The following is a 1,153,433-nucleotide window of genomic DNA, read 5'->3' as shown; positions in this document are numbered from 1 at the left end:
TGAATATAGATTTGAATGAGCTACTTTAAAATTCTCAAATTTACCCTGAGAATAGTAAGGGTCACTTTCAAAATGAGCTATTTTTAAATTAGTGTAATTAGCATAAAATAAAAGCGTAGTTTTAAAATACTTAATTTTATTTTGGCAGTAGTACATAGTTGTGTAACTGCTCTACAAAACAAGATAAAGGACATTTCCACCACTCCATAGTTTGTTCTGCTTGTGTGTTTCTTAATATTTCACCACTCATTTTTGTTAAGGAGGGAGATAAATGTGCTATATAGATTGATCTGCTTTTACTAAGGTGATATTGATTTGTAGGGTAAGTACTGTTTAATTAAAAAATATGATCCTCTCAACTCCTTGCTGTACTTTGCAACTCCTGTCCAAATCATGGGTTGATACCTCTGTATAATATCGAGAAATGTCCTTCAGTTCTCTCTCTGTCTCTTTTTAAAATATTTTTAGCTGTAGATGGACACAATAACTTTATTTTGGTTTGTTTTTGTGGTGTTGAGGATAGAACCCAGTGCCTCATGCTTGAGAGGCAAGTGCTCTACCCCTGCGCCACAACTCCAGCCCTCCTTCAGTTCTCTTTTGATGAACCTATCCAACTTTTCTTGTTGGCATGCAACTCATCCTTTCTTATGGAACCAGAATAGAACATAGTGCCTAGTGTTTTTGAATGAAACTACCTGATTTGACAGAATGAATGTGTTACAGAAAACTAGAACTTTTATTCTCTAGTTTATGTGCACAACTGTCCAATCATTCAGTATTTCTTAATGGATTCTTTAATTAATTGAACAATCGTTATATACCATACATGTTTGTTTTATCCCAGTAATGAAATCATAGTGCTGCTGAGGTTGCTACTATCATCTCTTGTAACTCTTTTGAGGTAGGGTACATCATTCTTTGCATTTTAGATAAGGTGACACAGGAGGGAAAACAGTTTAAATAATTTACCCTAAGTGTCTCATTTGTAGTATGATTCATGTGTAGCTAAAGAAAATACCTAACCACCCAGGTGTATACTGCCTGAGTATCTGAATAACATATAGTATCTCTCAGATTTGTTAAGCAACCTGGAGTCCCTGAGGAGTAACTGAGGTACCTGAGGTAGTTAACTTCTCTTAACTTTTCTCTTTCTTTCTTTCTTTCTTTCTTTCTTTCTTTCTTTCTTTCTTTCTTTCTTTCTTTCTTTCTTTCTTTCTTTCTTTCTTTCTTTCTAACATTTTCTTCAATGTGGAGATTAGTTTCTTAATTTTTAGGCATTTAGTGCTTAAAGTAGATGATTTCTTTATTGAACTATGATATTCTCTTTATTTAAATTTGTTATATGGGTTTCCTTTTTTTGCTTTCTAATTTTAAGCCCTTAAAATAAACTGTATGGATTCTGGACCTTTGTTTCTGTAATTTTGTTCCTATTTGGTATTTTGATTTTCTTTAGGTCTGGAAAAGTACATAGTAAAAATTGCATTTTGGTTAGCTGTTTCTTTGATTTGTTTGTTTTTTGTTTTTTGTTTTTTTTTTTACTCTCAGGTTTACTTAACTTAGGATTCTCTTTCAGTTAAGGATCAAAGCAATAGCTGGTATGATTTGGGGCAAGCAATTTATTTTTTATAGCTTCCTAGCATCCTTGTTTCTGTCTAGCTAAAAATGAAGAAACAAACAATAACAACAACAAAAAACCCAAAAGAATGCTCATTTAAATAATAAATGGTCTTGCCATATTAAATCACTAATTTGAAAAGTAGAATTAGACTTTTTTCTTTAAAAACTAATCATGATTTTTGTTTACAATAAGTTGCTAGAGTAAGAGGAAAAGAAAACTTTCTAGATGTTCACCATGTTCCCCTTGGTAGCAGCTGCCAGCAGTACCTATAATTGAATATAAGTCAATGGAGCTTTGCCCCCATTATGGGAAATGAGTTTTTCAGTTTGGTGGTGAACCTTGTGACTCTTAACCACGGAGCATTATTTTCTTTAATCCTTTCTTTTTCATTTATATCTGTATATCAGGTCAGATATACTCCATTTTTTTTTTTTTTAAGTAAGGAATTTAGGGCCTCTTTTTAACATGATAGAGTCCTTAAAAGAGTCCACAAACTTTCTAAGACTATACCACAATTTTGTATACCTGTTGTCCTATAGTGCCCCAACATTTGTAATGCTTCATGGCCTCAGAAACGTCGAGGACCTTAGCTTTTCCTATGTTAGCCTCAGGATTCATGGTAAGATTGTACCTTAAAAGCAGAATGACTTGCTTTTTCAGTGACCTGTTTCTCTTATTTGAGGGTGGAGTTTGTTGAAAGGTAAAATAACTTCTTTCAACATAAAGTACTTCCTCTCATCCTCACAGAGTGCCTTCAGGGTAGAAATTGTGCTGGTTTTCATGATGAAAATATAGAAAGCAGAAGGTAATTGTTCAAGGTGTTGTTGCTAATGAATATAACAGAATTTAATTTCCAAATTCATAGTTTGGATTCTGAAACTCTTGTTCTGTTGTTACTTCTCAGCCCTTTTTTCTGTAGAGAATTCTTTTCATATATATTGCCTAGTGTTAACCTTGAAACTAATCATTTATATGTTTCAGAAAAAGATAGTTTTTTTCCCCATCCCAATGCACTTCCTTCTAAAAGAGAGAAAAAGGTTGCTTGTGATTCATACTTTGCATGGATAGTTCAAGGAACTTCTATACTAACTTAAGTATTAACATTTAATGTTAGGTTTATTCTTGATTTCCTCAAATAATAATGTCCCCAACGTATGAAAGGAGAAAATTGAAGACATAGTCCTTAATAAATTACTAACTTGAGATAAAGACTTATTTTGATAAATGATAGTACCATTAAGGAAGGAAATTATAATGAGCAGCAGAAATCTTAAACTTAAGATAATTCTTAAGGATCAAGCTGTGTTAGACATAAAATTTGGCCGTTCGTATAGCCTCCTTCATATTTACTGTGTCACTCATTGTCGTGATCCACACTATTGTGTGTTGATTTTCGTCTGTTCTGTTTGGCTCTTTGCTGTGGACTTTTAGGACCAACTAATCCTTTTCTATCCAACCTCTCTTATCTTAATAAAACCTAAGATGATATTGAAGTATGTAATTCTATGACTGTTTTAAATTTGTGAGTACTCACAGATAACATTCATCTGCATAGTTGTTGACTGTATACAGGGTTACTTTTGAACACACAGAGTTTATATATCATAGAGATACAAAAATGGTTATTTCTTCACTTAAATTATTGATAGCCAATTGAAGTGCTTAGCACTTAACTTATATTTAGTTCTCCACAAATAAAACAACTCAGTTTTGTAGAAGAAGTGCTTAGCACTTAACTTATATTTAGCTCTCCACTAATAAAATTACTTAACTTTGTAAAAGAAATAATACGTGTTTTAGAGAGGCAAAGATTTTTACCATGTACTAAGTGATGAGTATTTGATTTTTTTTACTTAACTAGGTATTTAATAGTTCTAATGGTTACTTTTTAGTTATATCTCGAAGTTTTTTTGTTGTTGTTGTTTTTATGGTTGGGTTTATTTAGCAGAAACACATATATATCCTTTTATTATATAGTTGCTTGTATCAGCATCTAGGCAAGGCAATAATGATTAATTTTTCTATACATACTGTATTTTTTTTCTTAGGAAGGAGTGGGGCTTCACAAACAATAATTAGTAATAAAATAGTTAACTTTAGTTATTGGGAGTTTCCGTTTTCTGGGTGTTCTTTTCTCCTGCTGTCCCCACCTATATATATTTTAACAGCAATTTTAGAGCTATTGGGCCATCTATCAACTTCTAATCTTTTGGAGAGTTATAAGCAGTATATTAAAACTAAATAGCTTCCTGATTTTTCTTTCTTAAGCCAGAAAAATTTGAAGGAAACCCCTAAGCTAAATATGATGAGGATAAAGTATTTGAGTACAGTAATCTTCTGATGTGTCAGTACAATTGCCAAAGCAAATAAATAAAACAACTATTTTTCACTTGATTATCTTATTTTGCTTTTATTTCTATTGACCAGTTGATGTCCATTTTATCTGTGAAATGTTAGTGAAGCAGCTTAAGCTTAACATTAAGTGTCTAATATTATTGGCTCATTAATAGGGATTTTGATTGGGATTAACTTGTAGAAGAGTCTAGGTACATTAGACTATAAAGAAAAAAGTGCTTTGAACTCTGAATTACACTTAAAATAAATGTATTTTTTCCTGTGTTTTCATAGAATTTTCGAAGAAACTTAAAAGTAATTTTCAGTTGATTTGTATTTGAATGATATATGGAATAATTTCGATTCTTCTAGTTAAAAATTTTTTAATATATTTTATTTCATTTTGAGAAACAAAATTGAATAAGGCTGACACAATTTTAATGAGATTAAGAACATTTACTTTCATTTTGGTAATATTGGTTATATTTTATTAGGTATAGTAGTACTTTTTCAATAAGTAGTAATTTTTCAACAAGTAATACTTTTTCAACAAGAATTAGAGTGTCAGATTTCAAAGGGTCAATTTTCCAGTGTTAAGACTACTTACTTTTCTGTTTTTTGTTTTGTTTCGTTTTTATGGTGCTAGGGATTGAACCTAGGTTTTTGCTTGGTAGGCAAGCACTCTGAACTGAGCTACATCTTCAATGATTTTTTTTTCTTCTGAAGTATAGTACCAAATTTTATTTGGAGGTTATATTCATCCATTGAGTTAATTTCATGTTTTAATATTTTAAGCTATTTATTCATCCATTGATAAGAACATCCTATCTTCACAAAGAAAGTTACTCCAGATTCAGGTGAATAGTCATTTAGAGAAAGGATCCTTATTGTAATACATCTTAGACTGGCATCAAATAAGTTTTCTTAAAGGAACAATATAATATTTGGAGATAATAGGTCTTTCAGACACATTTCTTTAAAAATATGGTGTTAAAGGAAAAGAACAAGACATTCATTGCATTAAGAGAAAACAGAAAGGCAATTATTAGCTTATAGATAATGGTAAAAATATTAAGGTTATCAATGCATTCAGAATTGTAGCCTCTATTTTGGCTTCATGCCAATTCCTGTGATATATATTTCTATTAATTTAATGCTATATTCTGAGAACAGTTATATATAGAACGCTTATTAAAAAAACCTCAGTTGCCTCATTTAAAATATATATTTGAACCACTATGTTTTTGAAAAACATGTGTCCAGACATGTGTGTTTTTATTTTCTACATTCAGATTGCCAAAGGAGATAAATCTGGAAAATATGAACTAAAGATAATGATGTGTTATATAATTGTTGACAATATACACTCAAATAACCAATACAGGGTTGGTTTTTTTTAGCTCATTCTGCTTATTCTGTTTTCACCGGCTATACTATCTTGTATCTTGTGTTGATTTAGCCTCCCACTCCTTTCTCCTATTCAAAATAACATAATGGTTTTTACATATAGATGACATATATATTAAAATGAAAGTAATACTGCTTGATGCTAAATTAATCATAAAAAATATAGACTGGATACGGGAATTAGGTAGGTGTTTTCTGTAGTTGAGTAAGCATTAGAGCTCTGGAATGAGATTGAGTTTGAATCCTGTCTCTATCACTTAAATGTCATATTGTGAAGGAAATCTGTTTTTTTTTTTTTCCCATATGCCACCTTATAGGATTATCATGTGAATATGAGGTAAAATATAGAAAACACTCAGAAATAAGCCTGGCAAATAGTAAACACTCAAGTGTTAAAACTATATGTGTGTATAATATTATAAATGGTAAATCCAGTTGAATCATGATGTATGTGTATTTTTTCCCCCCTTAGGTTATCATTAAATGTAAAGGAATAGTTATAGGTTATTACAGGGAATTTGCTAAAATCTAAAATTATAAATAATAAATGACAAAGACTCTATAAAGTCTATTTAGACCAAGGGTCATCAAATGGGCCAGGCACTATTTGATTTTATAAATAAAACTTTACTAGAACACAATCATACTCATACATTTATGTATTGCTTGTGGCTATTTTTGCATTATAATGACAAATTGAGTAGTTGTTAGAGACCTAATGGCCTAAACAGCCTAAAATATTTATTATCTGGCCCTTTGCATACCCTTGCTAATAGACTCCTGGAACTACGTAGGCCTCTAGAGGCCAGTTGAGAATATTTTTATCCCTATGTGCCTTCTGACCTCAATTTGAGACATGATTGCCCATGGTCTTTGTATGAAAGGTGTGCATATCCAAACTATCTGTAATGTTTAAAAATAAAATCAGATACCTAGGCTCTGAATCACACCAACTAATTTAAAATTGGGGGGTATTGAGTTTGTAAAGAACTATATAATTTATTAAAGTTCCCAAAGAAGACTGATATTATCCTTGCTGACTAAAAAAGCCTCAGAGACTACTTCAGAATAAATTAATGATGGGCCCTTTTAGACCAGTGAAGCTCCAGTTTTGATGTAAATAGTTTCTGCTTCACTGGATTATATGCTTAGTGTGGCCTAAATATATGCTTAGTGTTCAGTTAAACTTTTTTTTTCCATATATTTTAAATCTTGACAATACTGGTCTTTCTGCTTGTCTCTTGTATTGTAGCAGTGATTAGGTACAACATGTGGTAAGTAGAGGATTTTATGCTTCTGTCTTCATTTAGAAATTAGTGGGCAGGGAGGGGACTGGGAAAGTTTTCTCTGCTCTGAGGAGAATCAGTTCAAGAAAAAGGACAGAGATAGTCAAGGAAAAGTGATTTAAGCAGAAAGAGCTTTTCCATAGTTACATAGTAAAAATATATGGTTTGTTCTGATGCTGACACTATATTTACTCTATTTTGAAATAATTTCTATTTAATAAAAGAACTTATGCATGAGGATGTTTTAAAAGAAATCAGAATATTTGAAATGGTAGTACATTGACTAAGAAAATAGCTTCAAACATTTTGTAATGACCAAATTTTAGTCCAGTATAGAGTGAATCATCTGCTGTAGAAGACTCAATTAGCATGGCTTAGAGTGACTATTTTTTTTTTTTCCTTTTTCATTCTCTAAAAAAATGTAGGCATTTCAGTAGAACCATGGAGGAGCTGGTTCACGACCTTGTCTCAGCCCTGGAAGAGAGCTCAGAGCAAGCACGAGGTGGTTTTGCAGAAACAGGAGACCATTCTCGAAGTATTTCTTGCCCTCTGAAACGCCAAGCCAGGAAAAGGAGAGGGAGGAAGCGGAGGTCTTACAATGTTCACCACCCGTGGGAGACTGGTCACTGCTTAAGTGAAGGCTCTGATTCTAGTTTAGAAGAACCAAGCAAGGACTATAGAGAAAATCACAATAATAATAAAAAAGATCATAGTGACTCTGATGACCAAATGTTAGTGGCCAAGCGCAGGCCATCATCAAACTTAAATAACAATGTTCGAGGGAAAAGACCTCTATGGCATGAGTCTGATTTTGCTGTGGACAACCTGGGAAACAGAACTCTCCGCAGGAGGAGAAAGGTGAAACGAATGGCTGTCGATCTCCCACAGGACATCTCTAACAAACGGACCATGACCCAGATGCCTGAAGGTTGTAGAGACCAGGACATGGACAATGATAGAGCTTACCAGTATCAAGAATTTACCAAGAATAAAGTTAAAAAAAGGAAGTTGAAAATAATTAGACAAGGACCAAAAATCCCAGATGAAGGAGTAGTTTTAGAAAGTGAGGAAATAAGCCAGACCAATAAGGACAAAATGGAATATGAAGAGCAAAAAGTCTCAGACGAGCTCATGAGTGAAAGGTGACTTTTATGTTTTCTAAATATAAAAATATTTGTCTACAATTTGTGGTTGAATGTGTTTTATATTTTAATTAATTCTATTTTAAAATAATTATAAATTGTAATGATGATAGTGATATTACTATTTAACTATGATTATATTTCCTAATAATTTATGATGTTTTGCACCAGGCAAAATTGCTTATTTGATTTACACGAAGACTTCTGATTGTGTTATAATGACTTAATTTTCAGCTACAAAGAGAAAAGGAAATGGATTTTCAGTGGGAAAGAATGTACTTTTGAATCAGCACATTTGTAACTCTTAGAATTGGATATGTAATTATTTATTTGGTTAACTATAGAGTTTTAGCCTTTGGTGCTTTTTAAAGTACATGATTCATTCTGATTCCTGAGAATCAAAAGTTTATACCACTATGACATACAAATGGTTTGATATTTAAAGTATTAGCTTGGTAGGTATTCTGATTATTGATAATTATAAAACCTAATTTATGGTCTATGTGATTTTGTCATTAGAAAAGTGGAAGAAGCAACAATCCTTTGGCAGTTAGTCTAATACATCCATTCTAGGAAGCAGGTGTACCACTATGATAATTGTTAAATCCTATTTTTACAGCATCAAAAGGTAAGTGATAATTTTGATTTCACACAGAACTGATACTACTTGCAAGAAATGAGATGTTGACACTGTTCATCCTTTTAGGTGTATGTCCTTAAAACCAAATGCCTATGAGTCAGAAAAAAAACATTCCTTACATATGGGCTGGGAAAAAGTATTTGATTTTTAATTTGTAGCATCAGGTCATTTTTATAGGATATGGAAATCATTTTTATTCTTGTTGTATTTGTAAATATGATTACAGACCTGACTACAACCTGGCAAGAGTTTATGGAATGGTTCTTTAATTAGACATAGTTTCTATTTATGTTATTATTCTGAAGAAGTAAAATTTACTTAAAGTGAGAAAAATATTTCAGGAAGGCTTTGAAAAGTTTATGAAATCTTTTCTTTCAAGAAAGTTGTGATTTTTTTATATAGAAATGGGAATCATTTGTACCTTACTATTGGGCCATTGTGACTGAGGACCACTCAGTCTGTCATAAAAGTAATTATATTATTGCTCAGTTGCTGGGGGGAGAGTGTGGTGGTGGAGATAACATTCTTGATTCTGGGTTATTCACACTTAGATTGTGCAAACCCCTCCCTTTTTTTTTTTTTAATGTCTGCCTTTTATTGATCTGTTTCGTAGGACATCTGCCTGGGAACAGAATTGAGATGAAAATCCTATCATTTATTTTCCTTCATTGTAAAAAAAAATATTTGAGTACTCACTAGGTATGATCAGGTTACCCAGAAGTTAACAACCCAGGTTCAAGTCTTCAAATAGAATATTTTCATTCCTGAACAAAATAAAAAATATGTGCTTGCTCTGATTTTAAACTTTTCTGTAAAATGATTTTTCTCTTGCCATTTAAGAATTAGCTACAGTTTTCACTTAACATATTTTCCTAACACATGTAGATGTTTTTTGAGACTACATCCAAAGTTTTCCTATTATAAAAAAGCTGTCTATATGTTTTCTTGGAGCTGACTTGTAAATAAGAACAGCATTACTCTGTGTGTTTTGTCTGTGTGGGTCTCAAACTTAACAAACATTTCATAAACTACTAGGTAATATTCACTGGTACCTGAATAATAATTCAGACTCTCCTCAACAGCCTCCTGGCTGAATTAGCCAAATGCTGAAATGGAATGTGCTGTGAGGCAAAACTTCCTAAAGAAGCTGCACTAAAAGCAAGAACTAAAAGTTGTTCACAAATGTGCAAAGTGAAAAGGAGAGAAGGAAATAACATCCCTGATTATAATGAACAGCTTATTCAAATGCATGAATTCTGACACTAGTATGGTACATTTGGAGAAATGTTTGTAGTTCATTATTATTAAAATATAAATATGGCTACAGCCGTAACATTTCTTGAAGGCCCCTGTGCTATGGTAAATAGTTTAGATTTCATCATGTAGGTAATGAGAAGTCAGTGAAGAGTTTTTAGCAGTGGAGAAACTCGATTAGGTTTACATTTTATCAAGATAACATAATTTTGGCAGCACTGTTTTGTTTACCTTTGACTGAACCTCCAGTCTGTCCAGTAGAAAATGAATTATGGCTGTAGGAGTAGAGGAATATTTGAGAGTATTAGAGAACAATCTTAAAAGGTAGAATCAATGGGAGGTAGACTGTGTTTGGAAGGGTAATGCTCTCAGATAATGCCCAGGTTTCAGTCATAGAAAAATGGTAAGTGAACAGATCAGGAAAAGGGATTTGTATTAGTGTACATACATTTATTCAGCAAACAGTCATGCAGTATATTCTTATATGAATACTAGTAATAAAAATGAAACCAAAAAAAGAGATGTCCTTGAAGATTAGTTGGAATGACCATCAGCATCTGAAAATAAAAAGCCTTTCTTCCCTTTAAGTTCTTGTTCTGAATTATTGAACAAGATGTACTTGATGTAAATGGAGCAACAAGCTAGATATCATGTAAATATGGATATATGTTATAAACATAAATGTAAAAACTATCTCAAAGTAGGAAAAGAATCATTTAGGACTAAAAGCTGTTCTTAGGGAATTTTGATTTCCTTCTATCTTTAAGAGAGTGAGCAGGTTGGGGAGAGGAGAAAACTATACATACCAATTGGAGACAGAACGTAAACAAAAGATCCGAACTGATGATGGGAAAAATTTAGAGAGAATCCCACCAATAGAAATCCTTGAAATCTAAATTTAATCCAATAGGTAATAGGTAGTAATTTCAGAGTTTTAAATAGAAGAATCTTTTCTTATAATTTATGTGTGTGCATGTGTGTATATTAAAAACTTTTAAAAAATAGTTTTAAATTTATAGAAAAATTGCAAAGACAGTTCATAGAATTCATGTATATCACATTCTCATATAGCCACACCCAGTTTCCTCTGTTGTTAATATCATATGCCTTATTGTGGTATCCTGTTAACAGTGATGGAACCAATATTGATACATATTTTAAGTAAACTCCATATTTTATTAGCATTTCCATTGCTTTTATTTAAAGTCCTTTTTCTGTTACAGGGTGTCACATTACTTTTAGTCATCCAGTTATATTTGCAAAGATCAACCTGACTATATGTAGAATTAATTAGCATGGCATAAATCTGAACTCAGATTAGAAGATCATGGTACCAAAAAAAAAAAAAAAAAAAGTAGTACATTGATTCACCATCTATAAATCTGTACTCTGAAAAGCTGTGAAAAACTCAATTGTTTGTGACAGATTTTGACCTGTATTTAATGTGCATATTTATTTGTTCAATTGAAAATATAATAGGTTTGATTATGGAATGCTACCCTAAATTTTAGAGTATGCTTTTCTAAAATTTGAGTAATTTTGAATTTGCCTCAAGTTTTTAGAAAAGAAATTGTGCCCAGAGGCATGGATAATGACCTTCATTTGAGTTATGTTGATGGAGGCAACAGGAAAAACAGGAAAATGATCAACAGTAGTTTGAACTTGCTAAGCAGAAAGATAAAGTTTCTGAAGTGGGTTTAATACTATAATATCACTGCATAGAAAGCATATATTTTTAAATAAGTCAATATGGATTTGATGCCCTTGAAAATATTTTATTACCAATTTTATACTATAGGGAGCTTCATGTATTCACTTAATTTGAAGAAAGTTAAAAAGTCTAATTCAGTGCTCCTTGGAAGAATGTGCCTCTTGACAAATGCCTATACTTTTTGTTAATATTTACATTTTAAAAGTAAGTAAAACTGAAAATTGATATTTTTTTTCAGAAAATATGTGGATTTAAATCTCATCAATAATTTTAACCTTAAGCATCTCAGTTTAGATATTGTATAACAAGTTAAGATGTATCTTTTTTAATAGATTACATTGTTCTAGATGTTAATGGAAAAAGTATTTTAATTAAAAAATAATCACCTGGGGGCAATTTACTGATTGGTTAAAATTAAGAACTATAGTACAAAGAAAAGTACATGAGGATTTAAAAAAAAAGTTCTTTAGCAGCCAATATTTTAAACTAACTAGACTTATAAGCTTTATCCTGTTAGAACTAATAATGACAGTTTGTTCTTATTGGTCAAATATTTGTTTTATTTTGTGTGTTGCATATTCTCCAACTCCTATAGAAGTAATGAGAACCCATGTGATTTTTGTACATGCCCTTCTTAATATTGGTAATATACATTTTGTTGTTCTGAGTGACCTTAACTTTGATTTAGTGGATTGTCACCATCTTAAACTTTTTTCTCCATGTGAAATAATGCAGTTGTTGTGAATTCTTAAGGAATGTCTTTTCTAGAATATTTGCAAATGTGGAAATGAAAAGTAATTTCATCCTAGGCCCTTGTATTTCATGTACTGAAGAAAATCTTAGCCTGTTTTTGATTGAGACTTTTCTCATCTTATCAAGCAGTGGTGTTTCAGGAGCAAGCTGAATTGCATGGCGTAAGAAAGGAGCAGTGAGCATTTGATGAAAGCAGATAATAAAATGCATCAATTGTGTCAGCACCTCGTTGCAGTCACATCTGGCTTACTGTCAGGGTCCCATTAGATTCCTGTGGTTTTATGTGCCAAAAATAATATGCTCTGTAGTTAATGGAACCAGGATATTTGCAGTTTGATTAAAAAAAAATCATCTTATTTTCTTTCAGATCTTTGTCAGGCTTAAGTTCCATCTCTGAGCTGCCATGTCTCTTTAAAATTTTACGACTGAGAGATCAATTGTTCTTTTGATCTGTTTTTTTTTTTTTCTTTCTTTTCTTTTCTTTTCTTTTTTTTTTTTTTTTCTTGTTACAGTGATTCCAGCAGTCTCAGCAGCACTGATGCTGGTTTGTTTACCAATGATGAGGGAAGACAAGGTACTGAAATGTGATTTTCTTCTCTTTGGAAAAGCATCTTCATTTTAAAGCTGTGCTTATTACTGGTTATTTCATAAGATGAAAACTGCAATCCATATACATCACACATTCTGCTTAGTGGACTGGGGTTTAGTGTTGTCCTATCTTCCTGACCTAAAGTAATTGATTATGCCTCAAAACTGGTATGTGGCACTAATAATATTAAGGGAGGATTATCTTCCTTGAGAAAGCTTTACATACCTCAGTCTGTTCAATTTTGTCTCTTTGAGCAAGTTTGCAAGACACTGGTTCTCATTCATCACCTGATTCCAAATGTATTTAAAACTGTTTAAGCATTCATAAGGGTGGATTTGCAAGTCATTTGTCATTTTTATTCAGCTGTGACATTTATTCATCCTATTCAGTTTGTAAGTAATTAGATGACTTCCATGAATTCAATATTATAAACTGTTAAACAGAAATGTATTACATCTTAGATGTTTTCTATCTTTGGAACTTCCTGAAGCTTTTCACACTTTAACATGGCAGTATTTTGAAGCTGTGAAAAATATGAATACCCTAACAAGGGGATAGGATTAATCTTTAATGGGATTAATTTCATTTTAGTCCAGTCTGCTCTTAACTGTTTCCCTTTATAAACTCCATACAAATCATGAAATAAAGCTTAATACCTATGAATACTTATCACAGTTTCCTCTCTTTAGAATCTTGATCAATCATCTAATGATGTTATGAAAAAAAGGATAAAGTAATAGCTGCCCACACTTTTTTCTTAATCTGTTCATCTTCTTAGCAATATATATAATGTATGTGGAACACTTACTCTTTTTATAAATCAGATGTCCGAAAAAAGTAGATACATAAATATTTTAAAGATCATAGACTTTTAAAAATGAGACTTTGCCTGAAATATGTTTGAACCTTGGAACAAAATGAGCTTAACTATCTTGAATATATACCTAAATCTTATTATAGATTTTTTTTTTTACTCAGAACTCTATTATAAATATTGATATTAGTAATAAAACTTTTTTAAAAAAATAACTTTTGACAAGATTATCATTGGAAAACAAGTGACTTATAGTGATATGCTAACATGTATTGTGAACTACTATATTTCACATTGTTGAGTGCTTTCTAACATTTAATTTACTTTAAATTCTCAAGTCATTCTTTGAAAACCCTATTAGTTCCTGTGGGTTTTTTTTTTTTTTTTTTTTTTAACGAGGAAACCTACACTAAAACAGTTGAAGTATAACAAAATACTAAAATTCTAATTGGTTTTTCTGACTCTTTGCCCTTGTTGTTAATCAACAGCTATTTTCCTTTTAAGAATAAAGTTGTGTATCACATAAAAAAGAAAGTGACTTCATTTTTTTAGAGTAATGCTTTCTTGATGGGAATGAAGATCTACAGTAGTCAATTTCAAGTGACTCCCTGCTTTTTATTGTGTTTAAGAAAACTGACATGACATTGTAATGTAACTCTTATTAACTCAGTACTCAGTAACTAAGTATTGATATGTAAGTGCTATGAATTATTCTGCTTTGAAAAATCTATTTTATTAATTCCTCAATTGAAACAAACTAGTGACTTTAGTTTTAATTGCTTTTAATTTTTCACCTACTCCATTTGAAACACAGCTGATTTCTCATAAAATCATTTTAAATTAAAACTTAATATGGTATTGTTCGTTTGTTAATTTTTGGTTTTCAAAATCAGAAAATTTTTTCTGTAAAGGGAAAAAGTTTACGGGTCTCTTAGACCCTTTTAGATAACAGAAATAGCAGTGACTTCATGAACAGAAGATTAATGAATCTCAGGTCATATTCAAAATGCTGTTTGTTTCTTTAAAATGCATTCTGTATGTTTATCTCTTCATATGGCTCTTAATAGTAAAAAAAAAAAAAACAAAACCCAAATATTGGTTCTTACCAACTCCCCATTTCAAACTGAATTTTAAATTGATATTCACTATTCTATAATTACACTCATGAATATTCAAAGAAGTCAACATTACTGAGTAATGTTCTTTTTAAAAAATATTTTACGTGTAGATGTTAGGTCTAGTTTCTTCAGAAACTATGGTATTGTCAGTTTTCATTTAAAATCAACTTTTTCAAAACTATTTCTTAATGAACTTAATTGGATTAATTTCATTTAGTCACATCTGTTCCTGATTGTTTCCCCTTTTCCACTACATACAAATCATGAAATTAAGCTAATTATATACCATTATCAGCTTCAAAGAACAGGTTCTATAGTTTTATACCTTTTAATTCCTGGTAGGCAATTAAGGGTTGTCTTTCTCTTAATGTGGAATGAGTAGTTACTTAAATACATTTTCCTACTTTTTTGCCAAAGGATTAGCCAGTTTAATATTGTTTTTCTCATTTTAAAAATTGGTTGTGAAATAGTATTTTGTGTATTCGTTGATGGCAATGGTTGTCCTAGTATTGAGAGTGTTTCTTAAGTGAAGCTTGGTGTAGAGTAAAAAGGTTTGTTTTTAGATGATATGTATGATTGCCAGATTGAATTCAGGATCCATTGTTAAATTTGAATTGTAGATAAAAAACAACTTTTTAGTGCAACTGTGTCCCATGCAGTACTTGCACATTCTTATACTAAAAATTTAGGACAAGTACTACATATTTACCTGATGTATTTTTATTATCACACAACTCAAATTACATTTTTTGGATGCTAAAATTGAATTTTTGGGGAAAATCATTTGTATTTTAACAGGTGATGATGAGCAGAGTGACTGGTTCTATGAAAAGGAATCAGGCGGAGCATGTGGTATCACTGGAGTTGTACCCTGGTGGGAAAAGGAAGATCCTACTGAACTAGACAAAAATTTACCAGATCCTGTCTTTGAAAGTATCTTAACTGGTTCTTTTCCTCTTATGTCGCATCAAGGCAGAAGAGGTCAGTAGCACTTCCTTATTGGTGGATACAGTGAGCTTGTGGTTAGTCTTATGATATTCATTGAAAGAGGTTAGGGTAAAATATTAGAGAATGTAAACATGTGCTGTAAATATACATGCTGAAAGTGTACTAACCTACTCATTTTTTAAAATTATTAGAAAACTTTACTAGCTTTTATGCTAGGCTCATTGTGAGAATATTGTTGGGAATGTGAATTGAAAGAAAAGTGTTCTGAATGTTACTCCTTAAAGTCAAAACACTAGACAGTTGAGTGCTGGCTGCGTTAGAATCCTGCTAGCCATGGCCTTTGTTCTTTTAAGGTGTAAGTTTTGCATTTTTCCCCCCAGTAATATTCATGGTGTTCACCTCCACCAGCAACTTACTCTTACCTCTCTATTGATAGGATCTCCTATGCACCACTGATCATAGTATCTTCTAAACTGATTACTTTGATTTTCTAGGTTTCCAAGCCAGACTCAGTCGCCTTCATGGAATGCCTTCAAAGAATATTAAAAAATCTGGAGGGACTCCAACTTCAATGGTAGGCATGCCTTTTTTTATTGAATTGTCATGTTTGGAAATGTTTCCATTTCTATGGAATAAAAAGCCACATCCTCATCCTTTATTTATATTCTAATGTTATACTTAAAAATAATCCATTTTTTTGTAGGCTACAAACTGGACCAGTGAGATTCCCCTATAAACCAAATCTTCTAATGCTAATAAATTAGTTACGTTTTGAACATCTGGGGAATGACATTCGAGGGAACCTGGCTCCTGTCCTCTTCCCTGGAGGAATATCATTGAAGTGAGAGCCTCTTTGATGCAAAGATGGGGCTGTTTTTGCTGGAGGACTGGTATTCTTCCTTTTAGTCAGAAATGAACCTGATTGGGGAGGCTTTCTAGAGATCTAGGTTGGCCCAGGGTGGATAGAAACTACTGTAAATTTTACATATTTTTCTCTTTTATGATTTTTCGTACATTGAATCCATTTATGTATTACTTGCTTTGCCAAAATGCTAACAAAAGCTAGAAAATTAAAAACTTCCAATTTAACCTAAGTAGTCCTTAATGTTTATATTGTTACGAGTTAAGAATTAATTTTTACATATCTGGTTGTTGTAAATAAAATAACGTGATGCTTTGACACTTATGGTTAATTTTAGAGAAGTCTTCTATAACCAGCATTATTTAAAATATTTGCATTTTACTCAGGGTATTATAACAAGGGCTAAGATAAGTAATAGGTGAGGTTGATAACCTTTGCTAGAGTTTGTATTTTGTTCAGTTTCCTTTCTACTTGGATAATCTGCTCTGTATTGCAAACTCATTGTATTCTATAGTATAGTTTTCATTGTACTGCAAAAATCATCCTACTTCTTAAATTAAGCACAGTGATAACTAGTCTGCACTACTAGAATCACTTAATATTACCTTTCATTTGCAATTACCTTTTAAGTGATCTGTTTTGTCTGATACCTGAAATACATAAAAATTATTTTGACTTAGAGCTTAATGAAATCATGTGAAACCTAGTATTTTAACAAATACTGTGTGACTCTGAATCATTGTCATTTCTAAAAGTGAGAGCTGCTTGTTCATCCTTAGAATGGCAGACCATATGTGTCACTGTGAGTTTCAGAAATACTTGCATGAGCTCATTTTCACCAAGCAGGGGGGAAATGTAACACTGCTATTGATGGTTAATTTAGACACTCTACTAAGTTCAGGCCATTTGAGTTCCTTTAAATGGTTTTATTAAAATGATTAATATTTTTATTAAATTCTAATAACTGATAAAGTCAATGTGATTTAATATGTGTATTTTTATATTGTATGGATTCATTGTTAATTCAGCATTTAATGGCTTACTTAAATATGATTGGAAAAGAAACTTAAAGTTGACATTGCTATTACTTAAAATTATTACAATCAGAAAGACTTTAACAAATAAATTAAGCAGAAATTGTGATGTCTCCTTTTAGATTACTTGTCTAAACTGGAGAGATTTAAAAATGATAAAGTACAACTTTGAGTCTCTTTACTTTTGCATATTTAAAGTGATATCTAAAGGTATAATATTTGGTGTTTAGTAATTGTAACTAAGCTTTTTTGTGCTATGTCTTTGGAGTGAAAATTCGTGTGTGTGTTTTTTTTCTGAATTGCATAAATGATTTTATTTTATTTTGTATAATGACTGTCTTTTAGATCTGAATAAGTCATTTTAAAACCTTGGCCTATGAACTTTGCCTTACCAATCATGAATCTAGATGAATGCTATCTAGTTCTTGGTTCAATTTTACCTATTTTTATTTTTGGTTCACTGCTTGCTTGAGCATAGCTGGGATTTGTAGCCCATTTTCTAGGCTTATTGCAATCTCACTGTGGTATTTTATAGAAGCTATTACAACTGATAGGCTAGCTTCATGGTATTGATGATACATGGCTTAACCATACTAAAAGCTGCCTTCCCTCTCTAAATTGTAAAAAGGTGATTAAGTTTCACTTGATGGAGATAGTACTATATATGTGTGTTTATCATGGAACTAGTGCATTAGGCCATGAACTGCTTTTCTGGTCTACATTTTTTTGTATTCAAAATTTTACTGAAGACATGGACTCCTTCAGGTTTTCTTTCTCTCAACCCTGAATTGTCCTTGTTTGAATTTTTAAGTACTGTAATTTTTTTTTTCAATAAAATCTTTCATTTGGGCAAGAAAGGTAAGAGTTCCAATTTGTGATTATACTTTTCTTATTTCCTTTGCAAAGTTTTTGTTGTTTTGCTCAAATTACATATAACTAACTAGTTTAAAAGTCATGATCTTTTCACAAAGCAATCATCTTTAAACAGTAACCATGACTTCTAGTAATAAGAAATGAAATTTAATTACATTAGACTGTCACACTGGAAAGCCAAATTGCTTTTAAGAAGAAATTAATTTTCTAAGCGAAGTCACACATGAATAGCTGCAACCCATTAGACAGAATGGCAATAGAGGGTTTCTTTTTCTTAAGCAGATAAGTAATGACTGCATATTCATAGTGATATAGTATTTTTGAAGGAAATGACAGCAAGAAAATCTCTTCCTAAGAAGGCAAAGTGAACATTTTTGGGGAAAAACATTTTTAATTGAATTACAGTTGTTTTTTCAATGTTCTGTGATATCATTAATATTGAATTAGGAAATGCCAAACCATTGCCCCTAAGGGAAAGCTAGGAATAGGTTACTGGGAGCCTTTGGTCAAACCTTTTTTTTTTATCAGCTAATGTATAACCTTGCTTATGTGTGTTTGTGATTAGAGACATTTGCTGTATATCATTGGGTCATTAACATTGAATTCATGGCCAATACCACTGAAACTGAGGCCTAAACAAAGCTTATCTAACACATGTTGTATCCAGAAGGCTCACCACAGCCTTCTTGTGCTTAGTAATGACAGGCTGCACTTCTCAACACTGTACTTAGGGACCATTTAAAACAGTGAAATCACCAACAAAAAGCACAAAAAATACAATAAACCTGGCATTAAATAGACAGCAAGAAGATCGTTTTTTACAATATGATAGCCAAAACAAGAAGGTATATAAAGCCACCTTGTTGACCTTAGCTGGGAATATGCATGTGTGTTTGGAAACTCAGATTTTTTACTATTGTGCACATGTCCATGAATAACTGTATAACTCTGTGATTATTGATTTGGAGTTAGAAATGAATCTTAGCCATTTGGAAATTTGCAAATGTAGACTCTGCAAATAGGAACAAGGATTGACTGAATTCAGTTTTATAGAAAGCAAAGTGGTTTTGTAGAAAATTTACAGATTTTGAAATTAGACCTTTGTGAATCCATTCTCTGGTTCTTCTTTTTACTTTTAATTTCATTTTGAACTTCAATTTCTTTGAAAATTTAATATGGACAACACTTAAAATGTGTTGTAGGGTTTAAATGAAATTATGAATACCTAATGGACTCAGTCCCATCTTTGGCACATAGTATATGTTAAGGAAGTTATAGTTACTATTAATATTAGTAATAATAGAAATATTAAAGACAATAGCTGATGACTTAAATTACATTTGTATCATGAGTCGAAGAGCAGAATTTTGGATATTAAATATTTCGGTTCATATTTTATATATAACTTGCCTTCATATTGATTTTAATACTTTATGTTACAGCCTTTTATGTTTCTTTTATACCTCATTTATATGTGAGCTGACCCCTGTCTTTAATATGGTCTTTTAAGAATTTTTTGAGTGAATTTTAGGTTGACAATCACAGTACTAAATCTCAAAACTTAATTGCAAACTTAAAAACCCATCTAAACTCTTTATCTCTCCTCTCTCCCAGAGCATTAAACTGTTCATTAGTAGAAAGACCCATACTGTTTAGGAGGTTTGGGTCCAGATTGATCTGATTTTTAAAAATAATTGTGTCTATGTATATGAGGGGTAAATGCAGACAGAGTCCTGAAAATTTAATGTTGATTGGAACTACTACTATTTTCCTTCTGGTGAAACAAAACATCAGTTTTTTTTGGAGTCCAGCTAACTAGCCCTTCATTCTCACCTTTGGAGGAATTAAGCAACTGATAATTAATTCCAAGAAATATCCTGAGGCCATTATTCAGAAGATTCAGCCTTTATCGCTTACATTTATAGAATTGTTTCAGTAAGTACAGTTCATACTAATAGGGCCAAAATGATGTCAGACTCAGTTGTGCGATACAGTAAGATACAGTAATTTAAAGTGAATTTAAGTAACCTTCTTTAAGCATAGCATTCTACTTAGCCAGGGTATCCTACTAAGTAAACATCTTAATTAATCGATGTTTCCTGCAGGTGAGAGATTTTTAAAATTCTTTTTTGTTTGGAAGTAAGTGATGACACAACAGGTATTACATTTGTCCACTGAAAATTAGCATTCAAATTATATCAGCTGTTGAAAGGTCAGCAAATGAATGACTCAGCTTAACATACAGTACTTAAAAGCCAACGTGAGTATTATATAAAAAGTTGTAATAAGTTACAGGGTCTTGTTTAATAATTTTATAATTGCCTCAGTACTATTTTTGTATGGTGGGAAGGAGAATAGAGACTTTTATGTCTTTTTTTTAATACCTCATTTATATTCTTGCTAGCTCCTATTTTTAAGATGGTCTATGAATGGGGCCTGTTATGATGTTGCTGGCATTTGTTTATTCTGCCAAAGGAGTCTTTTTAATTAAACTTAACTTATACATATTTATCAAGTTAAAATAATCTGGAAGAAATGTGGAGATTAACCCTTAATTTGATTTGTCATTCTGTGCAAGTAAGCATGATGTTTACATTCCTAATAGAATGGACCAAAAAAACATAATTTATATCTGTTTGGAAATCTTGAGTCAGTTCATTCTGTAGGAAAGAAGGAATATTGTGGGTACTTACTTCTATGAAGTATAAAGAACCAGGATTCCATGATTGATGTGTTGATAATAATGATCATACTGTACTGATTTTTCAACCTTGTTTTCTTTTCCCTTAGAATTCTAGAGTCAGAATATTTAGTCTGATTTACAGCCTTTTATGGCAGAAGAACCATTGAAAATTGTAGTTGATTCAAAGAAGGAAACTACATATATTTAAGAGAAATGAGCAATTCCATGATAGAAAACAAATCTAAAATTATTTTTAAAAATATAGTGTGTGTCCTCAACTAAAATTTGACCATGTAGTTACCAAAAATTTTCAGTGGAATTTGGCAACGAAATGCTTTATTATAACCCTTGTACATTGATACTTGTTTGTTTCCTGAAAACATTTTTTTGAATGCTTGAAAATATAAGAAGACTGTATATTTAGAAAATTTTTATATTTTAAATATACATGGTGTATATTCTAATACATTACTATATATTTTAATTTAGTTTTCATCTTATCTCATTCCATGGATTCCTTCTGTGGAATCTCAGCTTGAGATCCAGATATCACATTAGAAAGAGGATCCTCTTTCTTTTTTGTTAAGACTTATTTTAAGATAGTTATTTTGTATCATAGAAAAGTACAAATTAATAGAATTATAAATATTTCTTTTTAAATAGACATTTTAATAGTATCCCTTGTTTGATTTAAGATTCTCTATTTTGATGTGATTCACAACTTTATATTTCATATCATATATATTGAATATTCACTGTCATTTGAAAATATGAATTTAACGGTTTTTCATTGTTTCATGAAATAGTACAAATATTAACATTAATATTCTTATTTTGTTACACTTTACTAAAAGTAGAACAGATGTACAAAAATTTAAAGGGAACAGATATGATAGAATATTCATTTTCTATTATTATATTCTCCATATTTATTTTTTAAATCCTTTAGGAAAAAACTGTCTAAAAATATATTCAACCTGATATTTTCGTGTTACGAAAATTGACCTCTAATTTTTTTTTCATATATTTAAAATGTTGTGTTTCCTTCTCTGATAACATAGTACAAGTTTGACTTCATATCTTTGCATTTGGGTTTCAGATGCTTCAGAAATGTAGAACTGTACAAAGTGAATGTTAGTAATGATAGCAAACATTTCTAATGATGCTTAGTAGTGCTGTCTGCACTTTTTTCTATGTGCTGTTTATATATATTTAATATTATTAATATCCCAATAATGTATATTAACATTTACAACTTAAACATTTTGTTTGTTCCCCTTTGGTAAGCCAAAATTAATGCAATTTGGAAATTTCTTTACATTACTATCATGTCACTAATAAATATAAATAAATAATCTTCCCAAAGTAGTCTTCATTTCTGTTTACAAAATGCTATTGTGATTATGAGTTATTTTGAGATAACCAAAGCATTCTTCACTATCTTGAATGGCGAGCACAATTAAAAGTGTATGCCATAACAAAAATGATAATTAAAATGTTTTAATTCTTCTATTGGATTAATCACTGGAACCCAATCCTACCTTCTGATTCTTCCCTTTGTATGATTCTCTGGTAGTATGTAATTAACTACCTTCTGGCTGATCTTAGCATCATCCATTTCTAGAACCTTCGTGTCTGCTTTCTTGTTCTCCATTTCAACTTGTTCTCCTTGTTTCCCTCCCATGGAACCTCGTTTCAGTGGAACTAATCATATTCCCTTCCATGGAAACCTCCCACCTGTTTCATAATTTGCCATATAGCTATCTCATTGCTATCCTTCAACTATGATTGGAATCCTCTGTATTTCTTAAGTTCATTTCCTCCTATTTCTTACATAACTTGGCAAAATTCTGAAAGGACATCTTACAGGAGGAAGGTGTTTTAGCTGGGACTTCAAGAATGAGTTTGATTTTACAAACTCATTTAGAATGGGAATTGGTAGACAGAAAGGCATGGGCAAGTCTTACGCTTGAAGTAGCAGAGATTATTCTGAAAACTTTAATCCAGTATTGCTAAGATCTGATGTATGCTTGTGTGGAGGGGTATGTAGCAAACAGAGTTTGGCTGTAAAGGTGAATGGAGTTAGGTGATTATGGAGTTTGTAGTTCATTGGAATCATGTGAACCAATGCAATCTCTGATCACACAGAGAGCAGGATAGAAGGTACATTAGGTGGTATATCAAAAGAGTGTAAGCTCCATACCTGTTCTCCCAGTAGGTGAGAACCACAGGCTATACTGAACACTTATATTTTACTGAACCTAATATTCTGATCGACTTTTGACTACCATCTGTTATAGTTTACATGTGAGGTGTCCCCCAAGAGCTCATGTGTAAGATAGTGAAAGAATGTTCTGAGGTGAAATGATTGGGAAATGAGAGTCTTAACCCAATAGTGGGTTTTTCCACTGATAAGGATCAGTTGGGCAGTAATAGGCAGGTAGGATGTAACTGGAAGAGTTACGTTACTGGGGGCATGCCTTGGGGGATTATATTTTGTCCCTGGTGAATGGAGCTGTCTCTTGCTTCCTGCTGCCATGTCCTGAGCTTCTTTCCTCCTTTATGCCCTTTATCATAATGTTGTACCTCACCTCAGGTCCAGAGCTATGAGTTAGCCAACTGTGGACTGAGATCTCTGAAAATGTGAGTCCCAAATAAACTCTTCTCCTCTACATTGTTCTCGTCAGGTCTTTTGGTCATAGCGATCCAAAAGCTAACTAAAACCACATCCATTCATTTAACAAAAGTTTATCAATACTAGGTATACTAGTATTAATAATGTTAAATATTGTTCCAGGCCTTGCATATTACAATGGTAAACATGACAGGCATGTCTCCTGAAGCTTACATTTTAGTGAATAAAAATAAACTTGGTTGCAGTTAGGGAGAACATAGGTAAATAAAAATGACATGGAGAAAAACAAGTAGGACAATGTAATAGTTAAAGCCCATGAGGATAAATTGGAGAGAATAAGATTTATAGAACAGAATAATTTTTGGCTTTGGCCTATCTAGTGACTTTCTTTACATCACTTTTTTTTAACAAAAAGAAGCAAGGGTGTGCATCACTTCAGCCTATTTATTTAAGAAGTTGAGTTAGCTTTTAGTTATCCTTCCTAAGTTGTAACAGTTGACCAAAGATTTTACATGTCGTTGCAGTTATGCCTGCAAATGCCAAAAGAATGTCACTCTTTTGAAATTTTTTAGAAGAAGGTTTACAGTTGCCAAATATTTATATAGTATTTTGGATTTCCCCTTTAGATTTATTCATAGTGATTGTTCCAAAATTTAATATGCAAAAACTTTTCTATAGAAGGTACCTCTGTACTCTTCTGCTTTCACAGCTGTTTAAATATTGTATAGTGCCACCAGTCTTTCTATTTCTGTTTTGTTGTTGTTGGTGGTTTTGGTACTGGTGTTTAACCACATCCCTAGCCCTTTTTGTTTTTTATTTTGAGACGGTCTCACTAAGTTGCCTAGAACCTCGCTAAGTTGCTGAGGCTGGCTTTTAACTCATGATTCTCCTGCCAAACTGCTGGGATTACAGGCGTGTACCTCCCTCTATTCCATTTTTTAAAAAGCATGAAATATCATGCTTTTACCTTTTTTTTCAAACTTCTGTATTTGAATACAAATTCTTAAGTCATCCCTTTATTAGAAAAGAAATGGCATATTTTAAGACTGATTTTTAAAAAAAATTTTTTTGGTTCCCAGTGCTGGGGTTTGAATGCAGGACCTTCCACATGCTAGGCAAGCACTCTACCACTGTTCCAGATCCCCAACTTTAACCTATGGACTTTTTAATGAATCTTTAAAGACATTGAATTTGCAGACGTATGAGGAAGTTTAGGAAATGCTTTGTAGTGTATGGTTATCATTTTAAAACTTTTGTATCTTAAGAAATAGTTTCTACAATGATCCTTTTTAGAAATTACAAGGAATGACTGGTAAATATTTAACTCCACAGATGGAGATTTGACACCTTTTCTAGTTGCCCTGTGAAATGGTGGTGCATTGCCAGAATCCCTTGTAATTTTTTTTTAATCTAAATCAAGGAAACAGAAATGCTGCAAACATTTTACTTTTTAAGAAGCTTCAACTCTAGTTTTCTGCCTTTTATGTTGCTGATGGAATTATTCTAATTGTCTATAAAACTCAGTTTTCTAATTTGCCTTTAGGTATGTCAGATGTCTAGTATCAGAAAAGTTCAAAATCAATGATGCATAGAACACTTCCAAATAATATTTAACAGGCGCTATCTAAACTGAAGTCATCTGCAAATCCTTCAGCTGAAGGTCAATTTGAACAACTGCAAATTCATAAAGAAATCATGTATATAGAGAAAGGGTTCCCCATACCACTATTAGTGAATGCCAATGATAGATTTGTTGCCTATCATCCAGAAAAAAGGGCTCTGATAAGCCAGCGATATGTACTAACAGGTATTTTCCAACATCTTCAGCCAAAAAAATTTGTGAAATTTTTTGTTGCTAAATTATAATTTTCTGAAACTCAAACACTGGTAAGTAGTTAGAAGAGGAGTGAAGTAGAAATTTCTTGATTTTTTTTTTTATTTGTTTCTTTGGTTTTGGACTACTAAAAGAGGAATGGCTTATACCACTAACAGTTGGACATCATAGAATTTCATGTTTAAATCTGATAACTGCTTACTATTAAAGTGTTCCAGATTAATATAATTTTGAACTTGCAGAAGTATTTATCTTTAGGTCACAGTATATTAAAGTAAGACTTGAGAGTATATACTTTTTTTTGAGGTCTTTCGCATTTGTGTAGATTTTGAAAGCATTTAGTCTAGAAAGTGTTCTTTAATTACTGAAGTAGTTATTTGTTATTTCACTTCATTTTTTTCATGCCTTTATACATGTACTATTTTTTTGCATTACAATTCTTAATACACATATATACCACAATTTTTCATATCTGTTTGTATCTAAAGTATATTGACACCCAATTCAAGTCTTCATCCATGTACTTTGTATAATGCTGTCCATCACATTCCACCATCCTTGCCCCCTTCCTTTCCCTCCCACCCCTCTTCCCTATGTAGAATTCATCTAATCCTCCCAATCTCTCCCTCCCTACCCCACTATGAGTCAACCTCCTTATATGAGAGAAAACATTCGGCATTTGTTTTTTGGGGATTGGCTAACTTCACTTAGCATTATCTTTTCCAACGCCATCCATTTACCTGCAAATACCATCATTTTATTCTCTTATTGCTGAGTAAAAATCCCATTGTGTATATATGTCACATTTTTTATCCATTCATCCACTGATATATTTGATAGAATTAATTTTTAGATACACAAATATTTTAAAATTTTATATAACTTGTCAGATAAATATGTCTGACTCGGAAAATTGATATCATGTTTATTTCTAGACATAAATTTCTTAATTCACTTGCACACATGTCTAATGAAGGCTTATGATGTCTTCATTGTACAAGAGATGGTGAATACAAAATCAGACGTTTCATTTTCCTCAAGTACAGTTTGGTTAGTATAAATTAATTGGGAAAGAGGGGGGGAAAAAAGAAAACATTTGTTAAGGGAAGCATTGATTCTAAATGTTTTTTCATTCCTCAACTTAAATTTTGACTTTATCTGTTATCTTTGTGGTATTGCACTCTTAGCACATCTGGACATGTCTAAGTCTTATTTCTTTATCTGTCATATCAGCCCCTTTCCAATTTCATCTGTCATTGCCCATGTGTGGTTTCTCATAACCTTACATTTTGATGGTACATTAGTCCCTCCCTTGTTTCTCTTTTGATTTCCCTGCTTCTTATCCATATCACATGTAACTCCAAGTAAACACTTCTAAAACATGCTGATAATACTCATGTCATTACCTAGTCAAGAAAATAGTTTTCACTGCTTTTATGATAAAAATCCAGATTTTTCTCTTTCTACCTCATCACTCAACTATAATTTACATCACTTTATTCTTTTTCAGCTGGTCTGTCTTCTTAGACCTTTCTCAGGCCTTCCCATATTCAATATTTAGTCATTACCCATCTTTACTCACAATATGCACACCCCTTCTTCCTGTTAGATTCATAGATTCAGTGAACAGATAATGTTCTGGCAAAACCTTTCCCTATTCCTTGCTTTTCTGAAGTCACTCTGTCATCTAAAATGGCATTGCACCCTTTGTCTCTTCCACTCATTCATTCATTTGTGAGTAACCTATTTTATACTGTTATTCATCTGCTTACTTTTGTATATTCTCCATAATTTACACTCCCATGGTGGTAGTCCAGTTCTTAGCATGTAATATGTGCTTGATATCTATTTCTTTAATGTCATCCAATTTAGTGGGAATAACCCATAGTTTTCAGGGATTTTTAGGCCACCAGTATGACTTTGAGTAAAAACAGTCTTTCCCATTGCTTTCTAGAGGGTTTTCCTTTGGCCTAGTTTCGGAAAGAATCATCTGCCTCAGGTCAAGTTGTGGATATGATGGTGCTTGAATCCACTGGTCAGCATTCTTGTTGCAAAGCAGAGGAAAGAAAACAGACTTTCACTCCATTTTCTTGATTTTAGTAAAGATATATCATGTAATCTATAAATGGGTCCTTTCTAGTTGAACGTTTTGATATAACAAATTTTGAACTTGTGCTTGGTATAGAGTAGGAATAGAACATATGACTATAGGAACTGAATCATGGTACCTGAGGATCAACTTATTTAAAAAGAAAAAAGAAAGAAAGAAAGACTTTCTACTAGTTGCCTGTTTAAGATGCATCTACAGCTTCTAATTCCTGAACTTTTCAGGTTTCTTTTTTATGCCATCTTCTCTCTTCATTATACATAGAGAAAGTTGAGCAGTCAGCCTTTTCATCTTTGGTGATATTTTCTTTTCCTTGTTAAGTTATGCCTTTGGGGGGCATTTTAATGGAGGTTTGGGAGAAGTTGAAACAAGAGTATGATCATTGTGTTGTGTTTGATGCCTTTTCAATTTTCATGATTTTAAAAAGTGATAGATGCCCAGGACTTTAAATTCATATAGGACAAAATTATCCAGTAGAAAGTTCTTCCTGTGCCCAATCCCTCCCATACTAATCTGGGCAGACACAGTGTCTGACATTCTTCACCTTAATTTTTATATTTTAACAAAATATCTGAGAGATTGTAAAGCATACAATTTTCATTTGGCCATATTGTATTTCATTATGTTATTAAATAATTTATTTTCATATCTGCTTTTATTTTGTGTTTAATATGAAAGGATAGAAATATTGATTACTATCATGCCTAACTTTTTTAATGTTATGATCTTACTATTTGCCAGGTAGTGCTTTAATGTTTTTATTTATATTAATTAATTTTTATTTATATTAATTCATCTAATGTTCATGAAAAGTCTAATGAGGTCAATATTATTGTTTTCTCCATTTTATAGACCAGGAAACTGACAGCGCACAGCCAGTATTCTGTAGCATCAAGATTTAAACTCTGGCTCTATGGCTTACTTCTCAAAGACTTAACCATCAAACTCTTCAGTCTTCCTTGCAAGGGCAAAATATTTATTTCCAATTTTATAAACATAGACCTAATAACCTGCTAAAATAATATATATTAGACATTTTGATCAATCCTAATACCTTGCTTAAGTCATTATTCTCTTGATCATATTAAATCTATTAAATTGTATATACGTTTATTTTGTGTGATAGTTTTCATCAGATACATATATATTTCATGTTTTCCTATCAGCTTTTTCTTCTTCTACTTTAATCCCACCTACTTTTCTCTCTGCTAGATACTTACTGATTTAGCTTATGAAGGCCTTGATGACATTAACACCTTGTTAAGTTTATTAGAAAGTAAATTATTATGTTCCTTGTACAGTTTTCTATTCTATTCTGAAAAATTAGTGACAACAATAAATATTTGAGGCATATTTTTATAAATGATGCCTTTATAATCTTCATTCTTATATATAATTTTACTAATTCATAATTCCAGAAATTATCCTTCTTTTTGTACTTTCAACTGAAGTTACAGTGATTTTGCCTTTTTTAATGTTGATTTTTGTAAACATGGTGAGACTTGAAATTTAAATTTCTTTTCAACTTATGAAAGTCACCTGTATCACAATTTGATTAGGCTCACCATTTGAGAAAGTTTTCATGGTTGTATGGATAAATTTACCCTTTTAAATTGTTATAAGTTGCATGGAAATAAATTATTTCTTTCTAGCCACAAATTAGGCATTTTCCTTTTCCATTTGTACTAATATCAGATCTTTTTTCCTTGGATTAATCCTGCTTCCTTACATAACTTCTCAGAAAACTAGTGCATGCCCAATTTTTGCAATTGAATGTTTGGGGAAATGTCAGTTAATCTAATTCATTCCTATGTTGAAAGTAATATCAGAGTCACTGTCTTTTTTCAACAAATTATTGTGTTCACATGTTTGTTATTGAAATGCCTTTACTTCTCATTAGAATACTCCTTAAAGATACCAGCTATCTTGCTGACAAGAATGAGTTTTCTTTTCTCTGCTTTGTCCTAGTATATAAATCCCAGCTTTACAAGTATAGCACTGTGAAGGGCAAGAAGGGCAAAACACACACTTTTGATGTGAAAAAGATAAAGGTACTTTTTCATACACACATATAGTTATCTTTTTAGATTATTTTATTTCTGGTAGATAATCTTTAATTTTACTTAGTCACTATGAGGACATAAACTTATTTTCACAACAATTATTATCATGAATGTCATTAAAACTGAATTAAGATATGAATATGTATGAAGAATTTAGATGTTCTGACCATGAATATATGGCATCACTGTGTCTTGAAGTGAATTACAGACTTTACTCATTTCTGGGCCATTTGTTTTATATATAGATTAAATGTAGATAATTACTCATTTGACAAGTTACTTTATTACATTGATATATCTCAAGGCATCACATGCAGTTATAGGGGGATTATTGTAATAATTTGGATTTGTTAATAGGCAAAATTAACATTTCAAATAAATTAAGATTTAAAAGTTGGATTTGATTTTATTTAAAGTCAGTTTTATTTTTGGTGATTATTTTGATATAAAAATATACTTGTAAAATTATTGGTTTTAATTATTTTTAAGCTTACATGTTAAATATAAAAATGTTTTGTAACTATACTGAATTATAGTTTGAAATATTAATCTCTGTAGTTAAAGAATTTATTAATGTTTTTGTTGGGAGCAGATATGCATCTCATGTGATCTATTAAGTTTAAAGTTTATATTTATATTTTTAGAACATTTAGTCACATACCTAGAGCATTTAGATGTTCAATAATTCTTCTAGATGTTCAATAATTGTTCTTCTAAGTAACTTCTATATCACTTTTCTTGAAATAGTACATTTCAGGCGGATAATAAATGGATAAGCTGCTTAGAAATTATTTGTACTTTAATTAAGATTTATTACTTGAGGGAATAATATCAAATGATTATAATCAAATGTCATGTTTTAATCCCTATTTTTAATTTTGACTTGTTCTTTAATAAGGATTCCATGTTTCTGTTTCAGAGTTATTTTACCTGCTCTTGTAGGTTATTGCAGGAAAAGCAGATCTCTTCTGTCTATGTAATGCATTTTATTTAATTTTGTAGTTTTTATGATACCATATATTAGAGATTGCCAAAAATATAGAAAAATTTTAGAGAACATTTTTGGATTTGATGGATTACCACTCTTGAAAGGGAAACAAAACACTAAATATTTCTAATCCCGCATTATTTACCGCATGGGTGGTTAAATGCTACTTTAAGCCTCATAAAATTAAAAGGAAGAAATCTGCCAACTGTAGCAGGAATTGGATTTAGGAAGAGTGGTACAGAGCCAAAATATTGCTACAGAATTAAATGTCAAAAATCTTCTTTAATAGTAGATATATAGTTCACAGTGCTTGGTTATGATTAATACATTTAATCTAAATCACTGAAAGTTGCTCTCTCCTTTTCCATAAAATACAATGGGACACAAATCAGTTTTACTGTAGATGGATAACAATTGGAAAATAATGCATCTTCCCGCCCAATAAATTGTCAGTTATACCTTTTAACTAAAATCAATTCATCTTTCCAAAATTTATTGCAATTTCTAATAATAAATCTCCTCAAATGTTTATTCATTTGGCTTTTGATACATTTGTGCCACTTTTGCTATGGTCTAATGTTTTCTCTTTTGATTCATTGTAAATTAGAAAATCTATTTTGAGTCAATTTTCTAGTTAAGAAGTTAAAATCTATAACCTAGGCCCTTTTTCACTCTCCTTTGTACATTTTAATACCCTTGAACTTGAACTTAAATGCAATCCAGTAAATTCTTTTCAGAAGGAGAGTAAAAGACTTTTCAGTGTAACTTCTTGAGTAAGGGCCAGATTTCATAAAACAAGCACTTAAAAGGTTGTTAGATGATCGCTGCTAGACTCATTTTGAATCAAGGGTGTGTGAGGGCTGAGACACATGGGTTTATGCCATCATTTAATGTAAGTAAGCACAAATAAGAGGAAATAAGTGTTTGAGATAGGTCAAATATTGAGTTTAAAGGGAGTCTACTTTTATTTTTTGTTGATGGCAAGAACTCCAAAGTGACATTAAAATAAAGCAGAAGTAATCATGTATCTTCCTCTATGTCTTACATAATATATTCCCCTTATTAATCTTAATCTCCTGTTACACATTTTTAATCTCTAAAATTCATTTTTAAAATTTTTTATGTATTCTAATTGTGAGAAATCAGTTTGGTTTCCCACACATGCTACATTCTAGAATGTAATCATCATCTTTAAAGATTCAATATAGGACGCACAAGCATTTTCCATTTTTCATAATATTAAATTAAAGTTCAATAAGATATTGGAAATACTATATGGTGAATACTGACTGGTCATTTTAATTTTATACTTTTCTTATGTCACACTAAAGTCACTTTGGTATCTTTTACCACTTTCACTTTCATTGTGTTTTTACATATAAAACTTTAAAATGAATGTGAGAATCAGTTTTCTTTCTCATCAACTTAGTGAAAATGCATTTGTACTCAACGTGTTCTTTTGAAGTTATATCAACTAAGATTCTTAGATTTTTTGAACGGATACTACTAGGAATGAATGTGACATTAACTAATTTTACTCAAACTGGTAACTTAGTGGGAAATTTATATGGTTGCTATCACATAAGATGCTACATGATTAATGTAGTAGTAAAAAAAATATAATTTTTTGGCCAGAATAGCAAGGATAAAATTCATTACTAGAATTAGCCACACAGTGAAAAAAACAGATGTTTTCTAAGGCAAAAAACAGATACTAGTTAAGAGTTCTCATTTATTCATCTGAAAGTAGTCCTTTTTTAAAAGATCCTTTGTTTTGTCTTTGATATATGGATTCTTTGATATATGGATTCTTTAAAATGTCTTACTCATCTGGGCTAACCAAATTAACTGTTATCAAATTATAGGTTTTAATAAATTCATAGCTGTGAAAACTTTGAAGTTTTCTCTGACCTGTGTATACTTCCTAATTTTTTTTCTTTCACTTTAAACATGAAAGTCAATAAGATCATGCCCCTTTATTTAAAAACGAAGGAAAAATACTAATAATAGTTTTTAGTGGTTATTTCTCTGGTTATCTTAGAAATATTGATTAATACTCAAATTATTACAGAGAATTTAGGGGTTTTCTTTGTTATATTTTATACTGAAGACTTTAACAATAACTATAATATTACAGTTGTCACCGTTGCATGATGATATTCAGTTTTGTGAAGGATAAGAAGTTTATCATACCTATCTTTTAGAATAAGTAAAGATTTGCAGAGGTTAAGTAACTGGCATGGCTGTTAAGAGTTAGAGCCAAGTTCAGGCTGCTGATTTCTTGATCCATTGTACTTTTCTATCTCCTCCATTTATCTCTCTCATCTTTGTGGTTGAATATGAATTCATTAAACGTAGGTTTAGAAATTTCTTGAAAAATTCTACTGTTTTCAGGCAAAATGATTGTTTTTAAGTAGATCGGATTACTGCATAAATAATTACTGATTATTTATATAGTAATCTATATAAATTTTCCCTAGTTCTCTAATTTAATTTCTTGGTCATTGACCTAATCTAAGTATTTAATTTAATCTTCCTCTACTTTCTTTCACATCATTGTCAAACTCTTCTCAAACTCTAACATCATTCTTGTAGCCCTTTTGTCTACCAATTAAAATAGTTAATGCCAAATTAAATATAATTTGTTCTAGGTCTTTGCCATTAGGACTTTCAACATATCTTTCCTTGTTCATATCCTAATTCAACTTAGATGATACATCCTGAATATGCCTTCCGCTTTGCCGCATCTGTCACTTTGTGTCTACTATTTTTACCATTTGAAACTTCACACCCCCTGTCTGTCTGTAGGAATCTTGCTTATTAACCTCAAGATGCATCTAGTTACAGCCTCATCTGATAACTTCCCCACCAAAAGGCGTCTCTCTCCTCCTTCAGCAACTCTACCTCTCCCATTACTTCATCATTGATAGAAGTATGTTTTAGTCACTTTTGGTGTAGTACAAACAGAACAGAACTAGAAAACACCAGGTCTGTGATTACCAGCTGTGCGACCTTGGAGAAATCACTTTTGGAGCTTCAGATTCCTCATCCCTAAAATAAGGAAGACAAAAGCTAAGACACAATAGTGTATAAGACTTCAAACTGCATTTTCTTTAGGAGTCCAAAGGGCAAATGCATTCAGGGACCAGGCAGATGATACACATATGTGAAGTAGCTTTGGGAGATATTAGCACACTGGAAAGTACATTCTCTAGCTAAACACATTCAAGTGCAAATGTTTTTAAGATACTGTGATGAGCAAAAATGGAAAAAAATATAATAAACATTTATTGTCCAAATACTGCTGCCCTCTTTTGTACATCATCTTTACCAGAGCTTCAGCTGAAAAAAAAGCATTGTTTGATTCTTAAAAGAAAGCATTGCATGTTTCAGGTAATGGTCTCTGGAAGGTTGGGTGGGTGAGTGAATGACTAAGAGGGTAAGTGAAATTTAAATATATGATATGGGAAATGGAATGTTTGCATATTAAGCTATTTTCCTGGTTAGAAAGCAGGAAGTATTTTTTTGAAATGTGATTTATTTAGATGTTAAGACCATAGTTTCTCTTTTGGTACTTTAGTGAAACTCTGTCTATAGGCTTATACACAGTTTACCTCCTTTTCTAATAGAATTGACTACAGAAGCACTATTATTATTCATTGAGAATTCAGGCCCTTTACTGGGTAGATGTTTTCCTGTCCTCTTTGCTTTGATGTGCTCCTGTAAACTGAATAGAGCAGGGAGTTTGAATGTTAGTGCCTATTCCATTCAATTGCTTTTTCTTCTGATTTTTGACAATTGTCTGAAGAAAAGTCTAGTACTTAAAATATATGATTCTCTTTCTTGGAATCTGTGCAATGTGTGCTATTTATTTTTTTCATCTTTCCAGATTTAAATATTTCTTATTGAAAATGTTAGATATTACTTTAGAACTTAAATTCAGGTACAATTCTTGGATCATTAAAAAAAGATAATATAGAATGAATTCAGTAAAATGAAAACCAAAGACCAAAAAGACTGATGTATGTCCACTCTTCCTTGAGTTTTTCTCATATTTACCAGTGAAATGATTATCTCCGTAGTTGTGTGAAAAACTGATGTCAAGTGATCTTGATAGAAGAAAAATTATTTTCCAGTAGAGTGGAAATAATTACTGATGTGCTATTTTGCAAAACGAATTCAAACACAAGCTTAGCTGTAATATTAGCTAACACAAACTTAAAACTGTATTCAATCATGTACAAATAAATGCAAGTTTCATTAATTTGCCATTTATTTATTATCTGAATGGCATAATGCTCTCATCAGGAAAGAGAGAAAATCTTTTGACCTCTTTTCACTTTCTTAGAATATCTAATAAGCAAAGAATTCCTCTTTTATGAGGAATAATCATTAAGACAATGAAAAGCCATTGCTGGACAAATTGCCTGACACAGATTCATTTAAAACAAACTTCCTTTGAAGTTCTTTTTCTATTTCCTTGTGCTCTCTGTAAGAGTATTTGTTTCTTTCTGTTGTAGGTTATTCACTTACATAGGTAATTTTCCTTGTTTGTAAAATACAACTCTCCATATATATCTGATTTACAATGTTATACATGTACTGTGCTTTAAAATTTGGAGACATTTAGAAAGACTAGAAATCTTTCTGTTTTTTTTTTTTTATATTTATCTTTTAGTTGTAGGTGGACACAATACCTTTATTTTATTTTTAATGTGGTGCTGAGGATCGAATGCAATGCCTCACGCATGCTAGGTGAGCACTATACCTCGGAGCCACAACCCCAGCCCAAAACTAGTGCCTTTCAATCATCCAGTCCGTATATTAATTAAACTTAATTAGAAAGTATTCCAGGAATACTATTTGTGTCCCAGGCACCATTCTGCATGCTTTGGATATATCAGCAAACCAAAACACAAAAATCTCTTTTTAGAACTTACAATTTATTAGGCAGTATCTATTATATATGTCAAGCACTTGGCTAGGTATTGGATATACACTCAGGAAGAAGTCTTTTTCTCTTGCCCTTAGAAGAACTTGCACTCTAAATATAAAAATAAATGTAGGGAATTTGAACATATGGTAAAGTTTTGTGAATGTGATGCTAAGTGAACCAAGGGATGGGGGGTACTTCACCTGATTTTAGGAAAAACGCAAGGAAATGATGGTAAGGAAGTATTAAAAGATAATCAGAATTGTCCTTGTTGGATGGGTAGATGGATTTTCTCTGTTATCTGGGAATTGTGTATTGTTTATTTTCTCATGTGTTAGAGATTTAAGTAGATTTCATCCAATGTGTTAGAAGCCACTTTTATAACCTACATTTAGGTACAATTAATTATTGCATCTTTAAAAGGAGTTAATTTAAACTTTAGTTCAACAATACAATAAAAACCAAAGACCCCAAAACTCTGGTATATATACACTCTGTTTTTCATATTTATCAGTGAAGTGACAATTTCTGCAGTTTGGGCATGACTCCTCAAGGAGATGAAACTTGAGAGAAGTCTTGCAAAAATAGTCTTTGCTGTCTGGGTGAAGAATAGTAAGTAGGCTTTGGACAGGGAAAAGCATGAGCCAAGGACAGATGGTGTGAAGCAGTATGGTGTGTGTTGGCAGCCACATGCAGTTAGGTCTTCTAGACTGGAACTTGTAGAAAAGGTGGCAGCTTAAGTCTTCAGAAGGCAGGCCCTGGGATACCTGGAGAACAGACAATTTAATGAAGGCAGTCAGACCTTCTGGAAAATTTTTTAAATGACTTACGACTTTACACCATTTGTATGCATCTGTTCCATTATATGTGAAAACATATAAGAGAAACTATATCTAGTAACACCAAGCAGGACTCAATAACTTTTGCTTCTCAGATTTCATCCGAGTTGTCTCACTTTTTACCTTTTCCTGATATGATTGCTCAATTTTCTCCCTTTAAGTGTCTTAAAAAATGTCTTTTTGCAAATCTCTTAAACCCTAAGTCATGTAAACAAAAGATTTTGAGTAACTGATATTAATCAAGTAATTGATTATATTTTAGTTTTGTTTAAAAACTATACTCTTAGTTTACATGTTCATAGTAAAATATTTAATTACTTTTCTGCTTTGAATTGTGATTTCCTTTAGGGGGATGGAGGGATTTTCTTGGGTGGTATTAGCTGACAATTGTTTATAATTGTTACCTGTCTTAAAATCCATTATTTGAGGAAGTTATAATCTTTTTGAGTTTTGTACAGTGATTTTCATGAGGATGAATCTGAATAAGTAAAAAGGAACCATAAAGAAGGTATTACTGAGTTCAGGATTTCATTTTATGTTTTACTTAATTTCATTTTGAAGGGCATTTAGTTATATGATTGGAATTTTTCAAAGAATGTCATATATTAGATTGGTTCAGTTAAATTTTAATAAAGTCCTTTGTTGAAAGAAAGAAAAAGAAAGAATGAAAGAGAGAGAAAGAAAAGAAAAGAAAAGAAAGTGAGCCAGGGCATAGTGGCACATACCTGTAATTTCAGCTACTTAGGAGGCTTAGACAGGAGGAACACAAGTTCAAGATAAGCACAGGAAATTTAGGGAGACTTTTTTCTCAAAATAGAAAATAAGAAGGGCTAGGGATGTAGCTCAGTTGTAGACCACTTGCTTAGTATACATGAAGACCTTGGTTCAATCCCTAGTACTGCAAAAAAGAAAAGAAGGAGAGAAAAAGAGATGTCAGTCTTTTTAATGATGAGATCTTACTAATGGTCAAAATAACTTCTTCTCTTTTGAAGCATGTTCACCTCTTTTCTTGAAGAAAATACAGCTCATACAAATAAATCATACTTATTTTGATGATATTTAAAATGAAAATTATCACTTGAGTTTAAGAACAAAAAGGTATAGAGATTTGCTTTGTGGCAGGTACTCTACAGAGAATCCAAAATAATGAATGGTTGATGTCTTTAATCTTAAATTGCTGTCATTTATGATGAATGAATTTAGGCACAAATAAAATAAGTTGTAGGGGCTGGGATTGTGGCTCAGTGGTAGAGCGCTTGCTTAGCACGGGCAGGACCCCGGTTCGATCCTCAGCACCACATAAAAATAAAGGCATTGTGTTGTGTCCATCTACACCAAAAAAATAAATATATTTTAAAAAATAAGTTGTAACTGCCATAACAGACCCCTGAAACAATTGCACCATTGGGACCAAAATAAAGAAAATGAACTTTTCTATTAGGGAAATCATAGAGGTAATTCAAGCTATGCTTTTGGCTAATTAGGTTTTTCTACAAAGAAGAGTATAAAGGGTAGTATTATTGTAATAGAAAGACCAGGAGATGGTGGAATTAGAGCAGCTGGATTTGAATTGCCACTTATTATATGATCTTAAGCAAAGTTGCCTTGCTCTGTCTCATCTTCCTTCATTCTTTTTATCACTTTCCCACATATAACCTTTTCTTTCTTTTTTTTTTTTTTTTCAGCATTTACTTTTATCTGAATTTATTTATTTTCTCATCTGGTGCCTCCAACTGCCAGGAAGTGCATTTCTAGAGGACAGGGATTATTTTCTGTTGTGTTCACGTGTTCACATCCATCTTTGGTGTCAGTACTACTTGACACATTATAGGCACTTAATATATAAGAACACTGAATGAACAAACATGGAATTGTTAGGAAGAGGAATTTAGATTTGTTTGTAGATACTACTTTGTGCGTAAAGATAGATCATCCAATTCTAGATCTAATATTTAAATCAAGTATAACTGAAAATAATAGGTTATTAAAAACCCCTGGCTAATTTAAGAAATGCTGAATCCTCAGGTGTGTATTAAATTTAAGTACATGGATAATAGTGTTAAGTGGAAGAAAAAAAAAAAAACTAACAAAGGTTTGGGACTAATTGTGAAGGTATTTGAATAGATTACCAAGGAGCCTGGACAATTTTCTGTGAAGAATCACTAAGGATTTTTTCATTGGTGCATTATAATTGTATATAATAGTGGGATTCATTTTGTTATATTCATACATGCACAAGACAATTTGATCCTTTTTCTTCCCTAGTACCTGCCCTTTCCCTTTCCTCTTCCTTAACCCCTACTCCACTTGCTCTACTCTATTGATCTCCATTATTATTATTATTATTATTATTATTATTATTGTCATTATTATTATTATTATTGTCATTATCATTATCATTAGTGTATTATAAATGGAATTCATTGTGGCATATTTGTACATAGATCTAGCATAATTTAGTAGATTTCATTCCCTGGTACTTCTCCATACCCTCCTCCTCCCTTGCTTTCAGTCTCCTTCCTCTGTTTGTCTTACTGTTTTCATGTGATTCCCTCACTAAGGACTTTTGGTTAAAGAAAAGTTCAGATCAGTAAACATTTAGAAAGATCACCTTGGTAGAATATAAAGGAAGAGAAGGAATAGACAGCAGAGACTTCATCAACATATTAGCAACTCTCTTTACTGTATATTAATGATATCATTATCTAGTTAACAGTCTAGAAAGCTTTTCTTATTCCTGCTGAAAAGGAAAGAACGCTGCGGCTACTAAAGACTATGGATCCAAAGATAAATTCAGTGTAATCTCTATTCTGAGTTATTCAACCAAAATATTCCATTTATCACTTCAATCATGTATTAGTTTCATACTTTTGGAAAAATTAAGTTCTAAGTCTTCTAACAGATGGGTTGTGAAAATTTAAAGAAACTATGTACGTCAGTCACTGTATTACAAATATTTTAGATCCTTTTGTTTTCTTCCTTCTAATGAGTAGACCAATCCTGAGGAATCATTCTAAATTATTGCTGAAATCTTTCCATTTCTACTACCTCTCTTTTAGCTCACTCTCTTATTAATCCTCAAACTATGACTGTGGCCTTATGTTTGGTGTCCCACCTCCTAATTTCACACCACTGTTCACATAGAGTATTGTTCTTATTGTGTTCTTTGTAAAATATTGTTCTTTTTATGACCCTCCTATGTACATGTTCAAAATTTCCATTGGTTCTTCTTTGCCTGTCATCTTTCTAAGTCCTCTATGATTTGGTCAGTGCACCCCCCCCCCCCAATCAATGTCTATAGTTTAAGAATTAACCTTACATTTCTTAAAGGTTGTTTATACAAAATGTAAAAATAAGAATAGTGTTCCCTGATCAAATTTGTCTGGGAAACACCAGATTAAAGCAATAAGGAGGTCTATAGGACTCTTGTACATTTTGACAAGAACTTTTATAGAAAAAACTTATGTAATTATTCCCAAGGAGCTCCCCTTTCCTCTCTCCTTCTCTCCTCACTTCCCTCCCTTCCTTCCTTCCTTCCTTCCTTCCTTCCTTCCTTCCTTCCTTCCTTCCTTCTTTCCTTCCTTCCTAGAACTTTTATCATTAATTCTCATTTTGGGCAATGCTGTTGGGAACCTGTTTAGAGTCAGGAAACTTACATTTCATCCCATTTCTGTTACCTTTCTACCTGAGATTAATTAATGTTAGGATCCGAAAGCCATCCAGAAGTACCATATTCTTTTTTTTGAAGTTCTGTGATCTTCCAAGCATGCCCTTACTTTTAAAAAGTGATATATAGTATATATAAAAAGAAAGTGTTGTCATATGTGTATATGAGTGTGTGTATATATAGACAGATAGATATAGATATATGTATATATGTAACATAAATTTTAAGTACATATGTGAACAAAAATACTTATATGCACATATGTACTTAAAATATAAATAATCTCACACACACACACTATATATATATATATATATATATATATATATATATATACACACACACACACACATACACTTATAGTTTTATTTCAAAGAATAGGCCTATATAGCTTTCCTTCTGGTTTAAGAGTTAACTATATAAATATCTCCAAAACTTTCTTAGTGACTTTCCAGAATTAACTCTTCTCTCAGGGGTAACTGACTCTCTCAAGAATTTCATTTTAATCACATTGTTGCTTTTATTTATAGCTTTATATGTATTTTATAGTATGTCGTTCTGTATGTATATACATTGTCTTGTCATTCACTTTTACCAATAGTAGAGTGCATAAAGTCGATACTTTTACATTGTGGCATTTAGCAGTTAAATGAACTTTACCTGCAAGTATCAATATTAGTCTCAGGAAAAAATATTGGAAGGGGTAGATTATAGAAGAAAACATAATGTAACATCCCATCCATATAAATAAGTGCCCAAACAGGCAAAATTCAAGATAGTGTTTAAGGTGGATTAAGTTTTCAGGTGAATTTAAACTTTTAAAAATAACATTTTTATCTTATAAAGTCTATTGGACATTATATTAATATGTCTTCTCTGAACTTTTTTGATTTATGTTTTCCTTGTATTATTTTCCTCATCCTTTTACTCTTCTTTCTGTGCTCTTTTGTTTTATATATATATATATATATATATATATATATATATATATATATATATATATATATGAAACAATGTGGTTAGGTTTTTAAGAAATGTATCATTATAACTTCTACCATATCATTCACAATTCCAGATTTTCATTTATTGTAATTTTTTACATGTGTGAACTTGTTTATACTATCAATGTTTGTGTTTTCTATTTTACTTCTTTCTTCAAAACTTTTTCCTCATTCTTTTTTTTAATTCCTATTTTCCTCCCTACTTTCCCTTTTTAATTCTATTTCTTTCTCCATTCTGCTTGTTTGAAAACTAGGTAGCTGGATTGCTTGCATTGAAATTTTGTTTTGCATGTTTAAAAGCTTTAAATCTAATGTTAATATTTAAATCTCCCCAAATAATAGCATACAAGTACCATAGAACACTAATTTTGATTCCCCATTTTCAAACTTAAAATAGTCTGTTGTTTTATAACACTGAATTAGATATTATCATTAATGTACAGCGTTTATTTGGATCTATGGGGTTTAACAGATTCTTTCTCATCATTTCATATTATCTTTCAGACTTTCCTTACAGGGTCATTTTTCTTTTTTTCTAGTATGTTCTTAGAAGTTCCTTCAGTAAAATTCTAAAGCTAATGAATTTGTCGTTTTAATCTGAATGTAGAATTATTTTCATGATTAGGGTTTTTCTGGGCATATAATTCTGCATTAAATTATTTTTCTCAGCATTTGAACAGTATTCTTATAGTGTCTTTTGGCATTCATCATTGCTTTGGGAAATCTATTGTCAGACTAATGATAGATGATGTATTTTCTTTTTCCTCCATGGCTGTTTCCAGGCCGAAAAATATTTTTTATTTATTCCATAGTTTCATGACAATATATGTACAATGAATTTATTAACTTGCTTATATTCTGTTTTACTTCCTATGTCTCAGAATTCCTCCTTTCCATCAGTTCTTTAAGAAATTTAGCCCTCATGCAAAGTTTGTCTCTTATTTATTATTAGTCTACTATTGTTTTATAATTCCAGACAGAAATATATTTTGCAATTTCTCATTTTATTCTCAATGTCTCTTAGCCATTGTTTCCTGATTTCATTTTATTGTTTTTCTGTGCTGTAGATAATTTCTTCATCAGGGTTTTCCAATTAATCATTCTCTTTTTATCTTTGTCTAATCTGTTATTTAACTTACTCATTGTGTTAGTAAGAATAATCTACTATATGTAATAACTATGAAATGCTGGTAATCTAATTTTCCCATGCTTTTGCTGCATTTTATTCAAGAAAGAGTTTATAAGATTCAAAGAAATTCTCAAAAATATCTCCATAATAAAATTAGTTTTATGTGGTACCCTTTTCATTACTGGTATATTTCAGTAGTTTCATTTCTGTTATAATGTGAACTCTGCAATCTTAAGTTCTCCTATTAATTACAACTCAAAAGTTTAATAAGTCACTGAATAACAAGGACCCAACTCAGTTATTCAAATCGTTTAATACTTTCTCGTAGTCCTACTAGCTAGTTATATTGTAAATTGTTTCAGTGTACCTGTTATTTTCTGGTTTCATCATGAAATGATTTAATTCATTATCTTTATTTCCACAATATTTTGATGTTAAAGTATCCTTTTTTGAGCATTAGCACAAGTGCAACCTTTTATATTGGGTATTTTTCCCTTTTAAAGGTAAAATTGTGGTGTGACCATTTTTGCTGTTCAGTTTGAGGAGCTATTGCCTCAAACTGTTCAGTTTGAGGAGCTATTTCTCCTTTTGCAAGTTTTTTATAATGTTATTATTTGAAAAAAATGTAAGTAGATTTACTATATCTAAGGAATGCTCTTAAGTAGAGCCTGATTTTGTAATCATGATTATTATCAAAAACATTTTTGACATTATGGGTTTATGATGACTTTTAAAGTTAATTTTTACAAAAGTTGTTTATAAAATACTTTGTAAAAATTGTTATTATATAATTTTAAGTTATTATTTGTAATAATTACAGGATTTGTATAGTGCTTTGGTTTCAAAGAGTGCCAAGCATTGTACACGTAACTTTTCAACTTTGTCTTCTGTCACAGTTTAAAGAAAAGGATCATTGGGCAATAGAACAGGAAAAGGGTAACAAAGAGGAACTGTAACAAAAGAAAAGAAGAAGGGGAAAGTATATGGTGGCATATTCAAGTAATAATGTCCAAGCCAGCTAAGGCCGTTTCTTTCTTGTTTTAAACTTGTCTCATATAACTTTTGCTCTTTACTTGCTGATTCTTACCTATCAGGGATCATAGATATTTTTTTGGCAAAAGGAAGGAGAATCAAAGTATTTGGTATAAGAAATTGGCCAAAACTGAACATAAATTGAAAAAATAGATGCCATATTATAAAACTGTGTTTCTAATAGTTCCCCTGGGAAGCACTGCAGAGCTAGGGTGCACATGTGTGCTTGCACATCCACCATTCACAGGAACATATATACCCTCTCCTACACATCCCATTGAAAAGGGAGGAGAGGTAAAATCTTGCAGAAACTTTGGCCCTTTCTTGTGAGTAACAACATAAATCTAATCGGAACAAGCATTAGATTTTGGAGACATCATGGAATTAATACTTTTTTTTTTCAACCATGTACGTATACATGGTTATACATGATCATGTATACATCCTGGTCCTTTTTTAGCTTCATTTTCTCTTTTGCCTTGGTCTTCCATCTCATCATTTATCAAGAGCATTTTTCTACAAGGTCTTATGTTAGACCTCTTGTTTCATTTTTAGTTTGCTTCTCTGTGAAACTAAATTTTTGAAGTCATTGGTTCACCTAAGGACCAATAAAACTAGGTAAAAGGCAAAGACGAGAAATAGAATGAAGGTAGAAGTCCTTTCCAAGCATAGAGCACTGCTTCTTTAACTTAACCTCCCTACAAATCATGGGGTTGATGATGGAGGATCTTGTTAAAATATAAATTCTGATTCAGTTAAGTCCTGGATGGTGCCTGAAATTCTGTATTTCCCACAAGTTTCCAGATTACATTCAGGTTGCTTGTCTGGGGACTACCCTTGTTATATACCAAAGCTTGAGAAAATACTTGGGGAAGGAAAAGGTGTTAAAGGAGAAGGATAATGGGCAATTATTGAAGGCAACATTACCCACTATTTTGTTGTAAAGAGAAATTATTTCAGGATGAAAGAGGCAGATCTCTTTGTTAAGAATTTGAAATAATTTGGAAATTTTTGCTGTGATTATATACACTTTTGTAGTTATACATCTCATAACTTTTTTGTTTGATACATATTTGTTTAAGTGAATTTGTCCTGTTAATTGTGTATAAATGTTCAAGTTAAAAGTTACCTTACTGATGATCAAAGTGATGATCATTAGTTTTTCAGCCTTTATATAATACCATCTATTAGGCTGTGTATTGAAGATAGAGTGTAAGGACACTGATGATTGGTTTAAATTCAAGAAAGTTTAGATTTATGTCATTGACCAACTTAATTTTGTAAGGAATTTATTGAAAACAGTAGAAAAAGTTAAATTCTTGTGCTTGTACTTGTATGTCTCACTTTCTGGTATAATACTTTGCTAAATGAAACAAATGATTATTTCTGGTTTTGTATCCTGAAATGTGTTTATATAATAGTAAAATTTTGGCTGCACAAATATAAAAGGTATTTTATATTTTTGAGACATCTAAATTTCATAGCTACATGTGGCTGATGGCTACCATATTGGATAGCACAATTAAAGCCTTTGTTCACATAGGAAATTACTGAGATTAAGTGGTACTTTCATTTCTTCTATTTTTCTTATTTCATTTGGAAAGATCACAATAGCTTTTAGTTGTGTATAAAAATAGAACTTTTTTATCAGCAGCAGGTAGGTGGTGCCCTGGTTGCAGGCTTTGACAGATTCTCAATAAAATTCAGTTTATCTGGTGTTTGTAAATACATTTCAGTAAATTTTATAAAGATTGGCTTATATATGAAATAAAAGGTAAGAATTTTAAAGGCCAAAATTTACTATTTACTGTTCACCTTTAAGTGTTGGTCAGCCCCATATTATGTCTTAACATTTAAACTCTTGATGATTTTTATGTGCTAAGTGCATAGATTTACTGCTGCAGTTTGAACATTTTTAAATTAAAATATATCTTTCATTCTGAATGTATTGATTTACACATCTCTATGTCAATATTAAGTCAAGAGAATTTTCCAATAAGTTAAAAAGATTTGGCAGGGCAAGTTAAATTTATTAGATTTGCTAGAGGTATTTTCTTGTCTGTGTTTGGGCATCTCTGCTTTATTTTATTTTAAAAATAGTACTAAAGTTAATAACACAAACTCATATCTCCTTTTAATTCATTTCTTTAGGAATGAATTGCCACTGGGAATCTTGACATTCCTTATTAGCATTTCTTTGGTATTATTTATTTTTTAAAAAAATGTAGTTTAAACATTGTTGTAAGATATATCATTATTTGGGTTTATTTGTATTAAAAATCTGAGTCATTTTCCTTATATCTTTCCTTCTAAGTTTAGGAAAAATTATACTTTTTGAAAAATCAGATGGTGAAGCAAGGTTATCCCAGTTCATTAGAAATATGAAAGTCTTCATGATGATTGAATAGCTTTAGGCATAATCCGCCATAATTTTTAAGTTTACATCTTAATAAAATATTGGCATTAGATTTTACAAGTGACAACTGCATGTTTTTCACTAAGCCCGAATATGGATATCAGGTCCTTAGGATATGTGAGAGTATCACTTATTGTATTGTATATTTACATACTTAGAGAACAGAAACTGGTATTTTTGATTCCACCAAGTGATGCTACTCCAAGTTTATTAATATAGTCAACTAGATTATAATTTTATACAAGTATTTTAGACTAGAATAAAAATACTCTACTTTATGCCACTAATGCAAAGTTAACTTAAAAAACAAATGATGTGGGGCTGGAGTTGTGGCTCAGTGGTAGAGTGCTTGCCTAGCATGAATGAGGCACTGGATTCGATCCCCGGCACCGCATAAAAACAATAAACAAATAAAATAAAGGTAAAAAAAATGATGTTGTCAATATACTAATATCAAAATATGTGAATTGTGTGATAAGAGAGAAATGGTAGGTTTATAAAATCAGTAAAATGTAGTTTATAAATGGGTGAAAACTTTGATTCAAGAATAAAATTGCAGAAAATGGTACCAGAAACTTTAACCAGGGTTTTGAGAACTAATTGGAGGTATTATAAGTAAGTACTTAAGACTGGTAATCCTGCTCTGCTGTTAAATCAAGTCTGCCTAGTGCTTTGTAATTTTCTTTCTGAGTGTAATGGAAATTGCAGTATAATGTGACACCAGCATTTTTAATAATACTTTGGCATTGGTAACAAATATGTTCATAGGTTCGTTGATTTGGACTTCTTAGTCCTTCAGGTATTCCAGTCAGCATGAAATAAAACTGAATTTTGTCTGTGGACAAAATAACTATTCTATTTCAATAGAAATATAGAGCTAACATTTTATAATAGCTAAAGCTTACACTAATTGAATATTGGTATAAGATTCTACATGCGCATGCTCATTAAACCTAACAACCATGTTACATGGGTATTATATCTTAGTTTTACAGATGGGGAAACCAAGACATAGGTTAACTAATTTTCTCAAGGTCATGAAACTATAGTATATATGAAATTATGAACTATATAGCAAATGGCAGAGCTCAGACTTGAAAGGATGACTCTGTAATGCAGGAATCATGAGTTCAAATATTAAGTTTACTGCTTCCTGATATAATAGAAGTAGTTTTAGTTTTATAACCATTTCAGATATACTTATTTTTAAAAGAAAAGGTACTGTTTTGAAAATACAATTGGAGAATATGATAGCTTAAAATATGTTATGATTTTTAAAAAAAACTTTATTTAATTATGTACTCCATGGTACTTTATTTATAGATAGGTACAGATTTCTATAGAATCTTTGTTAAGCTCTTGAATAATACTTGCATATAATGCTACTCTTATGTGAAAGTGAATTGCTATCCAGTTGTAAATATATAATAATTTGTATATTCTGAGGCGTGATATTAGCAATTAATCAACTTTGAATGTTTCTATTTTATAATTTTTTAAAACTTTGTGCAGCAAAAAGAAAACAATGTTAAGAAACCAAACTATGATCACCACTGCTTGCTATATATTCAGGCATTTGCTTAATCCTTATCCCCTTCGCATTGTCAATACCCATCTAATTCCACTTTAACAACAGTAATTGGCTGATGGAGTAGAAGATATAGATTTGTTTTCTTGATGACTCCTTGACTTTTTTTCCTCTGGTAATACTAATAGAATTCCAAATCTGTACTGGTGCGATCATGTCATGAGTAGGTCAACAGTCATGTCAAGGTCCTATTGGAAACCTCATAGCCAACATCTTAATTTAGATTTAGCTATCTTTTTCACTTATATGTGCAATTGTAAGCAATTTTTTCAAGTCTCAACTCTCCATTATACCGGAATTCATTTAGTTCAAAGGGAGGTAGTTCTGCATGTGAATTATATGGCTGGTTACAATGAAGTAAGTAGAATATATAAAAATCTAGGAATCTCATTTGCATGTGTTTCTTTTTTGAAGTTACATAGGTTGAACAAAAATAGAAAGAATTTTACCTATTTTCTTTTTGCAATCAGTATTAGTTTATGATGTTATGTATGATAACAAAACTTGTGATTCATCAGTATTAATTTCTAGGAAAATGTGCTCTTGCTTTAAATAGGGCCTCTATAATTGAATTATTACCAGCCAGTTTGTCCTTAGTGTTCCAGCGTTACTTCATTTATCTTAACAGAAAAAAATATGTATTTGTAATAAGAAAATGCATTTTTAAATTATTAAGCTACTTTAATTTTTTTTGAGGTAGCAGGTATATAATTCAGGCAAGAGCATTGAAAATATTGAGGTGAAGATATGTGAGTATATAAGTGAGTATATGCATAAATGTGTATTTATTCCTCTGTGTATAGATATGTAGTTTTTATATAGTTCCATTTTCTTTGATTATAATTTTGGTCAATGAATATTCTATCAACCACGCTATTTCCTGCATATATAAGGATGGATGGCACTCACTGTCTTTTAGATAGTAATAAATGACAATTTCTTGAAGCTATCAGGTTTGGGTTTTTAAATAATCAGAATACTAAAAGAGCAAACAAACAAACAAAAAAAAACATATACAATCTAAAGGAGAAACGATGGGTTAAAAGAAACTTAGCTTTTAAGGCTTATAGAAATGAAGTTGTGTAGGGATTAAGAAAGCAAAATCATTATGATTTTCTGTTTAATTTTTACATTTTAAAATTTGTTCTACTATTTTTTATTAAATTAAAATCTAGAACAAGTCTTTGAACTGATTTCTGTTTATTTGTTTGTTATTTTCCATGTATAGCGATTGTACGCATCCAGGAGCAATGCTTTATTATCATACTAATAGGTTTTTGGTGCTGCCATTTATTTGTTTGGAAGGCCAAAGCAATCAAATTGGAAGCACATAAAGAATCAGTAACAGTTTTCTCATGTCATGATGCATTGATCTTTTACATCAGTTGTATTTTAAATCTGTGCTGCCTGGAATTTTGACCAATAAATACAAAATTTTCTTTTTATGTAAGCTTACCTAGTTTTCTCTTTTTCTTAATGCCCTTTGGTTATTATTAAAATTAAAATTGATATAAATGCCATTGATTAGTTTCCTTCTGAAGGTAATGACTGTGTGTTGTCACATTGAGAGGATTTTTAATGTCATTCTCATGGTTGTATGTACTTATGACAACTAAGATTTATAGCCTTTGCGAAGGCCAAGGGAAAAACAAAGCAAAACAGCATTTTGTAATGGACAGAACAGTATACCATGGGTCAGATCTGAGTTCTAATCCCAGCTTTGCAGAATTCTAGCACTATGACTTTGGGCAAGGTTTTTAAGCATTTTGAGTGTCTGTTTTCTCATTTGTAAAATGGAGACGCCTGAAGCTTTTTGTGTTTTAAACACATAAATGATATAAATGCGAGGCCCAAATCACTTCTCAAGACCTAGGAAAACACATAACAACATCATCTTTCCAAACATGTATGGGTTTACTAGTATATATTAAAAAGGAAAAAATGATCTTTTACATTTTAGATACTGAGTATATGAGATCGAATTTTATGTTTCTCTTATCCCTGAATTTGATCTTGAATTTTGCCTTTCTTTGTAGTTTCCAAGATAAACATTATTCTCTTTAGAGCCAAAAATAGAACCCAGACTCAAATTCTGGTTGTCCCTATCACTTAAGGAGGAAGTGATTTTGGACTGTGCATTTAACCTTTCTGTACCTTAGTTTCTACTTTTGCAAGTGAGAATATTAATGTTTATCTGAGAAGGTTTATGGGAGTCAAGAGGTTGAGTGAGTGTCACACACAACATACCTAGCAGAGTGACTGGTCCATCATAAGTGTTCAAAATTGCTAATTTCCCTCCTAAGCTCTTTTAAAGTCTGTAATTATCCTGTTTATTGTTTTGTTTCACTTTGACAAATTGCTACTCCCTATCCACAGTGGATAAATTGTCTGGTAACTAAACACAGCCACTCAGTGTCGTTCTACATTGCAGGCATCAGTGGAAGGACACTTCTTGAACTTAAACTTGCCCTGGAGCTCTAGGGGATTCCCAGTCAACTGTGTCAGTCCAGTGTGTCTCTAGGGCAGCTATGGTTTCTTGCTTTCAATTTAAGTTTCCCTGAGAGCGCCTGGGGCCTGGGTTGGGGTGGGACTTGGGGAAAAGATGACTACTGTAAAAATTAGGCCATTGCAACTCAATGTATAAAAAGGTAAAAATGGCACATTTTTAATGTTGTTATCATTCATAGGGGTTTTTTTCTTGACCACTGTATTTCTTCTCTTTATCCGTTTGCTCAACATTTGGAAAACCCTCTTTTTTAAGGAATAGTATTTCAGTGTTAGGTACTTCCAAGAATAATCATTATTCATCTTAATATCCAAACAATGTATCCATATCAAGACATGTTCCTTTACTTTAAAAAAAAATCTCTCTCTGCAGGTATAATTTTTGCAAAGCAAACCATTGTCATGTTCTCTGCAAAACAATTAAGTAAACATATTTAGCTAAGTCATTAATTGAGTTTTTTCTACAACTTGTTCTGTGAGCATTAGAAGCAAGGCCATTAACATTATTTGAACATACCTCTGTAGTATAATTAATAGCAAGGATAGGTTGATTCTGAAAAGGACATCTAGCAGTTTTGACACTGAGAATTAATTATAAGAGAAAAGACAGATTTGTGCTCTGGCTAGAATTAACTAGCAGTTCAAAACATAAGCAGTCACCTTGGGCTCTTATAACAAAAAGTGACACTCCTTTCTTAACATCTAGCTTGGAAGTTTATTTAGACAACTCATCTGCTTGTCAGCTCTCTCTTTCTCTTTTTATTTAATTAAATTTAGAAAATAGTTCTTGTTTTTCTTGTATCATTCCAAGTTTGTTTGTTGAATAAAAAAAAATCACTTCTTATGTGTGTTTGAGTTTAAATGGTTTAGATACTTATCAGAGGTCATTCATTCTAGGAGAAAAAGAGATGACATTCAACTTAACATTTCTTCCCAAATTTAAAGAATATCTCTTTAATTAAAGAGTTGAAAACTGTGCTAGTCCTTTGCAAGGAATGGTTCACATAAAATGCTGTCACTGTATTTTGCTGATTTTTTTTTTCCAGGTGTCCACAATTATTTTAATGCTTTTAATGCAACTTTCCTCATTTTACAACAACAAAGGCCCTCTTCAAATGTCTTACACTGGTTAATCCAGAGAAACACTGTGATAGTGGGGTTAATTTTGAGTGCACAAAGAGCTATCAGAGGGTACAGAGAGGGCATCTGTTGGATAAGCTTTCAATATGATGAGAATGATAACAGATGTGCCACTTGTGCAAAAGACAAGTACTCTTTTCCAGTATTTGACTTTAAAAAGTGTCATTTTATTTGTTTAAAGAAAATATTTTAGATGAATGAGTTATGAATTTTTGTGTCAGCCTTTCTTCTTGCACTTTCAATGTTTTGGATCTCAGAATATCTGGATCCTGTTTTAAAAACTAGTTACAAAAATTACAGGTGAAATGTATTTTTATAAAGATGCTTAAAACACTTTGCTGAGATTTCTTCTTAGTATTTTTTTTTTTTTTTACTACTAATCATTCCTTCCTCCTTAAAAATAGCTTTTTACTGTTATATGTGTGGCCATGTGTGTACTCAGTTGTTTGGGAAGTCATACAAATCTCAACACCTGACTTCATTTCAACCATTTTAAATCAGAACCTCTGAGAGTGACATCCAGGCACTGGTATTTTGAAAAAAAAAAAAAAAAAAGATTCTAATGTGCAGCCAGGGAGAGAGAACTAGAGAAGAATCAGGAAGACCTGTGATTGATTCTGGTTCTTAATCTATTCACTTTGGGGCCTTGGGCAAATCATTTTAGTCTTTAATAAGATTCTGATTTTTCACTGGGGTTGTTGTGCAGATTAAGGGATTATGGGGCACCTGGCATTATGATTAATGGTGGTGGTTCAGCAAACACTGAATGCCCGTGGAGTCTAGAAACAATAGATAAGTTTTTTTAATAGGTTGATGACTTTATATTTGCCTTTGTTACCAGATTTAATGGAAACTGCAAAAATCCTATAAAGTTTTAAATTTTATTTCTTCTTTTTAGTGTCTTGAAATCTGGCTTTACAGTTTAACTGATCTAAATGTTCTAAGATCTCTGGAGTTAGGCAGAATATGTTAGAGTCCCCTTTTTGACAAGTCCTAAATTTCAGTTTGAATTCTACTAGTCATCTCTGTAACCTCTTTTAACCTCAATTTCTCACCTATAAGGTAGGTATAAGGGTGGTAGGCAAATGAAAGAATAAAGAAATGCCACTTGAGAGTCCTGCAAATGTCTAGACAGTTTTAGATCTTTATACTTTTCATGCAAGATCACCTAATTTTTTTCCAGTTATTTTTCCCACACCTACACTTTTCTAAAGTTGTTTAACTCTAATTTCACCTAAGGAAACCCTTGACTGTGTGGCAAGAGTTAATTCTCATTGTTGCAAGTAATACCATTAAAACTGTCAGATATCTTCTTGAAGTTCTAGCACATCATCTTTTCATGACAGTAACCTTGCCAGTAAAATTAAGTGACTCTCCTTTTAAACTTACTCTTAGTGACCCCATGCTAGCTCCCAGTGAGTGTAACTGTTTCCTTCTCTACAACTTCATAAACTCTTTCTTTAATAATATGACCCAGTCATTATTTTGTTGATATCTTGACATTTTATAGATAGAAAGAAAATATAATTCTAGGATACATTTGAAATATTTGAATATTTACATAGAGAGATGTGAACTAAGAGATGAGAACTGTTAAAATATTCTCTCTTCTCTGTTTTGGGCTTTAAGACACTACTTGAGAAGAGGCATTTAACTGGGGAAGGGAACAGAAAGGAACACTGATATCCCTTTAAATTACTAGTTTTGCATTTGATTTGTTGCCTCATTTACTGATCAAAATACCTTTCAAGATCAATATTGCCTTACAAAACATCTACTCATGAAAATGAAGTCAAGAGATTAAATAATTTTCTCAAAAGTTTGAGGATGTAAAATAAGATTTTATCTTTGTCATCTGTATCAACTCTCCAAGTAGTGAGTATCTGTCTTTTCAGTTCAATTTCTTGGTTCCAATAGTTTCAAAAATAAATACCATCCCCAATCCCCTGCCCCTTCCCTTTTTTGCCTTTGGCGTTTTTCATCAGCTCCAGCTTAAAGTATGGCTTCTTGTCTTTCTTATGATATGCTGATGAGTTTGTGCTAGTGTTTAGGTTTATCCTTGGTTCATTCCTTACAGTATATGTACTCTTTTAAAGTCTGTGCTTATTTGATCCATTATAAATATTGGCTTCATAAAATTGATTACCCTCCCTGCATGCTTATTGAATCAAAAAATATTATTTTTTATTTAGAATTTTGAATAGAATAACATAGTATTTTTCCCTGAATAAAACATTACTTAATTAAAAGTGTGTGTTCCAAAACATTCATCTGATCCCAGTCTACCATTTTGACTAGTCTTTTTTTCTTTTAAATTGTGAATGGACTAGAATACCTTAATTTTGTTTATTTTTATGTGGTGCTGAGGATCGAACCCAGAGTCTCACGCATGCTAGGCACTGAGCTATAGCCCCAGCCCTTGACTAGTCTTATATTAATATTTTGATCATGTCTTCTCCTAATTTTGTTTTTGTTTTTTTTTTTCTTTTAAATAGTAAATAGCAGTGCCACCTTTTTAGGTACATCATAAACTTCCTCTGTTTCTCTCATTATTACAAATCTTACTAAATCTATCCCCAAATGTATTCATGATCAGGTTCCTTCTAATTACCTTCAGAAACTCCTTGTTCTAATATCACTTCATCTCTTCTCTGATTTTTTTTTTCCCCATAAGTCTTTGGGTTTGCCTTTGATCTCCTACAGTTGGTTTTCCAGATAGCGGCTAAAGTAATCACATCACTCCTGTATTCAGAATCCTCCAATGTCTTCCCAGCTTAGTAGAATAGAAGTTCTAATGTAGCTTACAAGACTCTATTCCACCCAGAAGCTCAAGAGGCTGAGGCAGGAGGATCACAAGTTCAAAGCCAGCCTTAGCAATAGTGAGGAGCTAAGCAACTCAGTTAGACCCTGTCTCTAAATAAAATACAAAATAGGGCTGGGAATGTGGCTCAGTGGCCAAGTGCCCCTGAGTTCAATACTTGGTACCCCCCACCCAAAAACAAAGACACTACTCCAACACCTCATTTTCATGCCACTACTTGTCTCCTACTACTTGTCTCTTCCTATTACTTTTCACTTTCTAATACTTAGCTCTTTTGCCTCCTTCTCTCTAGTAACATTGGTCTTGAAACTTTGCTTGCATGCTCCTGAGTTACTCTTCCCTCTAGCATCTCTCTCCCAGAAGAAGAAAGGGAGGAAGAAGAAGGGAGAGTGAGTACTTGATGGAAGGTTCTATCTGAGCAGTCAGCCTGAGAAGGGAAGGGCAGACATCGATGATCTTACCATCACCACAAACAATGACCGCCTGCACTCTAGTAGGCTTATCTGTCCCTCACATGGCACTCTAATTAAATAACCACCTTTAAAAAACCCAGAACATCTGGTGATCCTCAGATAAAATCAAATGTGTCATGCCTCTTCTTAGTCTTTAGTTATATATCAACACAAAGCAAGTAAATTTCTATGACTTTTTACATGCAGAAAACTCTTCCCTCTGCCTAGAAGGTACTTGCTTTGGGTTCACATATACCTCACCTGTTAGAGACATTTTCTAACTAACTATTTAAAAAATATAACCTTCCTTTCTATACTACTCCTATACCATATCCTAAAAAAAGGATGTGTTTTTTTCCCATAGTATTTGACTGATTTACCATCTCTGATTTTTATTGTGTATCTCCTCTCAATAGCTTATAGATTCCAGACAGAGATATTCTGTTTTGCTTACAGTCTCTTGCCCATGGCATAGGACACTGCTAGACACATGGTAGAAACAAAGTCAATGCTTGAATGAATGCTTGCATGTTGTCATGCAGTTTTCAATTCTGCATCTTAACATATAACATGCATTAGTAATCACTTATGAAGACTATAGATATTCTTAACTATTTCAAGCCAGAAGGTTCATATCAGTTTATCAACAATGTCTAAATAGATCTGGTTTGTCAGACATATGGGCATTTTTCCTGCATTATGTGTGTATGTTCATGAAGCAAATTGGATATAAGGGAATGCGGTTTATGTTGAGAATAAGTAAAGTTAGGGTACTTACACCTTATACATCACAGCTGTACTGTTTCAGTTGCTTTATGCTTTATCATAGATATATAAAATGTTTCACTAATGATAATGCTGCTCTTGAATTGGAAAGAAAGACCAATACTCTTAAACAAATGCTAGATGTAATTAAGAGCTGTATTTTCTGAGTGATGCTTAGGTTTTATCGCTGTACACTCATAGCCATAAAATTCCTTTTAGTATTTAACTGTTTCCCTTAAAATAACTACTAAAAGCCTAATCTTCCAACCACATGTTTCCAATTGAAACAATTGTTTTAATAGCATTGGAAAAAAAACCCAAGTTTATTACAAATAAAACCCCTGCAGTAGCAAAACAGTCTATATTATCACTACTTTTGTGCTGAATGCACAAATTGACTCTAGAGGCTTTAACTACATATTTCAATATACTTAAGTATTAACTTTAATACCACTTTGGATGCATGTTTTTCTTGACCTTTCCCACAGTGTTCACAATGGTCAGATGTAAAAAGGAATGGAAACAATATTGAATATTTAAATATTCAAAATAATGAATATTTTCCTATATCTTTCATTAATAATTGGATAAATGAATTGATTTCCATATAGTGGATGTTATATACCATTATATCCTTTACCCAGATATTGATTTGTTTGAACTGAATGCAAAAGGTATAACAATGCCACATCTGTCATATTTGTGTTTAACTATTTTAGTATATAAATAGAAATAGGGTCTGGGAGTATAGCTCAGTGATAGAGCGCTTGCCTCTCATGTGTGAGGTGCACTGGGTTCGATTCTCAGCACCACATAAAAATAAAATACATAAAAAGATGTGTCCATGTACAAATAAAAATATTTTTTTAAATAGAAATAGATCTAATACTTGAGACAGTGGTAGTATTACATATGCAGTTTTAGAGCTAATGAGAGAATGTTAGGCTATTTACCCTCCCCACACCATAGGGTAAATATTACATTTGCCAAGACCAAAGGAACAAAAGGGAGTTTTAAGTTTTTGTTATCTTTATTAATTATCTTTTTCTTTGTATTTGAATTTTCTGAGCTGAGGCTGGGTGATTATTAGTCAAGTATATAAAATAAATTTCTCTGTTGAAAAGAGTTTTACTTATAATGTACTTTTGTACAAACTAGCAGAATATTGGTTCTTTCATGTTATTTCTTTTGGAATCACTTTGTAGACATTGGGCAGGTTAGGTAACACAAAAAGCTTAGAACTTTATTTTTGATTTGTTTATAAGTTAAGTTTCAAGTTTCAAATGTGCTTGGAAGTCACCTGGAAATGCTAAGAGTTGTCCTAATGGTTTAAAAAAACAGAAGAAAAAGAAGAAATGAATCCATCATGGATGCTTATTTCCTAGTTTACAGTGTGAAAGTAACCATTTAGCTACAAAAATGTGTGAAATGTATGCATATGCATAATTTTGTTCTTAATTCCCTGAGAGTATAAAATAATGTGATTTTCCATGACTGTTTTTGCTCACCACCATTGTGATATGTGAAATAAAATTCCTGGAAAGTATTGTTTTTCTCTTCAAGAGTTTTTCATTATTTCATGCAGAGAAATGACTATTTTTAAACATGGAAGTCCCCTAACCTAGAATATTTCTATATTCTCTTATGGAGTTAAATTTTTTCTTATTAACATGCATTAGTTATAAACAAATTTATTTGACTTTATACATTTGCATTTTGAAGCTCAATATTTTATATATAGATTTAAGTCTTCTTAGATTAAAGCAATTCCAGAATCGTAAGGTTCACTTGACTTTAGGGCCTCTTTTCATTATCAGAATAATTCCGAGTAAAATTTTGAATAATAAATCATTCGTTAAGTTAACATTCACTTTTAGAGTTAAAGCTAAAATTTAATAATTAGCCTTTTCGTAACAACATGGAAGCTTAGTAGCTCATGTTTCCTGTGCTCAGGGCTAGATATATAAACATTCTGCTCCTTCCTTTTATTTATTTATTTTTGATTAACTTATTTATTCTAATTGGGTATATATGACACAGAATGTATTTTGATTCATTGTACACAATTGCAGCACAACTTTTAATTTCTCTGGTTGTACATGATGTAGTACATCATGTACATAAATGCAGTCATACATGTACCTAGGATAATGATGCCCATCTCATTCCACCATCTTTCTACCCCCCCTAGTTTCCCCTCCCCATCCATCCCTCCCCTTTGCCCATTCAAAGTTCCTCCTTTTTTCCTATGCCCTCCTCCATTATGGATCAGCATCCACTTATCAGAGAGAACATTCAGCCTTTGGGTTTTTGGAATTGGCTTACTTTGGCTTAGAATGATGTTCTGCATCTCCATCCACTTACCTGAAAATGCCATAATTTTATTCTCTTTTAATGCTGAGTAATATTCCATTGTGTATATATCCATTTCTTTATCCATTCATCTATCGAAGGATCCCTAGGTTGGTTCCACAGTTTAGCTATCGCGAATTGTTACTCCTTCCTTTTAAACTCTCCTCAGTTATGCCTCTTTATGGGAAAGAGGGTAGCTTTTAAATTCATGCTAAAGAAAAGTTCTTAATGTAAATTTGTAAAGGAAAATAAAGGAGATTATACAGTTCTTTTCAAGTTAATTTTATCTAAAAACAGCACAGCTGGCACATTTTTATTTCCAAATATGTTCCTTATGGGAAGTATATATTAATAACTTAATATTTTTGATGGCACCTATGTTAGGATTTTACTCTTAAGTTTCTTTCTTGATTTTTCTTTATGAAAAGAGAAAACTTCTGGAATATCTGGTAGACACAGGGAATTCCATGTCCTTAGTTGTTTAACACAAATAGACCTGCTTTTTCTTTGGCCATAAATCAGAGAAAAAGTTGTAGCTGAAACAGAAAAAAATAACATGGGGCATTCTGCCACTCTTGGAATTTGATTTCTGAGTTACTAGAAGGTAAGCTTTGACTCAGTGATGTAATGCGTGGAGTCAAACTGGGTATTTGCTGTGCTGGAGAAAACTAATGGAAACATTCACTTGGGGTAAGACAAATGGTATTAAATGAGAAAACACACCATGAATTGCAAATGGAGCTGAGTTAATTTGTTGCTACAGTAGTGTTGCCCTACTGTTAAATGAAGGCTGTGTAATTATCTTGCTGGCAGAGATAATGTCAAAACCTCATTTCTCCTTACATGCCTCGTTTTTACATGAGGGCTAATTGAGCTGCAAGGTGACAACTGATTATATATGGCTATCATCCGGTCCTCTTGCACAATTTGCAAATAACGTTACCCTTTTTTTTAAGTGAGGATTTTTATCAGACGTCAAGTAAGATATTAAAGAAACTTTTTGAACTCTGAGTAATTTACAACATCCCTTACTATCTGTAAATTATTCTGGAATAAATTATCCTTTATACACTTAGTTCTTTCAAACTTTCTCTTCGTTCTTCTGACATGCCTATACACTGTAATTAAAAGAGGTTGCAATGTATGTTTTCTTTTTACTTTGTAGAACATTATAGTGTGTTCAATCGAAAGTTATTTGTTGTCTGTTTCTTTAATTTCTGGAGGTTTATGAGGTTTTTTTTTTTGAGGTATTGAAAATAGGATGTCAGAAGTTCAAGTTAGAGAAAAATGTACTTTATTTATCACTGTTAGTCAAATTAATTTTTAGATTCCTTCCTTTCTGAGATATAAGCCTACTCATGAGCCTGCAAATCTTTTCTTTTTCAATACCACAGTAGTTCTTAGAGAGAAAGATGTCTCTTTATCCTGGTTCCAGTCTCATTAATTTTGGCTCCCTCCACGAGGAGGCAGCACTTTATTCGGTGAAATTTTCCATGAAAACTTTGAAGATTTGAACAGTGTAACTATTATTTTTAGTTTTTGGTGTTCCTGATTATATATTAGACACGAATTGTTACCTCAAGGAAAAAGGTAATAGTGACTATATAATTGGCAACTTCAAATAAGTGAACAAACAATGGTTCTATTGGAGAATCTCCAAGCTTACTGTAAAATTGAGCAAAGGAATCCAAGCTGGAATTTTAAACAAGGATAGTAGAAAGGGAGGTTTTTCTTATTTATGGGATAGCTGAAATTTGATAATAAAAATTAAAGAAGGGAGGACTCTAGAATCTTAAGTGTAGACTGGAGTTCACTAGAAGCCCCATAACAAATTTGTAACTTTCCCAAAGTCATTAACATCAGCAGCAATAACAACAAATGGTTGATAACAAAAATAGTTAATGCTAGCTATTTTATAGATTGTTGTTGTTTTACGGGGATGGGGATACCCAAGGCCTCAGGCATGCTAGGCAAGTGCTCTCCCACTGAGCTGCATCTCTAACCCTATAGTACTTTTTAAAGTTTTCAGAAGTTAACTACTGGAAAATAATAGGAAAAATAGCTGACCTTTACTGAATATTTCTTTATATACCAAGTATCTTAGTTAACATTTACAATAATCACATGAGAAATACCATTTCTTTTTTAACAGATGAAGAACTTGAATATCAGAGAGCTTAAGTGACTTATTTAGGATCACTACTAATTGTCATTCTTTTGATACTAATCAAACCCTCTGGTTTGGGCATATATGCCTATCTTTAATTTATGAATGAGAATTTGGAAAGTTAGAGAGCAAAACAAATTTTTTGTTATTAAAAAATTAGTAAAGACAGCTGTGGTTTCCATACAGATCTTCTTTGCTGTTGTTGCTCTTGGCTTTGCAAATTTCCCTTCGCTTTCTTAAAACCAGGTCCCACATTTTCTGCATCTGTGTTTCTCTGACCTAGTAGTTTTCCACCTGTGTTCCATGAAGCCCTTGTTCTTATAAGTTGCCTCAGGCCCAGTGAAGGTGCTAGAGAATCTTTAAGAGAATAGGAATCCAGCATGCCATCAGTCATAGTGATTCACTCAGCCTTAGTTTTCTGAGCAAAATTATTAGGAAATTTTCCACTCTCTAAAAAGTTGTAAAATAATATGTTTTAGTTCATATAACATTATCACTCAGCTCTGTTTCTGTCTACTCACAAAGTTAGCAAGACACGGGCATTTTAAGGTGTTTCAGTGGTATTTCTGTTTCTAAGTCATCTGTCTTCTCTCCAAGCAGTGGAAACTTTATAGATTACTTAGAATGGGTACAGTTAAGCATGATTCCTAAGGTATTAGTGTTGTTACAGTTTTCCCGTACTGTGGTGCTTGTTGGTTAAAATGAAAATGGGTGTATGCTAAGGTACATTCAGAACCGAGCATGCCTAATCAAAGAGGTGTATTCTTGGAAACTCCAATATACTTGCTTGAACAACCCCAAATTAGAACCAGCCCACAGAGAGGAACTTCTGTCTTTAAGGTCTTGGCATTGCCCAGCAAAGATCCCCTGGGTCACTTCTAGAAACAAGGTATTATGGCTTGGATATAAGATATCCCCCAAAAGTTCTTGTGTTAATTGAGGAATATTCAGAGGTGAAATGATTGGTTTATGAAAGAACTGATTGAGTGGAAACTGTGGGCATGTAAGGTGTGACATGTCCTGAAGGGTTCATCTTACCTATGGTCCCTTCCCCCATCACTCTCTGCTTTCTGGATGTCATGAATGCACCAGCACTCCTTCACCACTCCCTTCTGCCGTGATGTTTTGCTTTACCTCGGGCCTAGAGCAATGGACTTGACCAACCGGGGACCAAACTTGAACCATGAGCCAAAATAAACTTTTCCTCTTTGTAATCAGGTATTTTAGTCAAAACAATGAAAAGCTGGTAAAACACAAGGCAAATACCTAACTTTGCCTTCTCTGTAGAGGATAGCATTTGTAAGCTGTGACCCACGTTGCTTCTCTGCCTTTTCTCTTGCACTGGCTAGGAAATGGGAATAAGGATGGCATTTCCAATTGATGGGTGCCTAATGTGTTCTCTTTCTTCATTTCCTCAGACTTCAGGGAAACTTCTAGACTACCTCAGTTTGCTTAGGGGAAAAGTAGGGAAAAGATCATTGGTAGAAAAGGAAATTCCAATGTCTGAAGATAAGATGATGAAAGTGAGCTTGACATACATCAAAATTTGAAAACAAAACAAAAAGACAAGATTATTTTGTGCAGTTAAAAAAGAGAAGGAGCTGCTGCTGAATACAGTGGGCTTGCCTGAAATGCATTAAATATACACACACCCCCAATGACAAATGTCATCATAAATCTTCTCGCTGCTTGAAATGCCACATATTTTTCAGTTTTTTATTCTCTAAATTTAATTTTATCACAGTAAGTGCTATGCATATGTTTTTAGATAGACTGCCTCAGTTCTAATGATATCAGAGCTCCTCCTGTCAGGAAAGGAGTGGCGTTTGTGATTATTAAGTTTTGTGGCAGATGTAGTTATTTACCCCCATGTTGAGTTGTAATTTTAAATGTCTGATTTGATTCTGCCTTCAAGGAAAAAAATCAAGTGCATTGGAGGAATGACTTTGAAAGCTGTAGCATTGCAAAAGGTGTAAATAATGTACGAATAGTGTATTTTTCTTTTTTCAAAAATAAATGGATTTACTCATTATCAACATTTTCTTTTTTAAAACTTTCAATATTCCCTTGCCTCTTCTAGTGAATTTTGAACTAATTGAGCTTTTTTCTTTTGATCTGTCAAGTAACCCCTACCATTGTCTATGCCAGCTTTTAAGATCTTCACATGGAACTATTCTCTAGGGAAAGAAAGTGCAAGCTAAAAACTTTAACTGATTAGTACCTGAAGAAAATGAAAATCATACATAATTCATTTGTTTTTAGTGCCTTGTGGTTTTCCCCTGTGTGACAGGGCAGGGGTGCCTCCTGCTTCTTGAGGGAGGATGGCTGCTAAACAGCTAACAATGTACAGGCCAGTATCCTGTAGCAAAAAATGGCTACCCCCATATGTTAGTACTGTAGTGGTTGAAAAATTTTGCTGTAATTGAAAATTGGAGGACTATTATATTCAGAATATTTGAGTTTGACATAAACAATGTTTTGTTTAATAGCACTTGATTTTTGTTTTTTAAAAATGTTTTTAAGAAAGTATGCATGTATAACAGGCGAGAATTGCACAGCATATTTCTTACATTTGGGGAATTTTTGTGTGTGTGAAATTGAGAAAACTTGGGGTTTTATTCATTCAGTATTCATTGAATCCCATTTGTGGGCAAGACACTGATGATGAAAGAGGAAAAATGATCCTTGAGAAATTTTTGTTGAATAGTGAAAAGAGTCACAGAATGGCTTCCAAAACCATTTGCTAAGATCTAATGGCAGGACATGTGGTGTACACTTAGGTTGTAGATGTGGGGAAGGTTCTTGGAGCAGAAAGTGTCTGAGCCTTGCAAGAAAAGTAGAGTAACCAGGAAACTTGAGGTAGGGAGGAAGAATAAAAGGCATTTTAGGCCCAGTGTAGCCTGATGAGGGACAGCAAGGAGTACTCTTGTTTTCTTGTGAGATTTACATATTCTCTGGTTCTTGCTCACTGTCTGGTTTCCTGGTTTCTCACTGGCCTAGGCTGGGGCTGGCTTGCTCTCAAGCTCCCTCCCAAACTTTCACCTTGCTTGGCTGTCAGTCTTTCTACCCTTCTTTGCATTCTGCTAAGCCAGCTATGTTTGCCAGGCTGTAAGATAGAAGTAATTTAGTTCTTTGTTATGGATGGAGAAAAAAGTACATACAGAGAGGATGATAGAAATAGATCACAGGGAAGATAGAGGTCAGTTCTCAATGGAATATTAGAAAAAGGGGTTTAATATATTTTTTTTTTCATGTGATAGATACAGAAGAACCCTTAAAGAATCTATGTTCAAAATCTGGAGACAGATCATTTCCCAGTTTCTTTGGAAGGACTTTTAGCAGGTGGTGATGTGCTTACATTTTATAATAGGTAGGAGTCCATGGTATAGTGCATTGGTTGAGAAGTGTGTTTTGATACTGGCTGATCTGGTTTGAATTCTAGATCTGGTATCTAAAGCAGTATGATTTAGACACATCATCTAACTTCTTCATGACTCAGATGTAAAATAATTGTACTTTTATAGGGTTTTACTGTGTTATTGAAGGGTATTTGGTGTAGTTTTTATTTTTATTTTTATTTTTGTAGCACTGGGGAACCCAAGGTCTCTCACATTCGAGGAAAGTACTTAACCACTATATCCCCAGCCCTTTTTATTTTATTTATTTATTTATTTTTAAATTTTGAGACAGGCTCTTGCTGAATTGCAACTTAAAATTCTCCTGCCTTAGCCTCCTAAGTATCTGGGATTATAGGCATAGTCCACCACATCTGACTTTGCACTTTTAAATTAAGTGTCTGATTATCTGTTTAAATTAATAGAATTATGCATATTGCTGAGACAGTGTGGAAGGTATGGAGCAATGTGGGAACTTGGAGCAAGGAACTTCAGGAAGAAAAGAGATTATGAGAGCCTGAGGAGAGATATTTGCTTAGGAGTGATTTAGTGGATTTGGTGGACCAGACTTAATTTCATTAACTACAGTTGGGTGAAGCAAAGGGAAGAAGAGTTAAGAGTTGACTTCTAGGTTTCGATTGATTATGGTCCTTTGTTGTATTTTACTTATAATTACAACTTCTTTGACTTTTGAAGAGGCAGAATATGAGAAGGCTAAACAAGGAATATACATAATTTAATTAAATAAAAACCTGATGCTAAAGAACAAGATGGGATCATAAGATGTTTGGTGGGCTTCCCTGACTTTATAGAAATCCATAGAATGCCTGTAGCCTATGTAAGGGCTCACTGGCATACTTAATTAAAATAGTGCAAATATCAAATAGTAGATTTGATATTTGATTCTAGTCTTTAATGTTGTCTTCGATTAAACCTCATTGTAAAGAATACATGAATTTACATGTATTCAATGTTAAAATATTTATTATTTATTTAGTTTGTATTATCAAGCATAGTATTAAGTGTTTAAATGTATTGCCTCTTACATACAGAAACCTTTCTAAATAATGGTTATCAACATTTTACAGATGAGGTAACTTCAGCTTCAAAAAGTAAATGATTTGTTCAAGACTGTGCAACCAGGTTTCATAGAGCCCTTTTCTAATCATGTTTTTCTATGCGCATGGCTGCTAAAACCTCTGCTTTTCCCACAATAATACAAAACCATTATATATAATTAGTATTATTTTAAATTTGAGATTGATGAAATAACATGCAAATGTTTTGAGAAAGTCACTGAGTTAGAAAATCAGTGGTTTGAGAATCATAAGATGTGGATCATGATTCAGAAGCATTTTATAGATTAACTTGTGCCTTCCGCTTATTAACTTGTTAAATGGTAATAAACTTTATTTCTGCTTATTTTACAATGTGAATATTATATACTGAAATTTTAGAAATTCAAAACGCATATTATATTATGAAATGTACATGAATAGACAATTTGATTTTGGTTCAGGGATAGAAAAATAAATGAAAACAAGGGTTCTAGAACAAAACCACTCAAATAGTATCATTTGACATATGACAAAAATAATAGTACAGATCAGTGGGGAAAGGATGGACTTTTTAATCAGTAATGAAGGGACAATCAGTTATCCATATGGGGAAAATGAAACTAGAATCACTACCTCATAACACATTAAAAAAAAATGGATACCTAGTGGATTAAACACGTAAATGGGAAGGCAAAGCTACAACACTTTTGGAACAAATATTGGAGAACAGCCCTATGACCTCAAGGCAAAGAAGAAATTCTTAAATAAGACCAAAAAATCTTTACATTATCAGTCTCTTCCTAAATAAGATTTAGGAAGAGATTGATAAATTCAGCCACATGAAAATGAAGATATTTGATATTTTAAAATGATATAAAGTGAATGAAACACACACACACACACACACACACACACACACACACCCTACAGGAGGAATATTTTATGAAAAAATAAACACCTGGTAGAAGGATGTGTAAAGCTAATAACAGGTATTTCACAAAAGAGGAAGCACAAATGGTCTATAAACATGAAATATGTTCAACTTAATTAGAAATTAGGAAACCATAATTGAAATTATAATGAAATACCATTTCTTGCTCATCAGATTGGCAAAAGTTAAAAACAGATAATACAAATTGTTAGCAAGTTAAGATTCAGTGGGGTCCCTGAAACATCATTTCTGGGAGTATGCTTGTATGTGTGTTTTAGAAAAAGGTGATAGCCTGGGAAGAGTACATACCTCATAAATTTGCAATTGCCCACAAGGTACATCTTTAGAGAAACTTTGTCCTTTTGTGCTAGGAAAATATCCATCAGAGCAGTCTTTATAATAGTACAAAACTGGACAAATAAATAAATTTTAAAAACCAACAAATGTGTATTATCAGGAGAATGGATAAAATGTGCTATATTCAGGTAAATACTGTGTCAATAGTAATCAAATGAATGAGCCAAGTATAGCTATCTACGTCCACATTAATGAATCTCAAATTTTAATACTGAAAAAAGTTGCAAAATAACACATAGCGTATAATTCTATTTATATAAAGTTCATAAATTGACAAAACTAAACAATATTGTTTTACATTCGGAAGTAGAAACAGCTAATGAATAGAAAGAGAATGATTAAGTCAAAATTAATTCTAGTAATTGTGTCCAGAAGAGAAGGGGGAAGAGGCAAATATGACTGTGTGGACGGGGGCATCTGTAGTGTGTAAACATTCTAGTACTTGGCCTAGGTAACTGTTCCTTAATCTGTCCATGGGTTTTCATATAGCTTCAACCATAGAAGCTGTATTTCACAGTTTACAAAACAATAGATATTGTGATTTTCATCTGTATTTTGGTTTCTATCCTTTTAGTGGTTTATATACATGTTTTAGAGTGAACAAAACTTTCTTGGAGGAAGTATAAAAATGTAAATCCATTCATTATTTAATCTCAAAATCTTATCAGTATTAGGAAAGAAAGAGCAGTTCAGTTTTTTTTTTTTTTGGACTGGGGATTGAACCCAGGGATGTTTTACCACTGAGCTACATCCATAGTCTTATATTGTATTTTATTTAGAGACAGGGTCTCACTGAGTTGAGTAGGGCCTCACTAAGTTGTTGAGGCTGGCTTTGAAATCCAATCTTTCTGCCTCAACCTTCTGAGTCACTGGGAATGCAGGCATGCCCCACCGTGCCCAGTTTCAGGAAGTTTTTAAGTACTGTCTGTGGTTTTGATACAAAGTGAAAGAATTTGGAGTAAGACCTGTGCTTATGGTCCAGTGCCACCACTTACCTAGTTTTGTGATTTTAGATAAATTTCTTCCAAAGTTTCAGTCTTTTTCTCTATAAAACAGATATAATATTAACCCTTACCTAATAGGAGCATATGAAAGAGTATTTGTGAAAGTTCTTAAACTTTAAAGGTGACCTGCTGATGTTAATTAAAAAAATGTATGTGAGTTCCAGTCATTCTTCTCTGTTGTTGAATACTCTAACCAAAATTTGAGTTCTACTTCTACTTTCTGGAGCTAATTTGAAAATTTTAAGGGATTCTTTTGAACCATAAAGAGTTCTTAGTCAGGTTGCATAGAGAAGACATACGTAATTTATTGTTATATTAGGCATTACTCTTGTGGTTTTCCAGATTTGCAGATTTTTCCCTACCAGATGTTACTTAGGGTAGTATTACTGGGCAGCAAAGGGGAAAAGACAGGGGAGGGATAAGAGCTTTTAGCATCCAGTTGTCTCTCTCTGCAGTCTTTTGCAAGTGACAACCTTGGACAGTTAGCTGAGATGTTAATTTATTTTACTGATGTTATCATTCTGTTTTTTGAGTAACAGTTTGATTTAGTTTCATGGCCATCTCTTCTTCTCACTTAACAGTGCCACTAAAGTTAGCTAAGGTGAGATTTAAAATGAGAAAAAACTTCTAGGTAAAATTATAACTTTCAAACCTTCATACCCGAACATAGAAGCAAAGCCAATCGTCTTGCTTGAAACTGATTTTATAGCCAGAGTGGCAGAAGCTGCAGTAGTGTGTATATGAAACCACTCTTACAAGAATTTGCAGACAGAAACTTAACACTTACAACTTTGATTCCTCTATAACCTTACAAAATGAAATCATTGAATATCATTAGTCTCTGGGAATAAAATAAGATATAGACAATCTTTCCAAATAGCTGGGATTTTGTTAAATTGTGATGCTGGCTTACCTTTTTCTGCATTACTTGCCACACTGATTTTTAAAAAGAAGATCTGGAACAAAAAATAACTATCTCAGTAAATCTTGGTTTTAGAAATCCATTAACAATGAGGATGTAGCAACCAAGTAATGGCATAATACTGAGCAGGAAGAGATTCAAGTATCATAAATTTTCAAGCCATCTGTACACTGAGCAAACTGGTGAGTGAATCATGTATTTTTAGAAGAATGGAAATCAGATAAGCTCCTACTCTTTGTAGCACTGGCTATAAAACCTGAGTGCTCCCTAGAACACGAAAAAGCTCCCAACTATTTGGCAGGGAAAAGAAAACAAAGAAAGATTTTATCTTTTTAAAAACAAAACTAATTAATTAATACAGGAGGCAAGATTCAATTTTCAAACAAAGAATGATTATTTTTATTTTTGACTTTTTTACCTTTTCCCCCATTTTCAAACTCATTTACCATACTAGATGCTACTATTCCAATCCACAATGTACAAACACTTTAAATTGTCGTAAAGCAAAACTATATCTTAACATTGATTTTAACTATCCTGCCAATATTATCAAAATATTAGTTCTTAAAATATTATTTTTATATAGGATTTATATTCCACCTGCTTCCAAAGCATATTTATAGCTAGTGATTAGTTTGAGTCTGAAGATTAGAAGATTATGTCTACTTAAATGCAAGAAATGTGCCTTAATGGGTTTATATATTTCTGAATCAACATATAGTAACTGCAACATTTAGAATAATAACAATAGTGTTTAAATTGGCAGCTCTAATAGTTTCATTATTTCTTTCCTGTGACTGTATCCTTTTAATGTTTGCTACATAACAGGCCACACTATAGCTACAATTTAATCAATTTCCGAGCAATGTAGCATTATTAATGTGATGCTCCAATACAGATAGGGCTTGACTGTTTTATACTGGAAGCTGCTGTGACTTTTAGGGCTCAGTGAGGACTGGATTGCCCTAGCTAGTGACCTCATAATTTCCAGAAGCAGGTGGAGGTGGCAATTATAGCTTCGGCCACTATCTTGAACTTTCTGTAGTAGGTGATGAATTGCAAATGGCTAGACCCTGTGCACAACAATAAACTCAAATAAATCTTCAATGTGTAATAATGACAAGACTGAAAGACTGGCAGCTATAACAAGGCTTCTGTTGTCACCCACTTTACTGTAGCCTTGATATTCATCATTATCAGCTGGAGCTAGCTCAAGAGCTGGACAAGAAGGTCCGAAGAAGGATGAGTTGTTTGCGCTGAAGCGTCCAGTTGGTCCCATCTGGACGAGAGTAAATGGGATTTTTTTTGCCTGTTCACTAGGCCAGAGCTGTCCATCATTTTAGGCATGTATCTGATCACTTCATGCTGTGGGACAATATGGCTTTACACTCTCTCTTGGTAGTTGAAACATAACATTTTTACCCTGTTTGGAAGCTTTTGGTTACTTTTCAGTTACGTAAAAATGCCATTCTATTTCACAGAATTGAGCTAATCTTTTCCTTTGTTGACAAGTTATTTTTCAAATGAGAACATTATTTTAATCTGACCTGAATCACAGTTGAAATCGATGTTCTGTTTCTTTACCACAATGTAATTTAACACTTTAAATTTTCCAAGCAATAGACAATGCAAAAACATATTGGAACTTTAAAATTATTTTAAGTGTTACCCAATACTCCTTAAATATTTTACTATTATTAGTACACAGGGTATGCCCATTCTTAATAATAATGATGATAATAATCATATTGCCTGGGGCAGTGCTATCAGACTTGAAACTTGAATACTGTTTGACTTAAAGCCATACTTGTGATACTTAAGCATTTTAGCTTTGTGATAAGATTAGTTAATATATGACTCTTGGATTTATTCATCTTCCTTACAGGCATTTCAAATTTTTTAAACTATAGATAGAGTCTGTGGAATACTCATTTACCAAAGACACAAATTATATATTGTATATGTTTTTTTTATTATGATTATGATTTATTTAAATGCAGTTTTGCAGTTTCAGTAACTAATCGGTGATTAATTTTCCTATTAACTACAACCATCTGTAATAAAGATTATAAGCATCTTCCTAGTATGTGTTTGCTACTTTTTTTCTATTTGTTTTTCACCTTCTAAGGGAAATGGTCATATAAATATCTTGCCATTTTAGATTTGATGTTTGTCTTTAAGAAAAATGAGCTTGTTAATAATGGTGGGAACACTTTAAGCAGTTTTGCTTTTGATTTATAATATTCCCATTATTATCATTAACTATATATTTTGGATAAACCAATAATTGTATAATTCAGACTCAGACTTCTAAGATAATTAAAATATAAGATTTCTGAGGTTTCCATTTCTTCAAAATGCAGGTTCACTCCCAGGGTTCAGGCCAACTGACATGCCATCGTTCATTTTGTCTTTCCTTCGTAATAAATCTTTAAGCCTTGAGGCACCAGACTCATGCAGATTTCTTTGCATTTTAGTGTCTTGATGGAATAACAACTTCCAATTTCAAAGCCAAAGCATATTGTATTTCATCTCTGTAGACCTAGCTTCACCCAGTAGTGGCCACATGAAAATATATGTCAAGAACACTGTTTTCTCATATTGGAATTTAGGCAATTTGTTTTCAGACTGAGCAGTTTCAACCTATTTTTGGAACCCCTCTGTGGCCTGACCATTCGTTCCAACATAATTTATGGTGGCACTGTAACATATGGACTTTTCATCACTGTCCAGCTGAAATTCTCTGTTGAACATAGACTCTTCTCCCTTTTCCCTCTTGTGGCTCCTTTCACCACTGTCTTTACTAGAGCTTCTGGAACAGGTAAACCAAGATTGAATTTGTATTAAGCTGCATACACCTTCATTGGAAAGATAATTAAATTAAATTGTATAAATACAATTTGATCAGTATATAGATATGTCTTATGTTTAAGAATCAAATGAATAGCAGTATATTTGCAATGTCTCCTTGTATGTAAAGACTGAACTTTAAGTGGGATTGGCTCAGTAACTATTAAGAATATATAAGGTTGCCAGTGCAGAGAGGTGCACGCCTATAATGCCAGTGGTTTGGGAGGCTGATGATCTCGAGTTCAAAGCTAGCCTCAGCAATGGTGAGGCACTAAGCAACTCAGTGAAACCCTGTCTCTAAATAAAATACAAAATAGGACTGGGAATGTGGCTCAGTGGTCGAGTGCCCCTGAGTTCAATTCTGACTACCAAAAAAAAAAAAAAAAAAAAAGAGAGAGAATGTATAAGGCTTGATTTATACCTGCAGGTTGATATGGTAGTAAGTCAGTGAGCATTCTAGGTACTTAACAACTAGATATACTTTTTATAGCTATACTAAAATGAGATATTATTTTAAAATTTATCTTAATTTTTAATAAAGTTCTTCACATATAATGGTGGTTAATATTTCTGAGGTTTACAACTGTGATAGTTAAAAACTAAATCAGTGAAAAATAAGTGATAGTGCATGATTAATTCTGTTATCTGCAAGTATGCTCCATTTTACCTGTTAGCCATTTGACCTTCTAAAAGTTCACAACCCCTTTAAATCCTAGTTTCTGTCCCCCTTTTTAAAGTGGGTTAATAATAGTACCTCTCTTGTAGCATGTTATTGTATTAATGGATATAAACATGTTAACATGGCACAAAGTTTTCAAAACCATTAGATTAAATTATCATTTAAACACAACATAGAATTACGTTTGTGTTCTTCTTAGTTCATGGCTGATATTAATAAGCCATTTGCAAAAGGGATATTTTCTGGTACTATTTTCAAGCTTAAACTAGACTAGACTATAAGTCTTGATTTTTTAAAAATGTATTAACCCAGAGCAATGGTATTCAAACTTGACTGTGGTTGAGAATCACCTGGAGGGCTCATGAAAGTAGAAATTGCTGGGCAGCACCTACTCGGTTTCTGATGGGTCTGAGGTAGGGTTCAGAATCTACATTTCTAGCAAGTTCCCAAGTGATGCTGTTGCTTCCAGGATCACTAATTTAGATACTCAGGGACACTCAATCACTGAGCCACATCCCCAGCCCTATTGTGTTTTATTTAGAGACAGGGTCTCACTGAGTTGCTTAGGGCTTCACTGTTGCTGAGGCTAACCTTGAACCTGGGATCCTCCTGCCCAGCCTCCTGAGCCACTGATATTATAGGCATGTGCCACCACACTCAGGCAGACCCTTTTATTAATCAACGGTCAAAATGAAATGAATACACTTATGAGACCCCTAACCCCCACATTTGTGTTTGGTAACATTGCCATCGAATAGAACACCCATGCAGGCCTACAAAACAGCTTTTTATTCCCCAGTCACCTTTTTCTACTTCTGACTTAATCATATTTATCTTCTTGATTGGTCCAGAGTTCTGTTTTATTAATGATTTCTTAAGAATTCTTATTGCAGGTGCTGGAATGATCTTGATTAAAATACAATATCATTATTTCAAATTATGAATCTTTTTACGCATTCAAAATCTAACACAGAAGTTTATGAAAAATTATCTCTCCATGTAAGTGTAAATTCTCCATAAAGTCTGATTGTATGTTATATAATTACACTTACTAATCATGTAATTGCATATCTTAATTATCGTATGTCTTATTTGCTTCCCTACATGTATTTAAATAATTATATTAATATAGCACATGATTATAAAAACACAGTACAATATCAGATATTTTATTGCTCATGCTGAAAATACATTCATTAAGATTATATAAAGAAGATGGTAATTTTTGACTGATTAGTAGAAGTTAAAAATTACTCAAAATTATTTCAAGACAAAGTAAGCTACTTTATTTTGAAAACAAATTTTACTTAGTGAGTCTCTATAATTGAAACAAGTCATTAAGTGTTTTCATTTAGTTTTATTTAAGAGATTTTTGCTAATTCATCTTTTTAACCACAAGAAAATTTCAGTTATAAATGCATGTCCTTCATTAAAAAGAATTTCAATTAATGATGTTAACATAATCTTAGTTCTTAGATGGTTTTATTTTTTGCATGTGACCACTTTGAAGGAAATAACATCTATTTTGTTCCATTGTGTCTTCAGGAGCAAATCAGTACTCAACCCTAAGCTGTTGTCTATCAATATTGGATGAATAAAACAATAATAATTATTATTATATTTCATTGGGTATCTACTGCATTTTAGGTCGGTTTCTAAGTATTTATTCACTTAATCCTTATCATGGCCCATGAAAATAGACAGTATTATTCACTAAGGAAACTGAGCTTGGAGAAGTTAGAAACCTACCTTATTTCCCAGCTAACAGGTGATAGACCCTTGTCTTCTACTGTAGAACCTGTCACTACACTGTGCCACCTCAAAGTCTCATATATCTTTGGTGATAATAGAAATGTACCTATTACTTAGGGAGAGAAGAATGGAGCGGTTTTGAGATTGGCATTTAGGAAAACAAGAAACAGAAACCCTTGGGAATAGTTATTCCTTGCAGAGCTCTTTTATTAAGGAACTAATCAGAAGGAAATGAGGTTTGATTTTGTTTGTACATAATTTAAAGCAACTTGAGTCAGACTAAAGCATGATATTTGCATCCAACTAAACTGTGAGTCTAAATGCAGTGAAAGTTTGCAGTCATTAAACTCCTGTTGTTTTTTTTTTTCTAACTCCCAAGAATTTGCATAGAATGTGTTAATTTTTAGATTCATTTGGTGATTAATATGTCTTGTGTGGCCAGGGCCCCACATGTGCTAGGCGAGCGCCCTACCGCTGAGCCACAACCTCAGCCCCTTGTGTGTTTTCATGTTGCATGTAGTGATAGCAAGTGAACCCAGGGCCTGTGGCACACTAAGCAAGTGTTCTACTACTGAGTTACATGCGCAGCCCAAGAAGTCTTCCTATGTTTTGATATTCTTTCTTCAGTTATTTAATTAAACTGACTTTTGCTATTTCTCATACTGAGTAGATTTGTCTTGTTAAGGAATATGAGTGATCCACAAAAGTTTGTTGAATGAAGAATGAATAAACAAATGAGTGATTGAATGAGTGAAAAGAGTCCTAGCATTTCATCATTTCTCTTTGGTCTCGTCTGAGCTGTAATTTAGATGGAATAGAACCATTCATTTGTGTCTAAAGGTTGAGAAGGAAGAAGATACCAAGTCAATAAACTTTTCTTGGAAACTGATTTGTCTATACCCAGTAGCAGGAATATCTGAGATATTTCAATCCAAAAGCAACATTTACCATCTTAATTTCCCAAATGTTAGATAAAAATGACAATCCTGAAATATGTATTCTAATAGTTCAATGTGTATATATGGGAGTGTCTATATTCTGAAGGGAATTATACAGTTATAATTAAACTGAAAGAAAACTTTGAGATACTTATGAGTTATTAGTTATTGTTTGATCATTCATTGAGATTAATTGAAATGCATCTCACATGATGCCTAACCCACAATAAGTGCTCAGTAAATGGTTCTGCAGTTGAATTGAGAGACTATGGCTCTAGATCAGAACTGCATGAATAGAACTGAAGAGACTAAGCAAAAACTTAAATATTTTGAAAAGAAGGTGTTTAGATACTATCAGACAAAGGTGTTTAAAAGGGAGGGGAAAAAAAAACAAGCAATTGTATACAAGAAGTGTTTGCACCTGGCAATTGAAACTTCTCAGGTGTTAACTTGTATGGTGTTTTTTTTTTTTTGTTTGTTTGTTTTGTTTTTGTTTTTAAAGAGAATACAGCACCATCATCAAACCTGTATCTCCCAATATAGGTCCCCCAAAATTGCATAAAAATTGTATTCAATGAATAAATTATTGAATTCATTATATGAAGCTTGTAAATATTCAAAGTATTCTTTTCACCACTGATATTTTTGATTTTGTGTAGACTAAGAGAAGCAGGTGCCTCTTGGCATTTATAGTACATGTAATCACACCATTCTTTGTGATGTAAAAACTCAGTAGTGAGAGAATCTTCCTTTCATAAAACATGAAAGTTAGCATATATTCAGACCCACAGTTCATTCCACCCATTGTCTAGCTCCTCAACCAGAGAAAATTACTGAAATGATGGTGTTGGTTTTATAAAATTACAAATGTCTGCTTAACATTTATCCAAATATATGTTATTATTGAGCCATATGTAAAATTATTCCTTGTTTGGTGCTTTAGAGTTTATAAAACTTTTTATGTACATTATCTCATTTTAGTTTTCTCTACCCTGAGACTCTTCAAAATCCCAATTTGACCCCATGATTTCCTGACTTATCCTTATAATAAATCATGCTTGGTGTCATGGATAGCAGAGAGAAATAGTGCATGATCTACTGCTAAGAGACTAGTATCAAAAGTGAGTTCTTTAGAGAACTTGCTATTAAACTACCATTTTTAAAGTATTTGGATATTTGATGAAGGATAGACCATATCTGGTTAGGATGATGAGAATTTCTTAGGAAAATCTTTGGTTTCCTTTTTAGTGGGATAAAATAGTAAGGATAAAGCCATTATGCCTCAGACCCTAGGTGCTGCCTGTATGGTTCTATGACCAGGGCTATGACAAAAAACGTCCAGACCTTGCTCTAGGCTCTCAGCCTCTCCCCTTCCCAGAGTCTCAAATATGCTCTTAGCACTGCTTGTCAATTGGTAGAACTCTTACTGAGGGTAAACAGTGCCTCAAATGCTATCTACTCCCATTTCTATATCAAAGGGTCACCTGACAACCTTGGTTGGGGGGCCATCATAGCCAGATTTAATGTGTATGTGTTTTGTTTTGGCTTTTTCTTTTACAGAAATATTTTTTTCTAAACTAATACTTTTAAAAATGTGACTGATATTTAGATTAAAAGTTCCAAGATGTGTTGCTCTAGATAGATATTTATTCCAAAAACCTCAAACAACTTGAAGTTCATAAATTTATAGTGAAGTACAGAAACTCTGTCAAGATGGAATAGAATGTGTCCTTAATCCTACTGCAGAAACTGTTTTCATTCTGAGGGTGGAGAGTCCTAGAAGATCATGGCCAAGAAGATGTCCTACATGGCATCATCTGAGAGTTTATTCCCAAGAAGGAGTCATCTGGCCATTTGCCTTTTATTATATGTTTAATAGCTAGCTGCCCATTGCTCCTGGGCTATTATAAAATCATTTATTTGACTTATTACATGGGTTTCCTGTTCCAGATTTGCACTCTTTCTTCTTCCTTCTTTCTTCCATCTCTTTTTTGCCTGTTTTAAAAATCCTCAGCTCAACTTGCAAAGTTTCTAACAGCAGTATAGAGCCCATGTGCTCCATAGTGGATTCTTGCTGTGATACTAAGGAACAAAAACTGGATTGAGCATCTTGCTGTTCAAAAAATAACCAACAGTTGTCCTGAACTTCTGTTGCTCTGCCTTCTGGGTCAGGTCCTTCAGGAATCCCTGAGCTTTAGTCAATTTTTGGTGTGACTGCTATTGAAAGCCTCTATGGGTTCTCTCTTCTCTTTGGGCCCTTTTGATTTTTGCTTACTCAGTGGTTTGTAGCTCTTTCTGATGTTCCTCCTGAAGGCAATGCTGCAACTTTCATCTGCCCAGTCTCATCTTAGTATGATGATTTTTGTACCATTCTTTGAACCTTCTAAATGAAGATGTATGGAAATACCAAATTCTTTGGTCTTAGGTAACAGTGTCTTAGATATGGCTAGAGTTTGTGTGTCTGCAATCCAGACCCTGCTCTGCTCATTGAGAGATTATGGGTTGCACACCATCTTAATGATATTCCTCATTGTCATAAGGTGGCATGGCAGGGCCAGTCATAAAGATCCCAGGTTGAGGGGCTGCACCTGGCAATGGCCTTTTTTCTGGTAGGAACTTTCTGTAGTCCCAGAGGGCAGGCAGGGCATCACATGATGGGACGAATCAAGCTTTCAGATTTAATGTTTGAGTCGCTGGTAAGAAAATGGAAGCAGCATGAGTTGACAATTCTTTCAGGAAGTTGGGCTTTGAAGACAAAGAGAAGGTAAATTACAGCTGTCTACCATTGTGGTTGCTTTAATAAAGGAAGGCCTGGAGTGGTGGAAGTTTACAAGAGTCAGAACACAGATAGATGACAGACATGCTTTCTACTTTATCAAAAGGAGTAGAAGGGGTGGGTAGATTGGATTTAAGTTTATAGTTTCAGGGCAGGAAGTAAGATGATTTTAGGATTTTTAATTTATTTGTAAACTAGAAGGCAAGTTTGTTTGCAAAGGTGGGGATTGCAGCAGGGATGTAGTCAAAGGTTTTGAAGAGACTTATGAAAGTTTTAGATATCTTGTGTGAAGAACTGAGGAGTGAGCTGATGAGAGATAGTTGAGATTGCCCACTTGCACATACATTTAAAAAGTTCATCTCAGTTGTGTGAGTTTTTTCCAAGAGCAGTTAACAGCCTGGGAATGGGAGATAGATAATCTACATGTTGGTGGAGAAGTCTTGGTTTGCTTATGATTAGGACTTAACCAGGCTGGTGTGTGGATAGGAGAGTTGACAAAATAAGTTGGACCATTTTGGGGAAGAATTTTGGTCTCTGGGTTTAAAAGGAAAGAAAATGGTGGCCTGAGAACCTGAGAATTTGGGAAAAGTAGGAAGATCAAAACACTGATTATTCTTGTCAGGTAAAAGAATAGCTGACTAGAAAGGAATTGAATTTTGGCCCAGTGGGATGTAACTGTAACTTCAAATAATTCATTTTCCTTACATGGGGCATACCTCAAGTCTCCAAAAACTTAGTCATGGAAGCATTCAAGGTGCTTCTTAGTCCCTATGTTTTATGAAAGAGAAGTTTTATTGTAATTTCATATTTCAGATGTGCATTAGTCAGATTTTTGTCACTGTGACCAAAATACCTGACAAGAACAGATATCAGATGAGGAAAAGTTTATTTATTTTGGTTCACAAATTCAGAGGTTCAGCAGTCCATGGCAGCTAAAATTATTGCTGTAGACCTGAGGTAGGGCAGACTATCATGGCAGAGGGTATAGCAGAGGAAAGCTGGCCCAACTCATGGTAGCTCAGAAACGTGGTGGGGGTTGCCGCAGTCTGGCTGGGCACAATCAGGAGCCACTTGTCAAAAGAAACTAACTTTATTTTTAGAACCACACACGCCAAACAAAACAGCCTCTCAGGAAAAACCCTCAGAGCCTCAACTGCCACCACCGGCTTTCCACAAGCCTCTCTCTCCCACACAAGCTTCTCTCCACCTCCCACAATCCTCCTGCTCTTGAGGCCGATTGGCTGGGTCACATGGGCGGAGCCAAAAAAGTCCCCCAATGAGCAGCTCCGTGGTCTGAAAGGGCAGGGAAACAGCCCAATGAGCATCACCGCAGAGGAGCCAATCAGCTAGATGTTGCTGGGGCCGAGGAGCCAATCAGCTAGATGTTGCTGGGGCCGCTGTGAGCCAATCATCAGCCGGCAGCTGGAAGTTTGCTGGCAGCTGGAAGTTTGCTGGGGCCCCTTCGGCTGTGGCTCTCAACATCTCCCCCTCTCTATTTAAACAACAAGCATGTGGCTTAGGGACCGTGCCTGCCTTAGGTTGTCCAATAGTACATATGGTCCTTAGGTTGGTACCATTGCAATTGGATCTTACCCGTCACTGACTACCGGTCCAGTATACAGCCACACCTGTGGAGAGGTCTTTGTACCAGCGGGGGGGTGAGGTTCTTTGCCTCACCTCTGTTGGCCCCCAAATTTTAGCTGGATGATCATGACAAGCAGAAGGGAGGAAGATACACCAAGCCAATTGACGGTTCCTTTTGGAAAAATTGTACCACCAATGACATCATCAGCAAAAATACCCCAACACTACCACAAGTCGCTGCACCAACAGATAGTTCACAATGCATACAGGTGAGCTCACAATGTGTCCAGGCAAGTTCTGCAAGCAGTTCAGTGATGGCTATTGTAGAAGCTGTAGATTGGTTTTATCTTTGACTTCACCAGCACTGGGATGAAGATAGGAATTCTGGCAATAATGGCTAAAGAAAAAATTATGTAACATTACAGAAGGCACTAAAAGAAAACAATTTTCTTAACAATTTACATTGTCTTTAAGAGAATTATTAAATATAATGAAAAGGAAAGGTGAAAGTAAACAAACAGATCTGTTAACCTTCTTTTTTGTTTACATATTAAAACAATCCTCAACAGTTGTTTACCCAATTTAAATTAAACCATATAAATCACGTGAAAAAAAAATATTTGGATCCATTTTATCATGAGCGCTCATCATATATGATATATGGACATACGTACATTCAAACATATAACACAAAACACAAGTGTGCACACATAATATAATACATACAACACATAACATTATAGTAAAGGCCTTATAACTTTTTACAGGTGAAATCTCCATTGCAATGTTTAAAAACTCTATAGTCAAAAAATAGAACTGATCAGCAAAACATTAACCTAGGTCTGTATGAGCTCAAAAAACAAAATAGAACTTCATGATATGGCAAAGGGCAATAATAAAATAGATATTGAAAAAAGCATCCTGGTTCTGTTGCAGATGTAAGAATAGCCAAACTGGAGTTTTGGATATCAGTTGTTATGGATTTGAGCCAAATCATCTTCTTTTTGGTCTGTAGAAATCGCTTTAGTTAATCTTTCTGGAATCCAAATCGGCTGCTGTTCTCCCTGTGGAAACACATAAACAGACCCCCGACTCCAGACAATCACTGGGTCAGGACCTTGGTTAATCTCTCTGGAATCCAAATCGGCTGCTGTTCTCCCTGTGGAAACACACAAACAGACCCCCGACTCCAGACAATTACTGGGTCAGGACCTTTCCATTGTCCTGTTAGAATATCCTTCCAAAGTACCTTGGGCTTATGCACATTTTTTGGACACATATGCCTTTCCGCAGCACTAAGTCCTGATGAATCCAAATTTAAAAAGTTTAGAGTAAAAAGGGTTATTTTAAGTTTATCTTTGGGGAATATATACCCCTTCCCAATTCTTTCTTTTTGCTTTAATAAGTACATTTTAATAGTTTGATGAGCTCTTTCAACTATGCCTTGTCCCTGTGGATTGTATGGGATTCCTGTTATATGAGTAATGCCAAATGTTGAGCAAAATTGTTTAAAAGAGGTAGAAGTATAACCAGGGGCATTATCTGTTTTTAACTGTTTTGGAACACCCACAGTGGCAAAATTTTGTAAGCAATGAGCTATAACATCTTTAGTTTTTTCTCCGGCATGAAGGGAGCCCATCAAAAATCCAGAAGAAGTATCAACTGTAACATGCAAATATTTTAATTTTCCAAATTCTGGCAAGTGTGTGACGTCCATCTGCCAAATATGGTTAGGTATCAATCCTCTAGGATTGACTCCAAGATTAACTTGTGGTAAAAAGGTCACACAATTTTGACATTGTTTTATTATTTTTCTAGCTTGTTCCTTAGTTATTTTAAAACGCTTTTGTAAAGTATTAGCATTGACATGGAACTTTTTATGAAAATTTATAGCTTCTTCTAGTGTAGAGAAAATATGTATGTCATGTGTAGTTTTATCTGCTAAATCATTGCCCAAACTAAGGGCTCCAGGCAATCCTGTATGTGCCCTGATATGTCCTATAAAGAATGGATCTTTTCTGTCCCAGATTAGACTTTGTATAGTAGAAAGCAAAGAGAAAACAGTAGAAGAAGGGGAAATCCTACCAGCATCTTCAAGAGATACTATAGCATTAACTACATACTGACTATCAGAAAATAAATTAAATACAGAATCTTTAAACATCACAAAAGCTTGTAAAACTGCATTAAGCTCTACCTTTTGAGCTGATTGTTTGGGTACTAAAAATGTAAAAGTTTGATCAGGGGTAACTACTGCTGTACCATTATTTGACCCATCAGTGAATATATTTGGAGCATTCATGATAGGTGTTTTTCTTGTCATTTTTGGAAAAATTACAGGATGCAATGACCAAAAAGACAATAAAGGATTAGATGGTAAGTGGTTATCAAATGAAACATTAGATTTGCACATGATTATTGCCCAAGTATTTAACTCATTAGCTAACTCATCAATTTGATTCATAGTATATGGAGTAATAATTTTATTGTGAGAAATTCCAAACACTCCCTTTGCTGCTTTTATTCCTTTGAGTATTAATTGTCCTACAGCCTCAGGATACCTAGTAAGAATAGTGTTAGGAGAATAAGATAAATGTATCCATAATAATGGACCTTCTTGCCAAAATACTCCTGTAGGAATATTTTTTGTTGGTAGTACAATAAGTAATAAAGGCAAACTTATATCAATTCTATCCAAATGCATATTTTCCATATATGTTTCAATGATTTTTTATGCCTTTCTTGCTTCAGGCGTTAACATTCGGGGTGAATTTGGATCTGATGGACATTTTAGGATATCAAATAAAGGTCCCAACTCTCCTGCTGGTATACCTAAATAAGGCCTTATCCAATTTATGTCTCCTAATAACTTTTGAAAGTCATTAAGTGATTTGAGTTGATCTACTCGTATTTGAATTTTTGGTGGACGGACCATGGTTGAGGATAATAGAACTCCTAAATAATTAATTGGAAAATTTAATTGTACTTTGTCTATTGCTATCTCTAGATTATAATTTTTTAATAAGTTTGTAAGTGTGGCATAACATTCTAGCAATGTGTTTTTATCTTTGTGTGCTAATAATACATCATCCAGTGAAATATTTGTAGTTCAGGATTTTGATTTCTAAGTGGCTGGATTACTTTGTTAACATAATTTGACACATAGTTGGACTGTTAGCCATCCCTTGAGGGAGTACTTTCCATTCATATCTCTGATCAGGACCTTCATGATTCAGTGCAGGGATAGTAAATGCAAAACGTGGACTATCCTCAGGATGAACTGGAATTGAAAAAAAACAATCTTTAATATCTATAACTAAAACATACCAGGTTTTTGGCAAAGCAGACAACTGAGGAATCCCTGATTGAGCAGGTCCCATAATAACCATCTCATTATTAATGGCTCTTAAATCTTGCAATAATCTCCATTTACCAGATTTCTTTTTGATGACAAATTGGGAGTATTATGGGGAGATACAGAAGGTTGTATATGTCCTTCCGCTAATTGTTGTTTGACCAGGTCATGGGCTGCTTGTATCTTTTCTTTAGTCAGGGGCCACTGAGGAACCCATACTGGTCTTTCTGATTTCCAAGTAATTTTTATTGTCTCAGTGGCCCTTTCTGAAAATCCAACCCATGTCTTTCTGTTCCTTTCTTGTTCTATTTGTATTGGTGCTGCTATACCTTGTTCTTGTTTTTCTAATCTTTTTCCTTTCCTAAAACCTTGTCTAGTCATAATAGTGGGTGCATTTTGGTTGATGTTATTTGTTAATGTCAAACCTAATTGATCTAGGACATCTCATCCCCATAAATTTACGGGAAGATGATCCAATACATATGGCTGTATAGTTCCTTCACATCCTTCAGGATCCTTCCAATCTAATACCATTGCACTTCTATGGGGATTAGTCGCTACTCCTAGGCCTCGAAGCGTTTGAGTGGCTTGTTGTAATGGCCAATGTTTTGGCCATTCTTGATGAGAGATGATGCTAAGGTCTGCACCTGTATCCAGTAGTCCATTAAATTCATGTCCTTGAATATTTAGTTTTAGCATGGGGTGAGAATCTAAATTTAAAGAAAGCATAGCCCAATCTACACCTGTGGAGCCTAATCCCTTGGAACCTCTTTCTACAGTACGACTGGAAAATTTATCATGTAGGCTGGGTATTATTAGTAACTGTGCTATTCTATCTCCTGGTGAAATTACTGATATACCCTTTGGAGAACTGGCTATAATTTTTATTTTACCTTCATAATCGGGATCAATTACCCCAGGACTTATCATAAGTCCTTTTAGAGTAGAAGAGCTGCGTCCCAATAATAAGCCTACTGTTCCTTTGGGAAGAGGTCCTTTCACCCCTGTGGGAATGATTTGAACTCCCATCTCTGGAGTTAGTACTGCTCTGGCGGAGGCGCAGATGTCCAACCCTGCGCTCCCTCTGGTTTGTCTGATGAGGGATCTGATGGACAATGTGTCCTGGGCACTACCCTGATGGGGTTGCTGGGTTCCTCCAGTGCTCCGTATATTTGTGGTTTTGGGCCCCGGAGCATTGGGCCCCCCTGTCCATTTTTTGGCAATGGAGCCCGATGCCTTTCTCCATGATATCGTGGATAAACACCTGGTCCTTGTTCATTTTTTGATAATGGAGTACCCTCTATGGTGGTTTGAGAACGGCATTCATTAGCCCAATGTCTCCCTCTACGGCATCGTGGGCAAATACCTGGTATTCTACTCCTTTGATACCTAGTTTTGTTAAACCCTCCTCCAATGGGGCAATTCCTTTTAAAATGTCCTGTTTGTTCACAATTGTAGCATGTTCTTGGCCTGGCATCTAAAGCTTGTTTTACTGCAGCTGCCACAATTTGCCCTTGTTCGTTAATGTCTCTGGCATCTAAAGCCTGTTTTACTGCAGCTGCCACGACTTGCTCTTGTTCATTAATGTCTCTACATAATTTAATATATGTGTTTAAATCTTCATGTTTCCATGGTCTAATGATATCTCTGCACCAACGATTCGCTTGCTCATAAGCCAGGTGTTTTAGTAATGGCATTGCTTGTTCTGTATTCCCAAAAACTCTGGTAGCTGTTTGAATAAGCCTATCTACAAATTCAGCATAAGGTTCATTAGCTCCTTGTATTACCTTAGATAATTGACCTTGTAAACCTCCATGTCCTTGTAAAGTCTTCCATGCCTTAATTGCATCTGCAGCAATTTGTGCGTATACGCCAGGATCATATGCAATTTGTTGCTGCTGATCCTCATAAGGTCCCTTTCCTAACAACATATCTAGATTTCTCTGAGGATAACCAGCTGCTGCATTTCGCCTAGCCGTCTCCTTGCAAAATTCCTCATTGGCAACCTTCCATAACAGTTATTGTCCTCCATTTAGCACAGCTTTACACATATTAGCCCAATCTGCTGGCGTCATGTTCAAGTTGTTAATGGATTCGACCATGCTTACAGTGAAGGGTGCTTGAGGACCATAGGTTGTTACAGCCTCTTTTAGCTGCTTCACTGTTTTGAAATTTAAAACTTGGTAAAATCGCTGCCCTCCTGCCTCAAATACAGGGCATGTTAATATTTGAGATCTTGTCTCAGGATCCCAACTATCAACTGCGGGGGTTGGGGACCTCCCAGCATATGGAGGTGGCCTTGTTAGTTGGACACTTATGTCCTCTGGTGATAGAAAGGTGTTAGTAGCAGTCTCCTGTTGTAACTTTCCCCCTGATGGCTTTTTCTGTTTTACACTTTCTTTCTCTGTCTGACTAGCTTGAGAGGCCTTCTCTTTTACTTGAATCATTATGTCTTCTTCTTCCTCTACCATTGTCTGAACTGAAGGCTTTGGACTAAGCAAACAAGATATGAACGTCCACAATGGCAATGTGCCAACTGGCAGAGTCCCTGGGCTTTTCTTTTCTATTCTTTTTAAATCTTCACCATGATGGTCCCATTGTGATATATTTAACAACTCCTCCTTAAAAAGCCATGGGCTACATTTTTGTATTGTATCAACGTATGCCCTGATTGTTCTTGATTTTACTGAGATGCCTCCTTCCTCTAACAATTTACTTAACACTCTCTCAGTTTGTTTTTTACTAATTTCTGATCCCGTATTTCTACTATAATACAACCCAACAAGATAACGCCTAACAAAACTGAAACTGAGTGAAACAAAATTGGAACAACACAAAATCATTATAATAGCCTCCTGAAATGTCCATCCGTCCTTTCTCCCTATCTGTTCCTCAGATGTGAGCGGTTTTTCTTCCATCTTACACATCTCCAGGGACAGGCAACTTAAAACAAAAGTGAAACAAAATAACAAAAGAAGAATCTTAAAATGGCTACCCATCCTCTCGCCCTGCCCTCAGGGGCGAGCAGTTCACTTACCCTCAGTCGCTCCCCGTGCGAGCCACCAAATGCCGCAGTCTGGCTGGGCACAATCAGGAGCCACCTGTCAAAAGAAACTAACTTTATTTTTAGAACCACACACGCCAAACAAAACAGCCTCTCAGGAAAAACCCTCAGAGCCTCAACTGCCACCACCGGCTTTCCACAAGCCTCTCTCTCCCACACAAGCTTCTCTCCACCTCCCACAATCCTCCTGCTCTTGAGGCCGATTGGCTGGGTCACGTGGGCAGAGCCAAAAAAGTCCCCCAATGAGCAGCTCCGTGGTCTGAAAGGGCAGGGAAACAGCCCAATGAGCATCACCGCAGAGGAGCCAATCAGCTAGATGTTGCTGGGGCCGAGGAGCCAATCAGCTAGATGTTGCTGGGGCCGCTGTGAGCCAATCATCAGCCGGCAGCTGGAAGTTTGCTGGCAGCTGGAAGTTTGCTGGGGCCCCTTCGGCTGTGGCTCTCAACAGGGGGTGGCCAGGGACAAGATACAATTCCCAAAAGCATGCCTTCAGTAACCTGTTTCCTCCAACCATGACCCACCTCCCTACATTATCACCAGTTGTTCATTCAAATTATTAATCCATCGGATGGATTAATCATCTCACCTCTGAACATTGCTTCATTGTCTTTGAGCTTTGGGGGAGCGCCTCATATTCAAACCACAACAGATGTCTAATATAAGAGTAAATTGAGATCATCTGTTCAGAACTTTACAAAGATAATACATCAATTATAACAATGCACATGTACTGCAAATAAGATACATCAACATTGAGTATTAACTTGCAGCCCATTCACATTACAGAATCAATGTAACAGTTACCCAAGTGAGGCTAAGAGGTTCATTCTTCATCTAATTTCTTGTCTTTGATTATAATTATGGCTCTTCTTGCCTTCTTTATTTATTCAGTCCTTGTTCCATGAAGCTGTAGGCTAGACTGGTCTTTTCCTCATATCAGTTACTATATAACACTTTTATGGACTGTTTGAATTTCATTTTACCATTGCTCAATTTCCAGTTTTGCTTGTGAGCAACTTACAGTGTGCCAGGTGTTATAGAAAACAAATATCTTCACACTATCCTATAAGTCAGATTAAAGGATATTTTCCATCAAAGTGGGAAAACTGAGGCAGAGAGCAGTTTAAAGTATTTATATCATTATGCTTTTCAGTGATGTAGTCTTAATGTCATAAATCTAAAATTGACACCAGAATCAACACACCTAGCCTCTACTCTATTCCAAATTTTGATCATTTATACTTTCTACCTAGCCATTTCTTAGTCCATAAGGCATCTTTCTCCGTCAAAATGTTATGCAGCTACTAAATAAGGTTAAGTGAACTAATGGAAATGAAGCAGGCCATATAGTGCCTGGCTCATGGCAGGTGCTCAGTGATCTTACTTCTCTTTGCTGTCTCCAAATGCCACCTGCACCAGCTTTTGAAGCTCGGGATTGGCATTACTCTATTAGTGAGCTACAGCTCAGTGCCTCTACCCTATGTCACTGTGCTATTCTGCCCTATGATGCCAGTGAGAAAGCAGAGGAAAATCTTGCCTTTTAAGGACAAGTGGAAAAGCTTGGCAGCTGTGAGGGTGGACACTAAACCATAGGCACTATCAGAAGCTTCCAGTTAGGTCATTATATAATCATAATTTTTTTTGGTGGTATGTAACAGAAATTCAGCTCAGCTTCTCTTATACTGTTCAAAACAAGAAAGAAATGTATTGGTTCAGAGAACAAAAATATTGAGTACAGACTTAATCAGTGACATTGAGGACTAAATATCTTGCCTCCATTTTCTTCAGGATTGAGTATAGGCAGTCTCTGCTAATTTTAGTATACTCATGAAGTTGCACAGAGTATGGAAGCTTAAAAGAACTGCCAGTACTTGAAGTTTCTGTTCCATCTCAGATCTCCCACTCTGCCTAAAGTGGAATTTTCACAGTAGTTCCAAAAAGGAATATTGATTCTCAAGGACTTTGATGGGGTCACATTATATCACTGAATTAACTGCAATAGGCACAGGATGGGATGCTGTGAATAACCAGGCCTGGGTCAGGTAACTAGATACAGCATTACTGCATCTTATACCTTAAGGATGGGAGCAGGGCATTTTCCTATGGAAAAATCAGGGCCTGGTTATCAGAAGAAGGAATAGATGTTGTCAGCAAGATTGCCTGAGAAGTAAAGTTATATTGTACAATCCTAACCCTCTTGACCTCAGGTTGTATGTCCCCCCTTAGAAATTTTTTACATTCTTTTTGAGCATGAATAATTTAGTTGGACCACAAGACACGTTAATAAGAAAACGGGAAGATTTAGTCTTCATATGGGAAACTAAACTTTGTCCTGATGTCTAAAAGAGGTTTTAACATTTTATTTGAATTACACTCCTGGTCTCAGCTTCTACTACAACATTTATCTGCAAGATTCATGGTGTTAACTTGCAAATCTGATTATTGTATGATGTGGCTAATTACCCAACACGTTCTGTACATGGTAGATGATGAAAAAATATATATATAATGTGTTTATATGTGTGTGTGTGTGTGTGTGTATACACATATTTTTTTTCATGGGTTAAAAAAAGAATGGAATTTTCTCTATATGTGTGCATTGAAGTATTGCCAACATTAAGAGTGTTCATGAAGTTGGACAGAGCACGGAAGCTTAAGTTTTATGATTTTGTTTGTTTTCTTAATATATGCTATGTTGTAGAAACTTGCTGGAAAAAATGGAATGATCTCTCCTCAAATCAAGGACTTTTTGTAATTATCAGGCATTGAGAGGCTCCACTTGTCAGACCCCTAGTGACTCTCAAGACTGTACTTTTTAACTGTTGTGACAGGACATCTGTACACAGTAAATTTGAAACTGCAGGGGAAAAAAACAAGAACATGGCTTATTTGTCTTAGGAAGCACAGAAATATAGACTTATGTTGGACAGTTGAATAGAGCAATTTTACCTGGCACCTCATCATTTCTTTTTTTTTTTTTTTTTTTGGCAGGGGGTACCAGGATTTGACTCAGGGACACTTGACCACTGAGTCACATCCCCAGTCCTATTTTATATTTTATTTAGAGACAGGGTCTCACTGAGTTGCTTAGCACCTCACCAATGCTGAGGCTGGCTTTGAACTTGTGGTCCTCCTGCCTCAGCCTCCCAAGCCTCTGGGATTACAGGCATGTGCCACTGTACCTGGCACCCCATCATTTCTTATTATTAAATTGTCTTGAATTTCATGGAAAGGCTTTCTAAAGCTTTGTGGGTTTTATTGGAGAAAGAAGGTCACAATTTAGATAAAACTGACAGAATTTTCAGTGTGACTCATGTTTTTCTTTTCTTTCCTTTTAAAGAGCAAACTGTGGGATAATAAAATGCCTGTGAGTGTAGTACTATGTTCAAAACCTGCTAATGGACCTTAGTCACATTGCCCACCGAGGAAGAGCTTATTACAAAAACTGCAGATGAAGTTTTTAACCCAGGCGTGTTCTGAAATTTCTGACTCTCTGATCACACCCTACAAGATGTTTGGATCCAGTTAGAATTCTGATCATCACATCCCAAATACGCAGGATACCTTTGTCTCTTAATCCTGATATTCTCATTGAATCTCTAGAAAACTAAATTATAATACATCTTTGTGGGCCTCCCTGTTTCAACCTCATTGTTTTAACCACTCACAAAGGTAGACTTTGGTGTAATTACTCTTAGAATTTTGGTCCCAAAACAGATTGTGAAAGTACAGATATGTGATGGCACTTTGGAGGCTTAAAAAAGCTTGTCATCTCCAACTACATAGTTCCAAGGTGGTGACTAGGGATAGGTCTGTGGTAGAGGGCTTACCTACCATGTGTAAGGCCTTAGGTTCAGTCCCTAGTAGTGCCCAAAACAAAGAAAACAAAAAAATATAAAACAGCCCCAGGACAACTACTGCAAATTTTGTAGATACTAGTCCTTTCCTTTTAGAAACTGAGCATGCTTTTTCATATTATTAATTGCATCAACAGGCATAAGCCTTTTATTAAAGTACTGGCTCAACCTTTTTACTAACAAGAACAGTTCAGGTATTCTCATGAACTACAGTTAGGGTAGATCTAGGGCGTAGCACTGTCGTGCAAAGAAAGCAGTCTGCACTTTTGTGTGATGAAGTTGACAAAACAGTTTCACATTTTGGAGAAGTAATCACTTGCTGTATTGCTGAAAGAAAAAGATTTCATACTTTTGGAAACACAAACAGGCTATCCATCACTGCTATTGGTATGAAAATTCATGCAACTTCCACCCTTAATCATGCAATGCTTTGCTGGTAAACCTGGGACCCTGCTGATTTAGGATAAATTTTTTTCAGAGGAGGGCTCAATGACAGGTAAAGGAATTGAGCCTTACACACAGTAGTGCCCAGTAGCTATCTGCAGAGGTGGCACTTAGCTGCAGTTCTTTCTATCTTCCTTTCTATTCATCTTTTTTTCTTCTCACTCCCTCCTTTCTTTTCTTCCTTCAGTTTCAGTTTAAAGACCATTGGAACCTTTTGTGACTGTACCATAATCAATTATGTGTTCCATATACATCATAAAATTCAAGTATACTGTCTAATTTTGAAATAACTTAACCTCCCAAAACTTTTTAATGTAAAAATACTCCCAAGCAATGTAATTCTAATGGAGATATTGAAAAATTTTTATTTGAACCTATATGCTAATTTTTATCATAAGCAGTTTTTATATTCAACTTATTAACTCAAAACTAGGTGATTGTAATAAAAGTACTGACTTGAAAATACAGTAGGCATTGATGTAGATTCATTAAGTTTTTATATAAATACATATATAAAATAAATTGTAAAACAATCAAGAAATCAAGTATTTCAGGGTTATCTATTGCTATTGTTTCCCATGCATTGAAGCCTTCACCATAGCCATTACGATAAAACGTTCCCTAAGTACATAAAGGCTCTGATCGTTAAGATTTTTATTGCCAGCCACACATACAGAGCTGCAAATTGCCTTGTTTCAGATTTATTATGTATTACTCCAGAAATTCTATAAAGATCAAAAGAACTGATTACAATGTTGACCTTTGCATTAACTCATCTGAATTTAAATTCAAGTGTTTGATTTGGGAAAATAAGTCCATTTATCATAGGTCTGCTACTGAGGGGATTGTGCTGCGCTGATTGGGAGTGCTGAGACCAAATTTATTTATTGAGCGTGGGTTTGAAAATTGTTTGTAGGACAAGAGGAACAAAAGTTTGACCTGCCATTGTGTAGTACCAGGGGAACAATATGGACATTGCCCTTTTCAAATTTGAAGTAGTCAGTCCATTTCAGTCTTATTGATAGAATCTCCAGATATTAAATTAAGCAAATATATACTGTTTTAATCATATCAACCATTCCTTGACCTACAATTAATGATCCCTCCTCTACTAAGAAAATAGCCCTTTCTTAAACAGAGAGCCTTACATTTTGGAAGTATTGAGATGCTTCTCATTCTAAAATTATTCTTAATATATTATATTTGAACTCACGCTTGTCATTGGTTTGGTTTGTTTTTGTCTTGAATTATCAGGGGGGAAAATGCTTGTGTCTTTTTCTATAGATTTATGGATTTAATTAACTTTCACCTATGAACTATTCGGTTACCAATACACAGAAATCCTAAATTTAAACTTATGCATTATACTCATTCCCAATCCCACCAAATTCACAGATTTTATCCACATTAACATGCCTTCTCATCTGCCTAAGCAAGTAGTAGAAACTGATGTGAGTAGTAATGGCAGTCAGCACAAGGTGTATGCATGAGTCTGTCCCTAAACACTCATGCAGTTTGGTAGTATTACATTTATAACAGTGTGAACAATCAGAACTCAACACTAAGTATAGGGTTGATAGACATAACTTGGCCCATAGTAACCTGAAGAGCCTATTGGTGGGAAAAAGAGAAAAAGGCATACATTGCGGATTGAGATTTATGCCCTTTTTAACACTAAGGTTCAGCTCTCTGCTCTTCAGGGTGATTAACCCTCCAACCCAAGCCACAGTCAGAATGGAGAAGGCCAGGGTGTTACCAATTTGCTAAGTTTCTGTGGGCAGACTGGAAACAATTAAAGTAGACCCATGACATCTGCAAGGGATTTGTCCTGAGGCCTTCAAGTATCTGCAGATGGGAAAATGAAACATAGTATATTATTTCCCCCATAAAATTCAATAAAGTATAACTAAAAATATTGTGATCCTTCAGACTAGTGAGGATTTATAAACATAAGACTAAAGCATTTATAAAGCTATCAAAGTAAATTTTTTTCACTAAAATAAACCTTATACCATATAACATTATTTTAGTCATATTAACCCCAAATTTATAGAAACTCCAAATCCATATTGGTAGAATGATGCTTAGGTTTATCAAAAGTATGTTAAGATGTGAATCTTGGGGCTGGGGATGTGGCTCAAGCGGTAGCGTGCTCGCCTGGCATGTGTGCGGCCCGAGTTCAATCCTCAGTACCACCTACAAACAAAGATGTTGTGTGCGCCAATAACTAAAAAATAAATATTAAAATTCTCTCTCTCTCTCTCTCTCTCTCTCTCTCTCTCTCTCTCTCCCCTCTCAAAAAAAAAAATGTTAAGATGTGAATCTTAAGCTTTCTTGTCTTGAACTTGCTCCCTGTGTGTTATTCACATTAAAACTGCCAAAAGGCATGAAGAATTATATCAAATACCTTCTGGGTCTCTTGAATAATAACTTTTCTTGCAAGATTTCTTAAAGTCAAACTTTGTAAAAAGAATATGGACTTTCCAGTTATCGATGCCCACATGAACCCATCTGAGGCAGAATCAATTTGTTTTATGATGGAAAGATAGGACTAAGATAACAATTTTATACTCATTTCATCTTTATATAGCCTGAAAATAAATGATCCTGGCAGGAGAGAGGTAAAGCCTATGTAATTAAAAATCTAGTGTCTATGGCCAAAAGAAATAAATATGTAAGGTACTTGGATATTCTGATCTGTGTCCTTAAAAACCTGTTTTTTATATATTTTTGAAGTTCAAAAAAATTGAATTGTCATGAGAAAACATTGAAGGATCAAATTTCCGTGTCATTGTCAATTTGAATTTCTTAGTATTACCCAAATTACTGATTTAGTAAGAATTGTATTTACCAGATATTTTAGTCTAAATGTTTTATATTTTAGTCTAAATGGATATTGTACCCCCTAAATGGCTCAATTGTATTTGGATGAATTGGATTCTTTTTCCATCATCCTTAGCATATAAGGCTGTAATGATGCTTTATTTATTATGATGTTGATTCTTTCACTTTTGTGTGTGTGTGTAGTGCTGGGGATTCAACCCAGGGCTTTGTGCATGTGAGGTAAGCACTCTACCAATTGAACTATATCTCCAGCCCTTTCACTTGTTATAATATCTTGAGTATCACCAAATAGTAATAGATTAGTAAAGAGGGACAGGGTTGTACAAAGAGAATACCTATTGTCAGTAAAAAGCAAATAGGTTTATATATTCTTTGCCCACCTCAGATCTCTTATCTGAGGTGGGCAAAGAATATATAAGCAAATTAATTTCAATTTGACTAATATAGTGAATGCCTACTGTGTACCAGACACAGATAAAAAGCCCAGATACATAAATTAATTGAAATAGGCCCCATTGTAAAGGGATTTGCCACTTCATAGAGTGGTATAAGATATGTTCTTTATTAATGAAATGAAAAGGGCAGTGAAAATTCAGACAAAAGGAAAAAAGCCAAAAAGACTCCTCTGATTTCTAACCTCTATGAAAATGACTTAAGAATATAACATGGTACACTGGATGTTTTTGATTTAAAGAATTTTAAAGAAAATATTGAATTTTTTTAACATTCAAATATTGAGCTGGGCATGGTGGCACACACCTGTAATCCCAGCAGCTCTAGAGGCTGATACAGGAGGATTACAAATTCAAAGCCAACATCAACAATTTAGCAAGACCGTAAGCAATTTAGTGAGACCCTGACTCAAAATTAAAAATAAAAAGGGCTGGGGATGTAGCTCAGTTGTAAAGCACAAAGCACTTCTGGGTTCAATTCCCAGTACCAAAAAAAAAAAAAAAAAAATTGAGGGACCAATGACTTAAAGTGATTTATCAAAGCTTATACATCTGCAGTTTTTTAAATATAGTTACCAATTAAGGACTTAGCATACTCATAGAAACTACCATATAGGAAAACCCTTTCTAATGACTAGACAGCCAACAGCTAAGTCCAAAATTTTATACCTTCACTCTAATTGCAGTTGCATTTCAAAGAAATCAGAAACGTAGGCTGATAAGAATGGACAATGTACTACAGAAGACAACAGCAAATCAGGCCTTATGTTTTGGGATGAATGGAAAGTATCAGAAGCATAGTGTAAGTCAATGAGGTCAATGAGTTTTTTGTTTCATGTACCTAGGATTAATCTCAAATGCTTATCCATGAGACACATCCCCACTCCACCCCTTTTCAATTTTTTATTTTGAAACAGGGTCTTGCTTAGGGCTTCAATAAATTCTTGAGGCTGGCTTTGAACTTGGAGTCCTCCTGCCTCTGCCTCTTAGCTGGGATTATAGGCATGTGCCACTGCACCCTGCTAGGAATGAACTTGAAATGTAACAATGACCCTTCCTGGCACAAAAATTTTAATAAAATATTCAGTGTGTGTGATTGTGTGCCAGAGTGTGTGTGCTCTAATTTCTCCTGAGTTATTCTCTTGTTAACCCTTACAGAAAACCTATGAGGTCAACATTAGACCCAATTTATACAAGAGCCTTTTAAAGAACAGGGTGAGAGAATTAAGATAGCTTTAAAAAAAAAACAAAAAACACATAGTTGATATTTAGTAGAGCCAAGATTGCTTCATTTCATAATTCAGGAGGCTGAGCACAAGAGTTCCAGGCCAGCCTGAGCAACACAGTGAAACCTTGTTTCAAAAAAAGAAAAAAGATTACTTTATCTTACTGCAAAGGACTCCTTCTTTCCTTCACACTATGCGTTAAGTTAGATGATGTCCCAAATTTTCTCACCTGTCAATCTAGGAAAATACTGGTATTGACCGCTAACCAAAAGTAAATAAATCTTAGAAATTAGATTTAGAAGAAGCTAATTTAGGAGTGATAAAAGAATTTACATGGGTACAAGGAGTTTGAGGTGATTCTAGCATATTCAAAAGAAGACAAAGTTACTGGAAGTATGGAACTTAGGATGAGAGAAGGCTGTACTGCATGTGTAATGATTAGTCAACATGCAGATGATAGCTGAAGCTGGGAGAGTTAATGAGTCACTGCACTTTCCAAAATAAGTAAGTAATGAAAAGAATGAAGGGCGCAAAGGATATCTCTCTGGAAAATATTTGAATTAGAACAGATAAGTAAGTTGGTATGCAGTTGTCTTACTGTCTGATAATTTTTTAAAAATATATATATTTTAATCTATATCTACATACACATATATTAATATGTCATTATTATGAACTACCAAATTTCTGTATATTTTAATTTTGGCTGCTCTCTTCTGTAATCAAGAAATTTCCTCATGCATAAGGATATGCACATGGATTTGAAACTTTACTAGTAGTATAAGGAGGTATAAGTTATTAGACATATAAACAGAAAGTTCTGCAGGTTTTGCATTAAATAACCCAAAGAAAGAAGGAACATGTAAACTCTAAATTCAGAGTAAGCAATTTGGAAAATAAAGGGGTTGGATAGAATGAAAGGGAATAAAAAAGTTTCAAAACATTTTTGAAAGGTGAAAATAATAGAGGTGATAAAGTGGATCTGTTGCTAAAGTTTGTAGTAGGCTGCTCATTCCATCCTTGCTGGGTTTTCATCCCAATTCCAAAAATACTGAATTTCCACATAAAACCAGAACCAGTTTTCCATTTGCTCATTCAACAAAAATTCTGGGTACTATTTTTGATACATAAAAAGCATTTGAACAGTCTTCTCTTTCTGGTTTTAAAAACTATGTTGTTGGGCTGGGGATGTGGCTCAAGCGGTAGCGCGCTCGCCTGGCATGCGTGCGGCCCGGGTTCAATCCTCAGCACCACATACAAACAAAGATGTTGTGTCTGCCGAAAACTAAAAAATAAACATTAAAAAATTCTCTCTCTCTCTCTCTCTCTCTCTCTCTCCCCCCCCTTCTTAAAAAAAATAAATAAATAAAAAATAAAAACTATGTTGTTCATAAACCTACAAAGAAAATTCTTTCGTTCTCTTTATTAGACTGTTACATCACTATCAACTTACTCAATTGAAGTTGAGTAAAGAGATACTGGACATTGAGGTAGCAGTCAAAGAGGAAGTTAATTTTTCTATTTTGATTGATTAGGTGAAGTGATTGTAACATCAAAAAACTAGCAAAGAAGAAATGAGTAGTCCTAACAATCAGATCTAAAGTGAAACAACAAACTTGTTGGTATAAAAGACTGGGGCAATAAAAGCTAGATGTGCTACTTCTAGTAATAACTAGCATTTTATTGAGTCCTTACTATGTGTCAGGCATTTTTCCAAGTACTTTATGTGTATTAACTCAGGTAATTCTCATTGCAGTCTTATGAGGCAAGTTTTACTGTTTTGACCCTTTATACATAGCAATGGAAGTGAAGTGAAATAACTGAATAGCTGAAAAGATGGCAAAACATGAATTTGAGCAGACAGTATGACTTTAAAATCCACTCTAGCCTCCAGTTACTCAATGCCAAATTGAGCTATGTAACTGAGCTAGGGATCTGCACTATCTGGAACTGAATGTAGTTTAATACTTTACAGCTCATTTTGCAATAAATTGCACACCCCATTCAACTGTGTGGTCATCTGAGCTCTGGTTACACTCTTGAGAATTGGGCCAAAACCAAAAGGGTCCACATTTAAAGACAGCAATTAACTGTTGCTTAATCTAGGTGTACTGGGTACAGAAGATACCAGTGGAAGCTTTTAGATATACTCATTTTTTTTTTTAAATAAACTATACAATTTAATAGAAAAAGGAACTAAAATAGATTTTAAGTCTGACTTCATGGCACGTCTGTAATCTTAGCAGCACTTGGGAGTCTGAAACACAAGTCTAGGAGTTCAAACTCAACCTGGGCAACATAATGAGACCCTATCATAAAACATCATTTCATTTTGAATATGAAATGAACCTTTCAGAGATGTGGTGGCACAAGCCTGTAATCCCAGCAGCTCAGGGGGCTGAGGCAGGAGGATTTCAAGTTTAAAGCCAGCCTCAGCAACTTAATGAGGCCCTGAGCAACTTAGGAAGAGGCCCTGTCTCAAAATAAAAAGTAAACAAAAAGAGGGAGTGGGGATGCATCTTAATGGGTAAGTTTACCTGGGTCTAATGCTTGGTACCAAAAAAAAAAAAAAAAAGCCTTTGTTTCAAATTTAAAGTTAACTGGACTTTCAAGGCTCTGGTCCATAGTAAAACAAGGGCACATTTTAGTTTTATAGCTAATGCTTTACATAGCTTAAAGTTATAGTCTAGGATTATCTTCAAAATAAGGGTGTTGTAGAATTTTGCTTTTTTATGGAGAGAGGGCAATTAAGTTTAAAATCTATCAGAATCACTTTGGTCTTCTTTTGTACTTACTGAAATATTGCCGTATATAATTAAAAGTATATTTAATTTTATTCTTATTATCATTTACAAGATATGTATGTATACATACACATATATACTCAAAACTTAAGGACTTACTAAAAACTTACATATGAAGAATTCTATTACATGTGATTCAAAGTATTTGAAATATCTGTATGACCTTAGTGGGAATTTCCATGTAGATTCAAGATAAAATGTAAATACTTAAATCAAGAAATGAATATTGGTTTGTTTCATATCTACCACCATGGGCCAGACAGGGAGCAATGTATGGGACAGACAGTTTGATGAAACATAGTTCCTAGTCTTTACATTTTATATTTATGAGAGGGTTAGATAAGTAAATAGCTAATTAAAATACAATGTAATGATTGATTTAAGTATAGCGGTTAGAATATACAGAGACTGCTAGGAGCTGAAAAGACAATTATTATGTCATTATGGTTATGCCGGTATATACTAATGTTATGGAAGCTACATAAGATATAATAAAAGGAACCAAATATTATCTGGGGTGCAGTGATGGTTTTAAAATGAATGCATCAAAGTATTATTTGCATTACCATCAACAAGCTCATTTTGTTATTCTGCTAAAAAAGGTTTAATGAGTTATATGGAGTTATTCTTATTAAGAGAGAATTATTGTGAGCAGTGAGATTGTGACTCGGTAAAAAGTAGCTCTTTTTTTCATAAATGTATGATCTTGATCGGCACCCTTGAAATCATTTATTATTTGTATATACCTATGAAGACCAACACTTTGACACTAACCCCTATTGTATTATTCACCCATAAAGACTGACATTTGGATTTGCTGTCGTTCATGTTTACAGAGCCTGTCATTGTTTCCATTTTGCCTTTTAAATATCTATTCAGCCTGCAAACCTTTGTTGCATAAGAAGTCACCTTTCTGTTGATTCTCCTTGCGGCAGAGTGTTATTGTTATTTTCTGCAGTTTTTTTCTGTCCATTTAGTTATGCTTATGACAGCCAATTTTTGCACATTTTAAAAGCATTTCTTATGTTCTCCCTATTAGTATTTTTCCCATGTTCCTTCTTTAGTATAGAGAGTTGAATATAAAGTTCTTGAACTTTAGTGTGTATCATAATCACTTGGAGAGCTTGTTAAAATACAGATGACTAGGCTGCAGCCCCAGAGGTTCTAATTTTATAGGCTTGATAGAAAGCCTACCAATTTCTAACAAATTCCACATTTCTAACAAATTCCCAGGTGATACTAATACTGTCAGTCCAGCATCCATGCTTGAACAACCATAGCATACTACAGTGCTTCTCAGAGTAAGATCTGAAAACCAGTAGGGGCCCCTAAGACACTTCCAGGAGGTCCACAAGGGCAGAACTCTTTTCATAATAATACTAAGATATTTGTCTTTTTCACTCCTCCTCCTCATCTCTACAAAGCTATTTTCCAAAGTCTCATAGAGGTCTAAAAATTAACACAGTTTTAATTTCCAGTACACATCAGTAGATATAATCCATATAAGCAAAAGCCATTTGGAATCCTCGATGATTTTTAATACTGTAAAGATTAAAAGTTCCTGGTATAAAGAATAGAATATGGCTCGTTAGAATTAGGTCCAATAGGACCCTGCATGGTCTGTCCTCTGATTTCCTCAATCTTTCTGTCCTCCGTCTTCCCTTACCCAAACCAAACTCTCTGTCTCTTTAAAAATGTAAACTTTTTCTTGTTTCCAGGATTTCATATATGCTATTTGCTTTGGCTGGGATGTTTCTACTCCTCCTCCTTTTCCTAGACTTCCCCATGTCATCCTTCCAAATTCAGGTCAGCTAGGGTTTCATGTCCTCACCTTCTTCTTACGTATTTCCTTCATAGCATTTACTACCATCTATAGTATTCTTCTCTAATCATTTATTTTACTCATGATGATTTCCTAGAATAAAATGCAGATCCCATAAATACACGAAGCTTGTCAGTCTTGATCTTCATTTTATCTCCTCCTTTTCTTGCTCAAGACACATCATAAAGGCTCAACAATGTTGTGCTTCTTTTTTGCTGTTTCTTTTGTTGTTTTGTTGTTTCACAAAATACCTGAGTCTCGGTAACTTGAAAAGAAGTTTATTTAGATTTCAGTTTTAACGTCTGAAAGTCCAAATAGCATAACATGGCTCTGACCAGTTCTCTACTGGCTATGTCATACCATGGCAAATGATATTATGGTGGGAGTGCCTGTATGAGGAATTATCTCATGGAGAGGCAGGAAGCCAAAGAGAGATTCAGGGGTTGGATTCATTCTTTTTTATTAACCCTCTCATGAAAACCAAACCCAGGGTCCTCTGAGAACTACCTTCGCATTTCTAACAAATTCTCAGGTGAATTCCCTTTTGAGGCCATCACTCTTAGTGACCTAACTCCCACTAAGCCCCACCTCTTAAATGTCCCACCACCTCTAAACATACTGGGGACCAAGCTTCCAACACATGAACTGTCCTGGGGAAGGCCCACATTCAGTCGCTACCATTCCACCTTTACCTCCCAAGATTCATGTCCATCTCATAATGAAAAACACAATCCTTCCATTCCTGACAGTCCCAAAGTCTGATTCATTCCAGCATTAATTCAAAAGTCCTAAGTCTCGTCTGAGATTCAAAGCAAACTTCCAGTTGTAAGCTTCTGTTAAGAAAACAAACAAACAAAATCCAAAACTTGTTCTTCCAAGATAAAATGTCAGGACAGGGAAAAAATAGACATTCCTATTCCCCAAAAGAGAAATAGGCAGGGTGGTGTTCAGAATATGGGCGAGGTCACTGCAAACCTGGGAGACCAGGTAGAAGTTTGCCTTGGGGCAGAATCCTTGCAAAGAGCCCACAGTAAGGTTTTGCATAGGAAATTGTGGTAACATGGCCTTAGGTCTCTGCTGGGAAAGCTATAGGCAGAGGGCAAAACTAGTTCATGGCTAACCATGTGGCACCTACTCCCTGCCAATGTGCACAGGATGGTGAATTCAAGAGCTTTCAGATTTACTGTCATTTCTGTTGAGTTTCAGTCTTGCAATGAGTCATTGGTCTCCCAGGTTTGCCTTTGAAATCTTTGTGGAAGCCACCATGACCCCAAAAGTTTTGCACCCTGCACACCAGAACCATGGGGACACCACAAGTTCTGCCACCAGCATAAGTGAAGCCTTTACCCCCTTGCACTGGCAGTGACCTCGCTCATATTCTGAACCTTTGTGCCCTTTCAGGCCATTGGGCCTGTGATGGGAGAGGCAGCCTCACCTATGTCTGAAGTGCTCTCCTTGCTCATTGCCCCAATACAGAGCAACTGGCTCCCTTTTATCTACTTTAATCTAACAGTTCTCAACCACACCCGTACACATTGTCCTTTTTGCTTTTCCCTGGCCAACCTGTGAATATTCCAGATCTTTTTACTCTATTTCCCTTTGCTCTGAAGTCATGCTGAAAGTAGTCCAAAGCTTTCTCCTTATTCTCTTTATTTTATTTAGAAATTTCTTACTGTAGTTTTTCATTGTTCTTAAAGTTGGCCTTCTATAAAGCTCTTGGGCATGGACACAATGCCTCCAAGTTCTTTGCAATGGTATAGCAAAGGTGGACTTAACTTTAGTTCCAACAGAACCCTCATTTCTGTTAAGACTAGTCTCATTATCTTCTGAGGCCTCACCAGAATTACTCATAATGCTCTGTTTATAGCAATACAGGACTTATAAAAATAACTATGCATATCCATATTTTTAGTTATATTGATGCTTACTTCTTAGTATTCTTTTGAATAGCTTCATCAATAATGGATTTAGTGTGCATGATATCCTACCTTATACTCAGAATTTATTGCTGTCAATGAATTATTTTAACAGTATGCCAGGTATAAAGATAATTCAGACCGGGCGCAGTGGTGCATGCCTGTAATCCTGGTGGCTTGGGAGGCCTAGACAGAGAATTGTGAGCTCAAAGCCAGCCTCAGCAACTTTGAGGCACTAAGCAACTCAGTGAGACCCTGTCTCTAAATAAAATACAAAATAGGGCTGGGGATGTGGCTCAGTGGTCCAGTGCCCCTGAGTTTAATCCCTGGTACCAAAAAAAAAAAAGATAATTCAGAAATCTTTTTTCTTTCTTCTCACACTCTTTTTCTTTGTTACTTTTGACCAATTATATTCATTTATTTATCACTTAATTCTCTAGATAATTCCTAATAAATTTTATTTTTTGTATTTTTTGATAATGGAATGGTTTTGATAATACAGATGGCAGCATATCTTCAAAGACAATATTTCCCCATATTTGAAAAAAACTATAGTATTAAATCTCTTTGTGAAATATCTGGGGTATATACTGAGTTTTAGGACCATCTTAGAAGGCTAATCAGCTTTCTTGAACAATTGTGCTTTTGACTAATTTAAAACATGGTTCAGTGTGTGTAGTCAGGGTCCTGAATCCTGATGGCAATACAAAAGCAAATTAAACATAGTCTCTGCTTTTGAGAAATGTATATTATCATAGAAGAGACAAAGATATATGTAATTCTAACACAAGGCATATATATACACATATATACTATAATATTTATTATATTATCTTATTGAGATTGTATCTCTAGTTAGACTGTGAAACAATAAAAATAATGATGAATAGCTGTTAAATACTGATCTGCTTTATGAATCATTTGATTCTCATAAATAGGTACTCTTATTACCCCCATTTTATAGATGAGTAAGTGATATAAGAGAGATACAAAGAAATGTAGAAATTAAAAGTAGAGAAAGAAATTACTTCTGTTGAGTGTAGTCAGAGAACTCTAAAGGTTTTTCATTGTTATGTTGTTTGATATAAAAAAAAAAGCTATTAAAAGTGTAGTACTTGAATCTGGACACCAAAGGATGTGCATTTGCTTTTTTAATTTCCCATAGTATGCATTTATCTGCTCTGCAAGTTCAGGTTTCTTTCAGGTCCTTATAATTGGCCAAGAAAAGCAAATCAACTGTAAAACATTCAATTTAGAGACCATTATGATATATAAGATACTTAACTATTTTTATTTAAACTCATGACCTTTACACTAATTGGAAAACATCAGAATTATCAGCCTATGTAGTCACCAATAATGTCTTTGTGGAAACTATTAAGTTTTGTGATTCAGATTGGGAACCATAAGGTTTTAATTTATAAAGTGACTATTTTTTAAAATTCAGTGTGTTTTATAAAATAAATACACATCTGAATTTTTAATATGCTCATGATAAGGGTTCATTCATTTTATTTTTTTATTAAACCTAACCAAGGTCATTTCAAGTAACTGACTAGAAGGAACAGTAATGGTGCCAGTGATACACATAAATGATTGCACCATTTATTCAGTGGATACACTTTGTGCTCCCACCTCTGTCAACTCTTTAAAAAAACAATATGTGTGTGTGTGTGTGCTGTAAAATGTATTATATCATCTTATTTAGATTGTGTCTTTAATTAGACTGTGAAACAATAAAATAATGATGAGTATCTGTTAAATACTGATCTGCTTTATAGTCATTTGATTCTCATAAAATAGGTACTCTTATTACCCCCATTTTATAGTTGAGTAAATTGAGGCTTAAACACAGATGAGTCAGGATTTAGAACCTATAGACTGACTCCATCACAATGCTATGCTATTATTCTTCAGAACCAGGGAAAAAATGATAAAATCCATAAACTCTAGTTTATTTTGTTAAACTTGTTAGATGGCATATCCCATTATGATCATTGTACTGGTTTGTAAGAATTACTGCTAGGGACTGGGGATGTGGCTCAAGCGATAATGTGCTCACCTGGCATGCGCGGGGCGCTGGGTTCGATCCTCAGCACCACATAAAAATAAAATAAAGATGTTGTGTCCACCAAAAACTGAAAAATAGATATTAAAAAATTCTCTTTCTCAAAAAAAAAAAGAATTACTGCTAGAATCCTGAATTGCCCTATTTTATAGACATCACAAAAGTTATGTCTTTATCACCATTGATTTGTAAAGGTGTTCATTGAAAAATATAATATACATTATGTGGAATTTTCATATTAGCAGTTAAAAAGCTTAAACTTTAATGCTGTATTTGTGAATCACATTGAAAGGTTTTCATCTGTTCTAATATTATAAGGATAATTCTTATTCTTGTGAGTATATTCTACAGGATTGATGTCAGTTTTTAATTTTAATGTGTCTCTAGGGGAATTATGCTGGTACCCATTACTTAAGCCCATAGGTTTCAGCCATTTGCTCTGATCTCCATTTCGCTGTTCTTCTTTGGAACCAAGACTGTGCCCATCCATTGCCTTGTCACCGGGCATGGGAACTCCTGGATCACGTGTCTAGCTCCCTGAATCCTTGGGAACCCACCAGTATTCTGTGAAGCTATCTGCCTAGTTACCTCCTTCCACACGTACCCACATTTTTACTCCTGTGCCATGTTGTGCAAGGTGCCACCTCTTCAGCAGAAGCAGACATCTTTCAATTCTCACATCCTTCTGAACTTTCCACCTCACTTTATGCAAGAGGAACATTCAGATCCTGGGTTCTGACTTACTGTCCCAACTTCAACCTTAGCTCTCTATTCCCTGTTCCACAGAAGTGAAAAGGGGGCAGGAAGATCCTGGGCCTTGCCATCTTAGGCAGAAGGAGTTGCCTCTTCATGCTGTATGTGGAGGAAACTGTTTTCTACATGTTCATAAGAGTCAGAAAGCATCCAGGCATGGAGATTTACTGAAGACAAAAATATGCTGATTTGATATATGAAAGTATTATACCCTTTTATCATTTTAGTCATTTTGATAGGGCTGTTTTTAATGGAGTCAGACAATATCAACCAGTCAGTATAATCTAGCTTAATTTTTTATAAGATGAACAATATTCCTAGGTTTCTGCACCCTCATAATCTGTCCAAACTTCTTTTTCCTATGGATTTCTAGTCAGGTTTGTTTCCTCCTTTGCAATATATAGGCCCTCTTGAACCGTAATTTGTACTTGTGTGTAATATTTATTTTTTCCTCCTTCCATCACCATAAATCCTACCCAGCTCAAACACTCAGTTTATGTCCTCTACAAAAAACAGATTTGAACTTTAGTAATTTTTCTTTTTCAAACTCCTTTTGCAGTTACAACTAAATAGTTTAGTAGTTGTATAATCTTAAATTTGTTTTATGGATTCATTCCAATTTTATGTAGTAGTCAGATTTATCATATCATATTCATACATGGCCATAACATAATTTGATCAATCTCATTCCCTTGGTATGCTTACTCTACTCTACCGATCTTCTTTCTATTATTATTATTTCAATTAATACATGATAATTATATATGTGAGCAAGAGTCATTGTGATATATTCATACATGGACATAGCATGATTTGGTAGGTTTCATTTCCCAGTATTTCCCCATGTCCTCCACTCCTCCCTTGTCTAGTTGTCTAGTCTGGTTTATTGGTTTTATCTTTTTGAAGTTTGCACCAAATTAGTTAGCTGAGTTTCTATTATGCATTTCTTTAGAATCTTTCATATCACTTAACAGAATACTAGACATATAAATGGATGCTCAGTATCCTGCTTGTTTTAGTTGCATCCTGGTTTACTGGATGATGTGTTATTTTTTTCAAGATTAAGGGTAGACTTTAATGGGTGTATAACTGGCTTTATTATTGTTAATTGAGGATTGAGGTTGGTGCATGTAACAAGATACCCAACCAGTGGTTGCTTGAATGAAAGAGTAGTTTTTGTTTTTTGCTTCATGTCCTGGAAAGGTATAATTTGATGGCTTGTTTATCCAGATAAAGGATGCCCAGGTGGAATCTTTTGATTCTGTCTTCCACAGTTAGTCAAAAATTGGATGTTGTTGCCACTCTTTAAGGATCCTGAGAAGTACAAAGGCACTGCACCCATCCCAGCTGAGTAAATCTCATTTAAAAAACTTTCCTTAGAAGTTCTACCCAGTGACTACACATTCTTCTTAATTGACCTGAACTTACTTCTGACTGATTGATTCTGTTTTACAATCAGAGTTGAGATAGATAAATTTCCTTATATCAATTTAAAGCTAATTCTGCTAATAAGTATTCCACAACTATGAGCATTTAACTATTTAAATATTTACTTCAAATAGATCTTAGCCAAAGAATGTTAAAATCTGCAAATTATTATTTGTATTATTGTCTACTAACTACTGTTTGATTTCTTTTTAATTAACTCATTCAGCCATTTGTCTGTATCTTAAAGAATAGGTTGCATGTATTTGTCCTTGTGGTCTCTTTCCCCTCCCTTCTGGAGTTACAGTTACATACTTTGTTTTCAGTTATAGAAATTTTCAGTGCAATTAACCAGGTCTGGACCTGCATCATCCAAGACTGAGTGGTTGCCTGCATATTGGCTTCAGTAGAACAGCCTGTAGAGTGTAATATTTTAAATATTTTATTAGTTAAATATAAGCAACATTAACTTACCCATTTAAAAAGGTAGGGGCAGTGACATTTTCTTTATAAATTATTGTCAGTGTATCCTTGAGAATTTTAAACATCAAAACCATTGTAATTCTTTTCCCTTGATGTGAATTAAGATTCCATGAGTTTAAGGTAGTTAAAAAATTGACCATATTAACCAAACGGTTTGAATAACAATGGAAATAATATACAAGCCAGAAAGGAAAGGTATAGCTGACGAATTTATATTTATTCTCAAATAATATGAAAACAAAATAATTTTAGCTACTGAAATATCAATCATATGATTTATGACTCAAAATAATTTATAACTACTTACATATATTTTCCTAGTCTTCTTAAATTTGTAAATAAAATATTTAATGTAAGTGAAGAGTTTTTATCCAAAAACTATTCTTATATTTGTAATGTCTTCAAATGCATTTGCTGAATCTCATTATCTTCACTGCTGTGTTGCCCTCTGTCCCCTTCTAATACAAAAAATAAAATAAAAAGAAGAAAAAAACAATGTCACATCTTCCAAGTTCTGCAGTATGTTGTAATTCTTCTTAGGAGTGAAAACAATTGAGCATTCCTTTAGTTTTTTAAGTCCTATCCTTTATATAATAGACTGTACAAGCTGAGCTCCAGGGAGAAAACACTTTCTTGCTTCTATTTTCTATATACGTGACTTTTCGTTTCTAACTTTTGTAAAATTGTGAGAGTTAGGAGAAGACTCTTCTAACATACATTTTAATTTTTATTCTTTGAAATTCCTTACAGTAGTTTAATGTTACTTTTTAAAGTGTTTTGAATGTCTAGAGAGATAAAAGGATTTTTATAAACAAATTCCTTGGCAGAAGCTACATTATGTGCTATATATTTCAGTCTAATAATAAGGGCTTACTGGGGGTCAGTATGTCATATCCCAGTGGTGTCTAGTAAGAGGGAGGGTTATCTGATATGTCAGCTAGATAATGCTGTGAACAATTTTGAGCAGGCAAGATAATGGGACTGAATTCTGAAATGAAGGTTGAAATATGTTGGAATATTGCTACGTTGAGAATCATAACTTAAAATAAATGTAGTCACCTTTTGACATAATTAGGCACATTTGCTAATAATTTTTAATCAGGTCCATTTTAGTTAGATTGAGTAAAGGATGAAGTGAGTCAAATGTATAATTGCATGTTTAAATAGATAAATAAAATTAGAAATTTTCCAATGCACAGGAGACTTGTATTCAAAGAAAACTGCTGGGCATGATTAAAGCTCACGTATTTATATATATATATGTGAATGAAAACTGCTAAGCAAAGAGAAAAATATTTTTTCTTCATCATAAATACTAACTTAACATTTCATAATACTTGCAAGGTTTAATTTTCTTAATTACTATTTTCAAGTTTTGTATAGAAAATTTCTTTACCCAAACTTAAGTGCAATAATATGGAAGTTTTAAGAACATCTTTGGATTACTATGTTTTCAGCATAATATTTTCATAAACCATTACATAAAATATTAATGACTTTTTTTAAATCAAAAATTCAAAGAGTTTTACTTTTTTATTTGTATTTGCCAATAAAGTAAGTTTGCCAAGCCTCAACTTATACTTAATTTTGAGAAAGGGTGTGTGTGTGTGTGTGTGTGTGTGTGTGTGTATGTATGTATGTGTGTGTGTTAAATGAATCCCAACAAAATACTTATTTTTAAATGTAATTATAAATTGTTTTGATATGATTTGAATAAGAAAATCTACACTTAGAATATTATGGTATATAAATTAGAATTTTTAGAGGATGTACAGATTCTGGGTTTAATCATGTTGCAGAGGGATGAAATTTTGAAGTTTGATATGCCATCTATATACATTTTGTTTATCACTTTGACATTTACTCTTATAAAAGTCAGGCTTTATGCACAAGGGGTTTTACATGAACATGTATTACTATACCCTTATTTTCTTGAAGCCCATAGTATTGCAAGCTTCATAAATGAGAAATTTAGGAAACCTTTGGTCAGCCAGTAGAGGCCACTCACAGCTTGCTACTAAAACTGGACAGCAAAGTGAAATTCTCTCTTTCTCCCTGTTGAGTATCATTCTGAACTGGTTAATTTTTAGTTTCTTCCTCAAAAAATAATTAGTATCATGAAACAGTATGAAAAAAAAAGTTGTTGCTGTATTTGTTTTTTAATTATGTAGGGATTAATCTTTTCTATTAAAGCATTTAGATCATCCATTAGTAGTAGATACCAGAAAAGAGAATTTATGCACTTAATAATTAGAAGTATTAATATTCTAACAGACCAATAATTCTAAATTCTCAATTATTAATGCTGACTGCATTTTAAGTTGGAGGAAACAGTAGTCTATAGTGAAGATTTTATAATTACAATTGTTTAGTTTTAGTTCAAAAAAATAGCCATTGTAAACTTATAAATGTAATTGTATATATAAATTTCTAATCATTTATCCATTTAATATAATTTCCATTTTGACAATTCTTAGGGAAATATCTGTGTTTTCTTTAAAATGTACCAATGTACTTCAAAATAATATGTGAAGTCTGTTTCTTCTTTCATGACTTACTGTGATGCTGGCAGCTACAGGGTTAGTATCTTTTCTGTGACACATGTCCTGGTTCCTGCTAGGAGGGCTAATCCTCAATTGAAAGGAAAGCCTTGTGCTTCTCTGTGGTTTATTTCCTGTGATTTTTTTTTATTATTATTCTTTAAAAAACCTTTCTGATTTAAGGGTGTAATCTCACATTTAGATTGATATCTGTTTGAAAGGGAAAAAATTTGTCAAAGCTCTCTAATTTTCCCCAAGTTTCTTCAAACTCTCTCATTCTGGAGTGTTTACTCCCCTCTAGTATAATTTTTAAATGTTCTGTTGCTATAGTGATTAGTAATGAAGCCGTTTGTTATTCTTGTTATTCTGTCCATAACATGTGTTGGCCAGCCTAATTGGAGCTGCTACATCCCTCTTATCTCATATTGATGATAGCCCTTTGCTACCCAGAGGTTATAGGCAAGAGCCACAGTGTTCTTGAATGTATGCTGAATATTTTCCAAGAGTACAGTCTAGATTCAAGTTTCCATCTCCTAGGGTAAATCCCCAGAGACAGAAAATACTTGATTTTGTGTATTGTCTCCCTATAGGAGAAAAAGTACTAAGTGGTAACTTAGATTCATATCTAACTATTCAGGCTGGGTAGTCTTAGGCATGTGCCCTCACTCAGTGTAAATCTCTTCATCTATGATTTGAGAATAGTATCTTTTGACTCTAGGCACCTTGTTTGCAAGAGCTCTGAAGCATATGTGTGTTATTGTCATAATGACAACATTAATGTTAATATTTCCATTACTCAGGGGCACTCAACCACTCAACCATTGAGCCACGTTCTCAGCCCTATTCTGTAGTTTATTTAGAGACAGGGTCTTACTGAGTTGCTTAGGGCCTAGCTAAGTTGCTGAGGCTAGATGTGAACTCTGGATCTTCCTGCCTCAGCCTCTGGAGCTGGTGGGATTTCAGGCATGCGCCACTGCATCCGACCCATTACTCTAATTCTTGATATATATGCTGTGATCATTATCACATTTTTTGTTAATTTGTTCATGCTTAAGTTCTCTAAGAAGGATTGAAAGCTGTATATTAAAAGTATAACACAACAATGTAGAGTCCTTAATCTTGACTACCAGGAAAAAAATCATCACATTTACCCACTCTTTTACTGTATCCATTATAATGCATTTTCGATAACATGAAGGCTATGAATAGTAGATGCTACATAGATCCTGATAAAAAGTTTTCCCTAAAAGTTATATTAACATTAGTTCTGCTGATAAGAGCAAGATTATTTGTAAACGTTGGTATTTTTAAAGATATGGTTTATGATAGAGAACCTGATATATCTTTTTGTACTCTTCTTAGGTTTTATAAGATTCTCAACTTTTAAGACCTTTTTCTTAGTTAAAAAAAAGTTACATTGTATAAATGTAGTTATTTAGTACAGTAATTTTGAAATTCTAGATTGTCCTCAGAAATGGATCATCTTCCTTCCTGAATATTTCTGCTAGGAGGACATCAACACTGTAACTCCTGGTTGATAAGGACTTAGTGTTGTTCTCCTAGTGTCTGGCATACATTATGCATTCTGTAAGCATTTTTCTTTGGTTTCTTTTTTTCTTCTTTTGCCAGTGAAGTTGGTTTTCCTGGTCCACTCTGTAAAATAAGAATTTTCATACGAATTATTTACTGATATTTATATTCTTAAGAAGCAACACAACAGAAAAATTTGAATTAGAAGGTTCTATAGCTCAAGACTTTTATCAAGACATTCAAATAAATTGGTTCTGTTTAATAGTATGAAATCACCCAGCTGAATCAGAACCATATACTGCTTATTATATAGTAACTTTAAGCATAATATTCTATATACAGTAAGTTTTGGTAAATATTTGTTGAATTGTATCAAGTAAGCCATCATATTGAGTTTAGAACAAGGAGCAATCAGTGGCTGTATAAAGTATTAGATCACGTTAGAAAAGGTCAGGAATAGGAGAGTCTTTAATTCATTTCTCATTAGTTTTCATTTTACTTTTGGTGGATGTAAATGGAACGGCTCTAGAATGAGAAAGTTGACATGAAAAATGCAACAATTTAGAAAGTTAAATTTGGCAAGATGGTAAGATGGATTGGAGCAAGGGATTCCCATATTAACAAGGTGCTTGTTTTTCCTACTTATTCCTCCAAATCTTTTTTTTACCTTTAATCTTATAGTTTTCAATTTATGCTATGTATTCTGTAATATTATGAGAACAGATAACACAATGAAATATATGTTGTATTAATTCCCTCAGCTATCTTGTAATAGGACTTTTAGTAGGACACCATAAATACACAGGTGCCCTCACTTGAAATGCTCTTGGAGAATGTTCCTTTATTCTTCTGTAGGAAGTAAAAGATAAACATTGAATTATTCATTTAAATAGCTATTAAAATTAATTACTGAAAAACATTTAGAATAGTATTTTCCTGGCTTTTTAAAAATAAAGATAAATTTATCAACTACCAACTAAAATCTGTTTTCTTCTATTTATTTACCCTCCCCCTTTCCATCCCCAGGGTTTAAAGTCATATTTTTAAACTTATTTTAGTTGAGTTGTTTTCCTTAATATCTGTCACATATATTTGAGTGACACATTTGTTGAATGTTCTGGAGGCCTTTATGCAGAGCCTGCTAAACTTAAAGCCTTGGTTCTTTCTTCAAAGGAGTCAAATTAATAATTGTCCTAAGAGAAGCAGGAAACTTCTGCGTCTTGACGAACTGGCAGGGAGGCTCAGGCCATGTCTCCCTACAGCCTGGAGGCTGTGTAGATTTGATTGACCAGTCTGCACAAAATTGAAAAGCCTTCTTTTGAATGGCAGCCTGCCACCATAAGTGTTTGTCAGTGTGGGCACTGAAGCACAATAGCATTTGGAAGGCAAATAAAATATAGTTGAAAAAATATATATAGCTGAAAATCAGAACAAAGTTGAAGGGAAATGACTATGTTGGAAGGAGAGAAGAAAGGATGACAATCCCTTTACTTTTGTGAAGACATAAAACTTCATTAATTTATGAAAGGAATCTTAATCATTGAAAATATAAGTAAGATAGCACCCATAATTGAACAACCTCAATATTAATCTTAGAATACTGTTCTTTCTCAACTAGCATAGGAAGTGATTTGTTCAACTATGTAATTGTGGAAGTTGCAGGGTTTTATAATGACAAGATGAAAATGAGATATAAAGACAGTTTCAACTGTCTTTCGAGGGAAATAATAAAATTGGTGTTTTGTAAGTGATAAAATGAAAAAAAATGCTTTAATGTGTCTAATAAATTAAAAGAATACATGTTTCCCCATTGATGTTATTTAGCTGGATTTCTGATATATTGGTACTTATTGACCTTATCTATTGATTGTGGAGTTTTTAAAACTGTTGCTGAGTTTTCATATCTCATTACCACATTCCTGTTTTCTGAGGTTTATGACTTAATTGTAAATAACAAGAAAGTTTCTCTGAGTTCACGATCTGTTAGCATTATAACATAAGTTATATTACCTAGAAACCATCTATTTTTGGTTTTAAGAGTTGTTTTTTTTTTTTAAATTTGTGTAATAAGCATCAGTAATGAAAAAAAAATTCATCTTAGGATTTATTCATTATTGGTGTAGGACTATTTAGAAGATTAATCATAAGAATTCAAGATATATAATATGTCTAAGATTACAATCACTGAATATTGATCAATAACATGAATAATTATCTCCATAATTTTATCAATAACAAGAATTGGTTTATGGAGATCCAGATTCTCCTAAAGAACAGAATAGTTGTTCCCTATCTAATCTTATGGAATAATTTTGATACTAATAAACATGACTATGTGAATATTTTATTAGTTTAAAGTGCTATGATATTCTTAAATTTGTGATTTCTTTCTAAGACATCTGTAATTACTAGAAGGTACATATTTTAGAGAAAAAAACAATTTCCATACTTTTTTGGTAGAAATTAATAATTTGATCTCATTTTGAAAACTGCTTCTTGTTATTTTTATAAAAATGATTGTCTGTTCTGAATTCATGATGAGACAATTATAACTTTTACAATTCTTTCTTTCTTGAAGCTTAATAATTCTTTGCAGTATTCTACTAATAATCGTGCTTAACATATTAGTTTGAAATCTACTCAAACTTCAGTATTACACTACTTTCCACCAGCTGAATTCCGTATTAAAGATATGATTCTTACATTTCAGGTAGTGGTATCTAGGGGTTGAAGGTAGGAAAAGATTCCTATCATAACAACACTTTACTCCTGCTTCAGACCAGTGACAATGACCTTCCAAGGATCATCATATCTACATATCAATGTAGCTTTATTTATTTAAAAAAAATTCTAAACTATGTCTATTTTTATATACATTTAAAATTAACATAAGTTTACTTGAAATAACAATAAAGGATACTCACTTTTATTTTTTAAGGCCATTACTAGGTGAATATGTAAAGTCATTTAAATAGCTGCATTTGATATTATAAATCTTTTGTGAGTTATTTGCTGCAATTGAATTGAGCTTATAGTTTTTTATACATATGTACAATTTCTGAAAAATACACACTATGATTATTTCTGACTAGATTGAAAGCTTACATTTGTATTATAGTATAAATTAGTTATAAATTCTATTTTATTGTATTCAGTTGCATTGTTTTCATCAGGCAATTTATCACATGGGTGTATGTGAAATTTCTTCATTTATTAAATTTCAGATTATGTATTTCAAGCCAGAGCAAGACTTTAAACATTTTTCCATAAGTATAGCTTCAGGTAAACAAGCAATTTTAGTCCTGAAAATAGCTTCTGCTTCTGTCAACACGTTGTTTATTTTTTCTCTGAGATAAAAAGTTCAGTTTTCTGATATTTGTACCAAGATAAAGTCAGTAAACAAGATTAATATAGTGTGGAAAAGGTTGTCAGCAGCCCTGGCAAAGGAAATAAGTTGCCTGTACATAGAACATACTGTAAACTGAATAAAAGTGTCAGGTCCACCATGAGATAATGTGATCATGAACCTCTAACAAAGCATGACATAGGCACAGTCGGCTTTTCTCATAGCCACAGTGTAGAAAATGGATTACTGTATTCCAGGGATACCCAGTGGAATAGCATGAAAACCGCATTCTGAAATGAACGCAGGCTGTGGTCCTGGAGTGGAGCCACATGTTTACCTGTAGTGCTCCAACTATAGGTTTATTCATGTTATCCTCTATGTACATTTGCAATATTTGCATTGGAATTTCAGAGTATATGTTGGTATCCTTGTTACCCAAGCAATATAAGAAAAAATACATTTTTAAAAATTATTAGTGTGTTTCGGAGGTACTCTACCACCTCATTATGCCTTTTTGAAAATTCTCTTCTATGTAAATGACACTGTGATAATGAAAAAGTTATCTTTGTTTCTCTTTGTGGAGCATAATTTAAAATCTTTTGCTGCAAGTGTATGACTTGTCACATTTATTCATGCATAGTCCTGTTTTTTTGTGCCATTTGAGAACCTCTGTAAGTTGGGAAAGTTGTGAAATTCTTTAAAAATGGGAGTACCTGACATCATCAAGAAAACATTTAATATTTTCTTTATTAGATCTCCAATTTTATTTAGAAACAAAGGAGTAAAATGTTATTCTTCTAGGTAAAAGTACATTTTGTTCTATGTAAACACATATATGATTTCTAACTGTGAGAAAATTATAAAAAAGACTACTCATTACTTTCTTGATCTAAGTTTTTGTGTGCATTTAAATGTGTACATTATATACACCTACAAAAGCACTGGTCCTTGAAAATAATTGCTCAACACTGATCTCTTTGTTGATATATAATCAAATGTATGCCCAGTTTGACAGTATTTAGAAACAGTCACTAGTCCCTTTCTCTCTCCTGCTCTCACTCACTCTCTTTTTGTTTGTATGTGTATACTGGAAATTCAACCCAGGGATCTTTACCACTGAATTACATTCCCAGCCCATTTTCTTTTCTTTATTTTGAGACAAGGTCTCACTAAGTTGCTTAGAGCCTTGCTGAGTCTGAGTTTGTGATCCTCCTGTCTCAGCCTTCCCAGCCACTTGAATTACAGATATGCACCACTACACTTAGCACTGGTCTGTTTCTTACAAAGGATGTTTATACTGTTGTAAATACACTTTTAAAATTTGAGCAGAGGAACTACAATAACCAAAAAAACAAACAAAAAATTCTCACATGAATTAAATTATACTTTTCTTACATACCATTTTGTCTTAATCAAAGAAATTAATGTCATATTCTCCTTTTCAGAGTGGTACTCTCAAATGGATTTGTCCCTATTATACACTGTCTTTTTACAACCCAACCTGAGACTAATTTATTTTTGTTTGTTTTTTTTTAAATCTCCCTTCAGGTACCCACACCTAATCCAGTCAGTAACAAGAGGATGGTTCACTTTTCCCCAGATTCTCATCACCATGAGTGAGTATTCATTGTATTTACAAAACCTAGTTGGACTGTTCTACTTATTTTGGGGGGGAAATTGGCAGCTATTCCCAGTAAATGTGGCTTAATTTGTGTCTATCTTTAAAAAGAGTAAATAATCATATACCAATGACAATAGTGTAAGCACAATTTAAATGAAATCCATGACAAAATTTAAATATTTTTAAATATTTTATTTGTGATAGAGTTTGAAATTTATGCATTATTGAAATATATGCACTATCTGAAAACATTTGAATTTTCATGACACTGAGTAGCATCAAACCCCTCAACTACTGAGATGAAAGAATAAGTAACTGGTTTTTCCCTTACTTCTTTACTCTTTGAACCTGCCTACTATAATGGTCCAGAGGTCTAAAGATACCAGAATATATTTTGATTTAGAAACAAAAGGAAAATGTATCTGGGGCTGGGGCTCAGTGGTAAAGCACTTGCCATGTGTGAGTTCCTGGTTTTCATCCCCAGCATTGAAAAAAAAAATTTGAAATAATTTTTTAAGGCAATACAAAAGGAAGAGATTATTGGGTCAGTTTGTATGAATAGGGTTTCTTAGTACTCAGATCTATAAAAAATATGAATAGAATTGATGTTAAATATAATATTAATCAGTATACATGAACTAATTTTGGAAAGAACACATGGTAACTTTCTAATAATTTTAGTTTTTTAGTTTTAATATTGCAAAATTTAATTATGCTTGCTTAATAATTAAATATGGTTGATGATTGTTTCAGACCTTAAATAACTGTTATGATCTACCCATAATTGTTATTGTCATTGACCAACTGATCCATCCAAATTTTGAAATAAGTTTTTTAACTGAATTGATCTAGTCAAAGAAATTTAAAAATATGTGTGTTTTTGTATACACATAATTTTTGTTGCAGAAGAGTTTGATAGGGTAACTAATAAAAGGGTTTAGAGCATAAAAATGTATTAAGATAACTGGCCATGCTAATGCACGCCTCTAATCCTAATGACTTGAGTGCTAAGACAAGAGACACAAATTCAAAGCCAGCCTCAGCAACTTAAAGAGGCTCTAAGCAACCCAGCCAGGCCCTGTCTCAAAAAATGAAAAGGACATGATTCAGTGGTTAAGCGTCCCTGGGTTAAACTGTCTGTACCCCTGCTAAAATATATGTGTACGCACGTGCGCACATACAAATATATTTTAGGACAGAACTGGAAATACATATGTAAGGAGAAAAATTAACCAAGTAGAATTTTCAGCTTTAAAAAAAGTGTGATCATGATTATAGATATCAAATTACAGTGATTATTAGATTCCACTGTATATATTTAAGAATGGCATGGTGGTTTTATTTAAAAAATCAATATATAATTGATAGAAGATTAAATTCTTTGCAAATGTTTAAATTTGTGTTACAAAATTTTAGATGTCTTCAAAAAAAATTTGTGAAGATATAACAATTTCAGGCAATTTGAATTAAAAAATGGTAAAGATAACTGTTTATAGAGTGCTTTCAGAAAAAAGTCACAGGATATTCTAAAAATAATGGTTTAAATACAATGATTAAGTTTATTAACCTATTCAGAAATTTGGAAGTAGGCAGTTCCAGGGCATCGGGGGAGATATTAATAGTATCTGCCATGACCTCCTTGAAGAAGGAATCTTTGGTGTTTTCTCCAAAATTTAATTTGGGCTAGTAATTCTCTATGCCTTGTATATTCTTCCTTGGGGTTTTTATTTGAACTCAATTATAGTATTGATCACATTATTCTCTGGAATATAATTATAATAAACATGCTTTGTTCCAGTGAACTTGGCAAGGAGACTCTCTTGTTCTACTTTGAGTTACACAATATACAGCACACTGTCTTACATATCAAATCACAGGCTCTCAGGTTAGGATGATCAAGTTCTGCTGGCCAGCGCTGGAAGGAACCAGCTAAATATTTGTTGAATGCAAGTGATAGAAGAAGCAAGTACTAGAGCTAGAATGGATCGTAGAGGCTGTCTAATTCACTGCCTGAGAACTTAAGGCTCAGAAAGGTTAAATAACTTGCTTCTAACTAACTCACAGAAGTTACAGGATAGACCCCACAAGAAATTAGTAATAAAAGTGATCATCTCTAAATGATGGGATTACAAGTTGATTTTTATTTTATTGAGGTAGAGAGGCATAGGAGTACTTTTTGTTGTTTTCCAGATATGTTTTCTGTGGATATGTCAGGAAAGCCACGATGAGTATTATGAAAGAATGATCCTTAATATAGTTATATTACTAATTCTTTCAAGTAGAGGTAATTTCATTCTATATTCCCATAAGTACTGCAAAGTAAGTGGGGATGGGTATGGACCCTGCTTTGAATATGAGAAAACCAAAATTTGAAGTAGCTCTGCCACTGTTATGTGTCATATGACTACTAAGTGATAAAGAACTCAAAACCAGCTCTGTATTTTTCTGTTACAACTCAGTTAAATTAAGGATCATAAGCTCCATGACTTCATGTCATATCTTGTTATGTCCCTTTAGTCTACATATTCTGAGTTGCTTGAAAATATTTATTTTTCAATTTCTTTTTATCATCTTACATCATTTCTATGTGATAATGAGCAATAATCAAAAGAGATAAGACATATTCTACTTAGAATGGTAATCCAGATCACAAATGATCTCATTTCTAGTGTTCTGTGAACTAGTTGTCTTCAAGACACTCCTTCTTGATGCCTGCATAACAGTATAGGGGAATACAATGGTTAAGTGTGGTTTTGTTTAAACTTTACTAAAGATTACCTTTGGGCATGTAACAAAGAACCTGTAAGAATGGAGAGAAATAGTCATTAAACTCCCCAATATTTTCAAACTCCTAATTTATTAGTAAATCAATGGCTTCTATTTTTATTCTGTTGATGTTCCTCTAAGGCAGTATCTGTCTTGCTTTGTAAAATTCCCTATAGGCATAAATAAAATAATTTCACTTGTTAAAATTTTATTCTTTAAATAGATTTTAATAAATATGGCAAAATATACTGCAGTCTCACAAACCTTTAAAAGTTTTTAGTTCTTGATTCATATGGTTAGATGGCTAATCCCACAGTTACCAAAGACTGGTATGAAGCAGTCTAGAAATGACCAGTCAAAACTCACAACCTCCTGAAATGGGTAAAGGATGTTTTAGAGTTAGTAGAACAATACCCAGCATAGTATTTGATATGAAAAAGCTCACCTTACCAAAAGCTTTCAGCTCAGAATATGAGAAGAATGGAACAGGGCAATAAAAGTTTGGGTAGTTTCTATATAGTGATATTTTATAATAATTCCCATTATATTGTTGGTGCTGATATTAAATGTTGACCCCACTGTCCCTGTTCAGGTGGCAGTTAGTGTAACAGATGTCATAGTAGACACTGGACATTTATTTTTAAGACTGTAAATTGGTAGCTACCATTATTTCTATTTCTTCCTCACCCATTTCCTCAGAGGTGCTAGGAACTGATGGGATACTAAAGTTCACAGGGTAGAGATCCTGCTGCTCCTCACAATTCAGCCAAGTTTAAGCAAACCTTACTTCATGCACAAACTACCCCACTCAAGCTTGAATAATACTTTAGCACATAGAATATGGGAAGCATAAATCTCCAACAAATAACCAGGTCACAACAGTTAAGGAGAACCTCAGGTTCCACTCCGGAACATCTTTCTACTCATACTGCAAAAACAGAGAGAAGTCTCAAGAACAAAAAGATAACTACACACCAAAGGATGCATGCCTAAAAGAGGAAGAGGAATTCATTTCAACGGATGCAGAAGTCCAAGACCTCTGAAAACATGAGGAAAGAAGCAAACAAGTCTCTACTTTCCACCCAAATTTACAGTGTCCCAACAAAGGAACCCATAGATAAGGAAGAGGGTGAAATTTCAGAGAAAGAATATAAAAATGATTAATAAAATGTTCAGTGAGCTAAAAGATCTAAGGAATGAACTTAAGAGAGCAAATCCAGGAGGTAAAAGACCATTTCAACAAAGAAATAGAGGTGAAGAAAAGAAACCAATGAGAACTCTTAGAAATAAAGGACACAATGAATCAAATTAAAAGTCTACAAACAGATTATATTACATGGAAAACAGGTTTTAAAGCCTCAAAGACAGAACTTCAGGTTTTGAAGATAGGGCACATGAACTTCGATATTCAGTATACAGTAGGGGGAGAAAAGACCATGAGCAGAATCAACAAGAACTCTGGCAAATCAAGATGCCATATTTTTGAGAGTCATCAGATTAGAAGAGAACACAGAGATACAGGCATTAAAACTATTTTCATTGAAATAATAGCAGAACATTTTCCTGACCTTCCTTAGAAATGAGATGGACATCACCTATAGGAGGATGAATATAGAACTCCAAATAGACAAAATCAAAAGAAAACCTCTCCAAGATACATCACAATAAAAACCACCTAACATAGAAAATAAGGAAACAATGTTAAAAACTTCTAGAAAAATGTCAGGTTACTGGGCTGGGGATGTGGCTCAAGCAGTAGCGCGCTCGCCTGTCATGTGTGCGGCCCGGGTTCGATCCTCAGCACCACATACAAACAAAGATGTTGTGTCCACCGAGAACTAAAAAAATAAATAAATATTTAAAAAAAAAATGTCAGGTTACATTACAGATAAACTAATAATCCTACTTCTGACTAATCAACTCAGATCCTAAAATCAAGGAGAGCCTAGAATGAGATATTCCATTTTTTGAAAGAAAACAATTGCCAGCCACAATTGCTATATCCAGCAATGCTCTCTTTCAAAATTGATAAATTAAAAAACTTTCCATGATAAGGATAAACTTATGAATTAAGAATTTATGATCACTAAGCCAGCACTACAAAAAATACTTAATGATACACTATACATAAAAGAACTGAGAAACAAACCCCCAAGCATATAAGTGGATGAAGCTCTCCAGAAAAGCAGCTAAATGAAAATTAACACCATATAAAATATAGCAAATAAATCAACATGGCAGGAAATAACAAATCTATCCATAATCACTGAATATAAATGGTCTCAACTCCCTAGTTAACCCAAAATTCATAGATTGGCAGAATGGGTTAAAAAATAATATCGAAGTATATGCTGTTTGCAAGACACTCATCTCACAAGCAAAGATATCCACAGACTGAATATAAGGTGAACTGATAAGGTGAACAATGCAAAGACTGATAAGGTGAACAATGCAAAATATATATATAACTTTCTTCTTGGCAACTCATGGAAAGTTTTTAAAAGTAAACTGTAAGTCACAATGTAAGTCTTTGTGAATACAAAAAATAAATAAATAAATCCCTGTGCATCTTATCAGATAAAAATGGAATAAAATTAGACATAAACAGCAAGAAAAATTATAGAAATCATATTAATACAGGAAGATGGAGCAATACTCTTTTAAATGAGAAATGGATTATAGAAGAGAGAAGAAATTTTAAAAATCCTTAGAAATAATGAGAATAGAGGTAGAACATATCAATTTATCTGACACAGTATGAAGGCAGTTTTAAGGGAAAAGGTTATAACATTGATTGTCTACATTTAAATAACAGAAAAATGGGTTGGGATTGTGGCTCAGTGATAAGGCGCTTGCCGAGCACGTGTAAGGCACTGGGTTCGACCCTCAACACCATATAAAAATAAATAAAATAAAGGTATTATGTTCATTTACATTTTAAAAACTTTAAAAAAATAAATAACAGAAAAATGCCAAATAAATAATCTAATAATAATCTGTACCTCAAGGCCCTAGAAAAGGAAGAACAAACTAGTACCACAATGTTACAAAACAGGAAATAACTAAAAATAGAGTCAAAATTAATGAAATTAACAATAGGAAAAAATACAAGGAATCAGTGGAACAAAGACTTGGCTCTTCGAAAAGATAAACAAGATTAATAAATACCTAGACAAACTAACCAAAAGAAAGAGAAAGATCAAATTAACAAAATTAGAGATGAAAAAGTAGATATCACCACAGACACTTCTGAAATCCAGAAGGCCATTAGAAAAGATATTGAAAATTTATATTTCAATAAATTGAAAAATCTAGGAAACATCAACAAATTTATAGACACATGTGATCTTCCCAAATTAACTAGGAAGATACACAAAACCTAAACAGACTAGTATCAAACAATGAGATTGGATTAGCAATTAAAAGCCTTCCGACAAAGGAAAGTAGAGGACCAGATTGATTCTCAGTTAAATTCTACTAGACCTTTAAAGAAAAACTTGTTCAGTTAAATTCTATTAAACCTTTAAAGAAAAACTAACAGTTTTCTTCAAATTATTCTATGATATAGAAAGGGAGGGAAACACTACCAAATTATATGAAGCTAGTATTATCCTGATACCAAAACCAAACAAAGACTTACTAAGAAAAGAAAACTACAGACTAATATCCCTGATGAACATTGATACAACAATCCCTAATAAAATGTGAGTGACTTGCATTCAAAAACATATCAAGAAGGTAGTACACCACGATCAAGTGGGTTTCATTCTAGGGATACAAGTTTCGTTCAACACATGCAAATCAATAAATGTAATTCACCACAAAAGTAGAATTAAGTACAAGAATCATATGATTAACTCAAAAGAGATACAGAAAAGGCCTTTGACAAAATCCAGCACACCTTCATGCTAAAAACACTGGAGAAACAACGGAAGAAAGGAACTTAAAGGCTATATGTACCAAGCCCAAAGCAAATATACTGAATAGAGAAAAATGAAATCAAGAACAAGGAAAGGATGTCCACTCTCATCACTCTTATTCAATATAGTTCTTGAAACTCTAGCCAAAGGAATCAGGTAAAATAAGGAAATTAAAGGGATACAGGTAAAAAAAGAAAAATTCAAATTATCTCTGTTTGCTGATCCTATATGTAGAAGACACAAAAACCTCTGCCAGAAGACCTCTAGAGCAGATAAACAAATTCAGCAAAGTAGCAGGATACAAGGTCAACATTCATAAATCACTGGCTTTCCTGTACTGCAGTAATGAATCTGCTGAGGAAGAAACCAGGAAAACAATTCCATTCACAATTACTTCAAAAAGAAATCTAACCAAGGAGTTAAAAATACTTCTACAATGAAAACAATAGAAAAAAACTGCAGAAGGGAAAGAAGATAGAAAGACCTTCCATGTTCTTGGATAGGCAGAATTAATATTGTCAAAATGGCCATATTACCAAAAACGTTATACAAATTCAATGTAATTCCCATTCAAAAGAAAAATAAAACAATGACATTCTTCACAGAATTAGAAAAAAATAGTCCTAAAATTCATTTGGAAAAATAAAAGATCCAGAATAGCCAAAGCAATTGTGAGCAAGAAGACTGATAATAGAAGCATCACACTACCTGATCTCAAATTTTGCTACAGAATAACAAATATAGGCATCAAAACAGACATGAAAACCAGTGGGACAGAATAGAAGATACAGAGACAGACTCACATACTAAATATCACCTAACCTGTACACAAGTTAAATCAAAGTGGATCAAAGACCTGGGAAATAGACCATAAACCTTGCAACTGCTAGAAGCTTGCAACTGCTGAACTCTCCAATGTACTGGCACCTAAAGCTCAAGATAAAACCTCAAATCATAAGTGGAACAGTATCAAATTCAAAAGCTTCAGCATAGCCAAGGAAACAAGAGCATGAATAAAGAGCCTACAGAAAGAGTAAATCTTTGACAGCTGCTCCTCCAACAGGAGATTTAATACCCAAAATATATACTCAAGTTAAAAAAAAAAAAACAATCAATATTGGGCAAAATAAATAAACAGACACTTCTCAAAATAAAAAATGTAAATGGCAAATAAATGTATGAAAAATATTCAGTATCCCTGGAGATCACGGAAATGCAAATCAAAACAATGTTTTATTGAAGTTTCATCTCACTCCAATTAGAATGCCAGTCATCAAGAATACAAATAATAAATACTAGTGAGAATGTTGGGGAAAGGATACACACATGGAGTACAAATTAGTAAAATCACTTTGGAAAGCAGTATGGGGATTCCACAGAAGATTAGGAATAGAACCACCATATAACCCAGCTATTGCACTCCTTGCTATTTGTCCAAAAGAACTAACATCAATATACTATAGTGATACAGGCACACCTATGTTTATAACAGTGTGATTCACAATAGCAAAGATATGACATTTGCTGGTAAATGGATGGAACTGGATAATATCATGTTAAGGGTCAAATGTTTTGTCTCATATGTGGAAGATCCAGCAAAATAAGTGGGGGGGGGGCAGTGGGACCCCATGAAAATAGAAGAGAGAACAGTGGTATAGAGGATGTGGGTTGGGGGTGGGGAGAAGGACAGGAAAAGGGAGGAAATGCAGAATGAAATTGATAAAATTATACTATGTACATATATTAATTAATATACCACAGTGAATTCCACCTTGATGCATATCTATAAAGCACTAAATACATAAATAAATAAACAAATAACCTGTAGAATACGGGGAGGAGGAGGGAAGAGAAAAGGAATAGAAGGAACACTGGATACTAAAATTATATTCTATACATTTGTGATTATGTCAAAATTAACCGAACTTGGGGATGGGGTTGTGGCTCAGTGGCAGAGTGCTTGCCTACCATGTATGAGGCACTGGGTTTGACTCTCAGCATCACATGTCAATAAATAAAATAAAGGTCCATTGACAACTAAAAAAAATATTTAAAAAAAAATTAACCCAATTGGGGCTGTGGTTGAGGCTCAGTGGTAGAGTGCTCGCCATATGCAAGGCACTGGGTTCAATCCTCAGCACCACATAAAAAAACAACAGAAAAAGACAACTTTGCTGCACACATGTTGGAAATGGAGTTCTGTTTTTAAAGGTGGATAATGTGTTCTGGATAGATATTGGGAAGCCTTAAAAAGTATCATAATTATAAAAAATGTGATCATTTTAATAAAGTAACAACATTGTAATAATTTTTTAAAATACTGTATAGTAACACTGGCCAGAGCAATTAGACAGACGAAAGAAATTAAAGGCATAAAAATAGGAAAAGAAGAACTCAAATTATCACTATTTGCAGGTGACATGATTCTATACCTAGCAGACCCAAAAGGGTCTACAAAGAAACTATTAGAGCTAATAAATGAATTCAGCAAAGTGGCAGGATATAAAATCAACACGCATAAATCAAAGGCATTCCTGTATATCAGCGATAAATCCTCTGAAATGGAAATGAGGACAACCACTCCATTCACAATATCCTCAAAAAAAAAAAAAATACTTGGGAATCAACCTAATAAAAGAGGTGAAAGACTTATACAATGAAAACTACAGAACCCTAAAGAGAGAAATAGAAGAAGATCTTAGAAGACGGAAAAATATACCCTGTTCATGGATAGGCAGAACTAACATCATCAAAATGGCGATATTACCAAAAGTTCTCTATAGGTTTAATGCAGTGCCAATCAAAATCCCAACGGCATTTCTTGTAGAAATAGAGAAAGCAATCATGAAATTCATATGGAAAAATAAAAGACCCAGAATAGCAAAAACAATGCTAAGCAGGAAGTGTGAATCAGGCGGTATAGCGATACCAGACTTCAAACTATACTACAGAGCAATAGTAACAAAAACAGCATGGTACTGGTACCAAAACAGGCGGGTGGACCAATGGTACAGAATAGAGGACACAGAAACCAATCCACAAAATTACAACTGTCTTGTATTTGATAAAGGGGCTAAAAGCATGCAATGGAGGAAGGATAGCATCTTCAACAAATGGTGCTGGGAAAACTGGAAATCCATATGCAACAAAATGAAACTGAATCCCTTTCTCTCGCCATGCACAAAAGTTAACTCAAAATGGATCAAGGAGCTTGATATCAAATCAGAGACATGGCGTCTGATAGAAGAAAAAGTTGGCTACGATCTACATACTGTGGTATCAGGCTCCAAATTCCTCAATAGGACACCCATAGCACAAGAGTTAATAACTAGAATCAACAAATGGGATTTACTCAAACTAAAAAGTTTTTTCTCAGCAAAAGAAACAATAAGAGAGGTAAATAGGGAGCCTACACCCTGGGAACAAATCTTTACTCCTCACACTTCAGATAGTGCCCTAATATCCAGAGTATACAAAGAACTCAAAAAATTAAACAATAAGAAAACAAATAACCCAATCAACAAATGGGCCAAGGACCTGAACAGACATTTCTCAGAGGAGGACATACAATCAATCAACAAGTACATGAAAAAATGCTCACCATCTCTAGCAGTCAGAGAAATGTAAATCAAAACCACCCTAAGATACCATCTCACTCCAGTAAGATTGGCAGCCATTATGAAGTCAAACAACAACAAGTGCTGGCGAGGATGTGGGGAAAAGGGTACACTTGTACATTGCTGGTGGGACTGCAAATTGGTGCAGCCAATTTGGAAAGCAGCATGGAGATTTCTTGGAAAGCTGGGAATGGAACCACCATTTGACCCAGCTATTATCCTTCTCGGTCTATTCCCTAAAGACCTAAAAAGAACATACTACAGGGACAGGGCTACATCGATGTTCATAGCAGCACATTTCACAATAGCAAGACTGTGGAACCAACCTAGATGGCCTTCAATAGATGAATGGATAAAAAATATGTGGCATTTATACACAATGGAGTATTACTCTGCATTAAAAAATGACAAAATCATAGAATTTGCAGGGAAATGGATGGCATTAGAGCAGATTATGCTAAGTGAAGCCAGCCAATCCCTAAAAAACAAATGCCAAATGTCTTCTTTGATATAAGGAGAGTAACTAAGAACAGAATAGGGAGGAAGAGCATGAGAAGAAGATTAACATTAAACAGGGATGAGAGGTGGGAGGAAAAGGGAGAGAGATGGGAAATTGCATGGAAATGGAAGGAGACCCTCAGGGTTATACAAAATTACATACAAGAGGAAGTGACGGGTAAGGGAAAAAAAATCAAGGGGGAGAAATGAATTACAGTAGATGGGGTAGAGGGAGAAGAGGGGAGGCGAGGGGGAATAGCAGAGGATAGGAAAGGCAGCAGAATACAACAGACACTAGTATGGCAATATGTAAATCAGTGGATGTGTAACCGATGTGATTCTGCAATCTGTATATGGGGTAAGAATGGGAGTTCATAACTCACTTGAATCAAAGTGTGAAATATGATATGTCAAGAACTATGTAATGTTTTGAACAACCAACAATAAAAATTTAAAAAAAATAAATAAAATAAAATTAAAAAGCAAAAAAAAGTTGATTAAAATGATTACCATTTTGATGAAGGTCTTAGATGAATCTATAAAATACATACCAATAAAATTTAGGAATGATAAAAAAAATACTGTATAGTAATTATTTTTTACAAAACATATTATTGTATTTAAAGTCCAAGCACTAAAATATGATAGGTTCCTTTTAATAGGAAATATTTAGTATCAATAAATCAAATATTTATTAATATAATTAGGGATCTACAGGAAAAATGCCTAGAGCCTCAATCAAGCTAAAACAGAGAAATTAGACCTAATTTCTGAGTAAAAATAATATTAAATTTTGAAATTTACAATTATTCCATTGCTTTTCTAGATGTGTAAATATTAAAATGTGAAAAAAAGTTATGAGTTTTAAAAACATATAAGCATACTGAGACTCCCTTTATGTATTTTCTAAATGGTTCCAGAACTTTTTCTTTTCTAACTTGTTCCCAATCACTTTTAAGACATTTGTTTTTAAATAGAGATAGATGATTTATTAATTGATTTTAAAGTGATATTTATATTTTGCTTTAATTTCATTTTTAAGTAAAAGACACTTACCTAATTGTATATTGATCAAACTTATTTTATATGCACATGAGTAACTCATTATAATCCTATGATGAATTCCTTTTTAAAGCAAATATTCACCCTTTATTTTATCTTTTGTGTAAATATCGAGTTTGCTTAAAGCAAGATTTGCCTGGATTAAAGGTTATGTTCTTTGGGAGTACATTTACGCTTTGAAATTTAGCATCTATTGCCTTATAGGAAATGGCTTTAACTCTAGGTTGAGATAAATAAGACATTCTAGATCAATTTTACTTCTAATTTACTGTTATACCCTTAGGTACATAAGTTTAGCTTATGAATGTCTTAATTTTTAGTAATAGAATAAGCATAAGTATCCTTTCTTATATATTTTTACAGAGTATGTAAATAAAATTCAGAGAGGTTGTTGAATTTAGGCATAAGACCTATCAAAATGATGGTGATGTTGTTACTTTGTATTATACAGAATATTTCATTTTTCAGAGCAATTTTATATGCATTGCTGTTTTTAAGGTTTTTACTACCTTCTATAAAGTAGTCATTGCAGGTATTTCATCCCCATTTCATAGGTAGCTTGACTTATCCAAAGTCACACGCACTAACTCTGTTCAATGAAAAGTCAATAAAAAAGCAAATGCATTAGGCAACTTGCTAGCCATGTGGGAGGAATCCTTTAAGTGCATCCATTATCCCTGATTTGTCTGTAGACATTTAGGAATTAGAAGGTAGTTGTTGCATGCAAAAACTCACAGAATGGAAGTGCACATGTTCCACATTGTACTATTGGGAAAAAATTAATATTTATTTTAAATACTATGTGTTGGTTTGTTAATCTTGTTGTATATCTGCACTGAATATCATGGTAGCTTCTAAACCACATGTGCCTATACCACTAGAAATGTGGCTGTTCCAACTGAGTAACTTAATTTTTAATATTACTCTAAGTAATCAGATATGACTATTAGCTACCATTTCAAATAGCACAGATTTAGACCATTTTATGTACATACAACCCACTATTAAGTTAAAATAAAATTGTGCTTCTGAGTCCAAAAATAGCAACTTATTTCAAACAATAAAAACCTGGATTATAAGCTGCAATAGCAGTTGTCTTCTAAAAAGTATGATTTAGTAGAAAAGAAATCAGTGGAGGCGGGCAGGAGGATTAAGGAAGAGTGAAAAGATTATTATAACTTTCTATCTACAGAGCTTTTAGTTTAAAAAAAATGATCACTTCATAATTTCAAACTACAACTGCTCTACTTGAAAGACCACTATAGTATACACGGGCTCAGTAGGTGATGGTGGTTCCTATTACCAGCATAGCCCTGGTGAGGATTAAGTGAAGTAATAACATGTCAGGCTTAGTTCCTAAATATGCCTCTGTATGCTAGAGGAAGAACTGAACTTGGAAACCTCAGTCCTTAAGTGTCTCAGCCTAGCCATTCTTTGCGGTTGTTCACTTTCTAACTATTCTGTACTTTCTCCTCCCAGATATTTCTTTCACTAGTCTCCCTGTGAACATCTTCTGCAATCTTGATTCCAGTGTAATCAAATGTAAATAAACATCCTTACAACTCCATTCTTTTTCAGGGCATTTTATCTTTATATAAACTTGACTTTCACTTATAAGGACACTACTAACTGAGTATTTTCTGTTTACTTACTTTTTTCCTAAAAAGCTAATAAGTCAGTTATTTTCCCAGTATTATGCTAGATTCTGGGAACACTAAAAAAAAAAAGAACAAAAAAAAATGAACTTTAACCTCCAAGAAAACATGCTATAAATTGAAAGTGGTGATAGAAAAGTATCATTAAGAACAAGAAGTGTGGAGTCAGACACCCTGGATTCCAATCCTTGCTAGCTTTGTGACCTTGGATAGCAACAGGACTTTTCTTTATTATGTATCATGGTACCTAGCACATGGCAAACATTCACTGGTAGTGGTAGTGCTTTTACTCTGCTTCTATTATTACTTTTACTCTGCTTCTATTACTACTTCTACCACTTCTATCACAGTTTCTATATCTACTACAACTATGCCTGTTAATCTTATCATTTTCCCTTTCTCAAGGACCTTTAATTTATTATCAGGACAAAAAAATCAACAGTATATTACTGCTTTAATGGGGATATGTACAAAGACGATGACAGCATACAAGAAGAAGCGTCTTAATCTGCAGGATAAATTAGTCAGGTGGCTGGCTCATAAGAAGTAACCTCCAGCTTTCTCACATTTCCATAGTGGTGAATACAGAAGCCATAATTTTTTCTACCACATCATCACCCCATCTAGACATTCCTTTTTTACTCCTGAGCAAGATTTCTTCCTTGTGTGAAATTCATACTACCACTTACCTGTCTTCATTTGCCCTCATTCTTGGAGAGTTTTGACACCTGATTTAAACTTTCTTCCTTCATCAATTTCTAAATATCCTAGTTGTTGACGGCATATATAATGTTTGGAAGGTACATGGGCTTTCAAATCGAAATTTGAACCAGCTCTGCTATTCAGTTATGAAATCTTTGGCAAATCACTTAATCTCTTTGAACCTAATGCTTTATTTGCAAATGGGGATGGTGTCTGTCCTGGGGTTAGTTTACAGATTAAATGTGAACAGTGTGGCCTTCAGTGAGGGCTCAGTAAATATTGGGAACTTACTCCTGTGACCCTGTGGTGAGACTTGGATGGATCATTATATGCTGGCACTCAGCAATTTATTTTCTTTTTTGCCTCCAGTGTTCATCTGCTTGCCATTCAGTTACTCCTCTGGCTACTCTTGAATATAACAATGACCCAGAACTACTCTAGCAATGAAATTTTAAATTGATTATATCATTTTCTTATTATAACCTAATATTCTTCCAGCTTTTTTTCTTCCCTTATGTTCACTATCCTTATTAAATCTCTTCTTCAGTTTCCCTCAATCCTGTTGTCTGTCTGTCTCCTCTCACTTGCCTTGAAAGCTTAATTTCTAGAAAGCGTGGATTATAGCCTACTTCCCCATGTCTCCCTTCATTCACATTCAACTGTGGAATTGTAATCCTAATTTCTTCCCACTACGGCTCCTGGAATTTCTCTAGAAAATTTTACCAGTGATTCCTCCAATTTTGCAAGTTGCTGTCAGATTTGATTTTTCTATGTTTAACACCAATGACCACTCCTTTCTTAATTTTTCCCTTCATAGCTTCAGTGATATCACTCACTGCTCTTAGGTTTTTTTGTTTGTTTGTTTGTTTGTTTGTTTTGCCTTTCTGAACATTATTTTCAGTCTTCCTACTCATATCCCACTAGATAGAAAAAGAAAAGTATAAGCACATAATGACAAAGAAGGACAGATGGTTCTGCTGACAAGAGGTTTTCCCCAATTTCTAGAACTAGAAAGCAGTTGGAGGGTTTAATGAACTCAGCAGACTGAAGGAATGTAAACGTATATGTCTGCTGAAGGAGATGCTAATTTGCCCCTCATGTGCCCTAGAAAAGCGAAAAACAAAAGTAGGTGGAGCATCAAGCTAAATCAAGAAAGTAAATATTTCTCTCTTGAGAAATTTACCAATCCAAGAAGAAAAAGATAATAACCTTTGGAGGTTTCCTCACAAAAGAAACTTGGGCAATTGTCCTGTAGATAAACTTAATCATTGCTTTTCTGGTCAGTTTTGTAGTACATTTAAAATATTAAATGGATAATTTTTGATTTACAGGTATTTAAGAAAAACCTTCAGTAAAGGAGAGACCAAAATAACCAGGAAAAGTACTGCTCAACAAATTACATCATTCAGATAGATTGATAACCTCTTAAAAACCAAGTATACCAAAATGTTAATAGTAAAATCTAGATAACTGATATGAGTTTTTGGTTTTAACATTCATTCAATTTTTTGAATATTTTAAAATTTTCTCCATAAATTTTAGGGAAAATTTAGTGGAAGAAATGAAAGATAAAGGGGTGAAAGGAATCAAAGATTCCTTTAATATATGAAGAGACTTTCCATGCTCATGGATTGGAAAATTCAACATAGCAAAGATGTCAGTTCATCCTAAAATGATATTCAGGTTTAATGCAGTTCCTGTCAGAATCCCCGCAAGATGTGTTTTGGGGAGGTGAAGACAAAATTATTTTAAAATTTATATGGAAAGGAATTAGAATAGCTAAAACAAATAAAGTGATAGGAATCATGCTACTAGATTTCAAGTCTACAGTAAGGCTATAATATAGCTATAGTATTCAAGACCAAGTAATATTAGTAGGGGGATAGACACATAAATCAGTAGAACAGAATAGAGAGCCCAGCAGTAGACCCACACAGATATGGCTAATGGATTTTTTTTCCAAGATGAAAAGGCATAGCCTTTTCAGCAAAATTCAAAACTGTTCTTTGGGTGGGGTGGCTTTTAAAAGAAGCTACAGATTCTAATAAGAGAAATATTTGTATACCATACATCCAACAACGGAAAATGACCGCTGCAGTAGACAGTGGAAATAAACTAAGAAACTGTGGGATAAGAAAAGTAGGTCCAAAAAAAAAAAAAAAAGAAAAGTAGGTCCAGCAAAGGACAGAAATGACAAAGGAAGTTCCATAGATCTGGAGTGAGAGAACAAGATGTGAATAAGCAGGCAGAGATACTGAGAAGGAAACTTCTGGGAGAGAAGCAGGAAGGAGAGTAAAGAATAGATGCATACCAAAGATATTTTTTTCATATTTGAAAACTAACATTGATAAAGATGTGACACTTCTAATAAAGAAAGCTGAGGGGTACATGGGAAAAAAATACCAAAATAAGAAAAAATGAGGCAAATATCAACTTCAGGAGAAACACAAGGGAAACAGTGGTAAAAAATATTCACATCATCATAAATTGATTAATCAAAGCAGTATTATACTTTGAAATAGAAAGTTGGGAGTTAAAAAAGAACTAAATTTATGACAAAGGAAAATCAAACCTTGACATCTAAAAACCAATTAATTACACACTGTTAGAATACCTATATTCTTTCAAACTATAGATTTATATTTCACAAAAGGAAAAGACTGAAAGAGTTGACAATGTTTTTTTTTTTTTTTTTTTCTGGACAGAGCTTTGGAGTCAGGATAGATGTGACAAGTGACTGCTATTTTAATCTTTTTAGTTGTATTTTTTTAACTAAGATATGAATTGAGTTTCAAATATTTTTTCTTCAAAGCAAAAGATGTGTACACTCTCCACCAGAAGGGAAATATCTTACACATTGATTAATTTGTTTCCAATTAATAATAAACCCAGACATCATTTACTGATACCAGTAATTGTCAATTCCCATGTCAGTGGTAGAATCTGCCCTGCCAAGGAACATCACTTTCTATGAGCTTGAGAATGTTACTTTAAGAGCATAGACAAATCCTATTATTGTAGAGGCTGTTTGTTCTCAGTTTTAGTACCACAGATGATAGAGAATATAGAGTACTAGGAAAGATACCCTTGCATTGTAAGCCCCTTGCCCTTCTGAAAATTGGTAGATGAAAGCATACCTTGAGCAAGTAGCACAACCTCCAGACCCTCAACTCTGTATCTGGAACGTGAGAACAACCTTGTAAGATTTTTATGAGGATGGGAAATAATATACAACAACATGTGTCTAAAGAGCACTTAACAAAAAAAGATACTTGGTATTTCTGTTCTTGAAATAATAAATAGCATCAATAGTAATACTAGTATCCTTGCCTATGGTAATAGGTTTTTAAGTGGTTAACATGCCAAAATATCTCTCAATTTCCTAGTCCTTGATGTTTAAAATTAGTTTTTTTGTAGAATACTGCCATAGAACTGGGCACATAACTAATAACAATTCCCATTGAAAGTGTACAGCCGGATATTGAGAGTCCCAGAGGCAACTGATGCAAATGGGTTACCCTGGGCCATGGGAGAAAGGAAGACTTCAACTGTGCTTTAACTTCTGTGTTTTTAAATTGTTAAACTTGTTCTCTGCCAGAGTTCTAATTGTAACTGAAAGAAGTGAGTCTGAGGTGCTTTCAGCTGATGGGCCATAATTCCCATCAAGGGTTTTTTTGTGTAGTCCCTGGGGGCAGAACTACAGAATATAATATTCTTGTGTTTTTAACTTTTTTATATAATTCTTACAATCAAAAGGTCACGATTTGTTGTAATGATGTTATAATTAAGTTGTGGTAAATGATAGCATTTATAGATTTTATAACCAGAATTGATTCATAAAATGAATACAGTTCCAGCAGTTTATGTTAACGTAATTAAATGGAAATGTAATTCTAACTCAGTTTGCTTATTAAATTGAAAATTACTGGGTTATGAGCACTCTTACGTTTCTGTCAAAATTGGTGTAAGTCTAGAATTACATGAAATATCCATTAAAATAAAGCATATTTAAGGCTCCATTGCTGGCAGTGAATAAATTTCTTGAAGCACCTGCAGGTTGATCATGTGAGATCATGATCCTTCAGTTAGGCCCAGCTAACTCCTCTTCTCTTTCCTCTGCAGCCATTGGTTTAGCCCTGGGGCTAGGACAGAGCATGGCCAGGTAAGGAATGTTCTAATCCAAAAGGAAGTTAGTCTCTTTCAAATATTTATCTATCTCCTTTCAGGGTTGTAGATTCAGCTTCATGAGAAAGGATATAAATTCCTAGCTTATTTTAAAAGGAGTTAATTGTGCCAGGGCTTAATACACTGACCAAATGGGCAATCCTCAGTAAGCATCCGTTTTCCCTTACTGCCACCTTCCTGAGTCACACAGATGACCTCCATGGAAAGGCCCTGGAATTCACTAACTTATACAACTTCGCTACTTAAATGGTTTTCACAAAATCAAGGTGTCCAGACAGTATACATGCTTAAAAATTTAATTTGTATTGAACTTAAGATCAGCCAGCAAGAGAATATTTTTATTGAAGTTTAGAAGGTGCCAATAATTTCTTACAAGTTTACATTATATCTGCAGATGAATTTCTTTTTATCTCTTATTGGTGTATGTGACACTGCAATGATTAGTTGACTTAGCAAGAACTTGACATTCATTTCAGTTGTCTTTGTAGAGAAAATAAGTCTACTTTTTTTGTCTCTTGAATGTATTATTTCTCTCTCTAAAGCATGCTAAGCTAATTTAGGACTTAAATTTGTGATGAGTTTTAAAGCATTTACATTTGTGGGTTGGAGTCCTTATAAGACGTTTTTTCATCATAATCATGAAAACTATTTTTTCATTGGTCAATCCATAAGAAAACACATTTTTTAAATACCTGGGAATGATAGAAAACAAATGAGGTTGTTTTTTCTGAAGGATAGGATGGGAGATTGGTAAAGTATCGTGCTTGATAGTTTCAAAAACATTATTCTATTGGTAATGTTTGATGTCTTAAATGGTGTAACAGGTTCAAACTTGAATATAATAATCATCATGCCTGTGATTCATAAGAGGTACCACATAGTTAATTATAATATAAGCTCTATTTCCTAACACACATGAGACTATTAGAAGAACAATATCTTATAAATTCAAAGTCAGTTGTAATAATCTTGTTATTTGCCTTTTGCTATAAGTTATTTTCCCCTTTAGAGATACTTCTCACATTAATGTAGAATATTTACTACTATTCCTATTAATTTGGAAACCACAATTACATCTCTTATGTGTTTGTCTTATTATTCATAATATAAAAGTAGACTTCCTGCTTTCATGGGGGTATCCCTCTACATGCAATGCTTACAATAAGTTTCTCCTTCTAGTACCGATATTAAGTTGCATCAGGATATATTTTATCCCAAAATATAATTTCTTTAAGCTCATTTTCTGCCTCTTAGATCTTGAGAAATGCTGATATGGTAGTATAAATTTATGTTCTAGATTACTTTGTAATCTAAACTTTGGCTTCCTACCATACTTTATTCTGCAGATAAAAATCAATTAATAGCCAGGACTGGGACAGTAGCTCATTGGTAAGAGCAACTGCCTAGCACATGTGAGGCACTGGGTTAATCTCTAGTGCCAAAACAAAAATAACAGCTAATAGTTAATAATTTATAAGGAAGAAAAATGACTGATTCTTTCTTAACATTTCTGTTTTCTAATCCATTTGAATAAGTGTTAAATCAGGCCTGCTTGAATGTTAGCATGTTTCACATTTTTATCTTGACTACATAGGTTATTAATTAGTATATATAGACTCAAAATACAACATTTTTGAATCCTAGAACAATGCTCTTAGGTTCCTTCAAGCCTGTGGCTACAAGATCTTCATCAACTAGTCAATACATAACCTTGTTTTACGTGTATTTCTGCTTCAGGATACCTGATTTATTATGTAGATTATTGATTCATTGAAATTGAACTCATGGCCAGCTACACTATGACACATGCCTAATGCAAGACTTATGTAGTGCACATAGCTTTTCTTTGTAAGGCCCATTTTAGTGTTCTAAACAGAACTTCAGCACCACACTTAATAGCCATTTAAAATGAGGATATCTTCAAAAAAAAAAAAAAAAAAACACAAAAGTTCAAGAAACAGATCATAAAAAATCTCTTGTTTATACTATGAGAATTGAAACAAGAAGACAAAGTGATAGCTAGAAACATGAATTTCCAACAGCTCAAAGTTTTTACAACTTTATGCAGGTCTACAAATGGCTGCAAAGGTATTGATTTTGCTGTTACAAATAAATTTTAATAAGTAGACAAATTCACAAATATGGAATCTAGGAGTGGTGGATATCAACTGCACGTATATGTGTATATGTAGAGAAATACACCCTGTTTTACATTTTGGGGGATAATAATTTTTTACTTCAATTAGACCTAAATTCTGTAGCACAGTAAAATATTGCCAAACATAAGTTCAAGGGATGAAGTACAAACCATGAAGAATTATGAAGTTCTTCAATGTATTGTTGAATGAATATTAACTTTATCACTCATTATCACTTTTTACTTTTCATATACCAGCTTTGAGATGAATATCATCTTTATCATTCATGATCATCTTTAACTTTTCATATAAAAACTTGTCAACACAGAGTAATGATTATATTAACCCCATTTCCCTTAAAAGTCACCTCTCACTGCTTTCCTCTGCTTGCTTTAGTGTTTAATCTCATTTCCATTTACATTCTACAGAGTGATCATACCTTCATTTAATAAATAACTCACCTGTCACTATGTATCAGATACTCTCTAATTTTACAAAAAGATATTATTCCAAGACCTAACTTTGATAATTTTACAAAAAAAAAAAGAGTATGTTGATGGAAAACAGCATATCTTTTCCCCTAATGTGGTATAGTGTGGGCAAGAAAGTAGCAATTATAGCATGTTAGTAAATGTTTGTGAAAACCATAGAGAGGGCACTATAAAGACTACAAAAGAGAAATGACAATTTGGTTGAGGAGGGGAAGGACAGAGGAAGAGGGCACCATATGAAGCACAAGTGCATACACATGCGTGTATTGTCTGTGTGTCTTTAAATTCTAAGGCTTTGCCTCATTGAACATCTTATGGTTTGACATTTTGACTGAGTTTGCAAGTACCTTAATGAGTCATAGATTATAGGTTAGATATTATTTAGTTCTTTTAATGTTGAGGACAATGAAAGGCCAATTGTGAAGAGACTTGAAATTATTTTGCAGATTTTTGAGGAAGGAAGGCTGCCAATAGAGATGCTCCTGAGCTTGAATGCCTTGTCCATATCTGGCAGCAAAGACAGGAATGCTGTGGAATAAGAATTCCAGCATTTGCTTCTTTCTCTTGCATCAGGGATTTGAGACTTTTAATGATTTTGTACAAATATCATGAATAGCCACAGAAATTTTTAATTCCTATTCTGTAACAATAAAAACCATTACCCACAAAGAATACTTTTCCTGATTTAATTCAATAATTTTTTTAAATTGTGTGCCTAGGTTTGCGTTTATGGATTTTAATGTAATTCTTATATGAGTCATTTTTTTAATATACGCCTGCAGGTCACTAATAAGGGAATTGTATCTCCGTTTGGCCTAAGTCCAGCAATCTGAAAGTTGGAAGGTAAGAAGCACTTCGCACCATATTCAGAAGTTCTGTTTTTAATCAGAGGTGACATTATTGAGTCAGAACCCTGAAAATGACCTCACTTGTGACACTGATAGGAGTCCAAGGAAACATAAAACTTACCTATAAGAATAATGAAAAATTTGTCAAAATCTGATGAGCTATTCTTGCTTCTTAGAGCAAGGATCAAGGATTCTTGTTTCTTTTATTGTGAATTCATGCCTGATTTCATTTTTTTAGCACCATTTTGGGAATCTTTCAAATACAAACATGTTCTCTATTCTGGTAGCACCCTAGATTAATTTTTCCATGATTGCCCTTTAAAAGATCTGCATTCATGTATTAACATGAGAAATTCATAACTCAGAGATCTGAGTCTGTATTTTTATCAAAAATTCATTTTAAAGATGCAAAGATACACCCAGATTGATAATTTTATTCATAAGGTGAGATAATTCTGTGATGACTTTTTTAGGTAGACATATTACATGAAGTAATTCCAATATTTGTCTCTTTTTAAATAAAAGTCTATCAAAATTTTTAGAATGAAAACACATTCTTAGAAGACATGTTGGTCTTCTGAGGTATATTGAAATGTTTATTTGGATTGCACTTTTCAAAACTTAATTATTTAATTTTATTCTAGAACATTGTATATGGGATTTTCAGTTCTGTGAATTGTTGTAGCACAAACCTTGGAGAAAGTGTTCAAATAGTTTTTATCTAAAAATCAAAAGAGTTAATAAATTACCATTAACTTAAAACAGAAGTAGAGATTTCATCAACTTCTAACTATCTGTGTCACAAATGTTGGTTTGTATATATATCTATATATATTTTAAAGGCACTAGACTTAGAAATGCCAAAGTAATTAATCAATTATATTTTCAGAAACAATTTAAGTATTCATGGTACGAAGTGTTTCTAAATTGAAACACTTTCAGATTAATGGACTTAAGATAAATGGTTGCTGTTTCTATACATAGTAATAATGAGGTATGGCTTCAGCTACATATCAAATACTCAATCTCATTCCCTACTTCATTACCTCTTTCATTCATGCATTCATTCAACAAATATTTATTGAGCACTAAAGATGTTCTAGATATAGTGCCAAACCATGGAGATACAGGCAAATTGAATAACTGAGGCAAAGGACCAGAGATGAGCAAGATGAGCAAGCGCATGGTAAATGTCCCAGCTATAATCCCAGCAGCTCAGGAGGGAGGGTAAAGCCAGAGGATCACAAGTTCAAAGCCAGCCTCAACAACTTAGTGAGGCCCTAAGAAATTTAGTGAGATCCTGTTTCTAAATAAAAGTTTTTTAAAAAGAAAGGCTGAGGATGTGGCTCAGTGGTTAAGCACCCTTGGGTTTAGAGAGAGAGTGAGAGAAAGAAAGAAAGAGAGAGAGAGAGAAAGGGGGAGAGAGAAAGGGGAAGAGAGAGAGAGAAATAAAGAGGATAGGTCAGGTATAGGCAGAAAAGTTTAGAGATATAACCGAATTATGAGGGATAATGGAAGCTTTTGAGTTTTATGTGAAGAGAGTAATAAAGTCAGATTAATTACTTGTAAAGTGTTTGCATTGGCGGCAGTGTGAAGAATGGATTAGGTGAGAGCAAGGTTACATTTGGGAGGCTGTTACAGGTGAGAAAATGATGGCAGCAGGAGTGGAAAGAAGTAGATATTTTAGAGAAATTTAGGGCACATTTATTTAGTCAGGACATTCCTGAAAGAAAGAACGAACCATATTCTTGGTGAAGTAATTAAAGTCTGTTGTATCTTAAAAATGGCAAAATAAACTGATAATTCCAAATGATTTATTGAACAGTTCAACGCAGTGTTCTTCAGTGAAAGTTACTGATACTGTTCAATCAATACCCACTAAAAACCAGGCTTATTAATTATAGTCATAGTCATCATAATTGTTGCATTTAAGTCATACTCTCAGCATTTTTTATGTTCTGGTCTCATAGCACTTAGCATTTTACATGGTTTATCTTATTTAATAATCACAACAGCCTTAAGGTAGATGTTATGTTTATCTCTATTTTCCATTTGGAAACTAGGACTTTGAAAGGTTAAGCACTTTGCCTATGGTTATACATCTTGTAAGTGGTAAAATTGCTATTAAAAGTAATGACTTATTAGCTACTGGGGCAGCTAGGATTAGAATCCAGATCTATCTCACATTATTACTTTTTAAGACTTCATGTATGTTAAATGAAGTCTAATATGTTGTAAAATTTTTTTAGCTCAGACTTCTCTATAATCATGTGTCTGCATAAATAATATATGCTACAATTTGAGTTAACAAATTGTAGAGAGTACTATCTTTTTTATTTTTTTCCCCCGGTTAGGGTAAAGTAAGTGTGAAGGGAAGTGAATGGTAAGGCTTTTTGAAGAGGCAATCAAATATAGTTTTTCTATATAATATATTTTACATATTTCTAACCCAATAATTTATTTAAACAAGAATGGTTTGAATATGTTTACTTACCATGGTATGCCAATAGGTATCAAGAAAATAATATTAGCTCTTTCATATCAACTTAGGGGAAATAACCCCCAAAACTTCTCAGCTGAATGCAATTGTAGAGGCCGTTGACAAGAAAGATTACATTACTTTAGCCAAGGCTACTCCAGAGAACCAGGAACAGAACTGAGTCCTAGACTTCCACCTCCAGGCTGTGTGTTAACCAACTGTGAGAGCAGTTTAGCTGTCAAGGAAATAACTAGATTGCTGCTCTCACTTTTTTGCTACAGTGAATCTGGCATCTCTAGCAAAGGTAATTGTCTTTAAGAGAAACCAGTAGAAATAAAGTGATAGAAATGAGCAAATTATTGCCTCTTTGAATAAAAAAGGATATTTTTCTCTTTGCAAAATAATATAATGAAAATGTTTTTGTTTCTACAACTTTGTCTTAACACTTTGTATAGCATCAGCTTCTGAGAGATAACCGAGCTGAAAGAGGACACAAGAAAAATTGTTCTGTGAAAACAGCTAGCAGGTAAGTCATTTAAAATCACTTTTAATTCTCATCACTGAATCATGAGCCTTTTCTCTCTCTCTCTCTCTCTCTCTCTCTCTCTCTCTCTCTCTCTCTCTCTCCCTCCCTCCCTCCCTCTCCCTCCCTCCCTCCCTCCCTCCCTCTCTCCCTCCCTCCCTCCTAATATGAATGTGGTAAGTAGTGGTTTAGCTTGCCTTTGGTTCTCAAAAGTTGGCTTACATATTTTATGTATTGTTTATCAGAATCTATTTCAGGACCACTAGTAAAGAATACAAAGATAACATTTTATTTATATTGTTTAAAGCGTTAATGTACCCTGTTGTACAGCTATTCTCTACTAAGAAGCCAATAGTTGTCTGTAGGAGCAAATGCAAGTACTACACAGCATACATACCTCATTTAGACACTTAAAACTTCCCTAACATAAAATCAGATAATTCACCAACAGTGAGAATCAACATAAACTAATGAATTTGCCCCTAAAAATATCAGAACCTAAAATTTTAAGATACAATTTATTGATCACTATGGATAAAGTGTTTATAGGAATAAAAGGGGGAGCACCAAATTACTCTTAAAATTAACCAGTCACAAGTGAAAAAATAATATTGTTAGAAGTGAGAAGTATGACTGATGAAGACATAATTAGTGAAACAGAATATATATCAGGAGAAATAAGCCAGAATATAGTATAAAATTCAAGGAGATGAAAAATCAGAGTAGTTAAGATAAATTTAATCAGATTCCTTGATTCAAAGAACAGAAGAACTGAAGAAAACTGATATTTGAAGAGAGGTTGACCAAGAATTTCCAAAACAATACTGTAAATCCAAAAATACAGATATAATAAAAAAAAAAAAATCACAGTGAAAACCAAGTACAATAAATCCACAGAAAATAGTGTACTCTAGTATAGCAAAAAGAAAGGGAAGATCTTTTAAAATTTCAGAGAATAAGGACAAATTATCTATAAAGAAATGATAGCAATAAGAAGACCAGGAGATAGTGGAATCATCTTCAGATACAGATTAAAAAAAAAAAAAAAGAAAAAGTTTCACTGTCAGTCTAGCACAATGTACCTGGAAAACTTATCTTTCAGAAAACCTTTCAGGTGTGAAGATGAAATAAAGTCATTTTAATATTTTTAAAAACTGAGAAACTTTACTACCAATGAAATTTTGTTAGAATTTTTAAGGCTGTATTTCAAAAAAAAAAGTGATCTTCTAAGGAAATTTTGAGATGGGAGTATGACTCGGACTATTCCCTAAAGACCTTAAAAGAGCGTACTATAGGGATACTGCTACACCGATGTTCATAGCAGCACAATTCACAATAGCTAGACTGTGGAACCAACCTAGATGCCCTTCAATAGATGAATGGATAAAAAAAAATGTGGCATTTATACATAATGGAGTATTACTCTGCACTAAAAAATGACAAAATCATGGCATTTGCAGGGAAATGGATGGCATTAGAGCAGATTATACTAAGTGAAGCTAGCCAATCCCTAAAAAACAAATGCCAAATGTCTTCTTTGATATAAGGAGAGCAACTAAGAACAGAGCAGGGAGGAGGAACATGAGAAGAAGATTAACATTAAACAGGGACGAGAGGTGGGAGGGAAAGGGAGAGAGAAGGGAAATTGCATGGAAATGGAAGGAGACCCTCATTGTTATACAAAATTACATATAAGAGGAAGTGATGGGAAAGGGAAAAAAAAACAAGGGAGAGAAATGAATTACGTAGATGGAGTAGAGAGAGAAGAGGGGAGGGGAGGGGAGGGAAGGGGAGATAGTAGAGGATAGGAAAGGCAGCAGAATACAACAGACACTAGTATGGCAATATGTAAAAACGTGGATGTGTAACCAATGTGATACTGCAATCTATATACGGGATAAAAATGGGAGTTCATAACCCACTTGAATCAAATGTATGAAATATGATATGTCAAAAACTATGTAATGTTTTGAACAATAAATAGTAAAAAAAAGAGATGGGAGTATGAATACTAAATCAATGAATTGATAAAAATAAATAAAGGAGACCCTCATCATTATACAAAATACATGTATGAAGATGTGGATTTGGTGTCAACATACCTTATATACAATCAGAGATATGATAAATTGTGGTATAAAGGTGTATTAAGAATTGTAATGCAAATAATAATAATAATAAGAGCTCATGTATAATGGCATAATTTTGTGTGAACATACTTTATATACAGAGTTACGAAAAATGGTGTTATGAATGGATAATTATGATTGTAATGCATTCCACTATTGTCATGTATGTAAGAAATTAAAAAAACCAAAAAGTTTAAAAAAATAAATAAATGAAGAAGCCGAGTCCCCTGTCCTGGCCTCACACCTGCATGTAAACTTCCAACGCATGGTTTGGTAATAAATTCTTGATAAACATTCAAAATAAATAACTTTAAACAAGCATTTAAACAACCAGTGTTTATATAAAATGATAATCATACTCCATAAATATGTACAATTGTTGTGTTAATTAAAAAACTAAAAGAAGATGAATAATAATCATACTAATGTATAATTGGTAGGACTTTGAAGAAGGCAGTATAAAATCATAGACATTAATATCATGCTAAGTTAACAATGTTGGTGATTATAGTTAAAACTCCATTCTAAAGTATTATTCATGACATTTACCTCATTGGTCAGATAAAACAGTGATAGTAAGATAATGGTAAATTTTCATTGGTAACCTACCAAAAATAATTACTACATTAATAGAAATGAAGTATATAAGTTATAAACCAATTAAGGGAATAAATTGGAATTAAAATATTGTCCTTCCCCCCAAAAAAAATCTATCTTAAAAAAAGAAAAAAGGCATTGAGAAAATGAAACACAGAAAGCATAAAAGTAATCAATGGAATTAAATTCATGTATCAGCGATCACAATAAAATTTATGGATTAAACTTTTCAGTTGAAAACAGAACTGATGTATAATGACAAGTAAAAGTGGTAAACTAAATGGTAGAATAGGATATACCAGATACTCTGTAAAGAAAACTTTCATATCAGATAAACTGACTTAAGAGGAAAATCCTTAGCACGCTTTAAAAGGTCATTATTTAGTGATAAAACATACAAAGTACCAGAAAAGTTAATAATTTTATGGTATACACTAAATAAAGTAGCCTCAAAATGCCTAAATCAGATATTAATAACAGTACATTCAGATTCTCACTAACACCTACCATGGTGATCCTACTTCATATATCCTCATATTATTAATGACTTAAGTCATCAGAAGGTTTATAAACACAAAATTACCAAGCTTAAATTAATGCAATTTTATAAAACTCAGCACCCAAACTATTATTAAAAAAACACATTTTCTCAAAGATATGATATGCTTACAAAATTAACCAGTTAGCTGGCCATATACCTAGCATCAACAAATTTTAATGAATATGTATCATTAAGGTCATAGTTCCTGAACTGAATGTAATTAATTTAGAAATTAGTAACAAAAATATACATCTTTTTAAGGTTTAGTTTAAAAAAACAATACATTTCTAAGTACTCGTGTGTCCACAATTCAAATCGTGGTAATATTGAAACTCATGGATTACTATTAGTTGATAATTGGAGGAAATTTTACTACCTTAAGTAACCATAGTAGAAATTTGGTCCCAAGTCATACATACCTATAATCCTCACTATTCAGGAGACTGAAGTAAGAGGATCCCAAATTCAGGGCCATCTTGCGAAAGTTAGCAAGACCCTATTTGAAAAAATGGTCCAGGGATGTAGCTCATTAGTAGAGTGCTTGCTTAGTTTTCAAGTTCCCAGTACCACAGGAAGGAAGGAAAAGGGGACAGGAGGAAAGGAAGAAAAAAAGAAAGGAAATTTGGTCACAATTACTGTTCCAATCAATATACTGAACTGCAAGATTACTGCCATCCTCCCCCAAGATCAACCCAGGAAAAATTTAGAAAGAGAAAAATAAAAGAGTAAGAAGTCCTTGATATTATGGAGGTTATTTTGAACTTGTATATGTAAGGTAGTAGGAGATAATCCAGCCTACCTGAGGGAGATTAAAATATAAGGGGAACTTCTGGAGTTGTATGCTTTCTTTGGGACAGTTGATACCTACCTAATCCAGAAAGGCTCTGGCATCTGGTCCAAATGTTTTCAAAAATTAACTTTCAAGGTAGCCACAGGGCTGTGTCTTGATACCATGGAAAGCTTAATGAAACACTCTGGCCCCTCCAAATCTTAGGGCAGGAGACTTGCATTTCTATTTCTCTTTGGGAGTGTGGAGAGGGAGAGTATATTTTTCTGATCAAGAGTTATTTCATGGAGTAGGCTCTGATAACTGGTTCAAAAGTCAAAGGCTTCTCTAAGGTTCACAGGCCATTTGCTGAACTGCTTGGGGCTGACACAGATGATTGGTCTTTCCCCATACCAAACCCAACAGAGGAACTAATATTACCAGACAAAGTGAACACATGGGACAAGTTAATAAGACAATTAAGGAGAACATCCTTCTCAAAGGAAAATCTATTGGATTACATATTCCAATGGAAGCAGAAATGGTAAAACAAGTAAGTCAAAAAATCAAAATTAGCATAATACATTAATTAAAAGAGATATAGGGAGATATTAACAATATGAAGCAAGAAAAATAACACATGATTAAGAAACAGATATTTGTTTAGGTCTTAAGACCTATGTAATAGAGAGAGAAACCTTGTTCCTGGTTCAGGAGACTCAATATTCTTAAGATCAGTCCCCCCACAAATGTCTATGCAAAATCCCAGAGGGATGTTTTATAGAAATGGAAGTTAATTCTAAATTTCATATGAAAATACAAAGGACTTAGAATAGCTAAAACATTTTTGGAAAAGCAAAACAAAGTTGAAATGGCAACAGTACTTGATTAAAAGAGTTATTATAAAGATTGATGGTTATATGAAGATTTCTTTAGAAAGGATGATTATAACAGAACAGAGGTCAAGAAACATACCCATACATATTTACACAGACAACTGGTCTTCGCTAAGGTACAATTCAGTGGAGAACAGTTTCATGGTCTTTTTAACAAATAGTACTGAGACAACTGAATAACCATTTGGAAAAATCAAATATTTTCATCCTAACTCACACAATCTGATATTTAATTTTATGTGTTAACTTGACTGGACTGAGGAATGCCCAGGTAGCTGCTAAAAAAATTATTTCTCTATTTGTCTGTAAGATGTTAGCATTTGAATTAGGAGACTGAGTAAAGTTCTACCACTCCAGCAGGAGGGAGCATCATCCAATCCATTGAAGGCCCAAATAGAACAAAAGGTCAGAGGAAGAAAGTTTGTTCTGTTTTCTTAAGGTAGGACATCCATTTCTTCTTCTTTCAGACATCAGTACTCCTGGCGTTGGGCCTTTGAACTCAAACAAGGATTTACACCCTTAGTCCCCTGCAGATCAGGCCTTCACACTGGGACAGAGTTACTCCCTCAACCTTTCTAGTCCTCCAGTTTGCACACTTCAGACCATATCTTCAATTTAAGCATTGTTTCACTTATGATTTTTCAACTTTATGATGGTGTGAAAGCATTATGGAACAGAACTTCCAAGAAATATAGAATCACATGAAAAGACCAAACTTAAGATTTATTGGAATAGATGAAGGCTCAGAAAAACAAACCAAAGGAATGCTTAATCTTTTCAATGAAATAATGTCTAAAAATGTCTGATATCTTAAAAATGAAATAGAATATCATATACAGGAAGCTTACAGGACCCCAAAACAACAGACCCACACTAAGGCACATTGTTATGAAGATGCCTAACATACAGAATGAGGATAAAATTCTAAAGGCTGCCAGAGGGGAAAAAACCTTCAAGTAACATTTAGAGAGAAACCAATTCGGATTTCAGCTGATTTTTTTCAACCCAGACCATATCCAAAACTCACAAAGAAAACGGATGCCAGCCAAGAATACCATACCCTGCAAAAATAAGTTTTAGATTTGATGATGAAATGAAAATCTTCCATGGTAAACAAAAGTTAAAAGAATTCACAGCCAAAAAGCCTACACCACAAAACATTCTCAACAAGATATTTCATGAAGAAGAATTGAAAAATAAAAATGAAATCCAGCAACAGGAGAAACTACACTAGAAGTATAGTCAATTTAAAAAGAAGCTATTTCACATTAAAAATCAGAAATAATTCAAAATGACAGAGAATGAGAATAATTTCACAATAATAACATTGAATGTCAATGGCCCAAACTAATCAATCAAATGACATAGACTGGCAGACTATATTAAAAAACAAGATTCAACAATATGCTATCTCCAAGAGACTTATCTTGTAGGCAAAGACATCCACAGACTGAAGGTAAAAGGATGGGAAAAAAACTTCCTTACCATTCACATGGATCTCACAAACAAGCAGGGGTTTATATCTTTATATCTGATAAAGTGCACTTCAAGTCAAAATTAATCAGAAGGGACAAAGAAGGCCATTTCATACTGCTTAAGGGACCTGTACATCAACAAGACATAACAATCTTAAATATTTAATTTATGCCCCAAACAATGGAACATCTGTATACATTAAAACAAACCCTTCACAATCTCAAGACTCAAATAGATCAGAACATTATACTGGGTGACATCAACACATCTCTCACCAATCAATAGATCTTCAAATCAAAAACTAAATAAAGAAGCCATAGAACTAAAAAATACAATTAATAATTTAGACCTTAGACATATGTAGAATATTTTATCCATCAATAAATAAATATGCTTTCTTTTCAGCAGCACATAGAACATTCTCTAAAATAGACCACATCTTAATCCACAAAGCAATTCTTAGCAAATACAAAAAATAGAGATAATACTTTGCATTCTATCAGCTCATAATGGAATGAAAGTAAAAATTAATGATAAAATAAAAAATAGAAGCTATAAAATCTGGAGACTAAATAATATATTCTAAATAATACAATACTAAATAATGACCAATGGATAATGAAAGAAATCAGGGATGAAATAAAAACAAAGTACTTAGAGGTATGAGGATAATGAAACAATGTATCAAAATCTCTGGGACACCATGAAGGCAGTTCTAAAAGGAAAGTTCATTGCCTTGAGCTCACTCACTAGAAGAACAAGAAATCACCAAATAAATAACCTAACTATACATCTGAAAGCCCTAGACAAAGAAGAACAAGCCAGCACCAAAAGCAGTAGAAGACAGGAAATAATGAAAATTAGAAATGAAATTATAACAAATAAACAAATGAAAACAATTAAAAAGTTGAGGAAACAAAACATTGGTTTTTCAAAAAAATAAACAAAATTGATAACCTTAACTATGCTAACAAAGAAAAAGAGTGAAATCCCTAAATTACTAAAATTCATGCTGAACAAGCAAAAATCACCATGGGCACCACTAAAATACATATGAAAATAAGAAGCTACCTTAAAAGTCTATACTCCAATAAAATAGAAAATCTTGAAGGTATCAACAAATTTCTAGAGACGTGTGACCTACCCAAATTGAATCAAGGGGACATAGAAAATTTAAACAGATCAATTTCAACCAGTGAAATTGAAGATGCCATCCAGAAGCCAGGACCAGATGCATTCTCAGCTGAGTTCTATAAGACTTTCAAAGAAGAGCTTATATTAATACTCCTCAAATGATTCCATGAAATAGAAAAGGAAGGAACCCTTCCAAACTCATTCTGTGAAGCTAGTATCATCCTGATACCAAAACCAGACAAAGACACATTAAGGAAAGAAAACTTCAGACCAATATTCCTGATGAACATTGACACAAAAATTCTCAATAAAATACTGAAAAATCTCATACAAAAAAGCATATTTCAAAAGGTAGTGCACCATGATTAAGTGAGGTTCATTCCAGGGATGCAAAGTAGGATGGTTCAACAAACAGAAATCAATAAACATAACTCATAAACTATACTTTGAATTTGAAATTTTGATCTTTACCACCCAGGCAATTGATTATGGTATAGTTTTTCATGATGCTGGGCAGCAACAGTGAGCTACAACTCCCAGTTAGCCACAGGGTCAATATGACAAATAAAAGTAACCATCAAAGGCTGGGGTATGTAGGTCAGTGATAGAGACCTTGCCTAGCACATGCCAGAGCTTAGCACCATAAACAGATAAATAAATTATCATACCTTGGGTTAGAAAAATATTTCTTAGAACCTCAAAATACAGTCCAGGAAAGAACAATTCAAATATTGTAATTTATCAAAATTAAAAACTCGTGTTCTTCTAAAAATAATGTTAAGAGAATGAATAAAAAGATAAGCCACAGACTGGGAAGAAAATATTTTCAAACCATATGTCCAATAAGACTTGTATCAAGAATATATAAAGAACACTGAAATTTCAGTAAGAATTCAACCCAATCCAGTGATAAGCAGAAGTTTGAATAGAACCTCACCAAGAAAATATATGGATGGCACATATGCACATGAAAAGATATTAGACATTGTTACCCATTAGGAAAATGAAAAACAAAACCACAACGAAATACCATTCTTAAGTATTAGAATGGTTAACATGAAAAAGGATTATACAGGATGTAGAAGAATGGGACTGTTTGGGGGAGTATAAAAATGTTCAATCACTCTGGAAAACAGTTTGGAAGTTTCCTTAAATATTTAGTATCATCTATTCTAAGGTGACTTTATCACATGATAGCCTTATTCATGATAGTAACTGAAAAAGAAAAACAAAGCATGTATCTCCTAAATGTCTATAAGTTACACAGATAAACAATGTGTGCTGTATACATGTAAGTCATGTAACTCATGACTAAAAAGTAATGAAGAATCAATACACATAACACCTTTATATAAAATTCTAGGAAATATAAACTAATATCTAGTGACAGAAAACTGATCGGTTGTCTGGGAATGGGACAGGTGCCAGGAGGTACAAGAGGAAAGGATTGCAAAGGGGCATGAAGAAACTTGGTACATGATAAGTGTCTTCATTTTCTTGATTATGGTGATGATTGTGTGTGTGTGTGTGTGTGTGTGTGTGTCAAAACTTACCAAACTGTATACTTTAAATATGTACATTTTATATCACCTACTAGGTTGACGGTGAAGCTGTCAAAAGTGCTAAAAAAAAAACAAAAAAAAAACCAGTTTTTTAATGTTTTTCCATTTCATTCCAAGTACAAGTTAAAAGTCTTATCTTGGCCTGTAGAGCCCTATGTGACCTGGGCCTGTCCTTTGTTTCTCTGACCTCCTCTCCTTCCACTTTAACTCTTACTCGCGTGCTCTTGCCACATTGGCCTCTTTTTTTTTTTTTTTGGGGGGGGGGGCTTTAATCTGTTCTTTTTAGTTATACATAACAGTAGAGTATATTTTGACTAATTTATACAGACATGAAGTATGTCTTACTCTAATTCCCATTGGCGTCTTTACTCCACCTCCAGCACAACAACCCCAGCTTACGTCTCAGGGTCTTATCGTTTGCTGTTCCTTCTGTTTAGCACATTTTATCCGTAACAATTCATATGGCTTTTTCACAATTTTTTTTCAAATATCAGCTCAAAGTAAGACTCCCCACTCTCTACCAATACCATCAACTTCTGTCCTCTGTCCCTGCTTCATTTTTCTTCTGTTTCTATTACCCACTCTTTAAACTTTGTAATAGTTCAGTGTTTATTTTATCCACTCATGTATCCACAATATCAAAAACAGTGCACGACACTATACACAATAAACATTTTTGTATGAAATATGTATAGAATGAAGCAAAAATTGAGTCTAAGTTAGAGTAGAGCAAACCGGTCAAGGAGTGGCCTCTGGAACTGGAATACATGGCCTCTAATTCCAGTTTCACTACTTACTAGATGGATGTTGCTAAGCAAAATACTTCACCCCCTTTCTCTGTGTTTTTTATCTGTAAAAGAGAAATAGTAGTGCCTACCTTATAACACTGTTGTAAGGAGAAAATGAATTCATACTTGAAAGCATTTTAAAAGATACTAAATGAGTATAATACCTGTAAGAGCACAAATATTAGCTGTTGTTATGACTATGACATTATTATTGCTATTTTCATGTTTGTAAGCACTTGTTAAATTGTATTCTTCTTTCATATTATTTTTGAACATAGTTTATAATATTAAATTATTCTATAAGACACAATAAAATATATACAGCCCAAACCCCATTCTCAATTCATTCTCCAACCACTTTCAATTCTTTTAGCTATTTCTGCTGTTGACCTCTTTCATCTAGTAGGGCATATTTACATTAACATTTCTTGAAGTTTTTAATTTAATATTACTCCTTTTTGTGTGTTCTCTTCACATGCTTATCCCTGAATTTTTTACCTTTTTCTGCCAGACCGAATAAAAATGTTTTCATTAACATGTTTATGCATGTAAATATTCATAGATATATAACTTTCAGGTGTTTTGGAAATCATTGTTTTTCATTTTCACCTGCCCCTAACCCCTACATCTTCCCCAAAGTGTAACTCCTCCCAGTTCTTTCTCTTGGTGCCAGCCCATTTGGAGCCCTTAGTGTTCGAGTCTGTTCTGGGCTATTTGTCCTCTGAACGTGCTGCACATTTAATGTTCTGCTTATTTTTCTTCACTATCGTCCTAGGGGTTTCCTTCATTTCTCTTCTATGTGGGATTCCTCTTCCCTGGATCTACAGCATTATCTTTTTTCTGCTTTCTGAGAAAGAAAACAAGGGTGATTAAATTTACAGGATCATGCATGTCTAAAAATGTTCTTATTAATGTTAATCAATGTTTCACATTGACTGATTTATCTGGGAATTGAATACTGTTTTGGAAATCATTTTGCCTTGAGATTTTGAATTTAGTACTACAATATCGTTTGATTTTCAGTAGTTGCCACTTTCTCTTTGTTGTTATTTAGGTGTTGGGACAACCATAAATAACCTAATCTTTAAAACTTTATATATATAAATTATTATATATACATATATATATATATATATATATATATATATATATATATATATGTATATGGACAGATAGATGGACTTTTGGGAAATCCATTTTAAAATTCTTATACTTTTATTTCTGATCCTTTATTTTTTTTAACATGCCACTCATATATCATCTTTGTCTTGATTAATGGATACAGTATATCTTTTTTCTCTAAAGCCATCAGTTGTGTTAGGCAGAGCGTAATTTGAAATGGTAAAATAAACATGAGGAAAGACTCATTTTATTTTTGTCATACATTTTATTAAATATAAGATGAAAATTCTTTACCTTATTTATATGCATTGTTCTATATTCCTTTCTTAGTATTTTTCATATTATCTTGACTTTTCTTAACCCTTGTGGATGAGTGACTACACTTCCTTCAGCTTATGGAAAAACATAAAGGTTAGACAAGAGAACTGTAATGCATTAAATCAATAAATTGTAGGATCATTTACTTCCAAAATATGCCAAGCAAGTAAGAAAAGATAAGTGCACAGGTGGTCTGCTGTTAGTGACTCAAAGCTGAGATTCTGAATCATATGACTGTAGCGTGCTCTTAAAGTGGGCATTCCTCACAAAAACTCTGAATAAAGGGTGTGATTATGGCTTTGTCCTTTGGAGTGTGGTACATCTCACTCTTAGCTCCTCAGGGGAATTTCCAAGATCTCTGAAGAAGGGTTTTAGTGACATATTTACCAATGCAACTAACCATAATACATTTTGGTGCTAGTTTTCTGGGTATCCAGTTTATTCTCCTCCCACCCCCACCTTTTTTTTTTTTTTTTTTTTTGCCACATCCACTTTAACATTCCTCTAAGCTCCTTAAGTTAATGAGGGAATTGTGTCTCTTCCAACTCAGATTGTTCTGTGTTTAACAGTATGGAAGAGGAGACCTTTAGATGTCTTTTAAACACAATTCATTGTCATAATTTCAGTCAGTTCTGTCAGGAAGTCTTACTTTTTCAATAATGGACTCATGTTCTTCAAAGTATTCTGCCTCTTCTTAAAAAGGTGGAGTTCCTTTGGACTTTCTGACTTGTTTTATGCTTCACATGTGCCCTGCCCAGCTTCCATTTCCACCAGTAGTACTGGTCATAATATTCCATTCTATCACATTCCAGTAGTTATTAAAGAGAGTAATTATGCACTGTATTATCTCTTATGCTTATTGTAAACAAAATTAACATTCTCATTCTTCATACATGTTATAATGAATTCTATAATCCCACTTTTGGAAAATACACTGACTCTTGGTATGAATATAATTTAATCTAATTGATTCAAGTGATATCAATATTATAATTTTCTTTTAGTTCATTGCTTCATTTTTATTTCCTTATGGGAACCCCTGATCATGAAGTGAGGTATCGGATAGTGAGTGATATGAAAAATTTTCCTCTAACATTATCCTTATTATTCATTTGATGTGTTTTCCCAGGATTTTTCTTATTACAACGTTTGGAGTTATGTATTTTCTCTCTTATGTTCTTTTCTCTTACTTATACCTTGTTGATTATTCACATCTAACACTTCTGTATGATTAGAATGATAAAACCTCTATGGATTTTTTTTGAGGGAGATGCTTTTCATTTGATTGTGTTTTGAGATGGAGTCTCACTATGTTGCCAAAGCTGGCCCTAAACCCCTAAACGATCTTCCTGACTCAGCCTCCTGAGTAGCTGGGACTATAGGCATGCACCACTGCACCTGGCTTTTCTGTGTGGTTTTATTTTCCAGTCATTATTCCATTTGTTCAGTGTTCTCCATTTTCTTACTATGAAGTTTTACCTTAGTTTTATTATATTTTATCTCTCTTCTAATATTTAATGAGTGTCACCATTTATTCATGCCATGTAGTCATTTTTACATACCTTAAAACCTCTGAAAATAAAAATAAAAAGACAGAAAAACAATATTCTTTCAATACATAAATATGTAAAAGCATATTTATTGTTATTTGAAAAACTACTTACCTAATACCTGTCACTTCCAAACTTATTAATAAACAGCCATGACGTTTGAGTGATTATCATATGCAGTCAATCAGCCAAAGTGAAAAGACACCCACACAACTAAACCTTGGGACAAGGCACCTGTTTTTTAGAGAGAAATACTAGTGACATCTAGATTTATTTTTTCAAACTATGCCTTTCACTGAAATTTCAGGCTTGATTTGTGAAGCAGATTCACTTTGTACTGGTTACCAATTTGTCTGTGTCCAGTGAGACAGAACATGCTCACAGCAACAAGTTAGATAGAGCAGATTTATTACTTACGGATAGACAGCAAGAGACAAAAGAAGCCTAGGATCCATTTCAAGTTGTTCCCCCAGGGCTCAGAAAAGCTGCCTGGAATGGATGGCGTCTTTACTGCACATGCCACACTTGCATCACAGCTGAGGGATTCTGAAAAGTAGCGCACCCCAGGTTATATACCTCAGGAGTGACATGACATACTAGACTAAAGCTTTAAAGGACATTCTGTTTATTGAGGGGATTAGAACAGTCCAGATGATTCCAGCCAGTCCTTCCCTATCTCAGGTTGCTGTGTTCCCAGCACAAAGGGTAATTGTTTTTTGAGAGCTACAAGTGAGAAAGTGGGGAGACCTGGATTATTCCAGTCTTTTTCTTTCCTTTTTGTGTCTTGGCATTTGATTTTTGTGTGTGTGCCTTCTCAAAATAGAAATATCCCTTGTCCATCCCCTTATTTAGAGCCACAATTAAATAATTTCATGTTATTTCTCATGTCAATACACCTTTGGTTAGCACCAGAAACTTCAATATAACCTTCCCAAATTAAAAATCAGTTCAACCCATTCAAGTGATGGTTGATACTAAGTCATGTGTCATTCTTGAAATGATGTTACTCTTTTAACACATTTTTATACTTATGGATAGTCTTCATTGCTGAAAGCATCCATGCAACAAACTGGATAGTTTTTGGCAGCCTTACTTAATTATTTAGATCATGTCAAGTATTTTTCTTCTCTATATGGCTTCTTTCGGGGTAGGGATTTACCCAGCGTCTTTACTTAAATGAATTTCTTTATGAAGCACCCAGGCAAAATCATCTTGTAGTCTGACATATAATTTGAAATCAAGTGAACACATTTTTTAAAATATTTTTAGTTGTAGATGAACATAACATCTTTTATTTTGTTTGTTTAGTTTTATGTGGTGCTGGGGATCAAACCCAGTGCCTCACTCATGCTAGGCAAGTGCTCTACCACTACAACCCCAGCCTCAAATGAAAACATTTTTATTACTAATAATACTAAGTTCTACTTAATGTTTATAGTATCTTTTAGAAATGCATTGGTTAATTCATTTTTTACTTAGTTCCTAAAAGCATGAAAAAGTAAGTATTTTGACTACTTAGTGTCAAATGATTTGATCATGCTTGGATACTGTGTTCATTTCTCATATTATCTATTGATAGTGAGAAAGAAGAAATAAGCATTTTTTAACTGTCATTTTCCTCATTAGTAGTTTAAAAAGTCTTCTAAAATGAAAAAAAAAATGACAAAAGATTTAACCTGAGAAATAAAGCAAATCCTGTCACATTCACATGCATGCAGTCTCATGTACACGTAGGTACACACACACATTCTTTCATTAAAAAAAAAAAAAAACTCCTGTTTGCATTAATATAGCACATTCACTTCTATTTGATGATACAGGTTACTGTATTGTGTTGCAGATGTAACAGAATTACAGCTGCTCTCTATTTGATCTTGTAAAGATCCAAAGATGTTCAATGATTCTGTTTGCTGCCTTCCCCATTCTGTCATTTGTTGCTTGGAAAGAAGACCTAATTTGCAACAGATAGAAAACTATTTGTCATTTTGCAGGTTTGCCAAAAATAAATGAAACTATTAATTACTACATTTTTGAGCAGCTGTTAATAAATTGGGAGAGGGTAACTGTTCATTAGAGTACTGCATAATGACATGGACTATATTTGTTTAATAGTGCTTCTCACAGAAATGTGTCAACAAAATTGAATATATCAACAAAAGTAAATGATGCTTTATTTAATTATTTAAGATAAGATTACCTATCCTATTCTAGTAAATTTAGAATTTTAAAACACTCCTATGTCATACTAAAACTATGCTAAGTCAAAATCACATTTTTAAAGTAATTTATATCACATTACATTTTATAATTTGTGTATCCAAAATAGTGAATTGAAACTGCTTTTAAATACTAACTTTACGTTTTCTAATATTTTATAATTTTTTTTCCAAACTTAAAGTTGACATTAGATTTCATTGTTTTAAAGTTTACTTAGCCCTTCAGATGGAAAAGCATCTTTTTAAGTTATTTTGATTCATTCCTGTGTATGCATGAATGAGCTAATAGAAAATATTCACATTCCCTTTAATTAGAATGTATGCATTCCATATTTGTTTAATTGGAACACATTTAATTATATATGTATTCTAATTAAAAAGAACATTTGAATAACTTCTAGGTATAGAGATACTTAAGGTAGAATAATTGGAAACATGCCACATATACAACCTAAAATGGTTTTTAAAGGTTTTAATTAATCCCTTTTATATAGTATGAGCAAATTATTGTATTTTATAAAACCACATTGTCTTCAAATTGCCAGTTCTCATGCCTCCTGTCCTCATGGCATTCTGAAATTCTAACCTTCCTTGGCAAGGTTTTAAATTAATGATTATAAAGGGTTAGTTTAAGTTGTGATTATACTAAATAAAATTAGTTAGCAGCCAATATAATTTTAAGAGGTTGCTTTTTAGTTGAGAAATGAGGAATCCATATTTTTTTTGAAAAAAAAGAATTTACCATTTAGAAATTTGTAATACATCCTATATATGGTGAATTAAATCTTTAAAAATCATCTGTTTCTTAGTGAAACCCTTTTTATTTATATCCCCTCTTTTTTCTTGCAGGTGAACTAGGTATTTTCAAATGACTAGAAATATGCACAGCCTTTCACCTCCAGGACTGCAGTTGAATTTGGCTGTGGTCGCTAATGATAGAAAATATTTAGCATGTGAAAGCTGTTCCAGTGACCCTTAGCCGAGACGAATTTGTGGTCTGAAGTCTATTTCCTTAAGGACAGGTGTCTGTTTCACAGTTGGCACTCTCCAAATTGGTCCTGTGATTAAATGGGCATGGACACAGAGCTAACCTTTAACTCCCAGAGATGGTTCCCCTAGGAAATGATTAAGGGACACCTGCAGGGCCATATCAGAACAGCTTGTATCACTACTGCAGCCTGCGATGTAACTTCATTACAGGTCCATTTGGGGATCTGTTAATCCAATGTGTGTATGTGCCAGAATTTTTCCCAAAACAAACAAGCAGTCCTAATTTATTAATAAGAGAATCACTGTAAAATTTAATATTTAAATCAGCAAAACAATAAACAACAGATGCTCTTTGGTACTTTGTATCTTACAAATTACCCCCAGAATAAACTTACTAACTTCATCTGCTACATTGAAAATAATTTCAGTTTTAAAATGCAATTTTATGTCTGTAGAGCTGAAATCACATCAATTCCTGAATATTTACTAACTCATAACAGAAATTATCCTGCAATCTAAAAATTTAATGCATCTGTAAGTGCAATTAGAATGTTTTACTTAATAATGCATAAAATATTCCACTTTTAAACATTTAATTATTACTCATTTTTGCCAACTTTATTTCCTTTCAATTATGAAGTCAATTCAAAAATAACTTTAAAATAGCAAGATAATATCCTGTAGAGTTAGAACTGTGTTTTTAAAAGAATCAATTTCTTTATAATCAATAGTTTTCTTTTGCCTTTTCTCTCAGAAGTAAATATTTCTCATCATTCCTTGGTGATTTTTGTTTGTATACCAAGATATTGATGGGAATTTACCTTTTTTATTTCATATACTTCTGATCAATTCTAACTCATGCCCAATTATATTACACTAAATTAACATAATTCAACAGATGTTGATATTTAAATGTTTTTTGGCATTCAAATCTTGGACAGCTGTCTTCGAGCTTGGGGAAAAGGCAAACATTTAGAGTTAAATGCTGAACATATGCTTAAATTACTAATTAGAAAGATGGAATAAAAACTATGCATTATCCTTTCTAAGGACAATAAACCTCAGATAAAGATTTTTGTAATTTTTTACATCAGGTTATAGTACAGGACTAAATAGAACTAGATGACTTAGACTTCATAGCTTAATTGGATTTCAAATTTGATCACTTAAAATTATGAAAAGTCATTTTCACTAAGCCTGGAAAAAGCTATCATGACTGCCCTGGCAATTCAGGTTCTATGTTTAGTTTGGTTTCACTTTGTTTGGCAAGACTTTCAGAGGTGGTGTTGTATACTACTCTCACTCCCACATCTCTTTCTGTGATTTGTGATAATCATTGTCCAAATTATTGATTAAAGATTGCAGAATGGTGATATGCTAATTCTATCAATTTGTTTTTGTTTCTTCATTGGATTACTTCTGTTAAATTCTTCTGCCAACAACTTGAATACTTTAAGGTATGGATTATATAGGAAAAGCAAGATAAATACTTCTTTCTCTGTAGTTTAAGTTTTCAAAATGAATTGATTCCTAACATTTTCCCGAGGTGAATTCATTGATTTAAATATGTTTGTTATGTTTCAGTCCATTAGTTATTTTCCTAATTAAGCTTAAAATTGGCCAATTTGTGAGAGATTAAGTTTCTGAGTGTTTCTCTGCCACTAGTCTTTGCTTTCTGGTTTGCTTACTTATAGGCTCCCCTTGGACCTTTCCTAGCCTAGATCAAGAGTCAGCCATTGCTATCATATGTGCTGATTTCTTTATTAGGCAATACATGTAGAAACCACATTCTGGATGTGAGGAACACCAATGATTCTAGTCCTTTTCAAGGAAACCAGTTAAAATTTCTTTTTTGTTCGAAGAAAAAAACATGTTGGTTCATACTGAGAATTTCGGTTCATATTCAAAATTTTATTGTCTAGACTCATTCATTTTAATCTGTCTTTTTTCAACTACATTAAAAATATTACATCTCAACAGCACTAGAACAATCACTCATTTTATTTATCTCACTGTATGCATATAGCAATCATAGAATCTGAATACCACCAGGACCACCAATAATCACTAAAAATAGTATAAGATTTTTGTTTCCTTTTTCTATTCATTTTGTACAAAGAATAGATTGATTTCATAGGAATATGCAGTCAGTTTCCTGTGTTCTAAAGTAATTCAAATTAGTTTGTAAGTATAGGTATATTGATGAATAACAACTTATATCATTTTTATGTTATTTATTAAGTATATATTAACAAATTTATTATAAACATTTAATATATATTGTATCAGTGTGTATATCAAGTTCATTGGAGGAAACTTATTAATAACTGTATTCTATTCCATTTTTAAATAATAGAGGGATTTTTACAGGTTCCACAATCAAATCTTTAAAAGGACATTTGAAATCTTCAGATCTTCACGAGAGGTTTTTTCCCACAAGTTTAGCTTGAACCTGGTCCCCCCTACCTCTCCCCACTCAGGTTTGGTTTTGTTTATGGCTTATACTTTCACTGACTGTTTTTTTCCTTCTGTTTTTAAGATAATCAGACATATATCTCTTCCTCCCTTTCCCTTCCTTTTTCTTCCTTTTTCTTTTCTTTATCGCTCACACTCTTGCTCTGGAATACTGTTAACTTTGAGAAAGGAAAGCTTAGGTTTTTCCTTTTTTCTATTCATTACCTTTATGTTAATACTTGTAAGCAATGGTCTTAATCCAGTCCCACACCCACTTTTTTTCCTTGTGCTTTTGGTTCCCTGTTATGAACAATATTGAAGTCAGCTCTTTTGCCCTTCTCCTTCTTCCAAGTACTTGATTTGAAGTAAATCGTTACTCTGTTAAAAAGCTATAAGGCAGTTAGCAAATCTGTTTTGTTTTTCCTAAATACTTTCATTTCCCTCCATTTTTAGGTAGTTGTAATTGAATGCACCCAAGTTGAAGCATATAACCATTCAAAACTATAGTCTCCTTTGCTTCAGTTCCAGTTTTATTTAGTTTTAGTTCAGTTACATGTAATTTTAGTTCTATACCTAAATATAGTTTTAATGATCACATCCAAATCTCAAGTTGGTTCTTCTCTATTTTTATTTGTCTAGAGTTTATTCTCTACTTAATTCCTTATTCAAACAATATTTCCTGAATTCCTGGCATCTTCTGAACAAGGTATCTATGGCCTATTTATTTCAAGGTCATTTTGCCAGATACACTGTCCATGACTCATATTTTCTTTCCTTAACTATCTTAAATATGTTACTCTATTGCCTTTATAAAATGTTGCTTTCAATGTCTGCTATAGTTTGGTTTTTCTTTCACATATAAATGTTTTAATTTTACCTGGATGCCCAATGCATATTTGTCTTTGTCTTCTTTGCCTATCTTCCTTACCTAACACTATTCTTTTTCTTATTATCATTTCTAAAGTTTTAATCTTTTTTAAAATATTTATTTTTGAGTTGTAGTTGGACACAATGCCTTTATTTTTTATTTATTTATTTATATGTGGTGCTGAGGATTGAACCCAGGGCCTTGCATGTGCTAGGCGAGCGCCCTCCCGCTGAACCACAACCCAGCCCTAAAGTGTTAAATCTTTTACCACTTCCACTTTTCATGATATTTTATATTCTGCCTTCATCATATTTATTCACTCATGTGCTTTTTGTTTAATTTTATTTGTGAAATAATTGTTTCTTTTTTCTTCCTGTTTGCCTCCTGAATGCTATCATCTCTCTTCCTTTTATCCAGTCACTTCGTTTCTTAATTTTGCTCATTGTGTGTTTTTTTGTTATTGTTGTTTGCTGTTGTTTTGTTTGTTTGTTTGTTTTAATCTCCTATCACTTTCTTATTTTCCCTTGGTTTATTTTTAAATAACAGTGTAGTCTTCATTTTGTGGTCATCTCTGTAGAGTACTCTATAATAATTTTATATGAGATTCACCTGCAGTTCTTTTCTGTTGCTCATTTGTTTTCAAATAAAAAGGTTTTTGAGCCTTCAGGAGAGATACTTGAGACAGGATAGCTTTCTAATTTCATTGTTCTAGGACTCTCTCTTCTGTTGGCTTCACAAATCAATAAAAATTCTGGCCTCATATTTTTCTAGGTTTGTGTCTTCTGTTTTGCTATTCATTTTTGTCTTGAACCTTCTATCTCCTTATCTTCTGTGGCCTCTTTGTTCTGCTCTATTTTGCTTATATTCCAGCTATTTTATCTTACTGTAGACTTTATCCTGAGAAACAGGTTTAATCTTTTCAGTTTCAAGAGTTCATAAGATCCAGCTGATCCAGCACCAAAGACTTTATTACATCTTAATGCTCTTGAACTCTATTTATAAACTGGATCCTGTTCAACATCACCCACATTTGTCTTCTGTTCTCATCCTGGCTCCCTGTATTTTCTATTGAGTATTTGTTGGAACTTTCTGGATTTACTGTACCTGGAGCCATCAGAAGATTTTCTCTGTTTTTTCTTGCACAGATACTGATATCATGGAGTCTGAGCTGTCATCAGTTTTTATCACATGTTTAGGCAGCAGGAGAGGGTGTGGGGGGAAGGGTTTGGGGTTCCATTGCATTTAGGATTCAGTTCTAAACATGGTTTGCAAGGTTTTTCGTGGTCTAATTGTTCTTATTTTTCCCTCCTCATCTTCATTCCTTACCTTGAACAATTTTTTCCAGCTGCAGTGAACTTGTTTTAGGTCCTCATATAAACTATACCCTCTCTATAGTAGAATTAAGACTCATAAAAAAGATATGGAATTGTCCCTCAGTAGCCATAGTAGTTGATTCTGCCAGATACCAAAATCTAAGGAGACTCAAGTCCCTTATATAAAACTGTAGTATTTGCATATAACCTACTCACATCTTCCTGTGTAGTATAAATTATCTCTAGATTACCCATTATACTTAACACAGTGTAAATACTATTTCATAGTTGTTATCCTATATTGTCTAGGGGAAAGTGACAAGAAAAAATTATGTACATGTTCAGTATAGACGCCATTTTTTCCCAAAATATTTTCTTTTGCAATTGGTTGAAACCATGGATGTGGATTCCCTAATGTGGAGATCTGTAAAGTGTTGTAGAAAATCATCTTGAAAACTGTGTTCTTTTATATTAGCATAAATGATGCATTTATTTAGCTTGTAGAATACATTTAGACCTTTTTAGCTACTTAAAAGATGTTCTAGTCCACAGAGCTTCTTTACTCCTTTGTCCTTATGATTGGACACACACACACACACACACAATATCCATGTATACCATATTTAGTTTATCATATACAAGTTCTTAAGGGAAATTATACATAACTCCTAACTGAGTATAGCCCATGGAACACACATTTTTTTAAACCCTCATTTCAATTGGTATATTATTATCTCCATTTTACAGATGAGAAAAGAGAAGTATACAAGGATGAATTAACTTGCCCAGGTTCATCCAAGGTGACAAGTGAGGGAGCAGGAATTGAACTTTATTTATTTTGACTCCAGAGTCTGTGTTCTTTAACCACTATGCTATATTAAGTCTCAAGATAAGTGGATATGTGGGAAGGGAGGAATGTGGTGGAAAAAAATAGAATTTAAAAACTTGCTCCTTTACTTGAAGAAAAACAATAATTAATGACAAAGTAGTTAAGATTGAGTGTTAAAGATGTATTTTAACTCATTTCATTTCCATTATGAGGTAAATATTCTCATTATCCCCATTTTACATATGAGGAAACAGAGAGAAGGATTAAATAACTTAACCAGATCAAGTGGTAGATCATTTATAAAGCAATGTTGTTGTCGCTCCCCTTCCCCAGGTCTTATTTCTAAGCTATATAGAAATTAACTTGGGCTAGGATGTAGGTCAGTGGTAGACCATGTGTTATAATGTGTGAGGTCCTGTTTTCAATCCCTCACCACTGTGAGGGGAAAAAAAGTTGACTGCTTCCTGAAAACTCCTATCTTGCTTTTAATAAAAACAAAACTGTTGATTCTTCTATAAGAAGTCACTTTAAACATTAGATTCATTTATATCCCCCCCAAAATGTGACAGCATTCCAATCATAACTAATTTAATCACTTTTGGCATTTTATTTCTGAAATTTAAAAAATGTAGGGGTTTGTATGTTTTTTCCAAGGAAATGCATTATATAAATGAGAAAAGGAAAGACTTGGTTTATATTTGAAACTAGTCTTTGTAGAGTAGTGTTTTTCTCCTTGGGCATTTAAAATCAGTATATGTCTTCAGTACCACAAGTAATATATCTGAATTAAAAGAATTATAAGGGAAGTTTGATTTTACTGTACACACCAAACTTTGCAGTTCTTTTAATTGAATTGAATTAAGAGAATCCTGAAATACTCCTCTTTCTAAAAATTGAGCAGTAATGTTCATGTACTCATCATAAGTCTCCTGATTTCTAATAACATGGCTTTATAGTCTAGTAAATATTTGCTAACAAGTCTGTAAAAGTTTTATGGGTATAATATTCACCTACCAAAAATTGTTATGGAAGAAGAGGGACTGAAAGCATTCTTTTTTTTTTTTTTTTCATAAAAGTTACACTTAACACTTCACGAAATGCAAACTTGAATAGAAATGGAAACATTTTAGAGTGAATGTACGTGCACATAGTTCAAAAATTGGCTTAAGTGAACAAGCATGGTGTTATAGATATTTACACTCTGAAGACCAAGAAATGAACTGAATAAGCTTTGTTGTTTTCTATTTATATAAGTACTTCTATATTAACAGAATTGGAACTCTAATAAAAATATTGATTATCATAAAAACAAGTTACTGGCATTCTTTGTTAAATTTAATTCAATAACTATTTTTAAAGTGCCTGGTATAGGCAAGGCATGTGAGTCCTGAGGGAAATATTCTTAGAGAACTAAATCAGAAACGGACCCTACTGCCTTCAAGGAACACAGAGTCTAGCTACAGTATTAGTTCATGCATATATATAACTATAGTTGAAGGTAGAAAACACTGTTTTTTTCCAAGGAACAGGAGACTATTTTGGGCAGTGCGAATCCAATGAGGCTGCATAAAGGATATAGCACCTCAACTGGGTCATATTAGATTTCCAGTGGAATTCTATTAATAAATTATAATTTTACTTACACTCAAGTAAATTTGTATTTATATGGGAACACTGTCTAACATATTCCCAAGCAAAAATAACTCCTTACATATTTCCAAAGTTTTAGCTATTCTCACCTGTTATTAAACAACCAGTCTTTTCTACCTTCTCAATATGGAGATAAAAGTTGCAACCATGTTTTCCTTTGTTCTTTTTGTAGACATATCATCAAGTGTACATTAGAGTATATGTAATTGTGACATTGTTGTAAGTCCTCTCTGCAAGCAGAGCCTTGGAACACTATAGAAAATCAAAGATTAGTCTTGATATTTGTCAACTCAATCATGCATATACGTTGTAGATTATTGAATGAATGAAGCCTCTCAACTTCAAGGGTGACCTTGGAAATGGATCTGCATATGGCTCTTTCTCTGCATGAGAGCAGTAACTTCTAACTATAGGTGCAATGAAGCCCAGAATTATATCCACAGAGATTTCTTGATAGGTCTCTTTCCATGGTTGGGTTTGTCACTTTGATTAATAAACAGACTAATTATATCAAATAAGCCCTTTGATTCTTTTTTTTTTTAGAGAGAACTTAAAATAATTATGAATAGACAGATTCACTGAACTCAGAGAAACTTGGTGTGTGCAGAGATGACATCTCCTCCCACTGCTTTCTGTGTGCCAGCTCTAGTCATACTGCATTGCTTACAAAGATCCAACTATGGCATCTCATTTGGGCACAGGTGCCTTTGTGCCTCTGAAACTGTTCTCTCACCCAGAGGCCTAGAATGTCCTTAGATGTTGGTTTTGAATTGTCTTTCAACATTAGGTTCGAATAATTTTCTGCCGTGATCAAAGGCTTGAACCCCTAGAAAATGAACACCAAGTCTTTTTAATATTGCTCAATAGAAAATGCATTTCTCTCTGGTGGCATAGTGCATAGTATGTATTAAGTTTTCTGTAGAAGTTTATTAAGGAGAGTTCACCAAGTTGAATGAGGTAGTGTAATATAGAAGAAAAAGTAATTCTTTTGAGTTAAGCATTCATTGGTACAAATATAAAAATTTCTTTCTCTGTTCATAGGATCTTTGACAAGTAACAGTTTCTCTAGACCACAGATTCCTCAGATATGGAATTTTGTATAATACCTCATATAATTAGAACTCAATAAGCTAGATGCTCTTGTTAATTCAGACAGTAAATTCTAAGACTTAAGAAGCCAATATGCATTAAATGAGTTTTTTAAACAAGTGTGTATGTACGTGTGTGTGTGTGTGTGTGTGTGTGTAAAATACAACTGATGAAAGAAAGAAATTTAACATGTGCAGTTAAAAATGCTACCTCAGAACTGAACTTTAGCTCATTCTGGAGTCTTGAGACATCAAATGAAATATAGCAAAGGTCAACTCAACAAACATATCCAAATATCATATACTATACTGCATGAAGTAGATATTAAAATAGGTAATGCATTAAGGACTTCCCTCAGAAAAGTTAGAAATATTGAGAGTGTTTCATAGTTTTCTTTATAAATGGCAACCTTAGCATCCTGTAGCATCCTAGGATACATTTCATAGTATTATTGTCAGAAAATGTGGGATTATATCTGAATCTGTCGCCTGATTTGGTAGTTCTTTTATGTAAAATGAAAAATGTTATCAGGTTCAAAAACCAGTTTTTTGAATAGACACATGTCTTCCTTGTATTTACTAGAGGTATTCAAAAGAATTTTGTATTTTTTTAAATTATTTTTTAGTTGTATTTGGACACAATAACTTTATTTTATATTTTATTTATTTATTTTTATGGGGTGCTGAGGTTTGAACCCATGGCCTTGCACATGCTAGGCGAATGCTCTACTACTGAGGCACAATCCCAACCCAAGAATTTTGTATTTTAAGTATTTTTTGTTGTTGTTGTTCTTTTGAGCATCAACACCAACACTAGCTTTATTTTACCTTTTTTGAAAGGAAATTGTAAAGTTGAAACTCTCTGCTAAATTTTAATAATAAAGGAGTTACAAGCTAAAGTAGTTGTAGCTAGAAATGAAGTAAATTAAATCAGTAAGTTTACTAAGTGCCTACTATTTCCCACGTACTATAGTGTGAAGAATAAAAGAATACTCCAAGATGCCTCTCAAAATTTCTTAGATTCTACTTAGAGAGATAGCATACAAATTTGAATTCTGGTGAAATGAATTTTCCTGTTTTCCCAAAGCGGTGGTCAGTTTTTATAGCCGTATGAACTTATTTTATAGTAAATTTTTGCTCATATGTGCTTCCTACATTAGGGTATGAGGTCTTTGAGTGTGACATCTGCCTTACTCTTCTTTGTACTTTGTTTAGCATCTAATTGAATACATATAGCTATTGAAGATTTTTTTAAATGTTGAATGTTTTTGAGTGAATTAAAATATCAGTTCAGGAAAGAAACATTATTTTTTAAAAAATCATGTTAGAGCCAGGTGAAATGTTCAAGCAACAATTTTACAGTAGTTTTGATTTGTTTTAGCTCAATAAACATTTCTTGTGCTCTAACGTGTGACAGAAGTAAAGTTAGTTCTGAGAATGAGAAATGGTGCTTGGCCTCAAGTTGTTTTCCATATGTTTAACTGACAGTTCTCTCTAATCTGAAAGCAACTTGAGGCTATACTACATGGTAAGTGTAACCACAGAGATATGCACAGATTGATAAGGAAATGTAGAGAAAGCAGTTGGAAGGGTAGTGAGGTTAGGAAAGTTTGTAAAAGAAAAAGAATATGTAGATTGAGTGCCCTGGAAGAATTGCAGAAGGTAAAAAAAGCTCAGGCTTTCCAAAATGGAAAGAAATAAAAATGGGCCTTTTGTTCTTAAATGGTGTGACACATTTAAAACAAACAGAACCAAACACTAAGGCAAAATTGAACCTTTATATTATTAACAACAAAACACCTACTTGATATTTTTAAATGACCCTAATTCTTTCCTTATTGTAACATGTTGATAGGGGTCATATGTCATGAGAATATCCTGTATGTGTCTGTGTGGTATGTTCAGTGACACTACACTAAGGATTCTTATATTGTGCAACAAAGTGCTTACCATCAATTCCCCTTGACTATATGAACCTGGGTAAATTATATTTAACTTTTCCATGTCCTGGCCTTCTTATCTATAAAGGAGAGATGATAATAAGAGTAAAATTAATACCTAACAGTTGTGATTGCTTATTGTGTATAAACACAGTGTCATGTTTTATACAGATGTTTTCTAAATAAAATCTTTAATAAAAGAAAAAAGAAATGAAAACTTTAATATAACTACTAGTTCAATCACAGTTTTTGAATGTAAGGAAAATGAGGCAAAGAGAAACTGAATAACATGCCAAAGTCCTTCTCAAATATAAACATAGTGGCAAGTGAGCTTTTTTGAAAATCTAATGGGAAAGCAGAAATGGTAATATCAGAAAGGCTCTTCCTAAATGCAAATCATGCCCCTAGAAATCATAGCTTGGATGAACATCACAGATTCCGTGGTGTGCAAAGCTTGACTTTACCTTTGACAGAGAAATTTATTCAGCTATCAAAACAACTTAGTTTTATTAATTCCATTGTTCTTGACTTTTCTAATATATATAGTTTTAATTTTTAACCTCTTTGTCATATGCTTATTATTTTTAAAAATTCTAATAATAATGGGAGGTCAGAGGAAGAAATTCAGACAAAAATAATCAGTGTTTTGTTCCATAGGCTACAAGACATATCAACCAGCACACACAGATATATTAGCTCAGTGTACCACAGGAGAAGTACACTAGGTTCTAGAGCCCAAGAGTGAAGGAGGTCACTATTTTAGGTTATAGTACATATAGATATTTGGATGAGATTTATTTTTTTACCTTACATTATTAAATTATATTGTTTGTGGTATTATATGTTTAAAGGATGGCATATATGTTTGGCATATTTTAAATATTCCACAGAAATCTCAAGATAGGTACATTCTATTTTAGACTATGAGTAGTTGCTTTAAATCTACCACCTCTAGTATTTGGGTAACACTCTCTCTTAATGGTTCAGAACTGGATAAGAACCATGGACCCTCTTACTAGAAAAGTTTATATACACATTTTACACCTAATTTCATGAGGTTCCTGGTACTGCCAAAGACTCCCATCTGGCCCCTCCCCCTGCGTCTTTTTTGACATGCTCATTCCAATTCATGCTGGCATTGCTTCAAGCAGTGGTGAGAGTCCTTGATAGGCTTTGTGTCAGCAGGAGTGAACTGGTTCCCCAGCTCCTAGAGAAGTCTCCTGACACACAGCAGTGCCTCTTTCACACTGGTCACAATAGGAGTAGGCAGCAGCCACCAGTTATGGAGAAGGAAAAAAATGGATCTGCACTCGGACCCTCTCCCTGGGGAGGCAGAGACACCAATAGGTCAGATTCATCTGAAAGGAAATGCACACTGGCAGGCGGACAAGGGATTCCAGAGGTAAAGCCTCAGACAACAGGAAATGGGAGTTTAATATAAGGCAGAGATGCCAATGGATATGCAGTGAACAGAGCAGCTGATGCTTGGGCAAGATCAATAGACAAGGCTGGAAAGAGCTTCCATCACCGGGTTGGATTTCAGGACCAGAACATGAGCACCTAGAGAGTTCCAGATCATGACCTAGTTCTGAAAAAACTAAGATACTAGAAGGTTTATGGTAAGATATGCTAAATCTAAAGTAAGTCATGGATCTAGTCACTGGAATCCAAGGCCTGACTTCAATGTGCTGAGCTAAAACTAACCCTCACCAAGGTCAAGGTTGTTCCAAAAAGAAATTAAATGAGTTGAGGCAGAATGTGAAATCAAATGACCAAAAACAGAGAGCAAAGGTTGATAACCAAGAACTGGTCAAATGCAAAAGAGTCCCAGGAAATCATGTACTAGAAGGGCGTTGAAAGAAAATACTGTTAAAAAAAAAATTAAAAATAAACAAGAATTTAATGTAATCATCCTAGTTTGTTTGATTGAAAAATCTTGACTCTCAGTGTGTATTTTGGTACAAAAGGAAAAGAGCTAAATACGGTTGTCTGCTAGTTCAGTTTAATATATTGAGACATTGACACTGAGAGAAGAGGGAGGGAGGGGAATTTGGATCTAGAAAAGGAAGTTCACACAGGGCTGGATTTTCCAGCCCCCATCCATCTCTCTGCCACCAGATTGTTCCTCCAGTGACACCACGGACCTGCTTCATTTCTGTGCAGCTGATGCCCTGTCCGGGCTGATCTTGTTCTAACTGACAGTGAGTGTTCTTGCCAAATGCCAGGGCCCATAGTCACATCTGTTTGTCTCTCCTCTACAGCTTGTCCGAGGCTGCTTGGGAACACATTTTAACCAGGGGGCAGCTTTAACTAGGCCTAATTCTCTGAAAAGCTTTTATTTGTAAATGCACACAATGAAGAGACAAGTTCCTATTGTCTTCTCTTTAATATTATTGTGTTTGACACTGCCTGCTTCAGTCCTGTCAGCCAAGTCAAAAGCCAAGTTTTCAGGCAAGGTGGTTGTCACTAGGGTTATGTTTCTGTTTCATTTTGTTTTGTTTTTTAATTTCAGGGTTATATATATATATATATATATATATATATATATATATATATTACTTTTTCCCTCTAGGTAAGATGCCCTGCTTCCTACCACCACACTATATAAAAGGAAGCATACAGCAAATGATGGGGATAAGCTGAGTACAGTCTATTTAAAAAAAGCAAAACAAAAGAATTTTCTGTTTAGTTCTGCTTTTGTAATATTTAATAGAAAAAAAAAGAACTTTAGAAGTAATACATTGGAAGCCATATTACAAGTCATAACCAACTGAAAAATCCCTAACAAAACATTTATTTATCATTCCACTTAAAGCCTTGTTTGTTTTGATTGGTCTCCTTATACCTCCTTCCTAAGCAAATACTGTATGTAAAAAAAAAAAAAAATCTATCTGATGGATCATTTTATTATAGTGCCTTACAAAAGGATTATATGACTATATTTTAATAATTTTGGACCTGCTTATAAGGCATTGTATTTTTATTCTTCAAAACATTGCAGCACAAAAAAATGAAACAAAGAATTTCAGCTATTACCTTGAATAGTAATCTGAGTGTTTTGCTTTGCAAAGACAGATGACTCATTTATGAAGAAACAAGGCAGCCATTGAGACATCCATTGACTTTAAATTAAAAACATAACTGCTATGTTTCAGTAAGAACTACAGCTAACTAACAGAGTAGACCTTATATATTGTTTATTTGTACCAAATGCCTTGCACCCATCTGAAGTATAGGGGTCCCCTAAATGCAAGCCTAAATGGGGTAATATAACTGATCAATAACCCAGATCTCTCCATGTGCAGTAGTAGGTAGTCCAGTTTTGTTGGTTTTGTTAGTCCAGCCCTGCCCATCCCAAGTTCGCACTAGCATCCCATAGATCTATTCTATAACCTTTAAGGACTCCAGCTGTAATCAGCTGTAAAGACCAAATGCTTTTATGAGGCCTTCTGTGGCACATATGGCACCATGCATGATACAGCCCCTTCCTTCTCTGTTCATGTCACACAGATTGTTCTCCAAAACTACTCTGCAGACATTCTAAACTACTTCTAATTCTCTGAACAGAGCAAACTCTTTATCACTTAGGATTCTTTCAGCACTGCCTTAAACTTTAAGAATATTGATTATGTTTTCACAGAGGACCAGAAGTAGATGGTCCAGGGATTGGTTTTCCAAGCTAGATAACAGAAAAAACATAGTTCACAATTCAAATTCCCCATTTTATTCCTCTTTTTCAAAATGGTGCCTTAAGCTCCCCTTTGGCATTCCTGATATCTGAGCTTTTCTGGTATATGCTTTGCAAAAGGAAAACCTTATTACTCCAGTCTTTTGCACCGAGGAGGTTTCAAGAGGGATATGATATATGAAAGAATAATTATTTACAAAAAAGTAACATAATGACTCTCATACAGATGCATATATGTTAAAGACCTTATTTAACTAATGAATTAATGAGGAAACTAAGCAGATGTTATAACTAGCTCAAAGGAGAAGGCAAAAAAGTACAAATATATGTAGCATTAAAGCATATTGAAATGAGGAAGTAAATAGGTAGAAAACTGGCTTTTCTACAGTAGGGAAGCTTGTCCTTCTACAGGAAAATTCATTTGCATTTCTTCCAACAAGAATTATTTCTCATTTGTTTCAGTTAAGTACAACTTGGGAGCTGTAACATAGCTCCCATAGAATTATAATTAAATGTCCAGAACAGTATACTCTAAAAGCATCATTTTTCCGTTGAAGCACTAATTTTCCCCCACAGAAGAAAACGATGTATGCTCCATTCCAAACATTAGAATTGTTAGTACAGACAAAATAATCTCTAGTGGTAATTAATAAAATTTGTTGTCCTGCCCCCACCAGCAGTATCCATAATTATTTCATATGTATTTATGACTTTATTTCCCAACTCCGACTTAAAGTTATTACAATAGTAGGAATTGAATTCCTTTCCTTTCTTTTATCTTTTTTATTCTTATATCTTCCTAGAAAAGAGGAGGTAGAAGATAGAAGTCTTATGTTAAGTTCATAGTTGTTACTAAATACATGAATGGATTAATTTTATGCAAAAGTATGTCTGTCCTGTGATTTCATTATAATTCTTTAAATTTCTGTATTCTTTTAAATAAATAAATATGGTTATATCTATTTATTTATTTTTTGGCATCATAATCCAAGACTTAATTTCAAAATCTGGTAAAAATGTTATAGTTTTGCATGTTAATAAACATTTGAGAGCAAAGCAGGAAAAAAAGTCATTAACTGAATAAACTAATTTTTTGAAATGTAGAACTTTATTCTATGGCAGAGAAACACTATGGACTCAATAAAAAAGAAAGAGAAAATTAGATAAATACCTATTTACTGTTAAGCTCTGTTGGTTGATTTTCAAATATGTTTGTCTTTCTATGCCTTGGATTATTTAAATCATTCTTTATAACTTTATTTTGTGCATTGTAGAGGAAACCTATATTTGAAATCATTTTATTCCCATATAATTTTTCAGAATCTATAAATCATCTGTATAGATATAGTACAGATATATGTTTATTTTTAACTGTATTTTTTTTTTAGTTTTTTTTCTAATAAGCTGATTGTTTTCACATTGGATACTTTTAATATCTTGTGATACTTACTACCTGCTCTCTGTCTTACTAAAATAACATGTATTATAATAAACATTCTTCCTTTATTCCAGCTTCTTGATCCCCAGACCTTATTCCAACCCCACATCAAGGACTATGATCCAGGAAATAAACATAGAATTTTTGGTATCTTGAAATGTTTGTAGGCTTTTAAATCCTTTCCATCTTTGTATTAGCAATTTTGATTTCCAGTTGGGCCATTTCTTATTTTTCTAACACTCTTGAATTTTAGGAGACATACACAGAATAATGTAATTGTAACTGGTTGCCAGAACAGCAGAAGGTCCACTTCTCAGGTCTTACATATTATTCCTTTACATATATAATCCAATATCCTGTTAGAGTATTTAGTAGCAACAGACCAACATTAATACAAATTATGTTTTCTCACCTTGCTAATAAATAATTAAGCAATTCTAATCATATGAATTATAAGGAGAACATCACTATTCCCTTCTATCTATTTAAATAAACGTTTTAAGAGAATTCACTGCTGCATAATATCCAAAAAGAAATTGATCATACTTTTCCTGTAATAAATGTTGTTCTGACAGTAAAGCATTAGTAACCAATTGATAACCTAGCAACAATATTGTGATCTCTTTAGATAATTAATCTTAGCTATTTTCCTGTCAGAAGCAACAGTGTTTGATTTTATGTTGAGCCAGAAAGATTGCCAGTTTTGAAAATTAAAAAGCATTCCTTTTATATTATTCATTCCAGTAACAATTTATGATGGCGCATTTAGCTGCTGAACGCTTGTCAACAAACGTAATTATGTTTCGATATAAACAAGATTGGTGGTTTTACTATGCAGCTCCATCTTTGTTGAGAATGTTTTGATTTAGGTTCAGATTATACAAGCTGTGTATTTATGTGTCATTTTTTTCCTCTTTGTTAATAGTTTTTTTTCTGATAATTACTTGTAGGCAAACAAGCATGCATTTAGGATCCTTATGCACAGGAGACATCAAAAGGAGAAGAAAAGCCGCACCTTTACCCGGACCTACTACTGCAGGTAAAACAAAAAAGGGATTGGAGTGGAGCACAAATGTAGAGTTCATAAATCATCAAGAGTAAAATATAGATAGTTCTTAATCACTTGCACTGGGGGAAAAAAAGGCCCAATTGCAAGAAACTATTAAAATATATCATTTGCTTTTATTATCAGGATGCATCACATGTTTCTTGTGTAGATTTTCCAGGTAGCCAGTCAATGAAACACTTTCTACACCTCTGCCCAAATGGTAAGATTTTGCATGAGGTGTCAAAGGATACACAATTCTTAAAGGCCATATCTTCGGCCTCCAGAAATTTTCAGAATTACTGGGAAAATAAGGCATAAGTAGATGAAACAACAAATAACCCCAATAATAAATTCAAAAAATATCACAGCAACATTAAGCACAAGCCCCATGTTGGAGTAGACTGGGAGCTGACTCATGAATGTTGCAGTGTGGTTCCTAGGCCCAGTTCAGCAATCTTGGGTTCATCTTTCCTTATTTCAGCAGCATTAATCTTAAAAAAAAAAAAAAAAAAAAAAAAAAAAAAAAAAACCTCTCACTTCTACCTCAAAAATGATGTCATTTAGAAAACTGTAAGTACTGAGCAGAGGAAACTCACAATGGGGCAGAAGGGCAGGAAGTCTTCTTGGGAGAGCAAAGAGAGCCATGCGTGGTAGTGAAGGATGTAAATAAAATTAGTATGTATCTCAAGACCTCGTGTAAGAGCAGTGGTAAGGGAGGCACAGACAAGTCAGTGACAGAAGGAAGCTAACGGGGCATTAAAATGTAGACAACACCTATCTATGAATAAACCATGGCTAACACGCATGCATTTACAATGCAGCAAACTCTGACTATGAGGAAATGTTTTCAGCTTACACACTTGTTACAAAGATGAATGACCTTGACCTGTTGCCTGGGATCCTTAAACATTCTGATTTATAAACCTTCTCAAATTCATTTGAGGATCCTGTTGTAAGAAAAGTGATTTTAATTGTAGAATATGAAAATAAGATTCATAGCAACAGAAGAATAAGCAGTGAAAAGAAAAAAGATATATGTATATAAATAGATAGACTTGAGAATTTTTGTGGTGAGTTTGAAGAAAGTCAAACACATGAAACTTATGTTGTCTATTGAGGGAAACTATTCCCTAGTTCGCACTAGAAATTTGAAGAATAACTTAAAATTCAAACATTCCTATGCAGTTGTTCCATGTAAGGGACTATATTATAAGATTATACATTTACTTATAATACCTGATCATCCTCCCCTAGCTGTATTGAATCTTCAGGATTTGCAATTAGGAGATGCCTGCATATATAGAGTACTAGGATTTATATAGGATAATATTTACCATTTATTCAGCACCTAGGATATGCCAGAAATTTTATTATTTCTTCTTGATAGCAATTGTATAAGGTGGGTGTTGTTATCATTACATTACAGATCATAAAATTAAAATGCAGGAAACTGGGGTTAGCTACTTAAGACAACAAAATTATTGAGCATATAGGAGAGATGTCAAGCCTTAGTCTTTATGACCCTTGATCCCTTGCTCTTTTTATAACAGCATATTTTGTGAGAAAATATATATATAACTGTCCTAAGTACATATGTTGATTTGAACTCACTATTATCTGTCTTCAATTTTATAGATTTGTCCCACTATTACTGTGTAGAAATACAGAATATTTATTAGATATTTCTAATGTGTCTCTTCATAAGGAATATATAGTCCCATTTTAGATCAAAGACATGTCATAAGAACTTCATTCAGAGTTCTCATAAGGCAGGTGCAGGTTTCATCCCCATTCCACTTGAATGGTCTCCTGAATCCTCCTCTCTCAATGATTCAAACAGTAGTGGTAGAAACAGTATAAGAACAATCTTAGGAATACTACTAAAGCACCCATCGGCAGCAGTAAGGGAAAGAAAATAATATCAGGGTCAGGTCCAAACACTGAGCACATGTGAAGTGAGAAGGAAAATGCACAGTGGTTGAGGAAAGGGTAATATAATTATTTCTACAAGGCAATTTGAATGTTACAACTCAGTAACATCAGAGGAAATCATTTATACAGAGTATAGGTTCAAACGTTAAACTCTAGCCTAACAGAGGTTGTTGTCACAGTTTATACCAGCATAGTCTGTATGCTATATTTCAAAACTGTTGATTCTCTTAAGATTCAGGATTCTTATTTTATTACCAGATTTGTACTTAAAAGATAAAATTCATAGAAATAGAATGTCTTTTTCTTAGTTACTCAAAAAATAATGGAATAGAAGTATGTTACTCATTTTCAATGCAGATTTTTAAATCTATGCATAACTGTTCCTGTCAAAGAGGAAGAAATTGAGGTTATTTAAAAGTCCTCAGTTTTAAATAGAATATCTTCTAATACTAATGAATCAGCTCTAAGGTGAAGATTATTATCCAAATTCATGTAAGAAATGCTTTTGCATAAATACACTTTGATAATGAGGTTATGAATCCTACACCATATTTTCCCTGAAAATTATAATCTTCAAATTCTGGAATATAGACATTCACGTAATAAAGTCAGTTCTATTTGTAAACTTACCAAGTTGAGCTAGCATGTAGGATTATGTTTAATATAATATTCCAGCCATTGTCACGGGCCCTTAAAGATGAGTGTTTTCCTAAAAAACACTGAATTAAGATATATCTTCACAGTTCTTTTGCCAATAGCTGACAATAAGTCTGTTGGAAAAACACAAGAGGAGAAAATGCTCACATTGAAAATAGGAAGATTTAAAAGACTGAGAACTTGAATATTTGTTGATAATCCTTTGACTTCTATATGAAATATTATGCAAACAGCAAGTATAGAAGGGATTTACAAAAAAATTGTCAAAAACTTGTATCTAGACACTTTTAATTTTTTAATCCTAGATTGGGTTTAATAACAGTTTGACTCTCCAGATCAACAGTTATGTATTATTTTCATAATAAATAATAATATATTTTAAAAATTTAAAATTGATAACCCAAAGTCTTATCATGTTTACCTGATAGTGTAGTGAAAAATTTTCTCACCCTTTTTTAGCAATAGTATTGAAGTATAATTTCAGTTGCTTTAGAAGGCTCTAAACCAGCCAGCAGTGTTATCGGCTGAACATTTATTAATTGTGACAGGAACACCAAATTTATTTCAGTGCTTTAGCTTATTTACTGCTCTTTCGCCTTTGTATTTTGTATTGACAAAGTAAAATGAATATTGATAAGGTTAGATATTGATTTTTTTAATGTATAGCTTGTTCTCTGCCTCATTCAAAGTCACATACCAAAAGATAGTGGATGTCTCTGTAGCAAGGATGTAGATTTACTATTATAAAATTGAGAACTATTGAAGCAAGAAGGTTTGCCAGCAGAATGCATTTTATAGTTTGAAAAATGTCATCTGTAAAGGTGAAGAAAAGCAGTGAACAAAATAAGAAGAATATTATTAAAACTTTTTTAAAAGGCAAGCATCAATGTTGGCTGTGGTCTGCATTTGGGTAGAAGTAGTAGCTTACTGAGGATTTGTGGCTACTGCATTTAAAAATTTTTTTACTAACTATACAGTACTAAATTCATTGTTATTCACAATTAGGTTTGCCTGTCACTATTTTGCTTTCTATTAAAATAATATAGTGAAAATATTCATTGTACAAAGTCATCCTTTATCCTATACATTTCAAGTTGTACAAAAGACATGCCTATTTTTTGGTATTGCTGCAAAATAGCTCTGTTTCCATGTACATGTGAGAGTTCTCAACAAGAGATAACATTGCAGCTTTTGTGATCTTTCAATTTTTTCCTCCCATCCTACTGATATTTCAACAGGAAAATAGTCTTTATGAATATTTAAGGCAGGAAAGGCAGGTTGTAAATAATAATAATTAGTGAGTAGGTTTAAAAGATATGCTTTTAAATAAGTCATATATGTGAAATGTTTGATCTAACCAAGCTGTTTTCCAAAGTGCTGGATTTCTTCAGTTGTCCAAACTTATCTTTCTGTTGATTATATTTTTATTTTCTTTCCTCATTTAATCTATGTGAGCACCGTCAATTATCTTGTCTCTTCCAGGATTTTAAAATAGGCTTTTCTGAGGGAACTGTTGTTGCTAATTCTGAAGCCAAACTCTATCTGAATGAATAGCAAAATCCTAGGAAATATGCAACCCTTCATCTCTTGACACATACACCACTGAGCCACCATTCAGTTCTGTGTTTTAGTAGAGTCTTAATAGTCCTCCATTATCATTTAGTTCAACAATACTTATAGACAGGGTCAGTAAACATGTAAGCTTGAAAACAGTTGCTGTTCCTGACAATGTGAAAGACTAAATCATGAAAAAATAGTCAAATTCAGACTATCTGGAAATGCTGAATAAAATGTAAAGTCATCTTTTTTAGTTATATAGTTGAGACTGCAGGAAAGTAAGGGAAATATTCAAGACTAGAAAACATGGTGCTGCATAGCCCCCACGCCCACATGTACCAATCTTGAAACCTTTGAGTCAAGTTTGTTAGCATCCTTCCTCAGCCTGAGGGCTGAGTGTAAAGCTGCTTGTGAAGTCAGAACCTCTAAAATCACCATCTAAATGGACAGATTAGAGACAAACCCACCCATAGGCACAGGGAATAATAAGAATTTTGTTTCTACTTGGACTTCTGCTAGAAATATCTCTGAAGATTTACAACAAAGAGGTGGCCCTCATATGAATTTTTTTTTAAATTACACTAAGCCTTAAAAAAAAAAATGGTCTCGGAAACAAATGCAGAACTACTTAGAGGTATGTTTTTGAGTCAGCTATTTCACCACTGTGACTAAAAGATCTGACCAGAACAATCATAGAGAAAGAAAAGTTTATTTGAGGGCTCACAGTTTCAGAGGTTTTAATCCATAGAAGGCCAGCTCCATTCCTCAGGGCTCGAGGTGAGGCAGAACATAGAGGCAGAAGAGTATGGCAGAGGGAAGCAGCTCACATGGTGATCAGAAAGCAGAGATAGAGATCTCCCTTGGCCAGATACAAATATATACCCCAAAACCACACCCCCAATTCCCACTTCCTCCAGCTGTATCCTACCATTTCAGTTAATCCCTATCAGGGGATTAATTCACTGATTGGGTCAAGACTCTCAATAACCCAATTATTTCTCCTCTGAACCTTCTTACATTGTCTCACACATGAGCTTTTGGGGGACACCTCACACCAAACCATAATAAGGTACATGCTACAACCCAGGCCACAAAGAAGCCCTGTAAATTAAAGCTTACTGAAGATGATCTCATAAACCAAGACTAAAAACTTAGTTATAGAAAAAGATAAAAAATGAAAGGGAATAATTGTGGAAAAGGAAAAGACAGTTGTGGTAAAGAACCAAGTGGAAATTAAAGGTTATTTTATGGGTTTTGAAAATTATAAGATCACTGGTTGGGTTAATGGAAGGTTAGATACAGGTGAAAATTTTACCATAAATCTCAATAATCAAAAGCAGCACAAAGAGATAAAAAGATGAAAAATATAGAAGAGAGGCTGGGGATCTTGCAATAGAATTTTCAGAAGGAAGATGAGAGAGGGGCAGTATTCAAGAAGACAGCACAGAATTTTTTAAACTAAATATAACCCAAATATTATATTTTAAATTACAAGTCTATATTGGAAAATATTAAATATAAAACCATATCTGAACACATTGTAATAAAACTTGAAAACCAAAAATAAAGAGAAGAACTTAAGAGCAACCAAGAAGAAAATATTTCACCTATATAGGAATGAAATTTTACTGATAACAAACTTTAAAATACTAATGCCGTTCTGGGGATAAAATTTTCAAAGTGCTGAGGTAAAATAACCAAATCAACCTAAAATTATATGTCCAATTAAACTATCATCCAAGAGTGAGGATAAATGAAGTCAATTTTAGGTAAAAATTGATAATTACTAAATTTGATTCCTTGGATAGAAGAAAACAGAATACGTTTTTAAAAAATGAAAATCATGAAGGAATGATGAACAAGGAAATTGTTGAACAAGTACTTAAAGCTAAACTAAGACTGAATGTACAAAAGTAATCATAATGACTATAACAATGACCTTGAAGATGGTTAAATTTGAATGTAAAATTCTGGACAATAATAATGTGTAATATGTGAAGAAATAAATCAGATATGCATTTTGACTTTTAAAGATAATTTCTGAAACAAATAGAAAAAGTGCATAGTTATGAAACTAAAATAAAAAAGGAATAGATGCCAAACAAAAAGTAAAAAATTCATGGAAAAAGCTAGGTTAATAGCATTAAGTAATATAAATTACATAGTAATGATAAACCTAGGCATATCAGTAATCACAATGAATGTAAATGGAGTAAAGGCATCAGGGAATAAAAGAATAAAACTCAGTGTATGCTTTTTATAATAAATACAACTAAAACATAATTTAAATAGTAGCCAAAGAAAACTAGAGTAGCTGGATTTATAGCAGAATGAATCTTGAGGTATTGCAGTCTCTTTAGTCAAACTTGTGATGCTTTTTTAAACTAGTAAGTTTTCTAGGAGTTGGAAACCTTGGAAAAGAATCAAATACCAGTTGGTTGGGAAAATGTGGCAGAAGAAATGATGGAAACTTGATTACAGGAGTTTAATTCTGATTCAACAGAAAGGCTAACATTTGGACTCATTTAAGAATGTGTCATAGGAAGACAGTGGAGGTATTGGAAGGTATGTATGCTTTTGGAGTAAGCTTAACCAAAGTTTGAATTGTTACTTATTTGCTGTGCCATCATGTGACTTCATCTCTCTGAGGACCATTAAGAATTCTTCCTTGGCCTGGCATGGTGGCGTACACCTGTAATCCCAGAATCTTGGGAAACTGCCTCAGGAGTTGCCTGAAACTGCAATTTTGAGACCAGCATTGGCAACTTAATGATACCCTGTCTCCAGATTTAAAAAAAAAAAAAAAACATTAAGAGGAATAGGAGCAAATGTAGCTCAGTGGCAGAGTGCCCCTGGGTTCAATCCCCAGTACCGGGGGTGGGAGGGTGAGGGAGTGGATATTCCTCCCCCCCTTGCCAATAGTTATAAGGAATAGAAATGATGTCACATACATAACCCAGTGTTCCACATGCCTAATACATAGTAAACAGACTATAAACAGCCCTCTGTATCTTTGCAACTACAGTTTTTTGTTGTAAGACTTACTTTTGTGAAAGTGCATATTCTTTGTTCCATAATCATTCTCTAAGAAATATAGTTTTGTATTACCAAAGCATCTAGTCCTCCAAACACTCGCTCTTCCAAGGGCAATAACAGATCCTGTCTTTGATTCAAAGTTTTCATCACTTAAGAAAAAGAAACTAAAGAGAAAGAAATGGTTTTGCATTGAATTTCTATTATTTATAAAACAAGTATATTGTATTTTTAAGCAATTAGTTATTCAAACTGATTTTATTCAGTGAGTCACAATGAAAAATGTCTGACATTTCAGATAAAATACAGAATAGTCTGAATTAATGGGGCTTTTTTTGTATTAGCAATTGAAATAAAACATTTGACAACCACTTTCTCACTTCTCAAATTGTGCTTAGTTAATGCTACCCCTTGAGTTCTTATTATGAAAAACCTATGTCCCTAAATTTGTTACTGAGAAGAGTACAGTGTTGTAACTCAACATTTAAATAACATCATTAACAATAATAATAGCTGTACCACTCAGTAAAGTCATATGGAAAAGAAGAGGGAAGAAAGAGTGATCGTGAACTAATAAATGCCTCTGAACACAGGGCAGGGACAGAGGCGGAGTCCACTGGCTGTTATATGGGAAGCAGCATGTGTCACCTCCCCTTCTATTGGCTGTTGATCCAACATCAATACAACACTTTAGGAGCCAAATTACTAAACAAGCTGCCAATTAGGCTTGCAGTCAGCTGGATAGATTAGTGGCTAAGAGAGGCCGATACAAGATTTTCATCTCTTGAGCCAATTACGCAAGTGAATTGCCCTCCACAGTACTCTTTGGAAGATTTGAGGGGAAAGGACTGACTTGGCTGTAATAGATATGAGATCCAGCAGGCAGGGCTGGGAGCAGGAGCATGCAGAAGGGTTAGTAGGCTACATTTTGCTACAATTGCCCAAGCAGAAGGAGAGCCTTCTAGGAAAGGACTTAAAGGATTTAGCACTGCCAGGAGCAAACGAAAAGGAAATTATGGTAGTGGTAGATACTGTGTTGAGACTGAGTTGTTCCACTCCCAGGTCTTAATCTCATAAAATAAGGATGAGAGACCAACAGGGAATCTTGCTGTAGAATCATTTTCCTTGAAAAATGAAGTATCTATTACTTTTTTTTTTAAGATTGTATTTCTATATGAAAAGACTTAGATTTGAGGAATTAAATGTCCTTCTTTATTTCTTCTAAGTACAAGAAACTGCTTCATTTTACTTTATCTTTAGGAAAACAAGAAATGAAACCAGCATTTAAAAAAAAATGAGAGGGAATGAGGTTTTTTCCATTTTTATAAAATTACATGCTTGAGAGTAGAGTGACCACCCCTAAGCCTCGATGCTTAAAATACCAGCATTTTAAAATATCATAGTGAATCAGTTATCACTTGCTATTCACTTTAGAAATGAAAATTGACCATCATTTAGCCGTCTGTAGAGAGATTTAAATTGGCCTCATATTTTTTCTTAAATATTAAACAAATTTTGAAGTTGAACTTTTGCAAGCTGTTATACCAAAAATAAACAGATGTGTAGCCTTACGGCAGCATTAGACCTCTGATCTGATTTTAGCTTATGGACAGAATTAAATTAACTCATGGCAATCATTGAAAAATCAGGAATAGTATACAAAATGCTAAAGCATTGCCCTGGCATACCTGATCAGCAGCTGCTCTTTTGTACATAACTTCAAGGTCTGTCTGGGTTGCCACCATAATCATAATTTCAAAATAAAAACCCAATTGCTTTTTTGTTATATTAGCATGATTTTTGATAAAAGGCTGTTCTTTTTTTATAACCAAGAACTCCATCCTTTATTCTCTCTCATACACATACATACATACATACATACACACACACAAACACAAACACACACACACACAATCCCTATTTATGCTTATTTGTCCTGATCAAACAGTAAATTATTGTTAGTCAAAAGTTTTCTCTTTATATCAGCCACTACTATTCTAACTGCACGTTCTCAGAGACTTTTTTTTTTCCCGTTCCATGTCAAGGTACTTGTTTCAATGAACTAAGAATCCGTTTGATAAGTTTAAAGCCAAATGATTATTGTATAACTTAGTTCTTACTCCCTGTATTGAATTTAGCAAGTGACAAAGATTATTATTGTTAACATTTTGAATCCTAAACTATATGAATAATGAGAATACCAAAATGTTTGATAAAGGACCTTCAAAATCAATTTTATTATTGTTATTGATGCTTGAAGATCCTTCTGTGCCTTATATTACCATCCTGACAGAATCTCAGTGGAGTAGAAAAGAGAGTTCTAAAACTTTTGTCTTCAAGTGGAAGAGTGTAGGAGTAGGGAAGAAATTACTCTCATAATCCTGAGTCAGGAGGAGATCAGTGATGAAGGGAAAGAGGTGGAGGGGAGGGAGGATTATGTTGATACCAAGGAGATGTCTGAATCATGAGCCTTTGAGAGTATTAAGCTGCCCATTTCCAACTGTCTAGAAGACACTATGTATATTTCAGAGCAGAAATACTCTAAATACCAGGATGGAGCTGGTATGTCGATACAACAGTCATCCTGTAAATCTTTAAAGAGACTTAAGGAGGACTGTTGTGAAGATGTATGTATTCAATATTATTTTCTCTGATTTTCCCTCTTGACCTGATTCTGTTTACCTTAAAACATGAAGTGTGAAGAGAAGAAGGGATGCAAGAGACTGAATAGTGAGTGACAAGAAGAGGTTCATAAGAGTGTAAATTCCTAGGAATTCAGGATGTCATCAGTTGTGCTTTTTGTTTGGTTTGGTTTCATATGAGTTTTGATTTTATTGCATGTCAAGGTCCCAGGCATATAGGGTGTAAACTCAGCAATTTTCAGAATACCCATAAGGCTAACATGGTAATGAAAATAAATCCATTTGTAGAATATTCATGGTTTTCAGAGGACTTTCTTCTACATACAAGATCTCATCCCTTTGTGTGCAATAGGCAGTGTATGTTGTGTTGTGCCTGTTTTACATATGCGAAAACAGAAGCCCAGAGAAATTAAATAGCTACTAAATTACCCTGCTTCTAAATGGTAGAATTGAAATTCTAAGTAGTATCTTTCTTCCATTGTTTCCTCTATGATAATAGATACCCAAAAATGAATAAACAATGCTCTCTGAGACCTTACCAAAAAAAAAAAAACAAGAGAACATGGGTTTTTTTGGCCTCAGAAGATCTTCACCTGTGTCCATACTAAAGTATATTGTCATTTTCTCATTTCAGGATTTGTAGGTGAAAACGCCCAGCCAATTCTAGAAAACAACATTGGAAACCGAATGCTTCAGAATATGGGCTGGACACCTGGGTCGGGCCTTGGAAGAGATGGCAAGGGGATCTCTGAGCCAATTCAAGCCATGCAGAGGCCAAAAGGATTGGGACTCGGATTTCCTCTACCAAAAAGCACTCCTACAGCTACTACCCCCAGTTCAGGAAAATCTGCCTAAGAACAAAAAGCCAAGAAGAAATGTTTTACAATTTTTATTCACTTATCCCATAGTTCTAAAATGATCATATGGTTGCTGGCTTTGAAGCAGAAATCTAGGTTGCCTCAGACTCATCACTCTAGTTTCCTAACTGCACATAGTCCTAACATCGTGTTAGAAAAGGGTTTCATCACAGTTCATGGTGCTAAAGTGAAAACATAAACCCTATACATTTTTTCAGTAATTTCCAACTGTTTCTAAGTATGAAGAAAAGTTCATTTATTTTATTTATTTTGATCTCAGATGTCAATGCTTTCTAATGCTTTGCTCAGTTCTTGTCTGTGCATGATGCCCAGGTAGAGGTGAGCACATGCACTGTTATCTAAAATAGGATAGACTACACCCACAAAAAATGTGAAACATAAATAGGATAGTCCAGAAAGGATTGTATCTCCAATCATCCCATCAGTGGAGTTCTAAGTAAATCTCTTAATAGTCTTGGCTGTTTCATATTCCTTGAATTTGGCTTTATTTTAAGGATTTTTAACCAGTGAAACCCATTAATTTTCTGTCTTTGGACAATGTAGTAAGAAGTCCATAGATGACAAAGAGCAATTAATGTTTGCCTCAGACATTGTGACAAAAATAAACCTCATCATTGTTATCACCAGAGTGCCCTCAACATTATTTTAATGCAGATATTATAAAATTTACCTTGTTTAGAACATAAAATAATTATTGAAAGAAAAAATGTATTTTTTAAATTCACCATGACTGAACTGTAAATTCTATTCATCCAGACATCTACCTCTCTTATCCCAAAGGCTAATATTTTTTTAAGATCAACTCAAGTTTAGTAAACTGATTTTTAAATTTAAATCATTAGAGTAAATTGAATCAATTTAAATAGGTCTCCCAAGAATTTAGATTTCTGGCAATGGCCTTAACCTTTTTAAGATCTAAACTGTTACTTTTAGCAAAACAACTCATTTTTATTTTACGCCTCTTACGGGGTTATTTCTGAATAATTTGCTTCATAGAATCAGAGATTCTAAATTGCTCTTAGTTTAGAAAATGTTGATTTGTAATTATCTTTATTACTAAGGACTAATAATTATTATTAAATGGTTTCTACAGGTTGATTAAAGGTAGAGATAATCCATATGAAGCATCTTTCCTATTGCCAAAAAAAATGTTTTAAATCAGTAGAGAAGATTTATGCATATAAAAGACCCTTTTCAGGTGATCCCTTACACAAAATTTTGCCAATGAGGAAGGGAAGTTCAGCCCACCATTTGAAAGCCTTGGTGATTTGCTAAATAGGGATATTGTAAGAGGACAGGGTGTTAAGGGAACTATTGACTACCAGTTGATTTGCTCTTTTGAAACATTCATACTAAATAAAATAATAACCCTGTTGTAGGATTACTTTCTACAAGTTTGTCTTTAGAAATTTGCCATTTTTTAATGAGTTTTTGTTCTAAATGTTCATTCTACTTATTTAGTAGGAGGAGGAAATGAGAGATTACATATAGGTCTTAAAATTTCTTTGTAATAGTGTTCTAAGGTCTATACAAAAAGTTTTTGTTTTGTTTTGTTTTGTTTTAATACCATTGCCTGAAAATCTTTTAAAATCCCAGAATTTTCAAAAAGCCCCATTTGGACCCACTGTTAACAATGAGGCCATTGCAACACTGGTGTCAAGGTCCTGGAACTTGACTGTTGTTTTTCACTTTACCTTTTTCTAATGGATGCAAAACCCTAATAGTGAAGGCCAGTGTATATACCAAACTGGTAAAGTGGCACTCCTTAATTAAATAGTACAGTCTTTATGAATGCTTTTTATTGCTGCCATCAGAGACAGGTACAAATCTTCTAAAGCAACTCCTTTAAGATGTTTACTTAGCTTCTCTACTACCCACAAAATCCCATCTTCATATTTTCCACTAACAGAAGAAAGTTATTTTACCTAGAGCCTGTATATGGCTCACAGACTGCTTAACACATTTTGTATTCTAGTGAAGTATTTAACTATGCAGAATATACGTATAAACACCCTAAGTAGAGAAGGAACAACACACCAAGCTAACCCCTTGTTCCTATAGAAAATGCCTTCACCATTCAGTCTTTAAGAAAGATCAGCATAGATCTGATATTCTGATTGTACCTAAAACTAATGGGAGAAAAGACAATTTTTAATAGAAATCTAATGGTTTTTAGATATGAAACTCACTGACTTATGTTTTATATGTAGTTATAATACTTTCAGGTAATATGCCCCAAAGCATCCAAAGGAGTTGATGATTTAGAATACATCATTCATACCTCCCTAAAAAAATAGTAAGAAATTTCTTCTGCTCCCTCATGAAACCATTCTTTTAACAGATTCATTAGTTGTGCTAAAACTTTTTAAGTGCATAGGTAGGTCTCTTCACTTCTTATCCAAATTATCCAAGAGAGTCTGAGCGTGACCATGTTAACGATATTTCTTTTTTCTTTGTACTTTTTTCCTTTGTACTTGATGTTGACCCAACTATGTGCTAGAATCATTTCCTTTTTTCCTTTCTTTTCCCTAAGTAAATTTTTCAGGCTACATTCTTCTCAAATTTGTTTGCTCTTATTTGTAAGTTATCTGGCACTTCTTTAAAAGAAAACCCTTTGCTAACTAAAATTTGCCAATTAATTGTCTTAGTATTTGAACACATAGATTTTATAACTCGTACTGTGGTGATCAGGCAAGTTTCAGCAGTAGGGTTGAAGATAGGCATGATGATGTGTACATATAGATGTGTTTACAGTGCACATATGTACACAAAACAGACATGATTGAAAAATATTGCATTTTATTAATATGTTTATTTTAATACTGTGAATTGGTATTCTCCTAATTAACTGACAGTTGCTTCTCTTCAGTACATTTCATCTTATGCAGATGTTTCATAAAAGGCAAGAATCACTGTTGACATAGTTTTAAAAGCCATTTTCACCTCTGTTTTGTTTTTCAAAAAAAAAAGTGATCTAAATTGGTATTGTAAAATGAAATTGTTAGTAAAGAATGTCTTAGACTTTTTTTAGCCTTTTTTCCTTTGGCAGAAAGCTATATTAAGGTACAACAAAGAAGTGAGAGAATAAAACAATGTTTTAAGAATGTTATTTATAAGCAGTCATTGTCTTTAGGCTTTAAATGTTTCCCTCTTAACCTTAAAGTAATAAAAAATAAAGGTGAACATACTTTACTGTTTTTAAAATTACTACCTTGTGACAATTAACATTAATTCATGTAGTTAAACTGTGAACTTTAAGCTTTGAAAAATTTTCTTATCTAAAAAAAAGTTAGAGAAAAACATTGGTAAATATATTTGACTCACAAATGTATTCATATCTGATTGTGACCTATCCTGACACATTTTCTTGTTTACTTTTGTTTTCCCCTGTAGCTGGCTAGATTATCTGGGTGCAGGCCTCTTTCCACTCAAGAATTCTGTGACTGTAACATCATAGCAAGGTTCAAGTTCTCTCTGACCATTTAAAGAAGCACATGTGTTAAAATCACTCCATTTCCTTCTGGAAAGTTGTATCTCATAAACCTGCTTGGGTATTTTAAATATTTTGGTATAGTTACCAAAGTTTGAGTTTTGTTTACTACAAGAGACCTTTCATTATTTGATTGAATTTTATCTTTGCTCCCAAAAAAAGTAAGTCAAGTTGTTAAAGAACATGGATTTTTTCTTTCATCCAACAGGTATTAAATACTCATTTATTTAACAGACTTGCAGTAATATATACTCAACTGACAAGTGGACCATGAAGACTCCTTCTGCTGGGTTCCTACTAAGCAAAGACTCATTACTTTACACACCTGACATTTTAAGTAGATCCAGATTTGTCTCTAGTGAGTCAGTGCCATTAACTGCCAGGAGTATGATCTACTATTGCCACTTTGAGTTTTATCTGTACATTAGAGTTGTCTCATGTCTTTGAATTGTCAGACAGTTTAAATCATTTCAGATTCACAGGCCTCACTCCTGTTGTGTTGCAGGATGCTGTGTGTTTACGCCTTAATTGTTAAAGGATGAAGTTAAGTAGCAAAGGCTTTTTTGTGTGTTTCTTTGGGTGTTTTTGTGCCCTTTACTTCAGATTTTCAAAGTAAATCACTTGACATTTTAAAAACACATGTAATGCTTGATTTTTCAGCTATAAGAAGGTAGATATAAGACTATAGTGTCCCAAATAAAAACTGCCCAGACTATCTTGTTTGCATCTTCCTATTAAATTTATAAGACACTTTCATTCTTCTTGAACACAGCAATGTTTTAGTAAATACAAAAATAGGAAAGTAACTCAATATATGTTTTCTGAAAGTAAACACTCTTCAAATCCCTTAGTGAAATAAATTTTTTCATATGCCAGAATCTCACAGACTGAACAAGTGAGTTTTGTTTTTTTTTTAAAGAAAAGAAAGGAAAGGAAACAACAGTTATGCTAGAGACCATGGTGCTAATCTGCACTTCTGTAGCTCCTCGTGGGTAGCTGTAATCCATTATGGAAAAAATACGAGTAAACCATGTTGCAGATGGGAAGTATGAAAGTCATAAGATAATTTAGGGGTGAATGTGAAGCACTTGGAAGCAGACATAAATGGTGTGGGTTTTAAAATGCAAAAGCACAGCATTTCTAATACACTGGCAATAGTGTCTTTAGATCTCAGCAGTGAATACAGCGGTCTACCATCTAAAGCTTGCTTCTGGACCCTCGCACATCTTCATACACTGATGCTTTCATGACACTATTTCTAATTCTTATTTCTTAAAACACATCTTAGTCTATTTGTCCTATTTTAATATCACAGGACAGCCTTCCAAACGGAGGAAACAATTGCAGAGCACACGGGAAACCAGCATGTTGACTCCCATGCCATTGTGTTTTTCCATTAGGCCCCTTAACAACTCAGCTAGAAACAAGCGGCAGATTTTTTTTTCCCCGACTCAGTGAGTAATTGTCTGCGCTGCAGTGACAGATGTGCAATATAGCAGCTTCTTCAGGAAAAAATTAACAGTTTGTCCAGCATGTCAGCTCGCTCTTTTTAGTGCTTGGGAGGTCTTGGCCCCATTATGGATGATTTAGAAATTGAGGCAAGCAAAGACCAGCTGCCTTCGCTGAAAGCCTTCGTTAGTCGCCCTCATCTGCATTCCAAGACTCAATCATGTCCAGAAATTGGTGGAGCCCCTCTGGCCACAAGATGAGTATGGGCTGACAATGCCTTGATTTGTTGAGAGAGAATAAATGGGTTTTTCAGAAGATGAGGAAATATCACCATTACTGGCCAATTTACAGCATTTTATCTGTTCTTCAAACATGTCACTTTTGTTATTGTTGCATGGTAATTACATAGTGAAACAGAAAGAAAACAAATTCTGGTTACGTATTCAGATGGATTGCAAAATCATATAATCCTGATAAATGCCCATTTATGATACACATGGATGAAAGGTTCATTTTAATTTTGAATGGCTAGCTCAGCCATAAATAGGATATAGGATTAAATTCCAGAGAATCTGATTACATCAAAGCAAACAGTCTTTCTCTTTACTTTGAGATTGAGGGCAATACCATAAGGTATTTTCACAAACAGGATTGTCCTGAGACAATACAAAAAGGGAATTTGGAATTACATTCTCTAAAGAATGAGCACTCTTAATGAAGCTAGAGAGTCGTCTTGCTCTAGGGACCAGTCATTCCCAAGGACTTCTCAAGAAGTCAGTGAACTCTGCCAGAATATTTCCAACATGTAGGAAGAGCCCAATACTTTGAAGCTGACATTCTTGGTCAGGTCTCCAGTCAAATATTTGGAAACTAGAAATCAAAGCTCTCCCTTACCTCTTTTGAAGATTGTTTCTCCCCCATCCACAGGTAATTGGCATAAAGGAACATTGCCTATGAAGTTTAGCTGAGTGTGTAGATAACAAAAAGCACAGAGATGAAAAGGAAGAAGTGGGAACAGCACCCCAGGACTACCTCTTTAAAATGTTAGGTGTGTAATGAGTCTTTGCTTAGTAGGAGCCCAGCAGAAGGAGTCTTCATGGTCCACTTGTCAGGTGAGTACATATTACTGCAAATCTGTGAAATAAATGAGTATTTAATACCTATTGGCTCCCAATTTCGCTGTGGAAGAGAGAGAGATGAAAGAGACACAAGAATGCTTAACTTCCTTGGCCTAGGGGACACGTGTCACTTCTGTTCTTGATCCATTGGCCAGAACCAGCCACATGGGCCCAACTGAGTCCAAAAAATCTGCCCATAGTAGGCAGCATGTGGATATCTGATGAGCTCTAACTAGTTCTGCCACATAGTCTTAACAGGATATGTCCACACAGTTAAATACCAAAGCAGCAGACACCACATTCTATAGAACCTAAGATGCCATTAATTCTGAGATGCACTTCAATTTTATGTCCACGGAAGAAAGGAGAAAAAAAAGAGAAAGGAAAGAAGAATGAATACATGCCAAATTGTTATCTATCAATGTATCCCAATTTTAGAATTGTTTGTAAAAAGGATAATGTTTACAAGTTTTGAACAATAGAGCAGAAAAAAAAAATCTAAAAATATTAGGGAAGTCTGCATGACTGCATGGAGCTGCTCCTTGAAGAATGATAGATGGGGTAATGCCGCAGTCTGGCTGGGCACAATCAGGAGCCACTTGTCAAAAGAAACTAACTTTATTTTTAGAACCACACACGACAAACAAAATAGTCTCTCAGGAAAAACCCTCAGAGCCTCAACTGCCACCACCGGCTTTTTCCAAGCCTCTCTCTCCCCCACAAGCTTCTCTCCACCTCCCACAATCCTCCTGCTCTTGAGGCCGATTGGCTGGGTCACGTGGGCGGAGCCAAAAAAGTCCCCCAATGAGCAGCTCCGTGGTCTGAAAGGGCAGGGAAACAGTCCAATGAGCATCACCGCAGAGGAGCCAATCAGCTAGATGTTGCTGGGGCCGCTGTGAGCCAATCATCAGCCAGCAGCTGGAAGTTTGCTGGCAGCTGGAAGTTTGCTGGGGCGCCTTTGGCTGTGGCTCTCAACATCTCCCCCTCTCTGTTTAAACAACAAGCATGTGGCTTAGGGACCGTGCCTGTTAGGCAGTCCAATTCAACATATGGTCCTTACCCGTCATCGGATGAACTGACCTCTAGGCGTCAGCCTCCTGTCTTAGGTTGGTACCACTGCAATTGGATCATACCCGTCACTGACTACCGGTCCAGCATACAGCCATACTTGTGGATAGGCCTTTGCACCTGTGGGGGGGTGAGGTTCTTTGCCTCACCTCTGTTGGCCCCCAAATTTTAGACCATCACTAGTAGAGGAGGATGCAAAATGCCATGACATTAAGCCAATTGAGGGCTCCTTTGAAAAATTGTACCACCGGTGACACCATCAGCAAAAATACCCCAACACTACCACAAGTCGCTGCACCAACAGATAGTTCACAATGCATACAGGTGAGCTCACAATGTGTCCAGGCAAGTTCTGCAAGCAGTTCAGTGATGGCTATTGTAGAAGCTGTAGATTGGTTTTATCTTTGACTTCACCAGCACTGGGATGAAGATAGGAATTCTGGCAATAATGGCTAAAGAAAAAAATTATGTAACATTCCAGAAGGCACTAAAAGAAAACAATTTTCTTAACAATTTACATTATCTTTAAGAGAATTATTAAATATAATGAAAAGGAAAGGCGAAAGTAAACAAACAGATCTGTTAACCTTCTTTTTTGTTTACATATTAAAACAATCCTCAACAGTTGTTTACCCAATTTAAATTAAACCATATAAATCACGTGAAAAAAAAATATTTGGATCCATTTTATCATGAGCGCTCATCATATATGATATATGGACATACGTACATTCAAACATATAACACAAAACACAAGTGTGCACACATAATATAATACATACAACACATAACATTATAGTAAAGGCCTTATAACTTTTTACAGGTGAAATCTCCATTGCAATGTTTAAAAACTCTATAGTCAAAAAATAGAACTGATCAGCAAAACATTAACCTAGGTCTGTATGAGCTCAAAAAACAAAATAGAACTTCATGATATGGCAAAGGGCAATAATAAAATAGATATTGAAAAAAGCATCCTGGTTCTGTTGCAGATGTAAGAATAGCCAAACTGGAGTTTTGGATATCAGTTGTTATGGATTTGAGCCAAATCATCTTCTTTTTGGTCTGTAGAAATCGCTTTAGTTAATCTTTCTGGAATCCAAATCGGCTGCTGTTCTCCCTGTGGAAACACATAAACAGACCCCCGACTCCAGACAATCACTGGGTCAGGACCTTGGTTAATCTCTCTGGAATCCAAATCGGCTGCTGTTCTCCCTGTGGAAACACACAAACAGACCCCCGACTCCAGACAATTACTGGGTCAGGACCTTTCCATTGTCCTGTTAGAATATCCTTCCAAAGTACCTTGGGCTTATGTACATTTTTTGGACACATATGCCTTTCCGCAGCACTACGTCCTGATGAATCCAAATTTAAAAAGTTTAGAGTAAAAAGGGTTATTTTAAGTTTATCTTTGGGGAGTATATACCCCTTCCCAATTCCTTCTTTTTGCTTTAATAAGTACATTTTAATAGTTTGATGAGCTCTTTCAACTATGCCTTGTCCCTGTGGATTGTATGGGATTCCTGTTATATGAGTAATGCCAAATGTTGAGCAAAATTGTTTAAAAGAGGTAGAAGTATAACCAGGGGCATTATCTGTTTTTAACTGTTTTGGAACACCCACAGTGGCAAAATTTTGTAAGCAATGAGCTATAACATCTTTAGTTTTTTCTCCGGCATGAAGGGAGCCCATCAAAAATCCAGAAGAAGTATCAACTGTAACATGCAAATATTTTAATTTTCCAAATTCTGGCAAGTGTGTGACGTCCATCTGCCAAATATGGTTAGGTATCAATCCTCTAGGATTGACTCCAAGATTAACTTGTGGTAAAAAGGTCACACAATTTTGACATTGTTTTATTATTTTTCTAGCTTGTTCCTTAGTTATTTTAAAACGCTTTTGTAAAGTATTAGCATTGACATGGAACTTTTTATGAAAATTTATAGCTTCTTCTAGTGTAGAGAAAATATGTATGTCATGTGTAGTTTTATCTGCTAAATCATTGCCCAAACTAAGGGCTCCAGGCAATCCTGTATGTGCCCTGATATGTCCTATAAAGAATGGATCTTTTCTGTCCCAGATTAGACTTTGTATAGTAGAAAGCAAAGAGAAAACAGTAGAAGAAGGGGAAATCCTACCAGCATCTTCAAGAGATACTATAGCATTAACTACATACTGACTATCAGAAAATAAATTAAATACAGAATCTTTAAACATCACAAAAGCTTGTAAAACTGCATTAAGCTCTACCTTTTGAGCTGATTGTTTGGGTACTAAAAATGTAAAAGTTTGATCAGGGGTAACTACTGCTGTACCATTATTTGACCCATCAGTGAATATATTTGGAGCATTCATGATAGGTGTTTTTCTTGTCATTTTTGGAAAAATTACAGGATGCAATGACCAAAAAGACAATAAAGGATTAGATGGTAAGTGGTTATCAAATGAAACATTAGATTTGCACATGATTATTGCCCAAGTATTTAACTCATTAGCTAACTCATCAATTTGATTCATAGTATATGGAGTAATAATTTTATTGGGAGAAATTCCAAACACTCCCTTTGCTGCTTTTATTCCTTTGAGTATTAATTGTCCTACAGCCTCAGGATACCTAGTAAGAATAGTGTTAGGAGAATAAGATAAATGTATCCATAATAATGGACCTTCTTGCCAAAATACTCCTGTAGGAATATTTTTTGTTGGTAGTACAATAAATAATAAAGGCAAACTTATATCAATTCTATCCAAATGCATATTTTCCATATATGTTTCAATGATTTTTAATGCCTTTCTTGCTTCAGGCGTTAACATTCGGGGTGAATTTGGATCTGATGGACCTTTTAGGATATCAAATAAAGGTCCCAACTCTCCTGTTGGTATACCTAAATAAGGCCTTATCCAATTTATGTCTCCTAATAACTTTTGAAAGTCATTAAGTGATTTGAGTTGATCTACTCGTATTTGAATTTTTGGTGGACGGACCATGGTTGAGGATAATAGAACTCCTAAATAATTAATTGGAAAATTTAATTGTACTTTATCTATTGCTATCTCTAGATCATAATTTTTTAATAAGTTTGTAAGTGTGGCATAACATTCTAGCAATGTGTTTTTATCTTTGTGTGCTAATAATACATCATCCATATAGTGAAATATTTGTAGTTCAGGATTTTGATTTCTGAGTGGCTGGATTGCTTTGTTAACATAAATTTGACACATAGTTGGGCTGTTAGCCATCCCTTGAGGGAGTACTTTCCATTCATATCTCTGATCAGGACCTTCATGATTCAGTGCAGGGATAGTAAATGCAAAACGTGGACTATCCTCAGGATGAATTGGAATTGAAAAAAAACAATCTTTAATATCTATAACTAAAACATACCAGGTTTTTGGCAAAGCAGACAACTGAGGAATCCCTGATTGAGCAGGTCCCATAATAACCATCTCATTATTAATGGCTCTTAAATCTTGCAATAATCTCCATTTACCAGATTTCTTTTTGATGACAAAAATGGGAGTATTATGGGGAGATACAGAAGGTTGTATATGTCCTTCTGCTAATTGTTGTTTGACCAGGTCATGGGCTGCTTGTATCTTTTCTTTAGTCAGGGGCCACTGAGGAACCCATACTGGTCTTTCTGATTTCCAAGTAATTTTTATTGTCTCAGTGGCCCTTTCTGAAAATCCAACCCATGTCTGTCTGTTCCTTGATCTATTTGTATTGGTGCTGCTATACCTTGTTCTTGTTTTTCTAATCTTTTTCCTTTCCTAAAACCTTGTCTAGTCATAATAGTGGGTGCATTTTGGTTGATGTTATTTGTTAATGTCAAACCTAATTGATCTAGGACATCTCGTCCCCATAAATTTACGGGAAGATGATCCAATACATATGGCTGTATAGTTCCTTCACATCCTTCAGGATCCTTCCAATCTAATACCATTGCACTTCTATGGGGATTAGTCGCCACTCCTAGGCCTCGAAGCGTTTGAGTGGCTTGTTGTAATGGCCAATGTTTTGGCCATTCTTGACGAGAGATGATGCTAAGGTCTGCACCTGTATCCAGTAGCCCATTAAATTCATGTCCTTGAATATTTAGTTTTAGCATGGGGCGAGAATCTAAATTTAAAGAAAGCATAGCCCAATCTACACCTGTGGAGCCTAATCCCTTGGAACCTCTTTCTACAGTACGACTGGAAAATTTATCATGTAGGCTGGGTATTATTAGTAACTGTGCTATTCTATCTCCTGGTGAAATTACTGATATACCCTTTGGAGAACTGGCTATAATTTTTATTTCACCTTCATAATCGGGATCAATTACCCCAGGACTTATCATAAGTCCTTTTAGAGTAGAAGAGCTGCGTCCCAATAATAAGCCTACTGTTCCTTTGGGAAGAGGTCCTTTCACCCCTGTGGGAATGATTTGAACTCCCATCTCTGGAGTTAGTACTGCTCTGGCGGAGGCGCAGATATCCAACCCTGCGCTCCCTCTGGTTTGTCTGATGAGGGATCTGATGGACAATGTGTCCTGGGCACTACCCTGATGGGGTTGCTGGGTTCCTCCAGTGCTCCGTATATTTGTGGTTTTGGGCCCCGGAGCTTTGGGCCCCCCTGTCCATTTTTTGGCAATGGAGCCCAATGCCTTTCTCCACGATATCGTGGATAAACACCTGGTCCTTGTTCGTTTTTTGATAATGGAGTACCCTCTATGGTGGTTTGAGAACGGCATTCATTAGCCCAATGTCTCCCTCTACGGCATCGTGGGCAAATACCTGGTATTCTACTCCTTTGATACCTAGTTTTGTTAAACCCTCCTCCAATGGGGCAATTCCTTTTAAAATGTCCTGTTTGTTCACAATTGTAGCATGTTCTTGGCCTGGCATCTAAAGCCTGTTTTACTGCAGCTGCCACAATTTGCCCTTGTTCATTAATGTCTCTGGCATCTAAAGCCTGTTTTACTGCAGCTGCCACGACTTGCTCTTGTTCATTAATGTCTCTACATAATTTAATATATGTGTTTAAATCTTCATGTTTCCATGGTCTAATGATATCTCTGCACCAACGATTCGCTTGCTCATAAGCCAGGTGTTTTAGTAATGGCATTGCTTGTTCTGTATTCCCAAAAACTCTGGTAGCTGTTTGAATAAGCCTATCTACAAATTCAGCATAAGGTTCATTAGCTCCTTGTATTACCTTAGATAATTGACCTTGTAAACCTCCATGTCCTTGTAAAGTCTTCCATGCCTTAATTGCATCTGCAGCAATTTGTGCGTATACGCCAGGATCATATGCAATTTGTTGCTGCTGATCCTCATAAGGTCCCTTTCCTAACAACATATCTAGATTTCTCTGAGGATAACCAGCTGCTGCATTTCGCCTAGCCGTCTCCTTGCAAAATTCCTCATTGGCAACCTTCCATAACAGGTATTGTCCTCCATTTAGCACAGCTTTACACATATTAGCCCAATCTGCTGGCGTCATGTTCAAGTTGTTAATGGATTCGACCAAGCTTACAGTGAAGGGTGCTTGAGGACCATAGGTTGTTACAGCCTCTTTTAGCTGCTTCACTGTTTTGAAATTTAAAACTTGGTAAAATCGCTGCCCTCCTGCCTCAAATACAGGGCATGTTAATATTTGAGACCTTGTCTCAGGATCCCAACTATCAACTGCGGGGGTTGGGGGCCTCCCAGCATATGGAGGTGGCGCTGTTAGTTGGACACTTACGCCCTCTGGTGATAGAAAGGTGTTAGTAGCAGTCTCCTGTAGAGGTGGTGCTGTTGGTTGGACACTTACACCCTCTGGTGATAGAAAGGTGTTAGTAGCAGTCTCCTGTTGTAACTTTCCCCCTGATGGCTTTTTCTGTTTTACACTTTCTTTCTCTGTCTGACTAGCTTGGGAGGCCTTCTCTTTTACTTGAATCTTTTCCTCTGTCTGACTAACTTGAGAGACCTTCTCTTTTACTTGAATCATTATGTCTTCTCCTTCCTCTACCATTGTCTGAACTGAAGGCTTTGGACTAAGCAAACAAGATATTAACGTCCACAATGGCAATGTGCCAACTGGCAGAGTCCCTGGGCTTTTCTTTTCTATTCTTTTTAAATCTTCACCATGATGGTTCCATTGTGATATATTCAACAACTCCTCCTTAAAAAGCCATGGGCTACATTTTTGTATTGTATCAACGTATGCCCTGATTGTTCTTGATTTTACTGAGATGCCTCCTTCCTCTAACAATTTACTTAACACTCTTTCAGTTTGTTTTTTACTAATTTCTGATCCCATATTTCTACTATAATACAACCCAACAAGATGACGCCAAACAAAACCGAGACAGAATGAAATAAAAAGGGAACAACAAAAAGTCATTATAGCCTTTCTATCCTCCTGACATGTGCATCCGTCCTTTCTCCCTATCTGTTCCTCAGACGTAAATAGTTTTTCCTCAGATGTGAGCGGTTTTTCTTCCGTCTCACTCATCTCCAGGGACAGGCAACTTAAAACAAAAGTGAAGCAAAATAAAAGAGGAATCTTAAAATGGCTACCCATCCTCTCGCCCTGCCCTCAGGGGCGAGCAGTTTCACTTACCCTCAGTCGTTCCCCGTACGGGCCACCAAATGCCGCAGTCTGGCTGGGCACAATCAGGAGCCACTTGTCAAAAGAAACTAACTTTATTTTTAGAACCACACACGACAAACAAAATAGTCTCTCAGGAAAAACCCTCAGAGCCTCAACTGCCACCACCGGCTTTTTCCAAGCCTCTCTCTCCCCCACAAGCTTCTCTCCACCTCCCACAATCCTCCTGCTCTTGAGGCCGATTGGCTGGGTCACGTGGGCGGAGCCAAAAAAGTCCCCCAATGAGCAGCTCCGTGGTCTGAAAGGGCAGGGAAACAGTCCAATGAGCATCACCGCAGAGGAGCCAATCAGCTAGATGTTGCTGGGGCCACTGTGAGCCAATGATCAGCCAGCAGCTGGAAGTTTGCTGGCAGCTGGAAGTTTGCTGGGGCGCCTTTGGCTGTGGCTCTCAACAGGGTTTACCAAGAGTTGAGAGCCACAGCTGAAGGGGCCCCAGCAAACTTTCAGACTGCCAGCTGATGATTGGCAGCGGCCCCAGCAACTTCTAGCTGATTGGCTCCTCTGCTGTGATGCTCATTGAGCTGTTTCCCCGCCCTTTCAGACTGCCAGCTGATGATTGGCTCACAGCGGCCCCAGCAACTTCTAGCTGATTGGCTCCTCTGCGGTGATGCTCATTGGGCTGTTTCCCTGCCCTTTCAGACTACGGAGCTGCTCATTGGGGGACTTTTTTGGCTGATGCCAAGAGCTGAGAACTTCCGCGCTAATATGATGTGATACAAAAGACAGCCCGGAGTGACTCCCAGTGGGTGGTAATGCCCAACCCAAATACCTGCTATATGATTTGGTGCTAATCTTGCTGGTTTTAAGCTTCCTTTGCTGAATTTAGGAATAGTAGCTTTCCTCATAAGGTTATGAGGATTAAATAATGTGCATAAAACATCCTAGCACAGTGTCTGGTGTAATGGGCTGTTTCACTCAGGTAACCTTTCCCTTTCTGTTTCTAATAAAGTAAGTTGTTCCTGTGTGTTACTCTTCTTTGCAAAAGGCTGGGGCTAGAGGGTGGGAGAGAAGTGTAACTCATTTTCAATAGCCCCAGGAAGGATAGTCCTAGCAAGCCATTTTCCTAATTTCATTGTTATTGATGAATAAGTTCTATGACTCCAAAAGAGAGTAGGTTCTTAAAAATATATTCAACTACAAACAATAAAAATACAGAATTCAACCTCCTGTACTCAATGATATCTGCAAATCCTTCAGCCATGCCCACCCAGGCCCCTGGAACCTACCACCACTCTCCCTTGCCTCTGCTGCTGATCTTGCAGAAACAAGAGGGTGAGACACAGACCCAGTGCCCAGCACTGTTAGAGAATATAGTAAGTCCACAACTGTATGAAAACCTAATGTTTTAACAGTTTCCCCCAGATGGGCTGCTTGTTAAAGATACTTAGGTTGAAATTCTGTCTTCAGTCTTTTCTTCAAGAGTATATTCTGGAGCAGTTCCTATCAACCTACAGAGTATATACAAATCATACCCTGGTGACTAAAAATATTTTAGTGCTCCCTCTGAGCACTAAAAAAATTGACATGATCAAACTTTGCTCTCAAAGAGGCACCAGAGAACAAGAATGTAATTGAGAAAGACAATCCTAGAAGAATCCTAAGAGGTCACTACCAACCTTCTTCCCACATCCAAATTCAGTCTTCCATGAGGAACCCTGTTGGATCATCTGCCCAGCTCTCTTTTGTATGAGATGTGTTCTGGACCTTACCACCTTCAAAATCTCTGCTGAAGAAAATTCCCAGGAATTTAAAATTAGGACTAAGATATTTCATTCTAGCTTTTGTCTGACTGTTCTCTTGAATGGAGGAGTCATTGAGAATCAGGGAATCAGAGAAAGTGATGAAGAAAAGGAATAAAACAGAGGAGCAGAGAGAATGAAGATGGAACAAGAAATGTCTGAGCTTCTTGCAGCCCTAGAGACCTTGCTCAATACTGTCTGATGTCTCTTTGGAAAAAATAAGGACATCGCTGGGAATGTAGAAGAAACAATCTCTTCTATGAGAAAGTAAGACCTCTCCTTCAATGGGACTGGCCTTTTCCATTATTAGGTAGAATACTTGTAAAAGCTTAGGCCAGTATTTATTAAATATCCATCATAGATTCAGATAAAAGAAATCTAAAATCATAATAACAGTTAATTGTCCAGTTTTTAGGGTTTTATGTTAGCAGGCAAGAAGGTAAAATAACAGCCTGTCCAGGTTAATACAGGACTCCTGAGCATTCTAAAATTCTATAATTCTTTCCTAAGAACTTATCCTCAGTCCCATAAGGCACCCCTTTATTTTATAATAAATGTCCCCTTTTTTGTACAGGCTAAATTAAGAGGCTTTCTGTTACCTCCATATAATACTAATTCTCTGCTGGATGTTAGCTAATATTTAAATGTATTATAAAATGCTGAAAAGTACAACTGTACTTGACCCACTGAATTTTCTCTGATTGTGCAATCATCTAAGAATTTATAGTTTTAAAGGAGCTATTACACCTTATAATGCTTTAATAAAGTTCTACCTTGTGGCAAGAGAGCATTTTAAAGGACTTGGCCTTATTTTTTCTTTTTTAAAAAATTGAGCCCTACTCTTTCAAATTCTGTCATTCCTCTCGGTAGAGAAGGCTTAAGGGGCTCACAAGATTGGAAAAGAATTCTGAATGCTACTTTACTTTTCAAATATGTTAATTGATATATAGCATACAATATTTTGCACTTAGCATTTTACAATTTTTACAGAGCATTGCAAAGCTGTCAGAAACAATTCAAAGCCACATCCTTTGGTCTTTCCATCCCATCTTGTTGTGCCTTCTTGCTTATTACACATTCAGGAAAGTGAGCCTTGGTATTGATTATTAAGGAGAAATGGACGCCATGGCTAAGATGGTTCCCTTTGCAGTCAGCACCTGCCCCTGATCACTGATACAGTCTTCAACTTCTTCCATTCAATCAGATGGGAGCCCCAGAGCTCCATCTATAGGGAGTAAGCAACTTAAAAATGAAAAAGATGGCAAAGAGCAGTTAGTCTGGTAGGCCCTAGGGTTTGTTTTCCTTTTATATCTGGGACCCAAAGCAAAGAGTTACAACAGTGAAAGCAGCCAGGGGTCAGAAGACCTAGGTTCAAACCTGGTCTATTCCTTACCAGTCCAAGAAATTTACATGAGTGTTCTGGTTCCCCAATCCAGATTTACAAATGAAGCGGTTGGACAGGAAATGAAATTGGTATTTTCTCAGTGCTTCCTCTCTTCTGAGGATTTCCTACATAACTTCCCTGTGAATCTCACAGACAGGTATCAATCACTACCTCTCTTTGATACTTCTCATTTATAAAGATTAGGTGGTACTTCCTACTAATTCTACTAATGTACATTCTACTAATTTAGACTTAAGTGGGAAAAATCTCATTACTAATTAGCACTAAGTTCAAATTATTTAATACTTACGGATGTTATTGTTTTGTAGGCACCTTACTAGCTGTTTAAATTAACATTGAAGCTGGCATGATAGCACATGCCTGTAATCCCTGTGGCCTGGGAAGCTAAGGCAATAGGATCACAAATTCAAAGCCAGCCTCAGTGAGGCCCTAAGCAACTCAGTGAGAGCCTGTCTCTAAATACAATACAAAAAAAAGGCAGGGGGTGAGGAGTGGACGGAGGGTGTGGCTCAGTGATTAAGTTCCCCTACGTTCAATCTCCTGTACCAAAAAAAATAAATAAAAATAGCATTGAATAAAGTTTTGATATCTAAGCTAGCATTCAAATCTGGATTTGCATGTAAACAGTGTTTATATAGTATCAAGAATTTTTAAGTCTTTTATTTATTTTCTGCCCTATAACTTGTTTCTGCCATTAATTAACTTGATAAAACTACATAGTGCACACGCATACTAGCCCAGCTCATTTTGCAATTTACAATTTGTGGGATCCATAACTAACATTTCTCAGTGTCCCTGGTATATGTCTCATGACCAGTCAGCATCCTGTTCATAGAGAATAAAACTAACTTGGCAATATGGCCTTGGACAAGAGCCCAAGCATGATTTCCCAGAACAATGAAGAAGAAAGTGATGGTTTTTCTTTTAAAGAACTGGTGTCCTGGGGGCTGGGGATGTGGCTCAAGCGGTAGCGCGCTCGCCTGGCCTGCGTGCGGCCCGGGTTCGATCCTCAGCACCACATACCAACAAAGATGTTGTGTCCGCCGAAAACTAAAAAATAAATATTAAAAATTCTTAAAAAATAAAAAATAAAAAAAGAACTGGTGTCCAAAGTCAGTGACCTTCCCTCCATATAAACTTTGAAGAATTGGAATGAGTTCAAAGAAAATCAAGACAAATGATAAAAGGCTAAATAAAGGGATCGACTTTAAGAAAAATATATGCAATGAATAATGTCAAATTTACTAAATAATAGTCACACAGAGGGTTTAATAGCCACAAGAATTATAAAGACACGAACATCCAGGAGGAAAAGAAGTTTTTCAAGAATTACCCTTTAGTTCTAGAAAGTGAAAAGTATATATTAGTCTAAACTTAAAAAAAATAAAAAGAAAAAGAATTATGTTTTACAAAGGGAAGCAGAAAGACATCTATTCTAGGAGAAAACATTAAACTAATCAAAAGAGGAACCAAAATGAAATCTAAGCCTAAATTAGTTGGAGCCCTTAATAAATTGATTGGAGGCAACAGTATGGCCCAGCTCCAGGATGATAGGCAGAAATAGTCTAACACATGTAAGAGTCTACCCTCCTCTCTCTCCACACCACATTTTGAGATAGTTGGCTTAGGGAAGGTTTGGTTTTGGATGCATTTCACACCAAGCCTAGACTTTTTGTTCACTCTTATTGATGGGTAGCATAGAGCTTAACCATGGTCCTTCCTAAGTCTACTCTTGAATCTGACTTTTGTAGCTGTGCAAATAGCCAAAACACCTCACAGGTCATTAGGCTAAATAAACAGCTCATTACAGAGTGAAATAGACCAATGACAGTTGTATTCTATCAATGCAGACTGTGCCCACTCCCTATCACCTAATTAAATGCCACTTGCTAAGTCTTTATGGAACATCTACCATATGGTTACCATGAAAATTTGTAAGAATTTTCAGTGCTTACGTCCCACAAGGGACCTAATATCTTTTAGGAGTCATCCAGTGTATTTAGGGATGATATTCAAAATCATTCATAACCAGACTGGCACAGGCGCTAGCCAATGAGGGTAGAAACCCCTCTCATCTAAAAGAAAGCCAGCCATAAATAATTGATAAGAGTTCATGATACATGATGTTGAGTTTCAGCACCATTTTCATCTGATTTGAAAGAAAAAAGTTGGATGGGAAAAATTGTCTAAAATGTTATATTGATTCTAATCAAATGCCAATGTATACAGTGGAAAGTAAACACTGTTTATAGGCTGCCCTTTCTTGTCTGTGGCAGACAGTATCAATCAATAAAGGCACTCCATGATGAACCCAGCACAGGTTTCTTGGCAGCCTCTCCCAAAATTAACTCTTGAGATAAAATCATTTATAATCCCTTACAGACTCATTAGTGTTGCTGACAACAGAGAAATAATATTTTTTAATGACACTTTTTTACACTTTTCATGAATCTCTTTCTGTTTATTCCTTAACCAAATGACTTCTCTGTCTTTCAAATTTGTATGTGATGGTTTTTCCCATTTCCTTGTGTTTGCCTGTGGCCTCCCTCTTGTCCAGCTATAAGGATTTCCCAATAATCTGTGTTTATTTGGAATTGGGTTAAATTGTACCTCTTTCTACTAATCTTACTTACCTTTATGGTAACATTTTTTATACCCCTTTTCCAATCATTGATTAACAAAGTGAAAATATTCTTTTTAATCTTTTATTGGTGCATTACAGTTGCATACATATTGATGATATTTGCTGTTAATATGGGATTTATTATAATATTGTAATATGAATTGCATATTCATACATGCACAGAATATAACAATACAATTTGGCCAGTATCAGTCCCCAGCATTTCCCCCTCCATCACTACCTCCCACCTCTATTCCCTTTCCTCTAATGATCTTCCTTTGATTTGTAGGAAATCCATCCCCACCTTTGTCTTCCTTTTTCCTCTCTAGCCTTGGCATATGAGAGAAAACATAGGACCCTTGACCTTCTGAGTTTGACTTATTTTGCTTAACATGACGGTCTCTAGTTCTATCCATTTTTCGGCAAATGCCATAATTTCATTTGTTTCTTTATGGCTGAATAAAACTCCATTGTGTATATATACTACATTTCCTTTATCCATTCATCCATTGATGGATATCTCATCTGGTTCCATATTTTGGTTACTGTGAATTGTCCTGCTGTAAACATGGACATTATTTTCTTTGACAAGAGGAATCGTTTTCTAATTTTCTCCTATAATTTGCATTGCATTTATCTTCTGTATCTATACAATAAGCCCCCAAAGTATATACACTTTTAATTACATAGTATACAATGATAATTTTCCCATAATTGATATTTGACTGAAAAAAGGAATAAATGAAGAAAAAAAGTCTATAGGCTCAAAGATTATAAGATGAGGGATGTTTAAAATTGCCTCCAATTTTTGACAATGTCAATGAAAACATTTATTTCACATCCAATGTGAGAAGAGCTGTTTGCAGCATTTTATTGGAAGGGAAATTTTTGTTTTCAAGCAAATGCAGTAGAAATGAGTGTAAATATTTCACAGCAGCTGCCTCTGGACCAATTTCTTAACTAGGAGGAAAGTTCACAAAAATCTGTAAATATAACATCTTCGAGAGGTGACAAGAAAATGTAACTCACATACCTCACCTTCTAGAGAGTAAATTTCTTAGGGAGCCAGATGGCATTTTACAAAAGTTTAGCTGGTGTCAAACCTGCTAGTGACTGTGTTCTGATTTAGAAATAAAGGATTGACTCAGAGGTGTCTATAAAATCATTCTGCAGGATGATAAATCCCAACTTTAACACCAAAATAAAAGGGAACCCATTAGCTCTGGCTGCTGTTTGGACCTCGTGCTTAACTCAATCTGCAGAGTTTGTCAGAGTGGCTGGGGGAGGGGGGGTCCCTGGGCAGGCTGGGGATGGGCTCTGCAGAGGCAGCCTGCCTCTGAGGCTCCTGGCTGCCTGTGGAGGGACTGAGGAGGATTTCCCCATCTTGGGCCCTGTGTGACTGAATGGTCCATAAGTACATAAAGTGGTATCTGAAATCTGAATAAGAGCTCAGCTATCATCTACAAAATTGTGGTTCATGGAGTAGAAATTATGAAGAGATTCTGTTTTTCACTTTGTTTTATTGGCAAGCATCCTTAGTGAGACTGACTCTTTCCATAATAAACTGTCATCGTATACAATTGTTTCAGAATATGGTCTCCGTGTTTGATTGCAGGGTCTGCAGGCTTCAGACAGTAGGAATGCAATGCTTAAGCTTCTTCACTTATTGCCTGCTGGTGTACAAATATAGGATTTGGCAATTTAGCCTAAAGCCTTCGTCTCTCCCCCTACATACACCCACTCTGGGAGGTACAGTGAATTCAACTTTCTACAGGCTCCAAGGCAAGAGGAGGCCCATAAAGCTGAAATCAGAGCCAAGGTGTGGGCCTGTCTCTTGCATAATCCACTAACAAAACACAGTCTGATGGACCCTTGCTTGAGTTGAACTCTGGACTCCCCACCACTGAAATAAAAAAATGAATAACTGCCAAATCCTCATAAATGCTGAAAAGAAGCAGCTGGTAGCCCAAAGACCACTTTAATAGTAGGAATAAAAAATAAAACCAAATCCAGGTACAAAAAGGCTTATATCTATAAAAAGGGAATTAATGCAAAAAAGGGGTCAAAGCCACATCTGTACCGTGTAACTCTGAAGCAGAGGAAGTCAGGGGAATAAAGAAATTTCAAAACCAGAAACCATTCAGATACCCTCCAGATAATAGCACACAGTGTGTTTTTAAATCCCTGTGTTAACATGCTCTACTAGGGTAGGTATAACTACCTCAATTTCCTCCTAGTAGAAGAATCCAATGTAATACAAATGCTGATGGCACCGTGTTCTTTGTGTGGGGGCACTCAGTCCTCACTGAACATTGTTGAACTGACACACTTTGCCATTTAACTACACCCCCAAGTCTAGACTCATTTAGCAACCTGTCCATCAAAAGCTAGTCACTTTTATAGAATAATGATTAAAGAGGACAATGTGTGGATATACACATGCCATGTGAACAATGATTGATAAAATTGAGGGTTTAAAGCTGTGTGGAAAATGTTTGTGGTCCATACATCAGGGTACAACCAGGATTTGGAGATTTTGAGAGAAATCAGTTAATTTGTTTCTTTCTGCCCTCATGTGAAGTTCAACCCAATAAGGGAAAAGCAAGGTCAGGTTTTGAGGCATGGCATGTACACTAGAAAAAGCCCAGCATGGTGGCACACACCTGAAATCCCAGCAGCTCAGGAGGCTGAGGAAGGGGGATGGAGAGTTCAAAGCCAGTCTCAGCAACAGCAAGGCACCAAGCAACTCAGTGAGACCCTGTTTCTAAATAAATTACAAAATAGGGCTGGGAATGTGTCTCAGTGGTTGAGTGTCCCCTGATTTAAATCCCTGGCACCCCCTTCCCACCCCCCAATAAAAGCAGCAGATTCTCTCCTTCAGATTGTCTTGGTGCTTTGGGTGAATGCCCCCTCCAGAACTCAAGTTGAAATTAAATTACCAATGTAACTGTATCAGGATGTGGTACATTTCAAGGGTGATTAGGTCATGGGGAATCCACCCTCATGAATGGATTAGCTTATTATCATAGGAGTAGGTTAGTTATCATCGGGGTATGTTGTTATAAAAGTGAGTTTGGCCTCCTTGACGTTCTCTTGTTCCTCCCCTTCTCTCCTACCATGTGATGCCCTCTACCATGTTATGAAACAGCAAGAAGACCCTCACCAGATGTAGCTCTTTGATCACACTGTGAGGAAAAAAAAGAAATATATATATATATATATATATATATATATATATATATATATATATATACACACACACACACACACACACACACACACACATACACACACACACACACACACACACACACTACCCAGTCTGTGGGATTCTGTTACAACATTAGAAAATAAACAAAGAGGGCAGCTGAACTTTTTGGAAGTTTCAGTTTCTCATTTTTCTGCTCCTATTTTCCCAAAGCATTGTAATAAAAATCAAATAAACTGACATTATGTAAAATCACTTTGAAAAATTATTTGCTATTTAACTCAAGTGTTTATCCAAAATATTTATTTAAAGTTTTAGGGGTGAGGATGTAGCTTAGTGTGAGAGTATTTGCCTACTACATATGAAGGCTGGAGTTTGAACACCAGTCCCACAAGGAAAAAAAAAACAATTCAAGTTAGAGCTTTAAATGTTCAAAAATTAAAGGTACCTACTTACACAAGTGATAAAATTAGGGGTTTTTCAGCTGAGTCTTCCATTTTTGGACATAGACATGACAAATGAAAGTAACAGAGTATAAATAAAGATGGAAAATGTATATATAACGTATTCAAAATCTAGGAAGTAGTCTCATTCACTTATATTATGGGACATATATTATTTAAGAAACTTGTTGATTTTGATGTCTATGTTTTAAATCACAAAATTCCCCATCTTTTCATTTCAAGTGTTAGTTATAGCATTCCCAGCAATTTTTATGCCACATGGCATATCTAAATGGTAAATATTTATGGCTCAATCTGTATTTTAGCTTTTTCACACAATAGACTCTGCTATAGACTGTGTTAACATTAACCATAAAAAAATCAAAATAGTTTTCCAATTTCCTCTGCTGTTCTTTGCTATATGGCTGATTTTTTATGTTAATGTTTCTATTGTCTTAATATTCTTGCTTTTCTCATTTATATTCTAAGAGATTATTGTTAGTGCCAACACATTTGATTTATCATTTAGAGAAAGCACTTGCTCAAGAAGTCAGCACTGGATATTAAATGATGATTGCCTGCAATGAATTTCTTCTCAACATCTGCAAAGACAATTTTGCCTTTTCTTCTTCCACTTAACTCTGAATGAGAGATCTTAACTATACTTAAATAGGATTCATATTGGCTTACAAAATATCTCTTTAAAAGCTAGGATGTTAAAAACAGATTTCTAAAGCCTATTTTTCTAGGTTAAGATAAAATACACACACGTATATTAAGGTAACATTGAAGAATGATACATATTAACATTCCCAAAATTCTATATCATACTATATGGTTATAATATCTCTTTTCCCTTATATTTACAGAGCACTTTATAATTTATCCTGTGTTCTTAATTTCAGAGAATATTTATTTCTCTTGGTCTCTGAATCATGAAAATACAAACAAGGAGGTTAAGTCATTCTTTTAAAATAAACTCCTCTAATTAGAAATACTAGCAAAAACACAAGGAAATAACCCCACCAGAATTTTTAGAGTGTATAATTCAGGGTTAATTCTTCACAGTTGGCTGGGGCTTTATAACTTGAGGTTATAGCAAATAAGATAATCCTGAATTAAAATGACATATAAAAATGTGGTATAAACAAAGAATAACTATTTTATTTTGTCTTTAGAAGAGGCATTATTGTGGTCAACAAACAATTCAAAATGTCACATTCGTCAGATTTGATGATAGTATCTGTTATTTTATTTGAGGTTGACAAGACATTTATTCAACCCATTCAATATTTCTTCACCATACCATTTGCCAGCTACAATCCTAGGAACTGAGTAAAAAAGGCAGAAATGTAAAAATAAACAAGTTCTATGCCTTGCTTTAAAGAATCTTGAATGAACACAATTACTTACTTACAAAATGTTGTATTAATGGAGCTGGGGATATAGCTCAGTTGGTAGAGTGCTTGCCTCATATGCACGAGGCCTTGGATTCAATCCCCAGCACCACAAAAAATAAATAAATAAAATTTTAAAAATGTTGTATTAATGTGTGTGTGTGTTTTTGTTGTTGTTGTTGTTGTTTTCTATGAAATACCCGAGGCAGGCTAGCACACAGTTCTGGAGGTTAAAGTCCAAGACCAGGTGGTCCCATTGGTTTGGCCTCTAGTGAGACCCTGCTGGCAGATGGCATCATATTATGGTGGATGTGGGTGCAGGAGGAAAAACCATACTGCCAATCAGGAAGCTGGAGAGGTTCACTGGAGCTAGATGAGGGATTTTGTAATAGTCTTCTTGTGAGAACAAACTAAGATCTCATAAGAAATATCTTAATCTCTTCTTAGGGTGTACCCCAAATAGACATAAGGACCTCCCATTAGGCTCCACCTTTCAAAGGTTCAACACCACCTCCCAAGAGTACACCCTGGGGACCAAATTTCCAACATGTGAAACCTTGGGGGAACAAATCACATTCAAACTGCAGCATATGTAAAAAGTAGTTGTAATAAAATTTGAGCCAAACTATAAGATAGATCTGTAGAAAGCATTACAGAAATAAATGGGAATAGGAATGTGGCAAATAGAGAAGAGCACAGAGCATTCAAAGAAAAAGCAGTCATTGAGAAAACAGCTCAGAGCTATTTTTAAAAAGGACATGTGAGAACTAATGTCCTGTATCTTAATTTCCACACCTTTCCTAGCCGGGTCTCCTAGTGCCACATCACAGATGTGGAAGTTGGATTTCCCTGGCTTCTGTGGTATCTCAGGTCCTTTCGCATAAGGGGAATTGCACGCTTTTACTACTTTTAAGGAGGGTTGGAGTTTCACGCACTGAGCGATCGTATGCTCTTACATAAGGTCCCTGCGGAGTTAAAAGCGCTCATGGTGCTTGTTTCTGGTCCTTTAATAGCTGAGATAGAGCCACACCCAGACAACTGTTGGGAAATGGGAAACCTGAAGTCCATGTTACCCAATCCATGCATTTTAAAACTGTTGTGTGGACTGATTTTTGTCAACCAAAAAGCGCAAGAATGAATTCTGCAGGATTAAGGCCCAGGAAATGCTGCACAGTGGGGTGGCCAAAAGGTGGAAAACAGAGCGGATCCAACATGGCGGCGGGCGCGGAGAGATCAAGTCTCTGACCTCTTCAGCTGTGCGGGCATAGGGAGTCATAAACCGTCTAAATGCTGTTTGCTCAGGATCACTAGGCAATGCTGAGCTGACGTGGATCTGGGGCGAACAGTCTGGGCCTCTCAGACCACACACCGAGCCCAGATCGGCTGAATTCAAGCTCCCGTTCGCCTGCTTCTCACAGACAAACTGCGGTGACTCAGCACTAAACGATCCCGCTGAAACAACTGGTCGGCCCTTCTGATCCTACGGAGGTTAATGCCAACCGAGCCTTCATAGGCAGTGGCCACAGGATTGAAACAGGCGGGGCTTGAGAGAGACAGTCAGGACCCACCCGTTGCATTGGTCACCCGGCAAAGGGAACGAACTGTCACCATTTGCATGGGATACCACCATGGCAGAGAACTGACGTCACCAGAATGCAGTGGAGGAGAGAACTTCATTGAAACCAGCGGTGACAGGTGTGTAACCCCCTAGCCTTCCCTCTCCACACAGTGGAGAAACCTTAAGGGCCCCTCCCAGCTCTCCCGTAAGCGCAATAGCCAGACCGAGGGAATCAGGAGTGGCGCGGGACCGTGTCGCGGAACTCCTGGCTACCACTCCCACCAGTGCTGACAACTGAGGTCTCTTGCACCAGCTACCGGGGGCGTGGCTACCGGAGGGCAAGCAAAATTCGCTGAGGGTTCTCAGCCCCAAGCTCTACAAACTTAGGGTCTGAGGGAATGGCAAACAGGGAGAGTGTGCCCAGTCGTTCATGAAAACAGGGCTCCTGGGAGCAGCAGACCTGGCGTGTAGCCAGTATTGTGGTGAGCATCACCAGTGAGCAGGGCCTGGCTTGAGGAAAAGTGGGGAAGTGACTAGATACAAGAGAAGGCCCTAGGCACTCAGGATTGGAGACCCGCCCAGTCTGGGAGGAGGAGCTGCTGCACAGTGATTGGTTCCCGCGTATTGAGAGGAGAAGCTTGGCCTGGTGGGCACAGCTCCACCTACTGGAAGAGAAGTTAAGCAAACTCTAAGACTGCATTTATTAATTTTTTTTAATTTGGGTTTTTTTTTCATTTTCATTTTGTTGTTGTTGTTGTTTTTTAAATTTTTTTTAATTTTTTTTAATTTTAATTTTAATTTTTTTATTATTTTTTTAATTTTTTTCTTTTTATATTTTCTATTTTTTTTTCTTTTGTCTTTTCATTTCTTTTCAATTTTCTTATTCCCCCTTCCTTGAATTCCTTCCTTACTTGCATTCTCTTTAGTGACTTCTTCCCTTCCCTTCTAATACCTTTCCTCCCAAGCATCAAATAAATTTCTAGGAGTAAACAGTAACTCAGCAGTCAAACAGAACAAGAAGTAACATGAGCAGCATGAAAAAGCAAGGAAGAAAAGGAGTACAAACAATGCAGGACAGCCTAAGTATTCAGGAGGACCTAGAGTCATCAGAAAAATGGTCAAATAAAGAACTCAAGGAATACCTTAGACAGATGGAATGGAACCTTAAAGAAGATATGAGACAGCAAATTCAAACAGTGAAAGAACACACTGAAAATGAATTACATAAACAGATAAAAGAAGAAGTTAAGCATCTTTATCAGGAGATAGAGATTATAAAAAAATCAAACAATAATTCTAGAAATGAAGGAAACTATAAACCAAATTAAAAACTCAAATGAGAGTATCACTAACAGAGTGGAGCAAGTAGAAGCCAGAACGTCAGATAATGAAGACAAAATATATCATCTTGAAAAGAGTCTAGCCTACTCAGAAAGGCTGGTAAAAAATCACGAGAAAAACATCCAAGAGATATGGGATAACATAAAAAAAAAACAAACTTAAGAGTCATTGGGATAGAGGAAGGTATAGAGATTCAAACCAAGGGAATGAGTAACCTGCTGAATGAAATAATTACAGAAAACTTTCCAGAAATAAAAAAGGAAACGGATATACAAATTGTAGATGCATACAGGACACCGAGTACACAAAATCACAGTAGACCAACGCCAAGACACATTGTTATGAAGATATCCAATATATAGAACAAAGAGAAAATATTAAAAGCTACAAGAGAAAGGAAACAGATTACATTCAGGGGTAAACCAATAAGGTTAACAACGGATTTTTCATCACAGACGCTGAAAGCGAGAAGATCCTGGAACAACGTATTTCAAACACTGAAAGACAATGGATGCCAACCAAGAATTCTGTATCCAGCAAAATTAAGCTTCAGGTACGACAACGAAATAAAAATCTTTCATGATAAACAAAAGTTAAAAGAATTTGCAGCCAGAAAACCAGCATTGCAAAGCATCTTGAGCAAAACACTACACGAGGAAGAAATGAAAAATAATAACCAAAACCATCAGTGAGAAGTGCCTCAGTAAAGACAGAGGGCGGAGGGGAAAGCTAATCATGGAGAAACAAACTAAATTAAAAAAAAAGATAAATAATTAAACATGGCTGGAAGTACAAACCATGTATCAATAGTAACTCTAAACGTTAATGGCTTAAACTCTCCAATAAAGCGACATAGGCTGGTAACATGGATTAAAAAAACAAATCCAACAATATGCTGCCTCCAGGAGACACATCTGATTGGAAAAGACATACACAGGCTGAAGGTGAAAGGTTGGGAAAAAATATACCACACACACAGTCCTCGTAAGCAAGCAGGGGTGGCCATCCTCATATCGAATAAAATCGACTTCAAGACTAAGTTAATCAAAAGGGATAAGGAAGGACATTATATACTGTTAAAAGGAACCATTCACCAACAAGACATAACAATTATCAATATTTATGCACCAAATAATGGTGCTGCGATGTTCATAAAACAAATTCTCCTCAAGTTCAAGAATCAAATAGACCACAACACAATAATTATGGGTGACTTCAACACACCTCTCTCACCATTGGACAGATCCTCCAAACAAAAGTTGAATAAAGAAACTATAGAACTCAATATCACAATCAATAACCTAGACTTAACTGACATATATAGAATATATCAACCATCATCAAGTGGATATACTTTTTTCTCAGCAGCACATGGATCCTTCTCAAAAATAGACCATATATTATGCCATAGGGCAACCCTCAGTAAATATAAAGGGGTGGAGATAATACCATGCATTTTATCTGATCATAATGGAATGAAACTGGAAATCAATGATAAAAGAAGGAAGGAAAAATCCTACATCACATGGAAAATGAACAATATGTTACTGAATGATCAATGGGTTACAGAAGACATAAAGGAAGAAATCAAAAAATTCTGAGAGATAAATGAAAATACAGACACAACATATCAGAATCTATGGGACACAATGAAAGCAGTTTTAAGAGGGAAATTCATCGCCTGGAGGTCATTCCTCAAAAAAAGAAAAAAACAACAAATAAATGAGCTCACACTTCATCTCAAAGCCCTAGAAAAGGAAGAGCAAAACAATAGCAAATGTAGCAGAAGGCAAGAAATAATTAAAATCAGAGCGGAAATCAACGAAATTGAAACAAAAGAAACTATTGAAAAAAAAAAGTTGGTTCTTTGAAAAAATAAATAAGATTGACATACCCTTAGCCATGCTAACGAAGAGAAGAAGAGAGAGAACTCAAATTACTAACATACGGGATGAAAAAGGCAATATCACAACAGATGCTACAGAAGTACAGAAGACAATTAGAAATTATTTTGAAAGAAGGACATGTAACACAAATAACCCAATCAATAAATAGGCCAAGGAACCAAACAGACAGTTCACAGAAGAAGAAATATAATCAACGAACAAATACATGAAAAAATGTTCAATATATCTAGCAATTAGAGAAATTCAAATCAAAACTACACTGAGATTCCATCTCCAGTCAGAATGGCAATTATACATTTCAGGTAGGACTGCAAATTGGTATAACCACTGCGGAAAGCAGTATGGAGATTCCTCAGGAAACTTGGAATGGAATCACCATTTGACCCAGTTATCCCACTCCTCAGTCTGTACCCAAAGGACTTACAATCAGCATACTTCAGTGACGTAGCCACATCAATGTTCATAGCAGCTCAGTTCACAATATCTAAACTATGGAACTGACCTAGGTGCCCTTCAACAGATGAATGGACAAAGAAAACATGGCATATATACACAGTAGAATTTTACTGAGCCTTAAAGAAAAATGAAATTATGGCATTTGCTGGTAAATGGATGGAGCTGGAGAATATCATGATAAGCAAAATAAGCCAATCCCAAAGAATAGAAGGCTGAATGTTTTCTATGATATGTGGATGCTAACTCACAATAATGGGGTGGGGGTGCTAGAAAACATTAGAGGTATTTTGGATTAGATAGAGGGGAGTGAAGGGAGAGGAAGGTTATGGGGGTAGGAAGGATGGTAGAATAAATCAGACATTATCACCTTATGTGCATGTATGATTACATGACCAGTGTAACTTTACATCATGTACAACCAGAAGAATGAGAAGTTATACTCCATTTATGTATGATGCGTCAAAATGCATTTTACAGCCATGTATAATTAATTAGAACAAATGTGTGGGTGTGTGTGTGTGGGTGTGTGTGTGTGTGTATACACATTGTTTGGGAGGAGTGGAAAACAAGGTATTTGGGAGTAACAATTTGAGATAATGAAAGAGGTAAAATGGGGTTAGACAGAGAAGAGTCATGTGTTCCATCCTAAGAAGAATAGATTTCATATTCTAATCTATAGAGAGAAGGCAGTGGGAGTCAATGAAGTTTTACAAGCAGAGAGAGATCGGGCTGCTCACAGGGTGATGCTTATGACCATTAGGATGATTGACACTCACAAAATACTGCATATTCCATATGTCATAATGTGATTCATTCCCATGACATCTCCCCATAACAATACTATGAGTTTAGTGCTATCCTTATTCCTATGTTGTAGATAAGAAAATTTAGGCAAAGACAATTTAAAACTGCCCAAGATCACCCTAAATAGTAGATCTGTGATTCAACTCTATATGATCTAATTCTAGTAACACACTCCCAGCTACTAGACTATACTGTATCAGTATGTTTCTTTTAGAATACAAGGACATGGTCCACAGGATGGACTGAGTGAGAGAGAGGGTAAGTACATTTAGAAGCCCATTCATCCAATAAGTATCCAGAGTACCCGTGGTCTATCAGTCTTTAATTTAGATGCTGGAGATAAGAGCAGTAGGTAAAACCATGTCCCTCTATTGTTACAAAATAGTCTAAAAATGGCAAGTGTCTGAACTAAGTTAGAGACTATGTTACATCAAGCATAGGAAAACAAATCAAGAGGAATATAGGAGCATGAATGAACAGGACTTGGTGACATACGAAATGAAAATAAGACAGGGTGGTGGAAAGCTAACAAGACTGAGGTTTCTGAACTGGGCCACTGGTTTCACAGTAATGCCAATTAGGACAAGGTCAGTCTGAGAAGACAAATAATTTCAGACATGTTGAAATAAAGATGACTTTGGGACATCCATGTGAGAAGTTCAGAGAGCCTTTTGAAGTATTTCTGATTTAAGTATTTTTAAAAATTTCATGCCATTTTATGCCCCCCCTTGCCAACGTAAGAGATGTTAGGATTATAATGTGCAAATCAACCCTCACGACATGTACTTAACACGTGATTATGAAGGTCAAGGACAGGGCCAGACTCTGGTGATCCAATGGGGAGCAAATCAGGCATGCAAGATGGTAGACTAAACACACACATCTGCCACAGGGCCCATTAAAAGGGACCCCAAAAAGGTATTTAAGAAGAAATAACAAAAATCATAAGAGTGCAAGAAGCCAGAAAGGAGACCCTTCTTGGATTAGAATTTTGAGGACCCTGCATAATGTTAAAGGTTATTGGGATCAAGTTAACTGAAGAATTATAGAGGAAACTGCAAACCAACCACCAGGGGAGAAAATGGTCTTCCCTGGGAATCACCATAGAACAAACATGAAGAGCAAGAACAGGATGTGGAGAAACACGCAGGCCACTAAAACTGCACTCCAGATGGCCAGTTTAGTTGCTCCCCATCACCTGGACACCCACATAAAAAGAAAAGACTGTGAGGAAGTTCCCCAGTGAAGACTCTTGTGGCTGAAGTAGAGCTAGGGGAACAAGGCCCATCAGCCAAGAGTGGACCCCCTTCCCCTGGACAGTCCTTGCCTCCCTGCTCCCTCCTCCTCAGACTTGAGAAAGGATTTATCACAGCATCCTACCCACAGACAGAGAATGGTCAAGGGAAAACGATGTACTCAACTGTGAGTAGACCATTGCCAGCTACCTATATTAGCCGAGAAAGTTCTTATAAACACAAGTAAATGAAAACACTAGCATGAAAGAAAAGCCAAAACAGAATAAAGTTCAATATACTGGTAAATTGCATGTTCTAGAAACATACCATCTGGATATAAGTCCCAGTTTAGTCACTCACTAGCTATAAGACCTGAGGTAAGTCACTTAACCTCTCTTTGTCTCAGTTTGCTCACATGTAAAAATGGCGACAATAATAACAAAGTTAATAATAATCATTAAAATGATGATGATGATGATAATAATAATAATAATAGTCTACCTCAAAGCACTATTAGGAATAAATGAGTTGGTATTTATAATTGCTTAGCACACAGCCTGGCACACAGCAAGAACTATGTAAGTGTTTGTTAACTCAAACGGATGGTGCTGATGATCTCAACAAGCATAGGCATGATTCAGGAAACAGAAGAGAAAATTTAAAATTGTTTTAATTTTATATCTTCAGAAACATTTGAGAGGACATTGCTACTAGAACACATATATGAACAACTTGCCATCAAAAAGGCCAATCAAAGGACAAAAAGTATTCTTAGAAATTAAAAATACAGGAAATTAAAAATAGAGCTGATAAAATAAAAGATTCCATAGTGGAAATGTACAATAAATTGATCAAGGCTGAAAGGAAAGAGGTAAAAATACATGAGAAAACTAAAGAATAATGGAGACTAGACTAGACTTATATTCAATGTTAATTTACTCAGAGTTTTAGGTAGAGGCATTAGAAAGGAGAAGAAAATCCAAGAAGTAAGAAAGGAAAGTTTACGTGAGCTGAAAAAATAAATCAACAATATAAATCTTCATATAGAAATGAATCACTGAGTGTCAAGCAGGACAAATACAGAGAAAACTCTGATATCTTTTTGAAAGGGTGAGGCAAGTGGACATGTGGAACATATTATCTACAAAGGAACATAAATCAAACAGGCATCAGACTTTTCATAACAACTAATGGATGTTAGAAAACATTGGAGTCGTGTTTTTAAAGTTATTAGAGAAAAAAAACATTTGAATCTAGAATTCTTCTGGCCAGAATATGATCAGTGAAAAGTAAGAGCAAAATAAAGCCATTTTTATGTCTTCCAGACCTCAGAAAGCACACTACGTTTGAACCCAATAGGAATAAAACCCTTCAAGCACTATCAGACAGAAATTACGTGCATAAGTTCTCCAGCAGAATGGAAAAGAATCGATGAAAGAAGACATCATGAGACACAAAGATGGAAAAGGGATGGAGTCAGAAAGATAAAAACAGAAACTGTACATTGAAAGATTTGCTTCAGCAAAGATTAAATGAGGTAGGATTGCATGAGTCCATCTCCTCTAAATGACTCCATTTATCCTACTTGGTTCTAAAATTAAAAAAAAAAAAAACATTTACATAACCATAGTATTTCAGATTCTGTTTTTGGTTTTTAATTTTTAATCAGTCAGCAGACAAAACTCGGGAGGTCTAGTAATAGTTACTGAAGAAAAATAAACATTGCAAATCTTGACAGTGAGCATAATAATATAAGAAACAAAATGGGGCATTAGAAAATGCTGATTTTCTTCCTGGTTCTTTATCAATAAGGTACTATCTAAGTAGATAAATTAAAAAAATAAACAATAATTAATATCACTGGAAAAATAACAAAAAAAACATGGGCCATGGAATTGAGACAGGATTTCAGTTAGATTGGATTAATTACTGTGGATAACACAATGTAACTTTAGGATAATCAGTTCTTACCTTTCAGAGTGGGGAGAGGGGCAGTTAAGGTAGCTAAAGATACTAATGTCAAAAAGGACAGTCGTACTTCCTGTCCTGTCACACGGCCGCCTGTCTTCACTCTTTAGATACCAGTTCAAAGGTCCTTCTTGGTTGCTCTTCCCAGACTGTACCTACTAAAGTGGCCTATTATTCCACCAATGCCTAATATTACATAAATTTTCCATGGCACCTCTTATATAAATCGGTATATAACCATATATAGCAATATGGTTACATAGGTCAAAATAGGTGTTGCCTGGTTTGATAATTCTCCAGCAGCAGCAAGCAAAATGAAGCTAAATTATGGATCCACTGTATTTGAGTGTTGTCTAAGATCTGTGGTAAAAAAAAAACAACTCACACAAATCTGATCTTCTAGTGAGGTAAATTTCTTCTACACTCTTTATTGTCATTATTTAGGGACCACTGTATACCTATGATAGTTCAGGAATCACACATAGAAAGAGACATGTAAGATAATATTAATTCTTTGAAAAATTTACATATTGGGAATTAATTTTATGAAGAGAGATCACCCATTCTAGAATATGAATACATAGAAGTACACAATCATATATTCGACTGTAACGTTATAGAACTTCTTATCCTTGGGGAGTCATATTGGAAAGAGGAATAAACAAATTTAAAAAGAATTTGAACACATTAGAAAACACAAATGCCTGAAACAATCACTAAAGAAAATCAGAATGTAGTTTTGAGGATTCAACTGAGAATGGACATTAGTTGATATGTTTTGCAGAAAAAATATAGAGTTATGGTTAATGTAGAAATTCGGTTAGAAGAGCTTTTAATATACATAATTATTATGTATTTTATTTTATTCTGTATACTAAATTGTGATGTATATTTTATTGCATATATAAAATGTACAAATATGCTAGGAATTTAAAGAGGACAAACTTGCTCAGTTCTTAGGAATCATTGCTGGCAAGCAGACAGCACCCTAGGTTGGTTCTGTTTTGACCCAGTTTTAATACAGGTCCCTCTGTGCAGTCAGAGGCAAAGGAGAACCAGGGTCTTCTTCCAGAAACAGCTTCATTAATGGATTGCAGCCAATCAAACGTTCTTTCTCATTTAGGTTTAGGACTCAAGGAACTTATTTTCCTCAGAGCTGAGGAATCTTGAATAAAGACAACACATACCTCATATCCCTGGGTCTCTCCAAACACATTTTTTTTTTTTTGAGTACCAGGGATTGATCCCAAGGGCACTTGACCACTGAGTCGCATCTCATCTCCAGCCCTATTTTTATAGACAGGGTCTATAAATAAAGTTGAATTGCTTCATGATGAATTGCTTAGTGCCTTGCTTTTGCTGAGGCTAGCTTTGAACTCACGATCCTCCTGCCTAAGCCTCCAGAGCTGCTGGATTATAGGCATGCGCCACCGCGCTTGGCTCTCCAAACCCTTTTTTTAAAAATATATTTTTTTAGTTGACAATGTACCTTTATTTTATTTATTTATGTGCAATGCTGAAAAGCCAACCCAGTGCCTCACACATGCTAGGCAAGTACTCTACCACTGAGCCATCACCCAAGCTACTCTCCAAACACTTTCAAAAGCCAGTGAATGAATGGTCAGCTGCTCTTTCCTGGCCATCAGTGTCACAGAATGGAGTTGTTTGTCAGAGAAGGTCACAGAAGGGTAATTCTGGAGAATTAAAACAAAGACATATGAACACGGTGGAATAGAATAAGGGAAATGATGAACAAATTTAGAACACTATCCAAAAAACTAGAGGTATAGATGTTCCTGAAGGAAAGGGAATATTTTTTAAGGGAAAAATTTGAAAAAAATGAAATAAAAGAGAATGGAGAAAAATGTCCTTTAAAAAATTTTCTCCTGGTAGTCCTAACATGCAGTAAACTAAGTGCATTATTTACAATCAGGTGACCTAGTTTTGTTTTTTTTTTTTTTTTAAGCCCCAGTTCTGCCATTTTTCTCCCTTAAGGTCATTAGGGAAATCCATTACCTCTTTTAATCTGATATAGACCTGCTCTGACATGGGGGTAAACTATACATAAAGTGTATTGATAAAGTAAATAAACAGATGTGTCATTTCTTAGAAGACAGAAGCTTCTTAAAATTAGTTCTAAGGCCAAGATAGCCTCACTGGTTTCTGTGGAAGTGCAGATCAAAACAGGGAGGTATTATTATTTGTCCATTTGATTGATGGAAATGGAAAGAATGAATAATTTCCAGTGGTAAAAAACATATAGGAAATAGTCTTTCAGGTGAATAGTTACACTATGGAAGACCATATGGCAATGTTTTTCAGGTTTTAAAATAGGTACATTTATTGATTCAACAAATTTAAAACCTGAGAAATCGACACTATGATACATATGAAAATAAATATAAAGATGTATTGCCTCATTATAAAGTATAAACTGAGAGCATCTTTGGTGTCCATCTTTGAATAAACTATGGCTCAGATATCCCATTTAATATTAAATATCCCTTAAGAGTAATAAGTAGATCTATATGCTTGAGTTTGGAAAGCTGCACATGATATGGTGAATAAATTAAGCAATTATGCAGAATAACATTCATATTCTTAACTCATTTTGGTCTAATGAAGAAAGACCTCATTCTGTGTGTGTGTATGTATGCATATACATGTGTGTGTGTGTGTGTGTGTGTGTGTGTGTGTGTGTATATATATATATATATATATATATATATATATATATATATATAATATATATATATATATATATATATATATAATATATATATATATATATATATAATATATTTATTTTTTACCAAATATGGGAAGAAATGTGAAGGGAGGCTCCATTACCTCAGCAGGGTACAACCAGAGTGGGGCTGGGATACTATCATTTGTTTGTCTTTAGAAAAAAAAAACTTAATTTTTGTGCATACTTATAAAATTATGATTAATCTTATGATCTAAAGAAAAATCTCAGAGGACTGACACGGAATTAAAAAATTGATTCTAATATAATTTACCATCATTTAGCATATGGATCTGGATTCCTTATGCACATATTTACATAATATACAACAAATAGCAAAAATAAAAGGCAATTTTAGCCTTCTAATTTGTGATATTTTCTATTCCCTTATCTCATGAATTACTTTATATTTATCACAATTATGTAGCAGAAAACAAAAAAGAGTAGCAATTAACTAAGTGGGAAATTTCTATTATTTAAATGTGCATTTTCGTCATTGATAGCATTCTATTTTAATGGCATATTTCCTCTAATTAAAAAAAAGGCACTATATTGTCATGGAGAAAAATCTCAGAAATACTGAAAAGCACAAATAGCAAAAAACTTTCTTTTATCGTACTTTGCACATAATTTTTTGGACTATGTAGTATATATCTTTTTATATAATAAAAGTCTGTTTTTTCATCCATATCTATCAATTCAATCCTGCTATCTATCTGTTATCAGGTGTCTAATTAATTATACATATTTTTACTAATCATCAAAAACTCACATATAGTTTACTTAAGCTCCTTTCTCATTTAAGAGTTACAGGAATATTTTCTTACTTCTGCTGCAATATCATTTTTAGTGGCCCACAGAGCATTCCATTACATAAAAGTATAAAAACATGTTCAATTAACCATATACAAATAGATATTTGGACTGTTAAGTTTCAGCAGGAAAAAAATAGAGCGTTTTACCCAAATTTTAATGAATAATTTCTAACATAATTTTGTTATTGCTTTTAAAAGCTTTTAAAAGAAAACACATAAATAAAAATGTTCCAAGTCAATAAAGACTGGTTAGGGTACCAAAGATGCTTCTACCTCCTGAGTCCCACAATGACAAAATGATTGTGGATAGAGTTGGTGTATGGAGCCTGGATCTCCAGGGATACTAGAAAACAAAGTCATTGGAACTTTACCAACACCTCTACACTGTGCCCCAGGAAAAGGATGCTAGAAGACCCATAGCTAGTCCTTCATTTTGCAGTGGACTTGAATGAAATGATAATTATTGATCCAACAACCTGAAATGACTTCCCCAGAGTCTTTAGGGAGAGTTGTACAAATGTGTACTTAGGGACTCTTAAATACTGCTTATTAGTGGTTTGACAGGCCATAACTGCTTTGAAGGAGCCATTAAACACCCTGATGTAAATCCTTTTGGGTTCTCTCTTCTTTTACCCCACCTATTGGACACAGTCACACATGGGTACTGAATCAGTCTGCTTAAAGTAGAACGTGATGCTATAAAAATTCATCCACAATATTCACACAAATTTTTTTTTTTCCTGAAATTTATTGAGTTCTGCACTTTTCTCTCTTTAACATAATACAATTAACTCATTCTCTTAAACACTTTAGAATAGCATCTACAACTCCTTAGTTACTTCAATTTTCACTAATTTTGAAAAATCCATGTCTATAGATTTTAGGATTACTGTAAACATTTTTTGATACTTAAGTTCCTGTAAAGATTAAACTAAAGCCGGATAAATATATTTCTACCTCTTTTGAATTGCAAAATATTTTATTAGTGATTCTCAACAATGTCAACATGGCCCAACTAGTGAAAATGACGACTTTTAATCCTCATTAAGAACTTCGGAAGTTTTGTCAGTTATATTTTCTCTGGCACATTTTTAACCATCCCCCAAATAACTGTATTAACAAAAACACTGAACAAACTTTCACTTAGCACACTCTGGGTGCCTGTGTCAAGCATGCTTTTTATTTCATAACCCAACTTTTGCTGAGGCTCCTAAGGGAGATAAATTTTGATGCTTTGCCAGCAGAGATCTCATTTTGAGTTATCTTCTTTGTTTTGCAAACCTCATCTCGAGGACTGGACTTCTAATGCCTGTGATATGTTGCCAGAGGAGCATGCAAAGGTTTAAATTGCATCTTTTCAATGCGTTCTGGCACCGCAGCCTGAAGCCAATACTTGTGTTTTAACTGGCAACCTGCCTCCCACGAATGGAGGAAGCAGATTGCCTCTTTGCTGAATACTTAGACAAGGTACTGATATAACAACAGTGGACAAGCAGCTGGGAGCTGGGCTGTCAGCCTGTCACACACTGACAAATCTGTTGTTCATATTCAGGCAGGATATGCGCGTTCGCTCGCCATCAGTATCATCCATCTCATGCGGGAGGGGGGGGGGGATGTGAAGTAGCCTTGTCCCTGCTGCCTATGGACCAAACGCTGTTATTACATCTTTCTGAAGGATCTCAACTAAACAACTCATTTACTTTTTTATGATGGGGCCTGGCAAATGAGACAAGTAAGATAGCCTGCTCAATTTTTGTTTCTCTTTCTTCCTTCAATACACCAAGACAGCCTGTAATACCATTTCATGTCACATACATAAAATCATAACTCTAAATGCCTCCAAACTGCTTTTCTGGAAATCCACAAGGCAGAAGGAAGAGCAAATATAAGAAATATTAAATTAAAATGCTGTTGTTTGAGAGGGTAAAAAAAATCATTTGAACATAATTTGGGGTGGATTTTTGCCCCCCTCTTCTCTCTTTTATTTTCCGGGCAGTGCTGACTTTCAGAATGATCTCTAACAAATTTCCCCTAGAGCCACTGAATTTGTAACACTCAGACTCTCACTCTCTCTGCAGATTCATTTCAGGCTGCATGTGAAGCCCACCTGAGACTAAATTTACAATTCCCCAGCCAAAGCATATCTATATTTATATGGACCTTTTGTAAATCAATGAAATATATTTTCTTTTTAAAATGTAAGCATTTGGGAGGAATTTAAAGGTAATAGAGGGTACATCCCAGAGTTTTTGATATGTTGCCATTTAACATATCCTTACCTGGAATATTGAAACCCAGAAATTCTGCTATGGATTATTGATTTGCATCTTCTGCTATGGATTATTGATTTGCATCAGGTATACTAATGTGCACATACCGTTGTCTCTTTCCTTTAATAATCATATTCAAGTTATGCTCTGGAAAGAGACTAAACCCATCAGAATTAGGATTGCTGTGTAGAGAGTTTAATGGACTATTTTGTGGTTTTGATCCTCACTTATAGATTTTTTTTTTCTATTCCCATGGTCAGTCTAAGAGCTCTTCTGAGGAAATATTTTGTGCAACATTTCAGGTAATCTGTTCTATAAAATTCACATGTACCAACTCAAAGAAGCAAAATCAACATTTTCAGCTAAAGGCACAAATGACCCTGAAAAATTATAACATTTTAGCATTTAAATTTTCTCATGTTACTAATGAAAATTGTAATCAGAAATACATCATTATAGTTTATAATTTAATTTTCAAAATTATTTTATGTCAAAGATATCCTTTGCCACTAAAAATTAGTTAAAACAACATTAGTAATACTACTATTCCTCAGTAATATTTACTGAGCTCTTACTTTGTGTTAGACCTTTTTTCTGAATTGACATTAGGAGAAAGAAATATATTAATCTTAGAGGTGGTAGGATAGGAGACAAAGGAAAACAATAATAAATTTAAACGCCTGAAAGAATAATTTTCATTTTTGGTTTACTATCTACAGTGCATATTACTCTTACATAAATGTTCTTATATAAACACAGACATTAAAATAGTGATATTTACCATAGATTTTCCTAAAATTCTTTAAACAATGTGAACTTTCAAGGAATGGAAAAAAGTAATATTATTGTAAGAACACACACATATATATGCACACACCTACATATACTCACATATTGAGAAAAAAAAAAAAAAAAAATATATATATATATATATATATATACACACACACAAATAATGGTCCATCACTTAGAAAATGCTTCTTTCAAGAGTGAATCTGTTCCTGAGTAACATAATGTAAATGTATTATTCTTACCTGGTGAAATATCTTTAATTCTTAGGAATATTGTTACACCCTTGATTTACCTTGATCTAAGGCATAACAGAGCTTTAAGCAAGTATTTTACTGTATGTTTTCCACATTTTTATGGGTTTGCATAAAAATAAAAGTGAAAAAAACACTGTATGATACAGTCAGTAGTGCGGAAAAAAAATATGAAGGGTTGATTCATATTTTGGACATGAATTGTCCTAATAGAAAATAAACCCATAAATATTCAAGAGGACCAAATAACTCTCATCAACTTTAATAATATCCGTATTAACTGCTCTCCATACTCTCAAATTTTAAGATTGGGCCTATTTTGAATACAATAATGACGTAAATTCCCACCCTTATAAAATTGCTGAGTGCCCTTTATTCTGCCCTGAAACCCTAGTGATTTTTGATTGACAGAAAGATTACCTAATAAACCTTCACTACAAACTAATTAATCACTTTGAATACAACACTAAATTGGCAGGCATAAAAAAGCAAATGAGATGGGTGTTGAAGCCCATTTTCAAATGACCTTAGTTAAAAGCCAAGTACAGACTTAATTCTTCTATACCAGTGCCTTCTTCATGTTCATGGGAAACTGATTCAACAGCCCACTTATATCTCCACTCCATGCCTAACTGCCACTCCCTAATAAGCATTTATTTTCTGTGAATGAAGTCATACAAAGAGTCAAGGGGTAAGGCTATAACAATGTTGCCAATTACAACATCAAATGTAAAGTTTTTTGTGCTCATTCTAGATTTTACACCTGTCTGGGTTTCTACAGCACTTTCAGTCCACAGTACAATAATACCCCTTTTTTGCACTGTAGTGTTATGATTTTTTAGATGTCGTGGGCTCCTTGGAGCAGAACCTCTTATTCTTTTCCATATCCTCCATACCTGGCACAATATGTGGCACTAAGTACTTGGGTAATAAATGCCATGTCATGGAGAACCCAACAGAGTGGCCTTTGGTCATCTTTTGTACCTGATTACTTCTTTGTGTTTTCATGCTGACTTTTAAAAAGTTGAAAGGAGTTCTTCTTCTTTTAGGCTAGAAAGACAATGTTCCTTAATAGCATCAAGATTTTTGCTCATTATTTAAAAAAGAAAGAAAGAAAGGAAGGAAGGAAGGAAAGAAAAGAAAAGAAAAGAAAAGGAATAAATTTCTTTATCAGTCTTGACCATTATATCAACCTCACAGTATACACAGGATTATGAGTTGACAGAAGTTTGGGCACTTTATTACACACGGGTCCTGTCAATTTCATCTGTCCCTCCTGGTTTGGTGAAGTGGAATACACCTGGGCCTTTTTCCTGTGCTATCCATGCATTACCACTATCGTATTGTATCACTCCAGTCCCTCCAATCTCTAGGATTAACACTTCTGTTAAAGGGGCAAAGATTTTTCAGTAGAAAGTGTTTCTTAAATCCATTCAAGACACATCATATTTCACCAGGTCCCCGGTCCACTTTCCTTTGCTGTTTATCTCAAAAGGAACACACACAGTCCTCTAAAATCAGACCTTCTTTGCCACCACCCCATTCCCACGCACTTGACACTCAAAGGATCCTTCTATCTGCTGTGCTCTGTGGGGTTATATAATCAAAGTTCTTTAGGGGGAGGTAATAAGGCCCTGCAGGAACAGGAAACACATTTTATAGATTCTCTCGGTTTCCACTTGCAACAAGTCGCCTCTCAAGGTTTACCTGATATTCATCTTCTAACCTCAGCCTTAAAAATAAATGAGGACAAAATATAAATAAATAAACACGGGACAGTCTGCAGTCTAAAGCGTCTCGGCACCAGTCATTTATTATTTGGGAAGGGCCCTTCCCACCCCCAGCCCTATCCTGAGTTGGCCCCTCTCTGCTTCCCAGTGTTGCCCCTGGTAGCTTTTGTCTGTTGCCCTCCTTCACGGCTGGCTGCCTGCGCTGGATGAGTGGGTATGATACCAGGATCTGTCTGTTGGACTCCAAACAGACATCCCTCCTACCCAGACAAGGGTGGCTTCCTGGGATATTAATGAGCCCTCAGCTATTTAGTGGGTCTCCCTTTGCCCATCCCCCCCTTCTCTGTCTAGTTGTTTCTCTCATGGCCCCCCTACCCCCCCAGCCCAGCCCTGCTCCTCCAGCTCTCTCCCTCCTTGCTTCTATCCAGGCTGCTCAGAGACAGAGAGGGAGAGAGGAATTATTTATTGTGCGTCTGTTTAAAATGAAAGGCTTTTACATTTTAATGAGCACTAAATAGGTGCGAGGAAATATTGTTCATTAGCTGTAATCTGTGGAATTGCTTGAGTGAACTTCCTTCGGAGGCTGCTTTAAACGGCTCACTCAAGTAAAGCAGTTTGTATGGTAATTAAGGGAGCATTTTTCTGTCAACATCTGTGCTGCTATTTATAACAGGGGAGGTAGCTTGCAGCTCCACTGTGGAGCTGGAAGGTGTAACCGCTGAGAGATGCAGGTGGGACGGGTGACTCCTTTGGCTGGCAATTCGTAGTGGTACACCATTTCTTCTTGGCACTCTTTCAACCATGACAGGCTCCTTTTTCTTGCTTTCCTTCCGTTCAGACTCTACCACTTAAAAAAAAAGAAAAGAAAAGAAAAGAAAAAATTCTTCCCCACTCTTCCTGGCTAGAATTATCTCTCTGACATCTCTTCATTAATCACAGTCTTCACTTGGCAGCCCAGGCAGGGAGATTCAAGCTGCTTTGGAGAAGCGAGTGGGCTTCCGCTGTTTCAAATGGTTTTATTCTATCTGTCACCCATTTCTGTCTTCCACACCTACACAGGGGTCTTTACCAGGACGAGGACTGTGGAATTCTGGGAAGTCCGATTGTTGGGATATAAAAAAAAAACTAACTGGGGTACCTCATTTCTGCCAAGATGAAGGATGGATCATCTCTTTATAATGCATGATAGGCAGTCTCAGCAGTACTGTGACAAAACCTGATTTCTTGTTCCCCTGGAGTGGCCTGTGGGAATATCTGCGTTCTTTCCAACGATGGAAATGGCTCTGCATACCCTTCAACCAGAGAGGAAGAGTGCTGCTCTAGAAAGTTCCAGAGGACAGACAGAACAAGGGAGGCTCATAGGAAGGTGGCCTGGCTACACTGAAGCAAGGAGCAGAGGAAGGAGAGCAGGCAGGCAGCGGAGGCCCAATACCCAGAAGTACCACAGAGGAGCAAATCAGAGGCAGCACCTCAGGTGCAGTGGGAATTAGCAAACACAGGGATTAGAGCAGGAATTTGTTTATAAAGAATAGGGCAAGGACCCAGGTCCTAAAAGCAGTGAGGAATGAGGTCTGAGCAGAACCAGCCGTTGTCTCGACTGAATATGTTATTCTGCCAAAACTAGTATGTCTTTTTAAATTTTCTCCAGCTGAAGACAGAATTCGTTGAGATTCTTGAGAACAGCAGTGATTTCCCCCAGCTGTGAAGGTTGTAGCGCTAGGGGGCAAAGAGTCAGGCAGATCCTAACTACTGAAGGAAGACTAAAGATCATTTATTGTGGGACTCTTCAATGCAAGGAAAATTTCTCTATCCCTTTTTCTGTGCTTCTCTTTTCTTTCTGCTTTTTTTTTTTAATACCTAGGCAGTACTTGGCACACAATAAAAGTACTCAAAATAAATATCCTTTGGGTGGATGAATAAATTCTCAAGGATCTGTCAATGAAGGCATAATAATAATGGAAGAGAAAGTGATAACGGCCAACTTTTGTTCTCCTGGGGACCTTTAAGTCAGTGAATTGGTAAAGAATCAATAGCCTTAAAATTAAATATTATTGTTTATCCCATTCAATTTTTTTTTAAAAAAATTGTTCTTTTAAGATACACATGACAGTAGAGAGTATTTTGACATATTATACATACATGGAGTATATCTTATTAGGATCTCATTCTTACGGTTGTACATGATGTGGAATTTCACTGATCGTATATTCATATATGAACATAGGAAAGTTATGTCAGGTTCATTCTATGTCCTTCCACCCTCACTCCCCTCCCTTCATTCCCCTTTGTCTAATCCAATGAACTTCTATTTTCCCCCACCCCTTATTGTGTGTTAACATCCACATATCACCATTCAAGATCTTAATTTGGAAAAATACATAGAGAAACTCAAATTGAATGTGTCCTGAAAGGATTATATCTTACAGATTTTATTAAAACCCTTAATAACAGAAACTCTGTTTCCTTATTAAATATCATCTTCACTGACAAAATTTGTTATTAAATATAGGATTTCATCTCTATATTATTTTTGTCTTGATTCTACTTGTTTATTAATTCATGCTTTGAACTGTACTTGTCCCAAAGCAATTTCACTAAATGACTAATTTCGCAAAGTCAAATAAAGACATAAATACAGTAAACTTCAAATGACTAAAGATAATTCACACTTGGAGATAACATGAATGACTCAAATGTACAAGTGGCTCCCAAATTACTCTAAGTTTAAAATAGCTGCCATATTATATCCCATCAGTATGATTAGGCTGGAAAAAAAATCTTTCATCTATTGAATGTTGTCCTTTTTTCTTTCCATGTGGGTTAGTCAGCTTTCTGTTATTGTAACAAAGCATCTGAAATAATCAACTTTTTAAAAGTAAATATTTATTTTGGAGACTCCAGTTCATGTTCACTTGGCTGTGTTGCCTTTGGGCCTGTGGTTGGGCAGTACATTATGGTGGGATGGCTCACGTTAGAGGATGCTTCTTATCTCATGTTGGCTAGGAAGTGAGAGGGAGAGGAAGAGACTATGGTCTCAACATCCCCTAAAAGGGCATGTTTCCAATGGCCTAACTTCCTCACACTATGCCCCACCTTCTCAAGCAAGGTTCCCCCAACTCCCAATTGCACCACAGCCTGGGGACCACACCTTGAACACATGAACCCTAAGGGGACAGTTAAGATACAAGTTACAACATAAAACATTTCTTCTCTGAGTGTAGGTATATGGTAAAATTCTGAAAAGAAAGCAATAGAAGAAAACAATTTTGAAGTGATTAACTTTGAAGCATTTTTCAAGTGTTTTGTTTTCAAGTGTTATTTATAAACCAATATATGTAATATAACCTTATAAGGTACGATGCAAGAGTTAAACTGCTGAGCTAGACTCTAAGAGTCTTGACATTTAATTTTTCCATAGAATGCACTACCAGCCTGTATATATTATGTTAAGCTCAATTCCAGCCATCTAAGAACTTTAAGTGTGGTCATGGAGACAGGTTGTGAAAAAAAATAAGTACAAGAGGTTCTTGTACATCACAGGTGTGCTTACGGGGCAGAGTGGAGCCTAAGAAAATAATTATTGCCAGGCATAGTGGTGCACGCCTGTAATCCCAGCAGCTCAGGAGGCTGAGACAGGAGGATAGAGAGTTCAAAGCCAGCCTCAGCAAAAACAAGATGCTAAGCAATTCAGTGAGACCCTGTCTCTAAATAAAATACAAAATAGGGCTGGGGATGTGGCTCAGTGGTTGAGTGCCTCTGGGTTCAATCTCCAGTACCCCACCAAAAAGAAAAGAATTATATATACTATGCGGAAGAATGGGGTACAGGGGAAATATATAGGATGTAAAAATGGACGGAGGTAAAGTACAAGGAGCTGTCTGTGGTAAGGAACAAGGCAAGGCAGGCATCCTGGGGAATTTTAACTCTCACTCGACTTTGCTGATAATGGAGAATCACAGAAAGTTTTAAGAGACAAAAATGATCTAATTTGAACTTTAGACCAATTGAGCAGCAGTGGAGACAGGATTAGAGGAGTGGAAGGCTTGAAGTAAGGGAAACAAAATGAGAATTTACTTTTAAAGAAATTGTGTTTAATTTTGTCATATTATGAACTTGGAGAAAAGTACATAAAGAAGACGAGAACAATTATGCAAGGATCGAGACAAAATTGAGAAGGAGGCAATAGCATTGATGGTGGCTCTGGAGAAAAGTTGGATTTTCTACATATATGGTGCCTCCAGCACTAGGTAACTATTAGATGCAGAAGGTAAGGAGAGAAGTAAGTTTAAGATTAATTTTATCTATTCAACAAAGTAGAACTGATTGCCCATTATCATTATTTGTTCTGCATTACTACTGTGTTGATATTACCGTTCACTAGGCACAGAACCAAGCCCTGGGAGTATAACAAAGCATCAGACTGAAACCTGCCCCTAGGTTCCCAGGTGGGTAGTTAATAGGTGGCACCTCCTCATAATAGGGAATATTTACACAGGAGCAGTATGGGTAATATTTTTTTTTCTAAGTTGAGATATCTCACATTCCATGGAATCAACCGTTCAAAAAGTTAGTATTTCAGGGGCTTTTAATATATTCACAAAGTTTTGCAACCATGAGCATTAATTCCAGAACAGTTTCATTCCCCAAAAAGAAACTCTGCAACCCTTAGAGGTCACTCCTCATTTCCCTCATCCAGGCAGGGAAAGATGTGGAGTAAACCCAATATCTTAAGCTGAACTTGCTTCAGGAATACTGAACTAGAGATGTCTGTGGGTATCCAGGTGGCACTATCTAGGAGACGTCTGGGTCTGGAACTCAGGGCAGAAAAAAATCTTGCTGGAAATGGAGATTTGGAATTGACAACGAATGAAAGCCAGTGGAAACCATGGGAAAAATATTTCAGAGAAGAAGAAAGGAAAATCTCCAAGGATAAGTTGTGAAGAATGCTAACATTTAAGGTTTGTGATTTGTGTTGTCCTAAGTTTGTCTTTTCACAAGTACAAAATTTATTGGACTGTTGGTGTGTGTGGAACTTTCTATAGAAAGCTAGATACCTGCAATCATCATTTTCCCAGACTGATCAAAGCAAATGCATCCAGAGGGTTGTGATTATTTATGCTCTTTGTGTGTAATTTTCTACAAATTATCTGTTATACTCACATATAGAAATTCTAAAAATATCAAATCTTCCCATTTCTCATAGCGATGACAATCTACGTTCCCTAAAGACAGGGCCAGATCTCATATTTCTTTCTATTCTCAATTGCATATAGTACATACATGCAAGAAAAGCAAAATAAGTGTCTGCTGATAAGGGAAAAAAGTTCTATGGGTATGTATTCACTGATAAGACATGCAATCTCTGTATTCATTGATCTAATCATTTATTTGTTTAACAAACATTTACCTAGTACCTACTATGTGCTGTATCTTATGGTTGCAGGCTAAAATGTGAAAAAAAAGGTTGGTATTGTACACTCATATATTATTTTTATTAAAAATAAAGCAAAGTAACTGTTGGATTCGTTATAAGAACCAATTTTAAAATAGTTATGTAGATTTTTAAATCGTTCAATAATTATTTTTAATATTTTTCTCTTCATAGATGTTTAATGAATTTTTTTATCTTATACAGATTTAGCCCACTTAAGTAAGACAGAGTCAAACATTTTAAAATAATCTCTCTTCAAAATTGAGAAGAAGTTTGCTTGACCTGGTTTTGTGTTCCATTTTATCATTTAGCATTTATGTATAAGGCATTTATGTATAAGGCATTACAAGATTATTTTAAACTTGAGCTAACTTTTATTACTGCATGTGACAAAATAGGTTGTAACAACAGAATTTGACATATCTGATCAGCAAATTGCAATGTTTTGGAAACTTCAGTGAAAGTCACCTGACACCTTTAACATAATTTGGATGTCATTGAAGGTAGCATCACACTAACATTTAGAATTAGGACCCAACAGGGCATATTTCGGTGCTCCATTAACATTTGCCTTGGAATTAAAGCTTGATGCATTCAACCACTTGCCACATTTATTAATTGGCTCCTAAAACATACCCCAGAGTGATTTTTTTAACACATACACAGAATGGCTCTTTAACTTTCCCCTTGATTTTAATGCTTCTTCTCCAAATATTTTTTTAAAGTGCCTTTCTCAACCTAAAACACACTTTCTAAAATATTCACAACTGAAGCATAAAAGACAATTAGAACAAATTTATTAGACTGTTTTCCCTCTACTCTTTGCAAAACTTTCAAATGAATAGGTAGCTGGAGAAAGAGAAGCCACCCCTGAGTAGCAACTGAGGAGGAAACTTTGGCTTGGAGTTGAGTCAGAATAGATGACTTACAAATCCATCTTCAAAGCTTCAGCCGGTCCACTGCCTGAAATAATGCTGAGTTGAATTGGGAGTAGGAGGTAAAAAGAGTCCAAATATTTTGCCTAAGAATTGAAAAATGTGGCCATTAAAAAGTAGAGGTAGGGTCTCAGAAGGGATGCAGAGAATGAGGAGATGTGAGCAAAGGTCAAGTATTGTAACAATGGTAAAGGGAATGTTCATAAGAGGGACTTATGATATCCTCGTTTGTTTTGTTGATTAGAATCCCTCTTATCTTCAGGTGGCTATGAAGCCTGAACTGCACACAGATGTCTTGTGTGGCTACTGTGTGAATTGATAATAACTTCCTTAATTGCTTAACTTCCCAAAGCAGTTGATATGCTTTGGGAGAGGGTCAACCCATGTGGGACAACTTCATACCCCAAAGCTGGTGCTGGGACCGGTGGTGGTCAGCTTAGGAGAACTCCCTAGGACAGATCTTGAAACACAGCATGGCCCCTGGAGCCAATGAGAAACCTCCTCGGGATTAATTACTGAATTTATTTATACACTGTCTCAACTTTAAGGGACTTTATCTGTGGTGAATTTCTTAATCTCTTATAGCCTCAATTTCCTGATTGGTAAAACGGCAATAATAATGTACAGAACGGGGGCTGGGGACATAGCTCAGTTGGTAGGGTGCTTGCCTCGCATGCACAAGGCCCTGGGTTCAATCCTCAGCACCACCAAAAAAAAAAAAAAGAAAAAAAATAATGTACAGAACAAAGTATTGTTTGAGATTTTCAAAATTCACTACATTTTTTTCATCTTGATCTTCCAAATAGAAAGCTGGACAGACCTTACTAGCTGAATCCACCAATCTTAGGTATATTATTCAGAAAAATTTTAATAATTTACTTGAGTTAAACTTGGGATTATCAGATTTATGGACCCTTGGATATTACTTTGTGGGTATAACTTCATTGTCCCCAACATCACCATCGCCTTTGGTATGTTCTTATGCACTATTCACTGGAAGTGCTTTCTACTTCATAACCAGCATGATGTATCTGTTGGAATCCAGGTTCCATCATTTACAACCTATTATCTGTATGAGGTCATTCAACTACTCTGTGCTCTAATTTTCTCTTAAGTTTGATAAGAAGATTAAATAAATCACTCTATCTTTAAAGCAGTTAATAGAATCTGTAAAATGTAAATGTGCTATTCATGTTAGCTTTAAAAATTATCCTTTCTTTAAGGAAAAAAAAAGACCTTATTTTTTAGAGCAAGTTTTAAGTTCAGGGCAAGGTTCTCTACACCAGCTACAGGTTTCCATTAATATTCAGCATCTATGTGGTGTATTTGTTACAATCAATGAAGCAACACTGACACATCAAGATCAACCTAAGTCTATAGTTTACATTACAGCTCACTATTGGTGTTGTATGGTCTACAAATCTTGATAAATATATGACAAGTTGTACACACTATTTTAAGTATCATATAGAACAGTTTTTTTGCCCTAAAATTCCCTTTTGCTCCACCTGTTCATCCCTCTCCACCTTTGCTCCCTGGTGAACACTGTTTTACTATCTCCATACTTTTTCTAATACTTTAGCTGGTTATTATATAAATAAGGAGGAATGATTGTGTCTAGTTGGAAGGGGACATATTTTATAAATTGTTTTATTTCATTCTAATCACAGGTTTACAATGTGGGAATTATTTTATACATGACAAAGTAAGACCAGGAATTTAAATTCTCCCTATGCTTTTAATGTATTAAAAATATTAATTAATTAATTAAAATACCTTGGATTTTGAATTAGAAAATTTGGACATAGTGCATTGACCACAACAGATTATTTTGTATAGTCTGTTTTCAATTGAAGAAACTTAAGTATCAATTAGTACTATATTGATCATAGTATCCTTATAAACCAGTAACTATTATTAATAGAATACAGGTATTAGTTCAAAATTCTACTGTATGTTTACCTATAATACCCAGGTTAAACTGTGAACTAAAATAATCCTGTGCAGACAATTTACCATGAAAATTCTTTGTTAAGTTAATGTATTGATAGAAATAATTGGAAAAAAATAACTTCTGCCGTATTTCTAAATAGTCTGAAATTTTCTGGTCACAAATTTTCCTGGTATATTCAGATAATAATATGTGTCATCATAGCCCTATATCAAACTCCTAGATGAGTTCATTTTTCCTTTGTCATATAAATTGTTTTATCAGTATTAATTTTTGGTGTATTATCAAAATTGCGTACTTAGTTTCACACTTTGGTCAATAATTCCATCATTACTATCTCTTTGAAACCATTGTACACAGTGAATAGATAAACCAAGTAGAAATACTTTGAGATAGTCACAGTACAATTCAGTATTTGACTTCCAAACTGTACAATGTATAAGTAGGTTGATTCTTAGGATCTGCTAACCATATATATGACTTCAAACTTGGCCCCAAACTATACCATACATCTACTTGTTGTCATTGCTACTGTTATAAGAATCCAGAATGTGATTCATAAAGTTCTTCAATATTCAAATTTCTGATTTTGTTCTGATAAGGTACCATAAATTGAGCATTCTTATGCCTTAAAATGGATGAGAAAAGAAGACTCAGAAATGTAGAAATACACCCAGGGAGACAAATAATTAAGTGAATAGAATTGGGACCAGAAGCAAGACCTTGTGATCCTAGTTCTTTGCTGATTCCATTTGTTACATATTTACATATTATGATATTCATGTTGCTACAATGCTTTATGTCCCTAAACAAATGCTTAATAAATGAAGCCAAGCCCTCTTGCTGAAGCTATGGAACAGTGGCCCAGACAGGTAGGAGCATGGTTGGTGAGTGTGGATGGTAATCATGACTGGCCAGAGTCATGCCAATGCAGGCCCAAGGTGTCCCAAGTCAGGGCAGAGGCAGGATAGGGCACACGGACCTGTTGCACTCTGGTGGTCTGGCCTAGGCCCAATGGGGATACCCACTCCACATAGCACCTTGGCTGTAGCATCCACAATCAACCTCCAGCTTCCCAGTGAGGAACAGGAAAATGGAAGTGGGGCAGATTTGAATGGTATTGCACGGCTAACCAATAGCATTAGTGCTTTTCCAACGCTGGCTGATTAGCATAAGTTTGGACCAATAACATTGACCTAAGTGCTATATAAACTCCCAGACGAAGGCACTCAGGCAGCAACCCCCATCAGGGTCCCTCTTGCCCTGTAAGATTTCTATTTCTATTCTTCACATCTGAATGAATCCTACTCCTTTCACTCTTAGCTTTTCTTTCCGTTAAATTTCATTCTTCAGATTTGTGAGATAAGAAGCTGGAAAAAAATTGGGAGAGCTGCTGGGGTCCATTGCAACACTGAGGGGCTAGACCCACCTCAACAGCAGCAACACTGAGTACTGCAACACACCACTCAGTGGTAGTGGAGAAGAATCAGGCTTTTCTGGGCTGTGACCCTTGGAGCTGAGTCTAGTGGGCAACCAAGGCTATAATTAGCTGCTAACATTCAAATGGACTTTGGACTGCAGAGGTCTGCAGCTTGCACAGACCCCACCCGCCAACAGGAGTGGAGAATTGAGTTTCATCTCAAATTCGGGTTTCAATAGTTTTCAAGTGTGTGAATTAAAACTTTAATTACATGTCTCAGAGAATTAGCTAGTCACTTTTTTTCTTGGTAAACATGAGCGGAAAAGATAGAAAATGTGCATACAAATAATATTAAAACACACATTATCAGAAAACAATGGCCTCAAAAAGAGCCAGATCTTCTGTCTAAAGTCTCCTAAATATAATAAAAACAGCAACACAAAAAATCTTAAAGACCATGTAAAATGAGATTTCAGGTTTCATTTTGTTGCTTGACATGACTCATTTTTCTATAACCTACAATGTTTATCCTATGTTAATATTTGAGGGTTATTGATCTTTAACCAGATTTAGTATAGAAACATGAACATGACTGTATATGAAGGATAAAAATTTATTCTCCCTACCATTCTAATATAGGCAAGTGATATACTTTCCAAAACTTTTTTCTCTAACTCCAAGGAAATTACAATGAAGTTCAATACATAAAGAATGCAGGATTAGGAATAACATGAAAAAAGTCTACCATTCACAGAATTTCTAATCATTTATGTTCTTGTCCAGAGTGGAATACCTGTGATAAATCCTTTCAGCCATTGTGTCTATCTTGTATCATGTGCTTCTTGAAGGAAAGATGTAATTCTACTGCCATCATTTTAGGGCTCATTGGTTGCAAGGAACAGAAATTCAGTTAAAGAAACATTGGAAGGCAGAGGAGGATTTTATTTTAGGGATGAAGGATAACCCCATGAAAGCACATCTAACTGAGAGGGCATAGATAGATTTCATAGGACTAGAAAAGTGCCCCAACAGCTGCTCTAGCTATCTCTTTCTCTAGGGTTGCATTGCCTGATTTTTCTGCTCACTTTGCTGGCCATTATTTTCTCTGCTGACTAATTTCTTCTGCAAGGCTTTTGGTTTCTGCTTGTTAAACTTCCCTGGTTTGCTATATTTCTGATACCTCAACTCTAAAAGGCACTATAGTTCCTGTTTCTGTTTATCTTAATTAGAAAAAAGGAAAGAGAGGAGAGTAAGAAAACAAACAGAAAAACCTTATTTGCTCAATCCAAACTAGGTATCAGTACCCATGAGGGTTGGGTGGGAATGGGACCATATATCTACTTCAGGTGCAATCAGTTGAAGCCCAGGGGAAGAATCCTATCATTGAGGCTATAGGTGGAAAGGAATTTCAAAGAAGGAAGTAGCAACTGAAAGCAATAAGCCATAATAATTGTTTTTACTGAGTCTTGTGTTAGATCCCCTTCATGCACTGTTAATGACAAGACTTGAAGAAGATAAAGGAGAATGGAGGAATTCTCTTCCTTTTTCCACCGCTGTCTCTCTTTCTCTCCCCTTCTGTTTCTTCTCTTTCTTCCTCATACACATATACATAAATCTCAAAATAATAATTTTAAACAACCTTCTTGTCTCCTTTTTCTATTTTTCATAGATTACACTTAGCCATAGTAAATGTAATTCCATATTCTAGTTTTTCAATAATAATGAGAAAAAGAAAGGAGAAAAGGAGATATGAAGCTATATTATTATTACAGTCAAATGCTGAAAATCCAGCTGGCAAGTTATAATTTACTTCTGTTCATTAATCAGGTGCTGCTTAGATCTCAAATGTAAGATTTCCTATATGCATATTCTCGCACAAGGTTAGGACATGAGCATAATAAAAGTAGATCTTCAATGATAATGGAACATTTTGCATTGTCGGGTAATTAAATTACATTGTGAATCTGCTTTAAAACCTAAGAATTTTTTTCTTCTCTCTCTAGAACTTGTGTTATGAATTTTTGTGTATGCCATGAAAGACAATTGAATACCATAAAAAATAATATTTTGATCAAGTCAACGCTGCTGTGTCAGTACATGCCTAGAAGTTTGGATCGGGGAATAAGTTTGGATCAGGAAGCCAAGAGTAAGAAATAGAATAGTGGAATGAAAACCTGCATGGAAGCCCTATAGGATTGAGGAGGGAAGCCAATGATTGGAGCAGAACCAGAGATCTGAAAGAGGGACACAACACAGTTGAGCAAGTAGTCACACAGAGGGGCAGTACCTAGAAAGCGGGAGCTTGGCAGGCATTTGCTGCTTGAACATGGGATACCTTCTCAGATCACACGCGAGCCATAGGTCTGGACTGCAGGCAGACATGCAGCCGGCTCAGAAATCTAGCCAGGAAAACAGAATAAAGAGGGATTACAGGACCCAGGCAAAAAGTCTGGCCAGCAAGTAGAGGGCACTAGTGCAAAGCGAAGAATTTCTGTTCAGAGGGTTTCTGAGTAGTGGATGTAACTGCTCTTGGTATGAAGAATGAGAAACCCAGGAAGGATGAAGGCTCCTTGGGGTGGGGTAGAGGACTAATACCACACCTTTTTATAAAGAAAGACTCAATCTTGCTTATATCCTCACATTTATCCTGTAGAGATTGCTCAGAACATAATCTGCTTCCTGACCTCAACAGATTATTATGCACAATATAGATGCAGAAATATTCAGGAGGAAATATATATGTAGTTAAAGATAATAATTATACAAAATGTTACATGTTATAATATATAATTATGTATATAGTGATCAGAAGATATAAATATATTAAATACATTATTACGCATATGTATTTTTATGTAATTGATAACTATAACTATAGTATGCTTTGTGGCACTAACTTTGGCAAACATCTTATGCATTTGAATACTGTTATATAAAAGCCTGTTAAAGTTAACAGTATGAATGTCCTTGAGTGATCTTCCTTCCACATATCCAGATGTTTTACAACCTTGTTTTAAAATACCACTCTTCTATACCACTCTCTTGGCAAGATGTAATTCCTGCCCTCAACAAGATTAGAAAATATAAACCCATCTGATTTTGCTTAATATTAAATTACTATTACATATCTTTGCTTGATAATGAAATGAAATTAAAATTTAGAATTGTAATTTGGGGAGTAATATTCTCTGGGGAAGAGAAATCTTTAGGATTTACCAAGTAATTTACTTACTAAAATATTTACTAGATCAAATTAATATTCACATCTTAAAATAGTTGAACATCGTGTTCTATAATATAAAAGATAAATAATTATATTAATATAAAATACATCAATGATACATTATTTTAATGTACTGTCAATACAATGTTTATATTATTTTGCTTTTGTAACAAAGATAGTTTTTCAGGCCAAATCTCTTTTCTTAAAAAATATTAACTGCTTCATGATAATAGGAAGAATGCATCCTCATTAACAAAAGCCACCAGTAACCTATTTATTTTTTTTCTAATGTGTAGGATCATTTGGACTTAAAACATTCCAAGCACTTTAATGAAGTGACAAGATACCTTCATTTTACAGAAACTTAATTAATTTCATACCTCAAGCTGCTAAACTTATAATCCTATCTTGCAATAGACTTTCACTTAATTTTTTAAAAGTTCTAGAAAACAAGATGTTGGGATATGGAACAAAAAAAACTGAATGTAATATGGTGTTTACTGGAATACATATATATATATATATATATATATATATATATATATATATATATGCTATTTTAAAATGGCACACTGCAAACCAATGAGATTGTGATATAAAACAGATATGAAAGAAATAAAACCTAAAGGAAGCACAATCATTGTGCCAGTTATAAAAGTCTTTTCAAACACGGTTGCGTCTAGAATTATACTGTTAGCATTAACTACTCTGCTAAATGTAATTTCAGAGCAGCTTGGCTATGCTGGGACCAATAATGTTTCAGCAGATGTTAACAGTGAGGGAATTTAAAGATTACAGAGTTTCATGGGTGTAGTAAAGCTGCAGTGGGAACAGAAATATTACCGTAGCTGTTATGTTCTGAGTGCATCACATTTACTGACAAGTAATACATGAGTGATAGTGAGGACCAAGGGAATGGAACTTTATACTTACTGGTCAGCAGCATATAAATTCCATAAATTAAACAAAGTTTTATGTATTCTTCATTTCTTTTCAGACTGATCTTCCTCAGAGGGCCTTTGTTTCATGTTAATTCTATCATCAAAGCTTTGTTCAACCATACTGTTCTCTTTAAGAAATGTATATCCTCATTCAGGGTTTCCTTCCACACTTACATCCCCATTATTTTTTAATCTTAGAGTGATCTCCATGTGGAACTTTAGGGGAACCTCACCATTTTTTTATTATGAACTCCATCAGACTACCATGCCTTGTATAAATCCTATCCTGCTCAACTTATTTCTCTTCTTAATGATTCAAAAGGAACAATACTGTAGTCTCTGAAGATGTGAATGGTAGAGAATTTGGTAAAGGACATTATCCTCCTTCTTTATGTATAATCTGAAGGGAAAGGTGGTGACAGAGAGAGAAGGTTCACTCTACCTGAGGGCAAGTGGAGATGGGCACAATGGGTCTTCTATAGTGTGAGGTTCAGCTTTTTCTTTTTTCTTTTTTTTTTTTAATTTTTTATTGTTGGCTGTTCAAAACATTACATAGTTCTTGATATATCATATTTCACAATTTGATTCAAGTGGGTTATGAGCTCCCATTTTTACCCCATATACAGATTGCAGAATCACATCAGTTACACATCCATTGATTTACATATTGCCATACTAGTGTCTGTTGTATTCTGCTGCCTTTCCTATCCTCTACTATCCCCACTCCCCTCCCCTCCCCTCCCCTCCCCTCCCCTCTTCTCTCTCTGCTCCCTCTACTGACATTCCTTTGTCCCCCTTATATTATTTTTCCCCTTCCCCTCACTTCCTCTTGTATGTACTTTTGTATAACTCTGAGGGTCTCCTTCCATTTCCATGCATTTTCCCTTCTCTCTCCCTTTCCCTCCCACCTCTCATCCCTGTTTAATGTTAATCTTCTTCTCATGCTCTTCGACCCTACTGTGTTCTTAGTTACTCTCCTTATATCAAAGAAGACATTTGGCATTTGTTTTTTAGGGATTGGCTAGCTTCACTTAGCATAATCTGCTCTAATGCCATCCATTTCCCTGCAAATTCTATGATTTTGTCATTTTTTAATGCAGAGTAATACTCCATTGTGTATAAATGCCACATTTTTTTTATCCATTCATCCATTGAAGGGCATCTAGGTTGGTTCCACAGTCTAGCTATTGTGAATTGTGCTGCTATGAACATCGATGTAGCAGTGTCCCTGTAGCATGCTCTTTTTAGGTCTTTAGGGAATAGACCGAGAAAGGGAATAGCTGGGTCAAATGGTGGCTCCATTCCCAGCTTTCCAAGAAATCTCCATACTGCTTTCCAAATTGGCTGCACCAATTTGCAGTCCCACCAGCAATGTACAAGTGTACCCTTTTCCCCACATCCTCGCCAGCACTTGTTGTTTGACTTCATAATGGCTGCCAATCTAACTGGAGTGAGATGGTATCTTAGGGTGGTTTTGATTTGCATTTCTCTGACTGCTAGAGATGGTGAGCATTTTTTCATGTACTTGTTGATTGATTGTATGTCCTCCTCTGAGAAGTGTCTGTTCAGGTCCTTGGCCCATTTGTTGATTGGGTTGTTTGTTCTCTTATTGTCTAATTTTTTGAGTTCTTTGTATACTCTGGATATTAGGGCTCTATCTGAAGTGTGAGGAGTAAAGATTTGTTCCCAGGATGTAGGCTCTCTATTTACCTCTCTTATTGTATCTTTTGCTGAGAAAAAACTTTTTAGTTTGAGTAAGTCCCATTTGTTGATTCTAGTTATTGACTTTTGTGCTATGGGTGTCCTATTGAGGAATTTGGAGCCCGACCCCACAGTATGTAGATCGTAGCCAACTTTTTCTTCTATCAGACAGCGTGTCTCTGATTTGATATCAAGCTCCTTGATCCATTTTGAATTAACTTTTGTGCATGGCGAGAGAAAGGGATTCAGTTTCATTTTGTTGCATATGGATTTCCAGTTTTCCCAGCCCCATTTGTTGAAGATGCTATCCTTCCTCCATTGTATGCTTTTAGCCCCTTTATCAAATATAAGATAGTTGTAGTTTTGTGGATTGGTTTCTGTGTCCTCTATTCTGTACCATTGGTCCACCCGCCTGTTTTGGTACCAGTACCATGCTGTTTTTGTTACTATTGCTCTGTAGTATAGTTTGAAGTCTGGTATCACTATACCGCCTGATTCACACTTCCTGCTTAGCATTGTTTTTGCTATTCTGGGTCTTTTGTTTTTCCATATGAATTTCATGATTGCTTTCTCTATTTCTACAAGAAATGCCATTGGGATTTTGATTGGCATTGCATTAAACCTATAGAGAACTTTTGGTAATATCGCCATTTTGATGATGTTAGTTCTGCCTATCCATGAACAGGGTATATTTTTCCATCTTCTAAGATCTTCTTCTATTTCTCTCTTTAGGGTTCTGTAGTTTTCATTGTATAAGTCTTTCACCTCTTTTCTTAGGTTGATTCCCAAGTATTTTATTTTTTTTGAAGATATTGTGAATGGAGTGGTTGTCCTCATTTCCATTTCAGAGGATTTGTCGCTGATATACAGGAATGCCTTTGATTTATGCGTGTTGATTTTATATCCTGCCACTTTGCTGAATTCATTTATTAGCTCTAATAGTTTCTTTGTAGACCCTTTTGGGTGTGCTAGGTATAGAATCATGTCATCTGCAAATAGTGATAATTTAAGTTCTTCTTTTCCTATTTTGATGCCTTTAATTTCTTTCGTCTGTCTAATTGCTCTGGCCAGTGTTTCGAGAACTATGTTGAACAGAAGTGGTGAGAGAGGGCATCCCTGTCTTGTTCCAGATTTTAGAGGGAATGCCTTCAATTTTTCTCCATTCAGAATGATGCTAGCCTGAGGCTTAGCATAGATTGCTTTTACAATATTGAGGTATGTTCCTGTTATCCCTAGTTTTTCTAGAGTTTTGAACATAAAGGGATGCTGTACTTTGTCAAATGCTTTTTCCGCATCTATCGAGATGATCATATGATTCTTATTTTTAAGTCTATTGATGTGGTGAATAACATTTATTGATTTCCGTATATTGAACCAGCCTTGCATCCCAGGGATGAATCCTACTTGATCATGGTGCACAATTTTTTTGATAAGTTTTTGTATCCGAGTGGCCAGAATTTTATTGAGGATTTTTGCATCTAGGTTCATTAGAGATATTGGTCTGTAGTTTTCTTTCTTTGAAGTGTCTTTGTCTGGTTTAGGTATCAGGGTGATGTTGGCCTCGTAGAATGAATTTGGAAGTTCTCCCTCTTTTTCTATTTCCCGAAGTAGCTTGAAAAGTATTGGTATTAGTTCCTCTTTAAAGGTTTTGTAAAACTCTGCTGTATACCCATCCGGTCCTGGGCTTTTCTTAGTTGGTAGTCTTTTGATGGTTTCTTCTATTTCCTCAATTGATATTGGTCTGTTTAGGTTGTCTATATCCTCCTGACTCAATCTGGGCAGATCATATGACTTAAGAAATTTATCTATGCCTTCACTATCTTCCAATTTATTGGAGTATAAGGATTCAAAATAATTTTTGATTATCTTCTGTATTTCTGAAGTGTCTGTTGTGATATTGCCTCTTTCATCCCGTATGTTAGTAATTTGAGTTCAGCTTTTTCAATGGGACAGATAATGAGTTAAAAAATAAAAGTCTTTTATAACTGGAAAGCAAAAAAAAAAATCTTGATGGACTGAACATTCTCTATACTAGTCATCCTACTGGATCTCAGAACAGAACCCCAAGTCAGATTGTAAGATTTCTCATTTAGGAGATTGTGAGAAGCAAGAGTAGAAATTTCACTTTTATGGTAAAACCAAGCCAGCAATACTTAAAATTTTTATATAGTATTAACTTCTTATAGAAGTTATAAGAGTTAAAGTAATAGTGTTTGGTGACTTCCAGTAGACCTAGAATTAGCCCTGTTTACATCCATTTTTTCCCTACATATGTAGATACAAAGAAAAAAACTTCATGTATTTTGAACCTCATCTCACCATACTGTAACATTGACCCCCTCTGGTGAAAAATTTTCAAGTGATGTTCAGCATATAGATAATTCCATTTGAAATCCTGAGGCTAGCCAGGGCAGGTTGAGTCCTCATCTGACACCTTAGCCCTCTTCCTTCTTGTTCATTCATTTGATTTGTCTTTTACGTCTCTCTCTTGTTACTAGTTAGTTCACCAGATTGAAAGTGTGGATTCTCTTATATCTTTTCATTTCTTGCTCACTTGTACTTTTCCAATGCTCTGAAATAGTAAGTAAAGAAATAGTAAAGAGAAAGAAAAAGGAAGAAAGCATTGTCAAAAATCCTAGCCTAGCAACCTGGATATTATGCAATTTTTAATTGGGTTTAAAAGTATTTTTAAGTTATATGTTACTATGTAACAGCAGATTTTAAAACTTTCATGTAGTCTATTGGTGATTCCAATGACCATAAATATTATTTATTTGCATGTAAATATTTTATTTTTATATTTTTATTAGAATGTTATAGTTATATACAATAGTACAGTTCATTTTGACATATTCAAAAATGCATATAACACAATTTGCTCCATTTCAATCCCTAATACGATCCCTTTCCTCCTTCCTTCATCCCCCTGATCCCCTTTCTCTATGATCTTTCATTTATTTATTTATTATTGTTTCAATTGTTGCATTATAGTTACACCTAAGTAGAATTCATTGTGATATATTCATATGTTCACATAGCATAATTTGGTCAATTTTATTCCACAGTTTCTCCTCTTTCTCACCTCCCTCCCAGTCCCTCCATCCCCTTCATGTACTCCACTGTTCTTCCTGCTATTTTCATGAGATCCTCCTTTTTATATTCCTTACCTCTCTGTAGCCTCTGCATATGAGAAAAAAAAACATTCGACCTTGACTTTCTGAGTCTGTATTATTTCACCTAGCATGATGTTCTCCAGTTCCATCCATTTACCAGCAAATGACATAATTTCATTTTTCTTTATGGCTAAGTAGAACTCCATTGTGTATATATACCACATTTTCTATATCCATTCATTTATCAACAGACACCTACCTTAGTTCCACAACTTGGTGACTTTGAACTCTGCTGCCATAAACATTGGAGTGCAGGTGTCAATATAATATGTTGATTTCAACCTATTTGGATAGATATCAAGGAGTGAAAGAACAGGGTTATATGATGGTTCCATTCCCAGTCTTTTTGAGAAATCTCCATACTGCTATCCAAAGTATTAAAGAATTTTTTTCAATAGTGTTAGGTTCAGACAAAGGTTCAAAGTTGAGAGTTCCCATATTTGCCCTATTTTCGCACATACACAAGCTCTCTCATTACCAGCATTCCCCACCATAATGATGCAATTGATACAACTGATATAAATCCTCTGTGCTCTGTCTACTCAACCTTCCTTTTCCCCTCAACCTTTGGCAATCTCTGATCTTTTTACTGTCTCCATAATTTTGCCTTTTCCAGAATGTCATATAGTTGGAATTACACAGTGTGTAGCCTTTTCAGATTGGTATCTTTCATTCAGTAGTATGTATTTAAGTTTCTTTCACATCTTGGTGTGGCTTGATCATTTAATTTTATCACTGAAGCCATTCCATTGTATGGATCGACCATGGTTTAGTTATCCATTCAACTACTGAAGGACTTTGTTTTTCAAGTTTTGGCAATTATGAATAAAGCCACTACAAATGTCCATGTTCAGGTTTCATGTCACCATCAGTTTTCAACTTCTCTGGGTACAGTATATACCAATGAGCACTATTTCTGGATCACTTGCTGAGAGTATGTTTAGTTCTGTAAGAAACTGTCAAATTTCCTTCCACAGTGGCTGCACCAGTACATGTTAGACCAGTAATGAATCAGAGCTCCTGTTGGCTTGCACTTGGTGTAGTCAGTGTTTATAGTTTGTTCATTATAATAGGTATATGGTAGTATCTCATCACTTACTCTGCATTTCCATGATGACATATAATATGAAATATTTTTTATATGCTTATATGCTATCTTTGCTGGGGCATATGTTAAGGTGTTGGTTCATTTTTAAATCAGGCTGCTGCCATGAGTATTTCTTAATTTGTCAGTAAACATGTGAATTGAAAGGCAGAAGATACATTAATTTGTCACCTTGTCATTCAGGCTGAAGATTTCCCACCACACCCCTCCCTCCTAGAGATTGAGGAAAAGGAGAGTTTCCTCAATAACTCTACCACCAATAATTATTATGTTAGATTCCTTCTGGTAAGAGCCAAAGAAAAACAGAACTTATTTATATGTGAAAATTTAGGGGAATAGAGATTTATTATGGCTTCAGCCAGATGCTGGTCTTCTTTTTATTTTAAACATTAAACAAATTATTTTTCTAAGTTCTCTTAGCTGGTAACTTTTATGAACCATTGAGGGTCTGATATTTTACCTATTTGAATGCTATGAAGTTTGGTTGCTCATGGGTCCTGGCAGAAGACAAGAGATACCAAGATCAGAGACAAAGAGCTCTATTACTTATGGTAAAAGAAGGAGTCAGTGAATTAGCATTTCTAATTTTCTAATTTTCATAAGGCAACATGAGGTGGGAAAGGAATCATCTGCACATAAAGAGGGTGATAATACAGGACTTTTGAGCTCCAAAAGCTGCCCTTTGCTCTGAAGGAAGACTAAATCACTCTTTTCAAAGACTATTCACTGTACAAATATCATGAGAAGAGAAGATAGCATGCAGCAAAGGTGGCAAGTGCTTATCTTCAATGATATGTAGACATGAAACCAGCATGTGGGGAATTGTCTCCCAACAGTGATCATCCAGAAGTGTGAAATTATTAACCTTTTATCTAGAAAACAGTTTTACTAGAATGGTTTTCAGGCTCATATGGACAGGCCTGCCTGTAGTACTGTTAAGATGGTAGCGAGTTCCCTGGTATTAAATCATTCTTGCATGGACTCCAAGACAGATCTTCTTTCAAACAAATTCGTGTGCCATTGTAGGATGTATAAAGGGGAGAAGTTATGCACTATTGAAATATAAGTGGGGAAAGCAGTTTTAATTTTCTTGCTGGCGCTATTATCTTTTAAGTCCTAATAATCTCTCTCATGCTCAGGCCATGAGCCTATAAATCTGTACAAGTTCAATTAGCAATGCGGGAGAAGTTTCCCTCAACAGTGCAAGGCACTGATAAAAGCAAACAATACAATTCTAGCATGCTGCTTATTAAGAAGGGAGACACCCACACAGCTGACGACAGACTGAAAGCCTTTTTATTTTGATGATACTATTTCACTGTCTATCATAAACTTAGCGAAGCAGGCTTTCTCTATTCTGCTTTCCTTTTATTGGATATAAATCACCTCTGACAGGAAGTTTTATGCCTAAATCCGTTTACTGTCCTTGTTGGTAGTCTTTAAATTAATATTTATAAGCCGAAAGAGGGCTAAAAGGATGCAGCAGTAAAATAGCTAAATGCTTCAGTTGGGCCTGAACTGATTTCTACCTCCTTGACCATTGACATTTTTTAATTACTCCTGACCCAAGCGTCCATTGTCAATGCCATCCCTGTGCCCACAAATCACTGGCTTCTGTGGAATTGTGGCGGACAAAATAGGAGTTCAGAGGGTTTAGCCTCTATACCACCTGTGATTTTTGAAAAGCTTTAGTAGGCAAGGATAGAGACAGGAGAAAAGAATATGAAAATTACAAAGGCTTAACCAGTGACTAGAAAACAATGGCTTAGGAATTGTTACAATTGAAATCATAGAACGTTGGATCTTTTTAAATTCCATAAAAATGCACATTTCCTAAAACTATCGCCCAATCAAAAATTAAACCAATTCATTACTGAATTTTAATGTACAGCATTAACCTCACACCGTGGAGCAGACAATATTGGTTCCATGATTACATTCTTTATTGTTGCCTTCTGTTAGCCATTCCTATTATTTGAGCCACTTGAAACCTTATAAGAAAGTCAAAGCTTTAGCACATATCTAAAATTTATATTAAAAAACAAAGCATTACAGCAAGATAATAATCTATACATTTAAATTCTCTATGATTACTTACTTTTCCTCCCAAAATAAATATACAGTGGTCCCTCCAAATCTGTGGGTTCTGTATTCAACCAACCACAGATCAAAAGTATTCAGAAAAAAAATTGCATTTTCCCTGTATCCTAAATAATAGAGTCTAGCACCCAGCATTTGCTTTGTATTAGCTATAATAAATAATCTAGAGATGATTTGAAGTGTGCAGGAGGATATGTATATGTTATATGCTAACACTATACTATTTTATATAAGGGACCTGATTATCTGAGGATTTTAGTATCTAAGGGAGGTCCTAGAACCAATCTTCCATGTGTACCAAGGGATAAACATATGCTTTCTATGTGTTTGTTGAATCTCTTAGAATTCTACTTTTCCTCTGTCTCTATAATCACCTTCGCAGGATTACATCTGTTCTTGTGAAAGCTGTTATATATGACTCGTGCTCCAAGTGTACCTGTCCAGAGCATTCAAGTCTACAACTTGCTTTTCTTCAGTCCTCTTCCTCCAGCTTCACTTAGGCCAGGAACATAACAAGTATGAAAAATTGAACTCATTGTCTTAATTTCTACTTAATTTCTTTTCCATCTCTGATAATGGCAATAATATGCCATTTCCCACTTGCCCTATGAATTGTTCTTGCTGTCTTGCATCCAGTAAGTTACTTACCTACCATTTCTTATATGGTGTCTCCCAATGTATCAGTCAGAGATTTGGACCGTAAGTAAAAGAAAGGAAATTTAGCATTGTCTTAAAATGGAATTCCATTGAAAGAACATAGGCAGCTCCAAGAGCTGATGGATGGATGACAAGAGGCAAGAACGCTTGATTTTGCAGCAGAAAAAGTCAGATCTCTTCTCATTTGCTGTACTCAATCTCACCAGCTGGTGAGATTATTGGTTATATATTCAAGAATCAAAGTCTAAGGAGACAATATTCTATTGTTAAATTGAAGTATCTAACATACTACCTCCCCCTCCAATTCCCTGTCTCTAGGGAGAAAGCAAGAACCAGACCCTTTGCCCCCCACCCTTTTGTGGTGCTGGGGATTGAACACAGGACCTTGTGCATGTGAGGCAAGCACTCTACCAACTGAGCTATGTCCCCACCCCAGGAACTGAACCCTTTTTTATTCTGTAGTAGGAGATGGAGAAACAGGCACTGGTGCACTGAGACCACAAACAATGAGAGACTCCCTCAAAAGGGATATCAAAATTCACTGACCAGAGTGGTCATAAAAAGTTGGATTCTCAACAACCAAATAACAACTAATTTCCACTAACTGCAAATTTTATCTTTCTGACAATTTCCTCAAAATATCTCTAGTGTAGACCACTACCACTGTGTCCTTTGTTACTGTGTTGGCCATTCATATGGTCTTCCTATCTATAGAACTGTCCCCTCTCCATGTCTGCTTTATATATCTTAAACTTCTAAAATTAATGGTGCCAAATATGATCTCAAATTTGAAGATATTTCCTGCTCCTGGGCTTCTCGGCCCAAATCTAAGCAGCCTATTATTATTTCTCAAGTCCTCTTTCTTATTTCATTGTGAACATGAACCCTCAACATGTTTTTAAATTTTCTTATTGCTTCCACATCTGTACAACTCACTCACTATTTTGTCTCCATTTGCTTCTGAACTTACGTTTTTCCTTGAGACCATGCAAAACATATTAATCCATTGATAAATCAATCCACCAATTGATCATTGTTTTCAAAGGTTGTCTCTCACCAAATCTCAACCTTGTTTGTGTGACCCACTCATAACCAATATCCCTTTATACTTATATATGAGGTAGATCAGTGAGCTATACAAGAAAGATTATACAGCAAGCTTTGAGAGGATATGGATTGTTCCTGTTGTAGACTAATCATATAGCAGGACTGTATGGTCAGATGACATTGTAAATGTTTCTTATTTCATTTCCCCTCCAGTACCTGCTTCTCTGAGACAACCACTTTTAATTCTTATGTGTGTTTCTTATGTGTGCATATTTCAGTATATTGCTAAATAACCTGTTTTCTTGACTATTCGTTTTTTTTCACTATTTATTGATTTAAAAAAATAAATGACAGAGGAATGCATTACAATTCTTATTACATATGTACAGCACAATTTTTCATATCTCTGGTTGTATATAAAGTATGTTGAAACCTATTTGTATCTTCATAGATGTATTTTGGATAATGATGTCTATCACATTCTACCATTCTTGCTAATCTCCTGCCTCCTCCTTTTTTCTTCTACCCCTCTGCCCTATCTAGAATTCATCTATTCATCCCATGCTCCCCCTCCCTACCCAACTATGAATCAGTCTCCTTATATCAGAGAAAACATTTGGCATTTGTTTTTTTGGGGGGATTGGCTAACTTCATTTAGCATTATCTTCTCCAAATACATCCATTTACCTGCAAATGCCATGATTTTATTCTCTTTTATTGCTGAGTAAAATTCCATTGTGTGTGTGTATGTATGTATATGTGTGTGTATGTGTGATATATATATATATATATATATATATATATATATATAGAGAGAGAGAGAGAGAGAGAGAGAGAGAGAGAGAGAGAGATCACATTTTCTTTATCCATTCATCTACTGAAGGGCATCTAGGTTGGCTCCACAGTTTAGCTATTGTGAATTGTGCTGCTATAAACATTGATGTGGCTGTGTCCCTGTAGTATGCTGTTTTTAAGTCTTTTGGGTATAGACTGAGGAGAGGGATAGCTGGGTCAAATAGTGGTTCCATTCCCAACTTTCCAAGGAATCTCCATATTGCTTTCCATATTGGCTGCCCCAATTTGCAGTCCCACCAGGAATGTATGAGTGTACCTTTTCCCCCACATCCTCACCAACACTTATTGTTCTTTGTCTTCATAATAGCTGCTATTCTGACTGGAATGAGATGAAATCTTAGGGTACTTTTGATTTGTATTTCTCTAGTTGCTAGAGATGATGAGCATTTTTTCATATATTTGTTGATTGATTGTACATCATCTTCTGAGAAGTGTCAGTTCAGGTCCTTGGCCCATTTGTTGATTGGGTTATTTGTTTTTTGGTGCTTAGCTTTTTGAGTTCTTTATATACCCTAAAGATTAGTGCTCTAGCTGACATGTGAGGGATAAAAATTTGCTCCCAGGGTGTGGGCTCTCCATTCACCTCACAGATTGTTTCTTTTGCTGAGAAGAAACTTTTTAGTTTGATTCCATCCCATTTATTGATTCTTGGTTTTAATTTTTATGCTATAGGAGTCTTATTAAGAAAGTTGGTGCCTAATCCCACATGATGAAGATTAGGGCCTACTTTTTCTTCTATTTGATGCAGTCTCTGGTTTAATTCCTAGGTCCTTGATCCACTTTGAGTTGAGTTTTGTGCATGGTGAGAGATAGAGATTTAATTTCATTTTGTTACATATGGATTTCCAGTTTTCTCTGCACCATTTGTTGAAGATGCTATCTTTTCTACAGTGCATGTCTTTGGTACCTTTGTCTAATATAAGATAATTTTAATTTTGTGGGTTAGTCTTTGTGTTCTCTATTCTGTACCATTGGTCTGCCAGTCTGTTTTGGTACCAATACCATGCTGTTTTTGTTATTATTGCTCTGTAGTATAGTTTAAGATTGGGTATAACTATGCCAACTGCTTCACTCTTCCTGCTAAGGATTGTTTTAGCTATTCTGAGTCTCTTATTTTACCAGATGAATTTTATGATTGCCTTTTCTGTTTCTATGAAGAATGCCATTAGGATTTTGATCAGAATTGCAGAATTTGGTAGTATGGTCATTTTGATAATATTAATTCTGCCTATTGAAGAGCAAGATAGATCTTTCCATTTTCTAAGGTCTTCTTTGAATTCTTTCTTTAGGGTTCTGTAGTTTTCATTGTATAGATCTTTTACCTCTTTTGTTGATTCCCAAGTATCTTGTTTCTTTGAGGTTATTGTAAATGGGGTAGTTTTCCTCATTTCCTTCTCAGAGTACTTGTCACTGATATACAGAAATGCCTTTGATTTATGGGTGTTGATTTTTACATCGTGCTACTTTGCTGAATTCATTTACTAGTTCTAAAAGTTTTCTGGTGGAGCTTTTTGGGTCTTCTAGGTATAGAATCATATCATCAGCAAATAGTGCTAATTTAAGTTCTTCTTTTTTATACATATATACATATTTCTTTAATTTCTTTTGTCTGTCTAATTGCTCTGCCCAGTGTTTCAAGAACTATGTTGAATACTTATGGATTTCTATGGGAAGAGTAGATTTACCTCTATTATAAGGGATAAATCCCCTTAAAACTCTCCCTTTCACCCCATCTTCCAAAATACTACTGATAAGTTATACTACTTATTTTGGTCGAGGCATTACTATTGGAATAGTATGTATGGATGAGTCACAATGGAAAGAAGTTATATTTTCTTTTTTCCACCATCTTCTTTCCTGAAGTTGACTACCTGTTTGTTTGTTTGTTTGTTTGTTTTTAAGGAGCTTACACTTTTATGAACCAGACATCAATGAATCCCCAAATTCGCCAAAATATTTCTGTAAGTTCTTTCAATACTGTCAGCCATATAAGACAATCTGTGTTTCCCTCAGTCATGTCCTTCCTGCAGAACCCTGACTTTCTGCTCTACCTGTGCGGTTAGTTCCCTATGCCACTACCCAAATGGTACTTTGAACTGACTTTTACCATAATTCTATAAACTCTTCTCCTCTCTCATGAGTTGAATTGCTTGTCTTCTAGATCCTATGCCTTTCTCTTTCTTGGCTTAGTCTCTTGTTTTCAGAGAGCACATACTTTGTTTCCTGAGGGAACAGAACATGGGAGGTAAATCTTGTTTTCAAGCCCTGCATGTCTACAATGTTTTTCTTTATTATCACACTTGATTAATAGTTTAGCTAGGAACAAAATTAAAGGTTGGAAGGCATCATCTCTTAGAATTTTGAGGACATTTTTCCTTTGTTTTCTCATTTCTAGTATAGATGTTGAAGAACTGTGACATCCTGACTCCCAATATTCTATATTTCACCTGTTTTAGCTTTTTATTTATATCTCTTGGAAAGTTTTAGGATCTCTTTACCCCTGGAGTATTGAAATGTGTATATGACATGACATGGGGTGGATCTTTCTTTATTCATTGTGCTATGTATGAGCAAGACTATCAGAGCTCATATTGTTAAAATAAACATTCAATTCCTAAGCTTCATATTACTTATTGGCTGCACCTGACAGTTGGTTATTAGCTTTTCTTCACTTTGCTTTTCCCCTCCTAACTCACTAGTCACTCCTTTGTAATCTCCTTTACTTGCTCTTCTGTATTTTGCAAAACTGATAAATTTGATATATCCCAGAGTAGTCTTTAGACTTCTTTTATGTTTTCTTCCTCTACAGATGACCGTCTCATATGCCACCTATAAACCCCAGACCAAGATATTCAACAGCATTCTCAATATCTTCTCTTGGGTAGCTGATAGGCACCTTAAATACCAGATATGTTGTTTCCTTAGGGCCTTTGCTACCTAAAGATTTCCTTATCTTTATCTTATATTTGTTCTGCCCATTTTCTTTTGTTTGATTCTCTGATATTTATAGGAGATTTTTTTCCTTTCTTTTGAAATGCTCCCTGTTCTTTTTTTGTGTTTTCAGTTACTCATCTTGGGATGATAACAATAGCATGTTGTTTTTTTTAAAATATTTCAATCTGTGTATCAGTTTTATCAGTTCCTTGCCTTGGTTCTCTTCTTTGTACTTTCCTTGCAATTTGTCTCTGCTTTTCCTGGTAGAAAATTTCCTCATGTGCCTGCTGATATTTAGCTGTCTGTTTATCATTCAGAGTAACCCATTGGAAATATTGTTGGGGGCCTTGTGTTTTTGTGGGGGGCTTGTTGACTGATGGGCCTTATAGTAGGGTGAACAGTGAGAACCAGGCCATTTCACAAAGGATCCTCGTTAACAAACTCCAACTTTTTGTTTTTTCTTGTTGGATTTCTCATGGTCCTCAATTTTCCTATCTAATGGGCAGAAGTCAGCATTTTGATTTTCAAGCAAGAGGGTTTTGGGGCCTCAATATTCAGGAGATTTTCACTTAATGGTTCAATTTTAGTAAGAACATTCATCCTTGCCTTACAGACTACTGTTTGAGAATACAGAAGCTCTCTGGGTGGGTTTTTCCAGAGAGCAGTATTCACCTCTTCTTCTGAGTTTGGGGAAAAGTTGCTTCCTGGTTGGGAGAAGAGGTTCATCTTAAGGAAAATTTCTATATTCCTATTTTATTCACTTCTGCCCACTTCCTTGAATTACTTGTTCCCTTTAATTCCTGAGGCAGGGTTCAAGGTAACATCAATCTATCTCTTAGCTTTCCTCATGCAGGCTCGGGTTTCACCTTTTTTGGGTCTGCCAAGTCCATGGTCACTTCTCTATTCATTTTCCATTTCCTAAGATATTGATTACTGAATCCTCCCAAACCTCCTCTCTCACTTTCTTTGTTTTTGCAGATTTATGTCTTTCTTTCTTCATTGTCAATTTAGTATAGTTTCAGAAGGAGGCTGAAATAAACAGGTGTGTTTATATAATAGATCTTCTTTTATTACATTTTTTGACTTGGGAAACATAGGAACTAAATCTGCTAAGTAATATGCATCATCCTTCTGCATAATGTTGTTTTTTGTCAAATGCAAACTGTGATGTGAAATAATGAGATTGGCTTTCTGATGTGCCTCATATCCACCTCGAAAGGCAATTTAAAAAAAAAAATCAGTGTCAAAATGTTTTGAGCAATGGCTGCCTACTTAGGATAAGTATCTAACCTTCGAGGGGACTGTGTTGTAGGGGACAACACTCCTTAACATATTTTAATGCTGGATTTGTATGAAAATCAAACTTTTACTATGTCAGATGATACTTTAAGACTTCAGCTGTTTTCTTGAGTGTGCTCTGTCAGTAAAATTATTAACTTGGCTGGGGAACTGTGATTCTCCCAGAGTTGGTCAATTGTCAGACCACCTTTATCAAAACCACCAGGGAAATTATTAAAAATGTACTTTCTTGAGTCTCAACCCAGGCCAACTGAATCTGAATATCTAGAAGGTTAGGTCTGGAATTAGATTTTACACAAGCATCCCAGGTGAGTTTTATGCATAGTAAAGTCTGACACCTACTGTTTTAATTTTCACAGGTGATTTGTTGTAGCCCACTCACATATGTGGGGTCCAGAACAAGGGAACAAATGGAAACTCATATGCCCTATGTCTAAATACTTGGAAGTTAAGAATCAACCTAAAAATATAGGGTTGTGGCTCAGTGGCAGAGCGCTTACCTAGCATGTGTGAGGCACTGGGTTTGATTCTCAGCACCACACATAAATAAATGAACAAAATAAAAGTCTATCAGCATCTTTAAAAAAACATTTAAAAAAGCAATCTGTTCCATTCTCTACTTTCACAGATATACTTTCATAACATCATGGAAGGACAATTTCAAATGCAGCATTTTTTAGACTCAGCTTTCTTGAATCTCCAACCACAATATGAAGAGCATTGACTGCTGCCCCTGCCCCCAGCCTGTGGCCTGACTCTCTTCTCTTCCCATCACAACCCAGACTCACTGTGAGCAAGGGGTGCTTCAGCCCTTGTGTCCAAACTCCACACATGATAGCACAAACAGCACAGCACCTCTTGGACCCAAGGGTGTAAGATACCCTTGCTCTGAGAAGGAGGATGGACAGGGCCTAAAAATAGACTGTTCCGGCAGAGAATTCTGCCTTTGGTGCTTGGATCATGGTCTAGAGGGAGAGCTTGGAACTCCAGGTGGCCCCATGATAGGGCAAATGGGGGTTCAGGCATTTTTGCGTAGTCAGATAAAGGGGACAGGAAGAGACTTTTGCCAAAATCTAAGATTGCCAACGCTCTTGCATGCCTGGAGCAATATTTGATGGTACTCAATATCTAATTCAATATAATAAAATGAGATACAATTTGATTTGTTTTATCCTGCTAAATGATTGTTAAAGCATTACAGTTTTAAGCCTCAGTGAGGCGCACTCTTGTTTTAATCTCTACAGAGAAAGAAACAGAGAAAAACAAACTCCCAGCCCCAACTTACTCATGTGTGTCGCCAAGAACAGTCACTGGCTCTTTTGATCTTTATTTAGCCTACCAAGATAGATGGCCCAGGGTGTCCAGAAAAACCATCAAGACTCAGATTCCTGGGAAAGGCCCTGCATTCCTTGAACCTGTGTGAACACCCTTCTGACAGTGAATCCACACATACTGATGAATGAGGATTGGTTTCAGAACACTCCACCTTTGTGAGAAGCTGGATGATTTTTCAGATTTGATTCAGCTTATTTGCATCTCTGCAGCATATAAATTCTAGCCAGGGAAAGCATTAAGCAAGTCTTACTGCCTGAGCAGAGAGCAGATTTAGAAGAGTCATCCTCATCCAGGGATTCTAGCCCAAGGATTGCTATACTGCTTTCAGAGTGAGAACAGACAAAATTTTGCCTGGTGGTGGCCTGGAGATGACCTGGATAACAGCCACAGAAATCTCCCTGGGATGCCTGGCTCCTCTAGATTCCCCTGGGTGATGACATAGTACAAGCTAAAAGAGAAGTCTTTGGTTATTTTCCACCTCTACCTATGATCAGACCCATCATCAGTGTCCACTCGTTTCAGGTTGCTGCAGTCTTTCCCCACACAGTTTTTCAAGCACTAGTTCAGCAAAGTGTGGGGGAGAAAAACAAGTAAATGAAGCAAAACAAAAGCAAACAAAAATGATGCATAGCAACATGAGACAGGACAGCAAAAACACAAACCACTACCCCAAGAATCTGTGCACTGTGTCCTAATGACTGGGCATTCACTCTGAGGCCAACCAATAAACATTGGGTTTTATGATGGAAACAACAAGGCAGTATTACTCCTGGCTTTGAGTCCAAGGGACCAGGATTCAAATTCTAGTCTCCTCCTCACGAGTTGGATAACTTTGGGAAAAAAAAAAAAACATCTAAACACCCAAAGCTTCTATCTCCTCTTCTGTCAAATGGCCAAATATATAACACTATGCAGAAGGGGTTGTTGAATACTAAACAAAGCAGAACAATAAATGAGCTCCCAAAGACCAGGGGATTTTTCCTGTTTGCCAACTAGTTATAATTCCGCAACTTTGATGGGTACATAGCAAGTGCTTGATAAATATTTGTTCCATAATGAGTATATAAAAGTAACTAGTAGTCATAATACTAGTCATAACTAGTAGCATAATCAATACTCAAAAAGTCATAACTAGTCGCATAATCAATATTCAAAAAGCTTTATAATGACAATATTATCTATTTTTTATAACCCTCATGGATTAGTACCTTGAATCTTTTAAGAGTTCAATCATCCTTGTTGCTTGCAAATAATGACATCAAGATTCAATATAGGTGAAAGTGCCACTGAGTCATAACTTTACATAATTTTCATTTGGACTACAAATGTTGAGTCTGGCTCATATATAGATTTTGAGAGATTTTATCAGTCACGTTTATTACTTGTAACTTACTTGCACACATACAGAGTGAAAGACTGTGAATCAGATTATAATTTGCTTCATGGTATGAGAGCAAGTCCACAGGGTTTACTCTCTGGTGATTGGATCTCATAGGATGTATCCCTTGCTGTTTGTGTGATGTTAGGAAGTCACTTGAACTTTCTCAGTCTCGTTACTTTTCATGTGTAGATTGCAAATAATAATAACTGTCTTGTATAACTCCCCAAGTCACTAGGAAGAAAGGATAAAATATGTGAAATGTAAGTTAGAGTATTATTGTTTGTTCTACTTCTGGGCAACTGGTATGGAGAAGGGATGAAGATCATCATGCTCCGTGGTTGAGATATGCTGGGGGTAGAAGGAGACAACACAGAAGTCCCTTTTGACAATGAAGCTTGATGATATTGAAAAGTGGTTTTGATGGACAGGCCATTGGGCAGTTGTTGAAAAGGGAGACAATGTTTGAGGCTGTCCAGAAGCCAAAAAGTAAATTACCAATAATAAGCTTTGAGATACCTAAGGGAACAGGGTCTTTTTTGTGTGGCTAACTGGGACTCCATGGTGCCTCAAACCCTACACCAGTGGCCTCACTTAATCCCTTCTGCACATCTACCTGTCTTCCTATCCAGTCTAGCTCCCAGTGTTGTCACTAAAAGACTTAACATTTATTTAGGACCTACCAGTGTTAGATGCTGTATTAGATTGGCAGGGCTCCCACATGGTAGTAGGTATCATGGCATGAGTAGCTTAAACAATAGAAATCCATTTTGTTTCACAGAAGCCACAGATCTGATATCTAGATGCCAGTGAGTGGGTTTCTTCTGAAACTTTTTGGCTTGAAACTTCTATGCTCATTTTCTCCTCCTTCTGCTTCCCCTGTGCTATGTTTATATCCTCCTCTCACTGTATAAGAACACCAGTCACAGTGGCTTAGAGTCCATCTTAAGGACCTCTTTAAAAAATTATATATATATACATGTATATATGTGTATACACACACACACACACAATGGAACTTTATTTTATTTATTTATATACAGTGCTGAGAATCAAACCCAGTGCCTGACACCACTGAGCCACAACCCGAGCCCCTCCTAAGGAACTCTTTTGCCTTAATCACCTCTTTAAAGACTCTGTCTTATTTAGAAACTAAGGCATGCAGAGGATGAATCAGTTGTCCACAGTCACACAAAGTTTCTAAATGCTGGATTCAGATCACTTGGACTCCACTGCTTTGTGCTAGTAATTGGCAAAGAAAGTCTCTACCATATTCAAGGCATTGGCTATATAGATTGAAGGGCATTCATATAAATAAAGATCCCTTGGATTTTCTATGAACGTTTTCAAGGAAATGCTCTGATTTCTGTCCCTGAGCTAAACAGGATTAGAGTCTGTCACTGATTTGCTTTCCCTGAAATCTCTACCTGTGAATGTGATCACTCGGTCTTAACCTTTCTCTGCCACCCAGGTTCTAACCTAAATTTTCTGTTGTGTTAGCAAAAACAACTTGAAATTTCCCTCCCTCTCCCTCCCTCCCTCCCTCCCTCCCTCTCTCTCTCTCTCTCTCTCTCTCTCCCTCCCTCCCTCCCTCCCTCCCTCCCTCCCTTCCTTCCTTCCTTCCTTCCTTCCTACCAGGTACTGAACCCAGGGATGCTTAACCACTGAGCCACATCCCTAGCCCTCTTGATCTCTTATTTTGAGATAGGATCTTGCTAAGTTGCTTAGGGCCTTGTTAAGTTGCTGAGTCTGACTTTGATCCTCCTGCCTCAGCCTCCGGAGTTGCTGGGATTACAGGCATATGCTGCTGCTCCCAGTTTCTGAAATTTCTTTATGATAAGTGTTTTTGAGGAATTTATTCTATTTCTTTATTTTATGAACCCCTTTCTATTTATGTTCTTCATGGAACCTACATTACTATAAATGTTCTCTCTCTTGGTGTAAGTTTAGTAATTCTATTTTATTATCATTTATATACTCTACATAGCAGGATCTAAAATGCATAAAGACCAAGGCCAGACTTATAACACCTATTAGCATTAAAACTAACATTGGGTAAATAAGAAAGTCAGTCAATGAATGCCAATAAGCTATAAAATACATACCAGTGAAACAGTTCTCTCCATCACCTTTTATAGACAGAAGTTGGCCACTGAAAGATGTATAGGTCTAATAAATCAATGGGAAGGAATTCTAAAATGGATAAATCAATACTCCAGCAGTCAGAGAATCCTACAGGTATATGACAATGACCCATTGAGGCCTTTAAACTTTAGCCAGCAGGCTTAGCCAAGATAGTCTTTAATGACAGATGAGCTGAAATGATAAATACAACTGTGGAAGGAGTTTGTATTGTTTGCACTTTCTTTATCACCCTTCTGATAGTGGGAGTATAAACAGGGTTCTTTAGAGAATAGTTCTGTAAGGAGTTCCAGTTGTAAATCCATACACCTGGAAAGGATCTCCAAGGAAATAGGCCATTGGCATAAATAGTTTCAGGTGTGACCGTACTACATGATTGGAGTGATTACTGTTTGCATTTTGCAGATGTGCAATCATTCAGTGTTTGATGGAAGTGTATATTAATCCCTCCCTTCTGGAATATAATGTATTCACATATTTTAAAATACGAAAGCCTGTCACTGGCTATGATACTTTGGAGAAGCTCATCTAGAAAAGTAATGTGATGTGGATAAAGATGTTCATTTCAGTGTTATTTATGATAAAAAGTAGAAAGAGCCACCTAAATATTTATTGCCTAGGAGTATGCTTCAATTATATGTTCATAGAAATATTAATATGCATAAATAGATGTTGCAAATAAATTTAATTACATGAGAAAATGCTTAGAATCTAACAGAAGATTTTAAAATAGTCTACAATATTTATATTCATAATGTAATCATAATTATCTTTTAAAATGATGCAAATACAAAAGATGTACCAATTAAAGGATTATCCCTACACAATCTTCCTGCATATTTCCTCAGGTATTCAATAGAGATCTGAACTAGTTTTAATCAGAAAGCCCCTATTTTAGAAAGGTTCCTTTCTATTTGTATCAAATTCTCTTCAGAGAATCTATCTTAAAGAGATACTCCAAAACCTTTTTTTAAAAATCATTGGCAATAATTATCAATCACATTATTTGATAGTATAAAAAATAGAAACTTCTCAATATTTGAAATTAAAAGGACCAAGACAGTTAGTTGATTAAAAGAATTATAATATAGCTATATGATAAAAATTAGGAAGTTCAGAAGGGAATGTAACTCAATGGTAGAGAACTTGCTGCATATGCACAAGCCTCTGGTTTTGATCCCTAGAATCCCTGTAAACCCCTACCCACATATATTAGGAGAAAGCTATTAAAATTACAGTTTTGTGAATTTTAAACAATACAAAAATATGTATTACTGTTAAGAAAAACATTGTATATTATTTCATATATGCTATAAATATTCATAACTGTAATGACAAATGATATGTGGTTTAGTCTTTGGGTAGAACTATCAATGTACATTTCTTTTCTTGTTCTTCTTTTTTTTTTTCCCCTAGCACTGAGGATTGAACCCAGGGCTTTGCATATGCTAGGTAAGGAAGGTCTCTGCCACTGAGCTGCTTCCCAACCCTCATTTATCCTTATTATTTTCTTTATTTCTAATTCTATAACAAGCTTTTATGTTTTTATTTCTTTATTTTATATTCTGCTTCAAACTTGTTTAACATTTGTGACTGGATGTTAATAAATGAACTCTATTGCATCATTTTAAAGCTATTCTTGGGGTCTTGGTCCACTACTAGGCCTTGTCTTTCTTGCATAAATCAGACTCATGATATACTTTGCAAGACTTGTGCTTCATTAACATGTTACAAAAACTTAAAGATGCTTCTAATGCAATCTAATGTAGAATACTTCTAGTCTTACAGTATTACCCAGTCCAGTCTTTTTATGTTGCCATTCCTCCTTCTTGTTGTATACTTTTAGAGATTTGCCTTCTTGGTTTTCTTGGAAATTACTCTTGTTTTTTTCTTATTGGCATTTAATCAGCCTTCACAATAATTAAGTTATAGTTACAATAGCAAGTACAACTTGCATAACAGAGATCTGGGAACAGACCCAACTGACTCTTTATAAGCATACAACTCAGATTAGGTGATCAGAAATGCTCATGCATATTAAAGAGTAGACAACTTATTTAGCATGATCATGCATAGAGAGTAATAGCATGGTTAAACGCCACCTAGCACTAATTTGGCCTCTAAAGTGGTGAATTCGTTGAATAGCCCTTGTTCTAGATGCTAGGGATATAAAGCTGGATAAGGCTCATGCACTATGCAGATAGCATGAACAGTGGACACCTTGGCCAGGCTGAAGTCCCCTATTTCACTCAGTCCTCTGTTGAGGTATAGGTACTTGAGTATCCTCTGAGAATATTTTGAACCTAGGAATAAAGTTAGAAACATATGACCTTATTAGACATTAAGGAAAGCAAATTAAAACCCAGAAAGATACCACCACGTAAGATGGCTACCATTTAGAGAAAAAAAAATGAACAGTTTATCAAGAGCTGGTGAGGATGTGTGACTACTAGAATCATATATTGCTGGTAAAATGAAAAAAAATGGGGTAGCTGCTTTGGAAAACTGGCCTTTTTATATCAAGTTAAACATATACTTTCTATATGTATGACTAAGAAATTTCACTCCTAGATATTTGACAGAGAGAAATAAGAATATAACTCTATGTGGAAACATGTATCCGAATACTCCCAATTAAGAAACATTTATGATGGTCCATGTTTTTCTATAATAAGTAACATTATAATGAATTTTCTTGAAATTAAAATGCTGCATATGTTAGCAAAAATTTCTAAAGGAGCCATACTTTATGTGCCCATTTTATTTTTTACTGACATTCAGTTATTTCCAGTATCTTGTTATAAATAGTGCTAAAACAGACATCCTTGTGCATAGTTCTTGGTGTCATGGTCATGTACAAGTATTGTTCTAGGGCAAATATCAAGAAATTGGAATTGTTGAATATTTATTAAAATTTAATTTTAATGGATATGGTTAATTTGCCCTTCAGAAAAGCTCTTCTACTTCCATTAGCTGGAAATTAGTAAACTTTATCTATATACATGCTGTCATACAACTTTTTGACAATTTAATAAGTGGAAAAAATGATGTTTGGTGATTCTTTTAGTTTCCCTGACTGCTAATGAAGTTGGGCATATTTCTGTATGGACATGTTATTTGTAATTTACTTTCCTGTAGGTTGCTAGTTTTTTTTTTTTTCTTTTGACTAAGTTTTAGTGAGCTTGTTTTTTTTTTTTTTTTTTTTTTTTTATTTCTTCATAGAAGTTCTTTGCATGTTTGGAATATTATTACTCTTTATTCCATTCTCATTGCAAATGTTTTTCATCTTTGTGCTTTTGCTATAATTTGTTTTTACAGAGTTTAGAATGTTCGATTTAATTAAATGCATCCAATTTTCCTTCACAGTTTTTACATGGCTGTGTATTATTTAGGAACGCCTTTCATAATCCCCCTTCTATATTAACTTCTAACACTTTTGTTCATATTTTTAAGCTCTGTAATTTATCCATAACTTATTTTTGTGAATAGTGTGAAGTAATAACCCTTTTTATTTTTAAAATGGGTAGTTAATATCCCAACAATATTTGTTGCTACATTCTTTCTATATTGACTTAAAATTCTATATTATCATATAAGAAATTTCCATGCATACATAATTTCTTTCTCTGGATATTCTCTACTCTTATTGATCTAGCTTTTCCTGAAGCAATATCATGGTATTTTCATAATCAAGCTCTTTAAAAATACTCTGAAATCTGGTCGCTGATGCTATTGACCTTATTCTCAAAGTATTCTACTTTTTAAAATAGTTTTGACTTTTTTTTTCCTTTCAGGTGAATTTTAGAGTTAAATTATCAGATATCATTTTACAAACCCTTTTGTTCTATTTATTGAGGTTGCTTTGAATGTCATCAGCATTGACACAGCAAGTTACTCCAGGCAGTTATTGTTTTTAAGAGTTCAGGTAAAGAATTTCCATTCTAGTTGAAGAATATACATATGATCAGATTTATTTGGATTCTTCCATTTTGCATTCTATTTTTCAGTAAACTGCTCGACATGGTTCTAGATGCTTCTCACTTATAATATCCAATGAAGAGAAATCCATTAGCAATGGGTCTAGGAAAAGAGTCACTGTTTAACAAAGAGTGTCAAATCAGGTCCAAAACCAATCTACTTTTCCTTGTTACTTATCGATTAACACAATAGCTGTACTATCAGTTTGCAGAGAGCTAACTTAACTTTTAAAATATATTACCATCCTCATCCTGGAAAAACATATTAATCTAGACTTGACTTATTTTAGGATTTTGCGATACTTCAACTTTAGTTGGACTGATGATTCACTTTTGTCCTACTTAAAAAGAAAGGTTTACTTAGCAAATTAATAGTACAAATAGGCAGTGAGCATGTTTAAACCACTTTGAACACTATTTTTAAAGGCTTTAGCAAATTAATTTTATGCAAATGGTATTGCTAATGCTAGTGCGGCTAATCTGTTCATTAAAGCCAGAGGGAGCAAACTTTATTTTGGCAATTAGTTGAAGTTACTATATGTATTAAAAAGCACTAAGCTGCATTTCTTTTAAAGTGTACTATAAATTTAGACTTTTCACTAATTCAGACTTTCCTCCATTACATAGTATGAAATTATGAGCTTAGATTTTTGCTTGGTGGATGTGAGGAGGTAGTACTGTTGGAAAATTGCTATAATAGAGTATCTCAGGTCCTTTGACTTCTGGGAAAACAAACTGGACAGCTCATACCAGTAACAAAATATAAAAGCAACTCCCCCTGCCTGGGGAAGTTTGGCTGTCCCTCTGACCAACGGAAACAGGGAGACAGCCTGGTCCATCTTTCAAAACTGGAGAATTGTCTTTACTTAATAGGACAATGATGTGCCCTAATCTATTATTAAATGTCAGACTACTATTGCATTCAGATTCTTTCCCTGTTCCAGAAACGCCATGTTTTCCGATAGCGTTTGGAAGGAGAGACATAGCAGGTTGCAACTATCGATGTGACCTTTCAGGTTATCTACAGAACACTGAGTGCATTTAAAGGGATAAAGTTGACATTTGTGGTTATGATCATTCATATTCTCGTCATCTGTCCATTGATCTAAGACACTGGTCACATCAGTGTCTAGAAACCCAGTGACAAATGTGACATCTGACTGATAGGCAAAAGCTCAAGTGAATTTTGCCATTTATTATTATAATTATTGTTGAGTCAATTTTCCTTTCCCCGATTATGGGGCTATAGGGTAGTGAGCTGTCAAAAGGAAAGATATGACTGCCTAACGTCACAGCAAGCTATAGGAAATATTTTGATGTCTACAGACAAAGGTGTCATTCAGTCTCCACCATTTCCTTCATAAAATAATTTTTAAAATAATAAAAATTGTCACATGATTGATGTGGGGTTGTCTACATTGTTCCAGATGTTTTGTATTTCTTTTTTAGTCCAAGATATGTTTGTTATTGCATAACTAATTACCACCAAATGTGACAGATGTAAACAATAAGTATTCCTTATTGACCAATATCTACTGTTAGAAATCCTGGTAAAGCTCACTGGTGGATGTGGAGAGGTAGTACAGCTGGAAAATTACTACAATAAAGTATGCCAACTTTAACTTCAGGCATAGGGTTTCTCAGAAGGTTGCAACCAAGATGTCAGCCCAAAGCTGCTCACATGGGTGGACTTAAGGTAACAACAGGGCCTGCAGTCTTCTGAAGGCTCCACTGCAGTGGGATCTACTTCCAAGCTCACTCCTGAATGTTGGCAGGCCTCAGATCCTTACTGAGTGCAGGCTAGAGACATCAGTTCCTTGCCACATGGGCTCCATAGGGTAGCTCACAAATGACAGTTGACTTCCATTAGAATAAGTGAACTAGCAAGAGAATGTCAGAGAACATCTGTGGTGGAAACCACAGCTTTTGTAACTTAATCTCAAATATGAAATCTCATAACTTCTGTTAGAAGTGAGTCAATAGGTCCAGCCCACACTCAAGGGGAGAGAGTATCAAAAAGTTGAATGAAGCGAGGGGTCATTTGGGGCCATCTTAGGCTGAATGCTACACCAGGGCAAAGGGATAAGGCAGGTATCACATTCCTTAGGAGGTTTAGAGAAAAGGCAAGTAAGAGTTACAGAGTCACTTGTGTGTGAACACAGTCAATATTCTAGAACAGAGATTTGCTTCCTATCATACTATGGTCTCTTCAGACCTGGGCATATAACTGACTCCCAGGGCAGCCAGAACACAAGGCCTGTGGTCTCACAAAAGATTAATGTAAACACATGCCAACTGCTAAGCTTTATTCCCAGGACCAAAGTACTCAAGTTTTTAATTTTATTGTTCAGTGTCTGACATAGTTGGTGTCGTTCAGCTTTTGGCATTATCCCTCACTAGCTCTGTGATTATGCTCATGTTTCTCAATGTCTCTGATCTTCATCTCTTCTTTTCAGACTGGAATAAAATTACCTACTAGGCAGAACTTATTGAAGATCAAACTAGATAACTTGTGCAAAGATACCTAATACACATATAGTAATCTATAAATACAAATGTCAGTGCATCTATTATGGTGTGATTCATATGATATGATGTGATACACACACACACACATTGATATATACCTAATGTATAGTTGGTGTTCAATTAGTTTTTGCTTTTTTCCCACCCAATTGTGGAAATTTGGCAGATAGAAAGGCATTTTCTCTAAGCAAAGGAACTTTTTTGAGTTAAAAAAAAATAAATTGGGTAGTTATCATCGACTATGCTTAATTTCAAACCTTTAAAGTACTCCATTCTCATTGGTAAGAGTTTTAAATTTCTTTCTCTGAAACCTTCTTTCATAGACAGACATGTACCATGGCACCAGGCAAGGACAGTGGAAGACAGCGCTAGGATTGGTGGGATCAGCTATAAGGGATTGTTGCCTATGGACAAGAAAGTGCTTTGGATGAGAAATTCATCATAGCCCTCGTTTTTGCATTCTTTTGTCTTCCTCCCCCATGTATCTTTGTGAATTGAACAGCATTCATTGAGTACTACTGTAGTTGAAAGACAGCAACACAGGTTCTACCCCACCCTGTGCTCTTCCTCATGTCCACCCCATGTCCTGGATTTGAAACTTTTCACCTTACTGAGACCATAAAATCCCCTTCTTCATGGAGCAGTCTTGCTAAAATCTCCAAGTGTCACAAAAGCATTCCAAAGTTCAGACTCACAAAACACCCGAAGCTGAAGAAATAAATTTCTGTAGAGGATACCTCTGGACCTTCCCCATAAACACCTTCCATAAGAAAGGCATTTCTTGAAGATGTTTTGATGCAGAAAAATCTCAACCAAACTTTTGATTTAAAAAAAAAAGTCTTCTGCAGCTCTAAAAATGAGAATGTTGTTGTTGGATGGTTTTGCACATTGAAGTGTTATGAGATTAGGCTGCAATGTATCCTTGGATAGCTTAGGATCATTGATTTTTTTTTTCTTAAGCTGATTTTTCAAGAAGACTGGTGGTTGACCTCATGGCCCATACAGACTATGGACAAAAGACAACTTGTGTATTTTTAAATGGGAACATAAGTTCCATGGGTTCTTTAAACTGTCTTGTATGTGACATTAATGGATTAATTGATATTTATTAAAAAAAACTACTATGTGAAAACACTGGGCTAAATATTTTTATCTCTAGTATTTCATACTTATGTAAACCTTAGAAAGTATTGTTGTTGCCATTTTTTTAGATTCAGTGGATAAACTTAAGGAGATTAAATTATTTGCCCAAGGGTATATAGTTAATATTTCTCAGAACCAAGATTAGAACTTATTATTTTCACTCCAAGTAAAAAAAAAAATATCTTTCTATTTTATATCAAATACTGACTGGTATGTGTGACCATATTTTTAACAAGTTTGTCATTAATTATATTGAATAAATATATTTCTGGTGACATTGATTCTTCATTCATATTCTACAGAAGTATTTTTAAAGGTCTTAGTGGTTTTCAGAGGAGCAATAGGAACTTCTATTTTAAATTTCAAATACTCTGCCAATTTCCTTATCCAAATTGCCTGCCATTAGAATTACAAGATTAGCATCTAAGGATGAGGTGTTCTCTAGAATTGAAACTGGTCATGGCTGGAGAAAAGAAAACATAGTCAACTCTTCACTAACTAAGATAAACAGGGGATAGGAATTATGTGCATAACTCAGGTCCATAGTGAATCATAATTTTGTATTTTAGCTAGTCATTTCAAGGTTTTTTTTCCGCTCAAATCAATCTAATTGTTTCTGTTTTTACTAAGAAACAAAATTAAATTTTGCAATGTTGGAATAAGTTCAGCTGTGGTAAATGATATTCCCCACATGGTGAGCTGAAGTTAATTTCTCTTTCATAAAAAGATAGTTTGAAGATAATCAGCCCAGGAGTGTGGTGACATCTCCAACCCACTGGGACACAGCATTCCTTTAGATGTGGCATTGCAGTGTCCCCAGGGTGTAGCCTTTGTGCTCCTGATCAAGATGGCTGTATGCAACAACAGGCACACACTCATTTCAAGCCACTGGGTGGAAGAAAAGTTGAATCTGACCTTATCCTCCCTTGAAAGAAGCTTCATGATGCTAAGAAAAGTAAGGGTTTTTTGTTTGTTTCTTTGTTTTTGTACCAGGGATTGAATCACAGGTGCTTAACCACTAAGCCACATCCCCAGCCCTTTTCAATGTTTTTTTAATTTAGAGACAGGGACTGACTAAATTGCTTAAGGCCTTGTTGAGTTGCTGAGGCTGATCTTAAACTTGAGATCTTCCTGCCTCAGCTTCCTGAGTCACTGGAATTAAAGGCGCCCAGTGGGAAATGTAGCATTAAGAGAAAATGCATATATATCTGATTGAAAACAACAAGTTTATTAATTTGAGAAAGAAGTTGCAAGTTGAGAGTTGAGAAATAAGTTGGCAGTGAGGAATAGCTATCTCAGATATGTGCCACTTTTAATTTTTAGGGGTACAGAAAACAATATTGGCTGCTGTGGTTGATAAGTTGGCAATCAGAGTTTCAAATTCAACGTATGTATTCAGGAATACATAACTTTACACAGTTATTAACTGTCACTTTTGTCAAGCATGGCATTATATTTTTTTTCAAAAAATAAAAACAGCAGTATATCGCTTGACCTATGACCCTGTGTACTTAAATAAGACAATTATAGGATATTGTCTAATGAGATGGATAATTTCCCTGACAAATACCTGAAAAGTCTAGTCTGGTTCCCCAGCCATTTTAGTTTGGGGTACTATACTACATGACCACACACATTCATTTATTGATGTTAGGTTTCAACTGTTAAAACACAAAATAGAGGTCGTAGGCCAAGCACAGTGGAACATGCCTATAATCATAGCTTGGTAGGCTGAGGCAGAAGGATGGCAAGTTCCAGGCCAGCCTGAGTAACTTCATGAAAACCTGTCTCAAAATAAGTAAGTTTTTAAAAAAGAACTGGGAGTTGGTTAAGAATCTTGGGTTAATCCCCAGTACCCAGGGGGTGGAGGCCACAGTTTAGATGTAATTCAGGGTCAATCACCTATAACCATGTAACCAAAACTCAAACCATCCTGGTTTCTCTGAAACACCATCTCTAATCTTAAACACAAATGAAGCTTCAAAAATGTCCTTGTTAGTAAAATTTAGTAAAATGAAACCAAATTAGCTAGAAACAAATCAGCTTGACAGTTGTTTATCTTGAAAAGAATGATCATGTATAGTAGTCAATCATGAAAATGTTTAAACTATTTCGTCCTTTACACTTTATAAATTATGTTGGAACTGCTTACAATAGTCAGTTTTCTGTTACTAAAACAGACTATCTGAGATAATCAACTTAAGAAAAAGAAAGCTATTTTTTTTGGCTCATAGTTTGGGGGACTTCAGTCCATGGCTAGTGGTTCCATTTGTTTTTAGGCCTGTAGTGAGACTGTGCATCATGGTAGAAGCAAATGGTGGAGGAAACTGCTCACCTTATGGTGAAAGGGAAGCAAAGAGAAAGAAAGAAGAGGGATTGGGGGTCCTGATAAGTCCTTCAACTTCATGCCCCCGATGGCCTAACTTCTTCCCACTAGGCCTCACCTTCTAAAGGTTTTAGAACTTCCCAATAGCATCACAGGCTGGTGACCAAGCCTCTAACACATGACCTTTGCTGAGACATTTAAGATCCAAACAAATAGCACTGCTGCCAGCAGAGCTTCTTCCCACTTCATTTGAGGTCTCCCAGATCACAATCTATATTTTCTCTTATTATGTGACAATAAACTTTAAAGATTTTTTTTTCTAATTTGACCTGGCTTTATACTTTGACAGAACCTATCCATTCTTCAATTTATCTCTTGGTATAATGAAAAATGTATTAGCCACTATATAAATTAGTACTTCATTTGTCCAAAATTTATCTCCATCAAACACCAAGGGCCTCTTCCTTGACTATCTAGAGTTCCAGGCTGTGATGAATAAGGTTTGACTCATTCTTTTTATTTTGTAAGGTAAAAGCATGTCAGACCCTACTCTGATATTCCATTTATTTCTCATTATTCATGGCGTTCACTTTGCAAAAGGAAAGGAGACCAGTCTCTATGATGTTTCTGAAATGCCCTCATACCACCCACTCTAATTCCTTTTGGTTTCTTCAGCAGTGTTTCTTTCCTGCCCCTGTCTACATTTTTTTTCCTCACTGACTTTGCCTGACTACTACAGGAACTAGAGATAATGGCATAACCAGTTGAATAGTTGAATATAAACATTTAAGATGTAACACTAATTTTTATTTTCTTGATTTAGCGATAACTATGTGACATCTTATCTCTATGGGTTTCAATTAACTCAATTGTAAAATGTATGTGCTGGGGCTACACAGTTTCTAAGATCCCTTGCAGTCCAGTAAAGCCAATGATCGGTGTGACTCTATTGTTTCATTCATCTAACCGGAGTGAATAGATATGCTTCTTCTTAAAAATGACACAAAGGCTCCACTAACTGCTAACTGCTGATGACAACCAAATAGTCTACTACTGTGTGGCCTTAAAGATACTACATTCCTTATGCTACTCAAGAGTGAAAACTACTTGATGATTGGACTCAGATATTCCTAATTAGCTGCTGGGAGCCATTAGCCAAGTAGGTATGACAATTTCCTTGCCAGCGTACCCCATGTTGCTTAGTGGAAAGACTCGTGGAAATAGGACATTTTGCAGTGACATTGCATGTAGGTGACCTTGCTCAAGGACCAGGGTGGATCCGGGTTTAGGGTGTTCCCTGTTTAGGATAATCGGGTTTAGGGCGTTCCCGGTTTAGGTTCCAGGTTTAAGGTTTAAGATTATTCCTGCTGGGAATAGGGCGTATCCTGCTGCCTGAGTTCCCCTTGAGTTCTCACGGGATTCAGACAGTATTTTTTGGGAGACAGAAGCCCAGTGGGGGTGGATTTGGGCAGAGAACGTGGATTTCCCCAGAACGTGATTGTAGACGGCTGGTGTGAGTTCGGGAATAAAGAGTTGCTGTTTGAATCTACAAGCTGTGTGGTGGCTCCTGATTGTGTGCCCAGCCAGACTGCGGCAATTAGCAAAACAAGGGAGGTATAATGGCATGGATAAATAAAGATTACAATTAATTAAAAATCACTCATTTTTGGTTTTAGCACCATTATATATTCTATGTAGCACTGTTTTCTGCATAATGATATATTCCTCTACCTAAAAAAATTGTGCTTCTGTATTTTCTAATAATTCACATTGTATCACATTGTTCCATAGCTCAAGCTGGAGGAAACTAGCCACGGAAGAGGTGGTGGATATTCCACAAGCAGATAACTGAAAGCATAATTTTATCACTGTCTTTTATCCAAAAGAACTTGTAGCAGTTTACAAAACTAGGTACAACACCAATTATTTGAGAATTTATCATATTCTGTTAAATCAAAATATCATGCTGGGGAAATTTAAACATTCAATTAAATTCATTTGTCTTTGGGAAGTTTTCAACTCAATGAGATGGACTCTTGGAATGTGCAAAACTTTTACAAATAAGGATAATAATAGCTCCCCTGCTGTATCAATAAATCACCACAGTTCCTATGTGAGAGACTGACAGCAGCTGTCAGAACACAGTTTCTTTGAAATGCTTTATAAATACCATCTAAAGAGCCAGATTGTTCTTTAACAGCCTTGTTATCCTAATGAAATCACTCTGCTTCCTAATCTTTGCTCCAGACACCACCAAGGTTGGGCAAAGGAAGCCCCATCTCCCCAAATGACTCTAAACACCAAGTTTGGATGACAGATTAATGATTGGATCTGCCTCCCCATTAATTTATTTGCAGGAGACACCTGTGCCAATAACCTCGTTAGGGTTTGGAGCTTGTCCCTAGAAAGGCATGCCTTCCCTCTCACTGAATCCGCTCCCCATAATTCTTAATTACTTTCTATTGCCTGGTGGGGAAAAGGCACATGACATGGAAAATTTTATAGGATCTAATCATTAACCAACTCTGTTCTTGAGTGGAGTTAGAGTATCCGAGAAAAATGGTCTGTCTCAATCCCCCTAACTACTTTCAAAATCATTGGCCAAAGGAATTTTCCACATGCATTTTCTGCTTGAGAGCTAGTCCCTCAAAGATAAGAGTGAACACTTTCTCGCAGCACTTGCTTTGCGGCAGGTACTGCTCTAAACCCTTTATACAGAATCATTTAATCTCCCTGCAGCCCCACGAGGGACATAATTGTTGTTATTCTCATTTTACAGATGACATTGAGGCACAGAGAAGAGTCACTTGCCCAGGCAGTAGAGCCAGGAATCAAAGCAGATTTTCTGACTGCAGAGTTCTTGCTCTAACACCATGATCTTCCTCTGGAAAAGAGAATTTATGAAAGAGAAAAACTACTTTTGTAACCTAGCCTTCTTTGTTTTTGGTAATTTATCAAAATTACAGGTGGAAGTTGGAGGGTTCTGAGATATCCCTTCAGGATCACAAACCAAAATGTTCAGCAGTGGAATAAAAAGATTTCAATTCCATGCTAGCAGGAGAAAATCTATTCATGTATTTAGCTCTTGCCCTCTAGTCTTGTGTTTCTCAACCTTGGCTGGATGTTGGAATCACCAGCATCTTTAATGAACCCTGATGCCCAGGAACTCACTTGCCTGCATCCAAGTTTTTCCTCTCTCTCTTCCACATACACATATTTTGACTCCTTTCTCAAATCTCTCTCTCCCACTTTCTCTCATCTCTCTCTCTTCTATCTGTGCTTCTATCATGACATGATAACAGGAAATAATAATTCTATAAAGAAAACTAAAGACAGAAACACGAATGGGAGTGTTGGAATAAGGGTGTCATTTTGAAGAGGGTGTCACTTATGAGAAGGTGACATTCAAGCATAAACTTGATGGTGCTGGGCTGTATCTCAGTGGTAGGACACTTACCTGGGTTTAGGGAGTTCAACTTGCCAATCCCTGAAAGAGTGTTTCAGGCATAAAGAACTACAAGTGCAAAGGTCCTGAGACAGGATCATACTTTCTTAATTTAAAGAATCGGTGAGCTCAGGGAATCAGGAAAGCAATTAAGTGAGGTGGATTCTGGGAGGGGATGAGGTTGAAGAGCTGGCCCAGCACCAGATGGTGTGAGGCCTTGCAGATCCTGGTGAGAAGCCCAGCTTTTACTATATGTATAGAAAAGCCATCAGAGTTTATCAAGCGGGACAGTGGCATGATCTTGCATATATTTTAAAAGACTCACTGTGGCCTAGGGTAGAAAATGAAGGAACAAATATGCAATATGGGGAACTAGTTATGGGTAGACGGAACGTGGGGAAGAGGGAAAATGGGGGATCCAAGATGACTCCTAGGTTTTATGTTTGCAAATCTGGCCAATGTTATTTGCAGAGGTTAAAAAAAAAAGAATGGTGAGTAGGAGGATAATGGAGTGGAAACAGGAATCAAGATTTTTGTGTTTGATTTGTCATTGAGACGTCCAAGTGGGACTATCAAGTGAGAGGTTTGATAATCAAGTCTAGAGCTCATGAAAGAAGTGAAGCATGGAGGTATAATTCAGAATTCATAAGTGTACAAATAGATGATTTCCAAATGCTTTCTAAGCTATAGTTTAAAAAAAATTGCCACTTACCTATTTTGTAAGGTGCTTTAATAAAACTTTAAGTGTGACTTAATAAAAGTCTGAATCATTTTCAGGCACCTCGATCCTCCTTGTCCTATTCCTACTTTAAAGTAATATTTCTCTCCTATTCAACTTCCAACCCATTTTTTTCCATTTTGACTTCAAATTCTTTTTCTTATCTCCTCTTATCTTTCCTAGACCATTCCTACTCCTTACAAGCCAAATAATTTCAGAAGGGGATTTTCTGTTACAAAGACTCGGAAATCCTTCAGTGTGAGCTGAGCTATGAATGCCCAGGGATCAGGCTAGTGTATTGCACTAATAACTGCCTCTCACCTCTGGGATCCACGTTCCAATATAGCATTTGATTAAAGTACATCTAAATCATCCTGATTATCATTGCCCTTATTATAAAGTGTGTGCCACCACAATTTGTGTTGAGATACTTTGAGAAGTTTTTTATCATTCATGTAACCGGCTGCCCATGAAACTCTCATTAGATTTGTTCTCTTACTTCTTCTACTTTTGAGTGGATATGTGCAAATGGCCTAATGATAGACTTGGAAATCATTTCTTTTATCATAAGATCTGCAGGTAGAAGTTTATCTGTTGACCTAAATGTTTTGAATCCATCTCTGCATCTCTGCATCACTACTCACCACTTCCTCCTCCTCCCTCTCCTTCTCTCTCTCTCTCTCTCTCTCTCTCTCTCTCTCTGCATTAGGTATATTTCTATTATATATATTTTCACTGAAAAGGGAGCCAAAACCCAGAAACTGCTAGGTGTGGTGGCATACATACCTTTCATTCCAGCGACGCAGAAAGTGGAGGCAGGAATATTGCCCAATTTGAGACAAGTGTCAGCAACTCAGCCAGGCCCTAAGCAACCTAGCTAGATTCTGTCTCAATATTAAAAAACAAAAAGGGTCAGAGATGTAGCTCAGTGGCAAAGTGCCCTTGGGTTCAATCCTTAGTACAGTGAAAAAAAAAAAAAGAGAGAAAAGAAAAAGAGAGCAAAAACCAGAAACTGACAACTATCCACAATTCAAGTTTATTTCCAGATTACTTGTTTTCATATTGGACACAAATACTGATATAAAGCAAATTGTTATGGTTTAGATATTAGGTATCTCCCAAAAGCTCATGTATGAGACAATGTAAGAAGATTTCCAGGTGAAATGATTGGGTTATGAGTGCCTTAACCCATCAGTGAATTAATCCCCTGATAGAGATTAACTGAGTGGTGACTATAGGCAGGTAGATATGGCAGAAGAGGAGGGTCATTGGGAGCATGCCTTTGGAGTATATATTTTGTGAGCTGAGATTAGTCTCTCTGCTTCTTGGTATATGAGCTGCTTTCCTCCACTACGATTTCTTTTTGTTTAGTTGTAGATGACACAATACCTTTATTTAGGTATTTATTTAATTAATTTATTCTTATATGGTGCTGAGGATCAATCCCAGTACCTCACATGTGCTAGGCAAGTATTCATTCGTTGAGCTCCAACCTCGGCCCCTTCCATTAGGCTGTTCAGCTTTACCTTATGCCCTGGGGAATGGAGCTGGCCTTCTATGGACTCAGACCTCTGAAACTGTGAGCCACAAAATAAACTTCTCTTGCTCTAAAATTGGTTTTTTGTTTTTTTGAAAGAAAAAAACCTTTATTTCTAGAAAATAGAGTGTGTGCTTGTTGCTGTCATGTTATAATACAAAATCCTATGACTCAAAGATCCTATAGTGTTTGTGAACCATATGGGCCTTGGAATGGGTAAGGATTTCATACAGCCATTTTATACAAAACATGCCATAGCACATTTTGTTTTTTCCACAAAAAGAAGAGAATAAAAAGTCCATTCTCTTTAAACCTACTGCCTTTTTTTTGATCCATAAGATTCCAATGTGCACATTTATATTGTGCTGATGTTCTTCTAGAAGTTAATGTTTCTCTTTCTCTTCTAATTACTGTTTTCACATAAAATTTGCTATTTATTTACTTATTTTTTAATTGATTTTAAAAAAATGACAACAGAATGCATTGTTAAAATTCTTATTACACGTATACAGCACAATTTTTCATATCTCTGGTTGTATATGAAGTATGTTAACTCCAATTCATGTCTTCATATATGTACTTTGGATAATGCTGTCTATCACATTCCACCATCCTTGCTAATCCCCTGCCCCCTCCTTTCTCTCCCACCCCTCTGCCCCTACCCCACTATGAATCAGCTGCCTTACATCAAAGAAAACATTTGGCATTTGTTTTTTGGGGATTGGCTAACTTTACTTAGCATTATCTTCTCCAACGCCATCCATTTACCTGCAAATGCCATGATTTTATTCTTTTTTATTGCTGAGTAAGATTCCATTGTGTATATATGCCACATTTTTTTTATCCATTCATCCACTGAAGGGCATCTAGGTTGGCTTAAAGTTGTTTTTAAGGACAAATATATTGATGAATGTTGAAAATTCAAGATAATGCTAACAAATTAAATTTTAGATATAAAAATAAGATTGGCAAGTGGATGAATGCAGGAAATAGGTGGAGAAAGTTAATTGGTCCAAGCTCAAAATGAATTAATAGACTTATAAAACAGCTAACTAGCTCTAAGAAATAATCTTCATTAATGATATTACAGTGTATTGATCAAAGGAAGTTAGTGTATGCATGGCCAAACCACATCTAGATTTTTTGTGCATATTGGCACCACAGATTTGAGAAAATAGAAACCATATAACGAAACATGATTATAGTAATGAAGAGCACAGAAAATCACATCACAGAAGGAACTGATGAACTAAGTGGAGATCTTCAGCCCATGAAAGAGAGAACAATAGGAGGAGGACTATGTTACTCAGCTTTCCAATACTGTAACAAATACCTGAGATCATAAACTTACGAGAGAAAGGTTTATTTTTTTTTTTTTTGTTTACAGTTTTGGAGGTCACAGTCCATGACTGGTTGGTTTGTTGCTTTGGGCATATGTCTCATTTCGTGGAGGAGTGTGTGGTAGAGCATAGCTACTCACCTCATGGCTGAAAAGTAGGAGAAGAAGAGGAAGAAATTCAGGTCCCACAATTACCTTCAAGGCCATGTCCCCTATGACCTAAGAAACTGACTAGATTCTACCATTTAAAGGCTCCATCACCTCTCAAGAGCACCACCCTTGTGACTATGCTTTTAACACATGGGGCTTTGGGGAACAGTCCAGATCCAAATTATATCACCAGATCCAAACTGTAACAGGGAGATTGGAGAAGTTAAAACATAAGAGTTGTCTTTAAAAATTTATAAGAGGATTGAGTAAAAGAAGTAATCTCTATTTAATGTAATTGTAGAGGACAAAACTAGAAAGAATAACAAGATATCTAACAGTGGTCCTTAATCCTAGCTGCCTCTCAGAATCATCTGTGGAAATTTTAAGATTAATATTCCTGAGCCTCATCCCTATTGACTCTGATTCAGTGGGTCTTAGGTGGAGCCTGGTACCCTGTGGTTTTGAAATGGGTTTATGAAACATGGTGCAGAGTTTGATTTGAGAACACCTCTAAGGAAACCAATTTCACTTTAATATCAGAACTGAATTTTCTAGCAATTACAACAATTCCAAAACAGAAACTGAAATCAGTCTGCTCTGTGTGGGAAATAAAATTCCCTAATATTTGGAAATATCCAAGCAGTGGCTAAATACTGAAGGGAGGATTGGCTCTTCATAACAATTGCATTTGGTGACTCTAGAGACTGTGGAACCTAGGATCTATACATGGGTAGGAATGGTAACTGGTTGCATTTCTCCCCTGTGTCTGGGCTATTGCAGATACTCAAATATCTGCTAACTATTCAATTAATAAATGCACATACCCTTCAGCCTGCAGGTAACAGGGACACAGGGCCTGGCATCTGATATCTAAGATTCATTCTAACCCACACTGTCTCGTGCTCAAGCTTCACTCCCTCCACAGCATGTTTCTCCCCTTCCCCGCATATTGGTGCAATGGAAAGTTTCGGTTTATAGACTCAATGTCACAAAATGTCCAAATCAGCTAAATCACAGTATGAATGGTAACCTATAACATAAAAGTAGCTCTTCAAGAGAGGAAATAAAATACAAAGAAGTACGCGGGGCGGGCAATTGGTGAACTTTTGTAGCAATACCTATAACCAACACAACCAGGCCTCCCAACCACCCTTACCACCCACCTCCTAGTACTCTGTTTCAAGCCAATCCTAGCTTTCATTTGTCTTTTTGTCTGATTTGTGGTGTGTGTGTGTATGTGTGTGTGTGTGTGTGTGTGTGTGTATGAGAGAGAGAGAGAAAGTCATCAGATTCACAGAATCTGTCCCCTTTAGAAAATATTTAACATGTAGGGATTTGAAATTTTTTAGCTTCAAGTTTCTTTAATTCTATCAGGAAGAATTTGGAAATCATAGTACTTAGTACACTTTTCTGCCTTCTCAGATTCAAAATACGTTCTCACTATCCATGACACCTACCATCGTTATATTTCCACTTCTGTAATTTTATAAATGTTCTTTCTCTTTTCCATAAACCCAAATGCCACCCATCTTTCAAGGATCCACTCCGGCTACACTTTCTTTAAGGAATCTACTAATTTCACCATCTTTGAACTAAAATGTTTATATCTTTACCACACCATTTGTGGCTTCACCAGCTCCTCTCTTGAAACCTTATTTAACAGGGTAAGCCTTGGAGAACAGAGGATATATATACTTTATTGCTATTTTCCAGGTGTTTGACCTGGATTACAAAATATCACATTTCCTCAGAGAATTTATGCCTGTTGATTTCATGTAAAATTAAGTACAACAATCTGGTCATGTTGAAAAAAGCATCTGACATGAATTTGTTTGATATATTAACATGAAGTTCCAAAAATCCAACTTTCTGAATTATACATAGCCTCAAAGAGCTATGTAGTCACATATGTGCATGCTTTTGGTTATGAGCAGATTCCCCTGCTTCCGGAAAGTTCCACTTCATTCTCACCGCAGGCCTCATGCTCACCCAAGGTTTCAGAGGATGATGAAGTCCAACTTGTCAGCGTCGGTTACTTGTTAACAAAATATTCACACCTTTGACAGAGCTGTCAGATTTTTGTCCCCAGACCAAATGAACACACAAAGGGAATAACTAGAACTTTGCAGGGAGACAGATGGCAGTTTGGATGACTATGAAAAACAAAAACATAAAAAGATTCAATTATGGCATTGAAATGCTTCCTGGAAAAAGAACTTATCAAATTTAAACATCTGGTAGTTTCAGTAATCCTAATACACAAATCACAGGAGTTCCAGAAGGACGAATCAGGTATGGATGGAGGAAGCAGAAAAACTGAGTTTACAATGGAAGGACAGAAAGACTTCATCAGCCTATGGAAGTGTTTTGAAGGTCTAGGCTGATTTGATGAGTCAGCACAGGTTTAGAGTTTTGTAAAATTTCTGAACTCTAAAAGAAGAGAAATTTCTAAGTCTTTTAAACAGAATAAAACAAGTTATTATTATTTTTCAAAATGCAGTCATGGATGGTGATGACTGCCTTTAGTCCCAGGTACTGAGGAGACTGAGGCAGGAGGATCACTTGAGCCCAAGAGTTCAAGGCCAGCCTGAGAGACTCTGTCTCAATAATAATAATAATTAGAATAATAAACAATATGAGTGTTAGATTTCTCAGCTATACCTTTGAAAATTAGAAGATTTTGGAATAACAGCTAGAGATCAGTGCATATTAAAACTGTGACCATAGATTGGGTAGAGAGAGGTGATGGGAGGTGAGGAGAGGGGAGGGGGGGATAGAGAGGGCAGCAGAATACAACAGACACTAGTATTGCTGTATATATATACGTGGCTGTATAACCAATGTGATCCTGCAATCTGTACATGTGGAAAAATGAGAATTCATAGCCCATTGGAATCAAATGTATGATATGTCAAGATCATTGTATTGTCTCGAGAAACTAATAAAAAATAAAAAAATTAAAAAAATTAAATTAAAAAAAAAAGACTGTGACCAGTATTAGTCCAAAATCAGGTACTGTTTACTTAAAAGAATAAAAAGGGCTGGGATTGTGGCTCAGCAGCAGAGGGCTTGCCTAGCATGTGCAAGGCCTTGGGTTCGATCCTCAGCACCACATAATAATAAATAAATAAAAATAAAGATATTAAAAAGAAAAAAAGGGTGCGGGGCTGGGGATGTAGCTCAGCTGTAATGTGACCCTGGGTTCAATCCTCAGTAACAACAACAAAAATCCATTAAAAAAAAAAAGAAGAAAGAAAAGGAAGAGTAGATATGCAAGGGCATAGTGTATTTTTTCCTCCATGTTCTCTGAAGGAAACTCTCATGGGAAGGCTTCTGTCAAGTAGCAAATGAATCAATGAGATGTTTTAAGACAGAAGATGAAGAAAAGAGAAAACAAGGGATGAACAAGAAAACTGCAGTCCAGACATGGAAATCTAGATGACAATGTGAACTCACAGCCATGTGTGATACAAATGTTAAGATCGTCAAAATAGAAATGGTGTTTTATGAGGGAAAGCTCAAGAATTATCAAAAATAAAATGAATCAGACTGGGCAAAACAGGAGCTGGTAAAGCAGGAGGACTGGGAAATAAAAACAAACCAAATATTGCATTGATAGGAGGCGGGGGGGGTGTAGGTTGAGTAAGCAAAAAAACTTTCTGAAATTCTCATTTTATTGGGTTATAGCAGTGGAAGAAAAAGTACAGGGAACAATCATAGGTATTTTTTTTCATAATAAAATATTGAAATATACGTTTAGTTATAACTCTTAGGAATAGAAGGGTAACCATTAGTGAAGTTATAAAAAAAATAGAAATTCCCAACTAAAAGTGTTGAAAGGAGGAATGAGTAAGGCTTTCATTCAATTAAGGCAAAAAAAAAAAAAAGCACAAAGGGAAGCAAGAAAATATAAAGTAAATAAATACCAAAGAGAAATGTGATGGAATAAATCAGAGGCCTAAGTTGTCACACTAAAGATTAATGGATTGAATTCTTCAAATGAAAGGCAACATTGTGTTTACCTTAAAAGAAAATTTACTTCTGCCATTTACAATAAACACATTTTCAGAAGGGGATTTTAAAAGTATTGAATGAGAGGCTAGATAATGAAATATCTGGCTTGCGTTAGAAGAAGAGAAGGAGGAGGGAGACCGGAGGGAAGGGGAGAAATAGAAGAAGAAGGAAGGAAAGGAGGAGGAGAAGAAAACAGAAATGATGTAAAAATCCCTTCAGGCAACACAAGGGTCTGTGGATTCCAGGGGATTAATATCATAGACAATTAATTGTCACTCATGTCAAGTCCAAAACAGTGGTTCCTGATGAGCAGCAATTCAGGAAAAAAAAATTCATTTTAATTCTATTGTCTTCAACACAGGATTTCCAAGTCACTGCACTCATTTGCATCAGACCTAAAGAGAGAACTAGCAAGGAAATAAAACACTGAAAGGTTTCTAACTTTTGTTCTGCGTATATGTGCTAGTCTCTGGGAGCTAAGAGATACCTGCCACTTATTGAATATTTACTGTATGTCAGATCTCTTTTGTATATATCTCCATATTCTTTTCAAATAATACTAAGAAATAAAAATCATTATCTCCACTTTTGATATGAAAAATTAACACAAAACTAAACGGTTAATTAGCAACATAGTATTCCAATCTGGGCTTGACTAATTTCAGAGTTTAGACCATTTACAAAACATTATGCTCTATCACTTAGTTTGCAAAAATAAATAGATCATATATCCTTGTCCTTACATGCCTCAAGTTTGTCTACTTATCTGCAGAGGAAGTGCTTAAGTAGACATCAGCTCATTTAATCCTCACAGCATCCCCAGGAGGTAGAAAAGTCTATTTTTAGAGATGAGGCAATTCAAGCCCAGAGAGAAGTTAAGTTCTTCCCAATACTTCACAGGGTGCGGACCAGGGACAGGCAAAAGAAAGTGGTTCCTAAGTTCAACTGCACATTTTATTTTGCCTGCAACTTCTAAAGTTTATTTTTGATGGCACATTAATATTGTACATATTGATGGAGTACAATATATTTCAGTATCTGTATACATTGTAAAATGATCAATTTGGGATGATCAACTTCCTAAAACTTCTGTGCTTCGAGGTTCCGTATTGCTCTGTGCCTTGAGGAATTCTGTCTGGAATCCACACCTCCCAGAGAAGTCCTAGACTTCTTCCACACTAAAAATAAACAATTAAGCTATAAGAAGTTATCAATGCCACACTAGACTTAATAAACCATCTTTTCTTCAGGACTTAGAGGGGAGTTTTTCCTGTCGTTAGATTCAATAGAAACATGATTTTTTCCCTCTTGTACAGAAAGAAAGAGAGGTTTAAGAGCACTGAGTCACCAAGGAAGATAATGTCCTTTACTATTCAAGTGTAATTCAAATTTCTCTATCCAGCCTCAAGCATGTGCTCAAAGATAATTGACTCTACCGGAGACTTGCATGCTGCCAATTGACATACCTCAGGTCACAGACATCCTACGCATTTGTGTGGGGTGGCCTAGTTTTAGTTTTCTCCCAAGGAAAATAAATAGGCTGCAGACACAGGGAAAGGAAATAAGGAATGGAAGCAACTTATATAACATTTCCTTTCTGAAGACTTCTGTCTCTTCCATGCATTATTAGAGTACAGCTGCTTTGCATCCACGAGGGGTTTCTCCAGCCCACCGAACCCCATATCTGGCCCAGACACCCCTCCCAAGGTCCGAAGACCATGTTCATCACCTGGAGTGAAAGCTGACAGGAATGAGCAGAGGCAGGGAGCAGTGAGACATGCGAGCATTGTCATGCATGACTGGCCAGCAGCCATCAGCGGCAATTAAACACGGAGAGCTGGGGATCTTTTTGGACAGGTTCAAGTTCCCTGGCACTGCTGTGATTAGATATTTTGCACTGTTTCCCTGTAGTCAGGATGTGACATATTCCCTTTCCCTTGCTCTTTTCTCATCTCCTTTGTGCTGTCCTGGCGCTGCCTGATCACCCAGCACAGACATTTAGATGACTTCATTTCAACAAGAGTTTAGCAGAAGCAGATGCAAGAGGAGCCAGAGCAGATGTGATCCTGGAAATCCAGGGGACATTGTAAATTTATTTTTAAAAATGTTCCATTCTTTTTCAGATGCATGGATTTTAGCTTTGTTAGTATAACCTGCTGGGGGAGGATTCTGGGCTATTTCCTTTTCTTCACCGTAATTTACCTTCTGAATTGGATTGCGCGATTTGTATTCTTTAGAAATCTGGTGTTTTCAAGAGAACAAGACGGGAAGGGAAAAGCTAAGCTATGCTTTTGATATGTCATTAGACACTTAATTCATACAAAGTTTGAGCTAGTTCAGGTTGGTTTGATCCTTGATCCTTAAAGTTGCCGGTATGTAAATTGGCAGAATTAAATGTATGACATTGGCCTTGTAAGGAAAAGAAACTAGCTCATTTCACCAGGTTTAGTTACCTTGTTTGAGGTCTGAGTGAAAAATGAATTGATGAAGTAATTCTGTAAAGATGAATAAAAAAAGAGGGAAGATATGATCATTGATCTTTTGCCTAAGATCTGTCCACGGTCAAGATTAATTCCCCTTAGTCTGGTCATTCCAATATTTCTTTCATTAATTATTAATGCACAAATATTTAAAGAATCCCTTCTATGAACAACATAGGTTTATGGGTATAATTCAATGTGACAAGTAGTTGTTAAGTCTCTGTATGTGTCAGGAGCTGTCCAAGACATTGGCACACTATAAGGATTAAGGTCAGATGTCTGGTGACAAGGATAAGATGTAAACATGCCTAAACATAAGTGCAAATGTAAGGATCCAACAGTACATCCAGGAGGTGAAACTCTGAGGGCATCTGGATGTGGAGCAGACAGAAGAAAAATACCTATTGAATGTACAAAGTGAGAGACCCTTATAAACCTGTAACTAGCAGGCCAGAGACAATCATTGAACTTAAATTAAAAGTACAGTACCCATTTTTAATATTTTCACAGGTACAAAATGTCATTAATGGAGATGGGTGTGTTGTGCATTGTTCTATTTTTAAGATGAGAAAAATAGTTGTAAAAGTTGTTTATTGCTTCAGGACTGCCCTCTGTCACGTTTTAAAATATCGAGGTCTCCTTTGTAGGGTTTTAAAACATTTAAATCAGAAATTGGGGAAGGTAGGTACTATTATACTCTGGTTCTGAGTTAGGAAATAAATGCATTGAGCTCATGACTTATGCCCATTTTCCTCCTCAAAACTTGGGGTGAAAAATCAATTTTGGGATTGGGAATGAGCCTGGATGATAGTGTTTCCCCAACATGTGTAGGGCTCTAGGTTTCATCCCTGGCACTGGGAAACAAAACAACACAAATAAACAACAACAACAGCAACAAAGGTCAAGGCTATGCATAAACTCAAGGCCTTTCTGAAGATATACCAAGAATAGCAGACTCCAGCTATTTGAAAGCAAAAACTCTTACATGTTGATACATGAGTGATCCAGCTTTCTTGCCGAGAAGCAGTCCCTGCAGGTACACTTGAATGTGGGCTCATGACCTGCATCCTTAATATATGAAGGGAAGCAGGATTATATTGCAGTCAATCCGAAGGAGACAGGCAGTAGAGGAGAAAGTACCCAGCCTAGCCCTGTTTTGAATTTCAGCCCTCTGCATAACTGGCTGTGTGTGGCTTGGGGCTAGTCTTGCCACTTCTCTAGACCTTAGTTTCCTCTTCTATAAAGGGAGATTATGCTATTAATGGGGTTATCATAATATTAAAGATAATGCAAGTGAAACGTACCTATCCCTTTGAGATAATCAATGAATATTATAACAAATTACTGCAATTATTATTGTATATGTTCTAATGACTGTGGTCGTGGGAAAGCTTAGGTATTTTATAAACAATTGGTAGCTTCTGGTTATAAAATAAGAGATAAATGAACATAATTGAATACTGGCTTTATTAATTGCATAAACCCTACTTAAACTCATGCTTATAGGTTGGGAATTCAGCTTCCAGGAACTGTCTGCATGTCCTTAACATCCTAATTCCTTTCTAAACATTTTTAGTAGCTACTCCCGCAAAGAGTGTCTAAGGAGGATTTATCTCTAATGCATCGGATCAAAAGAATCAAATATGTCAGGGCATCAATACTAAAACAATCTCTTAACATTGATTTTTCCTCTCTGTGAAATGGGGATAAATGGATCATCTGTTAAAGAAGGGTATCTGAGTAGCAGCAAACAAAGATGACCGGCAAGCAATGTAGGATCCACAGTGAGTGCATCAGTTAGCCTTTGCTGTGTAACAATCCATCCCAAAACTTAGTGACTTAAACAAAAATCATCATTTGTTCACAGTTCCATGGGTTGGCAATTCAGGCTGGATTCATGAACACAATTATTTTAATGTTTTTGCTTGGGTTTACTCAGATATCTAGAGTCAACTGGAAGATAGGTTGGGGGCTAGATGGTCTAGGATGGTCCTACTCACATATTTAGCAGCTGGGTGGCAACCAGTCAAAACACCCCGGATTTCCTTTATGTGACCTCCTTAGAAGGTTAGCTTTTGCTTTTTCCTTATGGTGGCCTCAAGATTCCAACTGCAGCAAGAAAGGGCAAACCCCAATGACACGAGTCCTTTTTGAACCTGTTTTTGTCATGTTGGTTAATATTCCTATTGATCAAAGCAAGTCACCTTGCTAAGACTGAATTCCAGGGGTGGAGAAATGGATGCCACCTCATTCTGTAAGGGACTGTAAAATATCGTATCCACTTTTTCTATCTACTATAGTGAAGAAATGTCAACAAAATAAGTCCCATATCTACTATCTGGTAAGAAAGATGGGGACAAAAAGAACTAAGCAACTTATAAAATACCTAACAAAGTTAGAGTTGATTGTAATTACTCAAGCAATACTTCAAAAGGCAAGATCCTTTGAGCAGGACTTCTGTGATTAGGGGTTCACAGAGGGGCTTTGTTTAGTGCAGTGGGGATAGCCAGGATTTACTGTTGCTCTTCTTAAGAAAACAAGCTATGTGTTGTTGATTTTGTTGGCTGGAGTGAAGAACTTAAAGGGGGAAATGATGGGGAAGTTGGATAACTAAGGTGATTAGTAGCAGTGGGAAGAGGACCTTTAGTTAATACTTATTTATCTGGAGGTCAAAAGGAATGAATTCCACTCTAGACTTCATCACTCATTAAAGGAAAATAAAACAGAAATAAAAAGAAAAAAGATCCATGAATAAATTATTTCACTTCCTTGAACATTTACCTATAAAATGAAAATTCTTGGGACTGGGGTTGTGGCTCAGTGGTAGAGTGCTTGCCTCATACATGCAAGATCCTGGGTTTCATCCTCAGCACCACATAAAAATAAATAAGTGAAATAAAGGTATTGTGTCCAACTACAACTAAAAAAATAAATATTAAAAAATGGAAATTCTTGGAGAAATACTCTCTTAATTCTATTCTTGCTTTAAAAATTATTCTTACTTTGGGTGCATTTCACTCAATGAATGTATTTAGACCCTACCTGCTTAGAATTTGTATAATAATGCAGAAATACACCATTCATCCCTCCAACACATATTTATTGTGTGACAAATCCTATGTCAGTAACTGGGAAACTTCAGTGAACAGGATTGACAAAGTTCCGCTCATAGCTGAGGATAATATTGAGGTGGGAAGAGAACACAGAGAAGCAAATCATTCAGCACAGTAGTTACCAATCATGCAAAATACCATGAAAGCAACAAATAGGCTTATGAGATAAAATGTGTGCATGTGTGTATGTGTGTGTCTGTGTTTGTATGTACATGGAGGACTATTGTAATACTTGAGGGTTCTCTGAAGAGATGACATTTAAACTGAGACTTAAACTGAGAAGGAGACTGTCATGTAAAGGACAGAGAAGAATGTCCCAGGAAATAGGAATAAAAATTTTTAAAGTAGTGAAAACAAGGTATAATGGTAGTGAAAATATTGGAAACTACTACGTAATTTTTTAGTATCAAAGAAGAAAGTCTCAGCATACGCTAGGATTCTATAAGCCAAGTTCTTAAACACCAAATAATTCTGTGAATGAAGACTCAAAAAGATATCTTAAAAGAAACTCAAGGTAGCTGGAAGACACTAATAAAAAAATTATCCGCATAGCAATCAAAAACAATAATAAGAAAAGCAAAGAAAATGTTGGGAGGCAAATCGATAGAGAACAACTTAACTAAATACAGAAAGAACTCCCTGATGAACTCAGATCTAAAACCTCAAGTTCATAAAAATAGGCCTAGGGAGACCAGCAATGGGTAAAGCTCATGAAACTGGAAATAAAAGTAAAAGAAACATCTAACTATATTTGGAGATAGGAGGACAAAGATGAAAGTGGTATGTACAAGTTTATGAGATTTTTTTTTTGGGGGGGGGTAATATTTGCCACGTAAATTGCATGAAAGAAACCCAAGTTATTCAACTCCTGTTTCCCATTTCTCTTCTATTTCTTTCATCTAGTAGAATGATATAAAAAAAATTCTACATGGAGAATAAAAAAGTTGAAAAAGACATTGAATTCCAAGATAGGTTACCATGTCATAGAACCTTGTGCAGATGAAGTGGTTCTAGAAAGTGCTGGAATCTGTGAAGGTCTGCCATTGCAGTGAATGGCTATTTATTGGCAAAACATCTTTGTTTGTATATGAACTCATATTATTATGATTCTGGGATTTTTTTCCCTAGAAATCAGGGGCAAATCATATTGTGTTTATTCATACTTAATGGCACTGTTGAATTATTTCTAATATGGTACATGTTTACATTCCCATAGAACTTCTTTCTTAAAAAATAATCTTTTCTACCATTATTATCACAAAGCCTACTCATTTTTCTTTTAAGACAGACTAGGCAATTGCCTTGAGCTAATAACTCACCATTATCATCATTATCAGCTTTACTATATTCACAGGTCATACAGGAGCTGTGATATACCTTGTCTCATATGATCTTTAAATCTCACGAGGCAGGCAGCCAAGCAAGTATAATTTTACCCACTTTTAGAGATGTGGCTAGAGGAAGCTCAGAAAGTGTGGATGATATCTCACAGCAGAGCTAGCCAGTTGCTGATATGTACTCAAAACCAGACCTTTGGATTCCATATCTGGTCCTCTTTACCCTTAACCATCTAATGTTGAATAATTTAAATGCATTTCCCTCCACCCTTCAAAAATGTGGAATAAATTGCAAGTTGCAACTTATAAAAATACAACTTATGTAGAGAGGGCTTGGCGAGGTTAGATTCAAATTCCACAGAAGCTAATGTCTCTGATTTTTTTCATTCCCTTGCTGTTCACATATATACTGTTCCCCTGATGAAGATATTTCTCAGGTCTGGTTTTGCATAAGCGGTGAAAGGTTCAGTGGGGCTGAACACACTGAGTTATTAGGGTTCCATGACCAAGCACTCTGTGACATTGTATCTTGCAAAGAATTGCATGAGCTGGCCCCTGTGAGTGCCTCCTCAGAAGGCTGGTGCCATCAGGTCCTTTTGAAGATCAATTAATAGAATAGATATATAAGATTTCCCATCCCCACTCCAGAGAAACAATTCCTGGGTAATCCTTACTATGTGGCTCATCTCACCAAATCCCTCTCTGAAACACAATATTGTTCTAATATCATGAGCTAATCCACAGGGAGGGAAACATACAATTTAAGAAGGGAAATAGAGGGAGAGACTGGCATTTCTTGTTAATTTGATAGTTATCTCTTAAACAAACAACACACAGGCATTTGAAATGAGTTATTTATTTTGCTTCGGATGCCCCATCTCAGAACAAAAGCAAATGTACTATTAATTCTCATTCGCAACAGTAGTTTGATTTTGATTTCCATCTCAATTTACTTTTATGTTTTGTGGTGGTGTGGGTATATGTTTGGGACTTACAGATGTTACAATAGACTGGATTGTATTAAAACAAATGCTGATAAGATTTTTGTTTTGTTTTGTTTTAGATCTTACCTGTCTTTTGGTAAGTTTCTCCCCAATCTTTAATATCACTAATCTGATGATACCTATTCTTTTTAAAAGTGATCCCTCTTTTTTTTTAAGGACCTCTGAGTATTCCATTAACTGCTAGATTGGTTCCACAATGTCTTTGTAATGGCTTTTTGCCTCCTGGGAGATTTCTCTCTATCTTATATCCTTAATTAATAAGTTCTTTACCAATTGCCACACAATAATAGAGTATTTTTTGAGCTTAGCAAATGTGTTGGCGCTTGTTAACTCATTCTAGGTCTCTATGCTAGAATATCTGAATTGGTGCCGCAGATGGAATTTTTTTTGCACACGTAACGGTGGGTGTTCTCATCCTAGGAGAAAAGGATAGCACACTTGATTCCCCAGCCCTCAAATGAGCTTAGGCAGGTAACCACTTGTGAGTGGGGAAGGCTGAGTGGCAAATAACAGCAATAGTGATAGGAGAACAAAGGTTAAGAAAATCATTTAGATTCTCAAGAGTTCTTGAAGAAAGATTAAAAAAAAAAAAAGACAAGGTTGTCAGTCTCCAGTCATAAGACATCTAACTATGATTTCCCAGTGGCCAGTAAGGTATAATCCAAGGGATGTCTCCTCATCATCACTACATTTACTTACTCATTCATTCATACATTATCTTTTTCAACAGTTATTATATACCTGTCTTGGATTAATAATGGGGAATAAGATACAATTTACCCAGAAGAAAACAGTCTATGTCAGCTTTCTCCCTAGAGGAATAAATGAATAAGAGAATATAGAGTGAGGAAATTCAGAAATTCCCAGTTCCCTCAGATGCTTTAGGGCAAGACTATTCTTTGTACCCCAAGGACTTATATGATGTACTCTCATGGAATGTCAATCTTTTCAAGGAACGGAGTCCAAAGTATAAAGTTGAACTGTCACCAGACACTAGAGGAAGAGTGGGGATGAGACCTTGCTAATACATTAGGAGTTTGATAAGTTTTAGGGAATCCTAAAATATTCAAGATGAAGGAGACTGAAGGAATGATTCAGGTTTTTCATTCTGCAAGAGAGGAAATAGGCACAAAGGGTAAAATATGCTTTCTCAGATGAAATTGCCAATTAGTGATAATATAACTTTTGCCTTTTTTTATCCAATCCAGTAATGTCCCACAAAATGTATTTATGAACGCATGTTAAATTCATCTCCTTTTTTTTCCTGAATTTCCTCTGCTCTACATTAGTGACTCATTGTCTGCCAACCAGACTATTGAAATAGCTGAGTTCTTGTCTTTCTTCTCGCAGTGTTTTTACACTCTATCACACAGCTCCCAAAATGATCTTCCTCATTATAAATGATACAAAATCTTTGCTGGATCCCATGACCTACATAAAGGCCAATTGGGTGCAGCACTCAAAAGCCTCCTAGATCTGACTCTAAACTGTCTTTTTAGACTCATATTTTCTTATGAATTTTTTACAGTAGCTCCAACGTTGCCTTTTACAAAACAACTCCAAGCTTTTTACCAAGTTTTTCCCTTTGCTCTTGTGTGACTGATGTGTACCAGATACTATACTAGGGATAGGGAAGATAAAGTTAACCAAGATGTACAGTGCTCTTCCTTCCTTGGGGATTATATCCCATAGTAGAGCTTTCCAAATGGAAAGATGCAAGCAGATTATCTGCATACCCCAAATATTGATTCTTTCAGCCTTCAAAATAGTCAAGTTTGCTCAGTAATGACTGGAACCACTGGTCAATTGCTTTTGGCCAGTGTCCTGTATAAATATTATCATTTACTTTATTTATTCTGACCCAAAAAAGATTAGGAAGCACTGTTTCAGCAAGTTGCTTGAATATATTTTAGTTTCTCTGCTTTCTAGCAAAATCACATCCATTTTCTCCAGACCCAGATCAAATGTGGCTTCTCCATGAAATGGTCCTTAATACCCCTCGTTCATATTTTCCCTTTCATCTGTTCATGTTTATGTTCACATATTCATTTTGTCAATACATACTTATTGGCCACTCACTATAAGGATGAAGCACAGATTTTAAGTGCCAAGATTGCAGCAATAAAGAAGAATATAAAGTTTTTTTTATTAGACCCAAACATATTGAGGGCAGGTCCCAGTGTTCAGTCATCTTGGTATCTTCATTTTCTTTAACAGATTCTTTGGGTATTCTATCATGTTCCAGATTAATTCCACAAGGTTTGCTTAATATAATCTTTTACACTATTAATAATAATGACTTTCCATGCACTCTCATTTAATCATCACAATAATCTTATAGTTATTCTTGTCATCCTCAATTTACAGATGAGAAGACCAAAGCATAAAATGATTAGATAACTTCTCTGAGGTTATGCATGTGGAAGGTGACTTAGGTCCTCAATAAATGTCTCATGTGTTGAAGTGCTTCACATAACTGATCACCTCTTGCGGGGCAGTCTATATTTAAAATATGATTACTGAGAAACTTCTGGCATATTTTAGTGTTTTTTTAATTCAAATAACCAAAAAAATCCCTATAATTCTTTTATATCAAAGGGAAATGTAAGGTTTAACACTGGAAAACTAAACAATATACCACTTGCCAACCAACACAAGAACGTGAGGTGGATGAGTGACACCCAAGCAGGAGGGCTTCCATTGGAGGACCAGTTGAACACTGCTTGCCAGAAGAGTTATAAAACCGGTAACTCTAGAGGGCTATAGAAGTTTTATACCAAGAAGTAAATAAATAACATCAGTAATTTAATTATGCACCTATCTGAGGGAGGGCACTGGATCAGGGGACCCTACAAGCTCTAATTCTCTAAGGGTCTTCTCTGGACAATGTTATTGCACCAGCTGTACCTTATCCTATAACTCTTGTGTGAATAATGCAATGACAGGGGACTCACCTATCTCTGCCCCCTTAAGGGAAGTAAAAAATCTCCTCAGGAAAATGCTGTGTCAAGAGTACAAGGCCACAAAACTAAAGACTGCAAGAAGACACACGAAAGAACTAAATCTGCCGGGGGGAATTTGGGTAAGGGAGACTGTAATTACCTGAGCTGGAACTTGGCCAGGAAACAAGGATTAATGCAGAAATAGGAAGGCTTCCATCCTGTGAGAAGTTCCAAGCAAGCCTTTGGGACCAGAGGTGGTCAGGGCCTGAGTTTTATGTTTCATTTGATTTCTGCCATCCCTGGGAACACAGTGGCCCCTTGCTGAAACATTAGTTCCAAACTGACTTGAAGAACAGCCTTGCTTACTAAAGCATCAGCATTATCAATTACTCTGGACAGACTAGGAAGCAAAAGGGATTTAAGTGTTGGCAGGATTATGAAATGCAATCTAGTGTGGGAGAGGGAGAGGGGAAGGGAGGAAGCGCTATTTCAGAGGCATGGACAGCTTGTCTGGAGTAACTCCCAATGGCTCTCAGATTTGTCCCTCTTTTCCCTTTCCATCTCCACCGTACTTCAAGCTATTTGCTTGCTGATTTTGCCCAGATTGTTGTAATGGGAGAACTAAACTATGTGAGGAAGCTTGAGCCTCCCTGGTGTGTTCTATGCTCTCATTTGGGAGAAGAAGCTCTTGAAGCAGCTCTCATATGCACAATTTAAGGAGTAGTGGTGTGGTAGGAACCAAATGGCTAAAAGCTGTCCTTCAGTCAGAAGTGCCTCCTTTCGATTGCTCTACTCTCCTGGAGAGTTCCACATGTCTTGTATAGTAGCAAACCAGATTGGGACTTCCTATGTAAAAGACAAAACAATTTAATGATTACAAACTAGAGGCAGGTTACAAAGGCCTGGAGTGATGGGGAGAGGAGAGTTATTGTTTGATGGGGTCAGTGTTTCAGTTTGGGATGCTGGAAGGTTCTAGAAATGGAGAGTGGTTGTGACTATACTTAATGGCATTCAAGTGTACATTTGAAAGGGTGAATATGATAAATTTTAGGTTATGAATATGACCTAAATTTTAGGTTATGAAAAAGACTTTCACCATGGGTTTGAGTAGATTCAAAGATCTAAATTTGTTGTTATATTAATAAGCTGGAATCTTTAATTAATTTATGATATCATGCTTAACCAGAAAACACACCAAACGAGTACCACTGGCAGCATATAGATCTGGTTGAACTTCCATCGTCAATCACTCTGCAGATTTACCCCCTCCATGGGAAGTACTTGGAGAAAGTAAAGACTGGAGTCTATCTACCTCCTTATCTTGCAGAGGAAGAAACTAAGACCTACGAGGCAACCCATCTGAATTCCAGGGCACTTCTCCTAAGGTCCTGAAATCTTCACCTGCTCCTTGTCAGGTGATGATTCTTTTCATGCCTTTGTTTTTGCCCTCATGTCTTGATGTGGGGCCAATTTAGCCTCTTCAGACTCAACAGGTGGCACCCTTTCCTGGTGAGATCAATCAAATGGATTCCTCTTCTTGGTGCTCACCTGGCTTGTTGTCTCTCTCATTATATTGGACATCCCAAAATGCCAGGATTGTCTTTAAATTCTCAATATACAAGGCAGTATCCAGTACAGAGCAGGTGCTCCATAAATATATGTTGAAATTAATTGAACATACTGCAAATCCTTTAGTTATATCCCCTTCCCTGATCCCCACAAGTACGCCAGAGTAACGAAGCTTAGAACATGACTCACCCTATGCAAAAAGAAAATTTTCCTATTTAAGGAAGTCCTGGAGAAACATTTGGTGAGAGAACAAGAGCCTGTGGCAGAGCCAGATACCCAAACCCTAAGTGTGACTCTAAACCGGAAATACATTCCACAGAACAGTAATCCTCCTGCACTGTCCTGATTAACCTGGTTGTTTCATTCCCTCTTGCATCCACTTGATGTCACTCTCACTGCCCCATAGAACCAATGGTGTGTCAAAGGCCTTTGGTCACAGAGCTTTTATGTGAATAAGCTTTACAAAGGCACATCTCACCCGGCCTTGCGGGGTGTTGGAGTTCCCTGAAGATGGAGATCTCCTGAGCTGCATCCTCTTCCCTGGCCCCATCCTCCATTACCCCAGAAGCAGGATGTACTTCCTATTTCATTTCCAAGTTCTTCGTCCTGAAGACAACTCAGGATAGCTAGGACTTGTGTGTGGGGCTGCCCTGGCCTGCCTGGTGTGGGCTGGGAATTACAGTCAAGACCATTCATTGCTTCCTATTCTCAACTGTAGAGACCTTTATTTTCCTGCTCTGAATTTTCCTGTTTATAAATTAACCAATTATATTTTTTCCCCAAATAGGAACTTACTGTAGGATAATGGATAGTTCCTGACAATACAGAAATAAAATAAGAAAATTTCCCTGGTCTGTAAGAAAAGCTAAAAGAATTATAAAGTCTGAGATCTTCCCCTGGTACTTACTTATTAGTCGACCTTGAATAGGTGATTTAAGCAGAGTGTCTTTTAAATGTGGTTTTTAAATTGAATAGCCTATGTGGATAATTTTTAGGGTCATGATGAGAAAAATTGTAGCAACCTTTCTATAGACCTTTTGAGGAAAATGTACAATGTAAAGGCTGACTGGTGTTTATTCTCTGTTCTGAACCCCAAACCTGATCAATATCGACAGTTAGGGAATTATCAATCATATAAGTTGCAGGGGAGTCTGACATCTCAAGTATACTTTCCCTCTCCCTCGCTCTCTGTGCAGTAGTCTCCTCAAAGTGCCATATGACTTGAGGATGAAGCACTTAGCTTCTTTAAGCCTGGATTTAAACAATTGCTCACAGTGCAGTCTGGCTCTCCGCAGTGAGCTTTTCATTGCTGAAGCCCATTGGCCAGGAAAAAATCTTTGGGGACAGCTGTCTGCTGCTCTGAGGAGCCTCAGTCCTCTCACTGCTGTCTGCTTGCTGCCTGAGTGGCAAACCGTTTCGGTCAGTTCAGTTATCTCTTGGTGCCACAGCCCAGATAGATCTGAGGCTGCTGCATAATTGTGGCTCTTTTTCCTCCAGCTCTTTATTTCTCTTTGCAGTTTCTTGCTACTCAGTTGGTTGTCTTGAGCTTTCAGAAGGCCCTGAAGAGGGTCCACAGAGCAGTTTGACAGTGTTCAAGTGCCCTAGTGATGCCTCCCATTCTCTTGGGTGCCTGTGGCTGTGTATAACCCCCAGTGACACTCTGACAAATGTCATCCAGAATGTGTTCCATCAAAAAGACAACTGTTTTGTTAACCAAATGACTCTATGATCAGCTCACATGCACAAAAGCCACAGACAAGTTCAAGCTACACAAGAAAATTAAATGATTTTTAGAAGTTTTTCATTCATATCACTACTGGTAATATGTAGCTATGCATTTTGTTGATATGAAATCATTTCCCCTACCCTTGGTGAATTCCACAAGAGCAAAGACCACGTATATTTCATCCTCTGTGAACCCCAGAGCTTAGGATGGTATACAGCTCATGGTTATACTCCATGATATTTTTTGAGAGAAACAAACTCTTCAGAAATCTTTAATTGATAGTCTTAAAGAATTAAAGCTGAGAAAGGAACTTCAGTGATCATCTTCAATTTTCCTCTCTTACAGATCAAGAAATTGAGTCTAAAAGTTGTTATATGATATATTAACAGCACAGGAGTATACTTCTTTAAGTTCATTCCCATCAGTTCTGTTTTGTTCCCTTTTGATCCGCCCAAGCTCAGTTAGTTCCTGGTATGTGATAGGCATCAAGATACAGCTCCAGGGACCACAGTTTGAGATCCACCAAACAACTGATACTTAGCCAAGACATTATATACTTAATCAAAACATTTGGGACTTGTTTTGCCTTCACTCACTATTTTAGTCAGATTTTTCTCTGCTGCAACCAAAAGACCTGACAAGAACAATTTCAGAGGAAGAAAAATTTATTTGGGGCTTATGGTTTTAGAGGTCTCAGTCTACAGAAAACCAACTCCTTTGCTCTGGGCCCAAGATGAGGCAGATCATCATGGCGGAAGGGTGGTGGAGCAGGAAAGCAATTCAGGACTTCACACCAGGAAGCAGAGAAAAACAACTCTGCTCAAGAACGGCAAAAGATAAGTACTAAACCATGCCCCTAGGTACTCACCCCCTCCAGCAACACCCTACCTGCCTACTGTTACCACTCAGTTAATCTCTGTCATCAGATTAATGCACTGATTAAGTTAAGGCTTTCATATCCCATCATTTCACTTCTAAACTTTCTTGCATTGTCTCACACAAGAGCTTTTAGGGGACACCTCATATCTAAACCATAACACCTACCAATGCCTTTCACAAGTCTTTTCAATGTTAAAACTTAAAACAGTATGTATATGTCTGCCATAGCATGTACCATATTGGAATGAAACCTATTCTGAAAGTCCATCTCCTCAAATGACTGCAAGTTCCTTGAGGGGAAGTATCAAATCCTCATAATAGCCCTCTCAGTCTAGCACAGTACCTGGTACATAACTAGAGCTCCATAAATGTTTGGCAGGGGGAACTAATAGCAATCGTGAACATTTCCAGTATGAAGTCCTTCAAACCTGGGTGAGAAAGGTATAGCTTTTTCATAGCCTGATCTTCCAAACTCAGCAGATACCAGAGAAGAGTAATTAAAATCATGGCAATGTTTGCAAAAGCACTTGTTCCATTATAGCCTAACCACATACATCATGTTGGTTCAATAAGGGAAGGAACAGTGCAAGAAAGTGCTGAAGGAACAAGAAGATGCATATACAGAAAAGTAGGAAAATTAAGATAAATGTGGCTATTTCTTGGCATGGAGAACCTATTGTGGTTGTTGGATGCATGAGTTACATTATGAAACTTCCAAAATGAATAATTTACAGTGACGTTTCTGCATGGGATAAGTTGCATCGGTGCAATCCTGGGAAACAAGCTGAAGAACAGCATCCAGGCTGCTGAACCAGGCATGGTGAGTGCATCATCACTGTGAAACGTCTGAGTGAGTCACCTCCTACAAATATTCTGGCTGCAAATATTCTAGATGTCGGGAATCTCAGCAAGGGCACGAACTTTGAAGTTGAAGCCCGGTTAAGAAAATATCTCTGCTACTTTCATAACCTATTCAAGCTTTATTTCCTTTGCAAAATAGAACTAAAAATCCTGGCTAATCTGAGGATTATACAAAGTCATGGATGTAAAGCACCCAGCACAGAGCAGAAGGCATAAAGTAAATGATCATTAAAGAGTAGCCATTATCATTCCACAATAACTCCGTAACATTTCATATGATCACAGAGATTTTTAACATGTGTTAAGTGGATTATCTCAATACTTTTAATAAAAAGTTGGAAGTACCTTGATCAAAAGGTCAAAATGCAGGATTAGGGATATAGTTCTGGGGTAGAGCATTTGCCTCACACCTGAGGGCCTGGGTTCAACCCCTAGTACCTAGAAAGGAAAAATACAACTCAACCATAACAAGGCAAGAACAATGAAATCAGTATTCAAAAGGAGCCTGGAGCATTTATCTGGATTTTGTCAATATGGGAACAAAAATTGTAACTCAAAATAAATCAAAAGTTGAAGTGGTAACTGAAAATGATGTTGTTGATATTATTAATAGCTCCTCTTTAATGAGAGCCAATATAGCTAAGAGCTATATAACCATGATTCCCATTTAATCTCTCCAAGGATTCTAAGGAGCTTGCTCTTACTAAGAAGAAGGGTCTTTGAGACAGACACTGTAGTTATTTTATAAGGTGGATACTATGAAGATTCCTATTCTCAAGATGAGAAACCTGAGGTTTGGAGACAGGAAGCTTGGGATTAGCCTAAAAATCAATTCTTGCAGCAAAACCAACTTGCCAAGGTCATGTGGCAAAGAGCAATTGGGCAGGAACCTCAATCCAGTCAGCCTGACTCAGAAAGTTATACCCTTCTCCTAAAGCCTCAATGGCTTCCAAATACAACGTATGGAATCATTTCATCCTACCTAATAAAATCGTGAGGCCTGGTTTTTCAAACTCTAAGCATTACTTATTTTACTGACCAATTTTGGAAACATTTAATGAGAATGGTATTACATGCAAAGCTCTCTACTACCTATGGTGAGGAATTGAACTGTAAGCAATTCCTGATTTTGTCTTCAAAGCAATTTATGAATAATGAAAAGTATAAGAAGAAATCAAAACTGGTCCAAAGTTAGATGTGGGCAAGGGACCGAAAGGCTGAGTAAGAATCCAGGCAACCTCCAGCTTTCCAAATTGGAACTTTTGGCTCTAGCCTGGGCCTCTTTTAACTTCTGTCTGAGTGCACAATTCAAGACAGACTTTTGCCAAAGTCTGGGGCAGACAGACTCTATGGGATGCTTTTAAATCCACAAACCCCCACGTCTGGCCCATCAGTTCAGGAGGTTGTTTCTTCCCAAGATATCACAGACACAGCTATCTTGGCCAGTAAGGTGCATATCTAAGTTGGAATCGTAGGCTCAGCTCCACTGATATCTTCCTGGTTGGCTGGCTTCTCACCTTTTCCCCTCTCTGTCTTTGAAAAATGTCATCCTCTCATCTTGGCCGCTAACAGAGTATCTTAGGAAGTTTCCTTCTCCCACTTCTGCACACTTCCTCCGAGTTTTCGGATTTCAGTGCCTCCTGGGCTAAAGCTGACTGGTTAGAAGTGAGGATAGACTAGACTAATTTGCAAAGTTCAGTCAGTTGGTGACTGCTGTTCCTCGCAGTGTATTTTGATCAAGCCTGCTGTATATGTAGGGCAGTGACCTCACTGCTTTTATATTGTTCTCACTATTTTTTTTTAAATAGCATATAGTTGACTTTTGTGTTTGGCTTTGTTTTCATTCAGACACTGATTTCAATGAGATGAATGAAGATTGCGTCTCCAAATGATATTGATAGAAATACTTAAAGAATGTAGCAGCTTGTCTGTTGCCCGGTTGCAGTAGTCCATGAACATGGGAGAATATGAAATACAGGAAGCAGGTCTACAGGGATAAGAAATATGCAAGGGATGATTCAATGTTCTCGAGCGAAACAGGACAGTATCAAGAGGAGACGGCAGTAAATAGTTCTGGGACTACATGTGGATGCCTGTCAAAGAAAGATGGAACAGACAGGCCCATGTGGACATGAGGTGAAGTCAGCAATATGGGAGAAATAGAGAGAGCTGGAAACACAGATTCCTTTTTCTCCATTTTGTTTTGCTTTAGAAATAGTAAAACCACCACCACCACCACCACCACACATAATTAAAATAATAAAACTGCTGCTCTTTAGGGAATTTTTCCTGTACCAAGAATTACAGTAGATGATATCCAAGCACTTAATTAATTCCTCATAATAATGCTACAACATTAAGTATATGTAAGTATAAATTATATTCCCATGCAGAATCTGGGGCTCAGAGAGGTTGTATAACTTACCCAAGATCAGACTAGTATTGTATAATGTGCCCAAGGTCAGAAACAAAATTCAAAGCCACATCTTTGTGACCTCAAAGAGCTCAAGAGTGCATCTTCCCCAAACCTCATCCAACACCTTCACTGGTGATGAGACACCTTGGTTGAGGGAAGGACCTAGCAGCACCTACTGTGCATTGGTAGTGAGGACAGGGACCATGTCCATTCTAAACCATGGTCATGACACATCACATAGAGCCTGAATGAGAGACTACTGAGTTGGAAGGAGCTATGAAAGTCTTCTATTCTTCTGATTTCCTTCTCAGAGACTCAGGAAGATGAAGAACTCAGTTTTCCACATAGTCAGTGCCAGGCTTGTTCCACTTCTCTAGAATTATCTTTATCAATAGCAACAGTAGTTCATTCATTACTGTAGCTATGTGCTGCACTCAGTAAATTAAGTACTTTATTTCATTGAATAATTGGATATGCAATTTGATTTTTAGCTACATTTCTTTTTTTCAGAGAGAGAGAATTTCAATATTTATTTTTCAGTTTTCGGCAGACACAACATCTTTGTTTGTATGTGGTGCTGAGGATCGAACCCGGGCCGCACGCATGCCAGGTGAGTGCGCTACCGCTTGAGCCACATCCCCAGCCCAAGCTACATTTCTTAACCAGAAAACTTGGACTTTGAAGAAACTTCCTCCTTGTTTGATGCTTAGAATAATGCAAGCTGTAAGTCTCTGAAAAAATCTTTATAGATTCTTCCAGGCACTTCCTACCAAACTCAATTTTTATTGCTTATAATCCTCTTTAACTCTCAGGCCTCCATTGTACTATGGCACTTGATTGCTGCTGTTCTTTGCAAATTTGATACTTGTATTTAATCGAAACAAATATTAACCCTAATTTATTATCTAAGTGTATACCTTTACCCAACCTTACAGAAGGCATTGCATAGAGAAGGCATTCAGTAAGCATTTTAATTCATTTGTTATGAACCTACTATGTACTAGGCACAGAATCTTATATCTGTTTTTTCTCTTACTTCTCATGATAGTCTTATGAGATAAGTAGTCTATGTTCCATTTTATAAATGAGGAAATAAAAGTTCAGATGGTTAGGTAGCTAGCCCAAGCTTATGTGATGACAATCAAACCTCAAAAAACAGAGGACTAGTAAATTAAATCCTTAATAAAACCACAAGCACCAAAAAAGAAATCTGACTCACTCAAGTTAAACAAGCACCCTCTAGCCTTCTGTCATTTTAGTGTTCATTGTAAGTCAATCAGAAATTTTAATTAGCTAAGAAAATGTGCATTCCTTTTTCAGTGAAAGACAGTGGGCAAAATATGATAAACCAGTGATCAAAAAGTCAGATCACATCTAGCGAGGAGACTTCAATATGTGCTTAGATATATCTCAGGGCAAGTGGTTCTACACAAGCCTATTTAAGGGCATTAAGTTTTCATTTTTAATTTTTAGCTTTATGGCTACCACTTCTTTTTTGAATTAATCAGTCAAAATGAAAGAAAACTTTTATTTATTATATATAAATTGGGATCAATGAGTGTTCCATGCATGTTTAGGGCAAGGGCTTAAGTAAGAGAATGTGGACTTGAAATCTTAGGGTGTCAGTGAATCAAGGTTATAGGTCAATCCCCATATGGAGGACTAACTTTCAGAGAAAAGCTCCCGTGTGTGCTTCTACTGAGCAGATCCATCTTCAAGCAATTTTCTCACAAGTGAATGTCTTGGCCCCAGAAAGAGCTTGGGTGTCTAACTAGGGCAGCTTACCACCATGACTAAGAAAAGACCTTGCCAATAATTCATTAGACAGCCTTGCTTTGTTCATGAAGGATAAAACATTTGCAAAGGAGTTATACACAAGCAAGCCTCATTCATTTGGATTTCTTTTGAATATCAGACATTATTCAGAAATCACTATGTTCTGGACGATGGGCCTGCACTGAGCAGACAAAGACGAATAGGCAAGGTCATAGGCTCCAAGCAGTACATGGTCAGATTAGAGATGACTATTCTGTGTTAGTGAAAACTATGAATTATAGATTAGTTTTTGAGTCAAGATTTCTTTAAAAAAATAAATAAATAAAAAGGGGGCAACCAATTTGGATGGGTCCATTAGAAGTACGTGTTCTTGGGTTTCCCTGGATCAGAAATTCCACACCTGGGGCCCAGAAATCTGTTGTAATAAGCTCTCCAAGTGATTCTGGGGCAGTTAACATTTGAGAACTGTTGTACCAGAGCATGTGACACAGAAATTGCAGAAAATGAGCAGGTATAGGCAGGTGGTATAGCCTGAAGACACTCGTGTAAAGAGATTTGACAAAGATGTGCCACTGAAAAGTCTTCACACAAGCGGGTAACATGGTCCTATTTGCATTTGGGAAAGAAAAAGAAGAAAAACTCACTGAAATGGTCCTATTCTGATAAGAAGCAGTCTTACAGATACTCCCTATATGACTGACCCTGCAGAAGCTCACTCGGAAGGAAACCAAAGCTAAATGGCAAAATTTGGGACTTCTTTTAAGCTGCAGGATAATCCCACAGAGGTGATTTATTTGCAAGTTCAGCCTACTGTTATTTCATTAACACAAGAGGTTCCTTAGAGTAAGTTTTGATCACCTGGAAACCTACCTATTTCTAATTTGTCTGTAAGATAGACTACAAATGTTACTCCTGTAAGAATTTTATATAAAGTTACTCATTTGTTTCTCCTAATGACTTCCTAACCGGAGTGCTATTATATTGCCATTTAAATACTGGGAAACTAAGGAACAGGGAGGTTAAATAAACAGTTGAGAACCACATAGCTGATAAGTGGCAGAGACAGAATTAGAACCCGTACCAGAGCCCACCTGTGTATCATTGCCACAACCATACTGCTTTTGTCACCATTGCTGTGGTTGTGAAAATCAGTATGCTATTCGTGTTGGGGACTGGGGAATGGCAGGAGGCATTTAGGCATTTTTCACATGCTAAGTGTGATTCAGATTCATTATGGATTGTTTTTCCCTGAGGATCTCTCAGGGAGCAGGCAAAGTCAAGGTCTCTAAGAAACTTAGTTTCATGACTCATCATTCCAGCTTGTCTACCTGCTTTGGAAGTTCCTACTACACTTGTGATAATGGAGATTGCCACAGGTTCAGTTTCCACAGGCTTTGAAGAGAGCTGTTGGCTCTCATCCTTCCCTCTTCCCAAACACATATGGACACACACTTTCCATGATCTTTTACATGTCCCAGAGAGGAAATATGCTTCTATGAGACTCCCAGATATTCCCAACTGTCTGCTGCACACCCTACTTTGCCTTTCAACTAGGTTTGGCTGTTTTTCTTTCATACTTTTCTTTGCTTTTCTGCTCAGTGTCTCAAGGATAGCAGATTTAAAGGAAAAGAAAAAAAAAAGCAACAACAACAACAAACCCTCCCCTGGCAATCTAAGCTAGACCTAGGGCTGAACTCTCAGGAGAATGTAAGCATAGCAATTTCTTGCCTTTTTCTGATATGATTTTACTGCACCCCATCCCCTTTTTGTGTGTGTGAGAAAATGCATTTTCTCCTCAATCAGAGACCACTGGACTGGGTGCTCCCATCCATCAGGCTTGGGGAGTCAATGTGGAGAAGAGTCTAAAAGAAGGGCTCTTTTCAGAACTAAGTGCAAGGTGAGCCGGTGTTACTGACAGAGGCTCTCTCCCTCCTGATTGGTCTGCTGATACACTCAGAGACTTGGAAGGCCTCAGGCTTTGAAGAGGAGCCATATGAAGAAAAGCTGCATTGTGGCCTCACCAACCACTGTTCTCTGAGTGATGGGTTGACACTACCCTGTCCTCTGTCAGCACTGTTGTTTCTGCCATTCCCCAGGGACCAAAGCAAGTGTGAAAGTGAAGAAAACCACGAATTCAGAAACAAATGGAGTCATTCTCAAGGTTCTTTATGGGGACCGTTCCTCAAAATGTGGACTAATTTTCCTTTGCTCTCATGCTACAAGAATAATCCACTGCCTACCTTTCTCTGAAGAAGATTATTTAAGAATCTTAAACACCCCAAACCTGCCTTTTCTCCGTGGATTTTATGATCACTTATTTTTATTTACTTTCCCCCAAAAATATAAACTAAACACTGCACTAGAGTAAAGGCCACTACTGATAGAACCTGTTTTTTATTTGCTCTGTCTCTTCCTCCTTTTCTGGAACTACTTTATGACACTATCCATGAGGATTTCCACAATCTTATTAATATTTAACATTTATTGTTAGTCTCTTGAGCCACCACAGGGACATATATTATCTCTTTGCAAGATTTAATGTCACCCTTAGTGATTCATATTCTCAATGGTATGCTTTCTACTAAGAAAAAAAAAGACCTTCTTCATCTCCAAATTAAAGCATTCTGTACCCAACTGGAGTTCCAATGCTCAGGCAGGAGTGAACAGCAGACAATGAGGTTATTTATACTCTGTCGGTCTGAGATCAGAAGTATTCCACAGAAACTTTTGGAGTTATTCTGTGCATATCCCATATTTATACTTCTATTAAGCTTTATTAAAAATGAATATTTTGATTAAATTAAAAACTTAGAACAGACATTTAACTCTGCACAGCCTCATCAGCAAAGTTTGCTCGGCAAGCAAATACTATACGAAATGTTATGGGATTTACTCATCAATGGGAACAAATTATTTTTTAATATCTTAGCAGTACCCATCCACATACAAGCAATTAACATGGTAATTAAAATGATTCTTTTATATTAAAAAACACCATTTTCAGATCTCAGAAATACTTCATTGGCTTACTTTGTGTAACATGAATCCCAAAGATAGATGCCTAACTTAAATATTCTCCAGTGCTGATTCTATAATATTTCAAGTTAGTCATTTGCCTAACTAATGCTTTCTTCTCCAGTCCTATAATAAGAATTTGGATTTTTCTCTATAATACAGCCAGTTCAAAATGGCTATGTATGGATGGCAGACCACCTTATTTTAATACTGGCATCTCACTTTCTTGCTGTATGAATATGCATTAAAGTCTTTAAATATATTCATTAGTATAACATCAGGAATAACAATTGTACTTATTGAGCTATAACTATTATTTTAGTAACTTTCAGCTTGGCAACTGTCAGTCTTTTCTTATGGATGGACAACCCTGACCAAACACCTTACCTCTATACAGAACCAAATTATGTCACAGCGAAGTGTTGACAGCGATTTCTCCCACCAGAAGCGAAAGTCTGATGAACTTAATAAAATAACAGGGTGTCCCTGTGGTCCAAAATAAGTATACTGTTGCATTATAGAGGGAAGTAATTATTACTGCTTTTCAAGAAGCATATTATCTTTCTGCAGATCATTCTGAATTAGAAGGGTATTTCACCTCCAATTATTCATTCTATAATTCAGAATTGTTAAGGTTTAGATATGAGGTGCCCCCCAAAAGCTCATGTATAGGACAATGCAAGAAAGGTTAGAGGTGAAATGATTGGCTCATGAAAGCCTTAATGTAATCAGTGCATCAATCCACATTATGGATTAACTGGACGGTAACTGTAGGCAGGTGGGTTATGCAAGGAGGAGGTAAGTCACTGGAGGTGTGATTTTGGAGTTTATATTTTGTCCCTGGTGAGCGGAGTTCTCTCTCTGCCTCTTGGTGCCCATATTCTGAACTATTCTCTTCCTCCATACCCTTCTGCCTTGATGTTCTGCCTCACCCTGGGCCCAGAGCAATGGAGTGGACCATGTATGGACTGAGATCTCTGAAACTATGAGCACCAAATCAACTTTTCCTCCTTAAAATTGTTCTTATTAATAAATGGGATGGCATCAAATTAAAAAGCTTCCCAGCACAGGGAACAATCAAGAGTGTGAAGAGAGAGCCTATAGAATGGGAGAAAATCTTTGCCACTTGTTCCTCCGAGAGGGCATTAATATCCAGAATATACAAAAAGAGCTAAAAAAAACTTTTCACCAAAAAAAAAAATCAATAAATAGATAAAGGAACTAAACAGACACTTCTAAAAAAAAACCAAACAAACAAATACAGCACACCTGCAATCCTAGCAACTTGGGAGGCTGATATAGGAGGATTATGAGTTCAAAGCCAACCTCAGCAACAGCAAGGTGCTAAGCTGTTGAGACCCTATCTGTTAGAGTCTGTAAACAAGTCAAGATGGCGCCTGGCATTTTGCCAGAGGGAGTGGTTTGAGAAGTAACGCCAGCGAGCCATTAAGTGTGGAGATTCCTTATTGGTTGACTGCTGTATCTAGTTTATGTTAATTAAGATAAGCTGTGTATTCAGTAATGTATATATACCCCTCCTGTCCTACAATAAACAGCTCCCACTCCTGCTGTATCAATCTACACAAGTTCCTAGTCACCCCCCCAACCCCCCCCTCCTCCCGGGTTAGTTTGCCCAGCCAGCCAGGCTGCGGCACCTATCTATAAATAAAATACAAAACATAGGGCTAGGGATGTGGCTCAGTAGTTGAGTGCTCCTGAGTTCAATACTCAGTACCACCTGCTCCAAAAAAAAAAAAAAGAAAAAGAAATACAAATGGTCAACAAATATACGAAAAAAGGCTCAACATTTTTAGAAATTAGAGAAATGAAAATTAAAGCTACACTGAGATTTCCTCTCACTCTAGTCAGAATGGCAATCATCAAGAATACAAGTAACAATAAATGTTGTCGAGGATGTGGGGAAAAGGGTACACTCATACATTGTTGGTGGGACTGCAAATTGGTGCAACCATTCTAGAAAGCAATATGGAAATTCCTGAAAAAAATTAGAAGTAGTGCCACCATTTGACCCAGCTATCCCACTCCTTAGCATATATCCAATGGATTTAAAATTAACAAACTATAGTGATGCAGCCACATCAATTTTTATATCAGCACACAGCACAGAGTTAAGTTATGGAGGCACCTGGCTGCCCTTTAACAGATGAATGAACAAAGAAAATGTGGTATATATACACAATGGAGTATTACTGAGACAAAAAAAAATGAGTCTATGACATTTTCCAGTAAATGAATGGAACTGGAGACTACCATGCTAAATGAAATAAGCCAGCCCCCCCAAAAGTCAAAGGTCAAATGTTTTCTCTGATGTGCAGAAGCTAATCCAAAATAAAGTGGGAGGATTAAAAAAAGAATAGAAGAAAGATCAGTGGAGTAGACAAAAGGGAATGAAGAGAAGGAAGGGGGATGGGATAGGTTAAGACAATGGAATAAATCTGACCTAACTTTCCTGTGTACATATATGAATATACCACTGTAAATCTTATCAGCATGTACAGCCACAAGACACTAATTTTTAAAAATTCAAGTAAATAGCAGAAATATCAGTAGAGTACAAGGCAGTAAAGAGGGTGGGAAGAAGGGAAGGGAAGGAGAAGCACTGGGGATTGAATTAGAGCAAATTATATTCCATAGTTCTATAATTATGTCAAAATAAATTCTCTTTTCTTATATAACTAAACAGAACCAATAAAAATTTTTTAAAAGCAAAATTTTTCTTGTCAGGTTTTTTGGTTAGAGCAATGATAAAGCTGACTAAAACAAAAAGTATCTCCCTGATGTTTTCCTTTTCATTTACTTAGTACTCTGCTTTAATCTGGTTGAATTGGTTGTGCATTTTTGAAGACTAATTTAAAGATAAACGGTCCTAATCCCCCAAATTAAGCAACAAATCAAGTGTAGAGTTTTAACATTAAGGTAGGAAGTATAAGATAATGGCCTTCTTCCATGGATACTCTTTTGTTTTAATAGCTAATGCTTATTATGTGCTTATTAATATCATTATTCCTGTTTTATAGAGAAAGAAACTGGGGGTCCCAGAGGTTGAATGACTTGGTCAAACTCTTAAGAGTATACAAGGGACTAAGCCAAGATTCACATGGGACACACTGCCTCTTAAGCTAGGATTTTGTAAACAGTATTCTGTCTTGCCCCCTTTTCTAATCGAACAACATTTTCCAGCTCCCCTTTTAAATGTCCTCACATGAGATTCTATCTCTACACTTTCAATGTGCCCACAGGTACAAATCAGTATGTTCCTGCCAATCGGTCTCACTTCTCTCCAACAAGCATTTCAGGTTTGACCCATCATGAATTGCCTGAGAACTCTACCTTTACCATATAGAGCTTCATAAAGCTATAATAGAGCTTCATAAAGCTATCAATTGTATGCATAGAGGATACAGATACAGATTTTAATTTGATTGTTTCATTATTGAGTGTTAAGTGTTCCTTGTATGTTTTGCACAATAGTGATTTATCAAATAAGTGCTTTGCAAATATCTTCTTTCTTCCAGTCTTTTGTCTAATCATTTTCTTAACAGAAACTTTCACAGAACAGAAGGTTTAAAATGTGATGGAGAACAATGTACCAACTTTTTTCTTTTGTGGATTGTGCTTTTGGTGTGTTATATTTTAAAAGTCATTCTCATAACCAAGGTGACCTAGATTTCTCCCTATGTTATCTTTTCATTTTATATTTTTGTGTTTTATATTTAGGGCTATGATATACTTTTGAGTGATTTTTTATGTTTCATTTTTTTTGCATGCATATGTCCAGTTGTTCCAGAACCATTTGTTAAAAAGATTCCCTTCTCTATCATATTTCCTTTTCTCTTAGGTCAAAGATGACTGTACTTGTGTGACTATATGGGTGACTATATTTGTGTAAGTTTATTTCTGAGGTCTCTATTCAATTTAGTACATCTATTCGTCTATTCTTAAGTCAATACCACATTGTTTTGATGACTATAACAAAATAGGCTTTGAAACCGGGTAGCATCAGGCTCTGATTTTTTTCTTCTCTTTCAATATTACATGGGTTATTCTGAATCTTTTGCCTTTCCACGTAAACTTTAAAATCAATTTGTTAGTATCCACAAAATAATCTCCTTTGATTTTGATTGGGACTACTTTGACTATATAGTTCAAATTGGGAAGAACTAACAACTTAACAATGTTGAATCTTTCTATCCATGAATATGGAATATCTCTCATTATTTAGCTCTTGCTTTCATTTATCAAAGTTCTACACTTTTCCTCATGTAGGTCTAGTCTGTATTTTTAGATTTAGCCTTAAGCTTTATTTGAGTACTGATGTAAATGGTATTATATGAGTACTGATGTAAATGTTATTTTTTAAAATTTTGAATGTCTATTTTTCATTGGTGTCATATAAGAAAGCAATGATTTCTTTTTATCAGGTGTAGTTTTTTTTTTTTTTAAATCAAGTTTATTATTGAGTAAAGCTGACTTTGATATGGATAAAATTGTGGCTCTCCAACTTCATATGGTGGGTTAGATTCATGCATCTCCCAGACTGATCACCACAGAAAGGAACAGAGAATGTGTCCTTAGATGACACCTCAGCAAAAAAATAAAAAAGGAGAATCCCCAGAAGAGCAGAATCAGCATCACCATCAGATAACTTTCTCTCATGGCCGAGAGCTAGGCCAAGGACTAGGAAAGTCTAGGGACACTGCTCCAGCAGAAGCTGTCCATCAGGGAAACTTAAGACCAAGAAATAGAAATCCCTTTCAACATTCCATACTAGTCACTCTAATTCAAATTATTTAAAAATCTAAATAGAGACCATAGGTTAAAGGTGGTCTCAAAAAAAGTAATATGCTTTGTATTTATGTGTGTGTGTGTGTGTGTGCATTTTATGTGTCCCTTACATCATGTATATCAAATCTCTGCAAAAGTCAGTCATATTTAAAATACTGTCTTCTAATGTCTGGGTCTCTTATATGATGCACCACCAGAATTTCTGTCTTGTTTTTAGGTAATTTACCATTTACAAACAAATTAGTAGCCAGGTACATACCTATAATCCCAGTGGCTCAAGAGGCCAAGGCAGGAGGATCACCAGTTCAAAGCCAGCCTCAGTAATTTAGTGAGGCCTGAACAACTTAGTGGGACCCTAAGATAAGAAATAAAACAGGCTGGGATATGGATCAGTCATTAAGTGCCCCTGCAATCCCTGGTACCTAAAAAAAGGAAAAGGAATTAGAGATCATAAAATGTGAAAACTTAAAAAAAAAAAACCCTCTACAATAAATAATATTAAAACTACTTGCTACCACTCAGAATTTAACAGTTTATTCTATGATACATGCATTTATGCATTTATAAAGAGGATTGAAATCTTCATATTTTCTGAAATGATTTTAACCAACATAGCTTGAAACTTTTTTACATCATTCTACAAAATTACTTTTATATCTAGGTATCCATCATATGTAGAAGTTAAGTACTATAATTTATTAAATGCCAGTCCCTCATCTTGCCAAACAATTTGGTTGTTTATATGGTTTTTCTCTATCATAAACAATCTGATAATGAACATATCTGTTCATAAATATTTGCACATTTATCTAATTTCCTAAAGTTATAATCATAAAAATAAACTTCATTTTTTTTCTTTTCTTTTTTTTGTGGGGGGAGGGAGCTTTTTGAAGCATACCATCAAACTGTGCTCTTACTTGCAACTTTTAGTGAATTCATTCTTCTAGTTTCTCAATCTGCCACCTCTGGAAATACAGCCACATGGGTCATGTTTAGACCATGGCACAAGGATTTATTGATATCATCCAGTCATCCTGGAAGAATAATGGAATGAATGTAGTCCTAAAATTAGGAAGTAGCTGACATCAGAACTGACCTGCTTGAATATCATGGTGCACACACTGGTGTACTATTCTCCAACTTTCTAAAACTTCTCAGAGGAATCAAGACTGCTTCTTTGGGTAAAATGCTCATATGGAGAGAAACTCCTTAAGCTCTGAAATACCTTTTTACTTAGATCCTGATAGACAGCAAAATCTGCAGTGTGACAAATGGCATCTGACATCTGGGAAGGAACATATCCTGAAAAATAAATCTATATCTCTCATCCATCTCTAATTTCAGGGAACAGACTCTTGTGCAAGATCCATATCTGCCTCTGCCTTCCACAAACATCAATTGCGAGTTTTTTTGGCCCTATAATCAACTTGGCTGAAACACAGCTACCAACCAATTTGAGTTTAACTTTGTTCCCATAAAGAACCCTGACATGCTGCTTGTCGAAAATTGATTTCTAAGGAGAAAACTATAGATATGTAAGTTATCACTCAAAAAATAAATCTTTTTCTGGTTTAAAAAATATGTTTAAAGAATCTATATTTTTGCATTTATATCTATCTATCAACGTGTTTGGGCTTCTATGTACTTAGGAGCTTTTTATAGGGTTCAAACTATAGTAATGTTAAAAATTAAGGATATATTCATTCTTTTTGTAAATATCATTGAATCTCTACTATCTGAAAGTTTGCATTTGGTTCTTAAGTACATAAAATAATATATGAAACTTACTTTGAAAAACTACCAGTAGATATGAACAAATGCTTATCATTAATTATGTTGAGAGGAATTTCTCATTTGTCAGAGGACTCAAATCAAAATTAAAATGAGACACCACTTTATCCTTACTAGAATGACTATAATTTTAAAAATGGGCAATGACAAATGCTACATGAAGAAATTGGAATCTTCATGCATTGTTGGTGGTATTATAAAATGGTATGGCCACTTAGGAAAACTATTTGGAGGTTAAAATATTAAACATAGAATTATGATAATGCCTAGCAATTCTACTCCTAGGTGTGCACAAGAGAGAACTGAAAACATATGCCCACATGAAACTTGCATGTGAGTATAAAAACCATCCAGAAAATGGAAAAAAATTCAAGTGAGCATCAACTGGTGAATGAATGATATATCTACACAATTAAATATTCTTTGTCAATAAAAAGAAATGGCATGAATGACTCTTAAAACATTATGCTAAGTGCAAGAAGCCAAATACAAAAGGCCACATACTAAGATTCCATTATAGGAAATATTCAGAACAGGAAGATCAATAAGACAGAAAATAAATTAATGGTTGCCTGGATGTGGAGGGAAGACGAGATGAGTAAATAACACTGGTATGAGTTTTCTATTTGGGGTCATAAAATAGTCTAGAATAGTGCAATCAACATACACAATATGTTGAAAACCCATTTAATTGTACTTTTTAAAAGAGAGAAATTTATAATACATGTATTACATCTCAATAAAGATGCTATAATGAAAAAGAAAAATTCCTGGGATAATGTGATTCATTACACCAGTAAGGTAAGTTTGGAAAAGGGTAGTAGAGATTTCAGGGAGACACTAAATATTTAAGAACAATAGGAACGAAATTTATGAGGGGAGCAGAAAAGGGCATTAGGTGAAGGGAATGACACAAGCACCTGGTATATTTAAATACATATATTTTTGTCTCCTTTTTTTTCTTTTTTTCTTTGTTCTAATTAGTTATACATGACAGCAGAATGCATTTCATTTCATTGGACATAAATGCAGCACAACTTTTATTCATTTTCTGGATGTACATGATGTAGAGTCACATCATTTGTGCAAGCATACATGTACCTAGGATAATGACTTCCTTTTCATTCCACCATTTTTCTACCCCCATGCTGCTCCCTCCCCTCCTTTTCCTTTGCCCAATCCAAAGTTACTCTATTCTCACGCCACACACACACACACACACACATCATTATGGATTAGCATCTACTTATCTGAGAGAATATTTGGCCTTTAGGTTTTTGGGATTGGATATTCTGCAACTTCATCCCTTTACCTGAAAATGCCATAACTCTAAATAAATATTTTTCAATGAATTAATGATTTTAAGAAATATTTTATTTAATGATGCCTGGAGAGTTCCTTCTCCAAATGCCAAGACAATTTAAGATATACCCAATGATATAAGCACTGGTTTGGGGACCACTGTAAAATTGCACAATGACAGTTATAACTTAGTCTGATATAAAATATCTAGAAATTTCTTTCTCTAAATCTTGCTGGACTGATCTCTCATGAACCCTTAAAAGGAAGTAATGTTATTCTTTTTCTTCCAGACACAAAGCATGGTAAGATATTAAGCAAATGCTAATCATCTCACACCATATATATAGTCAAGATTAAATATTTTAAAATTTTTCAAACAACTTCTTTGGAATATAGGATTTTAGGCTCATGTCTATAAATTCAATAAATTTTCTAAATTATAAGTAATGTTTTTAAAATCCACAATCGAATCATTTTCTTTTCTTTTTTTTTAAAAGAGAGAGAGAATTTTTTAATATTTATTTTTTAGTATTCGGTGTACACAACATCTTTATTTTATTTTTATGTTGTGCTGAGGTTAGAACCAGCGCCCCACACATGCCAGGCAAGCGCACTACCCCTTGAGCCATATCCCCAGCCCCATCATTTTCTATCTCTAGATTCCAAGAACATTAAATGATCTGTATTGAAAATATATTAAAAGTAAATTTGGTTATACAAAATTACATACAAGAGAAAGTGAGGGGAAAGGGAAAAAAAAGAAGAAACAAGGGGGAGAAATGAATTACAGTTGATGGGGTAGAAAGAGAAGGGGGGAGGGGAGGGAAGGGGGGACAGTAGAGGATAGGAAAGGCAGCAGAATACAACAGACACTAGTATGGCAATATGTAAATCAGTGGATGTGTAACCGATGTGATTCTGCAATCTGTATACGGGGTAAAAATGGGAGTTTATAACCCACTTGAATCAAAGTGTGAAATATGATATGTCAAGAACTATGTAATGTTTTGAACAACCAACAATAAAAATTTTAAAAAAAAATTTTTTTAAAAGTAAATTTCAAAAAACATACTTGGTGGCTGGGACTACAGCTCAGTGATAGAGCTATTGCCTACTTTGTGCCAACCCCTGGACTCAATTTAAAAAAAGAAAAAGAAAAAAAAACCAGACTTTGAATCCCAGTTAGTTTTCAGCTAAAATTTTGGTTAAACCAGTAAGGGTAGGACATGGTAATTAATTGGAACTGACTGCTACAAAGTTTAACTTTAAGAAAAATTTAATAAACCTCCATAATTTTATATAATTTATTTTTTTTAATAAGAAGATTTGAGAATGGGGTGATAACAAGAACCGTTCCGAGTAAAAGAAACATCTTGTCCGGGAGAATCTGTCAGTGGTTTGCAAACATGAAGAGAAGAGAATAGATGTCTGAGAGGTGGGTTAGAAGGTAATAGGATTTTTCCCCACTATGGAAACTTAAGCTACAGATTGGAAAGCTTTTATGTGATATCACCTTTTGAGTGACAACTGCCGATAGGAGTTGAACAGTGGCAAGGTCAGTATGGATTTTTTTCTAGGTCTCCCTGCTGCCATTGCCTGTCATGAAAGTTGTCATTTTCAAATTACATACATTCAGCTATTTAACTGCATAAGTCTGTAGCAAAAACATGGTAATAGTAATAATTATTTCTTTTGAATTTTCTTTATTTCCATATGTACCAGATTGGGAAATGCTCAGAACACCAGTTTAAAGCATTCTGCTTTAAAAATAGGTTAAAAAAACTGTTAGTAATGTTTTTCTAAAGACTTGGATAATTCAATCTCATGGTATATTTTATGTTTCCTTTAATGAACAGAAAATTACTTTTGTTTAAGAGACTTTCATTTACTCTATTGTACATTTTTCATCTGATGGAGAGAAAAATCAATTATTTTAAGAGTTAAGTTCTCTCTGTCAGTTCATTTAAGTAAATCCTACTAAGTTAAATGACCCTCAGTATCTTTTTCCTACTTATCAACTCTAAGGAAAGTATTATAATGTACAGGAGTGGAATATAATTTGCTGTTGAGGAAATAGCATTGATTTTCCTGTCTGTTAAAGACCACTAGTTGGAAAACAAGAATAATATGCTAACTTCTACTTGATGAAATTTACTTGGTAAGAATTATTCTAGAATCAGAAGAGTTGGTGGCTAGTTCCTATCCTAAATAAGGGCTTATTCCTAAAGTATTAAATGCTCAGGTGGGACTAGAGAAAGTGTGTTCAATTTGTAATAATTATAAGCAAAATCATAGCTTAAAGCTTATGTGTGCATAATGTTTTGCAATATATAAAATACTTTTAACACATAACATTTAATTACTAATACATAAGTTTTTATGGTCCAGTCCTTGGATGACTAAAAGGACTGGTTTCTTACTGTAAATTAAATTATTGAACACATCTTCAGTTTTGTCTATGTTTGAACAAAACGCTTAATGTATCTATATTTGTTTTATTTTATGAAGTACAAATTTTGATGAGGTATTCACAAAATTGTCATAACATATAAACTATTAAAATTAGCAAGATACATAAATTTCTCAAGAGTAAAAGCATATCTGGTTTTTGTTGATTTTTGTATAATGGTCAGTATACTGGTCAGTCAATAACTATTTTGTATGCTATTTCCTCCCAAAAGCATTAAACAGTAAAGATATATTTGTTGGAAATTTAGTGGTCTCCCGATGAGCTCTCCTTACTTCCAGTAGGATTCAGAACTAATTGAGAGACAAGAGTCAGAAGGAGCTCTGGGATCCATTATACAGCAACAATAGGATTCCTAACTCTATCACCAGACCCCAAGGAACCCAGGACTGCAGGAAAGAGCCTGCTAAGGTAAAAACAATGGCAGGTAGCCGGGTGGAGTGGTGCAAGCCTGTAATCCCAGGAGGATCACAAGTTCAAATCCAGACTCAGCAAAAGTGATGCTCTAAGCAACTCAGTGAGACCCTTTCTCTAAATAAAATACAAAATAGGGTTGAGGATGTGGGCCAGTGGACAAGTGCCCTGAGTTCAATATCCAGTACGCCCCCGCCCAAAAAAAAATGGCAGTGGGGAGCAGAGGTAAAAGGATGAAAGAAACAGGAATTTAGACTGTAGAACCTGGTTTCTCCTCCCAAATTTATAGATGTGATAATTTGGAGGTATGAGTAAAGTGACTGGGAGATGAATGGGTACCCCTATGTACTGTTAACCAATAACAGAAAATATGTAAATAAGTCTATTTCCTTAATACAATACTGCCTCAATAGATGTATTGATTGGTTCCAAGTCACCTGTCACATACCAGGATCTGCAGATGCTCAAGTCCCTTATATAAAATAGCATAGTATTTGTATGTAACTAATGTATATCCTCTTATGTGTTTTAACTTATCTCTAGATTACTTATGAGACTTAATACAATGTAAAATGCACGTAAATAGTTGTTATACTGTATTGTTAGGGAACAATGAAAATGAAAAAAGCCTACAAATGTTTAGTACAGAGACAATTTTTTTTTCAAATAGTTGACATCCATGGCTGGTTGAATCCATGAATGTGGAACTCACAGATTCAGATGTTATATTATACAACATATCTTCAAAACCAATTTTGTTGGAGTAGATTTGGTAAATAGTTGCAAATTATCAATTTACTCCTACCCATGAAAAAGAGATTTATTAAGAATTCATCTATTTAAATATCAAAATTATCTAATAGAAGCATGTGCCTATTATTTTTTTTTCTTTTTTTTAAGAGAGAGAGAGTTTTTTTTAATTTTTTAATATTTATTTTTTAGTTTTCGGTGGACACAACATCTTTGTTTGTATATGGTGCTGAGGATCGCACCCGGGCCGCACGCATGTCAGGCGAGCGCGCTACCGCTTGAGCCACATCCCCAGCCCATGCTTATTATTTTTTTTACACTGTAAATTACCTCAGGTTAAGAGAGGTTTAGAATTTTTTTGACATATTCAAATTTGAAATATTTCAAATATTCATAGTAGAGCTAAATCTATAATATTGCCAAAAGACATATTTTTAAAAGTAGACCCTTTAAAATATATTACATATAAACAGATAACAACCATAATAGTCTAAAGAAATATGACCAACATTTATTTGGTATATATGGTATCCTAAGTCTTATATTAGGTATTGTATACTAATGGTCTCTTAAAACTCTGCAACCGAAACCTTGTATAGTTAATACTATTATTTTCATTTAGTGAAAATAATGTCTACTTGACTTTAAATTCCATAGAGAAATACTGGAATTGGATTCTGTTCATGCTTTGTTGTTTCCTTGAATTAAAAAGAGAGACAAAAAATAAACCACATCCTCTATACTAGGGAATAAAACCAACATAAGTTTTCCACAGGTTGGCTCTTGTTTTAGTCCCAGGTATGAAAGCTACTATGTGTCTATCGAGATGGTTGTTGGCTTCAGTTGTCATTGCCCCATCTTTGTAGTCACATCACGTCACTGAAGTTTCTGTCTGCCACTTCACTATAAAACCTTTGCTTTTTTGTTATAGCAAACATATACAAACAAAAAAGCCAGAAGATACTCAATTTGGGGAGATCAAAATTTGCAAAGGACACTTTTTCTTGAAAAAGTCAAAAGCCTTGGGAAGGACATGTATTGCCAAAATGAGATGAATTCCTTTAGAAATGCTTATTTTTAAACAAATATATACATATTTTTAAAAGGTCCTGGCATTCAGATCGTTAACAAAGCCTTTGCATTTTGTCATTAAAATATCTTCCTAAGATGCACCTTTGAACAAGCTTTCTTAGATCTAGTTCCTATCCATTTAAGTAGTCAGTGGATTTTGTTTAGAAATGAAATCAGAAACCCACATGGATAATTGGAGAGCACCATCTGAAGAGCAGACATGAACTGGAATTAGCTTCTACCAAGCCACCAAAGCAGATTTTGCCATTGTGTCTATCCTCTATTCTTGTTGCATTATAAAATGTTGGACTTGAAGGAACATTAAAAATTAGATAGCTCAAGAGATCCCTTTCCATTACTTGAATATCAGAACCTCTTGAGAAACTTACAGAAACACACATATAAATAAATTTCTTGGATCTAACATAGCTAAATGGGTAGGAGAAACAGATACTGCTTTCTAGACCAAAAGATCTTGAAAAGGCTGGGGTACTGCTGTGGTGTGGATTTGGTTTGGGTGTCTTCCAAGCGTCCACATAATTGGAGGTTTGGTCTCCAGGGTGATGCTATTGGGAAGTGTTGAGACCTTTAAGACGTGGGGCCCAGTAGAGGTCCTTAGGTTACTGGGGCATGAGGTACTTCCCCTGCAACCCTTTGGTAATTCTCACAAAAGGATTTTCATAAAAGGGAGCAAGCTTGGCCCCTCATGCTCTCTTCAACTTCCTAGCTTGAGATGTGACCACTAGCTCTGGCACATGCTGGTATCATTGCCATCTTCCATGATGAAATGCAGCTGAGAAGCCTGCACCAGAACCAAGCATAGGCAGGTTTCATGCCCTTAAACTTCCAAAATTATGAGCTAAATAAATCTTTTTCTCCATCCGTTAAGAAATGTGTGTCAGATATTTTTTATAATAACAAAAAGTTGGCTAATACAGGCATAAAACACAGATATTTTATTACCTACCTCAGCTGGAGGAGGACTGAAAAATTTTATCACCTGGGTTATAGAACGATTCATCTCCTTCTCTACTACCACAAGCTCCCCAAACTTGAGTTCATCATAACAAGGTAAATCTCAGTGTCCAAATGCATATGAAGACAGGTGACTCTCTTTTCAGACAATTGAACGCAATCTCTATTTAACCTTTCCATTCTGACAGAGCAAAGAAACCTCATGCCACACCCCTCAGAAATATTTCAGAGGCATTTTGTAACCCCAAGACATCAGTGTAAAGATGAACATTAGATTCTGACTATGCAGCCTCCCTAATTCCCTGAAATTCCTCTATGGTCTAAGGGCATTTCCTCCTCCACCTTTGTCTACCATAGTCCACAAGGGCACAAGTGCTCTCCATATTGCTAAATACAAGATATTTTTGTTATAGTTTGGATCTAGAAGGTCTCTCGAGAAGCTCATGTGTTAAACAGAAATGGAAAAAATTGGATCATGAGAGCTATAACTTCATCAGTGATGTAATCTATTGGATGGATTAATAATTTGAATGGCAGGTGGGGCATGGCTGGAGCAAGAAGGACACTGGGGTGTGTGGCTTTGGACTGTATCTCTCCCTGGCTCCTTGTCCTCATGTTTTCTGTTTCCTAGCTCCAGGAGTCGAGAAGCTTTCCTCTACAACACCTTTCTGCCACTGTGTTCAGCTTCAGAGAAATGGTCTCAGCCAACTGTGGACTGAACCTCTTAAACCATGAGTCCGAAATAAAGTTTTCCTCTGCTAAGTTGTTATTGTCAAATATTTTGTCACAGCAATGAGAAGTTAACAACACATCTTTACATAGATGTCCCCAAAAGACTTCCAAGAATAAATCCAAAAGGAAATTCAATGTTATTGTCCCTATGGAACATGTTCCTCTTACTAGTTTTTTTTTTTTTTTCAATCCAGCACAAAATATATTCTTGGCATGTATTTCACTCCTTCCCTTATATATTGAGTCCAATAATGTCTTTCCCCAAATGTTTCTTAAGTTCACAACATTTCTCAATCTCTACTACTATCCTGGGTCACTACACTGGCCTCCTATGTGGTGATCTGCACCCACTCTTGCATTCCTCCTATTCTTCCTCTATAGGGTAACCAGAGAGATCTCTTAATTATCCCACACCCTCCCCAAAACCATCCTATACTTTCCCCCCATGAAATTCTTCATGAGACTTATAACTACCCTTAGAATAAAGCATAATATTTCATATAACCTAAAAGGATTAATATGATGCCATCCTGATGTACATGTCCTGCATTATGTCACCGATCTCCCCACTATTATGACCCAGACACCCTTTCTGAATTTTCCTCAGTAAGCTCCTCCATCTCCTGAGAGTTTCAGAACTCTCCTTATAGCTTTCATCTTTCCTGTCTTGTATTGGTCTGAATAATCTATAATCTTACTCATCACCGCACTCCTACCCATAGTTTGTCTATGGGGGGGTAATATCTTCCCTAAATCCTTAAACTACATTCCCATTTTCACTCTCAGAGGAGTAAAGTAGTGGATGTAGTTAATGTCTATCTTATTCATTATTAGGCACCCAATACCTAGCACAGAACCTGATATTCAGTAAATGTTAAAGAAACATTAGAGTCTGTATTAGCTTCTTGTAGCTGCCATAACAAATTACCAAAAAAATACCGTGGCTTAAAACAATATAGATTTATTCTTTCACATTTCTGGAGGGTAGAAATTGAATATTAATGTATCCACAGGATCATGCTCCCTCTGAAGGCTCTAGGGAAGAATTTTCTTGCCTCTTCCAGCTTCTGGTGGCCCCATGAATTCCTTGGCTTTTGACAGCAAACCTCCGATCTCTGCCTCCTTTTTCACCTGGCTGTCTTATGTCTGTCCGCGTCTTCTCTTCTTATAGGGCACTGGCCATTGGATTAATGACCATGCACTAAATCTAGGATTATTTCATTTAGGGATCCTTAATTAATTGTATTGTGCAAATGCCTGGTTTCTAAAGACCCAAGTTATATTCGGAGGTTCCAGCTGGACATGAATTTGGGGGTATACTAGCCCATCCTCCAGTACCTCTTGCTGTTTCTTTCTTTCCTCCTGCCCCCTCATCAGCTGGAGTTCATTATAAAAGCTGGTTTCATCATTAACATTTATAGCAGGATCTTTCTCAGCTGCTCAATTATAGCTTAATTCCCCAAATCAAAATAACACCTTAGGGGGGAGAAGTCCCCTGTGATTATTCTTATTGGTGAAACAGGGAATAGCTTTAGAAAGTAGTTATGCTTTGGAGAAGGGAGGGAATTATTTAGCTTCCCAAGAGACTGAGAAAAAAATTTACTACATGACACCCCTATTTTATGTGCCTTGCTTCCAAACAAAAATGAACTAAAATGTATTATCCACTTCAATTATATATGTAAAGGTGAAAAAAAGAGGAAGTATACAATTTTTGAAATCCATAATTATGTAATCAGGTGTGAGTAATGAAAGAAGCAAAAACCTCTTAATTGGCCCCAGCCAAACCTGAGCACAGTCAATTGTTCACTTTGCAGATTTGTATTGGGCAGAACACTATGAGTTGGGAGCAATGGTGTATGCCTATAATCCTGGCAACCAAGGAGAACAAGGGAGGAGGATCTTAAGTTGGGAGCTATCCTCAGCAATTTAGTGAGGCTCTAAGCAACTTAGCAAGATCCTATCTCAAAATAAAAAATTTAAAACAGCTGGAAATGTAAAATGGTAAAGTGTCCCTAGGTTCAATCCCCGGTGGGTGTTCACCCCGAATCGCCAAGAAAAAGAACATTCTATGAAAGAATTTTCTTATTCATAAAGAGATAAGAAACACTTAGGGCATCAAACTGATTACCCAACCTGTTACTGAGAAATACAAGGTAATGATTTTCATGTTTCTAGTATATATTTTCCAGCACATTTCATGGCCCATATGCCGTATCTCCACCACGGTAGGTTGTGTAACCATGAGAAGAAGCTAATTGTCAAGGCAGATGAGCAGAGGGTAAAACTCTCCATGTTTTATTCTGGTGTTGATATAAATGAATACAAATTGTTTACAAGCTTATTTCAGTATCTATTTTGAAAAGTAAAAAATCAATTGTTCTTACTTTCCAAATTAACCCATTCAGTTTCAGGGTTTCAATTCTGTGAATATTTCAATGAAATTGATACAGGTGCATTAAAATAGGTTGTAAATAAAAATGTAGAGCTTATATATTTATATATATATATATATGCATATAGATATTCAAAATGCTCTAACCATTCATTACTTTTCTCAGAGAATAGACCTCTAAAAACATAATAATTATTTCAAAGTGACCATAAGTGGTATATTTGTTAAATTTAAGTTTTTAAAGGTGTTCTACATCTGAGATGATGGGGCAAAATGGGAAAGATTTACATTTACTGAGCATGTGCCAGGCTTAGTCCAGGCAGAGGTTAGACAGAGGTTATTAAGGAGTAGATCCTGACATCAAGAAGCTCAAGTTTCATAGGAGAGACAGACATGTAAATAAATAATTATGATACAGAGGGAAAGATTAAATAATAGAACTCTGCTCTTGGTTCAGAAATAGTATCTAAAAAGCCCCAAAAACAATAACAAAAAAAAACAGTTGTTTAATCTATTTGTGTACAAAGCAGGTAAAGTTTCCCAGAATATCTGAATAGCGATTAAAAAAATGAATGGGGTTTTTCCAGACACTTAGTCTTTATTGGTACATGGGGCAAGGTGGAAGGAGACAATAAGCTGTAATGTTGACAAAAAGAATTGTACATATAGGTGACAGGAATAGCAGGAATTGTCCTGGAAACTATGAAGTGTTTGATAATATAGAGACATAAAGTCAGTTAAGTGGACAGAGGATTGACTCTAGAGCTAGGTAAGGCCATGAAGGACTTCTGCAGCATGCTACGGCCACATATTTAGACCAATACTATGGTTTAGATAAGTATTCCCCCAAAGGTCTATGTGTTAAAGACTTGACCCCCAGCCCATGACGCCATTGAAATATCATAGACACTTTAGGAAGTTAGTCGGGGTAGGAGGTCTTTTGATTATGGGAGCATGCCCTCCAAGGTGATTGTGGGACCCTTGTCTCCTCCTCTTCATCTCTTGAACTTTCCAGCCACAGGTAAGCTGGTTTGCTCTGCCATTTGCTGCCACCACAGGCCCAAAGCAAGAGAGCTAACCAACTATGAAAGACACCTCCAAATCTCTGAACCAAAATAAACCTTTTCTCTTTATAAGTTGATTATCCCCAGTATTTGTTAAAGTAATGGAAAACTGACTAAAGCAATCAAGAAAGATTGATAGAAAATTTTTATTTTGTCATAAGGGGTAGTGGTGGTTGACAGAAGAATATAGTTCTATCTCCATATGTATACATTAATCTCATTCCTGTACCTTTAGCATAACCCTAAAAAAGGTAAATTCACATCTAAATGGTAGTCCAATAGCACAAAAATAGTTTATTATATTCTTGCACTTGACATTAAAGAAATAGCATGTCTCATTTAAAGCAAAACCATATGGAAAATTTATGAATTATTTATTTGTTTATTCTAATTTGTTATATAGGGTAGCAGAATGCATTTTAATTCATAGTACACTTATAGAGCACAATTTTTCCTGTCTGGTTGTACAAAAAGTAGACTCACACTATCCGTGTCTTCATACATGTACCTAGGATAATGATGTCCAGAAAATTTATACATTCTTAAGCATGACTTAATATAAATAAAATGGGATGCAGTACTTGTGAACTGCGGAATTACCTTTTGCTCAATTCTTTGATTTTCTGATGGATTTCTGACAGTCTATAAATAAATATCATAATAAACATAAAATGCTTAGTAAAAGTTAAATACTGTTTATGTGGCCTGTTTTGCATAGGCCTACAGATAAGAATCTTTTTTATATCTTAAAAGAGTTATTAATAAACCAACAAAGGTGAATATGCGACAGAGACTTTTGCTGTCCTATAATGTCTAGGATATGTTATCTCCAGCCCTATGCATAAAAAGTTTGTCAACCCCACATTTAAGTTGATGGTAGATAAAATTTTTAGAGTAAAATTAGGGCCATGATGCATATTCCATTTTTAATATACTCTTGAACTAAAAATAATTAATTGCTTTTCCCTGTTTTCTAAAATCAATTTTTACTGTCCATATAGAGTTCCTTTGTAAGATTCACTGTTGTTTATTTAGTGAGTTCCTTGATGCTATATTTAAGATTTTTTTCTACTTTTTTGCTGATATAACTCTAAGATATCTTTACACTAAAATAATTTAGTTTTCTCAAGACAGATTGTTAAATGTGTCATTACTGGACAAAAGGGAATAAAATATTTTTAAAGGATTTCTATTCACATTTTAAAATTATATCCTGTAAAGTTTTTATATGATTTTTTTTAAAATTTTTTATTGTTGGTTGTTCAAAACATTACATAGTTCTTGATATATAATATTTCACACTTGATTCAAGTGGGTTATGAACTCCCATTTTTAACCCCGTATACAAATTGCAGAATCACATCAGTTACACATCCATTGATTTACATATTGCTATACTAGTGTCTGTTGTATTCTGTTGCCTTTCCTATCCTCTACTATCCCCCCTCCCCTCTTCTCTCTCTACCCGCTCTACTGTCATTCATTTCTCCCCCTTGTATTATTTTCCCCTTTCCCCTCACTTCCTCTTGTATGAAATTTTGTATAACCCTGAGGGTCTCCTTCCATTTCCATGCAATTTCCCTTCTCTCTCCCTTTCCCTCCCACCTCTCATCCCAGTTTAATGTTAATCTCGTTCTCATGCTCTTCGTCTCTTCTCTGTTCTTAGTTACACTCCTTATATCAAAGAAGACATTTGGCATTTGTTTTTTAGGGATTGGCTAGCTTCACTTAGCATAATCTGCTCTAATGCCATCCATTTCCCTGCAAATTCTATGATTTTTGTCATTTTTTAATGCAGAGTAATACTCCATTGTGTATAAATGCCACATTTTTTTTTATCCATTCATCTATTGAAGGCCATCTAGGTTGGTTCCACAGTCTTGCTATTGTGAATTGTGCTGCTATGAACATCGATGTAGCTGTGTCCCTGTAGCATGCTCTTTTTAGGTCTTTAGGGAATAGACCTAGAAGGGGAATAGCTGGGTCAAATGGTGGTTCCATTCCCAGCTTTCCAAGAAATCTCCATACTGCTTTCCAAATTGGCTACACCAATTTGCAATCCCACCAGCAATGTACAAGTGTACTCTTTTCCCCACATCCTCGCCAGCACTTGTTGTTGTTTGACTTCATAATGGCTGCCAATCTTACTGGAGTGAGATGGTATATTAGGGTGGTTTTGATTTGCATTTCTCTGACTGCTAGAGATGGTGAGCATTTTTTCATGTACTTGTTGATTGATTGTATGTCCCCCTCTGAGAAGTGTCTATTCAGGTCCTTGGCCCATTTGTTGATTGGGTTATTTGTTATCTTATTGTCTAATTTTTTGAGTTCTTTGTATAATCTAGATATTAGGGCTCTATCTGAAGTGTGAAGAGTAAAAATTTGTTCCCAGGACGTAGGCTCCCTATTTACCTCTCATGTTGTTTCTCTTGCTGAGAAAAAACTTTTTAGTTTAAGTAAGTCCCATTTGTTTATTCTTGTTATTAACTCTTGGGCTATGGGCGTCCTATTGAGGAATTTGGAGCCCGACCCCACAATATGTAGATCGTAGCCAACTTTTTCTTCTATCAGACGGCGTGTCTCTGATTTGATATCAAGCTCCTTGATCCATTTTGAATTAACTTTTGTGCATGGCAAGAGAAAGGGATTCAGTTTCATTTTGTTGCATATGGATTTCCAGTTTTCCCAGCACCATTTGTTGAAGATGCTATCCTTCCTCCATTGCATGCTTTTAGCCCCTTTGTCAAATATAAGATAGTTGTAGTTTTGTGGATTGGTTTCTGTGTCCTCTATTCTGTACCATTGGTCCACCCGCCTGTTTTGGTACCAGTACCATGCTGTTTGTGTTACTATTGCTCTGTAGTATAGTTTGAAGTCTGGTATCGCTATACCACCTGATTCACACTTCCTGCTTAGCATTGTTTTTGCTATTCTGGGTCTTTTATTTTTCCATATGAATTTCATGATTGCTTTCTCTATTTCTACAAGCAATGCCGTTGGGATTTTGATTGGCATTGCATTAAACCTATAGAGAACTTTTGGTAATATCGCCATTTTGATGATGTTAGTTCTGCCTATCCATGAACAGGGTATATTTTTCCATCTTCTAAGATCTTCTTCTATTTCTCTCTTTAGGGTTCTGTAGTTTTCATTGTATAAGTCTTTCACCTCTTTTGTTAGGTTGATTCCCAAGTATTTTATTTTTTTTGAGGATATTGTGAATGGAGTGGTTGTCCTCATTTCCATTTCAGAGGATTTGTCGCTGATATACAGGAATGCCTTTGATTTATGCGTGTTGATTTTATATCCTGCCACTTTGCTGAATTCATTTATTAGCTCTAATAGTTTCTTTGTAGACCCTTTTGGGTCTGCTAGGTAGAGAATCATGTCACCTGCAAATAGTGATAATTTAAGTTCTTCTTTTCCTATTTTGATGCCTTTAATTTCTCTCGTCTGTCTAATTGCTCTGGCCAGTGTTTCGAGAACTATGTTGAACAGAAGTGGAGAGAGAGGGCATCCCTGTCTTGTTCCAGATTTTAGAGGGAACGCCTTCAGTTTTTCTCCATTCAGAATGATGCTAGCCTGAGGCTTAGCATAGATTGCTTTTACAATATTGAGGTATGTTCCTGTTATCCCTAGTTTTTCTAGAGTTTTGAACATAAAGGGATGCTGTACTTTGTCGAATGCTTTTTCCGCATCTATCGAGATGATCATATGGTTCTTATTTTTAAGTCTATTGATGTGGTGAATAACATTTATTGATTTCCGTATATTGAACCAGCCTTGCATCCCAGGGATGAATCCTACTTGATCATGGTGCACAATTTTTTTGATATGTTTTTGTATCCGATTCGCCAGAATTTTATTGAGGATTTTTGCATCTAGGTTCATTAGAGATATTGGTCTGTAGTTTTCTTTCTTTGAAGTGTCTTTGTCTGGTTTAGGAATCAGGGTGATGTTGGCCTCGTAGAATGAATTTGGAAGTTCTCCCTCCTTTTCTATTTCCTGAAGTAGCTTGAAAAGTATTGGTATTAGTTCCTCTTTAAAGGTTTTGTAAAACTCTGCTGTATACCCATCCGTTGGAGTATAAGGATTCAAAATAATTTCTAATTATCTTCTGTATTTCTGAAGTGTCTGTTGTGATATTGCCTTTTTATCCCGTATGCTAGTAATTTGTGTTCTCTCTCTTCTTCTCTTCGCTAGCATCGCTAAGGGTCTGTCGATTTTGTTTATTTTTTCAAAGAACCAACTTTTAGTTTTGTCAATTTTTTCAATTGTTTCTTTTGTTTCAATTTCATTCATTTCAGCTCTGATTTTAATTATTTCTTGCCTTCTACTTCTTTTGCTGTTCTTTTGCTCTTCTTTTTCTAGGATTTTGAGATGAAGTATGAGATCATTTATTTGTTGGTTTTTTTCTTTTTTTAAGGAATGAACTCCAAGCAATGAATTTTCCTCTTAGAACTGCTTTCAATGTGTCCCATAGATTCCGATATGTTGTGTCTGTGTTTTCATTTATCTCTAAGAATTTTTTAATTTCCTCCTTGATGTCTTCTATAACCCATTGATCATTCAGTAACCTATTGTTCATTCTCCAAGTGATGTATGCTTTTTCCTTCCTTCTTTTATAGTTGATTTTCAGTTTCATTCCATTATGATCAAATAAGATGCATGGTATTATCTCTACTCCTTTATATTGTCTAAGAGTTGCCCTGTGACATAATATATGATCTATTTTTCAGAAGGATCCATGTGCTGCTGAGAAAAAAGTGTAACTGCTTGATGTTGGGTGGTATATTCTATATATGTCAGTTAAGTCTAGGTTGTTAATTGTGTTATTGAGTTCTATAGTTTCCTTATTCAACTTTTGTTTGGAAGATCTGTCCAGTGGTGAGAGAGGTGTGTTGAAGTCTCCCATGATTATTGTATGGTGGTCTATTAGACTCTTGAACTTGAGAAGAGTTTGTTTGATGAACATAGCTGCACCATTGTTTGGGGCATATATATTTATGATTGTTATGTCTTGTTGGTGTATGGTTCCCTTGAGCAGTATGTAGTGTCCCTCTTTATCCCTTTTGATTAACTTGGGCTTGAAATCTATTTTATTTGATATGAGTATGGATACTGAAAATCCTGCTTGTTTCTGAAGTCCATATGAGTGATATGATTTTTCCTAACCTTTCACCTTCAGCCTATGTATGTCTTTTCCTATCAAATGCGTCTCCTGTAGGCAGCATATTGTTAGGTCTTGTTTTGTGATCCATTCTACTAGCCTGTGTCTCTTAATTGGTGAGTTTAAGCCATTAACATTTAGGGTTATTATTGAGAGATGGGTTGTTCTTCCAGCCATATTTGTTTATTTCTGTTACTAAACATGGTTTGTTTTCCTCTTTGATTATTTTCCCCCCCTTTACTGTCCTACCTCCCACTGTTGGTTTTCATTGTTATTTTCCATTTCCTCTTCCTGTAATGTTTTGCCAAGGATGTTTTGAAGAGATGGTTTTCTAGCTGCAAATTCTTTTAACTTTTGTTTATCGTGGAAGGTTTTAATTTCATTCTCCATCCTGAAGCTTAATTTCACTGGATACACAATTCTTGGTTGGAACCCATTTTGTTTCAGCGTTTGAAATATGTTATTCCAGGATCTTCTAGCTTTCAGAGTCTGTGTTGAAAGATCAGCTGTTATCCTGATTGGCTTACCCCTAAATGTAATCTGCTTCCTTTCTCTTGTAGCTTTTAAAATTCTCTCCTTATTCTGTATGTTGGGCATCTTCATTATAATGTGTCTAGGTGTGGATCTCTTATGATTTTGCACATTCGGCGTCCTGTAGGCTTCTAGGATTTGGGATTCTGTCTCATTCTTCAAGTCTGGGAAATTTTCTTGTATTATTTCATTGAATAAATTGCTCATTCCTTTGGTTTGGAGTTCTATACCTTCCTGTATCCCAATGACTCTTAAGTTTGGTCTCTTAATGTTATCCCATATTTCTTGGATGTTCTGCTCATGGTTTCTTAACAGTCTTGCTGAGCTGTCTATGTTCTTTTCAAGTTGAAATACTTTGTCTTCGATGTCTGATGTTCTATCTTCTAATTGTTCTACTCTGCTGGTAGTATTCTCCATTGAGTTTTTAAGTTGGTTTATTGCTTCCTGCATTTCTAGGATTTCTGTTTGTTTGTTCTTTATAACTTCTATCTCCCTGTATAGTTGATCCTTTGCTTCCTGGATTTGTTTGTGTAATTCATTGTCGAAGTGATCTTTCATTGTCTGATTTTGCTGTCTAATACCTTTATTCTTGAATGATGGTTTTTCTCCGTTCTTGGTTCATAGCCTCTTTCTCTCAGCACAAAAATTATCAGTGCCCTACTTTTGTCTTCTATGGTTGCTATTGAGAAGTGTGTTGTCATTTTTTGTAGGTGACTTTCCTTTTCTCTCCAGCTCTTTTAAAAAGCAGACTTTGTCTTTGGTGCTCTGAAGTGTCACTATGTTGTACCTAACTATGAATTTCATTTTATGCATTTTGCTTAAGAAATGCAAATTTTAAGTTAACCCACAATCTTAGTTTTGAAGATTTTAGTTGATTAGGAAACTCAAATTACAGTGATAGCTGGAGTAAGCTGATATATTATCCTATGATGACTGAACCATGAATCTGGTCATGTCATGCTCATGTTCAACCCCTTTCAGTAAATGGAACATTTTAGTATAAATTTTTAAATTACTACCACTCTTTTCCAAGATGCTTTAAGGGCCTCCACATTTTCCTTAAATATTCAATAGTTACAGTAAGTCTTTTCTGTTTGTATTAGTCTGATTTTTCCCCATTTTTATCAGATTCCTAAATAATGCATAATAACAAAGGTATTGTAATCCAGTCTTTGTTGTAGTTTGTCAAGAAATAATATTGTAATAAAGCTTACAATGTATATGACTTATATTAAAATAAACCTAACTTGAAGAATTCTACTGAAGTATAAAATAATCATGATTTTTAAATTTTCCTAAGAGAATTTCAAAGTGATTTTTTTTCTGTATTGGGTATTGAACCTAGAGCTTTGAACATGCTACTCAAGTGCTCTAACACTGAGCTATAGCCTCAATAAATTATTAACTTTTTTTAAAAAAATTTTTAGTTGTAGTTGGACACAACAACTTTATTTCACTTGTTTATTTTTGTATGCGGTGCTGAGGATCGAACCCAGGGTCTCGCATGTGCGAGGTGAGCACTCTACTGCTGAGCCACAACCCCAGCCCCAGTTGTTAATTTTAAGTGCCACAAAATTTGCCAAATTGATCTTATCTTAGAATCTTCAATGTCCATATAAACTATAGGTGTGATTTGCATAATTATGCTTAATAAAGATTTATGATACTTAGCACACATTAAAAAAAAAAAAAAACTTCCTGAATGCGCATTTATGTTTTTGTGATTTACAGAAAATTTTCAACTATTATAACTTCGAGTTATTTTTATGATCTTCTTTTGGGACTTTTTACTTGTATGATAGATTTTATATTGTCCTCTATCACTCCTAGCTTCTGTTTTGTGTTTCATAGCTTCTTATTTTTCAACCATATCTTTTGGGGGCTTATCTATCTCTGTATTTACTCTGTTGTTTTATTCCTTTCTTTGAGGATTTTGTTCAACAGTTACATTTTCACACCTGGAACTCTATTGTGTTATTTTTCAAATCTAAGTGGTCAGTCCTGATGATAAACTTGTTTATTTTTTGTGATTCCATCTTTCAGTTCTTTACATATTTCATATATTCAGGATTCTGTTTATAACTCTTTGAATATATGAACTCCATAGGGGTCTAAATCCATTGTGTTTTTTTAAAATTTTTATTTTATTTCTTTTAACCCTACCTAATGGAGTCTTGCTCACTTTTGAGCTTGATGATCTCTGTGAACTCCAAATTGCACAATCTTTATCTGTAAAGATTCTACAGGAATAAATTGAAGACGCTTTCCTCAAAACAATTGATATTTGTCTCCACTAGAAGCAGATGAGGCTGTCAATCTCCAACTCTTTTAGTTCCTTTCCAAGGTTCTGTCTTAATGAGAAGGTGTCCAGTTCAGCTTCCAACCCTTAGCCTTGGCCCAAAGTGTTAACATTTTATTTGCAGGCTGTATGACTGCCATTGGCATTGTTGTCATGATAGTGTGTGTCCTCTGGTCTCTTTGTGACTTACTGCCCCAACAATGAGTCTTCCTGGTTCATTATCATGAAGTATGTTTGAAAGGTTCCACAGATTATCTAGTATGCCAGACTTTTGAAAGCAGAGAATCCCTATTTGATCCTTAGCAGTGAAATTATATGCATTGAATATAAAACATAAGAATAAAAATTCTAGTAGTTGTATGGGATGTAAATTAGATCCAATTCTGCATATATATATATATATATATATATATATATATATATATATAAACATAGTAATGCATAATTTAACTCTTCCTGAATTATAATATAAAACTGACTTGATGTGATTAAAAAAAAAGCACCTCTACTTAAAAATAGCTTGGATTTTGAAAAACTTCCTGATGCCATTTGTTAGCAAATCACATCATGACATTATTTCATCTGAATAGGACATAGCATCTTGATAAATTTGAGTTGTACATCTATTTCCATCATGATTGTTTCCAACTGTTTCAATACAATCACATATACACTGATGTTAGGGTGAAAAACCCCAGATAGGCAGCAGATCTCTTACAGAATAAAACTAAAGTTACAGCCCATGTTTACCAACCTTGTACTGACATTAAGAGTGTTTTCTTGCTCTGGCATAGCTTTATTTAAGGTATGAACCTCTTGTCATAGCCTCAAAACTAGATTTTAAAATTTTAGTGTACAGATATACCATAATTTAGACATTACATGTCCCCCAAAAACTCATCTATGAGACAATGCAAGAAAGTTCAGAAGTGAAATGATTGGGTTTTGAGAGTTTCAGTGTATTAATCTCCTGATAGGCATTAACTTGGTGGTGACTGTAGGCAGGCAGGGTATGGCTGGAGGAGGAGGGTCATTGGGGCTTGCCTTGGGGGTATATATTTTGTCTCTGATGAGGGGAGTGTCTGACTGTCTGACTGTCCCCCCTCCCAACCCGTAGTTCCTGGTATCATGTCCTGAGCCACTTTTCTCCACCACTTTCTTACTCCATGATATTCTCCCACACCTTGGACCAAGAGCAATGGAACCCCAAATAAACTTTTCCTCCTCTAAAATTATTCTTGTCATGTCTTTTGGTCACACCAGTGAAAAAGCTGAGTAAAACAAAATAGGTGGAGAAATTATAGCTATGGGAGAAGGAATGTGAGAGCAAAGTAGCTGAGTTTTAGTCAGAGCACATGTTCAACATCCAATTGCATATGGTAGTATCTGGTACTATCCTGCCTAGTACACAGATGTGCTCATTTCCGTTTTTTGTCATTCAAGTAAGTGGTTACCTTTAAATAAGTTTTATTTGTTCTAAAAATATTCTCACCTTGTTAGGGTTTTATTTTCTACTCCATGCAAACTACAACTAATTGCCATGCTCTTTGTCATTTATTGGAAGAATTTCTAATTACTTCCCTGGTAGAGATCAGTTTGCAAGTCCACAGTGGGGCTGATGACAAGGAACATCCATGCATGGGCAATTTGAAGATTAAAAGTTTAAATAAGTGACTTTTTAAAATTCACATTTTATTTCAAACAGAAATTACCTTGACAGGATATCGATTTTTCTGACTGTTTTATTTTCCACTGGGTTTGCACTCTGTAAAGTTGAGCTACTTGAAAGTATAGCAAGAATTGTGAATACACACTCAGATCAAAGTTAAAGACCTTATCTAATATAGCTAGATAGTTGACCCTAAGAAACCAGGAAGGAGGCAAACGCAAGCCCTCCTGTTTTTATGTCACACATACTCATGAGTGCGTGGGTGCACACACACACACACACACTGTAGGATAGTTACAAAGAAAGTGTGCTATAATAAAGATAAGATATAAAGAAATATTAGTATGAGGGGAAAAGTCCTTAAATATTGCTTTTTTAATTAATTTAATTTAATTTACCGTAAAATACATTTTGACATATTGTACACAAATAGAACACAACTTCTCATTCCTCTGGCTGTACATGGTGCAGAGTCACTCCAGTTGTGTAATCATACACGTATATAGGATAGTAATGTCTGTCTCATTCTACCATCCTTTCCATCCCCACAGCCCCACCCCTGACTCCCCTTTACACAAACCAAATTTCCTTCATTCTTCCCTACCCCCCCCACTGTGGATCATCATCTGCTTAGCAGAGAAAACATAAGTATTGCTTTTTAAAAGACTTTTTAATGACTCTAAATCCCACAAAAACTTCTCAAATGCCTGCGCTCAAACACAATGCAATTATCTGGTAAGAAACTCAAACCATATTATTCATCATCTAACAAGCAATGTTTTCCTCTTTTCTAAAAATAGAGGAAGTCATTTGTCTACACATTTATTTTTTCAACATTTGTCTAATAGCTACTATGTGCCAGATTCCATGAAAAGCACTACAAATACAGCGAACAAAGAAAAATCAAGTTTCTAGCCTTGGAAGAGCAGTCTCTTTGATAAGAGTTACAGATAAATTCACAAAATAGTTTCATATAGTTTGTGCTAAAATATAATTACTAATGGCAAATTAAATTGCATGTTTTGCTTTAAAAGCACCAAAACATCATCATCATCATCATCATCATCAAGCCAGGCTTGGTGGTACACATATGCAATCCTAGCCAGTCTCTTGGGGAACTGAGGCACGAGGATAGGAAATTGGAGGCCAGCCTCAGCAATTTAGCAAGGCCCTAAGCAACTTAGCAACATCCTGTCTCAAAATACAAAGGGCTGGGCATGGGGCTCAGTAGTGAAAGTGCCTCAGGTTCCATTCCCTGGTACCCATCCCTCCCCAAAAAATAATAATCAAGAGAAAGTTATCATTAAGAACTTTCTTAATTTTAGTGTACCACAAAAATCTTCTCCTTTGGTGTCTCCCAAAGATTCCCAAAATAGATAAGCATTTGTACTCCCATATCTGAAATCTTTTGGAATTGTGAGTTTCTAGAATTGTCCCCATTTACTATTATTTTTCTTAATAGAAACCGCTTCCATCTATTGAGCAATTATTATTTTTTTTGTAGGCAAGGCTCTATGAAACACATTATCTTAGGTAAACCTCATCCTACAAGGTAGGATTTTACAGATATGATGCCTCAGGCAAGAAGGGATTCATTTAGGGTAAAATGGTAAATTAGGGTAAAATGGTGAAGTAGTTGATTCAATCTCAGCCATGATCTAAAGACCCTGTTATTCACCACCAAGTTAAGTTGCTTCTCATTTTGTGTGGAGACTTCCATTTGCTTTTCTATATTTCTCAGAAATGAAGACAAAAATTTAAATTTAAAAAAATGAAGTACAGGGGGTAGGGATTTAGTTACACTGATGCTATTTAAATTGTAGGAATCTAAAAATATATATAAGTAAAGGGGCTCCATTAATATGCATTTTTGTGGTAACTGATTATTGTTTTATTGAAATACATATTAATATTCAGCCCAATAAATCAAGAGTTGGGTCAGTGGATCCTCTCTCTCTCTCTATATATATATATATCTTTTAATTCACAGGTTGAGGGTGTGGATTTTTTTTTTTAAATGTTGAGGGCTAGGGATATAGCTCAGTTGGCAGAGTGCTTACCTAACATGCACAAGGCCCTGGGTTCAATCCCCAGCACCACAAAAATTTTTAAAAATTTTAAAAATATATGTTGATTCAGAGAGAGAAATCCAATGAAAACTTCAGTTCTCTGAAACGGGTTGTTTCTTATAATGCCTAAGACAGGGTACAGGATGCACTCAGTGTTCTGCTTTAAGGCCTGAAAGAGTCTGGCTGGTGGACCTATTTATAAAGTAAAGCTCTTGATAAAAATGTATCTTGCAGCACATCTGGTCTGATTTAGCAAAGTCCACAGAAACCATGTATTTGCCTTAGAAGCTTCAATCTCTAGGGGTTCCAGCATACTGAATTATCCATGACTATTATCAAGACATGAATAATACAATGTTCTTGCCTCTATTAGCTACCTAAATCACTAGTCATGAGCATTTATTTCTGGTGTGTCATGTTATCTTTCTGATGAGTCATGCTACCTTAGTACTCTTTGGCAGGGAAGAGGCATGTCATTTGCTAAAATGAGTTACTGCCGGACATTAAAACAGCTCATAAAATGAAGTACCTACTTGGGAAAATCACCTGATCAATAGGCCTAAAATATCAAAGGGCTACAACAGAAAGTACAGAATGTTCACACTGTAAGCCAGCAAACACCCTGCATCCAGAGTACTTTTTACTCTGCAGTATTTCCAAGGGGCTGATAAGGAGAGCCAAGCCTTCAGTTCCCCACCCTCTCTTCCAACATATCACTCCATTTTGGAAAAAATAAATAAATAAATCATCTCCCTTTTCTCAAATGCTAAACAGAATATTATTCTGGAAAGAACCCAGCTTGGAGTCAAGAATTTAGGTTCAAACTCCTGGCAGGACATTCACTAGTTCTGTGACTTCAGCCAAGTTAGCTGAGGTCTCCCAGCTTGGTATCTCGTGGAGTTACTGTGGGTTTTGAAAGAGAGGACAGCTGTGAAATGCCTAGCACAAGGTCTGTAGAGTCAGTAAAAAAGTGGGGGCTACTTTTATATTGGTGTGCTGTTACCCTGCCACTTACAGATTTATAAGCCAGTCTCCATACATTGTATTTATTCAATTCAATCAACGTTTTATTTCTCTTTATAGAGTATCAATCATGAAATTGTGTGAAAGAGTGGCACAGGCTATGAAGTATGAGTCAGAACTACTAATCATGTACCTCCGTGAATGAGTCATCTGATCTCTCTGGAATTCCATTTTCTCTACAGTATGTGAGCACTGGAGATGATCTTTACAGTTCCTTCCAGCCCTGACTTGCTACAGCTATGATTTGAACTTTCAAGAGAGACAAAACCAAATCAAGGAAACTTTGGGTTTCTGATTACTTTTTTAAATATTAATATAAGATAGTTAACATCTAGTTTGTAAAAGAAAGGTCCATTTGATAAAAGAGTTCTATAGTCAGAAGATTTATCAGATCACAAACACAATAAAGGTATAAATGAGTGGCCAAGGAGAGAAAATTGTTCCAAATCTAAGATTTCTTATCAGTTCAGAAAATGTCATAGACATGTTAAAAACAAGCATTGTTGTTGACAAATTGAAGTTATCCATAATAATGGCTGATGGATATAAATATAACAAAAACTTGATATAAATGACACAAAATGCTAAAAATTAAGATTAACAATAGGATTCTGTGATTTTAACATGATAGTAAGCAATAATCATAGACATTTGATAAGCATCAACAGTAGGCAATATTGAGCATACTCTGTGGCTGGTATACACACAAACTTCATGGTTTTATTGTTTAAGGTAATGTATTTTATGCAGAAAGTAAACACTGATTCCTACTAGATGAAGATATTGTCTTCAAGAGAGATCACATTTCCTGAAGCATTAGATCTAAGCAGTATTAGGAACCATGAGGGAAAAGCTGCACTATTTAAAAGCTGTGTGGGTGGTGGAACTCAGCCACGTGTGAAACTCTGGAGGACCTATTTCAGTTTCAGCACTCTGGAGACACGATGACTTGCTAATGGGTACTTATAGTCTTGGTACTGATGTGCTTAGCAGCACACTGGAAGCAGACTTTTATCTGTAAAATAAGAGATGGTAAGAGTATCTATTTTATACCATTGCTATAAGGATTAAATAAGATACAGTGCTGCACATAATAGATATCCCATAAGTGTAAGCTAGTATTAGTAGTAATGATAACATACTACCAAGGAGTACATAGAAACCTTCTAGAAATCAAAGTTGCCAAAAGATTTCACATCCAGGAATCTAAAAAGAATATTTGTAATAATCAACTATATTAGAGTTTTTTAGTACTACTAAAGAAATAAAGCTATGAGAAAATGCTGTATGCACTCTAAAACTAAGAATATTCCTTTTTTCTTTTACTTTTTTTTAAATGAGGACATTATAGTTATATGTATTAATTGGGTTCATTTTGACAAAATCATACAGTCATGGAATTTGATGTACTCCATTTCAGTCCCCAGAGCTCCCTGCTTTCCCGCCCCTCCTCCCAAAGAATTTTTTTAATGGAATGTAAGTTCTGCTGTTCGAGAGCACATATATTGGGAAGGGGTGGAATGAGGGCTGATCTTGGTACTCGGAATGGTAAGAGAAATGAATAAGATGCACAAATCTGGTGGGGTCCAGTAAGTGAACTGTCACACAGGAAAGAGCAATACTGGCTCCTGATTGGTCTGTTAGAGTCTAGAACTCAGAGCAGAGCCAGACCAGAATGAAGAAATTGTTTCAAGAAGGGAAAAGATTCTTTGCCTGTTCCTGTGAAACAAGCAAGAAACCAACCTAATAAAAGGATATTTATCACTGATTATGGCAGATACCTGGGTCATGGAAAAACATTTCTTTTTCTTACATAAGCTGTTGAGGCAGTTACTCCATCACTTAGGATTTGCTTCTGGAAACTCAGGTAATACTAATAATCTGTTAGAAAAATTTCCAGCTTTAGAATTAAAAAATGTGGTTTACATCTGTCTCAAGGTTGAAAAATTATGTTTGTAGGGTGTTTGCCTCTTTAAAAACTACTTAAGAAGTTTCCTGTGTATAGCAGAGCTAAAACTAGTATTCATAGTCCCAATCAGGGATCAAACAGCAGAAAAACACTTATAAAATCTCAGCTGAACATAGTGTATGGTGATGACTTTAGAAACAACTGAATTCAAATCAATTCAAACTGAGTTTGAGGATAAGAATTGTTTCTTGAAATGACAATTAAAAATAAATAAATTACATGTTTCCTTTACAGACTAATTTAGTTACTCGTAAAATTCTTGTTTTTCCGGCTTTCCTTCAGGACAGAACTAACATCTACAAGAGACTGGTTTAAAGGCACCAACAAACACAAAGCCTGTCTTATTTGGCTTTGACTACTTCAAGGCAACATCTTGTTTCTCCCTTCTGGCTCTTCCAGGCATAATAAACCACCCCCTGGAGCCACTAAGGCAAAATATTGTCGCCACTGCTCTTAGAGACAAAAGAAAAACTCTCCTCTGTGCTTGGTAGGATTTCCCTCCAGGATCTCCCAAGCCTCAGTCTCCACCAAGTGCCCTGTGAACAGATATATACTTTTAATGTTTTAAGTGTCAACAGACAGGTGGATGCGTGCTATTAAATTCTATGTTGGACTGGAACGTTATCTTTTATAAATTCTAAATCAACATAAACATCATACCTTTATGGAGTACAACTTGGGGCCTATTAGAAGAGTTTCTTCATAGTCACTGGATGTTTTTTAGGGATTATCTTTTATCATTTTGAAATGATTCAGTGATTTCCTAGGGTAAACCAGAGCCTGCTATTTTCCTGGTAAGATCTTATAGTAGGGGGAATATTTCTTAAAATTTTCAGTAGCTCCTAGGGTTTCTGAGTTGGCTGTATGTATATAGCTTTCCACTCAAAGAATATCATTCATAGCCACAATCCATTCCTTTGTCTTCCTTCACCTACTTTCCTCAATGCATCTACTGAATTGGGCTTCAACGGTGAGTACAGAGAAAACATAAAAGGTGTAAACAATGACACCATTGAAATGACCTACAATAATATTTGATGTCTGTACATTGAAAGATGAACCCTTTAAAATTTACACAAGAAGCATTTTTTTAAAAGTCTTTCTTTGCTATCGTATTAATCCATATGTGGTCTAGGGCATTGAAAGGGTCTGATGAGTGTTTTTGTATCTACAAGATGGTGTTGAAGTTGGGTCTAGATGATGTATAGTGGTACTGATATATTTTTTATGCTTCATGTACTAAATTTTTAAAAAGTTACACCTGCAGATTTTTATCTGTGTTCCATCAGCATAAACGCTCCAGGATCAGCACTTTTCAGTTCTCCCATGAAAAGTGATGAGGTCTTGCAAGGGCTGAGGTCATATGATCTGTCTCAGTGCTGTCTTAAACGGTTGCCAGAAGCTAGGGCATAAAGTGAGTGCTATTTTGGCCACACTTTATTGAATTCCCTCTCCAGATGCTCTACATATTTCACAGCAGAATTAGCAATAGCAATCATTGTGGAAGATCATAAATGTCCCAACTCCTCTCTCAATCCCCAAACCAGTTCACAGCTCCTTCTAGCTGAAGATGATGACAAACTTATTCCATCCACCTGACAGTGCAAAAAGTCCATGTGCTTGAGGGCTGTGGGGTTCCAAGGAGGAAAGGAGGAAGGTTAAGGGAGAGCATCATGGGAATGCAGAAAGTTTGGCTTTGAAGGCTGAAACTTCTCCTTGCTCGACATTCTGTGTATTTTATAGGGCCTAAGAGGGCAGCCAATAACCCTCAACCATGTTTCATACCCTGAGCCCCAAGCTGGACTTGTCATTTTCATTCCAAAATCACATAATCCTCCTGCAAGCCTTTGCATCCAAATCCATTTTAGCAAGTAATTTGCATAGCCAAACATTTCTCGAAAACTCTCTCCAGGGTGAGCTTACCTGGGAATCTCTATGGTGTCATCTGAAATAAAGTGACCAGGATTTTAGTTTTCATTTAAAATTGCAATCTAGCTCAGCAGTTCCGTCAAAGTGATGTTAATGCATAATAATATTCATAAGAGCCGATGCCTTGTGGGAAGGTATATTTAGAAGTTTTTCTTTCCGTGAAGCTATTTAAGGCGTATGGATCAGTCTCCTTAGCCTGGCATCCCCTCAAATAAGGTAAATGACTGTCAGCAAATAAGTGTCAAAGTCAAACTGAATCTTAAGTTTTTATGCTACAAGAGGAGGAAAAAGCACACACCTGAACTTCAGGACTCTGTAGTAGCCTTCCTTATTGGTTATCTATGGGGTCAATCTAATCTGGTGATGATATTCAGGTGTATTTCTCAGATATTTATTTTCCTGACAAGCTCTAAGAAATTTGTGAGTGGAGTTACTTTTCATCTCCAAGTCCATTGGTATTTTTATCTCCAATAACATGACTTGTCCTTCTAACATCTTCTCTCTAAAGAATTATAAATACTAAAAGATTCATTTATATATGAATGATATATGAATTTTATAACCTACATTATTTCTTAATCCTGTGGCTCTTCACTTGAATGATGACTTTCCTGGTGTTCAGACTTTTGAAATTAGACCATATTCTTAGGTTCCCAAATCAGATAATCTAATTATTATAAGTAGACTCCACCAATGCCCCTGTTTTTCAAGTGATTGACTATCATGACCAGCAGATCTCAGATTTTTGCCTTGATGAAAACTTGTCACTTGAGAGAATAATTTTGAGGAGTTTATACAAGAAATTCAGCTCACTGCAGGCTTGATCCAGTCGATTAAACTATTTAAGATGCTGATAGAAATGAATTGATGGAAAAGCAATCAATTTAGTGGCTTGGAGTTGATTTGTCGAATTGCTTTCCATCTTATTTTGGCTTATTTATTTGTTGAAAAGTTTGACCTATAGGCTTTGTTTACTTTAGGGGGAAACACATTCTACCAACCCTTCAATCTCTTTTAGAAAAACAAGATCTTCAGCCTGGAAGTGATTTTAAGAAACTGCCCAGTGGCTAAGGCCTGTCCACAACGATGTGTCTAGATCAGTCTACATGATTTTATATTAAGCCTCAAGAAGAATTTCCCAGCTGTAACAACTGATGTCCTTTCCATGTTCCCTTCATTACTTATAATTGTGCAGGCATTCACAAACACACATGCACACACATGCCCCTAGGTGTGTAACCCATTTTCTACAGTTTTATCCTCTACAGAAACCTTTGCATACATCCCTAACTTAACAGCGCTTGGAAACACATCCCAGGTTCCTTACCCAACTTTCTCCCTTGGCTGGGATTGTGAGGATGTTAATGGTGAATGGTGGGGGTGGAGAGAGGCCTCTGTTATCATGCAAGCAATTGCTAACTGAGGACCTCTGACTTTGTAATTTGTTCTTTATGGACTCGCCTGCAGCCAATAAGCAAAATCAATAGTCTTGGCTGAAAAGTAAGCAAGTGCCAGTGTGTTGTGTGACAGGTGAAGATACATGTGCTTACCAGGGGTCAGGGGCCACATCAAATTTCTCTCTGACTTCTTTTCAAAAAGCTCAATCCATTTAGGACGCATTCGTCATTGGAAAATGTTGCAGCGGGGAATAAGAAAGGCTGCTGCTCTTCTTTTCTCATTTAACGATGTTTGTTTTCAACAGCCTGTTCAATAATGTCACTGGGAAGAAATTATGTGAGAAGAATAAAGTACTTAGAGTCTATTTATTTATTCATTCATTCATTTCTGTAGAATAACACTAGCTGTTGCTTTCTCATGTATATTAATACAGCTGTGGTCCTCCAAACATTTGTTCTATTCCTTTCCAAGAAATGGGCAAGTCTCTATCTATTGCAGTGAAATTGATTACCTGTAGTTTAAGGCAGAGGAAGGTTGTATGAGCTTTAAAGGGAGATATACATATCTTTAGGCCAACATTACGGTAGGATATAAATTTACTCAATAATCTGGATTCTGATAAGATGCCAAGAACCTTTTCTAGTCTCTCTTCACAACCATCAGACATCAGGCAGTTTTGGAGAAGGATATAAAATAAAAAGCTAATGAGCAAAAGTGGATTCAAAAGAACTAAAATAAAATGGGCTTTTAATCTTTGATATTTTATTGCTGCAATTTCTCCATTTGGCTTCTCACACTCTAATTCGTTCAACCCAGAAAACAGGATTTGAGTCGCAAGCAGGATTTCTTAACTTGGTATTAAGTCCAAACAAGTAAGTGAACAGGGGATTTCAAAGCACCTGAAAAACATCATAAACAAAAAAACAACAACAAAAAAAAACATCATGAACCCAGGCATCCAGAAGCCGTGTCAAATGAAGGTAGAATTAAGCAGTCCCAGGTGGCTGCCCGTTGGCAGTGTCTGGGAACAAGCTTTCATGAGATATGGGATCCACTACTTTGACTCAGAAATTTTTCTAAAGGAAAAATTAAATTTAGGACGTGTTTAGGTAGAATGTAACTGGACCTCAATGGTCTCTCTACTTCCTAGTAGTAAATTTGATTTTGATGTTGTTCAACAACCAGAACTAGTATGAATGTTTGTAATTCTGTCATTCCCAGGGCAAATACATGTGCTTTGTTAAGAACCATTATAAAAACTACCATGATCCCAGCAAATGCTTGTTTTGGTAGTACCATGGGCTTCTTTAAATCCTTTGAGGATTCAAAATTCTGTAGCATCAGAGTTGGTGCTCAGTAAGATTATAGGCCATCTTAGTACATAAACTCATCACAATAAAAATTCCTGCCTGCCAAAAGAATATATAAAACCCTTCTAATATCCTCCTTATTTCATGTTATATTTAACATTACAGAACTATAAGAAAGTGATTTGTGCAGTATTTTAGAATATGTTGGAGCTCAGACATTTCTCTAACAAGCATGTAAATCTCTCAGGAATAGAGATCATGTATTACATGACTCTGTATCCTGTATATTTTGGTTACCAATTCAGAGTTTTATATGAACAAAATCTAAATCTGAATTTAATGCTGAAATATATACATGAATGTATCTACTATATCTATATGTAAACATGAATTTGGGATAATTAAACTATGCCTATCAAAGAAACACAATTTGTTTTATGTTTATCTTCAGGAAATGTTGGAATTTTTAAAATCCTGGCATACCATGAAAGGCAAGTTGTAAATTCTTTGAGAAAAAGACTCTATCAAATGTAAAATTCTATCAATTAGCCAGGCAGGGTGTTGCACACCTGCAATCCCTGTGGTTCAGGAGTCTGAGGCAGGAGGATCAAGAGTTCAAAGCCAGCCTCAGCAAAAGCAAGGCACTAAGCAACTCAATGAGACCCTGTCTCTAAATAAAATACAAAATTGGGCCGTGGGGGTGGCTCAGTGGTTGAATGCCCCTGAGTTAAATCCCTGGTACCAAAAACAAAACAAAATAAAACAAAAAATTCTATCAATTATAGATTGGAGTGTTATTTTACCTAAGAAAGAAAATAATACCATCAATTACACTGCTACGTAATGCTCATGATGTCATTGATAGAGGTATATTATATATACAATCTTCGTTTTCATTCACATATTATCATAGTTATCTTTTATTTATGTTTTTAAGTAACTTTAATAATAGAAAACAGGATGGAAATCTTTTCTCTAAGGGAGTTCAACACACATTCCTGTAAGTTCATCTACTACACTGATACACAATTACTTTTAAAGACAGCACTCTTCTAATTTATGGATAAATAAACTACTAGAAAGAATGTAAAGCTTCTCTCTCCAATATCACATCCCATGTGACTATAGAACAATTGATATGTGGCTAGTCAAAATTGACAAGTAATAAAAGTATAAAATACATTCCAGAGTTTGAAGACTCAGTATAAAAAAAATATGGGAAACTATCTCATTCATCATAATTTTATTGATTAGGTAATGAAATGATAACATTTTGGATATGCTACATTAAATAGAATAGATTATTAAAATTAATTTCATGTGTTTCTTTTAACGTTTTGAAATATAGCTACTAGAAAATTTAGTTTCCTTCCTGGCTCATGTTGTTTTTTGGTTGGACAGGATTGATAAAAAAGTGTCTTATCCAGGTTAACACAGGTCATCAAAACCAAATTGCTACATCAGGTTTTTGATTGTTTCTATAAATATCATTTCCTGCTCTTTTTTTGACTATAAGATCCTTATGTTTTTATGCAATTTTCCTTTCAAAAATATGTAACTACCTGTGGTTAAATGTTTCATTTTCTTTGGGCTTCTTACAAAAGTGAATTTATATACCAAACTGAAACACATTGTTTAGCCTGATGTTCAGAGTTTTGTTGGGGTAAAACAAACAAACAACAACAAAAAAAAAACAGATCCACAACGGCAATTTGTAACCTTATTTATTGATACAAATCATCTGCAGGTTTTTCTCAGATTGATAGTATATTCCTTCCTCCTCCTCTTCCTCCTTCTCCTCCTCCTCCCCCTCTTCTGGCCTTCATGTTACTTCCTGGTCATCCCCAGCATCACTATAGGCTCATGCTCACACAATCAGGGTTCTCACATTGTAACACCTCAAAAATCTGGATGAAACTTACCATCAATGACATTATGAGCCTTATGTAGCAGTGTGATTGATGGCATTATTTTCTTTCTTAGAGATAGGTAAAATAATGCTCCTATCTATAATTGATAGAATTTTACATTTAATGAAAGAGTCCTTTTCTCAAAGAGTTTACAATTTACCTTTCAAGGTATGTCAGGATTTTTTCAAATTTCAGCATTTCCTGAAGATCAACTATCTTATTCCTTCTGCCTATCTAGACAATCAGAAGGAAGCATCCTTCAGGGAACTGACCACTACCGTGAAGAGACAGGATTGCATGGTGACCACTCTGAAATTAAAGGTGCAGTGCCTTTCAGTTAGGAGCAGTGACAGCAGGCCTAGACCTGTGGCAGTGATACAATTTGAAAGCTAGATCACAACCTGCACAAGAGATAATGAGTTCCCATTTTTGACTTAACAAACACTTTAATGATTATAAGGTCCAAAGTTTGTCCTTAATTCCATACCAACTGAGGATAGCACTTTCAATCGTTCTTATAACTTTGACCCCAAGGTATACAAAGAGGGGAAAAAAAGAACAAATGAATCTGACATTACTAAGGTTCTTGCACTATCCAGGTCACTGGAAGCTGTAGGCCAAAAGAACATTACTATCCCATTGCTTAAGTTACCTCAGAGCTCTAACCCAGCTGCTTGATGTAGACCCATCAGCCTTCTGAGGCCCCTGTGGTGTCATGGCAAGGAAGATGAGAGTTTGTGGTCTCAGAAGCTGGGAGGTGAGGCACTCTGAGAATGCAAGCAACTCTCCTAGATGCCTTACTGAGGAAGGGCCCCAAAGTGGCATCCACTTCAGACTGATGGGAGTGGTACCACTCCCTTTCCAGGAGAGATTGTCTCCATCCTGTTACAGATGGTGGGAAATTTCCATTACAGATGGCTTTGGAGTTGAGCTAATTTTATCTCTAACCTGAAAATGCACTTGGGAGAGAAGACATATTAAACTATCATTAGTTACCCATACCTCAAAAGTAAATACTCAATAATTAATTTATCAATTATTTATTGAGCCACAAGATGGGTCATCCACTGTGCTAGACCCTGGGAATATAATGTGAAGCAAAAGCAAACAAAGGTCCAAATCTTATGGCATTTGCAGTCTAGTTGAAGAAATAGACATGGACAGGGTAAAGTTACCTGATTGCAAACAGAGGTAAATTAAAGAATTTTGGTATATGTGTTAGTCACTAGTAACTTGTAAAAATAAAAATAAAAAAGAATATGAGACTAAACTAAGATGCCAAAGGAAGGAAGGAAAACTTCTTTGAGGAAGTAATCCTTGAGCTATATCTGAAATAAGAATAAACATGAGCAGGCATTGACCAAATAAAGAAGGAAGGCAATGTTTAAGCTGAACTAGAAGAGATTTTGGCTCTCTTAAAGACAGATTTTGTCTGATAAATTTTGCTATTGACAAACTAAGGAGGATGTTAAATCTGCTGAAACATGAAAAAATCTTTGATGGATTATTTCTCAAGTATTTGTGAAGTGAAAGTTTACATATTTATAAACTCATAAAATTTGTTTATTTGTTCTAATTTATTATACATGACAGCAGAATGCATTTCAATTCATAGTACACATATCAAATATCGTATTCCTTCTGCCTATCTAGACAATCCGAAGGAAGCATCCTTCAGTGAGTTGACTATTACTGTGAAGAGACAGGATTCTATGGTGACCACTCTGGAATTAAAGAGCACAATTTTTCATGTCTGGTTGTACACAAAGTAGAGTCCCAGCATTCATGTTTTTATACATCTACTTAGGGAAATTATGTCCATCTCATTCCACCATCTTTCCTACCTCCATGCCCCCTTTGCCCTATCTAAAGTTCCTCCATTCCTCCCATGCCCCCCACCCCTGCATCCCCATTATGGATCAGCATTCACATATCAGAGAAAACATTTGGCCTTTGGTTTTGGGGGATTGGCTTACTTCACTTAGCATGATATTCTCCAACTCCATACATTTACCTGAAAATGGTGATTTTATTCCCTTTTAATGTTGAGTAATACTCCATTGTGTGTATATACCACGGTTTCTTTATCCATTCATCTGCTGAAGGGCATCTAGGTTGGTTCCACAATTTAGCTATTGTGAATTGTGCTGCTATAAACATTGATGTGGCTGCATCACTGTAATATGGTGTTTCTAAGTCCTTTGGGTATAAACCAAGAAGTGGGATAGCTGAGTCAAATGGTTGTTCCATTAAAAGTTCTCCAAGGAATTTCCATACTGCTTTCCAGATTGGTTACCCCACTTTGCAACCCCACCAGCAATGTATGAGTGTGCCTTTACGCCCACATCCTTGCCAACACTTATTGTTTGTCTTCATAATAGCTGCCATTCTGACTGGAGTGAGATGAAATCTTAGAGTAGTTTTGATTTGCATTTCTCTAATTTCTAGAGATGTTGAACATTTTTTCATATATTTGTTGATCAATTGTATATCATCTTCTGAGCAGTGTCTGTTCAGTTCCTTGGTCCATTTACTGATTGGGTTATTTAAGTGGAAAACATATATATTTAAGGAAAAGAGAGAATAAATAAAGATCAGAGACTTTATTTATTTATTTGTGTATTTATTTTGGAAAACAAATTTCCAGAGGACAAGATGGCGAAATAGAGAAAGGAATCATGGCCCGGCAGCACCAGACTTAAGACTGCTCCTCAGCTGGGTCTAGTAACAAAGGAACCTCACTGAAATGTAAGAAAACAAAATTTCATAGAGGTTCAGAAAGTTGGTACCTTGAGAACAAGAATAATTTAGAGACGCACCAGCTCCCATCACCAGCAGAATGGAGCAGGAAGTGTAGACAAGAGAGATGCGTGGCTGGTAGATAAACAAATTAAAAAATAAGGAATCAATCAATCTAGAGAAACCTACAGTTTACAGAGGTAGCTGATTTTAATGGACACAGAGTTGGTAGCGCAACCATCTCAGTGGAAAAAAAATTCAAACCCTTCATGTTCCCCCTACCACCCCCTGAAGATGTCCAGGAGCACTTGAAAGCCTTCTGGCTCAGGCACCAAATGTCAGTACACCTAATTTTATATATATATATTTAAAAATACTCTATAACATTAAATCTCAGACCCCAACACAATACCACTGATGATTTCAACACACCCTTATACCCTTATCACCAATAGACAGGTCATCAAAACATAAAATCAATAAAGATTTTCAGCCTAGATAAAAATATATATCAAAGGGATCTAACAGACATCTACAGAATATTTCACCCCAGAACAACTGAAATTACCTTCTCAGCAGCTCATGGAACTTTTTCCAAAATATACCACATTCTAGGTCACAAAGTACATTTTAACATTTTAGTAAATCATATATATATATATATTTCATGCATCCTATCAGATCATAATGGAATGAAACTAGAATTCGACAGCAAGAGAAAAATAGAAACCACATAAACACATGGAGATTGAACAAAATTCTCTTAAATGAAGAAAGTATCAAAGAAGAAATGAGTAGAAATCAAGAAAGTCTTAGAAGTGAATAAAAGAGAGATATATCAAAAACTCTGGGATAGTGTGAAAACTGTTCTAAGGAAGATTTATAGCACTGAGTGCCTACATTTAAAAATAGAGATCCCAAATAAGTAAACTTATATGCTACCTCAAGTCCTTAGAAAAAGAAGAATAAACTCCAAAATAACTAGAAGACAGGAAATAATTAAGATCAGAGCCAAAATTAATGAAATTGAGAGAGGAAAAAATATACAGAATCAATGCAAGGAAGAGGTTGTTCTTTGAAAAGATAAATAAGATTGATAAACCCTTAACAAAATTAACCAAAAGAAAAAGAAGACCCAAACCAATAAAATTAGAGATGAAAAAGGAATTTTCACCACAGATACTTCTGAAATGCAGAGGATCATTAGAAACAATTTTGAAAATTTATACTCCAAAAAATCTGATTATTAAATTCATTTGGAAGAATAAGAGACCCAGAGTAGCCAAAGCAATGCATGAGGCATTCACAATCTGAAATTATACTACCAAGCTATAGTAACAAAAGTAGCAGGGTACCAGCATCAAAATAAACAGGCAGACCAATGGAGCAGAATAGAAGACACAGAGATAAATCCATGTACCTACAGATGTCTGATACTTGAAAAAGGTGACAAAAATATATTTTGAAGAAAAGACAGCCTTTTTAACCAATGGTGCTTGGAAAACTGAGATATATAGAGAAAGGAAATATAGAAAGATGAAACTATATCTCCATTTCTCACCCTGCACAAAAGTCAAGTTGAAATGGTTCAAAGACTTAGGAATTAGACCAGAAACCTTGCAACTTGTAGAAGAAACCATGGGTCAATGCTCCATGATGTTTGGTACTGGCAGTAAACTTCCTTAACAAAACACCAAAGTGCAAGAAGTAAAAAAAAAACAAAAACAAAAAAAAAACCAAGAATCAATAAGTGGAATGCCATCAATAAGTGAGAGAAAAATTTTGTCAGCTACTCCTCCAATAGGGGATTAATATCCAGAATATATAAAGGAAAAAACTTAGCAACAAAAAAGCCAAATAATACAATCAATAAATGAACAAAAGAATTAAGTAGAAACTTCTCAAAAAAAGAAACACAAACAGCCAACAAATATATAAAGAAATGTACCATATCTCTTCTAATCAGACAAATGCAAATCAAAAGTACTCAAAGATTTCATCTTACTCCTGTCAGAATGACAATAATCAAGAATATAAGCAATAATAAATTCTGGCAAGGATGTGGGGAAAAGGTACAATTGTTGGGAGGACTGCAAACTAGTACAACCACTCTGGAAAACTATATGGAGATTCCTCAGAAAACTAGGGATGGAACTGCCATATGACCCAGTTATCCCATTCCTTGGTATTTTCCCCAAGGATCTAAAATCAGCATTCTATAGCAATATAGTCACCTCAATGTTTCTAGCAGCACAATATACATAAATAAATATGCCACAGGGAACTTCAGCTTTATGTATAAACAAAAAGAACCAATCAGATGTAAATAAATAGACCAGTCTAACATAGTAGAGGAAGGAGATCCGGGAAAGGAAGGGGAGGACCTGAAGGGAAATGAGATTGTGAACTGAAATCGAATTCCATGCATATATGGTTATTATGTATAACTATAAAACTGCAATAATAAAAAGAGTAGAAAAGGAAACACATCATTGCTTTCTTCTCTGAACTAAAATTCTTCTAGAGTGGGGAAAATTGTGTGTGTGTGTGTGTGTGCTGCATACAAGCGCATGAGTGTGTGCTTGCACACATGTGTACATTTTCCATTTTTAGGACAGAGCCATCAGGTAAGAGAACCATAGAAAGAACAAAAGGTCAGAAAAGAAAGGCTGTAAGGTTTAGAGAATTCATTCTCCATGGTGGTAGAAAAAGAAATCAAGTTTCAGAGGAACAGGAAAAATATGAGATTCAAAGCTACTAATGCTTAGACAGATTGGTGCTTTCCAAAAGGTGGAAACTGAGAACACTCGGTCGTTGCTGCTGCAATACATCTCCTGAAAAGGGTAGCATGCAAAAACTTGTTTTTTCATGAATGAATTGAATTGATCTAAATTAGGCATCACAAATGTGTTCCATCTTACAAGACAAGTACTGTTGATAGAAAGCATATACATACTTAAGAATGTTGAGTTTAAGATACAGAAACCACCTCTGAACTTAGCAGAAAGAACCCTTAAATTATTAGCAAAGGCTATCCTAGACAAGGGAATAGATTGCCTATCGAATTTTTGCCATCCTGCTCTAATTAGTCTCATTCACCTGCTATTTACATATTTTTCCTATTTTCTTTGGCCATCTAGTGCTATTCCAAGAGATAAGAAGGAAGGAGCCATTTTTAAAAATCTTTACTAATTATAATAATTATCATTGGTATAAAAGCAATATTAGCTAATCGGAATTTTTCTTTGCATAATTTTAGAGAAGACATAACATCAGCAAACAATGAAGGCCATTTTCTTAACACAAAATAGAAAATTCTAAAGAAATTTGCATTTCTGGTGCTGGGAAATGTCAGGTCTTTTTTGGTCTCAAATCCCCTTATCTCTCACCAGGGCAAGAAGGGTAATGTTTATAACATCTGAATCTCTGAGCCAGCGAATAAAAGATATCAGTGTTACTTAGCTGAGACAAGAATAAATATTCATAACAATGGCACATGAATAGCTAATTGAATGACTTTTGTTAATATTAAACTAGATATTCATGGACATGTGCCTTTTTCTATAATGAAAATACTGCCTTGGGCTAGTTTTGTTTTTCTTGTCTAGAACAATTTATGTGCTTTCACTGAAATGAATATAAACTCCTATCCTCATGACAAAAGAATTCACCATTAATTTGAGTAAAGAATTTCTTTATTCCCTTTGTGGTATGCTTTATTGAGAAAGCAAGCCCTAAATGTATCTTGAAATTTTTGTTCATACATAATATTTAATTTCAACAACACATTCAATGTCTAAAAATAGAGGTTTCTAGGATTATTAGGACCAGACGTATCATTATCAAATCCATAAGAGATTTTCTTCCGATTAATTTAAAAAGTAATAAAAGCAAAGCAATGCGAAATAAAATTCCTGTGTGGCTGTTTGTATGAAGTTCAAACCTATTCTTTACCTTATTTCCTCCATCTTTTTCCCTTCCTTTTCTTGTCCTCATTTATTTTCCTCAAGTTCACTGTAATGCATATTTGTTTACAATTGGTTGCTTAGCAGTTCTCCCCCCACCACACGTGTGTGTGTGTGTGTGTGTGTGTGTCTCCCAGGGATTGAACCCAGGGGATCTTAACCACTGATCCACATCCCCAACCCCCCAGTCTTTTTTTTTTTTGAGGGGGTGGCGATGTTATTTTGAGACAGGTCTTGTTAAGTTGCTGATGGCCTTGCTAAGTTGCTAAGGCTGGCTTTGAACTTGTGATCTTCCTGCTTCAGCCTCCTAAATTGTTGGGATTACAGGCATGGGCCACCACACCTGGCTCTCCTCTCCTCTTAAGAGCACCTGACTTCCTTTTGGAAAACGAACTCTTCCTTATTGTGACTAGCATTTCTTCCCACTAAGAAGTTTGGTATGCTTTCTGGGGCTGGTATAATCAAGGGAGCTAGCAGTGACCCAAATTTGATCAATTAGCTGTTTTCTCTAAGAACTTTGTATGATAAATAAGGTAGGCAAGACCAGAATGTATTCTTGGAATCTTCTATCTGGCAGCCATGGGGGCATCCCCACCAACCTGTCTGGCTAATAAGATGATTGTTCTGCTTCCTGCCGCCTAGACCTCCAAGCCTCCTCAGTTTCTGCTCATTGATTAGGCTTTTCTTCTACCTCCAGTTAACTTGGTGAACCCTCAATATCCTTCCATCAAATGCCCTCTGGCATAAAGTAAGCCAGAATCTAAGAAATGCTGGTTCTTTCTGTATTCTGCTCTCTGTCTCTTAAATATTAAGCATTCATAGTTCAATAAACAGGGTTTTACAATAGCCCCTGTTTTCACTTGGTTTTCTCATACACTGATTCATCCCCTTAAATTTGTCAGATATGGTCTATTGGAAGACTTTTGTGACCAAACTAATACATCCGTTACAGGGATGTGTGAAATTCACAGTATGACCGGAAGTTTTTCCAGTTCATAATCACTCTGAAGTGATGGTAATTGAATTGAACTTGAAGTTGTTAAGTTACTGGACACCTCATGTCAGATCCTCAGTGTCTCTCATTTGTTGTTAATAAGGCTTAGAAAACAAAGAGGTGGTCTACAAAGAGGTGAAAAAAATACACAGGGATTTGTTGCTATCTAACATTCTATTTGGGGCTAACTCACAGGACTTATGCTAGGATGGTGATTTCCAAACTTAGCTAATAATAAAAATTACCTAGAATCTTCTACAAAATTTCATATTAAATTCATATTTTATCCCCATTCAGTATGTTCTTGGTAACTAGATCTAGGGTAGGATCAAAATTAGCTAGCATGTGCAATATAGAGATAGGAGGATGATAGACAATAGGGGACCCAAAATAATTTCAGTAACTCAGAGGAGATATTTTGAGTTCCGAATTAAGCAATAATAATGGAATATGAATAGGAAGGAATGGGTGTGAAATATATTTAGAAGACAAAAATAAGCCACTGATGCTTATGATCAATTTAATGGGGTTGAAATGAATAGGGTCAAGCATGAACCATGGGTTTTTGGCTTGAACAACCAAGCAAATAATGATTTTTTTTTTTTGGTAAGGCAGAAAATATTGTAGGAAAAGCAAATTTGAAAATAGGCACCCTTGGACTTAATACATTAAAAGGTTTATTGTGATATGTCCAGGAAAAATGTTCAGTAGGGAGGAATGGCCTGAAGATCAGGTTAAGGATGCAATTTTGAGTGCCAACTGCATATAAGTGGGGTTCTAATCATATGAAGGATAATATCAATCAAGGAAGGTACAAAAAAAGTGTTAAGTCAAGATTGGAGCTTCAGGATCACTAATATTTAAGGAGCATTAGGAAAAGGAAACTAGAATGAGGTCTGAGAAGAAATAGCCAGAAGAAGTGGGAGAAGAGATGGTTTTAGACAAAGGAGAAAAGATTACTGTACATAGGAAGCAGTCATCATTGTCAGCCACAGTAGAAGTAATGGATATAAAACTAAAAACTGCTGGTTCAGTTTATAGACTAACTCAACACCTTTTTGACCAAGATCGTCAGATGAAATTTTGAGAATACTTTTGGTGGAGGTGAACTGAGGAATGAGTGAGTAGAATTCATATGTAGGCAAGTCTTTCAAGAATCATCAGGTATTTTCTTAAGCTTAGATCTTCCATTGCAACCCTAGGGCAATGTTGGGTTCACAAAGAGCAAAGCAGCTTTTATTTGAGTCCCACAATTTCAGAGGTCTCAGTCCATAGACTCCACTGCTCTATGCCCAAGTTGAGTCAAGACAGGATGGCAGGAGGGTGTGGCAGAGGAAAGCAGCTCAAGACACCACAAACAAGAAGCAGCAGAGAGAAACAACTCCCCTCACTAGAAATGAAATTTTAACTCCAAAGGTTGCCTTCAGTGACTCACCTCCTCCAGCCATACCCTACCCACCTACAGTTGCAATTCAGTCAATCCATTCAGAATGCACTCATTAGGTTAAGGATCTCATAATCCAATCGCCAAGCATCTGAATTCAGATACTACTGTGCGTTATCAGCTTGATGGATGACATATTGAGCTATTCACCCCAAATTCATGCTCTTCTTTTTATGGTATAGGATTGTTTCTTTTTGACAGCTGTGTGGTCACAGACATTTTCAGAAACTCATGTATCTTAGTGTGGGCATGTGAGTAGTTCTCACCAACAGAATGAGAGTGGAAGCAATACTTGGTTGGCTCTTCCAGTCTAAGGGTTTTAAGGTGCAAGACACTCCAATCTTTCTTTCCTTGTCTGATAGATACATATAAATAAATCCAAGGCCCAAGGTCATGGCAGAGCACAATTTATGCACTCAGGTCATTCAAGAGGAAAACCATCAGCCAATCAGGAACATCTACTTTGGGTTATACCATGTTATGTTACATTAAGTTATGTTACATTGGGTAACATTATGTTATGTTATGGGAATGTCAGAGTTTGGTTGTTTTAACAGCATTAGAATGAACCGTATCTGAACAAATTTTGGACCAAGACTTGGCTTACGGTTTTAGATAATTGAATTAAAATTTTATAATATAAAAATGTGTTAGCATCATAGCAATGTAGGTTATAACATTTACTTGATGCAATTTTGAAACAATGTGGCCCATCTCCTAATTTGTTGTTTACAAACTTTACTAATTTAAAGTTTAGTGATGCTATTCAAAAATAACAAGTGGTATTAAGCACTAAATTAGCTAATCAATTAATTCAATTCAGAAAGCAAATTAAGATTGTCTGGCAAATAAAATACAACTCTTTCTACTGATGATTAAATCTTAATGATCTGCCAATTATTTTTTTCCTTGTGGGTTACATTAAGATATCTTCAATCCATTATTTCTGCTCAGAGATAGATAATTGCTTCATAGTATTCCTATGTGCCAAAAGAATAGATGTTTTTCTTTCTCAAATTCCATCTTAAAATGCAATGCAAGTATTGCCTTTGGATCCAAGAGGGCCACATACAACTCTGCCCTTCATACAGGTGTGACACTGTACTAGTCCGTTTGTAAATAAAGGGTCCATGAAAGGATTTTTCTAGTGGAAGAAGCAGGCAAATTCTTCTGATTTGTCCAAAAGTGCCATGTGGGTTAGCAATGGCCTACATAGTGACCCTTTCTCCGTTAATTTTGGAGTTCATTTTATACTAATATGTCAAGGATTCCATTTTGTCTTTAATAGTTTCCTATATTCGATCGATGAACATATTGATTTAATTTCAAATATTTGCTCTTATAGACAATACTGAACTGAATATCTTTGATTATGTATACATTTTGTTCTAGGAATAAATTCTTCAAACTAGGGTTGCTATATCACAGAGCAAATGTAGTTGTAATTTTGATAGGTATCACAAGTTGCACTTCATAAATGTTGAGTTAATATATCATCCTACCAGCAATGCATGAGGATGCCTGTTTGGTATCATCTCCAACAACCAATGTGTCATCAAACTTTTTGATCTTTACTAATTTGATAGGTGAACAGCTCATTCTAAAGTAGTTTTATTTTTAACCACTCTTATGAGGGAAGGTGCTTCTCCTATGTTTAAAAACTAAGTTACTTTCTTGTCAACAAACTGTCTTTTTATTTACATGGTAAATCTTTTTACATTATTTCATTTCAATATTTCTTTATCAATGTATTTTATGTGTATGTATGTATTACCTATATAATATGGCTGGATTTTAAATTTGATAATATTCTTATGTGCCAAAAAGTAAATATTTGTCCCTTTAAATGTCATCTTATAAAGCTATGCAGGTGGGTTTAGGGATGCCACCTATAATCTCAGTAGTGGGAATAATTCACCATTTAATAGGAAAGTGTGTCACATTTATATTTGTTGATATGAAATATACCTTTCAGTTATAGTTATCTTTTTAGTTTATTCTTATTTTATGGTTTTTAATCTTTCATTCTACAATTCATATCTTCTTTATACTTTCAAAATACAAGTCTCTTTCTGTGTGTTTTTATTCTGTTTCTAATTTTCCAGTGCTTTGATTTTAGAAATTATAAATTTAGAATTAAATTTTATAAGATATAATAAACCCCCTGTTTCTAAAGGCAATTATCTATTATCTCCCTATTCAAGCAAAGCAGAATTACTATATTTGCATTTCTTCCCATCTCCCTTCCTCCCCAATTTGAGTTTAGCTAATCATATCATTATTATTATTCCCTTGGCTTAGCACTTCCTTGTGTTTCTTTAAATGTGTCTAAACATAAAGTACTTAATTTACCAGATTTCTGTTCTTTGACACTCAGCTTTACCTCTTTCCTACTATAACGCACATGTGGAAACTTAGCTATATAAACTGCCTTCCCCCTTCTCGATTCTTTCCCATCCTACTGGTATTTGTGGTATTATATTGTTTCTATTGCTGTTACTATATTATAGAGTAAAACAGAGAAAAAACGCCTTCACTTGCTGTCTATAATTGGAAATCCTAATTCATTTTTGCCTTCTGCATAGTGCTGGGTACATTATTCTACATGTAATAGTTACTCAATATGTTGAAAAATACCATGACTGACTTTTCCATGGTTGAACTGGCCTGGAAGAGCACTTAATCCGTTTGAGCATATCTGCTTAGCTATAGGCAGCGTTAGACAATTATAAGGATTCCTTTACAGAGGTACAATATTTTTGCCTGAGCTTAACATGTGACCAAGAACAGATCAAAGCTTATGCTTTTGCAAGCAGATAGATCTTAAATGTGACCCTCAACAAGGGCTGAGTCATGAAGTCCCAGTTTCTCCTCCCTAAGTCACATGATGGTGGGAAAGAGAGATGGAATGTGCTAGAGAGGCCAGGAGGGCTTTAAACTAGAGAATCTTTCTCCATATAGAAGAAAATATCAGGAAAAGGAAGTGTTTGTCCCCAATCTTTGTCCCAATATCTCACCCATTTCATATAGCTTGTATAACACTTCCTAGATAAACCAGGAAGTAGTTAATAATTAATCACAAATAATTCTAGAAGAAAGGCAATTACATGAGAATGCTTGATGTCATAATCACCCTCCTTTTGGTGTTTGGGGTTGTGGTAGGCAAAATAAAGGACCCCACCCCCAAAGATTTCTATTCCCAGAATCTGTGAATATGTCAGGCTGCACAGCAAAAGGGTCTTTGCAGATGTGATTAGGTTACAGAACTTTAAACAGGGAGATTATCCTGGATTATCTGGAGGGCCCAAACTAATCACTTGAGCTTTTAAGAGGAAAGCAGAACAGTTAGCCTGAGATGCTGCCCAGGAGAGGAGGGAGATGAGGTTGCAGCAGCATCCGGGCACCATTGCTGCTTCTGGATGCAGATAACCACAGGTAAGGGCTGGAGGAAGGCTTTCAAGAAGGAAGGGTGGCTCCCAGCAAGGAAAAAGGACCTCAGTCCTACAAACTGCTGGAACTGAATTCTGCCAACAATCAGGAGGAAACTGGATGTGATTTTTAGAGACTCTACAAATGAATGAAGCCCTGATGCTACCTTCATTTCCACCGTGTGATACTCTAAGCAGAATATTAGCCTACTGTTCCTGGACTTAGTAAACCTGAAGATAATATGTTTCATCCTATTTCAAGCTGCTTAGTTTGTGGCGATTTGTTATGGCAACAATAGAAAATGAATACAGGAATAATTCAGGCGAAACAAAACTCGATTTAGAATCTGGTGGTCTACACTAGCTGTCCTTGAGATCTGTGCATTCCTGCCTGTGATAAGCAGACATTTGACAGGCAGGAAGCATCATGTCAGTGTGAGTAGCCTTGAGATCCTGCACTCTAAGGTATCTTGCTGAGACTAAGAAAAAAAATAAAAGCAATTTATTTCCTCTATTCATTTGATAAATTTAAGCATTCAAATCAGTTGTTGGTTTGGTTTTCTTAGTTTGTGTGCAAAATTCAAATTTATAATGTAACTTTCAACATCCTATTCTTCTTCTTCTCTGATGATAAACATCAATTGGATCGAAAAAGTAGGAGCAGACTATATTTTTTGTCTTCACTTGATATCCTAGGTTTCCTCAACTGTTCTATTAGCAGTGAAACTGTGTTTTACCTGCATTGTATATTGTGAAATTTCAAGACCAAGTGAACATGGTCTAAGACAATAAACTAAACCAGTAGATGCCTTGTCCAATCAGACATCTAAGCAACAGTGACAATGTAAAAATAAATAAAATGGGGAAAAAATCCTACCAGCCCCATCTCTTATGCTATTATTAATATTAACTATGTTACTGTATATTGAATTATCTAGGTGCTTTTCTTTGGGGATGCTGTTCTCATCTCATCCTCCTAACACTCCCTAGGAATAGATTACAGTTGGCCAGAGAAGTTAAGAGAATAAGTTGACACAGCAAGTTCCTGACAAAATTGGGGCTGGTACACAGGTTTTCTTTTATTTCTAGCCGCTCTTCCCTTTGACACATTGAATTTTTTCCAAATAAGTAAAATCTTCATTTGTCCATTAAAAGTCTGATTAGATGGTCAGACAGATTAGACACAGACAGAATGAGCACTTTAGCCTTAAGTAACTGTGTTTGCATTTGCAAGAAATGGGAGCAAATCATAATTACAAGGATGATGAAATTGGTTGTTGTCGAGTGTGCTGGGTGCATCAAGAAAGAAAGACACTGGTGTAGGTCGTTCATTCACCCACATAAGGTACAGTATAAAAGACAGAAGAACTTTTCAGAGTGTTTAAATGCTTATAGACACTCATTTCAGCCAAAGGACAGAACACGCTCAAGACACATTTGGCACATGACTCAGTCATTAAGAGAAACACAGTTTCAGAGAAGTCTGAACAACCATGGTAAATGCCCTACCACCAAATTGTGGTCCTAGTAAGGAAGGAAGGGACCCTAAGAATCCACATAAAGTCATCTGTGTAGATGTGCTATCTAGCACATTAGATCATTTGATTCTATTAAATATTCTGAGTCTGCAAAATTTCCAAACTAAAAAAAAAAAAATGGGGCTGGGGCTGTAGCTCAGTGGCAGAGCACTTGCCTAGTACGCATGAGGCACTGGGTTCGATCATCGGCACCACATAAAAATAAACAAATAAAATAAAGGCATCCTGTCCATCTATAACTACAAAAAAATTTAAAAATGATTTCCAAACTCTCCTTTTCTAGAGTAGAGCATTCCCCTTCATGCTTGGAGATTATTCAGAAGCCTCCATTAAGGTAGATGCAATGAAAGTCGGTATTTTTGCCCTCCTCACGATCTTCCCCCTCCTTTTGTCTTTAACACTAGACAGATATCTAGGCTCAGGCCTCATTGTGACTCAGATGGGAAAATTAAGCATTATTAAGGGAGGAAAAAAAATGATTTTCCAAAGAATCTCCAGGACTCTAGTAGTGCATACTTTCAGATACTGGGAGAGTGTCTGGAAGTCAATATTGCAGAATGCTGGGCTGAGATGGTAGATAAAGGAGAGTTTACCGATACAGGGGTACTTGTCTATAACTCAGTATTTAACACTCACAAGACTGTCCTAACCTGGCACTGGTACAGCTCCGTGGTATTTAGAAAAAAATATGATCTGGCAGAGTTCTGAGACACAGGCCAAGGGATGTAGATCTGGCTACATGATTGTGTCCCTCATGAAAGCCTAGAGAAAAGTTCCTTCACGAGGCAATGAACAACATGTTGATGATGAGGCACAGCACAATTGTTAAATTCTGTAGCAGTTGAGAGGCATCTAGAATGGTTAGAAGAGGGGATGATGAGATGTCATCACTTCAGAACCAACTGCAATCGCAGAGACTACAGTGTGTCTGATTAACCCTCCACTTCTCAAATATTTTCCTGAAAATTTGAGCAACCCCAACCTTAAAGCACTGGACTGTGAAAGAATTATTGAGGGAAAGGCGCAGACTATAGCAGAAAATAGTTGTGTTCTGCACAGATCCTTTTGTATTTCCTTTTGTTTTCCATGCACAACCTCAACGGGCCCCTACCACTAATGTCTATGTATTTGTTAATGCCTAGAACTTGAAGCTTTTCTCAGGAGGACTGCCATCAGGCCACCGGAGCTGCATTACTCCTATGTTGGAACAATGGACATACATGCTTAGGATTTGCTTCTCCCCCATAGTGGCCCCAACAAAAAGCCTGTTGGATACCAGAAGTGAAAGTCCAGTTCCCTGGCCTGTGGGGAGCACTTTTTCTTGACAAGACACCTTTGTGGGACTTCCTTCCTTTCCCTGTCTTGTGTCCCTCACTTCCTTACTGGTGTCCCCAGGAAGCATTTCCTGAATAAATCACATGCATGAGAGTCCTTTACACGGTTTGTTTCTAAAGAACCCAATCAGTACCCTCAAACTTTAGTCTTACATAGTTTTGTTTGAGGTACTGTTATTTGTTGTTTGTTTTCCTGGTGCTGGGGATTGAACCCAGGGCATTGTGCGTGCAAGGCAAACACCCTACTGACCGAGCTATATCCCCAGCCCTAGTCTTATATAGTTTTGATGGAAATAAATGTTAGTGAATCATTTTGGACAGTACTTTGTCCATATTTCCAAAGACAATCAACAGATTTTAAAATGTGTGTCACTTTTGAATGATCCATAACTATCCACCCCACATAAATACTTTGGCACAATTAGGTTTGATGCAATATGGTATATACCAATAGTGAAATAAAATGAGAACAATCTAAATAAACAGTGATAAAAGTGTTAGTAAGCCAGGAAACATTCACACCCTGGAATATTAATCAGTGAGTGAAATTAAAAATCATTTAAGAAATGGAAAAAAAATCAAATGAGAAGACTTAATCCCACTTTTTTCAGACTTATCTTCACTATCCAACTTGTTTCTCTACTGTCTTCATTATGAGAAATGAGGTGTTTTTTTTTTTGTTTGTTTGTTTTTTTTTAGTAAAGCTTATAGTAATTTAGAAGGTAGTTTTAAGGCATCTGGTAGATAAATCGAAACAAAACTGTCCTTGGAATGCCAGAATTTCAGTTCTTCTATTTACTACCTTTGAAGACTTAACCAAATCATGTTGCTCCCCTGATGATAAGAAAAATGTGTTCCTTCCATTTTGAAAGCAAAAGACAACTAAGGTTAATCAACAAAATGATGAGCTGGCTTCATCACATTACGTGAAATCAAAAAACCAAATCCAAAATGAAAATATTAGCTCTGAGCAGGTGTGGTGGCTTACACTTGTAGTTTCTATGAAAGAACAAAGAACAAAAGAGTAGAGGAGAGTGAGGCAGAGAGGAAGGGAGAAAAAAATTAGCCCCAACAAAGCAGGTAACATTATCCAATGGTTTAAACAGAGGATCTAGGATAAAGCATAGCAACAGGGATATACACATTCAATATTTGATTTAGGAATATCCAAGTCAATTTAAGGGCATGGGTTTTGGAAAGATTGTGGTCCTCAATAGGCATTCTTTACTTTTTTGATGGTCATAGCACTTCTTTGGATACCAAAAATAAAGACTGTTTTTCTGTTCCCCTTGTAGTTAAGTTTAGCCATCGGATTGAGTTCTTCCCAATAGGATGAAAGGAAATATAATATATAACTTCTGGGTAACAACTTCCAGAGATGAGATGTTCTCTCTTCTCATTTTCTTTGAGTTGGAAAGTGGATAGGTTGGCATCTTGGTCTGTGCAAAAGGTAACACTCTAGGGATATTTTCCTTTGTAAATATTCAATGAATATGGACTCTGGGGATATATAGATTCTGACTCTTAGCAGATAATAAATATTATTTTTCTATTAGTTGGTTTAGACTACCATATAATAAAATACCACATATTAAGAAACTTGAACAACAGAAATTTGTTTTCTTAAAGTTCTGGAGGCTAGAGTCTCAAGAACAAGACTGGCAAATTTATTTCTTGGGGAGTACTTTCTTCACAATTTTTAGGCAACCATCTTCTAATATCTGCTCACACAGGACTTTTATCTTCATATGGAGAGGGGACGGGGAGGGAGGGAGAGAGGGAGGGAGGGAGGGAGAGGGAGAGAGGGAGGGAGGGAGAGGGAGAGAGGGAGGATACACTGGCTTCTTCTTATTAAGACACAAATGCTATTGGATTAGGGCCTCTTTCTTATGACCTCATTTAACTTTAATTAACTCCAAAAGGCCCTATCTAAAAATACAGTTACACTGGGAATTAGGGTTTCAAGATAGGAAAGGAGTGCACAATATAACTTACAACAATCTTGTTAATTCATCTTTAATAAGATGTTAATGTAGTATGTAGTTATTGTAAAGAAGAGACATAAATAAGAAGATTCCTGTTGGTAGAACACCTGCATTTCCTTAACACTGATAAGATGCATGTTGAGTGATTTGTGCTGAATATTCTGAAAGTCATATCCTGGTTGTAAAACTATCTAAATGGTTGGCATCCTGTGTTTTGAGGGATTCTATTGTAAATAAATTAAATTGGTAAATTGCCTATATAGTGTCAATGTCAGAATACTAGTATTTTGGTTCTGTGTTCATAAAGTGTTCTGGTTGACTGATGGTTATGTTTGATAATTTTTGTCTGTTTCTGAATATATAGATTCTAATCTACAAACACAGGGAGATTATTTTTCTAGTTCATCAATAGCATGCAATAGATGCTTAAAATATTTATGAATAAATAAGCCATGATTTTTCTTCTTTGCCTAGACTATAAGCCCTTACATAGAGCAGGTTCTGTCTTATGAATTTTTGATACTGATCTTTACCTCACTTAGTATCTAGCATGTTGGTACCCATTGAGAAAACTTTTTATAAGGCTCAATATATGACAAAGTACCTAGCGGAATTTTTTTTTTAGAAGATCAATTGGTAATACTCTCTCTTCAATTTAAGAAACATTTTTAAAAGTATTTTCTATATTTTACAGAATTAATTATATATTTTGGCCATCAGAGTATTAAGCAATGATCCTATCTGGGCTGTTTCTCAAAAAAGAAATAAATACATACATGCATACATATGGCGATGTCACCAACTAATTGATATTATTTGCAAGGAATATCTTTTCCAAGAGATCATTTGCCTTTTTTTCAGGAATGGGAATTGAACTCAGGGGCACCCCAACACTGAGCAACCTCCCGAGCTCTATTTTGTATTTTATTTAGAGACATGGTGTCACTGAGTTACTCAGTGCCTCCCTGTTGCTGAGGCTGGCTTTGAACTCTTGATCTTCCTGTCTCAGTCTCCCCAGCCACTGGGATTACAGGCGTGTGCAAGATCGTTTGTCTGCTAATGGAACATTTGTTTGTTTGTTTGTTTGTTTATTCTAATTTGTTATACATGGCAGCCGAATGCATTTCATTCATAGTACACATAAGGAACACAATTTTTCATGTCTCTGTATGTACACACAGTAGAGTCACACCACTGGTGTCTTAATACATGTACTTAGGGTAATGATGTCCATCTCATTCCACCATCTTTCTTACCACCATCCATACCCCTTTCTTCCACTCCCTCCCCTTTGTTCTATCTAAAGTTCCTCCATTCTTCCCATGCTCCCTCCCACCCCATTATGGATCAGCATCCACATATCAGAGAAAACATTAGACCTTTGGTTTTGGGGATTGGCCTACTTCAGTTAGCATGATATTCTCCATCTCCATCCATTTACCTGCAAATGCCATGATTCCATTCCCTTTTAATGCTGAGTAATACTCCATTACGTGTATATACCACAGTTTCTTTATCCATTCATCTATTGAAGGGCATCTAGATTGGTTTCTTATTTTTCCAGATGAATTTCATGATTGCTTTTTCTATTTCTATGAGGAATGCCATTGGGATTTTAATCATAATTGCATTAAATCTATATAGTGCTTTTGGTAGTATAGTTGTCATTGGGATTTTGATTGGAATTGCATTAAATCTGTATAGTGCTCTTGGTAATATTGTCATTTTGACAATATTAATTCTTCCAACCCAAGAGCAAAGGAGATCTTTCCCTCTTCTGAGGTCTTCTTTAATTTCCTTCTTTAGCATTCTGTAGTTTTTGTTGTGAATATCTTTCGCTTTTTTGCTAAGTTGATTCCCAAGTATTTTTTTATGCTATCATAAATGGGGTAGTTTTCCTCATTTCTTTTTCAGAGGATTTGTCACTGATATACAGAAATGCCTTTGATTTATGGTGTTGATTTTATATCCTGCTACTTTGCTGAATCCATTTATTAGTTTCATATGACCATGTCAATAGATGCAGAAAAAAACATTAGACAAAATACAGCACCCCTTTATGTTCAAAACACTAGAAAACTAGGGATAATATGAACATATCTCAGCAAGCCAACATCATTCTAAATGGGGAAAAATTGAAAGCATTCCCTCTAAAAATTAGAACAAGACAAGGATGCCCTCTTTCACCACTTCTATTTAACATAGTTCTTGAAACTCTAGCCAGTACAACCAGACAGATGAAATAAATTAAAGGGACATGGATAGGAAAAGAAGAACTCAAACTATCACTATTTACCAATGACATGATTCTATACCTAGAGGATCCAAAAAATTCCTACAATTTTTAATCATTTGTGGATATTATAGTCCATTTTAATAGAAAAAAAGAGCCCTGAACTATCTATAACTCAGGTGACAGGAACTCAGAAGTGAAGATGCCACCACAGAGAAATAATTTTTTCAGGGACCTGTGTGCCCAGCTATCTAGAAAGTGAGGGAATGAGAAGAGGAGTGGGAAGGAGAAGAGTGGGGAAGGAGCACAGAGGTAAGCCTGGGCCTGGGTGGACAGCATGTGAAGTCAGTGATAAGCCCAGTCTTAATAAAACAAAGAAAGAATATCTCTGTCATTTTCTCAACAATGAGAAAAGAAATTTTTCAACTTAACATGGGAAGAATTACAAAGCCCATGAAGGTGATGCTTATAATGTGTCTAAATAAACTTCAACTCTATCATTGGGTTGGATTCAAGCTTCTACCTAAAATAGCAACACACACTCTCACACACACATACACACACACACTCACACACACACTCATACACACACTCACACACACGCACACAGACACACCAGTCTTCACAGGTTCCTCTGGCTACTCATCTATCTCTTCTTCCCTTGGCAGTCACTTGTACTCTGATACCACAAGTTGGCACCTACTTGTTCTTCAATTTTTCTCAGTTGTCACCTACTTACAGGACAATCTTTGTCTCCACAATTGTCAAATCCCCCTATCGAATGCTCTTGTTCTCTCATGTACCTCTTCTGCTTAATATTTAGCATAGTTATAATTTCATGTATTTGTATCAGACAATTCAATTAATATCTGTGATTTCACTAGACTGTACACTTAACTATTGTCATTATTATTATTTCCAAGGTTCTTGCATTTCGGTGGAGAAAAAAAAATTGGCATTAGGAGTAAGAAATTATGAAAATGGAGAAGGGCCCAGTCCTTGAACAACTCCCACATGTCACAGGAAAGCTATTATTCCAAATAATTAGGCTTTTCAGTGCGTTGACATCCTCTGGCACATCTTGAGGTTGGCACTCAGCACAACTGTGACTTTCTTTCCTCGTATCCCTACAGCTCTTTGATCTGTCTTGTGCCTGAGCTGTCATGGGCACTTCTTCCCATGTTGAGCTTGGCCTCAGATAGCCTATTCCTCAGGATGACCAGATGCATTGTGGTCACCACAACTGGACTTAGCCTCACTGGCTTTCCCTGATGCAAGCTGCTTCCAGTGTGACAATGTTTCTTCCATTTCTAGATGAGAAGTCACTATCAATCTACTTAAGATTAACCTGGACATTATTTCTACTGTGAATCCTTTTCCTGGGGCTGACTTAGCTGAACTGATCTTGTATTTCTAAGCCTCTTACAAGCAAGCTGCCAACGAGGCCAAACTGTCTTCTGGGGAATTTGAGAAAAATGTTAACTAGGGCTGAGTAGGAGCTTGCCAAATTCACAGCTCACCCTGACATTTAGTGGAGACATTCAATGTACTTAGCATAGTCTCCCAGTCTCCCCCCTTGCTTTACTTAATATGATGATTAATTCCTTCCTTGCAGGGTGGAGTTCACTGAACCAAAGTGCATGCTCCTGGCCTACATCTGGCCAGGGAACAGATTTCCCCAGGCATCATTTAGAGAACCTAAGCAGCTGGCCTCACGGGACCCAAGGCCTTCTTAAAGTTCAGACGCCTGAACTGACTATTTGCCACAACATCTTTGGCTGTTATCAACCCTCTCATCAGAAAAATGCAGGGGGACATTGGAGTTTGCCATTAGGTCGCATGCAGTTCTGGCCTCCACTGTGGCTCAATGCATATATAACCTCTGGTGAGAACAATTTAAATGCACCATTAATCCCTCGATGGTCACGAGTAGCTGTACCCTCTGGGGTTTCAGTGGCAGGTACACTGGCATCTATTTTGTCATGATTTAGCAATAAAGCCAACAATAATTGGCTATGCATCTTGGTCCTTTTCCAGTTTTATTCCTGATTCAATCTGTTAACCTTTTTTTTTTTTACATGAGAACTTTCCTTTGCTTCCTGTATGTGAATGCCAATACTTGAATATGGCCGTGTTTTTACTTCCTTTAGTTGGCGAGTGCAGAAAAGAAAAAAACTAGATCTTATCTATATTTCTAATACCTAATGCGGCACCCGGAAAATTGTGGGAATAAGCACATACAAACCAAACTCTTTGGAATCTTCTAAAATCAAAGCTGGGTATTTCCCTACTGTGTTTTTTCCATTCTTTAGTGAGAAATTAGTGGTGGCCATTGTCATGATCCTTGTTTTGGATACTGTGCTCTTCACTATAGGAAGAACAATTTATAAAGAGACTTTTGCTGATGGGTATAGTTTGTGTCTCTCAAAAACTCATGTTGAAGTTTAACCCCCAGTGTAGCAGTATTCAAAGGTGGGGGCTCTGGGAAGTGGTTAGGTCACTGGTATCACTGTCTTTGCTTGTTACATCCCTTCTGCCATGTGATGCCATCTTGGAAGCAGAGCTGATCCTCCCAAGGCACCAAACATGTCAGTGGCTGGATCTTGGACTTCCTACTCTCCTGGACTGTGAGAAATAAATTTCTATTATTCTTCAATCACCCAATTTCATATATCCTGTTGTAGCAACACAGATAGTCTAAGATATTGCTATAGAAGTGAATTTCAGGAGGCTGGGGCTGTGGCTTGGTAGTAGAGTGCTTGCCAAGCACGTGTGAGGCCCTGGGTTCAATCCTCAGCACCACATAAAAATAAATAAATAAAATAAAGGGATTGTGTCCAACTACAACTAAAAAAATAAATATTAAAAAAAGAAAAATATAAATTTCAAGAATGGAAACTTTGCTGTGGGTATATATGTTGCCAGAAGCACAAAAGAATAAAAGAATTCAACCCCAAAATATGAATGGTCAGCTCATACCAGGATAGTGGTGTGTTGGGGATGTTTGAAGAGGGGACTCAGATTTTACATATTAACCAGCTAGGACTCGGGGAGAGCAGCAGCTATGGGAGTTTCTGGCCAATAGAGACATTGCACATTCCAGGAATCACTGTTACTACAGTGGATTACTGGATAGAGTCTCCTCTCTATGTACTTCATGGAAAGATTCTGGCCTCTCTCTAGAAGCACAAAATATAAGGTTTGCAGGAAACACTAGAGATCATCTAATCTGATTCTTTGTTTATGCAAGTGAGGAAAACTGTGATCCAAACAGGTAAAATGAATTTTCCAGTGTAATGAAACTTGCTGGTGGCAGAACTAAACCTAGAATGCAGATTTCTAAAATTCAAAGTTAAAACAATACATGTAAAATGCCTGGGAGTAGAACCTGATAAGTAGGTTTAATAATGTCCCCCTCCACCAGAAAGATCTGTCCTTATCTACATCCCTGGAACCTGCAAATGTTACCCTATTTGGGGAAAATATCTTTGCAGATATATTAAAGTGAAGGATCTTGATATGAAATAATCTCAGTCTACCTAGGTGGGTGCTAATTCCAATGACAACACCTTTAGGAAGACACTGAAGACATGAACAGAAAAGAAGGAGGAAATAGAACCACAGAGGCAGAAACTGGAGGGATACAATCACGAAGAATGTCCAAAATACTAGACACCAGAAGAGCCAAAGAAAAGATTCTTCCCTAGAGCCTCCTTCAGATTCTGGACTCCAGAACCATGAGAGAGTAAATTTCTGTTGCTCTAAGCTGCCAAGTTTATGGTGATATGTTACAGCAACCCCAGGAAACTAATACAGTAGGTATTAAAGAAGCAAATCCTGTTCCTTAATTCTGCTTCTCACTGCTTGCCTCTTCTTGAATAAGAATGTTCACAGATCACTTGTTATTTTAAGTAAATGGCAGTTAGAGCTACCAGGACCCCTGCTCAGCACCACGGCCTCCCTGGGATCCAGGGTAATGTAGTGAAGAGAGAGACCAGTCTGGCTCATTGAATCTTAGGAAGTTTTATTGATCTCATGATGCCTACTGGCATCTTGGGAGCAGGCAATAAAATATCACAAGTCCAATTTCCCGGAAGAAATTTTCCTAACTATTTATATAGTTTCTATGTCTGTTCATATTACATAATTTTTCCCAATACGTCGCAACTGCCAATTACCATAACCATCCACATTCCACAATATGCTACAGATGATTTATCAGGATATCTGGAAGAAATAAACCTTCAAGTATGAAGCTTCCAGTTGAGAGAAGATTATGATTTGAGGTCCCGTCCAGTAGCCTTAGTTGCTGTTTTGAGAATTTGGCATAATATGAGAAACGTACCAGCTTACAAACCCTGGGAGAAAAAAAAAAACAGGTAAATCTTAACATATTCTTGCATGTGTGTCTCCCCAGTAGCCAGTCGTATTAAACAATAAGAAAAATACAGATCTCACATATGCCAAATAAGGGGGGAAAGAAAGGGTACTACTCCGATTATAAAAGTTTTAAGACAAAAGGGACGGCTAGCAACAATTGGAAAGGGTGATAGAAAATGAGATGTCAAGTCTTAGAGAGCAATAAAAACCTGTCCAGGGAGAGAAGGAGTGGAGAAGAGTCCAAGACAGCTGACTGCAAAACTGTCTTGCTAATGTGAGTGGGTACAGCTTGACACAGTTTTGAAAGAAGGAATTCCCTCCCTCACGGATACCAACAGCTGCTAGTGAAAGGACTTCAGAAGGAGAAAACATGCTGCTGGTACCTAAGAGGTCCAGAGGGCTGTCTAAATAATGGCACGCAGCTTGACGCAGGCTCCTGACTAAGGTCTACTTGGTGAGCCCCATGGCTGCCATTACCATGAAAAACAAGATATTCCAGGGAATACTTGTTGTTTTAAATTTTCCTGATTTTTCCTAATGGAATGTAATTCTGTATAAAAGGGCCCTATGAAGGGCCATCTGTCATACATTTCCAGTACCTCTGGTAGATTCAAGGGTTTTTCTTCTCTATTTCTATGGTCCTAGGTTCGTAGAATTAATATAGCCCTAGTCTCATGGTGAAATTGCATAAGCTTCTATCCCTGGAGCATCCAAATGACATGGTGATGATGATGATGATAATGATGATGATGATGATGATAATAATAATAATAATAGTAATAATAGATGAAGAAGTGGCTGGAATGGATGGGTGGATGAATCTAATATTGTTTCTTTTTGATTGTACATAGGAGTTTTTTTCTATGAACCAAGTAGATCATGAGGCAATCTTAAGTCACAAAGATACAAGAAACTTTTCTGAGAGCAGGGCAGGTGTCTTTAATATATAAATGACTGTTTTCTCTTCCCTCAACATCTAAGGGGTAATCTTGGATAGTAGACTTAGTTTCGAGAGAACCCTTAAATCTTTTGGTCAAGTAGTCCTGGCAGTTCAATTTCACCCTAAATAAAAAGCTGCCTGGCAAATTGGTATAGTTCATTTTCAGGCTTTCCCTAAAGACTCTTTCATTTCCCGATGGACTCAGCAAGCTAAAGATGTTCATTAAATTAAGATTACTATTTGGCTTTGACAGACAAATGTGTTTCCTGGAGCAATGTTGCTTGTACATTTAGAGTGTTGTATTGCTTTGTTTTAAAAGACATCAGACTGTTTCTTGGTATATTACCAAGAAAGCAACATCAATCCTTCTGGCCTCAAATAGGAACATTATTTTTTAGCAAATATAGCAGTGGAATTACATCACTCTGGAATATACATTGACAAATCATTCTGCTCTAAATCTAGGTTTTTCACAAATGTTTGTACTTTAACCACTGAGTAGCAAAACTCTAAGATTTGCAGATCCATCCATTCATATCTTTTTGTTGCACTCAACATTCAATGTGTATCTATTCTTCTGTCTATTCTTCCTCCTGTAGTGCTGGGGAAAAGCTCCTTGAAGTCTTTTGACAGTAATAACTTGATCAGCTTCTCTCCCATGAGTAAAGTTTACCATGACATGCGTGTTTGGCTTACTTGGCTCCTAATTTCTTTTGGAACTACTCTTCTTATCAAACTTTTGGAAACTGCTTATCAAATAACTTTAGAACACTTTCCTAAACTAAAAGAAGTAATTGGCCTTATCCACTGAACAATTTCCAGAGGGGCCTTAATTAGAGCTAAATACATCTTCCTTTTCTGTAGGAAAAAAAACTAATGCAAAACTCCTGAGGTCTGAATCAGTGTTACCCTAGTGTCCAGGTTAGAGCTACCAGATATTTAGGGCTTAGAAAAAGCAACTTTAGGAATGAAGGTCCTTTCTATCCTCTTGGGTTCTAAGATCACTAAGAACAACATTGCTCCTCCAGGAGCTTCTGGTAAAGACAGGATCCCACCACAGGCTCTGAAAGAAAATCCTCTGGCTTTAAACAAATCAGTGACTCCTGCTGACGCTCTCAGGAATTGGTAATCAAAGTTTTGGGGTGAAGATGTTGGATATTTTAAATGTAGTAGTTTTACAAGTCAAGAAATTATAATGAGTTATCACCTCTCTCCAGTAAGAATGGATGCTATCAAAATCACAGAAGACAATGAGTGCTGGTGAAGATGTGGAGAAAAGGGGACTCTTATCCATTGTTGGTGGGAATTTAAGTTAGTACATCATTATGGAAAACCCTGTAGAGATTCCTCCAAAAGTAGAACTACCAAATGATCTGCCGATCCCACTACTGGGATCCCACTACTGGGATCCCACTACTGGGATACATCTTAAGGAAATGTTTGTCACAGCACTGTACATAATAGCCAACATATGGAATACCTGAGATGTCCATTCAATATGAATGGATAAGAAAATATTTTTGTATGCATACAAGATGGAATATTAATCAGCCTTTAAAATGATGAAATCCTATCATTAGTGGCAATGTGGATGGAATTGGAAGACATTGTGTGAAGTGGAATAAGCCAGGCACAGAGAGACATATCTTATGTTTTCACTCATTTGTGGAAGCTAAACAAACTGATCACATAGAAGTAGGGAGTAGAATTAAAGTCACTAAAGGCCAGCAAGGGAGGGGGGAGGGTAAGGTGAGAGGGTAAATAATGGGTCCCAAAGCACAGTTAGAGGAGAAAGTAGCTTTAATTTTATTTAGAACAATAGGAAAAATATAGACTACAACAATTGATTATACACTTCAAAATAACTAGAGGAGAAGTCTGTGAAAGTTCTCAACACATAGAAATGATAGTACTTGAGGAAATAAAAATGCTACTTATCCTGATTTGATATTTAAACATTATATGCATGTATTGAATTACAATACTGTACCCCATAAAAAATACAAATATTATGACAATTTAAAAAAAGACAAATAAATAGAAATAATCTTTGAGTGCATCCAATTCTGAATTCAAAAAATTGGAGTTAAAACATGGAAAATTTAAACCAGTGTTGAGAAGACAGCACAAATAAGAATTGAAAACAGGATAAAAGTGTACAATTGATGAGGGCAATTTAAATGGGCTTTTTGTCAAATAGCCAGAGTGAAAAAATACTCAAATAAATCAACTGGCCTCATTTTTATTGGAGGCTGACACCAAATGAGAGCATTGAACTGGACATCAGTCAGTCCCTGACAAACAGAATCCATCTTCTTTTTCCCTTCCTAAAGGGTACACAGACCTAGTCCAGCACTGGAACTGTCTTCCTCATTTCACTTGAACCAATCAATATTTATTCATCTCTTTACAACAGAGCTCAAAATATTACACACAGCTGCTTAAACATTAACTTAAACTCATGCCTACATCTCCTACCTGAGGTGTGTGCGTGTGTTGTGTAGACAAAGTAATTGGACAAATGACTGTTTGGGGGGCTTTAAGATGTTGTCTGTTTGGGTATCAACATATTCAGCACCGGTCATGTCATAGGAAAGATTCCAAAATAATACTCCTTTCTATCCCTTACTCCCTATATCAAACCAATCCTAGCAGTTCTGATTATTCCAAATTATCTATTTGGCTGTTCTGATGCAGTGTTCTTCTCTCTTCTGAAATCTTAAAACACTTGTCAAATGGAATGCTCATGATCGATTCAACATACGAATGCCGCTGTTGATGCTCCATGTGTTCATGCAACCATTCACCTCAATGAAACAGTGAGCTGCTCAAAGGTTAGAATTAATGCTTAAACCTCATCATCTTCCAACCTAGCAGACAGCTAGGCACACACAGGATCTTTGATTGAGTAATTATTGTTAATTATTCAATATACTTATTTAATTATGAATAATTGAATGAATTAACGGTTAATAATGATTTGACTCTACAAATGTCAAAAAATGATCCACTTGTCGTGTGCTCAATACTATTATAAGTGACAGGGATTCAAAATGGATAGTGTCTTTGCCCTCATGAGGTGTGTATTCTACTCAGAAAGAAAGGTGACAAATAATAATGCCAGGTTGTGATAAAGGCTATGAAGAAAAAAAAAATCTGAATGCAGAAACAGAAAAAAAATGGGCAATTGTATTGTGATCACTACAGGTGATACATGAGTTGCAAACTGGTATAACTGAGGGCAAACGCCACGTGAATATCAACATTGAGGCATAGTCTTCCAAGCACTTGATCAAGGTTGGTTTATGTAAAGAGCAGCAAGAACACTAGCTAGAGGTGAATAAAGTGTAAGAGAAAAACCTTAGGCTAATATACATGAAATCAAATATTTGTTTTGATATCTCTTTGGGGAAAAAAACTCAGAAAACTTTGTTTTCAAGAAGTTTGTTGTTACTCTTTTGTGTTTATTGTATGTGCTTTTGGTCCTCATCAATTCTTCTTGTGTGTTTTGGCTCTGATCTCTCAGTCCTTTGCCTTCTCCTATATTTACTTCTTAAAGGACCTTTAAATCCAGACGAACCATCTCAACTAAAGACAAGCCAGCCATCTTCAGTTTTTTCATACTGAACCATTTCTCACTTATTTGAACCTAAAAACATCCCACCAAGTCTTTTCTTCATTTTTCCGACCAATGGGATCTACGTTACTAGAAAAAGTTCCCACAGCATATTACATGGATTCCACAACATCCCGAGTTTTCCAGTGTCAATGAAGATCCCAAGTCATTTTACTCCTATAACCCCCTGTCTTACTCCAGGTTTTCTGGTGAAGAAAGGCTGAAGCGGATATTGTTGATTCTTTATTTGAGAAGTGATACACAATGGTAGATAGAGTGAAAAGAAAAAGGAGAATGAGGATGAGAAGGATGGGTAGCCACAGAAGGATGGGTAGTGAGTTATAGCCATTGCTTCATGATGAGCCATGAATAGGCACAGCCAGTCACTCTAAAAGGAGTTTCCTTTAAGTTCAATGGTTTAGAGAGTAAATATTTAAAAACCAGCTCTCCAGAGGGTGCGATGTTTGCCAGCCTTCATGGTATAAATACATTTTCCATAACTGATTTTAAGCTACCAAGGTGACATCACTGGATGCAGAGTCAGAAAGAAGTACATTCAATTGGCTCTTGAAAAACCTGTGAGAGTAAGCTCAATTATACCACTGACCAGGCTACTTATGGTGTATTCCATTAAGCTATTGAAAAAGCATGCCTATAAGTTCCCTCAAGAGAGAAGGAACCTATGGCCTTGAATCCTCCTCACTTCCTCCTCCCATTCATCATTTCATCTTATATGGAACTAGCTACCTCACACTTCTGAGCATATAATTGGGCCCCTTTGACAGCTGCTGGGGAAGCTAGATTCTTTGCCATATGGGGTGGTATTTCATCCCATCTGTAAAGAAGAGAAATGGGAAATTCTGCCTCTTTAGTTGTTGGGGCTCAGGTTGCATAGCCAGAGATTAAGGTCAAAGTAAGAGCTCAGATAGAGCAAATAGCTGAGGTTCTAGAAGACATTTTTCAGACCAGATTCTTGAGAGAATCTGAGCAAATAATATATGCTTAATAAAGTTATGCTTTGGTTGCTGGTGGGACTGCAAATTGGTGAAACCACTATGGAAAGGATTATGGAGATTCCTTAGAAAACTTGGAATGGAACCACTATTTGACCCAGTTGTCCCACTCAAAGGACTTAAAATCAGCATACTATAGTGACACGGCCACATCAATGTTCACAGCAGCTCAATTCACAATAACTAAGCTATGAAACCAGCCTAGATGCCTTTCAACAAATGAATGGGTAAAGAAATGTGATACATGTACACAATGGAATATTACTCAGCCATAAAGAAAAATGAAATTATGGCATTTGCCAGTAAATGGATGGAACTGGAGACTATCATGCTATGTGATATAAGACAATCCCCCAAAAAACCAAAGGCAAACTGTTCTCTCAGAACTGCAGATGCTGACTCACAATGGCAGGGGATGGGGGTGGGATCACCGAATTAGGGCAAAGTGCTAGTAAGGGAGGGGGAGAATGGGAAAGACAGTAGAATGAATTGGACATAACTTTACTATATCCACACAAGAATCCCCCACCAGCATGACTCCACAAAAATGGGAAGTTATACTCCATGTACGTATGATATGTCAAAATGCATTCTACTGTCATATATAACTAAAAACAACAAATGAAAAGTTAAATTAAAATAAAGTTATGCTTTGGGCCACTTGAACACATTTGCACCCTTTCAGTCTGTGCACAGTCTTGGACTCTACCAGGCTGTAGGCCTGGTTGTCAGAAATGGAACACTGAGCTCAGAGGAAGCTGTCAGAATCGCTCTGAAGTGGAAGCTTTGACTACACTTGGCCACTTTGGCCATCTCATACCAGCACACCAGCAGGAGTTGTTGAAATAATTGTAGCTGATTATCATGAAGAGTACTTGACCCTGATTGCCATGAGAAGCTAGATCTGCTACTCCACAATGCATTTAGACAGGGAGGAGCATGTCTAGATCCCAGGAGAATAATTTTTTAAAATTTCCAGGCCCAGTAACATTGTTAATGGACAATTACAGCAAGTGCAACACAATAAAGAAGGGCAACTAATGTTTCAAATTTCTTGTGGAGAAAGGTCCAGGTCACCCCATCAGGCCTTAGTTCTATCAGGAATTTGAGATGGGTTATTGTATTGATGGAGACTAATTAACTAACTGAGAGTATGACTCTCCTCTCAGGAAGAAATGAAGGGCCTTATTTACGCACGTGTGTGTGTGCGCGCACACACACACACACACACACAATGGAGATCCAATTGTAGTATGGGAACTATGCACAGACTGAAAGGGTGCAAATGTGTCCAAGTGGCCCAAAGCATAACTTTATTTTAATTTAACTTTTCATTTGTCTTTGGTTCAGTTCACAATGAGAGACAACACCCAACCCTTCAAGATGTCTCCCAACTGCATGCTTAGCCAAGCCTTCCGCAGCTGCCTTTGGATGATGAGATACATGGTAAAACCAGTGGATCTTATGATCGTGAAACCCACTGTCACATGTTTGTTTCAAAAGCAGTCCTTTAATCTGAGGCTATATTATGTGTGTGGTTTATCACATTAAAGGTTAAAGAATTCTGTAAGCCCTCAGATTCTTTCAGTGTCTGAATGGTAAAGGAGTAAGAGAAGGGAAGGAAAGCACATAATTCCTTACAAATCAATTTGAGTCCTACTGAATTTTAGCCTCTTCAAGATAGAACAGCCTATTGGAATTGACCTATTACAAGGTGGCTGGTCAGTCAATGGTACTGTATGAGGGGCTTAGCTCCACGGTATGCCATTAGCACATGGGGAACTGAGCAGTGTCAGAAAGACAGCCCATACTGAGTTTTGTAGTTTGGATCTGGACTGTTCCCCACAGGATCATGTGTTGAAGGCTTGGTCTCAATGCAGCAATGTTCAAAGTGGGGCTTTGGGGGATGACTGGCTCATAAGGGCTCTGACCATGGATGGGTTCATAACTGCAGGCATTTTGGGAAGGTGGAGGAAAATTCAGGAGGTGGAACCTAGTGGGAGGAAGTAGGTCCCTGGAGGCATGCCCTGGAAGGGTATTTCTTGTCCATGGCCCCTTCCTCTCTGCTTTCTTGTCATGAAGTGAGCAGTTCCGCCCTACCACACCCTCTCCGCCATGATGATCTGCCTCATCACAGGTCTGTAGCAATGGAGCCAGACTCATAGACACTCATAGACTGAAACTTCTGAAGCTGTGAGCCAAAATAAATCTTTCCTCCCTTATGATCTTTTTCTCAATTGTTTTGATCACAGTGACAAAACACTGATGGACACACTGAGCCCAGCATAGTCTCCATTTTTGCCACCATGACCACTCTGTTCATTGCTGCATGATACTGAGGTGACCATGAAGAAAGGCTGCCTGACATCACTAGGGAGGATTACTCTGTCCATATGGCAAGATGTTGAGAATCTATTACGGTGAATGTTCTTTGGTGGGAATTAATCTCATGATAGGATTATGATTTGGGCCCACTCCTATGTATATAATCACAGACCCTTTCTCTAGTCCCCTTGTCACTGATCTTTCAGTGTTATCTTCAGGATAAGACTAGTTGAACAAACCAGCTGTTCCTGCCTGAATTTCAGACTTAAGTCCATCTCCCTCCTTAACAACTAAATGACAAGTATACTTCTCAAAGCTCTGCCTACTGGGAGAATTTCCCTCTTCTACTTTCCTCAGGACTCCCTTAGGGAGACTGGGAAACAGAAGCAGTTCATTTCTAGTGATGGCCAATGTTATACTAATCCATCTATAAACTAGGTTTATGTCTTTTTCCCCTTCTGTTGGATGATCAAAGGAAAGTCTCCACCCCCACCACACATACACACACATCACCTCCAGTGAGCTCAGGGAAGTGCCATTGTAGAACAGCACAGGTAGGTAATGAGGGAAACAGAGGCTGCCTGTCCACATGATTTTCTTTTGATTTCTGGATCTGCTTGAGCTTTGTCCTGAGTGTATCACTTTTATCCTTTAATGAACAAATTCTCTTTCTGCTGAACTTTATAATTAGGGAATCCAGTCATACTCATTTTATGATGCGTAGCTCCCATTGAAGAGTTATTTGAGTTATTTGTACTTTTACAAATGTGAAATGGCACTCTGCCACACCCTGAAGATTCTGAGCTATGAATGTCCTCTGGGGCATGGCAGAAATGGCATATGGCAATCTTACCCATCATAGAAATTCTAGCACCATGGTACTTGCTAATGTGCTCCAAGCATCAGATACTCTTGCTCAACCCACTGAAGAGTTCTCTCCTGCTCTGAGCTTCATTCGAAACTGAAATTTCTAGATTGTTTCATAAAGGGGTTTCCAAACATGGTATACTACTGCTTTCAGAATTTAAAGGAATCTAGCAGGTACTGAGCTGCTTTCTTAATGGTAGAAGGAATGAGGTACAACAATTCATTCTTTATCCAGAGATAAAATCCCAGCATGTGCAACTCCACTAAACTCTCAAAATCTTCACTGGTGAGTGCTGTTGATTTTCACCCATCCTGTGTCATGCAGACTATTGCATACGGCCTTCGTTCATTTTGTGTTGCTGATATAAAATACTTCAGGATGAATATTTTATAAGGAAAAAAGTCTTATTTTGGCTATGGTTTTGGAGACTGACAAGTTCAAGCTCGGGCAGCCACATCTGGAGAGGGCTCATGCTACATCATAACAAGGCAGAAGCAATGTGAGAATAATGAGTGGCACATGCTAAAGACGTCAAACATGTGAGGTATCCTTGCTTTATAAATCCCCCTCTCATGGTAACTACCCAGTCTTGCCAGGCCTAATCTACTCCTGTGAGATGAGCATTAATCCCTTTTAAAAGTAGTACCTTCTGATGGACTACATCCCACGAGTCCCCTCCTCTTAAAAATGTTACCACTTCTCATACTGTTACATTGGAGACCAAGCTTCCAGCACATAAACCTTTAAAGGACAAACCATAACACATGCTTATTAATTCTAGCTACTCAAAACCAGTTAGTGTGATGTCATTAGAGTGGACCAGTGTGATCTTTCATGCAATGTCAAGATGATCGAATGAATGATACCAAGTAAAAAAGCAGGGCAATTATCATATCTTAGGAGCAAGATAATAAAGGTATACTCCTGTCCTTGTCATGCAAAGGGAAACTGCTTTTGATCCTCCATATTTTTTTTAGAAAAAAGAATTTGTCAAAACAATACCTAAATACCAAGTGCAATAGCTGCATTTGGCTTCTTAAATTATAATCATATCTGGGCACAATTAATTGCAACCAAGTCTACCAACTAAGTTCATTATCATCTGTTAAGATCCGTTAGGTGTTGCAGAAACAAAACAAGTGACTCAAATGGGTAGAAGAGACCCCGTGATGCCTGTATCCTGTCAGTATTAATTATATTACTAATGTCCATCATTACTTCAGGAATGTGATTTTGATTCTGATTTACTATCTTAACTTGGGCTGGGCCCAGGGAGGAAAGTTTTAGGGATTTCTGCTTGGTCATTTTCCCATAATATTGACCTTCATTCCCATGTCAGGGAATGAATATGAGAATTCTGATAGTCATTATGTTTAATTGGCCCAGTTATACGTTTGGAAAGCACAAAATGGGAATGGGAAATTATTGACACCAATGCAAAATGGACTTGACCATGTTTCTATTTATCACCTGGTTTCCCAAGTCCCTACTCTAACCAAAAAAACCACAGTGGCACTGCAAATATGATGGGGTCAGGGACAGCTTAGTCTCCTTTTTAGAAAGTCCTTAAAATATCTGGACATTCCTCTTTGCTTAGACTTGTCAGTAAATGACTGCAGATCCCATTGAGAAAAAAATTTTAAATATAATTATTGCTTATGTTTGTGCTAGCATCTGAAAACTTCTTCTGGGGTGCCTGACCTTCTCTTCAATCAATAGGCTCCATCAGTAAACTGGGTTAATTTTGGAAACTGGATGAAATACCAAGATTTTTCTTTTAGTGACATTAGCCTTCTGCTTAGCTCTTGAATTTGTTGTTAGCAAACTGAGTAACACCTTGTGAGCTGTCTTTCTACTTTCCCCTTAAGATTACCATGGTCCCTGTATATCAGCACTCTAGCCTGGATACCGTTATGGTAATTGTATGAAGTCTCTGAGGAATAACAGTGGTCAGCTGGCCTCTGCCATTCTACTATGTCATTTAATGTTACGGGTATTAGTGGGCTCAGTTTTATGGTAGTATTTCTTACTGGTGGACTTGGCCTACAGAGAATAATTACAAGTGAGCTTTTCAAAAACACTGGTACCCTAACCCTCTCCACAACTGGTACATTCTTTCCTATCTTTCAGAGAATGTAGGTGGTGAACTCTCAGGTCGTACATACTTATCCAACATGCTCACTTACCCAACACTCCAGCCTTACTTCCATGTTAACAAAGGAGTTCTGGCATCTCCAGTCCACTGGATGAGACACCACAATTTTCCTTTGTGGTGACATTAGCCTTCTGCTTAGCTCTGATATAGGCCATCTTCAAGGTAAGGCTTCAAGGAGCTATCTCGGTAAACCATTAGGTCAAGTGCCAATGTCTTTTCAAGACACTGAACCCTGAAGCATAGTGGAATGCCCTCATGTCAATTAATTCTTTCCCACTTAACCTTATGTTCTTCCTTCCCCTGTCTGATCTAACCCTCAAGACATATTCCTCTACTTTTCACATGTGTTCCTTTGATTCCTTTAATTTCTTTGGCATGTAGAGTGTTTCTTCCCAGAAAAGAGCCTGGACTTTCTGCTTGGGGCTGCTGAGACATGACTGTTCATCAGCCTAGAGGAAATGACAAATACAGCAGGTGGGTCTTGAGGATCGTAACATCATATAACAAGGAAACTACTTCAAATGAGGCCATTGCATGGTCTCCAGGAAAAGGGAGGCTATTTTTTTTTCCAACAAAAAGAAAGGGTCTGTTTCTGCTGGCAGGTGATTAAGGGGATCTTGGGACTCCATATTCTCAGGCTTGTCTAAATATTTTCATAGGAGGTCTTAGGGTCTCACTTTTCCTCTATAAGAGGCAAGGCTTTGTCATAGGAGACCTGCCAAGGCTGTTTGCCTTTAGTCTTTTGTAATTCTGACACTTTAGAACTCAAATCTGCCCCATACCTGAATGAGACTCTTGTCTCTTTGAAGTTTTTCATAAAGACTTTGTGGCATGTAGCCTGTGCCTATGTAACAACTAACTAACTTGAACCTATCATTATTATTATTGTTGTTGTTGTTGTTGTTGTAAATGGACATTGTTAGGTGCAGGACAGGCTGAGTAAGCTGTCTGCAGGGCATGCAAAACAAAGTTAGCTGCAGGATGACCTGGCCACTCAAACCCTCTGCTGGTTCTTTATCACCTGTTTGCTTCAAGCCCAAACGCCCAAGCCCCCGCTCAAGGCTGAGCACTTCGCCCCCTGCTCAAGGCTGAACACTCAACCCCCTGCTCAAGGCCGAACACATAACCCCCCTTGTGCCAACAAGGCAGCTTGCAGACCCAGAGACCTCATTAGATTTGGGCTATAAAAACTCCCTCCTGCCGGGCCCCTCTCTCTCTTGCTATCTCTCTTCTCTCTCTCTCTCTCTCTCTCTCTCTCTCTCTCTCTCTCTCTCTCTCTCTCCTCTGTTGCACTGCTGCAATAAAGATCTCTTGGTTGCTCTGAGTGTTGTGGTCACTTTTCTTTCAGTCATGATACCTTTATTTTATTTATTTATTTTATGCGGTGCTGAGGCTCAAACCCAGTGCTCACATGTGCTAGGCAAGCACTCTTTCAGCTCTTCCACTGAGCTACAACCCCAGGCCTATTTTATTTCTTTATTTTGCAAGTTTCCAAATCAAAATGTTGCCCTCTCCGGTCTTTTTAATTGGAACTCCTCCCATAACATTAAGTGCCTGAGCTAATTGATTTCTCAGCACACTCCCTTCTATTTATACTGATCTCAGCCACAGGTGTGTCTACAGTGATGCTGGTGCTTACCTGGGTTAATCCTACCCGCCACTCACACTGGACTCCCTATTGCTTTCAGACAAGCTGGAAATCTCCCTCTCAAATCCTATCCTCCAGGTGTGGTTTTTAAAATGTAGTAGCAATTATCTTTGACTTGGCCTCTTAGAAAGCAGAGATTGAGACAGGTATCGGAGTTTAGTTGCTTTATGGTTGAGATGAAATTCCAGGGCATTGGGGGAGGGAGCCGAGAGACAGGGAAATAAGGGAAGCCAGATGGAATGTCAGGTTATTGTGCAGTCAGAACTTCTTGAAGAGCTGCAAAGAAACAACCAATCAAATGGAACCATAAAATATTCATACTCAGTGGGATCAAGTCAGACATTAATAGCTTGAGGTCAAGTCTTGCCATCAAATGAGTTCAGTTTAGGTCAGGTTTTGCTCTCCAAGAAGTTATGAAAAAAACAAACTTCCAGTTTTAGACATAGACATTGTAGATAATGGGTAGTGGGCCTGCATTTCTCTAATAGCACTTACCTCATTTAGTATTTTTAATGAGTTATTTTGTACCTTATTTTCTAAAATGGTTTACCTGATCTCACCTACTGTAGTGAAGACACTGACATACCTTTTTATCCTCAGCATAGAGCAATAAGTCTGAGACACAGCAGACCCTCAGTAAATGCTTTTGGAAATTAATTGAAATTAATACTGATGAGGTAATAATCATATCAATAACTAAGACCACGTGTTGTGATTTTATTACATGCTCAGCACTATGTGTAATTCTATATTAGTTTTCTGATGATACCATAACAAAATACTACAGACTGGGTGATTTAAAGAACAAAAATTTATTTTGTCACAGCAAAGGTTGGAGTTCAGCAGTTTGGTTTCTTCTGACACCTCTTTCCTTGTCTTTCAGATAGCTAACTTCTTACACTTACTGTGTTCTAATGTTGTCTTTCCTCTGTGTTTGTGTATATCCATGTCCAAAAGCTGCTCTTCTGGTAAGGAAAGAAATCATATTGAATTAGGGCCCTACCATAAAGACATCATTTAAAGACTTTGTATCCAAACACATTCTGAAGTACTGGGATCAGCACTTCAACATATGAATGGAGGGGAGGGGGGCGAGCAGCACAATTCACTCCAGAACAGGGTCTTAAGTTGTATTCTAAAATCCCATTACCATAAAATAATTTACTAGGAAACTCAAGAGAAAATTCCCATCTAGTTCATTTATTTTGGCTTCTCTTTTATTCAAAATAAGCTCATTCATAAATAGTCTAAATAGTTCTTAATTGGGCTTACAGTGTATATTTTTTAAAACACCAGATGGTGCATACTGCCTAGTTCTTGATTTTCCCTTGAATTCTCTGGGTGCAGACTTGTTAAAATGCAGCAAGCCTGGGTCAGTGTGTGCACATGGTTTTTCTAACATCTGGGTGTTATAAAATCGTTACTGAGGGATCCCACAGATGATGGTCCCAGGTGTTCCTGAAACATTTGTTCCCTGTGCGTTTGTCCCAGGATAGGCGAGTATTACTGCTGGTGTTCACATATGTTAAGAGAAGAATCAAGTCAGTTACCTGAATAATTAGAGTGTGAATGAGCCCTTCTTTTGCTTATCTATTTCAGGAAGATATTTGAGGGCAGGATCTTTGTATAGGATGACTGAAAAACTGTTCCTATTCTCCACTTTGCTTGGGGTACATACTTGCTTTCTTTATCAATGTTTTTCAACCTGAGGCAATCTTGCACCCTAGCCTTGGCCCTGGCTCTGGCCCCAGCCCAAGGTACATTTGATAGTGTCTGGAAACATTTTTGATTGACATAATTTGAGGGTGTGACTGGCATCTAATAGATAGAGGTTAGGGATGCTGCTAAACATCCTATAATGCATAGGACAGCCTCAATTATAACAAAGTATTTTTGCAGCTTAAACAGTATCATCAAAGTTAAAAAACTAAACCATGTTCTATCCATATCTATATCTATGATGGTTCTCCCCAGCAATTTGTTGGGAGAATTATGGCTCATTGATAGGGTTAGTGTCCCTCTTCTGATCAGGGTTACTGAAGTTGTAAAACAAAATCAGTCCTTGCAAAAAAGAAAAGGAGAGGAAATCTAGTTAGAGTGATGTAAAGCTCACTAGATTGGACTAGATTGCAGGTAGGAAACCCAGGCAAAACTTGCCATTGTGATTTTGTTTTTAATAACTAAATCACACAATTGACATTGTAGCACAGCACTGCAGGTCACCTCTTTGGTCAGACTTTGGTCAGATTTACGTTTTTCTGTTCTCCATCTATTTCATGTTATGTATCTAAATTCTGTACCTTCAAAATCTTAATCTTATGAAGAAACTATCTTTTCAAGAAAATTAAACATCGTGCAGAACAGTAATTGAGATGACTGTATTTTTAAAGTTGAAGAGCCCAGTGGAAAATCCAGAAGCTTTTCTTATGACCTTAATTTTCCCTTAATGAAATAGGGAAGTATCGTTTTGCTCACTGTCTCTCTTTCCTACCATAAGAAATGTAGCTGAGTGTGGGGGAGAAAATGACAGTCCTTAGTGAAATCTGTGGCCTTGCATCTTCACAGAAATCAAAGTCATCCAGAAATATGCTTTTGATGCCTGCCCCATATCTCTGTGAAAACAGCCCTTGGTACAGGAAAACAGTAAGTTTGATCTTTTTTTTTTATTATTAGTTGTTCAAAACATTACAAAGCTCTTGACATATCATATTTCATACATTTGATTCAAGTGGATTATGAACTCCCATTTTTACCCCGTATACAGATTGCAGAATCACATCGGTTACACACCCACGTTTTTACATACTGCCATACTAGTGTCTGTTGTATTCTGCTGCCCTTCCTATCCCCTAAGTTTGATTCTTTTTTTTTTTTCCTTCAGGGTTTCCAAATTTGTTAGAAAATAAGGATTGTCAGCTGTGCTTTTTTCCAACATAAGTCAGGTAGGAGTGCTCAAAACAAGCTTTCCAGTTGATCCTTTTAAAAAGAATTTTTTTTTAGTTGTACATGGACACAATATCTTTATTTCATTTATTTATTTTTATGTGGATGCTGAGGAGCGAACCCACTGCCTCACACATGCTAGGCAAGTGTTCCACCACTGAGCTACAACCCCAGAGAGTTGAGTCTTTTGCTACTTTTAAGAGTGTTAGAAAATATCACCCTACAGCATGAATCCACACACTATCACCCACAGGCCAAAACTGGCTTGCAACTTGCTTTTGTAAATACAGTTTTATTGGAACACAGCCATATCCATTATTTTACTTATTATCTGTCACAACCATCATGTTATAACAGCAAACTTGAGTACTGTCACGTTGCCAGCAAATCCAAAATGTTTATTCTCTGATCATTTATAGAAAAAGTTTGTTGTCCCCCTGTTTTGGGCAAAGGTAAAGTGGAAAGGCACATATGAGCCAGACTGCTTCCTGGCTAGAACCACATTATAGCACTTGCTCCAAACCAAACATAGCCACTGGAAGTCAAGCACTTTCAAGGCATTCTTTGCTGCTTCAATTAATCAAGCCTTATTAAGTCCAAAAATGCATTTAAAAATATTTTAACAGGTTAAGACCCAAGTTCTTTAGAAAAAATTGCCAAATATAACACATGTAAGTCAATTAAAGAAAAATTCTGTGCTAACCTATATGTTACCAACTAGAAAACCAGAAATTTAAAGAAGAGAAGAGTTCAGATAGAATTAGTGTGGGCAACAGCAGGAGATAAGGGAGGTGCTGAGGTTAAGTGTGAGATTATGCTGGGCCTGGAAGAAGTAGTAAATGCATACTCAATTGGTTGACTGATTGATTAACTAATTTATTGGTTGATATATGTCAGGAGAGTTTGCATCTTGATGAGCAATGGGAAATAAGGTTGGATCCTGAATTCATTATCTACTGCTGCATAAAAAATTATGCTCCAAATTAATGGCTTTAAACAACAAATATTTATTATCTCATGTTTTCTGAGGATCCTGAATGTTGAAACAGCTTCACTAGGTGGTTTCAGTTTAGGGTTTCACATTTTAGGGTGAATTTAAGAGATAGACTGAGGTTGCAGTCAAACAAAGGATCAACTGAAGCTGGAGGGTCTGCCTCCAAATGGCTCAGTCACTGAGGCTGGAAGTCTCAGTCCCTAGATGGCTATAGTCAGAAGAGTTTTCTTCCTTAATGCAAAGACCTCTTCATAGGGTACTTGAGTGTCCTCATGACATGGGAAGTAGCAAAGTGTTCTGGATCTTAAATGTTCCCTCAAAGACTCATGTATTGAAGGCTTGGTCCCCAGTGTAGCAGTGTTCAGAGGTAGGACATTTGAGAGGTGATTGGATCATGAGGGATCTGACCAAATGAATGAATGAATCCATTTAAGTATTTATAGCTTAATGGGCTTGCAGGGAGGGGCTTTGTTATAAAAGCAAGCTCTCCTCTCTGCTTTTAGGCTGCCATGAGGTGAGCAGCTTTGTTCTACCATGAGCTCCCTGCCATGATATTTCATGTCACCATAGACTGAGAACAATAGAGCCAAGTGACCACAGACTCAAATTTCTAAAACTGAAATGAAATAAATCTTTCCTCCTTATAAGTTTCTTTTCTCAGGTATTTTGTCACAGGAATGGAAAGCTAATAGAGACTTAAAGGGGAGAGAAAGCAAAAAGGAAATCGCAATGCCTTTCTATGACTTAAGACAGACATCATTACGTCTTCCATACTCCATTTGTTAAAAGTGAGTCATGAATCCAGCCAGCCTGATTTCATTCCAGGTGATGGGAATTGGGCACCAATATTTTAGAGGGTTGGGGGATATTTAGAGGGTTTATAGGAATATTTCTAAACCACTATAAATACTAGTAATAGATGTAAATCAAGCAAGAATCTAAGCTGGAGATGTAGCTCAGTAGGTAGAATGCTTACCTTGTATGCCCAAGGCTCTCGGTTCAATCCCCAGCACCACACACATGCGCGTGCACACACACACACACACACACACACAAAGTCTCAGACTACACTTAAAAATATATTGATGTTTTTCTCCAGATTCAGGACATGTGGTTTGCTTCTACCTGTAAAACCCAAAAGCCATCATCATCATTAATCACCTAAATTATCTCACTTGTGGTATTCTACAACTGGGCTTGTCAAAAACCAGCAGAAGAATGTTTTCTCTTGATTTACAAAGGATAAAGACAGGGAGTCCTACAGTCTCCTCTCTGTGTATGTCTTTTCTTTTATCAGAGGAAAATCAAGACTGTATGGGAGAGATTACAAAATATAATTCTTTCCCTTTCATTTCTCCAAGGAGTAAATTTCTAAACCATGCCAAAAAAAATCAGAATCTTAATTCTAAAATACTGTAATAAATAAATAAATAGATAAAAACCTAAGGCTCTGAAGTCATTTCTAACAAAAAGTATGAATTCATTTTTATAGTTCTTTCATAATAAATTTTATTTGTAAGTAAAATTGTCAGTTCAATAAGTTTGTTTAACTTTAGCTTCATTTGTGGTATTGGCCTACTGTTTATAGGGTTGTACCTTTATTTTTATGTACAAAATTTTTAAAATGCTATTCATTCATGTGTGCTTAATATCATAGCTTCTGGTGATAAAGCATGGATACAGGCCAATCGATTACCATGTTTTACAGACAACTTTAAGAGTAGCATTATCTAATTTAATCAACCATTCCTTAAATCTATTATACCTGCCTCCATCTCTGGTTTTGGTCATATAGTACCCCCCCCTCACAATTCTTGGTAAAATATTACCTCAACTTTGTTCTGAGAAACCACCCCTGGAAGATACTTCAAGACTTTCCTGGGGTTGATGCCATTCTTGATGCCATATAGAGATTTCTGTGGCCCTGGACCAATAAGTACATCCTGTTCCTCTAGCACAATTAGGAATGACCGTATGACCCTATTTAGGCCCTTATTCAGGAGCCAGGACCTGGGCATATTTTCAGCTATTGATGGAATGAGCTTTCACTTCTTTCTTTGAAATTGTCTTGCTGTCGCATGGGAACACCTTGCTTCTACATAGAGAATAAGGATGAAGTTGATATGGGGGTAAGACAGAAGGAACCAGAGCAGACAGAAACCTCACATGAGCCTCTGCGTGAAGACTTACCTAAAGCCAGGGTTGCATAACTGTCACTTGAAATACAAAATATCCTAATTGGTAAAATATTTGTATGTTGGATTGAGTTAACCTCTTCATTGTTGTTGTTTATATGTGTATCATCTTGTTTCAAAACTCTTTGTGTACAGACAGGACTAATTACACCACTGGGCACTCACTGGACTATTTCTCAGGCCTGTAGTTCAAGTAAATATTATTTTAGTTGACTTTTCTCATTTTTATATGGGCCTGGGGTGGGAGAGGTTTTTTTTTTTTTTTTTTTTTTAACACTAAGTCTCCCTGTGGGGCTTGTCATTTGAGGCTTCTGTTTTGTCATGCTTATGGTGCAAGGCAAAAACACTCACTAAATTCAATCTTTGAATTAAGCTGTAACCAAGCTTGTATATTCATTAGAGGAGAAAAATTCTCCTCGAAGAAGTTCAAATTGTTTATTGATTTTCATTTCTGTGTTCAAAGGAAGCCTGAGTAAGTCTGTCTCAGCACAATCCCCGTGGGCTAAACGGCCAACAAGTGCACCACATTTAAACCCACCTGAGCAGCTACCAACCACAATGAGAGGATTCTTCTAAGACTATATTAATAAATGGGGAGAGGATGAGATTTCCAGTTCAATAAAGCTGATTCTTAATGAGGAATAACAAATGTGCCACCCCTGGCAATAAGTGGCAATTTGGTGAAAACTTGAGAAAAATGAAATAAAAATGAAGAGTCAGGAATGGAGAAAGTCCATTTAGATGGCCCCCCCCCCTTGCCCTGTCTGGGGTAGGGAGAGCTCTTTTTAAAAAGCCATGTCTCCCTTAACTTTAATGATTTAATTATATTGGTGGCTACTCCATTCTATCATGGGGAGAGTGAATCTAAGGGTTCATGAAGATACAATTATGGGTGTTCTGTTTGTTAACCATCACAGATATCTATATGAATATGAGTCCCTTCTGAGGCATCTCTGAAAGAAGGAGATACCCGTTTACAAAAATATGAATATTTTATGTGTCTTGAAGCAAAATCTAAAAATTAGCTTTTAAAAATGATGGGATTTTATTCTTTCCTTCCTCCCTCCCTCCCTCTTTTCCTTCCTTCCTTCCTTCCTTCCTTCCTTCCTTCCTTCCTTCCTTTCTTCTTTCTTTCTTTCTTTCCACTGGGGATTGAACCCAGTAATGCTAAATCACAAGCTGCTTCTCTAACCCTTTTTTATTTTTATTTTTTTACTTTGATACGGGGTCTTGCTAAGTAACCCAGGCTGGCCTTGAATTTGTCATCCTTCTGCCTCAGCCTCCTGAGTAGCTAGGATTACAGGGGTGCACCACCACACACAGCTTTTTAAAAATCTTTTAGATCTTTACCATCAAAAAACTCACCATACTCTGATACATAGGGGCTGTTTTAGCCTGTTCAGATTTTAAAGTACTCTGTTTTGCCTTCATTTTTTAAAATACCCTTCATTTAAAAAAATAATTTAAACATGTTTTCTTCCTCTCAGTGCAAACAAACTTTTAAAGATTTATCTTCTCTAGCTTTAACATTATGCCTAAAGATTGTTTTTTTCCAAAAATATTTTCACAGTTTAGTTGTTCTATTCTCCCTGAAAGACTTGACAAGATAATGGATGGGAATCAGTTATAAAATCAACCCAAAATTTGAATTAGAATATTTTGTGAACTTAGTTTTTATCTTTTTTTTGTATGAAATAGGAGAGGAAGTTTCTTGCCTATTAACCTCTTGAAGGCTCAATTTTTAGCCTCAGTCCTGCCAATGCTATCTATACACCTGGGGAAAATGTCTTCATCTCTCTGTTTAACAGTTTCTTCATCTACAAATGGGATAAATGTATTTGCTCTGCTTCTGAGAAAGAGGCAGGGGTGTTTTTGGAGATTGAACCCAGGAGCATTTAACCATTTTTAATTTTTATTTTGAGATAGGTTTTCACTAAATTGCTGAAGCTGGCCTTGAACTTGTAATCCTCCTGCCTTAGCCTCCCAAGTTGCTGGGATTACAGGCATATGCCACCACACCGGGCCTTCTGAGAGATTTCTGAGGATGAAATAACATTGGCAATAATATTTTTGCTAAACTATAAGCACATAAATATATTAAGCTTAATACCAAGAATGATGTTCTACAGAGGTCAGATTACTAGAAGAGTAATTGTTCAGACTTAATGTTAAAGTATTATCTGACATAAATAGTGTCTGCTATTCAAGACACTTAGATTCTTCCATAAAAATAATGGTATTCTAGGGAAACCATCAAACAAATAAGTGAGTTTCTTCTAAACACACCAGTAAGCAGAAGTTCTTGGAAAGCTACCTGAGAGGTCTAAATCATACAATCAGAGGATTTATCTACACAAAGATATACAATGTCTAGAAAATTGCCACATATTGGTTTCAATCTGGGTGTTTAGCACTGAAGAATTTGTTTTAGACCTGGGCTCACTTCTGACCAAAAATTTCCATGTCTGTTTACTAAACTTCAATAAACTTAAGGGTTTTTTTTTGTTTGTTTGTTTTGCTTTTAGTAGTTGAGCACAATACTTTTGTGTTATTTGTTTATTTTTATATGTGGTGCTGAGGATGGAACCCAGGGCCTCTCACATGCCAGGCGATCGCTCTACTGCTGAGCCGCAACCCCAGCTCCAACTAAAGGTTTAAAAAAAAAATAGACTGCAACCAAAAAAGAAATTGAGAGGGAACTGGCTCTCAGGATTGGTAGCAATGTTCAGGCCTATGAATTATCTCAATGACATGACACTGGTGTGAGAAGCCCATAGACAATGCCGAGGCCAAGAAAGTTCTTTAATTTATCAGTGAGGCTCCATTAAGTTGAATAATTATAATTCTAGCAAGATAATTTTCATCAGTAGTTTTGCATTAAAGAGAATAACTCATTAGCAAAAAATATCATCTGAATGAGAAATGTAACTGTTAGAAAATGTGGTAAAGTCTAGTATAACAAACTTCAAGCAAAATTTTTGCATTTTGGTTAGATCAAGCTCTGGTTTACTGAGCAAACTTGAGTCATCTGTTTCTCCTTTGGTGCAGGCACAACAAACATCCAGATCAGACTGAAGAATGAGGCCTTAATCCATGAGCCCCACATCTATGAGGACTTTAGGAGCATACCTTGCTCTGGAGGCTAGGAGGCTCCCAAAGGAGTCGCAAGGGACATGAGATGTTTTAGGGTCCTGTGCTCTGCACAGAAACTCTCACATCAAGTCCCTTGTTTTTAAAAGTCCATGGCATCTAAGCCAAGCTTTGTTGCTTCATAGAACTATAGCTAAGTAATTTGGGGGTTTTTACCTCTTATTCATTGACTGGTTTGTAATATAACTTATAATTTTCTCTTTTTTTTTCTATCTCCTGTCATTCTTAGAAAGTACAATGTATGTGAGAACACACCAAAAAGTTCGTGAGTTCTTGGACTTCCTGGGTGACTCTGATTATTACTTCCAGGCCCTTCAAGCCTCTTGTCCTCGTGGACGTCTTGGACCTATTCCTCCCCTAGAGCAACTTCACACGGGGCTTCTCAAACTCAGATGGCCCAGTCTCACACTCTCCTTGAGCTCTCTCACTGCTTCTTTTCTGCCTCAGAAGGAGAGATAGGTTCTTTGGGCCCAGAAATATTTTCCAGTCTATCTGAACCCTCCTGGCTTCAGGCATTTTGCTGCTCAGCTTGGACCTCAAAATTGATCACCTAGTGCATTTTTTGGTCTGTGTGCCTCACCAGGGCTTTCTAGTTTCTGACTCCTTCTCTGTTCTCAACACTAGGCCCTGCTTGCATCTCTTTGTAGAAAGGATATCAACTCACAGTTCTCTGCAAATATCACATAGTCCCTGGGAAGATTTGGCTCAGGCATCATTTTACCTAGGATTCATTCCTTGAAACTTTCTTCCAGGTCTCTGGCAAATTGAGCTAAGAGCCCCTATCCCCACACACTCTGCTCTCATGACCATTATGACAGTGATCACATGCTAATGACAAAGATCTGCTAACATTCCTGTCTTTCCCAGTAAAATAAAAGCTGGGTGGAAGAAATTATTTCTTCAATCCTTGACTCCTGCCAAAGTAGCTGGAGTATTAAGATGCTCAATAAATATTTATTAAATGAAATACACTACACTTTTGGCCTTCTTCCATACCTTCTCCTCAGTTGTTCCAAGCTGAAGCAATTAAGTAACCAGTTTTCTTCATTCTCACACACAGGAAATCACATAACCAATATACCTTTAGACAGCAACTATATAAGACCTGGGCTGGACCCTCAGTGTCTAGACAACAAAGCACATATTAGATATTTAAATAATTTTGGAGCTCCAGTATTCCATCTAAAAGTATATTTTTCTAATATTAGGTGGACTCAAAGCAAATTAAAATTTTTTTCTCACACTTGGATAGATTTTTCTATTATCTTCTATGGAGATTACTCCCAAACTCTCCAAGTCTCCTCAAGCTCTTAAAGACATCCCCAGCTAATGACCTATCTTCTGACTTCCTTGGACAAAATGGGACTACCAAGTGTATGCCTTTTTAACACCTCTCACTGCAATGTGCTACTGGCTCTTTATCTACATTAGAAAGTATGCAAATATCAGCATTTTCATCAATTTCATCACTGACTAAGGCTAGAACTCTAAATCTGTGCATCCAAAGAAGCATAAAATAAGTTTTTCAAAAAAGTTCTTTTAATATTTTGCTAATAATTATTTGCTTTATTAAATCATCTAGTAATAATCAATGCTATATTTTATCATTTTTATAATTAAATAATTCTTATAGTCTGCACACATGGATGTCTGATCTTGTGACTTACTGTAGAAAAACCTATAGGAGAAAAAGCACAGAGATTTTTAATCCTTCAACACTTTTCTCATTAAGCTGCAATTTCCATTGGAGTTAGCATCCTAGAAACATTGGGTGATAGTTGCAGAGGATTGTTGATCTCACACAGAGTAACCTAGCTAAACATTCTTGCATGTCTGTTTACTCTGGAAACATTCAGGTAAAAATAAAGAGATTAAAAATGCATTGGATCTTTTATCTATATTTAATCTATGGAAATCACAATTCCAAGTGTTCTATGGTTCCCAGTGGACTTTAATTTACTCCTTCCCATACATGGACTGTGCTTTTAGCTCAACTATCATTCTTATCATAGCTTTCAGAAAAACTATAAATGCATTTTAACAAAACACTCAAGAGATCAGCCAAAACTTTCCTTGTGTTAGGATTTCATTGCAACAAATAGTACTTGAAATGCAGAAAATGAGAGTTCAAATCCCTTGCTCTAAAGGAAGATTTCTTTGCAATATGATTTGTTTCAATGTAATTTAACCTGTATGTAAACTATAATCAAAACAAATTAAAGGTTTAGCCTATCAAAATACAGAAGCTTTATTTATTGCTTAAATCACAGAAGATTTATTTATGACTTAAAAATTTTTAATTTTAAAAGTATTGAGTTCAGAAATAATAGGTTTAGAACCAATTAAATTAATATTATTGATTTGAAACTAAATAAAAGCTTTTTTATTATCATTATTTTTGAACTATGTCAACTCAATACATGTTTGGTAATTAAGTTAATTGTCTGTACTGAAGAAGAATAGACTTTTACATTAATGTCATCATTTATTTCAAAACCTCAATCAGATTTTTTTCCCCATACTTGGAATGTATTCTATTGGTTTGCAAGTTATTGCTCCGATTTTTAAGCAAACTCTTTTTATCACAAGGATCATTATAATATGCTTGAGGTCTAGAAGACTCTCCAAATAAATAGAAAGATTGGAAAGATTAAATGTGATTTATACTGACCAATATGCTTTTCCTAAACTATTCTTGCCTCCAGAAATGAATATTGAGTTGACTGCTTAAGAGAAAGAAAATCAACTACCAATATTTTTCTAGAAAAAGAAATAATGCACATAAAAGTGTATAAAGAAAGCAAGAAAGGGAAAAAGAATAGGAAACATGTTTGTTGGGCGGTAACACACCTTACATATAAAATAGTTCATGAGAGAAAAGCAGATTTTTATGCATAAAAGTCTATTGTTAAAATTCATGTATTTTACATCATAATCCTTTCAGAAATATTTCCTATGAAACAAATTAGCTCAGAAAGCCTGGTGATTGAAAATCTGTATATCAACATTCATTCATGCATGCTGCTAGAAAAATATTCTTCTGAATATGTTCATAAAATGATTGTGGCTGGCCTGGTTTTAGAGTGACTCCTAATTGATGCGAGTCTTTAAGAATTTGCCAGGTTTTGTGATGTCATTTGTTTATAATGCAATGGAAGAGATTTGATTTTTCTGCCTCTTGAGACCAGAGCACTAAGTTAAGTCATATTACATGACTGTACACTACCAAATATTCACAGGTAACTGAGATCTAGCCATATGGTCAAAAAAAGGGGAAACATTTTGGAGAAGAATTGTTTGGTTATTGGTCTATACCATACTGAATGTGTGTGAGCACCATGCATGATCTGAAAGTACAGACTTCAAGGAAATTGCATTCTACTAGGAAAACAGACATAGAAACAGATCACTACAAAACTATAAAAAGATGCAATAGGAGAGAGATATTCTGATCACCGTACAGATCTGGGCCTCCCACTGACGAGTGTCAGTGTAGAAAGCATGAATCTCTTTGCAAGTATAACTTTAAAAGCTAGTACGTAAAGCAAACAGTTTCAAGAGGTTTATGAACTTTGAATGATCTTGGTCAAGACTTTTATGGTAATGTCAGTGCATAGTTTTATATCTATGGAGCACATTGAATAATAGGCAACCCAAGATTTGATTGTTTAAAACTGGCTTGATTTTTAGATGGCTAACAAAATGACTTCATTCCAGTTCAATACCCCATGCTGCTCAGAATCTGTTCCCAACCTTCCTTGGTATGCATACTGGTAACAGATCACTTGCTGCAAAGCAATTTGAACTTAAATTCTATTTGGGTGCAATCTTAGAGCTTATGAGAAAAGGGTTCTTGCCAGAGGCCCTAATATAATAGTTTTTACAAAATAGGCTCCTGTTGATCCTTTCATGGGAAACTTGCATTTGATTACTGCCTTTTGAATGGTGTCTGATGTGCCCAGGGTAAGCCCTGGGTGTCCACATGCTAATAAAGCTTCAAGTTCTGCCCCTAAACCACACCTGTAGACTTAGGGCATTTAATAAACTTTCTATATCAGTTTTTTGACTTGTGTCCCAAGTTCTTAAGATTTCTTAAGTTTCTGCCCTGAATCTCAGTTCATTTCTTCTGGAGAACTGGTCCCCTGCCCAGTTCCTGCTTCATTCTTCTCTCTCAGAAAATAGATCATATGAATTCCTCGAGGATCCATTCCAACCTAACAATACTTCCTAGAACAATGATTACAGAGCCATACTCTTTAGAGATTCTTAATACCAACCCTTCACCAGATTGGACTCTGGATAGCAATCCTCTGAACGACCTGTGTTTTCTATAATCTTTTGGAGGAGACAGCAGTAGTTCTAATAACCTCAAGCTAGACTCCCCAACCCAAGTCCAAGTCCACTGGGTCCACATATCATGAACTCTTTCTATTGATTTGCTTTAACTTTTTAGAAACCTTTGTAAAAAATCCATGAAAGTTATAACAAGCCTCTATGCTAAAATTTGAGCAAAATATTCTAAATACTTCTTTTTCATTTCTAAGACTGACATAGAAAACAGCAGTAGTAAATAAAACTTGGTTATAGATGTCTAATATGGCAAACATGGTTCAAATATTTTTGATCCCCTACTACAGTGCCTGCATGGTATTAGGCAGAGGGATTTTATGATAAACCAGATACAGAACCTATCCAAACACATACAAAAAAAAAAAGTTCATAATCTCATTGGAGAGTTGGGCAAGTAAAAAGGTGATAACATTTCCTATGCATGCTGTCTGCTGTAGAATATTATGGGGACCTACGAGGGATCCTTAATCCAGTCTTAGGAGGTGATGAAAAACTCTTAATTAGAAATGACAACCATAATTTGATATTAGTTATTAGGGTGATAAATGGGTGAGGTAGGGACAAGTGTAGAGAGATTTGTGGCAGGGAGTCACAGAGGACAATACATTAAAAAGAATAGAGATGGATGCTAATATGGTGCATCTGGAATAACAAATGGTATTTTTTTCTCATTGAATTACAATCGATAGAAATAAGCAGTTATGTTAGACCTAGAAGTAGGCTTTACAATTAATTTAAAATACCTACCATCACAATGTCACCTCTAATTTCTTCATATAGGACTGCTCCAAATATTTAAGTTGGACTTTCACTATGGTAATTTTTCTTGAGTTTTCCAGTATACTGTCTCAGAATGCATTCCTCCTTTGTCTTCTTGCCTTCTAGGTCTTCGGGAAATATTGAGAAAGCAAAACTGGAAATTCAAAATGAAACTTGGAGGCATAGCTTGTATTGCTGCAACACAACAGCAGCAAACAGTCTTGATGGGTGTGTAATAAATAAAAACGAGGGGCTGGGTTGTGGTTCAGTGGCACTCACCTAGCATAGGTGAGGCACTAGGCTCAGTCCTCAGCACCACATAAAGATAAATAAATAAAGGTATTGTGTCCATGTACAACCAAAACATATTTTAAAAAATAAATAAATAAATAAATAAATAAGAGCATGGGATAAGAGGTCGTTGGTGGATAACAGTGAGAAATGGTGGACTGGGAAGTGTCTTCAATAATAATTTCAAAACATCTGTTGACAGAGAATAAAGGATTTATTTTTTCATACAGAGCATCGTGTGCATATAGAATATAGGACTCAATTTAATCCCCTAGTTGCTTGATTTTCTATTGTCAATTGCTACAGTCAAATTAACTAGAACATTCCAAGCCAGTCTTAGGCAAAATAGTAATATCAACATTTAGGAATTTTTTTACTTCCCCCATAATAGTCATATTAGGTAACCAGTATACATTTTTTCTTTCTCTTTTTCCTCTATAATAGTTTCTCAGATCCTTCATTCCAATCGAACAACAAAAGCCTGACAATAATTAATGCCCCCATGGGAATTTATATTTTATGAATAAATGCCTGGCTTCTGAATTTCTGAACATCAGTTATCAATGAGGTATGAAGGATTTCAGGGAGACACTGGACCTTCCTGCTACCCAGAATCCACGTGGATAGAAAAGTATCTACTCTCCTCTGAGAAACTATCCTCTTCAGGCAGTAAGGCCATTATATCTGAAAATTGTGGATATAGATGAGAAGCTCTGATCTAGGAAGCTATTTAACTTAGGAAGACCAGATAGATGAGAGCAAGAGTAGGACCGAGGAGGAAGGTAGAAAGGCAGATGGTGTCAGGGACATCTCTGGTAGCAAGTTGTCAGAAACAAAAATAAAACTAAGGGGTAGAACTGAAGTCAGGAAAAAAGGCAGATGTCCAGGAGATGACTACAAGCCCAGTTTTGGCAAGAAGATTGGCAATGTGAGACAAATATCATCTTTCTTGTCCTTTAAGCCAGTCAAACATATCCATCCACAAATTACTTATAAAGGGGATGAGATAATAGCCAACGAGCTCCTCACCTCTTCTTGACATCCAAGCCTCCAGCGCTGGGACTACCGCATTGGTCTCTTTACTTCTTGATCACCTTGGATATTCCTGCCCGGGTCAGCCCCCTGTGAGCCAACCCTCAAGATGTGAAGCCCGATCTGACTTGTCTACTTTGAAAGAAAGAACACCGAGACATCAGGATTGTCCCAAGAGCCAGAGACAGGACTAAACTGACAAGTGAAGGAATCCAGCAGTCCACACTTTAGAATGTGAATAATACGGACATTAATTCCTAGACACACTTCTAAATACAGCTTCACAGAAAATACTCAATGTCTCTAACATACAAGGATAACATTTTTTAAATATATATATATATTTTTAGTTGTCAATGGACCTTTTTTAAAAAATTTATTTAAATGAGGTGCTGAGAATCCAACCCAGTACCTCATACATGTGAGGCAAGAGCTCTACCACTGAACCACAACTCCAGCCATCAGCATGGATTCATTCTGTTTTTATTATATCATAAAAAGTCATAACTTCTATATTAGCTTGGTAGTGTGAACCTTGTCTTTCCAGGCTGTGTGAATATTTCCCTTTTGGTGCTACCATGGCTCTCAATTTTATGGCTTCTGAGCTCTTAAATTACTCATGCTATGTCTGCCCTGGATTGGTGAAATGACTATGTGTATATGTGTGTGTGTGTGTGTGTGTATGCATATATTCACACAAATACATATCCTAGTATATATATTTAAAATCCAGTCTTTTTCAGAGCAAATTTAATATGATTAGCCATATTGCAATCTACTACAGACAATAAAACAGTATTTTAAAAACCCTAGTTTTTGAACTGTTATTTTTAATTATGTGCTAAGCACCTATTTGATGTTGATTTTCAGTTGCTCTTGCATAATATTCAGGAGCATACTCCCATTCATTCTCCATGTCAATGATGAAAATCTTCACAAAAAGAAACAATGGATCTAAGATCCATTCCTCTAGAAGCCCTCTCATCTCTCCTCGGTAAGTCAGCTCACATTTGTATATTTCCATTAGTGGGAAATATTTCCATTCCCAAGAAGATTCTAATCTGAAAAGCTGCTTTTATAGTATGTCACTGGCAAGTGGACTTGCTGGAGAGCATTCTAATCAGTCAGGTTGAAAGCCTTCCATAAACGAGACGACTGTCACCAATGTTCCTTTTCTCCTGTCCCGGTGGCAATAAAAAAGAACAAATAAAAAGAGAAAACCATAATTGATCTGGTAATTGAGCCATGAAAATATACTATAAAGAATGGAAAGCTAAAAGAAAGCCACAGAAATGGTGGCATTCCAAATAATTCAAGAAGCATCTGAAGAAGTCCTGGCTGGTGTATCTGAAAACAAGTGGTTTTGTTTTGGTGGTGGATGTTGTTTTTTGCCCACTTTTTAACATTAAAGGAATGTCAGCCACACTTGGGAGAGGAGCAAGATTCACTTAGGGATTTCCTCTCTTCACTAGTGGAATGTGAAGACATTTCTGAAAAGACTGTCATTTTATTCAAAGCCTCATTAATCTGACCCTTCGTCCTCATATCAGGAGAATAAAGGAAAACTTTTTTTTATTGTCGCTGGCTGAAAATATGATAATCTGACATTTTCATTGCCTCCCTTGCCCCCAAGTCTTTGGGATTTTTGTTATTGTTTTTGGTTTTTTACCTAATCCATTATTAATGGAAACTTATTAAAAATTTATATTATGATATCATTCTGCAATTATGACACATCCTCATATAAGAAGCATTTCTCTGCCACACACTGCAAGAGAAGAAATAAAAGAAAAGAAAACTCACCAAACTGGACAATAGATATCATCCCTGTTGAGAAAAAAAAAATATCTAGCCAAAGGAAAAAATGAAATGCTTTAGTCCCAAGACCTTGTTCATTTTAGGGAAGGGCAATTTCTGATCCACTGTGTAGCTAGCTATAGCTAGTAAAATTTCTTGCTCCAACATCACTAACACTGTGATAATGCTTTTGAATTAAGAAATATGGGGATACAACAAGCAACTGTGATATTGAGAATTGGGGGTATACAGGTGGGCAGGAATAATTACAGCTGAAGATAACGGTCAAGTGTTATCTTTCCCCAAGCTCCATCCTCCCATAAACACAGATGTTGGCACTAGACAGCTAGAGAGTGTAACCCAGTGGATGAGGAAGACATGCACAGTGTGAAACCACCTGTTTTCACAGTCAAAACTGATGTGGTGACTGTAGATTCTCCAGTTCTTTATTCCACTCTCCAGCAGCTGTTTGGAAGTCAGGATTGGCTCTGTAATAAGCTCAGTGGTGGTGATAATTATTCACAATATGAATAATTATCAGCCAGAGCATCTATTAAACACTACTAGTTTTCAAACACAAGTACCTAGAAAATGGTATTGAACGAGAGAACCTCCACCCTCAAAAAGCTCAAGACAGTATTCTGATGGTGGGGGGACACACTCCCCTAAATAAATATGTGTCAATAGATACAAAAATAATTTGACATGTTCGTATGTGTTATCAAGATGATAAAATAGGATAATGTAGAAAGAATGTCATGGAACTGGAGGAGGTTGCTTTAGCTAGATTTCCAGTGGAGGCCGTGGAGCAAGTAAGAGTTGATATCTAAGTTGGGGTTGATATTGCAAAGAAGGCAGATGTGTTGGAATCTGGGGGAAAGTGTTCCAAGCAAAAGACAAATTGAATGTCATGTCCTTGAGATTGGAACAGAATTGAAATGTTCAAGGTGCATAAATGAAGGCCATGTGGTTGGAGCAGGCTGGGCAAGAGGGATGGCCACAGACGTAGCAAGACAGTAAGTCAGAGAGGAAGGATAAGATCAGGTCTTATGTGGTTTGATGTTATGATGGGGCTGTCCTAGACATAATAGGAAATATTTTTAGGAGGTATTTTAGGAAAATAGTGTTGCCTAGCAAGTTTTTCTGGATTTTCCTTCTAAAGACCGTTTCTGGCATTACAACAATCTAAAAATTCAGAGCAAAGCATCCAACTGTTGATGATGGTCATGGTTTTTCTCCATGTTCAGGGTGGATGTTGAATTCTGATATCAAAGGTGAGCTATTGGGACTGAATTGTGTGATATAACTTGGAGGGTGGGATTATTTTTTCCTGAGTGACTAGGGAGGAGTAGGACATTATTATGGTGGCAAGCATGTGGTTAAAATCACATCAATATTTGGATATTTTATTGGTATAACAAATAAAATGAACATTACTCTTAAGGGCATATAACCCAGCAAATTTTTACTTAAGTATACACCGTGTAATGAACTTTGAGATCAAGATAATAAAGCATATTCAGAATCCTAGAAGGTTAGCCCATGCCCCTTCCCAGTCAATATCACCTTCCATTATAGCAGTCATTTAACTAATTTAATAATTATATTGAAAGAAATATGACCTAACTAGACCACATATTTGAGCCAAAAATACGTAAAAGTTTTTTTCTCATAAACTGATCTGTGTCTTTTTCATCTACCATTATCATGAATATTTGCAGTGTGTATAGGCACATTTGACAGAATTAATTGCTATATAATATTTCAGTAGACATACCATATCTTATAATCAATTATCAGTGGCTGTGCATTATGATTATAATCCATTTAAGCTATCTCTAAACAAAAGAGTCCCGAAAATCCTTATATTGATATTATAACCTCATATTTAAAACTCAGGATTCAGTCATTGATTTATGTTAATTAAACAAGTACTTCCTCTTTGTTTTTGATGGAGTCATAGAATCGAATACTGTACCCTTGGTAACTGTTCTCTAACACAGAGACTAAATTTTTTAGTCTGTAAAAGACTGGCTACTAGGAAAAAAATTGTTTTACCTATGAATATAGGCATACAGGTTACATAATACCCAGAAAAACAAGTTAGTCCATTTGATAATTAATTAATCCTTCAAATGGATTATCCACCTATTTGGAAAAAATAGAGTGGGCTTTTATGTTTCCAGCAATGTCATAGTAAATAATACTGGACTAGTTAGACTTGTGGAATTGTCCTCCTATTGAAAAACAATGGCGTATTTGGACAAAATGTGGTAAAGAGCTATTTTCAGGCATTAACAACAAGCAGAGTAGGACTTCTATCTTTGAAAAATCACAGAAAGTGATTTTGCTCTGGTTTTCTGCCTTCATCATTTTTCTGCTGTTGTGAAGAAAGTTCAATTCCAAGTAGAACAGAGGTCTACCTGAGCAGAGGAGGCAGAAGTTTAAATTCTTGGACTTTAATAAAGCTGGAATTTTCAGGACAGAGTACTTGAAGGAAGGGGGTTACCCATAAGTCTAGGTCCGGATTCTCTGCAGGTCCTTGGCTGAATGCTAGGATACATATTTACTAGACAAGACTATGTAAGCCCTAATAGGAATTTATTCCTAAGGGTCTGAGAGTTGAAGGTAACACCAGAGGTCATGCTGCATGGGAGACATTAAATTTCTGGTCAAGCCTGAGGAAAAAAAAATCTCACTTAGCACATTGGGCATTCAGTTGAAACCCCAAAAGACCCCAATTTAGAAGCAAGGATAGAGCCTGAGAATAAGAGCCTCATCATAGGGTTATGTTCAACACTGAACTAGACCTACCCTAACAAAAAACAAAATAGCTGTAAAGGACCAAGAAGATCTCACAGAACAGTATATATTTGCTTAAAGAAAAGATGACTAATTCAACCTTATGAATTTTATTCTTTACAATGTCTAGCACTCACTGATAATTACTGCATATGTGAAGAAATAGGGAAATGTAACCCATATTTGAGAAGAAAAAAACAACCCCAATACTGAGGTGAGCCAGATGTTACAATTAACAGACAAGATATATATATATATATATATATATATATATATATATATATATATATATATATATAGCAAATGTTATAAATATGACCAATGACATAGAAGACAAGATGGCTACAATGAATAATGGATGAGGAATCAGGAAGAAATGAAAATTGTGAAAAAGAACCAAATAGTAGGGAACTTAAAGGAACAATAATTTTTTTTAAAAAATTGCCATATGGACTAAAGAACAAATAAAAAAACTATAAAATAAAGAAGTAATCATTTTAAGAATAGAATAATTAAGATGATATAATCTAAAATAAAATTATAATTGACATTTCCTTAATGACCAATGGGATCCTGTCAATCAGGCTAATTAATGTTCAGGTGGTTGGAATCCCAGGGAAGAGGTAAGAGAAAATAGTGTAGGCAAAAATAACTAAAGAAATGATAGCTGAAAATTTCCCAAGTTGGTGAAAATATCAATTACATACACAGGTTGCTTTTACCTTTTCCACATTGTGGAAAATGGTATGGCTATTCCTCAAAAAAGTTAAAAATATAATTACCATATGACCTAGCAATTCTACCTCTAGGAATACACAAAAGAATTGAAAGCAGGGTCTTGAAAACGATAATTGTACACCCATGTTCATATCCGCATTATTTGCAGTAACCAAAAGATGGAAGCAATGAACGCACAAACAAATGTGGTATTATACATAAAATTGAATATTGTTCGACCTATAAAGAAATTCTAATTGGAGCTACAAAGGAACCATGAGGGCATTATACTAAGGGAGATCAGCCTGACACTCAAAAGAGAAATAATGTATGATTCTACTTATATGAGGGAGAGTAGTCAAAATCATAGACATGGAAAGTAGAATGGAAGTTGCCAAGGGCTGAGGGATGAAGTGAATGGGTAGTTGTTTAGCAAGTACAGAGTTTCAGTTCTTCAAGATGAGAAGAGTGCTAGAAACTGATTGCATCATAATGTGAATGTATTCAAACTACTGGATTGTACATTTAAATATGGTTAATATGGTAAATTCGATGTTATGTGTATTTTACCACAATTTTGTGATTGAAAAAAAATACAGATGCAGTTAACAGATTATTAGAATAAAATGTATAGCTTTAAATCCTTCTGATATAAATGAAGATATCTACAATTAATGAGCTAAGCTTCCATACTATGAAGACAAATAAAGAAGAACAAATATAGTCAAAGAAGGAGAATGGAATAAATAATAACAATAAGAGTAGAAAGAGATAAAATAATTTAAGAAGAAAATATATAGTTGGTTCATTAAAATAAATTAAATCAGTAAACAATTTAATAACTAAATTGATAACCCCCAGGAAGACTGGCAAAGGAAAAAAAGTGAAAACAGAAATTCCAATATCAGACAAAAAGAAATGATATCAGTCCTACAGATATTAAAACAATAATAGGGCAATATTGTACATAATTTCACACCAATACATTTTACAACTCAGGTGAAATGAGTAAATTCCCTGAAAAAAAAAAGATGCAAAGTTTGAATAGACCAATATCCATCAAAGAAACTAAGTAAGAAATAAGAGTCCTTACACAAGACAGAATCAAGCCCTGATTACTTCACTTGTGAATCTCACCAAACATTTAAGAAAGAAATATCACATGTTACATACACATTTAGGAGAAATAGAAAAGGGAATACTTTCCAACACATTTTATTATGTCAACATAACTCTAACATCAAATTTGGAAAAGATATTACAAGAAAAGAGAATTACAAGTGTACATCTATCATGAATATACACATTAAAAATCATTCATGAATTCTTAGTAACTTGAATCCAAAGCTACATAAAAAGATTACACATCATAACCAACTAGAATTTATTCTAGTAATGCAAAGTTGGTTTAATATTTGAAATCAATCAATGTAATTTAGCACATTGACATCAAAGGGGCTTATTTATGATCTATCTGATCATCTCAATAGTTGCAAAGAAAAGTATTTGATAAGTTAAGTATGTGTTATGATTTTTTAAAAAGCTAAACCCTGAAGAATCTAAGTGTGGAAGTGAATTTTCTCAGTCTGATAAAAGGCTTCTATAAAAAACATTTGATCAGAAACATGTAATGGTGAACCACTAAACACCCTGTCTATAAAAACAGAAACAAGAAAAGAAAGACACAACTACTTTTCACCATCATATTGCATTATATCACAATAATAGAATGCAAAAAAAATAAGGAAACATAGAGACTATAAAGAAAGAAGCAAGACAGTCTTTATTTGAAGAAAACATATTATCTATATAGAAAGTCTTAATAATCTGCAATGAAAAATCCCACTTCAACAATCTAATAATGAATTTAGCAATTCTGCATTATACAGGGTTAATATATAAAAATCAATGGCATTTCTATACTTTAACAACCAAACTTAGAAAATGAAATTTTAAAAGTTTCCATTTACATGAGACTCAAAAAAATATAAAGTGTTCAGGAATAAAATTTTTCAAGATGTATAATAACTTTCTAGTTGAAGCTATAAATAATAAAACTGGGGAAACTAAGGAAGGTCTTAATAAATGGGGAAATATGAAATGTTTATACATTAGAAAATTCAGTATTGTTATCATTTCTTTCCAAATTGATCTGTAGTTTCAGCACTATATCAATCAAATTCCTGAGAGGCATTTGTGTGTGTGTGTGTGTGTGTGGAAATGGGCAAATTGATTCTAAAAGTTATGTGGAAATTGAAAGGACTTGAAGTAACCAAAATAATCTCAAAGAAGAACTTTGGAAATCTCATTCTACCTAACTTCAAAACTTACTGTAAAGCCACAGTAAGCAAGATCATGTGGCATCAAAATAGGTAAAATAAATTATTGGAACTCAATAAAGTTCAAAAATATCCCCATGCACATTTTCAATTAATTCGCAACAAATGTGCTAAGGCTCTTCAATGTGGAAAGGACAGTTAATACATGATGCTGAAACAATTGGAAAAAAGTGAGAAGGTAAATGAACTCAACCTCTCTGTCATTCTATACAGGGACACTAATGTAAGGTGAGTTGTTTACCTAAAACTAAAAGCTATAATTATGAAGCTTCCAGAGGAAAACAGAATACAGTTGTTACCTTGGGATAGACAATGTTTCACAGTGAGAACACACAAAGTACTAACCACACACACATATGTGACAAAAGACCTATCTAGAAAATAAAAATTCTTCAAATCTATTACAAAATGACAAGTACCCCCATATATGCCAAAATCTTGAACACTTTATTTTTCTTTTAAGTTTTATGAAGGGTCATTAAGTAAATGAAAAGTTGACCAACATTAAGTGATCAGGGAAATCCAAAATAAAAATGAACTTTCACAGGAATAGCCAAACTTAGAAAGATGGAAAACACTAAATGTTGTTGGCAAAGATGCAGAAAACCAAAACCAACAATAAAATTAATTCAGAAAATCAATGGTTTCTCTAAGCTCAAGGTTTACCTACCTACCTACCAGAATCTCCATTCCCGAACTAATACTTAAGATAGATGAAAAGATTTGTTCACTAAAAGGATTTTACAAGAATACACTTAGTGGCTTTCTTTATAATAGGCAAACACTGTAAAGAAATCAAATGTTCATCAACAGGAGAACAAATAAACAAGTTCCATTATATTTATATAATGGAATACTACGTAGCTATAAGAAAGCATGAACTACTAAAATACTCAACACCATAGATGGAGCTGTAAAACATTATATTAAGCAAAAAAAAAATGCCAGACTCAAGAGTCTCTATTGTATGGTTACATTTCTCTGAAGTTCAAGAATGGATAAAAAATAACCTGTGTTGATAGAAATTAAAATCATGGTTGTGTATGGTGAGCAAGAGATTGGGAGAGGCACAAAGGGACTTTCCAGGTTGATGGAAATAGTCTTTAGTCTTGATTAGGCTTTTGATTATACAAGGGCATGTATTTGTTATAAGTCATTGAGTTGGACACTTAAGATCTATGCATCTTGCATATAAAAATTTCATCTCAATTATAAAAAGTTAAGTTTTAAGAGATAAATAAAACACATTTATAGATAAATCTTCCACCCAAATAACTTGTGTGGTAGTCCTAGAAAACAGAGAATACTCTAGCATGTGTGCCCAGGTTCAAGATGTTTTAATATACAATAGAGGAACTCTTTATGCCTTAGAATCTGATCTCATATCTTCAAATACAACAGTGTAATTATACACTAAAGGTGACAGCATTAAAAATAGGTCCTTCTAAATTTCCCTAGAAATAGACCTGCCCATAAAGCAGCAGCAGCAATAACTGGAGCCAGGCCAGACCTCTGTTCCCGTCTTCCTTCAGCCTTGCTTTGGAGACTTAAGTGGGTCATTTGGTCTCTATGGTTTTCACAGAGGCTGCCAATAAGAGGGTTTGTCAGGTCATTGGCTTTCCAAGCCACATCTCCCAAAAAGCACACTCAGAGTATCTGTCCCCTAAACAAACCTAATAGAATGCAATCATAAACATGGGTATTTGAGGGGAAGTGTGCCCCCAAATTCACCTGGTTAATCATGGTCATAATGACATATTTTCATTCTCTTACCTAGCTGCCCACCTCCTCTACAGAGTACTAGGAATCGTGTGAAGTTGTGATATGCAATTTGATACAGGGATGCCCATTTTCTGTCTCATTCCTTGGCTACTTGTGTCAGTGAGTAGTGTAGAAGAGGGAGCAGGTTTTGGCTGGAACAATTGTAACAACAGCTTTATCTATTTTCTAAAGGCACAGTAGAAAGCACATCCTTCTTTATTGTCAGGCTGTCACCCTTGATCCCACAGAATCTTAAATGTTAGCTCTTGGCACAAACAGGATTGAAATGTACCCTGAATTTTATTTTAATTAAAAACTAAAAAGCTATCTGGCCATCTGAGCTATATTATCCTGGGCCAAAAAGATGACTGTTCTCATTGGTTGTCAGAAATTTTTATTACTTTTCTATTGGGTGCATCGACAGTCGTAAAATTTTTGAAAAATTAACTAATATCTGAGCATTCATTTAGCTGAATTCTGTAATTTAAACTGTTCGTAGGTAGCTATTGGCTAGAAGGTAGTCTTAAAACATTAGACTGTAGGTACATTTTAGTGACGCCGATGGGGGTGGTAGAGAAATCACTTGCAAACACTGTTGCAGAAAAGACTCCATGCTTCATTTTCTTTGTAGGTCCTCCTTATCATCCATTTTGTCACTTAGCCCATTGCTCTCTCCAAAGGAAACTGTCAAAAGCTAGTGTCAGGCTTTTTAAAGAAAACTGTGTGGCAAGGGTGCACCGAAAGACGATTTCTTGGAGGAGAAAAAAAGGCATGCACACTCACACAAACACACGCACAAATACACACACACACACACACACAACCACCCAACAAGACCTTCCATCATTTCTTCACGATCCAATAAAAGGGACAAAGGGGAAGACAAACATTTATGGAGAGGGAGATTTTTCTCATAATGGCCCCAATAAATATGTTTGTTGTAGAGAAATAAATGTGGAGGGAAGACATGCAAGCCTGATGTTGAAGAAAGGCTTGTTCATGCCTAATACATTGGAGAAATTTTCAAGAGCTGCTCATCCATGTTAAAAAATATTACCCCTGTTATGCTGCCAAGGACAGGGAGACCTATGGTGCCAGCTGAGTAAGTGCTGGTCGTTCATGTTAAAGTGCCGGGGGGCAGAAATAATTTACGTACCCAATTTTTTCAGCATGTCAACAACTGAAATTTCAAGGAGGAATACATGTATCATGGGCTACTTGTTTATATACACACAAGTATGCATACATGTATGCACATACACCAGGGAGTCCCTAAAAGTCTTTTTTTTCTCTCATAAAGAAAAAAAAATGGAGCAGAGAAAAATGTATTGTTTACTTCCTCTAATAAGAGCCCTACCACCTCTGCTATATCCCAGCATTATCTGTGAGCTATGAAAACTCTCTGAAAAAGAATCTAAAGATCCAGAATAATTCTAGAATATGAGATTGAAGAAAGTGGTATGCTTCAGGGGTAAATAATAAAAAAGAAAGGCTGCATATCTGTAAGCAACTTCAAGCCTTATCCTCTAAGGCAAATTACTGCAATTGTTAACACCAGAAAAGTTGAATAAGCTTGATACCCTGCTTATGATTTCCACATCTACTTAATAATCTAGCCAAAAGACTGGAGAGACCGTTGCTTTGGTCACTGTGTTTGATAAAGGCACCAATGCTTGAGAATCTCTCATTGTAAGCTCAAGTGCTAAAACTGTATTTTAACCACTTTCTAAATATATTATATTATATTATTGGGTGAAAATCTTCTTTTTCAAGGGCTTTTCTTCCCCCACCCAATAAAAACTCCAGTTACACATTCATCACTTGCTTTCTTTCTGCCAAATGAGACTGCTCACCAGGAATAAGACAGTTAAAAATTCAAATTCCTCAATGGAATTGGGGTGGTACAAAACATCCCTCTCCGCCTGTGGCAAAATTTATTGCAACTAGGAAAGCTCTCTGCCAATCACAATTATAATCACGAAACTGAACTAGTATTGCAGGTCATATAACCAAGTCTTCAAGGAGAGGATGACAAGATGGATAGGAATTTAATGGATTTATGGTATTAGACAATGAAGAAAAATACCTGTCTCGACTAATCATAAACTTTTCTTTAGCTGCAATTAACCTCATGTTGAAATCCTACGTGGAGGCTATGTAACTGATAGCACTTAGGGAAGCAATGAATGTATAATTGTCTGGAGCTTTGAAGGGGGGACAGTTGAAAACAGTCAGTTTTCACCAATTTTGCTTATATTTAAAATGTGCTTGGTGTACTATTTGAGAGCTTCAGCTTACAAGGAGAGATTCTCAAGCATTGGTCCCAGTACCAAGGACAGTGACCAAAACATCCATTTCCCCTCATTTTTTGCTAGATAATTAAGTGGATGTGTAAATCACAAAGAAGGTTTCAATCAAGCGTATTGAAGCAATATAGCCACATTTGAAATATGAATATAAGAACAGAATGAAACATAAAGTTAAAGGACTGGCCTGTAAGCTCCTTTAGAACAGTGGTCTCATCTTTTGTTTTCTTTATTATAGGATTTTTTTTTCTCCCCACCTTATATCCAATCTGCAGCACAAGGCCTAGAACATAACAGGAACTCAAACAATTTATTAAAGTATATTCAATAAGTAAAGTCATGCCAGACACTGTCTTTGATTAAAAAAAAAAAAAAAAAAAAAAAACAGTGACCCTACACTTAAACCATATAATCTATATCCAGTTACTTTCTGCAGCCAGTATTTAATACTATAATGATTAGGAATTTTCTTCCATCAGGCTGGGAAGAGAAAAACAATCAGTTAAATTTGGGAAGAAGCTATTCTATTTTACTTGAGTTCCATGGCATGTATAAATTCTCAGTCTTTGATTCTTTACCTGAATTTTCACTTCAACTGCTCCAGCATTGGTCCCAGTACCAAGGTCCCAGTACCTTTCCATGCAGGCAGCTTTAAAACTGACACCTCTTACCTATCTGTCCATCAGCATTGGACTCACAGTTTTCTGTGATGTAGAAATGCAGAGGTCCTCCACACTGATTTGTCTCTTTGGTGTTTCTCCCTCTCTTCCTTCTCGACCTCATTATGACCCTTAATTATCTTTAGGATCCCAGACTATGGTGCAGAATTTGGTCCTTAGTAGAATTGGAGAGTAGACTTCCATTAAAATACATTATTCAGCAGAACCATATTATTTATTTGCAATGTATGTCTCTTATTTATTTTCCCCATATTTTTGTTGGTGCATGTTAGTTGTACCCAATGGTGGGATTCATTGTTACTTATTCATACATGAACACAATATAACAATATAATTTGGTCAAAATCATTCCCCAGTATTTCCCTTTCCCCTCTCCACCTCCATCCTTTCCATCCCTTTCCTCTAATCAACTGATTTTTAGAATTACAAAATCTTTTGTTTTAACTATAGGAATACATCCAAAGACTGTAATGGAATGCACCATGCAAGGAGTAAATATGATATATTGATTCAATTAGAAAATTAAGCTCTAAAATTTTCTATCACAAGTATTTTTCAAAATCGATTGTTGAAGTGGGTTCTATGTTACTTGAGGGTGATTAAATTATTCACCATCTGTAATCTGCTAGTATTCACCAACCCCGTCTGAAAGAATATTTCTGTCTTTGGTACAGCTAGTTTCTTATCCTGGTGGTATAAGATACTGCAGTAGGTAGGATTCTTATATGGCCCAAAGATTCCTGTTTCCTGGACTACATGCCCTGTGCAATTCCCTTCATTTAAATGTGGTTAGGAAATGTGAGTGTGTAGAATACTCAGTCCCTTGATTGGGCAATATATATGACACAGGTAACGGGGTAGTCATTTTCATGATGGGATTTCTGGAAAAGCTGATTTTTTTGGGGGGGGGGGCAAAGTTTAACATTCATTTATTATAAATTGCTCAAAAAATAACTATAGAAGGAAATTTTCTCAACAGACTAAATACTATTTGTGAAAAGTTCACAACTGACATCATCATTAATGGGGAAAAATGATGTGCTTTGCCTCTGAGATCCAGTATAAGTCAAGGACGTCTATCTCACCACTTGCATTCAGTGGGGATTGGGAAGTATTAGCAAGAGCAATCAGGAAAAGGAATAAAAGACATCCAATCAAAAGGAAGGAGGTAAAATATTCTTTGCAAATGGCATCATTCTATATGTAGAAAACTGTAAAGACTATTAAAAACAGAATAAAGCAATGAAGTTGTAGGCTACAAAGTCACCACATGAAAACCAGTGACATTTCTTCTCACCACTGATGATCAATCTGAAAATGAAATACAGAAAACAACCATATTTATCATAGCATTAAAAAAATAACAAAATACTTAGGAATAAATTTAACCAAGGAGGTGATAGTGGAAGGATCAAATGGACTTGTTAGCATATTCTGAATTGAATGAAGTCTCCCAGTCATAGGCAATGATTGGAAAACCAAAGCTACGACATTATTACAATGCAGAGGAGCAGAGAGGGCATTTCCTGCACAAGACAAATCCCAGAGAAGCAAGGGTTCAATTGAGAATGCTCACAAATTCTCTGAAACTCACCAATTAGGTAGCAATCAGACCCCACTCTCCTGGTGAGGGGCTGGAGTAAAAGGTAGAAGGTAACTCTGGAGAGCTGTCCATATATAGGATAATGAAGGCAGAAGAAAACAAGTTTTTCCCTCCATCAGAGAACTAGTGATACACAATCAGCTTTCTGTTTCTTTATCTTGGGTCTATCTACCTTAAAAATACCCTTCTCCCTGCCAGATGTGGTGGTGCATGCCTATAATCACAGAGATTTGGGAGGCTGTAGCAGGAGGATTGCAAGTTTGAGGTCAGCATCAGCAACTTAGAGAGACTGTCTCAAAATAAAAAACAAAAAGGACTTGGGATGTTGCTCAGTGGTGAAGTAGCACTGGGTTCAATTCAACCGTGTGTGTGTGTGTGTGTGTGTGTGTATTACTAAAATACATTAATCATGAGCATTAATATCCTTAGGATTAACTAAGGAAATGAAAATTGAAAGCACAATGAAACACTGATACATACTCACAACAATGGCTAAAATTAAAAAGTCCCTTAACACTAAAAGTTGTCAAAGACATGTAGCAAATAGAACTCTCATATGTTACAAGATGAATGTTTAATGGTACAGTCATGTTGGAGAAGAATTTGACAGTTTCTTGTGAAGCTAAGAATGACTTCTCATAATTCAATAATTCCACTCCTTGATACTGATTCAAGAGAAATAAAAACGTTATCTCATGAACACACAAAATAATTGTACTTGAATATCCATAGAACAGCTTTACTCATGATACCCAAAAGCTGAAAAGAATTGCCATGATTACCAACCACTGCAAACACACAAATAAATTGTGGTATATCCATACAATACAATACCAATCAGCAATAAAAAGATACAAACTATTAATCTCTAAGTCATGGTACCAAGTGGAAGAAGCCCATTATAAATGTTCATGTTTTTCATATTTAAAATTCTCAAATAGGTAAAACCATAGATACAGAAGCCATGTCGGGCAGGTGGAAACCAGAGATGACCAACAGGGTGCATGAGGAAAATTTTGGTGATGATGTAAATGTTCTATATTTTTTATTTTCATGGTTGTTAAATGTTAAAACCCATGAAACTGACACATAAATGAGTGGATTCTATTGTACATGAATGATACATTCATAAGCTGATTATTTTTAATGCTATAAAGATTACAATTTTACTTTTGAAGTTATTTAACCCTTCAGGATACTGGAGAATGATAATCAGAGCTGTTGCATGTTATTTTATGAACCGTGTGCTTTTACAATTTCCTAGATAAATACAGAGACCCACTAGGGGACCCCTGTAATATCTGCCATCCACTAGGACAGAGACCATTCAGAACCTGAATAGGCCATTAAATTGCCTTCTAAAGCTTTCGTTAGGAAATCTTATTCACAAAAGATGGGGAATCTCAACAAAGGACCATGCTTTATCATGTTTATAGTTACATACGGATTGTGTTAATACTCACACAATATTAACACTGGACACATCTTATTTGTCTGATGGTACTTTGCGGAGATTTCTAAGCTTTTGAGGGTAAGAGTTCCCTCCTAACTTTTACAAGGCAATTTAATGACCAATTCACATTTTGGATGGTCTTTGCCCTTGTTTGGGTGAGACAAGGTCAGGAAAATGATCCATGCTGGCAGGTAGCAGGTAGTATTGGGGCTCCTTAGTGGGTCTCTGCATTCTGTAGGGAGTTATGTAAACTCAGTATTCTTTTACTTGTGCTCCTAGCCTCCCTTGTACTATAACTCCAGTTGACTCAATTATAAACCATGTAGGACTGATGTTATTCCCATCCCAGAGGTGGTCTTATAACCAGACCCAGCCAGATTGTTTCATCTCATTTGATTCATGGTACCCAAACAGGACCTCAGAAGACACATTCCTCAGAACTGTGAGGTAAAAAGACCACATGGGCAAGATGGCATTTTGTATCCCTATAATCCCAGGGAGACAATGGGAGGCTGAAGCAGGAAAATTGCAAGTTCAAGGCCAGCCTGGACAACTTAAATAGACCTTGTCTCAAAATAAAATTTATAAAAGAGGGCTGGGATACAGCTCAGAGGTAGCATTCTTGCCTAGCATGTGCAAGGCCCTGGGTTCAATCCCCAGTACTGCAAAAGTGAAAGGAAGAAAAGAGAAAGAAGCCTTATAAATCTAAAGCTTTGGGGAGCTTTCCTTTTGCATCATAGGAAGCGCCTGCCTGGAATGCAGCCAAAAGTAAAAACTGAGAGATAAACAAAAATAGGGCTCAGATAATACTGTTTGGGCACTTGCAATCTCACCGTGCATGGATTTTTTAGTTTCTAGAACCATAAGATTAAGCAAGTCTGAGTGGAGTTTCTGTCACTTGCAACCAAAAGGGTGTCAACCAATTCAAAACAAAGAATATGAGAGACTTCGTATGACAGAACAAAAATTTTTGTTCTTGTAAAAAAAGTTGATAAATTGAGCATCAAGTAGAAGTCACGAGCCTCACCCTAATTGTCACTGACTTATCTTGTAACAACGAATCAATATTTTTACCTTTCAAGAAGCAGTTGTCTTAAATCTAAAATGAAGCATTGAGCTAATCCACTTGGAACTCTCTAAATGCCACAGGGACTCATGACTGGCAGAGTTAGAGCCTGCTAACAACCCTCCTCCCAGACTTTCCATTCTGTCTTATCAACTATCAATAAGCACAGATGTTATTTTATAACTGGTAGAGGAGGTCCTAGATGGGATGTGAAAGGGTATGGCAGGGGTAACACTGAGACTTCCTCATGGGGTGTCATAGGCAGTATGAGACAACAGGCATGAGAGATCAGAGCAGCAGAGAGAAACCTGCTAGGTGATACAGGGTGCAGACACATGGGAGGCCACTCTTTTAGAAGGACTATAAGAAATAACTGATATGAACATCATGAGGAGTTCGATGAAGAAACAGTTGTAGTAATCAGGACAGTGGTGGTTCAAGTGGTTAATATATACTTATTAAAAAAAAAAACACAAAACAGGGCTGGGTTCATGGCTTAGTGGTAGAGCACTTGCCTGTCATGTGTGAGGCACTGGGTTTGACTCTCAGCACCACATATAAATAAATAAAATAAAGGTCCATCAACAACAACAACAACAAAATTTTAAAAAACACCCAAAACAAAAATATGCTCAATTCCATTTATAATAAAAATTAGAAGTAAAACTATGCTGAGATAGTATTTTAACATATTTGTTTTTGTTTCTACTCTAAAATCTAGTGGTTTACAATAACAACAAAAGAAAAGTTGCTTATTTCTCAAGACCCAGCCTCAGCAGTTCCATAGTGTCACTTTTACATTATTCTAATGGCCAAAGCAGGGTCAAGCCAAATTCAAGGGCAGAAGGTATGAACTCTTTTTTTTAGGGGGGAGGCAGTGCTGGGGCTTGAACCCAGGGCCTTGAGCATGTGAGACAAGCACTCTATCCACTGAGGTATATCCCCAGCTCCCAGGTTTCTTTTAATTTTAAATTTATTTATTTATTCTAATTTGTTATACATGACAGCAGAATGCATTCCAGTTCATAGTACACATATAGAGAACAATTTTTCATGTATCTGGATGTACACACAGTAGAGTCACACCACTGATGTCTTCATACATGTACTTGGGCATTGAAATCTCACCATGCATGGATTTTTTAGTTTCTAGAACCATAAGATTAAGCAAGTGAATGGTGTCCATCTCATTCCACCATCTTTTCTACCTCCATGCCCCATTCCTTCCCTTCCCTTCCCTTTGCCCTACCCAAAGTTCCTCTATTCCTCCCATGCTCCCCCCACTGCCTCCATTATGGATTAGCAACCACATCATATCAGAGAAAACTTTTGGCCTTTGGTTTTTGGAGATTGGCTTACTTCACTTAGCATGATATTCTCCAACTCCATCCATTTACCTGCAAATGCCATAATTTTATTCTCTTTTAATGCTGAGTAATATTCCATTATGTACACATACCACAGTATCTTCATCCATTAATCTGCTGAAGGGCATCTAGGTTGGTTCCACAGTTTAGCTATTGTGAATTGTGCTGCCATACACATTGATGTGGCTGCATCACTGTAGTATGCTGATTTTAAGTCTTTTGGGTATAAACCAAGGAGTAGGATAGCTGGATCAAATGGTGGTTCCATTCCAAGTTTTCCAAGTAATCTTCATACTGCTTTCCAGATTGGTTGCACCACTTTGCCATCCCGCCAGCAATGTATGAGTGTGCCTTTTTCCCTACATCCTCGCCAACACTTATTGTTGTTTGTATTCTTCTTTTTTTCCTCATATTTTTTGTTGTTGATGGATCTTTATTTTTTTATTTATATGTGGTGCTGGAAATCAGACGCAGTGCCCCACACGTACTAAGCCAGCACTCTAAGGCTGAGCTACAACTCCAGCCCCTGTTTTGTATTCTTAATAGCTGCCATTCTGACTGGAGTGAGATGAACTCTTAGAGTAGTTTTGATTTGCCTTTCTCTAATTGCTAGAGATGTTGAACATTTTTTTCATATATTTGTTGATTGATTGTATATCTTCTTCTGAGAAGGGTTTGTTCAGGATCTTGGCCTATTTATTGATTGTGTTATTTGTTTTTTTGGTGCTTAGCTTTTTGAGTTCTTTATATACCCTAGAGATTAGTGCTCTATCTGATGTGTGAGGGGTAAAGATTTGCTCCCAAGATGTAGGCTCCCTATTCACTTCACAGATTGTTTCTTTTGGTGAGAAGTAACTTTTTAATTTGAGTCCATACCATTTATTGATTCTTGATTTTAATTCTTGCATCACAGAAGTCTTATTAAGGAAGTTGGGTCCTAACCCCACATGATGGAGATTAGGGCCTACTTTTCTTCTATTAGACACAGAGTCTCTGGTTTTATTCCTAAGTACTTAATCCATTTAGAATTGAGTTTTGTGCATGGTGAGAGATAGGGGCTTAATTTCATTTTGCTACATAGGGATTTCCAGTTTTCCCAGCACCATTTGTTGAAGAGGCTATCTTTTTTCCAGTGCATGTTTTTGACACCTTTGTCTAATATAAGATAAGAGGGGTAGGAGGGAAAGAGAGGGGGTAAGGGATTAGCAAGGATGGTGGAATATGATGGACATCATTATACAAAGTACTTGTATGAAGACTTGAATTGAATGTCAACATACTTTATATACAGAGTATAAAAAATTGTGGTATATATGTGTATTAAGAATTATAATGCAAAAAAACAACAACAAAGTACATGTATAAAGGCATCAATTGGTGTGAATATCCTTTATATACAGAAATATGAAAAATTGTGCTCTGTATGTGTAATAAGAATTGTAATGCTGTCATGTATTTAAAAAAAAATAAAATCAATAGAAGATTAAAAAAATCAACACCCATAAATCAAAGGCATTTCTGTACATCAGTGACAAATCCTCTGAAAGAGAAACTAGGAAAACTACCCCATTTAAAATAGCCTCAAAAAAAAAAAAAAAAAAACCTTGGGAATCAACTTAGTAAAAGACCTCTACAATGAAAACTACAGAACATTAAAGAAAGAAATTAAAGAAGATTTTAGAAGATGAAAAAAAATCTCCCTTTTTCTTGGATAGGCAGCATTAATATTGTCAAAATGACCATACTACCAAAAGCACTAAACAGATTTAATGCAATTCCAATCAAAATCCCAATGACATTTCTCATAGAAATAGAAAAACAATCATGAAATTCATCTGGAAAAATAAGAGACCCAGAAGAGCCAAAGCAATCCTTAGCAATCAGACTCTACCTTTTGAAGGTTGGAATGACAAAGAATTTGCAGCCATATTTTACCCAACACAATTTGTTTAGAAGAAACTTCAGAATACCTAAAAGAATATAAATGCATATGCACTTTGACCCTAAAATTTATTCACTGTGGCATTTTTTTATAAGAGCAAAATAGATTTTATTTTAGGGAAAACTCAATAATATTAACAGAAGATGCATTACGCAAATCATGGTTCATCTGTACAATGAAGTAATTTTCAGCTATTAAAAACAATAAGATCCGGGCCTGTGGTGTACACCTGTAATACCAGTGGCTGGGGGTCCTAGGCAGGAGGATCTCAAGTTCAAAGCCAGCCTCAGCAAAAGCAACATGCTAAGTAACTCAGTGAGACTCTAAATAAAATACAAAACAGGGCGAGGAATGTGGCTCAGTGGTCAAGGGCTCCTGAGTTCAATCCTGGCTATCCCCCCTCAAAAAAACATTAAGAATACTATTTATAAAATTATATGAAGGTAGGTGTGGCTGGGAGAAGAAATGTAAAACAATATATAGAACATTGTGAAATATGAAAATATCCACTAAACAAGTTATGTGATAACTGAAAGCATATTGTTAAATTTATAATTTCTGGGACCAAAGTGTACACAATAATGGACCATGTCATAATCCCTTATTTGTAAACATAAGGGTCAGATAACTTTATAATTAGAAATAATTTAGATTTTTAGAAATGTATTATTTCTTGTGTGGCCTAAATAGCACTGCCTATCAAATATATTGATATTCTGGTGTCAAAATATTTGAAAATCTGTATTAAGTAAGATCATTTAACACTATATGCAGATATTTTTTAGAAAGGCAGGTCAGGAATTGTAGGCTTGACTATTCACATGCATCTTTGCATATACAATGTATACGTAAGTTAAAATACATTTATTTAATGTTTTGCTTAAATACAGAAAAAAAAAATCTTTCCTCAGAGACCAATCATACTCTGTGGCTCCTGAAAAAAAGTTGGGATGTGGAGGACTGACAGACATGGGCTAGAATCTGTGCTCTACCACTGACTCTTTAGAACACTTAAATTATAACCATCAGAATTACCCGGAAAATGGAATAACACCCAAAGATGACATTAGTTGTTTCTGTGAAGAGAACTAGGAGTATTTTAGTCAGTTTGCATCAGTGTGACCAAAAGACCCGATAAGAACAATTTAGAGGAAAAGTGCATTTTGGCTTGTGGTTTCAGCGATTTGGTCCCTGGTGACACACTCCATACCTCTGGGCCCAACTGAGGCAAATCACTATGGTGGAAAGGCATGGCAGAGGAAAGAAACTCAGGATATGGCAACAAGGAAGCAGGAAAGCAGCTCTGCTCACCAGGGACAAAATATAACCTGCAAACGCGTACCCCAGTGACCTACTTCTCCCAGCCACTCCTACCTGCCTATAGTTACCACCTAATTAATCCATATCAGTGGATTGATCCACTGTTTAGGTTATAGCTCTCATAATCTAATCATTTCACCCCTGCACAATCTTGCATTTTCTCACACATGAAGCTTTTAGGGGACACCTCATATCCGAACCATAACAATGAGACCAGATAAAAAGCACTGGAGGTTGAATTCTTTTGTAACTTCCATGTTTTATATGATTGTATTCTTATTCAAAAAAATGATTGCGCAAATTTGTATTTTTCTCAATCCAAACACTGTGGCATAGAAATTTCTCTTCTCAGCATCAGCTACCAGAGCAATACAGGAAACCATGAATAAGGACGTTATTATTGTAGCACTGTTTGCACCAGCATAAAAAATGGAAAAAAAAATGTCTACTAAGATCAGAAGGGTTAATAAATCACAATCTAACCATATTAGGAATGCTATACAAGAGTTTAAAAATTAATACTTATATATACTAACATGAAAAGTTCTCCCAGATATATTGTTGAATGTTTAAAAACAACTCTCCCAAACAGGAGTATGGATTATTTTTATTAAAATACATAATCATATGCATATATACATGTACAAAAAGGCCAGAAAAGGATTGGAGAGGACTAGGGCACTTCAGTTCTCTATGCGGTTGCTTTTTTACAATGAAAAAAAACTTACAACGTATTCAGTTATATACTAATGAAACTAAATTTTAAATTAAAAATAAATGTCAGGTTTTGTCTTAAGAATCAGGCGTTCTCAAGTGGTGGCTGTTGTATTTCTCTATCTCCCAAGGTGCACTTCTACTTTTATTTTTTCTCGAAAACCACACTCCACCTGACTGAAATACTTAGTGGAAAGCAACAAGAATAGCTAAAGCAAACAGTTGCACTAGGCAAAATGTGGTAATAAGTAACAGGAAGGGAGGTTAGAAGAGAGGGGTAAATAAAAACAAAATAACATTCTGCTGTCAAAAGTACCCAATTAAAATTAATTAATTAATTAATTTAAAAATTGCTTTGAATATCTCTGTCACAGAAGAGGCAGACTTGGTAAGGAGTGATTCTGTGGAACAGGGGCTGACAGAGCTGCCTTCCTCCTCCTCACCCATCATGCAGGAGGGGTGTCTGACATATCTCAGGGCTTCCGATTCTCTAGCTCCAAAGTGAAAGTTAAAATGTAAACCAATCTTTTGTTTTCTTTTGATCACTGTAACAAAGAAAATAATCTGTGTTTTTCTACTAGCTTAACTGACTGGAGGGAGTTGGCCAGGCACTTTGACCTAGACAGTCCCTCTTCCTAAAAATAATCCAGGCCAAACCCAGCAGATTATGTCTTCTAAACATTTCTCCAATTGCCCTGTTCCTCTCAACATCCACTCCATTTCTCTCGCTCAGGGATCATCTTTCCACAAATGCTGCAGTAACTTTTTTCATTCATCTCTGTGCTGACATTTTTGTCCAAAATTTTTCTCCTCTTATTAAAGGCTGGGTCATTTTTCTAAAACTCAGTCAGATCATCTGTGGCTTCCTATTTCCCACTGGGTAAAAATTCATGTTCCTTTGCCTACTTTGCAAGAATTTTCAAGAACTTCCCCCAGCATAACACACCAAGTATGTCACACCCTAATGATAGCAGACCATTTGCAATGGCTTGCTTAAACCAGGCCATTTTATTCCTCTGTGATTTCTCTCTGCCTGGGGCATTAATCCTGCCTTTCTTTCCCACATCACATTCCTCACTGCTCCAGGCTCAGCTAGTCATTCTTTTCACCTGAAGACTTTCCTAAACATTTAATTTTATTTGAGTCTTCACTACTGTTTTCATAACCCACCATGCTTGCTTTTTTTACAGTACAATTATCTTTTATATTAGCATGATATATTCCCACCAGGCTGCAAGTTCTTTAATGACTGGAAACATATCTTGATCATCTGGGTCTACAAAAAACAGAACAAGGGATGGTTTGTGGTACTTTCAATAAGATCCCTTTTTCCTGATCCTCTTTTACTTTTCTATCTTTCTTTTATTGTTATAGAATTCTTAAATGAAATCAGAGACTGTTTACTGGTGCCGAGTCCTTGCTTCCCCAATGCCAGAGAAGCACGTTGAGGCACGAGGCACTTTTAGAGTTGAAAGTTGAAGCTTTATTAAAGGACAGCAGAAAAGACTTCTCCCCGGAGGAACAAGGGAACCCAAGAGGTGGAATCCATGGAAGAGCAAAATCTTCCCTCTTTTATAGCTAAGGTCTCCCTTCAGCTTTCTCAATTTCATGTCCTTGGTCCTGTTATCTTGCAGTGATGCAATGTAGGTGGGAAGGCCCAAAGGGTGGGGGACAAGTGGGCCAAAGGAGTATTTTGGGCCAGAAGGGCTTTGGGATTAGCATCTCCTTGTTTGCTGGAAGCTGCTTCGTTAACATTTCCTTGGGATGGGCTCTGGGCCTTGGGGACATATGCAATTCCCCCTTTCCTGGACTCCTTTCTCAATATGGCCTTCATTCTTGATTTTACTCAATATTAGATGGGATTTACCTAACTACACTAACTACCTATCTGTAAATCTGGCTTCAAGACCACCAGGTCCAATTATATTCTCTCCCAACCCATTTATAGTAGAGAAAACTGAAGGGTGATGTAGCCAAGATCATACAATTATACAGGAGTAGAGCCATTTGTGATCCAGAGAATGAGGTTTAAACTAAATAAAAATTCTGATGAAGGGAAATGCAAATCAAAACTATATTGAGATTCCATGTCACCCTAGTTAGAAGGACTATTATCAAGAAAACAAAAAATAATAAAAAAAAACTAGTGAGGATGTAGAGAGAAAAGGAATGTTTATATATGGTTGATGAGAAAGTAAATTAGCACAGCCACTACAGAAATAGCCTCAAAAAACTAAAATTAGAACTACCAGTACTGGATAAATACCCAAAGGAAATGAAGTCAGCATTCTAAAGAGATACCCACATACCCAACTGTATCATGGCAATATTCATAACAAACAAGTTATGAAATCAGATGCCCAATAATGGGTGAATGGGTAAAGAAAATGTGATACACACACACACACATACACACACACACACATGGCATATATATATATATATATATATATATATATATATATATATATATGACTAATAATCCATATATATGGATTATTACTCAGTCATAAAGAAGAATGATGGCTGAACCTGGAGATCATCATGTTATGTGAAATAAATCAGAGAAAGACAAATATCATGTTTTCTCTCATATGTGGAATCTAGGGGAAAAAACAACATGAAAGTAGAAAGGAAACTAATATTAGAGAAGAGGGAGAGGACAGCCAGTGGAGTAAGAAAGGTCAATTGAAAAGGTGGACATGTTCAAAGTATATGATATACACATGTGAAATTAGAACAATGAAGCCCATTATTTTGTATAATTAATATATGCTAATGGTTATATAAAGAAAAGTTATAATGAAATTCTTCACAGAATGCCCTAGCACACAGTAGGAGCTTAGTAAATGATGGACTACTTTTCTTCAAACCCCAATTATCTATGATAGTTCACTATCACTTTGCAGTGGGGAATCTTCCATTGCTTTCTCTTGGCCCTTCAGTCTCTTGGGTAGATAGAGCTACAGAGACTAGCTTTGGAACTGTTTTAGAACACTAAAAAATGTTGCTGCATGCTGAAGATACGCCATTAAAAATGTTAACTCACCAGGACCAGAAACACGCCAATGAGGGTGCAGAGTTTTCCTGTTACATTTAATTAAAAGATCATTTTTATGACAACATCATATGAGGGGTGATAAAAGGATCATAAATTGCTTCATGAGGTCACCAAGAAAGTTCCAATGCCCCATTAGTTTTCATTGTCCTGTCCCCAGATATCGACACTCACTTTTATCACAAAGTACATAAAACATACTGACCTTTCTGGTTGCAGTACACAAATGTTCCCCAAAATCATATTGAGCTCGTTTCACATCTTAAACTTATTACTGCCAAGGGCAGATGTAAAATGTGACTAATATTTTATATGCTATAAAATGATGAAGTTCTGGAAAATTACAGATGTAAGTGCTTTGATCTCTAAAACTTAACATGTTGTTGGATAAATATCACAACTTTAGCCTCCTATTTTCAATTACAGAATTGCAAACTACATCATATAGTGCAAAACCATATGTAAACAAGAATATTGCTAAGCAAGTATGATAACTGTTTAATTGAAACACATGTGTTTGTTTTTTAGAATTCAAGAGAAGATTAATTTTGTTATATGTGGAAATTCAGATATTATTTTGCAAAGGTGCATGTTATTAAGTTATTAAGAATGATTTTAGAGATCCACCCACACCAATCTGCACGGAACCAATCTCACAATAGGCTTGGGTCCATCTAGACAATGGCAGACACCCCTCAGAGCTCAGGCTTTGGCACAGGACTGCCTCTTTCTGCCAGCAGATCACCTCAGGAGCTCAAGGCCCAGCCCAGATCCTCCTAAATAGATTTGCTCAGGACCCAGGCTCATAGTAGGCTCACGTCCTTCCGGCCACCAACAGAGACCTGCTGGAGCTCAGACTCAGCCCAGATCTGCCCACACTGACATAGACTGTGGGACCCGGGCCCAAGGTAGGTATGAGTTTGCCACCCCCCACACCTGGGATCCCAAGCCTAACCCACTTCCATCTTGGGACACTGCAGACATTGCCATAGCCTTCCCCACCCAGAAGTCCCTACCTTTTGGCAACAGACAGGACCTAGAAGCAGCTGCATCTCAGAACAGGCATCCAAAAGACAGTGTAAGGCCCACCCTTTCAACCCCATCTCTGTAAGATGTTGCATCCATCTTGGGGCACCTCCACTAGTATCTTGAGTTATCTCGGCTATTGTCACCACCACCTTTAGATGCAGTAGCATACATTGAGGGACACCAGCAGGGTCTGGAAGCCCAACATCAAGGTGAGGTACAGACAATGTGCATGGGGATTACAAGAATATAGGGAAGAAACTGTAATATCTCAGATCCACACTGCAAGAAAGGAAGGCACATAGACAACATGAAAAAACAAGGAAGGAAAGTGCCCCAAACAAACCAGGATACTACAATAACAGAACCTATGGGCAGTGAAGGTGACAAAATATCAGAGAAGGAGTTCAGAAGGTTCATAATTAAAATGATCTGTGAATTAAAGAATGACCTAAATGAGCAAATACAGGCAAAAATGGATCACTCCAACAAAGAGATAAGAGAGCAAATACAGGTAGCAAAAGATTACTTCAAGAAAGAGATAGAGACTCTGGAAAAAAAAAAAAGAAAATCAGTCAGAAATCCTTGAAATAAAGGAGATATTACAATAAAGGAAAAGGTAATCAAAGGGGAAACCAAGACAAGTTAAATTACAAAAATGGATGGGAATACAAATCATGTCTCAATAAGTTAAAAAAAAACAAAACAACTCTATAGAAAGCATAACCAACAGACTAGATCACTTGGAAGAAAGCACGTCAGATAATGAAGACAAAGTAGACAATCTGGAAAATAAAGTTGACCACACACAGTGAAGATAGTAAGAAACCATGAACAGAACATCCAAGAATTATGGGATAGCATCAAAAGACCAAATCCAAGAGTTATTGGGATAGAGGAAGGCACAGAGTTTCAAACCAAAGGAATGCACAATCTCTTCAATGAAATGATATCAGAAAATTTCCCAAGCATGAAGGGTTTGAAAAACAAAATACAAGATGCTTACAGGACACCAGGGGCACAAAATTAAAACAGATATACACCAAGGCACAGAAGAAGGATAGAATCTTAAAAGCCACAAGAGAGAGGAATCAGGTCACATATAGGGGGAGACCAGTTTGTATCTTAGCAGATTTTTCAACCCAGACCCTCAAAGCCAGGAGACCATGGAACAACATATAACAAGCTCTGAAAGAAAATGGATGCCAACCAAGAATCTTATATCCAGAAAAATTAAGTTTTAGATTTAATGATGAAATAAAAACCTTCTATGATAAACAAAAGTTAAAAGAATTTACAACTAAAAGCCTGCACTACAGAACATCCTCAGCAAAATATTCTACAAAGAGGAGATGAAAATCAGCAGAGGGAGATATTACACTAAAGGAAAAGCCAATCCAAGGAGAAACCAAGTCACGTTAAATTACAAAAATGGCCGTGAATACAAATCATGTCTCAATAATAACCCTGAATGTTAATCGCCTAAACTCACCAATCAAAAGACACTTACTAGCAGATTGGATTAAAAAAAAAAAAAGATTCAACAATATGCTGCCTCCAAGAGACTCATCTCATAGGAAAAGATATCCACAGACTGAAAGTGAAGGTTTAGCAAAAATTTACCTCTCACATGGATTGTGGAAGCAGGTAGGGGTTTCCATCCTCATATCAAATAGACTTCAAGCTAAAGTTAATCAAAAGGGATAAAGAAGGACACTACATACTGCTCAAGGGAACCATACACCAACAAGACTTGACAATTATAAATATATATGCCCCAAACAGTGGAGCATCTATGTTCATCAAACTTTTCTCAAGAGTCAAATAGACGACAACACAATATTTTTGGGTGACTTTAACACACCTCTTTCACTACTGGATAGATCTTCCAAACAAAAGCTGAACAAAGAAACTATAGAGAGAGGGAACTGTGACCACGCACAGAGCAGGCCCAGCAGCCTGCTGAGGGGCAGAGCCGCCCCACACCCCCCGCGCCTGCCAGGTAGGGGAACTGTGACCACCGACAGAAAAGGCCCAGTGGCCCGCGGTGGGACAGAGCTTCCAATCACTCCTGCAAGGCAGGCGGGCCTGCGACCCACCGGCAGAAGAGGAGCAGCGACCTGCTGAGAGGCAGAGCCGCCCCCTCCCCCTGCACCGGCAAGGTAGAGGGAACTGTGACCACGCACAGAGCAGGCCCAGTGGCCTGCTGAGGGGCAGAGCCGCCCCCCACCACCCGCGCCTGCCAGGTAGGTGGAACTGTGACCACGGACAGAAAAGGCCCAGTGGCCCGCTGCGGGACAGAGCTTCCAATCACTCCTGCAAGGTAGGCGGGCCTGCGACCCTCCAACAGAAGAGGAGCAGCGGCCTGCTGAGAGGCAGAGCCGCCCCCTCCCCCTGCACCGGCAAGGTAGAGGGAACTGTGACCACGCACAGAGCAGGCCAGGCGGCCTGCTGAGGGGCAGAGCCGCCCCACACCCCCCGCGCCTGCCAGGTAGGTGGAACTGTGACCACGGACAGAAAAGGCCCAGTGGCCCGCGGCGGGACAGAGCTTCCAATCACTCCTGCAAGGTAGGCGGGCCTGCGACCCACCGGCAGAAGAGGAGCAGCGGCCTGCTGAGAGGCAGAGCCGCTCCCTCCCCCTGCACCGGCAAGGTAGAGGGAACTGTGACCACGCACAGAGCAGGCCCAGCGGCCTGCTGAGGGGCAGAGCCACCCCCCACCCCCCGCGCCTGCCAGGTGACCACCGACAGAAAAGGCCCAGTGACCCGCGGTGGGACAGAGCTTCCAATCACTCCTACAAGGTAGGCGGGCCTGAGACCCACCGGCAGAAGAGGAGCAGCGGCCTGCTGAGAGGCAGAGCCGCCCCCTCCCCCTGCACCGGCAAGGTAGAGGGAACTGTGACCACCCACAGAGCAGGCCCAGTGGCCTGCTGAGGGGCAGAGCCGCCCCCCACCCCCCGCGCCTGCCAGGTAGGTGGAACTGTGACCACGGACAGAAAAGGCCCAGTGGCCCGCGGCGGGACAGAGCTTCCAATCACTCCTACAAGGTAGGCGGGCCTGCGACCCACCAGCAGAAGAGGAGCAGCGGCCTGCTGAGAGGCAGAGCCGTCCCCTCCCCCTGCACCGGCAAGGTAGACGGAACTGTGACCACCATCAGAACAGGCCAGACCTGCAACCAAGAGACAGAACAGGCCCAGTGGCCTGAGGAAGGGTAGAGCCGCCCCCCCCGCGCCTGTAAGGTAGGCAGACCTGTGACCCACTGGCAGTACAGCCCCAGAGGCCTGCAGAGGGGCAGTGCCGCTGCCTGCGCCTGCAAAGTAGACAGAACTGTGACCACCGACAGAACAAGCCTAGCGGCCCGCAGAGGGACAGAGCCGCCGCCCGCGCCTGTGAGGGAGACTTTGCAACTATACAAGACCAATATAAATATATAGGGGGAAAATTCAATAGCACAACAGTTTCACCAAGTAGAAAGGAACGCGAACAGTATGAAGAGACAAGGAAAGAAAGGACCACAAGCATTGCAGGTCAACTCAACATTAGAAGAGGTAATAGCTGCAGCAGATGGAATGTCAGATAAAGAATTCAGGATATACATGCTTCAGATGATCTGGAGTCTCAAGGAAGACATCAGACAGCAAAATCAGACAATGAAAGATCACTTCAACAATGAATTACATAAACAAATCCAAGAAGCAAAAGATCAACTATACAGGGAAATAGAGGTTATAAAAAACAAACAAACAGAAATCCTAGAAATGCAGGAAGCAATAAGCCAACTTAAAAACTCAATTGAGAATACTACCAGCAGAGTAGAACACTTAGAAGACAGAACATCAGACAATGAAGATAAAGTATTTCAACTTGAAAAGAACATAGACAGCTCAGCAAGACTGTTAAGAAACCATGAGCAGAACATCCAAGAAATATGGGATAACATCAAGAGACCAAATTTAAGAGTCATTGGGATACAGGAAGGGACAGAGTTTCAAACCAAAGGAATGAGCAATCTATTCAATGAAATAATACGAGAAAACTTCCCAGACTTGAAGAATGAGACAGAACCCCAAATCCTAGAAGCCTACAGGACGCCGAATGTGCAAAATCATAAGAGACCCACACCTAGACACATTATAATGAAGATGCCCAACATACAGAATAAGGAGAGAATTTTAAAAGTTACAAGAGAAAGGAAGCAGATCACATTTAGGGGTAAGCCAATCAGGATAACAGCTGATCTTTCAACACAGACTCTGAAAGCTAGAAGATCCTGGAATAACATATTTCAAACACTGAAAGAAAATGGGTTCCAACCAAGAATTGTGTTTCCAGCGAAATTAAGCTTCAGGATGGAAGATGAAATTAAAACCTTCCACGATAAACAAAAGTTAAAAGAATTTGCAGCTAGAAAACCATCTCTTCAAAACATCCTTGGCAAAACATTACAGGAAGAGGAAATGGAAAATAACAATGAAAACCAACAGTGGGAGGTAGGACACTAAAGGGGGGAAAATAATCAATGAGGAAAACAAACAATGTTTAGTAACAGAAATAAACAAATATGGCTGGAAGAACAACCCATATCTCAATAATAACCCTAAATGTTAATGGCTTAAACTCACCAATTAAGAGACACAGGCTAGTAGAATGGATCACAAAACAAGACCCAACAATATGCTGCCTACAGGAGACGCATTTGATAGGAAAAGACATACATAGGCTGAAGGTGAAAGGTTGGGAAAAATCATATCACTCATATGGACTTCGGAAACAAGCAGGCGTGTCCATACTCATATCAAATAAAATAGATTTCAAGCCAAAGTTAATCAAAAGGGATAAAGAGGGACACTACATACTGCTCAAGGGAACCATACACCAACAAGACATAACAATCATAAATATATATGCCCCAAACAATGGTGCAGCTATGTTCATCAAACAAACTCTTCTCAAGTTCAAGAGTCTAATAGACCACCATACAATAATCATGGGAGACTTCAACACACCTCTATCACCACTGGACAGATCTTCCAAACAAAAGTTGAATAAGGAAACTATAGAACTCAATAACACAATTAATAACCTAGACTTAATTGACATATATAGAATATACCACCCAACATCAAGCAGTTACACTTTTTTCTCAGCAGCACATGGATCCTTCTCAAAAATAGATCATATATTATGTCACAGGGAAACTCTTAGACAATATAAAGGAGTAGAGATAATACCATGCATCCTATCTGATCATAATGGAATGGAACTGAAAATCAACGATAAAAGAAGGAAGGGAAAAGAATACATCACTTGGAGAATGAACAATAGGTTACTGAATGATCAATGGGTTATAGAAGACATCAAGGAAGAAATTAAAAAATTCTTAGAGATTAATGAAAACACAGACACAACATATCAGAATCTATGGGACACATTGAAAGCAGTTCTAAGAGGAAAATTCATTGCTTGGAGTTCATTCCTTAAAAAAAGAAAAAACCAACAAATAAATGATCTCATACTTCATCTCAAAATCCTAGAAAAAGAAGAGCAAAACAACAGCAAAAGAAGTAGAAGGCAAGAAATAATTAAAATCAGAGCTGAAATTAATGAAATCGAAACAAAAGAAACAATTGAAAAAATTGACAAAACTAAAAGTTGGTTCTTTGAAAAAATAAACAAAATCGACAGACCCTTAGCCATGCTAGCGAAGAGAAGAAGAGAGAGAACTCAAATTACTAACATACGGGATGAAAGAGGCAATATCACAACAGACAATTCAGAAATACAGAAGATAATCAAAAATTATTTTGAATCCTTATACTCCAATAAATTAGAAGATAGTGAAGGCATAGATAAATTTCTTAAGTCATATGATCTGCCCAGATTGAGCCAGGAGGATATAGACAACCTAAACAGACCAATATCAATTGAGGAAATAGAAGAAACCATCAAAAGACTACCAACTAAGAAAAGCCCAGGACCGGATGGGTATACAGCAGAGTTTTACAAAACCTTTAAAGAGGAACTAATACCAATACTTTTCAAGCTACTTCGGGAAATAGAAAAAGAGGGAGAACTTCCAAATTCATTCTACGAGGCCAACATCACCCTGATACCTAAACCAGACAAAGACACTTCAAAGAAAGAAAACTACAGACCAATATCTCTAATGAACCTAGATGCAAAAATCCTCAATAAAATTCTGGCCACTCAGATACAAAAACTTATCAAAAAAATTGTGCACCATGATCAAGTAGGATTCATCCCTGGGAAGCAAGGCTGGTTCAATATACGGAAATCAATAAATGTTATTCACCACATCAATAGACTTAAAAATAAGAATCATATGATCATCTCGATAGATGCGGAAAAAGCATTTGACAAAGTACAGCATCCCTTTATGTTCAAAACTCTAGAAAAACTAGGGATAACAGGAACATACCTCAATATTGTAAAAGCAATCTATGCTAAGCCTCAGGCTAGCATCATTCTGAATGGAGAAAAATTGAAGGCATTCCCTCTAAAATCTGGAACAAGACAGGGATGCCCTCTCTCACCACTTCTGTTCAACATAGTTCTCGAAACACTGGCCAGAGCAATTAGACAGACGAAAGAAATTAAAGGCATCAAAATAGGAAAAGAAGAACTTAAATTATCACTATTTGCAGATGACATGATTCTATACCTAGCAGACCCAAAAGGGTCTACAAAGAAACTATTAGAGCTAATAAATGAATTCAGCAAAGTGGCAGGATATAAAATCAACACGCATAAATCAAAGGCATTCCTGTATATCAGGGACAAATCCTCTGAAATGGAAATGAGGACAACCACTCCATTCACAATATCCTCAAAAAAAATAAAATACTTGGGAATCAACCTAACAAAAGAGGTGAAAGACTTATACAATGAAAACTACAGAACCCTAAAGAGAGAAATAGAAGAAGATCTTAGAAGATGGAAAAATATACCCTGTTCATGGATAGGCAGAACTAACATCATCAAAATGGCGATATTACCAAAAGTTCTCTATAGGTTTAATGCAATGCCAATCAAAATCCCAACGGCATTGCTTGTAGAAATAGAGAAAGCAATCATGAAATTCATATGGAAAAACAAAAGACCCAGAATAGCAAAAACAATGCTAAGCAGGAAGTGTGAATCAGTCGGTATAGCGATACCAGACTTCAAACTATACTACAGAGCAATAGTAACAAAAACAGCATGATACTGGTACCAAAACAGGCGGGTGGACCAATGGTACAGAATAGAGGACACAGAAACCAATCCACAAAACTACAACTACCTTATATTTGATAAAGGGGCTAAAAGCATGCAATGGAGGAAGGATAGCATCTTCAACAAATGGTGCTGGGAAAACTGGAAATCCATATGCAACAGAATGAAACTGAATCCCTTTCTCTCGCCATGCACAAAAGTGAATTCAAAATGGATCAAGGAGCTTGATATAAAATCAGAGACACGCCGTCTGATAGAAGAAAAAGTTGGCTACGATCTACATACTGTGGGGTCGGGCTCCAAATTCCTCAATAGGACACCCATAGCACAAAAGTTAATAACTAGAATCAACAAATGGGACTTACTCAAACTAAAAAGTTTTTTCTCAGCAAAAGATACAATAAGAGAGGTAAATAGAGAGCCTACATCCTGGGAACAAATCTTTACTCCTCACACTTCAGATAGAGCCCTAATATCCAGAGTATACAAAGAACTCAAAAAATTAGACAATAAGAGAACAAACAACCCAATCAACAAATGGGCCAAGGACCTGAACAGACACTTCTCAGAGGAGGACATACAATCAATCAACAAGTACATGAAAAAATGCTCACCATCTCTAGCAGTCAGAGAAATGCAAATCAAAACCACCCTAAGATACCATCTCACTCCAGTTAGATTGGCAGCCATTATGAAGTCAAACAACAAGTGCTGGCGAGGATGTGGGGAAAAGGGTACACTTGTACATTGCTGGTGGGACTGCAAATTGGTGCAGCCAATTTGGAAAGCAGTATGGAGATTTCTTGGAAAGCTGGGAATGGAGCCACCATTTGACCCAGCTATTCCCCTTCTCGGTCTATTCCCTAAAGACCTAAAAAGAGCATGCTACAGGGACACTGCTACATCGATGTTCATAGCAGCACAATTCACAATAGCTAGACTGTGGAACCAACCTAGATGCCCTTCAATGGATGAATGGATAAAAAAAATGTGGCATTTATACACAATGGAGTATTACTCTGCATTAAAAAATGACAAAATCATAGAATTTGCAGGGAAATGGATGGCATTAGAGCAGATTATGCTAAGTGAAGCTAGCCAATCCCTAAAAAACAAATGCCAAATGTCTTCTTTGATATAAGGAGAGTAATTAAGAACAGAGTAGGGTCGAAGAGCATGAGAAGAAGATTAACATTAAACAGGGATGAGAGGTGGAAGGGAAAGGGAGAGAGAAGGGAAAATGCATGGAAATGGAAGGAGACCCTCAGAGTTATACAAAAGTACATACAAGAGGAAGTGAGGGGAAGGGGAAAAATAATATAAGGGGGACAAACGAATGTCAGTAGAGGGAGCAGAGAGAGAAGAGGGGAGGGGAGGGGAGGGGAGGGGAGGGGAGGGGGGATAGTAGAGGATAGGAAAGGCAGCAGAATACAACAGACACTAGTATGGCAATATGTAAATCAATGGATGTGCAACTGATGTGATTCTGCAATCTGTATATGGGGTAAAAATGGGAGCTCATAACCCACTTGAATCAAATTGTGAAATATGATATATCAAGAACTATGTAATGTTTTGAACAGCCAACAATAAAAAATTAAAAAAAAAAAAGAAACTATAGAACTCAAAAATACAATCAATAATTTAGACTTAACTGACATATATAGAATATTTCATCCTTCAACGAGCAAATACACTTTCTTCTTTGCAGTACATGGATCCTTCTCTAAAATAGAGCATATATTTATGCCACAAAGCAACTCTTAGCAAATATAAAAAAGTAGAGATACTACCCTGCATTCTATCAGATAATAATGAAATGAAATTAGAAATCAATGATAAAATAAGAAATAAAAGCTACTCTAACACCTGGAGACTAAATAATAAGCTACTGAATGAACAATGGTTGCAGAAGATATCAAGGAGGAGATTAAAACATTTTTTGAGGTGAATGAGAACACAGATACAACATACTGAAATCTCTGGGACACTATGAAGGCAGTTCAAAAAGTTCATTGCGTAAAATTCATTCCTTAAGAGAAGAAAACATCAACAAATAAATGACTTAATATTACATCACATCTCAAAGCCTTAGAAAAAGAAGACTAAATCTACACCAAAAGCAGTAGAAGACAGGAAATAATTAAAATGAGAGCTGAAATCAATGAAACTGAAACAAAAGAAACAATTGAAAAAAATTGGCAAAACATAAAGTTGGTTCTTTGAAAAAATAAACAAAATTGACAGACTCTTAGCCATGCTAACGAAGAGAAGGAGAGAGAAAACTCAAATTACTAACATAAGTGATGAAAATGGAAATATCACAACAGACACCACAGAAATACAGAAGATAATTAGAAATCATTTTGAAAACTTGTACTTCAATAAAATAGAAAATATCAAAGGCATTGACAAATTTCTACAGTCATTATGATTTGCCCACATTGAATCAGGATGATATACACAATTTAAAAAGATCAATTTCAAGCAATGAAATCAGAAGCCTACCAACCAAGAATAGCCCAGGACCAAATGCATACACATTCAAGTTCTACAAGACCTTTAAAGAAAAACTAATGCCCATGCTCTTCAATTTATTTCAGGAAATAGAAAAAGAGGGAGCACTTTCAAACTCATTCTATGAGGCCAATATCACCCTGATTCCAAAGACACATCAAAAAAAAAAAAAAAGAAATCTTCAGATCAATATCTCTAATGGACATTGAGGCAAAAATTCTCAATAAAATTCTGGCAAATCAAATACAAAAACATATCAAAAAGATAGTACACCATGATCAAGTGGGGTTTATTCCAGGGATGCAAGTTTGGTTCAACATACAGATATCAATAAATATAATTCATCACATCAATAGATTTAAAGATAAGAACCATATGATCATCTCAATAGATGCAGAAAAAAGTATTCCACATAATACAGTACCATTTCATGTTCAAAACAGTAGAAAAACTAGGGATAGCAGGAACATATCTCAATATCATAAAAGCTACCTATGCTAAGCCCCAGGCCAACATAATTCTAAATGGAGAAAAATTGAAGGCATTCCCTCTAAAAACTGGAACAAGACAGGGATGCCCTCTTTCACCACTTCTATTTAACATAGTTCTTGAAACACTGGCCAGAGCAATTAGACAAATGACAGAAATTAAAGGGATACGGATAGGTAAAGAAGAACTCAAAATTAGCACTATTTGCCAACAATATGATTCTATACCTAGAGGATCCCAAAAATTCCACAAGAAAACTTCTAGAACTAATAAATGAATTCAGCAAAGTAGCAGGATACAAAATCAATACCCATAAATCAAAGGCATTTCTGCATATCAGTGACAAATCCTCTGAAAGAGAATCTAGGAAAACTACCCCATTTAAAATAGCCTCAAAAAAATAAAATACTTGGGATTGAACTTAATGAAACAGTTGAAAACCCTCTACAATGAAAACTACAAGATGCTAAAGAAAGAAATTAAAGAAGACCTTAGAAAATGGAAAGATCTACCTTGCTCTTGGATAGGCAGAATTAATATTGTCAAAATGACTGTACTACCAAAAGCACTATATGGATTTAATGCAATTCAAATCAAAATTCCAATGACGTTCCTCATAGAAATATAAAAAGCAGTCATGAAATTCATCTAGAAAAATAAGAGACCCAGAATAGCCAAAACAATCCTTAGCAAAAAGAGTGAAGCAAGTGGTATCACTATACCAGACCTTAAAATATCCTACAGAGCAATAGTAACAAAATCAGCATGGTATTGGCACCAAAATAGACTTGTAGACCAATGGTACAGAATAGAGGATACAGAGATTATACCACATAATTACAGTTATCTTATATTTGACAAAGGTGCCAAAAATGTACACTGGAGAAATGATAGCCTCTTCATCAAATGATGTTGGAAAAATTGGAAATCCATATGCAACAAAATAAAATTAAACTCCTATCTCTCACTATGAACAAAACTCAACTCAAAGTGGATCAAGGACCCAGGAATTATACCAGAGACACTGAGTCTATTAGAAGAAAAAGTAGGCCCAAATCTCCATCATGTTGGATTAGGCCTGAACTTCCTTAAAGACTCCTAAAGCACAAGAATTAAAATCAAGAATCAATAAATGGGATGGATTCAAACTAAAAAGCTTTTTCTCAGCAAAAGAAACAATGAGGTGAAGAGAGAGCCTGCTAATTGGGAACAAATTCTTACCACACCTACATCAGATAGAACAGTAATCTCTAGAATATATAAAGAACTCAAAAATCTTAACACCAAAAATACAAATAGCCCAATCAATAAAAGAGCTGAGGAATTGAGCAGACACTTCTCAGAAGATGATATATAATATATCAACAAATATATGAAAAAATGTTCAACATCTCTAGCAATTAGAAAAATACAAATCAAAACTACTAAGATTTCAACTCACTCCAGTCAGAATGGCTGTTATTAAGAATACAAACAACAGTAAGTGTCGTCAAGGATGTGGAAGAAAAGGCACACTCATATATTGCTGGTGGGACTGAAAATTGGTGCAGCCAAAATGGAAAGCAGTATGGAAATTCCTTGGAAAACTTGGAATGGAACCATCATTTGAGCCAGCTCTTACACTCCTTGGTTTATACCCAAAGGACTTAAAATCAGCATACTACAGTGACACAGCCACATCAATGTTTATAGCAGCACAATTCACAATAGCTAAACTGTGGAATCAACTTTAATGCCCTTCAGTAGCTGAATGGATGAAGAAAATGTGTTGTATATAAACACAATGGAATATTATTCAGCATTAAAAGAGAATAAAATCATGGCATTTGCAGGTAAGTGGATAGAGCTGGAGAATATAATGCTAAGTGAAATTAGTCAACCCCCCAAAACCAAATGGCCTATGCTTTCTCTGATTTAAGGATGCTGATTCGTAATATGCTACAGGGGAGGGGAGGATTAATGAACTCTAGATAGAGCAAAGGGGAAAAGGGGAGGGAGGGGAAGGCAGGGGGCATAGGAGTAGGAAGGGGAGGTAAGATGGTGGAATGCAATGGTCATCATTACCTGATGTATGAAGACACAAAGGATATGACTCTACTTGGTATACAACCAGAGATATGAAGAATTGTGCTCTATATGTGTAATATGAATTGTAATGCATTCTGCTGTCAAAAACAAATTAAAATTTTAAAACAATTTAAAAACGTATATGGGGAAAGATGAATATTCATAAGAACACATGAGTGAAAATATGTATAAACATACATATTCTGAAAAGGGAACAGGGAAGTTTGAATCATGAGATTATATATTTTGTAAATATAGGGATGCATGAACATATCCTATAAATGATATATTATAATAATGTATATGAAAATTCAAATAGATAATTGAAAATAGAAGCTAAAGTAAACTTTAAACTTTATATTGTTGTACATGGATTTAAGAGAAATTTGGTTTAGATCCAAAGGTAAGCTAAGGGTTATTTTTATATTTTACTTAGGGGTCCAGTATGGGTTAAAGAATGAATATGTATATTGGGAAATGTAAATATTCAAAGAATTTATGTGTGAAAATATGTATGAACACAAATATAAACATATGTGCTCTGACACAAGGGAGAATAAATTGTGAGTCAGGTGATTACATATTTTGTACATATGGGGATGCAAGGATAAATACTATAAATGTTATAAAACATGTATGCAATTTTAAATTAATAATTGAAATAAAATTCAAAATACACTCTTTTTAAAAAAGAAATGCTTTTACATGGTGTTAAAACAGGCTATTAGCCATGATTTCATGAAGAAGCAACCATTTCCACCAAAAGTCACCAAATCTTCTGTTGTTCTTACTTTGATTTGGACATGCATGCTTAATATTAAAAAAAAAAAAAAAAATCACAGCACAGAGGAATTTCCAGAAGTCAGGTTCTCTAAAGTGACTTTACAAAGCACTAATTTCTAAAACCTTTATAAAACAATTTTATTAAGACCTTCACTGAAGACCTTGATTCCTTTTTATCACCTGGTTTGCTCCTCTTTCCAAAGGAAGTGACCAGCCAAAACTGTCTGTATGCAACAAAAAGATAAAAATTTCAATTAGGCTCAGCGCTGTCATAAGCAGACCACATGAGAAAGCTTGAGATAACCCACATTACATATTGATGTCTATCAGCGCAGAGACCACAGCCGTGATTCATTCCAGACCCCTTTTGTAAGTTTGGCAGCCACTGCACCCAATAAAGGCCTAATCATATTAATTTATGCCCCTATCAATTATACATTCAGATTCCCCAGATAGCTTGTCAGTTTTTATTCACTATTTTCCAAAATATACGCCTATTACAGTTACTGTGCAAATAGTAGGACTGTCAGAAATGGAGATTTAAAGAATATTACTTAAAAGAGGTGGGCTTCCTTAATTTATAAATGTTGTATTATATGTCATACATGTGCTAGTTTTAAAATCAGGGGCAGTGTGAAGATGGATGTCACATGAAGGACTTTCAAGATAGGGTGCCCGTCTTCTCAATCCTTTTGTTGTGCTTTAATAAGAGTGTTTGGTTTCTCTTTAAATCAAACAATCTTTGGTCTATTTGTAAAATATCTCAGATTTGTTAGGGGAAGCAATCACTTATTTTTGCCTCTCAAACAAGAAGCCTCTCCTACAGGGGACTTTTGAAGTACTATTTTCATGCTCTATTTTGCAATGTGGCCAAAGGTCTTTTGAAGGTGCTTCTTGGAGTGTCTGTGTACTATCTTTGGAGATGGTATCTGAAACCTGTCTCTAGGCAGGTATGGGGTGCTTCAGCATGCTGGGGAGTTCTTCTGCATAGGCAAAGAAGCATCAGGACCTCAGAATCCAGGAGCATTGTGGGCAATTCTGCCTTACAGGGTCATTCAACACAGAAGCTACTGGAAGTTCGGCAGTGAGGCTGAGCAGGGTGTAAAGCAAAGCAAATCTAGCACTGTGCCTTTCTGTTTTATTTTCTGCTGATTCCACTCCCCAAATCAGCTCTCCACTCATGTCCATGCTGGCACGACTTTGCTCTCCTCCAGCTGACAGTTAGCTCTAAACGTCTTAATTCTGAATTGTCTCAAAGATGAATCTTTCCAAGAAGAGGTGCAGGAAGAGTCTGTATATGGGTGACCTGAATGACCTTCTACACTTTAGGCAGAGGGACAGACAGATGGGGTCTGGTTAGACCACATTGGACAAAGAAAGTCCTTCATTCATTGATCAAAAACATGTAGCAGTTTACAAAAAAAAAAAAAAAAATTATGCACTCTGACTCATAGAGTTGAGATTCTAGAGGGAGAATAGAAGATCAACAAATAAGGACATAATCACAAATTGTGTTAAGTGTCATAAAGACTAATGTTGAATGTTACAAGAAAGAAAAATGAGACTCATTTTGATGGGAAGATCCAGGAAGTTTTACCCAAGAAAACAACGTTGAGGTTCAGGATTGAGTAGAGTCTATAGAGGAAGAAGAGCAACTTGAAGACATTTGTTACGTCTACTCCCTCACTCCACAATCACAGAAATGACAATGGGAATTTAAAACTCTAAACCCCGGGGACAAAAAGAATAAGAGAAGAAACTGCAGCAAACATTAAAAAGGTAACAGAATTTGGAAAGTGTAATTGGACTTTTGGTAGAGGAAGAGATAAAGTCGTACATGAGAAATGAACCAAGACAACAGATAAGAGAAGGTGGGGATTATGATTTGGATGAGCATCCCTCAAAGAGCCATGTATTAAGGTCCTGGGCCCTGGTGTGGTGCCATTGGAAAGTGAAAGAATGTTTAGGAGGTGGGCCTAGTGGGAGGTCCTTAAGTCACTGGAGGCATGCCTTGATCAGGATAGTGTGACCCTGGTTTCTCATTCTCTCCCTCTCTCCATTCTTTTTTCTTATTCTTCTTTTCAGTTTCCTGCATCATGATGTAAGCAGATTGTTCTATCACTCACTACCACCGCCAATTGGTATAGTACCCTCATCAGAGGCCCAAAGCAATGGGGTCACTGGACTGGAATCTCCGGAGCCAAGAGCCAAAATAAACCTTTTCTCTTTATAAGTTAATCACCTCACATATTTCATTATAGTAGTGGAAAGCTGACTAATTCAATGGGAAATGTGGGATTAAAAAAAAGGGAGTTCATGAGGCGGTCTCTGCAGTGCACAACTGGATCGCAGTTCTTTGGGGAGTTTTCTGAGGAACCACAGAACCAGTTCAGAGCAGGTTAGAGTATTTATTCATGTCCCCCTTTCACAACCACGAAGGGCTGCCTCCAGGAGTATTAAAACTTTTTTTATTTCTGGGTTGCTGCCAAGCAAGGACTTTAGACTAAGCCCCAGGGCATCAAAGCAAAGAGAGGCTGAGGCAAATGTTTGAAGTAAGTTACAAACAACACACAGGAGACTGTCTACCCTTGCATTGAAATCAGCTGGACCAAGGGTTTGTGGCCCACAGTGGACCACAAGGGTTGCTACAAGAAGAAAACATTAGAAATAGAACTCTGACTGCAGGGGGGACACCAACAAGAACAAAGGAGGATCCCATCACAAACCCCACTACCTGGGAATGAAGGAACGTGAGGTGGACTTGCTAACAAGGGCTTTAAAGACTGTGCAAGGAATATTTACTAATCCAAGCACCCTTTCCCCAGCACAAACAACCAAGCAGTCCCTGCCACCCACCAGCTCCTACCACAGAGGGGAGGCTCTCTTCTAGGGATCCCAGTGGGGGCTGTTGCTGAAAAATAGCCATTTTTGATAATCCTTGTTCCTGCTCCCTGCATTTTTCCTCTTTTCTTTTGCAAGTAACTGAGTAGTTGTATGAATAGCTATTGGCTTTTCTCTTGTTCTCTCATATCTTATTTTATTTGGTTCTGTTAGTCTTTCATGAGGATCATCCTCTACTTACTGTGAATCCTCAATGAACTTGTATGCAGACATCACCAGGAGCGACTGTGCATCCGATGAATGTTTCCTAAGTTCTATTTCCATCCCATGGGAAGGAAAGTCTGTCAAGTTGTCCTCTGCCAGTTACCAAGTCTCATCCTCTTCTCTAGATGGATAATCCTCAGGCAATTTCACTCTTCGGTTGTCAAGTTCCTCCCCACCTTACTGCCCCCACCTTAGTGCCAGATCTAAAGGTGGAGTGTATTATTCCTCAAGACATATCATTAGGCAGAAATCAACATATAACCCCACTTCAATGCAAAGGAGGCTCAAAAAATGAGGGCCTCTTATGCTTACAAAGAAAACAGAATTCACAATTAAACACAGCATTGCCTCTACACAGTAAATTTGGTTAAGGACCAAGTTCAGTATTCTAGAATACTGAGTAGAATACCAGGAATATTATTCTTCTACCACCTTGCCCTGCCCCCATTCTCTTTGAACCCATCTATATTTGCACAGTGACTTGAAGGAACCAGATTTAATGTAGCCAACATAGTGCCCAGGAAGGTCTCTGCCTATTGCCAAGAGAATGGAATTTCCCTGGGGTTTAAAACAGGAAGTTGATGAATGCAGGAATAGAATAGAGCAGACAAGCATTGTTTCATTTAAGAAAAGTGAATGGTGCTGGAGCGGACAAATGAATCCGATGCAAGGACTAATCAGAACATACAAATGAAACAAGTACAAATATTCCCTGGAAAATCGAACCACTAAAACTGGGTGATACAGAAAATGTGGACTCAATGAGAAAGAGAAAGAGACTAGGAAAAAGGAGAGAAAGAGGACAAATTACCACAGATGAGAGTGACTTAAACAAGAAATTTATTTCTCAGTTCAAGAAGGCCAAGATCAGGATGCCATCTTGGTTGGGTTCTGGTGAGGGCACTCCTACTGGGTTGCAGAGTAAACTTCCTGCTGTCTTCACATAGAAAAGAAGGAAGTCTGGGATCTCTTCCTCTTCTGTTGAGCACACTAATCCCAACATGAGGGCTCCATCCTCATTACCTTATCTAAACCTAATTACCTCCCAGAGGCCTCAACTCCTGGTACCATCATATTAGGATTAGGGCTTCAATATAGGTGTTTTGAGGGCATTTGACGAACATTTAATCCATAACAGCTTGTCAGTCAAGAAATAAAATTTATTAATAAGTACACAACCATGTTAGAAAGGACAGGGAATAAACATTAAGGATGTTCCTTTTTATTTGTAGACTATTTAGTTAATTATTATTATTTGCATGTATTGTTCTGGAAAGCAAATGAAGGGCCTCGACCATATAAGATAAATGCTGTACCACTGAACTACATCCCCAGACCTTGACCACTTATTCTTATCAAGAATAGAGAAGTTCAAGAGGAGCAACTGGTAGGATACTATTCAAGGATCTGGGCAACATTTCTTACATCTGAGTTATGTACCTAAGAAGGCAACTATTTAAAAAGAAATTTGACATTGCAAATTCCTTAAAAAGACAGTTGATTTTAGCTGAGTGCCTAAAAGACCAATTTTTTCAATTAAAATTTTTTTTCTATTGTTTTATCAACTTTAGCTGTTCAGATTTAATATCAACTCTAGCTGAAGTGGGGTCATTCTATTGTAGTCAGCTCTCTCTCAGTTTCCGAATAGGAAAACACTTTTCACCTGGCATTTAAGAATCTTACTCATGTTTGATTGTTATTTAAATATCTGCTCTCTTCAAGGTACTTTTCTTGGGGTGAATAAAGACTTTATTCTCATACAACTTGCATTCTTTTGAAGGGAGACCTGCACATGAACAAGAAAACAAACTAGGAAACTCAGTAAGAAGGGATAGGATGAGCGGTCTACCAGAGAATAAACTAGAGAGTAATCAAAAGGTCAAGGAAGAAAACATGTAATCTAAGGCCTCAGTGAAGAAGAGGAGCCTGCCATGCCAAGATCAGGGAGGAGGAATAGTCCAGATTAAGTTCTGGGGAGCTAAGTTACAGCCTAGTGACTATAGTTATTCATACTGTATTGTGTACTTGAAATTTGCTAAGAGAATAGACATTGTTTCGTGTGTACACACACAACTAGGTGGGTTGATGAATGTGTTAACTAACTTGGTTGTGATAATCATTCCAAAGTATATTCATGTTATGGTTTGGATGTGAGGTATCCCCCAAAAGCTCACGTGTGAGACAATGCAAGAAGGTTGGGTTATGGTCTTAACCTTATCAGTGCATTGATTCATGATGGGATTAACTGGGTGGTAACCAGAGGAAGGTGGGATGTGGCTAGAGGAAGTGGTTCATTGGGGACGTGGCTATGGAGTATACATTTTATATGTGAAGACTAGAGTCTCTCTCTCTGCTTCCTGATCACCATTAAGCTCTCTCCCTCTGCCACACTCTGCCATGATGTGCTGCCTCATTTGGAGCCCTGAGGAATGAAGCCTGCTGTCTATGGATTGAGACCTCTGAAACCATGAGCCCCTAAATAACCCTTTCCTTCCTCCTCTACAGTTGTTCTGTTCCAGTCTTTAAGTCACAGCAGCGAAAAAGCTGACTAAAACAGTAGGGAGGAGAATAAAAAAGGATGGTGAGAGTCTCCCAGGAGAGAAAGCTGCACATTCAGAGATCCAGAGACTAAATCAGGCCTGATGAGTTTGATGGAGCCCTGTGCTGCTCCTGCAGCCCAAGGAGGGCCTGGGGACAAGTGATTGTACAATCTGAATTTTAACGAGTACCAGTAGTCCCCCTACTTCTCTTTGTGGGAGTGTGTCCCAAGACACTCAGTAGAGGCCTGAAACTGCCAATAGTACCAAACCCTATATATTTTTAATATATATATATATATATATATATATATATATATATATAAAAGTTTAATTTATAAATTAGGTACAGTAAGGGACTAACTACAATAATAATAAAATAGAAAAATTATAACAGCATACTGTCATAAAAGTTGTTCAAAACCTATGAATTGTTTATTTCTGGAATTTTCCATTTAATATTTTTGAAATGTGGCTGATCATGGGTAACTAAAACCACAAAATGCAAAACCATGCATAAGGGGAACTACTGTAGATCAAGAGCCTTTCAGCCAATAGAGACCCTGGGGGTTATAAAGGCTGAGGGGAGTTGGGAGGAGGAAAAGTTCCATAACATGTTTTAAATTAGAACTTTTGTTTTGGTACCAGGGACTAAACCCAGTGGTGCTTAACCACTGAACCAAATCTCTAGCTTTTTTATTTTTTATTTTGAGTCAGGGTCTCACTAAGTTGCTGAGGGCCTTACGAAGTTGTTGAGACTGGCTTTGAACTCGTGATCCTCCTGGCTTAGCCTCTTCAATCCACTGGGATTACAGGCATGCACCACTACACCTGTCTTGAATTAAAATGTTAACAGAACTTGTGAGTTCTGATTTTACCAAATAAGTAATTTTGACAAACTAATGCCCAGTAATCACTTCACCAAAGAAGAGAGCTTGTCCAAAGAAGTGGTTCATTGGGGCATGGCTATGGGGTATATATTTTGTATCTGGAGTGTGGAGTCTCTCTCTCTCTTTCTCTCAGCTTCCCTCTGCCACACACTCTTGCACCATGATGTTCTGCCTCATCTTGAGCCCTGAGGAATAGAGCCGCCCTTCTATGGATTAAAATCTCTGAAACTGTGAGCCCTCAAATAAACTTATCCTTCTCTACAGTTGTTCAGGTCAGGTCCTTCAGTCACAGCAGTGAAAAAGCTGACGAAAACAATATGTATGTCAGTCATCCCACTGCATGCTTAAATATATATGATTTTATTTTTCAGTTTTAATTCCACAAAGTTGGAGGAAAAACATTCTGGATGAGGGAAGAGTCTCTGAACCAAGGACAAATCCATTAAATTTAAACTATAGAAGAAGAATGTTTTGACTTAGAAGCAGGTTTAAAAAGCAGATGCTGGGGGATGTGGACAACAGGGTTGGCTGTGCATGTATGCAGGTAGTGGGATATAAGAAAAATATCTACACATTTTACTCCATTTTTCTATGAACCTGATGCTGCTGTTAAAAATAAAGTTTTTATTTATTTAGAGAGAGCATGAGACAACGTTGAAGTGGGTAGTGGTCAGATCATACAGAAATTTGAGGGCCTGAATATGGACTCAGAATCAGCTTCTAGAATTATTATAATTCTTCCTATTCCCTTTGCATTGTGCCTTTGCATTGACTGTCACCAAGAGGTGTGGTCTATTTGTGTACCCCTTTGAATCTGGGAAGTCCCTGTGACTTGTTTTATCCAGTGAAACATTAGTGGATATGACATAAACAAAAGCTGAGAGTTCTTTTGTATTAGGGTTTGTTCTTTCTGGCTCTTCTTTGGAACCCTGAATTTACCATTGGCAGAATGCTGGGATGTCTTGCTCCAGGGTTAGAGAACACAGGAGGAAGAAAGGAAGCATCAAAGTCAAGCCCTCCACCCCTTGACCAAATGGCCAAACATGAGACATGTGAATAATGAGGTCCTGTCCCAGAGTATTCAGCCCCAGATGAGCACCAGAGACCGAAGTAAGTATTCAACACATGCACAGAATCAAGAATGAAAATAAACATGTATTTAAATTGCTAAATTTTGAGGTAGTTTGTAACAACAAAAAGCTAATTAAGCTGGGCACAGTGGCGCATGCCTGTAATCCCAGTGGCTTGGGAGGACAGGAGGATCTGGAGTTCGAAGCCAGCCTCAGCAACGCAAGGCACTAAGCAATTCAGCAAGACCCTGTCTCTAAATAAAATACAAAAAAAGGGACATGGCTCAATGGTTGAGTGCCCCTGAGCTCAATCCCTGGTACCGAAAAAAAAAAAAAAAAGCTAATTAAGTCAGTGTGATTGGTTAGGTTATCCTTTGGAGGATAGTAAATGGAGAACTCACCTGATCTGATTTTCATGTGCATCTTTTAAAACCACTTCAGCAGCCGTGTGGACAGTGGATAGAGAAAGGACAATGGAAGCAGAGAGACCTTTTGTTTTGTTTTGTTTTTGTTTTTTAAAGAGAGAGTGAGAGAGAGAGAGAGAGAATTTTTTTTAACATTTATTTTTTAGGTTTTTTTTTTTGGCGGGCACAACATCTTTGTTTGTATGTGGTGCTAAGGATCGAACCCAGGTCGCACGCATGCCAGGAGAGCGTGCTACCGCTTGAGCCACATCCCCAGCCCGCAGAGAGACCTTTTGAAAAGTTAATAAATTCCAGGTGGAAGATGAAGGGAGCTTGGTGAGTCTGGAAATATTAGCAATATTTGCAGTGATCTCATCTGGTTTCAAGTTTTTAAAAATCACACATTTGCTGGTGATCCCTCAATTTATATGTCCTGGATCTCATCCATGATTCCTGACTCATTCCTGACACCCAAATGTGCCTTCTGGGCATCTCTACTGTCATTTCTAATTGGTATTTCTAATTTAACAGAATTTATGATTCCTACCGATCCCACCTGCCAAAAAAATATCAAGCCTCCTCCTCCCATAGTCTTCCCATTCTCTATCATTGACCATTCCAAACTTTCAGTTGTTTAAGCCAAATGTCATGAAGTCATCCTTGACAACTGTCACTCAACACTTCACATCTAATCCATCAGCAAATCCTGTGGCCATCACAATATATACCATTACCACCCTGATCCTAACCCATCTGGATTGTTGCAAAGCCTCCTAACATGTCTCTGCTTCCCTCCATCACGTCCTACGGCATTGGCTTTCTATGGCTGCCTAACAAATCGCTACAAACAATCTAATTATTTATTACATTCATTGGGTTATTATTTATTGTCAAAACAAGAAAGTTTTATCTCAGTTTCTGTGGGACAGGAATCTGGGTACAGGTTAACTGGGTCTTCTCAGGATTTCACCAGGCTGAAGTCTAGGCGTCAGCTAGGGGTGCCATGTCATCTGATGCGCATAATCCTCTTTTCGAGCTCAGAAGGTATTCACAGAAATCTGTTCCTTATTGTTGTATGACTTCAGCCTTGATTTCTTGCTAGCTGTTGGTCAAGGACTACTCTTATCTCTTAAAGTCTTCCTGTAGCTCCCGACCACATGGTCCCCATTAGTATTTCACAATATGGCCCTTGGCTATCTTCCAGGCCAGCCAGAGTGCACCTGCTGCTGCTTTTCCTTTTAAGGGACCCCCTGTTCAGGTCCCATCAGCTGATTAGTAAGCTGACCACAAAAGTGATATCCCATTATATTCACAAATTCCACTCACACTCAAGGGAAGGAGTTAGGAGACACATTCACCAGGGGGCAGGACACTTGGAGACTATCTAGAAGCTTACCAACCACATAAACTTCAGCTGAATTCTCCAAAGAGCAGGGAATAATAATCCTGTTTTGTTTTTGTTTTTGTTTTTTTTTTAATGAGAGCATGTCAATCCTCTCCTCAAAACACTATGACAGCTTCACATCTCAGTGATAGGGAAAAGTCCATTGTTTATCAGCAACTACAAAGCCCTAAATGATGTGGCTCTCCATTGCTGATATGCCCTTGTCTCCTCCCATTTACCCTCTAGTTCCAGATATCTTGACTCCCTTGTGGTCCTCACACTCCCCAAGCATGTTCCCATTCAGGGTCTCTGCATGTGCCTCTACCTAAGACACACCCCCTCCAGATACTGGCACATCTCGCTCATGAATAAATTCACAGATTCTGCTTATTTTGTGGGAGAGGCATTCAGAAGACACCCTGTATATCTCTGAGTCACTTTTATCCCCCAGTTCTGTTTTATTTTTCTTTTTAATATTGAGTCTGTTTGGGTCCTCCCATAAGCAAATGCCAAGGTGGACTTAGATGTATAAGAAATCTACCAGGGGAAGTGTCTTAGAAGGATCACAGGGAGAGGGAGGAGGAGAGGTGAGCAGAGCCTTCAGACAGCAATTCAGGTCTGACATCTGTAAAAGGAGGAGGGTCAGGTAGGGCAGTGGGCAGAGAGGGCCTCAGATTATAGTTCAGCTCTGAAAAGGCCTCAGCCAGACTGATGGGAAGCCTTCACGCAAAGGAGGAGTTTCATGATGAGCCCAAATGACATGGGCCTAACCCCTCTGCTCAGTCACTGACAAGAATCAGACTGTAGGAAGTGAGGCCTCAGTGGAAACACAGTAAAAGTCCAAAGAGTGACTACTGGATGTCATCATTCAACTGTGCTCCTCATAGCAATTTTGCTTAAAGAACCTCCATAGCAACCTAATGTCCAGAGTCCCAACCGCAGCATTATCATCTGATGTCTGTTATACATTTCTATCGCCACCTCCCCTTCCTATTAGAATGCAGGCTCCCCAAGGACAGGGTCTCTCTTTATGGCTATGTCCCCATATCTCCTATAGTACCTTTCACATTTGAACTACTCTATAGCATTTGGGAACAATGACTAAGAATAACTAATGATGTTTTGAGAGTGTAAGATGTACTAGGTACTGTTAAAAGTGTTTATATTTTAACTGAGTTAATTCTAACAACCCCAGGAGGTAGATAGGTTTTTTGTTGTTGTTGTTGTTGTTTGCTTGTTTTTCTGGTACTGGGGCTGGAACCCAGAGCTTTAAGCATGCTAGGCAAGCACTCTCCCCACTGAACTGTATCCCCAGTCCAAAATAGAATCCCATTTTGAAAATGAGAGAAATGATATATAGAAAGTTTAAGCAACCAGACCAACGTTTTACACTGAGCAAGATGCAGAGGCAGGGTTGAAACCCAGGCAGTGAGCTGAATGTCTATAGTTGGAGTTTTTTGGGAGGTTATAGTGGACAAACTGCTTTAACCCACAAGTTTGAGGCCAGCCTGAGCTACATAGGGAGACCTCGGCTCAGGCAAAACAACCCAGACAGTTTGACTCTGGAGCCCAGGTTCTTAATCTTGGCTGTCTATTCTTCTGCAGAGACAATGAACACATTGAACTCAAGATGTGGTTTTAAGTGGAATCAACAGAATTACTAATAAATTTAATGCAAAAAATAAAATTAAACAATAAAAGAGTACTCCTCAATATTTGTCTTGAGCAATTTGGCAAATGGTAGGTATTAAATGATAAAACAACAACAATCAGAGTTCTCTCCCATCTTTTTCTGGCTTGGAGGAAAAATAGTTTTGGTGGTATTACTTTTAAGAAATGTGTTAAACATCCATGGAATTATAAAGCATCTGAATATTCAAGACTGGATTGATTTGGAAATCATAAAGTTGATATTTAAAACCATGAAACCAAAAGAGAGGCTATGAGATAGCAAAGGAGTAGAGCCATTGTTGAAAATAGTATGGAGATTGCTAAAGAAATTAAAATTACCATATAACCAGCCACCCCTCTTCTGGGTAGATAGCCCAAGGAAACACTGTGTTGTAAAGATATCTGTGTGCCCATGTTCCTTGCAGCATTATTTAAAATATCCCAAATATAGGAACAACCTAAATATCAATAGATGAATAAAAAAATCTATGGGGCTGGAGTTGTGGCATAAGAGGTAGAGCATTTGCCTGGCATGTGTGAGGCCCTGGGTTTGATCCTCAGCACCACATATAAATAAATAAAATGAAAGATCCACTGACAACTAAAAAAAAAATATTAAAAAAAAAGAATCTGAGTTTGCAGGGGTGTGTGTGTGTGTGTGTGTGTGTGTGTTACTAAACCTAAAAACAGAAGGTGATCCTGTCCTTTGCAACACCATGGATGAATCTAAAGGACATTATGCTAGCTGGGCACAGTGGCACACATCTATAATCCCAGTGACTGAGGCAGGCAAATTGCAAGTTTGAGGCCAACCTCAGCGACTTAGAGAGACCTTGTCTCCAAAAAAGGCTAAAAAGTGCTGGGGATGTCGCTCAGTTGTAAAGCTCAACTGGGTTCAATAGCTGGTACCAAAACCTTTAAATAAGTAAATGACAGTATACTGAATGAAATAAGCCAGACAGAGAAAAATACTGCATTATTTCAATTATCAAATCTTAAAACAAAAACTAACCTGGAACACACAGCAACAGGGAATAAGATGGCATTATGTTGAGAGGGAATGGGGGGGAAACAGAGTTCCAATGATGCAGGACAAGTGAATTCTAGAGACCTAAAGTACAGCCTAAGGACTACAGATCATCGTACTGTATTGTACACTGAAAACTTGCTAAGGATGTAGAATTTTGCCACCCATACAAGGAAGTAACTATGGGAGATAATGGGTGTTAATTTGCTGGACTAAATTTGCTGAATGTAGTAGTCATTTCACTATGTATATTTAAATCAAAGCATCATGTTGTACACTTTAATGCATATGAAAAATAAAAGAAAAAGAAGTTTCTTAAAATATGAAGATGGAGAAGAGGAGGAGAAGAAAAGGAAGAAGTGCAGAAGGAAGATCAGGAAGAGGAGGCAGCAGTGGCTCAGGCAAAGCCCTGGCCAGATCTCAGGGGTATTACACTGAGCAAACAAAGCCAATCTCAAAACGCAATGCAGGAGAATCCCTCTGCTGTAATATTCTCAAAGTGACAAAATTATAGACAATAGATGGAAGGGTTCCAGAAGTTAGACTTGGGGCATGTAGGTGAGGCAGGAGTAAAGTATGACTGTAAGTGATAACCAGAGTTTCTTTATGGTAATGGAAGAGTTCTGTATTTCTGTTGTGGTAATGGTTACAAAACTATCTATGCAATAGAATCTCTTAGAAATAAAACAAAATAAAAAAAAGAGTGCTTGTAAAATCTTAGGAATCCCAAATAAATCAACTGCAGACTCCATCATTAGTGCTTATATTGTGACAAAGTCCATTTCTGGGTTTGGACAATATTATTCATAAGATTCTTTCAATGGGATAGCTGGGAGAGAGGTACAAGGGAAATCCTTGCACCATTTTAGCAACTTCTCATGAGTGTCAAGCTTTTTCAAAATAAAAGCTATTTAAAAATGTAAAGATAGTTTGTTCTTCAAAAGTAATAGCTCTGCATTTATTTAGACAAATGTCCTTTGATATTTTTCAATAATTTTATAATTTTCCACAGCCAAAAGAAAAGGAATACATCCTAGCTAATTCATTTTGTTCCTAGATTGAATTATTGTAATAAAAGAAATAGATCACAGGGGAGAATAATTTACAATATGGGAGGCCATTTAATTCATTTATTTACTTGAGTAAGTCTAAGCACCTATTATGTGCTGTGCAAGATGTTAGACACAGGGTGGTGCACAAGATAAGAGCACAAAGTCCTGCTCTCGTGCAAGTACCATTGGTGGGGCGGGGGACAGGCCACAAGACTAATAGCCACATTGCAATATTGTACAAATGTCTTAAAGCTCTCATTGTGATGATTTTATTATAGAAGCTATGGAAAGTAAAGCAAGTACTAGTTTAAAACCCTATAAATACTTTTTTTTTAAGGCAGAGACATTAACCTTGTATTAGTCTTCAAGGTCTGAGGACAAGATTATTTTGGTTTCAATTTTACCAGACTTTGGCTTCTAATACTATTAAATCGTTTCCTAAGCAAGAAAAATGACTTGGGTCAATAATAATTAGGCTATCCTTCTACCTCTTAGACCTCAGAAGTAAATAAGCCAGTAGAAAGCCTGCCTGTGTGCATGGTGAAGTTGGAACAACAGGCAGGAAGGGATCCCCACTTCTGACAATAGGAGAGGGCAGAATTATAAAAGGTCTGAGTCTGATCCCAAGGAGGTGCTGCTGGGGTTGGTTGGTTCTTTTTCCTGATGCTGAAATCAACTCATTCAATTTTCTCCTATAAGAAACCCAGCAGTGGGCTGGGGATGTGGCTCATTCAGTAGCGCGCTCGCCTGGGTTCGATCCTCAGCACCACATACAAACAAAGATGTTGTATCCGCCAAAAACTAAAAAATAAATATTAAAATTCTTTCTCGAAAAAAAAAAAGAAACCCAGCAGAGACAAGTGATGATTCAAAAAGAAGAATCCCCCATGAGAGTGACCTACCTTTGCACCAGTTAGGTTAGAAATGACTGAAGGTTAGTGTCATTTTTCTTTATGCCTTTTTAAAAAATAAAATTTTTTCTTTCTGCCTTTCTTTTAAAAGGAAAAAAAAGACCGCATTTTAATGAGTAGTAGTGTATTTACATAGTGTCAGAATATCTTTCACATAGTACTTACAAACTTAAAATAAAGAACCCCAGCAGACGTATCTTAACCAATGATCCACAGTTAAATCACCAATATCAGGAAAGACATCACATGATCAGTGGGGAAAAAAAAAGCACCGAGAAGACTACGACGTCATTTCTGGTTTTCCTGCCAAAAATGAAGCAGCAAAAACTAATCACATAAAAACACCAGGCAAAACCATATTGCAGGACATTTTACAAAATCAGTCCTGCATGCTTCAAAGATGTCAAGGTCATGAGGCGAAAGGCAGAGGAAGTGCTCCATATTAAAGGACACTCAAGATGTTTCACAACTAATTTCAATGCAAGATCCAAATTGGAAGCTGGACTGAGGAAGGGGAGAGGGGATATCTATTAAAAATATTATTGGCACAATCAACAAAATTTTAAAAAGGCTGTGGACTAGATAGTAATGTTGTAGTCCACAATTTATTTCATTTTTTGAGTTAGAGTCTTGTAATCTATTGTACTGAGTAGCGAATTCTAAGTATAAGAAGGTTCTTGTTCTCCGGAAATACAAACTGAAGTTTTTAGGGGGAAGCTGTTACAATGGTTCCAACTTTCAAATAATAAGGAGAAATAATAAGGATAAAAATATAAGTGTAAATATATGTGTATATGTATAGATATAGAAAGAATGATAATGCAAATAGAGTAAATTGGTGAATCGGAGAAGAGAGAGCATCAAAGTTCCTTGTACGATTCTTGCAACTTTTCTTCCTAAGTTTTAAATTAAATCAACATTTAAAATTTAGAAAATATGAGCCTAGCAATGAGTGCTGAATTTGATCATTGCACTTCCGTGCATCAGGCTGAATTAGGTCTGTTCCAACAAAATGAGAAGGGTAATAATAAAGATTTGCCGAGAGAATCTGAAAGCAAGAGGAGAGACCCCTAACCAGGTTGTGGGGCATTCTCAAAGTGCCAGGAAGGATGAAGCCTTGCCCAGGCTGCAGAGGACCTTCTGATATTTGCAGAGGCAAGGAGAACTTGTATCTTGTTTTGCTCCTAAGACTACTTCTGAGATATTCCTTCTCTGTCTATAGACTGCATCATTTGAACCCAATTGCCCTTTGTCTTCCAAAAATCTGACCAAAGAAAATTCCAATAGGAGACCCAGGGTGAGGCCAGGGCCAAAGCAGGGTATCTAATCTCTTTGTGGTCGATAGTAAGTAAAGCTACTACTCCTGTTGCTCCTGCTCCTCCTCACACTTCAGCATTCTCTGGGCTTTGATGTCATTCTTTATTCCTCCTGCCTCTCCAGTCCTGGTGTAGCAATTCCCAGGTAGCTCACCATCCTTTGTTCCCCTAACTGTCCACTCTTCTGAAAATAATTTCTCATTGAATTATTTTTCAATTAAACTCTTAAGTATGACATGTGTTTCCTGATAAAATTTTTCATGAAAGACTAACTATGGCTACAACAGAGAGGGTATGGAGGGATGGTGGGAGATGAGGCTTAGATGGGGTAGGGACTGAACCAGAAGAGGACAATTTTGACTTGTGCCCATTTCTGTGACAATCACCTACTACATTACAGAAGATCAGCCCTGGGTAGAGGAGAGACCTTTTTAGTGTGATAGATCTCAACTCTGAGATCTTGCTAAGGAATTCAATCTGCCTGAGCTGTTTCCTCATTTCTAGAAAGAGATTAGCCTCACAGGTTTAATGTGAAGAATAGATGGGAATATAGCAAGTTCATCTCCTTTCATAACTATCACACAATATTTTAAAGCCCAATCCCAGCACCACATCTTTCAAAAGACTTCTCTGAGTATATCAATCCCTAGTGACACCTCCCTTTGAATGTCTGCTGAGCATACAGTCACAGCCCAGAGCTTATTCTTCATCACATCTAATCATTTCACTTATGTACAAATTTGTTTTCTGTGACTTCCCAGCTAAATTTTAAACTATTTCAAATAAGGGGCAATGTCTTTTATGTCTTTGAATCTCCCCGTGCTAAGCACAGTGGGCGTTTATTAGGATTTGTCTGATAAATGGAGAATGATTCTGAGTGTCTTAGCACTTAAGACTACATTCCTAATCCTCTTCTGACCTCTTTACCCCTACTATAATATTAATCTAAAACCAAAACAAGTGAAAATTCTTTTATTGCTTCTTTCTTTTATTCATTCATTCAAACATGTCTTTTAATACCTACTACATTTAAACATCCACAGATTTTTTTTTATTTATTAACTGTAATTATTTAGGAGACAGGAGTTTGAAATGAATATAAAGTTCCAAAATTAAGCTACATTTAGGCTCACCCCCCCAAAAAAAGGTCCAGGTGAAATGGTACATAGGATATGATTCTTTCAACATAGGTATGATACAGAGGATATGATACTTTCAACTGGGCGTAAGAGGGTCCCCTCTGTGATTGCATAAATTAGCTATTTTCTTTGTTAAAGTTGCTTCTCCATAACTGTTTTGTTTCATTCTCCACCCTCTGTAATACTAGGTCTTTCCATTTGACGAATTTTTCCTTAATGAGAAGTTTATTTTAAAATAAGTAGAACTGTGACTAACATTAACATATCACTTGAAATTTTTCTCACATTGTCTCATTAATGCTCAGGGCACCCAGGAGGTCACTAAGTATGATGATTATCACTTTTGAACAAATTAAAATACCAAGGAACAAAAGGTTCACCAACTTCCCCACTCCCTACACAATGAAATTAGGGTTGAAGCTCATAAATGGAGCTCATTCTGATTTAGCCTGATTTTCATGGCTTCTTATGCCCTCTAAATGCTTTCTCTAGTAAAGGAAAAAAAATAAGAAGAGATATCAAACAAAAGAGATCTAGAGTTGTTGTTTTTTTTTTTTTTTTCAGTCTGAGGATGTCTACCTCTTCTTAATGCTCAGGCAACAACCCAACACAGCTCTGGCCTTGGCTATGGTCAGATATGGAATTGGTCCATAGCATGAGCCTAGTGTTAGGATAACATAGATCCCATAGGCCTTTGCTTTTGTATCCTACTCCCTGAGAGCCTTCAGAAAATGGGTTTTCTTCTCTTCCCTAGACTTGAATTCTGGCTCCAGAAATGAGACCTTTTTTAAAAATTCTATGCTGAGCCTGGGACAGCTATCCATCATAACCAACAACAACAAGGAAGGAAGGATTCTCAGTCTGTCTCTGTGCATTTATCCTCCATATTTGTCGGTAATAAAAATCTAACACCCATGACCAACCAATGCCCACAGGGATAGATGGTGTTCATAAGGAAGGGGAATAGACTGTATATACATGCATTTATATTCTTAAAGTGAGGGGTCAGGACTGGGAAAGCTGCAGAGTGTAAGGGCCAGTTTAAAGAGAGTTTTCATCTCTCAGCACCAGCAGGCCCCTGATGGGAGATGTGGTGTGGTGGGAATACATAGGCCAACATTTGAAAACAATCAGAGAATCTAGATTTCTGTGGTAATACAGTTTATAAAATAACTTAAATTTTATTGAAAACATTGTGCAAAGCAAGCATCTGTGAGTAACCTGTTTATAGCCATTTTGCTATTCAGATTCCCAATCGCATGGGATTTGGTGACAGTGTACATGATTCAAAGTGGAGAGATAAATGGAAGCTCAGGATAACACAAAACTATTAGGACTGTTCCTTTTCTATGAGTGGCTCTATCTAGGAGATAGAGGCAGATGATGTGAATATTCTGGTATAGATTTCAATTTAAGGAGGCAGCAGCAGAAGGGGTAAGAAATCAGAATTTTTCCTTACACTTTTGAGACTAGCAGTTTCTACAGCAGTGAATGGATTAAGCTTGTATATGGCCCAGCATGTCATGAGAAGCTTAAAGTCATGCTCTGGCGCAGGAATCTTATTTTGCAGAGGGAAGAAAAGTTGGCTGACTTAACAAAAGTGATCAATTTCATAGGAAGACACGGAGGAACCCTGAGAAGTCATCAATTCAGTTCAATGAGAATTTATAAAACACCTACATTAACCATTCCATTCCTCTGCTTCCTGTTGTGGCAGAGGGTGTCTCTGTTCTCGTTTCAAGAGGTGCTTTAGAGCTTCAGTGTGCACAATAATCAACTGGGAAACATGTTAAAGGGGGATTTGAGGAATTTGGAATCTGAGTTTTAGCAAGAAGTTCACAGGATCAAGTGTAAGTAGTTTAGATGACACTTTGAGAAACAGACCACCTCATACCACCTCCTCCTGCCTCTGCCTCCAGTCCCCAGGGAAGGGATACACTTGATAGCTTCAATCATCTTGTTGACACTGAAGCCTGAATTCCTCTTTAAAATTTTATATGAATGAATATTGATTGGAGATATAGAAAAATCCACACATTTTTACTGTAGAGTTTTCAAAATAAGAACAGGTGTTTAAACATCCTGATCTTTCTAAGGCAGACCAGAAGAAGTGTGTGTATGTGTATGTGTGTGTGTGTGTGTGTGTGTTTTCACATGCATTCATTCAGTGATGTTAAGGTAGGTGGGGAATCAGGGACAAAGAAAGCTATTTTCATAGGAAAGCTGCATCAAATAAAACCAAGTGCTTAATATTTTTGTAAACAATAATATGCTGATGTGTGAATTTTGCTTTTGTGTTTGTTTTAAGAGGAAGGTTGCCATTAGTTTAAGGTCAAGTTCTGTTGGACTTTCCAAAGGAAAGTTAATTTTTCTTTGTCCAGTAACTCACACTCAAAGCTTACCCAATAGTTTCAGCTTTTAGTAGCTCATAGTGAATGATTTTTCTTCCCATATTAATTTTATAAACTCGGTCCAATGAACACAGGGGTATTTCCCACTCAGCTTTGTGGAAATTTAAGTCCCTCTGATAAAGTGCTAGGGTTGATCTGTTCCTTGAACTTCCTTCAGGGCATGTCTATTGAGACTACTGAAGGCTGGGACAACAATGCTTAGTGCCAGGAAAGGGTAAATAATATTCAGTAAGTTGGATTAGGTAGTTCAGTTCACGTGATGGGCACCTGGGTGATGGGTGGCTATTGCCTGCCCTGTCCTCAACAGCCAGACAAGCCTCTGTCCATGGAGGGCAGGAACAGTTAATCATCAACTGGAAACAGCTAGTCAGGTTTTTCTTCCACCTTGCATTTCAGAAGCAAACATGTATTGAGGCTGTCTGTAGACTCTCCCCAAATCTGTCATCCTTCCTACAAAAAACCTCGCTTGAAGAATAGTGAGAGATAAAATATCGTTTATATATGTGCCTTACAAAAATTCTTATCTATCCTGTAGTGCTCTTGAGCTGGGTGTCCACATTTAATAACTTTTTCTAGAAAAAGAACTGCTTCAAGTGCCCCTAAAGAGATTTTGTCCTTGGCCTCTTAAGATATTAAATGTTCTCATGGTTCAGATGGCTGCTTGACTTCTACAGTGGCAATTCTGAGGCTAAATATGTGGTCATCTGAGCAGGAAGAATGAATGCAACTCTCCCACCCCTGGTGAAGACTTCAGTGACTATCCTTCCTCTTCCTTTGTTAAAGATTTGGGTGAAAGGGATCAGGCAAAATGAGAAATCATATGGAAAGGGGGGAAGAGCATAGTATAACAATGGTTACTGTATTAGTCTTCCATAACAAAATACCACAGTCTGGTAGTTTAAAGAAGGAAAGTCTATTTTCTCACAGTTCTGGAGTTGGGAAGTCCAAAATCAAAGTACTATCAGGGTTGGTATCTTCCTGGCTTATAGATGGCTGTCTTCTGGTTCCCTGTCCTCACATGGCCTCTTCTCTGTGTGTGCCTGGAAACAGATAGAACTCTGATCTCTCTTCCCCTTCTTGTAAGGATTCCAGTTTTGTCAGATTAGGGCTCTTATGACCTCACTTAGCCTTAAATTACCTCCCTAAATGTCCTACCTCCCAATGACAGTCATCTTGGGGGCCAGCATTTTAACATATTTGTTTGGTGGGGACACGTTTTATTATAATTTTAATTTTAAAATATTAATAAAATTAATAAATTGTAAATGTATAAATATGAATCAAAACAACTTTATATAATAGGAAAATAATTCCTCTAACAGGAACCATTTCCATAAATATAATTTTTTCTAACTTCTCTCTTATATTGTAATCTAGCTGATCCACTGATAATCTTCTGGTTTGTAAATTTACAGATATAGCATATCTATATAATATGTATATAATTTGTGTATTTCTATTTATACTTATCTACATATATAATATAGATACAAAAATATATACTTTGTATCTATATTATATCTATATGTATCTATATTTGTATCTAATATGTATGATAGGTACATATTATATAGGTATCTATAGATACCTATATAATATGGATACGTACATATTTTATGTATTTATCTAAACCCACCTATCTATATATAATATGTACTACATCTTCGTATATCTATATACAATGCCTATATCTATAGATAAATGGATAGATATACATTACTATGTAGTATGTACTTACATTGAAACTTTAAGTTACTTCTCCTGACCTCCATCAAATGAAATATAAATGTGTCAATGTGTGCTTTAAGGCTTCCCATTCTCAAATGATCAAAGTATAGTCATTTTTCTGGGACTTACTCTTGACCCCTTTAACTTGTCACTCAGCCTGTCTGCCGTTTTGTTCTAAAATCTAATCAAAAGGAATTTGTGTGAAGGAAAGAATAAAGAGAGGAGATAGGAAAGGAGGTTTTAGCCTCCCTACTTTACCTCCTTTCTCCAGAGACTTCTCCCCCCAATTCAGCATCTTGTCAGCATAACTAATTGGCATTTTTTTTCCTTTTTATGTTCTTAAATATTTGTTGGAACTTCCTCAAAATACTGGTACCAAGAATGAATTTAGAAGATGACAAAAAAAATCATTCCCAAAAAATTAAGCAGGAAAAAAATTTAGTAAGAGAGGAGAATAGCACACATCTGTAATCCCAGCAACTTGGGAGGCTGGATCAGGAGGATCACAAGTTTGAAGCCAGCCTCAGCAATTTAGTGGATACCCATTTCAAAATGAAAAATAAAAGGACTATGTATGTAGCTCAGTGGTGGAGTATTTGCCTTGCATGTACAAGGCCCCAGGTTCAATCACCAGCACCACAAATTATTCAAACTCTTTACTTAACAGAATCAGCTATCTACATGACAGAATGAGTTTTACTTCAGCCATTTCATCTGGGTTCTCCTACAACTGAGCACATCACTACAGTCTATATTCATTAGGTGCTCTCTGAGAATGCTGACACAGGCTATGTCTATGCCTCAGAAAACTAACTGGTTGAAAGTGAAATTTTAGGTCAATAAAATTATCTACAGAATGATCTGAGCTTGCAGGCTTTATTGAATTACTGCTGTGGAATAAGCATCTGATTTGGGGGATACAGAAAGAATAATTTTTATTGCAGAATAGTTGCATTTTGTGTGTTTATATGTGCATGTGTTTTATGTGTGTGTATATTTTCTAAGCATATTGGAAGAAACATGAATATCCATATTCCTCCACACAAGATTTTAAAATTAATCTAGTAGACTAGGTGAGATTTTTTCTGTATAGAGTATCTTCTATAATCAGTTTATCTAAAATGATATTATTACCAAGGTTTAGTCATACAGATGTACACACAATAAAACCTCTTTTATTAATCCACTGGTAATAAGCAAATTTAAAAAAAGAAGGAGAGAGAGAGAGAGAGAATTCTAGTGGCTCAGGAGGCTGAGGCAGGAGGATTTTAAGTTTAAAGCCAGCCTCGGCAATTTAGCAACACCCTAAGCAATTTATGAAGACCCTATCTCAAAATAAAAAATAAAAAGGGCTGGAGATGTGGCTCAGTGGCTAAGTGCCTTGGTTTCAATCCCTGGTACAAAACAAAACAAGCAAACAAACAAAATAAGACAAAGAAAAGTATAGTTCAAATTTTCAGGACTTTCCTACCCCAAAATTTTATACTAGGACTAATTATCACTGCTATTTCTTTTTCATAATTCACCAAAGGGCAGGTTTCTTATTTTGAATCCCCAAAATTGTGCCTCACTAGGGGGTGTGTAGATATGTTAGTGTGATTTTTACCATCCTCTTTAAATTCTTACCAAACAGAGCAACTGGTCTACTATGTCCTTGCATTGTGTGTGTGTGTGTGTGTGTGTTGGGGAGTGGGAAAAAAAGTGGTGTTTGGAGCAGTCCTTGCCACCAATCACCTGGGGCCAGCTGCAAGAAGGAGGACAAGGCTTTAGTGACGCTTTTGTTAAAACATGTTTGAAGCAGGATTTAATTCAAAACACCTTTCAAGTTGGATGCTTTATAAGAAAAGGATTCTATAGTTAAGAAAGTTTGGAAACATTCACAACTATGTCTCCCTCCAGGAAATTCTTAATGTCCTAGACTATAAAAGGTGCTGAAATGCCCCAGAGTTTTAACCAATATTCCTAAACACAGGTTGGTATTTAAAAAAAATTTTTTTTTTTAAATAACATTTTCCTGGAAAATGGCGTCCAGAAATTTAGTTTCATCTTGAACCAAGAAAACTGATCAATGATAGGAAAATACCCAGGATACTTCCATTTTCATGGCTGGTTAATATAATATACCACAAGGTTTCTCAAAAATTCCTAGGGAAATTAATTATGACCAACAGCCCTTATTATCCCTCCAAAGAAGAAAGGCAATAAGTTGAAAGATCCCAGACATCTAGTGGAGCCTTACCTTTCCCTGTTGCCATCAGGCTACCTGTCCTGTCGATCCAACCCCCAGGCCCTAGAGAAATGACCCAGATTATTGCATATGAATTATTAGGGTAAAATTCTGGAGAGGTTCCACTGTGCACATTTACACACACAGATTCTGCACTAAAGAGAGAAATATGCTCGCTAAGTAAGGGCCCTCTGGGAGCTCTTATTTTGTCTTTTGGGATTATACTTCCTTCCAATGGAGAGCAGGACTCTGACACTCTCTCTCTCTCTCTCTCTCTCTCTCTCTCTCTCTCTCTCTCTCTCTCGTGTGTGTGTGTGTGTGTGTGTGTGTATAAATCTTTGATTTACCATCTAAAAAACATAAGAAAAGCTACTGCATTTAAGACCAGTGGTTTTTCCAATCCTATATTTTATCTATCCTTTGTTGTACCTAGAAAAGGGTGGGATGAGTAAATGTTTGACCTGTCCTTTGCTTTCTTCCAGGTAGTATGTTTTCTTGGCTTTACTGTCATCTTGAGCCTTGTTTTGGAGGGCAGAAGAATGCTTAGGTCATGTTTAGTTTTTATAGCCTCATTTAGTGGAAATGGATCCTTTGGGCCCAGTCTATGCCCATTGCCTAAATTTAAAGTTCTTTTTCTTGCAGGTGGCTTAATTTATATTTGTTGATGGCACAATGAATGCAAATAACCACACAGGTGACCTTTAGGAGGCTATAAGAGCCAAGCCAGTTATGTGAGTGACTTGAATTCAGAAAGGGATTTTAATATATTTTTAGCATTTCTACAAATACCTTTCTCTTGAGGAAGGAGAATATTTAATCACCCAGTAGGTATTTTGGAAGCATATAGGGAGCTAATCTGTGGTACATGATCAGGTATTTCAAGTATCAAAACTCTAGGGGAATAATATGGTAAAAGGAAACCTGAGCAGAATTATAGAATTGCTAGAGTGGATTGATCTTTGTGCGAATTATAAGTTCAGTTTGTTGTGAAACACTCCTTTCTATCCTGGTAAGTCTGCACCTAAACCTCAAATGAGAACATAATTGAGATTGAGTCATGACCTAATATGAAATGATATATGCCTGAAATAAATTGTTTGCTCATCTTAAAGCTTTCGTCAGGGAGATTCTGCCTCCAAAATTGTCCAAGATGATGCTCTGGCTACAACTGATAATTAAATAAAATAAATCAAATTCTTAATCATTTGTAACAGATAAGCTCTCTATATGTTTTTAATATAGCTACTGGGTGATTAACAGTATCTTCCATCAAGAAAAACATATTTATAGAAATGCTGATTATGAATGAGTACTCTTTCTTGTCAGAAAGCAAAGCTGGAAATTCAATCCTTAAAATTTTCCTCAATTTGATCAATAAGGCTAATTCCATAAATTTACATATTTTAAATTAATAAGACTTATTGTAAATACTAGCATCTCTAATTTAAAAATCAATTTGAGAAATAAGAAGATCTCTCTGTATTGTCAGGAGAAAATAAAACTGAGGGTGGGGGTATCTAACTGAGATCTTCTACTCAAGGCCAGTACTGTTGAAACCTGTGTGGCTCACAGCATGATCATCTCCTGTCCCCACAATGGTGGCCACTCCCTCTACCCACTGCTAGTCCTATTCACTGTTTGAGGGTGGGTCTTGACTTTAAGCAAGAGCTCCAACCCAACAACTTAGAATCCAGGATTGCCACTGGGGGCATCATTGGCACTCTGGTCCTAAAGACCAAGCTTCAACTTATTTCACTGTACTTACCTGATCCTCTGTCTTAATATCCTATCCTTATTCTAGTCTTGATAATGGGGAGAAGGTTTTACTCTGCAGTAAAATTATCTATGCCTCTTTAAAGTTTTGTAATTGATATATCAAGTCAAAGCTATTTTTAAATATATATTATCATCATTTATCAACACATTGTTAAATAAAGGAAAACAAAAGTAATGTTTCCATTTTATCAGTAATCTGTTAACCCAGAATTTTAGGCCCTAAAACTCAAATGCCACTGAGACTAAGAATTACTCCAGTAATTCAAGGAGATGAACTAAATACAGAATGCTATGTCAGAGGACATTAGAAGCTAAAATCTGATCTCTGAAGCGTACCCTTGTTTTCTCACTGTTGAATTGACTTGAACTTTGTTTTTCCTGACATCTGCCAGTTTGGGGCTTTGATCATCTCCTGATTCTGGTTCCCCCATAAGTCTTCTTTACTTGCAAGATGATTTCAACTAATTTAACTATATCCAGCTGTATTCTGCAACATAGCAGGTGTCTCATCCATAAAGAAAAAAAAAGGAACAAAAAAATCCATGATATCTTAGTCTTCTTAGAAGATAAAGTAATCTCTTCATTAGAAAATTACCAAACTAATGGGAATTTTAGAATCTCTGTTGATTTATTACGATCATTTTTATATATTAAAAGATTGCAAGCTAGGCATGGTGGCACATGCCTATAATCCCAGCTGCTGGGAGGCTGAGACAGGAGGATTATAAATTCAAGTTTAGCCTGGGCAACTTAGACTTTATCTCAAAAATGAAAATAGAGTTAGGGGTGTAGTTCAGTGGTACAGCACTTACATGTGTGAAGCCCTGGGTTCAATCCCCAGTACCACCAATAAGAAAATAAAAAACATTTGAGATATAATTTTAATTTTTTTTTTGGTCTTAAATCGGTATAAACTCAAGTTGCAAAACAGTGTAAGTGGTGTAAGTGGTCCTATGTACCTGTCATTCAGGTTTCCTCAGGTAACATCTGGCATAACAATCATCAATTTTTAAAACCAGGAAATTGACATTGACACATTTACCCAGACCACAGAGGAAAAGCTAAAGACATGTATTTAAGGAGCAGCAGGCAATAGTCACACAAGGAATTAGAGGAATTATTTAGAAAGTCAAAAGGAAACTTCGGTGTCCTATATCCTGACTTTATAAATGGTTACAAAAGATTTCTTATGTATTAAAAGGGGCCATTTTATTCTATAATTAATCTTTAAAATTTTTAAAAAGGCCACAATACTGAAATTTCATGTTAAAAGAAACATGGGCATATTTAATATTTAATGTATTTTTTATAAGAGAAGAATATCTCTTATAGTAAAGAAAAAGAATTCTAACTCCTAATTAAAGTGTGATACTAGACAACTGGTTTATACTTAATAATATAAGATGATAGCTTACTACTCTATGAATTGTTTGGGGGAACATCTAAAAATTTTGGGGGGTTCATCATACATGTATACATATGCTTAATCTCTTAGATCATTCTGATAAAAGTAACTGAACTATTTAAAAATAAATCTAGAATAAATAAATTTATGAATCTGTTCAAATGCTTGAAGGAATTCAATTAAATCCGCAAAATGGAATAAACATTTTTGAAAAGCTCCTTCTAAGTGACTGATCAAATCTGCCAATTTAAAAATAACATAGTACGAAGGTAAAGGGGAGAAGTCCCATGTATAAAAAGATGGAGAGCTTCAGAGACATGGAGTGAGGGACCCAGAGAATTTCACACACAGGAGGACTCAAAGTATACATGAAGGCAATGAAGATCATTAACATTCACAGCTTTGTAATTGTTTTCAGGATACTGTTACTGTTAAAAGTAATTCTTTTTTTTTCCCAAGCAAAGACAAAGCAAAGTAAGCAACTTGGGTTTTGCTCCTTAAGATGAAAATAAATTTTTGCTCTAGATAAACATAAATTCCAGACTTAAGATATTCTAATAATATGGTAAATTAGAAAGAACACCTGACTAGGAATTAGAAAATACCAGTTCAAGTCTTAACTTCTCCTGAGAAGGTTCACTCATCTTGTCTGATCTACAGTTTTCTCAGATTTAAATGGGAATAATGATTGCTGCTTTGCCTGTGTCACAGAATTTTTATGAAGATCAAAGAGATAATAAATGTGAATTTTGAAAACTGTAATTCACTATATACATAAGGTGGATGCAAATCAAGGGCTCCTAAGAAGTATTAATTCTATTTGAATACATTTTATCATTAGAAAGTCAAGACTTAATCTTATGTGAATATTAGAAGTATTTGTACTTTTGATTACCTCCTTTCAGTCTAGCTAAAAAGCAATCCTTTTCTTATTTTTGTACTTAAATCTGTTTTTCTTCCTGTACCCTATCACCCTTTTACAAAAGTAGTCAAAACTCCGAAATCAAAGACAAGTCCTATAAAAAAAAATGATAATCTCTTCTCCCCAATATCTCTCCCCCCAAATAATTGTGAGTTACAAAATTATATCCAAGAGCTCAGAAACATTTGTATTAATAGGTAAATATGAGCTGTAGGTGAGATTAGCTTTTATCATGTCTAGGTCTTATTTTTTTAATTTGTTATTTAAAAATAACTATATACACAAAAGAAATTGAAAAACATAGCACAGAGGTCCCACGCATGTACCTATCAGCTACTTTTCTCTGGGTGACATCTTATACACCCATACTACAGTATCAAGACTAAGAAGTTGCTAGGTGCGGTGGCACCTATTGTTCCAGCTACTTGCGAGTCTGAGGCAGGAGGACCACTTGAGCCCAGGAGTTGAAGGCCAGTCTGAGATACATAGCAGGACCCTATCTGAAAAATAAACAATAAGAAGTAGACAATGACACACTTAACCAGGCTATAGAAGCCAAACAAGACAGAGTTTTGATAGGAATTAAAAGACACTTTTCAAAGAAAGATCTAAAAACCAAGGAGTCCATTTTCAGGGTGCCCTGAGAAAGAAGAAGGGGTGAGGTTACGGTTATTGGGAGAAGTCAGAGTTCATAGGCCAAATGAATGAAGAAGGAGGGCAAGGTGGGGTCTGGAGAAATGGGTTTTCAGTGATCAAAGATGACCTGAAAACTCTCTTTAGGTGACTACTGGAGGTTTTAATGAAGAACAAAGAAAGAATATTTTGAATGTATGCTCCATTAAGAGCTGCATTAAACTGAATGGTACTTGAAATTTTCTACCTAGAGCTTGTCTAGCATTCCCAGAGTTTGAATTGCCAGTGGAGTCTCAACGGCCAGTGGAAGTCTGGGAAAGCTGGGCAGTCCGCACCCGAGAACAGATCTGATGGGGAGGGGTAGCTGCACTGCAGGAAGGTATATGGGAAGGGAGAGGGGGAAATGCTAATGCCAAGAGCCTAGCCTTGTGAGGAGAAAATCCTAATCCTTTTGTGGCAGGTGGTGAAGTAAAATTCATTTTTCCAAACAGAACATTTTCTGTTTGCCAACCACCCAGGGGCCTTATTTCCTTATAACCTCAGCGAGGATTCTTAAAGCAGCCCAAACCCAATTCTATTCAATGAATTAAGCACAACCAAGAGGTAACAAAAAGCAAAAAAACATGTTCCATCTTCTAGTACAATAAAAATAATTTCAGTTTAATTCTTATTTGTCTTATTCTCTTTAGTCTGACGAAATCACTTATTCAATTGATAATTTCCAAATTCCTCTGCTTTTCTTCTAATCATGTCCCCAGAGTTAGACAAAGAGCTGGAGAAAAGATTAATTTATGTCTTTGATGCACTTTGCATGATCTTTGCATTTTGACCTTGTTTATATTTTCAGAAGCCATGTGTGGAATTGTGGAGTTAGTCAATAATATAATCCAATCATCAATAAGATACAAACTTCTTGTTTATTAATACATGATTAAAAATGTATATGATAAAAAGATATCGACTGTACCAAGTGTATGGATGACAAGAACAATTATGGTGCAGACTCCTAATCACAATGTGAGCTGAGCACCCCAGTGAAAGTCAATAGTTGGTTTAAAAGTCACAACACATCCTTTGCTTTTTTATCGTCTTATTTCTTCTTTTCAAGTCTAGCAATGAGACTTGATAGCTTTTATTTCATATCTTGGTTTTACTATTGCAGCTTTAACTCACAGAAGAAACTACCCAGCTGTGGTCCCTCAGGAGGCTCTGATAATTCAGAAAATAATCCTGCCTACAAGGAACCATGCTGATTGGATGCTAAATCTTCATACTGAACCAAAAAGCACATTAGCACCTCCTTATCTAACTGGGTGGATGGTGCATGCCTGTAATTCCAGTGACTGGGGAGGCTGAGGCAAGAGAACTGCAAATTGAAGGTCAGCCTCAACAACTTAGCAAAATCCTGTTTTAACTAAAATAAATAAATAAATAAATAAGGTTTGGTGATGTGGCTCAGTGGTAAAGTACTCCTAAGTTCAATACTCAGTACAAAATAAATAAATAAATAGATAAACAAAAAACAAATAAATAAATAAATCTCCTCATCTGAAGAGCAGTCATAAAACCTGTGAGTTCTTATTGTTTCAGCAAGCATGGGCTAGCTTGTGCTCTTCCCAGAGGCCATGAAGAATGGGGGTTCATCTTGTAACCAAGGAGTAACATTCCAGTGAGTTGGAAATAGTTAAGCAGAGAGGCCTCATGTGGCTGCAACCCAAAAGGGTGGTTATGATTTATATCAGGTTTAAGGAGAAACTTCTTTTTTGGGCAAGATGGAAGGCAGGAAGGGAACATTATTGTTTGTTTATTTGTTCCATTCTAGAAACCATTCTTCTGGGCAAATTATACAATGTGCCTTCACACTGTCTTAACTTCAGTGCATGGGGCCCCAAAACAAAACAAAATAAAACAATAACAACAGAAAAGGTAGCATACAGGAGAGAGAGACAGAGATAGAATTGCAATGCCACACAAAGCAAAACTATTTCCCAGTAATAAACAGCTAGTGGCACTCACTGTACAGAGCCCACTAAAGAAAAGCAATCCTCTTAAATGCTGGCTTTGAGCAGATCTGAAAAGTAGCTATAGCTTAGCAATATGGTTGATAAAGATGGAATGTGAAGTGTGAACTTTGGAGAACTAATGCGAAGATTTGAGAGCCTGGGCATTCTTTGCAATTATTATTAAAAGCCCTTACACAAGGAAACTATTTCAATCCGTCCTGACATGACAATTGGGTGCACAGAGAAAAAGGATGAAAGAAGGCATTTCTCTAAAGCCAGCCATGGATAAGAGTTTCAAATTTGTGTAATAATTAGGAAAAGAATTGTGGAAGTTAATGTCCCCACTTTATGCCATTTGTAATTGCTTGTATTATCTTTTTGCTAATGCTAAATCATCCTCATCCATTCTCAAATAATCTTTTTGTAACTATTACGAAATGTCTGCTTCAGTTTGAATGAGAGCACAGAGAAGGATAGAGGTATCACTAGAAAAGGTCAGCCTGCCAAGAGACCTTCAAGGTGATATTTTATAGACTTTAGAGAACTTACCAGGTCCAGAATATGGTGCTTCCCAGAGGCCTTGATTTTGACATTATGTCAAGACTGAATCCTCTTATGAGGGTTAGATTCATGTCACTACAGTTCATGAAAGACTGATGTATAAAACTAGGTTCGTGCTTAAGAGTTTGAACTTGGGTGAAACAAACTAGTGTTTGAATCTTGGCTCGGCCATATGCAAGCAGAAATATTTTCTCTATTTGAACTATACAAGCCCTTTTCTTTCTGTCTGCAAAATGGGTATAATAACTTGCTTTAATATTTATTTTTTAGGTGTAGATGGACACAATATACAATGCCTTTATTTTTATGTGGTGCTGAGAATTGAACCCTGGTCCTGCCTCTGCTAGGTGACTGATCTACTGCTGAGCCACAATCCCAGCCCAATAACTTGCTTTAAAAAGTTTTATTTTATACTTATTTGAAAAATTCAATATAATGTTACATTTTACATAATATATTTCCTAGTTGTACAGTACATTATGATTCCATTAGGAACAATACTAAAATCTTCCAAAATGTTTTTTTGCTTTGGAAATATTTCTTAGAGTGATTTTCTTGTACCAAGTCCCACTATTCATGAGGCCATTTTAACACTTATATTGTACTCACTTTTCCTTATCTGTAATATATTGGAATAAAAATTTTGCTAAGCAACAAGATCAAAGGCCTAAGAGCTACAATATACTACTAATAACTTGCTAATATCATGGCAAACCATTGGCCTTTAAAATTATTAGTCAATACATTTATTTTATTTATTTAAATTTTTAATATTTATTTTTCAGTTTTCGGCGGACACAACATCTTTGTTTGTATGTGGTGCTGAGGATCGAACCCAGGCCGCACGCATGCCAGGCAAGCGCGCTACTGCTTGAGCCACATCCCCAGCCCAATATACATTTATTTTAAATAGCAGTTTTAGGTTCCCTTCTGTGTTTGACTCTTATCCATGGCTGGATTTAGAGAAATGCCTTTATATTCTTCTTTCATCCTTTTTCTCTGTGCACCCAATTGTCATATCAGGATGGATTGAAATAGTTTCCTTGTATAAGGGCTTTTAATAATAAAATGAGCAGAAATTATACATTTACCTTATTTTTCCTGTTCTCATGCACCAATGAAATCCTCCAATATCATCATTCTCCACAGAGTGGTATCTTTGTTACAAGCACTGACCTTAAATTGATACATTATTGTCATTTGAGGCCCATAGTTTACATTAGGGTTCACTCTTGTGCTGTACATTATCTGTGTTTTGACGATTGCATAAATATATGTATCTCCCATTTTGCTCTTTTTTTTTTTAAAGAAAGAGAGAGAGAGAGAGAGAGAGAGAGAGAGAGAGAGAGAGAGAGAGAGAGAGAGAGAGAATTTTAATATTTATTTTTTAGTTTTCAGCGGACACAACATCTTCGTTTGTATGTGGTGCTGAGGATGGAACCCGGGCCACACGCGTGCCAGGCGAGCGCGTTACCGCTTCATCCACATCCCCAGCCCTCCCATTTTGCTCTTAACAGAGTAGTTTCATTTCCCTGAAAAGTCTCTGTGTTCTGACCATCTATCCCTCTTATTCCCCAACTCCTGGGGACCAATGATATTTTTTAGAGTTTTCATAGTTCCAGAATGTCATATACTTGAGGTCACAGTGTGGAGCCTTTGCAGATCACCTTCATTCACTTAGTAATATGTAGTTAAGTTTTCTCTCTCTTTTCATGACTAGATGGGTCATATATGTAGCTTTATAGTAAGTCTTAAAATTGGGTAGTATCAGTCCTCTGACTTTGATTTTTTTTTTTCCTTTTCATTCAATACTGAGTTGCCTATTCTAGGTCTTTTGCCTCTTTGAATAAACATTAGAATCAGTTCACCAAAGTCCACAAAACAAGTTGTGGAATTTTCAATATAAAATTTAAAAACTTGCTGGGATTACATTGAATCTACAGATTAAGTTGGGAAGAGCTGATTTCTTGAAAATATTGAGTCTTCCTGTCCGTGAACACGGATGGTCTCTCCATTTACTTGGTTCCTTTTTTCTTCAAAGTTTTGTAGTTTTATGTATTTTGTTAGGTTTACATGTGAATTATTTTAATTTTCCATGTGATTTAAATGATATGTGTTTAATTTCAAATTTCATTCATTCATTGCCGGTAGAAAGAAGACTGATGGACTTTTTACGTTAACCTCATATTCAATAACCGTTCTGTAGTTGCTTGTTAGTTCCATGAGTATTTTTGTCTATTCTTTCAGATTTCTAACATAGTTGATCATGTCATCTAATAATAAAGACAGTTCATTTTCATTTCCAATCAATATCTCTTATTCCTCTTTCTTGTCGGATTCTATTATCCTGTTAATGATGGTGTTAGCTGGAGTTTTTGGTAGATATTCTTCATGAAGTTGAGGAAGTTCTCCCTCTATTCCTAGTTTCCCTGAAGGCTTTTTTTTTTTAAAGTCTTGAATGGATGGTCAAATGCTTTTTCTGTGTCTACTCATATGATCACGTTATTTTTCTTCTTTAGTCTATTGATGGAATGGGTTACAGTAATTGATTTTCAAATATTGAATTAGCCTTGCATACCTGGAAAAATCCCCCTTGGTTTTGGTATATGATTATCTTTAAACATTGTTGATTCTATTTGTTACTATTGTGTCATGGATTTTTGCATCCGTGTTCTTGAAAGTTATAGATCTGTATTTTTTTTCTTTCTTCCTCTTTCTGTGTGTGTGTGTGTGTGTGTGTGTGTGTTTATGTTTATGTATGTATGTACTGTAGTACCAGGGTACTGTACTACAAAGCCACACCTCAGCCCTTTATTTTTTATTTTGAGACAGGTACTAAGTTGCTGAGGCTGTCCTCAAACTTATCATCCTGCCTCAGCCTCTTGAGTAGCTGAGATTACAGGCCTGTGCCACCATGTGCAGCTCAGTTTTCTTATAACTTTTTAAAATATGATTTTGATATTAAAGTAATGCTGGCTGAATATAAATGAGTTAGAAAGTATTCTCTCTGCTTCTATCTTCTGAAAGGGATTTTAGAAAGTTGATAAAATTTCTTCCTTAAATGTTTGGTAGAATTCACTAGTGAAGTCATCTGGACCTGGTATTTTCTGTTTTAGAAGGTTATGAATTGTTGATCCTATTTCTTTAATAAAGAGAGGCCAGTTCCAAATCATCTAATTTTTTTCTGTGTGTAAATTTCGGAAGATTGTGTATTTCAAGAAATTAGCCCGTATTATTATCTAAGTTATAATTATCTAAGTTATAATTATCTAAGTTATCAAATTTGTGTCATAGGTCATATTATTATTTTTAATGTCCAAGGCATACATAGCAATTGTCTTTTTTCTTTACCAATATTATTTATTTGTACCTCTGTTTTTTTCTTAGTCTGGCTAGGGGTTTTTCAACTTTATACAGCCAGGCATGGTGGCATACACCTGTAATCCCAGTGACTGGGGAGGCTGAGGCTGGAGGATAAGAAGTTCAAGGCTAGCCTCAGCAACTTAGTGAGACCCTAAGAAACTTAGCAAGACCCTGTTTCAAAATAAAAGATAAAAGGGCTGTGGCTGAGTGGTTGAGTGTCCCTGAATTCAATCCCTAGTACCAAAAAAAAAAAAAAAAAAAGAACTAGCTTTTTTTGATTTTGTTGATTTTATCTAAGAATTTCCTACTTTCAATTGTATTGATTTTTGCTATTAACCCTTTCCTTCTGATTATTTTTGACTGAATTCGCTTTTCATATTCTAGTTTTCAGAGTTAGTAACTTAGATTAATATCTTTAAATCTAGTCATGTCCCTAATATTTGCATTTGATGCTAGACATTTTCCTCTCAGCACTGTTTTCACTGTATCTCACAAAGATTGATGCAGCCTATTTTCATTTTTAGTTAGTTCAAAATATTTTAAGTTCTCTTGAGCTTTCTCCTTTCACCCACTTTTAATTTAGAAGTGTGTAATTCAGTCTCCAAGTATTTTGAGTTTTCGAGCTGTCATTGCTTTTGTAGCTTAAATCCATTGTGATTTGAAAGCAGACATTACGTGGATTTCTGTTTTAAATTTGGTAAGGTACGTTTAACAGTACAGAATGTTTAGGTGCAGGTTTCATGTGAACTTGAGAAGAATGTATAAGATGTGTTCTATAGATATCAATTGGGTCCAGTTGATGATTCTGCTACTGAGTTCAACTAAGTTCTTACTAATTTTCTGCCTGCTTAACCTGTCCACTTGTGCTATAGGAGTATTCCAGTCTCCAAATATAATAGCGGATTGTAATAGTGGATGGATCTATTTCTCCTGCAGTTCTATCAGTTTTTGCCTCACAAATATTGATGCTCTGTGATTAGGTGCATACACCTTAAGGATTGTTATGTCTTCTTGAAGTATTACCTCTTTATCATTGTGGAATGTTCCTCTTTATCTCTTGTAACTTTCCTTGCTCTGAAATCAGCTTTGTCTGAAATTAATGTAGCTATTCCCACTTTCTTTTGATTGGTGTTAGCAGAGTTCATCTTTCTCCATATGTTTCTTTTTTCTGCATGTTTCTTTTTAATATTTAATCTGAGTTTCATATAGAAAATATGCTCATTTTTTAGATTCACTCTGATAATCTCTTTTAATTTGTGCATTTAGACCATCAACATTCCATGATTATTGACATACTTTGATAATGTCTAACATATTTATTACTGTTTTCTGTTTGTTAACATTATTCTGTTTCTGTGTTTTCTTCTCCTCTGTGTTGTCTTCTGTGTTTTAATTAAAAATTTTGCAAACATTATCTTCTTTCTTCTCTTACCATGTCTGTTATATTGCCTTTTTAAAAAAGACTATTTTAGTGGTTGCCCCAGACTTGGCAATATACATTTACAACTAATCCAAGTTCACTTTTAGGTAAAATGATAGGACTTCACAGTTAATGTTAATACATTACGATGAAATATTCCTAATTCCTATCCCTAGATTCATTGCTCTCACTCATTTCCCACATGCTTAAACATACATAACTGTGTGTAAACAATAAATACATCATTGTTATTTTGAAAATATGTTCTGATTAGTTTAAAATAATAAAAATATATTTTAATTTATCTTTATTTATTGCTTCTCTAACACTTTTTCTTTGTCTATGTATATACAAGTTTTTTACTGATATAATTTTCCTTCTTTGTGAAGAACTTGAAAAACTATTTCTTGTGAGACAGGTCTACTGACAACAAATTCACACTTGTTTTATTCTGCTTTTTCACCACTGTGACCAAAAGATCTGACAAGAACAATTTTTAAGGAGGAAAAGTTTATTTGGTGCTCACAGTTTCAAAGTTCTTCATCCTTGGATGGCCAACCACATTGCTCTGGGCCTGAGATGAGGCAGAACATCCTGATGAAAAGGTGTAGTGAAGGAAAGGAGCTCAGGACATTGCCATCAAAAATCACACGGGGAGGGGGAGGAGGGGAGGAGGGGGGTGAAAGTGGGGGGAGGGGAAGGAGGGGGAGGAGGGGGAGGAGAGGAGAGGGGGAGGAGAGGAGAGTGGGAGGAGAGGAGAGTGGGAGGGTGAGAGGGAGGGGAAGGAAGGGGAGGGTAAGGGTGGAGGCGAAGTGAGGGGTTGGGTGAAGAGGAGGGGAGGAAAGGGGGAGGGGGGAGGGGAGAAGAGGTGGAGGGAGAGGGAGAGAAAGGAAGAGGGAAAGAGAGGGAGAGGGAGGGAAAGGGAGAGGGAGGGAGGAAGAGATAGAATTTCCATTCTCCAGGGACAAAATATTTTTCCAAAGGCACGCCCACCGTGACCTACCTCCTGCAGTCACACCCTACCTGCCTACAGTAACCACCCAGTTAATCAATTCAAATAGATTAATGCACTGATTAGGTTAAGGCTTTCAAAACTGAGCAGTTTACCCCTGAAATTTCTTGCATTGTCTCACACATGAGCTTTTTGGTGGACACCTAATATCTAAACTATGAGGTCTCTATTTTTATTTGTTGGAGAAAAAACTTGACAAGGTACAAAATTCTAGGTTGGTGATTCTCTCTTTCTCTCTCTCTCTCTCTCTCTCTCTCTCTCTCTCTACTTGAAATTCATTCCATTCTTTTTTTTGAAAAGGGAATTTTTTGGGGTTTTTAAAAATTTGTTCTCTTTTAGCTATACATGATAGTACAGCGTACTTTGACATATTATACATACATGGAGTATAACTTATTCTAATTAGGATTCTATTCTTATGGTTGTACTCATTCCACCCTTTTCTTGCCAGCCTGGTTTTTAGGGAGAAAAAGGATGTAATTCTTACCTTTGGTCCTCTATAGGTAAGATTCCTGTCCCTGCCTTCTTTAAAGATTTTTAAAAATCTTTGATTTTATAAAGCTTGATTATGATATGCATAGACCTAGTTGTTGAGGCTTTTACTATCCTCAAGTTTTCTTTCCTTAGTTATGTACAGTCTACTAATGTGCCCATCAAAGACAAATCTTTATTTCTATTGCAATGGTTTTATTCTCTAGCATTTCATTTTTTTATTGTTTAACATTTTCTTTTCTTATATTCTCCATCTGTTCTTGCATGTTGTTTACTCTTTACATTAAAGCATTTAGCATATTAATCTTATTATTATTATTTTTTTAGTCCTGGTCTGTTCTGTCCAACAGTGCAATATCTGACTGTTTCTGGTGTGAGCTCAGTCTCTTCATTATTTTTGCCTTTTAGTATGCTTGTAATCTTTTTAATTAAAAGGTAGACAGGATTTACTAGGTAAAAGGAAGCAAAGTAAATATGCCTTTAGTAACTAGCAGCGCTATGGTTGTGGTAAGCAATGTTCTAAAACCCTATGATTAAGTCTCCGTCCTTTGAAGAAGCTGTTCCCTTGTACTGGGAATTTCATGTGTGCTTTTCAGGCCTCCTTTACCACCTTGGGTGAGACAGAGGAAGTGGGAGTTAGGTATTTACCTTTCCCCCTGCTGAAGGCTGGAGGGATGAGGGTGGAGATGAAGCAAGGTTTGTTTCCCCCTCCTTTAGGTAAAATAGGATCTGGTAAAACCTCAATGAAACTTTGACAACATGGAGGGTAGCACTTGTTAAAAACACACCAAAACAAACAAAAACAAATGAATACTCTGGTACATTTTGAAATAGTTTATTTTCCCTTCCTCTTTACAGAAACGCAAGGGAATACGACTGCCAGAACCTAATAGGAACTGAATGAAACAAACATGTGGGTGTCCACCTGTGAATGAGTTCCCATGGAGTTTTTAACTTTCAGACTTGTCCACAATGAGCCTCCAGCAGTTTCTCATTTACAGTTCAGATTGTCTTACCCTGGTACTTGATCCCACAGAAGTTTCTACTTTCTACTCATAGCTTCTTGTTCTAGTAAATTGTGATTTCATTTTTTTTTTTTTTTGGCTCTACTCAGGATTGAACCCAGTGGCACTCTACTACTGACCTACACCCCCCAGTGCTTTTTGTTTTTTATTTCGAGACAGGGTATCACTAAGCTGCCTAGGCTGGCTTTGAACTTGTGATTCTCCTGCTTCGAACTTCTGAGTTGCTGGAATTACCACTGTACACCACTGTACCCAATTCAGTAAGTTGTGATTCTCCTTAACTGCTTGTCTCTCTCATTTTGGAGGCAGTGATTTGTCCTGTGAACTCACTTCTCTATCAGATCTAAGAAGAGTTACTGTTTTTTCAGTTGGATCAGTTTTTTACCTGTTGTTAGCATTGAGTGATGACTTCTAAGCTCCATACATACCAATTGCAGTCATTGGTTTTGGAATAGACTCTACTTAGCCCATATTTCTTTGAAATGAATATGAAAAATAAAGGATCATAGAATTATGTGCTAACTTAACAAAGCTTCTTTCTGCTTGTTGATTTGGATCTGCGGAATGAAGGGTGATCCACTATAACAGTTTATGTTTTATCTTTGTTAGCCATCATATTTCAAAGAGCTTTTGATATTGTGACCTATGCCAAAGTCTTTTAGAAAGAAATAGAATTACTTCATAAACATACTCAAGAGATGAGTGGATAAGCAATTTCCTCAGATCCCCTATATCCTAAGGTGACTGATACCATTAATACTTCTAAAAATGTTTAATATCAAAATCTAATCTCAATGCAAGAAAATTTTCTTTCCTAAAAATAAAGTGGACATACACTAAAGCAATACAATCTTATATACAGAAGTTTTGAGTGATATACCAAGGTAAGTACAGTAGTATTTATCATGCCTAAGCTCTCCTTGTAGGATCAAATGGTCATTCTTTGTTCTTGTCTGTGCTTCTTGATAAATCTTGCTAGAAATTTTTCATTTGGATTGTAGACATATACTCCTTCTCTTTTCTATTTAATGCTGCAAGTAATATATGCACTTAAGGGTTGTTTACATTCATTAGTATACTTGGTTGGCCTTCCTCTCACTTCTGGCAGACAATTGTCCAGGACTGGTGAGGGTTTGGGAATGTAATACATGACTATGGAGTATGGACACAATTTAGCACAAGATCAATTCTGTGGCATATTCTTATCTAAACAACTAAGCTTACTAGCCTAACAATAGAAACTTCTAATTATCACTAAAATAACTATTTGGGTAAAATAATGAATCTGGTAAAATTTTCCATTATAAAGTATTAAGCATCTATTTTACTTACATCTACATTATACTAACTTATTGTTTTAGAGTTAAAAACAAGCCAAATAACTTTTGGCTAATGGAGAAAGTTCTTCCATGTAATACCTAAAACATCTTAGGATTCATTTGAATGGTAGAGATCTTAGTACATTTTTTTTTTTTTGGTTAGGTCAAATCAATGCACTTGGTAGTATTTGCAAACATCTGGAAACAAGACATAAAAATAGATTATCATTTAGACTCATACATATTTATGTGTCATTGTGCATAAACATTTGTACAATAGTGCATATTAGTTTTAAGTAGACAAAAAATAGATTGCAGTATTTTACTTATTATTGCAATTTAATTTTTTCTTCTAAATAACTTCTCTTGTAACTTAAAAACAACAAATGGGAGAAAAGTCATAATATCTCTAGTAGACATTTTCATTGGTCTCATAATTCCTGATAAGGATTATTATCTATTTGCTTGTGCTTGTGTGCATGTGTAAGATTTTCATTTCACTTTGTAATACACCCATACTTTGAAATTTGATTTGGTCAAAACCTTGAGAGTGATTCAAATTATTCTCAAATAATTAATTAAAACATTGGCATTGACCAGAAATGAGAGATAATTTTAAAAATTGTACTTATGTTCAGTTTCTTTTTTTTTCTTTTTCTTTCTTTCTTTCTTTTTTTTTTTTTTTTTGCAGGGCTGTGTGTGTGTCTATGTACTCTGACATTTTAAAGTACAGTTTTCATTTTTTAAAGAAAAATAGTCATATTGATTAAATGAAATCAGATAAAACAAGAACTCAGTTTCCTTCTGATTTCAGTAGGACATTCTGGGTTCTGCTGTTTACAGAGTACTGGAATTCAGGTGGAATCAGACACATGAAATATGGCTGAATTGGAGGCAATTACTATGAAATTATCCATTGGCCCTGTACACAGCCCATATAGTGAAGCAAACATCCTTCAGAACTGCTGTTTTGCTCTCTGGCATCATTATCTACTGGCAAGGTCTTAGTATCTTGACTCAAAAGCATTACCTCTATCAAGTATCAAGTGAAGACTGAAGACATCAAAAAGAACTTATCTAATGAAAAGTTTCCCTGGAAAGTTACTAAGCAAATCAGCAGAAGGACGCTAAAGATGATACGTATTTCTTGAATACAGAGTTGAACTCCAAGTCCTTTTTCTCTGGATAGTTATTTTAGCATATTTTATATATTGCTCATCAATTATTTTAATTTTAAAATGTAATCAGAGAGGTTTAGTACTTCATATATTCCAAAAGCTTCCAAAGAAACAGGTTGTTATTAAGGACACTTAGGTGCTGAGGGCCTGAAGGACATGGGACTATTTATGCATCTTTAAAATCTATATGGTTTTCCTACAAGCCACTTACCTACTTTCTTTGAGAAAGACAGAAGGAGGAAGAAAAGATAAATGCTCACAGGAACTGATGATATAACACCGTGCAGCTGCTAATGCATATGGATGTGTCATGCAAATGTCCCCAGCAGAAACACATTCTTTAGTTTAAACCTGCAACCATATTCAGCAATAAAAGAGTTTCCAAATCAAACTGCTGACTCCTTTTTTTCCCCCCTTATCAAAACATCCCAGCATACATCTTACCAGGCAGAGTAAATCAAAAGAAGAACCAGCTGGAGTTACCAACTCTTGTTTTCCCCTGGATATCAGGTGTGTGCTGCAATTTTGCAGATCAATTTGTGAGCTGAAATAAGAACTGTGGTCCACTGAAACTCAAAGCTGTTTGGGCAACGCTTGTGCTAACTTTCCAAAGGCCTTATCTTTGTAAAGGGACATTGTAATTTACCAACTGATTGGTTTTTCCCTGTCCAAAGATGTGCTTTGATTATACCTTTATCTGAATATAAAAAGATCTGGAGGAAGTGAGAGGAATACTGAGTAATGGGACTTAGTTCTCTTTATCTTTTCTATTCTTTTTGTCTCCAATTTTGCAGATTCTGTGATAGGTGGGTAGGAAGGAAGAGTAGATTCAAGGGAAGGACAAAAAAAAAAGTGTAAGAATAAGTATTGAGGTGGAAGGAATTTGGAGATCAATCTTGTCTCAGTAAATTTTTCAGAGCATCCACACAGAGCATATTGCTGTGAATTTATTGTTATACATTATCCCTCATGCTGGTTCTGCGAATATATTGAAAAGTTCTGTATTGGGGAATGAAAAATGTCAAACAAGAAACTTCAGCTGTTACCTGGAGGGGACGTTAAACGGTAACTGGGGAGTGATTCACTCCAACTTCTTTATGGCTGGGAGAAGGAATACCACTCTGACATTTTTTTATAGGCTTGTACGCGGAAGTTAAGCACTTGGAGGAGCGAGGCAGTTGAGATTAGATGCGGAAAGAGAAAATGAGTATGTATCTGGGGATTAACCCGCATTTGTGCTCCACAGGGAAGCAGGGTAGGCACTCACTCTGAAGACATCTCTCCAGTGAAACGCCATCAATTCTGAATGAAATTACCTGGGGGAAATTGCATATCTGCAGGTGGCATCGCCTTAGCTGCTTTCAGTTTCTTTCTCCCTCTAACAGGTGTTCTACTGGCCTTAGCTAGAAAATGTGGGCTCCAACAGCCCACGTTTCTGGGAAAGGGCCTAGTGTCTTTAAAAACAGTCACCTGTTTCCTTTGACCTAGCCTGGCAAAGGCGCGCTTCAACCTGGAAGGATACCCATTCCTCTTTCTTGGATCTGGGGTCCTGGAGTTTGTGGCTTGTCTCTGAGAATCTCAGGAGAAGGCCAGAACCTGGAAAGGCCCTTTCTCTCTTTCCATCAGGATTCTTGGACATTCCTAATGTCCATTAACAGAACTTGGTCCATCTAAAGAGCCTGGGCTCCAGTCCTCACTCAGCTCAGGCCAATATCAGGTTGGTTAGAAAAATGGCTTTGGCGGGTCTTGCCTCCCAATTCCCCTAACTTCCCAGCCTAGGGTCAAACCGCGCTAAAGGATGTAAGAAGCCTGCTCCAGGAGCCGGCCATTCAACTCTTTTTCTTTGTTGTTTTCCTAGAGGTGAGTCGAGAAAAGCGTTCGACAGAAAGAGAGCGAGCGGTTGCAATTTGCACCCCCTCCCGCCCCTCGACGCAGGCAATTCCTTGCACGCATCTGGCGGCGCGGGCCAAGCGGCTTCCACGCGGCTAATATACATATTTCGAGGGGGAGGCTGGGCGGCTGCTTCTTCGCCAGGTCAATGTGTTAATTAAAAGTTGGTCGGAGTTGGTCAGCACGCAGTCCCAGATGTGCTTAACAGCATGCAATTAACACATAAGGCAAATCTTTTTGAAGATACCAGAATTGAAAACCTCCCCAAGAAACTCCACCCACCCCCTCCCTTACGTGAAATAGCGATGGCAAATAAGGGGGAAGTCATTAAAAGACGTAATTAAATGTGGGCCATGGTTCTTGAAGGGGGTCGGGCTGGAAAAAAAAAGTCCTAAATCTATATATTTCAAAAATAAATAGCAAATTGATTTTTTTTTTTCCTACAGAACTGGCAGGCACGGAGATCCGCTTCCCTTGGTTCCCACCCCATGTATATTAAACAGCGGGCGAGCGGCGGCCGCGCGGTGCGGTGACCTAGCGAGCGCCGGGAGTCCCCGGCCACAGGGAGGACCCGCGCGCCGCCGCCGCGGCCGCCGCCGGCGATTGCACAGGGGCCTCTCGCAGCCAGATTGGTTTCTGTATCCAGGGATAATTACCTAACGTTCACTTGCCTAGCGTCCTTTATATTTTCAAAAAGTGTAGGGAAAGTGGAGGGGCCGGGGGCGGGAGCGAGGTGATAGTCATTTTAGGTAAAATATATTTATAAGAAAAGTAAAAAGTATTCATGGACCTAATATTATCATCGGCACCATCGGTAGAGCCAGTCCAGCTTCCATGCGCCGGAGGCTGTATCTGCCAGCTGCTGCCTGCCCGCAGTTTTCTACCTTAGCCCCCTCCACTCGGTTCTCAGGCCTCGACAAGTCACTTTGCTTCTACTTGCTTTCATTCAAATTGGCTAATTTAATTTTTTTTCCGTAGCTCAGAATCAAACACAGACCCTGAGTAAGGACTGTGTGGGGTCCATTTTCTCTCTCTGAAACAATTTAGACCCCCATTCTCTTATCTATACACTTTCACCAGGCATGCGTGCCCACACTCATTACCCACCCCCCCCCCGCCCTGCTGCAACTTCCCCATCTCGCTGAAGTCTGGTAGGGACTTGATGCCCATTTGGGCACCTGAAACGCCACACCGAACTTCTTGGTTACTATCCTAGACTTATGTTTTACGATGGCTTGGTTTTCGTGGATGAAAAGTGATTCCATCACCAATACTACCCCAAACTGGGGCCAGGGATAGCAATTCTAACCAATTAATTATGTGTGTCGTATCTAAAGGGCGTGCCTTATTGATGACACCTAATGAAGCAAATAATGGATTTGCAGTATCTGGGCTATTCATCTGGTCTTCTAGTAACCTGGGTATTAGGGAGAAATGGATAGTGATGGATGGAGAGAGAGTCAGAAGGGGGTGGGGAGAAGAGAGAGAAGGGGTCAGCTACAGATCCTTGGAAACCGACCAGATTTGTTGAGTGTCAGATTGAAGAAGGCAGTCTGAACCATGATTTAAACCCGGGCGGCATCATTGTTAACTAGTGTCCGACGACTGCCCCCCCTCCCCGCTCCCGCGCCCGTCTTTTCTCCCTTTTGTAGGATACAGAAGGTGAATAATGAAACCATTTTGCTAATAGTTTATGAGCCATGAGATTGGAAATGTATATGGATAGACCGAAGCACCAGACTAAAATCATTTGAAAGAAGCGTGAGGCTTGGCAGAGAAAGAAACCCACCGTGTCCTTTCTCCCCAGCCCAGAGCGGAAAGGGACGGATGCAGTGGCCTCGTACCTCCTCCTCTCCGCTTCATCCTAGGGCAGCGGTGTGGCCCGTCCCCTCACCAGCTCCTCACCCTCCTCATCTCCCCGAGGGGTTGGAGCGAGAGTGAGATGGATTGGGGTGATGGCAAGATAACGCGAGCGGGAGATAATCGTTATCACCAGGATTTTTCTTCCAGTGATGGGATCTAAAAAGATCTATCACGCTGGGCAGTCTTCCCCTAGGCATAAAACAATATAGACGTGAACCTTGAGTTTAAGACAACCACTGGGGCGCTGCCTTTGAGTCATTTTTGTCCCATAGGGCCTATTCCCCTATGAACACCCAGAAACTGCGAGCACACCCTCCCGACCTCCGCACATAGTGCGAAAGATCTTCCAACCCGCCTTTTTTTGCAGAGTTTCTACAGTTTTGAAGCGTGGGCTCCGTTGGCGGGGTGCAGGAGGATTTGGGGGGACGGTGAAGGCTAGATTGCATGAAAGGAGAGGCGCTGGACTGGACCTACCAAAGGGCCGCGCAGCCTAGGGGAATCCTAGAAGCCTTTCTAGAACCCTGGCCCAAGCCAACGGCCAGGGGAGAGACCGCCCGCAAAGGCGAGAGGGGGAGGGCGAGGGCGGGCTCCGCTGGAGGCGGCGGGCTCCAGGCCCGGCTACCCAACCCGGTATTCTTGGCGCTGGAAGGTCAGGACAGGTACGTGGGTAGCATTGGACGCGCAAGACATGCGGAGAGTCCGGGGACCCCTGGGCTCTGTCCAACCCTGTCTGGGAGAACCCTTAAGAGAACTCCTGGTGGGGGCCAAGGGGTCGCACCGCCCACTCCAGCCTTTGGAGAAAGTCGGGAAGTGCAGTCAGACGCTGAAGCTCCCAGAGCGCCGGATTCCTGGGGCTGGAATAGAAGGCTCTTGCGCACCCGCCAGTGTGGAGTCAGGGGCTTCACGCCCCGCGCAGAGGGTTGCAGCCCTAACCTCCTTAGTTCCTCTGTCCTTTTCCCGCTCCTTCCATATTTGGCTGGGTTCTGGGGCAAACAAAATAACTTTTGTAATTTTGATAAGGTAACTGGAGGCAAGCCGTGTTGGAAAAGCGCGAATTAAGGCAGCAACGCCTCACAGTAACTGAGTCGGAGATTTCTTTGGTTTCCTCTCTGGCGGATGCAAGTCAGGTTAGGTATTTATTTGACCTTTTCCTGTGTGGGGCCAGCCGGTGGTGTTGGGCCGTGGTGGGCAATGGAAAGAACAATCACCACGGTTCTCGTGCTCCCTTCTCCTCTTTCCAGCTAGAGATCTCTTTGGGAGGGCTTGCTCCCACCACACCTCCCCAGGCCTGGCGGAGAGAATCGAGTCTCTAGGGGAGCGAAGCAAACTCCCTTCACCTGCAGCTCCTCCTCTCCCGCATCGGGCTTCAGCCGCGGAGTCCTAAATTTGTCCAATTCCCCAGCCACCTGTGTTGATTCTTCTGTTGACCCTGTTTATTTTTTTGCTAGCAACATGCAGGATAAATTTAGCCAAACAACCTCCTGAACTGTGTTGTTTGGAGTGGGGAGCGAGTATCTGTTGTCCTCGGGGATTTTATTTTGAGGACCTAGAATGAAAATGAAAAACTAACCTAATCACCACCCACAACTTGGCCCTGGCCAAAGGAAAGGGGGAGGGTGGACTGCGGGTTGCGCTCAGGACTCCCAATCATTTAGACCATTCGCTTTCTTATGGGAGGCAGGTGTGAGGGGGCGCGAAGAAAAGTCAGCCCGCTCCCGGGGACGGGGGAGGGCTAAGTGAGGCAGATCCCATGGCGCATCTCTCAGGGTGAGCTTCTCTCAGACCTTGCGGGCCCCACGCAACCAAAGACACAATTCCCATGTTTACCTTGGCGCTTCGGGTCGGGATCGGGAGGAGGGTTCTAGCAAAGCAATTGAGAAAGGGGGGTTGCTAGAACTGGAGGGCTGTTGTAGTACCTGTAGTCCAGGTACTCTTTTGCGCCAATTCGCATTTCCTTCCGAAATTCGGGATTACCCAAATTCCTGTCGTGGCATTTCAACAAGACCCCAAACCCTGTCACTGTTTTTTTCCCACCTCTCCCCACCCCCACCCCAGCTTCCATCACTCCGGTAGTCCCGGGGAAACCGGGCTCGGGATCCTCCTCTTCCTCCTCTCCTAGTCAACAGCCAACCCCTTAGGAACTCTGCTCCCCTGGGCCTTTGTCCTTCCTAGCTGGTATGGAGCTGCGGGCTGGGGTTGGGGTTAAGAGGGAGTAGCTGCAAAGGTAGGTGGGTGGGGAGGATCAGAAACAGTGTGGTTCCTCTCTTGCAAAAGTAACAAGAACTCCTGTAAATTCTACTAAAATTAAATTCCACCCCCCCCCCTCTTCAAATCTGTCCCCTCTTCACTCCTGTAAAGAGAGTGAGGAGGGCAGTCGGGTTGTCCCCGGAAAGGGGGGATCCTGCGCAAATTTATGCCCGCTTCTCTCATTTGTTAGTTGATTCTGTCTAAAAGTTTGCTATTTATAGGCTACACCAGGCAGTACGAATCCCCGCGCCCGCTTCCTTGTGCCAAATGAGAGCGGTCCCGGAGGCGCCGAGCGGCCCGTCCCAGTCGTGTCCCGTGATTTTTGTTTTGTTTCTGTCCTTTCGCAGCAGGCAACCAGGGAGAAGACCTCAGGGAGCCCCCGAAGTCACCCACTCGCTGTAACTGAGAGGCGGTCTGCACTCGGACCATGTGAGTTTCCGACTGACCCCGAGGCGCGCGCGGGCGGGCGGGCGCGCAAAAGGCGCTGCGGCTCTGCAGCCTGCGCGACCGTACCCCTCGCTCAGTTTTCCCTCTGCGCCTGTGCCCTGTTCGACCTCCAGCTCCTCGCTCGCTCTCCTCCCTCTTTGATCTCTCCCTTCTCTGTTTCAGTGCATCTGGTACTCTCCCTTCACCTCTTTGGCTCTGCTCTCAACTTCAAGTTGAGTTTGCTTCTAGGCACAAAAAGAGAGAAAACTGGCCTTTACGTGGGAGGCGGGGTGGGCGTGTGTGCTTCTTAAAGGAGAAAACTGCTGGGTGGGAGGAGGGAGGAAGGAGGGGAAGGCGCGTGCTGGAGCCGATCGGGAGCGCGGCCCGGCGCTCTGGGGGAGGGGATGAGGTGCGTGGGGACCGAGACCTTTCTCTGCAGAGGCTCTGACCGTGGGATGAAAATGCAGTGCCCGCGTAGCCTGGCCATTTGGCGCCATCCCAGTGCGGCGCGAGAACAGATTTGTCTTAATCAAAATCTCCGGACCGCTCTGGGTGGAAAGCAGAGAAAAGGGAGGAAGAACGTGGGCACGGGCTGGGGCTGGCCGGAAATAGAGTTAGGGTCAGGTCCCTACATTCCAGGTACTCGGGGCGCGGCGATCTCTCTCTCTCTCTCTCTCTCTCTCTCTCTCTCTCTCTCTCTCTCTCTCTCTCTCTCTTTTTTCCAGTGGCTGCGGGCAAGGGACTTGCTTGAGATGAGCGCAAAGGTGCCAGTGGATCGGTCCATCTCTAGGCCTTGACCTTGCTCCCTTTTCTAAATGCCAGAGCCTCAGCCCTTGCGTCTACGTTTTAGAAATCAAATGTCAAGGGGGAGGGAAGTACGACAGGCTGGAAAGCTTCCTTGAGCCCGGGTGAGAGGAGCGTTAAAGCACAGGGAACCGCTGCAACGCTTTCTTTTCTTGCAGGCGCACAGCAGCGGGCTTGAGACTCCCTCAGGGTGGGTCAAAGTGCACTGTTCTATCACTGCCTAGGCCTGAGTGAGGTGGGGAAGACTGTGATTGAAAATAATTCTGGGCTTGAATACTTTTGGCCGAAAATGAGAGCGTAGTGCGGGGGAGGGGGGAGAGGTGAGGAGCTGTTAGGAACTAGACAGGGAAGGAGCTGACTTTGCCTCTCTAGTGGCCCTGGGCCCTGGTCAAGTGCATTCATCTGGATTAGGTTCTTACGTGCCATCAGTTTTTCCCAACATAGTGAATGTCACAGTTAGAATCCTCTTTTGGCCACATTCCCCCCAAATCCCAGGCTTACTTTGTGGATAGACTAGCGGAGAGAGTGAAGACTGAGCTCCAATATGTGATGTTGCCACATCCAGAGGACATACTTCCCAGGGTGTGTGACCAGAGTTGCCCTCCACAGTGCAAGATGAGGTGTAGTGTAGAGTGTTTCCAGCCTGCATCCCTCACCTCCCTCTGGAGTTAATACTGCAGGAACAGTCTGGTTCAGACTGGACCAGGGGCACCCACACCTGGCTCTGACCTATCTAGATTCTCATCCTGGCCTGCCCAATATACCTGGCAAATCTACCACCAAGCAAAAGGCAAAAGCAGTTTACTACTAGTTTTCCTGGTGTGCAATTGGGAAAATGGGTAGATGTGAATCTTTGAAAAATTCCTAGCTAGAAATTGATGGCATTGAAGCTAATTGTCAAAATTTGGGAGCTGGAGGTACTGTGTCTTGGAATCTCTCCCCAACCCTATTCCTGGACAGAAAATGTCATTAAGCTTTCTGGGTTGCTGTTCCTTTTTGTAAACCTTCAGGAAGGAAGGAAGAAAAGAAGGTCCTCAAAATAAGATGGAATTAAACAGGAGAAGAGGGGACTGGAATGATAAAAAGGAAGCTACAGTAAAAACAAGACTTGTTCTAGCTGCTTTTTCTCCTTGTCCCCTTCAAAAGGAACAGGATCTTTCCAGAGGGAAGGAATTAACCCAAGAATAGATACACTTCACCCCCAAGTTCCCTGATGATAGACACATGCCCACTAGCTGGCTATGTGTGCACTGATTTGTCCTCAGCCCTCCCAACTCCTAACTCTTGGACACACCTTGCTCAGGCACTGATCAAAGGGAAAGTCCAAAGTGCCCTTCTGGCAACCCCCTCAAGTTCTGTGTTGGCATAAAATCAGACCCCTGAAGGTGGAAACGGATGTGCCAGGCTTCTGGGCTTCGGTGGGAAAAGTCTTCTCTCTGAAATCATTTTGCTTTTAGGACTTTTTTATCCTAAAATCATTTGCTTTTAGGACAAAAGGGCTTTCCCCAGCCTTTGACAGTCACAGAACTCTGAAGTTTCCTTTGCTCAGCGAAGTGAAATTAACTTGCTCTAGCAATGAGCTCTGGCTTGGCTTTCTATGTCACTGTCCCTCCAGAATCCTACGTCTCTCTCTGACAGCACAGATTCCTTTCTGTCCTTTCCTTGCTCACTCAGTCTCTGTTAGAATAGCTTCAATCCCTAGGACTTTATTCATAGGTTGAGGCTGTATATTAGAAGTTTTCCTTCTCCGTGTATATAAAGATTACATCTCCACCTTTAAGACAAACAACAAACTTTGTATGAAGGGAGTTGGTGGCAGAGAATATGGAGATCTCTTTGTTTCTAAATCAATTAGCAAAAGAAAAAGAAAACTTGTTTTCTTTTCAAGGGACTCTGGAAAAATGGCAAAAAAAAAAAAAAAAGAAGATCGTTTTCTGATTTCTTCAGGTCTGCCTCCTGAAACCCATAGAAGAGGAAATGAGGGGGGGAAACACAAAGGCAGTTGAACTAAACCATCTGTGCCCAGCCATTGTTCCTCATATTATATGGCCTTAGATCATGGTTATAAACAGAGGTCACCATTTTACCAATCATAGCAGAATCACCCAACTGTCCATAAGTCATGCTTTTTGTGACTACTGAATGGCCTGGGATGGGATGATTAACTTGCACTACCCCAGAGAACTAAATTTCCTGTTGGAGCAAAATAGTCCTTCCCTTTCTCAGCCCCACCTCCAGGTCTTGAACCACTATCCTGGCCTCTTTCCCAGTGTGACTGGGTCATCTGGGAATGAAAAGGCCCTTGGAGACCCCACTTGCCCCTGTCCCTTCCCCAGGCTAGACCTTTGACAGAATAAAGAATTTCTGTGCTGAGACTACGTTTGGATACAGACAGTGGCCAAATAACAATTCCTTTGGCTTTCTCCTTCTTTCCTCTGACTCCCAACACCATCTTTCTTGGTCAGCAATCCCAGGGCTTCAGCAATGGGGTCTTCTTGATCTATGTGTCCTCACTTCTAGGGATGGTTTTGTTTTGTTATTTATTTATTTTTGCATAGAGGGACTGAGTGCAGTCTTCTTCCAGAATTTCATTTTATCATTAAATCTACACATTTCTAGGCCCGAGGCCCAGATAGTAAGATGGAGTCAGGGAAAACTCAGAGAAGACCTAAGGGACTCTGTTGGATAAGGAATTTCAGTTAACTTGATGTTTCCTTGTTATGTCACATGAGTTTTAATCTCATTTTTTTCTCTTTGAAGTGAAGGAAATGGAATTATTAGATTATGTGACTGCTTTAGCCATACATATAGGTCTAGATTCTGGCCGAATGTGTTTAGAATTTGACCATTAGATACATATGCAACCTGAAAAGTTCTCTGTGTCCTCTTCTATGTTACTTAATTTTGACATAAAGTAAAAGGGTTCATTTTCATCAAGTTCTTGTTCACCTTCAACAGGTTGGTTTCAGTTTCTGTATTTCTCAAATTTCTTTAAAATAATAGCACATGAACCAGATATGTTTAGTTCTGAGGGACAGGATTACTTGCACCACAATTCTCTAGATAGTTCTGGCTAAAACCGCCTTTGCTCTCACCTGAATTAGACACATACTTAAGATGAAAGAGAGGGATCTTTTTTTTTAAATTTGAATTATTCAATGCTCTTTTTTTAAATTCTACCTGTTTGGAATAAATCTAGTTATATTAACATTTAAATAGACATGTCATAAAAGATAAGCATAATTTTTTATGTGGAGAATTTCTTTGAGGTATTTTAAAATCATAGCTTAGGTGTTTAACTTCAGGATACTATACCTTTGAAATTAATTGACAGCTGCATTTATTTTCAGAACCTTCTATCTTACTTTATCATACTTCTTTACAATTTTATTCTCCGATCTAAGTGAATCTGCAATCAACAGCTTTAGCAAGTATGTACCTTAAATGAGATTTTTTCCCCCAACTTTTTAATTTGTCCATCTTTTCCTTGTGTCTAACTTTACAGTTCAGAAAAATTAAATCTAGAACATATAGTTTATTTACTGGTCTGCTTATTTAAGCTGCATTTTATTACTAAATATGTTTCTTTGTGGGAGAAATATATATATCGTCTTTTTAAGGAACTCTTGCTAAATAGTTTGTCACCAGTGTTCTTTATTTTCTCTATCAGATACAGTGCTATTTCTGATTCAATCATGTCACATCAACTAAGAAAATATTCAAATTACTGAGCCCTGAAAAATCATATCCGTCACCTTATCAGAGTAATTAATGTGTAATTATTTTGAATTACACATTTTATGTATTCTAGAAGACAAAAGGTTTTACACATATTCCTTAATTGTTGATGTTCAAATTGGCTAAACTATTGACAGGGAACATTTGGAAGTAGAGATGTAACATTATAAAAGTTGAAATTTCTACTGCCAAATCAACAACCCAAAAATGCCCTTCAAGAGCAAAGGAATAATGATAGATGATACAATGAAATAAAAGGAATGAGGACAACGTGTCAGTTACTGATCTTCAGGATACAGTATCACACTCTTTAAAAGGTTTTGACTCTTCAAAAGGTTTGTGACTACTGAATGGCCTGGGATGGGATGATTAACTTGTACTACCCCAGACCAAGGGATTTTTTTTTTATAAGAACTAAATTTCCTGTTGGAGCAAAATAGTCCTTCCCTTTCTCTGCCCCACCTCCAGGCCTTGAACCACTATCCTGGCCTCTTTCCCAGTCTGACTGGGAAAGAGGGCTGGGGATGCTCCTCAGTGGTAGAGGGCTTCCCTAGTATGCATGATGCCTATGATTGAACCCAGGCACCATGATAACTGTGTGTGTACACACACATACACATATTTTTTGAGTGATATACCATGTTAAATTATTTTGTATTGGAGGAAGAGACTTTTGGCATCTTTCAGTAGGGGTTCAAGTGAGTACTGCATTTTTAAAATGCAATAAAATTGACAGAACAAGCTAGACGCAGTGGCACATGCCTGTAATCCCAGCAACTCCAGAGGCTGAGGCAGGAAGATTCCAAATTCAAAGCCAGCCTCAGCAAAAGCCAGGTACTAAGCAACTCGGTAAGACCCTGTTTCTTAAAAAAAAAAAAAAAAAAGGCCTGGGATGTGACTCAATGGTTGAGTGTCCCTGAGTTCAAGACCCAGTACCAAAAAAAAAGAGCATAAAATTCACCATTTTAAAGCATATGACTTAATGGTTTTTATTACATTTATAGTAATGTGCTACTACCTCCACAATATTTATTAACCGCCGCCCCCCCCCAAAAAAAAAAAAAACAAACTCATACTCATTTAACCAGTCACCCTCATTCCTCCCTCTCCTCAGTGTCTGGCAACAACTCTCCTTTCTGTCTCCATGGATTTGCCCATTCTAGATATTTCATATAAAAGGAATTACATAATATGTGACCTTTTTTGTCTGATTTCTTTCACTTGATAAAGTGTTGTCAAGGTTCATCCATGTTGTGACATGTATCAGTACTTCATTCTTCTTTATGTCTGAATGATATTTAATTGTATGGATTTACATATTTCGTTTACCCATTCGTCAGCTGATGGGGATTTGGGTTGTTTCTGTTTTTTGGCTATTATGAATCACGAATACCACTGTGAATATGTGTGTACAGACTTTGTTTAAACTTAAGGTTTTAGTTATTGGGTATAACTTAGGAATCACCATACAGCTTTTATAGCAGATACTTAATTCTACATTCACACGGGAAACAGATGAGGATACAATTTTCCATATTCCATTAACATTTATTTACTTTTTTAAAAGTGATAGCCATAATAGTGGGTGTAAATGGTATCACACTTTTAATTTATATTCCCCTAATGACTGATAATGTTGAACATCTTTCATGTTCTTATTAGCCATTTGTACATCCTCTTTGGAGAAATGTTTCTTCAGGGCCTTTGTCCATTTAAAACAGTGTTTTGCCTTCTTATTGTTGAACTGTACAAATTGTTTATATATTCAAAATACTAGACATAGAGAATGTGCAAATATTTATACTTCTATTTTTGTGGGTGATTTTTCATTTTCTTGATAGCGTCCCATCATTCATAAGTTTTTAAGTTAAATAAGCTGCAGTTTACTCATTGTTATTTCTAAAAATCAGTGCATTCTACATCCCCAAGAAGACTCAGATTAGATATAATACATAGACACACACACACACACACACATATTAAAACTCCAAATCCTAAATAAAGAGAAGATTATTTTCTACTGCTGAAATAACTTTATCAAATGCAGATCACCAGAGAGTACATGAAGTTACTGCTGTTATTCAAGAAAAGGAAACAGGACTACATTGACCTTTTTATTCGAAGAAGTCCTGACTTATTCAGATAAGGTGTCTACCCTTAAGGTGAATGAGATCCTTTATCTCAAGAGGACAGTCATTGTTTTTTTAAAAAATTATCACTATCAAATTCATCTACCAAGAAATTTCAAATAGTCCTCTCTGTTTAAATAACATTAAGGATCTGCCTTAAACCAACAAGAACCAGGAAAATCAAAGTAAAGGTTGACAGGGTGTTCCCAACTTAGCAGTTTCTATCACACAGGCCTGGATAGTCAGGTGACCTGCTTTTAAAGTCCCTAGGAGAAAGGTCTTGGAGTCAGAGAGAAGAGAAAGTAAATTATTGCAAAACATTGTTAAATCAAAAGTTAATAAGAGTAAGGTTATAAATGGACATTATTGAATGTCAAGGATTATCTCAAATTGGTTACTTTTGAACAATTCATTTATTGATTAAAGTAACTCACAATGGTTTGAATCAGATCTTTATTTAGTTACTGAGAAAGAAGGTCTGTGGTGAATGCTGGTTTAGAGACCTCTGGTTTATCCATCTGACTTCTTGGCTCAGATTTATATATTTGTCATTTTGTGAAGTGTACTATTGGGCAAATCACTGGACATTTTGTAAGTGCCTGTGCCCATTATTCCCTCATGGCTAATGAGTACATGCAGCTGCCTCCCTAAAGAATTCCTGACAGGTCCCTAGGGAAACTCAGTTTCCTTATCAGTGGAGGAATATGGTCATCTCACAGTTAGAGTGGGGGATAAAGTGGCATATATATGTGAAAATATTACCTGCACATGAGATATATTCATAAAGCACTTTGAGATTTTTGTGTATTTTGTTGTTTATGTAGCACTTGCTACACATCAGTTATTATCCTAAGATTTAACAATAGTGGGGAAAAAACTTGGGATTGGTGCTGTAGCTCAGTGATACAGCATTTACCTGACACCATTAGGACCTGGGTTTGTTCTCTAGCACCACAAAAGGAAAAAAAAATATATTAAAAATGGAGTTCTCGAACAATCTTAGAAGGTAGGTACTATTATTTCTTCCTGTGTTACAGATGAGAAAACAAAGGTACAGAGGTTTTATAAAACTTGCCTAAGGTCCTATAGCTGATAAGTGACAGAGCGAGGTATTGAATCTAGGAAGTCCGGCTCTAGACTTAGTGTTGTTACTTATTACATTAAATTTCTTAAAATGAAAAATCTACAAACTTCAGATGAAAATGAAAATCTCTATTAGTTGACTTAAAGATTTATCAAGTCCCATTAGGTACCAGTGTGCTCTTGAAACATTGGAAGATGTAACAAAGCTGGGGCTGTTTTCCTGCATTCTCTCATGGCTGTAATTGGCTGGAGCTGAATTATCACTGTTATCTTTTGACAGTTGTCCAAGTTGGTTTGATTATTCACTTGTTTGTTACTACTAACATATAGGCAAGGAAAATAGGTCATAACCAAAACCATGAGCAGAAAGGAAGTAATAATCAGGAAATGTGGCATGAACTTAGATCTGCAAAGTTTTGTTGCTGCTAGCACCAAACACAGAGCAATGGGCCATCAAGTTTGCTGGGTACCGAGTCAATGCTTGAAAAGCTGTGATAATTTGCCTTCTAGGTAGAGGTCTTTTATTATAGAATTTGTTTTCTTGTTTTATGCGCAAGAGGTAAATACAAGAAATATCTATTCCAAAAGCAGTTTTCAGAATATCACCAAGTTGGGAAACAATCCATCTTTACTGATTTCAAAATATTCATGCTGTGCAGTTGGACTGTGCTCTTCGCAATTACCCTGAGTACTGCCCATTCTAGAAGGGTCTCCTGAATGGAAAGAAAATCAAGTATGCAGAGTATTTATCATTATATGTATTTCATACATATAATTTTTGAACAATAGTTAATTATTATTAATGAGAAATACTTCATTAGCAAGAACCTTCCTTTTGTAAACATGTCAGTGTCAACTGAAGAGTTTACTTTAGTTATTTGCCTACTGGAGATTGAAGAGTCTGTTTTTTTGAAAGTCTGATATTAAGCAGAAGACATATTTCAGTACTCTGTGCTATGGCCAGTGCCATATAGTGTGGCCCTTATGATTTGGCAAATGTCAAATCCATAAGCATGAGCCTCTACAGTTTCCTGGGCTGATTGACATGGATATGCACAGCAGATTGGTCCATACCTATTTTATCTGTTTGAAATATCCAACATAAACCTTTGTGTGTGTGTGTGTGTGTGTGTGTGTGTGTGTGTGTGCTGTCATACTTCTTTTGCTGTGAAATAGTTTGTTGAATATTATATAATGTTAAAATTACTGCAGATTTATTGATTTTATTGAACAACATATGTTTAGTAGGTCTCAAAGCAGAATTTTATAAATACTTTCTCCTTATGCAGTGTTATGAGATTGGTAGATTAAGAAATACCAGCCAGATAGGTCATGAATCCCACTGAGAGGAGAGTGAGACTTAGAGATTACTGTCCATGGCTACATGACTAGTGAGATTGCTGACCTGCAACTCAAACCCAGGCCTCTGATACCACAACTAGGGCTTTTCTCTCTTATGATCTCTCTTTATCAGCTTTTCTGAGAATGTGTTCTACCTGAATGCCTGTTTCAAAATGCCCTAGGTTATTTGTGTAAAGGGTAGATTCCTCAGTCCTTGCTGTAGAAATATTACATCCTCAGCACTTAGAATGTTTAGAATTCTGAATCTCTGAAAAGATTTTTATGTACAACAGATAGAAAGCTTTGTTGGTCTATATACTTGAAACATTTGGTTAAATTAATCTGGCAACAAGAAAAGACAGTTGGAGCAGAAAAGAGAAGTTTCTGATTACACGTGGTACATACCAGTGTATGCTTAGTACTTACTTTACATGTTTGAATTTATATTTTCACAGGGCTAGGGATAGAACCCAGGATCTCGCCCATGCTAGGCAAGTGCTCTGGCACTGAGCTACACCCCCAGCCCCTTGGTGGGATTTAAGAGATTCACCGTGACTCTCCAGTTTGGGAAGGTTGTCCCTATTTGAAGTATTTCACAGAAGTGTGATATTTTTATTACATACTTTTACAAAGCTAGCTCTCTGGTCTTTCTGCTTTATTGACTCTGGGGTCCTTTCCGTATTGTTTCTCTGCCACCCCTTGATGTGTTTGGATTTGTGTAGTTAGAGCCAACCCAACTCCAGGTTATCTCAGAAAAAGTTAAGGACAAGCAAATTTTCCTGAAAGCAAGTGGCACAGAGGTGCATTCTTCTCTTCGATTGTCAGGAGCTCAGTTGTATGGCCACACCTAGCTGCAAGGGAGGCTGGGCAGTGAGGTCATTTGTAGGTGGTCATGATCTCGGCTAAATGAGCATTCAGTAACAGAGAAGGGAAAAGGACGTTGGAGTCAGCCATCAATCCGGCACAAGACTTTGGCTTTTAAATGTCAGACCTCACTGGGTTTAGAACCATACTCGGCCATCTACCAAACTTGTTCTTTTACCCTCTAACTTGGGTTGTGGCTACACTACCCTTCCATGCACCCAGGGAACAGGGAGATAGCCTTTGACTCTTCCCTTACTCTCATTTTCATTTCTTTTGAAACTGCCCATTCCACTTAATCCCCTTCTCCTGCCTTGGTTCATGCCTCATCATCTCTCATGTGGGTTTGTGGAATGGCCTCCTAACGGGTCCCCCTGTCCCTAATATCAGCCTATCAAGGACATCCTTCACACTACCAGGAGAGTGATTTCTCTAAAATGCAAATCTGATCATCATTTTACTCCCTTTTTACAACCTTTCAGTGATTTCCCATGGCAAACGTCCAAATTGCTTTGCAGAGCACAAAAGGCCCTCTGTGGTTTAGCCCCTGAATCTCTCCAGCCTCATTTCTGACACCTCACGATTTCCCTCCCCCAAACGGATCACACCCACAGCTTCAGTTACACGGAATGATGGCAAACTGTGTCTCTTCTCCCTGGCTCTGCTCATGTGTCTCTTTTGCTTGATAAATGATGATATCCTTCAAGACCCAACACAGCTGGCCCCTGTCCTGTAACATTATCCCAGCCTTCCCCAGGGAAATCATCATCATTCTTTCTTTGTTTCATTTATTCCACAAACTTCATTGGATTGAATACCTGTCTGTTAGGCACTGTGCTAAGCATTGGTCATGATGACAGAAGTAGATCTGATTCCTGCCCTTATGGAGCTTATAGTCTCCTAGTGTAGTTGGACATCAATCAGATTCCCAGAGTAAATGGGAAATTGCAACTGTGGTAAACACAATGAAGAAAAAAAGGGCACAATAATTAGCTCCAGAGGAGAATTTGACATAGTAAAGAAGCACAGGAGGCTTTTAGAAACCTAGTTTAGACAGAGTTTGAATATGAGATACTGTGTTAGCCCTGTGTTACTGTGACAAAATACCTGAGATAATCAACTTACAAAGAGGACAAGTTTAGTTTGGCTCATAGTTTTGGAAGTTTCAGTCCATGGTTTGGCCTGTTGCTTCTAGGACCATGATGAAGTAGTGTGTTACACTGGGAGTGTTTGGCAGAGGGGAAAATCACTCACCTTGTAGCCATCAAGAAGCAAAGAGGAGAAGATGCTGTGATCTGAATATCCCCTTCAAAGACTTAGCCCTAATGATCTAACTTTCTCCCACTAGGCCTTGCCTCTTGAATGTCCCACCATCTCTCAACAGAGTCCTAGGCTGGCAACCAAGGCTTCAACACATGGGCCTTAGGAGCATGTTCAAGATCCAAACTATAATAGGTATCTTGGACAAAGCCCCGAGCAGTCATTCATGTTATATCATGCGGATATCTATTCATATTTACTGTATTATGATTGCCTTTGTGTGTGTGTGTGTGTGTGTGAGTGTTTTGTTTGTTAGATTATAAGCTCCTTGAAGGACTGGAGCAACATTTATTATTATTATTGTTATTATTATTATTATTATCATTATTATTGATATCTATTCATTTTTGTATCCCCAGAACATATTCCTACATATTCCTATAGCTGTACATAGTATTTGGCCAGTTACTGTTTGTGAATAAATGGTGTAACTGACCCCAAAGCCCAAACAATTTCTCCCACACCAGTAGTCGGAAGGGGAAAAAAAAAAAAAAAAAGAATTGGAAAGGCAAGTTGAAGCTCAGCTGTAGAGTGTTTTAAATCCCTGGCTAAGAAGTTACATTGTGACATAAAATGTAATTAAACCTCCAGTTTACATTTACTTTCCAGTCCAACCTTTGTTTCAAATAATACTTCTGTTATTTTTAAAATCATATAATGTTTACCCAAGGGACATTCTCTCCTATGTAAATCAAAGCCAGCCAAGCTCTGAGAAAAATATAGAGATCCTGCTATAAAAACCAGCTATGCTTTTATGCTGCAGGACCAAATAAAATTAGAATAAATTCACAGGAAAAAGGTTCACAGATACTAAAGAAATGGAACTGGGACTGTTTATTTTTTAGCTTTCCCCCTTTTCATTTTGTATTGGAGGTTAGGACTCAGTCATTAGGGCAGATCTAGAGAGACATTCAGACATTTACATGGTTCGTTGCTGGGTTATTTTCACAGCATGGATCTGAAGAGATTAATGTTGAAGGGCTACCACTGTTTCTTGGAGTCACAGTGATAGAACAATATTTTAAATGTGTAAAATTTAGTCATAACCACACAAACAGCCTCTGTCTGTGGTGAAACAAAGCTAAGTCTATAAATGCCCTGTGAAGTGCTTGGAATTAAAACTGACTTGTGCAGAACCTTGTTTGAACTGGGTTTGTTCACAGTAATGAATGGGTCTGTTTTAGGTTTATTAATCCAGACTCGAATGAGAATTGCTTCTACCATAATCCTGAAATTGGATACATCATCCTTTATTGTTTTATTAGAAATTTTATTTTTAAGCCCCTATACTTATCCCCCACATAAAATATGCAAATATTAAGGTCAAATAATGTGTTTTCCCCATTTTGTATGCATTTTTTTTCTTGCACATACAACTCATTCTATTTCTTTGTAAGATTGTGTTTTCTTTATCTCATGTGAGCAGAGGGGACAGTGGTTGACTTGAATGAACCCTCAGGTTTTTCTTGGTGATCTTAATGATGAGAATATGAACTGAGCATCATGCAACTGATAGCCCAATCATATTGATTTTAATGGACTGACTGGAAAATGACTAGATACAGCTACAGACTCTGTGGTTATGTCTACAAACTACTAAGTGTAAATCTGATGGTTTTCTAGTAGCTTGAGTCCTCAAAGACAGCTGAGCTGAAGGTAGACCTTAGAAACGCTGATATTTGCATTAAGGAGTTAGCAGAGTGATTACAAGCCCAGGATCCAGAATCAGAATGCTTGGGTTAAATTTCTTCCTAGAGTCATTTATTAGAAGTATAACTTTGGGTTAATTATGTAACTTCTTGTTTCTCAGTTTCTCCAAATGGAATGAGATTATTAATATACTTATTGCATTGGGCTTTTGGGAAAATTGAAATTGTTCTCATCGATAAAATGCTTAGTACCTGGCACATAATAAACACCAAATAATTTCTAGCTACTATTATTAGATCAGGAAGATGCTTAGAGATGGGTTTTATAGAGACAAAGATAGATTGGTGAAGGCAAGGTCAGTGCTCCTTTTGGTAAAATGGAAAGAATTTTGAACTTTCTGGTGAAGCATTAAATACACATCATTTGATTGACCTTCTAAACTGAAATATTTTGGAGATTTCTTTCTACAAATACTCACCAAAAGTATTGGGAGTATCAAAACAATAATCTTCCAGAGAAGCTGGCAATATGTGTCATTTATTTATTTATTTATTTTTATTTTATTTTTTTTTATTGTTGGTTGTTCAAAACATTACATAGTTCTTGATATATCATCTTTCACACTTTGCTTCAAGTGGGTTATGAACTCCCATTTTTAGCCCATATACAGATTGCAGAATCACATCAATTACACATCCATTGATTTACATATTGCCATACTAGTGACTGTCATGTTCTGCTACCTTTCCTATCCTCTACTATACCCCCTCCCCTTCCCTCCCCACCCCTCTTCTCTCTCTACCCCCTCTACTGACCTTCATTTCTCCCCCTTGTATTATTTTTCCCTTTCCCCTCATTTCCTCTTGTATGTTCTTTTGTATAACCCTGAGGGTCTCCTTCCATTTCCATGCAATTTCCCTTTTCTCTCCCTTTCCCTCCCACCTCTCATCTCTGTTTAATGTTAATCTTCTTCTCATGCTCTTCGTCCCTACTCTGTTCTTAGTTACTCTCCTTATATCAAAGAAGACATTTGGCATTTGTTTTTTAGGGATTGGCTAGCTTCACTTAGCATAATCTGCTCTAGTGCCATCCATTTCCCTGCAAATTCTATGATTTTGTCATTTTTTAATGCAGAGTAATACTCCATTGTGTATAAATGCCACATTTTTTTAATCCATTTGTCTATTGAAGGGCATCTGGGTTGGTTCCAAAGTCTTGCTATTGTGAATTGAGCTGCTATGAACATCGATGTAGCAGTGTCCCTGTAGCATGCTCTTTTTAGGTCTTTAGGGAATAGACCAAGAAGGGGAATAGCTGGGTCAAATGGTGGCTCCATTCCCAGCTTTCCAAGAAATCTCCATACTGCTTTCCAAATTGGCTGCACCAATTTGCAGTCCCACCAGCAATGTACAGGTGTACCCTTTTCCCCACATCCTCGCCAGCACTTGTTGTTGTTTGACTTCATAATGGCTGCCAATCTTACTGGAGTGAGATGGTATCTTAGGGTGGTTTTGATTTGCATTTCTCTGACTGCTAGAGATGGTGAGCATTTTTTCATGTACTTGTTGATTGATTGTATGTCCTCCTCTGAGAAGTGTCTGTTCAGGTCCTTGGCCCATTTGTTGATTGGGTTGTTAGTTATCTTATTGTCTAATTTTTGGAGTTCTTTGTATACTCTGGATATTAGGGCTCTGTCTGAAGTGTGAGGAGTAAAGATTTGTTCCCAGGATGTAGGCTCTCTATTTACCTCTCTTATTGTTTCTTTAGCTGAGAAAAAACTTTTTAGTTTGAGTAAGTCCCATTTATTGATTCTAGTTATTAACTTTTGTGCTATGGGTGTCCTATTGAGGAATTTGGAGCCCGACCCCACAGTATGTAGATCGTAGCCAACTTTTTCTTCTATCAGACGGCGTGTCTCTGATTTGATATCAAGCTCCTTGATCCATTTTGAATTAACTTTTGTGCATGGCGAGAGAAAGGGATTCAGTTTCATTTTGTTGCATATGGATTTCCAGTTTTCCCAGCACCATTTGTTGAAGATGCTATCCTTCCTCCATTGCATGCTTTTAGCCCCTTTATCAAATATAAGATAGTTGTAGTTTTGTGGATTGGTTTCTGTGTCCTCTATTCTGTACCATTGGTCCACCCGCCTGTTTTGGTACCAGTACCATGCTGTTTTTGTTACTATTGCTCTGTAGTATAGTTTGAAGTCTGGTATCGCTATACCGCCTGATTCACACTTCCTGCTTAGCATTGTTTTTGCTATTCTAGGTCTTTTATTTTTCCATATGAATTTCATGATTGCTTTCTCTATTTCTACAAGAAATGCCTTTTGGATTTTGATTGGCATTGCATTAAACCTATAGAGAACTTTTGGTAATATCGCCATTTTGATGATGTTAGTTCTGCCTATCCATGAACAGGGTATATTTTTCCATCTTCTAAGATCTTCTTCTATTTCTCTCTTTAGGGTTCTGTAGTTTTCATTGTATAAGTCTTTCACCTCTTTTGTTAGGTTGATTCCCAAGTATTTTATTTTTTTTGAGGATATTGTGAATGGAGTGGTTGTCCTCATTTCCATTTCAGAGGATTTGTCGCTGATATACAGGAATGCCTTTGATTTATGCGTGTTGATTTTATATCCTGCCACTTTGCTGAATTCATTTATTAGCTCTAATAGTTTCTTTGTAGACCCTTTTGGGTCTGCTAGGTATAGAATCATGTCATCTGCAAATAGTGATAATTTAAGTTCTTCTTTTCCTATTTTGATGCCTTTAATTTCTTTCGTCTGTCTAATTGCTCTGGCCAGTGTTTCGAGAACTATGTTGAACAGAAGTGGTGAGAGAGGGCATCCCTGTCTTGTTCCAGATTTTAGAGGGAATGCCTTCAATTTTTCTCCATTCAGAATGATGCTAGCCTGAGGCTTAGCATAGATTGCTTTTACAATATTGAGGTATGTTCCTGTTATCCCTAGTTTTTCTAGAGTTTTGAACATAAAGGGATGCTGTACTTTGTCGAATGCTTTTTCCGCATCTATCGAGATGATCATATGGTTCTTATCTTTAAGTCTATTGATGTGGTGAATAACATTTATTGATTTCCGTATATTGAACCAGCCTTGCATCCCAGGGATGAATCCTACTTGATCATGGTGCACAATTTTTTTGATATGTTTTTGTATCCGATTCGCCAGAATTTTATTGAGGATTTTTGCATCTAGGTTCATTAGAGATATTGGTCTGAAGTTTTCTTTCTTTGAAATGTCTTTGTCTGGTTTAGGTATCAGGGTGATGTTGGCCTCGTAGAATGAATTTGGAAGTTCTCCCTCTTTTTCTATTTCCTGAAGTAGCTTGAAAAGTATTGGTATTAGTTCCTCTTTAAAGGTTTTGTAAAATTCTGCTGTATACCCATCTGGTCCTGGGCTTTTCTTAGTTGGTAGTCTTTTGATGGTTTCTTCTATTTCCTCGATTGATATTGGTCTGTTTAGGTTGTCTATGTCCTCCTGATTCAATCTGGGCAGATCATATGACTTCAGAAATTTATCGATGCCTTCACTATCTTCTAATTTATTGGAGTATAAGGATTCAAAATAATTTTTGATTATCTTCTGTATTTCTGAAGTGTCTGTTGTGATATTGCCTTTTTCATCCCGTATGCTAGTAATTTGAGTTCTCTCTCTTCTTCTCTTCGCTAGCATCGCTAAGGGTCTGTCGATTTTGTTTATTTTTTCAAAGAACCAACTTTTAGTTTTGTCAATTTTTTCAATTGTTTCTTTTGTTTCGATTTCATTAATTTCAGCTCTGATTTTAATTATTTCTTGCCTTCTACTTCTTTTGCTGTTGTTTTGCTCTTCTTTTTCTAGGATTTTGAGATGAAGCATGAGATCTTTTATTTGTTGGTTTTTTCTTTTTTTAAGGAATGAACTCCAAGCAATGAATTTTCCTCTTAGAACTGCTTTCAATGTGTCCCACAGATTCCGATATGTTGTGTCTGTGTTTTCATTAATCTCTAAGAATTTTTTAATTTCCTCCTTGATGTCTTCTATAACCCATTGATCATTCAGTAACCTATTGTTCATTCTCCAAGTGATGTATGCTTTTTCCTTCCTTCTTTTATAGTTGATTTTCAGTTTCATTCCATTATGATCAGATAGGATGCATGGTATTATCTCTACTCCTTTATATTGTCTAAGAGTTTCCCTGTGACATAATATATGATCTATGTTTGAGAAGGATCCATGTGCTGCTGAGAAAAAAGTGTAACTGCTTGATGTTGGGTGGTATATTCTATATATGTCAATTAAGTCTAGGTTATTAATTGTGTTATTGAGTTCTATAGTTTCCTTATTCAACTTTTGTTTGGAAGATCTGTCCAGTGGCGAGAGAGGTGTGTTGAAGTCTCCCATGATTATTGTATGGTGGTCTATTAGACTCTTGAACTTGAGAAGAGTTTGTTTGATGAGAATAGCTGCACCATTGTTTGGGGCATATATATTTATGATTGTTATGTCTTGTTGGTGTATGGTTCCCTTATGCAGTATGTAGTGTCCCTCTTTATCTCTTTTGATTAACTTTGGCTTGAAATCTATTTTATTTGATATGAGTATGGACACTCCTGCTTGTTTCCGAAGTCCATATGAGTGATATGATTTTTCCCAACCTTTCACCTTCAGCCTATGTATGTCTTTTCCTATCAAATGCGTCTCCTGTAGGCAGCATATTGTTGGGTCTTGTTCTGAGATCCATTCTACTAGCCTGTGTCTCTTAATTGGTGAGTTTAAGCCATTAACATTTAGGGTTATTATTGAGATATGGGTTGTTGTTCCAGCCATATTTGTTTATTTATGTTACTAAACATGGTTTGTTTTCCTCTTTGATTATTCCCCCCCCCCTTTACTGTCCTACCTCCCACTGTTGGTTTTCATTGTTATTTTCCATTTCCTCTTCCTGTAATGTTTTGCTGAGGATGTTTTGAAGAGATGGTTTTCTAGCTGCATATTCTTTTAACTTTTGTTTGTCATGGAAGGTTTTAATTTCATCTTCCATCCTGAATCTTAATTTCACTGGATACACAATTCTTGGTTGGAACCCATTTTCTTTCAGTGTTTGAAATATGTTATTCCAGGATCTTCTAGCTTTCAGAGTCTGTGTTGAAAGATCAGCTGTTATCCTGATTGGCTTGCCCCTAAATGTAATCTGCTTCCTTTCTCTTGTAGCTTTTAAAATTCTCTCCTTATTCTGTATGTTGGGCATCTTCATTATAATGTGTCTAGGTGTGGATCTCTTATAATTTTGCACATTCGGCGTCCTGTAGGCTTCTAGAATTTGGGATTCTGTCTCATTCTTCAAGTCTGGGAAGTTTTCTCGTATTATTTCATTGAATAAATTGCTCATTCCTTTGGTATGTAGTTCTATACCTTCCTGTATCCCAATGACTCTTAAGTTTGGTCTCTTAATGTTATCCCATATTTCTTGGATGTTCTGCTCATGGTTTCTTAACAGTCTTGCTGAGCTGTCTATGTTCTTTTCAAGTTGAAATACTTTGTCTTCATTGTCTGATGTTCTATCTTCTAAGTGTTCTACTCTGCTGGTAGTACTCTCAATTGAGTTTTTAAGTTGGTTTATTGCTTCCTGCATTTCTAGGATTTCTGTTTGTTTGTTTTTTATAACCTCTATCTCCCTGTACAGTTGATCCTTTGCTTCCTGGATTTATTTGTGTAATTCCTTGTCGAAGTGATCTTTCATTGTCCGATTTTGCTGTCTAATTTCTTCCTTGATACTCCAGATCATCTGAAGCATATATATCCTGAATTCTTTATCTGACATTTCATCTGCTGCAGCTGTTACCTCTTCTAAAGTTGAGCTGACCTGCATTGCTTGTGGTCCTTTCTTTCCTTGTCTTTTCATACTGCTTGCGTTTCTTTCTTCTTGGTGAAACTGTTGTGTTTTTGAAATTCCCCCCCCCCCCCTATATATTTATATTGCTCTTGTATAGTTGAAAATTCTCCCTTGCAGGTGCGGGCGGGGGCTCTGTTCTGCCCCTCCTCCAATTGGTGTGAAGTGTCTACCACGCCCGCGGACCCCTGGGCCTGATCCACTGTTCTGTCGCAGGTCTGCCTACCTTGCAGGTGGGGGCGAAGGCTCTGCCCTGCCCCTCCTACCACGCCCGGGGACCGCTAGGCCTGATCTGCAGGTTGTCGCAGGTCTGCCCACCTTGTGGGCAGGGGTGTCAGTTCTGCTCCGCCCCCACTCCAATTGGGGTCACTTGACCACCACACAGGCGAGCCGCTGGGCCTGATCTGGGCGCGGGCTAAGGCTCTGCTCTGCCCCTACTCCAGTTGGGGTGAAGTGTGTACCACGATGGCAGGCCGCTGGGCCTGATCCACCGGTCTGTCGCAGGTCTGCTTACCTTGCCGGCGCGGGCGGTGGCTCTGCCCTGCCCCTCCTACCACGCCTGCAGACTGCTGGGCCTGATCTGCAGGTTGGTCGCAGGTCTTCCTACCTTGTGGGCGCGGGCGGCGGCCCCTCTCCTCGCCTCTGGCTCGAAGACAAAGCGAGAGAGACTCGGGTATCTGTGACTCACCCTCCCTACCAGGGGACCAACTGTTTCCGTCGCCACTGGCACCGATGAAGTTTTCTCCTCGGCCGCTCTCCGATGACATCAGATCTCTGCCATGCTGGCATCCCCTGTTCTATGGCTGAATCCCATTTTCTTCTCTTCCAATAGGCGGAGCTGTGCCCTCTGAGCCGAGCTTCTGCCCTCTATGTGCTGACAGAAATCCCTGTACGGTGGCTCCTGGGAGTCTCTCAATCCTATTAGTCCATAGCCCTTTCACTTATCCGGCCCCTCCCCCTGTTCCTCCTCCCAGCCAGCCAGCCAGGTCCTGTTCACCAGAGGCGGTTCCCCAAGGATCTGATTACACTTGCAGCCCCACCGCGTGTCCTATATCCCGAAGGATGAACACCCTCTCTGTCATTCAATTAAGCCCCAGTGCTGTGGTGGGGTGATCTGGGAACCAACAGTTTAATTTTTCCGGACCCCTTTGGTGGGCACGCCCCCAGAAACTGGCGGCTAAGATCTTGGGTGTCGCCGCTGGTGTTAAGGGGAGGTGGGGATCTGGAATCCCCTCTGCTTCCCTACAGACACACCCCCGGTGGTTTCCTGGCTGCTTGTATCTGGAGGGGGTGGGAGTCACACACCTGTTAATGTGGATTCCCCTGGGAAGGAATTCTGTTGGTGTAACTCTGGTGATGTCACCACTCTGCTATGGCAGGCCCCAGGCTCCTTGCCAGAGTGCCCGAAGGGAGGGGTGGGACTGGTCTGTCTCTGGTTGGTTTCAGCTCCCAGTTTGCTATTTCATGAAGGCTTGGCGAGAGACCTCTTCCTAGAGTCCCTGCACCACTCCTGCTGCGCTGCGCCTCGGAGGCTATCCGCCCTGACGCCGGGGGCCGCGTGCAGGCAGCCGACAGTCGCCGAGTCGCGCGGGCAGAGGCTGGCGGGTCTGGACCTCTGCGCTGCGTGGGGGAGATTCACTCGTCTAGCGCAGACTGTCACCTCCAAAAATCCTTCCAATTCCCGGCCGGTCTCTCTTTAGTGGAATTTTGGTAGGAGTTTCTCAGCAGGTCGAATCTAAGCATATCCATGCGTCTCTCTGACCCTGTTGTTGAGGAGGTACTGAAAGCGCTGCCTCCCCTCTCGCCGCCATGTTGGATCCGAGAATATGTGTCATTTAATGACAGTTAAATTCCTCAAGATGATTTAGTTTGGTGACAAGAAAGTAAATAAAATAAGATAAAATAAAATCACTAGGTTGGACTTGTAAATGGATTTATTAACATATTTAATAATGTCAAGTACTTATTGAGTACTTATTACCTCACAAGAACTTTAAATTCATTTAATTATTTGATTTTATTTAATTCTTTAGTCATTTAATTTCATTTGCCCTTATGAAACTCTGGAGTATCTTTATCTCCATTTTACATCTAACTAAACTGAGACTTGGAATAATGATGTGGTTTTTCAAAGTTCCCAAAGTTGAGTACCAGGATCACTGTTTCAACCTGGTTGTGACAAACTTTAAAAGCCAGTTTTGTTTTTGTTTTCAGTGCTGTGGGTGGAACTGAGGGCCTCACACATGCTAGGCAAGTGCTCTACCACTTAGCTATACCCCTAGCCCTAAAGCCAGTATTTTAATATCTATATTTCCCTCATGTATAGTTACTTATGTTAAGAATTATCATCAATATGGTATTTTTTGGTTTTACGAAGCACTTTAAAAGACTTAAAAGTTAAGCATTCTTTAAGTATCTATTCTGCATGTAAGGACATTGAAGCTTAATGAAGTGGACTGATTTCCCCGGATTATTCACTAACTATGTGTTTTAACCAGTTTTTTTTTTTTTTTTTTTTTTTGCTGCTGCTGTGACTAAAGGACCCCACCAGAACAACTGTAGAGGAGGGAGAGTTTATTTGGGGGGCACATGGTTTCAGAGGTCTTAGTTCTTGGATAGCCAGCTCCATTCCTTGGGTCTTGAAATGGGGCTGAACATCATGGTGGATGAGTGTGGTGAGTGAAGCAGCTCACATGATGATCAGAAAGCAGAGAGAGAGAGAGAGCTCTCCACTTGCCGATACAAATATATACTCCAAAGCCACACCCCAATTGCCATCTCTTCCACCCACACCCTACCACTTCAGTTGCCACTCAGTTAATCCCTATCAGGGGATTAATTCACTGATTGGGTTAAGACTCTTATAACCCAATTATTTATCCTCTGAACCTTCTTGCACTGTCTCACATGTGAGCTTCTGGAGGACACCTCACATCCAAACCATAATACTATGTATCTTATTCTTAAGGCTCCAAATTTTCTATTGTAGATACAATCCTCTAATTGTAGAGATTCTTACTAATTCCTTATCTACCATCAACGCAGTTGGCTGATGCAGCAGAGGTGGGGGTAAGAGCCAGCAGAGATGTCAATAGGGAAGGGATTCATGAGGTACATGCTAACTGTACTCACACTGTCTTCACAAGTACCCACATCTTAGTTGCCACATTCTTGGTAACCTGATGACTAACTTATTTTTTCCCCTTCATTGACAATGTCAAAATTATAACTAAAAATATCTAAATTAGACTTAAGTAAGAATATTTTGATAGTATGGATACTAAAATGCTAGGGGAGTTATGGGAGTTTGCCTTTCCCATAAGTTATGATACTCGTTCTACCTACTATATATTATATATGTTATATTTCAAGTAGGCATCATTACAGTCAAAACATTTCAGCTTTTTGATGAAACACTGCTTGTAAGTCCAATAGATGCTACAGGAGCTCACATCAGGAAAACTCATGGGCTTAAGTACATCAGGAAAATCAGGGATTATTAGTTTGGTTTGAATTAGTAGCAGATCATTCTACCTTATCTGGGAATTTGCCAGTGAGATGACAACCAGAGTTAGGACCTGCCGGCAATTGCTGTTATCCATGGTGATGGCTTTATACATTCCTCTCAAGATAATTAAGATATTTATATCCATAAAATGGAAAAGTGCCTATCTTAATCTATTTTATCTATAATGTCTACATAGAATCCAGACATTTTAACAGGCTGAATATGAGATCAGGATCTTTGTGGAAAAAAAAAAAACACATTAATAAATCTTTCACTTGGTCTTTTTTCCCCTTCTGCATGCACTTATAATAAAAATTACCATTGAGAAATATCTGAAAAACTGCTAGTCAGTGGATTGGAAGTCAGCCTGCTATGAACTCATTCATTCATTTATTCATTCATCAAATTTATATTGAGAAGGCCTGGTTTTGGGTGCCAGGTAGTGAATGGAAAAATGCAAAAATCCTGGAGCTCATGAAACTTAAGTTTTGGGTGAGAAATAGGGAACAGTATGAGTAGGTAAATGTGTAGAATATAAAATAATTATATAAGTTTTGTGGAGAAAAGAAAAAGGAAGGGAAGGGGATATGAAACAATCAGGTGGACAGAAAAGGTATCTATGAGAAAGGGACTTTTGAATGCAGATATGAATGCAAGAAATGAAGGAACCTCACAGGATCTGGGGTTAGAGCATGTGTTTTAGTCAGTTTTTTACTGTTGTGACCAAAAAGACATGACAAGAACAGTTAGAGGAGGAAATCTGGTGCTCATGGTTTCAGAATTCTCAGTCCTTAGATAGCTGACTCCCTTCTGTGGGGCGCGAGATGAAGAAGAACCTCATGGTGGAAGTGTGTGGCAGAGGAAAGCATCTGGGAACATGGCATTAGGAAGCAGAAAGAGACTGTCCTCACATGGACAAAATATGTACCCTAAAGACATGCCCCCAGTGATCCCAGCCACACCCTACCTGCCTACTATTACCATTCAGCTAATATCTGTCAGGGAATTAATGTGCTGATTAGGTTAAGGTTCTCATAACTCCATCACTTCACCTCTAAGCTTTCTTGCATTGTCTCGCATATGGGCCTTTGAGGGACACCTCACATCTAATCCATAACAGCATTTCAGGGAAGGGAACAGTAAGTACAGAAGGGTTTGAGATGCTTAGGCAAGGATAGTGAATCTGAAGCTCAGGCATAAGAGGGTGAGCACAGGAGATGGAAGAGGGGTTATGGGGGAAGGAGGGAGAGGGAAGCTAGGGAGGGGATGCTTTGGAACACATGCAGATGAGGCTCTTCTTGTGTCGACTGAAATTTATCGAGCACTGGCCACATGGCCATGTACTGTGTTATGCTCTGGAGATCCAAACAAGAAAAGATATTTTCCCCTAAGTTATTCAGTTTGATAGAGGAGATAAACAGAATCTGGTAGAGAACACACAGTTAACTGTTAAGCCTTTTGGACATTCATGCACAAGTGACAGGTGTACCACATACGGTGAAAAAAAAAAGTTCCTGAAAATTTGTAAATAGATTGAAATTGTATCTACTGAACTATATTGAGAATGAACTCTGGGGTATTAATAATGCCAGTAAATCTATGATTTATCATCTTGTGAAATGAAAAAGTACCTACTCTTGTTTTGGCTTAAAGTTTACATATAGCTGAAATTAAACACCTTGATCTGGAAGGACTAATATTTTTCGGACTTGCTCAAGTTATATGGCCCAGGAATGTAAGCTGTTACTAACAGACTGGTGCTGCCTCTTTCACCCAGGTTGGGCATATGAAGGGCATGGCATAACTCAAAGTTCATAGGGCTTCATGACATTTCCAAGGCCCAATACAAAGTTTCTTCTTCTTCACTGGAATAGTTTTAGTCTTAGTTATTTTTTTTTTCTACCTAGTTGTATTAACTTTTCATCATTGTGACCAAAATACCTGACAAGAACAGCTTAGCGGAGGAAAAGTTAATTTTGAGCTCGTGGTTTTAGAGGTTAAGTCCATGGTCTCCTGTCTCCATTGCTCTAGGCCCAAGGTGAGGCAGAGCATCATGGAGCAAGGACAGGGTAGAGGGAAGCTGCTCATCTCATGGCGGTCTAGAAGCAGAGAGAGAGAGAGAGAGAAGCAAGGAACGAAATGCAATTCCCTAAGGTATGCCCCCAGTGACTTTCTTCCTCCAGTCATGCCCACCTGGTTACAGTTACCACCCAGTAATCCACTCAAATTATGAATCCATCAAGTGGATTAATCCACTGATTAAGTTACAGCCTTCATAATCTGGTCATTTCACTTTTGAACATTCCTGCATTAATTAACATGAGCTTTTGGGAGGACACCTCATATTCAACCATAAGACTACTATGCATTAATAGTTTTATATAGCAAACTTGCAGGAAACTTCAAATTTTAACACATTTCACTTTTTCTTATACAAGGCAAGAAAATGCCCCAAATCCTGTAGTGAATCTAATCTATAAATGTATTAGAAGTGTTTTATGGTTTTGATATGATTTGAGTGTGTCCCCCAAGGGTTTGTGTGTTAAGAGCTTGTTACCCACGGTGGCCCTATTGAGAGGTGGTAAGACCTTTACAAGGCAGTGCCCATCCCCCTCACTCTAGCTTCCAGTATTGCCATGTGATTTCTCCTGTTCATGCTTCTGCCATTGTAATACCCTCTGCCATCAGGTCTCCATCTGAGCTGAGCTGATGCCAGTGTCTTGCCTTTAACCTCTAGAATGCTGAGTTAAATAAAACTATTTTTTTTATAAAGTTCCCCAATCTCAGGTATTTCATTATCGTAACAGAAAACTGACTAATACAGGGTCCTCCTCTCTCCAGTCAGAATTCTTCAAGGAAAAAGTAGTAAGGACTTGGTGGACACCTTGAATCAACCACAGTTGATTTGTGAGCCTTCTGGTAATAACTATTTATTTATTTTTTTCCAAAATGAAAACTATTCTTTCCCAAGGCTCCCAAAGTTTCTTCTTATTGTAACGTTGGTTTTAAAGTTCAGGATTTTGTCATCTAAATCAGGTCCAGATATGGATTGGTCTTCCTGGGGATAGTTCTTTGAAAATGGTTTCTCTTAATCTGAAGATAAGTTATCTGCCATCCCGCCTCACACACATATACTTCATAGATGATGGTGGTAGAGACAGAACTGTATAAACACTCGCAGTCAGAAAAGTGGGAGGTGGGATGGGAAGCTAAAGCAGTTACTGATCCCGGCAATTATGAAAATTGAGCTGGTCACATGTTGCCAGTTCCTTGATTAGATTCCAGTCTTGCTTTCTTGGAATAATTCTCTGGAACTCTTATGTCTGTTCTCATATATATTGGTTCCATCTTTGAATCAGCTTTCCTTAAATTAAAAAAAAAAAAGCATGTCTGTAAACAAGTAGCTTTTTCAGCCTCTGTCCTTCTGTCAGAAGATGGGGAGTCTCAAGGCTTCATCCTGTTCTGTCTGTCCTCTTTAGTCAAGACTGCTGACACTTCTTCCAACACAATACTCTTAAAAAGTTTAATGGATTTCCCATGAGTTATTGGCCTCACCTTCATATCTCTTCACTACATCCTTCATTATCTTGAGCCCTATAATAGGCTACTTATAGAAAAACACACTTTGGATATTTAGAAGTTCTCTTAATTCACAGTGTCAATGATGCTTGCCTGTAGAACCTTAGAAAGCCCTTTTGTAGTGGAAAGGGGCATCCTCTCATATCCCCTCCCCCATATTTTTCTATCCTTCATATTCTCATTTCCATGAAGCTCTTCCAGCTGTCATTAAACACGCCCTCAAGGCCCTAAGAACTGGTGGTACTTCTTGGTCCCCAAATCACTATCACCCATTTTAGATTTTCATGACAGAGTACCCTTGTGATAACAAATTCTGCTCTACTTATGTACAGCCATGTGAAAACCACATAAAAACTTGGTGGCTTAAAACAACCATTTTATTTTGCTCATCATTTTGTGGATCAAGAATTTGCTGGACATTTCTTCCTTTGGGTCTCTTCTGTATTTGCAGGTAGATGTCGGCTAGATAGCACTGTGGTTAAGGGCTGGAAATCCAAATGGGTCACTCACATGGCTGGCAGTTGATGCTGGCCATTGTCTGGGAATTCAGGAGGGGATGTTGACCTCTGTCCATGAGGCATGGGCTTCTCACATCACGGTGACTGGATTCCAAGAGGGAATGTGTTGTGAGAGAATGTTTCAAAAGACCTGGATAAATACTGCAAAGTTTCTTATGAATTCACCTTGGAAGTCCCAGAATGCCACTTGTACTGAATTCTAATAACTTATATACCATGGGCAGAGCTATTATTTTCTTAATGAGATGGGGAACAAATAATTTGTTGCTATCTTTAGTTTTCCACAGTGATTATCAGAGTCCTCAAAAACTATCCCACTCTTGAGAAGATTCTGTTGACATAAGAGCCAGCTGTTAAAAAAAAAAATTAGGGGCTGGGGATGTGGCTCAAGCGGTAGCGCGCTCGCCTGGCATGCGTGCGGCCAGGGTTCGATCCTCAGCACCACATACAAAACGAAGATGTTGTATCCGCCGATAACTAAAAAATAAATATTAAAAAAAATATTTAAAAAAAAAAATTAGGAGAGGATTTGGGGGACTCTCTGGATCTAGGAGAGGGATTTAAAAATTTTTTAGTCCAGAGAACCCTTCTTGCAAAATGCTTTTGTTCTGAAAAGTTCCTCAAGTTTTTGAAATCCTGCAAACTTTTTGAAGATGACTTTCTTCTTTGGCTCATTCATATCATTCTTCCAGTTTTGAATGCCCTGGACTCATTTGCACATAAATTTTGAAATTGTGTGAATCACTGTCAGAATGATCCATTTGTTAACTTCAGCTGAACAGTCCACCCTGTTTTACAGTCTGCAGCAGGATTCAGTGATGTTCAGCAGTGGTGTATCAAAAGTCTGACCTTTGTTTTGGTGAGCTGAGTGCTGGGAACAGTCGGGTGGTGAAACCCTTGGTCACGTCTTATGTGTGAGGGGATGTTGGAGGCTCCAGAGCTTATGCCAGCCATGTAGGTGTAACGATTCTCAAGGTGTTTGTGTTGAAGGGGTGTAAGAGAAGGACCAGGAAATTTTAGTGTGCCTCGGAGGCAGTCAATCTCTTGGCATCTTGAGCTCCAGGTCCCCAGTGACTGATCTCTATTCTTAAATGGGGACCTGTTCTTAGGACACTTTTCAGTATGGTCCACACTTGGACTAAACAATAAAAAATGAGGACTCTAATTCTAGAATTACTGGATGTTTGCCTTCTAACTCAGAGTGGCATTCCTAAAAGGATGGGAGTAGAAGCAGGGCTAACCCTAACAGGAAACTAAAGCCAGGAGTCACTTGGGTAAAATTCGAGATCATATGCATGCAATGGTTTGGAATGTAAGAAATCATAACTAACCAAAGTAGTGATTCCTTGTCATCAGTAAGATAGGTTTGGAGGATGAGATCAAGAAAGAGGAGAGCAGGATTTCCCTATCACAGGGATGGTATCATGGTTTCAACTCACTGATAAACTGGGAGTGAGTTTTTAGCATGCTATGTTCAGAAAAATCCTGAGGCCGTGTTTGGTATGGGTACAAAAGTGTACCATGATTGGTTAACGCTGTCTTCTAGGGATCCAAGGCTGGGTGGGGCTGGCAGCCCATGTGCCATGTGTATGTCTATGTTCCTGCTGTTGAGGAGGTTCACACATGAACTTCAGGATGTGACCTTGGAAAGCTTTCTAGCAAGCAATAAAGTAAGCTAGTGATGTGGCTTAGAATTAGAAACTAATTGAACAGGGATGATTTACCCCTTAAAAAGGTCAAGGCACACTTACCCCAACTAAAAGACCTTTAATGATATGCTGTATTCTGGAAGTCAGAAATTAAAACCACTCAGAATTCTCTGAACACTGGACCTTTTCTTACACTGTAACCATTTTGCCACTAGCCTCTTTGACTTTTTTGGCCTCTTTTTTAAAAATTTTGCCTACTTCACCTGTCTACAATCCCCAGATTTTATCTGGAATACTGGATGACTTCAGATTTTCTTCCAACTACAGTATTTGGCTCCATTGACCAAGACAGTCATTGGGGTAGGTGGAGGTGACCTCCCCGACTAGGGCAGAGGTGTGTTAGAAGGTACAGGAGATGTGTGTTTTAAAATAGTACTTAAATTGATTGAAGTGAAAAAATGGCACCTGGTGAGAAGTTCCCTCTCCAACTGTGAAAAATGGAGAATGTTTGAAATTTCCTCATCTCCTTGAATGGCATATCCAAAACTTGGGTGCTTCATCTAGTTTAGTCCAGACTATTAGCAGAGAAACACATCTAAATAATTTGATTAAAAGGAAACAGAAAATGGCCTCATACCTCTCACCTGAGATTAAGGTGGTCTCTGGATCTATGTCTATGGGTAGCAAAAAATGTGTATGGAATAGAGCATAGAGTTTGTACCCAACTTTCTTGGTTTTTCTCAGAGCCTATTTAAAGTGGCTTTGCATAACATCTAAATGCAAGAAAACTTTTATCCCATTCCATGTCATGAAGTCCTCTTGTAATATTCTCTTCACTGGTTTATACAAATATAAACCTGAGTACTATGGTAGGAAAATCAATTAATACTCTGCTCTTCTGCATTTGTTGTTGTCCCAAATCTATCATATAGATAAAGCCTATCTATCATAAGTAAAGATAGTCTTTTAGTCTATCCCAGTTCATGTTTTTGTATCGGTTATCAGACATCACAATTTTAATAGGGACCTATACTAAGCTTGTTGTAAATCTATTATTGTAATGATTTTTTTAAGTCCAATTTTTTTATTGGTTGCTCAAAACATTACAATGTGTAATGATTTTTTTAAATAAAAGGTTCATTTGCTTTAATTCAACAGTTTTATTTTAAATTTTTTGTGGCACTGAGGATTGAACCCAGGGATACTTTACCACTGGTCCACATCCCAGCCCTTTTTATTTTTTTATTTTGAGACAGGGACTAACTAAATCACTTAGGCTGGCTAGAACTGTCAATGCTGCTGCCTTAGCCTTCTGAGTCACTGGGATTACAGGTGTGTACCACTGCACCTGGTAGTTTTATTTATTTATTTTCCTCCCTAGAATAACTGTTTTGTGTGAGGTTAGGTTAGATGCTGCAGTCTGCAAACACTTAAGACACACCTCTATCCTAAACCCTATCCTCAAGGATTATATGAATTTATGGGGACAAGGGTAGAACACTTCCTCACCCCTCACTAAGGGACACCCATAAGTACAAAGTAGAGTTATGGCAGATACCATGAGAAAACTGCAATAACTTATGAAAGTCCAAGTGGTGGAGAAATTGTAAGTGAAGGTGGAGATTCACTATAGGGAGGTAGCATTTAGGAAGAGATTTGAAGGATGAGTAGGATTTTGACATATGGAAATAGTGGATTTTTGAAAGAAAATCAGAGGTTGGGATATTAGCAACTCTATCTGGGCTAGATTAAGAAGTTGTATGGTAAAGGATTAGAAGAAAAGGCAGAAAAAAGTAAGTAGAAAAAACCCCAGAACTGCATAAATTTGAGTACCAGTTTAGGGTATTTGTTTATAATTTGGTAAGTTACGGAGAGAACTGATTTTTTTAAACATAGCAGTAATATCATCAGAGTCAGTAATGGCATGCTTTAAATAGAGTTCATCTCAAATGGGCCACTCTGTTTATGAAGATTTTTATCTATATATGCACATAAATATGTACATATAAATTTTCACAGCCAAAGGAAAAGGTTGTATATTATGGCATAAAATTATATTTTTTTGGCTCTGACTCAGCAGTCATAAAATCTAAGTATTTCCAAGCATAAGAAAGATGGAAAACACTCTTTATAACATCTTAAATAATTGTATGGAGGCCAATCCTACAGCCCTTGTGCATAAGTAGCTCAGATTGAATTTTAGGAGAGTTTTTTGAACATTTCAGCATTAACTTTTGGGCATAGAAACAGACCATATATCTAATGGCTAACTTCCTTGTGAACTTTTAGTCCCAACTACCTTCAATGAAATGTTCATATATGCATTTAAATGCAACTATTAAGAAGAACTGGAACCTTTTCCCATGTCTGTTGCCTAATAAAACAAACTTTCCAAACTAACCCCAAGGGAGTAAAAGTGCAATATAAGTTTTCGATTCCAAGTAAAAGGACATAACTGGAAATCACACAAGACTCTGTCAGGGAAGCATTGACATTTGATTCATCCATGAATAAATTATGGTTGTAGTTTGAGTGCTGGGTAATGCCACTACCAATAAAAATTAATACAAGCTAAACTGTTTACCCAGGACAGGAGAGTTGGAGTCATGCAGAATTAATTTTTCTAATGTAACATCACAGAATGGCAAAATTCACTGTTTCTTTTTCTTCTTTTTTTTTCTTCTAAGTTCTAAGACTAAGCCAGACTATTATCAGCCAGAAAATACTGAGAGGAGTTAAAGTTTGAGTTCTGCTGTAATATTTCTGCTTCCCTTGCAAAACAGATTAAAATATGGAAAATAATCAGTCTAATCAATATGTCTGGATCTATTAAAACTGCCTTCATCACTCCAGTTTAATTTTTTAATTTTTCCAGATGGTAACAGAAGAGGAGAGATGGAGGGGCTGACTTTTAAATCATGATATGCTTGTAGGTGGTGGTAAGAACATAGAATCTGGCAAAAATCTATTGTGTACCATGAAATTTTTATAGTGTTGGGCACTTTAGAGTGATAGGAGGGAGTTTAGAACCACCCGCAGCCAGGCAAAGGAAGTGGTCAAGGTTACAGGCAATGGGGTTGGAGGTAGGGTTGGTCATGGGGATGGGGGCGAAATTCAAAGCCAAGTATCCCCTTGTCAGCAGAACTGCAGGTCTGCCAAACATCTAATAACAAGAGAGGTGATGTTACCAAGAAGCCTGCTATGGGAATTTTGTTTACAAAATCCCTCTTGGTCAGTGAGATTCTTTATCCTGGGCAACTCAGAGGTTTTCTTCCTCCTTCATATTTAGTTCCTAAAGTAAAACTATCCATGTCTTTTACAACCCTATCATCTTTTTTTAAAAATTATTATTTTTTAATTATTTATATGTGATGGTGGAATGCATTGTAATTCTTATTACACATATAGAGCATATCATCTTGAGTAATTCACACAAAACACTTTCAGGAATTAGTCATATAAACCCTTAAAAAAATACTGAGATCAGATAGAGGGTTTTCTTTGTGTGTGTGTGTGTGTGTGTGTGTTTATATCTGTCTGTCTGTCTGTCTGTTTTGCAAGGATCTATCTGACAGGTCTCCCTGACCAGATAGGGACAGCCTAGAAGAGATATGACTTTCATGCTGCCATTGAATTAGAGATTCTCCCCTTTGATCTCAGTTCTATATGAGATTTTTAAATACCATTCCTTTCAAAAACAATGGTACCCTTGTTTGAAATCTATAGCTCAGAGACTATTGTATTTAAAGTTGTCCACTGTTCTCAGAAATTTAGTATTTTCTTTTTGTCTTTGGAAAAAACACACTTTTTAAAAAATTCATGGCAAATTAAATCTATTATTTTGGTTACCAATTTGGGAATATTTCATTGACCTTTAACTTCCACAAAGACAACTGAATTCATCAGTCTGAGTCAGTCACTCTGGTTTGGCTCTTAACATGATAATTACACAGTTTAAAGGTTTATTTTGTTTCTCTAAAAAGTTACATAGGGTGCAAGTGAGGATATTTCTTGGTATCTATGTCATGACCTCTAGCATTGCCCCCTAGGAGACTTCAAGGTCACACAGTCAACAATTTCATGTGCTTGGAAATCACCAGCTGGCAAAAACTAAAACTTGAGGCTAGAGGTGGCTACTAGGATAGGGCAGGTGTTAGGCTGATTGTCCACATGTAGGTAGGAGGGGAAAAATCTAAGCAGAAGAATAGTGTGCAAATCCGTTACCATGGAGACAGGCTAGGGTTCCTGCAGGAGTCAGCATCAGGAAGTCCAGCAAGTGGTAGGTGGTGCCTTCCCAGCTATCCAGGAAGTCCAGGTGAGACCAGTTGGCAGTGACCCAGAAAGATACAGACTGCAGGCTTTAGAGAGGACCCACACACAGGGTCAGCATTCAGGAGCCAGGTTAGAGCCCTCAGAGCATTCTGACTAAGGCTGGGGAGATAAATAGCTCAATTTGAATGCTGGCCCCCACCACTAACTAGCCAGTGTTTCTTGCCAAAATATTTAATCTCTCTAAACTTCAACTTCTACAAAGCCTGTAAAATGAGATAATGCCTACCTTGGAGAATTATTGTGATGTTAAAGTGCTCATCACATGACTGAACTACACTAAGAGTATAACATTTAATAACTGATTTTTAAGAATTGGCTACTAGGGTTATTTTTAGAGCAAAGTTGGAATGTGATTATAGAAAAGAGGAGTTTAGTTACTACAGTTAGGATATCCAGCCAGCACAAGATGAGAAGAAGGATAACCATGATTTAATATTCGCCTTCTTGGTCGGGAGGCATATTGGAGTGGAACTGAATTTGCATGTGGGTCTGATGGGGTCATCTTTGGGAATGAGTAGGTCACAGGGAATAGGAACTAGACAGAATGTTATACTTTAATTATCTAACTATGTTCACATGAACATGCTTAAACCATGATCATCCAAAAGCTGTTTCCGAGAAGTTAACTCATCATAGAAGCCTTTCCCAAGGTTTGTTATCTACTGTGGAAGCTTCATCCATAGGAAGAGTTTTATGAATCTGAAATCATACCGTTTATCACATTTTTATTGTAAAATTAAAAATATTGGATAGGAAATATAACTGAGAAAACAGTGGCTTCTCTTCACAAGAGACTGTCACTATTTTCTTCCAGATTTCCTTAAGTTTTGAGTAATGGAGTCACATCCAGAAGCCAAGTTTTCTGAGTCTAGGCTCTAAGATTTTTTTTCCCTCTTTCTCTATTTTGACTGCAAGTCCATGGTGTATTTCTATTTGCTCCTCTCCCATTTCATTTGTTTTAAACAATAGCCTGTTGGACTTTTTCCAAATGACTAAACACTTACTGGGTACCAGAACTCTATGGGATGCTCCCAGCCATGTGTGGTCTATTCCAGCACTTTTTAAAGGGGCTACAGGAGACACACAATGTAGTTCCATCTTTGACCTTGGCCATATTTTATTTTGTTTGAGCCAAAGTTAAGTATATGAAAGAGCAAATGTAAGAATTTTTGTGAGCTTCAGAAGGAATAGGTGCTCTAGGGGCTGGGCTGAGTGGTAGAATGCTCGCCTAGCATGTGTGAGGCACTGGGTTCGAACCGCAGCACCAAATAAATAAATAGATACAATACCTTTATTTTGTTTGTTTGTTTATCTACAAATGAAAAAAAACCAAAAACCAAAACAAAACAAAAATGGGGCTCTAGAGGATAGTTTGAGCGTAGAGTCCTGTTCTGGAAACAGTTTTTCCAGAAAGTGTTTGTGTTCCATAGCAGCCAGGATCAGAGCAAACAGTGGTTCTTGTAAAAATGATATCAGATTTTTCCTCTGATCAGGACCCTCCAATGGCTTCGCTCTCTGCTTTCGTCCCCCAGTATTTCCAGCACCCCACCCTGTCCCACTTCTGATTCTGCCTGGGAGAATCAGATTTCTATGCCAAGTCTGACCACAGAAGGAAGATGCGTGGAGACTGTTTGCTGTTTCTTGAGCAGAGTAAACATGCTGGCTTCTCAGGGCCTTTGACATGGAATGGCTTGGAATATTTTTACATGGAGTTTCTTAAAGTCTCCTACTCACAACAGTCTCTGTGTTTGTTCATGTTTCCCTTCCACCTTCAATCAGTCTTTCTCTTTTTCCTTCTTCTTATCTCTCCACCCTTAGCTGCCTGGCTGACTCTCTAGGTCTCTGATCTTGTCCTCAGTGGTCTTTGACCTCCATCATCTCACCCCACGATGCATTAGAAGCCCTTTCCTGGGTACCTCTATAGGACTCATATGACACTAGAATTATCTATTATTGTGCCTGTTTCCCCAAACGGTAAGGGCTTCTTATAGGCCAAGGCAATGTCAGATTTACCTTGAATGTGTGAGTGATGGATTAGCTGGTCTCCAGTACCTGTTTGTTAAATAAGAAAAGACAAGGACTGAATTTTGGGAAGTTATTCTGAAATCTGAGGATGAAGTAGTTGGGAAGATTTTAACTTGGAGGGTGTAGAGAAGACCTGGGAGAGAGTTTCATTAGGTCAGACAGTTTGCAATGGAGACACGGAACTGGAGAAATGGTAGTTCATACTCTGTGGGTGGAATTTTCTTGTCTGTAAAAGTTGTGTTTTTGTTTTGTTTTGTTTTTATACGAGGAATTGAACTCAGGGGAGCTTTACCACTGAGCTGCATCCTCAGCCCTTTTTATGTTTTTTTTTTTTTGAAACAGGGTCTTGGTAAGTCGCTTGAGGCCTTGCCAAATTGCTGAGGCTGGACTCAAACTTGGAATCCTCCTGCCTCAGCCTCCCCAGTCACTGGGATTACAGGCATGCACCATAGCACCCAGCCAAAATGGGGTTTAAACAGCATTTATATGAGAGGATTTCTATGAGAATATGTCAGACTGAGAACTCAACACATTTTAATTATTATTATTTGAAAAATCTTAGCAGCAATGTTCTATAATAGTGAAGACCAATGCTCTGGGGCACATTGAGGATTGACTTCAGAGTGATTTGCTGAACTCCCACACATTTCTTAATCTCTTTTCACCTAAATTTTTAAATCTTTATAATGGAAGTAACAAATAGCACCTCATAAGATTATTGTAAGATTATATTAATGCATCTACTGTGTTTTGACCTGGCATGTAGTAATGGTTTAATAAATGTTGGTTCAACATACACACACACATACATGAATGGAAAGAAAAACTGTCAAAGTAGAATCAACATGACTTTATAATTAAATTAATGTGCACATGAGCATGTGGGTTTGAGGTAGAGTAAGATAGGAGAAGGAATCTGAGATAAATTTTGTTTCAGGACTGAATAATCCTACAGATGATACCTTGAACCACGATTGGGAGCTGAGAAGCTAAAAGAATTTGGGAAGTTGGGCCAATAATTAATTCAATTTTGTATCCGGTCAGTTTGAAATGCTAATAGTATAAACATTACTTTGGTCTGGTAAACCAAAAATGAAGTCTCAAAATTCTTAGAGCAATTTTGGGCATCTGTGTATTAATGTTAAGAAAGGAGGGTAATTTCAGATCTAGAATTTATGATTTAAGGATCATTAGCACATAAGTATAAAAAATGATAATAGCTAATATTTGTTGAAAACGTTGAGCACTGTACTAAACATTGTATATACATTATCTCAATTTTCTCTGCATCCCTAGGAGGTAAATACTATTAGTAGATACATTTAACAGGTAGGAAAACAAAGACACAAAGCAGATGAGCAACTTTCGAAGGTCACCTGATTGAGTAATGAGTAAGGGTTTGACTTCAGACAGTTTTATTCTGGAACCTCCCCTCTCTATTCTGGGACTGTCTCCAAATGAAAGGTTGAAGATGTGATTGGTCAAGACAGCATGGCAAGAGAGGATGTTCCAGTGGGGTATGATTTTGAACTTAACCATCCACAGTCATTCCCTTGACATTCTCAAGTGAAAGAAAAGGTTCCCCTTTATAAAACCAAAGACAAGAGTTCCATAGGTGATGTGTGATGAATGCATGGGTATTAGAAGTTCAGACTTTGAGGTCTTTAACTATCCTAACTGGTTCAGGTTCAGGATAGTGTTGAGATACCAAACCCTGTCTTAACAGCCAGGCACTCTCTCCCATAGTTCACAACAAAAATTGGATGTATCAGGGATCATTCAAAACAGACTCCCACTTCCCAGCCCTGACTTTACTACAGTGTGTATTGGGGTCAGCCTGGCATGCTGTGTTTCTAATATGTACCTGGGAGAATCTGCTGGGCAGCCTGTTTGAAACCTACAACACTGACCAACCCAGTTTGCTGGGAATTGAAATGTGGTATTTTCGTTATATAAAGTACAGCCATAAAGAAATGATATTGCTTTTCTGTATGAGTCCTAAACCAGCTATGAAGGTGATTTTAAAAGAGAAATTCCCCAAATGTTTAGAGCAATCACAGGATCACTGAGGTAATTACGTAGCCTCCCCAAGTGACTATTTCGAAGGGAAATGCTAGTTTGGATGTGTAGTTTCTGGTGTATTTAATAAATACCACTTTCATTACTAAAAGAACTTCCTTCATAAATGTGATTTTTCTGGATAGAAAGGGAAACGTAAGGAGCGGACCATTCATCCAGTGTTATTACTATGTATTCTCCATTTCATTGTTACTCTCTTTGTTTGGAGTGGAATCGATCAATTGGGTCATTTTCTAAGCTCGATGGACCATCATCATCCCTGTTTATATTTGAATTGTTCACAGCACTTTGGCCTTTACAGAAAAGAGCTCTGAACTGACGCAAAGACTTCCATTAGAATTCTATGGAACACCCTTCCATGATACGATTTGACCTATGGAGATCTGAATCCACTCAATGATTAACATTTTTTTTTTATGTCAGGGATCTGCTAAATTTTTATATTTCAGTTTGGTCTGGTTTTGGTGTATAAACAGTAGTTCCCTGGGCTGATCTAGTAGGTCTCTGTACGATTCATGACTTACCACATTTCTGTGAGGTTTCATATCTGCTGTTAGAAACAGCCATTCTATATGCTTTATCTCATAATAATTACACAGAAAATTAAAAGGATCAATTCTAATTTAACGATCTTTTTGCTTAACCAGTGTTTTGCTCCGCTTACAGATTGAATCACTTTCTCACTTGATTTTTCTGTAAGATAGGGATCCTCTCCACTTAATTAGATCATTATGAGGTAAAGCTAGAATTGGAAAACAAAGGTGCTTTTAAAGGGGATCTAACTATGGACATATTACCTTCATTTGAATTTCTCCCATGGTGCATTTCTCTTTGGCCAATCATTCATTTACCACCCACTTACTGAACACCTACTCTGTGACAATGGCTCTTCTAGGTACAGGAGATAACACTGTGTGGAAAAAAAAAGTCAATGTTTTAGTCAGCTTTTTCATCACTGTGAGCAAAAGACCTGACAAAAACAACATACAGAAAAAGTTGTTTAGCTCATGGTTTCACAGGTTCAGATGATGGTTGGCCAACTCCCTAGCTATGGAGCTAGGTGAGGCAGAACATCATGGTCGAAGGATGTGGCAGAGGAAAACTGCTCAGGACATGGCAATCAGGATGCAGAGAGAATGCTCTCCTCACCAGGGACATAATATAAACCCCCAGAGGCACATCCCCTCCAATGACCCTCTTCCTATAGCCATACCCTACCTGCCTATAGTTTCACCCAGTTAATCCACACAGGTGGATTAATCCACTGATTAGGTCACAACTCTCATAATCTAATCACTTCACTCTGAACGTTTTTGCATAGTCTCACAAGCTTTTGGGGGACACTTCATGTATAAACCATAACAGCCAGAAAATGTTCTGCTCCCACGAAGCTTGTAGACATAAGGGGCGAGGCAGACTGTAAATGGAATGAATAAGTAAATATCAAGTGTATTTGAAGGTGTTGAGAGAAATGGGGGGAAAATAAAGTAGGGAAGTAGGAAGGGAAAACTGGACTAGGGACAGTTGATGTTTCAGTTTTAAATAGGGTATGGAGTGGGTGGGTCCTCCTAAAAGAGTGACACTGAACGTGGTTTGGAAGGAACCGAGCAAAGCCATTGTAACAGTTCTCCAGTGGTGTTCCTTAAGATGTTGGTCCTGAGAAATGTGAGCTAGAAAGGGGTTTCCCCATTCAATCAGTTTGGAAATTTTAGGTTTTAGACATTTCCCCTGCTTGTTAGCATATGAAATAATTTGAAAAGGCCTGGTAAAATTAAACCTGTTTAATTCAGATACGTTTGACCATATTTCCTTCCTTTGCTTTCTTTCCTCCCTTCCTTTCCTCCAGGTATGCTGGAGAAACTAGACCCTAGCTCCAAATCCACCCTCAGCTGTGGATGTGATCTTGCTGAGTGGTAGTTAGTAGGGTCTCCCAGGCAGGGTGGTTCAGGTAAACAGCATGGATTCCAGAGTCCTGGGCCTCAGTAAAACCCTTGGATCTGTCACTTTGTCCCAGAGAAAGGTGAATCTCCCTTTAGTTTTTGATTGTTTCGATCTAGAAATAATAATAATGCCAACTATGCAATGTTATTGTGAAGATTAAATAACGATAGCACTTTATAAATGAAATAGTACTACAGATATGGGTGTTTTCCTGTGCTTTTTTTCTTTTGCTGTTTCAGTACTTGGGATGAGTGGATCCATTGTTCTTCTGTTTACGGTCCATTTACAAAGAGCTTTACCAGAGGATCATTGAAAAGGAGAAGGGCTTGAGTTATGGGTTTGTGCAAGGGCTAAGAACTGTGCTACTCTAGATTAGAGTCTAAACTTGGACCCTGTTAGCATCAGGCACTAATTGCTTATTAGCCACCCACAGGCCATTTTACCACATTAGCTCAAACTTTGCTGTACACTGGAATCAAGTGAAAAATTTTCAAAAGTACTATAGCGTGGTTCCTACCCTCAGGCATAATTGCTATGGGGTATGACTCAAGCATCAGAATTTTAAAATCATCCTAAGTGATTTTATTTGTATCAGTAGTTTGGGAGCTACTGATATAAGTTACTCCTTGTGCTCCTCTTTTTTAGAAGTCTGGCTATGTTAACTTTGTTACTGTAACAAAACACCTGGGATAATCAACTTAAAAAGAGGAGAGCTTTGTTTTGACTCACATTTTGGGAGGTGTCAGTCCATGGTTGGTGGTTGGCCAACTCCCTAGCTATGGAGCTAGGTGTGGCCCCCTGTCATTTGGGGGCCAGAGGCAGGCAGCACACCATGGAGGGAGTGTGAGATGCACTAGACTGCTCACTTCATGGCAGCCAGTAAGCAAAAGAGAGAGAGCAAGGGAAGGGGACAGGGTTCTAATACCTTCTTCAATGGCATGTCCCCAGTGACCTAAGTTCCTTTCACTGGGCCTTATCTCTTAAAGGTTCTACCATTTTCCCAGCATAACAGACTAGGGACCAAGCCTTCAACATATGATCCTTTTGGGAATATTTTAAGGTCCAAACTGTAGCCATGGCCAAGAGAAAAGCTTACAAGTTTATTATGGTTACAAACTGATGAACCCGGAGGAGAATTTTCTTTTCTTTTTTTTTTTTTAAATCAGCTGTTTACTTTGACAAAGCATGGTACCATCATATGCATTTTCTCGTTTAAACCTCCCCCAAACCCTGATACTTAAAGATCACACATTTGATTTTGAAGGTAAAATACATAATCCTGGAAGGCTAAAGAAAATTCTTCAGGAATTTGAAAACAGGACATTCGGAGTGCCTTCTGTGTCTTTTCCACCAGATATTCACAGTCATTGAATTTTCCTATGGGTTTATGGTATTTTTTTCCCATTTTCTTTCCTCAGCTTTCTGGCAAAATCTGAAATGAAGCATGTTTATATCAGTGTCGAATAAAACCAGTGTAAACATTTTTTGGAAGAAGTGATAATAGGATTTTCATTTCAAGCTTAAGTCTGATAAAAGAAGGCCTTTATTCCCTTATAAGAAATTATAAGGGAACTTATAGGCCAATACACAGTAATGTAGAAATTTTATGAGCAAAGCACTCTGGTCTATTGCCTATCAGTAAGGCTGGCCCAGCACTTCCCATTTTTCAGCTTACCTAAAGCATTTTCTCAAAATGGGAACATGTGCAGGCAAGTGTTCTCTGATAATTGTTTATTCATTTAGCGCTTACAGTGCATCTACTGTATGCTGGGCTCTACAAGTCAAAAGATAACTAAAACATCTGTTACAGTAAAGGCAGCCAAGACCTCTGAGCAGTGGACAGAGTAAGGAAAATTCAAGTGTGAGTACAGCCTCATTGATCTAAGTGTACTATAGGAATGTTGATGGCAGTGGAGACAAAGAGGGGTCCGCCATACGGGGCTTTCACTGGGGATGCAGTGAGGTGTCACTGTGGAGGAGTTCAGAGAAGAGATAACTTTTGAAGCTGTGGTTACTCCCCCTTATGCCAGCCCTTTGGGAATTTCCAAAACAGTGCTATAGGAATCATGACCCAGTGACAATAGGGCAGGGACTACAGAAGAAATCCAGATGTGGAGAAGTTGGGTGAATGGCCACCGTTGCAATTGCAGCGAGAGGCAGAAATGAGACTCACCCTCGAGGGTTCTGACTCTAAGTTTAGTGTTCTTTCCATGACACTGAGTTTCCTCTGCTGCTTCAGCAACTGGCAGGTCCACGGAGATGAAAACATAGTCTGTAGCTTGTGGCATCAGGTGACATCTTGATTATTTTTTTCCAGTTGAACCTGGTTGCCAAGGAAAACTCTTTCTCCCTTCTGTACCCAGGCAGGGAAAGTGGTATCTCAAAAGGAAAACTGTGTCTTGAAAGAAGTCCAGAAAAACCTCATGGGGAAGTAGAATTCTGAGATGGATTGTTCTTTTCTGAAATGTATGCTACAGTACAGCTGTCTACCAATACTTAAAATCACTAATACTGTTTTGCCTTGGGTGTTATATAATTTCACATTTTGCAAATTAGATCTCATTCAAATAACTGCAACTTTACTCCAGACTCTAAGTCCTTTATGTTCATAATTTTTTTTTGCCACGTGTCTTACCAGCCTAACCCATCCCCAATTCACTGCTTGCTGATTCCAAATAAATTTCTCCAGCCACAAATCTGTTCTTAATTTTTCCCAGGGCTGGTGGAATTGGGCTGTTCCAAAGGACTTTAAAGCCAACGTATATCAAACCAAATTCATTATTTTCTTAATCTTTTTTTTTTTTTTTATCTCTTTAATAACATTTAACTCAGTTGCCTAAACCAGACATGAAAGTCTGTGAATTCCAGTCCCCTGCCAAATATCCCTCCAGTTCTTCCTCCTCATTCTTTGCCACCTCAGCTGCAGTGGACTCCTAACTACTCCTTGAAACAATGATTATTTTCCTACATGAATCTACCTTGCTTAGCACACAGAGGATTGTCCAACCCGCTTGGACAAAAACGGAAACCTCATTTCAATTCAGTATTCAAATAATTTGAATAGGCTGCTATATTTTCGAATTGTCAGTTAAGTAAATTTCTTTGACATGAGGCTTTCATCGTGTCTCAAGGCCATCATTCTGAATACTGATAATTATTATATACTATCCATGTTGTAACCAGTGTGACATTTGACTTCAGTGAATGTGTATCTTTTTTTTTTTTTAAGTTCATTTAAAATAACTTGTTTTTGTATCAGTTGTTTTTAACCTTTCTGGAGTCATAAAGGAATGTGAAGAAAGTTGTGGATTTCTCTTGAGAACAATATACACATGTTCACTTGGCCTATAATTTCAAGATCTTTGTAACTCATCCATGGATATCCAGGTTTCAGCTAGCACGAAACCTGGTTGAGGATCCCTGCCTGATATGAAATTATTTTCATATTTCCATGTCAGAGATTTGTTATACATTCCTATTTTAAGTAAATGTTCTAATGAATTTGGTTTTTGCTGAGATGTGATTAGCTGTCTGTTTTCCCAGAGTCTGTACCACATCATCTAAAAATGTATTATGGATAGGGCAATGGATTCTTCCAAGCTCTAGGATTTTGTGAGGTCCTTTAACTAGTAAAGGGTGGTAGGGATCAACTTGGATTCTCAACAAGGCCTGAATTCTTGTCTCCACATGTTCTACTAACTTTGCAAAACCTTTTAGAAACATTAATTCAGGTGTACAACAAAGCAAATCTGACATAATATTTTATTTGAATTAATAGCATCCTTTTCATTTCTACTATATTATTTTCCTCAGCAAAAACCTGGATAGAAAGTGAATAATATCAAACTATTCAATACCTAAGAATAAATAAAGGAGGGCTGGGATAATCTAAGTGGTACAGCACTTGCCTGACATGTATGAGGCCCTGAGTTCAATCCCCAGCACCACAAATAAAATTAAATAAAATGAGAAGAATAAATAAGGAAAGGAACACACAGAGAAGCTTACTGAAATCAGTTCCAATAAGGAAATATGCAAAAAGGCCCCTTCAGGTTCTAGCTCCTAAGTCTCTTCATTGATAGATCTCTGCTCTTCAACTAGTATCAGGATTCAATTCAAACTACCTGTGAATTGAAGACATCATGCAACACAGACTGAATTAACCTATATCAAATTGAGTCCATACAACAATTTGGTCATGTAGGCAAGTATGAATGATGACTAACAACATTTTGGCAGAAATGATAGGTTATTGGTACACATAGTTATTAATAATTTTGTCTAACGGGGATACTTTGGGAAAATATAAATTTGATTATGCTTTTGCATATGAACTTAGTTTTTCAGAGCTACCCTTTTCTATACTGTGGATTAGAATATGAACTTGGCTAATTTTACCTGAGTTCTCTAGATTCTTTCTAGTATGCTCCAAAAAACTAATCCCACCATGGGCCAAATATTCTTGTTTGCTCTTTCTCTCTGTCATATTCTAATTGAGCCATTGCAAGGAACTTGGAGATATGTTCCATCCTGTGTAGGCAGGGAACTGAGGCACAGCATGATTAAATAATTTGCAGAGGTCACACACTGCTGACCAGTAGCCCATCTAAGGTGAGCTAGCTCACGCATCTTCTGGCCACCAGTTCCCACTTATTTCCTTATCTTTCAAATAAGAAAGCATTAGTTAACTCAGAAAATGAAAAAAAAAACTTATCAGACAAAGGCTCATAACAGCCAAAAAACCCATAATGATTAATTTTATGATAGTTTCCCCAATACTACAATTATATACTTGCTCACCCTCTTCACCCCCACATCAGGTTCTTCTTCATCATAATGTGCTTCTCCAGTTAAATAGTTTTGTCATCGATCTGACTTGATTGTTTTCTAGGGACATCTGAAATAGGCAGAAACAGGTTTATAATTTCTTCAGTTAAAAGGATAAAGCTTTTGTTACATTAGACTTTCAAATTTTATCAAATTGAAAAGTGGCATCCTAGCTCTACAAAGCACAGTTGTGTATCAATTAATGTATCAGAAGCTATTTAATGAGAGATAGTGTTGTTCTTGGCACTCTGGTAGGCAGACCGGGAAAGACAGAGAGAGAGAGAGAGAAAAAAAAAACATATTTCTGTCAGAAAGGAATTGAGAGGTGAAGAAGGGATTGAAAAAGAAACCTCAGAAACAATTAGAGACCCGTGATGTTCTACGTAATAGTGAACATTGTGGAACAATGAGAGAGAAAGATCGATAAACCCAAGAATAATAAATAACAGCTTTGTGGGCAAAATAGGATTTGAACTTGGCCTTGACCAGTGGATAGAATTTGACTGGCAAATACAATTTAAAGAGGCAGAAGGAGGGCATTGAATGACTGGGCAATACCATTGGAGTAGGAGTTAACAGGGTATGTGAGATGAACAATGGGTGGCCAGCCTGACTGAACCAAGGGTCCACCATGCCAGTAGTTGGAAATAAGGTTGAATAGACTGATAGAACTCAGGGCTCTTGATTTTGAATCCCATCTGTGCACCTTGGAGCATATAACTTCTCCATGCTTCAGTACCCTAGGTAACAGGAGATAATAACAGTCTTCCTGTTTTATTGTTAAGGATATTTAATTTGATTCACAAGTTCTGAGCACCAGTAAGGTTTACTACATTGCTTCCCATGTGTTCTATATACCTTAGTAAGCATTTTCATGCCCTCTGGTTTGGTTGGGAAGTGAAATTGAACATGCTACAACAATATTAAATGATTATATATTAGGTGAAGCCAGACCCCCCCCCCCCCAAAAAAAAAAAAAAAAAAAAGACTTGAAAGTAGTCTGAGAGTCTGAACTCTAATAAACAACACAGAGCTGTTCTTAAGCAGAGTTGAATTTAGGGAATCTCAGTTTAGAAAGTGTCTTTTCAGACCTTTGGAGCACTTGAATACTGTGCTCTGCTCTCTTCTAGTTGCTCAGACATCTCACCCTGGGGAAGGAAACCACTTGGCTGCCTGCACTGGTATGTGGATTGGTGACAAACAGCAGGGACGGCGTTTGGTCTGAAAAAGAAAAAATGAAATTGGATTTCAGGGGATTAAAGTTAGTCACATTTTTGTGGTTCTTTTCCTTTGCAGTGGGTCTTTAAGGGTCCAGTTCTGAGGTTAATAAAAAAGCTGGAGAACAAGATTGAATATTAACGAGTACCTCTTGGATAGTTACTGGAAAGTTACTATAGATGGTCTCTGAATTGGCCTTTGCCCTCTTAGAAACACTGATTCTTGTAACCTCTAGGCATGGGCTTGACTGCACCAGTTCATCCTTGTGGCATTCCAAGGAGACCGATTAGCAGAGGCAGAGGAGCCATGTCCAATTGTCAAGGGTGGAGAGGCACTGCTCAAGTCTTGGGATCTGGCCATTAGTCAATAGTCCTCTGACCCTCTTAGTCTACTTCAGCTAGGCTCTTCTCCAATTCTGATTGTCTGGCCTTTGCATAATTACAGTGTCTTCCCTGTGGGATTTGCTAGTGATTCTTGGACTGTGACGCTAAAGCAAAGAGGCCCAACAAGTTACTTGGTATTTTCATTAAACTTAGCCAGTTTCTCCAATAGTTTACCTATTTAAGGTTAACTATGTTTAAACACCCAGCAGTTGCAGATTATCTTGGATGAGTTAAAAAGTTTTTCTTTCAAGCCATTCTGCTTTTCAGATTGAACATTCTCTTTGGCACTTTATATTTTGCAACCTCGGCTTCTGCTGTCATCTTTTAGGAATTTGGAATCAGAGTGGAACTGTGACTTTACCCATACTTAATGGTGATCAAGGTCAAGCAGGAGTTTGAGGGGGAAAGTCCTTAGCCCATTCTGCTACTCTAAAAGGGTAATTAGTGATAAAGAAGGGCAAAGTATTGGCCAAACCTGATGCTAGATATTTTTTTTTAAATCAGGAACATACCCATGGTGAGTAAAATACACAATATTATGATTAAGAGAAGTTATAGAAAACATACCAGACAATGTACAAATAACATGAAGTAAACATACAAGAAGTTGATCTGTGCTTCACCTATCATGTGGTCACACCATCTAAAATACCTTATTTTTGGAAGAAATAAATATTAAGGAATGTTCTTGAGATCTTTCCTACTGATCTTGGAGAACATAGTTATAAAAGTGAGAAATACAGTACATAGTCCACAGTAACATCTTTGTATTAAAAAAAAAAAAAAGTTTTCCTGCCACTGTACAAAAGTCAAAAGCTAGTTATCCTTTTTGCCCTTCCAAACTCCCCTGATAGGTCTGATGCCAGGAGCCCCCCTTCCTAAATTTTATGGTGTGTCCACAGAGCCCCTCAAATGGAAGCTTGGACTTTACTCTGTTTTCTTCTCCCCTCCCCTCCCCATTTTAAAAAGGCTTTAAAGAACATCTCTGGGAGACAAAAATAGCCCCAGTTGTGAGAGGCCTGCACACTGGGAATGCAACCGAGATATGCAAGTCAGCAAGTGCACGCCGCGAACATGAGTGTCTGGCCCTGGGTGGATGCTCCTCGCTATCTTGGTGCCTATTCTCTGCCTGGGCCCGGTGGGTAGAAGGGAGAAAGGTTTTACAGGGTGGGAGGTGGGTCGGGTTGGTTTGGGATCCGATCGCCTAAGAATGGAAACCCCAGCATTCTGGCTCAGGGGGCTCTTCCTTCCCCTCCCCCCATGTTTTTCAAATTTATTTTGCCCAGGCGAGGATTGGCGACGGTCAGAAGGGAGCAGTTGGTACTGAGTGTCACCCTGAAGGTAAAATGAAAGACAAAAGATGAACGCATGCTTGCTTTCCTTTTGCAGTGGCTGCGGCGGCGGCAGGAGCAGCAGGATTTAAAGGGGAAAAAAAAATCACACGCACATACACACATATATACACACCCAGAGGCGTCAATTATGCAAACGCAATAATGCGATCAGATCATGACTGTGCCGGGAATTTTTTTTTTTTTTAAATATAGATATTTATTTTAAAAAACCAGAGAGAAACGCATGCAAACAGAAACGTGCACATACCACGTAACCACCCGAGGAGAACCTGGCAGCCTCTCTCTTCTTCTGCCAAGTTATCATTGAGAAAACAGACAGGCATCATGACGTCCTGGGTCACAGGGAGTGCGGACCGACGCTACCAAGAGAAAAGGGAGGCGCCTCAGCGCTCCGGCTAGCCGCGGGCGCCCCTCTGCCCCTCGCAGCCTGGCTCGGTGAGTGCACAGCCGCTCGGGACGCGGACCCCGGGTGCCAGGCCGGCCCCGTGCCCGCAGGGGCAGAGCGGGGGGCCGTGCCCTTGCCACCGGCGGGCCGGCCAGCACCCCCTCTCCTGCTGAGGTCGTGGGAGCCCAGTTAAAGGAGGCGTGTGTAAGATGTGCAATGTTCCTGCATGGGGGTTTTGTAGACTTTCATAGCCAAAGAAACCGGCTTCGGCTTCTTTAAAATCCCCGACGACTCACCTTATTAACCTGCTGCAGTTCTGACCCTGCCAAGGTAACTGCTCCAAATCCTTATCATCAACATCTGGAGACAGACATTTGCATCTGGGGCATTCTTTATTTGCAGTCCTGGTTGAAATCTGTATTGCTACCCCCTTCCCCCCTTCACTTGCTTAGAGTCTCTTGGAGGAAAAAAAAAAAAAAAAGAAAAAGCAACCCCTCCCTCAATAACACAATCCTAAGTACTGCCCACCTCTTGTAGACTTGCCTGACCATGACTGCAAAACTGTCAGCGTGTGTGCTAGAGACACAGATAAATCCTAATTGCAATTAGATTTGTTCTTTCAACACCCCTCCCATCCCCCTTCCTGGATAGAGACTTAAGTGCTTGGTAAAGTGGCAAAGAGTGAGGGCAGAGTTCAGCACCGGCACTGGGAGGGGTTAGGGGCGAGGGGATGTGGGGCAGGGGTCTTGTGGGAGAGGGTGGTGCCAGGAGTTGAGGACTGCTGTCATGGGCTGGAAAATCCTTCTGGTGACTGCAGCTGCTGTAGGTGTCTTCCTCCTGTCCTCTACGCCTCTTTCCCTTCTCCCCAACCCTTTCACCTTCCCGAGGGAGTCGCTGAAGTTGCACAGAGGTCACCAGACCCTCATTTAAGTATTTCAAACCACCCACTCCCTTCTGCCCCTCAAGTGTGTGAGAAATTCTTCAGGATAGAGTGCCCCCCCCTCCCCACCCCTGTTTGGTGATGGGAGATTCTCAGGGAGAGAAAGACACAGAGGGCAAAGCTCCACTCTGCCCCTCCTCCCCTCCTCTTCCGGCAACCTTTCCCTAGCTGCACCCCCTTGGTCTTTCAGTCTTTCAGAATCTTAATGAGCAATTCTGTAAGAGTCCGGAAAGGCCTGCAGACACCCCCACCCCCACCCCCTCAGTGTTGTGGAATGATTATGTATGTGTTTATTTATTGTGCTTGCTTGGGTTATGTTGTGAATTGCCACATGGATCTGCTTTTGCTAGGGAAGCACGTTTGCTATGTTTGTGTTGTAGAATAAGAACCAGTGGCCATGGGGGAAGAGGGACACACAGAGAAACCAATTGATTTGGCTAACATAAAACAGAGGGCAGTGTTGAAAAAGGCACCCTCTCATCCAGGCCCCTCAAAAAAAATAAAAATAAAAATAAAAATATGAAGAAGAACTAGAGAAAGAAAAAAAGAGGAAGAAAGTCTTTCAGCCAGCTTTCAGCCAGCTTATGGGTACAGAGAAGCCCTTAGGTCCACACATGACCACCCACTACTTTCAAAACACTCCTGCTTAATACTTTAAGTCAAGATCTGGAGACCTGCGGATGTGGTGAAGTGTGTTTCAGAGCAGCTGAGTGACTTGGTCTAGTTTATAAACTTGTTTCTCACACTGCCCAAAGACCAAATAGGGGAGTATGTTTGGAAAATGCTCAACTTCAAAAGCAGCAGGCAAGAGAAAAAGAAGCAGAAAAATGTCTTAGAAGGAGGCAGGGGATGGGACTTGGGAGTGGTTTCAGGATCTCCCCCCCACCCCCTCCTGTCCAGTAGATTTGATATTATCAAAATGAGTTAACCAACCTGAGAAACAGTTCTGTCATTGTGAGAAAGAGAGGGAAATTTGAACAGTTCTCAAATCTGAGCTGAGGAGTGGCTGACAGAAGGAAGGTACACAGACATGCTGATGGAGATGAAGTGACACTGATGAGGTTTCTTTTCCTTCATACTTGAAAAGCATCAACTATGTAATGAAACAGGGCTAGCTGATCTTTGAAATAGATATGTCAGTTATGCATGGCTTTGTTATTTTTCTTAAAGCAATTCTCATAACTGTTTAAACTTGCATAGAATTAAATGTGTATATATTGGGAATGGTATCATATTGCACATCAGACTCTCCATTGACTGGGGTGATAAATGTAGACAAAAGATGGTTCTTTTTCTTTAATAAATCAAATAGCATTTAAGTTTTCGTGCATGATACGTCCTAAAATGTGCTGGTCGTCTTTAACAGGAATTGCCTGGGGAGCTGAGGGAGTTTCTGATGGGTGGTGTTTTAACAAAATAGAGCAGATCAATCGATTAGGTTTCCATGTGTGTGCGGCTCAATTTATTCTGTACAATTTTTCCAGAAATTAAAAGGTTACCAAGAGAGTACCATGTTCCCATCTCCAACTGAGCACCACTTATTATTGCAACAGTATTTCAATATTAAGTGATCTTCAAGATATTTCATCTTTCATTTGAGTTCTGAATTTGAATCAGCATGAGAAGGGCAGAGCAGCAAGATAAGGTATAATTCACCACACCGACCTCTGAGGGGCTCCTAGGAAAGTGTTGCTGAGAAAAATATCCAGGCCTGTTCTTGGTAACCTTGTTTACAGGGACATTTCAGTTGAAGCTAGAATTCTAGTGAGAGTCTGCCAGAGGTAATGGACTTATGTTTGGAATTGATCTTAAGTGTCTCTTTTTTTCCTCCTTAGCAGACATGCTATGCACCTTAGCAGAACACTTTAGGCAAAACTTTTCTGACGCCCCGTGACATTTTCTAATGTAGAGAAATCCCTGGATTAGTGTGCCACAGGAAAGGGAGTTATTTATGAGGCTGTCCTTTTGTTTACAGATGTGTTAGTACCAGTATCTTTAGTCTCATATTTTTTTTTATTTCTTCTTAATGTCTGATTGATTCTGTTCAATGCAAAGCAAATCATATTTGGGGTGGTTCAAGTATGCCTTACAGATTGACCTATGAAATTGGTTTCAGCTTGACATTGAACATATTATCACACCAGTGAAGGGTCTTTATGATATGATACAGAAATTTTGTATTTGTTTCAGAATTGTTGGAAAACTGTTGAAATAGAAATATTTTGAGGAAAATGCCAAAAGCCACATTAATGAAGAAAAATACTGTTGAGATACTTTTGAATAATAGATAGGATATGTAATGGTCAACCACAAGATAAAATTTTTACACAGTATTTTTATGGCTTCAAATTGGCTGCATTGTAAACTAAGCTTACTACTCTATTAAGTCATTATACTTTTCAATTATTTAACATTTCTGGCGGAGCTAGCTTCTGTGGTCTTTTTCCGTACACATCAGAAATGATATGTACAGTAGTAATTGCTTGTTGTTAGTGTGAGGACTCTGCTATGGAGCAAGGTTTAATTTTAACTTCTAGGGACAAACATTATGAAGAATTCACAGAGAAAAATGAGTGTTATAGAAATAACTCTCACCCTATGAAATGTGGATAGCTATGGCATTGAAATTTACCTAATATAATCTGAGTTATGCTCACTAAGAAACCTTGACAGTATCTGCCTTCTAGGTACTGTGCATTTGGAAATAGTATATCTCCATTTAAATGCAGATCTTCAGTTTTCTCCAGGGAGCAGTTGGTGAATCTTTCAATTGAACTACTGGTATGAGAAAACCTACTGAAATTTCTCCATGAACAATAGAAACTGCCGTTTTGAAATAACGATTACCAAGTATCATAATATTGTGATTTTTAAATTCATTGAAAATCTCTTTATAAAGTCAAAATAATGTACTGGGGCCTCTGTGCAAACAAAGAAGTTTTCTCCTGTCATTTTGTTATCAGTTGGTTAAAGCTGTGAAATACTATGGCTCCAAAATTCAGGGTTCAGGTTAGTATTGCCATCCCAGTAGAGTAAGTGGACCTTCAGGTTCAGAGCAAGGAATTATGCGTAAGTTCAGCCAGCTCTCACCCTCTCAGGCTGGCATATAGGGCTGGGGGGAAGTGCTGTAGGACAATTTAAGGATCTTTCTCTGAAGCAATTTTCTTTATGTTATTTTGGATCTAACTTATCATGGTACTTTGTACTGGAATGGGTGGTGGTGGTGGCTAAGGAGAACCAGAGCCCAAGTGACCTTCTTTTAAGAAAGTCATAGCTTTTGAAATACGACACCTCCAGGGTTCTGGTCCCTTAGAATAAAGGGAATTGGACAAATCCTTGCAAATCTTTAAATAAAAATTCCTGACAATGTGGCTGTGATAAGATCCCTGTGATAATGCTACAAGTCTTTGTGTCTTTATCACATAGATAGGGAACTTTTCTTTTTCTGGGAGATTAGCTACCACTCATTTATTCAACCCTGATTATTTCCAATTGGGCAAGGCCACCTCCTCCTTGTACAGTACTGGCATAGACCCCTTTTCCTAGTTAGACATGCATATAGACATTTAATAGTGCATTTAGAACATTCTAAATAACATCAGTAGTTATAGAAAAGTGTCCCTTATAGTTTTAAATCAGGCCTTTATTTATAGTTCTATGGTGGAGGATGTGTTGTTCATGGTTACCACCAAAGACAGTTGTTTTTGACAAAACTGTGATAAAATGATGGACACTGGCAATTCAAAGATATTTTATTTGCTTATGGATACTTATGGCTGGTTCAGATGTCAGTTTGCTACAATAAATATCCTTGGGATGTGGCTCAGGGGTACTTTGCTTGTCTAGCACATAATGAGGCTCTGGGTTTGATCCCCAATATGGGAACCTCCCCCTCCCCAAAGTCCCTCCAAACTCTGGATAGGACTCTAAAAAAGGATACTAACACATTAATTTACTATCCTTAAACAAATTATTTAACTTGGAAAATCTGCATATCTGACAACATTTTTTACTGTTTTAAAGATCGAAATGCAGACTGCCAACAGGATATGAAGCATAGCAAAACTTGTATTCCTGTTCTGAGAGACACTTACATGGTAAGATAAACAGTGTTTTCAGCTATCTATGTTACCAAAGTGGTTCATTTAAATTTGGTCTCGCTCTAAGATATATTAGATTAATAAGGCTGATTTTATGGCCAGTATAATTTATATTCACAAATACCTATTTTATTAGCACAATTATAGATTGTGAAGCACATTTTCATATATGTTAAATACCAGCAAGAATAACTAACATTTGTATAGTGAGTTACAGTTTATAACCATATATCATCCATAAGCTGGATTTATTGTACTTTCTCAAGAAGGAAATGTAAGCATTATATGAAAATAGATTCTTTTATTAGAGTTTCTTCCTTTTCTTCCACTTTTCCTTATTTTTTCTTCTTCTTGTCCTGTGTTGTTTCATCTCTCCTCCTTTAAGGGGGAAAATAATCTAATGATATTTCTTTTGGTAGAGTATATATAATTGGTCATCACCTATTTCTATTGAAAAAGGAGATGTAACAAGCAAGCCCACATGATTTTTGGACTACATTTTCTGCTCACTAGTGTTCTTGAGGAAAATGTAAGGTTGCAGAAATCATTTCATGCCCTGTATGTTTTCAAACATAAATCAGGAAAATTGTTAGCGAGTTATAGCTCTTCTTAGAGACTGTAGCTATCATGCTATAGTAAACACAGGCTATATATTTTTCCAAGTTATTATGTGTGGAGAGAAATCTAAAGTTGGCTATTTAGATGAACACTTTAATTCGGTTATTACAAATTCATTTTCTATTTAGTATGAACATTTATTTTCAGAAGGTTGCAGAATTAGGGTATAATACCCGATGATCCTTTGGATCAATCACCATCATAGTTAGAGATTTGTTCTTTATGGCTGATGTATATTCTAATGAATGTTAGACTTCAGCAGAAGGTCAGTCACAGTGATGGTAAGCAGAGTTAACCATATGACCAGATTGTCCACTTCATCTGAGAACAATAGCAATCCTTGTTTTTTTCATTTCTGATATGAAAGGTTTTGACTAGTCAATCTTCAACTCACTTTACCCCTGTGATCCTTAGTTACGTGATTGATTAATAATGGATCAACCAATTAATCATACTCCTATTTTTTTCTATTCTGTCAACTAATTATTACTTAAGTATGACCTATGCCATGACTACAAATATTAGTGTATACAGCAGTACATGAGCTCAGGTTCAGTGGTTTGAAATGAAAACCTCATGAAATTTAGACAGTCAGGTTTGCATTAAAATGTTTCCTTTCTAGATCAATTATCAGATATTCAAAGCACACCCCCACCCCCGAATAATCTTAAATGCTGATTACTTTCCTGTGTTGGAGTATAAAAGCATATTGTTACTCATTGGAGTGAAATCTTGTATTATCAGTGATGAATAAAATGTAAAGAACAAGTTCTATTATGCTACAAGTGATAAACATAACATAAAGGCAGTAAAACTGAATGCTAGTTCATCATTTATCTAGACTCGGGAGGGTTGCTGTTAAAGAGAATGCATATAACTGGAAGTTGAAAAGATAGATGAGAAGTATTGCAGAGTAGCCGAAAGGGAATTTTAGAAACTTTCAGGATTTTTAGTGACTGGTTGCAAAGTATATGACTTTTCTTTCCCTTGAAAGCGTGCAACATTAGCACTGCTGCTAAGTTTATCACCTGTGATAAGATTTGCTTTTTGACACCCAAACTCACCGAAAGGCAGGAGGAAGGATGTATGGAGACAGAGAAAATCATTCTCTGAAGCCATTGGCCAACATGTGAGAAAAGAAAAGGTGGAAGGTAGAAAGGTATGTGTATATGTGCGTGCTTGTGTGTGCATGTGTGTGCACGTCTATAAAATGGCCTGGTATGTATTTAACTGAGCTGTGGCGTGTGAAGCCAAAGGTAAAAAGAGGAAGCCAATGTGTGGGGGTTCCCCATGAAGGGAGAGGACAGTGTGTCATGTGGAAAAGCTTTGGAATTAGGTTTTGAGCTCTTGTCTCAAGTTTACTGTATGGTTTTGAGAAATTATTTAATTCTCTGAATTGTCAAAATGTGAATGATCAAAACATCCATCTGCTTCTCAAGATGATTTTGAGGGTCAAGTGAGAATCTGTAAACTGTATTTAGTTTCAGGTGGTGAGGAAGAGTCATTAGGCCAACCAGTTCTCTTTAAGTGCTCAGGTCTGACCAATTTCAAGGGTTATTTGTTTAGTCCTGGAGTGGTATTTGGTTGGCACATTTCTTGCCCACCCAGGAACAACCTCTGAGGTAGGTTCTTTACATAGTATTCTATTTAGGGAGGAAGCAGGAAATAGTATGCAGCTGGGCAGTTGAATATTGGAAGATGTTCCCAAGCATGATAATTCTAATGTATGCAATGCCAGTACTTGAGCATATTTACTTTCCTTTACAGATGGCCAAGCTTGTCTAAATAAACAAGTGAATGACTTTGGAAACAAAACAATTTATTTGGTAATTTTTTTCTTTGTCTTAAACATTGCCTATCATTTGCACTGTGGTCATGACATTGATAGTAATCTAAATTTCTAGCATTTTTGTGAAGGCTAAAGAAATCATTGTTTGGCAGTAAATACTTATAAATAATGATATAAATCACATTTAAAATAAGGTTTCCAAGGTGTAACATTAGCAATGAATGTAATACATCAGTTGAACTCCAAGTTTTAGGTACCATACAGATTTTTCTAAGGGGTATTTTTATGTATGACTTGCTGATAACCGTCTAACTAATTTTTCCATTAGAAATGGACTGTATGTCAAAACAAAGAATAAAGTAGTAGGTCAAAAGTCATTCAAGAAATTTGAGTTATCTGTACAGACAATATATCTTAAAATGCAGATTTTAAAAAAATCACCTTGAATTGTTTCTGAAATTGGTATGTGTTCTGCTCTGATTCACAAGATAATGATCAACAGAACTCTCCACTTTGTGATCTGTAGAACTTAGAAACTGGGTGAACCTAGAAATCAAGATGTCATAGTATTAAGTTTGAATATAAAGGTCAATATTTAATCACTCTTACCCCAAATTATTAGGTCCTGGTTACAAAATACATGCTAAACAAATGAAGAAAACAAAATTCAGGGAGTTTAATTATGAATCAGTGTTAAACACTTTGAGATGCATATGACTATTTGGAGGTCATTGAGAACATTGTATGAGAACTGGAAGGCCACAGATAACCTCCAAACCATTGTATATTAAGGCTCTGGCTTCTTATGAGATTGAGCATAGGTAGTAAAATTGACTCGGCTTGAGTTTCTTTTCAATGTAGCAAAATTTATTAAACATTTAATATGTTTAATATCATCCTAGGTGCTAGTGAATTAAAAGTAATTTCAAGTTGTAGTGTGTCTAAGAGACTCATTCTACCTTTAGGGAAGTACAATATGCCCACATAAAACTGTTAAGGGGATATATCTTAGTGGTAAGCGTTTGCCTAGCAAGTGAAGGCTCTGGATTCTGTCTTCAGCACTGGAAAAACAAAGAAATGAAAACCAGTACTGTAAAGAATTGTGCAAAATATGAATGCTACATGACCAATTTGTATAGTTACTTTAGACAGTACTTGGAGGAGTCCAAGAGCTTGGATTAACATGCACGCTGTGATTTACTAGCTGGGTAACCTTTACCTCTTTAAATTGTGGTTTTCCTATTTGTAAGTTGGGCATAGCTTCATTTATCTCATAAAATTTTTGGCAGAATCAGATGAGACAGCATTTTGTTTTGTAGTGTTAGGGATTGAACCCAGGAACTTGCCTATAATAGCTAAATTTTTTACTAATGAGCTATATCCCCTATCCCAAGATATTTGATTTTTTTTTTTCTTTTGCATGTGATAGAGACAACATAGGTCTTCCCTCCTGCCCTCCCATAGTCTAACACTTATGGACCTATACTTGAAGCAATGTACTGTTTCTCAATTGACTCTGTGCCCCCACTGTCTGGCACTGTGCCTGGTTCTGCCAGGAGACTCAGTAAATGTTTTTGAATGAATGCATGCCAGGCTCTGTCGCTCAACATGTGCATCCTTTACGCCTTAACAGAAAAAGCTTATAGGGTAGATAACTTGTGACTACCTCAAAGATGAGGAAATAGAAAGTTTGGAAATTGTAAGCCACTCCTGCCCTTGTGCAGGTGGAGGAAAGGAAGTTAAATCTGGCACAGAACCCAGACTCTATTCATTACGCAGTATGGGTTCTTAAATGTAAGGAAACCCTCATCGTTCCTCTATCAATGCAAAGTGAAGGCCTCGGATGGTTCACCAGTTGCCCAGGCAGCTCCTAGATCCCTTTCAGAGGAGGAGGAAAGCAGTGCTCTGAGCTTCCTGACACATTTCACTTGGCCTTTGTTAAACTGCCAGTTGTGCTTTTTGCCCTTTGAAGTAAAATGCACAATGGTGAGAAAATGCCAGGTTATGTACTGCAACCTGGACTTGTCCTCGGGGCAGGAGAGAGAGATGGGGAAGGGCAGAGGAGAACTGGAGGGTAATGAAGTGGTCAACCAACGACTTGAATACTTGGATTAAGTTTGTTCTATGCCTTAGCTGACCCCATCTATCTCTATTTCTCTTTCTTTTATGCTCCTTTAACTTTCCCTTCTAGAGATGGTGAGGTGTTGAATTTTCCTTGTCTTCCATATTAAGGGTGATGATAAAGCTAATTCTACTGCTGATCAGCACATTCCATGTTTTCCACAACTTGGTCTGCTCTTGATAATCCCTAGTCTCATTATAATAGTGAGTTTTACTGGAGTGAAGTTTTGTAATCGCCCTAATTTATAATGAGCAGTAACAAAATGGCCCCAATAACACAGCCTCTGATTTGGGAGACGTAGTGCAGAATTTGGCACATATTACCCAATCCTACATTATTTTTTTTCCCCTCTGGATTTATTTCTGAGGAACCCAGAGGAACCTTAAACACAAAGGTTTATATGAGAAGCAGAAGGACATACATTTTGAGCATTTGAATTTATTTTTAAAGTTCTGTTAAAATAATAGTGCATGGTAGGTCAGGACAGCAGACAGAAAGTACATTTCAGACAAGTCCTGGGAATACCTTACTCCATTGTTTCCAGCCGGTAACTGTATGGTTTCCCAGGTACTGCGCTAACATACCCAGGGTGAAAGCTGGCGGGGAGGCACCTTCCACTCTCCTCGCGACCTGTGGTAAGTCTGCTGGGTTGAATTGTGTGAAGTTGTCAAAGGTTGCTCTGCTCTCCAGCACTTGGCACAGGCTCCACTGAAATGTGATGCCATTGGTTTTCAGTAAAGGTTCCTTTCTGCAGGGCTGCAAACACAGATCAGCTGCTACTGTGTATACACAACCAGGGAGCAAATCAACCAGCACATCTAAAGCAGCCTTTTTAACCCTGAGACTTTCCAAGATCTTCTCTTCATGCAGGAAGTTTCCTTCTCTGTTGTCAGATTTAGCACTGTGCTCCTGTCATCAGATCCGAGCTAGGCTCCCTGCTGCACAGTAGAGAGGCTTCCTTAAGACATTTGTCCTTGAAACTGCACCAAACTCTTGGAAGAACCCAGAACGTGTAAGTATGTATGATTTAGGCAGCACTAGTACAGGGCAAAGCTGCAGTCAACCATTATACCATATCCGATTAGCAGTGCAGAAGGGGTTTTTCCAACGTTCTGTTACATTCATTTTCAATTCGTTCTGAGGAAACAAATCAATTCTAGCTTCTGATACAGTGACTTTGCAGTAGATGGGGTTGTAATATGTTAGCTTTAACTATTTGCTGTTCTCATTTAGCATTTAGATGTGACTTGTGGGACAATTACTGTGGGCATTAAACTATAAAACTTCTAAATTTTTATTAGGAATTATAATTGTTGGTCATGTCCTTCTTGAGAAACAAGTTAGCTTTGGGGAATGTTTAAAGAATTAACTACATAAATTCATGGACAATAGAGTGAATTTGTACTGTTTCTTGCTCTCAATAAAACATATTAGTTTGCAGTTTTAATTTACTCATAAAGAGCATTCCACTGAGGTTTTGTCTTAATTGAATTCTACTCAATGCTGTCGGTTTGGTGTTTTACTGTCTTGTGTGTGTCTGTTTAAGTTACTTTGCTGGGGTTGCAGTCTGGTTAAACCTGTATTTAGGCACTATTTAGATTCCAAGAACATTCAGGTGAAATAAAGGCTCAAGGAATTTGGGGAGGTGGTGGATTTGTTTTCGAGGGTGGTCGTATTACCCTGGAAAGCATTTTAGATGCACAACGTGAATGGCTGTCAGATGGAGACCACAGACCGAACACTCTGAGGCTCTAAGTCAAATCTCAGCTTGTCCACTTTTGTAACTCCAAACAATCAAAGTCCGTGGCCCCTTTCTATCAATTTTTAATATGCAACAATACTTAGGTTTATAAGATTAATTTCTCTCAGATTAGTCTGATTGATAGCTGGATTGTGGTTTCTTAAGAGCTCACTCCCTGAAACCCACAGCAGAGCTGCATTCCATTTAACTAGTGAATGTAAAAACGGGTAACCATGGATTCAGCCTCCACTAACTGCCAGAGCAGTGACTTGTTGTAAACAATACAAATGAGCCAGGAGAGCAGAGGCAACCAGACATGAAATGATTTTAATAGAAATTACGGTAAAAGGTCATGTGATTTGGTATCTGCTTCTGTTCAGTTTTAAAGGGGAAGTCTTTCTTTTCTGCCCCCCTCCTTCCCTCCTACTTATTCCCAACCAACCCAAATAGGTATCTCCTTAAACTTGGCAGGTCCCAGTCTGTGCTTCCATGGAGAAGGGTGGCCCATGTAATTCTGGGCAAAATGTGGTGACTTGTGGATTTTCACTGGTAAGTACCTTTATTTTAGACATAGAAAGGAAGTCTGTGTATTTCAGGGCTTCCTTTATGGAAAGTCATGCTAATTACGTCACAGAAGTTCTCAGGCCTAGGTGTGAGAGGGTCATAGGTCATTTTGTTCCTTCTCTTTTAAATGGTATGGCTGTCTTTCTTCTGCCTTCCTGAGTCTTTGGATTAATTTGTAACCTTGGTCTTTCTGAAAACTGTTATTTGCTTTAGAAACAACTTCTGCAACATGGTAATAAGCACATGTAGAAGCTATGAGAAGGACAGTGCTTAATCTTAGGATTTTCACCCACCCAGACCATTTCTGAGTTCTACAAGGACCAGGACTTAAAATAATGTTTGCATTTCTCTGGTGGAGATAGTTCTATATATGAAAATGATTGTATTCATACCTATGTCGTCAACCAAGAAAAATGAACAAACTGAATCTGTTAGGTGCCACAAAACCTCATGGTTTGTTGTACTGTCATTATCCATTTTTAATCAGAGGAAATGCAAGAAGAAAGTCTAGTAGTCAAAGTTGGGGGGGTTGAGAGAACTTAGAAGCAAGCTTTGTCTTTGTCTAGATTTGGTGGGAGGGTGTACCTATTTGGTACACAGTGAGAAATGAGGATGCTTAGAGTCATGGCCTCACACAAACTGGCATTTTAAGCAAAGGACTCTGTCTAGACATGTTGTGTCCTAAGGTAAAACAGACTTGAACTGGTGTTTTGGGTTACATTTCCTTTCACTTGCAAACAACGTATGTAATTGGAACAAAACCCCAAAATGATGTATTTATATTTTACCTACCTTGGTACATAGAGTCTTCTGAATGAATACCTAATTGTACGCATACAGATTTCACAGTGACTGATAGAATTTGGGGTGTGTATTTTCCTATTTCTTCACTAGGATAGAATCAATCAACACATGAAAAAATCTAAGGGCTATAATTTAACAACTCAATAATAGGAGCATCAACCCCCTCCAAACACTCAAAATTTTGTCTAGCAAATTCTTTGTTAAGTGTCAAGTGTTAACAGTACTTATGTTTGTAAGTTTTTTTTTTTTTTTTTTTAAATCTTTCTGGGGTTGGTCATGTGGCTTAGTTGTATAGTTATAGTGCTTGCTTAGCATTGTGAGGCCCTGGGTTTGATCCCTAGTGTGCATGTGTGTGTGTGCGCGCACACACACACACACACACACACACACACTTTTGAGATGCTGGAGAACTTTTATACATGCTTAGACTGAAACATTCTTCAGAGTGTCATGGTTGACGGTGTAGTCTCATGTCTTGTTTGCTATTCTAATACCAGCTATGCCTCTCAAAAAGAGATGAAACTTGTGTAATTAATGCTGGGAGGGGAAAAAAATTTCAAACAGATGTGGGAACACCAAGCCCAAGTAAGGTTCTGAGTAAATTATAGTAAAACTACAGTTCTTTTCTTTGTCTTCATTCTCCAAGCATAAGAGCAGGACTGAAAGTATCAACTCCAGGGAGGTTAGAAGCACAATCTTTCATGATTCTGACTTGCTCTGGAGTCTTTGCTCTTGACCTAACTTAGGTCATAGTAGGCATAGTAATGCCCTCTCTCTGACCTTGCACATCCTCATCTGTAGATTGAGAATAATTATGTGTGTCAGTGGGTAGTCGATGATGTACTATGTAGAAAGTATTTAGCACCATGTCTTGCATAGTAAGTACTTAGTTTCACCCCCTCCTTAGCCACTCTAAGTTTGGTCCTTTCCTAGTGACATTTGTACACTGCAGTAATGTGTCATTGCTTTGGAGATGATGATTCAGTTTAAAGCATATCATGGTGCCTTATATAACATTTTATTAAAATTCAAAAGTAATATATTCATTTTCCTGTAAATTACTTCTGTAAACTAAGGTTTTTTAAAAAAAATTTATGATTTTTGATATTGTGACTATTGAGACTATATGCATTTTATGTTTGATCTTTATAGTTGTGGGTAGAAGGATACTTAAAGGTGTAAGATATTCAAATTACACCAATCCTAAAAGCTTAAGACCGAGTGGTCTCAAAGATGATCATATGTAATAAAGAGCTGTAATAACAGGTTAGTAAGCATGAGGTTATATGCTACCAAAAAAAATATATCTCTTGGGAATATTGCATATAAGTTCAGTTTGTCTTTTGCCCTTTGCCCTTGACCTAAGGTCAAAGGTCTCATTTTCTCAATCCTCCCTCCCTAGTCCATCCCTTCCATTTTGTCTTCCCTTCCCTTCCTCCCTCTTCTTCTCTTTCTGCTCCATGTCTCTCAGCTGCATTGCATTTTCTTTTTCTCTCTGAATCAGAGGGCTCAGGGAAGGGAAAAGAGGGACAGGAGACCCACAGTCTTTTGATGCCAGCTCTGGTTTTATAAATGGAAACTTTAAGAGGAGTCAGAAAAATCCGTTTTTCTTTCACCTGCTATTGAACTGAGAGCCACATCTGAAGTGACCTGCAGACCCCAGGGAAGCCTTGCTCAGTAACTATTTGTTGATTCATTGATTAAACGGCATGGAGAGAAGGGGCATCAAGCACGGAGATTCCCTTAGTAGTGAAGGCTTTGAAACCCCGAGCTGCAGTGTGCAGTAGGATGGCTTCTCTGTGACCTTCCAACAACTAATCTCCTTTAAGAACTGAATCAAAGCAGTTAAGGGATTTTTGTCAGATGGATTTTGTCTACAGTTGGGTTTTTGGCAGTTGCATGTAGAAGGCAATACATTCTTCACAAAGATATGCATTTATTTTTTTTCTCTCTCTCTTTCTTTCTCTCTCTCTCTCTCTCTTTTTTTTTTTTTTTTTCCAGAAAGGAATGAGGACAAGGTGCCAACAGAGATCTCTAGAGAGGGACTCTTGTTTATCCATGGTTTTGTGCAGGCAGGGACAGCTGCAAGGTAGATGCCTTTCTCACACTTCCAGCCAACCCCCTCCTTAGCCACCCTTGTCCGATGGTCCTGCCAACAAGTGTAGCAACCCAGTAGGTGTACTCTAGAAACTGCTGTTCCCAGGATGGAGAAAAAGTCTGTGATCAGAAGCAATATCACGAATGGAGATGGGTCTCCAGAATCTATATTTATGCAAATCATGGCATGTAGGTTAGAGTTGGAAACATTTCATTTTAATAGATAAGTTGTCCGAAGTCATACAACCTATGACTTGTAAAGCTGAGGCTCCAATTTGGAACTTCTGATTTTTAAGCTGGCACTTTTTGGAAAGCTCCTGTCTTCTAGGGCAATAGACTATGAATGAAAGAGCTTATATCATGGGAGTTTAGGAAATGGTGAGACTATTCTAAAAGGATTGCTGGAAACACTTAGGTAAATCTGGTTCAAATCCTGAAGCTATAATTTAGAAATTCTGAAGTCCTTAGGAAAGATACTTAACCATTCTGGACTGCGTTTTTTTTTTTTTTTTTTTTTTTTTTTTTGTAAAACTGAGATTAAGGTTTCTAATATCTACATTTGAGGTTTGTTACATGGATTAAATAAAATTACACATATACAGTGCCTAGTCCAATGCTTGACCCAAGATAGTAAATACTATTGTCAATCCTTTTCCCTTCTTGGGACTAGTGGTGGAGTCATGCATGAAAGAATGACAAGATAAAGGTTTTGCGTATGCATCTGAAATGGTGTAGCTCAATGGTTTTCAATATTTTCTTCTGGTTTAGCACATACAGAAGATGTTTATAGAGAATCATCCTACACCTGGCACAGAATGAGTAGACACATAATAAAACCATCTTTGCCCCTTCTTCAGATATTAACACTGGAGATTTTTCAAAGCCCTGTTGTGCTTTTGCAACTATAGGCATAAATTAATCTATATGCAGGAGACTAGATGTTTGATATTGTTTAATCTTTTTACTTTAAAAACAGTTTTTACTTTCCTTATTTAATGAATTTTTTTTTTTAAAAGCAAATAGCAGGCAGGGGTTGTAGCGTAGTGAGACACTGAGTTTGATTCTTAGCACCACATAAAAATATAAATAAATTAAAATATATTGTGTCCATCTACAGTAAAAAAACAAAAAAACAAAAAAACAAAAAACTAAATAGCTCACCAAGTTACATTTTCATCCCAGTTTTACAAATTAAAAAATGAGTTATGTAGTTTCCCTAAATTATTTCCCTGAGAAACATGGCGACATGTGGCAGATAAAAGTGGTTTTCTGGATTTTGACACCCCCAGAGATGGCTTCTTCTCTTTACTGTGGTGACCTTTTCTAATTGGTGTGATTGCTACCTAATCAACTTCAACTGAGGGACAGACATATGGATGAAAAAGAATGACACCTGTGAGTGTCAATAGTGAGGCCTGCTGGCCCAGGCTTTCTATTGCCTTCAAGTCTACAGTGCCATCATTTGGTCTTTAAGGATTATGTAAGGGCTGTGGTTTGCACCATTTCTGATTTTCATAGAATCCAGGCTGGGTGAGGGGAGAATATAATACCTTCTTGTGCTTCACCCTCCTGGGGTCCACCAGACGCTATGGCTCCTTCCCCAGACAGTTGCCTGCTGTTCCCATGATGTGGCCGACTGGCACTGGGTTGTGGAGCAGATGGAGTTCCCTTCTAAGAGGTACTTCCTGCTCTGCTTGTTTTGAAGATGTGGGTTTGGTAAGTACAGGGGACCAGGGAAAGAGAGGAGATACTAAACCCTTGTATGAGAAATGAGATGCAATGCAAGGCAGAGGGGAAAGAGGTCTGGAAAGTTCTCATAATTTCCAAGGTTAATGTCAAGGTCAGACTGCCTTCGTAAGTCAGTTTAAACATTATACCTGAAATTAGACCAGTAGTCACTTTTTCTTGGAGAAAGAACTGGAAAACTCCCAGTTACCATATTTTTAGGGTTTACATATTGGAGGTGATGAGGAGGGATTATAAAAAGGAAAAAATCATGGATTTTCACCTTTTCCTTTGGAAGGTCATGGAATCATAATACCAGATTTGAGTAAAGCTGCCTGAGCATAACTGTATTTTGTTGCTGAAACAATTGTTTTCTTATTGCTTTCACTGAAGTAACATGCAAAATGAACTCCCTTCTGTTTCTCTAAATGTGTGTCTTCTAATAACACATGATATTTGTGTTGTGAAAGTTTACGAAGACATAAATTATCATTTTTCTTTTACAGTTGAGTTAACTTAGCAAGATTAAGTGGCTTGTTCAGAGTGAGACAGCTTGTTGAAAAAAAAAAACAACAGAATACTAGAAATTAGATCTTCTGTCATTTAGATCCACCTCTTAGAAATCCTAGTTTTGAAAAAAAGTTGATGCAGATAGGATTGAAGATTGAGTGTGAAGAAAGTTGGGAAGGTAGAAGACAGTCTCAGTAGGTTAGAAGAAAGAACTGGTAAGGCCATTTTTTCGGTGTGTGTTGATATGGTATCCATGGCAACAAGATGACACAAAAGTTCTGACTTCCTCCTTAATTGAAAAATGATGACTAAAGGGGCAGGGAATGGAGCAGTGTCCCATGAAGGCTTACATAGGAGTCCAGTTACCTCTCCCCACTTAGGTCTCAGGCTTTCCCTTCATTACAAGTTAGCACAATTGAGTAGAAGATGGAGTTGAGGGAGCTCTAAGCAAAAGAAAAATGACCTTGTACTTGCAAGTCTGAGTCCTGTGTTTTTCTATAGTCCCTCCCACTTTCCCATGTAATAGGAGAGTAATCCCTGTCAGTAACATCATCTTAGAAAGACGGGGACAACTTAATGAGATCCAGTGTGTGTGTAGAAGGTGTGAGATTCTTTCATCAAAGCAACTAATACCCTTAAGGAAAAAATGCATTGGACTAATGCTTAGCTAAAATATGGATGCTTTTTTTTCCTTCCTTTTGGAATGAAACCTTTTTAGTCATGTGGATGTCATAAGGTGAAATGAATGTGCATTCTCTTTGATACACTTAATTTTATTAATATCAGGTAAATAAGATCCTAATACAGTTCTGTGTATTAAGGTGAATTTCTTGACCTGGCTTAATTCTAAGACTATGATAAAGAAATTCCCTTTTTTGATAATGGCTCTGAAATCTTCAAGTTGATCTGGCATAGTCAGCATTTGACTATAGATTCCCGGTAGAAAGTCCATTCTAGCTATCGTTAATGCCTCAAAAGTACAGTATGTTACTGGCAGACAGAACAAACTGATGTCAGAGATGTCAACTTTTTACCCTCAAACCATCATTAACCAGGAGGAGATGCCACCTAATATTTCAGTATTATTTTTAGAATGTCAAACTATTATCATGTATACAACAAATATATTCAGTTAAAGGATACATGCTTTAAGCAAAGTGGATCTTCCTTTGGTCTACTTCAATGTTGTTTGTACGCTAGAGGTTTGCTCTGTATTTCCCTCCATTGGATTATTTAATAATCAATTTAATTTTAGTAAAGTTTCACTTTAATACTCCTAGAAATTAGAAAGAAAATATTGCCTACATTCATTTGCTATGTTCCACAGACACAGTACACAGCAAAGGTAAAAGATAAAGGATCAATTCTTATGGATCTCATAGTTCCAAGCTTTTAAGGCTGTATTATAGAAACTTTGTAATTATTGTGGGTAATCTTGCAGAAAATTAAATGTTGAGTTTGCATATATGAAGAAGTTTGGACTGTTTTGCTCACCATAGCTTGTTGGTACTGAGCACCTCACTGTCCCTGTCAGGCTTTGGGTTTCGCTTTACTGCTAGTAAAATGCTATTTGTAGCATAAATGAAATCCTCAGTGGGGGTGTATCATCTTATGCTTGAGATGTAGTTTAGAGAACTTATGTCTATAGTTTACTTGCTTGTTTCAAAATGATTCTAGAGAGTAGTTCTCAGCTAGGGGTAATTTTTGCCCTCTAAGGCACATTTGGCAATATCTTGACATATTTTGGATTATTATGCCTAGCAAGAGGGATTGTTGGCATGTAGTGAGTGGGGCTCAGGGTTGTTGCTAAATCATACTGTTCACAGGGTGCACACCCCTCCACACATACAAGGAATTGTCTAGTCTGAAATATACAGGGTCAAAACTGAAAAGTCCCACTCTAGACACTTGCAAAATCTAAATGGTAAGACATAAAATAGGTAATTGTTAGCTTCAGATTTTTAGAATGGATGGTTTTGTGGAAAGAATTTTCCTTGAGACAGAGAATAGAGGTGAAAACTACATGTTACCTAGTCACATTTTCATTTAAAAAATTTTAAATTGTATTAGTGTATTGTGGCTAACTGGGTCTTGTAACAACTACCATCACTACTGTATCAAAAGACATGACTTAGAGCTCACTAAATGTACTGGGCACCATTCAGTGTTTCTGATCATTTATCAATTCAGTTAATCCTGAAAGCAACTTCACTGCAGAGGTGCAATGACTGTGTTCTTCAATCCTGGAGCCTCCTGTAGGAATATAGAGATCTGGTAGGAAGAGTAAGGAATAGGGCAGGGAGAACAGAATACTTGAAAATAGGGGGGCATATTTTTCTAAGTTACCCTGGATGCTAAAGCTTTTATTCCATGGTGCTAGCACTAAAAAGTGCTTCTCTGGTAAACTAGATACCCTCATAAAGCAGGTTTATATTTGCTTCTAGAAAGAGAAAGAAAGGTTAAAAAAAAAAGATGATGTGACTTTCTGCTTGCCAGTTCTGCACCTGGTCCTGTGCCTGTCTGTCTCTTCCTTTGCAGTGACCATTCTTGACTGAAGTGGCCTTTGGGTTGTGTATAAATGACAAAGTGCTCATTGCACCCCAGCCTAATCATAAAGTGGCTATTCCTGTTTGTGGTTGTCACCTTCTAATCAACTGTCCTCTGAGTCTTACTCCAAGAGTGCAGAAGGGAGATGAGGATCTCCCTTTACTTACTTACTTAGTGGTGCTGGGAATTAAACCAGGCCTCCTGCAAGGCTTGCCAGCATTTACCACTGAGCTACATCCCTAGGGAGGGTCTTCCTTTAAAAATGTCATCATCAGGGTGGGTTCAACCCACCTAAATCTCATGTTTGAGGAAAAAAAAAATCGGTAAAATTTCTCTAAGCATGCCTCATGGGAGATTCTCTAAGAATGCATTTAACAATGGAATTTTCTCTGGAAATGCCACATCAGAAGTCATATTCCCAGTGGGCATTTCTGTGGGAATTGGGAAGCTAGCTCTGTTTGCTGCTTTCACACCTCCTGAGGGTTTTGGGTCTGGGAATTTGGTTTGTCATAGCTAGACATTTTACCTTTGCCCAACTGTTCTTTTGTATTAAACCTAAGTTGCCATCAAAAACCGGAAAGGAAAACATCACAAATCACTAGAAATATATCAGCATTCTGAGCAACAGAATTTATGGGGCACTAATGGATATCCTTGGCTATTTATCTTTCTGGTGGCTATTGAAACACCTCTGCCTTTTTCTTAATGTAAAAGGGCTTCCTGTCTAGGAGCTGTAGAGTCCCCATGCCCTGTGCTGCAGTGTGAGGGGGGCATGGCATTCCAGTGCTTGTTTTCTTTGCTGGGATGGTGGGGGAGAGTTAATTTCTTGCTTTTTTTTTTTTTTTTCTGGTTTCTTTCTTTATTAAAAACCCAAAGTAAAAAGCAGATATATTCAGGTATGGGGTATCTAGACTGTGTCTGGCATGACTGGAATGGGGCAGAGAGTGGCTCAGTACACATGTGCCCCATTTCATCTGATTAAAGAATAGTTATCATTTATTTATTCATAGCAGGCTTTTCTGTGTCTAATGAGTGATCTCTGTGTGCAATTTGTATAGTCTATTTTATTCATCAAGTTCAAATAAACTTTATAAGGAATACCCATGCTTTGGGGAGGACTTCTAATATTTTGTACATATTAGTTTGGCCCTTTCTCAATCTCCTGGCTTCGTTCACTCTTGTCTGCTGTGGAAGACCTGGAACACAGGAGAATTATACCTATCCAGGAGGGACTGCAGCTTCTCTGCAACTTCTCACCATGCAGGTCTGAGGTTCCATTTGGGGGAGAGGGAGATATCTGGGTTCTAGGCCTAGCCATGCTACTTCTTTTTTATAATTTTTAAATGTGTTCATTTTATTTTTATGTGGTGCTGAGGATCGAACATAGCACCTTGCACGTGCTAGGCAAGTACTCCACCATTGAGCCACAACCCCAGCTACTTCCTAGCTTGTGACCTTGAATTAAATTATTTGACATTGCTCAGACTCGATTTGCACAGCTGTAAAATGCATCAAATTATCTACCTAGAATAAGGTATATTGTGAAGATTAAATGATATAAAATATAAGAAGCACAGAGAGGATTTAGTGGTTGTTCTGGGGTCCTATGTACTTACTGTTAGAGTCCCGAGAAACCTGACTTCACCCTTTTCCCTTCTAAAGCAAGGGTTCTGGTAACAACAAATTTGCATTGCCTCTACCCTCGTTCAAGTACAGATTCCAGGCCTGCTCGCCAATGCTTGGAATATGCCTCTGCGGGGTGGGATCTGCTCCCTTGTATTTTTAGAAATGCCTCCAGTAACTCGTATTGTTCAGCTGGTCATTGAGACCAAACAACAATCTCCTTTCCCTATGATGTTCTTGATCTCCTGAGCTGTAGACTGGAATCTAGAAAATTTTAGCTCCTCTACTTGAAGAATCTTCTTACCCGGGTGGAGTCAGTCTATGAGCCTGTTAACTCACTATCCCCACTTTATAAGCAGTGCTTTTTATGGTAGGCCCCATGTGGTTGTGTAACCTAAATGATGTGATAATGAGGAGGGTCTAAAGGTCACAGGATTGTTAACATGTGTGAGGAGATTGTAGGCTTAGCCTATCAGGTGAGGGAGAGGTTAGTGCACCAACTGTATCCACACTTCAAAGTGTATCGCTGGTTTGCTGCACTAACTTAATTATCTGTGCTATTGATATCTTTGAGGGACATATCTATACCCTGGATACAGTTACTTCACAGTAGGAGATAGCAGGAGGTGGCTTGTTCGCTTGCCAACTTCCTAAAATGCTTTTTAGAGTCAGCTGGGTTGCTTAGTCCTCTCTTGCTCTTGGATTAAATATAAAAATAACTATGTAAAGCATATCAACCCTCTTTTCCCTGTCTGCTGAAACTGCAATCTCCTATGCTTTTTCTAGAACCCATTAAAGAGGGAGGAGGAGAGGAGGGGTAACAATATCCAAAACCCCCAAAACTCCAGATCAGATATTCTCCAAGAACCAATCCTGCAGTTAGATCTCAACCGAGGTAGAAAATAGCTGGTCACACTGGTACCTACCAGAGTTCCTTTTTGATTATTTAAGGGTTGAGGAAGTAGCCTGAACCTTATCCTTATTCTCAGTGTTCTTCCTTCTCTCTGTAGCCATATTAGTTTTATTGACATCTCCTCCGGAAGCCTAGAAGGGAAAGAAATACAACCCAAACCAGGTGATGTTTTCATTTCTAAGCCATAAAAGTGTTTGATGTTAAGAAACATTTGAAACTATAGACTGAAGGGAGGTATTTGTCTCTACCCGGTTTTCACCGATCCTAACCAGCCTTGTTCCTGTTTCCACAAAAACAGTAACTGGCTGCAGAGTTACTGCATTCTCCATAGAGAAGGGCTCCCATCGCTTGTCTTTGGCTTTTAGCTCAGAACAGGTTTTCTCTGCCAGGCATTTCTTCACCTCCTCACAGACAGTAAACTTTGTGTCTGCATACCTGAGCAGTGGGCAGTATTTTGGAGCAGTTGACTCTATGGACTTTTCTGTTAGTGGGATGATCTGAAATGCAAAGAGAAAGGGTTATCCAAACCCCTCACTGCACTGAAATTGAATACAGTGTCCTGTTCTTTGACACCCAAATGTGGCCTGCTGTTGAAAAGCTAGAATATTTAATAGAGACCAGGGGAGAAATTTCAGCTTTTCATCCTTCTCACTCTTATAAAGTCTCTCTCACAGTTTGCCATAGCTTTCCAAACATGGTCATTTTAATGATGAAAATGCTGTGGAGAGAGTGCTGGGGTGTCACGCAAAACCAGCTGCAGCATCCTGCGTGACATTCCAAATATTAATACAAATAGAATTAATTCCCACGCCAGGTGTGTCTCGGGGAATCCATTTTAAGTTGGCACTTAACTTTGGTTCGAGATTTCCCCGTGACTGCCCATGTTGAAAAATGTTTGCTAAACAAGACAGTGCGGGGCCGCCCTCCAATCTATAAATTCACTCCATCTAATTCGTTAACTAACACTTGATTTTAACTAGAGGCAAACCGAGTTAAAGAGTAGGTGGCTGCTTCATGTCCTTGGTGAGCGGTGAGATTGCTACAGATGTTTTAGCTGCCTGTCATTCCTAATTTAATTCATTTGTTTTACTTGGGGGAAAAAACAAAGCTGATATACTTATCATTAGTGGATTGTTTAATTGCATAATTTCCTAGTTCATTTTTAAGTTCATTAAAAACTGTGTTTTGAATATATCTGGTTTGTAGACACAGTATAGAGGTGTGGATTGCTTGTATGTTGCATTAAATTCAGATTGTGGCAATGCATAGGCTTGACAAAAGTAAGACTTTTGGTGTCTAGTTCTCCCCTGGCCTTGTCTTTCTATTTCTTCACAGTGAATTTAATAAAGAAACTATCTTGGAGTAATAATTCCTACAAGCCCTGGACATTCCTTTGGGGGAAGAGGACTGACCTTTCCCTGTTTTTAATAAAACCTCTGTGAATTTGGGCTTGCCTCTTCTATGGTCCAGTGCAACTGTCTTTTTATTCCACATTTAAGGGTGAGGTGAGCCTTTCTTCCTCTGATTTGGAAGCTCAAAAGTGGTCCTGGGAGAGATGACTCCTTTGAGGTTTGTATTATTCATGCCTGCTCATTTAGTACTTATTTACATGCATTTAGCTATCTGGGTTTATATTATCTCCTTTTTGGGGTGAATGGTTAGATTTGGATATTTGTGATTCAGTACCTCACTTATTTCTAAAAACAAAACAAAAAAAAAATAATTGGGAAATAGTGCTTTTATAATATGGGGTTGAACTGTGGCTCTGGTGTTTGGCAGGCTTTTTTATCCTAACTGTGACACTAGCAATTTTAAAAGCTTCATTTTTTGTCTTTGTCTTGAACAAGGAACATTTTACACATTATTAAATCCTGAAAATCCCACTGGATAGATAATTTGGAATGAAAGGACTTAAGACCTTTCGGGGGGGAAAAAAGGAACAAATCCATAAGATCCCTCATGATTATTCTTTATGGTCACTAAAAATATTTAGCATACTAAATAAAAAGATAATCCATGAAAGTTGGATATATTTTGAAATAAAATAATGGATATAAAGTCATCTTTTCTAAGGGATGTCTTCTCTACAGTCACAAGAAGACTACTGTAAATTGTTTTGATTGCTCAGACACCAGGCATACTCGGAAGCATTTATTCCCTGGTGTCTGTATGTCTCTGTATCTAGTGTTCAATGTCGTTTTGATTTTATAACTCAAAGTTCACTCTTTTCTCTTGGGTCCTAGCATATTCCCCGAGAAATGGAGTAATTCAGATGCTTGAAAAGACAAAAAAAAAAAATCTCTGGATAAACTTAATCTACTGTATATAGCACAGAGAACAAGTTTCTATTAAGTCCTCATAAACAGCGTTAGGATACCTTTAACCATGAACATGGTCCCAACCCATTGCTCTTCACCTACCTAATGCTATAGTTTATGACCTGGGTTTATTCTGCATCATTTTTCTTTAGCTCTCTTCATTTAATATACAAATATGAGAATCAAGTAAATGATGGTAACATTAACAAGTTCAGAGGAAAGGGGGAATCACTGGACTCATAAAATCTTTAAGTGAATCTACATTATCTTCCAAATTAAATATCTCTTTGCAAAGACATTTGCTGCCCTTCACAATATGACCTAATCATCATTTGCTAGCATTCTTTTCCACTTCAGGCATGCACTTCACATTGCCTTCTCAGGGACTGGCAGTATAGGCTGTGAGAAACATAGTTTAAAAAAAAATTTTTTTTTTTTTTTTTACTATAAAAAACACAGAGAAAGCCACATGAGCCAAATGTATAACCTGACATTTTATATATTCACTTATTATACTGTAAAAATATTGCATAATACATCCATATATATGTGTACTGTGTATGCATTGTATACCAGCCAGAGTAAGAAATAGAATTTTGGCATGTCTGGATCTCTTCCTGTGCCTCTCCCAACTACAGATCTTTGTACCTCTTTGTAAGTCGCTATTAGTCTACTGTAGGAATCAATTCCTTACATTTTTATTTATTTATTTTTCTGTGGTGGTGAGGATTGAACCCAGGGCCTTGTGCAAGCACTCTACCAACTGAACTATATCCCCAGCCCTCCTTACATTTTTAAAATATAGTTATCATCCACTGTGCACCCCCAAACTCCAGAATCTAGTCTTGCCCACTTAAGAAAGCTGAAATTTTTAAACTATCTTTAATCTGTAAATTCCTCCTTAATCTCATGCATGTCCTTGTAATTTATTTATTGAGGAAACAGGCCATTTCCTAGGTGGAGTTTCCTTGAGCCTGTGTTGTGTGGACGACCCACGGTGCAGTTCACGATGTTCCTCTGCCCCCTGCATTTCCTGAGAATTGGCAGCTGGATCACACTTGGACTTGTTTGATTCTTTTGGCAAAACTGTAGTTGGTAGTTGGCAAGGCTACAATCATTATTGAAGCTCAGATTGTCCCACTTTAGCCAGTGGGAACCTCTGCAAGTTGATTCTTGATTCCTTTTGTCATCACCTTAAAAGCCTTTGATAGCTTTCCTCCTACATGGTAATGCAAGACATTCAGGCGCGTCTTGTATATCTCCTGTCATAGACCTAGAATTTGCTGGTTTTCTTTCTTTTTTTTTTTTTTGACAAGTCCTGGCTGTTGGAGGTGAGAAATGTGGTGTAAAGGCCACAGTATGGGTGCTGGGGATGTTCATTGGTATGGGATTGATTGGTCCTTATTTCTTACCTTTTTGAAAATGACAGGATTGGGAGGTTTTATATATAAAGATATGAATATGTATATGCATACATATAAGTACATTTATTTTATTACATGTCTTATGAATTTTGAATTTGTATCAATACCCAAGTTCACATTTGTGATTGTGGTTTTATTTAACTTTTTCTTCATTACATTTATGTATTCTTCTTTCCCCAAGCATCCTGACTCTCAAGAGCACAAGGATTAATAGAATTAGGATATCCCAAAATTACTCATTTGCTTTATCACATAGTTTACACACGATAGTCTCAGGAGAACTATACTCATGCTGGTAGTAATGTACTTATTGAAAACATTAAAGCTTTTTTTTGTTTTAAATATATGGTTCCTCCCTGCCCTCATTTTAATATAGTGCTATATCTATATGGTCATTAGATACTACTCTCTACCTCTTAGCCTCCTTTTAGTCTTACATCTACAGGTAGCTATATAATTAATATTTACCACCCATTCTTATGGTGATAGTCTCTGTAATAATTTTTGATTGTCTAAAATATGGTCCTCAGAAAGGACTCTTAGGAACAATAGGAGATTTTGCCTATATCTATGCCTTTTTTTTTTTTTTTTTTGAGCTCTTCCTACTTGCAAGTCAGTTTTGCTGGATATAAAATCACTTTCTCTCCCCCAGAAAGAGCAAGCTACTCCATTTTCTTCTAAAGCAAATGCTTTAGAAAATCTAATTTATATTTTCTTTATGCCATTAGCCATGTATTATTATTATTATTATTTGTACTGTAAATTGAACCCAGGGGGTGCTCTACTACTAATCGACATCCTCAGCCATTTTATTTATTTATTTATTTTTTAAATTTGGAGACAGGGTCTTGCTAAATTGCCCAGGCTGGCCTTGAACTGTCAATCCTCCTGCCTCAGCTTCCCGAGTAGCTGGGATTACAGATGTACACCCCTGAACCTGGCAAGTCATGAATTCTTTTGGCTTAGGAAAAGAATTTTACTAGAATATGTTTTGCTATTGGTCTTTTTGGGTCAATATTCTCAGGTGCATGGTGTAATTTTTCAATGTGTCATTTCAATTTTTTTTGTATATCAGTGAATTTCCTTGAATTATAGTTATTAGTATTTGTTATGTTCCCTAGCTTGTATTTCTTCTTTAAAAGCTCTTGTTATCCATGTGTTCAATTTTTTTAGCCTGTCTTCACAATTTGTCTCTTTCTCTTAAATCTGCCTTCTTTCTTCATTTCTTTTTGATTTTTGAGCTTTCTTGCTTTTTGCCTTTTTAATGTTTATGAAGAGAATATCTGTTCTGCTTATGTGTTTCTAGGTTAGTTACCATTTCTGAAATTATTTTTTTTCTCTTATTTCTGATTCCTTTTTCAGTCCTGTCACTATATTTATGAGCTTTTCTGATCTGACGCTAGTGTGCTTTTATACTTTTTATCATTTCTTAATGTCTTGAAGCTTCTTTTGAAATGATAGTATACAGTTTTGATCTGTTTTGTGGGAATGTCTTTCTGTTGTTTTTATTGTCTCTAGGGATGCTATTCTCCTTTTTCCAGTTTGTAATTGTAATAACTTTGTGGGACTTGACCTTGACCTTGATACTTTTCTGTTATTTTTATGTGAAATTAATTTTTCTGGCCTTTTGAAATGAGGTATGGTTCAGGAAATCTTACTAACTTTGCAGGCCTTCTCTGTGTGTGTGTGTGTGTGTGTGTTGTGTGTTGTGTGAAAAGATTTCGTAGATTGCTTTCTGGAACCCCTGGGCATTTCCCCTTCCCCCATTTGATCAAGAGCTTCTCTTTGTTTCAACTCTCATATTCCATATGACTCAGGTTTGATGCCACTTTTGCAATTTTTTAGGGCTGGCTTACACTGTAGGGGAGCCCTGGTGACTTCCCATGCAGGATTTCTAGGTGTTGGTTATTTGTCCCATTAACTTGTATTTGGGGTTCAAGAATAAATTTTGTCTTCTAGTTTTCTGGTAAATGTTGTCCTTGGTTTTGGGGTTTTGTTATCTAGTTGCTTTATTTATACGGTAGCTGAAAGTTTGAAAAACTATGCTTCCATTGCTACCAACATCTATCCAGAATTTTCTACCCCCAGAGTGTCTTAAGCAGTGTCCTTTATGGTGAATGGAACACGTCAGAAAAACAGCAGCCCAGGAAAAGGGATGCACCCTGGGCCAGCAGAAGGCTTTTCTACTCGGCTTATGAACAGGATCTCAGTGGCACCGTGTTCTAGACAATTAGTCACTCCAGAAAATGAAAAGCCTTGAATGGGTTTGGTTTGCTTGGGTATAAATTTGGTTTCTTTCCTTTAATAAACATGAATTTCTATTTATACCTAGTCTTTTGCCCAAAACAAATATGTTGGTGACCTATAAAAAAACCATAATAATAAAACATAAAATATAATTAATTATATCTGATCAAATGCATTAATCAAAGTGACTAAATGCTGAAGCAAACACCCTAAACATTCTGGTGTCCTAAAGTACTTCTCATGCCATAGTCTAACATGTGTTGACAGGGTTTGATAAGTAGGGTGCTCTGCTTCACATAGTTATTCAGGGATCCAGGGCCATTCTCAAGGGTCTCAGCATGGGAAGCAGAGAGAGAGAGAGAGAGAGAGAGAGAGAGAGAGAGAGAGAGAGAGATTCTCAAGGAAAGAAATTTAGTTTTGCCTTTTACTGTTTCCACAAACATTCCAATAGGCAGTGTTAAGTCATGCAGACCTATTGGCTATTGGACAGCAAGGAAGTTGGGAGGGTAGTGTGATTGTGTGCTCATAAGGGGAAAAGGAGATAGGGTTTGGAAAGCCCATGATTTGCTATGGTGAGGAAATGGGACAAAAGAAGGATAAAGAATACTTTACTAGAGGAGAAAGAGATAGAAATGAATTGTGTGAAGACTAGACATATGGGAAACGAAATGCTGGATTTGGAAAACTGAAAGAAATTTTGGTATGAACTCAGATGAGGTCTGAAAAGGAGGCTGAGGTGGTCTCAGAAAAAGGGCCTTGCATATTCATTAAGGTTTCTAAGCCTTATTCTGCATTAAGCAAAGGGGATATTGGTGATTTATAGGAAAGGGACTGGCATAATCAGACTTGTGGCTTTGGAACAGAATTTTGGCCCCTAGCTATCATGGGCAATGTTTCTGAAACTGAAGAAAAATCCCATTCTAAAGTCTTTCTGACTACACACCTAGTCACCTGAACCCAGGAAGAGCTGGGTTCACCTTTGGTGGTGCCCATCTCAGTCACACTTACATGGTAGGCTTCCACTAATGTGCTACAATTGCAACCACAGTCAGTAGTGACTTCTATAAATTCAGACTGGAAATGTAATTTCAGATCTCCCAGGCCCTGTATTGTTTCAGTGATATTATAATCAATGATTGTAGGTCCCTTCGAAACTCATAAAGTGACCTCTTTTGACATTGATTTCTCATCTGTTTTTTTCCCTGACCTTTCTTCACCTCCTATGTCTCTTTATTTGCTAAGGCATGATATTTTATTGCCATGCACTCTTATAATAACCACAGTAGCCATATATTTACCTTTGTTCAGGTCATTACTACCTAAATAGACACTGTTGTGGCAAGAACTAGTCCAAGGAGCTGGTATTGTAACCTTCTCAGGGAGAGACTGTTTGTTTTTTTCCATTAGAAGGTACTTGTGTGCTGTCAGGTATTTTTTTTTTTTTTTTTTTTTTTTTTTTGCTTAGACTAGCATCTAAGAAGATTGTCACATATATTTTGTTCTTTATTTGGAGTAGATCCTCCAAATGAGATAAGTTCTGAATATGATAACAGATATTTTCACCAGTCTTCCTATGGGTATTTCCAAGATGTTTCTGCATCTTGGTAAAATCCTGTGTGAGGTTAAATAGGAAGGTAAATGAAATGTGCATCTTCCTTAAAGAATGTGTGGTTTGTCTGGCCTTTATGCTCCTCCCAATATGACCTTTAGAAGAGAATATGATCAATAGTCTATTGGATGGTCTCTGGTCTAGCTGTCAAGGTTCAGAAGGAGGAAGTTGAGAGATTTTGATGAAAAGGATCTGAAATGGCTAAGTGCAAACTTGGTAGGAAAATACTTACATTTTTCCAATAGTTTCTAGAAAGTTCTGAAGCACCTGATGTATGATGGGCTTTTGCATTTTGGGCATCTGCTATCTTTGCCTAGCTCAACATTCCAGGGAGGGCTTTTTTTTTTTTTTCTTTTTCCCAGAGCTCAAAACTGAACATGTCAGCAGTGAGCAGCCACCCAGCTTTGTAAAGAATGCCACGGCTGACAACTTCACAGCTGCTGAGGAACTGGCTGAGCCTTTCTTGTAAAGTAGTACCATACACAAGAGCCTTTGTGCCTTGGGACCCACCATGGAGTTCCCAAATGCCCTGATTCCTGGAAAAATGTGCCAACCCCTCCCTACCAGGTTGCCCAATGTCTGGTGATAACAACCATGACTAGAATCATCTCTTTGGTGGCTCTTGAAAGGACACAAAGGGTCTATTCTGTACTTTTTTTTTTTTACACAGGCAAACAGTCACCATATTTTTGGGATAAGATCAGTAATTTATTTGTCATACCACTCAAATTGTTTGGGGGAAAAAAGAACATTGGAAACACTTATAAAAATGTGAAATTAATATTTATTCTTGAATAATCTATAAGTGTCTCACGACTAGAACAATCATCATATAATTTTCTACAGAATTTTGAGTTTGTTTTTGGAGACCACGTTAAGGTGTGCAATTTTGATATGAAGAAGAAGGAATGAATGCAGGAAGATGAGAGAAAGGTACCTCTTGATCTCTGTGGGCATCTCATACACAGAAGCTCTCTTAGTGATTAAGGGTCTTGTTGATGAACTCTGGCTAGAAGACACAAGATTCCTTAGCCAAATGCCCCAGATTACCTCTGAGAAACCACTTAAACAATGTCCTTTATTGTTAATTATCATCAAATGAAATTATAATCAGATGAAAATCCTCATTATCCTTCACCCTAGTAAGAGGGTAGAGACTGTACTCTTACTAAGTCTAGAAATGTCAGTCAAGACAAGGGGAGCTTATGGCTTGTTCAAAGGACTCTTGGTTATTTCATATAAAACACAACTAACCTACCTGGTTTTGAATACATATTTCTCTTTTTTATTATTTTGGAAAGAGAGGAAGCCAGACAATGTATCTTCCTAACATGAATATAATATGTGGTTATTGCTCAAGATGTAACAAAGAGTTTGTTTGGAAGGATTTATAGATAGTCCTTTGACATCGATGCCTGCCAACTCTGCGGATCTCCCCAGCATCTCTTGCAAGATGGCCTAGTGTATCTTTGGATATGTGGAGATCATTTTCTGAACCAAACCTGAAAGCTGATCTGTGTGGAATTATCTCTCTTTGTTCTGTAACATTTCTTGCAAAGTTGCATAAATACTTCCTTCATAGTTTTAAAATTCAGTCTCAAAATCCAAGATATATATCCATTCTATACATTGAATTACTTCTGAGCAAATAATTTTTTCGAAGACTTTTCTTGGTCTTGCCATTGTTATTTTGGTGCCTTTTTATAAGTGGGAAATAGGGCTCTTGATGGGTTAAGTTGTTTTTTGCATAAGGCCACTCAGCTGTGTAAAAGCATGGTCAAGACATAAGCCAGGTAGTTTGTCTCTCAGGCCAGCTCTTGTTCCATATGGCTCATTTCTCTCTCACTACTTGGTACTGAATATAGTACAGTGATTGTTTCAGGAACATAAGTAAAGGATGGCCCGTGCCACTGGGCATGCATTGACTCATGATCATTGCCCTTTTAGTTTGAGGCTCTAACGGATGGAAAATTATTTGGATGTTGCAGAAACAGCAAAAATAATGTTGGCGTCCTCTCAGTTTTTGCCTGGAGAAGCCCAAGAAGCCTGTTTCTTATAATTAGAAGGTACGTGTGAATCAGAACAGTAGTACAGAGTCAGCCATTGTAAGCATTAACCGATTCACCTTTTAGTTGTGACAAGTGAAGAAATCAGCCTAAGGTTGCCTGGAGCTTTCTTCAGGAAAATACCCGAAGGGAAACCCTTGAATGTTCAAGCCAAGAATTATCAAATGACCCAGTCTTACTCCTTCCCCAGCCTACATTATCCACTCCTTTCTCTTGTCTCAGAACCACCTGAGGACATGGAACTGCTGACTTCACCTTCCTGGCCACTGCCTAAGTCTCAGATCCTGAAATAAGATGGAAAAAAAAAAAAAAAAAAACCTCTTTCATAAAACCTTTCTTCCATGATTTCATTTTTCCCTTGGTCAGCTCACATACACATACCTTAAAAAATTCTTCTTTCCACCTTGGATTCTGTTCTGTTTACTGACATTTTCCCCTCACACCTGGCTAACCTGAAGGGCCAAAGTACTGTTTCTTGGTCAGAACAGTCACCTCAAGGGGCACAAGGACACAACTTTATTTTTTTTAAATCATTTTGAGCTCTCCAAAGGTCTTCTGATAATGGCTGTAAATATTCAGAACCAAAGGACACATGGAGTTAGGCCATGATTGTCCTCAGACTTCCTGATTGTTAGTTTAGTGATTTATTTTGGTGGAAGTCTATCGCTATGACCATTGATAAATAAACCCATCAATAAAAAGTCAGGGACTGATAGAACCAAGAAAGAGATATAATGAAAATAGTCCATGTCTCAGTTTGGATAGTGGATGGACCACTGCCTCCTCCCCTCCAGATCTTGTTCTTCCAACCATGGGGACAGTCTGAGAGTGTTGGTTATGGGAGGTTGGCATTTCCTAGATTGACATCCAGTTGTCTGCCCCTCTGTGGAGCTTCTTTTGAACAGGAGGAGATGCTTGGCATCCCTGCCAGCAGCCTCCAGGTAAGGGATCATTCACATGCAGTCTGTCTGGCTCCCTGGCTGTTCAAACTTGAGTTGTCCCCAAATAACCCAAGATCTCAGATGATGAAGCTGCACAGGTTATGTGGTCTGTCCCATCTACTAGAAGATGATGTTGTTTTTCCAGGGAAGGGCTATATTTTATCAAGATCTTTCTCATGTGTAACCTAATTTTTGTTGGACTGCATCTCGTTTTACTACTTCAGCAACTTCCCTGGGCCAAAGAATCCATTTATTAAGCTGTGTTGCCAGAAGTTCTTTTTCACCCCTCTGGCTCAGATATCTTGGCACATCACTGGACGATCCTTGAGGTCCAGGTCAGAGGATCACATAGGTAAGATTGCCTTCTAATAAGGTTCTTTGACATCTCAGTCATTAAATTCCCTTGAATGAAGTTCTGACACATCAGACTTACAGTGATGTTTGCCCCATGTGGATATCACTATTGGTCTTCTGTTATGAAGTGTTCTCATGTTTTTGCTCTTCTTTATAGATTTACTTACTTATTCTGAAAGATGCCACTTCTATCCCAGAGCTACATCCTCTTCCATCCAGTCTTCCCAAATGGGAGCCGAGAAGACCAGCTTTCACTCCATTTCTGCTCCATTCTGGCTCATCTGTTTTTCTTATAGCACCTTTCTTCTGGTCGCCAGGAAAACTACTCTTGATTTCTCATGGGTGGCACTGGCTTGTCTTCCTGGACTGGAGCCACTTCTAGTACAGTCTGTTGAACAAGAAGAGGGTTCTTGGAGATTAGGCTGCAGCCATAGACCTAGGACTTGGGTGGAGAATAGCAAGAAGACCACAAATACATAATACAGGGTGAGCTTCTTGCACCTCTGGACTTCTTGACTGAAGGACAGAAGAGTTATTCTTTGTTTTTCTCTCCTCTGCCTTATTACCTTCTCTAAAGCAATTCAGCAGTTTATGTTCACCATAGAAATGATATTTTTTCCCTCTCTTCTCCAAGAAGTCTTACTATTTATAGGTGGTTTTAGTTCTTCAAAGATACATGATTCTTGGTTCTGTGATTTTCATGTCAGGCTTGACCAAATGATTTCTTGAAGATTCTAATCTCTAAAATGGAGAAAAGCTGTGCAATACTTTAGATAACTGTTCCCTAAAGGGCTGTGTATTAAAAGATTGGGGGCTGGGGATGTGGCTCAAGCTGTAGCGCGCTCACCTGTCATGCACAGGGTGCTGGGTTCGAGCCTCAGCACCACATAAAAAATAAAGATGTTGTGTCCACCGAAAACTAAAAAATAAATATTTAAAAATCACCCCCCCTTCTCTCTCTCTCTCAAAAAAAAATAAAATAAAATAAAAAAGATTGGCTGACTGCCAGTATCAATCTTGGGAGTTAGTGGAACCTTAGAAGGTGGGGCCTAGTGGAAGGAAGTTAGGTCTTTGGGGCTTGAATTTGAAGGGGATAGTGGGAATTCAGTTCTTCCCCTTCTCTCTTTTTGTTTCCTGCCTTGATACAGGCCCCCACAAAATGAAGCTGCCAGGCACAGTAATGTATGCCTATAATCCCAGCTACTCAGGAGGACTGAGTTTGAAGCCAGGATAAGCAACTATCTTAAAATGAACTTTAAAAATATGAAGATATAACTAAGTGGTAGATTGATTGCCTATTATGATCAAGGCTCTGTATTCAGTCCCCACTATCACAAATAAAACAAAACAAGCAATGGGGCCAGTAAACCATGGACTGAAACCTTTGAAACTGTGAGCCAAAATAAATATTTTCTTCTTATAAATTGATTGTCTCAGGTATTTTGTTATAGTAACTGAAAACTGACACACCAGAAAAATCAGCTTAGGAAACTGTGCCACTCTATTCTTATTGGAAATTCAAAGTAGTATAGTAGAGGCTCAGAATTCCTGCAATAAGGAAATTAGTCTGTGTAACTTTAAAATTTCCTGGGGATAAAAATCCTGGTCAGGCAAGGATTGCCTAAGGAAAAAAATAGCTAAATTCTGATTTAAATAACGAATGGAATTTGAAGTGAGGGAGGAATTTTGGAGGTAACATTCTGGGCTGAGGGAAGACAAGTGCTAGAACTGCATAGGATAGAGTACTAAATACTATGTGACAGAGGAGATAGATGAGTAGAGGTCCTGATTAGAAAGGGCTTATTGGCTACATTAAGGATTTTGGTCACTAGTCAATGACCAAAGGAAAACCTGGGAAATAGTTTGCATGATCTGCAAAGTATAATTTCATGTGCATTGTTAACAAAAACATTCTGGCTCCAAATTGAGAGTAGATAAGGGGTGGTGGAGTTCAAGGTTTACTCACACCATATTCAGATGTGTAAAGAAAATGGAAGCTTCATTTTCTATGACTGCTCTGATTTTTTCTTGTAAGTTCCTATTTCAGGGATAGATAGGAAATGCATTAATCCTAAACTCTTCCCGTTACATTCAGTAGCTTTTCATGTAAAATGGCCTTTCTTGGGTAGCTTCTGTGACCAAATTGCACATCCCATTGGCTGGGAGTACTTGTGCCTGAGGTGTGGGTGAAGGGACCTGGTGTGATAAGTGGGTGTTCTGGTGGCTCGCTGGGTCCTCACTACTGCCCTCTGCAGGAATGGTAGCCTCATCATCAGCTTGGACACTACTGCCTTGTCTCCATTTACTATGAATTCGTACCTGAGGAACCAGTGTCTCTTCTAATGCAACTTTGGTAGGCCCTGCTTCCTCATTTGCACCTGAACTCTTTGTGACTTTGAGCCATTATTGCAGTGACTCTATTCCATCTGGAATATAATGATACTTTCCACCTTCTAGCTAAGCCCCTGGTAGGTTCCTCAATCAAGTACCATTAACGGCCTGTGTCCGGCCACAGTAATCCTCTGGGTTTTTCTGTAGTACACTTGAAGGAGTAACTGGGAAGCTAACCTTGGGTTAGCTTCTCTTCGATTACCGATTACTCATGTTTCCCCCAAGTTTACTCTGCTGGGCTCCACGCTGGGAGTAGGGTACACCCTCCAAGATGTTTCTGAACAGGGAATAAAGAAAAACTCCCTATTAAGGCTACTTAACCTGGAGAAGTGAGTCCATATCTCATGGCCTGTTGCTGCTACCTCTGCCCATCTTCTTCTTCTTCTGTCACCCTGGAAATGTAGTCTAGGTCTTTTCCAGAATCTGTACTCAAACACTATAATCTGACATAAAAACCGAAGAACTTAACTATGGGATGTAGAATTCCTTTTCTCTCTCTCTCTAAAGTCAGGGTTTTAAGACTTCTGTTTAGCTATAAACGTCAAGCTAATCAGTTTTGAGACTCAAAGCTGAACAGGGTTTTCCTTCTTCTTGGCCCTTTGTGACTAATTCTTACACTGGGACAGTCATCCTCATGGCTCAGTTCTACAAATGGATAGGTGCAAGGGAAGATAATTTAATACATCTAGTTATTATTTCCAGAATATTCCATTAAAATTAGGAGCAGGGTTTGCTGAGAGATATTTGTCACTTGGACTTGAGTGATGACAATGAAGGTAGAGAGAAACCAATAGGAACATATCTAGTTTGGTAGGATTGATATTATCGGCTGCTTGATTATAAGAGATGAATTGATTGAATGTGAGAGTCCTAGGTTACTGGTTGGTGTCAATGAATGGTGGTGCCATTTCATGAGATGCAGAACACTGGAAAAAGAATTGGTTGGGGACTAGTTCATTTTGGGACATGCTGAATTTGAAATTCCTACAAGACATCCAAGTGAAGATATCTAATAATCAATAAGACAAACGGGTTCATAGCTAAAAAGAAAAATGGAGATTTCTTTAGTAAAACACATTATTAAGGATGTTTGATAAAAAGTAAACTAGAGAAGCAATACAGAGAGTCAAATATAAATAATTTGATGCAACCATTTCACTGTTGGCACAGGCTTACCATGGAGTCCAGATTAATAAGTATATTGGCTAATATTCCTTCTGCCATGGTAAATATCATGGTGGACCACGCTGCCTTCCCTCTTCATGGACACATCCTTTTTTTTACATATATTAATATGTTCAACTAGGTTCCAACAAGTTTTACCAACCATGGAATAACTTTGTCTCTTTCTGGGGTTGCATATCTCTATTCTTTTTTTTTTTTTTAATTGCAGCACAACTTTACATTTCTGTGGTTGTACACAATGTAGCGTCACACCATATGTGCAGTCATACGTGTACCTAGGGTACTGTCCATCTCATTCCACCATCTTTCCTGCCCCCATGCACTTTCCCTCTCCTCCTTTCCCTTTGCCCAGTCAAAGTTCCTCCATTTTTCCCATGCCTCCCCCCTCCCTATTATGGATCAGCATCCACTTATCAGAGAGAACATTCGGCCTTTGGTTTTTTGGAATTGGCTTACTTTGCTTAGCATGATATTCTCCAACTCCATCCATTTACCTGCAAATGCCATAATTTTATTCTTTTAATGCTGAGTAATATTCCATTGTGTATATATACCACAGTTTCTTTACCCATTCATCTATTGAAGCACATCTAGGTTGCTTCCACAGTTTAGCTATTGTGAATTGAGCTGCTGTGAACATTGAGCATATCTCTATTCTTATCCCATGATGCATTACTCTTACGATTTTACTCTAGGTCAACTTTATTTTTTTTATTACTATATTCTCAAAATATTTGCACAATGGTTGGTGAGAGGTAAAGCTAGAAAGTTAGGTAGGAGCTAAATTAACTCAGATATTTGGATTTTTCCCTAAGGTTAGTAATGAAAAGCCTTTGAAGGATTTAAGTCAGGGAAGTGAGTAACCTAATTTGGATGTGCTTGACTAACAATGGCTCTCCTGATCATGCCAGCAGGCTGATTCAACACCTGTTTATTGATCATCCCTTTTGTGTCAGATAAGATACTTGATGTTTCCAGGGATACAAAGTTAAAAATTTTAAAAATGTGTCTCCTGTTATGCTAGTATCCATTTGGGGTATAAATAGAAAAAGCACTAATTTTATGTTTTTTTTTTTTTTTTTTTTTTGCAAAGGAATGTACAGCATAGGGTCTCAGTGGTTCTGATGTAATTCCTTTTATTGGAGATATGGCACTGAAATGCCAACCTTCTTCTTGCTGTTTGTTTTGTCATTTAGCAGAATTATTTGATTTTTCTTCCTGTCTCTAATGGAAAGGCATCTCAATATACACTGTTTTAAAATTTTTACTATTAAACAGAAGGAAAAAAAACTAAACAAGAAAATAAGATCAAAGACTTTAGTATGAAAATGACATATTTCTAAAGAAACACAACAGCATAGGGCAGTGTACCTCAGAGGGAAAGTGGCAAAGGGATTTATTAGGGTTGGACTTTAACATCTCTGACCAGTTGGGCAGAAATTGTTTTGAAGATGTATTACATTCCCTGATCAAATGGAAAAAATGACACCTGCCATGGTATCTAGGAGACACCCGGCTAACATGGCCAAGAGCCACACACTCTTTCCCACATGGCCTTGTTGTGAAAACCTTCCAATATCCCATCCTTGGCAACTGGGGCAACCTTGTGCCTCCTCTCAGATCAGGGAAAGCTCTAGACTTGTTATTTAAACTTCAGAAATTCCCAAATGGAGTTAATGAGTAATTTTTTTTCTTTCTAATATCTAACCTAGCAGCCCCACCCTGTGGCCCCCCCCTTTTTTTTTGCCACTTTTAATACCACTCACTCAACTTTGTGGATACTTGCACGTTCAATATGACTCAGGATGTTTTGTGGAAACAGTGTTATATTAGAAATTCCTGCTGGACCCACTTCAGTGTTGTGACAATGGCTTCCTGGATTTTGAACTTCCTCTGACCTGGCTTATGGGTTTTTTTTTTTTTTTTTCCAATTCTGCAAGGGTTAATTTTCTTTGCAGCTTTTAGGGCTTGATGTGAATCCTCCTATATTAATGTGGTTTTTGAAATGAAAAATCTCTACATGCACAAAGAGTGCCTTGGATAGTTTTGCATTTGCAAATAAAGCCCTAACAAATGCTCATTTAAAAAAATATATTTCCCCAGCTGAGCACATTAAGGCTATATGCTGCATCTTTGTATTCACTTCAATAAACCAGGTGTGCTTCTGGAGATTAGCTATTTTTTATAAAGAATGATTTTGAAATAAATGACAATGGGCTCATTTCTCTTTATGCTGAGGATAACATTAAAGGAAAACTGCCGTGATTAGTTTTAATATCTCAGATAGCTTAATGAGTACTTACTAAAAATGTGAGTGTGTGTGTGTGTGAGCATACAAGCACAGAGGGTAGATATATGTGTACACATGTGCCTGAATAATTTTCTAACATCTTAAGTAATACCTGTCAGAGATTTTAATAACCCAGTGCCAGTGAATTATTCCGGTAGCTGTTTTTGCTGAGGCTTTCGGTAGGAAGTCCATTTTCCTGTGGAGCATTTTCTCTTTTTTAAAAGTGCCAGTCAGAAAATATGAACATGGCCTGGGACTTTATGTGTCACTTATAGTCAATGATTGTGTGCCTCTCTATAAGTTATCTGCAGGATTTTTTTGGGGGTGTGTTTTTTTGCACTTTATGTTTCATTTGAACAGGAGTTGGAGGTCAGCATAAGGATTTGGGGTGTTTGGGTTAGGTTTAGACTACTTAGTATAGGTTCAGTAGGAACCAGTGAGAGATGAGTCACAAATTTCCAGGAAGGAGCCACATGAATTGCGTTTAATACAGAATGACCTTGGGATGGAATGGAATTGTGTCTTTCTGTGGATCTTTTTAGTACAGTCCTGTGGTGAATGAATAGAGCATATACAGATGGTAGGAGGGGCACTGTGATTGAGGGAGCAAGGTAGGCAAGATTGCCAAGGTATTAGTGAGGCTCATGTTCAAGTGGATTTTCAGAGAAGCCAATTGGGGCAGGATTTCCATGTAAGATGGTCAGTGACAGCGATTTCCCAGGAGTGTGTTCCCATCTTATCGAAGGAAAAGGAGGGCCTTGGACTTCTGTGCCTCAGGGTCAGTTGTCTATTTGAGCAACCTTGAGAGGTGATTACTTCTTTATTAAATAATTGACAAAGTCTTGGTTTTTGGTTACTTAAAGACAGACTATCCTGGGTACAGGAGTCAAAGGATCCATTTTTTTTTAAATTTTTCTTTTCTCTTGCCATTGGCTATTTTATTGCTCTTGGTATCTTTTCTAGAACTTGGTATCTTTTCTAGAACTTGAGGTAACATGAAAATCTTGGCAGTTTTCCTTTTTAAAAAAATATTCTGAGCTCTAAATAGTGCTATAAATGAAGAGATGAGGTTGCTTCACCTATCTAAGCTGTTCCCTTCATGGGTGAACGTTTAGAAGAGACAGCATCTCTGTTTTCTGTAATCCCAGATACTTGGCCGTTAGCTCTGTTTTTGCATTCTTGCTTTTTGTCTTGTTGTTCCTGTTTGGGCACAATCTGTATAAAGAGCATTAGCACTTTGCCTTTAGAAATATGACTTAAATTGTTGTCAATTTATCTTTTTAAAATCCAAGATTCAGGTACAAAAGCAAAAGCAAAAGAACACAACCCAACAACATTATACTTTTTGCCTCCTTCCCTGAAATGCTGGCTCAATACAAGAGTAATAAGGACAAAAACAGCCAAATTTAAAACTCTAGGTGAAGATAATGGTTCTTTAATAAAAGTACTCAGGAATGCTATTTCACAATATTCTTTTGGGGCTATTGTCAGCTTAAACAGCATCAACAGTATTGTGTTTCATTTTAAGAAGCATGACTGAGAATTTTGGTTCATTAGAGATAAGTTTGCAACGTTCATTTATTATTGATGGACTTTGAAAATGACACAAACTTTTCAGGTTGACTCTGGTGATTTTATATTGCTTGTGTAAATGGGAGAGAAAAGCTTCCTCTTTGTAACTGAACCCAGCTTCCTTCTTTCCATTTATGGAAAGAGCCTTTGAGCCCAATTTAGCTGCGATCGGTAAGGGCAGCTCACTTTGCCGGGTGTAGGATTGGAATGGGGTGTGATGGTGCTATAAATGTATAAAGTTTGTCTTCTTTGTTGAGTTTCCTGATGGATGTCAGGGCTTGGGCATCCTTATGTGGGTTAGTATGGAATCGTGTGTATGTGTGCGTGCAAAGGCGTGCCAAGACATGCTTAATATTTGCCATTAAGTTTGAGCTGGGAGTGACAAGAGAAATAACAACTTGTAAGAGTACATTTTAACATGTTTTTGAGACTAGATTGGGAGATACCAGGCCATGCAAGAATGGGGGCATCATCCTGTTCCAGGGAAGACAGGTACCAGATCATGACAATGAGCACAAATCGTGGCTTTCTTCACCAGAAACTAGGAAGCATACCTCATGCGACAGTGGAGAAACTAACAAACAGCAATTCCCCCGCTCTGTCACCAGAGTTCATTGTTCCTTGCCAAATCCTGACTTCTTTCATTTAAATAAAGTCTTTTGGAGAGTTTTTTTTTTTTTTTTTTTAATCAACAGACCAGGAGTCTAATTTTAGCTCTGGTACTTTATAATTAGAATAGAAGCATATCCAAATTTACTTGTTTACAAACACCTGCACCAATACAGTTTGCTGGTTTATATTGGACTTGTGGGGGCAAGGGAAAAGGGAGGGAGCTCAGGGAGCAGGTATTGGAGTCTTCCTGTGTGTTCACTTCTGCCAGATGCTGGAGTACGGGTGGTGTGCGTCCATCGGTGCACACATGCATGTGTGTCTGTGCACAAGTGTTATTTTTGTTTTTTTGTTCTGCCCTCCCAGATAAGAGTGCTTCAAGCCCATATAGCAAATGCTCTGTACCTGTGTCACCTGTGCAGAACTCTTCCTTCTTGGGCATCAAAACAATTGGTGGTCAGTTGTTATTTGGGACAAGGTTAGATTTTAAATGACACCCTGGAGGGAAATTTTAGCGACTCATTTTAGCTACTCGGGATCTGCATTGGATAAAATGCTTTCTCTATTTCCATAATTTCTATATTTATATGTCATTCAGCATACTGTATAGCTGAGTGGTTCAAGAAAAACAAATAGAGAGAGCTATCCATAATATAAATATTTCTACATTTTATCAAAGCAGAAATACACATCTGTGGTTAGCGTGAGTCCACCTCGTGAAGTGATGGGTTCTTTCAGCCTAAGATGGAATGCTGTCAGAGAGCAGGAAAAGATGACAGCAGCACAGTGGGATGACAGGTCATAAAATGTCAGTTGAGAACCTACTGGGTGCATGGCTTTGAATATAACCTTGATGATTTCTGAGGATGAGCATGTTCTTCCCTTCAAAAAACATAAAAAGATATTGCATGCCAAAGCAAAATTTAAAATAAAAAGTAAAATTAGAACCGGTACAGACCAATAACTAATTCTAATTAGATTGAGGATTCTGTAGGAAACAGAGCAGGTGTGGGCTTTAGCTGTGACACTTGAATCTGCCAGCTGGTAGGGTGACTGTCAGATGCCTGTTTACTCTCTGATATCCAAGACCACTTAATGTTCCAGGAAAGAAACAAAGTAGAAGCAATAAACAAATACTGTATATACAGGGCTTGTCTTGGAGACTGATTTTTTTTTTTTTTTCCTCCCAGAAAAGGCAAGGAGGGGACAATTACTTTTCAAATCTAATCTGGACATAGCTAGCTTCTTCAGTGTCACACATGGAATCAGATAGATTAAATGATTATTTAATAGTCTCTACTGAGCCTATTTCTTTTAAAACTGTGGGCTGTATTGTGTATGGATGGAATGTGAACATATGTGAGTGTGTGTGTATACTGACATTCTTTCACCTCTTAAAATGCACTACCTTTATACCAACCTGCAATGAATGTTTAAAGGATTTAATGCATTTGCTGTCTTGTATCAGAAGAATGATGGGGGATTAGATGAGGAAAAAGGGCTTTTGGCACAGCTTGCAGGCTGTTATTTTCACCAACTGTGATGTCAGCTATGATCTTTTTACAGTGCTTCAGACTAGGGGGCCTCTTAGCTAGAGATCCCTGGGTCTCTGTGATTTCAATTTTTTTTTTTTAATAAAAAGGATGAGAATTTTTTTTCTTGCTTCTACTGAGCACCCTGTAGACACTAAACTAAAATCTAAGGGGAGGGTGCAAGGCTAGAATGTAAACTATATGCAAGAGACTTTCTTAGCTGTTGAGATTGTCCAATGAAGAAGAGAATAGCTGAATATACTATAGTACAATCAGATATATTGCCAGAAACTGCAAATAAAATGAAAATGCTCTATGGTGAAGTAATTGATCTGGGATGTATTTCCCTTAAGCCCAGGACATCTCTGAGTTTGCCTTTTGTTTGAACAGAATAGGGCCAACATCATTAATTGAATCCCAAAATGTACCTAGCATACATGGAGGGAGAAGGGTTTGGAATCAAGTTGGATTGTTTTGAATCTCAAGCCAAATCCTGCTGACATTGTGTGATCTTGGGCAGATAACCTCACCTACCTAATTCATAGTTTTCTCATAATCAAAACAAACCATCTCACAGTAGTTTTTTCAAAGGATAAATGTATACTTACCATGGTGATGATATTTCATGGAGAGGGAACAAATTGAATCGTTAGAAAAATCCTGAAATAATCCTAAACTAAAACTCTCATCAGGAAAAAAAAAAGTTTATGTTTGCTAAATCACTGCCAATAAAAGTTTAAGGCAACAGCTTTATTTATTATATCTCAGAGTAACAATGAATAATTTGAAAATAAATATAAAATGGCAGTCTGTGTTTGGCTCTAGCATCCCCTGTTTCCTTCCTTCATCCAGACTGTTGCCAGAGATAAGGTAGTGACTTCTGACTGTCTTATCCATGGAAGAAGAGACAGAACTTGAACTTGGAGCTGAGTAGAATTTTTCCTTCTATGACCAGTCCAAACATCTGTTCGTTAACCACTTATACAACCATTTAGAAAGCACTGTCCAGAGATGAAGACTACAGGTCAATAATGTATGCTACGGGAGGTATCATGACATAAAAATCAAGATTTTGTAGTTCTGGCCATCCCTCATCTTTCTCTCTCACTCTATTGTTCTCTCTCTGTTCCTGTGTGTGTGTGTGTGTGTGTGTGTGTATATATGCATGGGGGGTGGTGCTTATCTTTATTTCTTCATATTTCTATGGAGCCTGCCTACAAAGCTTAAGTTAGAGTCAATGAGGTTATGTTGATCACCCTGTGACCATGTACAGAATGCTACTATTCACAGGTGTTGGATAGGGTGTAGAAACAGACTTCCTTCAAATTGTAGGTCTTTCCATTCAAGGTGGAGGAACAGAACACATCAAGATACAAACACTTTGAGAACATATCAGCAGTTTGTGAAAACATGTACACATCGATAGAGTGAAGCATATGTACCTAAGTGCTTTAAAAGAGAACTTGCAATGGATTTAGTTGAATCAGAAAAAAAAAAAATAAAAAAACTTCCTTTTAAAAAGTACATGTGAGTAAATTATATTGCTCTATTGTGTGTGTGTATATGAATATGTAACAAAGAGTCCTACTATGATGTATATTAATGTACCAATAGAAAAAAAAGAGTGTGTGTGTGTATGTGATAAATATCTACACTATCTGTGTCTTAGAGAGGAATCTTAGAAGACCAAGAATCCCGAAAGGTAAAGTGAAGTGTTTGTGTGTGTGTGTGTGTGTGTGTGTGTGTGAGTGTGAGAGAGAGAGAGAGAGAGAGAGGGCGGGGGGAAGGGAGGGAGGAAGGGGGAGATATTTTGGCTCCTGGAGACCTTTGTTAAAGCCTTACCAGTTTTTGCAGAGCACATGTACTTAGCCTTGTGGTCCAGAGGCAAGAAACTTACTGTGATTCTTTTGGCCATAGAGGGGCAATTCTCTGGTGATTTGAATTTTCAAGCTGGATTCAAAGAAATGGTGCTACTCAACCCACAGCTCTGGCTTGACGGAGGAGAGAGTTCAGAAGGAATGAGGTAGATATCAACTTGGGAGAGGTGTCCTAAGGCTGACTGGAGGTCTCTTTTCCCCTGAGGGTGATATTCATTACTAGACACAATCTTTGGCCAGAGGTACAGATGTGACTCAGGCTAACGTGGGAATCCTTGATCTCTTTCAAACTCTGACAAGTCATTTAGTGTCCTTTGAAATAGCTTCTCCTTCTGATTTTTTTTTTTTTTTTTTTTTACAGAATCCCTAGAGTTTTTATTTCATTTAAGTTTTTGATTTTTGGATTAAATCTAAATATTTTGTTAAACACTGCAGGGCCTAGTGGTGTCTTTTTTTTTTCCTCCATTTATCTGTATTTATCTTCTTTAGCCAGAGATACTAGGAAGGGACTAGTCTTGTGGAGAAGACTAATTGGGGCAGGAAGGGGACTGTAAGTGAGGATACAGGGACACAGGCCTGCTTGGAGACTGGCTGAATGGAGAAACCTTGGGTTCATTTATCACCTTCAGACTTCTTAGTAACCCTAGGACTACAGGTAACAATAGCCATTCTTGATTGACACTTTACATACTTGCTAAGCACTGCTTATGTGTCCTCAGGTAACCCTCACAGCGATCCTAATGAGGCAGATGGTATGAATCCCACTTTAACAGTGAGCGAACTATGACAAGAAATATAAGGAAACCTGATTGAGCTCATGACCTGCTTGCTTCTTGGTCTCCAACTGTCTTAGTCTCCATCAACAAAGGATTTGACACTTAAGTAGAAGAGCTTTTAAAGTGATTTGAATGTGTTAAAAATAAAATAATATATGGATAAGTAGAAGGTGTTATTCTCTATATTTTCTATAGAAACAAGAAATTCTACTTCTTGATCCTTTAAGGTTCAGCATTCTATTGTGGGTGGCTTATCCCTGATTCCCCCATGCTATTAAAAGTACCATCGGTGTTACATATGGGTGTAGTGAGGCTGGTTCCTACCTGCCCAAGAGCAGGAAAGTGGGGCTGAGGCAGATACACCTCAATCCAGTGGCTTCTGCTGGCTCGCATCTTTTTATCAGTATAAAAAAATTTTGTGGGAGAACATTGTTTTTCATCTCAGGGGAAGCAGTACTTGTCCTGGTGATTCAGAGCCCTGTACCACAAAAAAAGAAAAAAAAAAAACAAAAAAAAAAACTGTGTTCAATTCTTTAGTGCTAGAGTGAAGCTTCTACAGAGTGTCAAGTCCTCCAGTAGTTCATGAGGTTAAGCTGAATTGGGTAGAAAAGTCCCTCTTGGTATATTTGAACTTGACTCAAAAATGGAAGGGTTTGTGACCAGCCAAGGGAGACAAAGAATATTCAAAATATACTTGTGCCAAAAGATGCATGATTATATATAAAAAAAAAAAAAGCCCTCCCAGGTGTGATTTTGACAAAAGGAATTCAGAAGGTAAGAGAGAGAAGTTGAGGAAGGTGGGAGAAAGTGGAATATTTTCAGTATCCAGAGTCCATGTCAGCCATAACCTGGCTCAGCTCAGAGGCCGAGAGTCCATGCTGCTCAATTCTTAATGTTAGAAATGGCCTCTGAGTCTTGGAGCTCTAGAATGGGTAATACATGGAGCGAGGAAGCTAGGGGACTGGTGCACAGCAAGAAAGGGGACAGGGGCTTCTGTGGAAAGAAGATACAGGACATAGTAGGATTATTAGTATTATTTCTTCTGTTTACTGTTTTCCCTCTGTCCTGGGCATGGTCACTTCACCTCCCTTGACAGGCTTCACTCTGGGCAAAGCCCTGAAGACTTGACACAGTGCTCAGCCATTGTTGATGAGACTTCAGGAGTGCTTTTCTAATATAAATAAAGGATTATAGGTGTACCCCTTTTAATCTCTCCTCCCTTGCATAAACCTTAGTCATGGGTTGCTGCAGGCATGTGGCCACAGGGGACAGTCTACGCCTGAGGCTATCAGTGGAGATAGCTATTTAAGAGGTTTTACTTCTACATCTGAGCAGCCAAATTGTGCATATAACAATGGGGACCAATTATTGCACAATAGAGCATCCCCCATGAAACAGAAGAGAGTGTGTGTTTAATATGCAATGAATGATACTACTCCTAAACAAGGAGAACCTTTCAGTACCCTTGGGAAGAGGGGAATTCCATTCTTCAAGTTTCAATTGTTTGTGGAGGTGATATGTACTATCATGGCATCCAAGGTTTTCAAAACAACCCTTTCCCAGTTAATGAATGAATAATAAAACAGCATCTATGTAGGTTCATATGTGTGGGAAACATGACTCTTCTGAGTTTGCAGTTTCATTTATATAGCCTATTCCTTGGAAGTCAGATCATACTGGGTTGTTTTATCTCCAATTTAAGCAATTATAGTGTTACACAGTTTAAAACACTTTTGAATAATCCATCCTGGGGCTGAGGGTAGAGCACTTGCCCATCATGGCACAAGGCTTGGGTTTCTGTCCCCAGCAGTGCCCATATGTGTACACACACACACACACACACACAGGTCCGTTCTGTTGACGGCTGTTGTCCAATCATCTTGAATTGAACGTAATTCGTGAATTGAGAATCTTCATTGCCCTCAAAGTTCTTAAAATCTACTGTATTATTTTCCATCAGCAGTGACTAGGGAAAATGCATTGTCTGTTCAGTGTATTTTATTGAGGGAGTGGAGAGGCCCTAAAACATTGAGGGATCTGATCCAAGGTCACAACAGAATGGTCAGTGGAGGACTCACTGAAAATTTAATTTTCAGTAATTAAAAGGCAATGAAAGTAGAAACAGGCAAAAATTCAACATGTAGTTTTGTCAAGCAAGGTTTTTATATCTGAAAAATGTGACTAGCATTGCATTCCTTAGATAATATAATAGCATATTTTTTTGTTGTTGGTCAGATTTAAAGTGAACAACAGCTCATCCTGTTTTTACCAGAAGCGTCCTGATTTTAGCTCTTTAGCAAGCAGAAAGTCCCACATTCCAGGAAACCCCTTGGTCTTAGAGAACTAGGACAGTTGGTCACAAAAATCTGGCCAAAAATTTATGCTACTGTATTAGGTTAAGGTTGTCATGTTTGCCCTCATAGGCTCCCTTTCTTTCTGTTAAGCTGTTTTCTTGTAAGAGGAAACCCGAAATCTGTGAGGTAGAGTATTTGTAAGCTTTGCTGCTACTGGGCTTAGGGAGAGGGAGTACAAGCATTGAGTTTGGACTTTCTTTCCCCTTCTGGATTCTCTTAGACTCTCCCACCATACTTTAGGATTATGGAGGTTTGTGGGGAAATTCTCTCCCAGTATTTTCTCTGGAACTGTGTTGGGAAGACTTGGTATTACCAAAACCCTCAAAGGAGAAGAGTGAAGTGAGGTTGACATACTTTTTAGTAAAGAATGAGACAGTAAATATTTTAGCTTTTGCTGGCTGTGCATGGTTTCTGTAATATTCTTTTAAAACATTTTGAGAATGTAAAGCTATTTTGGCTTTCAGGGTATATGAAAACAGTTGTGGGCCACATTTGGCCTACAGGTCATTGTTTAACCATACTCTCCCATGAAGAATCACCACACAGCAAAATATAAATTTTCTAGTAGCCACATTAAAAAATCTTTAAAAAGTACAAATAAGTTTGTTTTAATAATTTATTTTATTTATCCTAAATATTACCGTTTTAACATGTAATGAATGTAAAAATCATTGAGATCTTTTGCTTTCTATTACTATTATTATTATTATTATTATTATTATTATTTTTATTATTTTGGGGGTGGTGGTGGTACCAGGGATTGAACTCAAGGGCACTTGGCCACTGAACCACATGCCTAGTCCTATTTTTTATTTTATTTAGAGACATAGAGACAGGGTCTTACTAATTTGCTTTGTATGTCATCATTGCTGGGGCTGGCTTTGAACTCGTGATCCTCCTGTCTCAGCCTCCCAGTCACTGAGATTACAGGCATGTGCCATCATGCCCGGCTCTTTTAGTATTATTTTTTGAAATCAAGACTAGCCATATTTAAAGAGCTCAGTAGCTGCATGATATTAGACAATAGAGCATCTTTAGAGGGTATAATTTGACAAATGCTTGGTCCCTCTTTTAATCCATTAACATATCGATGAGTGTGGAAAACAATGACTATTTTAGAATTGAGGGCATTTAGAGGTCTACTAGTCTAACTATTTTGTAAATATTGGAAGCTGAGCATCAGAAAGGCTAAGCAGTTTGCTCAAGGTCACATAGCTGAATTAGCAGCAGACCTGATATTACGGCACAGATCTCAACCGGCCAGTGACTTTCCCAGCATTAAGTCTCTTAATTTCATAAAGCTCAGCATGGGCTCCTACTTATGATGTGTAGCAGGTTTGTGAGAGCTCTGGTTGGGCAAAAGTCTGTTGTCTATGACTGGATAAGAGTGAAAGGCAAGGAAGGCCAGTGCTTTGGTTCCCTGGATTTTGGACAGGTGGATAAAAGCGTGTGTGCGTGCGCATGCATACACTTGTGGGTCACAGCTTCTGCGCTACCTTACTTGGTCTGACCTTGGCTACAACCTTGATACAGGTTGGCATTGGGGCTGGAGTCTGGTGTGCTGGTAAGGACACTGAGCTTCAGTTGTTCTCTTTTCTTGGCCTGGGAAACACCTGCTCCCGTGCTAAGGGGAGGACCAAGCTGAGTAAATATTAGTTGTGTAATTGGAAGTAAGTGGAGTCAAGAACGGTTTGGTTGCTTGATGAGTGGCTACTCCAACCTGGACCTTTCCTAGGCATTCCTTTCTTTTTGGTCAGGGTGCATTTTTCTCTTTTGGACTTGACTCCTTTTCTCTCCACTTAAGGGAGTTGCAGACCAGCTCAAGAATTTTATGAATAAGAAAGCCATGTAGTGCATTTAGCTTGGGAAAATGTCCCCTAGAATAGATTGTGTCTGAGTCAAATGTATAAATATTCTGGCTCAAGACTATACCCTTTTTTCTTAATGAATTGGTCTGGCAGTTGTTAAAGCCAAGTGTGGTCTAGCAGAGTGCTCCAGAGAGAAAATTGAATGGACACAAAACCCCAGCCATAGTTTTCCATTTTATGTAACGCGTTTCGCAACATATTAGAAAATTAACTTTATGACAACTGGCAGGACCTGTTGTGTCAGTCCTTCAGTTTGGAAGCAGTTTGGTGTCTTTTCTTTCTTCACCTGAGTCTCTTTACCTAGTGAATTTTGAAAAGACAAACAGCTGCTGTGGGACCTGCCTGGTTTCCTGGTAAGCCATTCAAGTTATCTTTCCTTATAGTCACTTTCTGAGCTAGTGAGTATAAAAAAGGAATTTTTCATAGACTACTTTTAAAAAAAAGGGCTGCTAATCAATTTTTCTTATTATTTTATGGCCTCTGCTTTTACACTACCCCCACCAGCTGGTTAATCATGCAAAAACTGAACACTTCATTAGCCAGTACATGTTCGCCCATGGGCATTTCTGTAGTAAATTAGTTCTTTCTATTTATACAGGTAAGTCATGGCCAAAAGTCTTATAAGGTGCTAAAGGTAAGGGTTAGAATTAATTTCTCCTCTTTCTCTCTCTCTCTCTTTTTTCTTCCAGTTTTTTAGAAAACTCGTTGTAAGCTTTGAGCTGTAGTGGCACACAACTACTTTTGAATTAAAGATGAAATGAAGGGGAGAGGTTTATTTTGCAGGGTTCGGTGTTGTGGTGCAGGCATGGCTAATGCCATTTTTGGCATAAGTCTTGCTTTTCAGAAAGAAAGGACATAGACTGTAATATGTAGTATATATATTTTTAAAGACAGGGCCTGGAAAACTTGTGAAGAGTCTCATTCAGTGCAAGCACAAGACAGAGACAGGAATCACCAATATATTCTGCTCAAGGGTTGGAACTGTTAAGTCCATGTAATTGGGTATGTGGCCCATGCACAAACCCATTAACTACATTTTTTTTTTGGCCATTTATTTAGTGCAAATTTTCAGGAATATGAAAAATATCCTTTGCCAAGTTGACTTTGTCAGTAAAACTTGTATATTTAGTGATGGTGGACTCCTGAAATTTGCTTCTCCTAGTGACACAAAGTTGAACCCAGAAATTTCTCTTACCTTCTTCCTGGGAGGATTTGCTTTCTCTAGGAGTCCTGGAATTTTGTAAACTCAGCTACCAGTGAAAAACTCTTGCTTCTCTGAACTTGGCATCAAATCTCAGTAAGTCTGTCCTCCACAGGAGTTTTGGTCTTATATGTTGAAAGCCCGAATTCTGGGCTGGTTTAATTAAAGCTGTGGTCTCCAGTGTGGGTTCTCTCAGACTTTTCTATTTTCTACAGAGCCTTCCCAGAGGAAGAGTCTTATGATAATATCTATGCTAGTTGCTTCCTGCATGGATCTTTTAGTCCTTTCTGGTCTCTGAGTGGAGTGGTAATGGTGATAGAGGCTGAATTAATTCCTTCCGTAAAGCTAAAATAAGATGCTATTCTTTAAAGGCCTCTATCCCTTAATAGATTATATTGAGAAGCTATATAAACCGACAGAGGTGATGGGGAATGGGGTGCATGGAAATCCAAGGAATGGGATCCAAGGGTAAATACAAGGTCAAATCTGCTCATCATTTAGGTTTTTGTGATTCTGGGTTCAGTTTCTAGAAAATGGAGGTAAATATCAGTTGATTGTTCTCTTTTTTAATTTTGAAAATAAGGCATTAGTTTAGGAAGTCTTGATTGAATGAATTTGCACAATGATTATGCCCAAGTGACAACAGAGAAGACTTCTCATTCATTCGGTCATGAAAAGATGAGTGCTCTCCTTTATTGGAGTTTGTCCGCTTCGCTCTGTCATATTTTTATGCCGGGGTTTCCCAAGCCCCAGCCTGAGCTGGGAACCCGAACTTTGTCTTCCATGATCCATCTCCCTTTTGCTTGGTGGGGGAGCTTCGTTTTACATCGTGGGCCGGTGATTGCTGGGAGTAAAACTTTTTTTTTTTTGCTTTTCACATATAGCTTTAATTCCCATTTAATGGTGTGGTTTGTGGCTCTCTGCTTGCAGTTTCGGTTCCTGTTTAAATACTAAAATCTATTGTTTGTCTCCATTTCTAGACAACATAATTGTGTTGCTAACTGGCAGGGGCAATTAAGTGTACAGCATTATGAAGAAATAAAGGTTCCCGGCCCTAAGATTTAACTTGATTTCTAATTAGTCCAGTCTGTGAGGACAGTTTGTAAGGACTGAAGAATGCTTATAACAAAGAAACTGGGTGTGAAAAGAGTGGGTGATCGTTCAGCAGGGTTTGCGTGAGTCTCTCTTCTCTAAAGGGCCCTTGTCATGGGCAGATTAGTGAGGATTTCTTCTACATATAATGTGTTCAAGCTATATTCATTCTCTTTTGGATACTAAAAACTGTAACAAAATCGCTGTGGTTTAACCAGTATTATTGTAGTAATTAGGAGGTTCTTGGGGATAGCCTGTTTGTGAATGAGGATGAACATGTGCCTTTGTGGTATGAAATTAAAAAAAATTATTTTTAGCATTGGGGTTCAAACCCAGGACCTTGGGCATACTAGGCAACACTCTACCCCTTAACTATACCCCTAGCCTCTTTTAGATTTTATGTGAAGATGGGATCCTGCCAAGTTGCCCACGCTGGCTTCAAATTTGGAATCATTTTGCCTCAGCCTCCTTAGTGGCTGGGATTGTAGGTATATGTCACCAGGCTGGCCTAAGTATTTAAACTTACCTCAGATATTTAAAATTCTTACCTTTAGAGAAAAACCTTCCCCCCCCCCCCCCAACTATTCTCGGGGGACTTGGCCCACAATAAAATCTAGAAGAAAAAAAGGATATTTCATGGTCACAGAAAATCTGGCAGTTGAATAAGACCATTAACACCCGAAAGTGGGCTTGTTTTGGGTGGGAGGCTCTCTGTCACAATTGGCAGGGAGGGCATCCCTTTTGTGGGAACATTTTTTTTTTTCCTAGCAGCAGGGCCCTGTGTGGGATATTTTTTGTTAAGTCATCCATAAGGCACCGTAGGCTGTGTGTGACAGTATGTTTCAGGCTGTGAAGTTAATGCAGTTAATATTCAACATAACTTTTGAGGAGTCACTAATCCCTTAGGCAACTTTGCCAGAAAAAGCTACACATTAATAGCACTCCAAATTAGGCATACCCCAAGTGGATAGCCACATATGTGGCAAAATGTAAAACACCCCACCTTTCCAGCCACACTCAGGTAGGGGGTGCTATTTAATAACCCAGAATCTGGAGCCCTGGCCTTTCTTGAACCCATACCTCTTTAAAAAGAAGTGAATTATCTCAAGTATGTACACAGTTTACATACTCTTTAATTAACAATGAGTGGTGTCTTTAAAACTCTTTGCCATTTGCAGTTTCTTCCAATAACTGTGGCCGATTTGTTTCTGACTCTCTGCTGACTTTAATTGAAATGAAGCACTTCTTGGCACATCTTCCTTTGCCTTAAAGGGAAAGATGTTCCATGGCCCCATTTGGCCAACTGGCTGGATTAGGGAGGGAGTGTAGTCCCAGGTAGAGCAGCTGCTGTCACAGGCTACAGGTCAGTTTCTTTCCATGCCTCCAACTCGGATACGAATTAAATCACGAGTTGCAGAAAGTTCTGTGGGGCTCAGCAGGCAAGATGAGAGGTCAGCAAACTAAAGGCGAGGTGTAAAATCACCATGCTCCACCGAACTTCATGGAGAACAGTAGGACAAAGGTTGTTCTCTGCTGGGGGTCATGAGCTTCTCTTCTTATCATTTTATAAGAATTTGCCTTTCCAGCTATTTCCTCTCTCATTTCAAGCCATGTATTATTCTAGATAGAAATAATATATAAAAGGGAGAACGGGGAAACACAATGAAAATGACCTTCTATGACTATGGAAATTAAATGGTGGTGAACTCTAACCACACATTAGATGTTTCCCAGGCCAGGGCTTTCCTAGGAGGTTGGCATTTCTTCCCAATGATTCCTTAGTATAATATTCATCCAGTATTTTTTGGGACCCTTTGGATGTATTCTGATCCTGGGTTTTACTATAGATGTGGACTGCATTTAGACCCATCTACACAAGGGAATGACCAAGGATTAGAGGTCAGTCTTGGAGAGATTGCTGTTTTCCTGGTGAGCAGGCTTGGTAGGTGGTTATTAGGAAAGCATGAACATTTGAAACTGACTAAAACAGAGTTTTAACTTATCTGTGGACATTCTTGAATTCTCAGGGTCCTTGACCAAAAGCAGTTAATTTTGACTTTTTTTTTTTTCCCCCTCCAGTTAATGTTGGTTTACCCTGGAAGTTTGAACCAAAAGCTCTGGACTGGTTTTATTTAGTTTTTCTTTTTTCTTTCTTTCTTTCTTTCTTTTTTTTTTTTAAAAGGCTTTATTTTTGGCTGCAATGATTTGAAATAGACTCACCCTACTGAGCTCTTATTTTTAATGACTGAAAACTGGCAAAATCATTTTCTAAGAACATATGCTAAATAAGTCTTGCCTTGTTTTCACAAAACCAAATCACTGTGTAGATGCCATGTTTCCTAGATTTTTTTTTTTTTTAATATATTTTTTTGTACCCAGTGATGCCACAGGCTCCAGGCCTGAACAGGCACTGCTGTTTGCCGTAAGCATGGCTCCTTCCTGGTCCGTCAAGCCTTTAGGTCTCAAGCAGGATAATGAAGGTGTGGTGTGCTTATGAGCATGGGCTCTATGGTGAGGTGGTCTGGCTCACATCTGGGTGCTGCTTCTTACTAGTTGGGTGGCCTGGGGCCTGTCACTAAAACGCTTCATGCCTCAGTTTTCTCAGATGCAAAGTGGGAAGGATGTTTTCAGTGATGTCTCTGTTGCTAATTGGCTTGGTAATTTGAAACAAGTCACCTCATCTTCCTGTGCCTCTGTTTGCTCATCTGCAATAACACGGGGATAATTATAGTACCTACCTCACAGAGCTGTTGTGAAGATGAAATGAAGAGATGAATATCAAAGCACTCAGAATAGTTCTTGGCATAATAAATGCTGTATAGATGTGTGGCACTATTATTTCTACAGCTGCTAGGAAGGAAGCCCTAGGTATAGTGAGAGAGAAGTAAAAGATGATGAAGATTGAAGCCGGTGAGTAGAAAAAGAGAGGAAAAGAAAAAGGAAAGATAGGGCCGAGAGAAAATAAAATTTAAGATATTTTTAAAAATCATATTTGATGGTATGCGATTGATTAGCACTCACGACTCTAGGCCTCGGTGTCTTTGTCTCTTTTACATGGGTATTGGAGTAAATATGGGTAGGTAGTGTGGGGTAGGTAAGTGGTGTAGGTGATCTCCAAGGTCTCTCCTGACTTGAACCTCTGGTGGTGTCATCGGAAACAGCCAAGAAAAAAAACCATACTCCTTTCCTAGCCTGAAATATGTACAGCTCCAAAATTTCTTTGAAAACCACAATATAGTTCTACTGCACCATTGATTATAAAACAGTTTTGTTTCTAATTGCAACTTTCATGTTTATGACACTTTTGAATTTCTTGCTGTGCCATGATTGTATCTTCTAGCTATCTATTGAGAAGTTGCCTCACTCATCCACTCACCCATGGTGCTGGGGATTGAACCCAGGACCTTGTGCATATGAGGCAAGCACTCTACCAACTGAGCTATATCCTCAGCCCAACATGGAGACTTTTGATAGACTAATCTCTAACTAGTCAGTCCTGATGGGTAGTCAGGGAGAGATGAGTTTTCATCATTGTTGGCAAAATGATGATTTTCACTAGATTTTTAGATTGCTTGGAGGGTGAATATTTTCCTTTCTTGTCCCCAGTCTTTAACTTGGGACTGAAAGATAGGGAGGTAACTATGCAGGGAGTAAATTCCATCACTCTTGCCAGAACAGTGGCACACCAAAGAAGTTTGCTACCCCTGTGTTTATTCCAGGAAAGCATTTGAAAGAAGGGGGTTTCCAGAGTCTTTGGGTATGGGTGGGAGCCGCCTTTTAAGTTTGTAATTGACGTTTCATAAATGGAGTTCTTAAGTAGCTTACTTGGCCTTCCTTCCAAGTAGTTCCTGAATCAGTGAAAAATCCACCCACCCTCTGACTGGTGATTTCAGCGTCTCCAGGCTGTGTCTCTGCATTGAGAACCTGGCTTCAGGGCACATCAGTGTGCCTGCCACAAGTGGGAGTAATGAGGTTCCAGAAAACTCCCTCTGGATGCCACACGGGTTCAGGCAACAAGGATGCTTTCCTAGAGTTTCTCTATGAACCTTCCTCAGCATCCTTCAGATCAGCCTTATGGGTCTATGTGGCATTGATGTAAAAGTGCAGCTGATCCCATTTCTTAATGAAGCAAATTATAGGACAGTCTTAGGGAATCTTTGTGAGGCACACTGGGTCTAATGCATGTTTTAATAGAATAATGCGCTAAATTAAAATATCGTGTTTACTTATTTTCTCCACTGTGAATGGATCTTGGCCAATGTGGAAAACAAGTAACGGTTTGAAAAAAGATAACTGATTGGTGAATTTCTGTGCCTCCATAGTAGGTTTGCTTTTAGAACTGTGTATGTCCTTATTTAGAAGACAGGACAGGCTTAACACCTAAGTCCCAATGGACTAGCAGCCTGGCCACCTTTTCTCCTTTCTTCCTTCCAACGTTATTGGTTGAGCGCCTACAACAGGCAGATATTGCTCTAGGTGCTAGAAATGCCACATTAAACAAACAGAGCTTACATTGCTTCCAAAAGCCCTGGAAGAGCCATTTTATTTGATCATGAAATCCTACAGTCACTAGACATACCTGTCTAGGTGCCACACAAGCACAGGGTCAGTGGCCCCATTTAGCTGGCTGTTGCTGTCTCCTCCCAGCCATGAGGACCCTCGGGAAGAACTCATTTGCCATAAAGTACAATCAGTGTTAAAAGAAATGAGTGCCAGTAAATTTAGGAAGTCTTCATTTTAATTTCCTCCCCTCACTGTGTGCATATGAGCTGCCTGCCATTTGCATATGGGAATCCTGTCATAACAGTTTCAGGAAGTGATTTGTTAATAATCAAGTTCTCCGAATGGCCCTAAATCGGTAATTGATGTGGGTCTGGATAAAGCAACCCTTCCACCCTCCTATTTTGGGGACCTTTTTTTTTTTTTTTTTGGCAGAATCTGAGCCAGAATGAAAACTGGCCATCAGAACAAAATTTAGGACAGCTGGGATGCTTTGCAGCAAAGACTTTTGGCTCCACAGTTCAAATAATCACAATAGCAGCTCAATTTAGCCTTTGGCTGAATGGCTTTGGCAGGGCACAATGAAAAATAATTATTTCATGGCCTGCTTATTTTTCCCCTAACCAATAAACTCTCAGACCTCTTCAGGCTTATGTAAATATTCTGCCGTGGATGAGGCTGAACACACCATAATATCCCAATTTAGGAAATGGTTGTATTTCACCCTGGTGGGGTCCAAAGCAAAACTCAACAACTTTTTGCGATCTCTGTTTAGAATGGGGACAGGAAAAAAGATGGGAGGAAATTTAAGGGTTGGGAAGTGAGCTCATAGTCACAGCTGCAGAGAGAAAGTGGTTGAGTCCCAGACCCTCACTTAGAAAGGAGGGCATTGGGATGAGAGCTTGTGTCTGATGCAAAGGGCACGATACTAAGGACTGTGTGGAGCGTGCTATAGCTCTGAGAAACAATAGTCTACTCCTTTGTAGATGCCCCGTTTTAGACTCTACGATGGGTCTCAAAACTTTCTGGGAAGTGCTTTCCCTATTTGTTCTCTTTACAATCAGTGTGCTGTAATTCTCTGTCCCTGTTCCCTAAGTCCTTGCTTTTGCCCTGGGTGATTCAAATGGAGTCAGGGAGAGGTGCATGGGATAAATTAAGCATGGCAACAAGCCTAACAGCCACCCTAGACCCAAAGCCCTTCAAGGTTTTTGCTTGAATCCCATCAATCTCCTGTATTTTATATGTGCCTTTTCAGGTCAGCTGCATCTTAGGGCATCGATGCCATGTGATGACCAATTCCTATTCAATGAGAGTCCGTGGCTTTGCAGCTCAGTTGGTCAAAGCAGAGTGGTAATGAGATCGGTCATGGGTTTGATTCCTGCAGGAGCCAGTTAACTCCATTCTGTCCCATTAACCCCTGCCAGCTGCCTCAGGTCATGGGTGGAATGGGGTGAGAGAGTGTGAATGGCTCACCACAAAGCATCCCCACTCCTGGGCGAGGAGCTCATCTTGCCAATGGTGACTCTCGAGAGTTCTCCATGATTGCGAGGAACAGCAGATGGATCATTAGAAACAGAGAAACAACTATGAGCTTAATGCTGCCTCCTCCCCCTTTGCGTGAGTGAGGGAGTGAGTGTGCTCTGGGTGGGGGAGTTTGTATTTCTCCAGTTAGGAAAGGGTAGGGTTTTCTTCTTTTGCAAAGCCTGCACCAAATCAGACTCATACTATGATCCTCATGATCTGGGTTTAATGAGTGGCATTTCTTCTGAAAGTATCTTTAAAAAAATCGGTAGTCATGTCATGCATCAGGATGAATTTCTAAATGTAAATGAGATTCTCCCAGTAATTTATTTACATTTGTTTTCAGCACAACAAATGAGACATCACGTAGCTTCATAATTTTCCATGACCGAGTCACCAGCATGCAGTGTGTAATTTACCATGATTTAAGATGCTTATCTGTAGATTTTTCAACAGTACCTTATAAGGCTTAAACAAGAGAAAGAGATCCTCTGTCCCATTTCACTTCTTGCTTTCTGTCCTTGCCATCCTCCACCCCCGCCCCTAAATTGATCTGGGGCCCATTAAAATCTTTAGTCTTGCTTGCATCATTGAAAGGTCTTACATGTTATGTGGAGGATAGAAGATATCCGTCATTCCCATTTCAAATAGGGCTGTTATCTCTGATAGAGCCCTGATAGAGAGGAGGAAATGTTTCCCTTTGAGTATTAGAATATGTGAATTTGCATGAGTTACTGTCCATGACTCAGTTTCCTCCTTGTACAATATTATAGTAGATAATTTCTACAGTTTACTATTCTTGGCCAAAGTTTGAGTATCTCACACACATGTTTTGGTGCTGGCAGGCTATTCTATCAAGGTCAAGACTGTGTCTGGTGGATAAGTGAGTATAAATTCCACCCAGAATTTTTACAAATTTGTTATGTTTTTCATAATTTGTTATGTTTACTGTGATACCAGCTTTCCTTAATGGGTTAACGCTCTATTTTAAAGGAAAGAGGAGAAGATTCCTGAAAATACAGTGTAGGACATTTATATATCCTGTTTCCCAGGGATTTATTTATTCGGGGTAAGGATGGTACTGAGGATTGAACCCAGGGGTACTCTACCACTGAGCTATATCCCCAGCCATTTTTATTTTTTATTTTGAGACAGAGTCTCACTAAGTTGCCCAGGCTGGCCCCAAACTTGCCATCCTCCTGCCTTAGCCTCCTGACTAAAATAAAAAGATATTTTTTACTCCTCTTTATCGATTTGAGCAAGGTAATGTGAGACCATACCAGGACACTTGAGACTTAGGGGGAAGAAGGGAAAGGAGGTGCTACTTATTTGGTCACACAGAGTAAGCCTCTGCCTGAACATCTGTGGAGAGTGGTACCAGGGACACTATAGAGTTCTGTTCACTTTATCTGGTCCTTGACCATGGATTATCACAGTAAAGAAAGTTTGACCTTGCCGTACTCTAGTAACCAAAATCAGTAATTTAGAAATACTTTCTAAGTAGAGCTAAGGTACAGAAAGAGATTTATTTTTAAAGTTTATTTTCTAAGCGATAATTTCTAGTTTTGTTTAATAAATGAATGCTTGGAGTTTTCTGCAGGACAGCCACTGTATGGGGCACCTAGGATGAACAAGACCCCGGCATTCACTTCTGGAACTTACTCTGCTCCTCTTAATAAAAAAATAAAGCCTTGTTTCTAGTGGGGGTAGGTGGAGAGAAGGCTAAGAAAAAGAAGACCAATAGGCTCAAGGTTTCTTAATACACAATTTGTCTTCTTTAGTTGTCCCAAATTTACTTGGACTATACTCATTAGTAGCTTCTATGAATAATATTTCACATACTTGTTTTGGTCCTGGCAGGCTATTCTATCAAGTTTCGTTGCACACTCCAAGTATCACTCTGTTTGCAATGTTTTTTACCTTACCATGCTGTAAATAGGTGTCAGGGAACTCTAGTCATTGGCACAATGTGGTTAGTCAGCTTTCCATTACTGTAACAAAATACCTGAGTTAATGAATTTGAAAAGAGGAAAGTTTTGACTTGGTTCACAATTTTACAGGTTTCAGCCAACAGTTATCCTATTGCTTTTGGGCCTGTGGTCAAGCAGTTAGTGTATCATGATGGATACTATATGGTGGCTCATGTCATGCTATCTTGGAAACAAAAGAGAGGAAGAGAAAGGGGCTGGAGTACCCATATCTCCTTCAAGGGTATGTCCATAATGACCTAACTTCCCCTTATTGGGTTCTACCCCTTAAAGCTTCTACCACTTCTTAATAGCAACACACTGGTAAACAAACTTTTAACACTTGGAACTTCAGGGGGACATTTCAGGTCCAAACTATAGTAAGCACAAAGAGCAGATGTTATGCACAAGTAAAATCACTGCTTTGAAAATCATGCACTTGTGGAAAAAGTTATGGACTTAAGTTCTCCCTCTGCATCTTTACTGACCTAAAAGCTTTCCAACTTGAAAGGAATAGCCCACTGGACAAATTCTTTGTCTAATACAGATGATACCTCTTTAAATGCTTTATATTTCTAGTTTGGTTAATAGATTAAGGTAAAAAGCAGAGAATTCTGTTCAATCTGAGCACCATTTAGAGTTATTCCACGAGAACCACCATTCAAGAACAAATCTAATATTTATCTTAGAAATAAAAGACATCCGAATTTCCCCTCACATAGAAGTTAGGGGATAGTGACTTTCATATACCTTTAACAATTATAAATGGTTAAGTAAAAAGTACATGAAGTTAAGAGAAAAGTATAGGAAGCACTTTTCATTGTAAAGCTAAAGCTTCTAAGCACAGGTTTTTGTAAGGCTCTGCTGAAGATGCTTACTTAAAGATCAGAGCAGAGCAGTAGGCACAAAATAATGGCAAGTCACTGTGTTATAATGTGGCCCATGTGGAAATGCAATAAACACGTGACAGTAACAGGCTTAGGATGTGGGTCATCAGAGGAAATGTGAAGGGGTCTGGGTGGACTTCAGACATTAAATTTTGTTTAAGAGACTGTCCAAAGGCAGATCTAGTTGAGAAAGGACAGTCTAGCAAAAGGGGCAGTGTGAGCAAAAGTACAGGGGTAAGAAGTTGTATATTCAAAGACCCACAAGTCAAGTGGCTGGACTGGAATGTGGGCTTTGTGGATCAGGAGGGCGTCTAGCAGGAAGATGAAGCTGGAAAGAGAATTAGGAACCAGCTCACAAAAGGCTTTGTGCATGATATTAAAAAGTTAGATCTTTGTTGAGTAGAATTATAAAAAGGGCATTGAAAGGTTTTAGCCGGTGGGTGTCATGTGTAAATTCTCATTTTAAAAAAAGCACTCACTACTGAGTAGAGGGTGGATTGGTTGGAGATGCGAAGACCAGGGTAGGAGGCTGTTAGGATGTGAAGGGGAATTCTCTCCTATCTAGGAACGTTTGTCTTCCTATAAGAGAGAGAGAGAGAGAGAGAGAGAGAGAGAGCCTGGCCTAAAAATATGGAGACATTGGAGTGTTTTAAAAGCAGGGCAGTGAGGTGGTGAAAGAATTGGGATATCAGATTAAGAAGGAAAATGAAATGAGAATAATTTAGACAGGATGCAGAAAGGCTAGGGAGAAATTTAATAGCCATGATTTCCATGGCTTTTATGTTGGTTTATTAGTTCAAATGCAAAAGTCTATTTTCTTCAATTCTGAAATCCAAACAAGTTGTTAGTGGTTTTTATTTTTAAATTTATTTTATGAATTTGGCGATAAAACTTTTTTGGCCCCAAAATCTGACCTTAGCTGATGTCAGCCTATTTATATTCTTTTGTTGATCCCATTCAGTGTCAATATTTGTATCTTTGGCTGCAGAAATATTAGCGTATTTGATGATGTGAACCCACTGAAGGGTTATGTCAGCAGTGGCGTGGTACTGCTGGTACTGCTGATGTGGCCACTGCTGCCACTTTGAGCTATTGATGTTGACTAACATTTATATAGCATAATGCAGTTTTCAGGATATCTGAAATATTTTAATTTTAATTGATTTTAAACAATTCTTTTTGTTCAGAAACCCTCTGATGGCAATACCACTTATTATCCCATTCTAAATCCATGAAAAAAAAATCAAGGTAGAAAAGTTAGGTGACTTGTCTAAAATAACATTTTAGAATGAAATCAATCTGGAAATTAAACCCTCATTTCTCTTCTTTCTATAACTTTAAAGAAAATAAGCAAAATATCCTGACAACAAACACTGCAAACAGTAGAATGCCCCTCCCCCCATTTCTTTTCTTTTTTTTTTTTTTCTGAGTTCTGTAGACTCTTTTCTCCAGGGATCTTGTAAATAAAAAATCAAGATAGATTCCGTTGTGTCTGATGTGACTCAGATGTGATCCTGTCTGACAGCAGCATGAATAATAACACTTTCATTTATTCTCAGTGTGAATGAGGCTGAGAAGAGTTGTTTTTATTATATTAGCTGCTTCTGCATTTGTATGTTGGTAATTTCTTCTATAATGTATTGAATTTTGCCCCTCCCTGGGTAGAACCTGTAGTGAAGACTATATATTCCACTTCACGAGAGAGTACAACTGTAGAGCTAGTCATTGCATAAGATAACTGATGTCTATAGTTCTAAAATAAGAAGCTTTTTACTTGTGCATCATAGAAGAACATTTTGTCCTAACTTCTGATCTATAGCATGTTTATTGCTGAAGTCAACATCCTAATGTTACCAAAAAGTAAAACCCTACATCACTTATTGATTTGCACTCTGTTAAAGTGACAACAAGCTTTTTGGTTATGTCCCTCAGTAAAAGAGGTCACTTATTGGATTTTCAGTTTTCCTATGTTGTGTGAGGATAAACTGTATGGACATAGGCTTGTATTCATAGGTATCAGGGGCAAAGTTGATGGCTACAGTTTGCGAATGAATTCTGTGAATATGGATAGCTTACCCAGATTATTAATTAAATGACAGTGGCTGAACTGTATGCATTTATAGCAAAAATTCAACAGAACACTTAGTTTTGGAGATTATTAGTAGAGTTGAAGAGAAAGGATATAAGGAAAATCTCTTGAGAGTTCTTTTCCTGAATATGCAGATAAATCACTTTAGAAGTATGTGACTATAGGAAACAAAGCTAAAACTGGATTTCCATCCTAAATATTTCCCCAAGTATGCAGATGATGACAATGAGGATGATTATGATTTGAGTAAAAGTTGGAAAATAAAGAAAAGAGGGAGAGAAGGAGAAGGAAGAAAATAACCATGGGAGATTAGATTTGAAACTCAGTTTACTTGCCCAAGGTCACATACCTACCAAATGATGTGAGAAGTCAAATTCCATCTCATCTGTCCCAAAGTTCAATACAGACTGTCCCTCAAACTAGGATGGTTTGACACAGAATGACTTTTCAACTTAACAGTGGTGAAGAAGTGTTCACTTCCAGCCATTCTGTTGTTAGCTTTACGAATGACATGAGGCATTCAACACTTTATTATAAAATAGACTCTGTGTCCAACCATTAGATACATTTGTCCAACTGTAGATTAATGTGAGAGTTCTGAGCAAATTTAAAGTAAGGCTACTCTAAACCCTGATGTTTGGTAGGCTAGGTGTGTTAAATGCATTTTGACATATGATATTTTCAACTTACAATGGGTTTATCTGGATATCAGCCCACCATAAATTAAGGAGCATCATAATCATTCCACTATACTCTTTGTAACAACAAAAATAAACCTATTTTTTATAAAAATACATGATATTGTACTTGTGACCAGTAAGTTACTTAGCATCTTAGTCTGAAAGTTCTTATCTCTGCCCTGCTTAGCATTTTCTTGATTGAAAATGCTGAGATAGTAGTTCTTCAATAGTATATCTTAGACTATCATTTGTTCCCTTTTCTAACCTTTTTAATTTTTCCACCATTTTTATCTAAGATTTGTACTAACTGAGCTTATTTAGACTTTTCATAGTAAAGTCAGAGAAACAGATCTCTCCTCCAGTGTATTCCTCAAAGCAGCTGTTGCTGCCATGAGGAGAAGGTAAGACCTACTGAGTCTGCTCACTAGTATGATATTTTCAACTTACAATGGGTTTATCTGGATATCAGCCCACCATAAGTTAAGGAGCATCATAATTATTCCACTATACTATTTGTGACTACAAATTCTCACTCTAAATCTAGCTGAAAAAAATTCAAGGTCCCTGAAATGTCAAACCATGCTTTGCCACACATAATTGACATCCTCTTTAATCTCTTGGATCTTATATAGGTATTTGCAGTTGTTGAGAAAATGTGACAAACATTTTTAGTTGATTAAGTGAATTTTCTTACCTCAAGATGTTAACACTTAGAGCTTTTGTGCAGTAGGAAAAATAAAATCCTTCTATAAACCCTCTCCAATGAAATGAAAGAAGAAATTGTATGCATTTGAGCTAGGATTCAGTAAAATAGACGTGTATTTCTATAGATTATTCTTCCCCCAAACTATGAATTTAATTTTTATTTAGGTAGTGTAAATCTGAAGCATTACCAAGGGGGAAGTTTGCTTTTCCAGCAGGGGTCCGGATGATGGCCCTTAACAAATGCAAAATTTGACATTCATATAAAAGAGAGCTAAACAAGAACAATAAAAAGATGGCAGAAATTGACTGCAGCCAGAAAAATACAAAGAAACGCAAACACTCAGCCCCTGAACTCTATTCAGAAATTGAGCTGCTGACCTATCTAGAGTCCTGTGCTGTGTTGGTGTGTGGGGTAGGATAGAGAGGTACTTGTTTTAAAGAAAATAGATGATTGGATTCAGGTTCATAGGAAGCTGAGTGTAGAAGAGGGTCACTCTTCATTATTTGCAGAGCAGATGATTCCATGGGGTTTCTACATTTTATGTTGTGGTTTTATTTTTTGTGTTTTGTTTTTCTTTTCTTTCTTTCTTTTTTTTTTTTTTAGTGATCCTTGGAAAGTATTCAGAATTCAATTGCTTTTGGGGCTACAATGAATGTCTAGGGAATCATATTCCTGAGAACTAGGGGGTTTGGGTTTGATTAGGATTTTGTTTGGAAGGTTTGCCTCTTATTTATTCAAATACCCTACTTTTTGAGACACTAGTAAAGATGGAGAACAAATATATGAATAGAAACAAGAATAATTGAACCCAACTTAAATCTTAGATAACTCATCTTCCCCTCTTATAACATGCATACATTTTCTCAACTTCTGAATTTATTCTTTAAAGCCCTAAAATAGCCAGGCATCGTACACATGCCTGTAATCCCAGCGGCTTGGGATGCTGAGGCAGGAGGATTGCAAGTTCAAAGCTAGCCTCAGCAACTTAGCAAGGCCCTAAGCAACTTAGCAAGACCTGTGTCAAAATTTCAAAAAGGGGTTGGGGATCTGGCCCAGTAGCTAAACACTTTTGGGTTCAATCCCTGGCACCAATAAATAAATAAATAAATAAATAAATAAATAAGTACATTCCCTAAAATGAAGAAATCGTCTAGTAGATATCACACCAGGATAGAGCTGGTAGGCTTAGGCCCATGGCTCTATGAGTAAGGGATTTATTTAGAAGTACTTTTTCTTACTTTCCTTTCCTTACCTGTATGATTTCTGAGGGGACAAGTGTCATAGGGGGAAGTTAATGAACAAACAACCAGTGAACGAAAACCATGTTGGAAAATAGTAGTTTCAAAGCAAAAAGTTATGAATACATCTGCACAACAGAACAGTACAGAATGAACCCAGTTGCAGGTTCTGATAGGTATGTTAGAAAAGAATCACTGAACAGTTTCCTATTAATTCTGGAGCACTTATACTATTTTTAAAATATCCCAGAAACCTTTGCCTGACAAAAGAAGCGTATGAAATAAAGCCTTAGTCTCTGCAGTGACAGCTATTTCCATAGCAACCTGCCTGTCAATCAACACCCACTTCATCGAGCTTCAGAAAACACCCCCAGAAATAAATGTCAAAAGTCTTATGTAGGTTCCAAATTTAAATCAAACTTTAAGATAAATTAAAATAAGAACCCAAACACCCACAGCAGTTACAAAAAGTAAATTTTATTTTTGAAGGAGGGACATGGAGGTAAAAAACAAAGGCCAAAAGAATTCTGCAAGCAGATGCAAGGAGGCAAAGAAGGGAGGGTAGTCACCCTTGACTCTCTCCTGCCATTACCTGATCAAGCATTATTCACCTGGAGGAGCACCCGCTGTTATCCGTGTGTACCTTTCTTCCTTGCTTTGATGGTTGGCTTTCATTTTCATGATCATCACATGATATTTACTCTCTGGTATGCAAACGGGTTCAGATCCTCATTTTGATAGTAGGAGATGAGACAAGATGCTAATTGCCATTCAGGTGGATCAACACGTTTGGTCACTCGAAGAGATGGCATTCAACTAATAGAGAAGGGCTCTTCTGGCATTTAAAATGATCTCAAATGTCATGTTAAGTCCTTACGTTGCTGATGCATGCCCCATGAATTGAGCACTAAACAATTCTCACCTCTCTCATGGAGAGATAAAATACATCTAAAGCTTTATACTTCACTTCAGGGGTAAGTAATCTGATTTCCCTTCTCTCTTCTATGATCCTTAAATTACCTAGCAGAGGGACATTCTATAGCTTATCTCAGAAGTTATAGATGCTTGTTCTCAAAAAAGTTAGCAACTTAGCAGGTCCTGAGTAAACTTATTAAAATGTCTATGGACGTGGAAGCAAAACAACAAGAGTTACACAGTTTCACAGCATTCATTGCCAAATTTAGTATCATTGTCACTCAACATCATGTCAGTTCTTCATCCTCAATTTTTTGCTGTTAATGAAATGTATTCTTTAAACACTCCTTTGCCATCCTAAGGTTATATCGGGTAACTCGGTGAACTTATTGATGATCACCTCAACTGCATATATTTTTTTCTTGGTGTCTAATAAGGAAAACTGCTGATAGTCTAGTTATAGATTGAGTTGTCTATCCTTCCCCCCAAAAATATGTTGGAATCATAACCTGAACCTCAGAATCTAACCTTATTTAAAGATAGTCTTTACAGTGATAACCAAGTTCAAATGAGGTCATTTGGGTAGATCGTAATCCCATAGAGCTAATGTCCTTATAAAAAGGAGAAATCTGGACACAGACAAACATGCACAGAGGGAAGACAATGTCAAGAGACTGGAAGAAGAGTCACTTGCAGGTGACAAGGAAGTACTGGAACAGACCCTTTCATCAAACTTTGGAAGGAACCAGCCCTGTCAACACTTTGATTTTGGACTTTAAGCACCAGAACTGAGATAATAAATCTCTGCTGTTTAAACCCTCCGGTTTGTTGGATAAGCCTTGGCAAGCTAATGCAAATCCTCAGAGTATAATGCAGTAGTGTTCAAAGAACTGAGGAAGGGGAGCCCTGGTCCTTGTTCATTGGTCACTGTATGAAATTGGTTTGAGAACTCTCTGCTGAGTACAGCTACTGAGTGAGAATGTGGGGAGCAGGGGATGGAATTGGGGGAGGCACCTTGAGGATCCTGTGGGAAGAAGGAATGGGAGAAGGTTCTCACACTCTCCCGTCTCTTTAGCCTAAACTTAGTCTTTGAGTCTACCTTCTCTAAATGGCGAGTGTTGGTGTCAATTTCTTGCTATCAGTAACTCAAATGAGGGCTCTCCAATGCTATCAGGTTAGGAGCTGTTTCAAATGCTGTCAAGGTAGGTGTGTATCAGTAGGTGTTTTTAAGAGAATAATCAGGTTCATGAGTGCCGCAGTCTGGCTGCAGCAAAATAACCGGGGGGGTGACGAGGAACTTGTGTAGATTGATACAGCAGGAGTGGGAGCCGTTTATTGTAGGACAACAGAGGTATTTATACATTTTACACAGCTTATCTTAATTAGCATAAACTAGATACATCAGTCAACCAATAAGGAATTTCCACACTTAATGGCTCACTGGAGTTACTTCACAAACCACTCCCTCTGGCATTTTGCCAGGCGCCATCCAGACTTGTTTACAGACCCTAACATTTCTCTGGCAAAATGCCAGGCGCCATCCTGACTTGTTTACAGACTCTAACACATGAGCTTTTTTTTTTTTTTTCTCCTCAAATTTTATGCATTGGAGGTTTGGGGCCCCTCTGATCCCAGCTCAGCCTCACTTGTGTTATTTACATCAGTGGATATCGATTACATGCCTCTTATGGGCAAAAACACATTCAAGTTTTATTAAATTCTCAGGAAAACAGAGTCTTAAGTAGTATAGAAATAGAAGGCTTCTCAGAAGATTGGCCAAAACCTTTAATGGCAGTCTACTAGAATGATGGAGTTTCAATAAGAGGTATATATATTGAGGAACTGATAAAATTCAAGGAACAGATCACCTCACTTGCACTGGCCCCCTGAAAAATTTTGCTTATGATTTTACATTTATATTTTTATATTCTTTTTTTTTTTTTTATAAAGCAAATCCTTTTCCAATTGCTTGAGTTTCCAGTGCCTGAAAATTGGGATATATGTTCTGGTTTCAGTGATGCTGGGGCTTCTAAGAGCAAGGAAATTCTGCATTGGAGGAAGACAAGTTAGAACAAGGTGGAAGAAGATGCCAGGGTGAAAGATACCAATAGTTCAAATGTGCCAAGTACTCAGAACCTAGTGATCAAGGTGGAGCTGAGAGACAGTGGGGTGTGTGGGGGCCAGTCTTGGGAAGAGGAGGAAGGCAAGGGCAGTCTAAAGTCGGTAGCCGTGGATCTCAGAGGAATCGCTGAAGGATTTATAAGCAGAACTTGATATAAGGTACCCACAGTGAGGGGTAAGTGGGCAGGAGGTGTTCATGCATGGTGATCTCTTGCATTCTTCCCCCAATGCAAAGAGAAGAGACAGTAGTATTTTTGATCACTTTGGGAGAATGCGTAGCAAAGGTTTTGTATGTAGACACTTAATGAATTAGCTAATGTGTAAGAAAAACAGGATAGTAAGCAACAATTTGAGACCTCTTTTTTTTTTTTCTTTTCAGTTGGGCCTTCTTTTTATATTCCCCATATAACCTAAAATCAGGAGAAACAACTCTGGAAGCCTGATTTTATACATCCCTTTCACTTGGCTTCTTTCAGTGATAGGCAAGCAATGTGTCATTTTCTCTGTAGAGGATGTACGCAGCTGGGAAATGAGTTATTTATAATAAGACTTTGCACGTATGTAGAAATTTGCATAGTAAGCAGATCATATGGTACTGTGAGTTGACAGCGTCTGGTGGGTAACCTTGGAATTCTCAGAATATCTAATTATTTAGCGTGGCTTGTTGGAATTTACAGGCCATTGCCCATGTAGATGTGAGCCCCTTGGTGCTGACATCTGTCTACCAAAGATCAAAGGCCTTTCAGATCTGGTCTGTCTCCAGGGGTGGGTGAGGAGGCAAGGGGCTGATAGTTTAGAGAAGAGAATCAGATTTCCCCATCTTCCTTCTTTCTACCTGGGTATCCTAGTCTCTACACATCTATTATAATCATTATTTCCCACAATTTTCCTTCAAGAGCATCATTTTCCTGCTCTTGGGACACTTTATTTAAAACCTCTTAGACTCTTTCATTAGTCATTCTGTGACTTCTCTTTTTCACAGGGTAAAATTTGGTGTGAAGTTCCATCTCCACCTTTCATTTGGGACCTTTGAATGAAAAGATAACCTTCAACATGGCTCTGTTCTTTACGAAGAGCGCTATTAGCACGTTGCCTGGTGGGTGGCACATTTGTGGGAGAATTCATTTGAACAGATTTTCTATCAAAGGGTAAATACACCCCCAAATCACAATGGTAATCAGAGCCAGCCGCCTAGTTTCTGATGATTTTATACATCAGCTGGGCTTTAGAGATGCGGCAACATGATGCTGTCCCCACACTGAGTTGTTTTGGCTGCAGGGGTGGCTGATCTTCTCTTTACCTCTCTCTCTCTCTTCTCTCTCTCTCTCATTCCAGCTGCATTTGTGAGTGTTTCTCATCCTTTACTAAAATATGTTTTTCAAAAATGTGATTAACATTCATTTTCAGATACAGATACCGACTCTGCTTTGCCAAAGAGACACAGCATGCGAGAATAGGCAAACATCAAAATAATGCAAAATACTCATTGGAAACTGTGCTGATGACTACATCTGCCCTCTCATTTTGGACTGGCTGGGATTATCTCTGCTCTTCTGATTTGTTGATGTTTCCCCCTACAGTGAATTCTCTTTGGTTTTTATTTTTGTTTTTTAACCCCATAAATAAAAATGTTCCATGGCTGGTCGGATATTTATGCTTTGAGTGTAAGTTAGAGCAATTTAAAATTTGAAAACTATACTACATGGGACTTGCTCAGGGGATACATGGATAGAGTGGTCTGGCACTCTGAGCATTCCTTAAGCAACTTTTTGGACCTATAATATTCTTGCCAACACCATTAGCAACAGACAATGACCTGATGGAGCAGAGCATCACAAAACACTAGGAAGTTTTATGTTTATTTTATGGCCTGTCATTTTTAATGTTTATTTTTCAAAACAGATAAAGTAGTGATCTTATTTGAATTCCCTGAGATGCTATATCTCTGGATCTTTCAAATTTGAGTTGTAAGTCCCAAAGCTGATCACTTGATTCTCCAAAGGAATTGCAGGTACCTTAGGCTCTTCTCAACAGATGTGTACATCATGTACCATCCTGTGGAATAAGTTTTGAAGAACAGTCTTTAAGATCATATTTTAAATAAATAAACCAACCAATATATAATATCCAGCTGTGAGCCTTGTGTTGTCATAGGTACTCTGAGAGAGGAAAGTGGGATACTCTTAGTCTTAAACATGTACAAAATGGTTCAGATTGGCTTGAACAGGAAGCATCTTAGTAACCAGGAAGCAAGAGAAAACTGCAGAGAAAGAAGTGAATGTAACATGTTGAGACACTAAATATTTCTTCCCATGAAAGAGGGTGTTTTACTGGCTTCTAAATAAACAACTGGCTATATGTAAGAATAATTCTCCCAGATAAGTGTGCATCAGGTGATAGACCACTAAAGTCTCTGGTGAAGATCTAGAAAGTGGTTATTGGAGACAGTGGTCTATCTCAGTAGGAAAATTCCACAGAAGGAAGTGGAATTTGTTTGAACTCAGCCTCAGTGCAGAACCTTGGAGGTGCAGACTTAATTGGTAAAGTGCCAGTGTCCCTGATTAATAAAGGAAGACTTTTAAGATTCCCAGTAGACTTTGGGATATTGTTCCATGTAGCAACTTGTCACAGGCATCTGTGATGCCTTCGGGGTTCGATCATCATCTGTACTTGTCTTTCCTACTCCCTACTCCAAATGTTCTCACAGTCATGGGCACCACCAGCCTCGAGGTGCAAACAATCTAAGTACGAACGTTGCGTTTCCTATGCAGCTTCAAGAAATCTTCTTTTGCTATTACTTGCCATCAGCCTCCCATCATGCAGATGTTCTTGAGCAGTCATTGGAGGCAAGGGCCCAGATTCAGTTGCCAGACTGCACTTTCACTCAGCACATACTCTGACCGTGGAGAAACAATCATGTGGAGAAAGCTCAACATTTGGAATCTGAAGTCGGTGTTCAAGACCTTAGCGCTATTCAGCTCTGTAACCTTAAAAAAAATCCCTTTGCTTAGCTGAGATTGAAGTTATCCATCTATAAAATGGAGGGAATGCTCCTTCCCTTGCCCACATCAAAATAGTGGCTATGAGGCACATAGGAGTTAAAAGGTATGAGTGGATAGGCTGGGGTTGTGGCTCAGTGGTAAAGAGCAATTGCCTAGCACGCCTGAGGCACTGGGTTAGATCCTCGGCGCCACATGTAAATAAATAAAATAAAGGTATTGTGTTTGTCTATAACTAAAAATATAAATATTTTAAAAAAATAACAAAAAGCATGAGTGGCTTGCAGAGGTGAAGATTTTTATGTCTTCTGCACTGGGCTTGGGTTGCTGATGCTGTAGCTGTTTTAAGTGTCCAGTTCTACTTTAGGATATGTTTGGGTACAGTGGGCTAAGGTAAGACCATGTCATGGGACTATATCTCTGTGCAGAAGATCTGAGGTCTTTGATACCCTTGGAACCTCATTCCTATTTACATCAGAGCTCTGCTCTTGGTCACAGTATGTGTCACTTAATATCCTTTTCTTCCTTCATACCTCTCTTGCCCTAATTCATGGTTGGCCTGGACATTTTTTTATCTTATTTGCCCCTGACTCTGGTACCTAGAAGAATGTTTGGCATAGCATTAAATGCTTAGTGATTATATACATCACAGGAACACTGAAAGGAGGAAGAGAGGGAGAAAGGAAGAATGACTGAAAGAAAAGAAAGAAGTCAGTCCAAGTAAAAATTTCTTGACTAGGTTTAGAAAGCTTGGTTTACATTGAAGAAAGTAACCTAAGCATAAAAGAAGGGGAAGAATTTCATGGAGAAGGCTCTGATAAAGATGTTTACAAGACTGAAGCTTTTCAACTCTCTCATCCTCCAAAAGGAAGTCATAAATGGTTTTTTTTTGACAATAATCCTTACAAGTATTTTCAGGCATTGAGCTGAAGATAAAAAATGTTCTTGAATTATCCCGCAGCAGCACACTAGCAGCATTCTAAAGTTTGTTATGGAAATGTTATTGGCTTAGCTTTTCTCTCCTTCCCTCTCTTCCCTCTTGAAAGGAGAAACTGATGTAGTTGAATTTGCCACTATATGGCCATAAAGGAAAATACCTTAAAACTTTTAGACTAAAAATATACAGTGATGGGACTCTCTCTCTCTCCCCTACCCCAATACTCACCTCATAATTTCCGGGAGGAACTGAGAAATATCTTCCAAATCTTAATGTTTGGGGATGATGAGGGCATTCTACTCCTTTAGCGTGTATACATGTGTATGAGGTGAGGAAATACCTCTTTTACTCTTCTTATTAGTATCCCATAAATTTAATCTCTATTATTCTTCAACTCATACAGTCCTTTTAAAGATCTAAGGATCTAAAGATCTAAAGATCTAAGGAAAAAAAAAACCCTGATCATTCATTCAAAGGATTAAATCATATAGAATTTAAATAGTTATTGTAAGCCTTAAACTGGCAATAGAATTTTTCAAGTATGTGAGCCTTTATCACTGAAGACAACAAATTAAGTAGTACTGCAGTTCAAAAAATTAACTCTGCAACTGTTCAGTTTACTAATTAGTTGAAGTCAACCATTGTTACTAACCGTTGTTAACAGTACCAAAGTATCTAGAGTGCAGTAGCATCTGCACAAAGTCTTTGAGGCTTTTTGAAATTATATGAATACTGTATTGTTGAGATGAATAAATTGAGTCAGGAGTGTAGCTTAAGTAGTAGAGTCTGTACTTATTATGAGAGACCCCGGGCTCAGTCCACAGCACGAAAAAAAAAAAAAAAAAAAACTCAGAACAACAAAATCATTAATGGTGTGGTTAATAGAATAAATTGTGTGTGTGTGTGTGTGTGTGTGTGTGATATCAGTCAATCACTTGGATGAGCATATCACCAATAATTAAAGAATGGATTTTATTTACTAATTCATTGTTATTATTAATGTAGTCATGTTTACTTTTTAACATTTTCAAATGATTTATAAATTTGTTTTTAGCATGATAAATTATGTTGAATATTAAGCATGGGTTTATTTTTCTAAACTTTATTTTAATGTATAAGAACAAGTCTGGTAAGCGAGGAATACTCAATTCTGTAGATCCAGAGCCATTTCATTTCAAACTGGACTTGGCCATGGAGTTAGAAAATAGTTTCTGGGTTTAGCACTGAATCAGTTCTGTCCCTAATTAGTAGCTATTTCTCTACTGAAAAAGAAGTTGTGACACAGTCAGGATAAAATATCCATCAATAAAGACCACCATGAAAAGATGGTTGGCTCTGAATTTGATAAAGTTAGAAGTATGTAAAGGAGTAATATTCCTATGAAATTGTATAGTAAATTGTATTGACTTAGTTATGCATAGGAAAAAAGAAGACAGAATTTTGATACAGAAAGTTATGGATTTAAATTTACTGTTTTTTTTTTTTTTTCCCCAGAAGAACTGTTTAAGAACTCACTCCAACATTACTGTAGAGGGTACATAGGGAGGACTGATGGTATTGCAGATGTCAGTTTTCTTTGGAGTTAAGTGTGATAAACAACAGCACTTCCTCTTTGGTTGACACTAACATTTGCAGAAAGAGAACTTCACAGAACAAGTTCTTCTACAGGTTACCTTATCTATTTAGCATTATCCCAAGTGTCCTGAGTTTCCTGTCCCTTGGAGGGCTTATCCTTGAATACCAGATGACAATGTGATTGTAATTTCTATGGATTTGCCTGACTGAGCTGGTTGTTGTCATGGAAACCCACCATCATTTTAGCATCACGGAGGGGGGCATCAATCTCGGTAGGGTATAATATTAATTTCCCATCCTACTCATTTCATTCTTAAATTGTGTTCTTGGGCTAATCCCAGAAATTTTCTGATCTTGATTTGCTTTAAAAGGAGATGATTGTATCTGAACAGTTCTCCATTTAGAGTTCTTGGAGGAAGTAATTTGACAATAACCCATTTTCAGGATTTAATGAAAATAATGTGTTAAATTATAAATGCATACAAAGCTAAAAGAACATATCATTGGTTTGGCTTTTGTTTAGGATTATATAAACTCCTTTTTTTCTGATAGCACTGAGTTATGATGTCTCTCTAATTCCCCTCTCCTCTTGTCCTTGCTCCAATTCCCCTGGCCTCCTGGCTATTTCTTGAACTTACTAGACTTGTTTCTGCCGGAGGGTCTTTTCTCTAGCTGTTTCCTCTGCTTGAAATATTCTTTTACATATCCTTATGATTAAACTTCCTCTGTAATTCAAGTCTTTCCTCATTTGTTGCCTTTTCAAAGAAGTGTACACCCGCCACCCTATTTAAAACCTCTGCCTAGAACACTGAGCCTGAGAATTGATAGGTGCTGAAAAAAAATTGTGTTATTGAATTGAAGGAATTATTAACAAAGGTGTAGGGAGCTTCTCTTGCTGCTTTCTGCTGCCCAGGGTGGTTTGGAATCATCCACTGACTCCTTTGTAGACACTGGGGTTTTCAAAGGGCCTCTAAGGACCGCAATCAAGTGTGAATGTGTTTTATTTCTGTGAGAGATTTCCTGTCATTCAAAAGCTTGCACTCCTTCCATCCCTGTATCTTTAGTGTTCCAACATTACAAAAGGAATAGAAGAAAAGAAAAGCACTTCTACTAAGGTGTGTTATAGGGGACAGGTTGGTATCACTTAAAGGAGGAAATTAATTGAACCATTTCTGTACACATTAGGCAAATTGTCTCACTCAGAGTTAAAAAGCAGCTTGGGAGTATTAAAGTATAGGGTGCCTGCATGCACTTTATGATGGGCTTAGCTTATGACCTTATATTGCTTTTATTTCTCTATTAAATCAAGATAGATTTCATTGAAGCTGCCATCCCACATGACATTTGTTCATTTTGGTACATGTGACCAGAATGGTCCCTGATTGAATAGAAACATGTTATCTGTCTTTACCATGTACACAGCTGGGGTTTTGACTGCTGTGGACCTCCATGCAATAGGAATAGATGTATAGCCCCTGTCTTGTGGGTCCTGTGCTTTGCTGAGTTCCTGTCCTCTCTAACCCTGATAGTGTGTCTGACCTTCTTTGTGGATTTCCCATGATAGTATTCCCTACAGATTCCTTCACATGGAATGAATGAAACAGAAGAAAATAGAACCTTTAAAACTTATGAAACACCTAAAGAAAGCTTTATATAAGATAAATTATGGGTTGAATTGTTTCCCCAAGAGATTTCAAAGTCCTACCACCTAGTACCTCAGAATATGCCCTTAATTGGGAAGAGATATTTATAGATGATCAAGTTAAGATGAGGTCATTAGAATGGGCCCTAATCCAACATAAATGGTGTTATTACAAAAGGGGGACATTTGGATACAGAGACACAGGAAGAACGTCACACGAAGATTGGCGTTATGGTGCCATAAACCAATAAACTTCAAAGATTGTTGGCAAGCCATCAGAACCTAGGAGAGACGTGTGGGACAGATTCCCCCTTGCAGCCTTCAAAAGGAACCATCCCTGGTGACATCTTCATTTTGGACGTCTCATAAGACACATTTCTAGGGAAGCCACCCAGTGTTTGACACTTTATTATAGCAACCCTAGCTAACTAATACAATAACTTTTCTCTCATGTATAACAGAGCCAGCATTAAGCAGCAATCTACTTTGCACATTTTATGTGGGGAAAAAAACTGGGTTCAAGCAAAGATGTATAGAATAGATTGTGTGTATGTAATTAAGCTATTGTTTATTCACTTTTCCATGAAATGATGTCCGTAATTACAATAGCTTGTTATTAATAGGCATACTATAACATCTCTGTAGATAGTATTTGGGAAATAGCAGATGTATGGGTAAGTTTCTGTCTTTAGAAGTGAACATAGAAATAATCTGCCTAATCTCTTCTCATTTCAGAAGGAGGAACTGGGGAACTTAGTCTGCCATAATAGGAACATGGAAACTGGGAAGGAAGCTTATTATGCTTAGAATCAATCCAAAATTCCCAACCATTTTTTTTCCTTTTTAACCACGTGTCTTCTCACAAACTCTGAATCATCAGAATATTCCACCCATGTTTGCCGAATTAATGAGCAAATCTAGAGATTGTTTAAGCCAGAGTTTGGGTAAAATACCAAATCTTATTTCTCTAGTTTTTTTAAGAAAATATTACCTCTTGCATTAGGAAGAAAAATGAGGGCTTTGGAGTCAGATGGACTCAGGCTAGGCTTGAATCCCAGCAAACCCACACATCACTGTGTGAAATTGGACTAATCTTTTCCAGCCTTAGTCACACTATCTTATAAACTGAGGTAAGAATATTTTGTAAATTTATTGTTTAATGTGTATAAAGTGCCAAACACAGTTCCTAGCATGTATGTGCTTGATACATAGGAGCTTGTTCTATTTAACTATCCTTAAAAGTATTATAAACAAGAACCATATCTTTACATTCACCTAAACTCTGCTGCCAATATGGAAGGTGCATTAGAGTTGGCTTCTCTTAATGGTGAGCTGAGAACCTGGTTCTTCCTCCAGTCCTCATTTTTATCCAAGGTCTGGCCATATTTATGCACATAGTTGGGGGTGGGCTTACTACTTTTTGTCCAGAAAGGAGAAAGCAAAAATATTTCACATAAGATTCTAACCCACAGTCTTCTCTAGTCTGGTTCACTGTACTCAACATAGGAGAATCTTTTTAAAATCACAAGTACTGGGCCTGTGCCATATTCTAATAGTATGCAAGAGAAGAATTGGCAGACTAGCTCCAGCTTTAGGTTATGGATTTCATAAACCATGCAAATGTGTCTGTGTTTGGTTACCTTTTATGAAATCTCCTTCAAAGGCTAGGTATCACCCAGGTTCATTTATGAGTTTTTTCTTAATTTTTCAAAATGGCAAAAACTTATTGAAATGAATTAGAAATTCATTTATATTTTTCTTACTTGTCTAACGCCTTGGGGTCTATGAGATATAGAAGTTTATTTCATGATATATGAAGGAGTATTTATAAATCTCTTTCACAAATAGAATGATTAGGGTCAGGTGCAGTGATGCACACTGTAACCTAGGGGCTCCTGAGGCTGAGACAGGAGGATCAGGAGTTCAAAGCCAGCCTCAGCAAAGGTGAGGTGCCAAGCAACTCAGACCCTGACTCTCAATAAAATTCAAAATAGAGCTAGGGATGTGGCTCAGTGGTTGAGTACTCCTGAGTTTCATCCCCAGTACTGATCCCACACCCCCCAAATAACTAACTAACTAAATAAATAGAGTAATTAGGAGTATACTCAAATATGCACATTGCTGAAATTAAAATCACCCCCCAATTTTTTCTAATTATGATAATTGAAATACCAGAATATCAGAAAAATGCTAAATTATGTAGGGATAATGAAACAATAGATAATATTGGCTTTATATTTGCAGAAAAGTAATGTCTGGGTAAAATATTCCACTTTCAAAACCTATTTTTAGATTGGTAACATTCAATGAGGATGGTATGATAAAAATAATAAAAGTGTAGTTGTCCCGTGCTGGCAGGCAAATTGAACTGCAAAGGTATAAAGAAAACATGTTGTTAACGTTTGAAAATTCATTTCCAATTTTTTTTTGGTCATTTTCTTTGTCCTAACTTTTTCCTGCAGCTTTAAGAAGTGGAGGATCATAGACAATGTTAGTGTCTATTCTTTAGAAAAAAACATCTATTTTACATTTTAGGTATTTAGCTTTTTTGCATTTTATTATCAGAAACAATTGCTTGAAAACAGTCTTTGTTTTATAAGAGGTGAGCTGCTTCCACTTGAAATCACAATCCTTTGTGATATTAAAATCAGCTCCTTTGCAGGGAGGTGATGTCACCAAGGTGGAGAAGCAGCAGTGGTAAAAAGAACTGTTTTCATGCAAATACCTTTAGTGACTTAATAAAAAGGGGGTGGGCAGACTGGGAGGAATCTGAGAAGGTAAAACAGCTATTGGTGCTACATTTTTAGAAAAAAGTTATTTAGCCACACAAACTGATAACCTTTACAGTTCTCTCAAGGTTAACATGGTCCAGGGAAGTGAAATATAATAATTTGGGTTTCTTGGAAGTCCCACTAACATGCATGTCCCTTAAATTTGCTAACATTGTATGATGGAGTGGGATAATATTGATTGTAAAATGTACATAGACTCCCTTTGTCCTCATTCTAAGGTCCTTACCATGTGAAATCATCCAGAATACTTAGGAAAGATAACCTCAGGGGTAAATTGTATAAATTCTCCCTCTATTCAGATTAAATGGGAAGCTACCATTGGTAGCCCAACTATGAAATAGTACAGGGTATTCATTACGGGAAACTTCTAATGTAACAACTGAAAGTCTAAGACATTCATACCTAGGGCACCTCAAAACATGGCAATTCAGTAGGACTGTGTTGCTGAACTACATACCCAAGAAGGTCCCTTCTGATGGGCAGGAGGAAGCTGTTTAGTCCTGTCCTGACATCCAGGCAGGAAAAGCTGGACCTAGGTCTGCATGTATGCAGGGCCACCAAAGGAAGTGGCTGCTAGATCTGCACAAGAGCAGCCTGCTGGCGTTATTCTCCCAGGGCCGCCTTTAAGGGGCTCTTCAGAGGCCAAGTGTTTTGCTGTTATCTAGAGGGGCTCATTACACCAAGGGAATCAATTTAGAATGACTTTAATGGGATTGGGAGTCAAACTGCAGTATAGCCCTATGACAAAGAGAATTTAAAGTTCCCTGTATTATGCCTTTCTCTCTTTAATTATGTCTGTCTTTAATATTCTACTGTTAGCTCCTTTAATGTTTTTCTTCTCCACATTTTTGGCATTTTTATGATTTGAAGTTTCATTCTAAATGGGCACGTGTCATAATGTCATCTAATTCTATTGAGAAAAAAAGTCCCTGTTTCCTGTGGCTTTTGGCCAAGTCATACTATTACTTTTAATTCTGATATATTTTTTTTTTTCCCGCAGATGATGTAGCCTGGACAATAGAAAGTAAAAGATTGTTTCCAATTTGAAAAAGAGATTTAGTACTTTCTTTTGCAATCTCCTTGGGGACATTACTGATGGGTCTTAACGTTGGATTGTTAACACCTAATATAGTGTCAGGCCCACTGAAGGTTCTTAGTAAATATTGGCTGAATGAATGAATGAAAAATATTAACATTCAGATTTTTTGTAATATAATAGTTTTTTATTCTTCATTGACTGGGTTAAGAAATAGCTCAGCACTTTTGGGGTATGATGAATACATAGCATGATAGAATGAAATCAGTGTCTAAATATTTTCACTTTTGACTCTTCCTAGACGTTTTCCTAACTTTCATTCATTCACTTACCTATTTAACTATCAAATGCCTTTTCCCGACTCCCCTCCTTGCCTGTTTTTTTCTCTCTTCTTTCCCTCTGATTTTTCTGTACTTCTACACATGTTCTTCTCATTGACCTTTCCTCTCTCATCTCCTCACTTTGTCCCTTCCACCCTTTATCATTCCTTGTTCTCCTTTAGTTCTTAGTGTCTCTACTTAACAATCCTCTAGATGTGAATTTCATCTCTTTTTAAAAAAAATTTATTCTACCCTCTCAGCATCTACCTCTTCCTTTCTTTTCCTTTCTTTCCCTTCTGCATAAATTCCAAAGTATCAGGGACAGAAACAGACACGTAAGAAGTCATTCCAGGCTCTTTCCTCTCCTTTTAAAGCCATGTTCAGATTTGCTTCTTACAACCACTGATCCTGTCTATTCCATTATTACTAGGTTAAGATCATGCCTAAAACTCTTCAAACAGGAAATCAATTATTCTTTTATTTATTTATTCTTTTATTTATTAATTGTTATTATTTTTAAGGAAAGCCATCCTGAAAAAGCCATGGTTTAGTTCTTTTTTTTTTTTTTTTAGTAATCAGCTTTTGAATCCTGACTTTGAGTAGAGATTCCAGTCCCTTTTCCATTTCTATTTATTGTGTTTTGGATATGAACCATCCCCCAAAGGCACATGGCTTGGTCCCAATACAGCCATGTTCAGAGGTGGAGCTTTTAGGAAATGCTTAGATTATGAGGGTATTTATCTCATCAGTGGATTCATCCATTGAGAGATTCATAGCTCAATGGACTGTTGAATGGTGGTGGAAACTGTAGGAGGTAGGATCTAGCTGAAGGGATGCTTGGTGGCATGCCTTTTGGGGCAAAATCTTGTCTTTGGTCTCTTTATTTACTTCCTGGCTCTGCTCAACCACACCCTCTCTGCCATGATGCTCTGCTTCACCACAGACTCAGAAACTTGGAACCAAGTGACCATGGACTAAAACTTCTGAAGCTCTGGGCCAAAAATATTTATTTCTTCCTTTGTTTTTCTGAGGTATTTTGTCACAGTCATATAAGGCTGACTAACACACTGTGTTTTTTTTTTTCTGCTTTGTATGAAAAGGGGGCTTTTTGTGAAAAAGAAAATAACAGAATGGGATTAGTATACATGATTTGTTTACAGTATAACCAAATGATAGACAGAATATCCTCATGAAAGAAAAGAGGTACTGTAAGCCCTTCTTCAAATTCCAACCTTACTTATTTATTCATGTTATTAGAATTTAGATACCTTTAGTGACTAGGGATATGACAGTGAGTGAAACTAAGATCCTGCCTGAAAAAGATATTATTCCATCAGAGTGTGGTGAATGACATGACAGGGCTATGAGAGTAACACCCAATCTAGAACTTGGAAGGATCCGATTCAGTCCTTGAAAGAGATGGCAGTTCCGCTGAGTCAAGAAGGATAATTTAGTAGTAACTAGAGAACATAGTGGAAGGTAACACTCTATGCCTAGAAGTGGAAGCATGTTCATTGCAGGAATGATGCAAAAGGAGGCTAGAAGGGTGAAATCATAAAAGTCTTATTGCCTGGGCTGAGAAGCATGGATGTCATCCACTGAGGAGTCACTGAAGGGTTTTAAACATTTTGGGGAGATGCTCTAGTAGTAACCTGGAGAATAGATGGTGTAAAATCACAGAGAGGTAATGAGAAGGATGTTGCAGGAATCAAGGTGAGAGATTGTGATGCTAATAATGGAAATAAAATGAATTCAGGGTTTATTAAGAGGACAGATGGACAGGTCATGCTGATGAAGGAAGAGTCAGGATCAAGAATGGCATTGGGTCTCCTGGGTTCTAAGGAAAGGTACTATTTCTGAGGAGTCATCTGAGTTTTCCTTGATCTTTAAGTACAGAGTAGTGCTCCTAAAAGCTTCCATATTGACATCCCTGAGGACTAATGCCATCTTCTGTTTCATCACATTGAACAGCAAGGCAGACTCATGAAGGTACGCTCATCTATTTGCAGAAATACTGCACAGCAAGAACAGGATCACAGTGGGTTGTAGGCAAATCTGTGGGTTGTGGAAGAGTTTGAGCTAAATTGAGTATTGTCAAATAAAAGGCATAAATATATTTCCTGTGTACCTTATGAACAAGTTCAGTTAGAACATGTGTGCCAGAACATGTGCATGTGTATTCATTTGCATGAGCATTCGTGTGTATATGCATGCAGATAACATCTCTTCCAGGTTCCTCATCTCTGGTAGGGTCTCCTTTAATGTCTCTGAGATGATGGTGGCACTTGTGGAGACTGAGGAAGTAGGAACCTGAACTAGGAACCAGAGAAGTGCCACTAAGTCTTCTTCCACAAGAGTAAGCCAAATAGTTGTTGGGGTAGTGATTGTGGTGGGGTAGTCATTGCTTAAGGTCTGGACTAAATTTGAACTGGTGACTTCAAAATGAATGACTCCATTGCCCATTACCAGTCCCTTGAGATATGTAATCTACTTTAAACATTCATTTAAAATAACCTACTATGGGAAATATAGTTAGCAAGCTCAGAGATATGCTTACATTTAAGAACTCTCAGAAATGCACTTACACATTAAAAAAAAACTGCAAGGAGTAAAATGCGAATGAAAGAGATGATTCATTTTATTAGAGCAATTAAAACACTGGCTCCTGTTTTCATCTATCACGCTCATGAAATAAAAATATATTGGAGAAAAAGTGATATTTACCTGGAGATAAAATTTAAAATATAAGGAAGATAAAAGTCCATTTTTTTAAAAGAAGTAATAGAAAATCTGCTGTAGGTTATAATTCAGGCAGAATCTCATCATTATGGACCAGGAGCTGGAGTGAGATCATTGTGGAATGGGAGCCAGAGCGAGCGCAATCTCTACCCAATATTTTTTGAGGCATGAATGTAGCCAGGAGTGAGTCATTCAACAGGGTACCTCAGAGGTGGAGGGTCTTGGATACAAATGGGCAAGACTGCGGTACAGGAAAACACCCGTCACCTTAACCTTGCATCTGCCCTCATCGTCTCCCGGTGAGTTCAAAGAAATCAACTTCTCTGATTCTGTTCTGTGCCTTAGGCCACTTTCATACTGCAGGGATGCTTCAGGTGACTCAGAAATGGCTCTTAAATCTGACTGTCTCTGCTTCCAAACTCCCATTGATATAATCTTTCCTTCTTGGGTTGCAAATAAGTTGTATAAAAGTAGCATGGGATGTGATTAATATGTGTGGACTTTTGCACACTGTGCTCCCCTGAGAATGGGCAAGTGAAGCAAGAACTGGAGACTTTGGTTCTACCAGATAGAAGTGGGAGAAGATAAGGGGAGGGATAGCTTTCCCTCGTTTTTTGTTTATTCTATATGTGTGGGTCAGCACGGGGTGCCAGGAAGAGCATAGGACTTAGAGATGGGTCTAGTTCCTGGGGCTAAATGTCCTATTTTCAGAGTTGTTTTAAAGGATGGATAAATTCATTCATTAACTCATCCTTTCATCCATTACCTATTTGAGCTTTTAATCATTGCTAAATATCCAAGAGTGAACAATGAAGATAAAGTTTCTACTTTCATGGAACTTACATTCTGGTTAGTAGAGCTGGACCAATAAAACTAATTGAACAAATAAATATACAAAATATGAATGATGATAAAGCAAGGGAAGATGTGGATGAACCAACTGGAGGTGATATTTAGATATGGTGACTAGGGGAACCTCTTTGATGGAGGAGGTGACCTTGTGTGAATGAAAAGAGCATAAGGAAGCATCTAGCACAGTGCTAAGCACATGGTTAGCATTTAATCAGTGGTAATTATTATTATAATTACTGTTCTCATTATCCTTAGATATGAAGCCTGTATGCCTTCATAAATTTGGGGAGTCTATGAAGTATTATATGGAGTTTGATTCAGAGCACACTTACAATGGAATTCTGCATCTGTAGATATAAAGAATTCTTGTTTTCATTTACAGTTTAATTTTGGAGATAGCTAATAATGTTAAAAGGAAAATCAACAAAAGCTGAGTGTTTAATGTAATTAAATATCTTGCAGTTTTTTTTTTTTTTTTCCCCATCAGTACAATTAAACATCTCTGGATCTCTTACTTGGGTCAGGCACTATGCTGGCCACTAGGGAACAAGAAGATAAAATAGAGTCTTTGCCCTCGGGGAGCTTATAATCTTAGTTTTCTCCTAATAATTCACTACTTCTCCACTATTGGTTTTAATAGACCTGCAAGAGGGATTTATATGCTGACAAGGCTCGGAGAGTTTAGAAAAAAAAAAACAAGTTTCACTTGAGTGTTAACTTTGATGTTTGTTTAGTTTTATAAAATATGTAAGAGGCTTTTCCATTAGTGAATAAGACTTTCAAAAAGCTTTCAGAATCTCATGTCACAAGTAGTTAAATATTGCTAAAGGGGAGTCACAAAGACTGACAGCTTAGAATCTTAAGCACTGTATGTGGTTTAGGATGTGTGGCCAAAGTGAAGCCCCCATTCCCATCTGAGGTCATGCAGGTACATTGGCTCTGAAAAATCCAGACTATGTGGGACTCCAAAATCCACTTGGCAGCCCTCTATAATTCTTTGGCCTTTGTAAGCAGCATATCATACCCTGTCTGGGAAAGAAAGGTTAGGCACAAAAATCAATCCATGCATATCCTCCTGTTGGGATGCAGTGGAACTTGGGGGAAAAAGAAAATGATACTTGAGGAACAGGTATGGGTAAGTGGCACGAGCCAAACATATTCAGAAATTACTTTCTAGAGGCAATACTTCAAAGAGTCTATAAGTGGGACCAGATAAGACGCCTCCTCAGTGCCCTATCTTTTCTCTTACATTGCCATCATTTGTTACATTCTATCTTCCTTCTCTGGTTCTTCATCTTCAGAGGAAGATTCCCTTCCCTTCTGTGGTTTTCTGTTAGGCCTGCACTCACTTATTCTTTACCTGTCTCCCCCATTAGATGGGTAAACCTTGTGAGGGCAGGACCTTTGTCGTCTTTATCTTTGCCTGGTGCTTGACCCAGAGTAGGAACCCTATGAATATTTGCTGAATTATTGAGTTTTAGAAATGACAGATGATAGCAGTGGCAGCAACGTATCAGGGGATTTTAATTGTGGAATCAGAGCAAGACTTCTATGTTCAGATGGTCCAAATGAAATGGTGATACCTGAAATGAGCTACTTTTACTGAACTTTTTGATACAAAAGTGACACTATATAAAATACCTAAGAGTAGTAAAAGAACAATATGGATAGGGCTAACATACTTTTGCATTGATTGTTTGGTGTATTCTTACCTTTATATTTTTGCAATTTGGGTAGAAAGTACTATTATTCAACTTTAATGATAGGATCCATTGGTCCAAATTATAAAAACATCCATGCTTCAGGGTGGGGGTGCACACTGACTGACCCCCACTGGTCTAGAAAGATTATCTTTGTCATTCATGAAATACTTTTCTCAGAAAGTAAATTTTAGAAAACTGTTCAAACAACCAGCAATTAGTGATACAGAAGGACTTCCCAACAAACGCTTTCCACTGTAGAATGATTTGTACATCTATGGCAGGGGCACGGGTGGTCTCCTGTGGAAACCAAGTCATGTGACCTGGAAACAACCAGTTATAGGAACACACTTTTTCTATGAATATAAAGGGAAGTTTGAGCCATTACTGAGTGGTGGGTCATAGGTGTATAATGAATATTAACTACATCAGAATGGAAAATTTTATGAAGGAAATTTGGAGCTATATTTTGATGCACACTTGTATATACATGCTATCAAATCTTTGGTTGGGTCTTTGGATTAATGGTATCCTAGAAAGCATATTTCCACTTACTGGTTGATAATTTTAACCAGCAAAAGAGTGATGCCTGAGGTAAATTTCTCTTTTTGAATGATAAGGGATTCATATCTGATGTTCAGTTTTGTCTTATCATTAATTAACCACTCACCAATTTTCAGACAAGTAAGGAAATGCAAACAACAAACGCTTACACTTATGTGGACAAGAAGGACTGTGGTCCTAGCATCTGCCTTTCATATCTTATTGTGGAACTCTGTTGCACTTCCAACCAAAGACCTGAAACTGTGGTTAACACTTAATCAACCACTCCAGTGGAATTGTAAACTTGAGGCACTCCATACATGTATATGAGGCTCTTTCTTTTTCTTTATGCACTTATTTTCTCATTGAGTTTTGTCTGGATAATTGTTCCTAACAGACATTCTCCTTGATGATGTGGTAAATTAATGGAGTTAAAGCAGAAGACATCTCCAAAAGTGTCCAGGGCTGCTTTTAAAAATGGACAAATCATCTAGGAAGATATTCCAAAGAGAAGTTGAAGAGACTAGAATTGAAGCCAGGGAAAGTTGCAGGTATGGTGTTGCCAAGCCCAAAGAGTTCACAGAAAGAGAAGGCAATGTGAATTGAGTGGTCAAGTCACTATATCAAAACTCACTGGATCTGAAGGATAGGGTTCTCAAACAAGGGCAGAAACCTAGAATGAGTCCACAGAACAGTGTTAACTGGAAGGACAGGGAAGCTGAGGAAGGAGCCCCATAAAACAGGCAGAAAGATAGTACAGTAAATAATTTGCCACCAATTTCCCATATCCAACAGCAATCATACCCTGAGTGTTAAGAGTTACAATAAGGAAAAATGATGTGTAAAGAATTAAACCTGATGGTAAGAAATTCCCCACCCTCTAGCTTCTTATTTAAGGTGATTAGAAGGAAAGATTGTGATGGCTTCTAGACCTAATAAGCAGAGTAATAGTAGCTGTGCTACTCTGGGAATGACTTTACTTTCTCCTGGTTGTTTTCCCTGATGGTACTTAAATATTTCAGCCCTTGTTTCTGTTTCCCACAGAAACAGACCCCAAGTCAAAGCATTGGGGTCAAGTAGTTTGTTTGGGAGGTCAGATCAGTAGAAAAATAAAAACATCAGAGAAGGAAGGCAGCTAGTAAAAACGTTCACATATCAGCAAAGTTAGCATAGTGGATAGCTGGAGACAGGATTCTCTGAGGGCCTCAGAATGATCCCACCAAAGGATAAAGGAGGTGGAGCATTTGTAGGTAACTCTTCTGTTGCTCATTGGTTAGTACTTCAGTGGAGGTTGATACCTGGGGACTTTTCCACTGCTGCACAAGCAAGCAGGGAGACAAACCATTATAATGGACACAGGCTGCCTCTGATGAACAATTCAAGATGATGGCACCTGCACCATCCTGAACTGAATTCATGAGGGAGAAGGGAAATGGGTGGGACACCAGCCATTGCTGCTGTACCTAGATAGTGGCCTTGTCTATCTACTCTACTGGATTTAAGTTTATAGGCCAGAAGAGGTAGACAGGAAATGATTACCCTTATCAAACCCTTGACCCAGACTCCTCTACAGAGTCTCGATGGGAAGCTAAGATGAAACCCTCAGCATCCCTTCACATGCCTTCTCCCCCTGAAATTAGAATTCCCCTGGGAGTATTTAGTAGGATTACAGTGGGATCACATGCCTTACTAAAGTGCATGTACTCAGATATCCCTAAGCTGAGCACTGAAAGGTATTTTCTAACAGGAAAGAGAAGCCAAACCAGGCAGCAGCAATGATTATTTCCTCCTTGAAGAGTTATGGGCATAACCACTGCAGTCTGCTTTTCTGTGGGTTGATGGGTTTCTTTCTGTTTTAGTCAGCTATTTCGCTGCTGTTACTATAAGACCCAACTGGAACAATTATAGAGGAGACGAGGTTTATTTAGGGACTCTTGGTTTCAGAAATCTCAATCCATTAGACAGCAGGATCCATTCTTTGGGGCTAGAGGTGAGGCAGAACATCAAGGAGGAAGAATGTGGAAAGAGAACCAGCTAACAGGATGATCAAGAAGCAGAGAGAGAGACACTCCACTCTCCAGATACAAAATATCTACCCCATAGTCACACCCCCAATGAACCACTTCCTCCAGCCACACCCCACCTGCCTCCAGTCACCACAAAGTTAATCCTATCAGGGATTATTAAATTGCCAATTAGGTTAAGGTTATAACCCAATCATTTCTCCTCTAAACCTTCTTACATTGTTTCACATGAGCTTTTGTGGGACACCGCATCTAAACCATAATCCTCCCTCCCTCCCTCCCTCCCTTCCTTCCATTTTCAGTATTGGGAATTGAACCCAGAGCCTCGTGCATGCTAGACAAATGCTCTACCTACATGATGTCCTGAGGTTTCTTTTTGAACGATGCCACACATGGATGCCTGCCCACTCCTTCTCCTTAGCTACCTTAGAGAAAGGATATAAAATTAAAACTGGAAAATTAGGTATAAAAGTGAATATACTTGTTCAGAATAAGAGAGGAAATCATAAAAGTGATTTTAAATTTAGGAAAGCTTATAAATATCACAACAATTAAAAATTCAGAAAAAAATATAATTTTAGTTAGCTCTCTGATACTCCTCTATAAAACATCGCTTTCTCCCTCTTTCTTCTGCCGAATGTTCATTGATTGCCTCTTCATATGACAACAAAGATTTTGTAATCTCATTTTCTGTAGAGAGAATAGAAAAATAATTCAGTCTTTCCTCTAGAATGTTGATTGAAAAATTTTTTTTTGTTATTGATGGTTTTAAAAGGCTTCTTTTTTCAGTTACACTACTCATTATTGGCAACGTGATGTAAATTTTTAGGATTGTTGTCAAATTTTGGGAAAACCTCTATCAAGCTGACATCCTGTGTGAGCAGTAAGATTAGAAGAATTTTCCCGACTAGTATCCAACTTCATCCATTTCAAACCTTTCTATTCCATGATGAAATATGTTCAGCTCTTGGGCCCCCAAAGGACTTGTTTGCATTTCTGCTTGATCTCTGGCCCTGCATTCTCTACTCCCATTAGAAAGTGAGGAGCATTCTTGCAAGTCATTCCTACATGGGGATGACTGACAGTAATTTAATGATATGTGGAAGTGATTATGAGCCACATAAATATAAACCCAAATTAACCATATTGATAACTTTCCCTTAGCCAAATTCTAAAAATGCCTGTGGCTTTTCCTGGGTTACCCAATGAAGGAGAGGTATGGAGGAAAAGCCAGAGATCAATTGTGATTAAAATATCTTGCTTTAGGAAATTTCACCAAAATACACAACCAGGTGTACCCAGGTCCATGGGAAGGTCCTCCAGTGTGAGGGAATCTGAAGTTTGGACTCTTTAGATTTAGGTCAGTCTACCTCTGTCTGTAGCTTGGTTTCTAGAAATCAGCATAGTCTTTACTTATTAAACATTCTGCCGAGGAGATCTGTATTTTACTTTCCAGGAACTGTATACATTTATACGGACCATGCTTAGCTTTGCTTTCAGTTCCTTGTTTGTCCCTATGTGATAGATGCCATCTACCCTGGCAGCCTCTCTGTAGCCAAGCTGATTTTTTTCTGGATCAATTAGAAGGAAAACATTTGACTACTCTTAGCCTCTGAGAGCTTGGATATCAGTTGTTCTTAGTCTCTCCATGAGCGATAAGATCATGGTAGTTTATGAATGACATCAGGCAAATGACTTTTAAGCAAGAATTGACCACCATTGCCTTCCACAATATTGAAGAGGTAAATATTATCCCATTTAAACCTATGGTAAAGCTATTTTTTAGCTGAAGATGAAAATAGCATAATTTATATGAAAAAATATAGAGGTGGAGAGAAGTAGCTATTGTAGGGATTTATAAAGTCACTTACTGGAACCTGGTCATCAGAGGAATAGCTTTGCCTTGAAATGCTTGGAGAAAACTTTTGCCACCTCTTTCTTCTCCAGCCTGGTCTGAGGGTGACCTTTTTAGCATGTTTCTCTGAGTTTTGTTTGGCTAGGCATTTGGAGGTTCTTCCGGAAAGCACATCTGTTGGTTAAACATCTTTCTGTCGGGAATCCTTACAAATGGGGCTGGGAAAATTTGGAAGGTGGTTTATGAAACTGTTCAAAAGAACTTCCCTAACTTCAAAAGATATTGATAAATATTGAAGACTGCCCCACCCTGCCAGCTTCAGATATTTTATCAGTATCTTTTGAAGTTCAGAGTTACTACAGACTCTCTCCAGATGATTTTTTACGAAGTTGGTTTTGTAAAAGTTGTCTTGGGATTCAGACTTGCCATAAAGGGGTTCCACACCGGCAAACTCCACTGTGACTCTGAAACGGCAGGCCTGTGAGGAAGCCATGGTAATAATAAGGAATAATAGTTACATACACTGGTGATTTGTATGAAATTATTCTTGAGTTTATTGTTTAATAAAGAATATTCAGAAATAGGCAAGTAAAACATGTCATTGATGTCACAGATGAAAAAGCTACATATATGTATTAATGGGATTCATTCACTGGTTTATGGACCCCAACTTCTCCTGGGACTCTACAAATCCACATGCATATAGACCCCTCTCAATTTGACAGGAATGCAGATTAGTCACCAAATCTCTCGGAATAGACCAGGATTTTTGCAGAGAATTCTACAGTGGACTCAATATGGGGTTCTCTTCTGTAGCACATATCCTGGCAAATTTTGAGTGGAGATAGCTCTGAGACTTTCGGCAATGTTGATTTGTTGTACTTTCTGCTGAGCAGACACCTGAGCTATCCTCCCTGCACAAAGAATCTTTGTAAACATTTCCTCCAGTCAGCAGTTTCCCATTATAGGAATGGAGAAAATTATCAGGTGTCATCCCCAAAACAGATGTTTGTTTCTGCCAAAACATTGTAAAAAGCATCCATATTGGAGATGCTAGAGAAACAAATACTTAACTGAAATATGTACTCTCCTTGTTAAGACTGCCAAATAAAACTTTAATGTTTAGGGAGCTATTTGCATGAAGTTAGTGTCAGCTAGTGTGGGCAGGTCATTTCCTAAGTAGAGTGTGGTGCAGCTTGGGGATTAGGTCTTAAAGTGATCATAAGGATTTATTTTGAGCTCTCAGTTCTTCAAAAGAAAAAAAAAATATGTAGAAGAGTGTATTTCTGCCAGGAGCTCTGAGAAACCTGGATGTAGCCCTTGTTTCTTTTGTTTCAGGAAACAAAGCATGAGATTTGCTTGAATCCTCCACATGGGAAGCTCTAAATGCAGTCATGTTCTTCAGTTATTTATAGCACATCAACCTCCACCTACCCTCCCTTCCTATTATCTCCCTGCCCCTCCCCTAGTACCATGACCCTATATTTAGATCTGAAATGTCATCTTCTGTGGCCACAGCAAGGTTGAGCCTGGGCGAAGGATGGCAGGATATGGGGTTATTTCACCAAATGGAAGAAATATCTGTTTGGGACATTTTTAACTTCTGGGAGAGAAGGCTTAGCTCTATGTAAGAAACCCAATTAGCAGGCAGGGTCTTTTTTGATATAATTTTATGGAAGGTAGCACTTTTAGCATCTGGGGATGAAGCTCAGGGGCAGAGCACTTACCTATCCCTACTACTACCAAAAAAAATAGCATTTTTATAATAACCTGATACACATTGCAAAAAATCTCTGCTGTCATTGCATATTACCCATTGTTTGGAGAAGATTCCTATTATTTTTAATGTATATATTTATATATCCACAGATGAGGATAACTGTGTTCATATTTTGGTAAGATAAGAACTTTTAATCTATTAATAACAAGATAACTTTTAACTGAGGAAGAATTCTGAAAAAGGAAATAAGTGTTTGAAGTGGTCTCAGAAAATTATCAAAAGAGAAAAAAAAAATAGTCAATGCCACCACATTTGATACTCATTCTAATAATGGCTAAATTTGTACTAAACATATTTCATGAATTATTTTCTTTAATCACCATATTTCAGGTGTATAGGAGCAGGACCATTTTTTACAGATAAGAAAGCTGAGGCTTAGAGGATTAAATAACCAATTCAGGTTTTAAGTTCAAATGGTTCAACTCCTGGTAGAGCTTTTAACCGTTATCCTAAAGGCTCATAGATGTAACTTTCTGATGCTTCATGTCTCATGTGTATGAAGATAAAACTATTGGTGATTGCAACCAAAGCATCTGCAGGTGGCTGAAAGACCAGTGCGACCTTCTTTATTGGCAGAGTCCCCACTGCTGGTTAAGTCTAGATCTTGATTCAGATTCAGTCAAGAAAGCCTATCTATTGCTTCTCCCTCCAATTCTCTTGCTACTGGAAACCAAACAATCTCATGGCTAAAAGCACTGTTTGGAAGCCCAAGACTGGTTTTCAGTAAGGTGTTTGTTCTACTATCCACTATTTCAGGTCAGTGGCACAATTTTCATCTGGTAGTGCCTCATGAGAGCACAGACTATGCAGAAATTGCCCTTGTCACCCTGCAGTGCATCCCCGTGCATGAGTGCAGGGTCTAGCTGGGCAGATGCCCTCTGTGTGGGAGAAGGAGTGAGGGCTGCATTCTGGGAATGACAGTGCTTTACTTACAGGGAGGAAAAAAGCTGAGTGAGAGGTAAGCCCTGAGATCTGTCAGGTAGACCAGCTTAACATTGCCTATCCAAAACAAATAAAACTGTTGGCTGTTTTTTTTTTCTAGATATATTAAAAAGATACTTTATTAGAAAATAGTCAACTTATATTTGTATGTTTCTATGGAGTGAAAGGCAATACTAGGGTATTTGGAAACATGATTGTATTTGGTGCATTCTTGGTTGAGCTTCAAATATTCTATTAAGTATGCCTAGCAGAATGTCATATTTTCTGAATTATGTATTTAAATAAACTAGACTAACAACTTCAAAAAAAAAAAAAAAAGGATAGGGAAATGACCTAAGTGTGCATCAACAGATGATGGTTAAAGAAATTGTAGTTTAAATACACACAATGGAATAGTATCCAGCTTTAAAAAGGAGATACTGCCTTGTAAAAACATGAACAAACATGGAGGATATTATGCTAAGTAAAATAAACCAGAAATAGAAAAAAAGTACTGGTTACCAGGGGCAGGTAGGGGAAATATATGAGGAGATAGGTGTCAAAGTTTGAAGATTTGCAGTAAGGTAGGATTAATAAACCTAGAAACCTAATGTATAGAATAATAATTGTGGTTAATAATATTGCATATGGAAAATTAGGTAAGAGACAAGCTTTTAGGTGCTCTTATATAATGAAACATGATAGATATGTAAAATTGACTGTGTTAATTATTTCACCCTGCATATGTGTATAATACAACATGGCATACACAAAATATGCAATAAAATAAATTTTCTCATTTTTTTTTAACAAAAGAGAATTTACATTTCATTGTTCTCTTCTTTTTCTTAAAGAAGCATTGGGTAACAGCTAAGTTCTTAGAGATGTGATGTCAAGATTCTGCATTTTAAAATCCCATTTTTTAAAAGGGGGGAAAATGTCCTGGCATTTGGGGGAAAGATTTTTCTCTGAAGGAGGGAGGAAAAAATATGGAGAATAATGAATTCATCAAGCTGAAAATGCACGAAGCAGCGAAGCGCTCAGGCTTCAATACATGGCAAATGGAAAGAGAGCTCCCATTACTGTCGAGATGCACAGACACAGCCCCGCTAATCGCTTGGTCATGCTTGGGAGACACTAAGTCATCTCAGGCCATGACATGGTGAGAACAGGGTGCCAGGGGTTTGTTGTAAGAAAAAATTGTTTATTTAACATCCATAACCAGCAGCACTCCCTTCTTCAACCCTCATCCTCAGATGACAAGGCTTGGTTGGAAAAATGTTTGCGTGTGTGTGTGTGTGTGTGTGTGTATGTGCATGTATGCATGTGTGTTTAACTCTTTAATTTCATCACAATTGAAAATCAGTGGGGAAGTAAAGATTGTAGAGTGACTATTTGAACCAAGGTTTTAATTTTATTTATTGCTACAATTTCTTATCTCTTTTATGTGTACCTGTGCAATATTAAATATAAAATAATAAAAGGTAACATTGCAGAATTGCTTTATGCTAGGTGCTGTTTTGAGTTATTTGTGTGTGTCATCTTGCTGACTCCTCACATTTGCACCATGAAATAGAGTTCTAGTATTGTCCTTGTTTTGTATATTATCATCTGCATGCCCAAGGTCACTGAATTCTGAATAGGGGAACTGAGGTTGGAACCAAGATTGTCTGATTCCAAAGCCTGTATTGTTGATCACAAGGCCTTGCATTAGAATATGTCCATTGATAAATCCAGCAAAACCAAAGGACAAATTAGGCAAAGTGACAATGAATAGGTTTTCATTCTTTCAATATATATTTTATTGAGTATTATATGTGTTATCGAGTTGAATGACAGGTGTAGACATGACTCCCACTTAATCTCATTTTTGCTATCATGGAAAGATGCACTGGGACCAAAGGTTGTGTGGAGAAAAGACACCCCTGTCTTTGGAGATGACTTCAATTTGCCTTGCAATATCAACAGTGCTAGCATGGGACTTGCCTTAGTAGATACTCACTAATTAGTATATTCAGAAAAGGATACAGATGGATAATATCTACCTGAGACTTTGTGGACAAATAATAGTATCTCTGTGTATAAGGTAGGCAAAGATATTCCTAGGTGAGAGAAGAGCATATATAAAGGCAGGAGACCACATAGCATGTTCTAGAAACTACTTTCTATGAACTATTGATTCTGTATTGCTGGAGCTTAAGATGGAAGGTGACTGAGTGGAAGAGAGGAAAAGCCAAGATTATTCAGTCAATAGGCAGAGTGTGATGGCATTATATGCCATGCCATGAGTTATATTTTGATCTAAAGGAGTGGGATATACGGTGCAAGGTAAGCACTGTGGAGGTGTGGTCCAGCTTGAGGTTAGAGAAATAGCACTATAGATGACAGAGTGAAGGGGGTAGGAAGGAGTCAGGACTAAAGACTACTGTGTGGTTCTGGATGAGATTGTGCAGTGTGAACTGGCAGAGTACTCATGAAGTTGGAGAGGTCCAGTATCCAGAACACAAGAGGCAAAGCTAATCGTTCATTATATGAGGAAAGAGAAGATGGGAGGAATTATGGATAGATTTCTTATTTGAAAAAAAAAATTAATAATAGCATCATTAGTTTAGATAGGGAATATAAAAAGCAGTCTTGGAGTTAAAAATTATGTTTTATCAATTTTGTCAGTTTGAGGTTATTTGGGAAAATAGGTAGAGATGTCTAGAATTCAGTTGGATACCCATGACTCAAACCTAGGCAATAAGGCTGCATTTGATAAAGTATCAACAGCAGATATGAGGTCATAGCTAGTAAATTTTACTTACCAGGATTGATATTCTATGCCTAGTGTAACACAGAGGCCACATGTATTCATAGTAAGTCAAGACAATGTAGGGCTTAGTAGTCAGATAGGGTTATTAAATGAATTCATGAAAGAGGATATTTCGGACTAGAAAGTGATGATTTAAATTGAGTAGCAAGAAAAGAAAGGCAAGAAAGAACAATTTTGTATGGAAGAGTCTTTGGATTTTGCAAAATAATGTTTTCAAAACCTCCCTGAAGAGGTGTCCATTTCAAATATTGCATTGTTTGGTTCTGGAAGTTATAGTGCATTAGGAATTACTTTAAAAAAAAAAAAAGAGCTAGCAGCTCAGCGAAACATGTGCATTTTAAGTAAATCATTAGTGAGTTCCTTTTTTGAAGTTGGCCAGCTGACTACATGTATAATGTGTTGATGATAGTTTTTCTTAAAAATCAAATTTTAATTTTCATCCCAATTATTGAGCACCTATCATGGTCATTACTTATGGTACCAGTCATAGTTCTATGTACTGTACAACAATGAACTCATATAGTTTTCAGAACATTCCTGTTGATGTCAGGATTATTACTGTCTCCATTTTATAGTTGAGGACATACAGGCATAGTGTTTGATTTACCAAGCAACTAGTAAATGGCCGATCCAGATATTCTTGCTCCACTGTCCTAAATTATTTTAGATATCATGGCCAGAGATGTGATGAATCTACAAATGAATCTAAAAATCCTGGCTAGGACCAAGCTATCCACTGCCTGGAAACCTCAAGGTATATTTATAAATGAGAGAGGGACTAAAAAATGATAGATCAGGGTAGTGGGTGGAGGCGAGATTGTGGCTGATTGTAATTCCAAACCACAACTCTGGTAAGTCAAGTGAGAGTGGGACAGGTCTTTCTCTTAAGGATATTAACATATGATGCAGCCAATCCTGTATCATATGTTAATATCCTTAAGGGAAAGACCTGTCCATCACTTTTGTTCCATGGTCTGAGGAGTTGGGCAGAAGGACAGATAACCAGCGAGAGAAAGTGATAGAGGGGTTCTCAGTTTCTGAAATCAATCTAGTCTATGCTATGTGTGTGAGTATTCCAGGCTAGCTTCCAGGAGAAAAAGGGAAGAGAGAGAGAGAGAGAGCATGGAGTGACCTTCTAACTAAGGCTGGCTGACTCTTTGGATGAAGTGAGTGAATGAGGAGAGCTCTAGCCCCTGTCCATGTGTTCACTACGGCTTTCACCTCTTAAAGTATGTACCCTGATTAGCTTTAGGAATTTCAACTAAGAAAAGAGGGTATAAAGAAGAGGACAAAGAAGGTCAAGGAAGATCTTGGCCTCTTGAAGAAAGAAGCCAGCATGTCCCACCACACTTATTTTTTAAGTAACTTTATTTTATTTATTTAGTTTTATGTAGTGATGAGGATTGAACCCAGTGCCTCACAGTGCTAGGCAAGCACTCTACCACTGAGCCCCAGCCCCAACCCACACGTTTCTTATTTCATCACCGGTTATTTGGATACATGACAGGTACACAAAGTATGGGAACTTTAATGGGACATGATTGGGTGCTTGCAGAGAGATGGCTTTTTCTGCTCAGTCACTGAATGCTTCTGCATTCAGAAGCACTGGTCACAGAATTGGGGTACTGAGATACAAGGGTGGGCTATGGGAGTAGCAAGATGGATAGAGTTCGAAAGGTGGATAAGTGGTCGCTCCTTGTCAGAGTTGAGCCCACAATGTCTAGGAGAGCCTTCTGGATTCTGGTAGGGTTAGGATTAGTACATTCAACCAGATTACATTTTATTTTCTGCTTTAAAGAGATTGTCTGCATCTTAATACCAATTTTGACACAATCTATTGATCTTAGGCTCAGACTGGCAAATTTGTTCTGTAGGGTCAGGTGATAAATATATTCTGCTTCACTAGTCTTGTGATCTGTGTGTCAGAACTACTCTGCTCTGCCATCACTGTGCAAAGGCAACCTTAAGCAATATGGAGATGAGTGGGTGGTTGCATTCTAATAAAACTTTATTTTAAAAAAAAGCATATGGAGGTGGCAGGGTGGGAGTTGGGGGCAATAGATTTGGTCCACCATCTTTGTTTATCAATCTTTGTTTTATGCAAATGACTTCTCTGTCTCGGTTGTCCTAGTCTTTCAGTTGGTAGTTCCTCCTATTGCAGTCACTCAGTAATAACTTATGCATAAAAGAAAAGCCCTGGGAGAAGAGTCAGGATGTTTGGGTTCTGATAGGCCCAGGAACTTACCAGGTGTAGAATGTTCACCCTGAATTTATTTTCTGTGCTTCAGTTTCCTATAGGCAGGGAGGGGTCATCTTTAAGGATCTTTCCAGCTCTCACATTCTATAAAGAAGGATTTGAGAAAGTGTTCTAAGAGATAGAGGAAAATAAAGACCATAAATGTAGCTGAAATAGACTTATAAAATTTAGCCCACTTCCTATTTGAAGTTTAAAAACAAATGTATGAGTCCTTACTGGAAAATGTGTGTAGGTGTGTTTTGTAAGACTTTTTCCTTCTCGTATCATTAGGTTGTATTAGAACCTAACTCCTAAGGACCAGACAGGTAGGATCAGAGAAAATGTACCAGTCCAAAGTAAAGGAATTTCCACTAAAATATGTTTTAAGTCAGTAATGTTGCAAGTATGTAATTTTTTGCCCCATAAGATTCCCAGGATTCCTCTAAACAATGCAAGGGTTGGTGGGGGGAGAGGGGGGGGAAGAGTGGGGGGAAGAGAGGAAGGGGAGGCAGGGAGATTCCACTGATTTTTGTTCCTTTATAAATATAAATGACACTGAGCCAGAGTATAAGAAAAAAAGAGACTGTATCTCTGCTGTAGATCCTCTGTACTCTGGGATCCACCATAATGAAACTAACTGAAAGAGGCAGGAAATTCTGGATTTACCAGTATCCTCCAGTGTGGTGAACATAGGCCATATATATGCCTAAACTCACTCTCTTTCTCCTTTCTTCTGAAAGTCATAAGAGTAATAAGGAAGAAAAACAGATTCATTGGAGTACAATCCATTGTTTAAGCTCAAAACAAAACACAAACCTCATTATTGAAGGGTAATAAAAATGTGTCTAACTAGATATTAGGTTCTTACAAAATTAAAAAAAAAAAAGTCACTACTATAGCTTCCATGGCCTGTCTTTGTAAAAGAAATGAATGCCACCTTTGTTCAATGAGCCTATAATGAAGAGGTGTTTAACACTGAAGGCTATTGCTTTAAAAAGATATTGTCAGGTAAATGTCAACCCTGTGGAGACACTGGGTTATGAAGGTTACATCTGCTAAAGGAAAACTTAATAAAACGGCCAATGGCACTGACATGGTTTGGAGACTCACCCGGAGAACTTACATGTTTGCAACCACTTGGAATAGCATCCTAGTTCGGTTCTCTCCTCTTTATTTTTTTATTGATGTATTTTTATTATTGATAAGCATAATTTTATACTTACATAACTTGAGGTGAGCTATTAGAGTTATTAAGGTGATTTATATTTTTCAGATTTACACATCTTTAGCAATAACAATGTTTTCATACTTTTTTTTTAACTGACAAAGCACTTTACTGACAGTTTTATTAGATACGCCTTTCCAAGAAATTTGGAGTAGAAATTTGTATTAGGTGTTGGATACATGGGGAAACCTGCTCTGAAGTAGACTTTGGTTCTGGAGGAACTGTGAAGCAAATCAATGTCTAGAAGATGGTTGTCTCTGTCATGGAAAACAATCATAAAATATTTGTCATGGACTAATGTAATTTGATGCCCCAAGGTGATTTGTCCTAGGTATCTGATTCTTAGAATGGTGTATGTCAAGAATTCCACAGGGGATAGGCATGTAGTAAATGCTTAAGAAATGTGGTCCTTTCCCACTGGTCTAAGGGATGACCTGGGTATTTAGTCAGTTGCCTGTTTTTTAACCTCCTTAATTAGTCTTGAGTTTTTATTTTTTATTTTTTTGGAATTGAAAAGAGAACATCCCAGAGCTGTTTTTTTTTTCTAGCATCAGCTCTCCTGGCTTAAAAGTTGAACAGCAAAATTTGAGCATGGAAGTAGATATTTTCAGATTCTATGAGGTTTTTTTTTTTTTTTTTTTTTTTTTTGGTACTGGGAGTTGAACCCAGGGGCACTTAACCACTGAGCCACATCCCCATCTGTTTTTTTATATTTTGTTTTGAGACAGGATCTCACTAAGTTGCTTAGGGCCTTTTTAAGTTGCTGAGGCTGGCTTTGAACTCACAATCCTCCTGCTTCAGCCTCCAGAGCCGCTCCGTAAGTGCTTTTTTAATGAGCATGGTATATGTCTAAAAGGCCTGAGATTCATTTATCTCTCCCTTAATGGAACCAGAGCCAGAATAAGGAAGGGTCCTTCAGGATCATCTATGGACTTGGCAAGGCAACTCTATCACCATAGAAGAATTTGTGGCTCCCATTGCCTTAGCTCAATCCTTGCACCAGGCTCCCTGGATTTTCTGGCTTTCCTTCTTAGGATATTCGCTTTACCAACAATTAAACAGAAGTTGCTTCTTTTTTGTCTTTCCCTTTCCATATTTGTCCTTGATCTGCCCAGCCTGATGTATTAAAAAGGCTGGTAAGTGGCAGGACATTGAAGGAAGAATGCGAAATAGAACAATGACTGTCCCTTGGTTGGTAAAAACAATCTGATCTCATTTCTGAGTTCCCAGTTGATGTTTGCTTTTATTAAAAATGTCTGTGAGGATAACTGTTCTGAGTACACTATCCAAGATAATAACATTAACTGGCTTTGCTGTGGAATCAATAGGAGTAACAAAAATATATGTCTGTTGATTAAGAATGACATAAAGCAAATTTGTGAACTAAAATACATAGCGTCAACAGTTTAAAGCAGACATCATCTGATGTTTAAATCTTATGCGCAGTTCTTTATTTTGGAAATAAAATCATAAATTACTTTAAAAAATATGTTTGTAGCCTTCTGAAAAAAGATTCTAGGGGAAGGAAAAAAGAAGGGTAACTCAGAAACCGCCCTCCCTATCCTCTGAGGGGAGAGAGAATGAGAGAAAGAGCAGGATGGGGGGATGGGAGGAAGGAGACCTGTATACTTCATCCAGGGAAAGTAATTGAAAATGCTAATTCTGTGCCCACAGACGAAAACTTTGAAGGACAGGTCCTTGTCATTGGACTCCTTGAGAAACAGCAGAGCAGAAATAAAAATAGATCATTGACCAAAAATATCCCTTTCCAACTGAGAAGTTTTAAAGTGCTGCAGCCCATTTTTTTCTGTTTAAAAAATTATAAACCAGCCTTTTTATTTTTTAACCTGAGAACTTTGGAGACTAATGTATATGCGGTTGAGGAATAAAAATATTGTAAATCTCAATTTAAGGAATGTTGAGATCTTTCTATTGATATATTTCCCCCCTCCTTTTGGAAAATGGATACCCATAAAAGCTAGGTCCAGATGATGGTGAGATTAGGAATTTCAAAAGTTCAAGTCAATTAGCAAGATTTTTGGAGAAACTGAACATAGGTGAAAGTTGCCAACTTTTGTTTTTTCTAGTGCTGGTGATAATGGTTCTAGTTATGCTAATCATCTCTTTCTTCTTTAATTTAAAGCTCAAGAGTCATACCAGAGTTTGCAACTGATTTGCAAGGTTGTAATTTGTGATTGTGAATGATTGATTATGGCAACACAGTTTTAGAGTAGGGATATAGTTTTTCGTTGATAAGAATCAAAAATAATGTTAGAGCTAGGCACGGTGGCGCATGCCTGTAATCCTAGAGGCTCCCGAGGCCGAGACAGGAGGATCAAGATTTCAAAGCAAGGCACCAAACAACTCAGTAAGCCCCTGCCTGTCTCTAAATAAAATACAAAATAGACTGAGGATGTGGCTCAGTAGTCACTTGTCCCTGAGTTCAATCCCCAGTACCAAAAAAGAAGAATGTTAGAAAGCCTGCTATATTTGGAATTCATTCATTCATTCATCCTTTTCTTCTTTAACATACCTTTATTAATCCAGCACTGATCTCGGCACTGGGATACAGCAGTGAAAGCCTCTGTCAGCATAGAGCTTATAGTCTAGTAAGAAAATAAGCAATACTAAACAGCATGCCGGATGGTGCAAAAAGTAGAACAAAAGGAGGAAAAGGAGGTGGTTAAGGCTGTAACTATGTACAGAGTGGGCAGGAGAGCTCCATTCATAAAATGATATTTGCAAAAAAAGACCTGAAGCAGTTGAGGGAGTGATTTTGCACGTGTTTGGAAAGTGCATATTTCAGATTGTGGGAATGGCAGGTACGAATGTCCTGTGGAAGTGAAGCCAGATTTAAAATTAGGTAGTCAGTGTAGTTAGGTAAATGGGGTCTAATATGGAGTGAAATCTAAAATGGAGGCCATGCTGACAATGATTCCGGGAAATGCAGGACAACTCATGGAATGTTAATGAAGTCCCAGAAAGGCCCTAGGCCAAAGTCCACCCCAAAGAAATGTTAATGGAGCCCAGGAAACAGCCCCCAACAGATTTGGAGATAACTCATCCCAGAGAAGTGATAAGCCCATCCCAAAAAGTGATAATTAAGTCCTTCCTGGCTGTTTGGCCCACCTGTGTCCTAACCCTTCCCCCTTGCATTCCATCACCAAACCTATAAAAAGGGGAACACATTTGCCCGCCAACGGATTCCACCTTTTGGGTCCCCTTCTTCCTCCTTTTCTGCTGTCCTTTAATAAACTTCTAATTTCTACTCTGACCTTGCCTCCGTGTGCTTCTCTGGTGTTGTTCTTCAACATCGGGGAAGCAAGGACTCATCACCAGCCAACAGCGGTAACAGAAGGGGCTTGTCTGGCATGTTCAAGGACATTGAAGGCAGTAATGGGATGGAAGTGAGAAAGTGACATATAATGGAGGGAGAACAGTAAGAGGTGTTGTCAGGAGAAGAGGGCAGGGCAGGGTTGTGTAGGGTCATTAGGTCAGTGTCATGGCTATAGTTTTTACCCTGAATGAGATAAAACCTTTATAAATTTTGAGGAGTGACAATCCGTCACTCACATTTTTATTTTTGGTGCTAGGAATGGAACTCAGGGCTTCTACATGCTAACCACGTGTTTTACCACTCAGCCACACCACCAGCCCTCGCTTAAATTTTTAAAGGATTATTCCACCAATGTTAGAGACTAGAGAAGGCCTAAGGCAGAAGCAGGGAAAGCCCTGAGGGGGCTGATGCCATCATCCAGGGGAGAGGAGGCTTGGACTCTAGGGTAGGCATGGAGGTGGGGAAAAGTGGTAATAGTCTCTGGCTGCATTTTGAAGTCAGTGCCAACAGGATTTGGTGATGGTTTAGATGTGGAGTAAGAGAGAGAGAAAGTCTGGGACTCACACTCTACCACTTTAAAAACCTTAGACAATGTCTCACTTTAATATCAACCTAGAACAACACAAATATATAGATGCACCTGTACTGTATTCTAAAAATTTAAAAGCTTTTATTTGCATTATTCTACTTGAACTTTTACAGTAAATATTGACTCATCTTTCATACTAAATACAGAGGCTTGGTGATGTTCAATACTCTGATCATGCAGATGTCACCAGTTGGAGGTGGAGCAGAGAGGCTTGCATTCAGACTTCCTGCAGAATTGGCATCACAAAGATAATCCTCCTTGTTGAGTGTTGGGGTCACAGTTTATGGGGTTCCAGCATCTCTGTCCTCTGAGCACCTGAGTCAATGCAAAACAACTCTGATGATATTACGGGGCAATCATACAAGATGTGAATGTGGATTGTCTTCTATGTATGAAGGTGGACATGCTGACTTACATTGAATTTGGCTTGGCTGTGCACTTGTCAGTCTTTTATCCTAGTAACTAGTGATTAACTCACTGAGTTTTGGTGACTGCATACCCCTCCAGTGACTCTTGCATGGCTCATTGACAGTTGTTTGTAGTTTGGGGATGCCTCCTGAATTGCAGGAATAGAATAAGACCAATTAGCCTAACCCTGATTAAGTGGTTAGGTTGCTAACCATCTGACCAGGCCATTACATTGCCCTTTTTTTGAATGTGGGTGACAACTTGGCATTATTTTAGCCTATCAAGTGCTTTGCTAGGGTGAGAAAAACTGGCTCATCTTTTGGTCTGATGGGTGGATTCAAGGCTGAGGATCAAGTGGAACTATCTGTTAATGGAAAGCAATATAAATAGCAAAAAAACAAAATGAAACTCTACCAATTTAGTTCTTCAGACGTAATGATATCTAAACACTTTAACCTCAAAATCATTAGTCTTAAATATCTCAATCAATATGGATTCTCTCAGAAATCAATTTGCTGCTACAAATATGATTGTTTAATAATTCACAAGTTATGGGCCTTCAGGCTAGAAAAGATTAGTGTAGCAGAAGGAAAAGAGGTAATCTTCACTTCAGATAAGATTTCAATTAAAAGAAGAGAATGTCTATGAGATAGAGTCCAACGTTATGCATGTCAGTCTTTTATGTGTGTGTTATTTTGAGCTGTATGTCCTACTGGGGAGACATCAGTTTATTTCAGTTTCATTGTTCGTTTTTAGATCAGAGTTATTTAGCTATTTTCCTGAGGTATCATAAATATTTCATTAAAATAAACCATTGCAAATTTTGGTTTTACTTACTAGATTAAAAACAATAATTTTAAATAGCTAACAACTTGTGCCAAATCACATGAACAGCCTTTCCTGCAGTATTGAGGAGGAAGAAGAGATGAATCTTATCAGGCATTCTGGTAACTGTTTCTTGACTTTTCTATTTTACATCAGTGAAAGTGAATGCTGTTTTGTAAATTTTGCTTTTGGAGTGGCCCTCATCCAATGTCATCAGTTTGGATGACATGAATTTTCAATACTTGTAATTCTTTCTAACACGTTACTTTCATGATAAATGGTTCACTGTAAAGATATTTTATTTAAGCCTAGCTTCATGAGTTCTCTCCCTCTAGCCTACAGTTACAGAATGTGCACATTCCAATTATGAATGATTCTTCTGGGTTGCACTTTGACTCACTTCTTCACTATCTATTCTCCATCAAGAGTCTCTGTTCTAAGAATCTCTTTAAACCGTTATGAGAAGGGAACTTTTTTTTTTTTTCCCCAAGCAGCAGTTTTTGCAGCCACTGACTGAAATGTTCTTCTACATTATTTTATAATGGAATAGATAACTGTTGGAATGAGGGCTGCAAGGGTCACTGCTGTACACCCAGGAGAATGTCCTGTCACCTGAATGACTTGGTTCTGCCCCCACCCTGGGCCACACCCCCATGTAGGGCTGGGTGACCTTTCTGTCTATTTGCATAATCTTCCTTCCTTGGATTTATTCTCTGTGCCTGGGTCAAAAAATGGGGCTCATTAATAAACATTTATTGAGCACCAACAGGGTATTATGTTCCAGATATATTCCCCTCCCTGTAGGCCTGGAATCCACAATTTTGGCTCCCAGCAGTCACCTCTGCCCTGATTTTGAGAAGAGTAAGTTATCTAAGCAATTGAAAGGACATTCAAATATTTGTGTACTTCAAAGAGAGACAGTCCTTCATCTAAAGTGTCCTTTTAGATGGTCAAAACTTTTAAATATTCTACTTGTCTCGGAAAGTACAGTGCACTGTGAGTTTCTGAGATGCAGATCAGCCACGATAAGGTTAAAAATATTAACACTCTTAGATAATAATTAGGTTCTCAAGTTAAAAGCATCTGTGCAGTTAGGTGTGAGGACGGTAGAGAGAGAGAAAAGAACCTCATAAAAATGGAAGAACATTGTCAAGGTCGTTGGCATATAATTTTTAAAGTCATTTGGGCTAGGTAGCCATTGTGCTAAAAATTCGATCAGTAGGCAAAGTTGAAAGAGACACTGTTGTTAGGATGTGTGAAGCTTTTTACTGAAGCATGATGAATAATTGAAAATGCCTTTAGCAAATTCCTGCTTTAATGGGAAAATACTTTGTCATGCAGTTTTTCAATTAGTATTCACTAATTCAAATTGGTTTATCATTTAGCCAACTGCACATTAGATTTTTAGTGATGCATTTTCTCATCTTCATTTTTATTTGTGGATTTTCTAGTTGATAGTAAAACTTTGGTGGCTTGAATAATGTTTCTACTGGTGGTTTCTCAGCATTTTCCTGACTGACAGAAATAAACAAACACTAAACAGTGGCTCAATTGAACCTGACTCAGGTGAAGGGTAGGGGTTTATAACTGCTTATATTACAATCTAGGATGAGGAGAGGGAGAACTTTTAACGTACAATAAAGGAGGAGGTGGTTCTTTTATGTTCCCTTGTTTCTTCCTCTCATATTCAAGACTATCCACACACGTGAGTTTTGAAAGGCATCTCTCATTTCAGATTTAACATTTTTGTTTGCAGATTTCCATAGAAGGATTTGTAGTCCAAAATGTGGCTTGTAAAACATTAGACAATCATTTAAGTATTTACTAAGTGCTGAAGGTGAACTCATCATTGAATTTGATAAGGAGTTGCAGTTGGTAGAAAATAGGAGATCTCCATCTACATTTTTGTAAAGAATTTGGTGAAGGAGAGAGCTAACTGAAACTGAAGGTTTTGGACACTAGAAGAAACAGAGAACTTCACCAGTTATTCGCTTACTCATTTAGTGCTTGATGAGTATCTCTTCACGTGGTTGACTGGTACAGAGAGTTTCTCATGATTATTGGCTACTCATCATTTCAATGTGAATTCTATGAAGGTAGAAAGTTTTATGAGGGGAAAAAAATCCCCTTATAGTTTAGGATAACAACTGGAATGTAGTAGACATGGAATAATTGTATGAGTGAGCGAGTCAGAGATTAAATATGTGCTTTAGAAAGATTTCCTGAACAAAATGATAGGAAATGGTTAGTTCAAGAAGAAGGGAAAATGGAAGGAGAAGGAAAAAATCCTTGGCAGAGAAAATATGGAGGATAGCCCCATTTATTTCAGCACCCAAGACAGTGAAATATTTAGGTATACATCTAACAAAAGATATGGGAATTCTATGTGAGTAAAACAATGAAACTCTGGTGAAAGAACAGAGAAGAACTAAATAAATGGAGAGCTTTTCTGTGGTCATCAATAGGAAAATTCAATATTGTCAAGATGTCAGTTCTTTCCAACATGATCCATAGATTCAATGCAGCCCCAATCAAAATCCCAGCAAGTTACTCTGTGTGTATTGACAAACTAATTCTGTAGTTTATGTAGAGAGGCAAAAAGACCTAGAATAGTCAACCGAATATTGAAAGAGAAGAACAAAGTTAGAGGGTTGACATTACCTGACATCGAGCCTTAATGAAAAAGTGGCATTAGTCAAGACAATGTGTCTTGTTAGTGGCAAAAGAGTGGACTCATTAGATGAATGAGACAGAAGAGGGAGCCCAGAAATAGACTTATGGAAATATAGTCAACTGATATCTGAAAAACGTGCAAAGGTGAAACATTAAAGATAGTTTTCAAGCAGAGCAGGGCAACAGGACATTCACATGCCAACTGTAAATCTACACTCAGATCTGCTATCCTTTATAAATGTTAACACAGAATGTATTATAGACCTAAACATAGAATGCAAAACTATAAAACTCCTAGAAGATAACAGGAGAAAGTATAAATGACCTCTGATATGGCAGTGACTTTTTGATAAAAACATTGAAAGCATGATTCATTATGGAAATTACTTAATTACTTCATAAAACTAAAAAGAAAAAGTTTTGTTTGCAAAAAACACACTCTTGTAAAAGAGTATGAGAACATGACCCATACATTGGGAGAAAAATAGTTGCAAGAGGCATATGTGATAAAGGATTATTATCCAGAATGTGCAAGGAAGTCTTCAAACTCAACAATAAGGACATGAATAAATATACTAAAAAATGCACAGAAGACCTGAACAGATACCTCACCATTGAAGCTATACAGATGGCAAATAAAAATATGCAAAGATAGTCAACATTATGTGTGATTAGAGAAGTCAAAATTAAAACAACAATGATTAAATTAAAACACAATATCTTGTTCAGGAAAATTCTAATAGTTCAGTGAAATGGGAATGTGTACAAAGCTGGAGGGCTGAGAGGTATGGCCTGGGACACACACAGGGCCAGCCAAGGAAAAACCTGGTCTCAAGGTTTAGGATTTCACCTTTTTCACTTTTAAGTGCATGTATTTTTGCTTTTTATAAAAGCAGCTACCCTCTGTGGGGTGGATGGATCTTGACAGCTGCCATATGCAATTATTGTTTTATTGTTTTTAGAGACCAAGATTGAAACTGGGTCTGGTTTTTCTCAGAAATAGATTTATAAATAAGTCTCTGGGACCTCAGAAAGATGCTGGAATGAGAAAATTAGAATCAGAAGTTTGAAGTCCATGAGGAAGAAAGGGCATGTAAGGAGAATCTCCCAGAATGACTAGGGGCAAGGTTGCACCTGCTGAAGACACATACCTTTCCAGAAGGAGTGGCAAGGTTCTACTCTGATCTGGTTTCCTGGTTTCTAGTTAGAAGGTGCCTCTAAGAATTAAAGGTGGAGCCTGTAAACCTGGAGTAGTGAAGACAGATAAGGCAGGGTTGCTGCAGGAGAAGTCTTCATTGTGCTTACACCAACAGAAATAGCATCTCTGGCCAGGTGCAGGGCGCACACATGTATCATCCCAGTGACTTAGGAAGAGGTTGAGGCAGGAGGATTGCAAGTTCAAGGCCAGCCTCGGAAACTTAGGGAAACTCTCTTACAATAAAAAAAAGGTGGGGGAGTAAAAGGACTGGGGGTGTAGTTTAGTGGTAGAACACATATAGGTTAAAAAGAGAGAGAGAGAGAGAGAGAGAGAGAATATCCGTAGGTAAACTGGGCAACTACCTAGGGCATTGTGTGGGCAAACTTAATGAATACAAATAATTCTTTTTCAAAACTTTACACTCTGACCAAAAGTCGAGCTTTCTATGGAAAGGGACAGATCACTCTGAAGAAAGAAAAGCCTGCATGTATCTCTAGGATAAGAATACAAAAAGAGAACTACATACCATAATTATTTAAAAGCTGCAAACCAAGCTAAAAAAATTGTTAAACAAAATGGGTATGTTCTCCTTCCTTCATGCTCCTTTTTACTCAATGTGTGGTCCACGTGGGGCAGTGTCAGCGTCGTCTCGGAACTCACTTGCAGGATAGACATTTCATTCACTATTATAGACTTGTGGAGCCTGAATTTACATTTTAACAGGAGCCTACATACTTTTTGGCACATTAAACTTTGAGATGTTCAGAATGACCCCGAAAGCTAAGTTCTAATTTAGAATTCTTAGACTTCTTGGAGTACCACACCAGCTTACGGCAGCATACTGAGAACTCGTTCTCAGCCCCAGGCTGTAGCTTGACCCGCTTCTCTTTCCACTCCCAGCACCTCCCAGCATCTTCCAGCATCTTGGGGTGCTTCATGTACACTTGTATGTATTTCCTAGTCTACACATTCATATCTTTTTGAACAGCTACCCATTGAGTTCCCCTCAGGCCTGGGGTGCACCTGATTAAACAATCAGCCACCAGAAAGATGAATTTGGGTCTGAAATAGGTTTAGCACAATTTGAGTAGGGAATTCTGGGGTTCCAGGTACTTCAAAGATCTAGAAGGGGGCATTGACTCTAGGTACATATAGACTTCTTATGCCATGGAACACAGCCATAGGTGTGTCTACTGAAGTGTGGGACCTATGTAAGAATTCCTCTTGCCCTGATCTAAGGGTTGTGCTGGACAAACAAATCTCTTTCTCTGGATATGAGATTATTTTAATGATTACATTTATACTAAGATGTCTACAACAAAATCAGTAACCAATAAATGGAAACTTCATCTACGTATTGAAAAACATTGAGCGTCCAGGATCCTAGAACACCTTAGGGATTGACAACTCAAATTGAGGTCTGGATTTCCTGCCATTCAGGAGTGTTTAGAGGAAAGATGCATAATGTTGAAGGGACTTAGGAAAACGACCCTCGACAGCCCAAAGCTGAAGAGCAGAAGAAAGGCGTGAGTGGAACATTTGGGTAGCATTATACCTGTCTGTGATACACTTGATTTGTGTGTTCATGGTTAGGCAAAAAGTGCTCTCCAAAAGATATTTGTACCTTCTTTCAAAATCTGACTCTCCATCAAATGGAATTTCTTTGAAAACAAAATGTAATGAAATGTGATTAGTGCAAATGTCTGTGAAATTTATTGTACTATTAAAATCCTATTGGGCCTTTGTTTATGAAATGTATTTTTCTGTATTTGAGGTTTAGGAAGGCTTGATAATGAAGCTGTGAAGATTCATGGCCTCTTTTCTATGGCTTAATTTAGGCTCTATATCAAATATGTAAAATAACATTATATCTTCCCACCACCTCTGTGGATCATACATTTTGTTATTATTTCCCTGCCAGAGTTGTTTTTTTTTTCTTCTTCTCTTCTCCTGTTATAAATACAGAACTACTAATGGTAGGAGCATTTTTAATATAAAGAGCCATTATGTAAAACCAGAAAGAAGAGTAAGTTTGGATGATAATTTCTCTTCGCAGGTTCACCTTTAGGGTTAGGTAGACACATGACAGATTCACATTCAGGTTCTGCCACCACCCTCACCCGTCTGTACACTCAATTCTTTTTTAGGAAATGCATACTCCCATCATGCACTGCCATTATCGAACTCTACAGCCCATCATCAGCCTCTGTGGGGGCAAACGGCTTGCTCAGCAGAATTGCCTATGGGGTATAAAAACAGACATAGTTAAGCTACACAGTACACTCTGATGGGGAGAGATAGGAGTGCTGCCAGCACACTTGTGACGTAAGGAAACTTCCAGAAAATTTTGGTCCATCTTCCTTTTCATGACAAAGTGGTTACAGCTCTCCTTTATCCCCTCCACATGCAATTCTTGGATTTGTTCCATGATAAACTTTCCACCCGCATCGCCCCAGTAATTTCACATTACCATGAGGATAAAGACTGAAATCCGAAACAAGACTCAAAGTCCCTGTCTCATGGGCCCCACCCAACTCTCACACCTTATCTCTACCCCATGAGGCTGCTCTGCTGCCTTCTGTTAGATGTGGGAATTCATCATGTTCCTTTTGGCCTCAGGTCTCTTGTACTTGCTGTTCTCTCTGTTTAGAAATCTCCAAGTTCTTTCTATGTCTGGATGTACCTACTCTTCCTTCAGAAATCTACCCTGTCTTCACATCTCAGATAATCGTTGTCTGACTTCTTTGGGTGGCTCAGGTTCCTTTACTATTTTCTTTCAGATCATTTATTTTCATAATATGGCTTAAAATAATGCCCAGCTCTCTCACCAGACTGAGACTCCTTGAGGTACAGACTGCTTGTTACTCCATCTTCCCAGACTTACCATAGAACCTTGCACCAAGCTGGTCCTCCATATTCCTTGTGGGAACCGTGTGATTTTCCTTTCTCTGGATTTCTCAAAGGACAGCCCTACATGGTTTAATATTTGGTAAAATACCATCATTTTTTTTTTATGGGTTGGAATTTTAAAAAAGTTTCCTTTGGGGATAATGGTAGGGGTTAGGCAGCTTTTCATTCAACTTTGACAAGAGGGAGCCAACAGATGCTTTGGATGACATAGTTGATGTCATTGGATTCCTCAGAGACCCTGGAAACATGGGATAATTCTGTCTTTAGAAGACTGAGCTGGCTAATGAATTTCATTAGCTTTGAGCCCAATTCTGGGCAGCAGAAGAAAAGGTCACATGCTCTATCCCTTGATTCCCAGGCAAGATTGTTTTAATTCTCTTAAGCAATAGTAGTTTATAACCTCAGAAAGCAACTCTGTCGCTTCCCTTATAATAAGTGTCACAGTCAGAATGCTTCTCCTGCTGCCTAATATAAATTCCTTTCACTATAATTTAATAAACCCATTTCCTTTTGTTCTTTCCTCAGGGAGAATCTGTTTTGATAATTATTCTTTAAATAGATGAATCACATTTATATAGTGCCTTACAGTTTACAAAGTGTTTTAAGTGCGTCATCTCATTAAATTTTCGAACAACTCAGTGAGTTGAATATTATTTTCTCTCTCAAAACAGCCAAGAGAGATTATAGAATTTGTTCAGGGGACATGACTTATATGCGACACAGATGGGTCTCACACCCAGGTATTTGGGTTTTGAAGCCTTAGGTTGTTTTCATAATATTGGGAGCCACCATTCATATGCAGGAAAAGTGATACCATAGCCAGTTCTTGCCTGGGCTTATCACGATCTCATTATATTCATGTGTCTATTTTCTCAGTTACTGTTTTCCATACTTGTGTTCATATTCACAGTTCTTTTCAGAGGTCTGTGTCTCCTGTGTGTAACACTGGTTATGTAGCTCCAAAATGCAATGTCTTTTTAGAAAGCATTAAAATGATTAGGTTTCAATGATCCCTTAAATAGTGCACTTCTGTTCATTATTCATTCTGGTATTTTGCTGGCATTGTGTTTTAGCAACAGGACTTGTTAACCTAATAGTGACTTTTGCAATTTAACACACGCAAAGTCCCTACTTGTGCAAATCCACTATCTAATGGTTGAGACAACAGATGCAGGACATTACAAATGAAATTTCTAGCCTGAGGTGTTCCTTCACACCCCTCTCTCTGCCATGCTTTCAAGTGGGAACACGTTTTTAAACTTGCACAGTTAAAAGAATTTTAGACACAAACTACTTTCTTGGAATGAAGACAGAGAGGAAATAAGAAAAAAAAAACGTCGCCAGAGGTCTCCAGTTGGGAGGAAAGGACATTCAAAGGTTCTCAGCTAATATCAGAGCTCCTACTGAGGTCACCCACTTGCTACTACATTGCCCACCTATGGAAAGGGAGCTGCTCAAAATCTCCCACACTGCTTCTTTCATCTTTTTATTCCTCTGGGTTTATTCCATAATTAAGAACTACAACCAAACTTTAAAAATCAGACTTTCTCTTTGGAGTTGTAAAAATGAAGGAAAAGAAAGCACAGCAATGTTTCTTAATATGGCTTATATAAATTATGTCATGTTTGACTATTGCTTTAAAATCCTTAAGAAAAATTCGTAAGGAAAATAATTGCAGTAATGATCTTATAACAAGGACCATACCAGGCAATTCTTTCAAAATGAGTTATCCAAAGTAAAGATTAAGTCACAATTTATTTTGTGTGTGTATATATATGTGTGTGTTTTTCTCCTTTAGCCAAATGGTCTTCAATAGCAATTACCGAAGTGTCAATGACCTTCCCGTTCAATTGAATTAAAAAACTTAAATGAAGTTTTACTAGTATCAGTCTTTGCTGTCATACAGGTAATTGAGAACATGATATATGCTACAACAATGCCACCTATGGTTAGTAGCCTTTGTTTAAAGCAAGGTAAAATTTTAGATGTGCTGAAACAGAAAACAGCCTAAAATAAAAGTCTGTTAACAGTGTATTAGGTTCCCACTCTTTCAAACATAGGAAGAAATAGACAGAGACAATAAAAATAAGGCATTCATATGGTGACTATTTTAGCAAAGACAGGACTGTGCTTTAAAAGAAGTCCTTAATAAGAAATAGGTAATGTCGATGTGTTCTAAATATCTTTTAAGAGTTTGTAACTTCTGCCTTTATTTTCTTTATGGTATCCTTTGATGAAAAGACTTTCTTAATTAGAATTCATCCATCTTTTTCATCACGGTGGGCATTTTTTTTTGTGTGTTGTCAAAAATAATTTTTCTTTTTGCTGAGTAGAAGTTCATAAAAATATTCATTGATATTATCTTAAAGTCTTGGAGGTTTGCTTTTCACAGTATTCAATGCAGCTGGAATTTGTGGTCATGTGTAGTGCAAGGTAGGTCCCTTTTGAAAATGAACCAAGTACCTTAGAATCATTTACTGAAGAGTTCTTTCTTTCCCATAGATTACAGATTTGCTTTTGTTAGGTACCAAGTATACCATCTGGCATGGTCCTGTTGCTAAGCTCTCTACTTGGTTCTGTTGATCAATTTGTTTCTCCTTGTATAAATATCATATTGTCTTACAGTAGCTTTATAAATACATTTTGATTTCTGATGGAACTAGTCAGCAGAAGGATTAAAAAATTTGGTATGTTTCTACAATGGAATATAGGATAGCAGTGAAATCAATGATCTGCAGCAATGGGCATTGACTTGGATGAATCATAGAGGCATAATATTTAATGAGAAAACAAAAATAATCAGAGAAAACTATACATAGTATGATGCCAACTTTTTTGGTTTTTGGTACTGAGAATTGAACCCAGGGGTGCTCTACCACTGAACTATATTCCCAGCCCTTTTCATTTTGAGGCAGGGTCTCATTAAGTTGCTGAAGAGTTCTTCTTTCTCCACAGATCTGCGATTTACTTTTGTTAGATACCAAGTTACCATCTGGCATGGTCTTATTGCTAAACTCTGTATTTGGCTGGCCTTGAACTTATCATCCTCTTGCCTCAGCCTCCTGAGTCACTGGGATCATAGATGTGTGTCCCCATGCTTGGCTGTTTGATACTATCTTGAAGAAATCACAAGGAAATAAACTATATATTATTTATAGGCACACTTATGTGGTTAAATTTCTAAAGAAAACCAAGAATAATACAAATGCAATTCAAGATGTGTTTACTTGTGTTGAGAAGTGGGGTTGTATGTGCTTGACGATGGTTCATGGCAGCATGAGCAGTTTGGCTAATGCTTCTTACTTAGACTGGACAGTAGGTTCATGAGAATTCATTTTATTATTTTCATAACTTAAATTTATGATACATAGTTACTTTTTATTTTAACTATTACAGAAAGAAAATTTAAATACGACAAATATGTGTACATTATAATTTTTTAAAAGCATGACTAAAGAACTAGAATTGTTATGCTTTCTTTTTTCTATATTACAGGCTTCATTCTTATATGTTCTATTTCTAATTAAATTTGCATATGCAAATTTACATATACATGTATATATTCAATATTTAGGCAGACTCATGCAATACAACAAAGTTCAAATTCTGACTATGGAATTGACTAGGCGTATGAATTTAACAGGTTACTTAAACACTCTAAAACCTTGATTTCCTAATCTGTAATGTGACAGCACTCCTTCCTCAGATTCTTAAGAGGATTACCAGTACCTAGCACTTAGTAGTCAGTATAGGTTTGTTTATTTATCTATGTTACTATTACTTAATAGAATCACTATAACATATATTATATATACACATACATAGACATATGTGTGTAATGATTTTTCACTTTGCTCTTGAAAGTCTGTTTGGTTCACATTAGGGACAAAATGAAATTGGAAAGGGGAATAGAGAATGCCGGGGATGTGCTTTTCATTTTATATAGAATATTCCAGAAGGCAGTAAAGGAAGTGAGAGAAGATGCAGATGGATCTTTGGTACCAGAAAATTCCTGCAGAGGTGCCCTGAGTGGTCCTTCAGGAACTGAAGGATGTTGAGATGTCTGAAGCCAGCTGATTACTACTAGGGGATGAGATCACAAAGTTACCTGGCAGCAGATCACGTTATCCCTTTGTGAATGTTGTAAAGATTTTAGCTTTTACGAGGTGATCTGAATTCCAGTGGACATCTCTGAACAGAGGAGTGACAATATAACATATTTTAAAAATTCACTCTATAAAAATGGACAAAAGACTTGAATAAACACCTTACAAAATAAAATATACAAGTAGTCAATAAGCACATGAAAACATGTCAAAATCATGAGTTATCAGGGAAGGGTGAAATAAAATCACAAGAAGATATCATTTTATACCCCCTGACTACAATTAAAAGAAATAACAAAAACCCTACTGACAGTAACTAAATGCATGTTAGAATGTAACACAGTTTGAACTTTTTTCCCATCCTGCTGCATGTGTGAAATAACATGAGACTTTGGAAAATAGGCAGTTTGTATGAAATTATTAATTTCTCCCCTATGACCCAGCAATCCCACACTCAGGTATTTACTAAAAACAACAAAGGCATATGTCCACAAAAAGTCTAGTACATGGTGTTCATGGAATTTTATTCATAAATATCTAAAAACTAAGAAACAATCCTAAATGTCCTCTAACAAATAATGAGCAAATTATGGTATATTTGTGCAATGGAACACTACTATTCAATAAACTATGAACTACAAACATCCTCAGCAACAATGATTAACCTCATAAATGTTAGGTTGTAGAAAAGAAAACTAGGCACACATATAACAAAGTACCACATATTTTCATTCATTTGGTATTTCTCATACAGGCAAAAGTAAGAATTGATAATAGAAATCAGAACAAAATCAGAGCGTGGTCTCCTGTGGCAGGTGATTGACTGAATAGGGTTGTAAGGGAAACTTCTGGGGTCATAAAAATATCCTGTAACAATTGGGATGGTTTTAAGGATGCATCCATTTGTAAAAATTCAACAGATTTTACTTTTTAAATCAGTGCATTATGTTGTAGGTAATGATTAATAATTAATAACTGAATATTTGCATTTTACAAAGAATATACTGTCACTCTGGATTCTCTATGGAGAACAGACTGAAGAGGGCAGAGGTGGAAATCAGCTGTGATGCCACCATAGCTGTCCAGTGTAGAGATGATGGTGATGGGGACTGGGGTGGTAAAGAGGAAGAGAACTGTTGGGTCCTGTGAATATTTTGAAGGAAGAGCCAAATGGGTTCCCTGAAAGATGTTAAGGAAAGTCAAGGGTACGGTCTGAAGTTTTTAGTCTGAGCAACCAGAAGATGTAACATACTGAGGAAAATAATAGAGTTGGTTAAAGGGTAAGAGTAACCAGAAGTGGCTTTTGTAAGACGTTCATTTTGAGATGTAAATTAGACATTCAAATTAATGTGCTGAGTAGGAAGATGGATAAATGAGACTGGAGCTCAGAGGAGTCATCTTGGTGGAAGTCCAACTTTTGGGGTGTGTGTATGTTACTCAAAACTATAGAACATAGCTGTAACCACCTGAGGAATGAAAACATAAAGACGAGAGAAGCTATCTAAGGACTTAACTTCTTAAAGAAAATGGACGAAGCTACTGGTCAGGAAGAAGGTAACAGGAAAGTGATATCCCCAGAGTTCAGCAAAGCATCATGAGACTCTGAGCATACCTTTTCCATAGTTGAATCTCTGGAATTGCTTTTATCCATTGACAGTACCCCCCACCACCACCACCACCACTTTTTTGTGGTATTTTTGGGGAACAAATTCAGAGACACTGTATCACTGAGCTAGATCTCCAGCCTTTTAATTTTATTACTATTTTAAACTTTCGCACAGGGTCTCCGTAATTTGGCTGGGCTTATGACCCTCCTGCCTCAGCCTCTCAGGTAGCTGGAATTATAGATGTACACCACCATGCCTGGCTTTTGACAAGTACTTTTGATTTCATGGTCATGTGGTGCTTTCCATAACCTATCTTTATGATCTTAACCTCTTCATCATCTGGAGGACAATTTCAAGACTATTGTAGAATACTAGGGTTTTATCTATTTTTTGTTGTTGTTTTTTTTGGTTGCTTTTCCTACTTGGCTGAACTTTGGGTTTTGTTTATTCCTTAACTGAAAGCCTTTGATTGAAAAATGATTAGCACCTGAGTGACACGGTAATTGTTCACACCAACCTCTATTAGTTTTGAAAATTCTAGAATTTCTTGTGAAAGGCTTGGCCCTTTCTTTTGCCTGTAACTGCATTGCCAGGCCTGTGACAGGCTAGTTCCTGTACACACAATGACTTTATTTCCAGTGTAGCACCACAGGGCAATCTTTTCTGAAGGCACTTTAAGAGATTCAAATTTAAGTTAAAACCAACTCTATGTGCTGTTGCCAATGCAAATAATATCAGTGAGGTGACAATCAGATGAACAGCTAAGTTCACACATGCTCAGGCAGGATCGCTACTGAGATGTCACAACTTACTCCTCTGCCTGTCAGTTGGCAAGTATCTTAATTGAGGAAATATAGCATATATGTTAACAGGAACCATATCCATTTATATGTGATAGCCTTGATATTCTGAGGCATACATTTTTTGTACATTTAGAACCAAAGTAAGATATCAGAATGCTGTGCAACTGATGGAATGATCAAACTATGACCTTGACTCCTTTAATATAAATTCCCTTATTTACACATGCTTAGATCACGGAATTATGAGCTCCTGAGGGCACTATATTGATGATTATATAATACAATCCGCTTCTGTTTCCTGAGAAGAGGCCAAGATTCATCATGTTAAATTAAGCATCAAGAAGTGGGAATAAAGATGGTATTTCCAGGGTGTAGAATTAAGAAAATTGAACTTGATTTTTATGGTTCCAATGCAGGGGTAGAGTTCTTGTAGAGTGTCTTTTCAGAATTTTCTGGAAAGTGGTTTCCAAAAATGTGTAAATCTTTCTTCAGAGGAGAGGGGCTGTATTGAGGTTTAATTTTTTTTTTATTATGTAGCTATTACTTAAGGCATTTAACAAAAACTCCAAGCAGTCATGCAACTAAAAAAATACAAATGGGACTTGTATTAACAAGTCTGTCATCTCTTAATTTTAAAACATATTCAGAGGTAAGATATTATGTTACAACTTGACTTATAAGCTAAAGACCCAAGATGACAATTAGTTGATATTTAGGGATAATTTCTCTTCTCTTAAACAATTGAGGAATTGGAGTTCATAGAAATGGAGTTCATAGAAAGTCTAATAATAGTAAAATATAGTGTCTGGCTCATTTTTTATTTTACATAGGCTATTTTGTGTGTTCCTTCTTAACATCCTTATGATTCTCCAAATCAACGAATTATTGATGATGAACTGCATCAATACATTTAGTATTTGCAATTATATCTGTTTAAAGGGGCATCAATTTATTTATTTATTTAGACTTTTTAAAGCTTGAGCTACATCATATATAATTTAAAAATAATTTTAGCATCCTTCCCACTCTGCAAGAAGAGCTGTTATTGGTACAGTTCGGTGATTTATGATGACATCACGTCCTTTCAGAGACAACATTATTATGTCACTGAACCTGAAGTGGTGAGGTCAAAAGTACATGTGAAGTAATTATGGGCTTGGAGGACCATGCTTCAGTTCAAAGAAAAGCAGCGAGGGTAGAATCTGTGCAGAGGGGATAGAAAAGAAGAAGAGGAAAGCAAATCTCTGAAATATGGTCATTGGCACCAGCAGAAATTTTGCCCTCAGCATTTTTATACTATGCTTTGGGAAATGAAAAAAAAAATTAATGAAGGAGGGGGGAAGCCAGCAGGCCTTTAAAACTTTACTCTATTGCATTACTGAGAAAGGCTTTGGAAAACAGAGGGGTTACGTAAATGAGAGCAGGTGCAGTGGTGCAGAGGTAACTATTCAGCATATGTAAGTGCAGTTGGAAAATCATTGTCTTGCAGAGAATACTTGAAATTGGTCCCTAATGGCCTCGGTTTTTGTCATATGGTCTTGATTATAAGGCTGAAATTGCATTGCCATGCCTTTAGTGTGAACGAGATGGATGGATAATTATTACGTGCGCTGAATACCTTTCTGCATGGAGGAACTAGGACATCCTCTGGTCACTGTAGCTACCATTTCCACTGGCTGTCAGAAAAGCTCTAAGCGGCCAATTCATCACCATATTTATGTGGGAGAGAAATGGAAATGTGCCTCTATGGTTGGGTGTACACACTCCCACACATATATACATATGCAGATTGTAGACAAGCCCAAGTGACCCAGCGCGAGTGACCGTGAGGCAATGTTCAAAGATGCGGTTGCATTAGTGGAAATGAGGGGTACAAAGAGGAAACAGGGAGCTTTCTAGAAAACTAATGGCTCCTGGTGCTGTCCACATGCTAGTAGCTGGCAGTGAGGCACTGTCAGGAAAGATTTGGGGACTCAGTTTGAAATATTGCAGGAAGATTAAAAATCTTGACAATCGGCGATAGCAAGTAAATAAGGAACGTTTTTGGAAGACCAATGACATTTGATGTACTGAGAAAGAAACAGATCTTTCCTTTGTAAATATTTTTATTAATTATTTTATTTTATAATGCTGAGGACTGAATCTAAGGCCTCACACATGTTAGGCAATACTTTACCACTGAGTTGCATGCCCAACCCTGAAAATATCTAATTTTTTAACATATTCTGCTTGCATAGATTTCAGGGTTTACTTAGAAGGTGGGCTTAATGATAGCAACAAAAAATCCAGTTGCAGGTGCTGTTGAGAATAAATTTCATGCCTGTTTAGTAGTTGCTACCAGCATTCCTACTGGTGACGACATGAGAGGAGGATGCCCTGAAGAATAAGAGCAAAGCCAGTGCTTTGTCATATCTGAGTGGGCAAGATTCAGGACTGCACTAAGAACCCCGACCATGACCACACAACTCATTCATCACAGAAACATTTATTATGGATCTTGTCCTTGTGAGGCTGAGGTTTCGTCTTTCCCTACAGCCCTTTGCAAAATATGGGCAATTAGTTTGGAGGGCCACTATCCCTTTCACACTGAACCTTGAATTTTGAGTCCAGCACTGAAGGGAGAAACAAATCACACTTTATGAAGAGCTCATAGAAAGTCTAATTTGAGAAGCAGACACGGATTTGAGAGAACAAGGTTCTGATCCCAGAATTGGCATTTAAAAATTTTTTTGATTATGATTTATGTTGGGCCTAATGTTGGGCAGTTTTACAAGTTGATTGAGAAGATTTGGGCCATCACCCAGCTGTTCTGCAGATGCTATTTTGATGCCGGGTGTATATTTAAGATAAGGAGTAGACGAAATATTAAGGAATTAAGGGTGGATGTTTTTTTTGTAAATTAAAGAAAAAAAGAAGGGAATATAAAAGCACAGAAACTAGATATAGTCTGTATGTATACTTATGTGTGTGTATCCATGTGCAAACATATTTAACAAAATCAGAAATCAGTAGCAATTATTTAGCATATTTAATATAAGCTTTTATTTTCTGGTATATATTGATGCAAATACATACACAGTTCTGTCATACTCAAAGATATGCTACATGGTAGTTGAATCTGGGATTCTAGGGCAATAAAGTATGAGGATTACACTATTTTGGTGCTGTTTTTAGCTTTCGTTTCTATTGAAAACTGCTAAATTAGTAGCATTTTATGATTCCCGATTTAGCTCTTTTAATAAGAAGCAAAAGCTAAAAACAGCCCAACCAAGCAGTTGAAGTCTTATCACAAGCCGGTAAGATCAATAAGCTAAAAAAAGTATGAAAAGTTTTTGAGTGACAGCTTAAAAATGGAAAATTTAAATATATATCGCTGCCTTCTGCTCCATTGTGTAAGGCATAAAGCCCATTTTGGCAGTATATTTTTAAGCAGTCAAGAAAGTGATTTATTAGTATCCCTGGATTTGTGTTTATATTCTATGCTGTAAACTATGCTTATAGCAATGTATCTGTATTAAGGCATTAATACCCGGAGTGGTTCCTGAGCTTAACACTACTCTCATTGTCCAAAGTGCAATTTATTGGGCTATGTATAGTAACATCAGTATTGACACTTGCTGCATCATCTAAGTCTCTGAATAATCTGTGTTTGATGCTAAATGCTGCTGCTAGCAGGATATAAGACATAAATAGTGTAGGATCCATGATATTCCATGGGCATTGCTGCTATCTCTACTCCCATTTGATCTGTAGCAGAGCGCTCTATGTGCTGAGATCTGGATAGATTTTCACAGTGTTCTTTATAAAGGGACATGATTAGAGGCAATCACACCTTGGTTTTGTACATTCTTTTTTCAGATGACCACTAATTTTAAACTAAATTTCACGATCAACATCTTATAAAAGTTCTATCAGTGACCTTTCATTAGGTGGAGACTGTATATTAAAATAAAATTAAAGAGATGTGTGCTTGTAGCATAAGGCTAATAATATGAATTTCTGGAAGAGTTTCCTGCCTCCTGAAATTATGAGCAAAAACTATATACCCTGGTTTTGTGCTGTTTTCATATATGAAACTGTAGTTCCCATCTACTCAATAGGATAAGCGTCTTTAGTAATTGTGCAAAATGGTCTGTGTTGTAAATAAGAATATTTACTCTTAGCATCAGTGGAAGAATAGTTAGCAAACCAGGAATTGGGTTTCTGTTTGACTTTCTACACTTACAACAGGTCTTTACCTTTACATGCATTTGGTTTTTATCTATGAGTTTTACTTAAGGATTGATTCCTATGTGGTGGACACTGTTTCCATACCACATGTATATTTTCTAAGCTTTATTTCTTTTGTTGAAAATCAAGATAGTATTTCAATTCTGTTTGAATTACACCAGATACACTCTCCTTTATTAAAAGCTATAAACAATGAAAAAGCTCTTTCTTAAAGTTACTTCCAGAATAAGGGGCAAAACAGTCACATAAATCATGATTGTGCTAATTTATCTAGGTGTTCCTAACTTTACATTGCAAAGACTAATGGCATATATTAAATCAAGTTTTGAGATCATTAGAATTGAAAGAGAATACTCATATCTACTAATTTATTCCTTCATTCACTAAGCATATGTCCATGGAGTACAAGGTGTATGCCAGAAACTGTGTTGTTTCTGTGAAATTACAGTTTTCCTTCCATATACATAGATTTGTTCCAGGACTCTTAAAAAATACCAAAATCTACAAATGCCCGAGTCTGTTATTTAAAGTGGCATAATATTTTCATGTAAACTGCACACGTCCTCTTGTGTACTTTAAATCATCTGTAGATTACTTAAAATACCTAATTAATGGACATCCTATGTAAATAATTGTTATACTATGTAATTGAAGGAAGGTGTCAAGAAAAGTGAACATGACCAGTAGAGATGCACTGTTTCTTCATATATTTTCTATTTGCAGGCAGTTTAATCCACAGATGTGGAACCTGGGGACACGAAAGGTTGGGGGGTAACAGTAATAGTCTAAAGTCACAAATGATATTACATCTTGAGAAGTGGACCCAAAAGAACTTATTAAAAATACAAAAGTCAATTTTCCCCCAAAGTATTAAAGGAGAAAAATCATAATAGTGACCAAATGCATTTTTTATTAGTTTATAACTTCTTGCTCATTTTTTATAAACAATTTGATAGAATTAAACTCACTGAAATACTAAGAGACTTGCCTCTTTCACTGCAAATATCATTGTTTTTGGAACTGATTAGGCAGTGACAAGAAAGAGACCATTTTTGTTTTCAACAAAAGTTTAGGTGGCACAAAAGATTAGCTTATGATTTAAGACATAAATACTGGGTAGGCTAACTCTGCTGAACATTATTACTCATATTAAAATATGGAAAGCAATATGTCGATTCCTTGGAAAACTTGGAATGGAACCACCCTTTGACCCAGCTCTCCCACTCCTTGGTTTATACCCAAAGGACTTAAAATCAGCATAGTACAGTGAAGCAACTACATCAATGTTTATAGCAGCGCAACTCAGGATAGCTAAACTATGGAACCAATCTAGGTGTCCTTCATCAGATAAATAAATAAAGAAAATGTGATAGATATAAACAGTGGAATATTACTCAGCCTTAAAGAAGAATGAAATGATGGAATTTGCTGGTAAATGAATGGAACTGGAGAATATTATGCTGAGTGAAATAAGCCAATCCCCCAAAACCAAAGACGGAATGTTTTCCTCTGATATGTGGATGCTAATTCACAATAGAGGGCATGGTGCTAGGGAAGGATAGAGGTACTTTGGATTAGGCAGAGGGGAGTGAAGGGAGGTGAGAGGTATAGGGATAGGAAGGATAGTAGAATGAATCTGATATTATTACCCTATGTACATATATGACTATATGACCAGTGTGATTCTGCATCATGTACAACCAGAAAAATGAGAAATTATACTCCATTTATGTGTGATGTGTCAAAATGCATTCTACTGTCATGTATAACTAATTATAGCAATTTCAAAACAAAAAAATAAAGGTAGCAAGTTTTGATTGTGTTTTATTTCAACTGAATGGTTGGTTATAGTACCAGAGCAGACGGAGAGCTAGGAGAGACATAATGTTCTCATCAAGAAAATAAGAAATACATGCTGTTTATTTGCAAAGCCAGGAAAGTTTGTGCCTTTCATTCTTCTATGGGAAACCTTTATGATTCTTTTACTTATTTTGCAGTAAATAAACCTGTGTGACTTTGCAGTTTGTAGGTAGTAAGTGTGGTTAATGCATCCACAACAAAGAATGGGGAAATCATGTGAATTTTCTTTCTTTCCTTTCATCTACTGCAGAAGGAGGAAGCTGGGAGTGAATGTGTCTGGTGCAAACAGCTTAGTGCAAATGCCACTAACAACAGGAAACACTGAATTCTAGAGCTTCAGGATGGCAAAGGGGTTGGGAAGACAGAGTGCTTTGTGGTTTTCTAGCTGGTCCACTGATAGCATCCAGAACAGTGCATGGTCCATGGTGGATGCCTCCTGCCTCCAGAGTGTGTCGATGTTCCACACAGAGGAGTACTCTGAGTGTACACGTTCTTGTTTCTTTAGTCCTTGATGTATCCTTGGAAAAGTGCACAAGACAGAGGTGGAGTGAGGGGAAGAAGCCCAGGGACCTATGAAATCCAGTGTTTTTTTTCCCCCCATTTATTCTTTATTGCCTCTTTTCTGAGTTGAAATATTCAGCTTTGGCCTAAAAAGAAGCTAAAAAACCTTATGCAAAGAGCTTGTAAACAAACACCCACTTGAACCATCTGGTTTGGTAGCACATACAAGTGATTAAGCTTCAGAGCTGTGATTGTTAAATTTTTAAAAACACAACAATCCAAAACACCCCCAAATAGATTCCTTATGCAAGTTTATAGGGGCAAAACATATGATGCTTTATGTAGTAAATAATCTGGAAAGGTTAAAAGGATTTTTTTTTTAAATTTCCTTCCCTCCCTTGTTCCTTTCTTTTGGGTGTTATGGAAGATACATGCACCCAAAATGTGTTTATGTTTCCACTATCTTGAGTCTGCATTGTTAACAGCTTATCACATTCCTTATCTTTACCTTTATCATCATATTTGCCCTTGATAGAGGAACCTGCATGCTTGGATGTATGTGCATGTGCACACAAGAGGGTTTCTCAGTTCTTTCCAGAATATATTAAGCAATCTGGGCTATTTGCAAATAATGAATTCATACTTTTTGTCCATAATGACTGAAGAAAGTCAGGTCAGGGGGAAATTAAATATGTTAAGAGCTCTCATTTTAATTGTATAATATCGATACTGTCTTTATAGTTAATTTCCTTGACAAGTCGTAGGGCATATGGATTGGATTCTTCATATATTTCTAACGTGGAAATGATTCTAAATTGGAACATCTCATTTAGGTGACATCACTGAAAGGAGAGAGAGGAAGCTGCCCCCTGTATTGCAAGTTTATGGAAGGAGCACAGCTTTACAGCTGATAAGTATTGGAATGAATTGCCCAGACACACAGAACCAAAGATTCTCAAGTGAAATAAAAACTGTGGGTGAGAAAGCAGTATCATATGAGATCCCCTATGTCTGTCTTCCCCAGTTTGATCAGTCCTCATCCCTGGATGTATCATATCCAAGAAAGGTAGGAAAGAAAATAGCTTTAAAAAAGAGGAGAAAGAGTCTTGAGTGTAGTCATGATGATTCAAATGTCAAATACTGCCTCCCCCTAAAATCTAATGGTTCAAACATAATAAAAATTATTTTTGTTTCATTACATAAAGTCCATAATGAGTATTCCTGATTGGGATGAATCTCTTTCAAGTGGCAATGTGAAGACAGACCTCCTGTCTTGGTGGCTCTCTGACTTTGGTGTGTGGAAGTCAAGGTAGCAGAAAGGACAACATGTGGGATATGGGGTGAGGAAGGGTTTCATGTACCACCTATGGAGAGACTCCCATCACTCCTCTTTCTGCATGGAGGAAACTCAGTCCCATGACAACATAAGTTCAGGGGTGACCAGGGAAATCAGTCGAACTATGTGCAAAATAACAAGGAGTTTGGTGAACTACTGGTTAGTCTTCATCATAAAGGAAAAAAAAAAAAGATGGGGATTAATGTGGGACACTGTATAGTATTTTTTATTTGCCAGGAAGGATATGATGAAATCAAAGCCTTTTACAATGATGTGGTAGAAAACTGGCTGTTTAACTGGTGTGTGTGTGTGGGGGGGGGGGTGTTGGGGATGGAGGGCAACCTCGTCTGATTTCTGTTGTTTGCCAAGTTTCTTCATATAAATACTAGATAGTTTCAAGCTACAAACATGAGTTCACCGAATGTGGAATTGGGAAGAGATGCAGAGGCCTAACTAACCCCTATAAGCTGGAACAAACCACCATAGCCCTTCATGCTCCTGATGAATTCTGAGAAAACACATCTGAAGCAGCCCATTTGTGAGAAAGAAATGAATGTGCATTTTCCCCTTGGTATTTGACCCAGGGGAAGGTTTGTTTCAAAGTGGATCTCTTTATCTCTGAAAACACATTGATATGATATACTCATATCAACAACAGACAGGGGTGATACACTTTTGAGTCAGAGAAAAAATAAGACCAAGGGCACTCATGAGGTGTCAAGGCCACCATCTGTAGGGAGCTGTGGGCTATATATAAAGTGCCTAGAACAACTTTCCAAGGAGTGTCCTGAGAAGTCAGATGTCACTTCTGGAATCTGTATATATATATATATATATATATATATATATATATATATATATATATATATTGCATTAATAATTTTCTTGGAATTTAGTGTGATCATTCCCGTCATTGTTTTCCAAGAAGGGGGAAAGTCTTGGAGATGGGATGGATAATGGTGATGAGAGAAAAGAGAGGCCAAGAATGTTCCTTTGTGTCTGCAAAGATATAACGTGAGCCAATCTGTGGGGTTTTTTTTCTTTTGAGGTGCTGAGGATTGAACCTGGGGTCCCAAGCATGCTAAGCACATGCTCTACCATGGAGCCACATCCCCAACCCCTGATCTGTATTTTAAGACAACAACCCTAAAGCTCAAATAGATATTCAGATCTCAGTTGGCTAATTTAGATGATTATTAATAGACCAATGGCTGTAGGTGGATCCTTCTGAAATTTTCCACCATTGCTTCTCTGTTTTTGCTGTCCAAACCGTCAGGCCATGTTTTGACCAGTTTGATTTACTCTTAGCATTCTGTTTGATCTGTGTAGATATAAAGTGGTGTTTCAGCGGTGTTTCAGTGGTGTTTCACCCAATACTGGTCCAGGTGGGTCAAGACTCCTGATGAACTAGGTTGGCATTAGCCCAGGGCTTTTGCTGTGAGTGGTCTTGTTTTCGGAAGTTCTAAAGACATGTCCTCTCTTGAACTGAGGCTGTTGTCTGAGTCTTCACTGTAAAGACCCAGGATTTGTTTGAGGTGCTTATTGTTTTGTTTATATTAGGCAGTTGACGTCAGCATCACTAAGATTCTGGTCCATTACGTATTTGGAATACCAGCGGAGGCAGATCCAAAGCTAAGGTTGAATCAAATCTGTGGTGTATTTGATTCCCTTCAGTTCCTGGTTTATGTTAAGCTAGTTGCTATTTTTAGAAAGTACTAAAACTGGTAATGACAGACTCAGGTATTGAGGACTCTCCAAAAGTTAATTCGTTTACTTAGTAAATACTAATGAGCCATCCTGGGGAGCAGATCTCCTCCTGTATTTTCTAATCATGGTGAAAATTAAACATCTCTGAAACTAACTTCTCTCATGCCAACCCACTCCATTGAATTTTTCCTTAACTGAGCGCTGCCAAAATTCAGAACTAGGCCTTGGCACACCCGTTTTGATCAGACCAGCCATCAGAATCATAATGTCCTAAGTACAAAGCCCACTAATTGAATTTCATTCACTGGACTTGAAATATAGCAGCCAAAGGCAGAGAACACTGTCGGCTGTTTTTTTTATGAGGACCGGAGTCTAAAGTCATTTTTAAAATGTGAGTGATGCAATTTCTTGTATCTCTCTTTTAAAATGCTACTTGGTAAACAGTGTTACAGATTAGTGTATTTGTAATTTAAATGAAGACAATACATCAAGCCCAATCTGAAAAGAAAGGAGAAGTTTAGGAAATGATTCATTCCTCCTTTTGTGTGCGGTCTACTGTAGAAAATGATAAATAAATAGGTGAGGAGAAAAGGGGGGAAAAGGTTTGTGGATTTTAGGAGACAAAATTGAACTATTTCTAAAACAAGAGTCAGTCTCAAATAGCTAAATCTTTGTTTTCTTCAAGCACACTAATAAATTCTGCCTAATTCATTTTTTATTTTCTCTTGGGGTCTGCTTGCAGATTTGCCTCAACGAAGGAAGCATCATGTTACATCTTTTAAATAATTGATGGCTCTCAGTCCAAGCCAGCTTGAAGGAAATTCTGAAAATAGGTACTGATTGAGCAAATGCCTCCTTCCTCCCCACATTCCCTCCTCAGCATTCTCTGCACTTATCTTCCTTTAATAAAGCTCGCTCTTTCCTTCCTCTTTTGTTTCATGGCCTCCTTGATGGAGCAAGTGATGCTATCATTTCGGTTTGGACTTTACCTGGTACCGAGTATTTCTCTTACCACTCTATTTTATTAAAGATGGAGGGAGCTGTTCTATTGTAAGTAGACGGATGTAATGAAAAGTTTTTAATGAATCAGTAGAAATGTCATAATTACCACCAGAGATGGTTTGTTGGGACAACTGAGCTCAGAACTTGCTCCGCTGAAGTTTTGCAGTGTGTTCTTTCCAAGGCTGAGGTGACCCTGAAAGCTGGGTTAGCTGTGGCCTTGTCCACCTCCCAGCTGTTCCTGCAGGTTCTGAAGCAGTGAGCAGTTTTCCCCAAGAGAGAGAAGAGCATCTCCATCTTATCTCACTGTGGGTGTCATTAACCATCATCTAAGACTTGGAAAAGCCATTACGGTTTTCAGGCAGCTGTGGTTGGTAGAACATTAGAGGGGCCCACAGTGATGCTGGCTTCGAGTCACCACCTTTTGAGTCCTGTTGTCTTCCAGGACCTCCTTCTCCTTGCTTGTAAAATGAGGGCTCTAGGGAGAATCTGCTGTAAGGCCCTTATCAGCAATGGTCTTCTTCCATCCTCCATGGAATGGGATGATAAACCAAGGGGAGGTTGCACTCCTTTTGATTTTGAGTATATGAATGGTGTTCCAAGTTTGAGTGAATGGAAGCTATGTGATCTCTCTGTGCTAACCTCCTTGTTTCTTTCCATCATTTTCTTAGTCTTTCTACATTCCCAGGGTTAAAGTGGAAGGAGAATATTTTGCAAAGTGCTAGACTCAAAAAACTTGGCTGAGTTAAGGAAGAAATCCTTTATTTTTTTAAAAAAATACTCTGCCCTCACAGAAATGCTTTCCCTACGTTTCTCAAATTGCAACAGAAAGTAGGCAGGAAGACATAACTGTGGGGTGGCAAATATTGGGAGAGCTAAATCTGTAATTCTGTGTTTGAGCTCAGTGTCACTGAGAGAAAGCCTTACATTGTGTCAATCACTGGAGGAGCTGTATCTGAATGGATGGGTTATTGTCTGCTTTTAAAACTATTACCATCTCTGACCCACTGTTCCTTTCAAGGGACATCACATAGATACTATCATTCTGTTTTCTCTCTCGTTAGAGCTAGCTCTCTGGGATCTGAACCCTTCTCTTCTCCACATCTTTCCAGCAATCAGTAGCTCACTTGCACTGGATAAAGTTTTCTAACTGCTATTATTGAAATCCAAAAAAAAAAAAAAAGAGTCTTCAAATAATCAAAGCTATTTATACTCACACAAAAACCATATGGTAGGGAATCTAGAAGCTGAAGAATCTCTTCTTTGTCTTTTACTCACTGACTATATACTAAGATTAAAAGTTCAAAGGAACTGTTTTGTTTCTCCTTTTTCCTCTTTTTCATTTTTTTTGTTTGTTCAAATTAGTTATACATGACAGTGGACTGCATTTTGACACATAATGCATAAATGGAGAATATCTTCTACTACTTTGGATTAAACAGAGGGGAGTGCAGGAAGGGGAAGGAGGTATGTGGAGAGAAAGAATTAGTAGAATGAATTGGACATGATTGCCTATGTGCATATATGATTATATGACTGGTATAATTCTATATCATGTACAACCAGATGTCAGTTGAGCTGCTATGAACATTGATGTGGCTGCTTCGTTATAGTATGCTGATTTTAAGTCCTTTGGGTGTAAATCGAGGAGTGGGATAGCTGGTTGGTTCCATTCCAAGTTTTCTAAGGAATTTCCATACTGCTTTCCATAATGGTAACTGAACTTTTAAAGACAGTTTACAATAGTATTTTTTCTCGATTCTTTAGTAAATTATCCACAGTGTGGAAATCTTCCACCTGGGTTGATTGTCACAACTTAAAACAATTAATCTGGGGAAATGTATACTATATTTTATCCTCAGAGGCCATTATAGCAGTAACAGGAACTAATTCCATGTGCTCTTCTGATGTCTGCATCATTTTCCTCACCTGTAAACCCTGAATCTACTGAGTTGAGTTCCTCTGCTCAAAGAGGTTATATATGGGGAAATGAGAAGAACTGGATCCCAAAGCCATTATTACAATTCTAACATCATTTTGTATTTTTGTCAATTTCAGAGGTGAAATTTCACAAGTAGTATATTTTAAAAATTATCTAGAAATCTACAATCACATTGATCACGACCATTGTCCATATTACAACAACAGCAACACACCTGTTGGAATCAGCACCTGCAGGATTTTGTTGACTCATGTCCTTCTTTGGTCCCTCTCAAGTCCTTAGCTTTCTTTAAAAAATAAATGACAACCTAAATTAGCTCCTGTGGGGCATCTATCCCAGTAGTGCCAATTAGGTGGGTTCTCTCCTATTTTTTTTATACTTATAAAAATTATAGTTTTTTTTTTTTAAATAGAACTCCTTTGTTTACAATCCTAGAAAATGAATATATTTGGATTCTTGAGTCTTCATATCTTTTTTCCATTCATGACTATATCAAAACTATCCCCTACTTTTTTCTACAAAGCAGCTTCCTATCTTTATTCTAGACCCTGTCAAATTCTAATCTATACCAGGAGCTTCCTTGGTCTCTAGACTGAGTTGGTCTTCAGCTTTGATTCTGTGCAAGAATTTATTTCAAAATTATCCCTTTGTTTTCTAGCACACAAATAGTTTCTCTTTGGCATTTTTGAAGCAAATGATCAAAGCATGATTCCAGTTGGTTTTTCCAGTATTGGGGTGTTGAGACAAAGTTGAGACTGAAAGGTTAATCTTGTTTGTCAAGGATTTGACTTTTTTTTGTTCTTGAAAGAAAATGGGCAAGGTGTGGGTTTGGAGGGTGTCTTAGTGAACAGATTTAGAAGCCCCTCTGAGAGTCTGAGAGCCATTTAATGGCAACACAACCTTCTCTAAAATGTTCCCCGGTGTCCAGATTTATCATATTCATGTCTCAAGAAGGATGATAGGAAATGGACCGGGGCCACTTGGATAATCAGTTTCACCACCTCGTTTATGTAATAAATTGTACCAAAGTGTTCACCAAACCAATCATTAGGGTATATCTGTCACTTCTGGGTCACAACCTTCCCCCTTTCTTCCCTGAGCTGTAAGTTCAGCACAGAATCCCCCTGGATATCTAAAGGATCATTTTGTTGCTCTGAACAGTCCTTGTATTGTGTGGGTGAAGATATGAGAACTAAGTTAAATCATATGGAGTTACCATTGTTGTAGGTCAAATTTGGGAAAGTAGTGACAATGAGGTTCAACCCAGTAGCTTCCTTTGATAGATGCTCTTCTTAAAACAGCATTGATGCATGTTTGTTTAAAATCCACTGTGGAATTATTTGAAACAGAAGCTTCAAGTTTTTCCATGAGAAAACTTGTGCTTTTCTTCCTGTTGCCTTTTGTCTTTTCTGAGAATCAGAGCAATAGGAAGCAAAGCCCTCATATTTTGAGACAAATGTGAAATAAATGAAAAATCCATTGGTCTTAGAAGAATTTATTTTTTTCGGAAAATTATAAATGTATTTAATGGAAAAATGCTTTGAAACCCTAACCAGAGCATTCACTATAAATAAGAGAGAGTGGATGATTAATAAATCTGATAAAGCCTAAGAAGGAAGAAAACTTAAAATAAAAATGAGGATTGTACCTTCGTGTGAGTGTTAATACAGCCCCGAGTATATATATAGGAAAATCAAAGACTTGCTAAAGGCAGAGCATACTAAGTCATAGCTATTAATGTGTGCTTAACTCTATTGCCTGGGAGATTTTATTAAATGCAGCGGCCACGAAAATTGACCTCACTTTTTTTTTTTTTCCTTTTTTGGGTTGGATGCTTGCTCACGTCACATAAATGAATAGAGCTGACAATCTACTGGTTCATCAATGAAACAATATTAAATTATGAAGATGTAAGAAAAAAATCCTACGCTAACAGTGTTGCAGTTTGCAAGGTAAGCTGTCCCCTACCAGATAGGAGATATTAATGTTCTTTAAAAATCTACACAATACCATGCCAGGTGATATACACTAAAGGGTTAAGTGGCCTCCGTGTCTCTCTCCCTCAGTGTTGTGCTGACAAGTGTTTTATAAGTAACAAAAATGAAGAGACTGTGATGTTTTCCTCATTATGTCTTTTAAAATGCAAAATCATTTTGATGCTTTTAAAATGTTATCTATTATGAAACAGTCTGACAAATTGGACTTTACTGAGTGTATGTTGCCTGATCCCACAGTGATTTTGCCTTTGTTTCTGGTGATTCACTACGTTGACCAGTAAGCAGTGGCTAATTCTTGTCTTTCGGTTATGTGCAAGAAGTAAAATATTATTTTGATTTACATTTTCTCTTGTGCTTTAGATAGGAAGCCCTATCTTCTGATTCTAGCTTATGTGAATTTGCTGAAGGTTCTTTATGTCATTAGTTACCAATTGAGTACTTGTTGGTTTTTTTTTTTTTTTTTTTTTTGCCCCCAAGAATATTCAAAGGCTGAGTTCATACTGCATTTTTTTTTTTTTTTTTGGTACTAGGGATTTAACCCAGGAGTGCTTAATCACTGAGCCATATCCCCATCCCTTTTTATTTTTTAGTTTGAGACAGGACCTCACTAAGTTGCTGAGGGCCTCACTAGGTTGCTCAGGATGGCTTTGAACTTCTGATCCTTCTGCCTCAGCCTCCAGAGTTGCTGGGATGACTGGTGTGCTACACCACTCTCAGCTGCATTCCATTTTTGAGGGAAAATCATGTAATGCCTATTTTCTGAAGTTCCCAACAACTACTCAGTCCTATGAATTACCCATCTCCTTCACTTGGATCTAGGAACCCTGTAATAACAACTGTCACAGGAGGATGACAGTATGGAACAGATCTTTTGTTGGAGTTTCTCTGCCTTCTCTTTCTCTCCATGACACTCTCACATAGGTGTGTCAATCAGCAAGGGTGGACAACCACTGCCTCTTCCAAGGCAGGATCAGTGATTCATTGGTTTCCCTGGTACCTATTGTGGTGTCCAATGGAGCAGTATATAGGGATCCGTGTGCACTTGTTCCCTGTGGCATTTCTCCATGGCATTTGCTACTGTACTCTCTGGAGTAAGTCAGATTTCTGAACAGCATTCAGCAGATTACTGCTTCCATGTTGAAAATAGTACATTGGAAGTAGAATTACCTTTTTCATGGCACCCAAGTTGCTTAATTCATAAATTGAGAATAACTTAGGCAGTGGGAGAATATGTTTCCATGTTTGCAGTGGATTGGAATGAATGTGGTATTCATTCTGCTTAAGCTCAAACTCTCCTAAAGTGGAGTTCTGGCCCCATATCATTCAGTTACACGATTCTGGGATATCATCTGTTGTTTTGTGTAGCATCAGTTTGGTTTTAAGTATTGGTGGTACTTAAATCTACTTGTTAAAAACTACAGGTGTGCCCTGCTTTAAGGAAACTTGGATATGCTTCAGATTCACACTTGCCGTGCCATGGCATGAAGGGGCAGTTATTTGCACACTAAAAATGTCTTGGCTTTATAAAATAATTTATCACCAGATTCCTTTAAATAACCAACTCTCTCAGAGCATTTAAAATATGATTTGATTTGAAAAATCAATGGTTACTCACTCCACTTTCCAAGAACACATCTACTCTAAAATGTGGGGCAGTTGAAGGGGGGCAATCAAGTAGCAAGGAATGAGGGTCTTGAGTAAGCCGAACAGGAATTAATTTTTTAATTTAGAAACACACTTACTTTTTCTAGAATTTTCAGGGGAGGCCACCTTCACCTTTCTCACCTCCAGAGTACATAAAGAAAGGAAGAAGGGGCGGGCCAGTTTGAGTTTGGAAAAGAAGAAATCTATTTCTCTGGTGGGTTCGCATTCTGCATTATGCATGTGCGTAAGAGTGAGGTTTGCTTTGATCCTGACTATTAAAAGTTTATTTTTAAACTCAGACTGGGCAGGAATCCAGCGATGCTCTTTCCCCTGCAACACATCCTGGGTTTCAGGTCCCCAGCCTGGCAGAATGCGACTAAGCAGCCGGAAGTAGTTGAAAAGTGTGGAGACTTGACGGGTGCTGAGGGTTTGTTCCCCCCTTCCTGCCCTCCATTTTTGAAATTCAAATTGAATGCAATTTTCAGCTCATTTGAGCCAGAATATACTGTTGCTGAGCTTCAGTGGCTCTTAAATTCAAACTCACGGGAGAAAACAGATATCATCTGTCACAGAGGGTGGGAGAAAGAAGACTCCCGCATTTTATTCAGGGGAGGCAGAGCTCTAGTAACTAATTCAAAGCTTTCTGACTAATCGGTTAATCATTCACCAGCAAACTGATCAAGTAATCAATTAAACCTTTTAGACACCCATCCTATGAAATCTTGAGTAGTTTCCCCCTTGCTTAAAAAAAAAAAATGTTCCGGTCTATTTTTATATTGTTGATATTTTCATACCTATTTTGCAAACTGAGATGGAATATCTAGGTGGTCTTTTTTTTCTGCACTTCCTGACTATTTTTTATTGTTTCCATCTTTAATGTCTCTGTCAATGTTATTTACTTATGATTGAGAATTAGCAGAAGGCTTAATGCTGGTAAGTAGGGCCAAATTTTGCAATTTTTTTTTTTATTAACAGACTCTCTGAAAATATGCTTCTTTCTCTAGGCAAATATAAGTACCAGTGAAAAAAAGAAAGACCCACTCATATGGTTCTGGAGTTTGCAAGTGTGTCTAATCTGCAAGGTGGATATTTCAGAGGTCTTGAGAATGCCTCTTGATGAATTTCTGCCACTGGGTATGTGCCCAGGGAATGCAAATGAATTTGAACAATGATAGTCTAAAATTTCGCCTCTGATTTCAGAAAGAATGTGATGTGGCAATTTTGATCTTGAAATGTAGGTTATATGCTTATCCATGACTGTTTTAGTGTAAGTCAAGATTTCCATAGGAACAGGAAGGCTATTCACTTTCTCTTGCTATTTTACCTTTTACCCCCTTTTTCCCTCAGGATCCATGAGACACAAGTAATTATGTTATTTCAAAGTAAGTGGGAGTAAAAAATTTGATCTCTAAATACTGTTAGTTCTAATGAAGTCAGTTTATAGTAATGCCACCTATGGTAGGTAAGTGTGTGATTGACCCTATATATTTATGCACACACGCTTGTATGTGTGTTTACATGTCTCAGGGATCTCTGAGAATGTGACAGCAGGAACCTCCAAATGTTTGCTTTTACATTAATAAAGTTATCAACCCCTTTATCCTCTTAATGGTAATGTGCTTATGTATTAGAGTCCTGGTAGAAAACATTGACTTCATTTCCTTTAGAAGGAACGATACCCTGACATATTAACCTATGTTTCTCTATTATATGCCTTCACGAAGCTATTGACCTATACTACAAGAAGTCAGAAACTACTGTGAAACTAAAGACTGTGAAATTGCGATTTATAGTAAGAAATGCATATTTGGTTTCTCTGCCCCCCAGTTCCTGACACTCCCTTGGAACTCTTAATCCCTAGGGATTTCCTGTGCGACTGACAGGAGTGTCTTTTCTTCTAATGAGGCCACTCTTGTTGGGCTCCTGGGTGGAAGTGGGTCACCAAGCCCAAGATCAGAAGCTCTGAACTTTCAACCCCACCTCCTGTCCTCCAGGAGCAGAGAGGAGCTGGAGAGTGAGTTAATAGCCTGTTGTGCCTACTTTGAAAAGCTTCCATGAAAATCCCTTCACTGCAGGGATGAGAGCTTCCAGGTTGCTGAATGGTAGAGGTCCTGGGAAGGTGGGCACTACAGAGAGTGGGAAGCTCTGTGTCCCTTTCCACAAAGCTCTCCCCAGTTCCTCCTCATCTGTGTGTCTGTGCCCTTTGTAGTTCCCTTTATTGACATAATAAACTGGTAAAAGTAAGTAATTCTTTGAGCTCCATTAGCTACTCTAACAGATTAATCAAATAAGAGAAGGGTGTCATGGAAAAAAAATCTCATTTGTAGCCAAGTCAGCCGGCAATTGTGGGTAGCCAACAACTTTTGACTGGTATTTGAAGTGGAGGTCAATCTTTTGGGACTGAGCCCTCCATCTGTAGCTCTTTCCAGGTAGATGGTGTCAGCCTCAAGTCAGACTATAGTCACTTGGTGATTGCTGAGGAATTGATATGTATGTAATACCTAAGACATCTGAACCCAGAAGTGTTTTGTGTTGGGTGAAAGAGTACGAAAAACAGTTTGACTTTTACTGTGTTACTGTATCTATCTTGACAAGGGATCTACCTTTTTAGCTAATTACTAAAGTAGTTAATGGAGATTTAGTTTTCCTATTTAAATATCTTCTGGCTTCTGGTTTGAAGTTGTTATTGTTATTATTACCACTAGGGATTGAACCCAGGGATGCTTAACTCCTGAGCAACATCCCAGCCCGTTTTTGTATTTTATTTAGAGGCAAGGTCTTGCTGAGTTGCTTAAGGCCTCGCTAAGTTGCTGAGGCTGGCTTTAAACTTGCAATCCTCCTGCCTCAGCTTCCAGAGTTGCTGGGATTACAAGTGTGCCCACTGCTTCTGGCTCAAGTAATTATTGAGTGCTTACTATGTGGCAGACATTTACTGAACTAAGATTTTTCAGTTGTGGTTCTCAACCTAAGTGAGATAGACATAGGAGATGAAATGTCAGATCCATCTAAAATATGCACTTTGTCCCTGCCCTTTTCCACAGTTAATAATTAATGGTATAAAATAGATATACTCTAATTTGGTATTGGGAGAAAGGATAGTATGCAAAACAAGTTAGTGGCTAAGATAATAAAATGTGCACATTGAAATGTTAAATGTATAGTATTCTCCAAAAATGCTAACAAAATTGGGCAAAGGAAGGGCCAATGAGGTGCTGATATCCTGCAAGAAGGCACTGTGAGGTAAGCAAGCCAGGGATCAATGGAGGGAAAGAGAGAACAATCCAGGAGGTGGGCACAGCAGGACTCTAAGAGAAAGTTCTACTGAGAAGCCTAAGTGAAGTACCCTTGGGGAGAGCTCACTAGTGCACAAGAGCCTGTTTCTACCAAGAAATGCAGTTATTTCATTTCTAGGAATTATGTGAGCCAGTGTTTATTTAATATTATTAAATATTAAATTATATATTTACAAAAACAATTATGTTAAACTGAAAGTAATAAATACTCAAAACTTTTCATTTTCTAATAACATTAACCACATTTTGTTGTTACCTGTGCTTTGGAGGCCTGACTCTTGCATCTCGATGGTGGAAACAGTGTATCAAGGGACATGCTACTGGGCATCTCTTTACCAATTCCAGGTACCATTGTTGAGTTGGGAGTGGAAATCAGCCATCAGGGGAGTATTTAAACCATGGAAATCAGCAAGTGTCAAAAATTGGGACTTTATTCATTTGAGGGCCAATTGTAAAACAGACAAGCATGGGGTTGGGAGTGGAGGTAGAGCTAAAGGGAACTGGAAAATATAAATAGAAATATATCAGAAGATAGCATTACCTTAAGGAAATGGTTCTATCTCAGTATAGACCGGGGATTAAGTTATGCAAAGAGATTATAGTTGATTTGGAAATAATCAGGAACCTTGACTTTGTCTAAGTACTTTTATCATTATAATATATATCATCATTTGTTGCTTAATGGCGGGAATATATCCTGAAAAAAGCATCCTACGGTTGTCTCTTTATTGGGAGTACATCATAACAGATACTTACAGAAACTGGTATACTATAGGTCAATCACTTGACATGGCCCATTGATACATTTGAGAAACATGGTAAATATGAGATGAAGGAAGTGGCTGATGGGAAACATGTCATCCTGTTTTATATTTTAAAATGAGTACACTCCAAAATAGCAATATAGTATAGTCAATACTATAGTCCTAGATTATTATCAAGTATTACATACTGTGCAAAATTGTACTGTTATACTTTTATACATCTGGCAGTGCAGTAGGTGTTTACAGAAATAACACCTAAATAAGTTAGCAAATTCACTAAGACTATGGGGTGGCTGCATCACTAGAAATTTTTAGTACCCTTATAAGCTTGTGGGCACTGTTGTATATGCTGCCTATTGTTGAATGAAATAGTGTTATGTGATACATGATTATATGGTCATTATAGAAAATTTGTAAAGTAGAATAATAGCTAGCACTTCTATAAAATTTTCCATGTGCTCCATACTTTTTAAGTACTCAAAAAATCCTGGAAAATGACCTATAAAGTAGTTGCCGTTATCCCATGTCAAAGACAGTCAAATTGAGGTTCAAAGAAGTTCAGAGCTTTGGCTAAGTAAAAAGCGATGATCTAAATGAGGGAAGACCCACCTTGGAGTTCACTCTGTTATTCTACTATTCAATAAAGAAATTGACAATGAGCAATAATCTAATCCCCCAGATATTCTATGAGAAACTGGACTAATAGCGGTACCATCTGTGCTGGGATTGGTGGGGGCTCAGTTATAACAAGATTTGAGGTGATGGGAAATCAAAGTGGTGAAGCTCCTATGGCACTTTCGCAGCCTTCTCTAGAAGTGCACTGAGCCGGAGAAACAGTAGTCTTTGGGAGACAAGGCTAAATTTCTCAGGGATTATGCCTAGAGGAAGGGCCTTAAGGAACACTCACTTTAGGAAGAAACTGAAGGTAATGTGGTGAATGAAAGAAAGAACAAGTAGAAAGGGAAGAGAAGAATTAAGAGAGGAGTAAAGAACAATATCATGAAGATAAGGAAGGAGAGTTTGGGGAGGAGTTGCAGGTGAACAATGCCGAGGATTTCAGAGAGGTTTTATAAGGATGACAATATCATTGATTTTCCAAGGGAACTTTGTAGAGAAAGGGGGTGCTATTAATCATTAGGCCGGGACACAGACAACCCAGCTAAAGCAAATCTGTGGTCATGCTCGGTTGAAAGGTGGATGAAACTGCAGATGCTGAGTTAATGTTGATCTTCAAAGGACTTCTCTTTAACCAACATATCCTGAGCAGCTACTGTGAGGATAAAAGTACATATGGCAAGATTAAAAAATAATAATAATAATAACTTGAGGGGGGGAAATAGAGCAGAGGGAATTGGTATATGGAACATTCTTTGCCACCTTATCTACACCTGGAAAGAGTCACTGTTCACAATTTTTTGCTATGTTTTTTTCTCATAAATTCCAGACTGTCTCTATATAACTAGTTTGTTTTGTTTTCAACTGAAAAAATGTAGCCGTACCACTTGTAGGTCTGCAGTGTATTTAGTTCAGATGAGGACCTATTTAATATCCCACTTAAATGGGTGTATGACATTTGACCATTCCCTTATTGATATATACATAGCCTCTTTATTTACTCAGTTTTTTCAGTTTCCAGTAATGCTAGGTAAATATTTTTATTCTTGTGGCCTTGTTTCTGTAAGATAGATATCTAAAGTAGGATTGGCTGAGCTGAAGTGCTCGCACATTTTTTAAAAAATATTTATTTTTTGGCATAGATGGACACAACATAATGCCTTTATTTTTATGTGGTGCTGAGGATCGAATCCGGGTCCCGCCCGTGCTAGGCGGATGCTCTACCGCTGAGCCACAATCCCAGCGCCCTCGCACATTTTTTATAAGGAACTGTCAGTGGATCTAAAAAAATTGTACGAATTTTTAATTCCACCACCAATTCCTCATTAGCCATGATTCCCTTAGACTTTAATTGTTTTTGTCAACTATTGAGAAGTAGTATTTTACAGCTATTTCAATTCACATTTTAAAATTATTAATGAAGCTGAGCATCTTTTATACATTTTATTGGTCATTTGAGAGTTTTTGAACAAAATTGCACATTTATATTGTCTTGCCAAGTTTTTTCTATTGAAATAGTTTTCATTTTTAGTTTCCTTAGTTGTTGAAACTACTTTTTTTTTTTTTTTTTTTGGTACTGAGGATTGAACTTGGGAACTGCATTCCCAGCCATTTTTATTTTTTATTTTGAGATAGGGTCTCACTAAGTTGCTGAGGGTCTCATTGAATTGCTGCAGCTGGCCTAGAACTTGTGAGCCTCCTGCTTCAGCCTCCTGAGTTGCAGGCCGTACAGGCATGTGCCACTGAACCCAGCAAAACTTCTTACATTTTTAGATGTTAACCCTTTCTTAAAAATGTGTTGCAGAAATGTCATCTATTTAAGTTTTGCCTTTTAATTTTGCTTTGTTTTACTTTTAGTCATGGAGAAGTAGTCAAATGTGTTTATTTTTTGGCATCTCATTTTCCTGTGTTGATTAGATTGGCTTCTCCTGGAAAGAAAGAAAAATAATATTTACTTTTCTAAATCTTTCAAGTTTTCAATATGATCCTTGGTTCCAGTGCTCATATACTGGTGGGGAAAATGGCTATGAAGTGTAGGAGTTTCTGCTTTGTAGGATCAGTGTCTGCCTGAGGGATTCACCCTGGAGAGGGTGCTGGGGCTAGCTGGGGTTGGGCGTCGGGAGATCGAGGGGGCAGCTGGGCCTTCTGAGGGCTGACCTCTGAGCTGAACCTTTCAGGCTGAGGCATCAGGGGTAGGGAGGACTTCCATTTGCAGAAATGACAAGTCAAGGAGACTGAAAACCAGAGTCAATAAGTTTTCCAGAGCAGGGAGGGAAAGGGTTCTCTAGGTGGGTAAAGGGTGAGTTTGGGGATGTGTCTCAGTGGTAGAGCTGCTTGCCCAGCAGGATTAAGGCCATGGGTTCAATCCCAAGCACCACCAGTAACTAAGGTGGGTCAAGAAGGGAAAAAATAGTTTCTTGAATTATTTTTTTCCAAGTTTTTCACAAGGAAAGGGTATTACTTCTGCAGCCAAATGAAGGAATTTAAACTGAAGGAAAATGAAACTCTAAGATTGGGATTTACAAAGTTAAATAATAAGCCAACATGGATAAGAAACAAACTCCTTCTAAAATTACTAGGATGGAACAAAGGGAACAAGGATGCTTATTTGAGGATTAGGAAGAATGTACACATTATCTTCAATATCCATATCCATGTGTCCTAGAAGAAAGTGGCTCTGACAATTCAAACAAACATGAATGAAAAATAAGGGCACAGGAATGCTAGTTATCCTGATTTGATTAACATACATGAATTGACATATCATACTGTACCCATAAATATGTACAATTATTATATTCTAATAAAAATTTTTTGAGTGTATGAGCAGAACAGAAATGCTAACTACCATGACTTGATCATTATATCTTGGCTACATATATCAAATTATTATTTTGTCCCCCATAAATGGTAACATTAAAATTATAATAATAATAATAATAATTATTATTATTATTATTATTATTCACATAACTTCCTCTAGTTACTTTGGGACCAGAATGGACCTAGAAAATGTGTATGTGGGGGAGAGGAAAGGAAGCAGTGTCTGGAGACATGGCTATTAAGTTGAGATCTGGAACTTGAATAGGAGTTAGGCAAAAACCAAGTGGTTTGCAATGTACATTCCAGACTGAAAGAACAGTCCATATGAAAGATGATGCAGGTATCTCCTCTCTGAGGTCTCAGGCTCTCAGCTTTCAAACCTCACTGTGGTCCCCACCAGAATAATGACCCTTAATATGTTAGCTTTCTCAAGAAAAATCATGGAGGTTCCCATTATCTATCCTGTTTGGTGTTTAAACTCTACACAGCATTGCCCAACCTAAAATTTCTTGTTTCTGCTCTTTGCTTCAAAAAACATTGTGAGAATGAATGGGTGCATCCCAACTACTCTTTTTCCAGTTGGCAGTTCCTCTGTTTAGAACCTCTTCTGTGACTCTTTGTCCCACTTGCTGGAACCCACTTATCCTTCAAGGCATGGCTCAAAAGTCTGCTTCTTTCCACAGCCTTTCCTGACCTTTTTAGCTAGAAGAAACTTGGATGTTGAAATGTATGTTGGTGCCAAGTAAGATTCATCCCCAAACAACAAAATAATACAGTGATATAGCCTTATCTGTTTTTAATTAGTTTGAAATTTCTGGAAGCTCAAGAATCATGTCTTACAATTCTTGAGAGTTCCCATCTTTAACAAACTGTTGTTCCTAACAAAAACTGGAAGACCAAACCCATCTCAAGAAGTAGACTCAGGGACAGAAAAAGGGAGGACAGAAAGGATGCTCATAGAATAAAGAGCCAGAATATAAAGTCATTCTCTGAATATCAGAGGTTGGAGCTTGAGAGAGTAATTCTAAATAAACCTCTGAAGGAAGTAAGTCCAGGTGTGCTCAGGGGATGAATAAGTGGATCGCTGGGTGTTCTTGTGGAGTGTGAAGTTGAAGTTAGAATGAGTTGGTAATAAGCTATATTTGCATCTTCCTTTGCAGTTGGGAACCCAAGAGGGATATGAGTATAGAAGATACCTAAGAATAGGTGAAGTCGAGGGAAAGAGACTAGAAGATAGGTTAAAGATGCAGGAGAATGAGCGTAAAAAGGGAGAAATGAGTCAGAGAAAGGTTCTTGAGAGGGGATGTGAGTCAGAAAGGAACATTACATAATTAACTTGGCAGGATGTCTCTGATGTGGGAACAGAGGTGAGGGTTGTTGACCCTGGCCTCCGAGATGAAAATGTCCAGTGAAGCCGTGTGTAACCTCATAATGTGGATGAGATAAGAGTGGATGGCATAGATGGTTTTTTGTGGGAATTGGGGGTGTCCTGGGAGAGTGGGAATGGGCTACAGTTTCTGTGAGGACACAGGGAAGATGATGGGCTTAGTCACAGGGCCGTTGTGCTTGGGAAGGCATGGCATAGCAGTATCTTCTTTTTTTAAAAAATTATTTAGAGAATACTTTTTTAGTTTCTGTAATCTAACCCAAGTAGATTAAGATTTTACATGTTTAATGGAGTGTATTACCTCTGTACAAATGAAAAAAAAAAATAAGTTTAACATTTTTAGACCAATATGGCTGTTAGTTTCTGCACAATGCCAACTTAGCATGGTAAACTGGGATACTTTTTTCCAAAGTTGACAGCACAGCTACAGTTTCCAAAAATAAAAATTACATATATATTTATGTGTGTGTGTATTTATATAAAAAGACCAATAACAGCAGTATGTTATGCATCAGTAGCAGCAAAGGTCTTTTCAGGTTCTGCATCCATCTGACAAACTTATAGAGATATCCAGCACATTCCATTAAAAAAGGGGGAGGGGGAACTAAAACACAAAAACAAAACAAAACCTGAGAAAACAGCAAAGTTCTTTTACTGTTATAATACTTGAGATGTTTTTTTTTAATTAACTTCTCAATCATCATCTGAAAAAAACAACAACATTCTAGTGTAACATCATTAAAAACAGTTCTGATAAAGCATGGTCACTACTGTGTAACATAAAGCAGGGCAGGCCAACATCTTTATAACTGAATCACATTGTAGGGAGGAAGGGATATGGGTGACCAAATTTAGTATTCGAACTGGATTTTTAGGGAAAAAATGTAAAAGTCTTCCTGGCATCTCCTAGATCCCCATTGTCTACCTGTCTTTTGGGTTGACCACATGCCAAGCCAAACTACTACCCATGATACCCTAAGCCTTCCGTTCTCTCTCTCTCTCTCTCTTTTGGACACAATATCTTTATTTTATTTATTTATTTATTTATTTTTATATGGTGCTGAGGATCGAGCCCAGGGCCTCGCACTTGCTAGGCGAGCGCTCTACCACTGAGCCACAATCCCAGCCCCCCAACTTCTCTCTCTTTCTAATGTACTATTCTTTCTGTATGGAATGCACATATAAACTGTTTGGTCTTTGCCTATTCAAGTTCCAGATCTCAACTTAAAGCCTTCTTTCTAGGCCCTGCCTGTTCTACCCTTCTCCTCATACACAATCACTAGGTCAGGTCTTCTTTGCTCACTTCCAGTTAGCATTTCCTGCTTCTCAAGTTTCCTGAGCCACCTTGTTACTTCTCGACAGTCCCTTTTCTCTTGTGAATTCTGTTGCAACCCATCTTCTAGGACAGTGCCTGACACAGGGTAGTTGCCTAATAAATATATCTGGAAAGAAAGGAGGGAGGGAGGGAGAAGAGAAGAAGGGTAGAAACATAAATTTAAATGACAAACTTTCCCCACCAATTGTTGACAGAGACTGACAGGTTTCCTCTGAAATAGCTAGGCTTGATCAACATGTGACTGGAACATTCACATGCAGATTTGGGACACCATTTTTTTCCCCTAGTATTTTTCTTTTTTGAATGTGGTAAGAAACATCATCACTTGAATCATTTCTGAGTGTGCACTGCTCAGCAGCATTAAGCACATTCACATTGTTGTATAGACATCACCACTGTCCATCTGTAGACATTTTTATCATCTCAAACTGAAAATCTGCTTATTATATAGTAACTCCCATTTTCCCATTCCTTGCCTTTTCATTCCTGGCATCCTCCTTTCTACTTTCTGGCTCTATGAGTTTGACTACCTCATAAATGTGGAATCAGTATATTCCTTTTGTGTCTGGTTTATTTTCCTGATCATAATGTCCTTAAGGTTTACTCGTTTGTAGCATGTATCAGAATTCACCTTTTTAAGGCAGAATAGTCCAGTAACTAACAAAATTTGTATCTACATTCATTTATCAATGAATTTGGGGGTATTTCTATAGGAGACAGTTGTTTTAAATGCTAAAATATGAAATTCCTCATGTCACTGGTAACTTGGGGCATGACCAGTAGCTAGTGGATTCCAGCCCGAGAGGAAAGGGTACCCTGAGAAATCATCTTTGTGCTTTGTAAAGTTGTCAGAACTGTCTAGGAACATGAGGACTTTGGAGGAGGAGGAAATGCTCCATTCAGGCCACAGAAGGCTTGATATGAAGACGGGTGCCATGCATTTCACATGGGAGTAACTATTGAAAATTGGGATTGAGAGACAATCCACTTTCTCCCTTCCTTCCATGTTGAAACAGACAAGGGGGATGGATGAGAAGGGGCAGAAAAAAAATGAGACATCATCCAAAAAAAGACACTGGGGGAAAGAGATGAGAAGAAAGTGAAGAAAGGGGAGTTTGATCTTAGTCTAATAGGTGTTACATAGTGCACAGGGAAAAGACACAATGGAAAGCCATTCCATCTCAATTCTCAGCCAGAATGCAGGCAGAAAGCAACCTCAGCACTACAAGACCTATGAAAATCCACCTATAGTTCATGACAGTGTAAAGAAAGACATTCCAGAGCCAACACTAGGTACCACCAGTTCCTTATATTCAAGACTCTCTTTTTTTCAACTGGACCAGTTTGGACTCTTTTCTTCTCCTTGGCTTTTCAGTAGCTAGAAAGAAATTATTGAACCTCACCCCATGGAAATCCCTCCTGTGCCTGAATTCTTTCTCAGTTAAAGGTTGGAACTGGATTAAACTCTTTTTTCCCCTTAATGACTTCTAAGCTACAGTTTTCTAAGCCTTTAATGCCCTTTGAATTGTCGACTCTAAGTTCTCCTGGTCAAAGCAGGTAGGAATAGTCAGACTTTATTGAATCCGGTTGGAAGCCAGTGTTCTCCTTAATGATCCTGTCTCCCCATTGCATAGGGCCATATCAGTTGTAGCCCCAGCCTTACCTTGGAGTGAGAAGGTGCCATGTTCCTGAAAAAAGCCAGCTGGCAGGGCCATTATGTGCTGTACCCATTGAGCTCCACTTCTCAGCCTAGAGGCAGAACTATTTCCAAGCTACTGATGGCCCTGAGATTGTGTTACCTTTTTGGAAATATTATTATTTTTTCCTTTCTACTTCTGACATGCGGCACGTTGGCCCATTTCAAGTTGCCTCTGATCTTTCACTGCTCCTCCTCAGCCCCTTGAATCCATCCCTGGGGAGCTTCTCACTGGTCACTTTGCAGAGCTCCCTCAGGCCAAGAAAGCCTCCCTTACTTTGTTTCTACTTAACCCTTGCCCTTCGGGGTGGTGAGAGGCCTTCTCTGGGCTGCCTCCCTTGTAGTCTGTTATTACTTGCAGGTGATTAGCAGGTGGCTTCTAAGCAGAAAGGAACATTGCCCCGGGCACTGCTCTCCCATAGGCTCTTGCCATTTTGCTACAAAAGAGAAAAATGGAGCCTTTGAAGAGTGTATATACACTATTCATGTACTTAGAAAGAGAGGAGTGTCTATAAAATTCCAGGAACAGTATTAGATTTTACTCAGTTATCAGAGAGTAGAACTCTTGGGTTATGGCTTGGGATCCTTTCGGAATTAAAAAGAAAGAGTTGCCATTTCTAAGCATCCGGTCTTTTAGTAAAAGCTTATTTGAGAGTTTCTCTCTAGACACTAATCCCCCCAACAAGTTGTATTCCACTGAGACAGTGTCCATGAAATATAGTAATTGGGACTGCATTGAGCTGTTCTTCTTGCAGGGAGCTGACTGTGTGACAGCATGCTGTGATCGGCATTGCACATTTCCGCCCTGCGCTCTGGCTGCTCATTTGACCAGATGAAAGCTCCCTTCTCTACCTCCATCCTCCAGGCCCTTTTGTCACCTACACCGCTACCTTCAGATCTCCCAGGGGAAATATGATATGCTTCTTTCAACATCTTGAGCCACTGTCTCTAGCATTAAATGAAACATATTTTAAACAAAAAAATGTCTAAACTAATGTGAGCATAATATCCTCTCAGACAAAAAAAAAAAAGGAAACCAAGAAAGTAACTACATTATTTCTGATATTTAAATAGCTAATGTTATTTTTTAAATTTTAATTGAAAAGTAAAATTTAAGAAATAAGCCTATTCGCCTCCCTTCCTCTGCCAAATAAACATTAGTGAGACATTTACTATTTGGCATCAAGGTGTGTAAGAACTTCATGAACATACTATGGGGTAATTTTTTTTTTTTTTTCCATAGGTGTTGTCACCTTTTCTGGAAGGGAAGGTGATTGTATCACAGACTGGGTGTGGCATAGAATAGGCCCAAGAACAGCCTCTCTGCCTCCTCGGGTTCCTTGGCTCTAGGATTTAACTTCTTAGTTATGAACATGTGATGTGTCTCTCAGAGCACCTGGCCATGATCATCTGTTCCAGTGTTTCCCAAATGTGTCCAGACATGCAGAGCAGAGCCTCTGGGGAGGGACCTGGCACTCTGTATTCTTAACAAGCGTCAGAGGTGCCTCTTTGGGCCCAGCAAATCTAGGAAACACTGATCCATTCATTCTGGCTTTTTGCCTGCAAAGCTGTAGCTGTATTGCAGGGTTGTCTGGGGCTGGGTGGGGCTTGTGTGTGGAATAGTTTCTGCGGCCTTCTTTTCTTATTTGGCTTAGATTATTTTGTCCTGAGGGGATCTTGAGTGTTGAACAGCAGGCCCACTTTGAATGAACCAAGAAAAGAGGGAACGTGTTTACAAAAAAAAAGTGTTGGGGTAGCACCAACCCCTACCTCCACAACAGTAAAACCCAGAATAACCTTAGAAGGTATAAAGTTGGACTATTCCTCAGGGTGACCGCTACTCTCTTGCTTGTCTCCACATGTTTTATATGACAACAATCGTAAAGGCTGTTTAGCCATCCTGTTGAAGTCACAAAACCAAATGGATTCTTTGTTTCCCTGCATGAGAACTGCGTGTGGTTCCTATTGCCTGATAAGGTGGCTCAGAAAAATGACCTGTTTCAATGACCTGGAAATCTTTCCTGAATATAATCCTCTAGATAGTGGTAGATGATAGAGAAGAAACCCAGGGAGCTTTGGGGGTTATGCTGGGGAGAGCCTCTGGCTGTAAATATACATAAGGAAGACAGGGCACTTTTATTATTTGGTGAAAAGGGCAGACTGGGCACTGAGGAACAATTGAAAACAGTATCTTGGGTATGTAATGGAGTTTTAGATTTTCTCACCTCACCCAGTGTGACTTCCCTGTTTGCCCAAGTCACATATCTGCCCTGTCACAAATAAAACCCAGGCTGGGGCTGCAGACTCTATCAACACTAACAAAAAGCCATGACATGAGCCTTTCCGATATTTGCAACACTCTTTGGATTGCCATGGCAACAATAGTTTTAATTATAGAGAGCCAAAATGATAACTTGTATATCAGATGTGGCTCACTTTTCCCTGTGGACAAAACTCTGATTTGAGAGAAGCTTTGTATGTGGATTTCTCTTCCAGGCTAGATTTTATTATCTGCTTTCACAGACAGCTCTTTTGCTTATGGAATGAACCAGAAGAGGCTCAAGTACTGGCTGAAGGGTTGCTGGACAGAGGCCCTTGTGGCGACAAACTGGACCTTTTTCTCTTGGAGACAGACTGATGTGCTGGGCTCCCCTGCATTTAAAAAGCAAGCAAGCCATTGCTCTGGAGGGCTGCTGTTTTTGGCTTCACCTTTCAAACAGTAGAAATCTGCATGTTAGGATAGAGACTTGCATGAAGTATATCATCTGGTAATCATCCTTGACAAGGTTCAGGATTATGCTGGGGGGTGGGGGGGCAAACAAGTAATTCCATGACTGTGGCAGTCATGGAAATAACAGGAATCACAGCAGCTTTCCAATCAGAGCTACGGAGGGGAAAGTGGGCCAGAAAGAACCCTTTCCTGTCTGATTCCCCTGCCCTTTCTTTCTGGTTTCTGCTTGCTCATTTCTTTGATTTTCCCTTTAGGTTGGGGGAGGGACCACACCATATCTGAATATTTCTGGGCTTTCTCATTTTGAAAGCTCTTGCAAAGCTAAATAATCATCCCCTTAGGTAAACATAAATCATTGTCTACCTTCTTTGCTCCTTGAGTAGACCTTTTGATACATTCATTAATTATGGCCACTGCCTGGTGGCACCGTGATGGCTGAGACGCTGCTGTGAGCATCTTTCTTGGAACGCCCCGTTTCTGACACTGAGCCCTAAAAATCCAATTCAGTGTTAAAAAGGCCCCTCTTCTTTGAGATGGACAGCCAGATGGTAGCAAGGAAAAAGAACTGTGGCCGAGATGGAGCAACTTGGGTGCCAAAGGGAGGGTTGGAGAAAGAGGGGCAGCACAGGGAATACCGTTGTCCTTAAAACCTGGTGCAACTGCCTCTTATCTCCGGTGACCCCTGGAATAAGATCTTGATTCTCTGCTCAATAGGTTTGCTGTCTACACCAACAGTCCAGTTAATCAAAATCCCAGCTTTTGAAGGCCAGAATGCCCATGCAGAACTGTTTAGTAAAAGCACTGTGATTCTGATTTTTAATCCTTTTCCACATTATTTAAAAAAAAGAAAAACAACAACAACAACAAAGTCCAAATTTTTGGTAAATCTTGCTTAACTAATGACACGTCTCTGTGTTTGTTTTCTTTCCACATTCAGGAAGCTTTGCGGCTATGATTTTGATTTTGGAGTTTAGGCATGTTAATTAAGCCTTTGTATGAAAGCAGAGGGGTTCTGTTTCTTGTTTGTTAGTTTAATAAGATTTTGTGTTAAGAATGGCACTGAGAATCTGTCAGAATTAGCTTGGCTGCATATGTGTAGCTCAGTGCTTTGAGACCCTTGAAATGTCTGTTTTTAGGACATCAGCAGGGGGCTAATGAAAAGGCTTTGTTGATTTTAACGAATTGCAAGCCACTGTAGCCAAAATAAATATAATCTGCTTTTTGGATTAGTTGTCACAGATGATTTTACCTACTAACAGTGATTAAAGAACCCGAGTGGACCAGAAATATAGCTGCTCTCTGGTGACTCTTGCTAAAATAGCAATAAACAGAAGTAAATAAAGACTTAGGGCATTAGTTATCTTTAATAAACAGTGACACCAGATAGACAGTGAGCAGGCATGAAGGGGTGGGGGTGAAGGCTTAGGGTAGATCAGGGTGTCAAATACCTGTATGGTGTGTACCAGTGTGGTGCTTATTGGCACAAAAAGCATGCAATAGCTAAAAATACAGTAAAGTGCTCACTGGTCATGTTGGCGTGTTGTAGTCATACCTCATTAGGAAGTGGTAAGAAACCCAGAGCCCTCTCCTCGTTTCCTGCTCCCTCTTCAAAGCCAATCAGATCAATTCATTGCTATTCCACTGTCATCTTCCCTTGGACTCTGGGACCAAAGTTGAAATCCTGCAACTATAGGATTAGAGTATGAAAATGAAGGAAGTGTTAATTACTTGTGTAATTATTAACCTTCTAGCTGCAGTAATTCTACCCAGCTAATGAATGGGAGACCAGCCACTTATCCTTTCCTGTATATTTCTACTCAGATGAAACGAGTGGTTGCCTCAGACAACAAACCTGGTCCTCCTATTCCCCTGGAAGTTTCAATCTAGATTTTCCCTGTTACTGTTTAATTGCAACATGAAGAAAGAAAGGTTCTGTGTGAAACTCTTTTAGATAGGGCATGTAAGTGTAAGAATAAGCTAAGAGATGCCTTTAGTAGTCAGAAAATGATCAACTGTGAGAGGCTATGGTTTCTCCTACTATTTTTAATTTTATTAAGTATATTAAATAATTACCATGGATACTTTAATTGTTGATGGCAAAGCAAGTCAAAGAGCTTTCCATAGCTCCTGTCCTTCCTGCAAGCAGGTATTTTTCTATTTGCATATAGATGCAGAAACTGGTGTGCTCAAGGCCAAGGAGTAGGTTACAGAGACAACCAGAACCATGTGTGACCCAGTTGCCAGTTGTGCTGTGACTGGGCCAAAGCAGCAGTTCCAAAGATTATAACCTTACTGTGGTTGTACACCTTGAGAACTAATAGCTGTCATTTATTAAGGTCCCCCCCACACACACACACACCATGTGCCTTAGGCACTGTACTACGTGTTTATAGATAGCATGCCATTTGATACCTTACAACAAATCTCTTCATCCTGTAAATATTTATTAAGCCATCTCAAATATCAGGCTCTGCTTTAAAGATACAACAGGGAATAAAATCAATATAAATTCCTGTCCTCTTGAAGTTTCTATTCCATTGAAAGCAGCTAAGTCAATAAACACAATAAATTTAAAAAAAATAATCATTACATTCCAAGGTGTTTGGAGTTATGGAGAAAAAGTAGAGTAGAGGGGCTAGAATTCTAAGGGAGAGGAGTAGAAATATCCCAATGCACAGGTGGGAATGCAGACATGAAGGAAGTGAGTGAACAGCTACCTAGGCATCTTGGGAATAGTGCAAAGTAAAGGGGTGCCATAGTTCTCAGGCACACGTGTTTGTTAGAAGAGCAGCCTGTAGCCCAGTAGGGAAGGAAAAACAGTAAGGTTAGAGATAAGCAGTCAGGTGTGTGAGTTTGTAGCCCATTGCCAGGACTTTATCCTTTACTTTTGAGAAGATAGAAAGCTCTTGGGGAGTTTTAGGCAGAGAAGTACATGATATTTGTCACATCCCAAATCCTAAGAGTCAGTATCATTAAACTCATATCATGAATGTATCATGGAGGAACTTCAGAGTTCTGGTAAGTACTCACACACACACACAAAAAAATCACATGTGACCAGGAGGCAGAGAGACCATCTAGCTCCTCAACATTCTGCCACTCTGTGCTCACTGAAGAAGGACACGTCTGGTATCTGTGAGATGTCCTTATCAAATGGGAAAATTCATAGCTACTTTTTATTGATAGCCTTTGAATGTCTGGATTTTAAGTCAGGTTGTAACTAGACCATTCAGGAAACCATTTGCACCATTAAGTTCAGTTTCCAAATTAGACAGCAGAGCACAGTGAAAATTGCGTAAAACTGCTGGAGATTAAGCAGGCAGTGTGGAATTTGAATCTAGCTCTGCGGCCAGACTCTGAATGTTATGTCTTGGAGCCATCATAATGCCTCCAGAGCGTTGGTAAAGTTAGACACTAATATGTATTCAACAAATGCAGGGAGTGAGATGCCCATAGTAGTGACCTTTTCATGCAGCTTCTTTCTTTACCCTCTTCCTCCACGATCCAGGACAGATCCATGGGCAGATAGCCAATTATCCTCTGGACAGTACTGAAATGCCGTAGCTAGGAAAGAAGGCAGTGTACAGATTTCACTGTACCTGGACATAGTTTTACATGGAAATATAGTCTTTTGAGAATAATTCTTAGATTTCATTTATCTTTGGGAATTTATTTTCCAAATCCTATGAACTACCACCAGGTGCTTGGGGGTCTCATTGTACATCAGTGATGGTGTCTTCTGTCTTGTTTCTTTTCTGGTGAGTTTGAAAGGTAAGATAAGCATCATTGAGAATTCTCAAATTATTACACTGAATGTGAAAGGCCACATCCAGGCAGGCAAAGTCAGGGACACAACTGTTCATGTGGACGAATGCACACACAACTGGAGTTCTGTTTCCTGGGTCTTTGCGATGTTATTTATCTTTGCCAACTTTTTGAAAAAAATCTAAATTATTATACTCCGTTCTTTGAGGAGACCTGCCTTGCTTGCATCAATCCCAAGTTCCAGACGGGCCTTTAAAAGATGACTTTACATCTAAAATCTTTAGAATTTCAGTGAACGAAATGAATACCAGCTCTCTAGCATATGCACAGCATTGCTGTTTTCCTTCTCTAAATAACCTTGCATTTCAACCTTGTATTTTCCACTCAGGGAGCACAACTTCAGGGATGAATGATATACAGCTTCTGCTTGCTTCTGCAAAAGTTTCTTCTCACTGTGTCTCTAAGGTTCTCGTATACTGCAGTCCTACCTTTTCATGAGGTTTATGCAGCATCTGCCACCATTTCCCCGAATAACGTAACAAGATGCCAGTGATACTCAGACTTATTAGAATAAAATTTAATACAGGTGCTCTGTTCATTTTCCATGGAAGTCTTACTTGGGTGTCTGGCATTTTGAAATAAGAGGAAGTAATTATCTTGTTATACTACCATACACTGACACGTGGGACGGACCCGAGCAAAAGCTTGGTTCTGTTTAAAATTCAAATTAACACCCAGGTCAGCTCTGTGGTGGTAGAGAAACATGATATTCCTCCTCCATGCAAGACTAATGCGGGCGAGGAATGCGGGTTGCTCTTGTCTCATTTCTAGAAAAGGGGCCCAGGTAGGGTGATAGTCTGTTTGTTTTCTTTCCTTGCATTCTGTAAGAGAAGAATAAAAAGAATGTGTACTGTTTTAGTAAGTTATTAAAGAAGCAAACTGTTTACTAGAAAACATTGCTAACCTAGCAACGGATTTATACTGGTTGGTGTTCAAATTTCAGAGCTGCTTGCAGCCCAGTGTTACAACTGTGTGAGGAGTCTAACTCCTCCCCAAAGCCTTTGAAATGAGATGTTTCTCAGCCCAGACCCCTAAAGTGCTATTCCCAGAATGATTAACATCTTGACAAATTGAATGTAAAGGTGTCAGTGCCTCAGGAATGGCATTTTCTCTACAAAGGACAAACTAGTATCCTTTGCTTAGCAGGTGATTAGGAATTAGCTCTAGGAATTAGAAATCATCTCTAGGAGGAAGAGTATGGGACTAGAATATGTGGGGCTCACCTTTGTGGGCCTCAAAGCCAGGGAATAGTGAAGCCCATAGTTTTGTTAGTGGCTACACATAAAATACTTTTACCCTGAAATGGGTAATGAAGCAAATTGACACCAATTTATATTTTAAACTGAGATTAAAATATATAACAGTTCATGTCACCTATTTAAGTACTACCACTAATGTTATTTGTAGTTCATAAAATGTTATGTTATTCATTTGATACTCTTAATAAATCTGTGATATGAGTAGAGTAGGCATTATTATCCTCATTTTATTTATTAATAAAATCCAGAGTTTGTTTAATGTTTCTGAGGTCACAGATCTTAACTTTGATTTTCAGATTATCTCACTTCAAGTGTAGGGCTTTTAAAATTACAGAACACTGACTTTTATATATTATTTTTCTTTTTAGCCAACATGCTCTTTTCTTAAAATATTTATTTTAGTCCAAACTATCAGTTGGTCACGGAAATTTGAGTTATGGAAAAGTCCCATTTGATTGTTAATGCCATTTAAAAAAAAATAAAATCTCATAGTGGGAAAGTTAAATAATAATAGAGAGGCTGGGGTTGTTGTAGCTCAGTGGTAGAGCAGTTGCCTAGCATGTGTGAGGCACTGGGTTCGATTCTCAGCACCACATACAAATAAATTAATAGAGTAAAGGTCCATCAACAATTTAAAAAATATATAAAAATAATAATAATAGAGAATAGGAAGAGCCTTTGATGAAATTTGAATGTCAGGAGTAAATTGAGCATACAGTATGAGAAGCATAGAGTTTCTAGAGAATAAAATTTGTACTTTTTTTTTTAACCCTTACAGATAGATAACAGATAGTAGGCTTATTCCCTCCCCACCCCCATCCCCATTCCCACCTGCCACCAATTTATCGAGCTGAAGCAGAATGAAATGATAGAGACAGCAGGTTGCATACTGTTTTTCCAAACCCTCTGTGGATTTTCATTAGTACATTTAAAATGAAGAATAAGGGAATTTGGGGTATTCAACATAACCTTAAAAGTCTGCCTCTGAAGAGAAGAATTCTCCCAGGAGTAAACAAAATTAACTATCCCAGAAGCTGATGTTTGGAACAGAATTACAAATGCCTTTAAATTTGGCAAAATGTGTTCAAGCATCATTTAAAAATAACAACTTTAAAGGGCTCATAAATAAAGACATAAAAGGCATTTTGACATTTAATACAAAAAGAGTATTTTGATGAACTGGGTAAAAAATGAATCATAGACATATGGATTACATATTTCTTATAGTGTGCCTGAGTTTTTAAACGGAGGCTGTAGAAATCTGGCAAAATATTTTTGGGGAATTTGCTATATATACTATATTTAAAAGAGGTGAAGATGAACTCCAGACTGCTATGATTGCTCATGACATTGAATTTGATAACTTTTAATTTGTGTATAAGATATTCTTTGGAAATAGCTCAATCTGTCCATGTGTTGTAGAAGTGATCAGTTGGAGACACTGTATACCAGTTCATTTCATCACATAATCAACAAGCACTTGTTTCCGGTTGCCTGTTGAATGACAGGCTCTGTACTAGGCACAGAGACAGCTAAGACAGTTAACATGAATTGTTGACTCTGCGCTCACAGAAGGGGCATATAGTGATAGAAGGGGCTCACAAATTTCTGGCTACTTGAAATTCCAAGTGCTTTGAGATACATGCAGGAGACTCCACAGTGTATTTGCTTTGTGCCAGTCACTGTGCTAATCACTTTACATTTATTTTCATGATGAATTGCTAGATCTCCATAAAATAGGAATTATTTTCCCCCTTTAATGGATGAGGAAACTGAGGTCACATCAAAGTATTGTAGATTCAGTAACTGCGACTGGTTAAGCGGTGATGTAGTCAGCTGCATTGGTGGCACTCAGTATAGTCACTCTAGTGTGTAGTTACTGCCCCTTAAATTGAGCTTCTCCAAGATTTCCTGTAACCAACAGACTGTAGCAGAAATGAATTTGTTCTATTTCCAGACCATAGTGTTAAGCAAGCCTAGCAGTTTCCACTTTTGTCATATTGAAAGCCACGGGTCAACTGTAAGGAAATCTAGTTACCTCGATGGAGAGACCACGCAGAAGGACTTAGGGAAGGGAGAGACCCTGAGGCTACAGTAAGGTGAGAAAGAAAAGAGATAGTAAGAAATCTAGACAGCCCAGCATCCCAGGGGAGCCCAGACCCTGGCCAGTAAGTGAACTGAATGTAGCCATAGGGAAACTGCATCAGTGAGATCAGCAAGAAGAAAGTCCAGGTGAGCCCAGCCCAAACTGTAGTGTTGTGAAAACAACACAATGGTAGGTTATAGCTAAGGAATTTGGAATGGTTAGTTATACAGCAAAAGACCAAGATAGTGAATTTGAACTCTGCTCACTCTGACTCTCATGTGAGTTATTTTCCTGTTTGCTCATGAGATGCAGGTGGAGAGTGGAGGCTAGAATCCAGTGATATGTGAGCCCTTCTCCAAATCATTGGCACCTGTCATGAATGAATTGTGAAAAAGTTAGAGGGCACTTTTTTTTTTTTTTTCCTGTACTTTAGAACAAGAGAGGAAAAACAGCAGTGGTGGAATCCTTCCCCAGGACCTTCTTGCTGCCTGTAACTCATGTGTGTGTACCAGAAAGAACATGAGCCAGGTGTCCAGCAGTTCTCATTCTGGATCCTCTTGCTGGACAAATGCCATGGAAATGTTTCTATTGACTATTTGGAATTATCAAACTTATAACTGATGATGATGAATTTCTGCCTTTCACCTTGGAGTTTTCAAACTCAGCACCAAGAGGAGCTTTAAAAAGTACACAGGTACCACACACACACACACACACACACACACACACACACATGGGGAGGGGGTGTGATGAACAGTGACATGAGACAAATGGTGATCAAAAGGTATGAAGCAGGGACAGCGTGCAGCGGTCAGGGAGAGTTGAGGGTCCCTGGTTGATAACACAGGGGAGCACTTGAAAAGATCATTTTCTGGCAATTCCACGTTTGAAGTGATGTCATCCTTTTTATTCTCTCAACTCAATTGCTTCTCTGAAGCTCATTCTTTCCATCCTGATGAGGGGCGCGAATGTTACATCAAAGGTTAATACTTGAGCGGAGGCTGAAAGGGAGAGGAAGGTGGGTGGGCGCAGGCACGTGCACACGCACATCCATACACACACACACACACATACATACACACACAGTGGTAGAGAAAGAACTGCAGATGACTAAAAGTTCTTAAAAATATGATATAAAAGCAAGTAGCTGTCTTCTTCCCCTGGCGATAGTTCACAGGATTGCCTAGGGTTTGGATGTGGATGGTCACACTGCATATCAATGAGGGGACTGTCACTGGCTGTTTCCCTTGGAAGCTGGCAATGGTCAAGTGTATGAAAAAAGGCAATGTATACCATCAGCGCTTCTGGTGTGAGCAGGAAGCTCCTGATTTGCCAACGTAGCCATCACTGGAAGTCTTTTCTCAGCATTATAAGGGTATGACTTGACAGTGTTCTTTTTCTAATTCCCCTTTTGCAAACTGTGTCCAGGCGGATCTCCCCTGGCACACTGTGTATGCAGTACCATAACAACAGTTAACATTTCTTTTTGTAATCAAGTGCACATTTCAGTGTTTTTTGTTTGTTTTTCTTTTGGTACCAGAAATTTAACCCAGGGACATTTCACCCACCGAGTCACACCCCCAGCCTGTTTTATTTTAGTTGTTTATTTTATTTTGAGACAGGGTCTCACTAAGTTGCTTAGGAGGGCCTCACTAAGTTGCTGAGGCTGGTCTTGAACTTGGATCCTCCTGCTTCAGCCTTTCAAGTTGCTGGGATTATAGCTGTGTGCCACTGAGCCCAGCCTTTTTTTTTTTTTTTTTTTAAGCTTGATTGAACATTTGGGGTTGGATGGTAGATTGATTTACTTCCCTATGAATGCAATCTGCATGCTGAAAGAGGACATTTGCAATCTTTCTGTTCTCTCTCCTTACTCGGCTCCCTATTGGCAGCCTCCTTAAGCGCTGTGGAATATGTGGTTGTTTCTCTTGATGGTGTCCTAAATTGTGGCATCTTTGTGACAACCAAGGGTGCATCTTTGCAGAAGTGGAATGGAGGTGACCTTCTCTTCTTCTCAGACCATCTTCTCAGTCTTCTCCAACTAGCCCAGCAATATGGTGGCCCAGAGTTTCATGGGTAAAAAGCACCCACAGATGAGCCCTGATGTGAGGAGAGGTGGCTGCCACACCCAGAGAAACCAAGTCAATGGAGGAAATTCCATGTTTGCTGAGTGCTGCAGGGAGGAACTTGGAAATAGTGTATTTACATTTGCGTACCCTGGTGCTTATTCTCCCTCTAGTTCCTTCAACTTACATTTGGACTTTTGAATAAAGGACTGGGAAATAGTCCTTTGAAAATAAATCCTTCCTGTCCCAGAGCCCAGGACTGTTGGATAGGGTAAGGAAGCCTGCAAAGGATGTGCTGCCTGTCACCTGCCTATTGGTTCTGATGACATTGCCCTATGGGCTGCAGTAGAGCCTAAGAGATGGTGACCTGTGTAAGGCCACCAAGGCTATTCTGTTCCCTGGATTAGCAGGAACATCAGCACCAGGCACCCTTTTGGCTTGGCAGAGGAGGAATCAGGGATAATGTGCCCAAGAGCAAACTCTGCACTCCTGGCTAAGCGAGCCCTTTTGGAAATTGTTCTGTTCCGTTCTTTAGTAATTTCAGCTGACAATTAGGTGTGTTTACATGGTCAGAGCCCTTTTTCATACTGAAACATTTTACCTGAGTGCTCCTTCTGAGAAAAGCTGAAAGTTTTTGAAAATTGCGGGGCCACTAATGGTTTGAAAAATGACCTTTTAGCAATGTGTTTAAATTGCAAGGGGGAATGAGTGAGCATTTTTATAAGTAACGTTTTGTTTGTGTAATGAAGCTCATATAATAATCAATATTAAATATGCACTTCAATGTGGGGGCCCACTACACACATGGGTATGCTGCTAATACTAATAAAAAAAGCCAAAATTTTCCTCTTCAGAAAACATTACAAATATTTGTTTATTAATCCCCCATGTGAGAGCTGAGATTAGAACTCAAGCTTTAGCCTGCCAACAAATTCTCTTTATCCTCTGATGGTAGCAGAGCTCATGGCACAGCAGCACAGGAAGACCATATGATGTTAAAAAAAAAAAGTAGGGGCATTGATAGGATCTTTAGGAACTTGAAATGGGTTTTTCTTGTCCACAGCCTATTGGAATAAACTTTTCTGTTACTTTCCACATTATCATTTCTGTTTGTTGTTTGCTGTGATTAGTATAGAAATAGAATGCATTGATTCTTTATTTTTCTCCACTCCCTAATTCCTGAGGATACAAATGAAGACCTTTCAGAGTCATAGAAGTGTAAAAATGGTGCAACTCCCGCTTTAATTATAATGATAGTTAATTTCTCAGGTTTTCACAAGGCTTATAATTATCACTAATAACAATGACTTACAGCATATAGAGTTTTATACATTGTAAAGCATTTATCACATGCATTATATCATTTGATATTCATAACTGCCTTTCGAGGTAGACAAGGAAGATGTTTTTATTCTCAACTTAGAAATAAGAAACAGGCTCAGCATGCTAGAAGAATCATCAAGGGCCACAGAGCAAGAAAGCTTGGAACAAGGTCAGCATCAGGGCATCAGTTCCACTGATAATGCGAAGCAGTAACAAAACATTTTAAAAATCCTAAATGTTAAATATAGCAATCTATATATTTTTCTTTCCTTTGACATCACTGGAAAGAGATAGATAGGTATATGTAGTAAGTACCAAATGGGCACGCATCATAGTTTTTAAATGATTTCTATAGAATCGTTAGTAGTATAGACTGAAAATATATTGTAGGTGATTATTTAATAGGATATAATTATATATCATTTACCAGCATGAATAAAATTACAAATGTGTTTTTGGAGAGATACAAGTAAAATGAAAATATGTGTGTATCCTCTAATTATGAAAAAACTATAAGCAAGTTCAGGCAAAAGTAGACTTTGATATTGCAGAGTCTTAAAATTGAATCCTGCTTCTGCCCCATATAAATGAGAGTAAAAGTTTGAACAAATGCCAATTCTTTTTGGGCTTCTCTTAATTTTTTGCTTTTATTTGTGTATTTATTTTTATTTTAGGCAATGCTAGGGATCAAATTCAGAGTCTTGAATATTCTCGACAAGAGCTCTTCTCTATTAGTGCTTGCTCCTTTTTTAAAAAAATACACTTTATTTCTTAGATTTTAGATTCCTCGCAAAATTTGAATAGTGAGTGGAATGCCCAGAAAGTTCCCATAAGCACACTTCCCCCATACATGCAAGCACCCCATGAGCAGGATCTCCCTCCAGACCGGTACATTTGTTACAATTGATGATCCTACATTGTCATTTCATTATCACCCAGATCCATAGTTTACAATAGCGTTCACTTTTAGTGTTGTATATGCTATGGGTCTGGGCAAGTGTGTAATGACATTTATCCATCATTTTAATATTATACAGAATAATTTTATGTAAATGGTTTCACTACCCTAAAATTTTTCTATTCTCCACTTATTCATCAGACCTCTTCCCCGTGGCAACCACTGATCTTTCTGGTGTCTCCATAGTATTACCTCCTCCAAAATGTCATATAGTTGGTATTAGACAGTGTGTGGCTGTTTCAGATCGATCTCTTTCACTGAATCATGGGCATTTCAGGTTCCTCTATGTCTTTACATGGCTTGATAGCTCATATCTTTTTAGCACTGAGTTATACAGTCTATCGTATGGATGTACCAAAGTTTATTTATCCATTCACCTCCTGAAGGACATCTTGATTGTTTCCAAATTTGAGAAATTCTGAATAAAGCTGCTAGAAACATCCACTTGCAGATTTTTGTGAGATTTTTGGGTGGACCCAAATTTTCAACTTCACTTTACTTTTTCCAAACCTGTTTTGTGTTTTGCAACTATAAAATGACAATTAAAAGACCCATTAGATAATATATGTATATTGATGAAATCAATGCCAAATACATGTGTGGAAAGTACCTTATATGTGAAAAACATTGTTAGATGGTTGCCTCTAATAAAAGCAACATATATTTAGAGCTACCATTTTTCTCAATGTGTATAGTTAGTATTTACCTGTAGTCCTTACTGTTTTCTTAGTAATGATCTTTGTTCTTCATTTTTTCAGGACTCAGTTCATATCAAAGTGTGTAGGTATGTTTTTAGTAAAGTAACGATCCACAATCTTGTTAAGGAGTGCTTCACCTCATGCATTTGGTGTGCTCCAGGCCAATGGAGTCTCCATATATATACTCTGTAATGTCTAATTGACCTCACTGCAACAAGGAAAGCATTGTCTGCCCCATTTCCTGACATCAAGAGTATAATAGTCTTCTGTCAAACTTACTCAATAGTGTCCTAGTTATTAGAAACGCCAAATTTTTATCCTCTGTCCAGTGCTATGACTTGTGCTGAATTGATGTGAATTGCTTTTGTAAGGTCAAAACCTTCGTGACAATATAGTGAAAGTTTCAAGGAAGGTAGTGATGACGGATTTTTCTTTAATTCATTGGAGTGCTTGTAATAAAACTAATGAATGGAAAGGACTGAACATTTTCAATTAGCCGCATATAGTAAAATCCTAAAAATAATTAGTGGCTGAGATGGTGTGCAGTTATTTTAAAATACTGTTTCTAGTTTGTGAAGATCTTGGTTTAGTTTGCTTTGGAATCAAGCCATGTGGAAAAGAGGGAAAAACCTACAGTGTGTTTGTGTGTGTGTGTGTGTGTGTGTGCAGAGCTTTTGTATTTCCATGCAATAATATAGTAATAGTAGCTAATATTTGTTAGCATTTTGTAATTTAAATTTATTTTAACTTATTTCTCACAACAACACTTGAGGTTAGCATTATTATTCTATTTATTTCAATGAGGAAATATACTATGAGTGAGATTATACCTTTAAGTTTATATAGCTTTAAAAAAATCAGGGAGTTAAGCCAGGTCTTCTGACACTAATTCCATGTTTCTGATATTTTTTGGTTTTGTTCCTATGTTTGTCTTGTTGGTGTTGATAGTGGTAGTGTCTCTCTCTCGCTCTTTTGTCTTTTGTAGTGTTGTGGATTGAACCCAGGGTCTCACACATGCTAGGCAGGCGCTCTGCTACTGAGCTACATGAACAGTCCTCCTTGTTTTCTTTTGAGACAGGGTCTTACTACAGAGGTCAGGCTGGTCTCAAACTTGTGTTCCTACTGCCTCAGTTTTGATTATAGGCATGTACTATTGTACCTGGCATGGTAGTTTTATATTTTAAACGACCTGTAATACTTGAGTGATTTTAGGTTTAATCACATCTATATCTAGCCCTGAGTTCAACTAATACTTGTTCTTCTAATACCCTCTGAGTACCTAATACGTTGGGTATCTAATACTGTGTGTAGTTCTAGGAGGTAAAAAGGGCTTTTTTTTTTTTTAATACCAGGCTTGAACTCAGTGGTGCTTAACCACTGAGTCACCTCCCCAGCCCTCTTTTTTTTTTTTTTTTTTCGTTTAATTTTGAGACAGGATCTCCCTAAGTTGCTTAGGGCCTTGCTAAATTGCTGAGGCTGGCTTTAAACTTGCAATCCTTCTGCCTCAGCCTCCTGAGCCACAGGGATTGCAGATTTGAGCCACCATGCCCTGCAACAAGGCCCTTTTTGTTTAAGGAGGAAAATGCATATATTTATAGTTTTGGGTTTTTTTCTTTCAGTCTAGTTTTGCCCAGTGGGAAATGAGTACTGTCCATGGTATTATGCTTATAACTCATGCCACCCCAGGCCTTCTGTACATTTACTTTCTTATATAGAGGAGGACTGCACAGTTATTGGTGAAAACTCTGAATCTGGATCACATGTGTTCCTGATTGAGATTTTATAACTATCACTGCATTATATTGTATTACTGTTCACTTGTACATTTATCTTACTGAATCTTCATGGTAGCTGATAAAATATTTTTTATTATCCTCATTTTAGACATGAGGACCTAAGGCTCAACACCATTGAACCTCATTTTCCTTGGGTTCTAACTGAATATTTCTCAAAATTTCCACCCAAGTATTTCAAAAGCATCAGTCAAGAAACTCATATGTGTGATTTGTGAGGCTATGGCCTCAAGTAACCAGTAGTAATCAAAAATTTGTTTTTTTCTTTAAGTCTCTGCCTCCTCTTTAGTATGAATGTAAAATCTGCATTGTATTCCATGATGTATGTTTTAGTAAAAAAAAAAATAGTTATTTCTCAAATCCAAATCAGATTAAAACCTAAACCATATCTAAACCACTGGAGAAGCCCCATTTTGGGGGAGATGGTGGTGGTGATTATTCCCAAAGCATATGGCTTTGTACCCAAGGGTACAACCCAACATGATTCCAACATGATTAGGTAAATTCCAAATCATTCCAGCTTTAATGATTCAGCTATGTAGTCCTGTGTTTTGCCCAAGATTTTAGTTTGTATTTCTTGACTCCCTCTCTCTTCCTCCCTCTCTTTCTCTTTCTCTTTAATTCATTTCATCTTCCTTCATTTCAAGATGATCTGAGGGGACTCTCATAAAGAAGTGCAGTTCAATCCATATACCTGTGAAAATCAGGGTGAAAAATCCCAAGGTGTCTATCAATATTAAGTTGGGGTGTTTCTGAGGGAAGGAAGAGATATCCACATTATGATTCCACAAATTTGTTAGAAACAGACATTCGATTTTGCTTTCAGCTTCCTGGCCTCTGCCCAGACACTCTCAGCCCTAGTTTTGCCTTGTGTATAATCTACATTTAGGAGAAGCCAGGCTAGACTAGCCCTGAAGTCTGAGGGAAATGAGTGCTTGGGGCCCACGTAATGGTCACACTCTGTGATTTCCATCCGTCCTGATTAACACTCCCATGGCAAACCTCACAACGAGTGTTGTTTGGCTGCCTATTACAGCATCCCTCAGGACAGCTGGAGGGTATAATACCAAAACACAATGTGACTGCGGCAGGCCTCAACCCTGGTTTTCTGCCTGCAAGTCCACTGTGATTTCTGACTAGGATGGATTACTCTTGTTTCTTTTCCGTCCAAATAGCATTCTGGATAGAGTTGAGAGAAATGTATAATAATATGTTCAATGTAGTGTTTTTCTCATTAGGAGAGAACTTGAGTAAGTTGGAATTTTAATGGTGAACCTTTTTAATAGCATTTCTTATGATTTACTATTCTCCTTGGGATTTTATTCAGAGTCTTAAGATCTTAATAAAAATACATATTAAAAAAAAGAGGTTTGGGCTTCTCCCTGTGGAATAGGTTTCAACATGAGAAAAGAAGGATGAATTGGCACAGGAGACTCAGAAAGGGTGGATCTTCATTCTTTGTACCCTTTTTCCCTTTAGGTGGATGTGAATGAGACCCAGCAAGAACAAGAACTGTGCCAGTTGGCATGGTTCTGATTAAATGCTTCTTTGTAACTTTAGATTTGAAGCCTTTCAGGTTATGCACAATTTAAAAAGATGCATTTCCAGAGTTTAGATTTGTCTGCTGCGTCCTGTATTGTAGGAACCCAGTGTGAACCACATGTGAGTCTTAGGTCTGCAAGATGTCCCAGTACAAAGGGGTCTTCTACTAGTGGCAGGTTCCAAGGGCTTGAAGGAAGGGGCTATTCCTTGGCTGGAAGGGGCTGTTCCTTGGCCAACAGAAGTGGTAAAAAAATTAGACCGGATTGCTCACATCATCATACCTGTTCATTTTCAAACAGGCTCACAAATTGCTGCAAAGCCCTCTGTGTTCCTTTACAGTCCTTTCCTGGTTCCAGACGTTTGATCACAAATGCAGCCTCTCCCTCCTAATGCTGTGCAGGTTGATAAAACAGTTGCCGAGCTGGAATCCCTAAAGAAATTATTAATTATCTGGTTAATGTGCATCAGGCTGTGGGAGTGTGAGATTAATCACCAGCAGTGGGATGAGTTGCTGAAGTGGATTTTGGTTTTTTGTCTCCTGTCACTCGGTAATGGCTTTTCCTTCCTTCACCATCAGGTGAACAGGTGCAGAGCTGCTGTGTTTTCATTTTCCCCGAGTCAGTAACAGCCGGTGGCCAGGCGATGCCTTTTCCTTGGTCCTGCTGCATGAGCACTTTACAACATGGAGTATTACCTACTCAGAATGTTCCAGCTCTTGGAGAGCCTCCCAACGAGACAGGGCCTGCCTCAACTTTTTCAATTTTCCAAACGAATGCACATGTCCACATACATCCCTCCACATCCTCCCTCTCTCTCTCTCTCTCTCTCTCTCTCCCTCTCTCAAATACACACACACACACACACACACACACACACACCAGAGTTATAAGTGTATACAAAAAACAGAGGTTATTTCTGGGTGCTATGAGTGAATCCATGCACAGGACTTTATCTCATTTCTTTCTTTAAAAACATGGTCCTTATATTTAAATGTACAACAAAACAGAACTAAAGATGTTTTTAGCTCCTTCTTTAAGGGGTGGGGGAGTTCCAGACTTGTCATTTGGTAGTTGGTAATATAACACAGGCATTGCATGAATTCTCTGAATTCTTCCTTTGCTTTGTCTCTTTTGGATGCTGGGTCCCATTTCCAAGGAAGTTCTCTGGATTCAGGTTGATCACTCATGTGTGACATACTCTCATCATTATGGAGAGCATATTTTCAGAATGTCAGTCTTTTGTTTCCAGGATGTTAGGGTGCCTTGGAGTTTTTGGCATCATGGAGCAAGGTTGGCCAGCATGGAATGTGATAGAAGGCAGGGTGCATCCTCAGAGGGAGTTCCGGGAGAGCTCTGTTGTCGAGTTAAGGCTGAAATTTCCTAACCATCTGTGCAGTGAACAAAGGCTCAAATAGACCAGAGATGCTGGAGAATTCTGTAGGTGAATCCATGTTACCATCTAGCTTCTTTCTCCATCTTAGGCTGGAGACTGAGACTTTTCTAGAATATTCTCTGCTTCACAGTGATGCTAAGGATGTAAAATTATCAGCAGCACTATTGACCTTTTTTTTATTATATTTATCTAGAGTTTGGAAGTTTTTCATTTGGACTAAGTAAAATGGAATGGAAGGTAGCTAGGTTAAACTAGGAAAAAAATGAAATATAAAGTTTAAGAAGTTTAAAAAATAAATATTTGTTGGGAATCTTCTAATTTCCAAGTACTGTTCCTTACACTGGGGGCTTCAGTGGTGAGGGGACAGATACTGGTGATGCTCACAGACCTGGAAAGTCTAGTGGAGGCTTTCCATTGTTAAATATGTACACAAAGGAAGCTTTCTGGAATTCCATGGAGCATAAGGTGTTTGAAGGACAATCCAATGGGGACGTGGTTGACTAGACAGTGGAGAAGGCTTGAACTTTAAGGGGTTAGCTTTGAGTGGAGACAGAGAACTAAATAATAAGGAGGAGATGACCCTGTGAATTTTTTTTTCTTGGTACCAGGGATTGAACCCAGGGGCACTTAACCACTGAGCCACATTTCCCAGCCCTTTTTATTTTGTATTTTTTTGAGACAGGGTCTCACTAAGTTGCTTAGGACCTGCTAAATTGCTGAGGCTGGCTTTGAACTTGCCATCCTTCTGCCTCAGCTTCCCAAGCTACTGGGATTATAGCATATGTCACTGCACACTGTGAAGATTTGAGGGTGGAATGTTCTAGGCATATTGAGGATCAGGTGCAAAGACCTTGAGATGGGAATGAGCTAGTCTAGTTTAAGGAACAGAAAAAGGAGCAGCACACAGGAGCCTAGTGACCTTGAATGTTGGACTTGAGGGTGGCAGGTAAAATGACCTGATCACATTCAGCTTTGCAGCCCCTGCCCCATGCGTGTGCAGTGTGTTCTGTGCATGATGTGTAGCCCTCAGCATCTGTTTGCAGCTGTGGAAACCTTGAAGTCCATTTGAGTATACTCCCTATCGTGTCCATTGCGTATTTAATTTACTTGGCTAATCTTTCTTTACATGGAGTATAAAGAAAAAATTCAGCCTGTGTTGGATTTTCCTAAGCATTCTGTTGTGACTCCAGTTTGCGTGAAATAAAATGCCATGTTGTGTTGGATGGCATTGAAATGGATGTCACCGGCCCTTATCAGCACTGGGCCCTTAATCTCATTTGGGCTAAAGAATTTTCCTTGAGCAGTTCAGAAGGAGGTAGCATTTTGTTGAGGATATTCTCTTTATATCTCTGCTCAGTGTTAGGATCTCAGAAACCTCCTAGAGCCCCAGCATGTCTGACTGGCCATCAAATTCCAGGCAATGGCTGGGGTTGGCAGCCATGCAGAATTCTGTCAACCCATTTATGTTCTAAAAGCTGAGCCTGCCTACTGATCCTGTGGCATCTGGGAATGGATGGCATTAGGCTGTCTCTGGGCTCCTCTGAATGTGGCATCTCTGGTGTTTGGGTCTTTCCTTCTCCTAGGGCTTCCTGAGCCCTCTTTGATAAGTAAAGTCAAGTTTACTTTGGTAAGCTCAGAAATTCCCAGCAGTAGAGATAAAGCGCAGGAAAAATAAGTATCTTTAGGAGAAAAGCAGCTGTTTCTGTGTACATAAGACACTAAGTGCACTTTTAAATGGCTTTAATTTTAGCGATCTCACAGTACATTTGTTAGAATACCTGGAATATCGTGTGAATTTTGAAGTTTAACAAAGGGATTGGTTAAACTGCTCATCTCTGGTAGAACTGTCTTGTCTGCAGGTAGAATCATCTTGAGTTATTTCAGGAATGTAAGTTGCAGTGTGTCAGCAAAAGAGGGTCTGTTGTTGTTTATCCTTTTTTAGGATATTAAGAAGTTGAAACAGGCAAATATCAGTAAGGAAGTTGTGGTGATTGGCAGCTAGTCCGATAACTTGAAGTTCTCTTTGAATTTTCAGAGGAGTTGCTTCTGACTACTTTGTGTTGGGGGCTTTATCCAAGTCATCTTTGCTGCTCATTGCAATGCTGCCAGGCAGGTACAATTGCTATCCTTGCTTTGCAGATGAGATTCAGTAATGAACCCTGAGTGGATATTCAAATCCAGGCCCTTTGCACTGGGCCCAATACCTCCTTTCTTTGGGTCCAGGAAAGGAGGGTCTTTGTGCACCCTCCTTGAAACAAATGCTCAGGTGTCCAAGAAAGAACATAAGTAGATACCACCTGCAGTTACTTCTTGTCTTTTTAACACAATAATAATTCATACCTTGTAGCAAACTGGCAGAGTTATTCAGGGTAGTTGGTATCCATAGCATGCAAACAACATGTCCTTCAACCAGGACATCCACTGTCTTTATCCTCAGTTTCTCAAGGTACTTCTTACTCTTCTGGGTGGGTTTTTATGTTATATACTTCTGGATATTTCTCCAGTTGAAGCCCATTCCATCCCCTGAGTACACAGGCCAGCAGGGTTCCACTGACTGTTATTCCCTCTGTGAATCGTGTTCTCTGCATTCCTTACAGCTGAGCAATCAAAGCCTAAGAATACTGCTTCAATCTATAATCTCATTCTTCCTATTCTTTCCTCTGTAGTCTCCCTGTGTGTGAACACACACACACACATGCATACAGTCTTCAACATTACAAATACCCGTCTCTTTGCAAAAATTTTTTTTAGTTTAAAGAGATTAACCCTCATGCTAGAAAAATCAAGATCATTCCAAAAAGCACCCCAGCAAGAATTACATGCTAGGTGATGTCCTCTATAGACATTTTCTGTGACAGGGATTTACCAGCCTGCAACATTATGTAGCACTGGTTATATGTGCTGTATGACAAAGGTCTTGGACACACAAGATACTGAGATAAAGAATAAGAACCCACATGGTTCTGGGTATGTTTCGCAAAATTGATATTAATTTGTATACACACATGCACACACATACACACACACACAATTGTGAAGATGTTGCATACAGGTGGGCCCTTGAATTTGGACCATGAAAGCAACCCTAGCACTCTTTCTCAGGCAGAAATCATTAATAAATGCTCAGTGAAACAATGGCAGCTTTGTTTGATTTTGACAAGTGGGAATATGAGAGCAGAATGAAGTTTAGTGAGCACTATGGACCACAAACTAAATGTGTGCACAGTAAAGAACCATCCCTAAAAAGGCTGGTAGAGCCAGTGCTATACCTGTAGTCAGGTAACATTAGCCTCTTCATCAGATGGAGCACCCTCTAGGCTGAATTTTGTTTCAGGCATTAGTATTGCTTTTTTAGTAGGTGGAGGTGTCAGAAGAGATGGGAATTGTTACCTGTTCACTACTGAGTTGTCGCAGGCGTTAGGAATGGTTTCAGTGTGGAGGGGAATTGACAGGTGCACTGGAAGATTGACAAAGCAGACTCTGTGATTTCCCTTTATTTCATGGATGCAGAAATGGTCACCATTATTTTCCAGGTCAGAATCATCATGGATCATAATAAAGGACTTCTATAGAGGGAAGCGGGGTGATTCAGAAGTTAGAATTTGGGAAAATGTAAGTTGGGAAATAACCCTTGTGAGGGCATGCTGATGGATTTTAGGTGTGAAAAGAAGTATCGATAGGTATCTTGTCACTGATTATTTTTTGAGAAACCCATTATACTGCTAAAGAGACTACATTTAAACTTTAGAAGGAAAAGGGAGGACTTGGGGTCCTACACAGTAGCCTGCATGTCAGGGTGCTAAGAAGAGGAGGATTAATAATTCTTGGTAGGTGAATTAAATATCTCTTTTCTTAGAGGACTACATAAATGCCCAGTGACTTTTCTAGTTTTTGACTCTCTGACTCTGTTCCCACCCCTGCCACCCACACAAAACTAGGTTGATGCGTTTTTTTGACCATCCTAGCCCACCCGCACGTAGTCTTTCATTTCCAATCATGTTTTCCTAACAGATACATAATCACAGGACCAAGAAGCAAACCTCAGCAGCAATGAATCTGGGATTGCTTCTCATTGTCTAGCCTTAGTTTCCTCTAGCATGACAGCTGGGAGCTAGCTAGTGAGAAATTGGGCTCCCTGCATGAATATTCCAGAAGCTTATTTCACTTGGCAATGTGACACCCTTAGTGCACTTCTAACTTCTGCTATTTCTCTTCACAGTCATTATCTGAGATTCACGAGAACTCGATATGGCTACATGTTCCCGAGTTCTCTCCAGTGTACACTTTGCAATTTAAAGATACAGATATAGTAAATGTATTATGATTACCTGTGAGCCCTTAGTGTAACTAAAGGGGATCAAGCTGCCGTGGTTTAAAATTTTATTGCATAATCTACCCTTGGTCCACTCCTTAAAGTGTCAAGGTCCTTATGATTTGGGACCATGAGATAAAATGTGAGGCTTACTTTCAGTATAAAGGTTTGAGATAATAGGGTGTACAGCTTACCGTAAAGTTACACACTAGGTCAAAATGCTTTTTCCCCAAAGCAGTGTGAACCACATATACACACACTCACACATCCACACCCCAGCTGTAATTTTGCTCAGTTCTCTAACTGCCTCTGAGAGTTCGTTCCCCTCACCACTTCTGAGAGGTTTCCACTGTCAGCAATTTGAACACCAACATGAGTGGCAATATCATTTCCTCACTTTTCTGGGGAAACATAAGCAGGTTGTATTAAAACTTGTTTGTCTTTGGCAAAGCTTTAAGGTTCCACATTTGTGAACTGTCAGCCAGAAAGCACTGCTGGCATGTTATTTGAGGTAGCTTACCTTTGAATTGCCCCTGTGGCTGCTGACCATTGAGGGCTCTGCAAATGGGGTACCCCAATAATCTGCTGCAAATGCTGATGCATGGGGTATCCTATGCCTTTTTATTTCAATCTGTTTTTAGTAAGATTACCAAATCTCCTGATTCTGAAGGATTAAAAAAAGCTAAGTTGAATTTCTTCAGCGACTTTATGAAATCACATAGAGAGGACCAAAGTGTTAAATATACAGAAGCTAAGAGATGAAGGGAAATACCCCCTGGCTTACTGGAATAAGGGCTTTTAATGCACCAGCCTGCGACGGGAGATATCACAGAGGGCCATGAGGGAGTGGGTTATAGCTCTATGTTCAGAGGCCTGGTAGCTAATATAGCTACCTTTTGGGTAACTGGCTATGAGCACCTGTCAGGGACACCATTTGGGTGGGTCAATTGGCTTCTTCTTTTTTTGTCATCCACCTCTTGTTCGGGCTTTCTCCAGACTTTACCTGTAAGATGATCGACATCAACATCCTTTGGTATCTCTGACAACTTCTGTACCTGCTGTGTGGCATCCATACTGCACCATCATGTGCAGTCGGGGAGTGAAGCACGCTGAAAGAGCTGATTCAGGGCCCCCACAGCTTCCGTCATGGCTGGCAACTGCTCACTTCAGGTGTTCACACATTGACGTCAGAGACGTTCTGCTCCAGTGAAAATTACAAAATGAGCTCCTAGGTCTTCTAGAATTGCAAAATGTGAACTAAGCATCCTGTCCCCTCTTCTTCAGTGACCCTCAGCATTTTTGAGCCTATCTTGAAGCCTTTGAATGAAATTAGTAACTGAAAGAGGAGAAATGACAGCATGAACTTATTCCTTTTAAATAATTTCTCAGTCATATTGGAGAATATTAGCATGCTGACATTGTCTATAAAATTTAAAACCAATAAGAACATTCAAAGAACAGATTCCAAATGTCCTAGCAAATACTATTCATGAGTATGTGGTCAGGTATGGATATGGAAACAAAACCTAGGGCTGTAATTCATGTATCACTGTTACATAGCCCTTGAACTTTCTTTCTATTATCTATGAAGTTTTTTTTTTTTTGACCGTTCATCACCTGAAAGAATCCCCCAATTTGTTTTAATAAAAAGGAAATTAATAACATGTGTAGATGACCAACGTATTATACCTTCCTATTTCCACTGGAAACCTTAAAAGCACTCTCTTGCCCTACCTGTGACCCAGGAGCCTACAAGAGGACAGAACATGTTCCATTCCTAAGAAACTTGAGTTAATGTGATATATTGAGCTGGAGAGGCTAGGGCCACTGTGGCCTTGTTCATTGACCTCCTAAGGAGTTTCCTTTCCAATTGACAGTACAGGAAGCTGAATCCCAGTGTTCCATGCGTGTTTCCCCACAAAAGCACAAGTTTTTTTTTTTTTTTTAACTTATGTGTGTCAAATAGGGCACAGAGCCTGAAAACCCAGGCTCCATTTATGACTTAGTTTCTACAGAAAATGTCTTTTTTTAATAATATTTTATTAGTTGTTGGTGGACCTTTATTTATTTTATGTGGTGCTGAGAATCGAACCCAATGTTTCACACATGCTAGGCAAGAGCTCTACCACTGAACCACAATCCTAGCCCTCTACAGAAAATTTCCAACTATTAAATACTCTAATAGTGCCTGGAGTTAGTGAGTATCAAAGTTGTGAGTACTTCTCAGTCAACAGGATTAATATGAAATAGCATCTTTCTATAGTAGTCTTAAGGGTAAGAATAGGGCTTGGGGAGAATAATCTGTGCTTAAGATGCGGGAGGCTTGGGTTCAATCCCCAACAAGACATACACACATAGTGTATGAAATGGGTCCCTTTTCCACTGGCAGATCTTAATGATTCCTTGAGGACTTTAAAATTAATAGTAACTCTTCTAAGTTGAATCTACAAATTAATCCTAGAAAAGGAGTCATCCAGTTGCTTGGTTGGACTAAAAGATCCCTCTGATTCTTTTCTCTCTGCATTTCATGAGTTCTAGGGTCTTTGCTAAAGGTCCCAACTTTCTTATGTCTTTTCACCTCCTATTTTGTGAAATGGTTGTTTGTGCTTATTGTATAGAAGTCTTCCCTTGTTTGGGATGCATATTCATTGTGTTGATAAAGAATGTCCACCACATGCCAGGAAATAAGCTAGGTCCTTCCCAACGCCATGCTTCTAAGAGGCTACAGGCTGGGACTATACATGGACCCAGCTGCCTCTCCCCATCAGCCACACTGCCCATGGAGTACAGTGTCACTGAGCTAGTGGCTGTTCTGTCAGTAGAGGGGTGATGTCTCATTTTTAAAAATGACTTGGTTCTTTAGAAATTGTGCATCCCACAAAAGGAGATGATTACCAGTTTTCCTAAAATTGAGCCAAGACAATTGAAGCCTAGGATGATGCTAGAATACCACCATCCTGTATTTTAGAAGAACAAAGTTATGGCACACATTGAAGGCATTGACCAAATCTTCTGATCCCCTGTACCTCTCTGTTCCCTTGCTGATTATATTCCTGGAGTCTTGATTATAAGCAATAGTTGTGTCCTTTACAGGAAAAGCCTATGAAAATGGGTTGAAACTCTGCTTAAAAGGACATTTGTTATTTAAAAAAAAATGTGTGCTCTTAATGTCTTAGAGCCATTTGCCCAAGATGTAGTCCACAGCCATACTGGCTGGCAGTGCTAGTTAAAACTGCAGATTCCTTGATCTATTTAATCCAACTCTCTGTGGGTGCCTTGGGACTCTGCATTTTAAACACTCCACAAGGCGACTGATCCCTAGGCACACTGATGTTTGAGAACTACTGACCCAGAAAAAGTCATCTAAGGCAAAAATGGTCAGAGGCATCTAAAGTGCCCCCAACCCCAAGAGTAATTCGGTAGTTGCTTTGTTAAGTACTGTCTTTGTATGACAAATGCCGTGGTCTTCTCATTGGTACGCCCCCCCCCCCCCCACCGCTACCCCTGTTCATTTCTTCCCAGAGTTACTTTTTCAAACTTCCATGCTCTTCACAATGGCTGATCAATGAACTTAACATAAAAGACAAACTTAAACTCTTCTCATCTCTTTTCATCCTCTCCACGGCAAATGCTCTTTCATCTTCCTAGACATTCCAAAATGTGGCAAAAAAGATTGCTCTGCAACAGATGCAATTCTTTCTAGGTCTCTAGGTAACATTTTAACCTGTGTAATGTTCACTGCACAGCATCTTAAGTAATATTCCAGGAAATACACTGCTGCTTGTTAAAAAGGATGGGACCCCAGAGATGTCTTTAAATATGCCTGTAAAGTGAGAGGTGCCAAGAGAAAGATAATATGGCTGATTATAGTTATTTACCTTACATTTTCATTCGCTTTTAACTGGGTGTAATTTAGGGGCATGAAATCTCTTATTGGAAGTGTATTTGCATTAAACAGCTCTAAGCAACCATGAAAGTGCAGAAACTGAAAAATTGACAGACTGGGTTCCCAGAATCCCAAAGTAGTATTTTTGTAATAGGCATACAAACAAATCGAATAAACATGTTTTGCTTCAGCGATTTAAAGAATATGGTCTTTGGAGTAATTTGTCTTTTTTTAACTATCATTTCTAACCTTTTCATTGCCTATCTCTAGTTTGCAGCTCTCCCTAACAATCTGCGGCAATTTCCCAACCAGCTGTTGATGTTCTAGTGCTTGGTGCTTTGTTTCGATTTCCTTGAGCTATCAAATCAACCTATAAAGGGGATTACCTGAGTGCTGTTGTTTCCCAGGTTTGTATTTAGCAGTGCGTTTGTTTTTCTTGTGTGTTTTTCTGTTTTCGTTTTTCTCAAGATGTGTCATTCCGTGGAAGTATGCTTGAAAAATTGCAATGGCCCTCAGTTGTGATGCTCAGGCCAAGTATCAGAAGATGCTTTTAATAACATAGACTATTTACTCTTCCTTCCCAATTAATAGCATCCCTCCAAAGCTTTGATCTGTTGAAATTTTAACTTGAGTTTTTTAACAAGTATGAATAATATACAGGTTTGCATAGAGTCTCTTTGGAAGAGAATGCATGTATATTTCCTCGGTCTTGATGTGATGTGAAAAAGCATTCATTTGTATACATGTTCACCTTTGTAGACAATGAAGAATAAACAAAGACAGTATTTGTCCTTGGACTTGGAAAAATGAGTGAAAGAAGCTTCATGTCTAGTTAAAGAGAAAGCTAGGAAGCTTATTAATAGTTGATGTTTATCTTTTAAATATATATATATATATATATATATATATATATATGGTTGTAGTTGGACACAATAACTTTATTTTATTTATTTTTTATGTGGTACTGAGAATTGAACCCAGTGCCTTGCATGTGCTAGGCAAGCACTCTATTGCAGAGCCATAACCCCAGCCCCCAATAGTTGATGTTCTTTAGAGGAAAGTTCTGATGTCCATTAGGATGCACTTTGAAAACTGATTCTTTGGTCTGGTGGCGTTGGTTAGGATACTGCTACTTGTCAAATTATTAAATTGAGGGAAAGAGGGAGAAAAAGAGGCATAAGAGAAACGCTGTCTTTGGTTTCCTTTTCCTTACCTGCCCTATCCCTGACATTTTAATTAGTCTGTCTGGCTATAGTTGGTGAATACGCTTTCAGCAACATCTTCATCATTAGGAGGAAACGTTGACTCTAAGCTTGTTTCCCACATTGTGAATAAGATTTGTTCATCTGAGAAGTCCTTTTAAGCTTATTGGAACTTGCTAGGATAGAAGAACATTTGTATCTTTCACAGGAAAATTTTATCTTCCAATTAGAGCCTAAGAAGAAATTCTCAGCGGGAGACTTACTGTATTGAAGCTGACTTCCCTATTTTTCCATGATTCTGATAAAATGACAAAAATGTCCCCCCTCCAATTGACCCTCTAGGTTTGGCTCCCTATAGATGTCATCATGTGCTTTCTATATAAAAACAAAAATGAAAACAAACAAAAACAGATCAGTAGGTCTTAATAGGCTTTATGTACTTGCTCTTAGATAGGTGACATATTTTTGAAAGTGAAAAAAAATATTTTCCAAGTAATTTCTTTCACATTGGGAAGAAATTGAGAGAAGGGTCTTATTTTACATTCTTAGGAAAAGTGATATTGTTTTATAAAGTAAAACTAGAAGAAACATCTATCTATCAATCATTTTTTTAAAAGCATATTTCTAGCATGGTATGTTTATGCCTGCCTAAGTTTTATGATTTGTTCTATTAATTGAAAGAAACAAGTGTAGAATTTTATCATAGAAATACATATAACAGAGCTGTACCAGGCTTTGAAAAAAATATATTTTTTGCATTTTTAAAAAATTAATGGGAATTTAGAGAGGGGAGTGGTCTGGATAAAATAGACTAAAAATAAACAGCTGTATACTACTTCATTAAGCTGCTGCTTGGAGTGATTTTCCCATTGATTAGTCTCAGGGCTAATGCTGGTTCATTCCCCATTTCATTGCTAATTAACATCCGCGCTGTTCCTGACTACTTGACCGTGTTCTGTGGTGAACATGTGCTGGTTTGGCAAATAATCACTCTTTTCTCCTTCCCTCCCCCCACAGTCTTCTTTCCCAGTCTCCAGCTTCTCCCTCTTCTTCCTAAAAATAAGATTTTAAGCGAGGAGAGAAAGAATACTGTTTTTAGGTACAGCCTGCTACTTCCTCTATAAGGACAGCAAACTTAATAAAGAGATTAGAAGCAACCAGGAGAGATAAACCTAGCTATTCTACCCAAGCATTTGATTGAGGGGCTGTGTAAATATAGATGATTCACCCAGGCTACCATATGAATTGGCTGGCTTGGTTCATTTTGCATTTGTCTCATTGATTCAGGCTCTTTCAAAATATTTACAGGACAAATTACCTGGCTCAGGGAATTATGACCAAAGACCTTTAAAAGAGAAATTGGGCATTGGTTTTAAGGTATCTATTTTTGAACACTATGTACCTTTTGTTTTCTGAGTCTGTTAAATAAAATTCACTGCCAGGTCATAGTTTCCCAATCTGACACATGGTTACAGCTTTTGCTAGGTGATCCACAGTCAAGCAGAACATAGGTTATAATCACAGCAGAATACTCAATTTGGCAAACGAGGATTAGAAATGGGAGAAATCCTCAGTATAAACATGATGAAAATTGTTTGCTTCTGTTCCAGGTCAGAAGGTCAATATTTCCATAAACTCAAACCAACATGCATTTTGGAAAAGCCTTTCCAGAATCATTGAATAATGTGTTGTTTTGACTCACTTCCAAATCATAGCATCTCTTTTAATTGAATCAAACATTACATTGCATTTAGAAAATAATTTCAAATTAGTTTTGATTCTTGCAATTTGGTGCATTATATTCCCTAAGTAATCATAAAGCAGATCTTCCTTCAACTCTACCTTTTAGCAGCAATCACTCCACAGACAACCTTTACATTTCTTCTGCTTTGAAGCATGGCTATTTTTCCTTACGATCATCAGTCATCCAGTAGAATGTATTTAAGAATGTGTTTAAACCTTATCCATTTTTGTAAGACTATAAGCCCCTCAAAGGGAATAACTATGTCCTGTTTGTTTACAGTTCAACCAATATGCTCATGTAGGTGACTTCTTGGCAAACACTGTTCAGGAGAAATGACACACACAATTGAGTGAAGGAGCTGAAGGTTTTAAACATAGCAATGCCATTTCTTCTTGGTTTGTCTTTAAAGTTCTTTGTATTCATATATTTGGAGTTCATATCTTTTTTGGTTATCTGATGGGCCCTGGCACTATATTAGACATGCCGAAATTTTCATTTGAACTGATATAGAGTTGGGGTAATTGTTGCTGAGAAGCAAAGGATGGTTTTCATTTAGAAGAGACCACAAGTACCCCGAATTCAGGAATTGTGTTTACTTGTCCACCATCCTATGTCCTTTAACTATGATATTGCCTGTCATATTCTTTGCTAACATAATGCTATTAAATGAAGGAAATGGATGAGGGAGCATTTTAGGCAGTGAGAAGGGTGTGAACAAAGGCTTGGAAGCTGGATGCATATTTTCAACAAAGAGTCTACTGAGTGTGATTGATATATATATTCCAAAGGAATATAGAAAACAATTTTGGAAGGGTTGCACAGGACCAGCTTGTGAGTTAGCTTTAACTGCATAGCTAAGGGAATTTGGACTTTATTCTTGTGGGCAGAGACTGAATATAGTTAACGACTGATCACTGTAACCTTTATTTGAAGACAATCACCTTAAAAACAAGTAAAGTTGGTCGTCACAGATGAAGAACACAAATGGTGGGGGCAGGAGTTGGGCCTTTCCTCTGGTTCTAGTGGTACCAAACAGGGCGGGTGGTGGGGAGGACGATTAAATAATTCAGATGTGCTGGCTTTAATTGCTGTAATAGCCAAGCGCTGTGGAAGGATGAGAGGACGGTGCTGTGTTCCTTGCTATACATCAGCTTGCCTCTGTTTCGTCCTTCCCTGGGATTTAATTTCTTCTTATTTTCTTGGCCTTATATGCCAGTGGTTCAAGAAGAATCCTACAGATTCAGCTCCTATAACCTGAGGGCCCTAAACCCCCAACATCCACCTTACCTTCCATAAAGAGGACAGAAGGAGCCGGAATATTCCCTCAGAGCTTTAAACACCACAACTAAACTCCCCATAGTGTGATTTCTGTTAATAGGGGTGAGTTTCCTTTCCTCTAGTGGAGGTCATGTGTAAACCCCGAGGGGACCTTCAGGACAGAAGGCAATCCTCTTACTAGGAATCTACGGTTTCAGGGGCTGAAAATCAGAGAGTGACACTTCCCCTTGGAAATATAAACAGATCTCTCCTAAGGGGTCTCCTTTTTGGTGGGTGCCTCTGATATGATATTAGCCCCTGAAGTATCATTTTATAAGGACAGAGTTTTAATTATTGGAAAGCTGCAAGAGATATGCTAGACGTTTTCCATTAAACAATGTTGTCCTTTGTAAATTATATGATAATTTCAGGTTGAAATACCTGCTCATACAGAACACACAGATTTAAAAGTGAGCACAGCACTGAGATGTATTTATTTTGCTTGAAAATCTCTTGTTTTCTCTTGATGCCTGGATTTCCTCTGCCCCTGAAAGGAAAACAGTACATGTGAATAAATAGTACGAGACTAAATGGAAACTTTTTTGAAAATCCGTCTTAATTGGTCCATGTTTTGCTGTCTCCATGGTGTTTGTCCTCTCTAGAATATAAACTGATGAGGACGAGCAAGTGGCTCTTGCCAAGCTTCAAGACAGAAGCAGGCTCATTATTCATGCTCATAAGTCAGCCACCTATTATGTGTGTACTGTGTGTGTGTGCATGTGCATGCTCGTGCATGTGTGTGTGTTCACACACTCCCCCATGCATGTCTGTGTGCATGGAGGAAAGGATTTTCTTATTGAGGTTCAGGAAAAAAATAAGTTTCATTAGTTGAGCATCAAGGGGAAATTCAGCCATAGGATTGATTGTAATAAGCCGCACCATTTTACTAAAAATCCATTTACTTGTTGAGCTATTAAGTGATGAAAAGGATTAAGAGAATAAAAAAAGTCTAATAAAGATGATAACAGTGGAGCATTTTGCAAAATTTGCATGTGAATTTATAACATTATAATCTGTCGGCAGACAGCGTTGTTCAGCAGAAGGGAAAAACTGTACCATCCATATAGGCATAAAAAATGCAGCAGCAGAGTTTCCGGCCAGGAAACCTTTTTTTTTTTTTTCCATATGGGCATCCATATGTTTTATCTTGAAATCCATATTTTTGGCCTTGATACCCATATGTTAGCTTTTTGCCCAAATAAGATTGCGTAATCATTCTTTATTATTTCTTCTTTCCTAGAAGATATTACTCCAAGACTTGGGGGTGGACCAAGGTGGGAGGTAGGAGAGAAGTAAATGAACTCTTTTGCATATTAAGAATCTAGATATGTAAAGAAAACAGTGCTGTGGGAGAGACATATACAGAAATTTATGGTTTGTGTGTGCATGTATTATGCATGTATTTGTTTTCAACACTAGGTTCATGTTTATTTGGTCAAGGCAAGACCTCCACGGGTTGAGTTTTTATATCACATGTCATCTGTCTCAGATTGATGTATCCACATGTCAAGCTGGGCATTGAAGAACACTTTTATTGTGGGAGGAGTGAGGGGACATATCTGAGTGTATACTTCCACACAATATAATTGCTCAGTATATATTCACCAAACATCCAGATTTTGTTATTTCTAGCCCAATAGAAGCAGGGACAAGGTCACAAAATTCATTATGTCATAATGTCAGTTATGTCTAAGACTTCTGCTGTAGACAGTGAACTCCTATAGAGTTGGGGTTGTATTTTATTTGCTTTTCCATCAGTATCTCATAGTTTATGTTTGGATTTCAACTAAAGAGACTTCAGGCCTATTATATAAAAGTTCATTCACAAGGGAAAGATGATATAGGCTTTATAAAACTGCTCAAATCAACAAGTCCTCAAAATAAGCCAACTCAGTTTATTGCAAGCTGAGATTTAATACAGAAGTAAAATTGACTTCTTATAGTATATGTGCTGAGCAATCTCCATATAAGTTTCCAATATTTTCAACTCCTGCCTTAAGTAAACCAGAAGGGTCCTTTCCATCCGTTTGCTCCACTTTCCATACACATTTAAATAATTATTAGATTTGAATATCCTCACGTAAATTGACATAGAATTCACTCTTGATTCATTAAAAATTGATTTATTACAAAAACAAAGCCATTGGATATATGGATACCCTTCCCAATCAGAAATACTGTTGGAAAAAAAAAACCCGAAAAAGTAACAAAATTATGAATATTTACTTTGTGGAACTTTCTAAAAGTAGAGCCATAAATAGTGTCTTTTTCATTCCTGACAGGCCCCATTTGCCTTCTAGAGGTGAAAGCATAAGATGATGTACCATAGATTTACAAAAGGAGGCCAAAGTGGAGAAATTCCTTTTAAAAATCATTTTATTTCATTGAGGGGATTTCTGTTGTCAGCCACTTTTCTCCTTGTCTGATGGCCAAGCAAGGTCAGAAGTGGGTATTCATGGTGTGTCAGTCTCAGGACCTTTGATTGACAGTCTGCTGAATTGCTCTCTGCAAAAAAAAAGGCTGCTGCTGTGTGCCTAGCATGTGCAAAAACCTTCTATGTTGACCATTTCCCAGGCATTTTTTGGCTTGAAATTGGTGCTTCAGCAACCTTCTTGGAAACATCCAGTCAAAGAAGCATGTGTCAGGGCCACCTCTGCTGGATATCTGTCAGTGTGGAGAGTCAGCATTTTGACCTCCCACCAAACTGGAAAGGTGTCAGCAATCTTTTGCTTATTACATTCCTAGGAAAACATGCTGAGATAACTCTGTAACTACTCAGGGCAAAACTTCAGTTGAGAGGAAGAGGAAGTAAAAATTTATACTTCTCAGCTGTAAGGGTTTTAAACTCTGAAATTCTGTCTTTTGCCTTTTCTTATTCTTCTGAGGATTAGGATGCAAATATGAGCTTATTTTAAGATTCCTCAGGGCACATTTCATTCCTTGACTCTTCTATTCTCTGCGCATTACCTCACTGCATTAGTACTTGTATCTCCCTCTGATGGCATCTAGTTTCCTTTCCATTCACAGTGGCCGGGGATCATATCTCTGAAGCACAGTGAGCTCTGCTCCTAAGAATGCATGCTTTCTCACTCACATTGATTGATCTTCAGGGCTCTATTTCTGGATTTCCATTCACACACTCATTTGGCAGTTTAGATATTGTTCCTTTGAGGGACAAGTGTTAAGTTGGGTGCTGGGAAGAAGATAAAGAATATTTCTTTATTTGTGTTGAAGCATGTATTTATATAGATATTGATGAACGTCTGTGTGAATCCCATATTCCAGAAAGTAAAATACAGAAATGTAAAATATAATGACTTCATCTTGCTGGGCATGTTGAAGGAAATGAACACTTAAAAAAAAAAGAAGAAAAAAAGAAATTTTTAATACTATAGTCAATTCATTGAAGCCATTATAGTACCTAAATATGAAGTACATGAATAATTAAAATAAACAAGCATTTAGTCTCAGGACAATAGTGGGTTATTCCTCAACTGTAAGTCTTTTTCCAAAGTTCCACAGAGCATTTCCTTCTAAGAGCCAGTGGTTGTTACAATTTGGAGATAACACATTTTATGATGCTATAAGAAATAGGAAATAAGGGAAAGGAAGCCCAGAATTGGATTAAAAAATTCTGTAGCTGTAATAATGAATTGTTGCCATGAGAAAAGCACCTAAATTAGAGGAGAGTGACTGTCTGTCTTAATAAAAGTGAGAGTAGAAAACCCTTCTTGAAGTAGAAGTAAAAATAAGGGAAAAATTGCATTGTTGCAGGGCTAATTTGATGAAAGAACCTCAGTAAATTGTGATTGCACAGTTAATAAACCCTAGAGCTTATTTTGGAAGACAAAATTAGTTGTTTAGTGGTAAAAAAAAATCAATTACAGATTGTGTTGTCTTCTTTAACCAATCAGGCAGAGAAACCACCATAATAATGAATACTCAGAGTGAATAGAACCTCATTGCATCTAAAATTTAGCTTCTTGTTTTCAATAGGAGACTGAAAAACTAACATTCCTAAATGTGGAAAATAGTTTTTTCTTATGACTCTAAAGGAATGTTTCTTATTCTAAAGGAATGTTTCTTATTCTTTTGATACAATAGGTTGATGGAGAGATACAGGCACATTTAGGTCTATCTTTTAATACAGTTCTATGAGGATGAGTACTTTGTAGTTTGTCCAGAGAGGGAAAAACTAGCCACTCAAAGGAAGAAGGTAAATTTTTCTGTATGTGTCAGAAAATTATAAAGCACATATGAGTAGGTCAGTTATATTAGTAGACAAAAACTTAGGGTTCCATAAACAGAGCCATAACATATATGTTCTTATAAATGAAAAATAATAACAAAGCAACTCAAAGTGCATGCTAACATGCAAATTATTTGGGTATAAAACTGACAGCCTATGTAGTGACTAAGAATAAATCTTTCCATTTCTTTACCTAAGTTTGACATGTATTAATATAAGAAGCCTCATAATTAAGGGTATTTTGATAGTTCAAGTTCAAATTAGTTCTTTTAGTTCAAGTTTAAATTAGTTCCTTGACAAAGGTATTTTTCTGCAGTAAGAATGTAATGCACGGCAGTTGGACTCCTCTAGGAAAATCTACTTAAGTGACAGGTAGCTAAAATTCTTTGTATGTTCAACACTGTGTTAAAGAGGTCCAAGTGGCCCTGTGGGAGGATCTGGGCTGTGGAATTGGACCAAATGAAGTGGGAATATTTTCTTCATCAACCCAATGATGTGGACAAGTTACATTGCCCCTTGGACTCTCAGTTTTCTAATTGGAAAATGATACTTTCTTAAAGGGTTGTGGGTAACTTCCCTAAGAAAGAAAGTGGTAGTTACAATATTTGGAGATCCTGGCAATATGCCATTATGAAAATAGAAAAACAAAACACTAAATTTCAAATCAAATAATGGTTCTTTGCTAGTAAATGAATTCTTGAGGAAATACAGGCTTTAGAGGAATCAGAGAAGTTTTAAAAAACCTGTTGGCAACACATTTAGGGACTATGATGTTGACCAATTCTTTATTACATGTTTTTCATAAATATGACTTCAATTTTCTCTCTTACTAAAGGGTATCTTCTTCTGACACTACATCTTCCACATCGTTTGAAATATTTGCTTGTAACTGTAGGTTTATATGAATATCTTCTCACCTTGACCAAAGTGTGTTCTTAGGTTATCTAGTCAGACAGATTTGGAGATATGGAATTGTCTTTGCATAGGACAATGGAGTGCAAGGAGGGACAATTCTGTATTCTAGCTCCAGGTGAGCCTGTAGGCATGGGACTGTGTATCATCTCAAGGGAAATGTGAAATGGAGTGGATAAAGCTCAGGTTGGCTGAAGTGCATTAGGGAAAAGGACCCGAGTTGTGTTCAGCTGGTCGTTGAGGCTCAAGACATACTCAGAGGTCTTCCATACTAGGCTCCATTTGGCAATTCAGAAACAAAAATGAGATGGAAAATATCTTCAGAAACTCTCGATGTTGACCTTAAAGTTCAAACAGAGAAAAGCGAATTAAGAAAAGGGATGATGGTTGTTGTAGGTTAGCGTTTCTAGGAAGGAATTTATGTAGGAATGGGGCATATCTTATCCTTAAGGAATGAGTAGTGATTGAGCGGAAAGAAGTAGCCTTGGGATTAAGCATAGCTCTGTGTACCAGAGAGGAAAGAGGAGTGCCTTGTGGGGACCAACTTAGATGAAGAAAAAGAAGCCTGAATCTTGGAGAAGCAGTGGGAAATGAGACTGAAAATGTAGTGAGGAAGAGGGACACTTTTCCTAAGCTTAACTTTACTTGGAAATTTGAAACCCTAATTTATAGATGGTGAAAATGGAGCCACTCAGGCAAATGGTTCCAAATACGCTGCCTGCCTCTCAGCACCTCTTACCCATATTTCCTCCCCAGACAATCAGAGAATCTGTCTTGTTATTCTATACATGTGCATATTCATATACCTGTATAGTTAATATATTCTATATATGTGTTATACTATGTGCCATATACATTCATATGTATATTTTACATGATTAAATGAATATATATTAGATGAATGCACAATGAGTTTCATGTTCATATTTGTATTTTAGTGAATCAAACCTTTTTCTCTTTCTGTCATGTATACTGTTACCCTTTGGAAATATCTGCACCATAAGTCATATGGTTACTTTTATCCTCCCACTTAGAATAGTTATACTTCTGAATATAGTCATTGATTTTTTTTTTTTTTCCCTTTCTTTGAGGAATCTGGTAAGGGCTGAGAGGAGGGGATTAGCTGAGTGCAAAGTCATTCGATTTCATCCTATTTTCAGTACTTCAAAAATGAGAACAACAGAATCCATGGAGTGTAGCCAGCCTCTTAATTTATTGCTGAACTGTATGGCCATCATTAAAATTAAATTTAGTTAATTTATTAGGAAATTATTTATAAACTAGAACAAAACAGGTATAAATCTCACTACAATAAGAGCAGAGCCCAATATAGAAAGCAGCCTTCCCTTTGCTTAAATGATTATTCCAAAAGCTGGAAGGTTCTGGCAGCCATTACACATAGGCCAAGATAAAGAAGTGGGGTTTTAAAGACTTAAGTTTCCAATAGCTGGCACAGTGTCTTGAACATAGTAGGCCCTCAATAAATGTTTTATGAATAAAACATTGTAAGGAATAATGTTTCATCAATGTTTCTGTAACCCAGCATGCTGCGTAGTTACTATAAATTCAAGAAAGTAACAAATGTATTTCTCAGTCTAAAACCAAATCAACAAACCTAGTTTCCCTCAGCAAAGTGTTAGGTGACTTATTGATGTAATTCTGGAATATTTCTCTCACAAGCCAAAAGGGGAGCCAAAAAAAAAGAAAAAGTGAAACTTTAGGATGGTATAGTCAACAAGGCAAGAAGTCTGATAATGCTGATTTATAAAGACACTGTAACTTTTAAGCATGTACTTTCAATCTGAAGGACTGCAGTGGGGATTTAAAATATGACTATTTAATTTTTTAAAATTACATAAATTAAGTGAACAGCCCATTAGCAGGACGCCATCAGGATCACATGGCCAATTCAGATCAAGTTATATTATCTTGCCTGCCAGATTTGAATAAGAATTAAGAAATTACTATTCCAAAGTGGTGTTGGACATTGATCCTCATTTGCAGTGATATTCTTCACGGTAACTACCTGGAACTGACTGCTCTTACAGTCATGCCCCGGAATGGGCCTGGTTCTACCATTAGGGGGTGTATTCCTTGGCAAGCAGCAGTGAATTCATTGTTCTACCTGTCTTTGATGAAGCCTTAACCTGCAGGGATCTCATGGTGGAGTGGGAAGCCATGCCGAATGGAAAAGAACTTCAGCCCAGCAGACTATAATTTTATGTTTTTGTCCGTGTGCTGGGCCACATCAAAGCAATAGTATTCCTCACTGTACTCACTATTGACACTTTTCTGTACCCCATGTATTCAAACTCTATTTTAAGCAAGTACGTCATGGCAATCGCATTGAGCAGTGTATCTCAGGAATAAGCTGTACCGAAGATTTATCATGCCTCTGGACTTGAAATTGTCTTAACACGGTGTCAGTGCTCCCTGTACTTGAAATAAGGAGAGAGGTTGACTGCAGTTCATAAAGGCTTATGCTGTTAGATAGCATTATTTTTATTCAGATAATGATTTCAAAATTGTGACTCCCCCAAAAAAATTTACTAAAAATTTTAATACAAATTTTGCCTCTTGGGCTTTTTGACAATTGGCACAATGTAAAAATGATTCGATTTATTAAACTCAGAAATAAAGCAAATGTGTTCTCACTTTTACTTATAGCATTTTAATACTGTGTTTAAAAAGCTATTATTTTGCATTTGCCTTATATTGTGTGTTTAAAGGCCATTTCTACCTCCATCCATTTGTCTATCATTAGTAAGCTAATTGTTTTCAGACGCAACTGAAATCCTGACTTCTTCATGAGACATCCTTGACTCTTCTTGTTATGCTTTGTATTAAAAAAAATGGTTTTCATAATAATGCATACTTTGCTCTTTCTATTTTGCTGGACTTATTAGGACAAAAAATCTACATTTTGTTGTTTCCAGCATTGGTCATATTGCTAACTACATTCTAGGTACTAGGAAATGCATAGTGTTTCTTCCTTCATTAATTTATGCAACATGCCTTGGTTGTCCTACTGGGAAAGGTATTTTTGTTGGGCACTTGGAATTCTTAGTCCCTTTTTTTTCCTTCAAGGACATTACAACCAGATCAAGAGCAGTCTGGTTAGCCAAGGAAGGGAATACTCTGATCTCCAGTAAGGCTTATCTTCTGATTCAAGGCCTACAGGTGCTTTAAGGAAGTGAAGAGCTCAAGAAATTCATAGGTCAAAGTCCTGACTATGAGGGGAGGGAGGAGGGGGGATAGTAGAGGATAGGAAAGGCAGCAGAACACAACAGACACTAGTATGGCAATATGTAAATCAATGGATGTGTAATTGATGTGATTCTGCAATCTGTATATGGGCTAAAAATGGGAGTTCATAACTCACTTGAAGCAAAGTGTGAAAGATGATATATCAAGAACTATGTAATGTTTTGAACAACCAACAATAAAAAAAAAAAAAAAAAAAAAAAAAAAAAAAAAAAAGTCCTGACTATGTAGCCATCACCTAGGTAACCTTGGGAAAGTCACTGAAACCCTTTTAGACTGAGTTACCTCCTCTGTGAAAGTGATTATAATTATAATGGCTCCCTACCCATAACGTGGGGGCTGCATGAGGGTATGATACAGAGCATGCTTATGTTAACTCTTAGGACACCATGCAGAATTTTATTTAGAGGTCAAAGTCAAGCCTTTTCTTTAGGATTTTCTCTCTCTCTCTCTCTCTCTCTCTCTCTCTCAATCCAGCATAGCAAACTCATTGCATCCAGAAGACTCATCAGCACAGTTTTGGAATTCTGTACTTTGAAAACATGACAACAGATGCTAATGTATGGGGCTATATAAGTCACTTACCAGATGGTTCACAACACATCTTTCCTATTAGATTTATGCAATAAATCTTCATTCCCCTTGAAACATTTGCCTGAGTGTGTCCATAACTTTTTAATCTCCTTTCATATGTTTGTGTGGTACACATCTGGCTTCTTTAACCTCATATTTTAGTGAGGATCAGGTATTCTCTTCCTTGACCTACACTGACAAAATTAATTCCTAATTTTGGTGATGGTAGGGTGCTAGGAGGTAGTAAAAGGGTATAAGATGATTGTAATAAGACGTGTAGATGTATAGGCAAATATTTTTCATGATTAATATTTTTAGTCCTCCTTTGGTAAGGCAATCACCTCTCTCTTACCTCATCAACCCCTGCCTTTGCCCCCTGGCCTTTATCCCTAACTTCTGTGCAATATTAGAAGAGGACCAAAGGAAGTCCTGTGATAATTCATGGGCAGAGGAAATGTAATTTACATCTATTAACAGCTTTGAAAAATGACTTTCCAGTGTTGGTGATACTTACTAACTATAGTTAATTTCTTCAGAAAAGAATGCTATATTTGACAAGTTACTAAACTTTGTGGTTGTTGTGAGCAAATCTGCATCCCTTTCTAGAGCCTTTATAGATCTGTAGACTATCATGCTGTAAAGAGGAAATTACGGAATGTGTTGAAACGTTTGGGAATTTGTTTAGGGAGTGGTTCACTCCAAATAATTCTTACCAATATTTTTTCATTGGTATCGCATTTGTTCATTTTTATTATAAAAGCTATTTAATATACAAAAAAGTAGAAGCATTAGAATGCTGATAGTTAAATTTATGCAATTTTTTTTCCTTTTATGTTGTATTTCAGGGGTTTTCTCTGTGACTTACTGCAGAACAACTCTGCTTCAATTTATTTATTTATTTATATATATATATATATATATATATATATATATATATATATTCTGTATGTTCAGTTGTTCTAGAATAGGAAGAAAGCATCTTAAAAGACAATAATTATCCTAGTGTATGTTTAGTAGTCATGGATCAGCAATGCTTTTCATCTTTGCAAAATAGACTGTCTTATTTAAATATTTTAGAACATATTTTGAGAATTCTAATTTTCTCTTGTTTGTGGATTCATACCTCATGTTTTTTAATAGTATAGTTTTTCACCATCTTGTTCTTTACTATCATGTGATTATACATCAGTAGTCAAATATCTCCTAAATTAAATAAAAAGGAGGATAAATGATGTTGGTGTACAAATGTAATTACTGAAGTTAGGAGCATGTATCTGAAGAAAATCAAGTAAAACTAATTTGTTGGAAAATTATTAATGTAGATTTGGAACTACATTTGGATGAAGCTAATAAAACTTGCTTAGCAGAATCTCTAGTTGGCTGCCTTAATGATTACATCAAGGCCCTTCTCTTTACTCAGATTTATGTTTCTCACCTATAAGATAAATGCTACATAAAGATATCTGTGGTAGCTGGGTGCAGTGGCCCATTCCTTTAATCTCAGTAGCTCAGGAGGCTGAGGCAGTAGGATTGTGAGTTCAAAGCCAGCCTCAGCAACAGTGAAGTGCTAAGAAACTCAGTGAGACCCTGTTTCTAAATAAAATAAAAAATAAGGCTGCGGATGTTGCTCAGTGGTTGAGTGTCCCTGAGTTCAATCCTGGTACTGCCCCCACCCCCCAAAAAAAGTTACATATGGATTCTTTTCACACTAAATTATCAATTTTCAAAATATTAGTAAGTGCTCCTAGAGTATTTAATTGTACGAAGTGGTTCATCCTTTTAAAACTACTTTATTTTTATTTTTAATAATTATAAATATAAGCATCATTGGTATAAGGGAATTTTACATAAATAAATGTATAGGCCATAATTTCAGAATTCAGAGAATTCTAATTAATGATTTTTTTTATTCCCTTGGCGCCACCAAGACATTTTGCTACTTTAAATATAAGTAAAACTTATTTGGAAAGAGGCATTGGGAGAAGGTACTGGATTCAGACAGAAGAAGACTGCTGCTAAATCCTCCTACTTTAGGAGGAAAACAGTATTGAGAATGAGGTAATTATGGGGGGGAACTGTTTGTTCAGAAAATTCCATGACAGCGCTTCCATTAACGCTCTAGTGATATTGTCACTAAAGGAATAGGGGAAAAATAAGAAACACAGAACAGCAAAATAGACATCCTGTTTTCTCTCTGCTGTGTTTGCATTAATGCAGCCTCATAGCAGCTGGTAGCTCTCAAACAGCCATTTTTTTTTTCTTCCTAGTGGCCTTCCTCCCCCCACCCCCCGAAGAGTGAGGCAACCAGATTTTCACTTTATAAAACTGGGACAGCCTAGCAGGGGATGAGAATTTCCATGAGCCATCTTCTGGGGATAATAATATCAGTAATCAGAGACTGTCATAGCAATTGCAGAACGAGATGAATTGCAGTGGACAGGAAGTCAAGAGTGTTTTGTTTGTTTGTTCTTTTATGAGTGAGTTCATTGCTCTATAACCATTTACCAAAAAGTTGAACTGGAGTGTAACCCCTGTAAACTCTTGAACTCCAAGTTATTTAGAGGGAAAGACAGATGGCAAAGCAGATTTGCTGAAGAATTACATAAATGGACCAAATTCCAGTGGCTATCTGTTCACCTATTTGCCTTTGGAACTAAGCTATTTGTGCTAACGCCAAAATTATTGGTTAAAATCGAGTTTTTCTCATCTTGCATGTGGTTTGTGGGCTCTGTGTTCCACTAGCACATTTTCTGTATACCTACATAGTTATAATTTAATAATTTCTTATTCAAAAAGTTTTTTTTTTGTGGACTATTTTCCCCAAGGCACTGTGCTCTGTGATGGAAAATATAAGGATAAATAAGATGAGCAAATCTAAAATACATATGGAAGAATAAAGATCCCCTAGCACATTATAATTTATACTTTTTATAAATTATTCTCATAATAACCCATTTAAATATTTTGAACATACAGGGAGGACAACAGTATAGAATAAAAGTCAAGAGAAACTTCGATTGTGAAAACTTAGTGTGGTCATAGGCTGCATAATGACCTTTCCAGTCAATGACAGATGGCACTTATGACATTGGTCTCATAAGATTATAATGGAGCTGAAAAATTCCTATCACCTAGTGACACTGTAACTGTCATAACATCATAGTACAGTGTATTACTCACGTGCCTGTGGTGATGCTGATATAAACAAACCAACTGCACTGCCAGTCATGTAAAAACGAATAGCCCAAACAATTATGTGCAATATGTAGTACTCGATGGTGATAATAAAGATCTGGGTTACTGGTTTATGTCTTTACCATACCATAATCTTATCCTTATTTTAGAGTGTATTTCTTCTTAGAAAAAGAAAAGTTCACTGTATAACAATGTACTATGTGACCCTAACAGTAACATCATGCATCTTATGTTTGCCATGTCTCTTGATAACATCAAGAGATCATACCCAGTGATTGATGTATACCATCGAGGTGTGTGTTAGAGCACTCTGTTGTTCACACAATGGAAGAATCTACTAAATGCATTTCTCAGATCATGTCCCTTTCATTTAAGCAACTCATGACTGCATAATATCAAGGAAAAGAGGCTTGACATAAAACATATATTCTATGTGGTTCTATTCATATAAAGTTCAAAAGCAGATGGAATAAACTCAAGATATTAGAAGTCAGTGTAATTGACTACTTGTGGGGAAGAAGGTGGAGATGGTAATTTAGGAAGGTCTAAGGGGACTCTGAGGTGCTAGTAATGTTTTATATGTGGATTGAGTGGTAGATTAAAAATTATCTTCATAGTGGAATGATTAGTTAAGGTGTATAAGTATGGTCTGTCCTTTTTGTGTACTGTTAAAGTTTTAAATAAAAGTTTATTAAAATATAAAGCATAAAATCCAAATGGAATATTGTTTAGGGGTATATACTTGAACGGTAAAACTATAAAGGGATGTGAGAAAATTATTGCCTCAAAGATCAAGTTCCTAATTATCTCCATGTGGGGGAGAGGAGACTAAGCCTGGAAGGATACACAGAGAGCTTTAAGATGTTAGGTAGTCTACTCCAAATTTTAATTTAGATGTGGGAACGCTGATATTATTTTTATTCTTTAAAGTTTACACCAGGTATGGTTTATATTTTGTGTATGATACATTCATTTCACGGTTTTAAAAAATATTTACTTAAGTTTCAGTTCAGGATAAAATGGAGTAAGCACAATCTACCTTGTGCTTCCCACTCAATTCAACTAGAAACCTGAACAGCATTCATGGAGTCACCAAGTAAGGCTTCTGAAAGGGAAACAGGAGAAGATCAGAATTGGAAATACCCCTAAACTGGTGGCGAGTTTGCCAAGGAGCTGCCTCTGACAGCTCCTCTCCTGATCTCATTATATTCAAAACCCAGGAGTGGGTCTCCACATGGAGAGCTCCAAGGGAGTCCTCTGGTTGGGTTTGAGGAGTAATAAAGGCAGAGGGAGGTCTCTCTTTCTGTCTCTGTACCCGCCACATTTCTCCATTTCCTTTCATCTAATGAGTTCTATGAAAATGTCAACATGAATGGCAGGAGGTATCTGCAGGGGCCAAGTATCTGAGAGAGGGGAACCTTCTTTTCACATCAGTGAAGTTGTGATCCCAAGAGGGTAGAACACATCCATGTTGCTTCCCTACCTGTTGTTGCACTATGTGGCCACTACATGGGCATAAGTGATTGAACAAGATAGTTAAATCCCCAAAATTATGGGTGAAAAAGCTACTAAGGGCAGTCCAAGGAAATAGAAAATGCCAGAGACAATACAGTGGATTAAAAAATTGGGAAAGTGACCCCATAAAGATGTTTATGAAGTCACAGGATTCCCCCTAGAGTGAGGATTTGATCCTAATTTAGCATATCAAAAATTCTGAGATTTAAACTAACAGGTACACCATTGCCTGTATCCATCCTGACCAGTTGATAGTACATACACAGAAAAACATGAATAGCACTGCAAGGTCTTTGGAAACATAACCCTCAGAGGGCCAGTTGGAACTTGTAGGTTGAACCTTGCTACAACAAAAATACCACATACTCCATAGGAATTAATCAACATAGTCATGTAACACTTAAAATATCCAGATAATATCCAAACTTACTTAGCATAGGAAGAACCCAGAAAATCTCAACCTGCAGGGAAAATCAATCCAGAGTCACCAATGCTGATGAGATAAAAAAGTTGAAATTAATGGACAGAGTCTTTTATGAAAATTATTATGAAAAGTAACAACAAGTAATCAAATACTCTTGAAACAAAGTTAAAATTAAAATTCTTAGCAAAGAAATAGTAAAGCCAAAAAAAAAAAAAAAACTCGAGTGAAAATTATTGTTCTGCAGAACATAATAACCCATAGTAGAAATTTTACTAGATCAACAGCCCAGGTACAGGGGTTGCTTAATTTGGGGCCTGGCCGATTTGTTTTTGCTACTTGGGACAGAGGCTTCTGTTGCAAACATGCTCTACCAGACTATGTGTCAGGCCATGCTTGATCCCTATCTTTGTATTCGTTGGAGGAGGAGATACTAGAGCAATACTGTATGTGATGAATCTGGCATTCTTCAATCCAGATGCCAGTTGGCACAGGAAGAATAACCCAGGACCCTGGAACAAACTGGGTCCCCATGATCAATTCAAGTTTGACTCAGTGAATATGCAGTACAACACCCTGAAGCAAGAAGGTCCAGATTTATAAATGAATTGTTTCACTATAAGGCTACTTAAAAGGAAGGTCTTTCAGAAGGGATGCACCTGATTTTCTACTTAATAAGCTAATATACCTCTGCTAAATGCATGATCATGTTGATTTGTTGAAGTTTATTGCACAGATTAATAATAAACCTTTGAAACTTAAAAAAAAATGATGGATTAACTCAATAGTAGAATGGAAATGAACGAGGATGGCATCAATAAACTTGAAAATACATCAGTAGAAATTATTCAACATAATAAGCAGAGAAAAATGATTATAGGAAAAGTAAATAAAGCCTGAAAGGCTGGTGGAACAATGGGAAAAAATCTAATATTTTTGTAATAGGCTTTCTAGAAAGAGAAAAGAAAGCATATGGTGCTGAATCATACTTGAATATATCATGGCCAAAAACTTTTCACACTGGGGGAAGGATAATAACCTTTAGATCTAAGAAGTTCAGTGAAAACCTAATAGTTTAAGCGCAAATAAATACATGTTCACACACATTATAATTGAAATTTTAGGAAAAAAAATGTAAAAAGTGTCCAGAGATGAATCACACATTTACTATAGAGAAATGACAGTTTAAGACTTTGGATTTCTCATCAGAAACCACAGAGGGCCGAGAGAAATGATACAACATTTTAAGGTGCTAGAAAGAATTGCTGAGCCAGAGTTCTATATCCAGAAAAAAAAAAATACGGCTTAGAAATGTAGGCAAACAAAAGGAGAACTAAGAGAACTTATTGCCAACAAACCAGCTGGAGAAGAAATTCTAAAGGTAGTTCTTCAAATCACAAGAAGGTAACAATAGGAGGAAACTTGGAATAAGAAAAGAGCAAGAAAAAAGAATGAATATTTATACACATAGAATATTCTCTTGAGTTTTTTTAGAATACGTTTGACAGTTGAAAGCATAAATTTTAACTGCGAGTGATGGGAGTTTTCAGTATATGTAGAGGTCATATATGAGGCAGCAACAACTCAAAAGGGAAAGGTCAAAGGGAACTACAGTTTCTATAAGTTTCTACATTCTACTTTATATGGTAAAATTAATTTTAATTAGACAATGAAAGGTGAAGTATATGCATTATTGTCCCGAGAACAATTATTTAAAAAATTATATAAGAGATAAAAGTATAACTGAAAACTTGAAATGGAGTCCTAAAAGTACTCAATAAACTATGAAGCAGACAGGAAAAGAAAACTGAAGATTGAATAACAAAGAGATTAGAAAACAAGTAATAAACTGGTATATATTAATCCAAATGCATCTACAAGTAGGTATCAATGGTCTAATTGCAATAATTAAAAATCGAGATTACGAGAAATGAGTAAAGGAAAACATGACCTACCTCTGTGTTGTTTATGAAAAACTTCTTTGTAATGTAATGACATGGGTAGACAAAAAGTAAAAAGTTGAAAAGGGGTGTTCTATGTATACACTAATCAAAAGCTGGAGCAGCTGCATCAGAGAGAAAGACTTCAGACAAAACAATACAAAAAGGAGTATTAATAAAAGGAATACAGAGTTCATTAGCCTGGGATATAGCACAGTAGTAGAGTATTTGCCTTGCAAACTTGAGGCCCTGATTTGATTGCCAGCAATTCCCACTTCCCCACCAAAAAGGGAAAATTTACATAATGAAGAAAATGTAGCAAGTCTAAATGTAAGTGTACTCAAACAACATGAAACAAAAACTAACAGGCCTAAAAGTAGAAATATATAAATTCACAGTTATTGGTGGGCACTATAACATTGCTCTCTCTATGGTAAATAAAATTAATAGGCAATCACAATTAGAGAAGAACTAAATATCATCATCATCCAATTGGGTCTAGTTGGTGTTTTTACAGTATTCTACCCAATAACAGCAGAATAGAAATGTTTTTCAAGGCAACATAGAACATTCATCAAAATATGTCATATTCTGGGTCTTAAAAACCATTTTAAAAATGTAAAGAACTGAAATAACACGTGTTCTCAAATCATAAAAAGGATGTTTAATTAAATGATAGAATAATGATAGGAAAATATCCCAACTTGAACATCAGCGAGTGTATTTCTCAATAATCCATGGTCCCATAGCTTTCTTGAGGGAGAGTTGAAAATATGTTAAACTGAATGAAAATGAAAATATACTGTCAAGATGAGTGTGATACATCTGAAGTGGTGCTTACAGGAACTTTATTATATGTAGTTAATGCTTATATTAGTACAGAGAGCAGATCTTCAATCAATACTCTACCTCTTAACCTTAACAAACTAGAAAAAAGACAAGTAAAATAAACCCATAGCAAGCAGAATGAAAGGTATAATAATAAATGTATGTGCAGAAATTAATAAAATTAAAACCAGAAAGACAATAAAAGCAATAAAACCAAACCTCCTTCTTTAAAAAATCAATTTAATTAATAAACTTCTAGCACAACTGAGAAAATACACAGATTATCCATCTCAGAAATAAGGAGATACCACTATAAATCTTCCAGCCACTGAAAGGCTAATAAGAGAATACTATGATAAATTTGATGCATAAGAGTTTGACAGGTTAGATGGAATGGATACATTTCTTGAAAACCATGAACTACGCAAAGTCACTCAAGTAACATAGGTTACCTAACTTCTATTAAATAGATTGAATTGCCGTTAAAATCCTGCAAAAGAAAGCTCTAGGTTTAGATATTTTCACTGGTGTGTTCTACCGAACAATTAAAGAAGAAATCCTGGTAATTCTGCCACACCTTTTTCAGAAAATAGGTGGTGAAGATGGAACTTTCCAACTTACGAGGCCAGAAGACTAACTTTGGCCATCAGAGAGTAACACTGATAGCAAAATTGGGTAAAGATGAAAGGAAAAGGAGAGAAAAGGAAAATGTAAACTGTAGACATTCCTCGGGACTATAGGTGCCAAAATTCTCAATAAAATATTAGCAAATCAAAGACCTAAGGTATAAAAAAAGAATAATATTTACAAAGTGGGTTTGCAAAGCTGGGTCAGTGTTAGGAACTGATCAATGTAAACTGCCATATTAATAGTCAATCTGAAGAAAACATACATCGATGCAGAAAAATAATGCCAAAGCTTAACATCTCACGATAAAAATCCCCTGCCAGGAAGGAATAGAAGGAAACTTCCTCAATTGATTAAGTCCATCTGTAAAGTACTTCTAGCTTATATAATTCATGATGAAAGACTAAATGCCTTTCCCCTAAACTCAAGAACAACGCAAGAATGTCTACTTAAAACACTCTTGTTCAACATTGAAGTCCTAGTTGGTGAAGTATGTTAAGGAACAAAATAGGCAGATAGATTGGAAATAAATACAGTTTTTTTTTTTTTAAATACAGACTTCATGATTCCCTGTATAAAAAACAAAATCTCAAGAAAATCTCTAAAACACTCTTAGATATACAAATGAATTTAGCAATATTTCAGGGTACAAGATCAACATATAAAAATCTTTGTATTTTTGTATAACTGCAATGTACAACTGGAAACTGAACTTCAAAAATTTTTAAACATTCACAAAAGCTATAAAAATGAAATAAACAAATAAAACAGAACAAAATATTTATAGGATCTATATGCTAAAAATTACAAATACTGATGTAAGAAATCACAGAAGATTAAAATAAATATAGAGATACACCATGCTCACGAATCAGAATGCTGAATAAAGTAAAAGTGTTCTCTCCAATTTGATCTAGATTTAATGAAATTTAAATAGAATTCTCAGAAAATTTGTTTATAGAAATATACAAGCCAATTCTGGATTTTTTGGAAGATCAGAGGAACTGGTACAACTAAAATGATTTTTGAAGAATAAACAGAGGAATCACACTTCCTTATTTTAAGTCTTTACTATATAGTTAGAGTAATTAAGACAATATGGTATTAGAAAATGAATAGACAATTATCAGTGGATCACAACAGTGTTCAAAAATAAACTCACAAAAATATGGACAATTGATTTTTGACACCAAAAAAAAATTGTTGATGTAGTATAATTTATAAAATAAAATTTTTAATGTTTATACAAAAAAGAAAACAATCCTGACATAATCAACTTTAAAGTACAGAGGGGGAGAGCAGAGAGAAAGACACACACAAAAAAATAAGTTGCTCAAACAAACAGAAGCAGGACTGGATGTAAAGGCATTCAAATAGAGGTGCTTAGAGGACACCCCCCCCCCCCACACACACACACACATACATTTTTTAAAGAAACTTAAGAAATATTTACTTATCAAATTTTTTTATAGTGATATAGCTGCTTCTAAATTAGTAGGGTCCCATACAGCTATTTTATCTCAAGTAGTTAAACATCTCTTATACAGATTTGTTTTGCTATTCATTTACTTCAAGAAATCTTCATAGATACGTGAAGACAGATTTCTGACTTAGCCATAAAAATTATTATAAAATTAAAGCAATGATATTTGAATAGATGTTCATGGAAGATAATGTGTCTCTGTACAAAAATGAAAGGCTAGAAAAAATATTATTAAATAAAAAGGGGAGTTCTTTTGAAAATGATTTTAAATATTCTTTTTTCCTATCATTAGTTTTCTTGTGTACATATGTTCTTAAGAGATGGTGGACAATTGATTTTGTTCTGTACCTCAGTTTCCCCATATGTGCAATGTAAGAATATATTCTGACTGCGGATAGGCTTCCTGAGAGCAAATCCCATGACATCACAAATTTTCAAGGACCTTGAAGAAAAACACCAATACTGCAAATATTCATCATTTTACTTCTTAAGACCAAATGCATGTTTTACTCATTTGACTATTGAACATTGGTGAAGAAAATGAAAGACACTTGTAATTAGGGAAATTTTAAATATTTAAAGTTAAAAAAAAATCTGTGGAGCAGAAGAAAGGAAGAGAGATTACTTTATGCATAGCCTCTTTTAAGTTTGAAAACCCACATCAAAGAATGAAAGGCAATTTAATCACAGATGCTGGAATTTGAAGGCTGTAAGAAAGCCATGTAGAAGAGGAACTACAAACTTACCTTACACCCCTTTGGAAGATAAAGATACTATGAAATATAAATCTTTATTACACTGGACAGCTAGCATATATGATTTTAATGTGGTGGTTCTAGGAAAGCTTAAAATGGAACTTCTATAGAAACTAGTTTGTATCCTTGTAACTTTTCCCTTCATAATTACGTATTTCAATATTGGTAAGGACATGCATGTTTAAAGCACAATAAGAGCATTCTTTAAAACATTTATCATATTGTTATCACTGCACAATATACAGAGTATGTGCATGCATATCTTCTTATAGATTAACAAATGAACAGCAGCTACTTATAAAAGCTACTGTCTGATAAAATGCATGTTTGTGTGTACATGGCTTCTATGGGGGACCATTCAGTAAATATATTCTTGATGGCAGGTTTTATGGTATTATTTTTCATAAAATGGTAGGGATGATATTCAGTGCTGTTAAACAGCATGTTCATAATATTTGCATTTACTGAGCAAGAACTAATGGTCACAGAATTTCTGTGTCAACCCAAATATCGCTGCAGCTATTTCAAGGATAGTTTATAATTGTGTATTCTAAAGATAAACTGAAGAGTCTGCAAAATGTCATGCCTTCTTTTGAAGACCTTTCCTTAGGCATTTTTTGTTGCCATTACTATGAAGTGTGAGACTCTGGAACATCTACGGTATGGGAAACAAGTATATTAGATATGGATATAAAAGATGTTAATGTTACCTAATATAGGGACTCCACATATAGGAAGCACAAAGAAGATTTTTAGCTTTGATGTCTCAAAAGGAATGCCACTGTGTGGAACATTTCGGTGTCACCAGAAACCCAGTGCTTTTCTTTCCTTTTTCGCATTATTAGACAAGTGGTAAGACTAAACATCTTGAAAATTAAATATTACATTGGGTTCCATTTTTAATGTGCATTGAAATGTTGGATTATAACAATTACTACAGCCATTGAATCATAGTTACTTTTTAAGCATAATCTGTTTTTTCCCCTCCTCTTTTAATGGTAACATAAAGTTTTCAAAGACAAAAAAAAAGAACACAGGCCTGCCATTCAATTCAGTATGTGCAGTGTAGCCAGACAGGAAGCTTAGCTACCTCCCACCACAGCATACTTTGTAAATGTGTTTCTGAAACCCTTAAGGTAAGACTTTAAAAAAAAAAAATTGGACAATTGTCAAGGATGGTTGATTTTTAAGGCTTAACTACCTGAGCAATGTTCATTTAAAATAACATATGAGTCTCAATCAAAATGATCTAAGCTGAGCAAATGGCCGCTTTGTCCTTCCCTTTCAAGGAAGTTCTGAGGTGCTACAAAATCTGTGAGAGTGAAATTTCTATGGTTAGTGCTCTTTATTCTTTTGCGGGGAAAAATTTTTCCCTGCACTGCTTTAAAAATAGTTAAGCCCACTGGAAACCTTGGAAGAAACTTTTCTAGTTAGAGTCCAACTTTTTTTTTTCTCCCCCTCATTCATCAAAACAAAGGTCTACCCAGAAAAATTACAAGGTAAAAATATTTCAGAGGAGTGGAGAGCTTCTCAGGTCATCTCTTATGGTACTGAAGGCTGGGGTTCATTATTCTCTTTGGGTGTGTTCTCTAACATGTAAAAGTGGGAGATTCTGGAAGTCAGGCACCCCTCTTTGGCTCAGATGCTTCTCTTGGCTAGGCTTATGCAGTGCCATCCTGCATTCCAAACATGGTCCATCCTACCAGAGCATCCTGGGTGTTCTTCCAAGGTGTTGGGTCTTGGGCAGTGTCTTTCTAGGTGAACAGTGACTGATGTTGCCTACTTAAGTCTATCCTGTTTCTATGCCCCAACTACAACCCCTAACATGTGAGTAGATCACCATGGTATTCCTCAGAGAAATGTCTAGGTGGCCTTCACTCTGCTTAGCCTTCTTAGCATACTCTTGCTTCTGATCAAAGTGAAACATTTTAAGAAAGATTTTTTTTTCTGTATCATTTTTTGTCATTTCCTTAAATATGTGTTCTGGGCTATTATAGCAGCATTACCCCCAGAAGTCTCAAATCATGAGAAAGAAAAACCAGAATCCATGAGCAGACATTTTAAAAAAGCTCTTGTAAATGTGTTAAAACAGCACTGACCTCCTCCTAGGTAATTCTGTTAAGGGTACTGGGTTCTGGTTGCTTTTACTGACTTGTTGATTTAGGGACCAGCTGCCTCCTAGGAAATTGTGATCAAATGCCATAAAAGCAGAACATAAATATGTCAAATGCATGAGTAGGAATTGGGAAACTTGATTTGTCCTGTGATCCAATCTGGATTCAAGATTGGTGCCACTTGAAATTACTATCCTTAGAGAACTTGTTAACCCCCACCCCAAATCGTTTGCTTGTTCATATGTGGGTAGTATGTGTGTTGTACAAGTATAATTTCATCCCATGTCCTACCTCTCCGATTTTGGGGATCACGGATTTTTGGATCCTGCCCTCCTCTCTCCCAAACACTCTGTAACTCAGAGAGGAGCAGAGATGTTGGAATGTTCCAAAGGCTATTTCATTCTATTAAGAAGATGCGAAATATTTGTTTGGGAAATAGAAATAAGAATGAACATGGAAGAATGATTTGGAAGAAAACACATGAGCAGAGTGTTGGGAGCACTGAGTAGAGACATATAGGGGAGGTGAGGAGAGCAGAAGAGAAGCTGAATCAACAATAGAGAAAGTCCTGCTACAAAGGGATGTCAAGGCTGGGACTTGGAGAAAAAATAAGAATGAGCCAGAGGAAAGTGAGCAGGTGAGGATAAAAGGTGTTGCACTCAAAGGGAGCAGCAAAGAACAAAGCCCACGATTGAGAAGGAGATATTAGATATTAAATATTAAATATTCTTATTTGTTTTTAACTCAAAACATAATATCTATGTCTCAAAAGGATATAGGAGAAAAACAGTTGAAGTATGGCAGAATGTGGGGATACAGGGTCTGAGTAGACAGAAGCAACTTTGCCTGATTCTTAATTTTACTCCCTGGTTTGATATTTAATTGCTTCCTGAGTGAGGTGTTGCTAATTATTCTGTAATAAGTATGAAACCTATTGAAAGGTGTGGTATTTTCTGTAGGAAGATAGTAAAATTTTGAAGAGAGGAAATTCTTTGAATAAAACTGTATTCACCTGAAATTTGTTTTATTTCAATGTGTTACAGAAAAAAAAATAAGATTTTTTTTTTAATACACGACAGCGGAATGCATTACATTCTTATTACACATATAGAGTACTGATCCTATCTTTGTTTTTAAAAGTTCTAAAGATTGCCAGATGTTCAAAGCCAGTCTCAGCAAAGGCGAGATGCTAAGGTACTCAGAAAGACCCTGTCTCTAAACAAAATGGGGATTTGACTCAGTGGTTGAGTGCCTCTGAGTTCAAATCCCCCGGTACAAAAAAGGAAAAAAAAAGTTCTGAAGATCTGTAACTGACATATATTAAACTGCACATTGGAAATGTACCACTTGATTAGTCTTTACATACAACACACATACACACACACACATCCTCATGAAACCAATACCATAAGCAAGACCAAGAACAGGTATCCCACCACAAAAGTTGTCATATGCCTCCTTACAATCATTTCCTCTGACCCTCTCTTTGGGAAAACACTTACCTGCTTTCTGTATCTTTAGGTAAATCAGCATTTTCTAGAATTTCCTATAAATGAGATTGTTCTGTGTACTCTAATTTGTTTCAGTTGGCATAATTATTTTAAATTGTATGCATGTTATTGCATGTATCAGTGGTTTATTCTATTCAATATTGAGTTCTGTTCCATTGTATGTATATACCATAATGTATTTATTCAGTAATCTTTCAGTGGACTTTTACATTGTGTCTAGTTTAGGCTATTAAAAAATGAAGCTGCCATGAAGTTTTATGTCCAAGTCATTATAGGCCCACAGGCTTTCATTTCCCTTTGATAAAAACTAGGAGTGTAGATCATAGGTTAGAGGCATGTTTAACTTTTCAAAAAACTGCCAAATTTTTTTCAAAAATTTGTTTTATGTTCTCTACAGAAGTGTATGAAAGTTCCATTTGCTTTAAATCCTTAGTATAAAAAAATATTTAGTATATTCATCCTTTTTGATTCTATTCATTCTAGTAAGTGTGTAGTAGAATCTCACCTTTGTTTTGTTTAACATTGTTGTGGCACTAGGGATTGAACCCAGGGCCTCTTACTTGTTAGACAATTGCTCTACCTCTAAGCTACATCCACAGCCATTTTTATTTTGAAATAGGGTCTCACTGAATTGCCCAGGCTGGTCTCCAACTTGGGATCCTCCTGCCTCAGCTTCCTGAGTAGCTGGGATTACAAGTGTGTGTCACTACTCCTGGGCTTGTTTTTGGGGGATTGGGTAACTTTACTTAGCATTATCTTCACTAACACCATCCATTTACCTGCAAAAGCCATGATTTTATTCTCTTTTAATGCTGAGTAAAGAGAAATGCAAATCAAAACTACACTAAGATATCATGTTTGTTACTTATTACTGGCTACATTTTAATGTTCTTATACAACTTCATTTACAGTTTCAGACTTTCAATGGTATACCTCCATGTTTTCTCCCTTGGTGTGGTTTTTTTTTTTTTTTTTTTTTTTTTGCTATGATCGTTACAGTTTATGTTTGTTACAAATCCCACATTAAATTGTGGGATTTGTAACTCATTTTGGTTTAAACAATAAATTATCTGTTTAAAAGATGTAAAAAACTGGGCTGGGATTGTGGCTCAGTGGTAGAGCACTCGCCTAGCATAGGTGGGACCCGAGTTCGATTCTCAGCACCACATAAAAAAAAATAAAGGCACTGTGTTGTGTCCATCTACAAAAAAGGTTCATTCTCTCTCTCTCTCTCTCTCTCTCTCTCTCTCTCTCTCTCTCTCTTTCTTTTAAAAAAAGATGTAAAAAATTAAGAAAAAAATATATGTATTAACGCATTTACTTACCATTTATGGTGTTCTTTATTACTTTGTAGAAATGCAGGTTTTCATCCATTATCATTTTCTTTCTGTTTCAATGACTTCTTTAACATTTTTTGTAGTAAAGATATGCTTGTGATGAATTATTTAAGCCTTTTGTATATCTGTAAAAGTATGTTTTGTGGCCTTTTTCGCAAGGCATTTCAAATTCTCAATTGACAATTTTTTCTTTCATTACCTTCTTACTTGCACCTTTTTCAATGACAAACTGCTGTCATACTTAGGTTTGTGCCTCTACTTTTGTGTCTTTTGTCTCTGGCTGCTTTTAAGATTTTTCACTTTCTCAGAAATTTTGAACAACATGATTCTGCTGTGCCTTGGTGTCATTTTCTTTATGTTTCTTCTGTTGAAGTTTGTGGATATTCACTGATCTGTATGGTTATAAGTCTTTCTTGCTTCAGCTTTTGGAACATATAAAATATAGTTTTTGTATTTGTTTGTTTTCCATTGCTATGATAGCTACCTGAGTTCAGTAACTTAAATAGAAAAGAGGTTTATTTAGCTCATAATTTTGGAGGTTAAAAGTCCCAACAGCATGGTATCAGTTCTCTCAAGGGTCCCCCGACTTTATCACATATGGTGGATGGCATCACAGTGACAGCACATGTAAGAGAGATAAGACCGACATCTTATATGGCAAGACAGGAAGCCAGAGCTCAGTAAGGAGCCAGGTCCACTCTTTCATAATCACACCTCTTGTGGAAACTAATTCAGGGTCCTAGGAGAACTACCTTCATCCTTTCCAAGGGCAGCACTATCAACAACCTAACTGCCATCTGTAACACTTCTTCAAAGTTCCACCACCTTTTAACACTGCCACACATGGGACCAAGGTCCTAACACATAAATCCTTTGGGTACACACTCAAACTATATCTAAAGAATAACAAATACAATAACTGTTTTAAAATTCTTTTCTGCTAATTCTAACATCTGGATCAATTGACTGATTTTTTTTCTCTTCATTTTGAGTTATATGTTCCTGCTTTTTGTTTTTAATGATGGTTAACTTTTGCTTGGATTCCAGACATTAATAATTTTATCTTTTTATGTACTAGATAGTCTGAGCTTTGTTCTGAGATGCAGTTGAGTTACTTGGAAATAGTTTGGAAAGGTCTTTAGGATTTTACTTTTAGGGTTTGTTAGGTATACTCCTTATTATCCACTAAGGAGTCACCACCTTTCTGTGTACCCTACACAATCCCCCATCAGTCATGAGGCTTTTCTGTTCTGAGTGATGGGAGTGGCACTCTTTAGAGCCTTGTGGTACCTCCAGTCTTTTTTCGTTGGTCTTTTCACAGCCTTGGGTAATTTCCTCATATGTATGTGCTCATTAGTATTCAGCCGAGTACTTGAGGAGGACCATCTGCAAATCCCCAGAATTCTCTGTGCACTGTTTTTTTTCTAGTACTCTATCCTGATCTCCTGAGCCTCTCAGCTTTGTCTCCTGAACTGATGGAGTTTGCTGGGCTCTATCTGAATTCACCTACCAGCATATGGCCTGGAGTTTCTCCCAAGGAAGTAAGCTGAGAAAAATCAGGTTATACCTCATTTTTCGCTCAACTCTCAGTCATCAGTGTCTCTCCTTACCTGATTCTAGTATCTTGTAAATCATTCTGAAATTTCCTGTGTGCTTTATTTAAGATGTAGGGTAAATCTGTAGGCAGAATGCCGAAGTGACTGATCCTATTTATTCTCATTCTATATGTTAGAGCATTTTATACAGTGCTGGAGGAGGAGGTTAATAACACATGTTCACATTTATTGAGTACTCACTTTTTAAAAGTATTTTTCTAAATATTCTATATGAACTAGTTTATTTGATCCTCACAACAACCCCAGGAGATGAGTGTTGTCTGTATTTTACAGATGCAAAAGTGAGGGATGAATGACCCAAATACCAGTGCCAATAAGTGTCAGGGCCAATATATCAGGAAGGTGGCCTCAGCTCATCCCTTAACCTCGATTCACAGAACTGCTGTCTCATACAAGAGGCTCACCAGGAGAAGAGAATGGTCATGGCCTGGAACGTTTATTGAGGGTATTTTATGTGATTACTACAGTGATTCAAATCTCATCTCTGATACTTGGGAGATCACTGAATCTCCCTGAACCTCAGTTTTCTTGTTTGTATACAGGGGATTACCAACCCTACCCAAGAGAGTTCTTATGAAAATGAAATAAAATACAGAGTGTAATGAACCTATAACAGTATGTGGTCTGCTTACTAAAACTTGCTGATAAAAGGTGAGATCTGGCCATGCCCAGTACTTGAGAGGCACTCACTACTCACCAGAAATGAAAACTTCTGATGCAACTCTGAGGGCATTATTTGAATTACAGTGTACAGTGGTTTAGCCTTCCTACTCATCTTTGCATTTCTCCTTTACAATCACAATTAAAGGAAGAGTTATCCTTGTCTTACAAATGGAGAAAATGAAGCAAAGAAAGTTTAGAAGATTGGGGCAAGATCCTAAGATGAACAGGTGGCAGAGCCACGCTTGCCACTTAGGCTTTCTGAGTTATTCAAGTTCTGATACTATGGATAGAATGTCAGTCAAAATCTGAAAAATTCTTTGAGAAACTCTGTGAACTTTTAAGCTGGTTTATTTATGTTGTAAATGTTACTTTAAAAGCCCAAACGAGTAATATACTCCCAGTAAATGTATGTGCATTTTGGTGAATGAATCCTTATGTTGCTGAGAATGAAGAATGTTTTTTTTTTTTTTTGACTCAGGCTTTGGTGCAATATTAACATCTGGACTAGCGTGGTGTTCTGAATGCCCTCTGACTCCCCAGGATCCCCAGAGATGATGAGATACACAGAGTTGCAGAATTAGATTTTTCTTTCTCCTTCTAGACTTTTATATTGTATGTGTGTTAAAGAACACTTTTAATGTTTATTTTTAAATGTGATACTATGTGGGTAATATTGGTGCATTTCTTTGGATGTGTCCAAAATTTAAACCTGCGGGCAATAGGAGTGTTGAAGCAAAATTGGCCCTAGACAGATAATAAATTCTAAGTGGGGATGCATAAATCAGCAAAGGGAATTTTTTTTAAAGTCTCCCCCTGTCCCCAAATGGTAGTTAAGGGAGAACAGGAAAGAAATGTCTTTGGAGAATTGTTTTCTATCAGTTCAGAAAATAGAGGAAAGCATCCAGCGATGCCCAGTGCTGGTTAGCAGATTGTCATTTTTAGGTTTGATGTTCCAGGGTTTAATTGTCTTTCATGTGAACAATAGCAGACACTCTCTGGTGTGCTATGCTAGCATGATAAAAGGGGGTCGTTCTTGCATAGCAATGCCTTTTTTTATTATTAGCGTAAAAAATTAGCAAGCTGGAAGTCGTTAGAAGGAGTTCCACTGGCATTAATTGTAATGCAGCCTGAATTTGTTTGCAGACCAGTGCAGCAAGACAATAGCAGGGAGAAAAAAGAGCAATATTAATAGCCTTCTACTTATTGTATCATTTTAGTGGGCCTTAATAAGGTGTCTGCTGTCAACCGGAATTTATTAAAAAAAAAAAAGACATAGTAATTGATGTATTGCAGTAAGTATGGATGAGGGCTCAACTTGATTAATGTATGAGTTGGCTTTTTAAGGCATTTTAAAAAGGCTTCTTAACTGGGTCTTAAGAGACTGGCACAAGCCCACTGTAAACTACCTCTTTGCCGTTGGAAAACAGCCTGACAGCTGCTGACGTCTCTTGTGGGTTTCTCTCTCTCTCTCTTTTTTTTTCCTCTTCCTGATCAGAGAAAACTGAAGTAATATACTCCTCGTCAATAATTGCAGTGCTTAAAAATCTTATAAAGGGATTTTGACTCTTCTCTCCAGAGGGAACTTTCCAAAGGTTAAATTAGTTTTACTTGTGTGTGCTTCAAATATCACCACTTTCAATAAGGAGTGGATTTGGTTTTTAAATAAGCTGCTATTTTGTGGGTTGCTGGAACCTTGACCCTTTTTGACATAAACTGTTTTGATGTTGGAAATGGACTACGTCCAAAAGCAATTTCAGGTCAAGATGAGTTTCTTCACTGTAGCATGGATTGTGTTCTTTCCAAGTGTGTGTGTGTGTGTGTGTGTGTATGTATAAGACAGAGAAGGAAATAGATATGAGAGACAGGCAGACTGATTAAGCAACTGGTAAAACCTATGTGGAAAGTCAGGAACATGTTTCCCAGGAAGTTTTCCTTCACAAAGCTCTCAGATCCATTCATCCCATTGTCCCTTTGCTCTGCACACTGTGTATCAATTCCACTCTATTTTCCTATCTTACAAAGTTGTTGTTGTTGTTGTTGTTTTAAAATAAGAAATAAAGCACCTGACTTATAACCCCAAGGGAGACAGTGGGAGAAAAAAGAAAAAAGGGAGAAAACCGAAATACTTTACCTCTTTGGTATCCATAGGTGTCAACACAATGCCCCAGGTAGTAGGGCACCTCTTTTGATAGTAAGAAAAAGGAAGACATTTGAAGAATCCCAAGCTGGTTGAAAGGATCAGGCTATCATGGTATGGGGTTGAAGGAAGCATCTCATTACTATTCAGCACCACTCCTTGAGTTGAGATAAAGTCCAGAAACATGAGCGAAAGAAACAAGCCTGGAAAGAAGGGAAGGAAAAGCACACTTTCCACAGACCTCTGCTCACCTGGATTTTCCTGTCAGTGGCAACTGTCAGGAGGCATGTTCTGCACGTGCACTGGCAGCAGCATCTCTGTAGTCAGGCTTATCTGGTTGGTTCACAGGTGTATCACCTTGTTTCTGAGCTGGCGAGTGGGCCAGTAGGACAGTGGGCGTGGATGACTTGCAGATGTGTCACAGAGAGGACTCTGCCTCCCACGTGTGGCCATGGTGGTGCCTTCTGGATATTGAACTTACCCGAGCATTTTGTTTCCCACTGCAGCTGGCTACCATTCCTAACTCACTTTTTGAATTTGTACAGTTTTCTTAATCATTCAGAGCAATTTCTCTCATTTGTATAACAGAGAAACAATGGTGGTCACAGAGATATTTCTAAGGATTAAATGAGATCATTCACAGAAAGCACTTATCCTGGTGGGGCTGGCACCAAATAAGCTATTCAAGTCAACTATAATCACATCAGCAGCAACTTTCAACTCAGGGCAGGGCTCCTGTTTGTTGTGTCCCTAAAGTGCTGTTTCCAGGAACATGGCTTTGTCTCTAAGCTTTGCCATTGTTCAAGCCAACTTTAATGGGAGTGTTTTTTGTTTTGTTTTGTTTTTGTTCTTTGTCTCACAGTATTGAATTTAAATACATCAGTTACTCATAGGTTCTAAGTGATTTTGGAAAAAAAAAAGTGACTTGTTTTTTCAGGATGAAATTATAAACATGACAAATTCTTTCAAAATGGCGCCTCACATTGACCCATAGAGCTTAAAGCCTAACCTGACAGATTCTCCAGCCAGGTATGTCCTGTTGGCCCACAGGGCATTTTCAGAGGATAGCACTTCTAGAGACTTGAGCCATGTGACTGGTTATTTCTGATATCCATCAGCTAAGACTGCCAAACGGTCATAAGTGACCATGTTGGGCATCATAATGGCTACTATTTCCCACCATGTGCACCCATTTCTTTTTTCCTACCATGTGCACCCACTTCTTTTTTTCTGCCCTGAGAAATTAAAGTGGAAAGGGCAAGTACTCTTAGACTGGGCAGTTAATTAAATTGCATTTCAGCAAAATTTATTTGGTTCCCATTTGTGTTCATATTTGTGAACCTTTGGGTATCTACAGGTAACATGGCTCTGAGATGCACAGAGGTGGATAAAACAACTCCCTGGTATTTAAGAAGATTCCGTATAATAACAAAGACACATTGGGAGACTTAGTGACTACCGAAGAAACAGACAGCTGAGCCTAACTCTCAGCTTCTGCACAAAGTAACTGAGGACATTATGGCTGAGCTTAGCCTATACATGAGCATTATCACAGCATTTCTGGTTAAGTAGAAGACACACATGTTCTAGAAGGGATAGACAAACTTTTATTATTACAAATGGTAAAATATCTCTATTTCTCTACCCAATGAAGAAATAGATAAGCAGTTGTATCACTTTATCAAGAAATTCTCCTGAAGTGCTTAAAAAGTAGCAGATGAAATAAAAAGATTAAATCTAGAGGTAGTGCTCAAAGCAACTCACTGTGGAGTGTTCCACTGGGAATTTTTAAAGGGATGGCATCTTGGAGGGCCAGCTAGTTTATTGGTCTTCAGAAGACAGGTAGAACTTGGTGGGTGAATGTGTTGGGGGGACAAGGAAAGACAAAGTGAATGTGTCCATGGAGGAGGATGGTTTAGGATTCTGAGACTGCTTGAATATAGACAAGGAGGTGTGAGAAAAAGAAATGGAAAGCTAGAATGGATTTGTGAGTACAAACTGAATGTGATTACCAAGTGGAACACTAAGTAAAGGGCAAAGTACGAAAGATCTCAACTCTTATGCAAAGGAGCCTGGGCTTGATTATTTATTATGTAGGAATGTGCACCACTGAACATTTTTGAAGTTCATGTGACATGACCCACACTGAATTCCTGGAAGCCAGTTGGCAGCATGTGAGGGGTGGGTTGATAAAGGCATGAAGCCTACTCTGAAAACTAATCCTCAATCTGGACAGCCATCTTTTCTACCAGTCAGCCAGTTGGCCTATACCACTGGTCCATAAAAGAGGCTTAGATATTTTTCATCTTTTAATTGATTAATTTATTTGGCATAATCAGGGTACAAACATTTTAGATAATGTGTTTGTGTCCTAGACTAAGAATGCTACCAAGTTTGGTTGCAAAGGGGAGGATTCCCATAGGCTGAGAGTTTATAGATTATGAGCACTTCTATAAAATCCTATTGACAGAAAATGTGTAAAACAGTGAGCACCTCTTGTGTTCTCATAGGGCAGAGAGAGGGTGAGCCAGTTCTCTGGCCTCTTTTAAGGCCATTAATCACATCTATGAGGGCTCCACCCAGTGGCAGTTACCACCCAGCAGCCTGCTCACATCCTCACATTGAGGGTTAAGATTTCAACATATGTATTTGTGGGAGCATAAACACTTGGTTCATTATAAACCATTCTCTGGTAAATTGCTGTATTCCAAAACTGATTTTGATGCCAAATGGAAGGAAAAAAAAGCAAATACACCTCAATGATTTCAGTCACTGATTCAGAGCAGGCAGCCTTTATTAACAGCAGATATTCTGAAAAGTATCATCATTTCTTCTTTACAAAAAAATTATCGTTCTAATTAGACATAGATCTTTAACCTCTCATGCTAGTCTAGTCTTTCCAGGAAATATACAAAGAATTCATAAAGATATTACATCACATATCTGGTCATGTATAAAAGATATTTTGTAAAGGTGAGTTTTACTTTTATTGCATTTAATAAACTGCTCATATAAACTAGCACATATAACCCAAACTTCTTTATATTAGCTACCAATTTCTTGAGGGCCATATCTTTAAGACAAGATGAAACACTCATCAGATTTTCATCTTGATAAAATACAGTGATAATGTTTCACTGGGATATTTATATAGATCTTTTGTCCCTTTCATTCTTGGTAAATGTTTCCTCAATAGATTCAAATGGTCAATATCATCAATCTCTCTCATTTCCCATTTGGAAAACAGCAAGGTATTTATTGCATATTATATGAAGAATTTAACTCTCAAGGAACATGATATATATATATATTTCATATTAATCCCTGTTATTTTAATATTGCACACATTGAAATCCATCAAGAAATGCACTGTTAAAATTGGATGAGGTTGTACCCTCTTGTAGTGCCAGCTACTTATGAGGCAGGAGAATCACATGAGCCCACGAGTTTGAGGGCAGCCTGGGCAACATAGCAGCATAGCAAGACCCCATTTGGGAAAAAAGTGAAATCCTAAAATATCTAATGAATTAATGTTTTCTTCTGGAGACAAGGAAAGGTAACAGATAGCATTTATTAGGCATTATATTCAGATCAAAAACAGGTAAAAAGTAAAAACCCAGCTGTCATTTAACAAACATTTTCACAAATCATTTCATTTGTAGAGAAATAAAATACAAAAGAGTGGATTTAAAGAAAATATTTATTTGTAAGGTGCTGGTGGTTTTACCGTCTTTAGTTTAAAATTGTGTATATATTTCTGTGTAAAGTTTCAGTAAAAATATTTAGCCTGTGATAAATAAAATATGCTGTAAAACTAGTAAAAGAAATTTTATCTTGAATAAGGATGCAAAATTAAGTAAATTATACTTCTCAGAGTCCCCACTTATTTAGAATGAAACTTTGAAAATGTAATTAGAAATATTTGTAATAAATTATCCACCAAAGGAAGAAACTTCATAAAATTCTTGCTCCTGAACCTTTTTAAGCCAGGATATAATCTAGAAAAATGTTCTATAGACAGCTCAGTATTGCTGCTTGCTGCTTTGTGCAAGACACCTCGAAGGAATCTCGACAAACTTCTAAGAGGAAGACACTGAAATTTCAACCAAAGCAGTTGACATTTCTCAATGTCTGAGGAACACGGGCCTTTCTATTTTCTTATTAATCTGTTTTCTAAATAATCAGTATCAAAGCAAGTGTTTAAGGCAGATTGTTCCTGATAGCCAGTGCTGAAATGAAGTGGGAAGAACCCTTTTGATCTCTTGAGAGTAAACTCCATTTGCAGATAATACCTCACAAGAGCAGTTCTGTTCATTCACTCTCCAATTTAATAGGAACAAGTGGAATTTGAGTTCAGCAAAAGATAAATAAATAAATAAAAGTCTTATATAGGCTTTTGAATGCATACCTTTAAATATCAAAAGATAATGATTTGTATAGCATTGCTGTATAATGCATTTCTTGTCTTCTGTTGGGTTCATGTGACAAATTCCAGTTGATAAGCCTCAGACTCTGGAGTCAGTTGTCTGGCTAGTTATTAAGATTAAGATAAGTACTAAGAATGAAAGATATAGTGCATTGTACTACCTCTATGGGATTGGGTCGCCCAGGATTCGAAGTGTAAACAATGAATTAGTTCACCCTGACTCTCTTTTAAACCTGAGGTGAACACTGTAAATACTGGTGAAGTATGATTAAAGATTGTTTCTAGTAGAAAATAATTTTATATTACAAAAAATTTTAAAATATGTGTAAGTGTGGCTATAAGCTTATAGAAAAGAGATTCGCTGTCCAATTTTTCCTTTTATGTTGGTATTGAGAAATAAAAAGATAATGGGTCATAGATAGTTCATATCAAAAAGACATTATATTCTCATAAAATATTCCAGGAGGGAAAAAAATACAAGATATTTGAGTGCAGTTAGGGGATTTTTAAGATGAAAGATATATTAGTAAAGAATATGTATCTAATGCATATGCAAAGCTAATATTGCCTATTAAATGCTTGTCAGTAATTTTTCAACCAGTGAAAAAAGTGCATGTACTATTCCCAAGGCTGATGGAATGTTCCAGAGGCACACCAAACAGAGACAAATATTTTTTGAAGTTCAGTCAATGATTCACACTAAATATAGTAAATATGAGCTTTGCTGCAAATTGGTAGGCAACATTTCCAGCACTGCAAAGTTTAGCTGTCTCTGAGATTGCAGGAGGAGTGATAGAAAGGGGTAATTTAACAAGCATACCATAGCAACATGCTGCGCAGTGTAGAGCACTGGGTAGCTATTAATTTTTGTTAATGAATTTAAAACTAGATGTATGGAAATGGTTATATGAAATGTATACACTGCTAAACAGTTAACTAGTCCTTTGGGCTTAAGTTTAATTATCTATGTGTAAATCATTTTGAGCAGGGCGACCTAATGAGTCAAAAAAAAAAAAAGCCAAGAAACTCTTGTCTAGCTTTGGAATGACTGCTAAACACAAGGAGCAAGTAGGAGAAACCTGCAGGTAGAGGAAAAAGTTCACATGTTCTTGGAGGGCTCACTCCTCTTCGTATTTGGTCAGGGTGGTGTCACTTGCTGTTATTTTAGTTAGAAGAGATGGTCAGTCACTTTGTAAGCTTCTGGGTATTCTCCTATCTTTGGGTTGCTCTCATCTGCTCACCCAGAGGATATTTTATAATGTCTGGAGACAATTTTGTTTATCACAATTGGGTGACTGCCACTGGCATCTCAGGGGTAGAAGCCAGGGAGATTGTTGTAAGCTGTCCCACGATGCACAGGACAGTCCCCAACAATAATGAATTAGCTGCCCCCAAATGTTAACGGAGCTGAGGTTGGGGAATGCTGTCCTATGCCACCACTTTTTGACAGCCTATGTTTATGATATTAAAAGAAAAAAATAGCTGTTACAAAGGAAAGCAAGAATGGGGTGTTCTGCTTCTGCCCCCTTGGTATGCTTTTGTTTTAGAGTTTTTGAGGTATAACCACTATACCAGTATATTTTGTTTGTTGCTAGGGACTGAACCCAGAGTTTCCTGCATGCTGCGTACATGCTCCACCAATGAGCTACAACTCTGGTCCCCTAGCTACTGTGCTTCTTGCTACCCAGATGCCCAATATCTATATATGAGCATGGATTCTTCAACTCAACAGTACCGATGCTTTGATAAGAGGCTATGAAGGAAGAGCAAGTTCACCTAGGATTTAATATAACCTCCTAACACTAGAATCAGACACCTAGACATGCCCAATTTTGAGAGAGAGAGAGAAAGAGAGAGAGAGCATGCTTAAGAATAATGAAAACAGCTCTGCTGACTCAAGAGCCTGGACTAAAAAGACTCATGAGATTCATTACAGCCCCATCATCTCTGATTGGTTGTAGGAAAAGGGATGTATTTGTATAGTTAAAAGCAAAATATGACAGAATGCAAAAATTTTTTTTAAATGCTCCTAGTCCCTGAAAGAAAGTCATTTTTTGAATTAAAATTTATCCCTTTCCTTTCTACTCCAGTTAAATCACGGTACCTTTTGGACTCCCTTGAGAATGTGTTGAGATTCCATTTCTGCTAAGAATAAAGATAAATAGCATATAGGCTCTCCCCCCACTGTACAGTTTATTAAGTAAAACTAAAATTGGAACATAATGCCATGTGAGAGCAGATTTATAGTGAAAATACTAAACATTACCTGAACACTTTAGATAGAAGTCGTTTATAGCCTCACACACTTTCAAACTTTAGTAATATAGAGCCCTAGTAGCAGGAATTGTGCACATCAGGCCTTGATGTACTGTAAGGGGTGTCGTCACTTCTCCTTTGTGGCCTGCACGGTCATCATGATATATGATTAACAACCTTCCTGTCTTACTCGTTTTGAAATAAAGCAGCAGCAATCACCCCGATGCTGACTACCTTTGAATTACTTACCTGGTGGGAATATGGAGTGATCAAAGCCAAGGCCCTGAGAATTCAAGAAACTGGGTTGGTTTTTTTTTTTTTTTTTTTGGTTTGGTGGCTGTACTGTTGCAATCAGTATCACTGGAAACTGTTTTCTGCATCTGAATCGGGTATCTTTGAGGAGAACTGCATAGATGAATGCTAAATGAAACTGAAGCTCAGGCTCAGCTTCATAGGTACTTCACTTTCCTCCTGTTTGGAGGAATGTTAATGGCATGAGGATGCCTCTAAGTCACTAAATTATTTTGTTATTGTAAAAACTCAAGCAAACAGCCATATTTGAAATCATTGATGGTTATAAAAAGATGCTTTGATAAAAATGTTCACATCCAGTCTGGGGATGTGACTCAGTGGTAGAGTGCTGACTAGGGTACCTGAGATCCTGGGTTCAATCACCAGTACTGCAAAAAAAAAAAAAAAAAATCACTTTTTTTTAAACTCAGTCCACTTTTGAACACTCTGAAAAAAGTAATGAGACATCTAGACCAGTGGTCTGGATGGCAAACTACTGCCCTTGGACCAAATCCTGTCTGATACCCATAGTATGACAAAAATATTACTGATATGTAATTACAAATATTTATTTTATGTATTATCTATGACTGTGGCAAAATTGAGCAGTTGAGACAGAGACCATATTGCTCATAAAGCCCAAAATATTGACTGTGAAAAAAGTTTGCTAAATCTACTAGACAAAGACATATGTTGTTTCCTTGTTTATAAGTTAAAAATTGGAGTAACCCAATAGTTTATTATAGAGAAGTGTTAACTATATGGCAGTAAGTCCCTGACATAAAGTATTCTGTCCTTTCCAAAATGTCCATCAGCTATGTTTTTCTTGGTGGTACCTTGGATCCAACCCAGGTCCTCAATACATACTAGGCAAATGGTATACCACTGAGCTATATCCCCAGTCCTTTCATCAAGAATTTCTAATGACTGGAAATATTTCCACAACATAGTAACTGAGGAAGAAAAACAGGTTTAAAAACTAAATATAGTTGACAATATTAACTATGTAAAAATGCCCAAAGAGAAGAGAGTAAAATGAAGCGAACTATAAATATTTAGGTACTTCAGAAGTATGCGTAATTTTATTTTTTTTCTTTTTACGTGATCACAATTTTCTTTTGTGTTTTTAAAGAATTTCTTGTGCTATCAGGATCAAAAAAAAAAAAAAAGGTGAAACTGTTATTGTAACAACAACAAAAAAAAAGATGCACCCACTGGAACCTTCTGTAGATTGTACCCTTCTTGGTGCAATGGCAGGGCAGCTCCTTGCCTCTGCTCAGAATGGGAGCAGAGCTAGCCTGGGTGGAGGGCAGGGCATACCACTTTTCCAGGAGAGTGGGGTCAAATTCACAGCTTCTGCTTCTACAATATGGAGTTTTATCACATTAGAAAAGACCTGAGAGAATGCAATGCCTGAATTTGAATGTTTTGGTAGAAGGACAAGGATGAGTCAGAAAGTTCCAGAGTAGGAGTACTTTTGGAGGAGGGAAAAACCAAGTCTGGTACAGCCTCAGAGGCCACTGGATGCTTCCAGGTAGAATCAGAACAGTATACAGCTCAGGAGCAGCAAAAGGGCACAGCATGTGAGAGGTGGGAAGCAGCTCCCCACCCCCTTTCCCAGCTCTGCCCAAGGCCACCTTCACTCTGAGTCAGCCTTTTCCTGTTAGTTCTTCTGGGTCTCCCTACCAAAGTCAGGGATACCTGCAGTGATCAGCCTTATTTTCTAAAGGAAATGTAATAAATTAAACCCTACAAACATTGATGTGTATATTCCTTAGATTCTTTATTGTACCACTGATAAAATTAGGTGAAGAAAATCTGTGTCATTTATAACACTGTTTTGATAAAGCATCTTGTGTGTTTGCCTCTGGTTGAACTGAACCACCTAATATTTGTGGTTCCCCTTCTACATGCCAAGTGATCTTCTTACCACTAAATACAACAAAGTGAGCATGATAGAAAAATATTTTTATGAATAAATATTTTTTTATGAACTCATGAACCTTGAGGTGGGAAATAGACAACATATATGCACATACATATGTATGCATGTATATTCAGGTAATATTTCAGACACTGATGAGTGAATGGAAGACAGTAAAGCAGGAAGCTAGTAACTTGGGAAGAAGGTAAGAAAGGTGCTACTTTAGATAAGAATCATCTAGTGGGTCCTCTGTAAAGAAAGCATTCTACCTGAGACAGGAATAATGAGGCAGATCGGCCATGCAAAAATTCAGTTCAATTCAACTAAACAAATATTTGAATCGTGCCAGGTACTGTTATGTTCGCTTGGGTTATATTAGTGAATGAAACAAAGTCCCTGCTTGTAAAGAAGCATCTTTTTTTTGAGTGTGTGGTACACGTATTACTAATTTGTGCACGTGTGTACACACACACCTGAGTAGAATAAGGTGCATGAGTGTTAGTTGTAACAGAATCAGGAACTTCTCTGTGAGGTTGTATTCAAGTAGGAATCTGAAAGGAGATATCAGTGAAGTCTCCAAGAGTCCAAAGCAGATGGCCTCAGTGGAGGGGACCTCCTTGTGTTTAGATAATAGAAGATCAGAGCCCAGGGTGCAGGTTAGAGAGAAGTCTAAGAACATCAGAGCTGAGGGGGCTGGAACGCGTAGAGCCTTTACAGTGAATAGTTTAGGTATTTATTCACTTTACAATAAGCCAGCTTTGGGGAGGTTTGGAGTTGAGGACCAATGTCCCATGATTTCCCCTTAGCCTAGAGACTTAATGACAATAAAAGTGAGAAAGACAGTAAAAATGCTTAAACTGATATTTAAAATATCCAGACAATGCCCATCTATTCAGTTCTTCCCTAATCAGAACTTTTACTTGAACTGACCTCGGAAAGAATGAAATTGGAGAGGGTCTTGTTCTTAATTCCCAGCCCTGTAATAAATTTCAAGTGCTATCCTCTGTGTTCTTTTGGCTAGAAGGAAGGGGAAGCAGAATTTTTCCTCTCCCTCTTCGCTCCCCTCATTCCCTTGGATTTATTAAGAAAAGAATTGTATTTTCATCTTCTGAGCACTGCATATTAAGATAACGAGCTCAAAGGAGAATGCACCCAAACAGTGCATAAGGTAAAATTAGGACAATACTTGAATTCCTGAGGACTGTAATTAAAGCTATCTGGATTAAAAAAGAGTTATTTCACTTCAGATTTATGTTCCAAGGAAACAAAAAAAAAAAAAAAAAAAAAAGGAAGAAAGAATGGGAAAGTGAAATACAGCAAAAAGAACTCTTAATTCCAATGTATTCAACTCACCCATCAGAAGAAATGGCATTAATTCAGGTACCCAATTACAGTAATGTGGTTCAGAGCACCTCAATAGGTGTTTCAATCTCAAGCCAGGACTAACATTTGTAATCCTTTAAATGCACTTAAGAAATTGATGTTACAGCCCCACAATCTGTTAGCGGCCTTGCTTGCTGGATGATTGCAAAGTATCCCACCATTAATTGGATCATCAGAATGTGATCCGAGTCCTGGTCCCTGGATTATGGAAGACTGACTCTGCTCTGATGTGTTGAACCAGAAGCTCCTTTTGTGAGAGATTTTGACCCTTAATGTAGATAAGTGGTATTTTTCATCAATCTTAGCTTGCATTAAAAAAGGGGAAATGTCAATTCAATGTGGGGCATTTAACGTAATTCAACATCTTTTAATTTAATACCTTGGAAAAGTTAGTCTCTCCGACCTGCCTAACACTTCTGCTGATGGAATATTTTGTAAAGCCCTGTTGAAAAAAGATTGGCCTCCATTTGTTAATAAAAAAATCACAATTTTGAAAGTCTGCATGCCATTGTAAAATGGCAAAAAAAAAAAAACACCCCTTCAAAACTCATATAAAACACAAGGAAACAAAGTTCAATTTCTTAATATCTGCCTTGTTGGGAACTTGTTGAAAAGATGCATAGAAATTTTTAGAAAATCTCTCTAGTTGGTCTCCTGTTCACTAGTGTTTGGGCTATGGAGAGATAAGGTGTTTGGATTTCTGATTGCGAAATAGAAGGTAAAAGAGTCATTTTTTTCTGTATCAGGCAAAAAGAATTAATGCAAACTGGTGTTTGTTCACAGTCACTAAGTTTTTTGATGGTATATATTTCACAGGTATGAGTCTACATTCCAATTTAGTGGGATTTTATGAAATTCTACCAGCTTGGAGCAGAATAATATCCTACCACTTGTGTATTTCAAAACATATCTGGCATCTGAGGCAATGAAGTTGTCTTTAGCAAATCCATAGCACCTTTGCTTCTTGGATTAGTGTTGCTTCCCTGCCAAAAGGTAGATAATGATACCTATCTTTCTGTGAAAACCACTGAAGACTCTGACAAATGGCCAGGTCAGTCTCTGGCTGGGTTGCACGTCACATCACATCCTACCTAACTAAAGCCTGATGACAGTCTGGTTGCTGCTGCATCTCTAGGAAGAAAGTGTATCTGCCTTGCTTTTTGTAGAAATGTTACTTTTCTCTTTCTGTGTTTCTGGGATTGAACCCAGACCCTGTTGCATTCTAGGCAGGTGCTTTACCATTAAGCTATATCTGTAGTCCCATCTGCTTCTTGTTTTATGATCACCAAGGTGGAGTTTGTGATGGAGTACATGTACCAGTTCCTGATTCTCTGAAGACAAATGGATCTCAGCCATAGTGGCTGCAGCCAGTATCCTGGTGTTACTAGTCTGACAGCTCTGGGTTCAGACTTCAGTATGCCCTTCTTTTCTAATGGGGTCCCTTGGTAGTGAGTGCCATGCAAGTACAGGATGAATGAAATACCCTACGGGACGTGGGTCAGATGTCCCTGTGAGCCACATCTTCCTGAACTGTGAACCAGGGTTCTTTTAAGCTGCAGGAAGAGGATATAAATAACCACTTTGAGACGAAATATGAAGTTAAGAATTTTACATAGTACTGGGCACAATGAATAGGTTTATAGTGTAGATTTCCTAATTAAGAGTGTCTGGCATTAATAATGATGTTTGATTGTTGGATATTTAATTTTAGTCTTCCTTGCCAGTATGAGTAGTGCAGAAAAAAAAAATATCTTCTGGCCTTATTTTGTTCTGGCAACAGACTTATGGGCAAATTACTTTTTTTTATCTTTAATAGCCCAAACTTATTTTATATTGGGGGTTACTTTAGCTTTAAAAAGTGAAAACTGGACTTTATCATGGAAAATAATTTTTTGGTGTGGTTGTAGATAGAAAGCATGGCTCTATTTTATTTGTTTATTTTTATGTGGTACTGAGGCTTAAACCCAGTGCCTTACATGTGCAAGGCAAGCGCTCTGCCACCGAGCTACAGCCCCAGCCTGGAAAGTAATTTTTTTTTTGTATAAATCATCTATGCCATCTCAAAGCCAGCTATTTTCCCCTTTTTTTTTTCTTTTTTTTAAATATAAAGATTAATAAAGACATGATGCTTGCTAGATTTGCTGAACCTGTATGAACTAACATGTACATTTCCCAGAGGTTTTTTGGTAGCACTAGACACTTAGCTTTTTATCTTTTATTCCAAACTGTGAGCTACATCTGGCCCCACAGGCTGCAGGGGAGGTTAAGAGGTGCTGGTGTGATAAAGTAAACTTGCCATAAGCTACCTGTCTTATTGTTTCAGAGTTTCACCTGGCTTGCCACTGTCCCTGGGCAGGCATTATTCTTAACCGCTCTCCAAAGTAGGCGGCAAAATGCTCCTAGACCTTGTTCTTTCATGTTACAGTTCCACCCTAAATGAAGTTGGCAGCTGTTTTTGCCTGGTGTTCATGTACCTCTGCAGTTTTCTTCCTGATTGAATTCCTGTAGAATCCCCCAGGACAAGGATGGTGTGCAAACCAGTGCTGGCCAGACTGCTAGCCTCTGGTGTTAGGAGTAAGATGTTTACCCTGAAAACAGGTCAGTTTCTATGCTGTAAGACTTCCTAAAAAAGAAAAAGTACTGTTGAGAGACCAGGACTTAGAATGTATCCTGAGTGTGCGCACAGGGGCATGCAATGGCACTCATGTGTTCTCTCTCTCTCTCTCTCTCTCTCTCTTTTTCTGTCTCTCTCTGCCTCCTCTTCTTCTTGCTCCTTCTCCTTTACTTGTTCTTTCTCGAGAATTTAGAAGTTTCTCTGGAGATTAGAAATCCTATTTTAACTGAAAGATGCAGAGTACCTGTTAACAAAGAGGCTACCAATGCAATTTTGGGTTAGTTTGGGTAATAACTATTTAACAATTATTTCAATGTAAACAAGTATTGTTTAGGGTTGTTGGTTGGTTAAAATGTGGTGAACTGAGCATCCAAGTCATGGATACCTGTTGAGGCCAGCAGCTTCCATTCTTTGGTAGTGCCAGTGTTCCTCTAAAACTCTCACAGGTTTCAGCCACTGTGTTGTCAGAGGATTATGATGGTTTCAAGTTCATTATGAAAACTGAGGAGAAAATGACAAAAATGCATGAATGGGATGAACTTTGTTGATGAAGGACAACACTTTCAGAGATTGGAAAACAAATTTAACAAATTTTTGTTACCACACCGAACTTATTGTATCGTTGCCAAAATAAGAACCAATTTTCACTCAATGATATTGAGAAGTTATGACATGAGTAAACAGGAAATGGTCCATGTCATTTGTCCCTCTTAGACGCTCTGCCAGGAGGAGGTCATGGATGGACTGAGGTGTTTCACCTTTGGGTACTGACCAAACACCAGGGCTAGGCTTGGGTGTAGCAGTGAGTTCATTTTGCATTTCATGCCTTCTTCATTATAGCTTTAGAAATGAAGAGAGATGGTGGGGGAAACAGGGTAAAGAAAAGCTCATTTCCAAACCTGTTGTGATAGACTTTCAGCTGTACATGAGTTTAGGGTTCTTATTGGCATGCCACCCTAAATCTACTCTCCTTATTGGAGAAAAAGAACCCCACAATGTGAAGCTTCTGAATGTTGGCTGACCTTGTGACCTACTTTGCAAGAAGTCTGCACCCAGAACTGTTAGATTAAATTAATTTCAGCCCTTTTTCTCTGTTAATCTCACAAAGGACAATTCCCCAACTGATCCACAGGTCGTCATTCTGCACACAGGAAGTAGTGGCCAAGGTTCATGGCAAGGACCCCATGTCTGCTTTTTAGCTCCCTGTTTCCCCTTGGGATGAATTCATCATTGTCTCCAGCCTACTGCATCAATACTCCTGATGACCCATGACAAGGAAATGTTTGGACCCTGGCCACAAACCTACTGGTCTATCTTTAACCCGGGATTTGCAAGTCCTAAACCAGTGACTTCCCTGGCCCCAGTTCTTCCCCGTAGTAAAGATTATTGGACATCTATATATTAATTTAAGCATGAGATGACAGTTTTAACATACTAAAAATGAGAGATTCCCATAGAAAGTATTTCTCTCTCTCTTTTTTTGGTACCCGTGATTGAACCCAGGATACCTAATCACTGAACCACATCCCCAGCCCTTTTTATATTTTATATAAAACAGGGTTTCACTGAGTTGCTTGGCGCCTTGCCAAGTTGCTCAGGCTGGCCTCAAACTTGCAATCCTCCTGCCTCAGTCTCCCTAGTCACTGGGATTACAGGCATGTGCCGCCACACTCAACAGTGTTACCTTTAAAAAAAATTAAATACGGATCTTTATTAGTGACTGGCCTAATCCTTTATCAGATGTCATTTGATATGGTATTTATTCTTTTTATAAGCTGGTTTCATGCTTGATGTGTACAGTTCTAGAGCTTGGAAGCATTCGGTTTTTCCTCTCCAATTTTGTATGTGCATGTGTACATGTCTAGAGGAGAGCAGCCTGTTTTATCTGGGATTATCATTCTCAGTTATTTCTCCTCTTTTTCCCTTTTGTCTCTGCCACTCAAACCAATTTCAGCCATCTACCAGCTCTCATTTGGGATAATAGCCTCTCTTTTTGCCATCGTCTTGTCATTTTTGATTCGATCACACGAGGATTTTAAATTAGCCAAAACGTTTGCATGCTGGGCTCACTCTGCTGCCCCAACACATTGTGGACCACTACTCCACTTGATGCCGATATTGATGATTGCTCAGAAAAAAAATGAGAAATGGCTGGTGGCTGTCATAAAATTCATTCGTGCCATGCCCCTTTTATATAACAGAGAGGGAAAAGGAGGGAGATCACCTGCTTTCCTGCTGCCTTGCTGGTCATCCCATTGTGCTGGTGCCTGGCTCCCACTGGGAGATTATAGTCTTGCTAGGCCTGTGATTGTAGAAATAAAAACAGTAAAAAAAATGATATAAAATAATAAAAGAAGTGCAGTTAAATTCAATGACTTACTGCTGATGGGTGTTAACTCACTAGTGAGAGAACAACCTGATTTTCTTCCTTTTATTCTTCCTATCCTGAAGTTTGCTTATTATAGACTCACAGTACTGATTCTTGCCAGACAGAATCACAGAAAGGAAACTAGAGGACTAGAAAGATCTTTAGGTCATTGTTTCTAAAAATTTTGCTGTTAATGTGTCTGAGTTGGATCTTTGCATTCTCTAAAAATCTACTAGTTCTCTTCAATATTTTTGTTAAGTTTATGGATCAGACTCATGATTAACAATATATTTCTAATTTATTATCCATCATCATCTTTTTGTTAAAAATCGCAGGATGGGCTGATACCCTTGAATAAGCAGAACTTAGAGCTTCTAAAATATTTCACTTGTTTGAGAGGTAAATACATAATTAAGCATGTACTCATTTTTTTAACACACTGCTTTTTGAGGTAGTGTGATTCTGTTGAGCAAGGTTCCCATGATTCCAGAACAATGGGATTAAAGAGTAGAAGGAAGTTTTGATAAATCAAGCAGTCTTGTTTGCAAGACATCATAAAATTCTTTTAGCTAAGTTCCCTCATTAGATGTCGTAATATAAATATTCCAGCCCTGTATTTTGTGGAGGCTTGCTTTGCTCTTTCACATGACTCCTATTCCTAGTCACTTGAAATTCTTTTAAGAGGCTGGAAGTGGTCACGTACTTCATCTTGCTACTCTTGTCTGTTGTCAAGTTCAACAGGCCTTTGGCATCTTCTCTCCTCTCCCACCTCAGGTGAAGTACACCTCCCTTCTGAAGCTGATCCCAATGCTTTGATGTTCTCTAAGAGTCAAGTTTATCAGTTTGGCTGCCATTTATATTCACCCTGAACTCCTCTAATTCCAAAAACAAAGTGAATAAACAAACAACAACAACAAAAAACTTTCCCATACGTGGATAATCATTCAGAGAGCTATCTTCCTTGCTTCTCTCATTATTTCACCATGAATTTTCTCATCAAAATGTTTCATGGATCTCATCTTCACCTAGCCATCAGAACTACTCCTTACCCTCTCGCCATCTGTGCCTGCCTCTCTACTGCATTTTCCATTGCAGCCTCTGAGGTCACCCCTGACCTTGGCATCTCCAAATCCATTGATCTTCTCTCAGTCTCATGTTCTTGAAATTTCTGCTGTATTTAAAAACAATTTTTTTTTGAAAAAAAATCAATCATTTTATTAAAAATTTTAACTGATACATAAGAACATAAAAATTATACCTACTTATGGATACTGTATGATGTTTCTATACATATTTACATCTTATAATGTTCAAACTGGGTTCAGCATAACTAGCTCCTCAACCATTTATTGTTTATTTTTTTAATATTTATTTTTTAATTATAGGTGGACACATGTCTTTATTTTACTTTATGTGGTGCAGAGTATTGAACCCAAGGCCTCACACATGCTAAGTGAGCGCTCTACCTGTGAGCCCCAGCCCCAGCCCTTATTGTTTCTTTATAATGCAAACACTCAAAATCCTTTTTGCTAGCTTTTTGAAATATACTATAGATCATCATGATCTGTAGTCACCCTAATGTGCAGTAGTGCTCCAGAACTTCTTACTGTTGGTGTTCATGCCTGAATTTCTCCCTTTTCTTATACAACATTTGTTTCCTAATTGCCAGGATCCCCCGTCCTCATTCTTCCATGGGTAGAGCTTCAGAGCTTGTGTCTCTGCGTAAAGTATTTTATGGATTCTTGACCTCTCTTTCAATTTCCAACAAGCATTCAAAAGCTGATCAGAGCTACCTGGATATGCAGCCAGAAGCAAAACAAACCCCCCCCCCTTTTTTTTTTTCAAAGTTTTTCATGCCTTCTTTTCTAAGTTAACATCTCCTGACTCTGATTTTGTTGATAGCCTATCCTTTCAAATATCCACATTAAAACAACCAAGTCACTTTGTTTTTTCTTTTTTTGGTATGAGGATAGAACCCAGGGGGTGCTTAACCACTGAGCCACATCCCCAGCCCTTTTTTATTTTTTACTTAGAGACAGGGGCTCACTGAATTGCTAAGTGCCTCGCTAAGTTGCTGAGACTGGCTTTGAACTCACAATCCTCCTGCCTCAGCCTCCTGAGCTGCTGGGATTACAGGCATGCGCCACAACGCAGGATTCCAAGTCCCCTTTGGTGCTACCTATGTCTTATCAGGTTTGATAGATTACAAAATGCACGAACTGTTGTAATATTTTATTTCATCATCATTGCAATACTGTTAGTTGGACAATGCTGCCTTCATGTTCATTGTACCAATGAGGAGCCAGAGACTCATGGTGTCACTTCAACTTGAACATTCAATGCACCCTAACTCCCATTGTATAGGGAATAACTCCATGGTGTGACAGATAGGGCTCCCCAGGCCAGCCAGCCTCAGCATGTATGCTACTTACAGTATTTAATTACCACTTGCTTGTTCTGTATAGCTATGTCTGGGCAACCTAGTGCTAGCAAGTTGTCCCTGGCAAAGTCCTGAAGAATCCTTTTTAGATGAACAGTGATACACAGTAACCTAAGGGCAGTTGTGCTGAGAGAAATCTGGTAATTGGATTAACCACCTTGATTTAGAAAGATGGTCGTTCTCTCCCCTAAATTAAGCTTTAAGCAATGTTTGCTGGTTCCTCCTTTAAAAGATGGGTTAAAAAAAGAACAATAAATGAGAGTCCTAATTTACTAATTTTGTGTCAAAATTTCATAGAAAAGATGAATCCAGATTGGGAAGACTGACGAAACCCCCTAGACACAGTGAAGCATCACTATACCATAAAGCCTGCAGATCTGGGAAAAGATACCTCGTAATTATTATTAGAACAGATCTAGAAAATTCTAGCCAGGACTCATAACGATAGATACAACCTTAGAACTAACTACGGGAAAAGTCTGGATTTTGGAATTGAATTCTTATGATCAAGTAGATTACCTCACCTTTGGTTGTTTTTAAATTACACATTTTCACAATACTGTGTACTCAAATAACTTATAACACTTGAAATGTAACATGTAAGTGTTCTTTTGACAAAATTTGCAGTTTTTGCTGCCAGAGGTGAGTCCACAGGTAATTTTTGAGTACTTACAATGTGCAAGGCCTTGCATGAGATAGATAAGTGAAGAGGTTCAGGCTGATCAATTCTGGGGCTTCCAGAGCCCAGTGGCGAAGAATCCTGAACTACTGACCCTGCTTGAACTGTAAATATTAGTGCATTCTTGCCTCTCTGTTGTTTGGTGCTTTTGTTGCTTCCTGAAACCTTGGTGGATGTCCCATGGGAAAATAAAAGGAAATCCAAAGGTGGATGGCACTGAAGAAATTTTTAAACGAGGTATCTTTGTCTTTTCCCAGACTTTGGTATGTGGGTGTATTCTCTCAGATGGGCCACTTTACTCTTGTTAGCAAAATTAATTTTACCAAATTAGTTTGCAGGCTTTCATTTCCAGAATTGTGAGATGTAAGATGCTCTTCAGGCTATTACTGTTTATATAAAGAGTTACGTAACATGACCGTAAAGCAAGATGACATTTCAGTAGGTAACTTTGTCTCTCTCTCTCCTGGATTAGGAGAATAATGTTAGTGTTCTCTACCTACAGGAGAACCCTGGCCAAAACCAATAATCAAAAGGAACCTTCTGTTCATTTTAGGAGTTTCAGTTAGTGTTGAGTAAGGAATTCCCTGAAATCTATATTATAGTTTCCTTTTTGTCCATGTCTTTTACTTTTTGCTAAAATAGCTGGTTTTCCTGAGTAGAGATGACAATGGTTTTAGAAATAAGGATGTGGATGAGAAAAAAAAAAATCAACATAGCATTATATGCACAACGGTATGAAATGAGCAGTTGTGTAGCGTTTGTTTGTGGAATTGAAGGCCCCATCTTGCTTTGCCTTCGTATGTTGCCACTTAAACAGCATAGAAGAGCCCAAAGGGAACTGTGGGCACACTGAAGTCCACAGAGCCAAATAAAGCATAATCACTTGTATACACAAGCAGGTGAGGTGTGGAAGCAACTTGGGGAAAAGGAACCATGAATAAAAATCTGCTGCTTAAAAATGTAGTGCTTGTGCATATAAGTATATACATCTTGTGAAAAACTTTCTCATCACGAATGAAGCTTATTTCCAGTCCATCTGACCAGACCCTTTATTTGAAGACCAAAGAAGTCCTTAGTAATAGTGAGTTCTGATTTTCCTCATTTCATTGCCTGGAAAATTATTTGTAGCTGATAAAGAATGGATTATATCCAAATGGATATCACATTGCAACAGGTAAGAATTATCTAAATTTGTTATCTAATAGTTGGTCTTAAATAATATAAAATTCATTTACTATTTCTATTAGTTTTTGGTAATAACACTTAAAAGTGCATTCTCTCTCTCTGTTGAATGAAGGCAGAAAAACCCATGTTTTCCCCAGAGCTCTGTCTCCCCAGGCCTCGTTTTGTAAAAGCAAGTTTAGATTAGATAATTTTAGTTCTTTGTGTGAAGCTAGTTTTGAATGTAATTTTTGCTAATAATGCAATTAGTTGTGTTTTTTTTTTTGCATAATTTGCAATAAGGTGTTGAAGTTTAAGAAGCTTCATTTTATTTTAATTAACAACTGATCGGTAATAATAACCAAGCCACTGCTAACATCACCAGTTTTAACTCTTGAAAAAATATGCGTCAGACTCATAACTCCTCCTTTTCCTCCCCCGCTTAGAAATATTTAATAAGAATGCCATGTATAAAATTACCCTGCTGGAATAAGAGCTGCATGCCAATATAGACCACAGTGGAAAATCACTCAAAACTGCCTCATGTGTTCTGTCTCCCAACCTCCCCCTCCCCCACCCCTTTTTCTCTCCTCCCCTCTTTTCCAACTGTCCCTCTCATAGATCAGTTGTAGGGGGCGGGAGCATGCATAGGGCTGGGGGGGGGGGGCTGTGACATTTCAGTTTACTGTTCCTAACAATCCCTTTGCACATTCCATTAGCACATTATTTATAGCTTCATAAAAGTGTCCCTTTTTTTTTTCTTCTTCTAACAATATCCTTGTACCTCCGATGGTAATGCTATCTGAGGATTGCATTGTTATTTTTAAAAAAAATCTATTTCACAAGTGGCTTCCTCATAGGCCCACTCCCTTCAGCATCCCTCCTGTCACACTTAAAAGTCTGCCCACAAATCCTCCCAAGAGACATGGCTCAAATCTAGCAGTTGGAAACAAGTCTGAGAGAGGCTGGGGCTGAGATCCTGCATCTTTCAGCCTGCAGTTTCCGATGCTGCCCACAGCCCCAAGCTCCAGTGTCTGTATAAACAAGACTTTCTAGAAGTCATTACCTCATAACTCCTCAGAAGCTTACCCCTGACAAGCCTCTCAAACCCGGAGGGCTATGTTTTCCCTAATAAATTCCGTTTTGAGTCCACTTGTTAGTCAAGCGTTGTGCACACTAACTACAGAAAGGACCCTGTGTCTTGGGCATAAATTACTCTTCTTTGCCACTGTCTCCAAGCACCCCCCAGTTATGGATTACTTCGTTCTCGACTTGACAGGAACATAATTAGAACTGTTGATGAAATCTACCAAATTGTTCCTCCGTGGCCTCAGTGGTCAGGAAATTTGGCTGAGTCGTATTTGTCACCGATGTGGAGGCTCTAAACACTTCATATTAACTACGTTATTAATGTGCCCTCTAATCTGCCCATGAATTGGTAGCACTTGAAGTGAGCCCGGCCCTAATGGCACCTTGCAATGAATACATTGTGGTGCTGCATTAAAAGTTTCAGCAGGAGATGTTAATAAAATTCGTGTGTGTGTGTGTGTGTGTGTGTGTGAGAGAGAGAGAGAGAGAGAGAGAGAGAGAGAGAGTGTGTGTGTCATTGGCACATTGATGCCTTCTGAAACATGGCTTTCTTTAGACCTTTACTGATGCCTCAGTTCATGCATGTTTGGGTTTGCTATTTTTGCCACTTCTTTCTCTCATAAATCCTCCTCTGAAGGTCAGAAGACAATTTAGTAGAGTGGTTAGGAAGGTAGCTTTTGGAGTGAGGCAGATCTGGGTTAAAATTCTTGCATCTGTAATCAAAAGCTTTTTGAATATATTCCTTAACCTTGTTGTGCTTAATTTTTCCCATCAGTAAAATGGGCATGGTAGTGCACACCTGTAATCCGAGTGGCTCAGGAGGTTGAGGCAGGAGGATCTCAAGTTCAAAGCCAGCCTCAGCAAAAGCAAGGTGCTAAGCAACTCATTAAGACTGTGTCACTAAATAAAATACAAAATAGGGCTGGGGCTGGGGGTGTGGCTTACTGGTCAAGTGCCCCTGAGTTCAATCCCTGGTACCAAAAAAAAAAAAAAAAAAAAAAGAAGAATAAAACTATCCACCTTATAGGAGATTATATGGGATTAAATTGAACATGTTTCTGAGTGAATTTAACATAGTGACTGGTGAATGAGCAGTGAGAGTCAGTGTGGATGACGGGGAGGATGATGAACAGTGACCTTAGACCTCTCATCTTCAGGGATTCCTCCTTTCATGTGGGTGTAGGTTTACAGACAAGTTCCATGGCAGGAGGAACTCAGGTGCTCTTTAAGTAATGGATGTAGTTTTGGAGAAAGAATGAACTTCACAGCTTAATAGCACAAAGTGGCTGTTGGTCATACACCGAATTCCACAGCTTTTCTAGCAGTATGTCTTGTATTTACCGAGACAGATCACTATCTCTTAAAGTAAAAGAGTAAAATAAATGCCATTTAAGATAGACACGCACACACACACATGCACACACCTATGTCCCATTGTTTTTCATTTCTTTAACAATGATCTGTGCGCCTTGTTTGTGTGGGTATTCTGTAGACTGATTATTTTTTGAAAAAAAATATTTATTTATTTTAAATAGGTATACATGACATTAGAATACATTTTGATTCGTTGTATACAGTTGCAGCACAACTTTTCAATTCAGTTGTACACAATGTAGCATCATCACACCATATGTGCAGTCATACATGTACCTAGGGTAATGATGTCCATCTCATTCTACCATCTTTCCTGCCCCCATGCACCCTCCCAACTCTCCCTCCCCTTTGCCCAATCACAGTTCCTCCATTTTCCCCATACCTCCCCCCCTCCCCATTATGGATCAGCATCCATTTATCAGAGAGAACATTCGACCTTTGGTTTTCTGGGATTGGCTTACTTTGCTTAGCATGATATTCTCCAACTCCATCCATTTACCTACAAATGCCATGATTTTATTCTCTTTTAATTCTGATTAATATTCCATTGTGTGTGTATGTGTGTGTGTGTATAAATACACACACACACACACATACATACAGTTTCTTTATCCATTCATCTATTGAGGGACATCTTGTTTGCTTCCACAGTTTGAGCTGCTAGGAACATTGATGTGACTGTGTTACTATAGTATGCTGATTTTAAGTTTTTTGGGTATAGATTGAGGCATACACTGATTCTTAATGCTGAATGTGCATCCTAACCATGGCATACTGGACCATAGGTTGACAAATGTTCACTGAGTTGTGTTTGACAGTTAACTATTATAAATACAGTATAGATTAGCATTATGTGGTTATTAAAAGAGAAAGAGTAAAAGATGATCCACTGGTGGACAATATCATTTTTTAAAGAGAGATGCCAGTGTTCCTGAAAACACAGTAACAAAGTTACTGATTATTGAAATATAACCTTTTGTCTCATCTGTTAGGCATGAAACTTTTTAAAACACTTTTTGTATTATCAGTTGTCTTTTTTGGTTCTGTGCACTGTGCCCCCGAGTTTTCTCCTTATACAAATTAGAAATGCTAACACGTATACAGACAACAAGTAATCTCTACAACATTAAGGAAAAGATCTTGGTGTGTATGTGTGTGTATGTATATATCTCGTAACATGGTTTTGATATTCCCTCTTTTAAACATTTATGAAGCCATTATATCACTGTGCACTTTTAATAACAACACTCTAATATAAGTACAATTGGCATCCCCACTTGGTAGATGTAGAAGCACAGGTAAGATAACATGGTGTCTCTCTTTGTCACTGCACACCTGCTTTCAACAAAGGCAAGGCATGCTTTTCCAAACGCTGAAACCACCAACCAATCAAATAAAAAGAGTACTTGCTTTCAGTTCTTTAATTTGCAGAATAGATATGGAAAAATTGGCTCTATGACAGAACTACTGTCAAGTGTCACAAGAGCCTGTTTCCTTCCTAGCTGAGAGGGCTACAAATGTCACAGGCCCCCGGCCAGGGCTTCCCCCTCTGGGAAGTATCCTCACACAAGCTCAGGTTCTGTCTTGGTATGAGAGATTTTCAATCACTGCTGTGTAAGCAGAGACTAGTGAACAATGAAACAGTAGGAAATGATTTGTACAGGCTTAACAATAACAGGTAGATGTGTAGAGAGAATTCAGAAGTTCCTAATTATTCTTGAATATGTATTCCCACTTTCCAGCTTATGAGATGCTGCTCATCTTTTAATGACCCAATTCAAATGCCATCTTATACGGGAAGCTTTCTTGGTTCTGATTCTATTTGGAATTGACCTCCTGCTTCCCTGATGTCCATTATCATTTAGATTGTACTGTGTGGATGGATCTACTGGGTCCTACCTCATCATGAGTGAACAGGTGTTATTTACTTTTTCTGTTTTCCACACATGCTCCTTGATCCTATGAAGAGCCTTTCATTCATTTTCTCATTTGATGTATTGGTGTAATAGAACCTATGCATAAAATGTTGATCTAAGAAGGTTAAATGTTAGTGGCATGTTTGATAAACCCTATACTTACCAAGAGGAAAACAAATTATGGAGGATGAGACAATTTAAGAAACCCACCTTATCACAAGGAGATGGGTATCATTCCTGTTTATATAAATTCCTATCTATTGTAAAATATTTTAATTATACAGACAAATCTAAAGAAAATGAAAATCTCATTGTACATAGAAAGCCACTGTTAATATTAAGCATAAATAATTCTTCTAGGCTTTTTTTTTTTTAAAGGCCATAATCTATAGAGCTGAGCTTTTTTTTTTTTTTTTTTTTTGTACTTTTGAAGCAACCAATGCTTCAATGACAGTGTCGGTGATTGACAGCAGGGATCACTCCTCTCACCTCCTTCTGATATAGTTGAGAAAAAAGAGCTTAAAGTGTCCTCATGAAAATTCTGCCCTGATGATAGATATGGAAAGTCACTTCACTTGGTCAATTGATCACTGCATAGCTTTCCAAGCCCTTCTAGGTCCAAAGGATGGAAAAGTATGGAGGAGACATTTCAAGTTCCTTTCTGAACCAAATCTCAGAAGCAAAAATAATTTCCTTTTATTAAATATTCTGGAGTGGAATCTGAAATTAGAATTTATGTACTATGACCTAAAATTAAGAGCAAGACCTCTGGACTCAGAAAGACTAAGTCCCTTATCCTCAGTTTTCTTGTCTGTAAAATAGGATCTACCTCAGACACTTATTAGTATCAGGATGGAATTAAATTATAAAATGTTTATAAAAGAATCTTACGTGAGATGTAATAATATTATGTTAATACAATAGAATTATTGTCACTAACCTCTGCTTATCACCTATATTGACTTCTAGCCAGGTTGTAAACTGTGGTGCATTTGATACAGCTGTCAAGGCCAGATCTCATGGCTAGTTCTTGAAACTCAAGGTTATTAGGTATACCAGCTCCCATTATTATCCACTGTACATTTGATCCTGATACTATATTTCATTCTGCCATTTGTTTACATATCCAGATAAATATATTATATTAGATTGTACCTTTAGCCAGTGTTCATTGACATACTGATTGCATACCGACTCTGTGTCTCTATGGTGTGTGTGTATTGTCCTTAAATAATTTGCTTGGATCATGGCGACTTGGGCACTTTATCACTAGAACGTAGTTTAAGCAATTTTCAAACATGTAAGCAATATTCAAAGTAAGTCTATTTGCCCTCCCTTTATAACTTGGCATATGAACATTTTTTAAGTAAATCTTGCTGCTTCCATAGTTTTGTTAGCATAGAAAAAACAAGCAACTTGAGTGGGAGCTTATACTCCCAGCTAGATACTACATAATCAGCACTGATTATTCTTTCAAGTCAGATTATGATTAGTTTCATTGGTTAAGAAGTTTTTTTTTTTTTTTTTTTGCACAGAAAAGCTAATAGATTTAATTTAAATTGGGGGAATTAGTGAGTGACTGGAGGCCCATCTGCCTGTACTGACTCACCTTTTAGTGCTGGTGGTTTGAGGATTCTCTAGCATTACATTCTAGAAGGACCTTGTTTGGATGTTGATACTGAGGAGTCCTGTTATCTTACATCTGTCTCAGTCCACACAGCTTTAGAGAGTAAGCAGCAAAACTGATTGGCATCCCAAGGCTGCCCAGCTAGCCACTATATATTCTTCCATTGTCAGTAAGAGTAAATAAATGAAGTAAAAAAAAATAAGTGAAGTAAAATAAATGAGACACATTTATTTGCCCCATGCACTTAACTGATTTCTTTCCAATTTAAGTTATATTAGTTAAATATAATTTAAAACCTACTGTCTGAGATCATCTGACTCTCCTTCTCTTAGCTTCTGAAATGTTGTTAACAAACTTGAAGTCTAGATTCCTTATGATGACACTTCACTGTTACATAGTTCCTTATAGTTCATGTTTGTCAGTAGACCCTTATAACAATGCAATGTTGATATTATTTTCCATCTTTTAGTGTTTTCTGATTAATAAAAAAAACTGATTGAATCTTACTTGAGTCAGAATTTTAGGATGAGCACATGTAACAGGATTCAGATATATAACTAATAATTTGTGGAGCCAGGTCCCAAACCCTGTTCTTCAGAGGCTCAGGCCAATGATTCTTTCATTCAAATCTTGCCTTAAATGGCAGGAAGGATGTGCAAGAACTTGTCTCCAGGCCCAGAAGCTTTCAGAACTGACACATAGAGGTAATGATTCCTGCATTTCCTGCATTCCTTGTCATGAACAGTGGGAGAGAGCCCATCTCTACAACCATGATTTTCATGGTGTGGAGCCAGAAACAGTTGGCAAAGGAAGGCTGTAGTTAGAAGCAAGCAGATTGATCATGTTACCAATTACAGGCCTCTAAGCCACCGTGGCACATTCTGTAGACTACTGACCTCATCTACCACAGTGTCTGTCTTCAAGCAGGACCATATGCAGACAGACAGTGACTATGTATTTTAAAAACATTATTCTTCATTAGTAAGGTGGGCCAGGCAGACAGCAGACTCAATATGGTTCATGGCTTGTGTTAGTTCCCATCTTCCTTTCTCCAATAAATATGTGCTCCAAGTCCACCATCGTAAGATGCTAGTTTGGTAAATTGGTGTGTGCCTTCAGTATTTCTTGTGTGGAGCATATGCTTGCATTTGAAAGAATGACTCACAGTTAATCATTATAAGAAATAGGCTTACCACTTCATAAACTCTAGAAAAGACTGTTTTCTTTTCTAAACATTTAAATTACTCAGCCATTTTATGCGTTAAAACACAATTATAACTTAGAATGTCGGAGAATTTCAAAAGCTATTCCCTGCAGGATGTGTGCCTAAGACTAAATTTTATCATTCAGTAGTTCCTACTCTCTCTAGTATAGGTTTAAAAAAATTATTTAGACCACAGTGAGACACTTGACAAGACATTGGGCATTGCTCCCTCGTACACCTTGGAGGAACATGGGAGAAAGTGTCATTTTTCAGCTTCTCTGGACTTTCCTCCATTGCCACTCATGGTTGTATAAGAAAAGGGATAAATATGGGGAACAACTCACAGTCAGAAAAGGATTCTCAAGTCCTGTAGTGTTCCAGGTGTATATGAACAGTGTAACAGGTGTATATGAAATAGAATCACTTTTATTGTAGTGAAGGGCCATCGATCAATTGCAAAAAATGGGAATGTTACTTGAATCCTTTCTGCATTGTAAGTTATAAAATCATAGGCCAGTAGTTAGTGGAAGTTTCAAGTTTCCTTGAGAAATCTCTTTCAGATTAATGCCTTGAATCCTGTAAAGAAAGCTTGCATCCCTACCTGAAACCAGGTGGCTGTACCCTTCTCAATGAGAGGATTAAACAGGAGGGTTGAATCAGAAAAACTAAAAGTTGGAAAGAGCTAGATTTCAACTTATTGGTCAACCTAGACTGGAAATAAGGTGAAGTGATTTGAATTTATTATAAAGAATGAGTTTTCTTTTTTTGTTTACTTCCTGGCATGATATCAAAGCCATATCCAAGCAGTAAGGAAAATAAGATCGGGAAATTCCAAAGGAATAAGGAGTGTAATGTTGCAATACTAACATCTCCAAAAATCATCAGAGAAACATACACTTAGCTTCTAAATCTAAAAGAAACAGCACAAATAATGCATTACTTCCACTTGGGAATATTTTCTATAATCTTATGTGCAGCAGTACCATGCTGCTCTGTCTCTAGCTACCAGTATGTCAATCAATTTTACCATTGTAATATATTAAATAGTAGAATAAACGGCTATTTGTACAGAAAAGGGTCTTTGCTTCCAGTCCTCCTCCTTGTTTTATAAATCAGAGACATGGAGCTCAGGGACGGTTTTTGAGTTAGACCCATAATTTCAGATGAGGGGAATGCTGGACTGAAATCCAGGTCCTGAATGACAATCTGATTCTTATCACAAGACTTTTCTGAAAGTCTTGTCATTTGGAGGCAGGAATGAAAAAGCTAGAAAGCTAAGGGACAAGTCAGATACTTTCTTTTTCTTCTCTAACTGAGAATCTCAACAACGAAAATTAAAGTAGCAATTAGGTGGCAGTATTATTTTTTTGTACCTTGTCTCCAGTCAAGACACTATCTTCTTTGTGGAGGCTAAACTAAGATAAATATCTGGGTTGTGTGGCTTCTTTGTAAATCTGGAAGATTGAATTCAGGTTCCAAATGATGCTGAGATTTGCTAAGTAAAGTCCTACTTGTCAATAGCTCCTCTTGTTGGATATTTAAAGTTCAAGAGCTTTGTTTGCTTTAGTTAAGTGCTCTGAAGTGTTTCAACAGCCATTGGCCCATTTCTATAAACAAATGAAGGAACACACTGATAATCCATGACACCCGGAAGCAGCCCCAGCCTAAGGAGAAGCAGAAATCCTTTATGACTAAACGATAAGCCTTTCATACACCTGCCTAATTCACTTTGTTAAACAACAGGTGTGTGCCAATGGGTTTGACTAGTTTCAGAGGAAAGGACATGGGGGTAGGGGGGAATTCCTACTTTGACCATGTTTTTGTCTTTTTATTGATTTGTGAGTATTTTGCTAAGAAGCCCAATGGTAACCTTGGCATACCATTATTGATTTTCGAAATAAACTTTTGTTGTTGGTCATCCCTTTTAGAGTGGAGACAGTTTTAACTGGGTTTGTTAACTGATTTCTTCCAAATGCTAGTTATTTTACATACTTTATCATCCATGCACACTTTTTACAGAGGGCTACTACTTATTTCTTAAGGAGACTCCCTGTTAGAACAATTCCTTTTTTAGACACTTGGGTAAAGTTGCCTGTTTACACATAGGTCAGGCAAAGTATGTTTTTATGTGTTGGCTAAAATTCACTGTCAAATCATGTTCTCTTCAAAGAACAAAAAATACAACTCCATTTTTATAGAGAGAGTTGAATGGGGCCAGTCTGAGAACCTGGGGTTTAGCATGCCAGAGTTTTCAAAAACTTAATGGGTGTGTCTATAACTGAGGTTTAAGTCTCATCCTGGCTGGCCAGGTGGTAGAGAGTTACTGAATGACATCAGAACATGCAGTTCAGCAATCTGAGCTTTGAAGCCACATAGATTCAGTTTTAAACCTCAGGTTTTGTGGGATTGTAAATGAGTAAAACCACTATGGAAATCAGAATCCAGGTCCCTCTGAATCACCATATGACTAAGCTGAACCACTCCTCCATATTTATTCAAAAGAGTGAAAGTCAGCATACTATAGTGATACCTGCATACCCATATTTATAGCTGCACAATTGACAACAGCCAAATTATGAAAATAGCCTAAGTGTCTGAATAGATAAAGAAAATATGATCAATTTACACATGGAATTTTATTTCGCCATAAAAAATTGTGTCATTTGCAGGAAAATGGATGGAACTTGAGAGTATTGTGTTAAGTGAAATAAACTGGACTCAAAAAGGCAAGGGTCAAATGTCTTCTCTCATGTATGGAGGCTAGGGAAGAAAAAGGAGAAAAGGGAGATGGGAGGAATCTCATGAAAATTGATGAGAGACCAGTAGAATCCAGAAAGGGGCCAGGGGGGAGGAGAAGGGGAGGAAAAAAAGAAGCAAAATGGGGAATGTAATTGACCTAATTATATTGTGTTCATACACAAATATATAAGAATAATCCCATTATTATGTACAATTAAAATACATTAATAAAATGTAAAAATTTAATAAAACCCAGCTTTTGCCTGTGGGTGGTGTGATAATGCGCTATGATCATAAGAAGGAGAAAATGCCATGTACCAAAAAATACTATTGTAAAATTCAAATGAGATTGTATTAGGTTAAATCGTCAGGAATTTTCAATACTTGACTATTACTAATCCTGCATAGAACCATGACAATTTCAAATGGTTCAGTTGAATGGGTAAAACATTTAGAATAGTTCTCAGCAAATAAGAAGTCCTATTAGAACAGCAACTTCCACAAAAGGGAAGGTAGAAAGACGAAAATCTGAATTTATTGGGGAAGATAAAGCATATATCTTCCAAGGCATAAGTGTAGGCAAGGTAAGAGGAAGGACAAGTGCCTATGTCTTCTCTTTTCAGTGTCTTTGGTGTTGGTCTCATCCTGCTTAATCCTTGTTAGTTTATGAATTAACATACCTATAGCTGAATCTATAAGACCAAGTCAGGCTCTAAAAACTTCATAATGTAGTTTATGCTTTAGAAACATTTTCAAAAGCTCTTTAATCAAATATCACAACCCACAAAGTCAGAGAAAGCCAAGTTCATGAAACCATAAAGAGAGAACAGTTAGGGGAGGGAATGTTTTTTATGGGAAAGGTGTAAAGACAAACTTTCATGACTGGGCTTGGTCCTAGGTATAGAATTTAAAGGTTAGCAAACTTTTACCACTTTCTCTGTCCCTTCAGAGCTGACACCTTTGACCTGTTGTCATAAATATCAGGTAATTTATTAACCCCCAACAAGTGTAGGTGGCTAATTTAAAGCAGTGTATTGTTTATAAGAGGCTATAGCTAAATGCTGGATATACTCATCAAAGAATGTCACAACAGCTGAACCACCTGCTCTGGGTTGACACATCTTGGTTCACACAAGAACTTGAGAACACTCCTGAATTCTTGAATGAGTGCCTAGAGTCAAAAGGCTTACTAGCATGGGAATTTGAGCTGGGGGGAAAAAGATGATATCACGTTGTAGATAGGATCACTGTGTCAAAATCAGAATGGAAGGTGGTTTGCTCAGATACCAGGTGGAGGGGGTGTAAGAAGATATTAAGTTTAGTTTTTTCCTACAATTTATATCAGCTTCAGTAAGCTATTTTGTCCTTTTTCCCCCCACTCTTCACTCTTTGGTTTAAATACTTTCCCCCTCAAGTTTCTTTAAAGGGAAATGAAGTAATAAGTTTAAAGCATTCAAGAAAGAATTGATTTTAATTGGATAGTTCTCTGCTTATCTTGACTATGGAAAGTATCTTGGGGGTTGGTAGGAATTGGTGACACATTACTGATATGCAAATGACAAAGAAGGGTTGGCAACAGATTTTAAGACCCGCTTTTCTTTTTTTTTTTTTTCTTTTGGAATGCAAGAATTTTCTTAAAGCTTTGCTTCTCATTTAAAATCTCACCAGGCTCTTTTTATCCTTAACTGCATTGAGATGTAGGGGCATCTCTCCCCTTAAAGAAACTCTTAAGTTTACCTAAGTGGAATGAGGATCTCTTCTCTCTTCTACATTCTTTAATCTGTTATATGTCTTTCTCTTGTTTGGCAGTAATGGCGACTTTTCTTTCTAAAATTGTATTATTTGTGTCTGTTCTGTGCTCGGCCCATCTTTTCATTGTTCTGTGGAATTGCAGACTTTCTTTTCTGTTAGGCTTGGAGTTGGAGGTGGTAGAATGTGTTGGTTCTCTCCAATTTGTTTCCTGAGGCAGTATTACATCCCTCTGCTTAGGTTTATTCATGGTTCATATTTCACACCTGGTAGAATTGGCTAATTGGAACAGTGAATTGGAAAAAACAGTGAGTATAACAGTCACAGAAGCACTTGATGAAACTAGTTTAAATCAATTCACTTACAATGACAGAATTTTTACTTAATACTACAAGGCACAAAGACCTGTGATGAGTACTGCAAAAACCTTCCCCTCAAAAGGGACATGAGTATAAGGAAAAACACCATATAGAAGGCAGAGTATGATTTGGCCGTAGATTTCTGTTTTTTTTATTTTCCTCTTTGTTATGAGGCAGTAAGTGCTCATTAAATAAAATAATCAAAACACACAAACAAGCTGAAAGAAGATAGTGTAAAAGCACCACACCTGCAACTATAATACAAGTTGAGAGGGACCATGCATGCACCTCTCTGACCTGAACAGCTGATGTCCATCTTTCCGGGAGTCCTGAGTTCTTTCTGGGAAGTGCCCACACCAACCCAGGTGACATTGCCTTATTCCTTTGCAATCTTCTATTCCTCCTGGTAACATTCAATAATTCCCCATAGGCAATCTCATCTCTCTGCAAGGAAAGGTAAACAACGAAGCAAAGAAGAAATGCCAACCTTCAACTCTTTCTGGTATTTCCATGCAATATCATATTACAATATCAATCAATTAATTGTTAATTAAACAACAAAACATCGCTTTATTCCTCTTATGAATGAGGACAACTTTCCTTCTCCCCAGAAGGCTATTTCAAGAGTTTTCTTGGGATGAATAAATGTATTTCTTTTAACACTTGTGTTGTTTAAAAATGCTATTGTTTCATTTGAGGTGTGAGGAAACGTGCTAACCTTGTCATCGTTGGTGCAGCAGTGCAGAAATGATAACTGTATATACATTTTTTAATAAAAATAGGGAGAAGCAGGAAGGAGAGAGACAACTTATTTAAATCCTGAATACAGTCAGACCTCATATGCATTGTTAAAAAAAAAAAAGCCCTAAAGAATTGCATATGGATTAGAGGGATGAATATTCTATTATTTCAGTCTGTTCTGCTGATCTTCTTATTGTGACTTTGTGCTTCAGAAATCTGCTAGGAATTTGGCTTTGCCGTAGTAGGCAGTAATTTTAAATGTGTATCAAGCACTTGATAGTGTATGATTTGCGTGCTGTTGCATTCCTATTCCCTAAATTTTCCACCAATTTATTACTTTTTTCATACTGTTTTAATATTTCAGGATGATGAATATATACAGCATCATTAAAGGTAAATAAAAAATGCATGAAATTAAAAAATGGAATATTAGATGTTTCTTTGCTATAATCCCTGGCCCAATAGGAATGAAATGTCTCTGTTCTGTGGAGTAATCCCTAAACATGATTAGGAACCTGGTAGTGTCCACACAGCCCACATAATATTTGTATCATCTAAGCCTATTTATGTAAGGTTTGAGTAGAAGTTGTTATTAGAAGACCTATAAACCCATTTTACAATTTCGAAAGATATGCTTGCCCCTTAATCTTTTCTACCTTTATTATTTCTCCTAGAGTTTATGACAATGTGTTCTTAATTCATTTTTCAGAATGCTATTACTGTACGTCTTTTTCATACTTAGATGATACATGGGTGATTCTATTGAAATAAGTTTTTAAGACCAAGAATTGAGTTCAGCAGTTCATTTGCATCTTGAAGCTGTTTTTCTTGGTATTTGAAGGAAGAAAAGTTCCTTTCCTAGGGCATTTCACAACTTCCAGGCATTATTTGATGTGTATCTAGAACCAGTTTCCCCCAAAGCATTTCCTTTTTAGGAAGTCATAAATAAAAACAATTTATATTCTTTGATGTGTTGCTACAAAAATGTTTAATGATGGTTGTGAGTTTCAAGCCCAAGAAGGCAGTGTATTGTAAGAATATCTAAATATAAAAAGACTAAGAAGTATTTTCTCTAAACCTTAGGATTATGAACACTTGGTAAGTACCCCACATTGCTTGAATGAATTTTTGGGGAAAATATTTTTCTTAGCAAATCCTCAGTGTTTGTCCTCCTGAAAAGGCTTCTTTATAGGGAGAAGTTTTCAAAACATTTAAAAGTCATGTGGATAATATATTTTTTTCATCTTTCCTCCAATGAGATTTTAGCAGATACTAAAATTCTCTTAATCCAGTGTAGTTCTTTAAATTTTCAAATATTGATCTAGCAATTGCATATAAAAACTATGGGATTTTAGAAAAGTTAGGGGTGTACCATTTGTAACCTTATTTCAAATATATTTAGAATAGTATAACACTCCTGAAAGTATGGTTCTTTTACTGTAGCATTCTTATTTATTGATAATTTATTTTTGGCCTCAGCACAAAAGCTATTATATTACTACTCACTACTTAACCAAAGTCATGGAATGTGAAGATCAGTAGCTGCTTTTCTTCAGTTGACCATTATAAATTCTATATATTCATCCCATGTGTAACATGTTGTTTTGAAATATGTATGCATTGTGGAATGGATAAATTGAAATAATTAGCATGTGCATTCTCATATATACTTGCCATTTTTTCCATAACTGAAGTTCACAGTTATGAGCTATGTCACTATTAAATGACCATAGTTTCTCATAAATACCACAAATGTGGTATAGTTTATTTTATTGTTTGGAGATGCTGGGGATTAAACCCAGGGCCTTGTGAATGTAGTCAATTTTTAAACCATGTATACAGTGCTCCAAAGATGTGATGTGATGAGACCTTTTAAACCTTGGGTCCCATTTTGGCCAATTAGTTCTGATGAGCTAAGAGGAATCTTAGTAGTGAAAGAGGCATTCCTTTAGCATCTGTGTAAGTCAAGTTCAAATTTGCTTTTTCTGCAGATGCCAGGTTCGAGCAGAGTAATCGCCGAGTTTCTTCTTTATACTTTGCAAGTGTGCCATTTGGTCTACATGCTGTCAGCAATCATGAACATTTTCCTCTGGAAACTGGTTTCTGTGTGTGTGTTCCCCAAGATGCAAAAAAAAAAGTGACACCATATAGCATATGGCCACTAGACCCCTAGATGAACTTTACCCCTAGGAAGGCATTTAAGAGCTGGGGATGAAAAAGTTTTAAATAGTCCACACCCTTATGCTACAAAAATGAACCAGTGAGCCTGTGCTTTCGTGATGGTCCTGTGACACTGCTGCTTCATTGTGTTCAGTTCAGCGGAAATATGAGCCTCCCTCCACCAGCTGCGCTGAACTGAACACAAATGTCTCGGGTTCACTTGGCAGATAAAGCATTGCTGTGTCACAACTGCAGTATGTGAGGGCTACCAGGTGTGGCAGAGCCAGGGAGGCCTGAACTCGGGGTGGTCTTTTTCCCCAGGCAGATGGCACAGAGCCGAAGAGGAGAGGGAAAATCTGGGCTACTCTTTTGGAAATTTTCGGGACTAGGTACGTAACAGATCCTATTCCCAAAGCCCTTGCACAGGATGCTGAAGCCAACAATGGAGCGAGCAGTGTGGCCCATGGGTTAGAGCTCAACCTTTGCAGTTAGTTCCCAGCTGTGTGACCTTGGGCCTTTTACTTACATCTCTGGACTTCCCTTAGGTCATTTGTAAAATTAGGATAATAATATTATCTACTCCAAAAGATTAAATAAGATAATCCTTTTGAAGCTCCTAGCTCAGTGCCTGGCACATAGCATTTCACAATATTACCACTGTGAAGCTCCCCATTGTGGTGTGTGCTGTTGTGGTGTGTGCAGTACTTTCCGTTTTATAAATGGTGAAACTGAGGCTGTAAGTCATGAGTTCACCTAAGACCACTTGGCCAAGAATAGAATTTGCGTTTCCTGGCTCTCATGCCATTAAGTTAACCACTAATCTGTGCTCTTCCCTGCCTCAGCCCTTAAGATTCCTATTCTTAATTAAAGTGAGAGGAGGACTTCAGAAAATAATGGTAAGAAATAACCTCATAGAGATTTACCTAATCTGATGCATCTCCTCCTTGTGGATGATCATATTCAAAATAAATAATGATCTGGTTCTAGTCAGTATCTTCCCACAGCTAAAATTAATTGACTTTTAAAATTGAAGATTTATGTTCTTGGTGAAATTGGCAAATTTTAAAATTATAATTATTTTTTAATGACTTTGGACTCTGTGTGTTTCTGAACCTATCCATAGACATTTAAAGGGGCTCTGAGCCTTGGGCAGAATAAGGTAGAAAAATGTTTACAGTTCATAGTGGTGAAAGTACGCTGCAGTATTTTGCCTTAAGCAATACAGAAACTCCTGGGATAAGCAAAAAAGCACATTTTCAAAGTAAAAGACTGAAGAAAGTAGCAGGAATGTTACATGGTGGGGTTAAAAAACCATTGTAAGGCTGGATTAAAAAGCATAGACAATGTGGAGTCTTTATGCTTCTATTAATAACGAGTTGTGTCTACATTCACAAATTAGCTTGCAGGTTAATATTTGGATTTGGCTAAACAACTGGTTATTAATTTTTTGAGGAAAAAAAATAGTTGAATTTGCCAGTTATTTGAGTGATATGAACACACAATTCCCCAAAGAAGCAAACAAAACCGTTTGCAAATATAGGCATCATATAATTCAGCTCCCTATAGGTTGAACTTCATTCTACAGATGGAATTCCCTTTCAACCCCAAAATAAATACTAAATAAGCACAGGTCTGCTGCTCCTGTCCACGGCTCAGTCAGGCTGTTAATTTGGTTTGATTACTAGATATGGCCCAGTGGTCCGGAGGTGTTGCTTCTTAGCAAATGACAGCAGTATTGTCCTGGGTAGAGAAGGAGCTTTTTTTGGTTTGTTTGTTTTTTGTTTTCATCACCACAGAGCAAAGCCTTTTGGGCACATTAATGCTACTTTTAGCAGTAAGGCAAAATGGGAAATAATTGTGTTGAGGAGCTCTTGGGATATTAGTGGTGCTTCGGGCAGGAAAGCAGGCATTGGAAAATAAATGACAAATTAGTATGCTTAATCTCTTTATTGTGAATCAGATGCCATGGCAGAGGTTCATAATACATTAATAAAAACCAGTTAATGCAACTGAGAAGTGTTCCTCAAATTCACAGGACTGGTTAACAGTGATTTCCCAAGAAGGTCAGCTGTTTACCAAGTGATTTTTTCCTTTATCTAAGGAGGGTTTCATGGTATAAGGAAAAGAATAGATATCATGATAGATGTGAAGTATTTATGTTCTGATGGCTCTGATGACACTTGCATCCATGTCAACCTGCGTGAACATCTCTACTGTCTAGGATGTTCCTGATGGAGCAGGTTTTTCTATTTCTCTCATTTTATAGACAAGCTCCCTAAGGTTAAGAGAAATTAAATGACTGACCAAATGTTGCTCTGCATGAGCCAACCAGGGTCTTTAATCTTCATTTTTTCACTTTCAATTTTGTTTTCTTACCACCCTATCACCCCACCTATGTAAAATCCAGTTCTGTATTAATTGTAACTCTATGTGAATTTGATATCCTGAGTTGAGCTCTCTTCCCTGATCCATTATAACTAAGATCTGTAATATTACAATTACAATTAAATTCCAAAATATTACTGTTACTGATGTTGCAGAGTCTTCCTCTAATGTCCTTTCTGACCTGTAGCCTTCATGACATGACCTTTTATATGCAGTCCTTTATGTCCTTTTTGACATGAACTTTAACCTATGGAAACTCTGAGATACACAGAGGGTCACAGATGAGCCACTTCTGTCCAAAAGTATCACTAACTAGGGTTGGCAAAGCCAAGTGCTCTGACTCTTGGCTGATCATATCATGTGTTTAGCAAGCAACAGTATCTGAGTCCTGGGTTTTCTGCTGCAGCATCTCCAGAACCTGAGTCAGTCATCTCTGCTCACGGGATCTGTTGTGACTGGGCACCTTTGCAGCAAGCCCTTCCAACTTAACTCTCCTTACTCTGCCATCTTCTGCTCAGAACAGTTCACTGTCTACCTGTGCACTGTACCTTTGTCTTCATGAACGGGATGTTTTGTAGTTATTCTAATATTTGTTATGAGAGTGATATTTTTACATAAGGTGCCCTTTCTAGCTTCATTGAGATCAGCCCTTTCTTCATTGCTATATTGCATAGAAAAAAGGAACTAAATGCATGTTTACTGGTCAGTTGATAGGCTTTGACCAATCATGATCCTGCTTATTTGTTCAGGCCAGAGTACCTTTCTGATGACCGCTTAGGATGTGATCACAGTAGTAATGGGGGAGAGAAGCTGATATGTGGCCAAGGTTGTGGAGAGGATATACAAGAGGACTGGGTCTGTAGCTTAGTAGTACAGTGCTATGCTTACCCTGTTCGAGGCCCTGGGTTCCTGGGTTTGATCACCAGCACCTGGGGAGAGGAGAGAATGTGTACAAGGGATAGGAACTATAGGAAATGAGGTTTATATTTGAGCGAGAATTCTCAAAATTAATTTTTAAGGAAGAAGAACATTTGGCTAAAGATGATAAAACATACTACATAGTGAAGAAAACCCAAAACAAGCATACTTCTCACCTTCTTTTAGCAAATATGAATGCCAAATCTTTGCAGTCAAATGGTTGCTTTCTTTTTTTACTTTGTTCATTATCCAATCTATTTTATGAACAAATAGCCCTGCAGAAATCAGAGGCTATTTATTTATTTATTTATATCTATCCATCTATTCATTTATTTACGGTGCTGGGAATTACACCCAGAGCCTCATGCAAATTAAGCATGTGCTCTGCCAATGAGCTTGCCTAGCCCCTTCAACCTTATTTTTAAATTTAGTTTATATAAGACATTAAATGTTATTTAATAAAAGCCAAAAATCTTCTTATTCTTTCTCACTTTAAAGAAATAGGTTAAAAATAGACAAGGTTAAAAAAAATCATGGATTTTGTTTTTTTATATAATAATCCAAGCACATATTTGACATTGTAACTTGATTGTTCTTCTAGTATCTTCTCTTCAGAATGCAATGAGGAGGCTTCCAGGTAATTATGCCTCCTACCTTTCTGAGACAGTCTGTTACTGTTTTCTCTAAATAACCTGTGATCATGTAATGGATAAACAGTATTACCTCTGTTTTAATGACCCCCCTGATTTGACAGTGGCCGGCAGTGTGCCAGAGTCAGCTCCTTGGACACTGTTTTTGTTCTACATTCCTCAGTACTACGACAAAAACTATTTACGTTTTGCTTGAATAGCTTAAACACCATTTTAGAAGACTTTAGATTGCTTTTGAACATATTTGAATGCATCTTTAGCCATCACTGGGCTTAAAATGGAAACCCTTTTTTCAGCTTATCTGTATTAAACACCTGTAAAAATCAATGGTACTGTATTTTTTTTCTTATAATGCTCTGTTCCTTTAACTAATGCCAGAAATAATGCACAATTTATTCTAGCGTGTTCTTTTCCCTTTGCCTGATGTTCTCTAGTAGTAAGTGGCATAGTGTGTAAGAACTCACTTCTGCTGACTTAATAGTAAAACTGTCAGGTTGATGTTGAAATTCAACCAATTGGAGCCTAATCCTCCAGAAATTTGCTGTCTCTCCTACTGATTATCATCCGTCGTCTTTATAATGAATATGCAGAAAGTTTATTTTATTTTTTGCAGGATGCACATACTTATATGAATGACCAATGGAAGAGGTTAGAGTTAACTAGTGATTTTTTTGAGCATTGTTATTTTTCCCTAAAATCAGAAGTCATTACATTTATATTGAAAATATTGAGTGGTTTGTATGAGCTTTTTGCCAAACTAAGATTCGTGTGCTGTAGCCCATTACAAATGTGAAAGATTGACCATTTTTATGAGTTAGAATAAAAAATATGATAATAATGTCTTCTCATCATCATAAAGGGATGATAACGACTAAATGAAATATTTATATTATCTCATTTTATTTGATAGGTTCCATCTTCTCCCATACCAAACACTTCGTCAAGATACCACAGCCTCCTATTTAAGAAAAGAGAAATCTTTGTAGAATTTGGGTTGTTCATATTTGTGCTAATAAATACAGTAATCCAATATTTTACTCATTTTTATTCTCTTAAATTTCTTCTGAAATTTGTTTGCAGCTCTCAAAACAGAGCCCAATGATCTGATATGTTTTGATCAGGACTATTCAAAAAGATAGGTTACATTTTAGCTTCTTTATGCATTTTCCTATTTGTCTTTTCCTAAATACTGCTTTTTGAAAAGTGGAGCTAATTTTTAAAACAAAACAGATATATTTCTGTATGTGTGCACACATGTGTGTGTACTTATATGTATACACACAGAGATGACTCTTTATACCCATGGATTCTGCACCCATGCATGCAAAATAATTGTATCTGTACTAAATGTGTATATTTTTTCTCCTTGTTATTCCTTAAATAACACAGTACAATAACCATTTAAATATCATTTACATGGTATTAGGTCTGTAATAAAAAAATCTAGGTTCTTTTAAGTATATAGGAGAATGAATATAGGTTAAATGCAAATAGTACATCATTTTATATAAGGGACTTGAGCATCCCTGGATTTTGTTATCCAAAGGGGTCCTCAGAACTAGTCCCTAGAGGATTCCAAGGGACAAATACACACACACACACACACACACACACACATGCACGCACATATCACCATGATACAGATATCAATTTTTTAAATAATTATGGGATGTAGCTCAGTGAAAGAACATGTGATTAGCCTATCTGAGGCCCTGGGTTCAATCCCTAGAATAAAAATAAATAAATAAATAAATAAATTACTTTCCAAAATCTATATCATATATATCATGATATATGTGTGTGTGTGTGTGTGTTTGTATGTATACACACATTATATATAATCTGTCCTCAGTCATTGAACAGCATATTCTGTGTAGCAAACCTTTTCACCAACAGCATTTTGAGGCTTCCCAGCCTATGACTGTGGGGCTGTATGTCTTGTCCTCCTGTACTAGCTTCTTTTCCCCTGCAGGACTCTCTTAAGACTTTTACATTTTCCTTGAGACACAACATAGGAGGAACATTGACGTATGTGCCACTGTAAAGTCCTATAAAGACTCAGTTATGACCCTGCCTGCTCTAAGCATAGATATACAGGTTGTAACCAAGTGCATGAGGGACAGAAACAGCATGGAAGGAAGGGTCAGGGATTTCTGCCATTTGCACAAAGACTTCAACACATGCCTTGAAGTGTTCAGTGAAAATGTAGGGAAGAAATTCGAGCCCTGGTGATCTGAATGCCAGAAAGTGGGTGACCTGGCCCTTTTTGCTGCCCTGTTTTCACTGTCACCAGGCATAAAAGATATCAAGGCTTCCCAGAAACATTTTGCAGGCATGTAGCTGTGTCACAGTGCTTTCATGTGAACTGCACTGTCTTTCTCTTTCCTCCCATCTCCATCTCTCTCTTCCTCATTCCCCATGCTCATCTCATTGAAGTCAGAGAAAAGAAGAAAAGATTTGAGGCCTGCCCAATTTGTTCTGACATAGAGATGTTTAGCTCCCTGAAAGGTGGTGGAGGCAAGCTGAGCACCTGACTGACATTTTAACAATGTGTTTGCAGGGGCTGCTTGTTCCATACTCCTCCACTGTGCCACCCCTGGCCCTTACAGAGATCTTGCTTCTGTAGCTGTGTGCAGGAGAGGTGACTGTCCCATGAGCTTTGGTGCAGGATGCCTAGTTAGATCCACTGGCCATGAATTTGCTTTCTTTGAGTTCTTGCTTTTTGCAAGGAGGTATTCAGGTTTGTTTAAAGCCTAAAGAGGGATATTTCTAGGAATTTTAGCTTTTAAGGAAAACAAATTATCCTGTGTTCTGAACACTGGGCTTTGCTTTAAGATTCTCTTAAATTTCAAGAAAACATTCTGGATTCAGCATAAAAATGTAGCGATCACCTGCATTCCTTTAATTCCTGTTATACAAGGCTTCAAACTACAGAATACAACTTGTTCTGTGACTTTATTGTATGGAGCTAGTTATTGCTCCCAATTTATTTTGCTCTGTTTCTAATGATGATGAATATGGGCCTTTTCAGGTGCTTTTCTTGTAGTATAACAATGCAGACTGAAAAACTACAAAAGGAAAGACACCAATCAGCCCTGCATGGTTGAATGATAGAATTTTGGAGTCCAAGTTAGTTGTGGAGCTTTGACTTAATTAATTATCCTGTGTGGGTCTTATTGTGTTACTAACACTAAAAAAAAAAAAAAGACATAGTTGGAAAATATTACCTGCCTTGCAGGGTAGTTATGTTAACTTAGGTAATATATAAATTTAGCCTAGTGCCTGGGGTGTAAGTATTATAGACATGTAAACCAGTACAGCTTCTGATTACTAAGGGTCACTTTGCAGTCCTCTTGCCCTTCTTTCTTCCCTCCTTTCTAACTTCTTTCCTTCCCAGTTGAGAAAAAAAAATAGGAAAAAAAATCTTTTTTTTATAATATATTTTCATTTTTTTAAGAGAGAGAGAGAGAGAGAGAGAGAATATCTTTTTTTTTAAATATGGACACAACACAATGCCTTTATTTTTATGTGGTACTGAGAATCGAACCCGTGTCCTGCCTATGCTAAGCGAGCGCTCTACCGCTGAGCTAAAATCCCAGCCCACAAAAAAATCTTTCTATAAAATTAAATGACATGAAACTTGATATTTTATAGAATTATTTTATGAACTGAGAAATGGTAGGTAAGGACCTATCTCTGAAAACTAAAATTACAAATTCAACTTGAACACTCAATTGCTATTAAACCTGATGTGGTAGTCTCCAGTTTTTAAATTATAGATTCATTGATGATTTTTAATCAAGGCTCATCCAAGTGTCTATAGTTCAGGCTAAGTAGTCATAGCTCAGAGATTGTGGTACCTTATATTACCTCCCTTCTAAGTACTGACCAGGCCCTGCTTAGCTTTCAAGATCAGATGAGATGGTAGTGTTCAGGGTGGAATGGTCATAGACCTCACATAATCTATAAGCCATATTGTATCTTTAGATCAATAACAGCACCTGAACATCAAGAATTCTAAATTTTCTTATCAACATGGATCCAAAAACTTTTTTGGAACTTAATTAGATGTTTCTCTAATTCTACCAAAGGGTCTCTGTAAAAGGATTTTAATGTATCAGGGCTGTGCAAAGGAGTTCCATATTGGAAGGGAGCTTGGATCAGTACATTTTAAAGATTTCATTCACCTTTAGGGTCCTATGGTCTTTTTATTCTACGATAAGAATGTACCAATATTTGGAGCCTTTGTGATTGGCTATGAACTTAGTAAAATTTTTTGTTGCCTAGCTACCTCACACACTAAATCTGGGCTTTGAGGTTTGTCTAAAATTTAGCAAGTTATACTGTACCGGGGACCTCAAAACTACTGAGTAATGATTAGCTGTTATAACTACTTCATGAGCTGGCATTCTTAGGTAGCCATCTTCATTTTGGTTCTCTCCCCCATCTGCCTCCTTTGAAAACTCTAATCATGCCAGGCATGGTGGCACATGCCTGTAATCCCAGTGGCTCAGGAGGCTGAGGCAAGAGGCTAGCTAGTTGAAAACCAGTCTCAGCAACTTACTGAAGCCCTCAGCAACTTATGAGACCTTGTCTCAAAATAAAAAGTGTAAAGGGCTGGGATGTGACTTTAAAGGGCTGGGATGTGACTTTAAAGGGCTGGGATGTGGTTAAGTGCCTCTGGAAGAAAGGGGAGATGCTGCATAGAAGGATGAAATGGACATTAGAAACTCATTGTCCTGGTCCACCCAGCACAGCTGGGAGGCGCCTCCAGTTGAATACCTGTGCCCCAAGTTTCCTTACCCTTCATCATCAAAATGAGAAATCTATGTTCTAAAAGACAAAGTGTTGCATCCTACCCATTTAATATTTTTCTGTTACATTTTAAGTAATTTTAGGGACTTCAGAAACAGGAAGAAAGAAAAAACAAAACCTATGTTGAAAAATGGAGACAAAGTAGGACAGAGAGTCCACTTTGTAAACTAAATTTGATACTTTTCTGATAGCAAGGTGTTTTTTCTGACTCCAGAGGACTACTCGGACATAACTGTAAGACCTGAACCATATCCTGAGGGGGGAAAAAATGGAAGAAAAGAGTTTTTGTGCACTCACAAAATGGCAATATATTTCATGGAGAGTTGTGGCATGCCCCGGAGTCCTGCCCACCTGCTTCTACAAATGAAACAATGCTATCAGACAGTGGAACATTAATTTTAGAATTTTGGAAACTTCTGGCTTGTTTTCCAAAGCAGCAGTTAGTTTACTAATACATACATGTTGAACTGAGGCTCAAGGCTACCGTGAACTTGATTGTTAATTTGTTGACTTCAGATTATAGTTGTCCCCAGAATGCATTAAAGCTCAACAATACAGAATTGGTCCCTTAATCAAGAGTGCGGAATTGCTTGGCTATCACATAGAAGAGGGAGCTGCACAGGAGCCCTGGCCTCGCAGATAGGATTCCTTTATAAGCCCACAGGTGCCCATTATGCATTCCTTCTCCACCATAGATAGGTAAAGGCAATATCATCATTTGATGATGGGTTTATTCTCTCCAAATTTCAAGATTGAAATAGAAAAACAACACCTGAATGTAATTGCCAGGGTAGCTGAGTGCTGACCAGCCCTCCGGAGTTGCACAAAAGCCTGAAAGAAGAGCATTAGGGGATTTGTTTGTTGGAGCTCAGTATTTCTTACATTCCAGTTTTACTCTATACTTAATTTAACTCCTTGAGTAATGTAATACACTAGGGCAGAACGAGGAGGAGGTGAATGGTACTGCAGCCTGCACATTCTGCCTGACCTTGCAGCTGAGTATTAATTTGAAGTAGTGGAATTAAATTTTTCTATTCTTTTGCATTGTCATGCCTCACGTTGATAAGCACAAAGAAATGTAAATAAAAAAGACCTATTTCAAAACCTTCCATACAACCTTTTTGTTTTATGACAAAAGACAGTTAATTAACATACTAGCAGTAAGCAGCCTTCCCAAACTCATGCTAATTATGTATTCTGTTGACCGTGACTCTAGTCATACGGTAATTGGCTTGCAGCAACATGACATTTCAAATCATCTCTTGAAATTACATCAAAAAGCCAGCCTGTTTTGTTTTGATAGGGGAACAATCAATTTGATAAGTGGTAACACAGCTCATTGTTTCACATTAATTAGACTAATTGCTGCATGTTAGCCTCTGAAATAGACAGAACTTGGAGAAGACAAAGGCTGCGGCCTTTAGCATGCAGTGCGTGTGATGGTTCCACTTGCTTGCACATACGGTAGGCAGAAAACAGAGCTGTTAGGAGGCAGCCTTGCGGGAGGCTGGGTGTTAACAGTAGTTTGATGTGTTATGCTTAATACACTGGCTTTCAATTATAGCATCCAGGTTCCAAGTCCCACAGAGGAAAGAGAGGATGGCTTGGAAGAAGAGCTGTTTCCCAGCTAACCAGGTTTGGGTTCCGAGGGAGTTAGAGCAATCTTCCAGTCACCTGTCTCCTTCAAAACCCATCCGTTTTTCTGTCCCTGCCGGGGAGGCCCTACTTCTGTCCTCTTTGCATAAATGCCTTAAAAAAAAAAACAACAAAAACAAACTGAAACAAAACAAATAAGTCAAAGCAAAACTAAATACTTAAAGGAAAAAAATTCCTTTTTTTTTCTCCCCAATTACAAAGCAGTGTTTTAACCCTCAGGGGTTCATCAAACTGACATTATGAAAACCTAACTTGAGCACTGCACAGGACTTTCACTTTGACAGACTGTACCTTGGCTCATTCTCGAGACCACCAATTTAGCCAATTGGACAGCGTGATCTTTATGACAGCAGCACATGTCAATCTCAATTGGCAGCGGAGAGACTTTCCCTTGTGACCCGCCTGGACTTCTGATGCTCTGCACAGGTTGATGATATCGTGTTACGGGGCGGGGCGTCTGATGCAATGGAACAGAACTCCTATCCAAGCAGGAGGCATCCAGCACTTTAAAAACTCAGATGCATTGCCCCTGTGACTCTGACATTGTCTAGTTATCCACACGCAGCTTGGGAATCTTTCTAGCTAACTGAACCACTGTGCTAACCGGGGGCCTGTTGTGTATACCGACTTATGTCTACACTGTTTTTACCTATGATGTGGGAATTTAGTCTACATATTTGATTCTGCAGTTGCATATCACCAAATTCACTGAGTTTAGATGGTAAATCATCTTGATGGCTTTGGGCTGAATTTGATCTAGGAGACAAAGTGTCAAACAACAGACCTGCTAACTGCTTCTGCAGCTCCATTTCAAAGGATAGTGTCCACATGGTCGTGGTGTGGAAAGGACTCGGTTTCTCACTAGTTTCTTCAGCTATGCCAAGAGTGGTGTTGTCTTTGAACAGGAAGGACAGCAAAAATAAACATAACAGTTTTTTTGATAAGATACACAGCTGCATTACACATCCCAAAATTGTAAGTACGATGTTGATGTTTCTCCATTTGTAAATGCTTATGGGCTTTCATTGAAATTGCAGAGGGAAATTCGGACCTGCTTGGAAAATGAATTAGAAACATTTAAAGGAGAATGATTTGCTTCTGTATATGAAGGCATTTCGGGTGGGGCAAGGGAGGTGTGCTGACATTTGTACCAAAGGAGAGCATTTCAATTCTTTTTATCACTCCCTCAAAGGAATGATCCTTTTGCAGGAACTTCAAAGCACAAATTTGTGCAGCAGGTTTAATTTGGTCATTTAAAAAAAATAGTGTGTGGTGTAGCAGAAGCAAGCAATTAAATGATTGCTTCTACAAGTTAATAAATCTTCAACAGGCTTTTTTAAATGGTACAAGGATTTGTGATGTAAGTGTGCTAATGTGCTGTTTTTCCTCTAAAATCCCAGGGTTTATTCAGAAGTTAAATGATTGGGGAACAAAAAAAAAGTACCAAGATTGAAGCCCCTTAGCATTCAGTTTAAGTGCTGGTTCCACTTGCCTGAGCACAAGTTGGAAGTAGCTTTGTTAGGATTCTAGCCGGCATCTTCGCTGTCACTACTGGTTCTTGTACAGTCAAGCCCCACTCTGTGCAGAGCAAATCTTTGCTCAGTTAAGCGAGCGTCAGTCACTGGTAAGCTTGGCTGCTGGCCCAGGGTTGTTAGGCTTTTCCATGCTACACCTGAATGAGATATTGACAAGACATTGCTACCCACACAGAGTCGAGGAACTGGACAAATAAATAAATAAGTTAAATTGTCAAGGGGCTGACAGAATAATTTCGAAAATGCAACTTACACATCCAGTGCACAAGCTGCACCAGGAAGTAACTTATTGCTTGGCATGAGGTGGCGTACCATTTGGTGGTCTGAATGCTATCTTTCTGTCTGTCTTAAAATTGGGTTTGGATTGGGACAGTAAGTAGAGGGAAAGAGGTCCTGGCAGAATATTAACATGTAGAACCATTTGGGCCAGTTACTTGTTTAATTCTAATAGGCTTTGCCTTATTGTATATTTAACAAAAGCTCCCCCAAAGCAAAACACTATTGAGTAAAGTTACCAGGATTTGGAGTGGGGAGAAAACTCTGACAGTTGGTAATTTCTGTTGAGGGGAAAAATAAGGTTCAGAGAAGATCAGGGACAAGTAGAAAAAAAGACATAAAGTAGGAATAGTTTTTAAATAGGAATTGCTGGCAGGGCTATTAATCACACAGAGTGCTTGGAGCTACAGGGGTGTGTGAGTACAGCTCAGACCAAAGGACAGCAGCTTGACAGGAGGCCCTGAATACACCACCGAACGTCCCAACAATATGTCAGAGAGATAACCTGTTCCAAGAAGGCTGAAAGAAAAATCTAGAAAAATCCAGGACATTTTTGTAAACATTTAGAATCTTTGGTTCATTCTGCTGAATTAGTATTCTATTGTGATTGTGGCAGTTCTTCTTCTTGTTCCTATGTAGAGAAAGTAAAGATTTCATTGATGGCTGTAGATTGACTATTTAGCAGGATTTGATGATGGTGGCACAGGAGTATTATCAGGCACCCATGTTCCAGAACATTCATATGAGCTTTTTTTTTCAAGAAACAATTAAATTGAAAGTTGGCAAGGAGACATCAGAAATCACTGAGGGTGCTAAAGATTTAGTAACTAACGTCTTTAAAAATAGATTTGTAGGGCCCGGGTTGTGGATCAGTGGTAGAGCACTTGCCAATCATGCATGAGGCACTGGGTTAGTTCTGTAGCACCACATGAAAAAATAAACAAATAAAATAAAGGTATTGTGTCCTTCTACAACTGAAAAAAAAAATAAAAAAAGATTTGTTATTTTCCTACAGTGTGTATATGATATTTAATGCATAATTTGTCCTTATAACTATGTCTGTATTGAAATGGGATAGTTGTGAGGGGGCGGTCTTAGCTCCCTGCATACTCACCCCATATTTCTACCAGAGGTCACTGTTCTGGGACTCAGTGGGGGCAGTGTAACTGGAATGGTGACCTGCGACCCTTACTACCCAAGTTTGTCACTCACTACTATAAGCACTAACCCTCTGGTTGACTTCACAGAATCTGGACTTTCGTGGCTCAGGCGAAGACAAATCCAAAGAAATAAAAACATCCACTCATAAGTCCCTGTTGAGCTTACTATGACAGCATGGCATATGGCATTGAAGAATATCATTAAGATGGATAGGATCACTTTTCCCTCTAGTATTGCTTTCTCCTCTCTTAATATGGGTTTCATAATCCATAAGTGGAATTAGTAGTATCTACTGCATAGAGGTGCTGAGAAAGTTAAGTGAATGCAGAACCCTCAGCCTGGTGCTTACCTCCTATTAAATGAGCACTATTTTAAAAATGTGGACTATCTATCCAGTAGCAAAGGACAGGCTTAAACTGCTACGTTATTTGATTCCATCTAGGTATTCCTATTTCTTTTCCTACTTAGACTTTTGTTGGATATTTTAAGCTAGCTTGCAGAATTATGGGGCAAAGGATAAACTATTCAATTGATTCATCCTTTTTGAGTTTGTTGCTGCCTCTTTTCCTTCTAGTAATACACAGTCTGCTCCAATTATACTACAGTTCTCACTGTTCTTTTGCTAGAGTGCCCTGTTCCCTTGGGAAGATGGTCACTACTATTTCTTCCTGCCCTGGATAAACCTCACTTGGCCTCCATAAAGGTCAATTTCTCCACTTCCCAAAGCAGAAAAGATGTCTTGGGGTTGTCTTCTTAGCACTTGCTACCCTGCTACAGGCTTTCTGAAACATTTCCCCAGGCACTGCAATGGGTAGGACTCTTCTTTGAGGAGAGGGACTGGTCTTTTTCAAACATCTTGCATCTTACCTCTCAAACTCACAGTCAAAACTGAGTTTATTAACTGAGTAAATGAACACCCTGATTATCAGAACTGCCCAGAGCACAACTGATTTATTTTTGTCTTGTCTTTTTGTACAAATTCTCTCTGCTTTCCTTATGCAGAGTATTTTTGAGTGGCATGATGCCTCAAAATGTATGGGGTTTAGACCAGATGGAGAAACAAAGACACAGGAGTCTCTCCAAGATTGAAATGAGTTCCTATTTAGATATTTATTAAGAATTGGTAACATGGGCTAGGGATATAGTTTGGTGGTAGAATATGTGCTAGCATGTATGAAGCCCTGGGTTCTAGCCTCAGCACTACAGTACAAACAAAAACTGAACCAAACCAAAGAGAATTGGGAACTCATACGAAAGAAAAAATAAATAAATAAATAAATAAACAAACAAACAAACAAACAAATAACCCAATTTTTAAAAATTGGGCAAAGGATCTGAATAGACATTTTTTCAAACAACACATAAAAATGACCAGTAAGGATATTAAAAGGTGCTCAACATCACTAGAAATAAGGAAAATGCAAATAAACACTACAGTGACATATCACCATGAATCTATTAGGTCAGCTGAAATCAAAAGATGAAATGGCAACAAAATCAAAGACAGATGTTGATGAGGATATGGAGAAAGGCAAACCTTATACAGTATTGATGGAAATATAAATTGGCCATAGTAAAAAGAATACGGAGGATCCTCAGAAAATTAAAAATAGAGTGATCGTGTGACCCATCAATCACACTTCTGGATATTTGTCCAAAACTATTGAAATCAGACTCTCTGGCAGATATTAGCAGTGCCATGTACTTTGCAGCCTCATTTACAATGGCAAATATGGGACTATCACCTATATGTCCATTAATGAATGAACTGATAAAGAAAATGTGGCATATGTACAATGGAATATTATTCAGCTGGCAAAATAAATTCTGAAAAGTGCAATCACATGGATGAAAGAATTGAGAGAAGCCAGTCACAGAAGGACAAATGCTGATCATTCTACTTATGAAGTATCTAAAAATCATTCAACTCACAGAAGCAGAGGAGTAGAATATTTTCCAGGGTCTGAGAGAGGGAAAAATGGGAAGTTACTAATCAGTGGTATAAGTTTCAGGCAAAATGAAAACTGGATAAGTTCTAGGTATCTGTTGTATAACATTGTGCATGTGGTTAACAATATTGTGTTGTCCACTTAAAGATCTGTTAAGGGCCTAGGGCTGTGGTACAGTTTAGTGGAAGGGTGCTTGCCTATTATTCAGGAAGAATCTGGGTACTGGAAAAAAGTCTATTAAGATGTTATGTTTCATGAAGTGGTCTTACTATAGTTAAAAAAATTGGAGAATTGATTAAAAAATTAAATTGTGTATCACATCATCAGTGATATGAAACTCATTCTTATGACATATTAAGATTGTTATGCTCTTTCCCCAAAGTCTTAAAGCTTTCTAAATGCAGTGTTTCATAAGCTATTAACATGAGTTCACAAGACAATAGAGATCTCATATAGAGATGGGGTTGATGGTAGGCAAATGGAAATGCTGTATTTTTGAGTGGCATGATGTCTCAAAATGTATGGGGTTTAGACCAGATGCAGAAACAAAGAGGCAGGAGTCTCTCTAAGATAGAAATGAGTTCCTATTTAGATATTTATTAAGAATTGGTAATATGGGCTAGGGACAGTTATCTGCAGAGAAAGTTCCCAGCTATCAATAGAGTCTGGAAGGAGTCTCTGTCCCAAAAGTAATTAAAGACCCTTGTTTTGGTATTTCAATTTGTAAAAAGGATGTGTCTTTCTGATTAAAATAGAAGACTGTATATGATGACTCATCATTATTAAAGGGATGCTTTCATGGCTTATCTACACCCCTGTTTATCAACTGTGTAAAAGCACTGATTGAAGTATTGGCACTTTCTTTTCAAAGTTATCTATGTTTTTCTGCTTTTCCTCTCCAACCTGGAATTCGGCAGCTTTGCAAACTCTGGAGTGTATGGGAGTCCACCAGGAAAAGGCCCTGGGGAAGTTTGTGCACTATTGGCTTCATGGTCTGTTCCTTCTGGTGTTCTGGTTTCTTTTTTAAATTCCTATCATTGACGTGCTTAGAGCAGTGATGACAAGATGTTAATGGTTTCCAGACTGGGCAGACGGCTATGCTGTGAGGTGTTAAATTTTCAGTAAAATCATCTATTTTATTAGTTAAAATTTACCTTCAATGTTAGCTTATTTGCAACTGATTTTTTGTTCTAAACCTTTAGCAACTTCTCTTTTCTTTCTTTGTTTTAGTGTAATTTCTTTTGAAAGTACTGAGAGTCTCCTCTTCACCTCTGATAAATTAGTATATTTTTTTCTTATAAATGGGGGATATTTTGAAGGGGACTCTCCCTTCTCAAGAAAATTACAGTTAGCCCTATCTTTTGGTTTCACGTTTTTGGATTCATCCAACTGTGGATTGAAATTCAAAAAATAAATGTGACTATACTGGACATGTACAGGACTTTCCCCTTGTGTTTATTCGCTAAGAAACACAGGAAAACAATTATGTGCATGTTATTGGCCTTATATTAAGTATTATAAGTAATCTAGAGATGATTTAAAGTATACTAGAGATTTTATGCAAATCATATGCTATTTTACTTGAGACTTGAGCATCTACAGATTTTGATATCCTTGTGGGGAACTGAAACCAATCCCCTGTGCATACCAAGGGATGAATGGACATGGAATGGGCTATATAAATTATAATCCCAAATTACTGGCAAATGAAACATTTTAGTTATCATTATAAATAAATTTGCTAAGCTTAGTGAAAATGTCTGGGATGATTCTGTTTTGCTTCTAGCTGTGTTTGTGTTGAGGATGTATCCTGTGCCAGAGGTTGATAGAAGAGAAAATGTGTCCTGTTGGTTGAGAGTTTGAAAATGTTTTATTAATATAAAAGCCTCTTTGTGATACTGAATCTCAATGTTCTTGGCTTTATCACTACGTAGTCCTCATTCCCTCTCCTATAGATTCTTTCCAGGCGACCTAGAGTCTAAATTGAGAAATGGGTAACTTCTTATATTTCATATTTAGTTCTCCTGTGCGTGAATTAGCCTCACCTCCCTAGGTAGCTTGAAAACTCCTGGAGAGGCCATCTTCTTTGTGCCAGACACATTTTTATCACGTGAAGACCTAATTGAGTCAATGGCTGTGATGGCCCCTCCTCTCCTGAGTACTCCTGAGTAATCAGACCAATCATTTCAGCTATAGTTCTGCAAAAGGTGGGTGACTTTGGATGTTTAAAGCTTGTTGAGGTAGATTCTTTCCTGAAATACGTTTTAAGTTTTAAGCATGGTGGGAAGAGCAGGATAGGACCACTGGGTAATGGATACAAATGGTAGAACAAATTCTATGGGTCCTGAATGTGAACTGTTTTAAGAATGAAAAAGAAAAAAAGAAAAAAATCAGCTTCATTTTGATCAGAATTTCTTAGTTAGGAGAACACTTGTTTTCCTATTGTCAGGTGTGTGTGTGTGTGTGTGTGTGTGTGTGTTTGGCAGGGAGGATCTGATGAGAATAACAGTGGTGAAGGTTGTATGAGATAAAAGGTACCATTTGTGGAGTGAACCCTATGGAGATGACCATGTCCTTAGACTGTAGCAAAGAACAATGGCTGGGAAAAGTCAGTATTTAGAGTTGGAGAAGTTGGAAATTATGTAGCCAAGCCTGCTTACATTGTGATCAGGGGATTGTTTCCCCAATTGATTTAGATAGACCCCTATTTCTCATGATTTAACTGGTATTATTAATAGATATTAATGTAAGCCAGGCACTGGTTCAAATGCTTTGCAAATATTAACTAATTACTTTGCAGCAGCTCCATGAAGTAGGTATATTATTGTCCCCCCACACTCACACTTTACAGGTGAAAAAACTGAGGTAAAGAGAAGTTAGTCCACTTACGGAAGATCATATATTTCTGTCTCCCTCTTGAAGCTGTCCATTTTTCTCCCTTTCCACTGTCCCTAATTTGGACCAAGCTATCATTATTTCCTCCCTGGACTTCTGCAAAGGCTTCCTCACTAGTTGTGCTGAATCTCTTCCTGCTTCCCTGACACAGTCCGCCTTGGTCTGGTTTCACAATTCTTTTTAAAACCCCTCCCATTCATGGCAGTGCCTTGCTGTTGGTGACCACACATGGCTTAGAGGATTTATGGGAGGTAGCCTGTCCTTTGTGGAGGCCTCTTTTATTCTCTGTGTTATCCAGCTTACCTTCATTGTGATGAATTAACTGAGATAATCGACTTAAGAAAAGGGATGGTTTGTTTGGGCTCCTGGTTTCAGAAGTTTTGGTCCTGGCATGTTGGGCCTATGGTGAGACATAACATCATGACACGGAACATGTGGTGGAGCAAAGGTGCTCACCTCATGGCATCAGGAGGTATAAGGAGAATAAGAGACAAGTGCCCCAATATCCCACTCAGGGTCACTCCCGCATAACCTTACTTCTATTCTCTAGCTCCACCTCTTAAAGACATCACCTCTCATAGTACCTGGTGACAGAACCATCAACATAGTCTTTGGGAGATACCAAAGATCCAAACTATCACATCCTTTCTTGCTTGCTCATTGCAACACTTCTTCCCAATTTGCTCATATATCAGAGCCTTGGCACCTGCAGTCCCTCTATCTATCATCTCTTTTTTTCTGGTATTCTTCCTCAGAGATTCCACCCTTCAGATCTCAACTCAAATTGACCTCTGGGCTAGGGTTATAGCTCAGTAATAAAACACCTTCCCAGCATGCATGAGGCCTTGGGTTCAATCTTCAGTAGTAACACAAAGGAAAAAAAAAAAAAAACAACTAGTTTATCTTGTCAGGGAAGTCTTCTCTTTTGACTTCCTAGATAAACAGGAGGGATGCCACTCTTACAAGCTTTTGAGTCCTCAGGGACTATGTCTGTTTGGGTTACCTTTGTGTTTCTAAAATTAATGCAGTGCCTAGTACACAGCAGACAATAAGTATTTGTGGAAAGAAGGAAAGAAAGAAGGAAGTCTTGAGGAACCAGAAATAATTAATTGCTCTCCTGGTTAGTCAAGGTTTCCAGTTACAGAATCTGATTTGAAGCCCAAATGTACTGTTTATTTATGAAAAAAAAATGTGCAGGAATTGGGGACCAAGTGCAAAAGAGGGCTCAAATGCAATTCTGAGAACTCTGAATAATCTCAGTAGACACTCTGCTCTAAGGGAGGTGGAGCATAACTCTTTACTGTCTCAATGGGGGCTGAGAGTCAGGTCTTTCCCCAAAATTATAATGTGGAGGAAGGATGGGAAAGAATAACTTCACAGTGGAATTTGGCAAATCCCCATTCTCCTGATTCGGGTGATCAAGATCAATATCAACAACAAGAAGTCATGTTGGTAGTGGGTATGTTTTATAATGATAAAATGAAAACAGTACCTTCCTTCTCCAAACCCACAACTCCAGTCTAGTCATCAGAAAAACATCTCCATTGAGGAATTCTACAAAAATATCTGACCAGTGTTCCTCAATACTCCCAAGGTCATTACAAACAAGTAAACTCGGAGGAAACTTTATAGGTAAGAGGAGCCTTAAGAGTCATGGTGGATACATGTAATGTGGTAACATGGATGAAAACTTAGGACAAAAAAAAAAACTTTCAATGAGTCATTATATCACTATTGGTTCATCAGTTGTGACAAGTGTGTCATCCTGATTTTAACAGTAGGAGAAACTTAAATGCAGTAAATGGGAACTCTGCTATCACATCAACTTTCTGTAAGTCTAAAATGATTCTGAAATTACAAGTTCATTTTTTTTAAAAAATGCAGTGCTGAGGCTTTGCTCTCAGGTGACTAGGAAAAGAGTATCAAAACAGAAACCGAATCAATTGAGAAGTCACTGGCTTTGAGCGTTCGGAAGCATGCAGGGCGGCTGATGGTAAGACCAGACCTCAGGAATCAGCAGATGCCAGGAGACAAGGAAGAGGAGTTGCCAGAGGAAGCTGGGTAGGGAAAAGGAGGAGGAAATTGGACAGAACCAGAAGACAGAGTAGAAAACAGTGAAAATTCTTTCCATGATTTGGAGAAATACGTAGAAGAGATTGCTCAAAGGCTCTTTCCATTCATATTGAAGAGTGCAACACTAAAATGGTAACAATGAGATGCATAAATAAAGACTGTGCATGGGTTGATTTTGTAAGAGGGCAGTTTTTGCTCTTGCTGCTGTTTAGGAAATCCCACAATATCATCATATCTCGTCCTTTTCCTGGAACTAACATTTCCCCAGACCAGGGTCCTCCAATGCTCTGCCTTGGTGTTGTACAATGATCTGGGACCATTCTGGGAGCCCATTGGGCATAGAGTTGAGGATATCAGGCTTTTCCAGAAGGCTCTATCAGTAAGGTGTTCTCTGGCACCTTGTGGCTTTCCCCTTGCCCATCCCACTCCTTCTTCTATCCTGTCATCAGAGTTTCTCTACCTTAAATTTTCTAAAGGCAAAGTGGGTATGAAGAGTGGTTTCTGGGCTGGGGATGTGGCTCAAGCGGTAGCGCGCTCGCCTGGCATGTGTGTAGCCCGGGTTCGATCCTCAGCACCACATACAAAGATGTTGTGTCCGCCGAGAACTAAAAAATAAATATTAAAATTCTCTCTCTTTAAAAAAAAAGAGTGGTTTCTATGCTTTTTAGGAAGTAGGTAGAGGATGTAGGGGCAGACTTTCAGCCAGCCCCACTTGGTTTTGGCCCATGCCCCACCCCTGCCTTATACCAATACCTGGTGCACATAGCCATTGATTCTTGAGATTTCTAGTTGGAGTCTGACCTTTGTTGATGCCCGGTTGATCTACTGTTCACTTCCTTTTGTTCAGTTACTACTCTACACTCTGCAACATTATGCTCCTATGGTTCTGAGTCCTGATGGTCTCCTGTTTTATGTCAAAGATGCAAAATGTGCTTATGTTTCTTTTTCTTGCTGTTTTATGGAGAATTCTGAGATTAGGGGGACAGAAGAGTCTTTCCCTTCTTAAAGTCAAAATGCTGTGATCTAACATTTAAATGTACCTATGTTTTCTTACTTATATATGTTCATATTTAAAAAATGTTAAAATTTAAGATATATCTGAGTCCATTTATTTTACTGAAAAAGCAGATTACATCAAGGAATGGAGCTATTTGTTTATTCTACTATTGAGTCTGCTTAGTTTAAGTAAGTTTAGTCTTTAGAGCATATTATTTTTATGCCTTTGGCACAGTACTCAAATTTTTGAGAGGTAAGCAGTCTTTGTCAAGTGATGCAAAAATTAAAGCTTATTTTCTTGAATGGAAATTAACTGAACCTGAGGCCCTTTCTTGTACTGCCGCCATTTGGTTCTTTTCTCTTTTAATATTTTAGTGAATTTTTTAAATGACAAAAAAAATGATTCTGACTCTTGGCTTCAGGAGCTGCATGCAGTTGTCAGCTGTTTGAGGGTGAAGGAAGAGAAGACAGCTTTTCTTAAGTCTTTTCTTTCCCTGAAAAGGGAGAAGCTTGGAGATTACCCAGGATCATGGTCTCTGAAGCTATAACTCAGGCAATCCAGACAGGGAAATAATTTCTCAGGGAAAGGCTTTTCATTCATGCAACTTGAACTTTCCTTTGGTAAAACTTCAACTATGCTGAGTTAAATCTTTGCTTTCCTTCTTTCTACTCAGTGAACCCTTTTCCCTAATGGTCTGGAAAAGTAACTCCACTCTCTTTCCCAGAGGAGATCACTATCTAAGAAAGGAGCTTAGTGCGCTGGGGAGGGGGGGGGGTAAGAAATGTTGCCCTGGTAGTAAATGTCAGCTCAGACAAGCACATCTCCTGAGAGGTTTCCAAATGGATGTATCTTTATTACTTTACATGGTAATGGGATTATTTTACCTCTTTAGGTATCTATGTTTTCCCAGTAGGAATGAATTAGCTTATGGGGGTTGGTGGATTTGGAGGGGTAGATACACTGTGAAATATCTACCAAAACTAACCTCTTGCACTTCAGGATATGGTTCTCACCTACAGAAGATGAGAAGCCGTCCTCTGATTCTCTGGAGATCATTATGTTAACTGAAATACACCAAGCATCAAAAAGACAAGTACTGCATGATCTCACCCATCTGCAATATATAAAAGGTGATCTCATAGACACTGAGAGTAGAATGGTGGATACCAGAGGCTGAGGAGTATAGAGGGAAGGGAGAACTGAGGAGAGGTTGATCAAGGGGAACAAAGTTAGAGGAATTCTCACGGTGCTGTTGTACAGTAAAGTGACCATAGATAGCAATTACGTGCTCTATTTCAAAAGGCTAGAAGAAAGGATTTTGAACGCTTTTACCATAAAGAAATGAGAATATGGATATATTTACCCCAATATAAGTACTGTATAATGTATACATTATATCAAAACTTCTCACTGTACCACATTAATGTGTATATCTTTCATGTTTGATGTGTCAGTTAAAAATAATAAAATAATCATGTTACCAATGGATACTTACCATTAAGAATGTTCTCTTTAAGTTATATTGAGTAGAAAATTCTACTGTCCCCTAAATCCAAGACCTACAGGGGTTTATTTCTTTTATACTTACGTCAGCTCTTAGTCTTTCCCATCATGCTGTCATGTCTTAGTTGGTGAAGCCAAGTTTTAGTTTGTAATCATGAATGCTTAACAGGCAGGAGGCCAAGGCTTCCTAAATTGCTCACTGAGCCTCATTGTAAATTTATATTGAACTCTTAATGGTGGGAGCATTAAAAAAATTGGAGCTTCTGAAAGGTGATCTCATTTCAGTCTTTTTTTTCTCTTCTATATTCTCTGAGTTAAACCACATTATTTAAAAAAAAAATCCTTAGTTAAGCCAGAAGTCTGGAAGTGTAATTGTCATTGAATTTACTTTAATGATAAAAACAGGAAGGAGATGATCATTCATTCAGAAAATGGTTATTGAATCTGCTCTGTCCTTAGGCACCCTGCTAATCCTAAAGATGAATGAGATATGGCTCCTATCCTCAAGTCACTTAAAACATTGGAAGAATACAAAACAAAAGCAAAAACCTATACTGCCGTATAGTCTGTGTTAAGCTGCATACCAAATTACCTGAAAGCTTAATAGCTTAAAACAATAAATATCTACAATCTCACAGTTTCTGAGAGTTAGATTCTGGCTCAGAGTCTCTCGTTAAGTTGCTTTCAAGGTGTTGGCCATGACTGCAGTTATCCAAAGCCTCCCCAGGATAATAGGATCTGCTTCCAAGATCCTGCACATGGCTGTCAGTTAGATCTCAGTTCCTTACCATGTGGAACTCCCACATAACTTCTCACAACATAGTTGCTGGCTTTGCTCAGAGAAAATAACCTGAGAAAAAGAAAGAGAGGCCAAAGCAGGAGCCACAGTCTCTTTTATGACCCAATCTCAGAAGTGACATAGCAACACTTCTGCTGTATTCTATTGGTCACACAGATTAATACTGGTACAATATTGAAGAGGCCTCTCCAAAGATCTGCAGACCAGGAGGGGAATATCATTGGCAGAAATCTTGGAGACTTAATACCCCTAACTTCCATTCAAATACTGAACTGTTCAGTTTCTGAAATTAGTGATGAAGAAACGTGACCAGAAATATTTAGGTTTTAGTCAAAGAAAAGAGCAGTAAAAGTTAGAGGTGGAGTGGTAGACATAGAAAATATGAATCAGCCAAAGGCGAAACCAGGCTCAGATATATGTCTAGGAAATTTGTTACATGGAAATTTGGAACTCTTTCTGACAGGATTTTGATTTTGCAGAGAAAAGGATTTAAGGTTTCTAATCACATTCCTATCAGAGGCAGTTCAGAGCAAATCTTCACTAAGTGATTATGGTGCCTTATGAAAATTGAAATAGCATGAAAGCCTGTTTGTGAATGAGATCCCTCTGTGGCTCCTATGGCTACTATGGTAAGGCATAAAAATCAACTATAGCAAGCTGGGCACTTCCTGGTTGATGCTTAGTATACAGGCAAGGTTAAGAACCACTGTACTAACTGGGTGAAGTGGTATACAACTGTAGTCCCAGCTACTTGAGAGACTGAGGCAGGGAGATCATAAGTTTGAGATGAGCCTGGACAACTTATCAAGATGTTGTTCAAAAATTGAAAGAGAGGATGAAGTTAAGGATGTAGCTCTGAGGTAGAGTACTCTGAGTTCAATTCCCAGTAACACACACACACACACACACACACACAAATTCTACTGATTTTCTTATGGCTAGGAAAATAGTTTTTATTCACCTGTGGTTTAAAATTGATAGTACCTATAAAATAAATGCAAAGTATCAGTAACAAAAAATTTCTTCCCTATAAAGTGAATTTCAATATTACTTTTATAAATATAGCTTTAGAGTGTGTTTGTGAGGGTGGGAAGATCTATGTCTCCCAAGTATTAATCATGAAGAGCACATGTCTGAGAAATTATGGTGGTGGTCTTGCAGATAATATTTTCTCCACAGTATAGTGTTAACTGTCTACAACACTTATTCTTTAAGTTAAGAGCACTTTTAGCTTCAAGTAACAGAAATGCCAGTTAATGGTGGGTTAAAAGTGAGCATTTAATTATCCCTTATCGCCAGAAGCTTAGAGATGAGTACATCTGGTTTCGTTCAGCTGTTTCACAGAGTGGAGATACTACATTGACATCTCTCTGATTCTTGTGGCCCTTCCATTAAAAGCACAAGGTGGCTGTGTCAGATCCAGTCAGTGCATGTCTTTTGACAGGGTCTCAAGCATATCTCTCCTCTTCCAAGTGCAGGCAAAGAGGATGAAGTTATAACTGAGTAAGATCAATCATAATTCATTATTCTAGTGTTTCAGTCTTTCTTAAACTACAATCTGACCTTCAAATTTACTCTTATAGCCTTATTTTCCATCATCCTTTCCAGATTTCTTTACTATAGCCAAACTGTCTTCTACTATTCTCTGAAAACATGTATTATATGTTTTTCCATTTTGCACTATGCTTGTTCTCCATACAAGTTGAAAATCTTATCAAGGATGCTAAGATTCATCTCAATTTCTCCTTAATCTTCCCTTTAATCTCCTTCTAGCTGGGGTCACCAGTTGGAAGCAGTTGTTCTTTCCTCTGTCTTCCTTTATTCATTCATAATTTGTTATTGTATAAAAATATTTTATAGAATGATTTGTGTCCATATTCCATTAGGTCATAAAAGGCGAATATGTTCATATCCATTTTACAGATGGGAAACAGGAAAAACAGGTAAAGTGATCAGTGACTTTCTCAAGGCATCTTGCCACTCAGTGCTGAGTTCAGGTCCCGAATGAATTGAGAGTAATAAGCTTCTGTAGCAAACATTCTTCAAATTGATATGAAATGAAAAATACAAATATTCCTTTCTCTCTTGTGTGATAAACTGGAGTGAATGCTGTAGGTGGACAGGTAGCACTGCTCTTCACCATTTCTTAGGAGACCCAGACAGACTATTTTCACCATCTTCACCTGTGGCTTTCAAGGTTGCATTTTCCTTGGTTTGTCCAGCCAAGGCAATGAATAAAGAGAAAAATTCCGGTTGATATTTCCTCTTGAGGAATTGAAATGAATGTTGCAATTTTGCTCATATTTTATTAGCAAGAGCGTAATCACATGGCTCTCTTAGCTGCACAAATGGGCAATGCAGTGTAGCCCCGGGGTGATCAGACTGGATATGATCAGATTTGACAGAAGAGTAGCAGTGGCTGTCATAGACCTGGAGTACAGATCTTATGCTTCTAAGTCTGGTGAACTTTCTCCTACGTGATACTTCATGTTTTAAATTTCTATAGTAAAAACAACATGTGATTGTGAAGAATACTGTGTCCAGGGGTCCCTTTTGTTCAGCTTTGCCAGAGATCCAGAAAAGACACTTCATTCCGAGACTCTGGTTCCCACCTTTGTGAAATGAAGATATTAAGATTCCAACAACTTAATCCAGTACTTAAGTTTTTCCACTTGCTGCTTGTGATAAATTCACTCAACAGATAATTTTGAATGTCTAAAACAAAAAAAAAGTGTTTCAAAGTAGTGTATGAAACACTATATAAGTCAGCTTTCCATCACTGTGACAGAAATACCTGAAAGAAACTTAATAAAAGGAAGAAAGGTTTATTTTGGCTCATAGTTTTGGAGAGTTTAGTTCATGATTGGCTGACCACATTGCTTTGAGTCTGTGGCAGATCAGTACAACATGGTGGGAGCACTTGGCAGAAAGGGACTTTTTACCTCATACTGTTTGGGAAGCAAACAGAAAGGAAAGGAAGGTGTTGGGGTCCCAGTATCCCCCTCAAGGGAACACACCTCCAATGACTTAACTTTCTCCAACTAGGTGTAACTCTTTTTTTTTTTTAAAGAGAGAAAGAGAAGAGAGAGAGAGAGAATTTTTTAATATTTACTTTTTAGTTTTTGGTGGACATAACATCTTTATTTTATTTTTATGTGGTGCTGAGGATCGAACCCAGCACCCCGCACACGCCAGATGAGCGCATTACTGCTTGAGCCACATCCCCAGCCCAGGTGTAACTCTTAAAGATTCCACTACCTCCCAATAGTTCCACAGGCTAATGACCAAGACTTGAACACATGGGTGGGGTGGAAGACAAATGTGTTCTCTATTATGTAATTACTGCTCTATCCAATATTGCAAACTATTAATATTATCTGGCTGACTCCAATGACTCTGTAAGAAACCAGGCTGGAATTTGATATTGGTTCACAACACATATGTACTATTAAACCAACATTTTGTTATTTTCTTTCTGGGTTATTCAGAACTGCTTTTTACTATTAGCTAAAATTGTTTTTGAATTATATGTGGCTTTACTCATGCATATTTTTTGTGTATTTCTCTTACTTTTAGTTTCTCAATGTATTTGCTCACTCCATGAGAACAGAAAATTTTTTAAAACTATTTCTTTGATGTTAACACCATATTTCCTGGTCCAGAGCTAAGCATGTAGCAGGTCACTCTATAACACATTTAATAAATTACTTGTCTTTATATGCATTCCCTTTTTTTCTGTGTGATTTCAACTTCTGAGGTCACATTCAATGACATTTAGTATGTTTCCAATTCATGTTATTTATCATTGTGTCTTTGTTCCCTATGCAATATAGCCATAAAAGAATGTTGTGGAGGGTTTTATCCTTGAAGAGCATGAATCTCTAAGTGAATTGCAACAATTATACAATTTAGTGGAGGGAATTCCTTAGTGCTCCTGGGCCACTCAGTGCCTATTTTAAAAACTCTGAACAGCAGTTTTCCTTTACAGACATAAGAAATCGCACACCAGACATTTTCCACTTCCCCTGTGGCTGACCTTTAGGGAGCAGCAGATCAAACATGTTCTCCACCATCCCATTGATTGTACCATTCCTAAACTCCCACCACCAGATCTACACGAGCTCTGTGCTATTGTTGCTCCAAGCATGCAGCAAAACATGCAAAATGTTATGATTTGTTGCCATGCTGACAGTGTCAACTTAACTACAGCTGACAAACAGTTTTTAAATAGAACATGTCAGTTCATTATAGTATTTTCCATCTGTGTTTTTTTCTCTTTCCCACACTTAACACCAAACATTTGAAGAATGTTGCTGCAAAGGTTTAGTTAATACCTCCAGCCACTTATATTAAAGACTTGCTAACCATTGTGTGTTAGAAATGGGCAAAACAATAAATAGGATTTTTTTAAAGAGACGCTTCTCTCACTTGAGAAGGCATTTTTAGTTGTTTAGTTTTCATTGCATAGCAGTCTACTTTTTCTTCTTGCTTTCTTCAGTTGCTGCCTCAGCTAACTAGCTTTTACTCTTCCACTTTGAAAAAAATATCTGTGAAGTTCAGAGGGCTGCATAAGATCCAGGCCAGTGCAAATCATGCCCTGACCCTGTGATACCTGGAACATTGACCATCATCCCAGCTCACCTCCAGCACCTGACACTGCTGGAGGAACAAGCTGCCTTCCTGTCCTTGTACTGGCTCAAAGGCGATCCTTCCCTTCCTCTTGCCATTTGCTGAACAGAGGCTGACACTCCCATTAGTAACTTTTAATGCTAAAACCACATTAAGTGCCTTAATTGTGTTTTAAATGATGTCGTGTCTGTATGCACTCATAATGAAAATATAGACTGACAATGTATGTCTTAAAAGGCTGTTCCTGTGATGGTTCAATTTTGCTAGCTTTTGTGTCACTACAGATTTTTAAATTCTAAAGAAATTTGATTTTTTTAAAAAAAAGTCTTGTTAATACTCTACTTTTCATTCTGGGCACTGAGGGTATTCCTTGCTGTTTTCGTCCTTTCGGCTTTAGCTGCAAATGTTTGGACATCAGCTCAGAACATCGTCTCAGAGGGAACATTTTGCAAGTGTTATCTCCTTGTTCACAGGAATCCAAGGTGGACCTGGTGGAGAATTGTTTAGTGATAGAAACTGAAATAGCAATAAAAAGAGGGATGGCCAAATTATGTAAAATCAGACTGCATGAATAATTCAGTGCTTGCTTGAGTGTGATTTTTATTTTTATTGTTAAATAATACTAGCATTTCCATGAACTAATAACACAGAGACTAACCAACTGGTAAGCTTTTTGTTGGGGGCTTGGGGTGATGGGAAAAAGGAAAGAAGAAAGGAAACTAGGGCCAAGTAATCATCTTTTTAAAATGGTATGTATTCAGTAAAACAATTACCTATTTTATAATTCTCCAACTATTTGGAAGATACATAAATGAAGCAGCAAGAAATTTGTCTTTGTTTTTTGATTATCTGGAATAATCATGGTGTTTTATGACCTAACCTCTTCCCAAGTGAACCCCCAAATTTGAATCTAGTGCGTTTTTGGTTTTTTTTTTTGCATAAACTTTTTACAGTACACTCTAGAATCAGTATGTGTATTCCCATGTTCATAGAAATAAAGTAAATAAAGGTTTCTTTTACTGTGATTCATGATATATAATTTAAATAATACAGTTACTGTGGAATAAAATGAAGGCCTCTGCAAGGGACTGCAGAAGTTATTCTTAGCTAAAAGAATAAAAATCTTGACTACAGTTAAATCTAACCACATGGATATTTTAAACTGGAGAGGAATGGAAAATAAGTGAAAGTTGAACTTAACTTACAGTGAGAAAACTAAATGCTGGAAAGAGAAAATAATAAAAAAAATTATTATAGGGGAAAAGCTGTCAGATGAATATTATGCAGTGATAGGACATTTTACTTTGTGTACAAATGGACAAACACAGCTTTTATTTAATTTATTCATTTATTGGTGCTGGGGATTGAATCCAGGGCCTTTCACATTCTAAGCCTGTGCTCTACCACTAAACTACACACCCAGACCCCAAAACAGCTTTTAATGGCCTCATTTAAACAAACAAATTTGTGAATAACTCAGGAAACAATATTAACCAAGACATCAAGAAAGAAAAGCAAGAGGCCTGGTGTAAAACAAGTACCTAGTCCCCCAAATGATGGCGGAATCATCTGAATTGCCCAAAAATGCAAGTTAGTGTGAGCTTTAGAACCCCAATTATGGTCTTTTAAATTCTAATTTTGTGAGAGAGGGTACAAGAGATTGTATAAACCAATAATGGGCAACGTTTAGAGCATAATATAAACTAGGAAAAGTCAGGAGAATTAGGGAAAAGGAAGAGCCAGGAGTACAATGGGAGAAAGCCTTGGGAGGTCTCTTGGAGTGCAGTTTGGTCACTCTTGATATCACAGAGTATACTGTGGAGACCTGAGAAAGGAACATCTGGGGACCTGAATCCATCAAGAATCTGTGACCAATTGAGCCAGAGGTAGACTGAGATCAGGAAACTGAGTATATAAGCAGCTATTCGTTTAGAATGGGAATACATATTTATAGATGCAAAACAGAAACTAAAGATGGGATCAGGAAATCTGTTTTCTTATAAGGTAAAAATAATCTAAGCTATTTTTTATTTTAATTAGAGATTAGTGATGAACAAATTGGGCCTTTTGTTAAAAGACAATTTCTGAAGAAGCTGATTTGTGCCAGTGTTCAGTAGGTTAATATAAGTAATTGTGCAGCTAACAAAGTAGCATTTCTTTTACAAACATTTCATGTATGTGGTAGTTAGAGTTAGCCACGTACCTCAGAAGTAGTCACTCTGCAGACTTCTGGTGAATGTGTTGTTCTAAAGGCCAGAGACTTGAGCTGTGCGTAATATAATTGAAACAGATGATCAGGCGAATCCAGGAAGTCCATTCTAAATTCTCTCTCCTGAAGAGTAGTTTCAAACTCCAAGGCTCACTTCTTGCCCCCTCAAACACCAGCACCCCAGGAGATTCTAATATGCCCAGTAACTATTCTTAGGGGAAATAGTAAGACTAGAATTGTTTCGTTCCTTCTATAATTTCCCTGATAACCATACTTGTGATTATTTATAATGATCAGAGGCCATTCAAGCAGGATATTCTTTTTTAAGGAGGAGAATATAGAAGGAGAAAATATTTCTCCAAATTTCCCTCTGACTCAAAAGATTGAATACCTGTTAAAGCTGACAAGGGATATTTTTTATTTTCAACCACACATTTCCTGTCACCTTTTCTGGCATGCTTGTTTTATTTATTTGTAACGTGGTAAATGATTACTATATAGCTGCTTTTGCTAGGATTCCATAGTTTAATAAAAGGAATAAATTGGAGATTTCAAATTCACACATGGGCTTTCTTTAATGATGATCATTAGCCCTGTTTTGAACTATTGACAAAATGTTATAACATTCTTGAGAGTGAACTTATATTCTTTTAAATAAAGAACTAGTTAATTAAAGTCTCTTTCTAATGAAAATGACCTAATTCTGCTGCTAAGTGCAAACTTAAAAAAAAGAGAGAGAGAGAGAGAGAAAGCTAAAAGATAGTTTGCAAAAATGCATATTGATTGACATAAATCAATGTTAGAACATGATTGAGGCTTGAATTCCCCTGGAGTTCCCGAAATGCCCTCTATCTTCCCTGTGCAATAGCAGAAAATGTTTGCCTGCATTTTGATAACCAACATGGAAATTAGATATTAATATATACAGGAAAAGACAGAGACAGAGAGAAAATACTTAACACCCAAGAAAGAAGAAATCGTGCCATTACTCACAAGTGGCAATGCCATGAGTGACTTACTCAGTCATCCTGTAACAAGTGCAGATCTGTCCCTGTGACCAAAAACAAGAGGAATTTAAAGGGCAGATCAACCAGCCTTGTTATATTTAAGTGCTTTTGCCTTTTGCATGAAAACCAAGGCCTTTGTAATCAGTCCATAACTCTTTGCTCACAGAAGACTTGCAAATAACAGAAAGGAATGTGAAATCCTTTTTTTAAAAAAAAAACCTGAAAACACAAGGTGCATCATAATTTTTTGCTTCTGAAAATCCTATTAGGATTTTTATTTTTTAATTTGTTCTTTGTCAACTGAAGTGACAACAAGGCCAGGTGACCCCAGGTGAGACTTATTGACCTTCAGACTATTCAATCTTGTCACCTTGAAATTGCTAGCATTTGCACACAGCATGTCTCTCTATACTCCTGTGCAAGACATAAATATGAATCTAGCCTGTCTGGTTTCTAGTTTGTATATCAGCAAGTCCTAGCAATTGTCTGGAAGTGAACTAGAGTTCGGCTTGCCACTCTGTGATTTCTGTCTTACCTGGTTACAGGTTACTGCTTGACTTTATCAGGTTGCCACACCAGGAGACAAAAGTGAAGAGGGACATATTTGCTAGTGTAAAGGTTGTCTGTTCTGCATTAGGGCCACAGAGGTGGTATGTGTATTGGTTGATTCCTTTTTGATTGCTTGAATTAGTCCACAAAGATATAAGTTCTTTTGAACTGTTACCATATTTTTGGTTTAGCAATTGGAATGCCGAAAACATTAAATAAATGTTGATGGACTTGTTGATGGATACTTACTGCATAGGGTCACGTGGTAAACTCCATCGTTGAACATTTTGAAATAAAAATTTGATGCCTCTCTTGAGGAGCTTACAAATAAAGATATTTATTTGCTGTTTTTACCCTCTGGTTTTAGAGGGTAGGGACTAAATTTACCTGGTTTCACTATGGTCTTACTCTCCAACAAAGAGCACAGCAAGAGATTTTTTTTTTTTTTTTAGTTATTCTTCCCTTTGCAAGTATGTGCTCAACAAATACTTGTTGAATGAAAGAATGAAAATGTTATACAAATAAAAATGAAGTTAAAATAGTCATATATTATCCTCATCTTTATGCTTATTGCTGAGCAAACAGGTATATTTCTTATTTGCTTCATGTAAAGACAGTGATATTGCTTATTACTTTTAATTTAGGTTTTAAAGCATAAGGACTTAGTTACCAGTGTTGGGCTATATCACAAAATTTTTCATTTTAAATATCACTACTCAGTTGAATTTTGTAGTGAAGTAGAAAAGTATGGGACTCATATATATTGTTGAAAATGATTAATCTTAAGGAAAGTCATAATACACAGTTTTATATGAACATACAAAGCTTTGTCTTGCAGAAAAAATTCTAATCTCTTGTGCTGGGTCCACAATCCAGAGAAGGCATAAGGAACATGAGAAAGAACATGGATCTGGGAACTTATTTCTAGCCTTTACTTGGTCACTATTTAGCCACTGAACCCCCCACACACCAAAATCCTTTTCCTCCCTGGAGTCTATTTTCTCTTCTGCAGCAACCCACCCCTACCGTGTGGTGGTTATTTTTGGAGAGGATATAGATTAGAGGAGAATAATCTGGAGTCAAAGGCACAGAGCCCCAGCTCTCCTTCCACTCCTCTTTTCTCCTTGGCAAAATGAGACTAATGATAATCATGGACACACAGAATTTCTGTGACAATTAAAGATATAATTTCTGCAGAGCACCTGACTTATTATTTCGCCAATTTCACCAATGACTAGCTCTTTTATATATGTATCCAAATATTTATGATTCCACAAGAAACCATCTAAACCTATCAATAACTCAACTTAAAAAATGTCCAGGCATTCCCAGGGTCCATCCTGATAACTTCTGTCAGGTAAAGAGAAGAATTGCTGGGTTTTCCATTTCAAATCTTATACACGGGGCATTTTCAATTTTGAAAATGTCAGCGCTTTGACAGTGCTCCTTTAAAAGCAGCTTTGTTGTTTTTAAATTACATTTGTTAAGCTTGGAATCCATAATGTGAATGATAGGCCCTAGTGGTATTTATATAAAAATTAAAACTGTCAAGTTGTATTAAGGTTTAATCATTGGCTAGGGCACATGAGTCACAATTCTTTGTATGAACCCTCTTGATGCACTTTTTGTTTGTTTGTTTGGATTTTGCTGCTCTGGATCTGAGTCCCACATACATGGCTTTTTTTTATGTTCTTAACAAATTCCTTAACTATGTGATATCATGACAAGCCAGAGGAAACTAAAACCAGGATTGTTTTCATGCTAAGGGCATACAATAGGGTGGGTGCTGGTGACTTCACATGTGTCACCTCATCTGATCTGTAATATCAATCCAGTGGCACATTATTATGCTCTTTGTGTAGATGAAGAGTTTCAGGAAGATAAGTCAATTGTCCAATGTCAATCCCCAGCTACCAAATCCTAACCTTTTATTATGTCCTTCTAACATCTGCCTACATGAATCTTGCCTCCCCTTCTATGACCTCTAAGGTATTTTTAATTACATCAGTGATTTGACTAAATTGGCAGGAAGATGTGTTAAAACAATTTAAAATCCATTATGGTTCAAAGAGTAAAACTGTCACCAGAACTACTTTTTCCAAAATATTGGAAGTTTTTTAAAGATGGATTGGATAAGCATACTGCCTAGCAGTTTATATGCATATAATTCAAACGTGTGATGCCTCCACATAATAACAGAGACATAAACAAAATTTGAGAATCCACTAATGAGATTTCTTCACAGTTCAGGTTTGGTTTTGGCATTGTTTTGCTGCTGTCATGCCAAAGTGGAGTGACTTTGAGTGGAAGACCTTGGATCTGCAGGTTATGGCTGCCACACTGTGTCTGTGGTACCTGGCACCACAGATTGTTTTTTATTAAAAATATTCAGGTTCTCCCTCAACCCTAGGGTGTGTATGTTAGTAATGAACCTCAGCTCTTAGTATTTTCTTCTCTCTAGAGTGATGTTTGATAGTTCTTCCTTATAGGTTAAATCCTAACTAGATGTCCCTCAAAACAGGAAAATGTATTATTTTTATCTAAGAAGGAAAATTTCAAGACAGGTGTTCTATTTCAGCCAGAAGTAAGGCTCCTCCCACATGTTTACAGTTTACTGGGGCCTGTCCTTTGCTCCATCACAAATTGCTTCAGTGTCACTGGGAGCCCAACCTCTGGACTCTGGTGTGGGCTAAGTCATTAGAAGCTGCTACTTTACTGCCAAGTGACCCAGGGATCTGAGAACCCTGACAGTCAGGGCCGTACACAGCACCTCTGGTGCACTACTCAGATGCCTTCTAGAACCAAGAAATTCACTCCCACAGCTGCCCAGAGTGATGGCCCACAGTTGAGTCCCTCCCCAGGAATGAACTCTTTGCTCAAGGAAGATCCTTTTCCCAAGGCACCAATGAGTGGTCTGCATAGAGTTACAAAGAACTAGCTCCTTTGCCTCTAATGGAGTCAACTGTGAAGGGTCATTTGAACTTTGGAGCTCCTGGTAGGATCCACCACATTTCACTTCAATTCCTCCACCTGTCTCTTTCCCCTTTCCTCACTGTTCATGTCTTAGGAGCACTCTGTAATAGCCCCCTTCACACAAATTTCAATCTGTTTCCCAAGGAGCCAACCTCTGACACCTTCAACAAGTTATAAAATTTCTTTAAATCTGAGACTAGGTACCCAAATGGCTCCTTAATAGCTTATTAATTTTAGCATGTTTTTTGTTCTGATAGTTTGCTGTGACAGGTACCAGGTAAGTGAGGGCAGCTATTGTTTGAATTTAAGGTAGCAGGCAATGCTAGGTTTGACTGTTGCTAGCAGCCCTGGTTGTATTAATATATCAGAGTGGGAGGGAAAATGAAATAGAGAAAACATGTGTCATTCCACAATAAGAGATTATAAATTGAACAGTGTATCACCCTTTCAGAGAAACATTCCTGCAGGGTATTAACAATAGTAAATGTCAAATTGTATGTGTGTATGTGCTTATGTGTGCTGGGGACAGGGTGAGAGAAGAATGCATATTGTAATAGGACTATTGCATTATAATAGAAGTCAGGGCTAGAGAGATGAATAAGATCCCCATTTTAAAGATTAGGAAACTGAGTCTACATGATTATTAAATTCGAATATAATTACCTAGCGATGGAGTCAAAACTGAGACTTAGATTTGACTCCAGTACTGTTGTTCTCTATCCAGCACCTTGCTGATTCTTATCATTGTCTTCAGCGGTGTGTAACATATTACAAAGAGAAACCTACTGGACAAGAATGAGTGTGAATGAAATAAGTGGAATGAAAACTAAAATAACACTCTGGATGTTCCATTTAGGATCATAAATATTTGTGGAAACTCTTCATGAGCTCATTTTGAGACTGTCTTCACGTTGAGCAGGCTGAGAGCTAGACTGGTGGGAGGCCATTGGGTGAGGAGATGAGCTGCGAGAGAATTTTTAGCTTCACCTCAGAACGCCATCACTCACAGACTTAAATCCTGGATCCTCACAGCTGGAGGAGACTATCTGTAGTGCTTTATATTCTATTACCCCATAATATACAATGCATTTTATTTATGTTAGTCATCTTTTATACAGAACTGTCACAAAATACGTCACTGCTGATTACACCCTGTATAGGCAAGCCACACGGGTGAATTATGTCCCTGACCATAGATCATGCCAGTCATACCTGGCTGGGAAGAGAGGAGGATAAATTCAAAGCAATGATAGATATACTTCAAAAGGTTGAGAGATGACTGGGTGTGGAGGGAGGCCTACAATGCCTAGCAATGCCCTCTTTTATTTCTGACTTCTTAGACCACATTCATCTTCTTAGAACACACTGTTCCCCATGTTGTGGGCATTTCCAGTTCCTCCTCCCATCTCAGCACACTCCTAGTATTGCTTTCAATACTGTCCTTGAACACTGTCATGACCATCATCACTTACCCCCTACACACACACACATAACTTCTAATATTTTTTGGAAGTCACGGAGTATTCCTTCACCTCCTGAATTCTACAGAATCCCTGACTTTGAAGGGGTTTCCATCCAGTGTTGTCTGTGCCAACATAATGGATATGTGAACAGACCTTGGCTTTTAGAAATAGCCATTCAACATTATTTCTATAACGAAGCACAGGAACCGTGCTGGGGTTATAAAACACAGCCCCAACCCTCAAAGAGTTTTGAAGTCCACGTAGGGAATTCAGTCCAATGAATAGGCAGTTTTAGCAGTGAGATAAATACTAGAATGAGGACAGAACCAGGATCCTCAGGGTCACAGAGAGCAGAACAATTGCCATCTTGTCCAAAGAACAGAGTATTACTGGAGGACTGCAGGCCACAGATCATGGTTGTTGTGGTTTGTTATTTGGTTGGGAGGGAAGGGAAGGTAACAGTAGACTTAGAGCAGGTCAAAAAGGATCTTTAAAAACATGATAATCAGTTTGCCCTTAATCCTAGGAATTATAGGGAACTATTATAGAAATTTACATAGAGGAGTGACAGGAAGAGTTGCCTGTTTTTAAAATGATTGCTCTGGCTTTGTTGGACAGAAGAAAGGCAAGAATCATTCCTAAGGGTCTTTGCAGTGATGTAGGCGAAGGGTTAGAACAACTTCAGTTAATGGGTAAAGACAAGAGTGATAGATCTGGGGTGCTATTACCAAAAAATACATATAATGATGTGCCATTCTATTTATTTAGGAAAGACTGCATGTGTCCAGTTGGGACAAATGGAAACAGAATGGTGTGGTTCAACAGCATGAGAACACAGGAAAAGAAATCTTTCAGGGAGCAGGTGATGACATTTGAAGTCAAGGTGCTTGTTGGATAGGATGGTTCATGTGTGTGTGCATTAGGCTGTGATCATAGGAGCTGGAGACAGAGACCATGGAGGAAACTAAAGATATGGCGGCTGCATCCGTACAGGAAGAGTCCCAAGGCTTAGAAGGGGACAATCTTAGAATCCAGGGGATGCCCTTGCTGCATAATCAATAGATGAACAACAGATTGCAGAGGCAAATGGGACATAGGACAATATTTTTACATTCAGATTTTTACTTAAGTACAAGTAACATTTTCAACAACAATGAAAAAAGAAAAAAAAAGTCATTCACTTCCCAACACCTTAATTCATCGTCTCCACATTCCCTTTCAGATCCTGTTCTGATTCCGTCACAGTTTTCACACACTTTAATCAGAGTGTGGATTTAGTGCTGCATTCGAGCCTGCTCATTAATATCTTACAAGCATTTTTTTTTTGGTGTTATTTCAGGGTCTTCCTTTATGAACAACGGCTTTGAAACATGACAGTGACCTGAGTGTGTCCCGTTTGCAGGGGTGGGGGTAGATTTGGAGGGTCGAGGAACAAAGATTTTCATTCATAAAGTGGGAGTGTAATACGATGAGAGCGCAGCATGACCGATGTACAGCCGAGACTTACGTTTAGGATTTCATGTGGCTTTTGCAATTCATAACCTCCCACCACACTGTGTAATGGAACATCATGTGCTTCGACATCCGTGACAGGCGTAGCACTGGAGGGTGAGCAGCCCTGTGGCCCTTGCCGCAGACTTGTGACATGGGGTAAATCATCCTCTTAAAAGGAACCGAAACGTTTTCTCCTCTGTACCGGCAGTGCCAATGCACAAAGGCACAAGAGGCAGAGGTGACAAAACACCACTTTCATTTCCTCGGAGAAAATATTCTGACCAAGCTCTTTAATGCAGCACAGACGCAAAGAGCATGATCCTCATGTTCCAAGGTCTATATTTTGGTTCAGATCTTGGCTTTCCCACTCGTAAGCTGTATGATCTTTATGGTCAGGAATGCACTGGACTTTAAATTGTAGCTAGTGATTTCTTTTGTAAAATTGACAAAAAGCCTAAATGAAAAAATATACAAACAAACCGAACTTTAAAATATTAGTTACTATTTCATTATTTTTGTTATTATAATCATCTAGTACTTACGTATAAAATCCCTTTAGTACTTCAGCTTGTTATGACTGGAATGTTATTTATGATGGAAAAGCTATTTGTGCACCCCTGGATTTGTAAAGACCTTCTCATTTCCAAAAGTGCACAATCCTATTAATACCTACTACTCCCCACTATTCATCCTATCTTTTTTAGCCTCAAAACAAGCTGATCTTCATCAGCTTTCTTTAAAGATTCAAGTCTGACTGTTTTCCCTTATGTAAAAGATAGCCGTGTTCTTTTTCTTCATGAAAGGACTTAATGGCTGCATGTGAGAGATTTGTGAATGTTTTCCTATCTTTTGGATATTTATTGAACCCCTGGTATCTTTTCTCTTTTTTTTTTAATTCCTTTTGATTGTATCTGTCTCACACCATTTATACAAAAGTTTTTCATAGTCAGCTACAATTAACAATTTTGTTAAAAGTGGAGAGATCCCTAAAGTGCTCAGTAATCTTAAGTGGGATCAATGGAAGAGAAGCAAATTCCCTAAATAAGATCACGTATCTACATCAAGGCAGTCCATAGAGTAAATAAAACTAGATGTTTCTTAGGTTGGATAATTGTATTTCTGGTGAAACTTTTAAACCCAAAACAAGTTGTATATGTGTACAAGATGCAAGAATTCTATGATGAATCTTTTATCTGCTTGGAAAACCCATCTAGCGTTCTAATCTCTCTCTCTTGAAACAAAAACTGTTTATACTATTTTTTTATTATGAACATTATAGAAGAGCATATATATTTTTAAGTCTAAATTTTTTCTTAATTCATTGAAGTTCTTTGGTTGAGATTTTTTTCATGCCCGGGCTTTCTTGTTTAACTTCTCTGACTAACAGTCAGATCAAAAGCAGGTTAAGACCTGCAGAAACCATGATAAGTACTAAAAGGGATGCCCACCTCCTATTTCCTACCTGGAAGTAATGGCAAATAAAAACTGTAGCAAAGCACAGTCAAGTTCTGATGTTTCCGCCAAAGTTTGCTTCATTATTTCTTTTTTGGAAACATCAAATATCAACTTCTTTCCAAAAAACATTTTTAAAAGGTGTGAGTGCTTTTGATGTGCTGCTGCCTAAGCACATTTCTTAACCTCTCTTTGGGTAATCTGACACTGGGTCAGATCACTAAGCTGTTTGGGAATCTAGTTCCAAAGCCAGAAGATGTTGGTGAGTGAAAAATAACTCACTATGCTGGTCTATTTTATAAAACTAACTTTGCTAAGGTCACTGGCAAATAATACATTTGTTTCAAGCTGAAAATGTCGTCCTTCAATCTTGACAAATTACAAAAAATATGTTTTGATAGTTTAAAATATTATGTTAGGGAGGGAAAGCTTAGGTCCTTCAGAATTCCTTTCCTAGTATTGTAGTTACTGATTCTCACATTTTGTTTAAGCTACTAGATGAATGTAGACATGTGTAAGTTTAGGAGTCTTTCAAAGGCTGTGGTATTGAAGAATCTTCTGGAACTACTTATGTGTAGTTTCTGCAGGCACTTCTGAGTTCTTTCTGGGATTTTAGAGTAGGGGAATAGCGAAGAGTTCTTTGGGGAGCTCAACATCTTCGGCCACCATTTTAGAGCAGGAAATTACCTGCAGTCAATGCAGATTTTGTTAACTGGCTATGTGGGGACTGCAGATACATTTGACTTGTGTCTTTGTTGTGGTGAACAGTGAGTGAAGAGTGGTTTTATTAGAATTTGAATGTGTGTCCATAGTGGCCTCTATTCTTTAGCTCAAAATGGATCCCACTACTCCATATTGCTTAAACCTGCCTGATGCTTACCTGGCTCCTAATAGGCAACTGAGTTTATGGAACTGCCAATGCTATAGAACTGCCACCAGTTTATGCTGATGCCATCTCCTCTTTTTTTTTTTTTTATTGGTTGTTCAAAACATTACAAAGCTCTTGACATATCATATTTCATATATTAGATTCAAGTGGGTTATGAACTCCCATTTTTACCCCAAATACAGATTGCAGAATCACATCGTTACACATCCACATTTTTACATAATGCCCTATTAGTAACTGTTGTATTCTGCTACCTTTCCTATCCTCTACTATTCCCCCTCCCCTCCCCTCCCATCTTCTCTCTCTACCCCATCTACCATCTCCTCTTTATAAAGAGATGGTCTTAGAGGCTTGAGACTGACATGTTTACCTAGGGTCCTAGGGAGATAGGACCAGAACTCTGGCCCCTTAACAACTAGATCTGTGTCATTTTCACCACAGGATTCAAGGTCTGAAATTTAACTTTTTACCTCATTAGCTATGTCTTTCAAAAAAAAAAAAAAAGAAAAGAAAACCTAGCTTTAAAAATAAATACAATAAATTAATTTACTTCTTGCATATTTAATGATATTACAGGGGGGAAAAATACCACACTACAGTAAATAAACCTACCAGGGCTTGCTGTCCCACTTTATTTCCTCAAGATATTTTCTAGTCATTTCCAGGCCTATTAATTATTTTTTCTTGCAGTACATAAGGAGATTTTTAAATACACTATATGAGCATCATGAAATAAAGACGTATTTTTTTTCCTATGGCAGGAATATTTTAGATGCATACTTGGACATAGTTATCAGCATCTCCCAGTTACAAAATTTTGACAAATTCTGACTTTAGATGTATATTTCACACACCATTAGAATACATTAGAATATATTATAAATTCCCTTAGGGCAGGACTCTTCTTCCTTGTTCTACATATTTTACTTATTAGATAACTGTATGCACATGCTATGGCAAAGATAATAAGGCATTAAATTAGAAACGTGCCTAATCTTAATTTTCCAATTGAATTTCTTTACATACTGCTATAAGCATATGTTTATTTATGTTAAAGAATTATGGAGCATCTTTATTAGATGAGTAAAATTAATAGAGAAAGCAAGTATTATTTTCTTGTCTCATTTGGACTTTTAAAAATTCTATTCATTGAAGTATGGTATTTTGATTCACTTGACAAAAAATTCTCTCTAGGAAATTATTTGTAGCAATAGGAAGTTGATAAATCAAAGCTGATGCTTTATCTTACACAGTACCTGCATAGAGTAGATATACTTGGTGAATCAGGGAAGGAAAGGAGGGAAAGAAAAGAGGGGCAGATGGGTCAGTGAGTGGATGGATAGATAGAAGGAAGGACAGATGGATGAATGGAAAGATAAAAGGTTACTTAGCAGGAATTACATAGTGAATCCATTATCAGCTTTTTAAAAAATGAGCAGGGATTTTTGAAAAGTAGTTAGATATAAAATAGATTCCAAAATAAAACAAGTATTTTTTCTTCATAATGTGGTTTTTAAACATTCGATAAATCATGTAGCATTGTGTTCTTAATGCTTACCATTTTACCTACTATTTATGGTTATCCTGATTGTTATTAGCTCCTTTGTTCTGATAATTTTTTTCTAATGTTTTAAATGTTTTAGGAATGTCTGTATTCAGAAGTGTGGTCATTGAAAGAAAAATGTTGATCTTCTGTGACTTGAGATTATGTGGGGAGCAAAAAGAAACAGCTGACCCATCCCCCAGTACTAAAGGACCTTGGCACGAGTTCGAGACATGTGCTGGTAAAAACATGGAAGTGTTTGTAAAGTAAAATATACATTAGTTGTAATGTAGAAGAGTCAAGGAAAATAGAACTAGTTCTCAGGTATCTCCCCTTCGAGTTTCCTAGTACTTACAAAAAATTAAACCCATCTACACCCACCATGCTTTTGAGCCAGTTCTATTTTTCTTCTTTGGCCCCCTCCACATTTCTTCATAGTGATTGGCACTACTCAGCTGTCAGCCCCCCCAACAGATAACCAGTGTCTTCTTTTTACCAAATCGGGTGGCCTTGCGTTTCTAAAGTCTTGTCGTTTAACCTCTCCAAGTCTGTAGTATTTTATATCATGAACTCTCTTTCACCCTCTTTCCCAGCTTCTTTTTGCTTCTTTTTCCCCTAACTCAATTCTCACTTTCTCTGCTTCCTAAAAGTAGGCTCACTTTGTTAATATGTCTCAACTCTCTTAATACTATTATCTATCCACTATCCCTATGCAGGAGAAATCTAAAGTAATTTCTAAACCAAACTCATACTTTTATTTAACTTCCCTAATTTCTAAGCCAACTCATACCTCTATTTAATTTCCATACTTTTAAATAGCCACCAGAAACTTCCCTACAGATGTCCCTTCAACATTTCCAACTTGACATGTCTAAATCTATACCTCTGTTACCAATCACTTACAAGTTCCTGACAAATTGTCCTTCACTGTGCTTCCTGCCTATTTAGAACCCATGCCTATTCAAAGCAAAATTAGCATTATTAATTTCTCTACTGTGGTAGCTTCATAATGGACTAATATGGAAACATTCCATGCTGATTCACATGTGGCTGCTTTAGGTACAGCCCAGATCATTCTTCTCACATGTTATGATACACTCCCTAGCTCAATAAGACCTACGTCTATGCCTATAGTTTTTAGCCTCTAAGTTGAGATCCTTGAGGTCTTAAGTGACCTTTCTCAATGTCTTGTTAAACTATTTTCCTACAATACAACATATTGAAGCTAATTTGGTCCAGTCACTCTTTCCCATCTTTCCATAGTTTCTTATACTATTCATCTACCTGGAGTGTCTTGTTCAAATCCAACATTCGGAAACTACATTTTATTGCCTGCATTTCTCAAAGCATCTACTTCATGTCAAGGATGTATACTAAATAATAAATTATTTCATGATATATATATATGATTTAAAATGAGTGGATTCTCTTTTAAGGCTTAAAATGCAGTGATTCTATCATAAGTGAGACATTTGGGGAGTTAAATCCTGGCTTCTATTCTCAGGAAACAGTGATCCCAGACAAGATACCAAGTTTTCTGAGACTGAGTTTCCTGTGTATTAAAAATATTTATGTAGGGGCTGGGGTTGTGGCTCAGAGGTAGAGCACTCACCTAGCATGTATGAGGCACTGGATTCGATCCTCAACACCACATAAAAATAAAATAAAGATATTGTGTCCACCTATAACTAAAAAGTAAATATTAAGAAAACCAAACAGAAAATATTTATGTGATACTTACTTGCAGGATAATTATAGGCAGCCAATAAATAAAAATGATTTCTCCTCTCTTAAAAAATTTTTTTCAAGAATTGTTTGAGGATATTACAGACATTATTGGTATGTTATAGCACAGCTAGTTCACCTGAAATTTCAAGGCAGTCCTTTCTCCATGGTAGGTGAGTATTTTATAGGTCAAAAGAGGGTAGCATAGCTTCAGGATACAGCCTGGACTTTGAGTAAGACTTTCCTGAACTTGAGTGGGGATTCTGTACTTGTAAGCTATTTCACATTACTCTGAGCTTTACTTTTCTTAACTGGGAAGTAGGATTGTAATACTTTTCCTAGAGGATTTTTGTGAGAATTCGAGATGTTCTATGTTAAATGCCTGCCACAGAATGGGCCACCCTAAAAAATAAAACATACCAACCATTTAGTTAGGTACAAAGACTTGGCTAACTTTTTACCTTAGCTTTCAAGTTGTTTTTGCCAATAATCTCAGGTGTAGTTTTGTATTGGTTTATTGTCCCATCATGGAAGAATTGTTACGTGAACAAAGTCAACTGACACTTTTCAATAACTTTTTTCTTTGAATAGATCAAACTCTTCCTGCCTATCTGGTCATCAGATCTTTTCCCAGGATCAAAGTGCATACCTAAGTTTTGAATTCCATTTAAAAAAAAAATTAAAAACCTGCCATATTGAGAAAATTCATCTGCAGTAGAAAACCATGTAAAGGGCTCCCCTGTGCCATTCACACCTTCACCTGGCCCTGGCATGTGACCACTTCCCACCTAGGTTATCCTCTCTGCATTGCACAACTTAGGTATCTGCTTAAGTAAACTGTTCTAGTAGCAATCAAAGGCTTAATGATTGCTTATATTTTTCCACCATGAGATATATTGAAAATCACAGACATCATGGAGCTATAGCTGACAAAAACCCAATATCTTGTTATTCAAATAGCTTTAAACTCACTCTTACCATAACTCATGATAAACATTGCAGGTGATTAGATTATGGGTAACCTAACTGGGTGGCATTTTAGGAAGTAGGCTCAAAAACTTCTCCCTTCTGGAAAGGACACTCATGAAAATGTCAATAGCTGCTTGCTCTGAATGTTGATATTAGGGGATATTTTAATTTCTTCTTTGCTTTTCTATGGTAAATATATATATATTATTTTTATGATTTTAAAAAAACATCCCCCTTCCTTCCCTTTGCCCTTAGTTTTCAGAAACAACGTCTTTGAAATTTTGGCCAGTCCTGACTCCTTTGTGTGCGTTTTTCTTTTCTTTTTTTAGAAGCCAATGTGACTTATAAAATATAAGGAACAAGGAAAGAAGGGAAAACCTTGTTAACTTGGGATAGCTTGCTGAGTCAGCATGTGAAGACTTAAACACAGCATCTCCAGTCGGGTTCACTGCTTTCTGTGACCTTGGATGAGTGCCTTTCCCTCTGTTGTAACCAGGTTGTCTTGTCTCTTAGAACAGGGAGTTGGATTCTATGGATTTAAGATCCCTTCCCATTCTTAAGTTCAATGATTATAAGTGATCTGAGCTTCATCAAGTTTTATGAGTTTGGAAGAGGAAATGGTTGTAGATCAGAAAAGAGATTATGTAATAACCACAATCAAATGTGTGACATCTATGCTAACCGGATGAGGGTAGAGAACACTGGGTCTACAGCCAAAGGCATTCAGTCTGAGTCATGTCTGACCCCAGAGAGCAGAATCATTGAGATCAGTGATGGATAAAATAGAACCTTCTAAAGAGACGCCGACTCTCTTTTTATATAAATGCTGGCAATAGGTCAGTATCTGTGGTGTAACTTCTGATGGATGTTAAGGACTTCTTGGTATTTAATGAAGTACTCTGGCATCACATCAGATATCACGCTGGGTCCCCTACAAAGTCAGATAAAGATTTTCAAAGTGACAAGATGTTTTAGCACTGGAGCCCAGGAAGTGTGCTGCTATGTGGTGCTGGGAGAGTTCCACTAGGTGAAAGAGACGTTTCCACGTCTCTTTTTTTCTTTTACAGTCTTAATAATCTCCACATTTGGATGGGGTCTGAGAAAATGACAGGTAGAGATGGGAGGCACAGGGGCATCAATAAGAATCAAGGAGCTGGGAAAAAGCAAGGTTGTTTTTCATCTCCTGACTCTGAACATTTTCCTTAATCCTCCTTCCTCTGCACATACATCTTTACATAATTGGACCTCCCAAGGGCCCCAACAGGAGCAAAGCTAAACTCTGGTATCTTGTACAGGGAGTTTTTTATCTACTTCCTTGTGGAGGGCTAAGGATTGATTGAGCAAGAGCGAGACATAATACTAACCTGATCGTAGGGATTGGGTTCTTTTTTTTTTTTTGGTCAGCGCTTTACATGTGAGCGCACCTTAGCGAGGGCAAGTACACTCAATGAAGAGATCAAAACCCGACAGGCTCATTTTACAAGATTTCTGACAAAGATTGCTCTGCTTTACTATTACATTCTATTTTTACCTCCACTGCCCTGAGATATTTTGAGTTTGTGTTTCTATTGCCACCGATATAAAAAGTTATATCAGTAGCAAGAAATGAAAGGTGAAAAAAGAACCAGGGATCCGTACTGCTCCATTTGTGAGTAACAATAAAGCTGTCTTCAGGCTCAGCATGCCAAGTTCAGCTAAAGTCCCAGGGATTAGCTCAGCGCCCATGTTGTAGGAACAGCATGTCCAAAAGCTTTGCAAGGCTGGGGAGTGCCCCACTGCCGCTGGGAGAAAAAGCAACTCCAAAAGGTGGTGCTGAGAGCTTCCTCTCCACATCCTGTCCTCATACTGTCTGCCCTGTTTGCTGGGCACTGGTATGTCTTCTGTCCTTTTGCTCACATTCTTCTGAGTCCAGAATCCCCCTTTTTCTCACAGAGCATCTTCCAAAAGAGCAGGACAGAAAGCAGGGGACACTAGGTCTGTCCACAAAGTCCCTGGAGCAACTTGCCTGGGATAAACTCAGTTTGCTGCTAACTGCCTATGAACTTAGGCAAGTAAGTTAACCTTCCCTGCCTCAGAGTTCCTCACTGGTAAGACTGGGTTGATAAGAGGACCTGTCTTATAAGGCTAGGTGCTAACTACTGTCTGTGTATAGTGAATACTTAAAACAACTTCATGCTGGAGGGAATTTTAGTTGGGAGGACTTCTGCAAATTCGTAAGATGGAATTGAAGTTAACTTGGTAATATTGGAAGGACACAGTTGATTTTAACTAGCTGAAAACGACAGACCATCCATTCATTTTGTAACCAGTTTTCTCTGATGGCTTATTTTCAGGTTTCTCTGTCATTTTCCTAATTTCTTGCCTCTACCTTCCCTGTGTTCTGCTTTTTCTCCACTATACATGGAATTTGTAAAAGAGAAAACATGAAATGAGAATAACTACTACAATTGAAAGCAAAGAATATTTTTTTTCCAAAATAGTAAAGATTTTGGTTTTCTTAGGGATTGATTTAAATTGTACTCCTTCCTGAGAAGGGACCCCCACAACATGTTTTGGCCTGGAAATATTCACACGCCAGATTTTTTTTTTTATTAAAAATTATGTGAAAATTTCTTTAATGCATTTAGGAAGAAAACCCAAATGAAGAATTGAGGAAAAGGAATTCACTAATTTTCTCACATAAACACCATTTCCCCAGTATAGTTGTGGCCCTTCTTGCTTCCACTAGCCCAGTTTTTAAATTGCTGTTTTAATCTATAAATAATAAGAACAGATCAGAGACAAAAATCCATAGAATTTAGTGCTCTTAGATAATGTGTGAGTTTACTCCAGAAAGCATTTATTAAATCCCTGCTGCCTATGCTGTCAAAGATTACAAGCTTGAGAATTTCACTCAAATAATAAACCAGTGATTGTTTAAGATATTTTTCTATACTTTATATTCTCATTTAATTTCTACTTATGGGAGAGCATTTGGGCTCAAGAATGACGTTTGTAGACCTTAGAGTTGTTGGAAAAGTGCTCCCTGAGCTGATCCACTACTGTAGGGTGTTAGCTCTTAGCTGTCTGGCCTTGGACAATTTGCACAGAAGCCCCCCTTCTTCCATCTTCTTCTCCTTATCTATAGGAAAAAGGGGTACTTAAGTAACATAACACCCATTCTAGAATGTTATGTGAAAATTAATAAAGCAATAGGTTTAAAGCACTTGGCAGAGTGCTAGTATTATTATTGTTATTGTTAATAGCCATTGCAAGGTACCTTTATTGCAGTACTTGACAGTCAGATAACTGGAGAACTACATATACACCCTCAGGCTATAAAGCATAAAACAGATTCCCCGAAAACTCAGTAATGCATTGAGGAGCTGAACAGTTTTAAATTGTATACCTTACATCTGGAAACAGATTGCATTCTAGTCAGAAAGGAAGAAAGGATTTGTAAATGAGCTTAATCACTTTTTCCTTTACTTGAGAAGTATTACCTTATTTCAAAGTGCAGTCTCCTTTAAGCCTTCACAAAAAGGACAGCCTTGTAGGGCCTGATCACACAGGTAAAAGATTCATTTTATTTCTTTTCCAAGTATTTCATTATTGCTCTTGTTGTTTTTAGGTGTTGTTTTCTTAAAATAGTAGGTACTCTCAGGGACAAGGAGAATAACATGAAGTCAGGACAGCCCATTTGCTTACTTTTAGCCCCTGCCCTTTAAGATTTGCTGGGGTAGCTGGGTGCAGTGGTCCCCCTCTGTATTCCCAACTGCTTGGGAGGTTGAGGCTGGACTATTGCAAGTTCAAGTCTGGCCTAGGCAACTTGATGAGACCGTGTCTCAAAATAAAAACAGTAGAGCATTTTCCTGGCATGTGCAAGACCCTGAGTTCCATCCCCAGTACTGAAAGAAAGAAAACATTTTTTAAAATTTTATTTTGCTGGGGTAGATACTTTTGCATAAATGAAACTGTAGATCATTTATTCACTTAACACATTTACTCAGGAAATTGATTACTTGTAATATTTTCTTTTACTTTGTCTTCTGATTTCCATTACTAGAAGTTGCTAGTTCTAAAAATTTGGATTGTGAAGACCAGTACACTCAGTAAGTCCTGGGCCATGGATATGAGTTAATTTCTATTCTTTAAGATGTGTGTGTGTGTGTGTGTATCTCCAATTTAAACAAATTTCAGTTATTTTTAATTGGTTATGAGAATAAAGTAATTTACTGTTAAGTTAGATACCCTTCCATCTATTATCCAGGTAATATTCATTGAGTGCCACCTCTGTACTGAGCATGGTGTGTCATCCTTGGAGAGCCACTAGTGAACAAAGTAGCCCAGTCCCCATCTGCCATGGTGCGCACAGACTTGAGGGAGACGGGTTCAGGCTATGAATGCCGTATTGTGGGAAACCCCTGGGTGCTATGAGATTCTCTCAGAAGGATGTGTTCCCCAATTATGGATTAAGTGAGTGGGGATATAGTCTTGAAGAATGACATCTGATCTAAGATCTTAATGGTTGAGTAGGAATTAGTTAAGTGAGGAGAGGGATGATTATATACTGTAGATGTAAATGCTTGGAGGCATAAGTATTCATCCCCTCTGAAGAGTAAAAAATCATTCCAGAAGCCTAAAGTAAAGGGATATGAATGAGGTGCGATCTGATTCTCTTTAACAAACTATTAGATTAAGAAGAAGTATACTAGTTATATTAGGAAGCAAATATTAGCATATCTGGTATGCAGCCTAGTGCTTGGAACATAATAGCTACTCAATGAATGTTTTCTCCCCAGTGGGTTACATGACTATTCAGTACTGTGTAAGGAGGTCCATACTTGGATTTCTGCCTTCCAGTGTCTTTTGATTTTATGGTGGGACTGATGTAAATTTTAAAATAACAAAAGGGTTTTCAAAATCAAACCAGAAGTCAGCTAAAGGGCATCTGAATCCCTAATGATCATCATGTGGGCCTGGGGAGGCCTATTGGCATAGAGTGCCATGGCTGGGACCACAAAATTTCCATGTGTGGAGACCGTGGGAGAACTTGGCCCCAGTCCCTTTCTGTTAAGCTCTGGTGGTGAAGTGATTTGTACTAACTGATGTGATTTCCACTCCTGGGCCTCACCAGGAATAGGTAACCTTCTGTGCCTTTCTGGGAACCACAGCCTGGGACCATAACAGTAGTTTCCTCTATAAATCTGGGACACATCATTTGGCAGAGGTATATATATATAATATATATATATATATAGGTATATATATATAGGTATATATATAATATATATATATATATATTATATATATATATATATATATAGGTATATATATATAATATTATATATATATATTAGAATATCCCAGGAAATGCAGAAAGTATGATTGTTACAGACATACATTTTTCAAATTGGTATATGATAACCAGTTTTCAACAGGGCCATATGGCTGGGAACATATGCTTTAAAGGCAGTGAGACCCTGTTTTAAATAATGCATCTGTCTGCAAGCAACAGTATGACCCCTGGTAAGTTTCTTCTCTTCCCTAAGCATTAGTTACTTTATCTGAAAATGAGAATAATAATACCTTCTTAGGGATTATTTGGCTGATTCAGTGGGAAAAAAATAATATACAGTGTGTGCTTAGGACCATACCTGTGACAAAATAAATACTAAATAATGATATTCCTGTTAAGAAAATAATAATAATAATAATAATAATAATAATAATAATAAGCTCAATATGTGGGGATAATTTGATTCTGCTGGGAGTTTATAACCTCTGATGTCTTTGACTTTCCAAACACTCATCATTCCCAAGTCTGTAAATGTGTTTTTGTTCTCAGTTTAGACTTTTATCAGGCAGGATTCCCAACTCACTGATTAAGCTAGCTTGTAGGCGCCAACCTGAAAAAGAATTCGACTTTGTCAGTTTTGAGAAAATATTTGTAAAATAGTACAGTCAATAAATAAATATACTGCAGACTTCAAGTCTCTTAAAAAAAATTGCCCGGGTTTAAAAAAAAAAAGAAATTCTGGACTCACAATGTTAACTGGGTTTGGTTTAGTATTTGGACAAAGAAATCCCTGCTCTGAACTGAGCAGAGAGATAAGCGCCTTGACTTGCAATAGATTAAGAGACCTGCATTGGTGAGAACAAACCACGTCTGAGGCACTCCCTGAGTGCCGCCACATTTAGATTTAAGATTAACTGCAGCCGAATGGTGGAGCGGCTGTTTGTTTTATGAAACAATCGCTAATGACATTAAACAGACGGAGCCCCTTCCAACATGATTGTTCATTTGCGATAAACTGAGAGAAGCCCACAAGAGATTGAAAAAGAAAACTCATAAGTGCTTCATTTTGAGGCTCTTACAATATTCTATTGGAGGTGACAATTAATGGAAGTGAATGGGAATCTAATTCAGAGCACATTATACCGAGGGAGGAGGTATGGCAGCAAAGAATCAATATGAATTTTGCTTGCTTTTATATTTATATTAAGGAATTGAGTAATCATAATTTCATGACAAGTTTTCCAAGGAGGATTTTCTTCCTTTCTTTCTTTCGTCTTCATTTTTTAAAAAAAAATGCTGTTCATTTCTTCAGTATTCCTACCACTATACACTCCTGGCTGCCTAAAGCCAGCACTAAGCATTAACTATATTAAAGAGTACTATGTATTAGTGCAATTAGACATTAGACACTTACTTTTCAATGTATTTGAAGCCTGATTTGATTTGGGTCCAGTCATTTAAAATTAAGGGAGCAGAACGGTGTACAGAACTGTGTACAGATATCTGTAGCTCTGAAGTCTTAATTGCAAATTCAGATAAGGATTAGACAGGACTGTATCTCTCTAGACCAAAGGTATTTGCTAATACCTGGGATGGAAAGGTTGTGAGATTCTGTATTTACTAATTCATGCTTTTGCCTTTGCATTTTTATTGAACTTTAATATTTTGGTCAGAAACAACACGATTTGCACCAGTATTAAGGGTGTATGTGGGTAAAATTCCAAATAAGCCTTGCTCGCATTTTCAATATTGCAGTCTAGCTCAAAATTGAAATAGTGTTTATTTTTTAAAAAAATTGTCAAAGGCCATGTTGCAGCATTAAGCTTTTGTTTTATACACAAAGAAATATATTAATGAAAAGTGTTTTAAGTGCTTATTATAGAGATGGTTTGTTTTGAAACATGGGCTTTTTCACAGCAGTTTTACACTTCATTGTGTACCATGAAAGACATTCTAAGTAGAGGTTGTCAGTCTCCCATCAGAAGTAGAGTACTGCTGGGGAATGGAGCCATTTAGGATGTCACTCAACCAGGACTAATCTAGAGTAGATATCTTATAAATAACCAGTAACAAAAAAAAAAAAACAAAAAAAAAAAAAACAAATCATTCCTCTCCCCACCAGAGCAGAGAGAATTACTGCTTAGGAAAAGGAAATCTTTATAATAAAGATTTACAGTTGGAATTAGTGAAATTTTTTTGGAGCAAAGCATGGCAAAAAAGTTGCAGTGACAACCTTTAGATGGGAGTTCAGGAAGCTGTAGATTTGCCTGTCTGAGGAGGGAGGGTGAGTTTAGGAATTTTTTTGTATACTCCCTTTGGGGTATAGGGGAGGTGTGGGTGGATGCCCCAGAAATCTGAACAGTTGTAAGAAATGAGTTCATGATCATAGTTTTCAATGTATACTCTAATACATGCACTTCTTGGTGGGCCCTAAAGATATTTTCAAGATTAATGATGACCATTCTTAGCATGGAAAATTGTTGGGCACCATTTAAGTGACAGCAGATTGTAATGGAAGTATGAAGAGCCTTCTGGTTTAAGCTTTATGTTATTTCACTTGCCATTATTATACTCTTTAATTTCTTGAGATAAATACTGGCTTTTTTAGAGATGTGCAAGTTCATGATCTTTGGAAATCTTGCCTATACCTCCCCTCCCTTGCCTTTTCCTCTTCTTAAGGATCTAGAAGGATCTTTCTCACAGTGCTCAAGTGGGGAAAGAAGCTCTCTCAAGACCCATTCAAAGGGCTACATCTAAGAGACAGGAAAAACCTGATTTTCTTGGTTTCTGATAGGTACAAATTCCTCTTTTTGATGTTCCTGTTGTGTGCAGGTTGTGGTGATATGAGAGAATGACTAGGGATTCCTTACAAGTTAAAATTCCTCCACCCTCAGGTATTTTCTTTATGCCAGGACTTGTGTGAACCTGTCCACCTATTAGAATACACACACACACACACACACACAAAGCTGAAAAAAAATCCCCAATATTTATATATTACTTTTTTCCCCCTAGTAGTTCCATTTTGATAGGGTTGAGGAAAAATGGATTTTATTGAATGTCTGAGCTTTCCATTTTATTGTATCTCTTTCCACACATGCCTGTAAGTAAATAGAGCAGATAGCATCTCCATTTTAAAGATGAGAAAATTAAAGTACACAGACTTCTTTTAGATCTGGCAACAGGAAGTTAGATTTATCTGGGGTACATCAGAGTATTTGGAATGTACATTACTTGGGAATCTAAACTGCTTTGGTTTTGTGGGGCAAGTTAGTCTTGTTAGATTGCCTGTAACCTGCAATGGGCTGGGGTTAGGTGGCTTCTCTGGATTATTCCTATTAGGGATCTATCACCCAGGGGTACAGTGCTTCTTATTTAACTAGAATTCTTGATATGAGCAAATGCAAATGGTCCCTGGTATAGAAGAAGTTGAAAATAGTTTCAATATCTTATGTTACAAAGTAAATCCTGAGCATAAAATTGCATGCTATTCTTTATTGTCTCTGTTAATAACCATCTGTACTAAAGAGAGATGTTTCAGTTCTATAAACATCTGAATATCTGCTCTGATCCAGCCACCGAAAATCTACAGAGTTTGGAGGCTGGGGTTTAGGGGATTAAAAGCATGTGATGAGTCAAATGTCATTCTTTCCTAATATGTGGAGACCAAGTAAGGTGAATATAAGTAAAACAGGAATTTCATTTTCATCAACAACTATGTAGATACTATTCAGTATAATAAAACATATATGTATGCATGTAAATATATATTATGTATACATACATATAATTAACCATACAGGATAAAAATTCTGTATAAAGGATATAGGATGCAAGGCAGGCATGTTGGAATGTGCCTATAGTACCTGCTGCTAGAGAGGCTGAGATAGGAGGATACTTGAGTCCAAGAGTTCAAAACCAGCCTGGGCAACTTATTGACACCCTATCTCAATAAATACATAAATAAATAAATAAATAAATGGTACAATTACTTTGATAATTCATTTAGTTATCTATGAAGTCAAATGTTCCTTTTTTCATAATATAACATGAAGTATCTGAGTTTTGGAGGCTCCAGGATTTAGGTACTGGTCTGGGTGGAATGAAGTAAAACCATGACTTCAATTATAAAATTAATTTCTGCTTCAAAGGCAAATCGCACAACTTGCTACTATTCTACAAGGAATGTGGTTTAATATAAAACTATAATTTGGGAAATTTTAAAACATCAAAAATTCATCCATTTGCAGATTTGAATAATATAAAGTCAAATTTCATTAAGAATATCTTATTGCAATCATAGAAAATAGAAGATAGGATAAAGATGTGAATTGTTGTGGACCCCATAATATATTCTTTATGCAGCCTCCTTCTCTTCATTGTTATTTGTAATTATGTTTATGGAATGCCTAAAATTTATAAACACTCAGGCTCTTCTATCCTTCTTCCATATTGTCATAATCTACCTCTTTTAAGGAGGCCTGGTTACATGTTAGCAAATTTGATGTCCCTGTCATCATCTTGAAATATTTGTTGAATGAATGGATGGATGCATTCCCCATCTGTGTAGTCAGTTCTCAATTATCCATTATAATGGAGCTGAAATAGGAAAGGAACATTTGAGAGTGAAATCCACAAATCATTGAGAAAGTTCATGTGATCCATTACTTTCAAAGTTCCCCACCAAACCTTTTCACAACTTGATTAAAATGTGGCTAAAATGGCTACATGTGAGTTCTTTCTCTTTTGCCTGGCTCTACTGACTTAGCTGCTAAGGAATAAAATCCTAAATTAGGAATTGAAATATATGTCTAGATACAGAAGGCTGAATAGTTTTCTCCAAATAATCACAACAATAGCTTAGGTCTAATTCATTGTCTCTATATGGAATTCAGAGGAGGATTTAAAAAAAAAAAAAAAAAAAAACTGCTGGGAAATCTGAACTAAAGGAGCAAGAGGAAGATATCCCCAAAGGGATATTGTGCAATGAAAGTTGACTGTCGTCTTTGCAAGGGGATAAAGAATAAAAACACCATTTCAGTGATCTGGGTATCCTGAAAAGATACTAGACTCCAGAGTAAAAGTTTCAGGTATTTCTGTTCTTTGTAAAGGTGAATCCAAGGTAGGATTCTATGTGACATTCTGTGAGCATAGTGCTGCAGGGTGAGGGACTCCCCAGGGATAGGCAGCTTGGACAAATGCATAGGGTGGGTCAAGGTCATATTCATTCTTGGTTTGTATGTTTAAGTATATTTCAAAGGGAAGATTTTTTTTTCCCTTCTCTTTTAAAATGTCTAGCTGCTTCCCATTAAGTTATTTTTGAAAGCTCTTATGGGTTGGGAAGAAAAAAGTGGCAGTAAAATCAGCATGGCTTTTTACTAAAGGCCTTCAAGCAACAATGGTAGAATAACCAAATGCCAGGTGGAGTTGATAACACCAAGCGGAGTCACGGCTGAGCAGCACAAGCCCAGGACGCCCAGCTTTATGTTGCATGCGAGACCACTGGTGACTGGTTTTTATTCCTGATCTGCAAAATGTGTAGACAGTACATACACATCTAGTCTCCCTTACAATTCCCCACCCCCGCTGTCCTGGGATATTTGCAATGGTGTTTCTCAGATTCTGATATTAAGTCCTAATGTGTGCTCTTTAGTATCTTCAAATAGTCTTTTTTCTCATCTAGGAAATTATGTATGCTTCAAGTCTATTTGAAGTATACCTACATACACTATATTAAAAACAATACTATGTGAACATATAAATACACAATTTTGCACACTTATTATAAATGTGCAGAAAGCCCAAATGCACTCCTGACATTGTCTATAAACAAAACATAGCCCATAAATTTATACTATTATTATGTATCAAGAAAAGTAAAACTAAAAATACTTTTTTTTAAAGATAGAGAAGGGAGAGAGAGAGAGAGAGAGAGAACTTTTAATATTTATTTATCTTTGTTTGTATGTGGTGCTGAGGATCGAACCCGGGCTGCACACATGCCAGGCGAGTGCCCTACCGCTTGAGCCACATCCTCAGCCCACTAAAAATACTTTTTAAAGCAAAACAAAGACTTGATAAAACCTATAAACAGTGGTAATATTAGGTTGTTTAGCTTCTTTACTGATATTTTCTTGTGCCTTTTTCTATTTTATGAAGGAGGGTGGCAGAAATAGTTGATGTGAATTTTAAAATACACTTGGATGGCTTTCCTTTGCCATGTCTCATAAATACCAATCTTCTTTGATAATGAAAAGAGTCTGATATTACAGATCAGGCCAAGGTGTCTGAACATTATTTTAAAGCATCCTATGGAATTGTTGTATCTGTGCATCTATGCAAAAAAAAATGAACATATCTATAAGACTACATGTCCAGTTTTAATTTTGTTTTCCCCTTTGGTACTGAGGATTGAAGCCAGGGGCACTTTACCACTCAGCCACCATCCTCAACCCTTTTTATTTTTTTGAGACAGAGGCTCACTAAGTTGCTGAGGGTCTCACTTAGTTGCCAAGGCTGACCTCAAACTTTCAATCTTCCTGCCTTATTCTCTCAAGTTGCTGGAATTACAGGCGTATGGCACATGCCTGGCTAAATTCTTAATATAAGACTGCTAGGGACTAGTTTATGTATGAATAAGAACTTCTAATTAATGATAATATTCTGTGTGTGTGTGTGTGTGTGTGTGTTTTCTTTTGCCTTTAGTTTATCATTTGGCCATGCTAATTGGTAATGTCTGAGGTTATAAAGACAGAAAGTCAAATCTATTATTTTGATTAATGAAAATGAGACACCATGACACCATCCTGGTTAAAACCCAAGACTTGCTTCCTAATATTGCCTTCCTTTTACTTTGATAAATTTGAAACTTGAGAGAAAAAAGAAACAATAAGAAGGCAGCAAAGGATTCTCACTGGAACAGTTCTGTTCTCTGTACTGTACCCATCTTATCCCTTTAATTTTCCCAACAATCCAGTGAAGCAGTGTCTGTTATCCCATTTCCAAAAGAAAGAAATAGGCATAGTGAAGTTGAGTAACTGGCTCAAGGCTGGATACCTAGCAAGAGGCAAAGATGAGACCCAGACCCTGGTTCCAGAAGAAATGTTCTTTGATCATTGTTCTGAGGTTCTTCTAAAATATGATAATATGAACAACATATATAGAAGAAAGGAATGTGAAAGACTCAAAAAATTCCCATTACACTGAACCCATGCTGAGCTCAATCACGATTTCACTAGTTTTAGCTTGAATGCTTAGAAGTGCTTTGGGGAGGGAATAGTGGGTCTAGGGATGTAGACCATTCTACCAGGTAGAATATTTGCCTGACATTTGTGGTACTAGCTTCCATTTCAAGCACTCTAGGGTGCAGGGAAGGCCTAAAAAAATAGAACCCCTGTAGTATGTTGTAAACTGCTTTCTAGAGGTAAAGAGGAGAACATTTCTCCTTTTTGTTTCAGGAAAAAAAATATACAAAAAAGTAAAGAATTAGCTCTTATCTAGCATTGTGTCAACTTCACTAAAAACTTTTTTTTTCCCCTAGAGGTAGCTGGGATGAATTATAAAGCACCTACCTGTTCAATAAGAAATCCATTTTCTCCTGTCACTGCCCCTGTAACTTCCATTGATAGAAACTTTCAGAAAATGGAAATGAAATGTATGTGAAATTCCTTGTAAAGAAAGAAAAGGGGAAAAAGAGGACTCTGCTCTTTTGCTATTGAAACAAAAGCAAATCCTGCTTTCTTGGTTCTTAAATTCATTACAAATGAAGCAGTTAAGTCTTATTTCTCAGTTTGCCCATCTGTCAAATGGGAATCATATCCTTCCAAAGGGCCCAGATGAGACTGTTTGAAAGGTTGGGAATGTAGCTCAGTTGGTAGGGTATGTGCCTGAGGTCCTGAGGGCTGGGGGTTCCGTCTTCAGCTCAACAAAACAAAATAAAAACAACAAAAAGAACATGAAATGAAAACCTATCTATTTTCTTGCAGTGCTGTGGCCAAGGCCCCTTAAAGGAACCAAGCCACAGAGCAAAGATGATGGCCTTTATCATGTTGAGAGTGGATGACCAGATGGCAGAGCCCATTCTACATAATGACTCTCACTCTGGTGGTTTGTAATTTATGAAGTAGCCTTCTAATCAGAGGCGCTGTTGGCTGCCAGAGAGCCCAGCCACAGCATGGAAACACCATCTTCCAAAAGGAAAAAAAAGAAAAGAAAGAAATCCACTTAATTTTCTTCCCTTTACATGATAAACAGTGTAAAACACAAGACAAATTAACAAGGACCATTTGGAATTTTGTTTTGTAAATCTTAAGAGAATATGGCACCGGCCATCTAAGGAGACCTTTTCCCTTGACTTTATACAGGAAGAAAGCCTCACTTGTAACTTGAGTCTTTAGGATCTGCTGGTGACTCCCAGACCCTGATGCCCAGGCAGGGAGGGAAAAAGGAAAGAATCAAGAGAGCACAGGAGCAGACAGAGAAAGGGAAGATAAAAGTGTCAGAGCGAAGGATGAAAAGGGTTGGCACAGCTGGGCTGAGGCATCAGACTCCCATCAAACGTTACTGGTTGCTTTTCCCCCTCCAAATCATAAAGACCTGGGAGAAGTTGCTTTTATATCTGTAACTGGAGTTTTCTTTTAAATCAGAAGTATAATGATGATGATAAATGATTCTGCAGTGCCTTCTCAGGATCCCTAAGATGTTGCCCCTTCCTTTCCTCTGCTGGAGCTAGAATTCCTATCACTTGTGATCCCAGGCCATCTTCTAATATGACAATGTGGCCTCGCTAATCTAGCGATAGCTGAAGTCATAGCTTCCAAAGAACTTTGCTTGATTATAGAGATATACTGTTGGCTGCCCCATTTTTTTCTTAAGCATGTAAGGAGACTAAGAATAACCCATCCACTACTCAGTGTTGGGTACATTTTCAATCTGGCATGCCAAAATTCCCAACTCCAGGGTGAGAAATAAATCTGTTTCTTTGAATAGCAATGAGAAAGATGGGTAAGCATTTTAAAAGGGTAGATGATGAGAGCGGGTTAGAGTGCTAAATGGAATTTTATGTTTTTATGAACCATTCAGTGTAAAATGATAGAGTGTTTTCTGATTAGGTGATTTTAGCTTTTATGGTGAGAAAATGGTTAAACACAGAGCACTTTCCTAAGGTATTTCATGTGAATGCTTTTCTTCTTTACTGAAAGCACATCAGGGAAATGGATGATGCATCTCATTTGATTCAAGTGAAACAGTTTAAATTGTTATGGCTTTGAGTTTTTTTTTTTTTTTTAAGCAAATAGCTCTCTTTAGTAAAGAACTGTATCACAGTATGTTCTTCTGCAGGTGGTGGGATGGTGCCTATCACCTTATTAATTTGTGACATTTGGTAAACTATGTCACTAGCTGTCTGAACATATATTTTTAAAGGGTCACGGCCTGTGGAACTTTCATTTTTTTAAGCCAAGATACTAAGCAGTAGCATGATCTTGGAATAAGTTGCATTTAAATGGGGGGGGGGGGGGGGAAGAAGAAGAAGAAGGTACAAGAAAATGCTTTGAGGACAGCTATTCATAATCCAAAAAGCCAGGAGATGTTATAAAAAGATCATGAGCTATTACTGAGCAACAGCTTTTTAAAGCAGTGCTTTGAAAACTGGGAGCAGAATACAGACTAATAGAGAACGAATAAAGGAAGCTTTCTTAGAAGAGAGGGGATGGCTATAGCAAATGGAAAGTGGTACAGAGGTAAACTAGCTGGGAGGCCAGCCACAAGCAGAAGAGTGCTTCTATTCTGTCTCAGGCGATGTCTGCCAGATTAGAAGCATCAGTGCCCTCTATTGTTCACAAGAGAACTGCAGAAGTGCCCAAGAACACAGGCCAGGCATTTTGCCTTGTAAACAGACTTCCTCTGCAAACTGTGATTGACAACAATCAATGAAGTTGGAAAGAAGGAAGGAAGAAAGGGAGAGAAGAAGGGAGGGAGGGAGGCAGATTGATTTGCCATTATTATATCATTTCTGCACTATTGTCCAAAAACTTAAAAAAAGAAATGTATTAAATATGTTTTTTTTTCTTATGGCCTAGTTATTGAGTTTATTATTAACATAACAAGTATTCCTCAGAAGAAAGGTATAACTTGAATTTAGTAACGATGAAGGCAAGGCTAACCATGGAAAAGTTCTGCTAACTTTTTTGGCTTTGAATCTTTGCTTTACTCAACCTTTTCCCACATCAGGTCTTAACTAACGTGGGTGAGGAAATGCTGATATTGATTTCTAGTTTTTTCCTTTACCTGATTTATATTTCTCTGGAATTTGTTGTTGTTGTTGTTGTCGTCAATGTAGCAAATACAGGGCTTGAAACTTTTTTTTTAAAGCTAAAATAACATTTAAAATAACATTGCTCAGCTATGTGTTTTACTAAATTAAAGATTACTGCAAGAATGACAACTTCATTCAAGCGGATCATTTGGAATTACATTAAACAGCTGCTGTTAAACAGCTGACGACAAAGGAGACCATTTTGATCTCTGCGGCACAGGGAATCTAGCAGGGCGCTCCCTGCATGGGGTTATGAAGAACACATTGTGCTCCACAGACCCACACACAGCGCGCTCCCCATGGCGCTTGTTGCCAAACACTGGGCTTTCTAATCACTTTGTATTCAGTCAGAGATCCAGGAAGTCCAAATCCAGCCAGACAAATGCAGAACAGCTTAGCAGAAGCAGCTTTAACAGGTGCCATCGGTATGGTCTTAGGGAACCTGAGAGACAGGACAAACAATGGGGAACGGTGGTCATCTGTGTCTGTTTGCCCAGTGCACAGGATGGCACCCGTCCCTGAACAGCAGTTGGCCACAGAAGCCAGTTAATTGATCTTTAAGTGATGGCATAACAGTGCAAAAAGATATTTAGACACCTTTGCTCTGCATGTCCCCTGCAAACAATTTGCTGCCAGGGTCTCTTGCCTGCATTCCCGGCTCCTTAGAGTGCCAGAAACAGGTTGGACAGGAATAAAGAGCTGGACCTGTTAAAAACTAAAAGGGATGGATGAGTGATTTGATTTAAGCAGGTGCTGCCTTCCTATGTCGAAAATAGGCAATGAAGATTGCCACCACATAAGCATAAATATAACTGGATGGGTTGCTGTCCTGTTCTGTCCCCGTCTGCAAGGACAGGTGGTGCACCCAGCAGGCCATACTCATGGACCACGTCTCATGATTATTTCTAGTTTGCAGGGCCCACTTCACTCAGTTATGGACTTGCTGTCCTTGCCACTTTTCGTATCACCCGCCAAAATTAGAGCTCTCGATTAAAGTGAGTTTGCACAAGTTGGCTGACCCTACAACATCCTTCTAAATCTACTCTCTTTATAAGTACAGAGACAACTTATATTCCCCATAAGTAATAATAATTTTTGTCAATTGGCAAAAAATTCATGAACTAACTCACATACTTTGAGCAAATGTAAAGAAAAACTTAGAGGATTCTGCATGTTTAGATAGAGCAAATTGCAGTAGAAATTTGAAACATTTGCATTAAGGTAGAAACAGTCTGTATAAATAGTTCTATTAATATTCAGACTCTTGGTTTAGTACTGATAATAAAAAAAAAAAGTTTAGCAAGGCCATGTTTTAAGTTCTTTGAAATTACTGGCAAAGCATTTGCTTGTGTATTGGGGATAACATTTGATTCTCTTGTATGTTTTCCTTATTCTGTTAATACTGGTTAAAAAATGGGGCCCCACTCAGATTAATTTAGTATTCCGGGGCCACAAACTAGCCATTTCTGTCCTTTCAGGTAATATAGATTAAAAAGTACATGTGAGCTGGGTGTGGTGGCACACATCTGTAATCCCAGCAACACAGAAACCTGAGGCTGGAGGATCCACAAGTTCAATGCCAGCCTCCGTGATTTAGCAAGGCCCTAAGAAGCTTTAGTGAGCTGGGCACATGATTGCACATGCCTGTAATCCCAGTGCTATGGGAGGCTGAAGCTGAAGGATTATGAGTTCAAAGACAGCCTCAGTAATTTAGCAAGGCCTGAGCCCTGACTTTAAATAAAAAATATATATAAAAAGGGTTGGGGATGTGACTCTCAGGTTAAGTGCCCCTGGGTTCAATCCCCAGTATGAAAAAAAAAAAAAAAAAAAAAAAAGAAAAGAAGAAGAAGAAAGAAGAAGAAGAAGAAGAAGAAGCAGCAGCAGAAGAAGCAGAAGCAGCAGCAGCAGCAGCAGCTCAGTGAGATCCTATCTCAAAACAAAAAGTAAAATGGACTGGGGAAGTGGTTCACTGGTTAAGTGCCCTTGAGTTCAATCCTCCATATCAAAAAAAAAAAAAAAAAAAGAAGTATACTTGTAAATTGTTTTGCACAGGTATTGGTCAAGTGAAATGGGACTCTATCACTTATGATGACTTTCAGCTTTTTTTCCCCTTTTCTCTTCTGGGACTGAGGATTGAACCCAAAGCTTCATACATGCTAGACAAGCATTTTGCCACTAAGCCATATCCTCAGCCAAAGTCTCTTCTTTTTCAAACCATATTTGTAAATCAGTAATTACACCACAATACAGTCCTATCCAAACAGACATACTTAAGTTTTTTTTTGAAGTATTAACTCTATTGCAGAGTTATTTATTATTCAGAGTACCTGTTAGCAACATCACAGAACTACTATTACTTTATTACATTCTCCTTTCTAGTTGAGTTGCAAGAAACTGAACACAGTGGGATTGATAAAATAAGCAACATTATATACAAAACAAGGGTGAATATTTTATTGGATTGTATTTGTTAATCATATTTTGGCCTCATGAGCACTCATGTTCTTTGAATTGTACCATTTCCATAGATATTTGGGGATTTGAATAGAGTCTGTATACATTGATCCACTTCCTTCCCTGGAGGACCAAGGCTTAAGAAGAGTGAATGATTTGCCCAAGGCCACACTATTTGTTAATGGTAGAACAGTGTTACATAGAGAGTATCCATAGGTATTTTGGTAGTTTGGTAATTATAGTTCATTTGACAAAATCATACTATCAAGCTTGGAAGGAAGTGCAATGATTGCATTCCATATCTCCTGGTCTCTAACATTCCTTTATCAGGGGACATCTGGAGGAATCAGCAAAAAGCCATGTTGCTGAGGGTGGGGGAGGGAGGAGGGTTTCAACACTTTCATTTTCACATTGACATGATGATATAAAGGAGCTGGATGCAGGAACAGAGTAGATGACTATATGAGACCCCAGCACCTGTGACAAAGTGATGTGTTTAACTCTGGCCTTCATCTTTTTATCTTTGTTGTGCTGGAGATTGAACCCAGGGCCTTGTGCATGCTAGGTAAATGCTCTACCACTGAGATACATCCCCAGCCCAACCCTGGCATCCCTTTAATCACATGGCATTGCCACAAAGATAGAAGAATGAAGGGGTAGTTAGGACACAGAGGAAGCTTGATGGGCAGGGGTAACAACTGTAAAATTTGTCTCTGCCACTTATGGATACCTTCTCACACAATTTAAATAACCTCTCAGAATCCTAGTTTCAGAATCCATAACACTGGAAAACTAGCATCATTTATCTTGCAAATACGTAACAGGACTAAATGAGATCATGTGGTTTACAAGCATTTTGGAAGCTTTCAAGTGATATGTTTGTGCTGGAAATTAGTATAATACAGTTTAGAATTCAAAATCTATCAAATCCATTTAGTCTGTTTTATGGGTTCTTCAATGGGATTTCCTTTGCTAAGTCATACTGATAATTACTGGTAATATCCTAAGGTCTTTTGAACATGTTGAAGAAAACAATTAAGTTAAACTAGTCTGTTTCAAGGAAAATAGTCAAAATTTTATGCAAACAGATATAATATAGAACAAAGCAATAGAGTGTGTGTGGAGTGGGGGAATGCATGCTATCATATGTACATGTTCTTCATTAATTTGATGAAGAGACAGTTTTTGGACTTAGGGGCCAGTTCCTGCTTACTTAGATTTTGACAGCTATCTATGTTCTCCAAGTTAGAGAATGAAGGACCAGTGGAAATTTTATTATTTTATCAGAAGTTTATAGATTATATCTATTTACACAATGATAAGCTATAGAAAATTTTTTAAAGTGATATAATGTTTCAAGTGATACCTTTGAAAATGAAGTTTGTGCACGTTCAAGTCTGATACAACTTTTATTCTATCCTTAGGCAAGAAAAATTGCTATGAAAATTAAGAACTTTAAGTGATAAATTCTTTTATAATTTAGCTTTGATAACTTCTGCAATTTGCAGCTTCATGGATGCCATCCTGTTGGGACTTAAAACTCTGCAGAGGAAATTAACATTTTACCAATTAGGGTATTTTGCCTATAAATGTTCTATCAGTTTGGTATTGTTTTTCTTTTTATCAGTCTAGGTTAGGCTTGCTTTCCAGGAGAAGCATCTGGTATGGTAGAAAGAGCACAGCCTCTGGGCCTGGGTCAAACAGATAGTCCTGGGTCAAACACCATGTTGTCACTTCCTGATTGGATAAGTCAGTGTCTGAGCTTTATTTTTTTCTTTGCATTTCTTCATAAAATGGGAGTCATCAGCACCATAATACCTATTTTAAATATGTTATTAAGATAATTATATAATTTCACCGGGCATGGTAGTACAGCCTCCCAGCTGCTTGGGAAGATGAGGCAGGAGGATCACAAGTTCAAAGTCAGTCTCATCAACTTAGCAAGGCCCTAAGCAACTTAGCAAGACCCTGTTTCTAAATAAAATATACAAAGGGCTGGGCCTGTGGCTCAGTGGTAAAATCCCAGGCGTAGCATGTTATCTGGAATAGAGCATACAGGATATTTATTAAGTAAGTGAAGGAAGGAAAAGCAAAACTAAAAAGAATATAGGAAAATTCAGGAAGTGTTGTATTTCTGATTCACAACCCATCATAAAAGGAGAATGGAGACCCTGGACTGATTTTCTGAAGGCTCAACTAGCAGTTTCTGAGGAACTTTTGAGTCTGTTTTCTACCTTAGCAAAGCAGACAGCAAGTTTTGGTAAATAGAGCGGAAACATAGACATTTTCTAATAGGGAACTGAAATTAAAACCTGCTTAGAGAACTAGAGGGGGAAAATATATATAAATATATATATATGCGCCTGCTCTCACCTGGAGAGCAAAACAAATGGGTACCAGGGAAAATCTAGTCAAATGACATCATGAAGGCTGATGTAGCTACAGTGGCAGTAGGCCAGCAATCTTGCTAGAAGAACAGATGGAAGATGGGACACATTTGTAGCCAAAAAGAGACTGCTCATAGGTAACACAGCATGCATTGCCAGGAATGAAGATGGTAAGATATAGAAATAACCTCTATAAGTCCTATGTATGCACATTTCTTAAACTCAGTTTTTTTCTTTATCGTGGTGTGCATTTTGAAAGTCTTTGCCTAAAGTCTGTACACTCTTGGCATTGTCGAACGTTTGCTTTAAGGAGTGTGTACAGAGATGCATGTGTGTGCATGGGCATGTATGTGCCCAAGAGTGCAGGACCAGACTCAGATGAGAGATGTGATTAAAACATCAAGTGAGTTTCCCTATGAAGGTTGTACAGGCAATGTTCGATGTTTACTTTCTAAGGAAAGGATATGTGCTTACACTTACCTTTTATGTAAATATTTTGTTTAGCACCTACTCTGGTGCTAACAACAATGTGATAAATACTGGCCAAATATAGTATAGATAAATACATCGATTTGACACCCCGAAGTTGAGTACTCTTTATTTTATTGCCATTCGTTCAGTGCAAAATAGGAGAGACTTCTAGCAGACAATGTACTTCTAACTCCCTCATGGTTCCTTATCCATCTGAGATTGATCTCTTTAGCTTTGTTCTCTTAAAGCACTTAACCCTTTCAAACTTTCCTATCAACCCCTTTCTGTTCATCACTTAGATGAAAAGAGGGAAAAAAGCAGAACTACACTCTATGTGGTGCCATGTTCAAGGGAATCTCAAATTATGGAAGATCTGGTTCCCAAAGGCAGTAAATATGATGATTAAGAGCAAAAGCTAAGTGTCCCATGGACAGGGATAGAACTATGTCTGTGAATTACCCACAGTGGAAGTTGTAGTAAGTTATTAAGCCTTAGTTTCCTAGTCAATAAGATTGTAATATCATTAAAATTATTGTGAGGATCAGAGGAGTTAAATGATATAAAATAGCATATTGTAAACTCATGATATTTATCAACATTGGTCATGATGATAACAGTGACAGTGATAATGAGGGATGATTGAGCACTAAGTGGCCAGCAGCTTGATAAACAAGCAAACCAACAGTAACAACAGCAAAACTCTTAAAAGGAACCACACCAGAATCTAGTTTCTAGTTTGTGTTTTGGGGTCTAATACTTCCTTAGAAAATGCTCTTCATTTTTGGAAAAGTTTTAGTAATTCTGTAAATTACCCTGAAGATTAGCAAGTTGTTAGTTTTCATCTAAGGGAAATTTTTTACTACTATGCCATAGAAATATAGTTTTATTTCTAAGATGTGTATTTCAGGGTTCTCTCTGCTGTACCAACAGTCACTTTGAAGATGCCATATGCTTTTATTTCAGCTACAATGGCATACCATTCTACCTCTAGTGGCAAATGAAGAGATTGCTCCTGTGTTGTTAACTTTTGTGCTTTACCTACTCAATAACTTAGCTCAGGAAGTCTGGGAAAGGAATATTTTTTCATGCTATGCTACTGTTGCAACGTTGTGTCTTCCTGGGTTTAAAGCACACCTTTTATACACAAAGCCTGAAGCACAACTAGCAGCCTCATGCCATTGGTCTCTAATGGCTCTCATGGTGAGGCAGCGACTTCAACAGAAGGAAGAATTCGCTCCATTAAGCAAATGTATTGGAGGCTCCATACCTTCTTGGAGTTAAGAATTCAATTCTTAACAACTGAAGCAAATTTGAAAGACACCATGCTTCTCACCCAATGCTCATTTTGTATTTATCATGGAAAGCGGGATGCTCTGCTTTTAGAGGTAAAAATCCTCCTAAAACTTTTAAGCTTGAGGGTTTTTTTTAATTGTCTGGGAGAGTCCGACACCAGAGGGCGATGTGAATACAACATTTTCACTAGTTTCTATATACAGTTTATTTTTGATGTGTAAACAAAATAAACATATTTTGTATTAATTATTATTTCCTTCGTAAGAATTTGTTTTAGCAACTGAAATCTTACAGTGTTCTTCTCCCTGCTTTTGCACTTTAGCAAAGGATGGAAAATTTAAGAAGTGTTTTGTTCCTTTGATTGACATTTATTGAGTACCTACTATATGCAAGGTATCATATTAACGGTTTGGAGGGAGGTAGAACATAGTGGATAAATCCTCATTAAACAAATATTTATCAGTCAACTGTTGTACACAAGGCATTCTGAGAGATGTTATGGGGATGACCAAGATAAACTAGATGGTTGCTGCCTTCATGGAACATATATTGCACTGGGGAAATCTGATCCTATTCTTCTCTTTTGTAATTAAAGGCTAGCTTACTTGCCATGTGAATGGTTCCTCCCCCAATTGCCTTTAGAGACGTAACTCAGAAAACCCATCTCCTTCCTCCAGTGTCTCAAGTAGAACTGGCCATGTCCTTCTAGAAGGCTCTCACCTGCTTTGTGAAAGACATATCACATCTATGAGGAGAATTAGGACTGAATGGATTTCACCTACAAGATGATGAGAATATCTGGAGCAACAGTCCTGGAACTAGGAATATATTCAACATGTTCAGATTAACTGGGGATTATTATACCAGGCTGTTTGAAGCAGAATTATGAAAAAATAAACTAGGAAAGAGGCTTTGGGTCAGATGGTGAGCAGACTTGAATTTCTGGTTCCAAATATCTTGATTTTGTTCTATAGCAGTGGAAAAATACAGGAAAAGTCCTTGAGAAGATCAGATGGGATGAATTAGAAAAAAATAGAAGGATGGAGGACAACTAAGGAAAACACTGGTTAGGAGATTCTGGCAGTTGGAACTTTTAAGAATATAAAGATGGGGGAAGAAAAGACTGTAGAGATGATTTATGGTCAGAAACAGTAGGACTTAGAAAGCTGACAAGTTTATACCAAGCACCCATGTTCAAAAGAGTGGTATTTTTTTGATAACTGAAAGGGTTGCATAAATCTTTCTCATAATCAAAAGTTCAAAGCTCAGAAGGCCCTGAGTGCTTGCTTATATGCATTCACTTCTTCAATAAACAGCTACTGAGCATCTGTCTACTCTCTGTGGAACCCTTAGTTACGTTCCAAGCATTCAGGGATAAGACAGGTTCCTGCCTTCAAGTAGCTAGCTCACAATTTAATGAGAGAAATGAAATTGTTCACTAATGGATATAAGAATGCAAAATAATGTCAGGATAAGAGATGCCTCCAGAAAGGGAATGCTCTTTGGAGTTTCTATATGAAAAAGAGTATGTAGGTAGGGATGGGAGTGGTGTAAGGGCATGGTGTTGGGAGGGCCTATGGGGATTGGATTATATCCTAGGGGGGGGTGTGTGTGTGGGTGTGTGTATAATATAAATATGATGATATTGGGTTGTGAACAGGTATAAAGAAATAATTATAAATTATATTGATTCCCAAAGAGCTTTCAATTCTCTAATAATGATCCCTCTGTGTAGACACTATTCTGTTTTTATGTCCAATGCTTTCCCATTATGTTGGGTAGTCTCCCCATATGGGAACTGGGGTGTGAAAGAATAAAGAGGACAACAGGCTGGGAACTGTGATGACTCCAGTTATATTTAGGAATCAATCTCTTATATCATTAAAGAAAAAAAATTGACAATCCAATGAAATAGTGAAATTCAGAAGGTGGGAAAGTCGAAGAATGTTAATATCTATGAACTTCCATTTTGATAAATATGGTGTGGTAAATTTAAAGCCACTCAAATAAAAATCAGGCCTGGGGATATAGCTCAGTTGGTAGATTGTTTGCCTAGCATGCATAAGGCCCTGGGTTCAAACCCCTGCAGCACCAAAAAAAAAAAAAAAAGTAAAATAAAAAATGAATATCAGGCTTTTTAATACAGGGGTATTATTTAGAAATAAGGGAAATACTGTAAGTAAAAGTTATTGAGTTTTTAAGTTATTGATAATTTTTTAGTAACTGTCGTTTATGTACAAAGCATTACTTCTCCACAATCATCTAAGACAGGGTTACTGTTTCTTTTTCTCCTTCTCCTCCTCCTCCTTCTTCTTCTTCTTCTTCTTTTTTTAATGTTAAACACTTCCCTTTGCAGGGCTTAGAAATCTCTCTAGTCCAAAATTGAACAGAAAAGGACTCCCCTTGTGCTATTTTTTTTTTTTTTTTTTTGGGGCCAGGCTGATGAAGCCTTATAGAAATGTAAATGTGATATAAGAGGTGGTAGCTGGAAGCTGGTGTGGTGCTCTGTGCTCTCTTGTAAGAAGATTCCCTGATTTTGCTGTGTGAGTGCATCTTGTGTGTAAGGACATTTAATTAGCTACAAGTTACAACAAAGACTTTTGAAAGGAAAATATATCTGTGGTGAAGATGCCTTTATTTTCAACTGGCGAACAGCAAGGTGTTTAACTCCCTTATCGAGAGCTGCATGAACTGCCCAGGCTAAATTGGGAACATCTCCACACTGTTTGACAAATAGATTTTTTGTAAACTGATTTAGCCTTTTCATTGTTTGCATTTCATTATATAGCAGACTTCATGTCACAAAATCGGTATTCATTCAAAATAGAAAATTTAGAGATAGGACGGTAGCCAGATAAAAAATATTGCACAGGTCAGGGCTATTAAGCATAGAATAATAGCAAGTCAGTGATCCAAGGACTTGTTCTTCAGCAGCAAAGGGACTAACATAGCTGAGGTCAGGAGTCAGGCTCAGGACTGAAGATGTGTCTGTGGCTACATTTATAAGACATCTGCAGGGAAGAGTCAAGAATGAAGAATTCCTGTGTGTTGAACTGTAGAAAAGAGACAGTTCTCTTCTTTGCATCTTAAACTCCATCCTTCTCGGGGACCAGAGGTGAGAATTTTAATAGTTATTGAAACATTGTGTTCATTAGAGTTTGATGTTCTATGACATCTATTGAAAAGCCATATTAGAAAAAGTGACTTTGGAAAGGGATTCAACAATGAGATTGCTATTCATTTTTCTTCCAAATCTTTCAGTTTAAACCAGAGAGTCTTGAACTTGAACATCTATCAAAATCTCCTAGGGAACTTGATAGAACAGATTGCTGGACCCCAGCTCCACAGTGTTTTCAGGTGGGACCTGAGAATTATTAACAATTCTCAGGTGATACTGATGATATTGATGCCTCAATTTGAGAATCACTGGCATAAACTCTATATACCAGTCACTAGAGGATCAAATTATTAGCATTTTCAGAGTACCTATCAGTTAAACCCACTGAGCAATGGCCCTAGGCGGCTTTTCACTGTCAACCTCAAGTAGGAATTCCGAAAAATTTCAGAAAAGAGTTTATATATAAGAATTGGTTTTTGTTTTATTTTATTTAAAAAAACAAGTGGAGCAGTGATTGTATGACATCTTATTCTTGCCTTTTCAGGATTTCTTGCCTATTTTTCACAGCTACGCAGGTTTTTGGTTCAATACAATAGATCACTGGAGGTCACCTTTTATGTACTTTTCCATCAGTGTTGGAATTTTTATAATGATGAACAGGATACAGTTTTACTTTTGGTCATCTCACAGTTAGGAAAGAATCACATTAATACAAGCAACAAATCAACAGCATTTGGTTAATGGGAGGATTGGATGCTGAGGTCTCTGTCCTCTAGGAAGACTTCCCTGGCCCCTATAGGGCACACCAAGTAGTAGGCTTAAGTAGGACTTTGCTAAACAAAAGGAAAACGGAAGAGCAGAGGGAAGGAGAATAGGGACTATTGGTATGTGATCAGAAATCTGCCAGCAGTGAGAGTTCTAGATATTTTTACTGGTAAATGAGCCTTTTTTTTTTTTAACCTCTCTCAGGTCTGGCACTTACTTTATTATATCTTTATTTAGTATTTTTGCCCCATTCAATCTACTATTTTCCCCACACTAAATTTTTTTTCTGTTAGAAAAATATTCCACATTCATTATAAAATCATTCAAATGCAGCAGAAGAATATACAAAAATGAAAAGTCATACTGGGGACTTAGTTCAATGGTAGAGCACTTGCCAGGCATAAAGGAGATGGACAAGGCCCTGGGTTCAATCCCAGTACCACCACCAAAAAAAAAAAAAAAAAAAGAATAGAAAAGAAAAGTTACACAGCAATGTTATCTTATTTTTTTAATTTATAGATAGCAGTGGGATGCATTACAATTCTTATAACACATATAGAGCACAATTTTTCATATCTCTGGTTGTATACAAAGTATATTCACACCAATTCGTGTCTTCATACCTGTACTTTGGATAATAATGATCATCACATTCCGCCATCATTAATTACCCCATGCCCCCTCCCTTCCCCTCCCACCCCTCAGCTCTATCTAGAGTTGTCTCTTCCTCCCATGTCCCCTCTCCCTATCCCACTATGAATCAGCCTCCTTATATCAAAGAAAACATTCAGCATTTGGTTTTTTGGGATTGGCTAACTTCACTTAGCATTATTGTTGTCTCTAACTCCATTTATCTGCAAATGCCATGATTTTTTAAATTCTCTTTTATTGCTGAGTAATATTCCATTATGTATATATGCCACTTTTTTTTGTCTATTCATCTGTTGAAAGGTATCTAGGTTGGTTCCACAGTTTAGCTATTGTGAATGATACCATTTTTTTTTTTTTATCACTTCACATGGGTTTTTTACTCTGAAGCACAATGTTTAGTATACTGTTTAGCTGGGCCACAGTGGCATATGCCTATAATCCCAGCTACTCTGGTAGTTCAGGCAAGAGGATGACAAGTTCAAAGCCAGCCTGGCCAGCATAATAAGACCTTATCTCAAACTATATTTAAAAAAAAAAAAGCTAGGGATATAGCCATGGTAGAGCACTTGCGCACATGGCCCTGAATTTAATTCCTAGTACTGGGGGGAAATACAAACACACACACACACACACACACACACACATATATTTCTATACATATACATAAACATACTATTATAACACTTCACTAATTAAAATGTTTATGGTTCACCTTGTTCTTCTAGATGCTTCTTTGGCGTATTGTGCTTATTTTAGTTAAATTTCATTAACTGATTATTCCAAGAAAATTTTGCTCCTTGAATGATGTCACTACAAAATCTGAGGCCCACAGATGGTTCTCACCTTCCCTTAATGGTTCACATCACCTTTTTCTTTTGTCTTTCAACATTGGCTGCAGTTTAGAATTACCAGTGGCCCTCACCCCAGAACTACCACTGTAGGGAACCACCTCAAAGATTCTGACTTACTGAATTTGGAATCCATAGATTTAGAAAGTCTGGAGGCAGTTCCAATGTGGAGCTAGGTTAACTGATCTTGTGATTGCTGTTGGGCTTTGAGGCGTTCATATGGTCTCAACAACAACAACAACAACAAGTCAGTGCATACTAGTCAAGGCCCAGGAGTCAGTTGTATTCAGTGACACCATCTAACACGGGCCACTGACATTTCTGTGGGCAGAAAATAATTTCTATGGGCTCTATGTGAAGAATAATTTTTCTTCACATGTTTCTACTTCATAGTAGGCTTGGATTAAAATTACAGATTTGTATTTACAACAACTTTATGAAGTAAGCAGATTTTTTTTGGTCCTTTTTCTTTTGCTAATTGTCTTTCTTAACAAATGATAAAATCAAGACCTAGGAATTCAGGTACTTTCTCGAGATCACACAGCCAACACTCTGTACAGCCAGAATTAATACGAAGCCATCTGATAGCCCAGTTTATACTTTAACCCAAGTTTTCTTTATATGGTTCACTAATGGTAAAATGATAATTACTGGCCCTGCATTCAGCCACTTTTCAGTGGTTCTCAGTTTCAACCTTAGCTACATATTGAATTTATCTGGGGAACTTTAAAAACTCCTGATGCCAGAGATTATGAAATAATTGGCTAGGACTAGGCCTGGGGATTGGGATTTTTCAAAGATGGAAACTACTGATATATAGACCATTTCATTTAATCTCCTTAGCAAGAGTATGAGGTTAGACTCCTATTGTTTTTTTAAAAAATTACAAAAATGAGACTAGGAGAGGTTGATCTACTAGCCCAACCGCCCACCAGCTGGCAAATGGTAGACCCATACACAGCACAATAAACCACTCTTTCCAGCTCTTTTAGCCACTATAATGTTAAGGCTTTTTACTTGGAAATTGTAAATAGTACAGTTGAGTGAATCAAATGTGCACACATTAAAAAAAGAACTGAGTATAGAATTTTCTAGAATTTTAAGACCACATTGCTATTTGTGAATTAACCGGTAGCTGTTTGGTTTGTTTTGATGTTTCTTTTTTTTTTTTTTTAACTTTTATTGTTGGTTGTTCAAAACATTACATAGTTCTTGATATATCATATTTCACACTTTGATTCAAGTGGGTTATGAACTCCCATGTTTACCCCATATACAGATTGCAGAATCACATCAGTTACACATCCATTGATTTACATATTGCCATACTAGTTGTTTTGATGTTTCTTGTATGATTTTATTCATAAGACTACATGTGTTGAAACATGAAGTTAAAAAAAATGTATGAGACAATAAGTGAATATCAAAGTGAATTCTGAGATTTTGTGTTTAATGCAGATTCTGTTCCTGATAATGAAACTGTAGAGTTTTAGAGCAAAAGAGCTCTGCAGAGATGTTCTCCTCTAGCCAATGGTTCTTGCACTTCCATGTGCCTCAGAAGCTTCAGAAGAGGCCTGTTAAAACACAGTTGCTCGGCTCTATTCCTAAGAGTTTCTGATTCACTTGGTCTGGGGGAAAGACCTAGGATTTGCAATTTTTAAAAATATCTATCTATCTATTTATTTATTTATTTATTTGCAGTGCTACGAACTAAACCCAGGACCTTGTGCTTCCTAGGCTGTCACTACCACTGAGCCACATTCTCAGTCCAGCGTTGGCATTTCTAAGTAGCTTCTAGTTCATTGCAGATTCTACAGGTCTGGTACCCACACTCTGAGAGCCACTGAGTTCCATTTCCTGAAGCCCCGTGAGATGAGGCGGCTGGCTCCAGGACACAGGTGACCCAGGAAAGCCATCACTTCTCATCTGTTCTTTCTGCTACATCTCACTTCTCTTCAGTAAGACAGGGGAATTTCAGAGACTTTATTTTGGCCCTTATCTTAAAACTCAGTTTGACTTGAACTTGAGAGTATACATTTCAAAGTGAAAAGTACTCTTTACCTCCTTAGAAGCATCATATTTGGGATGAGTTATATGATCTAGAAAGGTTACTCATTAATAGAAACATTCGGGTTACCCGTTAGTCCTTCCTGTTCTTTTCATTCTCAGATGGATTGGAGACCCAAGACCCAGAAATGTGAGTTCTCAAATACATCACTAAGTTAATTGAGACCTGTCAAGGCCACCTAAGCGTATTGATTTACTTAGGAGTATGATATTATGGACTGAGGACATTGAATAATTGTTCTAGAGGTTCACTCATGCATAGCAGAGATGGGGAATTGCAGGGTTCTGTCATCACTTGCAATGCTATGTCAAGAAAAATGTGAATACTGAAAAATGTAGGTATCATATTCTTCTTCTCCACAGGGAGGGGAAGATATTCAATGATAACAACACTCCTTTCTTCCTAAGTGGAAATAAGTTTTATTTAGCAAGTGGTGAATTATCAAAGTGTAAACATTAACCACATTAAAATGTTGAGAGAATTTCTTCAGGGACACATTGAAGCTCATTTACAAAACAAACAAACAACAACAATAAATCATTTTTGCCCCAAATCAACAATTTATCTGGTAGGTTATAGTACTAAACACAGCAAGAATGATTGAAGGGTCTCACAGTTTTACTAAATGAAAGACAGAGGGACCCAAGTTCAAGAACCTTGACATAAACCAGTTAGACCAGTTACTGCAAAGCTTTATGGGACACAGAGGAAGAAGCCATTGATTCTGTCTGGTGGCCCTGGAGGGAGACTTCACCCAGAGGGGATATTGATTGGATAGTGGTTTGAGGGAGGCATCACCCCAGGGGGCATTGGAGAGTGGCCTGTCTATACTGTGGGTAGTGTTGCTGAATATTGGAGCTGACTAAATAAGAGCCAGAATCACAGGGACAGGAACACTTTCTTTGTAATACTACATGGTTTATTTATGAATATGTAACTTTGTCCCCCAGAGAGAGCACATGAATTACGTCTGTTAAAAATAAACAAAATGTTTACATTTACTTTCTGTACATCTCAAAATATTGATTGGGATTGAATAATTGAATAGGTCTAACTGCTCAGTCGATGGAAATGAGGCCAATGGTGGGACACAACTTGGACAGTACTGGACAGCTCTGACCACAGAAGAAGCCCATTAAAACTAATATTGTCTCATTTAATCATTTTTGCTAATAGAGGAAACAAAACGTGGCTATGTTTCCTTCCAAGATCTCCTTAGCAACAAAACCAGGCTCAAGAGCACCTGGCACTATGCTACAAAATCTTCTTCTGCATTCTAGAAATATTAGAGAGGTGATATAGAATGATTCTGAAGCAAACACTTATGTTTATAAAGCTGTTGCATTACCTGAGTTGATCATAGATTTTTTTTTTTTAATTAAGGAGGAGATCCTGAAAAAATTCAGCGCATTGATGGTTGTTTTAAAATAATTTAAATTCTTTTGCTTCTATTTTATGGAGAATGTTTTTGCTTATTCTTAGACCTCTCTGTCCCTTGGCATAGATTTCTAGAATTATTCTCTGGTTGTATGACTGTGAAACTTGGGGAAGAAAAAGGCAACAACATAGAGCCTTAGGAAACTTTTCTGAGTGAAATCCATGATAGAGAAGGGAAATTGAGACCATGGGCTTCATTTCTGTGTCTCAAATCCTTGGTATTGCAAGTGTTGATACCAGAAAACTGAGACAGATCCTGGCATATTGTAGGCATTAAAAGGTGACTATTTCCCAAGTAATGAAAGTAGAGCAGGATAGAAAGTTGTTGGGAACTGCTTCGTTACAATTTCCTAAAACAAAACTATTGTTGATAGACAAACATGCATACTGGTGAATGCTTTTTCTGTACTACTTGTGTGTCCTCCTAAGAGGATGCATGATTTATAGGAAACAGTTTGAGATTAGGAGTGCTAAAGATGTAGAATCAAAACAAAACAAAAAAACTGGGCATAGTAAGAGACTGAGGCAGGTGGAACACAGGTTTGAAGTCAGCCTGGGTAATTTAGCAAGACCTCCCCACCTCCACCCCCAGCCCTCACCTAAAAAAAAAAAAAAAAAGAAAAAGAAAAATCTAGAAAGGCTAGGAATGTTGCTCAGTGGCTGAGCATTTACCTAAGATGTGCAAGGCCCTGGGTTCAGCCTCCACTATTGCAGAAAATAATAAAAGCAGGTCTGGGCTTTGCAACATAAAAACTGAATAACTTCTTTGGACCTCAGTTTTGTGATCTAAAATATGGGGATGATGATGATAATTATAATACATAGCTTGTATGTGCTACACACGACTGTTGTAAGGAAAAAAGGAAGCAGGAGTGAAAAGTCTTTGTTAAGTGATAGCTCCCAGTGTAGATATATATTTGATATATAGATACATAGATATTCTCCTTATTAATTTCAATTTTAAAATGTTGTAAACAGCTAAACTTTCCTCCCTGGCTATATTTTTAAAACACAAAGTTTTAAAAATCTTCCTTTGTTAAGTTTCACTTTTTGTTTACAGTTCTAATTTATCCAAGGGTGAATTAAGTTTCTCTTCTCACTAATGAAAATTTCTTAGTTTTCTAATTCAAGTGGTAACTGGATTAGAGGGGGAAAGATGGGGTCTTTGATTATGTTCTTTGTTTTTCTTTTCTTCTTCTTCTTCTTCTTTTTTTTTTTTTTTGGCAACACAGACTTTGCTTGAATAAACCTTCGTGACATAGTGACATAAACAAACCTTCATAAACAAAAAGCTGTGCACTTAGCCACAAACTACAGATAAGAGCCCCCAAGTTTCAGTGCTTTAAGGACTGTCCTCATGCCTCCCCTCTCCCACCACCATTCCTGTTAACCAACCTGGGAAATGGGAAGGGAAGTCTTTGTCTCCCTGTCTTTTTCATCCCAAGTGTGATTTTCTAGAAATAACATTTGGTCTCTCTAATGTGCTGTGTTGTCTTCAGGGTCTTGCTTTATTTGGAGTGAAACCCCCAAATAAAACATATAGGACTTGGTTAAAGAATTATAGGGTGTAAAGAGAGGTGAGAGCAAGTGGAAAGGGGAGACCTTGGCCTTTTCTGCTGATTAATTAGCTCCCTTCTTCCTCTCCTCATTAGAGGAAAACTCTACTTCCTTTCTGCAATAATTCAGTGTTCTCTGCCATTCCAGCATAATCCCTCATAGGGATAGGAGCTATGTGGCCATTATTTGTGAGTTGCTCATCAAACCCTAAACCAAGAAAACTTTTATGAAATGAAAAGGATCCTTAATACAGACATTTTTATATGGCATACAAAAGCCAACTTGAAGGCTTTGATAGGAAATTATTTGGTTTCAGGACATGTCTGAGATCTTGATTTTTAAAAAGCATTTGCTGTCCTGTTAAATGAGAAAATGTTTCCATGTTATCCTGCAAGGTCATGGTTCCAGGCACTGTTATAGCAGCTTTATTAATTTGTTTTTGTTTTAATAATATTTTTTCATTTTCTAATACTTAGTGTGAATATTTGGAAAACAGAAATAAAAAGAAGAGGAGGAAAGCAATCACTCCACATTGCTCTTTCAAGAATAAATGATGATAAAATGCTGAAGCACCTCACTATATATGTAGGCCTTGTGCTGACATCTGATCTTTTGTCTTTTTTCTATCAACCTCATCCACTTCATTTATCTTTTCTTTTTAAAATCACCTTATCTTTTAAAATGTCTTTATATTAGTACTAAAAACTGGGCAGCCTCTCTTAAACTGGTTAATAATAAACTTAAGCAATAGAATTAGTCACTAGTTCATTCATTCATTCACTCATCCAGGACATGGTCTCTGTACTCCTAGCACATGACACAAATATTTAGCCAGTTCTATTACTGGCCCTGGGGACAGGATCAGACCCCACCCAGATTATAGTTGGATAGGGATTGGAGTAGAGTATCCATTTAATAAAAACTGACTCTAGGGCTGAAGATATAGTTCAATGGTAGAGCCCTTGGCTAACATGCTGGAGGCCCTGGGTTTGAATCCCCAGAACTGAAAAACAAACAACCCCCCCCCCCCCCCCCCCGCAAAAAAAAAATTCTGAATTCCTAAAGGTGCACTTTTAAAAGGACAATTAATTAGCTGGGGAAGAGAGAGATGATTATCTCTGCTAATTCATCCCTACTTATTTTTAAATATGTGCCTCTTTTTAATTTTTTTTTTTCTAAGCTGTTGGAGAAAGTAGAGGCAGCTTAGTATACTCTTGATTATTTGTCTCAGGTTCAGATGTCTTGGCTTTTACCGGTACCTTTGTGCTCAGAGGGTTCAGATCTCAGTCAGAGTTCTGTGCTCAGGTATATTGTGAACAATCGTGAGATTAACATTAGTAGCTTGTTACTAACTAGGCACTAGAAAAGGGAGGGATTAATCTTTTCTAATATAAGCTTTCCTGCTACCTAGGTGTATAACCTGGGTTAAAGCTCTTAACCATGCTGAGGCTCATTTTCTCCACCTGCAAGGTAACCCACTTGGACTCATAATCCCTATGGTCTTCCCCCACCCCTGTAATTCCCCATGGGCCAGACTTACTGTTCTGCCATAGATAAGTGGCCATTCAATGTAACAAGAGCAAAACCTGTGAAGAAATTGAGTTCTTGGGATATCTGATCAAAAGAGCTCCTGGGTGAATGAGCTGGTGCTTGGGATAGTAATAAAATCAGCAGCATTATTGACTGAACTGCTAGGGTACAAGAATGTGGAAGAAGTATCTTAATGGAAGAGAAAAGGAGTAGGAGCAATTTCTCTCTCCCCTTCTTTCTGGGAAACAATGTACAATTGAATTCTCCAGAGAGTCAGCAGACTTTAACTTTCTCAAGGCTGTTTTCCTCATTGAACATGATGATAGCTTTCAGGGGAACATCTTTCATTGTTTCCTATCATTACATTGAGCCAATGTATATGTGGCACTATCGCAAGCATTTCATAACATTTTTTTTCCAACTAATTAATTGATTAATTATATGGTGCACAGGATTGAACCCAATGCCTCACACATGCTAGGCAAGTGCTCTACCACTGACCCACAACCCCAGCCCCTCCTAACATCTTATGGTAACTAACAGTTATCAGTATTTTCATGGGGAAAAATGTATACCTAATTTTCTTCTTTGTCAGAGATGGAGTCCAACTGAATTACAATGCCATTCTTCTTTTTTTTTTTTTTTAATCTCTTCCTTCAGTTCATAAGATTTAAAAATAATGTGACTAATATTTATGGAAAGCTCACTTTGTGGAACATGACAATAAAATTTATTACCCAAAATGGTGTACTTTTGAGAGTTTAAAGAAGGGCTACAATAAATTATTAAGCTTATGACAACTGGCCCAAACCACAGTGATGACGGCCCAATGAGTCATATGTTATCCCCAACTAGGGCCAGGCACTGTGCTAAGTTAGTTTAAGTTGTTTAATCACCATAGCAAGTGATTGTTCTCCTTATTCCTATTTCATATTTGAGGAAACTGAGAATTAGATGAGTGAAATGACTCTAGTCCAAAGTCTTACCCCAGATCACTGGAATTGGAAACCAAGGCATGCCTCAGAACTGGCCTTGGCCCCTTCCTGTGTGTCCTTTTATAGTCTGCTGACTTCTGCCAGTTGTGTCTCACACACACACACACTTAATTAATTAGCCTTGGTGGGGGGAAGCAGATGTTTATCAAACACATTCATTTATAAAATGGAACCTTAGAAGCATGTCAGTTGTGATATCTAAAACAAAGTGTAAGCTTCTTTAAACTTGTTTATGTGGACACCATATGTGAATATCTTACCCGTCTCTTTTTTTTTTTAACTATTTCTTTGAAAACGTGGACAATGGGGTTAACGGAAGCAGTGGGAAAAGATAGCTTTCAAATTACGTTGAACATCCATACACATCATTAAAAAATACTCTGTGTTGGTGCCAGGGATGTAGCTCAGTGGTAGGGCACTTGCCTAGTATGGTTGAAGCCCTGGGTTCAATCCCCAGCACTGCAAAAAAAAAAGCAAACTGTGATTTTCTGATGTTTCTTGGAGGTGTGTATGTGTCTGTATCCTCAAATATATTTTATGTTTAATGGGGTGGTTAAGGTGGATAATTTGATCATTCTACTGGTATCATACCATGTATTGCTTATTCTGAACTCTGTCATATTTGTACCACTTCCCCCTCCTCCTCTGTTCTCCACTTCTCTCCCCCTCCTGCCTCTCAGAGGTAAGCTACCCTTTATTTTGGACAACACTATCACACACATGATTGAGTCAACAATTTATGGCTTTTAAAAATAGGGATTTTGTCCTCTCTTTGGTTTATTGTTTATCATAATCATCTTTCAAGTGAAAAGGCTAATTTACTCTTTCTATAGGAATATTTTAAGCTTGATTATCATAATATTACAGCTGCCTGAAAAGGTCTAAAATGGGACATTGACCTTGAATGTTTTCTGCATTTAGCTCGTGGTGCTTAACATTCAGGAAAGAATATAACTGCAACTCATTTATTAATATATAATCTCAACATGTTAACTATTGCTCTGTAAATACATGCCAGGTAGATTATAGAAAGCTTGCAAGATACCATAAAATGCAACTGATATTTTACTAGGGTAAGTTTGTTGGAAATACAACATATCTAAAGTCACTTTTCCCATTGGAGCTTCTGTAGTTTATAATTTAATTTTTACTGACATTTCACCATGTATATTATTAGCTTGACAAAATGAAAGTGAAATAATCCTGAATTAATTAAACAGAAACTGAATTGCCTCTATTAGTTTCTCTGTCTCTGATTTTTTTATTTTTTTTGTTTTAACTTCCATTTTCACAGAACACTAGGAAAAAGAGTTTGGTGTATTACAGAGGTGACACAATTGCTCCCCAGAGAATGGGCATTTTTTATATAGACTCCATAATTTGGGAATGGGATATATTTATAGGACAAGAAGTTTGTCAAAAGGAAAGGTTTTTATTAGGGCTTCTGTGGAACCAATCACTTTCAGCAGAAATGATTGCTTCTTGCCAGTCGAGACAATAATTTAAATATCAAAGCCTGTGCCCTAGAAATGAAAGGCAACAGAAAATGAGATATGATGAATTGATAGAGGTTTGGTAGTAATATAAAGTAGTCATCCTGACTTAGAAGTCTGCATGTTCTTGGTGGGAAAGGTATGTTCTTAAGCAGGTTTATAGCCCAATAGAAATCATAGTAACACAGAACTGGGGATGTGGCTTGATGGTACAGTGCCTGCCTACTATGCGTGAAGCCCTAGGTTAAATCTCGTATACTACTAAAGAAAAAAAAAATGCAATTTGTAGATGAGGGGAAAAGGGACAGATAGGTGAGGGGACCTATCCAAAGCAACACAGCTTAAGAAGAGATAGAAGAGAATATGGTATCTAGGCCTCCTTGCTTATCATTTAAGATTCCCTTTCCAGGGATGTTCATTGTGGATTTTCTTTTGGAGTTAAAGATAGTGGTTTGTAATAGTTTTGGTTTGCTTTTGTAGAATGATATATTACACCATACATGATACATCAAAGACAGCAGGGAGAACGTTTCAAAGAGTTAAACAGCTTTTCAAAGGTTTAGGATCTTGAGGAAAAATCTGTAAAGGCAGATTACAAGGCAATTTGAAAAAAATCTAAACTTGTGATGCCTTGTTTAGTTTTTAATATTTAACACATAATTAATGTGCAATATAAAATGAAACTATTTCACAATAATAGTGATGGATTTGAAATATTTAAATATAGACTCATCCTATTAATTTTCAGAAAAAGTGAGAGTGAAAAATAGTTACTAATATGCAATAATAGCAAGACTGCTTTTCTCATCACCTTTACCAACATAAGAATTCACAGAATATTTTAAGCAATTATTCTGGCTAAAATGCAGTAACATTTCTGGTATACACGACTCAGAGGAATCTACCTTTTGTTTCCACTGGAGTTTTGCTGGTTGCCTTTCTAGTCTTTCAAATGGAAATGAAGTATAATCTCTGCTTGATGCCTATGTGTTAGCTGGAGATGAAGTTGTTTGGCTATTTGTGACTGCTAAAGCTATGCTTAGACTCAGGGCCTGGTGCATCACAGACTGGTATTAACTAATTTATTTATACTCTTTGTGAAAGAGTCAGAAGAGGTCCTTTTGTCTGGCTCAATTTCTCCTGATTTGGGTAGACTCCTTGTGGTAAGATTGTGAAGTGTATAGACTGATTAACAATATATGTCTATTCCATGTTGTTTATCTATTTCGCCCCCAAATTATTTATAACAGATTTTTTGAAGGCATAAGTTCATTACTGCCCATGGTGTTTTTATTTTCTGTGATTATCCATTCCTTTCTCATTCAAAGTGAGAAAACTGACTAGGAAAGGCTCTGGAGATGACTTGAGCCGGAGTGTTTATAAAATATTCTAAAGCTGTCTTGCAGGTTTAGAGCAATGGATATCATTTTAAATCTGAAGTTGGTTAAACTGGATTCAAGACAGTAAGTGGATCTTAGGTCCTTGACTTATGCAAGCGACCCTTAGCTCCTAAGGGGAACAGACTCATCCGTATACACCTAGTGCACCTCTGGTCATTCACAAAGCAGCCAGCTCATTGAACACTGTACCTTGCAAGGATGAAATATGGTTAGTGAGAGATCAGGGGGATGGCTCTGTGCATGTATGTCTGTGGACACAGAAAACAGACGGACATGTGAACATGAGTCTAAATATTTTTTAATAATACACACCAGATAAGTCAAATGGCTCTTAATCAGGGCAAATAAGTACCCAAAGGAAAATAAGAAAGTTCTGGAAAATAAAAGATTACTCTTAGACAATGTGGTGACTTAAGATGCATCGGTAAATAATTGCCTACAAATCTTGTCTTTAAAAAACCATTTCAAAGGACTAATAAACAGGTTCTGCTACAGCATGATAATGCAAAGAAGCTAAATATAAAATGCCACACAAGTGCAAAATCTTAGTGTTTATTGAGTACATTATATGTGTTGAGTACTTTAAATAATTTTTATTTTTTAAAGAAATATTCCTAGATAAAAATAATGATTAAATGTTTGGGGGTATATCTTTTAAAAATGTGTACAATTGGATCTTCTAATTACCTTGAGGATTTTAGTTTATTCAGAAATCAAGATAGTAATCATATGAACCAAAGATTTTTTTCTGTCCTTTTAATGCAGTATTAGCTTCTATATTTCTTTGATTGTATTTTAGAAAAAAAAAATCATGTTTCTTTTGCAAAATGCCTTTTTTATTTATTTTTTAATTGTAAACTGATTACATGTCTCATTTTAGATTGAATAGACAAATCTTTTTTTTTCCCTGGGTGTCTACAGAATGCTTGGATTTTCTTCTACATCTCAAAGCTCTTTTAATTCACTGCTCACAACCAAATTTACATCTTAATTGCAGAGTTCACATTTAACAATATAGACAGCATAATGCCACTGGTAATTAAGCTTTTACTACCTGCTTTTATACAGTATTCTCAAGCACAGTTTTTTTTTTTGCTATGTGAGTTCTGATCTAGAAACTTGCCTGCATTTAGACCACAAATAAAGGAATCAGGCCCATATCTTAGATATAGCTAAATACATGGCAGGGAAATTGCTTTTTTCTGCGGGGGGACCAAATCATGTCTGTCATTTTTATATTCTGAATTTTAATGTGGCTGTTCTATTTTAGTGTTTTGTTTTTTAAAGGCCTAGAAAATTTGAGAGGGTTGAGAGAGAGCTGAGTTCTGATTTAGTGAATTTAACACATGCGGAATATCTGAACTGATTTATTTTGATCTCAAAGATTATACTATTTCTATCATGTAAGACTTAAGATGCAAAAGGTTGGTAAGCAGGGGAGCTGAATTATATTAAAATTGTGGGTCTTCCACTCTCTATAAGGTAGCAGTTATCTCTTTGCCATAAATAGCTGGTATCTATTCCAATGTGCATTTACTAGTATAAAAAATCCTGTAGTTTAAAATAGAACCTAAGCCTGCTCTCAGTTATATGGAAATTAAAAACACACTCTACATGATTTTAAGAGGAAAAACCTTGTTTCCCTCTTACATTCTCTTGGTGTTTTTTTTTTTTCCCCCAACACTTTTGACTGAGAATTCAGAGTTTGGTAAATTATTATCTGTTGGACACTTGTTCTTCTTATAGTGACTAGGCTGTGTGATGTCTTATAAAATGTGGGTTGATTTTTTTTTTAAAAGCATGTAGTATATATTATGTATAGAAACAAATACGTAAATTAGTACATTGTGTTTTATTTGAAAGGTTAATGTTTTAGATAAAATCATATATATGGATATATGTCTCCCTGTTAGGAAGCTTATATTGAAATAAGTAGGCAATTAAGGACACTTTTCATGCAGTGTATAGCAAAGCTTTTCCTACAAAAACTGCAGTCTTTATTTTGTCAAAATACATTGAGATACATTTAGCACACTAAAGACCCTCCAGACCCCAGACTCCTGCTGGAAACTGAAAGGGGCCAATTTGTCCCACAATTGTTTACCTTTGTTTTGAAAGACTGTGCATTGTATATCTATATATAGAGTACCCTGGAGCAGATACAGAAATGTTAACGTAATTTACATAGCATTCTCTTAAATGGTACTGTTACCAGCTATTTCCTATTCTATAGTTGTGTACAACTGCATTTCACCTTAGAGACGAGGATCCCAGTTCACAAGCTGCAATGATTTAGAAGAATGTCTTTTTTTTTAAAAAATTAAATACCCATTATATACCAGGACAGCAGGAAAAGACACGATTAGGAAGAAACCGAGAAAGTACAACACTATAGAAGCCGCCGCCCCCGGTGGACTAATAACACAAACAACCAACCGCAGGACAAACTTAATTCTCTACCTTCCGCAGAATCCTTGCTCATATTAACTGAGAGAGTCTGCGTGAGTTCTTCTTTTCAAAGCGAAATAGATCTTAGATTAGAAAACCAAAGACAAATCCCTCCAGTGCTTAGAGAGTTAAGTTAGTTATGTTTCTTTTGTAGCTTCCCAGAAAAGGGGGGCGGGGGAATAAAAAGAGGGTTAAAAAAAAAAAAAAAAAAAAAAGCCCAGGGTATCTACTGGGAGCGTCTCACTCGCTCCGGTCCTGGCTTGCTTTTCCTCTGCCCACTCTCAGTTCTCACCCCCTTCAGTTCCTTCTCTGCACCCAGCCTACCTGCCTGGCTCCGCTTGCTCGTGCAGCCTCCCGTCGCCTCCCTCCTGATTGGGCAGAGGCCCCCCAATCGGCTGCGCGCCTGGGCCGGTGGGACTGCATATGTAAAGCCCTACTTCATATTAATAAGCTCCAATCGGGGCTTTAAGTCCTTGATTAGGAGAGTGTGAGAGCTTTGGTCCCAACTGGCTGTGCCCATAGGCTTGTCACCAGGAGAACATTTGTGTTAATTGCACTGTGCTCTGTCAAGGAAACTTTGATTTATAGCTGGGGTGCACAAATAATGGTTGCCGGTCGCACATGGATTCGGTAGAACTTTGCCTTCCTGAATCTTTTTCCCTGCACTACGAAGAAGAGTAGGTACCTTTTTCTTTCCTTTTCGAACTCAAGCATGGGGGTGAGTGCGTGTGGGGTGAACGGAATGTATCTTTGCACACTGATTCAGGTAATGCCCTGGGTATTTTGTGTGCACACGAGTGCTTGTTTGTGTCTGTCTTATGCCTTTTGTGTCGAGGGTGATCTCCTAATTCAGTAAGTCGAGAATTGTTCTCTGACTACAATGTTACCTTTGAGGCAAAGCTCAGTGACTGTCAGTAAAACAGCTGTGTGACAGTCACTTCTTATTCAGGTGCTAAGAATAGGCACTTGGCACAAATGCTTAGTGAACTGTTAAAATGCATCTTTTACTAGGACCCATTTTCCCAAGGAAAGATGTTTTAAAATACAATATTCAAAATGATTTATACTATTGAGTGCCTCTTATGTATTTGCAGTTTGACAGATATTTTCAGCTCCCTGTCATTTCTTACCGCGCAGAGTTAGAGGCAAAATTGCACATTTACTAATTCTCCTTCAGAGAACAATTTAAAAACTAGCCCTATGCAATTCAGAGCTAGAATAATGTTATTTGCATGGTTAGTGTTAAATCAGCACTTAACTGACAAATCAGTCCATTAAGTAACATGAGATTTTCACACATTATAAATATTTAAGGGAAAAAAAAAAAAACTAAAGAAGAAACAGTGGTGACTTTTAAATTTTCCCCTTAAATAGACAATGCTCAGATTGTGGATATGTTCCATATATTGTGTCCAGAAAACAGAGAAAAGTACTTTCATTCTTATATGCAGTTAATTCGTATTTATGAATATCTTTATACACTAGAAATGTATATTTAGATTATTAAAGATGGGGGGGAGTGAATGGGGGTAAGGGAAGTAAATTAGGCATTCTTGTGTAAATGAGTAGGTCATAAACTTAATTTCAACTCACTGTTAAGATAAAATATTAGTGTATCACGGGAGCTGTCACTGGTTTATCTCTCTTTTTGTTGAGTCAGTTATATTGCTTTGCTTTCACATTACAGTAATACCAACGGCTATAATTCTGAAAAGAGTGCTCTTGGCAAACATTTCTCTCTATAGATTGTGAAGAAAATATAAAACTCTGGAAGATGAGGTAGTGCATTATAGGTAGATGTCCACTAGCTGTCCTTAGTGACTGCATATTGCATTGCTTTGTAATTAAGTAAGAGATGAAAAGTGACTGGCAGTGTCAGTGACTGCTCTTGGATGTTTGAGTGTAAGAGTGTGTGTGTGAGCATGCACATATATATGCGCTCACACACACGCACACTCTCACACATACTCACATGCACACTCATACAGGAGATATTAGCCCAGAGATGAATTTAGGAAGAACTGAAATACTGTAAGCCTGCGTTGCATCAGTTTGAAAGCACTCAAGGGAAGAAGCAACCTTAAAATGCATGAAAATAAAAATGAAAGATAAACAAAGGTAGGACTGCCCACTCAACTGTAGCCTGAAGGTTAGTGCACCTGGGACTGTAGGATCCCAGAATTTGAAATGTCTTCATGTCAGAAGAATGCCTTACTAAAGCTCACCCAGGGTCTGAACTTTTTTTTCCTAAATAAATAAACAAAATCAACTTTCAAAACCTCCCAGAGCCTTGTTTTAAGAGTAGTTTCCTTGAATTTAACTTCTTATAGCTAATTTGAATAATTAGTTTAGATAAGCCTCTTAAAGCAGATGCATTTAAATGAAATCAGGGCACATGTCCTTTTGGCTTTGGCGCAAGATTCAAACTAGCTTTCTTTTTGGTTCAATTAAAAGTCATCTTTTAAAAATACAGATTTATTGTCTGGATGCAGTTCTGATGGTTACGTGGTTCACTGGACAGACAGAAAGATCCAATGCTAAGCCACGCATCTGCCTCTCTGTCTCAATTAATAAACCACAGAATTTATACATGCTATTAATATTCATAGTAATTGTACTGGGTTAAACCCCATCACGTGTGTGTATACATAGAAATGAAACCAGAGTTATGCAGTTTGAGAGGAAAATATTGAATATTGGACAGTTTCTGGTTTGGAGGCTGTTAAAAAGATTCATACAATTTATTGACCACCATTTAAAGAGCTTAGAATGTTAGCCTCTAACTATTTTTTTTTTAATTTTAGGACATGTGCCAGCACATTAAAGAACATAACATTTGAAAGCTTGTTTCACATTTAATAGCAGTAATAGCTGATAGCATAAATAGATGAAAATAATATATCTGCTCATTCTGACATATGTGTCAGTCTAATCATTCTAAATGAGTGTGCTCATCACATGAATCCCTTTCAACCTCTGATTAAAATGTAACATTGACTACAGGATTATAGAGCGGACTTAATTTTACTGACTGTTTTAACAGTTGTCACAGCTGTTGGAAGAAGGAAAGGCAATTGAAACCCTCCAAAACAGACAAGGCAAAGAGGGAGCAGTTTAGTAAATTTCAGCCTGATCATTGAAATCCAGACATTGAACATTTAACAGTTGCGTGTTTTAAGATTCCTGCTCAGGGCAACGCAAGTTTTATTTTATATGATTCACTCTTTCTGTTTCAGGGTTTTGATTTTTCCCCCTTCTGCTCTAACTCTTGTTATTAAAAGCTAACTTGATTGAAATGCAACTATTCTAAAGTGATACTATAATGTCAAAATACACAGGATAAAAATAGACAGGAAGGAAAAAAATCTATATAGTAACAACAACAAGAGAAAGCTTAAGTCAGATTGGACACTATCTTTGAACGAAAGACAGGAGTCTGCCCAAGTCACTTTAGATATGATATTATTTGAAAACTATGAACAGATACTTCAGGTTTATTTTTCTAAGAAAGAATACTTCAACTCCACACTTGGAGTTCCTATTGCTTTTCTTCCTGTTTCCTCTCTATATTATCTGTTAAAAACACCTGCAGCCTTAAAAGGTAGGTGGTGTTTTCAGACAATTTCTCTGTACATTACTAGAAGTGACAACCAGCAGCAATTAGGGGTGAGCATTCTGGAGCTGTAGAATCTTGAAATCTTTACATCAGTAAATTGAACAGAGCAATTCTATTTTTCTAAGAATTAAATATCCATAATACATGTCCCAAACTATATATAGTTGAAAGAACCAGACGATGTTTGTTATGTAACATACGATTTTTCTCCTTGAAGTAAGGGGGAAAAGTGTTCTTGAGTTAATGGAATAAATGTTACATGGGAGTGGTGAGTTAGTGATGGGCACCTATGTTTTACTAGCCCTTTGTGTTAGGGTATTTGTGTATTACCTTATACACATTTGGTGGTGAGTTTAAAAATCCTCCTTTTACAGGGAGACAGCTTTCCATTTCCTGGGCAGAGGCAAGGGTGATGGTGTTGGCTGGTTCTTCTTATAGTGATGGTTTCTCATCTTAATGTGTTTATGGCACTGCTGCTTTATTTACTGAGCCTAGTGTGTTGCAGCGGTAATTAACCCATGTTATTAGCAAAGCCCTTGTGGATATCCATTAATTCTCTTGCATGGATGATCATTTTTCTAGTGTTTTTCCCCCAATAAGATATCATTGTTCTTTTTTTATATATTCTAAATTGACGGCCTTTGATATGTTTCTTTGGTTTAATCTGACTTGTGATATATATACTGACCACATCATGAAGAATGAAATTGTGATTCAGCTCTTAATAATGCTAATAGAAGGAAAGATTTTTTTTTTGTTGTTGTTCTTTTCAAAGTAAAAAAAGACAAGACTAGAAATTCAAGCTTAAAAAGGAAATAATGTAGGAAATCAGTTTTAACTCTATCCTTTCCAGATCTCAGAATTTATGACAATTTGTATCTTTGAGGTCTTTTCATCAGGCTTTTATTTAGTTAATAACACTTTAGGCATTTTTGTAAAATATTGAGCCAGCAGAAAAATACTTGTGCTTCCTGTGCTGAGAAAAGATAAGGACCATCTCATTAGCTGGGCCATACTTTTGCAATTAATTTTAGATACCTGGTGCTATTCATCAAAGAGGGCAGCTAACTTCTCTATGATTCTATTTAACAATACTTTCACAATACCTCACTCCTGCCAGAATTACAGACAAAGAAGAAGCCGGTTCTTTTGGAAGGTAGGCATAATGCCCAATCTCAAGTCTGTATCACTTGTGAAAAATTCCTCAACATTTGTTTTCGGCTAGTGACTAAACAAAATGTTTCTTTGTTTTACTTGTAAAGTAACACTCAGCACTGAAGGTTTTTCTTTTTATTATTTTATACGAGATATTAAAATACATGCTTATGATTGATACTTTCATACAAGTGGCAATTAATAGCAATGATTTTTATGAAACCAATTAATATCACATAAACTTTAGAACCAGCTATCTGGCATTTAGAAAGAAGAGGAAAGCATTTAATGTATCATGATCTAACTTTAAAGTCAATGCAGCAGATAAGCCTTGCTCTGAATTTTGCTTCATCACAAATTCATGGGCAAGAGAAACAATGCAATGTTGATCTGTTATAAGTGCATATGAGCTCTGGCCCTTGGCAGCTCTCTGGAGAAAATCTTTGATTACATTGGTCCAGTTTGTTCTGTTTTTATCTCTTTTACATCCACTGGCATTGTATTAAATTGTCATTGTCCTAAAGCACATGAGATAGAAATGAATTGCAGTTCTCTACATTCTCTGACAGTGAAATATTTAGCCTCTCTTTCTCCAATCATACTTATGTGTGTATTTGATAGTGCAGGGATGACACCAAGCATCTCTGCGGCTTGACATTCTTATTGCATTTTGTATGTTTTGCCATTGATTATTATTTCCAGAGCCATGTAAATCTGGATATAAATCATCTATACCATGATTATTAAAATAAATCCAAAGCAGTAGATAGGATACACACACGAGTGTGTTCATGTGCATGTCTAACATGCGTGTGAAATATGCATATATATGGGGAAAGGGATGTTTGTAGCATATAGGTGTGCTGTTAAGATTGTCCATGTACATTTGTATAATAAAGTAGATCTCAAAATACTAATCTGTGGTCAGTTACATTTGCCAGGCATAATTGTAACCTGGAATTAGTATTTCAGGTATTTACCAAGTCTGATTTAAAACTGAATTGATTTAACTACTGTATATTAGACAGGTAACTGGTAACCTAGTAAGTAAATTTGTTTCTGACTTAAAATAATTTTAATTATTTTCATTCATGTATTGACTATATAGTAACCATAAATAAACTGTAAAGTAGGAAATAAACTACTGATATTAAATTTATCATTTAATGGGTTGGGCCCATATCCAAGAAAAAAATTTGAACTAGCTTCTGGCTACATCTTTCCCTGTACAATTGAGCCTGACAAATATATCTTAATGCAAAGCATAGGAGCTTTCAAAAATGCAAAATGTGAATTTAATTTGCCTACACTAAATAAATATGTCATTTGCTTATTTTCTTTTGCTAAAAGCAAATATGTAAAATTAATAAGTATTATGTTTATATAAAATACATCATAGAGTTCACAATGATTTAATTTGATTCTAAGAGGTAAGTTTAGAGGTCTCTGATTTTACTTTGATAAATCTGATTGTTGGGAAAAAAACACTTATAGAATTGCTCTATTCTTTTATTTTTGTCCCATTTTATATTTTTGTTTAAATTCCTAGCTTCATTTCCTACCTTTGTTTGCATAACACTTTAGCAAATTTACTGCTATTGTGTTTTTAAAAAAGTGCTAACTGCTTCTTTGTACCACCCATCAGATCAAAGTTAGCTCCCCTATTATCTGAAGGTGGTAAGAGACAGCCTTCTGTCTTTTGAAGGATTTACCTGGCCTTTTATTCTTGTTTGAAGTTCCTATTAGATTTATAATTTCTAAGGTCTAGGAAACCTCAGCTAATAAAAATAATTTCCATTCAGTTTTAGTAAACACATCTTTCCTCCCTGCTTTTTCTTTCCAAAAGTACAGATGTTTCTTTTTCTCAAATATGAACAATATTTCTAAGTATTTTTTTTATAATGAAGTATCTAAAACCATTGAATTGAGAGGGTTTAGACCTTTAGATACATGTATCCTGCCCATAATTTTTGAAAAATATTTTTAAATGTTTGGAGGAAACTTGCTTTTTATGTTTTGATTTCTTCAAATGAAATGCCATTTAAATTTATGGTGAGGCACATATATTTGAAAGGTAACCTACTAAAGCAAGTCAATAAAAAGAAAGGTACAGTTTTTAAAAATTTGGTTTATCACTGCTCAATTAAAGTTCATTAATTGTGCATATGTGCGTCTGCCTGTAGATATGTAACACAACACTACCATTAGAAATACAACTTATGGTTATATGCAATTCTTTCACACAATATAGTAATTGAAAATACCAGCTTTTGGCATTCAGAATTTCATAACTACTTAGTATAGTGTTCAAACTCATGGGGCATCTACTTAAGTTTAGATTGCATTCTTAAAAAAAAAAAAGAAAACTGAATTTCTATTTTAATTATAAAAAGCTGTTTTTGTAACATACAGTCCTGTGTGCCTTCTCATATTGCTTTGAGTGAAACAAAATTACATATATACCTTTCATCATTTTGATTGGAAGTACAGATTATGTGTAATATGCTTTGGCAGCACTTACCTAGCCAAAGAAAACAAATTAATATTGGGCATACTGAGGACTGTCAGGCATATCACAGACATGTCAATTTAACTTTGCTTCATCATACACCTTCTCCGAAAACAGTTGGTAAAGATGGTACTAAATAAAAGGCAAGCTACCAATAAATCCTCACATTATATCAGAGATTGATGGCTGGTAGGAGTGTAATGAAAACCAGCTTGCTTGCTTACTTGTCTTTAAAATCTAACTGTAGGAATACAGAGAGCATAGGGAATAATGAGTTTTGTATAACTGAAGCTCATTCAAATCTTTCTACCACCCTGGAAGTAAAATAGGATGTTAAAACAAAGGCTCTGACTTGGTAAACTTCAGTTGCTCTTATTTGTGAAACAAATAAAAACTTAAAGAAGTGGAGAATCTGGGAGGGTGCGGATTCACTTTGAAAGGAAAGCTTGCTTTGTGTAGCACTTTACACACATTTTCTGGGGAAGAAACAAATTTTTTTTTTAAGTGTGGCTTATTTAATTACCCCACCCCCAAGACAGAGATGAATTTAAAAAATCAAATCAAGAATAGAGCAAAAATTTCTGCACAAAAAATAGGCAGAAATACACTATTTTTTTCCCTTCCTGATCAGAATTTTATCTTGGCAAAGGATAATTCCTTTTTAATCTACTCTGGAAAAATTTTACTCATTTTTAATGGCTTTTGAGAATTTAAACAAAGGGCTTGTTAAATATATTCTCTTTCCTTTTAATACTCACAATGAGTACTGAAGCATCTAAAAGGTATACTTTTCAAGGCAGCTAATATGTGACAATATTTATAAGAATTTACTTTGCTTTGAAAAAAATTATTAAAGCAGCCTACTCATATATGCCAAAATTTTGTCCAGAGTTAGCAAAACTAGTAAATCATGTAGACAATTACAGAGGCTGGGGTACTTAAATTTTAAGAGGAAAAAAAAAATCAAATGTGAGGTTGTTCAGTCTATTGCCCCTTGCCCTCCATAATTCCACCTTATTGTAGTATTTTCACTTCTCCAAAAAAGTTAGGTGGTCATGTTAAATTGTATTCTTTTTTCCACAAGTGAAAGAACGTTCTGATATTTTTTTTTTACAGTCATTAGTCTATTAAACAATATCCAGATCAGATATTTGGGGGACTATTGTAACTGAATGTTGATGATCAGAAAAAGAGAAAGGTGTACATGGTTGATGAGAACCACCATGTCTGTTTCCTGTGAGAAAGTGACTGTATACAGTTGGTGCTGGGTCCTGTGAAATGACAGAAGCATCCCTTTTATCCATAGACTTGAATGAGACCTGCCTCATCAGTCATGGCACCATAGTGTCACAGATGGGAAAGCAGCCGTCAGCTGAATTGTACTGAACTACACACTTGGCTAATTCATCTTATTGCTCTACACATCTAAAGGAAGGCTCCTCTGTTCTTGGAGTCTAGACAGCATCAGGAGTTGGGCTCAGGTGGGAGCATGTGGCCGCCTTTCTCTGTTCTCTCCTAGCTATTCAGCAGAGGGAGGTGAGGAACAAATGGACAATTTATGTGCACAAGCTCAAGCAGAGAATCCTTTCCTTAGGGTCAGGAATTTGTTGATACCCAGTTGTCCACGTAAATTTCAGATGCCTCCCATGTTCTAGAAATGTCATTGTTGTTTTTCATGCTCCAAAGTACTACCCCTAGAAGAGGTTGTGTTTCCCCATTCCTAGGGACCACCAACTGGTTTGAGCATTTTTTAATAAGATAGAAATGGAGAACAGATATCTATGTTAATCTGGATGATGGTCTTTTTTTTATACTTTTATGTTAAACTATTCAGTTGGTTAAGTCTGAAGAATAAGAAAAATAATGAGGTTAAAAACTCAAATTGTATTTTTTTTATTTCTTTATTTCCTTATAGTGAACAAAACTTTAATGTCTAGAGCATTTATGAGGGTTTTAATGATTGGAAAATCTATCCTGAGAATGTGGTCACCATATGTGATAGCCTTGCTTTCTATCTTGTCTTCAGTTTATGGGGTAAGTTCGGTGATATTGTCTATTGTCTTACTTTGCTTGCATTGTAGAACCTCTGTGCGTTCACATTGAGGTTATCCGAAATGTGGGGGAATTGCCTGCTCAGTTCTAAAACAGTTCCCTGTACACCTTCCCCTCCTCAATCCCACGATTTTTTTCTTTTCTTTTCTTTTTTTTTAATTTCTGTTTCTATTAATCTGTTGTGCTAAAGGATCATTTACTTGGGAAAAAGGTAAGTGCATGATATTCAGCCATATTTGCACACACAGTACATGTTATTTTCCCTGTGAATTCCAAAGAGATTGCCTTCAACTTTTAATATTTGTTTTTCTTTTGTTTCTGTTTGTTGTGCATTCTAGTTGAGTGCTTTTATAGTGTTTTCTTGATTGTTGTCAGTTTGGGATACTCGAAGCTGACATTTTTGTTAAGTTAATGTCACAGCAGAAAAACCTATGGCAAACTGGAACCTGGCAAGAGTGCATAGAAGATACAACTTATGTTTGATTGTGTGTAAATACAGTTAGTTAGTTGGGGGTTTATCAGATAGCTTGGCAGAAAGAGAGGAGCAGTACAAACTGTTTTCAGTAACAGTGCTGTTCATACACCTGATAAGATTGAGAGAGCTTTTCGAAATGCTGATAGGCCTTGAATAAGAAAAGAATAATCACTTCTACTGGCACCAGCTTATCAGGAATGAAGTAAAATGCCAACACTTTTACATTAGCAAAAGTAAATGTTTTAGACACTCTGGGCCTATTTTCATGCAAGTTAAATAGGAGGGGTGCTTTAAAATGTGCTGTAATGAATAGAAGGATTTTTTTTTTTTACTTTGACTAAATTACAGGTGAATGTGTTGATAAAGGAACTTTCAGCATCAACAGCAGCATCTTTGATAAGCAGGTACATCTATGTTGGACATTCTCTGGAGAAATTAAGCATTTGCTTTTCCACTGCAGTTCTATTAGGCATCATTTCTGATGTTAGAAGATGCAGTTATGTCTTATGTCAGTCGAGTCTCCTTGTTTTTCCAGCAGATGGGTGACAGGCATTTGAAACTTAGCTTATCAGACTTATAAAATGCTGGTGTGCTATGGGAAGTTTGGGCATATCACTCAGTTTTGAACAGTTGTGCTGAACTGGCAAACTGTAAAAGAAATCTTTTTTTTTTTTTTTTTCAGGAGTGGGATGAGATTAATTATAAATTTAGAATGCCTTAACTAGAAGATAAATGTATTTTTCCAAGTAGCAGTTCATTTTAAGATGTCTCCCCTTAAAGAGAGAGAAAGATTGGTTTTGCTTTTCAATATAAACCATTAACTTTCCCAGTTCTACCATTTTCTCCTCTTTGTAATTTGACGCCTACAAATAATTTGGCGTATTCAGATTTGATAAATGATAGTGCAAGAGCAGATTGATTGATTTTGGATTACTATTGATTACTCTCAATGAGATCACTGTGACACACTCGAATCAATAGTATTCGATTAAGCGAGGCACCACCGTTCTATACATTCAGGAGCAGTGGGGAATTCGGGAACAGAATGTTCACAAGCTGATAAATTGACAAAGCGTTCAGCTTTAAATAGCCCTTTGTTCAGCACGAGTTCCTTAAAATATATTTCATTGGAAAGTTCGTTTTTGCAACTCGGGGCCTTCTGTGGAAAAAAAAAAAAGGTCATCAGTTTAAGGTTTATTAAATTTTAACTAAAAACAACTGGGCTCCATTTAGGTGTAAAATAATTTAAGTACTTACTGCAGGCAACCTTCATGCTTTTGAGCTGTCGCTCAAAGGTTTCATTCTTTTATGAAGATGTCAATTGTAAACATAAAAATGCATCGCTGGAAATGGAATGGTTTAAGATTCAAACTGAAATAAAAATTCCTGCCTCAGGAAAGCACTATAATCAAAATAAGGTGGTCTTAACTTTTCCTCTGAAGTGGGCATGCTTAGGAGCAGCGCTGGGAGGCAGCAGCAGGTGGAGTAGCTTGATCAAGACTGCTCATTTTTTTTTCTTATCTGAGGGTGTTCACCGTGTCACCAGTACTACATGGAAAACGCTAAATATAATTTGATCTGAAAGCATCTGATACATTGAAATCTTTCTGTCCTGAGCAAACTTACAAAGTCATTAGGAAAAAAATATCATCCATATTTCCAGTCCAGCCAGGCCCTCAAAGAAAAGATTTTCTATCATATTCCATCCTTATGTAGTCTTAGCACTTGGAATGAAACCTTTGCTCTTATGTTATATGGTATTGCTGAGTTGCTTTCCCAAAAGGTGCACAGTGTTTTAATTACTCCACGGACTATGTGAATGTTCTTACTTAAAAAAAAAAAAATCTGGTTGCAATGAGATTTTGTCTAGTAAGGCCTGTGTGTTCAAGGCCTTACTAGGTTAAACTTCTCTTCTTTTTTTTTTTTTTTTTTTTTGGTGGAGGTGGGATTGGGAGGGTTGTGGCTCTCACCTATGGCCTCATCTGCTATGTGAATGCTCTATCACTGAACTGCACGCCCAGCTCAAGTTCAAGTCTTAAAATATATGTAGATAAGTTCTCTCATTTTGATACTAATATTTAAAAGAGAATCCTCCCCCAAACTAGAGGTATTATGAATAGAAAAGTTTAGGATCATAAAATTAACTGTCAAAATATTGGGCTTTATTTTTTTCCTCTTGGCATGGAAGGAAGGTAATGGCATTCTAATTATATGAGGTTGACTCAGATGAAGTTGCCATTTTTGTAGGTCAAAAAAAGCAGTCAAATATCAGCAATTTCATAGGATTTAACCCAATAATTGAATTTATTTCTGTACTCTTCGTATTTCATAATAAAGTGGGAAATAAGTTGTTTTTATTTTATGATGGGTTATATCAGATTATGGGAGACACCTGAATTCTATCTATAATTATTGCAAATATATTGTAATATTTATTTCTAGCAACTGTGTCTTTTTGTTTAACACCAGTAGAGAGTTGCCAAGTAGAGTGTCTTGCACACACTGAAAACACTGTACATTCATCTAGTATTCGTCCTGTGGTAACTAAACTGCTTCTGAGAATCTGTGTATGCTTTTTCATCTTCTGAAGAAGAGCTGGCCACAAACAAGACAGCTGCCTCATTGTGTCAGGAAATAGTACTGACACCCCCCCACCACCCAAAGAGCACATTGCAGAGGGTAAAGTTTCAAAGGAAATTGGGGAGAGATGCCAACACCTCAAATATTTCATCTTCACATTCATTTGTTATGAGAACCTTAATATGCTAGTTAGCGCTTTTCATTGCTTCCCCCAGAGAAGTATTAAAACTGTACTCCTTGAAACGTGTGCACCACTGTGGAGTAGGCAGATGCAGAGTTCCCCGAGTTGGCACTGGAGCTGTCCATGCTTTATTGACCATTGCAGTCAGGAAAGGGGCTTCAAGAGATGTAATAAAATGATCCCAGAGCCACCATTTGACCCCCCAGATGTGAAGCTCCTTAATCGGAGCTGCCTGTTCGGGCCAATAGGAGCTTTCAGTGCCCACCTGCAGGCAGAAGCTGGCTCCCAGTTAGGAAAGAAATTGGCTCTGTCTATAAGTTGGAGGGAGGGGCTCTGGTGGCATTGCTGGAAATGTCAGCACGGAGTGCATCTTGACTTGGGGTCACGTCAGGACTGGGTAAGTTCTTGTCACTCTGGGTAAGCCCACGACAGCTTACATCTCGTTTTGGAGAGGAGGGTGGGCATCAGTTCCTAGAACTTGATTGAGTGGATGCCTCTAACTGGTCCCACTGTCAGACTTGGAGTTTTCCTTTAGTAGTGCTTTCCCCTCCCTGTCTGTGGCACTGAATTTGATTTATCGCTGGTACTAAGATCAAAAAAGAAATCATTCCTTTTGATGTTTGCTATTAGGCACATGTGGTGCAGGGGGCGCGGGGGCACTGGGAGGAGAGCAATCTTAGCATACATGTCACTGTCCTGGCCACACTGTGGCCACTGATGGAAGACTATGTATATTCTCTGTTCCTTTTGATTATAAAAATCCATGAATAAAGAGGTTAGCTATAGAGTATTTTAAATTAATTATGTTTAAATACAGATTCTTTTGGTAAGGACACAAAGTAGTAGCTCACACATTATACCTAATCAGAGTGACATTTCTAAGCTGTATTTGCATCACTTTTACCAAAAGACATAAAAAGCTCAGGAATATTAATAGCTCAATGGGGTTTAGTCTTTCTGTCAAAAAACAGCAATTGGTTGATTTTTTTTTTTTTTTTTGGTAGGTGGCTAACTTGGGACATCAAAGCCTTATTTGTTAAAAGAGAGGTGATATTTTTGTGGGGTCTGCTTCTCCTGGATCCAGATCAGCCTTTGTTTCCAGCTCTGTACAGTAGCTTTTGTCCGGCTTCTCAGTTAGTGGGATTTCTCCGAGCAGCATGAGCCCCAACCCATCAGCAGGCTGCTAGTCAGCAGCAGGTGTGAACAACATAAAACAGGATTAACACTGAACCAAAGTGTGTACTAAAAACAGAACCCCTGCCTTGCTTTTAAAAGGACTGCAGGACTGGAAGATAGAAGCCACTTTGGACCTGTACACTGCTTGTTTACTAAACAGTGTTCAATGGGCTATGTAAATGGCTCTGTTTAGGAGTGGAGGAGGCAGGAGAGGGAACTTGTCCTCATTCTGGCTTTCTTTTTTTAAACTATAAGCTCAAAACTTATGGAGAAAATCCTTCTAGAACTTCCAGGGGAAAAAATAAAGCAAAAATTACCTGGGTAAATCTTGAACCACAATTATGGGTTAATATTGCAAAGCTATTGTCCTTGCTTACAAATTAAAAGTTGATAATCATTTAATATGCTTTATTTCTCCCATGTAAAAAAAATATAGATTGGTTCATTATATTTTTATGTTTAATTACATGACATAATTTTTATTTTTACCTAAGTAGTAAACCAAAAATAACTAAGTAATTTCATTAGAGATTACATGTCGCCTCAACCCCCCATTTTGAAAGATATAATTACTACATACTTATGAATAAAAAAGCTGGCAGAAAAAAATCACAGTTAATATCGGGGTTTGCAGGAGTTTAGCAAATGGAACATTTTATAAAATTTATGGCATCTGAGTCACTTGATCAGTATTTTGTTTAGGAAAGATAAAGGTGGTGTTTAACATGTTTCTCTTAAATTTATACTAAATCCAGTGTATGTTATATATTAGATTAAAATTTGAATATCTGTTTTCTGTATTAGGTTTAGACTAATCTGTGGTTTGAAACTTTGGGACTTGGTCACATCCAGTAAGAGGTCTGAAATGAGGAAATAACAATTCAATCAGTTGGAGAAATTGTATTTTGTATACACACAGACACACACCTGCGCACACATTAACAATCTCTTTTTTCAACATGTGCAGAGATTTTTCTGCCTGTGTATATAATGTCACTATACTGATTTTGATCACTCAAAAATATGTTCAAATATAAACAGTTATATAAGATGGATCATGTACCCTTATTAAAAATATTTCTGACGTGTCAAAAATCAGAATTGTGATTATCATTTTCTTTCAGCAGCATCTTGGTAATATATGTTGCCTTTATTACGCTTTATACCCAAGGCTTAAGCTAAATTTAGTAATTACTAAGTCCTTCACCTTTTGCTTATATTTACTGTTTGGTATTTTAAAATGGTTATTTTTTTAAAAAGATTTTGCTACTAATTTTATTTTAAAAGTAACACTTCTGTTATACATCCACATTTTTACATAATGCCCTAATAGTAACTGTTGTATTCTGCTACCTTTCCTATCCTCTACTATCCCCCCTCCCTCCCCTCCCATCTTCTCTCTCTAACCCATCCACTGTAATTCATTTCTTGTATTTGGGGTAAAATTGGGAGTTCATAACCAACTTGAATCTAATGTATGAAATATGATATGTCAAGAGCTTTATAATGTTTTGAACAACCAATAAAAAAAGAAAGAAAAAAAAATCGTATGTTAAAAAAAAATAAAACAAAAAAGAAAAAAAATAAATAAAAGTAACACTTCTTATAGATTAATTGTGGCAATTTTAATGCACATTGAATATCCTCAAGAATATCCAAATATTTATGAAATATATAAACTCTGAAACTTGTATTTTAATTTCACAGTTATTATCTTAGAAAATTGATTTAATACCATTTGACTTCTAGTGTCTTTCTGCCTGAAAAATGCCCATTCCCTTCTGTTTAGTATTTTTAAGTACCTCTGTTATAAACATCAATTGTGTTGTGGGATTATAGCTTAATGATAGTTAATGAAATCAGGTTTAGAACATATCAGTTTAAGATTGATTTTTGAAATATATTCCTTATATTGCCAGCTCTCTGGTGTCAAATTGATTGCTTATAGTAACTTTTCATGTTGCATCAAAATCATTAAAGTCATCAATTTAGTGCCTAAATGTGCATTTTCTTAATCACCCAAACATTTGAGTGCATGCAGGCACTGTCTTAGGCACTAGAATCTTGAAATGAACAATGAAAGTATAAAAAGATGATGAGTGCATGTAAAATATTTTAAAATGAGACCTTTTATATGTAAGTCTCCAGTTTAAACAGGAGCCAGTCTTGAGAATATAAATTCAGGGATCTGGGTAGTGTTATTGTTTACATAACACTGTAACACTTAAGCAAATCGAAGTTTCCATATAAACCCTCTGGTTACGCCTTTGTAGAACTGAAGTGAAGTTAGCATTATGACCACATAAGGAAGTTTACATTTACATTATATCCATAGGGATGTGATTGGGGTCTTGGATCTTAAGTCCCATCTTCCCCACCCACCCCTTTGGTGCTGTGGTTGAACCCAAGGCCTGACCCTGCCAGCCAAGGGATCTACCACTGCCTTACACCCAGCCCCTTGAAATATGGCCTTGTGGGTGCTTTCCCAGCCTTATGGGCTGGACTCTCCCTCTTAGAAAAGCCTTTGAAAATTTGATCATCAAAGTTATCATTAAATCTTAGAATGCTGGAAATTAATTGCATTTGATTTTTGTCTTTTAGAATGGTAACAGAAGTAAAAAAAAAATGTTTTCAAAGATCTTTTAAGAAAATGTATTTCCCAGGTTTAGAGAAAGCAAAGGGGATTTATTTGAACTCAAGAAAGTTGATGTTGTTTGACTTTGAGGGAAAGGTTTGAATTAGTAAACTCCTTCTAATCAAAGTAAATGACTGTTGAAGGTAGTTTTTTAAGGAAACCTTGCCCTTAATCTTGAGATAATCTCTCAGCTATTGTCTTTGTCCAGCACTCCTGCAAAGCTGCCAGGTAGAGTTCCCAAATGCCTGGGATTTCAATTTGCCTGAGGACTTGAAGATTGAATTCAAAGCAGTTCTCTCTCTCTCTTTGCAGCATCTCATAAGTGGATGCATTTTATTCAGGTGTTTTATGTATTTACTTTTTTTTTTTTAAGATACAGATTGCTTTGCTTCAGGTCATTAAAATGACTGTCTTTCACATTTTTAGATGTTTATAATTAGACGATTAGAGAAGTTAGGCAATAAGATTTATATTGGCATCAGTTAAGTTTATAGAAGGATTAAAATCATAGTATCATGGTACCATTGCCAATCAGAATATGCCAGAAATATCTCAGGAGAGTTTTTGTCAAGTGCTTATGCTCAATTAAAATTTATACTACATGTCACTGAATGGCTGTCTCATGATAGCCTGGCATCACGACATTGCAAGTTTCCAATCGCAACTGACATGTCATGCTATTTTTTTTTTTGTGTGTGTGTGTGTGTGTTATGGTACTATAGGATTACAAACTTTGGTAGGGAAATGGCACACTTTTAGAAATGACACTAGAAAAATAACACAAAGAATTATCTTCAGTTGGATATAGCTTATATTTTTTTCAGCACCAAAATGCTATCAAAATATGTTTTTGTCTCATCCATTCCATATATGCAAAGGGCTGTTTCCCTTTGGGTTGGCTGGGCAGTCAGGAGCTGAGCCCTCTCACCTATATTTTCTTCATTTGTGCTTTTTTCCCCCAAAAAATATTCGTGAAAGTACTTAGTTTCCCCCATAGTCTCCCTGACTCTACCTGTATCATTTCCCTTGAATTCTCTTCACTTTTTACAATTGAGGTAGAATGTTTGAAATAGATGCATCCGTATGCATAGTGCCTGAATATGTATTCTGAAACCTTCCCCATAGTGTTCAAAAAGAAAAATCTACTAGCAAAGTAACAGCATAAAACATCGGGGGTTGTTGGGGGTGGGGGGTAGAGAGGGAGAGGGCAGCTGGTAATTTATGATTCTTCTAGTATTGCATGTAAAGGATTTGCCAGTGCCCCACTTCCACCCCACCCCCAAACTGCACACCGCTCAGTGTTAGGATGATGATAATGTACCTGGAAGGAAGAGGCAGTCCATGCCCAGGCAGCAGCCTCAGACGGGCGCCTTGCCATCTGCACCTCCTGCTGCATCCACCAGTCCATCTGGTGACTGCAATAGCTCATTGTAGGCCTCTTCTGAGGAACATTCAGGCTGAAAAGACGGCAGTGTGAATTATTTAGGTAGCTAGTATAAATAAATAGAGGGAAAAGAGAAGAACAACAGGGGGAAGAACTAAAGGATCCTGGAACTCCTTCAGTCCTTGTGCTTTGGAATCTTCTAGTGCACCAAAGCATCCTTTTGCATATAGATTTAGATGTATAGATCCCTGTGTAGATTGCAAACCAATGAGTTTTATCTAGATCGAGATAGCACTCACCCTGTTTTGCACTTAAAATATGGATGGCTTCAGGTAGGGAATCTTCAGAATTATCAACATAAGTGAAACTGATAAAATGTTATATGTATATTTTTTAGGCATTAATTTGGCAGAAGTGAAGTAACAGTGTGTCCCTTTTTGTGGGAACAGTTTGGCTTTTTAGTGAAAAAATAATTTATACAGATTTTTTTTCCTATTAGACATAAAAAAAATTCTGTTTGTTTTATTTGCATGTGTGGCTGACCAAAATATTTTTGTTAGCTACTGTATACAAAAAAACACTGTTACTGGTTCAGCATACACATCTGTATACATATGTATATACATATATGTACATATATACATATTAAATATTAAATGAAAGTCTTCAAACAGAAATGTGTGTATAACATTGTAGGATTTGTATCTATGTAAACCATATAGACAGGCATTATAATGTCCTAGGAATTACCTGACGAAAGCAAAAAAGAAATACTTGAAGAAATTGTAGACTTGAGTGAAATGAATCATTTATGCTAAAATAGGCTCTTTATTGAAATAAGGAAAGTTTAAAAAATGGTTTTTAAAGACTTACTGGCATTTTTGTATCTAACAAGATAGTTTTATGAGGCTATAATTGTCATGAAGTCTTGGAAGAGCTAGTTTGTATAAAAATGATTGTAAATTGTAAATGAAGGTTTGGAACTATAAATGGAATTGGCAGCACTCAGACTTTAAATAAACAATTCCTGTGTTCTTTCTTCCATCATTATAGGATAGTATCAGTTACAGGTGATGGGGCTTCATAATTAAATTAATTTATAATTTTTTTATCTACTCTCATTTTTACATTATGAATTAATACACATATACAAATCATGCTATTAGTTTAGAGTTTTTTTTTTGTTTTTTTTTTTTGGTACTGGGGAGTGACTCCAGGTGTGCTTAACCACTGAGCCAATATCCTCAGCCTATTTTGTATTTTATTTAGAGAGAGGAGGACTTCACTAAGTTGCTGTGGCTGGCTTTGAACTCTTGATCCTCCAGCCTTAGCCTCCTGAGACGCTGTGATTACAGGCATGTATCACCATGCCCGACTAAGCCTATTTAATTTTTAAACCTGACTTAAAACCATGAGAAAGAGAATATGTTTATTAATATTTCCCCTGGTTCCACATGTCAGAAAGGCACTTGATGTTTTACATTCTAGAATCAACTAGGTTCTTAGGGTTAGTTTTCTCTAACCATAAATTCAATTTAGTTGCAAAGTAAATGTAATTCATCTTGTGGGGGCCACTGAAGCTCTAGGCATCATTTAAATAAGCAACAATCATATCTGGATCCAAATATGAATTGCATTGCTCATTCTAAAGGTAACTAGTAATGTCTTCATTTTTTTCCAAAAACATACTATTTTTTAAATTTTACAAAATTTTATTTGAAATGTCTTTCCAAAAACAATTTGATTCAGGGCTGGGGATGTGGCTCAAGCGGTATCGTGCTCACCTGGCATGTGTGTGGCCCGGGTTCGATCCTCAGCACCACATACAAACAAAGATGTTGTGTCCGCCGAAAACTAAAAAATAAATACTAATTAAAAAAATTCTCTCTCTATATATATAAAAACAACAATTTGATTCAACTCCTTTTTATCTGCATTTGAAAGTGTTGGCCAACATCAAGTAATATATTTGTCCCTAGTCAAGAAACTTTAAAATTCAAGGATATCAAATAAATTCAGATGACTTAGGCAACACTGAGTTTCTCCTAATCCAGTCTTTCTTCCTAGTCCTACACTTTGTCCTGTGACATTCTAGCTCTCTTTTCCTAGCTTCACATTAAACAACAAAGCCCCCCCCTATCCACACACCCCTTTTAGAAAATAAAAAGCCCCCAAATTTACATTTATACAGAATTAGAAATAGGGATGGATACTTATTCTTCTTATATTATCTATTCCTGGAAATCAGTCTGTTCTTCATAGAGTCAGTGGGGGTAATTTTTCCCCCCTCTAGCACAGCAAAAGACAAAGGTGATGGGCATGGCCTCATTAAAAGTAACCAGTTCTGGTCTAGAGACTTTAACAGAGTGGAGGGAGGGGACCACGGGAAAGGAGGAGAGTAGAGAAAAGGGAGGTTCTGGGCACATGTGTGCCTTTAAGAATATGTGAAAGTGAATCCCACTGTTAGATATAATTATAATGCACCAAAAAAAATACAAGTAACCTGTCCATGTTCTTGATAAAAGTTAAATACAATCACAGGAAATGCTTCATTTTTTAATTGGCAACTTCAGGGAGTATCTACAGGTATTTATAGGCTCCTTAGAAGTACAAAGAAATTAAATTGTTTTTTTGTTTTGTTTTTCATTTTATTGTTGCAGGGTGTGGGTACTGGGGATTGAACTCAAGGGCACTCAACCACTGAGCCACATTTTCAGTACTATTTGGTATTTTATTTAGAGACAGGGTCTTACTGAATTGCTTAGCACCTCACTTTTACTGGGGTTGGCTTTGAACTCTTGATCCTCCTGCCTCAGCCTCCCCAGCCTCTGAGTTTATAGGTGTTTGCTGGGCTTAATTAAATGTTTAAAACAACTAAAAACTTTATCAGAATACTTCTTACTTACTGCTTTGTATTTACCATGTCTTGCTCTGCTAGTTTTTTTTTTTTTAATGTTTTTAGGTTGTAGATGGACACAGTACCTTTATTTTATTTATTTATATGTGGTGCTGAGGATCAAACCCAGTGACTCATACATGCTACATAAGCACTCTACCACTGATCTACAACCTCAGCCCTAGTTTTTAAAATTATGTTTTTGATTTACGATTTATAGGGAAGAAGCCTCCTGAGCATTGTCCTATCTCCTTTTCTGTTCTGCTGTTAGGACATTAGGAGTTCTCTGATCTAATGTGGATAGGACCAGGGTAACGCACACATGCGTGATTTCATCATATAATGTGCTTATGGCAACCTTGCTTGGAATATGTAATTATTTACGTTATCATAAGATTGTGATTTGTTTCAACGGGGGAGTTTAGTGTGTTTATTTCCATAAAAGGACAACAGAAGCCTAGTAAATGAACATATATCAGCACATTATACTTATAGTGACCACCTCTTTTTAGCATTTATGGATTTCTCCCTTCTAGTGTCATAAGACTAGAGAATCCATAATCTGGATATTAATTGTAGTTATATTTGCTCAGCATATGCTTTGAAGATGTTATTCAATGACACAAACATCATCTCTTAAAGGAACTTATGTGCCCAAATATTTATTAGGAATTTTAAAAAAGAAATTTTATCACCGGCCAAAGAGATACCCAGAAGGAAATTAATTAATGTTACTACTTGCTTTTAAGAGTGCTGACTTTATAATTATATAGCAAATCGGTGACTCTAATGATTTCATTAAAACTAAAAAATAAATAAAAAATGTTAATAAAAGCCTTTGTGTAATACATTATACGTTTCAAAAGTCAATCTCCTTTTAGTGGTTCTTATTGAAATTTGCCATTGACAGTTTAGTCAAATCAGCTATATTTATGGTAGGCTAGCTGCTTTAAATACTGCTCTCTAATAGCAGTTATGGTGTTATTAATTATATGGGATAAGTAGCAAAGAGTAGCATCCATGTTGCTTCTTAATAGCCTCCCATAAAGAACTTCATTACCCCATTCATAGGGAAGAAGAGGAATATAATAATAAATCACTAGTATTTTTATGGCTGCGTAAGTGGGGAGGTAAGGTGACCATTTGGGGTTTCCCCAAAGCAAGGCTAATAAATAGAATGATATTTACTTAAGCACTGAAGACAGACAGTGTGGCCTGGTCATCATTCGTGTGAGGATGTCACGTCTGGTCCAGGCATGATGCCAGATTCCTTTATCTTCTTAAAACATAGAGATAAAACCTGTGGTTGTATTTGGTGAGAGAGAATCCAAGGCAAGAGGGGAGACAGGTCTGCTTATGGGTGCAAACAGGAGGAGCAGCATCTATGCACATAGATATGAGGCAATTAAGAGAAATCTGCCAGAGCCTTTCTGCAACCATTTCCTACAAAAGATTTCATGGACTTTTGGACAGTTCATCTCAGGGTCCTAGGCACTGAGTGTCATTTTGGGTGCAGATTTTTAAAATAATGCACTTTATTTGGGGAAGCAAGATAGTATGGTACAGTCTGTGGGTTTGAAAAGCCAGAGAAATTTATTCTGCTGCTTAAAGTATGTTAAGCAAAAGGTGCTTGGTGAGAGCGGGCTCTCAATAAATATTTCTCCCCCTCACTTTGCTCTTAATAATGGGGTTGTTAGTAGCACTAGAGGGAAAGTACAAAACTGAGATTTCACTTCTCAAAACCAAATTAGCTTCTTACCTCAACCGACAAATTCTGAAGTCGAAATGAGTCATAATAAGGATTAGTCAGGGAAGCTTGAATTGAACCTATTTCTCTTGCATGTGTGACTTCTTATCAGTCTCCTACTACTTATAATTGCTGGATTCACTTTCTGAAATTAGCAAAGGGGAAAAGCAAAGTAAAGACAGAAACCCAGCCCCTTGCTAGTTTCTTCCCTGCCTAGAATGTTAGCAAAAGAGTAGGGCTATTCAAACGTAATAATTATTGTCATTAAAGGTAATGTAGAAATAAAAGTCAGAGTTGTCTACTAAGTGTACAGAAGGAGAAATTCTAGATTCCAGCAGATAGCCTTGAAGTTAGAGATTTGAAAAGGTTCTCCTCTCTGTAGTTTCTCCATTCTTTTGAAAAGCACAGGAATTAGTCTTCTTTTATGCTAATCCCATAAACAATAGCATCTGGATTTGGTACTAGGAGTCCCTCACAAACCACATTGCCAGCTCACATTTTCAAGAGTGTGGGCCAATGAGTGTGTGTGTGTATGTGTGTGTGTGTGTGTGTGTGTGTAACTGGGAGGTGGTCCTCAATTTCAGGTGAGTTACCTGCAGGAAGGTTTACATCAACCATTTGGGTTGATTTTATTCTGCTATGTTGATACTTTATGTATCATTTTAAACTGATAAAATGCTTGGAAAGTGATTAATTTGTCAGGGGAACATCTTGTTACTGTAAATTTGCTGAATCTGTAATAAAATTGCCATAACACAGATGGGAAAATGAAGATTTCAAAAAAAAGCTGAAGTAGCCAGAGTCTCCCTTTCAGTTTATTTTCACTCACTGTTCTCCCTTTAAAATAACAACATCACAAGATTCCCAACATAGTAGTGAAGTCAGGCAGCTGAGCTAGTAAGGGAGGGGGGGCGGGTGTAGAAAGTCACATGAAAACCTAGAGGGAGCATAATAGGAGCAGCAGATGGGACAGGAGATGTTGCTGCCTTGTCCTGTACTTCTGGACCAATGATGACTGATACATTCATTACTTTTCAGTCCAGGCTGATTGACTGAGTGGATTTATATAAATTAAAAAATACAGGTCATATACCTTTGCTGCTAGACTGTAAATGAGAAATAGGAATACCTTTAAACCTCAGAGGAGGAAATCTTGAGGCAGGGTTTCCTAGTCAATAAAGCAGTACAGTGTCCCTTTTTTTTGCCATATCTATACAATATATAGTTATTAGAGACAGATATTATGCCAGTCTTTCTTTGACTTTTTCCGCAAAAGGCAATTTGTAAATTAACGCATGTGGCATTGAAGATTTTCCAGCTTTGGTTGCAGTTTGAACTTGTGCTTTCTAGACACGAAGGGCGAGGGGTGGTGGGTAGAAGTCATCCCCACCTCCATTTTTTTTTTCCAGTGTAACAAGTGAAAATGGCATTAGTTAAGGAACAATGACTTTTATTCACACTCATTCTCTCAGCTCCATGTCCATTTGTCCATTGGAATGAGCCACTTATCATTCTTCCAGGTTTTTCCTCTTTCAACATCAAGAGTTATGAAAGGAAAATTCCATTTTTCCCTGGCCCTCCATGACAGGCAGACTGAAGATTGTGGTCATTTGGATTAAAAACATATCCATCACCACCAGCCGGCAGGTTATTATGATGTCTCCTTTGAATATATGAATTTCATACACTGCATGTTGGAAGTCTAGGAATGCCAACTTTTTAGATAAATAATTATCCCATTGGTGATGTACAGCATACTGTTGCCATATTTTCTCACTTTTACAGCATTCTTGCCCTTATCACCCATAACATAAATCTTTTGCTTTCACATTTAATAAAACTACTAGGGTAACAACCCCCTGTACTCAGTATAGTCAGCCAATCACACACCATCATTTGACTATCATTATTTGTTTTCTTGCGACAGATATTTTAGTAGGTTGCCTGGTTTAAATTTGACAGCATATTTGATACAGAAATGCAGGTAAATAAGCAGGTGACCTTATTTATGTGCTGGCTATGACCTCAGCACACAGCCCTCATCTTTATGAGGTTGCATGGATAGAAAGATGGATGAATGAATAAAGTTCCCAACATTGATCACCATTATTATCTGAGCCCGCTAATCTGTCAGCTGAATTTTGGAGAGTGGGGAGAAATATATGTACATGTGGGATAAGGCTAGGGCAGGAGTGACCATTTCTCAAGGGTTTGATTTTTTTTCCCCCTAAGCCTTAGTTCCCTAAGTCCCAGAACCTTTGATTCTCTAGGCATGGGAGAGAGGCATTACTGCATCTCATAGTGAGGCTTAAAAGTGATGAAGCAGACTTCTAACTCTATTTTCCATTTCTTTCTCTGACTCCTCCCCCCACACCCCAAGTTTGTTTCTCACTGTCACTCTATGCTTTCTTATGTGTAAAGTTCACACCCATATGCTGACCATCATTTACTATTTTTTTTCTTGTTTTCCCATTAACAGGCTCAGTTATTAGTATGGAGTCTGCATGGGGACCTGTGTGCTCCAGGAGGAGACTTGAAATCTGAGCTGTCTCACTGGTTAGGCTCTGTGTAACAGTGTCAGTGATTCATGAGATGGATGGTTCTAATTTCCCCTCAATAACCCTTCCTTAGGTTTGAATAAGAGAATGAACTATCCCTGCCTAGTTTTCCTTCTGAAAAATGGACAGATCACTGTCATGGAAGAGCATCACTTTAGGGTCAAAGGGTCTTGAGCTTTGGAGGGTGTCCCCACAGCTGCTGAGGCTAAGAAATGTTCTTGTGAAGTGGGTTCAGAAAGAAGGTTCGTTTTGTTTTGAGTACTGGGGATTGAACTCAGGTACTCAACCACTGAGCTACATTCCCAGCCCTAGGGTCTCACTGAGTTGCTTAGCACCTCCCTTTTGCTGAGGATGACTTTGAATGCATGATCCTCCTGCCTTAGCCTCCAAAGCCACTAGGATTAAAGGTGTGGGCTACCGCACCTGGCCAGAGAGAAGGTTTTTATGGCTTTTGCATGAAGACTCTGCATACATTCATAGGAATCACTTTTTTTTCCTGGAACTGGTGACACATGGTTTCATATACTGTCCTGTTTTCCTTGTGGTCCATGGCTGTCATGTTTGAATGTAGTAAGTGGTTTTTGAAGTTGGCTTGAACTACATTTTAAATTTTTTTTTACTGAGATCACAATTGTTACCCACATGGACTTTGATGGGGGGTTCCAACCTCATTAATTTCTTGCACATCTTCCATACACCCTTACTTCTTACAGTGGATCTTTTGACTGAAACTCACCACATTTCCCTTTGGACAAAGACCTCATTACTCTTCACAGCCAACACCAGGCAATGCACATAGAAGATGCAAGAGATGTGCAAATTGACCAAGTTAAAGCTGTGCTTTAACAGTTACCATCACATCTTAATCTCAGGTACTGGGAAGTTAAGGAGATCATCGTGTAGAATATTGTGAACTAATGTGAAAAGACAGTAAAGCTCAGACTCCAAAGAGTTTTAACAAACACAAATCACAACAAATCTCCAATGTTAAGTATCTTTTTTGCGAGTATCCTGGGTAAGTATGGATTTATATTTCAAAATTAGATGTAGATTTACGTTAAGATTTGATTATCCCAAAGATTAAAAATAATGTTGTCCTTCACATTGAGAGTAATCATTCTGCTTTGCATAATGCTTTAAGCTTTTCCAAAAAATTTTTATATCTATTTTTTCTTTTGAGTCTAAAATTTCCTGTGCATTAGATAGGATAGGCATTAGTACCAAATTTTAATTATCAAATACCTATGTCCCAGTAAGTTAATGTGTATTAATTATATATATCAATACAGCTAATTAATGACAGTACCTAACTGGCTAGGAACTTCTACCTAATATCTAGCTCCAGTTTTCTATGCTGTGAAATGTCTCTTTCTCCTTATTAGAAGACTCTAATCAAATAAATAATAATCATGCTTCTGCCTTCTCCTTTCCATTGTATAAATAATCCTGGGCTGAGATTGTGGCTCAGTGGTAAAGCACTTGTCTTGGATGTGTGAGGCACTGGCTTCAGTCCTCAGCACCACATATAAATAATCGCAATATTTTTAACGTTGCTCAATAATTTTAACTTTTTAACACTATTATTCTTCAGCATTTAGGAAAAACTAAGTTTTGTTTTTGTATTATTTTGGTTGCATTTTGTTACCTTGGGTTTAAATAGTCATGACAAGAACATAGTAGTACTTAGTGAATATACAGTTGTCTAAGAAAGCTAAACCATTGAAAAGTAAGATCTTTTAGAAGATGCAAGTATTAGTGGTTGTACATGTGACCATAACTGACATATAATTAGATTTTATAAAACATTGTTGTTATGTTTTGTGGTGCAGCCTTTGGTAGTTTAGAGGATTCAAACATTAAAAAAAAAAAAAAAAACACCTCAGGTTCCAATTCTATATCTACCATAGTTCTGCTTCCTCATCTGTCAAATGGAAATAAAACTTAGCACACAGGGTTTGTCTTAAAAAACCAGAGCAGGACTGTTATTTCTTTCCTCATCATACTGAGGAAAAACAACAACAAAATACTTTGCAGATATCTTCTTGGGATATAAGAAATTATGTCAGTATTTTTTGAGAACTTTGGCTCGACAGTTCACCATTCTCTCAGAAGTGGCAGAGGAGAGCTTTATCTGTCTCTCCCTGCCAACATCTTCATTACCTTGGCTTTCTGGTATCCAGAATCAGATATTTAAAGTAATGTGTTATGTATCATCAGACATAGAATTGTACGTGATCAGTTTAGAACAACATTAGTGGAAAACAGTGATGTCGTCAATTGATGTGATACCTTGTCATTTATTCATTTATGTAACACACCTATTAAGTGACAAATTTATGAAGTAGTTAGCACAAGTTCAGCAGAGTACAAATTACTGGAATACAAATCAAATATGATATAGCTTGTGCTTTCAAGGAAAATGCTACTTTTTAAAATAATTTTTATTTTGAGATAATTATACACTCACATGCATTTGCATGTATAGAGAAATCCTGTGTATACCCAGTTTCCTTCAATGGAAACACCTTTTATAATCATAATATCATATTACCACCAGGTAATTTCCATGGACACAATCCATAGAACTTTCATATCTCAACAGTTTTTACATACATCCATTTGGGGGCATATTTAGTTCTATGCAATTTTATCAGATGTGAGATTCCTGTGATCATGAACAGAGTCAAGAAAAAGAATAGTTCTATTGCAAAGCCTTAATTTGTTTTAAATTTTATTCAAATATTATACTTTGTGAAAGAAATTTTGGCTTAACTGATGATTATATATTACTTGCGGATCACTAGTGGTACAAAACCTCTTCTGATGATGCCTAAATATTTCTTTCTCTTTTCTCTCTTTATGACATTGGGAATGGAATGCAAGTCTTCAGGCCTGCTAGGTAGCTGATTTGCCATTGAGCTATACTCCATTCAGTCCCTGTCTTTTTTCTTTACATTTTCTTTGCCACCATTATAGTTCAGATTTTCTTCATGGTTTATCTGGATAGAATATCATCATGGTTGGGCTTTAAACACTGTGAGTTTGAAGAACTGACCTATTTTGTTTATCAAATCGTAGGCCTAATACGTAATAGGAGTCTCTGAATGAACACTGCTGGAGCCAGAATTGTGTTTAATGAAAACATGCATATGGTCATGTCTCTTTTCTCCTTAGTTACTTCAGTAGCTTCCCTTTGGTGCAATGTGATGTCTAATCCATGTAGTATGGTACTTAGACATTCCACAGTCTGTTCCCAATTTATTTTCTGAAGTCTTTGCTGATTTGAGTCCCCTCCAGTATTCTATGGCACCACCTCCTCGTTCATTCTCTCAGCTTGTCCTGCACTCTCCCAATTCTGGGATCCTCCTCAACTGAGACTGTCTTTTCTTTTTTTCTTTTCTTTCTTCTTCTTGCTCACTGATGTCCTTCTAAAGTCAGTTCTCTGTCTGCAAATGACTCTTCTGTAATCCTCAAACAATTCACAATAAGATGTACTTTCCATTTAACAGAATAGGCTTGTAGATAACATATCTGAGCTCACCTTAAATAAATGACAGTGTTGGTAAACTCAGAACTAGATCTTCTAATTCAAACATCTTAGATTTATTTTGCCACTCCACCTCACAGACCTGTCTTGTTTTGTTTCAAATCAAATCTCTTGGCAGGTTTATTGTGACCTAAAAGATGTAAAAATAGCTTTTTCTGTGCTTAATGTTTTATCTCAGAATTCTTGAGATTCTTGTTTTATCTCATAGGTTGTGTGAACAACCCTTGAGGATAGTGTCCTCCAACGTTTAGAGTCCACAGCTTTGTGTGTGTGAATCCATGGTTGATTTACTTATTCAGCCACCCAGGCACTGGGGTAAATTTTAGGAATAGAAAGTGTCTAATGGATAATCTTTCTCCTCCAATGGAGAGATGGAAACATAACTGTATCTATTAAAAACCACATTTTAAAATGTGAGTGTAGAAGTTGGTCCATAGTGCTGTGAGAACTTTAAGGAGTGTCAGGAATGGCTTGCTGGAGAAGTGGTACTAGACTGGGCTTTTACTGATGAGTAGAAACTGGTTAGATGATAGGACCCAGGGCAAGGGGGATTTCAGAGAGAAGGAAAAACAATTTGAAAAGCATTTTGGCATGGGGAATTATAAACCATTAAAAAAAATATATATATATATATATGTATATGTATATATATATGTGTGTGTGTACATATATGTATACATAAGTGTGAATATCCATATACACACATATAGAATATATTTATACATAAAGTATATATAAATATAGAATATATATTGCATAATTATTTAATATAATTATAATGTATATAATTATATATATATAAAGTGTGGGAGAAGTAAGATTTGGGTTTCAGAGACAGGCCAGGTCTAGCTTCCTTGGTATAATGGCTTAGTTGTCATCAAGAGGGTGTGTGGAGTCATTTGAAGAGAAAGATGGCAAACTTGGCCAGATTTGTCTTTGGGAATAAACATGATTTTATTATTCTGTGAAAGCCTCTTTTCAGGAAAACATGAATTATATGTGTAATTATTTCTCCTTAGCTAGTACCTTCATTTGCGTGAAAGTTGAAGACAGGAGAGATGTACTCTATGATTTAGTCCCTTACTTGCTAGATATTTCTACTTGAGAAGCATCTGGAAAATTGTTGGTGAGATCAGTTTTAAATTTGTGTAAGTTCCCAAGCAAATTCTCTCCAGGTAACAACTTAGAAATTATACTTTTTTTTTTTCAGAGATATCATTTTACCTACTCAGGTTTTATATATTGTCATTTTTCCTCTAACACTTTTTACTTTGTGAATCCATGCTTATAACTGAGCCATATTTTCAAAAAATCAAATGAGACTCTTATTTCCACTTCTAAATCTTAATCTTTTCTTTATTTTACCTCCTATAATATCTACTTCCTTATTTCAAAAACCAATCCAACCAACTTTTTAAAGCCCACCCTGAGTAATTCATATTGACATATTAGGTCCACCTGTATGTTGCATATTTGCTAAAGCTGTTTTATCATGTTTTAGGGGGAAGAAATGAGAAATGAAGGCAGATAAGCTTTCTCTGTTTCCAAAATGTGCACACAGATGTTTGGAATTATTTCGTGTATGGTCACAGTATTTTAAAAGTTTTTTTTTTTTTTTTTTTTTTTTTTTTTAAGATAGAAAAATATCTTTATCCTTTAAGTCAATAGACTATTCTTCACTGTGAGTCCAAGTTAGAAAACGATATGGTCTAAGAAAAACCTGGGCTGGATGTGGTGGCAGATACCTGTAATCCCAGCGGCAAAGGAAGCTGACAGAGGAGGATCACAACTCAAAGCCAGGCTCAGGAACCTAGTGAGGTCCTAAGCAACTTAGTGAGACCCTGTCTCAAAATAAAAAATCAAAAGGCCTGGGCATGTAGCTCAGTTGTTAAGCACCCCTGGGTTCAATTTCTGGTACAAAAAAAAAAAAAAGAAGAAGAAGAAGAAGAAGAAGAGAGAGAGAGAAATGGAATTTGGAGTGAATTCTGCCTCTAGTTCTGGGAATCTTTGAATAAGTCATCTCAATCCCCATGTTCTTGTATGTGAATGAGAAGTAGAACCAGATGCTGATGAAGAAGACTCTAGATCTGGTTATTTAAGATCTGGTAAAGCACATAGGAATTAATGGAAACTTCTAGTAATAAAAAGTCATTATGTTTAGCCTTTTTTCCAAATTTTGTTTAGATCAACTTTATGGAGATAAAATATACATACTAAAACATTTAGATATTACATACAAAAATTATTAAGATATTTTCACTGTACAATTACATAAGATGTGACAACTGTTGTAGATAAACACCATTTTCCTTATGTCCCTTTCTAGGCCATTCCCATTTTCTGCTCTAGGCAACCATTGGTGAGTTTGATCATGATAGATTATTTCTGCTCATTCTAGAACAGACACAGGATTTTACAGTGTACCCCTTTTTTGGGTATCTAGTGTCTTTTGGTTGACGGAGTGTCTTTAAGATCCAGCCATGTTGTATTTATCACAGTTCATTTCTTCTTTATTGACTAGCATCCTCTGTGTATTTATGTATGTGTGGGTCTGTGTATGTATGTGTGTGTGTGTGTGTCTGTATATATATATATATATATATATATATATATATATATGTATATAAATATATATATATACATATATATATATATATTTGTGTGTATGTGAGTGTGTTTGCTGAGTGCACGTATATGTGTATGTACCTATCACAATTTATTTATCCTTTTGTTTTTTTTAAATTTTTTTATTGTTGGTTGTTCAAAACATTACATAGTTCTTGATATATCATATTTCACACTTTGATTCAAGTGGGTTATGAACTCCCATTTTTACCCCGTATACAAATTGCAGAATCACATCAGTTACACATCCATTGATTTACATATTGCCATACTAGTGTCTGTTGTATTCTGCTGCCTTTCCTATCCTCTACTATCCCCCCTCCCCTCCCCTCCCCTCCCCTCTTCTCTCTCTACCCTCTCTACTGTCATTCATTTCTCCCCCTTGTATTATTTTCCCCTTTCCCCTCACTTCCTCTTGTATGAAATTTTGTATAACCCTGAGGGTCTCCTTCCATTTCCATGCAATTTCCCTTCTCTCTCCCTTTCCCTCCCACCTCTCCTCCCAGTTTAATGTTAATCTTCTTCTCATGCTCTTTGTCCCTACTCTGTTCTTAGTTACTCTCCTTATATCAAAGAAGACATTTGGCATTTGTTTTTTAGGGTTGGCTAGCTTCACTTAGCATAATCTGCTCTAATGCCATCCATTTCCCTGCAAATTCTATGATTTTGTCATTTTTTAATGCAGAGTAATACTCCATTGTGTATAAATGCCACTTTTTTTTTATCCATTCGTCTATTGAAGGGCATCTAGGTTGGTTCCACAGTCTTGCTATTGTGAATTGTGCTGCTATGAACATCGATGTAGCAGTGTCCCTGTAGCATGCTCTTTTTAGGTCTTTAGGGAATAGACCGAGAAGGGGAATAGCTGGGTCAAATGGTGGTTCCATTCCCAGCTTTCCAAGAAATCTCCATACTGCTTTCCAAATTGGCTGCACCAATTTGCAGTCCCACCAGCAATGTACAAGTGTACCCTTTTCCCCACATCCTCGCCAGCACTTGTTGTTGTTTGACTTCATAATGGCTGCCAATCTTACTGGAGTGAGATGGTATCTTAGGGTGGTTTTGATTTGCATTTCTCTGACTGCTAGAGATGGTGAGCATTTTTTCATGTACTTGTTGATTGATTGTATGTCCTCCTCTGAGAAGTGTCTGTTCAGGTCCTTGGCCCATTTGTTGATTGGGTTATTTGTTATCCTATTGTCTAATTTTTTGAGTTCTTTGTATACTCTAGATATTAGGGCTCTATCTGAAGTGTGAGGGGTAAAGATTTGTTCCCAGGATGTAGGCTCCCTATTTACCTCTCTTATTGTTTCTTTTGCTGAGAAAAAACTTTTTAGTTTGAGTAAGTCCCATTTGTTGATTCTAGTTATTAACTTTTGTGCTATGGGTGTCCTATTGAGGAATTAGGAGCCCGACCCCACAGTATGTAGATCGTAGCCAACTTTTTCTTCTATCAGACGGCGTGTCTCTGATTTGATATCAAGCTCCTTGATCCATTTTGAATTAACTTTTGTGCATGGTGAGAGAAAGGGATTCAGTTTCATTTTGTTTCATATGGATTTCCAGTTTTCCCAGCACCATTTGTTGAAGATGCTATCCTTCCTCCATTGCATGCTTTTAGCCCCTTTGTCAAATATAAGATAGTTGTAGTTTTGTGGATTGGTTTCTGTGTCCTCTATTCTGTACCATTGGTCCACCCGCCTGTTTTGGTACCAGTACCACGCTGTTTTTGTTACTATTGCTCTGTAGTATAGTTTGAAGTCTGGTATCGCTATACCGCCTGATTCACACTTCCTGTTTAGCATTGTTTTTGCTATTCTGGGTCTTTTATTTTTCCATGTGAATTTCATGATTGCTTTCTCTATTTCTACAAGAAATGCCGTTGGGATTTTGATTGGGATTGCATTAAACCTATAGAGAACTTTTGGTAATATCGCCATTTTGATGATGTTAGTTCTGCCTATCCATGAACAGGGTATTTATCCTTTTGTCAGTGATGGACGTTTTGATTTGTTCTCAGCTCATAACTCTTATGAATAAAGCTATGGCACATATTTGTATACAGTTCTTTCTTTAAGGAACATGTTTTCACTTCCAGTGACGATCTAGAAGTGGGATCGTTGTGATTTGGTAAGTGTCTGTTTCACTTCATAAGACACTTCAAACTTTTTTTTCCAAAGAGGTCCTGCTGGTTTATAGTGTACCAGCAACGTGTGTGAGTTCCGGCTATTCTGCATCCTCATCAGCACTTAGAGTTATCAGTTCTGAGAATTTTAGCCACTTTTATGTGTGTGAAGAAATTAAAACTTTTCTTTCATGTACCACTGTAATAGAAACTCTAAAAACTATGTAATATATCTTAGAGATATGAGAATCAGCACATTCTTCAAGGAATACTGAAAATTTTAACAGTATTGTCATATTTATTTTATCACTTCTATAAACCTTATATTTGTTTATGATATACATTGATATATTCATAGTGATATATATGTAGTATGTATGTGTTTTTGTGTGTAAGCATTTTCTCTGGTCTCTAGTTTTTTGGTTTTAGCAATCTTATAACACTGGTTATTGTCTTACATGTCTCTTGTATTTCTTAAAAATGAAGACATTATTGTTTCTAATAGTTGGCAATATCCCTATAGCTAATCTATAGCTTATAGAGACAATATCTCTATAACTTTCAGTAAAATGAAAAATTTCTTGCTAAAAATATACATCTTCATGTAACAGATTTGAAACTTAAAAAAAAAAAAGTATGTTAAGATACTTATCAGAATAATGATGGACTTTATTTAAAGTCTTCTGTAATGAATATATTTATGGATAATAATCACACCCATGATAAATATAAATATTTTTATCATAGTCTTTCTAAGTATTTACTGAAACTAAGGGAATGACACCATGTAATCCTGCTAGTGTTCTGCAGAACAATGGAAAATTCTTCTAATGTTCATAAAAGAATTAGGTAGACAGCCAGTTGACTAAAAGTGTAATCAAAACTCACGCCAGTGTTCAAACCATACCTTTTTCTCATTTTGTAATATATGCTTGTAGATCTTTATGTACTATTGCCTTTAGAGATAACAAATTTTCACAGACTCAGAAAGCAATAAAATACATTTAACACTAAATCTTTACTGAGCATAGTTTAATCTTTCTCTGATGCAGAAAGCACTTTATAATTTTATAGCTCTGCAGACTCATTATTATGAATGCCAGTTATTATATTGGCTAAGAGTGGATACGATGGTGAATCAGAAGTATGTGCTAATAGAATCTTAGCTGGAGAGAGGTTAATGTGTATTTACCCATATACATCTCTTTATTTTAAAATATATTTTTTTTCTTTTTTCCACTTTCATTTATCCTGACTTCCCCCTACCTTTCTCTCCTCTTTCTGAATATACACATCACCCTCTTGTATTTTCTTAACAAAAATATAATTTCAGGCTTTCTCTATGTGAAAACCATGACAAAGTGATTTTAGAGCCAGTTCTGAAAGTGACTAAACTTGACAACAATTGTATTTTATGACAACCTCTGCTTTCATGTCGCCGGCCTACTTTTATATCATCATTTTTTTTAACCCCAAATATGAACAATTCCATATCTCTGCATTGGCTGAAAACAAATCCCTTTACCAGGGATACATTTTAATAGAAGAAAGCATGCTTCACTAAAGTCACCAAAGCCCTAACACCTTAACTCTGTAATATTCAATTTCTCACCTTTTTCTTTTCTTTCTTTCTTTCTTTTCTTTTTCTTTTTTTCTTTTTTTTTTTTTGATGGTTTGTGTTCATAAAGATTGGGGAAGAATTAGTATTATGGAACTAAACCAGATTAAGGGGGAATGTGAATTAGATTTGGTAACAGATGGTGCTGTGGAAATTAAAGGCTCTTTGCGAATGGCAGCGACAGCAGCTTGCCTCTGTTCTCTCTGTCTCTCCGTTCCTGCACTTGATAGACGGGTATAAATCACAACAATCCTGTCTTGACAGCCAATTTCGAGAATTTGATCTGGTTAAAGACATGGCTTTCCTGCGTCACTCACCGAAACCTGCTTCTATTTTATTTTTACACAGCACCTTGTCATATTTAGAAAAACACACTCACCTGCCTCCCCTTAATGAAATTTTTCTTAATTACAGTTTTAGCTCTTTAGTGTTAATTACTTTTCCATTCAGCCTGAATTTTCGTGATATCGCTCAGGGATTTTTTTTCCCCTTTCTTATTGCTCATGCATATGTTTTTATTTTTTCCCCAAATGCTGTTTGAGTTGCCAGAAGCTATTGTCAGAGGTCCTATTTGAGCTCACTGTTTGAATATCCTAATGACCAATATCATTATTTTAAGGAGGAAAAAAATTTGGTGTAATAAAGTTACCAAATTAGAAAAAAAAATTTTTTTTTCAAGGTATCCGATACAATCACCAAAAATAGCAGTTAATTTCAACAAAATGGAAAGGGTTACAGGAATACCTATTCCATCAGCTAAAACAAATCCACCAAGTAAAAGTTGTGACCACAGTGTGCCAGAGCCAGTTTGCTGCCCTGTTTGACCTTGTGATAATCTTGGACATTGGAATTAAAATGCCATCTTCAGTCTTAGGACCTCTCATAGAGAGGCTGGAAATATTGAACAAATTGTGCAGACCCCTTATATCCAGGTCCTGAGGTCTGGCAAGCTCAGGAAACAAGCACTACGAACTAAGGTTGCCTCATACAAACCCACGTGGCATTTGGGCTCCCAACGTGTCCAGGAAAAGGAAATAGAAAAGAGGGAAAAATCACTCCAAAAATGAAGAGAAGATTCTTTGAGCGAGCAACTAACAGTTGGTAGAAATGAAGCTTCCTACTGGCAGTCAAATCAAATGTAGTAACAACTCAACGGCTCCCTGCCGCTTGCTGACAGCATGGTGTCACACACTGGGACAAACATTCACTTAAACACTGATTGCAGGGAATTGCCCTTTCCGCCAGCACCTCCCACCAAAAACGTAATGAGCAAAAAGAGAACCATTTCTAGGAAAAAGCCAGGAGTCTTGCTCCCTAGCTCCCCAGAATGATGGCTGCTCTATTTGTCCTTTCGCAGCCCACTGGGAATGATTCCTAAGTGTGGCGGCAGCAGTTTTACTGTGATGAGTTGTTTATTTCTTCTCCGGCAACCCACACACCCTTCCATAGCTGTTTACAAATTTGATTGCAATTTGTAAAGATCAGTGCACGACTTTCTATGAATTGGTTGTGCCTTAGTGTCATTGTTCCAAAGGTCCAAACTGAGCCATAGGCCAGTGTTTTGTTATTGTTTGTTTTTTTTTGAGATACCAGGGATTGAACCCAGGGATGCTCTACCACTGAGCTACATCCCCCAGATCTTCTTTCTTTCTTTCCCCTTTTTTTTTTTTTTTTTTTTTTTTTTAATTTTGAGACCGGGTTTTTCTAAGTTGGCCTCAAACTTGCAATCCTACCTCAGCCTCCGGAGTCCCTGGGATTATAGACATTCATCCCTGCACTCTGCACCAGTGTAGTTTTTATTTGAGTAAAATATATACTTGTAACAAATGGCAGAAGTACTGAAGGGAAGCATGTAGCCAAATCCTATCATGTGAGAAGTGCAAAAACACAAGATTAGGGCAGTGTGGTGACTTGTTACATAGTGCCAGATCCAGAGACAAGGGCCCAGGTCTGTTCAGTGCTGTGAGAAGGCAGGTCTCCTGGAAATGGAGAAGACAGGTGCAAGGGAGAGAAGTCTGTTGATGCCTTAAAAAAAAAAAAAAAATTATTGCATGTTATAATTATACTGTAATAGTGAGATTCGTTGTTACATATTTGTATATGTGCACAATAGAATATAATTCCATCACTTTTGTTCCCCAGTACCTCTCCTTTTCCTCCCCTTATCCCTCCCACTGGTCCCCTTCCTCTGCTTTACTGGTTTTTGTTTGTTTGTTTGATTTTTTTTTTTAAATCAGTGTTTTAGAATGGTAAATAAGATTTAGAAAATTTCCTCTGCATATTTATATTGGGAGCTTTCAAATGTAAAAAAACAGCAAGCAAGTTCTTCTCATCTGAACTCCTGGCTCTTTGAAGGCTTCTCTTGGCTTCTCTGGATGCTGTCTCACTGCCCAATAATCCCTATTTACAAAGCCCTTCTTAGCACAGAACAGATCCTTAGTCATTTCCATGGCTTGAACTGAATATGTGGGTAGATATACATAACTTTTCCTTGCCTGCAAATAGTGGCTTGTGTGTTTTAGTTTCACCTTCTCTGCAAGCTGCTAGCTCACTGAAATGTTTAAAAAGAGAGAACAGGAGAAGGATTCTTAGAATTAATAATCAGCTGCTGCACCCTGCCCCCCCTCCACTCTCCTACTTCAGCTGGACAACACCTGATACCAACAGAATATAATCATAACCCCTGCTGTCATAGATCACCAAGACTAGCAGCATTTGCATCCAGATGTTAACTGTTGCAGACTAAGCTATTAAGTTAAAAGTATAAATATAGTCTAACTGCTGTTGGACAAATGTGGTTTGAGATCTCCAGTTGTACTGCAAATCTCCCTCAAATATGGAAATTTTCATATGTGCTTAAAGCATCCCTTTTCTTTTTCCCCCTTCCCAACAATGATTCCTTCTTAACAGTTAGATTTTTCTCACCACTGTAATTCACCCAGTTTCAGAGTAGGTCTTAGCATCCTACTCCAAGTGAACTGGCTTAGCTCAGCGGAGGCAGCTGGTTTATGGGTAATTGTAATTGCTTTTGCAAAACATTTTCTTAATGAGTAAAGGGTGACATCGATATGGTGATCTCAATATCCTTACATCAACTCCTGATAGCATTCTTATTTCCTGTTTCAGTGTAGCAAACAGAATAGGAAAGGGAAATTCAGGCAGCCAAGACTTTCATTGACCTGGATTTGATTTGTGAACTCCATCACTGGAGTATGTGTGTAAAGCATCTATATTCGATTGTAATTTGTAAAGATCAGTGCATAGACTTTCTATGAGTTGAATGTCTGTTTATTTCTTCTCCAGTGAGATGCCGTGAGAAGGTCTTCATTTAGCTGTCAGTCCCCTGTTGTGTTGACTTCCCTTCAGTATACCCCTTGACTGCTTGAAGCCGGAATTGTCTGAACACAAGCTCACTTTATTGATCCATATTTCTGTTTGAAAGACCAGAGATTTGTAGAAGTAGGAGACTATTTCTTTCCTCTGGAAAGCTTACTGCAGAGGAGGTCTGCTCATGGCATAGTAAATCTCTAAGACCGAATAAATGTTACATTCAGCATATATCGTAAGCTTCATTTTGATGATTTATCTTATGCAGTTTTTTACCCTCCAAGAACCTTTTTTTTTTTTTAGCGATGTCCCCACCCGCTGCCCAGCACTGTTTCAGTCCACCCTGGGGATGGTGACCCAGTCATCCCTAGGACATTTACTACCCAAGTAAGTTGACTGCAGGGCACGCTATTCTGAAGCCCTTCTGGCTTCTTAGGCTTTTGGTTCCCAGGAGAGTAACTTGTGTAGAGTAAGAAATATTCCTAAGGATCAGAGATAAAATGCTTGTTTTCCCATCTGTTGTGCATCTGAGCTTCAGACTCGGCATTTCTTAAGATTTTCTTTTAAGATCCGTAGGTGTTGTATAGTTGGGCAGTTGTGAGGACATAGTTAATTAAGCTGCATTAGGGCAAATGTACACACTTGTTAAACACTTAATTTGCCTCAATAGTATTGATTACATGGCAGAAGTTTGTTTAAACTAAATGGTATTTCCCCCCTACTGTTACAGCGCTTGAATGCAATCTGTATAATAGCTAATAGCCATCATCAGTTAAATATCATGTTAGTTATAAAGTAATGTCATAAGAATTGATTTGGACTTGGCGGTGGAGGAGAGTGCTCCCTTCAAAGCCGATGTCGATGATTAGCCAGAGTTTTAAGCAGAATCATGTTCATATAAACTGTGTATGTTTTATAGACTTGCAGCTACTCTATATTACATGAGTGCCCATTATATTAAAGAAAAGCTCAGACAGTTAATTATGCAAAACATCATGTATGCAATTACCTAGCATTATTATGCATTTAACAATTTTATTGATTTGCCAGTAGCTCACTTACTGTATTTAGAGCTATAAACAAGAGATGCTCACCCCCAGATTGAAATAGGTCCAAGAAAACCAGCTAAGGATAAATTACACTGCTAAGCGCCTCTGCATCAGATCGAATCCTTAAATACAGAAACTGTCAACAATCATAATGTGCAACACATTGTGATATCACAGGACCATTTCTTTTCCCATTAATAAAGTTTATCAACCAGGAAGCATAAGAAATCACCTGGCCATACAAATTGAAGCAACCACAGTTTTCTACATCTAAAATAGTCTGGGTAACTTAACAAGGCAATCAGCAGTGGCTTCTGGCCCCTAAGGCTTAGAGAAAATGGATGTCAGTGTTTCTGTGGCACTTCTAGCATTGAGTACATCACAACATCCCAGTCCTTGTTAGCTTTGTACTCTCATTAGTGCATTTCTCTTGACATCTCTCTGGGTCTTCTTTTATGAAAATAATCTCCAAACTTCCTTTGCTTTAGGTATAAGAGTAAAAATCATTTTACATAGGTGTCTCTAGTATCTCTCCATGTCTGATTAGGAGGTCAGTCATCCTGGAAAACCTGGGATAAAGGGGCTTTCAGTGCTTAGACCAGGATACCTGATGAACCTTATGTCAGAACAAAATTGAGTAAGAAAAACCGTTTGTTGAATTCCAGGACCCTAAAAGCAGATAAGGTTTCTGTTGGTCTTTTTAAATAAGTGTTTAGTCATTAGGTGTAAAGTTCTAATTCATGGACAGTTTCCTTTCAATGACTGCCCAGACGTGAATTTAATGTCCCTTCTTTGTTCTTAGTTTCCTTTTCTGGTGTAGTAGACAGGCCTTCACAGAGTTGGGAGTGCTTTCATCTTAGATGGAAGCTCCAAATCGTTTTTTTCAGGGGCCGGCCCCTTGTCTTCACACTGTGTAGCCACCTCTCTTGTTAGCTGCTAAGCACCATCTTGGGAAGCAGCTGTTTTCTTTCTCCTGCTCTTGATGGAGTGAACTGGAAAGAGTCTTTTGGACTAAAATGCACAAGTTATTTGTTCAAAATACCAAGAAGCAGCATTTACTGCGTGGTCGTAGATCCTTATGCAGAAATCTGTTCTAGTAGATGGGCCTCAGTGTTTGTTAAAGAAGACCTTCAAATTATACATAAGTATGTGTGTGCCCATGTGTTTTTATCTTCCTGAGTGCATGGGTCAGGATTAACAATTCTTCTTTTACAATTAATGATCTCCTTCCATTAGGTTAACCAGGCAGACCTTAAGATATTTCTTATTAAAAGAAAAAATCCTTTCTCTTCCTTCCCCATCTAAGCCAGTGTACCTTAATGCAATGATGATATGTTAGACCCAGCAGTTGTCAAAGCATCGTATTACTGTGATGCCATAATGACACCCTGTCTCTGTAAAGTAGTCATGTTTTCTCAAATCACACGTTGCACGGTTGATTTCTGACATGACACTTCATTCGGTTGCCTTCCCTTTCTTCAGCATCGCCATTCTCTGACAATAGCAGCTGGTGCCCATTTTGTTACTAAGTGATTCACATTTTGCCACTTTACGAGAGTGCAATTAGTTGAAGCAGGGGGTGGGGGGGGGAGCTCATTGTAAAGTAGCATGCTTGAAGTTGTAACTCAGGCTGCCATGGGAGCTGCTGGGGTCATAGGCTCTGAAGCCTGTACTTCAGGGAGCTGTGGTGTGTTCTGAAGGTTTTTTTTTTTTCCTAAAAGCATTAAAAACCAAAACAAAACAACAACAAAAACCCTCTAGGATACTCCTGATTTTATATATATTTCTTAAACAAAAATACTTAAATATTAAATTTGGTGATTTCAGGAGGTAGAAAACCAACCAATCCCCTTAGATTCAGGAACCCTTAGATTCATTCCTGTGTTGAACAGGTAGTCATTAGAGGCCAGACTCAATAACCTTCCTTTCCAGCCCTAAAATTCTATGATTCAGTGAGAGGTGCTGTATTTTGTAAATGGACAGCTTTGCTGGCTTCCGTGTCCATGTACAAATGTGTTGGAAAAACATTTTTAAAGAATTTGGAATTTGTAATAATGATGAGATCTTCTCAGGACCTCCAGGATGACAAAGAAGCCAAAATGGTGACTGTTTTGGTTGACACCTATTTAGCTATGAACGTGTCTGTCATTGGAATAGGTCTAATAAATATTACAGAAGATTTTGCCTTAGGGTAATAATCATGAAGGTCTAAGATGACCTGCCACAGGTGTCAAATGAGACTTCTAAAGAGAATTTCATGCACTGTTAGTGGGGAAACTAAAAGTTTTGTGTGAAATTCAGTGGATGAAATAGAGTTGTTTAAAAACATTTTGAAGAAAGTGTTAAAAATATGATGTTATGAAATGTTGTCATATTAGTATAAACAAATAAAAAGCTTAAGTACTTTCATTGAAATATCAACAACCCTGGACATCTACACATGTGTATGAAAATTCAAATTCGTAGTCATTAATTCAAGCTCATACATTTACCTGAATCTAGGAGGAATCACTGAAAACAATCTAATACTTATAATATAATTTGAATATTAGCTTACAGATTTTATTTTTTTTGCAGCAACTTAAATTAATTCTTATTATTTCTCTCACTTTCTCCCTCTATGCACATGCATACACAGTTAACTAACACTCAAGAATTATATTTATAAATAGCCTGGCCACTGAGAATCTTGATTTGCCTTATCTGTTGTATCTAACATCAAAGATAAATGTTATCTTTGCTTACCCTTAAGCAAGGTAAGGAAATGGGTTCCTCTATTGGGTGGGGGGGACATGATCTGAATTGTTTGAGACCCTGTCATTAACTGTATTGAAATGCTGTTTACAACACTGAAATTTCAGGAGCTATTAAATTCTTTAAATTTAGTTTGTTACATAGAAACCAAACGTTAAGCTTGTTTTGTTTTGTTCTTGTATTTGTTTTTGTTTTGTGGTCCTGGGAATCGAACCCAGGTCTTCTGCAAGCTAGGTCAGTGCTCTATCATGGAGCTACATCCCCATTCCCCTAATGCTATTCTTGACATAGTAGCTTCCCTGTCCTGTTTATCTTGGGGTGTTAATTCATAAGCTTTTGGAAAGCAGTTATTACTTTGTCCTTTTCATCATTTCTCTTAAGATAATAAAATAAAATAACCTATACCAAGGCTTTAAAATAAATATTTCCCACATATTTCAACACGTGTTATTTCTATTCATAATTCTTAACTAAATTTAGATTTTTATTAATCCAATGTGACCTAAAATTTCTGCATTAACAGCACAATGTGGAATTGGGCTTATTCTCTTTGGCTACAGATAAAGCCATCATCTTGAAAATGGCTCTTTCTGACAAAAAGGTGTTCTTTTGAAATAAAGTCTTATTCACTACATTCCTCTTAGAGTTAATGTGAATTTTAGTGCCTCTAATTTTAGATTGAAGTGAAGTCTAGAATAAAACCCACCAGCTGACAATTGAATTTATAGATAGTTGTGAATATTTCAGGCTTGAATAATAGAGCTGTAGAATTTCAGAGACAGAGAGCGAGAGAATTAAGACTCGCTGTAGTTTTAGGTTATAATGCAATGGTGTCTAGGAAGTGTTCAGTGTAATAAGCTAAGTAGTAATTAGGAGACAACTGTGTTCTTTCAGGGATTCTGTTGAGGTGTCACTCCAAGCCATGGGAGTGTGACTCAATAAGGCAGACCTGCAGCCCCTGTGGTCTCCCCTTGGGCCCCTCTCCACTCATGGGTGAGTGGTAGTTGAAATTGCTGAGAAATAAAAGCAGTAGATTTCTGTGTGTATCACCTCTACCCTTGCCTGTACCACTATTTTTTTTTTTAATGATACTTCTGTTAAAAACTTAGTTGACATTAAGGCATTTCTGCTCTGGACTTTGGAGTCAGACACATGTTCAAATCTACCTCTACTACTTCCTAGCTGCATGACATTTAGGAAATTTCTGAACATCTGAGGCTCAATGCCTGGCATATAAAAAGCATTCGAATAGTGTTAACCCTATTAGTATTTCCACTGGGCAAAGGTATTAATTAAGGAAGCAGTTCATGTTGGAAAAGAACCATGAACAATTTAGAGCACAAATCTAGTTTGTTCACATTCATTTATAGCCAAAATGGCCAGACCTCATTTAGAAGATATTTCCAGGATTCCTAGGACTTCCCTGGCAGTGACTCCTCCCAAATTGCCTGCGTGCATCCAGGATGTTGTAAAGTATGGACTGAGATTTGGGGATGAGACAGCTGGCTGGAGAAACCCCATTTTTCTGAGACATAAACAGCATGCATTTGACACACACACTTTGGGTGACTTAGCAAATAACTCTTCCATAAACAAAGAGGTAATTTCTGACCTTGTTCCTTAAATTGAGAGTTCTGCAGATTTTAGAAATCCATGAGAAAAAGCCCAAGGGGGAAAAACCTGGGATAAAAAATGATCATAGAAGATGCAAAAAAGGGAAAAAGAACAGGGGGCAGGGGACCCTGGAGTACGTCTTGTTCTCAAACAATTCAAAGCAACTCCTCTTTGGGGAGAAATTTTTTTTTTTTTTTCCAACAGTGACTTTCAGGCAGATGGTGAAAGAGTTAATTGTCATAGCTGTGAGAAATTCAGTGCCAGAGAGAGGAAAGGGGAGCAACCATGGTTTAGTAGCCTAATAACTTCTAACTCTAGTCTAAGATCATAATGTATGTGCGCGCAGTCTGGTAATTATAAGGTAATAAGTGAAGTGGTGGTATAAGAGCTCTAAATTAAAAGGAATTCACAGGCCTGCTGTAAGTCAGTGCCGACCTGCTTTCTTTCAAACGTTGACTTGAGGAAAGTGCTCAGCCCAGAGTGCAAGCAGGGAGACAAGGAGAGCGAACTATTAATTACAACACTCATTAACAGTGACGGCTACAAGGCAGCAGATGCAGAAAGGAGAGGACTCTGTTGTTGGGGTTGGCGAGGGGGATATTTTTTTCTTCTGCTAGCTCTGGGGAGGGAAGGACAGCCCAAGTGGGTGGGTGAAAACATGGAGATATTTTGGTGGCTTTCTTCTTCCTGTTTGCATTCTGCACATCCCCATATTGCTTGACTGGAGTGAGCAGAGCACAGTTTCCCAGCTAAAATGTATTTGGGTGGAAGCAATCCTGTCTTCAATGCTTTGCTCTTGAGACAGCCTGCGTGGAACAGTTAGGTGAACATTCCTGATAGAGAATTCCATCTTGCCCTTCATTTGAAAGAAGCAGAACAATGGGAGAAGGGAGACCTGGCGGATAGCATGAAATTTGTACAAAGATAAAATATCATTAGATTTATAGTGAAAGAGATAATTGCATCCCTTTGGTTATACTGTGACTACTCCCCCAAATTCTAGTGAATGACCATTACACAGTGGGATTCCCATAAATCAGCTTTACACAGGGAAGCAATTATCTAAGTCCTTTCTCAACTGTCACCTCTTCTTTCTATGGTGGTCTCTCAGAAGGTTCTCAGAGGGCCTTGCTAAAAGGGGTTTTACCCTATGGCTAAGCGGAAAGACAATAAGACCAACCATATCTTTGCATTTAATTACCTTTTCAGAAATCCAATCACTTATGGGTTCCACAAAAGATGAGTGATATGTTTCTTCTAGATAAGAAAAGTAGTTTGTCAGATTAGATGCTTCATCACATTTCTTTCAGAAGATATGATGTTAATGGGGAAAAAAGTACAGGGCGGAGTAGAGGGACCATTTCAAATCTCATTTTTTCAGGACAAAAATTGATACAGTTCTACACTTCTGAATGTGACGTATTAGATTTGTTGGACTCACAGGTGTACTGAAGGTACAAATGACTTACTAATTCATCTGTTACAATAAGGGCAAACCACACACAAAAGACACAAATACATGCACATACTTATTAATCAGTGCTCCCAAGTTTTGTGCATTTAGGAAATAATCCTTAAATATTGGATAGAATTTCGTACTTGATATCTTTATATGTTGTGAAATGGCTAGGAGATAGAGCAATTTAAATAAAGAAGCAAAGCAATTGAGGATATATTCCTTATGTGTTTTAGTCAGATCAATAAAAGACACAGTTATGCTTATGGAAGCGTGCTGACAAACAGTAATTACAGAGCTAAGGATCATCTGTTCAGTCTTGAAAGATAGAAGTTTGATTCTGCTCATAATAAAATGGATGCGGAATGTACCAGAAGGTGGAAGGAAAGACTGGGTGAGGATAAATACAGTTTTAGAAATGATTTAGACTTTGCAAATCCCTGCCTCTTCTACTGATAAATTTAGGATCTCGAGGGCTGATTTATATATTGACAGTGGTTCTCCAAGAGAAAGGTAAAATAAAAGCAATTGGACCCTTTCGAGCCTTTGTTTATGGCCTGTCTGTGCTCTGTGATGTAGCCCTGTCAGGCCCTTACACTGATTACCTTCTTGTAGAACAAGAGATATTGACTAGAGAATGAATGATGTGCATCTCCCAGCCCTCAGGAAGCACTCTCAAAGAACAATGTCTTTAACATGCAAATTCTTCCTGTGGTTTTTTTTTTTTTTTAATCCTCTAAACTTTCCCTTACCTTTTCATCCTCTCCTTATTTGTACCTCAGTTGGCCTCCATGTCTGACTCTCTCTCTCTCTCCCTCTTTCTCTCTCCCTCCATCTCAGGCTTCTCTGCAGAATGTCAAACAAAGATCGACACATTGATTCCAGCTGTTCGTCCTTCATCAAGACGGAACCCTCCAGCCCAGCCTCCCTGACGGACAGCGTCAACCACCACAGTCCTGGTGGCTCTTCAGACGCCAGTGGGAGCTACAGTTCCACCATGAATGGCCATCAGAACGGACTGGACTCGCCACCTCTCTACCCTTCCGCTCCTATCCTGGGAGGTAGCGGGCCTGTCAGGAAACTGTATGATGACTGCTCCAGCACCATTGTTGAAGACCCCCAGACCAAGTGCGAATACATGCTCAACTCGATGCCCAAGAGACTGTGTTTAGTGTGTGGTGACATCGCTTCTGGGTACCACTACGGGGTAGCGTCCTGTGAAGCCTGCAAGGCATTCTTCAAGAGGACAATTCAAGGTTAGTTTTGGAGCTGCTAATACTATGCCTCTTTCCAACTTCGTGTGATATTTTTTTCCCCCTTGTTCTTCTTCTTTTTCTTCATTTTTTTTTTTTTTGTACTAGGATTTGAACGCAGGGACATTTTACCACTGAGCTAAATCTCTGGGAGTTTTTAAATTTTTCTTTGGAGACAGGGTCTTGCTAAATTGCGGAGGGCCTCACTAAGTTGCTGAGGCTGGCCTCAAACTTGTGACCCTCCTGCCTCAGCCTTCTGAATCACTGGGCATGCACCACCACACCTGGCCCTAGTTATTTTTGCAAGTCAACTTGCATGGCATTATTTCTATCTTGAGTAGAAAACAGAAATAGATTAAAATTGATTGTAGAGGATTTATAGAATAAACTCTCCCCAGATATGTTCCTGCCCATTAATTCTGCTTTCACTATTATACTCACACGATGCAAAGATAATGAGAACTGGGTGGAGTTTAAAAGAGTGTAGCTAAGATTAGAGTAACATGGATCTGTGTAACTACTGAGCAAATGCACATTAGATTAATAAGGCTTTTTATCCCTTTGAGTCTTATACATACATTGAAGTAATGAATACTTTAGTGTTTCTCAAACTTGAATATACATCAAAATCATCTGGCAATCTGGTTAAAATGCAGATTACTGGTCCCTCTCCCCAGAGGTTCTTGATTCATTAGATCTGGGTTGGGGGCCTTAGAATTTTTACATTTCCAATAAATTTCCAGATGATGCTGTTCCAGCCAGGGACCACACATTGAGAACCACTGTTTTAGACATATTTAATCACCTACTCATTTTCTTCCTTTCCCCATAGCTAGATTTGCATAAGAGACTCCTAAATTAAACCAATGAAATTTCATTGAATTATAAAATATACCTCCAACACATATAAGTGATGCATATCCAAACCTTTATAAATCACCAGGTTTATAAATAATGTTATTTCTCACAGAAAATATGGAAAAATATAACTAGTTTATATGTACTCCTTTTAAACCAGTAATCCACAAATATAGAACTCAGCTCACTTTCAGATCTACAGATACATACTGACACAAAATTAGATTTTACTTTTTCAATCTCTTGTGATACACTTTTGAAGAAAATGGGAAAAGGAAAATAAAATCATTTATTGAGATCCACAGCACCCAGAGATTCTGCTCAGTGGTTTACAGAACACAATCTTTTTTAAAAAAAAAAATTGATGCTGGGATTTAAACCCATACTTTACCACTGAGCTACACCCTGGCCTCCAAAATATATCTTCTTAACAACCAGTTGGGGCGGGCAGGGGAGGGGGCGCTGTGGTTGTAGCTCAATGGTAGAGCTCTGCCTAACATGTGGGGCACTGGGTTCGATCCTCAGCACCACACACTCAAAAATAAATAAATAAATATATAATACATAAATAAATAAAGGTTTTGTGTCCATCTACATCTATTTTTTTTTAAATACAACCAGTTGTGGACATAAAGACAATCTTCACTGATATCAGTATTCTCAAGCTTGTCAGCCCATTACTTCAATTTTTTTATTTTAAATACTGATACCAGGGCTTGTGCTTCCACATTCTGAATGAATTGATCTTAAATGTGGCCAAGAAAAAGGAGGGATTTTTAAAAGCTTCCTAGGTGATACTTAATGTAAAGTCAAGTTTGGGCTGGGATATAGCCCAGTGGTAGATCACTTGCCTAGCATGTGTGAATTCCCATGTTCAGTCCCCTTAAACACACACACACCACACACAAATGATAATAATAATGTATAATAATGTAAAGCCAAAGAGCTATTAGACTAGTGGGCATAGTGGTGCATGCCTGTAATCTCAGCTACTGGGGAGACTGAGGTAGAATTGAAAGTTCGAGGTCAATCTGGTCAAATTGGAGAGACCATGTCTCAAAATAAAATAAAAAAGTGTTAAGTATGTAGCTCAGTGGTAGAGTACTTGCCTTGAATGTCCTAGGCCTTGGGTTCCATCCTCAGTCCTTCACATAACCCTGGACCTAACAAAAAAGAAACACTGGACCGGTCTGTTCTGTATTCTGTACCAATGGTCCTTAGTGTGGTGGCTTAACCAGCAGTATCAGCTTGCATTTTGTTAGAAATGCAAATTCTTTGGCTTCATCCTGGGTTAACCAAACCAGAATTTCTGGTGGTGAACCCAGTGATCTGTACTTCACCAATCATGCCAAGGGGTTCTGATGGTCACTCTAGTAGGTGAGCCACGGTCCTCCACATTGCTGCTGATTTACTAGTGACATCTGAGCACTGTCATCTTTTGGTAACTTACTGAATATAACTAAAATTAGTCTATTTGGAACCTAAATAACTGCGTAGTGTCCTGATTTTTATGTTGCAAAAGAGGAACTGTTTGTTAAACTCTAATGCTTATAAATATTTTAACGAAAGGTGATACTGGAACCCTTTATGTACACTCACAATATTCCCCACTCTTTCCTTTTAAGAATGTCTGGCAGTTCAACTCTTTTCAGTAAGTTCTACTGAAGATTTTGGCAACTGTCAGTAGTAAATAGTTTGCACTGGCTCCCCCTTGCTTTTTGTTTTGCGTGCTGAGGATCAGACCCACAGAGCTACCACTGATCTCTGCCCTTACCTGTCCCTTGCTTTTGTGTTGCATGCTTGGTCTGTGGTTAAGAACACAGTTTACTTCAAAAGCACAATTTTTCAAGTCATTGTAACCCTATATAATAGAATGACTGTTTCAACCTAACCTCTCCATAGCCTTTCATAGGTTTTGCTGAAGAACTCAAAGTCAAGTGAGTGTGCACTAAAATGTTCTCTAAATATTTTAGTAGCAGTACTTTAATTTTTCGGACTCATCATTATCATATTTCATTAATATTTTCCTAGAAATTCTCATCCACTGGATCTTTATCTCCTTCTATAAATTTAAGGCTTTAATACCTGAGAAAAATTCCTGACAGTTGTTTTTTTTTTTTTTTTTAATAGGTAAAGGTCTAATTTTTGTCTTCAGAAAAGTTATATATGTTCACTTAAAAAAGCAAGTTAAGGCATTTTGTAGAAATGCAGCATAAAATATACACAAGATTTCAGATTCTTTAATAATCTTATTACTTAGATATTAATAGCTATGCAATGGTTGTTTGCTGAGCAATAATTATAACAGAACCATTGGAGTTCTATGCATGATTATTCTTTTGGTAGCTGCAAAGCTACCAAAAGCTTAGCAGAACAAAGCACAGGGTGATTCTTGGCATTGATATATAGTGCTCACTTTCCCTCCATATTGGAGAGAGCAAGTTGCAAGGATTCTGAGTAGGAGACAGAGATGTCACTGTCCAGATTAGCACTCTGGACTTGCCCACCTGGCTGTGCTTGTAGCTGGCAGCTGGGCAGCACTCAGTAAAGCTACCCTGCGAGCTACATCATCAGGCATCACACTGTGGTGCTTACTTAGCCCCAAAAAGCCAGTGAGGCAAATAAAGGGATTAAATTGTGAAAGTATAATGTAATAATTAGGGCGGTAATTGTAAGGAGGATTGGAACGGCCCCTCCTTGTTGTGGCCAAATAGTGATAGCGATTGAACTCCAAAGATGTTGAAAGTAGCCTGAACATATTGTACCATCACAGACTCTTGTTCCTATGCGGAAGGGGCTATGAGTCGGCTCTCATGCCTCCAGGAAGCAGTGTAGCCAAATTATTCTTGACAGATAGCCTCTCCCTCCCTTCCCTTGAAGCTCTCCAGGGAAGGAGAGGAGATTACGTAACTCCCCTTGAGAACAAGTCCTTCTTGAGTGGGACTTAGCAGTAGAAACTGTCTCATAGCTCCAGTGGCCAGGACATTACATAAGCGTGACTTCTACCTCACCAGGGCCTGGTTCTGCTTTCCTGGACTTGACTAAGGGACATGTACAGAGTGTGGCAATAATGCCTTTTGAGAATCTTTGTTTCTTCCTATGACCATTTATTTTTAGGATTGGTTATTGAATGTGTAATAAATATAAGTGTACAAAGTTAGGCAAGGGAACACTTATTTTACTGTATGAAGTATCATCAAATTCTCGAATGTAAAATAAAACCAATTCAGATCTTCAAACTTAAAAAAAAAGCTTTTAATTTTAAAAAAGGTAAATATGGAGCTAAAAGAACACATATCTAAAACATGTCTTGAAAAATAGTAACAATTTTTATTTTCAACTCTGAATGTGGCATTTTGCTTTGTGAAAGTCAGTTAATCATAGATTTTGGTAGAGTCAACTTGAAAGATGTATTTTATTTATTTGACTATAGCTTCATTGACTCGTTCCAAGTTATTATTGAGAAACAATTGAAAAGGGTTAGCAGTTAAGTAGAATTTAAGGCTTTAGATTTTACTTTTTTTTTTTTTCTGAACAAACTATTTTGTGTGTATGTGTGCTCGGGATTGAATGCAGGGCCTTGCACATGCTTGTTAGCATTTGCTTCACTATAGAACTTCATCAATGGGCCTGAAAATATTTTTAAGATACTTTTTTAGAGGATTTTGACAGTCCTGACTACCATTTGGTAGGGTTAGAATGTCAGCAATGATTTCATTGTCATTTTGTATTCATGATAATTTGAGGGGTGTGATATAGTTCTTCTGATTATTTTTTCCAATTCCATTATCGGCCTCAGTTCATAGATGAATGGAGATTTGTTTGGGGCTTCTCTTTAACAGTTTCACTGAACTCTGGTTAAGGAAGTAGGAAAAGGAAAACATCTTCATACCCCAAAGAAGTCAATATATATTTCATTATTGAATATGCAAAACATGAGTCCCCTGAAATTTTTCTTTCTATGTAAGAATAAGGAAAATCACTTTTGTTTATTTTTTAAAATTTTGTGGGTACTAATACCCAACTGCTCATTCTAGTTCTAAGGAGTTCCTCTTCCTCCACATTAAAAAAAATACCTTTATTTCATTTATTTTTATGTGTGCTGAGGATTGAACCCAGTGCCTCATATTTGGGAGGCAAACACTTCACCACTGAACTATAACCCCCAGGCAAGCCTCCCACATTTTAAAAAAAGGAAATTGTATATTTAAAAAATATGAAATTTTTAAAAAAGATATTTGTTCTAGCCTGGGTTTGGTGTTCATGTGAAGTCAGGTCCAAGTCTTGGCCACTTATCAGTTGTGGGACCTTAACCTGGCTGCATCTTCCCAGGTGATAAGGTTTAAATGAGAGAATATATGTCAGAGTGCCTAGCCCATAGTAAGTACTCAACTAATTATTAAACCTTGGTTGATATTGAGAATATGTCTGGGATACTCATGTTCTGAATGGAGCAAATATTCTAGCACAGAGAATGTCTGCCCATGGTGCTAAGCTGGAAGGACATGAAGCCAACCTCCCTAAGCTCGTAGCATTTACTCTTTAATGATGACAATGAACCCTCTCTCTCTATGGCCATTTCTCTGTATTGTTACTCTTTCATAATGGGAGGGATTTAGGTAGACTGCCTGAAAATTTGTTTGATTTTATTTTGTCTTATGGTAATCAGTTAACTTTCCCTCCCCCCTGTGAATATGAATGGAAAACTGGATAAATCTAATAAGAAGCCTGAATCTTGGAGCTTGCATAAAACATCAAATTGCCAGTTAAGCTTCCTCTGTGGGATTTAGGAACTGAACAAATATCATGAGATATAGGTGTGAACATTGTGGGAACAGAATCTACTCTCAACACTGTGGGACCTAGGAAAGGAGGTGTGGATACCCACATGCCCATATATAGAAATATGTTAAATTTATATATCAAAATAGACTGCTAAGTAAAATAGGTTCTATTCTCTCACTTAACCAAATATGGCTTCCATAGCCTTGGGGGGGCACTTTGCATTTTTCAGTCATAGACTCCTAGGAATTTAGTATTAGAAAGAGACAATACAAGGACAATACTAGTCCTTAACCTGTGGCCTACCCCCTTTCTCTTCCTAACCCTCTTCTGTCCCATCTTGTTTTGTACATATGTGGAAATCCTTGCCATCATGTGTAAGTCCCAATGAGCCCTTGCAAACAGGTCCCATAATGTGTACACAGCAGTTTGGTTTAGTCCACTAAAAGTCCAGTAGAGGCACCCAAGAGACAGGCCCTCTCAGACCCAGGAATAGGATTGCAATGATCTAGCCTGGGAATTTGAAAGTCACAGGGACTTGAGGTCATGGGGTAGACAGAAGACTCCAGCTTGTCTCCTTAGTACCTTGAATGGGCTTCTTTTTATGTCAGGGCCTACAGGCAGGGCAGTCTCTTGTCTGGAGGTAAAGGTGGCATTGATAAGAGCTTCAATCTCAGCCAGATACTGTGGTACATGACCATAGTCCCAGTGACTCCAGAGGTTGGGGCAGGAGAATGAGGAGTTTGAGGCCGACCTCGGCTACTTAGTGAGGTGAGGCCCCTAAGCAATTTATGGAGACCCTATCTGAAAAAGGCTTGAGGGATAGGAAATGAAAGATGTTTTAGGGCATCTTCCTGCCAAGCCACAGTCCTTGGGTCTGATGCTGCCAGCTGCCTTTTCCTTTATGAATTGTCTTGACTCTTTCCTGAAGTAGGTGGTGTAGTCCTGGAGCATCTCCCCTGGCTAGAGCATTTTCTTTGCCATCACATGCTGTTTCAGTCCTTGCATAGAATAGTTGCAGAAATGGAGAAAAAAATCTACAAATGGAGCGTCTATATAGCATATGCATCGTCTAAAGGAAAATAATAAATTAGTTTCTACTTGAAAAGAGTGTTTAGAGAAAATAATTATCCCAGCTTATAGTGAATGTCAGTTTTAAAACTCTAATATATTCTCAAGTTAAAATCCAAAATAATGGGGCTGGAGTTGTGGCTCAGTGATAGAGTGGTTGCCTAGCAGGTATGAGGCACTGGGTTAGATTCTCAGCACCAAATATAAATAAATGAATAAAATAAAGATCCATCAATGTCTAAAAAATTTTTTTAAAAATCCAAAATAATATGGAAATGTCTTGACTTGATGAATATCAGTGATTATCATTGAAAGTAGCATTAAATTACATATAGAAGTGATATTTTCTAAAGAAGTATTATCTATAATTCACTTGCTTTAGCTCAGAGCTTGCTTTTGTTATACGTTTAAATTAATTTTATTTTTACTTTTTCTTGTATTTGATGCTAATTTGGTCTAAATTTTTGAATTGCATTAATATTGCCAAGTAAAAATGACAAATATTCTACTTTTCCTATTTTATTTGTTAGATTCAGTGTTTATTTTAATAGTAAAGTTTAAGTGCCAGGCATGGAAGCATACACCTGTAATGACAGCAACTCAGGAGGCTGAGGCAGGAGGATCACACATTTGAGACAAGCTTGGACAACTTAGCAAGACCCTGTCTCAAAATAAAATTAAAAATAAAACAGCTGGGGGTGTAACTCATTAGTAGAGCACTCCTTGGTTCCATCCCCAGTACTAAAACAAAAAAAAATATAGAAAGTAAAATATAGTATTTTAGACTTTCTGTATTAGAGAAGGTATATCATGTGAATAGATGCCCTAAAACAGCATAATATAGAATTTTATTTCTCTGGGTCTTGACTTAATGGAACAATTTCTTGGGACAAATAAATAGTGATTCCTTTTCCATAGTTTGTTCTGACTCTGATGAACTGGACAAAACAATCACACTTCTTGGGTTATTTTTTTTTCTTGTTTTGATACTGGGGATTAAACCCAGGGTGCTCTACCACTGAGCTACACCCCTAGTCCTTTAATCTATTTATCTATCTACTTTGAGATAGGGTCTTGCTAAGTAAGAGGCTAAGTTTGGTTGTAACTTGCCATCTTCCTGTCTCAGCCTCCAGTTTCTAGGATTTTTTTTTTCCTTGAAAAGGAACAGATAGTAAACTAGAGCCTTTAAATATTTCAGGATATACAACATTTAGGATCTGTGGGCTTCATACCTTTTCTGTTTCATATTATTTATCTCATAGCTTTTTAAAAATGTGAAACTACTCTGAGCTTGGGACCTGAGAAAAACAAGTCCAGGATTGAATTTGACCTGCTGGCCATAGTTGGCTAATTTCTACACAGAAACACTCTCTTGTTATCTTCCATGTAGGCAACATTGATATATAAGATTTTTACACCATAGGATTTCCTATGCAGCTTTGCATATACCTATAATTTATTCTGAAATCAAGTTCATAATTATGAAACTTTTTGGTCTATTACCTCAGTTTTTAGAATAATATTACTTTTTCAGGGATCAGAATTTTCTGGTCTCTTTTTAGTATTTACAGATTTTAAGGCTGTTTGAAGTACACATCTATGAGCACTATGATATATCAGCTATGTGTATATGTATACATGTGTGTATTGGCTAACTAAGCATAAAACAGAGCCAGTGTAAATTAAGAGAAAATAACAAGTGGCTGATTTAAAAAATTTGGATTTTTGCATTACATAAAATGAGAGTGATACATTTTAGAGATTGAATTGCATGGTTGATATTTTATTTAGGAAAGGAAAAATAAAGAAGATTTAATGATACTATATTGTAGTCCTTCAGATGTTAGAAACTGAAATTTGCAGACACCAAAACCTCTGTGTCACTTGTGTGCTTATTAAACTCAGTATTTTTAGTATGTTATTGTATTTTATTTTATTTTTACAGTATTGGGAATTGAATCCAGGGCCTTGCCCATGCAAGATCAATACTCTACTTCTGATCTATATCCCCAGCCTTATATTACTGTATTTTAAAAGTCACTTACATTAGTATACCATTTTAATATTTTACTTATAAGGTCTATTTCCCAGTTTAATGCTACTGGATGAGAACTGTCCCATGTAAGGAGTTTATGGCAGTGGTATTCAGGAAGGAAATTAATTTGTAGTCAATATTTTGTTTTGTCTTTCATACTGTGTATTAAATCCAGAGTCACTTTACCACTGAGCTACATCCCTAGTCCCTTTTATTATTTAAAATTTTGACACAGGGCTCACTAAGTTGCTGAGACTTTTGCTAAGTTTCTAAGACTGGCCTCGAATTTGTGGTCCTCCTGCCTCAGCCTCCAGAGTAGCTGGGATAATAGGAATGCACCACCACATTCAGCTATTTTAAATTAGTTTTTAAAGGCATCTTGGGACTGGGTGTATAGCTTATTGTTAGAGCACTTGCCTACAATGTATAAGGTCCTGGGTTCAATTCCCACCACCATATACACATGGGGGGTGGGGAGGGAGAGAGAGAGAAAAAAATATGAATTGCCTCTATTCTCTTTTTTGCAAAAGGAATATTAAATTATATTTCTGATGGGATTCAGGAGGTAGAGTATGGTTGATAGTTTGCCTGAAGACTTTGCCCTGAGGGCATGTGACCCATAATCAGTAATATCCCATGACTAATTGTTGTGATGAAGGGACTAGAAACTACTTTTGATTACAAGTTAAACTCCAACAGAGCTATCAGTGCCTCTCTTTCTTTAATTTGTGTGTTTTGCAGTGCTGGAAATGCAACTCAGGGTCTTGTGCTTCCTATGCAAATGTTCTACCCCCAGCAACAATATCTCCAACCTTCCATTACAAATCTTTTTTTAGGGGGGAGGTGGCAGGGTGTGGCTAAATTGCCCAGACAGGCCTCACTTGTGCTCCTCCGGCCTCAGCCTCCAGAGTTGCTGGGATTTTAGGTGTGTACCCCCCACCAACCTCCCATTGCCTCCTTAACATTGTAATTGCTCTATCTCTCATTTCTTCTTGCTTTTCCTTATTTGAGAACCAAGTTTGGACAAATAAATCCATTCCATTTCCACTTGGTTACAATAGCCGCAGAACAACACATTACATGTGTGGGAACAAAATAGAGGAAATAATACCTTATACTTTATATTTTTCAAAATGCATGCTTTTTTCATAACTGCACAATAATTCTCTTCCTCCATAACTAACTAAAAATTCATTATGACTAAATCCAGTTAGAATAGATGAGAATGTTCATCCTAAAGGTAGGACACAACAAAGATGAATCATCAGAGAGTTCTGATGTTTCTGTTGATGTAACTTTTTTCTTTGATAATTTGTAGAAATAAATGGCTTAACGTGATTTGCCAAGTCAAGAAGTTCTTGTTAAAAGTCAAGTTGTAGGACTGGGGTGTAGCTCAGTAGTCGAGGGCTTGGCAAGTGTGCTTTAGGCCCTGGGCCCGATTCTTAGAGCCACTAAATAAATAATTAAAAATGAAAGTCCAGCAGCAGAAGCGGTGGGGCCAGTTTTGAGGAAGGATAGGGTGGGGTTCAGAGGCAAGGTTCAGAAACTTTTTTTCTTTACTTGTTAAATCCCAGGGCAATGATTAATTTTTTTCTGATTTATTGCTTGATAAACTTAGATAGTATCATAGGCTTATAAAGTGCATTCACTCATTTAAGTTATAAACTGCATTAATTCACTTTCTTTTGAAGTTTCTGATAAAGGGATTTCAACACTATCAAGATGACATCATTAAAACTTGCTTTCAGAATTTTATTATTTTTTTGTTTTCTTTTTGGGACCAGAAATTGAACCCATGGGCACTTAACTACTGACCCACATTCCCAACTCATTTTTTTACTTTTTATTTTAAGACAGGTTCTTGCTAACACTGCTCAGGGCCTCACTAGGTTGCTGACACTGACTTTGAACTTGCTATCTTCCTTTCTCAGCCTGTAGAGTTGCTGGGATTATAGATAGGCATGCGCTACTGCACCCAGCTCCTTACAGAATTTTAAAAGTTTCACATAAAGCAAAATGAGGTAGAAGATGCTGATAAAGTATTACAGTGTTTATGGTGAAAGTAAACATGTTTGTCTCTTTATTTATGCATGCTGAAGATTGAACCCAGGGTTTTGCACTTGCTAAGCATCCTATTGAATGAACTACATCCCCAGGTGCTAAATTTATCTTTAATAGAAATTATGGATATTTTTATTTGTTAGGTTTTTGTTTTATTTTGTGGTGCTGGAGATTGAACCCAGGACCTCAAGTATGCTAAGCAAGCAATCTGCTATGGAGCTGCATCCCCAAATCCAGAAATGATGTTTAAACTTAAAATTTTCTTTATTGTGATTAAAAAAAACACATACCTTAAATTTTATCATTTTGACCTTTTTAAAGTATATACAGTTGAACAGGGCTAATATACCCCACCCCCACCTACTGTTATGATATAGATCTCCAGACCTTTTTCATCTTGCAAAACAAACTTTATATTTGTTAAACTGAAGCTTTTCTTCCCACCCCCATTCCTTGGAAATCACTATTCAAATATTTATTTCTATGAGTTTGACTACTCTATTCCTATAAATGGAATCACGCAGAATTTGTGTTTTTCTAACTGTCTTATTTCACTTAGTCTTGTATCTACAAGGTTCATTCAGGTCTTTAGATGTCACAGAGTTTAATTTTCAAATTGAGTAATGTTCTCTTTCATGTGTTTACCACGTTTTCCTTATCCATTCATCTGTTGACAAGCATTTAGATTGTTGACACTTTACCATTATTGAAAATAATGCTGCAGTATACATGGGTATGCAGATACCTAGAAATCCTAATTTTAATTCTTTTGAAAATATACCAACAAATGAGATTGCTTGGTCATATGATAGTTCAACTTAATCTGTTTTGGAGGATCATCGTTATTGTTTTCCATTGCAACTCCATCACTTTATAGTCCTACCAACCCAGCACTTCCAAGGTTTTCACATCCTTTCCAAGACTACTATTACATTGGGATTGAACTCAGAGCCTTATGCATGCTAGGCAAATAGTCTACCACTGAGTTATAACTCCAGCCCTTATTATTATTATTTTTGATAGTGACTCTCCTAACGGGCGTGAGGTAAATTTTTTTCAAGGTTTCATATATGCCCCAAGTGGAAGTTCCAATCTTTTATCACCTTAGACTGATTCATATGTAATAACATGTGGGTAATGTCCATAGATGTTTCCATTCTGAGTTCATTACAATGTCTAAAACTAATACTAACAATAGATAAATATTCATTAATCTGTAATAGTAATAATGCAGATATTTGTTTTTACAATGTATCGCATACTGTTCTAAATGCTTTATAATATCTATTTTGTTGTTCATCCCAATGAAATAGGTATCATCATTGTAATATTGTTTTTTAAATTTTTAAGTCTTTGAGAGTTGGCCTGACTATGTTGCCCAAGTTGGTCTTGAATTTTTAGGCACCAGTGATCATCTCATTTCAGTCTCCTGAGTGATGGGACTACAGGTGTGCACCTCTGTGTCTGACTCATTATATTATTCGTTTTACAGATGTGAAACTTGAGATACAGAGTAGTAATTGCCCTACCAGCAATTGGGTCCCAGAAAAACTGAACCCATAGCCTGCACTCTGACCCCTCTAATTATATTTCCTTCAATGTTTTAAAAGCTTTTAAAAGCATTAAATAATTTTTAGACTATTTTTCTTGAGAGATTTAGTCCATGGGCAAAATTTTCCATTAAGTTGTTAAAATAAAAATTGGGAATTAAAAAAATAATGCAAAAGTGATGCTTAGATAATATTAAAGGTTTTTAGAAAGGAGATGGTCAGACCTAAGTCTTAAAAATACCTAATGTTTTCTAATTTATTTTCAGAAATCCTTACTTGTGAAGCTTAAGAATTCAACTCTTTCATATCACTATTGGGTTGTTCAATTTAATTTAATTAATTTATTTATTTTGCTCCTGTTCCCTGGGTTTTTATCTGCCACTTGTTTTTCTACTCAGTTTTTGATTTTAGTTCTTAGAAGTGTGTCTCCACACCCACTAATGGTCCTATTTAAAGACTCTTTAATTCTTGATTTGAGGAGGAGAAAGGCTTAGTTCTTTACCTGTTTTTTCAAATTAATTAATTTATTTTTTATTATTTCTTACATACATCACAATAGAGGAGTGCATTGCATTCATATTTTTTTGCATTGCAATTCTTAATACACCTTTATACCACAATTTATCAAATCTCTGTTTGTATATAAGGTATGTTGACACCAAATTCACATGATTGTCTACTTGTATGACCTTCAGATCACAAAAGAGGACAGGTCAGAATTGATTCCTTTTCTTTTTTTTTTTTCCCATGGGCTGAATATTAGTCAAAAGGAGGGGAAAGCATATTAATTCTTATTTTTTGAAGAAAAAGATCTATATATTTTGGAATTAAATCTGGTTTTATCTTGATTTGTCTTGGCAGACTTAAGGAAGTAATCATATTTTGTATACTTGTTAAAGGGGCATCTCTGAGTAATACCAGAATGAGAATAAAAGAATTTAATGAAAGCTACTCCTGATCAATTTAGAATTTAGAGCTTAAATTCTCAATGTACCTTAACAGTGACTCTGAAGACACATCCCAAATCTATATTCTGATAGCTGTTTTTGTGCATGCTATTTACATAGTTTCCATTTGAGGGAGATCAGAGATAAGTACAAGAATCTTCAAAGGAATGAACATAGTCCCATATCTTGTCCTTGAGCGCTCCTGGTTTTTTCTTTTGCCTAGGAAGCATCTTCCTCACTCCCAAGGTACTGTCTTGCTGCTGGAATTCATCTGTCCCTGAGTCCTCAGAATGCTTATATAATTTCAAGTTTTTTTGCAGCTACTTAGAGCAAAAGATCCTCAATTCATTATCTCATTTCTTTCTTTTCTTTTTCTTTTGAGACTTGGTCTCGCTTTGTTGCTCAGGCTGCTCTTGACCTCCTGGGTTCAAGTGATCCTCTGCCTCAGTCTCCTTAGTAGCTGGGACTAAGGGCATGCACCACTGTCCCCAATTTATTCCATTTGTACTTTTCAAATATTGCCAATGTAGAAGGTTTTCTTCTTTAATTTGCTGTACCTAACCTGTGGGAAGCTACCTTACAAGTTGCAAGCAAGAATGGAAATCATGGAGAAGAGACTGTAAAGTATTTTTGGTTCTGCAGCCTTTTGTTTCTGCAGAGATGGCTGAACTAATGCTCAGGGGCCATTAGAGTAAAATATTTCACGAGGAGGAGAAAGCATCTCCTTCCACCACCCCTGGACAATCCGAGAATAGGAAAATTTCCACCCCCTGCTAAATTTTCTAATGTACTACACTTCCTTTTCTTACTCTTCCTCTCTGTGCAAATTCCAGGAACTTTTCTGCAGTCCCTATCATAGCAGATATTTCAGATGGCATATTTTATTCAGAGGGGAACAATTTCAGGCACAAACTCAACTTGAGGAACTTTCATTGTTCTCTGGGCTTTCCCTGTCTTGCTCTAAATCCAGCCAGCAGCTCTGCCTGAGTTCTCTGACCCTTGGGATAATCACACTTTATTTCATGTTTTTCCTTTTATTATGAGGTCCACATGGTGCTTATTCAATTGCTTGTGTTTCTTCCCTAAGTTTCTTTTGATTTAGGCATCGAGTCCCTGCCTTTTGGACAACCAGCATAAAGTCAGATGAAATTTTCTTGCCAGTTTTTCTTTACTTCCATGCTGAGAACTACCCCCATCTTCCTGCCTTTTTCCACCAAGTCTTGATTCCACTTAGTTTTCTTGGGCATCTAGAAACTCTTTCCTAAATATAGTTCTAATATTGTAATTGTTGACTATTTGAATATTTTTTTGCAGTGTTGGAGATCAAAATCAGATTCTCCTGCATGCTAGGCAAGGGCTCTTCCCCTGAACTACACCCCCAGCCTTAAATTATTGTTAATAATCAATGCTTTCTGCCAGGCAGTCTGTTACACACATACAGGATTTCGCTTTATTTTAGCATCCGCCCTGTCATGTGGTTAATAATTATTACCTATCCTCATTTCATTCATGAAGAAGCTTCAAACTTGTGTCACACAGGAAATGGTAGGGCCAGGATTTGAGCCTGATTTGACTCTAGTATGTTTCCTTGGAATCTGAATGTTATAGCACTTTCTACAATGTGCCTTCTGGTGAATGACTGTTATCAAGCAGGAATTCACCAGATCAGTACAGGTTGAGTACCCCTTATCCAAAATGCTTGGGACCAAAAGTGTTTCAGATTTTTTTTTTTTTTTTGTATTTGGGAATATTTGCATATATATCATGAGATAACCCTGAAGACAGGACCCAAGTCTAAAAGTGAAAGTATTTATGTTTCACATGTACCTTATATACATAGTAATTTTATGCTATATTTGTAGTAAGCCTGTATTTTGACTTTGACCCATCACATAAAGTCAGTGTGGGGTTTTCTGTTTTTGCATCAAGTCAAAATGTTCTAATTTTGAAACTTTTGAACTTAAGATTTTCAGTTTTTGACTTGTATTAATTTTAAAGGATCCTGATATTTGTTGAACTTCTTTTTAAGGGAGCTCTATGATACCAACGTTTTTGTTCTGACAAAGGTCTGGAGACATGGGCAACATTCCAAAACAGAGACATTTAGGGACGGTCTTAAGGAAAGTCTTTGCTTGCTTTTTCCTGATAAAGGAACAAGAAGAATATTCAATAAGTTAAATTTTTATTTAGGAGTCAATTCCTTTATCACATAGGATATGATCCAGTACCACCAACTGTGTCATATGGCCTCAGTATATCAGTCTGTAACTGTGAAATTTATGCATCAAAATGTTTTATTTGTTTATTCTTTAATTTATAGTGCTAAGAATTGAGCCTAGGACCTGGAACATGCTAGTCAAGTGCTTTAACACTGAACTACATTCCTAGCCCATTTTCATTTATTTTGAGAAGGTCTCACTAAGTTTAATTTCTAGGCTGTCCTTGAACTTGTGATACCCCTGCCTCAGTCTCCAAAGTAGCATGTGCACCTCCATCATGTCTGTCTATCTATTTAGCTATCTATCTCTCTATATATATACGTAATATATATGTACATAATATATGTGTATGTATGTTTGTTTGGTAGTAGGAATTGAAGTAGGAGCATTTTACTACTGAAATACATTCCCTTTTTATTTCTTATTTTGGGACAGGGTCTCACTAAGTTGCTGAGGATCTCCCTAAATCTCTGAGGCTGGCTTCAAACTTATAATCCTCTTGCCTCTTTGCCTGTGGAGTTGCTGGGATGATAGCCATGTGCCACTGCATCTGGCTATTGTTCTGCATTTTTAAAGAGACAGGCTGACCTGTTTAAAAGAACATGTAAATTTGATACTGGATACTGAGTACAGCAAATTTGGAGGTTGTGATCAGCTCAGTTATGACACCTTCTTGTGGCAGTGGTCACCTTTGATCTCTTTTGAGGAGTTCTGTGACATCATCCTTTCATTATAAGAATATAAAAAGCAACCAAGCACAGTGGTGCATGCACCTGCAATCCCAGCAGCTAGTGAGGCTGAGGTGGGGAGATCACAAATTCAAAGCCAGTCTCAGCAATTTAGACAGACCCTAAGTTACTTCGAGAGACCCTGTCTCTAAATAAAATGCAATAAAAGACTAGGGATGTTGCTCAGTGTTAAGTGTCCCTGAGTTCAATTTCTTGTACCCTCCCCCTGTGAATAAAGAACTTAAAAAATAGATTGAAGGTTTTGGGTCTAGCTCTGTGGTAGAGTGGTTGCTTAGCATGAGCAAGACCTTCCGGAATCAATGTTCTATACTAGAAAAATGTTAATCACAACAAAATTAAAACTAAGATGAATTGACTGCACACATTAGGTTGAGTATACATTCTGCATTGCAGGAGAGGAGTTGCCTTTCCAAAAAGATATCATCCCATCGAAGCTCAAAGCAATGGCTTTCTGCATACCTTAGAGGAGAGACATTTTACACATGCCATGATTTTCATTCATGTTTGTATTTCTATTATACACTTATTGTACTTTTTATACATATTTCAGAATACACACTTATGATTACAGATGACTTGTCCCTCTATCATGAATAAGAGCATTATTTTGGGATTGTTAAAAGGGATTGTGTACAACCCAACACCTGTTGCTTTGGTGACATGCTCTGTTTGGTTTCTGTGGATTTAAACAGGCCACAAACCATAGTGGTATGGAGGCAAGTTGAGGGATTTCTTTTTGAGGTGTTGAGAGATTCCATTCTCTAAAAGCAACCCTATCCTATCGCACAGCTGCCTTGTGCCATAAGTTTGACAACATCGAAAGACAATGCCAAGATCCACCTCATCCTGGCACCCCCAGGCTGCTGAGCCAGGCACTAGGTTTCCTTTCCCATCAGCAACAGTAGCAACAACAATAGCTACACAAAGAGCTCTTTCAGAAGATAGGGTTTTCATATTATATTTCTGTTCTTAACAACAGTCAGTAATTACTTTTAGAAGATTAGAGTTAGGCAGCCATGAATCATAGTTAAGAGCACAGGCTTTGGATACACGATGACTAGGTTCATGTCCTGGCTCTGACTCTGGCTAGCTGTGGGATTCTTGGTGTGTTCTCTCTGCCTTAAAGCATCTCTCTGCCATATGAATGGGGTTCATATGTGTATAGGACAACGAAGAGTATCTGGCACTGTTAAGGTTTATCATTAGGTTCTTTGGCATTGATATCTAAGATTTCAGTAGTCTATTTAGAAAGCATTGGACTGGAAATCAGGATATCTAGTAGAGAAGGTTGAGCGATCTGTGGTTAAATCAGTATGTATTTACCCTTCTGTGGCCTACAAAAATAAGAGGGCTGGAGCAACTGGAACTCATTGAAGTCTAATATAAAACACATACTATAAATTGTATTCATTTCACCGACATAAATTTGTTCTATGTCAAATGTTATATTATTGGTGAATTGCCTAGAGATTGAACCCAGGACCTCAAGCTTGCTAAACCAGTACAGCTCTTATTTATTTATTTGTTTGTTTGTTTGTTTATTAAAATTTTGGTGCCAGGAATTGAACCCAGAGGTGCTTAAACAGTGAGCCACATCCCCAGACCTTCTGGTTTTTTTTTTGTTGTTGTTGTTGTTTTTGAGACATGGTCTCACTGAGTTTCTTGGCCCATGGTAAATTACTGAGGCTGGTTTTGAACTTGCAATTCCTCCTGCCTAAGCCTCCTGAGCTGCTGGGATTTTAGGTGTGTGCCGTTGTGCCTGGCTCTACTATATTTAGTAATTGAGAATTAAATACCAAAATGGGGGATTGAATTATAGAATCACTAAAATTCAAGTTGAAAAATAATTAATAATTTCAGGGGGTCATTATTTGACTACACACTTTGTTAGACACAGGAGGTTCTGAAGGATGTAAGTAACTACCTTTTAGGAATATGTACCTGAAAGGCTGCTCAGGGGAGAGTGCTTGCCTATCATGCAAGAGGCCCTGGGTTTGATCCTGAGCACCATCAAAAAATAAATAAAATAAAAATGTAAGACTAGGACAGTAGGAGACCAGTTTAATAGACATAAAGAATAATGCCTGTGCTCAGTACTAAGAGAAAGGCTCATCTGAAAGGTGAATGTGGGGAGAATGAGTGCTACCCGTAAGGACCTCTCCCAGGATCTTGTGAGCCATGGAGAGTTTCCTTGAAGACATGACAGTGGAAGCCCATGCAGAGGACCAGAGGGAGGAGGGTTCTGCTTTCTAGGAACTTCTAGACTTTAGTGTTGGTGTCAGACAAGGTGGCGGCCTTGGGAAAGGGGTAGAAATTGACCTGGGAATGCGGTAAGAGATAAGGCTGGGGTAAGATTTTTAAAGAGCTTTGCAAATGCTTTGTTCTGTTATAATCAGATTGTACCTGGTGATAGGCAGTGTATTAGCTCCAGTGCAGTGACAGAAGCGTTCACGGGGAGATGTGGCTGATATGCTGGAAATGCACTTCTCAGGCAATTTGGTCCTTTAACAAATGACTAAGTCCCCAAATTATACTTCTTTGTTTTGCCGACACCTATAAAACATAGCTATATACTCTCTGGAGTTGCTGGCAAGACCAAAAACAACATTCTCTTTCAACTTCTCTGAGTGGCATGTTCATTTTTAGACCCATGAATAAATATGAAAAATATTTTTTTAAATGATATTCCCAAATATCAGATTTAGGGGGCTGGGGTTGTGACTCAGTTGTAGACCGCTTGCCTTGCACACGTGAAGCACTGGGTTCAATCCTCATCACCACATAAAAAAAAAATAAATAAACAAAATAAAGGTATTGTATTCATCTATAACTAAAATTTTTTTTAAATGTGTTTAAAAAATATGAGATTTAGGTTCTAGAGTCAAGGTGTATAATAATCAATGGAATTTTAAAATGTTTCCCTACTTTCTTCTCATGTTTTTCTCCTTTGTTCTCATAAGAAGAATAGACTATGTGATTTTAATATCTTTAGGTCATATAACTCTTACACAATTGTAAAATAGATTTGATTATTTCTCTTTTTTATTTATATTTTTCAGTACTTGAGACTGAACGTAGAGGTACTTACCACTAAGCTACATCCCCCAAGCATTTTACTTGTTTGTTTTGAGACAGGATCTCACTAAGTTCCTGAGGCTGGCTTTGAACTTGTAATCCACTTGTTTTAGCCTCCCAAGTTATTGGGATTACAGGTGTTCCCCCCTGTACTCAGATCCCAGTCCTTTTTAAATTTTTGGGACAGGGTCTGGGTGAGTTTCCTAGGTTGGCCTTGAACTTGGGATTCTCCAGCCTCAGCCTCTCCGTTGCCGGGGTTACAGGGATGCAGCCACCACACCAGACTCCTCTTTTGTACTTTAGCAAACTGAGAGTAATAAGACTAACTAATTCAAATTCACACAACTAAATAAAATGGGAGAACTGGAATCTGAACTGATGTCTGCCATTTTCTCTTCCGCTTTTCTTTCTCCCTCTTTTCTCCTCTACTCCTTTCACTCACTCCTCCTCATATATCTTCCTGAACCCTATGCAAGGTAAATTCTTAATGATGGCCAGGGAATGGGTATATAAGAATTTTCCACCACTTTTTCTTTAAGGTGAACATGTACCATGTTATAGTTTAGTTAATAATGATTGAATTAAAACATAAAGAAATAGCCATGTTTACAAAGTCAGTGGAAACTAAGTCTAAAAATAATCTTATTTAAACTGGAAAAAAATAATAAAGGCTACATAATTTGTCCTCATTTTACAGCATTTGTTTTCTTGCTGTTTCTCATCCAATATAATGGGGATGTGTCATCTTCTGGCTAGATATTTTGTACACAGGGATGCTTTCAATGCTGGCCCAGCTGTGAATGCACTCACCCTTCTAGACAGTTTGCTGTGGGAAGGAAGCAGAGTGTGTGGTCTCCATGCAAGGCACATTGCTCAGGGTTAAGGAGCCTACCTGCTTATAGATTTCATTCTGGTCCCTTTCCCTATCAGGCAGGGCATCATCCATTCCCACTTGGCAGTTAGGCCTGGGCTTACCATTTAAAGCGTAGCAGTGTACTGCCATGCTCTTATGACTCTCAGAGGCTACATTTTTCTACACCTTTAAAGTATAGAATGTTAGAAAATTCTTTCTTTACCTACCTGTCTCCCACCTCATTTTTAGGGGGTAGAAGATTGATTGGCACAGGGGCAAAGAGCAGGAGATTTCAGAATAACCCTAGGTATAAAATTGCTTTGATGAGAGCCTGGCAAAACCATTACCCTGATCTGGTTCCTCTCCTTCTGCCTCAGTGTGCCACGATCTGCACTCGGCAGGCTGTCCCTTTGGTCCCACACTGCCATTCCTTGGAATACTTGGGGGAATCATCTTTTAGAGCCTGAGATAGATTCTTGCAATAGTTCAGTAGTGGCAGATCTCTGACCTTTCAGGGTAGATTTGAAACTTAATAATGGGCAAAGATCTGCTGGCATCATGACATGTGATGAAGAGGACAGTCACAAGCTTTGGGTGAAAATGAGGTGTAACGTGACCCCATCCCTCCACTTTATAGTTTGTAAAGTGACTCCAGTGATAGTTCTGAAGAAAGCTTCTGAAAGATGTTTAGTGTAATCCTTTGGGCACAGGTATCATGTCCATGTGTAACTTAATTTGAAGTCTAGCTTTGGGCATGTTCTTTGAAAAAAAAATAGCCCCCTTAATCTATATGTGCATGCATGTAATTACTACATTTTAAAAGTTACAGATGCGTAATAAATTATTAGTTCATATTATGTAACCCCAGCTATAGATAGTATTATTTTCTGTTTTATGTGGAATGAGAAAGAAACAAAGAGTACTGGAGAAAAGAATGAAAAGTAAAGAAAGAGAAGTTGTATCTCTTTAAAAATGGGAAGACTTTTAAGAATACAAAATAAAAGGTTTTCTCTCGTGCTTGCTTGCTTTTTGTTTCATTTCAGGGAATTTAAGACAAAAATGCTACAGATTATTGCCTGCATGTTTTCAGTGTTCCGTAATTGTGTACCCAGGCAAATCCCATTATTTTTAAATCACTTAATGTTGAAAAACAATTGGATAAACCCCACTTGGAGTGCCCTGTGGGTCATCTCAAGCCATTTGGTTCTGTTAATAAAATTAAAACAATTGTGGGAAATATACAGATGCTTTCAAATTGGCTTTACAAAAGGAGGGCAACTCTGAGAAACCACATAAATCCAAATGCATCGTTACCGAGCAGGAATGATGTGAATCGGGAGTAAAGATCTGACATATATTTTTATTTTGAGATGCCACGCTAATTTACATCATTCAGCCCTTTCACTGCCAAACTGTAAAAGTCCATTAAGTGACTGAAAGGAATATACAAATTATCCACTGGCACTCCAGGCTGGAGTTTTACATATACCCTGTTATTCTATCCGCCAGCGAGCTGCAAGATTCTATTAAGCAGTAAGTGAGAAAATTATATTGCCTGCAAACTAATTGTACAAAAGACTCTGAAATAAGTAATCAGAGCCCGGGACTTTCTGAAAAGCCGCCAGGAGATATTATAAATTGCTCCATCATTCTTGTCAGCCTGGTTTAAAAACGGAGAGTTTCCATGTTGATTTGGTTTCTTCTGCAGCAGAGCGCACTACCCCAGCTATTGTCAAAACTGGGAAAATTCCAGTTGTGACATCAGTAGCTGCCCAGTTCAGTCCCTGGTGCCATCTAACAAATGTGTCCCAGAAAAATAGCAAGCTCTAATCCAAGAAAATGCCCTGTCTGAAATGAGAACCCTATACTGTGAACAATAACTCCTGCACCTTCCTGAATGACCGTCCAGTTACTGTTCACATTCCAAGTGCCCGCAGTTGCTATTGGAAATATTTTTGTCTAGTTTTCACTTTCATTGACTCAAGGAAAACAAGTGCCCCATAGAGATGTTATGGTCTACTGGGAGTAATGTCTTTGAACCATTACCAAAATAGATGTAACATTGTTATCCAGGTGCTTGGAGCAGCACATTTTTAGGTTAAAATGCCTTTTTTTTTATTGAATAGAAAAAAAAAAAAAAAAAAAAAACAACAGGGAAGGTTTTTCAAGGGCAGCATCTCCGTAGACTCTAACATGGATCAAAGACTTTGTGGGGTTGGGTGACCATAGCCAGCAACAATGAACCAAGTTACTCAATGGGAGGGCTTGGAAATGAGAGAAGCTTTCCTCCAGCAAATAAGTTATTTAGAATAATGTTGATTTGTTTTTCAACATATAGTAAACTAGAATTACTTAGTGAAATCAAGGTTATCATCCCTATGTGTCAAGACAACTTTATTGAAACAGAATGTTTGTGAAGAATACCTGGTCCATCACAAACAATTTCTGAATACTTAAGTAGAAAATAGATTTTTTTGTGTGTGAAAACATAAAGGAACACTGTGTTTTCAGTCCATTCACAGTAAACTTTTTAGAAAAATGTCATTGTGTTTCTGGTAGCTTTGGGAAGATTCCTTCACTCAATGTAGTCATTTATTCATTTTTCACTCCATAGTTCAAGCCTTTTCCTCTGTGTGAAGAAGACACTGACTTTCCTAAGCATATTCTGTGTGTTTGTGAGAATGCATGTGTGTATCCATACATTCCAGCCCTGTGTCCAAAACCATGTCCAAAACTACACACATTCGTTGCTATGTCTTATGTCATCTTTGTGGACTATGCCAAAGATACAGAATTCCAGGCTTGTTGGTTAGCACTGAAGATTCAGCAAAGAATAAGGCAGAACTCCTTCATCAAGAATTTGTCTTAAGGCACTATTAAAAATTTCTCTGCCTTTACATTTCTCTTTTTCATTACAGGATTATGGAATACAGTAGCCAGAAAGGAAGTGAGAATACTTTTTTATGTGTCATCTGAAACTCTTATGTGGCAATTGGACAATTTCCCTTCTGGTGTTTATTGTTTGTTTTTGTTCTGGGGATTGAACCCAGGGGAGTTTTACTACTAAGCTTTATTGCCAGCCCTTTTTATTTTTTTTATTTTGAGGCAGAGATTCACTAAATTGCTGAGGGTCTCACTAAGATACCAAGGCTGGCCTCAAACTTGAAATTCTCCCATTTCAGCCTCCCAAATTACTGGGATTACAGGCATCTACCCATTCCCTTCTGTTTCTTGAAGAAATTAAAAAATATACACAATGATTCAAAGTCACTTTTAGATTTAGGTACTATCATGGAATCACTTCTAAATATTTCTTCAGTGTAGCTCCAATTTTTTTTTTTTTAAACCAGGTGTTGAACCCAAGAGTAGTTAACCACTGAGCTACATCCCTAGCCCCTTTTTTCTTTAATTTTGAAAAAGGGTTTCACCAAGTTGCTAAGGACCTTGCTAAGTTGCTAAAGCTGGCTTTGAACTTGCAATCCTCCTGCCTCAGCCTTTCAAGTTGCTATGATTATAGGCAAGAGCCACTATGCCCAGGAAATGTAGCTCCAATTCTGAGAGCACTTATTTTTTTAATGATAACAAGTATTAGAAAACCATAAAAATTACATATCGCTTTTAATACATTCATCTATGTTTTCAAACCTCATTTCTGTTTTGTTCTTACCCTGTTCATATCCGGATGTATTTTTATTTCCCTTAAAACCTCTTACAATTTTTTTTCTTTTTTACTTTACTCTCTAGAGGGTTTTGCATATTTTTTATTTCCCCTTGATAATCTCTCCCTCTTTGTCCACATTGTTTTTGTCTAAGCTACTTTCAAGATTTCCAGGAAATTGGATTTCCCTCTACCTTTTTTGATCATTTGTGCCATGGTTTTCTGAGCATTCTTAATATTGTTTTCTAAAGGGATGTCCAAAGCTCTTGGTCCTGTGGCTCTTACTATATTACAGCACCATGATAAATGTTCATGATAATAATGACCTTGACATAACAAGAAAATACCAAGTTATTATAAGTATATGCTTCCACTTATATGCTACTTCTTGGTGGGAGATTTTAATAGGAATGAGAAATGGTCATTGTTCTCCAGCATCTCTCCATCTAGTAGACAATGTGTATGTGAAAAGGTCTAACAAAATATGCCCTTTCTCTATTGGATGAGAGTACCTGAAAAGATATGAGAACCAAGAAATCATTTTCTGTTAGGATGGTCTGAGAAGTTTTCATAAAAGATTTTACTGGAATTGGAGTTGAACATGGAGCCTTAGAAATAATTTTAAGAAGATAAAAGAGGCAGAGAGACATCATTCTCAGAGGGAAGTCTGAAGGACACATAGCAAAAAAAAAAAAAAATGAATAAATCAAACTGGCTGCATCATAAAGTTCATCTAAGGTAATAATTGTAATATTGCTATAAAAGTAGATGAGAGTTGGATTGGGAGAGAACTTTGATAGTCTAATATTTTATATTTAATTCAGGAGGGCATAGGAATCTATTGATCTTTCTTTTTCTACCTTTTTTTTTTTTTTGGTGTAGGGTCTTGCTTTGTTGTCCAGGTTGACCTTGAACTCATTATTCTCCTGCCTCAGTCTCCCAAGAAGTGATTTGAAATAATAATTCCAATTTCCTGTTATAATAATAATAATAATTATTATTATTATTGCAGAGATAGAGAATGAGCCAAAGGCTTTGCACATGCTAGACAAGTGCTCTACCACTGAGCTATACCCCAAGCCCCATATTGATTTTTTTGTTAAATTGGGGTAGTGATATGATGGAAAAGTCATAGTGAGAGGAACTAGATAACAGTGTGCAGCACTGTCAGAATGCGACAGAATGGAGGAGGTAGCTGTCCTGGTCCAGGGATAAGATCACTCGTGCTTGATTTATATTTGTCAGAAGTGCCTTGATGTGAAGGATGGGGATATAATTTCTAAGGAGGTAGAGGTACTAGTTTGGAAAGAAAGTTGATTGTGTTTATTTGTGGAGGTAGGTCATCTAGGAGAACTTTCCAGCTTGTGTAAGAACTTTCCAGTGCTCATGCCTCCAAATGGGAAAGTGGACAAAATATTACTTTATACCACTGTTTTAGGCACAAAAGAAAATAATTGCTGTTTAGCAAACAGGTTTTCTTCTTTCTGGTCCTTCTAAGCAGTCATTATTCTGTCTTTCCTAAGATGGCAAAGGCTCAGTTTTCTTTTTAAATAAATATAGAGAATGTCATAAAGAATGAAAGGCTCTGCTAGTGGTACACTAATTAACCCTTAGAAAATTACTAGCAAGAGTCTTTTGATGCAAAATAAATTTTCAGGAATGGTTTAAGGATCTCTGCAGTGAAGAGTGGTTCATCTGATGCTCAGATTCAAAATCCTTTTATTTTCAGGCATGACCTAGCAAGTGTGGTTCCTTTGACTTATTCTTAGATTTCAGTGAGTGCAACATTATTAATATTTTGGAGAAAGGTGATAGTCAACGTTTCTGTCTATGGATTAACATCAGTTTTATTATTTAACCTCGTGTTAAAAGCAGTTGTTTTTATTATTATGTGTTCTAAATTAGCATGCTAATTTAGTCAGTTTTGATAGGCTTATCTCCAGTTATAATGCACAGTCTCTTTTTTTTAAAGTCATGCATACTTAACCAATTTTCACTAGTTATAAGTGGTTAGGTATTACTTCTTGTTGAATTAGCAGTTGCTGAGTAGTTGAGTCTGTACAATCCTGCAATCCACTAATGTGATATTTAATGAGGAGCCATCAGTCTGGAGAAAGGTAGTCAATATAAATCAGTGTTTACAAAGTGTGATTAACTCTGAAATATTTCATCAATGCTGTGGTCCCAGGCAGACTCTATGCTAATTACTAGAATCTTCGCATGTTTCAGGGGACTTGGAGGGACCCTGAGTATTGCAAACACGGAGCAGCAAAATTACAATTATGCTCGGACCGTCTCTGATGACAATTTATGCATTTGGTGTGATGACCTCCCCCTTCCCAAGAGGGCAATAAACAGAATGCATTTTCATTAAGATACTAATGCACTTAATCACAAGGGGAAAGGGTTAGGAAGTAGCGAAAGACCTTCAAGCACTATGTGACAGACCTGATAGGGCAGAGAAGCTTTATTTTAAAGGCAGTTTCTTTACAAAGCTGTGGGCAGCCCAGAGCACCTCTCATATAATGGCATTGTCTCAGACTAGGAAATATTTGAAGTTTGGATCTTCTTCTGATTGCATAGTTATCATTTGAAATGTGTAGGCACTGCCGCAAGTCATGCAAAGTCTAATATTAAGAATATAACTTCATAGTGGTTTATTCTTAATTATTACATTTTCAAGGAGCTTAAGCATTTGAAATTAATTATGCAATTTATGTAACAAACCCGATGATGATGTTCAGTGATGATGACCATCATCATCATCATCATCATCATCATCATCATCACTAAACATTTACTGAGCAAAGAATTTATTTTATGGCTCTGGTAGCTAGTAAGTCTTGCAGGTAGAACTATGTAATCGCTGTCCCTTGCCTGTAGGAGCTTGCCATATAGCTCCACATTAACCTCCTGATCATTTTGCACTGGGAAGTTTATGCTGTTCAGTGTCAGGAAAACAATCAGTCTGATGAATCAAAGTGTCAGTCACCTTTGTATCCAAAGGTTCTAAATCAGTGTGCTTTGCTCAGGTGGTCTTTGTTTAGTGATCCTCTCCTGAGTCCACCCATGCAAAGTGATAATCTTCCAGAAAGTTAGGATCCAAAAGAAATTTCAAAGAAGACTATTATCATAAAATACTGATTTTACACTTAAGTTTTTGAAGAGCTTCATCATATGCCCCCTAGTTGTGCAATGCATCCTCACTGGTAGTAGCACAGTATCCAGATTCATGTCATTTCTTATGTTCCCAACAAGATGAAACTCCTGTGACTTTGGGGGAAGGAGGGAGCAGAAGTGACAGAGTTGACATTTTCTTGGGGATGCTAATATCTCCAGGGTCTTGCAAGTCTAACAGCTTCTTTTCTTCCAACTTTGTGTTTTAGGTAATATAGAATATAGCTGCCCTGCCACGAACGAATGTGAAATCACAAAGCGCAGACGTAAATCCTGCCAGGCTTGCCGCTTCATGAAGTGTCTAAAAGTGGGCATGCTGAAAGAAGGTAAGGCACTTCCCTATGCTTTAGGTTTGAGGTGATGGGATTTGGAGGTACAGGGAATCCCACTAATTTCAGAAAAACTAGAAAAGATGGGGTAGCAGTACCCAATACTCCTTCTTGGCCCCTAAACTTTCTGATACATCATCGCTAACTGCTTGACATTAACCAGAAGGACAAGGTAGGACACATCTGATTTGCAGTTGAACACACAAGGTATGTTTCACAGTCCTGGTCTTGTCTACTTTACAGTTTGCAAAAGGAAAGAGATGAAGACAAACAATCAACTGATGTCTTTTTGCTTTTTATGTCATCAACAGGTTCATAGATTTTGTAAGATTTGTTCTAATTAATTATACATGAAAGTAGAATGCATTTTGACACATTATACATAAATGGAGTATAACTTTTCATTCTTCTGATTCTGCATGATGTAGAGTTACACTGGTCATGTAATCATATATACATATAGGATAATCATGTCCAATTTATTCTACTATCCTTCTTATCCTCATACTCCCCTCCCTTCAGTCCCCTCTGTCTAGACCAAAGTACCTCTGTTCTCCCCCACCCCACCCCTCATTGTGAATTAGTATCCACATATCAGAGAAAACATTCAGCCTTTGGTTCTCTTGAGATTGGCTTATTTTGCCTAGCATCATATTCTCTAGTTCCATCCATTTACTGGCAAATGCCATAATTTCATTCTTATTTAAGGCTGAGTAATATTCCATTGTGTATATTTACTACAATTTTTTAAATCCATTCATCTGTCAAAGGGAACCTAGCCTGATTCCATAGTTTAGCTATGGTTCACATATTTTTTAAAAAATTAATCTTGGGTTTAAAATACTCTTTCTTTTTTTCCAACCTATTTTCTACTAAAAAGGGTTTGTGATATGATATTAAAATGGCTTTCCATTTGTTTTCAGTCAGAGATAACAACAGACACAAAATATTAACAGTGAACATGTATCCCATGTTAAACAATTTGCCTAAGCTTACCCAGTTAGTAACAGGTGGTGCCAGGAACTGAACCCATGGATTGCTGGATGCCTTTCACCTATTCCGCACATCCAAGGACCTGAAATATTTGTATATTTCAGCATGTTTATCAAGACTGACATTTCAGCTTGGAGATAGAGAAAAATTGTTTTTTTCTTTAAAAGACCTACTTATTAGTCTTTTATTTTTTTTAATGTGTCTCTGTGTGCTTTGGAGATATGCATTTTACATATCTCATTTAGACCTTTCTGTTTCCTCCTCTTCAGAAAATGTACCAGAGTTTAAAATAAATATGATAATTTGTAAGTAACAAAGAAAAAATATGGTAAAGTTTGGAAAAATTAGGTTAATTAAATATAAATACCATTGCATCATAAAATATGCTTTGTTCCTGCAATTTACCTTATTAGGTATATTTTGTTGTCACTGGATATCCTCATTTTTTTTTATACCTTTAAGTCCACATAGGCCCAAGTGTTAGTTGAACTTGAGCTTTGGGTGTGTTATTACTAGATCTCATAATTTTATCCAGTTTCTTTCAGTTCCAATTTCCTGTGTGCTATGACATACAAGGATTAGTGGATTAGATTATATTCCAGTACATGGAATTTATACCATATCTGTCTGCCTCTTATTTGTCTACTAGGAACAATGAAGACCCTCTTGAATTCTTCTTCAGTTTTGCTTACCTCTTGAAAAAGGAGCTATAAACAAACATATAACTTTATAATTAAAGCATCTTGAAAGGTGATCAACATCCATTATCAAGCAAAAGATAAAGTAAAATGCAAACTGTCCCATGGATGACTCAGTTTATATGTATGTCTATAGGGGTGGCGGAGAGGGACATGGAAAGCAGAAAGATTGGAGAAGGTACTACACTGTGTTGGTATAGGCATGGAGAAGTAAAAAGAGGGAAGATTGGTGTGAAGGTTACACTGGTGAATAAATATGAGGACGGGGATCCTTTGGCACTGTTAGGATTTTTCACAGTTAACATGTTTCGCATTTATCTTCTGTTTGCTAAATATTATTAAGATCCTCCCATGTGCCAGAGGCTACTCTAGGTGCCAGTGACATAAAAATGAGGAGACCAACTCCGTTACTCTCACTAGTGAGAATTTATATGAAAATAACCAAAGGACCATTATTGACAAAGGCACACACATACATAAAACTCAACAACAATCTAACCCATAAGACAAAAAAAGTTTCCTTTTAGTTACAATGATGGCAGTTTCTTATTATGGTTGAGGTAGAAAACCTTCTTAGCTACTGCCTTAAACCGCATCTTAGGGTGATGAGCAAAGGGCAATTCAGAATGTAGAGTTGACCCCAGCCTCACACAAAGAAAAATCTAATTCAGAATGTAATAATAAGTGGTAGGCATTTTTTGGTCTTCATTATATTTATATTGCTACTTTGTTAGGCAGTAGAGATTTAGACTAGACTGATTCTTAAGAAAAGTTTAGTTGAGGGATGATTTTTTTTTTTAAAAAAGCAAATCAATTGTTTTAAATGTTATAAAAGAAATCTGTATGTATGTGTGTGTGTGTGTGTGTGTGTGTATCCTACATAAAAGTGTCCTAGATTTGGAATCCCCCCTCCAAAAAAAAAAAAAAAAAAAACACTAAAGTACATGGAAACTCCCCTTTATTTCTAGGAAGATAGATTTTTTTATTAGTTTTATTTTACCACTGTAATTTACTCACCTGATTGTCCTTCTAAGTCTAAACAGAGGAATAAAAAAAATATTTTCCCTTAAACAATTTTTCCAGTTGTAGCTTTTAAGAGGAACACTCCTGAAGGGTGGCAAGAGTGAATGGAGAGGTGTGAACTATGTTTAATTAAACATTGTTGGTGAAAGTAAACGGGGATCTGCTTATCTATAATTCACACCTCTTCAGTTGCTGTTATCAAGCCTTTAGAGGATTTGTTTTCAAGGGAATTGCTGCTATTTCTGGTATGCTCAAATAATAATTCATTTTCCTTTACTTGTTTCTGTCCACTTGGATAGCAAAATCTCAGTTCTCTAAGCCTCACTTCCTCCTCCTCCAAACAGAAAGGTTGGGGTAGTTATAAGTAAATATGGTATATTCTTTTCTCTTTTGTACTTAAAAAAATGCAGTGAAATATTGCTTTACACCCTGCATATAAATGCACAATTATGTTTGGCCATCTCCTTGGCCCAAGACTTGCTTTCTAAGCCTGGAGAGAATGATACCGTCTTAAATGTATCTTTATGGATGTAGAGGGATTTCAGTCCCACGCAGTATGTCAGAGATCATGATGTAGTAAATCTATTCAAATGTAAACCTGTTCAATTCAATTACCAGTCCATAATAAAATTTGCTGCTACAACCCCCGTGTTGACCACAGCAGTCCATACAGGCTGATGGCACAGCGGGTCTGGAAATTGACAGACAAAATCTATTTAAACAAAAAAAAACAGCATTAGTTCTAGAATCTGAAATGAAATCAGATTTCAACAGCGTTGATGGGAACCTTCTTTCCTTTCACAGGTATTTTTATTCAACTCGCCAAATGCATCCTAGATAAAGGGCTGCCTGAGGGAAATTAAGTTTTCATTAAAAAGGTGGTTTATAGAAAGCTGAGACCTGTCCCATTTTACAAATAATGATTCTTAGTTATATTGAGTGGCATTTCTCCTAATTGAGGAATATCCTTTTGAGAAGCTGAGTACAGTTTGGAGCGTGAAAGGGAAGTGATGGCTTAGTGGGCAAATTCCAGTTGTATCTCCAAGTGTAGAATTAAATCCTTATTAGTTACGCCTTCTCATTTGCCAGCACCAGAATTAATATCTGAATGAATGAATGATATTTGATTGTAATGTTAGCATTTTTAACTTGTGCTTGTGTGTATGTGTGTGTGTGTGTGTGTGTGTGCATGAGCGCATGTGCTGCTGAGAATCAAACCAAGGACCTCCCACATGGTAGGCAAGCGCTCAATCAAAAATTTATTACCTGTTAAAGCAAAATCAAAATAAACAAACAAAAATCCTCAGAAAACCAAATTAACCAAACAAAATCTCTCAATGGACAGTTGTGTTGGAGAAAACAACATAATGTCACACCATCACAAAACTTTCAGAAGTGCTGTTAGCAAACAATAATTCATTCAAGTCCAAGTGGTGGGACCATTCAGCATCCTGAAACATGCCCTCATCTTTCTCCCTGCTCTACTTTGCTGGTAAACATCACGAATGATGGGCCGGCATTATTTTTTCAGCATTATACCATACTGTATGTCAGAGAAAACCCATCTATTACTTGATATCTGGTCTCAACATTCCCTTTTCATTTTTTTCAGGTATTGCTTATTTGAAGGAAAAAACAAGAACTAATCAAGGTGTACCTATAAATCTGGTCAAGATTTATTTTTATTTTGATCTCTCTCCTTGGTTATTTAAAGGCTACTATAGGACATACTGGTTCAGTTTTCTCTTTGTCAGTAGCAAACAGGGACATTTTATGAAAGCAATAATTATTTTGTGTAGGTATAGAATTCACTGATCAGAGAACTGAAGGACATTTTGATATTTACTGGCACAGTGGGTTTCACTTTGGCAACTCAAGTGTTTTTCTCCTAAACTATTGCAGGTGAGCAAAAGAGTTACATTTAAGCATAACATTGTCTGTTCCCTAGCCCGGTCAGCTTCCATGAAAAATGTAGATGAATCAGGCAACAGAAAGGACCAGTTTAATTATTTTGTGCCAAAAAAGTGTGGCATTTACTTGCCTTTAATTTTTTTTTTAATGTAAAACCAGGGATTGAACCCAGGACCTTGCCAAGGGAGGCAAGCACTGTATCCCTGAGCCATATCACCAGCCCTCTACTCGTCTTTAAGAAACTGCTACTTGACTTTTCTGATCTTCATTTTTCACCATCTATAATATGATGATATCAATAATAGTATTTACAAATGAAGTGTTGTGAATATTGAATAAAATATTGTGTGGATCTGGACATATAGCTCAGTGGTAGAGCATTTGCATAGCATGTGGAAGACCCTGGTTTCAGTCTCCAGTAAGATACACATAAAGAAACACACAGGATATTCCAGGATAGGTGTTAACCATGCCATGTGACCTAGAGTGAGGACCAGTTCAAAATTAGCTACTGTTGCCAAAGGCAATAAGAGTCAGCTAATTTTGATCTGGTAAGACTTTTGTCTTACTGTCAGGATTTGCATGTCAGATACAAACCCTGGACCAGAGTCTAGTTTGTAACTTCTCTAAGCTGAACTTGTTTAATGAAAACTATTGGGGTAAAAACAGAGTTACAGCATGGACACAGTCTGGAATATGGTGACCAGGAGATAGGATGAGTTAGAATCTGGGTATCATAGATATCGGATCAACTTGCTGGACCAACCCAAGGTCTTATAAAATTTATTATGCTTTGACAGCCCCAGTGACCTCCAAGGTTCTTTCCAAAGTTTTTTTTTTTTTAACAGAAGTACATCAATAAGTGAAAATTTGTTCAGAAATTTACTCTTCAATATGTGTACCTTCTGTCAAATGATGAAAAACAACAGCATAGAAAGAGAAAAGGGGACTTTAGCCCAAGCACAAGTTTTCACCAACAATGTTAGAGGTGAAGAATGCTTCAAGCTAGTGATTTAGCTTCAGAAAGAATTTATTCCTTTATCTGAAAAGGAAAAGGAGGAGGAAGAAACAGCAGCATCCCACTTGGAGGTAAAAAAAATCACAGAGTAGAAATAAATTTAAGTAAATCTCAACAAATAGTAATTGAGCTTACCCACAAATCTGGCAAAATATTATGCCTTAGCTTTTAATTCCAATTTTTCCACTATTTGGCACTGTGATTTTTAGCAGGTCTATTGGGCTCTAAGAGTCTTCATTTCTATATGTGCAGGGAAATGGACTATATTCTTTCTATATTGGAATCATGCCAGTTATATTTAAAAATGACAGAATGCCTACAGAAACACCATACTAATATATGACATGAAGGTACCATAGAAAAGATGATGATGATGATGATGATGATGATGATGGAGGAACTGTAACATAAACTGTGGTTTGATAGACATGGATAGTGACTCTTGCTATTTTGTAAATTTTGCCTTAACTGACAACTCCATAAACTTTTTACTTTTGTAGCTTAGCAGGAAATATTATATATATCAGAGTTAAGTGAGGGTTGAAGAAGCAGTAGAGCAATTAATTGGTATGTAAATACTTAGGAATTGAAGTATTGATTATATATTTTGCCTGTGTTTGAAAAACGTTCACTCTTTATTTCCTCACATTTTCTATCTACCATCTCTGTCAATGTATTGAAGTACAGTCAATATAGTTTTATTTCTGTGGGCATGTGAAATCTCATGGATTAGTCAAATTTTATTTGAAGTTCTGTTATTACATTTTTAAAATAAAAATCTTGACAATAGCAGGAGAGATGAGAAAGCCTATTTAATTTTAAATTCCTTGTAAATATTTGCTATGGGGAGGAATAAGTTGTTAAATAACATAGTTATTATGTATTTATAGATATCCGTCCTTGATTTTGATATATGATTTGACATCTTCAAAGTGTTTCTATTACAGAAGTGATCAATGCTATCTATACTTATTTTCCCCCACCTTTTTTGTGGGGGGTACCAGGGATTGAACTGAGGGGCACTCAACCCACTGAGCCATATCCCCAGCCCTATTTGGTATTTTATTTAGAGATAGGGTCTCACTGAGTTGCATAGTGCCTCTATTTTGCTGAGGCTGGCTTTGAACTCATGATCCTCCTGCCTCAGCCTCCTGAGCTGCTGGGATTACAGGTGTGCACCAGCCACTTCCTCCACTTTTAAAAGTCTAAAAATATTAATTTCAGATTCCAGGTAGAAAATTGGAATAATATAGTAGAACTGTGATCCTTACCTTCAGGGTATAGTAAAAACAGGTTGGGAATCAACATTTTCAGTAAGTCACTATTTAATGTGGAAAGGATACAGGGTATTCATGTTTAACAATCACATTCAGTACAGAAAAGTGGGACTCTGGGTGTTTGATTCTAAGCATATAAGGAATCCAAGGTTCAGAGAATTTAGTGACTTGTCCCAGGTCCCACTGTAGATAAAGAGGGGACAGAATTGAAAGTCAGGTGTGTTACATTCCTGGGTCCATCTTCTATCTTTATTAAGCTTGATGTAGCCTCAGCAAAATAAGGAATTTTTTCTGCTCCATACTGGGATCACATGCACGCATCTCATTAGTGACTGGAATTAGTTATTTGGGTTTGGAATTAGGAAAGGGTACTGGAGATTCCAGGAATCAGCCAAATTAATGGGTCTAAGCAAGGAGATTAAGCCTGAGGTATATATATATAAGTGGTAGACACTCAGAAGGGAATTGGTCTTAGCATTCCAGTCTGAGGAAACTGGCCCCATACCTGGAGTTTAATGGAGCCTCTGAAGACACAGATAATGATGGAGATCAGTGCAGGAAAGGTCTTCACTGGATCAGTAAGCGGCCCAGAGTATTTTTTATAGATGGTGAGTTCAAGTCTGTATCAGGAGCTGGGAGGTCAGTGTGGCAAAGTTGAAGACACTGTCTGAAAAGGATCCTGTCAACTATGTCTAGCTTAAATCCTTAGGCCTGATGTCTTAAATCCATCAAAATTGCCTGTCTCTGTGTAATAGAAGGTCCTTAACTTTTTCTCTGACTCATGGATTAATAAGACTGACTTAAAATTTAGGAAATCTTTGAGTAGAAGAAATGGTAGGAATATGGAGGGTTAGGCAACCTCTCTTCTTCCACAGTAGAGGATTATCTGTATAGAGGTCCTGTTTATTCTGAGCTATCTCATTACAACCCATAGGATATATGTCCTATTTCTACCTTTTAGAGATGGCAGCTGTGTGTGTGTGTGTGTGTGTGTGTGTGTGTTCATATACATGAAAGAGAGCACAAATTATACATTTACTCATTTAGCTGCTATTCTCTCTCTAGCCAGTTGTCCTGAGCCCCCAGGATATAAAGAAAAACTATCTCAGAACTGTTTTGCTGCAACCACAGCTTGAGTCCTGATTTCTGTATGGCACTGGGAACTCTGAGAGTCTTCTGGGTTTACCCTATCAGCAGGGGTAGCAAAGAGCAACTTACTTGTCTAATTACCCTTCTGTTTCATATTTCCCATTTTCATAAAATGGTCATTTAAAGGGTGTAGCGTTTTCCAGGTAGGCTCCCTTTAAAAAATATAAAGCAACTCAGTTCACTTAGGAACAAGTGGATTTGTTTTTGCTTACTTAAGAACCTGCTTCTTAATTTATTCGGAACAAAATCTCTTTTGTAAAAAATGTCTGAAGAAGACATTGCCAAGGTGATTTTTTTTCTTCTTCTCAGTATCATTATGCTGCTAAGTCAAAAACAGAAATTATTGGTAGCAAAATTTGGGTTCCTACTGCCTTCAAAAAGCAGAACAAAGAAAAGGAGAAAGCTTTAATGGTATTCAAGGAAAATATTTCTGTGTTAGGTGACAGTTAATAGAACTGCGTTGACCTCACTGGTATTTCTTGCACTCTCTGTTGTAATATTATTCTAAGAAGTTCCCTCATTAATGCAGAGCATTAAACAAAATTCCCAAGTTATCACATAAGCAATAGCAAAGAGCAACTTCTTTGTGAGCTTTGTCTTGACATTAAGCCATTTGGGAATGTATTTAAGGTGCCACAAAAAGTTATTTCATGTACAGATACTGCATTAGTAGATGGTGGCTTTTTCATGTTTTGTTGATATGAAACTTGAATAGTATGTTTCAAAATGAATAGCCAAGATTCTGAAGGTAAGACTAATAACACATTCTTGGGAGTTTAATATGCATTAGGCTGTGTACTTTAGTTGGATTTTTATTTTTGTTAATCCTTACAATGACCCCCAACGAGTAGATAGTTCCTCACTTTACAGAGGAAATAAAGCTTAGAGAGATTATGTTTGTGTTTGTTAACTTTTCACAACTGTGACAAAACACTTGAGAAAAATCACCTTACGGGAGAAATGATTTATTTTGGCTCCTGGTTTCATTCTGTGGTTGACTGGTTCCATTGTTACTGGGCTGTGGTGAGGCAGAACATCATAGCAAAGGAGCATGGTAGAGCAAAGCCGCTCACCACACAGCAGCCAAAATGCCAAGAAAGAGGCTAGGGGTAAGGAGTTGTCCTCAAGTATACACCACCCTTTTCAACTAGATCCCTCCTCCTCTATTTCCACCCCTCCCCAGTATTCCATTCAGATGTGAATCTATCAGTGGATGAATCTACTTATGAGGTCAGAGCCTCATGATCCATTGCCTTCCCCAAATACCCACCTCTGAATATTGCTACATTGGGGACCAAATCTTCAACACAAGGTTATGGAGGGGTATACTGAATCCAAACCATGACAGTAATACTTGCTGAATTTCTCCCGGTACGTGAGGAAGTTTAGATTCTATAGCAGGTGCTTTGACTCTGCTGCCTATACTCTGTATTTGCGTAATACAGTTTCTCCATGTGAACTATAGGAATATTCTAATACACATTTGGTTTGGCATTCTTCATAGGCTGTGGACATCCTGAGATGGTGAGCTCTAGAAAGTTTAATTAGTACCTTCCAGATATTTTTCTTTGAACCAAGACTCTCTTCAGTGCTTCAAGTTCCTCACCTTATGTCCAAAAATAAGTGAACTGTGTGGGAAGGCAGTAAGTGACCTGACATTGTGAGAGATATTTTAGGGAACAAGTTCAAGTTTCATATTAGGATGAGACTAGATCTTTTATGTTGATTTCTCACTCTGAGATTCTTGTTATCCCAACAGAACTTTTGAAATAACTTTTTATCCCCCTTTCCTTTGTGGCACTGGGGATTTGAACCCAGGGCCTCATGCATATAAGCATTCTTACCACTCAGCTATACCCCCCAGTCAACTTTGGAATAACTTAACAGTTACAAACAACGTGAATAAACATCAGCAACACTCAAGGTGTTGAATTCCTACAAATTCTATTCTATTCTATGTTTTTGTCAAACAGGTTAAGGCATTTTGATAAATACAAATAGGAACATGGAGGAAACTTTTGCCTTGTGGCATAATTTCATGCTGTGGCTCAGTTTTTAGGAAATGAACTTCAGAGCAACATTTCTTCTAAGTTGTGGCTTTGTAGGGAGGGATAAATTTAATTCACTGACTTGAGCATCATCTGCCCCAATGTTTTGAGGATGTGGCTGTAGCGTGACACTTGGATGGTGTTTTAGTCAGCTTTTCATCACAGTGGCCAAAATACCTGACAAGAACAATTCAGAGGAAGAAAAGTTTCTTTTGGCTTATGTTTTCAGAGGTTCAATTTACAGTTGGCTGTCTCCATAGCTTTTGGCCTGAGGTGATACAGAACATCAGAGTGGAAAGGTGTGGCGGAGGAAAATTGCTCAGGATATGGCAACCAGGGAGCAGAGAGAGCAAGCTCCACTCACCAGGGGCAAAATATAAAACCCAAAGCCATGGCCCGAGTGACATACTTCCTGCTACAACCTACCTATTTACAGTTACCACCCAGTTAATCCATCAGTGGATTAATCTACTGATTAGGTTGTAAGTCTTATAAGCTAATCGTTTCACCTCTGAAAATTCTTCCACTGTCTCACATACAGCTTTTGGAAGGACACCTCATATAAAAACCATGACAGGTATTATAGCATTACCCATTTTATAAATGGTGATAATTAAAATACTTATATTTAAACATTTGTCCATGATTCTATTTATAATCCATGTGGGTTCATGGATCATATGTTCCCTGTGTCGTCCTGGATATTTGAAACAATTTATATGTATGTATATATATATATATATATATATATATATATATATATATAATCACAATTGCATTAGAATGAGGTAGATAAACTCTTGCATGAGCGAACCAAATATAACACAAAGAATTCTTTCAACTAAATAAATTTCCCTTCCCCACATGAGTGTTACAGAGGACAGAGACTGAAATTATAAGAAATAGGTATTTTAGCTCCCTTCCTCCTGATTTACTTGGAATACTAATAAAAGTTAATCATTTATTTGATTGTCCCCATTTGTCATTTCCATTTGCGAACTTCAAATAGGAAGCCAGCATTTAACTAATATGGTACAAACTTTTTATTCCTTTTGAATCGTACAAAAATCCTTATGGATTTAGCCCCAAGGGAGGGAAACCTGCTTCAACATTTGCTCAGGCATTCGAAGTCCAGTGACAGCACAGTAAGTGGCAAGGGATGAGGCGGAGAGGCCAGAACATTTAAGACTCCAATGTGGATTTTTTTTCCCCACCTGTCTCCAAAAAACAGAGTTTTGTTCTTTGTCACAAATAAATACATCAATGTATTGATATTTATGATGTCCTGCTTAAATTTAATGTCAAGGAATTCCGGTATACATTTGAACTGAGCCTTTTTTAGTGAAGTGCTCATTTGGGCCCCCTTCCTAACTTTTTACCTTTTTGGTTAACACTGTGTGCAGTTTCAGCTCCTTCTCTGTTATATATTAGACACGATTCTGTTCATCCCTTAGTCTCCTTCAACTGAAAATGAGCACTGGTCCTTCCTTGAGATATCATTCTATAGTATGCTCATGTTTCTCTCTCCTGCTTAGTAGGTTGAGGAGCCACCAACCAGCTTCCCTAAGGCAAGCTGTCTGCAAAGGAACAAGCCAGCTGGCTTGGCCAAGGTTGATCAATGATGAGAGGCAGGCTGGGTTCCAGGTTCACAAAAGCCACTCAGTGGAGAGTAGGTCAGCGGCTTCCCCAAAGCCAATTAGCTGGCAGAAGTCTGAGAGGCCTGGTGCTAGCCAAATTCCCTGAGCCTGATGGCACTAGTGGGGAGTCCATCCTTGGGCTTCCTGGCAAACTAGACTTAAGTGAATGGCAGATTGTGCTTTTTGAGAGCCAGTGTGTCTTTGTGGCTACTAGAACAAATATCGGGGACCTGCCACTCCCACCGAGCATGACCCACGTAGACTGCACAGCTCAGGCCTAATAATACCTGACCCTTAGGTGTGATGGGCTTCAGCAGATTATCCACGTTGTGAAATTATTTTTTTTAACCTTACTTCAGCTGAAATGCTTTTTGATGTTGACACACATATGAATCATGCCATTAAAAGAAGTTAACATGGAAATGGTTTTAGGGACAGCAAGCATTCTAGAGATCTTTGACAGGAGCTTTAGGATTTCTACTCTTTTAAAAGGCTCCCTTGTAAGTTATTCTTCTTTTATGGATGACAGTCTAGGATGAAATGGGACCTATGGCCACACCCAAAGGCAGAGGTTGTTAGCAGTTGCCCTGGGATCAACCTATTTCTCCAGAGATTGTTTGTTTCTGGGGTCACAGTCTCTATTCTGTTTAGCTCAAAGTATTAAATTTTCATCTATGAAGTCTTTTCTACATAGGCTGCTTAATCATAACTTTAATATGCCTGGACTATTAAAGTCTCTAGGTATCTTGGGGATGTGGAGAATTTAAGGAGCACAATATGTCAAAATGACATAATGTACACTACATAGCTTAACTCAGTATATGTTTCTAGTTAGATCTAGCTGCCGTTCTAACTTCAGTTTTGTGTCTCAGTTCAAGACAGCACATTGCCCACTTAGGAAGTCAAGTCCATTTACTTGGCTCTCTCTCTCAGTTCTCAGCTATAATAAGTATTTTTCTTAAGGCCACCTGAGCCCTTGCTTAACAGCTTTTCTCTAGATTATCCAATTAATATTCAGGATCTAAGCTGCTCCCTCACGTATAAATTTTGGAACACATATCACTTCTTCTTTCTCTGCTGAGCCCCCTCTTTTTTTCTTTAATTTTATTGTTCTAGTAGTTTCCTCCGAAAGCCAGATTTCTTCACAACTTGGTGATTCCCAAGCTGCGATCTCTATAATTATTCCCTCTCTACCCCCACTTCCCATGGACACCTCTTTACTCGCTTAGACATTTAGTCTCTTAGACTCTAGGCCTATTAAGTCTCTTCAGCATCAACATTATCATAATCATTAGTATATTTGAAGCCAATTAAATGGCAATTACTCTGACCTCAGCCAGTCTTAGGCTATTATCAATTCGTGCATAATTTGGAAATATTTGGAAGAAAAATGAATTTTTGCCTCATGGTTTCACCTGTATAAATATTTTTAAATATACCCTGTTCTTTATCTCATCTGGAATCGGGGGGAGCTGCTTTCTATTTACCTGTCAATCCAAATAATACCCATTTGTAAGTCTATCTACTAACTTTTATTCATCCATCTTTTATTCACCCATACAACAAGTATATTTTGAGACATAATCCTTATTTTTTAAAGTTCTAGGAATTAAAAGTGAACATGAGGCTAGGCAGAGTGGTGTGTACTTTAATCCCAGTGAAGGATGAAGCAGGAGGATCACAAGTTCAAAGCCAGCCTCAGCAACTTAGCAAGGCCCTAAGCAACTTAGTGAGATGCTATCTGAAAATAAAACATAAAAAAGGACTTGGGATGTGGTTCAATGGTTAAGTGCCGTGGGTTTAATCCCTAGAAACAAACAAACAAACAAATAAACAAAAAATGAATATGACGAAGTTGAGGATGATGGTACATGCCTATTGTCTCAGTGCCTTGGAAGACTGAGGAAGGAGATCCCTGAACTTTTCAAACTCATGAGTTTGAAAGCAGATGTGCATCATGGAGACCCCATCTGGAAAAAAAAAAAAAAAAGAAAAAGAAAAGAAAGAAAAAGAAAAAGCAGATATGATGGATGAGTTTTTGCCCTCATAAAATTTATGATCTGATCCTTCATAGTCCTGATGACTTAAAATTGTATAGCTCTTACCTCTTTCTGAATATCACCAGTATTTGTTTGCATTCTGTTTCATGTAATTTAGCATTTTAACTTCATGTTTTGATTGGGATCAAATGGAGTCTGTTGATACTGATTGAGCACTTGAAATATATCTAATGCAACTGAAGAATTCAACTTTTAATTTTATTTAATTTTAGTTAGATAAAATTAAATAGCCTCACATAACTGGTGGCTGCCATACCGGGCTTTGAAAGGAGGGAATCACAGTTCAATGACAGTTCAATCCAGACTTTATTACTTACCACCTGTGTCATCTCAAGCCAATTACTATAACTGTTGAAGCTAATATGTGATTACACATACAGCAGAGGATTTTTTTTTGGCTTAATGAATGTGATATTATTGCACAGCATTTATTGAACAATAGCACTCAGAAAACGTTAGGTGTTATTAATTTTTGTATTCTCTTCTCAATTTAATATAGTTCATTGAGCAAAGCATAAACAATTTGAGAACAGGGACCATATCTGTTTCTATTGTAGTCCTTCATGAACTTATACAGTATATACTTATATTGTGGTGATCACTGAATATAGATATTCAATAAAATATAACTGTTTCTTCTTTCTCTGGTCTACTTTGGTATACCTTTCTTTTGTATATGTGTGATTGAACCCAGGGTGTCATGCATGCTAGGCATATTCTCTACCATTGAGCTAAGTCCCTAGCCCCACTCCTCTTTTATTTTGATTTGTTTATTTGTTTAGTTGCTATCACACACAGCCAGAAGTTTCAGTTTTATAGCTTGAATGCAGGAATAATTTTTCATAAATAAAGCTTGTTAGAAAAAAATCATACGTAAATTATGGATGCATTTTCCTTTATATGTGTGTGGCCATGACAGAATTGTTATTTTGGAAGTCATGTTTTATTGAATTTATGTTGACCACTCTGACAATATAGTAGTTGGTATCAAAAAAGAAAAGAAAAAAAGAAACAGTGAGAAATGACATTGTTTTTCATCTAACTTTCCCATAGACATTTGGTAATTTAGTGAATATAAATGAGAACACTAAGACCTATTTTAAATCACTCATATAAATATCTTGCCCAAGATCAGATATCTAGTAAATGGTAAGACGGGGGGGATTCAATCCGACATTCACGGACTCTGCAGCCCACATGCTGGAGTGATATTTATAATGAAGTCTTTTTGGTTTCCTCTTAATTCATCTTACCAGAGTGTCAAAAGGTGAAATATTGAAGTCACACCAAAGTTGCTGTTCTTTACTATCACTTTTTTTGTGAGCAAGATCTTATTTCAGGGAATGTTTTTGGTACCAGAGCTGTTATAAATTCCAGAATCATTGCTTATTATAGACACTCTAACACAAGAGGGCTAAACCATACAGGAACATTTTCTTTTTTTGCCAGGGTTAGGAGACAGGGGTAGTACCAGGGATTGAACTCAGGGGTACTCAACCACTGAGCCACATCCCTAACCCTATTTTGTATTTTATTTAAAGGGAGGGTCTCACTGAGTTGCTGAGCACCTCACCATTGCTGAGGCTTGCTTTTAACTCAATCCTCTTGCCTCAACCTCCTGAACTGCTGATATTACAGGCTGCTGCACCCCATCAGGAACATTTTCTGATTTCTGCCAGATTTGCTCTCTATAGAACCAGAATATTATTTATTGAATTTTCTAGGCAGAATATTTCTGCCATTTTTAAGATATGGTTTAAATAATGTGTGAGCTACTCAGATTTCTGAATAGCAATACTTCTATGTAGAAGAATCATAGTCTATTGCCTATGTGAGGTGAATACGTTGCCAGCCCTTTTTTTTTTTTTTTTTTTTTTTTTTTTTTTTTTTTAGCAGAAGAGACTACCAGTGCTCAGCATCTGTCCCCAAGAGGCTGCCCGGGTCATTGTCTGATGATTTCATTTTCTGTTTGTAGCATTGCTTTCATTCTTCACAGTCAACAGGTCCAAATTTGTGGTCTGCGAACAGATGTATTTCTCAATGATGCTGTATGTGTCTGTAGGTCTCCCCAGAAGTCATTCATTAGGAACTAAAGGAGATAGTATAGAAAAAAAAAATAAAGCTTCACTAATAGTGACAAAGTAAGAGGAACAGAAATTCAATTCAAACATTGTGTGCCTAAGAAATGTTAGAGAATCTCCTGGTTATCTCACAAATCTTTAACTATTTGGTTATGGGCTCCAGTGGAGAAAAATCCATCAAAAGTTTTGTTAAGGTAGGAAAGAACAAAATCCCCTCAGCTTTTACAAGTAATTCTATTTCTATTTTAATGCCCCCCGGGAACTGGCCTCTTTGAAAGTTCTCAAGCCTATAAAGCTAGGAGTTCTTCCCTTCCTCACCTTTCTGACTTAACTTTCAGTTACAGAATCTAACTAGCAGCCTCAGTTAATGCATTGATTTTAACTGGAAACCCAAAAGGAGACAGTGCTGTAGTCAGCTGAACTCTTAAACCAGTCCTGGGAGACCAGAGTCATTTGCAATTCGGAAAACAGCTAATGGGCCAGGGAAAACAGAGGTTAGTTGCAGGACCTTTCCTTCTGTCTTCTTTCCATCACAGTGAGAGCTCACTGATAAAATGTCTTCTAGCACGAAGTGCCAATGCATTTATAGACTTTATTCTTTTTCTTTAGTTTCCCTTTCGTTTTCCCTCAAAGCTGGGTATTTCAATGAAACTCAAGGCTGAGGGAAATGGAGGAAAAAATGATCACCATTAATTTCTTCTCACCTTGCAGAATTCTAGCAAGTACTATGATATCTTACCAAGTTATAGGTTTAATATATTTTGAAAACCGAAGAGAGTACATTTGGACGTGTGTTATAAATGTGCCATTCTTTATAGCCTTTTATCAAAATCATGGCATTTGCTAATAACTCAGAGTTGTTATTTCACCTGTTACTAGTAAGTTTCTTAATGTCTTGGCTAGCCTCAGTTTCTTCATCTGTACAATGAATAATAATAATGTCTGTTCTAAAATTTGCTGTTAAGAGTAAATGAGACAATGTATTTTAAATGCTTCACTGAATGTCTGACAAATTGAAGTCCTCAGAAAAATATTAGATATTATTATCATCGCCACCTTTATATTGTTGCCCAACTGCTTAGCACCCAGTCTGACTACACCAAAGACAAATCAGTTCTGCTTGATCTCAAATGTCATCTTCCTGTCTTTATTCCTTTTTTTTTTCTCCCTCCAAAATGACCGAGTTCTGTGTTCACAGCAGGACTGGGTTGTCTTCACATTGCTTTCTCTCCTTGACTCGCAGGGGTCAGAGGTCCCTGATAATGCTCTGTGTGACTCCGGCCCAAGACCCTTTCCTGTGCTCAGGAGACCTGAAGGTGACAGGTAGGGTCAGCAAAACCTGCCAGAATTCCAGAGACCCCTCCGTGAATTCTAGGGGACAGCAAGAAAGTCTGTCACAGACCAGAAGCAAATGACCTTGAGTCCAAAGGATCACTTTTCATCCAGACTAACTTCTTCCAAGGTGTAATTTATGGCATCTACATTTATTTTGCACATGCTAATATGTTCATTCAGTTCTAATAGGGATAAAAAATACAGGAATCATTGGTGAAGAAAGGGCTTTCATGGAACTCTACCTAAAATATTCCACAACTGTGTTGTCCCTAAAAACTATTTTGTTGTTATTTTTGAGTCTCTGGACAACCTAGGTTTACAGTTTCAGATAGTTTGAAACCGGTGAGTTCTTTATTTGCCTCCTTAAGTTCTTCCTTAAAGCCACTATTCCAGGCAGGGATATAAAAAATAAGAATTATGCATGCATAGGCGTACTTCTTAGTACTCCCCTCCTTTGTTTTCCCTACCTCCACTCCACCCTAGGATTAACTCTAGAACATTAAGTAAATGTCATCATCTTAGAGTTCAGTGCAGCACTGAGCACTTCAATGCTGGGTTTGCGCCTGGACTATGGGTCTCATGGTAACTAAAGTATGAATGAAAGGTAGGAGGAAAGAAAGCAAGGAGAAAGGGAGGGAGGAGAGAGAACAGAGGGGAAAACAAAAAAGGAAACACAGGCTTACATAGTGCAAATGACTTGGTTCTGTTTCCCTGATAACTTGCCATCTTTCACACATGTTCTGTATATACAGAAATACTGATGAGGCCAGAATGATGCTTGAATCTTTCTATTGTGGCATTCCACATCCCCTCTTTTCCTTTGGGGAAGGAGGACATGTATCAGTGCCCCGGTTTGTCCCTTTATGGGTTGGGTTGCCTGAATGAGTCGGAGACTGTCCCCCCCTGGGCAGTCTGCTTCCTAGGTGGAGGCTCACTGCCTGCTGAGCTATTCCTGCGCTGGCTCCTCTCTAATTAAAGTACTTGCTATGAACGATTTTTAAGTACTGGAGCTTAATGAAGTTAGAAAAAGGATTTGGATGCAGTTTGTGAAGACTTCAAATTGTTTGAGTTTTTTCTCTAGGGAGAACTGTAAAGTCTGGAGGCATTCTGAATGACTTACAATGTATTCCATTTTGTTCTTTTCAAAAATTCTCTTTTAGTGGTAGAAAACTGAAAGAAAAGCCCCACTGCCCACCTTTCTCCCGCAGAACACCGTAATTCTTGCTTTGCAAAGCGGCTTCTTGGGAATTTACTAGTCTTTGAATACTGTTACCTAATTAAAGGGATGCCTGTGTCTTTAATTCTCATCGGCAGTTCTATCTTTGACCTTATAGGATCTAGGAGTTGAAAGTAAAGACGCATTCATGCAAGATAACTTGAAGCTTATGCATTTGGATGCTTATCCCTTCACTGATGCCTGAGCTGTATGCCTTTGAGATACCGGGCTAAGCAGGAAAAAGATGATCTATATAGTTCTATGTTGATCTATGGAGTGAAGTTCTCTGTCCATTGGTGGCTTACTGCCGACCAGTAAAATGCTGGCTAATACCTTCTGTTAGAGATCGGAGTACCAGTAATTTGTCATCAATAGTTGTAATTAGGTTTATCTACCCTTTTAGCCAATACCATAATCTTTACCAGATTGTTATTGTTTGGGGCCAAGGAGCAGAATTCCAAAAACAACAGCAACAAATAAAAACTATTTTTAAAGATTGATTTCAAGCAGTTCAACCCTTTGGGGATCATCTTATTATTCATCTCTCATTCATTTTCCTCTCAAATATTCAAATGCTTTCTCAGAACAAAATGTCATGAAAGCCTGTCATGTATCTGAAAAATAATTAATATAATTGACAGGAATGTCGGTTTTCTGCTGAGGTGTGTTTCTCCTAATCCCACTGTGCAATCTTTAGTATTGATCCAATTGTTAGGAAGTGTTGTCACTCTCCACTCACCATACCTGGTCTAAATATTTTCAGGACCAAGGATCCTTAAGCTAAAGAATATTTACATCTGTATTATAATAATGATTAAGCAAAAAATAGGTTTTCTTTCACTTACAGGCCAGGGCATTATGTACATAACACCTATGTGTGTCAGAAGTGTCTGCAGGCTGGATATAGTGCTCACCCCGATTTGACAGTTTATTCATTGTGTACATTGCATATAATATTGCAAATGGCATATCCAAGTGTTGGAATCTAGGCGATAGGAGTTCAGCACTTAAAGTGTCCAGGTTGCACCTGAACTAGCTGGAGCCTGCCAGCCCCTGCAAGCCCACTGAGAGCATCTGTCTCGCCACCACCTTGCTCATGCTGTCTCCTCTGCAGGCCCTCCGATTCTTCTGACTATGAGCATAAATCATCCACCTGTCAGGAGCTCTTGCTGCCTGGATTATGCAATGTGCCTGCCTTCATTTGGAGGTGGTGTGAGCAGGAGATTGCTGCAAATGGTTTGCATTCATTTTAATGTCTTTCCAGCATTTCTTTAGCTTTAATGAGGGGATTAAGATGGTGACAATGACTTTCAGAGACAATGAAAGTCTTCAAGATTCTGGACTTTGCTTTGTATGTTGGGCAGAGCTCAGTTTGAGATCTCTCTCTCTTTTTTTAATCCCAAATAAACCAGTGGTTTAAACATTTAGGCAAAAGAGCAGGAGAGTATACAAAGGCAGCTGTCGAAAGCTCTACTTATCGGCTTTATAATAGTTCCCCCCAAGCTGATGAACTTAAATCAGCCACATGTATTGTTGATCTTCAATTAGTTATTTTTACCTTTTCTCAGAAAGTGATTTTATACATATTGTGAAGCCTCTGTACATTTTTTTTTCTCCTTTGCTACCTTTCTTACTCTAGAATGAAACAAGAACACTGAAAACTCTTCAGTAATTTCAGATTCACTAATCATTGGCTAATAAAGGTAAATCATACATTTGAAAAATCTCTTTTGTGTTTTAAATTTTCATCTGCCCTGGTATATTTAGAGTAAGCTCTACCACAAAGACTGAGATTCCCTCCCCATAACCTACCTTCAAAAGGTATTAATTTTCAGTGAAGAAAACTCTGCACTCACAATAGCTTTATATATGTATGTTATATTAAAAATATAAATTATTATTATTATTTTTAATTAACAGGACCCTTTGGCATCTTCAGGCCTCAACTCAAATGAGACATAATTAAGGCTTTGTTTATCTGAAATCGGAAGGGTGAAGATTCTGATGATCTCTCCACTTCTGAAAATTGAGAGAGTTTCACAAATGCTCTCAGTCACATGTAGAAATATAAGGTACATAGATTGGGTGACTGGAAAGAAAGGTTGCTTTAAAAATGGGACTTGTATCTGTGAGACATCAGCTAAAGTCAGGAGAGTGAAGTATATGATGTTATGTGTTTTTTGTAACATCTTTTGAAAAATGTTTGGATACAGTTTAATATAGGAATGTGAATGAATGAAATCACCTGGTCGTATAATTGACAGTCTGTGTGTTTCTAAAATGTGAGGTTCACAGAACTTGAGGTAAAAGTAGGCATTAGATTTAAATTTCTATTTTTTTTCCCCTGTAGAAGCCTCCAGGACCTTCTGCATGTGTTTATTTGCTTAAGGTGGTATATTCAGGGCACCTCAGGATGAGAGAATGACAGTTCTCTGCTGACTTCCTGTCTCCCTGCTTTCGTACTCCAACTCTTTCCACCTCTTCCACTGTCAACACCAGAGAGCTTCCCAGTTTTCCTTGGCTACATGTGGGTGGATTTTATTTTAATTTTATTAAATTTTATTAAAACATTCACGAAGAAGAGAAAACATTCATGAATAAGGTTCATGGTCTTTGCATTTTGTGTGCACATATATGTTATATGTGCATATATAATATACGAACCTAGGCATATATGTGTAATTATTATGCATATATAATATACATTTGTGTATTTATGTGTATTTCATATATATTTACATATACATATATATGCACATACACACACACATATATCCCTTTTGAGAAAATGTCTAAATTAGATTTTATATTAATGCTGAACACACTGAGATTTGGTCTACTTTAGGAGGGGATAAACAAAGGAAGATAATTAAACAGTGCTCTGGAGAACTTGGATTCTTTACAACAAAATTCTTGATAACTCAAAATTATATTTTCCTTTCAACAATATTTTCAAACATCTTAGTTACACAAAAAATTCTTTGGGGACCTGAAATGTGATAAATATACACATCCCCTGGTATTCAAACCACAAACAGTTTACCAAAGTAATGTGTAACCATCAGATCCAGAGAAGGGAGCTTTCTCTATGCAATTAATGTGGTGACAGATTTTTGTGTACACTGAGGAAGTGACTAGGTGGAAATGCAGTTTAAACACGTCAACTTCCTGTGGGCATTTTTGGAGATGAATTGGATTCAGTGAATGGTAGCCTACAGAATCTGAATTCCACACTTGGAAGTTTATTGGGCCACTGGTAACAAGTTAGCTCTCCTGTTTTTTGCCAGTTTTTTAGCAAGATTAGAAAATGCATAATGATTTCTTCTTTGAATCTTCCTCCACAGTTGTAACCTTACAGAATCAGCTTCCTAGAACAGAAAGTGTGTTTCATCATCATTTTTTCGCCATCACTGACAAATCAAAATTTATGTATATTTTAAAAAGAAAAGAAAACAGGAGCATTTGAAGAGATAAATGCAACACAACACTGACAAAATCTGATGAAAAATCTCCCTCTTTTATCTATGGAGAAATTAGGTTTATCATCAGGAAAGCATTCTCTTTTCATTTTCTGAAAGGTGCTTTTTGACAGACCCTTTGCAGTGGACGTCACACTCACAAAACATGCTGTCACGGGGCTATTTGAATATGGTGACAGGCTCATTATCATGTTGAAGACTCCTGACAACACTGCAGAGGGGAAATGGACAGGGCTGCCAATCAGCTGTTGAAAAGACTGTGGTTGAAATAGGGTTTTTTGTTCCAAGAACAGTAGTACAAATTGACTGCATTAATTCTTTTTATTATAGCCGTGAACACTGTAGTTAAGGGCTCCGGCGGGTTTCCATTATCAATCCCTGTTTTCAGCAGGTTTATTAGCTGGCCATAAAAATTTGTTCCCAGCTGAATTTTGGCAGAGGTCGAAGCCTTTTCCTACAACATTTAGTTGTGGGGTTTGTATGTGTGTTCGCTTTACTAAAAAAAAAAATTTGCCAAAATGAAGTTTGATGAGCATCTAGACAAGACTTCCAAAGTCTTACTGTGTAATTCAGTCATCACTGTGTGTTGGAAGGGAAAAATAACTGAGTCTGATAATCTATGATTGTGTTTAGGGCATCAGAGTCTCTCTACTCTCAGAGAATGAACTAACCTGATGTGCTACAAACCAAAATTCACAAAAATGGTGGTCATGAAGCGAATAGTTTCTCATGGCTCTCCTCATGGTTTGTCACCTAATCCTGACTTCATGATCAAAACAGCAAGAGGTGCTTAAAAGTCAAGTTATTTCTCCATTGTTTCTCAAGTTATCTCTCCACCAGTCATTTCTTCAGGGATTTTGCTTACATCGATGGTGTCAGAGTTTTCATTTTTGTGCATATTTTTTGGGAAGTAGTTGTCTCAAAAATGTGTTATGTACATGTAGTTCTTTTTTTTTGGTACCAGGGATCGAATCCAGGGGTGCTTAACCACTGAACACCACTCCAGACTTTTTAAATTTTTTATTTTAAGAAAGGGTCTCCCTAAATTGCTTAGGACTTTGCTAAATCACTGAGGCTGGCTTTGAACTTGCAATCGTCTTGCCTCAGCCTCCTAAGCTGCTAGGATTACAGATGTACACCACCACACCCAGCATGTGTAGTCTTTTAACAATCAATTTTATTTTAAAAAAATTTACAAGAGAATTCACTCACTAGAATATCCAAGATGAAAATGTTATTCAAGTCATTTTTGAAGCCAACAATAGACAGGCATAGGAGTTATAAGGTGTTGTTGTTGTTGTTGAATTTAATTTATTTTTTCTTTTAACTTGGAGCCCTGTGACTTTGGGTAAGCCTGGGTATTTTACCCAAGTCTCCACTCCAAGGGTACCTAAAAGGAGATAATCAAATTCTTTTTTTCCCCCTACCTTGTTTTTAATTGGTGCATTATAGTTGTACATAATGGAATTTGTTGTTACCTAAAATTCACACATGCACACACTATAACAATGTGACTTGGCCAGTGTCACTCCCCAGTGCTACCCCACTTAAGATCATCAAATTCTAACCTGCAGGTAAAACAAGGGTATTTCTGTTCATAGGTTTTACGTAGCTGCTGCTAATAATCCCTGTTCTGTTCTCTGCCTAAGTTACTTCCTGGTGGTAAGGCATTTCAGGAACCCACAAGAGGAACATTAATTTTCCTCTGCCATTTGGTGTATTGCAGCATTTATACACTTGATTAGACTCTGTTCTGGTGAAAAAAAAAAGTCAGCATTCCTAGAGAAGAGCCAAATTCTCTCCTGGGAATGACTTAGATATGGGAACTAATAATTCCAGTAGGGAAATTCTACTTATCTTCCTGAGTGTAGTCCATTCTGATTTAACTTGCCTCTGTCTTAAATTTGCTTTCTCACAGTGGTTATTTTCTAACCACGTGCACCCATCGAGCGAAATTATGTGGCTTCTAAACATTGTGTCTAAGAAGAAAGAATCTTTAAAAAACAAAACAAAAGCAAGCAAGCAAACAAACAAAAAGCCCTGTAAAGTCCACAGCCAGTTGGTTGGTTTCCTGTGGAGGCTCCCCTGGCATGCTATTTTCATGCCTTCTTCTGTTCATTGATTCATGCAGCAAAGGTGTGTAGATGACCTCCTTTGTTCCAAGCAGTATTCTAGGTGAGGGGGGGGATGAACAGTGAACAGGAGTCAAAGATGTCTATTGGTGGTCAGGGAAGGAGGGCAGCGTCACTTGACCAGGTGGCAATGGAGCATGTAGGAGGGGTAGTCTGACCTAGTCTGTTGGTACGTAAAGTGGACCTCAGGAATGAGCAGACTTAATTAATGAAGGTAGGGGGATGGGGAATAAAAGCAGGTGTTTCAGGTAGAGAGGTCAATGGATGCACAAACTGAGAGGACTACCGAAGTGGTTTGTTCCTCTGAGGAAATCAAAGTTGCTAAGAATGGCTAAGGGGTTATGGGTGGTAAGAATATGCAGGTTACTAGGGATGAGTATGAAGTCAGCGCCTTGATAATGAAGGATCTTAAAATCCAGTTAAGGGTTTTGGACTTTACTTGGGGTTAATGAGGAGTTTTTAAGGTTTTGTTCTTTCTTGTTCTGGATCAGACTAGAATTTGTGTTTTGGGAAGAACACGGTGGATACAGCTTGGGAATGCATGAACTTATGAGGGTGAGGTCTTGAGGGTGGGGTATACACAGACCCATGATCATTTTCAGAATGAATTTTATTCCTTTTCTCTTTTGTTTATTTCTGTGATTTTCCTGTTACCAATCAAGTTTAAGCATACAAATTTGTATTCACATTATGGTAATGATCAGGCCCATGAGCTTTCTTATACATCTCAACTCCAGAGAAGACCATAGGGAGCCAACTCCAAAATGGCTTTTAGCTAGAGTCTTTGAGATTTGATCTTGTCAGGTTCAACAGTTATTTGTATTCACAGAGTGTTAGCTATGAGCACAGAAAGGGCATGGATTAACATTTGTGGCCAGAGACTCTGAGAGCCTGTCCATCCCTAAAAATCCATTGTTCTAATCACAGGGATATGATACTCAGACTAATCAGAGTGTATGTATTTCTCCATCAGGCTCCAGGTTCATGGTGAAGTCCACATTCTATAGACGTTATATAAATATATCCTTATAGAGGAACTTGTATTTTTCAGAGATCCATACTCACATTTTTGTGATGAAATTAATTTTCACATAACTCACATTCTGTAAACATAAGAAAATTGGATAACATTTTTCCTAATATTCAAAACTTTTATCATCTAATACTAAGGGGAAAAAGAACTTCTAAATGATCCCTAGAGAATATTTTACAATTATCAAATAATTTTTATTAACAGGACTACGTTAATAAAGCTCCCATAATAGAGAAAATAACCATTTCCCTGTCTTTTATTTCTTGGCAGAATAGCCCTTACTGAGCTCATGCATTATTAGATGGAACACATTTCCACATTTCCTTTTCTAGTCAAATAAGCATCCTATCAGAACTCTATGTTTCTGTCCAGGTATTGGAAAATGGGACTATAGGACTCAGTTTTTCTAAGCAAAGTAAAGATTTGCATACCTGTGTCTAGACTTTGTTTTCCATTTTTACTTCCTAACCCTGCACAGAAAAGTATCTTTTTTTTTTTTTTTTAAGCTGCTTCTACAGTGTAAAAATCAGAATTCCACTAGATGGAGCAGAGTGGAAGTAGAACTAAGCAGGAGTGAGATGTATTGAGGGAGCTGAATTGGCATTTGAGAAAGTGACAACCAGGTACAATGTAACCCACAAAGAAAGAAGAGGAACTCAAGACTAGAGAGTGTGGGGAACTGGAGGTAGAGAGAAGTGGTTAGAAAGAAAGGACTACAAAAGAACAAAAACTTCTAAACTTTCAAAAAATGACACCTAGGAATGCAGGGATTTCCAAATTTTCAAGGTTTTAAAAATTCATAGCCAATAGCTAGTTCTTAAAAATATGGATTAGAACAGTTTTATTTATTATGGATATTCATAAGGAGCAAGATATTCCATAAGATATATGCCCTCCTAACCATATAGAACATTTTTTTCAGTTCTGGTTCCTTGAGAATGGGTTAGGAATCTGCTCTTGATATTGCCCTTCAATGTTCAGTAGTGGCCACAAACCCCGGAACTGCTGCTTTTCTTATGCTTTGAGTCTTTTGGGTTCTAGCAGAGCCACATGGCACAAAGATATGAAAAAGGAAATCTTAGTCCCATGGAATAAATTTACAGTACAACATTACAGATGTGTGCCACCACACCCTGTAGCTCTGCTACTTTTAATTGCAACCTGTTTTCTGTCCTTCACCCGACTGTCTCTACAAAAAATACCTTGATGCTTCCCTTAAGTATGAGCTGATCAACCTTACTTATACCTGTGGAGCCACAGGACATGCACAGGTCGATGCCCTAAAGATCATAGCTGCTTTCCTCCCTTTGTGTCTTTACATCTTAAATTGTCTCTGGCTTTAGTTCTCCCCTAAAACTACTTTCAGGCCTGTTACTCTGCTTGCTATCCTTTCATTTTGTTGTAATTAATAAATGACCTTCATAAAAGTATAGTTCTCAGACCTATATAAAATAGTGCTATTTTAAGACTGAATGTTGCCTGCCCAGATCTGTGGGCTGATTTAATATTACAACAGCTCTTCCCATATTGTTCAACTACTACCGTTCCATCAGCTCCAACCCATTGGTATTTTTTCATGAATAATTAATAAATTATTAACTTTCTCTTTACTTACCTAATTGATTTCTCAGCCTAATTTTGAACTTTTCATTTAGCCTTATTGTACTTTAAAAATAAAATTGTTTGAATTGGATCCTATAGAATCACTTTAGGATTCTCCATAAGCTATATACTTGTTCTTTGGGTCATCTGTAAATATAATAAATTTGTGGTCTTCATCTTCAAATCATTGTAACTAATGTTGAGAAGGTCATACCATAAAAGTATCTAATCTACCTCTGGGGTTTTCCTTCCCTACAAATTGATATTAGTTCATTAATACACAGTATTTGAAAATGATAGTTATGTCCTGCTGTGAGTTTTCCTAGGTCTAGAGTCAGTCAGCTTCACATTCTCATAAATTTTTTATCATCTACTCCACGTGTTTTGTCTTGTCCTCAGGATTTTGATGAGGATTTTGTTACTTTGTCAAAAGTACTATCAACCTATCTATGGTATTCCACTCATCTATTAGGAAAATAACAACAATAAAAAAATGAGTGTAAGGTTTTGTATGCTGTGATATGATTTGAACTTTAAGTTTTTTGCTTCCATTTTCCAAGGATTAATTATTCACTATAAGATATGAATGTGGAAAAATGCAGACTAGAAGAAGGAAGAAAATTCACCACCAGACTATACATACTGTTCATATTGTGTGCTTGACTGAGCACTTACTTGCTCATGGGATGCTGAATTAATCATCCTAAAATTTGGGAAGGGATACACATGAGGATCCCTACGTTATAAAATCCTCTGTTTCCCCTTTTCTGGAGAATCCAGTCCCGATCACATCTATAGATGTGATTCTTCTATTCCTATGGCTTCTTAAAAGAGTAAGGAAGAAAGTACTTCTTTAGTTTCTTGAGTCTGAATGTGATTTCCCTGAGTTTAGAAATCTGATTTTGACTAAAGTGTATAGATGCTCTCTTACTATTATTTTATTTTGTGGTTTATTCAGTTTCACACTGCTCTAGTTAGAAGATCATTCTCTTTGATGGAAGAAACAGGAAAAAAAATCAGGAGCAAAGTAGTTTACTAACATTTGCTGATATGTTCTGTTACACTATTTCACCAGCCAGAGACCTTGGCAATCAATATAAATTGATTTTAGTTAACTTAAGCAAAAAAGCAATAGACATGGGCAGTGAGATTTTGGTTGCTCAACAGTCAATGGAAATACCAGAGAAACAAGTTCAGAGAATGGTCAAGGAGTGCAGGAAGCTGAGTAACTGAGCCATGGCTGCACTCATGCCCAAGAACATGCCCAGCAGGATACTGCTGTGACCACCACAGGATGGCTGCAATTGGCCCTAAAGGGAATTCTCAGCACTTTCTTCTTTCATTCCTATTCAGAGAAGGGGTTCTGATTGGACATGTCCCCATTTCCTCCTCCTGGAGTTCAGGTAAGACACCTTGAGTCTTAGTAGTTTTGTGATGAGTCTCAACAATAGATACATGAGCACATACTTACCGTGACTATCTTGGCTAAGCAAATGAAAAGAAGACAGGTGGAAAAGATTTAAAAATGCTTATTATTTTGACTTTTTAAAAAAATAAACTACAGCTAATTTGGGATTATGAATCTCTTATTTATAATTTCTTTCCTTCCTTTGGAATTTGTTTTATTTTTCCCTCACTTATGTTTTATTTGTTTGTTAAAATCAAATTTGTGCAAAAATGGCTAGCAACAGGACCCAGTGTCAGAAAGGTTCTAGGTCAGAACCAAGGCAGACTTGGGTTTGATTTTGTTCCATTTAGTAGCATTAAGCCTTGGATGAACCACTTAGCCTCTCTGAGCTACAAAATCCTCATCTCGCTAGACATGGTGGTGCATGCCTTTAATCCTAGTGACTCTGGAGGCTCAGGCAGGCAGAGTTCAAAGCCAGCCTCAGCAAAAGCGAGGTACTAAGGAACCCAGTGAGACCCCATCTGTAAAATATAAAATACGGTTGGGGATGTGGCTCAGTGGTGGAGTGCCCCTGAATTCAATCCCCAGTACTTCTTCTCCCCGCCAAAAAAACCCCTCATCTATAAAATAGAAATAACAGGGCGATCCTGCACACCTGTAATCCAAGTGACTCAAGAGGCTGAGGCAGGAAGGTTGCAAGTTGGAGGCCAGCCTGGGAAACTTAATGAGACCCTCTCTCAAAATAAAAAGTAAAAGGACTGGTGATGTAGTTCAGTGTTCAAGTGCCCTTGGGTTCAATCCCCTATACCAACAAGTAAATATATAAATAAGAAATAGCAACTGGTACTTTGTAAAGTAAATGTATGGATTGAAGATAAAATATTTTAAATACCTCATCTATAATAGCTATTCAATAAATGATCACTGTTTGTTACCCTTGGCTATTTTGGATTTTAATGATAGTGTATTCTCTTCTTCCCTTTAAGATTGTTAGCAATTTAATGATTATATTTTTTAAAACAGAATTCAATATATAAAACCGGATTTTTCTATTGATGCTGTGCTGTGTTTTTAGTCTTCTATTTTTCCGTTTTTAAAGCAAATTTCCCGCAAAGCTATTTGTTTGCTTTTATTCTTTGTGGTCCTTTTATTTGTATGAACATCTAATATTTGTAATTATAGTAGTTGAATTTTATTTCATACATATAGTTTTTTGTTTTCTAATGGCATGTCATTTAATAATTCCATAATTTGACTAATTGTTTGCTTCATGTGACCATGTGTTCTTTCTAGTTTTTGTTATTATGAATGTAGTCTTAAATATCTTTGTAGCATTTTTCCTCCTTTGAATAATTTCCTCAGGATAAATTCCTAAGGGAGGAAACCTGGGTTAAGTTCTACAGATAGTCCTATGGTTCTTGATATGATATATACATCACTCTGAATTTTTAAAGATCTACATCTCTGTATTCGCACATATACATAGTGGAGGACTCCCAGCATTTCCTTTTTGCACTGTTATAAACTACAAGATGAGGTTTCTTACATTTCTATTCTCACCAATATATTTACCAGCAATTCTTCCTTACTGGAAAGAGTGGCACTATTAATTCTCCTGATAATATCTTTCTCCTGAGACATTGTATTATCACACAAGCTGGTCATGAATTTAAATATTTATTCTCTTAAAGCAAAAAATATTATGATGATTCCCCTTATGCATTGAGATCTGCAATTAGACACATTCAGTTGTTCATTTAAATACATTTATATTGAACATATAGTAGTCACTCTGCTGTGTGCTGGATATAATGATGAATTAGGCATGGTTCCTGTCCCTAACAGATTCAGGCTATGCAAAGGATGCAAAGTAATGATAAAATAGAAAGAACTGAGATATTATGAGTGTGCAGAAGGTGCAAATGAAACATGAAGAAGGATTATCTAACTCAAAGTTGGGCAGTCAGCAAGGACTTACTGCAGAGATGATGTCCAAATCTAACCCTAAAGGATAAGTAGAAGTTGGGCGGGGAGGCACAGAAGGATGACACAAGAGAATTCCAGATAGAGGAAGTTGAATCTACTGGGGAAAATGGCAACTTTAGGGAATTGCAAGTAGTTTATTATGGTTCCATTTAAAGCCTGGGCGGGGGTGGTAAATGATGAGAGATTAGTCTGGCAAGGTAGGCAGGAGCCCCATGAAGATCTTCCCTGGAATTAGTTTTATTCAGATAGTAGTGGGAGACACAGGAAGGTTTTAACCTGGGGGCTGATATGATTAGAGTCTCATTTTTAGAAAGATGAATCAGATTGCACTGTGGCCAGGGGACAAAGCAGCTGGGAATGCCAATTGCAGAGCTTCAGTTAGGACTCTGCTCTAGAAACCCAGGGTAGAAGCAATGACAGGCTGAAATAAAATGTTAGCCCTTCACTGGAAGAAGTCAACAAAGTCAGGAGGTAGTGAGAGAGGAGAATGGGCAGGACATGGTTAAGTGGAATGCAGGACAGGGACACAGGCATCTCTAATTTGAGCCACTTGCTGAATGAGCATTGCTACATGTTACTGCCCTGGGGAACCCAAGATAAAGAGCAGAACTTGGAAATAAAGAGAGAGAAAAGATGTACATAGTCTTGCCAAGCTGAGTTTTGAGGTGGGATAGACCATCGGAAATATCCAGTAGTCAGAGTAGAATTCTGGAAAAGATCTAGACCATAGATGGTACAGAGCAGGAGCTGGGGGGAGCTGTCACCATGTGGATAATGAGGACGCAAGCCATGGGGATATTTGTTCAGAACTTAAGAGGAAAAGTGAATTCAAGACAGGATCTTGGTGTTGTTGACAGTAGTAAGTCAAGGGTAGAGGAAGTGATTCTGAAAGAGATTCAGAAGATCAGAGATGTGGCTGAGAAAACCAAGAGAATGTGGTATAGCAGAAGACAAGGGAATGGAGATTTAAGGAGGAGGTGGTGAAGAAAAAATAAATGAAAAGACACAGAATGGTCAATTAAAAAACTGGAAAATGTGCTCGGTCACAAGAAAGCCAAAGCCAATTTTGGCAAGAATAATTTCATTGTAATGGTGTGGGCAGAAATCAGGCTGCGGTACTTTGAGAAGCGCATGGGATGTCAAGAAGGAGAAATAATGAGGGTGGAAAAATAATCCCCCAGTCTTGACTCTGTGAGAGGGAGGGAGAGAGAGAAAAGCAGAGGCAGAATGAAGATGATATTAGTAGCTATAATAAATAAAAGAAAAACTAAATGTAATTAAGTTGTTAGCCATGCCATGTATGCTCCTAAGCACATGTATATGTACATCCATAAGCTCATTTTCTTCTTGTAACAACTGTATGAAATAAATATTTTTATCCTCATAGAAGTTAGAAGGCTTGCCTAAGGTCACATAACTTTTAAGTGCTAGATCTAGAATTTGAATCCAAGCAGTCTCCTCTGGAATTTAGAATGTAACCACTATAGTATATCGCCTCCAATATTATCAACTCTAGTGGTCTGGAATTTTGCTTTGTGTAGGGAAGCAGGATATTCCCCATGAAAACAATTAAAAGCAATATGATATTATAAGGATCAACCTCAAGTGGAGAAAAGTATTAATATAGATATTTTTTTCTTTGTTCACCAGACCATCAGGAAAGAGTTTGCATAAGTTAGGACAAAATTGATAGAAGGGTTATATGAGGAAATTCACTCAGTGATAAGGAGTGATTGGTGGGCTGGGCCCAGTTTAGAGTAATATTGAACGATAGATGTGATAATTTAGAGTTGGCGCAACAGTTTTGACTTGGCCTGGATTTCTATGAAAGGAGCAAAGCTATTATTTTATGAATATTAATCCCATAGTCAGATTAGATGAAAGGGGAAATGAATTGCTGGTAATTGTATGAAACCAGGAGACATATTCCATGGCCTATCAATTTTGAAGGTTGTAGTAGTCAAAGAGATCATCTGGCAGTTTGCAAAGAAAGGATTGAGATATTTGGGGAGTATTTGAATAGGGGCTGAAGGAATGAAACAACAAACAACTTAGTAGAAATCAGTTATTTCAAAGAAGCATAGGAGGAGGGGGAAGTGGTAAAAAAAAAAAAGCAAACAGAACTGGGGAGTTGGAGATAGAAAACAGGGGTGAGACAGTGACTCTCAACATCGTGTACTTCCACAAGCCTGGGATCCTAATGATCCTAATTAGAATAAGATATATTATTTCATGTTTGTATAAATATATTCAAATAGATTCTACTGTCATGTATAACTAAACAGAAAAAAAATAAAAAAAAAACAGGTGTGAAAATAAACAAAAAAATCCACTTAGTAAGTATGATGAGTGCTTTCTCTGTCCTGTGAGCCGAGCCCTCTAATAAGTGCGGAACATGGACTCCTCCTCGGTTTAGTTAAGGGGTGCGGGGTTTTAGGTAATTATAGGGGTATCCAAATCAAAATGGCTTCCAGGCAATAATATGAAGCTGGAATGTGGATTCAAATTTCAGGGTTGGAGATATGAATTGGAGAGCAGAAGCATACAGATGAGAGAGTTGGGTCCTATATTCATGAAGAGCCTAAACTGAAAAAGAATGTCATTTTTTTTTTCATGTATCTCTGTGTGAGTTTCCATGTGGTACAGAAGGCAGATATGCTGAATATTCATTCCAAAGTATATTATCTGTTCCAGATAGGGCATAAAGATGATGTCTTGATCAGCTGCCATCAAATATCTCATGGCATTTTTTTAGAGTTAACATTTAAACCTCAGGGTCATGGCCACAGTCTACTGTAGGTCATTTTTTTTTTTTAACCCCTGGGAAATTTTGACAGGTTTCTTAGAGGTCTGGAATAATTTCTATTCTAAACTGTCTGCTATTATTAGACACTGTTAAGTATCTTAATGAGTTTTCATCATTGCCCTGATAAATGAACAAAGTAACAGAAACTCAGTGTATTGCTACAAACAGGCAAAGACAAGTTTCTATTCGTGAATGTAGAAATGCATTCTTTAGGTTTTTAGTGCTTTGACACCCAGATGCCCAGGATTTGTAAGAGGAGACCAAGGCTAGCATTAGTGTTCACTCTTGGGGGTTTGTGCCTCCTTGGGCTTTTTACTAGGTCTTAAGTGGAAAAGACATTGGCAGCACTTTTGGAGAAAAGGAGTATTCCAGATCTTTTCCATATATTATTGGTCTGAGAATATGAACTTGATTTGGAGAGTTTGAATCACAGTTAATGATTCCTGCTAGATTGGTATCTGGAGCTACACGAATGTATTTGAGCATGGTAAGTATGTGTTCTCTGTGTAGTCCTTCCTTGGTTTGACAGAACAGCAAGGGTAGGAAATATTTTACATTAGTTTGTTCTTGTCACACATGGAGGTGTATTGATTATAAGATGCAGGAAGTTAGCTAGGTAATAATGATATCCGGCTGATGCATATCTACATAATGCTCTAAGCAAGACCTTCCATAGTCCCTATACCATATTTGTTCTTGACAGTTAGAATTTAATGATATATTTTTTTCCTATAGTGGGGTTTGAAAGCAGGGCCTTATGCATGATTGGCAAGTGCTCAGCTGCTGACCTACATCCCCTGATCTTTTATTTTTTTCAATTTTATTTTTGAAACAGTTTCACTAAGTTGCTGAGGCTGACCTCAACCTTCACTATCCTCTTGCCTCAAGCTTCAGAGTAGTTGCAAGTACAGGTGAGGCCACTCCACCTGGCTGATTTTAGTAATTTTTTTAGCGGGGAGGTACCAGGGATTGAACTCCGGGCACTCAACCACTGAGTCACATCCCCAGCCTTATTTTGTATTTTATTTAGAGACAGAGGTTCACTGAGTTGTTTAGCACCTCACTTTTACTGAGGCTGGCTTTGAACTCACAACCCTCCTGCCTCAACCTCTTGAGCTGTTGGGATTACAGGCATGCACCATCATGCCTGGCCTGAATTTAGTAATTTTGACTGATGCTAAGTTTAGTTATAATTCACATTCGACTCTTGACCGTAGAAGTAAATATTTTGAGCTTCTAGAGAAAGAGGAAGAATATTTTTTAAATCATGATATTTTGGATTGGAAGTGTTTAGATTACTTCACATGACTGTATCTCCCTTCTTCCTTTGTTTCTAGGTCTTTGAAACAGACTTTTTAAAAATCTAAAAACAGGGAAATTCCTTTCAGAATATACAAGTACTTTATTTGAGACTTCAGAAGGCTCAAGTTAATGGTAGAGAATTTTGAAAAAGAAATCCAAAACCAGAGTGATTGATATATATTGAAATTTTCTTTTTCAGAAAGAGTCTGAGCTTATAAATTGAGTTTAAAACTGATAAATCATAGCCTGCTAATGAAATAGTTATATTCACTATTTTATATGGGAAAAGTATCTGTGCGTGCATGTGTATATATACAGATATATATTATTTTAAATATATTTTTTTGTTTTACTTTGGAACTATTTAATTAAAAAAGGAGAAACATGCACTCTCTCTCTCTTTTTCTTTTGTGTGTGCTTTGGATAGAACCCAAGATCTTTCAAGCACACTACATAGTGGTTCTATCACTGAGCTGCATCCTGAGCCTCACATTTCTCTCAATATGACACATTTTCTATTATATATGTATATATAGGCCAAATTAGTGTACAGAGGATTTCTGATATAGAGTCTGTGACCCTAATGATCTAATGATCCAGTAGAGAAGTATTTTTAAGTGCCTAACAGAAAACAATTCAAGAATGCATAGATGAGGTTCCATATGGAAATGGCAAACACCAGCTGATTCCATTCTTGAACTGATTAAAGTTGACCAGCTTAATTTTTAGAAATTGCATCTTTGCTCTTTGTGAGCATGCTAGTTCTTAGAACTTCAGATGTCGAGGAAAGACTTGCTCCACAGAGGTCATTTGTCATCAGCAGAGTGTCCTAGCTATCACTGACTTAGTGTCATCACGACACAATAGTTGTCATATGAGCTAGAGCCAAGGTTTTATAAAAGACAGAATATGTTGATAAGAATAGATAAGGCCCAGCTCATGAAGGATGATGCATAAATTCCAGGCCCAATATTTTTTCTGTGTTCTGTAGACAGTTGTCATCCAGTTCAGGTCTTGGTTCAGGGAAACCATGGGTACGACGTGTGTATGATGGCAGAATGGAGAGAGGGACAGGCACTGGGTCACTGCAGTACATTGCTGTAGATACTTCAAGTGTCAAACAAGGAAGGCCCATGTGAGACTGGTAGCAATAGGATTATTTAAAAAAAAAAAGTGGTCTTGAGAAATATTCCCAAGGCTGAATTATCCTGACTGGATTTGGGAATATTGTTGGAAGGAGCAATAATCACTTCATCAGGAAAATCAGTGCCACCATCTGTTGCAATAGATTAATCCCCTTATGCCACCAGTCTGTGGTTCTGAGAAGCAAAGCCAAGAAGACTTTGGAGAGTGCAATTTTGTCTTCTGTGGTTGATAACCTGCCCCAAATGCCCTGATTAATTATGAGGCATTTTCTCAAGATGACAGTGTGGACATGGTATTTTTTGAGAATTTCAGATGCTGACTAGAGGTGAGAAATAGCTAAAGGAATTTCTTAAGAGGAGTAGCTCTATCATCATACACCATGAACATGAGGGTTAAGAGCTTTCTTCATCTTTTCCACAACCAATAGCCATCTTTTCATTAGATGTATGGAACTGATGAAAAGAATTACTAGGCATGGCCTTTGATATTGCACCTCTTTGTGGAAAGTCTTTAATCACATATTCTTTTAGTAGTGCCATGAGCTAGACAGCCATAATTTTCTAATAAAACATAAAGAAAAGAAAATTTTCTAAATTGGATAATAAATTTGATTTTTGCCCATTTGGATAGGGTAGGTCAGGGTTAGTACTTTCAGTGTTTTAGCCGCAAATAAATAAGTAGAATTTATACATAAATATCACTTATATGCCACTTATATAAGTTTAAGTTTCCACTGTGGATACATATCCAGTGCTCCTTCAAGGGTCTTATCCATATTCATTGGCTGATCAAAAAACAAAATGGGATGGGAAATCTTCATTGGAAAACACCATAGATCTTGATATCCAGTGTCCAAACATGATGCTAATGTTGATATTACCTCAAGGGATAGCAGGCTTCAGATTGATAAGCCAAACATATTTAAAGATGGATTCCCTTTTCTGTATCATTCAACATACTGCTCTGCCTTGAACTATTTTCTTAAAATGCAGAGTATTTAAATAAAAAAAGATGCTCCAATTGATAATAACAGGCACAAGTCAAAGAGAATGATAAGGAGAGATTACCTCCTTTCAGGAATGTACATCTTTCTTTTCCCCCAACATTTGGATGTGTATTTTGTACCCCTTGCATGTTAAATGTCCACTCCTATTGGCATAACATATAGGACAGTGTTATTTACCCAAAACTATTGAGAATATTTCAATATTAAATGTAAAGCAGAAATAATAATTTTTTAACCATACCTGAATGGTACATGCAATTCGAGTCAGTGATAAATATCCAACCAGGCTATAAATATGATGTTTATAATAAAGGATATCCTATTAAGTACCTGTAAACTTTTATATAGCTTTTCCTCCCAAATATATATATATATATATATATATATATATATATATATATATATATATATATTTGGTCAGGAATGTACATTCTTGTAAATATATACATTTTTCCCCTGTAGGTCAAATAAAATACATTTTAAACATTTTCACATATTAGTGATTAAACCCCTTATTCTTTGGTTCCTTTATTTTGTTTGGCAGTGCTAGGATTCAAACCCAAGGCCTCACACACATTAGGCAAGCTCTCTACCACTGAGCCACATCCCCGTTCTTAAAAACCCTATTCGTTGTGTAAACACATGCAATAGGAATGAATTAGAAGTAGGGAGGATTGGCATATAATATTCAAATAGTGACCTTCACTCCCCAATAATCCACTTAACTGCCAGGAATAGACCTTATTGTTTCCTTATATTCGTTTATCATTCCTTCTCTTGTGTGTCCTTCTTTAAACTCCTTTTTTTATTTAAAGAAAGTAAGTAATTGAATGAATAAGTGGGTGAAAAACTGAATAGATCAATAAGATTATTTGAGGCAGCAGAGAATTTAAACTAGCAAATTGGTCCAGTGGGAAGAACTGAGCTAAATTGTATTATAGAATAATGATGGTTTAAAATTAGAGCTTATCCTGAATTTTGAGTACTTTATGATAATTATTAAGTCATTTCATGCCCAAAACAACATTGAGTTTGGTGCTATTTTGAACCCATTTTGTGGATGAAGAAATTGGAGGACTGAGTTATTAAATAGCTTGTTCAGAAACGTGCAACTGAAAAGTTATAAAGCTGGGATATAAACCTGAAGCTGGGATATAAACCTGAAACTGGCTTTTGAGCCAACGTTTTACAAACTGAATGACACTATTTGCTATTATAAAGTAGAGGTCTCGAAGTTATATGAAAAAATTCTTTTCTACATGTACTGAAATAGATGTTCAATATCAAAAGGGATTTTTATTTATTTTTTAATTGTTGGGAAGGACCATAGATAGAGAAATTGTGGGCTTTGGATCTTCTCAACTCTGTGTTACATATTTAGGACTTCCCTAATTCACATGAAGCATTTCAATTTAGAAACATTTTAGATTTTTTGCTGACCTAGGTATTTTTTGTTAAATTTGGTTTCACTGGCCATGTATATTGGGTCTCTACCTTGTGGATTATTCAATAATCAAATCTATTTCCCAAGTACCTAGTATCTCTTCAATTAAATAATTCATTCTATATTGTGAAAAGTGGAATTGGATTTTAATATTAACCTCAAAAAACACGAGTGGGAAAGTAAACATACTTCAGAGTAAGAGTCCAAAATACATTGGAAAATATTGTTTGTGGTCTTCTGTTTTCAGATGTCACTATTACATATATTTCATTATGCAGCAAAATTTGTAGCTTAGTATTAGTTATAGTTTTATAGTAAAAAAAGAATCATTGTCCTAGTTGTAAAGCTCACATAGCTATCATATAAATTGTTGCTCAAGCCCTCTTATTTGAAAGCAGAAGAAGGTGTGAAGTCTTAATTCCCTTTCCTTTGATGAGGGGAAGAAGAAACAATGAACTTTTGATGAATTTGTTATCCACAGCAGAATGAAGGTGGCCTCAGATATTTCTGATGTTTTTTTTTTCTTTCCATATTTAGATAAACTTCTGAAACATGATTGGACATTTTGTTTTATAGTTCACATTTTTTATAAAATTTCAATGATATGAATCTCTATAACTTCCCCCTCCTATATACCAACATACATGTGCGCGCCTGCACATACACCCACACCCACACACCCCCCACACACACATATCCCAAGCAAGCATCAGGATTGTCCAGAATTAGGAAGTCTTACAATCCTTTGATTTTATAATATTAAATATTTTGGAAAGGTACTAAACAAAGAAAATAGCCAAAGACTTATATTGGTATGAATTTTATTCCTCATGGGATTCTGCAGAGTCAAATGCCAAATTAATTTGCCACTCATGAGCCTCCATGAGCCACTCCATGAGCTTCTAGTGACTGTGTTTGTGAGTAAATCACATATCCTAAAGAAACCAAAGTGACCCATATCAGTGGCATGGCTGTCCTCAGAAAGTTTGGTTGTTGACCTTAGGCCACCCATCTTCCTTGAGTGCCTCCATATATCTCTCTCCAAGAATTTCTACTGACCTACTATTCACTCAAGTTCATTGAATTTATAGCGTTCCTTCCTAACCTTAAACATATAAAGCAAAGAAAACAAATCCAAGCAGTTTTTCCAGGTTTATGCTTATATCCTGGGTTTGTGCAAGTTTTGAGAATCACAATTTTGAAAATTACTTTAACATTCTGAAATTCTGTGAAAAATCAACTTAAGTATACTAAATACCAAAATGCTGAAGGATTAGAACATGCATAGACGTTACAATTTTGAAATCAAAAGTGAACTACATATATATAAGTGTGTGTGTGTGGGGGGTATCTACATACATGTGAATCTTTAAATGCTTATCACTTATTTATATATAACTTAAATTAGGTGGAATACACATGTTAAGTCTTTAGCTGAACAAAATAGGACATGATACCAAGTGAGGCTAAGTTTATAGACTCAAATTCTTATAGATTGCTTAGTTCATTTTGTTCTTTCCATAGATTGAACTCCTGACACTTGGTCAGATCTTGTATAATATTGCAGCTCGTCCAGAAATGCAGAACGAATCCATCAGTGCAACTTACCCTCACTGCTGGGATAACAAGCAAACCTAACAGGGTAGATCCATAATGTAGCTGTTCTTTTAAGGGCACATTTAATTTTACTCTCAAATTCAATGTGATTTTGATATTACTGTGTAAGTCTTGTTAAAATATGTAAATAGGGCATTTGCTAAACTGTCTTTATTTAGTGTTCTTTTAAGTGATCATAAAAATTTAATGACTATTATTACTGATACTCTAGTAAGTACTTCAATGAATTTTTTGATGGTTAAATATAATTTGTATGTGACTCTAGAATCTCAATATGGGGATTTTAATATTGAAGCATTACCGTAAAATATTCATGCCATCAGCCTTCCATATTGCTATTCCATAGAATAAATGCATGTTGATTTGAACTTAAATCTTTCTGACATTCAGTGGTTTGGGTATCACAAAATCTTGTAATGCATTAGCCATTCAGTTGAGGGAAAGTGACTTGCATTTTCAGAGTATTTTTTTAATGGATATTAAAAACCTATTATTTGGTTTTTGTTTTGTGGAGCAGGCTCTTGCTTTACTGCTTGATTTTGGACCTATGCGGGTTTGGTTAAATAGAGAAATAACATTTATCTTTCAGGAGCAACAAGTTCTGGATGAGGTCAAGGTCAAGAGATTAGCATTCCAGTTATCAAAATGCTTTTGTTAGATTTAAGGATCATAATACAGGATCATTGCAGATTGATCAAATAATTTGGATTCTTTGGAACTCTGTTTTGTGATATTATGTATCCTCACATTATCAGGCTCCATTCCCCGACTTTTTGCTTGTTTGTTTATTTGTTTTAAGAGCAGACCAGTGGTCAGTAGGAAATATTTCATCTTCCATTCTGGTGATGATCACGAAACCAAACAAAGCAGCTCAGGATATTCTGTTCATGCTGCTATTTATATGGACATTAGGGAGGGGAGCAGGTTTTTAACAATATGAATGCTTAGGCCTTATGTTACACTTCATGACTCATTTTGTTTATGCTTTATAAATAGTGTCACCTATTTATAACCCAAGCCATTATTGTTTTAATGGCATTCTCAAGTGGCCTTTCAAGTGCTATCAGCCACTCATGCACTTTTGTTCTGATGCTTAAGAAGTTAAATGGGAATAGTTGAGTTTTAGCTGGCCAGTCTAATGAAGCTTTTGGAAATTGTTAGGGTCAAGGAAGTTAAGATATAATTGACATCAATATAACAAACATTGAAAATGTAGAAAAGAAACAGATTGGCTGAGTTTTATATTATGAAAATGTCATCTGACAGATGCAATACAGCAGTTTCATTCGAAAAGATCTCTACCTATGCTGAGAGTCTTATATTCCATTAAAAGAAGAAAAAGAAGGAAAAAACCTGAGGTGACAGGAGATTCCTATGGGGAAAGAGCTGTCTCTGCCTATCTCAGGGAATCTTTGGGGAACATTTATTCTCATCTTGGAGGAAGAGGAAAGATTTTAAAGTTAATAATATTTCTGCTTCCTTTCTCTTTCCTCTCCTTATGCTTACAGGCAAAGGTGAAAACCTGCCCTGTATCCCCTGTGTCTAATAGAGAATCTACATCAAAAGCAGGAAGTGCTTTTAGAGATAAGGGAATGAAGAGGGAGGAGAGGGAGGAGGGCAAATCAGCTCAGTGGTTTGTGGCAGCCTTAAAAATCAGACGGCCTTGGCAGAACCAGGAGCCAGGCAGAAACTCACAAAAAGTAGAAGGAATCTGTTAAAAAAATTCAGGCCAGTTAGTAAGCTTGAGCATCTAGTTTGTCATAGCAAGAGGTACAAATCCTAATGCACTTGCATTTATAAACAATATAGAGAAAAAGATGAGAGGAAGGGGAAGGTATCCCTTTTTCTAAAATTCTTCATCTAATGCTTTTTGACTTGAGAAGGATTATTGTGAAGAGAACTAAACCAAACCTATATTTTCTGTGTCCCTGAACCCATCCCCCATTGGTTCCCAGAAGAACATATACCTGTAATTTACTCTCAGTCTCCTGCTAGGCTGTCAGTAATAATAGAAGCACCCCATTTTCATCCTGCAGGGTAGGGTGCTTAGTGGTCAGTACATTATAGGTCTCTGTGGGTACATGATAGTTGCAGCCAGGGCCCAGTGGCCCATTTTCTGTGATCAATCACTGCAGTACCCACCTTTGTATACTGCTGACAAAATAAAGCTACTGGCCTCATGCCCTGGAGCCTTCTTATGGGCATGAAATACCTTTTTCTGGCTAGAGTATGCAAATGTATGATTTTTATAATCAGAGTGGAAGCTAGCAACCCTACCTTTAATAGGCAAGGTTCATAGGTCATATGGACTCTATTCTCCCTTTCTACATATGGGTAACAATGGGGTGATGACAAGCAGTAAATCCCAGAGAGGATAGAAAGGTCCATCGTGATAAGGGTAGATTAGTGTCTATCACAGTGCCACGTGCCAAAAATGGAGTGACTTTTCCATCCAAACTGATTACTCTGAGCTGCTGTGTACTGAGGTCTGCTCTGTGGAGCTAGCTGGGTTTCTGAGGATCATATATAGAGCAGGAAAGTTACTTTAAAATGTGTGTAAACATAACCCAAAGTGAAGGAAAGAAATCAGGATGCTCAGAAGCCCCTGAGCTTGCCCATGTGCGTAGATCTCACAGTAAAGAATAGCTTCTGTCTGAGAACCTTAAATGTATAACTATTTTTTTTTTTATAAAAGAAGTGCCCAAAGAATCTAGATATACTTTTATTCTTTGTAAACAAAGTTATTTCAGAGTGATTTACCCCAAGGTTGACGTTAACCTGCCTGAAGGTTTGTGGTCAACAAAAGTCTTTGGGGAAAGATCTTTAGTCACTCTGAAGTAGAAAGTCAATGCTTGTTCTGAAATGTGACAGGCTCATCACCCCAGACAGGCCTGAATGGAGTGGAGACATGAGAATCAACTCTTCCTGCTGTTAGAGTGATTACAAATATTAGATACTCTCCTTTATTGGTCTATTGGACTTTTTATTTTATTCTGAGTAAGCCACCTGTGATCATCCAGCAGATTATACAATTAAAACACATGAGGGTCTATTAGCATATCTGGGCTGTGGGTTCCATCTTGTATTCCTCAATTATTTCCCAGAGTCAGTATTTTTTTTTTTTTTTAAACCTGGCAATGATGTCAACTTCAGTAAGTTAAGATGCTCTGCTCCCTAGGCTGTTTATGCTTCGGTGCCTTATTAAATGCACCAGCTAAACAGAAAATGCGGTATAAATATGTTTCATGAGTCATTTAAGGATTCAGCCAAGAGACATTACAATTCACTCTTGAGTCCATTTTTAGAACCAACTCTTTCAAGACTCTTCTCCACAGGAACACTTCCCCCTGTACTAGAACTGACAAGACTGTATGCATTACTTTATTTTGATACTGACATTTAAACAATAAAATAAAGCCATTTAAAACAAATAGTAGTGCTTTAAGTGTCTGGGCTGTCAAGATATCAAATTATATAACTTGGAAAAAATCAGAATTCATTGTTAATGGTATGCACTTAACACAAAGGGTCGCTGGAGTACTCAGCGGATATATATTCAGCTACCATGTTGGAGCTAACAGGCTGTATTCCTTTAGATAGAATTGACTATATTCACTTAAATGGACTTGACTCTGGTACAATCACTGTATTCAAATGTCAAGAAAAAAAAAGGAAGGGGAGAGAGAGAGAGAGAAAGAGGATGTCACAGAGGGTCACAAATTATGTTGGATTTTGACAGATTGTAGCCTTGCTTTACAAGAGCAGTAACATCTCATTTGTCACCGTTTGATCTGTAAGTGCGGGAATGGGAGCGGAAGGCCCTCCATCTCCGCCACAATTTAATCGCTCTGAGGCCGACAGTGGTGGTGGGAGCCACCTGCCCATGCACCACACTGCTGATCTGTTTTAATTTAATCGTCCGTCAGCTGGATGAAAGCATAAATCGTCTCTCTTTGATCTGCAAATGGTGTGTTTTTGTAAAGCAGTGTGTGGAATTCAGGGAGAAGGGACCTCCACTTTTAGTGCGGTCTGGACAATATGGCCCTATGAAGACACCCAAAGTTGCAAACAGACTGTCCTGAAACTTGTGACAAAGCAGGGGAAATAGCAGAAGTAAACCTTTTTAAGTTAAGTGGTTATTAGTAAAATAAAAGCTTTGGGCAAAATAAGATACTGTTCTTAGAAAAATAAAACCAGTTCTCCATTTATATCCATAAACTTTTGAATAAGTTTCCTTCTCATTAGCATGTGAACTTTGGCATCAGGGGAAGCAATGGAGAATGTTAGAGGAGTTTTTATATCAGCATGGGGTAAAAATGGGAGTTCATAACCCACTTGAATCTAATGTATGAAATATGATATGTCAAGAGTTTTGTAATGTTTTGAACAACCAATAAAAAAAAGTATTATCTTACACTTATATCAGCATGGGGAATGGTCAGCATTATATGCAACCTGAAGTCTTCTAAGAAGGATACGAAAGTAAAATGTGATTTTGTTAAAATTGGTGTATGCAGCGAGACAGGCTTCTGAATTCAGTAAGTGATGGAAATCTTTAAACACAGAGTTACATCATGGTAATTATTATGAACCTTTACTTGGTCTCATAGAAAACATTTTAAGGTGGTTTCCACATCCTTTTGTAATCTATTTCCCAGAATCATAAATAATTTATTTTTTTATAAATAAAAAGGAAAAACTTCATAGCACCTGTGCCAAAAATAAGCTAATTATGAAGAATTGTCAAAAATATATCCCATGCCTTGTAGTTTCTTAAATAATGACTGCTTACTGAAGAGATTAAAGCACTAGATGGGGGTTTATCATAATTAGTAGAAGCACTTTCACCATTTTGAGATGCTACCATTTCAATAACATTTTTACAAATCCTATAAACAGAACACGGGGGACATGCTACAAATTTTTATGTAAATTTTTTCCAATAGATCTTTCAAATTAATGACTGAAAGATTTCTGAAGAAGAATCCATTTCAGGAAAATCCCCAACAGTCACCCAGAAATTTCCAGAAGACTTTCCCCAGTCCACAGGGAATCCGTCTACAAACCAAAGAAAAATTTCCCCTGAAATTCCTTTTAGATACCATGGAAAGCAGAAACAATTTACAGTTCAATTCGAAAAGCTAAAAATTTTTTCACTGGTAATGATTCTAATAAAATTACCAACAGAGGAGAAGGCCCCTGAAGACCAGTGGAGTCATCCTGCTTATTCTGGTCCATGTATTTAGTTGGCTTTCGCCTTCCATAATTCCCATTAATGGCTTTTCTAAGCAGTATTTGCATAGGAAACATAAAGGTGTCTCTGCCACTTCCATTTATTAAGTTGTTCCACTGTGCTGCCACAGGCTCAGAGGTAAACATCGCTGAGCTTTCAGGTTAAATAAGTCCCATAAAGCAGTTTGAGAAAAGCTTGAATTTTTATAATGGGATTTTGGAGGAGTGTAAGGTAAACTGTGGCTGTGACACCAGTGTTACTGTGAGTGAAATGGGAATGCAGATTATATAGATTCTCTACCCATCCTGTGTGGCGAAGTTCTACTGATGTATTTGGGGCTCAGGCCACAGAGCAGGGGAAAGCAACCCAAAAAGGAGAGGCAGAATATAGGAGAAAGAAGGAGGGAGAGGGGCTAGCATTGTGGCTCACCAGTAGAACGCTCACCTTGCACATGCAAGGCACTGGGTTCGATCCTCAGCACCATATTAAATCAATCAATCAATCAATCAATAAAAATAAAGGTATCATGCCCAACTGCAACTAACAATATATATACAAAAAAGGATTATTATATACATATATAACATGCCATCAGAGTCTACGTCCTCAGATTCTTCTGTTCCCACTGGTCTTTGCACTGCATAGGATCAAGTCCAGACTCCCTAGTGGCATGAGGCAGCCATTCACAATTAGACACTGGCTTTTGTCCTTAGCCTTCTCCAGGCACCATGTATTTTTGCTACCTTGTCTGCTTATAGCAGGTGTTTGATGCCTGTATATTTCTGCTTATTCATTCTCTCAACCTAGAGTGTCCATCTCACCTCATCTTTGCTTGGTGAAGTTCAACATTCTTAGATGAAATCATTTGCATTTTGTGTCTTCCTGATCTGAATTTGTTTTTTGCTTTGCATTCCTGTAGGCTTGCTTATATACCTTTAACATAGCATAATTTATATTTGAGTGAATTCTTTAAAGGTCCCCCAGTGGACCATTGGCCCAAGAAGGAAGGTGATACGTTTTATTTTTGCCTGACCTCCTCCACTCATTACCCTAATCCTAGCATGGTATTTGTGACCTAAGACCATGTTCCATCAACACTGATGATAAACTCATTGACATTGGGTATTCCATGGGACTTTTTTGAATTTTTTGCATGTGTCTCTGTACATATGGGAGCACAGAAACACATGTGGGTGTTTATATGTGTGTGTCATATTTGCTAGTAGGCATTACATTTATGTATACTTTCATATGATTTTGTGCTTAGTGATTTGCTGCAGAGTCTGTTACATGGATTGCATTCATTCTTCAGGATACTGTAAGAAAATCTGATTATTGATTTATTTGAAAAGGAAACACAAGGAGGACACAGAGAATTAGAAGAACCTACCAGGTGTATTAAGAAACTAATGTGTGCCAAAGTCTGTGTTAGATATTTTTTATCATCTTAGATATACCTCTCAGAGGCAGCACAATGCCAAGATCTCAGTTCTGCCATTTTGGGGTGAAACTTGGATAGTTACTTACATACTGTGTGTTTGTGTTTGCTTGGCTCTTTTATTCATAGGGTTGTTGTAAGGAAGAAGTTAATACATGTAAAAGGACTTAAGACATTGGTTTACTCATGTTAGGTGCTCAACACTGTCAGCATGTATGTCTGTATGTCTATGTGTGTGTGTAATAGCCTTTACATATAGCACTTAATATTACTTTTACAAATGAGGAAGTTGAGACTCAGAGGGTACTTGTGTATTCTGTCCTAAGCCACATAGCTAGTGGATGGCAGGGCTTGGGTCTGGACCAAACTCAGTTTTAGGTCCTTGTTTCTGTCTAATCCAGGGCACCTCCCTATTAAGCACTCGCAATTAGAGACTAGGTCAGTCTTATCACACTGCTGCCAAGTCAAATAGAAAAAAAATGTTCCTGTATTCTTTAAATGCCTCCAAGTCCTGTAATTTGCATCAACTTAGCTTATTACAGAGATGGGGAAATTAGATCAGGAAAAAGCTTGTTGCTGGGGGTATTATAAACCTCTATTTCTCTAAGCTCAATGTTAACCTGCCACCAGTAAGAATTCTGGTTTGGGAAATAGCAGCATCTTTAGGATCATTTTGGAACCTGAAATAAAAGAAAATATACACATTGAATTTTGTACAATTATCTAGGCTTCACTCTAAGGGCACTTTATGTTATTAAAGATTGCAAGTCGATTTTAATAACTTATATTTCTATTGCTAAATGTGTGACCTCTAAATTGAAGGTACACCTGCTATCATGCACTCCACTCTGCACCAAATACTGTATAGGGAAATAAATGAGGGCTAGGCCCTTCTGTGACAGTGAACTTCACATTCATGGAGACTGATCGCACTTGAAAGGTGATAAATGCCAGTGGAAAGGTATAGTAAGCCATGATATATTAAATATGGAAAAGTACTTTTAAATAATACTGAAACAGGCAAAATATCAGGTGACAGCCGTCACCAAATAGAATTGTAGGCCAAGATTTTGTTTGACAGAATTAGCTCCTAATAAAGAGTTTGACAGAAAATGCTAATATATAATGTATGTGTTAATTAATATTAACTAATTTGTCAACATAATTGTATTTTTATATTTAATAATTCTATCTTTATCCTGGCAAGGTGTTTTTGTGTGTGTGTGTGTGTGTGTGTGTGTGTGTGTGTGTTTGTTTGTGTAGTGCTGGGGACTGAACCCAGAGCCTCACATGCCAGGAAAGCACTCTACCACTGATCCACATCCCTAGCCCATGGCAGATTATTTTAAGGAAAAAAAAAAAAAAGACTGGTTATTTCTAAAGTGGCTTTTGGTGATGATTTTTTTTTTTTTTTAAGCAAATCACAGTGTTCCATTTGAATGTCACTTAAATATCTGGGGGTTCTACTTTTGCACTTTCTTGTGAAACAGATATTAGCCCAAACAAGAAACTTCAGTTACTGTTTTGTTGTTTCTGGAAAGAAGTCAGAAGGTAAGAGAACCAGCGGTCATGCTCATGTGGGCACCAGGGCCCTGTTATGAATGGTGGAAGCTGTGACAACATAGAGATGGGCTCTCCCGGGCAAATAAAAGCATGACCCAAAGGCACTCATGACAAGTAGGCAAATGATGTTGGTTTCTTGGGGAGAGTTCTGTTCTCATCAGTTGAATGTTTATGTGCCAGACACTGTACTAGGCTTTAAGTACATAATGGTAAACAAAAGCTGGTATAACTAATGTTCCAAAAAAGTTTAAATTCTAATGTGTGTAGCCAACACAAATCAAGTCATCTCATGAGTGAATGCAGTATGAATGTAATTATGAAAGTATCACAAAGTATGTATAATAGATTAACAAACACAGCTCTTATGAACATCCAGTGTGTACACCTATTTTTGAGAGAGTTGTTACAAAGGAGTAGCTTTCACTGGAGATTGTAGAACACAAATGAGAAGGTGAAAGAAAATTAAAAGCCAATAACTATGAAAGATGCCCATGTATCAGAGTTGCTGCTGAGAAATATAGAAGACACATGTCATTCATTTGTACATCTTTCACAAGAGAATTCTTTCTTTTTTTTCCCCTTTAAATTATTCTGAATATACTAATTTTGGAGGTGTTTTGTGGACTCGAAGAAATTGGTAAAGATGTTTTTCTAACAAGATGCAATCTGATTGCTTCATTAGGTTTTAATAATATGCTTGGTGATTTCTGCCTATTTTAAATGAGCAGATTCCTGAGAACCGTCAGACCTGGGAACTGTATAACTGTGCCTCTGGTCGGGGAGCTGGGTTAAGCTAAAGGTGGCAGCTTATCAGTAGTAGAGCCAAAAATAGAACATCCGCTTCTGAGTTCAGTGTCTGGGCACTAGAATATCCCACGCATTCCATGCACAAGGGCCCAGCCCTGTTGTCTACCCCCATCGTTTCTGTGACTTGGACACCCAGAGCTCCAGGGAGGATTAGGTTATGATTTGGAGAATCTTTGATTCCCTAAGATGGTCTTAGGATGTCTAAAAATATCTTCCTCTTCTCTCTCGACACCTAGAAGGAATCTGCTTTATGATCACCTCAGAAAAAAAAAAAAGACTGAAATGAATTTATGATCTGAATGCCTGTATTAAATATTTGCCCTAAAAGCAATGAGACCAGGGCCACTATGCATACATAAAATACAGATTGTTTCAGGAGAACATTTTCAAAATCTGCAGTCATGACAAAAGCAATAAAGGAGAATAATATTTAAGTTGATAAAAGATGCAAACATGGCTTTATTGGGTTTCCAAATTCAAATTAAAAGAATAAATATTTCATCAGTGATACTAATTAAAGATTGGTCAAAGATTTGTCTGTGTCTCATATAGCAAATACCAATCATAACTGATTAAGAGAAGTAACATTTATTGGACCGCTCAGTTGTAGAAAGAAATGATTACTGTGATGTCCATTTTACTGAGTAATGGTTATTTGATTATAACTTGATGTTCAGATGACATTAGTACTCCCTGATATCATGCCACCCTTTTCTTTTCACAGAGTAATGTTTTGATGGGGGTGTCAATAATGCTCTAGAATGTTTAATTATGTGAACTGGTTTTTAGTGATTTTGTGTAGTTGCGTGTGCTTTCAGTGTTTTCATTTGATGCCATCTTTGCTTCTTGAAAAAGCCACTTAAAAATTGATTGCAGGAGCTATAATATTCAGGCTCTTATCATTGGATCATCGTTGTCACATATTTCTTTTCCATTTTAAATATTTATATCTCTCATTAGATGCAAAATTCTGATAAGACTTCATTTTTCTCAGTAAAAGAGGCAACTGAAAAAATAGAGGATATAGGAGAAGAAAATGAAATAATAAGGTCATCGTTACTGGCCTGAGTCCTCTAGTGAATTAGAGAGAGCCCTTCTATGCTATGGTCCAAGGTCTGGTATTTCAGAAGCAGGCATGAATATGTACACATGTGTTTTATGCTGTGACATCTGTTCATCCAGTTTTATTCTTTCAAGTTTCTAATGTCAATTGCATACAGTTCTCTACTGTGTCTACCTTTCCTGACCATTGAGCTTGCTCTGAACTCAACTTGCTTTTATTTTGTAAGTTAAGCTGATGTCAAAGTGTTCCTGCTTGTCTACATAATCAATGTAAACAAGTGACACAGAGATCATCATGGTCAAGCCTGTACTGATGTCCCCCTTAGTGTCCAGCTTTTTTGATATCTAACTTCATCCACTTTTATCAAGGCCAGGGTCATGGGGGCATGTGGGGTTGCAGTCAGCCTTCAGAGGAGCCATCTTTAACTGTCAAGAGTCCGCATGTGATTGGAATAGAAGCAAGTTCTTTATACTTTCTAGGTAACATGTTTTCATGAATGTGGAAATTCTTTGCAGTTTCTTAAGGATAACAAAACCATTATGGATTCATTTGCTATTATATTACAATCACCAATAGGAGGATAGGTGTTCTCTGTGAACAGCCTCCTTCAGAGATTCCCTGGAAATCTACAGATCAATCTGTGGGTTTATCTAACGATAAATTACCTTTCTCTGTTAACCAGAGGAAAAGTCCTCAAGCACTGCGACATCTTCCCCCCACCCCTCAACAATTGTGCTGCACATCCAAACAGACACATGTCTACTGGAAGCTGTTTCTGCTAGCAAAAATGAGAAACAATGAAGAGTTAAAATAATTCTCCACCCGACCTATGCATGCAGCTCCCACACCGTCTTTTTTTTTGTATGTACGTGTTACATACCAGGTACATTAAAATTCACATTTAAATTTCAAATGAGTTAAATACACCATTGCTTTCAAATAAGTGACTGATTTTTGTTCCTCTCATGTTATATTAATATTAATATTATGGAATCTTCTGTACCCTTGCGTTCCTTGCTGACTATCTGATAATTGGGTTGGGGGAGAGTACTGAGGGTCATCTTGTTTAGCTTATCTCTGCAAGAGAAAGAGTGGCCAGTAATAAGGGAAAGCGGCAATAAAATGGTAACAAAAAATTGAAAAGAAGATTTAATCTCTGGCCAATTTGAAACATATCCCAGAGAATCCATAGAGAAAAAGATAAAGTGTGACTATGAGTAAGTTAACTAAACACATTACACCATGTGCGAGCAAATGGAGTTAGCCCATTGTACATGTTTAATTTCCTATTAGTCTCTGGCATTTACTACCACGTCTGAGTTGGGGCATCTGTAAATTCAGTTAAATACAGTGCATTGTCTAAACATATCACAGCTCCAATCAGTCACCCCAGCTGCTGATAAGAAGCCTCTTGTATTATTGAATCTACAATGGGGAGGCTCTGCAGGCACCAAGATAACAGCTAGGTATTTCACTTTTAAGTATGAGGGGGAAAAAAGGAAACCTAGCTGTGCCTCTGCTGTTACATCTCTGACATTTATTACCCGCTCTCTGATTTGCTTTATGCTAGTGATGTGATTTTGTTTTTTGACTCTATCCTGACTTTCTTTAGTTTTAACTTAAACTCTGTGAATCAAAGAGAAGGCAATCAGAGTATTGCAAACAAACGAACAAAAACCATCTTTCCTATTAATACAAAGATAGCAACAACTTCTTTAGAAGATTCTTTTATTTTCTTTTTCGTTTAAGCTCTCTTTATTGATTTTGCTTTTCTTCTAGTCTGGGCACATAAGGATGAAACTCAGTCTTTCTTTTATTTTTCTCTTTCATAGTTTCATTGAAATTTTTAAGAGTTCCTCTAATGATTGATCCTCAGAAAGAAAATCGTGTTGCCTTTAATGAACCTGAGGGCAGGCCTATGCATACTACAACAAACATCTTTCCCAAGTTCTGCATACAATTTTTCTTTTCTATTGTTGATATTACTTTATCTAATCTTGCATAATTATCCTGTACCAGTTATCCTCTTATTGGTGAAAGCATAAAGAGACACATCTTGTTATTTTGAGATGTAATTGCTATTTTATATATTTTTAAAAATTTTCTTCCTGCCAGGGAGATGTTAGCCATTCTCATTCCCATGAAATAGTTGCATGTCATTTTCTAAAATTTCATTCAGATACTAATATGTTGTGTGAAGATCATAATGTTACCCAATTTACACTTTGTTTTTTAATAGAATGATTGATAATCTTCTGTGAATGGCTCCATATGTCTAGTAGTTGCATATTGGTGAAAGTACCGATCACATTGCCTTCATTTGATTTTATGAGTTTATATTTTCTCTTTCCAAAACAGATGTTTTACTACAGCTGCTATTTGTGTAGTAAATTGGTTCCCATACCATAGTTCTGTTTTCATATAACACTGTGGATATGACCAACAACATTAGTAAAAAGAGAAGAAAATAGAAAACTTCAGATAATTCCTATCAAATTCAATTGAAGCTCTGTTTCTTACTGACTTTATTTTGGTGTTGGGGATTGAACCCAGGTCCTCATTTATGCTGAGCAGGTATTCTGCCACTGAGGTATTCTCCCTGCTCTCTTGTTGACATTTTGGGGGGCCTAGTTTTGGGATCTGTTTCTCTTTATAATCACGGGCTTATTGTACACATATAGTCATACCTCTCTCACACACAAGCATCTCCCCCTCCATCTATCCACCTGTCCACCTGGCAATGAGCCAAAAAAGCCCTAGGGCCAGACGGGGGCGGGGGGAGGCTAGGGTTTCAATATATTCTAAAGATGTTTGTTAACCCCCCACAAAAATACTATTGTGTATTTGGCAGCAAATTATGATATAATTTGCCCTTTTAAGATTAAAAGGTCAAGAATTAAGTGCTTAGATCATGGAACAGCAGATAAGAAAAAGAATGTAGACATGGGGGTTAGGGGTTGAACAGTAGGGATTAACAAAAGATTACTGGGTCCTGAGAGCGAACTAGTCGCTGTCTAATGTCATACTATGCATTTTATGGAAGGGTTGCTGTTTTCTGGAGATGAGGTTGATGATCCAATAATAAAAGTGCTCTTAAGCCCACGTGATCTCTACAAAGGGACTGTTTCTCAGCTCTAAGTCCACTCCTCTTTGGAATATGGAGACTGGCCCTGGAAGCATGAGGAAGGAAAAAGGATTTTATCATGATGGTTTCTGTTGGCTTGTTCCTGAAAGTTCCACAGCACTGGACCCTTTGCCCTAGCATTGACAGGTGCTTCCAGATTAAAACCCCCTTCCACACCTGGGGAAGCTTCAGCCCCAGCCACTACCGTCCATCCCTCAGTGGTCTGAGGCTTGGTCTCACCCCCTGGGGCCTCCTTTCTGAAGTTCAGATTCTTGTAGTGCTGCCTCTTCCTTTGGTCTACATAATTTCTAGAGGCAATGGTTGCTTCCTTCAGTTAAGATTCCTATTCTGCTTTTGCTCTTAAACTTTCCCAGCACCCTTTGGACCAGTTTACAAATTCTCCCTGTCGAAATGCCTACTGTGGCTTTTCTTTTACTCCTTAGACTCCCATAATGATGCAACAACAATTTCTTAATCTTTTAGCCATTATTTCTTTTTATGTCACATCCTCATTTCCTTGCTGGGTGCTAGATGTGTAAGTAGAATGTCATAGCATAAATTTAACAGTTTTGATCTGTGTGTATGTTTTCACTAGGAATCCCAAAGTTCTAGAGAGTAGCTTGAAAATTACTGATGTCAAGGAACAAGTGCATTTTTGTTGTTGTTGTTGTTACACCTACATCTTGAACTGATTTGCAAAGAGTGAGCTTTTGTGTAATAATCTCAGCATTCTTAGCATTCAAGAATGTCTTTTTTCTAGCAAAAATTGTCTTTCTACTTTTAAGTAAAACATAGATAGGTAAATTTAGAGCAAATATTTGTACACTACTTCAGTAAAAATTAGGGTCAGTTCATAGAATGTATCAATCTTTTAGAGAATGGATGAGTGAAGATGAATTTTGAGAAGCTCTGTATAGAACGTGAGCTTTGAGTTATATTTTAATGTTAGCAATTGAGTTTAATAATCAAAATGAATAAAAGTGAAATGATTTTGAAAATTAAATGATATTTTAAAAACTATATAGATTAATTTTCTTTAAAATATTATTTCAGCACTCTTAGTAATTTAAATGATATTTTAAGTAATATCAAATATAAAAATCAAGAAAATTGATATGGATTTTCTAATCAATATAGATGGAAGTTGATTTTAGTAATCAAAGTAAAAATATAATACTTTGTGATCCCTATTATCAGATATAATTATCTATAGGAATCACATTAAATGGAGTAACTATTTCTACCTATTTTTGTGTGTGTGTTACTATATAGAATCAGTTTAACAATAAGTTGTATTGGCCCTCAAAAATCACTTTGTCTTAATATTCCTCATAATGACAATGAAAACAATGTCAAGTTATTGATAATTTCAGTGTTTTATTGTGAAGATGTTGCTGGGCTACATAATTCATTGAATTATGATTTTGAAAACTTAGTTTATATATACTGTGTGTCAGTTAAATTTTAGAATATTCCCTGTAGATTTTGTGTGTATCTCACTGAATCAATAACCCGCTTGGGAACATTTAACCTGGAGTGAATAATCCCAGGAAGCCAGGTGTTTAAATGTCCAAAGAGTTGGAACTATTTGGATTATACAGACACAGCAGTTCATGGGAAAATTCTATTAGCACCTGTTATAGTTGGCCCTGGTTTTAATTTTCTTATCTCAATTTTATTGTGTGAAAACTGTAATGAAACACGGTATAATTGGTATTGAGGCATATTTGCTTTCACAAGCAAAAAAAAATTTTTTTAATGTAATGTTTCATACCCAAAACTTGTATGTAGTTGAGTAGATGCAAGTCTCTCTACTCAAAGCCTCCTCTGGAAAATGTAATAGAAGCAGAATCATATGTCCAGCATAGCCAGTTAGTCCTTATTGTCCTCCCTAATCATTATAAGTAACTGCAGATGTCTAACTCGGCATTTAGGACAGTGCTTTCTTTGCAAATGTGGGCAATAGCTTTAATGTATGTTAAACAGTTACTGTGTTTGAAAGCATGAGGAATGTGAACAGAAACTGTATTTTTAATCCATGCATATTTCCTAGTTGTGTGACCCCAGACAAGTCACTCAACCATTTTGAGCCTTTTTTGTTGTTGTTGTAATTGAAGACATTAATAATGCTCCCCAAAGCCCATTTCAGTTGTAACAACTTTGGATTTCAGTTTTTTCAAGATATGTAGGTTATTAGGGAAAAAAATTCTAGAATTTTATAAATCATGCTGTAGAAAGCCTGGCAGATAACTAATAATAGTTAAGGAGCCGTATAACATGATTTTTTATTTTCTATCTTGATGCAAGCCACTTCTTCCTGTGTTTCTATTTCCCCTTGTAAATAGTAGGTAATAATATCTGCCTCCTATTGTGGTTATTGATGAAATAATCTTCCAATCTGTAAGCAAGAGGAGAGTGGACACAACAGCTATTACGAGGGACGTGGAAACAAGCCACTGAAGACACAGCAATGGAGGATTAGTTCTTTGCCCTAAATGTAAAAATCTCCAGCCCACTACTTTTCAGCCTGGAATAAAGGCACACCCTTATTTATTTCCTTTGAAGTCACTCAGTCAACCAAAACAACTCATGATAAGTAATACTCCTCAGTAAGTACTTTCTATAACATACCCACGGGTGTCTCCTTAACATTCAAGAAGTGTTGTGCAGAGTTTTGATCTCCAGTTTTATGAATGAGCCCCTCCTTGACGGTTGTGGCAATGTGTTCCTGGTTTCTGTTAGGACTCTGGTATTGACTCTTGATGCACACAGAACCCTCTCTGGTGGCCTGGAGGAAGACTGTGGAAGTCTTAGGGAGGGAGCCCCTGGGAGAAGCTGGGCAAGCTGGTTACAGGCCAGGTATCCTTCATGGGGCATCCCTTCTACCCAGCTTCCCTGGTCTTGTGTCCCCGGCTCTAAGCCTCCTACAGGGGGCTGCAGGTAAAGTTAGCAGTGGGGGCCAACTTCTTCCACCCACATCAGCAACACTGCAGTCTCCCCACAGGTTTCCAGGCCTCTGCAAGGCCCTAACTACCTGCAGGAACCAAATCCCTGTAGAGAACTGGGGAGGAACGCAATAGCAGTTTTTCCTTCATAATTTGAGATACTATTTTATCTTTAACAATCTGTGCTGAGAAGGGAAAGATTGAGCTGAATATATGTCAAGGAAACAAGATACAGCCTGTGCACGACCAGAGTGTCAAAGTTATGTTTTCTGTGACCTGCTTTAAGGCCAGTCATTCTGCATGGACTACTCTTAACATGCATACATTTTAAAAAATCGAATTAATTGAGGAAATGCAGGTAAAAATTACATGATCTGTAATTCTAAAGTTCTTTCACAGAACCTAGAATAAATAAAGAATAAATCTTGTAACCCCACAATGGGATTATTAAGTTTTTAAAATTCTGTTCTTTTACTTATTTTCAATACTGACAGTTGAACTCAGGGCCTCATTTATGCTAGGCAAGCACTCTACCCCTGAGCCACATACCCAGATTGTTTTAACTGTACTTTGAGCCAGGATTTCACTTAGTAGTTGGAATTACAAGCATTTACACATGGACTGATGAGTCTTTTTTGTTGTTGTTGTTGCCAGGGATTGAACCCAGCATCACTCAGTCACTGAGCCTTATCTCCAGCTATTTATTGTATTTTATGTAAATACAGGGTCTCACTGAATTGCTTAGGGCTTCACTAAGTAGCTGAGGCTGCATTTGAACTCGCAATCTTCCTGCCTCAGTCCCCCAAGCCATTGGGATTACAGGTGTGTACCACTGAAGAGTCTGTTTTTTAAACCAATTTGATGTTCACAGAAAAATTGATTATTCCCATATATCCTCTGCATATATATATATATATATATATATATATATATATAACCTCTGCCATTATCAACATCCCTCCTAAGAGTAGCACATCGATTACAATCGATGAACCCACATTGATACAGGTTGACTACCCAAAGTTTATAATTTACATTGAGGCTTATTTTTGTCATGCATTCTATGGGATTTGACAAATGCATAATGACATATATCCACTGTTATAATTGCATACTGAATGATTTCCTGGCCCTAAAATTCCTCCAAGTCCTGTGTATCCATCCCTCCCTATCCCTCACTGATGGACAAGAGTGGATGTTTAAAAATAATGTCTCAGACTAGAAGTTTCTTTCTAATTAGTTGCTTGTTTTTCTCATGGACTGCTTGCAGCTCATAGAGAAGACCTCGTAGCATGAAGCATTCTTTCACGGTTTAGGTTTTGTTAACAGGGGCTATTAGTGTGTGTGACTCCCTAATCCCCCTTATGCTGAGGGGCATCTCCAGCCCAACCAGTTTTAATTAACAGGGAAATGCTCATATTATTTTGGTACACTGATTACAGGCAAAGCTAAAGTGGAAGTCAGTTTGGGTCCCAAGGGATTTCTTTGTTAAAATGCATAGGGTACCTTTTTCTTTTCTTTCTTTTCTTTTTTTTTTCTCCCCACTAATTCTCCTCCTCCATGAACTCCAGATAAGCAGCAGGCCTGAAGGCCTGAGCCAGATTTCATTACTATCACGCACTCTTCATGGTCATCTTTTAATATTTGAAAGGATCATTTGTTAACTGGAAATGGTCAATTTTTTTTTCTTTGGCTTTTGAAATATAATTTTCAATTTTTAATTTGATTCATTTAGATGAAATCATTAATCAGGGTTGAAACTGAGTTAATTTTCTGGAAAATAAATGAGGTTGTTAGAGGGAACATTATTAAGTGGGCTCTTTGTAAGAAAGGGATAATAGCTGAAAATATGGAATACTTGGAGAATTGTAGCACTGGGGCAAAAATCGAAAGGTTTTTTTTTTTTTTTTTTCTTTTTTCTTTTTTCTTCTTCCTTGTTAAGTGGAATAATTCATTTTAAAAATTAGTTAGATTGGAGGATTTTCAATGTTAAGCATTATAAACACCCCATTAATTATATCATATATTGTAAATAGCAAAGGTTCAATAAATTATAAGTAAAGCATACCAAATGGATTTCTTTTTCTTTCTTTTTACATTTTTCCATGGTGCTGGGGATGGATCCCTGGGCATTATCCATGGCATTATTAGAAAAGTGTTCTACCACCAACTCATACCCAGCCCAGAGTTCTCATTTTTTAAAATGTTTTTATTAGTGTATTATATCTACATATAATAGGAGGGTTTATTTTGACATAATCACATGTGCATGGAATATAATTCACTTCATTTCAGTCTCCAGGACCTTCCTTCCTCCCACCCCTTCCTCCCTCAACCCCTCCCCTCTGCTCTACTCCACTAGCCTTTTCCCATATATTTATTGTTTTTATAAATGGCCACTTTATAGATATACATGAAAGTGGAATTCACTGTGCTGCATTCACACTTGCATACAGCCTAATATGGTCAACCAAATTAATTTGTGAGACGTGAGGATATTCATGTCTGATGAGTTTTCTTCTTTTAAAACAATTCATGAACCCGTCCTAGCTTTAGTCTAATTTGTCTCATGTCTCTTCTTAGATTTTCAAAATCTTTAATTGTGGTTTTATTATAAAAGAAGAAGGAATTCTATAGATATCAAATGCTGCATGTTTAGTTCCCAACCCTTCCTTTACAACCCGATTTTCAAACAATCCACTTCAGGTAATCCTTCTTTCTTAACCCTGTATACTTTTCTCATCATTTTATTCCAATTTCCCCAGTCCCTCTAGCACTCACGGATTCAAATATTATTCTAAATATTGACTCTTTGTTAATTTTAATATGATGCCCTGTTTCTTCCTCTTTTAACGAGAGTTTAAAATTGTCAGGATTTTGAGTTTCTTTATGTTCCATACCCTCTTTCTGCACACAGTAAACATTTAGTTAATTCTTTTTGACTGACTGAGCTGGTGAATTATGAAAATGGGATAGAAGTTTTACAGTAGCTTGTAATCAGTGCCAGGCCCTACTCTATATCAGACTTCTTTTTCATTTGAACCTGTATCAAATTTTAGCCATTGAAGAAGAAAGGAAATATTACTAACTTGCTGTGAAGTACTACATGACTTAAAGTGATTAGGATGGTGAGGAAAATACCCTTCCCTAGAAAACAAAGAGTGCAGATTTGGCCAGACATCCAGTCACCTCCATTGGCCATTCTGGTGAAAGGCAGGTCACTGGAGAATTCACTGCTCACGATGGCTTCTAATCATTGCCTCCATTTCTTAAAGTCTCACAAAAGTGTCTTTCCGCCTGAGCCATCTCACTCAGGGTTATTGCTTGAATGTTTTATGTAAAGGAGTTCCTAGAAAGTCAACTGAAGAGATTTTTATTGGCATTTCCATGAATGCCATATTGAGTGTTTGCTGATGCAGATAGCAACCACAGTCAACTCAGCCCCCAAGTTCCAAGATAACCTGCTGAAGACTTAAGTTTGGTTGGCAGGTGCATTACACCATTAATGCAACCTCTGCATGTGTTTTTCTGTAGCTTTTCAATTCACACTTTTTTATTTCTAGCCCTATAACATAAGGTAAATGAGATTAAATTGAAATCTTGGCCTTTAGAAGTTAACATGTTTCTCTAAGGCATCCTTTGTCTCCTTGATGTTCATGAGTTAATATTATGAAGTGTTTGGGGTAGTGCCTGAGTGAATGTGAAGTATGTGTGTAGGCCACCTTTCACAACGTAGTTTGAATGAAGCTCTTTGTAAAACACAGTTCTGATTGACTCATCTATTTTCTCTCATTTATACACACTACTTATTTTACCAGTTAAACGCATTGTTGTCTCTTCAAGCTTTATAAGCAAAGGCCTCTATTTCCATGACTTATTTCTCAGAATTTAAAGGACTAGGTCCCTTCATACATTTCAAACTTTGTAGCTTGTCACTTCTCAGTAGTCTACATCCCTAGATCAGCACTGTGCAACAGACCTTTTTTACAGTGATAGTAATGTTCCCTAGCTGGGCCATTCAATATGGCAGCCACTAGTCATAAAGGGATATGGGGCATTTGAGACCAGTGTCTCTGAGAAGCAACACCTTAAACTTTTATAAATTTCACTTATTACACATGTAGGACAGCATGGGTTCAGGTCTTGTTTTGACTTGCTTCTCTGCCATAGCTATTCTTAGTGACTAAAATGCCTTTCCATCTTCCTCATGTGCATATATACCTTTACGGCCTAATATGGCAATGCCCAAGTACCTTCATTTCCCCTGGAAGAGTTAAATTTTCTTATGCTATTCTTCAGCCTGGCTTGTACTTTTTCTGAAAAGCAAACCTTTCAAAGTTGTTATAATGTATCTTCTTCCCTACTTGACTGTAAGGCCTGGAAGGAATAGTCAGGCATTGTCCCATGCCTAGCACCATACAAAGCATATAATAAGTACTTCATACATATTTGCATAAATTGAACTGAATGCGTATAATAAGGCCAAAAGAGAGAAGCAATTCCTTTTAGGTGTAATAGATAATTAAATGTGTGTTCCACTTATTACTACTACTACTATTATTATTATTAATCATCATCATCAGATGGGGAAAGTTTAAACATCTTAGAAATACAACAGAGAAAAATCTTTTATGTGGTCAATAGCTTTTAACATTATTACAAACATGATAGATATCCAAGTGTCCAAAAACCAATGTCTATCCTTAATTATGTAACCTGGCCCCCTCTGGTATTTGCAATAAACTTAACTCTAGGAATTGTGTAGCCTTGGTACTCAGGATGTCGTGGCCAGATCAGATTTGGCCCAAGTCATATTGTAGACAGATGCAAACATATGCCACTGATTGCAAAAAAATTAAATTTAGTTACTGTTTGGACGAGGAAGCCTGAGCTGAGATTCACTTATTTCGGAATTGACTGCATTGGGATGGTTTGGCCATCTGTCCCACATGTGAAACGTTCAGCTCACATATACTTGGAGCACTGATATTGGCTAGTGGTGTTGGCCAAAGCAAATGCAAATGTTTAATGTTCACAAACAGAAATTGGTTTAGAGATAGCTGATCTGTTCTCCTCCCACGGCTCCCTCCCTTCATTCCCAAGTCTTCAGGCATCATGAAATAAAAGTGGGGCCAGTGGAGAATGTAAGGGCTCCATTTCAACTGTATTCCAAGGGAGGCTCCCAGGTCAGTTTCGATCCCTTTCAAACCTCCTCCTCTGACTTTGAAGACAGAGCACCCACCCCCTCCATCTCTGAAACTGGGCAGTGGCCCTTTTTGTTTTCACACACTGAAAATAAAGTGTTCATGTGAGCTCGTTTACAGAGAGTGGAGTTGGCAGTCTTATCAGGAGAAGAGAAAGGAGCACTGGAGATGAAAAGCTCTCGCAGTGACAGAGGTCTTTATTACTTTGGGCAGTAATGGAATGCAGTGTACACAGGGTAAAGTGACGGCTACCTACAGCATTTAGGGAGAACTAGAGCAGTAATCGTGTTTTATGTTGTTCCTCATCTGACTTTCTCGCTGAGCCAGTTGACCCCAGGGATAGGGCTTGTATGAGTTGGAAGCAATGTACGTGTGTTCTTCTCCAGAGACAACAGAGCTGTGGATAATCCCTGATTGCTCTTTGAATTGGCTTTGGGGCAGCATGCGTCAAAATCATGCATATGAAACATGACAGTAAACTCTTGTCTTTTCTCCAATACTACTGAAAACACTCAACTTGTTGCTGATTTTTATTGCTAAGCTCCTACCATTTTTCTACCAAAAGTATGCAGAGAAAAAAATTGCTATTGATGCTTTGTATAATTGTTTTCATAATCCAACATTGCTGAAAATGAAATTGGCACTTGGTCCCAAGGGCTTTGAGATAGTTTAAGCATAAATTCAGCATTCTAAGGGATCTGAAGTTGAGGGAAACAGTCAGGAAGGCCCTTAGCTTTTTCTCTGAGTTGTGCTTGAATAGACAGCTAATTAGGCACTCTTAAAATTTATTTGTCTCTAGAAATAGAGGAAAGGTGCTAAAAGCATAATAGAAATGAATTCTGTACTATACCCTTTCTGGGAAATTGACATTTTATGCATTTGACATTTGATGCTAGCAGTTTATTTTTTAAATTATTTGAAATTTATTTACTTGAAATCATTTAAATGGGTTCTTATCGTACATGCTTCCCAATGAATTTGCACAAGATATGTTAAGTGGAAAAATAAATAAATCCAGTATGATTGACTGTGTCAGCATATAGCAGTTTTGCCACATCAGAGCTTCCCATCTCTGGAGTATCATGGCCCTGTCATTTTTGAGTTCACTTAGTTCTTAAAGTGAGAAGTGCTGAGTGCCATGCAGACTAGGGAATTGGAAACATCAGTGAAGCCTTCCTAAGTAATAAGATGAACCTTAAAAACAGGAGCCATGTTTTCCATCATTAAGCATTCTTTTTAAATATGCTATATAAAGCTTAGTTTTAATTATACTAGTATCCTTTTCAAGTATGTATGTCAAATGTTTGTCTAGAAAACAGTGTCCCTGTCCTATTTCTTAGAAGAAGGGGAAATGGACTGCCTACTCTTACACACGTGCTTACAGGGTTTTCTCTAGTGGAATTCATGGTCACATCACCTCAAGCCATCATCTACTCTCTGCAGGATGGATTCAGGGGTTACCTACTGTGATATGGGAAGTCCTGGAAAAGCACCAGGCCTCACAGGACCTGCTCTACCAAGGTACTACTGACTCCTAAAGTTCCACCAACAAAGACACCTTTCTTTGCATTGCAACTTTTTCCTTCCTACATGCATCCTCTAAGGAATCAAATGAAGGCCATAGGGAGTTTACTGTGTGCTTGCTCAGTGGCAGGTAATGTGCCTTTTATAAATCTTTAGTCTAACTCTACAGAAGAGGAAGGAACTGATGCTTAATGGTGTTAACAAACTGTGCAAAGTTCCCAAAGTGAGAAAATGGGAGAGCTGTGATTCAGACTCAAACCAGTTATTATTTCTGTTTCACCTGATTGTAAATTGAGTGATCAGATTTCATTAGCTGGTTTCAGGATGCTAAGCTTTCTGATCAGCAGTCAAGGTGAAGATGGAGGACTTCTTCAGAAAATCGGGGTGTTAAAGACAGTTTGCTAAAGATCTCTCCAGGATAGAACTCTGATCACACAATAGGGCTGGTGGGAACATTGAGAAGATATTCCCGGGCATTTTGCTAGCCTCAAAATGTTCCAACTTGAAATAATATTAAAATAGGTACAAATAATATTATCTTTAAAATACATTAGTTTCTAGAAATGAGGGAATTTAAAAAAAAGAAAAATTAAAACCAAGTGTAAATGATAGGAAAGTATATTTGTAATGCCAATGTGAATTGCTAACAATAGCTAATTTTTTTTGTTTGTTTTTTGGTACAAAAGACACATCTCCTTTAGTTACCATATGTCTAAGAGACACTGATTGTTACAGTCTTCATTTTACAAATGAGCAACATAAGTCTCAAAGAAGTAAAAGACACATCTGGAAAGTGGGAGAGGGGGACTTGACCCCAGGCCTCAGGAATCTGAAGTCACAATGCCACCATTGTTTGTTTCTTTATACCACTTAGAAGAGGTTTCCCTTGTGTTTCATGATTCGTACTACTATTAAGATTCAGTTTGTGCAAGTGGAATAAATTCTAGAATTATTCACTGGGAATGTATTCAAACTTATTTATAGTTCTTTTGGTTTCATGTCTGCCAACTCTATCAAATTACTTCAAACTAGATAACTGTCCAAACTTTACAGAAGTGTGCAAAGTGGTAGACCTGTAATTAGTTGGATTTTAGAGGAATAATTGCAGATAGTTACATACAATTGGCCATTATCAGATTCCAATCTTCCAAACTGGTTAGCTGGTTGTCGTAGATTTTCCACTTTTAAAAGATTGGGTAATGTGTGTGGAGGGGGACAAAGTCAAGTTTGAATTGTCTTTTTAATGTCCTTGAAACAATGAGCCTATATTTCCATTTAATTAAAACAGTAAAGCTGTGCTTCAAACACATGGAATTCACCACCAATTGTAATTGATTTTGTTCATTTTCTTTTTTTGTTCCTTACACTTCTTTAAAAAAAAATCACAATTAACAATAAAAGACTCTCCATTTTAGTTAAAAAGCCAAGCAAGCAATGAAAAAGAAGATAGATTACTACATTCTTGAATACATTAATTGAGATGGCATGGTGACTGTTATTCATTTCACAATGAGCAACCTGAACAATACCAATGTATTTTAGGGGCAGTATTTTGTCTAATTGATTTCTTCTTTTTTATAATGCTGAAATGCAGACAGTTCCTAAATATCCACAAACCTTGAATCTGCCTCCATTTTCTCATTTGTAAAATGGGAGCCATAATAACCATCTTAGAGTGGATATTATGATCAGAAGAGGTTAGCCAGGTGAATTGCTTCTGAAACCAAAGAGGAGTATACAATTTTTGTTCCAATCATGACCTCTGACAGACTTTACTACCATTCAAAAATTATCGTAACTCCACTATCATTAACATCAATTGAAAATTGGAGGTACACAGGTGTTTTGGCAAATACTTCTTCCAGGTAAGGCTAACTTTTTGGAGTTCAGAGGAAAGGAGGGATATAGGAAAAGGAAGAAAGTGAAAACAAAAACATTCAAAGGTATACTGAAAAATCTAAGTCCAGTGTTTTTCCATTGGCACAAATTATGAGTTTCCAATTGAATTGACGTTCTTTCATTGACTTTCATGACTGGCAGTTTTGAAGATTACAAGCCAGTCACTTAGTAGAGTGTCCTTCAGTTCTGGCTATAATAATGTTTCTTCATGATTATATTCAGATTATGCATCTTAGGCAGAAATAGTACAGAAGTGATAACAGTGATCTCACTGCACTACAGCAGGTGGTGAACTACTGCCATTTGTCCCCTGACTCAAGGCAGATTATTGGTATCTACCAGGCTTTTCCACTATAAAATTGCTCTTTACCTCTCCGAGAGCAATAGAAAAATTGTGATGTATTAATATGACACTGTATAATTATTCCATCCTGCCTCAGGTTATCAATTTATTTGTGGTGGTATGGGCTTCTGGGCTCCTATTTTATTCAGTTAGTTATAATCCATTACTACTATTATTAATTTTGATGCTCAGTGTGTTCTGGATTTATCTACTGAAACCCCTTCAAGCTGGCTTTTTATGCTATATTTACACCTTTGTCCTTCTTGGTTCACTTTCTTCTTTTCTGGCCCCAAAAGATTATCCATGTTCATTTTGTATGTTTCATGCCTTAGCTTATTGCCAGCCATAAAACTCCAAGGAGTTTTGTTTATTTGTGGTATAAAATGATATTGAGAAATAAAGATCTTGATACCATTGCTATTTCTCTTTGTCATCCTGGAGTGTTTTCCAAGACCAACAACCAATTGCTTGTCTGGGCACCAACTAGATATTCAATAATTCTGTTCAATTCCAACACCATCTATCTGGAATTAGCCTCCTGTACCACATGTTCAGGGATCAGTCCCACAAGACTGACTGGGAGGGGCACAGTCAGTGCCCCCTCTGGGTGTACCACTCTTCTAGACTGGAAACTTTCTGAACCCCCAATGTTTAGGGGGTGTTATGAAAGTTACATTATGGAGACACGATTGATTAGATCATTGGTCACCAGTGATGAATTAAGGATTCAGCTCCTTTCCCTTCCTTGTATATTGGGAGGGGTAGAACTGAAAATCCCAAGCTTCTAATCAAGGCTTGGTGTTTCTGGCAACCAACCTCATCCTTAGGCCATATTGGGGCCCACCAAGAGTCAGCTCATTAGAACAAGAGAGGTTCCTGTCATCCTCCTCATCAAGGATATTGCAAGGGCTCTAGGAGTGCCGAGCAAGGAACCAGGTACAAAACCCAAGCATCTTTCTATGACACCACAGTTGTTGTTTGTATAAATGGAGCATCACCTTATTACAGGGTAGTGCTTATATGTCAGGAAAGGTTAAACTTTAGAAATCACATGTCAGTAGAGTGTAAACTTTAGTGGAAGGAACAAATGTTATCACGCCGTCCCTTATTTACTGAATTGGGGTATAATTGAACATTGTCTTGTGGCATACACTGTATTATATACAAAGAGGTGGAGTTTGTAGTTGTCATGATTCTTTTCCATACTGTCTAATGATATATACAGACAATACTGTATGTGTTTAAAGACTTGAAGTCACAAGATAATATTCAGTGCTATGTGTTTTCATCTTTAGAACCAATTCTATTGCCCTCAGCCTCCATTTATTTCAAAATCTATATCTTTAGCCCAAAATCTATATCTACTTTCTTTGATAGTGCAATGCAGTTTTACAGGGTGTAGAAGACTGTAGTATGCCTATTTTCCGTACTCCTGACAGAAGGGGAAGATGCCAATTTGAACTCTTTTTTATATGCATATCTGCATTCTCTTGTCCATCCTTAACATATGTAACATTCTTTTATGAATCGGCATTCATTTTAAAGTTCATATACATCAGAGTATTTTAAAGCACCCTAGAGTGGTATCTCATATGAGGTGCTTCTTTGTAGAATTTAACAACGACAACAACAAAAATAACAGAAATACACAAATTAATCCAGGCCCATATCGTGGGTCTTAGAACTGCTGGTAGCATGAAACTTTGTGGTTCTTCTAGAAGATATTAAAATTATCTACAGTTTAATTGTGTACTGATATAGACTCATTTGACTTTGAACTATTCTTTTTCCTCCAGTGTGTTAAAGAAAATACAAGATGTATTGCAACTCAAACACTGAAGAGTACCTTTAAATATACACAAATAAGCAATAAGTTAGGATGTAATAGTTTCCCTGTTGAAATGATGTATTATTACATAGCTATGTAACAATCAGACTTTTAATACTCATTACAATTAAAAGAGTTTTTGGTTCATATAAGGATTGGATGACACTGAATATACTTTCATCAGGTTGGTTAAAATAATCTGGAAGAATGTGCCTTTATACCATTTTTGAGATATTTAGTTTTATCATCCCTTTCAGTAATATCCTTATGTTTTCCTTACATTGCTACTGTTTGTTTTCCCAATTTTATTGTTTCAATTCTTTTAGCTGAATGTGCATGAATCTTGCTTCTTATGGCCACTACTTTTGATTTCTTATTAATGGTTTGCATGGCTCAATAGTCACAAATTTCCCCTCTCCTACATTTTTAATTTTTTTTTCTGTATAGGGGATTAAGCCCAGAGCTTCATGCATGTGCTATATTACTGAATTACATCCCTGGCCCATTTTATTTTATTTTGAGCCATGGTCTGACTCCATTGTATAGACTGGCATTGAATTTGGGATCCTCTGGCCTAGACTCTTTATTAGCTGGGATTACAGACATGTACCACCACACCTAGCTCCTTTCCTACTTTAGTTTCTTTCTCTGGTTTCACTTATTGCTTTCTCTCTATATTTATAAGTAGTCTCCAAATTTATCCCATTCTATTTTGTGTCAAACAAATCTGTGCTTACATTTTCAAATATCTGTGTTAGTGGCTTGAATTGACAATGGTCACATGTTCTTTGTGAGTTCTCTGTGATATACCTTGGATTTCCCAAAGTCATCCCAAACTTTGGGATGACTACAAACTACTACAAACTTTGGGATGGCACAAATCTACACTTTTCGTATTTCTTTGCAAGCTGTTTGGATGGGTTTGGTTAAGAGCACCATTTTTTTTCCCCTTTCGGGTCTAAATTTTGGCATTTATTTGACTCTATCTTCTTTTCCCTCTCACATATTCAGTTTACACTTAGTATCTTACAAATTCCTGTCTTTCACTTTGTTGCTGTTGAATGCAAGATTTTACAGTATGAGTAGATTTACCAAAGTGAAGTTTGAGGGCTGCAGAGAGTAAATGAATTATCTGCTTTCCTTTATTTTTTTATATTATTTGAAAATTTAAATTATAGCGTGTGTGTGTGTGTGTGTGTGTATAGCCATTAAAACATCAAAATCATATGGAAAACATCTCTTTTACCAACCCCCCCCTAAGGAATTCTCTCCTTTGGAATCTCTCTTTCATACCCCTCCTTGCTCTTGCCACCCTCAAGCCATAATTGATCTGCTTTCCCCCACAATACATGATGCTGTAGAGCTTTATATAAATCATAATACTGTTTTCTAATACTTTTTTTTACCATTTTATATTTCTATAAGGAACACATGAAAATAGAGATATCTATATGTTAATATAAGGAGAACTTGGAATTAGAAAGACAAGTATTGTGTGTTAATAATAAGTTGCTTAACTTTTCCAAAATCATAGTCTGGAGATAGTCATCCTATAGTAAGTGCATTGGGTAGTAAGAACTAAATGAGATAATCTAAGTGAAAGTCGTTTGTAAATAATAACAAGTCACTTAGGTGTTATACTGATTGCATTCCTTGAGTAGTAGATTTATTTTTTAGTTTTAGGTGGGCACAATGTCTTTATTTTACATACATGTGGTTCTGAGGATCAAACCCAGTGCCTCATGCATGCTAGGTGAGCATTCTACCACTGAGCCACAACCCCAGCCCCTCCATGACTAGTCTTTGAAATAATATTGATTAATATGTTTGAAATACCTCAAACACAAAGACATTAAAATTTTTTGTTACTTGTTTCTATTTTTTATTTGGTAATGCCTGAGTTAATTCATAATAAAAAAATTTACTAATAAATGGTTCCAAATTCCCTTCCCATTTTTGTGGTTTGTTTAATGTACCATTTCTATACCCTCTGGTCTTTGTATATACAAAGTGTATAGAATATTTCAAAGTTAAGAAACTGTAGCCCAAGTAGAAAAGAGATATAACAGCAACATAATTGCAAGTTTGCTAAATTCAGTACCAATTTCTTTTGCTAAAAATCTGTACTGATCAATGGATATCAATGAAATTACACTATTAGATTGAAAATACAGATGAAACCTCAGGTATAATTTACTTATTTATTGATATTGACTCACATAATTGATGACATTAGTCAGAGGAAACACATGTTAATGTCCTATGTCCATAAAGACACAGGGGCATTCACATATCTATGATATGTTTCATATTGGTACTGAAGCTGCTAAAATAGGATCTTACTCAGTTAAGAGCTTATGCAGTTTCAGAAGATATTAAAGGCAAAATTAGGATTAATGGCTCAATGTAACCTTTTTAGATGGAGAGTAATGCTTAGGAAATAGACACACCTCAGCAGTATCATACTGCGTACACCAACACTAATTTTCATGTATCGTGTTCATATCAGGCAAGCACTGTACTTAGCCTGCAGGCTATCCCTGCTTTAAAAAGGTTTATAACCAAGTGGGGGGGGGACTACATGTTTCTTTTTCCTTAATGGTTTCCTTGCAGATTCTTTTCCTTTTCATTTTTTCCCCAATAATTTTATTTTAAAATGTAGATTTTTTTGTGTGTGAAACTACAAAACATAAATGTTTTTGAAAGAGGGGGAAGGGAGGCAAGCCTTCTTTTGTGACAACAATTATTGTCCTTACTTTTTTATTTATTCATTTTTGGGTTAATTTAGTCTGGCTAAAATTACATACATATTCATGTTTCTTAATAAGAACAAAGCTTTACTCTTGGTTATTTTCCATAAATTTGTCCTCATAAGCAATTTGATAGACATCTGCTTTAACTATTAGAATCAAAGTTCACAGTGAATCCATGAAACCTAGTTTCAGATCTATAATTCATTAACTCTTTCCCTAAAGGTCCAAATGCTTCTTTATCAGATTACAATAAAATTGCTACTGCTTTCTTTTTAAAGTTCTGAGTGGGCACGTATTGTAATTAAGGTATAAATTGTCTATTGTTAAATGCATTCGAGTTTTTTAAGACTGTAATTCCATTTGGATCTAAAGCATTAATTTAAAACAACATTATGGATTGTTAAATAAGTAAGTGATCTTACTCAGAGGACTATGGAATGTATATCCAAACTTTAGACATTAAGTATACAGTTACTTTACTTCCATTGTCAGGTTATCATAGATAAATGTGAGATTTAAATACTCATTTTACATAAGGTATCATTAGTATGATTATTTATTAAGCTGCCACACATCATATGGGTTGGATGGTTGACATGGAAGTTGAGAACAGGATAAAATGTCATTTTAAATATTATCATGATTCTAATAAAAGAAGGTTTTGAAAGCCCAAAAGTTACTTGGGCTGTCAACTTCTTTGTACAAGCAGAAGTTGACATAGAGTTCTCTATGATTTCACTTTCTGGTTGTATAATTATTACATATTATATTTCTGAAATAATTAGCACAACCATCAATTAGCCAAAGATAATATGCTTTTAAACTTTAGCATTAATTTGCTGTAAGCTTAATCTGAAAGAAAACATTAGCTATTGCTTTTAGAAATGTATTTGTTGGGACCCAGGTTGTGGCTCAGTGGTAGAGCACTTGCCTAGCATGCGTGAGGCACTGGGTTAGAACCCTGGCACCACATTAAATAAACAAACAAACAAACAAACAAACATTAGGTAAAGGGAAGTGATGTGGGGAGGGAAGGGGATGTGGGGATAGGAAAGATAGTAGAAAAAGCAGACATGTATGATATATCAAAGTGCATAAATGCATTCTACTGTCATGTATAACTAATTAAAACAAATTAAAAAAATAAAATTGAGGTATTGTGTCCATGCGTCCATCTACAACTAAAACAATATTTTTGAAAAAGAAATGTGTTTATGGCAAAGATATCATTTGACATCTTTATTTTCAAATATTTTTAAATTATTTTTATTCCCAAATCCTAAAAAGATTAACCGAAGTTTTTTAAGAAAGCCGAAACTGACTTCCTCTAGGGAAAAAAAAAAAAAAAAAAGTAGAAACCCCTGGAACTACAGAAATTAGGCTTATGCCACACAGAAAAGTAGAAAAGTTGCCAAGACCAGGGTTTTAATTAGAGGAATTATTGTTCTGCTTATAGGTCATTTGCACATATTTCCATTTCATAGTATGAGAAGTAGAAAATTGTTACTTGCTGGAATTTCTTTAAAAACAACTTCTTAGAAATGAAAGTTAGCTTTGTTTGCTTGTACTTTATTGGACTTATTTCTTAGGATTGTTGAAATTTAGAAAATTGGTTCTAAATTTCGACGTATGTCATAGTGATTATTTTTTAACTCACGCTCAACTGTTCACAGACATGTATTTTGACATTGCTTTAAAGAAAAGCTTCTGCTTTTGGATGTTTTTTTTTCCTCAATGATTTTTAGATCAGGTTTTCTCCCTCATTTTATTTATATGTTCAGTTAATATTTTAGGATTTATTTACACCTTTTCACTTTATTTGATTCCTTGGTTTCAAGGAACATTTTGCAATTATGTTATTCTACATTCAGATCTCTCCACCTTGTTCTCTGTTAAATAGGCAAAGTATGATTCGGCTTTAGTTAATATAATTCAAATTTAGAGCAAACTCTACATTGTTTAGTGCAGTTCCAAGTTTAAAAACTTCTATTTGAAAATTTAGAATATCTTGGTAGTTTCCTAAATGTCACAATATTTATATTATGCTATATTCTTTATTTTTAATTTTTAATGTATTTTTATTTGTAGATAAACACACTACCTTTATTTTATTTATTTATTTATTTTTTTATGCGGTGCTGAGGATTGAACCCAGTGCCTCACACATACTAGGCAAGCACTCTACCACTGAGCTACAAACTCAGCCCCTGCTATAAAATTTTTGTCTCATGTTTTTTTAACTATACCTCATCACTGAAAAACAAAATCTATAATGTTCACTGGGAAAATGTGAAAAATATCAAGTATATTTTCTGTAGATGATTTTTTTTTACCTCCATATCTGGCCTCCATAGTATCTTATTTAAGATTTTAAACTTGTCTCAGTTTTGGACTGAATACATGTTCATAGATGAATGAACTCTCACTTTAATAGAATGAATGATTAAAATAATTTCAGTTATTTTTATTTAAATTGTTAATAACAATGAATTATTGGTACCAGGGGATCTGGAACATTTCAACACCAGTATTTAGCATACACATGGTGTTAACACAGCTCTATCACATGCTGGTATTCTTCAGTCATTCTCTCAGCAATAAAAAAGTAAATCATATTATGGAGAGACGTACAAGGACTTACAGAGCTGAGCTCTGTTTTCCCATTTGTAATAACTTTTAACACTAGGTTCATAAGGATATTTTGTATTTTCCTTGATTTTATAATCAAGCCATAAAATACATATAAAAGTGAGATGAACATTTTTTAAGAATACACAAGGATTTTGTTTATTATTGCTGGGAAATTATTTGAATTCTAAAATAATTGGAATAATTTTGAAGTTTTTTTTAATAAAATAGAGTATATAAGTTGATAAGAACTTTTAGAAAACTTGATCCACTCATGACATTATAACTATATATACATATATATGTGTATGTGTGTGTATGTATGTGTGTATATATATATATATATATATATATATATATACACACACACACACACACATAGTGTGTGTGTGTATGTGTGTGTAATGAAATTGGTTGGACAGATAAGGGAAGGAAGGGAGAATAAGAGAAAAAATTCACTTTTTTTTTAATCCTTCTTCCCCAAAGACACAAACTCTTGGCTATGCCAGTTCTCTCCTTCAGGACATGGTTAAATGTATGAGTAAACAAAGACATGACTATCTAAAACTATTTTTTTGAAATCCAAGTATTGTACTTTTTTCAATTTCAACCTTGTGATAGAAATGTTATTATGACATTAAAGTATGTGCCTGGGCTTCTTTGGTGGCCCAGTTGTTGCGCTTTCTGACCTGCCATGTGGTTCCTTGGGTTCAATTTCACGGTCTTTCATTTCCATGGCCAGCAGGGATTCTGAGTGTTGAGAGGCCAGCCATGAAGCCCCTGTAGATACGGGGGATGCCTCCTGCTGCCCAACAGCAGCCTCCTTGACTGATTAGGGCCCTTCAGTGGCAGCTTCCAAGGGGCTTCCGATCTGATTCTCTTGATGGTAGCAGAGACAGAGACTGTGAAGACTGAGTTTGTGACATGCATACATTGGAAGAAGCCTCCAGGCCTGTCAGAGAGCCCATGTTATTGGAATGATTGATGTTAACAGGAATTATGAAATAACCATCTATTTCAGCAGATGTACACACTTGCCTTTCACTTACTGCTAACAAATTCATTTTATTTTATTTTTTTACCTCATCCTGGCTCTACTGGTACTGATCCTATGGGTCATAATGCCTACTCTTGGCTGTTTTGTATGTGTCATGGCCTCTTTGGACTCACTTCTCCAATGTTTATAATATGTATACTGTGCTTGTATATCCTTGAAAAGTTAATGGAAACATTTTTACATCTTCTTTCAAACTTGTGTGTGTGTGTATGTGTGTGTGTGTGTGTGTGTGTGTGTGTTTAACGTTCAGGAATCTTTTCTAATTAAATTTTCTTTCCTTTTCCTTCTTTCATAATATCTTTGATCGTCACATCTCTTGATCACATTGCCTATTCCCTTTAGTTTTCTAATGTAGCAGCATCTTCAGTTTCTTTCTATCCTGTGACCCACTAACCCAAAGGAAGCACTATTAACTCCCAGTTTCTCCTAGGACTATTCCCAAAAGTGTTTGCTCAGCATCTGCTTCCTCTTTTGCCACTTTATTTATTCATGTAAATATATATATGTATATGTATATATATATATATATATATATATATATATATATATATATAGAGAGAGAGAGAGAGAGAGAGAGAGAGAGAGTGAGTTATGCATGAACACTATATCTTTATTTTAGTTATTTATTTTTATGTGGTGCTTAGGATGAAACCCAATGTCTCACATGTGTGATGCAAGCACTCTGCCACTGAGCCACAACACCAGTCCCTCTTTTGCCACTTTAAAGTCCTTGTCTTCCATATAATGAAATAAGTTGGGGGAGGAAGGGTCTAGACCAACAGAAGAAAAAAATTATTTATTTATTTATTTATGATTTGCTATATATGATAATGGAATTATTACAATTCATGTTTCATACATAGAACACAATTTTTCACATCTCTGGTTGTATACAAAGTATATTTACACCATTTGTGTCTTCATACTTGTATTTTGGATAATGATGTCCATCACATTCCACCAACATTTCTAACCCCATGCCCCCTCCCTTCTCCTCCCACCCCTCTGCCCTATCTGGAGTTCATCTATTCCTCCCATGCTCCTCCTCCCTACCGCACTATGAAACAGCTTGATGCTGGTTGTTTTAATGAATCATAATAATAGCCATTATTTATCAGGTGGTTAGTATGTGCCCAACACTGTTAAAACACTTCATGAACTAGATTTTTTTTAAAGTCATGTTTGTTGAGATGCAATTTTTATATGATACAATATGCCCTATTTAGTTTTATAGTTAAATGAATTTTGATAACATAAATATAAAACATGACAACATATAAATATGGTTATATAGTACTACAGTGAAGATACAGAATGTTACTCTGTTCTCCTTTACTTCTTTTTTTAAACAAATAGAGAAATTAATTTTAATATATTTTCCTTGAACTCAATGGATTACCAACATAATTTGCAAAGAAAATAATTATTAGTAAGATATTTCATTTCCATTTTCTTTGTCCTAGTAATTCTTTGGAATCTAATGTCTGTTTAACACATAAGAAAAAATTTTATCAGCTATTTACCAGGAATGATTAATGTGGTGTTATCTTAGTGACAATGGAGACATACAGATTGAACATCAAGAACTGACTTGCAGGTTCCAACCCATGTCGGTGAACCGGAACATTCTTTCCAAAGATAAACATACTATACAGATACAATGGATAATTTCAAAGAAAGCCTTTGGTGTTATTCCTGATAAATACCAGGGGAGAACCATGCTTAGCAAGAGATTCTTTAAAAGAGGACTTTTCTGGACCAAACATGTCAACATTCTTAAGAGGCAGGTGCTAGGCCTGGGTGTGGATGATTGAACTTACATTCTAGCTTGTAATTATAGCTAATTAAAACCCTGATATTTTATATATTATTCTTTTACCTGAAACCCTAATAAATAGCATTTTGAAATTTAAATACAAGCACTTAGTTCATTTAATTTAGGCATCTATAATGAAGCTGTAATACAACTAAAAGATATTTGCTAAATAGCTGCCAACCTAGCATATGATCATTTAAACCAACCAGTTGTCTAACTTGGCTTCTATCAGGGATTTTCTTACAGTTGGCCCCTTCTAACAGTGTACCAAAAGTCATAAACTGCCCGTCTGAGGACCACATAATTAACTTTAAAATTTTATACAAACAATAAAACATTGATTATTTCATATAAAGACCCAGATTGCTGACTTCTTTTGGAAATAGACACTCAGCTAACACTGGGCTCATATTCAAGCTTGCATAGCCCACTCCCATGAGGAAATACCTGATTGATGCTAAGCAGAGGCTATGAATTTTTGTTGGGCAAATGATCTCTGTTCACTGCAGTGTATACCTCTAATTTTTTTCTTAACATAATCCATGTCTTAACACACACTCCATTTCACATGAAGTTCATGTTTTCGTCCTATAGTTGTTTGAATTTGCAACTCATGATGTAAATATTAATATAAACTCGGATAATGTGGGTTTTATTTTTTATTTATTTGTTCTAGTTTGTTATACATGACGGTAAAATGCACTAGGATACATCATACATAAATGGAGTACAATTCTCATATTCTGGTTGTTCATGATGTAGAATCACACTGGAGGTATAATCATATATATAATAGAATAATAATGATAATAGGGTTTTCCTTGGAAGAAAAGATTTTTCAAATAAATAGTTCTCACAGAATCATTTGGTCAGTTCAAATATTAGAAAAATAAACTGAATAATGTAGTACTGGTTTAGAATTGTTTGTATGTATATCTACATCTGTGAATGTATGTGTATTGAGTAGTCCCCCTTATCTGCAGATTCACTATCTGCAGTTTCAGTTTCCCATAGTCAACTGGAGTGTGAAAATATTAAATGAAAAATAACACAAATAATCAATTCTTAAGTCTTAAATTGAGTTCCATTCTGAGTAATAAGATGAAATCTTGGGCTGTCCTGCTCCTTTTGCCCAAGATATAAATTACCCCTGTTTTCAGAGTATCCATGATGTATATGCTATCTGCCTGTTAGTCACTTAGTAGCCATCTGTTCTCAAGTTAGTGGTCACTGTATCACAATGCTTGTTTCTGAGAACTTTGTTTTCTTAATAATGGCCCCAAAGCAAGAATAGCAATGTTGGCAATTTGGATATCCAAGAGAGAACCTGTAGGGTGTTTCCTTTAAGCAAAAATTCTCAAATTTTTAAGGAAAGAAAAATGCTGAGGCTGCCAAGATCTACGGTAAGAATGAATCTATCTTTGAAATTGTAAAAACAGAAAAGGAAATTCATGCTGGTTTTGCTGTAATATCTCAAACTTTGTAAATTATAGCCACAGAACATGATTAGTGTTTATTAAGATGGAGAAAGTCTTAAATTTGTGCATGTAGGCATAAGTCAAGCATAGTACTATTGTTTCAAGAGTTACTGAGGATCTTGGAATGTATATTCTATGGCTAAGGGCAGGGCTGATGCTACTGTTTGTCTACATACACATGTAAATATACTTAAAAAAAAAAAAGGTGAGTACAGGTATTGAGATGGAGCATATTACCAGTGTGGTGTACTTAATTAAATATGGTCATATTTAGCCAAATACTTTTTTTTTAATCTGAGATAGAATTTAGTTAAAAAACAGAATAGCTCACTGCTTACTGGTTATTTTTTTTAAATATCTATTATTCAGCCACATTCTCCGCAGCGTAATCTGGTCTACATGTGGTCAAATGCCTGCAGATCAGAAGCTATTTATGATTTCCCATTCTTCAGTCTCGGCAGCAATGTGCAACAGACATTGATCTTTTCCTAATGCAATAATAAGCGAGAAGCATTTTTCAAACATGGGCATTTTATTTGCTTTATTATTATCAAGAACAAAAGGAAATGCATTTGGCCAAGGTCAGGGTGAGGGGATCGTGAAGTCCTGTGCCAGAAAGCCTTCTGCTCCCTGGTTCATTAGTGCTATCCATTTGGCTCTGGTCTTCCCTGATTTAAGATATGAAGTATGTTGATGCTTCCAACTGCCAAGGCAGTTAGTTGTAGGACTCTGAATCTGTGGGTCAGTTCCATCTTTTTAAGTACATCATTTCATTCATAGAATCCTACAACTGGAAGAGAGCTTAACATGTGATCAAACTCATTCATCTGCTTCCAGGCAGAAGAGCAATAAAAATGTCTCAGGAAGAGAACGGTTTTCTTCATTTGTCAAATTGCCCAAGTATAAGAACCTATGGTCTTTCTTGTTCAATATTCAATATCTAAATATATTCTCATCTGTCAGTTCTTTTTAACATCTGAGATTTTTCTCAGCAAATCCAATGCTTAAGATTGTCTGGGATGAATATTGAAAAATTAAATTCTGAGGTTCTACTTTCCAGCCAACTCCTGTTTTATTCCAGTGCTTTATCTTGTTTTGTTACCTTCAAATTTTTCTATACTTTTCTAAGTTATAATATACTAGCACAATAAGAAAAAACATACCAACTGGACAAAGTGGTGCACACTTGTAATCCCAGCTTCTTGGGAGGCTGGAGCAGGAAGATGGCAAGTTCAAGCCAGCCTGAACAATTTAGACCCTCTCAAAATAGCTCAATGGAAGAATGCTTGTCTTGAATCCTTGAGGACCTGGGTTCAATCCCAAGTACTGCAAAACAAACAAAAAATAAAAACATGTCAAACAAGAATTAGGGAGAAGCCAGTTGCAATAATGTATACTTTAATCCCAGCAACTCAGGAGGCTGAGGCAAGAGACTCATGAGTTCAAAGACAGCCTCAGCGTCTAAGCAAGGCCCTAAGCAACTTAGTGAGACCCTGTCTCTAAATAAAAAATAAGAAGGGCTGGGGACGTGGATCAGTGGTTAAGTGCTCCTGGGTTCCATCACTGTCCCTCCCGACCCCCCCAAAAAACTATGCAGAGAATTGACAAAAGATGCATATCTTTTTGTGTGTTCTTTTCAGTACCAAAAGAAAAACGAACAAAAAACATGGCTATAAAACAAGTTGTAAATTTATTTGTTTGTTCACTTCCTCGGTATTTATAATTCCTCCTGTATGGCAGGACTGTGGTATATACCGCATACGTCATGATGATAAATATGCAATTAAAGCAGACATTAAAGTCATTTGGCTTTATTTTGATCCTTTGCAGCTGTTTCAATTAGTATTTCATTTCTCATGATGCCTTCAACTCCCACCTTTTTATGGAATTAGGCTGAATATGTGCAAAAAAGTGAAATATCTTGACATTTGAGTTTAGGCCAGGCTGTGTCTCAAATACATATGGAGACACAATTGACAGGAAGACTAATAAAAGTTGGTGTGGAAAACTGCAAGGAGATTCATGAGAAATTCTGCTTTCTTCCACATGAGATACTGATGGAGTTTTTCCTCCCAACATGTAACCTTGAGCTGCCAGTGACTATAAAAGTGTTTGTTTTTTCTTCACACACTTTGTGATTTGAAGATTTATCTCATCATTTTGGACCATTTTTAGTAGCCCAGCCATTACTTTCTAACAAACCTATCATGTAGCAACCATACACAGCAGCAAAATCTGTCAGGACAGTCTTTTTTTACAGTTGTAGTCAGACACAATAACTTTATTTCATTTATTTTTTTGTGGTGTTGAGGATCAAACCCAGTGCCTCACGCATGCTAGGTGAGCGCTCTATCTCTTGAGTTACAACCCCAGTCCTGTCAGGACATTCTTGACAAAAACAGGCTTCCCTCAGCAGAGACCCAGTATGTTTGGCATCTAGAAATATCATTGCTGTTCACTCATACTGATTTAAGAATTAAAATATTGGATTCGGTGTTTGGGGTATGGCTCAGTGGTAGAGCCTTTGTCTAGCATATGTAAAGGCCCTGAGTTTGATCCCCAGTACCCCTCCTACCACCCCCTCACAAAAAAATTTACAACCTATGGATTATAATACCGGAGAACTTTTTAAAAGTTTACTTACTAGCCTTCAGAGTATGTACTTTCCAAATTAATGCTTTCCTTGACAGAACAGTTGAAGTTTAGATTTACTTACCTGTAACTTTGCCCCAATTCTTTAACGTTTTATATCAATTAAACCCGATTCCTAAGTAATTCCTTATTAAGACCTAACTACTCGGAGTAGTAAAGGAAAAATATTGAGTATTTGGCTTGAAAACCAGATGTGACCAATAATGCCTTTTCACATGTATATTGTCTATATCCAATCAAAACTGAATTTAGTGTCCTCTTGCTAAAACCAAACAAATCATAGGTTCTCAAAATATTCATGAGATCAAAGGATGGTAAATTGAAACTAAGCACCTAGGAAACATTACTTATTTAGTTTTTGTCATTGATGGTGTTTTCATATGTATCTTAATTTAATTTCAGTGGATATGTCACTTATGTAAATGTGATTTCTTATTATCACTGCCATTCATGATCCTCTTACCCTGCTTTTTTCTCATGAGATCTTAGATTCCTCAGAGGTCTAATTGTTGACTTTGGGGCAGGAAAACCATATATTAATTTGCTTGAAAATGTGCTCTCAGAGGGAATTCACTATTTGGAATATCTCAGACTCCAGGCAATTGGGAATGCCCTCTGATTCCTATGTGTTCTCCTCAACTTCTGAGTTTCTACAAATCTTACAAATTTCATAATCTCACCTGTTTTCCTTTTATTTTCTTCACTAACTTTCTTACAAATATTTCATGGCATGATTGCTAGATGAATGGAGGTAGGTAATGTTCTGTGAATAAAGAGTTGGTTGAGAGGGAATGGAAAACACTTTATTTTATATCAGACCCTTAATCAACCCATTTTAGAGTATCTCTCCTTAACTCCTTTTGAATGTTCTCTCATGATTTCTTGTTTATTCCACTAAAGACTTACATTGGAGTCATTAGACTAAGTGGCTTTCTGTTGACTAAAACAAAATGACTGGATCACAACACAGCAACTTGAAAGTTGGCTTGGTTAATTTCACATATAGTTCATGTTTATAGGCTATTGATCTCTGAATAAATTATTTTCTTGCTTCTGTTTGCACAGAGCATCCCCATGGAGTACTGTGTGTTGTTACTACTATTATTATTGGGTTAAACTTATTGCTGCCTTTGTCACAAGAAATAAGAAATGTGTCACTGTGTTACAGGAAATCTTTCACTTGCATGAAATTTGGGCATGTAAATATTAATATTTACACTTAATTTCTATTGAACTGATTTTTCCTATGTATTTTATGTGTCAGGTATAATTCTCTTCACATATTATCTAGAATTTTTTAATACTAGATTTGCATTATTTTGAATCTCAACTTTTCCAAATTATAATGATCACCAGAGAAATAGTATTTATTTTTCTTTGGTATCTTATAATTCATTCTCAGAATTTATGCTTGAGCCTGGTAATGCATTTTTATTGTCTTTGACAAATTACTAACACATTATTTAGGCCTTAATAGTTTTCCCTGCCTAGAATTTTCATAGACTTCTCTTTGAGCTTTGTAAGCCCTTTGGGATGTGCACGTGATACTGATTCACACATTCAGAAACCAAATGACCTCCAGTCATGCCAACTTTCTCTGCCACCATTTCCTTTTTTAAAAAATCTATAATTTCCTTAAAATCTATGCCTGCTTTTTCTTTTCTTTTTGAAATTAGATTCTACTATATTCCTCTCAAATAAAACAAAGTGACTCTGACTCTCAGCAACTTGTAAACCAGCTTGGTTGATTTCATGTTTAATTCATTTTTATAGAGCATTGAATTTTGCATAAATAATATTTGTGCTTTTGTTGATCCAGAACATCCCCACAGGGGTACCAAGCACTGCTATTACTATTATTATTTTGTTTAAACTTATTGCTGCCATTGTCACATGTAATTGTGAATTAGAAGAATCATTTTTGTTGATGTTGATGTATAACCATATTTCATGCCTTTACCCACTAATTCATAACTTTATTGACATGAGGCAGCAATTTCAAAAGGGAATAAAGGGAATAGTCACTGGTATTTGAATAGTAACAGACAAAATACAGTTTAGATAGTCATAAACCACAGTAATATCTTTTTCAATAGTTTATGAAATTTTTAACAGAGGAAAAGAAAAAGGAAAGATTTTCTTTCTTATTTTTTTCTTTAAAGACAGCCTGTATGTGTAGCAAATGCAGGCCAAGCATGCTTGAGCATGTTTTTTCTCTCTGTGTTTCTGACATCAAGCAAAGTAAGAAATAGAGCCTTTTGAACAGGAGATTTCCTTTAATTACACTGGGGAAGTGATAATGGTAGGTATTGCATGTTTAATGCAATGTTCTGGATGCCCCTTTTTCTTTTTTTTCCCCTCCCTTCACTGCAACCTCATCTTGAGCAGAAATAAAAGGTTCAAGGCTTGTCAGCCTCAGTTTATAGATAGCTGTTTAAAAATAATGAGATATTGGGTATTGTAAGGCTCAGGGCTGTCTTGCCAGAGTCATTTATTTCCATTCACCTTTTGTCAGAATTGCAGACAGAAGACATTCAATTAAAACTTGTCACTTGTTGCAGATGACCTAATTTGTACTTGTATGTGTCATAGATTAGGGCTCCATGCTTCAGATGAAGCAACTTTACCTCTGCTGGAAAAACATTTCCACTGCTAAACATTTTGTTTATGGTTCTTTTAAATTTCTGTCATTTCTGTTTTGGCTCCAAACCAGATTATAAATTTAGTGCATGAGCTTTAGAATCAGCCAAGAGCAGCTGATCACACCTGGGGTGGGGCGCAATGAAGGAACTTCTCTGGGGTTGCATCCTACTTACAGAAATGCACGCATATATTTTGGAATGCAACTTGAATCTGAAATGGAGGGAAGCCTTTGTAATTTTCTATGCAATCCTTACACGTTTAATAGTCCAGATAGCTATCAGGAGACCAAAACGAAAGACTTCCCCTTGCTAATTGTTAATTCATCTGTAGAGCAAGGAAGCTTTAATGTGAGTCATGGCTTTTATCTCTTTTAGTGACTGAGGACTTGGTTTTTTTTTTTTTTTTTTTTTAAAAAAAGACAACCTAGTGGATATGCATTTCCCTGTGTAATTGTTCTCTTTCATATTGGTGGACAGTGTAGTATTTCCACATGCAGCCAAGTAATTTCCAAAGTTCCTGAATTGCAGTTGTGATAGTCCAACATGAATAAAGGTAATCCTGGGCAGGGAAGTCTAGTGAAATTCATCTGCCTGGGGCTCCCTTCTGAACTGCAGAATTCAATTGGGATGTTCTTTGTCTCCTTGGCTCTAGCAAAATATGCCTTTTCTAATTTGTAGTGTTATTTATTTATTTATTTATTTATTTATTTTTGGTACTGAGGATTGAACTCAGGGGCACTACTGCACTGCTGAGACACATCTCCAGTTCCCCCTCCCCCTACCTCCCCTTTTTTTTGTAATTTTGTGACAGGGTCTTGCTAAGTTGCTTAGGGCCTCACTAAAATTGCTGAAGGTGGCTTTGAACTTGTGATCCTCCTGCCTCAGCCTCGGAGCAGCTGGGATACCCCTTTTGCAGTGATATTTTAAAGAGGAACCACAAGTAAGGACATGTGTATCTCTGGGTCCTTGCCTCAATGGAAGGGCAGAGAATCCAATTTTTTGTTTTGCTGCATTTTTTTTTTTTAACCACTCTGAGTTTTTTCACAGTCTCATAGATGTAAACTTTTTTAGACAAAATCACCTGAATAATAGATGCAAAATCAGTAGCACTGCAGTTGAGTAAGAGTAGTTTTTTTTGCTTCTTCTTATCATTTCATCATTCTGCCTTCCTTTTTTAGGTTATAAATACTAAATAAACAGTTATAGTTAAGTCAGTGTTATCACATGTGGATTACAATTGAGTGTGGTGAGTATCCTGGAAAAGCAACACTTCTGAAGCAATAAGATGAAGATTAGGGCCTGTCTTCTGCACCAAGTGGCTCCCTGATACTATAGTTCCCATGGCTACCTAAGAACACTGCCCTGCTTCCCTTTAGGAAGAGAAGCATCCAAGAGGATACTGGTTACAAGTATCTTTTTTTTTTTTTTTTTATTAGTTGTTCAAAACATTACAAAGCTCATGACATATCATCTTTCATACATTTGACTCAAGTGGGTTATGAACTCCCATTTTTACCCCAAATACAAATTGCAGAATCACATGGGTTACACATTCACATTTTTACAAAATGACATATTAGTGACTGGTTACAAGTATCTTGCAAGTATTGTTTGCTTCAGTAATGGTTTCTATCTCCCTAATCCTCTGCTTTGGGGATATATACCTAATACTCTTTTCCAAAAATAAACTTTGATGGCAGAGCAGCAATCTAAACATAAAGCTTAAGAATGTGAGTTCTACAACCATTATCTCCAAGATCCAATCTTATGAATTCCAGTTTTCCTTCTGTCAAATGGGTTAATAACAGCAACTGCCACTTTGGGGATTGATGTAAGGATTAATTGTGTTAATACATGTAAAGCCATTACCCAAATGCTTAGCACATGACAAGTTTTCAATAACCATTTTTGTTTGTTTGTTTTAGTAACTGCCTCGTGTTTAGGTTTATTCAAGACACTTTAGGCACAGACTGATTCTTTCACTCAACAATGAAGACCTATTACTCAGTAGAGGGAGGTAGGCATGAGGAGGCAAAGACTGTTGAAACAGATAGAAAGGAACTAAATCATGAAGCCACATTTAACAATATCACTTGTCTATTTTGAGAAAGGGCAATAAGTAGTTAGAGAAAATATCTAGGGGTTAGTTTGTTTCATTGTCTTATATGATCCTCAAGAATTTAATGTGGTTAGATTCTCCCTGGAGCATACATGTGAATATACAAATAATTTCCACTCATCCCCTTACTGAGAAGCCTATAAATATGCACATCTACTCTGGATATGATCCCAAAGGAGAACCCCATCAGAGGCTGCCACTAAAATTCCCGCTGCTGTGTTTGATACTGCTAATCTGCCTGTGCCTCTTTTTCTGCAGCTCCTCAAAGGGCTTTTCTCTGTCCTCTTATTAATGATGGTTCCTTAGCAGTAATCTCAGGCGAATTCAAGGGCGTTGCTCCATACGTCTCTTCCTAAAGGGAAGCAGGGCAGTATTTCTTAGGCAGCTACGGGGACCGCAGCATCAGGGAGACACACACACACAGTATCAGAGAGGCCCCCATTCTCCATCTCATTGTTTCAGAAGTCTTCATTTTTAGGATGCACCCTGTACTCAATAATAATCCATGTGTGATACATGTACTTAACCCAACTGTTTATTTAATATTTGTGAATATCTTTTCAAAATTATTATTATTTCACTGTGACTATTTGCATCTTAAATATTCCAGGGGTATATATAATTAATGTTTCTTTCTTTCTTTTTTTCTTTTTAGCAAACTCTTGTTTGAGAACAACATAATCAATGTGTTATCTTTCAGTTAGGAAAGTAGGCGAAGGTTTCCTTGTGTAATTCTCTGAAGGGGAGATTTTTTAAAAATTATTATTATCCTATGAAATGCCTCGAACTTTGTGCTATTAAAAATGTGAAAAATACTTTTGACTTTGTACTATATGATATTATAAAATTTTTGCATTTGAGCATAAAAGGTGGACTTTAAATTAGCTGACCTAAGGAGACCTTGAGCTGAGCTATTTTACTTTTGTTAGTGTTTATATGCCTCACAGCAATTTTTTTCCTCCTTGCCCTACTCCTGCTTTCTCAATTTTGTAAATTCTGACAATGTACAAGATTTGTAATCCCCTTGTGGCAATGTAGGCACATGCAGTATTTGAAGAAGCAGCAATGTGAAACCTTCTATTAGGTAGGTAATGCCAACTATTAAAATCTTTTATTCTTTTAAAAAAGAAAATGGCAGTCTCCACATGAGTGGAAGATCCAATTGCCTAATTAACTTCAAATCCTGTCACATATTGCATTTTTTGGGTATCTTATTTTCTGGGGAAACTCTCATTTCTAAACTTTTTCAAAAGAAGTGTATAAGTGAAGTCCAAGCAGAAATTGTTTGTGTTTAAGATTGTAGAAGTGTAAAGAGAGACTTTGTCTGGAAGTCTGAATGGGTTTTGATGAAAATATTGAAGTTAGATTAATGCTCATTTATGACCAATCTGGATTTCCCAGATCCTGATCATAAATATTATTGTTGCATGTTTCCATTAGTTGGAGCTTTTTAAATGTATTAAGTTAGTTGGATAATTGTAAGTTCTATACTTGGGTTTGTACTCTATATTTATAGTTAAATTCTGGGAAAGCATGTTTTATTTAAAAGTTTTTTTATTTGTTCCTGTCTGTCTTCTAAAATACTCATATCTAAAGATATTATTAGTGACAGGAATGAGCAATAAATATAATGGGATACCAGATATTTCTATAAATCATTCAGACATCAAATAGTATCATTATTTGGCTTGTATTCTTTGAATTATCATACCATTCCATCATATCTCAAATCTGTCTACCTACAGAATTGATATAGAATAGATTGTCAAACTCCATGGGAATAGATAATCAATAAATGATCATGATACAAAATATATCTCAGTAATGTAACGCCAATATTTCAACAAAATAATAACACAATGACATTATTTATAGCCTTATTTTTACTTAGAATTTTAAGCTTAAGAACTATTTAAGTATGCATTTGCATAGTACCCATAATATAATTTTACTGGATTACTACAACAAAACATCAGGGAAGATATTCTCTTTGCATCCATCTTATATTTGGAAAAGCAAATAGGTTAAGGGAATAAACAAAGTTTACAGAACTAGTTATTGAATAGTTGGAAAAAGAACTGGACCATTCTAATGTGCTAACTATGCTTTATTCTCTTTGGCATATTCTTCATGTAATCATTAAGAATATACTATTATGTAATTACAGTTGGAAACATTAAAAAGGGAAGCAACTTTCACAAAATCACTATTGTAGATAATGGACCAAGCTCAGAGGAATTTAACTTTCAGAGCTATGTCACTTGTGTGTAGCTATGGGTAAATGAAAGAAAGATTAATAGCAGGAAGAGAGCAAGGGGTAGGGGGAGGGAAGGGGAAAGAGAGGTACTGGGGTCTGAATGTATTCCATGCTTATATAATTATGTCAAAATAAATTATACTGTTATTTATACCTCAAAACAACCAATAAACAGTAGTAAGAAATATTTTGTATTTGTTTAGAAGCATTTGAAATTGTTGATATTTCCCTGACTTTGACAGGGGATAAATTTTTCGCATGTAAAAGTTACTACAATTTTTTAAAATATATTGACTTTACAAATTTTTGCGGTTAATTGTTATCTAAACTTGGTGGGAACACTTCTGCATATTGAGTCTCTGTCAACTTTTACTATGAAATGATGAATCTGATTTTTAATGAGTATCGATAACTAATCTTTTTATACTGAATGTCATATAAATAAAATTATAAATCACAAAATAATTCTTTATCTAATTGATTTTTATTTTGCAAATTGAAAAATCATGGTGTACATAAGAAGTTCTTCACTGTTTAGAAACTGGATATCTGTATGTGTGGAATGAATGTAGAGATGGATGGGAAGTATGAGATGGATATAAAGATGGATGGATGAAGAGAGAGTTATTGAACAAGCCACACAGGAAGGGAAGAACATGGGGGGGTTATAAGAAAGCACCCCTTTAGATTTATATGAAGCATAGAGAAAATAATATGAATATTTCTATAAAATCAGTTTTCCAAGTTGAAAGGAAAGTGCATAGTAAGGACTTTTATTTGACAATCCTTAAAACATGTGTCTCTATAAATACAGAAAACAACCCAAAATACATAATAAAAGTTCTGTCAATCAATAATGTGAGTGCGTGTGTATGTATGTATATGTGTATGTATATGTGTATATATATATATATATTTTACGTGTAACAACGAGTTTTCAGTATTGCATTCTCTCCACTGACTTGACCAGGTTGGCTAAGCTGATTAGTAGCTTTAATGTGCTGTGACTGTGTCTAAATTTTCTTCAGCCAGGATCTAGAGTCAAGTCCTTCAGCTAAGTCCTTTTTCCTAGACCTTCCTGATGGACAGACAGACATTGTCAGGAATTCACCAGCTGTGACTTCATAGAATGTTGTTTGATATGTGAGAATATATTGCTTATGGTGAACACATTCTCTGACAAGTATCCAAAGCAAATTTAGGTGTCCATAAACCCACTAAAGATGTTTTTTTCTGTAAGCTTTCTTTGTTGTAATAATTTTAGAGATATCCAAAAATGTTCCTTCCCTCTTTGGCTATAATTATTTCCCTATCTGTCCTCTTTCCTCCTGTGCCTTTACTTACCCACTCTTATAATACCATATTAAATGTTTTCATTTGGTTAGAATTGGGCATAACTAATTGTCATATGCTTTTTTATGGTCTAATATGATTTTGAATTTTTAAAATTCTCATAATGAAACAAGTTTGAACATATCTTAGATAATGAAAGAAAATGTAACCATCATTATAAAAAAAAATCTCTGAGAAAGTTTTGAACAGAAGAGATGAAAACAGTTAAATGGGGAAAAAAGTGGAAGGTATTAAGCTTTAGTAAATATAGATGCAATAAAATAGAAATTTAGAAATTTGAATAAAGGAATGAAATTGCACTGTGGACATGAAGTGTGTTAAAAACAACAATAAGGAAATACAGTTTCTTTGTGACTCACATGTGACATTATTTCAGTGAATACTTAAAAGCTGTACCTCACTTCTTTGATTTTTAAAAACTATTCCTTTATATAACCTATTTATTTACTCTTGAAGTTGTCACTGATTTTGTTCATACTCTGATGTGTCAATAAGGCAGTACAGGCTTTTTCTAGAACCAAATTTTTGTGTGGTCCACTAAAAGATAATCAACTCTTGAAGTAGGATCTAAATAATATGAAAAATTGTGGTTTCCTTTATGTTGTGTATTCCTGATAATGTTTGAATAATATATTCATCTTACAGATTTCCATAGAAATACATTGGCCTTTACCAAACTATTTCATATAACTCAGATAACCCACAATTTCACTTGTTCCACATGATATTAATAAATATTCCAAAAAACAGCATTCCTTGGTTTGCAGAGCATTGCAGGTGCTATATATTTTCCTTGTAGAGTTTTATAGACTTCGTTTTCATATGAGTGGCTCTGAGAGACCTTACAGTAAAATAATAATACTGACGATGCTGTTAAACCAAATCTATTTTCTAAACAGTTTGAGAAATGCCAAAATATGTATAATGCATTATGTGGTTGAATGTATTAATGGATAATGTTACACAGTTACATCGGTTAGGGTACAACCAGATACCATAAACAGAGTGTCGTCTTGCTTCTACTGTTTATATGACAAAGAATTATATGGTCTTGTCCTAAATTTGACAACTATAGACTGGAAACTAGATTATTATCAAACTCTTTTCCACCACTTCTCCCACATAAATGAAACTTTTCTGTTTTATTGTTGTTGTTTTGGTTGGTTACCAGGGATTGAACTCAGGGGCACTCAACCACTGATCCATATCCCCAGCCCTGTTTTGTATTTTATTTAGAGACAGGGTCTCACTGAGTTGCTTAGTGCCTCACTTTTGCTGAGGCTGGCTTTGAACTTGCAATCCTCCTGCCTAAGGCTCCTGAGCTGCTGGGATTATAAGCATGAGCCACCACACCCAGCTTTTTCTATATTTTTAATCCCTTTGTTTCAATTTTGTTTCCCCCCCCTTAATCTTTTTAATCCATGACAGTAAGACCTCTCAGAGGTTGGATCTAACCCATCATTATTTAGGAAAAAGTTTTACTAATGCCAGTCTATCTGTGCCTGCTTTCCTGCCTCACCGTCCAGCTCTGCCCTATTCACAGGAAATTTGTTTGATATGACAAGGTAACCTTCTGAATTTTTTCTTCAAGAAGCCCATCTATCTATCTTGTGTTCAATCAAATCTATTCCTAGATTTCCCACGTGACAGGAAATACTAATGTGTGTCAGATTGTCAAATGACATTCCTTTCATGAGACACAGGGATATTTTAATATAGAATAATACTTACATTGCAAAGCACTAGGTCTTGTGTAGTATAATTCTAATCCCCAGAAGTAGACTCTGATTTAGTTCCACAGGTTCATATCGAATGCTCTGGTAGACCATAGGGTTTGATACCTTTTGATCTCCTAGTCTTCTGGGTTCTATACATTGAGTTTTTAGGAGTGACTAATGACAAGGAAAAAAGAAGTACAGATATCTTTAATTTGAGATCCTGTACTAGCACAAAGAAAGTAATTTCTTTGCATTAATTCACATGGAATTAATTTGTTTTCTTTTCTTTTCTTTTTGGTGTATAAGTGGTGACTTTGGTGGCTATGCATACAATGTCTTTCAGGTCTGTTATCCAGCAGTAGACATGGTTTCCAACTAGTGGCGATTTTGATTTATCCACCACTTTTTTACATTCCACCTGTACTACTGGATCATTCTACCTTCTGTCTCCAGAGCAATCCTAAGGGGATACTGTCAATACATTTGGTTGGTCTCAAAGATTGTTACCTAAACAGTAAGCCAGTGCTTATCTTTGCTCACAGGGGTGCGTCTTGACAGAGTACGTGGAGGTCGGCAGAAGTACAAGCGCAGAATAGACGCAGAAAACAGCCCATACCTGAACCCTCAGCTGGTTCAGCCAGCCAAAAAGCCATGTAAGTACCACAGATGTGTCTGGCTTCCCAGAGCACGAAATCCTCCCAGTTGGCTCTATGTATATCCATGTTGGCATGCCCAGCTCTACTGACTCCAAGGATTTCTCTTTGTTGGAGAACAGTAGTTCTCTTCCCATGAACTGTCTGTGAGGAGCAATGGCAACTCAACTAATTATCTTTTATTTTTTTCTTTTAAAGATGTCTTTAGTTTTTTTCCCTTACCTTTTAGCTTGTCATTTGTGGAAGCATAAGCATATTAATGCAGAGCTTATATAGTATGAATTTTACATTTACTGGTTATCTTTATTTGCGGAGCTACATAAAATGGATCATACTGTGATCATTAGTTCATTGGAGCTGTTAGTTTCGGATTTCACAAGAAAGTGATTTTTGTAGTTTTCACTAACTAAATGAGTTTGGCTGCTCAACCTCCCAATGAAAATACATTAGGGGCCTCATTAATTTGGAGCTATAGAAGGTTAACACTCTAGATAGCAATAGATTAAAACAAGAATGAACCCTACTAATAACAAGCATAGGTTGGTGGTTCCATCTCAAATGCCCTTATGGGCATTATGAATTGTTTTTAAAGAGCTCATGGTTTTATGATGCCAGGTTGCAATTTGATAGGATGACAGGTACATTGCTAAAATGCAAACCCCATTCTCCTTGTCATTAACTAAAAAGAGCTGGAATATAGATTGAAGCAATAACTGCATCCCATTTTCTGAAAAATCAGTTAATAGCTGTAGTGCAACAGAGCTAGCAATTTAGGGTGTTTATGCATAGAGTTCATACTAGGCACTGGGAAGTGCTTTGAAAGAAAGAATTCTCACAGTTAGCCCTCTTTGTCACAGAAGACACAACACACTCTAATCAGAGGAAGTTGCCTCTGCAGCATTCTAGAAAAGGAGTGGGGAATTTTTGATCTGCTTTCAAGGGAGGAGAAAGTATCCACTTCTAATTCAGATTCTCCAGGAGGGGTCACTGCTGTGCATCATCCATGTGAGCATATGGGAATCTGTTAAATAAATAAAGCAGACCCTGAACTGTAAATGAAAGGACATTTTAGCTATGTCAAAGGAAAAACATCCAGTTTTACATAAAATTAAAGCTTAAGTGAACATATGGCATAGTTTCCTTTTGCCTTTCCAAAAAACATTATGTTGATTATACCTTCAATTGTCCAATCTGGCATCCTCTCCTCAGCCTACATAAGCTGTTTGGCATTCTGCAAATACAATCTAGGACTACATTAAGCAGATTTTGCACATTATAATAAAAAACTTTCTGATAATACAATAAAATGCAATAAACACTAATGCTTAATTTCATTAGAGGTTTAGGTTTAGTTTTCCTTGATTCAATAATACACAGATTGCCCATTTCTCATTTATTTTATGCTAACATTGATTGAAGCCATTGATAATTTCCTTTATGGAAAGAAAAATGAGCACCAGCCCATTTGTAAGTCAACACGATAGAGGAATATCTATCGTTTTCTATGTAAACCTGAGAAATTGGGAAGTGGCTTGTCAAGTACCTTTAAGAAGATTACGGCAATTTCAGTGAGCTCCATTTGTCTGAGATAAAAAGGACTCCTAATAAATCATTACTCATTATCTAAGGGCCTCTGTGTTAATTTTCCTCAGTCCATCCAATTAGTGTGTTTTTGTAACAAACATTTATAAAACTTAATTTTCAGATCCTGTCAGATAAGCGTCAAGAGACTGTGCATGGGCTCTGCTGAGAATGTGGTTGGGGAGATTTCTGCACCCTGACTGATGTTTGTGTACTACAAAGGCCCAAGATTGAAAATTGGGTTCTATTGATTCTAATTAGGGAAACATTAAATAAGATTTACCTAGAAACAGTGCTGCTGGCTATTCCATTTTCTGAACGCTGGGAATTTCTGAGCTTTAACGAAATATCTCTGATCCCCTGAGTCAAATATCCATTGACTTGGGTAAAACAGGTTGCATTTTACCTGTGTTTAAAAAAAAATCTAGAATGGTGATTTCCTTCAGTTACATGTTTGTGCCCTTTACCATTGCATTTTCTTCTAATCCTGAGAATCTAGTAGTTGCTGACAGGTTTTGCTGCATTGTCAGAGCAATGAAAGTTGAAACTTTTCCAAGCGAAACCAAAAATACAGGGTGTTATTTCTGTAGCATACCTGAGAAACAAATGTCATTCTTTGTAGATCCTACGAATTAAAAAGAATGCATTTAATTTTTAATTTTTCTAGAATGCATGGTATTTGGGAATATTTCCTCCCAAATCCACATACACAGTTTAATGATTATTGACTATTATTGCCAATGATGACTGATTCTCTGGTGACTATTTGAAAGAAATATAATTCATAGCCATATTAGTAAATTTTAAAAAACATCATGCTAGGAAAAGTCTCAATTGTAGCTTGGATAAATCTTGTTATTTCATGAAAGAAAACTAAAAGGGATGCTGTATTTAATTCTACATTATGTGCAGTGTTGTCATTTTAGGTTAAAAAAGTTAAAAACTCAATGAAAGGCAAATGGTCTCATAGATACAGTGGAAACTTTGACTTTGTTCACAAACAGCCTATTTAATATCCTGGTTTTCTAGAATAATAATACATAGAATATTTAAATATGTAGGTTTATTCTCACCCATTCATATCTGCACACAGAGAAGAAAGTATAAAATCTAAAGTAACATAGAGAAATTGAAAATGGGTCCAACAAGAAAAATTGTTCTGTTAGCCAGGATTTCCAACCCCTTCCATAAACTCTCACATGCCCCTGAGGAATAAAACACATTTGATGTGAGGCTTTCCATTTGTCTCTAGTGTTTATTTTATGAAGGATTCTTAAAACATATATCACAAATTTCAGACAGATAAATCTGAACCAGAGAATGAACTAAGGACAACAGATGAAAATGGAGGATTAAAGAATTAGGCACTCAGAGGAGAAAATACTGCAACATTTAAGTAGGAGTATTTTTATGGAAAAAAAAATTAAGCTATATTTCGAAGGTTGACTGGGTATCTGGGGAGGGGGAGAAAGGAAAGACTTTCTATTGAATGCATCCCACAGAGATAGAGTTATATAGTCAGTAATTCACCCAGGCAGAAGGGCTCCGACCTTTGCTCCGCTTTAAAGGAATTAAGACAATTAATGACTTTCATGCCCATTATGACTATGGGCATTAGTTCTCTGCCTTCTGCATTACAGTCTATATTTCAGTGGTTCAGTGTGTTTTTTTTACTTTACAGCTATTGCATACTATTTAATCTGATTTCCCAAATCCCACTTAAGAATCCGATAGTAAACCCAGAAAGCATCTAACTTCTTTTATCTGTTTGTTATAAAAAAAAAAAATTCACTACAGGACAGATGCTTCATTCCCGCAAAAGCAGGTAAAGCAAAGAAGAAGAAAAATGTTCCATTGTGTTTGCAGTGGTGCCTTCCTTGCTATGAATTTTCCTGAACACTGTTTAATACCTATATATATTAAACCACAAATGTAATATTTTGAGCTTATTGTAGGTTATTTGAATGATTTTTTTTTTTAAGACAAAGAATACTTTAGGGCTTGTAAAAGAGGGATGATACTGCTAGTGATGCTGTAGTACTCTGGTCTGATCCTGCAGATAACAAGATTGTCTCACATCTGTTGGTGGCTGAACCGGAGAAGATCTATGCCATGCCTGACCCTACTGTCCCTGACAGTGACATCAAAGCCCTCACTACACTGTGTGACTTAGCCGACCGAGAGTTGGTGGTTATCATTGGATGGGCGAAACATATTCCAGGTACATTTTCTGAAAATAAAAGAAAAAGAGAAAAGAAAAAGGTTGACATTAATTCTCTGGGTTTATATATATATATATATTTGGGCAAATTAATCATTTTCTCATAAGATTTTTTTTTGAACTTCCCATTTGTTTTTTATCACACTTAATTTAGAGCTTTGCTGATTTGATGAATAGAATCATAAGCCTTTATATATGTGTACCACCTTAAGCTCTCACTTATATTTCATATATGAAGGTACTATTGCAAGTATAAGATAAAGAGAATTTAAGTCTTAAAGACGTAGTTTTATTGTTTTCAATTCTGAGCCATTTCCTAAGGTAATGATTCTACTTTTTCTCTTCACTGTAAAAAATGTTTTTGTCAGCATTAGTCTAATTACCATTTTCTTCCTTTTAGGAATTACTTATTTTGTTTCTCATGGTGGCTATTTGCAATGAATTTCCTTTTCTATTCATAAACTTGGGTTTACAATTAGATACTTACAAGCATTTATATAGAAATTCTTAAAATATTGAAGCGACATGGGAAATTTTTTCATGTGGCAATTTAAAGTTAGTATTTTAAAATATTCTATTATATTTCTTTCTTGTCTTATCCAATAATGTCAGTAAACATGTACATGATCACAAGTTTTGAGAATTTCAGTATCCTACTTGAATTATTTTTTATTTGTTTGGACTTTGATCTTCAAATAGTTTATAAACAAGTTTTTGATGATGAACAATGTTTTTCTGGTACAGTTAACTTATTTCTGTCTCCTTAAACTAGTTTGTCTTTATGCTTTGAATGCTACAGTAATTTCTTTAATCAAATTGATGGAAGTCCCTTTCCCAGCCCACACTGAAACCAATTTATTGGTCATGATACGCCAGCTATGTTGCTAACAGTCGTAACGAACTGTCAGGCGATATCGCAGTGAAGCTAATTTGAAGTCATTAGGTGTGCAGCGTTCAGGCGACAATTTGTTACAGTGGTTAGGAACACAGCTGACATTTCTGAATGGCTTTGTTCAGTGTAGTTCTAGATGAGGCCAAGCAAATTGTAAACTAATTTAAACATCACTCTGTATTATACCAGCTACTTTGTCTTACACTGTTTGCTAATAAAGCACCCCAAATTAAGTCAAAACTAGTTAAATAGGTGAGCTGGAATCTATTCTTTAGAAAATGCCCATGCAGGCATTAGTATATCTATAAGAAAGATAAGAATTTGATAATGTGAGTGATAGTGCATTTGGATTGTAACTACGTCGATCATACAAAAATGAAAAAAGGGAGAAATTTACTAAAAGATATTAAAATATTTGGTTACCTTGATAATGGGAATATCCAGAATTTGCAAAACAGGACATGAAAACTTGTTTGGAAGGCAATTGTTATTGAAGGGTTTTATAGTAGAAGCAAAACTAACATCTGTTGAAGTATCCTTAGACATTTCACATAATCACATAATCAATATGATTTATATTAATATATAGCATATCATTATTACATACATGTACCCATGCATATACACACTTACAAATATATATATTTATAATAAGATTATTCTAATCCAGGGTTTTTCAGCCTTGGTACTATTGATATTTGGGACTAGATAATTCTTTTGTAGGCAGTTGTCCTGTTCATTATAAGATGTTTAGTGGCATCCTTGGCCTCCACCCACTAGATGCCAGTGGCACCCCTAATGAAAATGTCCTCAGACGTTGCCACATGTCTTCACAGGGATAAAACTACACCAGCCTATCCCTCCTTCCCACAAATAAACCATTGTTCTAACCCAGGAATCATGTATGATTATCATCATTTCAAAGACAGATTTGAGGCAGAAAAGTAAAAAAAACACTTGCACAAGTTCATCAACATATCCAGTGCCTTCAAAACATATATTCAGCATTGCTTCCTGGGATAGAATTAGGATATTTTAGCCTCTAAGTTGATTACATTTGAAAAAAAACTATTTCAAAATATTTAGGATGATAGTATTATTGTTGTTAGTGTCAAGAACATGAAGGGGTATGTCACTATGAGTCCAGACTACATATTACTTCTGCAAACTTTGCTCAAGTCTCCCTGAAACAAGGGATTTTTCAAGCCAGTATTTTTATTTCATCCAGACATGTTATAGTAAAGACTACTAAAAGTTAACAACTTCTTCCAAACCTTCTGGAAAGGAAAAGTCAGTGATAAACTTTCAGGTCTGGTTGTGCATCTAAGTAGAAACGTCAGCTTATAAAGGAACTTATTAAAGTAATGGGGCTCTAGTGACTTTTGAAAAGATGGTAACTTTAAATAACTATGAGCAACACTATTTTCAGTGGTGGAAACAATTACTATACGATTATGTGCTCAGTCTTAAGCTGAGGCTTAGAGTTGGTGGGGACTGATGTTATTCTCTTTCCATGGCAAATGCCAGAGGAGGTCACTGTGGAGTGATGATTCACAGCTCTGATTTTCGTAATACCCTGAGGGTATTTTAAATGATTGCAAGGAATATCTTGCTTTTCAGAAGGGGATTAGCAAAACAGGAGTTAAACAAAATTCTTTTTAATTTTTTAATGCATGTACCATCCAGTGTTTTGAGGTGGTAGAGAGGGTGCTCAGCCCTCAAAATACGCTGGTTTACCCTGGCTTCATGACAACAGAAAACGACACAGAGGTATGTAGAGCACCGACAGGGAGGTAAAAGCAAAGAGAACATAAAGAATGAAGTCACATTTCTGCGTTGATACAAGTAAAATCATGTTCTTGATATATGAACCAGTCTTGATAAGTTAGGTCAGAGTCAGAATTAAAGACTAGTCAGAACTGAAATTTCCCATCTTAGTTTTAACTCCACAACTCATTGTTTTTATAAAGCTTACATTAAAAGGAAAGCAAACTCTTTTTTAAAAATAAACTAAAATTTGAGTCTTTGTTATCTTTCTGCTTCTCTCAGCTTGTGTATGCACACACATACTCTCTTTAAAGTTTAGCATCTCAGATCAAATCAGTAGCCCTTCTGACTGCTAAGAATGAGCTTTTGTACACTTGCTTTTGCTACAGAAAAAGTGAAGAATTCAACAAAAGAAAACATTGAAGAAAAATACATATGGAGTGGGGTTTTTATCAGTAAATAGAATTAGTTGACTTACATTAATAAATCACATAAATGGGAAAGTGTGTTGTTATGAAACATGACCGTACTTTATCTATAGAAGAAAAAAGATCACAAGGGCTTTAGAAAATGCTTGACTTTAGCTGGAGGAGCATAAGGGCACAAGAACAGATGATGGTGCCCTAATAGCCCTTTTTAAGAATGACAGGGCCCCGCCATTAGCATCCTTTTATATCCTTGGAAATTGCTCATGCCTCGCTTTTCTGGTTCCTATCTGCCTGACTCTTTTTTATTTCTCTTTCAATTTCGTCCGCGCTCGGATAAGCGCATGCTAACACAATATGATTGAGCTGTAAAATGGAACGCTGTCGCCTCTAATCTCTTTTATGTAGATACGGAGGTACTGCACACTCGACTTCATTCTCTCCCCATTGTTGGCCTTTTTTAGAATGGGTTGCCAAGTAATGGAGGCTCTGTCAAATATTAGAGCTAGGTTTCACAGGATGTGATAAGACGATTATCAGCCCAACAGTCAGATCTATTATTGTTCTTGGTGGTTGATTAAAATATTATTATGTGCTGGAACTTTGTTAACAAAATGCAGAAATGTGCTTAGTCAGATGGTGTTTTATTAAAAAAAAAAAGTGTAACCCATATTAGCTGACCTATATAAGTGGTTTAAGTGTATTTACAGATCTTGTCAGCTTACTTTAAAAGAACAGAAAAGTATTTGAACAGTTAAATAAATGGATGTGTTTTAGATTTTTTTTTTCCTTTTTCAATGTAGTAAATGTTCAGACTGACTTATTTATTTTTAACATGACAAATTCAACAGTGACCTAGTCATGAAAAAGGACTTAGCTCAAATTTGGGGACCTCTTATTCACATTATTAAAAGAATGCCTATTATGATGCATTAAACAGGAAAAGAAAAACCTATAATTTTCTTCATATCAAGTGGAGGCAGGAGATATTAAGCTCTAAAAGAAAACCACATGATTAAGATGATGTTATAAAATAGTCTTTAAGTATATTTCTTCATGTAAGAAACAGAAAGCTAAACTATAGGAACCAATATTTTCCATTTACCCTGAAACACTTTTTTGTAAAAACATGCAGTTATGAGAATGTATCAAAAATGACTCATTGGCTTGTCTTTTTTATAATTTTCTCAGAAAAAGAATTTAGACTTGCCTACAATGATGGAAATCTGTAAAGAATATGAATTAAACTCTCTGTTAGGGCATAAGTTTTTCAAAAGAATAACTAAGAATATTTGGACAATTATTGCTAATGATACTGTTTGGAGTTATACTTATTGTTCAAACAAGTTTTATGTAGAGGCCAAATTTTAACACCACATTCTTTCCCAAGTTAAGTTATAAAAGTTTCACTTTAGTAATACATATTGCTAGATATTAGTGTATAAAATGCCCATCTTAAGCTACTTGTAGCATCATTAAGTGGTTAGGATGTACAAAAGCACATGAAATAGGGCAGAAATAATTACCATAAGATTATATTCCCATTTGTAATTCAAAATATATTTCCATGTGTTTCACAAGCGATTATCGTTTGATGGATAAGAAGCAGGGCTTGGTTGACTAATGATGAATCACACACCATAAGCAAGTAGCATGTAGGACTGGGGTTGTGGCTCAGTGGTAGAGCACTTGCCTAGCACACGTGAGGCACTGGGTTCAATCCTCAGCACCATATAAAAATAAATAGAATAAAGTCATTGTGTCCATCTATACCTAAAGAAAAAAAAATATATTTTTTTTAAAAAAGTAGCATCTGATAGTTTATTTTGAATTTATATGATTGGAACTTGGTAAATGTGTATTAATTAATTGATTTAAAAATTTTGTTGCACTAAACTTTAATTGCTCCCTAAATTTATTTGTAGTTGTAATTTCTACCTTGCTATGAATGAATTAAAGCAATTGTAGACTTTTTTTCTCAGAATTACTTTTTCTTTTGTTTATGTGAACTCAGTGATTTCAGAACTATGAAGTAGTAGAGTCTTCTAGTTAAGGGAGAAAAGTTAAATGTAAGACCCAAAGCCATGACAACTAAGAGGACTATTTCAACCACTATTTCAATTATAAGAATATGCAATTATTAAATAAATGAAAGTTATGGTTAATATACTTAGTTGTATACCTGTGAGTCTATAGGGTAGAATGATTCTGAAAGTAAAATCAGAAAACCTGAGCTGTAGATGAGAAATATTTATGTTACTTACTGTTCTAACCATTAATTATATTATGAAAATCAAATGAGGAAAAAAAATGCACATGCAAATTATATTCCTATGTATAATTAATTTGCAAATTATAAACCATGATCTAACTATAAAGCATTCAGTGTTCATTTTTGTTTCCAAGGTACTGCACAGATTGTCAGTTTATTGCAATGAAAACCAAGTGACCCAGGAAGTTAGTATTCATAAAAGTTAATCTAAAATATATTCAGAGAAAAGACCAATTTTCACTGAGAAGAGGGAAAATCTTATTTATCTAGAAGGATCATTTTATGGGTATTGTCATTCTGTTCTAGGTGAAGAGGAAGGGATCATTTTAGCCTAAGTAATGTAGTCCATTGTGCATGACCAAACCCAAAATAACTGAATGTTTTATTAGTTTCTAAAGTCAAAACTGTGAAATATAAATAAGAACCAATAAGTCAAAAAACATGTTGTGAAAAAATATATAATTAGAATGGTCAAATAAGCACCCCTTCATATCAATAGGTACCCTTGCTGGGAAACCATCAGTGTTTTACTTCTGCTAGTTACTAGGTATCCAAAAATATATTTGCTATCCATACATATCCATGCCATTGTACCTGAAGTATTTGAGTGTCTGCAATATACATTACACTTAGTACCATAGGAAATTTTCAAAATGTGCGTGACATGGTACCTACCCTGAATCTTTTATCTGCATAGGTATATACAAATATGTGTGTGCATATATTTATAATAATCTTCATGATTTACAACTTCATTAGTTTCAGACCTAAATTATTCATCTTTATTCTTTTCCATGGAGTTAAATTTTAAACATAAAAACAATTAACGTCTATATAGCTCTTGATCATTTACAAAACATATTCATAACCTTTTATGTGATGTGCACAACAACTCCGGAGGCAAGTTTCTTCTGATTAGCCATATTTCATAGATGAGCAAATTGGAGAGTCAGAGCTTTAACTCACACTGTTGGTACTGTTACTTAAATGATACTTTTAATGGAACTTACATGACATTTTTACCAGTATCTTCTTTGTGTCTTTCTCCCCACTCCTCATCTACTTCCACTGTGTTCTTTTTCATTTATTCCAGGTTACCTACTTGGACTTCCTAATAAGTGTAGGCTCATGTAAAACATCTAGTCTATCTCTTTAATTTTGTGTATTTGCAAAATGAAAAGTTAAAGGGGAGTGAATAGAAAGGGAATGTATGACACATCTTTAAATCAATAAAAATCAAGATATGTATTGATAGTCTACCCTAGACATTCCTGATCACAAATTTTAATGAAAAGAGTCAGTCATTGTTCAACTACTCATGTGAATAGCTGTAAAAGGTCCTTCAATGATTGGTTGTGAAGATCAGATGCTCACTGTTTCTGACTCTGGTCAGATTCACTGGGTGTTGTTTTTGATGGAAACTTATAGGTAAACTGGAGTGGAAGTGAATAGTTGTGAATGACTTTGAACCATATTGAAAATGTTAGCTCTATTTCTTAGCATTGAATCAATGTCTGCCTTCCTTCTTCTTTCCTTGATTTCCTTCCCTCCTTACATAAGCATGTAGTGAGCTATGTGTTAGGCACTGTACACAAAGGATACACACAAGAATACAGCACAGGTTCTGCTTCAAAGACTCTCAGGGTACCCTGGGTGATATAGAACTATAACCAAATAATGACAGCCATGTGGAAACATGGAAGGAAGACATGACTGGAGCTAGAGGCGTAGGCAAGGACCATATCATAGAGAAACTTGAATTTCATACTGAGGAAAACCAATGTCCTAACAATGGTATGGAACCCCCATTGAAATTTTTAATTGACAGTGACCTGATTATAACTTCATTTTGAAAAGGTTAAAATCAGAACTTTTCAGTCAAGTTACATAGAGAAAGCTTTCTCAATACTTTTGAAAATAACAATGTTTCCTTCCTAAAATGTTGAAGATTTCTGTATGTATTATATATTAAAATATGCTATTATCTTCAGGCAAGTTCATGGTCATTGCTAACCTCTTTTTTTTTTTTTTTTTTGAATGATAAAGTGACATGATGAGTCCAGTCATTCAGTTCATCATGTAGCACAATCTTTCAGAAGCCTGAAATACTCTAAAATCTACTGCTTTAGGATTACCAAAACATTGGAATCCTACAGACCTGGCACAGGTCTCCTCTTTCTTTTATGATATTCTCTTTTTATTAATGGATCTGTTGCCTCTAACTTTTGGGGTCATTCTTAACTTGGCGAGTTAAAGAGAGAAAACTGTTTGGGTCTTATGGGAAATTGTTATATAAAAGCTGGTATAATTAGTATAATCCACAAATGCTTAAGTGCGTGATTAAAGCAGTTCTTTCACCTCTAAAAGAAGAATTCAGTAGCAGCACAGAACACAATGCATGGCGTGTTTTGTTTTTCCCTTTGCTCCTTTTTGACCCTCTTTCCAACTCTAGTCCCACTGCCCTCAGTGGCTGGTTGCACTTTTTCCCCTGCATCCCACTTTATCTGCCTCAGCCAATCTCCAAATGAATGCATGTCTATCCTAGCCTTGGCTTTGACACTCTGGATATATTGATTAATAGTTGCCCTAAGCTCCTTTTAGCAAATCAAATTTTCACTTTTAGCAAGGATTTCGCCTCTGATTTATTCAGCAAAGTGAAATGCACTAAATTGACTTTGACATTCAGGGAAAATGGCTGAAAAACAAAGAGCAGAGGAAAAAGATATAAATTGTATGGCAGCTGGAGTTTTCAAGCATCAGAGAAACAGTTTTCTATGAAATACAGAGTAATTCAAAAGCACTTTTTAAACACATGCAAGTGATTTCTTTAACAAAAAGATTTTAACTGCTGGGTTTTCTTTTGGGAAAAGTTTCAGTTCAGAATTTCTGGTATAATATTTTGTATTTTGTAGATGACAATAACTTTGTAATCCTGGTTTGTACCTATCAAAATGAGTTTATGGAAGGTAGGAAATATCCCAATTGCTTTGGAAGAAAAATATTGCAGTCGTCTTATACAAACTAGAATGATTAACCTGAAAGTGTTGGTGTCCTCTAGCAGTGGCAGCAACAGGAATTTGTGTGTGTGTGTTTGTGTGTGTGTGTGTTTTCTAAATAGTGGAGTTTTCTTATTGCCATCAGGACAATTAGAAATAATTTTGAAACACAAACCTCAGTATAGAAAATTCAGGTAACTGTGCTCTTTTGTATATTTGTTCCCCCAAAGAGTATCATCCTCAGCTGTGTTTTTTTATGTAATTGAATCAGCCTGTTTCCTTGTTAGACCAGGTTCAAGATACAAAGCGTGGTTTTGATGTGTCAAAAGAAATGGTGCTGGTGTGGATGGAGAAATGTGGAAAGGCGGTTGAACTCATGATAAGCCCCTGAGAGATATTAAAGGTGTGAGGAATATAGGAATTTTTTTTAATATTGAGGTCTCATAGACTGTTGCATTGCCTCTGCAAGGCATTAGTTTGAATTGACCGTTCATTTACCTCTTTCTTGTGCAACATTCTCTACTCTCTAACTGTATATTTTAATAACTTCATCTCTTTTTTTAAAAATATTTTTATTAGTTATTGATATCTTATTTATATTTTATTGTATTTATATTTTATGTGGTGCTGAGAATCGAATCCAGTGCCTCACACATGCTAGGCAAGCGCTCTACCACTGAGCCACAACCCCAGCCCATAGCTTCATCTCTTTTAAGTTTCAACAAATCTATCAGGAAAGCTATACTGATATCAAAAGTGACCCATTCTGTCTATGTGAGTGGCATTTTACAACTCAGATAATACCTGTGTCAGACACATCTACAGTACTATGCCCTCATAGGCATATTATTTTACTAATGTAATGCTGCTTCAACCCCAATTCAGACCAATTTTCAACCTTCAAAAATGACCTCCACTAGCTAGAAGAATTCAATAGAAGAATTGTCAAAACCACTTTAATTGACAAGACTTTCTAAGCAGTTTATGTTGCATGGTAAATTGACATAAGAGCACTATTTGTTTATTATAAATATCTTGATATTTCTTTTAAGAAGAGATTTTCCGTCCCCCCACCAAAAAAAAAAAAAAAAAACTATGATTTTTTTTTTTCTGAAGTAGGAGCCTACTTTTATTTTTTATTTACTTTGGCCTGATTAAAGAATAATGTACATAGTATAAAAACACTTCAAATTTTGTTTCATCTTTTCTTGTGCCCTTGGATTTCTTAGGGTGCAGTTCAGATTATTTTTACATGAATGAAAAAGTACTGGTGCATGCAGTTTAGTTAAAGAGAAAATTATAATGGATAAATTCCACCCCTTGCTAATTCTGAGCACTGTTATCAGTTCAATTTAGTTAATCCCAAAATTTAACCAGTCTCCATTAGCCACATAACTTTGCTCCTAATCAGAGAATTATATTTCCCACTGACAGAATGGGCATGAAGTCCTAACCACAAGTTTATAATATTATAAAATCAAGAAGGGGAAAAAGACCAGTTTCTTCAACTGGATTTAGATTAAGCAAGTTGATAACTGAATGTGCAGGTCAGCAGCAGAGCCTGTCCAGTTTCAGGGAATCATCTGAGCCCAATTAATACCATCACTCTAGGGGTGTCTCCAAAGAGCAGCGAGCTCCTCTCCGTGTGAGGGAGGCTTCACACCTGCTTAACCTACATTAGGAAAGGATTAATTACCTGAAGCGCCAGTCCCTCCACCAGTCAGCACGTTTGTGGCAGGGCACATGGTGGCCTGGGCTGCAGAGGGAAGAAGGGGGGTGGAGCAGCTGGGGGTTCAGAGAAAGACCAGCTCCTCCCAAGGTGGTCAGCACTTTCCAAAGGAAGAAAAAAATTAAAAAAACAAAGCTGCTCTTATATCGTGATTTGTTTATGTCATGACAGCACCCAGTGGCAGAGTGTGTTCCCATAGATTTATACACCTGAAGGAGAAATGTGCTCCAAAAGGCTGTTTCCACTATAAAGTTTCTAATGTTAACTTTTTTATCTGTTTCCACTGTAAAGTTTCTCATGTTAACTTTTTTATCTGTTTCCACTGTAAAGTTTCTCATGTTAACTTTTTTATAGAAAAATATGGAATAATTATTGTAGATTTACTTCTAAGAATGGATGTTATTTTGAAGTAAAAGGGTCTTGTTTGTTCGGGAGCATGCCTAGAGGAAACTTTTTGACACTCTTTTTAGATATATGGAATAATAATAACAAAGCAAGATCCCTTTTCCCCCAAAAAAATCAATTCGGAGATGATAAAGTGGTAGTGGACCTTAGAGATCATGTACTAGAGCTTTGCATTTTAAGAAGAGACACTATACTGTAGTGGGCAGTGGAGTTAGAGACCCTGGTTCAAATTTATCAGTTTACATGGAAGATAGTGCCTTTTTTTCTTTGAGCTGATATAGGCAATCTTGGTGTGTGATTTTAAGTGTTTAAAAAATGTTAAATGCCTTTACTTGTACATTTTTGGATAAAGACACCTAAGAGCAGGAAAGTTGAATGACATACCCAAAGCCAGAGGCTAGTCAGAGGTAAAGTTGAGACTAAAACAGGTATTTAACTCACAGTTCAGCACTATAAATTTTTATCATTTTCACTAACAGTATACATCTTTATGCATAGTATTAGTAGCAAGCTATATGTTAACTTTATTCTCTATTATACTACATATATATTATATATTACATATATATTATATATACATACATATATATTAAGTGAATGATATATTTCTTGGTAGAATAATAGTTAAAGTAATATATAAAAGTTATTTTGATATATTTAAAAATTATCATGTCTCAAATTCTAAGCAATAAACCCATGTTATTCTTTGATCTAGCCTGAATATTACATCTGAATGTTTCAAATCACATCCTTTTCTGAATGATTATTAGTCTGTTTTTATGGATCAGAATTCTTCTCTACCAAGCAGGAGAATATAATAGAGACAAACCCCTGACTAAGGTTTGAGATTGGGAAACATGGCCAACAACCCAAAGAGTTTGGTGGATAGAAGATTGGCCAAAGATCTTGATACACAGCTAGATAAGCCAGATAAGAAAAGGATGAAAAAAACTGATTTGTAAACATCTTGAACTTACTGTGTAGACACTAATGCTATCTTTTAAAAAGAAATGTTTCTGGTAGTATCCTGAAATTTCAACATTTGGCTAAAATTAACTTGTGAATAATCTTTGGGTTTTAATTTACCAGATCAGTTATCTGACCCCTTAGACTCAGCAAGGATCGTAACATGTCTGTATTTGCCATGCAGCTTTACCCCAAACTACCAAGGTAATTTTATATACTTAGATTAGAATTATTATTTAATTTGAGTCTGACCATCCTACATTAATATGCTTGAGTGATAGGGTAGGGGGTGCTGAGAATTGAGCCCAGGGCCTTATGCCTGCTAAACACACACTCTTCCACTTATCTTAACATACAAGGTCTGCTCCCAGCCCTTGAATAAATTTTATATGGGCTGAGAACAGGTAGTATCATTATTGTCACAACATCCATATGATACTATTTGAAATACCTGAATATGGTAATAAGCTTTATAAATGCAGCTTGACATTTTCCTAAATCTGCAACATTCAGTCCCCCAACAAAAGTACCATATGAGATATATTTTTGTAGCAAGCTAATGCCTATGCATTCATGCTCTGAACAGAAGTGTATGTTGAGAGCCGTCCGTGGGATGGGCCTTATATTAAACTTGCTCTACTTGGGAGGCTGTCTCTGTCATCATGATTTTGATGTACAGTTTATGTATTATCAAAATACTTTTGAATTTTTCTTTCAGCAACATCACTTTGCAGCTCATTCAGGATGCTGTGTCACTCATGAGTCTTAAAGAGATGTTTTATTTTCATGTTTAATTGTATGGGATCTTTTTGTTTTTTATTGGTTCTTTTTAGTTATACATAATATCAGGATTCATTTTGACATAATTATAAAAGCAAGGAATATAATTTACTCTAATTCAGTCCCCAGTACTTCTCTTTTCCCTCCCTCCTCCACTGCCTGTTTTCTTCCCTGTACTCTACTGATCTTTCAGCTATTTACTCTTAGTTTGTTTTGTTTATTTAGTTAGTGTCCTGTGAACATACACAATGGTGAGATTCACTGTGGTGTATTCATATACGTACATAAAAAGTTGGGTCAGATTCATTCCACCATTCATTTTGAGAGTGATCCAAGTCAAATGTGAGCCATGACCCTTGACCTACTATTTCAATATTTTTCTCTCTACAACTCTCCGTTCTATGTTCTGAATATCAGTGAGGTTTTTTGGACTAAATTGAGGGCTAACATATGCTGAAATGGGTTTTTTAAATGTTATTTTTAAATTATACATATATGTGCGGTGGTTCTGAAACTATTTGAATTCTAAATGGTTAAGCATCCTCAGAAACAGAGTCTCTTTATGAACAGAGACTTCATTCCTACATTAGGGAAGGTAGCGGTATTTTTACTTTAAGAAAAGGTTCTTCATTTGCCATGACTTAAATATGGGCATATGGAGCTGATGGCAGCTGTAGTTTTTCTTGAGATTGTTGAAGTCCTCTTACTTCTGTCGTTAACTTTTGTTCTGCAAATGCAGTTCAGAGGCACAGGCTCCATGTTGCATCCATACTTGGCTTGTTATCCTCTTATCAAGCTCTTAGCATCCCTTTGTTTATTTGAGGCGACAGGAAGACTGTGTAAAGGCTGCTTAGTCAGGGATATCAGCCTTGTTGGCAGGGGAGTGATTGCCAGTTGAAAAACAAGGCATTATTGCTCATTTTTTCCCTCTTATTAGTTTGATTACATTTGCAAATCAAATCAATCCATCAGACATGATCAGGCCTCGTCCGCATTTTAAGGAATAGTAATCTCCGTCTAATAAGATGCAAATGTGTCACATCGGTAAGTAACCAATAAATCATCGTCTTGTCTTTGGCAATCATTAAATATCAGAACCAACAGTCAATTTTTAGTATTTTCAATTTGCGATATGCCGCTGGAATATAAAGATAGATGGACGTAATTACACAAACCAAACACTATTTCAGTTCATTCCAGACAGCAAATTTAGTGGAAGGTATAACTGGCTTGTCATCACACTACATTATTCCTAGCAGTTCATGCAAAGTTCACAGACAAGCTTCAAATGGACATTGCTTTTTTTCAACTTCTAACAACGTCCCCACAATGGCAAGCAAACTTTGATGTAAGGACTTGAACTGACTTCCGCACGGCTGTTGAAGTCAGATGCCAGTATGACAGAAAACATATGTTCTCTCCCATCAGAAACTGCTGGCAGTGCCAGCTCCAATCTTCTATATTTTCTGTTTTAAAAAAATGAACTCACAAATGTAAAAATAAAGAAAAGAAAAACAATCAAGAACCCTTCAGATGATTTATACCATCCTCATCTATTTTGATGGAATAGTTTCCTACAAAGGGAAAAGTAAATAAAAACTTTTTTTTTCTAAGTTTCACATTTTAGAGTTCCTTGGTTTGGGCAATGTATTCTTTTGCTCTAAACCATGCACTGTGAAGATTTGCATGTCTGCAGAGCCCTAATAAAGCTAGGGGAGAAAGTGTGTTGATTTTTGGCGCATAGTGAAATCTTGATACATATAAGATATTATAATTCAAAGGACAACAAATGTAATTGTTTGGATGGAATATCTGAGCAGAGTGTCTTTTCCCTAATTATGCTTGCTTGGCAACTCAATATCTGCTGATTAACTGTGACACTTGCCCTTTTATTTATTTATTTATTTGCAAAAATTGTCCTGTCACAAATGGAGGAGCCTTCCTCAATTTATTTTTGGCTCTTTTTGATTATCTCAGTGTAATCAATATTTGTACTTTTCCTTCCATTTCTAACATCTTCCTCTAGGGTATTTCTCTTACAAAAAGCGTTGAAATAAAAAGGTTTTGTTTAAATTTTTTATTTTTTGAGATGAGATCTCACAACATTACCTAGGCTGACCTTGAACTCCTGATCCTCCTGCCCCAGCCTCCCAAATAGCTGGAATTATAGGTGTATGCCACCATGCCTGACTTTTGAAAGCTTTTAAAAATCATTGATCTGATATTTAAAACTTGCAGCATCTCTCTGACTTTACTTTTCATTTTAGCCTGGCCTACTTAGTGATATTACTCTTATTTTTTACTGTTATTCCTTTCTTATGTTATTAGTTGCTAAATAGGATGTGATACACACACACACACACACACACACATACACACACAGGACAGATGTGATACACACACACACACACACACACACAGAGTACATGACCTTGATGCACCTGCTACTTATTTTGGTGGTTCTTCAAATAGTCCATGATTGATTCCAATGTGGCTTGACAGATTTGCAATATTCTATATAGTTAAAATTAGAGCTTATCAGTTGGCAAAGCCAATCCTTTGCCCTCCCAGGCCCCCATTTGCAAAGCAACCTCTTTGGAAGATGACTTAATAAAATCTCTCATATAAAATTGACAAAATTAAACTTTTACTGCATTAGTTACTTATTTAAATCTATTGAGTTCCTTCTTGCTACTCACTCTGCAAGGAGGTGAAATAAAAAATTGAACAGGGTATATGTGGGCTAGGCATTGTAAAACATACAGTCTGTAGAGGAAATAGACAAGCCGAGAGGTGATTTGACACAGGGTTCTAAGTGCAGTGATGAGGCAGCACAGCACGGTATGGGTGCACTCTAAAGGAAACTCTCATTTTTTAATTCAGGGTAGTCTTCTTGAAAAAGGTGACTTCTCAGCTGAATTTGCAGAATGTATAGTAATCTAATGCAGATTCATTGATAGGCAGGCGTCAAGTTGAAGGTTTCATTAAGTATTTGTTTCCTTTTTGAAACAAGACCCATAGTATAGATTCAACAGGTTCATTTTCAGTACCTCTCTCTTTGTTTGTTAGCAGAACTGAAGGGCATCATTTATTGAAGAACAAAGACCTTTGCTTCAGATTTTAAGACGTTATAAAAGTTAGATTAGATTCTTGTTATAGTTGTCTTGGAGGTTATGCCAGGAAGTTTCAAGTTTAGCCAAGAAAATATGCATTCTTTTTAGGTGAGGGTCTAATCAGCTTCTCAAATGTCGTCTAGATATGCCCATTGGCTATACTGTACATATCATTCATTTGGGCAAGCACAGTGTGACATCACTTTATGAAAACAATTTTATCTGTATCTTTACCTTTTCATTTCTCCAAATCCAGAATTAGTAAATTTCCAGCATTTTTTTTCCTTTCTGCAGAACTATTGTGAATTTTAAAAACACAGCCCTGGTCTTTCCAGGTGATTGTTTTGCCAGCCAGCCCATGTCTCTCAAGGAATCCCATTTATAGCAGCAATTGCCAGGAACCCCTATGAGTTACAGCTGATGAAAGCCATATAGCTCATGCCTTTGAAGCTTTGCACCAGAACCTTATGCTCTCTCTAACCGATTTACATACCACCATGGTATGTTTAATTTGCTTTTTCATCAAATCAATAATGGGTCTAATTGAAAAAATTGGCAGTGCTACGTGCAACCTAACTACCGATCTCAATGTTTGCCGGCTAAAGGGAATGTTGCATAGCTGTGTGTCAGACACCTGTCTTATTGGTGTACTCCTGCTACTAATGCATACAAAAACAAACATTAATACAGGTGGAGCATCTGCACCAATTGATCACTATGCTATGAGAATTAATCACCTGGCTTTCAGCTTGAAGAATAAAATTTACATCTTTAATGTATGAAATGTATTAACACACACGCTTGCACCATTGACTTGGGGTGATGTCAGCAGACATGCATGTGCAGCTCCATTCAAATGTGTTCCTCTGCACATTTGGACTTGGTTGTGTAAATCTAAGGTCAGGTTTTCATTAAAGACTTGATAGTGTTTTGAGAATGTAGATGTAAGCCTTTTTGGTTAAGAGTGATTAGGAAAAAAATGGGCAATAATTCAACCTGAGGTAGTAGTCCCCTGGAAATCTGCCTTCAAAAACTATATGATAAAGCTTTTGAGATTGAGTTTTGTTTTCTCATCTCAAACCAGAGTGGATTTTGACAGCCCTCAAATAATGACAAAATAGATTCACTGAACTCTTATTAGGTGCCCGGCTTGGGACTGTTTTATGTGTATTATCTCAATTAATCTTCAAAACAAGTCTCTAATTAAGAATTGCCTCTGATACCATTTTTTATAGTTGAGACAATTCGATCTTAGAGGAGGTGAAAAACTTGCCTAAGATTCCAAAGCCAGTAAGACAGTGGAGGTGAGATTTAAATTTAAGTCTATTGGATTCAAAACCTTGATATTTATCCACTCAGCTCTCCCAAATTACTTGTATAAATTGGTCTTTTTAAAAAAATTTCCAACTAATTTTTTTTCACAAAACATCTCAGAAGTTCTGCAGGCAAAACATAGATTTCATTGATCCATCCAATATTGTTTATGTAATAGTCATTACAGGACTGGCTACATAATTAGTGAGGCCCAGTACAAAATCAAAATGAAGATCCTCTTGTTAAAAAACTGTTAAGGATTTTAAGACAGTAACAGCAAAGTGTTAAAACAAGGATATGCACAGTTTGCATATCCTTGAAGCTAGGCTGGTATTGCTGTGAGAGATGAATATTTTGCTTGTGGACAAGTTTAGCATATAGGAGAAACCCTCTTGTTTATGTTTGTGGATGGTTGGGTCTGAGAAAATGCTACACTAGACCAAGACAAGCTACTTTTGATACCATCTTTCTCTGCAACTTATAATTCATCTAGGAAAGAAAGATGTTTTACATCATTCTTAACCAATAGTTCCTACCTGGGGGCAATTTTGCCTCACAGGGAACATTTGGCCATATACAGCCATTTTACTCATCACAGCCAAGGGGACAGTCTCATGGGCAGAGACCAGAGATGCTCTAAATAATGTACAGTGCAAAAGACAGCATCCAAACTCCTGCTCCCAAAGAATTGCATCAGTAGTGCTGAAGTTGAGAGTCCTGTTTTAAATCCTCATACTTGTGAGGTTTTTGAGTTCATTACTCAATTTCACAAACTTTATAAATTAATACATAAATAGATATGATAATTGCCATCTCTATGACTTCTCTTGATAAGAAGAAGCCCCTGACCCACTTCATCAACAAGATCAATAAATATTTATTGGGCAACCAGGGTGCATTTGTACCTACCCTTTTTGGCCAAGCAAGAAGTTTTATTTTTGATATTTAAAAATAAAACAGAACAAATAGTGAACTCCAAAAAGTAACCATGGCACATTTGAAATAAGTTTTCCTGGAAATTTCGTAAGGGGCATTTATTATAGAGCTAGATAAATATTTACATAGAATTATGGCAAAGAAGCCACAGTAGCACATTAAGGGAACAATATGCATTTTAACAAATATGCAAGTATTTATTTACTCATCAAACAGATATTGTCTAATTATTTAAATATAAATAATTTTATAAAAATCTATAAACAAATAATAAATGTTCTGTATCCCCAAATAAATGCTGTGTACATTTAAAAATGCTGAATTTTTGATAGAAATCTTTTTCATGAACTTATGAAAATATCATCAGATGAACTCTAAATGTTAGTATTAATATGGAGATATATGTGTGTGTATAATTTTGAAAAAAAAAAATTTTAACTAGGGATTGAACCCAGGGGCGCTTAACCACTTAGCCACATCCCCAGCCTTTTTTAATATTTTATTTATAAACAGAGTCTCACTGAGTTGCTTAGGCCTTGCGAAGTTTCTGAGGCTGGTTTGAACTTGCAATCCTCCTCCCTCAGCCTTCCAAGCCACTGGGATTACAAGCATGTGCTATTGTTCAGGGCTACTCTGAATATTCTTAGAATTCATGAATGGGGGTGGATATATTACAAGCTTAACAATGAATTATATAAAGTTCATACAAACTCTTTCTTTATAATATATTTTTACATTGCATAAACATTTTGGCAATTTACTTCATAAACATGTAGGTGGCTATGTAATTCATCTCTTTCTGGCATTTTCTAATTCTTAGGAGTTTTTCTAATCATCTAAAAAGAAAAACAGCACACCACAATAACCATATTTTTACACTGAAATTTCCATTTTAAGTCAGTTTTATGTTATTGCCTTTCAACTTAGTTTTTCTCCATTTTTGAATAATATCACATAAAAAATTTGAACAACTCCAGCTCCTTAGAGCATTGTTAAAAAGAACAGAAATATTTTTTCCCTAAGTCATCTGAAAAGATACTATATTTGTTATAGTTTGGATGTTGAAAGTGCCTTAATAATTTATGTAGCTTGGTCTCCAAGTTAGTGTTATTGGCAAATGATAGAACCTTTGAGCGGTGGGGTCTATGGGAGGTATATATACCATTGGGGGTATGCCCTCAAAAAAAATCATGGGACCCTGGCCCTTCCTCACTTACTTGGTTCTTGAGGTCAGTGGTTTTGCTCCTCCATGAGATCCTGACATGATATGCTGCTTCACCACAATTCCAAAGCAAGGGAGCCAGTAAATCATGGCCTGAAAGCTCCAAAACTGTGAGCCAAAATTAACTTTTTCTCTTTGTAAGTTAATTATCTCAGGTGTTTCATTGTAGTGATGGAAAGCTGACAAATATTATTTTTAGGAGTCCATTAGCCCTTCACTCATAAGCTATTTGAATAGTTTTTAAGTACCATTTTTACTAGCTTACCTCTTATACAACAAAGTGAAGGGGAGGATTGATGCTAAAGGGAAACTCATGGAGAACAATGGAAAGTAAGGGAATATTTATTAAAAAATATAACAATGCAGATCCAGCACTAAAAACTCTATACTGGCGATTATGTCATGTACTTTAGGCACTGCTACAGTCCCCAGTAACCTCTGAGGGCATCTCAGCACAGCCCGACATCTCTGGAATGCTTCCAATATTGTGCTGTTCCTGACTCATTAGAAAAATGATGTATATGTTTAATAAATTTAGTTTAGGAAGAGTAAGAAATGTGTGTTTTTAAGGAATCTAACCAAGATCACTGAAATCTGGAAAAAATATATTGGAGCCTTTATAATGAAATTTGCCCTTCTGGTCTGCGTCCATTGTTCATATTTTCCTTTAGTTCTGAATTATCATTTCTATCAATGAAAGAATGATAATGATTGTTATCTGTGCAATGATGTTCAGATTATAAAATCATTTCAGATGCACTTTATGCTTCCCTGCATTTACAATATTCTTGTGAAGTCATTATATCTATGATCCTATTTTGTTCAGATGAGGAAACTGAGACTCACCAAATGCACACAATGGATTCTGCACGTACACTTGTCTCCTCATTAATATCACTGCAGTGATTGCTCTTCACATTTTACAAAAATGTGGATGAATTCTATTATTTTGCTATTGGAAACAATTCTCCAAGGTGTTTTTTTATTATTTTTAACATGTATTGAACATATTAGAAAAGATTTTTATAATCTCTTTTTCATGTTTTTTAACTGCTCTACTTAAAAAGATATTTAAGTAACTTTACTTGTAACTGTGATATGATATACAGATAGAATCTTGCCCAGTTTGGAATGGTGTTAACAGAATTCATCTTCAGATGGTGGGCATTATTTTCCTGTTCATAGACAGAGCCTTCACTGCAAAGGTAATCATAGTTTTGAGACTGAATGTAAATGCATGAATCAATGGAAATACTATTAATAGTACTAATACAGATCAAATTCCTTGTATTTCTTAATCCATATTTTAGTGGTAATCATTCAAGGGGCAAAAATAAATAAATAGATAGATAGATAGATAAATAAAAATAAACGCTCACTGGGGTCCTAATGTGATATAAGCCCGTGTCGCCATGATCATCCTAACCTTGAGATTCAAGGCAGTTAATTATTTTCTCTTCTTCAACTGTCAAGAATTAGAAGAGGCATCGAATAAGTTTCTTGTTTATTGAATGCAAAAGAAAAGATATATATATATATATATATATATATACACATACATATATATATATATATATATATATATATATATATATATATATATATATTCTGACTCCCCCCAAATAATAACAGAGAACTTTAAAAAATTTCAGATAAAACCCACATAATGATATTCTTGAATATCAGATTTGGAAACAATGCTACCACCTGAAAAATAGTGTAGTTCTACAAATTTGGTGGATTGACATCATATGCCATGAGAAATTTCAGAATACTCAATTTCCTGGTCAGTGATTGGAAGATGGACCTGTGTCCATTATTGCAAATGTAGTCGGTTTTATTTCTCCAGTGCACTTAACTCAGTCTTTTTCAATGGAGTGCTATTGCCATTTTTGAGAAAGAAAATACTTGTTTGCAGGGTATTTACCATTCTTTGGTTCTTCCACTGAAAGTTCCAGTTCAAAAACTCTGCATTACATTTCTAAATGCCATCTACTGGGAGGAAAAGGAGATAGCTAGGGATACCCTTACTTGAGAACTATTTAAATGCAAACAAATACTGAATTAAAGCCAGTGCAAACCAAAATGAGCTTTCATGTATAGCACATGCAGGACTAAATTTTCCATACAAAATGTAAACCTGTGGTTATGTTAGTAAAGGAATGAAGAGGTAGATAGAAAAAAAATTCAATCTCACAACACTTTTAAGCTTTTTTGTATGGACTGCCTTATTTTAAAACAGTAGTCCTGGTATTAAAGAGTTTAAATCTTCTTGGTAAAAGAGTACACAGATTTGAAAGTTTGACAAAACAAAAATCTAAAGGACAATTTGAAATATGTGTAGTAAATACTGTGAGTTATCCTAACCCACAGTGGACAAACAGTGGCTTCGTGAATATCATTAAAGTGTACATTTCTATATGGCTCTCCAAGATTTCCTCATTTTCCCATTTTATTGAAAACTGATGGAAAACTCCAGGGATATGTGTGATACATCAACCAGCCTTGCCTGGGTGTGACTGTCCATTGCAGAACTGCATGTTAGTATCTTGTGTCTATGTATATTTTAGAGTTATAGCAACCTTTAAAAAGTACTTATAAGAAGCCAAAAGGTAGTATTTATACTTTTATTCCTCCAAGAAAGAAAAAAAAAAGCTTGGATTTTAATGAAGTCATTACACAAGGTCCCATATCTGGAAGGAAGATAGAAAATGCTTCAAGAGCCAGGTGCCACTGCACCTGGCCTATAAGCCCAGCAAGCTTTGAAGTTTGAAGCAGGAGAATCTCAGGTTCAAAGTCAGCCTCAGCAACTTTGTGAGACCCTGTCTCTAAATAAAAATATAAAAAGGGCTGGGTATGTGGGTCAGTGTTGAGCACCCATAGATTCAAGGCCTGGTAGCAAAAAAAAAAAGTCAAGAAAAATGGGGGTTCAGGGCTGGGATAGAGTTCAACAGTATATGAGTATTAGAAGGGATGTCCTTTGTCAGTCACATAGGAAGGAGAATAATTGATCAACCAGGACTAGTAGTAGAATCAGAAAACATTCTCTTCTCTCTCTCTCTCTCTCTCTCTCTCTCTCTCTCTCTCTCTCTCTCTCTCTCTCTCTCTCTCTCTCTCTCTCACACACACACACACACACACACACACGTATGTAATATGCATAGTTCATGAAAACTCACAAAAGAACATATTTTAGATCAGTTCATTGCCAGGGAATTTTCCTGGGTGAGGCTCCCAAAGTGTGGTCAGGATGAGAATCTCAAACCCTTTGTGGTCAAAACTCCCAGGAACTTGCTGTGTGATCACCCTCAGGGATGTACAAGAAAGTTCAGTGTAAGGGATTTGGGGATAAAGGTCAATGAACTATTTAAAAAAAAAAAAAACTAAAGGTTTGATTGTCAGACTTTAGTCTAAAAATGATTATAGACATAGAACAAAAGAAAAGTTGAACAACATGTTTGTAATCACCAGTCTAGCTTTGTTTAAGGGGCAGAGAGACTTAGAATAACTGATCATGAAAATAACCAACAGATCCAATATCTCAACAAGCTTTCTTAAAATAACATCACTTTCCAAACTTTTTATTAAACTGAGGTTCACACTCTATAATGTGTAACAACACACAGGAGATGATAATGCCATTGGCTAAGAGATAACATTGAGCTCTCAATCCTTCTTTGATCCTATTGAATTTGCCTGTTAAATTCTTGGTGTAATTAAAGCAGATAGAAGCATTCATACATTTTGTTGCAAATTGATATGATCTCTTTGTCTGTGATCTAAGTGAGATTGCCCTGTAGTTTTTAATTTAGCAGGTTAAGAAGCACAATTAAAATATCATGAAAAAGATCATAATCAGAAACCGTCTTTTGGGTTGTCCCTGCCAAGTAGATAAAGGGATCGGTGTATTTAATAATTACCTTCTTTGCTGTACATTTGTTCTATTTGTGGGCTGAAGTGTTAATAAATACCTTGCACCATTCCAGTGGGAAAGGCTTTCCACCTAATTAATAAAACTTGTAAGAATACCTATCTATAATACTGAACCATATCTTTCTTATTAGTGGTGCCTGCCTCAAAAGAGGATCCCTGTCTCTTTAGTACATTAGTAAATGCCATCTTCCTTGGTTATAAAGAAGCATCTTAAGAAACTGCTGGTTTTCAATAGGAGTAAAATAGAAAATAATTTGATTTTTAAAAAAATAATTCTGTTGAATTTTAAGTAGTGAAAAATTCTAATCATGCTTAACAGGAATTATTCTTTCTACAAAATATACCTTAGTATAAGCACCACAAGAAAGAAAGGCTCATTTGGAATAGAATTGGCTTTGAATTAGTCTCTATTTCTATCTATAGTTTCCCCTAGATTTCAATTACTCACGTGCTTTCTAGGTCTTGATCCTAGAGAAACTGAAACAGAGATTTGTAGGTACTCTCTGCACCTTTACTGTTAATTTTTAAATGCCCAGTTACTTGCAAATATTTTTATTTACATTAAAGTCAAATTTAGCAATGAAAAATTTGAAAATGCCATTATTTCAAACATAACATTGGCTTATATAGACAAGTTGCTCTGGTGAGTTTATATATTTTGTGACTATTTCAACATCTACTTTGTGGTATAAAACAGAACAATCAACAAGTTAAATAAGGTCCTCTGTCTATGGCCACATCTGGGCTTCAGTTAGGGGTTTAAATTATGAGTCAGGTGGTATACTTTTTGTTCTAATTAACAATGTGTAGCAAATGAGAAGATATGTGTAACAATCTACTAAATCTTTCTCTGCATAGAATATGGAAGTTTCCACCCATTTTACTATATGTGAATTGCTGAGTCAATTGGCTTTGCTGAGATTCTTTAGAATATGAAAATAGCAATATCTTAATTCTATGGGAAATATTAATAAGGCAGAAGTTTCACCAGGTTACTTCTGTCTTAGATTTGTGATGAGATAGAAATATTAAAGTACACAAATTCTATATGCAGTATGCCCAGGCAAAATGATTAGGATAGGGGAATAGCATATATTTAAAATTTCTTTGTTAAATTGTGGTATTTTTTTTTCCCTATTTCTAACTAACTTCACTTTGAATATTCTTGTAATGAAATTGGATCTTAAATTTTTAATCCTTTTTGGACTGATCTTTAAAGATGAATCATTAAATATTTTGGAAGTAAAAAATTTTGGTATGTATTTCTTTTATATCAAATTAAGGTAATTGATCTTTCTTTGTATCAAAGGTGGGATAAGAAATTATTATATTTTGAATATGTCCCATTAGAAACCCACTAAATTTGACAGTGTGATTCTGCATTCACCTTTTCATTTATTTTCTTTTTAAGTATTTTAGTGCATTTAACTTTATAAGAGATTCTGCTGAACTGTAGTAATATAGTAGCAAACCAAAGAAACAAAAAATCCCTCCCCCTGTGAAGTTTAAATTCTGTGAGGGGGTGGTGCAGAATGAGCAAAGGTCCTCAAGCCAGGAATGTGCTAGGATCTTCCAGGAATACCAAAGAGACCCATGTAGTTGGAGTAGAATGAGCCAGGGTGTGGGGAAGGGTAGAAAATTAGGTGAGGAGATTGCTTTCAAGTGTATCATCTCATTTAATAACCTGTGTGTCAATGTCTTTAATAACCAACCTGATTAAAGTTTTATACTTATGCTGGGCATGGTGGCTCATATCTATAATCTCAGTGGTGGCTTGTGAGGCTGAGGCAGGAGGATCATGAGTTCAAAGCCAGCCTCAATAACTTAGTGAGGCCCAAAGCAAGTTAGTGAGACCCTGTCTCTAAATAAAAGTACAAAATCCACTGGGGATGTGGTTTAGTGGTTGAACACCCCTCTGTTCCATCCCTGGTACCAAAAAAGGAAAAAAAAAAAGTGTTATACCTTTAAGTGATGTTTGGGGCATGTCATCCTTGTTAAAGGCATTCTTCAAATTCATTAAAAAAATTGTCAGCCCCTACATTTTAACCACTAGTATGTGGCTTGACAAAAGAAATGTGTGTGTGTGTGTGTGTGTGTGTGTATGCTTATTGACTATCCTTCCTTGTGATCCAGAAGATCCCTTCAGAGTCCTGAAGTTAGACATTATTTTTGTAACACAATGGTTATCCTCATTTCTTAGACTGTATTTGGAAAAGTAGGCTTGAGTTTTGAGACATAAACATACATGTTAAAATTTGTTTTAAATTTGCATTATGACAATGAGTGTTTAAGGCCTAGGATTGTTAGAGTAATTGTGAACTGATATGACAGGCTTAATGCCATGGTATTTGAGTTCCTAAGTGTTGCCGGCTTTCTTAGCCATTCACTGAACATCTTGAAAAAGATAATTTCTAAAATCATTAATAGTTTTGATTGGCATTTCTACATATAAATGTATATATGGGTAAATAAATAAAGGGGTGAAAGGAAAATCAATAGAGGAGAGGGAAAAGGGAGGAGAAAATGAAAATTGAAATCAAATTCCTTGAATGTATTGTTTTGTAAAATAAATCCAAATACTCTACATAATTATAGTACCCTAATTTAAAAAAAACTAAAACAATACAAATAATATACCAATTTAAGAAAAACTATAAATAAATCACAGAAATATCAGTAGAGGAGTGGGAAGGGAACAGGGGGAAGGAGGAGGAAAGGGAAAGGGGAATTACTGGGGACTAAATTATAGCAAAGTATATTCTGTGCTTTTCTAATTATGTCAAAATGAATCCTAATAGTATATGTAACCAAAAAGAATCAATAAAAAAAGCAACTTAATCAAATTCACACAACAAAAAAAATACGAAAATAAATAAGAAATGCTAGAGAGAATGTAGAGAAAAAGGAAGACTTTTACACTTTTGGTGAGACTATAAATCAGTACAACCACTTTAAAAATCAGTACAGAAATTCCTCAAAAGACTAGGAATTGAATCACCATATGACCCGGCTATACCACTCCTTCATAGTTATCCTACTATAGCAAAAAATCATACTATAGTAGTACATGGATTCCCATGTTTATAGCAGCACAATTCATAATAGCCAAACTATGGAACCAGCCTAGGTATCCATCAATAGACGAATGGATAAAGAAAGTGTGGTAAATGTACACAATTGAGTTTTATTCGGCCATAAAGAAAAATTAAATTTGGCACTTGGAGGAAAATGGATATAACCTGAGATCATTATGTTAAGCAAAATAAACCAAACTCAGAGAGTCAAGGGTTGTATGTTTTCTCTCATATGTGGAAGCTGGAGAAGAAGAACGAAAAGTAAAGTGGAGGTGGTCACATAAAAAAGCAAAGGGAGATCAGTAAAGACAAGGGATGGGTGAGGGAACTGGGGCGATAGTAAATGGAGAAAGAAGGGGAGTGCTGGGGAGTGATATTGACCAAATTACACTGCTATATTGTGTGCATATATTAATATGTAACAACAAAGCCCACTATTATGTATGACTATAATGCATCAATTTTAAAAATGTGGAGAAAAAAAATAAACTAGTTAAGCTAAAAATAAAATAAAATAAAATCATTAATAGACACCTGGTAACATCATTGTACTGGGGCATGACCTTTTCAGAGGTACCTTGAAACAATGGCTATGAATCAGATGTCAGGCTTGTTGGAGGGTTAAACCTAAGCAGGTAGAGCTGTAACTCAGTGATAAGCCAGGAAATATGATCATGGCTAGGGTCCATTTAAGAGGTTCAAGCTTGTTCTTTGGTGGCTAAATGATGCATCTACTGTTTTTTCTCTTTCAGACTCCCCAAGGGTCTCATACTTAAGAGTAGCACAACTCAGGGGCCCGAGTCCCCTCTAGTTGTGTAAGGAGAACTCTTTACCCTTTCTGATTTCCAGTTAGAGCACAAAGGTAGATAATAGTGGTTAGGGAGGAAAGTCCTAGGAAGCTTTGTATTTCATCGCTCTTAAGCGAGGTGTAACCAAGTTATGAGTTCTCTCCCTTCCCATGAGCCTTTTATTATTATTAGTCTCCAAACATGGATTAAGACCATTTTATACCCCTGCCTCATAAAAATCACTTTAAAAAAACTGCTATTTGCCCAGGATGAGGGGGTCAAAGATAAATAAATGATTTGATACCATGTGATAGATACCAACTTCATAGATTCAACATAATATGGCAACAGGTATAGGGCCAAGTAATAGAGAAGAAAGCAGCAGAGAAATCATCACTCTGGTTCATTACGGAAATGCTAAAAGAAAGAATATTTCAGATACATATGGGTGGTTTAATAGTCATTTGCCTTGGGGAGAGGAAGGGAGAAAGCATTTCACACAAATGTAAAGCACAGAGGTACAAACCAGCATGGCTTGTTTTGGGGAAAGATAAATGATGATTGGAACACAGGAAGATCAATAGCACCACATGGTGGTTGAATTCCAGGTCCTGTTCTGTAGTGGCCTGGGTTGAAGATCATGCCTCCAATACCCTGAGTGAGTTTATACCTTACTTTGCTCATGTACAAAATGGGAAAGAAAACAGTATAAATTATATATATGATATATTATCAAATTATATATATGATATATATTACTAATTTGCTAAGGGCCTCACTAAGTGTAAATTTTATATATATATATATATATATATATATATATATATATATATATTTTTTTTTTTTTTTTCCTTAAGGTTTCAGTGAGAATGAAATGGTTGTAATTGCTTTACTCTTCTATACCCAGTTTTTCAAATGCAAGGCAGATCCATTTCCTCTTAATTCAAAGACCCCAGTGTCTTCCCATCTCACCCAGAAAGAAAATTCACAAAATGTTGCAAAGCTTTTGTCACCTGCCTTCTTCATCATCCAGTCAACACCATGTCCTAGTATTCCTCTCCAGGGGCAAAGCCCGTGTGTGTGCCTGTGTGTGTGAGTGTGCATGTGCGTGTGTGTGTGTGTTGTACTAGAGATTGAACTCAGAGGTGGCTTTACCACTGAGTTACATTCCCAAACCTTTTATTATTTATTTTGAAACACAGTCTCACTGAGTCTCTGAGGCTGGCCTTGAACTTGTGATCCTCCTGTCTCAGCCTCCCAAGTTATTGGGATTGCAGATGTGTGCCACCATGCCAGGATACACTTCAGCGCAAGAAGGCTAGTTCTTTCACATGTGTGCCTTTGTCCTTTCCTGTGCCTGAAATGCTCTTCCCTTATGTCTTAGTGCATTCAGGCTGCTGTAACAAAAGTAACAAAGACAACAAAAGTTTATTTCTTATGATTCTAGAAAGTGGAAAATTGAAGATCAAAATGTGCTGACACATTTGTGGTCTGGTGTGGGCTAGCTTCCCGGTTCATAGTAGGACACTTATCAGTTTGTCTTCATGTGGAAGAAACAGATAGGCAGCTCTCAGAAGTAGCGTTTAGAAAGGCACTAATCTGATTCATGAGGGCCCCACCTGTCTCACTCTCAGATCACTTCCCAGAGGCCTGCCTCACTTCTTTGTACCATTACGACGAGGGGGAGGATTTCAGCATCGTTTCTACCACCCAGATAGATGTAAGCTGGCTCTCTTATCTCTTCCAGGTAGCTGATGAAAGGTTGGATGTCTGTAAGGCTTTCCTTGACCCCCTGCTTCCAAGTAATTTTGTTGACATGTTGTTCTGTCTCACAGTCTGTTATATTTTTATTTACTCCCATGCTCCCATTATTGACCCCTCCCCACAAAGGACTCACACTTTGTCTTTTGTTGTATTTCTAATGCTTGGTTTATAATAGGCAATTGATAAATGGAAGTGCTCAGCATGGTGCTTAGCACATAGCAAACCCTTAGTGAAATTGGTGAATTTTTATCATCATCATCATCATCATCATCATCATTGTTCTTAACAAGAAATGAAGAGAGACAAGTAAATTGGGCTCTTACTGTGAAGGAGTCTGTGGACTTTACAGAGAGAAATCATCTCAGCTGGGAAAAGAAGATCCTTGCTTGTTATAGTTTTACAGGAAAAGAGACATGAATCAGGGAAATTATGAGTTAGGAGGCCAAGTTCAAGTAGAAGATAAAGAGGGATTTAATTAAGCAGTGCAACTAGAAATAAGAGAAATCTCATAGAGAGAAATGGGCATACGAATAATCAAAGGTAACTACATATTTAAATTTTTTTCTTATTCAGTGTCATTTATTTGTAATGACATTTGTTCAGTCATTGATGTTTAATATTGGATGATGCTTTTAGGGAATGTATTTGGGATAATTGATGTTATGGGAGGAGTTGAATTTTAGACATTTTGAGATGCCTGTAGGACATTTTGATGGGAATGGTTTGAAGAGAGTTGGGAATATAGAAGTCCAGCTATTTTTAGGAGAAGTGTGTGATGATAATACAGTTTTTTTTTGCATCTACAGAAATGAGGAGAAGTTAAGGGAAAAAGAGAAGAAGCCAAGCAAAAATTATTGAAAGTACCACATTGGAAGAATTGGCAAGAGAAAAGGAAGAAAGAACAGGAGAAAGATGTGTTACAAGTGTCAGAGGAGGAAAGTATTTGGAGAAGGAAAGTGAGGGACCACACCAGACTAGATAAACAGCTGAAAGAGGTCAAAAAGGACGTAAAGGAGACCTGGCTGTGGGAATTGGCAATTAGGAGTTCATTGGTGACCACCATGTGCAAATGTGAGAGAAGACCCAGGTTTCAGTAGATGAAGGGTAAATGCAATGGAGAAACTCCCATATACCATTTTGTCAGGAATGTTGTTGGTGGCCATGCAGGGAACAAAGAGGGAGACAGAGGGGACAGAGGGCTAGCTACTGAAGAGGAGCTGGTGGGGAGGGAAGATTTTATCAAAATAGAGGGGCGAAGGAATGGAAAAAAAGGGGGAGAGATTCATACCAAAAAAGAAGCAGGGAGGAGAAAAAAATGGATAAAGCAAAACCTACAATGTGTCCAGAGCAGATGAGAGTGCAAACATAGCCATGACCTTCCTTAGGAACAAGGAGCAACTTCTCTCCTTAGACACAAGCAGGAAGGCAGTCAAGTTGGTCCTGGTACTGTTGTAAAGGGGAAGCAGGTCAAGGACATTTATAGCCAATATCTCTCATTTATCTAAAATATACGCAGTCAAATCACATTGGTGAAATACAGTGCAATCAGCCTAGAAAGGGATTCAGGTGGAGAGATGGTCCATTCAGGTAGGCAGGTGTGTTTTAGGGCTACATTTCCCCCTGCCCATATCAAAGAACATGAAAGAAATAATGGAAGCCTCATCTGGAATATACCATGGACCAGATCATTTAGTCTAGGAACCTTGCTTGATAGGTGAGGAAATTGAGCATTTTAGTGACTAGCTCAAGGTTAGACAGCTAGTTAGTAGCCAAAATCGCACTAAAACCAGTTTTTCTCACTCTTAACCCATACACTTGGTGAAGTGTCTCAAGCTGTGCTTTCCAGAGTCTTAATGCCACTTGAACCAATATTGCTTCCTTCTGTATGTGCACTTCCCTCCCCTTGCACACACATCCACCCTACCCCCTGCCAGTCAGCAACCTCAAACTCGGCCTCATGCATCCTGCTACTTGCCTCACCTCCCCTGCATGGTCCATTATTTGAGCTGGCAGGCTGAATCAGATTGACCCTCAGATGGGTTTTTTCTCCGGAATAAGCCATGTTGCAGACTGCCTGTCTGGTTATATTCATGAACCAAACCAGCGTGAGGCTGATGCCATTGTAAGGACCGAGGGCATTAGCTCTGTGAAGTTGCTGCCATATCCCAAAGGCAGAGTTGAACTAGATACTCCCTGGAGTGTAGCACTTATGGTTGTCAAATGAACCTCCTAGATGGCCCTTTTGCATTTAACTCGATATTTAAAAGGACTTAACGGAAATGCTTAATTCACCGAAAGGGATATTATGTTGGAAATGTATTAAGCAAAACCTAGTTGTATCAGTTCGTAGGCTACATAAGTTCATATATTCCAGAATCAGTCAATAATTATTAGCTGTAAGCATTTTAGTTGTATATGAATAGGGTTTATATTTACCCTGTCTACATTTCTGCATGGATTTTGTTGTTCTTGAATTATTGTTTTAAAAATGTTACTTCCTATGAAAGCTACTCGGGAGCTATCATCTAATTTTCTACAGAGTACTTAATTTGGATAGCTGTATTAGTGCTCTTATAAGGGATCAAATCCTATATATTTAGCCTCTTTTTTTTTTCTCTTCACTGAAATAGATGTTAGGATAACTGAGTAGTTTCTGTCCTTTAAATAATGTACTAAATACAGTGCTCATGGACACCCCTTTCTCCTCTCATTTGATTTTGAGATACGGAGAATAAATGAGAGGCTCACTTGGGTTTTGCTGTCTTTTATGAAATCCAAGCCACTCTGGAGCTAACGAGCAAGAAGCGCAGGAGGCCACCTTCGTGGGAGCAGCTCCCTTTCCCAAGCATCTCATCCTCTCTCCTCTGTCATCCCCAGGCGATGTGCCTGCATTTGTGTGTGTAGATTTATAGTTTATCTTTATCTATGGCTTCATCTGTAGGTAGCTATTATAGCTGCCTCGCCTGGATATTGTTTGGGCCTGATAGATCTGTCTGTAGTTCATCAAAGGGGAGCCGAGTGCCTAAAAGCCATCGGGTCCAGCTGAGGATGAAATACGAGCCATCAGCCTTGGTAATGGCTGTAAAATTTCATAATTACACGGCCTTTATTACATTGCATAATGATCCTGAAGCAGTATGGAACAATTAATTAAGATTTTCAACCGTGGCTCTTTCAGAAATTAAAAGGTGCTAGTAGCTGAGAAATGGGGATCTGTCTTGTCCTAAAAGCATTAGGGATGCTTAAGAAATACTTTCCCACACACTTTCATTTTTTTTGTTAAGAGGAACATTTCCTAGTTAAGGGAACACACATTAGTGTACTCTGCCTATTAACAACTTTTCATTTCAACTTCACAACTGATGTTTTAAAAGGAACGGGAGTAAAGGAGAGTGCCGGGGATCTATATAACTCTCCAACTTCCTTTTTCCCTTCTTTGAAAAATTCTATTCAGCGTCCTGCTGTAGCCATTTATCACATTTATGGTTGTTCATCTCTACACATTAAATAAATGCAGGCTCTGAGATAGGGGGTCAGTTAACTGCCTACAATAGTCTACTGACCAAGGAGTTTTTCTTATACACTCTCTCATATCTTGAGGCATTAAAATTCTTTCAAGATCTCTACAGTTGTGACAGTCATCCCCAAAGGAAGACTTTACTGTTTCCATTTATTTTCCTGTGAATATAGCATGTCACAACTAATATATGCCTTTTATTTATTTATATTTTTTTATCATCTCATCTTCACACCCCATAAAGAGTAATTAAATTTGGTGCTGGTCTGTAAGAGCCACTAGGAAGTTGCTATATTTAAAACAAGTGAAAGGGGGAAAAATTACATACATGCACATGGATGTACCTGCACACATACAAACTGTGAACCATTCTTGACTTTATTGTTTATGTCAAGGAAATTAGGAGGAAAACGATTGGGTCCAATCAAAACATTAATGGAATGATAGTAAAATCAAGCCCGATATTTTTTCTGATGATGATTCCGAGCTGTTATCCCAAATTCATCCACATACTTCACGAGAAAGAGACACGCTTCAAGGAAGCATTATCAATGGTGTTGTCAATTTAAATGAGAGAGTATAAAAAAAGAAACCTCCCAAACTCATTGTGATCACACAGAACTCCTGGATATTTGTTCACGTCAAGTATTATTGTTTTTAAATTGACAATCATCATATAACATTTTACGGATCTAAATATTTCATGGGAGACTAAAACTTCCCTTGGGCCTCCCCAATAATAAACTTTCAACAGAAAATTTGGAAAGGATTATGTGCTTCAAGGAGGAGTTGCTACTCAGAGTCAATTCTCTTGTTGAGGCATTTAGTCCCTTAATAGGAATTTTCTGATCTGCTGTCATTCTTGTTCACACACCGAGTGTCACTGCCTCTAAAACACTTGTCATTCTTTAATGGAAACAAAATAGTCATTGCAGCCAGAGCCGCAATGTCATTCCACTACCCCTTGCTGTGTCGGCAATAGTGAAAATGACAGAGCGGCTCTCAGTAGGGGTAATTAAAATGTAAATATTGATATTTTATTATTTGAAATTACTTTCCAGTGCGGCATTTAATATCTCTCCATCTGTGCGGCTCTGTTTAGCGGTCACTTTAGTGCAGCTCTGGGATACCAAGCAGCGGCTTGATCCCCGTTATGTCAAAATGCTTGTTGCTGCTTAATTTTGATATCTAATTAAGTGGAAAAGTACAGTCCACACTGTAATCCATGGCATCTTAACCAGCTGCTTGGGTATATTTAGAATTAATCTCCACTATGGAATCATCCTAATGTATGCAATTAAGAGTCTGCCGATGGCTAATTAGGTGTATTAGAATCAGTCGGCTTTTTATGCCCCCCCCCCTTTCATTTTGGACTGTTGCAGACGTAAGAGTCTCTGCCTCCAGAGGTATTCTTAATGCTACTCAAATCGAGTTAGGAAACAGTGCAACTTCTGAATAGAATCATCCATGGACAGTAACCTTCCTATTTTCCTTTGCTTATTTCCTTGACTCCACCTCATACAGGAATATCTAGGATTTTCTGCTTTTATTTGCAGGGTCTCAGAGCCCCAAGAAGGACTGGTCGTAGCAGAGGAGTAAGGTGGGATACAGAGATAAATACACTTTCCAACAGCTCAGAGCAGGAGGCTGTGAGGCAGAGCTGGGGTGCTCTTGTTCTTTCAGTGGGGAGAAGCATTATAGCATAAGAGCTTTTTCCCGCAGCTATGTCTGCCTCTTCCATTCCACTTTGGAATGGAAGCACTTCTCAGAGAATGACTATAAGAGGGACAGAGGTTTAGTTTGTATATCATGTATCCCTGGTCAATGTGACAGGCAGGCTCTTTCTAGTGATAATGATTCTGTATTTGTGTGACTGAGGAATTTTGAGAGCTGTGTTGTCTTCTGCTTTTGTTTTTGTTTTAACTTGGCCAGTTATCCAAATTGGGGACAGCATTATAGAAAGGAAGAAGGCAGGGCCGCGAGGAATGGAAGGGGTTGCCTCTGTTGTCAATGAGAAGATAACTGGTAGCCTCCCAGTGGAACCAATGCCAAGCCGTAATGACTTAGCTCCTCTTGAGCCAGCAAACCCCAGCCGTGAACTTGGGAGTAAATATTCGTAAACAGATCTTCATTAGCCACAGAGAAAAATAGTGTGAGTGCCTGACTTTAAAGTGAACTCTCGGAGGTAGAAATTCAGAGAATCTGTTTTTCCATGCTGTCCAGAGCACAAATTATGTCCAAGTCTTTAAGCATAGATAGTGAGGATTTCTAATATTATGTGAATGTGAAGTTTCAGGGTCAGCTTGTTATAATTTCTTATCTGTGACATGGATCTCATGGATAACATATTTCTTGTACATACTTTCATGAATACATATGACACTTCGTTTTTAATGGCCCGTGCTGTAAATCCTTTCACTTACATTTATGCAGACCTTCTGATTTTTTTTTTCCCCTGCCTCTCCTCCTTTTAGGGCATATGTTAGACACTGAGTTATAGTGTCTTTCTGTATTAAGAAAATCAAGAGCAGCACACCTGAAGGATTTTCTTTGCTTTTTTCTGCTTTGCTTGTAACTAGTAAAAGTGAGAAAAGGCAAGATACCAATATTAACTCCCTAAGCACTAAGCCTCTAATAATTAGTGCTCTTGTTAGAATTTATGTTTTATATCAAGGGGCCAATTAGCTAAATTTGAAAAGATTTGAAGGTAAGTTATTTAAAATCAGTGAAGATTTAAAATGATCCAGTAGAGTCATAAGTGATTTTTCTCTTCTAGCTCCCAGATAGAATCAGTTCTTGGTCACTTCTGTGAATGTACACAAGATAATCACAACTCTTTATTTTTTTGTGACTGGCAGCTAAATTCCTTTTTTGTTTTTACATTTTAGGTGAACTCACATGAAATTACCCATGTTCTTCTAGTGTCTCTGTCTTTCTGTTTGTTAATGTGTGTCATTGTGGACTTCAAAAGGTGGAAACAATGCCTCCTCAAAATTATTTTGCAAGAATGGACATACAAACTAGTTTGACAAACCTGAAACATGTCTAAATGGTATTTAAATTATAGTAGGTATTCAGACACTATGAAAAGTCATAACCCAAAACTACCATCTTCACTGTTAGTAAATATCCAATTTGCTGATTTAAAATGGGAAGGCCTCTCATTCACTAAGTTCTGTTCAAAGGCTGTACTGTTGCAAATACTTCTGACAAGTGAGTATTTACCTAGTGAAGATCTATTGCTCTAAAATGAACTGAGAGGGCAATGCTTAATGAATGCATTTTTATTGCTGCCTTCTCTGTTGAAAGCCTTCAGGAAGAAGAAACTGATAATGATTTTTTAAAAAACCAGCATATCTCAATATGCTATTTTTTTTTCAAACTGTGGAAAATGTTCTTATGAGTAGTTTTTACTTGGACTTTACAAAAATCAGATTTGGAATTCCCTAGAAATTTATGCACAAAAAATAGGCATATGATATTTTATTCCTGTTCCTAAAAAGAAGCATTGAGCATTTGTTTTCATCTCTGTCATGATTAGGTTCAGATTTCAGAGGTTTAACATCTTAGTTATAGAAAATAAATGTACACATTGTCCAAATAATTATACAACTGGGATAAAGTAGATAAATTAATTACAGATACTCGTAAATAAATTTAAAAAGTCATTGGGACATTATCATTAAGTCTGTTGTGAATGCTTGTTTATAAATATAAGTAGTTAGTCAATGGAATTAAAATGTAAACTTTAATTTACAATTAAAGAGGAACTAGCTAAGGTTAAGAAATATAGGCAGGACTTTATTAAAGGTTAAAAGGCTCCAAATAAAATTCTATATGCTCTATAGGCAGTTTTAAACAAAAACATTCACATATTCTCAGTGCCTTAATAAACATTCATGATTAATGAAAAAGCATTAGACATTTTTTTGTTATATGTTATTATCTATTTTGTATGAATGGGACTGATTTCCAGAAAGGGCTCTTTGTTCCTAATCACCCGTTTTTTTTTTGAAAATCAATCAGTAAAGTTTGAAGGACTTACCCATTTGTTCATTTAGTAGATATTTACTGAGCACCTACTATATCCCAGGCCCAGTTGCAGGTGCTAGAGCAACAAGAGCAGAGGGGTGTACCCTCTAGAAAGCTCATAAGACATGGTAAGAAGGATATGGATACATCCATCACATTCACTCCCTGACCTCACCTGTCACCTATGCTCAGATCTGTGTGGTTCTTCGTGTCACTTTTCTATTTTACAACTGATCCTACATGCTACAGAATAGCAATAATGATGATTGTAAAAATGGAAACCAGTGTGTACATTTGTGAATGATTTCAGACATATAAATGAGAAGACTTGGTGGTAGGTCAATGAAGAGCTAAGAGTGAGGTGGTGGTACTGTTAATTGGGTACACACATAGTGGAGCTGTGGGTCTTGGCATTGGGATTAGGAAAATGAGCTCAGTGTTCAACATGTTAGGCCCTCCACAGAGGAAATATTAGAGGAGGATTTTTTTTTTTCAGGAAAGGAAGAAAAGGGACAAATAGTGAAAGAAATTTTGTATTGTGCCAGAGAGTTTGAGTTTTGTCCTATAAGATATATGGAAGCTAAGAAAGCATTTTGGTCAGTGGATGGCACTTAGATTTTATATTTTTAAAATGGCTTGAATAGCCATGGGTAGGATACAAGAAAGAAAGAGCAGATATAAGGATATTTGATTTAAAAAAAAGGATGTTAAAATTAATTTCAAAGTGATAATGTTTACAACCAAGTACCTATCCCTTCTCTTCCACGTACACACAGATACATACACAAACACAAGTGTACTTGGATCTGTCCTTATGTGGTAGCACCTATTTTCTTTTCTTCATTATAGGCTAATCTACTTTGACTTAATTATAAAATCTCAGAAGGCAAGGATTATATTGTACTCATTTTGTATATCCTAATTGCACACCAGTTATAATAGATGTCCTCAGGTCAGTTGATTTGAATTTCATTACAGTAGAAACACTAGAAATCTAGTAATTCAGGGCTGGAACACACCTTCAGGAACATCTTTTCCATCTTTTATATTTACAAGTGATAAAGCAGGAACCAGAGAAGTTGAGTCATGCCTCAAAGTCTCACAATTTCTTGGTAGCAGACATGGAGCCAGTTCTAGGTCCATTCTACCCCCAGTTTAGTAACCTCTATCGGAGGGGCTCACCATAACCCAGACAACTTTGGGCTTTGGAGAGTCATTCTCAGTTTGTTACTCTGAATCTGAAACTGTTGGAACTGGCAGATTCTTCAGAGGGTCTCATTCATTTTCATATTTGACAGATGAGGAGGTCAAGTGGGGTCTGCCTTAGCTTTCTAGGGCTGGTATAACAAAGTACCACACAAACTGGGTGGATTAAGCAGCAGAGATGTGTTTTCTCACACTTCTGGAGGTTGGAAAGCCAAGATCAGAGTATCATCGGGCTTGGTTCTTGGGAGGGCCATGAGGGGAGCACTTGTTCCAGACCTCTCTCCTACCTTCTGGTATCTTCAAGCATCCCCTGGCTTTCACGTGTTATTCTCCCTTAAGGTTTTAAATCATCTTCCTTCTGTACATAGCCATTCCTGTGTCCAAACTTACCCCTTTTTACAATGATACAGTCAGAGTAGGGCACACTTAATGGCCTTATCGGAACTCAAAAGACTATTTTCAAAGGTCATTGGATGTACTTGGATTCGAATTTCCACTTTTTAATTTTTTTTTTTTTTTTGAGTAGGGGTAGAATTCATAAGATGGCCTAGTTAATACTATTGGTTATAGCCACATGGGGACTTCTTGGGCATTTCCTGGAGATAGTAGTATCTACATGTCAGATATTCTTGGTTTTCAGTGGCTAGTGTTTAATGCTCTGTAATAGCCTCTGATGCTTCTTGATCTGATCCTACTAGTCATGGGCTAGATCAAGTCCAACTCAAGCACAGATTCTTTTTCTTTAAATGTGAAATGGGATTTCAAAACGGTGCTCTTCCCTACTCAACATCCATCAAATCCCAAAGTGACACCAACCATGCCATTCTATAAGAAAAAATGTTAAGAGTCCTATATTATATCAGTCTACTTTCTTTTTCCTTGATAGAAAAACAAATTTTGGACACATGAAAAGGGAGAGCTTTTCAGGTAGAACTTTCTTGTTTTCAAGTAGTCAAAAGCAAAGATCCTAGGAAAAGAAAGCTACTGATTTCTCACCTTTAAGGCAGTTTAGCCCATACTTATCTCCAGGACCCTCAACAATTTTTCTTTCTCCTTGATTAAAAGAGGACACAAGAAGTTAAGTTGAGGCCAGGTAAGAAGAAGTTTGGGAAAAGATAAGGGAATTATTTCAGTTCCTCTGTAGTCATTCAGAAGTGATTAAGGGTAATGAAAGGAAAGTAAGGGTAAGAAAAGACTTCCAGAACGTACCTGCACACTCTTCCTGGCCGTCTTTTATGTTCTTGTTCATCTGCCCCATCAGTCCTTTCTTCAAGGAAGGCAGGCACTTGTTAAAAAGTCACCATCTGGCAGGGAAAACAAACAAAACAACTCTTGTCATCAGGTTGAGGGATTCCTGTTTTGCTCTATGGGCTATTTCTCTTTAGTTACTGTTATGGTTTTAATTTTTATAGCAAGCTGGACTGGAAAACAAGGAAAAATTGCAGAAGAAAATCCACTGTGTCAGGGGAACATGTTTTCCATTTCTGTGCCACAAGTTAACTAATAGTTAACTCATTAGGCTGTCATATAATCACTGTGAGTGGTCAGTGGTCAACTTCACCTGCACCCACAATTAATAGTGGTAGTTCTGTCTCGTGCTGACAAATATCACCTTTGAAATTCCAGTCTCTTCTCCTTCTTTAGTTGATCACAACTACCCAGATGGTTTGCTCTCTGTTATTAAGGTAATCAGTTCTGCCTCACATAAATATGTGTGTGTGTGTGTGTGTGTGTGTACAGTAATATTTTAATGTAAATTCTACCTTTCAGAAACCACAAATGAAAAGTGGGTTCATTTGTCCCGTGGAACCACTTTTTTAACATAGTGGTTTCATAAAGTCTCTGTGAAACCTACTTGTTAATATAAAAACAAAGCCACAAAAACATACTTCTTACAATGTCCGAATGATCAGATTAGACAGAAAGGGAGGTCTTCCCATTTTTTCAGTTATGTTCACACATTACCCGTACCAGTTGTGATTGAGTTTAAATTATTGAAATGTAGATTATGATCAGACCAAAAGAATAAAAATTCAGGAGTGGTATTATAGCCATTGTTATCTAATGCCAAAAAAATATAATATAGAGCTAATCATTACCATCCCTTTTAAAGAAAAAAAAATTAATAAAATGCCTCTGATAGCACCCCATAGATGTTCCAGCTTTCACTTGGGCAGTTAACCATCTATAGTTGCTTCTCACAACCTTGTGGTCAATTCCAGTTTGTGAAACACACAAACATGCATGCATGCCCACACATATACATATAAAATCTCTTGGATCCAGGGCTGTGTGTTTTGTGAATCATATGTGAAAAGAGCAACTGGCTTAAAAATAGAGTAAGTTTATATCTAACAAGGGTTGCACATCTGGGTTTTTATAGGTAGCTAAGATTAAACCATAGTGCCAGTGTTATCCTTTTCATCCCTAGTTCTTGGAAACATTAGGTTTATTGTATGAAAGAGAGAGAATCTCGCCAATGCCACATTGCGCAGTCATCTCTAAATAAACTTTGTTTGCAATCTCCGTGAGTCATTGCGGCACAATTACAATTCTAGCAAGCTATGTTATTTGTTGAGAAGCGTCAATTTTTTTTGTGGAACAGAGAAAGTACAGTTCAAAAACTGTGAGCAGGCAAATCGATGCCATGATTAACTGATATTAACAGACACTCTGAAGATTTAAAATGCTTGCTCTGTGTTTCAAGAAAGCAGCTGAGAAAAAAAATGCCTAGCAGGGGTTAAACCCAAATGCCTGCACTGCAGCCTATTTCTGTCAACACTCCGTTCAGGAAATAAACATTTATGCTTTCTGAAATGAAAGTGTATTTTTGAAGACTAGCCGTCAGATATTTTTTGCCCTTCACACTTTCAGATGCTTAGCCTTTTTTGTAAGTTGACTGCAAAGTGCATCAGTTTGCCAGCCTGAAAAAAAAAAATGTGCTTGATGAGTGCCCATGGCACCACTGTCAACCTCCGAAGTTTCTAGCAGAAGAAGGCAAGAGAGTTGGCACAAAGCATGCTTTCTTCAAGCCTGTTACCTCAGGGGTACCTGCCTCTTGAGAAGCTTTTCAATCCTTCCAAATGATGTTATTCCCAACTGTCATCTGGTTTATTTGGAGCACACTGTGTTGCAGATAAACATGCTATTTAACTGTGGGTCAAGGTAGCGAGTCGTTCTGCTAAGCAAAATGCCTGAGATACATTAAATGGCACTGATTCCCAGACAGAAATGAAGAGAGATCAGAGTTGTCAGCGATATACAAGGAATGGGCTATAGCCAGTGAAGAAAAAAAAATGTGCCAGGGTATCATTGTATTTTAAAAAGCTGTAATACGGCTGAACATTTAAAACTATAACCTGTCACACACCAAGGATTAAGATCTCCGGGTATACAAAACATGAAGTTCAAATGACACAACTGCAAAGCATATTTTATTTCACTTGGGAAAGAGGTTTCTCTCCAAAGATAACTAAATGTAATAGATGATGAGGACCTCTAACTTGTAGCCTGATAGCTATAAAACACCATTAAACACCTGGTAAAAGCACAAACAGGTAATGATCATTAGGATACAAGTGCACAAGGCAACAGAGCCATCCGGTATTAGAAGATTCCTTAGACTCACTTTATTAAAACATTCATTCTCATTTAGGTCTTGGTCATTTAGGTTTTGAGACTTTGCTCAGGTCTGTAAAAAGATATTATTTCATCCATATGGACTCACGGATGAGAAGTGTAGCTAGCAATTCTCAAGTCAGGTAAAAGAATTTTATGGGATTAAAATAAAATCTCTCTTAGGTATTTGCCCTCTTTACTGACCATAGGAATGTGACTGTATCATAATGAGGCTGTGTAACTGCTACTCAGGCATTTGGGCAGGAAAGTTCTTTGTGCTGCCTTTGCAGAGTTGTTGTATAAAGGGTTAAAAATGTGAGACAGCTATTTAGATAGACCATGAAGAAGTAGAAAAGTCCAGACTTTTATTTTATTTTGCAAAGCATAGTTCCTCTTTTTCCTGTGCTTTTGCCAAAATTATACTTCCTTGAATCCACTCAGAGAGGAGGATATTGAGCAAGTAAACTTGTCATATCTCTTATGCTATAACCATCTCCCCATGCTTCCCAACCAAAATTTTTTTTAAAAGTACCTTTTTGTTACCTTTTTTCCTTCTCTTTATTTCATAGAGAAGTGAAATGAAAAGTTAGGTTTGCAAGAGGTATGAAACACACACGCACATGTACAAACACACAAGTCATCAGCATCGAAAAAGTAAATTTCAGGATCAACCTAAAAAAATGAAATTTTATTACTTTTTACTTAATTAAACCCCAAAGAAATGTGTGAAACATTGTTGCGGCTGAAAAATTGTTAATTTGTAAATCACAGGGACAAAGGGGCCCCAGTGCAACTTTAAAGTTTCCGTGCACGTAAATGTCGATAGCGTGCCTTCTCCATCATCAGCACTAAATTCACATTGATGCCTCTTTTCTTCTCTGTATTGATCCTTCCATGAGAACGTAGATTTGTATCTGTTAATTAATGCGTCCTGAAACAGCGTTTGTATTAATCAGGCAGATAAGAAAAATTGGATGCCTGCACCCCCCTGACAACCGTAAAAGTGCTGGCCCTGATAAAATCGTGGATGGACCTCAATAAAAAAGTTCCTCCTTCCACTCAATAAACTAATCATCCTGCTTTTAATTATTCGGCAGAAAGATGTGTGGAGATTGGAGAATGTGTAAATCTATTTACTAACAGCAGTGTCTGGGAGGGAGAATTGGGCTGTCACAGGAAGGTGCTGCGGGCTACGCTCTCTGTCCATCTGCTGCTGCAGAAAACTGCTGCTTAGGAGCATGAAAGACGGGAGAAAACCAAGGCAAATTGAAAAACCCTTTCCTTTTTTGCTCTTAACTTCCCAGATGATAATTTGTTTTTGTTGTTGATTTAACTTACCAAAATATCCCTACTTAGTATCTTTTCCAGAGTTAGATATCATTATCTGCACTGCACTTTATTTATTTATTTTTCTTCTTGATTAGAGGAGATAGAAAGAAAAAGAAAAAAGAAATAGTGCATTTTATTGTTTGTTTGTTAGTTTTGTGACTATAACATTCCCCAGATTGTAAGCACCTGGAGGTGCTATCTATGAAGTTATATTATTGTTTTTTTTCTTTTTTGAATCTTCTTTTTAAAATGTTATCAATTATATGTCCAGTTCTAAGAGGATATTTATTAATTTAACCCTAAATTGCAATGATAGGAAAAAAAGAGATCTGGAAAAAGAAAACTTGCAAAGCCAGACAAAAATGAGCTCTGTCCTACAACATGTAAGCCCCTTGTCAGTGAAAACAATGATTTTCACACTTGCATAAAGACTCCCTTAAGAAAAGTGGACTAACCCCTTTCCATGATTTTATGAAGCACTTAGAGTTAGTGTTTTCACCAATAGGTCAGGAAATCATTCCCTTTTCTTTATTGTGCTATAGCTTTTGGCATCATATGGAATAGGAACAATCTGATATGAATAAAAATGACAGCAACAATGACCCGAAGCAGGAGCCTAAAAAAGCTTGGGTGTAAGTGGATGTTTATAATTTCTGTAATATTTGAGTAATAACATCTGGAAAAGGAGTAAAATTAGATTTCTTAGTTTGCATTATTAAAAATACCCTCTCCATCTTAGTGGAATTACTAATGGCAGGACCATATATTATGGTGCTGTTGTTCTCAAAAAACATATGGGGTAGCTGGTCATCCTTGGAGTTCCTAGAGATACCCTTGCAATGAAACTTTACATTTTAAAGACTCTATAAAAAGCATCTAATGGTCAGATACCATTAAAACTTCTTTTTAGAATATAGATCTAGATCTTGTGAGATATGACTACACATATATATTCTCCAGAGTATGCTTAATTGTACTACTTCATCTTTTATCATTGATCAACATTTTTTTATTTTAAATTTTTACATTTGTTTTTCTCAAGATTAGAAGAGACGTTGTGCTTGTGTGAATGAAGCCCAGATTTCTAGTGAAGAACTGAAGCAGTCAACCATATATTTCAGATAAAAATAATACATACTATAGTAACAGTTATCAAATACATGGTATAAATGATTATCTGGATGGATATTATATATCCCACATGTAAAAATTAAGGTACAAGCTAATTGACCTGCTCAAGGTGAAATAGTTATTACCAGCATGGGGCCAATATTTCCATTCTGGATATTTCTTTCATTTCTTTTCTACCAAACCCTGATATTTTTATATTTAACTTTTAAAATAATTGAACTTGAGTAAAAATTGTGACTTTTTTACTTGGTAAAGAAGCCAAGCTGCTATGTATTCTTTCTTTTATACCACTAGTTGCCATTTTAAAAAGAAATTTATGTTAAATATCACTGGGGACAAATTATTCAATTGAGAAGGCTCGTCTAGTTATAACTCCTCATTCACTATCATTACTGAGAAATGTTTTCAAGTTGTAGTCTACTGTGTGGCCCACACTGTTTTCCTTTTTGTTGTTGTTTGTGGGTTTTTTTTTATTATTTTGACTTTTATATTGTTTATCAATATCAGTTTTTAAAAAGTATGTAGCTAAAAATCTGACTTCCCATAATACATTCCTAAAAACTTCACCAGTAATAAGCAATAAGGATTACATGGTATTTTTTTAATAAATAAAATTTAAAAATGTAGACCTTTATTTCATTTCCCTCAGCTGAGTCTATAAAACCTATAAAAACACCAACCAATCGAAGCTGGTTTGTAACTTTTACTTTGCTGTTCACAGAGTGATCAGGGGAAAATTTTAGGAGCTTCTAATCAAAGCTCAGCATCATTGTGAGCTCCAGTGCAGAAGCTGACTACCATATGAAACTAATGTTGCATTATGAAATTATGGCTTTAAAGTAACTTGATCTGCTCATCTTTTCATGCAGGCTTCTCCACGCTGTCCCTGGCGGACCAGATGAGCCTTCTGCAGAGTGCTTGGATGGAAATTTTGATCCTTGGTGTCGTATACCGATCCCTTTCATTTGAGGACGAACTTGTCTATGCAGACGATTATATAATGGACGAAGACCAGTCCAAATTAGCAGGCCTTCTTGACCTAAACAATGCTATCCTGCAGCTGGTAAAGAAATACAAGAGCATGAAGCTGGAGAAAGAAGAATTCGTTACCCTCAAAGCTATAGCTCTTGCTAATTCAGGTTGGCATATTGACATGCTCATTGCTTCATTTTTTAATATGTCATTTTTACCCCCTTCCCTTAACTTCATCAGGGATTTGTTAGACCTAGTTTGTAAATTCTGAATGAGTCAGCAAAATTACAATCAGTGTAGCTTCCAAGAAAAGTTAGAAATGAGAAAAATACACTTAAAGAGAATTATTTATTTTCCTTGCTTATTGAAAGCTGTGAAAACTTTAACCACCTAATATATTTACTAATTTAGATCATAGCAGAGCAAAAGCTCTGGTATGAGCAGCATAAGTAGAAGCCCTGGGGACAAAATTAGCTCTGCTGTCCTTCATAGACTAGTCCATGTAAAAGAATTGTGGAGCCAAACAAACCACTTCCTCTCAAAAATACACATTTTTACAATAGGGGTAATGCTTTTATTGTTGCTTCTAATTTTAGTTATCAAACAAAACTCCATTTCTTACATTCTGAAATCCTCTAAAAGTCAAATTCTGCTGAAGAAGTATGTCCCTCAAATGTCCCACCCGGGCAGCAAGGGTTAAGAATTATGGGGATAAATGTTCCTTCCATTTGAACTGAAACGTGCTAAAATAGGGAGCAACTCTGATAAGTAAAAATCGTTGGTGCTTTGTTGTTTTTTCCTTTGTGCCTCTTCTAATGCTTTATTGTGGTCTTAAGTCTCTTTTAGCATTTGCATAAAGTTCAGGATAGATCCCCCCTTAATGACGTGCTGATCATTAGATACCTGTGTGTCAATAACATGCTCTGATGCTATGTACCATTGACAGTCACACCGTGCCCCTCCATCTGCTTTTGTTTTGACCCTATCTTTGAACTTTATCTTGGTAGTTTTCCCTTTAATTACAAGAAGGAAACTGTCAATAAAATCTGTTAAATGGGATGCAATGAGTGGCTTGAATGGGCGGATGGCTATTTGTTCAAATTCTGCAGCATTCAAGGTATTGACAGTTTGTTTTCTGGGGCCATATGTGACGATCAATCTCAGGCTGGGCTCAGCCGCGCTGAAAAATGAAAAACCAGATTGCTTTTGCTTACTTGTGGATGACGACTTTGTGATTTGGCACGGTCCTAGTGAGATGAGACCTTCTGCCCAAATTGCCCCCATGAGAGCTAAGGACGCGTGACTGTTTTTAGAAATAATTTTTAATTGATTTTGTAATTAACAGTTCATCTACAATATTGATGCATAAATCCTTGGACTGATAGGAGGGAAATTGTTTTCAACAATGAAGTTGTACTTTCCTATTTGTCTTCATAATGGAGTTTAGCATCTCACAGTTTTAATTGGGAATATAACCCCCTTCCTTACCACACTGTTCACCCCTCTTCTCCCACTCCTCTGTGAAACTATAAAATATGATTCTTTATGACAAATGGTTTATTGTCATAAACCCTCAGGAACCCTTTGCCTTGCTGGTGAGAAGGTAAAAGTTGGAGCTGGGATAGAAGTTTTTTGGAAATTTATTAGTTTGTACAAACTTCACAGATGGATCTCTCATATTTAGATGAAAGATTTTATAGCATTGCTTGGGGAGGCATTTTTATTTGGTAATAATGAAACAATTCTCATTTGAAACAATTAATTGGTCAATTGTTTTTAAAATAGAGTAAGTATGTTTTATATGTTTTATGTTTCAAATTGCTTTTTAAAATTATTAGCTAATTGTGAATGCTGAGCAATGCTAAAGCTTTATCATAAAAATTGCTAAAAGTTTATAATTTTAGATGTTAGATGTATGCTTTATGGCTAAGTATTATAATTTAGAATACCTTAATTAGTAGCAGGATTTCTGACTCTGTTGCTTAGAAATATAGTCATTAATATTGTTGATATATAAATGTTCTAATCCCACATACTCTGCTGTTGGGGGAAGAAGTGACCTACTTTACAACAGTGACTGGTGATTAGACTTTATTTAAAGAACTAGTTAGTTTATTTTTCTGTTTAAAGCCAGAAATATTTACCAAGCTTTTCTGTTTCTCCTATTATCATAGTTGCTTTGCAGGAAATTTCTGCATGGCACAAATTTTTTTCTGCAAGTGATTCTAACCCTTTTTTATTTTTAGCCTCTTAATACCAAGAAAATTAATTGAACCAAACTCCATACTAAAGAAGAAGTGATTAAGGACTATAAAAACTATTTTAACCTCTACATTGTCCCACCTTTCCTGTGCTGTAAACTTTTGCTCACCATCTAACACACAAGCACCACATTTTTAGTTTGGGGAAAACAACTCAAAAATCCTTTTTTCTTTTTTTTTTTTTTACATTGCTGTCAATGTAAATCTATTTTATTTCAGTTTTTTAGTCATAAAATTATAGGTTCGTCCAGATTAGAACCAGTGTAAGTTTCTTTAACTGCTCGTGAACACATCAGTATGAAAATATTTTAATACTTTTCATAAAATATCTTAAAAAACTCCTAGATTTGCTTTTAGTATTTAGGAATTTCAGATGAATATAGATGACGTTTTATGCAAAAAATCCCTAATGTTATTTATGTAAGTATTTTAGCTTTCCCTGTATAGCTATGTGTTAATAACCAATGTCCAGTTTATCTAGATTTCATGTTATTTTAAAATGTGTCTTTATTAAAAAATTATCAATGTTATGCTTGGGAAATAAGGCACTTGACCTCCTATAATGACTGTCATATTTTTTGTGATGGTGTTTCTGTCGTATGTGAATTCAGGAAAACATGACACCAGAACATCATTGGTAGTATATTGCCTATCTTCAAGTATGTGGCCCAGAATAATGATGAACTAATACTGCAATTCTTACATACATGTATTTGAAAACCCTAAGTAATTATTTCAATTACTTTTGAACATAACAAATTTAAAGACTCATGTAAGCTGTGTTTTCTCTTATTTTTGAGTATTAACATTGAGCAATTAATTATTGCACCCATGATGAAGCTCTATGGGATCAAATTTAAAAAGAAAAATCTAGGTCACAATTTGAACATGGTAATTTGTAGGTTCCAGTCTTCTCATGCATGCACCAAGAGGTTAGACTGATCTCTAGAATTGTTTCCATTTGGGGGAATTCTATGATTTTATGATGAATTTTATCTTTGTATTGGAGAACATTGTGAAATATTGCTATAAGAATTTTGGGTAAGGTTATGCCACAGGATTCTAGTCTCATGATTGGTTCTGTTGATTCATATACCTATGAATTTGTTTGAAACTGCTATCACTGGTCCCAATGTAATATACTCATTTTCACATACTGGAAGATGAAAGGAGTCTAAAATTATGAATCACTTTAGGTCTGATCATTCTCTTTCGTTCAAGTCACAAGACCTTTATGCTTCATAGTTGCCACTCACATTTCAACCTTTGTCACCCTTGTCCTGTCCTTAGTCTGAAACCAGGTGAGTTCATTCCTTTCAAAAATAAGTATTTTTAAAGTCAGGGATTTTTTTAAAAATATCTACATAGTATTTCTGGAATGATAGGACCTAATGATACACAGCTACAATTAATACTTTGGTCATCAACTTCAAATCCTACATAATTATAACAACCTCATAGTGGCAATATGGGAATAATGGCAAGAAAAAAAATTGTACATGTTCTTAGCTGATTTTACTAGAAGTTGAAATAATTTTTTCTTTTATGTTCTGGAGATGATTTTAGCTAATGTCCAAGATATTATCCTTTTATAGAATCTTTCTGTAGCCATTTATTTTTTTAAGTCACTTTTGGGTAATCTCATTTGATTCCTACAACATACCCATGCTGTAGACATGTCTAAATCATTTTACAGATATCTGAAGTGAGCTGATAAAGAAGTATGGTCTCTGTGAAGCAGAGAGTTGGATCTTCTGTCCCGTGCTATCAGTGAGCTATTTGTATTTCATAAATAATTATGTATTATATCTTTAAAAGGCTCAGTGTAGAATACTAGAGCCATTGTACTTTCATATTCAAGAACCTAAATTAACATTTTATATTTAGTTAAGAATTGTGTGCCTTCTTTTATTTTGCTGTCTTTTTGAATTTAAGGTACAATTGTTCTTCAGTATCTGGAGAAATTGGTTCCAGGACCTCTCTGCCCACCCATGGACTCCAAAATACACAGTTTCAAGTCCCTTATACAAGATGGCAGCACTTGCATGTAACCTATATACACCTCCTGTATACTTTAAATCATCTCTAGATTACTTATAATACCTAATACAATGCAAATGCTAAATAAATAATTATTATATTGTGTAGGGAATAATGGCAAGAAAAAAATCCATACATATTCAGAACAAATACAGTTTATCTTTTTGGATATTTTCTATCCATGGTTGGTTGAATCTATGGATCTATATTCCTCAGATAGGGAGAGCTGACACCTATAAAACTACCCAGGAAAATGACAAACTGAATTTAAGAGGAAATGCTTACCATGTGATTTTTAGTGTCTTATGGTAAATGAGCATGGTAGGTAGATCTTTTACCCAGACTAAAAAGTAGTTCATACTAAATAAGAGATAAGAAATCAAAATTATAATTTTCCACCTTCTAGTATACATTTTTAAACAGAAATCTAACATTGCTTCTCAGGTTAATTATATTTCAGATGATATATTTGAAAAGTATTTTTAATGCCACCTTTAATATTCATATATATTATGATATTGCAAAATTTTAAGCAAAACAAAAAATAGTTCTTAAATATACTTTTTTATGCTTTGTGATTACTGTCCCTTGGCACAGTATAAGACATATTTGCTGCAAAAATATCTGTATTTTCAACCTGAGTAGTAGCAAACAAAATACTCTGAAGTTGCTTTACTTTGAGGTTTTAGTGACTATAACATCAGTTTCATTTATGGGTCTAAGACAAAGAGCAATCTGTTACAAAACTTAATTAGCATGATGCAGATCATCTTTGATGCTATGGAAGGTTGAAATATCTATCAACCAAATTGACATCAACATTCACTTATCCATTAAAATTATCTTTAACACTTCTACTAAATGGAGTTAGAAAACTCCTAGAAAAGTTTTAAGAGATTGGGGAGCTGGGAGATAGGTGGGAAGGCCTTAAGCAATTGTAGGGAAATAGAGAAGACCTAGCAGAGAAATCCCATTATACAAGGTAAACGTAACAATGATAACGGTAATCTGGGATTTGTGAGGGGAAGCCTGGAGGAAAGAAACTATAACCATGGAGTTTTTCTGTGGTTCAGCATTTCCTATAAATACAGTAAGAGTAATCTGTGTGGTTTGCCTACATGTAGCAGAAGCTGACTTTTTAACCAGAGCACGGAATGAGGAAAACAGTCATTTGAAAAAAATAAATGGCCCTTAATGGAACTGTGTAATTGAAAGCCCTAATCTTCTTATCATAGTTGAGGATAAAATCAGAATTATTGTTATCATTTCCAATATTAGCATCATAACTTCTCTGGTTTGTAAAAGACCTAAAATATTTCTTTTTATCCAACTTTCTTCTTGGTATATGAACACCTTATTTGGTATTTTTGTACATATTTCTACAGTCTATGGATTTCCTATAACGAAATTGCTTTCTAGAAGAGACCACCCCATCAGAAGTTTCTCATTCCCTCTCCTTCTATCTCTCTCACCATTTTAATGCAAAAGAAGACACACAAAAAATATGCATGATTCAATATGTTTTTTAGCTTCTTATGCTAATAATAAATCACTACAACTTGAGGGTTTTAAACAGTATACATTTATTCTCTTACAGTTCTGAAGGTTAGATGTCTAAAATCAGCTTCACTAGGTCTCCGACAGGTATAGAAGGGCTACCTTCCCTGGGGAGGCTCCAGCGTTTAGGCTGTTCCCTTGCCTTCTCTAGCTTATACAGCCACATCCCTTGAGTTTCTGGGCTCTTGGCAGCTTCCTCCGTCTTTGAAGCTGTTGCTGTAGCATTTCAACTCAGTTGTGAGTAACACTGCCTTCTTCTTCCCTCCTTTGCTTTCATTGAGGGCCTAGGATTATCTCCTGTATCAATATACAATAGGCCCTCAATCACATGTGTAAAGTTCCTTTTGCCTTGAATGCTAAAATCCACAGGTTCCACAGAGAGTAGGACCTGGTTATCTTTGGAGCCATTTTTCAGTCTATTACAATGAATACAGGGTTCAAGAAGTAAAGCTTTGTAATGTATCCCTCCTGTCCCAATCTCAGCCTCCTTCCTTCCATGACTCAACCTTCTTTCTTCCACAAAAGTAACTTTTCCACTTTTTACAAAACAAAAAAGTACCAAATATAACATAAGGATTAAAAATAGGGAGAATGGATTCTAGGAAAATGGCAGTGGTGGCAGCAAAAAATTTTTAATCTCTCTCTCTCTCTCTCTCAAAAAAGTAAACCTTTTGTGGAAAGTCCTATCCTGACTTTCATAGTTATCACTTCCTGGTGTTTCATCACCTTATTACTAAATGTGAACATATCCTTAGGTATATAGTTTAGTCTTGTCCATTAAAACTTTTATGTGTATACACACACACACACACACACACACATTTTGTTTTCTTATGCAGTACTGAGTACTAAACCCAGGGCTACCCTACCACTGAGCTACATCCCCATTTTTTAGTTTTTATTTTTAGACAGAGTCTCCCTAAATGAGCTTGGCTAGTTTGGAGCTTGCACTCCTCCTACCTCAGCCTCCAGAGTAGCTGGGATTACAGGCACAAGCCACTATGTCTGGCTTTAAAAAATAAATATGGATGGATTTTCAGGTTTCTATATCAAAATCTACAAGTTTCTCCTTCATTTTTGTTTTATCTACTAAACAAGCCATAGCATTTGACAGTCTAGATTTTGAAGATTTCAGTTCATTGTGTTTTCTGCTTTTTGCATTTTGTACAAATTAGTAACTGGACCCAGAGACTAACTCAGACCCAGATTCTATCCCGATGTCACCTGAAGCTGGTGTGTTGTTTGTTGGGAAGTACATACTGTCTGGGATGTTAGCAGCTGTGGATGTTCATTACCTGAATTCACTGGGGATTGTACAATGGTGATTTGTAATTTTGTAACTGATTTTCATTCAGTTACTGGTTAAATAGTTTAGGAAGAGTAGTACAAATGTTTGATTCTTTTTCCTTCTTTACCAGTTTTCAGAATTTTAAAAATATTGCTTTCTTTTTAATATAATGATAAATACATGTCCAATATATTTAATGGACTTCAATAAATTATAATCATAACCCTTTTTGAAGTTCAGGTTGTTCCATTTTTGGTCAGTGGAAACCTTTTCAGGTTGGCTTCTGAAATCTTTTTTCGATTGATCTTGTAGTTGTAAATAGTATTCATGCCATTTGGTATGACAAAATGTTTCATATTCATTTTAAAGATTTCCTAAACACAGCCTAGAATCAGATTTTAGGTGTACCCCTGGGTGCTAGGGGTACATTCTGGGTGGGCTGTCCTTGCTAGGTCCTTTCCATGAACAAAGTAGGAATACAGATCCACTAAGTGTGTGTATATGTGCGTGTGTGCACGCGCACATCTTAGGGATACTTCATCACCTATTTCTGCTGTAAATGTCATAGGTTTCTAGATTTGCCATATAGTTGCTCTGTTTTATTGTCATTTTATATGCACACTTGGAGAGATTAAAAAAAATTGCTGCTCCTATTGCCAGTTTTCTAGAATCACATCTACCTATTTTTCACCAAAATTTTATGACAAATATCTTTTTCTCTAAATTTAGGGGTAACTCTGTATGTTAATCAAGAGCCCATTTGCCATGTAGTCAGTCAATGTTCTTTAGGACCCTAGTTGATCATGACCCTTAGGTTCACTCTGTTGGGACTCTTCATGAATTAGTGTTGAAATTTTGATACATTAATTCTCTATTAGAAAATGGACCTTTGTTCACATCTTCATTCTTTCCAGCCAATTCTGTTTCATTCCTTTAATGATTGGACAGAGTCACAATGACCTGCCCTTGCCACTCTTCATATAGGCAGTACAACAAACACCAAAGATAGTCAACACCTGTGCTCCACCAAAAAGGTTATCCTGCTGGTTTAGATCTTGTACTAGACTTGACTCTGAATGCACTTGGTGCATTTCTAGCATTCGGACCCATCCTCAATATGAGATTTGGCAACTTTTTAGAATATATTGTCAAGGATGAGCTATAGTTGCTGAAGACAACACCCAAACAGGATATGGGCATTTTGGAGTCGTTACACCCATGCCCACAAAAATAAATATTTTAACATAGAAAAGGGAAGTGTTTTACTTCAGGTAAGACATAAAAAGAAAATTTCTTTCATAATGTCTCTAAGACTCATTGAATTTTGCAACTGCAGATATAAAGCTATTTAGCTATGTTCCCGGAGTAAATGATCTGAACTAGGCACATTCCTTTATGATCCCATTCACAGAATAAAATATTGAACGTTATTAAAGAATTCTATTTTATTGTTCGGTGTTGAAATTTCTTTGGTTGACAACGTATGGACACTTGCACTCTGGTTATTTCTGAAATCTTGTTTCTTTTTAAAAGCATTTGTTTGTTTTATTGTTCAGTTTATTAGTTCTCAGTACCGGCTTGGCAGAATTGCCTAGATCTTTTTAAAAATACCAATGTCCTGGATTCAATCCCAGTATTTTGATTGAATAGGTCTGGGCCTAGATATCCAAGTTCTTTAACAGCTTACCGATGTTTTGAATGTGCAGTCTCACTTTGTCAGGTTGAGTTCATAAACCAGTGATCCTCATTATTAAGTTTAGCTGGTTTGCATTAGCACAAATACTAGTACTATTTCCTTTGAAGCATAGTTAAAAAGGAACCAGCACTAACAACCAAAGCTAAATAATTACACAAATTAATGCCAGTTCTGTTAAGCCTGGCATCTACATGTAAATTTAGCCCAAAGAACAAAACAGATTAAAGCCACAGAGCCAGAACTTGAACTAGGATCTCTAATGGAGATTAATATTTTCTTCAGCAGTCTGCCAGCTGAATCATGGTCTAATTAAATAGTTCAGATTTAGTGAGTTTGCATTTAAAGTATTAGCAGATCGGAGAATGGGTAAAGCTAAAATGAGTTAGAATCTTTTCTGTAAATGGGAAGTTAAATTATCATAGTAATTTGATTAAATCATTTTTAAATCTCTCAAGCTAAATCACAGCCTTTAAAGAATAGTTTGAAGTCTTAATTGCTGTTTGTGAGCATATCTCTCTGCTATTTGTTCTCGCCTCATTTCCTGTGACATCCTCTAATATATCTCCTGCTGAGCAGAGTAGTGGGAAAGGCAAGGCTCAGGGTGTGGGCTGAGGTGACTGTTGCTGACTTTAAGCATTTTAAGGTTCTCTCATATAGAAAAGGGGAGTCTCTCCTGGATCATTCCAGTACTTAGAGCCAGGACTTGAGGAAGGAATTTGGAAAGATTTGGAAATAGACATATGAGGAAGAGGTTTCTAATAATTAGTTTTTTTCTCTTGTCAAGTAGAATATTCTACATATACCTGGGAATGTTCTTGCTATGAGAGTTGTAGAGAACACTGCTGATGAAGATGGAAGTTTCAATAAAATGAGCTCAGAGGTTAATTGCATCTCATTTTTTTTTTTTACAAAAGGAAATGGTAATGTCAGTGTTATACATTCCAGCAACATAATTTTTATTCAAAGAAAAACAAGTTTAAGGTGAACTCCGACACAGTATCAGAGATACCTAACTGGTGGGGCCATTAGTAGCTGAAATGGGGCAATGTTCAACTCCAAAGGGATGATAAATCTATGGCTTTTATTCTTTCTTTGATTCTAGTTGGAAAATATTTATTTCATTTTACTTTTACTTTGTCTCTAATGAATGTAATTCTCATCTTCCCCCTCCATCTGTCATCCTGTTTTTCCATGTAAATGGCTAACCTACAGTCCCAGGACAGGTTAGATAAATTCATTTAATCTCTATTTTTTTATGTATAAGGTGTTTATTGCCTTTTATATACCTAGAGATTGAGTATGTCTGTGCCCTGTCCCGATTTTTCTTTCTGGCGGCATTTAAGTACAAAAATAGAAAAAAAAAAGAAAAAATATATGAGAGTACATGTCTTCACACCTCCATGACTGTGCTTTCATTGCTAACTTTACGGACACTTAGGGACTTCAGAACCCATCCATGCTGGCTTCTCAAAGAGGACACTAAGGGAGGTGGATGAGCTTGCCATATGGATAGGAGCCAGACTGGAGAAAAGCCTAAGTGTACTGTTGGTGAGGTCCCCAGACTTGGTTCAACGCTCTTCCACACTTTGAAGGATTCCATTTTTTTATCTGTTTACTTTACTCTACCAAGCAGAAATTATATCTTGAGCAGTAAGTAGTGAAAACAACTATATTCCATATTATTAAAATTCTTTTACAGAAATATGTCATTAATTGTTGTTATGCAAACAGGGACCAATTCACCAATTATGTGGTGAAATGATTCAAAATGACAGCACTGACGAAAAACAACGAACAAAATGCACAGAAGTTGAAAAAAAACCACGTGTTACCTCTTATAGCCATCTTTCTTTTAATGACTTTGCCTGTTTCTTTTTTATTATATGTTTAGCCACTTGATTTTAAATTATGTTTCCTCTCTTTTCGTTCCGTTTTTGCCTATAATTGAATTGTATGAAAGATTGGGCTAACTACATATATCTTAGAGCTCAGCGTTCTCAGAGAACTAGAATTATTAAACATGAAGAATCCCCCAAAGACTCCATTATGTGTAATTAACAGATAAACTGTCATCAGAATCAATAAAACGTGCTAAATGATTCAAACTTGTATATAATTAAGTGTCTGTTTTAGCGCTTGAGCTGTAACTTTTATTTTTCCCCCCACATCTCACATTTCTCCCAAGAAGAATTGTGGCAACCTTGTTAACCCTTTCTTTGCCCGATTGAATTAGATTTTCAAATTAGTCAGCTCAGGGGCAAAGTTCACCTTCACAAATGTGAAAAAAAATATTTCACAACTCAGTAACCTAAAGACACCATTTGTTTTTCAGCAGGAAGATGGGGAGTATGTAAGGATGCTTTAATGAACTGTTACTAGTACATTAGAAATCCTGAAAGGAAAAAGAATTTATTGTGATTGCGATATAGTGCTAGATTCAATGTATTCACATGGAGTTGTTAATTAAGATCTTAGTCATCAACTTTTTCCCCTCTGGGAAATATGAGCTTTTTACAGACAAGATGGAGATTTTAAACAACTTCATCTCAGATGGCACTTAGAATAACACTTTGAATAGATGACCTCCCACCATTTTTTGTTGAATGAATGAATAGCTGAATAAGACAACGAATAAAATAGCTGAGATTGTAATCTGTTAATAGGAAATTTTGTCTTATTCAGTCTTAAGAGGTTAAAAAAACAAAAACAAAATCACAGACAAGATTAACTAATAATCTTTTAGAATCATCCCCATATTCTATTCTAGTGTAGAAAATTACTGTAGTAAAATTTAGGAAAAGAAAACATATTTTTAGATATGTGAGACTCTGAACAAATCACAGCTTTGACTTTAGAGAAGTATAAGAGTACAATTTGTTAGTATTTTGTTGAGAATTTTTGTATTGATGCTCACCAGGGATATTGGTATATATTTTTCCTTGTGTCCTTGTTTGGTTCTAGTGTCTATTTAACTTTTTATAATTTTAAGCTGCAAAGGCTTATTATTCACATGATTATTTGTATGTTTTGCTTCCTTGCACAGACTCCATGCACATAGAAGATGTGGAAGCCGTTCAGAAGCTTCAGGATGTCTTACATGAGGCCCTGCAGGATTATGAGGCTGGCCAGCACATGGAAGACCCTCGCCGAGCTGGCAAGATGCTAATGACGCTCCCGCTCTTGAGGCAGACGTCCACCAAGGCTGTGCAGCATTTCTACAACATCAAACTGGAAGGCAAAGTCCCCATGCACAAACTTTTTTTGGAAATGCTGGAGGCCAAGGTCTGACTAAAAGCTTCCTGGGCCTTCCCATCCTGCACGTTGAAAAAGGGAAAATCAACACGAGAGTGATGTCGAAGAAACTTAGAATTTAGTTACCAACATCAGAAACCAACACAGACTGCACTGATATTTTAGCAGCAAGACTTTGAAGCAGCTTTCAGATTCCTCCATATCTTCCGGATGCATTTCTTTCTACTTTTATCTCTCATCCCTTCACTCTCTTTTCTTTCTTTTTTTTCCTTTTCATATCTCTTCCTCTTTATGTTTTTCTCCCTCCCTTCTTTCCCCTGTCTCTCATTTCTTGACTTCCTTCATTACTGAGTCTTTCTCTCCCTCATTTCCTTCCTTCCTTATCATTTCTTCTCCTGCTTCCTCTCTTTTCTCATCCTCTTGTTTTATTCTACAATTTAAATAGCTCTAATAGTAAGGAAAATTTCCTGCCTTCCTCCTCCCCTATCACCTCCTCTCCTTCTTTCTTTTCTCATTTCCTCTCCTCTCTTTTCCTTCCTTCTGCTGCTAAACTTTTAAAAAGAGGTCTCTAACTGAAGAGAGATGGAAGCCAGCCCTGCCAAAGGATGGGGATCCATAATATGGATACCAGTGAACTTATTGTGAACCATAATGTCCCCAGTGACTAAGGAATCAAAGCGAGAGAACCAACATACCTAAAAGTACAGTGCAACAGAAGCGAATTGACTGAGTGCAGTATTAGATTTCATGGGAGCGGCCTCTAATTAGACAACTGAAGCAACGTGGCATCGGCTGCTTCTTATCATTGCTTTTCCATCTAGATCAGTTACAGCCATTTGATTCCTTAATTGTTTTTTCAAGTCTTCCAGGTATTTGTTAGTTTAGCTACTATGTAACTTTTTCAGGGAATAGTTTAAGCTTTATTCATTCATGCAATACTAAAGAGGAATAAGAATACTGCAATTTTGTGCTGGCTTTGAACAATTATGAACAATAATGAAGGACAAATGAATCCTGAAGGAAGATTTTTAAAAATGTTTTGTTTCTTCTTACAAATGGAGATTTTTTTGTACCAGCTTTACCACTTTTCAGCCATTTATTAATATGGGAATTTAACTTACTCAAGCAATAGTTGAAGGGAAGGTGCATATTATCACGGATGCAATTTATGTTGTGTGCCAGTCTGGTCCCAAACATCAATTTCTTAACATGAGCTCCAGTTTACCTAAATGTTCACTGACACCAAGGATTAGATTACACCTACAGTGACTCTGAGTAGTCACATATATAAGCATTGCACATGGAATACAGATCTGTAGAATTGTCACGATCACACTCTCTGCCTGGGAGGTAAAGTTGCCATAGGATTTCTAGCTGCCCTGGTGGTTAGGAATGAGATACTGCCTGTTTGCGAAGTTACAGACCTTGTCTTAGAAGGAGCTGTGAGCCAGTATTCATTTAAGTGGCAATAAGGCAGATGTCAGAATTTAAAAAATATATATATCTCAATCATAAAAAAAAATCATCAAAGACAGCAGACACCTGACCAAATTCTAAAACCCAATCCATACGAGTTTATTCATTTAGGAATGTTCATTTGTATTAATCTGCAGTTTTTACCAAGAGCTAAGCCAATATATGTGCTTTTCAACCAGTATTGTCACAGCATGAAAGTCAGTCAGGTTCCAGACTGTTAAGAGGTGTAATCTAATGAAAAAATCAATTAGATGCCCCCGAAATCCACAGTCGCCGAATAACCAATAAACAGTAACCTCCATCAAATGCTATACCAATGGACCAGTGTTAGTAGCTGCTCCCTGTATTATGTGAACAGTCTTATTCTATGTACACAGATGTAATTAAAATTGTAATCCTAACAAACAAAAGAAATGTAGTTCAGCTTTTCAATGTTTCATGTTTGCTGTGCTTTTCTGAATTTTATGTTGCATTCAAAGACTGTCCTCTTGTTCTTGTGGTGTTAGGATTCTTGTGGTGTGTGCTTTTAGACACAGGGTAGAATTAGAGACAATATTGGATGTACAATTCCTCAGGAGACTACAGTAGTATATTCTATTCCTTACCAGTAATAAGGTTCTTCCTAATAATAACTAAGAGATTGAAACTCCAAACAAGTATTCATTATGAACAGATACACATCAAAATCATAATAATATTTTCAAAACAAGGAATAATTTCTCTAATGGTTTATTATAGAATACCAATGTATAGCTTAGAAATAAAACTTTGAATATTTCAAGAATATAGATAAGTCTAATTTTTAAATGCTGTATATATGGCTTTCACTCAATCATCTCTCAGATGTTGTTATTAACTCGCTCTGTATTGTTGCGAAACTTTTTGGTGCGGACTCGTTTCCCAAACTATTGCTACTTTGTGTGCTTTAAACAAAATACCTTGGGTTGATATTTCATCAACCCAGTGCTAGGAATACTGTGTATCTATCATTAGCTATATGGGACTATATTGTAGATTGTGGTTTCTCAGTAGAGAAGTGACTGTAGTGTGATTCTAGATAAATCATCATTAGCAATTCATTCAGATGGTCAATAACTTGAAATTTATAGCTGTGATAGGAGTTCAGAAATTGGCACATCCCTTTAAAAATGAATAACAACAGAAAATACAACTCCTGGGAAAAAAGGTGCTGATTCTATAAGATTATTTATATATGTAAGTGTTTAAAAAGATTATTTTCCAGAAAGTTTGTGCAGGGTTTAAGTTGCTACTATTCAATTACACAATATATAAATATAATATATACAATATATACATCGTTTTCACTGTATCACATTAAAGTACTTGGGCTTCAGAAGTAAGAGCCAACCAACTGAAAACGTGAGATGGAGATACACTAAAAGAATGAAATACAATTTTTAGTTTTCAGTTTGTCTCTCAGCATCACAAAAGAACAAGTATTTCACAAATAGAAAAAAAAATTTTGAAAAATTAAAATGTAGATCTAAAAGAACTGCACGGGCTTTAGGGTAAATACTCATCTTAAAATCTTGCTTGAGGAAGGTTTTTCAAGTGTCAAGCAAGACCATTTACTTAATGTGAAGTTTTGGAAAGTTTTTAAGGTGTATGTTTTAGCCATATGATTTCAATTTTTATTTTGCTTCTTTTAGGTTTGTTCTTATTTAAAGCAATATGATTGTGTGACTCCTTGTAGTTACACTCGTGTTTCAATCAGATCAGATTGTTGTATTTATTCCACTATTTTGCATTTAAATGATAACATAAAAGATATAAAAAATTTAAAACTGCTATTTTTCTTATAGAAGAGAAAATGGGTGTTGGTGATTGTATTTTAATTATTTAAGCGTCTCTGTTTACCTGCCTAGGAAAACATTTTATGGCAGTCTTATGTGCAAAGATCGTAAAAGGACAAAAAAATTTAAACTGCTTATAATAATCCAGGAGTTGCATTATAGCCAGTAGTAAAAATAATAATAATGATAATAATAATAATAATAATAATAAAACCATGTCTATAGCTGTAGATGGGCTTCACATCTGTAAAGCAATCAATTGTATATTTTTGTGATGTGTACCATACTCTGTGCTCCAGCAAATGTCCATTTGTGTAAATGTATTTATTTTATATTGTATATATTGTTAAATGCAAAAAGGAGATATGATTCTGTAACTCCAATCAGTTCAGATGTGTAACTCAAATTATTATGCCTTTCAGGATGATGGTAGAGCAATATTAAACAAGCTTCCACTTTTGACTGCTCTTTTGTATTTTGTTTCTTTTTTCCCCTCACTACAGAACAAAATCAATAAACACTGCCCTTTGTTGCTTCCATTCAAAGAGTTTCTCTGAGTACCTGTTCCCAAAAAATAAAGTAGGAGTTTAAATAAGAGCTATATAAAGGCTTGTCAGAATGAATTCTAGGGTGCCAAGAGACATTTTGCATATTTAAGAGTATGCAAAGTGTCTCATGGCACATTAGAATTCATTCTGACAAGCCTTTATATAGCTCTTATTTAATCTTAAAGCATCTCCACATCATCCTGCATTACTCGAAATCATTGCCTCTATGTCAATGTCATAACAGAAAACTTTCCCCCTATTTTAAGATCATATTAAGACCTGCTAGAGATACCTATTATTTCCCTCTATCAACAATTAAATCAGGTGCCTGCGTTTGCACGGGAGCTCCTCAGCCAGCTGCAGGCTTTGTGGAGCAATGCTGGAGTTACTGACCAGCTTTCCTGAATGGGAAGCCCGCAGCGGAGCTTATACAGGTTGGTGTGAATTGAGGAAGGGGGGAAGCTGTCTTTAGAGTCAAGAGGGGTAAACAGCCCTGCTGACAGCAAATGGCTTCCCCTTGCCTTTTACACTCAGAGAGGTTACAGCCCTGGCTGCTCAGGGTCAAGTTGCAGCTTCCACTGGAGCCTCCTGGAGCCATCACCGAAGTGCTAATATGTGCTTTCTTGGCTTCTCTGCAATCTTGAGAGCGTTTTGTCATTGTGTTTGCCCACCGTATTTCTCACCTTTCAGAGGTGGCTGGTTCTCTAGAGGGACAGCTGATGACACAAAGGCCACTCTGCTGCCACGGTTATAGGAGCATGAGATTACCTAAATCACTCCATGGGCTCACTAGCCAGATAGCTCAGTCTTTTCCTGTTTTAATGTTCTTTGGGTGGCCACTGCTCAACATAGAATCTGATGTGTTTTACTTTTGGTATTTTCAGAGTATTTGGGTGGAACTGAAACAGTGTGAGATACAAACCTAACAAGAAAACTTGCATCTGCAATCTAATGAGATCCTCATTTAAAAATCACACACACACACACACACACACACACACACACACACTTTTAAGGAGTCAGATATCATAATTCTCTTGCTTTTTTATAATTTGGAATTATTATAAGAACTTTTTTGGTACTGACATTCATCATGAATGCCTCCAGTGTAATAGAAAATAAAAGGAAGACTGTGACATTTTTGTGCCTTTTTTTCCCCATATAAACAAGTAGCTCTGACAAATGGATTACTTATTTTTAGAAATCACTTTTATTTTCACCAGTTGTTTATATGTTATTTTTTTTTAAATCAGTGGTTCCCAAGGTAGTCTAGATAATGAAACAATCTAGGGACTCTTAAAAATTCTTGATCCTCAATATCTTACCCACAAGGATGGTGGTTTCATTGGTCTGAGATGTGGGCTTTGGAATGTTTGGAAAATTTCTTCAAGTAATTCTAATGTGAAAGACAAAATGAGAAACGATTGCTTTACTTTTTTCTTTGTGTGTGTGTGTGTGTGTGTGTGTGTGTGTGTTGGGGGGATACCCAGGGATTGAACTCAGGGACACTTGATCACTGAGTCACATCCCCAGCTCTATTTTGTATTTTATTTAGAGACAAGGTCTCACTGAGTTGCTTAGAACATGGCTTTTTGCTGAGACTGGCTTTGAACTTGCAATCCTCCTACCTTAGCCTCCTGAGCCTCTGGGATTCTAAGTATGCACTATTGCACCCGGCCTTGCTTTACCTTTTATACCTTTCTCAAGCCACAAGTTTTTTGTTTTGTTTTTAATAATTTTCATACATTTACTTTAAAGTTTTGATAGAATTTCTTCTCTTTTTCTTTTTTTTTTGGGGGGTGGGGGTGGGGGCGGTTACCTGGAATTGAACTCAAGGGCTCTTGACCACACCCCTAGCCCTATTTTTTGTATTTTATTTAAAGACAAGGTCTCAGTTATTTAGGGCCTTGATTTTTTGGCTAAGGCTGGCCTTGAACTAGCAGTCCTCTGAGCCACTGGGATTACAGGAGTGCACCACCATGCCCAGACTACAATTTCTTTTAAATCAAGACAAAAAGATAATTTTTAAAAAATAATTCAGAAAGCCAATAAAATCTATTTCCAATGTTTTAAGCTTCCCTTTCTCCACTGCTACTTCTGCCCTTCCCATGGCCATTCTTCCCCCAAACACACAGAGAACACATTTTATTTGATGACTCTTAAGCCACATCTTCTGATGATAAAAATATATAAAAATGGAGATAGCTGCTCAAAAGTTTGTATGCAGAATATCTCACATTTTTTTTATTTTTAAAACCTCATTTTGGATTTTAAAGCACTTTAAATTTAATTTGAATGTGGTTCAAAATACCTATTTTTTCCCCTACTGAAAAACAAAGAACAATATATTTAGAAATTTTGATTTCTTGGAGTAACTTCTCTTAGCTATATTTTCTAAGTTATTGACTTTTTTGGGACTGCAAAAACTTTAGGTACCCTTTGGTTATTTAAAAATTCAATCTATGATTAACCTATGAAAGAAAAAAAAAGATAACACTTAAGAGTTTTTGTTTCATTCACAATGGTTTACAAAGCGAATGGCTATGTCCATAGTCCCATAGGTAGGGAGTATTTATGTTGATGTGCCTGGCCCCCTCCAATCTCTTAAGTCTAGCTTCCATGCCCCTTGGTAGTGTGGAGAAAACAAAACGAAACAAGTAGTGGTAGATTGATTGTGTAGTGCATCTTATTATAAAACAAAATAGAAAAGAAAGGAATTTCAAAATATAATCCTCCTTTCCCAGGAGTATTTATCTTGTTCTCCATGAAGTTAAAGGTCTGAAATAATGTGCCCATCAGGGGCTCAATGTTGCATGTCCATGCCAGTTGGTCCAAGGGCTTGTTATGATGGTAATGACCTCCTGAAACGTGAGCTTGGATTGCAACAATACAGTTGCTACCAGCTCACCCGCTGGGAGAAATATTTTATTATTGTCAAATATCCTCCATAGAGATTTGTTTTGCCTGTTCCTGTTTAAATTAAATTCAAAGCAGAACTGCATTACTATTTCTCTGGAGTATATTTCAGATAAACAACTAGTCTCAAAATTTAGGATTCCTGACTAGTTCAAATTTGTTTATTACCAGAAAAATTACAATAGGTGACACCATAGCTGCAGGAATATTAAGATTGCAGCCACACGAGGGATTTACATACTGAGTCCATGGCCTAAAAGCAAGTACTCTCTTTTTCATTACAGATGCCAGCCAGATTAATTAACTGTTTCATCAGTTGTGCAAACTTAACAAAAAGGTGTTTGTAAGTGGGGGAGTCAATAAACTAATGAATTGCCGTAACTGTTAACAGAATTGGGGATGTGGAAAAAAAAACTTAGTACCAAGTCAGAAATGTTTTTATCTCTAAAAATCATAAACCAAATGTGCATGTTAAAAAAAATTCTTTTAACAGCAGCAGAGTAGATAGTAAAAAAAGTCCATAGCATGAATGAAAATAGTATTTGAGCATAATTTTGAAATACAGTTTTAAAGAATAATTGAAAAAATGTGTTGGATTCTTTGGAATTATTTGAATAATTTTTCCAGAGGCTCTATATTGCACCTTTGACAAAGAAATCTGGAATAGTGAAACTTTAGTCAATACAAATTTTGTTGCAAGCAATCAAATTAGAACTGAAACTTATTCTATCAAAAAGGAAAAGAAGAAGAGGGTTAAAAAAAAAAAAAAACCCTCTTACCTTTAATAAAAATACTGGTGGCTGTGTGTCTCCTAAAGGGCCAAACTTTGTAGAACTCTTTTAGGAAATGCAAGCAAATTTAGGTGGAATGGTACAAGAGCCTAACAAGAAAACAAACATTTCAGATTGGCAGAAACATTAAACCACATTATTCACAGTCCAATCTGCCATGCTTTGTGGAATTTCACAGTATTTTTGGGAACTGCTTATTAAAACAACACAAAAACACTGAAGTCAAAAGAGCAATTTCCAAAATGAGGTCTGTGGCACATAAAAGTTGGCTTTTTCCATTAAAATATGTGATTTTATATCACAAATGGAAAACACTAATGGTTAATGTGAAAAAGTTGTTGTGTAAATGCTTTTAAAATAATCTGAGTTCTTTATCTCTGCAACAGTTATATCTTGTCTCATTTTTCCTTTTGTGAACAAAATGAATGGAAGAGTCCTAATCTATCAACTTTATTCATGTTTATAAATCACAAAAAGATAGCCTGTAAATTTTTCAGTGTACATGTAGGAAAATAAACTCTCCCCAGAAACAGGTAGGTAATTGACAGTGATTTCTGGGATGGATAATGAGTAAATAGATGTTTAGGTATGAGGATATTTTTACACATAGAAAATTCTGTGGTACATGACTTGATTTGATTTAGTAAGATTTGGTGGTGCTCCAACAGATGGAGCCAAGTGATACAGAGAAACCATGTACCACATTGGTTACACATGAGAATGTATAAAAAGAATGAAGAATGTGACTCTTCACTATGGGTTCAAATCCCAGCTCAGCCACTAGGCAGTTGTGTGACATTATTACTAAATAAGTTTATCCTGCTTAGATAAACAGTAGCAAATATACTATCAAAGAATTGCTATTAAGACAAAATTAAATGACTGGAGAAATAGCTTCTGCCTAATAAAAAAATTAAATAGGTTGAAAAAATTTTTTTTAAATTTCCAACAGGCTAATTAAGATAATCAAATTGAATTTAGGATAAAAAGCTGTTTGAAAATTGAGAAATGTAGATATTTGTGGTCTACATGTGTGATGGAGTACTTTGAGGAGGTTTCTTTGCACAGCACTGAAGTACTGCAGAGTTGGGGTTGCCTGGACCATGTGCAGTGCAGGCTTCGCCAGAAGCCAGACATGTTCTAACTGCATGCTGGGTATTATGCTAACTTCTTTGAATGCTTTATAAAATTTAATATTCCTGGTAGCTCTGTGAGGTAGTAGTATTAATATTTCTATTTTACAGATTAAGGAAAAGATTCTCAGAGACGTAAATTTGTTAAAGGAGCATGAAGTTAAGATATGACTCATCTGAATTTGAATTCAGTTTGTCTAATTCCTGAGCCTAATATCTTGGACCACGAACTCTGAAGTAAGCAGTTTCTTGAAACTGAATGATAGATTGTAAGTATTTCTCTTATTTGTTGAGAATCGAGTTGATTCTCTGGATGAGAGAGATCATGGGTCATCCCCCTTTTCACCTTTATTTCCTCTCTAACCATGTCTCCTTGAGAATCTTTGAAATTTATACAATGTTGGGTTGTGTGTGCAGACTATTAATACACAGAAATAGTGCTATGTGGACTATCTTATTTTGTTTCTTATTTTTTACCATACTTTAAACTTTTATGACCTAACCCATTTTTAGGAGGAACTTTCCCATGTAGTAAGCCATTGAAAGCATATATCACATGTACCAAGTTTCCTTATAACAAACATTAAAGTTGCTTTCAATTTCTTACTACAATAAACAATGCTACAATGGACATCTTTGGATATTTTAATTATGCACAAATGTAATTATTTCCTGGAATATATATTCAGAAGTGTGGTTTCTTGGTTATTGGCCATTGATATGTTTATTTTCTCTGCAGAAATTAATAGTATTTGATTAGTTTGAACTCCTTTGAGGAGTATGTTTAGGTTTTATTTATTCCTCAGTAGCATATAAATGTATCTTGCTTTTAATTTTTTCCTAATTTGACTATTTTTAAAATGGTGTATCATTGCTTTGCTTTATTCTTGTCTGAGCGTCTTTTCTAGTTCTTGTACTTCCTCAGGCTCTCCTTCCTGTGAATTGTCTATTCATAACCTTTGCTCTTTTTTTTTCTATTGGGTTTTGTATTATTTTCTTATTCATTTGCAAGTAATCTTTGTATATTCCAGTTATTGATCCTTGTCAGTTTCAGTTTTTGCAAATGTCTTCTCCTTGTCTGTCATGCATCTGGTAATTTTGACCTTTGATGACTAGAAATTATTAACTTTGGTAAAATCAAATTTATCAGTTTTACTTTTATGGCTTTAGTGTTTAAGATGTTTTCTTCCAAAAATTTTTTTGCCATTAGCTTCAAAATTTGAATTTCACATTTAGGTTTCTTTAATCCATTTGGAATATTTTTAGTATGCATACAATTTAACTTTATTTCCCAATCTCTTTATTCCTTACCAATTTATGATATTACATCTGTATCATACCAGACTACCACTTATAAAGAAGTCTATTTTAGCTGGGTGCAGTGGTGCCTGCTTGTAATCCCAGCTATTTAGGAGGTTGAGGCAGGAAAATGGCTAGTTGGAGGCCAACCTGGGCAACTGAAGGAAACTGTATGTAAAAATAATAATAATAATAATAATAAAAAGACTAGGATGTTTCTCATTGGTAAAATGCTCTTGAGTTCAATCCCCAATATGGAGGCGGGGGAGTCTATTTCTTGGCTCTTTAGTTTTGTGGACAATTTGTATTACTGCCATAATGCCTTATTTTATTATCATAATTTTATAGTTTGTCTGTCTATCTGATTGTGTCTTCTCCTTGTGCCCAAAGACTTTGTCTTATGTTTCAAAGTTTTAGTTACTTGGGAAATTTTATTCTTGCTCATAATTTTCAAAGACTTTGTTTCAAGTTCTCAAAATGACCCTTCTATAAATTTTACTGGAATTTTAATGTACAAATCAATATGGAGTAAATTAACACACTTATAAATCAAATTCAATGAGTATATTCTCCCTCTCTCCATGTCTTCTTGTACTTCTTTAATAGAGAAAGTTTCAAATTATCTCCTTAGTCTTGTGCTTTACTTGACTTACTCCTTAATACTTTGTAAATTGACAGCTATGACAGTTGCAACTGATTTTTTGTTTTATTTTGTTTTTAAGCAGAATAATGCTGTTTCATTTGGTATATTGGTCTTGTGTTTGATAGCTTTGCTGAACGTTATTAGTTCTAATCATTTGTTTAGGATCCTGAATTTTCCATGTAAATGATGGAATTATATTCCATCTAAATTCAGATTGAAAACTGACCATTTCATTTTTTAGTCCATCCCTTCTTGTTGTCAGAAATCTATCTCTTATTTTACTATAGGTAGTTAAGAGAAATTGAGTCATTCTTTTCACATTTGGATGATAAACCATCGTTTCCCAGTTCATGCATTTGTGAGATTTGTTTATTTTTCTTCCAAGTCATTAAAAGTAAAGATTTTACAAGTAGCTTGCCAGTATACAATATGAATTGCCATTTTTCTAGTCTTTGAGAACTTTTTCTTTTTCAGTTTTCTGTAAAACTTTCCCCAACACCTTTATTCCAAATCCACTTCCAAATATTTTAGATTTTTGTTAATGCCAGCAACGCCACTTTCAGGTGCTGATTTTTTTTCCGAAAAAAAAAAAATTTGTTTTTGCTGCATAGCAGCCATAACACAGATTAAGTTCTTAGAGTTGGAGTAGCTGGACAGGGCTCGACTGAGTGGCTCTGCTACCACATGTGGGTCTGACTGGCTCAGGTCTGCTCACATGACTCACTTTGAGGTCTAGTCTGAAGGGACAGAACTACTCAGAAGACACTATTATCCTGATGATTGCAGAGGTGCAAGAAAGCAAGTCACCAGTTACAGATTTGAAGCCTCTACATGTCTCATGTTTTTCACTTCCCATTGCCCAAATAAGTCATATAGTGAGGTCCAAAGTCAAAGAACAGGGCAATTTACTATGCAGTTCTCTGAGATGAATTGCACATTTACATGATGGCATGTAGAAAGAAGAAAAAATAAGAAGATGGAGACATTGATCCAATATACCACAAATGCTTTGGTAATTTCTGTTAGATTTTTGATTTTTTAATAAATGCATTCAAAAAAATCACAAATGTTCCTCTACTGTTTTAGCAATATTTAACAAAACATCCAGTGCTCTTAATAGCATTGGTTCTAAATATTCCACAATTTTGCTTATAGTGTTCTCCTTCATCAAATTTTGTTTAGTAGCGAGATATGTGTATATATGTTTACAGATGTATATTTTTAAATGTTTGCTTTCATTGATTTCTAATATCATTTTTGTTATAGTCAGATAACATAGTCTGCATGTTTTAATAAAATCTAATAGAATTTTTTGGGGGGCTAAGATAATACACATTTTTGAGAATACTCAGATGGGTGAGTAAAATATCTACTTTTACTATATTACTAAATTTATTGAAATATTTTGTAGCAGCTTGTTTTATTCTGCTTGACATGTCTCTCAGAGAAATGTGTTAGAATTTCCAATTACAATTATTGATTTATTTCTATTTTTGTCAGTTGGTGTTTTATGTATTTGGAGCCTATGTTATCAATTAGGTTTATGCTCATTATTATCCTGACAGTTAAGTTGGACATTTTCTTTAACAGTAAAAAAGACACCACCTTTAAAACATTTTAAGCATAGAAAAGTATATACAACACAGATATCCCTTAATGAATTCTCGTCAAGACCCATGAACCTTGTCAAGAATCTTTTTTTTTTCTTTTTTTTTTTTTTATTGTTGGTTGTTCAAAACATTACATAGTTCTTGATATATCATCTTTCACACTTTGCTTCAAGTGGGTTATGAACTCCCATTTTTAGCCCATATACAGATTGCAGAATCACATCAATTACACATCCATTGATTTACATATTGCCATACTAGTGACTGTCATGTTCTGCTACCTTTCCTATCCTCTACTATCCCCCCTCCCCTCCCCTCCCCACCCCTCTTCTCTCTCTACCCCCTCAAGAATCTTAACATTGTTAGCTTCACAAACATCATGCCTATGCCCCTACCCCAAAACAAAGGTAACCATGACCTACTTTTCCTCCTAAGCATCTATGCCTAAATTACATAGTAGATGACTATCTGCTTTTCTTAAACTTATATAAATCAAAATATACAGTGTATAATATTTTGTGACCATTCTTTTTTGATAAACATCACTTTTGAGAAATATATCCCTATTGTGATTAACAGCAGTTTGCTAACCTTTGTGTGGCCACTTAGGCTGTACAGAGTATTTACTAGGCCAAATAATGTTTCTATGGACCTGTTTCATACATCATCTGGCCTAAATGTATGCATATTTATTAGCATGTTCTTAAGGACAGACAGTATTATCATATCATGTATTTTGCACACAGATTCAATTTCAATAGATAATCCTAGAACTATTTTCCAAAGTGGTTGGACTAATATACTTTTCCACTCCCACTGTAAGAGAGTTTCTAGAAGTCTTAACATTATTATTGCATCTTTAAAATTTTAATCATTCTAGTGACCATGTAATGATAATTCATAATCTTCTATTTTCATTTCCCTAATGGCTAATGATATTGGAGACATTTTTTTAATATTTTTATTAGCATTTGGATATATTCTCTATGAAGTTTTTGTTCAAGTTAATTGTCCTTTCAAATTTCTGGCAATTTAAATTTATTGATTTGAAAACATTTTAATATAATCTGGGCATAATCCATTTATAAACAAATAACATCTCTAATTCTACAGTTTGAATTTCCACTCTTAATTGTATCTTTTGATGGAGAAGTTTGTAACTTCAGTATGATTCAATTTACCATTCCTTTTCTGTATAGTTAGTACTTTTAATTGCCTGTTATAAAAAATTCTTTCCCTTCTTTGAGGTTGTGAAAATTCTTTCAAATATTATTTTCTAAAAGTTTTTTTTTGTTCTATCTTTCTCTTCTAGATTATCAAATGACCTGGAATTTATTTTTGTACATCATAAAGTGGAGGTTAAGTTTTCTATCTTTTTGTTTTCTTTATGGACATCCAATTGTCGGCACACTCTTTATTGAATAGACTGACCTATCTTTACAGCTTTACGGCATCATCTTTTCTACACATAGGTTTTTTTTCCTTTGGCTCCCCTCTTCTGTTCTATTGATCCATTTGTCAATCTTTGTGTCTATCCTACACATTCTTATTTCCAAAAATACTTACAATAAAGCTAGTACCTGACAGAGCAATACCTTCAGTGTCTTTTAAAATATCTTGGCTTTAGCATTTCTGTATAAAACATTGAAACATCTTGTCTGTTTACACACATCCACACACATACCTGTTAACATTTTAATTGGTATGGCAATGATTCTATAGATCAGTTTGTAGAAAATTACATCTTTGTTAGATTGAGACTTCCTGTTCACAAGAATATTACATTTCTCAGTTTTATTTAGGTGTTCTTGAAATTTTTAATACTATTATAAAATAGCATCTCAAAAATAATAAAACTTAAATATTTAAAATATTGTAACATATAATTATAAACAGCAAATTTATACTATTTATAAATAGCATTTTTAATTTTTAAAAAATATCATGTTCTGTTTTTTGCTTATATAGAAAATTAAAATTGATTTTGTATATTGATTTTGCATCCAGCAACCTTGATAAACTCACCTCTAACTTTAATAACTTTGTCTGTGGGCTCTTTTGAATTTCTTTTACATATGCACACATGTTATTTATGCACAATTATTGCTTGTCTTCCCTCGTTCTTTCACCTTTTTGCACTAACCGAGATTTCCCATTCATGTTGAATGAAAGTGGTGAGGATAGACAGCTTTGCCTTATTCTCCACCTCAAAGGGAAACCCATCAACCAGTCTAAGTAAATGGGACCATTTAGTCAAGTATGAAAGTTTCCTTCTTTTCCACTGATTGCTAATTGTTTTTATGATGTGTGGACTTTGAATTTTATAAAATATCGTTCCTTGTATCTATCGAGATATGCTATGATTTTCCCCCTTCATTTTGGTAATGTGGTAACTTCCTTGGGTTGCTATTTTAATATAAAATTAATTTTAAATTTCTAAAATCCATCTAACTTGATCATGGTATATTAATCTATATTGCTTGATTTGGTTTGCTTATATTTTGTTCAAAAATTGTTTTATCTCTGCTTACAAATAAGAAAATACTATAATTTCCCTTTTATAATATGATTATCAAGATTTTGATATAAAAGTCATCATAAAACAAGTTGGGAGAATGTCAAATTCAGCTTCGTTTCTCTGGAGCAATTGTGTGAAATTGGCTCTGTTTGCCTAGGAATGGTATGGGCCAGACATTTTCTCTAGGTAAAGTCATTTACTTAATATTATATTTTTGAAACAATTGCACCATTCAAGATTTTTCTCCCTTTTTTATCGTTAATAACAAACACTTTTTATATTTTTGTGACAAGAATACTTAAAATATACTTATCAGTTTTCAAGAATACAATACATTAGTATTAACTACAATCATAATGTTGCACAGTAACTTATTCCTCCCATTCAACTGAAATTTTGTATCTTTGACCAACAGTCCCCTTGCCTTCTACCCCCAGGCTCTGGTAACTACCAATCTTTTTACTATTTCTGAGTTCAACACATAAGATTCCACACATAAGTTAGATTGTTTGGTATTTGTTTTTCTGTGCTTGGCTTATTTCACTAAAAATACCTTCCAGGTTCATTCTTTTTTTCCCCAAATGACAGGATTTGTTCCTTTTTAAAGGATAAATAGTATTCCAGTGTATATAGATGACACTGTCTTTATGTGTTCATCCATTGAAGGACATTTAGATTGATTTTGTCTTGGATATTTTGCAAAATACTTCAGTGAACACTGGAGTAAAGATGTCTCTCCAACATGCTGATATAATTTGCTTTGTATATATACCCAGTGGTAGAATTGCTGGATCATATGGTAATTCGAGTTTTAATTTTTTGAGGAAGCGTCATGCTCTTTTGCATAATGGCTGCACTAATTTATACTATCATCAATAGTTTGTAATAATTCCCTTTTCTTCACATCCTTGCCAATACTTGTTATCTTTCATCTTTTTCATGACAGTCACTCTGACAGGTGTGAGCTGATACATCCTTATGATTTTAACTTGCATTCCATTAAAGATCAGTGATCTGGAGCATTTTTTTTGTAGCCACTAATACACTTTTCTTGAGTTTTCATCTAATATTCTTGTAGTTTCTGGCCTTACCTTTGAGTATTTATTGGAGTTCATTTTTCTACATTACATAAGGTAATGATCTAATATCATTTTTCTGTATGTTGATATCCAGTTATCCCTACATTATTTATTAAAGAGACTCTCCTTTCCCCATTATGTTTTCTTCGTACCTTTGTTAAAAAATCAATCAAATGAAAATACATAGATTATTTCTGTTTCTCCTATTTGGTTCCATTGGTCTTTGTGTCTGTTTTTATGCGAGTATTATGCTGTTTTTATATAGCTTTATTGTATACTTTGAAGTCCAGTAGTTTGATGCCTCCAGATTTCTTCTTTTGACTCAAGATTACTTTAGTTATCCAGAATCTTTTGTGTTTCTGTATAAATGTCTGGTTTTTGTTTGTTTGTTTGTTTGTTTTTGTTTTTTTTCCATTTCTGTGAAAAAGGCCACTGGAACTATGATGGAGTTTGCACTGAACCTGTAGATTGTTTTAAGTAGGATGCACATTTTAACAACATAAATTCTTTCAATCCCTGAACAAGGGATATCTTTTACTATTATTTTCTTCAATTCCTTCCATCAATGTTTTATAATTTTCAGAGTATAAGTCTTTCGTCTTGGGTTAAACATACACTTCAGTTTACTTGCCGCAGTCTGGCTGGGCACAAAATAACCGAGCCACCATAAAAGCCTTGTAGATTCAAACAGCAACTCTTTATTTCCGACCTCTCACCCGCAATCTACACGCACATTCTGGGAAAAATACACTGCCTCTACCCGGCTCCGCATCCCAAATACTCTCTAAATCCCCGAGAACTCAACGGGAACTCCAGGAGAGGGCGCCTGAGGCAGCAGGATACGCCCTATTCCCAGCAGGATCCACCCTAAACCCAGATCCGCCCTAATCCCTGAGCAGGGTCACCTTTCAAATCAAAACTCTCAAACATTCATGCAATGTCACTGCAAATGACCTGGGTCCAAGGCAAGCCCATTTCCACAATGGAGAGTCCTCCCTCTAAGCAACATTGGGTAGGCTGACAAGGAAATTGCCATGCGTCATTCCTACTTGGCTATGGCTCTCAGCATTTACTTATTTGATTTTTCAGTTATGATAAATGAGATTGATTATTTTCTTTTTCTTAGATATGAGCTTTACTTAGTGCCCAGAAATACTATAAAATATTGTATGGTGATTTTATATTCTATGACTTTATTAATTCATTTATTAGTTTTAATAGTTTTCTGGAAGACTCATGAACATTTCTATATCTAAGATCATATCATTTGCAAGCAGGAACAATTTATCTTTTTCCTTTTCAATTTTGATTTATTTTATCCCTTTTTCTTCCCTAATTTCTCTGGCTAGGACCACCAATGCTATGTTGAACAGAAGCAGCAAGAGTGGGTATACTTTTTTTTTCTGAGCTCAGAGGAAATATTTCAATTTTTCACCATCAAATATGATGTTTGCTGCAGATTTGCCATTTATGGTCTTTAATATATCGAGGTACATTCCTTTCATATTCAATGGTTTAAAGTTTTAATTTTGAAAGGATAGTGTTTATTAAATGTTTTCAATGCATCTATTAAGATGATCGTAGACTTTTGTCCATTCTGCTAATGTGATATATCATATTTATACATATGTGTATGTTGAACCATCTTGCATCCTTAAGATAAGCCCCACATGATAACGAGGAACAATCCTTTTAAAGCATTGTTGAATTCTGCAATATTTTGTAAAGGATTTTTACATGTGTATTCACTATAGATATTAGCCTGTAATTTTCTTTTCTCATTGTGTTATTATCTGCGTTGGTGTTAGAATATTTTATCTCTTGTATCATATTTTTGTTGGAATTTTTCCATTTCATCTATATTTGTAAACATCATTATTATACTGCTCACAGTTTTATAAATATTTCAGTGCCTTTAGAATCTATAGAACAATGGTTAAATTAGTTTCTCATGGCTGCTATAATAAACTGACACCAACTTCATGGCTTAAAACAAAAGAAATTTATTCTCTTTCATGCTGAATGCCAGAAATCTGAAATAAGTTTTGTGAGTTTAAGATCAAAGTGTTGGCAATGCTGTGTCCCCTCTGGAGGCTATACAGGATTGGCCATTCCTTGCATTTACCAGCTTCTGGTAACTGATAGTACTCCTTGTCCTGTGGCCATATTAGTCCAATATTCAAGACTAGTATCTTCAACTCTTCCCATAAACTCTTCTATGTCTGTGATTTCTACCTATGTATCTTTCCTACAAAATAACTTGTGCTGACATTTAGGCAACAACATAATCTAATATAACCTCTTCATTTCAAGATGCTTAGCTTAATCACATCTGTAAAGACCTTGTTTGCGAATAAGATCAAATTTATGGGACCTGTTATCTTTGGGGACTATTATTCAGCTTTCTACTACTACAGACAACTGCCACTCTGGGTTAGTTAGTTTTTGTATCTGTAACCCAAAGACCAGACCAGAACAACTAAGAGGAGGAAATGTTTATTTTGAGGTCACATTTTCAAATGTTTAGTCCTTGGCCGGCCTGCTTTATTACTCTGAGCCTCATGTGAGGCACAGCATCGTGTAAGAAGGGCAGAGAAGAGAAAAATTGCTTACCTCATTGTAGCCAGAAAGCAGGAAGAGAGAAGCAGGAGCCATGAGGACAATATGTAATCCTCAATGGCGTGACCCCAGCCCCGGTAACCCACCTCCTCTAGCCACACCTTACCCTACTACAATTACCATATAGTAGTCGTTTGGAATTATTACTTCATCAAATGGATTAATCCACTGATTAGGTTACAGTTCACATAATGTAATCATTTTGTCTCTTGTATTAACATGGGAGTTTTGGGGGACACCTCCAATCTCCTGTTCACTTATAACATTCGTTATTTATATACCTTCCTTTTATTTTTAATCAGTTTCTCAAAGACTTTTGAACTAAAAAAATAAATTAAAAAAAATGAACAAACTTGGCTTTTTGGTTTGTTTCTTCTCTGTGATGTGATTGCTGAAATGCTGATTTCTCTTTCTACTCTAACCTTTATTATTCACTTCTTAGCTTCAATTTCCTTTACCTTTTCAAGTCAGATGCTTACTCATTAGTTTTTATCTTTCCTTGTCTAGTAAATGCTATGAACGCTCCTCCGTGTCAGCTTTGGCTCTAGTCTCACCAGGCCCCTTTCCTGCTTTAACTTTTCTCCACAGCAATCATCACCATCACCATTTCTACATATTATGCCTCACTTACTTATGTTGTTTATTGTCTGTCTCCCTTTATAGAACTTAAGCTCCCTGAAGCAGGATTTTGCCAGTTTTTTCCTTCCTGACCATGACATGTGTGTATGATGCTGCCTTTTATTACAGATTGCAAAATTGGGAGTCCATCATGTGCTTGGCACTGTGGGACCTGGGAAGGATATGAAAAAAAGGTATGCTTCCTTATTCTGGGTTAGAGGAAGGACAGGCATTGAGTGAAAGATTAAAATCATATTGAGTCTTTGCAAAAAGAAAATATGGTGATGAGGAGTGTGAAATGCAAGCCCTAACTCCACTTCTATAGGCTGAGAAAAGCATTTCTGAGTACAAAAAGTAGTCAAAGTGAGACTAACTAGCTGTTAGCTTCCCTGAAAAAAGGTCGGAAGAGGGAATAAATTGGTCCAGGAGATCTTAGACAAAGCTATCCACCAAATACATGCTGAATGATAACAATTAGAGGTCAATTGTTGCTCTCCCCATTGTACCATATTTGATAGCAAGTGAGCCACTTGGGTGCCATGGGTATTTGCCTTTCTGATTGGCTCTTTCAACTCTCAATAGCATTAGCACACTCCTAGTGTAATTGCCTTGACTTAAACTGCCACATATCATATAATATGTTTTAATAGAAATCATAGACATGGAACAATAAAGGTAAAATCTTATAAGAACAGTGTTCATTCTTAGAGTATTTATTAAATTCTAGTTCTCAATTTTTACCTAGCTGCAAAATTCCCCTATTTAAAAATTTTTAAGACCATATTTTGTGCTTCCTCACACAAAATTTATATGGCATTTCTGTCCATCGAGCATTCCCTGGCCTGTGTCAGAGCTGGTACCATCTGGACTTGCGACTGTTTTCTTTACGCCAGATGCTTTTTATGGATGGGGAATTTGTTCTCATCCTTTTTGCCTACACCCCTCCCTTCAGTTTAAGCACCATATTAACTTAGTTCAGGTTTAAGAATAGAGTTATTTTACTTGAAAGTAATTCTTCCAGTATCTATCTATTCATCTATCTATGCCCTGCAACTTCCCCAGTGGGATGGGAGAGAGGTTAAATTACTTATTCCAGACTAGCTTTAAAAAAGTTGTATAGGATATTCAAAGTGGCATAACCCATAAATACAATTTTTTCACATGAAGTTCACATTTCTTTGACCAAAGTAAATGGGAGAGACTAGACTTACATCTTCATCTGGCTGACTTGTAAGTTTGTGTTTTATCCATCATCCCAAGTTGCTTCTTAGGATGAATGAGTGAATAAAGCAAGACAAAAAGAAGAAAAAACTAGAAAAACAAAGAGGCAATAAGTTTATTTCTTTCATGTTAAACTTTAATTCAACAAATGCAGTAATTAAGTTACTTTTGGGATATAATATTAATCTTTCCTAGCTTGGTTTTGAAACTAGTAGTTCATTTCTAAGTATAGCATTGCTAGAATTTAGAAGTTCTTTGTATTTACTTTTTAAAGATTAAATTGGAATGTCATTATATTTTCTTTAAACCAAATCATATACTCAATTATCTGTGTCCATGAGATATGAAAACACTTCAAGACAACATTGAAAAAAACTATCAAACCAGAGTGCTATGTCAAATTACAACCAGTTAGGGATTGAATAGGAGGAAAAGCCAAAACTCAATTTCTCCTTCCTTCTCCCTTACTTCCTGGAAATAAGAGGCATCTCCCAGTGTGACCTTGATCTAACTCTTATTTTTTTTTTACAGACAATAAAATAAGACAAATAAAAGGAGACTGGTGATTTTCATGGAGATCTATTGGCTGATGAGTGAGGACACATCTCTGTACACTGGCCCTGTGAAGCCTGGGAGTCTAGGAAGGGGAGCCTATACACATTTATTTGGAGCTCTGAGAGGTCAAAACAGCACAAAAATCTTTACCTGTGAAGCTCAGAAAAGGTCTCGTAGATACTTCAAGTTGACACCACGGTACAGAAAATCATGGATCTGGAAACAATCCTTTAGTAACCCTTGTCTGTAGTGAGGCACCAGATGGGGAAATACATATAATTCTGGGCCTTCAAATAGTAAAACGAACCAGAGAACCTGGATGGTACTAAAGAAGTATCATAAAAAGGAATGAATGACAATTAAGAAATCGTTGAAGAACTCAGACCCAACAACAGTGGTTGGAGAGGATGAGAATTATCTTCCAAGAATTTTATCTGGGAATATTGAACAGGGGCCTAGAATATCAGGAACTTTACTGATGATTCTACCTGTGACTTTGCACAAGTCATGACTGCTTTTCAACACTTAGTTCTATCATGTATCCAATGAGGAACTTGCATTAAATTATGTATAAGATCTCTCCAGGTGTAAAATTATGGAATTAAGGATATGTGAAGAATGTGTACAGATAAGCAAGGTGATGAGAATCCATTCACAGTAGTCAAAGGTCAAAGGAGGTGATTAGAAAAAGCAATGGGTTTAAATAAAGGGAAAAGAAAGTATACAGTTAAACATATTTATCTCCTCAGATTTTCATTAGGTCTCCTTAGATATCATCAAATTATGACTAACAATCATTCACTAGGGATGTTTTCAGTATAATAGTTTTTAAATTATTATTATTTGGAGCTTCTGATGGGTCAAGTACTATATTTATCCCTACACATCTTGTTTCATATAATAATCAAGACCTATGAGAGAGGTGCTATGATCGTCCCCACTTTCATAAGGAGGAAACTAAAGGTTGCAGAGATGCAATGATTTCCATCTAATCAAATATGAACTAAGAGGCCAAGTACAGATTGGACCTGTCCACCTGTCAAGCCCTTGTTCTCATTCTTGACAAACTCCTCCTATCTTAGGCCAATAATGGGCCAGTTCCATTTGTGAGATCCCTTCTTTGATTTTGCGATCATGCGGTGGCTGATAAAACTTTGAGTACAACTTTTTTTTTTTCAGATGTTACTGACCAAGGAACAAATATCTAGTGTTTACAGAAATAAAAGTTCTATTACATTTCCTCATGTCAGAGAATACAGAGAGTTTATGTGCTTCTCTGGGAAGAAAAGGAAATACAGCTGTTTTGCAGGTAATAACAGTTTATTTTATGTCCTATTTTCTTTAACAGTGATTGCTCTTACTTGGAAACTCTCCTGGCATTTTGTAGGCAATAAAAACGTAAAAAGAATGCTCTTTGCAGAGAATTTCACAAGCCTGGCCCCCAGTTTGTAATCTATGGAAGAAGGCATCTGTAACTTGACTTCAAAGTGCTTTATCAATACATGCAACAAAAACGTAGGATCCAGGACCACTCTCCTGCCATGGACTCTGGTCAACTCTCTTAAAACTGAGCTTCCAACCCCACGGTGAATATAAAGAACTATGTCCATTTGAGAAAATGCTGAAAAAAATATTTCTTGTGAAGCAGGAACAGAATTTTTTTTACTACTACAAGGTAAAAAAATTGTAATTTAATGTTTATATTATTTAATTGGTTTTCAATTAAATATCCTTGTCCAGGCTCAGGGCTTATCTGGAGCAGTTCACAAAGTCCACATAAGGAATCCTCCTGGCTTGCTCTCCATTGCTTGCCCCTGCTCCCTTAATGTCTATAAGGCCCTATTCTGAGTGATCCCCTCAGGACAAGGTTTTGTTTTCTGGACCATCTTTGTTATCCTTTGGGTCTCATTAGGTCTTACTTGCTATTGATGAATGAATCAGACTTTTTAGGCAGAGACATCACTAAATTATTTGCCTTTTTAATTTTGGAAAAATAAAGTACCTATTTTAAAATCACTGTTCGGTACTAAGCATCATGATAAGTGCTTTATTTAGAAGAACTCTGAGTCTTCCAACAACCTTTTAAGGTGGATATTCAGGAAGGGAAATGGGGGCTTAAAGAGGCAAAGGGGTTTGTCCAAGGTCCTACAGATTAAATAGGAGATTATGGAAGTAAAACCTGAGCTGTCCCCAATGTCCCGCTTTTTGGCCATTGGGGATTTTACTAATATTGTAGGCTCCCCAGGAGTTAGGCACATCCATTCTCAAGAGTGAGGAAGGAGGAGAACTCCCTAGCAGGTGTGTCTCCTGTAAATGGAATTAACTCAAAAATCTCTATCCATTTGTTCATTCTCTACAAGTATCAAACAACATACAAATCATACCCTATCAAAGTGGCTTATAATTTTATAACATAGTACTTCATTATATTGTTTCAGTTATATCAACAATGAGGACTTAGTCCCAGTAGTGTTTGTTTCTCTTAGTTGCTGTTGAAATTCAGGAAAAGTATTAATACTACCTCTGGGACAGAGAAGCACAGTGGGAATTAAGGTAATTTTATATTATTATTTTATCTCATTACTATGGACTTTGGAACTTCCTAGTCTATTTTTTAATTAATATATATATATATATATATATATATATATATATATATATATATATTTGTAGTGCTGTGGATCAAACACTGGGCCTTGTGCATGCTAAGCCCAAAGTTTGTTTGTTCCCTTTTAATGGCAATGGCCATTCAGGAAGAAGTAGTTTAAGAAAATCTACTACAATGTATTGCTATTGAGGTCAGGATGTCCACAGAGCAATGGGTGATAATTTGTAACACCTCTTTTAATAAAATTGATGACTTAAAGCCTAGTGGTAGTTCATGATTCTGAGAACAGGATCTCCTGAGTGAGGAAGATACTATGCAAGTCTACTTCAGCATTTGAAAGCTCAGTCGGAGGATCAGATTGCCATGTGCAACACACTATCAGTACTTGAACATCAGCAATGGACATAAATTGTAGTATCTGTTCACTGATCAGAACAATTTTCACATAAAATGCCCCCAGGACAAGCAGCAGGAGTATCAAGCCACTCCCAAATGGTTAGCTGGAATTAGGTACCTGAGTACCTAATTCTGAAGCCCAGGACGGGCTTCAGAATCATTTACCTAGACACAAGCTATTGGGAGAGAAATACAATAGGATTTAAGCATTTGCAGCCTTTGACAGACAGCTGGAGGTAAACTGATTTTTTATCTGCTTTTGCACAAATGGAATGAAGAATGGGACTGCACTATGCTTTAAAAATATGGGCAGTGATGTTGAGTGGCAAGCTAGATATTTAGGATTTCATGTAAGAATTTCAGAAAGGGATAGATTTCTTACTTTTAGAATATGAGGAATGTTAATATTGTTGACAAGCATTCTTTCCTTGCTCAGGTATTTTGTGCTAAAGAACTTTTTGCATTTTTCCACATAGAAGGGTCATTTGTATGATTAAGAAGTGACCTTGAAAAATTAAATAGCCAATCCTCATACAGGATCTTGGAAACATCAGCAATTATATTAGAGGTTCAATGTCTTCTTTGTTTCTGTTTCCCCCCACTTTGGGGTCTGTGGTTTGTGGGATTACCCCCCCAATATAGCTCTTATTATATCATCTTAATGTTTTAACAAATAGGTGATTATCTCCTGCAGACCAGATGGTTTTAATACTTTCAGCCTCTAAATTTTTGAGTTTTACTGGTATGTTCTTAAGTAATAGTTAACATTAATGTTAATAGTTAATACTAGGTAAGTTAAATGTGACTACAAAAAGACTTTAAGAAAAGGCCAATCTTGTGCGATGCTAGATACATCTCATATAGCTTATACAGTACTTATTTATTGGTCGCTCTGTGGATCACTTACAAACATCAGAGAGTTGGATGGGAAAAGATAACTGCCTTCTGCTAACTACATTTGCTATGAGGAGTACTGTGATAGAGATGTGGGATGTTTACTCACCATGATTAAGATGACTGACAATAATCCCATTCTGCAAGGATGCTAAAAGGGAAAAGGGAAGAAGAGCTTGCCTAATGTCATGCAGTTTGTAAGTAGAATAATCAAGTACTGAACAAAATATTTGCAACTCCAAATGCTACCTTTTCCTCTCTCCTCCTATCCCACTGCACCAGAATGCATCAAATACTGCACTTACTTTATTTATTCTATTTGGTCTTGATGATGCATTTCAAATATTCCTTCTTGGCCCACAATGCTTGCTTTACTGAATGTGTAGGGGCAAGTGAAGATGAGTGATAGCCCAGAAGTTTAGTGTCTGACTATTTAAATTTGACCTGCTACTAAAAGAGCTAATTTACAGAATAAATCTATAATTATTATCTATTTAAAATATAAAATGTGGAAACTGAAAAGGACCTTAGTTGCCTCTTCTTTCATTTCACAAATCAAGCAACTGATTCTCACAGTGACACAGGTAGTTATAATTCACTAACCCATCACTTATCCAATGAAGTGGCAAAATTTTTATTTTAGCTTTATTCAAGAAGTGATTTACAGAAAAAATGTTGTCATTTGGATTTTTGGTACTATTTTAGAAAATATGTTTGCTAACATAAATATGTATCTTCAGAACAAATGAATTACTGGTATATTCTTGTCTGGGATTATGAGTTTCCTTAGTATTGGATGGAATCAAACTATAGGAAAAATAAAACTAGGGGGAACTAATCTTTGGAGATTAATTCGGTTCTTCCACCCCAGTTTATGAGGCAGCAATCTTGCCATGCTTATTGATTATCAGACAAGACTACTAATCCCCTTAAGGTCATTAAGTGTACTTAATTAAAGAGCAGTTAGCAAGCTTCTCTTTACTAAAGTAATGTGGCTGTTAAAAGTGATTTGTACTTTACCAATACAGTAGCTATTAATCTGAAGGTCAATTTGTCATTTATATTTTCCCAAACAAATATATTTGGTAGGTCAAGTGAGTGCTGATATTTGTCATTCACCTTCTTGATACATAGTATCTGTAACTGTCAATTAAAAAAGAAAATGTCCAATTGCCCTATCTGTGCAATAGCATAGTCATTTCTCTTTTAGGGCATAATACTCAATTATTGTTTGCTTAACAATATGATGCTTTTTCTGCATTTGCCAGTGGTGTTATAGAGAATAGTGTTGATTTGAGAAATGAAACATTTCTTTGTAACTTGCTGAGTTCCACAAAGAATTTGAACAAGAATTACAGAAACAGATGAATTCATGTTGTGGAGTAGTTTCCGAGACTGATTTAAAAATAAAAAGTGAGTTACAAAATTCATAGTTAAAAATCTTAGGTTGCTGCATTTATTATATGTAATTTCAGGGTTTAGGAATATGCAGATGATTGCATTTGTTGACTAGCCTCCATAGCATTCTTCATTTGGTACTATTCCTCTTCAATATCTTCACACATCGTTATCTCAAGGCTGTACCTGTGGTATGGTAAATGTTCAGTGACACGGTATTGAATATTCATGTAGATGGTCAGATATTAAGTAGTTCCTAAGGAAAAGGAAGAATAATCACATAAAAAAATTGCTGGCTTTCATAGAGGTCATAGTTTGCTCTTGTTGGGCAGGATTGACATAACACATATTACTGGAATCTTATAAAAAGTCAGAGATGTTTCCAGCACCCAGAGAAGGGATGGAAAACGTGGGTGTAAGAACTGGGTTCCCTTTTAGACCAGTTCCCTTCTCTCTTGCTTTTGGGCTTCATTTTTATTTCTCAATTGGAAAATGGATTCATAAAGGCATATCTCATTTGAGGACATATAAGAAAACATGCAGCTCCCTGGAGAAAAGCAAACAACAAAAACAACTGGATTTTTATCAACAGAAGTTATTTTCAGTCTGTTTCTCCAAATTACAGTTCAAAAGTTTAGACCGTGATAATTGGAGAGAGAAGCGACTTTGTGATTTTGCAAGGTGAGCAGCAGGGGAAAATAAAACTAAGCATCATGGCTTTGAATGACAGGTAGGGAGATTCTTGACCCATTCTGATTCCAAATCCCTTCACAACCACAACATCCATTTCATAGCAGAATCCACTTCTAGAGCTGAACCAAATGTGCAAAACCTATTTGTCTGGGGAATTTGGCATAGACTACAACCAATGAAAGGTACTCTGATCTTCCCTTTGGCTCTAGATAATCATTGTTACAGCTGAAATTATTTAGTGATTCCAATTTTGGAAGTAGTATAGAGACAATTGTCTTATTTTAGTCTGATTACCTGTTTTCCAACCATAATTAATCTAGTATGCATTTTTAAGATCAGTATTATGGTACCAAGATAACAATTTGATGAACAATGGCCCAGATCAGTAGATTCCCAAAAGGCTCAGTAGGAGGTTGAAACTTAGGACTGATCAGATTTGTAAGGCCTAGGAACTGGAGGTGTGATGTCAGGCGGGAGGATAACAGCAAGTAACATTCACTGAGCTTCTTGGGTCCTATTGGGTTCATGGTTAACTCTATTATTCTGCAGCCACCTGTGAGATGGAGTCCAGTTTCCAAGTTAGGAGATTGAAGGTTATATCCTATAAATTGATTCCAGGATGAAACGCTTCTCTACTATATGACTAGTGTAAGAAGTGGGAACAGATAAATGAACATTTAGAAGGGGCAGAAAAATCATCTCCTAAACACCCCTGCCTCCAATACTCAAAACATTGAGGGATGAAAGAAGACCATTTATTTATTAATTTTTATTTATACATGACAGTAGAATGTATTTTGACATATTATACATATATGGGATACAACTTCCATTCTTTTGGTTTTACGTGATGTGGAAATACATAGGTTGTGTATTCATATATGAACATAGGAAAATACTGTCCAATTCATTCTACTAACTCTCCTACTTTCATCTCCCTCCCTCCCTTCATTCCATTTTGTCTAATCCAAAATAGTTCTATTCTTCCCTAACCTACCCCCATCAATTGTGAGTTGGCATGTACATATCAGAGAGAACATTTGGCCTTTAGTTTTATGGGATTGGCTTATTTCATTTAGAATGATAGTTTTCAGTTCCATCCATATACCAGCAAATACCATAATTTGATTTCTCTTTACAGCTCAGTAACATTCCATTTTATATATATCACATTTTCTTTGTCCATCCATCTGTTGACGGCTGGTTCCATAGTTTAGCTGCTGTGAGTTGACAATATAAACATTGATGTGGCTGCACCACCATAATATGCTGATTTTAAGTCCTTTGGGTGGGTATAAAACGAGTAGTGGGGTAACTGGATAAAATGGTGGTTCAATTCCAAGTTTTCTAAGGAAATTCCATACTGCTTTCTACAGTGGTTAAATCAATTTGCAGTCCCACCAGCAATGTAATAGTGTACCTTTTTACCCACATCCTCACCAACATTTATTAGTATTTGTATTGTTGATGTAGACCAATAGTACAGAATAGAAGGCACAGAGACAAACACACATAAATACAGATATGTCATACTAGACAAAGGCGCCAAAACCATACACTGGAGAAAAGATAGCCTTTTCAACAAACTGTGCCAGGAAAACTGGAAATCCATATGTAACAAAATGAAATTAAACCCATATCTCTCACCCTGCACAAAATTCAACTCAAAAGTGCATCAAGAACCTAGGCATTAGACCAGAGACCCTGAACCTGCTAGAAGCAAAAAAAGAGCCCAACTCTCCACCATGTTGGCTTAGGAACTGACTTCCTTAACAAGATTCCTAAAATCAAGAATCAATAAATGGGATGCAAGAAGTAAAATCAAGAATCAATAAATGGGATGGAATCAAGCTAAAATGCTTCTTCAATCAAGAATGTGAAGAGAGAGCCTATAGAATGGGAGAAAATCTTTGCCACCGGCATGTCAGATAGAGCATTAATCTCCACAAAAAGAACTCAAAAAACTTAACACCAAATAAATAAATAAATAACTCAATCCATAAGTGGGCAAAGGGACTGAACAGGCACTGCACCAAATAAGAAATACCATCTGTCAACAAATATATGAAAAAAGGTTAGTATCTATAGTGGTTAGAGAAATGCAAATTAAAACTACACCAAGAAGACCATTTATTAGTGATCATGTTAAGGTGAGTGGTGGGAAAGAGGAATGGTAGTGGTATAGCTTTCTTAAGCTTTCTCTAATCCAATGGAAGGATTGATTCCTGCAGTAAAGTTAACCAAATTCCAGAGAAAAGCATCTGATCAGGCTTATGGTATTAGGACAGTGTGGTTGTGCATTAAAAGCTTACTGTATTATTCAACATTTTTATTGGACTGAGGATTGATGCATTTGGAGTTGCAAAATCCACAACTTAACCAAGCTATCCAAGTTCCCAACTTTCACTCTGATTTCTTTTCCTAGTTGTTTTTCTGTGTGATTCTTTAACTTCCTTATGCACGTTCGTGTTTGCCAATGTCATAGCCATATCCAGGACATCTCTTTAATATTCCTTCAGTGACTATTACATTTGATTTAAAAATACATTAATTTAGATATTTTCAAGCTGCTTACCAGTTAGCAGTATTTTTAATGTCCTATTTATCTAATACAGTTGCTTGTGCTGTTTTTATAATCAGATAAGGGTCATTAAACCATTTTTGAGATTAAATAGCACAAAACCATTTTTTTCTGTTTATGTGCCCCATTAATATTTGAGCTTATGCTTACTATGGCTTAATGTTTCCATTTTAAAATATCATTTATGTTAATATGGGAAGGCTCTATTATCTAATTGTGAGGATTATTTTCATTACCTTCCAGCATAATCTCTGCAAATATTGGCCTCCATATTTCTTTGAACTAACAGATTTTTAACCTTGGGCATTTCTTAGGACATTGTTTAAAATGTTCTTATTTACTTTTACTTATTCAATTTTTTATATTTAGTGTTTTATTTTTCCAAATGTAACAGCTACACACTAATTACAAGCGCTTAGCTTCTTGTTTGGGGAGATCTATTATCTAGAACATTTATAACTTAGAAAACTCAGTTAACCTTCTTCCTGAAACAAAACAGAGACAGCTAGATGGACAGAGATTGAGAAAGAAAGAAAGAAAAAGTAAATAATAAAGGGAATTGAGATTTACTCCTCTTAAATAGTCCTTCTTTTGATTTGCAATCACTTGGATTCCACTGCTCCAAAATAGGAAAACAAGTCAACTGACGCAGTGCTCTGTATTATGCATGTTACAGGGACCCAAAGTCCCTTCCGTTATTGTTCGCCCTAAAATATCTGGAAAGCTACGATTTCAAATATTTTCTTCTATCATTGGTAGAAAAACACGATGCGTCCCATAAGTTGCTGTTAGTAGCTGGAACACAATTATTGTAAATTTCATACAACATCACTTTCAATGATGGAAGAGAAGGTCTTTCCATGCCAAGACTAACAAAGTATGTCTTTGTTCAACCTGTCAATCCGCAGAAGAGGGGTTGTTTGTGCACAGTGCACCGCCCTTCAGATGTGGACTCCTTAGGTGGCTCTGCTGGGTTGGATGGGTCAGTGACCAGGGCACCCATCACTTCTTCCAGTGCACCCTGCCCCAGTCCACTTTGGACCCCAGCATCATCAGTGACTCAGACCTCTTTCCTATCATGACAGAACTGTGTCAAATATATTTGAGAATGCAAACTTTGTGACAAGATGTTATATGTGAATGTAAGCATCTTACTAGCATCTACTATGTGATGTTATTATGTTGTATCTCATTTAATTGTCCTAATTTCTGAGTAGTGGATACTGTGAATATTCCTGTTTTATAGATGGGTAAACTCAGAGATTAAATGACTTGCTGTATAACCACATTGCTAGTAAACGAATGAACTGGAATTTGACTCCTGATGCCATGTTCATGACCACTATACTATGTTGCCTGGTAAATAACAAAATAATGATAAAGCTGATAATGATCATTATATCCAAAACATGTATTATATCCATACCTTCTTTATGGATCAGGAAGTTTGACTTTTATCTGATTATCCTCTCTCCTTAATCACTAACCCAGCTCTTGAATAAATATTTTTTGGTAAAGTAAAGAATGGGTTCAGTGTGCAGAAATTTGAAATACATGTCCCAGTACAGTAGGTCAACAATCTCATTTTCTTTCCTAGTGAAAGTGTGGTTAACAACAGCTAAATTTAAATGGTAACATAATATTTTCACTTGGTATGAAATATTCATGATGATTTTTAAAGTCTAATTTTCAAGGAAATTATTGGTCACATCTGTGTCTACAATATATTCAGCTACTTCCTTTATTTTAGCTGTCTTCAATTTGGATAAAATGCATCAAGCTTGTATTTGTCTCTCTTCAGGTATTCATGATACTTGAAAGATTGTTTGGTCATACTTGTGCTTATTGTCCCCAGCATATAGTTTACCAAATAGAGTCATAATACACGCTTAAAGATGTGAATCCTTCCTAGTCATACTATTAAACTAATGTTTCAAATCTCCTTATTGAATCACTGTTCCTCTTGATGGTAGAATGGACTTTAGTCAGCTCTGGATCTTCTCGACCATTTTAGATTTTAATTGAATTAAAAATTCCTCTTCTTTTTTCAATCCCCAGGATTAGCATTTCATTTCTGGGTCTCCCAAAGCATCATGCCATTATGGAGAAGCCTGTTCATGATGCCACCTGCTGAAGGGAGTGCAGTTCTGTATGGCCTCTGGTCTTAAGTCATAATCTCAATAGCATCCTTGTTCCGAATCCAATGTCCTCATTTATTTACATTGACCAAGTCGCAGTACTTACATAATTCTTTTGGGGACATGGGAAATATGGAGAAAGTGTCTTGTGATACTTCTGAATCTTTGTCGCAGTGGAGATGAGAGAGTTAAGTGGAAGAAGTCTCCTCTACCTGCCCCTGCCCCTTTCTATTCCCCTAATTTCCACTGCTCCTGTTGCGTTCCGGCAGAGAATCTCATTTACTTAACTTAGCTCCACCTAAGTGATCTCAAGGCCTTTCTACTCTTAGGTCATCAGACTTCTCTGGGGATTCTTTTGTTCCCTTTAATTCTTTTTTTTTTTTTCTGACTTGGCATCTGTAGATGGGAGAAGTACAGTATAAATTGGTTCTGTATGATCACACATTCTTAGAACTCTTCCCTTGTAGGAAAGGTATTTTCACCTGGACTAAACCTTGTGATGTGAAAGTCAAGACAATGATGGTTTGGTCCATTGAGCCCAGTAAGTGAGAGGGTCCAGGTAGACAGAGAGTATGAGGCTGGGGAGAGGATCCTGTTGGCATCATCTCACCATATCTGTTTAAATGCACTTCTTTCTTTCTTTTCCTTTTAGAGAGGAATGTTAGAGATGTGTGGTACATTTTGTGTTGCTGAAGAGGACATGGTTGCAGTTAGAATTCTCTGACCAATGGGAGTCCTGCTTTAGCTGTATCATCTGACCATGTGTTTCAGGGTACTTGATCGTCCCCCTATCCCAGACCACTGTTTTTCTCTCTTTCAGCTCTGGACTGTACTCTTTCCTTCCAATTAAGTTTTTACTAAGTTATTTGTATTTTGGGGGGAGGGGGTGGTGTATTTTATTTAGAGACAGTGTCTCACTGAGTAGCTTAGTGCCTTGCTTTTGCTTAGGGTTGGCTTTGATTCTCCTGCCTCAGCCTCCCAAGCCACTGGGATTATAGGAATGTGGTACCTATCATGCCTGGCTTGCATTTATTTTTGTTAGCAACTTAATGTTTAATTACAAAATTCACTGAATTAATAGCATTTTAATCAATAAATATATAAAATAGGGCTCAAATAGCTAAACAATGTACTCATTTGTTTCTTTTCATCTTATTTATTTTCCAAATACTTACTAATGTGCCCATATGATTCTTTATGCTATCATTGTTCTGGGCAATAGAGAAATAGCAGTGAGCAAGCAAATAACAATCTTCAGTTTATTATAGACTTTGTAGCCTATCTAAGAAGATGATTATTAGGTACTAACAATAAAAGATGGTGAGTGCTATGAAGGTGGAATGAAAGAGATTGCCCATATTATGGCCATAATTTTCCAAATTTGCTATGTGGCATAAAAATAGAAGAGGAAAGACTAATCTCATATACCTGGGATCAAACTAAATTTGCATCATTCCATCATCATTTGTGTGTGTGTGTGTGTGTGTGTGTGTGTATGTCAGAAGTAGGAAAGGGGTGAGAATATTAAGGCAGAGTCAACATTACTTACAAAGTATCACAATTGACTAAGTATAAATTGGATACTTCCCAAGGTATTAAAGAGATAATCACTGACTAAAGAGAGACATATGAAGAAAGTACAGCTTCTTTTATTATATAAGATGATATAGAGTATATATGAATACATACATTTTATCATTTTATTTCAACCTTAAGAACTATATTATATAGTCTGCTATTGATGAGTTTGACAAAAAAATTCCAGAATGACATTCAATGAATTCATTTGCAAAAATAGTCCTGACTTCACTAGCATTTGATGTTTAAATAAAAAGCCAACATGTAAATATAAGTCACTCATACTCAACTAAAGTTTTTGTTAGAAAAACTGTACCCATGTAGCAAACAGAAACATTTAGGGAACAGATAGTTTTATGAAATTTTATGGTGGCATTTGTACTGATGTTTTCAAAGCAATCACCAGAAATTTGGTTGGCTTTCTACCAGGCAGCCAGCAATAAGACACTTTCCTCAGGAGTCCTGGTCCCCAGTTGTATTTGTTTTTTATAACAGTTGTTTCTTTTTGCCTCCTGGACTTAAAAACACACACACACACACACACAAACAAACAAACAAAGATTTTCTTTCACCAGAATTGGGCCTATAATGTGAAGCCCTATCTCTATGAACAATGCCTGCCCTACGGCTAGCCAGATGAATAGGCAATTTGCAGGTTGCTGATTAAAATGAAAGTCTGCATGTGTATATGAATGTCTGGTCACATTTTAAAAGGGAATCTCAAATGCTGACACAATGTCTTCCCCCTTTCTATACAACCCAACAGCTTAAGTTCTTGTATACCCACTAAGCCTCATGCCATATCTTTTAAACGAAGAATGAACCTGCATATGAAAAGAAGCCAGGAAGACTTTGGCTTCATGGTGCTGCATGAAACAAGTGCCCCCTTGAGAGCCTCTTTCTGCTCCACTCCTCTGCTTCAGAACACCTGGCCCTTGGTATTTGAGTGATGTAGCAGTAGATGCTCCTGGGATTTCCACTGGCACTGAGGAAAAGCCCAGTTTTAGATCATAATAGACCAGCTACTGGTGAAGAACACAGAATGTTATCAGGAGGCTTTTACACTGGCACCTTGGAAAGGGATGCAGAGGACAGGGAGCAAAGAAGACACTGGGTAGAAGAAGATGCTGTACCCTGTGGGTTTCCTAAGTTAAGCTGGGAGACTGGAAACACTTATGCTAAACTGTAGGAATGGCAGCCATTGGTAGGAACTAATGTTCTTCCAAGAAGTGGCAGGTTAAGAAGGAGATAGCCACTGCTATGTCAAAAGAGGTAATTTTGTTTAATTACATCTTAAATGTAATCAGAAAGGCTATTGCAAAAACCTTAACTGCTTGGGGTAAATTATGAGAAAGCTCACTATTTTCCTAGAATATATTGAAGCTTCATATATGATAAAAACACCCTGTCTTCTAGTTCTGAAGCCAACCTATACCAAGTGTTCCAGTTAGGTCATTAATTCACCTTCTCACAGAGTCCTAACAATGATAACAATTGTTGAAATGATCCAAAGGCAAAGTTTCTTCTTCTCTTATCCAGAAGAGACAGGAGTGGGGCTGATTTATTTGTCTTATCTTGGCTGTCAGAATCAGACTATTCATTTGACCAAACTATTTTTTTTTATGTTTATGAAGTGGAACATGTATTTAGTTTTATGGCCCCTCAGTGAGGTGCAGGACATTTAAAAAAAGAATAAATACATAGAAAACTATGATTTATCTTCTAGTACTTAGCTGTTGGTCATGTCGTGGACACTGAATAAAGCTTATTAATTGAAGAATATCTACCAGAGGAATAAAAACCTATTGGTATGTCTAAAGAGTGAGGGTTTCCCTTTGGGAAAGCCCAGGAATTCTTCTGAGAGGAGATAACATCTTCCTTTGCTTCCTAAATCTGATCAGGAATTTATGATTCAGAGAAAAAAGGGAGAAGTCTTCTTAAACTAGCCCAAGAATTATAAAAGACATGAAATAGAAAACCCAGGGCATATTTAAGAAACTCTGAGAAGTGTGGTATGAATGAAATGTGTCCATTAACTAGGTGGAGGAAATGGAAAAAGGGCTAGAAAGAGAAAGAAGGAAACTACCAAATAACACCCAGGAAGAAAGGACCAGGAAGAAGTGCGACTGGCTATTTTTGTACCTGGAAACCCTTTGAGAAATGTCATATATTGGAGTTATTGAAGTAGATTCTTTCCCTGTCACTTTTGAATTTGTCACTTACCATAATGCTTGAACATTCGCCACAGGTTGCTGATTTAAGGTGACTGTGCCATTTAACTTGGCTTAAGAAATACCTAAGACACAATGGTACTTTGTGACAGTTTTCAAAAAAAGATGCTTCACTATTCTTTTAAGCCAAAATTATCTTTATCTGAATTTACTAGTGCCAGGTGAAAACTTTGCCCCATACCCTGACTTTTCAAAGTAATAATATTGACACGGGTATTCTGCTAAAACCAAGCACGAACTTGGAAGAACAGTGAATGCATTTGGGTGAGAACCTAACAATATTTTCCAAAAGGAAGATGAAGAAGGGAGAGGAGTAGTAGGAACCCCCCCCCCCAAATCCTGAGAGATTAGGACATTTCATATTTCCCTTCTTTTTTGAAAACCATTTCTTTATGGGAGTTCATTGGCTACAAGGGAAAGCAGGTGAGTCAAACTTGGTCCCAAGTGGGCATTTGTGCAGCTCTCCCCGATTGGTGCAACTTAGCAGAAGTAGTTGTCTGTGCTAGAATAGCAAGGGATGCATTTTCAAGGCGCTCCTGTTTAGTTGATGGATATCTACAGAGAAATCACTGCACTTCCGGGCACTGAACATTGGTCAGTCAACCCAGGCCCACTGTTGTCTTTCAGGACCCAGATAGCCACTGCTGCCCCTTCTAGAAAATCAGGAGAATGTGGCGCAAAGGAGAAACTAATTAATTTGACAAATAATAACAAATACTAATAAGGCAAATGAGATCATGGGAACAAATTAAGAAATGCATTGCACATTTTCCCCTTACCACACAAATTGGTTTTTATAAATTAGGACATTAATGTATATATAAATCCAGTTGCTGCTTACACCATTAATTTATTATCCCTTCCTGAGACAAATGATAGCTATTTAGATTCTATTAAAAGGATTAGTTGAATTTTGAGCTTGTTAAATGTCCAGGTTCCTCCAGTGCATGGTTCTCTATTTTTTTAGTCATTATTTATATTCTGAGACCAATTGAAAAGATGATTTTACTTCTGTTTTTAAAATTAGGGTATCCATAAATTTAGAGTTAGTATAGTAAAACACTTTCGGAAAGGTTGTTGTCTGATCAGGGTTTGGAATTCAGGCTTTGTTACCATGTGACCCTGAAAAAGTGTATTTATTCTACCATGAATTAGTCTTAATGCAAGGACTACAAGATTTCATCATTTTTAGATAAAACTTGCCAGTTTTTATTCTCCTTTTCCAGAAATCAAGCAAGTTTCCTGACAAGACAAAAGAACAAGTATCCAGTGAGAAATATGTTCTTCTGCTAAATAGTCATTGAAGATCTTCCAAGTTCTAGCAACTGTGAGAGGAATTAAAAATACATTAATGAATATGACAGCTCCCTTGAGGAGTTTTGGAGTACCTAGCTGACAGCCCAATGTGGAGCAAAACAAAATAGCTACGATATGTGTAAGTAAATTATTTATTTATATTAGATCGAATTTTTAAAAATTAATTCATAATTTACTTATGCTCAGTTTTTTAACAGAAAATTGAAGTAACACACACACCTATACAATAGTAAAAGTAAGACAGTTGAAAAGAAAGAGAAATACGTGCAGAAACGTATTAACAAGCAACACCAGGAATAAAATCATACCCAGAAATGTATATCATTTGCAGCTGAAATTACTAGAGATGGTCAAAATTCATCTGTAAGCTTCCTGGAGGCCATGGTAAAGAGGAAAATAGAATCATTTACAAGATTCAAGGTAAAAAGGAATACAGGGTCATTTACAAGATTAAATGTCCTGATGATAAAAACACTATTTCAGTGATGCTATCTGTAGCCACCATTTACTGAGCACTTACATTTCTCAGTGAATTCTCTTGATAACTGAAGAAACTAGAAGGACACAGAAGTAACTTGTTCAAGGACCCACATCTAGTAAATGGCAGAACTAAGATTAGAACTCAGGGTTTTTGGACTTCAAAACCTGAGCCCCCACTAACCCGCTCTATTGGGCCCTTAAGTTTGTTGTCTCACAAAACCCATGGAGGAAAATTGGACCATGGAGTCTTGGTAATGTGACATCGTAGAGGCATTTCTGAATGCCACGGAAACACAGAAGACCAAGTATTGCTACTTGTGTATGTGAGAGGAGGCAGTGGGTTTATAGAAACCCTGATATATATGCATTTACAAACTAAATAATTTATGTTTTTAGAAAGCAGATTTTACAATCCCTCGGATTCCTTTCTGGTTGTTTTCTTTTAGACAAGAAGCCACACCATCATTCATATCCTCCTTGTTTTCCTCCCTAAATCTTTTAATGATTCTAGAAGATATGATGTTAATTATTGAGATTGGCTCACAAATCTCATGTTAAAAATAGTTTATAATGCTAAGAAAATATTTACACATATGCCAAAATTTGGTTGCAACTTGTTATATTTCTTTAATCAACAGGACAAGAATAAATGTGTTATTTCAGAGCTGTGTTTGAAGGTTGGTAATCAGTAAAATGGTATTTTTTATGAGTTGCATAAATGCTTTGTGGTGTTACTGAAATATCTTAATTGCTTTTATGAATGTGTTTAATGAGTTCCATTTAAAATGTGATGTTATTTACCTTATGGGACTAAATGACTCACTCCATCCAGACACTGTGCAAACCCAAGGGAACACTGCTTTTTGCCTGCGGTGCAGGGTGAACCAGAAAGCTCTGAATCCAACTGTTAGTCGCTCTGCTCTGCCGGTGTGAGCTATGTGCTGTGCCCACAGGAGATCTGGGCTGGGGACTCTCTGTCCAGGAGCCTCTGGTCTGGTATCCAGGCTTAATTGAATAACAGCAGGGGCTTCAGCTGGAAGAGATGAGCTGGCCAGTCAAGATGGCTACAAGGTCAAGAAACAGCCTCAGAGGAAGCAGCCTCAGTTGAAGTCACAGAGCCAGTGGAAGATCAGTTTTGGAAGTTAGCAAGTTACTGAGAAGAGATTTGCTTTATGGTGGAATGAGAGGGAAGGCAAGGGGGGCATCCTCTATGCTAGAATCCTGATAATCAGTGTAGCTCAGAGGCAAAGCTCTTATTATTTTTTATCATTATTTCCAACTTTTTCCTCCATAATTTTATAGTTCTTTTACTTGTGTCTAAGCCACAATGATAGCTAATTCTAATAGGACCTACTGTATAATAGACAATGTACTTACTAAACATATTACATGCATTGTCGCATAGAGTCCTCCCAGCACTCCATGAGATATATATTGCTATTATTATTTTTCCAGTTTTACACACAAAGAAACAAACATTTGGTGACCCAGCTCAAGGTTATGCAGCTATTGACTGCAAGACATAGGCTTTGAATCCAGCACCTAGCCACTAGTCATCTTGTCAATTATGTACTTATTTATATATTTTGGGGTCATATTCACTGAATTATAAATTAGAGTTAAACTTCCTCTGTTTAAATGTGTAGTTCAGTAAGTTTGGACAAAGATACATATAATCATGTAACCATCATATTATTCATGATATAGATAAAAATATTTCTCCAACCCTAGAAGTTCTCTCATGTTCCTTTACAGTTAATTCCATTCTCTCACACACATCCCCTAATAATTAATTGATTTTCTCTATATAGTTTTGCATTTTTCATATTATCACAATAATGAAATAATACAGTTTTAATATTTTGTGTTTGGATTCTTTCACACAGCATATGTTTTTTGGATTCATCACAGTGTATGTTTTAACTGTTGATGCCTTTTGTGTGCTGAGTAGTATCTCATTTTGGGAAGTTACTACAATTTATTTATCCATTCATCATTTGATAGACATTTGGGTTGTTTTCCATTCTGGGTTACCATGAGTCAAGCAGCTATTAATATTTGCTTGTACGTCTTTCTGTGACATATGTTTTCATGTTTTAAATAAACACCTAAGGTTGGGACTGCTAAATTTTATGATGTGTGCTTAACTTTATTGGAAGCTGTCAAACTGGTTTTTAGAAATGATTGTTGCATTTGTCTGAGTTTCAGCTGCTCTGCTTCATCATCAGCAGTGCACACTGTCTTAATTTTAGCCATTCTTATATGTGTATGTTGGTATCTGTTTGTGGTTTTGTTTTAAAGTTTCCTAATGGAAAAGGTTGTAACATCTTTTCATGTTTTTATTTTCCAAATGTATGGTTCTTTTTGAAATATTTGAGTTCTTTGGTCAAGCTAAAAAATGGATTATTGGTCTTATTATTGAGTGAAACAGTTCTTTATATATTCTGAGTATAAACCCTTTCAATCGTCCTGTTATTCATTTATTCCACCCTCCAAATAGTCAATATGCATTTATGGAGTACTCCTTATTAGACACATTAGTGGACTGAACAATGTTTCCCCAAATTTATGTCCACTTGGAACCTCAAAATGTGACCTTATTTTGGAATAAGTTTTTTTTTTTTTTCCAGAAGTAATTCATTTGGGATCTGGAAAGGACATCATCCTGGATTTAGGGTAGTCGCTAAACCAAATAACTTGTGTCTTTTAAGAAAAGGACAGGACATAGAATCCATGTGAAGACAGGCAGAGATTGGAATTTTGCTGCCATAAGCTGAGGACACCAGGAGTCATCAGAAACTAGAAAAGGCAAAGAAGGATTTTCCCCAGAATCCTTGGAGGGAGTGTGACCCTGCTGACACCTTAACTTCAGTCTTTCTGCTTTCAGAACTGTGAAAATGAATCTCTGTTATCCTAAACCACTAAGTTCATGGTAATTTGTTGCAGCCACCCTAGAAAATGACACAGACACTATTCTAGAACACTGAAGCTACTAAAATGAGTAATAGTGCTCATTTTAAGAATTTAGTACTCATTTATGATGTTTAAAGAGTAATAATGCAAAATAAACTGGTATTTGGTAGCTATTTACTAAAAGAAATTGGCAATTTTTTTGCAGAATAAGCAGTATTTGAACTTATTTCTAACTTTTTTTTTTTGAGACAGGTCTCACTAATCGCTCAGATTAATCTTGAACTCTTGGACTCAAATGATCCTCCTCTATCAGCCTCCTGAGCAGCTGGGACTGCAGGTGTGTGCTACCTTACCTTTAAAAGAATGATGAGGACTTGCTTTGTCAGATGTGGGGTAGAAGGAAGGGGCAGAGAGACAAAGTTGGCAGAGAAGAGATAGCAAATAGTAGAGCCATGAGAGCCCTTGTGGGAAGGGGGATTTCATGTTTTATGCAGAATATAGAAGGGACAGGGCAGGTTATAAGGTGGGAAAGGTTGGGAGGTGAAGATGATCTGTACAAGCTGAGGACACCAGGTGTCTTGTATGCCATGCTAAAGAGTCTTTGCTTTATTGTGTACACAATATAGAAGAAGCCAAGATCTCAAAGCTGGAAAACAGTGCTATTGGACCTCAGCAGGGCAGTGATTAACAGCACATGTGCTGTAGCTCAATTCCAGTTCTACTTCTTAAGTATGAAATCTTGAGCGCATATCCTATTGTCAATCTTTCATCTGTCAACTTGAGGTAATAATAGTAACTATGCAAAGGACTGATGTGAAGAATAAATAAGTTCAACAGGTATGATTCTTAGGGACTTAATAAATATTAGACACTGATCTGAATGTTAGTTGTTATTGTCAGGAGTGCATTTTATTAACAGAAAGTGCATTCTGGCAGGAGTATGGAAATACTTAAGGCAGAGAAAACTCTTATAAGGTAGTAATTAATTATTTCAGCAAAAGTCTGAACAATGTATGGAGGAAGAGAGGTTTTGGGACTGTTTTATGTAGAATCAAAGGGTTGATATGATGTGAAGAATCAAGAACGGAGGAAAGATGTTGGTTCAGAAAGTCCTGCTTTGAGGCACAGAATATGTTGATAGTTTTAACAGACAGTAGGAATATAGAAACCCAGTGGGATTTGGGGGAGGTACAGCAGGAACTGGAGAATACATTTTATTTAGACATAAGTTTAAGGTGACCATGACATCCAGGTTAAGAGCCTTGCAAGGCAGCTTAGAAGGCATTCTGAAAGAAAGGGAAGGGATGTAAATCTGTTTCTTAATTGTGGACTGGAACAACACTTTATGTGAATCATCTGGGGCTCTTATTACAAATGCAAATTCATGAACAAGCCTTTCTCCCCGACACCCTCCCCCACCACTTCAAAGTCTATTGAGTCAAAATACCTGAAAGTCAGACCCTAGGATTGCATGCTAAGTGTTTTTCACAAGTGATGCTGGCACTTGCAAGAATCGTTGGTTTCTGGAAAACCTGTGGGCTAGTCCTTGGTTTTTCATTAAAATCATCTTGGAAACTTTTAAAGTGGGTTCTACGTCCAAGAGATTCCAATTCCATTGGTCTAGGATGAGGGTCACAGTCTTAGCCTGCTCAAAAATTATCCCAGGTGATTCTAATTTGCAGCCATGAACTAGAAAAACAAAAGGAGCAATACATGAGAAGGTAAAAGAAATGACCTGAAGGTCAGAGAAATCTGGGAGTCAAGTGAGAAAAATATTTTTTTAAAGGAGGAATGGGTAACATTACTAAATGCGACAGGTGTTTATAGTTGCAAGAGAACTAGAACAGAAAAAAGACACGCCGATTTGACCAATAGGAGACCAGGGATGGTTTTAAGGGCAGGATCTTCAATGGAGTAGAAATACAAGGAAGTAAGCAGCCGGTGTGTGGCAGCAACCAAAACAGCCTATACTTTCATAGAGTGTGATGAGAGATGGAACGGATCTTACAGCAAAGGCAATATCCTCAGTGCACCTACAAGTATGTTTTTTAGTAAGTTCTAGAAAACAATGTGATGAAGATGTAATTTTTTAGAAAAGTTTTTTTTTTTTTTTTTTAGACTTTGCTCTTTAAAATGAATTCAGAGTTTTAGACTTGAAGAAGAAAGTTCTCTCCCTACAAGTCAGAGGTAAGGATTAAAGAAAGTGGAAATCTGTGGTGATGATGGGAGGATATGTACCATTTTCTTGTTCCTTTTTCCCAGTGCTGAAAAAGGTTCAGTCCTTTACTGTGAGAGAAGGAATTGGGGGTCACCGGAGAACTTGAAGGGGTGGTAAATTGTTTGCATGGGGGAATGTGAGAGGAAACTGAGTAATGACCAACAGACACTGCTGGACAGTGGGCAAGAGGCCCATAAGGAGGAGAAGTTGTAGATGATTCAAAGTGGGAGCAGTACATCCAGCCAGGTGATTTTTCTCTAATGACACAGCAGTACATACAGAGGACATGGAAAGTTGCATCTGGTGTGGGCCTGGCATGGGGAGATGGAAAAACGAGGGAGAACTTACATCGTTCCAGCATTGTTAAAGTGATGGGTATAATGAGTTTGCAGCGTGGGGAGGAGGGGCCTGCCTGTGATAGTGAAGGATGAGGTAAGAATTACGGTCTGCCTAGCTCCTGATGTAGGTAAAACAAATGCTGAATGTTTTCTCTGATATAAGGAGGTTGACTCATAGTAGGGTAGGGAGGGAGAGCATGGGAGAAATAGATGAATTCTATTTAAGGAAGAGGGGTGGGAGGACCAGGGAGGGGCCAGGGGTTTAGCAAGGATGGTGGAAAGTGAGGGACATCATTTCCCCCTACTTCCCCTATCTCACAACTTCCCTTCCAAGGTAGCATGGGTTGGGAGACTTGGGAAGGAACTGACAGTTCTCAGTGACCCTGCCCACATGCACATTATGACCACCTAGGGAGCTCTTCATTTTCTGAAAGACTTTAGGCTTTTTAAGCTGAAATCATAAAGAGAGCTCTTCTCCCCATGATCTCTTTTCTGTCCTGTCATATCCCTTCCCTGAAACAGCAAGGAGATGAGCTACCTGCAATGGGAGGGATGTGAAGGCAAATAAATTTTGTGGGAAAATAATTGAGAAGGGTCACCCCTCCCTATAAATTTTGCTTCTGGAGTTAATGCACACTCAAATTTTATTTAAACTGCAGTAGAAAAAGATTACGGATGAAAAGTCTAAACAAAGTGCATAGGCCTTTTGGTAGGTCTATAGTATTGAAGGGCTAGCAAGAATTCCAAGAGGGAAGGTGAGACTCCTGGAATTAGCCTGATTAAAGTAGCAGCCTATTTTGCTTAGTTTCCACAAAGAAAGCAGGAACTTCTGCATCTTGCCAAATGGTGAATACACTTTTATAATTTGTAGATTCTTTTTTCATTAGGATGCTCATTACCTACTTTAGAAATTCTTCATCATTATTTACCTTAGAGTACATGAATTTTTATCTGTAGAAAGCCCAACAGAATATAGTAGACACTTTCAAAATCAAACCTCAACTATGTAAGGACAAATGTTAATGTGTTTTTAAACATCAAAAGCATTTTGTTAGCTTAATTAAAGACATGGAATATAACTGAATTGAATTGAATATCTGACTATAGACTTCTCTTCTGAGATTTACTAAGGGAGAAAATAGCACCCCTTTGTCCTGCTTGAAAAATTTGCAAAGTACACCTGCCTGGTGCATTGTATTGTATCAAGGCATGGAACACTGTTCACATTTTGGGTTTTTTTTTTAATGAAATATGCTCTCAAGGGACAATTCTACATACCTGTTATGTGAGAGAAGCAGCAATATCAAAACATTGGGAGTAGGAAAGTTGTGATATAAAAGTCCACAGCAAGAGAATGGAAAGCTACTAAACTAGGGATTTAAGTCAAAATTTTCTAAATTTGTACATAAAACAGTCAATTATTCTGAAAGAGGATTTGCACTGAAAGCAGAAACAGTAATTCTCAACATTGTGCAAAGTAAGGCATTAAGACAAGGAAAAGGTTAAAGAAGAGAACGATGTAACTCTTAATTCACCTTCTCTGAAAGGTGGACCTCAAAGATTTTGTTTTATTACTAACTTTGACAATATAAAAATTATGTAAGAAAATGTTTTGAGACGTATGATTCAAAATGAAAGACTGAGCTCATGCTATAGTCCCGCCTATGCCACCTCTAAATAATGTTAGGAAAGAGATCAAAAATAAACACCAAGCCACACTGAAAGAAAAAGGAGAAACTTGAGTGCCAACGTTATGAGAGAAAATTAAAGATGGTAAGCAGATGGTTCCATACTGATGAAGTAAATCATAATTGAAAGCTAGATGGGTCCTTAATGCCAACAAGGAGCAGGCTGGGTCAGACAGGCAATTCATGGGCTGATGGCTTCCAGCAGCACCTTGCAGTGGAAGAGCAGCTTCCTTTCCCTTTGACTGGAGAGGAGCAATGCAGGCAGAGGTCAGGGAGCTGGAGTAGAACCAACCAGAAGGCAGTGTACTCAGGCTCTTAGATCTGGGGGAAGACCCGGAACAATAGTATCATAACTAAGACATCTTTGTTTTTCACTCTAAATATGCAAAAATACAAACTGTAGTTTTAAGTTTCCCAATAAGTCTTTTCAAGCCAGTTGTCCAAGCAGGAACTGGGGACTGTCTAGTGATTTACACCTTCTCTATATAACTGTATGTTCAGGATACATCAAACATTTGAGGAAAACTCACGTGAAGAGAGACAGATGTGAAAAACAAAAGTCTTAACAGCTTCTATTATTAATAATATGACCTTAGAATGTAAATAGAATTAATATTCACAGGGCAAAAATGAAGGCATCAATGGACCACAGAAACTGGTTAATGTCAGAAATTAAATTGTATTATTGAAAAAGAAAAAGAAAAATATAACTAGATTAGCCTAATGGATAGAGCCCAAAAGACCATAAACTGGAAGATAAAAAATTATCCTAGATGTCACACAATCTATGAAGAGAAAGAAGTATGAAATAAATATGTAATATAAATACATTGTAATAATTTGTCTAATAATAAAATTTCCAGAGGGAAAATATACAGAGCATAGAAAAGAAAAACTATCCAAACTATAAATAGAATATCATTTCCTAGGACTCTATTAAAATAAGGGTTTTGAAAAAGTAAAGGATCAACTATGCCTAGCAGCAAAGATTCTAAATGTGACCTCACACCTAGACTCAACATGGGGAGATTTTAGAAAAAGAAAATTGTATAATACCAAAGGTGTTTATACCAATTAGCTGCAAAGGAATAATAATCAGATTTGTATCAGGATTCCTGCCAGGAAGACTAACATAAATAGAAAAACAAGTTTTAAGGTCTTGGGACAAATAACTTTAAATTAGAATCTATACTAAATCAAAGTATTTTAGTATGAGAATGAGGTAAAAGCATTTTTAACTATTTAAGAACTCAAATCTGGCCATTCACAGAAGGTCTTTGAAAAAATATTTTTCCAGAAGGAGAAAAATTGATGTAGGAGATAGAAATGGAATACTATTGAGTGCCATTACTCTGAAGTGCAATAATTTCATGAATGAAGGTTGAATGTCTAAATATTTCTGGACACTGTTTCCCATGGTGCTTGTTCTTTCACCATCATGATGCTGTCTTATACTAGCTTTATTATATCTTTGTGTCCAGTATTAATCTTGACTCTTTGCCTTTTCCAACTTCATTTATACCTACTTTGTTTTTCTTCGTTATTGTGTTGAGTCTTTTTCTTTCACTTTTATGTAAATGTTATAATTGACTTGTCTGAACTGCTTAGCCACCAATACCTGCTTGGATTTTCATTGGGATTATATTAAATTTCTTATTTGATTTGGAGACAGTTGACATATTTATAATATTGAATTTTCCAAGTCATGAACATCAACTAGCTCTCCATTTGTGAGTTGACTCTTCAGAATAAAATTTTGAGATTTTCTATGTCTTAATGTTAAAGTTATTTCTTTGATTTGCCTAAGCTACCCTAATATTCAACTATATAATTTAACTTTTAATTGTATGCTGGTAGATAAAAATGTAATTGATTTTTTTCTGCTTTGATCTTATATCCAGCTACTTTTGGAAAAGTTATTTATTTAAAAAGCTTATAAAGTCTTTTGAATTTTGTACATATTCATTAATGTTGTTTGAGAGTATTGGCAGGTACATTTTTCCTTTCTCTGTTTATACCATTTCTTTGATGCATCAATCCAGATTTTTAATTTTATGATGAATTCAAACAATGACATATCTGTACAATTACCTCACTGTATCAGCAGATTCTTTCATGGGTTCAATAAACTGTGGATCAACCATTTAAAAAATTATATCTGTGCTAAAAATGTACAGGGTTTTTTGTCATTATTCTTTGAATAATACATATAACCACTATTTACATAGAATTGACATTGTATTAGGTGTTAATAAGAAATCTAGAGCTGTTCCTAAATATTGGTAAATTTTGCTTACCTCATTTTTTTCTTGATCTTGGTTATTAACTTTATTAGTCTTTTCAGAGAAAAATAATTTTATTTGCTTTTGTTTTACAATTTTATTTACATTTATTTGTGATCTTTGGATTATTTCCCTTTTTTAAAAAAATTTTATTTTATGCTTGAGATTCCTTCCTGAATCATTGATTTTAGTTTTTAATCATATATACATTTAGGCTAACTAATTACTTTATTTTAGGAATGATTTGATATTTTTATTATCAATAAACTCAAAATATTTTTGTTTGTTCTTCTTCCTTGATTCATGAATTATCTAGAAGTATATTGCTTCATTTCTACATTCTTGAGATTTTCTGAATGTTTTCATTATTGATTTCTAGCTTAATTTTCTGTAGTTGAAAAGTATTCTCTGATTGGAATATTTCAAAATTTTGTGGAAATTATCTCATGGTCAAGCATGTGAAAATTTTGGTAAAAAAATTAATGTGCGCTTAAAATAATGTCAATTAAATCATGGTTGGACACAGTGTGTTCCATATGTGGATTAGATCAAGTCTGCTAATTTTTCTCCTGAATCATCTTAGTCATTATCTTTTAAATATTTTTTTGTTATACATGGACACAGTATCTTTATTTTGTTAATTCATTTTTATGTGGTGCTGAGGATCAAACCCAGTGCCTCACACTTGCAAGGCAAGCACCCTACCACTGAGTCACAACCCCAGCCCCTCATGATAGTCATTATTCATATAAGACAGGTAAAATCCTTTGCAGTGATTTTATGTCTACTTATTTCTCCTTTGTCTCTAAATTTTTGCTGGATGTATTTGGAAGTTGTGACTACAAACATATCTTTATAATTTTGTATGTTGTTCTTGCAAATTGGCCCTTTTAGCACTACACAGTGTACCTCTTTCTCTAATAATGCTTCTTAAAGTCTGCTTTTCCTGAATATTTTATTGAAACTACCACAGATTCTTTTTTGGTTAATATTTGCTGGGAGTATTTCTCCATCCCTTCACTTTCAATCTTTTTAAGGTATTTATTGTATAAGTAGGACATAATCTCATAACCGATGTTTCAAAAATTTAGATACTATTTTTCAATCCCTTTCATTAATTTTTTAATTAACATGTATTAACTGCACATTCCTTACATGTGTTCAATGTGCACTGATGGAATCCAATCACCCTTTCTCTACTCTCCTCCCACCATTTCCCACTGTCTCTACTAATCACTATTCTACATTAATATCAGCTCTTTCTTTTTTTTTAGCTTTCACATATAAGAGAATATTCAGTACTTGCCTTTCTGTCTCTAGCTTATTTCACTTAAGATAATGCCTTTCAGTTTCACTGAAAAATGTCAGGATTTCATTTTTATTATGGCTGAATAATATTCCATTATATATCCACTCCATACTTTCTTTATCCATTCATCTGTGGACAGCTTGTAGGCTAATTCCCTACCTCAGCTGCTGTGAATAGTGATGCAGTAAAATATGGCCATGTGGTATCTCTTTGATATGCTGATTTAATTTTCTTTGGAATATACATCAAGAAATGGGATGAGTTAGTGATATAGTAGATCTCTTTAATTTTTGGAGGAACCTCCACATACTGTTCTTCAAGTGGCTGTACTAATTTTCATTCCCATCAGTATAGAAAGTTTCATTTTTCTCCACATTTTCACCAATATTTGTTATGTTTGTTTATTTGGTAATAGCCATTTTTACTGGAGTGAGGTAGGACCTCATTGTTGTTACTATTTGCATTTCCCTGATGGTGAATGATAACAAGCACTTTTATATAAATCTGTTGGCCATTTATTTTGACAAATGTCTATTTAGATAATTTGTCTATTTTTAACTTAAATTACTTGTTGTTGAGTCTTTTGAGTTGCTTAGGTATTCAGATGTTAATCCTCAGATGAATAGTTGGCAAATATTTTCTCCCATTCTATAGATTTTCTCTTCACTCTAGTGATTGTTTCCTTTTCTGTGAGAAAGTTTTTTTTTCTTGTTTTTTTTTTTTTAAGTTGATGTAATTCTATCTGTTAAGTGTTGATTTTTTTTTTTTCCTCTTGTGCTTTTGGGGTCCTACCCATTGCTTGTACCAATGTCTTTTTCGCCTACATTTTCTTCTAGTAATTACACAGTGTAAGTAAGATCTTACATTTAGGACTTTGAATCAATTTGATTTGATTTTTGTACAGAAGGAAAGATAAGTGTCAAGTTTTAATCTTTTGCATGTGGGTATATAGTTTCCCCAGCACTCTTTCCTGAAGAAACTGTCCTTTCACCAGTGTGTTTTTGGTGACTGTGTTGAGTAAGTTTGCTGTGGGTACAGAGGTTTCATTATGGGATCTCTGTTCTATTGGTCAGTGTGTCTGTTTTAGGCTGGTACCATACTGTTTTTGTTCCTAGGGCTCTGTAGTGTGTCTTGGGATCAGATGTTGTAATGCTTCCAGCTTTGTTCTTTTTGCTTAGAATTGATTTGGTTATTCAAGATTTTCTGCACTTCCATATCTAGTTATGTGCAGAAAATCATTGGTATTGTAGTATATATTGCACTGACTCTGTAGATTCCTTTGGGCACTATGGACAATTTAAAAATACTAATTTTCTAATCTATGAGCATAGACGATGTTTTCATTTGTGTGTGTACATGTGTGTGTGTGTGTGTGTGTGTGTATAATTTCTTTCATCAGTGTTTTGTGATTTTTGTTATAGAGGTCTTTAAATTTCTTAAATTTATTCCTGGGTAATTTTTCTTTTTTGGTTTTTGTAGTTACCATGAGTGGGATTGCTTTCATGATTACTTTCATATCAAATTCATATTGGTGTGTAGAAAAACTACTAATTTTGTACATTTTTTTTTAACTTTCCTGAATTTACTCATCAGTTCTGATAGTCTTTTTGTGGAGTCTTTTGTTTTTCTATGCACGGAATCATATTTTCTGCAAATAGGGATAATTTGACTTCTTATTTTTATGCCTTTCATTTCTTTCTTTTATGTAATTGCTCTAAGACTTCAAGTACTGGATTGAATAAGAATGGTGATAGTAGACAACCCTTTCTTGTTTCTGATCTTAGAGAAAATGCTTTCTCCTTTTCTCTATTCCATATGATTTGACTATGCATTTGCCATATATAGCCTTTATTATGTTGAGGTACCGTCCTTTTATACGTAATTTGTTCAGTGTCTTCATCATGAAGGGATTTTAAATTTTGTCAAATGCTTTTCTGCATCTATTTAATGATTGTATGTTTGTCTTTCATTCTATTGATGTTATATTGTGTTTGTTGATTGGTCTATGTTGTACCATCCCTATATCTCTGGGATGAAACCAGTTTGATTATGATAAGTGATCTTTCTAATGTGTTGTTGCATTTTGTGGAGAATTTTTGCATCTATGTGCATTAGGAATAACTAATCTATAGGTTTCTTTTTTGTTGAATCCTTGCCTAGCTTTGGTAACAGGTTAATGCTGACATCATAGAATGAATTTGGAAGGAATTATATAAAATAGCTTGAGAAAAATTAATATTAGGTTTCCATTATAAGGTTAATAAAATTCAGAAATGAAGCTACTAGGCCTGGGCTTTTCTTTGTTGGGAGACCATTGTGTGTGTGTGTGTGGGGGGGGAGGTGGGTATTATAGGGAATTGAACTCGGGAGTACTCTACCATGGAACCACATCCCCAGCCCTATTTTGTATTTTATTTAGAGACAGGGGCTTGCTGAGTTGCTTAGTGCCTCACTTTTACTGAGGCTGGTTTTGAACTTGGGATCCTCCTGCTTTAGTCTCCCAAGCCACTGGGATCACAGGTGTGCGCCACCACTCCCAGCTGGGAGATTTTACTGATTTGATCTCACTACTTGTTACTGATCTATTTAAGTTTTTTATGTGCTCTTGGCAGGCCATATGTCCATAAATTTGTCCCCTTCTTTTAAAGCTTCCAGTTTGTTACTATATAGTTTTTTTTTAATAATAATCCTTAATGGTCTTTTATAGTTCTGTGATAAATTGACTATAATGTCTCTGTTTTCATCCATCACTTTATTTATTTGGGCCATCTCTATTTTTTAATTTCTTGGTTAGTATAACTACAGGATTTTGTTGTTGATGTTTATCTTTTCAAATAACCACCTCTTTGTCTCATTGACCTTTTGTATTTTTAATTTTTTAGTCTCTTTAATTGATCTCTTCTAATTTGTGGCTTGGTTTGTTCTTTTGTAAGTTTTGAGATGTTTTGTTACACGGTCTATTTGACAACTTTTTTTTTATTGGTTGTTCAAAACATTACAAAGCTCATGACATATCATCTTTCATACATTTGATTCAAGTGGGTTATGAACTCCCATTTTTACCCCAAATACAATTTGCAGAATCACATTGGTTGCACATTCACATTTTTGCATAATGCCATATTAGTGACTGTTGTATTCTGCTACCTTTCCTATCCCCTACTATCCCCCCTCCCCTCCCCTCCCATCTTCCCTCTCTACCTCATCTGCTGTTGTTCAATTCTCTCCCTTGTTTTTTTTTTACCCCCCTTTCCCCTCACAACCTCTTATATGTAATTTTGTGTAACATTGAGGGTCTCCTTCCATTTCTATACAATTTCCCTTCTCTCTCCCATTCCCTCCCCCCACTAGTCTCTGTTTAATGTTAATCTTTTCCTCATGCTCTTTCTCCCTGCTCTGTTCTTAGTTACTCTCCTTATATCAAAGAAGACATTTGGCATTTGTTTTTTAAGGATTGGCTAGCTTCACTTACCATAATGTGCTCTAATGCCACCCATTTCCCTGCAAATTCCATGATTTTGTCATTTTTTAGTGCTGCATAATACTCCATTGTGTATAAATGCCACATTTTTTTAATCCATTCATCTATTGAAGGGCATCTAGGTTGGTTCCACAGTCTAGCTATTGTGAATTGTGCTGCTATGATCATTGATGTGGCAGTATCCCTATAGTATGCTCTTTTAAGGTCCTCAGGGAATAGTCCGAGAAGGGCAATAGCTGGGTCAAATGGTGGCTCCATTCCCAGCTTTCCAAGAAATCTCCATACTGCTTTCCAAATTGGCTGCACCAATTTGCAGTCCCACCAGCAATGTACAAGTGTACCCTTTTCCCCACAACCTCGCCAGCACTTGTTGTTGTTTGACTTCATAATGGCTGCCAATCTAACTGGAGTGAGATGGTATCTTAGGGTGGTTTTGATTTGCATTTCTCTGACTGCTAGAGATGGTGAGCATTTTTTCATGTACTTGTTGATTGATTGTATGTCCTCCTCTGAGAAGTGTCTGTTCAGGTCCTTGGCCCATTTGTTGATTGGGTTGTTTGTTCTCTTATTGTCTAATTTTTTGAGTTCTTTGTATATTCTGGATATTAGGGCTCTATCCGAAGTATGAGGGGTAAAAATTTGTTCCCAGGATGTAGGCTCCCTATTTACCTCTCATGTTGTTTCTCTTGCTGAGAAAAAACTTTTTAGTTTAAGTAAGTCCCATTTGTTTATTCTTATTATTAACTCTTGGGCTATGGGCGTCCTAGTAAGGAATTTGGAGCCCGACCCCACAATACGTAGATCGGAGCCAACTTTTTCTTCTATCAGGCGCAGAGTCTCTGATTTGATATCAAGCTCTTTGATCCATTTTGAGTTAACTTTTGTACATGGCGAGAGAAAGTGGTTCAGCTTCATTTTGTTGCATATGGATTTCCAGTTTTCCCAGCACCATTTGTTGAAGATGCTATCCTTCCTCCATTGCATGCTTTTAGCCCCTTTATCAAATATAAGAAAGTTGTAATTTTGTGGATTGGTCTCTGTGTCTTCTATTCTGTACCATTGGTCCACCTGCCTGTTTTGGTACCAGTACCATGCTGTTTTTGTTACTGTTGCTCTGTAGTATAGTTTGAAATCTGGTATCACTATACCTCCAGATTCACACTTCCTGCTTAGAATTGCTTTTGCTATTCTGGGTCTTTTGTTTTTCCATATGAATTTCATGATTGCTTTATCTATTTCTACAAGAAATGCTGTTGGGATTTTGATTGGCATCGCATTAAACCTATAGAGAACTTTGGGTAATATCGCCATTTTGATGATGTTAGTTCTGCCTATCCATGAACAGGGTATATTTTTCCATCTTCTAAGATCTTCTTCTCTCTCTCTCTTTAGGGTTCTGTAGTTTTCATTGTATAAATCTTTCACCTCTTTTGTTAGGTTGATTCCCAAGTATTTTTTTTTTTTTTTGAGGATATTGTGAATGGAGTGGTTTTCCTCATTTCCGTTTCAGAAGTTTTGTTGCTGATATACAGGAATGCCTTTGATTTATGCGTGTTGATTTTATATCCTGCCACTTTGCTGAATTCATTTATTAACTCTAGCAGTTTCTTTGTAGACCCTTTTGGGTCTGTTAGATATATTATCATATCATCAGCAAATAGTGATAATTTAAGTTCTTCTTTTCCTATTTTTATGCCTTTAATTTCTTTTGTCTGTCTAATTGCTCTGGCTAGTATTTCAAGAACTAAATTGAATAGAAGTGGTGAGAGAGGGCATCCCTGTCTTGTTCCAGATTTTAGAGGGAATGCCTTCATTTTTTCTCCATTTAGAATGATGCTAGCCTGAGGCTTAGCATATATAGCTTTTACAATGTTGAGGTAAGTTCCTGTTATCCCTAGTTTTTCTAGTGTTTTGAACATAAAGGGATGCTGTACTTTGTCGAAAGCTTTTTCTGCATCTATCGAGATGATCATATGGTTCTTATCTTTAAGTCTATTGATGTGGTGAATAACATTTATTGATTTCCATATATTGAACCAGCCTTGCATTCCAGGGATGAATCCTACTTATCATGGTGCACAATTTTTTTGATATGCTTTTGTATTTGATTCGCCAGGATTTTATTGAAAATTTTTGCATCTAAGTTCATTAGAGATATTGGTCTGTAGTTTTCTTTCTTTGAAGTGTCTTTGTCTGGTTTCAGGATCAGGGTGATGTTGGCCTCATAGAATGAATTTGGAAGAGCTCCTTCTTTTTCTATTTCTTGAAATAGCTTGAAAAGTATTGGTATTAATTCTTCTTTGAAGGTTTTGTAAATCTCTGCAGTATACCCATCCGGTCCAGGGCTTTTCTTGGTTGGTAGTCTTTTGATGGCTTCTTCTTTTTCTTCCTTTGTTATTGGTCTGTTTAAATTGTGTGTGTCTTCCTGACTCAATCTGGGCAGATCATATGACTTAAGAAATTTATCGATATCTTCACTATCTTCTATTTTATTGGAATATAGGGTTTCAAAATACTTTCTAATTATCTTCTGTATTTCTGTGGTGTCCATTGTGATATTGCCTTTTTCATCCTATATGTTAGTAATTTGAGTTCTCTCTCTTCTTCTCTTCGTTAGCGTGGCTATGAGTCTGTCGATCTTATTTATTTTTTCGAAGAACCAACTTTTAGTTTTATCAATTTTTTCAATGGTTTTTTTTTTTGTTTCAATTTCATTGATTTCTGCTCTGATTTTAATTATTTCTTGTCTTCGACATTTGCTGTTGTTTTGCTCTTCCTTTTCTAGGGTTTTGAGATGAAGTGTGAGTTCATTTATTTGTTGTTTTTTTTCTTTTTTTGAGGAATGAACTGCAGGAAATGAATTTCCCTCTTAAAACTGCTTTCATTGTGTCCCATAGATTCCGGTATGTTGTGTCTGTATTGTCGTTTATCTCTAAGAATTTTTTGATTTCCTCCTTTATGTCCTCTGTAACCCATTCATTCAGTAACATATTGTTCATTTTCCAGGTGATGCAGGATTTTTCCTTCCTTTTTTTATCATTGATTTCCAGTTTCATTCCATTATGATCAGATAAGGTGCATGGTATTATCTCCACACCTTTATATTTACTAAGAGTTTCCCTATGGCATAGTATATGGTCTATCTTTGAGTACGATCCATGTGCTGCTGAGAAGAACGTATATCCACTTGATGATGGTTGATATATTTTATATATGTCAGTTAAGTCTAGGTTATTGATTGTGTTATTGAGTTCTATAGTTTCTTTATTCAGCTTTTGTCTGGAGGATCTGTCTAATGGAGAGAGCGGTGTGTTGAAGTCACCCATAATTATTGTATTGTGGTCTATTTGACTCTTGAACTTGAGAAGAGTTTGTTTTATGTACGTTGCCGCCCCATTATTTGGTGCATACATATTGATAATTGTTATGTCTTATTGGTGGATGGTTCCTTTTAACAGTATATAGTGTCCTTCTTTATCCCTTTTGATTAACTTAGGTTTGAAGTTGATTTTATTCAATATGAGTATGGCCACTCCTGCTTGCTTCCAAGGGCCATGTGAATGGTATGATTTTTCCCAACCTTTCACCTTCAGCCTATGTATGTCTTTTCCTATCATATGAGTCTCCTGAAGGCAGCATAATGTTGGATCTGTTTTTTTTAATCCAGGTTACTAGCCTATGTCTCTTGATTGGTGAATTTAAGCCATTAACATTTAAGGTTACTATTGAAATATGGTTTGTACTTCCAGTCATGTTTATTTATTTATTTATTTTAGTTTGGCTAGTTTTTCCTCTTTGGTTATTTTTCTCCCCCTTTACTGAGATACCTCCCACTGTTAGTTTTGGGTGCTATTTTTCAATTCCTCTTCTTGTAGTATTTTGCTCAAAATGCCTTGCAGTGCTGGTTTTCTGGCTGCGAAATCTTTTAGCTTTTGTTTATCGTGAAAGATTTTAATTTCATTGTCAAATCTGAAGCTTAATTTTGCTGGATATAGTATTCTTGGTTGGAATCCATTATTTTTCAGCGTTTGAAATATGTTGTTCCAGGATCTTCTCGTTTTCAACTTCTGTGATGAAAATCAGCCGTTAACCTAGTTGGTTTTCCCCTGAATGTAATCTGCCTCCTTTCTTTTGTAGTTTTTAATATTCTCTCCTTGTTCTGTATGTTGGATATCTTCATAATTATGTGTCTTGGAGTTGGTCTATTACGGTTTTGAATGTTTGGGGTCCTGTAGGCTTCCAGGATTTGGCAATCCATTCCATCTTTCATATCTGGGAAGTTTTCTAGGATTATTTCATTTAATAGGTTGTCCATTCCTTTGGTTTGAACCTCCATACCTTCTTCTATCCCAATGACTCTCAAGTTTGGTTTTTTTATGACATCCCATATCTCTTGGATAGATTGCTCGTGAGTTTTAAGCATCCTTTCTGTGTTGACTATATTCTTTTCAAGTTGATAAACTTTGTCTTCATTATCTGATGTTCTGACTTCTACTGGATCTAGTCTATTTGTAATAATCTCGTTTGAGTTTTTAATTTGGTTTATGGTTTCCTGCATTTCTAGGATTACTGTTTGATTTTTTTAAAAAATCTCTATCTCCTGGTAGAGCTCGTTCTTTACCGTTTGAATTTGTTTGTTTAATTTGTTTTCAAAATATACTTTCATTGCTTGGACTTGCTGTCTCATGTCTTCTCTAATATTCCTTTCCATCTGAGTTAGGTATGCCTTGAGTTCTTTCTCTGTCCATTTTTCTGATGCCTCTAGGTCCTCCTCTAGATTTAAGTTGTCCTGCATTGTTTGTAATCCTTTTTCCCCTTGTTTTTTCATGTTGTTCATGTTACTTTCATGTTCTGTTTGACTGCTGTGTTTCTGCTTTCTCCTATAAATTTGTTTTGGTTTTGTATATCTCTGTTGTCTCTTCTTTGTGATGGGAGACTATGCCTAGAAATGTTGGGCTTTATTGTACTTTAAAGCTGATTCATTCAATTCATAAAAGGCTTCCGGATTCTGTATGCATATAGTGATTTGTTGTCTGTTCTTAGGACTTTATGTTTAGGTTAGGTGCTATGATGGTATGAGGGTTAGTATGTCTTGGTTACTTTAGAAGATTGCTCTACTGAAGGGGGATACTAACAGGTGATTGGATCAGGGTGTTGGTAGTAGCTAGGTATTTAGGAGCCCTATAGACAGCCTCGAAACATTCACCTATTTGCATTTAGACAATTACATGTAATGGAAGACGTAATGCTTGGGATGAAAGTTGGGGGGTAGGGGAAGGAAGGTGCTCTTAAAAATAAAGAAGGAGAGATAGATAGATTAGAGGAGAATGGAAAGAACAATAAAACTTGAAACAGGAAAGAAAGAAAGAAGGAAAAGGGGAGAAAAGAACAAAGAGAGAAAAAAAAAATTGAAGTCTTAGAGATCTATTTTCTTCTCTTCCAGTAGGCAGAGCTGTGCCCTCAGAGCCGAGCTTCTGCCCTCTATGTGCTGATAGCAATCCCTGTAAGGTGGCTCCTGGGAGTCTCTCAATCCTGTTAGTCCAGAGCCGTTTCACTTCTCCAGCCCCTCCACCCCTTCCTCCTTCCAGCCAGCCATCCAGGTCCTGTTCACCGTAGGCGGTTCCCCAAAGATCTGATTACACTTGCAGCCCCACCGCGTGTCCTATTTCCCAAATGACTGCGCACTCTCTCCGTCATTCATCTAAGCCCCAGTGCTGTGGTGCGGTGATCTGGGGACCAACAGTTTAATTTTTCCGGACCCCTTTGGTGGGCATGCCCCCGAAAACTGGTGGCTAAGACCTTGGGTGTCGCCGCTGGTGGTAAGGGGAGTTGGGGATCAGGAATCCCCTCTGCTTCCCTACAGACATGCCCCCAGGGAGTTTCCCGAGGTTTCCTGGCTGCTTGTATCTGGAGGGGGTGGGAGTCACACACCTGCTAAAGTGGATTCCGCTGGGAAGGAATTCCGTCGGCCGAACTCCGGTGACGTCACCTCTCTGCTATGGCGGGCCCCAGGCTCCTTGCCGGAATGTCCGAAGGGAGGGGTGGGACTGGTCTGTCTCTGGTTGGTTTCAGCTCCCCGTTCGCTACTTCATGAAGGCTTGGCTAGAGACCTCTTCCTGGAGTTCCTGCGCCGCTCCTGCTGAGCCACGCCTCCGGGGCTAGCCGCCCAGTCGTGGGGGCCGCAGGCAGGCGGTCGTCGAGTTGAGTCGCGTGGGCAGCGGCTGGCGGGTTCGGACCTCTGTGCTGCGTGGCGGAGATTCACTCGTCTGGGGCAAACTGTCACCTCCAGAAATCCTACCAATTGCCGGCCGGTCTCTCTTCAGTGGAATTTCGCCAGGAGCCTCTCAACAGGTAGAATCCAAGCGTATCCTTGCATCTCTCTGACCCCGTTACTGAGGAGGTACTGAAAGCGCTGCCTCCCCGCCCACCGCCATGTTGGATCCTCCCTTTTTTTTTTTTAATGTAGACACTTATTGCTATGGTATTCGCTCTTAGTACCTACAGTCTTTCCTGCATCCCACAAGTTTTGATATGTTGTATTTCTGTTTTTCATTACTTTAGAGAAAGAGTTTAATTTCCCTTTCTAACTTCCTCAGCGACCCACTGTTTAAAAGTGTAATATTCAGTCTCCAAGAATTTGTTCAATTTAAAAAAGAAACAAATTGTTTACTTTTACTTTTATTCCACCATGAACACAACAGACACAGGATATAACCTGTATTTATTTTGCACTTTTTTCAGTAATGTTTTGTGGCCTGATATACTGTCTGTTCCATAGAAAGGATCCATATGTTGATTAATTGTGTATTCTAGAGATGTTGAATGAAATATTCTATAAATGTGGAGCTCATTTAATCAATGGTATAGTTTATCTTCATTGACTTTTTAAGAAATTTGGTCTGGATGATCTGTCTATTGATGAAAGTTGGTGTTATTGTATTGGAGCCTATTTTCTATATTTCATCCAGTCTCTGTGTCTTTAATTGTGAAGTGAGTTGCTTGTGGGCAGCAATTTGTTGAGTCTTGTTTTTTATTCATTCAGCTGCTGCCTATCATTTCACTGAAGAATTAAATCTATTTACATTCAAGATTGCTATTGATAGGTAAGGACTTGTTTTTATCATTTTGTTGATTTTCTTCTAGTTGTTTAACATTTTTGTTGTTGTTGTTTTTCATCCCTCTTGTTTTTCTTTGTGGTTTTATGGTTCATTGTGTTGATGCTTATTCTTTTCTATTTCTCTTTTGTATCTTCTAGTGGAATATATACTTTTTCATGATTTCATGATGGTAGTTCTCTTTCTTTCACTTCGAAATAGAGCACTTTCTTAATTGTCATATCGTACAGCTCATCTGGTGGTCAAGAATTTTCATTTTTTTCTCAATTTGGAAGGTGTTTTACTCATTTCTAAAGGATAGCCTTTACTGGGTATAGTAATCTTGTTTAGCAGTTTTTTTTCCCCCAGTGTTTAGGATACATTATTCCATGCCCTCATGGGCCATCAGTTTTCTCTAAGAAATCTGTTATTCAAATAGGGATGCCCTTAAATGTGACTTGGTACATTTCTCTTGCAGATTTTAAAATTCTCTGTCTTGTATTTTTGACGGTTTTGCTACAACATGGCATGGTGAAGATCACTAATGGTCAAGCCAATGTGAGGTTCTATAAGCATTTTGTATATAGATATCTATATCATTCCCCAGAGTAGGGAATTTTTCCATTGTTACTTTATTGAATAGATTTTCTATGCCCTTAAACTTTATTTCCTTACCTTGAGGTATTCCAAAGATGTGGACTTTTTGTTCATTCTATTTCATCACAAGAATCTTGAATGTCTCTCTTTACTTTCTTTTTTCCCTTTTTTAATGCTTTAATATAACATTTAAAAACACCTGTCTTCAAGTTCTAATATTCTTTATTATATATAATATTTATATCAATATTCATTGATGCTTTCAAGTATATTTTTTTATTTGGCTTTCAAGCTTTTACTTTCCAATATTTCTTTTTCTTCCTTTCTTTTTTTTTGAGCATAGATTTATCTTTAATTTCCAATATTTCTATTTGATTCTTTTTAATAAATATTGGTTCTTTTTAATAATCTCTTTGCTGTGCTCTTGAATGAATTTCTCATTCATACTGCAGTATTGTGACTTCCTATAAATGTTTGTATTCTCTTGGATCTTTCTGAGTTTTTTTAAATTAGTTTTTATTTGTTTTAATTAGTTATACATGACAGTAGAATGCATTTGTGCACTTTGATATATCATACATAGATGGGATATAATTTCTCATTTTTCTGAGTATACATGTTGTAGAATCATATTGGTCATGCAGTCACATATATACATAACAGAATTAAACAGATATAATTAATTTATCTTTTCTATCCCCACACCCCCTCCCTGCTCTTCAATTCCCTATATCTAACCTAAGGTAATGCTATTCTTCTCTAGTGTCCCCTGTCTTATTGTGAATTAGCATTTGCATATTGGAAAAAACATTCGGCCTTTGGTTTTTTGGGATTGGTTTATTTTGCTTAGCATGATATTCTCTACCTTCATTCATTTACTGGCAAATGCCATAATTTCTCTCTCACTTTAAAGCTGAGTAATATTCCATTGAGTATATATACCATATTTTCTTTATCTATTGAAGGACACCTAGAGTTGGTTCCATAATTTATTTATTGTGCATTGAGCTGCTATAAACATTGATGTGACTGCATTACTGTAGTATGCTGATTTTAACTCCTTTGGGTATAAACCGAGGAGTGGGATAGCTGGGTCAAATAGTGGTTCCATTCCAAGTTTTTCAAGGAATCTCCATACTGCTTTTCATAGTAGTCCCACCATTGAGTTTTTAAATTATCATTCTTTGAAGTTCTTATTAGGCATTTTATTCTAAAATCTATTGTTGTAGATGTATGTTCTTTTGGAGGCATCACATTGCCACCACCTCCCCATATTTCTTGTGTTCCCATGTTGAGATTTTCACATCTGATGGATCAGATGTCTCTACTACTACTATTATGGGGTGACCTTCTTATAAGCAGTTTACTTCTGAAGATATTTCTTGGGGTGTCTGTTATAAAATGTTGATTTGTTTCTGTCTGGGTACCAGATTATAGTCTCTCTGTAGCTTCTTTGGATTTGAATAGAGTTTGGGCACAATGCATATTGTATTAGAGACAGACCCATTAACTCTGCAGGCCTGTAGGACTGGGACATTCTAACAGTGTAGGAAGGTGTAGGGTACTTACATTGTGGCTACTCATACAATTGGAGTAGTTGAGTATATTAGTTGATGGTAGTTTTCTCAGCACTTTTGAATGTAGTTCTGTAACTGGTAAGGGCCTCTTACCTCATATCAAAATATTTAGTAAAAATTATAAAGAAATCATAATACCCTAGAAAAACGAACACATTGCTGATGTTTTAACTAATTTAAACAATTTCTTACACTAATTTCATTTAAAAAATTACTCATTAAAATGTGTGTCTCAATCCTCTGAAATGGAAATGAGGACAACCACTCCATTCACAATATCTTCAAAAAAAATAAAATACTTGGGAATCAACCTAACAAAAGAGGTGAAAGACTTATACAGTGAAAACTACAGAACCCTAAAGAGAGAAATAGAAGAAGATCTTAGAAGATGGAAAAATATACCCTGTTCATGGATAGGCAGAACCAACATCATCAAAATGGCAATATTACCAAAAGTTCTCTATAGGTTTAATGCAATGCCAATCGAAATCCCAACGGCATTTCTTGTAGAAATAGATAAAGTAATCATGAAATTCATATGGAAAAATAAAAGACCCAGAATAGCAAAAACAATGCTAAGCAGGAAGTGTGAATCAGGCGGTATAGCGATACCAGACTTCCAACTATACTACAGAGCAATAGTAACAAAAACAGCATGGCACTGGTACCAAAACAGGCGGGTGGACCAATGGTACAGAATAGAGGACACAGAAACCAATCCACAAAACTACAACTATCTTATATTTGATAAAGGGGCTAAAAGCATGCAATGGAGGAAGGATAGCATCTTCAACAAATGGTGCTGGGAAAACTGGAAATCCATATGCAACAAAATGAAACTGAATCCCTTTCTCTCACCATGCACAAAAGTGAATTCAAAATGGATCAAGGAGCTTGATATCAAATCAGAGACACGCCATCTGATAGAAGAAAAAGTTGGCTACGATCTACATTCGGTGGGGTCGGGCTCCAAATTCCTCAATAGGACACCCATATCACAAAAGTTAATAACTAGAATCAACAAATGGGACTTACTCAAACTAAAAAGTTTTTTCTCAGCAAAAGAAACAATAAGAGAGGTAAATAGGGAGCCTACACCCTGGGAACAAATCTTTACTCCTCACACTTCAGATAGAGCCCTAATATCCAGAGTATACAAAGAACTCAAAAAATTAGACAATAAGAGAACAAACAACCCAATCAACAAATGGGCCAAGGACCTGAACAGACACTTCTCAGAGGAGGACATACAGTCAATCAACAAGTATATGAAAAAATGCTCACCATCTATAGCTGTCAGAGAAATGCAAATCAAAACCACCCTAAGATACCATCTCACTCCAGTAAGATTGGCAGCCATTATGAAGTCAAACAACAACAAGTGCTGGCGAGGATGTGGGGAAAAGGGTACACTTGTACATTGCTGGTGGGACTGCAAATTGGTGCAGCCAATTTGGAAAGCAGTATGGAGATTTCTTGGAAAGCTGGGAATGGAGCCACCATTTGACCCAGCTATTCCCCTTCTTGGTCTATTCCCTAAAGACCTAAAAAGAGCATGCTACAGGGACACTGCTACATCGATGTTCATAGCAGCACAATTCACAATAGCAAGACTGTGGAACCAACCTAGATGCCCTTCAATAGACGAATGGATAAAAAAAATGTGGCATTTATACACAATGGAGTATTACTCTGCATTAAAAAATGACAAAATCATAGAATTTGCAGGAAAATGGATGGCATTAGAGCAGATTATGCTAAGTGAAGCTAGCCAATCCCTAAAAAACAAATGCCAAATGTCTTCTTTGATATAAGGAGAGTAACTAAGAAAAGAGTAGGGACGAAGAGCATGAGAAGAAGATTAACATTTAACAGGGATGAGAGGTGGGAGGGAAAGGGAGAGAGAAGGGAAATTGCATGGAAATGGAAGGAGACCCTCAGGGTTATACAGTGGAGGGGGTAGAGAGAGAGGAGGGGAGGGGAGGGGAGAGGTGGGGAGGGGGGATGATGGAGGATGGGAAAGGCAGCAGAGCACAACAGACACTAGTATGGCAATATGTAAATCAATGGATGAGTAACTGATGTGATTCTGCAATCTGTGTATGGGGTGAAGGTGGGAGTTCATAACCCACTTGAATCAAAGTGTGGAATATGATATGTCAAGAAATTTGTAATGTTTTGAACAACCAACAATAAAAAATAAAAAAAAAAAACAAAAAAAAATAAAAAAAAAATAAATAAAATGTGTGTCTCAGCCTTATAGATTGCCAACAGTGTGAAAAGCATTTAGATTAAGGAATAAGATAACAATGATGGTTGTCCCCAATGATTACATTTTGTTTTGGATATTTTAGTACAGGTAATACTGTATTAAATAAAAAAGCAATAGCTGTTAGAAAATACTTACATTCTTATCAATATTGCAATTCGTATTCTACAATTAAGAACTAAGTTAATCAACTAAGTTAATACAACTATATCACAAGGTGATATATTGATCAATCAGGTGACCAATTTGGTACAGAAATGTACCAAAAAACAGTAGTTTTTTAATATATGGGAATGATTATTTAAGTAATATTGTGAAATAAATATGTCTTCAGGTAGAGTTTCTTTGGGTCTTCTAGATATTGGATCATATGGCAAATAGTTCAACTTCTCCTATTTGTATACCTTTGATTTCCTTTTCTTGTCTAATTGCTCTGGTTAGTGTTTCAAGGACTGTATTGAATAGAATTTATGACAGTCGACAGCCTTGTCTTGTTCCTTATTTCAGAGGAAATACTTTTAGTTTTTATTCATATACTATGATGTTGATTTTGGGTTTGTCATAAATGGCCTTTACAATGTTGATTTAAGTTCCTTCAATCTCTAGCTCTTCAGTGTTTTGTAACATGAATGCATATTGAATTTTATCAATGACCTTTTCTGCATTTATTGAGATTATTGTGTTATTTTTGTCTTTAATTCTGTTTAAGTGGTGAATTACATTTATTGATTTGCATATGTTGAACCAATCTTGCATCCCTGGAATGAAACCCACTTGATCATGGTGTATTATCTTTTAGATTTTTCTTTGAATGTGGTTTGCTAATATTGAGGATTTTTGTGTACATGTTCATCAGGAATATTGGTCTGTGTTTTTTGTTTCTTGATGTGTCTTTGTCTATTTTTGCTGGCTTCATAGGATGCATTTGGAAATGTTTCCTCTTTCAACCTCATAAAATAATTTGATAAATCCTGGTGTTAATTCTTCTGTAAAGGGCTGGTAGAACTCAGCTGAGAATCCATGTGGTCCTGGGCTTTTCTTTTTTGGAAGGCATTGAATTGCTATTTCAATCATTACTCAATATTCATCTGTTTAGGATTTCTATATCTTTCTTACTCAATTTGGGTAGGTCATATGTGTCTAGAAATTAGTCAGTGTTTTCTAGATTTTTCCAGTTTGTTGGAGTATCAGTTTTCAAAATAGGTTCTGATAATTCTATGAATTTCAGAAGGGTCTGTGATGATATCTCCTTTTCCTCTCTGATCTTATTGATTTGCATCTTCTCATTCTTTCTTTTGGTTAGTTTGGCTAAGGATTTGTCAATCTTATTTGATTTTTGAAGAACCAACTGTTACATTGAGCCTGTGTATTTTTTTATTAATTTTATTAATTTTGGCTGTAATCTTAATTATTACCTGTCTTCTACTGATTTAGGGGGTTAAGTTGTTCTTTTTTCTAAGGCCTTGAGGTGGTGCATGAGCTTATTAGGATCTCTGTAATTTTTTAACACAGCCATTCAGTGCTGTAAGTTTTCCTTTGAAGTGATTTCATACTCTCCCAGAGATTTTGATATGGTGTATGTCTCTTTTCCTTCATTTCTAAGGATTTGATATCTATTCTTGTTTCTTCTTTGATCCATTCTTCATTTAAAAGAGTATTATTGTCATGAGCAACTAATAAAAAAATAAGAGTATTAAACTCTATGTGTGCATGTAGTTTCTATTAGTTTTCTTGCTGTTGATTTCTAGTTTCATTCCATTACAATCTTATAGGATACATGGTCTTATATCATTTTTAAAACTTTTTGTTTTTGTATTTGCTGAGATTTATGTTGTGGCACAGAGAGCTCTTGTAACAAAACAGCATGGTATTGGCATTAAAATAGAGATGAAGACCATGGAACAGAATAGAAGACAGAGAAATCTACTGCTTTTCACTATCTGATAGTTGACATAAGTGCCAAAAATATATTTTGGAGAAAAGACAACCTTTTTAACAAGTGGTGCTGTGAAAACTGCATAGCTATATGTAGAAAAGTGAAACTAGACCACTGTCTTGTGCCCTACACAAAGCTCAAATCAAAATGGATCAAAGACTTAGGAATTAGACCACATTACAATTGCTAGAAGAAAATATAGGCTCAACACTCCACCACATAGGTGCTGGCACCAACTTCCTTAACAAGACACCAAGAGTACAAGAAAGAAAACCAAGAATCAACAAGTGGCATGCCATCAAACTAAAAAACTTCTGCGTATCGAAGAATATGATAAGGTGAAAAGAGCTTACAGAACTGGAGAAAATATTAGCCAGCAGCTCCTCTTCTAGGGTATTAGTAGCCAGAATATCCAAAGAACTCAAGAAAACTTAATACACAAAATAAATAATCTAATCAGTAAATGGGAAAAAAGACCTAAACAGAAACTTTTCAAAACAAAAAAACACAAATGGCCAACAAGTATGAAAAAAATGTTCAACGTCTCTAGCAATCGGGGAAGTGCAAATCAAAACTATACTATGATTTCATCTCACTTCAGTCTGAATAGCAGTGATGAATAATACAAACAACAATAAATGATGGTGAGGTTGTGGGGGCAAGTTACACTTGTGCATTGTTGGTGGAACTGCAGACTTGTATATTATCACTCTGAAAAGCAATGTGGAGATTCCTCCTAAAACTAGGGAAGGAACTATCATGACCTAGTTCTCCCACTCCTTGGTATTTTCCCAAAAAGATCTAAAGTAGGCATTCTATGGTGACAGTCATCTCATTGTTTATAGCTGCTCAATTCACAATAGCTAAATTATGGAATCAACCCAGATTCCTATCATTAGATGAATGGATGAAGAAATTATTATATATGTACAAACACACAGTGGAGTTTTACTCAGCCATAAAAACGAATGAAATCATTGCCAGTAAATGGATGGAAATGGAGAATATCATACTAAGTGTAATAAGCCAAACTCAGAAACTCAAATGTTGAATTTTTCTTTTATATGTGGAAACTATATTAAAGGAAAGAGAGAGGAAAGGATAGTATAACATAAAGATCCAATAACATATAAATTAATAGATGAGTGAAAGAAGGTCTAAGAGTAAAGGATGATGAAGGGGAGAAGGGAGGAAAAATGGGGAAGGATCATGAACTGAATTTGATTTCCATGCAGGTATGAGTTTGGACAAACTGAACTACTATGTACAACTATAAACCTCTAATAAAAAGAAATGAAGTAATTCTTCAGTGACATTCTGAAAAGTGTCAATTTCGTAATAAGAAATATGTGGGGCATTTATGAATAATTATAACAAAATAACTTCTCAGGGAATTTGCAGAAGTCTTGAATAAACTCAAAGATGTACCATCTTCCTGGAGAACCAAAAAGGATAAAATTGTAAACTGTCATTTATTTTCAAATTAACTTGCTTGCTTAATATCATCTCAAATTTGCCTCATAAGATTTCTTCATTCAGTTTTGAATACAGAAATGCTAATGATTTTAAAAGAATGCATAAGAAGATTAATACCATTTTCAACAAATAGGTAAATAAATGGGTTACTTATATTTCTTGTTATTAAAATATAGCTTTTGAATATTTAGTAGTCAGTGTAAGACTACATAGAAATTAACTGACAAGAGGGCTCAGAAACATTGTTTATTTTATATATAAGAATTTTTTAAAATATAAGTATGCAAATGATGCTCTTAATTGACTACCTATAAAAAGAATACTTGAGTTAAAATGATGCTATAAATATAATTGGAATATAAGGTAATCACTAAAATAAAATAAAATAAAAATTTGGATAAATCCATATTTAAAGATATAAAAATTATGTTAAAATGTATAGACAATATTTATGCACATCAAACATGTTGAACACCTCTAATCTTTAGAGAAATGGAAATCAAAGTCATAGTGTGATAGCACTTCACACACATTCAGATGACCATTGTAAAATAATGGTAAGGAGTGTTAGCAAGAATGTGGTGAATTTGAACCCTTTTGATTTGCTTGCAGAAATATAAAATGATACTGCTTGTATGTAAAACAGTATGGTGGTTACTAAAAAATATACAGAACTATTATGTGATGCTATAATTTGATTTTGAGATATAAAACTCCCAACATTTGAAAGCACATACTTGGATGAACATCTTGTATAGCCATGATTATGGCAGCATTATATACAATAGACAAATAGTGGAAGCAACCTAAAGTCCATCAATGGATGGATGGATATACAAAGGGTGTTATGTGTAAGTATAATGGATATTTAGCCTTAAAAGTTCTGACACATGTACTACCACATGAATGAACCTGGATATGTACTTCACTCAACTGTGCCAAGTGAAACAAACCAGTGACAAAGACAAATATTGTGTAATTCTACTTACATGATAATGTCACATGGTAGTCAAATTCAAAGACACATAAAGTAGAATGGTAATTGACAGGAATTGGAGCAAGGAGTAATTATATATTGTTTGATGGGCAGAGTTTCAGTCTGGCAAGACCAATAAATTCTGGAGAGGGTTGGCAGTAATGGTCACATGACTAAATGAATATACTTAAAAACACTAATCTCTGCACTAAACAATGGCTAAAATAGTAAATTTTATGTATATTTTACCACAATAAGTAAAACCAAGCACACATACTTCCCTTGAAAAAACGAAAATGCACACAATTTGGAAAACATTTTCTGCAGGAATGCCAAATTGACATTCTTAATACAGAATGTCTAATAAACATTTTATAATTTTAACCTTCAACTAAAAACACAAGGAAATAATGTGAATTGATGAAAGAGATGGCAAAGAATTATAAAATAGACAACTTCATTAGCAATAAATAATAGTTTTAAAACAGGAATAAAATTTTATTCACCCTTTCAAATTAGTGAAAATTAAAAATTTGCAATTTTGAGGTAAACTTTGATACAGTGAGAGAACACTGTCATATACTATGTAAGAATGTTATGATTTTTCTGTAATTATAAGGTAATTCACCACAAAAATGTCCACAGTCTTTGATTAAATCTTGTCACTTTTATGGATTTAATTTAGAACAATTGCAGAGATGAAGGAAAAAGTCTATTTCATTATAATTGTCTAAAAATAATGTTAAATAAAAAAATACTAAATTGTTTCCAGAATTTTGTTAATAGAGAAAAAAAACTGGAGAAAATGTAGCAATATGTTGTGACAATCTTTATTTTGGACTTTGGATGATTTTTTTTTTGGTAAGTTTTCTGTTAAAAAAAAAGCAACTTAGTTAAAATTAAAAGTGTTCCTATGTTGATCATCTATTCAGTTCATAATTTATTTTTTGTAAGTATTCTTACATAAAAGTATATTCTTCATTTATCTTATTTCACCTCTTCTCCAGGCTTGTTAAGTCACATTGGGAAACTCCTGTGTTTGTAATCAAAGTGTGAAGATAGGAGAATGAAGGGACAGAAGTTTAGAACAAGATTGTCACAAGCTCATTGAAGTGACAAAGGACAGAGTATGAGCAGGATCTGCTTATGTAGCTTCTCTTAACTCTGAGGCAAAATCCGTAGACTTTATTTTTCCAGATTTTGTCCTGGGATGAAGAAGTTGAACATTCATGTTAATAATGATACAATTTGAATAAGGATATACTTTAAAACATCAGGATTCTGTTGCACCATAGATTTGGGTCATTCGCACATTCACTCATTAACTTAACACATGCTTATGAATTACTAGCTATGTCTTGGTATTTGGGAACAATAACAATGTATATGGTGGCCCTCTTTGACCACATTGCTGAGGATATAGTGAGTCCTTCAGTTCTTCTTCAGGTGATAATGGTAGTCCATTCCTATATTATTCAGTGACTATTTGACCTTTGCTTGTACTCTTTGCTTCTTTCACACTGTACCCTGATTTAGACGGGCCATCTGCAATCTCTCTTCTAGTTCCGTTTTGATTCTGGGGGCCATTCCTGCAACTGCCAAGAAAGAGCTCCTAGTTCATGGTCTCAGTGTTGAGTTGGGCTATTCTCTATTACATTTTCATCACAAGCTCCAATTCACATAGTATTTATCCAAGTAGAAAGGATTTTACAACCCCTATAGTGGCACTTTATGTTAAAATTGCAGTCAATTCATTTGCCCCTACATAAAGTGATTCCCTTGATACCAATAACTTCAATCTTATCAAATATTCATTCAAAGCTCTGCTTTACTCCTCATTTTTTCCATCCTCATGACTTTTTCTCAGTTGATCTTTTTGAATGTGATGTTAGTGTTATTGTAGAACAGTATAATTGGAGACATGTGGATACACTCTAGTCCAAAAAGCTGCTTCTCAAACTCAGACTTTCTAGGTCCTCCTGAAATATGTGAGTGTGTATGTATATACTCATATATGTATATATGTGCATGTGTGTGTGTGTGTGTATGTATAAAATATATTTGTTAAGCAAAAGACCAGTCCTTAATTTCAAGAGTTTTCTTAGGATTGGCACCCATTAATCACCCTGTACATTATACCAGGCACTATGCTACACTATCACCCAAATAATTTTTAAGGACTACACTTAGAATATAATAAAATGCCCAAACTAGAATATTCTCTGAGCTTGCTCTTACAAAAGATAAGTTGTGAAAATGTGGATGAAACTTGATATGAATCTTGTTTTCCTAAATAGTAACAGTTGAACTTTAATAAATTATTTTACTGTCCAGGTCGCAGCATTCCCTACATATAAAATAACAATAGTATAAATTATTGATTCAGATTTTTATATAGATTAGATGAGACAGAATTTCATACCTGGTGCTTGACATGTACTATGCACTCAGTAAACATTATTAACATTATTAGCCTTGCTGCAAGTTCAAAGGGATTGCTTATGTGATCATGTTCCTTAATTCTTTCTTCATAAACATTTTGATACATGGTAATTAAGTATATTCATGGCTGTGGAATGAGGTAGAAATCATGCTGGTCATGATGGGGTGTGTATTTTGGTTTAAACACTAACAATAATTAGCCCCATCAGAGTAGAGTATCATATTATGTCTATCATAAATAATTTCCTTTTCAATAAAATACCTTATTTCTCAAATGATCTATTAGTTTAATTGATAAGTGTTTACAGTATACTCTGTAAAACATTTGCAAATGTGCTTATTATGTAATAATCAACTTTTACTATCACTTTCCTCATTCTTACTGTCTGTTCTTCTCTTTGAAATCTTTGTCTTCTGAATCTTAAAATTTTATTACAGGTCAAATATTATTTGGAGTTCTTGGGACCAGAAATGTTTTGGATTTTTTTTTTCTGATTTTGGAATATTTGCATATACATAAAGAGGCATGTTGGGGATGGAACCAAGTCTAAACACAAAACTTACGTTTCATGTACACCCCATATACACAGTTTGAGTGTAGTTCCATATAGCATTTTGTGTTCCTGTGTTTTGGCTTTGATCTACCAGGTGAGGTCAGATAGGGAATTGTCACTTTTGTAGGAACGTGTTGGCGCTCAGAAAGTTTCTGATTTAGAGCATTTCTGATTTCTTAGATTAGGGATGCTTAATCCATATAAAAGCAGATAACTCTTCTACCATGTAATTGACTTAATAGAGACCTTTCAAAGGATTCTATTGATATAGCATACGCCATATGATTTCCCCTGAAATAAAATAGAAACTTCTCACTTGCTGTTTGCCTTTTCTCCAAGGCAAAACTACTTTTGTTCTCATCACCATGACTTTGTGCCCTTCATTTCACTCTTAATGTTAACACCTGTAATGTTTTTTTTTTTTTTTTCACTCTATTGGACTGTTATTGAACTGGATTGAGTTTCAAAGACTACACATACCACCTTAGCTCCCTGTTTCCTGAACCTCATATTTTGCCATGTTTCCTTCCTTCAATATAATGACACTTTCTGAACACATCCCCACCCTCCCTCCGCCCCGGGTTCCAGGCAGGCCAGTACATTCTCATTTTTAAGAGAGGGACCATGTTATTCTCGGGAGCACAGCTCTTTGCAGAAACTTGACCCTTAATTATTACTGATTGCCTGTTTGTCTGGAGCTGGTCTGGGCTCTGCTTGCCTGCTGTCCTTCTCCACATTGTGTCCTTTTCATTTGCAGACCCACACCCACCTATTTGTCCTGCTTGCCAGCCATTAACTAGCCTGCCGCTACCTGTCCTGCACTACTCCGCAGCTGTTATTTCACTGCCCGTCTCAGACCCAGAAAGCCACTCTTGAATTCATCTGCCAGCCTCAGTCTGGGCCCTGGCCCAGGATGAGGAGAAAGAGCGGACAGGAATTAGATGGCCTGCCACATGCTATCAAAGGTATCACGTTCTCCCCAGGTCCCAGGCTAACCTGAAATACCAGTGTGAAGCCTTTCTGTCTCTTAACAAATACAATCTTGGGTCATCTGAGAGTTTGCATAATTTAGAAAGTATAAGAACATATGTTCCAAAAATTTGAACAGGGTAATAGAATAAAAAAACTGCTAGAACCTAGATATTAAATCAGAATGAAAACTCCCCAGAATTACTTACAGTATGCTTGTTAAATCTTGGGATAATTTCAGAAAACTCTGGAAATCTGATAAACTTTACACAGCAGAATCCTATTTCTGTAGGATACATGTGTCTTTTAAGTGTCGGACAGGCTTACTCCAAACTTGCTGTCTTCACTCAGGTTGAAATGCTCATGGTTCTTTATCTATAAAACCCCCTCACCTTTCAAGTATGATACTTTATTTACCCCTTTCATGGAACCTCTGGTTAGTTCAGCCTCATGGAGTTAATTGAGGCTAATACTAAGCAGACATTAGACTTAATGTAGAGAATATGGAATTTAATTTAGGCTTGTCACTTATCAAGGGATTCGGAGTAAGTCACTTATTTCCTGATGCTCCTTTTCTTCACATGCATGTCGGGAGTGACATTGAAGTGTTGTTTCTATAAGATCCAATCAGTAAATATAATGATGTTCAGTAAACTACAATGATAGAGGCATGTATAGTAATATTTCCTCCAAATGTGCTCCTTCTATTATTCTTGCATGTAGAATTTTTACAGAAAAAATTGGTAACTACACATTGGGAAAAGGTACAATGACAGCTAACAGTGGAAAGCAGTCACTGATGTAGATTTTCTATGAGTAATCCTTCACCAACCTTAGTTTTATTGTTCCCATTTCTACAAATGAGGAAACTGGGGCAAAAAGAAGATTAAGACCTAGCCAAGAACATACAGCTAAAAGCTGGTGGAATCAAGACAATGCAGGCTGTCTCTGGAGAGCTTACTTCTTAACCAGTAATTATTCTTACCTTTCACGATGCTCTGGGTGTTGAGTTTGGTCCACTCCTTTAATTTCATTCATGTGGAAAAAAAATTCTCCTGAAACATACTTTTCTGGAACATACTTCATCATAGCTTCTCTGGATCTCGTGGGAGGTGGCACTGAGCAGAACCAGCAAGACAGGATGTTTTGCTAGTCTTCCCAGCCACTGTGCCCTCAGATTGTGAATCAGTTCTTCCCTGTGTCCTGTGGGGCCTTTCAGGGCCACTCTCATGAGGACAGATATCTAGCCACCCCATCATTCAATGCTGTCATGCATTTTATCTCTGTTTTATTTCATCTTGAATGTAAGAGTGTCTTAAGTTTTACAGAATTTTCCAGCAAGAAAACTCTCCATTATCAGGGTTCTAAACCTGGCCGTTCTAACAAGTCAATTTATATCAGGGTGTATCTATGACCTACTCCCCAGAAGTGAGGCTTCCCAGGGATGGCATATGTGGAATTTCCTGGAATAAAGGTTCACTTTCTGCCCATGACTAACATGAGCTAATGTACTTGGTATACAGGGTAATTCCCTAGATGACACCCTGGCTAGGGCGTTTGGCAGTAAGATGATTTCACATATAACACTGCCAAAATTTCTGGCTATTTTCTCTGACTCCATAACGACCTTACACTCTTTCTGATTCTTTTGTTCCAGCTGTACCTATGCCTGTGGTTGTCTTGCTACAGGCCCTTGTTTGAAAGATTCCTCTCTCTCTCTCTCTTTTTCTTTCTCTCTCTCTCTCTCAAAGTTTTCTTGGTTAGAATAAATAATCTCCATATCCAAGAGTATAGAAAAGATTATGGGTAGTTTTTTTATTACCTTTTTTTTGGTAATGGGGATTGAACACAGGGGCACTTAACTACTGAAACACATCACCAGCTTTGCTTTTCTTTTTTCTTTTTTCGTTTTTTTTTTGTACTTATTTAGAGGTGGGGTCTCACTGAGTTGCTTACAGCCTCACTAAACTGCTGAGGCTGGCTTCGATTTTGTGATCCTCCTGCCTCAGTTTCCCAAGCCACCAGTATTATAGGTGTGCACCATCACATCAGGCTGCACGTTAAAAAATATATATATATATATTTGCCAGCTGACTGGGTCTAACACCACTGAAGAGATTCTAGCTTCTCCTGGTTTGAATATCAACGGCTTCCTCAGATAAAACTGAAAAAGATACAGTAGCTCTCTGTTGGGCCCTGCAATAGACCATTTAAATCTGCAAGATCATCCCTGCCAGTACACCAAAGGCAAGGTGTTTAATGGATACAGATTAGGTGATTAGTGTCCACTGGGTGCATCAAACCTTGTTCCCAAGTACATTTCATAGGATTATCTTTGATTTTCCTTATGTGGGTGTACTGGGTGTAGTTATATAAGGAAATGTAGCAGGTCCTGACTGTCACATAGAATAGCGCGCATTGTCAAAACAAATGATCTTAAAATTTCAGTGACTGAGTACCACACGGGTTGATGGTTACACATGCTACAACGCCATCATGTTATGGGTGAGGGACATGCAGGTCTTCTGGATGTTCTCAATATTGTCATGCAAAGACCTGGATGATAGATCATCCTTCTCAATGTGATCCACACACCAAGGAGAAGGGCCACTCCTACACTGGCTATTTAAACTTGCACTTGTAAGCTGCACATCACTTTTACTCACATACCATTTCTTAAATATAGTCTTCTGTACCTTTTTGTATTAGCAACCTTAGTCAACAAGAATTCAGAAACAATTATGTATGAATTAATGCCCTTCAAGGAAAAAAGGAGATTTCATTTGCTATTTGAAATTTAAGATTTGCTAAAAAAAAAAAAAAAAAAAAAGGCATTGGTTGGGAAAATTGTCAAAGAAAATGGGTAAAAATGTTTGAAAATTGGGAGCATTTTGCAAAAATTTTTTTCAGAACATTGAATCTGTTTTATGTAGCATTTACACACATTTCATGTTTACAGAAAAAGGTCAAGATTCTAATAGAGGCGTAATGGGTGCACAAAGCCTTCCGTTTTAACTCAGTTTTTACAGTGCTCATATATTATGTGTATAATTTTAAAAGAGAAAGAAAATGTGTGAGTGGCAAAGAGTGGCAAATACAGAGTGGCAAACTCTGTATTTTCTCACCTCATTAAATATGTCTTGATATACATCCAAAGCACATCAGTCTCAATGTGTGACTCTTAGCCTCTCCCTCTTTGATTCTAGGATGTGGCTCACCTTGCTCCTCTGTTTAAAAGCAATCTGTTAAGGCTGGCAGCCCTATTCCTTTCTGTCTTTTTCAGTAGCAGCTCAGAAATTTGCCACTCGCTTCTGTATCTCTCCCTCTGTCTTCCTTACTGGTTGGTCATTTTCTGAAATTTGAACTTGCCAACCATGTCCTAACTTTCCCCTCTACCCTTATTTTATTTAGTGAAAGAGAAAGCATAGTAAATTGTATGCTGCTACCTGTAGCTTTACTCTGATAGTGGCACATGTCACTTCACATATCTCATTAGCTAAAGCAAGTCATATAGTCACCCATAATGTGAAAATGCTCAAGTAGGATGTGCCAGGGGAAAAAAAGCTGATAAACAACATGAGTCATATGTGCATCATCCTAGACACCTAAGTCAACTATTTGTCTTTAGATGGTGTTATTCAGAGAGACATGCAGTATTTGAATAATCTTATCCCATACTTATCTTTTAGTATTTTCCTTATTTTAATTCACTGGCTTCCAAAATGTTAAATAAAACCAGTGATAGTGGGGGATCTTGTTCTATTCTTGATTTTAACAAAAATAATTGGATGAATATTATTTTGGGATGTTAATTTTTTTAAATAAATGATGTCAACATTCCAAAGTTTCTTTCTTTTTTTAGTTTAATATTTTGGTCCTCAATAAATAATTTCTTTATTCAGGATTTTGGTACTAACTAAATTATGTGAATTTTTTGTGGGGAATTACATGAATATATTTTCTAATATAAACCCACGTTGTAAATCTGAAGCAAATCCAACCTGATCAGGAGACTTAATCATTTTATATATTCCTGGATTCAGTTTGCTTATGATGAGTCATTGAGAATTTTTTTCTTTTTTGGCACTTATGTACATGAGCTCAGTGGGTCCACAATTTTCTTTTTTGCATTCTCCTATCTTTTTAAAACATATATTGAGATTATAATAGCCTCATAAAATAAGTTAGAAAATAGTCTCTTATTTGACTCACAGAATATTTTTTAAAAATTAGAATTATGTTTCCCCTGAATGTATGTATAACTGATTTACAACACTCTGAACTCCTTGTTTATTTTTGTTTTTGTTTTTTGGTTTTTTTTGCAGGTATAAATTTAACTGTAGACTATTTATGTAATAAATAAAACAATTCATGTTTATTATTTCCTCTTTTTAAATAATTTTTTTCTGTTTTATTGAGGTATAATTTGCATAAAGTGCACAAATCTCCAGGTTATGGCTTGACAGGTGTTTTCCAATGTGTCCCCAGGTGTCACTGCTACCCATCTCAGGATGTAGAGTGTTCTCAGTACTCCTGCACACTCCCTTAAACCCATTCTCATTTGCTCCGTTTAAAGAGATAGCTCAATCTCACCTCTGGAACCAAAGTTTTAATTTGCCTGTAACTTAACTTTGTATAAATGGAATTGTGGAGCATGTGCTTGGCACATCTGACTTCTTTTGCTCACTGCCAAATCTGTGCAACTTACTAGTGTTGCTGATTATAGCATTTGTTCAATTCTTTTCATTAAGTTTTATCATTGTATGGATATACCATAATTTATTGATGTATATCATAGTTGTCAGACATTGTATGGAAAAGTATAATTTTTTTGATGTATTCTGTAGTTGGAAGACATTTGGATTGTTTTCAATTTCTTCAATCAGCTTTGATAATGTTTTCAGGAACTTGTCCAATTTGTTGAATTCAAGTTAATTGTCATAAAATTGTCTACGATGTTGTCTTATATTTGTAATCATACTGCATGTGTAGGTTCTGCCCCTATTGTATAACTAACATTATTTATTATACATCCATTGGTATTTTTTTTTCTTACTTAATTATGGCAGAAACTAGTCAGTTTTAATAGTAAATCTGTGACTCCCAAAAGCCCAAGAATTAGGGTTATTCCTTTATTTTGGCTAAAAACAGGAGTTAGATCTCAAATACTTGAAGAACTGAGATTCTTATAGTCTTGTTATAAGACTTATTAAAGGTTTATATGTAAGCTTTTCTAGAGTAATGAGGGGGAAATTGCTTATTGTTGTTTAAGTTAAACATGATTTTCTTGACTTTTCACAATGAGGATATTCTGATTGTGATATCATACCTTTACAAGTATAAAAATAAATTGTGAGCAACTCAAAGAAAAGGTCACAAACTCCATTCCTGTTGTTGGTGTCCCTTTGCAATGTGACTGCCACTCCCTCTTTGAGAAAGGGAATCAATTTCACAATCCTTGAATCTGTGCTGGGTCTTTCAAGTTTCGGTGGTCAATAGAACATTAGCAGACATGATGCACATGGAGGCTTGGAAAGTACTTGCATGTAAGGGCTTTCATTTTCTGTTCCTTCAAATATTTCTGCTACTATCAGAATGAACCTAGAGTAGATTCCCATAGCTGTCAATCCAATTGACATCAAACCATCTGCTAGATGGCAAGGCCAAATCAGACCATACAGCTCCACCCAAGCTGGCCCAAACTAGAAGAACTACCCAGTGAATCCATGGAAATATAAATAAAAGATGGCATATGGCTTCATATGCTTAACTAATTTTTTTGATATGCACTTTTGCTCTATTTTTCCTCTTTCTAATTTCTCAGGCATTTACAGGGATAGGAAACTCTTGGTACATAATTCACATCTGATAAGATGTTCTCAGGATTGATAGTACTAAGTTTTAAAAGTTGAGATATATGACCATCTATTGTCTTCTCTTGCAAATGACAGCCACAGTCTCTTAATATGGAGCAGAGGTGTTCATCTTAGATTGTCCATTTTGGGTTATGACTTATACTACAAAGTAAATAGTAGTTGTTCTATGATGAAAAAATTATCCTGGACTAATGACCAAAATGATATGCTACAGCATAATAATTAAAAACTAAAATCAGTCCTTATAAGAATGAAGTCAGTCACTGAAGAATTTTTTTTTTAAAACGGGTTGATTGCATGTCTTAATAGTATATCTGAATAGTCTAATTCACTATATTATATCTATTTAAAAATATTTTTCCAAATTCTTAGAAGTCCTTACTTTTTAGCTTGTTTCATAATAAAATTTGTTTTTAATTTAAAATGTCCCTGTAAGAATATAATAATCAAGAATGAACTAGTGTACTTTGACAAAAGGTACAAAGTCTAATGCTAGAATGTGCTTATGGGAGAGAAATTAGAAGGAATTGGGGAGAAGATGATTTGGTTTGTTTCTGAAGGCCTAACAAGAAACACCATAGGAACATTTCTTATTTCTAATATTGTGGCTTTGTTCTCTATAAGTTATTATATTTAATAATTTGTTTAGCTGTAAATATAGTAATTCACAGAGAACAAGTTCTCTGAACAATTGGCTAGTTGTTTCCCTAGCAGGTTTTCCATTTTAAAGATCCAAATGGAAGGCTAGAAATATCTGTTGAATTAGAGCATTTCTCAACTAAACTGAGATACCCAAGGGGGCAGAACTGACCACAATCATGAGTGGATAAATACATACATATTCAAATGAAATTAGGCAGCTAAATTCAGCAATCTCATTGCTTCTATAGTTAATGAAAATCCCTGTTTTCCAAACTCAGCAGTTAAGAGATAATATCAGATGTTCCTCATAATCTTAAGAAGTTTGTGTATTCAGAAGAGGGTATCCTGGGGTGAAAGATATAATAACAACAGTGATAGAGTTGTCAGGAAAAACTTTCTTCAATGGACTAAACTTTTAGAGCATTAATATAGAGTTTAGAATCTCATTTGATTTGTATCCCCTAAAAGAAAGAGCATGAGAAATTAGTGTTTCTGATGAGATACATCGTTTTGATTAAAGAATTAAATGGATGAGGTGTATGAAAACAGAAGAGATAAGGGACCAAAGGGGGATTATAGGATAAGGTGTGCTGCTACTTTAAAATTATGCATGCATGATACCATCCTGGTCCCTCCCCCTGTTTGAAGTTACCAGTTGAAAGCCTGGAGGAGCTCAGTTCCTGACGGGCCACCAAGGAGACGACACTGTGACTTTCAGGTAACTAAGTGTTTGCTGTGCATAATACTTTACCTGGGCACCCAAGTCTTCCTTCCAGCATTCTGCTGCTGTGGCCTATTTCCTAAGAGCAACCTGGTTTACGGTGGTGTTGCCAGGCAACGAGGGATCTTGGTCTTGTTGAAGAGCCATTTGTCACATTCAGTGGACTGGTTGAAATGCAATAAAGAAATGGTAACTCAGCTTATTTATCAATACAATTACTTACACAGTATTAGGAATCCATATTTAACCTACAAATATGTAGTCATATGAGGAAACACTAACACAAATGTTTGCTAAATATTAAGGCATAGGACAGACAGATGGTGTTAGATTTCTAATCAGCTTTACTGTAAGCTTAAAGTTGCTGCACATGCTGGGATAAGGGGAAAGGCCCAAACTGCTTTGCTAGCTTTATTTTGGGCATCTGCAAGTTAGCTCTGGGTTACAACATACGGTGCATGTGTAAAGAAAATCTATACAATTCTTTACCTCATTAAATACAGTAGACAGTGCTAATGCCCCGGGGTGGAGTAACAACCTAAAGTTGCTATATGTTCAAATATATTATTAATGATTGCATAGAAATAAACAAACTGGTTGTCCTGTGGTCTTTTGAAGTTCCTGATTTGTTCAATAAAATCTAGATATTTATCAAAGGAATGACTATTTTATTCTATGAAAAGTGATTTAAAAATATTTTTGAAGAATTTCAGAGTTTCCCATCAGGGGCTCAAAATCCTTATACTTAGGGTGACATAAAGTTTTAA

General features: G+C 36.7%; 2 protein-coding genes and 1 long non-coding RNA gene across 32 annotated transcripts in view; 2 read left to right on the top strand and 1 right to left on the bottom strand.

Annotated features, from left to right (window-relative positions):
* Positions 1-184,487, top strand: part of Gpatch2 (G-patch domain containing 2) — a 185,760-nt gene extending 1,273 nt beyond the window's left edge. Inside the window, exons 2-11 of one of the 3 annotated variants that reach the window (XM_058577056.1) lie at positions 7,071-7,787; positions 12,658-12,719; positions 15,465-15,647; positions 16,109-16,188; positions 113,224-113,291; positions 131,639-131,678; positions 138,113-138,183; positions 170,484-170,572; positions 177,231-177,292; positions 181,037-181,142. In XM_058577056.1, the coding sequence (XP_058433039.1) occupies positions 7,071-7,787; positions 12,658-12,719; positions 15,465-15,647; positions 16,109-16,188; positions 113,224-113,291; positions 131,639-131,678; positions 138,113-138,183; positions 170,484-170,572; positions 177,231-177,256 (1,336 nt within the window). In that variant the 3' untranslated portion in view covers positions 177,257-177,292; positions 181,037-181,142. Of the gene's footprint in view, positions 1-7,070; positions 7,788-12,657; positions 12,720-15,464; positions 15,648-16,108; positions 16,189-16,317; positions 22,432-113,223; positions 113,292-131,638; positions 131,679-138,112; positions 138,184-170,483; positions 170,573-177,230; positions 177,293-181,036 lie in introns of those variants that run through there. The other 2 variants (XM_046438410.2, XM_046438411.2) reach the window with 2 other exon arrangements.
* Positions 184,488-476,430: 291,943 nt separating this feature from the next.
* Esrrg (estrogen related receptor gamma) lies at positions 476,431-1,077,906 on the top strand. 26 transcript variants are annotated; one of them, XM_046438415.2, is made up of 13 exons: positions 477,407-477,559; positions 478,387-478,468; positions 530,048-530,121; positions 652,331-652,421; positions 656,390-656,481; positions 859,464-859,638; positions 860,073-860,191; positions 896,797-897,212; positions 924,454-924,570; positions 1,013,967-1,014,077; positions 1,017,718-1,017,879; positions 1,061,958-1,062,227; positions 1,073,946-1,077,906. In XM_046438415.2, the coding sequence occupies exons 7-13, from the start codon at positions 860,187-860,189 to the stop codon at positions 1,074,188-1,074,190; spliced, it is 1,326 nt and encodes a 441-aa protein (XP_046294371.1). In that variant the 5' UTR covers positions 477,407-477,559; positions 478,387-478,468; positions 530,048-530,121; positions 652,331-652,421; positions 656,390-656,481; positions 859,464-859,638; positions 860,073-860,186; the 3' UTR covers positions 1,074,191-1,077,906. The 26 variants fall into 26 exon arrangements, with proteins under 26 accessions (XP_046294370.1, XP_046294376.1, XP_046294371.1 ...); XM_046438416.2 differs by lacking the exon at positions 652,331-652,421; XM_058577059.1 differs by lacking the exons at positions 530,048-530,121; positions 652,331-652,421 and adding an exon at positions 524,314-524,482.
* Positions 517,997-525,265, bottom strand: LOC124088692 (uncharacterized). 3 transcript variants are annotated; one of them, XR_009226161.1, is made up of 4 exons: positions 524,947-525,265; positions 522,835-522,964; positions 519,090-521,813; positions 517,997-518,348 (listed from the first exon to the last, which is right to left on the bottom strand). It is a non-coding gene; the product is annotated as an uncharacterized LOC124088692 (long non-coding RNA). The 3 variants fall into 3 exon arrangements; XR_009226162.1 differs by having other exon boundaries at positions 517,997-519,239; positions 520,925-521,813; positions 524,947-525,249; XR_009226163.1 differs by having other exon boundaries at positions 517,997-521,040; positions 521,717-521,813; positions 524,947-525,196.
* Positions 1,077,907-1,153,433: the final 75,527 nt, after the last annotated feature.

Source organism: Marmota monax, unplaced genomic scaffold, assembly GCF_021218885.2.
Source record: "Marmota monax isolate L192 unplaced genomic scaffold, Marmota_monax_Labrador192_F-V1.1 WCK01_AAM20220418_F8-fsc00118, whole genome shotgun sequence".
Classification (NCBI taxonomy): Eukaryota; Metazoa; Chordata; class Mammalia; order Rodentia; family Sciuridae; genus Marmota; species Marmota monax.
Note: the sequence above shows the minus strand (reverse complement) of the source record. Positions and strands in the feature narration are given on the sequence as shown.

What these genes read in the sequence shown, in the direction of transcription:
- Esrrg (XM_046438412.2), top strand. Translation starts at nt 851,499, where the DNA reads ATGGATTCGGTAGAACTTTGCCTTCCTGAATCTTTTTCCCTGCACTAC. An exon ending in TCCCTGCACTACGAAGAAGA is followed by an intron (nt 851,555 to 896,796) that starts GTAGGTACCTTT and finishes CCTCCATCTCAG; the next exon opens with GCTTCTCTGCAGAATGTCAA. An exon ending in CTTCAAGAGGACAATTCAAG is followed by an intron (nt 897,213 to 924,453) that starts GTTAGTTTTGGA and finishes TTTGTGTTTTAG; the next exon opens with GTAATATAGAATATAGCTGC.